Below are 824,722 nucleotides of genomic sequence, written 5' to 3' on the forward strand. Positions count from 1 at the left end.
ATAACTGCAATGAGACGCTTCTTGTAGCCATCTACCAGTCTCTGACATCAGTCTGAGGAAAGTTTGGCCCACTCCTCAATGCAGAATTCTTTCAGCTGTGAGTTGTTTGAGAGGTTTCTTGCATGTACAGCCTGTTTCAAATGGGTTGGCTTGGGGGGTTATTTGAGAGCATGCCCTTCAGTGGTGTAGGAGGTACCAGCAGGAGGAATTGGGTATCCCTCCTGCTGGTAGTCTTCGGGGGTGGGGGTGACAGGTTCCCTGTCGTGGCTGCTAAACTAATCGTGACTGGGAGATTCCCTTGCCTCAATTAGCTCAGCAGCAACCCTATTCTCTAACTGGCACTTATGACATAGACGCTGGTTAGAGAATTTTGGGTTTAGGTAATTCTATATAGGATGCCCATATGCGAATTTCAAAAGCTGGTTAGGTGGCTTCTGAGACCGGGTGTCCTATACAGAATCCAGTCCTTAGACCTGGTTTTACATCATCTAAGTTACAACGTATAAGTTTGTCCAGACAGCCTCATAAAACTTTTGATTACCCCTGCAGTAAGACTGTGTAGGTTGGCCCACATCCCACCCTCACCACCTCTTCAAAAATGCCCCTTTCATCTCTGGGCGCACAGCGAGATTCAGAGGCCTAAAAAGTCTCAGGATACGTCTAAAAACCCTTTTCGACTTGGGAGGGATTTTAGATTTATTTTAGTTTTGATTATGAGCCCCTAACTGTATAAATAAACTGTGCTGATCTACCTGTACTAGCAGCCCTATTGTAACTCCTGGGACATAGTGATGAGCCAACGATGACCTACTTGTACTTGTAACTATGTCTTTAATAGTTGTACTGATCTACCTGTACTAAGTCACGTGCATATTGAATGTCCGTGTCAAACTGTCCATTGTAACTTCCTGGGTAACTGACCCAACCTCTTCTACTGTAATGTAATCTGACCTTGAACTGAATAGGTAAAAGTGGAATAGAAAACCTGATTAACATAATTTAACATACTGGGCAGCAGGTCCTGTGTGCCAGGCCTTCATGATAGCAGTTTGTATTGGGCTTTATCCAGGTCTGTCCTGAGGTATAAGAGCCAGAACCAATGTCTCCCCCACTCAGAAGTTTAAAGACTGACCAATGGGAAGTTTGTGACCAGGAATATATGTGGGAAAAGGCTCGTCTTGTACCCAGTGGCAACAAATCCTGTCTTGCAAAGTCAAGCCTAGCACTGCCAGTCTCTGCACAGAGCCTAAAAGATGTGCAAAGCATTCAGAGTCAGGAGACTTTATTGGTATGATAATTTGTGCCAATGTAATTTACATAAAGGAGAAAAAGTACATAATGACGACGCTGATACTAAAATGATCTACATCCTGACCTTTTCAATTTCTTAGTTCTGGTCCTGGTCCAAATTGTCTCTGTTTAGGTCACATTTCTTGCCTAATGGCAAGATACATCTTTGGTCCTGAAGCTGCTCATTCTTTTTGGGAGTCTGATGTTCACTGTTACTTTTGGGAAATACAACCTCTCTGTCATCTTTGTATTTTACATAATGTAAGAGGCAATGCATTTTCTTTCTCTTTCTCCAGCCTTGCCTTGTCTGCAGAGGATGGCTTCTTGTGATTTTCAGTTCACTTTTTGCATGTTTCTAGTCCTAATTTGTGGTCATTTATTCTGTTCTGGTGGAGGGTCTGTCTGTGTTGTCTCTCTTAAGTAAGTATTGTCAATTGATCTAACTAAACCTTCCTGACTCCCCAGATCCTAATACACTTTCCAACTATCAACCCTGTAATCTCCCTGGTAATGCCTAGGCCAATTCTTTTGAAAACCACCTAGAACTGGAAGGTATTAGTGGGATAGAAGACACTAATATATTCTGTTAGCAGATCGTTTCAGTCTGGGATCTGTTTTCCTAACAGTTAATGCTTTGGCACAATATTCTCAAATTTTTTCTGATGTGACCTTATTTTAGTAACCAGTGACCCCCCAGTTTCAGCAACATATCAATAAATAAATGTCTGCTTTTTAACATATTTATCTGAAGTACTCGGCACAGCTACCATTGAGCAAGCTTTGCAAAATTCTCAAGGCCACCCAACCATAGGGGGTGCCTGAATTTGCACCTCCTCTTCCCACTCCAGGTCTTACAGTGCAACCAGCTCTACCCCCTTCCCAGTCAAGCATGTCTTTTTTTTTTCTGGTATTTGGGAAATCTAAAGTTCAACTCTTTTGTTCTTCCCTCCTCAATGATATTCCTTACATTTGTGGTTTTGATTATCCCACACAAGATCAAAGTTTGATTTACAAATGACTTTTCTCCATGTGATGATAAAAGTTTCAACAATCTGATCAAGCAGAAGATAAGTTTAAGGCTGAATTTAAGGCTGACGCTTATGCTTGACCCCTTTTTTAACTTTTTCAGTCATGGTGGATGTCATACAGGTAGCCTGTATGCAATAGTGCTGTCTGATTCAGGGAAGAAAAAAATTTTGATTTGATTCAGCCTATTGAATCAATTTTTTTCTATCCAAGTAGGTGTTTTGTAGTCTCTTCACCCACCCCACCCTCCTTTGCCTTCTCCTACCCAGGCTGGCACTGTGGTGTAAACAAAATAAGCAAAAAAAAGACTCTTCCTCTCTGTTAGGTCCTACCTCACATTCACGGTCTTAACATCAGCTCTGGCAGGATACACATTTCAAATCTGACACATTGTAATCACAAAACAGAAAATAAATTTTTTTCTATCTTTTGTTGTCTGGTGCCAGGCTCTGGTTTCCATTTGTCTTCTGATAACTCTCTCACCAGGGTCTCCTGCCCATTTAACATTTTTCTTCTTTCTCAGTGTTCGCCATCCATGTTTGACTTCTTCTTCTGTTTCTCTTCCCTTCCCCGGAGGTCTGGAATCTTTCTCTTTTTTTCATCTCCATCCCTGCGGTCCAGATTTTCTCTAATAACCACTCCCCCCCCCCCCCCCAATGTTCCTCTCCTCCATGGGATCCATTAAGACAGTACACTTGTGCTCTTTGGGCCACCGGCAGCGTGAGTGAAACTCCCTCTGCTACTGCCCAAGTGGGACCAGGAAGTAGTAGCAGAGGGAAAGCTTCTAGCAGTAGAAGGCAGCGTGTTTACTTCACTCATGCTTCTGGCAGCCTGAAGAATGAAAGAGTAGCTGCAGCAATGGATGCCACCATACCTAGATCCACCATCTCTCCTTTCCTCAACTACCCTTTCATCCATCATCTCTCCCATTCTCTTCCCAACTACCCTCCTATCCAGTATCTCTATTCCCCCTCCCTCCACCTCACCCCTTGGGTCCAACTTATCTCCTTTTCTTTTCCCTCCCTCCTTCCATCCTATTGTCCACCATCTCTCTCCCTCTCCTCTGTTTTCAGACCCATTATTTCTTCCCCTTCATCTCCCCCCCCCTCAGTCTGGCATATGCCCCTCTTTTTGGACCCCACCCTCTGTATACTTCTAATAACTACACCAGTGAGCCCCCCTCTCTCTCTAAGGCTGGCATGCTTTCCCCTTCTCTTCACTGTCATCCCCCTGACCACCCGGTCTTATTTTAAAAACTAATTACGGCCTGCAGAGGATCGCTGATGTTGTAGCAATTCTAGTAGGCTGCCGTCAGCCTCTGCTGCACATTCCCTCTGCTGCAGTCCCGCCACCTCCTCTGATGTGACATCCTGTTTTGGTCTGGGATGGACTGCAGCAGAAGCTGCCAGCAGCCTGCTAGAATCGCTATAGCACCGGTCATACTTAGTTTTTAAAGTGAGACCAGGAGCCCGGGGGAAGCCAGAAAAGGGGAAAACAAGCTAGCCTTTGGGGAGCCCCCTAAAGCTGTTGAGCTAAGGGTACCCACAGTACTTCCCAAACCACCCCATGAGCTCTGACATTGGGCAAAGCTTAGGACTTATGCTATACTAAGAACTGAATGTTAATAAAATGGAGGTAATGGTGGTGAAAGGTCAAAGACAATTTTGAGCTGGAACGTGTGGTTGTTATGGGGGAGAAATTAACAGTAAAAAAGAGATGACTAGTTTAACAATGGAAAATCAAATACTGAAAACAATCAGGGTAGGCTATATCCAACTTCAAATGCTCTATAGATTGAAGCCAATATTACCAGCATTTGATTTTCGTACTGCGTTTCAAGCACTGTTCCTGAGTAGAGTGGATTACTGCAATTCACACTACTTGGGAGTTGCAAAAGAGAAGTTGAGAGCTTTGCAGTTGCTTATCAACTCTGCTGCAAGATTAATCATGGGTTTCAAGGAGCACTCATATATAACTCCTGTGTTGAAAAAAATTACACTGGTTACCCATACAGCAAAGAGTGCAATTTAAGATTCTTGTGATTTTTCCCTTCTAATTTTCAGGATGCACCAGACATATCCTTTGCCAACCTAATTGTATTTTCCTATATTTGTTTCTTTTCTTGTCCCTTTTGTATCGGGTTAGTCCTCATCTGCTCTTGTCCACTTTTTAAACTGTAATACTGTGTCCCTGTTTTTATCATGTACAGCACTTAGAAATATTAAAAATGATATCAAATTTTAAATAAACCTGCAATCTGTTCTTGGAAGACATGAATGCTATACCATGTGCATAAGCAGTCCTGTTTCATTGCAATACTTCCAACCACTGACATCATTTCTGAGCTACAGAGTCTCCCCTGTCACTAAGGTTCCAGCTCCACTGTAGTATCAGAGGCTGGAAGAGTGTCGATTAGAAACCTACTTGTCCTGCTCTATGTAACGGTGAAATCAAAACAGAGTATACATGATCTAAATACCTGACTGTAACTTTATTCTTTGGAATGTGAATGTGACACAGGTGAGTGGAGATGCAGAGATTTTTTTTTTGTTCTGTAGGAAGTCAGTTCATGATATGTTAATGTCACCATAACAAGCAATATTAACCAAAGCTGCCAGTACCACTGATGTTAAGAAAAGATATACTGGACAATGGTTTAATTGTACACAGACTAGGCATGTCCACAGACACTCAGCAAGGTTCTTTGAGAAAGCAAGCGTGGGTGAGCCACATCTGCTCACGTGTTGTAGATACGCGAGGCACGCTTTGGAGCAGTTTCTGGAGCATCACTATGCTGCTCATCCTCCCTCCTTTGCGATTTCATAAAGGACTCAGACTTCAAGAAGCGACTGTAGCTGTCATACTTCATCAAATTGAAGATCTGCACACAGAGAAACAAATGTGTCACGTCAGCTGTGCTAATTATTACACACAACTGTAATATTGTGATGTTTCAAGCAGAGTAGGGTAATGGAAGTATATAACTTGATGGGATATGGATTTGATGTTCTACTAATCACATTAATTAAAGGACAAGTTAGGGATTGAATATCTGCATGAAGGAAATTAGAGTGGATGGCAAGTCATGGATTACAATTGAATGTAAACAAAACGGAAGTTATGATAGTTGGGAATGATAAGGGGGTTGAGTTGGAGAAAATGAATGTGATAGGAATGCAGTTGAAGGTAAAAAGGGAGATGTTGGTGTTGGGGGTTTGGCTTAATGCTGTCTTGACAATAAGTCATCAGATCTCAAAAATTTGTATAGAGTGAAGTCACTGCTTACACCTTATGATTTTTGAACAGTTGTACAAGCAATGATATTGGGCAGATTGGATTATTGTAATGGGCTATAATTAGGGGTAACAAAATTAAAGTGTAAAGTCCTACAACATCTGATTAATTCAGTGGTAAGATTAATAACTAGTGCCATGAATAGCCCATGTGCTGTCTCTTCTCAGGCAACTGCATTGGCTTCCAGTTCAACAGAGAGTGCAGTATAAGGTGTTGCAATAATCCATCAAACGGTGTATGATGTGACCCCTGCAGGTTTTTATGACCTAACTTCAGTACCGAATCTCTATTGGTCTCACTAATCTCAAAGGTTCAGCAACTACACTCTTGTAATAAGTTTGCTATTCTACTACAATTTGACCTATCTATGGCCTTTGATGTCATTCACCACAACATTCTGATTTACTAACTTTCTGAGATAGGTATTGATTCTACTGTCTTAGACTGGTTCTCAAAATTCTTATGATCTCTCTCATACACTGCTAATATGAATGGTACCAGGTCATCACCCTGGAAGCCATTAAGCAGAGTCCCACAGGGATCACCTCTATCCCCTATGCTTTTCAATATCTATATGTCCACCTTGAAGCTTTTCCATCCCTCCCCCTTTGAAACACTGTATACATATGCAGAGGACATCTTCGTCCTTCTAGAGATAAATTTGAATCTTACTAACCTCCCCAGGAATATTATAGAATGCATAACGAAACTTCAAATTTGGGCCCTTACTGTACAAATGAAGCTAAATGAGTCCACAACAAAACTATTTTAGCTTGGCCCAAAGTTATATCAGCTACCTCCGTTCATTCCACTGCCTTCTGGACCTTCACTGCAGATTGAATTCTCAAGCAAAGTTTTGGGCGTCATTATTAACTCAACACTTTCATTTACTGATCATCTTAACGCTCTAGTAAAAAAAATGCTTTGTTAGCCTCTATATGTTGAGGTAAGTGAGATCTTTTTCCACCAACAACATTTTGCTGTCCTTGTTCAATCGATCATTCTTTCTAGGCTGGACTACTGCAACTCGGTCTATTTAAGTCTGACCAAGAAAAGTCTTCAACAACTTCAGCAGATCCAGAATACTGGAGCTAGGCTGATCTTTGCAAAGAGAAAATTTGACCATGTTTTGCCGCTCTGGCTACAACTCTACTGGCTCCCAGTAATTTCCAGAGACTACTTTAAATGTGCCTGCCTAACTTTCAAGATCCTGCATAGCATTCTTCTCTCTTTAATTCCTTTATCTTGGAGTGCTGTAAGACCTGACATCACCAGATCTATCCAAAAACTCAAATTATCTTTCCCCTCACTAAAAGGCGTTACCTACATTGAAAAATTAGGGAAATCTCTTCACTTCAAAACTAGAGCTTTGGAATAATTTTCCTGCCCAACTGCATGCACAACCTGGGCTCTTTCCAACTATTCCAAAGACACCTGAAAACTTGGCTATTTTCAAAAAGGTAAATTTCCGCTTCCCCCTACCACCAACTCCCACTGTAACTTCCCTTTTAATCTTTGTAAACCATGTCGAGCTCTATATTTATAGAGAAGATGTGGTATATAAGCTTATTAGTTTAGTTTCATCCTTGGAGGGTATTAAGATCGGAAAGTAGTATGAGATTGTCAGTAGCTAAAGTAGCTGGGGTATGTCATGCATAGATAAGTAATGCAATGTTTTCATCTGCTGGGATAAAATATTGGACTGTCTTGCTGTGGCAAATGTGTTTGTGTAAGGGGAGAGCAACATTCAAAAAAAATTATTAAAAACCCACCTGTTTGTAAGTGATTTTATGTGAGGGAGTGAGTGCTGAGAAGCAGGGCAGATATGAAGTTGTAGTATTATATATATGTGTAATGTATTTTAAAGGATTGTGAATGTTGATTGGAAACTGCCTAGGTACTGTAGGCAGCGTATAAATTTGTAAATAAATAGTATGCTGAAAAGGAGAACAGATGTGTGTAAGTCATTGTCAGATCAACACTCATGCCAAGCTAGGAGGAAGCAACCCTGTAGACACCCCCAGCTTGGTTTGAGCATGTTAAGTCATTGTTTAGAGGTGGTGGGGGTTGTATATTTTTAAGGAATTGGGTGGAATAAAGTCTGTTGGTCTTCCCCATTAAATTGATACCTTGGTGTAGAGTGAGGGGGAATAACAGTAAGGTGCTTATCTCCCCTACCCTTCTTTAAAATTCAGACATGGATGGTACAGGAAGCATGGTTAGACGTATCTGGCTAAACATTAGTTATGGACCCATCTCAAAGAATAGTTAAGCTCTGGAATTCGTTGTCAGGATGTAGTAACAGTGGTTAGAGTAGCTGGGTTTGAATAAGTTCCTGGAGAAAAGGTCCATAGTCTGCTATTGAGACAGACATGGGGGAAGCCACTGCTTGCCCTGGGTTCAGTACCATGGAATGTTGCCATTATTTGGGTTTCTGCCTGGTACTTGGGTCCTGGATTGGCCACTGTTGGAAACAGGTTACTGGGCTTGATGGACCTTCAATTATAGGACAGTCAAGCCATTGTGACATCACTGATGTGGTTGGCTCTTAGGCATTAGAAGAATGAGGCATTATGACCTCACAATCTCAGCTTTGGAATGTTGCTACTCTTTGGATTTCTACTTGGGACCTGGGTTGGCCACTGGGAAAGAGCCATTGACCATTGATCTGACCCAATATAACTAGTCTTATATGGATGGCAAAGATTCCTAATAGCTCTACTAAAGTACTGTTGTTTGACTTGTGAATGTCCCTGTAGTTTCTAAAATAAAGTGAAGGGTTTCCTGCCCAATGAAATAAGGAGTCGCTTCCTACTATTTTGGAGGTGCTGGGATTGGTTTGAATTCTTTGCTTTTGGCACTGGTTCTCTGAAGGGATCAAGGACTTTGGCCAACTCAGTCATTATGGAAGAAAAGAGGGCAAATATCCATCAAGAAATCAGCACAGATGGAAAGAAAGGTAGATAAGTCCAGGCAGAGGTTGATGAACAACAAGAACTTTACAGAGCTCTGTTTTTTAAGTTCAAGACAAGCATGGGAGAACATAAGGGCTATTGGCAGCAGCCCAGAAAGGGGGATGGCAGAGGATTAGAAGAGATGCTGACAATCATGGGGTGGGGGGTGTAGATGCTGGCCAAAAGATGGGTAAGGGTGAAATAGAAGTGATACTGGACACCTTAGAGCAGTGGTCTCCAACGCAAATCCTTTGCAGGGCCACATTTTGGATTTGGAGGGACTTGGAGGGCCTCAGAAAAAAAAGTGTTAATGTCTTATGAAAGAAATGACCATTTAGCATTGGGTAAAACTCTTTATAGTTTATAAATCTTTCCAAGTCTTAATAATAATATTGTCATTTATAGCTAAAGAGACATATGATCAAGAAACTTTTATTTTACTTTTGTGATTATGATAAACATACCGAGGGCCTCAAAACAGGACCTGGTGGGCCGCATGTGGCCCCTGGGCCATGAGTTTGAGATCACTGCCTTAGAGGGAGCTAAGCTATCTATCCTGTTCCCCCCTAAGCCAGGTTGCCACATGCAAAAACTTTTTGTTATGTGTAAAAATGTTCAGTTATATTTCCTGTGAGTACTATGCACAGGAAGTTGCATCAGAATAGACAGGGGAGGGAAAGGCCAGGTGCAGGTGTGGATGGAGGGGGGACTAGAGAGAAAGCTGTGAGGGGGACAGAAGGGGGGGGTGTTAATCACGATTAACATGCAGCCTTAGTGTATACTAGAGAGCTGCACAGGAACGGGGACAATGGGAATCCTGCAGGTTCCCCCTTCGGGTCACGGGGATCCCGTGGGGATGCCCCCTAGTGTCACGGGGATCCCATGGGGACGCCTCCTAAGGTCGCGGGGATCCTGCGGAGTTGAAGCAATTTGAGCCATGAGGCTGGTCTTCGTTCTCCTACCTGCTCTGCCGCAGCACACAGCCGACCGGAAGTCTTCCCCGATGTCAGCGCTGACGGAGGGAGGGAAGGTGGAACTGCAAGAACTAGGGTTACCATGTGACTCTACAAAAAAGAGGACGTATTGAGAGTGACATCGGGCTATACTTCCTCTGCATTCTTTCTCCTACCTGCAAAGCCCTCCCTCCCTCCGACGTCAGTGCTGATATCGGGGAAGACTTCCGGTCGGCTGTGTGCTGCGGCAGAGCAGGTAGGAGAAAGAATGCAGAGGAAGTATAGCCCGATGTCACTCTCAATACGTCCTCTTTTTTGTAGAGTCACATGGTAACCCTAGTTCATGCAGTTCCACCCAAAAGAGTCTGTGACTCATTGTGCCCTCTCCTAAACCATCCATTCCTAGGCATAAGATGCTCTGTATCATAAGAAAAGCCATTCTGACTCAGACTAAGATGCACTGAGCTCAGCAACCTATCATGGACACTGGCCTATCTAGGTAAAAAGAAAGTACTTAGCAGATCCCCAACAGTAAATTAGATGTATCATATATAACTCATTGCCAGGGATGAGCAATAGGTTTTTTTTTAAAATACAAAATGTTCATGCAAAGTGTAACAAAAAATAGAAGCCTTTTGTGAAAAGGAGAAAAAAGCCTCAGAACCTTGTCCATAGCAGTGTTTCTTCACTCTCAGCCTAGATAGGGTAGATAACGTCATAGGTTAAAAAAAAATCCCAAACCCTATCTTTTTTATTGTGTATCAACAATTTTCAAAAGATATGTTTACTTAAACGAATCCACAAGGAGAACTGGGGGAGGTGCAGGGGTAAGATGGAATAGGTCATATAGAGATGTATATTGAAGGAATGATAGAAATATGTATGTAAATATCATAATTTATTATAATTTGATTAATTACTTCAATACAATGTTAATAGGGGGAGGGGAGTGGGGGTGTTGATATGGATCATAGGGAAATACATTTTGGAGGAATGATAGAAATATGTATGAAAATATAATTGTGAATTCAGTAGCATAATTAAATCAAATAACTATTCTTGAAGTTTATAGGGACGTGTGGGGACGGAGGGGATTCCTCGCGGGGACGGAGGGGATTCCTCGCGGGGACGGAGAGGATTCCTGGTGGGGACGGAGGGATTCCTCACGGGGACGGGTGGGATTTCTGTCCCCGCACAACTCTCTAGTGTATACACACAGAGTAGTGGTACTGGTAGGTCAGGTGTCTAGATACAGGATAAGGCAAAAAAAAGTTATTTGCTGGTTTCTCAGCAACTGCTTGGGTTTTGAATGTGAAATTGTACAGCTCTCTGTTTCTGTGCCAAGTGGCTTTAAACAGGCAAAGTTATGTGTAAGACAAGGACCCTGTTGATAAAACCCTTTGAGGAACTGAGTGCACAGTATGACTTGAGAGCCCATCCTAAATCTCAAAGGAGGAATGATATTTTTGAGCAATATGGGTATTCTACAGAAGGTAAAGTTAGAGGCTTTTTAGCATAACCACATATTTGCACTGTACAACTAGCATTATTTGCGTTTCAACTTTTTTATTAATTTCTTTAAGAACATCATACAATAATGCATGAAAGAAAATAACTAACAATAATTCCATAAAAGCACTTATAATCTTTACATGAAACAAGAATAAAGAAACCCCCCTTCCCATCCTCTCCCCCCTCCCTATTTCTAGATGTGTATTAAGTTTCCAAACTGACAAAGACATATACTGTACATAAATTATTTTAAAGATCTTATACATAAATTTCCAAAGGACCCCAAGTCTCCTTAAATTACCATTATTTGAAAAAATCTAAAAGTGCCATGGCAGAGGGAAGGCCATGAAGCAGCCATTGTCAGTGAAAACCTCATTGCACTGAAACGACGATCACATTAAAAGTCTAAAGAAAAGCAAACAATTACTTTTATTCTTTTGCTAAGTTAATACTATTTGAATTTATTCTGCACTGAACAAGTTGGATGAAGTTACAGAATTTCAGTGATGTGGCTTCGGAGGTATGTAAGGCTCACGGTGGGAGGGTCGGTGGAGTTCTGGTGCACATAGGCATGGGAAGGAGGGATAGGTAGAAGACGGTATGATGATCGTGTGGCTCTGGAGGTAGTCTTTGAAGGCATTTTGGTGTCATGCTCTGGTACACAGGGTATCCTGGCTTCTAAACATGGAAAATGTCAGGGGTAGATACCATGGTAAGAAATGAAAATACTAATATTTTCTAATGGTGTTAATTACTGCAGAATAACACAGAGGAGGTGAACACTTGCATATGATCAGATATGGGCAAATAACTACAGAGAAACTATAAATTTATTACTTATACATATAATTCTAATAAGGCAGGGAGTCACTAAAGAGGTAACATTATAAAGAAAATATTAATAAAGTGGTAATGGAAAAGCACATGAAATAGTGGTCAACTTCCAGAAGGATTTTATCCATACAAGTAACAAGTATTGCTGACTCAAAGGATGGGAGGGGGCATTCCTGGGACATTGAAACAACGTCTACGGTCAAATGAACATTGTATTGAGGTATCGGCAGAATTTAGCAAAGGACTATTGTTTAAAAAGATAGTCTAAGCATGTCACATGAGGGGCGAGCATGTGAAAGGAGGGAACCGTGCTCAAATATGGACAGCTGGAAATATGCAAGCCAAAAGACAATGAAAACAAGTCTAAAATATCAAAACGATCAAATACAAAATATAGACTTGTGAGATATAAGACAATGATCTTAACGGTACTCTCAGACACCTGAATGGCAAATCACTGAAGATTTCAAATGCCAATGTTACAGGTGAAGGTATCAATCATCGAGTACCAGTTTTTATATATATGAAAGTGCTCAAAATAGTGACTTATCTTTAAAGTTGTAGAAGTGCTCAAAACCCTACGGGGACCCGTTTCACCGTTAGGCTTCTTCAGGGGTCAGAGTTCTAAAATACATAAATGAATATTAGTGACTAAAATTGTCTTATATAGTTTTAAATAAATAAATAAATCGAAGGACTTAACCCTGTGTGTAAAATCTAAACAAACAACCTTGTGCTGAATTTAACTAAATTCTAACAAGTTTTAACAAATTTTAAAAGTTTTAAATAAAATCCTGACAGAGTACTTACTGAGATGTATGCTCGGGTTAACGAGACAAAAATGGCGATGGCGCCCGAAAGACGCCAGCGCATGCGCTTTTAAAGGGACTAATTCCCACGCTAAAACGCGCATGTGTGGAAATTTAAATACCAAAGTTGTAGCTTTTTGAAAAAGTATGACTATATCAAATAAACACCGTCCAATCCACCATGTTGTTTAAACCGTTAGGTGTCAAAGATTGAAGTCGATAAATCCAGCGAATTTCTTTCCTAAGTAAACGTTTCTTTCTATCTCCCCCCCTGAAGTGGCGTTCTTCTTTATCAATGCAAAAACATTTCAATTCTTCAAATTTATGGTTGAAATTGACACAATGTTCTACAATCGGAGCTGTCATTTTCTTATGTTTCAAATTAGATTTATGTTCTGTGATTCTAGTTTTGAATTGTCTGGTTGTCATGCCTACATACATTTTCCTGCACGGACAAGAAATAACATAGATCACATGATCTGAATTACAGGTCAGAAAATTATTGATATAATATCTTCTTCCATCTTGAGGATTTAAAAAATCACTTTGTGAAATTGTAATGGCACAAACACTGCAATTTCCACACCTATGGAACCCTTTAGGTAATAGTCCTATGTTCAACTCAATATTTTTATTGTTATGAGATAAAAGTTCTTTTAAATTACGATCTCTTGAGAAGGCTACTCTTAAATCCATGTTGGCAAAAATTCTGTTAGTTTGAATAATCTTCCAATTGTCTTTGAAAATGTTAGCAATCTCGTTGCCGTCACGGAAATATTTTAAGACACAAGTCATAGTGTCATTATTTTGATTCAAACATTTTGATGTTTCTTTATTGTCCATGAGCCAATCTCTGTGGATATGCTTCACTCTCTTTTGTGACTGTTTTAAAATCTTTTTGGGATAACCTCTTGCTTCCAGCTTGTGTAAAAAAGATTTAGAGTGTTTTTTGTAGTCTTCTTCATGTGTGCAATTTCTCTTAAATCGTAAAAGTTGAGAGAACGGTAGATTTTTCTTCAAATTCAAAGGGTGACAACTTTTGAAGTTAAGAAATGTATTCCTATCAGTAGGTTTCAAAAAGGTATTAAACTCGAAACTATGTGTAGTCTGAACTATAGTCAGATCTAAAAATTCAATACATTGTGAAGAGTACTTTATAGTGAATTTAATGTTGTCATCACAGCTGTTTAGCCAATGGAAAAAAGTCGTTAAACTATTTTCTGATCCCTTCCACAACATCAGAACATCGTCTATGTATCTAAACCACTTAAAGATATTTTCTTCAAAAGGAGAATCTTTTATCCAGATGTTTTCAAAATTGGACATATATAAATTGGCAACGGAAGGTGCAAAGACTGCTCCCATTGCCACACCTGTTTTTTGTTTGTAAAACTTTTTGTTATATATGAAGAAATTCTCCTTCATGGCTATTCGCGCCAAATTCAAAATAAAATCAGTGGGAATATATTGCGGACTGTCTCTATTTTCTAAGATGTTGCGAATAATAATGAGTGCCTCACTTTGAGGAATAGAAGTATAAAGAGACACGACATCCAATGATACTAGTAAAAATGGAAAATCATCCCTCCCGACTTTTTCTAAATTGAACATTAAATCTTTAGTGTCCTTAATGTAAGAAGGTGCTTTAGGTACTTCATATTTAAGGAATTCATCAACGAAACTTGAGAGTGGCTCTAATAGCGAACCCTTTGAAGACATGATTGGCCGCCCAGGGGGGTCAGAAAGACTCTTATGTATTTTAGGTAAAGTGTAAAATATTGGAACTATAGGGTTTACTGGATTCAAATATCTATAATCTTTTTGTGTAAGGAATCCTTGTAGAAGGCCAAAATTAGTTAAAAATTGAATCTCTCTTTTCAATTTGTTTGTAGGATTAAGCGATGAACAGTCATAGACATTAGGATCTTCAAGTTGTCTTAAAATTTCTACGTGGTATTTCTTTGAATCTTGAATCACCACTGCTCCACCCTTGTCCGCCTTAGTGATGGTAATAGATGAATCTCTAACAAGTGATTGCAAAGTGCGTCTTTCTTCATAATTCAAATTATTGTGTCTAAAGATGTGTTGTTGATTGTTTTTTCCATGTTTCAACATCTTTTAAAACACATTGTTTGAAAGAAGACACTATGGGATCCAAAGGTATAGGAGGATACCAAACGCTTTTAGGTGAAATAATAGTGCGGTCATAAGAAGAGGGAACATCATTGAAAAAGATTTTTAACTGTAACTTTCTAATGAGTTTCTCTAAGTCTATATGAAACTGTACATCATTGAAAGAAGTTGAAGGTACAAAAGATAGACCCAAAGACAAAACTTTTACCTCAATGGGAGAAAGTATTTTTGTAGAGATGTTGACTACCACTGATTTCTCTTTACTTGAGACCTCGTGTTGGGTCTTTGATGTAAGACACTTCTTCCTCTCATTCTTCCTCTAAATCTTTTTTACACAAGCTGGAAGCAAGAGGTTATCCCAAAAAGATTTTAAAACAGTCACAAAAGAGAGTGAAGCATATCCACAGAGATTGGCTCATGGACAATAAAGAAACATCAAAATGTTTGAATCAAAATAATGACACTATGACTTGTGTCTTAAAATATTTCCGTGACGGCAACGAGATTGCTAACATTTTCAAAGACATGAAACATGGAAAAACAATCAACAACACATCTTTAGACACAATAATTTGAATTATGAAGAAAGACGCACTTTGCAATCACTTGTTAGAGATTCATCTATTACCATCACTAAGGCGGACAAGGGTGGAGCAGTGGTGATTCAAGATTCAAAGAAATACCACGTAGAAATTTTAAGACAACTTGAAGATCCTAATGTCTATGACTGTTCATCGCTTAATCCTACAAACAAATTGAAAAGAGAGATTCAATTTTTAACTAATTTTGGCCTTCTACAAGGATTCCTTACACAAAAAGATTATAGATATTTGAATCCAGTAAACCCTATAGTTCCAATATTTTACACTTTACCTAAAATACATAAGAGTCTTTCTGACCCCCCTGGGCGGCCAATCATGTCTTCAAAGGGTTCGCTATTAGAGCCACTCTCAAGTTTCGTTGATGAATTCCTTAAATATGAAGTACCTAAAGCACCTTCTTACATTAAGGACACTAAAGATTTAATGTTCAATTTAGAAAAAGTCGGGAGGGATGATTTTCCATTTTTACTAGTATCATTGGATGTCGTGTCTCTTTATACTTCTATTCCTCAAAGTGAGGCACTCATTATTATTCGCAACATCTTAGAAAATAGAGACAGTCCGCAATATATTCCCACTGATTTTATTTTGAATTTGGCGCGAATAGCCATGAAGGAGAATTTCTTCATATATAACAAAAAGTTTTACAAACAAAAAACAGGTGTGGCAATGGGAGCAGTCTTTGCACCTTCCGTTGCCAATTTATATATGTCCAATTTTGAAAACATCTGGATAAAAGATTCTCCTTTTGAAGAAAATATCTTTAAGTGGTTTAGATACATAGACGATGTTCTGATGTTGTGGAAGGGATCAGAAAATAGTTTAACGACTTTTTTCCATTGGCTAAACAGCTGTGATGACAACATTAAATTCACTATAAAGTACTCTTCACAATGTATTGAATTTTTAGATCTGACTATAGTTCAGACTACACATAGTTTCGAGTTTAATACCTTTTTGAAACCTACTGATAGGAATACATTTCTTAACTTCAAAAGTTGTCACCCTTTGAATTTGAAGAAAAATCTACCGTTCTCTCAACTTTTACGATTTAAGAGAAATTGCACACATGAAGAAGACTACAAAAAACACTCTAAATCTTTTTTACACAAGCTGGAAGCAAGAGGTTATCCCAAAAAGATTTTAAAACAGTCACAAAAGAGAGTGAAGCATATCCACAGAGATTGGCTCATGGACAATAAAGAAACATCAAAATGTTTGAATCAAAATAATGACACTATGACTTGTGTCTTAAAATATTTCCGTGACGGCAACGAGATTGCTAACATTTTCAAAGACAATTGGAAGATTATTCAAACTAACAGAATTTTTGCCAACATGGATTTAAGAGTAGCCTTCTCAAGAGATCGTAATTTAAAAGAACTTTTATCTCATAACAATAAAAATATTGAGTTGAACATAGGACTATTACCTAAAGGGTTCCATAGGTGTGGAAATTGCAGTGTTTGTGCCATTACAATTTCACAAAGTGATTTTTTAAATCCTCAAGATGGAAGAAGATATTATATCAATAATTTTCTGACCTGTAATTCAGATCATGTGATCTATGTTATTTCTTGTCCGTGCAGGAAAATGTATGTAGGCATGACAACCAGACAATTCAAAACTAGAATCACAGAACATAAATCTAATTTGAAACATAAGAAAATGACAGCTCCGATTGTAGAACATTGTGTCAATTTCAACCATAAATTTGAAGAATTGAAATGTTTTTGCATTGATAAAGAAGAACGCCACTTCAGGGGGGGAGATAGAAAGAAACGTTTACTTAGGAAAGAAATTCGCTGGATTTATCGACTTCAATCTTTGACACCTAACGGTTTAAACAACATGGTGGATTGGACGGTGTTTATTTGATATAGTCATACTTTTTCAAAAAGCTACAACTTTGGTATTTAAATTTCCACACATGCGCGTTTTAGCGTGGGAATTAGTCCCTTTAAAAGCGCATGCGCTGGCGTCTTTCGGGCGCCATCGCCATTTTTGTCTCGTTAACCCGAGCATACATCTCAGTAAGTACTCTGTCAGGATTTTATTTAAAACTTTTAAAATTTGTTAAAACTTGTTAGAATTTAGTTAAATTCAGCACAAGGTTGTTTGTTTAGATTTTACACACAGGGTTAAGTCCTTCGATTTATTTATTTATTTAAAACTATATAAGACAATTTTAGTCACTAATATTCATTTATGTATTTTAGAACTCTGACCCCTGAAGAAGCCTAACGGTGAAACGGGTCCCCGTAGGGTTTTGAGCACTTCTACAACTTTAAAGATAAGTCACTATTTTGAGCACTTTCATATATATAAAAACTGGTACTCGATGATTGATACCTTCACCTGTAACATTGGCATTTGAAATCTTCAGTGATTTGCCATTCAGGTGTCTGACAGCTGGAAATATGGTCAGGATCTGAAGAATAAGGAGTGGAGAGACAGGAAGTAGGTGGGAAGGATGTAGGAGTTTGTGAACGGTACTGCTCTGCCCAATGAGCAGACAGGCAGGAGGGGCCAACTAAAGATTGTACAGACTCTATATTCAATGAATGAACTATGCCAGGTGTGTCCATCTTGCCAATTTCTTTGGGCCCAAAATGTAAATAAATTATTTTGCTTACTTTACTCAAAGTCTCTCAGAGTCTTACTCATATTGTGGGCAGTGCCTTTTCGTACACCGTGTTTCCCCGAAAGTAAGCCCTAGTGCATTTTTTGGAGCACACATTAATATGACAATGTCTTATTTTCGGGAAAACACAGTAGAAGCTCCAAATTCACCAGACTTAAACCCCTTGGACAACCATTTTCTGGGAAGCTATGTTGAAGGCCTATCACAAGAGCCACCCAAATCTGCAAACAATCACTGTAGATGATGTGGGACAGACAGTCTGCCTCAGGGACTGTTCGAAACGTCCCAAAGCAACTGAAGGCCTGTGTTAAAGCCAGAGGCTGGCAGTTTGCACATTCACAGTAACTGAAATTCTAACACATTCTTAATTGTATAATTTGAATGAGATTCTTTTACTGAACATTTTTAACTCACAAAAATCACTAGGTACTCTGCTAAAACATAGCTTAAAATAATGAAATGTTGATAATAAAACGTCAGAATGACAAATAAGTAAAAAAATTTCATTGAAATTAAAAGCAGTTGAGAAAAGAGCAAAACAATTTTAGGGGGCAATGGTATAGAGTAAGGGGAGGTAGACCACCCTGAGCGCCATCTTGGTGGGGGTGCCAGCCCCTCTCCTCCTCTCCGCCCACAGTACTTCCCCCCCCCTTGTGCTTCTAGCTCTTCACTGGTGTAAGCAGTAGCTCAAATCTGCTGTTTGCGCCGGCCTCGGCTCTTCCTCTTGACATCAGAGGGAGAGCCAAGGCCAGTGAAGGCAGCAAGTTGGAGATTCTGCTCACACCAGCAAAAATAAAGAGGTATGGGGGAAGGGATGTGCATGGCATGGGGGGCAGAGAAGAGGATGGAGGCACCTCCCACCCTCGCTATGCCAATGCTAGGGGGTTACTTTTTTTGCCTCACCCTGTACATGGTACACATCCTAATGGTACACATCCTAATGGTACAGAAAGGAGGTACAGGATGGATAGGCACACACAAGAACTGTGCAGTACATGAAGGAGAGATATATATGGTTTTCTAGTTTTGGAAGAACTGATAAACATCAAATCATAGTAGAAACAAGAGAGGGCTGTATATATTCTGATGGAAACATGAAAAGAATGGAGAGAGGGGTTGTGACAATGATTTTTTTTTGGGGGGGGGAGAAGGAGGGCAAAAGGCTAACCAGTAAATTAAAGAATCGGATGATAAGGTCTTCTTTGGGTGTTGGGGAGGTCATAGGAATTGGGAGCTACTAGAGCAGCAGCGATGGGTGGATGGGATTAGGAGAGGCCTGAGTGGAAGTGAGAGGTGCTGCTTGATAAGAGGAGCCATTCCTAGACCTTTCACCTGATCCTGCTGTTTCTGAAACATTAGAGGATGGGGCTCTTCCAACATCTTCTCATTCATTTGTGATTGTCCTTCCACGTTGACTTGTGCTGTGGCTTTACTGGAGAGGAACGTCAAGTAGATGTCTCGGGCCTTTTGCTGCATCTGGGGAAGGAGCTCAAGTTTAGTGGAAATATCAATCTATGTGTATTTATTTCATATCCATAAATTGAGACAGATCCATGCAGATGGGAGCTACATTGCACAATCTTCAGCTGTGGGTAACCACTTTAATAACTTTCATGGAATGACATACAGCGTCCCCTCTGTGAACCCATCATCTATGGTATATCCTCCCATTCCTCCAGGCCTGTTTAAATACTTTGTGTAGGTGTAATGTTTCATTAAACATGTTTTACACTCCATCACTAAGCAACATCATTCCCTCTGTGTCCCTGTCTCTCCTGCACCAGGACCAGCATCTTTCTCTTTGTCTCTCTCTTGAAGAATGGGTTTTTTAAACTCGGACAATCATGCCTCCCCCACCCCTCTCATTTAGGAAAACATCCGGACACACAGTCACCTAAAAAGAGGACATGTTTGTGAAAACCCATATGTATGATAGCCCTAATCTGGAATCAATTTCTAGAAAGTTGGTCACCAGAATGTACATAATATCACTTGGAAATTCCTGCATATCTTTCCGACTCTGATGCTTTTTTGGGTCACTGCCATAAGTTATCGTTAGATGAAAGACAATTATGTTCAGTTAGAAAGCAAAACAAAACATGTTCTTGTTCAGAATGGAAAGTAAAGCAGAGGTCGTCAGCACAAAGTTCAGTCTGGTGAAACTGCAAAAGCACCGTTAGAGAGATTAAGTCCATGACATACTGAACATGTTAGAAAAGGGAGGTTTTACCCCCTCCCTCCCCCAACTGGCTAGATGTGTCCCAGGGACTAAATTTGAGAAGCACTAGGTGAAGAGCTCTTTTTCAAAACTCACTCCGTTCACATTTGTTGTCAGTTTTGAGCTATAATATGGTGATTCAAGGCAAGATTCATTTATTGCTGTGCCAAACTTACTAAGTCCACAATATTTGATAAAAACTGCAATACTGAGACAGACCGAAGCGCCATCAAGCCCAGTATCCTGTCTCCATAATATAAAAACGCACTTGTATACCACAAATACCATTAAGTTCTATGTGATTCATAAAGACTAATAATACAAATGAATAAACATCCTAGATCTAACTTACAAAAATTTCTTTAAAAGATACGTTTTTAAGGCACGTTGCAATTGTTGGTACGAATTTGAGATTTTGAATATGTGAGTTAAATCCCTAGTCCATGAGGCTGCTTGAAAAGATAGCAAATGATCCTGAAATTTCTTATATTTACAACCCTTTACAGAAGGAGATGAGAATAATGAATGAGATTTTCTAGGATGTTTAGAATTTGTAATGATAAAAGATTCCATAAGATACTCACAAATACCTAGTTGGATCCCAAGGAGTAAAATTTAGGAATAAGCAGTGGATTTTCCCAAGTCTATCTTAATAATGGCTTATGGACTTTTATTTTAGGATATTGTCCAAACTTTTTTCAAACCCTGCTAAGCTAACTTCTTTTACTACATTCTCTGATGATAAATTCCAGAGTTTAATTACATGTTGAGTGAAGAAATAATTTTCTCTAGTTTCTTTTAAATCTACTACTTAGTAACTTCATCACATGCCCCCCAGTCCTACTATTTTTGGAAAGAGTAAAGCAGGGATTCACAAACTGCCTGACTCATCGGGCTCAGTCTCTGGTGGTATTCAAATCCAGGCTAAAAACATACTTTTTTGAAGTTGTGTTTAAGTCTTAACCCTACCAACTGGTAAAGCACCATATTTGTTTATCCTTCTGTTGTCCTCTACCCTTTCATCCCTACATGAGCAGCTTAAATTGATTCACCATTTTGTCCACTGTGTCTGTCATAATTAGGATTGTAAGCTCTTTCAAGCAGTGACTGTCTCTTGCGTGTTTAATGTACAGCACTACATGCATCTGGTCGCACTATATAAATAATAAATAGTTATAGTAGAAAAGGATCTAAGTGTCAGCGTTGAAGATATAAGAACATAAGAACATAAGAACATAAGACTTGCCTCTGTCGGGTCAGACCGGAGGTCCATCGTGCCCGGCAGTCCGCTCACGCGGCGGCCCCTCAGGTCCAGGACCTGATAGTGCTCCTACCCTAAAACTCACATATGCTTTTCGCTTTTGTCCTGTAGTGTAACCTTCTATCTATACCCTGTAATCCCCTTCTCTTTCAGGAAGTCATCCAGTCCCTTTTTGAAACCCAGTATTGTACTCTGTCCTATTACCTCCTTTGGAAGCGTGTTCCAGGTGTCCACCACCCTCTGAGTGAAGAAAAACTTCCTTGCATTCGTTTTGAATCTGTCCCCTCTCAGTTTTTCTGAGTGACCTCTTGTTTTTGTTGTCCCCGCTAGTCTGAAGAATCTGTCCCTATCCACCCTCTCTATGCCTTTCATGATTTTATATGTCTGTATCATGTCTCCTCTCAGTCTCCGCTTTTCCAGGGTAAAGAGCCCCAGTTTGTCCAACCTTTCGGCATATGAAAGGTTCTCCATTCCCTTTATCATCCTAGTTGCTCTCCTCTGGACCCTCTCAAGTATCGCCATGTCTTTCCTAAGGTACGGCGACCAGTATTGGACACAGTATTCCAGATGCGGTCGCACCATTGCTCGATACAATGGCAGGATGACCTCCTTCGTTCTGGTAGTGATACCTTTTTTGATAATGCCCAGCATTCTGTTCGCTTTCTTTGAGGCCGCTGCACATTGCGCCGCTGGCTTCATTGTTGTATCCACCAATACCCCCAGGTCTTTTTCTAGGGTGCCTTTCCCCATCTCCCTTCCTCCCATCGTATAGCTGTACATGGGGTTCCCTTTCCCGATGTGCAAGACCTTACATTTCTCCACATTGAAGCTCATCTGCCATCTTTTTGCCCACTCGCACAGTTTGTTCAGGTCGCTCTGTAGTTCTTTGCATTCCTCAACAAAGAACTACAGAGCGACCTGAACAAACTGTGCGAGTTGAAACCCTTAGCTCAGTGTGCAACAGCGGTGGCTAAGAAAACAAATAGAATGTTAGGAATTATCAAGAAAGGAATGGAAAACAAAGATGAGAATGTTATAATACCCTGTGTGCAGTTCTGGTTGCCGTATCTCAAAAAAAGATATAGTGGAATTAGAAAAGGTACAGAAAAGGGTGAAAAAAGTATAAAGGGGATGGGACTCCGTCCTTATGAGGATAGGCTAAAGTGGCTATGGCTCTTCAGCTTGGAGAAGAGACATCTCAGGGGATATAGGATAGAGGTCTATAAAATACTGAGTATTTACTCTTTTCAAAATTACTAGGACTAGGAGGCACATACTGAAGCCACTAAGTTGTAAATTTAAAACAAATTGGAGAACATATTTTTTCACTCAACGTTTAATTCAGCTCTGGAATTCAGTGCCAATTAGATTAGCAGGGTTTAAAAAAGGTTCCTAAAATTAAAGTCCATAAGCCATGATTAAGATGGACTTAAGAAAATCCATGGCTTATTCCTTGGATAAGCAGCATAAAACCTGTTTTTTCCATTTGCCACCTCAACCGCCTTGCTTTGGCCAGTATGTCCGTTCTTCTACTCTCTTTTTGCTTGTATACCAGTCCTCCCATGATGTCCCAATCCCTTTGCCAGTTCTGCCACCTTGCCCTGATCTAGACTAGATTGGCCTGGTCTGGAGGCTTGCTCAGCTGCCCTGTCCCATCCCTCATCTGATGTTCAGGTCCTGAAGGAGTTCTATACATTACCTGTTTCATGTCTTTTATTTTTTTGAAATCCTCACAGGCTAGCCAAAACATGACATTTTCTTCACTAAATTCCTTCTTCAAAAATTCCTGTACGGAGAAAAAAAACAACACAAATTTGTGACCCTCACTTCCAGGCCCTAAGAATCAGCGAGTTCATGCGTGGAAGGAATGTTCTCCCTCCCTCCAGTTTTCATTAGGGAGCTGTCCTGAATCTGTTCTTTCACTCCCCCCTGATTAGTCAGCTCTCATCAGAAACTATTGGAGATAGCTGTTCTCCTTACTGGGGCTCTCACAAGGGGTGAACAAGCTGGGAAACCTGCTTGGATTTGCTAGGCTGGCCTCTGGAGTCAATCTATGAAAACACAAGCCCAGAAGGAAAGGAGACCAAAACAACCCTTCCTATAGATCGGAGGTTCTCACATCGTTCCGGGGGGGGGGGGGGGGGCAGGAACTGAGTTGAGAATCCCTGGATAGATGCGATTTTCTCTAGTGGCTATCCAGTGGTCAAACAGTCATTCTTCTCAAGCCTTTTCCACTGGCTTTCATCAGGAATCCCTCAATGGCGGGTTTTTTTTTCTAGCTCATTCCCAGACTCCTCACTGTTCTTGTTACCAGGGTCCTTGGGAAGGGACATTTAATGGTGCTTTACAGATGAAGCATCCTGTGGCTTTAATCAGGGCCAAAGATCATTTAAACTGAGCCTGTGTTTTACAAGGCTTCATGATGGAGTGAGTTACTCAATGTAATCATAGCAGATAATAAATTATCTTAAAGTAAATTAAACCCAGAGATGCATTAATTTTTTCCCCAGCTGTGTTTAAAGAAAGTGCATTCCATGCAAAAAGAAATCCATTTAAACAAAGGATAAAAGATACATTCTGAATGTGCCCTATAGCGGTCATGATTGAAAAGCTTTTTTTTTTCCATTCTACAATATAAATCTAAGAAAATCATTTTAGAATACATGTTGGCTGAACACATCCTGGCCCAGTATAGAGCCACAAGAACGAGAGATGTGAAGGTAGGAACCACATCAGACCCTGGGCATGCTAAAAGGCTCATCCAAGCCTGCCTTTCTTGTTTTGTTCAGGAACATACAGTCTTCCCACATATATGGGAAGAGTTTTTATTAATTCCAGGACTGTTTTAGCCTGTAAAGACTTATGGCTTAAACAAGGTTGTGTGTGTTTCTGAGAATACTGTATACCCAAAATCAATGGCAATTAATTCTGTAGCTGTTAACAAGGAGAATGATGCTCCGAAACATTTTGCCACTTTGCTAACCACGGGAATGCAATTCCTGTATATTCAATCTCAAAATTACCACTGTAATAGATAACGGTGAACTAATATTTGAAACTGAGCTTTAAAAAGATGGGTAATATTATGAATATACAGACCCATGACTAACTTGACCATTTATTTTTTTCATCAAAATGCAACATCTATTAATATTCAGCCCCGCCCCCATCCCGTCCTAGCCCCGCCCCCAATTTCATCCATTCATTTTTCATGTACACACAATATCTTTTTTTTCTTTGTTTGTTTTAAATTTTTTATTCATTTTCATATATCAACAAGTGTAACATAGAAATTTTAAAAGATCACATAAAACATACACTTGAATTCCTTTCATGTATCACTGTAAATACAATATATTATTCTGTATTTATAAACAATAATACCTAAAATATCTGTATTACCTATTATGTATAATAATTGTTAAAATTTAAACCCTTCTTTTCCCTCCCCTCCCAATACACATAACAATTATAATAAAAATAATACACACAATCACTTATTAATTCATAATGGTAAACATAAAATTAAAAAAAAAAAAACACAAAGCACACTGTACACAGAGAAAATGTAAATTATCATTTACGAGTTTTGGAGTTTTTCCAAGATGTCAAGGCAGATTACCTTAAAATATGCAATGTTACCTCAGTAACTATAGAAAAATAGACAAATATAGTGCAAAATATAGACAGCAGATATAAATTCTCAAAACGGACACATTTTGATCGCTAAATTTAAAATAAAATCATTTTTCCTACCTTTGTTATCTGGTGATTTCATGAGTCTCTGGTTGCACTTCCTTCTGACTGTGCATCCAATCTTTCTTTCGCATCCAACATTTCTTTCACAATCCAGCCCCATCCCCTTTGGATCCAGGTCTCTCTCTCTTTTCCCTCTGTTTCCCTCCCCTGATCCAGTGTCAGTTCTCATTTGTACCTTTGTTCCAGGTCTCCCTCTCTCTCCTTCCTCTGTTATTATCTTAAATCTCCCTGTTCTTCCCCAGGGTCTCTCCCTCTCTGTCTGAACCTCCCATAGTCCTGCATCTGCCTCCTGTCTTTCCCCTTTGGTTCAGGCCTTTCTCTCTCTAGTCTTTCTAATCTGCTTATAACCCCCCCTCCCTTTCTCGCCTCCCTTTCTCCTTCCCTCCCAGCAGATTTTAGCATATCTCTCTCCTCCTTTTCTCCCCTCAGATCTGGTATCTGTCTCCTTCCTCTTTTCCTCCTCCCAGGTCTGGTATCTGTCTCCTCCCCTTCTCCCTGCTCAGGCATCTCTCTCTCTCTGCTCCCTTCTTCCTGTTCTTCCTTCTCAATTTATTTTCTGCCTCTGTCTAAATTCTTTCTTACTATTCAGTCCTCAATTTCCCTCTTTCATTGTGTCTACCTACAGCTTGCCACCTCTTTCCCTCACCCCTTCCAGTATCTAACTCTATCCTCTTCCCTCAATCCAGCATGTGCCCTTTTTTCTTTCTTTTCTCCACCTCCTTCCAGCATCTACTCCCCTCTCTCACCCCCTTCCATTCAATGTCTGCCCCCCTCCCCACACTTCTATTCAGCATCTGTCCACCCTCTCCCCCACACTTCCATTCAGCACCGGTCCCCCCCTCTCTCTACCCCTTCCATCTACTGTTCACCCTCTCTCACCCCTCCCATCTACTGCCCTCTCTGCTATTTACATCCAGTGTCCACCCTCTCTCTCAGTGTCCACTCTCTATCTCTCTTCCATATGGCAATTTCCCTCTTTCTATGTCCCTTCACTAAGCTGTCTGTCCTGTGTCCCTTCTCTTCTTTGTACATGATTCATTTCAGCTTCACCCCTCTTCATTTTTCTGTCTCCACCCCTTCCCCTGTGCTCTGGCATCTGTCTCTTCTCCTTTCCTTCCTTCCTTCCCACTCAACCCCATGGCCTGGCATCACACACATTTCCTTCTCTTCTACTTCTCCCTCCCCCTCCATGCTCTGGCATCTCCTCTCCTTCCTTTCCCTCTGGTCTGGCATCTGTCTCCTTAGTTTCCCTTCCCTTATACCCTGGCACCTCTCTGCTCTCCTCTTCTATCTCTTCCTCCCCCTCCATTATCTGGCATTTTCTCTCCTTCTTTTCTCTCTCTCTCCCTCCCTCCTTCCTTGCCCCTGGTCTGGCATCTGTCTTCTTCCCCCTCCATGTGCAAGTGACGGGTAAATTCAGATACTCAGTTAGAGAGTTGGCCTTAGAGTGCTGGTAAAAAAAAATTGAAAAATAGGACTTTAGAAATGGTCCTTTGAATACTGGCTACACTTGTAAGAGAGCCCATAAAATCCTGGCTTTGTAGAATGGTCAGTCACACTGGATGCTAATCGTTTTGAATTTTCTTCTTCTTCTCCTTCCTTAAGGTACATAAATAATCCTTAGAGGAAGGAGAAAAAGAAAATCCAAAACGATTAGCATCCAGTGTGACTGATTAGAAGTCGACTGCTTGAGTTTTGTACGCTGGGCTACCTGCCAGCTGCTGTGGCCCTCGGGGTGTGGCGGGCAATCTGCCACCTTCACGAGCTCTCTCTCTCCGGTCTGGGCCCATCTCCTTTGCCCGGTAACCCCAGCAGAGAGGCACTGAGGTAGGTAGTGGGTGGGAGATGGCAAAGCGTCCTGTTGTCTCCACAGTAACGGCCCGTAAGTGAATTGAACTCAGGCCGCGGGGCTCTAACACGGCACACACTGCCTTCCCTTCTCCGAAACAGGAATGACGTAATTTCCTGTTTCGGTGCAAAAGGAAGCCAGTGCGTGCCGTGTTAGAGCCCCGCGGCCTGAGTTTAGTTCGCTTGCTGGCAAGAGGGTAGTGAGGGAGTAGAAGGGAGGGAAGAAGACTTCACCAGACAGTAGGGGGGGGAGGCCAGGCCCTGCCCTGCCCTTTTTGCTCCTCCCCCTAACACTGGTCCTGGGGCAGGGAGACAGCCCATTCTCCTGCGATCCCCTATCCCGTTGGCCCCACACACAGCTTCGGGATGCCTTCTCTGAAAATGGGACATTTCAGCGTCCCGAAGCTATGCATGGGGACAACGGGACAGGGGAGCTGAAAAAGGGACAATCCCGTTCAAAACAGGACGTATGGTCACCTTACCCATGACCCATCCCTTGTATGTGTGTCCAGACTTCAGCATCATCACCCTCTTAATCTACGTGACTCGCCTTCCCCAGTGGCGTACCTAGCATATGTGACACCCGGGGTCCATCATTTTTTGACACCCCCTCTCATCTATATGAAAAATATGATTTTTAGTAACAATCCACATATCGCACAACAAGAATGTACCTAGGAAAAGGCAGCATCTTAAACACTGCAGTGAGCACTAGAACACCAACACATACATTGTAAAACTAAACAAGCCAGATCCCGCACAGTCAAGGCCAACTGAAAATTATGTCCTTTTCATACACACAGAACACAGATACAGCCTCACCCAATATGGAATAATCACAAACTAAAAATAGAAATATGTAGACAAAAGTTAAAGTGAACCACCAAGAAACCAGACTCTGCATACAATGCAACACCACAACACCACAAAAACAATAACACATGTCCCCTAATACTGTGCAAAATATAAAGACAGTAGATGTAAATTTGAAAAAACTGATACATAACAATCACTACTTTACAAATGAACAAATAAAAATAAAACAAATAATGAGAAATAAGAAAATAACATTTTATTGAACTACTCCATTTTTCAATTAGCTTTCAAAGGTCAAATCTTTCTTCAGAACAGTACAGTATACTGCTGTTATGGTTTCCTATCCTGATCTGAGGAAAGGGGTTTAGTCCAAAAAATTGCCTTATTTCCATTTCCTATTTATAAACTTTTATCAATACAGTTACAATACTACTTGATTCTAAGTAAAGCAACAAAAACATATTTCTACCTTTTGTCGTTCTGCTTTAATCTTCTCTTTGCTCTCTTCTTTCTATACAGCGTTTATCCTCTCTCCCTTCCATGCAACATCTGCCCTCTCTTTGCCCCTTCCACCCAGATTCTGCCCTCTCTCTCTACCCCTTTCATCTACTGTCCACCCTCTCTCTCTTCCATATGGCATCTTCCCTCTTTCTATGTCCCTTCAATAAACTGTATATCCTGTGTCCCTTCTCTCCTTTGCACATGATTAATTTCAGCTTCACCCCCTCTCCATTTTTCTGTATCGATCCCCTCCCCTATGCTTTGGCATCTCTCTCTTTCTCTTCTCCTTTCCTTCCTTCTTTCCCACTCTCTATCTTCTTCCCTTCACTCCCCCCATGCCATCGAATCTCTGGTTCCTCTCCCTTGTCTTCATTCTCCCTCCTTTCCCTCTCTCTCCCCAATCGGGTGCTGCATCAGCAGCATTTATCTCCCCCCTCCTTGCCTGTGCAACAGCAGCATTTCTACCCCCCCTTGCCTGTGCATTTCTCTTCCCCTTGCCTGTGCAGCATTTCTAACCCCCCTTGCCTGTGCAGCATTTCTACCCCCCCCCTTGCCTGTGCAGCAGTTCTCTCCCCTTGCCTGTGCAGCATTTCTCCCTCCCCTTGCCTGTGCAGCATTTCTACCCCCTTGCCTGTGCAGCATTTCTACCCCCCTTGTCTGTGCAGCATTTCTTCCCCCTACTTCCCTGTGCAGGATTTCTACCCCCCTTCCCTGTGCAATAGCAACATTTCTACATCCCCCCTTCCCTGTACAGCAGTAACATTTCTGTTCCCTGCCCAGCATTTCTGGCCAGTTCCCCTGCTCAAAGCCGCGGGCGTCTACACCTCACGCGATCCGCAGCTGAATCGGAAGCCTTCTTTCTGACGTCGTGATGTCAGAGGGAATGCTTCCGATGCAGCCACTGATTGCGTGAGGAGTCAACACCCGCAGCTTTGAGCAGGGGAGCCAGCCAGAAGCTGAACAACCGCCGGACACCTCTGTTTACAGGTTTACTGTCGCTGTTGCTGGTTAAGGAAAGCAGCAGTGGCAGAATAGGGAGGGTGGCCAGCTGTGCACCCCCTTGGGGCGTGCACCCGGGGTGGACCGCCTCCCCTTGGTACGCCACTGGCCTTCCCAGGCTTCAGCGTCATCACTGTCCTAATCTAAGTGACTCGCCTTCCCAGAATTCAGCGTCATCACCCTCCTAATCTACGTGACTCGCCTTCCCAGGCTACAGCATCATCACCCTCTTAATCTATGTGACTCGCCTTAACAGACTTCTGCGTCATCACCCTCCTAATTTACGTGACTCGCCTTCCCAGGCTTCAGCGTCATCACCCTCCTAATCTACGTGACTCGCCTTCCCAGGCTTCAGCGTGATCACCCTCCTAATCTACGTGACTCGCCTTCCCAGAATTCAGCGTCATCACCCTCCTAATCTACGTGACTTGCCTTCCCAGGCTTCAGCGTTATCACCCTCCTAATCTAAGTGACTCACCTTCCCAGACTTCGACGGCAAGGCAAAACCCTCCTAATCTAGGTCACTCGCCTTCCCAGACTTCAGCGTCATCACCCTCCTAATCTACGTCACTTGCCTTCCCAGACTTCAACGGCAAGGCAACACCCTCCTAATCTACGTCACTTGCCTTCCCAGGCTTCAGCATCATCACCCTCCTAATCTACGTGACTCGCCTTCCCAGGCTTCAGCGTCATCACCCTCCTAATCTACGTGGCTCGCCTTCCCAGGCTTCAGCGTGATCACCCTCCTAATCTACGTCACTTGCCTTCCCAGGCTTCAGCGTTATCACCCTCCTAATCTACGTGACTCACCTTCCCAGACTTCAACGGCAAGGCAACACCCTCCTAATCTAGGTCACTTGCCTTCCCAGACTTCAGCGTCATCACCCTCCTAATTTACGTGACTCGCCTTCCCAGGCTTCAGCGTCATCACCCTCCTAATCTACGTCACTTGCCTTCCCAGGCTTCAGCGTCATCACCCTCATAATCTAGGTCACTTGCCTTCCCAGGCTTCAGCGTCATCACCCTCCTAATCTAGGTCACTCGCCTTCCCAGACTTCAGCGTCATCACCCTCCTAATTTACGTGACTCGCCTTCCCAGGCTTCAGCGTCATCACCCTCCTAATCTACATCACTTGCCTTCCCAGACTTCAACGGCAAGGCAACACCCTCCTAATCTACGTCACTTGCCTTCCCAGGCTTCAGCGTCATCACCCTCCTAATCTACGTGACTCGCCTTCCCAGGCTTCAGCGTCATCACCCTCCTAATCTACGTCACTTGCCTTCCCAGGCTTCAGCGTCATCACCCTCCTAATCTAGGTCACTAGCCTTCCCAGGCTTCAGCGTCATCACCCTCCTAATCTAGGTCACTCGCCTTCCCAGACTTCAGCGTCATCACCCTCCTAATCTAGGTCACTTGCCTTCCCAGACTTCAGCGTCATCACCCTCCTAATCTAGGTCACTTGCCTTCCCAGACTTCAGCATCATCACCTTCCTAATCTAGGTCACTCGCCTTCCCGGGCTTCAGCGTCATCACCCTCCTGACCACAGTATGACCCCATCAAATATTTTAAGCTAAAAATTATTCCTTGTTAGAACAAGTGTTATTGCCTTACTAAGACACATTATACATCTCTGAGCAGCCTCCAATTATTACAGAATACAAGATTCAGTCCTGGATTGTCAATTCCTTTTTTTAAAGTGTTTTTCCTAACTGAAAAATTCCCAGAATACTCTTGAAGGAGGTAGGGCCATGTGTTCATTCTATGGGGTCCTAAATGATTTGTTAGAACCTGGATAATTTCAGTGAATAATAATCTGTAGCTGGCCTCCAGCCCTTCATCTCTTTCTCTGTATGCGCACAAGAATTCACTCTTTCTCTACCTAGCAGTAATACAACAGGTTGCTACAGATTTCTGTACAACTCACAGCCTTGAGTATTCTGGGATCTCTAGTCCTTGTTCATTAAGGAAAACAGAATTAAGTCATTCTATGATACTCTAGAGACAGCAGCTAAAAGTTCCGCCCATCTCTAGTGACAAGAACTTTGAAGACACATGAATGGGAAGAATCATAGTGCTTACTTCAAATCTAGTTAATTTCAACAGCCTTCCTTCAGCAATATCCTACTTGTGTCTGTGTGCTTCCTATTGGTCAGATCATAGGTCCATCTAGACCAGTATCCTTTTTCCAACAATAGCCAATACAGGTCACAAGTATCTGGCAGACTTAAAGATCTCGATCTGTATACTTTGGAGGAAAGGCGGGAGAGGGGAGATATGATAGAGACATTTCAATACCTACGTAATGGAAATGCGCATGAGTCGAGTCTCTTTCATTTGAAAGGAAACTCTGCAATGAGAGGGCATAGGATGAAGTTAAGAGGTGATGATGGGCTCCGGAGTAATCTGAGGAAATACTTTTTTACAGAAAGGGTGGTAGATGCATGGAACAGTCTCCCGGAAAAGGTTGTGGAGACAGAGATTGTGTCTGAATTCAAAAGGGTCTGGGATAGACACGTGGGATCTCTGAGAGAGAGAAAGAAAGAATGTTTACTGCAGATGGGCAGACTGGATGGGCCATTTGGCCTTTATCTGCCATCAGGTTTCTATGTTTCTATATTCAAGAGGGCCTGGGATAGACACGTGGGATCTCTCGGAGAGAGAAAGAAAAAATGGTTACTGCAGATGGGCAGACTGGATGGGCCATTTGGCCTTTATCTGCCATCAGGTTTCTATGTTTCTATATTCAAGAGAGCCTGGGATAGGCATGTGAGATCTCTCGGAGAGAGAAAGAGTTGATGGTTACTGCGGATGGGCAGACTAGATGGGCCATTTGGCCTTTATTTGCCATCATGTTTCTATGTTTACCCTCAAGCCCAAGCTGATTGTATGCTACTCTTTGTAAACTACCCAAACCTGGCCACCACAGTTCTTCATAACTACATTGCCTTGATAATACCAATGCTACAATCGCTGCTGTCCTATTTCATGGCAATTACTCTCTTTGTCACCATGTATTCCTCCATCCGAGTCATCACAGGCCAGAGTAGATATGGTGAGCTTCCCCATAGGGTAGAAATGAGTCACCTTTCCCATAGCAAATTCTTTGCACACAGACCTCGTTCTCTTATCCCCACCATCATCCCCTCACCCACACCCCAAAAAAATCAAAACTGCACTAGCAAATGCAAGGTCCGTAAACAACAAAGACATTATACTAAATGATCTCCTCGCACACAATAACTGGGACATCTTCCTAATTATCGAAACCTGGCTTAAAGACAATGATGGAGCTACCTTGGGTATGCTTTGCCCACCAGGGTACCAAGCGCTAGCTTGCTCACGCACTGACACTAGAAGTAGAGGTGTAGCCTGATTATTAAGTCCAGCCTCAACCCAAGACTGCTAGATGCCATCACACTGGACACACTAAGCAGGGGTCAAGAACCTTTTTGGCTGAGAGAGCCATATATTTTAAAATGTAATTCCGTGAGAGCCATATAATATGTTTAAAACTAAATACAAGTAAATGTATCAATGTTTCTATGCATGAGTAATAGAAGAGGATGGGAATCTAACCTTACATGAGATAGCAGATAAAGACAGTTAAAAAGGAGTCCAAAAAAGTAAAATGAATACTTCTACATGGAGAAGAAGAGCAAATCTACACTAGGGTTCTGACCATGTTTACCATTCAATTGAAGAAGTTTATTCAATGAAATTGAAGCTTAAGAAAATGAAGGCATCAACTCTGTCTTGACAGGTGCCGTGTTTCAGCAGTAAGTAGGAATTCAGCTCTACACAAACCCCAAATCTTTTTTTTTTTTTTTTTTTAATATCTTTATTAATTTTAAAGCCAAAAACAAATGCAACATATTATACAGACATTTTACACTTTAACAGCTCTTAAATTCTATCAAATTATATTTTATGACAAATACATATATCACCCCCCCCTCTTTCTAAATATCCAACAATTGCACTCATATTAAAATTATCCCCCCACCCCCTCCCCATCCATCCACCCTGGACATGTATGATCAAAAGGCAAAATCAACAATCACGCCTTACAGAATTTTGTCAATGGTTCCCAAACATCTATAAATTTCCTATAATGTCCCTGTTGTATGGCCATCAAACTCCAAATCTTGAAAAAACTCCAGATAACAAAACTAGTTCAAGTCCGCCAGAAGACAGTGAACTGGTTTTCTTACTTGGAGTTTTATCAAGATTTGGGGATTGAGTAGAGCTGAATCCCTAACATTGTATAAGAGACTATGGCTTCTGAAGCAGGGGGGTTTCTGCCAAAACATGGCACCGTGTTAAGTCAAGAGTCAATGCATGTGTTTTCTCAAGCTTCAATTTGATTGAATAAAATTCTTCTGTTGGTTGGAAAACATTGTGTCAGACCCCTACTTCCGATTTGCTCTCTGGCAGATAAAGACCTGCGTAGTCCATTCAGGGTGGCCAGAGCTGTTCTGTGCAGGTTACACTCCTTCATGAGGAGGGCAGTTGGCAATTGGGTAACAGGCCTATCACACAAAGGCAGTTCTATAGGATGCCTCAACATCATATTTTGGCCTCACATCATTGTGCTTGCAGCAAGATCTCCAGGAATGCTAATTCTCAGAAAGATAATGGCATAGAGGTAGTGCAGTGAGCTGGAAATCAGAGGAATAGGGTTCAATTCCTACTTGTGACCCTGAGCAAGTCACTTAACCCTCTATTGTCCCAGGCACAAAACACTTAGACAATGCGCCCAGTAGGACAGAGAAAGTAGCTGTATGTAATATGTAAACCACTTTGATTGTACCACAGAAAGGCAGTACATAACATGCAAGACCCATACCCTAAATTGTCTGACTCCTTCTGGATCTTCTAGAAGTTTCTCCAATGACAGCATCCATCTTGCAGTTCCTTTCAGAGTCTGGTGACTGCCACTTGAGGTCCCATCACTGTCATGAATCTCTATCAAAAAAAGTTATAAAGAAAAAGGACCAATCATTAGTGAAATTATTTTACCTTCAAGATCCCATACTGACAGTAGTTTGTAGCCTGCTCTAAGGCCTTCAAAGCTCTATCTGTACCAGATTCAGACTTCTATGTAGAAACAGAGAAAATGATGCAGATAAAGACCATTTTGCCCATCCATACCAACTACTATCTATGTCTTTGTTCTTTGCTTTTTCGTCTGCACCAATTCTACTGGGAGGCTTCCATGCATTCACCACCCTGTGTCTGATCCCTCTCACCTTCTTTCAGAGCTTCCTTTCAATGAAAAGAGATGCTTCCTGTGCATTTATGCCATGGAGGTATTTAAATGCTACATGTTATCTCTGCTTCTGAGATGGGGAGTAAGTAAAACTTTAGATTTAAGAGACCTTCATAGGCTATAACCACTCCTTAATAATGCGCCTTTAAATTCTTTTGAAACCTTACTAAAATCTCATCTTTTCCTTATTATGATATTTTATTATGTTTTACTTTTGTTGTTATAGATTTGACAAAAATGACATAACTAAACGTAACCCACGTTGAGTGATCGAAAAGTCTTAAATGCAGGGGTAATATTTCTCGAATAATATAGTCCCTACACCCAGCACTATATCTGCTTTTCAATATCATCAACATAATTCTGATATCATATCTTGTACAAGGGCCTCAGCAGCGACTCTTTTCACATAGGGACCGCCCATGACTCGCATGCCTCCGTGTTGCTCATTTTTTATTCTTTTCAACTCTATCTTCTAAGCCATATATACAAAATACTAACAACAACAAATATATATATTTTTTTAAATCTTGTAAACTTTGTTACCGGACCAAACTTATGTATGCCATATTTCACTAATGGCTGCCCAAAACTGACTCAACTTCATTGCACACCTCATTTTGTCAAGTGCTATAATTAAATGTTTTGAATTTAAAGGACTCCCAGGAAGAGGAGAGCAGGTTCTTATCTTAGATGGTCCTTAAGTGTATTCCGATTAAGTGGCTGGACGGTCTGGGAGAGGAAGGAAATACTGCATTTGACTTTTCATCCTGACGTGGAGTGCACTTTCAAACTACATGGGAACCTTTTTGGACAGCGCTGACCACGGCTGCTCACAATCATATCATAAATGGCTGATTATCTTGGGACTTTCAATTCTAAATAGTTGTTCAATATTTGCATATGTCTAAAGTTTGAAGGAGAGATGGGGGAGTGGGAACGGGAGGGGCTGGGCAGTACATTGTATTTTTGAGCAGCGGGGACAGAGCGGGAGCAGTGCCCAGAGCACCCAGGGCGTGGGTGCGAGCTCGGCCCCTCCCCCTCGACGTTGCACCACTGAGCCAATAAAAGGCTCAGCACCTAACGGCGCGCAGCCATTCGGAACGCCATCTACGGTGTGTGTCAAAGGCACTTGCCTTAGCGAGAGCACCTTTGTGAAGCGACCAAGAAGCGACCTCCCACCCAACCGAACACAACACAAGCACAACTACCTAATCACAGAAAACCACAAAGAACCAGTCACAGCACAGGACAGGACCAACTACCTAATCACAAAGAACCACGCCTCTTCCCAAAATTCCCCCCTACCACCAAAATGAAGCAAATCCCACAAACATTCACCTAGGTCATCCTACTATTAATCCTCCTCATTACCAACTGGAAGGCAGTAGCGAATAACATACTCACCCCCACCTCTAGTTCAATGACAAACAAAATCCTTCACCATAACAGGAGAATTCCAACAGAAACCAAACTAGCGTCCAACATCCCATCTCCACAGCATGGGAAAGAAGATCTACACACCCCAAAACCAAACCTCAACACCTACCTAAAATCACTCATCTACCCTAAAACGACCCACAACCACCAAACAGATATCACCACACTAACATGTGCCTACCTAAACATCAGAGCCTTAGGCCCAAAAACAGAACATATAAAAAACTGGATAAAAAACGAGAAGCTAGACTGCCTCTTTCTTACAGAAACCTGGTTAACATCAACACAGATCCCAGAATAACTGAAGTCTGCCCTCAAGGATACAAAATAACAGTGACTTGCAGAGAGAAAAAAAGAGGAGGAGGACTAGCAATCATAATCAAAGACTCCCTAACCCTAAACATTCTTGAAAAAACATCCACCCCATACATGGACCTTCTAGCATGTCAACTCTCAAGCACCACACTAAAAAACTCATTAAATTGCATGCTCTGCTACATAACGCCGGGAAACTGGACCACAGTAAGACCTGAATTTAAGAACTTCATATATCAAAACTCATTAACTGCAGCATACAACCTTATCCTAGGAGAGCCTCACCACAGTGAAGGTGGATCTGGACCAGGTATACTATCAGATTGACAAACTAAAAAGTGACAAATCCCCTGGCCCAGACGGAATTCACCCGAGAGTATTAAAAGAACTAAAGGTGGAAATCGGAGAACTACTGCAAACCCTCGCTAACTTGTCAGTTATAACCGGACAGATACCAGAAGACTGGAAGATAGCGAACGTAATACCAATCTTCAAAAAAGGATCAAGGGGAGAACCGGGAAACTATAGACCAGTGAGTCTCACATCGGTCCCTGGGAAAATGGTTGAGGCTTTGATTAAAGACAGCATTGTACAGCACCTGGATAACCATGACCTGCTGAGAGGTAGTCAGCATGGCTTCAGGAAAGGGAAGTCATGCTTGACAAACTTACTTCAGTTTTTCGAGGGAGTGAACAAACAAGTCGATAGCGGAGAACCGGTTGACATAATATACTTGGACTTCCAGAAAGCGTTCGACAAAGTACCTCATGCGAGACTTCTCAAGAAACTACAAAGTCATGGAATAGAAGGGGATATACTGAGATGGATAGGAAAATGGCTAGAAAACAGAAGACAAAGAGTGGGCATAAATGGGAAGTACTCAGACTGGAAGAAAGTAACTAGCGGTGTGCCTCAGGGCTCAGTTCTTGGGCCTATCTTATTCAATATCTTCGTAAATGACCTGGAAGAAGAAACGACCAGTGCTATCATCAAGTTTGCAGATGACACAAAACTATGCCGAGCAATCAGGTCACAAAAAGACAGCGAAGAACTCCAGAGAGATTTGAAGCAACTTGAGAGATGGGCAGAAAATTGGCAGATGAGTTTTAATGTAGAAAAATGCAAAGTGATGCACCTGGGCAGTAAAAACAAGGAGCATGGGTACAAACTGTTAGGTATAACATTGGGGAAGAGCGATCAAGAAAAAGACCTGGGAGTACTGATAGATAGAACCCTGAAGCCATCGGCTCAATGTGCAGCGGCGGCAAAGAAAGCTAACAGGATGTTAGGCATGATAAAGAAAGGAATCACGAGTAGATCAAGGGAGGTCATAATGCCGCTTTATAGAGCAATGGTCAGACCACACCTGGAATACTGTGTCCAACACTGGTCTCCATACCTGAAGAAGGATATAACACTACTGGAGAGGGTGCAGAGGAGAGCGACGAAGCTAGTAAAAGGTATGGAGAACTTGAGCTACAAAGATCGCCTCAGAAAACTGGGACTATTCACCCTTGAGAAGAGAAGACTGAGAGGGGATCTGATAGAGACTTTTAAATTGCTAAAAGGAATTGACATAATGGAGCAAGCTCACTCACCAACAGGGGGAAAGGATGGTGAGCAAGAAACAGCGTTATTCACATTGGCAAATGTAACCCAGTCTCGGACCAGAGGTCATGGCCTGAAGCTGAGAGGGGACACGGCCAAGACAAACGTCAGAAAGTTCTGCTTCACACAGCGAGTGGTGAACGCCTGGAACTCTCTCCCGAAAGAGCTGGTGGAGGAAACCACCGTTCTAGGATTTAAGGGAAAATTGGACGCACATCTTCTTGCAGAAGACATTGAGGGATACGAGTGACATTGTATTCGCCAGGGTGTGCCTGGCTGGGCCTCCGCGTGTGCGGAACGCCGGACTAGATGGACCCCGGGTCTGATCCGGTGCAGGCATTTCTTATGTTCTTATGTTCTTACATCTCGAAGACCAAACATCCAATCCAGCAGATAACCTTCTATCATTTCTTGATGCCTTATCTTTCCAAATCCTAAACCCACAAACTACTCATGAGAAAGGACACCAACTCAACATTGCAACCTTCATGACCCATCAACCATCCGCTTCTGAAATCCAAACATCAAATGGAACCTGGTCCCCATCCCCTTGGTCTGACCATTACACATACACCTTCAACATCAACTGGACTAAAAACAAAACCACACCAAAAACCAAAAAAGTAACTTACACCTCACACAAGCACATCGAGCCCACCAAATTCTGGACAAAAATAGATGAAACAATCCTGGAATGCAACCCCAAAGACTTCATTTCACTTTGGAGCAACTTGAGCACTAACACCCTTGATGAGCTAGCCCCACTACAAAACAAAACAAGAACCAGCAGACGATCAGACCAATGGTTTGACAATGAACTACTTCTACTCAAAAGACAATGCAGAAGACTAGAAAGAAAACAGAGGAAAAATAACCTAGACCACACAAAAACTGCCTGGAAAAAAAATTAACAAACAATACAAACTACTACTAAAGGATAAGAGAAAAACATACTACACCAACCTAATAGGCACAGAAACCCAAGACACCAAAAAACTATTCCAAATACTAAAACAACTAACAGACACCAAACCCCTCATGAACACTAACAATACCCCCACCCCCTCAGCCACCCTCTTAGCAGAACACTTCAAGAACAAAATCACGAATGCCAGAGCTACCCTCAACAGCACCCCACTCCACCCTATTGAATGCACAATATACACCACAGAAAAATAATCAAGAGCGCAGACAGAACTTGGTCCCAATTCCCCAATATTCAATGGCCCAAATTCAACAAACTCTACAAAAAGTACAGCCATTCATCCTTTGACCTCAACCACTGCCCACCATATCTCCTAACTACATCAAGTACAAAATTCTGTACTCTACTACTTCAATGGATACAAAACATGTTCACATACGGCCTTTTCCCAACTAATCTCAGTTAAATCATCATCACCCCGATCCAAAAAGACCCAAAAGGACCAACAGACCAACCTTCCAACTACAGACCCATCGCCTCAATACGTCAAACTAACAGAAGGACTAGTAGCTAAACTCCTCACCACCTATCTAGAAAACCATAACATACTCCACCCTACGCAATCTGGCTTCAGAACCAACTCCAGCACAGAGACATTACTAGGCTCCCTTATTGATACAGTTAGATAACACCTCAGCACAGGAAAAAGAATGCTTCTCATACAACTGGACCTGACTGCAGCATTCGATATGGACACAATAGGTATCTCATATAAAGTACTGTCATGGTTTGAGGGTTTCCTAAAATCCAGAACATACAGAGTAAAATTGGATAAAGAAAAATCGGAACCTTGGTCCAACTCCTGCTGAGTACCACAAGGATCCCCATTTTCCCCTACTCTATTTAACCTATATACTGCCTCCCTCGGAACATACCTGGACAAACTAGGCATAATCTAGTTATGCAGATGACATCACCATCCTCATACTTTTTGAACAACCAAAGACCACCATAACAGACACACTTCACCGAACTCTAGAAACAGTAGCGAACTGGATGGAAGACCACACACTGAAACTCAACCCAGACAAAACAAAATTCATCCTCCTTGAAAACAACAAAACCCCAACTATAACCAACATAGAAATCAACTCGATCAAATAACTCATTCAAACTACCCTAAAACTACTAGGCAAGACAATAGACAGATGCTGCACCATGCAACCACAAATAAACAAAACAATACAGAAATCTTTCACCGTTATGAGAAACCTAAGACAAGTCTATAAATTATTTGAAAGAAGACAATTCCAGCTCATAGTACAATCCCTTATCCTGGGTATACTAGATTACTGCAACATCCTCTATCTCCCCTGTCGTGCAACAATGACCAAACAACTTCAAACAATTCAAAATACAGCCCTAAGACTCGTCTTCTCCTTAAGGAAACACGACCACATTACTGAAGCATTCATCAACTAACACTGGCTCCCGATCCAGGAAAGAATACTATTCAAATTCTACAGCATACTATTTAAGGCTATAAATGGAGACAGCTCAACCTACCTGAACAACCGACTCATCCATAATACCTCAACCAAACATAGAAAAACTCACAACCCATTCACACACCCACCAATCAAAGAAGTGAAATGGAAAAAAACTCTATGACAGCCTCCTGGCCACTCAAGCAGTGAAACTGGATAGTCAGATCTCCAATCTACTGATAACAACCTCAGACTGCAAGTTATTCGGAAAAGAAATAAAAACCATACTCTTCATGAAATCCCTGAATAAGTCTTAACATCATGAATTCCTCCTTCCTTCTTCATGACTCCCCGAAACTACCTGCCCTATTCTTTACCTTCACTAGTCATGTCCACTGATCTTTTGTAACAGACCAACCATAAATCTTTTGCAATCCGCCTTGAACCACAAGGTAATGGCGGAATAGAAGTCTCTAATGGAATGGAATGGAATAATCTGAGCTGTAACATATGTGAATCAGTTAAGTTCTGTTTGGATGTTTTGAACAGCTTAATATAAATGATTTGAACATAAGTAAAAGTGGAAACATGGAAGCTGTTGTAATTCTGAGCATTTCATGCCATTTCCCCTACTTCAGGGTCCACCAGCTCAGAAAGGGTGATAGATGCATAGAACAGTCTCCCGGAAGAGGTGGTGGAGACAGAGACTGTGTCTGAATTCAAGAAAGCCTGGGATAGGCATGTGGGATCTCTTAGAGAGAGGAAGAGATAATGGTTACTGTGGATGGGCCATTTGACCTTTATCTGCCATCACGTTTCTATGGATAGGACTACATCCAATCATGTATTTTGCAGTTTTCTGTGTCCCATGGAGGGAATGTGGGCTCCAGAGAATCTGGGTTTGCGGGTGGACTCTGTTTCCAGTTCCATACTATGTGCTGGCTGGTTGACTGACAACCTGTTTAGACAGAGGGAAGATGCCCTGCTTTCATAAGCTATTTTTACATTGTAGTATCTGAGTTAGAAAGTTATATTTGGAAAGAAAACCAGTCAGACCTAGAAAGGAAAGGAACAAGCAGACACAGACATGTGAACATACGCACTCACACTCTTCAAAGTGTAGCTTTGGTGGCCAGGGTTTTGCAGAGAGAGGGACTTCTCTTCTCAGCACCCCAGGAAACTTTTGATAGGAAACCAGAATGACAGTGGCTGTGAGATAGTAATTGGCTTAGCTCTTTCATTTGTACTGATTTGGGTGGTCTGCTTGGTGAATGTCTGATTACTTCAGTTGTGGTGTGAAATTCAACATGAATCACCCCTCCACGCACACAATGAAGGAGCTGGTCTTTCAGCATCCAGAGAGCTGGCACCAGTCGTTAAAATCCAGTACAAAATCAGATCACAAAAGAAGACACGTTAATTCCCCCCCCTGCAAATGACACACTCACAACTGAGTTGAGTTTAAATTTTGTAATATAAATTAACATCCCTCTGTTCAGCTGTATTTCCAGTGTCCTGCCAGGGTCCTTATCTAGTGCTTAAGAATATGTCCACTTTATTCTTGAAAACTCAACTCAGCTCCATGAGGGAAAGTGCCCTGACACCTGAGGTCTGACCAGTCACTCTCATCCTATAATGCTGAGGGCTGGGCGTCAAAGGGATACCGCAGGATAAGCCCCCTGCAACGCTCACTCCTAGCTACCAGGAATCCTGTTCTTAAAGAGGATGGTCTGTATTTCCTAGATTCAAGCACAATACAAAAAACCAAAAAGACATTCAGAGCTCAAAATCAGGGTGGGCAAGGATGCACACAAAAACCCAGCAGTTAGCATAACTGGGTTTTAAAAAGTTTTGGGAAAAAAGTCCAGAGTCATGACATGGGGAAGTCACTACTTACCCTGGGTTCGGTACTATCAGACTTTTTAAAAACTAAAATTTAGTAGAAACTCAGGGGAAAATAAAAACACATTGAATTTAGCCAATTTTTGAACAAAACCCTCTCTTTTGTTTAGTGTGAGCCTGTTACTAGGGCTCCACTAAGTGGGAGAGTAAAAAACAATCCCCTACTTCTATAAACTTGTATGCACAATTTCAAGCTTAGCATGCAAAATTATGTGCACAAATTATAGAACAATTATCTGCTAATTGCCATTAAACAAGTATTGGCTATAATTGCTGTTACGCACACAACTGCCCTTAGATTATAGGAATTGCATGCAAAATGCAGAGTGCAAGTGTGAGGGGGCATGGACGGGTCAGGGCTGGGCCTAGCGCTTATTTGTGTGGGCTATAGCATTTACAGCAGCCCTTTATGCTACTATAAGGGTGCAAATCTAGTTTTATACTCTGCTCTATCATGGCAATTACGTACATAATTGTTATATAATTTGCACTTTGGTTGGGGTTAATGAGGAGTAGTTGCTTGCAGCAGTCAACAGCGTGCTCCTTGAGACTCTGTTAGCTCTCCCACTGATGTCACTTCCGGGTGCCATGCACAGGAAGTGACATCAGAAGGAGAGCCAATGGGGTCGCGAGGAGCACATTGTTGACTGCCGCAAGCAACAACTTCAACTAGAGGTACAAGAGAAGGGAAGGGGGGGGGGGGGCAGGGGGCGGAGATGAGAGTGGGGGAGGGGAGATTTGGCCTATTTTAAGTCCTTGCACACCATCTGGGACAGGAACCATTGACATACTGGGAACTGCTTGTACCATTATCCTCTTTTCTCCCTCCCCCCACCGCTTATAAAATCTACACGTTCCACTCTTGGCATCTCCGTGACATATCAAAGGGACACTCACTTCCATTCTTAAGGATCCTGTGTGCTGTTAGGTTTTGCCTTTCACTCCCACAGCAACAATCCTCTGTGTTTATCCCAGGCTTTACCTCCAGCATCAGCTCAAAGGATTCTGGCAATGTTTGCATCGTGCCCCCCAAATCCTGAATTGCAGTCTAGAAGGGAAGAGAGGGGATTTTGGTGCCCAGGGCCTCACCTGGTCCACAGCTCGAGCTAGCTCTGCTTACCCTGACCCCCCCCCCCCCCCCCCCAAACCACACACAAACACATAGCTAAGGTTCCTCTGTGCTTAGCCCAGGCTTTACTCCTTCCACACAGCTAAAGATCTTTGGTGCTTATTCTTTTTGAATTCTGGAGCTGCTTTTAAACTTCTGATCCTTTCCTTACATAGATGGAATTTAGGCACAGCTAAAAGTTAAAGGGTGTGTCCTATATTGCTTTTGTTTTCTGTTTCAATGCCACATTCATCGGATCAAAAAACTTGGATCAGACTCTCTAGATTGTTACTGCCAAGGCAAAAAAGGGAAAAATCCATTAAAAAAACTTGGGGCTGGATTCTCTAATATCATCAGTAAAATCCAATGGGTCGCTGACTTGCTGTAACAATATAAAAAATAAATTCTCCACTGCATATGCAAATTGGGTTTGCGGAGGGTCACCAAATTTATGAGATGAGTCGCTGGTGATAGCAATTAGCATGTATCCAGAATAGCCCATGGAAATAGGCATGGGTGGATGGGGGTGTGGGGGGGGGGGGGAGAACTACTAGCAACGCTATGTCATCGTGACCATCATAGGCGTGCCAGTGCTATTGGATGGAGAAGGGAGAGTTGCAATCGTTAGCTTCAACAAGTGCTTATAAGACATGCTTTTGAGATTTTTTCTCCATCACTATATTACTATAATTTAAATGAAAAGTGTGTTTTAAAAATGTTTTTATTGTGAGCCACAGCCAGAAACATGCGCCTAAGAGACGCTTTTCACAGTATAGCACCACCGGACCAGCCAGTCATTTTTGGTTGCTAAAAGCCGGTGCTTTGTTTGGAGAATCACCTGGAGTACTCATTTAAATATTAATGAGCCCATTTTCCTACCATTTTAATAGTAATGACCTTATTGTACTATATTTGCATGGCAGAGTCAGAGGGTGCTAGGAAGCTTGGAAAAGACCACGGTGAGCCGTTCTGATAATCGGGCAATAAAATACAGGCACGGTAAAGTGGCTGGAAGCGGTTTTGCCCCCATCCTTAAAGGCATGGTAAGTTTTGAGAATCCTGGGCCTCAGCTTTTTAGGATTAAGAAAGTGCTGTTTAGACAAAGGAGCCCAGAAAAAAGTCAGGAAGAAGCAGAGGGAAGGTGCAAAGTTGCTTATGGACAGCCCGTTCACCGCAACTGTGCCACATGCAGGCAGATACAGGGTAGAGGCGAGTGAAGAGACTCTTCCTCTTTTCTGCCAAACTTCCTCCTCAACACCTCCCCAGCCTAGCTGCAAGATCAAAGAGAGAGAGCATGCCAGATGCAGTAAGAGCCAGCAGAAGTGGGCAGCAGGCAGCACCTGCAGGAGCTCAGGGCTGTTGGGCAAGTCCTACCTGAAGGCGGCCGCTTTCTGCCTAGCCGGCTGACAGCTCGGGTGAACATCCTGCGCTCCAGAGCTGAGATCAAACTCCTCCAGACAAGCCTCTTTGCTCCTCTCTTCCCCTTTCTCGTTCTGCCTCTTCCTGTGGTTAGAAGCAGCGACTCAGCATCCTCTGACAGCAGCAGCCCACACAGAGAGCCAGGGAGGGAGGGCAGAGACAGGAGCTCAGCCCAGCAAGCAGAGGGAAAGAAGGCATATATCCAGGGGCTCAGACCTGCAAGCAGAGGGAAAGGGCACACACCCAGGGGCTCAGCCCTGAAAGCAGGAGGGAAAAGGGCAGAGATTAGCTCACTGCCCAGAAAACACAGGAAAAAAGGACAAAGACCAGGCTCAGCCAAATAAGCAGAGGGAAAGGGCACATACTCAGGGGTTCAGCTCAGCAGGCAAGAGGGAAAAGGGCTCAGTCCAGCAAGCAGGGGGAGAGGGCCCTTACCCACAAAGTCAGTCCATGAAAGACGGCACACACCCAGGGGCTCAGGCCAGGAAGCAGGGGAAAAGAGGGTACACACCTAGTGGTTGTCACCCCTCAACCCAGCAAGCAGGCTAATGGGTTAGAGAGGTACACTTCCAGGGGTTCAGCGCAGCAAGGTGGGAGTGTGCAAGAAAGATAACTTACCTGGTGTCTCAAGCTGGTAAACAGAAGGAGAAAACAAACATTGCCAGCACGGGCAGGGTGGATTGGTGGGGATACACCGGGACTCAGTCTAGCAAGCTATGATACAAGTGATTGTATCAGGGGTCACAGAAAGCTAATGATTGAAATCTACAAAATCCATCAAAAATTACAAAGACTAGGAGACACCCCATGAAGTTACAGGGAAATACTTTGAAAATCAATAGGAGGAAGGTTTTTTTTCCACTCAGAGAATAGTTAAGCTCTGGAACATATTGCCAGAGGTTGTGGTAAGAGCAGATAGCGTAGCTGGTTTTAAGAAGGGTTTGGGCAATTTCCTGGAGGAAAAGTCTATAGTCTGTTATTGAGAAGGACATGGGGGAAGCCACTGCTTGCCCTGGTTGAGTAGCATGGAATGTTGCTACTCTTTAGGTTTTGGCCATGTACTGGTGACCTGGATTGGCTACCGTGAGAATGGGCTACTGAGTTAGATGGACCATTAATTTGACTCAGTAAGGCTTTTATGTTAATTTAATTGGGTAATGAACCAATTAGCACTGACAACTGAGCAGGGCTTGTAAATTCTAGTGCATGGATTAAAAAAGGGGAGGGGGCCAAGCCACAGGAAGGGATTTGCGTGCAGTATCACAGAATATGCCCAATCCGTGCCTAATGTAGGCACGAGGATTTGCACCAGTTCCAGATGGTGTAAATCCTTTTGCCCGGAAGGGTAGGTATAGATCCCGGTGCCCAACTCAGGATGCCATTTAGGTTGTAACAATTTTTTATTAACATGAAAAAAGAAAAGGCACGCATTAGTGAATACAGCAACAAAAATGCCAGCACAGAGAAAAAGATACAGTGGCTGCATAAACAAAGACAATCATACAGAAGCATGTCAAAAATACCAGCCCTGAAAAATACCCAACCTCCTCAAAATCCCGCCTCCCCCAACCCACCCCCACCAGCACCCCCCCCCGCCCCCCTAAGGAAGTGGAACGCCCGACATAGAAAAACACAAACCAAATTCCCCCCCCCCAGGGTCTGGACTCTGATGACCCTAGGACAACAAACCCACCTAGGCATTCCCCTCCCTCTAAACAGAACTCCTCCACCCCCTCCACAAACCCCCCCCCCCAAACCCCAGACCCCAGAGCAGAGAGATGTCGAGATCCAGAACTAGCCAGGAGAAAGCCGCTTCAAGTCAAGGTGTTCAGAAGAAGGCCACGTCCCCTAGGAGACAAAGAATCGACATAAGGATCCCAAATCAACAAAAAGCTCCGCCGACGCTTAAGGGAACCCCCCACCTCCCGGGCCTCCTGAAGAACCAACTCATGAAGAAGAGCTCTCAAATGCCAAAAAGACGGAGGATCCGAGGAGGTCCACTGCTGCATGATACAACGACAGGCCAGGAGACACACCTTACGACACAGCCAGCGAGCTCCCGGAAGCAAGGAACGAAAAGCTCCCGGTAAATCCAGTACCACCTGCTCAACCGTGCCCTCTACCGTCGTCTCCAAAAGCGAGCTCAAATAAGAGATAACCTCAGCCCAAAAAGCCTGAGTACACCAACAATTCCACAAAGCATGCGCAAACGTGTTCGGATCCCGACCACATTTGAGACACAGGGGAGAAGCAACACCACCAAATTTAAATAGTTGAGCTTGGGTGATATACCCTCTATACAAAATACGAGCATAACATTCCTGCAACACGGCTTCTCGGATTAAACGCGGCAAGCCCGCCAGATTCCGGGAAACCTCCCAAGAAGCAAGGTCCAGATGGAGTTCCGAGGCCCAGCTATCCCGAACCCCCAGACAGTTCCTAGGAGCCTCAAAAGGAAGCAAAGCCCGATATAAAGCGGACACCGAAGTCTGAAAAGGCTCAACCTGGGCATACAGATCCCTAATACGAGCCCCCAACGGGTGCTGAAGGGCAGTCCGGGGAAGCGTGAGAATATAATGTTTAACTTGACAGTAAGCGAAAGTGTCCCTAAAGCATCGCCCCAACCGCTCCCTCAAATCCGCTAAAGTTCGCAGATCCCCATCGACGGTCAGCAGATGTTCTACCAAAAAAAATCCCAACGTTTTCCAACGACGGAAACTCGAATTGTCCGAGCCAGGTACAAAATCCGGATTGCCCATCAGGGCCAACAGAGAAGACACCCACGGGTCCCCCCCAGGCGCCTAACCAGACCCTCCCACGCCCCACGCATGGAAACCAAAAGAATTGAGCCCTGAACCTCCCGTGGCAAGGCCCCCCCAGGCATGTGAAGCAAGGCAAGGAGAGAATACGGGGCGTACAGAAGAGTCTCAAGCGAGGTGGGGGTATATTGAGAATCCCCAAACAACCAATCCTTAAGATGTCGCAAAAGACATGCTAAATTATATAAACCAAAATTCGGAATACCAAAACCTCCCTGCTGCCACCCCCCCACTAGTAGATCATAACGCAACCAAGGTTTCCTCCCACGCCAACAAAACCTAGCAAAAACCCGTCGCAGGCTCCTCAAGTCTTTCTTGAGAAGACGCAATGGGAGGATCCTGAGTACGTAGAGCCACTGGGGAAAAATGACCATTCGAATCACCGCCACGCGTCCCAACAAAGAAAGGGGGAAATCCTTCCAACGATCTAACTGCTGCGACGTGCGATCCAAAAGTGCCCCGACATTCAAAGAATAAAGACGACCAAGAGAAGCCGTGAGCCGAATCCCTAGATAACAAAAGGAATCTTTTTTACCCAAAAGGAGTTCTTTTTTACCCAACGTGTGGTGGACACCTGGAATGCGCTTCCAGAGGACGTGATTGGGCAGAGTACGGTACTGGGGTTCAAGAAAGGATTAGATAAATTCCTACTGGAAAAGAGGATAGAGGGGTATAGATTACTGCACAGGTCCTGGACCTGCTGGGCCACCGCGTGAGCGGACTGCTGGGCACGATGGACCTAGGGTCTGACCCAGCAGAGGCATTTCTTATGTTCTTAATCCATCACCCAACGCAGCGGAAAGGAAGCCCCCCAGTTATTCTGCAAGGCAGGTGAAGTGGACAAAGCCTCTGACTTCCCCAAGTTCAGACGAAGACCCGCAAAGTCCCCATACTCCTGAATCATTTCCAATAACGCCGGCAACGAGCGCTGCGGGTCCGTAAGATGAACAAAGAGATCGTCTGAGAAAGCTGCCACCTTAAAACAAAGGGAACCAAAAGAAACCCCCTGCACCTCAGGAGTCAAATGGATCGCACGCAACAGGGGATCTAAAGTGAGAATAAACAAAAGCGGGGACAAAGGACAACCCTGTCTCGTTCTGCGGGAGATATCAAACAACGAAGAGCTGCAACCGTTCACCATAAGGGCCGCTGTCGGAGAAGCATACAAGGCCCTCAACGCCGAAACAAAACGGCCCGCAAACCCATACTTGGCCAAGGTGGCAAATAAAAAATCCCAACGCACCCGGTCAAAGGCTTTTTCTGCGTCAAAGCTGACCATAAGCGAAGGCAGTTGGCGGCGTGCACAAAATTCCAAAGAGGCCAGAATGCGTCTCAAATTCTTCTCGACCGAACGGCCCCGCACAAACCCAACCTGAGCCTCATGAAGAAGCTCAGGAAGAACACCAGCCAATCGATTGGCCAGAACCTTAGCCAAGATCTTCACCTCACAATTGAGCAGGGAAATAGGGCGATAGGATTCCACCCTGGCGGGGTCACGCCCCGGCTTAGGCAGAACTATGATTTGAGCCAAGTTAAGATAAGCTGGCATAGCCTCCGCATCCACCATGACATTGAACATAGCCGTAAGCGGCGCGACAATATCTACCCGCAACAACTTATAAAATTCCGCCCGAAAGCCGTCAGGGCCCGGCGCCTTCAAAGTCGGGCTTTGACGAATAACCGAATCCACCTCCGCTTCCGACAATGGGGCATTCAGCGTCTCCAAATGGGCCGGGTCCAAACCAGGTAAATCCAAAGAGTCCAAATACAGCTCCCCCGGGAGACCGTGCGCCGAAGGCTCTGCATATAGCTCAGCATAATAGTCCCGAAAAGCCTGACAAATGTCCGCATCAGCCGTAATAGGCCTGGAGTCCGAAGATGTAAGGGCTACTATTTTCTGTCTGCTCTCTCTGTGAGAAATCAAATGAGCTAAGAGGCGACCGCATTTGTTACCATAAGCATAAAGACGATATTTGTAATAGGCCAGACTCTTAGCTGCCCGCTGGTGAAGTTTCTCATTCAAAGTGACCTGCACGTCCAACAAGGCCTGCAAGGTCCAACAAGGTTGATAGCAGTAGGCTGACGGCCATATGCTCGCCGAAGAGTCCCCAGCAGCCGGGACAAACGAATAATTTCCAGATCCCGATTCCTCTTCGCTTGCGAAACATAACTAATAATATGCCCACGGAGAACCGCCTTAGCGGTTTCCCAAAAAAGGACAGGGTCCTCCCGGTGCTGATCATTATGAAAGCAATAATCGTTCCAGCGCGCCACCAACGAATCATAGAACTTGGGGTCCTGGCCAAGCCAAAGAGGATATCTCCATTGACGGGACTCTGAGGACTGCCCCGGGGGCGTCCATTCCAACCACACTCAAGCGTGATCTGAAATCGCGTAGGGACCAATCTCTGCTCGCTCCACCTGAGAAAAAACAGCCCGTGAAAGAAGCAAGTAGTCAATACGGGACTGCGTGGAATGCGCCCGTGACATACGAGTAAAGTCTTTCTCAGTCGGGTGTAAAATCCTCCAAACGTCCTCCAACTCCAAGAACTGACAGAAGGAGGGGAGCCCCCTACCATCCTGAGCCCAACGATTAGGGACCGCAGTAGATCTATCCAAAGAGGGGTCCCAAACAGAATTAAAATTCCCCCAACAACATCGGCAGACCCTGATGGGGCGAAAGAATCGCCTGTAAACGCATATAAAATCTCCGATCGTACGTGTTTGGAGCATAAACACTACCCAAAAGAACCACAGACCCCGCAATCTGAGCCTTACAAAAGATATATCAGCCCTCAGAATCAGCCACCACAGTATCCAGACGAGCAGCAACCCCCTTACGAACCAAAATAGCCACCCCACATTTCCGACCGGAGCCAGCAGCCGCCATGCACACGCCCACCCAACCCCGCTGGAGTTTAGCATGCTCTGCCGCAGTAAGGTGTGTCTCCTGTAGCAAGACAATATCTGCCTTGAGGCGTTGTAAAGTTTGAAGAATTTTAGTACGCTTCACCGGGGACGTGACCCCCCCAACATTCCAAGTCACCACTCGAACCATGGAAAAACAGAAAACAAAAACACCAAACAAAGGTGAAAAAATTCCATGGGCACTCCAGAGCACTGTCCCAGCAAGCGGGCTCCGGAACAATGTGATGTCCCACCAAGCCAACCTCCCCCAAGCCACTCCGGATCAAAAGAAAAACCGACATCCCTCCACTCTGAGCCAAAACCATCCCACTCCAACCCCCCACCGCCACCCAAACCCCCACCCCCCAATAACTCCCCAGACCGATCCTCAAAGGAGGACCCATCACGTGAAGACGCCAGCCTACCTGGGCCACCCACACTAAAAGCCCCCATGAAACACCCTACCCCCGATGCAAAGAACAAAGCTCAACCATACCCTCAAACAGCAACAACCCAGCCCCACACGCCTCAGGGAGACCCGGTCCCCCCTTCACAGATTCCGGGGAAAGACTGCCACAGGTCCAACCCATTCAAACCTCCCCCCCAGGGACCCAGCCACCCCCCCGGAAACACTCATCACTCCAACTCACCTCGCATTCCCAACACTCCACAACCCCCCGACCCACACAACCAAACCCCCAAAACGCAGCCCCCCCTTCCTCCCGAGCGCCCCCAACAAAGTCCAATCATAGTCCAGGGGAGACCCCAACCAAGAACAAAGTCGAACAAAGGCAGCCTGGGGAACAGGTCAAAAGCAGTAGCCTGCCCACCAGAGGACCGCAGAGGAAACAGGGCACTCCCAGAGCTCCGCATACCCCCCACAAAGGCTCCAAGTGGGGGGCAAGGCGCCCCCCAAAGAAGTGATGAAAAAGGAGAGGGGGGAAAAAGCCAATACCATATAGGTCCCCCAGGTTCAAATGGCCCTGCCAGCCAACGAGCAGTCCCAACATCCAGACAGTAGATCAAGGAGCAGTGGACGATGGAAGGCCACCGCCGCCATCCAGTTGGGCCAGGAAATCCCGGGCTGCCGATGGGGACTCAAAGAAACAAACAGAGCCACCCTGGGAGACACGGAGTCGAGCAGGATACAGTAAAGCAAACCGGATCCGACGAGTGAACAAGGCTGAACAAACGAAGCTGAAGCCCCGGCGCCGCTGAGCCACATGGGGAGAATAGTCCTGAAAGCACAATACTTTACGGTTCTCATAAGTCAACTGACGACCCCCTCTCAGCGCCTGCAGGATCGCGGACTTGTAGGCAAAGTTAAGCACTCGGATGATAACCACTCGGGGTCTGGCTTCTGCGTCCCGCCGAGCTCCAATCCTGTGGGCCCTCTCCACCCGGAAGCGGCCCAGCTCCGCCGAGAGCCCCAAAGACTCCAGGATCCAGCGCTCCATGAAGGACTGTAAGTCTGACTCCCCCAAAGACTCTGGGAGCCCCACAAAGCGAAGGTTATTTCTTCTGGCCCGGTTTTCCAGCTCATCCACCTTGAGCTCCAGGGCCTCCAGGCGCTGCAACTGCTGGCTCTGTGCTTGCTCCACTCCACCCACGCGGTCCTCCACCTCACCGACCCTGCTCTGGAACTGCTCCAGTTCGCGGCCAACTCCATCCAGCTTCCCCTGCAGCCGCTCCAGCTTATCATCCAGTGGCTTGAGTCGCTTCTCCAGCACTGACTCCAAAGCCGCCGTGACCTCCATGGTGATCTCCGCCACCCACGACGGCGAAGCGGAGGGGCCCGCCGGGCTAGCGGCCGCCGCCATTTTATCTTCAGCGAGCCGGGCACGATCTCTCTGCGGTCTTATTGATTTTGCCGCCATACAGCCCCGCTCGCACTCCACAACACCGGCGCCGCGACTAGGAAGCACCAAGCAGGGAAGCAGCGATCAAACAGGGGTGAAAAACCGGCAAAAAGCGGGCGATTCAAGGCAGGCGGCAGGAGAGAAGCAAATCACCGTCTGCTCCTGAACATAGCGTCAAGTGATCCTCCTCAGGATGCCATTTAAAGTATCATTGTGGAATTGATATTCATGGTATAAAAATGTATTGGTGCATAAAAAGTCCAACCGAGGATAGAAATACGGCAATCCCAAAACAAGTGATGCATATGATATAGATCGCCTTGATAATCCCAACATATACTGACAGTGTTTTATTGGATCTACATCATTTGCATCACTTGTTTTGGGATTGCCGTATTTCTAGCCTCAGTAGGACTTTTTATGCACCTATAAATTTTTATACCAAGATCACCAATTCCACATTGTTTGTCTTCTCTTCCTGTGGAACTGTCGGGTGTTCTTTTTTGTTGCTGACATTTAAAGAACAACACTTAGCAGTCATTTGGGGGGACAGACCAATTTTTCAGTGCCACATATAGAATATATAGTAGGGGAGAGTGTGGTGCAGTGGTTAAAGCTCCAGCCTCAGCACCCTGAGGTTGTGGGTTCAAATCCCATACTGCTCCTTGTGACCCTGGGCAAATCACTTAATCCCCCCATTGCCCCAGGTACATTAGACAGATTGTGGACACACAGGGAAAAATGTAAACCGTTCTGAGCTCCCCTGGGAGAGCAGTATAGAAAATTTAATTAATAAATAAAAATGTGATCTTCTAGATCTAGATTAAGATTACATACATGACCCTAAGGGTTTGATACCTGCTGAATTTACCTTATATGGAGGCATATTTCAAAGCACAGTGTTTTGAAAATAAGCCCCATAGTGAAATGAATTAGAAAGAGGCCCCATAGCATGCCTCTTAATTTCTTGAATCCTGTGGGTTCATGTAAGGTACCTGTACTGCACGATGGAGAGAAGCACTGTCACTCTGGAATGAGAGGCATGGTGGGAATGAATGAACTTTTGTAACTGTGGTCTCAGATCTGCTTCCTCCATCCTTTCCAAGACCCATCTCCTAATTCCCTTACTGCTGTTTTTACTTCACTTGCATATCTGAATTATAAACTTAAATACCACCTCGTTTGCTCAGAGATACTTTTTCTCACAAGGAAAACATTCTCATGTAAACACCAAAGTATTGCAACATAGCCATTCCTTGAAAGGCTACTTTCCAAATATGGGTCAGAGAAGACCAATTCATGGCTCATAAGATGGAACCCTATTGGTTGATCAGAGGGTGAAACCCAGTCCATGACATTGCCTGTGGATATGACTGTCAAGGAACATATACAGAGTTGTGTGTATAGTAGTGCTGCCCGATTCACGATTCGAATTGATTCAATTTTTTTTTAAATCAGCCTCCCGATTCAATGGCTGACCCTTCCCCCATGCCTTCCTAAAGCAGGAGCTGCAGCGCTGCCTCTTGCTGGCCGTCCGCTGCTGCTCCTGCTTGAGGGGGAAGGATCGGTCAAAAAGGATTCCCCCAGCTTGCCCCTTCCTATGTCCTTAGTGCCCCCTTTCTCCCTCCTCCCAAGCCGACCTGCACCAGCTGCATTTAATTACTTCCTGCCATCCCCCGAAGCCACGCCAAAGTCTGCCTGCCCCCAAGCCGACCCACCACTGATTCCTCCTCCCCTCTCCCGGTCCAGCACCCGCCCGTATGTCCATCCGCTCACCCAGTATATTTACTTACAGCACTGTTAGTGCCACAAAGGAAGGGCCAGGCGCGTACCCACAAGCCAACCGACGTCAATTCTGACTTTGGAGAGAAGGTCTGGGATTGGCTGGCCCGGACCTTCTCTCCAACGTCAGAATTAATGTCGGGGGAAGGCTTGTGGGTATGCGCCTAGCCCTTCCTTTCTTTGCGGCACTAGCGGGGCTGTAAGTAAATATAGTGGGCGAGGAGTGTGTGGCGTAATGGTTGAAGCTACAGCCTTAGCACCCTGGGGTTGTGGGTTCAAACCCCGCGCTGCTCCTTGTGACCCTGGGCAAGTCACTTAATCCTCCATAACCCCAGGTACGTTAGATAGATTATGAGCCTACCGGGACAGATAGGGAAAATGCTTGAGTACCTGATTGTAAAAACCGCTTAGATAACCTTGATAGGCGGTATATAAAATCCGAATAAAACTTGAAACTTGAGTGGACGGACGGGTGGGGAGCCAGCGGACAGAGGGGCGGGTGCTGGACCGTGAGGAGGAATCAGCGGCGGGTCAGCTTAGGGGCAGGCAGGCTTTGGCATGGCTTCGGGGGATGGCAGGAAGTAATTAAATGCAGCTAGTGCAGGTCGGCTTGGGGGAAGGTAGGAAGGGGGCACTAAGGACATAGGAAGGCAGCACTGGGGCACTAGTATTTGTAGCAGGATGTCATGGACTACCAAGTCAAATGCTGCAGTGAGATCTAGTTGTATAATCGGCATTTTTTTTTTTGCCTGTGCTGAGGTGTTGCCTAGGTGTGTCCAGGAGGGAGCCTAGTAGTGTCTCTGTGCTGTAGTTGGTTCTGAACCCCAGACTGTTTAGCGTGGAGTAAGTTGTGGTTTTCTAGGTAGTTGTTGAGGTGTTTAGCTACGAAGCCTTCCATTAGCTTGACATATAATGGGATTGAGGCTATGGGTCTGTAGTTGGATGGAAGATCTGTTGCTCCTTTTGGGTCTTTTATGATCGGGGTGATGATCTTGTGGAGGTCTTGTGGGAAAAGGCCATCTGTGAGAAGGGATTATATCCATTGTATGATAGCACAGAATTTTGGGCAGGAGGCTTTGGGATTTTGGTTTAGTTTTGCCTTTGGCCCAGTTGATATTGATCATGTGTAGTGATCAGACCAGAGGGATCGGGACCAATTTCCATTTGAGGTGTGGATCTCTGGTAGAATGGGTTGTTGGGTCATGAAGGGGGCGATGTCAAGGTGGTGGCCTCTCTCATGTGTGGTTTGTGGGTCTAAAATTTTGTAGGTTAAGGCTTCAAGGCAAGATAGTAGGTTTTCTACTTGTTTAGAGGATTGTTTTTTGAGGTGGAGGTTTAGATCTCCTAGGATTAAGTTATATACTGCCGTTAGTGAATTTCAGTATATAAAATCTTCAAGTTCTGGTCTTGCTGTGTTCCAATTCCCTGGTGTTATGTAGCAGAGCATGCAGGTTATTGATCCTTTTAGTGCGGTGCATGATAGTTGGCAGGCTAGTAGGTACATGTATGGGGTGGATGTTTTGTCTAGTATGTTTAAGTTTAGGGAGTTTCTGACTAAGATGGCCAGACCTCCTTCTCTTTTTATTCTCTGCAGACCACCTTTATCTTGCATCCCTGCGGGCAAACTTCTGTTATCCTGGGGTCAGAGATAGAAAATTAATTAAATAAATACGCAAACTCTGCAAAAAGTCACAGCACGATAGCTAAATCATTGGTTCCACTTACTCAGACATGGTAAGACCCAGACAACCACAACAATCATGACGACAGTTGTGGAAGCCTAAGAGAAACCACCATTATAGTTCCCTAGTCTTCTATACACTACCAATGCCAACAAAGAACTAAGTGGGAAAACAAAGACCCAATGGCATCAGTGCTTAACTTGGATTACAGTTATGTTAAGAGAAAAGGAGCTGTACATTCTTCCATGTGCAGTATTTTACCCATGGTAAAGACTAGGTTGAGAGAAAAAAAGGTAGCCAACAGGCAGTATTAATATACAGGCAAACTAGATGTCTACAGATCAAATTCAACAGAGGTCTGCAGACCTGCCAAGTGTCCTGTTTAAAAATGGTACATTTAACAGATGTGAAGGCCTTGAGGTCAAGGAAGTGTTACCATCCCATTGTTTTAATTAAGGGAGGCCAGTGACTTGCAAAGCCTACTGAATTGGGCAATTTGATTGCTTATAGCTTACTGATCATTTGCATTTGTAGCAGAAGAAATTTCCCTCTCCCTCCATTTGGCTCCAATCGTTGAATCTACATCTTCCTTCACTGCAGGGCTCAGGAATAAGGGGGACTGAATCATAAAATGTCAGCAAGTACTTTTTCACAGAGAGGTAGGTACCTGGAATGCCCTCTTGTGGGAGGTGGCAGAGGTGAAAACAGTAAAGGAATTCAGAAATGCATGGGATAAACACAAAGGAATCCTATATGGAAAATGGAACCAAATTTAACAGTGATTAATGGCAATTCTAATAATTGGGAAACAAAATCAGTACCGGCAGACGAAAGCTAGAAGGATGCTAGGTTGCAAAGGGAGAGGTATGGCAAGTAGGAAAAATGAGGAATTGATGCCTCTGTATAAGACTCTGGTAAGACCTCATTTAGAATATTGTGTACAATTCTGGACGCTGTACCTTCAAAAAGATATAAAAAGATGGAGTCGGTCCAGAGGAAGGCTACTAAAATGGTATATGGTCTTCATGATAAGGCGTATGGGGACAGACTGAAAGATCTCAATCTGTATACTTTGGAGGAAAGGCGGGAGAGGGGAAATATGCTAGACCTATGTAATATAAATATGCATGAGTCGAGTTTCTTTCATTTGAAAGGAAACACTGCAATGAGAGGGCATAGGATGAAGTTAAGAGGTGATAGGCTCCGGAGTAATCTGAGGAAATACTTTTTTATGGAAAGGGTGGTAGATGCGTGGAACAGTGTCCCTGAAATGGTGCTGGAAACAGAGACTGTGTCTGAATTCAAAAGGGCCTAGGACAGGCAAATGGGATCTTCTCAGAGAGAGCGAAAGAGATGCCACTCTAGACCTAATCCTCAACGGGCTAGAAGGACCCGCAAAGGAAGTGGTGGTAATAGCACCATTAGGGAACAGTGATCACAACATGATCCAGTACAAATTAAACATGGGAACATCAAAGGTGAAAAGAACCAAAACGACAGCACTCAACTTCAGAAAGGGAAACTACAAGGACATGAGGAAAATGGTAGGAAAAAAGCTCAGCAGCAACTCAGGGAAGGTGAAGACTGTAAAGGAAGCCTGGACACTGCTTAAAGGCACAGTGCTCAAGGCACAAGACCTGTGCGTCCCAAGGTTTAGGAAAGGGTGCAAAAAAAATCGAACTAGAAACCCAGCATGGATAACATCTGCAGTTAAAAAGGCGATAAGCGACAAGAAATCATCCTTCAAGAAATGGAAAAAGGATCCAACAAAGGAAAACCAGGAAGAGCACAAAAGACACCAGAAAGAATGTCATCGAGAGGTCAGGAAGGCAAAGAGAGAATATGAGGAAAGACTGGCAGGAGAAGCAAGAAACTTCAAACCCTTCTTCAGGTATGTGAAAGGGAAACAACCAGCCAGAGAGGAAGTGGGACCATTGGACGACGGAGACAGGAAAGGAGCGATAAAGGAGGAAAAAGAGATAGCTGAAAGGTTAAACAAATTCTTCTCATCGGTCTTCACCAGAGAGGACACATCCAATATCCCAGAACCCGAGGTGATTATAAACGGAGAACACGACGAAAGGCTGGTACAACTAGAGGTAAGCAAAGAGGATGTCCTCAGACAGATAGACAGACTAAAGAGCGACAAATCACCAGGCCCGGACAGCATCCACCCAAGGGTACTAAAAGAACTGAGAAACGAAATAGCAGAGACACTTCGCCAAATATGTAACCTCTCCCTAAAAACAGGGGAGATCCCAGAGGACTGGAAAATAGCAAATGTCACACCCATCTTTAAGAAGGGATCAAGGGGTGACCTGGGAAACTACAGGCCTGTGAGCTTGACCTCGGTTCCTGGAAAGATGATGGAAGCAATGGTAAAGGACACAATCTGCGAACACATAGAAAACAATGGACAACTGAAGGCGAGCCAAGCATGGCTTCTGCAAGGGAAGGTCATGCCTCACGAACTTGCTGTACTTCTTTGAGGGAATAAACAGTCAGATGGATAAGGGTGAATCCATAGACATCATTTACCTTGACTTCCAAAAAGCCTTCGACAAGGTACCTCACGAACGGCTACTTAAAAAACTGGAACCACGGGGTGCAATGGGATATCTACCGATGGATCAAACACTGGCTAGCAGGCAGGAAACAGAGGGTTGGAGTCAAGGGCCAATACTCAGATTGGCAATGGGTCACGAGCGGAGTTCCGCAGGGGTCGGTGCTGGGACTTCTACTATTCAATATATTTATTAACGATCTGGAGACGGGGACAAAATGTGAGGTTATCAAATTTGCTGATGACACCAAACTCTGCAGCAGGGTTAGAAACACGGAAGACTGTGAAGACCTACAAAGGGACCTAACGAGACTGGAAGACCGGGCAAAAAAGTGGCAAATGAGTTTTAACGTAGAGAAATGCAAGGTCATGCATGTAGGGAAAAAGAACCCGATGTTCAACTACAAAATGGGGGGAACACTGCTAAGGTGAGTAACCTGGAAAGGGACCTGGGGGTGATGGTCGACTCATCACTGAAACCATCGGTGCAATGTGCGACAGCCTCAAAGAAAGCAAACAGAATGCTGGGCATCATCAAAAAGGGTATCACAACCCGGATGAAGGAAGTCATCATGCCGCTGTATCGCGCAATGGTGCGCCTGCACCTGGAGTACTGTGTTCAATACTGGTCGCCGTACCTCAAGAAGGACATGGCGGTACTCGAGGGAGTGCAGAGGAGGGCGACTAAGCTGATAAAAGGTATGGAAAATTTTCCATACGCTGACAGGTTAAAAATGCTGGGGCTGTTCTCCCTGGAGAAGAGGAGACTTAGAGGGGACATGATAGAAACCTTCAAAATCCTTAAGGGCATAGACAGAGTAAATAAGGACAGATTCTTCAAACTGAGAGGAGCCACAAGCACTAGGGGTCACTCGGAGAAATTGAAAGGGGACAGGTTTAGAACAAATGCTAGAAAATTCTTTTTTACGCAGAGGGTGGTAGACACATGGAACGCGCTTCCGGAGGAAGTGATAGGCCAGAACTCTGTACAGGGATTCAAGAAGGGTTTGGATAGGTTCCTGGAGGATAAAGGGATAGAGGGGTACAGATAGAACTTGAGGTAGGTTATAGAAGTGGTCAGAAACCACTTCACAGGTCGCAGACCTGATGGGCCACCGCGGGAGCGGACCGCTGGGCGAGATGGACCTCAGTCTGACCCAGTGGAGGCAACTTCTTATGTTCTTATGGTTACTGCAGATAAGCAGACTAGATGGGCCATTTGGCCTTTTCTGCTGTCATGTTTCTATGATTGTGGCTAGACCAGGGTGTCCAATGTCGGTCCTCGAGGGCCGCAGTCCAGTCGGATTTTCAGGATTTCCCCAATGAATATACATGAGGTCTATTTGCATGCACTGCTTTCATTGTATGCTAATAGATCTCATGCATATTCATTGGGGAAATCCTGAAAACCCGAGTGGATTGCGGCCCTCGAGGACCGACTTTGGACACCCTTGGGCTACAGATTTAGATGGGCTGAAGTGGGGCTTCAATGTCAGCTTCAGTAGTTGGAGAACGAGGCCATTGCCAGGCAGACTTCTAAGGTCTGTGCTCGGATAATGGCAAGGACAAATCAAGTATGCATATGTAGTATCACATCATACCTTATATTATATCTTGTTGGGAAGATTGGATGGACCCTATAGGTCTTTTATCTGCTGTCATCTATTATGTTAACTATGTGCTTCCTCTTCTTGCACAAATTTTCAATTTCTTTTTAGGCCCCTCTCTCCCTCTGCTCATCTTTCTAAAACAGCTCAAGGAAACTGTAGGGACTTATCCCAAGCATGACAGCAGATTGTCAATGTACAGGATGCCAAGGCTTTATTAGACAATCATAAAAAAATAAAATAAAACAGTTTCCAAAAGGACTGATAAGACCGGATCCAACATGGTCTGTGTTTCGAAGAAACACTCCTTCCTCAGGGGTCCTAACATATATCAGAACAAAGTTAACCTTTTGGCCCTGCATCACACAAGAGCATTTACGGTTATTCATCGCTGTTTCCAGTTTTTATACAGTTGTTATCCATCAGGTTACTTTGTTCTAATATATGTTAGGACCCCTGAGGAAGTAGTGTTTCTTCAAAACACGGAACGTGTTGGGTCCGGTCTTATCAGTCCTTTTGGAACCAAACTGTTTTATGTTTTTTTATGATTGTCTAATAAAGCCTTGGTGTCCAGTACATCATCACTGCAGTTTCTGTTTTTTTGTTTCTCGTTTCGATTTTTAACTGTAGTCGAGTTGGATCTTTTGTTTGTTATAGCAGATTGTGAATACAATGACTAAATCAACATGTACTCAAAAGGTTGCAGATTGGTCTTTCTCACTCTTGCCCAGTATCTATACTCCATTGCAAATTTCTGTGTTAAAATAATTAATGGTGGCTTTAGTAAGGAATCACAGAGAAAACTGTATAGTATATGTCAAGATAATGCTGGGAATTTGATCTATACTACATAAGTCAAGGTCTGCTACTGTATGGTTACTATTACTCAGAAGCAACAGACATTATTTTAGTCACCAAGTGCATTATACCACTGTTCTTCAACTGCCGGTCCGCAGAAAATTTCTGCCGGTCCGCGCAGGGCCGGCGAGATTGAGTCGGCGGTTAAATTTCCTGTCAACTGCTGGCAGCAGGCTTCTGATTGGCTTTCCTCCTTAGGGAGTAGCACCTGGACAGGGCATCTCCGCAGAGCCCTCACAGACCGCTTTACAGTTACAGTCATGACTCGGGTTCCTCTTCCGAAGAGCCCAGGTGCAGAAAAGCACAACCACGGCACCGCCATGCTCTCTCGGCAACGAGCTCTGACATCAGGAGCTGATCCCATGCAGTCGCGGACGATGATGTCAGTCGACGAGACTAGCTACCATGTTGTGTGTGGCGCCAGAAAATGACTACATTACACACAGGGAAATACAGAAAATATGAAATACAATTGCCGCTAATGAAGGTCACGCGAGACTAGCAGCTAAACCGGGCTTTGACCTTTGAGCCCGTCGCTCATTGGCTGCTGGCAGCAGGCTTCTGATTGGCTACTTTTTTGTTCCCTCCCTTCCTTAATTCTGTTGTGCCAGGATTTTGTGGCAGCTGCTGGGTTTCAGGTAAGTTTGTGGCAGAACAGAAATGTTAGTCCCCCCATCCTATTTTTCTGTTTTAGTGCTTGCTGTTTGATTACTTTGGTACTAACTGAAGGGGGCTCTATAGCACTGTTCTTCAACCGCCGGTCCACGGACCGTGCCGGTCCACAAAATAATTATTTTATTTCAGCTGGTCCACGGGTGTAAAAAGGTTGAAAAACACTGCATTATACTATATATAGATGAGATGTCTTTGTTTCCTCAACTCATTGCTTCAAAAATATTTCAGCAGTCAGCTTTGGAGTGAAAGAAATTTATAAAATGGAAGATTAGGGACTTACCTTTGGTAATCTTCTATTTGTTAATCCATGGAGGAGTTTGTACGATAGGGGTTCAGTCTGTAACTGTGAACCAAGTCTTGCAGAAAACCACACACATTTCGTCTCCCACATAGCAGAGGAACATAGAGCCCCTTAAAGTTGAGTCCAAAAGCAATCGATATCACTGGAACAAAGCATACACAGAAGGGGGCATAGGGAACTTCTGTTTAATAATACTGTTTAATAACACTATTCTGTTTAATAATAATAATAATAACAGTTTATATACCACAGTACCGTGAAGTTCTATGCGGTTTACAAAAGATTAAACGAAGGTACAAATTGATTGGACTTAAGAGAGGTGGAAGAAAGAGATTAATAGGTCAAGAAAACCATTATTGAGAAGAAAGAGATGTACGGGTCAGTTGTCTAGATACTTCAGGAGCAGGTGTGTTTTTAGATGCTTCCTGAATTCCTCATAAATAGTGGGCGAGAGCAATTGTTCTAGGTCTTTACCCCATAATGCTGCTTGATGTGAGAGAAGGTGTTCATGGTGTTTTTTCAGTTTACAGCCTCTAACTGGGGGGAAACGAAGTTCAAATGTGAGCTTCTCTTGTGTCTGTTGGCTGAAAAGGTGAGTTATGTATATGGGGGCTAGTCAGTATAATACTTTAAAGCAGAGGCAGGCGAACTTAAACTTTACGCGTGCTTCCATAGGTAGCCAATGCAACTGCCAGTAGTAGGGTGTCACGTGATCAAATTTCTTTAGCCCGAAGATTAGTCTGACCGCTGCATTTTGCATTAATTGTAAACGTCGCATATTCTTTTGGGAAATTGCTAAATAGGCGATGTTACAGTAGTCAAGTTGACTTAGTACGATGGATTGAACCAGGGTTCTGAATGCTGACTTATCGAAATATGATTTAATGGATTTAAGTTTCCAGAGAGTGTAAAAACCTTTCTGATTAAGAAGTCCACCTGGTCTTTCATGGTTAGGCATTGATCCAGGGTTACACCCAGTATCTTCATGGTGGATTGAATAGAGTAACTAAGTTCATTGATGCAAAGTGGTGTCTTGGTGTCAAGCGGATGTGGAGAAGCAATGAAGAATTTCGTTTATTCTGAATTAAGTTTGAGTTTGAAGTCTGTCATCCATTGCTCCATCAAGTTTATAGCTTCTGAAGCTTTGGGAATAGTTTCTGAGATAGAGTCAGCAAATGGGATGATAATCGTAAAGTCATCTGCTTAACTGAATAATTTTATCCGTAGCTGGGTTAATTGTACGCCCAGTGAGGACATGTAGACATTGAAAAGCAGTGGGGATAGCGGTGACCCCTGTGGCTCACCAGATGGATTGCTCCAGGTTTCTGAGAGATTATAATTGAAACATACTTGATAGGTACGGGATATAAGGAAGCCACAAAACCAGTTCAACACCTCATCCCTGATACCAATAGCATCCAGGCATTGTAGCATTTTCTCATGGTCTACCAGATCAAAGGCGGAGCTCATATCGAATTGCATGACCAAGGCATTGAGGCCCTTGCTAAACAATAGATGCAGATCATCTAAAATAGCCGCAATTACTGTTTCCGTACTGAAAAAAGGTCTAAAACCGGATTGAGTTTCATGTAGGAGAGAGAACTGATCAAGATATTCCATCAATTGGGTGTGTACCAATCCCTCCATGATTTTTACAATAAATGGAATGGATGCTTCTGGTCTGTAGTTGGTTACTAGGGCTGAAGATTCTTTACTATTTTGTAGGATTGGGGTTATTATTTTTTAGGATTGGTTGTTAGTGAGGAACTTCCCATTTTTTAGGTTATGGGCTAAGTATTGCAGCAACGATAGTTTAAACATAACATAAGAACATAAGAAACGCCCTCACCGGATCAGACACTAGGTCCATCTAGTCCGGCGACCTGTACACGCGGAGGCCAAGCTAAGTGCTCCCTGTTGGAGACTCTGATTTCCCGTATCCCTCGATGTGATTTGCAAGAAGGTATGCATCCAACTTGCGCTTGAATTCCAGAACGGTAGTCTCCGTCACAACCTCCTCCGGGAGAGCATTCCAAGCATCCACTACTCTCTGTGCGAAACAGAACGACCTCTTGTCTGTGTCACATCTGAAAAAGTGAATAATGCTGTTTCTTGGTCTATTTTGTCGAATCCTTTTAATATTTTAAGTCTCTATCATATCCCCTTGCAGTCTCCTCTTTTCAAGGGTAAACAGTCCTAGTTTTCCGAGGCATTCTTTGTAGCTCAAATTCTCCATACCCTTTGAAGTAATGCCACTTATTTTTACCTCATTGGAATGACTACGAGACAGCATTGTATGTTCCAAAAACAGACAATATTTGTTTATTGTTAGTATAAAAGGTTACAAAAATGGCAGTAGCAAAGGTGTAGTAAATATAATGTCAGTTCAGAATATGCAATGGAGAGCAGAACTAACACTCATATGCTTAGCAGGGAGCTAGCAGTTCCCTGCAGCATAAGTAAGCAAATCTCTCTGGCTCTACCTAAAATACACGTGTTTTTTATACAGAGCAATTCTTCCTTTGTTCCAAAAAAGTCTATCCCCGAATTCTGGTTATGTAATTCCCTATTGGTACATAAAATAATGTATATCTAACTCCTCCTTCTCTCAGTCCACGCCTCTCTCACCTCCACCCCCCTCCCCAGTAAGGGGGGGCCTTGCAGAAACAGAGAACTCTTGGTGAACTTTCTTTCTTCAGCACTGAGATATGTAGATGCTAATTAGTGTTTTTACAATTCTGTGCATCTTTGGGATGGTGTCCTTGTATGCTGAAAGTTGGCAAAGGTGACCTTTCAACAATCCAGCTGCTTGGTTCCCATAGCTTGGTTCAGAGACAGGGAGCAAATGTTTTGGTACCAAGTTCTTTCATCTCGCTACACCCACATCGTCCTGCAGGGATCCTTGCTCATTATAAAAGTTTTATGGCTTTCCAGGGTGCCTGGCATATGAAGTCATACAGCACTGATAACAGTTCAGCAGAACCTTGGAGAGATATCCTCCCAGCAGGGAATGGAAACAAAAACATTGTTAGCATTGCAAAGGCTGCAGATGTTTACAGACAGCAAGGTACAGGCTGGGCCTGGCTATGGGAAAATATAGGTCTGTAGTGTCCAGCATACACACTATATAGGTCTGTAGTGTCCAGTTGAATCATCTGTATGTCCAGGTTATCCATGTCACCTTGACTAGTTTCGTGGCTCGCCTCTGCACCTTCTCCAGCAGGGTTATATCTTTCTTAAGGTTTGGAGACCAGTGTTGGACACAATATTCCAAGTGTGGTCTGACCATTGCTCTATATAGTGGTATTATGACGTCCACCAATCTACTCGTGATGCCCTTCTTTATCATGCCCAACATCCTGTTTGCTTTCTTTGCTGCCGCCGCACATTGAACCGACGGCTTCAGGGTCCTGTCTATCAGTACCCCTAAGTCCCTTTCTTGTTCGCATTTGCCTAATGTTACACCTAACATTTTATATTCATGTTCCTTGTTTTTCCTACCCAGATGCATCACCTTGCATTTGTCTATGTTAAAATTCATCTGCCACTTTTCCACCCACTTCTCCAGCTGGTTCAGATCCTTCTGGAGATCCTCGCAGTCCCTTTGATAGCCAACTGCCCAACATAGTTTTGTGTCATCTGCAAACTTGATTATATTGCTTGTTGTTTCCTCTTCCAGGTCATTTATAAAAATATTGAACAAGATGGGCCCAAGAAACGAGCCCTGGGGCACGCCGCTAGTCACCTCCGCCCAGTCTGAGAATTTCCCATTTATGCTTACCCTCTGCATTCTGTTCTTTAGCCATTTGCCGATCCATCTGAGTACATCTCCTTGTATTCCATGACTTAGTAGTTTCCTCATAAGCCTTGCGTGCGGGACCTTGTCGAACGCTTTCTGGAAGTCCAAGTAAATTATATCTCCGCTATGTCCGCTATCAATTTGTTTGTTCACCTTCTCAAAAAATTGAAGTAAATTCGTCAAACATGACTTCCCCTTCCTGAAGCCGTGTTGACTAGCTTTCATTAGGCTTTGATTTTCCAGGTGCTGCACAATGCTATCTTTAATTAAATTCTAAAGGCGCCGCTTTTATAATTTCTGGGGAGCATGAGTCCAGAACGCAATAAGATCTAGAGTATTTGTTATAGTTTGGTATAATTATTTCATTCTAAGTCTTGAAAGGAACTCCAGATCATGTCTGCTGGTATTTCATTTCCTTGTATGTTAGCTATTTGATGATCACTAGGGTCGTTTGTTGAGCAGTTTTCTTAGGTTCTTAATTTTTGAATCGAAGTGCAGTGCTAAATCATTCACAGAGGGTAACTTAGTTTTGTGTGTGGGAGTGGTGTAACAAATGGTGCCAAATAAATTCGTGATCAGGTTGAACAGCTCTTTTGTATTGATTCCTTGTGAACCATTGCAAGATAAGTTGATTTTAGTAGAGTAGAATGCTTTACGTTTGTCTTTTATCAGTTGTTTGTAGATTTTTATGTTAGCTCTCCATTTGTTACGGTCTGCTAATTCTCCTGTTTTTTTCCAAATTCTTTCCAGCCGTCTAGCTAGTTGTTTCGCTTTTAGAAGTTCGGTGTCAAACCATTTGTTATATTTATTTGCACTGCTTTTGCTATTACGTTTAGGGGCAATTTTCTCTAAAATGGATGTGCTGGTTGTCTCCAGTGATCCCAGAAATCGATTCCTTCTTCTATCTCCGTTTGCAGTTCATATAGTGACCAATATTCTTCTGGATTAATATAACTACTTGTGTGATGTTCTCTTTTTATCATCAAATGTGTTTTAGATTTTCGATGAGACCAGATTAGCTTGAAATAATAAGTAAAATGGTCAGACCAGATATCGTGACACCAGGTGCCTTTGGGTAGAGAGATGACAGGGTCTAGGATTTCCTTTGTGGACATGGCTACCACGTCTAAATGATGGCCTTTTTCATGTGTTTATGTGGGTTAAGGGAGGTTGTAGTTAAGTAGGGATAAAATGTTTTTAACTCTTTTGTGTCTGTGTTGTCCTCTTCGTCTAGGTGTATGTTTATCTCCTGCGATAATATTGTAGGAAGGGGCAATTGAATTATGTAGGACAAATTCACAGAAGTCCTCTTTGGCTTTTGGCCAGCTTTTTGATGGGACATAGAATAATATGCAGGATAGGGATTCTTCTAGTTGACTGTTACTAATTTTGCAGGCTAAAATTTCTAGTTGGTTGGTCATTTTGGAGTCCAATAGTTCGAATTCAAATCCTTCTTTAAGAATTGCTAGTCCTCCTTTTTTTTCTTGCAAGGAATAGAGTAAGGATTTTGAAATTGTCTGGTAGGAGATCAATTATTATTGGATCATCTTCAGACAATAGCCATGTTTCGGTTAGAAAAAGGCAGGCTATTTGCTTGCTGATGATCCAATCATTAATTAGGAAAGCCTTGTTCCTGACAGATTTAGTATTAAGATATGCACAAGGAATAGATGCGGATGTGATAGGTTTGGTAGAGGTAGTGTTTTTGATGGGTTTTATTTGCCTTATTCTTTTTTAAAGGGTTCGTTGATGTCTTCTTTTATTTGAGATAACATTAATGTGATTTATTATGTCTTCTTGTGGGTTAATGATGTCCATGATTGATAGATCAGGGTAGTGGATTGATATTAATTGTGGGTAGTGGGTAGTAGTCTTTGATGCTACCACATATCAGACAGATAAGAACATAAGAAGTTGCCACCACTGGGTCAGACCAGAGGTCCATCGCGCCCAGCGGTCTGCTCCCGCAGCGGCCCATCAGGTATGTGACCTGTGAAGTGGTTCCTGACCATTTCTGTAACCTACCTCTACATCTATCTGTAACCCTCAATCCCCTCATCCTTTAGGAACCTGTCTAAACCTTCCTTGAAACCCTGTAGTGTGCTCTGGCCTATTATAACCTCCGGAAGTGCGTTCCATGTGTCCACCACCCTCTGGGTAAAAAAGAACTTCCTCGCATTTGTTCTAAACCTGTCCCCTCTCAATTTCTCCAAGTGACCCCTTGTACTTGTGGTTCCCCACAGTCTGAAGAATCTGTCCCTGTCCACCTTTTCTATGCCCCTCAGGATTTTGAAGGTTTCTATCATGTCTCCTCTTAAGTCTCCGCTTTTCCAGGGAGAACAGCCTCAGCATTTTCAACCTGTCAGCGTATGAAAAGTTTTCCATACCATTTACCAGTTTAGTTGCTCTCCTCTGGACCCCCTCAAGTATTGCCATGTCCTTCTTGAGGTACGGCGACCAGTACTGGACACAGTACTCCAGATGTGGGCGCACCATTGCACGATATAGCGGCATGATGACTTCCTTCGTCCTGGTCGTGATACCCTTTTTAATGATACCCAACATTCTGTTCGCTTTCTTTGAGGCTGTCGCACATTGTGCTGATGCTTTCAATGTTGTGTCCACCATCACCCCCAAGTCTCTTTCAAGGTTGCTCACCCCTAGCAGTGATCCTCCCATTTTGTAGCTGAATATCGGGTTCTTTTTCCCTACATGCATGACCTTGCATTTCTCTATGTTAAAACTCATCTGCCACTTTTTTGCCCACTCTTCCAGTCTCGTTAGGTCTCTTTGCCGGTCTTCGCAGTATTCAGTGTTTCTAACCCTGCTGCAGAATTTGGTGTCATCAGCAAATTTAATAATCTCACATTTCATCCCCGTATCCAGGTCGTTGATAAATATATTGAACAGGAGCGGTCCCAGCACCGACCCCTGTGGAACTCCGCTCGTGACCCATTGCCAGTCTGAGTAAGATCAGTAGATTCATGTTAGCAGGGTAGTGTTTCTTCCTAACGCAGAGATTGTATTAGTTTCTCTAAAATTCTTGATTTATGGTTTGTATGGTTATTAGGGGGGATTGATGTAGTTCTTAAGGTGACCCGAGTGGATAGAGTTCTGAAGCAGTCCTAATACAAGTCTCTAAATAATTACACATGCAACTAATACAAGCAGTCCTAATACAAGTCTCTAAATAATTACACATGCAACTAACAATTACATACAAGTCTCTAAATAATTACACATGCAACTAATACAAGCAGTCCTAATACAAGTCTCTAAATAATTACACATGCAACTAACAATTACACATGCATCTAACAATTATACATGTCTCTGATGGTTACACATGTCTCTAACAGTTACATATGCCTCTAAGCAGTTACACATGCCTCTGAACAGTTATACATGCCTCTGAACAGTTACACATGCCTCTAGCAATTACACATGCCTCTAGCAATTACACATGCATCTCAAGGTCTGGCAGATATGGCGTGGACAAGCAAGTTAGGCAGAGAACTTATTGGATGAACCTTAGTAAAAAACTTAGCTGGTTGTCAGTATTGGTGGTAGCAGGCAGGAGGGCTGTGTCAAGTGCACAGCTCTAGCAACTGTGCCTACTAAGGAGGGAGGTGGCTTGGGAGCCCTGAAGTCATTGGACTAGACGTGGGACACTGGAAATGGGAGGGTCGACTACCCTGTAGAGGAACTGGAAAGAAAGTGAAGTGACTAAGGCTCTTTGTTCCCTTCGGCTTGTTGTGCGCTGGGTTCAATCTGTGAGGTCGCTTCATATAGGCGCGCACTAAGGCGCACGCGCCTTTGCCGTGCGCCAAACGGCCGCACGCCGTTGGCGCTGCTGAATAAATATTTCTTTCTCCCCGCTGGCTCGGGGGAGGGGCAGAGTGGTGCTCGCACGCCTCTCCAGAGCGGGCTCCCGATTAGGATGTTGGCCCGCTGTAACAAAATCTCTTTCTTTCCGCTGGTTCGGGGGAGGGGCGGAGCAGTGCTCGCACGCCTCTCCAAGTGGGCTCCCAATTAGGACGTTGGCCCGTTGTAACAAAATCTCTCTTTCTCCCCGCTGGCTCAGGGGAGAGGCGGAGCGATGCTTGCACGCCTCTCCGGAGCGGGTTCCCAATTAGGATGTCGGCTCGCTGTAACAAAATCTCTCTTTCTACCTGCTGGCTCGGGGGAGGGGCAGAGCAGTGCTCGCACGCCTCTCCGGAACGGGCAACATATAAGAGAACAATTAATGAACAGGAAACATGAAAAATATGCACAAACATTGCAGCAATAAGAACCAACCTGCTGTGTGCAATAAGCATGAACTCGATATTGGCCAGTGGCTATATGTACTCACTTATGCAGAATGATTACCCGCAGGGCCTGTCTGCTGTTTGGAAGATACTTAGGCCTGAAAAGGAGAAACATCTGAGGCAGATAATGCAGGTGATACAGAAAGAATCAGAATAGACAGAGGGCAGTCGAACAAACTCCTCTCTGTAGATTAACAGAAAGATTACCTAAATCTTCCATTCTGTTACATCTGTTCCAGAGTCTGTACGATAGGTGAACAGTAGTGACTCGTGGCCAGTAGGGGGTGATGTCTATAGGACGGTAATGGAATGGACATCAGGACATGATAGTGCAGTATTTTTGTGGAATGTTTCTACAAAAGTGGAATGTTTATACAAAAGTGCTGGTTTTTCGTATGATTCTGGGTAACTCGTTAGATACAAGCATATGTGTTAGATAAGGCCATGCCCAATAGAAGCGTATGAAAAATTGGTGAATAAAAATCTGATTATGGATGTAGCCAAGGCCAGAAAAACACTACAGATTAATATTAAGGAAAAGCATAATAATATTCTTTTTATGTACTTTGCTATTAGGCTAGATCATAAAGGAAATCAGGATATACATGGACTCCATTTTGTTCTTTGTCTTTCTGTATTCTTCTGTTTGGTTACTCCATTTTGTGTTTAGCCTGTGTCCTTTTGTTCAGGTTTCCCGCTTTTAGCAGCGTGGTTCTAATTGATACCAGATGTGCCTTAGGCTGGCTGGGAAGAACATATTAGATTACGTATCCCAAACTGAGATATAACTTGCTTTAAAGAATGAATGAAAATACATGGTCTGAATGGAGGAGCCCCTGAACCTGAATAAGTGATTATGTGTATGGATGTATATTGAACAAAAGAATGGGTTTGAAAAACATATTATATATATATTTGCAACCTAAAGAAATTTAAAGGAAGCCTGAACACAACATCTGGAAATGGTTAAGTTAGATTTGAAGCTGTTAGGTTTCTGGGAGAGGGGGAGACAGCCCCTCCTTTCCTCTAAGGCTGACCAATTTTCAGCACTTTTTGTTCAAAGCAAGCTGAGAATATTTCAGCACCCTTTTAACAAATACAGATTCTCTTGAATATTGGATATGTAATAAAATGTTAATGTATATTCAGAAATGAATTTTGTCAACATAGCTATTGATAGCATTCAGCATTTTCAGTTGGCATAACTAATATCAGCAAAGGCCTATGGGAAATTATATCAATCTCACTCTGGAATGTAGATGAAAATAGATCCTGAATGCTTATTTACAGAAAGCATCCAGGAAGACGGTTTCAAGTAGCCCTGATTAAATCATGATTAGCTAAAAGGTGTTAATGTCTGATTAAGAGGGTGCTTAGGACAATGGGTCCAGGTGCACAGATAACTGAAGTTAATCAGAAACTATTATCAGAGACAGACTGGAAATTACATATGACTACAGCCTATTTTTCTCCTGTCTACGAAGGAGGGGGGAAGTTTAACTTCTATTGAAGCTCAATAGATTCTATATTTAGAATATGCTTCCAAGCTATAAAAGCCTCCTCTCTGCAACACACTTCTGTCTCTCTTTCTGTCTATCTCTCTGTCTATCCTTCTCTTTATCTATGGAACCCAAAACTTAGACCATCACCCCATCCCCCTTTCTCTCTCTCTCTTTGCCTCTGAACTCTGTAAGGCAGGGAAACTGCTTTGCTCTCTACTTAATTGTAATGCTTATAAATATTGCTTTTCTGTAAGCCTATTTCTATAATATATTCTTTATGCAATCACCTCTGGCTGTGTTTCTTATTGGATTCTACTCCTGGTGAATCTTCTGTGAAGGAACTGAACCTGGGACCTGGCTTGTGTAAGGGCGCCTCTAAGATAACCCCACCAACCATACATTGTGGGGGCCTAACAATCCTTACATTTTGGGGGCTTGTCTCGGTCCTTCCTGATGATTTCATCTGGGTAAGTAGAATTCAATTTTATTTTTTCTTGTAGGCACTGTGCAATAGGATTACTGGCTGCCTAAGACAAGGTGAGAGATGGTATTTTCCACTCAAAAGACCTTGTGCAGTATAGACAGAGTGAGATAGAAATCAAAAGACCTTGGAAAACCCTTAGATTGATTATACGTTAGACTGGATGACACACTGGTGAAAAGTTCCAGTAATATTGTGGGGTTTTATACTTGGTGAGATTTTCCTTATCAATAGACTTTGTATTTTTGATTGCTAGACAGAGTGAGATAGAAATCAAAAAACCTTCTGGAACCCTTAAATTGTTTTAGACTGGATGACACAGTTGTGAAAAGTTCCAGTAATATTTTGGATTTTATATTTGGTGAGATTTTACTATCAAAAGGCTTTGTAGTGTTACCTGTGCCAGTTTGCATTGTATGATTTGCTATTATAGGCTTGCTAGATTGTGTTGCATGTAAGAATATTTGAGCTGCTCTGAAGAAAAGCATGGTCCAAAATTAAAACAGTCACTCAATTAAGACACGCCACATCTGTACTAATAACTTTTACTTTTTTACCTTGTGCTTTTAATTCTATTTCTTGTCAGTCTCTGCCCTGGTGAAAGGCCCAGTGTACACTGGACTAGAGAGCTGCACGGGAACGGTTCCCCCTTCGGGTCATGGGGATCCCGTGGGGACGCCCTCTAGGGTCGCGGGGATCCCGTGGGGATGCCTCCGAGGGTCGCGGGGTTCCTGCGGGGCTGGATGTACTCAGTTGCGCGGCTCTTCTTCTCCCTACCTGCTCTGCATGCAGCACAGAGCCGAACAGAAGTCTTCCCGACGTCAGCGCTGATGTCGGGAAGACTTCCGTTCGGCTCTGTGCTGCAGGCAGGGCAGGTAAGGAGGAGAGTAGCCTCGTGGCTCGAGTGGCATACCAAGGGAGGGGGGCAGTCCGCTCCAGGTGCAGCACAGCCGGCCAGGTCCCCTTACTTTTATGGCGCTTCCCCGACTGACCGACAACAGCCCCGGTCTGACTAACCTCCCTGCCCTGTAGCTGCGAATCTAAATTACCTTTACAGCAGCTGTAAGAAAGTAATTTAGATTTGCGGTTAAGGGTAGGGAGGTTTGTCTGACCGAGCCTGTTCTGTTGTCGGTCGGGCGGGGAAGCGCCACGAAGGTAAGGGGGCAGGGAGAGAGAAAGGGAGGAAAGGTGGAATGGAGAGGAAAAGATGCTTAAGGGAAATGGGTAAAACTGAGGGAGGAGAAGGATGCTGAAAGGCCATGGGGAAGATGGGGGAGAGAAGGACGCTGAAAGGACATGGGAAAGACAGAGGGGGGAGGACACTGAAAGCACATGTGGAAGACAGATGGGGGAGAAAGACGCTGACAGGATATGGGGAAGACGGGGGGAGGACGACGCTGAAAGCACATGGGGAAGACAGAGGGGGAGGACGCTGAAAGGACATGGGGAAGACAGAGGGGGGAGGACACTGAAAGCACATATGGAAGACAGAGGGGGGAGAAGGACGCTGACAGGACATGGGGGAAGATGGGGGAGAAGGACGCTGAAAGGAAATGGGGAAGAGAGAGTGGGGAGAAGACGCTGGCAGGGAAGAAAACAGAGATGCCAGACTATGGGGGGAGCAGAGGGAAGAAGATGGGTGCCAGACCAATTTGGAAGGGGGGAGAAAGGGGAGGCACAGTAACAGAGCAAATGGAAGACGCAGAGGGAAGAGAGACAGTGGATGGAAGGAATTGAATGAGAACATGAGGAAAGCAGAAACCAGGCAACAAAGGTAGGAAAATAATTTTATTTCTTTTTTTTTCTGCTTCAGGATAAAGTAGTATATTAGTTGTGTTGATAAAAATTTATAAACATTAGAGGCTCTGGTAGAAACCCGTTTACAAAGTATGTATTCTTCGCAATTAATATTTCCAAATTAATAAAGTCTTTTTGCTTATTTGTAAATGGGTTTCTACCAGAGCCTTTAATTCAGTAGCATAAATGAAATAACTATTTCTGTAGTTTATAGGGACGGGCGGGGACGGAGGGGATTCCTCACGGGGACGGGTGGGATTTCTGTCCCCGAGCAACTCTCTACACTGGACTGGAACTGGCAGCTAGCATATCTCCTCTTCTAACAGACTTCTTATATTGTTTCCTGCTAAATTTATGCCTGTAAATTTCAGGTAGTAACCTTTGCATTTAAAGTGTGGGCATAAGCGTATTATTTATGCCAATGACTCTTGCATAAGACGCTTTACCTCATTTTTTTCTACCTATTAACTAAAGTCTCCCTCCTTCATCAGTGGGAGCATTTCACTCTCAAAGGCTACACACAGACAGGGATGAGCAAGGCCCAGGTACCAAGGCAGACTGCAGCCTCAAATATGAACCCTTTTGATTTTCAAGAACTCAGATATTATACACAAATATTTTGACAAGAAAGGGGGTCCATATGAGGGTAATTTTCCAGAACACACATGGCACGATATTCAGAAACAAATGGTTTCTCATTCTCAGGAGTTTAGAAAGAAAACAAATAAATGAAAATGCCTTTTCATTCAGGGCCTATGTAGAGGACTTATTAGCCTAAGACAAAAAAATACTGACTTGAACACTCAGTGCCATCAGCTGTCCAAAGACTTAGATGAGGTACAAATTAATATATCCATGCTAAGAACCCAAATTGTTCAAGCTACAAATTCCTTTTTAGCTGTAAATGAACAATTAGAAGAGGCCAAGGCAGAATTAAAGTATTTAAAGTAAAAATGTGCCTCACAGGGACAGGTTAATGCTGTCTCCTCACAGATTCTGCCGTCTGCACCATTGCCACCCTCACCATATAATCCATTTAGTCAGTTTATAGAGAAACAGAACACCGTTTTTGTAGCAGGCCAGCGAAAAGGTAAATTAGCTACAGATGTAGAACAGGAAGAAGAACCGACAAATGAAGATGAGGAAAATTCACCACCAGACCAGAGCAATACCAATAGTACCCCTATAAGTGACACAGCTCCAGTAACTGTAGTGCTGCAGGGACATATGAAGGACAGTGACATTGAAAGAATAGTACAAAAAGTGGGACCTATGCCTTTTAACATAAATGAATGGTGCAAATGGGCTGACATACTGATTCATTGGGGTCTAGGGAAATACAAAAGGAACACTGCAGATTTTGATAAGCTTATTCACCTAGCCCTGGGTCCACATTATTATAAATTTGGACCTCTTGTTCATCCATACCAATTTGTAAAGATGGGCATTGAACAACTATTTTGCTGCACCTCTTTGCAAGTACTTAGAACTCTTTCACCCCTGCCAACTGATACACTAGAGCGGTTTGCATATAGGGTGTAGGTAATCAACGCGGTACTTAACGAACATGAACATTGGCCCAGTTCTTCAGATTATGGTCAGAGAGAACATAAAGAATTTCTATTAGAATTATTATCCCCCGGGATTACTAAACACCTTCTGTTGTTTTTGGAGGACCCTAAAACTTCCCCTTTTAACACTTTACAGCTCAGGATTGGGTCTGTATGGAAGACCCAGCCAGCTCAAATTATCTCAGTATCAGAAGCTAGGAGGTGGCGAGCTGAGGGAGCACCCCAATACAAGAAAACACCACACACAGGAAATATAGGGCATGGCAGAAGTAGTTACAGAAATACCTCCACTTACATTCCTTTCCATGAGCTCAGAGCACAGACAGAAGCATTAGAAAGAGAAAATCAAATGGGAACAGGATCGGCACACAATGCAGATAGAATTGGACAGAGTAAAAAGTGATTTGACAGATAGGAACAAAAGTGCTAGTGCAAAGGGATGTCCTGACTCTCTGTGTCCAAATACCAAGGTGACTCAAACCTTCACAGCCCTGCCGGACTCCTTTCACTTACCTGTGGACTCACTTTTGGAGACGCAGGATAAGGGAAAGAAGTCAGACTCAGAATTCAGCTCGAGGTATGTGGCACCTTTTATATTGGACACTTGCAGCTGCCCCAATGTTAATACTACTATAGAGGGTCAGGATAAATTAACTTTAATTGATACAGGGGCCAGAATCAGTTTTACAGATAAGAGTGCCTCCTACTGGAGATCAGAAAAATATGGAAATTTGTGAGATTCAGGGTCTAAATGACAAAGCTTCAAAGTGTGTGTCTATCCCACAAAAGGAACAAATGAAAGACATTGTAGAAACTACTGCCAGCACGAGTGAGAATACAGGCAAAGAAATAGTTGAGGTGACTGGTCTTGCATTAGGTACAGGAATTCCAAATGCTTCTAAACCTTTGGTTCATGAGGTTATTCCTGTGCAGTTAGCCACAGTGTAGCATGCCAGTGCACCAGCATGATCGTAGTGTAACTCACTCAGAGGCTGCAGATGTTTCTGTTTGGGCACAGAAGTTAGATTGTGGGAAAAGGTACACAGAAATTTAGTTTGAGGCCGAAGATCCTCAACCACAAACACACTACATCCTTCAGCAACAGAACTAGTGCCTAAGATGGAGGAGAGGGGTCTGAGTGGACCTATCTCTTTAGCATATGGCTCTCCAGCTTGGTCAGATGCTAAATCAGGGAGTTCCAGTAGGCTCACTATAGACTCTCGGGCCCTAAGATTTCAAAGCCTGTAGCACCAGTGGCAGCCTCTTACTCTGAAATTACTGTGAAATTTAACCCTAAATGTGCATTTTTCTGTCCTAGACATGACTAATGATTTCCGGAATTTGCCCCTTGCCTCTGAATGCCAGGACATGACAGTGCAGACAAAAGAAGACACATCTAGCCTGCACCTGACTTCTGCACCGCAGTGCCCACTCCTCCGAGTGCAGTGGGACCCAGGTGGCAGACATGTGGTCAAGGTCGGCCAGAATGGAACAGGGATGAAGTTTGCTCTAAGTGACCTTGAGGATGCTGCTAATTAGAAATGTTTTTTCTTTTTCTTAGCAGCAGTTTGGATATATACATAGCCATCCCAGACCAGTTTTGGCACAAATATATTTCTAGTGTTTTCCAAGGATCCTCTTTATCACTGCAGAGATAAAGACGTTCCAAAGAAGATATTAGCTTTATGCCTTTTCTGAGAATGGTTATGCTATGCATTATTTGTCCATATACTTTACTCGTGTTTATCTTTGTTTTGTTTTTCTATAACAATGTGTTTATTTCCAGAGATAAGTTCAGCCCTGAACACTTGACAGCTGGAAGAATAGTTTAAAGCCTAAAGCTTTGTGTTTTATGTTTTGTCTGTGCCATGTGGTCTGTGTTTTGTCTATTTGTTTTAGTTTGAGGGGTACCCCAGGATACATTACATTGGCCATTTCTAGAGCTCTTTTCCCCATTTTATTTAACTAGCCCAATTGCGCAATGTTCTTTTTACCTATTGTTTCATATCCTAAATGTAGCTTAGTTAGGGGTTATAGTTTTAAGAAAAGGTTTTACTCTATACAGTGTTTATTCCAAGGTGCTCACTAGATATGATCCATTCAGTACACATTTCTGACAAATTTTTTAAATACATTCAGTACAGAATTATGGTCTCTCTTAAAGTGCCATAATAGTTATATGCAGCACACAAAAACATATTTTTTTGGAATGTCCGATTAAGAACCTTAAGTAACTGAATATTGTCTCTCTTTTGCCATAACTATACCAAGTAAATGCATTAATATTGTCACGTTGCCACATTCAGTACAGGCAACCTGGTCTCTCTCTCTCTCTCTATACATTCAGTACAGGCAACATGGTTTCTCTCTCGTTTTCTATCTCTTATTTGGATCACACTGGAGTACAGCTGCTGAATGATATCTGGACTCTTTTCAAGCCGGTGTATCCCTCCCTGTATGCACAGACATCATTTCATCCCAAGGGTGAACACCACTAGTTTCCAGTGACTGACAGATCCTGTGCAAACACCATTTCATCCCAAATGTGCATCTCACCAGTTTAAAGAGACAGGCAGTTCCTGCTGGACTAATTCATCTTCCTGCTCCCTGTCCACAAAGATCTCCTACTCCTCTACTTCTTCACACACGTTGTACTACCTTGGAGCTGGACATTTTTGTTTTCACCTATTCTTTCCACAAAATGTTTCCTGTTCGTTGGATCCCCGGATTCATGACAGCCACCTTTCTAAGAAGGCTTTGGTGTACAGTTCAACTTATTTACTGAACAATACTTGGTGTAGTCATTCACATCACCATTAATGGGACAACCTACTCCACACCTCTGATAACTAATGATTCTATGGGCATTCCAGACTTTATTTCATATGCTGTGCATCCACTACCTCTTGGTATGGGGAACGAGACATTCCACAAGCTGCTGAACTTTACTGAACTCCATACTTACACTGAACAACTTAAGAAAACCTACAAAAAAGTGAATCATACTATCACTTTTGAAAATGGACAGATTTCACAAACTGTAGAAAATTTGCTACGAGACGCTCATGTCTCAGTTTGGAAACTTTTCTTTGGGTATTCGCCCACTGCAAACCACGTATTTAATGTTTTAATTCACCCTATCATTATCTTAATTATTGTACAAATTTTGTTATGTATTGTTATGATTTTCCTTTGCTGTAAAATGAAACACATGTACACTTTTTTACAACGCATATCATACAACGTTCCTTCTAGCTTTTAAGGCAGTTATACATGTATTTCCAGTATCTTCTCTGATATTTGCTAATTTGGCTAATTTAGTTCTAATTTGGGTTTAATTTGGCATGGCCTATATTGCATTGCATACCAGGGTCAGACATAATATTATCTCATATCGCATACTCTCTCATGACATCTTGGTACCTTTATGCCTAAACCTCCTGAGAAAGCTTCCTGCATCCCTTATGCACCGTTCATTCGCTCAACGATGGGTAAGATATATACTGGGTGCCCCACCCAGATGACTGTACAACCTAAGACAGAAGTTTGAACTCATAATGGGAACTGTTTATCTTCATAGCTTGGAGATTCTGCAGGACAGGGGACGTGCTGATATACTATTGGAGGTAAGCGAGGCATCTCCAAAATGCAGACTGGCTGTTTATAGAAGGGTACCGCAAGCTTGCCTTCATTAAAAAAAAAAAAAAAAAAGTATGGGAGATGTCAGCATAGCTATTGCTAGCATTCAGCATTTTCAGTTGGCATAACTAATGTCAGCAAAGGCCTATGGGAAATTATATCAATCTCACTCTGGAATGTAGATGAAAATAGATTCTGAATGCTTATTCACAGAAAGCATCCAGGAAGACGGTTTCAAGTAGCCCTGATTAAATCATGATTAGCTAAAAGGTGTTAATGTGTTAATGTCTGATTAAGAGGGTGCTTAGGACAATGGGTCCAGGTGCACAGATAACTGAAGTTAATCAGAAACTATTGTCAGAGACAGACTGGAAATTACATATGACTACAGCCTATTTTTCTCCTGTCTACGAAGGAAGGGAGAAGTTTAACTTCTATTGAAGCTCAATAGATTCTATATTTAGAATAAGCTCCAAAGCTATAAAAGCCTCCTCTCTGCAACACACTTCTATCTCTCTTTCTCTGTCTATCCTTCAATTTATCTATGGAACCCGAAACTTAGACCATCACCCCATCCCCCTTTCTCTCTCTGGCTCTCCTTAGAACTTCAGACTCTCTGTCTCTTTGCCTCTGAACTCTGTAAGGCAGGGAAACTGCTTTGCTCTCTACTTAATTGTAATGCTTATAAATATTGCTTTTCTGTAAGCCTATTTCTATAATATATTCTTTATGCACACAACCTCTGGCTGTGTTTCTTATTGGATTCTACTCCTGGTGAATCTTCTGTGAGGGAACTGAACCTGGGACCTGGTGTGTGTAAGGGTGCCTCTAACATAACCCCGACCATACAATGTGGGGGCCTGACTAACAATCCTTACAAATGTAAACAAAACAAATATGATTTCTGAAACTTTTAAACGTAGAGGAATTTTCTTTGTCTAACTTTTAAGACCACTTCTGTTATTTTATTGGCCTAGGGCCAATGATGTCACACTAGACTAAAGGTATATATTGAGGAGCTTCGAAATATCGAGCTGAGTTCATTATCAGAAGGCCAGCATTTTGGCAACTATAACGACCTCCCGCTAACGCAACTAGCCTTTTGATGTCCATGATAGAAAAATAGAAATAATAAAATTAAATATTTTGGTGAACCTTGCATTAGCGTCATTTTTCATGTTTTTGTTATTTTTCACACCTTGAGTGAAAGCTAGCAGCGTAATTGGTAACTGCAGCTTTATGAGTGCGCTGGCGTCCAATACCCATACTCAATTGGTGCCGAAACCCAGGAACTATGCGCACCATACGCACTTCACGCTCATTGGTGTTTTCACATGAAACTTTGGTGAACATGAGTTTCTCTAGGGGCGTTGAATATTAAGTGGGTCTGTAACAGAAGAACAGACTGATACCCATGGAAGATGGAATGTATCCATATTTAAGGTCTGCGCAGGAGAGCAGACAGCGAAAAAAAATGGTGGAAAAACGGAGAACAAAAGGTACCGGAAAAAACTGTAAGTAGCATATGCTAAGTTGTAAATATATAATTAATGTATAAATATGTACAGAGAGGGGTGTTGAGTATGCTAATGAAAAAATCAGAAAAGAAAAATAGGAAACAAAGGAAGAACCCAGTGGAGAGGTAAACGTGGCTTGTGGCTTTTTAAGCTGTTTTCCACATTGCTTTTCCTCTGTGAAAATGAGAAAAGGAAAAAAACCCTTGTAACGGCATCTTTAAATCTGGCTTTTTCCTTATTGAACTGAGCAGTGCCTGTCTTAATTAAGCTACGAAAGAAAACTTGTAGCTGTGGTATTTTTCTCTGCTGAGCTGCATGACGGAATTAAGTTACGGAGTGAGTATGCAGAGAAAAAAAAATAAAAATTGTTCTTCCCTGCTGCTTTTCTAAGCTTTGTCTCTGAACTAATCCTATTTTTCCCTCTCTGTGAAGCTAAAAGCTGCCCATTATAATCTGAATTTTTTGGGACAGTAAAAGTTTTCCTCCATTCAGTCTCTTTGTGTGAACGGGCGGGTGTGCCTCTAAGTGAGGAATTTCAACTCCCCCTTCCCCCTCAATGCTTCACAGTGCCTGTCACGTGAGCTGGAAGGCGGGCTTTTTTGAAGGCTCTCCTTTGTTCACTGTGAGGAAGAGGGGGAGGGAAGAGGGGAGGGAAGAGGGGAGGGGGGAATTCCACAGCATGGAGTTTTTATTTGTCTTGAATTCCAGGACTCTTCAACATAGGGATCGATCTTAAAACTGTTTAAATATTAGCTAGCGGAGGAATTTTAAAATGTAATAGCTTGCAATTAAATTAAGAATGTGAGAACATAAGGATCCAGAGGGGCTCAGTATGTAGGATACAGAGGGGAATGCATGCTGTGTTAACACAGGGGATTTCTTTAAATTGTTATGGAACAATTCTGTTGGCATGAAAAGGTTTTACTGTGATTTCTAGCTTAGTAAGGCACGGGAATTTAATTCAATTTGTTTCTGATGTAGGGAAAACAAAGAAAGTTTACGTAAGTTGAATATGTTGATTTAAGTTCAAAAGGGCTTTTGTACGCTGAGATCAGCGTATTGGGAGAGCAGAGTTTGCATAGTCCCTGCTGTGTTGAGAACAATGGAAGTACTTTGGTAGCGTTTCATAAGCTGTTTGTAGCTTAAGGGCTCTGAACAGGATGCATCCTAGAAAAAAAAGGACGTTATGTAGCTCGAATTTTATTGAATGACTAGCGTTAGAGGAACACTATGGAGAAATAGGTGTCATGATATCAGTTTGATTAGAACTGGGTGTAGACTTTAGAGAATATATTTTTCCCTTGTTCCTTTATTTTTTTAAAACGGTTATAAGAGTGTTGAAAGAAAAGAAATGTAGGATCAGAAGGAATTAGTATGTGATATTAAATGAGGTGGATTTTTGTAGTAAGTGAATGAAAAAAAGGTTTGAATAGTTAGATGGTTTCACACGTACAGAACAGTATGTTTCTGGCTGGTTTAAAAGTAGGAAATGGCATGTTTAAGAAAGTTGTGAGATATGTAAAAGAAAGTGGTATAGAATGTATTTAACAGTGAAAGACCAATTTTGTGCATAGGGAACAAAAAAAATTCCCTGCCTTAGTCCTGAATATGTATAGTTTGTTCCCCTGCATGGCATATAAGGTATTTTTAGGAATTGATCACATTTTCAATGCATTTTAAAATTAAACTGGGAAGTTTAAGATAAAAGACTAACAAAGATAGAGGTTAATTACCTATATTTTTCTGAAAATGGAAATATATGCTAAACAAAGGGCTTGATAACCTTGATAAAGGTAATGAACAATTATATCAAACCTTTATATAAGTGGGTGAATTCAGAGCTGAGTTTTGGCGTAATTTTTACCAGTAAGCTCTTCAGGATAGAAACATGATAAAGAATATGGAGTGAGAATAATTCTCTGGTGCTAGCAGAAAGTCTAATTTTGCCCCGTAGATAATGGATCTGCATGTTTTAATTTTCCTGTGGCCATCTTTGGTATCACAGGACCCTGTAAAAGGTTATTTACTCTGTGTGTTTTGTGTTTCAGTTAAGAGACCTCCTATGAGTCTTTTTCAACTGCTGTTGCTTTCAACAATTTGCTCAGAGACTGTGACTCTCCGATGCAAGAACTAGCAGGGGCTAGTCCTGTTTGCAGAGGGGAGGAGGCTTCACGTGTTTCTTTGTTCTCTCTTTTCTTGCAGTGCCCACATCGACTGCACTCTGAGGGAATGGAGCAGTACCACATTCCACCATTAGAGCTGTGGAGAACACAGAAAATTCCAAAGCTGAATTTTCGGCGGGAATTTCAGCTTTTCTTTGTCCTACTAATTATGTGCTTATTTTCCTAGCAGTAGCAGTGCACAGTGCATTCTTTATACAGACGGTGTGCTTTTCCCTTGGACAAAGGAAAGACGGAAGACATCCATATACTTCCTAGCATCTAGGAGCAGTTCCATAGAGAGAGCAGACAAGCTTGAATTTTCCCCAAAAACGCTGCAGCATGAACTTTTAAAGCCATTATTTCAGTTTTACTGACATTAATTTAGAGACTCTGACCTTACAAGTTGCTAAAATATTTGCAAAGACATTCTGGACTCAAAAATTTAGAAAAATAGACGTTATCTTAAACCACTTTACTTTAAATCACTCATTTGAATTAGGCTTCTGAACATTAATTATGCTTATGCATAATTCAATAGGCTTATTCTGATATTGTGTTAGCAACTGTAGTTTCTTTATCATTCTTTATCATTGTAGTTTCTTTATCATTCATTATCATTGGTCTTTATCATTGGCAAAGACCTAGACCAACTGCTTTCCCCCACTACATATGGGGAATTCAGGAAACGCCTAAAAACATACCTGTTCCAGAAATACCTAAACAATTGACCCGCTCTCCCTCTCCCTCCCCCCTCCCTATTCCACCTGAACTTATAAAACTGTTATAAATATAATCTGTTATCTTCATCTTATCGTAACTTTACGTTGCTATTTATCCCCAACAGGTCCTGTCGGACATTACCTACTAAAATGTACATATTACATTTTCACTCAGCAAATTGTATTTCTATACTATTGCCTCCTGAGATCTCTGATCTCTGTATTTCCTCTGAATATCTACTTATTGTATTTCGCTGAATGTCCAGCGAAATACAATTGTATTTCTCTTGATTGTAAACCGCCTAGAAGTCGCAAGATTGTGGCGGTATAGAAGAATAAAGTTATTATTATTATTATTGTCCTCATGCATTGTTCTCAGAAAATATTTTGGTTATCCTGTATTTTAAATTTTATTTCATATTACTGTATTCCATGTATGGTGGCAGATTCTAAGCTGTCACACATTGCAACAGTGTGGTTTAATTGGGTTTAACTGCTGATATCACCTATCCTTTTAATGATTTAAATTCGAGAAATGAGTTCTTGCACCACACACAGAAAAAGAAAAATTATATCTGGTGTGCATTCACTGAGTGCATCTGCACATGGGTTAAATTTACATATTAAGCATATATTTGAGTTTTTTAACACTTAGCAGTATTTTACACCTTATTGATTTGATTCTAGGTTACTATTCATAACACGTCTGAGCATAGGGACCAATTCTAGGTTAAATAAAACTAAGGTTCTCTTATTTTAGGGAAATCTAGGGATTCAGATATGTTTAATATATATCTAAGATTCTATCTTTCTCTAGCTATACTTTCTTTACATTTTCTGACCTTTTTACTTCAAAAGTACTGGAGTTTCATTGATACCTCCATGAATAAAAGAACAGACGTTAGTTTACTCTCTGCTCTAGGACTATTATTGCATCTAGAACAAACACTGCCTATATACCTACCACTGGAATGGTAAGTTTCCTGTTTGGTATAGCTTAGCTAGCAACTTACATAAATTACTTGAATGGGTTTTATCTAGTATAGTAGATGGGATTTGCTTGCATTCTCACTAGAGAATTCAAGTATGCTGTGGGTAAGATCTTCTAGGCACCTGCTTTTGCAGGCCTTGGTAGTATATTTTTCTGGCTTTTGTGCAATCAGTCCTATTTAATTGACATTAAAAGAATATACTTGCACAGACACACACTGATCCATGAGAAGGGCCGTACCCTAAGAAACCCCCCTGAGAGCCAGGTAAGACCACGAGCGTCCCATGTGAGTATCACGTGGCGTAAACTTACGTGATATTCAAGAGGGGATTGAGCAGTAGTGACTTGTGGCCAGTAGGGGGTGATGTCTATGGGACGGTAATGGAATGGACATCAGGACATGATAGTGCAGTATTTTTGTGGAATGTTTCTACAAAAGTGGAATGTTTCTACAAAAGTGCTGGTTTTTCGTATGATTCTGGGTAACTCTAGTTAGATACAAGCATATGTGTTAGATAAGGCCACGCCCAATAGAAGCATACGAAAAATTGGTGAATAAAAATCTGATTGGATGTAGCCAAGGCCAGAAAAACACACTACAGATTAATATTAAGGAAAAGCATAATAATATTCTTTTTATGTACTTTGCTGTTAGGCTAGATCAAAAAGGAAATCAGGATATACATGGACTCCATTTTGTTCTTTGTCTTTCTGTATTCTTCTGTTTGGTTACTCAATTTTGTGTTTAGCCTGTGTCCTTTTGTTCAGGTTTCCCGCTTTTAGCAGCGTGGTTCTAATTGATACCAGATGTGCCTTAGGCTGGCTAGGAAGAACATATTAGATTACGTATCCCAAACTGAGATATAACTTGCATTAAAGAATGAATGAAAATACATGGTCTGAATGGAGGAGCCCCTGAACCTGAATAAGTGATTATGTGTATGGATGTGTATTGAACAAAAGAATGGGTATGAAAAACATATTATATATATATATTTGCAACCTAAAGAAATTTAAAGGAAGCCTGAACACAACATCTGGAAATGGTTAAGTTAGATTTGAAGCTGTTAGGTTTCAGGGAGAGGGGGAGACAGCCCCTCCTTTCCTCTAAGGCTGACCAATTTTCAGCACTGTTTGTAGGTGTAACATGAAACTTAGTTGTTCAAAGCAAGCTGAGAATATTTCAGCACCCTTTTAACAAATACAGATTCTCTTGAATATTGGATATGTAATAAAATGTTAATGTATATTCAGAAATGAATATAAACAAAACAAATATGATATCTGAAACTTTTAAACATAGAGGAATTTTCTTTGTCTAACTTTTAAGACCACCTCTGTTATTTTATTGGCCTAGGGCCAATGATGTCACACTAGACTAAAGATATATATTGAGGAGCTTCGAAATATCGAGCTGAGTTCGTTATCAGAAGGCCAGCATTTTGGCAACTATAACGACCTCCCGCTAACGCAACTAGTCTTTTGATGTCCATGATAGAAAAATAGAAACAATAAAATTAAATATTTTGGTGAACCTTGCGTTAGCGTCATTTTTCATATTTTTGTTATTTTTCACACCTTGAGTGAAAGCTAGCAGCGTAATTGGTAACTGCAGCTTTATGAGTGTGCTGGCGTCCAATACCCATGCTCATAGGTGATGTACCAAAGCAATGACAACGTCTAGGGTGGGACAGAAGAGCTTGCTCGCAAAACTGAGGCTTCAAAAGCAGCATTAGATTGAGCCACCATATCCACTCTGTAAAACCTTATGAAGGGAAGATCAAGTAGCTGCTCTACAAATCTCAGCCAGATGAAACACTTAAGACTCTGCCCATGAAGCTGTGACACTCCTAGTCGAATGAGCTTTGAAAGAAACAGGCAGCTGCTTATCACAGGTGATATAAGTCATAATGCGGATACATCTGGCACTAGATGCTTTGAACGACAACCTACCTCGCCTGGATTGACTAGTCAGAACAAACACATGGTCAGAAAGACGGAAATCATTGATTCTAAGTAGTGAAGTAAGACCCTTTGCATGTCTAGTCTCTGTAAAATCTTATCCTTTTGCTCTGATCCCTTGGGACGAAAAACAGGCTGACAAACTTCCTGGTTGACATGGAAATCCAAAATCATGTTTGGAAAAAAAAGAAGGAACTATACGGAGGGAAATGCTTGTCTCTGTGAGAAGGTCGCAAGAAAGAGGGAGCTTGAGGCTGATGTCCCGCTGAAGACGGACAAGAATTGCTTACCATGGACCAAGAGGTCAATCCAGGGCCACCAGGCCTAAATGAGTTGTGATCCTGCGGATGACTAAACCCACTAAGGAAAGACATAAAGGAGTTCCCGTGTTGGCCAGGGCTGAACTAACAAGTCTAGATCTAAGTTTCCTGGTTCTGATCTTCAATTGAAGAAGCACTTGACTTTAGAGTTCCTGGCTGAAGCCATCAAGCCTATCGTTGTTCCACCCCAACAACGCACAATGAGATGGAATGCCCACTGTGAGAGAGACCATTCTCTTCCGGGTCCAGGGCTTGGCGACTGAGAAAGTCTGCTTGCACATTTTCCACTCTGGCCACATGTACCACGGAGAGAGCCTGAAGGTGTACTTCCACCCACTGGAACAGCATCTGTGCCCTCCTGACTCAAGTGAGCATTTCTGGTGCCCTCCTGATTTACATACGCCACTGCAGTGGCATTGTCGGAAAACACCCTTACCACTTGTCCTTCTACACGGTGTTTTGTAGAGCGCACAATGCCAGCCGTATAGCTCAAAGCTCTAGACTGCTGATCGACCAACTCTGAAAGGACTGGTCTCCGCATTGAGCTCTCCAGCTAGAAAGAGTGGTGTCGATCATGAGTGTTATCCATGCCATGATTTGGAGGGGCATGCTCTTCAACAGGGTCTGTTCCCTGAATCCACCAGCATAGGCTGCTCCTCGCTGTTGCTGTCCGGGGGAGTAGCATCTGAAGGGAATGACACTGCAGGGACCACCGAGACAGGAGGAACTCCTTTAGAGGCCGCATGTGTGTCTTGGCCCAGGGCACAACCTCTAGGGAGGCCGCCATGGAACACAATATCCAAAGGTAATGCCAGGCAGTGGGGATCAGAAGCACTATGACTCAGGTAGAAAAACACGAACTTGCATCGTGTCAAACTGAACTCCCAGATAGTTCAATGTACAAGATGGCATTAGCTGGCTCTTTCTGAAATTGATAATCCAGCTCAGGCACTGCAGCAGACACACCATCGTTTGCACTCCAGCTGGGATGGAGCCCTGATCAGCCAGTCATCCAGATAGGGTTGAACTTGGTCTCCCATTCTAAGGGGGTGCACCATTACCATCCTCACTTTGTGATGAAAGTGCAGGGGGCTGTTGCCAGCCCAAAGGGAAGGGCTGCAAACTAGAAATGTTGCTGGAGAACAAGAAATTTCAGATACTTCCTGTGCCCTATGAATATGAAGATAAGCTTCTGTCAAATCTAGAGATGCTAGAAATTCCCCTGGAGTCACCGCTGCAATGACTGATCATACTGAGTTCATGCAAAAGTGCAGAATTGTCAGAAATGCATTGACCGCCTGGAGATCAAGAATCGGTCTCCAGTCCTCTGAGCCTGTCTTTGGCACAATTAAGTATAAGTGGTATCTAGGAGGGGGGTCACGTGATGATGCTGGGCTGAGTGGTGGCTCTTTGCCTCAGCTCCATCCTGGTTCCTGCATTAATCTTATAAATCCCCACACCGCAGCGCTCTATTTTTTTGCTGACTGACCCACGAGGACAGCTAAGCTTGCCTGGCAATCACTGGCACTAATTGCAGGTTCCGTACTTGGACAGCAGGTGTGCTATGCCGCTCAAAACTTTGTGGCATGCATGGGAGAAGAGAGAGTCTTTCACAAAGGTGGGGTCAGGGCCCGCTACTGCCATCTGTGATCACACTCCAGAATAAGGCGCTCCACGAATTTACCTGCAATATCACTGCAGTGCTTGAGGATAAGCTGTCTAAACTATAAGCATCTATGGACGACATTCGGAACAGCATTGAGCGGCAAAACCAGCGCATCAGCCTTGTGGAATAGTGCGTGTCGAACAAGAGGATACCACGGGTTCCATGGCAGCCCAAATTCGGGATCTGGATCAACAATGCAAACAACTATACAACAGATTAGAAGACCAGGAAAACAAGGGGTGATGGAACAACATACATTTGGTGGGTGCCCCCGAATCAGTGTCTGAGGAGGCTCTGGACTCTGATGGAGATGTGGCTCCCAGAGGCAGATGGCCTGGGCTCCGCCATTAAGGTAGAAAGAGTGCACCGCGTGGGACCCAGGTTGTGGAGGCTGGCAGATCGAGACCAATCATAGCCCGGATTCTTAACTTCACAAAGACAAAATCATGTCCTTGTACTGCAAGAAGGATGAACTGTTGCATGAAAGCAGGAAGTTGTTATTGTTTAATAACTAATCGACTGCAGTAGAAGCAAGTTGGAAGGCTTTGGCATCTTACTGTGCAGAACTGAACAAAAAAGGCCTCAAGTTCACAGTGCAATTCCCGGCCAGGGTACGGGTATTTGCCATGGAGGGAGCTAAAACCAATGCGTGGTTGAAATGATGGTGCAGGGATGAGGGATTTAGATTTGTTAGAAACTGGGTAACCTTCTGGGAAAGGGGGAGTTTGTTCCGAAAGGATGGACTCCACCTTAACCGGGATGGAACCAGGCTGCTGGCACTAACGTTTAAAAAGGAGATAGAGCAGCTTTTAAACTGAGATGTGGGGGAAAGCAGACAGTCGCCTGGGAGTGGATGGTATCCTTGGAGGATACTATTGAAACAGGATATTTAGGGAGTCCCAGTCGAGAGATTCCAATAATGGTGAAAGAAAGCCAGAAGGGTTTAAGAGGAAGGCAGGGTAAAAGACTCAAATTTTCCCTGTCTTTTCAGCAGCCTATAGTTGCAAGGGAAAAATATAATTTGAAGTGTCTGTATACAAATGCTAAAAGCTTAAAAAATAAACTAGGAGAGTTAGAGTATATAGCACTGAATGATGAGATAGATATAATAGGCATCTTGGAGACCTGGTGGAAGGAAGACAATCAATGAGACACTGTGTTACCTGGGTACAAATTATATCGCAAGGATAGAGTAGATCAAATTGGAGGGGGAGGGGGGGTTGCGCTATATGTAAAAGAGAGAATCGAATCAAATCAAATAAACATTCTGCATGAATCCTTATGGATAGAAATTCTATGTGTGAAGTGAAGGAATATAAAGGTTAGGTTATACTACCCTCCCCCGGGACAAAATGAGCAGACAGATGAAGAAATGTTTTCAGAGATTAGGAAAGCTGGAGAATTGGTCGACAGTATAATTGAGAACACTATAGAGATTTCAATGTGCAATTTAAGAAAAATCAGAAAATTCTTCGACAAAGAGCAATATAGGCTAGTAGTCCAATCCCTAGTATTAGATCTATTGGACTACTGCAACATACTCTATCTGCCTTGCCCTGCAACAATGATAAAACAACTACAGACAATCCAAAACACTGCACTCAAATTAATCTACTCACTGAGAAAATTTGACCATGTCACCACGGCCTACCTGGACTCACACTGGTTGCCAATGCAAGCACGAATTCAATTCAAACTATACTGTCTATTATTCAAAGCAATAAATGGCACAGCCCCCAATTACCGCCTGTACCAAAATGCCACCACTAGGCAAAGAAAAACTAAGACCCCTTTTATCTACCCCCCACTCAAAGGCACCCAGCGCAAGAAGATATTTGAGTCTGCTGGCGACGCATGCAGCGAAACTGGACCACACTATCTCCAACCTGCTGATAACAACAAACGACTACAAATATTTTCGCAAAGAAATCAAAACCCACCTATTCAAAAAATTTATACAGATGGCTTAACCCCAACCGGACCCCCCTCAACGCAACTCCCCCCTAATCCCCCCTTTACCAGTTCCCTTCTCTTTATCCTCAAGCATGTCAACTGCTTCCCTAACGGTATATATACTGGATCTGCACTATTTCCTATTTGTACAGCATCTTGTAGCTCTTGAAATATACAGCTCCATTATTCTTGTAACTTCTCCTGGAAATGACCAAAATTCTCTCTGTAATTATCCTGGAAATGTCCAGTTGTCTCTTTTGTAATCCGCCCAGAACTGCAAGGTTGAGGTGGAATAGAAATCAGTAATGTAATGTAATGTAATATAATTTCAACAGTTAAATTTGTGCAAATAGCGTTGTGCATAATTCAAAAGTCTTCTCAATTAAATCCTTTTATAGACTATTTATTAAAAGAATTTTTATAAAAATAAGATGTAATTTATTAATATAAAACTGAATGAGATAATCTGAACAAAAATTTGAGTAGTAATCATTAAAATTTTAGATTGTGTCACATATAGTCACCTTTAAAAAATTAAGGTTTTGAATCTATGAAAGATACTCCAGCCACAATTCCTTATATGGATATATCACTATGATCCTAGGAGTGGCAATTCTGAGATTCTTTCCTTCAATTAATTAATTGATCTCCTGGTGGATTAACCTTTTGAGGATCTATCTTAAAAAAGTACACACTGATATAGCATTTTTTCAAGAAACCCACTTGACTCCTACAGAGCATACCAAACTTCGCAGGGAATGGGTGGGCCAGGTGGGCTATGCCTCTTTTACAGCAAGAAAATGCAGGGTGGGTATACTTATCCACAAGAACATACCCTTTCACATTCATAGACAAATGGCGGTTTCTAGTTTTGATTGGGGAGCTTTGGGGTAAACCCCTCGTCTTGTGCAATATCTATGCCCCCAGTACCTACTCCCATTCCTTTTTTCCTCCCTGGTGGGTCTTTTGGCTCTGCTTTCCCCTCAGCCCCTAATTTTGGGAGGAGATTTCAATATGGTAGCCCATCCCTAATAGGACAATAAGCCAGCTAAACCCATGCCGAGGGGTCATTTCACTAGGGGGGGTCAATTTTCTTTTAAAGGAGCTGGGCCTCTTGGATTCATGGCGAACCATGCACCCGGAAGAACTTGATTTTTCATTCTATTCACACCCTCACACAACATACTCCCGCATTGACTATCTTTTGGTTTCTGACTCTCTTTTCCCCCAAATGACCGGCGCTCACATTACCGCGCCCCTAGTCTCTGATCATGCTTCTCTTGGGCCTCACCTTATGGTTTGGCTCCCCAACAGGGGACAGGATCTGGCACATGTCCTCCCCATCTATATGTGGATGCCAACTTTCACGATTATTTTCATAAGAAATGGGAGGACTTTGTGCAAACTAATTCCGTGCAGGACGTGGGTCCGGTCATATACTGGGAACATAAGAACCGCCATCTCTGGATCAGACCTTTGGTCCATCAAGTCCGGTGATCCGCACACGTGGAGGTCCAGCCAGGTGTACACCTGGCGTAATTTTAGTCACCCATATCCCTCTATGCCTCTCGTAAAGAGATGTGCATCTAGTTTACTTTTGAATCCTAGGACGGTGGATTCCACAATAACCTCCTCTGGGAGAGCATTCCAGGTGGCCACCACTCGCTGTGTGAAGCAGAACTTCCTGATATTTATCCTGAACTTGTCCCTCCCAGCTTCAGTCCATGTCCTCTTGTCCGTGTCACATTGGACAATGTAAATAACTTATTTTCCTGCTCTATTTTGTCGATTCCTTTCAGTATTTTGAAAGTCTTGATCATATCTCCTCTTAGTCTCCTCTTCCCAAGGGAGAACAATCCCAGTCTCCTAAGTCGTTCCTCGTATTCCAAGTTCTCCATACCTTTAACCAGCTTTGTTGCTCATCTCAGCACCCTCTCCAGCAGTTTTAGATCCTTCTTTAGGTTGGGAGACCAATGTTGGATACATTATTCCAAATGTGGTCTGACCATTGCTCTATAAAGTGGCATTATAACCCTCTCTGATCTACTCGTGATTCCCTTCTTTATCATGCCTAATTCTATTTGCTTTCTTTGCCACTGCCGCACATTATGCCAATGGTTTCAGGGTCCTATCTATTAGTACACCCAGGCCCTTTTCTTGTTCGCTCTTACCCAGAGTTGCACCTGACATTTTATACTCGTGTAGCTTGTTCTTTCTGCCTAAATGCATTACTTTGCACTTTTCCACATTAAACTTCATCTGCCATTTCTCTAACTGACACAAGTCATTTTGAAGTTCCTCATTATCCTTCTGCGATCTGATTACCTGGCATAGCTTTGTGTCGTCTGCAAACTTGATGATCTCACTGGATGTTCCTTCTTCCAGGTCATTGATAAAAATATTAAATAAGATAAAATGGGCCTAAGTACCGAGCCCTGAGGCACACCGCTAGTCACCTTTTCCCAGTCAGAGAACTTCCCATTTATGCCCACTCCCTGCTTTCTGTTCTCCAGCCATTTGCCTACCCATCTTAGTATATCTCCCTTTATTCCATGGCTTTGTAGTTTCCTGAGAAGTCTTTTATGTGGAACCTTGTCAAATGCTTTCTGGAAGTCCAAGTATATTATGTCCACCGGTTCTCCACTATCAATTTGTTTGTTCATTGTCTCAAAAAATTGAAATTAATTCGTCAAACATTATTTCCCTTTCCTGAAGCCATGTTGACTGGCTCTCATCAGGTCGTGTATATCCAAGTGCCGGACTATGCTACCTTTAATCAGTGCTTCAACCATCTTTCCAGGGACAGACGTAAGACTTACAGGTCTGTAGTTGCCCGGTTCTCCTCTTGATCCTTTTTTGAAAATTGGTGTGACGTTCGCTATCTTCCAGTCGTCTGGTATCTGTCCGGTATCTATCCAGGTTGGCAAGTTTTTGCAATAGTTCTCCGATTTCAACCTTCAGTTCTTTTAAGACTCTCGAGTGAATTCCATCCGGTCCAGGGGATTTGTCAGTTTTAAGTTTGTCGATCTGGTAGTAAATCTGGTCCAAGTCCACTTCTACTGTGGTGAGGCTGTCCTCTTTTACTCCTTTGAACATTTTCACTGCTTCTGGTATTGTTGCGGTGTCCTCCTTCGTAAGGAATTTAGTCTGTCTGCAATTTGTTTGTCTTCCTTGATGTACCCTTTTCTCCCCTGGTCATCCAGCAGTCCCACTGCCTATTTTGCGGGTTTTTTCCCTTTTATAAAGAAGGGCTTGAAATTTTTGGTCTCTTGATTTCAAACCTTTCAAGCTGCAAAGACGGTCATGAGGGGGCATATTCTTGCTTATTCAGCCTCACTGAAGAAACGACGTGATGGAGAACTGCTTTCCCTGTCTCAGGATCTCGCTGCTTTATGGAGACTTCATATCTCACGCCTCGATGATAATACCAAACAGGCCATGGGTCTTTTGAAGTTCAAAATTAATGCCCTTTTGGATCAGAGGGTAAACCGTAACATATACTGCTACAAATATAGACTTCATCGGTGGGGTGATAAAACGGGTCACATGCTTAACAATTTAGTGCGCCCCCACAAGGCTCAGCACATTATCACTTTCATTAAGGATAAAAAGGGTGTAACACACTCTAATCATCAGGCTATCACGTAGCATTTTGTGAACTTCTATGCAGAATTTTATTCCGCCAATCCCATGACAATGATGCTCGAGAGGAGTTTTTTTCAACACATTGTATTACCTTGGTTGTCCGCAGAACAACAGGCACTTCTTAATGCTCCTATCACGGGCGAGGAGAAACAGATGGCCATCAAAAACCTTAAATTGGCCAAGACACTGGGTCCCGATGGGCTAGGCCCTAAGTTCTATAAACTGTTGGACCACTTGGCTCTCTTACCCTTGCAAGCTTATTTTATGGGACTGTGCACTATCACCCCCCTTCGGGATATCCACAATAGGGCTCACATCATCATCCTTCCGAAGCCAGGCTGGCCACTCAATGCCCTTGGGTGTTATAGGCCCATATCCTTTCTAAACCAAGATGCCAAGATCCTGGCCGGTATCCTACCAGTGCGTCTCAACGTCTTTCTCCCATCCCTCACATGAAGATCAGGTGGGCTTTGTGCCGGGCAGAAATGCCTCAATGAATCTTTTGAAGTTCTTTGCGGTGCTGCAGTCCCCTCATGCCTCCACTGATCGGGTGCTTATCACTAGCCTGGATGTCGAGAAAGCTTTCGATATGGTCTCCTGGACTCACCTTTTCTGGACTTTGGAGTGTTTTGGCATCCAAGACAATTTCAATGATTGGCTGTCTGCTCTATATCACAATCCTTACTCTCAGCTCTTGGTAACGGGAAGTAACTGAAACACCAATTAGCCATTAGGACAAGAAGAAGTCAGTTTAACCTACAAGCATGCATCTCCTACTGGTCCTACTAATCTATTTAATATACAATAACATTAAGGATGTTAAGTCACTCTATCCACTGCTATACTCATCCCATTCCCCTCCTTTACCCATTAGGTTTATAATCAACCAGCAGGAAGACAGAGCAAATCATATCAAGGTAATCTCAAGCAACGGAAGACATCAACGTACCCCGAAAAATAAAAGGATAAGGGAAATAAAACCTATCAGAAACACTACATCCACCAAACCTATCACATCTACTTCCGTTCCCTGTGCACCAGATCTGTTAGGAACAAAGCATTCTTAATTAAAGATTGGATTATCAACAAGCAAATAGCCCGTCTTTTTCTAACGGAAACGTGGCTTCTGTCTGAAGCTGACCCAATAATAAATGATCTTATACCAGATAATTTTAAAATCCACATGCTAAATCGCGAAGGAAGAAGAGGGGGAGGCTTAGCAATTGTCGCCAAGGAAGGATTTGTAGTTGAACTATTGGATTCCAAAATGACCAATCAATTAGAAATATTAGCCTATAAAATTAGCAATAAGGAACTAGAAGACTCCCTTTCTTGTATACTATTCTATGTTCTGCCAAAAAGCTGGCCAAAAGCTAGAGGACTTCTGTGAATTTGTCCTACACAACTCAATCACTTCATCACATAATCTAATCACAGGAGACATAAACCTACATCTACATGAAATAGACAATCCAGAAACAAAAGACTTTAAAAACTTTCTCTCTGTACTCAACTACACTCTCCCTTCACCCACTCAAACGCATGAAAAAGGCCATCATCTAGATATGGTAGCGATGTCCATAAAGGAAATCATAAACCCTCCCATCTCTCTCTCGGACGGTACTTGGAGTCATGATATCTGGTCCGACCATTTCACTTATTATTTCAATCTAATCTGGACCCGGCTAAAATCTAAGACACGCCCACGGACAAAAAGAGAACACCTCACAAGGGGCAATATCAATCCAGAGGAATATCGGTCACAATATGACTTACAAGCGAAGATAGAAGAAAAAGAAGGAGTTGACTTCTATGCTTACTGGATGAAAATTAGCACGTCCATCTTAGATAAAATTGTCCCTATATGAAAGAGCAAAAGCTCCTCAAACAAATACAACAAATGGTTTGACATTGAACTCCTAACAATGAAACAATCAGTAAGACGATTAGAAAGAATCTGGAAAAAAACGGGAAAACTTTCAGACCGAAACATCTGGAGATCCAACATAAAATTCTACAAACAACAGATAAAAGAAAAACGTATAACTTTTTACTCATCCAAAATTAACTCATCTAATACTAGCTCAAAAGGAGCCAACAAAAAAGAACTGTTTAACATAGTTACAAATCTATTCGACACCGCACGCCACATTCAACCCATGCATAATACCAAACTACCCTCAGCAAATGAACTAGCACAACATTTCGACTAAAAAATCAAAAACATAAGAAATAACTACTCGACAATTGCTGCATACGAACATCAATCAGTTGATATACCAAGAAATGTAATACCAGCGGACATGATCTGGAGTTCCTTCCACAACTCAGATTGGAATAACTACATCAAATTATATAACAAATACTCTAAATCATACTGTGTCCTGGACTCATGTCCCCCAGAGATTATGAAAGCAGCTCCACTAGGCTTTAAATTATCCCTATTGAATTATCTAACCAATAACCTAAACAATGGAAAATTCCTCGCCAATAATGGTCATATTATAATAATCCCAATCCCCCCAAATTGTAAAGAATCAGCAACATCAATAACCAACTACAGACAAGTAGCATCTATTCCATTTATGGTAAAAATCATGGAAGGATTGGTACACACCCAACTAATGGAATATCTCGACCAATTCTCTCTTCTGCACGAAACTCAATCTGGTTTTAGACCTTTATTTAGAACTGAAAAAGTAATTGCAGCCATTCTGGACAATTTGCGTTACTTGTTCAGTAAGAGCCTCAACGCCCTAATCATGCAATTTGATATGAGTTCTGCCTTTGATTTGGTGGACCATGGAAAACTGTTACAATGCCTAGACGCAATCGGAATCAGAGGAGAGGTACTGAACTGGTTTCGAGGTTTTCTTATATCACGCAACTACCAAGTCCGTTTTAATCAAGATCTCTCAGACACATGGAGCAATTCATCTGGCATGCCACAAGGATCGCCGCTATCCCCTTTGCTTTTCAATATTTACATGACCTCATTGGGTGCACAACTGTCCCAGCTGGGGATAAAACTATTTAGCTACTCTGACGACTTCACGATAATTATCTCATTCAACAACTCTGTCTCAGAAGTCACCCCCAAAGCAACAGAAGTACTAAATCGGATGGAGCAATGGATGTCTGAATTCAGACTAAAACTAAACTCAGAGAAAGCAAAATTTTTCATAGCATCGCCATACCCACTTGACACTAAAGCACCAATGTGCATCAATAACCTTAGTTATCCCATTCAACCCACTATGAAGATATTGGGAGTAACACTGGACCAGAACCTGACCATGAAAGACCAGGTAGACTCCTTGATCAGAAAAATCTTTCTCACCCTCTGGAAGCTTCGGTCCATCAGAGCTTACTTCGATGTCTCATCATTTCGAATTCTGGTACAATCCCTTATACTGAGCCAACTCAATTATTGTAACATCGCCTACTTGGCACTCCCCCAGAAGTATATGCGGCAATTGCAACTAGTTCAAAATGCAGCAGTTAGACTACTTTGTAGACTGAAGAAGTTTGATCACGTGACACCTTCCTATTGACTTTTACACTGGCTGCCGATGGAGGCACGTGTGAAATTCAATTTTGGTTGTTTTTGCTTCAAGGTACTTTATGGCTTAGACCCTAAATACATTAGAGACCTTTTCTCTTTCACAACCAACAGACACCTATAAAAAAGGTGGTGGCTTAGCCGTAATATTTAGAGAATTTTTATTGACCCTGGTTGAAAAATCCACAGGCACTGTGCCTATTGAATTCTTACATTTAACCATTCAAACAAAACCCAAAACAGATATATTGTTAATTTATCTTCCTCCCCCAATAAATTTGGACAATATGGCTTTCCTGATGTCTTTACTGTTTGATTTTGGTAGTTCTTCCTCAAACCCAGTAATTTTAGGTGATTTTAATATTCATTTCGATGATCAAAACAATAATTTCACTAAAACAGTTCTTTCTTATATTAATCAATTGGATCTGTTTTCATTAGTAACCCAACCGACTCACCAAGCAGGTCATACCATAGATTCAGTATTTATACCAATTTCTATAAAGGAAAATTTTTTTTTAAATTGTTGTTTATCAGTTCCCTGGTCTGATCATTTTTTCATTTCATTAACATATGTTAGCTCTTTCACTAGATCTAAGTCTACACAACAAACTATTCTATATAGAAATTTCAATGAACTTTCTTATAATACAATCCAATCTACATTCAAGTTAGATTTTTCAAATTCAGCTACTACCTCAATAGATGAATTAACCGACTTATGGAATAACGCTATTCATAATACTTTGAATAAACTTATTCCAATTCAAAAAAAGGTTATTTCTGCACGTAAAGTTAGGAACCCTTGGTTTACCACAGAGCTTTTACTCCACAAGAAACAATTACGATCTCTTGAACGGAGATGGAGAAAGGATAAATCCCAGGAAAATCATTCTATATATAGGGATCATATGAATTTCTATAAAACTAAAATTAATCAAACGAAAATGAAATATTATTCTGAAAAGATACTTAAAGCTAAAAATTCTTCAATTCTTTATAATATTCTTAACAAAATAACATCACATATTAATTTACAGTGTGATTCCAATAGCTTAGTTCCTACAGCCCAGACAATTGCGAATCATCTCTCAGAGAAAATTATAAATATTAGGAAGTCTTTTATAAATCCTTCTCTTATAAGTGATTCCGAACAGTTTAACTCAGACTGGTTATCCTCGAAATGTTCGAAATTCAAAATACCTAGTTTAAATGAAATAGAAATGGTTCTAAAAACTCTGAATATCAAAAGTTCAAAAGCGGATTTAATTCCACCTTTTTTTCTAAAAAAATATTTTAATATCTTTGGACCTCTGATTCATATCTTAGTTACAGAGAGTTTAATTCAACAAAGGGTTCCATTAAATTGGAAAAAATCATATATTCGTCCAATTATCAAGGATAAAAAAGTTGGTCAAGATGAACTTTCTAATTATAGACCGATATCTACGATTCCATTCTTGGCTAAATTAACAGAAAAAATTGTCTTTAATCAGATATCAGAGTTTATTGAACAAACCAATGTGTTACATCCTAATCAAACTGGTTTTAGAAAACACCATAACACAGAGCACTCACTTCTTGGAATGACTTCTTCAATTCATTATTTCTTAGATCACCATCAATCGGTGCTTTTAGTTTCTCTTGATCTATCAGCAGCGTTTGATACTATTGATCACCATTTACTTCTTGCTAGACTTCAGACTATTGGGGTGACTGATGAAGTTCTAGCTTGGTTCACTTCATACTTTACTGAGCGTACCTCTATAGTTGATTTCAATAATACTGCATCTCTTCCATCCCAGGTTTCTTATGGAGTTCCACAGGGATCTATTCTCTCACCCTTACTCTTCAATATTTTTTTAGCTCCTTTGATGACTTTATGCCAATCAGTAGGATTTCAAGTTTTTGCTTATGCCGATGATATTCAATTATTACACCCTTTAAACAATAACAATTTAACTGATATCTCATCCATTAATGAGAAACTTGAACAAGTATATCATTGGCTAAACAAAAACAGATTGGCTCTCAATATTAATAAAACCAATGTGATGCTATTTCCTTGGAAAGATAGTTTCTCTCTTGCTCATCCGATATTAATCAATAATGTTCCCTTACAATCAGTTAAGAATATAAAAATTTTAGGTGTTATTTTTGATAATAAACTAAATTTCCATGATCATATCAGTAATATTGTGAAAATCACTTTTTACAGATTACGTAAAATTCGTTCCATTTCAAAATTTCTCTGTTCTAAATCACTTACTATACTTGTTCACTCTTTGGTGATGTCCAAGCTCGATTACTGCAATTCTTTATTCAAAGGGATTGCACTTCATGAAATAAAACGATTACAAATCATACAGAATACAGCAATAAAATTAATCAATAATTCAAAAAAATATGATCATGTAACACCACTTCTTAAAGAGGCGCATTGGCTTCCTGTTAATTATAGAATCACTTATAAGTTATGTATAACTATTTTCAAAACTTTGACTAATAAGACTCCTGCTTTTTTATATAGATCACTGATTCCTTATTCTACTAAAAGAATTTTAAGATCTAGCGAACAAAATCTGCTAACAATTCCATCATTAAAAATTATCAATACTAGGAGACAATTTATTTTTTCCTGTATGGCACCGCAAACTTGGAATGCCCTTCCTATTGTGCTGCGGGATGAGAAAGACTTGGGTAAATTTAAAACTGCGTTAAAAACTTTCCTTTTTAAAGACGCTTTTTTTACATAATTTATTTATTTTATACATTCTGTTTAATGGTCAATTTATTGGGTATATTTAAATCTGTGTTAAAATTTTACCGTTTTAATGATCCCTTCTTCACATAATTCTTTTATATTTTAAGAATGATGATTATTTGATCAATCCTGTTCTAATTACATTATTTTGTGTTTTCTTTCATTGTCTTATCTTTATTTAAAATTGTATTTCTTCCCTTCTTTCCCTTTGTTTAACTATGCTTAAAATTATTGTTTTTTAGTTATTACTTAAATATATTGTCTGCATTGTAATATAATGTATTGTTACTGTATTTTAGATTTATATTGTAAATTTTAAATGTACATCGCTTAGAATATCTGATTAAGCGATTTATCAAGTCCCATAATAAACTTGAAACTTGAAACTTGAACACAAGCGAAGCTCACACCCGAACTTTGTTTCTCCAACGGTTAGAGGTTGTAAATTTAAAAGTTATCACCAACATCTTTTCGCACATCAAGCAGCATTATGGGGTAAAGACCTTGAACAATTGCTCGTGCCTACTACCGATGGGGAATTCAGGAAACGCCTAAAAACACATCTGTTCCTGAAATACTTAGGAAACCAACCTATACAATCTTAGTCCTCAACAAACGATCGCTAGAACTATCAATCACTAAGTCTGTACTTTGTTTATTCCATTCAATCTGTAACATTTCTAATCATTGTAAACTTCATAAACTTCACGGTCTTGCGGTATATAAACTGTTATTATTATTATTATTATTAAACGGAGGGGTGTCTGACCCCTTCCCTTTGGGGAGAGGCATGAAACAGGGTTGCCCCCGTTACCCGCTTGTCTTTCTTCTCTCTCTGGAGCCCCTAGCCATATGGATTCATCAGGATCCTGCACTGGATGGGCTGCGTGTAGGTAGCCAAGAGTTCCACATAAGCATGTTCGCCAACATGCTATTAAATGTCAAGCATGCTGATTGGACCGTTCAAACCTTAATGTCCCTTATCAGTTTATATGGCAAATTCTATGGCCTATAAATTAACTTCGAAAAGACGGATGCTCTTTTGCTGAGCACCCCTGCATTGGAGTCTTGGTGTGCAGGGTTGGATATTGGCACAGCACCTGGGAAGTTGAAATATTTGGGCATTATGCTTTATCGGGACCTGAGAAAATTATATGCAGCAAACATTACTGCTACTATTGGGAAAATAAAAACCTTAAGCCACAAATGACGCTCGCTCCTTCTCCTTGCTGGGCCAGGTAGCCCTGGTAAAAATAGTGCTGTTTCCAAAACTACTATATCCACTCCAGACCATACCAGTTTGGATATCGCATGGTGATGAGCATTCTTACCAATCTATTATTCACTCTTTTATTTTGGGAGGTAAAGTGGACCGTATTAGTGCTCTTAAGTTGACCCAAAGTAAGGCCAGGGGTGGCCTTGGCTTACCCGCCCTCTGCGTTTACAATGTTGCGGCACTTACATTACATTACATTACATTACGGATTTCTATTCCGCCTATACCTTGCAGTTCAAGGCGGATTACAAAAGATTTGACTGGACATTTTCCAGTGAAGATACAATTTATTTATTTTTTTTTTTTGACAGAGGAGAGATAGCTGGATAGATTCCTAAGGGGATTTAGGGGTTGGATAGTAAAATGACAGTGCCGAACTGTGTGATATGGACAAAGAGAATATTGTTAGAGTAGGTAAGATTACCATCTAATTTTTGGGGTCTGTTTGCTTGGAAGGTGTTTAGGTGGGTTATTTGGGGACGTAATATCTTGAGGTAGGTGAAGAATGGTTAAGATATTTGGATGAATTTTTTGAAAAGCAGGGTTTTGATTTCTTTTCGGAATGTTTTGAAGTCGTCCGATGTTGTCAGCAGATTGGAGATGGTATGGTTGAGTTTTGCTGCATGTGTTGCCAGAAGGTTGTCAAACAATTTCTTGCGTAGTGTGCCTTTGAGTGGGGGAAAGGTTTGGGGTTCTTCTGTGTCTTGAGGTGGAGATCTGGTTTAAGCGGTTGTTTAGGTAGGAAGGGGAAGAGCCATGTAACGCTTTGAATAATAGGCAGTAGAATTTGAATTGAATTCGTGCTTGTATGGGTAACCAGTGGGAGTCTAAGAAGGCAGTAGTTATGTGATCATATTTTCTGAGTGAGTAGATCAGTCTGAGGGCGGTGTTTTGTATGGTCTGGAGTCTTTTTATCATAGTGGCTGGACAAGGAAGATAGAGGGAGTTACAGTAGTCCAGCAGACCTAAGACTAGGGATTGGACAATTAGTCTGAATTGTGCTGGGTTGAAGAATTTTCTGATTTTACGTAGATTTCTCATGGTTAGAAAAGCTTTCTGGGTCGTCTTGTTGATTTGGGACTGCATTGTGCAGCATCTGTCTATTATAACTCCTAGGAGTTTTAGTTCGGGTTGTATTGGGTATTTGGTGTTTTTGATTTTCAGTTCTGTGATGGCAGGCGTTTTGGCCTGTTCGAGCAAGAGGAATTTTGTTTTTTCTGAGTTTAGTTTTAGTTTGTGATCCATCATCCATTTTTCTACTGTATCTAAGGTTGTTTCCAGCTTTGTTGTGGTGGTGGTATCTGATGGGTCGAAGGGGAGGAGTATGGTGATGTCGTCTGCGTAGCTGAAGGATGTGACATTTAGGTTATCTAGAGTGGCTCCTAGGGAGGAGAGAAAGAGGTTGAAGAGCATAGGTGAGAGTGGTGATCCTTGTGGAACTCCGCAGGGGTTTGCCCATGGCTCTGATTTTATATCATTGTACTTTACCCTGTAGGTTCTTGATTTGAGGAACCCTTGAAACCAATTGTAGACCTTGCCTGAGATCCCTATGGTGTCGAGTATTTGTAGTAATATGGTGTGGTCAACTAGGTCAAATGCTGCGGAGAGGTCTAGTTGTATTAACACCATCTTTTTTCCCTTACTGATGTGTTGCCGGGCTGTATCTAGAAGTGAGACAAGTAGTGTTTCTGTACTATGGTTAGTTCGAAATCCTGATTGTGAAGGGTGGAGTAAGTTATGTTTTTCCAGGTAGTTAGTGAGGTATTGAGCTACTAGACCTTCTATTATTTTAACGTATATTGGTATTGAAGCGATAGGTCTGTAGTTGGCGGGGCTATCTATTGGGCCTTTGTGATCTTTCATGATTGGGGTGATTAAAATCTCTCCTAGGTCCTGTGGGAATTGGCCTTCTGTCAATGTGGTTTGAATCCATAGCATGAAGTTAGTTTTGAATGTGATGGAGGCGTTTGATAACAGGTAGGTGGGGCAATTATTTAGGTCGCTGGAGGCATGGCTGTATTTATTGTATAGTCGATTCATATCCGACCAAAGTAGGATTGGGAAGTTGGACCAGCTTCTGTCTGCAACAATGGCTTCCCCTGTTGATGGGTTTGTTGTTATCTTTTCGAGATGGGTGTGTGTGTTGATGAATGCGGTTCTGATGTTGGTGATCTTGTTTTTGAAATGGTCTGCTAGGTGGATTGCTGTCGGTGGGTGGATTCCTTGTGTGGCAAGGTAAGGTTTGGTATCAGTGAGGTTCTTTACTAGGTTGAATAGCTTTTTTGTGTCTGGGGTTTTTGTGCCTATCATTTTGGAGTAGTAGGTTTTCCGGTTTTCCTTGAGTTTGGTTTTGTATTGGTTAATTTGATTTCTCCATGCTGTTTTAGAGTGTTCAGAGCTCTTATTTTTTTTCCAGTCTCTTTCAAGTTGTCTGCATAGCTTTTTTTCTTGGAGAAGTTCGGAGTCGAACCATTTATCAGAAGGTCTGCATATTTTAAATTTTAGTTTTTCTGGGGCTAGCTCATTCAGGATGGTTTCGCTTATGGTTCGCCATTGGGATGTAAATTCGTTGGGGGCTATGTTGTTGATGGCGTGGTCTGCTTTATCCCAGAATGTGGAGGGTTCGATTTTTTGGCGTGCTTTGAAGGAGGTTTTTTTTGAAGGTTGCTTGTTGATGCTTTGAGGCCAGTTGATGTTAAAGGTGTATTTATAGTGATCTGACCAGAGGGAGGGGTGCCAGGTCCCATTTGAGATATGGATTTCGGGTTTGTGAGGGTGTTGGGTCATGTAAGCAGCGACATCTAGTTGGTGGCCTTTTTCGTGTGTGGGTTGGGGGTTGAGGATCTGGTAGTTCAGTGCTTTGAGGTATGAGAGAAAATTTAGTACTTGATTAGAGGTGTGATCTTCTAGATGGAGGTTTATGTCTCCTAGGAGTAGGTTATGAGGTGATGTTATGGAATTCTGGTAAATGAATTCTTCGAGAGCTTGTTTATTTTCATTCCATTTTCCTGGTGTTGAGTAACAGAGGATGCATGTTAATGTTCCTATGAGAGAATCATCGGATAGTTGACAGGCTAGGAGATCTAGGTGGGAGGTGGAGTGTTTGTCTAGGGTCTTTATATTAATGTTGTTTTTGAGTATGATGGCTAGACCTCCACCACGTTTTTTTTTTCTGCAGATCAGTTCTATTTTGTAACCTGTTGGGCAGAGTTCTGTGATGGTGGGATCGGATTCCGAGGTTAGCCAGGTTTCGGATAGGAATAGGCAGCTTAGTTGTTTTTTAATTATCCAGTCCTTAATAAGGTCTGCTGGATCCACGAACATCTGGTATCTTCCCATTGCTAGTCCCCTCTGGCACTGCTTGAAGACTGCTGTTCACCCTGGTCTTTTTCATATATTATCCATAAGTCTGAAGGGGTGAGAGAGGGGCTCCGCACCCCGCTTTTTTGTTCCTTTTATCTTTTCAAAAAGCCAGGCGCTGGTGGCGGCTGCAGCAGAGCAAGCTCCCCTTTTCTGTCCCTTCTTTGTAATCTGGATTTTGTTCCAGGTGTGCAAGGGCTTGCAGGTCTGCGGGGGCGTGACACGACCATAGGTGTTGCATTGCAACTGGGTGGGGGAGAATTCCCCTCTCTCGCACAGATGCATGCTGCATGGCATTTACCTTCCACTCACTCTTACACCCATCTCCAAATTCACCACTATCACTGCTCACTGGAATGGGAGCATGGGGATCAATGGGCCTATGGCAAATTGGATCTGCTTTTCCTTTCTACATGGTAGGGGGAGGGCAGAGACTGTTCCGGGGAGGGGTGTTTGTCCTCTTTAGTGCGGGAATAATAATAATAACTTTATTTTTGTATACCGCAGTACCAGAATAGTTCAAAGCGGTTTACATGACAAGAGACTGTACATCGACAGCGAAGTTACAAATAAGTCAATCAATCAATATAGCTTAGCAAGTCGGGAGCAGGCAAGAAGTTGATAGCGAGGTTATAAACAAGTCAATCAGTGTAGCTTAGGAAGTCGGGTGCAGGTAGGTAGGAGGCAGGTAGGTAAGAGGTGCAGGTAGGTGGGAGGTACAAGGCACAGTTAAAGGTCTACTAAATTGGGGCTGGAGGTATCATACATGATATCCATCTCCTCTTTCAAACACTGAAGAGTCATGTGAAAGTGGTGTCCCTGCAAGAGACACAATACAAAATTCTGCATAGAGCATATCTCACTGGCGCTCCGTGGGCACACTATGGGGCTGTGGTCTACTGACAAGTGTCTTAAATGTAAACACCAAAGGGGTACCTTCCTTCACTCCTTTTTTGATTGTCCGCACTTGACTATCTGGGACTCTATACAACGCTGTTTCGCTGGGACTGTGCCCTAGAACGGTCCTGCCTTATTGTTGGGGGATGTACAGAGTTGGCACACCTTGGCCTGGTCCTGTCTTCACAGAAATTTATCCTGCATGCTATCCTTTTGGGGAAAAACTTATTTTGAAGTACTGGGTCTCTAAGTAAGCTCCCCCTTATTCTATGTGGATTGCCCTGATAAAACCACAGGCATGATATGAGCTGGACACCTACTCATCTCACCCGCAGGACGTATAGAAGCCTTATTGTGCTTTATGGAAGGAATTTCTTGACAGCAATGCTTGAATATCATTGTATGTACTTGGCTGTTATTAGGTCTTGAGTTCTGATTGCTATGCAGTGTTCTCGTCCAGCCACCCAATGCTACTTGCCTTCCCATACATCTCGGCCCGCTGCTCTGCCATAGGGGCCACCCACGTACCCCTGAACTTGGGGTCCTTGCTGGTTCTATTTTCACTCACTGCTGGTCTGGTGTCCCATTTTATGTTTCAACAGTTTTGAGTTTCGAGTTTACCTGCTCGGAGAAGGTGGTGTCCCCCGGTAGTGTGTGTGTGTGAGTGCATGTGCAGATGTGTGGCTTTGTGTGCTTTGTATGCTTGGAACGGATGGAAGTGTTGAATCATTTGGGGATTCTATCTCATTAATATAAAATAGACTGGGGCTGCTGGCTAGTATATATTCCTATTTTTACCACTCCAGCTCTCTTGTCACTTCTTTGACCCTGATATCTTGCCCATCTTGCTCATGTGTTATTTTGGTAAATGCTTTCCTTGCACATGCTTGTTTTCATGGTTGTTTTGCTGCATTGTTCTCTGTACATGCTGTTTGGCTGCCTTTTGTCTCAATAAACATGATGATGATTAAAAAAAAAAGAAGTTAAAAGGATTAGTCGCAAAGGTTAGGACTGTAAACCAGGAATTGATGTTATTTAAAAATACCATCGTGTGCCCAGACCAGAAGTATTCCATGTATCAGAAAGGTGGAAAGAAGAGGAAACAAAAGCTAGTGTGGTTAAAAGGTGAAGTGAAAGAGGCAATTAGAGCCAAAAAAACATCCTTTAAAGCAGTGTTTTTCAACCTTTTTTGGGCAAAGGCACACTTGTTTCATGAAAAAAATCACGAGGCACACCACCATTAGAAAATGTTAAAAAATTTAACTCTCTGCCTATATTGACTATATATAAAGTAATTCTCTTGAATAGGAATCAAATAAACACAAAGAAAGTATTTTATAATTACTTTATTACGAAATAAAAATTATAAAAATTATAAAATACTTTATTCAGTGCGAAACCTGGGCCTGTTTGGCTGAACACAAAGCTGATATTCTGGCTGGAATCGAAGAAAGACACACACGTAGCTCTTCGTCAACAGCTCTCAGTCTCTCTCTGTATTTGGTTTTTATAGCATACAAAAATAGACAAATATACCCTCCATCCTTTTTATTAAACCACAATAGCAGTTTTTAGCGCAGGGAGCTGCGCTGAATGTCCAGCGCTGCTCTTGACGCTCATAGGCTCCCTGCGCTAAAAAACACTATTGCGGTTTAGTAAAAGGTGACCATATTGTAAAATATAGACAGCAGATATAAATTCAGAACTGTGCATAGTAAGTGAAGGGAAGTTTTCATCTCTGGGAATTTACCCAGTTAACTATTAAGTTATTTGGGCAAATTCATTTGAAAACTGTGGTAATACTGCCTCCACTTTGCTAAATTTAAAATAAAATCATTTTTCCTACCTTGTCTGGTGATTTCTGGTTGCACTTTCTTCTTCTGACTGTGCATCCAATCTTTCTTCCCTTCTATCAGCCTGTATGCTTTCTCTCCTCCACACCTCATTCCCTCCCCCAACTTTTTCTTCCTCTCTCCCTGACCTTTCTTTCTTTCTTTCTTTCTTTTTTTCTGTTTCTCTTCTTTCCTTCTGTTTCCCTGCCTGCCCCCTTTCTTTCTTTCTCCCTGCCGTTCCCCAAGCCACTGCCACTGCTGCTGCCATCGGGGAACAGGACCCACCAATGGATAACAGGCCCCAAAGCCGACGCCGACGCATGCTCTCCCTGACGTCAATTCTGCAATCGGAGAGGAAGTTCCGCCCAGCCAGGCAGCGATTGGCTGGCCCGAACTTCCTCTCCGACTGCAGAATTGACGTCAGGGAGAAGAAGACTTATCGGCTCGATAGATTAGATCGCCAAGACAAAGTGAGTCCTGGGTGATCGACTCACTTTGCCTTGGCGAGCTACTGGCGCCCCTGCCTCGGGCCCCCTGTCAGCTCCGGGCCCGGCGGACCTGCGGCACACCAGGCAACATCTCGCGGCACACTAGTATGCCGCGGAACAGCGGTTGAAAAACACTGCTTTAAAGAATGGAAAAAGGATCCGAATGAAGAAAATAAGAAGAGACACAAGAACTGGCAAGTTAGATGCAAAGCATTGATAAAGACAGCCAAGAAAGAATATGCAGAGAAACTTGCAAAAGAGGCAAAAACTCATAACAATTTTAGGTACATCAGAAGCAGAAAACCTGTGAGGGAATCTGTGGGACTGTTGGATGATCAAGGAGCAAAAGGAGTGCTCAGGGAGGATAAGGCCATAGCAGAGAGACTAAATGAATTATTTGCTTTGGTCTTTATGGAAGAAGATGTAAGAGATCTACCAGAACTGGAATAAGTTTTCAAGGGTGATGATGCGGAGGAACTGAAAGAAATTTTGGTGAATCTGGAAGATATACTAATCCAAATGGACAAGTTAACAAGTGATAAATCACCTGGACCGGATGGTATATATCCCAGAGTATTAAAAGAACTCAAACATGAAATTGCTGACCTGCTGTTAGTGATCTGTAACCTGTCAATAAAATCATCTGTAGTACCTGAAGATTGGAGGGTGGCCAATGTTACGCTGATTTTTAAAAAAGGGTTCCAGGGGAGATCCGGGAAATTACAAACTGGTAAGCCTCACTTCGCTGCTGGGAAAAATGGTGGAAGTGTTGTTAATAGATGATTTTAACATGCTGGATGTGCAATCAACACATGAATTCAGATGTTCAGAAGCTGAGGAGTCCATCTCTATTGATTTTTTAACAAAATCGAGAGGTTTTGAGGCAGAAAAATTTGAAAAATAAAAAAGATAGTTGTAAATCCAAGATGGCTGTTGCCAGAAAAACTGTGCCAAAAAACAGCCTGTAGAAACTAATTGAAAAAATAAATGCTGAAATTCTTTTCTGCCTATTCGCTTTAATAGTTCCTTTCTACCCGGGATAGATGGGCCGAGTTTTGCTCGGTGGGAAACAAGGGGCATTCATTATGTGTTTCTGTTGGTTGATGATAATGACAAAATTAAGTCCTTTGATCTCCCACTCACTGATTATTTTGCTTATATGCAAATTCAACATTACATTTCTTCTTTATCCTCTAGTTCTTTGCAGGCCTCTTGCCAAGAGATGTTGTCTATGGCTTTTACCATTGGTTCCCAACTTCCTGTTCCCCTTAAATTCCATCATCGCCATTTGAAGGATGAGTCCCCTTTGTTTGACCATTCTAAATTCCGGGATGCTTGGGCTCGTGACCTTGCAGCAGTTACCTGATGATGTGCTTTTGCAGGCTGTTGCAGGTTGCCTTCCTTTCGAAAATATACCTCTAGGGAGCAACATTATAAGTTGGTCTTCTGTTTGTACATTTCTCCTAAGAGGGCTTCTCTCTCTGGCTTTCGTGAGAATGCTGCCTGTCCTCGATGCCAGACTCCTGATACGGGCTTGTGACACATGTTCTGGACTTGCCCTAATGTTCAACATTTTTGGAATACCATATTTGTTTTTGTAGAGCACATTTGGAACATTACAATTCAATGCTCGCCTTTGTTCTCATTTGGAGCTGTTCCCCATTATTTCCCTCGTACAAGAGGGGCTGCTGCTTTCCTTAAGTGGACTGTCCTAGTTGCCTTGCTATGTATCTTGCTGAAAGGGCTTGAGGGTGACACACCAGACTACTCCATTTGGCGCTGTTGGATGATTACTCTCTTGATGTGGGAATGGACGCACCTTTCAACACATTTGGGAACCCTTTTGGACTAACATGACTCCTTTGGCTCGCAGCCGTTTACTTAACTGTTGACTTCATGTTTTCTGTTTCACCTTGTTGCTATTGGCATGCCTGATTTCCTTTGTATTTTCTTTGTACTGCTGTTGTACTTGGAAGGAGGACCCGGGGGGGGAGGGGTGTTGGGGGGGATTGGTTGGGGGCGGGGTGGGGGTTGCTCAGGGGGAGGAGCAGTGTGGGGACTGGGTTCTGTAATCTCAAAAGTTGAGCTTGTTTGCAGTTCGTTTTGTATCTCTGTTTGGTATTCTTGATGTGCTCAATAAAATATATTTGAATATAAATGCTGAAATTGGGGTTTTGGAAGTGAGAGACCAGAACCCTACCCCCAGAAACCCTCCCAAATTACTTTTTTAAAACCTCCCTCCCTCCCCCCCCCCATTTTCCCATAGAAAATAATAGGGTTGTACTCACAGTCTCTGCAGTGCCTGCCTGTTAGCTCTCTCTCTCTGCAGCTGAAGTGAAGCAAAAGGAATTTCTGCCTCAGTATTTCATCAAACAGTCCACTCTTCACAATCTTCGGGCTGCCAGTTAGATGGACCCCAACTGAAACCTCTGCCCCTTCAACATGTGACTAGGGGCAGGAAAATGCAGCCTGCACCCTGATGGCTCTTACTTATGGTGCAATCAGTCTGCGTTTAAGCCTCTGAAAGGTTCAGAAGCAAGCTTGCTCCCAGAGGAATGGACCCCAAGCTTGGAGGTGCCATACAGCAGGCTAGCTCCACAGGTCCACCTGAAGCTTGCTCTATGAAGCTGTAGTCCAGCTCCATGGAAACTGCTTCCTTTTCTAGGAAGAGAACCCCTGAAAAAGGGGGTCTCAGGGCAATGAAGCCACCGAAAGAGTTGAACTTACGTTAAAAAAAAAAAAAGCAGAGCAGGTCAGAAATACTTCGCTTTGCAGAAAGAAAAAACTGTAGGGGGCTCTGCGTTCCTCTGTTTTATGGGAGGAGCCAAAAACAATTTGTGTGGCTTTCTGCAAGACCTAGTTTGCGGGTATAGATTGAACACCTATCATACAGATTCCAGAAAGCACAGTTACTTACCATAACAGGTGTTATCCAGGGACAGCAGGCAGCTATTCTCATATATGGGTGACGTCATCCGACGGAGCCCCGATGCAGACGCCTCACAAGCAGACTTGCTTGAAGAAACTAGAAGTTTCGAGTCGCCCGCACTGCGCATGCGCGAGTGCCTTCTCGCCCAGTTCAGATAGCTAGAAGAGAAGCCAACCAGGGGAGGTGGGTGGGATGTGAGAATAGCTGCCTGCTGTCCCTGGATAACAACTGTTACGGTAAGTAATTGTGCTTTATCCCAGGACAAGCAGGCAGGTATTCTCACAAGTGGATGACCTCCAAGCTAACCAAAGTAGGATGGTGGGAGAGTTAGCAACTTAGGAGAATAAATTTTGCAATACTGTTTGGCCAAACTGTCCATCCCGTCTGGAGAAAGTATCCAGTCAATAGTGAGAAGTGAAGGTATGAACCGAGGACCAAGTGGCAGCTTTACAAATTTCCTCAATAGGTGTAGATCTGAGGAAAGCCACAGAAGCTGCCATTGCTCTGACTTTATGGGCTGTGACTTTACTGTGAAAAGGAAATCCAGCCTGGGAATAGCAGAATGAGATACAAGCCGCCATCCAATTGGAAGATGGTGTGTTTAGAAATTGGATGTCCCAACTTATTTGGATCAAAAGAGACAAAAAGTCGAGGAGCAGTTCTGTGTGGTTTGGTGCATTCCAAGTAGAAGGCCAAAGCACGTTGTCACAACCCTAGCCCTAAAGCTCGGTTTGTGCCAGGGAAGGCTCTGCCTAACCCTAACCTGGCCTTAAAGAGGGCTAACCATTGTGACAGATTAAACACCCATAAGAAGGAAGGCTCTGAATGTACATTTAAACCTCAGCTTACAAAACCCTGGGGAGGTGAGGAGCATGGGGAGAACAGCCTGGAACAGCCTCACAGCAAATCCACCAGGTCAGCTAATTCTCAGCTGCAGGGTTTAATTAGAAGCCCCAGGAAATCTCAACACAAGCTACAGGCTGCCCTGCCCCCGCACAGAACTGGGCGTGGTCGCCTCAGTGCTCTAGAGGCAGCACTGAGGAGAAACCAGTCAGTTTATCCTGGGACAGCCCAGGAAGGAGGATCGCAGGATAGCTCTCCTGAACCTCAGAGCTTCCAGGACATTGAGATGGTGGAAGCAGCCCCTGTCTCTGAAGCCAACCAGCTAGCTGATCGAGAGCCTATGGAATTGATGGACACTATCATGGATACAGAAGCCTGTGTAATGGATGAAAGTTAAGTGCAAGACCTTTTACTTTCTGGTGTGCTTATTTTTGTGAATTTGGTTTTTTTGTTGAAACCTGCTTGCACCTGTTTAGAGTCAGTGAGTAGTGCTGGGCTCTCACTGCAAGGTGCCTGAAACCTGGAAGTTTTAAACCAGGTTTATTTTGCTTGGAAGTGTTTGTTTGTGTTTGCCTTTTGAGACTTGAGTGAAACTGCAATATGGACTTTGTATAGGGGTATTAGCATGGGGAGAATCCACAGAAGATCCTCAGGGCGGGATTGTGGGGCCATTTGTGGCATACTGTTTAAAACAGGTTTGAATAAGTGGATTCAGCTACTCCCCTCCTCCACCAACTACTTCTGAGTTGGTTGGGGCCAGGCCTACTTCAATCCAGGCCTGGGTGCAGCACTTTCAGTCTTCAAGGAAAGGGCTATAGTTTTTTCCTGTCTGCTGGCTAAAGGCAGATGTACTAAGACTGGGCTATTACAGACTAAGTGACTACTCACCTGTTATACCTGTACGGAAGGTGTGGGTTGTTTATTTTTGCAACCCTTTATTCTTTCATGTTTTCTTTTGTTCATGAAAGGAATGAACTAAACCCTATTCAGGGTCTGTGAATTCAATAAATTGGGACTTTACTTTATTTTGAACCTCATTGTTCCTGACCTTTTTGTATTGCTTTATTGACTGAGAGACCAGCAGGACTTCCAGCATCATCTGGAAGCAAGTGAGACGCAGGCTATTCTGGGCGCTGACCGGGGCCATCGTACAAACCAGCACCGGCAGAGCCACGTTTACAGTCCAGAATATGAAGAGCAGATTCTCCAGGGTGAGAATGAGGCTTTGGAAAAAACACTGGAAGTACGATAGACTGATTGAGATGAAATTCTGAGACCACTTTAGGCAGGAATTTCAGATGAGTACGAAGAACCACCTTGTCATGATAGAACACAGTGAATGGTGGAACAGTAACCAAAGCTTGTAGCTCACTGACTCGATGAGCAGAAGTGAGGGCAATGAGAAACACCACTTTCCAAGTGAGATACTTCAAATGAGCCTTATCAATTGGTTCAAATGGAGGCTTCATGAGTTGAGAAAGGACAACATTGAGGTCCCAAACCACAGGAGGCGGTTTGAGAGGAGGTTTAACATTGAAAAGTCCTTTCATGAATCTGGAAACCACCGGATGAGCAGAGAGGGGCTTCCCTTCAATAGGCTGATGAAAAGCTGCAATTGCACTGAGATGGACTCGAATAGATGTAGATTTGAGTCCAGAGTTGGATAGGTGCAAAAGATAGTCCAAAACAGATTATAAGGAGGAATGTTGAGGCTCCTTATGATGAGAGGAACACCATGTAGAAAATCTAGTCCATTTTTGGTGATAGCATTGTCTAGTTGTAAGCTTTCTAGAAGCTTCTAAAACTTTTCTTACAGATTGAGAAAACTGAAGAGGGGCTATGTTGAGAGGTACCAGGCTGTCAGGTGTAGAGACTGCAGGTTGGGATGAAGCAGAGATCCCTGACTGTGTAAGCAGAGAAGGAAAAACTGGTAGAAGGCATGGCTCCCTGCTGCTGAGTTGAAGTAGAAGGGAATACCATGGTTGTCTCGGCCTCCGAGAAGCGATTAGAATCATGGTGGCATGATCGTTCTTCAATTTGACTAGAGTCTTGAGAATGAGAGGGAATGGAGGAATTGCATAGAGGAAAAGATTCGTTCATTCCAGGAGAAAAGCATCTTGCCTCGAGGTGGTGGAGCATATCCTGGAACAGAACTGAGGCAGTTTGTAGTTTTGGGGAGCTGCAAAGAGGTCTATCTGAGGCGTTCTCCACTGTGAGAAAATGTGATGAAGAGACGAGGAATGGAGAGTCCATTCGTGAGGTTGCAGAAGACGACTCAAGTTGTCTGCCAAGAAATTCTGAGCCTCTTGAATGTAGACAGCTTTGAGGAAGTTGTTGTGATGGACTGCCCAGTCCCAAACTTCCAGAGCTTCTTGACAAAGGGAGGCAGACCCCGTCCCTCCCTGTTTGTTGACATAATACATGGCGACTTGGTTGTCCGTGCGGACGAGGACTACTGTGTCGTGAAGGAGATGTTAAGAAGCATGGAGAGCTTTGAGGATTGCTCTGAGTTCCAACTGATTGATATGACACTGACGATCCGGACTGGTCCAGAGGCCTTGAGTACGGAGACCATCGAGATGAGCGCCCCAAACGTAGGTCGACGAGTCTGTCGTGAGGACCTTCTGATGAGGGGGCATTTTAAAAAGCAAGCCTCTGGAAAGATTGGAAGAGAGCATCCACCAACGGAGAGATTTCTTCAAAGGAGTGACTGTGATGTGTTGAGAAAGAGGATTGCAAACCTGCGTCCATTGAGATGTCAGGGTCCACTGAGGAATTCTGAGGTGTACTGTGGATGCCATGTGACCCAGAAGCATCATCATGTGTCTCGCAGAGATGGAAAAGCGAGAAGACACTGTGTGACAGAGGTGAAGCAGAGCTTCCAGACGTTGTTGTGGAAGGAATGCTCTGAGTTGGACAGTGTCTAGAACAGCTCCAATGAATTGTAGATTCTGAAAGGGTTGAAGTTGGGACTTGGGAAAGTTGATTTCGAATCCCAAACTTTGTAGGAACCAGGTATTCCGTTGGGTCGCTACAATAACCCCTTGAGATGTGGAATCTTTGATGAGCCAGTTGTCGAGGTAGGGAAATACCTGAAGACCATGATTCCTTAGAGCTGCCGCTATCACAACCAGGCACTTGGTGAACACTCTGGGAGATGAAGCCAGGCCAAAGGGTAGTACTCTGTATTGAAAATGCAGATTCCCCACCTGAAATCTGAGGTATTGATGGGAGGTCGGATGAACGGGGATATGAGTATAGGCCTCCTTGAGATCCAGTTCTGCTCGAGAAGGGGATAGAGAGATGCCAGGGACAACATTTGAAACTTTTCCTTGACCAAAAATTTGTTGAGAGCCCTGAGATCCAAAATGGGTCACAGATAGCCCATCTTCTTCGGAACAAGGAAGTAACGGGAGTAAACCGATGCTTGAGCTTCCTGAAGAAGGGCGGTCTGGGATGGATTAGAAGGATACTCTCTTGGAGGAAGCTCTGGTGGAACCTGAGTGAAATGAAGAGAGTATCCTTCCCTTATGATGGTAAGTACCCAGAGATCGGATGTAATGACCGTCCATCGGTTGTAAAAATGATGGAGACGACCTCCTATCGGTGGAAAAGGAGTCAGAGACAGAACGATGGAGGTTATGCTCTGTTGTAAGTAGTCAAAAAGGCTGAGAAGCCTTAGGTGTAGCAGAAGGTTGAGGCTTCTGAGGTGGCTGTTTCTTCAAAGGAGGGCGAGTATAAGGCACAGGCTTTGGAGGAAAACGCCTCTGGTAGATAACAGGAGGGCGTGTAGGCCTAGAAGGAGCTGGCTTAGGCTTAGGTCTGACTATGGAGGCAAAAGATTTGGCACGATCAGACAACTTCTTGGTGGCTGCCTCGATGGAATCATCAAAAAGGTCATTGCCCTCACAAGGGATTTTGGCTAGAAGGTTTGAGTCCATGTCAATGGTGCGAAGCCAGACTAGACAACGCATGGCCACAGAGCAAGCCACTGCTCGGGCAGAGAGCTCAAAGGCATCGTAAGAGGATTGCAGAAAATGGATACGTAACTGAGAGAAAGAAGCAATGACTTTTTGGAACTCAAAATGCATGGTATCATCTAAGTAATTCAAAAATTTTGGCAAAAGAGACAAACAAATTCAAAGTAAGTGATGAAATGAAAATTATAATTAAGGACTCTAGAAGACATCATCGCATTCTGGTAGATACGACGTCCAAATTTGTCCATGGTTTTTCCTTCCCGGCCAGGAGGAACTGTGGCATAAATTCTGGAGGGATGAGATCTCTTTAAAGATGATTCCACAAGCAGGGTTTGATGAGACAACTGGGAGTTGTCAAAGCCTTTATGATGGACTGTTTTATATCTGGAGTCCAACTTTCCTGGAACTGCTGGAGTGGAAAAAGGAGTCTCCATACATCTAGTAAAAGTTTGACCAAGAAGCTTATGAAGTGGAAGCTTAAGAGATTCAGCCGGAGGTTGAGGAAGATGCATGACCTCGAGGTATTCTTTAGAATATTTAGAGCCAGTGTCCAATGGAACGCTTAAGTCCACAGCCTCTGTCTCAAAAAAGAGGAGTAAGATAACTGATCTGCAGTGGCACGGCCTTGAGAAGGACTCGAGGACGTCGAGGCACCTGGAGTTGAAGAAGTAGAAGCCTCGGCTGGAAATCATGGAGCGAAACAACCTGGAGACTTGGACGAGGCACTGGAAATCGGAATATCCTCGAGGGCCGGCATCGGAGACCTGGAACGAGGAGTTGGTGGTCTGGTCGAGGCCGGAAGGGATCGAGGCTTCGAGGAATGATGCCTGGAAGAATGCCTTGAAGCAGGCCTCGAGTGGTGTCGAGAACTATGCCTCGAACTGTATCTCGAGCACCGAGCAGAGATCGCCTCGGAAGCAGAAGATCGAAGATCTATAGGCGTGGAAGAGGAGCCTCAAAGCAGTTTCAAAGACTGAACAGCCTTTGTAGAGTGTGAGGTATCCTGTTGACGCACTCGCACTTAATCTCCTCCATGCGTTTCGTGCTTGGAAGCCAGACCTGACACTCGCAGAGACTCTGCTCCCTGCATCGAGTGTGGAGGATCAGACCGGGGCAAAGGTGGCTCGACCTCGAGGGAGACTGCTGCATGCCCAGGCTGGAGAAGAGTGAGTAGTGTGGGACCCATGTTAGTAAGGACTTTAATAATCTGCTCCTCCAAAGAGATCTGGGACGAAGCCGGCAAGGAGGGTACCGTGTCTGAAATCGGCCCACCTGCCTTGGCTGAAGGGTCCCGCACAGTGGTGCGAGAGTGTTTGGACTTTGGAGGCTTCGACACTTTAATCACCACTGGTGGAACCGAGTGCTGAGCTATCTGACCTGAGGAGACAGGAGAAGATATCGCAGCAGAGGGTGTCGAAGCATGAGCCGCTCCAAACGACGAAGGTCTGATGAGGCTCGAGGTGGAAGCAGTAGAAGGAGAAGCGTCGACTAGGGCCGATGCCAAAGACACCTTCGATGCCGAAATAGCAGAAGACTCCATGTCGAAGAGGTGATCCACCAGAATGCAACGATGCTTAAAAGCGCTAGGCTTAAGTGTTTGGCAAGGCAGGCACGAGGTAGGATGATGCTTCGGCCCAAGGCACTTGAGGCAGCGTCCGTGAGGGTCCATGAGAGATATCGTGTGCTTGCACTTGCAACACCGTTTGAAACCGGTAACAGGCCGAGGCATAGACAAAAAGACAGCCGACGCAAAGTCGAAGCCTGTGGGCTGCGGCCGAGTGGCCTGTACTGAACGAACGGAACCAAATTTTTTTTTTTTTTTAAAGAAAGAAAAGTAAAAACACAGCGATTCGTGAGAAAAATAAAATACAAACCGCGGTGAGAGAAGGCACGAACGTACGAAGTTACCGGAGACAGCCAAAAAGACGGACTTCTCGGCTCCGCGGAAAACTAAGAACTGAGGAGACGCGCCCTGTGCACTGGGCGGGAAGGCACTCGTGCATGCGCGGTACGGGCAAATCGAAACTTCTAGTTTCTTCAAGCAAGTCTGCTTGTGAGGCGTCCGCATCGGGGCTCCGTCGGATGACGTCACCCATATGTGAGAATACCTGCCTTGTCCTGGGATAATGGATGTAACAGAAATGAAATTAAGGTTCTGACCAAAGAATGATGTGGGGACAAATTTATCCCCAACCCCACAGGAACTCTATTTTTCTGTCCTGTCCCTGTCCCATTCCTGTAAGCTCTGCCTTAACTGCACAAGCCTTAAATAGGCTTGTGCAGATGAGGACAGAGCTTGTAGGAATGGGGCAGGGACAGAAAAATAACTCTCTGGGACAGGAAAATGAGTTCCCGTGGGGACGGGGAAAAACTTGTCGCCGATCATTCTCTAGTTCTGACTTCAATCAATGCAGTAATATGTAGAGAAGAATGAGAAAAAAAGAAAACAAAGGGAAACACATTGCAGGATAGGGCACAGTTTTGCTATGTTTTTAAAAACTATATTGTATATACTGTAAATGCTATACAATGTTTCCATCTACAGCAAAGCAGGAAAAAGCAAGTAGTTGCCATATGTACTGTATGACTCAAATTCATGTTAAAATTTATTGAGGCAGTTTTATCAATGTGTGCATAAAATAATTTAAAAAGAACCCAAGTACACAGTTTCAACATATTCTGTTCATTTTCACATTCAATAAAAACAAATAAATCCCTCATTCTCTGTATGAATTCACTACATGCATACCACCCAAAGAGAAAAAATGGGGGATTGGAGGTGGGGAGAAGAGAGAGGTCACACAACCCAGGATATTTTTCCAGTCGCATCTCAATTTACCAAATGGCACAATGAATCATCTTCTAAAATAAGGTGTCTTAGCAATCCCATTAAAAATTGAGGGAGAAAATATATTTAGACTTAAAAAAAAATAACATTTCAAGGTTTGTCAAAACATCTGGACATTGTAGAAATAGCTACCTTGAAATATGTTAACAAGGTTCAAACCAAGGCATTTACAAACCAAATAATGTTGAACTAAGGAGAGAAAGTTCAAAAATTTAATAAGTGAAAATGTATAAAAAATGAAATTAAGGATCTGACTTAACACAATATACTAATCAACTCTAAACTGACCCTCAGAAACAGGTGGTAATATGCTACTGTCAGGGCCTTTTTCACTCCATGACAGTTTAAGCATGCCTTTAAAACACTGAAAATAATACATATTTACAATGGATAATCTTAAAACCTCTCCTGCTGTGACAATGCAGCTATAGCATTGCCAAACTCAAAATAAAGCTAACACGCATTTAATCTCCCAAGTAACAAGTTACAGACAGCTTTCTAGAAGCATAGGGCTCCTGATAGGATCTGTGTGGATTCTTCCCAGCCTCTGAAAGGATCATAAGTCATTCATTTCCAGCTCCACTGAAAGGAACTCAAAATTGTTAAGATTATAAAATTTGGCTTGCTGCCAAATGCTTAAAACAGACTATACTATCACTGAGGGCTCCTTTTACGAAGGAGGCGGCGGTAGCGGTTAGCGCACGCTATGGCCCTAACACACCTTCGTAAAAGGAGCCCTGAGTGCTTAAGACACAATGCTAACATCCTCTTTTACTCTCTAGAGGTCTGGTCTGGGAAGTATACAGCTACTGCAGACCATTCTCTTTGATTTCAGGCCCAAATTAATAGATTTTATGCAGAACCCTACTTTTAGTGGGGGGGAAGGAGAAAGTACTGTTTGGTACAGAAAATAATAATGTTGCAAGTGACCCACAAAATATTGGTCCTTAGTTTAACAACTTGCAGGCTATCATGCTGTACTCTCAAAAACTCCATCAACCCCAAACAAAAGCCCTTAGAAAATCCAACATTGGAGCTCAAATTATAATGAGAGCAAACAACAAAAAAATGGAATGGTAGTCTACAAGCAAACTTGTTTGTTTCTAATTCAATTACTATAGCAAAATTTATCCTCTGTATTATCTTTCATGACTTTATTTAATATTTCTTTTGTACATGAAGAAAAACATTTTCATATATCCATCATGAACAGAAAACAACAACAAAAAAAACAAAAAAAAAACCCAATGCAAAACTAGAAGAAATTTGTCCTTCACCAAAGCAAAACTTTGCTAAAGATGCCAAACCAATGTCAGCTTTTCAATAAATATTTCTGTTTTCCTTGATGTCTACATTTCCATCTTCAACCAGTCCCAGTGGAAACTGAAGGCTCATCCTAATTTGTATGTTGATAGAGCATCGTGGCTCACTGTGTCTGGTAGCTTGCCATGCTGTACCCTGGCTGGCTAGGTATTACTGGGGCACCTTGTCCTTGGGGAGCCTGACCACCAAATCCACCCATCCAAGCAGCAGACTGTGACTGTCTGAAATAAATTAAAACACAATTAAACACATTTTTCTTTCTAGTTTGTCTGGAAAAATTAAGTATTCATATATTTTTAAATATTTTGTTTTCTTTTACAAATACAGAATTATAAACCATTACAAATTTCCTAACAAGTCAACCTGATAAACAAAGTATTCATATATTAAATGCATTTACTAACAGCATTACTGCACACAAGTGCAGGTTCCAGAAGAATAAAATGGCAGACATCATCAGGTTGAATTAAGCTACATTTTAAGTCAGTGCTCTCTCAATCTGTTTGTGTCTGAAGAAATTAGCAACAAGGAAAACCCATTCTGGAAAGTGATCTTCTCTTAAATACTATGCCACATGGAATACAGAGACCTAGAGGCAGCAAGTTGAGAACTGCACTAGTAGAGAACAGGTAGAGAAGATAGTGGTAGTGCAAGCTTTTCTCTCCCACAAAACAGGTATGATATAGAAGCACTGCAAGCATTAATCACACCTTCCATTCACTATGCAGTGCACAGCACATGCAGCAACACAACTGTTTACATCAGGGGTGTCAAAGTCCCTCCTCGAAGGCTGCAATCCAGTTGGGTTTTCAGGATTTCCCCAATGAATATGCATGAGATCTATTAGCATACAATGAAAGCAGTGCATGCAAATAGATCTCTTGCATATTCATTGGGGAAATCCTGACAGGATTGCGGCCCTCGAGGAGGGACTTTGACACCCCTGGTTTACATAGTGTTCACTGTGAATAGAACAAATCAGCCACACAGGTAGATTTCTTCTAACTACATAAAATGTTTTATAGCAAGCAGTAGAAAAGCTCAAAAGGCTTTACATTCTTCATGGGACTTTCTCCTTACCACTGTGTGGGGCTTAATAAGCCAACTTTGAAAGAAAGGCAGAAGGGAGTGGATGGCTGTTAAACATAGACAGTACCTGGGGAATGTTTGTGTGAGACAAACCACCATCTAAAACCAAATAAGCTTCTGAGAAAACAACATGATATGCCTTGTCTGAAAAGCCAAAGGAATTAATTCTTTTTCTCTCACCATTCAGGTTGTGAAGGTTAAACTCATGTTAGGAAAAAATATTGCATTCCCTTACCTTGAATGAAAGTGGAAAACCTCATGACAGGCATCTTGATGAATAACTCCCAAAGAAGTTTCAAGTTTATTTAAAATTTGATTTGATCCAATGCGATTTATAATTAAAAACAGGGTTGTATTAAAAGACACATATACTTTAACATTGTAATGATACATGAAACAGGAGGAGAACAGGTTGAATTAGAATGCTTTAGGAGGAAAGAGAACATATAGGGTTAGAACAGTAGGATAGGGAATTGTTACCCACTTCATTTTCATTTTAAGGATTTTAGCTCCCTGAGGAATATTTGAATTCTAGAGCGTTTGAGCTGCTCAATTGAAAGTGTCCTTGAAGAATCAGCTTTTTAAAAGTCCTTTGAACTTATATGTATTGAAAGGGAATTCCAAGCTTGTGGTGCCGTAACAGAGAAAATCATGTCCCTCCGCATATAAATGAATCTCAAGGAAGGGATTTCTCCTCAGATCTTAAAGATCTAGTAGGAACATATGGAATAAGGAGTCTTTCAAGTTTCAAGTTTATTATTTTTTCTTGATTAATCGCTATATCTAATTCAAAGCGATGTACATAGTAAAAAATAATTAAAAGAAAACATACAATACAAACTTTAAATACTTACAATGAATAATATAAACTACATTACATTGGGTAAGAAGGGTTTATGAAATACATTTGTCGAATAAAAGAGATACATAGGAAAAACACAAAAGGGGAAACATTAAAACGAATGGTACAAAATATTGGAATTATTGGTTTGAATATTATTAAATTAAATATTAAAAGCATCATTAAACAAAAATGTTTTTAATTGGATGATTTTAAATTTTACCAAGTCTTGTTCATTACGTAAAAAAATTGGAAGAGCATTCCAGGTTTGTGGGGCTGTTACAGAAAATATAAATTGTCATCTGGTGTTTATAAGGAATGCAGGAGCTCTTGTGTGTCAGTCCTAATTTATAGGTGATTCTATAATTTATGGGTAATCAATGAGCTTTTTTAAGAGGGGAGTAACATGATTAAATTTTTTCTTTTTAGTAATTATTTTTATTTCAGTGTTTTCTATTATTTGTAACCTGCGTAGTTCCATTAATATTATTCCCTTATATAATCCCTATTAGGAAAGGTACTTTTCAACCATCCATAAAAACCTTCTATTTAGTAACTCTTCCGGCCCTCAGAAATGCCACCAGTTGTTCAACAGATTTTCATAACAGCTGGCTTTATGCATCCAATCTTCACCGGGTATTTTATAATTGGTATTTTATAATTTCACTCAATATAAGATAAGTTGTAGCCCTGAGGAAACCCCCTAAGGGTGAAACATGTTGGCGTGCTGATCCCTAGCTGTTTACCACCCAAGCTAAGTACAAACATACATATATACCATATACCTTAGTAAAGTGGATGGTTTAACTTATTTTATATTGAGTGAAATTATAACGTATCAATTATAAAATGACCCGGTGAAGATTGGATGTGTAAAGCCAGCTGTTATGAAAATCTATTGAACAACTGGTGGCATTTCTGAGGGCCGGAAGAATTACTAAATAAAAGGTTTTTATGGATGGTTGAAAAGTACTTTTCCTAATAGGGATTGAGGTTTTACCTTCTATTGAAATATATTTTCTTAACGCAATATATTAATTCCCTTATACAAGGCATTACAGAATTCAATTTTTGATATGACCAATGAATGTATTAAAATATTTAAAGACTGTTCTTTGAGGAATGGGGATAGAAACATAGAAAAATAGAAGATGACGGCAGATAAGGGCCAAGCCCATCAGGTCTGCCCACTCTACTGACCCACCCCCAAGTCTACTATCCTAGGGATCCCACTCTTGGTGACAGGTTCCCTTGGCTTAACTCTCTAAGGGATCCCACATGGGCATCCCATTTGCTCTTAAATTCTTGCACGCTTTTTGCCTCGATCACCTGCACCGGGAGCTCATTCCAAGGATCAACCACTCTCTCGGTGAAGAAATATTTCCTGGTGTCGCCATGAAATTTCCCGCCCCTGAGTTTGAGCGGATGCCCTCTTGTGGCTGAAGGTCCTGTGAGAAAGAGAATCTCTTCTTCCATCTTGATACGGCCGGTAATATACTTAAACGTCTCGATCATGTCTCCTCTCTCCCTACGTTCCTTGAGTGAGTACAGCCGCAAATTTTTCAGCCTTTCCTCGTACGATAGATCCTTGAGCCCCGAGACCATCCTGGTGGCCATCCGTTGCACCGACTCTACTCTCAGCACATCTTTTCGGTAGTGTGGCCTCCAGAATTGCACACAGTATTCCAAATGAGGTCTCACCATGGTTTTGTATAATGGCATTATGACTTCAGGCTTCCGGCTGACGAAACTCCTGCGGATGCAACCTAACAACTGTCTTGCCTTAGATGAAGCCTTCTCCACATGATCAGCAGTTTTCATGTCTGCGCTGATGATCACTCCCAAGTCTCGTTCTATTGAAGTTCTAGCTAAGGTCTCACCATTCAAGGTGTAAGTTCTGCACGGATTTCTGCTGCCGAGGTGCATGATCTTGCATTTCTTAGCGTTGAAGCCCAGCTGCCAGGTCGAGGACCAAAGCTCCAACAAATGTAGGTCCTGTGTCATACTATCGGGTGAATTGCCGTCTCTCACTATATTGCATAGTTTGGTGGCGTCAGCAAATAACGTTATCTTACCTTGAAGCCCCTGAGTTAGGTCCCCTATGAGTATGTTGAAAAGGAGTGGGCCCAAGACTGAGAACTGCAGTACTCCACTGGTCACCTCCGATAGCGATCGAATCATCCGTAGCCTGTAAAAGCAGCTTCTAACCAGTGAGCTTATTTCTTCATGATAATTTAGTTTCTGGTCAAGAATAACTCCCAATATTTTAACCTTTGAAACTTTTTATAGTGTTATGTTATTGATGTTTATGTGTAAACCTAAGCAGAAACCAAATCTGTCTTACCCAAGAATGGAAGATTAGGTTTATACCTTCGATAATCTTCTTTCTGTTAGTCCCTGTAGGATCACAAAAAAATATTTATATACAGATCAACGTCAGAGATTTTATGTGCCACGTTTCCTCAAATGGAGAAAAGACCTCAGTGTTTCCCAGGAACACACCCGCATGTGGATCATATCAGCATGTGGATCATTATTAGAATGAGTGAATCAATAATAATAATAATAATAACAGCTTATATACCGCAATACCGTGAAGTTCTATGCGGTTTACAAAGATTAAGCAAAGGTACAAATTGATTGACTTTAAGAGGGGAGGAAGAAAGAGGGTTAATAGGACAGGAAATCCATTTTTGAGGAGAGAGTGATCAATAGAACAAGTTAATTGCTATAGAGGGGAGAGAGAAGAGAGGATCAGTTGTCTAGATACTTTAGGAACAGGTGTGTTTTCAGACGTTTCCTAAATTCCTCATAAGTAGTGGGCGAAAGCAATTGTTCTAGGTCTTTACCCCATGATGCTGCTTGGTGCGAGAGAAGATGTTCATGGTGTTTTTTCAGTTTACAACCTCGAACTGGGGGGGAAACGAAGTTGGAATGTGAGCTTCTCTTGTGTCTGTTGGATGAGAAGACGAAAAAGTCAGTTATATATTTGGGGGCAAGTCCGTGTAGTGTTTTGAAGCAGAAGCAGGCAAATTTAAACTTTACGCGCGCATCCATTGGCAGCCAATGCAGCTGCCGGTAGTAGGGTGTCACGTGGTCAAACTTCCTCAGCCCAAAGATCAGCTTGACCGCTGCACTTTGCATCAATTGTAAACGCTGCATGTTCTTTTGGGAAATTGCTAAATAGGCGATGTTACAGTAGTCAAGTAGACTCAGTACGAGGGATTGGATTAGGGTTCTGAATAGAGAATGACACGGTGAAAAAATTGGTCCCCGTCACCGCCCCGTCCCCGTCTCACCATCCTCTGCACCGCCCCGTCACCGTCATTCCCTTCACCGCCCCGTCACCGCCACTGCCACCCCATTCACCGCCCCGTCACCGCCACTGCCACCCCATTCACCGCCCCGTCACCGTCACCGCTGCATACATAAAAGCCTCAAACGGGTACGATTTTATATACTTTTCTAATATCTCCCCTATGTATCTGCCATTGCCCCCCCCTGTGTCCATATACCATCCCCATGGCATGTCCCCTTTTTGTCTCTGTCCCTATGCCCCATGCACATAATTTCCCCTCTTTCTGTTACCTTCCTGTGTCCAGATTTCCCCTATCTTCCTCTTCCATACCAGTGTGTCTCTTCTTTTCAACCCCATCTAGCTTTTTTCCCTCTTTCTTCCCCCCCCCCTGCTTCTAGCATCTGGCTCACCTGCCTGTCCTTCCCTTTCTTTCCTGCTGTGGGTTTTTCTTTCCGTTTTCATCACCTTGGCCCAGAATCCTTTTCCCTTTCACTCCCTCCTTACAGTCTGAGCCGGGAACACGGGTGATCGCACGGTCCACGCAGCCCCCACCCGCCTGCCCAATCGATCCTAGTGTTTAGCCAGCTCTCTCCCTTCTCCTCACCTTAATTTGCAGGCTTTCTTTTTCAGCGACCTGCACGCTTTCCCAAAGAGCCGCACACGCGCGGCTGCTCAGTGTTCAATCTTCTGCTCTGCTGCAACTTCCTGTTTCCGGTTGCGTCAGAGCAGAAGATCGAAACTGAGCAGCAGAGGCTCTTTGATAGCGGGCGGGTCGCCGAAAAAGAAAATCTACAAACTAAGGTGAGGAGAAGGGAGAGAGCTGGCTAAACACTAGAATCGATTGGGCAGGCGGGTGTGAGCTGCGGGGACCGCGCGATCCTTCATGCCTCACTGCGGGGACAAGACCCATTCACCGCCCCGCGGGCGGTGAATGGCCTTGTCCCCGTCGCCGCAGCGACTGCTAGTTTTCTTCCCCGTTTTCGGCGGTGACCCGCGGCTAAAATGCGGTGGCCGCGGGTAAACCGCCACCGTGTCATTCTCTAGTTCTGAATGCCGCAGTATCGAAATAAGCTTTAATGGATCTGAGTTTCCAGAGAGTGAAAAATCCCTTTCTGATCAAGGAGTCCACCTGGTCTCTCATGGTTAGGCACTGATCCAAAGTTACACCTAGTATCTTTATGGTAGGTTGGATAGGGTAATTAAGATTATTGATACATAGTGGTGATTTGGTGTCAAGCGGATGTGGCGAAGCAACGAAGAAAGTTGTCTTTTCTGAATTAAGTTTGAGCCTAAAGGTTGTCATCCAGTGCTCCATCACGTTTATGGCTTCTGAAACTTTAGGAATAGTTTCAGAGATAGAATTAACGAATGGGATGATGATCGTAAAATTATCTGCATAACTAAATAGTTTTATCCCTAACTGGGTTAGCTGCGTGCCTAGTGAGGACATGTAGACGTTGAAGAGCAATGGAGATAGCGGAGACCATTGTGGCACACCGGATGGATTGCTCCAGGTATCTGAAAGTTCATAATTAAAACGTACTTGATAAGTGCGGGACATAAGGAAGCCACGGAACCAATTCAGAACCTCGTCCCTGATCCCAATGGCGTCTAGGCATTGCAGCAGTTTCCCGTGGTCTACTAAATCAAAGGCAGAACTCATATCGAATTGCATAACCAGGGCATTAAAGCCCTTTCTAAACAGTAGGCGCAGATTGTCTAAAATAGCTGCAATTACTGTCTCAGTACTGAATAACGGTCTAAAACCGGATTGAGTTTCATGTAGGAGAGAGAACTGATCCAGATAATCCATCAGTTGGGTGTGTACCAATTCCTCCATAATTTTTTACAATAAACGGAATGGATGCTACTGGTCTGTAGTTGGATATTATAGCTGAAGATTCTTTTCTATTTTTTAGAATTGGGGTTATTATTATGTGACCGAGAGGAACTTCCCAGTTTTTAGGTTATGAGCCAAATATTGCATCAACGATAGTTTAAATACTAAAGGTGCCGCTTTCATGATTTCTGGGGGGCATGAGTCCAGAACGCAATAGGATTTAGAGTATTTGTTATAGAGTCTGTTGTAATTGTTCCACTCTAAATCTTGAAAGGAGCTCCAGATCATGTCTGCCAGTGTATCATTTCCTTGGGTGATAGGTATCGGATGATCACTAGAGTCGTTTGTTGAACAATGAATTCTAGGTCTTTAATTTTCGAATCGAAGTGTAGTGCTAAGTCATTTGCAGAGGGTAACTTAGAGTTGTGTGTGGGTGTGGTGTAGCGAGCGGTGTCAAATAAATTTGTGATCAGGTTGAATAGCTCCTTTGTATTGATTCCTTGTGAACCATTACAAGATGAGTTGATTTTAATTGAGTAGAATGCTTTACGTTTGTCTTTTATCATTTGTTTATAGATTTTTATGTTAGCTCTCCATTTGTTAAGGTCTGTTAGTTCTCCTGTTTTTTTCCAAGTTCTTTCTAGTCGTCTAGCTAGTTGTTTCAGTTTTAGAAGTTCGGTGTCAAACCATTTGTTATATTTATTTGCATTGCTTTTGCTATTGTGTATAGGGGCGATTTTATCTAAAATGGATGTGCTGGTTGTCATCCAGTGATCCCAGAAATTGATTCCTTCTTCTATCTCTGATTGCAATTCATATCAATATATTGATGTGTTTTTGAAACAACTTGTACCATCAATTAAATCTTTTATTCAAGATACAACTCATTTTTTACGTGTAATGTCCCAATTCCATCCCACTGGAAATACTGTATTAGTGACTCTTGATGGTACGGTCATTGTATACGAATATTCCACAAGACTTAGCCTTGACCATTCTGGAGGAATGTTTGGACCATAGGATGTGTCCTCATCAAGTACCCTCGGATTTTCTAATAAAATTATTGTCAGTATCACTTAAGAAAAACTATTTAATTTTTCAAGGGTTTTTTTTTACCAGCAGTTAAGCGTAACAGCAATGGGTGATACATGCGCCCCATCTTTAGCTAATCTCTTCATGGCTAGTTTCGAGGAGAATTTTGTATACAACTCCACATGGTTCTCAAAGGTGGCACTTTGGTGTCGATACATTGATATCTTCTTGTTATGGGAAGATACAGTACCCAATTTGCATTCGTTTTGTTGATTTTTGTGAATTATTATCTACCTACAATAAAATTTGATATATTGCTTGACATTCAAAAGATTTCATTCTTGGATGTCTTGATAACTATCAATGAAGATAAATTTTATACTTCGGTTTTTAGGAAATTTTCAGATAAAAATACTTTTTTGGAGTTTTCAAGTTTGCACCCACAACACCTTAAGGAAAGCCTCCCGAATTCTCAGTTTCTCCGGTACCATACATTATGTTCTACCAAGAAAGAATTTAAAGAGCAAGCTAAGATCCTAGGAGATAAGCTCTGGAGTCAGGGATACCCAGAGACCTGTATTACAAAATCTTAAAAGAGAGCATTAAACAATAAGAGGGACCTATTGCTACAGTATACAGAACCTAAACCTGAAACTGATAAGCTAGGGTGTATTTTACATCATTCAGAACAAGCCTGTTTTTCTTGCAAAATATTGAAGAAACATTGGAACAACAGCATACGCTAGAAATAAGAACTTACAGGAACTTATCTGCCCAACTAGTAAGGGGGCAGTGCAAGTTATTGACACACAGAATAGCCAGGATGGGAAAGTGGGACACTTGTTCCGTTTGCAGTATTATGCAAGAATGTACTTCGTTTGTAAATCCATATGACAATAGAGAGTATATACTCAAATCTTATACTACATGTGAGACGAGTGGAGTAATTTATGCCATAAACTGCCCATGTAATTTGTTATATATTGGGAAGACCTCTAGACCCTTTAAGGATCATTGAGCATAGGTCCTATCTGACATGTAACAAAATAGAAGCACCGATGGTGCAACATTATTTAGAGGTAAACCATACTTTTTCAGAAATGCGCTGTTGGATTATAGATCAATTATTTCCATCAAGCAAAGGTGGGGACTTTAAAACTTTTCTTAGGCAGAGGGAACAAAAATGGATATTTAAATTATGAACTTATATCCCCGAATGGCCTGAATGCCAGAACAGAATGGCGTGCATTTTTTTTTTTTTTTTAAATCCTTACCAGGAGAGGTAGAGCTGTCGTGATTGGTTGTCTCCCCTCTCCTAGGTAGTTACATAAGAACATAAGCAGTGCCTCCGCCAGGTTAGACCATAGGTCCATCCTGCCCAGCAGTCCGCTCCTGCGGCGGCCCAAACAGGTCACGACCTGTCTGAATCACCAGAAGTGGCCCCCTTGCCACCTTGGTTTCCCATTGAGTCCTATCTTCCCATCGAAGTCCTAACCCTCCGGTCTTGCACATGCACGACCTGGTTGGGTTTCTATACTTATTACCTGGTTAGCTTTCTATACCTGTGTTACATCCCAGCACCTCTCTCAGTATCCCACGATCCCTTTATCCCTCAGGAATCCGTCCAATCCCTGTTTGAATCCTTGTACCGTACTCTGCCTGATCACTTCCTCCGGTAGCGCATTCCAAGTGTCCACGACCCTTTGTGTGAAAAAAAACTTCCTTGCATTTGTTTTGAACCTATCTCCCTTCAGTTTCTCCGAATGCCCCCTCGTACCTGTTGTCCCCTTCAGCCTGAAGAATCTGTCCCTATCCACCCTCTCTATGTCCCTCATGATCTTGAAGGTCTCTATCATATCTCCCCTGAGCCTCCTTTTTTCCAGAGAGAAGAGCCCCAGCCTATCCAACCTCTCGGCGTATGGGCAGTGTTCCAGCCCTCTTACCAGTTTCGTTGCTCTCCTTTGGACTCTCTCAAGTACTGCCATGTCCTTCTTGAGGTACGGCGACCAATATTGAACGCAGTATTCCAGATGTGGACGCACCATCGTCGATACAATGGCATGATGACTTCCCGCGTCCTGGTTGTTATGCCCCTCTTTATGATGCCCAGCATCCTGTTGGCTTTTTTCGAGGCTGCTGCGCACTGTGCAGATGGCTTCAGTGATGCATCCACCAGCACACCCAAGTCTCTCTCAAGACTGCTGTCTCCCAACAATGCCCCCCCCAATTTGTAGTTGAACAACGGGTTCTTTTTCCCTATATGCATGACCTTGCATTTTTCCACGTTAAAGCGCATTTGCCATTTGTTTGCCCAGTCTTCCAGCTTGTCCAGGTCCCTTTGCAGGTCCTCACACTCCTCCCTGGACCTAACTCTGCCGCACGATTGGCTCATTATGATATCAGCACTTTTTCTTTAAAAACCCAGGCAGACGCCGAGTCGCCATTTCTTTTGTGAGAATCTTTGAAGCGGTAGCTCCTTATTTAAAGTGAGTGTATTAGAAGTAACGATATAGCTTAAAAATTATTGCTTTTACTGAAAGTCATTGGATTTGTTTTGTTTTTTAGATATTCCCCTGATACAGCAACTATGTGAAACAGGGCCTGTCTGGAAATCTAAAAAGGAAATTTGAATTATCCCTCCGAGTGTGGCAAATTAGCACTTGGCTTTAACTGCGAACTGCGGTGATTTTTTTCAATATCAGAGGATAAAATGTTCACTTAAGTGCTTGTTTCCTATTATTTTGAAAATTTATATCTTTTGAAATCTACTCCAAAGGTTTTGATAGCTACATATTGTACTACATATAATGGAGTTTTTCTTAGACCAAGGATGTATTTCTCTGTGGCAACTAAGTACTTGCCATAGAAAGTTTCCCGGGTGTGTTCCTGGGAAACACTGAGGTCTTTTCTCCGTTTGAGGAAACGTGGCACATATAATCTCTGACTTTGATCTGTATATGAATATTTTTGTGTGGTCATATTTATTTAAGATATTCAGCTTGTATTTATACATTTTAATCCCTGTAGGATTCCATACACTAGGTGTTCAATCCCAAACCGCAATCCAGGAGTTGCAGAAATCCACAAACTTTTCAGAGCACATGCTCCACCTCCTTAGCATGAGAGCTAGCAAACATGTCCAGTTAAGTACTAAAGCCAAGCAACATACCTAGTCAAATCCATGAGAAGTAAGTAAGGGAGAAGAGCCCCAGCAACATAAGTAATTCTTGAACTGGTTGTCCAAATGGCAGATGAAATTTAATGTGGACAAATGCAAAGTGATGCACATTGGGAAGAATAACCCGAATCATAGTTACCGGATGCTAGGGTCCACCTTGAGGGTTAACGCCTAAGAAAAGGATCTGGGTATAACAGTAGACAATACGATGAAACCTTTTGCCCAATGTGTGGCGGCAGCCAATAAAGCAAACAGGATGCTAGGAATTATTAAAAAAGGGATAGTTAACGTTATAATGCCCCTGTATCGTTCCATGGTGCGACCTCATCTGGAGTATTGAGTTCAATTCTGGTCTCCTTATCTCAAGAAAGATATAAAGGTGCTAGAAATGGTTCAAAGAAGAGCGACCAAGATAGTAAAGGGGATGAACTCCTCTCGTATGAGGAAAGATTAAAACGGTTAGGGATTTTCATCTTGGAAAAGAGACGGCTGAGGGGGAGATGTGATGGAAGTCTACAAAATCCTGAGTGGAGTGGAACGGGTACAAGTGGATCGATTTTTCACTCTGTCAAAAATTACAAAGACAAGAGGACCCTCGATGAAGATACAGGGAAATATTTTTAAAACCAATAGGTGGAATTTTTTTTCCACTCAGAGAACAGTTAAACTCTGGAATGCATTGCCTAAGGATGTGGTAAGAGCGGATAGTGTAGCTGGTTTTAAGAAAGGTTTGGACAAGTTCCTGGAGGAAAAGTCTATAGTCTGTTATTGAGAAAGACATGGGGGAAGCCACTGCTTGCCCTGGATCGGTAGCATGGAATATTGCTACTCCTTGGGTTTTGGCCAGGTACTAATGACCTGGATTGGCCCCCGTGAGAACGGGCTACTAGGCTTGATGGACCCAGTAAGTCTAATCTTATGTTCTTATGGATGTCAGGGTCCATTTGGGCTTGCCTCATAGGAAGATGTGTCATAGGAATAAATGTATTTCTGTGGATGAATAGATGGAAGACCTAATGAATGTTGTAGTTAGCTAGAGTATGATGAAAGAGCTTGAGGATATGGTTGAACTTATTGTTTTAAGTAGTGTCTGCTTTGTATAAATAAAATGTGTAATCTGCCTAGAAACAGATTGATAGAGCAAAAAATAAATCAAATACATAATAAATTTATTGTGATTTATTAACTGTCTTTATGAAGAGTTTCACCAATTCGGTGTACAGCAGGTACAGTTTAACGTAAAATTTACAATTTTGTTAATAGCATAACAATAGTAAAATGACCAAATATAAACAAATATAATATATAAGGTAAGCTTGGCATGGCAAATTAAACCTAATAACAGGAGTAACATGAAACTATATCAGAAATATTTAACAGCTCTGTATCAACTGAAGGCTCATTGCGTCCAAGCATCTTTATTTTCTCTCTCTAGTTATGGAAACTGAAACTGAAAGATAGGCGTATGACCTGTGTAAAATGCATAATAAAAACAGGTTCAGAGGTATAATCATAATCTATTGGAATTTTGGTAGTGTGGATTGTCGTTCGAGCATACAACCCTCTGACTTCAGATTATAAAACTTCAAGTGAGAAACTCTGTTTGATCTAAACTAGAGTAATTTATTATTATTTTTTTAATTATATATTTATTTAATTTTTCAATATAATCAAGCATAAACTTGTACAGAAAGGAAATTCAGTAAGAAATTAATATAAAAGTAAACAATATAAACAGATATCAAATATAAGCATAAATTTCAACTCAAGTCCTCAAAAGAGATCCAAGGTGGATAATAGGCGAATAAAGAAAATTACGATTTACAAAAGTAGTAACTAGAATGAGATTAGTGCACCCTTACTTAAACTGAGCACTCATATTCCATCTTTCTCCAGACATGAAGTTGAGAGAAAGGTTGTCAGTTGAGATGGCTCGAAGAAAACAAATTTATATGAACGATAATTACACATTTACATGGATGTCGCAATTAAAAGGTCGCCCCCCAGGGCTATAACACCAGGTTTCCTTAGCAAAAATTCACGTCTCCTTCTCTGCGTATCCTTAGTCAAATCTGGGAACATCTGAATTTTACAACCTAAAAATTATTTTTGTTTATTTTTAAAGAAAAGTCTCAACAACCAGTTTTTATCTTGTGCAAGAGCTACTGTCAAAAGTAAAGTTGCTGGGGGTCACTAATTCTTTATCAGATATTTCCAAAATATTAGATATATTCATTAAGTCATGTCCCAATTTCTGTTGCTGTTGTTGATCCTGAGTCTTGTTTGGAAGATAATAGACCTGTGTAAATATTGGTAAAGACTCTTCAGAAAGATCCAATACTTCCATCTCCAGGTTCCTTTAGAATAAAAAAGGAGATGGAGTAAAGGGTGTTGTGGATAATGTCCATTAAGCAATAGGAAAAACAGAACCGTAGGGAAAGATACTCAAGGTAATTAATTGTTTGAGCATCCTGAAAAGTACTGGATGGTACAATGAGAGGCACATTGCAGTAAAAAAAACAAGCAAACCTGGTTGATCCTGCTTACAGCATAAAGCAGTAAAGCATTCATAGTATTTTCCAACTTTCCGCTTGATTGGTTGCTTTTGCTTCCTTTGCGGTGGTGGCCTAGAAGCAGAAGGTTTAGAAGTATATAGTCTCCGATACGAATAGGAAGGACTAGCAGACTGCTGTGAAGCTGGAGGCTTAGGGCTCCTTTTACTAAGATACGCTAGCGGTTTTAGCGCTTGCAAACCACGTGCTAAACAAAAAATACTAACGCAAGCCCTATGGAAGTGTTAGCGTCTAGGGCGCGCGCTAAAACTGCTAGCGCATCTTAGTAAAAGGAGCCCTTAGTCTTTGTTCTGACTAAAGAATTCCAATTCTTTTCATTTTGTATCAATTCTTGTGTGGCTGCCTCAATGGAATCGCCAAAAAGTTCTTCTCCTAAACATGGAATACTGGCTAATCTATCCTGGAGATTGAAGTCCATATCAGAGACTCTTAGTTAAGCTAGATGTCTCAAAGCCACCGACATTGAAGATGCACTGGATGACATCTCAAAAGCATCACAAGCTTACCTTGTTATATACTTTCTATTCTGTGAAAGATTTTTTTTAAACATGGAAGGGAATCCAACTTAACAGACTCTACACCAGCCATGCACAACTCAAAAATAATCCGGGGCCGCAACGGAAGTCGGAAAATGTAGCGTAGGCTGGAGGTCGCATTAAATTTACAAAAAAAGCAAACAAATAGAAGATGGCAAACCTCAATATTTTCAAGAAAGTACCAATTAAAAACATGTTAAGAAAGTATTAGATAACTAAATTTAATAATGTTAACTTACCAAAAGCATGACAAACTGCCACATTTGTACTTGTTCAATGGACCCTTAATGTGAGACGTTGCATCTCATGTCACCAAACCCTGGACTTGTCTTATTTGGGCTCTGTACCCTGGATAGGATTAAAGATAGAAGCACAGACGTCGGAACGCTGCATGGTTTGGGGGGGAGGGAGGCAGGAGCTCCGCCCTAGCCCCGGTGGAGCCCTACAGTGTAGGTGCAGCATCTCCCTAGCTCCCGACTCCCCACCCACCTCCTCCCGGCGTTGTAATTGTAAGTCTTCACGCAGCCACTGCGAAGCATCAGTGAGCAGGCCTGCCCTGGAAGTAGAATGAAGTGCTCCGGGCCAGGCTTGCTCATTAACGTGGCAGCTGCCCGAAGATTTAAAATTAGAACATCAGGAAGCGGGTGGGTGGGTAGACAGTACGAGTTCACAATTCGTAGAAACCCTGGCGCGAGCCGCAATGAGAGCCGTATCGGAAGGACTACCAGGTGAAATTGAAAGAAGCCAAGAGAGAGATACAAACATCTGGCGAAAGCACAAGCGGAAGAGCAAATGGCTAGGAATGTAAAAAAGGGAAACAAAATTTTTTTCAGATATATTAGTAAAAAGAAGAAGAAAAATGGAATTTATTTATTTTTTAAAATTTCTATACCGTTTTTTTCCAAGACGGTTTACAAAAAGTTACATACATAAAATATAAAAACAAATCAGAACAAAGTAGGAACAAAAGCAGACAGATTCAATCCTTACATAAGATCAATTATTCATAGAAATGCATCTACAAATAGTTGTGTTTTTAACATTTTCCTGAATGAGTGCCTGTCTCTACATTTTTGAATTTGACAAACAAGGCTATTCCACAACTTTACTCTAGCACATATAAAAATCATAACATTTGTTTCCACATATTTAGGATTAGCCTTTGTTTTCAGCAATGCTGAATTTTCAGAGCGCAATGATCTTGATGGTTGACATCCAGACATCAAACTCTTAAAAAATTCAGGGATCGTGCCATATAAAAATTCCTGACATAACATAATTGTTTTGTATTGAATTCTAAATACCACTGGCAGCTAATGCAATTGATGGAGATATAGAGTAATGTGCTCATATCTTGGCGTTATCTAGCGATGGCATTCTGAACCACCTGCAATGCCCTAAAAGATGATATGTACGATATGTGGAGAGTGACGAGGAAAAAGCACATGTTAAACAAATACTTCTGTTCTGTGTTCATGGAAGAAGATCCTGGAGAAGATCCGAGATTGTCTAAGTTACACACGAGAATGGAGTAGATACCATGTCGTTCACGGAAGAAAGTGTTTATGAACAACTTGAAAAATTTAAGGTAGCCAAAGCGATGGGACCGGACGGGATCCATCCAAGGATATTGAGGGAGCTCAGAGAGGTTCTGGCAGGTCCAATTAAAGATTTGTTCAGTAAATCCTTGGAGACGGGAGTGGTTCCTGGAGATTGGAGAAGAGTGGATGTGGTCCCTATTCACAAAAGTGGTCCCTAATCACAAATAGAGACCACTCTTCTCTTTCCTTCAACGACCATCTCAACTTCTTGGTAAAATCATGCTTTTTTAGCCTCCACATGCTGAGGAAAGTGAGATCCTGCTTCCGCCAACAACATTTTGCCATCTTTGTTCAATCTATCATCCTCTCCAGACTAGACTATTGTAATTCCATCTATCTAAGTCTAACTAAAAAAAAGTCTTCAAAGACTTCAGCTAATTCAGAACACTGCAGCCAAGTTGATCTTTGCAAAAAGCAATTTGATAATGTTTCCCCACTTCTGTCCAAACTTCACTGGCTTCCAGCAATTTCCAGGGTTCATTTTAAATGCGCTTGCCCAGCTTTTAAGATCCTACACGGCATACTCCCTCCCCTAATTTCTCTATCTTGGAAATCCTCGTGTCCTGATACCACCAGGTCCACCCAAAAACTTAAACTATCCTTCCCCCGTACAACTCTTTCTCCTCAATAACTGATCCCTTGAGCTGTTAATCTCTAACTTCCACCCTGTTAAGTTCAATCTATTTGTACCTTTCTTTTAATCTTTGTAAATCGCATAGAACTTCACAGTCCTGCGGTATATAAACTGTTGTTATTATTATTATTAAAAGGTATCCTCTATGCGAGAAAATTGGGTAAATCTTTCTTACAGGGCTTTGGAATAATCTTACTGCCCCACTACGGAATCTGGGCTCCTTCCAACTATTCTGAAAGCACCTGAAAACTAGGCTATTCACAAAAATGTAATGATCTCTTCCCCCCTATACTCAACCTCCAATCTCATTATGCTGTTTTTCCTATATTAAGCTCTTGTAAACCGTGCTGAACTCTATAATTATGGAGAGGATGTGGTATATAAACTTAAGGTTTAGTTTAGTGAGCGACATTGACGAAGGGTTTGAAGGAAAAGTTTGCCTTTTTGTGGATGATACCAAGATTTGTAACAGAGTAGATACCGAGGAAGGATTGGAAAACATGAAAAAGGATCTGCAAAGTTAAAAGAATGGTCTAATATCTGGCAACTAAAATTCAATGCAAAGAAGTGCAGAGTAATGCATTTGGGGATTAGATATCGGAAGGAGCCGTATCTGCTGGGAGGTGAGAGGCTGATATGCACGGATGGGGAGAGGGACCTTGGGGTGAGTTTCTGAAGATCTAAAGGTGAAGAAACAGTGTGACAAGGCGGTGGCTGTTGCCAGAAGGATGCTGGGCTGTATAAAGGGAGGCGTAGAAGGAAGAAGATGTTGATGCCCCTGTACAGGTCGATGGTGAGGCCCCACTTGGACTATTGTGTTCAATTTTGGAGACCGTACCTGGCGAAGGACCTGAAGTGGTCCAGAGGAAGGCGACGATAATGGTAGGAGGTTTGTGCCAGAAGACGTATGAGGAGAGACTGGAAGCCCTGAATATGTATACACTAGAGCAGTGCTCGCAAACTCAAACCCTTTGCAGGGCCACATTTTCGATTTGTAGATACTTGGAGGGCCTCAGAAAAAAATAGTTAATGTCTTATTAAATAAATTACAATTTTGCATGAGGTAAAACTCTTTATAGTTTATAAATCTTTCCTTTTGGCTAAGTCTTAATAATAATAATGTCATTTATAGCTAAAGAGACAGATGATCAAAAAACGGTTTTATTTGACTTTTGTGATTATGATAAACATACTGAGGGCCTCAAAATAGTACCTGGCAGGCCGCATGTGGACCCCGGGCCACGAGTTTGAGACCACTGCCCTAGAGGAAAGGGACAGGGGAGATATGATTCAAACGTTCAAATACTTCAAAGGTATTAACGTAGAACACAATCTATTCCAGAAAAAGGAAAATGGTAAAAGGGCATAATATGAGGTTGGGGGGTGGTAGATTCAAGCGTAATGTTAGGAAATTCTCTTTACGGAGAGGGTGGTTGATGCGTGGAATGCGCTCCCGAGGGAGGTGGTGGAAAAGAAAACGGTGACAAGAGTTCAAACAAGCGTGGGATGAATACAGAGGATCTCTAATCAGAAAATAATGGGTATACATTGAAGGAACTAAGGCCAATACTGGGCAGGCTTGCATGGCCTGTGTCCCATATATGGACATTCAGTTGAGGACTGGCTGGGGAGGGTTTTGATGGTTAGAATGGTTAAGATGGACTGACGTGAGCTTTGATGGAGACTCCAGTAGATGGAACCTAAGCACACTACTGGGCAGGGCTCTGGGTTTTTGGCCCAGAAATATCTAAGAAAAAGGATCATTTAAATTAAATTAATAATAGATTGAACAAGGATGGCAAAATGTTGTTTGCGGTGAGCAGGATCTCACTTTCCTCAGCATGTGGAGGCTAAAAAAGCATGATTTTACCAAGGAGTTGAGATGGTCGTTGAAGGAAAGAGAAGAGTCGATAATGATGCCTAGAACTTTGCTTGAGAACTCAAGCTGCAGTGTGGCGCCAGAAGGCAGAGAGAAGAGGGTAGGCAGCTGTTCTAATTTTGGGCTGAGCCAGAGTAGTTTCATTTTGGACTCATTCAGTTTCATTTGTATTGAGGGGGACCAGGATTGGAGTTTCGTTATGCATGCTGTTATGTTCTCAGAGAGGTTGGTAAGGTTCGAGTCTATCTCGAGAAAGACAAGGATGTAATCAGCATATGTATAGAGTGTTTCAAGGGAAGATAGATGGAAGAGTTTCAGGGAAGACATATAGATGTTGAAGAGAATAAGGGATAGGGGTGATCCCTGTGGGACTCCGCAAGTCGGTTTCCAAGGAGCAGGAGTGATGCCATTTGTGTTGACAGTGTAGGAGCTCACAAACATATGGGCAGACTGGATGAACCACTTGGGTCTTTATCTGCTGTCATTTACTATGTTACTACAAAAGACACCATCAATATCTTTTCTCACATCAGGCAGCATTATGGGGTAAAGATCTAGAACAATTGCTTACGCCTACTACTTATGGGAAATTCAGGAAAAGCCTAAAAACATATCTGTTCCTGAAATATCTAGGCAGCTGACCCATACAACTCTTTCTCCTCAATAACTGATCCCTTGAAATGTTAATCACTAGCTTCCACCCTGTTAAGTTCAATCAATTTGTACCATCTTTTAATCTTTGTAAACTGCATAGAACTTCACGGTCCTGCTGTATATAAACTGTTATTATTATTATTACTATGTTACCCATGTTAGATTCTCCCACTAGTGTTCATGTTGAAATGTCCAGACAACAGGAAAAAAAAACCTTACAGGCTTTACACCCCTGGTGGATTCCTGAAGTAATATGGATCGATGCCTCGTTAGAAAAAATGGATTCAGTATCTGGTAGCCTCAAAATGCTTAGGCAGGACCGATAACGAACAAAGCAGCCTCTAGAAGTAGGTTAAAAAGACTGAGCTGGTTTTGGAGACATAGATGAAGCCTCACAGTATCCTGATGATAAACCATCAATGTCAATGTAGAATGTTGATGTAAAGAATCAAAATTCCCTTCTTATGCGAGTCTTTGTAGTGGAGTCCATGGGAAATTAAAGTCCAAAGACTGTTGGAAATTAAGAAACCAGAGATGGAGTGCTGTGCCATGCAGAGCCTTGATGTGAAGAACATAGGTGTTTTACTGGTGATCGATGCTCCAATGAAGAGAATCATCAACAGCATCAATACCTTATGTGTTCAGTACTGCTGGAACATTCCCGTAGTCGAGGTAACCGATGCAAAGCAGTGGATAAAGTCATAGATCCTGGAACAAATATCCTGCACTGATACCTGAGCTGAGTGGGCATCATTGGTGCACGCCCAGTAAGGAACACAACCTGTATAGAAGGATAACATTGGTGTCAATGTATTTAAAAATGTTGATACTAAGGAGAGCAACATTTGAGGATAGACGCCGAAGCAGTACCTTGCGCCTTATGAGAATTATGCTCAGGCTAACTGGCACCGATGAGGTTGCTGACATTGAAGTAGAGATCAGTCTACAAAAAAAGTTAGCCTCCTGCAATCTCAAATCATGTACCGATAACTGACTGAGTGAGAATCATTGGTACTGCAGAGTGGGGGTTCTAGCGATCAAGTCTTATTCAGCAGTGATGCTCATCGATAAGGAATCACCATAACCATACATCATTAATGGTATTAAAAGTGCCACAGACATCGAAGTGTGAGTGCCTGAAAAGGTGATGTGCTTCAGAAATGACAACATGTATCAGACCGAAGGCCATGCATCAAGCCGACTCGATGCTTAATGGCAGGGCTCTGTCCACTGCATTGACATGGTTTAAACATTGGTACAGAAGGCATGTATCAAATATACTCATAGTAACATAGTAGATGATGGCAGATAAAGACCCGAATGGTCCATCTAGTCTGCCCAACCTGATTCAATCTAAAAATTGTTGGGGGTTATTTTTTTTCCTTCTTCTCCTTAGCTATTTCTGGGCAAGAATCTAAAGCTCTACCCGGTACTGTTCTTAGGTTCCAACTACTGAAGTCTCCGTCAAAGCTCACTCCAGTCCATCTACACCCTCCCAGCCATTGAAGCCCTCCCCAGCCAGTCCTCAACCAAATGGCCATATACAGACACAGACCGAGCAAGTCTGCCCAGTACTGGCCTTAGTTCTTCAATATTTACTATTATTTTCTGATTTTAGATCCTCTGTGTTCATCCCATGCTTTTTTCAACTCCGTCACTGTTTTCATATCCACCACCTCTCTCGGGAGCGCATTCCAGGCATCCACCACCCTCTAAGTAAAGAAGAATTTCCTTACATTGCTCTTGAGTCTCCCACCCCTCAGCCTCAAATTATGCCCTCTGGTTTTACCATTTTCCTTTCTCTTGAAAAGATTTTGTTCTACGTTTATACCTTTCAATTACTTGAACGTCTGAATCATATCTCCCCTGTCCCTCCTTTCCTCTAGGGCAGGGGTGTCAAAGTCCCTCTTCGAGGGCCGCAATCCAGTCGGATTTTCAGGAATTCCACAATGAATATACATGAGATCTATTAGCATACAATGAAAACAGTACATGCAAACAGATCTCATGCATATTCATTGGTGAAATCCTGAAAACCCGACTGGATTGCGGCCCTCAAGGAAGGACTTTGGCACCTCTGCTCTAGGGTATACATATTCAGGGCTTCCAGTCTCTCCTCGTATGTCTTTTGATGCAAACCTCTTATTATTTTCATCACCCTCCTCTGGACTGCTTCACATCTTCCTATGTCCTTCGCCAGATGTTGTCTCCAAAATTGAACATAATGCTCCAAGTGGGGCCTCACCAACGACCTGTACAGGGGCATCAACAACTTCTTTCTTTTACTGGTTACGCCTCTCTTTATACAGCACAGCATCCTTCTGGCAGCAGCCACCGCCTTGTCGCAATGTTTTTTCACCTTCAGATTTTTGGACACTATCACCCAAGGTCCCTCTCCTTCTCCGTGCATATCAGCCTCTCATCTCCCAGCATATATGGGTCCTTCTGATTATTAATCCCCAAATGCATTACTCTGCATTTCTTTGCATTGAATTTTAGTTGCCAGGCATTAGATCATTCCTCTAACTTTTGCAGATCCTTTTTCATGTTTTCCACTCCCTCCTCGGTGTCTACTCTGTTACAAATCTTGGTATCATCCACAAAAAGGCAAACTTTTCCTTCTAACCCTTCGTCAATATCGCTCAAAAACATATTGAAAAGGATCAGCTCCAGCACCGAACCCTGAGGGACTCCACTACTCACTTGTTCCTTTATCCGAGCGACTTCTATTAACCACCATACTCTGGCATCTGTCCGACAACCAGTTTCTAATCCAGTTCACCACTTTGGGTCCTAACTTCAGCCCTTCAAGTTTGTTCAAGAGCCTCCTATGAGGAACCGTGTCAAAGGCTTTGCTGAAATCTAAGTAAATTACATCTAGCATATGTCCTCGATCCAGCTCTCTGGTCACCCAATCAAAAAATTAAATCAGGTTCGTTTGGCACGATTTACCTTTTGATAAGCCATGTTGCCTCAGATCCTGTAACCCATTAGATTCAAGGAAGTACACTATCCTTTCTTTCAGTAGCACTTCCATTATTTTTCCAACAACTGAAGTGAGGCTCACCGGCCTGTAGTTTCCTGCTTCATCCCTGTGACCACTTTTATGAATAGGGACCACATCCGCTCTCCTCCAATCCCCAGGAATCACTCCCGTCTCCAGAGATTTGTTGAACAAGTCTTTAATAGGACTCTCCAGAACCTCTCTGAGCTCCCTTAGTATCCTGGGATGGATCCCGTCTGGTCTCATCGCTTTGTCCACCTTCAGTTTTCAAGTTGCTCATAAACACTTAACTCCATGAAAGGCGCAGAATCCACTCCATTTTCTTGCGTAACTTTGACAGACAGTCTCAGTCCTTCTCCTGGATTTTCTTCCGTGAACACAGAACAGAAGTATTTGTTTAGCACGTTTGCTTTTTCCTCATCACTCTCCACATATCGGTTCCAAGCATCTTTTAGTTTAGCAATTCCATTTTTCATCTTCTTCCTTTTCACTAATATATCAGAAAAAATTTTTATCTCCCTTTTTTACATTTTTAGCCATATGCTCTTCTGCCTGCACTTTCGCCAAATATGTCTCTCTCTTGGCTTCTTTCAGTTTCACCCGGTAGTGCTTTCTATACTTCTCTTCTTGGGGTTTTTTTTTTAAAATATTTCAGGAACGCCAAAATCATAAAATTCAATTAGGTTCATTTGGCATGATTTACCTTTAGTAAAGCCATGTTGCCTCGGATTCTGTAACCCATTAAGAACATAAAAATTGCCACTGCTGGGTCAGACCAGAGGTCTATCGTGCCCAGGAGTCCACTCACGCGGCGGCCCCTAGGTCAAAGACCAGCGCTCCAACCGAGACCAGCCCTACTTGTGCATGTTCCGGTTCAGCAGGAACCTGTCCTACTTTGTCTTGAATCCCTGGAGGGTGTTCTCCCCTATAACAGACTCTGGAAGAGTGTTTCAGTTCTCTACTACTCTCTGGGTGAAGAAGAACTTCCTTACGTTTGTACAGAATCTATCCCCTTTAAACTTTAGAGTGTCCTTTCGTTCTCTCTATCTTGTAGAGAATTAACAACCTGTCTTTATTTACTAAGTCTATTCTCTTCATTATCTTAAATGTTTCGATTATGTCCCCTCTCAGTCTCCTCTTTTCAGGGCAACTCCTCCAGCCCCTTAACATTATAGTCGCTCTTCTCTGGACCCTTTCGAGTAGTACCATGTCCTTCTTCATGTATGGCGACCAGTGCTGGATGCAGTATTCCACGTGAGGGCGTATTATGGCCCGATACAGCGGCATGATAACCCTCTCCGATCTGTTCATGATCCCCTTCTTAATCATTCCTAGCATTCTGTTCACCCTTTTCGCCGCCGCACATTGCGTGGACGGCTTCACCAACTTATCAACCAGTCTCTTTCCTGGGAGGTCTCTCCAAGTACTGCACTGGACATCCTGTAGGTGTGTATAAGATTTTTGTTACCAACATGCATCACCTTACACTTATCCATGTTAAACCTCATTCGCCATGTCGCAGCCCATTCCTCGAGCGTGTTTAGAAACATGTCACATTGCTGGTCTTCGCAATCCCCTGAGTCTTCACTACTCTGAATAACTTTGTATCATTTGCAAACTTAATCACCTCACTTGTCGTACCAATTTCCAGGTCAATTATAAATATAATGAGGAGCACGGGTCCTAGAACGAACCCTTCAGCACTCCACTCATGACTTTTTTCCACTCCGAGTATTGTCCATTCAGCCCCACACTCTGTTTCCTACCTGCCAGCCAGTTTTTAATCCATGTGAGTATTTCACCCTCGATTCCATGGCTCGCAATTTTCTGAAGTAGTTGTTCAATTGGAACCTTGTCGAACTCCTTCTGTAAATCCAAATATACAATGTCGACCGGGTCACCCTTGTCTATCTGCCTGTTTACTCCCTCAAAGAAGTGCAGCTAGTTCATCAAGCAAGATCTTCCTTTGCTGAAGCCGTGCTGGCTGGTCCTCATCAGATCGTGTCCGTCAAGGTGATCAATGATGCGGTCTTTTATTAGCGCCTCTACCATTTTTCTGGGTACTGAGGTCAGACTCACCGGTCTGTTGTTTCCCGGATCTCCCCTCAAACCTTTCTTGAAGATCAGCGTAACATTCGCCACTTTCCAATCTGCCGGAATCCTTCCCAATTTGATCGACAGATTGGTTATTAGTTGTAGCAGTTCAGCTATAGCCCCTTTCATTTCCTTGATTACCCTCGGGTGGATGCCATCCAGTCCAGGGATTTATCATTTTTAGCCTATCAATCTGCCTGCATACCTCTTCTAGACTGAACGTCAACCCTGTCAGTTTCCCATCTTTGTTTCCTGCGTATAGCCTGTCAGCATCCGGTATGTTGTGTATATCCTCTTCGGTAAATACAGACGAAAAAAATGTATTCAGTTTGTCGGCGATGGCTTTGTCTTCCTTTAGTACTCCCTTTATTCCATGGACATCTGCTTCTTTCGCGGGTTGTTTCCCCTTGATATATTGAAAGAACGGCTTGAAGATTTTCACCTCCTTGGCTATTTTTTCCTCGTAGTCTCTTTTGGCCCCTTTTACCGCCTTATGGCACCTGCTTTGATGCTGTTTGTGCTTTTTCTAGTTTTTATCCGTTTTTGACCTTTTCCATTCCTTAAACGAAGTCTTCTTGTCTCTGATCACTTCCTTCACCGCTACAGTAAGCCATGCCTGTTCCTTGTTCTTTTTCCTTTTGGATCTCTTGTTGATACGTGGTATATATAGATTTTGCACCTTGGTGACTGTGCCCTTAAAAAGGGACCATGCTTGCTCTAGGGTTTTTACAGTGCTTATTCTCTTCTTAATTTTTTTCCCCACCATGAGTCTCATCCCTTCATAATTCCCTTTTCGGAAGTTCAGTGCCGCAGCAGTCATTCTGGATCGATGTTTTGCACCCCATGTCAAGGTTGAAGCGGATCATATTGTGATCACTGCTTCCCAGCATCCCTTCTACTACTACTCCTTGCGTTGGTCCTCGTAGTCCATTTCGAATTAAGTCCAGAATCACATTTCCTCTCGTATTTTCCTTGACAAGTTGTTCCAAGAAGCAATCGCCTACAGCATCCAGGAACATGGTCTCCCTACCGCAGCCGGAGATGCCTAGGTTCCAGTCTATCCCCAGATAATTGAACATAAGCAATGCCTCCGCTGGGTCAGACCTGAGATCCATCGTGCCCAGCAGTCCGCTCATGCGGCGGCCTAACAGGTCCAGGACCTGTGCAGAAATCCTCTATCTATACCCTTCTATCCCCTTTTCCAGCAGGAAATTGTCCAATCCTTTCTTGAACCCCAGTACCGTACTCTGCCCTATTACACCCTCTGGAAGCGCATTCCAGGTGTCCACCACACGTTGGGTAAAGAAGAACTTCCTAGCATTTGTTTTGAATCTGTCCCCTTTCAATTTTTCCGAATGTCCTCTTGTTCTTTTATTATTCGAAAGTTTGAAGAATCTGTCCCTCTCTTCGCTCTATATGCCCTTCATGATCTTGTAAGTCTCTATCATATCCCCTCTAAGTCTCCTCTTCTCCAGGGAAAAGAGACCCAGTTTCTCTAATCTCTCAGCGTATGAGAGGTTTTCCATCCCTTTTATCAGACGTGTCGCTCTCCTCTGAACCCTCTCAAGTAACACCATATCCTTCTTAAGGTAAGGCGACCAATATTGGACGCAATATTCCAGATGTGGGCACACCATCGCCCGATACAACGGCAGGATAACTTCTTTCGTTCTGGTTGTAATACCCTTCTTGATTATACCTAGCATTCTATTCGCTCTTTTAGCGGCCGCTGCGCACTGTGTCGTCAGCTTCATTGTCATGTCCACCATTACCTCCAAGTCCCTTTCTTGGGTACTCTCATTCATCCCTCCCATCGTATAGTTGTACCTCTGGTTTCTGCTTCCCACATGTAATACTTTACATTTCTCAACGTTTAACTTCATCTGCCATCTCATCGCCCATTGAAGTCACCCACAATAACTGCATTGCCTCCCTTGCAGTTAAGTTTAATCTCATCTATCATTTCTCCATCAATTTCTTCAGACTGCCCTGGGGGTCGGTAGTAGATGCCGATCTTCATTCCTGTTCCATTCGTTCCCGGAATTTTGGCCCATAGAGACTCCAACTTATTTTTCGTTTCTGGCGTGTTCTCTCCGGTAGACTCAATTCCCTCTTTGACGTATAGGGCAATATCCTCACCTTTTTGACCCACTCTGTGTCTGCGGTATAGCTTGTATCCCAGTAGCACAGTGTCCCAGATGTTTTCCTTGTTCCACCATGTTTCTGTGATGTCGATGATGTCAAGGTTATCTTTGTATGTCATAGCTTCCAATTCCATCTTATTCCTTAGGCTCCTTGCGTTCGTGTACATACACTTGAGTTTGCGGCCTGTTACTTTCTTGCATTTCCTTCCCTCTTGTGTCCTTATCGATCCATCAGGATTTCTGTCTTGCCTATGATCCCGTGAGTCTTCCCTGCTATTTTCCTGCACTGTATCCCCTGGGAATACTGGTTCCAGAACCATCGACTCTCGGTCGACTGTCGGCTTTCCTCTTCTTCCTAGTTTAAAAACTTCTTACTTTCTCTCTTGATGTTGCTTTCAAGTAGCCTCATTCTGTCTCTGCTAAGGTGGAGTCCATCCTTCCTGAATAGCTTGTTCTTCCCCTAGAACATCGTCCAGTTGTGCATGAAGTGGAATCCTTCTTCCTCGCACCAGCGCCTCATCCACGCGTTGACTGCTGGCAGCTCCATCTGCCTCTTCTCATCAGCCCTGGGTACCGGCAGGATCTCCGAGAATGCTACCCTTGGCGTTCTGGTCTTCAGCTTCCTTCCTAGCATCCGGAACTGGTCCTTCAGTACTTCCCTGCTGTAGTTCCTGTTGCTCACGTTGTTTGTTCCGACATGGATCACCACCGCTGTTTCTTCCTTTTCCACGCTGTCGATGATCCTTTCGATGCGGCTCACTATGCCTTTTATCATGGCTCCCGGTAGGCAGGTCACCAGCTGATCCTATCTTCCTCCCGCTATGTGGCTGTCGACTTGTCTGATGATGGAATCTCCCACGACAATTGCTGTCCTCTCTGTCTTCTCTTGACTCTCCAGCCGCAGGTCCGTATCCCTGGTATATGTCCATTTCTCCAGCCGTAGGACCGTGTCCTCCGTGTACTTCCATATTCCCTCAACCTGGTGGTGGCTTGCATCAGACTCATCTTCCTGTGGGTTCCCTTCGCTGTTTCCAGGTGTTGCTGCTGTGTCATCCATTTCTTTCTTTCAACAACGCTTCCATTATTTTTCCAACAACCGGCCTGTAGTTTCCCGCTTCATCTCTGTGACCACCTTTGTGAATAGGGACCACATCCGCTCTTCTCCAATCCCCAGGAACCACTCCCGTCTCCAGAGATTTGTTGAACAAATCTTTAATAGGACCCACCAGAACCTTTCTGAGCTCCCTCAGTATTCTGGGATGGATCCTGTCCGGACCCATCGCTTTGTCCACTTTCAGTTTTCAAGTTGCTCATTGTGACCAGGCAGACACGATGCCTGCCAGGGTCCCTGTTAGTTCAGGGAAAAAAGTAAAAATGAAATCCCGAGGGGGAATCAGGAAGGTGCATGTAAATCCTGAGACTGATAATTTATCCTGTGACCACCAGAGGGAGCCTGATTTATTTGATGAAGAAGTGGGTGATTCATTCCCAAGCCACCACCGGGGAAGCCCAAGAGGTCCCAGCTACTTTGCTGACTCAACTAGAGTAGGGCGTTGCCCCAAAGTATTTAAACCTGCAGTTGAGAACAGACAGGGAGGTCAGCTAGGGAGAAGGTTTAAACCTTTTCTCCCTAGGGAGTCCCTGGGGCCAAGCAGGAGCAACCGGCCTATTCCCATGGAGCTGTTAGAGGCTGGACAAGCTGAGGAGCTGCTATTTCCAGAAGAACAGCCCATGGAGTGTGAGGAAAGTCTGGCAGAGTACGCTCCTGATTTTTCTGAAGCCATGCAGGTAGACTGGGTCTCTACCAGCAAATAGTGAGTTGTGATTTTTTGCTCTGGACTGTTTGGGACTATTTTTGTTTTGGTAAGCTGGGAGTGTGTATTGTTTGGGAGAGGTTTTGCTATCATCCTGGGCGGGAATTTTGAAAGCCTGTATTGAGGTCTTCTTTTGCAAAACCTGACACTCTCCTATCCTGGCAGTGAGCTGAACTGGCCAGAGGCTTTAATGAACTTTGGACACTAGTGCTACCGAACAAATGCCATGAACTGTGTTTGTGTTTTCTTTGAAACTGCCTGCTTGGGAGCAGTCAGTATTAGCTCTAGGGAGAGCTAAATCCTCACCTGTAGCGAGGATTGAGTAAGACTGGAACAAGCCAAGAACTTTATTTTGTACTGTTTTCACTTATTTCTTTTGATATTTTGGTTTTGCTGCTGTGGGAGAATTTTGACAAGTTTACAAGTTGAATGATGAACTACTTACTTTCATGAAAGGAATGAGTAAAGATGAATCATTTTTCCATGAACTTTAATGGTGGTGCTTTGTGATTTTTGTTCCTGTCTAAAGTTCAGTCCTGCAGGGTGACTCCGTTTCGGGTCACACGCTGGTGTGCTATTTTGTGGTAACCACTGGGAGTGCTGTTGAGCCCTGGTCTGGGCTTCAGTGGACCACATCATGAACACTTAACTTCATGAACGGCGCAGAATCCACTCCATTTTCTTGCGTAACTTTGACAGACAGTCTCAGTCCTTCTCCTGGATTTTCTTCCGTGAACACAGAACAGAACAGAACAGAAGTATTTGTTTAGCACGTTTGCTTTTTCCTCATCACTCCCCACATATCGGTTCCAAGCATCTTTTAGTTTAGCAATTCCATTTTTCATCTTCCTCCTTTTCACTAATATATCTTAAAAAATTTTTATCTCCCTTTTTTAGCCATATGCTCTTCTGCCTGCACAATTTCACCCGGTAGTCCTTTCTATACTTCTCTTCTTGGTTTTTTTAATATTTCAGGAACGCCAACTCTTTTGCCTTTATTTTCTCCGCCACTGTTTGGAGAACCATATCAGTTTCCTTTTTCTCTTGTTTTTATTTATTTTCTTCACATAAAGGCCCGTAGCCATTTTTATCACTCCTTAGACCACTGTTTTTCCATTTTTCTGTATCCTCCCTTCCTAACAGCTCTTTCTTCAAGTACTCTCCCATTTTATTAAAGTCCATACGTTTGAAATCTAGGACTAAGTATTGTGCGGCCGCTCTCCATTTTAGCCATTATATCAAACCAAACCGTTTGATGATCGCTACTTCCCAGGTGAGCACCCACTCGAACATTATAGATACTCCCCCCTTTTGTGACGACCAGATCCTATATCGCTTTTCCCCTCGTGGGTTCTGTCACCATTTGTCTGAGCAGGCAGCGCCGGACTCCCCCTTGAAAAGGGGAGGAGCCAACGGCGCCCAGCCGTTCGGCGTGCGGCGAAGGCGCGCGGTAAAGGCGCTCGCCTTAGCGAGAGCGCCTTTGCGAAGGGCCTTGCAAGGGACGAGCGCTACTCACAAGAACACCAGAGGAGAACAGACCGGTAAGGAACTGACAAGCACAGAAGATAAGGAGGAGACAGACACAAAAGAAACCAACCCCGCACATACAATCAAGGTGAGGTAGAGCAGAGACAGCACACACGAGAGAGACAACAAGGCAAGCAACACAAGGAAGCAGCAGGCAAGGGACACAAGCACACAAAGGCACAGGCACTGTAACACAAACAGACTCACTCAAATAGGAAGACTGCAGTCAGGAAGTCAGAAGGTAAGGGGGAGGTAGGATCAGTAGGAAAAAGAGCAGCAGTAGGTCACAACAAATCACTCAGACAACCCACGAGTGAACCACGAATTGGAAGCTCAAGGAAGTCAGAAGATGAGCTTTCCTGTCTTCTGTATCGACTGCAATATGTATGACTACCTCCCTTCGGGGATCCAGGCATACATTTGCAATCGATGCATGGAGATGGATAGCTTGAAATGTCAGGTAAGACTATTAGAGGGAACAGTGATGGAACTCGAAGACAGAATCCGAGCACAGGAGAAGATTCTAGTGGAGTACAGCCCAAACGACGAGGTCAAGGATCTAGAAATGTACATAGAGGAAGCCCATCAGCACCATGTAGAGATCCCAGGGCTGGAAATCTGTACTCAGGAAACCCATGTGAGGAGAGAAGACACCCATGCAAACACAGAAGAAAAAGAAGACGAGGTTGGAGACAACCGCACACCAGGAGGAATAGAGAGAGCACAGGAAGATGTCCCCCCATCCAAAGAAGTATCATTGGAGGAAGATGACTGGCCCTACTCCAAGGACGTGGACCTACGCCCCCCAAGGAACTCCCGAATAAAGAAGATGGGGATCATTGTAGGCGACTCCATTATACGACACGTGGACAGCCACACCGCAGGAGGAAGAGAGGACAGGGTCGTCACCTGTCTGCCTGGAGCAAGAGTAAAGGATGTGACCAACAGGATCTCCAGGATCATAGATGGCGCACGGGGAGTGGACACAGCTGTGCTTATCCACGTGGGAACAAATGATGTGAGCGGGCGGAAGTATGACAGGGAAGAGATGAAGGGCCAGCTCCGCTCACTCGGAAGACAATTGAAGATCAGGGAGGTGAAGGTGGCCTTCTCTGAAATCCTCCCTGTACCAAGAGCAGATGGAAAGAGACAAGGGGAATTGCAAGTGATCAACGCCTGGATGAGACGATGGTGCGAAGACGAAGGTTTTGACTTCGTGCGCAACTGGACGGCGTTCTGGGGAAAAAGCAAGTACTACAGAAGGGATGGACTACACCTCAACAAGGAAGGAGCAAGAGTTTTGGCAGGCAACATGAAGAAAGCAATAGAGAAGGCTTTAAACTGAAGGACAGGGGAAAGCCGACAGTCGACCACCGGTCGATGGCACGGACAACAGGATGCCCCGACGTAGAAACAAAGGACTACTACTCATACACAAGAGAGGTCGACCTCACAGCCAACAAAGGAGAACAAGCAGGAAGGGACAACTCAGACACAGGAGGGGATGACCACACAGCAAACATGGGAGACAACACAGGAGCAGTAAAGGATACCGTAAATGAGACTGTAAGGACAGCCAAGAGTAGAAGGTCCAAAAAGGTAACACAAAGGGAACTTAGATGTATGTATACAAATGCTAGAAGTCTAGGAAACAAAATGGGAGAACTAGAGACGATAGCAAGACATGAGAACATGGATATCATTGGCATAACAGAAACATGGTGGAATGAAGAAAACAAATGGGACACAGTACTACAGGGATACAAACTATATAGAAGGGATCGAGAAGGGCAGAAAGGTGGAGGTATTGCCCTATATGTTAAGGAAGGAATAGATTCTGTTGGAATGATTACAACAGACAGGAAAGAGAAGCTGGAGTCCCTCTGGATCAAAATTCCTGGTCACAATGGTGCAGATACAAAAATTGGCCTTTACTATCGTCCCCCAAGACAGGCGGAGGTCACTGACTCAGAAATGATGGAGGAAATCAAACAAGTATGCAAGACAGGCAATGTAGTTATATTGGGAGACTTCAATTTCCCAGGAATAGACTGGAAACTAGGAGCCTCCAACTGCGGCAAGGAGGCCAAGTTCCTGGAGGTGCTAGGGGATTGCTTCCTGGAGCAAATGGTAAAAGAGCCGACAAGAGGAGACACCACCTTGGACTTGGTCCTAAATGGTCTCACCGGACCGATAACAGAAGTAGAAGTCATGGTTCCACTGGGAACGAGTGATCACAATGTAATCAACTTTAAACTTGACATCGGGAAAGGGAAACATACCAAAACCTTAACCACCACCTTAAACTTTAAAAAGGGTAAATACGATTGCATGAGAGCCATGGTAACAAAATGACTCGAGAAGATGGTGGACAAACTTGAAACAGTAGATCAGGCATGGTGCCTATTGAAAAATACTATTGCAGAAGCACAAGATCTCTACATTCCGAGGATTTCCAAAGATCGGAGAACTAAAGGCAAAGGAGAACCGGCATGGCTTACCATACAGGTGAAGGAAGCCATAAAAGAAAAGAAGGACTCTTTCAAAAAATGGAAATGCACGAAGACAACCGAAGCCTGGAACAAACATAAAGATAAACAGAAGAAATGTCACAAGGCGGTGAGGGATGCAAAACAGGACTATGAGGAAAAAATAGCCCGGGAGGCTAAAAACTTCAAGCCCTTCTTTAGATTCGTGAAAGGGAAAAAACCTGCAAAAGAGGCAGTGGGACCCCTGGACGACAAGGGAAGAAAAGGGTACATCAAGGAAGATAAACAAATCGCAGACAAACTAAATTCCTTCTTTGCGTCCGTCTTTACGAAGGAGGACACCTCAACAATACCTGAAGCGGAGAAATTGTTTACAGGAGAAATAGAGGACAGCTTCACCACAGTTGAAGTGAACTTAGATCAGATATACTACCAGATCGACAAACTTAAAAGTTACAAATCCCCTGGACCGGATGAAATTCACCCGAGAGTCTTGAAGGAATTGAAGGTTGAAATCGGAGAGTTATTGCAAAAACTTGCAAACCTGTCAATCAGAACTGGTCAGATACCAGACGACTGGAGGAAAGCGAACATCACGCCAATCTTCAAAAAAGGATCGAGAGGAGAACCAGGCAACTATAGACTGTGAGTCTTACGTCTGTCCCCGGCAAGATGATTGAATCACTGATCAAGGATAGCATAGTTCAGCACTTGGACACACACGACTTGATGAAACCCAGTCAACATGGATTCAGGAAAGGGAAATCGTGTTTGACGAATTTACTCCAATTCTTTGAGACCGTGAACAAGCAAATTGATAGTGGAAAGCCGGTGGACATAATATACTTGGACTTCCAGAAAGCATTTGACAAAGTTCCACATGAAAGACTTCTCAGGAAACTACAAAGCCATGGCATAGAGGGAGATATACAAAGATGGATAGGCAAATGGCTGGAAAATAGGAAGCAGAGAGTGGGCATAAATGGGAAGTTCTCCGACTGGGAGAAAGTGACTAGTGGTGTACCCCAGGGCTCGGTACTTGGGCCGATCCTTTTTAATATTTATATCAATGACCTGGAAAACGGAACATCCAGTGAGATCATCAAGTTTGCAGACGACACAAAACTCTGCCGGGCAATCAGATCGCAGGAGGACAGTGAGGAACTCCAGAGCGATTTGTGTCGGTTAGAAAACTGGGCGGAGAAATGGCAGATGAAGTTCAATGTGGAGAAATGCAAGGTAATGCATTTAGGCAGTAAAAATAAGGAATACGAGTACAGAATGTCAGGTGCAACTCTGGGAAAAAGTGAACAAGAAAGGGATCTGGGTGTACTGATAGATAGGACCCTGAAGCCGTCGGCACAATGCGCGGCAGCGGCAAATAAGGCAAATAGAATGTTGGGCATGATAAAGAAAGGAATCTCGAGTAGATCGGAGAAAGTTATAATGCCGCTTTATAGGGCAATGGTCAGACCCCACTTGGAATACTGCGTCCAACATTGGTCTCCCTACCTAAAGAAGGATATAAAACTGCTGGAGAGGGTGCAGAGGCGAGCAACTAAACTAGTGAAGGGTATGGAGAAACTGGAATATGAGGATCGACTTAAAACACTGGGATTGTTCTCCCTTGAGAAAAGGAGACTGCGTGGGGATATGATCGAGACCTTCAAAATACTGAAAGGAATCGACAAAATAGAGCAGAGAAGATTATTTACATTGTCCAATTTGACACGGACAAGAGGACATAAAATGAAGCTAAGGGGGGGCAAGTTCAGGACTAATATCAGGAAGTTCTGCTTCACACAGAGAGTGGTTGACATCTGGAATACTCTCCCAGGGGAGATTATTGCAGAATCGACAGTCCTAGGCTTCAAGGGCAAACTAGATGCATATCTCCTTGAGAGAGGCATATAGAGATATGGTTGGCCATAGGGTAAGCCAGGTGTATACCTGGCAGGGCCTCCGCGTGTGCGGATCACCGGACTAGATGGACCGAAGGTCTGATCCGGAGATGGCGCTTCTTATGTTCTTATGTTCAGAGCCTCTTGAAAAGCATCCATAATCTCCCTACTTCTTTCCGTTTCCGCAGAAGAAATTTTCAGTCCACATCCGGCAGATTTAAATCTTCCAGCAGCAGCACCTCCTTTTCTTTCCAAACTTTTGGAGATCCACAATCAGATCTTTATAAATTTGCTGCGATTGGGTCGGAGGTCTGTAGACTACACCCACGTAGACAGAAGTTCCATCTTCTCTTTTTAAAGCGATCCATATCGCTTCTTCCTCTCCCCAGGTCCCTTGCCATTTCAGTTGCTTGGATATCAATCTATACATAGAGAGCTATTCCTCCACCTTTTTGATCATCTAATCTAAAAAGACCATATAATCTCCAGACTACAAATCGTTCAGAAAAGAAATAAAAACCATCCCATTCAAGAAATCCTTGAAGACAAACTAACACCGCAAGACTCATCCCAATTCTCTGAAGCAACTCGCTCTACTCTTCAATTCCTCTGGAAATGGCCAGATAACTCCTTTTGTAATCCGGCTTGAACTAAAAGGTAATGGCGGAATAGAAATCACTAATGTAATCTACTCATTGAAAAAACACGACCACATCACTGAAGCCTTCATCAACTCACACTGGCTCCCAATCCAAGAAAGAATCCAATTCAAATTCTACTGCATATTATTTAAAACCCTACATGGAGACAGCCCATCATACCTGAATAATCGCCTCATCCAAGCACCCACCACCAGACACAGAAAAACGCACTCCCCATTCATACCCCCCCCAATCAAGGAAGTAAAAAGAACAAAACTACACGACGGCCTCCTAGCCACTCAAGCCGCAAGGCTGGACAACCAGATCTCCAACCTTCTGATGACCACCCCAGACTATAGGACGTTCAGAAAAGAAATAAAAACCACACTTTTCAAGAAATTCCTGAAGCAGCAATAACAACACGACCTCTTAGCAACTTTAAAACTGACATTTGATCTACCCATTACTGCACTAATAATAACAAAAGAATCTCCAATAAGACCACCTATTAACTCTCTTACAAACCACCCCACCCTCAACAACCCGCTAAATGTTCTTAAGATCTACAACTTACCTTTCTAGCTAATCATTGTAACTCTGTTTTTTTTTAAATTAACCTTTTGTAATCCGCCTTGAACCGCAAGGTAATGGCGGAATAGAAATCCCTAATGTAATGTAATGTAATGTAATAATCTAAAAAGATTATATCAGGGTATGTTTGCATCCCATCCATGGGATTCACTGAACCATGTCTCAGTGATAGCAACAATATCCATAAGAACATAAAAATTGCTGCTGCTGGGTCAGAACAGTGGTCCATTGTGTCCAGCGGTCCGCTCACATGGCGGCCTTTAGGTCAAAGACCAGTGCCCTTAGTCTACCTTACCTGCGTACATTCTGGTTCAGCAGGAACTTGTCTAACTTTGTATTGAATCCCTGGGTGGTATTTTCTCCTATAACAGCCTCCGGAAGAGCATTCCAGTTTTCTACCACTCTCTGGGTGATGAAGAACTTCCTTACATTTGTACGGAATCTCTCCCCTTTTAACTTTAGAGAGTGCCCTCTCGTTCTCTCTACCTTGGAGAGGGTGAACAACCTGTCTTTATCTACTAAGTCTATTCCCTTCATTATCTTGAATGTTTCGAACATGTTCCCTCCTAGTCTCCTCTTTTCAAGAGAGAAGAGGCCCAGTTTCTCTAATCTCTCATTGTATGACAACTCCTCCAGCCCTTTAACCATTTTAGTCGCTCTTCTCTGGACCCTTTTGAGTAGTACTGTGTCCTTCTTCATGTACGGCTACCAGTACTGGATGCAGTATTCCAGGTGGGGGCTTACCATGGCCTGGTACAGTGGCGATGATAACCTTCTCCGATCTGTTCATGATCCCCTTTTTAATCATTCCTAGCATTCTGTTCGCCCTTTTTGCTGTCGTCACGCATTGCACTTATGGCTTCATTGACTTCTCAACCAGTTTTCCCAAGTCTCTTTTCTGGGGGGTCTCTCCAAGTACTGCCCTGGACATCCTGTATTCATGCAAGGTACGAGCGGAATAGAAGTCACTAATGTAATGTAATGTATAAGATTTCTGTTACTGACATGCATCACCTTACACTTATCTACTTAAACCCCATTTGCCATGTTGCAGTCCATTTCTTAAGCGTGTTTATGTCACGCTGCAGGTCTTCGCAATCCTCCTGTGTCTTCTCTACTCTGAATAACTTCGTATCATCTGCAAATTTAATCACCTCACTCATCGTATCAATTTCCAGGTCATTTATAAATATGTTGACGAGCACGAGTCCAAGCACTGAACCCTGCGGCACTCCACTCGTGACGCTTTTCCAGTCCGAGTATTGTCCATTCAGCCCCACTCTCTGTTTCCTATCCTCCAGCAAGTTTTTAATCCATGTGAGTATTTTACCCTTGATTCCATGGCTCGCAATTTTTCAAAGTAGTCATTCATGCAGAACCTTGTTGAACGCCTTCTGTAAATCCAGATATACGTCGACTGGGTCACCCTTGTCTATCTGCCTGTTTACTCCCTCAAAGAAGTGCAGCAAGTTCGCCATGCAAGATCTTCCTTTGCTAAAGCCATGCTGGATCAAAGCCCTCATCAGATTGTGTCCATCAATAATAATAATAACTTTATTTTTCTGTACGCCATAATCTTGCGACTTCTAGGCGGTTAACAAAGAAGAGCTGTACAATCAGCGAATTACAGTAAATGAATGCAAGGTGGTTGAAAGGAAAACTATACATAGGTTGAATTATAGGAAATTAACTATTTTACATTTTACATTGAAAATAATCGGACACCAGCGAGTATCTGGATACAATTATGAAGAGGGAATTTTAGCAGACAGGGAATATGGATACCTAGTGTGAGGAAGAAATTCAGGGTAAGGTGTGGAAGTTATGTTCGCGGGAGAGTGTCTGGCTAGGACAAGAATTTCTTGAACAAAGTGGTCTTTAATTCTTTCCGGAAGATGCTGTAGGTCAGCCTAGCGGCATCGATGAAATAGCCTAGCCATGATTGCTGTCTACCAGCTTGGAACTTGAAAGTTCTGTCCAGGAAGGTTCGATATCTGCAGCCAGCGATTTTCGGGTATGCAAACAGGTTGTGGTTTCTGGTAGATCTAATGGGGGAGTAGAATTCAAAGTGAGGTAGAAGGTAGTTGGGGGCCATTCCCCAGATTAGTTTGTAGCAAAAGTAGGAGAATTTGAATAGAATTATTTCTTCGAGGTGATCAATGATGTGATCCTTTATCAGCGCCTCTAATATCAGGGCTTGCAGATCATGAACTTTGTTGCTTAGACTGTGAGCATTTGTAGTTATTGCCTTCCAGCTGTTTTTCAATGGTAATCTGCTTTTTCGTATAGTTTTTTGTTTCGTTTCACTTCCCGTTACAATGCTAAGAAGTGAGTTGCCAATATTGTTTATGTTGCAATCATTACAACCATCACATTTTGTCTTTTGCTGGGGGGTGGACTCTATAATTGTCCTTCATACATACGCCACCCCCACCTTCCAGTTTAAACGCCAAGAAGCATATTGCCTGAATTTCTCCTGCCATGGTAAGGTGCAGCCCATCATTATAATATAGTCTCTTGTTGTTCCATGTATTGCCCCATCCTCCTATGTACCTAAAGCCTTCTTGATGACACCAGGCTTTGAGCCACCTATTGAAGTTCTCAGTGTTCTGTACTCATTCCACACCCTTTCCATAAGTAGGCAGTACTTCTGAAAAAGCTACAGTCTTTACAAAGGTTTTAACCCCTCTCCCAGTTCCCGAAAAGCTTTCTGTGCTGCAGGTAGGTAATTGTTGGCTAGGTCATTTGTTCCGAAATGTATAACATCATCAGGGTTCCAAATCTTTGCTTCCTCCCTAATTACAGTCAGTATTTGTCTGGCATTCTTGGTAGCTGAGGATCCTGGAAGGCATTTCACTTCTTTGAGTTCCTTGTCCTGTGCTCCAAGGTAGGAGGGGTGAGAGCTCTATGGTTGGATCCAAACTTTGATATGTCCATACAGGTTCAGTGTATTGTAAAAAATGCCTATGAGAAACTATATTGGATAAGAAGCCTGAAACCATACCTCTCCTTTCAGGCATTGACCGATGTAATTGTCTCATTTGTTCTATTGGTCTTCAATTACTGTAATGCAATCATGTTGGGGCTACTAAAGTATCTGATCAGCAAATCCAATCGGTACAAAATGTGGCAGCAAGATTCCTGTTGGGAGAATCATGGCAGACAAGCACCATTCCATTGTTATTTGCACTGGCTCCCAATTCAGGACTTTGCTACTCACATTCAAGGTCTTGCATTCAACGGAACCTCAATATCTGTTCACCAGACTACACAAATATGTACCATCAAGGGCCATATACTCTGGACAAGATCTCTTGCTGTCCACACGGACATTAAATATGAACTCAACAGGGCGAGAATGGCTCCAATGTGTTGGAATGCCCTACCTAAGGAACTATGGGCGGAAAAAGATGTCAGTAAATTTAAAAGAAAGTTGAAGACACAACTCTTCACTGAATACTTTATTGACATGATCTTGCTAGCAGCCATGAGGCGCTGTGGGAGGGGAATGTTGGTAAATTTAATCATTGTCCTATGTGAACCTGTATGTTCCTAAGGTTATTGTAACTTTGATTGTTCATTGTAAACTGCTTTGAATTGACTACTTATAGTCATTTAAACGGTATAGAAATGCTAATAAAGATAAACATGGACGATTAATCCACTTGCCTAGGGTCACAAAAGTCAAAATGGGAAGCATACTCAGTTCCTAGGTTAATGCAATAGGCTACTCCTCCACGGCTGACATCCTACTTGTCAAAGGAGAATGCAAGCTTTCCTCACACATACCCAACCACCACTGCAGTATATTAAAAAATGCTTTCTCATGTGGCTCTGCCAAGTCTCTTCTAAAAAGACCTCTTCCTGTCTAGATCAGTTTTTGTGGCTATGAAATCTTCAGCCTCAATCACACTAATTGTGATAAATACTTACTCAACACTAAATCCTTGCTGATTCCATGCTTGACCATACATCCCGTATGAAGGTACTTGCCATCCATTGGTCACATACTGTCCATACTGCTGTGGATTTCCATACACCTGACTCCACTGTCCCCACTGCCCATACTCCATCTGAGGGAAAAAATACAAAACAAAAATAATCTCTGAGAACTACCACTTGCAAAACTAATGGAACTATCAAAACAAGAGAATCCATGTGAACAATCCATCTTGCAATCATTAAAAATAAGCAGTGTTGGACTAGGTTAGTATTTACAGAACCTTCAGAAAGTTAGTAAAATTGTACAAGGTGTCTGGAAAACCCCCAGAACCCCCAACATTTTCCCAAATAACCCAAAAACATCCTATTGCAGCAGAACTTCTGCCTGAAATTCAACACATTTCTGAGTACTTTATTTTTCAACAGGGAGGAACTCCAATGCATTGAGCTCGCAAAACATTTGAGCTCTTAATTAATGAATCCCCTGAATTCAATGCACCAACTCAGTTGTTTTGAAGATTTTGTGAATGTGTCAAGGTTGAAGGAGGATACTTTGGACACAAACTATGAATTAAGAAAACCCCCCATTGTACTAATGTATTTTTCAAATGTCTTACTAAATGTATAAACAATTACAAAGTATTTAAAAACTATATAAGGGATCATGTTTTTCCAGACACTGTGGATATATATAAATCCATAATAAGCATTTTTTCCTCTGAGCCAATGCTAAACCAATATCAGCATGATGTTAGGACCCACTTTACTTCTGAATCAATATCCCAGCCTGGTAAAAGGGAGAACACTCCTCTCTGAGCCGCAACGATCCAATGTCCCAGCATTGTGTTTGGGTCAGTAGTGAATCAGAGGGGAGCATGCCCAGTGTCCTTTCTTTCTGCACCAAAACTGACCTCAAGTTTGAGCATGATGCACTCTTCCCTCTGAATTAGAACTGACTTAGGTAAGAGGATATGTATCCATTGCGCCCATGATTTGAGGTTTATATCCTTGTGCCTACTTCCTATATTATTCAGATCCAAATGTGAACATCTGTCAACCAGTTACACAGATGAGATTTGTATCGTTATGTGCAAACTCCAACTTACCCATTCCCATAGATTTAGTTAATCTACAATAGTGGGAACGGTTAAGAAAAAAATATATATTTAAAGGAACATGGCATTTCTCTTCTACAATGAAAAATACTACTATTTTGAGAAAAAATGGTTTATAAATGTTTTGGGGTTTGTTTTAGACAGACTTAATGGACTGAACACCTAAAGATAGTTCTTTAACACTGTCTCCACTGGTGTATGCCCAGGAGGATTAGGAGATAACTGCTGCTATTTGATCATTAAGAATACAGTTAGATGGGTGGTTGGTGATCATAACTGCTTGATAACTTGCCTGCTTGATGTGAGGGTAGCTAATCGCTCACATCACCCAGACATTATGTTAGGAGTTCACTGTTGGAGTCAATAGCACAGAAAGGTGCAAGACAGACTCTGGAAGCCAAATTTACAATTCTGTGTAGAAAACTAAAAGAATATTTTGAACAGCTTTTAAATTAGCCCTCATATTTTTACATGTAGGATCTCAGAAGGAGGCTATGCTAGAGGGTCAATGAATGAATGAATTTACAATGTAGAGAACAAAACTTTAGACTCATTAACACATGAAGGGCATAGAGAGAGTAGAGAGGGACAGATTCTTCAAACTTTCAAAAAAATAAAAGAACAAGAGGGCATTCGGAAAAGTTGAAAGGGGACAGATTCAAAACAAATGCTAGGAAGTTCTTCTTTACCCAACGTGTGGTGGACACCTAGAATGCGCTTCCAGAGGGCGTAATAGGGCAGAGTACGGTACTGGGGTTTAAGAAAGAATTGGACAATTTCCTGCTGAAAAAGGGGATAGAAGGGTATATAGATAGAGGATTACTGCACAGGTCCTGGACTTGTTGGGCCGCCGCGTGAGCGGGCTGCTGGGCGCGATGGACCTCAGGTCTGACCCAGTGGAGGCATTGCTTATATTCATACAGGCTTCAACAGTTTTCTTTAGGATCTAGGAGCCAGACTCAGAATGGCTGGAATTATTTATGCTTATTTGTAAAGTGCACATCGTGATGTAGAATGATCTACAGTCTTAAAAATATGATCATTTGACTCCATTCTATTGTGAGTTGCATTGGCTGCCAATGGAGGCTTGTGTTTTCTTTAAGTTTGGTTGCTTTTGCTATAAGGTTATGTATGGCACCGCTCCGTTTTATATGGTTAATAGATTCTCTCTAGTATCGTATAAAAATAGTAGAAAATCTCATGTCCTGTTTACCTTCCCTGTAAAAGCAAGAAATTTCCGGACCATACTTTAGCATTCCAAGCAGCTTCACATGATGGAGAATTTTGATTGTTATTGCTTGGAGCCTGTTCTTATAAACATTTCAGAACTCAACCAAAAACTTATCTCTTTTCAAAATACTTGGTTAAATAATTTCTGTCATTCTTAAATTATCTTTAGTTTATAATCTTCTCACTTTGTCATTGCTGCTAGGTTACTGCTGCTAGTTATTAATTTGTCTATGCTGCTAGTTAAATAATTTTTGTCATTCTTAAATTGTCTGTAGTTTATAATCTTTTGTAAACCGCGTAGAACTTATGGTTACGTGGTTAAGAAGTACGATGTTATGTTATGTACAGCAAACTATATATTACAGTAGAAGGGAAGGAGTGGATAAGAGGCTATTGCCCTCCCCGTTGCCACCCATCTGCAGCGTATCTAACAATGGAGAGAGGCTTTAGGCTGCAGTTGCTGCTATCAGATATACTCAACCCTGAAATGTACTGTCTAAATTAGATTCTTCAGCAGCTTGATGTGCTTCTCCGATGGCATGGCACAGCTTCTCAATTTTATTTTTTTAGCTGGATTGTAAACTGCTGTAGTGGTGTATTAAACTTATCTTCTCAATTCTAACGTAACCACCTCTCTTTAGCTCTCAATTCAGGGGAAATAACACACCTTCTTTTCCAACTCAATAGCTCGGCTTTATTCTCAACTTGGATTAATCTACTCTCTTAACAAGCTAAACGACTCCCTTTTCCAACTTTCATAACTGGCTCCCCTTTGTGAGCCTGCATAGCTATGCTTTCTTTTGAGACAAAATGCTGCATTTCCCTTTTCAAACCAAGGGCCACAACTATAATTCATGCTTAACACCAACTCCCTTTCTAAAGTTCTGCTCAAAAATTGGGCAAGGAGGAGAGACACTGGACCAATGATGAAAGAGAGAGAGATGCCAGACCATGGGAGGCAGCAGCTCAGGATGCAAGAGGGAGATATGCTGGACCCAAATGAAGTGGACATGGTGGCATGAAAGGGGGAGAAATGCTGGCCCAGGATAATGGGTACAGGAGAAAAGGAAGAGAGAGGGGAGAAGCTGGATAAAGGGAAAGGGGGATTGGGACTTGTATACTGACTTCAAAGTGGTTTACATACAGGCATTTTCTCTATCTATCCCAGTGGGCTCACAGTCTATCTAATGTACCTGGGGCTGTGGAAGATTAAGTGCCTTGCCCAGGGTCACAAGGAGAAGTGTGGGGTTTGAACCTACAACCCTAGGGTGCTGAGGCTGTAGCTCTAGCCACTACGCCACATTCTTCTCCAGGGGACAGGAGGGACAGGGACACAAAGAAGAGATGCTTGGCAGGAGGAAGCATAAAGGCAGCTTCCTTTTTGGCATGATTAACTCAGCTATGTTATTTATCTCAAGTCTGCTTTTTATAGTAAATCTAGTCTTTTAGCCCGTTACATTAACGGGTGCTAGAATATATGTCTGTCTGTCTTTCTTTCTTTCTGTCTCTCTCCCTCCTGCTGTCTGTCTGTCTTTCTGTCTCTCTCCCTGCCCCTGTGGCTTTCTTTCATTCTTTCTGTCTCCCTCCCGCTGTCTACTATTTCCCTGTGCAACAGCATTTCCCCCCACCCCACTTCTCTGTGTATCAGCAGCATTTCCCTCCCCCCACTTCCCAGTGCAGCAGCCGCAGCATTCCCTCCCCCTCCATTTCCCTGTGCAGCCGCATTTCCCTCCCCCACCCGTTACCTGTGCAGCAGCAACAGCATTTCCCTCCCCCACTTTCCTGTGCAGCAGCCGCAGCAGCATTCCCTCCCCCTCCATTTCCCTGTGCAGAAGCTGAAGCAGCATTCCCTCTCCCTCTATTTCCCTGTGCAGCAGCATTTCCCTCCCCCCACCCCACTTCCCTGTGCAGCAGCAGCATTTTCCTCCCCCTCCACTTCTTTGTGCAGCAGCAGCAGCAGCGGTATTTCCCTCCCCCTCCACATCCCTGTGCATCAGCAGCAGCATTTTTCCCTACCCCCTTCCCTTCCCGTGGTCTGGCCTGCTCCCTTAGTCCCTTGCCGCCCCACTTCCCTTCCTGCGGTCTGTCCGGCTCACTTAGTCCCTTGCCAGAGTTTATTTTTAAGTTTAAAGGTGCCGCGGAGGCTCCTCTCACGATCGCTGCCTGTGTCGGAAGCCTACTCTGACGTAGGTGCGGCTCGTGAGAGGAGCCGCCACTGCGCTTTTAAACTTAAAAATAAACTTCGGCCGGCAAGAGAGAGGGACCGTTGTATGCGCGCATGCGCACTCCTGCTGGCCATGGACCTACAGATCACGGATCAGGGATCACGCAGGTAAGAGTGCGCATGTGCGCTTAGTGTTTTATTATAGTAGATAGTAAATGACGGCAGATAAAGACCTGAACGGTCCATCCAGTCTGCCCACATAGTCTCTCTCTATCTACAAAAGCTACTACACATGAAAAGGGCCATATGTTAGATTTTATTAGTTTTACGGATTATATGCACCAACAAACTAGGTTAGATGAGGTTCACTGGCGGAGAGTTCCTTGGTCGGATCATTTTCTTGGGGAATTCTGTCTCCCAATTTTTATGTCCCCTATTAATACTTAAGTACAGCAGAAACAAACTATAACTATTAGGAAAAAGATAAGCTCAGAGTTTTTCTGGTCCAATCTACTAAAAGTACTACCTTGCATATCTTCTGATAAGATGTCAGAAAATCTATGGAAAGACTGGAGGGATTATCAGAAAGTACCTTTCAAGCTCTCTCCCCTTTAGCAACCAAATCAGTGAGTTATGCACGGAAGACGCCCTGGTTTTCATCTTATCATCGAGAGTTAAAACAGGAATGTAGAAGATTGGAATGAAAGTGGAAAAAAACTAATTCAGAATTTGACAAGAAGATTTGGAGAGTTAACATCAAGAAATATAATTTAGAAATTAGAATTGCAAGAAAAAATTACAATGGGGTTAGGATAGCTTGTTCAAATAATCAAAGTAATACCCTTTTTAAGCTCTAGTGTTCATTAACCTTAGTGAGCATAAATTCAAAACAAAACTGTATTCCAACTGCAGAGGAGTTAGCCTAATTTTTTAATAGTAAAATTACACTCAGAGATTCATTTCCAGTTGTAAACCCCGACAACTTCTTTTTAAGCCCCAATAGGCAGACGGTAAGTCCAATCATTTTTGGAACACCTTTGATCCTGTCTCAGAAACTTATGTTTCAAAATTATGTGAAAAGTTGAAAAAATGCAGTTGTAAATTGGACCCCATTCCTTCTTATCTTTTCTGGAATATTCCTTTACAAGCTATTATATGGCTGACTTCATTATTAAATTATTTTCTTGAAAATGGTTATTTTTTGCTAAGTATGGGGAAAATAACTGACACCGTTATTGAAAAGCGCTGATCTGGACCCTACAGTTCCCTCTCATTATCGTCCGATTGCAAGTATACCCCTTTTGACAAAAATGATGGAGTCAATTATTTCTAGCCAACTTCTTGGAAAAATTTTCTATTTTGTTACCATTTCAAGATGGGTTTAGACCTAACTTTAGTACGTTAATCTAAAAGATTAAAAATTTACAGATACAAAATAAATGTGTGGTATTGTTACAATTTGATCTGTTGGCTGCGTTTGATGTCGTTCATCACGACATCCTGATTTGTATGTTATCAGATATTGGTTTAAACCAAGTTGTACTGAACTGGTTTAGTAAATTCCTCTCATTGCGATCTTATGAGGTTTATTTGGAGGGTGAGACTTCCTCCACTTGGAAATCCAGCTGTGCAGTGCTACCAATCTTGTTTAATCTATATATGACTTCTCAGAAAAATTTTTGCCTTTCATCAGCAGAGACTATATATACCTATGCAGACAATATTTTCATTTTATTAGAAGTTGATCCTGATCTTAACAACTATAGACTGCTGCATTTCTAAACTTCAGCTGTGAGCTTTGTCTATTCAAATGAAACTGAACGCTGCCAAAATCAAAATTGCTTTGGATTGGGCCAAAATTAGAAAACCTCCCTTCCTCTGTTACATTACAAACAGGTATCGTATTACATATAGATTTTTCATCTAGAGTCCTGGGTGTCATCTTGGACTCATCACTTATATTTCATGAATAGATAAATTCCTTGACAAAAAAGTGTTTTTTTAGTCTGTGCATGTTGAGGAAGGTCAGATCATTATTCCATCAAGAACATTTCTCAGTATTGGTACAATCCACTGTGCTTTCTCAGCTAGATTATTGTAACTCAGTTTATCTGGGCATTAAGCAGAGCAGTCTAAAATGACTTCAGTTAATACAGAATACTGCAGCTAAGCTCATTTTTGGGAAACGAAAGTATGATCATGTTTCCCCTTTGTTGATAATGCTTCACTGGCTCCCAGTTCGCTTTAGGATCCAGTTTAAATGCGCATGCATAATCTTCAAGATTCTCTATGGAATATTTGATCCTTTTGTCCCCTTATGTTAGAATACTCTTAGACTTTGCCATTTGAAAAACATCCAAAGATATAAGTTAGCCTTCTTTTCCTTTAAGGGAATTCAATCTGCTGGGAAGCTCAGTCGATCTTTTGTTTTCAAGTTTGTAGAGATTAGGCTTTTAGGCCAGCTGCAATTATTTTGTAAATTCCTGAAAACTTTGTTGTTCCTGCAATTTTTAAATGGTTTAACTACAGCCTCAATGAAATGATAATATAATAGTAACATAGTAGATGATGGCAGATAAAGACCCGAATGGTCCATCCAGTCTGCCCAACCTGATTCAATTTAAATTTTTTCTTCTTAGCTATTTCTGGGCAAGAATCTAAAGCTTTATCCTGTACTGTGCTTGGGTTCCAACTGCCAAAATCTCTGTTAAGATTTACTCCAGCCCATCTACACCCTCCCAGCCATTGAAGCCCTCCCCAGCCCATCCTTCACCAAACGGCCATATACAGACACAGACCGTGCAAGTCTGCCCAGTAATAGCCTTAGTTCAATATTTAATATTATTTTCTGATTCTAAATCCTCTGTGTTCATCCAACGCTTCTTTGAACTCAGTCACAGTTTTACTCTCCACCACCTCTCTCGGGAGCGCATTCCAGGCATCCACTACCCTCTCCGTAAAGTAGAATTTCCTAACATTGCCCCTGAATCTACCACCCCTCAACCTCAAATTATGTCCTCTGGTTTTACCATTTTCCTTTCTCTGGAAAAGATTTTGTCTCTCCTTTCCTCTAGGGTATACATATTCAGTGCTTCCAGTCTCTCCTCATACGCCTTCTGGCACAAGCCTCTATCATTTTCGTCGCCCTTCTCTGGACCGCCTCAAGTCTTCTTACGTCCTTCGCCAAATACGGTCTCCAAAACTGAACACAATACTCCAAGTGGGGCCTTACCAATGACCTGTACAGGGGAATCAACACCTTCTTCCTTCTACTGACTACGCCTCTCTTTATACAGTCCAGCATCCTTCTGGCAGCAGCCACTGCTTTGTCACACGGTTTTTTCGCCTTTAGATCTTCGGACACTATCACCCCAAGGTCCCTCTCCCCGTCCGTGCATATCAGCTTCTCTCCTCCCAGCATATACGGTTCCTTCCTATTATTATTCCCCAAATGCATTACTCTGCATTTCTTTGCATTGAATTTTAGTTGCCAGGCATTAGACCATTCCTCTAACTTTTGCAGATCCTTTTTCATATTATCCCCTCCCTCTTCGGTGTCTACTCTGTTACAAATCTTGGTATCATCTGCAAAAAGGCACACTTTTCCTTCTAACCCTTCACCAATGTCACTCACAAACATATTGAACAGGATTGGCCCCAGCACCGATCCCTGAGGGACTCTACTACTCACCTTTCCTTCCTTCGAGCGACTTCCATTAACCACCACCCTCTGGCGTCTGTCCGACAGCCAGTTTCTGACCCAGTTCACCACTTTGGGTCCTAACTTCAGCCCTTCAAGTTTGTTCAACAGCCTCCTATGAGGAACTGTATCAAAGGCTTTGCTGAAATCCAAGTAAATTACATCTAGCATATGTCCTCGATCCAGCTCTCTGGTCACCCAATCAAAAAATTCAATCAGGTTCGTTTGGCACGATTTACCTTTTGTAAAGCCATATTGCCTCGGATCCTGTAACCCATTAGATTCAAGGAAGTACACTATCCTTTCTTTCAGCCACACTTCCATTATTTTACCAACAACTGAAGTGAGGCTCACCGGCCTGTAGTTTCCTGCTTCATCCCTGTGACCACTTTTATGAATAGGGACCACATCCGCTCTCCTCCAATCCCCAGGAATCACTCCCGTCTCCAGAGATTTATTGAACAAGTCTTTAATAGGACTCGCCAGAACCTCTCTGAGCTCCCTTAGTATCCTGGGATGGATCCTGTCTGGTCCCATCGCTTTGTCCACCTTCAGTTTTTCAAGTTGCTCATAAACACCCTCCTCCGTGAACGGTGCAGAATCTACTTCATTTTCTCGTGTAACTTTGCCAGACAATCTCGGTCCTTCTCCAGGATTTTCTTTTGTGAACACAGAACAGAAGTATTTGTTTAGCACATTTGCTTTCTCCTCATCACTCTCCACATATTGGTTCCCAGCATCTTTTAGCCTAGCAATTCCATTTTTCATCTTCCTCCTTTCACTAATATATCTGAAAAAATTTTTGTCTTCCTTTTTACATTTTTAGCCATTTGTTCTTCTGCCTGTGCTTTTGCCAGAAGTATCTCTCTCTTGGCTTCTTTCAGTTTCACCCTGTAGTCCTTTCTGCTCTCCTCTTCTTGAGGGTTTTTTATATTTCACGAACGCCAACTCTTTCGCCTTTATTTTCTCAGCCACTAGGTTGGAGAACCATATCGGCTTCCTTTTTCTCTTGTTTTTATTGATTTTCTTCACATAAAGGTCGGTAGCCATTTTTATCACTCCTTTCAGCTTAGACCACTGCCTTTCCACTTCTCTTATGTCCTCCCATCCTAACAGCTCTTTCTTCAGGTACTCTCCCATTGCATTAAAGTCCGTACGTTTGAAATCTAGGACTTTAAGTATCGTGCTGCCGCTCTCCACTTTAGCCGTTATATCAAACCAAACTGTTTGATAATCGCTACTTCCCAGGTGAGCACCCACTCGAACATTAGAGATACTCTCTTCATTTGTGAGGATCAGATCCAATATCGCTTTTCCCTTGTGGGTTCCGTCACCATTTGTCTGAGCAGAGCCTCTTGAAAGGCATCCACAATCTCCCTACTTCTTTCAGATTCTGTAGACGGAACATTCCAGGCAGGAATGAAATCTCCCAACAGCAGAACCTCCTCTTTCCTTCCAAACTTTTGGATATCCACAATCAGATCCTTATCAATTTGCTGTGATTGAGTCGGAGGTCTGTAAACTACACCCACATAGATAGAAGTTCCATCTTCTCTTTTCAGAGCAATCCATATCGCTTCTTCCTCTCCCTAGGTCCCTTGCATTTCGGTTGCTTGGATATTGATCTTTACATAGAGAGCTACTCCTCCACCTTTTTGACCATCTCTGTCCTTTCCTAAAAAGATTATATCCTGGTATGTTTGCATCCCATCCATGTGATTCACTGAACCATGTCTCTGTGATAGCGACAATATCTAGATCTGCCTCTAACATCAGGGCTTGCAGATCATGAACTTTGTTGCTTAGACAGCGAGCATTTGTGGTCATCGCTTTCCAGCTATTTTTCAGAGATAATCTCCTTTTTTGTATGGATTTTTGTTTCGTTTCACTTTCCATTGCAATACTAAGAAATGAGTTGCTGATATTGCTTATGTTGCAGTCTTTACTATTATCACATCTATAATTGTTCTTCGTACATACACCACCGCCACCTTCTAGTTTAAATGCCTAGAAAAATATTGTCTAAATTTCTCTGCAAGGTTTCTTTTTCCTGCTGTAGTAATATGTAGCCCATCAGTGTAATATAGCTTCTTGTCCTTCCATGTATTTCCCCATCCTCCTATGTACCTGAAGCCTTCTTGATGACACCAGGCTTTGAGCCATCTATTAAAGTCCTCTGTGTTTTTCACTCTTTGCTCTCCCTTTCCATATGCAGGCAGTATTTCAGAAAAAGCTAAAGTGTTTACAAAAGGTTTCACGCCCTCACCAATCTCCCGAAAAGCTTTCTGTGCTGCAAGTGTGGAGTTGTTGGCCAGGTCATTTGTTCCCAGATGGATGACAACATCAGTGTTAAAATCCTTAGTTTCTTCCTTAATTATAGTCTGTATTTGCCTGGAACTCCTGGTAGCTGAGGATCCTGGAAGACATTTCACTATTTTGGTCTCCTCGCCTTGTGTTCCAAGGTTAATGCCTCTGATGATAGAATCCCCCAACAGTAATAGTTTTCTGTTTTTGGGCTTTTTATTTGTGCTTAGGGTGCGCTTGTTCTCTTGAGTTACCTTCATTGGTTCCAGTCCCACCTCCCTTCTGTTTTCTTGAGTATCGCAGTGCACTAGTGGAGCAAAGGAATTCTGTAGAGGTAATATTTGTGAAGGTGAATGTTTCTGTGTTACATGTCGCAGTCTTCCTGAGCCTACTGTGACCCATTTATTCCTGGGCTGTTTTATTCTTTGAGGTAGAAGTGGTAAGTTGGTATGATTTTGTGGAGTGATGAAAGCTGCTTTAATTGTATTCAATTCCTGTTTAAGTTTGCAGAACTCCTCCTTAATACTAGCAAGTTGAAGACAGATGGGGCAAGCCTTAAGCTTCCAAATAGTATGTCTTAGAATTAAAGCACCACAGTGATTGCATAGAATAAAGGTCATCTTGATTGGTTGTGAAATGACTTGATTTGAGTAGTCCTGATTATTTGGGTCTCTATATATGAAAAGTGATCCCTGGGGTTGATGGGACTATAAGTCTTACCCTTATTGCTATGAAGGGAAAGGGAAAGAGGAAATACGATTTAACAAAGGAAAGAGAAGAGTTTATTTTTTTGTGCTTTTTTGTTTTTTTTTTTAAGTAAGAAACAGGGAGGAGAAGAGAAATTAAGCAGATATAATGCTGAAAACTAGTGAAAAGAGCAGAATATAAAATGCTGAACAACTTATCTTATTGAAGTTCACAGGGCAGCCTTGTTCACAGCACTGTCCCAAAGATAATGCAGTTAACAGAAGTAAATCAGAGCCCCTCCCTTCTCCATCTAATCAGCAGACACAATGGCTAAAAACTAGTAAGTCAGAAATACAGGCTCTATACCACCTAAAACACAGTATTTTAAACAAAATTATTTTTCTTATGTTCTTCTTATGTACTTTAGTTTTTAATGAATTCTTCCTTCTCTTATGTTTTCTGCTATGTACTCTAGTCTTAATTATATGTGAATTGAGTCAAGCTCCACTAGGAGATGATCCGTATATAAACCAAAGATTAATTAGAAAAGACATGATTAAATTAACTTGTCTCTTCTTTGATATTTCTGGGCCATATATTAAAGTCCACCCTGGTATTGTCCTAGGTTCCAGCTGCTGAAGTTGCCATCTCACTCCAGCCTATCCAACCATTCTGTTGTTTGCAGGATATCTACTGTAAAGTCTTGTCAGTAACATCCTCATCTTCCAAGTTAGTGGAGTTCCCACTGATGCCCTCCCCAGCCCATCCTACACTGAATCACCATATATAGGACACAAACCATTCAAGTCTGTCCAAAACTTGCTTTAGTTCTTTAATTTATACTATTTGCTTTCTAATTAGAGATCCTTTGTGTTTATCCCACGTTTTTTTAATTTCATCACCGTTTACCTCTCTACTAGCTCCCTCAGGAGGGCATTCCAGGCATCCACCGCCCTCCCCATGAAAAATAATTTCCTAACATTACTCCTAAGTCTTCCTCCCTGCACCCTCAAGTTATGCCCTCTAGTTTTACCATTTTCCTTTCACTGGAAAAGATTTGGTTCTATATTTTAACACCTTTCAAGTATTTAAATGTTTGTATCATATTTCCCCTATCCCTTTTCTCTTCTAGAGTATACATGGTTAGATCTTCCAGTCTCTTCTTGAACTACTTTTGGTTCAAAGCCATTACCATTTCCTTCGCCTCTTTTTAGTTCCACCCCTTTTTGGGGAACTGCTTCATTATATCCTACTTGACTGACTGGTATGATAGGATGCTAAGGAAGGAAAAGTTATGTCTTACCAGATAACTTTCTTTCTTTTAGTCCTATTAGACCAGTCCAGAATCTCTCCCTGTTCAGTCTGTGTATGTTAAGCATGTTATCGTTGTACTTTCTTTCTTCTGCAGGCTTAAATGTAAATACTTTTCCTTTCAACTTTTCCTACTATGATCCTTGGCTTACAATTCACAATGCAGTCAATATGCTGCACATTAATTTCCCTACACACGGCATTAGATTTGTATGGCATGTTGGATATTAAAACCATTGGTCTTTCTAACACACTGAACTTGAGCACCACTCCTTGGCTATTCAAAATACTGAACTTGCTATGGCTGCACAATACCCTTAAGGGGTGCCTCAAAAAAAATCTACTTATTTTTTCTGTCTATGGACATAACTTGCTTGTTTGGACTGGTCTGATAGGACTAAAGGAAAGAAAGTTATCAAGTAAAACATAACTTTTCCTTCCCCCTACCTAATTCAGAATAGTCTCTCTCAACTCTTTTCCCTTCCCCCTAAAAAAGAATCAGGCTTTAAAATTTTACTTTCAGTACCAAATGGCAGAAGAGAAAGCTGCTGTCTGACATTCAGCTGTTGTTATTTCCTTCATGGCTGGCTTGGGCCTAGGCAGGTGGGAGAGAGATAGATGTTATACCTCTGTATGCATGCACACTTGTGCATCTGAGATTCCAAGGTAAGAGGCAAACTGAAGAGAGCCCACTGTTGCTGCTCTTTGCTTTCTGCACTGCCTATCAAAAGTGCTCACTGCCTTGTTTCATGCAACACCAAGTGCAGATCCAATTTTACAGCTGCCACGGCAACCTGTGTGTGTTAGGAGGGAGGTACTGTTCTGGCAGAACATAATCAAAAATCTTTCAACTTTATCATAGAGGCAAGCCTCTTTTAGTTACAAAAATTTAAATGGAGAGTCTACTAAATTAGAGGCAGTATTGTTTAATTCCAGGTTTGGGAAAAAACATATTGGCAAGATTATATGCAGTAACAGGTGTGGAGAGGAGAGGACTAGTTGGAGGGCTTGGAACAAATAGGGCATAAGCTGAGGGAGCACTGCAGACAAATATGCTCCTATGTACATGGCTGTTAGTTAATTACAGGCAAATGCAATGTAATTTATGGGAATTCACAGGTTATATTGGATACTGGTGTAAGGAGAAAAAGCAGGGGAAGTATAGAAGGAATTTGCAGGATAGGATGTATGTCCAAAGGATGTATGTTGTAGTGCTGTATTCTAAAAAGATTTTGGACAGGAATATGGAGGAAGAAGATTGGGTTGAAGATCCTAAAATCTCCCTCACATGTGCAGCATATTTCCTCCCCTCTCACCCATCCCCTTGTGTTGCATCTTTCTATCCCTCCCTCCCATCCCTCATGCAGAACCTAGCTTCTATCCCTCCCTTCCGTGCAGAGCTCTTGAACAGCCCCCCGCCGCACAGCTGAACTCCTGCTGACCCTCCCATCCTTCCAACTCTACGTCCAATCCGAACCCCGCCAACCACAAGACCCTAATACCTTCTTGCAAAGAGCATTGTCGGCAGCACTCTAAACAGGCTGCTTCGCAGCCTTCTCCCGCCGGGTCCTTCCATGTGCCGCGTTGCTGATTACATCATCAGTAATGCAGCAGAGGGAATGCCCCGGCGGGAGAAGGCCACGAAGCAGCCTGTTTGGAGTGCTGCCGACGCTGCTCTTTGTAGGTCTTGCAGTTGGAGGGTTGACAGGGTTCAGACTGGAGGGAGAGATGAAAAGATGGGAGGGTCAGTGGAGGTTCAGCTGCACGGCGGAGGGAAGTGTTACTGCCTGCGAATCCAGGGACTAGCTCTTATTTTGGGGGTAGGGCTTATATTAAGACATACCCCGAAAATCATGCTAGGGCTTATTTTAAGGAAACACGGTAATATATGGCATGGGGAGGATGGGGGTAAAACAATACATTGCCATAAGGTGTGCTCCTTGTAGAGCTCATTGTGAAAAGGAGACTAAGGTATATTGTTTATGAATATTATAAGGTATTTTTGAGTTGCTACTGGTGTCTCAGTGAGCTGGAGGAAGGAAGAAGTGTTTATATGGGCCAGCCAGGATATGCTAGACTATTTTGCCATCTCTTTTATCAAGCTGCACTGCCAAGTTGTGCAAGTTAAATGCTATTCCTATGGGTGGCTCGGCATTTAGCTTGCACTGCTTGGCGTGGTTTGGTAAAAGGGTATGTGTGTGTTTGATTAGTTTAAATTCAGTTTATTAGTTTAAATTAGTTTAAAATAGTTGATTAGTTTAAATTCAGTTTATATTATTTTATATTTATGCTTTTTTGTATTAATGCTTCTGTATCTTGGTAAGGAAACAAATTATTTTTTTAATTTTAACTTTTTTTAATATTTACATTCTCTTTATGATCTCTTTAATATGTAGTTCAATTTTTTCTTTTTCAGTGATTAATGTTAAAGAGTTATTCCAAATTTTTTAAAATGGGAAGGATCATATCATACCATATATTTTTCTTCTATACTGCAAGGTTCGACTAGGATTCAATGCAGTTTACAATAACATTTTCTATCAGAGTTCATGAACAATGATTAAAAGTTTCATTACATAACATAAGACTTATAATACCGCAAAATGCCTTTCGGTTTGATGTGATTGCAAAAAAGTAGATATGGCAAAGAAGAAAAAATGTTGACAATGGAAAATAATAGAACCGTTAGAATGCAATGCTGAGGTACAAGGAATTTCTCTGTCTGTCCCAGATTGGGATCACAATGTAAACTAAATTGCCAAGGGAGTAATGGAAAAAACCCATCTCTGAACACAACCTGTATTCAAAAGGCAGAAGAAACTTCCTGGGAGGGAAGGATATAGAATATAACAAATAAAAAGTTTAACACAGGAAAATAGTGCATGGTACTATGGGGTTATGAATTAAATACAGGTTGAATACAAATTAAATAAAGAGAGGAGAACGTAGAAGAAAAAAAAAACCACTTTGAAGATGATCTCAGCCTATCAATGAGGAACATATCGATTCATTCTGTGCAAGGCTGAAGCAGAAGTTAATTCCACCACCACAGTAGGACAGTCAATCTCTGCCAGATGGAGAGACAGCACTCAAGTTCAGAGGCAATCAAAGACATTTAAAAAAGTGTGAGTCCACCGAGGCAGGAGGGGTCCAAGAGTCCCAGATTGCAGAAGAATGGCGAACAACCATCACCCAACTCCAGAAGATGGGGAACCGAAGGCATAGCCATCAGGTGCTTCACAGCTCCACCGGCGATGGAGTCACGGCGATGTTGGAGCCCCGCTGTAGTGGATGGAACAAACAATGCAGGGCTCCCTAGCAAAACACTCTTGCCAGAGACTGAAAGACCTCCAAATAGCAGGAGAACAAAGCCAAGAGGTCTCTCCGATCGCTGCAGGCTCTTCTCTGCTTGTTGGATGTCATCAAGAGCTGCCCTCCCCGTCAAAGTGTGTCCCTCGCATCCTCCACAACGTGCCGCTTTTGCCCTAGCAAGCCACATAGAGCCTGAGGGAACATCGATCCCCTGTCCATCACCCTCCATAAGATAGAGTGGAAGGTTTCATGCTACTAGTTCGAGAAGAAAAGGTGTTTTTTTAGTCTTCTATATATTTGTCGCAGGTGAAGTAGAAGGTTGTTCCATATTCTGGGTTCTTGAAACATGAAGGTGAATTCATGCAGTCTCTTCTGAAGGATACATGAAGGATGAGGGAAGATCATTTTGTATCACTGTTGTGGTCTTGAATTGAGGAAGAAGCATGTGACGGACATGTCTGTGCTTAGACCTTTGGAGTTTTCGCCATAGATGGCTTTGTAGACCATGCATGCTATTTTATATAGTATTCGCTTCCTTATGGGGAGCCAGTGTAATTCTCTTAGGAGTGGGGATACACTCTCACATTTACTCTGTTGGAAGATTAGTCTGGCAGCTCTGTTTTGAATCAGTTGCAATCTTTTGCAATCCTTATAAAAAATAACACAGTAATCTAGGTAAGGGAGGACCGCTTGTGTGATTGTTCTGAAGTTCAAATGGCTCAGAACAGATCTGATCATGCTTAACTGTGAGTCTGAAGAAGAATTTCCTGACCAGTATGTTAATGTGGTCATTGTGTTTAAGATCAGAGTTCAGGATTATACCCAGGATCTTAGAAGTTCTTTCTAGTTAAGTTTTTCTCCAATTTTCAGCATCAGGTCTATGTATGGTAGGGAGTTTTAGTTTCCAAACTAAAGGATCTTAGTCTTTAGTCCCATCATATCTAAAAGACAGGTTTTTCTAACGTTGAAATTCAAAAAACAAATGCCTGTACATCAACTATGAATGTTTTCTAAATGAATAATTTTATTTAAAAAATTGTTTATAGTACTCCCCCGAAATTTTCAGGGGTTACGTTCTCGGAGTGACCACGAATGTTGAAAAACCACAAATATCGGATGAGTACTGTAATCAGTGTGTCAGGATTGGGTGGCGGTGGAGGGGAGATCCAACAGTACAAGCTAGCAGGGAGGGGAAAGAACACAACCCCCGAGATTCCCAGGTAGTGAGTGAGAGCAGGCAGGAACTGGAGCCCAGAGAAACAAAGTACTATCCGGAAACCGGTAGGTGTGTACCGACGGCACCAGACAGCTTTCAAAGATACTACTTCTTGAGCTGGGACAGAACAGCGACAGGTGAGGGGGGGGGGGGGGGGGCACGTGAACACAGACCCAACGGCTCCCTCAGGTCACAGCAGCAACAGCCATTTCCCAGCACATCCCGCTCTAATTTATAGCCTCCACTGCTTCAACTAAATGAATGCAGTTCTTTTGCCCTCTTCAGCGGAAGTGCCCGCCTTTGGATATTATCGTGAGGCTCTCCTCTCTCTCCCACACACATGCGCCTGCCTACAGAATTGCTCATCCTTAGCTGTCACTTCCATTCAGAAACAGAACAAAATCCGGCGCTCAATCCTGTTTAGAAAAAGAAGTTGGTTGAGGGAAAAACCGCAAATTACTGAGTCCGTGAAGATGGAACCGCAAATTTGCGAGGATATACTTTATTTTTAAAGCTTTAAATTTTTAGGTCTTTAGGGCATCAGAGTCATGTAGTTAAGGCAAGTCAAAGAACATTTATAGGGGATGTCTTCCTTAGCATATCCAGACCTCCAAAGTCTTCTCAATCATAATACCTTTAGTTTTAACCATATTAATTGTGCTCCAAATACCTCATGTATAAATAAAAACAGTCTTTAAATAGGCAAGTACTTATCAGAAGCAGCACTAACAGTCAAATGATTGAGAAGGTCCAGGAGACATCCCCTAGAAATGTCCTTTGATCTATTTTAACTATATGATTCTCCGGTGCCCTAAATGACCTAATAATTTAAAACATTAAAAATAAAAAAAATGTTTTGCTATAAAATTATTCTTCATTTGAAATTAAATATTCATAGCTGATGCATAAGCATTTAATTATTTTTAAATTAGAAAACTATCTTTAAAACTTAAACCTATCTGTTCTTATGGTCCTTCCCATTTTTAAAATTTGGTTTTACATTTGAAGTGGGGACTCAAGGTCCCTTTCTTTATATATTTATTATTCCCATAAGTAACTCCTATGGTCTAACGGAGGGTGCTCTGAGACTAGTTTGCAATGTCATCTATTAACTTGTGTTTTTTTTTCTTTTTATATATCTTTATTAATGTTTCACTCTAAACACAGTGCATAAAGGAATACTTACAAGTAATTTGGAAAACAGCACTTACATCCATCAATAAATACCTGAAAAAAATAATTTTCTTCCCCCTTTCACCCATCCTAATTCCAATTTATTTAATTAAACCATACAACAGTACATACATGTAATTAATAAACAAATCTTAATATAATATCCCTCTCCCTCCCACCCAACCCCTACCCTGGATGTGCAAATCAAACCAGTAACAGGGGAATAAACCATTTAATTAAAATTAATAAAAGTGGTCAATGGACCCCACGTCAGTTTAAACAACTTATTATTACCCATTTGTTCAGAATTCATTTTCTCGTATTTATAATACAAGAATAATGAATTCCACCAAAAAGTGAAATTTAATCTGCCAAAATTCTTCCAATTTTTAGTGACCATTTGCATGGCTACCCCAGTCATTATAACAAGTAATCTGCTTTTATGTCTATCTATTGGAGGTGTAGGAGATAATAATGTCCACAGATTACCGCTTCATACGACATATAGATTTCCAAAAGTTGTGTATCAGAAGACAATAGAACAACAGATGATCCAGTGTCCCTATGTCTAGATGACAGTGTCAGCATCTATTAGATTTTGAACTATCTAATTTTGTAATCTAACAGGAGTCCAAAAACTTCTGTGCAACAAAAAAACCCATGTTTGTCTCATAGATGCTGACACTGTACATCTCATCCTCCAAGTTCAAATCCGTGGCCATTGAGTAGCAAAAATTTGTTGCTTTATCTCAATGCTCCAAATGTCTCTTAGACTAGTTTTAGGTTTTTTATTCAGATATTCAGATATTAAACTAAAACTAAACTAAACTAAACCTTAAGTTTGTATACTGCATCATCTCCACAGATCATCGGCATGGTTTACAAGAATTGATCTAGAAAGGAACTACAATGAAAATTAGAAGGACTTGGAAAGAGAAGTTTAGAGGGACTTAGTATATAGAAGAGGGAGGGGTCATTGCATTTTAGAGAAAAGCCAAGTTTTCAAATGTTTTCGGAAGAATTGGAGGGAGGTCAGGCTCCGAAGCGGGGTATTAAAGCTGTTCCAGAGTTCGGTGATCCTGAAGCAGAGGGAAGTACCTAATTTTCCTGCATGGGATATGCCTTTTAAAGAGGGGAAGGATAGTTTGAATTTTTGAGTGGATCTGATGGTGTTGGGATTAGAGGAGTTCCAATATAGCGGAAAAAGGGGAGGCAGGATACCGTGTAGAGACTTGAAGGTTAGGTAGGCGCATTTGTAGTGAACCCTAAGGATTACTAGGAGCCAGTGAAGCTTAGACAGAAGCGGGGAGACGTGGTCAAATTTGCTTTTTGCGAAGATTAGTTTAGTCGCAGTGCTCTGAATCCGTTGGAGTATGCAGCTGCATATTTCTTTGTTAGGCTTAAGTAGATGGAGTTACAGTAATCCAGTCTGGAAAGAATGATGGATTGTACGAGGACAGTAAAGTGTTGATGATGGAAGAAGGATCTCACTTTCCTTAACATGTGAAGATTGATAAAGCATTTTTTTACTAAGGAATTAAGGTGGTCGTTGAAGGACAGTGTGGTATCAATGATGATGCCCAGAACTTTGCATGAGTGCTCAAGCTGCAATGTGGTGCCAGAGGATAGTGGGATGAGGGTGGGTAGCTGATCTAATTTTGGGCCGAGCCAAAGTAGTTTTGTTTTGGTCTCGTTTAATTTCATTTATACGGGAGGGCCCAGGATTGGAGGTTCGATATACATGAAGAGATGTTCTCAGAGAGATTGGTGAGGTTAGAGTCGGTCTCGAGGAGGACAAGGATGTCATCGACGTAAGTGTAAAGTGTTTCCAAGGGGGACAGTTGGAGGAGTTTCAGGGAGGACATATAAACATTGAAAAGAATCGGGGATAGAGGTGAGCCCTGAGGAACTCCACAAATCAGTTTTCACAGGAGGGATGAGGAGCCATTCATGTTAACGAAGTGGGAGCGTAAGAATTTTGAGAACCAATCTAAAACTGTTGAGTTTATGCCAATTTCAGAAAGTTGGAGAATTAGTTTATCATGATGGACAATATTGAAAGCTGCAGAAAGGTTGAACTTGAAGAACAGCGAACTTATTGCAAGAGTGAAGTTGTTGGACCTTTGAGATTAATGAGGCCAATGGGGATTCGGTGCTGAAGTTGGGTCTGAAGCCATGTTGGTAGAGTAGGAGAATGGAGAATCTCTCAAGATAGGATGAAAGTTGGGTAGATATGATGGACTCCAGCAACTTGGTCAGGAGAGGAATATTTGCTATTGGGCAATAGCTGGATGGTATGGAGGGGTCTAGATCAGCTTTTTTCAGTAGTGGGGATAAGGCAATGTGTCCCATTTCTGCAAAGAATAGGCCTGAAAGTAAGGCAGAGTTTATAAGTTTGGTGAGAGATGAGATGGCTTGTGTGGGAATTTTCTCGTATAGGTAGGAGGGGAAAGGGTCCAAGGTACAGTTGCAGGATTTCAACTTGAGGCAGAGTTTGGCGACCTGGGAATCAGATATGAGCTCGAAGGCTGTCCAGGATCTGTCGGCTGGAATTTGGTTGGCGACGGTTAGAGTAGGGTTGGAGTCGGTGGACACCAGAGAGTTGTAAGAGGGTGCTGGTGGGAACGAGCATCGTAAGGTGGTGACTTTCTCATTGAATAATTTTGCTAGATCGTCTGCAGATGGAGAGGAGGGGAGTGTGGTGGCGTCATGTTTAGAGGATATGGAGCGCCAGATGTTGAACAATGTATTACTTTGGTTGTTTGACCTAAAGATTTTGTTACCGTAGTAGTTCTTCCTTGCTTTTTTTAGTTAGTATTGTAGGACTTAATATTAACCCTCCAGGACCGTCTGTCTGTGGGGGATTTAGATTTTTTCCATTTGTGTTCCAGTATTCGACATTTCTGTTTAGTTCTCTGTGGTATGGAAGATACCAAGGGGCCTTGCGGGAGTAGGAGACCGTTTTAGTGGATAGTGGTGCGAGGGAGTGGTAAGTGGTCTCAGAAAGGGTGATCCAGGTGTGCCAATTGGATTCAGGGTTTGGAGGGTTAGGAATGGTGGGAATTAGGTTGAGGAATTTGGTCCAGAACAGTTCACTAGCAATTTTTTTTCAGAAGGTAATGGAGTTTGAGGTACGAGGTGGGGACCCAAGGTGAGACATGAAAATGGGGAAGCAAAAAGCCCCTAGGAAGTGGTCGGACCAAGGGACATGATCTCAACGAGGGTCATCGACCGAAGTTTTGTAATCGGTGAGATCGAGGAAACTGATGATGTCTAGCGTGTTCCCCTTTTCATGGGTTGGAGAGAGTGCCGGGGGGGGGGGGTGGGGGAAGCCTAAAGAAGTGAGGAAGTTATTGAAATCAGTTGCATCCTTGTTGGTGGTATCTTTTAAGTGGAGATTAATATCACCAATGATTAGTAATCTATGAAATTTGAGGAAGGCGTTTGTAATGGTCTCGAGAACGGGTTCAGAGGATTTGTTTCAGGGGGATGGTGGACGATATAATAGTAGGATACCCAGTGGGTGAGGATGACAGAGACTAGCATATATTCTAGAGAGGCATGGCTGCCCTTTTCGAGAAGAATGATTTGTGGAGGAGTGCCAAGCCACCTCCTTTTCGGTTAATTCTGGGGGAGAAGAGGCCTTGGTAAATATGTCATCTTTTGCAATCCATGATTCTGTGATGAAAAGGAATCCGGGGTCAAGATCTTCAAGTAGGTCCTTCAAAATTTGGGTTTTTTTTGCATGTGGATCTGGCATTGCAGTAAAGTGACGGGACTGGGGTGAGCGAGTTAGAGGCAAGGTTGGGAAGGTTGGCAGGGGGAATGGGTTTTAAGGAGGCATGATTAGTTCTTCGTGGGGTTTTTTTTGAAAGGATGATTTCTGGTGCGCAATAGCATGGGGATTTTGATGCCTGGGCAAATAGTACTGACATTTATGGGGTCGGGTAAGTTGGAAGAGGGAGGTTTCAGGCAGAGGGTGATATTGGAGGATGTGCAGAGGAGAAGAAGAATCCACGGGTGTGGCTTCATGGTCTTCAGGGTCTTCTGCCTAGAAGGGAAGGGTTAGCAAGGCCGTTGTAGTTGGAGATGTGATCATTAGGTATGTAGATAGCTGTGTGACTGGTAAATTCAAGTATCACTTGCCCAGAGTTGTGGAGTCGGTACATAAAACCTTCAACTCTGACTCCTTTATTATGGTATCTCTAATTTGACTCTGACTCCTTTATTTATATGTCTATGTAGTGTTGTACTACAATCATGGTGTGGCTTCTTAGGATTTTGGTTTAATTTATGTTTGTCATTTTTGGTCAGCCATTACGGATTTAGCATTTGTGTTGTTTGTGTGTGTGTGTCCAAGGTAAGCTGTTAGTATGAATTTTCTATGTAGTATTCAGTTTTTCCCGATGGTGGAGGGGATATTTGAGAGGGGAAACAGGGGTTTTGTTGATCCTTTTTCTGTATGTGTGATTTATAAAATGACAGTTGTACCCTTCTTTAGGTACGGCGACCAATATTGGATGCAGTACTCCAGATGCGGGCACACCATCGCCCAATACAACGGCAGGATAACTTCTTTTGTTCTGGTTGTAATGCCCTTCTTGATTATACCTAGCATTCTATTCGCTTTCTTAGCGGCCGCTTCGCACTGTGCCAACGGCTTCATTGGCTTGTCCACTATTACCCCAAAGTCCCTTTCTTGGGTACTCTCACTCAGTAACAGCCCTCCCATCGTGTAGCTGTATCTCGGGTTTCTGTTTCCTACGTGCAAGACTTTGCATTTCTCTACATTGAACTGGGGGGGGGGGGGGGGATAAAATCTGTCCTCATTCCTGCTCCCGCAAACTCTGTCTGATCCCATCCTTTCAAGACTCAATTACAACTTAAACAACATTCTATATGGCGATACTCGAGAGGGTTCAGAAGAGAGCGACACGTTTGATAAAAGGTATGGAAAACCTTTCATATGCTGAAAGATTGGAGAAACTGGGGCTCTTCTCCCTGGAGAAGCGGAGACTTAGAGGGGATATGATAGAGACTTACAAGATCATGAAGGGCATAGAGAGAGTGGAGAGGGACAGATTCTTCAAACTTTCAAAAACTACAAGAACGAGAGGGCATTTGGAAAAATTAAAAGGGGACAGATTCAGAACCAATGCTAGGAGGTTCTTCTTCACCCAACGGGTGGTGGATACCTGGAATGCGCTTCCAGAGGGCATGATAGGACAGGGTACGGTATTGGAGTTCAAGAAGGGATTGGACACTTTTCTGAAGGAAAAGGGGATAGAAGGGTATAGATAGAGGATTACTATACAGGTCCTGGACCTGATGGGCCGCCGCGTGAGCGGACTGCTGGGCATGATGGACTTCTGGTCTGACCCAGCAGAGGCACTGCTTATGTTCTTATGTTCTTATGGTGGGGTTGGGGAAGCCTATGGGAGGGATAGGAGGCAGGAATAGAGGAAAGTCTTAGCAATTGGGTGGGACTAGAGCAATTAAAAAGAATCTGGTGGAACTTAGCAATTGGGCAGAGCATATACAATTAGATAGAATCTAGTGAACCCTAGTGATTGGGCAGAACTTAAGCAATTAAATAGGTTTGGCAATTGGGCAGAACTAGAACAATTAAATAGAATCTGGAGGACTAGAATCTGGGCAGAACTAGAACAATTAAATGGAATCTGGTGAACCTTAGCAATTGGGCAGAGCTTAAACAATTAATTTATACCACTTGGCTGCCTGATGCCCAAGCAAATCTAGCTGGAAGCATACTGGATTTTTGAAGTTGCGCCAATCAGGCCTGCTTCAGTTGCAACCAATTATATGTTTGAGACTTTGCAATGTCGAATGATTGTTGGTTTTATATTTGGAGTGGGGAATCAAGGTCCCTTTCTTTATAGTTATTATTCCCATAAGTAACTCCTATGATCTACCAAAGTGCTTTGAGACTAATTTGCAATGATATCTGTTAACTTGTTATATTTTGGGACCTGACAGTGTGGTAATAAAAACTAAAGTATAAAAAATGGAGGAAAGCCACAGCAGCACACAGTTTGGAGTATGGTAGCATCAAAGGATAAAATTGAAAGAGGAAAATTAAAATATCCCAATAGAGAGGATGTTTTAAGCTATTATTACCCTCACGGATATTAGAAAAAGAGAATAGGTTAGTACAAGCCAGAGATCTGTTACCTGTATTATCTCATGCTTCTGGAATAAGCAAAACTACCATTAGTGTTTCATATAGAAACTGATTATAATTTTGCCGTGACAGCACCTTCCCTTTGGAATTCCATTCCCAACTACATAAGGGAAGAAACTTCCGTAGGCCCTTTCAAAATTAAGTTGAAGACTTTCCTATTCATAGACGCTTTTGAGACATAACTGCTCTCGTTAGGGCAACAACTTTGTCGTTATTTTTCAGGTCTATCATTTCCTTATTCTTCCCTTATTTGTTCTTTTCTTTACTGATTGTAGTTCTCCCCTTCTTCCTCTTGTTACTTTTGTTTGTCTGGTGTTTGTACGTTTGTTTTTACTAACATATCCCCCGTAATGATATGTTCTATTTTTAATCAATTGTTTTTATGCCATTGTATGCTGACAATGAATTTTATTGTATACCGCTTTGAATTTCAGATTAAGCAGTAAACAAATTTTTAATAAACCTTGAAACCTTGTCTTATAAAAAAATTAATGTTAGTCAGCTGTTTTAGAAATTTTTTTGGATTGCTAATTGAACATAGAAAATGAGTGAAGTTCTACCTGTTCCAGAAGGCATTTAAGGGAATTGTTTTGGAGCAACGATGTGATGTATCATTAAGTAGGACCACTGGCTGTTACGTGACTAAAGATATCAGTTTAAAGTTTTGTATAAACTTTTGATATGTTATGACTGTATAGATTGTTTTAAGTATTGTATTTTAATGTGTTCTTTACTGTCACCCACTGAAAGTACTTGCTTGATACAAAAGGGCTATAAATGTAACTAATACAATAAATAAAAAACTGAGGTAGGCCATGTGCATTTAAATAAATATTAAACAAATATGACTGATTTCAATTTATCTAAATCAACTGCTAAGAAGCAGGTTGTGAACAGGAACAAAAAGAATACCTTTAGGTGTCTATATACAAATGCCACAAGTCCAAAAATTAAAATTGAAGAGATAGTGTGTATGGCAATCAATGAAATACACACATAAGAGGCATCTCACAGACCTGGAAGAAAAAGGACAACCCATGGGACATGGTGATACCAGGGTACAAAATATATCAAAATGACAGAGCAGATGGTAGCACTATTTAATAAGGACTGCATAGAGTTAAGTAGGATTTCATTTCTGCTCCCTGGAATTTCTAGTGCTTATCTGTAACAAGTGTTTTCCCCAAACACGAGTATTAATCAGTCGTACAAGTGAGCAACCTCACTACATGGTACCAGAGTTTAAATATAAGTGACAAGTTCTGAGCATTCATTACCCTTCATGTATAGAGCAGTCATTCCAGTTCCTCAGTTAGTTCCTTAGGTCAAAAAAGCATGCAACCCTTGGGGAGGTAAGAGGGCTGATGCGCCTGACCAGTCCAGCAGTCTATGGAAAACACCTTTGCTTTTTCTATTGACAAGCAGGTCTGAATCAGGCAAACAAGCAGCTCAGGGCTGCTTAGTGATAACAGATGAGAAGATTAGTAATCTTCTTTCCTGTAGGGAGGGAGAGGAGTCCTCACTATTGGGTTCTTTCCCCTTACCTGCGAGGATTGCAGTAGGCATTATTTACATTTTTCTTCAACTCTGCCTCCTTGTGTCACAGGACAATGCCTCAGTCCCTTGGTACGGACCAAAGCAATGGATAACCTCTGGGAAGGAGAAATAGCAAGGAGAGCATGGGGAAACTCCCCAATAGGTTAAGTTTCTTCTGCTCTGCAACAAGAAAAAACTTATTCCCAAATAAAAATTCACATAACTTATGAAGTGGGACAAAAACAAGCCATTTACCTGAGTGCAACCAGCACTGTTACACTACCAAAAGCTTATCGGATAAATATTGTGTTTGTTTCCCAGCAGCACATTAAACATCTTCAGTACTGCTTGTGAAATCCCAAACATCTGAAGAAACCCAGTCATATCTGAGGCAGAAAGCAGAAGCATTTGGCAACACCTATACTTATTTGAGACAGGCAGCAGGCCAACACAACATCTGACAGGGCAGGCTTCAGGACTCCTGTCCCTCCCTACAGGAAAGAAGATTACCGAGGTAAGAACCTAATCTCTTCCAGTTCAGGAAAGACAGGAGTCCTGACTATTGGGATATACCAAAGCAATCCCTTGATTCTAGGGCAGAGCAGATGAGCCTGCTGCGAGCAATGAGGACCCCAAATGCGATCCACAACATCCCCAAATTGTGCCACAACATCCACTCTATAAAACTTGGTAAAGGTATGGAGCGTGAACCATGTAGCTGCCCTACAAATCTTCTCAGGAGGAATTGTCAATATAAACAAGAGAAAAAGGAAGCCGATATGGTTCTCCAACCTAGTGGCTGAGAAAATAAAGGCGAAAGAGTTGGCGTTCATGAAATATAAAAAAAACCCAAGAAGAGGAGAGCAGAAAGGACTACAGGGTGAAACTGAAAGAAGCCAAGAGAGAGATACGTTTGGCGAAGGCACAGGCGGAAGAACAAATGGCTAAAAATGTAAAAAAGGGAGATAAAATTTTTTTCAGATATATTAGTGAAAGGAGGAAAATAAAAAATGGAATTGCTAGGCTAAAAGATGCTGGGAACAAATATGTGGAGAGTGATGAGGAGAAAGCAAATGTGCTAAACAAATACTTCTGTTCTGTGTTCACAGAAGAAAATCCTGAAGAAGGACCCAGATTGTCTGGCAAAGTTACACGAGAAAATGGAGTAGATTCTGCGCCGTTCACGGAGGAGGGTGTTTATGAGCAACTTGAAAAACTGAAGGTGGACAAAGCGATGGGACCAGACGGGATCCATCCCAGGATACTAAGGGAGCTCAGAGAGGTTCTGGCGAGTCCTATTAAAGACTTGTTCAACAAATCTCTGGAGACGGGAGTGATTCCTGGGGATTGGAGGAGAGCGGATGTGGTCCCTATTCATAAAAGTGGTCACAGGGATGAAGCAGGAAACTACAGGCCGGTGAGCCTCACTTCAGTTGTTGGAAAAATAATGGAAGTGCTACTGAAAGAAAGGATAGTGTATTTCCTTGAATCTAATGGGTTACAGGATCCGAGGCAACATGGCTTTACAAAAGGTAAATCGTGCCAAACGAACCAGATTGAATTTTTTGATTGGGTGACCAGAGAGCTGGATCAAGGACATATGCTAGATGTAATATACTTGGATTTCAGCAAAGCCTTTGATACAGTTCCTCATAGGAGGCTGTTGAACAAACTTGAAGGGCTGAAGTTAGGACCCAAAGTGGTGAACTGGGTCAGAAACTGGCTGTCGGACAGACGCCAGAGGGTGGTGGTTAATGGAAGTCGCTCGAAGGAAGGAAAGGTGACTAGTGGAGTCCCTCAGGGTTCGGTGCTGGGGCCAATCCTGTTCAATATGTATGTAAGTGACATTGCTGAAGGGTTAGAAGGAAAAGTGTGCCTTTTTGCAGATGATACCAAGATTTGTAACAGAGTAGACACCGAAGAGGGAGTGGAGAATATGAAAAAGGATCTGCAAAAGTTAGAGGAATGGTCTAATGCCTGGCAACTAAAATTCAATGCAAAAAAATGCAGAGTAATGCATTTGGGGATTAATAATAGGAAGGAACCGTATATGCTGGGAGGAGAGAAGCTGATATGCACGGACGGGGAGAGGGACCTTGCGGTGATAGTGTCCGAAGATCTAAAGGCGAAAAAACAGTGTGACAAGGCAGTGGCTGCTGCCAGAAGGATTCTGGGCTGTATAAAGAGAGGCGTAGTCAGTAGAAGGAAGAAGGTGTTGATGCCCCTGTACAGGTCATTGGTGAGGCCCCACTTGGAGTATTGTGTTCAGTTTTGGAGACCGTATCTGGCAAAAGACGTAAGAAGACTTGAGGCGGTCCAGAGGAAGGCGACGAAAATGATAGGAGGCTTGCGCCAGAAGACGTATGAGGAGAGACTGGAAGCCCTGAATATGTATACACTAGAGGAAAGGAGAGACAGGGGAGATATGATTCAGACGTTCAAATACTTAAAGGGTATTAACGTAGAACAAAATCTTTTCCAGAGAAAGGAAAATGGTAAAACCAGAGGACATAATTTGAGGTTGAGGGGTGGTAGATTCAGGGGCAATGTTAGGAAATTCTACTTTACGGAGAGGGTGGTGGATGCCTGGAATGCGCTCCCGAGAGAGGTGGTGGAGAGAAAAACTGTGACTGAGTTCAAAGAATCGTGGGATGAACACAGAAGATTTAGAATCAGAAAATAATATTAAAGATTGAACTAGGCCAGTTACTGGGCAGACTTGTACGGTCTGCGTCTATGTATGGCCGTTTGGAGGAGGATGGGCAGGGGAGGGCTTCAATGGCTGGGAGGGTGTAGATGGGCTGGAGTAAGTCTTAACCCTTTCAGGACCAAGGGACATATTTGTCCCATAACTTTAAAATCCTATAAATTTTGATTGGGATAGTCTACAGTTCTAAATTTGATATGTACGGATTCAATATGATACTGCCTTTATGTAAACAAACTGGTTCTGACATTCATTCATTAGCGTCGTTGCCAGATTGACGAGAAGATTCACTTGCCACACTGTCCATAAGCCAGAAGTGTGATTTAAAAAAAAATAAATAATGATATTTCACAAAAAAAATCAATTTTTTGGCATCTGCAAGCCCTTTTTACCATAAAAATGTCGTCAAAACCACAAAAATTAGCCTACGATCCTTATGGTCCTGAAAGGGTTAACAGAGATTTCGGCAGTTGGAACCCAAGCACAGTACCGGGTAAAGCTTTGGATTCTCGTCCAGAAATAGCTAAGAAGAAAAAAAAAAAAAAAATTTAAATTGAATCAGGTTGGGCAGACTGGATGGACCATTCGGGTCTTTATCTGCCGTCATCTACTATGTTACTATGTCTGGAACTCTGACCATAACGAGGCCATTGCTCTGGTAGAATGTACTATCAAAGAGATTGGCAGCTGCTTTTCACATCTAATATAAGCTGATGAAATAGCCATGCAAATTCACCTGGAAATGGTTGCCTTCGAGACTTGCTTTTCCTGCTTGCTAATGTTGGTCAACACAAAAAGATGGTGTGAAGATGAAACTCATTCAATACCTCGAGATAACAAAGAACGGCGCTTCTCAATTCTAGCAATGGCAAAACTTTGTCCTATTTCTTGATGCCTATGACATGGAACCCCAGAAGTCAGACCTCAAACCCCACTAAATTCTTATGTGTCTTTAGAGGGGGTGAGGCAGCTGGCACCCATTACAGTCCTCTGGACCAACGTGGAGCCACTCAGCCTGCACACAAGTGCCTGGCCAAATTCAGGGTGAGCTGCACTTCCAGGGGAACCCTTCCCAAGCTGTCCCAAAGTTAGTGCAAGTCATCCAGGCAGGTGCCCTTAAGGGTTGCCTCCACTGGCTACAGTTCTCTGAACCAGAGACTTATCTTCTCCCAGTCAGAGCTATCCCAAGATCTCTGGAAACCTCTAACACCAGGAAGCCTCAAAATCAGATAAAAAGCCCCCAAACCAATAAAACAGATGCAGAGCAGAAAAAAAAGACACCTTCTCAACTCAGGAAGGAAAAATTGAGGGACTGAGGCACTGCCCAGTGACACGAGGTGGAGTTGAAGAAAAATGTAAATGATGCTTTCTGCAATCCTTGTGGATAAGGGAAAAGAACCCAACAGTCAGAACTCCTATCCCTCCTGCACTGGAAATACCTATTGTTCTGAAGCAGCCTGCTCATAGATACTGATGCAAAAGTTGCTGAATTTACAACCAAATGTAGTGAAAAGTAAAGCTGTGAAGCAATGACAACATTGTTGATTTGCATATACTGTCCAGTGAAGTAAACTCAAAAGAGCCACAGTAGCTGCAGCCACACAGAATTGATGAGATTCAACTTTATTAACCATAGGATTACCAGTCTATTCATAGCAAAATTGAATGCAGAATGCTAACCAATTGGTTGGGGTTCCTAGAGCAACTGGAAAGTCAAATTTGTTTGGAAGGAGAGGAATCAAAGGAAACAAACAATTTGCCTAATATCTGCAACTAGGGAGCACTGAACCTTCTAGACATAATACATTCATTTTAAGCATCTTGAGTTGTGGCAAAAAAGTTTTACTTAATCTGAGTCCAGAATATCTTCTATTTATGAAATCTTGCTTCTCGAAGTTGAAGAAAAATGCTAGACCTCGAAGGAGCCATTTGTTTCAAGTCAGTTATCAAGATATGGAAAGAGTAGACAACCCTGATTTGCATAGGAAAGTTGCTATAATCACAAGGTATTTGGCAAAGACCTTGTGGACCAAGGAGAAGCGAAAAAGAGGAGTTCTATCAGTAATGGTCAGTATCTCAAAGGTATTATATATATTTTTGCTGTTGGATGAACTGCAACATGTGTACAGGAATCCTTTACATTCAGCAATCACAGCCAATTTCTCTTCATCAAGCAGAAGATGGAAGGCAGAGTGTTGAATCTGAACTTTTATTTGCTTAGGAACAGTTTGAGGAGAGGAGAGAGAGAGGCATTGCAAATAAGAACATAAGAATTGCCACTGCTGAGTCAGACCAGTGGTCCATCATGCCCAGCTGTCCGCTCACGCGGTGGCCCTCTGGTCTAAGACCAGCACCCTAACTGAGGAGGGAAAAGATCAGAGGAAATCAGAAGAATATTTACTTCTTCTAAAGAAGGTACAGAAGGAATGAAGTAAGGATCTGGGTAATCTTCCAATTAACATTGACAGATTTCTAAACATGGTGAAGAAGAAGCTAAAGTACACTCTCACTCTAGTTTGGAATCTGATGTAAACAGCAGAGAAACTATTGCATTTGAGAGAAATGAGCATCTCCCTTCACAAGGGTAACACTTGCATGAAGCTCAATTCCTGATACTGTATCAGTGGACGATCTTTTACAGTGGCCCTTGACAAATTTCCAAAATGCTGTGCAGTAATAAATGCTGTTGGACTTGTAGAAGCAGTAAAACTGATAGAGAAAACTTGTTGACTACTGTGACTAGAACTGGAGAAGACATCAGTACAAGCTGAACTAACAGTCACTGCACAAATAGTGGATGATGACAGTTCATCTAGTCTGCCCAGCAAAATAAATTCATAAAGTACGAAAGATTAGGTTTTTTACCTCTGCTAATCTTCTTTCTTGTAAATATACTCTGGAGTCTACCCCATAGGCAGTAGCGTACCTAGAATATGTGACACCCGGGGCCCATCATTTTTTGGCACCCCCCCATCTGTACGAAAAACATGATTTTTAGTAACAAGCCACACATTACACATGAGTACCTAGGAAAAGGCAGTATCTTACATACAGCAGTGAGCATTACAACAGCAATACACCCATTGTAAAACTAAACAAGCCAGACTAGTACAGATCAATCCTACACCGTCAATCCTAACAGAAAACCATGTCTTTCGAACACACAGAACACACCTTCGCCTAGTATGGAATGTCATCACAAACTAACCCCTCCCCTTTTACAAAGCTGTAGTGTAGATTTTAGCCACGGTGGTAACAGCTATGACGCTCATGTAATTCTGAACATCAGAGCTGCTACCACCACGGCTGGCGCTAAAAAACGCTCCACAGTTTTGTAAAAGGGGGGATAAAATAGAAATACATAGACAAAGGTTAAATTGAACCAGCAAGAAGCAGGACTCTGCATACAATGCAACACCACAGAAACAGTGACACATGTCTCCTAAAGCAATAAACAGAAAATTTTTGTTCTACCTTTGTCTTCTATGGTTTCTGCTTTCCTCATCTTCTTGTTACTCTCTTCTTTCCATCCACTGTCTGCTATCTCTCTGCTCCTATAAGGCATCTTCTCTCCTTCTATGCCCCTTCCAGAAACTGTATGCCTCCCCCTTCCATCTCTCCTTTTACCCCCATTGGTCTGGCATCTCTCTCCTCTCCTTCCCTCTCCCACACCTCTTTTCTGCAATCCCTTTCTTCCCTCATTTTCCTATTCAATTTATTTTCTGCATCCATCTAGATTATGTTCTTACTACCCTCTTATCAATATCCTTTTTTACTGTCTACCTACAGCTCGCCACATCTTTCCCTCACCCCCTCCAGTATTTCCCTAACTCAATCCTTTCCCCCCATCATGTGCACCTCCTTTTATTTATCCCCTCCTTCCATTATGTGCCCTCTTTCTCTACCCCTTCCATCTAGTACCTTCTCCTCTCTCTGTCCACTTCCATCGTCTGCTCCCCTCTTTCTCTCCTATTTCCTTCCTGCAATTGCTCCTTTATCTCTCCCATCTGCACTTCCATCCAGCATAGGCTCCCCCTCTACCTGCCACACTACCATCCAATGTCTGCCCTTTCTCTTTCCACCCACCCCTCTTCAATCAGCATCTGCCCCCTTTCTTTCCCTCCGATCCAATTCCATCCAGTATCCTTCCCCCTTATGTCTCTCTCCCCTTTCCCTGTAGATCAATTCCATCAGCACCACCCTTCCATACCATCCTGCCCCCTTTCTCTCCCTGCACCACTCTTTCATTCCAGCAGTCCTGCTCCTTTCTCGCAATGACTGTAGATGCCGGTCCACCCCACTCCGACATACTAGCTCTGGAGCAGAGTCGGCAGACACGTGCTGGAAGGTCCTGCGATGACTCCAGGCTTTGCTCCGGAAGAAGTAAATTACGTCGGAGGAGGTTGACCCGGCAGACACAGGGTGTTGCGGCAAGGACCCGCGATGACTGCGTCTGCCGGGTCCACCCCCTCTGACATAACTTACTTCTTCCGGAGCAAAGCCAGCAGACGAGTCATTAGGGGACCTTCCTGCACCTCAGCGCAGCTGCCGACTCTGCTCTAGAGCAGTGTTTTTCAGCCTTTTTACATCCGTGGACCGGTAGAAATAAAATAATTATTTTGTGGACTGGCAAACTACTAAGACTGAAATTTAAAAAATACATTTCCGTCCCGTCTCTGCAAGCTCAGTCCCCGCAAACCATCTGATCCCATCCGCACAAGTCTCAGTTATGATTTTATATTGAACATATTTTATTAAAGTATAAAAAGAAACAATATTCTGTACAATTGTCATTTTATAAATATAAATATACAGAGCAAGGACCAACAAAACCCCTGTCTCCCCTCCCCTTCACATATATCCCCTCTAATATCAAGAAAACTGAACAAGCCAAATTATTATAGAATGCTACACAGAAATATCATGATAACAGAATACTGCAGTCACACATGACAGGAATAGTGTTAGGGGAGTGCAACTAGGGCAACTGCCCCCTGGTCCGAGAGAGCCCTAAGCCAGCTAGAAGCTAAATAAGCACTGCCTGGGCTTTGCAATCCCCAGTTATGTCTCTAGCAGGATATATATTTCAAATCTGATATATTCTATGACAAAATAGAAATAAAATGATTTTTTTCTACCTTTTGTTGTCTCTGGTTTCTGCTTTTATCTTCTTTTCACTCTTTTCCACACTCTGCCCTGTCTCTTCAATCCAGCTTCTGCCCGTTCCATCCACTGTCTGCCCCTTCCAGAAACTGTCTGTCTCCCCCTGCCATCTCTCCTCTAGACACCCCCCCTTTGGTCTGGCATCCATCATCTTCCCTCTGTTCCCTCATGGTCTGGCGTCTTTCTCCTTTCATCTCTCTTTCCCTCCCCCCTGTGGATTTTAGCATCTCTTTCTTCTCATTTCCTCCGCTCAGATCTGATATCTCTGTCTCCTTCTCCGTTCTCTTGTATCTCTCTCTCTCTTCCCTTCTCTGGTCTTCCTTCTTTATTTTCTGCCTCCGTCTAAATTAAATTCTTTCTTACTATGCAGTCCTCAGTTTCCCTCTTTTCACTAAGTCTACCCACAGCATGCCACCCCTTTCCTTCACCCCTCCACTATCTCACTAACTCTATCTTCAACCCCCATCCAGCATATGTCCTTTTTCTTTATCCCTCCTTCCATCCAGTATGTGTTCTTTCTCCACTTCCATTCAGCATTTGCTCTCCCTTCTCCCCATTTCCATCATCTGCCCTCTTCACTCTCCCCCTTCTCTCTCTTTCCCCCCACTTCCATCATTTGCCCCTTCTCTCTCTTTCACCCACTTCCATCATCTGCCCTCTTCTCTCTCCCCACTTCCATCATCTGCCCCTTCTCCCTCCCCCTTATCTCCTCTTCCATCATCTGCCCCTTCTCCCCACTTCCATCATCTGCCCCCTTATCTCAATCTCTCCATCCACCACAGGCCCACTTTCTCCCTTCCTCACCTTTCCGATTTTGGCAACAAGATTGCAAAGCCCCTTCCCCCGCGATGACACTTAAGATCGGCAACGGGCCTTCTTCTACCCCCGGCATCATGGGAACTCCAGATTGGCAAAGCGGTGCTCAGTCAAAAGCGGAAACAGGAAGCTGAGTCAGAGGGAAGCTTTTGACGTGAGCACTAGAGAATGACATGGGAAAAAAATCTGTCCCCGTCACTGCACCGTCCCCTTCACTGCTCCGTCACCGCCATTCCCTTCACCGCCCCGTCACCGTCCCCACAGCATCCATACAAGCCTCAGTACTGCAATATTTAGCTTATTCCTTCCTTATAAATCAAAATACTGGCTGCTGAACTGGTGAAAGAGATGTTCAGCTGACAGGGCTATGTTTATAAATTTTTATCAACACAACTAATATACTACTTTATCCTGAAGCAAAAAAAAAAAAAAGAAACAGAATTTTTTTTCTACCTTTGTTGTATGGTTTCTGCTTTCCTCATCTTCTCATTCAATTCCTTCCATCCACTGCCTCTCTTCTCTCTGCATCTTCCATTTGTTCTGTTACTGTGCCTCTCCCTTTCTCTTCCCCTTCCAAATTGTTCTGGCACCCATCTTCTTCCTTCCTCTTCCCCCCATAGTATAGCATCTCTGTCTTCTTTCCTTCCAGCATCTTCTCCCCACACTCTCTTCCCCGTCTTCTCCCCACTCTGTCATCCCCATTTCCCTTCAGCGTCTTCTCCCCACTCTCTCTCTTCCCCATTTCCCTTCAGCTTCCCCCTCTGTCTTCCCCATGTGCTTTCAGCGTCCTTCTCCCCCCTCTGTCTTCCCCATGTGCTTTCAGCGTTCTTCTCCCCCCTATGTTTTACCCAGTTCCCTTCAGCGTCTTTTCTTCTCCACCCCACCTTTCCTCCCTTTCTCTCTCCCTGCCCCTTACCTTTGTTGTGCTTTCACCCCCCCTCCCCCCAACAGGCCCGGTCCAACAAACCTCCCTGCCCTGTGGCCAGCGTTGTCTAAACAGTCGTCTTCCAGCAGCTGGAGCATTGTAGTTGCCGGGCATAGGTACGTGGGATCTCTTAGAGAAGAAAAGTTAGAGGAATGGTCTAATGCCTGGCAACTAAAATTCAATGCAAAGAAATGCAGAGTAATGCATTTGGGGATTAATAATAGGAAGGAACCGTATATGCTGGGAGGAGAGAAGCTGATATGCACGGACGGGGAGAGGGACCTTGGGGTGATAGTGTCCGAAGATCTAAAGGCGAAAAAACAGTGTGACAAGGCAGTGGCTGCTGCCAGAAGGATTCTGGGCTGTATAAAGAGAGGCGTAGTCAGTAGAAGGAAGAAGGTGTTGATGCCCCTGTACAGGTCATTGGTGAGGCCCCACTTGGAGTATTGTGTTCAGTTTTGGAGACCGTATCTGGCGAAAGACGTAAGAAGACTTGAGGCGGTCCAGAGGAAGGCGACGAAAATGATAGGAGGCTTGCGCCAGAAGACGTATGAGGAGAGACTGGAAGCCCTGAATATGTATACCCTAGAGGAAAGGAGGGACAGGGGAGATATGATTCAGACGTTCAAATACTTAAAGGGTATTAACGTAGAACAAAATCTTTTCCAGAGAAAGGAAAATGGTAAAACCAGAGGACATAATTTGAGGTTGAGGGGTGGTAGATTCAGGGGCAATGTTAGGAAATTCTACTTTACGGAGAGGGTGGTGGATGCCTGGAATGCGCTCCCGAGAGAGGTGGTGGAGAGTAAAACTGTGACTGAGTTCAAAGAAGCGTGGGATGAACACAGAAGATTTAGAATCAGAAAATAATATTAAAGATTGAACTAGGCCAGTTACTGGACAGACTTATACGGTTTTCGTCTGTGTATGGCCGTTTGGAGGAGGATGGGCAGGGGAGGGCTTCAATGGCTGGGAGGGTGTAGATGGGCTGGAGTAAGTCTTAACAGTGATTTCGGCAGTTGGAACCCAAGCACAGTACCGGGTAAAGCTTTGGATTCTCGCCCAGAAATAGCTAAGAAGAAAAAAAAATATATATTTAAATTGAATCAGGTTGGGCAGACTGGATGGACCATTCGGGTCTTTATCTGCCGTCATCTACTATGTTACTATGATTACTGTGGATGGGCAGACTGGATGGGCCATTTGGCCTTTATCTGCCATTATGTTTCTAAAGTGCTACATGTCACTTTTCTCTGCAGCTGGAAGAGATGGAAAGGACTTTCTGCTTCAGAAATTTCCAATAACAACTCCAAACCAGGGAATCTTTGGGCTGCCAGTTGTACCCACCACGTCCAAGACCTCCACTTCCACAGAACCTTGAGGTGCGAAGGACGGGGGTGGGTGGATAATTACACAGTTGACTCCCTGATACCCAGAGCACACAGAAGTAGCACACAGCCCTGAAGTAGCACACAGAGGTCCACTCAAAGGGTTGCCCTGTGAGCTGCAGTTTGGCTCCATGGAACCTGCATCCTTTACCAGGAAGAGAATCCCCAAATATGGGGTTCTCAGGGAATCAACATCTCAGAAAAAATGATATTAAAACTGAAAATAAGAAAAACTAAGCAGAGCAGATCAGAAACACTTTTGCACAGTTCCTTGCAGAAGGAAAAACTGAAGGTGCACTCCACTCCACTGGCAATGTGGGAGGTGCTGAAAGATATAAGTACCATACTTCTGCAAAACTCAGTTCGCAAGAATGGACAGATCACCTAACGTACGGACTCAAGTTGATGTAACAGAATATGTATTCTCTGGAGGAAAGGCGGGAGAGGGGAGATATAGATAGAGGCTTTTAAATACCTAAGTGATATAAATACATGAGGTGAGTCTCTTTCAATTGAAAGGAAACTCCACAAAATGAGGTTAAGAGGTGATAGGCTCAAGAGTAATCTCAGGAAATACTTTTTTACAGAAAGAGTGGTAGATGCATGGAATAGTCTCCCGGTACAGATGGTGGTGTCAAAAACTGTGTCTGAATTCAGAAAGCATGAAACAGGATGTGGGATCTCTTAGGGAGAGGAGATAGTGGATTCAGTGGATGGGCAGACTGGATGGGCCATTTGGCCTTTATCTGCCATCATATGTCTATGACTTTCTTCATACAGTGAAGGACACATTAGGGATGTCCCCTCTTGCATTTATTATTTGTCCTCTATTTAGAACCTTTGTTATGCACTTTGTGGGTTTCCAATTGGGCCATTCAACTTTAAATTTTTGGCTTAGGTTAATGATATGATGCTTACTTTGACCCATCTGCAGTCCTACTTTTTAAGCCTTCTTGGTGCGTTAGATGAATATGGGTTCTACTAAGGTTTTACTTTAAATTACCAGAAATATGCTGTACTACCTCTGCAAAACACAGACAAAACTGGGAAGGGCTTTTCCATTGACATGGTCCGAAGAAAAGAAAATAATTAGGAATTTTTCTACAACAAGATCTGTCTACATTATACACCGTTAACATAGAACCATGCTTGATGGATACCACCTCAAAACTAATTGCATGGCACAATTTTCCAATTGTATTGGGCAAAATTACGCTCTACATGTTAATACCACTTCAGTGTTGTATTCAGTGGTTCTGCAAGTTCTTCCTTTAATCCCTTCTGGCAGACATTTACATTCATTCGATAAAGCTCTTTCTAAATTTATATGGCAGGAAAAAAAAGGCATGCCTCCCATTAAGGGCAGTGATATTACCAAAGGCTAAGGGAGGTTTGGGGTCATTAAATCTCAGGTTGTTCTTATGGGCTTGTGGCATGCTATATATTGGGGACTGGTTTTGGGCACTGGCCACTTCTTGGTGATACCAGTGGAGATGCTGTTGGGGCACCCTATACATTGTAGCTTTTTTCTTCATTCTGGTCAGTTAAATGTACAAAAGCTCCAATGCTGTGTCCACATTTTATTTGCCTATGCACACAGCGTAGCGCCTGGTGGGTAATCTGTTAGAGTACCGGATTGATGCACCTCCGTTGTTACCTATTTATAGCAATGGAGATTTACTTCCAAGTCTCATTGGATTTCCTTTTCAGCACTGGACACAGCAGGGTATTCACTATGTATCACAGGTAGTGAATGAATTGGGCTGAACAAAACTCTTTGCTTCCTTTTATCAAGAATTTAAGCTAGAAAACAGAAATGCTTTTAGTTATATGCAGCTAAGGCACAATGCTTCTTTTTTGCCCTTTGATTCACTTACCTCCGAGGTACAGGAACTTATTATTGAAAACTATTGGTTGGATGCTCAATTGCTGATTCCATTGAAATGTTATCATAAAAGTTTATACTGTAAAGTGAAAGAACTGACTTATGAGCCATATGTTGAAAAATGGAAAGATATTGTACAAAATATCACTCTGGAACAGTTCAGTAGTTGTGTTAAATCTGCAGGAACTTTAACTAAAAACATTTTATTACGAGAACTGCAATTTAAATTTCTCCTTTAGTTGTACCTTTCTCCACAAAGAGCATTCTTGGCAAAATTGAGACAAGATGATCACTGTCCCAAATATAATCAACCTGGTGCTTCATTAGGTCATATGTTTTGGTCTATTCCCATCACCAGCCAGCAGAGGGTAAACTCAGAATCAGAAGTTCATTTGCATATGGATGCTGCAAAGATACCTGGGAGCTCTCTACTCACACTGAGTGAAAAAGGGGCTTGAAAACAAGACTTCCAGAACAAAGAACCAGAAAAAGTAGAGCTTCTTCTGGAGCTTAAGTGACTCTTGAGGTGAACAATGCTGGTGAAAGCCTAACTTTAACTGGCCTGTGACCTATAGAGCTTGGAGTAACTAGAGAGACCAGGAGGGTCCAGAGTTCTGAAGCTTGACAACTGACTGTGACCAGTGGAGACGGAGTAATCAGGAGAGTCCTCAGGGAGAATCTGCTAACTGTACTTTCAATGATCTGACTGACAGGCCCTTTTCAAGTCCCTCTTGCAAAAATTCCAGAACTGTGGAGATTGGGGCTTGTAAGGGCTCCATATTGGTCTTAGCACACCACTATTAGAAAGTCTTCCAGACCTTGGTATAAGCTGTCACCATTGAAAGCTTCTTGGCTCTAAGCAGAGTGGAAACTACCACCCACAAATATCCTTTTCCTTACTAGGGTAGCCCACTCAAAAGCCATGCCATAAGCCCAAAGTGTTCTGGATTCTCTATGGGAATCAAGCCCCATCAGGAAATCTGTCTGAACCAACAACCTGAGACCTTAATTTATCTGTAGACATACTAGGTCCACAGACCACAGTCTGTGGGGCCAATCAGGTGTCACTAGGACAGCCAGCCCCAGATGACTCGGGATCCTGTGAATGGGTTAACCTAGTATGGACCATAGGGGTTTAAGGTTGTTCAGCTAAGCTGACGATATTACAATAGTTATTTCTTGTTGTAATACGTTATCTAACAGTACTCAATTTATTGAGTCTGCGTTAAACATGATGGAATCCTGGATGCAAGAATTCAAGCTGAAACTAAATCAGGAAAAGACTAATTTCTTTTTTGTGTCATCTCAAAGGATTATCTTTGAACCATTAATTAAGATCAATTAAGTATCATTTACAATAATCTTGGGAGTGGTTCTTGACCATGAAAAATCAGATAGATGCAGTAGTTCAGAAGAATTAATATACCTTGTAGAAACTTCGCACCATCAGATCTTACTTCGATACTACTGCCTTCACACTTTTAGTCCAGACACTACTTTTGAGTATTTTGGATTATTTCTATTTTATTTATTTTTCTATACCGTTCTCCCAGGTACTCAAGCATTTTTCCCTGTCTGTCCCAGTGGGCTCACAATCTACCTAATGTACCTGGGGCAATGGTTGGATTAGGTGATTTGCCCAGGGTCACAAGGAGCAGCATGGGTTTGAACAAACAACCCCAGGGTGCTGAGGCTGTAGCTTTAACCACTGCGCCACACTCTCCATTGTATATTAACATTATATATTATCCTATATAATAAAAGGCTAACTCGCGCATGCGCACTCCTATTTGCGTGTTCCGTGCGCTGTAGGTCTGTGGTCGCAGGAGTGCGCATGCGTGAGTCCCCAGCCTTCTTTCCAGCACCTACCTTGGCTGTTAGCAGCGGCGCCTCATCTCCTGTGGGGACCTCATGTGTGCTGTGTCCGTCCGTGGCCGCGGCTTGAGGCGTATGTGCCAGTTAGGTGCATCGGGCGACAGGAGCGGCGCTGGCGGCGGATGGCGGGAGGAGGGCTCATGGTCCTGCCGCCGCTGCCGCTCCTGTTCACAGCGGCCTGCACGTCGCCGACTCCCCCCCTTCCCGCAACAACCGCTACTGCTCCTGTTCAAAGCGGCCTGCTGAGGTTCGCGACCGGCTGTAACGAACCTCGCAGGCCGCTCTCCACATGGTAGCACGTTCCCTCTGATGCGATCGCGTCAGAGGGAACATGCTACCGAGTTGGAGAGCGGCCTGCGAGGTTCGTTACAGCCGGCCGCGAACCTCAGCAGGCCGCTTTGAACAGGAGGATCAGCCACCACGGGGATCGTGAGAAGAGCCGCCGAAAAAAAACCTTCAGCCGCAGCAGAGAACCTTCAGCACGCAAGAAGGGAAGGGGAGGGGCCGAACGGAGCAGGGCAGCTCACGGTAAGAGAAGGGAATGGGGGGTGGGGGAAAATGCTTCTTTTGCTTCAGCAGGGACCTGGAGGGGAAGGGAAATATCACTGCTGCTTCTGCAAAGGAAAATGGTGGGGGGGGAAGAGAAGGGGATGGGGGTGGGGGGGAAATGCTGCTACTACTTCACAGGGATCTGGAGGGGAAGGGAAATATCACTGCTGCTTCTGCAAATGAAAGTGGGGGGGGGGAGAGAAGGGAATGGGGGGTGGGAGAAAATACTGCTACTGCTTCAGAGGGACCTGGAGGGGAAGGGAAATACCGCTGCTGCTTCTGCAAAGGAAAGTGGTGGTGGGGGGGAAGAGAAGGGAATGGGGGGTAGGTGGGGGAAAATGCTGCTACTACTACTTCACAGGGATCTGGAGGGGAAGGGAAATATCACTGCTGCTTCTGCAAAGGAAAGTGGGGGGGAGGGGAGAGAAGGGAATGGGGGGTGGGAGAGACAGAAAGAAAGACAGACAGACAAAGGGTGCCAGGGAGAGAGACAGAAAAATTGCAGGAGGGAGAGAGACAGAAAGAAAGGAAGAAAGAGACAGGAGCAGGGAGAGAGACATAAATAAAGACAGACAGCCATATATTCTAGCACCCGTTAATGTAACGGGCTTAAACACTAGTAACATTAATAATATATATAACACTATAACACTGTATATTTGACAAGCACTAAGAAAAACTTGGCTAGGCTGACTTTGGTTCAAAATACAGCAGTAAGAATGATTTATGGCTTGAGGAAGTACGACCATGTAACTCCTTATTATTGTAGTTTGCATTTGCTCCCAGTGGAGGCACGGGTGATTTTTAAGTTAGGTTGTTTATACTATAAGATTGCATCTGGTGTAGCCCCACTTTATCTTATTGATAGATTTGTTTTTATGACACATGAGAAGAGTAGAAAATCTCATGCCCTATTTACGTTCCCTTCAGTTAAGGGGTGTAAAAATAAGAAACATCATAGTCACTGTCTTTCTTATCAAGCAGCTCAGTACGATAAAGATTTTCACCCATTACTGATTAGATCTACATCTTATACACATTTATAGAAAACTTCTGAAGACTTTTCTTTTTTCCAAATTTTTGACTAACTAATCTCTGTATATTACATTTTCTTTTTTTGTATTTTCTCATAGCATAATCTTTTGTTAACTGCATTGAACTTAGAGTTATGCGGTCTAGAAACTTGTTATTATGTCGGAGTAAAGGGTCAATATTCTGACTGGCGGGGAGTCACAAGCGGTGTACCACAGGGGTCGGTGCTGGGGCCGTTACTCTTTAACATATTTATCAATGACCTGGAAAAGGAGGCAAAGTGCGAGGTTATAAAATTTGCAGACGATACCAAACTGTGCGGCAGAGTTAGGACCAGGGAGGAGTGTGAGGACCTACAAAGAGACCTGGACAAGCTTGAAGACTGGGCAAACAAATGGCAAATGCGCTTTAACGCGGACAAATGCAAGGTCATGCATATAGGGAAAAAGAACCCGTTGTTCAACTACAAATTGGGGGGGTATTGTTGGGAGACAGCAGACTTGAGAGAGACTTGGGTGTGCTGGTGGATGCATCACTGAAGCCATCTGCTCAGTGCGCAGCAGCCTCGAAAAAAGCCAACAGGATGCTTGGCATCATAAAGAAGGGCATAACAACCAGAACGCGGGAAGTCATCATGCCATTGTATCGAGCGATGGTGCGTCCACATCTGGAATACTGCGTTCAGTATTGGTCGCCGCACCTCAAGAAGGATATGGAGGTACTTGAGAGAGTCCAAAGGAGAGCAACGAAAATGGTAAAAGGGCTGGAACACTGCCCATACGCCGAGAGGTTGGATAGGCTGGGGCTCTTCTCTCTGGAAAAGAGGAGGCTCAGGGGAGATATGATAGAGACCTTCAAGATCATGAGGGGCATAGAGAGGGTGGATAGGGACAGATTCTTCAGACTGAAGGGGACAACAGGTACGAGGGGGCATTCGGAGAAACTGAAGGGAGATAGGTTCAAAACAAACGCAAGGAAGTTTTTTTTCACCCAAAGGGTCGTGGACACTTGGAATGCGCTACCGGAGGAAGTGATCAGGCAGAGTACGGTACAGGGATTCAAACAGGGATTGGACGGATTCCTGAAGGATAAAGGGATCATAGGATACTGAGGGAGGAACTGGGATGTAACACAAGTATAGAAAGCTAACCAGGTAATGAGTATAGAAACCAGGTCGTGCATGTGCAAGACCGGAGGATTAGGACTTCGATAGGAAGACAGGACTTAAATGAGAAACCAAGGTGGCAAGGGAGCCCCCTCTGGTGATACAGACAGGTCATGACCTGTTTGGGCCGCCGCGGGAGCGGACTGCTGGGCGGGATGGACCTGTGGTCTGACCCGGCAGAGGCACTGCTTATGTTCTTATGTTACAAGAGTTCCTTCTCTGACAACAGCTGGACCAACCCTGCACTTACGAGCTTGTATCTTCGGCTGTAAAACTGATTCACCTTTGTATTTGAGATCCATCAGTGGGTGCCTCCACTGCTGAAAAATGACATCAAATGCTTGTGGGGACAGTGACCACTTTCCTGGGTTGAGCATCTGTTGGCTGAGATAACTGGGCTGAACATTCTCCACTCCTGCAATGTGTGCAGCCGAGAGAGCCTGCTGATGAGCTTCTACCTACTGAAACAGGAGCTGAGCCTATAGACATAATGGGGCATCCTGGTGTCTTTTTAGGCCACTGCTGCTGCATCCATTTGTTTTATCCTTACCCAATTATTTATTTACAGACCACTTATAGCCTAAGTGATTATCCTGGATAAATTGTAACACTTCTATACCTTGTTCTTTTTATCTGTACCAGTATGTTCTGACTCAGTGTTTTTGTGCTGTTTTATAGCTATAGTTTCCTTCCTAGTATTTTCTTTTAAACTGTACACTGAATAGATTTTACTCCTTTGTATATATTTATCAAATAAACTAAATTAAACACCCTGACTGCCTTGCCTTCCAGGGGCTTCTCCAGGGCCTGCGACAGCAGCCGAATAGCTTTCAGTTCCAGGCAATTTATGGACCATTTTTGCTGGGTTGGGGGAAAAACAACCCTGAACTGGTGCAATGACCCCCCAACCACAACATCTGCTATCAGTTGTTATGATCTCCCAGGAGGATATATGGAGTGGCATGTCCTTGGAGAGGGAAGCTATCTGTAGCCACCATTGTAAGCTGTTCTTCACTTCTGATAGCCACAGAAGCAATTGCTGAAGTGAGTCTGTGTGAGACCAGCAGGATAGGAGAGTCTTGAAGGGGTCTCATGTGAGCCCTGGCCCACCTCTATGGCTGCTGCCATCAACCCCAGGATGTGCAGATAATGCCACGCCGGAGCTGGATTCAATAGCAATCAGTTTGATATCTGCTTCTGAAGCCTCTGTCTAAAAAGACTCTGGAAGAAAAATCTGGTCTACAATCTTGTTGAATGGAACTCCCAGGTACTCCAAGCACTGGGTTGGCTCTATGTGACCTTTTTGAAGTTGACCATCCCAAGTCCTGCAGGAGTTGGACCACTCTCGAGACTACCAGTTTACCCTCTTCCATGGATGGGGTCCTGATTAGCCAATCATCCAAATATAGATGTACTTGGATCCCTTTCATGCAAAGAGGAACCGCAACCTTGGACTTAGTCCTAAATGGCATAACTGGAAGGACAACAGATGTGGAAGTCATGGCCCCGCTAGGGACGAGCGATCACAACATAATCAATTTTAAGATTGGAATTGGGATGGGGAAACGAACCAAGACTCAAACCACAACCCTTAACTTCAGAAAGGGGAACTACGAAAGCATGAGAGCCATGGTTAAAAAGCGACTCAAGAAAAAGACAGCTGAAATCAAAACGGTCGACCAAGCATGGTCCCTACTAAAAAATACCATCACTGAATCGCAGAATCTCTACATCCCGCTAATATCCAAAGGAAGGAAAAATAAGGACACAGGAGAACCAGCTTGGTTAACCAATGGGGTGAAAGTTGCGATAAAGGATAAGAGGAACTCGTTTAAAAAATGGAAACGTGAACAAACGACGGAGGCCTGGAACAGTCACAGGGTCAACCAGAAGAAGTGTCACAAGGTGATAAGAGATGCCAAAAAGGTCTACAAGGAAAGGATAGCGCAAGAAGCCAAAAACTTCAAGCCCTTTTTCAGATACATAAAAGGGGAAAAACCAGCAAAGGAAGCAGTGGGCCTCCTTGATGATCAAGGGAGAAAAGGGTGCATCAAAGATGACAAAAAGATTGCAGATAGGCTAAATTCATTCTTTGCGTCTGTCTTTACCAAGGAGGACACTGCATCAATGCCCAATCCAGAGAAAGTATTCAAGGGAGAAGTTAAGGATAGTCTCACCACAGTTAACGTGGACTTGGACAAGATATACTATCAGATCAACAGACTAAAAAGTGACACAAGTCCCCTGGACAGGATGGGATTCACCCGAGAATGCTAAAGAAACTTAAAGTAGAAATCGGAGAGCTACTACAATCCCTAGCTAATTTGTCAATAATAACCTGGCAAATACCAGACGACTGGAAGAGAGCGAATGTCATTCCAATCTTCAAAAAAGGATCAAGAGGAGAACCAGGCAACTATAGACCTGTGAGTCTTACATCAGTTCCTGGGAAGATGGTTGAGGCATTAATCATGGATAGCATAGTGCAACACCTGGAAAACCACGACCTGATAAGAGCCAGTCAACACGGCTTCAGGAAGGGGAAGTCATGTCTGGCGAATTTACTTCAATTCTTTGAAAAGGTGAACAAACAAATTGACAGCGGAGAACCGGTGGATATAATATACTTGGACTTCCAGAAGGCGTTCGACAAGGTTCCACACGCTATGCTTCTAAGGAAACTACAAAGCCACGGAATTGAAGGGGATATACTACGATAAATCGGCAACTGGCTGGAAAACAGATTGCAGAGGGTAGGCATAAATGGGATGTTCTCAGACTGGGAAAAGGTGACAAGCGGTGTGCCCCAGGGCTCGGTTCTTGGGCCAATCTTATTTAATATATTCATAAATGACCTGGAAGAGGAAACGACGAGTAATATAATCAAGTTCGCAGATGACACAAAACTATGTCAGTGGGGTCACAAATGGACAGCGAAGAACTCCAAAGAGATTTGAACCAGCTAGAGAAGTGGGCAGAAAAGTGGCAGATGAAGTTTAATATAGACAAATGTAAAGTGATGCACCTGGGCACAAAGAACAGGGATAATGAATATAAAATGTTCGATGTGACGTTGGGGGTACTGATAGACAGGACCCTGAAGCCGTCGGCACAATGTGCAGTGGCGGCAAAGAAAGCCAACAGGATGTTGGGCATGATAAAGAAGGGTATCTCGAGTAGATCGGCGGATGTCATAATGCCGCTTTACAGAGCAATGGTCAGACCACACCTGGAGTACTGTGTCCAACACTGGTCTCCTCACCTAAAGAAGGATATAACTCTGCTGGAGAGGGTGCAGAGGCGAGCCACAAAGCTAGTAAAAGGTATGGGAAATTTGAGCTACAAAGAACGCCTCAGAAAATTGAGCTTGTTCACCCTTGAGAAGAGAAGACTGCGAGAGGATATGATAGAGACTTTCAAAATACTAAAAGGACTCGACAAAATAGAACAGGAAGCATCGTTATTCACGTTGTCAAATGAGACTCGGACAAGAGGGCACAGGATGAAATTGAGGGGCGACAGGCCCAGGACGAATGTCAGGAAGTTCTGTTTCACACAGCGAGTGGTGGACGTTTGGAATGCTCTCCCGGAGGAGGTTGTGATGGAAACCTCCATTATGGGATTCAAGTGCAAGTTGGATGCACACCTCCTTGCAAATCACATTCAGGGATACGGCTAAATATGGTCATCATAAGGGTAGCCACTGATTTGTTATAGAACCTGCATTTCTGTTTAAAATTCTGTGTTTTAGGTGGTATAGAGCTATATTTCTGACTCACTAGTTTTTAGCCATTGTGTCTGATTAGGTGAAGGGAGGGGCTCTGTTTTACTTCTAAGGTTAATTGCATTATCTTTGGGACATTGCTGTGAACAAGGCTGCCCTGGAACTTCAATAAGATAAGTTGCTCTGCATTTCATATTCTGCTCTTTTCACTGGTTTTCAGCATTATATCTGCTTAATTTCTCTTCTCATCCCTGTTTCTTACTAAAAAAAAAAATAAAAAAGCACAAAAAAATAAACCCTTCTCTTTCCTCTGTTAAATCTTATTTCCTCTTTCCCTTTCCCTTCATAGGAATAAGGGTAAGACTTATAGTCCCACCAACCCCAGGGACCACTATTCATATATAGAGACCCATATAATCAGGACTTCACAAACAAATCAAGATGACCTTTATTCTATGCAATCACTGTGGTGCTTTAATTCCAAGACATACTATTTGGAGGCTTAAGGTTTGCCCCATCTGTCTTCAACTTGCCAGTATTAAGGAGGAGCTCTGCAAACTTAAACAGGAATTGAATACAATTAAAGCAGCTTCCATCATTCCACAAAATCATACCAACTTACCACCTCTACTTCAAACAATAAAACAGCCCAGGAATAAATGGGTCACAGTAGGCTCAGGAAGACTGCGACATGTAACACAGAAAACATCCACCTTCACTAATATTACCTCTACAGAATTCCTTTGCTCCACTAGTGCACTACAATACTCAAGAAAACAGAAGGGAGGTGGGACTGGAACCAATGAAGGTAACTCAAGAGAACAAGCGCACCCTAAGTACAAATAAAAAAGCCAAAAACAGAAAACTATTACTGTTGGGGGATTCCATCATCAGAGGCATTAACCTTGGAACACAGGGCGAGGAGACCAAAATAGTAAAATGTCTTCCAGGACCCTCAGCTACCAGGAGTTCCAGGCAAATACTGACTATAATTAAGGAAGAAACTAAGGATTTTAACACTGATGTTGTTATCCATCTGGGAACAAATGACCTGGCCAACAACTTGCAGCACAGAAAGCTTTTCGGGAGCTTGGTGAGGGCGTGAAACCTTTTGTAAAGACTTTAGCTTTTTCTGAAATACTGCCTGCATATGGAAAGGGAGAGCAAAGAGTGAAAAACACAGAGGACTTTAATAGATGGCTCAGAGCCTGGTGTCATCAAGAAGGCTTCAGGTACATAGGAGGATGGGAAATACATGGAAGGACAAGAAGCTATATTGCACTGATGGGCTACATATTACTACAGCAGGAAAAAGAAATCTTGCAGAGAAATTTAGACAATATTTTTCTAGGCATTTAAACTAGAAGGTGGGGGTGATGTATGTACGAAGGACAATTATAGAGACCACCCCCGGCAAAAGAAAAGATGTGATAGAAGTAAAGGCTACAACATAAGCAATATCAGCAACTCATTTCTTAGTATTGCAACGGAAAGTGAAACGACACAAAAATCCATGTGAAAAAGGAGATTATCGCTGAAAAATAGCTAGAAAGCGATGACCACAAATGCTCGCAGTCTAAGCAACAAAGTTCATGATCTGCAAGCCCTGATGTTAGAGGCAGATCTAGATATTGATGCTATCACAGAGACATGGTTCAGTGAATCACATAGATGGGATGCAAACATACCGAGATATAATCTTTTTAGGAAGGACAGAGATGGTCATAAAGGTGGAGGAGTAGCTCTCTATGTAAAGATCAATATCCAAGCGACCGAAATGCAAGGGACCTAGGGAGAGGAAGAAGCGATATGGATTGCTCTGAAAAGAGAAGATGGAACTTCTATCTACGTGGGTGTAGTCTACAGACCTCCGACTCAATCGCAGCAAATTGATAAGGATCTGATTGTGGATATCCAAAAGTTTGGAAGGAAAGAGGAGGTTCTGCTGTTGGGAGATTTCAACCTGCCGGATGCGAACTGGAATGTTCCGTCTGCGGACTGGAATGTTCCGTCTGCTGAATCGGAAAGAAGTACGGAGATTGTGGATGCCTTTCAAGAGGCTCTACTCCGACAAATGGTGACGGAACCCACAAGGGAAAAAGTGATATGGAATCTGGTCCTCACAAATGGAGAGAGTATCTCTAATGTTTGATTGGGTGTTCACCTGGGAAGTAGCGATCATCAAACGGTTTTGTTTGATATAACGGCTAAAGTGGAGAGCGGCCGCACGATACTTAAAGTCCTAGATTTCAAACGTACGGACTTTAATGCAATGGGAGAGTACCTGAAGAAAGAGCTGTTAGGATGGGAGGACATAAGAGAAGTGGAAAGACAGTGGTCTAAGCTGAAAGGAGCGATAAAAATGGCTACCGACCTTTATGTGAAGAAAATCAATAAAAACAAGAGAAAAAGGAAGCCGATATGGTTCTCCAACCTAGTGGCTGAGAAAATAAAGGCGAAAGAGTTGGCGTTCATGAAATATAAAAAAACCCAAGAAGAGGAGAGCAGAAAGGACTACAGGGTGAAACTGAAAGAAGCCAAGAGAGAGATACGTTTGGCGAAGGCACAGGCGGAAGAACAAATGGCTAAAAATGTAAAAAAGGGAGATAAAAATTTTTTCAGATATATTAGTGAAAGGAGGAAGATAAAAAATGGAATTGCTAGGCTAAAAGATGCTGGGAACAAATATGTAGAGAGTGATGAGGAGAAAACAAATGTGCTAAACAAATACTTCTGTTCTGTGTTCACAGAAGAAAATCCTGGAGAAGGACCGAGATTGTCTGGCAAAGTTACACGAGAAAATGGAGTAGATTCTGCGCCGTTCATGGAGGAGGGTGTTTATGAGCAACTTGAAAAACTGAAGGTGGACAAAGCGATGGGACCAGACGGGATCCATCCCAGGATACTAAGGGAGCTCAGAGAGGTTCTGGCGAGTCCTATTAAAGACTTGTTCAACAAATCTCTGGAGACGGGAGTGATTCCTGGGGATTGGAGGAGAGCGGATGTGGTCCCTATTCATAAAAGTGGTCACAGGGATGAAGCAGGAAACTACAGGCCGGTGAGCCTCACTTCAGTTGTTGGAAAAATAATGGAAGTGTTGCTGAAAGAAAGGATAGTGTATTTCCTTGAATCTAATGGGTTACAGGATCCGAGGCAACATGGCTTTACAAAAGGTAAATCGTGCCAAACGAACCTGATTGAATTTTTTGATTGGGTGACCAGAGAGCTGGATCGAGGACATATGCTAGATGTAATTTACTTGGATTTCAGCAAAGCCTTTGATACAGTTCCTCATAGGAGGCTGTTGAACAAACTTGAAGGGCTGAAGTTAGGACCCAAAGTGGTGAACTGGGTCAGAAACTGGCTGTCGGACAGACGCCAGAGGGTGGTGGTTAATGGAAGTCGCTCGAAGGAAGGAAAGGTGACTAGTGGAGTCCCTCAGGGTTCGGTGCTGGGGCCAATCCTGTTCAATATGTATGTAAGTGACATTGCTGAAGGGTTAGAAGGAAAAGTGTGCCTTTTTGCAGATGATACCAAGATTTGTAACAGAGTAGACACCGAAGAGGGAGTGGAGAATATGAAAAAGGATCTGCAAAAGTTAGAGGAATGGTCTAATGCCTGGCAACTAAAATTCAATGCAAAGAAATGCAGAGTAATGCATTTGGGGATTAATAATAGGAAGGAACCGTATATGCTGGGAGGAGAGAAGCTGATATGCACGGACGGGGAGAGGGACCTTGGGGTGATAGTGTCCGAAGATCTAAAGGCGAAAAAAACAGTGTGACAAGGCAGTGGCTGCTGCCAGAAGGATTCTGGGCTGTATAAAGAGAGGTGTAGTCAGTAGAAGGAAGAAGGTGTTGATGCCCCTGTACAGGTCATTGGTGAGGCCCCACTTGGAGTATTGTGTTCAGTTTTGGAGACCGTATCTGGCGAAAGACGTAAGAAGACTTGAGGCGGTCCAGAGGAGGGCGACGAAAATGATAGGAGGCTTGCGCCAGAAGACGTATGAGGAGAGACTGGAAGCCCTGAATATGTATACCCTAGAGGAAAGGAGAGACAGGGGAGATATGATTCAGACGTTCAAATACTTAAAGGGTATTAACGTAGAACAAAATCTTTTCCAGAGAAAGGAAAATGGTAAAACCAGAGGACATAATTTGAGGTTGAGGGGTGGTAGATACAGGGGCAATGTTAGGAAATTCTACTTTACGGAGAGGGTGGTGGATGCCTGGAATGCGCTCCCGAGAGAGGTGGTGGAGAGTAAAACTGTGACTGAGTTCAAAGAAGCGTGGGATGAACACAGAAGTTTTAGAATCAGAAAATAATATTAAAGATTGAACTAGGCCAGTTACTGGGCAGACTTGTACAGTCTGCGTCTGTGTATGGCTGTTTGGAGGAGGATGGGCAGGGGAGGGCTTCAATGGCTGGGAGGTTGTAGATGGGCTGGAGTAAGTCTTAACAGAGATTTCGGCAGTTGGAACCCAAGCACAGTACCGGGTAAAGCTTTGGATTCTCGCCCAGAAATAGCTAAAAAGAAAAAAAAAAAAAAAATTTAAATTGAATCAGGTTGGGCAGACTGGATGGCGCACTGAGGACTCCGCCTCCAATCACCCCGTGTCTGACCTGATCTTTTGCTGCCGCACAGCTGCGGCGCGCTGAGGACTCCGCCTCCAATCACCCCGGTACATGGCATTTAAAACCAAGTCTCTTGCGGCGCACGCTAACACTGTGTATTTCACGCACGCAGCACCTTGTCACTACAGCTTTCACAATTGTTTTTAAGTTTTACTTGTCTGATTTTTTAAGTTTTAATTTGCTATTTTACCTGATTTTATTTTCTCCAGCAGTCTCTGACCTGATCTTTCGCCGCCGCACAGCGGCGCGTGCTGAGGACTCCGCCTCCAATCACCCCAGTACATGGCATTTAAAACCAAGTCTCTTGCGGCGCACGCCGCAAAGTGCGCTCCTTCGTGCAAAGCCTGAGTGCTCAATTTCCCACTTTATCGATAAAAGATCCCAGAAACCATTACCTCAAAGGAAATATCTTCAAAACTCCCTCAATTTATTTGGTCTTATTTTACTACTTACTTCTTTGTCAATCATGACAATACAAACTTCCAAAATACAGAACCATAACTCTAACTCATCCTTAAATATACCAACCCACTGGGGTTATCGACCCCCAAACAATAAAATACAAGTACCACGGCAATCATCAAACATCCCAATCACAATAGCATTTAAACAATATATAGACAACACTAATCACACTCTCAAACTGATTGCGCCTCCTCCTATTAAGTCAAATACTTTGGCACACAAACAAACACAATTAAAAATAGGACTGTTAAATATCAGATCTGTAAAAGGCAAATACCATCTAATCAAGGAAAAAATTATCTCGGAGGGTTTACATCTCCTCTGCTTGGTTGAAACCTGGCTAACAGAAGGTGAAGAAGCCTATTTATCCTACTGTTGCCCTCCAAATTACTCATTTATATTCAATCATCGTCAGAATCGGAAAGGAGGAGGGCTAGCTATAATTCATCTAAAAGACAGCTTAAAAACCATAGAGCATTCTACTGGTAGTGCAGAAATTGAATTCCTTCAAGTTCAACTAAACACCAATCTAAAAACAGATATACTTTTATTATATATTCCTCCACCAATAAACCAGAACAACTTATTTCTCTTACAAAATCTGATTTTTGATTTTAGTTCATCCTCTGAATATCCCTTAATCTTGGGAGATTTTAATTTTCACTTTGACGAACTTACTAATCCTCTCACCAAAGAACTACTAAATTATACTGATATTCTTAATTTTCAACCTCTCATTCAAGAGTTAACTCACCAGGCAGGTCATATATTGGATATGGTTTTTGTTTTTCAAAAACCGAATATCTTCATTATTCTAAAATCTCAAATACGCCAGTTCCCTGGTCTGATCATTACCTCATATCATTTAAATTAACGTTAAATAAGAAAATAATTTCAACTTCCTTACCCAAGAAAATAACATATCGTGATTACACAAATTTAGAAAATTCATCAGTTGAATCTTTTCTTTCTTCAAGATCCCCACTATCAGAAACCGATTCTCTTGAAGATCAACTCACCTCATGGAATGAAACAATTCAATTACTATTAGATAAAGAGGCCCCGCTAATTAAAAAAACAATATCAAACAAAAAAATTCAAAATCCTTGGTATACATCAGAACTCTTATTCATTAAAAGACAACTGAGATCTATAGAACGAAAATGGCGCAAAAATAAATCTATTGCAAATTTGATAACATTTAAAGAACAAGCCCATTATTACAAAACTAAAATTAATGAAGCTAAAAGAAATTATTATTCGAATAAAATCAAAACAGCCAGAAATTCTTCCATTCTATTCTCTATTTTAAAATCTTTTAATTCTAATTCACAACATGAAAACAAAAACTCAAGTCTTTCAGCTCAAACCTTGGCGGATGCCTTCTGCAATAAAATTATTAACATACGAAACAAATTCCCCCTTCATCCAATCAACCCCCCTGATTCACACAATACTTTTCAAATTCCTTGTGCCAAATGCTCTAACTTCAATATACCAACACTAGCAGAAATCAAAACAACTATCCAACAGTTAAACTTAAAGAGTTCCATATCAGAGATTATACCCCCAGTAATTTTAAAGAAACATTTTTCTAGTTTTGGACCGTTTATTCATTCTTTAATTAAAAAAAGTTTAACATCAGGAACAATACCGAAAAACTGGAAAACATCAATAACTCCTATACTAAAAGACCATAAAATCAGCCTTGACGACCCTACTAACTACCGCCCTATTGCCAACATCCCCTTCTTAGCAAAAATCACGGAAAAAGTAATTTTCAATCAGTTATCAGACTTTGTTAATTCTACCAATATATTGCACCCCACCCAAACGGGTTTCAGGAAACACCACAACACTGAATATTCTTTAATTGGACTTACAACCAATATCATATACAATCTTGACCATCATAATTCCGTGATTCTTTTCTCTCTAGATCTTTCAGCCGCATTTGATACCATTGATCATTCTCTTCTTCTAAACAGATTGCAATCCATAGGCGTTGGCGAATTATCACTTCAATGGTTTACTTCTTTTCTATCTGACCGAACTTCTACTGTACGTTTTAATAATACTGCTTCTAAACCTTTTTCTCACAGTTACGGAATCCCTCAGGGTTCAATTTTATCCCCCTTATTATTCAACATTTTTCTAGCTCCATTACTTAACTTAAGTCAATCCATAGGTTTTACCACTTACGCATATGCAGACGACATCCAATTAATTCATGCTTTCAACACAGAAAATTCTAATGATATAAATCAAATTAATCTAAAATTGGAAAAAATTAAAAATTGGCTTACTCAAAATAAATTAGCTTTAAATATATCTAAGACAAGGGCATTATTTTTTCCTTTTAGACAAGATATAAAACTTTCTACCCCTTTCTCAATTGAAAACACTACAATTGAACTAGTAACATCACTTAAGATCTTAGGAGTAACAATTGATGCAAAATTGTCTTATCATGAGCACATCAATAATATTGTTAAAAGTTGTTTTTATCGTTTACGCTTAATACGCTCAATGTCTAAATATCTAGAGTCAAAATCCTTGAATATTTTAGTTCATTCTCTCATTATTTCTAGATTAGATTACTGTAACTCATTGTTATTAAATATTACATGCAAGGAACAAAGACGACTACAAATAATACAAAACATTGCTATTAAATTAATTCACCACGGAAAGAAATACGATCACGTAACGCCTTATCTTATAGACTCACATTGGCTACCTATCAATCAAAGAATAACTTATAAAATAGCCTTACTTGTATTTAAAACAATTACTTCCAACGAACCACAATTTATTAATCGTCTTCTAATTCCACTTACTTCAAATCGTTCTCTTCGGTCTAATACTCAAGAATTATTAATGGTCCCATCTTTAAAAATAATAGGGACCAGACGCCATGATATCTTCTCAGTTAAGGCTCCACTTATATGGAATACCCTTCCTTTGTACATTAGAAACATTAAAGATCTTAACCTGTTCAAAACCAACTTAAAAACATTCCTCTTTAAAGCTTCATTTAGCCTCTAAAATTTTTCCTTTTTCAAGATCATTTACAACTTCAGTATTTTAACCCAACCCTAGTGTTTTACCCCTCCCCTACCTACGTTCTCTTTTCTTCTTTTAAGATATAAAATATTGTAACTTTTTCCCTTACGTTTTTACCAAAGTATTCCAGTTTTGTCCTTAATGTCTGTATTGTCAGTTTAATATTCCCCTGTTTACTTATTTAATGTAGTAATGTTAATCTAAATTTAATGTTTTATCCCAACCATATATTTATGTAATTCGCTTAGAAATATTAAGCGAAACATCAAATTTAAATAAAACTTGATGGACCATTCGGGTCTTTATCTGCCATCATCTACTATGTTACTATGTTACTATGTCTTCAATCAGATCTGGCTCATTTTCCCTTCTCATGGTCACATGAAGCTGTGAAATACTTGGGGATTTTAATACATAAGGATCCGGTTCTTGCTCAAGATCTTAATATATCTAAAGTCAAAAATCTAGTTCTAAATACTACATCTCGATGGTCTCCACTTTTTTTGTCTTGGTGGGGTAGAATAGCATCCATCAAAATGACCCTAGCACCTCAAATTAATTACACTCTCTCTATGCTTTCTCTTCTATGCCGGAAGTCGTTTTTTCATTGGCTAAATAGGAAGCTATCTGAATTCATTTGGAACAAGAAAAAACCTCGAATTGCTCTCGCCAAGCTGAAAGCCTCTAAGATTAACGGTGGTCTTAACTTCCCGGATTTCTATCATTATTATATTGCTTCACTAGCTAAATATGGAGCTTACTGGGTTACTGACTCCTATCCTCAAGATCCTCCTGCTTGGTTTGAAATGGAGTGCTTTTTATGCACGCCTTTACACATCTCCTGCTTACTAACGGTGTCAGTACCCAGACATTTGAGAAGGTACTCTTTGTTGGGTTCAACGCAGCATGCTCTTCATCTTTTAGATACATTAGCTGAGATCTCAGTTAATGTTAGCCCACTCATGTCTCTTTGGAATAATCCCAAAATCCAAAACCATGGCAAATCCCTCTCATGGAAACGGTGGCAGCGGGCAGGTATATGGTTTGCCCATCAATTGTCTACTCTTACTACGTCAGTTCCTTTTGATATACTTTGCTCCACATACTTGCTGCCTTCTTCTGTTTATTCACAGTGGCTCTCACTCATTGGAGTGCTGTCTTCTGTGCATATACGTTTTGACTTCATGACTTCCAAAAATACTATCCGCCATTGGTCTTTATTGACTCTATTAAAAGGCAAGGCTATATCTTTTTTCTATAATATTTTGAGAGATCATTCCTTCACTTTTTCACCTCAATCTATGAAACACTGGGATATTATACTCACCACTCCGCTTTCTGACATTGATTGGGAACTCTTTTGGTCTTCAACAAACCGCCCGCTTTTATCTTCTAGAGTTTCACAATCAATGTTCTTTATTATGTGGAATGCAGTATGGACCCCATTTCGCATGTGGAAAGCCAACTTAAAGCAAGACTCTGTTTGCTGGAACTGTTTGAAAGAGGAGGGAACTCTTGATCATATGTTTTTTCATTGTACTTTGGTCCGCTCCTTTTGGACTCAAATTTGGAACACCATACAATCTATCACTAACTGCTCGGAAGAGCTCTATGGACATTATAATCCTTCGCTCTCAACATCCCTGTTTCGCACAATCAAACTGTCCTCCTAAGCTCATCAATACCATGTTTGTGACTGCTCTCATGCACATTCTGAAAAATTGGAAATCATCTTCGCTACTAGACTATACTTTTTGGTGGAATTCTCTGTGTATGTATCATAGATTTGAATCCTATGCATATGAGAATAAAATTACACTCCGAACCTCCATGAATTTGAAGAGCAAAAAATCACCCTGGTCATTCCTGGATTCCTATGTACGCTCTGCTTCGTAGACACTCCTGTCTTCCCTTCCTTTTCTTCTCTTTTCTTCTTTCTTTCCTTTTTCTTTTAATTTCTATTTCTGTTCTCCCTCATCTTTTTCTCATATAGTCTTCACAAGCAGTTCCAATACTTGGAGCTTTTCTTACTGCTATGGTCCTCTACAGTTAAATATATATTTGCAGATTCTTTATACACAAAGCTTTATTTTGTTTTTATGTATTTGAAATGCTCCCTGTATTTTTCAAAATACTCAATAAAAATTATTGAACAATTAATAAAAAAAAAAAAAAAGGCTGCTGCAATAGCCTTATTCACTGTGCCATGCTGCTGTGCTGGAGCTGCACAGGGAAACCTCATATCAGAGATGAGAGATTTCAGCCTCATAAAAGCCTGGAGTCCAACTGATGGCTTGCTTCTTCAGAATGCCATCTAGATCTCGACATGGAATTGGACCTCAGATACCCACTGGAACCGAGTGACATTGTGGGGAGAGAAATGCAGTTGGTCCCGCTCAAGCCCACTGTGGACATAATCTGGGGCAAGATTGCTCCTAAGGGTATGGACCCTGAGCTCTGAGAACTGCTGATGCAGACTGATCACACAGGAATCATGCAAGGCATGTGCCTGTGGGCTACAGACCTCAGCACTGAGAGTCTGTATCTTCTTGCAGCCAGAGATGCCCCAGGGTGACAGGGATCCTCAGCAGCACCAAAAGCCTCTGACTGGATAATAATAACCCCCCCAAAAAAATAATAAAGATTAAACTCAAGCAGAACAGACAGATTTCCTACTTCTGGCTTGTAGAGAGTAAGTCTATCTCCGCCTGCTGGTAGATGTGTGCTATCCCATTGGTCTCTGGATTCATCTACTGCTGTTGCTAAGGAATGGGGGTTTAACTTAGAGAATGACACAGTGGCTATTTCCTGAAAGTTGCATCAGAGACAACCTTTCCTGCAGCTCCGGCTGTTGGTAAGAAGCACTTTTAGAGAAATTGCCTGCTGTGAAGTTAAGGAGCAGGGAGGGAGAAAGGGAGGAAAGATGGGGTGGAGAAGAACAGATGCTGAAGGGAACTGGGGAAGTTGGGCTAGAGGAACAAACGCTGAAAGGAACTGGGAAGGTGGGCTAGAGAGGAACAGATGCTGAAGGGAACTGGGGAAGTTGGGCTAGAGGAACAGACGCTGAAGGGAACTGGGAAGGTGGGCTAGAGAGGAACAGACGCTGAAGGGAACTGGGGAAGGTGGGGTGGGGAGGAACAGATGCTGAGGGGAACTGGGGAAGCTGGGGTGGGGAGAAACAGATGCTGAAGGGAACTGGGAAAGGTGGGGTGGGGAGAAACAGACGCTGAAGGGAACTGGGGAAGGTGGGGTGGAGAGGAGAAGATGCTGAAGGGAATTGGGGAAGGTGGGGTGGAGAGGAGAAGATGCTGAAGGGAACTGGGGAAGGTGGGGTGGAGAGGAACAGACGCTGAAGAGAACTGGGTGAGGTGGGGTGGAGAGGAACAGACTCTGAAGGGAACTGGGGAAGGTGGGGTGGGGAGGAACAGACGATGAAGGGAAATGGGGAAGAGAGAGATCCAGACTATGGGGGGAGCGGAGGGAAGAAACGTGGCAGACCAATTGGGGTGGGGGGTGGAAGGCGAGATGGAAGGGAGAGGCACAGTAACACAGCAAAGACAAAGAACAGAGCAAGAGACAGAGAAGGCAGACAGTGGATGGAAGGAAATGAATGAGAAGATGAGGAAAGCAGAAACCAGACAACAAAGGTAAAAAAAAAATTTCTTATTTATTTATTTTTTTGCTTTAAGATAAAGTAGTATATTAGTTGTGTTGATAAAAATTTATAAACAAAGCCCTGCCAGCTGAACATCTCTTTCTCTAGTTCAGCAGCCAGAACTTTGATTTATAAGGAAGGAATAAGCTAAATATTGCAGTACTGAGGCTTGTATGGATCCTGCGGGGATAGTAGTCGCGGGGACTGGGCAGGGACAGTGGTTGCGGGGACGGGGCGGGGACAGGGACGGTAGTTGCTGGGAAGGGGACAAATTTTTTCCCCGTGTCATTCTCTAGTTTAACCCAATGGTCAAGACTATCAGTCTTGTTGCACAAGAAATCATTCAGTGCAAACAGTGTAAAGAAGGGTGCTACATTGGAGAAACAAGCCAGATGCTAAAGACCATGATCAATCTACACAGATATTTATTTATTTATTTACAGTATTTATAGACTGCAGATCTAACAACCCTAAATGGTTTACAAAAATAAAACATTCACAATATATCAAATAGACATACATAACAGAACATGAATCTGCCAAATACTACCCTGCTAAAAAAAAACCCCTCATAATACAGCCAAATTTGTTTTATTACTATGCTCTATAAAACTGCAAAAATAGTCTTAAGCTCCTTTTTAAAAGCAATAAAATTGTTTAGTTTTCTCATTCCTTAATGTAAGGAATTCCATTGTTTAGGTCTCACTGCTGTGAAACAGGATGACCTATACTTTTTCAGGCTAACTACCTTAAATGAACGAACCTCTAACTGCAGATCGTCAAATCGTAACATTCTACTTGGTTGATAAACCTTCAATTTAGCAAAAATCAATTGAGAGATCATATGATTTAATACTTTAAAGACCATGCAAAGTAATTTAAATCTGATACTCTGTTCAATTGGTAACGGCTGTTATCCTGGAGTGTAATGATTTCAAAATGGGGGTAATATGATTAAACATTGCATTGCCAACCAGGATATCACCTCTATCCAGCAACACTGCAAAAACCAAAACACTGCATCAATAATTTTATGGTAAGAATACTAAAATAAAATTTTAAGACAATCCAGGAATCCTTGACAGCCACTAGACAGCACTTAAAGATGTTTTCTATCACATTACAAACCATAAAATTACTGTATACCGCTTTGTCACCTTATCATCCATATCTCCCTGTCTGTTATCCACCCAGCTTGTCCTGTTTTCTCACCTTACCCACCTCCTCCCTCTTTCTGTGAATCTGCCATTGGAATGCTTTTGTTTGACTTATATATTCTGATATTTGTCAACATTTGCTTATTTCTGATCTGAAGAAGGGTTACCTTTGAAAGTGAATCAAAAAATGCATTGTTAGTCTAATAAAAAAAGGTTATCAACCTATTTTTATTTATGTTTAATTTCTATATATTCAATACAAAAGCATACATATCTGCTCTAAATCTGCCCACTGCTGATAATACATCAAATTGTATTGGAACGGATATACTGTAGGCGTCATGTCAAAAAAAGTTAATGTGTCACAGGCCCAAATCGTGACACTCGATAAGAGCAGGAAACTTCACTGAATACAAACTGTTCCTTTACAATAAGCTGACCCATTATGAGCAGAGAAAATATACTCAAGAGCAACTTACCGAAATGCTGCTTCCCATGTCATGCACTGAATGAAGGGGAAAAAAAAGGCAACGCAAAGCGCTGATTTATGTAAAACTCACAGTGTGATGTCATAAAGTGATTATTATATGTAAAGCAAACGCATGCTCAACAAGCAACAAAGGCATCTCACATTAATTGCAATATTATATTATAGACAAGTCTTTTTGAATGTACAAAACAATGTTTTAAAATTTGCATAATATTTATATCCAATATATGGACAATAGTGATTTTTTTTTGGTATTGTCATCTAGTATAGTACAAATATTTAAGATTGTGATACATGTTGCTTAAGGCAATCTGCTGCCTTTTCTCAAAACTACAATCAGCAAACCAACAGGAGCCAAGAAATTAGGCTTATTACAAAATCATGAAAAGACATAAACCATATATATTTATATATTATATACACATAAAACCAAAGTGAAACAGCCTGAGGAGTCAAGCCATTCACAAAAGAAAAATGTCCAGTTCACTCTACCAGGGTTGAGCCCTCTGGGCTGGCGACCGTCAGGACCTAGCTGCATACTTCCAAAGGCCTGGAGTGAGTAGCACAAGTGCTCACAGAGAAGTCAATTACTGTATATGTAAGCATTCATTCACATTGGTATAATTTTCATTCATATGGGTATTCCAAAATTAACCAATAAAACTTTCCCAGTGAAAGATACAGAGCAGAAGTCGAATGGTTCACATTACAACTTTAGGTAGAAACAAGAAAGGATGTCAAATCAATCAATATCCACAAGAAAACATCCTCAAAATATTCAGGATAACGTAACTTAAAAGGGAGAAAAGACCTCAGTGTCTAATAGGGGCTATCAAAACAGCAACCCACATAGACAAGCTAGTTTCAAATATCACTTGAGACCAGCAGACACATCCTTGGTCAAAAACTCCCAAAAGATTGCTGAATCGCGTCTTCAATCTTTTGGGAGTTTTTGACCAAGGAGTCTGCTGGTCTCAAGTGATATTTGAAACTAGCTTGTCTATGTGGGTTGCTATTTTGATAGCCCCTATTAGATACTGAGGTCTTTTCTCACATTACAACTTAACATACAAAAACTCTGGTGGTGTTAAATCAGCAATAGCAAAACAATTTCCCTCTACTACCAGACACTGTGCAATGTAAGAAAAAACCTTGCAAAGCTTCCCATATCATACTAGCTCCAGGTTAAGAACTCAAACTACACCAAACTCAGCCTATGAAAAGTCAGCACTGCAAATGTTCTAAACACCAGAACACCTCCAGGGATCAGGGGTGTGTAGCTTTTTAAATTAAACACAGGGGGGGAAGAGCTCTTTTCCATGTGGAAAAGACGGACTACTACAGATTCGTATACAGAACCTTATCCCTGTTACACAAGGAAAACACAGGCCAACACTCAGCAAAAAAAAAAAAAAAAAAGGAGAGATCACAAACTAGAAGCATAATGGAAACAAAAAAAGAAAAGAAATAGAAAACAAAAGAAACCACTGTGAGTAGTAGAACCCCCGAGAAACAGATGTACTTCCTTCAGTACAAACAAAATACAAGAATGCTTATTTTCAAGCAGGCATTATCTTTTTCTAAATATCAAAAATATATCTGTGTCCTTGTTTTCTGACCATTTTATTTTTCCAATTGGATTGGTCCTGGTCTTTCTTTACTACAGGTACAAACAAGATCCTTTACCCAAAATTCCAAAAACCGAAAGTAGTCAATTTCCCTGACACGACAGGCTGAAACCAACGCAGTTGCTTATGTTTCTCCTGTTCTCTGTGCAATTCAAGATGGAGGGCTGGAAAATGGCAAAGAGAGCTGCAGATTCCACTCAGAGTGGAAGCGAGAAGCAGAAAAGTAAGTGTGTTTATCTCTGTCAATATCACAGAAAGTTGAGGTATTGAAGAAGCTTGATCATGGTATATCTGTACAACGACTGAAGAATATGATGGCAATTTTATGGTCTGTCTTTTTCTGACTTAACATTACCATTCCTGCATTGGCTGCCAATGGAGGCACTTGTTTTTGCTTCAAGGTGCTATTCAGTCTAGCCCCCAAATATATAACTGACCTCTTCTCTTTTTCAACCAAGTCATAAGAGAAGCTCAAACTTGAATTTTGTTTCTCCACCGATTAGAGGATGTAAATTTAAAAGATATCATCAACATCTTTTCTCATATCAGGCACCATTATGGGGTAAAGATCTGAAACAATTACTCATGCTTGTTAATATTTATGGCGAATTTAGGAGACATCTAAAAACATATCTGTTCCTAAAGTACTCAGGTAGCTGATTTGCACAATCTTTCCCAAAATAACTGATTTCTAGACTAACTCTGTTAGTTCTACTCAATCTGTAACATTTTTAATCAATGTAAACCGCAAAGAACTTCACTGTCCTGCGGTATATAAACTGTTATTATTATTATTCCAAAATCTGAAAAATTCCAAAAACTAAAATATGCTTGATCCCAAGGATTTTGGATAAAGGATCTTGTACCTGTACTTCCAGAACTGGCTATTGTTAGAAAGAGGCAATATAGACCATTGGTTTGACCCAGTATGGCTATTCTTATGTTCTTATCTCATTTCCAGTTTTTATTTCTTCTTCCTAATGCTTGACTTGACATTGATCTTTCAGTTTCATTTTGTCTCCATTTCTCTCATCTACCGTTTTATGAACCTATAACTAGATTTCATCCTTCCTTCTCCCCACAAATCTTAGTCTCACCTACATATCAGCTTTCCACTTCCTACATTGGACAATAATTTGGTAATTATTTGGCCTGATTTTTTAAGGCACAGGTTTCAGATTGTAAGTTGCATGCTGTATTTTAGTGTGATTTGTTGAGTTCTGTTCTAATTATGTATGCATGTATAGATGTTGGATATGTGGGCTGTAAGTGTTCCTTCCTTCTTGTCCCATCCCTACCCTTATATTCCCTAAATTTCACTCATTTTCCAATTCCCCTTTCTGTATTCATTGTCTGATTTGTTTCCCAAGCCTCATCACTCTGCCTCTTATCTGCTCCCCATTCCCAGTCCTTTTCTTTTTCTTTTCAGTTTTCCAAATTTTTATTGAGAATATAAAAGCAATACAAAAAGCCATAAAATACAATAATACAATATCTCAATTCTTTTCCCCTCTGATCACCTAGCTTAACTGTTGTACAGGAACTCTTCAGAACAATGTGAAAGAACACAAAGAAAAGAAAAGGGGGGAAGCACCCTTCCCAACCCCCCCACCCAAAATGCAAAATAAAAATTGCTATACAAAAGAAGAAGTGCAATGGACAACTAAGCAAAACAAAGCTAAGGAGAAAGCTATCTCCATCGAAGATAAGGATCCCAAATCTTAGTATAAGAGGCCAACGTATTATGACGCAGGGCCGGCAACTTAGACATCAGTTGCAAATAATCCAAACGAGAATATATGGTTTCTAAAACAGGAATTCAAGGAGAGCGCCAGCACTGTGCCAATGCCAAGCGAGCAGCCGTAAACACATAAGCTGCCAACTTCTGCTCATAACGAGTAAACCCAGGAACATCAACATTAAGCAAACAACAGTCCATAAGAATACAACAATGTTTTTGTAACATTTTAACTAACACACAACCCACCTGCTGCCAATATAAACACACAGGTGGACATGTCCACCAAATGTGTAAAAAATCATCTTTCTGTCCACAGCTGCGCCAACAATGATCAGTACCCTTAGAAAAAATAAATAACCTAGAGGGGGTGTAATACCATCTATAATACATTTTATAACCATTTTCTATAAAATTAAGAGATAAAGTTAATTTGAATAAATTGCAATAAAATACATCCCCACTAGGCAAGCTATGCCCAACAGGCATATCTCTTTCCCAGACCAATTTATAAGGATCAAAAGGGGATTCCCGTTTCAATAAAGCCTGATATATACAAGAGACTCCCCCCCCTCTACCAACCCCAGCCCATATAGCTAATTCAAGCCAAGTATCACTTAAGGAAAGCTCCCAAAACGCCCATTTATACAGGTAAGTCCATAAACGGGTATAGAGAAACGAGTCTCTAGCCACCAAACCATATTTCTCCTGTAACATTTCAAAGGGACGCATAGAATGACCTTCCCAAAGCTGACCTAAAGTACGAAGGCCTGCGGGAAGCCACACCTGGCGAACCACATCCTCCCGACCAGCAGGCAAAGCAACTATAGCCATTTAAGAAAAAATATTGACGCTCCAGAAACATACGCTTACAAACTGCATACCAACAAGATAAAACAGTCCGCAGGTAAGGGTTAGGTGACCTCAAGGTTGTTCGCAAACGAACCCTAGGCACCCATGGTAACATCCATAGAGAAATCTTAGGGAGAAAGCTCTGTTCCATATGAATCCAGGGTCGGTCTTCATAAGTAACCCACATCACTACTTCCTGTAGCAAAGCAGCTTGGTAATATAGCCGAAAATCAGGAATCCCCATACCCCCTTCCAATTTAGGTTTATACAAATTACTCCGGTGCACTTGTGGCGGCTTTTCCTTCCAAATATAAGCAAAAACCTTACGCGACAAAGAGCAAAAAAAACCCCTCAGGCAATGCAATAAGGAGAGCCAAAAAAACAGAGCAATTTTGGAAGAAGCATCATTTTAATAGCTGATACTCTGCCAATCCAGCTAAGATTCAACCCTTCCCAACGATCTAATTCCTCAAACAAAACATACAAGCGCGCCGGAAAATTATAGCGATACAAATGCGTAGGATCAGCAGTAAGATTTACACCTAAATAAGTAATAAAATGAGTAGCCCATAGAAAAGAGAAAGCAGATTGCAGGCGTTGAATGGCGGGTTCCTGCAAAGTGAGATTTAAAATTTCCGATTTGGTCATATTAATGCGAAAGTCGGAAAGAGGGCCAAAAATATCCAATTCCTGAACCACCACCGGCAAAGAGCATTCCGGGTCACCCAAAAGAAGTAAAATATCATCAGCATATAAAAGGATTTTATAGTGCTGGGTACCCAAAACAATCCTCTTAATCGCCTCTCGATCCTGAATCCGACTTGCAAAAGGTTCCATGGAAAGCGCAAAGAGCAATGGAGAGAGGGCACAACACTGACGAGTGCCCCGTTCCAAAGTAATGGAAGGCAGAAAGACCCCATTAAGTTTAAACATAGAAACATAGAAGATGACGGCAGAAAAGGGCTACAGCCCATCAAGTCTGCCCACTCTGCTTACCCACCCCCTGTCTATGCCCTAATGACCCAATTTCCTTATCTTGACCCTCGTAGGGATCCCACATGGGTATCCCATTTATTCTTAAAGTCTGGCACGCTGTCTGCCTCGATCACCTGCACTGGAAGCTTGTTCCAATGATCAACCACTCTCTCTGTGAAGAAATACTTTCTGGTGTCGCCATGAAATTTTCCGCCCCTGAGTTTGAGCGGGTGCCCTCTTGTGGCCGAGGGTCCCTTGAGAAAGAAAATATCATCTTCCACTTCGACACGTCCCGTGAGGTACTTAAATGTTTCGATCATGTCTCCCCTCTTCCTACGTTCCTCAAGAGTGTAGAGCTGCAATTTGTTCAGTCTCTCTTCGTACGAGAGACCCTTGAGCCCCGAGATCATCCTGGTGGCCGTCCGTTGAACCGATTCAATTCTGCGCACATCTTTACTGTAATGTGGCCTCCAGAATTGCACACAGTACTCCAGATGAGGTCTCACCATGGCCCTGTACAACGGCATTATGACTTCAGGCTTTTGGCTGAAGTGGGAGAGCGGGGTATTATATAACATAGGAACGATCACCAAAACCCATTTTGCGCAAAACAGCAAATAAATAGACCCAACTCACCCGATCAAACGCTTTTTCCACGTCCAAAGATAAAATCAAAGCAGGGGAGCCTGTCTGCCAAACATGCCACATCAGATGTAAAGCAGATTTAATATTATCAAATGTCTGTCGTCGGGAAATAAAGTCAGCTTGATTAACATGGACTAATTGCAGCATATAATTCTGCAATCGCAAAGCCAAAACTTTAGTAAAGATTTTATAATCAACATTAAGCAGGGAAATGGGCCTAAATGACGCACAAGAAGAAGAATCTTTACCAGGCTTATATATCAAGGTCATTGCTGCTGTCTGCCAAGTCGAGGGCAACGGATGAGTGACATCAAAATGATTAAATACTCGAAACAATATCGGTATCAATAAATGTCGGAAAGTCTTATAAAATTTGTTCGAAAACCCATCTAATCCAGGATCTGTATGCAAAGAGAGAGATTGAACAACCTCCTCAACCTCAACCGCACTGATTGGTCTAGAAAGGCAAGTAACTTCCCTGTCCGACAATCGCTCCAAGGGGGTATGATCTAAATAAGCCACAATGTCCGATTCCTGGGAAGCAGGGTCTCTCTGATAAAGTTCCTGATAGAATTTCAAAAAAGCCTGTCCCATATCTGATATGGAGTACAACGAACCCCTGCAGAGTTAACAATATGAGAAATATCATTTCTAGTAGCTTGAATTTTCAACTTATGCGCCAAAAGCTTACTACCACGATCATTATATTCAAAATATTCTTGACGAGTCTTCTGCAATGCTGTCTCAATATTAGCTAATTCCAGATCTTTCAAAGCTAAACGCAGTTTAGCCAAATGAGCAGAGTCTTGGGCAGACCTATGACGTGCCTTAAGGCGAGATTCAAGATCTGAAAGTTCCTGTCTCTTGGCAACCTCTGCATGCAATTTTTCTTTTTTGACATGAGCTTGTAAAGCAATGACTTTCCCACTGAGGACAGCTTTCATAGCTTCCCATAATAAAATGGGATCAATATCATCCAATTCAAAATAATTAGTAATGTCCTTTGCTAATTGTGTTACAAACAGCAGGGTACATCAAGAGATTATCATTAAACTGCCAAAACTGCACCGGACGGGGCAGTCTATTACCCTCCAGGGTCAAACAGAGAGCAGCATGGTCAGTCCAAGAAGTGGAGTGAATCTCACAGCACTGGACAGAGCGACCCAACATCCCATCTCCAAACCAGTAATCTATACGAGAGTCTGTATTATTAACAGAGGAATGAAAAGTATAATCCCTTTCTCCTGGATGCCTAACACGCCAAACATCCTGAAGTCCCCAGTGTAGAAGTAATGTGTGTAAACTCTGACGATCAGGTGGTGCAATTGCGGATTTATGGGAAGAATTATCCTAAAGGGGGGGGGTCTAAGGAGGTCACGTGATGTCATGAGCGTGTGAGGACGTCTCCTCGCTTGCTCCGGGGCTACCCTGCATATTTCTCTGCAATTACCGACGTTTTTCCCCACCTTTCTCGTGGATACGTCGTCTGTTGGGACCCTCTCCTTGCATGGACAGATATATCACACGATCCCAGGATCCCATGCAGGCGAAATCGGCGCGTAAAGAGCGGGAGTGAGTGCGGCCTAGCGACCTCAAGATGGCGGCGAGTCCCGCGGCGGCGGTCTCACACCTTACGGAGACCGCGCTGAGTGATATAAAGGAGGCTCTCGCTCAGGTACTGGGGCCCAAATTGGAATCGCTAACGGCGCAGATTTCAAATATTGAGACCTTGTTAGCGGCGGCGGCGGCTCGCACAACCGAATTAGAACAGCGGGTCTCCACCTTGGAGGATGCCGGCACGGCTCGAGGTGCTGATCTTAGCGCATTACAGGCGCAGGTTCGAGCCCAAGCTGATAAGCTGGATGATTTAGAAAATCGCTCACGCCGCTCGAACCTGCGCCTGATGGGCATCCCAGAAACGATAACAGACCGTTTATTGCTGGATGTGCTGGAGCGTTGGCTGTGGGAGGAGTTGCCGCTTCCTCCTTCTATGGGGCCCCTGCGCATAGAACGGGCGCACCGCTTGGGCCCTCGCCCTGGCCTGGAAACACGCCCGCGGGTGGTCATCTTGAAGCTTTTGAACTTCAGGCATAAAGTGGAGATCCTACAACAATATCGAGCTAAGAGGGATGCCTTGAAATATAATGGGACATTGGTTCGCATTAGCCAGGACTTTTCTATGGCACTGCAAGAACGGAGGAGGCAGGTTCTACCCCCTTTGTGCACAACTATCGGAGCTTAAACAGAGGTTTCAATTCAACTACCCGGCCCTTCTGCGGATCCAACGTAATGGAGTCTGGAAGTCTTTTCAGTCTCCTGAAGCGGCGGCTGACTTTATCAAGCTTCTTGGCAACCCCAGTCCGGGGGAGGACTGATTCAGTGGACTTTATTTACTCTGATAGGCTTGATCATGATACCTGACTGTTAGAGTGCTCTGTTTCAAGGGGAATAATGTCTTATAGGCTCTCTAGAGCTTTATATTTCAACTGGTCGGGGTGGCCCTGGATGAGGCGTCTTTCGTGACCTGTTTGCTCCCACATGCTGGGGTTTTTTGGGATTGTTGGGGGGTATTGGGGGGCTGGGTGTTTCTGGGTGGCAGCAGCGGCATTACTAGGACATTTTGTGTCATATCCTATTTGTTGTCTGGAGTTTAGTATTTTAAGGTTATTTGCACTGTCTGAATGGAGTGTGTATGTGGAGTCTTGGGGTGAGGCTGGGCGCCCTGGGACATTTCCTACTGGAAGGTTCACTTGCTATGGTGTGATTGGTGGGGTTCCTTATGGGTGACCAGACGTTACGTATACTTTCCTGGAATGTGTCGGGAATTACATCCCCTGCTAAACGCACAAAAATGTAATGTAATGTAATGTAATTTATTTCTTATATACCGCTACATCCGTTAGGTTCTAAGCGGTTTACAGAAAATATACATTAAGATTAGAAATAAGAAAAATCTTGTCTCAATTGAAGCATCACTCGGCTGATATAGCTTGCCTACAGGAGACTAGACTCACGGATTTAGAACACCAGAAACTTCGGAGAGGTTGGGTTGGGGACCTACACTTTGCTTCTTCTCCAGGGAAGAGGGCAGGGGTAGCTATATTAGTTAGGAAGGGCTTACCGTGTACAGTCCAGGTCCTGAGGCGTGATCCTCAGGGCCGTTACCTTTTGGTGAAAGTGGTTGGACCTGTGGGGCCCTTTAGGTTATTGGTGGGCTACGGCCCTAATGGATATCAACATTCATTCTTTCAAAATTTGGTTAATATCTGCTTACAGGATTCCGATTGTCCACTGATCTTAGTGGGTGACTTGAATCAAGTATTAGATTCGGGCATGGACCGCTCTGGGGGAACGGGAGTGGCGTCTGTAAAACAAACTAAGGGCATTCCTTATCTTTATCGAGCTTTGGGGTTGGTGGACCCTTGGAGGTTACTTCACCCCACTGAACGGGACTATACACACCAGTCTAGAGCCCAAGGTTCTTTTTCTAGAATCGATGACACTTTACTTTCTGAAACTTTGTTTGCTCGGGTCTCTGAGGCAACCATAGGCCCCCTTGAGGTGTCGTATCATCATAAGATTTGGCTTGATGTTGCGGTGGGGGGTCCTGTGGGTCCTGGGTCAGGATGGAGATTTCCCTCATATCTGCATGATGATGCTCACTTCCAGGAATTTTTATTGCAAAAATGGGAGGATTATTGTTCCTTTAATGCTCAACATATTTTGGGACACAGCAAAAGTAGTGCTACGTGGGGATATTATTGCTTATGTTGCCTCTAGGACCCGACGCATAGCGCATCGTATAGTACAGCTTGAACGTCAGTCGGTGCAGTTAAAACGTGATTTGTTGAACACCCCCTCAGTGGCTACAAATGACGTGTATAAAACAATCCTGGCTGAGTTAAATTCCCTTATCCATGAACGTACAAAAAAATTGCTGTTTTTTTGGAAATTTCAATTCTACAAATATGGTAATAAAGCGGGAAAACTGTTAGCGTCCGTAACTAAGAGTTGGACGGGGTCTAGATACATCTCTATGATACGAGAGCGCTCGGGTAAGATGTTGACTTTCGCGGTGGATATTTCGGCTTGCTTTAAAACCTATTTTGAGGCCTTCTATGCTTCACCGGGTTCTTATACGGGTCCCGATGTGTGTGACTACTTGGAGGATGCAGGGATGCCCAGATTATCGGCAGCCCAGGTCTCCCGATTAGATAGGCCCTTGCACCTACAGGAGGTGTTACAGGCGATACAGAAATTGAAGCCCTGTACAGCCCCGGGGCCTGATGGTTATTCCCCGGAGTTTTTTAAGATCTTATCCTCCTCCATAGAGGGGTCTCTCTTGGATTACTACACAGAGGTCCAGGCCCACGGTACATTTCCACGCTATGCTAATGACGCCCTGATTACCTTGATTCCGAAACCATCTAAATCACCCACTGATATCGAATCTTATCGACCGATATCACTATTGAATGTTGATATTAAAATTCTGGCTCGTGTACTGGCGGATAGGTTAGCGCCCTTGTTGCCTACTATTATTGTGCCTGAGCAAGTGGGTTTTGTTCGGACGCGACATTCTGTACTTAATGTTCGTCGAGTGTTACTGGCATTTTCCCGAGCTCAACAGACTCATTAGCCCGGTTTATTAGTTGGGTTAGATGCGGCAAAAGCCTTTGACAAGGTTCATTGGCATTATTTGTTTCAGGTATTACAGCATATAGGGCTTCCTGATAGTTACTTGGCGTTGATCCGTACACTTTACTCGGGATCTACTGCCTCAGTATTGGTTAATGGGGTGAGATCCCTTGCTTTTCCTGTGGGCAGGGGGACACGACAGGGATGTCCCTTGTCCCCACTCCTTTTTCTTTTATACTTGGATCCTTTGCTACGAACACTTCAGAGAGATGATGAGATCGTGGGATTGCCAGAAGGTTCCTCCCAGTTGCGGGTGTTGGCATTTGCTGACGATCTTTTACTCACTTTGGGTAACCCTCATCGTTCGCTGTCCCGAGCTTTGGACCTCCTAGATGAGTTTCACCTTTACTCAGGTTTAGTTCTCAATAAGCAGAAGTCCTTGGCGCTGCCGACCTCGTATGAGGTGGTCAGACCTGGCAGGGAGAGTTTCCTTTACAGTGAGCCCCTTCCCAATTGATTTATTTAGGGGTGGTTATTCCTCAGAATTTGGACAGGCTCTACTCTGCTAATGTCTTGCCCTTACTCCGTCGTTCAGCGACTGCCCTTTCTAATTGGCAGAAATTTCCCCTGTCCCTTTCTGGCCGAATTGCTCTTTATAATATGATGATACTCCCACAATGGCTTTATATACTACAAATGCTTCCTATTATGTTAACACCCACACATTTATCCCAACACAACTCACAACTTTCTGCATATCTGTGGCAAGGGAAACGGGCTAGGATTTCATTATTTAAGCTGATGTTACCATGTACTCAGGGGGGGTTGGGTCTTCTGAGTGTTTCTAGATTTAACCTTGCCTGTCAGTTGCGGCATATCCATGATTGGTTTTGTAATACTAAATGTTTTTCCTTACCTGAGATTGAATGTTTTCATTTTCAACCTTACCATTTTAGCTACCTCTTACATGCTCTCCACTTGCCGGACTTGCCTCTGTTACAATTGCACCCCTTCTTGCCTGTAATGTGTAAGACTTGGAAACTGCTGTGCAAAATGTTGAAGATCCTCCCCTGTGGAACGCCTTATCTCCCCATTGCTGGTAATGGAGACTTCTTACCTGGTTTGGATTCTGCAGCTTTCCGGCGTTGGACCACTGTGGGTCTTCAATACGTGTCACAAGTGGTGCTTCACACGGGTCTTCCTGTTCCCTTTGCTGAACTGCAGACACAGTTTCATCTTTCCCCTGCGGATTGGTTTGCTTACCGACAACTCCAGCATTACTTGCGGACCTTGACTCCGGTGATGTTGAGTGAGGATGTTCAAAACAGACTACAAGAAGCTCTTTGTCTTACAGCACAAGAACCAATACTGTTGAAATTTTATCATAAGTTCTTGCAGGAGCTCTCTGGTGAACTGGACTTTCTTACCTTGGCCCAGAAATGGTCGGCTGATCTTCAGGTGCCTATCTCAGATGATATGATCCGTAAAGGCATTCGCCTGGGGAATGCTTCTCTATTGTCATCATTGGAGAGAGAGCGAAATTACAAGTTTCTACAGCGAGCCTTCTACCCACCCAAGAGAGCTCATGTAATGGGGATCAGTACGGGACATGGCTGTGGAAAATGTGCGCAGCCTATGGCATCTTTTGGACACATGTTCTGGACTTGCCCCTTGGTGTCTGCCTTTTGGTTGCAACTGGTGTCTACTGTGGCTCGGCTTTGGGGTTGTTCCTGGAGGATGCATCCAAGTTTCCTCTTCACTCTTCAGATTCGTTTCCACCCACCTCGACCAGGTTGTGCGATCTTTCTTAGAAAAACTGTGTTATTGGGCAGGAAATGTGTTCTTTTGCAGTGGCTCTCGCCTCAGCCTCCTTCTATTCAGCAGTGGAGAGCATTAATGTTACAGCAAATGTTATTGGAACGAAAAGACATTGTGGACATGACTGCTAAAGCAGGTCAGTTATTTCGTCAATGTTGGTATTCTTTTAGTTTGACCTTTACTTCTTATGTTCAACGACAACTTTGGGATATTTGATCTGTCTATTGCTCCCATTTCACCTGTGTTATTCTTTTGGAATGTTTACCGCTGCTGCTGCCCGGGAGGGGTGGGGGGGGGTTGGGGGGATAGGGGATTGAAGTTGTATTGTGGCTAAAACTCTAAGGTTACTGTATATTGTGTGTTTTCATGCTGGATTAATAAAAACTACTTTACGTAAAGGGGGGGTCTAAGACCAGATTACAATCTCCTCCCATAAACAAGCAACCCTCCACAGAAGGCTGAAGAATGTCATCAAGGCTTGTAAAAAATTGCCCCTATCCTGAATTAGGAGCATAAAAATTACAAAGAGTAAATACCTGAGCAGCAATAGAAATACAAAGCCAGTGTTCTCCCCAGAAATTTTTTCCAGCCGAGTGACATGAAAAAGTAGCCGGGCGGGGTGGGGAAATTTGGTAGTGGGGAAAATTAAGGGCTCCTTTTACAAAGGTGCGTTAGGGCCTTAACACACGGAATAGCGTGCACTAAAATGCCCCGTGTGCTAGCCGCTACTGCCTCCTCTTGAGCAGGTGGTAGTTTTTCAGGTAGCTCACTCTAATCCGGTGCGTGCGCTAAAAACGCTAGCATACCTTTGTAAAATGAGCCCTAAATGTGTACTACAGTAGATGTAAATTTGAAAAAACTAATATATAACAATTGCCACTTTTCAAATTAACAAATAGAAATAAAACAAATAATGAGAAATAAGAAAATACCATTTTATTGGATTAATCCATTTTTCAATTAGCTTTCAGAGACCAAATCTTTCTTCAAGATAGTACAGTATAAAGCTGTTATGGTATCCTGTCCTGACCTAAGGAAAGGAGTTTAGTCTCAAAAAACTGCCTTATTTCCATTTCCTATGTATAAACTTTAATCAATAGTTACAATACTACTTGATTCTATGTAGAGCAACAAATTTTTTCTACCTTTTGTCGTTTCTGCTTTAATCATCTTCTCTTCACTCTCTTCTTTCTATTCAGCGTTTGTCCTCACTCTCTTCCATGCAACATCTATCATCTCTCTTTGCCCCTTCTACCCAGTCTCTGCCCTCTCGCTCTCTACCCCTTCCATCTACTGTCCACCCTCTCTCTGACCCTTGCATCCACTTGTCCACCCTCTCTCTGACCCTTGCATCCACTATCCACCCTCTCTGCCCTTCCTTTCCTATGACAGTCGATCCCTGGTGTTTCCATCTAGGGCAAGAACATGTACGGGAAAAAGATCCTTAAGGAACAACTTTGTTTGATACCAAAAAGAGACCCAAGAAAAGTATAATTAGTCACTCGTGTTCCCCAAAACACCACAAAAAATATGTATTTTGTGCATGACATGCATAGTGACAACACACAAACCTAGAGGACTGGGTAAAACGAGGATCTTGTAGCCCCATGAACCTCGCGGATCTCTACCTCACATCCTTAAAAATTTGCTTACCTCAAGGGTGAGCGGGAACTGTGAGGTCTGCAGTGTTAAAATGCCCTGCAGACCCCATGCCACAGAGCTGTGCGAGGTCTGTGGGATCCGAGCAATTCTTATTTTACCTAGTCCCAGAGCAATTTTTTAAGCTGTTTACCCAGATGCTGTTTCCAGAAAAGGAAGGTTTAAATCTATGGGAATACTTATTTTCTTGGATGACTTTTTCAAAGAGAAAGTGCTCAGTGCTCTTAGTTTCATGATGGATGTGGTGACCAGTTATCAAAGAGAAAGCACCCACAAACTTTTCATTGGCCTGAAGTTTTGAAAAGAGCCCAGAGAAAACTTGATTTCTGTCATGGAACTACAACTCTACCTTCTTGCAGGACTTGGAAACAGCAGCCGTGCACATAGCCCCGTTTGTGCGATCATTAACTCATACCAACATCTGTGCACAATGCACAGCATGAAAATCCCTGCACTTCAAAATCATATCATCATAGGAGCTTCAAGTAGCAGCTCTCATCTGATGATTTGCCAAGATTTTTTCCCTGTATTGTAAGGGATATGATTTTTTTTCTAAACCCACAAAAATAACCACCTCTCTTCTGAGCTGCACACCTTAAGCACTGCAGTTCAAATAGCAAACAGCACTGGAACCCAGTGAGAAAACTCTCTTTGCTACCCATAGATGCATACAACTGATTAATAATGACATGCTGTCCTGCCTCTTTTGGGGGTCAATGGGCATTTGCTGTGACTTAGGAAAGATCAGAGCAACTGACCCCCTTCCTTCGCCAGGAAATTCAAGTGGCAGAGGCACAACTCGGATTCTGCTCCCTCTCAAGAAAAAAATGACATTACAAACCAAAAACTAAACTTTCCCGAGGCAGAAACCCCCCACGTGGTCTTGATCACCCTGCTTTGCGGAACTGAAGGGAACTTGACACCTTGTTTTCCTCCCAGAGTCGTCCCAGACTCACTGCAGCCACATGATCTGAGCAGAGGCATTATCAGCAGCTTTGTGGGAGATGGGAAGCAGGATTATTCTGCTTTCTGGAGACAGGGAAACATACCCAATCAGAGGACAGAGCCTGGGTAAAAAAACAGCAAAATAGCTCAGTAACTCTCCCGAGCAAAACTGGAGGCAGCCTGAGGAATGCCCTTCAGATCTGCTTCTGATGTGCCGTCCCGTGTTTATCGGCAGTGATTTGTATTTATTTCACAGGCAGCTTTCTTAGCCCGGACTTAACTTCCGGTTTCGGAGGGAAGAGAAGGGAAGCCGGCACACCTTAGAGCCCCGAAGCATGAGTTCGCTACGGGCTAAGGCAGCTGCCTGTGAAATAAATACAAATCACTGAGTTCGCGTCTTCAAGCCGGTGAGAGGTGTTTTTTTTTGTTTTTTAATGTTGAGCGGCAGCGGCAGCAGCAGCAGGATTTGCGATAGATGACAGCCGGGCGGTCATCTAAATTAGTCGGGCGTAGCGCCCGGTTGAAAGGCCCTGGGGAGAACACTGCAAAGCAATATATAACGTCCCTCCACATCCCGCACTTCTTTCAGCACCTGAGCATGCACATTCTTATGGATAAGAATAGCGACCCCTTTGGGTTTTTTAGCCTGTTGATTCAAAGCAAAATAAATTTGAGAGAATCCAGGGGGACGCAACATATGCTCATGTCTAGGCAGCAGATGAATTTCTTGCAAGAATACAATTTGAGCCCCATGACGCGTCAACTCCTTATAAAGGAGATGACGCCTCATAGGGATATTAAGCCCTCGAACATTCAGGGATACCAATTTCAAAGCACACATAGAACCCCCAATAAAGCAAAACGTCCAACATACACTACTTCCTACAATCCCTACAAACCCCCTCCTACCATCTCCCTCCAACAACCCCTCTACTAACCCTCCCACCCCCACCCTCCCATCAATCACATACAAGAGGGTACTAGAAAAAAAGGAAAACCAGCACACCCCTGTAATCTGTGAAGGGAAGGGCCCCTCTCCATATACCCTGCCAAATGAACAAGCCCACAAGCCAAAAGGCTAGGACTGAAAAACAAAGAAAAAAACCCCTTTCTCTGAACCATAGACAACATACAAGCAAAAAGATAATATATATATATTTTGTGTGTGTGTGTGTCCTGATTTGTGATCATAGGTTTTTGGGGTTTTTTATTTTTATTTTTTTTTATATATGATAACAACCCAAAGACCAAAAAAGCATCCTCAAGAGTAAGTCTCCTAGTGGAAAGATCCGAGCAACCTAAAACAGCCCAGAAACAAAAAAGATAATGCATTCAAAAAGAAAAAACAGTTCCGTCAGGTGCCCGAAGATAGACTTTGAACTGGATTCAGCGATTGACATTTCAGATGACCACCCTCTCAACGAGCACATTGCCAGCGAGGTTGCGATTCTCCAGGCCCTCGAGGACGAACAGCAGCCATCTGGTCAGAAGATGAGGAAGAAGACTCACCAAAGGAAATTCCAGGGAAAATCTGTAAGGCCTCCAAAAGAGATCTCACCATACGCAGAGAGCCCTCCAAATAAAATAGAAGGGCAAAAGGATGACGCCATCTGAACTCGGCCACATCCTCATATCCCCTATCCCAAAACACCCCAAGGAACCAATCTCTTCCACCGCCAACTACAGACCCATCGCCAACATACCACTCTTCCAAAAACTCATGGAAGCCCTAGTTAACCACGACCTCACGAAATACCTTGATAAGTTCAACATTCTTCATGACTCCCAGTCTGGTTTCCGCCCAAACCATAGCACAGAAACCGTCTTAACCGCTCTGACAAATTACCTCCTCCACCTGTTCTCACTGGGCAAAAGCGCCCTGATACTTCAATTCGACCTGAGCAATGCCTTCGACCTGGTCGACCACGATATTTTGCTCAGCTGTCTTGACTCCATCGGCATCTCCGGACAGGTATTAGATTGGTTCACAGGCTTCCTAACTAACCGTACCTACCAGGTCCACAGTAACGGAACCTTCTCCCACCATTGGCGCAACCCCTGTGGAGTCCCACAAGGCTCTCCCCTATCCCCCTCCCTATTCAATATTTACTTGGCCCCTCTGGCACGGACTCTAGCAGACTCAAACCTAAAATCATTCATATATGCAGATGACATCACCATCATTATTCCCATTATTTCATTAACACAAGAAACGGAACAACTCACCTCTTCTATCCTCATCAAGTTAGAACTATGGACCTCACAATTCAAATTAAAATTGAACACTGAAAAAACAAAAATGTTCCTGGCAAGTCCCAACCATAAATTAACAAACACTTCCCTGAAATTGAATGGTCTAGATTACCCTATCCATCCCACCATAAAAATCCTCGGAGTCATCCTGGACCGCACCCTGATCTTCGATGACCATACCAGCGCCCAGGTGAAAAAATGTTTCTGCACCCTCTGGAAACTTCGCACCATTAAAAGTTACTTCGACCACCTATCCTTCCGACTACTTGTCCAATCTCTGATATTAAGCATTCTAGACTACTGCAACATCATTTACCTGGGATCCTATAAAAATACCATCAAACGTTTAAGAATAGTCCAAAATGCGGCCTTTCACCTCATTTACGGTCTCAAAAAATACGCCCCTATTACACCAAACTCCACTGGCTTCCAGTAGAGGCAAGGATCATCTTTAAGTTCGCCTGCCTCTGCTTCAAAACTTTAACTGGCTCTTCTCCAATCTACCTGTCTGAGCACCTTGAAATAGCAGGCCCTTCTCGCACACGAAACGCCTACCTGTTCACCTTTCCCTCCCTAAAAGGCTGCCTCTACAAGAGATTCCTCGATAGATCCCTTGCATTCCAAGCGGGCAAATGGAACAATTGCCTAACCGCCCTCATTTCCAACTCTCCGCCCTACCAATTGTTCAGGAAGTAATTAAAAACCTATCTCTTTAACAAATTCCCCTAACTCTCCCCTCCCTCCTTCCCTGCCCTCGATATGCCTCCAAACTCTGACTCCTCCTACCTTGCCAAGCCACTATATGGCCTTTCATAATCGATCTCTGTTTATCTAAATGCCCTGTCCTTGTTACGCCTATATATTATATGCCTTATCATTGCCATGTATGTAACTTCGCTGTAAATGTACAGTCTCTTCATCTGTTAACCGCATTGAACTTCCATGGTATTGCGGTATACAAGAATAAAGTTATTATTATTATTATTTAATTTTTTGCTCAAATAAATAACGGAGCAAAGGCTTCAATTCCGCTCACCTGCGCAAAGTGACAGCAAAGAAATCTTGATATAGCTCAAAGTCCACAGATCCCCATTTAAGCACAGGGAGAGACCTGGCCCTCTGCAAAATTGCTTCCTTAAGTTTAAAGTCCTTAAAGCAGACCACAATATCTCTGGGCTTATTGCCCCGAGGTGACATTAAAGCTCTATGCGCTCGTTCAACATGTATGTCCGCTGCAGATCGGTCTCCCAGATCTTCCCCCAAGAGTGATAATGCAATTTGTTGAGTAACCTGCTCACAATTTTGATATTCAGCACACTCAGGGATACCCTGAATCCTCAAATTAGAGCACCTGCTCTTATTTTCCAGATCTTCCAATTTGTTATAAATATAGACCTGTTGGGATTGTAACTCTTTCGTGCGGGAATCCACACCCGCCAACTCCGCCCGATGATCTTCCAGGGAGGTTTCCATCTCCCCCACATGAGTACCCAGGTCAGTCAAGTCAGCCCTAAGATCTTTAATAATAATAATAATTTTATTTTTATATCCCGCCAAAGCCATGGTAGTTTGAGGCGGTTTACAACAAGAAGAGCTGGACAGACAGTGAAAAAAATAACAATGAAGACTTTGGTTACATAAAGTCACAATGTTACAAACTCGCCACGAAGCCCCTTCATATCTGTGCAAATTTCTTTAAATAGCTCCCTCACCTCCAATAAAGGGTCAGGTGAGGAAATAGAAGAATCCTCCATAACAGTTGAAACTGGCACAGTCGGCGGGGCAGACAAGCCCCCTCCATGTGGCGCCATTTTAGAGGCCTCCAGTGATAATGGGCCAAAGGCATAATCCTGCAGCGTTTTATGAGCAGAGTGAGCCATAACGATAATAGGTTGGGCAGACTGGATGGACCATTCGGGTCTTTATCTGCCGACATCTACTATGTTACTATGTTAATACAGGGTACAAGGTAACCCAAGTGCAAATCAACACTAGAGTGGGTTAAATCAAAGAAAAATACTCAAGGCATATGGAGCTGAGCAGTCACCCGTCCATTCAGCCCAGTAACGTCACTTCCCCCCCCAGTCCTTTTCTTTTGTCTAACTCTCTTTTTTAGGTTCCCATTCCCGCTTTTACCTTAACCTTCTCTCACCTACAGTATATCACCTTCTTTTATCTCACAAACACTCGCAGCCACTGTCCCTACCTCTTCTCCCATAGTTCCTTCTCCACTTCCACAGGATTTACTACCTTTTCTTCCACCTTAACCCCAGCATCCATCTCTGTGCACCTCCATCTTCCCCCTCCCCACCCAACAATATCTGTCCATCTTCCAACACTAATGCCCTCCTGTCATCCCCTGTATCAGGCTCATCTTCAAGTCCTAGGTCCTATCAAGAAAAAGAGGGATAGGGCTATTTTGAAGTAGAGAATGACACGGGGACTGTTTACCGCAGTAAACCGTGGTCATCGCAGTAAATCTGCAGGAATGGAGATATTTGCAACTGGTTTACTGCAGGAATGGGGACAAGACCTTTCACCGCCCTGTGGGAGCGGTGAAAAGTCTTGCTCCTGTGGTAAGAAAATTTCACCCGTGTCAGACTCGGCATCACCTCCCCAGTTCCTCTTGTACCTATTTTACCTTCAAGAGCCAGCCATGCCACAATAAAGACAGAAGGAACCCAAAACCAAAGCCTGAGACCAATGTGATTTGAAGAATAAAATTACCAGACAACAAAGGTAGAAAAAAATAAATTTATTTTATATTTTGTGATTAGAAACATAGAAAAAGACGGCAGATAAGGGCCGCGGCCCATCTAGTCTGCCCACCCCAATGACCCTCCCCTATTTAACTCTGTGCAGAGATCCCACGTGACGATCCCATTTCTTCTTAAAATCAGGCACGCTGCTTGCCTCGATCACCTGAAGTGGAAATCTATTCCAGCGATCAACCACTCTTTCGGTGAAAAAGTATTTCCTGGTGTCGCCGTGCAATTTCCCCCCCCTGATTTTCCATGGATGTCCTCTTGTCGCCGTCGGACCTTTGAAAAAGAAGATATCCTCTTCTACCTCGATACGGCCCGTGAGGTACTTGAACGTCTCGATCATATCTCCCCTCGCTCTGCGTTCCTCGAGTGAGTATAGCTGCAATTTATCCAGCTGTTCCTCGTACGGGAGATCCTTGAGTCCCGAGACCATCCGGGTGGCCATTCGCTGGACTGACTCAAGCCTCAGTACATCCTTGCGGTAATGAGGCCTCCAGAATTGCACGCAATATTCCAGATGGGGCCTCACCATGGATCTATACAACGGCATAATGACTTCAGGCTTACGGCTGACGAAACTCCTACGTATACATCCTATGATCTTGCCTAGCCTTAGATGAAGCCCGCTCCACTTGATTGGCAGTCTTCATGTCTTCACTGATGATCACCCCTAAGTCCCGTTCTGCAACAGTCCTTGCTAGGATCTCGCCATTTAGGTTGTAAGTCACGCATGGATTTTGACTACCAAGGTGCATGACTTTGCATTTCTTGGCATTGAAACTCAGTTGCCAGGTCCTTGACCATTGCTCCAATAGGAGTAGGTCGTGTTTCATATTGTTAGTTGTGCTCTTGCTTGTTATATTACAACGTTATTTTACCTCAGCCAAGTCCCTTATAAAGATATTGAAAAGGATCGGGCCTAAGACCGAGCCCTGTGGCACTCCGCTGATCACTGCCGTCATTACGGAGGGGGTGCCGTTCACCACCACCCTCTGAAGCCTACCACCAAGCCAGTCCCCAACCCATTTTGTCAAAGTGTCACCTAATCCTATAGAACTCATTTTGCACAACAACCTGCGGTGTGGGACACTATCAAATGCTTTGCTGAAGTCCAAGTATACAATGTCCAAGGACTCTCCAACATCGAGCTTCCCCATCACCCAGTCAAAGAAGCTGATCAAGTTGGATTGGCAGGATTTCCCCTTGGTAAATCCATGTTGACGGGGATCCTGTAGATTCTTCTCATCCAGGATCTTATCTAATTGGTGTTTGATTAGGGTTTCCATTAGTTTGCTCACTATAGATATGAGACTCACTGGTCTGTAGTTCTCAACCTCTGTCCTGCAACCTTTTTTGTGGAGTGGAATGACGTTAGCCGTTTTCCAGTCCAACGGGACTCTACCTGTACTAAGGGAGAGATTGAAGAGTGCGGATAGTGGTTCCGCCAGGACGTCCCTTAACTCCCTGAGCACCCTGGGGTGTAGGTTGTCTGGCCCCATTGCTTTGTTAACCTTGAGTTTAGACAGCTCACAGTAGACACTGCTTGTTGTAAACTTGAAATTACTAAACGGGTCTCCTGAGCCATCCTTTTTCTGTAGCTGAGGGCCGGAACCTGGCGCCTCGCGGGTGAAGACCGAACAGAAGTATTCATTTAACAATTCAGCTTTTTCTGAGTCTGCTTCTATATAGTTCCCGTCTGGTTTCCTAAGGTGTACTATCCCGCTTGTGCTGCGGTTTCTTTCGCTAATATACCTGAAGAAGGATTTATCGCCCTTCTTGATGTTTTTTGCTAAAGTTTCCTCCATTCGGAATTTGGCCTCTCTAACCGCTGTTTTGACAGCTCTTGCCCTAGTCAAATAGACTTCTCTAGAGTCCTGAGATCCTGTATGTTTGTATCAAATAGACTTCTCTAGAGTCCTGAGATCCTGTATGTTTGTAGGAGATGAACACTTTTTAGAATATTAAGATTTGAAATATGTATCCTGCTAGAGCTGGTATTAGACATAACTGGGGACTGGAAAGCCCAGGCTGTGCTTCTTTAGATTCTAACTGGCTTAGGGCTCTCTCTCTGACCAGGGGACAGTTGCCCTTCCCTAACACTATTCCTGCCATGTGTGACTGAAGTATTCTGTTAGCTTGATTTCTCTATGTAGCATTCTGTAGTAATTTGGTTTGTCAGTTTTCACAATAATGGAGGGGATATTTGTGAAAGGGAGGAGAGACAGGGGTTTTGTTGATCCTTGTTGCTCTGTATTTGTGTTTATAAAATGACAATTGTACAGAATATTGTCTCTTTTTATACTTTTATAAAATAAGTTCAGTATAAAATCATAACTATTTGAGGCTTGTGTGGATGGGATCTGACAGTTTTCAGGACGGGGACTGAGCTTGTGGGGTGGGGACAGGGACTGAGCTCATGGGGATGGGGCAGAGACAGGGACTGAGCTTGTGGGGCGGGAACAGTGATAAAAAAATTTTCCCCCGTGTCATTCTCTACTTTGAAGTAGTAGCTCTTTTTCTTGATAGTTTCCCCTTGATGCAGCAACTGAGCAAAACAGGACTTGTCGGGAAATCTATTGATTATTATAACATTATTCATCTTCAGGAACACTATGTGAGACTAGATGCAGTTGTAACAGTGTACAGTCGATGCAAACAGAAAACCATGTCCTTTTCATACACATAGAACACAGATACACCCTCGCCCAATATGGAATAATCACAAACTAAAAATAGAAATATGTAGACAAAAGTTAAACTGAACCGCCAAAAAACCAGACTCTACATACAATGTAACACCACAGAATCAGTGACACTTGTCCCCTAATACTGTGCTAAATACAAATACAGTAGATGTAAATTTGAAAAAAACAATACTTAACAATCACCACTTTACAAATTAACAAACAGAAATAAAACAAATAACAAGAAATAAGAAAATATCATTTTATTGGACTAATCCATTTTTCAATTAGCTTTCAGAGGCCAAATCTTTCTTCAAGACAGTACAGTATACTGCTGTTATGGTATCCTGTCCTGACCTGAGGAAAGGGGTTTAGTCCCAAAAAACTGCCTTATTTCCATTTCCTATGTATAAACTTTAATCAATACAGTTACAATACAACTTGATTCTATGGAAAGAAACAAAAAAATTTCTTTCTACCTTTTGTCATTTCTGCTTTAATCATCTTCTCTTCGCTCTCTTCTTTCTATACAGCATTTGTCCTCTCTCCCTTCCATCCAACATCTGCCCTCTCTCTCTCTGCCTCTTCCATCCACTGTCCACCCTCTCTCTGCCCCTTCCATCCATTGTCCACCCTTTTTTTTCATACGGCAACTTCCCTCTTTTTATGTCCCTTCAATAAACTGTATATCCTGTGCCCTTTCTTTCCTTTGTACATGATTTATTTCAGCTTCACCCCCTTTCCATTTCTCTGTCGTCACCCCTTCCCCTATGCTCTGGCATCTCTCTCCTCCTTTCCTTTCTTCCTTCCCACTCCACATCATGGTCTGGCATTTCTCTCTTGCCTGCTATTAGCCCTAAATTTTCTTTGAATCGCTGGGAATAACTGCTTACCTGCTCCAAGCCCTGAAATCGTTGCTTGCCTGTTCCAAGCCCTTAATTCTTTGTGAATTCTTGGGAATCGCTGCTTGCCTGTTCCAAGCCCTTAATTCTTTGGGAATCGCTAGGAATCGTAGCTTATTTCAAAAACCACGAATAACAATAGAAAAGTTATTCGCTGTTTCAGTAATAAAAATGACGTTTTCTAAAAACCGTGAACAACATATAAAAAGTTATTCATGGTTTTTCCATATTCACGCCTATGGTCCGCCCGCATCCTCCGCGAATACGGATGGAGAAGTGTATCTTAAAGTAAATAAGTACTACAAAAATACCCCCAAACCAAACTAAAAACTATAAATAGATGAAAAGATCTGCAATAGAGAATGACACAGTGGCGGTTTACCCGCGGCCACCGCATTTCGCCGCGGGTAACCCGCCGAAACGGGGAACGAAAAATAGCAGTCGCTGTGGGGACGGGGACAAGGCCATTCACCGCCCGTGGAGCGGTGAATGGTCTTGTCCCCGCAGTGAGGCATGAAGGATCGCGTGGTCCCCGCAGCCACCACCCGCCTGCCCAATCGATCCTAGTGTTTAGCCAGCTCTCTCTCTTCTCCTCACCTTAGTATGTAGGCTTTCTTTTCCGGCAACCCGCACGCTATCAAAGAGCCGCGCACCCGCTGCTGCTCAGTTTCGATCTTCTGCTCTGACGCAACCGGAAACAGGAAGTTGCAGCAGAGCAGAAGATTGAACACTGAGCAGCCGCGCGTGCGCGGCTCTTTGGGAAAGCGTGCAGGTCACCGAAAAAGAAAACCTACAAACTAAGGTGAGGAGAAGGAAGAGAGCTGGCTAAACACTAGGATCGATTGGGCAGGCGGGTGGTGGCTGCGGGGACCGTGCGATCGCTCAAACTGGAAGGAGGGAGTGAAAGGGAAAAGGATTATGGGCTAAGGGGATGAAGACGGAAGAAAAATCCACAGCATGAAAGAAAGGGAAGGACAGGCAGGTGAGCCAGATGCTAGAAGCAGGGGGGGGGAAGAAAGAGGGAAAAAAGCTAGATGGGGTTGAAAAGAAGAGACACATTGGTATGGAAGAAGAAGATAGGGGAAATCTGGACACAGGAAGGTAACAGAAAGAGGGGAAATTATGTGCATGGGGCATAGGGACAGAGACATAAAGGGGACATGCCATGGGGATGGTATATGGACACAGGGGGGCGTGGCAATGGCAGATACATAGGGGAGATATTAGAAATGGGAAAATAGGAGCACAGAAGCGAGATGGTTTGTGGGGATGGGACAGGGACCGAGCTCGCAGGCTCCAGTGGCTTGCACAAATTACATTGTAACGTGCCATGAAAATAAGAGGGAGGAAGGTAGATAGATAGGCCACGCGAGAGGAGCTGAAGGGTAGTAGAAAGGAACAGATGGTAAAGGAGGGAGGGAAGGGTGGTGGTGGAAAGGAATAGGACAGACATTGAAGGAGAGTGGAGAGGAACAGACCCTGAAGGGAAATGTGGAAGACAGAGTGGGAAGAAGACAGATGCCAGACTATGGGGGAGCGGAGGGAAGAAGATGGGTGCTAGACCAATTGGGGGGGGGGTGAAGGGAGAGGCACAGTAACAGCAAATGGAAGACGCAGAGAGAAGACACACAGTGGATGGAAGGAATTGAATGAGAAGATGCGGAAAGCAGAAACCAGATAACAAAGGTAGAAAAAAAAAATTCTATTTATTTATTTATTTTTTGCGTTAGGATAAAGTAGTATATTAGTTGTGTTGATAAAAATTTATAAACAAAGCCCTGCCAGCTGAACATCTTTTTCTCTAGTTCAGCAGCAGGAACTTTGATTTATAAGAAAGGAATAAGCTAAATATTACAGTACTAAGGCTTATATGGATGCAGCGGTGACAGGGCGGTGAAAGGGATGGCGGTGACGAGGCGGTGAAGGGAACGGCGGTGACGGGGCGGTGCAGAGGATGGTGGGCCGGGGACGGGGTGGTGACAGGGACAGATTTTTTTCCCCGTGTCATTCTCTAATCTGCAATCCTGGACAAACAGAAAAGCATTCATGAAGACTAACGATATGACAGTGATGGCTCTAAAGTGGCACAAATCCATATCAGAAGGGTGTAAATCTTATAAAGTATAAACATAGTTCAGCTTAGCCTTCTCCTAACCTAGGAATAAACAACTGTAATAAAATATAATAAATCACAAATAAGCTTCAGGTACTGTCATATATACGCATAAGTGCTACAGAAATAACCTGTACTAAATCTACAGACAATCATAAGCTTAGAATATGAAGTCAAAATTGAACAAAACCCAGCTCCCAAAACCAGCAAGTGAAGGAGACTAACTAAAAGAGAGAATTTGTATACCGCCTAGAAGGCTGATTGGGCGGGATAAGAAATTTTAAATAAACATGAAATGGAAAAAGGATGACACTTAAAACATATTTTTATTGATGTATTAGATATTTTTCTGATGTATTAGATTAATGAAACACCAATGTATGTTGTATCCTTTGGTTGTGCTTTCAGGAAGATGGGCTCAAAATATAAATTAACAGCATCAATCACCACCATCTGGTAAGGAGAACAGCGGCATCCAAACTGACCATCTACTTTATATCTGCTGCCACTTGAATACGGTTTGATGAAAAAAGGATAACTATTTTGTTTGTATTGTTCATGATCATACAGAAATAACTTACTAACATTTGCTATTTCAGTTTCGTTTTGTCGGACTATTTTGCTGTTATTAGGACAAAATTCCAAGGGACTAAGATCCCTAAGCTGTGCAGGGAAAAGACCAGGTACATTAGATAGAGTGTGAGCCTACCAGGACAGACAGGGAAAATGCTTGAGTACCTGAATGTAAATTACGTAGGCTATAAATGGTATTTAAATACTAAAAATAAATAAACAAAATAAATTACCATGCAAGTTACTGCCAAGTGATTATGAATAACCTCTTTTGGAGAAATTATTCTGGGTCAATGGAGAAATGACTCAGCAAAATAATTTTTATACAATACTGAAATAAGATTTACCTTTAAATAAAATTACCTGCTGTACGTTTTTAGACATGTCAGGGGATTCTTTACCCCAATAGCATTTAACAACATGCCCCTCAATCGTAGTTCCATTCACTGAAACAATAGCATGAGCAGCACTTTCATGAGTTGAAAACCTAGAAATAAAACAGAACAGGAGATAAAATCCAAAGTGACTTTTATAAGATGACTTAGCATTGCACTGGGTGATGTAGTTCATCTATTGCAGCTGAAATCAAATCCAGTTTAGAGCCAGGTGACACACAATCTTACCAAAAGGAGAAATTAGGTTCTCATCTGCTCATTTTCTTTTTTTTTTTTACACTCTCCAGACTGGCCCAGTTCACTGATGGGAAATAGCTCACCATAACCAGCAGGTGGAGACTGAGACTAAACTTTTGGCTGTAATATTAATAGTTGTGCTTCCCTCTCTAATATAATAAGTCTGCCGAATAGCCAAGAAGAACTAGGAAGTACTAGGTATAACAGTAACAACACTCCAAACAGCAGTAACAACTAATATAGAGCATGACTGCTGGAAATTGCATAGAAAAAGCCCCTTCAGCAAAACATCCCCACAGCTCGAGGGGAGGAGCCTACCTAAGATGGTGGCCTGAAGGCATTAGGCTGAGCTCCACTGCGCCTCCACAATGGTGAAACGCAAATCTAAGACCTGGGTTTTCCCTGTGGAACCTGGGCAGCAACAATTACCTGGCCCGATGGATGAGTTCGGCGAACGCGGGCCCCATAAAGACCCGGAGAGTAAGTCCTCGGTGCAAGGTGGGAGCATGTCAGAGAGCCCTGGCACTTCTTTCGAGGTGACCAGTCTCTCTCTGGAGGAATGCAGCACACCGGCACAGCCACTCCCCCAACGCAGCACGCTGACACAGCCACTCTCCCACCTAGAACTGCAGGAGGGGGAGTGAGGAGAGTAATGCGGCTGCCTCCGAAAGCTGCGAGGAAGAAGAAGATCTACAGTTCGGAGGGTTTCTACAGCCCTTCCAACACAGCTGCTCCAGCGGAAAGTCATGGAGCAGACAGGGGAACGGCAAGAGTCATCAACATTATTGTTACGAACAGGTACTGTGCAACTTAAAGATCTACAATTTAACACCGTTCTAGCTCCTTTGGAAAAACCTTCAGTGATTGATTTTAATTCAATTTGGGAAGCGATTTCAACTCTACAAATTTCCCTGGGATCTCAATTGCAAATCTTACCTACACATTGTTCTGGGATTCTTATTAGACTGTTACTTTACAAGAAAAAGTGAGCAAACTTGAGAAAAAATCATCTGAACATGAAAAAAAAGTGGAAGTATTGGGTGTACAAACACAACTTCTAATAAAAGATCTGAAATAATAAAACGCTAGCCGCGCATGCGCACTCAACTGTGTGCTTCCGTTTTCCCTGATCTGACATGTAGGTCTGTGGCCTTGCAGGAGTGCGCATGCGCGAGTCCCCAGCCTTACTTGGCCAGCAAAAGTGCGGCTGCGGCGGCCACACAAATTGGAAAGCGCTGGGCAGACAAATTGGAAAGCGCTGGCCTCCCTGCTCTCCCACACCTCCATCAACGAAAAGCGGCACTACTGGCTGAAATTTATTCTAAAGTTTAAAGCCACTGCGGCGACTCCTCTGATGAGACGCACCTGCGTCTGAGAAAGCCTCCGATGCAGGCGGGGATCAGGCAAGGAGCCGCCGCGGCAACTTTAAACTTTACAAAAACTAAACTGCTGCGACAGAAGGCTTTAGCCACACCAGCAAGGATACTTTCTCAATGGGGCGATAAAAACCCGCCCACAACAGCCCCCGACGCCGCCACCAGAGTAGGGAGGGGCCGAACGGAGCAGGACAGCTCGCGGTAAGAGAAGGGAGGGGCCGAATGGAGCAGGACAGCTCGCGGTAAGAGAAGGGAATGGGGGTGGGGAAAAATGCTGCTACTACTTCACAGGGACCTGGAGGGGAAGGGAAATACCACTGCTGCTTCTGCAAAGGAAAGTGGGGGGAGGGGGGAGGAGGGAAATGCTGTTGCTGCTGCTCAGGGAAATGGGGTGAACATGCTGCTGCACAGGGAAAAGGAGGCAAATAATGACAGACAGACAGTGGGAGGGAGGGAGACAGAAAGAAAGGAAGAAAGACACAGGGGCAGGGAGAGGGACAGAAAGACAGACAGAGAAAGGGGGCGAGGGAAAGAGACACAGCGGGAGCAAGAGAGACAGAAAGAGAGACAGACATATATTCTAGCACCCGTTAATGTAACGGGCTTAATGACTAGTAATGAGAATATTAACTTTAAAAAGAAGATTTTGGAGAATTTAGCATGTAGACAAAATTTGAGACTGATTAATTTTCCCAAATTAACCACCACTACAGCATTGAATATGTTTAAACGCTATCTCTTGGAGGTTCTGAAAGTCCCACAAAATTATTTTCCGCCAATTTCAAAAATTTACTATATTCCCTTGGGAAAGAAGAAATCTCCGGAGGATCATCAGGAACCTACAATAGATATTTTAGACTTGACTAACCTATTAGAGAAGTCAGAATCAGAACAGATAACGACTGCCACACTTTTTCTTCAGTTAGCTTTAGATTCAGACAGAGATTGGTTCCTAAAGTTATTTTTTTTTAATATAAAGATGCTTTGTTTCCGAATCAAAAAATAAGAATGTATCCAGATGTTTCTAGGATTACACAAAAAAAGAGAAAACAGTTTCTGCTCTTGAGACCTCAGGTTTTAAAATTGGGAGCAACATTTATATTAAGATTTCCATGTAACTATTTTGTTAATTTTAAAGGAGCAAGATATATATTTTTTGACTCTACACAGTTATCTAGATTTATTTTGGATAAGGAGGAGACAACTGCAAGTACCCCTATCAGAAGCCAAGATAATGCTTCCAATTAAGTACAGTGGTACCTCGGTTTACGAGTGCACCGGTTTGCGAGTGTTTTGCAAGACGAGCAAAACATTCGCAAAACCGGTGCCTCGGAAACCGAGCGTGCCTCGATTTACAAGTGCCCCTCCCCCCCACTGCGATCCGGCATACCCCAAGCACCTACCCACCCACCCGATCACATTCCTTACCCCCATTTGGCACCAGCACCAATGCACAGGACATGCCGGTGCCCGAAGATCTGCCTTCTTTTTCGCGCTGGGCCTTGAGCATTGCTCAAGGCCCAGTGCGAAGAAGAAAGCAGATCTTCGGGCACCGGCATGTCCTGTACGTTGATGCCAGTGCCGGTGCCAAATGGGGGTAAGGAATTTGATCGGGTGGATGCCTGGGGCATGCCAGATCGCGGGGAGGGGGAAGGGGGGGTGCCAGATCGCAGGGGGCGTGCCACGAGCAGGGGGATGGCGGATCACGCGCTGGGGCCTTCATGAGCGGGAGGATCAATACCGGTTCTTGGAGGAGTAGAGTAGCGCCACTGGCCTCGGGGGATGGGGTGGGTGGGAACGAATCAAGTGAGTTTCTCTTAGTTCCTATGGGGAAACGCTTTGATATACGAGTATTTTGGTTTACGAGCATGCTTCTGGAACGAATTATGCTCGTAAACCAAGGTTCCACTGTACTTGGGATCACTTCAGGCTGCCTGCTTGGACCCGTGCTCAACATCTTTATAAACGTTCTGGACATTGATACGACAAGTGAGATGATTAAATTTGCGGACGATGCAAAGTTATTCAGAGTAGTGAAGACACAGGGGGATTGTGAAGATCTGCAATGTGACATAATCAAGCTCAAGAAATAGGCACTGACATGGCAAATGAGGTTCAACGTGGATAAGTGTAAAGTGATGCATGTCGGTAACAAAAATCTCATGCACGAATATAGGATGTCCGGGGTGGTACTTGGAGAGACCTCCCAGGAAGAGACTCGAGAGTTCTGATTGACAAGTTGATGAAGCCATCTGCGCAATGCTTGGCGGCGGCAAAAAGGGCGAACAGAATGCTAAGAATAATTAAGAAGGGGATCACGAACAGATCGGAGAAGGTTATCATGCCTCTGTACCGGGCCATAGTGCACCCTCACCAGGACTACTGCATCCAGCACTGGTTGCCATACATGAAGGACACGGAACTATTCGAAAGGGTTCAGAGAAGAGTGACTAAAATGGTTAAGGGGCTGGAGGAGTTGCTGTACAGTGAGAGATTGAAGAAACTGAGCCTCTTCTCCCTTGAAAAGAGGAGACTGAGAGGGGACATGATCGAAACATTCAAAATACTGAAGGAAATAGATTTAGTAGATAAAGACAGATTGTTCACCCTCTCCAAGATAGGGAGAACGAGAGGGCACTCTGTAAAGTTGAAATGGGATAGATTCCGTACAAACATAAGGAAGTTCTTCTTCACCCAGAGAGTGGTACAAAACTGGAATGCTCTTCCAGAGTCTGTTATAGGAGAAATCACCCTCCAGGGACAAAGTTGTTCAAGTTCCTGCTAAACTGGAACGTATGCAGGTGAGGCTGGACTCATTTAGAGCACTGGTCTTTGACCTGGGGGCTGCCGCGGACTGATGGGCACGATGGACCACTGCTCTGGCCCAGCAGCAGCAATTCTTATGTTCGATTTTTGGACACTCCTCCCTCAATTATTGTGGACTAACTAACAGTTGATAGAATGATTTAATTTTTCTTAATATTTTTTTATACAATTGATATATGATGGATACTGTTTTATTTCGATATGACTGTGTTGTTATAAAAAAAATTGAAATTCAATAAAGACAAAATTATTTTAAAAAAACATCCCCACAGCTCGCCAGTTAGGCCGGCTGAGCCAAAGCCGCTGTTCTTTTTAATCTCCCTGACCCTATAAAAATACTAGAACCTGAAGGAAAAAAAAAAAAAATTACCCTCTTCACGCGAACCCCATAAGAACAGACAGACGGACAGGGTGGGGACTGTGCCGGTCTGGAGAGTCTAAAAGAAAGAAAATAAGCAGGTAAGAACCTATTTTCTCCTTCTTTAGCACCTCTCTAGATCAGAACAGTTCACTGATGGGACATACCAAAGCAGTACCCCATCACGGGTGGGACCCCCGGAGGGCCACCACCAGAACCTGCTCACCGAACACCGCATCGCGTTGCACCTGAATGTCCACACGGTATTGTCGCACAAAGGAATGCAGAGAAGACCAAACCGCAGCCTTACAGATATCCACTGGAGGCACATGAGAAGACTCAGCTCAAGCAGCTGCCTGATCCTTTGTGGAATGAGCCTTGAGAAATTCCGGAACAGGCTTCTTCTGAAAAAGGTATGCGGAAGCGACAGACTCCTTGATCCAGAGCTCAATGGTAGCCTTGGAAGCACCGTTTCCCTTATGAGGACCCGCCAAGAGGACAAAAAGATGATCCAACTTCTGGAACTCCTGGGTCTGCTGAACATAAGAGCGAAGAAGCCGACAGACATCAAACTTGCGCAACTGCCTCTGCTCCGAAGAGCCCTCCCAACTACCCAAGAATGGGAGGACCATGGACTGGTTGACATGAAAAGGTGAGACCACCTTTGGCAAAGAGAAAGGAACAGGCTGCAGCACAACACGCTCCCTAGAAAACTCCAGGAGGCCTACAAGAGAACGCCTGCAGCTCAGAAACGCATCTCGCAGAAGTAATGGCCACCAGGAAAACTGCCTTGAGAGTAAGGTCCTTCAACGAGTAGAAACCCAGGGGCTCAAAGGGAGGACAAAAGAGCATGGACAGGATCAGATTGAGATCTCAAGTCGGAAACGAAGACTGAACTGGAGGCCAAACCAACTTGGCTGCCCTCAAAAAGCGAACCACGTCTGGACAAGAAGTTAAACGCTTACCCTGCAGAAAACAGCGAAATGCACACAAAGCCGCAAGTTAAATCCGGAGAGAAGGCCAGGCTAGGCCCCTGTCCAGGCCATCCTGCAAGAACTCCAAGATGTGAGGCAAAGAGGCTCAAAAGGAAATCACTCCATGCGCAGCACACCATTCTTCAAAAATACGCTAAACACGCACATAAGCCCGAGAAGTGGAAAGCCTCCGGTACCCCAAGAGAATTGAGATCACTTTATCTGAATAACCTTTCTTAACTAGGCGTTCCCTCTCAAGAGCCAAGCCGTAAGACAAAAGGGACCCGGATCGAACATTGGAATGGGGCCCTGAGTCAGAAGGTTGGGCAAGAGGGGTAGCGGAAGAGGATCTGCCATGAAATGATGAACCAGATCCGCGTATTATGGGCACTGGGACCAGTCCGGAGTCACCAGGATCACGTGGCCGGGGTGCTGAGCAATGCGAAGAAGAACTCTACTCACCATCAGCCATGGAGGAAACACGTACAGGAGACCCTCCACCGGCCAAAGCTGTACCAGAACATCCAGCCCCTCGGCCTGAACATCCTGGTGCCGACTGAAGAACCGGGGCATTTTGATGTTGACACTCATGGCCATCAGGTCCATGACCGGGTGACCCCAAGTCTGCACAATCAACTCAAAAGCTGCGGGACTGAGACACCACACTTCGGGATCTAGCACATGACGACTGAGGAAATCCGCCTGAACATTCTCCACTCCTGCTATGTGGGAAACCGAGCTGTCCAGAAGATGAGTCTCTGCCCAAACCATGAGCAGAGAAGACTCCTGTGCCACCAGACGACTCCTGGTTCCTCACTGACAATTGACATAGGCCACCGCCAAGGAAAGGTCAGATTGTGAGTGCACACTGCAAAGCCAGGGAGAAGAAGTGGAAGTAGCTGGCTGAGCGGCCAGTTCAATTCCTGAAAAGATTCAGCAATCGAATCAGGCAAAGCTGTAAATTTAAATAAGTGCAGCACAGTCGGTTCACCGCCAGGATCCGGAGCCCCTAAGGTATCCATGGATCCAGTACCCAAGTCTGGGAAGGGCTGCACTATCAAACAAAGGATCAGAGAGGACAGGATTAGCTGCTGGATCCCCTAGAATAGGAGTTGAAAGATAAACAGGAGGAGTGGGCGGAGGAGCAGAGCTCCTCGAGAGCACCTGCCATCCCCAGACACTGACAAAGGAGGTGAAAAACATCCAGCAGCACAACCTCTGGTCTGAAATTCAGACCACAAAAATCTCATTAAGTCAGAAAAATATCAGGTCCCTGGGGCTTAGAGTCACCCTTAGATGACTTAGATTTGTTTTTCTTAAGCTGCGGAGGGTCTGCCACCTGGCTGCCTGAAAAATTAGCTGAGTCAAGCCCCAAAAGCAATGGCAGCCTCCCCACTGGATCTGTTTCTCTGAGGGGGAAGCAGAGCTGGTAGCTAACTCCCCCCACACCCGCTGCCAAAGGTGCTAAAAAAAGCGCTAAATTTGCGCAAACTTCACATGAGTTCACAAGAGGATATCCTGAGGACTCCATCCCAGCAAGTTTCCTAGCAAAATACCTATTTTTGAAGAAGCAAGAAGATGAAAAAAGATCACTAAAAATCCAAGATGTCTGCCCACACCAAATTTGTGCCAAAAACGTGCTAAAATAAACACTTCCTGCAAATACAAAATAGTGATTTTAGGATTTTTCAGGTGGGGGAACACAGGGGACCACTTGAAAACAAAGAGAACCTCTCAAAATTAACTTTTCAAAATCACTGTGAGAGCCCATCAGCTCTGCTGTACTCACTGTTACAAGAAACACTGGGCTGCACCTGCTTCCAACTCTGAGTCAGTAGCCGGATATAATTCACTGCCATATTGCTGGGAAAGCCTTCTCCAAGGTGATCTTCAGGCTGCCAGTCAGACTCCACTGTCTGATAACGCCTCCACCCTTGCAGAACACTGGATGTGCACCAGGATGAGCAGAGGCGCGAAAACGAAACTGGCACGCTGCAGGACATCGCTGAGCCCCCTAAGCGTGTCTAACAGACTGCAATCAACCCCTGCTTAGCAGACGGTGAGACAACTTCAGGGATGGCTCTGAGCTCCAAGGATTACTATGCAGACTGACCAACAGGTACTCAAAAGGGATCAGCCTATCACCTACAGACCAAAATCTGTGAATTCACAAGCAGGCAGAGCCTCCAAATAGCTGTAGATGCAAAAATACCCACAAAGTGGACAAAATTATAAAAGTAAAATAATAATCAGGCAAACTATAAAAGTAAAATAATAAAAATGAGGAGAGCAGAGCACACACAGCTGCAGCCATGCATGCAGAAGGCAAGACTGCTAGAGGGAGCTAAGCTGATCTGCAAAGTACACTGGAGGCAGAGTGAAAAATCCAGAGTGGATTCCTTCTGCAATCCATGTGAGTATAGGGAAATAACTCTTTATCTAGAATGTCTCACCTGGAAGAGCGGATAGCGTAGCTGGTTTTAAGAAAGATTTGGACAATTTCCTGGAAGAAAAGTCCATAGTCTGTTATTGAGAAAGACACGGGGGAAGCCACTGCTTGCCCTGGATCAGTAGCATAGAATGTTGCTACTCTGGGTTTTTGCCAGGTACTAGTGACCTGGATTGACCACCATGAGAACGGGCTACTGGGCTTGATGGACCATTGGTCTGATCCAGTAAGACTATTCTTATGTCAACCTGGACTCACTGTGATATATACTGAATGGGAAAACACTGCAAAGAAAGTTGAAATAGCCTACAAGGAGATCCCCTGACTTAGGAAACAGGCAAGTGCTAGAGCCTGATCCTGTTCAATATGTTTGTGAGCGACATTGCTGAACGGTTAGAAGAAAAGGTATGCCTCTTTGAGGATGATATCAATATTTGAAACAGAGTAAATACTAAGGAGGGAGTGGGAAACATGAAAAAAGATCTGCAAAAGGTAGAGGAATGGTCTAATATCTAGCAACTAAAATTTAATGCAAAGAAATGCAGAGTTATGCATTTGGGGATTAGAAATCGGAAGGAGCCATATGTGCTGGGAGGTGAGAAGCTGATATGCACGGAGGGGGAGACGGACCTTGGGGTGATAGTGTCCGAAGATCTAAAGGCGAAAAAAAAGTGTGACAAGGTGGTGGCTGTTGCCAGAAGGATGCTAGGCTATATAGAAAGAAGCGTAACCAGTAGAAGAAAGAAGGTGTTGATGCCCCTATTCAGGTCGTTGGTGAGACCCCAATTGGAGCATTGTGTTCAATTTTGGAGACCGTATCTGGCAAAGGACATAAGAAGACTTGAAGTGGTTCAGAGAAGGGCAATGAAAATGGTAGGAGATTTGCGCCAAAAGACGTATGAGGAGAGACTGGAAGTCCTGAATATTTATAACCTAGAGAAATGGCAGATGTGGAAAAGTGCAAAGTAATGCATTTAGGCAGAAAGAACAAGGAACACGAGTATAGAATGTCAGGTGCAACTCTGGGTAAGAGCGAACAAGAAAAGGACCTGGGTGTACTGATAGATAGGACCCTGACACCGACGGCACAATGCGTAGCAGCGGCAAAGAAAGCAAATAGAATGTTAGGCATGATAAAGAAAGGAATCACGAGTAGATCTGAGAAAGTTATAATGCCGCTTTATAGGGCAATGGTCAGACTACACTTGGAATACTGTGTCCTACATTGGTCTCCCAACCTAAAGAAGGATATGAAACTGCTGGAGAGAGTGCAGAGACGAGCAACGAAGCTAATAAAAGGTATGGAGAATTTGGAATACGAGGAACGACTTAAGAGACTGGGATTGTTCTCCCTTGAGAAAAGGAGACTGCGCGAGGATATGATCGAGACTTTCAAAATACTGAAAGGAATCGACAAAATAGAGCAGGAAAAAAAATTATTTACAATGTCCAATGTGACACGGACAAGAGGACATGGACTGAAGCTAAGGGGGGACAAGTCCAGGAGAAATATAAGGAAGTTCTGCTTCACGCAACGAGTGGTGGACACCTGGAATACTCTCCCAGAGGAGGTTATTGCGGAATCCACCGTTCTAGGATTTAAAAGCAATCTAGATGCACATCTCCTTATGAGAGGCATAGAGGGATATGGGTGACTAAAATTACGCCAGGTGTACACCTGGCTGGGCCTCCACGTGTGTGGATCGCCGGACTTGATGGACCAAAGGTCTGATCCGGAGATGGCAGTTCTTATGTAGGGGAAAGGGGAGATATGATTCAGACATTCAAATATTTGAAAGGTATTAACGTAGATCAAAATCTTTTCCAGAGAAAGGAAAATGGTAAAACCAGAGGGTATAATCTGAGGTTGAGGGGTGGTAGACTCAAGAGTAATGTTAGGAAATTCTTCTTTACGGAGAGTGGTGGATGTGTGGAATGTGCTCTGGAGGGAGGTGGTGGAGAGGAAAACGGTGACAGTTAAAAAAAAAAAAAAAATGGGATGAACACAAAGGGTCTCTAATCAGAAAATAATGGTATATAATGAAGAACTAAAGCCAGTACTTGGCAGACTTGCATGGTCTGTGGCCGGTATATTACCATTTAGTTGAAGACGGGCTGGGATGGTTTAGATCAGTGTTCTTCAACCTTTTTACACCCGTGGACCGGCAGAAATAAAATAATTATTTTGTGGACCGGCAAACTACTAGGACTAAAATTTTAAAACCCCGTTTACGCCCCATCTCCGCGAGCTCGGTCCCCGCAAACCATCTGATCCCATCTGCGCAAGCCGCAATTATGATTTTATATTGAATGTATTTTATTAAAGTATAAAAAGAAACAATATTCTGAACAATTGTGATTTTATAAATACAAATATACAGAGCACGGACCAACAAAACCCCTGTCTCCCCTCCCCTTCACATATAGCACAGTTACTTACCGTAACAGGTGTTATCCAGGGACAGCAGGCATATATTCTCACATGTGGGTGACGTCATCTACGGAGCCCCGGCGCGGACAGCTTTTCAAGCAAACTTGATTGAAGTTTCAAGTTTGCACACTGCACCACGCATGTGCATGCCTTCTCGCCCACTAGAGGGCGCATCCCACCTCGTGGTCCTCAGTTCCATAACTAGCAAGGAAGCCATCCCCGGGGAGGCGGGCGGGTTGTGAGAATATATGCCTGCTGTCCCTGGATAACACCTGTTACGGTAAGTAACTGTGCTTTATCCCAGGACAAGCAGGCATGATATTCTCACATGTGGGTGACCTCCAAGCTAACCAAAACAGGGCAGGTGGGAGGATGGCAATTTAGGAAAACGGATTTTGCAAAACTGACTGGCCAAACCGGCCGTCACTCCTGGATAGAGTGTCCAGACAGTAATGAGAGGTGAATGTATGAACCGAAGACCAAGTGGCAGCCTTACATATGTCCTCCATCGGAGTGGATCGGAGAAAGGCTATCGAAGCTGCCATTGCTCGGACCTTGTGCCCCGTGACTCGACCCGGGGGAGGAAGGCCAGCCTGAGCGTAGCAAAAGGAAATGCAAGCGGCCAACCAGTTAGACAGAGTGCGCTTGGAAACTGGATGCCCTAATCGATTGGGATCGAAGGACAAAAACAATTGAGGAACCTTCCGATGAGACCTGGTGCGTTGAAGATAATATGCCAACGCCCTCTTACAGTCAAGCGTGTGAAGCGCCGTCTCGCCAGGATGGGAGTGGGGCTTCGGGAAGAACACAGGAAGGACAATGGACTGATTGAGGTGGAAGTCAGAAACAACTTTAGGTAAAAACTTAGGATGGGTGCGGAGAACCACCTTGTCGTGATGAAAGACAGTGAAAGGAGGGTCCGCAACCAAGGCTTGCAACTCCCCAATCCGCCTGGCGGAGGTGAGGGCGATCAGAAACACCACCTTCCAAGTCAGGAATTTCAAGAGGGACTTGTTGAGTGGCTCAAAAGGGGGTTTCATCAGTTGAGCCAGGACCACATTCAAATTCCACACGACAGACGGAGGCTTAAGAGGGGGACAAACCCTGAGTAACCCTTTCATGAAGCGTGTCACCAAGGGATGGAGTGACAGAGGGCGTCCATCCAGAGGTTGGTGGAAAGCAGAAATCGCACTGAGATGAACCCGCACCGAAGTGGTTTTCAAGCCAGAGCGCGACAAATGAAATAAATAGTCCAAAACCGAGGATACCGGAACTGATACCGGATCCAGGTGAAAAGACGAACACCAGGTGGAAAACCTGGTCCATTTCTGCGCATAGCAAAGCCTCGTCGAGATCTTGCGGGAGGCTTCCAACACCTCCCTCACCGATTGAGACAGGTCTGGAGGAGTCAGGGAACAAGAAACCAAGCTGTCAGGTGCAATGACTGCAGATTGGGATGTAACATGGATCCTTGACTCTGAGACAGCAGAGAAGGAGAGACAGGCAGGGGAAGAGGCTCCCTGGCACTGAGCTGGAGCAGCAGGGAGAACCAGTGCTGACGCGGCCATCGAGGTGCTATGAGAATCATCGTGGCCGTGGACGATTTTAGGTGTACCAACGTTCGCATGATCAGAGGGAACGGAGGGAATGCATACAGGAACCTCCCTTCCCAGTCGAGTAGGAAGGCATCCGCTTCCAGACGGTCCCGCGAGTACATCCGAGAACAATATAGTGGTAGTTTTTGTGTCTCCGGAGAGGCAAACAGATCCACCTGTGGCGTTCCCCAGCGAGCGAAAACCTCGCGCAGAACTGCTGAGTGTAGGGTCCACTCGTGCGGTTGCAGAAGTCGACTGAGTTTGTCCGCCAGGCAATTCCGTTCTCCTTGGATGTAGACCGCCCGGAGGAAGATGTTCCGGGAGGCCGCCCACTCCCAAAGGCGAAGAGCCTCGGAACAGAGGGGCCACGACCCCGTTCCCCCCTGCTTGTTCACATAGTACATTGCCACCTGATTGTCCGTGCGGACGAGGACCACTTGGTCCTGCAATATGTGAACGAAGGCTCGAAGTGCTAGGAAGATGGCCCGCAGCTCCAGCACGTTGATATGACATCGACGGTCTTCTGCCGACCACAGGCCCTGCGTGCGAAGACCGTCGAGATGGGCTCCCCACGCGTACTCCGAGGAGTCCGTGGTCAGGACCTTGCGAAAAGGCGGAGTGCGGAACAGTAGCCCCATGGACAGATTTGAAGAGTCTGTCCACCAACGCAGCGATTTCCGCAAAAGCGGAGTCACCGAAATGAGGCGAGACACCGGGTCGCACTCCTGACGCCACTGGGACGCGAGGGTCCACTGAGGGATCCTCAGATGTAGCCTCGCAAACGGCGTGACATGTACCGTCGAGGCCATATGGCCCAGCAGCATCATCATGTGCTTGGCCGACACCCTCGATAGTTGAGAGACCTGGCGGCTCATCCGTACCAAGGCTTCCAACTGCTGGGTCGGCAGGTAGGAGCGCAGGCGCACCGTGTCCAGCACCGCACCTATGAATTGAAGAGACTGAGACGGCCTCAACTGAGACTTTGGAAAGTTTATCTCGAACCCGAGAGTTTGCAGGAAGGAAATAGACTGTCGGGTCGCTGAGATAACCCCCTCCCTGGTCGGGGCTTTGATGAGCCAATCGTCCAGGTAGGGGAACACATGGAGTCCACGTGACCTCAGGGCTGCCGCAACCACCACCATGCACTTCGTGAATACTCGTGGGGACGCGGCCAGGCCGAAGGGCAGTACCCTGTACTGGAGGTGGAGGTCCCCCACCTGGAATCGTAAGAATCTTCGGCAGGCGGGGTGCACCGGAACATGGGTGTATGCTTCCTTCAGGTCGAGGGAGCACATCCAGTCCCCTTCCTCCAAGAGAGGATACAAAACCGGGAGAGATAGCATTCGAAACTTCTCCCGGGCCAGGAATTTGTTGAGCTTCCTGAGGTCCAGTATGGGGCGCAGGTCCCCGGTCTTTTTTGGAACCAAAAAGTAGCGGGAGTAAAACCCCGTACCCCACTGGTCCTTGGGGACCGGCTCGACCGCCCGAAGCTTCAAGAGGGCTTTGGCTTCGGTTATAAGGGTCGGTAGCTGCGAACGATTGCAGGGGACTAAACTTGGGGGACTGTCCGGCGGCGAGGACACAAAGTTGAGCGAGTAGCCCTCGGAGACGATCCGGAGCACCCAAGCGTCTGAGGTAATCCCGGTCCATGCCTCCCGGAAGGACCGAAGACGGCCCCCGATAGGAAGGGGTTCCTGTGAAAGTGCGGAGGGGAACCCGCCCCGTCCGCTCAGCCCGTCAAAAGGAAGGCGCGGGCTTAGAAGGGCCCTGCGCCGGGGCTTGGGTTTGTCCCCCTCTGCCTCGCTGAGACGGACGTCTCGGAGGCGGTCTCGAGAAAGCCGGGGTGGACTTCTGAGGGTATCGGCGCGGCGGAGGCCGAAAGGGTTTCTGCGGCGGGGGCCTAGGTTTGGGGCGGACCAGGGATGCTAGAGAGCGCTCCTGCTCCGACAAGCGCTTGGTCGCCGCATCCAATGACTCGTCAAATAACTCGGACCCCACACAAGGCAAGTCTGCCAGGCGTTCCTGCAGGTTTGGGTCCATGTCGAGGGTGCGAAGCCAGGCCAAGCGGCGCATGGCCACTGCGAAGGACGACACCCTCGAAACCAGCTCAAAGGCGTCGTACACTGCATGGAATAGGTACAACCGCAATTGAGACAGGTTGGACATAAACTTATCGAATCCTGCTCTTTGGGAGTCCGGTAACGAGTTTCGATATTGAGGAAGGTCCTTCACCATACCACGCAAATAGGAGGAAAAGGTGAAGGCGTAATTTAGAACCCTGGTGGCCATCAGGGAATTTGAATAGAGGCGACGGCCAAACTTGTCCAGGGTCCGCCCCTCCCTGCCTGGTGGAACCGCCGCAGAAACCCGTGAGGGCTGTGATTTTTTAAGAGCAGACTCCACCAGAAGAGACTGGTGTGAGAGCTGCGCCTTATCGAACCCTTTAGGGGGAATCGTCCTATACTTCGATTCCATTTTTGAAGGCACAGACGTGACTGTAAGAGGGTTTGACAAGTTCTTCAGCCAGGTTTGCAGAAGGACATTGTTGAGAGGGAGTCTAGGCACCTCTCTAGGAGGAGTGGGGAGGTCCTGTTCCTCCAAAAATTCTTTGGAATACCGAGAACCTACCATCAGGTCAATCCCCAGGGCTTGGGCCATGTCCTGAACGAAGGATGAAAATGAGGACGGCCTAGCCTGGGGAGACGGGGTTCTCGACCGCCCCACCGAGGAGAGGGGGGAGGCCTCATGGGAATAATGAGGATCCCTAACAGATCCCGAATCCCAGGATCCCCTCTCGAGGGCCCTCGAGGGGGAAGGGGAAGTTATCCTCCTCGCAGAACCCTTGGGTGAGGACCCCGGGGTTCGTGGGACACTCTCCCGTTTCCTCGGCGAGGCGGCCCGGGAAGACTTCCCACGAGGTGAGCGGAGGAGCCTCGGGTTGTCGAGGCGCAACTCCGACACCTGCAGCGCCTCGCCCCCGAACGACGAGGAACGGTCGCGCCGAGGCGAGCCTCGGGGCCGCTTAGACTTCCTCGATGGACGCCCCGTCCGAGGTCGCGTCGAGGGCGAGGCGTGCCTGGAAGACCCGGAGGAAGAGGAGGAAAGACGGCGCACTCTGCGCGACTTTTCTTTGGGCCTTACACTCCGCTCAGGGGGTTCCCCCGAGGTCGAGGTCCGGGGCGGGGCCGAGACCGAGGTGAACGGGGCCACAGTACCCGAGACCGAGGTCGCCGAGGCCGGGGCTCCCGTGGTCGAGGGAGCCGAGGCCGGGGCCTCCGAGACCGAAGGCGCCCCGGCCGAGGTCGAGGCCGCCGGAACCGCAGCACGTTGCAACACTTCCAGGGCTCCCGACAGCTCCGATGAGATCAGAGCTCGGAGGAGATCCTGGAAGGCTGGAATCCCCACGAAGGTGGGGAGTTCCGGGTCCGGGGCACACTCCCTGGAGGGCGACCTCGGTCTCGAGTATTCCCTCGGGGTGTGCGGAGTCGAGGTCCGATGCGGGGCCGGGGTCGACCCACCCGCCTTGGCCTGACTCGAGGATGGCTTCTTTGCTGAAGGGGATGGAACAGAGGACTTACCCGAAGCTTGCTTCACTGACGACGCCTTCGAGGATGAGGGCCGAGGCGAGGCCGAGGCCCCCGAGGACGCCGAGGCCGAGGTCAAGGCCGAAGCCGAGGCCGACGTCGAGGCCTTAGGCGGCGCGTCGACGGCGAACAATTCCGCCATTCTGGCCTTACGGCGACGGAGGGCCCTGTTTTGGAAGGTAGCACAGCGATCACACGAGTCTGTCGGATGTTCGGGCCCAAGACAGACAATGCACCACCGGTGAGGGTCAGTGATGGAAAGCAACCTCTCACACCGGCTGCACTTTTTGAATCCCGTAACAGGACGGGACATCCACGAGGAAAAAGAAGAAGGCCGGGAACGTACCGACGTCCCGCGGCCACGGCTTCCGGGAGCCCCCGGAGCCCGATGAAAACGAAAGACTTTTTTTTTTTTTTTTTTTTTTGAAAAGAACCGAAAAGAAAAACAGCACCGCGAACTAATTCGATGGGGAAACCAAACTAAACGCGGCAGCTAGAAGGCAAAAACACTGGAGCTCAGATCCACAGGGCTTTCTTGCTCCGCGGAAAAAATTGAACTGAGGACCACGAGGTGGGATGCGCCCTCTAGTGGGCGAGAAGGCATGCACATGCGTGGTGCAGTGTGCAAACTTGAAACTTCAATCAAGTTTGCTTGAAAAGCTGTCCGCGCCGGGGCTCCGTAGATGACGTCACCCACATGTGAGAATATCATGCCTGCTTGTCCTGGGATAAATCCCCTCTACTATCAAGAAAACTGAACAAGCCAAGTTATTATAGAAAGCTACATAGAAATATCATGCTAACAGAATACTGCAGTCCCCAGTTATGTCTCTAGCAGGATATATAATTCAAATCTGATATATTCTAATGACAAAATAGAAATAAAATTATTTTTTCCTACCTTTTGTTGTCTCTGGTTTCATCTTATTTTCACTCTTTTCCTTCCAGCATCTGCCCGTTCCATCCAATGTCTGCCCTCTCCCCCTTCCATATGTATCTGACTTCTTTCTATGCCCCTCTTCCTTGTCCATCCTCCTCTCTCCTTTTTACATAATTCATTCCAGCTTCACTGCCTTCTTCATTTTTATCTCTCCTACACCAGATCTAGCATCTTTATCCCTCTCTCATTTCTCTGCTGACCCCCTTTCCAGCATCAATGTCTCTCTACTTTCTCATTCCTCTCTCTCCCCTTTCTCTCATCTGATCTCTCCATTCCACCCCGACCCCCCTTCCCCTCCTGTAATCTCACTGCCAGCTGTTTCCTTCCTTTTTTCTTTCTCCCTACCCTCCTTCCTTTTTTTCCTTCTCCCTTCCCTCCTCCCTCTATCCAACATTAACTCTCTTCCCATCCCTTTCCCTCCTCCCCTCCCAGGAGCATATCTCCTTCTTCTCCCTTCCCTCCTCCCTCTATCCAACAGTAACTCTCTTCCCATCCCTTTTCCACCTCCCCTCCCAGCAGCATCTCTCCTTCTTCTCCCTTCCCTCCTCCCTCTATCCAACATTAACTCTCTTCCCATATCTTTCCCTCCTCCCCTTCCAGCAGCATCTCTCCTTCTCCTCCCTCTATCCAACATTAACTCTCTTCCCATATCTTTCCCTCCTTCCCTCCCAGCAGCATCTCTCCTTCTAACTCCCTTCAAGTCTAGTAACAGCTCTCCCTTTATCCAGCACCTTCCCAGCCTCCTACAGTGGCTTCCTCCCCTTCCAGCAGCTCTCGGTACTTGCCTGCAGGAAGTTGTCGGTAAATCACTGCCCTGGCAAATTGGAGAGCTGGTGGGAAGGGAAACAGCCACTGTGAAGGCCCCCCAGGATCTTGTTCGCACACGCTGACCATCTCCCTCCACCTGCACCTGAATCTGCAGCTCTCTCCAGTCTAATCGCAACTTCCCCGGGGCCCTCTTCAGCAACTCGGCAGGGGTGGCGATCAAGACACGCTGCCGACGTCGGGACCTTCACTCTCCGAGTCCCGCCTATTTTGTTTCAACTTCCTGTTTCCGAACAGGCGAGACACAGAGAGTGAAGGCCCCGACGTTGGCAGCCTATCTTGATCGCCTGAGGCTGGGAGGAACATTAATCGGGAGGAACCGCAGTCGGCAGGAAATTTAACTGCCGACTTGATCTCGCCGGCCCTGTGCGGACCGGCAGAAATTTTCTGCGGACCGGCGGTTGAAGAACTGTGGTTTAGATGAGCTGGAGTGAGCTTTGATGGAGACTCCAGTAGATGCACAGTACTGGGCAGAGCTCTGAGTTTCAGTCCCAGAAATCTCTACAACAAATGGACAATTTAAATTAAAGCATTAAATTATAGAGAGTGTATGTTTGGGCAGACTGGATGGACCATTCAGGTCTTTGGCTACCGTCATTTACTATTTTACTTTGACAGCCTCACCGGCCAAACATCCAAGCCGAGTACCTCCACCACCCTAGGACATGCCAAGTCGACGCCTGAAGGAGGAACACAGTCTGCCTCCACGGAGCCATGCAGCATGTGCTCATCCTACTAGCGGATGAACCTGAGGTGAACAAGCTCCCAAGGGTATGGTCCCTGAGCCCTGATCTGATATGCAGGCTATCCTGAGGGTGTACTGACAGGTAGTGAACCCCCTGGAAGCAGACTTTTCCAAAGGTCTGTTATCTCCCGCAGTCAGAGCTGTCTCCGCAGGGAACCTCTGCAGCACAAGGGTGACAACCATGAATGAAAAGACTGAAAGTACATGAAACAAAACAGAAGCAGAAAAGACAAGCTCGTACAGCATGGCTTGTAGGAAGGAAAGCTGACCTAGGAGGGGCCAGTGCAGAGGTAAGAGGGGAGGAGCTGAAGCTTCTGGAATTTGAGGATTCTTGCAAAGTACTGGCAGGTATGCAGCATTAATTCAATCGTCCTCCATGCGTGGGGGAGGGAGGAAAGCTTGGAGTTGGGTAGTATCCAGAATCGCCCCGATGAAGGGAAGAGTCTGGGAAGGCTGTAGATGGGATTTTGGGAAGTTTATCTCGAATCCCAGATGTTGTAATAACCAAATAGTCTTCTGGGTCGCGAGGGCGACTCCCTTAGACGTGGAATCCTTAATGAGCCAGTTGTCCAGGTAAGGAAACACCTGGAGGCCGTGGTTCCTGAGTGCTGTGGCTACCACCACCAGGCACTTGGTGAAGACTCTGGGGGATGAGGCCAGGCCGAAGGGAAGCACTCGGTATTGAAGATAAAGATGTCCCACCCGGAATCTGAGGAATTGGCGGGAGGACGGATGAATGAGGATGTGAGTGTAGGCCTCCTTCAGATCCAGAGAGCATAACCAATCGTTCTGCTCGATGAGGGGATATAGTGATGCCAGGGTCAACATGCAAAACTTTTCTTTGACCAGAAACTTATTGAGCACCCTGAGGTCCAAAATGGGTCGCAGATCGCCCATCTTCTTCGGAACAAGGAAGTACCGGGAGTAAAACCCCTTGTTCTGTTGGTCCCGAGGGACCGGTTCGACAGCCCCGAGCTGCAGCAAGGCCTGGGCTTTCTGAAGAAGAAGGACGGTCTGTGTCAAGTTGGAAGGATACTCTCTTGGAGGATGTTCCGGAGGAACTTGGTGGAACTGAAGGGAGTATCCCTCCTTGACGATGAAGAGGACCCAGAGGTCGGTGGTGATAGTCGTCCATCGATGGAAAAAATGGAGACAACCTCCGATTGGTGGAGTTACTGAAAAAGGCAGAACGACAGAGGTTATGCCCTCTTTGAGACGGTCAAAAGGGCTGAGGAGCCTTAGGGACAGCAGATGGTTGAGGCTTTTGCTGATGTTTCTGCGGGTGCCGTCTCTTCACAGGCTGTCGGATGGGGGGAGCCTGTTTCGGGGGGTAACGCCGCTGGTATATCAACGGTGGGCGTGATTGACGAGGGGGAGCAGGCTTGGGCTTTGGACGAAGGATGGACTGGAAGGATTTCTCATGGTCAGAGAGCTTCTTATTCGCCACCTCGATGGACTCATCAAAGAGGTCGTTGCCAGCGCACGGGACATTAGCGAGCCTGTCCTGGAGATTGGGGTCCATGTCGATGGTTCTCAGCCACGCCAGCCGGCGCATAGCCACCGAACATGCTGTGGCCCGAGCCGCGAGCTCAAAGGCATCGTAGGAGGACTGCATAAGCTGCACCCTGAGCTGGGATAACGAGGCCAGCGTCTCCTGGTACTCGAACTGTGCTCTAGGGTCCACATAGGGCATAAACTTCTGGAGTACGGACAAAAGGAACTCCAAATATGTTGTGAAGTGGAAGTTGTAATTCAGAACTCTCGAGGCCATCATGGAGTTCTGGTAAACCCTCCTGCCGAACCGGTCCAAGTCTTTCCCTCTCTACCAGGAGGGACGGAGGCGTAGACCTGGGAGGGATGGGACCGCTTCAATGAGGACTCCACTAAAAGGAATTGGTGGGAGAGCTGAGAGCCGTCAAACCTCTTACGATGGACAGTGCGGTACCTGGTGTCCAATTTACCCGGCACCGTGCAAAGGTCTGGTCCAGTAGCGTGTGTAAGGGAAGCTTGAGGGACTCCGCAGGTGGTTGAGGGAGGCGCATAGTTTCCAGGTATTCTTACGAGAACTTGGATTATCAGCCATCTGTCGAAGGAACAAGGAGAAGGACAGCTGATCGGCCGTTGCAGGGCCTCGAGACGGGCTCGATGAGGTCGAGGCCTCCGGATCCAATGGGGACAGGGATCGAGATGGTGAGAGAGATCCCATCGTGTCTTCCAGCTCTGGCATTGGTGGAGGAGTAGTAGTCGGTGGCGAATACTCCAGGTACGCTTGCTTCCGATGAGGCGAGGCCTGCCTGGACGAGTGCCTCAAGGAGTGCCTCGACTGGCGAGGCGAGTAAGTCTTCGCTGAGGCCCCCAGGTAGTGGATGGAGCTGGAAGCGGTCGATCGAAGCAGGGGTGGTTGCCGTAAAGGCTCGAACCCCGTCGGGGTGATCGGTTCCAATGGAGGCACTTGCAAAGACTCTGCTCCTTGCATCGAGTGAATCGGCTCCAACGGAGGCACTCACAAAGACTCTGCTCCTTGCATCGAGTGCATCGGTTCCAGTGGAGGCATGGGCAAAGACTCTGCTCCTTGCGATGCATGCATTGTTGCCAGACCAGACACTCGCAGAGACTCTGCTCCCTGCTGATAGTGTGTTCCCCGCTGAGGCACTGAAGGGGGCTCAACCTCGCGGGAGGCCTCCACGTGCCCAAGCTGGATTTGGGAAAGAAGCTGAGGCCCCATCGTGGTAAAGAGCTTGATGAATTGCTTCTGTAGCATGGTCTGGAACGAGGCAGCGTTACACCGGCATTTAAATCTTTTTGCCGCTTTTCTATCTTTAAAAGATAAGTGCCATCTTTGGCTTATACTGTTAGGCTGACTATCATATCAGCTTTTTGATTGTTATTTGCCTCTATAGTTTTGGTTAGCTATTCTAGCAGCCTTCCATTTGATAAACTATATTTTTTGCCATCTGCAAAAGTTCAATTTATATTTGTTACTTTTGATTCAATATAAGATTTGTGGCAGTTTAAATAACTACCTAATTCTCAGTTAGTGAGTGTTTTGAAGTGTTTATCAATACACTTTAATTGAGCTTATTGCACTGTTTATCAGTATGGTTATGTTAGCTTTTTGCACTAGTCACTTTTTCAACTGTAGAGTTTATAATTAGGAAAGTATCTAGCCAGCATTAGCCTTTTTTGCAGTTTGTAGCACAAAGCATTAGCCACCTTAATTAGGTTCTTTATAGCATTAGTCACTTTAATAGGCCAGTCGTAGCACCAGCCACTTTAAAGTTTATATATTCAACCAATGCATCAGTCACTTTAACCTGTGGATCGCGCTTGTCACTTTATTTATATTTTTTATTCAAGTACTTTTTTTTTTTTTTTTTAATAAATATTTTTTATTCTTTTTTTAAATTCTTACATCAAGTGAAATACATGTAATACATTCAATTATGAAAAAACACTTGAAATTATTATTAAATGTTCTTACAATGTGAATTAAATAAACCCTTTATCAGAATTTTATATCATATTAATATTACAATAGTTTTCCCTCCCTACCCCTTCTATATGTTCTATACATGTGTTATTATATCTGATCAGTAGAATAATTTGTCAATGGTCCCCATATTTTATTAAATTTTTTAATATAACCTTGTTGTAATGCCAATACTTTTTCCATTTTATATATATGACAAATTGAATTCCACCAAAAAGTGTAATTCAATTTAGTGTAATCCTTCCAGTTCTGAGTAATTTGCTGTATGGCGACCCCTGTTAAAATTATTAAAAGTTTATTATTATTAGCTGAAATCGGACTTTGTGTTCTCATTGCTGTTCCAAATAATATTGTATCATATGATAGTCCAACATGATTTTCTAATAAATTATTAATTTGGGGCCAAATTAATTTCCAAAAGGAATTAATGCAGGGACAAAAGAATAGTAAATGGTCCAATGTCCCCACTTCTATCCTACAATGCCAGCATCTATTAGATCTATTACTATCTAATTTTTGTAATCTCGTAGGGGTCCATAAAACTCTATGTAATAAAAACAACCATGTTTGACTCATAGATGCTGATCTTGTAGTATGTATTCTCCAGGACCAAAATTTTTGCCATTGAGATGGAAAAATTATCTGTCCTATCTCAATACTCCAAATATCCCTAAGTCCTGATCTCTTTTTTTTGTTTAAAAATTCGTTTATTTTCTTATACCATTTTGCGGCTTGGTGTCCTAGAAAATCCGCTTGAAAACAAAGGATTGGTAAACTATATTGAGTGTTAAGATTCTTCCATTCAGGGAACCCTTCCTGAATGGCCTGCTTCAATTGCATCCATTTAAAATATTGTGTTTTTTCTAATCCAAATTTTTGTTGCAATTGTGAAAAACTAAGCAGTGATCCATTTACTATTACATCTTTTAAAGTACGTATACCTGCTTTTATCCATTGTTTCCATACTATTTTAAATCCACCAATTTTGATCCTGGAGTTTACCCAAATAGATTGATTTAAAGATTTAGCCAATGGATCTGTTGATAAATTGCTTATAAATCTTAATGTTTTCCATGTATCTATTAGAATTCTATGATCTTTATATCTCCTAGGTATTGTTATACTAATGAAATGTTCTGGATGTAAAGGGAACATGAGGCGCCATTCTAAATATAACCAATCGGGTACATTTTCCATGAGATCTGGGAGGATCCAATACATTCCCTGTCTTAAAATATAGGCTTGATGGTACCTATAGAAATTTGGAAAATTTACCCCTCCTTCCTTAATTGTTTTTTTGTAATGATGCTAAAGCGATTCTTGGTCTTTTCCCAAACCAAACAAATTTTGTTAGTATACTGTTTAATTTTTTATAAAATGACCCCTGAAAAAATATTGGAATCATACTCATTTGATAACAAACCACAGGTAAAATCATCATTTTAATTGTTTGGATTCTTCCCCACCAAGAAAGATGTAAAGGATTCCATTGCTCGCACATTTCTGTTATTTTCTTTAATAAAAGTTTTTCATTCTCTTTAACTGTGTCATCAATTGTATTTTTTATAAGAATACCTAAATATTTTAGTCCTTCCTCTTTCCATTTAAATGAATATGATTCAAGTACTTTTTTATTAAATAAGATGTAGAGAGTTTTAGTTTCAATTATCACGTTGACCTAATTAGTCAAACCACTATACAATATGAGTGAAGGTTTTTATGATCTATGAAAGATATCCACGCCACTATTCCATATTGGATGATATTATTATGATCCTAGGAGTGGCAACTCTGAGATCTTTTCCTTCACTTAATTAATAAATTTTATATTAATGATTTGACTAATATCAACTCTATAATTGCTCTCTGGATTAACTTTTTTGTGGATCTTATGATTACTAATTAATCTTTACTCTTTTTGAATTACCCAATGAAAACACACCCGAACCACTAGCCTGCAACACCTCGCCGCCTGGACCGACACAGCCGTCACATTAAAACTCTGTGTAAGGAGTGACTCCAACTGATGCTCCTCCAGGTCCTTCAAGGCGACATCGCCCTCAACAGGCAAGGTATGCCGCCTAGAAATGGCCGAGACTACCGTGTCCACAACGGGTGACTTCAAAGTGTCCCTATCCCCTGCAGGAATGGGAATACAGGTGGGCTATGGAGCGCGCAAAACAAAAAGGGGCTACCAGCATCTGCCACTGTGCGAACATAATATCCCGAATATCCTGATGCATAGGAAAAGAGCGGTAATCAGAGCGGATAAGCGGTGTCCTCAAAGTGCAAAATTGAGTAGACCTGAAAAATTAATCCATGAAGCTCATCCCGATGAAAAATGCGCACTACAGATGCATCTTTGCCAACCGGGGGTTGCTCAAAATCCCTCGCTGGCGGAATCCAACCCCCCAAGAGGATCCTGGAATTCTCCCCATGGGTCCAGGTCCTCATCAAGTGCATCTTGCTCCTTTGGGGGAAAAAAAACCTCATCCCAATAGACCCTCGGGCATCTGGATGAGAGAGGAGTAGAGGGGGCAAAACAGCTGCTGTGTAGGGCCGTGCAGGGGAAGATGTTGAGAGAAAAGAAACCCTGAGACCCACGGAGTGGACATGGAACCTCCTGCCACCAGCACATAAGATTTTCAAAGTGCTAACATAAAGTCAGGGATCCTGCTAAACCTTGCCCCTGTATATCCAGAACAGGGGGAAAGTCACTTGAGGTACCTGAGAGGAAGGAGGAGGTTCCTGCCGAAAATGGACCACAAACGGCCAAAATCTGAGTTCCTGCTGCCTACCACGCCTGAAAAGCCTGGGACTTTCCCGATGCTGATGCCGAGGAACCAACCGACGCGAAAAGGGAATCCCCAGCTGGACCGGTGACGGCTGGGGAACCCTCCTCGTGGGTGGCTAGGGAAGCCTGGGCTTCCATGTGATCCGAAGCCAACTCACAAGGCACCATCAGTAGGGCGCCTTGGCCACCGGCATCTGCTGCCGACGAGGCTGCTTCACTGCTCCGGCCTGCACACGCTTGCAAAGGCCAGCCATGAGCACCTCGCTTATGGATCACAATGAGCACTTTTCCCCTCTAAAAGTGCTCAATGTGCCGGAAAATGCCCTAGCTGAAAGAAAAAAGTGCCGGTTAGATGAGAAAAACACAGAAAAAGGCAGTTATAAAGGGAAATGAGCCCTTTAGACCGGCACAACTCAGGATTTTTTTTTTTTTAACTTACAGAACAGACTCCACGGCTCTCAAGCTGGAAGGACGACCAACCAGGGGGCCATGCTGCCTGCTGAGGCCCCTAGAAAAATATAAGGAGGTGGAAGAAGGTGGGGGGAGGGACCCAGCATAAGACCCGCTGGGTTTAACACCCCTGAGGTCGATTGGATCTCCAAACAGGACCCGCTCAAACTCTCTCTGGCACAAAAGGAGAACCAGGAGTCCAGAAAAAAAATTCCAACAGGGCTAAGAGGGGAGCTGAAATTAGCCTACCACCAGCTACCGGAGACTGAGGAAGACTGGATTAGTACAGGGGATGCCTTACTTATATACAAGTTTGAGCTCAGTCTCCACCTGCTGGTAGCAGTGAGGTATATAACCCATCCATAAGGAACTATACCAGTTTATCAAGCAATACAGAAAAGTGGTTTTTAATGCTCCCAGGAGAAAGTGACCGACTTAGTTGTGTTAGGTGCACAGAACTTCCACCAATGCTGAAAAAATGAACCCATGACCATTTTTTCAGCAGTGGTGGAAGTTGCTGTGTTTCATCAGTTGATTGTATGACCGACACAGTCTTGTTGGCGAAACACAGCCATTTCGAGACTATCTCCTGGGATCATTAAAAGCCATATTTCTTCATATGGTCTGCTTCTAATCTTCTGTACCTACAGTAAAACATGTTTTCATAAGGCACTGAATTTCTAGTCCAAGGAAAAGGATCAAAGGTAATTCCTGGAGAAAGCTCCTCATGGTTGGGAGAATCTAGGTTCAAGAAAACTGGCTTATCATCATAATTTTTAAAACCAGGCTTGTCAGGTTCAGCCCTCACAGACTGCAAGCAGATACAATTGCCTTATCCCCAGAGGGCTGACATCTAGGTTTGTATCTGAAATGCCAAGGGAATGATGGTCCCACAACCCTGCAGGTGAATTAGCAAGAACATTATCTATTGTCTCCTTATGCTCTGAACCTAAATAGATAAAACAACTGGTATGGATGTCTAAGTAAACAATTCTTTCCTCATAAACTTGACAGCGCCAGAAACCTAAGTTTGTCTGCACCAAGGTACGCAGTTCACACAATGTAAAAAAAAGTAAAGGCAATGAAAAATAATATAGGAAAACCATAACTCTTGAACAGAATTAATTTTGCCTCAATTCAACACAGCAGAAAAAACTAAACTGAAGAACTGAAGAGACTCTACACAACTCTAAAGTTCTGAAAAAGCTACTTGTAAATCCACTTGTAAATCTGATGCACTTGTAAATCTGATGCAATTCTATTTGCCAATGGAGAATTACTGATAACCCAGTGTTTTTATACTACAAGATATTTTATAGTTGGCCAAGATTCCTCCATTCCTCCTGCAAAAATGTCCTTGAGACCTCTCGTCAACTAATTTTGAAGAGTTCCATGACAGTGAAAAGATGGCAACTATTGATATGCATGCACCAAATTTACAATGATAGTTTTAGGGTCAATTACTCATAGGCATAAAACCAATATCCTGAAGCTCCTGCTTAGTGAAGCAGTCTTACCTGACAAAGGAATAGCCCTTTTCTGGAAAAACTCGTATTTCCATGATCTGCCCAAACAGAGAAAACGTTTGTCGCATAAGTTGATCTGAAAGATAATGTAACTTTATTAGAAATGGAAGATTAAGTTTTTACCTTCGATAATCTTCTTTCTGTTAGTCCCTGTAGGATTCCATACACTAGGTGTTCAATCCCAACCCGCACATGCCCCTCTCCCTTAGTTAGAGAGCTAGAGGCATATCGAGTTGATTTCCAAAGCCAAGCAACATACCTGAACAAATCCATGACAAGGGGGGTAAGTGGGACGATCCCCCAGCTAAATAAACAGTTCTTGAGCTGGTCTGTTCTGCAAAACATGAACAAGCAATAAACAGGCACAAAGGCAACTCAAAAAAAACATTGAGGAACAATGTAGAACTAACCTGCTGTGTGCAACAAGCATGCCCAAGAAAGAGCCTTCGGCATTGCGCATACTCACAGAAAACTTCCCACAGGATCTGACAACTAGCTGGAAAATCTTAAAACTTGTAAGGAGAATAACAGAGGCAGAAAGAAGGAGGCTATTCTAAACCACTGAGTGTATACAGAGATGGTGGGTCATATGGAATCCTACAGGGACTAACAGAAAGAAGATTATCGAAGGTAAACACCTAATCTTCTATTTTGTTATGTCCGTTCTGGATTCCATACGCTAGGTGATGTAACAAAGCAATGGTAGCAGCTAGGGAGGGACAGAACAGCCTACCCTCAACACCGAGGTCCCAAAAGTGGCCTCAGAATGAGCCGCCACATCTACTCGGTAAAGCCAGGTAAAAAAATATGAAGAGAGGACCAAGTAGCTGATCTACAACATTTAATCTGGATGAATTGCGCGAGACTCCGCCCATAACAGAGCAACACTTCTAGTCGAATGGGCTTACGGAGAAACTGGCAGCTACTTGCCCCGGCCGATGTAAATTATGGAAATGGCCATTCAAATCCATCAAGCGATCGAAGACTTGGATGCCGTCTGTCCACAGCGAGGCACAACAGACATGACAAAAGGTGATCAGACAGCTGGAAATCATTAGTCCTCTCCAAATAGTGGAGCAAGTCTCTCCTGACATCCAACTTGTGCAAGATCTGATCTTTCTGCTCCGAACCTGTGGAATGAAACATAGGCAAACGAACTTCCTGGTTGATAAGGAAGGCTGATACCACCTTCGGTAGAAAGGAAGGAACAGTACGGAGGACAACTCCTGCGTCCGTAATATGGAGAAAGGGTTCCCAGCACAAAAGAGCCTGAAGCTCCAAAATAAGCCGTGCCAAGACAATGGCAACTAGAAAGACAATCTTGATCATTAGATCCAGAAGAAACATCCTTAAGTGGTTTGAATGAGGCTTCTCCAAGGCCCTGCAGAATGATGTTAAGATTCCATGAAGAGAAAAGATGATGCAAAGGATGCCACAAACGAAGCACTCCTCTCATAAACTTAGTCACATCTGGATGAGCAGTAAGTGAAGTAGCGCCTCTGTGTGCTCTAAAGCACAAAAGCATGCAACCTGAACTTTAAGGGAAGCCACTGCTAATCCCTTTTCTAGACCCGCTTAATGAATCTAATCTAATCTTTGGTTTATATAACGGGTCATCTCCCTGTGGAGCTCGACTCGGTTCACATATAATTAAGACTAGAGTGCATAGCAGAAAACATAGGAGAAGGAAAAACTAATTAAAAACTAAAGTACATAAGAAAAGCAGAAGAAAAATAACTATAATATTATCATTTTGTTGAGGCTGTAGTTAAACCATTTAAAAATTGCAAGAACAACAAAGTTTTCAGGAATTTACGAAATAATTGCAGCTGGCCTAAAAGCCTAATGGAGTCGGGAAGTTCATTCCAGATCTCTACAAACTTGAAAACAAAAGATCGACTGAGCTTCCCAGCAAATTTAATTCCCTTAAAGGAAGGGAAGGCTAGCTTATATCTTTGTGTGTTTCTCAAATGGCAAAGTCTAAGGGTATTCCAACATAAGGGGACAAAATGATCAAATATTCCATAGAGAATCTTGACGATTATGCATGCGCATTTAAACTGGATCCTAAAGCTGGGAGCCAGTGAAGCTTGATCAACAAAGGGGAAACATGATCACACTTTTGTTTCCCAAAAATGAGCTTAGCTACAGTATTCTGTATTAACTGAAATCATTTTAGACTGCTCTGTTTAATGCCCAGACAAACTGAGTTACAATAATCTGGCTGAGAAAGCACAGTGGATTGTACCAATACTGAGAAATGTTCTTGATCAGGGATCTCAAAGTCCCTCCTTGAAGGCCACAATCCAGTCGGGTTTTCAGGATTTCCCCAATGAATATGCATTGAAAGCAGTGCATGGAAATAGATCTCATGCGCAGGACTCGCTTGACCATATTTGTTCGATACTGGCGTTTGTTTGATATCTCTTATGCAGTTTGTCTTATACCTTAACCACCATGGACCCCTGAGGAAGGCGTGTTATCCGAAACATGGACCGTGTCGGGTCCCTTGGTTGGCTATAAGGTTGTATATGTTACTGCATTTTTATTAATAAACAACGCCTGCATCTTGTACATTATCTGCAGTTTGTTTGTTGTTTTCTGCTTGCTGTTTGTTCTACTGCAGACAACGTTGGATTTCTCCCTTTTTTTGTGCGTATTCATTGGGGAAATCCTGAAAACCCGACTTTGGGTTTTAAAAAGGGACTGGACGAGTTCCTGAAGGAAAAGGGGATCCAGGGATACAATTAGAGGGTTACTACAGTACAAAATGCTTTAGAGTAATAGATCACTATAGGTCATTGACCTGGGGGGCCGCTGCAGGAGCGGACTGCTGGGCATGATGGACCTATGGTCTGACTCGGCAGAGGCAATGCTTATGTGCTTAATTGTGGCCCTCAAGGAGGGACTTTGAGACCCCTGTTCTTGACGGAATAGTGATCTGACCTTCCTCAACATGCGCAGACTAAAAAAAAAACAACACACTTTTTTGTCAAGGAATTTATCTGCTCATGAAATATAAGTGATGAGTCCAAGATGACACCCAGGACTCTAGATGAAAAATCTATATGTAATACGATACTTGTTTTTAATGTAACAGAGGAAGGGAGGTTTTCTAATTTTGGCCAAATCCAAAGCAATTTGGTTTTGGCAACGTTCAGTTTCATTTGAATACACAAAGCCCACAGCTGAAGTTTAGAAATGCAGCAGTCTATACTAGGGACCAGGTTGTTAAGATCAGGATCAACTTCTAATAAAATGAAAACATCGTCTGCATAGGTATATATAGGACGACTGAAATGGGAGTCCTCTCAGGCTCCATCTGGTCCTTAGCAAACCAGTTGGAAAGCCTTTCAGGTTTTGGTATAAGAAGCCATAGTAGAGGGTTTCTTTGATTCCAAGAGGGTTGAGATAACTACATCCGAATAACTGCGCTTTATAAAGACCATGGGTTCTCCATAGGTACTGGCCTCTGACTGAGAAGGTAGCGATTAATAGGGAACTGGAGTTTCTCGTCCCACTGAAGACAGATGAGATCTGCATACCATGGGCGACTAGGCCAGTCCATAGCTACTAGAATCACAAGGCTGGGATGCATTTCTATCCGGCGGTTGACCCTTCCGACCAGATGCCATGGAGGGAACACATACAGGAGTTTGTGAGCCGGCCAGGGCTGAACTAAGGCGTCCAGCCCTAGGCTTCTGCACTGTGTTCATCAACTGAAAACGCGCCTGGCCTTTGAGTTCTCTGCTGAAGCCATCAAGTCCATCTGGGGCTGACCCCAGCGCTGTATGATCAGATGGAATGCCTTATGTGAGAGGGATCATTCTACCAGGTTCAGGACCTGTAAGCTGAGAAAGTCTGCCTGAACATTGTCGACTCCGTCCACATGGGCTGCCGAGAGAGATAGAAGATGTGCTTCCGCCCAGCAAAATAGCATGCAAGCCTCCTGGTCCAAGGAAGCTTCTTGTGCCCCCTTGACAATTTATGTACACCACTGCCAAGGTATTGTCGAAGAATATTCCAGAGACTGGAAGGGCGTCAGGGTGGCTCTTCCTGAAGTTGACAATCCAAACCAATGCCTGTAGCAGAGACACCACCATCTCCACTGCTCTTTCGCACTCCTGACAAGACGGAGCCTGGATTAACCAATTGTCCAAGCAAAGATGGACCTGGACTCCCTGCCGTCAGAGAAAAGCCGCCTCAACTATCATTACCTTAGTGAAAGTATGGGGTGCCTTCACGAGGCCAAAGGGCAGAGCTGCAAACTGGAAATGCTGTTGCAGAACATAAAAACACAGAAACCTGTGATGCTCCGGGTAGATTGGAATATCGAGGTATGCTTCTGTGAGATCCAAGGACGCCAGAAACTCTACTGGAGAAACAACATCTATGATTGTGTGTGCTCATAGTAACATAGTAACATAGTAGATGACGGCAGATAAAGACCCGAATGGGCCATCCAGTCTGCCCAACCTGATTCAATTTTTTTATTTTTTCTTCTTAGCTATTTCTGGGCTTTACCCTGTTCTGTGCTTGGGTTCCAACTGCCGAAATCTCTGTTAAGACTTACTCCAGCCCATCTACACCCTCCCAGCCATTGAAGCCCTCCACAGCCCATCCTCCACCAAACGGCCATATACAGACATAGACCGTGCAAGTCTGCCAGGTACTGGCCTTAGTTCAATATTTAATATTATTTTCTGATTCTAAATCCTCTGTGTTCATCCCACGCTTCTTTGAACTCAGTCACGGTTTTACTCTCCACCACCTCTCTCGGGAGCGCATTCCAGACATCCACTACCCTCTCCGTAAAGTAGAATTTCCTAACATTGCCCCTGAATCTACCACCCCTCAACCTCAAATTATGTCCTCTGGTTTTATCATTTTACTTTCTCTGGAAAAGATTTTGTTCTACGTTAATACCCTTCAAGTATTTGAACGTCTGAATCATATCTCCCCTGTCTCTCCTTTCCTCTAGGGTATACATATTCAGGGCTTCCAGTCTCTCCTCATACGTCTTCTGGCGCAAGCCTCCTATCATTTTTGTCGCCCTCCTCTGGACCGCCTCAAGTCTTCTTACGTCCTTCGCCAGATACGGTCTCCAAAACTGAACACAATACTCCAAGTGGGGCCTTACCAATGACTTGAATAGGGGCATCAACACCTTCTTCCTTCTACTGACTACGCCTCTCTTTATACAGCCCAGCATCCTTCTGACAGCAGCCACTGCCTTGTCACACTGTTTTTTCACCTTTAGATCTTCGGACACTATCACCCCAAGGTCCCTCTCCCCGTCCGTGCATATCAGCTTCTCTCCTCCCAGCATATACGGTTCCTTCCTATTATTAATCCCCAAATGCATTACTCTGCATTTCTTTGCATTGAATTTTAGCTGCCAGGCATTAGACCATTCCTCTAACTTTTGCAGATCCTTTTTCATATTTTCCACTTCCTCTACGGTGTCTACTCTGTTACAAATCTTGGCATCATCTGCAAAAAGGCACACTTTTCCTTCTAACCCTTCAGGATTGGCCCCAGCACCGAACCCTGAGGGACTCCACTACTCACCTTTCCTTCCTTCGAGCGACTTCCATTAACCACCACCCTCTGGCGTCTGTCCGACAGCCAGTTTCTGACCCAGTTCACCACTTTGGGTCCTAACTTCAGCCCTTCAAGTTTGTTCAACAGCCTCCTATGAGGAACTATATGAAAGGTTTTGCTGAAATCCAAGTAAATTACATCTAGCGTATGTCCTCGATCCAGCTCTCTGGTCACCCAATCAAAAAATTCAATCAGCTTCGTTTGGCACGATTTACCTTTTGTAAAGCCATGTTGCCTCGGATCCTGTAACCCATTAGATTCAAGGAAGTACACTATCCTTTCTTTCAGCCACACTTCCATTATTTTTCCAACAACTGAAGAGAGGCTCACCGGCCTGTAGTTTCCTGCTTCATCCCTGTGACTACTTTTATGAATAGGGACCACATCCGCTCTCCTCCAATCCCCAGAAATCACTCCCGTCTCCAGAGATTTGTTGAACAAGTCTTTAATAGGACTCGCCAGAACCTCTCTGAGCTCCCTTAGTATCCTGGGATGGATCCCGTCTGGTCCCATCGCTTTGTCCACCTTCAGTTTTTCAAGTTGCTCATAAACACCCTCCTCCGTGAACGGCGCAGAATCTACTCCATTTTCTCGTGTAACTTTGCAAGACAATTTCGGTCCTTCTCCAAGATTTTCTTCTGTGAACACAGAACAGAAGTATTTGTTTAGCACATTTGCTTTCTCCTCATCACTCTCCACATATTGGTTCCCAGCATCTTTTAGCCTAGCAATTCCATTTTTCATCTTCTTCCTTTCACTAATATATCTGAAAAAATTTTTGTCTCCCTGTTTTACATTTTTAGCCATTTGTTCTTCAGCCTGTGCTTTCGCCAAACATATCTCTCTCTTGGCTTCTTTCAGTTTCACCCTGTAGTCCTTTCTGCTCTCCTCTTCTTGGGTTTTTTTATATTTCACGAACACCAACTCTTTCGCCTTTATTTTCTCAGTCACTAGGTTGGAGAACCATATCGGCTTCCTTTTTCTCTTGCTTTTATTGATTTTCTTCACATAAAGGTCCGTAGCCATTTTTATCGCTCCTTTCAGGTTAGACCACTGTCTGTCTACTTCTCTTATGTCCTCCCATCCTAACAGCTCTTTCTTCAGGTACTCTCCCATTGCATTAAAGTCCGTACGTTTGAAATCTAGGACTTTAAGTATCGTGCGGCCGCTCTCCACTTTAGCCGTTATATCAAACCAAACCGTTTGATGATCGCCACTTCCCAGGTGAACACCCGCTCAACCATTAGAGATACTCTCTCCATTTGTGAGGACCAGATCCAATATCGCTTTTTCTCTTGTGGGTTCCATCACCATTTGTCTGAGCAGAGCCTCTTGAAAGGCATCCACAATCTCCCTACTTCTTTCCGATTCCGCAAACGGTACATTCCAGTCCGCATCCGGCAGGTTGAAATCTTCCAACAGCAGAACCTCCTCTTTCCTTCCAAACTTTTGGATCCTTATCAATTTGCTGTGATTGAGTCAGAGGTCTGTAGACTACACCCACATAGATAGTAGTTCCATCTTCTCTTTTCAGAGCAATCCATATCGCTTCTTCCTCTCCCCAGGTTCCATGCATTTCGGTTGCTTGGATATTGATCTTTACATAGAGAGCTACTCCTCCACCTTTTTGACCATGCTCTTTCCATGACTGTGTGTGCTGTTTCCAATGAGGAATCCGCAAGAAGCAGTTGACCGACTTTAGATCCAGAACGGGCCTCCGATTCTCCGAGCCTTTCTTTGGCACGATGAAGTATAAGAAGTATCTGCTTAAGTCAGGGGTTATCTGGAAATGGTTCTATCGCACTGATGTCTAAGAAACATTGCAGAGTAGCGCATACTCTGGACCCTTTTTCCAGTCGACCTGCTAGAGAGTCCAGAAAAAATCAAGAGGCAGGCAAAAGCAGTCTACTTTGTCCCCTCCCGAATGATATCCAGCACCCACTGATCTGAGGAAACTCCTGATAAAGGAGGACAAAGCAATCGCCGACAAACTGAACACATTTTTTGCATCTGTATTTACCGAAGAGGATATACACAGCATACCAGAACCCATAAGGCTATATGCTGGAAATGAAGACAGGAAACTGACAAGGTTGATGGTCAGTCTAGACGAGGTATGCAGGCAGATTGATAGGCTTAAGAGCAATAAATGCACGGGACCGGATGGCATCCATCCGAAGGTCATCAAGGAACTGAAAGGGACCATAGCTGAACTGCTTCAACTATTAGCCAATCTGTCGATCAAATCGGGAAAGATTCCGGCAGACTGGAAGGTGGCGAATGTTACGCCGATCTTCAAAAAAGATTCGAAGGGAGATCCGGAAAACTACAGACCAGTGAGTCTGACCTCGGTACCGGGAAAGATGGTAGAGGCGCTGATAAAGGACCGCATCATTGATCACCTTGACGGACATGGTCTGAGGACCATCCAGCACGGTTTCAGCAAAGGCAGATCTTGTTTGACGAACTTGCTGCACTTCTTCGAGGGAGTAAACAGGCAGATAGACACGGGCGACATGGTCAACACTGTATATCTGGATTTTCAGAAGGCGTTCGATAAGGTTCTGCATGAACGACTACTTCGGAAAATTGTGAGCCATGAAATCGAGGGTGAAATACTCGTGGATTAAAAACTGGCTGGAGGATAGGAAATAGAGAGTGGGGGTAAATAGACAATACTCGGCTGGAAGAGAGTCACCAGTGGGGTGAAGCAGGGCTCGGTGCTTGGACCCGTGCTCTTCAATATCTTTATAAATGATCTGGACATTGGTACGACGAGTGAGGTGATTAAATTTGCGGACGATACGAAGTTATTCAGAGTAGTGAAGACACAGGGGGATTGCGAAGATCTGCAATGTGACATAATCAAGCTTGAGAAATGGGCATCGACATGGCAAATGAGGTTTACCGTGGATAAGTGTAAAGTGATGCATGTCGGTAACAAAAATCTCATGCACGAATACAGGATGTCCGGGGCGGTGCTTGGTGAGACCTCCCAAGAAAGAGACTTGGGAGTTCTGATCGACAAGTTGATGAAGCCGTCTGTGCAATGTGCAGCGAGGCGAAAAGGGCAAACAGAATGTTAAGAATGATTAAGAAGGGGATCGCGAACAGATCGGAGAAGGTTATCATGCTTCTGTACTGGGCCATGGTGCGCCCTCACCTGGAGTACTGCATCCAGCACTGGTCGCCATACATGAAGAAGGACACGGTACTACTCAAAAGGGTCCAGAGAAGAGCGACTAAAATGGTTACGGAGGAGTTGCTGTACAGTGAGATTGGAGAAACTGGGCCTCTTCTTCCTTGAAAATAGGAGACTGAGGGGGGATATGATCGAAACATTCAAAATACTTAAGGGAATAGACTTAGCAGATAAAGACAGATTGTTCATCCTCTCCAAGATAGGGAGAACGAGAGGGCACTCTAAAGTTGAAAGGGGATAGATTCCATACAAATGTAAGGAAGTTCTTCTTCACCCAGAGAGTAGTAGAAAACTGGAATGCTCTTCCAGAGTCTGTTATAGGGGAAAACACCTTCCAGGGATTCAAGACAATGTTGGACAAGTTCCTGCTAAACTGGAACATAAGCAGGTGAGGCTTGACTCATTTAGAGCACTGGTCTTTGACCTAGAGGCCACCGCGTGAGCGGCCTGCTGGGCACAAAGGACCACCGATCTGTTCTTATATAATCCAATTTGAGCTATTTCAGAACATCAGCAATAAAAAGGTGGACAGAACTGTTCTTAAAGAGTCTGCGGATAGAAGGGTCATCACACAAATCCAGACTTTCGGAGCAGCCAAGGTGACTAGTTCTGGCAAGGGTATCAGCCATATCCAATATAAAAGGAGTGTCACGAGAATAAAGAGGTATAATATATCTGAATGGCAACTACTGCAATCGAGGTCTACCACAGCCGGATGAGAAGGCTCCCGAACAGGAATCTCTGCCACTTGCTGAGAAAGACCCGATGCACCCGCCGGCTGCATCAAATGAGTGGGGTCTGAAGAATACGCTTTCCAGAGGAGCCGAATAAAGTCCGGTGAAAAGTCACACACCGCAACCATGGCAGGGCTCTGTTGAAGCAAACACACCATGTCAAAAAGAGTCCTGACTCGGAATGCAGGCGTTTTGCACCAGATTCCAAAATGGCCCCGGGCGATATTTTTTCCTGGACCCAGGCCTGATCCCCAGCCCTAGAGTACCAGAAGGAGGCAAAGTCCGAAGCTCCCTTCCCCTCCCCCAGTGTGCTACAGCATGCGGTACAGTCACTGATACAGAGCAAATCCGACACAATCAATGCACACATTCGACAGATTAGGGGCTGGGGAGTCCATCCCAAACGATTTCTTTCATCAAATAGAGAGGTTTTGAGGCAGAAATAAAAGTTAGAAAAAAAGATTGTTTTAAAATCCAAGAAGGCTACCGCCAGCGAATTTGCACCAAAAACAAACAAAAATCCGAAAATAAAAAAATTGCGATTTGACATCTGGGTAGGTGGGGGACCTGAACCCTACCCTCAGAAATTGTGAAAAATATTTTAAAACCGTTTAAAAAAAACCATTTTCAAAGTTCCCATAAGAAATAATGGAGGATTACTCACAGTCACTGAAGTGCCTTGCCTGTCAGCATTTTCACACAGCGGCTGAATGGAAAAAAGGATTTTCTGCCTCAGAATAGCTCAAAATGGACCAGACTTGAGGATCTTCGGACTGCCAGTTGGCCAGACACAGACTGTGACCTCCACCCCCACAGATCCTCGCCATGCGATTTGGGGCAGGAAATGCAGCCTATACCCTGAAGCCCGGGGGTTTTTATCACTTCTCACGCATACAGCCTGCGCTTAAAACCCGTGACAAGGTCAGTGGGCAAGAAAACTCCCAAGGGAATGGACCCCGTCTAAAAAGGGTGGCACACACAGTAGGTTGGCTCCACAGATCCATCAAAGTTTCTCTGTGAAGCAGCAGTCCGGCTCCACAAGACTGCGTCCTTTCCTCTGACAGGGAACCACTGGAAAGGAGTCTCAATGCACTGAAGCCACCAAAAATAATGAACTTTAAGCAAAAAATCAAGAAAATAAATCAGATCAATTCAAAAGAGTTCTGCATGGATTGCTTTCAGAAACTGAAACTGGATATGATTCTAGCTTTCAGTCTAAGAGGGAGGAGCATGTGCTCAGAAAAGTGTTGGATTTCTGCAACTCACAGACTGCAGGTTGGGATTCAACACCTAAGTTTCCAAGTTTATTTTACATCTGATATACTGTCTATCAAAAATTAGCTAAACAGTTTACAATAAGTAATGTATAAAAGCGTATATTAAAAATAAAATAATCATAAACTATGACAATTAAAATTCACTACAAGGAAGGGTATAGAACTAACCAGACAGGAAGGAAAGGACATACATTGAGATAAAAATAAATGTAAAAGGTGGATGGGGTGGTACAAGAGGGAGGGGATCACTTCTAAGGAAGCATTTTGTTGAGCTGTGCTACAGGAAGTCCTTGAATGGAGAGAAGGGGAGCTCAGGTATTGAAGGCGTCTTTAAAGAGGAAAGTTTTGATTTTGGATCAGAATTTTTCTTGGGAATCCGGAAGGGACATAACAGAAAGTACAGATACTTACCATTAACGGGTGTTATCCAGGGACAGCAGGTTATTTTAAGACTTTCAGGAAGTTTGCGATAGTCTGCATCGCGCATGTGAGAGTGCCTTCCTGCCCGACGTAGGCGCACAGTCCCTCAGTTCAGTAAGCCAGCTAAGAACCCAACCTAAGGAGGGTTGTGAGAATCTGCCTGCTGTCCCTGGATAACACCCGTTACGGTAAGTAACTGTGCTTTAACCCAGGACAAGCAGGCAGCATGATCTCACATGTGGGTGACCTCCAAGCTAACCAGAATGGGATGGTGGGAAAGTTGGCCTTTAGGAAAATAAATGTTGCAATACTGACTGGCCGAAGTGCCCATCTGGTCTGGAGAAAGACTCCAGACAGTAATGTGAGGTGAATGCATGAACCGAGGACCAGGTGGCAACTTTACAGATTTCCTCAATAGGTGTAGATCTAAGGAAAGCTACTAAAGCTGCCATAGCTCTAATGATATACAGGAAGCCAACTAGTTGGAAATCGTTCTCTTGGAAATAGGATGCCCCAACTTGTTAGGATCATAGGAGACGAAACGTTGTGGGGAAGATCTGTGCAACTTTGTTCTGTCGAGTTAGTAGGCCAAAGCTCGCTTATAATCCAGGGTATGAAGATCCGCTTCACTGGAGTGAGAGTGAGGCTTGGGAAAAAATACTGGAAGCACAATCGATTGATTCAGATGGAATTCCATGACAACTTTTGGTAGAAACTTTGGATGGGTGCGCAGAACCACTTTGTCATGGTGGAACACTGCGAAATGTGGATCTGCCACCAATGCTTGAAGTTCACTGACTCTCCTTGCAGAAGTGAGTGAAATGAGAAAAACAACTTTCCAGGTCAGTTACTTGAGATGAGCCATCAACATTGGTTCAAATGGAAGCTTGATCAATCTGGAAAGAACAACATTAAGGTCCCAGAGTACTGGAGGAGGTTTGAAAGGTGGTTTCACATTGTAAAGTTCTTTCATGAACCTGGAGACCAGAGGATGAGCAGTAAGAGGTTTACCTTCCACTGGTTGGTGAAAAGAAGTAATGCTGAGATGGTCTCTGATAGATGTAGACTTGAGGCAAACAACAAGGAAATCCAACGGTGTTTGCAATTCAAGAACAGCAAGCAAAATACAAAAGAGAAAACTGCAGACAGTATGTACAAAATGCAGACTGTGTTTATTAAACCAAATATAAAATCGGTAACTATTGTCACCCTTTGTTTTACAAATCCTGGGACCCGACATGGTCCATGTTTCAGAGAACACGCCTTCTTCAGGGGTCCATGAGTTGTAAGGGTTAAAACAAACCGCAATATAAATTGGTAATAAGCAAAGCGCCTGTGTTAAAGCAATCAATGAGATCAAACTGTACACCGCAAAAGCGAGATGCTGGAGCAAAAACTCTGCAGATGTAGACTTGAGGCCAGAATCAGATAAGTGAAGAAGATAATCCAGCACCAGTGAAACTGAAATGGATTGTGGGTCATAGTGATGGAGAAGACACCAGGAAGAGAAACAGGTCCACTTCTGCTGATAACATTGATGAGTGGCTGGTTTCCTCAGAGACTTCCAAAATAAGTCTCACTGGCTGAGAAAGACGAAGATCAGCAGTACTCAGCAAAAGAGATATCAAGCTGTCAGGTGTATATACTTGTTGCAGGCAGAATACTGCTTCGCTAGATGTTTTAGGTGGCAGGAAAAATAAAAGTTATAGATGACCATCCTGTTGGCCAACATAGAATTCTGATAAAGCCTTCTCCTGAAATTGTCCATGGTATGGTCCTCACGACCAAGAGGGACAGATGCATAGACATTAGCATATATAGATTTTTTCAAAGTAGACTCTACCAGAAGCGATTGGTGAGGGAGTTGAGGTTGTTGAACTCTGGCAGAGAGATGATCTTGCACAGGGACTCTAGTTTATGAGGTGCCACCGGCACCGAAAGTGGAAACTCCAGATTCCTAAAGAAGGTCTCCCTCAGAATCCCATACATAGGGAGCTTGAGCAACTCCTTAGGAGGCTGGTTGTAATCAAGAGTGTCCAGATACTCTTTGCTATATTTGGAATCAGCCTATAACGGTATCGCGAGCTTTCTGAAAATCTAAAAGTGGCAATGTTATCCATTTGGGAACAAATGACCTGGCCAACAACTCCACAGTTGCAGCACAGAAAGCTTTTCGGGAGCTTGGTGAAGGCTTGAAACCTTTTTGTAAAGACTGTAGCTTTTTCTGAAGGACTGCCTGCATATGGAAAGCTTGAGTAAAAAACACAGAGGACTTTAATAGATGACTCAAAGCCTGGTGTCATCAAGGAGGCTTTAGGTACATAGGAGGAAGGGGAAATATATGGAAGGACAAGAAGCTATATTACACTGATGGGCTACATATTACTACAGCAGGAAAAAGAATCCTTGCAGAGAAATTTAGACAATATGTTTCTAGGCATTTAAACTAGAAGGTGGGGGTGGTGTATGTATGAAGGACAATTATAGAAACCACCCCTAGCAAATGACAAGATGTGATGATAGTAAAGATTGCAACGTAAACAATATCAGCAACTCACTTCTTAGCATTGCAAAGTGAAATATAACAAAAAACTATATGAAAAAGGAGATTACCACTGAAAAATAGCTGGAAAGTGATGACCACAAATGCTCACAGTCTAAGCAACAAAGTTCATGATCTGTAAGCCCTGATGTTAGAGGCAGATCTGGATATTGTCAATATCACAGAGGCATGGTTCAGTGAACCCCATGGATATGATGCAAACATACCAGGATATAATCATTTTAGGAAGGACAGAGATGGTCAAAAAGGTGGAGGAGTAGCTCTCAATGTAAATATCGCTATCCAAGCAACTGAAATGCAAGGGACCTGGGGAGAGGAAGAAGTGATATGGATCGCTCTGAAAAGAGAAGATGGAACTTCTATCTATGTGGATGTAGTCTACAGACCTCTGACTCAAACGCAGCAAATTGATAAGGATCTGATTGTGGATATCCAAAAGTTTGGAAGGAAAGAGAAGATGCTGCTGTTGGGAGATTTCAACTAGCTGGATGCAGACTGAAATGTTCCATCTGCGGAATCGGAAAGAAGTAGGGAGATTGTGGATGCCTTTCAAGAGGCTCTACTCCGACAAATGGTGATGGAACCCACAAGGGAAAAAGTGATATGGGATCTGGTCCTCACAAATGGAGAGAGTATCTCTAATGTTCGATTGGGTGTTCACCTGGGAAGTAGCGATCATCAAACGGTTTTGTTTGATATAACGGCTAAAGTGGAGAGCGGCCGCACGATACTTAAAGTCCTAGATTTCAAACGTACGGACTTTAATGCAATGGGAGAGTACCTGAAGAAAGAGCTGTTAGGATGGGAGGACATAAGAGAAGTGGAAAGACAGTGGTCTAAGCTGAAAGGAGCGATAAAAATGGCTACGGACCTTTATGTGAAGAAAATCAATAAAAACAAGAGAAAAAGGAAGCCGATATGGTTCTCCAAACTAGTGGCTGAGAAAATAAAGGCGAAAGAGTTGGCGTTCCTGAAATATAAAAACCCCCAAGAAGAGGAGTGCAGAAAGGACTACCAGGTGAAACGGAAAAGAGAGAACACACACCAACAAGGGGAACTCACACAAGCAGAAGGCAGAGGTGGAGGGTTAAGAAAAGGCAAACTCAAGCAAAAGGTTCTGACAGGCAGCGAGGGCTAGGAAGATCAGGACAGCGCGCACGCACAAGCAGAAGGAAGCAGAGGACGAAGAAGATCAGGAAGAGCCAGGACCAGGAGTGAGAGCGCAAGCTAAGAGTATACGAACTTCGAGAAGACAGACAAGTATGGAAGCTGCAGGAGCCCAGGGATTGAGCTTCCCAGTGTTCTGCACGGACTGCCACATGTACGACTACCTCCCCTCAGGGAGACAGTCGTATGTATGCGTTCGATGTCAGGAACTGAAGAGCTTGAAGAGTGAGGTTAGTCACCTGAAGCACAGGATCCAGGAACTAGAGGGATTCTACATCTCAGAAGACCCATTCCTGACAGCCGATTACCCCACGAGAGAGAGGCACATCGAGGAACAGGTCAGGGAACTTGAGAAGTTCATCGAGGATGCCTACAAGAGAGCAGAAGAGAAAGAACACGAGCAGCACATGTACAAGGAGGATGCGCTGAGAGGAGGGCACAAGATATCCGACAACAAGGAAGAAGGATCCCATGGAGGGTACTCGCAGGAGGAAGAAGCAGGATCCTACCAGACCCTGGAGGGAGAAGAAATGAGAACCACCAAGGACACTGATCTGCGACCACAGCGGAAAAGGAAAGAAGGGAAAACTGCAATCCTGGTGGGAGACTCGATCTTTAGACAGGTGGACAGTCACATAGCAGGAGGGAGAGAGGATCGGCTAGTGACCTGTCTCCCAGGAGCAAGAACCAAGGACATCATCGACAGAATTGAGCAGAGGCGGCAGTGATAGTCCATGTCGGGACAAATGATGTCGCCAGAAGAGACTACAGCAGGAAGGCACTCACCGAACAGTACATGATCTTGGGAAGGAAGCTGAAGATGAGGATACAGAGGATAGCGTTCTCGGAGATCCTACCAGTACCGAGGGCTGATGTGAAGAGGCAGACGGAACTACAATCAATCAATGCATGGCTGAGGAGATGGTGTGAAGAAGAGGGTTTTCATTTCGTGAGGAACTGGACAACGTTCTGGGGCAAGAACAAGCTCTACAGGAGAGATGGACTACATTTGAGCACGGCGGGAACTAGAATGCTAGCCAACAATGTCAAGAGAGGAATAGAGCAAACTTTAAACTGAGAGGAAGGGGAAAGCTGACAGTCAACCAGGTGTTGATGATTCGGAAGACAGTATCCCAAAAGGATACTGAGTGGGGAAAGTGCAGGGAAGACACCAACAACGTCCAACAGGCAACAAAATACTGGCGGAGCCAGACAAATCAGGAAAGGGATAGGAGGAATCTACTACATGGGGAAGTCAATAAGGGGCAAGAGGAAGAAAATGAACGTAAAAAAGAAACATACCACACCACCCAGGAGGAAGACAAGGGAGACAAAAAGCAAAAGTCTGCAGAACAAGAAGGGGACCGAAAGAATAATGAATCAAAAGGGAAACCAACAAGAAAGCAAAACTATCGAGACTTAAAATGTATGTACGCTAATGCAAGAAGGCTGGCGAACAAAATGGGGGAACTAGAAATCAGGGCCAAAGATGAGAATCTAGACATCATAGCAATCACGGAAACATGGTGGAACGAAGACAACAAATGGGACACAGCACTACTAGGGTACAAGCTCTACCGAAGAGACAGGACACATCAGAAAGGAGGAGGAATAGCACTTTACGTAACTGATAAAATTCAATCGACCGGAGTGGACGCACCAACAACTAATGGCCATCTGGAATCAATATGGGTTAAAATACCAGGAAGAAAGGGAACTGAGATAAAGATGGGGCTGTACTACTGCCCACCCGGGCAAACAGAAGCAATAGATGAAGAACTGAGAGCCGAGTTGAGGCGAGAATGTAAAAACGCAAACACCATAGTGATGGGAGATTTCAACTACCCAGGGATAGACTGGAGCCTTGGAGTTTCCAATTGTTCAAAGGAATTAGAGTTCCTAGAGGCTGTAGGGGACTGCTACTTGGAACAGCTCGTCATGGAACCAACGAGAGGGACAGCTATTCTGGATTTAATCCTCAACGGGCTGAGAGGACCTGCCCAAAAAGTGGAAGTAGCGGGACCTTTGGGGAACAGTGACCACAACACGATTCAATTCAAAGTGGAACTAAGTATGCCAAAGGGGAGGAGAACCACTGTAACAACGTTCAACTTCAGGAAAGGGAACTATGATGCCATGAGACGCATGGTAAAAAGAAAACTCAAGAACAGCTCCAGAAAGGCACAGACGGTGGACCAAGCCTGGACCTTATTCAAGGACACGGTGAACGAGGCGCAAAACCGGTATATACCCAGATTTAGAAAAGGGGGCAGAAAGGGTCATGCAAAAGACCCAGCTTGGTTAACAAAAGAAGTTAAGAAGGTGGTAGGAGATAAGAAAAAATCTTTCAGGACATGGAAAAAGGATAAAACTGAGGAAAATTGGAAAGAGCACAGGAAGCACCAAAAAGAATGTCACCGTGTGGTCAGAACAGCAAAGAAAGAGTATGAAGAGAGACTTGCAAAGGAGGCACGGAACTTTAAAACTTTTTTTCGATATGTGAAATGGAAACAGCCGGCGAGGGAGGAGGTGGGACCCCTAGATGAGGGAGATAGGAAAGGAGTGGTAAAGGAGGAGAAGGAAGTGGCAGACAGATTAAACACATTCTTCTCGTCAGTCTTCACGAAAGAGGACACATCCAAGGTTCTGGAACCAGAAATATTCTTCAATGGGGACCAAGAGGAAAAATTATCCTGCATGGAGGTAAGCCTCGAAGACGTACTCAAACAGATAGATGGGCTAAAAACTGACAAATCTCCGGGCCCGGACGGAATTCACCCAAGAATACTAAAAGAACTTAGAGACGAAATAGCGGAGTTATTGCAGCAGATTTGCAACCTATCCCTGAAAACAGGGGTAATACCAGAAGACTGGAGGATAGTGAATGTTACACCTATCTTCAAGAAGGGATCCAGAGGCGACCCGGGGAATTATAGACCGGTCAGCTTAACCTCAGTTCCGGGAAAGATGGCCGAATCATTAATCAAGGACAGTATCAGTGAGCACATAGAAAAAAATAAGTTGATGAGAACAAGCCAGCATGGTTTCTGTACTGGAAGATCTTGCCAAACAAACCTACTGCACTTCTTCGAGGGGATAAGCGAACATTTGGACAAAGGTGACCCCATAGACATAGTATACCTGGACTTCCAGAAAGCCTTCAACAAGGTACCTCATTAGCACCTTCTAAAAAAACTGTGGAACCACGGGGTGGAAGGAGAAATACACAGATGGATCAGAAACTGGCTAGCAAACAGGAAACAGAGGGTAGGAATAAAGGGACACTATTCTGACTGGAAAGGGGTCACAAGTGGCGTCCCACAAGGGTCAGTGCTGGGACCACTGCTATTCAATATATTTATTAATGACTTGGAAACAGGGACAAAGTGTGAAGTTGTAAAATTTGCGGATGACACAAAACTCTCCGGTATGGTTAGATCTGTTGAGGAATGTAAAGAACTCCAAAGGGACCTGAACAAACTGACTGAGTGGACAAATAAATGGCAGATGAGCTTCAATGTAGAGAAATGTAAATTTATGCACATAGGAAAAGGGAACCCGATGTATAATTACACAATGGGGGGGGGGGTGACTTTGGGAAAGGCAACCTAGAAAAGGACTTGGGGATTTTGGTGGATAGAACAATGAAACCGGCAGCACAATGTGCAGCGGCCTCAAAAAAGGCGAACAGAATGTTGGGCATTATCAAAAAAGGTATCACTACCAGAACCAAGGCAGTTATCCTCCCGCTGTACAGGGCGATGGTGCGACCGCATCTGGAATACTGCATCCAGTACTGGTTGCCATACCTAAAGAAAGATATGGCGATACTCGAGAGGGTCCAGAGAAGAGCAACAAAAATGATAAAGGGCATGGAAAACCTCTCATATGCTGAGAGGCTGGAGAAGCTGGGGCTCTTTTCTCTGGAAAAGCGGAGACTTAGAGGGGATATGATAGAAACTTATAAAATCATGAAGGGTATGGTGAAGGAAGAGAGAGACAGATTCTTCAGACTGGCAGGGGCAACAAAAACTAGAGGGCACTCAAAAAAATTGAGGGGAGATAGATTTAGAACAAATGCTAGGAAGTTCTTCTTCACCCAGAGGGTGGTGGACACCTGGAATGCGCTTCCAGAGGAGGTGGTTGAGCAGAGTACGATTTTGGGTTTCAAAAAGGGATTGGACGAGTTCCTGAAGGGAAAGGGGATCCAGGGGTATAATTAGAGGGTTAATATACAATACAAAACGCCCTTAAATAATAGATCACTACAGGTCCTTGACCTTGGGGGCCGCCGGGGGAGCTGACTGCTGGGCGTGATGGACCTATGGTCTGACTCGGCAGAGGCAATGCTTATGTTCTTATGTTCTTAAAGAAGCCAAGAGAGACAAACGTCAGGTGAAAGCACAAGTGGAAGAACAAATGGTTAAAAATGTAAAAAAGGGAGACAAAAAATTTTTCAGATATATTAGTTAAAGGAGGAAGTTGAAAAATGGAATTGGTAAACTAATAGATGCTGGGAACCGATATGTGGAGAGTGATGAGGAAAAAGCAAACATGCTAAACAAATACTTCTGTTCTGTGTTCATGAGAGAAAATCCTGGAGAAGGATCGAGATTGTCTGGCAAAGTAACACAACAAAATGGAGTAGATTCTGCGCTGTTCACGGAAGAAAGTGTTTATGAACAACTTGAAAAACTGAAGGTGGACAAAGTGAAGGGACCGGATGGGATCCATCCCAGGATACTGAGAGCACTCAGAGAGGTTCTGGCGGGTCCTATTAAAGGCTTATTCAACAAATCTCTGGAGACGGGAGTGGTTTCCGGGGATTGGGGGAGAGTAGATTTAGTCCCTATTAACAGAAGTGGTCACAGAGATGAAGTGGGAAACTACAGGCCAGTGAGCCTCACTTCGGTTGTTGGAAAAATAAAGGAAGTATTGCTGAAAGAAAGGAAAGTGAACTTCCTAGAATCTAATGGGTTACAGGATCCAAGGCAACTTGGCTTTAGAAAAGGTATATCGTGCCAAATGAACCCGATTGAATTTTTTTGATTGGGTGACCAAAGAACTGGATCGAGGACATATGCTAGATGTAATTTACTTAGATTTCAGCAAAGCCTTTGATATGGTTCCTCATTGGAGGCTCTTGAACAAACTTGAAGGGCTGAAGTTAGGACCCAAAGTGGTGAACTGGGTTAGAAACTGACTGTCGGACAAACGCCAGAGGGTGGTGGTTAATGGAATTCGATTGGAGGAAGAAAAGGTGACTAGTGGAGTCCCTTGGGGTTTGGTGCTGGGTCCGATCTTGTTCAATATGTTTGTGAGTGACATTGATGAAGGGTTAGAAAGAAAAGTTTGCCTTTTTGCAGATGATACCAAGATTTGTAACAGAGTTAGACACCGAAGAGGGAGTGGAAAATATGAAAAAGGATCTGCAAAAGTTAGAGGAATGGTCTAATATCTGGCCACTAAAATTCAATGCAAAGAAATGCAGAATAATGCATTTGGGGATTAATAACCGGAAGGAACCGTATATGCTGGGAGGTGAAATGCTGATATGCACAGATGGGGAGAGGGACCTTGGCGTGATAGTGTCTGAAGATCTAAAGGCAAAAAAACAGTGTGACAAGGCAGTGGCTGCTGCCAGAAGGATGCTGGGCTGTATAAACAGAGGCGTAGCCAGTAGAAGGAAGAAGGTGTTGATGCCCCTGTACAGGTCATTGGTGAGGCCCCACTTGGAGGATTGTGTTCAGTTTTGGAGATCGTATCTGGCGAAGGACGTAAGAAGACTTGAAGCGGTCCAGAGGAGGGCGACAAAAATGATACGAGGTTTGCGCCAGAAGACGTATGAGGAGAGACTGGAAGCCCTGAATATGTATACCCTAGAAGAAAGGAGGGACAGGGGAAATATGATTCAGACGTTCAAATACTTGAAAGGTATTAACGTAAAACAAAATCTTTTCCAGAGAAAGGAAAATGGTAAAACCAGAGGACATAATTTGAGGTTGAGTGGTGGTAGATTCAAGAGCAATGTTAGGAAATTCTACTTTATGGAGAGGGTGGTGGATTTTGGAATGCGCTCCCAAGAGAGGTGGTGGAGAAGAAAACAATGATGGAGTTCAAAGAAGCGTGGGATGAACACAGAGGATCTAGAATCAGAAAATAATAGTAAATATTGAACTAAGGCCAGTACTGGGCAGACTTGCACAGTATGTGTCTGTATATGGCCTTTTGGTTGAGGATGGGCTGGGGAGAAATAGATGGGCTAGAATGAGCTTTGACTGAGACTTCAGCAGTTGGAACCCAAGCACAGTACCGGTTGAGCTTTGGATTCTTGCCCAGAAATAGCTAAGAAGAAAAAATTTAAATTGAATCAGGTTGGGCAGACTCGATGGACCATTCGGGTCTTTATCTGCCGTCATCTACTATGTTACTAAGTAAAGTGTCCATACTGGGGCTCCTTCGGTGACATCACCCATATGTGAGAATATGCTGCCTGCTTGTCTTGGGATAAAAGAACTATTCCCAAACAACTTGTTGGATATCATTACCAATAAGGACTATGGCAAATGTGACCTGTACCCTGTTGAAGAGAGATAAGAAGTCTAACTCAACATCAAACATTAAAAGTAGACTTGGGATTGGCCTATTCAAGGCTGCCAGTCAAGCTTTCAGCTGCTACAGACGGGTCTGAGTAAGCGAGTGATTTTAATAATTAAAACAAGACTGGAAGATACCTTAAGAATCTATTTAGTCCAACTCCCTGCAACTCAAAATTGAAAATGGGTCTCAGGAGCTTTAACTAACTCTCTCATCCATAGGGAGTCTCTGCAATACTTTGGATTTAAGTCACAAATGAAAGTGATGATAGGTTGGATGTACCAAATGGCCTCCAAGTTAAGAACAAACAAAAGAAGACTGAAACAGGTAGGGTTGCCATATGGCTCCAGAAAAAGGAATACACCTCCCTCCGTATTCGCGATGATAGGGGATTAACAGAACCGCGAATAACTTTTGCATATGTTATTTGCTGTTTTCTATTAAAAAAACTATCGTGAAACTGCGAATAACATGGTGGGAGACCTGGCCTGTTCCTGAAAGAGAGGCAAAACACAGTGAAGAAAGTGCTGGGAATCAGCAATTTTCTCTGAATGCTTGGAATCAGCGATTTCTCTATGCAAGCTTATATCGTTTGGGGGGAGGAGCCAGCAAGCTAGAAACCGCGAATAATCAAAACCGCAACTGCTGAAACAACGAATACAGAGGGAGAAGTGTATATCTTTCCACACACATACTGCACTCTTATTGCCTATATTGTATAGCTACATGCAGACTACCAAACATACTGTATAGTTAAGGTTATCAACTATACATGAAGCAACTAGCCACTTCATAAAATCAGTAAATAAACGACAAAGAAACAATAAACCCCAATGGTTCACCGCGGAGATCTCGCACCTCATTAAGGAGAAGAAAAAAGCGTTTCTCTCCTACAAGCGCACAGAGAAAAGAGAGGCAAAGGTAGAATATAGGACCAGGTCTACAGCGGTCAAAATTGCAGTTAGGGAGGCAAAACTTCGAGTGCAAGAAATTCTGGCAAAAAACATTAAAAAAGGGGACAAATCCTTCTTCAGGTATATTAGTGACAGAAAAAGGATAACAGGCGGGATAGTACGCCTTAGAAGACCAGACGGAAGTTATGTGGAAGCAGATTCCGATAAAGCCGAACTACTGAATGAATACTTCTGCTCAGTCTTCACCTGTGAGGCACCGGGACACGGTCCGCAGTTGAAGGCAACACAAAGCACAGAAGACCCGTTTCAGAATTTTGAGTTCACACCAGGTGAAGTTTACAGTGAACTGGCAAGACTCAAGGTGAACAAAGCCATGGGACCAGACAATTTGCACCCAAGAATTCTCAGAGAATTGAGCGATGTCCTGGCGAAACCATTGGCTGAAATATTCAATCTCTCCCTAAGTAAGGGGAAAGTTCCCCTGGACTGGAAATTAGATAATGTCGTTCCTCTGCATAAAAAGGGTTGCAGGGTAGAGGCTGCGAATTATAGACCGGTGAGTCTCACATCAATAGTGTGCAAACTCATGGAAACACTAATTAAAAGCAAATTGGACACGATCTTGAATGAAGGGAATCTTCGGGATCCCAGTCAGCATGGATTCATCAAGGGTAACATAGTAGATGACGGCAGATAAAGACCCGAATGGTCCATCCAGTCTGCCCAACCTGATTCAATTTAAATTTTTTAATTTTTTCTTCTTAGCTATTTCTGGGCAAGAATCCAAAGCTTTACCCTGTACTGCCAATCCAATCTCATCAGCTTCTTTGACTGGGTAACAAGAAAGTTGGACTTGGGAGAGTCTTTGGACGTCGTGTACCTGGACTTCAGTAAAGATTTTGACAGTGTCCCACACCGCAGGCTGCTAAGCAAGATGGAATCGATGGGGTTAGGAGAGACACTAACTGCATGGGTCAATGATTGGCTGAGTGGCAGACTTCAGAGGGTGGTGGTTAATGGTACCCTCTCTAAAACATCGGAGGTGACCAGTGGAGTGCCGCAGGGCTCGGTCCTGGGTCCACTCTTTTTCAACATATTCATAGGGATCTGACTCAAGGGCTTCAAGGTAAAATAACACTATTCGCCGATGACGCCAAACTATGTAATATAGTAAGTGAATGCAGTTTACAGAATTATATAGCGCAGGACCTGCTTACATTGGAAAGTTGGTCCTCAACCTGGCAGCTAGGCTTCAATGCTAAGAAATGTAAGGTCATACACCTCGGAAGCGGAATTCCATGCAGGACGTACTTCTTGAACGGAGAAACTTTAACTAGGACTTCAGCAGAACGAGATTTAGGAGTAATCATCAGTGCAGACATGAAAACTGCCAATCAAGTGGAGAAGGCTTCATCTAAGGCAAGGCAGATATTGGGTTGTATCAATAGAAGTTTCGTCAGCCAAAAGCCTGAAGTCATATTGCCATTGTACAGGGCCATGGTGAGACCTCATCTGGAGTACTGTGTGCAATTCTGGAGGCCACATTACAGTAAAGATGTGCGCAGAATTGACGTCAGCGGACGGCCACCAGGATGATCTCGGGGCTCAAGGGTCTCTCGTATGAAGAGAGACTGAACAAATTGCAGCTCTACACTCTCGAGGAACGTAGGGAGAGGGGAGACATGATCGAAACATTTAAGTACCTCACGGGACGTGTCGAAGTGGAAGATGATATTTTCTTTCTCAAGGGACCCTCGGCCACAAGAGGGCACCCGCTCAAATTCAGGGGTGGAAAATTTCATGGCGACACCAGAAAGTATTTCTTCACAGAGAGAGTAGTTGATCATTGGAACAAGCTTCCAGTGCAGGTGATCGAGGCAGACAGCGTGCCAGACTTTAAGAATAAATGGGATACCCATGTGGGATCCCTACGAGGGTCAAGATAAGAAAATTGTGTCATTAGGGCATAGACAGGGGGTGGGTAAGCAGAATGGGCAGACTTGATGGGCTGTAGCCCTTTTCTGCCCTCATCTTCTATGTTTCTATGTTTTGAACTGGACAGTCCCGTTTTCGGATCCCCTGTCCCGTTGTCCACACACACAGCTTCGGAACGCCAAAATGTCCCGTTTTCAGGGACAGCGTCCCGAAGCTGTGCGCGGAGACAATGGGACAGGCGATTGCTTCCTATCCCTCCCCTGCCGCACCAAAAAAAACAAACAAAAGCCTCCCTCCAGGCCCGATTTAAACTTCCCCCCCGGTCCACCGCCGCTGCTCCTCTGCTTACCTCCCTGCCACTACTCGCACCCGGAAGCCTTCTTCCCGACGTCAATTCTGACGTCGGAGAGGACGTTCCGGGCCAGCCAATCGCTGCCTGGCTGGCCCGGAACGTCCTCTCCGACGTCAGAATTGACGTCGGGAAGAAGACTTCTGGGCGTGATTAGCGGGAGGTAAGCAGAGGAGCAGCGGCGGTGGACCGGAGGAGGGGCACTAAATTGGGCCTGGAGGGAGGCTTTTGTTTTGCGTGGTAGGGGGGGGAGGAGTTAGGCAGGCAGGCTGGCTAGTTGGCTCTGGAGGAGGGAGGGAGGTAGGCAAGCTTTGGGGGAGGTAGGCAGGCAGGCAGGCTTGCTGACTTTGGTGGAGGTAGGCAGGCTGGCTTTGGGGAAGGCAGGCAGGCAGGCTCTGGGGGAGGTAGGCAGGCAGGCAGGCTTTAGGGGAGGTAGGCCAGCAGGCTTTATGGGAGGGGGTGGGACAAAGGCTGGAAGGCAGTGAGGGGACATAGGAAGGAAGCACTGTGGACACTAAGGACATAGGAAGGAGGCACTGGGAGCAATAAGAACATAGGAAGGGGGCGCTGGAGACACTAAGGACATAGGAAGGAGGCACTGGGGACACTAAGGACATAGGAAGGAGGCGCTGGGATCACTAAGGACATAGAAAGGAGGCACTGGGGGCACTAAGGACATAGGAAGGGGGCGCTGGGGACACTAAGGACATAGGAAGGATGCACTGGGGACACTAAGGACATAGGAAGGAGGCACTGGGGGCACTAAGGACATAGAAAGGGGCACTAAGGACATAGGAAGGAGGTGCTGGGGGCACTAAGGACATAGGAAGGAGGTACTGGGGGCACTAAGGACATAGGAAGGAAGGAGCGAGGGAATAGAAAGGGACAATTGTTGGGCGTGAGTGCAGAAAGAAATGAAAGATAGGATGCACAGTCAGAAGGAAACGCAACCAGAGACTCATGAAATTACCAGACAACAAAGGTAGGAAAAATGATTTTATTTTTAATTTAGTGATAAAAATGTGTCAGTTTTGAGAATTTATATCTGCTGTCTATATTTTGTACTATATTTGTCTATTTTTCTATAGTTACTGAGGTGACATTGTTGAAACCCCCCAAATATAAATGATAATTAATATTTTCACTGTGTATAGGGTGCTTTGTGGTTTTTTTTTTTTATTTTATGGTTATCATTATGAAATAATAAGATATTGTGTGTACATGAAAAATGAATGGAAGAAATTGGGGGTGGGGCTAGGGTGGGATTGGGGAGCGGGGCTAGGGCGGGATTTGGTGGGGCTAGGGCGGGATTGAATATTAATAGAAGTCCCGTTTTGATGAAAAAAATAAATGGTCACGTTATGTATAGTAGCTACATATGTAAGAAATTTTTGTATGGACCTTCAGAATGCAGTTGGGCACTAAATCCCTCCAGCTGCTAAACTCTTCATCAGGTGGCTTTGAGATTTGAAAAGAATAAAACAATATCCAAAGCTAAGTGATTCAAATTGATTCAAATGGATTTTTATATGAGTAGTTGCACAATTAAGAAGGATTGACACAAAAATATTAAAAAGATAAAGAAAATAATTGCTAGAAATTTTCAATAAAAATGGACTGATGACGAGTTTAGCAATAAGAGTGCAATATGTAATTTAGTACTTTCTGTGGAAAGATATAATACTCAATACTAATTAAGTGTCATAGAAGTACAGCATCCAGAAAAAGGAAGACAGATTGAGACATCCAGGTATTACTTATATTGCTTTCAAAGAAAGTAAAATCTGGATGTCTTAATCTGTCCTCCTTTTTCTGGAGCCATATAAGTAACCCTAAATATAGGAAGGAATAGAAAAAGTTCCATACAGAAAAAAATGAGGTCACTTTCCATAGGTATAAATAAGTGGTCTCAAATACACGGCCCGCCATCTGTCCTCTCCACTTCACAAGTTTTCCGATTGTGGAGAGGACAATCGCGTACAGACCGCGACTGAGGCTCGCCTAAAGCAGAGGTCCCCAATCTGTTTCCCTTCCCTTCTCACTGCCCTCCCTCAAGCCACCGCATTCGGGGAACAGGCCAGCGCCGAGGTCTTAGCTCTCCCTGCTTATCTTCCCCAGATCGGAACCGACCAATTTTCGCCACCCGACCTCAATTCTAACGTCGGGGAGGAAGTTCCGGGCCAGCCAATCACTGCCTGGCTGGCCCGGAACTTTATCTCCGACGTTAGAATTGACGTTGGGTGGCGAGAATTGGTTGGCCACACGCTGGGGAAGATAAGCAGGGAGAGCTAAGACCTCGGCGCTGGCCTGTTCCCCGATTGCGGCAGTTGCGGCCTGTTCCCCAATGGTGGTGGTTTGGGGGAAGGCAGGGAGAAATAAAGAAAGAAAGGTGGGACAGGGAGACAGAAAGAAAGAAGGGAGACGGGACACAGACAGAAAGGGGCATGGAGAGAGAAAGACAGAAAGAAAGGGCGGGCATGGAAAAAGGAAAAAAGAAAGAAAGGGGGCATGGAGAGAGAGAGAGAAAAACAGACATATAGAAAGAAAGGGGGCATGGAGAGAGAGAGAGAGAAAGAAAAAAGGGGGCAGGGTGAAAGAAATAAAAAGTTGGAGGATGGAAGGAGACAGATGCCAGACCAGGGGAAAGGAAGGAAGGAGGGAGGGAGGGAAAGAAAGGAAGAGATGTAAGACCATGGAAAGAGGGATGGAAGAAGAGAGAGATAGAAGGGAAGGTAAGACATGGAAACGTAGATTTTGAAACGAAAGCAGAAAAATTGAATATTAAGTTAATACCAAAGATGGATGCAAGGCAGAAAGTGAAGATGGAGAGAAAAACAGTCAAAGGACAAGAAGGCCCTGGAAACAGTTAAAAGCACAGAAAAATAAAGTCATCAGCCAACAAAGGTAGGGAAAATGATTTTATTTTCAATATAGTGATTGAAATGTGTCAGTTTTGAGAAAGGAAAGATATTAAACTTTAAATGTGAGGGCTGCAGAAAAAATAGGGTACTTGGAGGGCTGCAGAAAAAATAGTTAATGACAATTTTGCATAAGGTAAAACTCTTTATAGTTTATAAATCTTTCCTTTAACTGTTAAAGGAAAGATTTATAAACTATAAAGAGTTTTACCTCATGCAAAGTTGTCATTTCTTTAATAAGACATTAACTATTTTTTCTGCGGCCCTCCAAGTACCTACAAATCTAAAATGTGGCCCCACTAAGGGTTTGGGTTTGAGACCACTGGTATAAATGGATACCCTATAAAATACTTGTCAGGACTCCCTATCCCTTATCCACTGGCCCCCAACATTACCTAAACAATTGATATGGCTAGGACTGCAAATACCAAAGTTACTTAGGGGGTGGGAGACAGAAATGGACATGGAATTCCTCCTCTCAAAGAGCAGAATAACATACAACTCATACCTGTAAGTCCGGAAGCAATTCCTCCACAATACACAGTACAATTTTTGGGACTTGACTGGTTCACTACATCGTCAAACCTTAGCTGTTTTGTGTTATCTGTAGATGAGAAGAAACATTTGCACGGGAATTATAATATACCATGTTTTAATTCAAGTTTTTTGCAGAAATATGCATCATTTCTTTTACAATTACTATTTATTATGTTAGTACAGAGCCTGAAATACACAAGTAATATATTAAATATTCCATAAAACTCTTCCTACTACTACCCATACTCCCTTTGTAATATATCAATATCTAATACCACTCCCGCCTATTCTTCCATACTGATTATAGCTTATAGGCTCTCTTCTCTCTCCTTTCAATTTAGGTAATGAGTCAATACAATACAACTTACCGCAAAATGCCAAACCAAGTGGTTCAAAGAAGTTACAATATGATCAGCTGGTCAAAATTACTGGGATATATATTACAATAATTAAACCAGATAAAATAAAAATTATCAAGATGTCTTTGAACAAGTAAGTTTTCAGCTGTTTTTTGAAGGCCATATAATCAGAAATTTATCTGAGAGTTAAAGGTAAAGAATTCCAAATCTTGGTCTCTTCATGAGATAATATGAATAAAATCATTTTTATTTGATATTTACTTAAGAACATAAGCATTGCCATACTGGAACAGACCAAAAATCAATCAAGTCTAATATCCTGTTTCCAATACTAGCCAATCCAGGTCACATTACCTGGCAGAATCTCAGAGTAGCAACATTCCATGCAAGCAGTGGCTTCCCCCATGTCTTTCTCAATAACAGACTATGGACTTTTCCTCTAGGAAATTGTCTAAACCTTTCTTAAGCCCAGCTACACTATCCACTCTTACCACAACTTCTGGCAAACTCCGCCCAGTTATGGCCCAACTCTGCCCCTGACTCCACCTCCATAACAATAGTACTGATTGTAATGCAATTTCTTCCATTCATTTTCATATACACACAATATAATCTTATAAATGCATAATGGTAACCACAAAATTAAAAAACCCACAAAGCACACTGTATGCAGAGAAAATGTTAATTAAGCACAGTTACTTACCGTAACAGGTGTTATCCAGGGACAGCAGGCAGATATTCTTTACGCATGGGTGACGTCACCGACGGAGCCCTCGGTACGGACCTTTTTAACTAGAAAGTTCTAGTTGGCCGCACCGCGCGTGCCTTCCCGCCCGACGGAGGAGTGCGTGGTCCCCAGTTAGGATAAGCCAGCTAAGAAGCCAACCCGGGGAGGAGGGTGGGACGTAAGAATATCTGCCTGCTGTCCCTGGATAACACCTGTTACGGTAAGTAACTGTGCTTTATCCCAGGACAAGCAGGCAGCATATTCTTTACGCATGGGTGACCTCCAAGCTAACAAAGAGGGAGGGGGGATGGTTGGCCATTAGGAAAATAAATTCTGTAGTACAGACTGGCCGAAGTGCCCATCCCGTCTGGAGAATGCATCCAGGCAGTAGTGAGTAGTGAATGTGTGAACTGAGGACCAAGTGGCCGCCTTGCAGATTTCCTCAATGGGTGTGGAACGGAGGAAAGCAACAGAAGCAGCCATAGCTCTAACCCTGTGGGCCGTGACAGCACCTTCTAGTGACAGACCGGCCCGAGCATAACAGAACGCGATGCAGACAGCGAGCCAGTTGGACAGCGTTCGTTTAGAGACAGGGCGACCTAGACGGTTAGGATCGAAGGTCAGGAAGAGCTGAGGGGACAAGCGGTGGGCCCTTGTACGATCAAGATAGTAGGCCAGGGCGCGCTTGCAATCTAGAGTGTGTAATGCCTGTTCCCCAGGATGTGAATGAGGTTTCGGGAAAAAGACAGGCAACACAATGGACTGGTTGAGGTGAAAAGCTGAGACCACTTTGGGAAGGAACTTAGGGTGGGTACGCAGAACCACTTTGTCATGGTGAGAAACAGTGAACGGTGGATCGGCTACCAGTGCATGTAACTCACTAACCCTCCTGGCAGAGGTGATGGCAATGAGGAAAAGCACCTTCCAGGTGAGAAGTTTGAGCGAAGTTGTGGCAAGAGGCTCAAAAGGTGGTTTCATGAGGGCTGATAAAACCACATTCAGGTCCCAGACAACAGGAGGAGGTTTCAGAGGTGGTTTGACATTGAAGAGGCCTCTCATGAATCGGGAGACCAGTGGATGGGCCGTGAGAGGTTTCCCGAGGACAGGCTCATGAAACGCAGTGATGGCACTGAGGTGGACTCTGATTGAGGTAGACTTGAGGCCAGCATCGGATAGAGAGAGCAAATAGTCCAGTATCGTTTCCACCTGCAAAGAGGTGGGATCGTGATGACGCTGCAGACACCAAGAGGAGAACCTGGTCCACTTCTGATGGTAACATTGGAGGGTGGTCGGTTTCCTGGAGGCGTCTAAAATGAGACGGACAGGCTGAGACAGATTTCCAGGGGAGGTCAGCCCGAGAGAAACCAAGCTGTCAGGTGGAGCGAAGACAGATTGGGATGCAGTAGAGACTGACGTTGTTGTGTAAGTAGAGTAGGAAACACAGGAAGAGGAATGGGCTCCCTGGAGCTGAGCTGAAGCAGGAGGGAAAACCAGTGTTGGCGAGGCCACCGAGGAGCGATGAGAATCATGGTGGCCCTGTCCTTGCGGAGTTTGGCTAACGTCCGCAACATCAGAGGTAGGGGAGGAAAAGCGTAGAGGAACCGATCCGTCCAGTCGAGCAGGAATGCATCTGGGGCCAGACGATGATGAGAGAACAGTCTGGAACAGAAGTGGGGCAGCTGATGGTTGTGAGGAGCTGCAAAGAGGTCCACCTGCGGAGTGCCCCAGCGAGCAAAAATGGAGTGGAGTGTGGTAGGGTCTAGAGTCCACTCGTGAGGTTGAAGGATGCGGCTGAGGTTGTCGGCCAGGGAGTTCTGTTCGCCCTGGATATAGACAGCCTTGAGGAAGAGATTGCGGGCGGTGGCCCAGGTCCAGATGCGAAGAGCCTCCTGACAAAGGAGGCGAGAACCGGTGCCGCCTTGCTTGTTTATGTAGTACATGGCGACTTGATTGTCGGTGCACAGGAGAAGAACCTGAGGACAGAGAAGGTGCTGGAAGGCCTTGAGAGCATAGAACATGGCTCTGAGTTCCAGGAAATTGATGTGATGTAGACGCTCCTGCGGGGTCCAGAGTCCCTGGGTGCGTAGATTTCCCAGGTGAGCTCCCCATGCATAGGGGGAGGCATCCGTGGTGATGGTCATGGAGTGAGGGGGCAGATGAAAGAGAAGGCCCCTGGAAAGATTTGAGGAGTTCAACCACCATCGCAGAGATTGCTGAAGAGACGATGTCACAGAGATGGGTTGAGAAAGAAGATCCGTGGTCTGTGACCATTGGTCGGCAAGAGTCCATTGAGGTGTTCTGAGGTGGAGCCGCGCCAGAGGAAGCACATGGACCGTCGAGGCCATGTGGCCCAGGAGGACCATCATCTGACGAGCCGGGATGGAGTGATGAAGGAGCACCTGACGACAGAGGTGGAGCAGTGTCCGTTGACGGTCGGAGGGGAGAAACGCCCTCATTAGTGTGGTGTCGAGAACTGCTCCAATGAATTGAAGTCGCTGTATGGGAAGCAGATGCGACTTGGGGTAGTTGATCTCGAACCCCAGGAGATGGAGGAGGGAGATGGTGTGATGAGTGGCTTGTAGCACAAGTGGAGACGTAGGTGCTTTCACCAACCAATCGTCCAAGTAGGGGAACACTTGGAGGTTGTGAGACCTGAGGAAGGCCGCCACTACAATAAGGCACTTGGTGAACACCCTGGGCGATGAAGCGAGGCCAAAGGTAGTACTTTGTACTGATAGTGGCGGCATTGTACCTGGAACCGCAGGTAGCGACGTGAAGTCGGATTGATTGGGATGTGAGTGTAGGCCTCCTTGAGGTCCAAGGAACATAGCCAGTCGTGTTGAGAAAGAAGAGGGTAAAGCGTGGCAAGGGAGAGCATTCTGAATTTCTCCTTGACTAGATACTTGTTGAGGTCCCTGAGATCGAGAATGGGACGGAGGTCTCCCGTCTTCTTGGGAACCAGGAAGTAGCGGGAGTAGAATCCCTGACCCCTGTGTTCCGGAGGCACTTCTTCGATGGCATTGAGAAGAAGGAGGGATTGGACCTCCCTCAGGAGGAGGGGGGCTTGGGAGGAGTGAGAAGCAGACTCTACGGGAGGGTTGTCTGGTGGAAGAGTCTGGAAGTTGAGAGAGTAGCCGTGGCGGATGATGTTGAGGACCCACTGGTCCGATGTGATGACCTCCCAACGGCTGAAGAATATGTGGAGACGGCCTCCGATTGGTTGTGGAAGAGGCAATGAAGGCGGAAGACTGGCTATGCCCTGGAGAGAAGAGTCAAAAGGGCTGAGAAGGCTTTGCAGGTGGAAGAGGCTTGTTGGGCTGATTGGACTGAGAACGAGCCTGAGCATGGTGTTGTTGCTGACGGGGCCGCCGAGGTTGTTGTGAAGGCGGATTGAGTGGTCTGGCTGAGAACCTGCGCTGATAGGAGGATTGAGGTCTGTAAGGTCGGGCAGGTGGAGCCTTTTTCTTCGGTTTAATCAGGGTGTCCCATCTGGTTTCATGGGCCGAGAGTTTCTGGGTGGTGGAATCCAGGGACTCTCCAAAAAGTTCATCCCCGAGACAGGGGGCGTTGGCCAGACGATCTTGGTGGTTAATGTCCAAATCCGATACTCTCAGCCAGGCCAGGCGGCGCATGGCGACAGCCATGGCAGAGGCACGGGAGGTCAGCTCGAAGGAATCGTAGATAGAGCGGACCATAAATTTTCTCAGTTGAAGGAGACCAGAAATTTGTTGTTGGAAAAGTGGAATCTTTCTCTCCGGAAGATACTTTTGGAGGGCGGACAGCTGTTGGACCAAGTGTTTCATGTAAAATGAAAAATGGAAGGAGTAATTGTTCGCCCTGTTGGCCAGCATGGCATTCTGATAGAGCCTCTTGCCAAACTTGTCCATGGTTTTGCCCTCTCTGCCAGGAGGAGTGGAGGCATAGACGCTGGAGCCCTGAGTTTTCTTCAAGGTGGATTCAACTAGAAGAGACTCATGGGGCAATTGGGACTTATCGAACCCCGGAATTGGGATAACTCGGTAGAGGTTATCCAACTTGCGGGGAGCCCCGGGTACTGTAAGAGGGTTCTCCCAATTTTTGTAAAAAGTCTCCCGTAGGATGTCGTGTACAGGTAATTTGAGGAACTCCTTAGGTGGTTGCTCAAAATCCAGAGCCTCCAGAAAGGCTTGGGATTTTTTGGAGTCTGACTCCAGAGGGAGAGATAAAGCTGCTGACATCTCCCTGAGGAACTTTGAGAAGGAGGATTGCTCAGGTTTGGAGGTGGTATCGGGTGCTGAGGGGTCCTCATTGGATGAGGATAGATCCTCCTCTGTACCGGGGGGGGTTTCTTCCCATAAGTCCGGGTCCCGGACCTCCGGGTGCACATGTCGAGACACCGGGGTGGAAGGCTCGGTATGGTGGGTCTTAGATAAAGATATTACCAGAGCGCACCGAAACGGTACGGGAGAGGAAGACCGGTGTCGATCCCGGTCCCGGGAAGAACGGTGCCCCGCCCGGTCCCGAGGCGGATCCGTAGTGGTATGGGAGCGAACCACAGGATGGGCGTGGAGTTGCTCAGCCGAGAGAATCGGCATGGATGTATTGATGGGTACCGATGGGGTGGATACCGGTTGTTCGGCACGGGGCTCGGGCCGGTCTGGAACCGAAAGGAGCGGTGCTAAGATAGTAGACAACAGGTGCTGGAGTTGATGCTGCAGCTGTTCCTGGAGTTGTGTGTGGAGGATGGCCGCGATGCGGTCATCCAGGGGTGGCACCGGAACCGCTTTCTTTTGTTTCGGTTCCTTAGGTGCCGCTCCACGCCCCGGCGATGAGGAGGCCGATGACGAGGCACTCACCGAAATCGGGGCGGAGCGTTTTCGGGGCCGGCGTGAAGCCGGTAAAGTCGGTGCCGCCACTGTGGCTGGCGGGCGCTCGAGGGAAGAGGAAGGCTTCTTAGCCGGCTTACCTGGCGCCAGCGGCGCCGATGTCGGGTCGGGTGGTGTCGAAGTAGTCGGTGTCGATTTTGATGGTACCGCCGTCGATGCCGAGGAGTCCATCGCCGACCCGGTGCCAAATAAGATGTTCTGTTGAATTTGGCGATTCTTGAGTGTTCGCTTTTTAAGAGTGGCACAGCGGGTGCAGGAGTCCGCCCGATGCTCCGGACCCAAACACTGCAAGCACCAATTGTGTGGGTCAGTGAGGGAGATCGGGCGTGCACACCGCTGGCACTTCTTAAAACCGGGCTGCGAGGGCATGAATGGGAATACGGCCTCCGCAAAATCAAACCCCGAGGCCTGTATAATGGCAACAGGCCCCGCCGGGGCAAAGACGAAAAAAGGAAAGAAATTAAAGATTTTTTTTTTTTTACAAATCAAAAGAAAGGGTAACCCGAAGGTAGAATGAAAATAAAATGGAAAAAATTCGCGAGCGGGAAGGCAAAAAAGTTAGTTCAACGGCCGTTGAAAAAACACGCGTCTTCTTCACTCCGAGGAAACGAAGAAACTGGGGACCACACACTCCTCCGTCGGGCGGGAAGGCACTCGCGCACGCGCGGTGCGGCCAACTAGAACTTTCTAGTTAAAAAGGTCCGTACCGAGGGCTCCGTCGGTGACGTCACCCATGCGTAAAGAATATGCTGCCTGCTTGTCCTGGGATAATCATTTATATTTAGGGGTTTTCAAAGAGGTCAAGGCAGATGACTTTCAAAATATGCAATCAGTAACTACTATAGAAAAACAGACTTTGTTGTCAGGTGTTTTCATGAGTCTCTGGTTGCACTTCCTTCTGATGGCATAGTCAATATTTCTTTCTTTCTGCCTCCTGCATGCTTCCTCTCCTCCAGACCTCATTCCATTCCCCAACCAACATCTCTGTCCATCCATGAGTCCAACTTTTTCATCCTCTCTCCCTGCCTGCTCCCCTGTTGAAGCCACCACCGCTGATTTCTCCCTGCCTTCCCGCCTCCAAAGCTGACCCTTCCACCCAACACACTCCATTAACACCCCCCCAACTTTTTCTTCCTTTCTCCCTGCCTGCCCCCCCCCACTGAAGCCTCCGTCGATTCCTCCCCGCCCCACCCATGAAGCACACCCTATCACACAACACACTCCATTCCAACCTCTGCAGCCACAGCAGCAGCAATATGTGCAGTGACTGTATACGGCCAGCCCACAAGCGTTCTCTCCAATGTCGAAGAGAAGGTTCTGGGCCAGCCAGGCAGCGATTGGCTGGCCCAGAACCTTCTCACCAATGTCAGAATTAATATCGGGGGGAAGGCTTGGGAGCTTGCCGCGTGCAGACACTGCACAAGCCTGGCCCATCCTGTCCCTGTTGTTGTGGCGGTTTCTCCGTTCTTTCCTATGCAAACTTTTGTAGTTCTCCCCTCTCTTCCTGTGCCAGTTAGTCAAGGTCTGCCTGTTAGTTTTATAATCTCATTTTTGTTGTTTTCCTGTAAACTCATATTTTAAATTTTATGTTGTTTCTATGTTTTGCTTTATATTTTATGTAAAATCATTTTGAATTTTGATAAGGTGGAATATCAAATTTTAATAAATTTGGAAACTTGAAACTGTTATTAGTTGTTATTTTGTGACCTTAGAAGTGTTGTTTATCTCAGATGCTTGCATTACCAGTGCTGTTCTCATTTTATTTCTCTATTGCAGTGGTTCTCAACCCTGTCCTAGGGGAACACCAAGCCAGTCGGGTTTTCAAGATATCCCTAATGAATATGCATGAGAGAGATTTGCATACCTGTCACTTCCATCCGAAAAGGTATCAAGAAAAACTAAAACATCTCCTTATTATTCCCAATCTTGTAATTTCCCAAGCAAACTCTCAAGCATGTAATTAGCACCATATCCTGTAATTTTTCCTGGAAATGTCCAATTATCTTCTTCTGTAGTCCGCCTAGAACTGCAAAGTATAAGCGGAATAGAAGTCACCAATGTAATATAATGTAAATTATATGCAAATCTCTCTCATGCATATTCATTAGGGATATCTTGAAAACCTGACTGACTGGGGGTCCCCTAGCATAGGGATAAGAACAACTGCTCTATTGTGATTGCAAGTACTACAATGTCTACACGCAGTTCTTTACATTATTTTTAAAATGTGCTTGTAATAGGAGGCAAGATGACGGTGGCGGCGGCGGCATGAAAGCAGCTAGGATCCAGAATTCCGTCTTACCTTACTACCTTTAAGAACATAAGCAGTGCTTCTGCTGGGTCAGACCAGAGGTTCATCATGCCCAGCAATCCGCTCACGCGGCGGCCCATCAGGTCCAGGAGCTGTATAGGAAATTATCTAATCCCTTCTTGAACCCCAATACCGTACTCTGTCTTATCACACCCTCTGGAAGCGCATTCCAGGTGTCCACCACCCTTTGGGTGAAGAAGAACTTCCTAGCATTGGTTCTGAATCTATCTCCTTTTAATTTTTCCGAATGCCCTCTCGTTCTTGTAGTTTTCAAAAGTTTGAAGAATCTGTCCATCTCCACTTTCTCTATGCTCTTTATGATCTTGTAAGTCTCTATCATGTCCCCTCTAAGTATCCGCTTTTCCAGGGAAAAGAGCCCCAGTTTCTCTAATCTTTCAGCGTATGAAAGGTTTTCTATACCTTTTACCAGTCGCGTTGATCTCCTCTGAACCTTCTCGAGTATCGCCAAATCCTTCTTAAGGTACGGCGACCAATACTGGATGCAATACTCCAGATGCGGGCGCACCATCACCCGATACAACTGCAGGATAACTTATTTCGTTCTGGTTGTAATACCTTTCTTGATAATACCTAGCATCTTGTTCGCCTTCTTAGAAGCCAGTGCGCACTATGCCGACGGCTTCATTGTCCTGCCACCAGTACCCCCAAGTCCTTTTCTAGGCTACTTTCACCCATTACCAGCCCTCCCAATGTATAGCTGTACATCGGGTTTCTGTTTCCTACATGCAAGACTTTACATTTCTCTATATTAAACTTCATCTGCCATCTTTTTGCCCACTCTCCTAGCTTGTTCAGGTCCCTTTGCAAATCTTCACAGTCGTCTTTAGTCCTAACCCCACTAAATAGTTTGGTGTCGTCTGCAAATTTTATCACTTCCGGCTATGCACTTTGGACTTTCTCACTTGTTGAGGAAACTTACTTTATGCCCCATAGCAAACGTAAGGGGATTGTACAGTTGGATCCCCTAATACCCGGACAAACACCGATGGATCGGTTCCTGATGAGCTCACCGGCTGTGGTGAGTGGGGAAGAGTTTCCTGCGGCTGCTCCGGTGGAAGGAGCCATCGGAGCCTTAGGATTTGAGACATCATTGTCTCCCCCGGAAGCCTGGTCACCGCCCAATCCGGCTAGGAGAGCATTGTAGGAAGGAACTCCGAGGACGGATGTGTTCAACGTAGTCCGGAGGGAGGACGCACGCTGACCAGGAAGCCGTGTCTACAATGAGCAGAGGAGCAGGAGGCCCGACTCCTCGCTGGCAACTTTACCTAACATATAAATTACTCCAAAAATTAGAACTAGCGGTATCAACATCAACTGGTGAAATGTCTAAACTAATGAGTAAATTTGCTGATTTATCTGCTACATTTCAGAATATTAAAATGAAATCGGAATCTAGGCTTGACCAGATTAGTAAAGAAGTTTCCGCTCTGCAAAATGTTTCAGCTACTGTATTCAAAGATAGACTCCTTTGCCAAAGCAAAATTGAACAATTGGAGAATTTTAATCGGAGGTTAAATCTTTGTTTATTGAATTTCCCCAAGACTGTGTTTGTTATCTACCCCACTGGATTTGTTTTAAAAAAACAAACAACAATAAAATTAATGGAAACTTTAAAATCTTCTTCTGAAATGGTACCTCCAATTAATAAAATTTACTATTTACCGAAGAAAAAAAAGAAGATTTGCAAGCTAAACAACAAGATGTAGCGCAACAAATTGAATTCAATAATCTAACAGATATATTGGAGAATTCAAGTGAGGAGATAAAATATAAAGGAACCTTAGTGGTTACATTGGTCTTTGACAGGACCTTAATTCAATAATGAAAGCCTTTTTTTGCTCTCCTCAAAGTTTATTTATGGGACAGAAGATTTAGATTTTTCCAGATGTAACCAAAGCAACCCAAGACCGTAGAAAATTATTTTTAGCTATGCATCAAGAAATAGTAAATGTGGGGGCTGTTTTTCTTTTAAGATACCCTTGTAAGTGTCAAATCAAATTTGCTGGTACTAAATATGTGTTTTACATACCAGATCAGCTACGTAATTTTTTGGATATGGAAAAATTAATGAAAAAGTGAAATAGGGCTGTAAAATAAGCCGGAAAGGTCACGTTAAGCCTTTTCCTTGTTTAGTCTTGTAAATAAAATGAATAGATCTCCCTATCTTGTTACTTGTCTTTCCCAAGATGTAATTGGGGTATAAGGAAGAGAAACAGTATTTTTAAAATAATAATTTTCCTTTTTGTTTGAATTAAGTTTTAACAAATGGATTCTTGTAAATTTATTTTGAAATGCAAATTAAAAAAAAGTGTTTGTAATAAAAAATTGACCTCGTGTAAAATGGTGTTTGAATACATTTGGGCTTAAAGTAGTTAAAATCGTGAAAACATAACTTCTTATTTTGTGTAAAATCCTGACGTGATAGGCAAAAAATGAAAGTCATTTCTAAAATCAGCATAAAAAATTGTTTCAGGAACAACTACTTTTAAGAAATCATCTGAAGAAAGACCTGGCAAAGCTTGAAAAATGGTCTGAAGTTTGGCTGCTAAAATTTAATGCTAAGAAATGCAAGGTCATGCATTGGGGCTTCAAAAACCTGAGGGAACGCTACAATTTAGGGGGTGAAGAACTTATGTGCACGACAGAAGAGCGGGACTTGGGAGTAATTGTATGTGATGATTTTAAGATGGCCAAACAGGTTGAAAAGGTGATGGCGAAAGCTAGAAGGATGCTAGTTTGCATAATCTGGTATGGCCAGGGTTACTTACCGTAACAGGTGTTATCCAAGAACAGCAGGCAGCTATTCTCACATGTGGGTGATGTCATCCACGGAGCCCGGATGTGGACAGCCTCGCAAGCAGACTTGCTTGTAGAAAACTCAGAAGTTTCGATTCTGCCGTACCACGCATGTGCCTTCTGCCAAGCACAGAGCGCATCTCTTCAGTTCAGAAAGCAAGCAGAGAAGCCAACCAGAGAAAGTGGGTGGGTTGTGAGAATAGCTTCCTGCTGTCCCTGAATAGCACCTATTACGGTAAGTAATTGTGCTTTATCCCAGGAGAAGCAGGCAGCCTATTCTCACATGTGGATGACCTCCAAGCTAACCAGGATGGGATGGTGGGAGTGTTGGCAACTTAGGAGAATAAATTTTGTAATACTCTCTGGCCGAAATGGCCATCCCGTCTGCAGAAAACATCCAGACAATAATGAGAGGAGAAATTATGTCCTCAATAGGAGTGGATGTAAGGAAAGCTACTGAAGTCGCCATGACTCTGACTTTGTGGGCTGTGATTCGACTCTGTAGATGCAGCCCAGCCTGAGCATAGCAGAAAGAGATACAAGCAGCCATCCAGCTGGAGATGGTTCACTTAGAAATCGGATGTCCCAACTTGTTTGGATCGAATGAGTCAAAAAGTGAGGAGCAGATCTGTGTGGTTTGGTGCATTTCAAGTAGAAGGCCAAAGCACGTTTACAGTCCAGGGTATGAAGAGCTGATTCTCCAGGATAAGAATAAGGTCTTGGAAAAAACACTGGAAGTACAATGGATTGATTGAGATGAAATTCTGAAACCACTTTAGGTAAGAATTTAGGATGACGGAGAACCGCCTTGTCATGATGAAAAACTGTGAAAGGTGGATCAGCAACTAAAGCTTACAGCTCACTGACTCTTCGAGCAGATGTGAGGGCAATGAGAAACACAACTTTCCAAGTGAGATATTTCAGATGAGCCGTATGCATTGGTTCAAAAGGAGGCTTCATCAATTCAGCAAGAACAACATTGAGATCTCAAACCACAGGAGGAGGTTTGACATTGAAAAGTCCTTTCATAAGAATTGCCTATGCTGGGTCAGACCAGTGGTCCATCGTGCCCAGCAGTCCGCTCACACGGCGGCCCTATGGTCAAAGAACAGCGCCATGAGACTAGCCCTACCTGCGTATATATTGGTTTGGTAGGAACTTGTCGAGCTTGGTCTTGGTGTTTTCCCCTATGACGGACTCCGGAAGAGCGTTCCAGTTTTCTGGGTGAAGAATAACTTCCTCACGTTTGTACGGAATCTATCCCCTTTCAATTTTAGAGAGTGCCCTCTCGTTCTCCCTACCTTGGAGAGAGTGATCAACTTGTCCTTTTCCACCAAGTCTATTCCCTTCAGTACCTCGAATGTTTCAATCATGTCCCCTCTCAATCTCCTCTGTTCGAGGGAGAAAAGGCCGAGTTTCTCTAATCTTTCGCTGTATGGCAACTCCTCCAGCCCCTTAACCATTTTAGTCGCTATTCTCTGGACCCTTTCGAGTAGTACCATGTCCTTCTTCATGTACAACGACAAGTGCTGGACGCATTATTCCAGCTGAGGGCACACCATGGCCCAGTACAACGGCATGATAACCTTCTCCGATCTGTTCGTGATCCCCTCCTTTATCATTCCTAGCATTCTGTTCGCCCTTTTCACTGCTGCCGCCGCACATTGCACAGACGGCTTCATCGACTTGTCGATTAGAACTTCCAAGTCCCTTTCCTAGGAGGTCTCGCCAAGTATCGCCCCGGACATCCTGCATGAAATTTTTGTTACCGACATGCATCTCTTTACACTTATCCACGTTGAACCTCATCTGCCATGTTGATGCCCATTTCATGAGCTTGATCATGTCACATTGCAGATTTTCGCAATCCCCCTGCATCTTCACTATTCTGACCAACTTCGTATCGTCCGCAAATTTAATCATCTCACTCGTAACATTCACTACCTTCCAGTCCTCCAGAATCTTTCCCGATTTGATCGACAGATTGGATATTAGCTGAAGCAGTTCAGCCATAGTCCCTTTCAGTTCCTTGATGACCCTTAGATGGATACTGTCCGGTTCCGGGCATTTATCGCTCTTAAGCCTATCAATCTGCCTGCATACCTCTTCTAGACTGACCGTTAACCCTGTCAGTTTCCCGTTTTCGTTTCCAGCATATAGCCTGATGGGTTCCGGTATGCTGTGTGTATCCTCTTCGGTAAATACAGACACAAAAAATGTGTTCAGTTTGTCGGCAATTGCTTTGTCCTCCTTTAGCACTCCCTTTATTCCTTGGTCATCCAACAGTCCCACCGCTTCCTTCACGGGTCGTTTCCCCTTAATATATCGAAAGAACAGCTTGAAGTTTTTCGCCTCCTTGGCTATTTTCTCCTCGTAGTCTCTTTTGGCACCTTTTACCGCCTTATGGCACCTGCGTTGATGTTGTTTGTGCTTATTCCAGTTTTCATCACTTTTTGACCTTTTCCATTGCTTAAATGAAGTTTTTTCGTCTCAGATTGCTTCCTTTACCTCTACAGTGAGCCACGCCGGTTCTTTGTTCTTTTTCTTCTTGGATCCCTTGTTGATACATGGTATATATAGATTTTGCACCTCAGTGACCGTATCCTTAAAAAGGGACCAAGCTTGTTCTAGCGTTTTTACATTGTTCATGCTCTTCTTAATCTTCTTCCCCACCATGCATCTCATCCCTTCGTAATTCCCTTTTCGGAAGTTCATTGCCATGGCCATTGTGCTGGACCGATGTTTCGCACCTGCGTCCAGGTCGAAGCGGATCATATTTTGATCGTTGTTTCCCAATGTTCTTTCTACTTCTACACCTTGTGCCTGTCCTCGCAGTCTATTTAGAATTAAGTCCAGAAAAGAGAGTTGCGCGGGGACAGAAATCCCACCCATCCCCGCCAAAGTCCCATCCATCCCCACACGTCCCCGTGAGGAATCCCACCCGTCCCCACCCATCCCCGCGAGGAATCCTTCCGTCCCCACCCATCCCTGTGAGGAATCCCCTCCGTCCCCGCCCATCCCTATAAACTACAGAAATAGTTATTTCATTTAATTATGCTACTGAATTAAAGGCTCTGGTAAAAACCCATTTACAAATAAGCAAAAAGACTTTATTAATTTGGAAATATTAATTGGGAAGAATACATACTTTGTAAACGGGTTTCTACCAGAGCCTCTAATGTTTATAAATTTTTATCAATACAACTAATATACTACTTTATCCTAAAGTAAAAAGAAAAAAAATATATATTTTTTTTCCTACCTTTGTTGCCTGGTTTCTGCTTTCCTCATGTTCTCATTCAATTCCTTCCATTCACTGTCTCTCTTCTCTCTGCGTCTTCCATTTGCGTCTCCCTTTCTCCCCCCTTCCAAATTGGTCTGGCACCCATCTTCTTCCCTCCGCTCCCCCCATAGTCTGGCATCTCTGTCTTCTTCCCTGCCAGCGTCTTCTCCCCACTCTCTCTTCCCCATTTCCTTTCAGCGTCCTTCTCCCCCCCATCTTCCCCATGTCCTGTCAGTGTCCTTCTCCCACCTCTGTCTTCCAAAGGTGCTTTCAGTGTCCTTCTCCCCCCCTCTGTCTTCCCCATGTCCTTTCAGTGTCCTTCTCCCCCCATCTTCCCCATGTCCTTTCAGCTTCCTTCTCCCCCCCCGTCTTCACCATGTGCTTTCAGCGTTCTTCTCCACCCCTTTGTCTTCCCCATGTCCTTTCAGCGTCCTTCTCCCCCCTACATATTCTTTCAGTGTTCTTCTCCACCCCTTTATCTTTCCCAGTGCTTTCAGCGTCCTTCTCCCCCCTCAGTTTTAGCTTAAGCGCCTTTTCCTCTCCACTCCACCTTTCCTCCCTTTCTCCCTCCCTGCCCCTTACCTTTGTGGCGCTTACCCGCCCGATTGACAAAAGAACAGGCCCGGTCCAACAAACCTCCCTGCCCTGTAGCCGCAAATCTAAATTACCTTCTTACAGCAGCTGGAGTATTGAAGCTGCTGTAAGAAAGTAATTTAAATTTGCGGCTACAGGGCAGGGAGGTTTGACGGACCGGGACTGTTGTCGTTCGGTCGGGGGACATGGCTGGCTGTGCTGCACCCGGGGCGGACCGCCCCCTGCCTTGTCCCTGCCTGCCCTGCCGCAGCACACAGCTAAACGGAAGTCTTCACGATGTCAGTGCTGACGTCAGAGGGAGGGAGGGCTTTGCTTAAGCCCTCCCTCCGCCGTCAGCGCTGACATCAGGAAGACTTCCGTTTGGTTGTGTGCGGCAGGGCAGTTAGGGAGACGAGCCTCGCGGCTGAATACATCCAGCCCCGCGACCCTCGGAGGCGTCCCCACAGGATCCCCACGACCCTAGGAGGCGTCCCCACAGGATCCCCGCGACCCTAGGGGGCGTCCCCACGGGATCCCCTCGGGTCCCGCAGGATTCCCGTTGTCCCCGTTCCAGTGCAGCTCTCTAGTCCAGAATCGAGTTTCCTCTTGTATTTTCCTTGACAAGTTGTTCCAAGAAGCAATCGCCTACAGCATCCAGGAACTTGGTCTCTTTAGCCGGGTGAGCAGAAAGGTGTTTCCCTTCGATAGGCTGATGAAACGCAGCAATTGCACTAAGATGGACTCGAATGTATGTAGACTTGAGGCCAGAGGTAGATAAGTGCAGAAGATAATCCAAGACGGAAGACAAGGAGGTATCTCGAGGCCCCTTGTTATGAGAGATGCACTACACAGAAAATCTAGTCCAATTTTGGTGGTAGCATTGTCTAGTGGCAGCCTTTCTGGAAGCCTCTAAAACATCCCGAACAGGTCGAGAAAACTGAAGAGGAGTTATGCTGAGAGGTACCAAGCTGTCAGGTGTAGAGACTGCAGGTTGGGATGAAGAAGAGATCCTTGACTCTGTGTAAGCAGAGATGGAAAAACTGGTAGAAGGTATGGCTCCCAGCTGCTGAGCTGAAGTATAAGGGATAGCCAGGGTTGCCTGGGCCACTGAGGAGCTATTAGAATCATGGTGACATAATCGTTCTTAAGCTTGACAAGAGTCTTGAGAATGAGAGGGAATGGAGGGAACGCATACAGGAAAAGGATTTGTCCATTCCAGAAGAAAAGCATCTGCCTCAAGACAATGAGGAGAGAATATCCTGGAGCAGAACTGAGGCAGTTTGTGGTTGTTGGGAGACACAAAGAGATCTATTTGAGGAGTTCCCCACTGAGAAAAAAATGTGATGAAGAGGCGAGGAATTGAGTGTCCATTCGTGAGGTCACAGAAGACTCAATTTGTCCGCCAGACAAGAAGGTATTGTGATGGATCGCCCAATCTCACACCTTTTGAGCTTCATAACAAAGAGGGAGAGATCCTATTCCTCCCTGCTTGTTAACATAGTACATGGCGAACTGATTGTCTGTCCGAGTAAGGATTACCTGGTTGTGAAGAAGATGCTGAAACATAGAAGATGACGGCAGGAAAGGGCTACAGCCCATCAAGTCTGCCAACTCTGCTTACCCACCCCTTGTCTATGCCCTAATAACCCAATATCCTTATCTTGACCCTCGTAGGGATCCCACATGGGTATCCCATTTATTCTTAAAGTCTGGCACGCTGTCTACCTCGATCGCCTGCACTGGAAGCTTGTTCCAATGATCAACCACTTTCTCTGTGAAGAAATACTTTCTGGTGTCGCCATGAAATTTTCCGCCCCTGAGTTTGAGCGGGTGCCCTCTTGTGGCCGAGGGTCCCTTGAGAAAGAAAATATCATCTTTCACTTCGACACGTCCCGTGAGGTACTTAAATGTTTTGATCATGTCTCCCCTCTCCCTACGTTCCTCGAGAGTGTAGAGCTGCAATTTGTTCAGTCTCTCTTCGTACGAGAGACCCTTGAGCCCCGAGATCATCCTGGTGGCCGTCAGCTGAACCGATTCAATTCTGCGCACATCTTTACTGTAATGTGGCCTCCAGAATTGCACACAGTACTCCAGATGAGGTCTCACCATGGCCCTGTACAACGGCATTATGACTTCAGGCTTTCGGCTGATGAAACTTCTATTGATACAACCCAATATCTGCCTGTTCTACCCATTGCATGCACTATAAACTGCATGTACTATAATCTGCATGTTCTATAAACTGCATGTACTGCTCGTTATAGATTGTTATGAACTGCACCATAGCCTGCTATATCCTGCACAATCTGCATCTATAGCCCGTTATTGCATTTATAGCCTGTTATAGCATGTAAAATTTGTTACTGCATGTATAGTATAGTCTGCTATTGCTTGCAGACTTGTTATCATCTAAGCATCATCCCTGTGTCTATCTTACTAGGACATATGCTTAGCCCCACCTCAGTCTGTATCTCACTACTAGCTATTGTTAGTCCCACACCGTCAGTACCTCATTAGCTTTCTAATTGCGTGCAAATTCTCCCTCAGTTTTCGTCCCTCTCCCGTTTCCCTCTGTCCTCACTCGACCAAACTCTCCCCCACCTGCCTGGCAAATCCAACCCCCACTCGTGGGTTTCTCCTCGTTTCCCATCATGAAACCACCTTTCTGGCTCCTCCTTCTCCTACTATGCTCACTCACCAACACTTCTCACTGCCAAAAAACCCCTCACCCCCACCTCCCCGACTCTACATACTCCAACAGCACCTGCCCTGGCCTTAAAATTCCCATACTAATACGATCCAGATCCCATCCTTTCACAAAACACCGTGGAGTCAATCACTCCTCCTTAAAGCCTGTTTCTCTTGCCAACCTACCCAACCATATCTTGGACTCTCTCACCCCAGTCCCAATTCTCTACTGTAACGCCAGATCAGCCCGAAACAAGACCCAAATACTAAAAGACTTACTCGGAGATTTCGACCCTGGTTTCCTGTGCATCACAGAAACATGGATCGAAAAAGATGACTCTTTCACACAAAACGTATTCTGCCCTCCTGGCTACTATGGTCTCTTCTCACCCAGAACCAACCGGAGGGGAGGAGGCCTGGCCCTGCTTTACAAATCCTTTTTCAATGTCCAGCTCCTTAAAAAGGGCAGCCATACATCACTAGAATTCTTGCTAGCCTTAGTCAACGACGAACTCCATCCCTACCCATTAGGCATCCTGCTACTTTACCGCCCACCCACCCCCTGGAACAAATCCTCCAAACTCGTCCTAGAGACGATAACAAGGGCCTTCCTAAAATTCCAAAGACTATTGATCATTGGCGATATCAACCTCCACCTAGATGATAACACCAACAAGGATGCAACCGATTTCAAAGACTTCCTCACCTCCCTTGGTTTCATTGCCCCTCCGCCCACCCCTACCCATGATAAGGGGCATACTCTAGACATCATCAACTTCCTCGACCTGACTGAACACAAAACTTCTGCTGAAGATGCCCATTGGGAACATGTCCCCTGGTCTGATCACCTTCTTGGCTCCGCCTGCCTTCCCATTTTCATGTCCCACCTGGGCACTCCTCCCCGAGCCACAAACTATATCACCTACCGCAAAAAAATCACGAGTGAACTGTTCTGGTCCCAATTTCTCAACCATCTCCCTCCTTCTCCTGACCATACCGACCCTGATTCCAATTGGCACAGCTGGGTAACCCTTTCTGAATCCACTTACTGTGCTCTCGCTCCTCTCTCTACTAAACCTATTTCCCACTCCCAAAAAGCTCCCTGGTATCTTCCATATCATAGGGAATTGAAGCAGAAATGTCGAGCACTGGAGCGTAAATGGAAAAAATCGAAATCCCCTTCTGAAAGACAATCCTGGAGAGACAACATCAAGTTCTACAACACGGTATTGACAAAAGCAAGGAAAAATTTCTATGGTGACAAAATCACCAGATCAAAAAACCAAACTAGTACACTGTTCAACATCTGGCGCAATTTAACCTCAAAAAAATGACTCCACCTTCCCCTTCTCTCCCCCATCCGCAAACGACCTAGCCAAATATTTTAACGAAAAGATCATTACCATAAGAAGTTCTTTCCCCCCAACCATCTCTTACAATTCTCTACCTCTCAACGACTCCAACCCTATCCCTGCTGATAGATCCTGGACTGCCTTCGAAATAGCCTCCGAATCTCAGATCTCTAAACTCTGTCTCAAATTGAAATCCTGCAAATGTATCCTAGATCCTTTCCCATCCTACCTTTACGATAACATTCCTACGCAGGCCATCTCCTCCCTTACCAATCTTGTAAACACTGCCCTACTATCTGGCCTGTTCTCCACAGAAATGGGACACATTGCCTTATCCCCTCTTCAGAAAAAAGCTGATCTCGACCCTTCCTCACCATCGAACTACCGCCCCATAGCAAATATCCCCCTCCTAACCAAACTGCTTGAGTCCATAGTCGCTACCCAGCTATCTTCTTACCTAGAGAGATTCTCCATTCTCCCCCCTATCAACATGGCTTTAGACCCAGCTTCAGCACTGAGTCCCTCCTTGTCTCCCTAATATCAAAGGCGCAACAACTACATTCTCGAAACAAATTCGCTGTTCTGTTACAATTCGACCTCTCTGCTGCTTTCGATGTCGTTCACCACGACATACTACTTTATCAACTTTCCGACATAGGAATTGATTCCACCGTTCTTAATTGGTTCTCAAACTTCCTTCGCTCTCGCTCCTACACTGTCAACTCTAATGGCACCATGTCCGCTCCTTGGTCTCCTTCTTGCGGTGTCCCTCAGGGATCACCCCTATCCCCTATCCTTTTTAATATCTATATGTCCTCAATCTACACATACGCCGATGATATCCTTGTCCTTCTTGAAACAGACCAAAACCTCACCAACCTCCACGATAACATAACATCCTGCATAATGAGACTCCACTCCTGGTCCCTCTCGATACAGATGAAACTAAATGAATAAAAAACAAAATTACTCTGGCTCGGCCCAAAGTTAGAACACCTGCCCTTCCTCTTCGCACTACCCTCAGGCACTGCCTTACACCTTGAGTTCTCAAGCAAGGTCCTTGGCGTCATTATTGATTCCTCTCTCTCCCTCACCGACCATCTCAACTCCTTGACAAAATCATGCTTTTTCAGCCTCCACATGCTAAGGAAAGCAAGACCCTGCTTCCGCCAAAAACATTTCGCTGTCCTTGTCCAATCCATCATCCTCTCCAAACTTGACTACTGTAATGCCATTTACCTATGCTTAACAAAAAAAAACCTCCAAAGACTCCAGCTTATTCAGAATACAGCAGCCAAGCTGATCTTTGCAAAACGTAAATTTGACCACGTCTCCCCACTACTGGCCAATCTTCACTGGCTCCCAGTGATTTCCAGAATCCAATTCAAATGCTCTTGCCTGGCTTTTAAAATTATTCACGTCATCCTTCCTTCTCTTTTCCCACTTTCCTTCAACTCCTCGTGCCCTGACTCCACCAGGACCGCCAATAAATTAAAACTATCCTTCCCCTCCCTACATGGTATTCTCCACGCAGGTAAACTGGGAAAATCACTTCTATTCAAAATCACAGGTCTCTGGAATGATCTTACCATCCCGCTGCGGAACCTGAGCTCCCTCCATTTATTCCGCAAGCAACTAAAAACCAGGCTCTTCTCTAACATGTAATTTCTTTTTTTCCCTTACTTTTCCACTCAACTTATAAACTTATGTAAACCTTTTCCTACCCTTTCTCATTTTTAAGTTCTTGTAAACCGTGACGAGCTCTACTTCCGTGGAGATGATGCGGTATATAAATTTAAGTTTAGTTTAGTTTAGAATAAACAGACTGGGGCGAGGTACTGGAATCAGCCGAGCCCTCAGGTTCTGCTACTGGTGGCCTGTCTCAAGGAGTTGGAAGCCTCGAAGAACTGGAAGGCCTGCCTGGAAGCAGGTCTCATACGAAGTTGAGAAGACTTCTCCCTATGCCTCGAAACGAACAATGCCTTAAATGAGGACATAGGGCTAGATGCTGTAGATCGAAGTCCCATAGACTCTGTGGTTTGAATCAAGGAATCTTGAAGCACTCCCAAAGACTCGGCTCCTTGGATGAAGTGTGAGGATTCTAGACCAGACACTCGCAAAGACTCGACTCCTTGCATAGTGTGTGTAGATTCAGCTTGAGGCACAGGCAATGACTCGACCTCTTGTGAGACTGCTGAGTGCTCAGGCTGGACTGCAGGAAGCAGAGTCGAGAAAGGACTATATTTGGTCAGTAACTGAACAAATTCCCGTTCTAAAATGGTCTGGATAGTAGCCTGCAATTGTGGAACCAAGTCTGAAACTGGACCACTTGCTGAGGCTAAAGGCTCTGAGGTTGAAGATGAAGAATGCTTTGACTTGGAAGAATGATGTTTGAGTAGCTTGAGAACCACCGCTGGAACTGTCTGCTGAGGTATCTGACCTGAGGGAAGCTCAGGAGAAGACTTGGCAGATTTACTCAAGGTTGAGGACGTTCCAAATGAGGAAGGTCTGAAGAGAGTCGAGGTCCTGGAGACAGGAGGACACCCCGTAACAGGCCGGACTGAATCGGAGGTCGAGGTTAAGGGTGCAGCTGAAGTTTCCATACTGAAATCTTCCCCACTTGAACTCAACGATGTTTGAGGGCTCTAGGTTGAAGAGAAGCATAGTGAACGCACAACTCCGGGCAATGGTCAGGCCCCAGACACTGAAGACACCAGCGATGTGGGTCAGTGAGGGAGATTGCACACTGGCAACACTTCTTGAAACCAGTGACCACCCGGGACATAGAAGGAAAGATAGCCGCTGCAAAGTCGAAGCCCGCAGGCTGAGAATGTGCAACAGGCCCCACCAGTCACTCGACAAAAAAAAAAATCAACTTTTTTCTTTAAAACAAAGACCAAAACAAAAAACACAGCAACATGGTAAGAAGTAAAATAAAACACGAGCTGCAGTGAGAGAAGGCATGAAGCAAACTAAGTTCAGTGCAGAGCGTCAAAGACGGACTTCTCGGTTCCGCGGAAAACTGAGGAGACACGCCCTGTGCTGGGCGGGAAGGCACTCGCGCATGCGCGGTGCGGCAGACTCGAAACTTCTGAGTTTTCTACAAGCAAGTCTGCTTGCGAGGCTGTCCACATCCGGGCTCTGTGGATGACTTCACCCACATGTGAGAATAGGCTGCCTGCTTGTCCTGGGATAAAAGAAGGTATCGATGCCCCTGTATAAGACTTTGGTGAGACCTCATTTAGAATATTGTGTACAATTCTGGAAGCTGCGCCTTCAAAACAATATAAAAAGTTGTTTCCGAGGAAGGCTACTAAAATGGTGTGTGGTCTTCATCATAAGGCGTATGAGGACTTAAAGATCTCAATCTGTATACTTTGGAGGAAAGGCGGGAGAGGGGAGATATGATAGAGATGTTTAAATACCTAAGTAATGCAAATGCGTATGAATTGAGTCTCTTTCATTTGAAAGAAAACTCTCCAATGAGAGGGCATAGGATGAAGTTAAGAGGTGATAGGCTCCGGACTAATCTAAGAAAATACTTTTTTAAAGAAAGCGTAGTAGATGCATGGAAAAGGCTCCCAGAAAATGTGGTGGAGACAGAGACTGTGTCTCAATTCAAGAGGGCCTGGAATAGGCACGTGGGATCTCTCAGACAGAGAAAGAGATAATAGTTACTGCGGATGGGCAGACTAGATGGGTAATTTGGCCTTTATGTGCTATCATGACAAATATAGTGCAAAATATAAACAGCAGATATAAATTCTCAAAACTGACACATTTTGATCACTAAATTGAAAATAAAACCATTTTTCCTACCTTTGTTGTCTGGTGATTTCACAAATCTCTGGTTGCACTTCCTTCTGACCGTGCATCCAATATTTATTTCATTCTTTCTGCCTCCTGCATGCTTCCTCTCCTCCAGACCTCATTCCATTTCCCAGCCAACATCTTTCTCTGTCCCTACATGTCCAACTTTTCTTCCTCTCTCCTTCACCCCTATTGGCAACATGTGTCCCTCTCTCTGTCCATCTGTCTTGAGAGATCCAGGCATCTCTCCTAACCCCTCTACTGCCACATCCAACATTTCTCCCTCTCTCATCCCCCAGATCATGTGCAGCATTTTTCAACACCAGCCCCATGCCCATTCCTCCTTCTATCGTCCCTCTCCAACACCATGCCACATCTCTCCCTCCATCACTATGCCCAACATTCCTCCCCCTTGCATTCCCTTCAATCTGTCCATCTGGTCTCGCTCCACCATCAAATCCAACATTTCTCCCTCTCATCCTTCTATTTTCCATGCATCTCTACCTCACTCCTCTCTCTCTCCATACCCAAATTTCCTTTCTTCCTTTGCATCATCTCTCACACACTCATGCTCAACAATTCTCCCTTTCTATTTCCTGCCCCCATGTCCCAAGTTAGTGGCCCCTTCCTCTCGCCATTCTGTGTCCCATGTTCATGCCTCCCTTTCTTTCTGTGTCGAGTTTGTGCCCCCTCCCACTCACTGCCTTCCAGCCTGTCTCAAAATTAAGTTGCACCCCCACATACCCCCTTCCTCCCTCACTTGAACTGCGCCAAAGCCTGCCTGCCCCTCACTGAAGCTGCCACCGCCAATTCCTCCCTGCCACCCGACACACTCCATCCATCCTCCACCTGCTGTCGCCCAACATGCTCCATCCATCCTGAAGCCGCCGATTCCTCCCTGCCATCTGTCATGCTCCATCCATGCCCGGAGTTGCGGTGGCGGGGGGTGTGTGGATGGATGGTACATATCAGGTGGCAGGGAGGAATCGGTGACAGTGGCTTCAGTGGGAATGGTAGGGGGCAGGCAGGGAGAGATCCTGGGTGGCGGCCAGCCCGCATACCCCCAACAGGTGCCGTACCGCAGGTTGAGAAACACTGCTATAGAGGTAGAGTGAAAAATCTGGAGTGGCTTCCTTCAGCAGCATACAGCTAAAGGGAAATAACCCTATTGTCTAGAATGTCTCACCTATTGGACTGGAATAACCTTTATATGGCATTTATGAAAAACTTAATCTCATAGTAATAAAATGTGCAGTAGAACTATTCAGGTCAGGATGGGTGGGGTGAGAAAAAGAGAGACTTGACTGTTCGAGCCATGGTAATGGTGGTAGTGGACTTGAGAGACAGATGGAAAAGAGGGGTATCAAGGGAGTGCTGCTTAGGCCAGAGTAGAGGAGAATAAGACTGCTGTGTTGAGAATTGGCAGGGGGATGGAGATAGTAGGGAGGAGCTGCTGAGAACAGGGTGGGGAATGAGAGAGACGTTTGTTCCACTCCATGCTTACATTCATAGGAGTAAAAAGATGGAATAACCTGCCAGAAATGATCAGAAAAGAAAGTAAACATACAACATTCCAGAAAAAACTGAAAAACCTTCCTCTTTGTCAGCTGAACCTACTTGACTTCTCAGAAATGAATCTTTCCACCTCTTTCGCTAGATGAGCTCCTCGACAACTATGATTTTCTTGTCCCCCTCTTACCCTCCCCCCTTTCAAGGCCCCTTCTAGTCTCTCCTCCTGATCCCTTTTGAACCCCTCTCTGAATGTCACCTAGAGCCTGAATAGGTATGTGCGACACACAAATAGAAGATTAGATTAGAAAATGCAACTGTGTGGTGGTCATGTGTGTGTGGGGGGGTCTCTCTCTCTCAATGCCACTCAATCCCACTAGCCTCTCTCAAGTTAACCTCTACCAGTAATCTTTCCCCCCCTCTAAGAACTATCCACCCTCTCTTGAGCAGCAACTTCTGTACCCAATCCATAACTTTCACCAATCTCACTCACTTAATTCCCATCCTATCCTTTTTTAGTCTAGTGTCACAACACCCTACAGTGTCCCCCAGCTCAGTAGTCTCACTCTTTCAAAATCACCTCTATTTCCTGAAGGACTTCCAGTGATGGCACTAAACTTGATGGTGGGTTAAGGAAGGAGCTCTGACCTACAGGAGCTCTTTACTCCCTTCTATGTGAAGCTGTGAGTAAAAAAGAGGAGAGAAACATCTGAAAAGTTTTCCGGAGAGAGGGAAAGTTTAGATGCCAGCGAAAAACCCCCCCAAGGAAAGCCACTCTCAAGATAGAGGGCAGGAGAAAAGTGATCTTCGGCGTGGGCCTGGAAATGCCAGTGAGACACCTTGTGAGTCGGGAGAGAGTGCATCAGAGGAGGATTTGGAGAGAGTGGTTCCACCTTGGACAAGACATAAGGACCCGGCAATTTCGGCCATAAAGGAGGAACTTCAACAGTGGGCTTTGGAAATAAAGAGTGAAATAGCTGGAGTAAAGGGGAAAATTAAAGACAAGATTTGGCGGATTTGTTGGGACGAGTAGAAGAAACGGAGCGGAGAGTTAGTGAACAAGAAGTAATGATGAAAACAATAGGTGGTCAGGTGGGGGGGGGGCATCCAAAAGGGACTGAAGGACTGCATGACTCGTATAAAAGATCTAGAGAATAGATTTTGGCGACACAATGTGCGTTTACGAGGGGTCCCTGATACTGACTACTTTAAGGATGCTGTAAAAGTGGTAAAAGAAATTTTTGCCTTTATGTTAACATCTGAAAATGCAGAAACATCTCCCCCAGCCACAATAAAAATAGACAGAGCACACAGGATGGTGGGATCCCAATTGGCCGAAAAGCCTCAGGACATAATTGTATGTTTGCATAATTTTATTGACAAAGAACAATTGATTCGTAAGGCCAGAGAATTAGGCACGGTAACCTGGCAAACTCATAGTATTGAGATATTTCAGGACTTGAAAACAAAACAAAACTGCAGGCTAATGTACAGGGTACAGGAATTTATTAAAATAGCAAAATATATATATATAAGTACATAAACAACAAAAATTCATCCCAAAAACTCCCGCTCATCTCGGAATTTGTTTTTTCATCCATCTGGGTTTTCTTATATTTTTACCATCTACGATTGGAAACCCTGAGGAAGAAGTGTTTCTTCTAAACACGAACCGTGCTGGGTCCGGTCCGAACGAACATTAGGACCAGTTTTGGGGATGAATTTTTGTTGTTTATGTACTTTTATATATATTTTTTGCTATTTTAATAAATTCATGTACCCTATACATTATTAGCCTGCAGTTCTGTTTTGTTTTCTTGTTGCGTTTTTTTCTGCAGGTTTTTGTTAAATTTTTCTTGTTTTTTATATTTAGGACTTATCAGCTATCACTCTACATAAAAGGAGGGAATTTCACCCAATTCTCATAATTTTGAAGAAGAATATACGCTACAGGTGGCTGTTTCCATTTGGCCTATTGATAACAATTAATGGCAATCATAAGAGAGTCACAACTGTGATAGAGGCGGAAGACTATTTGTGCAAGGAGGGCCTGATGGAATCAACCAGTGTGGCCTCGGGGAAATCAGTGGTACAAAAATTGGATAAGTCTCGCTGGCAGGAGACTAACTTAAGATCTAAGAGAAGACAACAAGAAGAGCAGCAAATGGAGCCAGGGCAGGAGTCTATGAGTATCTCGGCCCCAATATGAAGGACAAACTACAGAACAATGACTATGTTACAAATAAGTGATTTTAAAATAGTTAAATAATAGGTTTTGACCTATGAGTTAGAAGAAGCACTGAAAGTTTGTATGGGGTTTGTGGAGAGAATGATTGGGATGTATGAAAGATATGAAGAAGGGGGAAGAAGTTTTGAAGTTTGTTATTGCACATTGAGGTTGTTGGGAGAATTACATGAAGTCTGGGAAGAAGAATGGAATGTCTGGTGCAGTACTTGGAGAGATCCCCCAGGAAAGAAACTTGGGAGTACTGATCGACAAGTCAATGAAGCCGTCCGCATAATGCACGACGGTGGCGAAAAGGGCAAACAGAATGCTAGGAATGATTAAGAAGGGGATCAGGGACAGATCGGAGAGGGTTATCACCTAGAGTACTGCGTCCAGCACTGGTCGCCGTACACGAAGAAGGACACGGTACTACTCGAAAGGGTTCAGAGAAGAGCGACTAAAATGGTTAAGGGGCTGGAGGAGTTGCCGTACAGTGAGAGATTAGAAAAACTGGGCCTCTTCTCCCTTGAAAAGAGGAGACTGAGAGGGGATATGATCGAAACATTCAAGATAATGAAAGGAATAGACTTAGTAGATAAAGACAGGTTGTTCACCCTCTCCAAGGTAGAGAGAACGAGAGGGCACTCTCTAAAATTAAAAGGGGATAGATTCTGTACAAATGTAAGGAAGTTCTTCTTCACCCAGAGAGTGGTGGAAAACTGGAACGCTATTCCGGAGTCTGTTTTAGGGGAAAACACCCTCCAGGGATTCAAGACAAAGTTAGATAAGTTCCTGCTGAACCAGAATGTACACAGGTAAAGCTAGTCTCAGTTAGGGCCCTGGTCTTTGACCTAAGGGCTGCCGCGTGAGCGGACTGCTGGGCACGATGGACCACTGGTCTGACCCAGCAGCAGTAATTCTTATGTTCTTATGAGGGGGATGGGGGGAAGAGAAATGATGGAGGGAGGATATGGGGAGAAGGGAGGGGAGAGACCCAAATAGGACCTGGAAAGGAAAATTGTAAGATCTGTATGGATAGGAAGGGTGAGGAGAATAAAGTAAAAGGGAATTTGAAAGAATGGGAGGAAGTAAATTGAGATTAGGAAGTTTAAATGTGAATGGATTTTATATACCACGAAAACGCAAATTATTATTGAAAGAGATGAAAAGGCTGAATTTTGATGTATGCTTTGTCAAAAAAATGGGAGAAAAGATGATTCAATATAGAGACTATCCGGTGCGAATTTGGGCTTCTAATAAAAAGGAGAAAAAGGAGGAAGGAGTGGGAATATTATTTGACAAACAATTGAAAGTAAACATAAAACCTGAATGGAAAGATGAGGGAGGGAGATGGATTATTTGGGTGGGGGATATGAATGAAGAGAAGGTGACTTTGGTGAATTTGTATGCACCAAATATTAATCAAGGGAAATTTAAAAAAAACAAAACTTATGGGTATTATCTTGAAAAATCAAGAAGGATCATTGTTAGTTGGAGGGGATTTCAATTTGATATTGGATCCTCATTGGGATGCTACGGGTAATAAGAGTGATAGATCTAAAAAGGATAGGAAACAACTAAAAAAATTTCTAGAAGTATTAAATTTATCAGATGGGTGGCAGACTATCCATCTATTATGAAGAGATTATACTTATTATTCTCCTCCTCATGAGATATATACACGTATTGATATGATATGTTTGGATAAAGTAATGGGGGGGGTAAACTTATTGATGCTAAGATAGAAGGAATCAGTTGGTCGGATCATGCTCCAATATGGTTAAATTTAACATGGAGACACCCAAAGGTAGAGATACAGTACTGGAAACTAAATGAAAATCTTTTAAAAGATCCTAAGATAGTCCAGAGGATAGAGCAGACCTTTAGAAACTTCTTAGCAAATAACAATATTGATCAATATTCCCCTGTTATGATTTTGGAATCATTAAAAACTGTTTTAAGGTGGGAATTGATTTCTATGGCCTCTTATAAGAAAAAGACCTGGGAATTGAAGGGAAAAAAAACCTAAGAGAGAATTTGATGAAACTGATAGTACAATTTAAAAAGGGGTTGGGGGAGAACAGATTATGGCCCAAATAAAAGATACATGTAATTTTGGGGGAAAAATGGAGGATGAAACCATCCAATTTAGGGCTCCTTTTACGAAGCCGCATTAGAGGTTTTAGCGCATGCAGCTTTTTAGCGTGCGCTAAACCCATGCTAGGCGGCTAGAACTAACACCAGCTCAATGCTGGCGTTAGCGTCTAGCGCGGCCGACAGTTTAGCACACTCTATTACGCGCGTTAAACCGCTAATGCGGCTTCATAAAAGGAGCCCTTAATCGAGCAGGTAAGATGTTAGCACATCATATTAAAATACAACATTCTCATGGTAATATTATGGGTATACGTTCTAAACAAGGGGATATGCTAACAAAAGAGGAAGATATCTATGAAAGATTTTTGGAATTCTATAAGGAATTCTATACATCAGAACATCATGGATCAGAGGCCCCTTTGCATCAGTATTTGTCTAAATTAGATCTAAAGACTTTACAAAAATCAGAAGCTCAAGGCCTAGATGGGGATATAACAGAGCATGAGATACGAAAGGTGATATATAACATCAAAATAGATAAAATCCCCAGGAATGGATGGATTTACGGGAATGTTTTATAAAAAGTTTATATCATTTGTGAAACCCTTGTTGGCAAGATTCTAACAATCTGAAAGAGAGGGAACAGTTACCATACTTTTTGAGGTTCGCGGGAATTACAATTTTGCCTAAGTCAGGGAAAGATAATACTACATGTGCCAGTTATAGACCAATATCTTTATTGGGGATAGATACAAAAATCATGGCTAGGGTCTTTGCTGATAGGCTGTCACCATATATGCCAATACTTATTCATCCGGATCAGGTGGGATTTATCAATGGGAGGCAGGCGGCAGATGGGATTCGCAAGGTATTAAATTTGGTGTGGCAGGCGAGAAGAGAGGAGACAGAATGGGTGGCAGTATCGGTCGATGCTGAAAAAGCATTCAACCAAGTTGAATGGAGCTTTATGGAAGCAGTGTTAGGACGTATGGGTTTTGGGAAAAGATTTATTGACTGGATATTTACACTGTATAATAGCCCATTAGCTTGTGTTAAAATAAATGGGATTTACTCCACTACATATGAACTCCAGAGAGGAATAAGGCAATGTTGCCCATTATCCCCCCTGATTTTTGCATTAATTACTGAACCTTTGGCACAGAGAATTAGACAGTCCCATCAGATAAGAGGCTTGAGAGTGTCAGGAGAAGAACAAAAGTTGTCCCTGTTTGCTGATGATGTATTGGTTATTGTTGAGGCTTCGGATTCATCTTTGATTGCTCTTAAAGATATCATGGGCGAATATGGACAACTTTCAGGATTTAATGCCAACCTATCTAAGACAGAGGTGATTAATATATCTACATCTGTGAAAAGGGTCCAGGATTTACCAAGATCAGTTCCTTTTAGATGGGTAAAAGGGCCCATTCGTTACTTAAGAATAAACCTTGGGGTAGATTGGAAACTTTTATTTCAAAAGAATTAAATCCCTTTAATAGTAGATATCCAGAAAGATTTAGAATGTTGGAATATTTATTTATTTATTCAATTTTCTATACTGTTCTCCCAGGGGAGCTCAGAACGGTTTACATGAATTTACTCAGGTACTCAAGCATTTTTCCCTATCTGTCCCGGTGGGCTCACAATCTTTCTAATGTACCTGAGGCAACGGGGGGATTAAGTGGCTTGCCCAGGGTTACAAGGAGCAGCATGGGTTTTGAATCCACAACCTCAGGGTGCTGAGGCTGTAGCTTTAACCACTATGCCACATATTTCCTGATTAGGACGTATGGAGGTGGTAAAGTTGATGATCCTCCCTAAGTTTCTATATTTGTTTCAAGTGCTACCAATTGAAATCCCAAAATCTTGTTTTCAAAGATGGGAGACCCGTAGCCTCTTTGGGTGGGCGGTATACAAAAATAAAAGTTATGTTATTTGGGGAGGAAAACGTCCAAGGGTGGCCAGTTATGCAATATTTAAGTCTAAGGCGGAAGGAGGTTTAGGTTTACTCCATTTGGAAGATTATTATAGAGCTGCCCAGTTAAGAGCGATAGTTGAGTGGCATTCACAATCACTCAAATTATGGGTGAGGATAGAACAAGAAATGTTGGAAGGGATACGAGATATTAGGGATTTGAAATATTTGCCTTGGGTAGCTCTGGGGGAAAAAGAGATGACAAATATAAGTAATCCCTTTATCAGTTGTTCAATGAGGATTTGGAAGGATGTAGTAAAAAAATTGTCGGGTAAAGAGAGGGGGATTTATTTTTGCCCTATATTATTTGCATATGATTTCATATCGGAAAGGGAAGGGGGGATATTTAAGAGGTGAGAACGAAAAGGTTTGAGGTATTTTGAACAATTTATAGAGGAGGAGGTAACTAAAGCCTTTGGAGATCTCCAAGACGAATACCAATTAGTAGCATGGGATCTTTTTCCTTATCTACAGGTCAAAAATTAGATTATGACATGTAAGATGATGGGAAAAGAAATACTGAGGAAGACGGAATTTGAAAAGAGGTTGGGAAATCCGGTTATGAAAGGATGTATTTCTTGGTTATATACATATACATGAGGGAACGAAAACATCTTATACGAGAGCCTGGGAACAGGATTTGGGAAGGGAGTGGACAACTGATGAATGAGGGATAATCGTATCCCATCTTTTCCATACGGCCAGAGCTTCTACCTTGGTGGAAAATGCTATCAAACTTTTAGTACGTTGGTATATTACTCCGGTTCTAATCAGTAAATGTATAAAAGGGAAAAATGATGGTTATTGGAGGGGATGCACTGGAAGAGCCATGTTTTATCATATGTGGTGGGAATGTCAAGTTATCCAGAAGTATTGGGAACAGATGCTTCAGTATGTGAGTAAGTTACTTCAGATCCCTATGGAAGAAGATTAGGAAGATGACACGGTACTACTCGAAAGGGTCCAGAAAAGAGCGGCTAAGATGGTTAAGAAGCTGGAGGAGCTGCCGTACAGCGAAAGATTAGAGAAACTGGGCCTCTTCTCCCTCGAACAGAGGAGATTGAGAGGGGACATGATCGAAACATTCAAGGTACTGAAAGGGATAGACTTAGTATATAAGGACAGGTTGTTCACCCACTCCAAGGTAGGGAGAACGAGAGGACACTTTCTAAAATAACAAGGAACCGGAGTGGTTCACTGTAGTGGTGAAGGAAGCGATCCGAGACAAGAAGACTTCGTTTAAGAAATGGAAAAGGACAAAAATGGATGAAAACTGGAAAAAGCACAAACAACATCAAAGCAAGTGCCATAAGGCGGTGAGAGGGACCAAAAGAGACTATGAGGAAAAAATAGCTAAGGAGGCAAAAAATTTTAAGTCGTTCTTTCGATATATTAAGGGGAAACAACCCACGAAGGAAGCAGTGGGGCCGTTAGATGACCATGGAATAAAGGAAGTACTAAAGGAGAACAAAGTAATCGCCGACAAACTGAACACATTTTTTGTGTCTGTATTTACCTAAGAGGATATATCCAATATACCAGAAGCCAACAGGAAATGAAGACGGGAAACTGACAGGGTTGACAGTCAGTCTAGAAGAGGTGTGCAGATTGATAGGCTTAAAAACGATAAATCCCTGGGACTGGATGGCATCCACCCGAGGGTAATCAAGGAACTGAAAGGGGTTATAGCTGAATTGCTTCAACTAATAGCCAATCTGTCGATCAAATCAGGAAAGATTCCAGAAGACTGGAAAGTGGTGAATATTACACCAATCTTTAAGAAAGGTTTGAAGGGAGATCCGGGAAACTACAGACCAGTGAGTCTGACTTCGGTACTGGGAAAGATGGTAGAGGTGCTGATAAAGGACTACATCATTGATCACCTTGATGGACACAAACAGATGAGGACCAGCCAGCACGGCTTCAGCAAAGGAAGATCTTGCTTGACAAACTTACTACACTTCTACGAGGGAGTAAATAGGCAGATAGACAAGGGTGACCCAGTCGACATCGAATATCTAGATTTTCCAGAAGGCGTTCGACAAGGTCCTGCATGAACGTCTATTTTGAAAAATTGCGAGCCATGGAATGGAGGGTGATATACTCACGTAAATTAAAAACTGGTTGGCAGATAGGAAACAAAGAGTGGGGGTAAATGGACAATACTCGGACTGGAAAAGCATTACGAGTGGAGTGCCAAAGGGTTCGGTGCTCGGGCCCATGCTCTTCAACATATTTATAAACAACCTATAAATTGGCATGATGAGTGAAGTGATTAAATTTGCAGACAATATAAAGTTATTCAGAGTAATGAGGACAAAGAAGGACTGCGAAGACCTACAAAGAGACATAAACACACTCGAGGCATGGGCCGTGAAATGGCAAATGAGGTTCAGCGTGGATAAGTGCAAGGTGATGCATGTCGGTAACAAAAATCATATGCACGAATACAGGATGTCTGGTGCTATACTCGGAGAGAGCCCCCAGGAAAGAGACTTGGGAATACTTGTAGACAAGTCAATGAACCTGTCCCGCAGCGGCAGTGAAAAGGGCAAACAGAATGCTAGGAATGATTAAGAAGGGGATCACAAGCAGATCGGAGAAGGTTATCATGCTGCTGTACTGGGCCGTAATATGCCCTCACCTGGAATACTGCATCCAACACTGGTCACCATACATGAAAAAGGACCTAGTACTACTTGAAAGGGTCCAGACAAGAGCAACAAAAATGGTTAAGGGACTGGAGGAGTTGCCGTACAATGAGAGGCTAGAGAAACTGGGTCTCTTCTCCCTTGAAAAGAGGAGACTGAGAGGGGACATGATCAAAACATTCAAGATATTGAAGGGAATTGACTTAATAGAGAAAGAGAGATTGTTCACCCTCTCCAAGGTGGAGAGAACAAGAAGGCACTTGCTAAAGTTAAAAGGGGATAGATTCTGTATAAATGTAAGGAAGTTCTTCTTCACCCAGAGAGTTGTAGCAATCTGGAACGCTCTTCCAGAGGCTGTTATAGGAGAAAGCACCCTTCAGATATTCAAGAAAAGGTTAGATATGTTCCTGCTGGACCAGAACGTATTGTGGTATGCAGACTATGCCTGCTAGGAATGTCCCAAGAGCAGTGCACAAGTCAAGTTCAGGCTCCACGCAAATACCCCCTTTTAAAGCACAGTTTCAGTCATTGAAGGAATTTCCTTCTGTGTCCTGTAGAGGGAGTGGGAGAGCAGAACTGCAGGATTCCCATCCCCCCCGGAAGCCTAGAGTGATTAACAGGAAATCACTTCCTCATGAGGGTTTGGGGCGGGGCTGCAGACTCCTTAATCTGAGAACCCAGTTCCTTGAGAGTCAGAAGCAGCAGGAACTTGGAGAGGACAGGTCACAGCGCTCAGGGCTGAGAGCTCTGAATGTTAGCCCAATTCCAGAGTCCATGGAGTTGATAGAGGCTGGTGAAGACATGCCTCTTGGTTTGCTGGAAGAACCACAGGACATGGAGCTGGAAGTAAACCCTGAGACAAATGCTGAGTTGCCTTGTGAAATCCAACCTATGGAGGTATGCTGCATGAAAGCAAAGTGACTTACTCTGTTGCTGTGAGTAGTTTATTTTTCTAATTGCTTGCAAGTGCTGGATACTTCAAAGCCAGCTGAAGAGTAAAGAGGTTTTGTTTTGAACCGTACAAGTACTTTGATTTTTGATATTTGTTTTTCCTTTTTTGGAAGTTTGTTGTTTTCCCTGGTGGGGGAAAGTGAACTGTTTTTCAGTCCCAGACAGTGGGGTTAGCCCCATGTTCATAGTGTTGGGATAGAGGGCCAATTTTATGGCAAATTAACACCACACGGAGCACACTGTCTGGCCAGCACTCTGCTGCTGAAGCCAGTGCGGGTGCACTGACTTGTGCGGAAGTAGTGCAGCCCTGAAGTTTATCTTGGTTTTTTTTTTTTTGAAAGTTTCCTTTCTTTTGCTGTTCATACATTTTGAACTGTGAATTAATGTGGACTACTCTGTTGGGAAAATTTCCTGTTGAAGGTTTTTGAACTATTTTCATTTTGATACACCCACATAGACTAGTGGCTTATTCAGCTTTGCTATATGAACATTTAGCCTATGTTAATAAGCAGAATCATCCTGACAAGCTTTCTGGTTATTTTTACTTTGAGAAATAAAGTTCAAGTTTATTTTGGAAAAGAACTTACCTGGTGCGGTGGTATCCTTAAACTAAACGCTTTATTATTTTTCCTTGTGCTGACCGCAGCGGCTCACAAGAGGTTTTTCTTGTACCGGTGGCCCAAGACCCATTGCCCTGAGGCTGCGGGATACAGTATGTAAGGCTAGACTCAAATAGGGCACTGGTCTTTGACCTAAGGGCCGCCGTGTGAGCAGACTGCTGAGAACGATGGACCACTGGTCTGACCCAGCAGCGGCAAATCTTATGTTCTTATATGAAAGCTGAAAGGGCATTATTGGGAGTGGAGGTTGAGGGATTGTCATCTTTTCAATCTAATTTACGGATTTGGCATTTATAGCTGCCCGATTAATTGTGACCCAGCAGTGGCGTAATCCCATTGCTCTTACAGTAAGAGATATGAGGGATCGATTAGGAGCAATCTGTGAAAAATACAGACTATCAGCCCTCTTAACAAACTGGTGAGGGGAGATCTGTGGGGGAAATATATTGAATTGGAAAAGGAAAATTTGGGGTAGGATCAGATGAGGAAATAAAGATGTTATGTATATTATCCTGCCCTTATGAAGAAGAAATTCCAGATCCCTTGGGGGGAGGGATGGAAGTGGAAATGTTATATTTAATTATAAGTTTAAAGATGTATTATTTCCACATTTTAAATTAGTGAATATGGGTCTTTTTGGATAATGCTATTATTGTATTTTATGCTTTTATATGTTAAGTGTTATGTTATATCTTGTTTAAAATAATTAAAATAAATGATTTTTAAAAAACAAATCAAAATCACCTCTATTTCCCATTAGTTTGGTCTCTTAAGTCTCTTACTAAAGCTGACAATTCATTTAACCTGTTGCTTATTTTCTTTGGCCTGCAGCTGCTACATGCCACTGCTGCCTGATTTTCATTTTGGTTTCATAAGCCTCCATTCTGAAAGCAAAATAAAAATCAGTCAGCAGTGGCATGCTACCTCTTCTTTGTGTGGTCCTGGGACTACTGCTTTCAAGTTTCAAGTTTAATAAAATATTGATTAATCGCTTAATCGTAATTCTAAGCGATGTACACAGTACTAAAATTACAAAATTTAGGTAACAATACAACGCATAACAAGAGCTAAGTCTTGGAGGACTCTTGACAAACTTGACAAACCTATAGAACACTAGGGAGGGAAGGAAAAAAGAACTACATGTTATTTGAAAGTAAGCAAGACATTCAAGGAAGGTATGGGAAGTCAAAATGCTACATTGAGGTTATACAATAGAGTTAAAAACAGCTAGAAAACTGGCTAGCTAAGTATCAAAAGTGTCTTTAAAAAGGAAGCTTTTTAATTTACTCTTAAATTTTTCCAAGTCACGTTCTTCCCTCAAATATATAGGAAGTGAATTCCATGTTTGGGGGGGCTGTGACAGAGAAAATAAATTGGCGTCTTGTATTAATAATTTTGAGAGAGGGGATCGTCAATAAGTGCTGTTCATTGGATCTTAACGTTGTATTAGAAGTATAGGGAATTAATAATTTATAAATGAAAGCAGGAGTTTTATAAAGTAGGGATTTGAATGTAAATAAACATAATTTATATGTAATCCGGTGAGCTACCGGGAGCAAGTGTGTCTTTTTAAGGAGAGGTGTTGCATGATCAAACTTCTTAGCTTTTGATATAAGTTTAATATCCTTTAGCGCATCTAACAACAGTATGTGTCAAACATCTTTACAGCTAGTGACTTTCCAAATGAGGCTTGAAACGCGTGATAATATCTTTGAAGCCTCACTTTGGCTGTCAGCAAACCATCAACTGGTGGAATCAAGAAAATGGCATCCAACAAAGTTCTGTGCAGAATTGTTCCACTGGACCCTCTGGGATGTACTTTCAGCCTCTAAGAGGTCCAAGGGTCACAGGCTGGGAACCTCTGAGGTGAACTGCAACATATGCTGCATATAAAACATTTTTGCAATAAAACTAGACACTATATTAAGGAGATTACAGGTACACTGAAAGACCTATAGATAGGTCAGGGCATGTGCAAATCAGAATTCAAGTGCACTGAACCAAATGTATGTGGTGGGTCCAGTCCTGAAATAACAAAGATTGTGGTACGAGAGCAGGGATTAATGTGCAGTGGCAAAACATGTACAATAGTGTCAGTGTTAGAACCCCCCCCACACCCACACACACACACAAAAAAAAAAGTATCTGGATGAGCCACCATTCAATTCACATCATTCATTATCACCCACTCTTGTAGATAGCTTGATGGTTAAAATCAAGATTGTTTTGGTTTTTTTTTTACAATAAAAGTTTTGTTGGTTCATCCGGATACTTTGGTTTTTATCCCATTCTGTTCCTGTTAATTTTCAATGTGGGTATCTTTGTCCCTCCTTTTTGCCTACCTCGCCAGTGTCAGAAAAACAGGGAGTACCATGGGCCCCTAGTGGGGTGCATGTAAAGCTGTATTAAAAAGTCAATTGATGCTCCTTGTATCTGAATGTAATTTGCCTTGAGCTACTAAAAAATGATTAACTAAATTTAAGCCAATTCATGTCCAAAAATTGTTTCTGTATAATAAATACTATCAGGTACTGTCATCCAAAAAGAAATGTGCTCCAGACTCATAATATGAGAGAAGAAAATCAATATTTAAAAGGAAATACTGTAATTTCAAACACTCTTACTTTCTTGTGTACTTTTTGGAGCAGGTGGTTTGCGTGTCGCCCAATTGGTTCTGATCTGACGACCTCCTAACCACTGGCCTCCCATGTGCACAATTGCATTTTCTGCATCCTGAAAAATAAAAGATAGTCAGAGAATATGCACCCAAATAACCAAAATGGGAGTCATTTTCTTTAACACAAGGAGCCAACCCCTCCCCACATTCCAAAAATATATCTATTTTATAAAGTTGTCTCTTTACAGAACAGACTCCCAGAACTATCCTCAGCACCATACAAATGCTATTGCACAAATTTACATCTGCTCTGTGCCAGGTACACACTGTATTTGCATATATTCTATGCGTATATGTGGGCATTTTATAAAGATCAAAAACTTGAGAAATCTGTGACATATTTTAACACAATCATTTACTCAACCAACTCCAATTTATTACTAATAAATAAACATTTTATAATGTACTACAGCCAATGAATTGCATATAGGCACTAGGTTGCTATGTAACTACTTTTTACACATATGTGTTGCAATCTAAGAAAAGTTACCAAGTCTTAATGCAAGCTTACTTGAGAAACGAGGCAACAATGTCAGTTGGATACTATTCATTGTTGCATTATATTTTTATTTATTTAGAAAGTTTATATACTGTTTTAGTTCAAAGCGGTGTACAAAATAAACATGCACAATAGCGTAACAGATATTACACACATATCAAACAGAATACAGAATATTGTTAATTGAAACGGTATATCTGGTAAATGAAATGATAGAAAGATGTGGTTTGTTGCATTTGAATCAGCATTTTTTGAATACTTAGCCAGCTGAATAACTCATTTCTAAGACTTGGTCCCTTTTCTTGGATTATAGCACATATATAATAGCCATTTTCCCTAATTAAAAAAAGATTTACATACAGAAATTGCTTTATAAAATTAAATTACCCTCAATCCACACAGTGTTAGTGGGAAAAATTCAACAATTTTCCAATAAAATCAAAGCAAACTCAATTAATGCAAAGCCACCTCAGTCTTCTACAAAAAGACTGATACAGGATTTTGTTATTTATGATATTGTCATAAATTCAGCAAAGAAGACAGTGGGAACGGACAATGAACACTCCTGCAGGACCACTAGTAGGAAAACCTTGTTTATTTCAATCTGAGACGTACAGTAATATGGACCTGACACAGTACTATGTTTCGGCGAACAAAAGCGCTTGCATCAGGGGTCACTAACACAAATAAAAAATAAATACAAGAGATTTAAAATATATAAAGCAAGAATATGTTCAAAAGACAAACATATAACTCTAAATATATAATTATAATAAAATAGAGCAAAAAGAGAGAAAAGAATGGCATAGCACACCTGTAACATTGGATTCACAGATAAAAACAAGAATCTTCGTAGCAGCAAGAATCTACAATATGAATAAATACAACTATATGAACAATATGTATTTGGAATCACGCATACATAGAAAACATGATATTTCATATGGATAAAAAAAAAAATAATAAATGCCAGATATAAAATCTAAATTAATAATAAACATTAATACACATACTATTATAAAAATAAATACTCATACTTGAAAAACATAAATTTTGATGAAAAGTGAATGATAAATTATAAAACGCGAAATCCATAATCTCAATACTTAAAAAACACCAATATACATACTATTATGAAAATGAATACATAATTAGAAATCTCAATAGCTATCAATTAGGTAAAATACGAAAGATGAATCATATAAATAAAAACATTGTCAAGAAAACAAAATATACAAAAGAAAGTGACACTAAATCCATATAAAAAGTACATATTGACAATGTTATCAATCACAAAAAACGAAAGAGAGAAGAAGACCAGGAAATATGAATATATACTAAATCTGGAGCCATATTGAAGGTCAAAAAGAAATGATTTCTAATACATATAGCAGTGTCACATGTCTCAAAAAGGAACTATGAGCAGAGAAGAATGTAGAAGAACTCTGAAAACCATACCCAAAGGCTAAGATAAGCTGTACTGTATTGTATCAGATTGAAATAAACAAGGTTTTACTTCACACCTGTGGTCCTGCAGGAGCGTTCATTGTCCATTCCCACTGTCTTCTTTGCTGCTCAGTACCTGTGGGATTTTGTCCTGTTGGACTTTCTTTTGATTGTACTGCCATAAATTCAACATCTGTCATTGTTTGTAAAGTTCCTAATACAGTTGACTCCACTTAAGTGCAAGCCCTTTGGACCGGTTCACCACATGCGTTTAAATGGAGTGTGCCCTTAATCGGAGTACCATGTGAAGAGAGTCAAGCACTGTCATTTTTCTCGCAAGATCAGCAGCTCAGGGGCAATATTCTGTGCTTGCATTGATCACTGCCATCATATATCTTAGGATGAGTGACCTGTAATCACATTTGAAGTTTGCGATTATCCCTTGGTTTTTGTTGCTTTCATATTCAACAGGTAGGCATCTTGAAGCTAACAGCTTCGCTACGTTTGAAAGCAGTGTTTAGGTCTTTTAGCTTTAATTGGGTGACCATACTGTAGTTCATCTATGTGAGCAACTGCAGGAGGACCTGGAGTACACCACTCTCAGGGGACAGGCCCTTCCAATTTATGTACAAGTATACTGTAATAACAACGCCTAAGCAGTGTCTGACATCAGCATAGTGGACATGTTCAGCCAAAGAAAATTATTTTTGTCCACGCAATGCCACGGTGCAGTTCCGAAAGTTCAAACACATGGCCAGGCCTAGATGGCTGTTCCGAAACATGCAGCTCATCTACGTGATTGCTTTTAAGCAGAGTGAACGTTACATGAAAGAATAGAGGTGGGACCTATGACAACAGTGCACATAAATGGATTGTGTGCTTATCAGAACTGCAAATATCCAGAGTTTACATCCATTGACTTTAATGTGGTCGGATGTGGATAACTGAAGCATGCGCTTAACCGATGTGCACTTAGGTGGAGTTGACTGTAACCAAGAGTATACAGCTTATATATGTGGTTTGTTAGGGAAGTAGCTAGGAAATTAGGTAATGCTTTCTGATCAACTTTAAGCAGCCATGTAACAAGGAACTTGAAAGATCTGCAATAATCTATTAAATGTAAGATGTGTTGGAAGAGACACTTCACAAAACAATAATTTTCTCCCCCTAACTCAGTGATTCTTACAATTCCCTTCACAGCTCTGGATTTCAGGAGAGCCAAAACATGCAAATTAATGATTTTCTTAAACCAAATGTATACAAATATTACTAACAAATATTCCCAAGGCCCAATAAATTTCTGCTAAAATGAGTTCAAACTTACAATAAATTTTAAAGATCAACTACCGTATATATATTCAAATATAAACCGGGATTTTGGGGTCACAAAATTTGACCAAAAATGAGGGTCCTGGGTTATATTCGGGCCAGCGCTCACCCAATCCCCTCAAAGACTTATTGCAGGCCTCCACTGGGTTGCCAGGCTATGCACCCTGTACCCCCTCTCTGCCCTGTCCATCGTATCTCCTCTGCCGCTGGAATCCCTGGTGGTCAAGAGGTATAGTGGGCAGGAGTGAGTTTTCCGTGCTCCTGCCTACTGCTAACCCGGTTGCTCACTTGCTGCCGCGAGTTCTGGCTTCAGCTGCTGAGCAGTACTGAATAGAAGCACACTTTGGCGCTGCTGCTTGGCACTGAGCAGCTTCCTGAATGGCTCTTGCACATTTTTGCGAGAATTCGCGGGAGACATTCAGAAAGCCGCTTAGCGCCGAGCAGCAGCACCAAAGTGTGCTTCTATTCAGTACCACTCTGCAGCTGAAGCCGGAACTCGCGGCAGCAAGCGAGTAACCGGGTTAGCAGTGGGGCAGAAGCATGGAAAACTCACTCCTGCCCCCTACACCTCCAGACCACCAGGGATTCCAGCGGCAGAGGAGGTACGATGGACAGGGCAGGGATGGGGGACAGGGTGGTGAGCCTGGGAGGGAGGGAGGGAAGGGGCCGGGTGCAGAGCCTGACAGGGGATGGAGGGAAGGGGGCTGGGTGCAAAGCCTGAAAGGGGAGGGAGGGGACGCTGAGTGCAGATCCTGGAAGGGCAGAGCACTTATGATTACAGAAACCTGGCTCCAGGACAATGATGGGTGACGCTAGGGGACCTATGCCACCTGGCTACCAGGCCTTGGCCTGCTCTCGCACCACTACTACTGCTTCTATTTATTATTTCTATAGCGTTGAAAGGCTATACAGCGCTGTACATTTTAACAAACAATAGGCAGTCCCTGCTCAGAAGAGCTTACAATCTAATTTAGACAGGACATTTCAGGGTTGGGGAGATAATAATGGGTATAGTTATCTGACAGCAGTGAGCACAAAGAAAGGTGGCGGCGTGACCGCAATCAAATCAAACACCTCCTCCAAGCTAATTGACACCATTATCCTCCCTGCACTAGAATGCCCTGTCTTCACTATGGGCCCCAAGAATGAAGTCACTTTCATCCTATTATACAAGGTGCCCCACGCCCCGCCAAACAGCCTGGAAGACCTCCTCACCAAACTTTTCATCTCCCACAGGCGTCTGACCATCCTAGGAAATTTTAATCTCCAGACTATCCAGACACCTCTGGAATGAGTGCTGACTTCTTATCATCCTTAACAGACTTAGAGTTTCATCTGTTGTCATGAAGGATGTCATGAAGAATTATGGTTTTGTTGTTGGCTGATTGCACTCAGCAGGCAACATCCTAGACTTAGTTTTCCTATACAGGGGACTTCGCGGAGAAGGGAGGTTTTATTTATTTATTTATTCATTCAATTTTCTATACCGTTCTCTGCCGCAGCCGCTCAGCTGATCACAGCAGGGGGATTACCTTACCATGATCAGCTCATGACAACATGACATGGGCACTGATTAGAGAATCAGGATAGCTAGGCAGGGTTAGGCATCTGTCCATTAGAGCAGATGAGATTCTGTATAGGACGCCAGTCTGCGATCTCAGCTGCTTCTTAGGCGGCTGCTGAGACTGACATCCTATACAGAATTTATTTATTCAATTTTTTAGCCCGTCATCCCAAAGGAGCCCAGAACGGGTTACAAAGTACATCCATAATAAGCCAGACAGAGCAGAGATGACATAGGTTGGTTCAAAATACGGCCGGCCGTCTCATCTTTGGCTTGAACAAATGGGAACACGTTACCCTTTTCTACTATAAACTACACTGGTTACCATTTGCATCCAGAGTTCTGTTTAAATTCTCATGCATCTGTTACAAATCAGTATTTGGTATGTCACCAAGCTATCTTTACCCCCACTTCAACTTGAGTCATAACAAGAGCTCCCGCAGAATACATGTTTGCCTTTCTCTCATTAAAATTATGTCATTTTAAAAGGTTCTTTGAAAAAACCTTTTCTTTTCAGGCAGCCAAACTAAATTCATCAAGCCCAAATTGTGCTTGATGCCTCCTCTTATCTTGACTTCAGAAAGCTGATCAAAACTCAATTATTCCACAGACTGAATTCTTAATGTTTCCACAGACTAATTTCTTAATGTATTTTACTACTAACTTTTATTACTATTCTCCTCATTATTCGATCCTTTAAGATTGTTGTACCCTCCCTCATTTGGCCTGTAAGTTCCTCCTTTTCCTTTCCTTATATCGTATGCATTTAATATGTTAACTTCAATGACTGCACTGTTTGTAATTCTATTAACTGATGTGAACCGCCTAGAACTCCCTGGGTATGACGGTATACAAAAATAAAATTATTATTAAATTACAATATAGACATGACAATAATTGCACACTAGAATGCACACTATTTTCTCATCCACTATCAAATACTGGTCCTCTTGGATTTCTGTTCAGTGTTCCAATAATTTCCCAACCTAAGAAGCCAGACATTATTTAACAGCTGGAGGAATAACAAGGCTATTTACTTCCACCTCCTTGTGGAAACAGGCTAATTCAAATCTCATGAAACCTTCTATGGGCCAAAACACAAAATATTAAATTCTATCTTATAAACAAAGGGATCCAGAGCAAGGCCAATGGGAAACTCACTCCCATATAGATATCTATCAGCCTGGCAGCACTATTCTAAACCAGCTATTTTTTTTGAGTGGCCTACATAAATTGAATTATAGTATTCCAAGTCAGACAATAATGCTTGAATGACTGTTTGCAAATCCTGGCCTTAACAGACAGAGAGCTTCTAACCAAATGAATCATCCAGAATAATTGCGAGACTTGAACTTTAAGGTTAAACCCAAATCAATCAACCCTAGACTTCACACCTCATTCTTGATATACCAAATTGAAACCCTGACAAATTAATCCTGGAAAAGTAAATTGGAAACAAAATTTATCCACCCAGAGTATTTCCAATTGATCAACTTATTTTCCATCATCCAACTCTATATCTACTAGACAATTTACACTTACTAAAGAATTCTGTATCCCTGCGTCCAACACTTGGTAAGAACACAGAAACATAGAATCATGACAGCAGATAAAAGTCAAATAGCCCATCCAGTCTGCCCATCCACTATCTTCTCCTCTCCCTAAGAGATCCCATGTGCCTGTCCCACGCTTTCTTGAATTCAGACACACTGTTTCCACCACCTCTATTGGGAGACTATTCCACGCATCTAACACCCTTTCTGTAAAAAAGTATTTCCTTAGATTATTCCTGATTCTATCACCACTTAACCTCTTTCTATGCCCTCTCACCCTGGAGTTTCCTTTCAACTGAAGGACTCACCTCATGTTATTTATGCCACAAAGGTATTTAAATATCTCTATCATATCTCTCCTCTCCTGCCTCTCCTCCAAAGTATCTTTAAGTCTGTCCCTATACACCTTATAATGTATACCATCAACCATTTTAGTAGCCTTCCTCTGGACTGACTCCATCCTTTTTATATCTTTTTGAAGGTGCGGCCTCCAGAATTGCACACAATATTCTAAATGAGGTCTCACCAGAGTCTTATACAGAGACATCAATTCCTCATTTTTCCTACTGGCCATACCGCCAGCTTTTGCCATCATCTTTTCAACCAGCAGCAATCATTCCTAGTTGACATTTGCGGGATACAAGAATCAGCATGGTATGGTATGGTAAGTTATTTTAAGACCAGAATTGGAAAGAAGCAGAAGATAGTCCAACACCAAAGGAATAGAGAATGTTATAGGATTCAAGTGATGGAGATTACATCATGTGGTAAAACGTGTATACTTGAATTGATAGCATTGCTGAGTAGGTGGTTTTCTGGAAGCAGCCATAATGGGCTTCAACTGGGCCAGAGAGATTAAAATCTTCTCAGCTCAAGTTGAGAGGTACCAAATAGAGAATGACACGGGGACAAATTTCTCCCTGTCCACTCGAGAACTCATTTTACCACCCTGTCCCTGCAAGTTCTTTTCCTGTCCTACCCCATTCCTGCAAGCTTGAAAATTCTACTTTAAGGAGAGGGTGGTGGGTGCCTGGAATGCGCTCCTGAGAGAGGTGGTGGAAAGGAAAACGATGACAGAGTTCAAAGAAGCGTGGGATGAACACAGAAGATCTAGAATCAGAAAATAATAGTAAATATTGAAGAACTAAGGCAGACTTGCACGGTATGTGTCTGTATATGGCCTTTTAGTTGAGGATGGGCTGGGGAGGGCTTCAATGGATGGGAGGGTGTAGATGGGCTGGAGTGAGCTTTGACGGAGACTTCAGTAGTTGGAAACCAAGCACAGTACCGGGTAGAGATCTGGATTCTTGCCCAGAAATAGCTAAGAAAAAGGAAAAAAAAATTAAATTGAATCAGGTTGGGCAGACTGGATGGACCATTTGGGTCTTTATCTGCCATCATCTACTATGTTACTATCTGCACAAGGCTCAAACACTTTAAAATCATAAGTGTTTGAGGCTTGTGCAGTTAAAGCAGAGCTTACGGGAATGAGACAGGGACAGCTACAAAACTCACAAGGATGGGACAGAGAAATTGAGTTCCTGTGAGGATGGGGACAAATTTGTCCCTGTGTTATTCTCTAGTACCAAGCTGTTAACTGTAGAGACTGCAGTAAATTGGGATGTAAAAGAGAACCTTGACTCTGAGTGAGCAGAGATGGAAAGATCTGTAATGGAATTGGATTCTTGACACTCAGCTGAAGTAAGAGGGAGAACCAAGGTTGTCTGGGCCACCAAGGACCTATGAGAATCATGGTGGCTGGTTCTTGCTTGAGTCTGAATAATGTCCTTAGAACAAGAGGGATTGGCGGAAACACATATAGTAACTTGAGTGACCAATCCAGAAGAAATGCATCTATTTCCAGGCGATGAGGCGAGAACTATCTAGAGCAGAATTGAGGTAATTTGTGACTGTGTGGAGATGCAAATAGATCTATCTGAGGAGTCCCCCAAATTAAGATGTGGTACAAGACCTTGGAACTGAGAGTCCACTCGTGCGGCTGAAGAAATCTACTGAGCCGATTGAGCAGAGCATTTTGCATCCCTTGCACATATACTGCCTTGAGGAAGATGAAATATCTTCCTCAAGGCAGTATATGTGCAAGGAAGCAAAATGTCCATTTCCAAATATGAAGGGCTTCCTGACTAAACTAAACTAAAACTAAACTAAACCTTAAGTTTATATACCGCGTCATCTCCACGGAAGTGGAGCTCGACACGGTTTACAGGGATTAAAAACAAAGAGGAGGAACTACAATGGAAGGAGAGAGAGGCAAGGTGAACAAGGACGGGAGAGGGTACTTAGAATAATGGAGAGGGAGGGTGTAGTTACATTTTGGAGAAAAGCCAGGTTTTCAGATGTTTTCTGAAATGTTGGAGGGAGGTCGAACTCCGAAGATGGGCCGTAAAGCTGTTCCACAGCTCGGTGATCCTGAAGAGGAGGGATGTACCATGTTTTCCTGTATGGGAGATGCCAATTAGAGAAGGGAAGGATAGTTTGAATTTCTGAGTGGATCTGGTGGAGTGAGTGCTCGAGAGCCAAGATAGTGGGAAGAGACATTACATTACATTAGAGATTTCTATTCCGCCATTACCTTGCGGTTCAAGGTGGATTACAAGAGAGATAAAAAATTGTGGGTTACAATGGAAGAACATTTGTCCTTTCTAGAGAGGTAAAGAGTAGGTTATGTAGTTTCTGTGTGGCGGGAAAAGGGAGGGAGGAAGGACGGTAAGTTTGAAGTTAGGGTTGTTTCAGGAATTTCTTGAAGATTGAATTGTTCTGATCTTTTTATTGTTGATATTGTAACTATCCAACAAAACCCCCTTTATAAATTCTGAGTTATGTAATTGTGGGTTGGATATAGTAAAAAATGATCCGCTTTGGTTTGTTTTTGGTAATTGTATTACCAACAGGTCTGCCTGGTTTTGTTTTGTTTTTATTTTTAATGGCACTGATATTTTGCATGTATTACACAAGAAAAATCTCTTGCCAACAAAAAAAAGATGGGGGGAAAAAGCCTTCCACCCAACAGTGCCCCCTCCCCCCAAAAAAAAATTGCAGGAGGGATGCTGCTGCCGCCATCAAACTAACAGCCGCCACCTCCGCCGCCGTCTGCCCAGCTCACCCCACCACCGGTACCTTTACATATGGCAGGAGGGATGCCCATGCCCCCCCCCCAGCCTGCCCCCCTCACCCCTGGTACCTTTAGTCGGGAGCAGGGTTCCCTTCCTGCTCCTCTGGCCAGCTCCTGAGTAATGTCGGCCTTAGGCCCCGCCCCGGTGCATCATTATGCACCCAAGAGAGGAGCCTGAGGCACCTGAGGCAATCAGGGACTTCCTTAGGGTTGAGGGGCCCAAGGCACCTGAGCCAATCAGGGCCTTAGGCCCCTCCCCATGCATCATATGTTGCACTGGGGTGGGGCCTAAGGCCAACATTACACAGGAGCTGGCCGCAGGAGGAGGGGAACCCTGCTCCCGACTAAAGGTACCGGAGGGCTGTGGGCCGGACTGGTGGGTGTCTCAATGGTGGAGGTGGGCATCCCTCCTGCCATATGTAAAGGTACCGGTGGTGGAGTGGGTTGGCAGACGGTGGTGGCAGCATCCATCCTGCAATTTTGAGGGGTTGGGGGTAGGGGGTGCTGTTGGTGGGTGGGAGGCTTTTTTTTTACTGGCAAGATATTTTGCTTGTGTAATACATGCAAAATATCTGTGCCATTAAAAAAAAAAATGGGGAAAAAAATCCCAGCAGAAGTCCTGACAGCAGTAACAGGAGGTTCCTTCTTCTGTCACTACTTTCAGGGCTGCCCTGACTCAATCGTTCACTGAGCGATTGAGTTGGGGAGCTTTCATGCAAATGATTTGCACGGAGGTACAAATCATTTGCATGCAAACTTAATAGTGAATCAATCGCTGCCGGAAAATCAGCCAACAGTGATTGAGTCGCTATTGTTAGTGAATCTAGGCCATGGACAGTAGCCCCAGCTGCATGTTCTGGCACATATAGTTATAGTTAATCAGAAGCAATTGTCAGAGTGATACTGGAAATTAACTCCAGGCTTCTCCCTCTTTTCTTTTCCAGACTCTCACGTCCCACACACCTTATTTACCATTGTTTCAAACAGTTTACAAAAGATAAGGGTACTAAACAACAATAGATTCTATTTTTAGGACAAGTCTCAAACTTATAAATTTAAGAGGTTAAAATACTTAATCTCTCTCTGGACCCTGGTTTACCCCCACCCTTCTCTCTCTCTGCCCTCACAGCACCTATGCAGGCAAACTATCCTTTCTCTCTCCCACACAAAAGCAGTCTCTAAATCCACTCTGTATTTGTAAAGCTTATTTCTATTTCCTTCTGTACATTTGCAACCCAGCATATGCTTGATATATCTTTCTAAACACTGTCGTTATGTAATATTAAGTCTTTCTGCACAATATATCATATTCTTTATGCAATTACTTTTGGCTGACATTGTCAATTTCATTTCCTACTGAACCTTCTATGAGGGTATTGAACCTGGGACCTGGTGGATTGTAAGGCCGCCATCTTGTATCATTGGGGGCTTGTCTGCTGCAACATCACCCCAAACTAAACCTTAAATTTTGGGGGCTTATCCTCACAATGTTGAGTAAATCTTTGTGTTGCATCTTCGACTTTATCTCCAAACAGCTCCTCTCCCAGACAAGGAATATTTGCCAGGCGATCTTAGACACTGATGTCAAGGTCAAATACGCGAAGCCAGGTTAATCATCTCATGGCTATAGAAACATAGAAAACATAGAAACATAGAAAGATGACGGCAGAAAAGGGCTACAGCCCACCAAGTCTGCCCACTCTACTGACCCACCCCATTAAGTCTGAGTGCTAATGACCCAGCTCCTTAACTCGACCCTCGCAGGGATCCCACGTGGATGTCCCATTTATTCTTAAAGTCGAGCACGCTGGTGGCTCTGATCACCTGCTCCGGAAGTTTGTTCCACTGATCCACCACCCTTTCTGTGAAGAAATACTTCCTGGTGTCACCACTAAATTTCCCTCCTCTGAGTTTGAGCGGGTGCCCCCTTGTGACCGAGGGTCCCTTGGGAAAGAATATGTCATTTTCCACCTCGACACGACCTGTGACGTACTTAAATGTCTCTATCATGTCACCCCTTTCCCTGCGCTCTTCGAGAGTATAGAGCTGCAATTTGCCCAGTCTTTCTTCGTATGAGAGACCCTTGAGTCCGGAGACCATCCTAGTGGCCATCCGCTGGACTGACTCAGCTCGAAGCACATCTTTACGGTAATGTGGCCTCCAGAATTGCACACAGTATTCCAGATGAGGTCTCACCATGGTTCTGTAAAGTGGCATTATGACTTCAGGTTTGCGGCTAACGAAGCTTCTATTGATACATCCCATCATTTGCCTTGCCTTGGATGAGGCCTTCTCTACCTGTTTGGCAGCCTTCACGTCTGCACTGATGATTACTCCCAAGTCCCGTTCTTCTGAAGTCCTAGCTAGTGTTTCTCCATTCAAGGTGTATGTTCTGCATGGATTTCTGCTGCCGAGATGCATGACCTTACACTTCTTAGCATTGAAGCCCAGCTGCCATATCGAGGACCAGTTTTCCAACGTGATCAGATCATGCGTCATGCTATCCTTGAGATTGCTTTCGCTTACTGTATTACACAGTTTGGCATCGTCGGCAAACAGTGCTACTTTACCCTGAAGCCCTCGGGTCAAGTCCCTTATGAATATGTTGAAAAGGGATGGTCCCAGGACTGAGCCCTGCGGCACTCTGCTGGTCACCTCCGAAGTCTCAGAGAGGGTGCCGTTGACCATCACCCTCTGAAGTCTTCCACTCAGCCAATCATTGACCCATGCAGTTAGTTTCTCACCTAACCCCATCGATTTCATCTTGTTTAATAGTCTACGGTGTGGGACACTGTCAAAAGCTTTACTGAAATCCAAGTACACTATGTCCAGAGACTCTCCCGAGTCTAGCTTTCCTGTCACCCAATCAAAGAAGCTGATAAGATTGGATTGGCATGACCTGCCCCTAGTGAATCCATGTTGGCAGGGATCCCTTAGATTCCCCTCATCCAATACCGTGTCTAATTTACCTTTAAGTAGAGTTTCCATGAGTTTACACACTATTGATGTGAGACTCACCGGTCTGTAATTCGCAGGCTCTGCTCTGCAACCCTTTTTGTGCAGAGGAACGACGTTAGCTGTTTTCCAGTCCAGGGGGACTCTCCCCGTACTTAGGGAGAGATTGAAGAGCATGGCAAACGGTTTTGCCAGAACATCGCATAGCTCTCTGAGCACTCTTGGGTGCAAATTGTCCGGTCCCATGGCTTTGTTCACCTTGAGTCTTGACAGTTCTCTGTAAACATCAGCAGTTGTGAACTCAAAATTCTGAAATGGGTCTTCCATGCTTTGCTTTGTTTCCAGCCGTGGCCCGTGCCCTGGTGCCTCACAGGTAAAGACTGAACAGAAGTAATCATTCAGTAGTTTGGCTTTATCGGAATCTGTTTCCACATAATCCCCGTCTGGCGTTCTAAGGCGTGTTATCCCGTTTGTGTTCTTTTTCCTGTCGCTAATGTACCTGAAGAAGGATTTGTCCCCTTTCTTAATGTTCTTCACTAGAGTTTCTTCCATTTGAAGCTTGGCCTCCCTGACTGCTGTTTTGACCGCTGTAGACTTTGTCCTGTATTCAATGTTTGCTTCCTTTTCCCCGGTGCGTTTGTATGAGAGAAATGCTCTTTTCTTCTCCTTGACGAGGTACAATACCTCATCAGTGAACCATTGGGGTTTCTTTTTTCTTTGTTGTTTAGTTACCGATTTTATGTAGCGGATAGTTGCCTCGTGAAGAGTCGATTTCAAGGTTGACCACATAGCTTCCACATTATCAGTTACTTCTTGAACCTGCAGCTTCTGATGGACGAAATCTCCCATGCGTGCGAAGTCAGTGCCCCGGAAATTGAGTACCCTTGTTTTTGTTTGTGATCTAGGGAAGCCTTTCTTAAGGTTAAACCATACCATGTTATGATCACTGGTGGCTAGCGTTTCTCCCACCGAGACCTCCGAGACGCTTTCCCCGTTCGTAAGTACCAGGTCCAGGATGGCCTGGGCCCTGGTGGGCTCTAGTACCATTTGTTTGAGCCGGACTATGGACATAGATGATGCTCTGGTCATGAACTTCCTGGTTTGAATGAGCCTATGAGTAGTTTCCTGGAACTCTGGAAGGTGATCAATTGGAATTATCTGCTTAAACTCAGCAAGTCTCTTCATTAGCTGTTTGAAATAGTGACAAAGAAATTATAACTGAGAACTCTGATAGCCAACACAGAATTTTGGAAAAGGCGGTGCCTGAACTTGTCTAATGTGCAACCCTCTCAGCCTGGTGATGCACTGGTATACACTCGTGTGCTGGAAGACATTTTAAAAAGTAGATTCAACCAGCAAAGAATGGTGCTGCAGCTGTGGCTTATCAAAGACTGGACATAACTGAATCCTATACAAGGAATCAATTTTTCTAGGAGCTATGGGAAGAATAAGAGGAGTCTCCCATTTCTTAAACATAGCCTCCTTGAGCAAATTGTGGGGTGGTAACTTGAGGAGTTCCTTAGGAACGTCATCAAAATCCAACATTCAAGGAGCTCTGCTCTCAGCTCAGAGTCCGACTCCAATTTACAAGACAAAGTTTTGCCCATATGCAGTATGAATTTCATAAAAGACAAATCTTTAGGAGGTGATCTGCGCCTGGGCAAAGGAGGAGATGGATCTGATGAGATTCCATATGATTCTGGAGCTGATAATTCGGGCTCATGATCAGTGTCATTGTGAACAGAGAGATCCAAATCCACATGCCCAACTCCAGGTGATCTCCTGTATGAAGGAAAAGATGGAGATGTGCAGTTCTTAGTCTGGGGAGTATAATGATGGTAAGAATGTCATTAAGAACTCCTATGAGTATTTCAGTACAGATTAGATGAAGATGATGAAGAAGTCTGATGCAGAGAGTGTGTGGATCTTGATTTGTGTTGATGAGAATGAGATCCGGTTCCATCAGATGTTTTTTAGATGTGGATTTACCAGGAGAAGAGCGAGGATCAGTACAATGGGACCTTGATGCTCTCTGAGATGTGGATTTACCAGGAGAGCAAGGTTCAGTATCCTGGAGCCTCGATGCGCCATGCTTAGACTGGGCCGGTACCAAGGGAGGTGGTGCAAGCACCAGTGCTGAATGAATAACAGAATGACTGATTCCAGATGGAAAAACTCTTTAAGTTGGTTCTGGAAGGACTCCAACAGTACCATTTGCTCAACAGCCAGTACCACTGATGTTGCAGGGTGTTGAGGGGTGGGTGACCTTGATGATGAGGCACGCCTCAGATGTGATACATCCTGCACAGATGGAGAATGATAGTGGCACTGCCACTTGGCATGCATCAAGGGACTCGATGCAAAAGATGCCTGCAACACTGGTTGAGATGAGGATGGCTTCTTACCAGGTTTACCCAATGCATAAACTGAGTCTGACGTTGAGGGAGGTGTCAATGCCAGTACCACTAGCATGGATTTATCCTCCGAGGCCATGGCCATGCCAAAAAGCTTCTGCTGGAGGTGTTGAGCCTTAAGAGAGCATTTTTTCAACATATGATAGCAGGTACAAGAGTTCACTCAATGCTCCGGCCCAAGTCACTGAATGCATCAGTTGTGCAGATCAGTGAGCAAGATGGGCCATTGACAACGACAGCACTTCCTGAACCTGCTTGAAGGCCTCGACATGAGGGAAAACCTTGGCAACAAAATTAAAAAATGCAATTGTTGCAAGTGCTGAGATATTACTTGATGTTCAGAGCCTGAAGGCTGAATGGACACAAGACCCAACTGAGACAATTTTTGGAAGTCGAAAATTTGAAGAAAAAATGAACAAAAATCAAAGGAAATACCAGTAACATAAGAACATAAGCAATGCCTCTGCTGGGTCAGACCTGAGGTCCATCATGCCCAGCAGTCCACTCACGCGGCGGCCCAACAGGTCCAGGACCTGTGCAGAAATCCTTTATTTATACCCTTCTATCCTCTTTTCCAGCAGGAAACTGTCCAATCCTTTCTTAAATCCCAGTACCGTACTCTGCCCTATTACGTCCTCTGGAAGCGCATTCCAGGTGTCCACCACACGGGTAAAGAAGAACTTCCTAGCATTCGTTTTGAATCTTTCCCCTTTCAACTTTTCCGAATGGCCTCTTGTTCTTTTATTTTTGAAAGTTTGAAGAATCTGTCCCTCTCCACTCTCTCTATGCCCTTTATGATCTTGTAAGTCTCTATCATATCCCCTCTAAGTCTCCTCTTCTCCAGGGAAAAGAGACCCAGTTTCTCCAATCTCTCAGCGTATGTGTCGCTCTCCTCTGAACCCTCTCGAGTATCGCCATATCCTTCTTAAAGTACGGCGAAGAATATTGGACACAGTATTCCAGATGCAGACGCACCATCGCCCGATACAACGGCAGGATAACTTCTTTCGTCCTGGTTGTGATACCCTTCTTGATTATACCTAGCATTCTATTTGCTTTCTTAGCGGCCGCTGCGCACTGTGCCGTCGGCTTATCATGTCCACCATTACCCCTAAGTCCCTTTCCTGGGTACTTTCATTCAATAACATCCCTCCCATCGTATAGTTGTACCTCAGTTTCTGCTTCCCACATGCAGTACTTTACATTTCTCAACGTTGAACTTCATCTGCCATCTTGTCGCCCATTCCCCTAGTTTGTTCAGGTCCCTTTGCAATTCTTCGCAGTCCTCTTTAGTCCGAGCTCCACTGAATAGTTTGGTGTCGTCTGCAAATTTTATTATCTCACACGTCGTCCCTATTTCTAGATCATTTATGAATATATTAAATAGTAGTGGCCCGAGCACCGAGCCCTGCGGAACACCACTTGTGACCCTCTTCCAGTCCGAGTAGTGGCCCTTCACCCCTACCCTCTGTTTCCTACCCGCCAACCAGTTTCTGATCCATCTATATACATCTCCATCCACCCCATGGTTCTTCAGTTTCCGGAGTAGACGCTCGTGAGGCACCTTGTCAAAGGCTTTTTGGAAATCTAGGTATACGATGTCTATGGGGTCTCCTTTGTCCATCCGTTTGTTGATTCCTTCGAAGAAGTACAATAAGTTAGTTAAGCAAAAAGTTAAAAAAGTTAAAAAAACAAAGTAAAATAAACAAACAAGCCGAAGGTAAAAAAGATGAGGAAAAAAAATGTTGACTGGAAGGCAACTCGTATGGACAGAGTCCAGACGCAACTTCTTCGCTCCATGAAAAATGAAGAACTGAGGAACTGCAAGCTGACGTTAGGCGGGAAGGCACTCACATATGCGTGGTGCAGGAAGTCTCAAAGCTTCATTAAAGCTTAAAGTGGCAGTACACTTTAGCACTGTCTGTTCTGTGCTGCGTGGATGACATCACCCCACATTTATTTATTTCAATTTATATCTTGTCCTCCCCATGGAGCCCAGAATATGCTGCCTGCTTGTCCTAGGATAACTCCTTTTTCCTACTGGCCATTTCTCTCCCTATGCACTTAGTCATCCTTCTAGCTTTCCCCATCAGCATAATAGTACAAGATCTTCATCTGACAGAACCAATGTCTGCACAGAGCTCATAAAATATTAAAAAGTACAGGAGAAATAGAAGACCCTGTGGAACTCCACAAAAAGAGATCCAACTTTTAGAGAAAACTCCATCCTTAATCACACAATAGCTCCGATTTGTAAGAAATTCCATAAACCATTTAATAACTGATCCACACAAACCCAAATTACTTTCTTCCCCCCTTTTTACAAAACCGCACAAGAAGTTTTTAGCACCAGCCAGAGCAATGAATGCTCTACGCTGTTCTGATGGCCAGAGTTCCTATGAGCATCGGAGCAGTGAAGAGCATTCAGCGTGCCGGCCAGTAAGGGAGGGGCTAACCTACTTATTAACAGTAAATGATCTACTGAATCAAATGCTGCACTAATATCAAATTGTAGTAATATAGATTGTCAACCCAAATTCAACAAATATTTTACTCTTGATGTTAACAATAATAATTCAGTGCTATGTTTAGGACAAAACCCAAATTAAGTTGGATATAAACAAGAGAATTGTTCTATGTATTCTGATAGCTGCATATTTACAGGAGACTCAAGTAATTTAGTCAACAGAGGAATATTGGCTACTGGTCTAAAATTAGATGGTTGAGAAAGATTGCTGTTTTATTGTTTTGGAATTGGCTTAATAACAACATTACCCATATTTTGAGAAAGAGAACCTTCAGTTAGCAGTCTATTAATAAATACAGTAAACCATGATAAAGTATTATTTGGAAGAGAAGCAAAATGAGATGAAGGGCATATGTCTAGCGCATAATTTTTAGAAGAAAGCTTTTTTAATAACGGTATTAAGTCTTCTGTATTGGTACGCTTAAAAGTATCCCAATAACTGATCTACTCTAGACTCCAGAGAAACAGAAATTAATTGCTTCTCATTCCCTTCATCTAAAATTACACTTTTTTCAAGATCTTGATACACCATGGTGATTTTATTTAGGAAAAGTTCCACTAGAGTCTAGGCTAAATGTTGAGATTTATTTATGGAGCTTCCTACTAAAGAAGGATCTGTTAACTTATGCATAATTTGGAACAGGTTTTTACATAGTAACATAGTAAATGATGGCAGATAAAGACCCGAATGGTCCGTTCAGTCTGCCCAACCATATATGCTCTATAAATTATTTAGTTTAAATGGTCCTTTTTCTTAGATATTTCTGAGCCAGAAACCCAGAGCCCTGCCCGGTAGTGTGCTTAGGTCTCCATCAAAGCTCACTCCAGCCCATCCTAACCATCCCAGCTATCGAAGCCATCCTCAACTGAATGTCCATATACGGGACACAGGCTGTGCAAGCCTGCCCAGTTCCTTCAATGTATACCCATTATTTTCTGATTAGAGATCCTCTGTGTTCATCCCACACTTGAACTCTGTCACCGTTTTCTTCTCCATCACCTCCCTCGGGAGCACATTCAATGTATCAACCAACCACTCCTTAAAGAAGAATTTCTTAACATTACTTTTAAATCTACCACCCCTTAACCTTAAATTATGCCCTCTGGTTTTACCATTTTCCTTTCTCTGGAATAGATTTTATTCTATGTTAATACCTTTCAAGTATCTGAACATCTGAATCATATCTCCCCTGTCCCTCCTTTCCTCTAGGGTATACACATGCAGGGCTTCCAGTCTCTCCTCATACATCTTCTGACGCAAATCTCTTACCATTTTCGGCACCTTCCTCTGAACTGCTTCAAGTCTTTTTATGTCCTTCGCCAGATAAGGTCTCTAAAATTGAACACAATACTCCAAGTGGGGCCTCACCATCGACCTGTACAGGGGCATCAACACCTTCTTTCTTCTACTGGTCATGCCTTTCTCTATACAGCCTAGCATTCTTCTGGCAACAGCCACTGCCTTGTCACACTGTTTCTTCACCTTTAGATCTTCAGACACTATCACCCCCAAGGTCTCTCTCCCCATCCTTGCATATCAGCCTCTCACCTCCCAGCATATAGGGCTCCTTCTGATTTCTTATCCCCAAATGCATTACTCTGCATTATTTTGCACTGAAATTTAGTTCCAGATATTAGACAACGTCATGTTGAGAAAGAGCAGAATCAACATCTGGTGCACCAGGAGATTCTCTATAGGACGGCGAAGGCAGCTGGATTTTCTGGTTCAAAGGCTTTGAGAGCATTGAGAAAAGCTTCTGCATTGATGCTGGTACCAATCCGATGACGATGCAGGGACAATGTCTGGAATGACTAGATCTTGACTTATGTTGAGGAGAAGGAGAGCCGGTACTGAGCGATGCTTGCTTAGATCTAGAGGAGCAAGCATCAGGACCGTAGGATGTAGACAATCACCGATGATTTGATGCAAATCTTTGGTGCTGAGTGTCAGTGCTTCGATGCAGAACTGGTACTCCTCAGACTAGGAATGTACCGAGGAAGTTGAAGTAAGTACTGGTGCCATATGCAACTTAAAGAGGTCGCCAAGCTCTCTCTGGAAAAACTCTTTCAGTTGTTCTTGGAAGACTTGTACCGGTACCCTTGGTTCAATAGCTGGTAACATCGGTGCTACAGGGTGTCGAGGGGTGGGTGACCTTCATGAGGAGGCACACAGCTTATAGGAGACACAATATGCACAAGAGATCGATGGCATCAATGCTTGGCCTGCATCGAGGGACTCATTGCTGTAGAGGCCTGCGATGTATGCTGGGAAGAAGATGGCTTCTTAGCAGGCTTGCCTGAAGGAGGAATGCCATCAAATGTCGATAGTGTTGATGATGCTGGTAAAGCCTATACTGATGGCTCAGATTTATCACCGCAGTCCATGACCGACCCAAACAGCTTTTCTTGCTTTATATGACGAGCCTTTAATGAGCATTTCTGCAGTGTAGAACAGTGGTTCCCAACCCTGTCCTGGAGGACCAACAGCCAGTCAGGTTTTCAGAACAGCCCTAACGAATATGCACGGAACAAATTTGCATGCAAATCACCTTCATTATATGCAAATCTCTCTCATGCATATTCATTAGGGTTATCCCAAAAACCCAACTGGCTGGTGGTCCTCCAGGACAGGGTTGGGAACAACTGGTGTAGAACACCAAGTACAAATGTCTACGTGATGCTCAGGCCGCAAACCCTGTAAACACGAGGTCAGTGATGGAAATAGGGCACTGATTTGAAAACCTCTCGAAAGCTTAGATATGGATGGAAAAATCTCGATGGTGACATCAAAGGACTGAATGATTGACACCGAGCACGTAACAAGCAAAGTGAAAAAAAATGGGGCCCGAAAGGACGATTAAGGAACAGAAAAGAAAATGATTTATTACACAAGGCAATAAAAAAATTTTCAGAATCATCTGACAACACAGAACATTTTTTAAAATCAGTTTTTAATGCTGGTTTCAGATCTGTTATTAGTTTTTTTTCAGTCACGTAAACTTTCAAAGTTATGACTAATGTTAGTTTATAGCGTTTTAGCATATAGGGTTTTAAGAATTGCAGCATCAATTTAAAGAAATGTTGCAGTATCTTCGGTCCAAAGTCAAATAAGCACAAAGCATAATTATACTTGACTGTGTCACTTAGCAACCAATATTTCTTCAAAAATGCTTAGAGTATGATTTCTTTTTGTGAGTTGTGTCTGGATTGTCACGGCACAACATCCAGCTGTAGTCAGCCATCATACTCTCATTCCAGAAACCTTGGTAGAGATGCTCCATTAATTGAATGTCCTGGTGAAAACGTTCTCCTTGCTCGTCACTCACCATACCAAAGATTTCTAGAAAAGTCAAGATGTGAGTGCAAAAAGTGCATTTTTAATGACATGCAACAGCCAAGTTTCTGATACGAGTCAAAGAGATTCTGAACTCCTTCCTTGTATGAAGGAGACTTATGGTTGCCCAGAAAGTTTTCCACTAAGCACTTGAATGCCACCCAAGCTTCAAGCTCGGCTGCTGAGAGTGATTGCTTAAAATCTTCATCCTTCATAACAGACTTGATCTGTGGGCCTATAAATATCCCTTCCTTCAGTTTTGCAGCGCTGATTTTTGGAAATTTCTTAACAAGATTTTGAAAACCTGGTGAGTTTGCTTTACCCATGGCCTTTACAAGGTTGTTTATCAACCCCAGCTTGATATGAAGAGGTAGAAGAAATATTTTATGAGGATCCACCAATGGCACAAATTTCGCACTGCTTGTCCCTGGGTTATAGGTATCCTTCAGCTGCCAGACACACTTGACATAATGTTCAGCTGTAGATCTGCTATCCCACAAGCACAGGAAGCAGCAGTATTTAATGAATCCTCCTTGCATTCCCATTAGCATGCCAATGACCTTCAGATCACCACAGATGTTCCACTGGTGTGTTTTATAACTGATTGCTTCTAGTAATTTCTTCATATTCTCATAAGACTCCTTTAGATGAGCAGAATGGGCAATTGGTATACTTGGTTTGGAATTTCCATTGTGCAGTAACACTGCCTTCAAGCTTCTCTGTGAAGAATCAATGAAGACGCCATTAATCTGGACAATGCACTTGTGACAAACTATTGAAACATAGAAACATAGAAGATGACAGCAGAAAAGGGCTACAGCCCATCAAGTCTGCCCACTCTGCTTATCCACCCCCTGTCTATGCCCTAATGACCCAATTTCCTTATCTTGACCCTCGTAGGGATCCCACATGGGTATCCCATTTATTCTTAAAGTCTGGCACGCTGTCTGCCTCGATCACCTGCACTGGAAGCTTGTTCCAATGATCAAGCTTCCAGTGCAGGTGATCGAGGATACCCGTTGATGTCATGACAAATGCACAATGAGCCATTTACAATGAAGAATGTTGTTAAGTTTCAAGTTCTATTAAGGTTTGTTATCTACGCAATATCATATACTTCAATGCGTATAACATTTTTTTAAAAAAGGAGGACAAAGCAAAACGTTTTTATACAACTGAATACAAATTATATACGTTCTAATACAGGGGTGCCCAATAGGTCAATCGCGATCGACTGGTAGATCGCCAAGGCAATGTGAGTCGATCGTGGAGCCCATCCCGGGCTCCGTGATAGACTCACTTTGCCTTGGCGATCTACCGGGCCGATCAGCCTTCCGCTCCCCGACTGCCTGGTGAAGATAGCTTCCCTCCCTTCCACTCACTCACTGCCCTCTTGCCCACAAGCGAACTGAACTCAGGCTGCGGGGCTCTACGACTGCGTGCGCTGGCTTCCCTTCTCCGAAACAGGAAATTATGTCATTCCTGTTTCAGAAGAGAAGGGAAGCCAGCGCACGCAGTTTTAGAGCCCGCCCCCCGCCTGGGTTCAGTTCCTCTAACAACGCGTGCTCTAAAACAGGAATGACGCACCCTATAAACTCCAGTCTTGGGGCGCAACACTTTTGATAGCTGGCTGCAGCCACAGACATGGCCACAGCGGCAAATATCTGGACTGCCGAAGGAGCAGGGGCAGGACGTGGCAGCCATGCTCTGAGCATCAACTTCCCTCCCTGTGCAAAGTTTCCGCTCATGTCTGCCCCCGAGGAGAGCACCACCGAACATAAATGGGTGAGTGTCATTCTCCCCATGTATTTTTCTGTCACCCTCTCCTGGCTCCAGCATCCCCAGAGCCAGAGAAGGCAAGTGGCTGCATCCCGTCCCTTCACTGGGGCTTCTCCAGAAGGCAGGGCAAGTAGGGATTAAAAATAAAACAAAAAATATTATAATGCATCTCTATTGCTTGGCCACTAGCCGGCAAGTCTGAGAGGTCCAAACTGGACATTGTAACGTGTGGGGTGATGCCACCCTTTACCTCCAGCCTGGCTACCAAACACGGAGGCGGCAGCAGAAGCACAGTAAATGCCACGGGCTTCCGAGAGAAGGGAAGGAAAAGAGAAACCAGACCATGGAAGGAGAGAGAAGGGAATGAGACAGATGCTAGACCAGGGGCAAGGAAGGAGAGAAAATGCTAGATAATGGAGGGGGGAGGTAGAGATAGAAGAGAAGGAGAGCAGAAAGATGCCAGGGCATGGGGGGAGGGAAGGGAAATTAAGGAGACAGATGCCAGACCAGAGAGAAAGGAAGGAGAGGAGATACCAGAGCATAGCAGGGGAGGAATTAATACCATATCATCCAAGCAGAACCTTGAGATCTAATGAGCAAAATTTGTTGACTATTCCATCACTTAAGGTTATTAATACTAGACGACAGTTTATTTTTTCGGTAACTGCTCCTCAAACTTGGAACGCTCTCCCAATTTATTTACGGAATGAGCAGGACCTGGGAAAATTTAAAAGTAATCTAAAAACATTTCTTTTTAAAGATGCTTTTAATATTTAATTAAACAGTTCTTAAACCAGCGATTTTATTTTATTGTATTATGCTCTGTAGTTATTTATTTCCCTATTGTATTTTTCCTTTGTTTTGCTTTTCTTTATTAATTGTATTTCAAACCCCTATCTTACCTTATGTAATGAGTATAATGTATTAGTTATCTACCCAATGTTATTATTTAAAGTTTGTAATGTTTTGTCTCTATTTGACTATATTTTAATATGTTCATCGCTTAGAATTTGATTAAGCGATCAATCAAGAAAAATATTAAACTTGAAACTTGTAAACTTGAGAGAGATGCCAGGCCATGGGATTGAGTAGGAAGGAAAGGAGGCATGAAGAGAGAGAGAGAAAGAAAGGGCAGGGAGAGAGGAAGAAAAAGTTTGGGGAGGGAATGTGGTCTGGAGGAGAGGAAGCATATAGGCTGAAAGAACAGAATAAATATTGGATGCACAGTCAGAAGAAGAAAGTGCAACAAGAGACTCATGAAATCACCAAAGGAAGAAAAAATGATTTTATTTTCAATTTAGTGATCAAAATGTGTCCGTTTTGAGAATTTATATCTGCTGTCTATATTTTGCACTATGGCCCTCTTTTACTAAACCGCAATAGCGGTTTTTAGCGCAGGGAGCCTATGAGCGTTGAGAGCAGTGCGAGGCATTTAGCGCAGCTACCAGCACTAAAAACTGCTATCGTGGTTTAGTAAAAAGGGAGGGGGTATATTTGTCTATTTTTGTATGGTTGTTACTGAGGTGACATTGCATAAAGTCATCTGCCTTGACCTCTTTGAAAAAAAAACGGAATATAAATGATAATTAACATTTTCTCTGCCTTTCAGTGTGCTTTGTGTTTTTTTAAAAATTTTATTGTTGGTAGATCATTTTGCCTTGGTCATTTTAAAAGTAGCTCGCAAGCCCAAAAAGTGTGGGCACCCCTGTTCTAATACATAATTGGTACAGAAGGCAAGGGGGATGAACTACAATCTTTAAAGAGAGAGAAGAAACATTTAGGGAAAAACACATATGGTGGGAACACATAAGAAGAAGAAAAAAAAAAAAGGACATATAAAGACAGAAATAATCATAGAAAAAAAAAAAGGATAAATTTGCGACCTACTCCTAGGTCTGATTACGGTCTAAAAGGTTTAGTGATTGGTAAGTTATGTTGTCTATGTTTCAAATGCATCCTTATACAGAAAACTTTTTAGGGAACGCTTGAATTTTTCTAAAGAAAGTTCATTGTGTAAGTATAATGGTAAATTGTTCCAAAGCTGGGGTGCTATAACTGAGAAAATAAATGGTAGATCTCCTGGCCCCTATTACTTTTAAAGAAGGAAGTCAGTAAATGTTGTTGTGTTGATCAAAGTGCCCTAAATGGAGAATACAGTATCAAGAGACGATCCAGAAATATCGGAGCATGTGATTGTTGAATTTTAAAAGTTAACAGTATAATTTTAAAAGTGGTGAGATTTAAATTTGAAGCTAATTCTAAAAATTCCACTGCAAAATGATTACCTATGTTACCCAGATGAATATTAAAATCACCAAGTAATACCATATTGGATGATAGAGAATTAAAATCAAATAGTAATGCTTGTAAGGAGTCAAAGGTTTCCCGTCTTATTGGGGGGGGTATATAAAAGTATAAAGTCAGTTGGTGGAGAGGTATTTACTTTGAAATGTAGGAATTCAAGAGTGTTTAAAAGTTATGATTCCTTTTTCTGTAATGAGTTATATTAGCATTTTTTGTAAGCAAGTGTTTTTGCTTAAGCCTTGAAGCAAGAAGTTCTGATTTTTCTTTTGAAAAATTTAGATCTTGAATAAGATCATTGAGTTCAGCTTGTGTAAAGGTCTCTGGTTCTGAATCTTCATCATTCACATCAGGATCAGATAAGTCTGGATTGTGAACAGCTGCTGCATCATCATCACATTCTTCATCATGTTCCACAGAAGCAAGTACATCTTGTGGAGGTACAGGGACAGGCAGTGAGTTATCATGAGGAACAGGCCTAATAGTAGAATCCAGAGTATAATTTTGTGCTTAGTTTTAGATGAGAATCCACTTGTGTTCACAAGGCAAAATTAGCACTCTTTAATATGGTCTCACGGTTCCCTCCATATCATTGGGATTGCAAATGACATTGCTGCCTTTCATCGATTGAGCCAGTCACGAGGTCCTTTGGAACAACTGGTACAGATGATATGTGGAGCCGAAGACTTATCCTAGTCATCCAGTGGACAGTCAAAGTATAATCTGTATACCTTCTTCAGATCTACGGTAATTGCACGACGTAACAGAAATTATCTGGATGATTAGTACAATGTCTTGGCATGATAAAGACTGATATTATTCACTGTAAATAATGTCTGTAGCATAAAAAAACAAAGACAACTGTCATTAACCCTCCTTATAATATAAACACATGATATATCACCCAATTAACATTTATAGTTATATATAATGAGCTTCATTACAAAAAGTGACGTGCTAGTGAAAAACTAAACTCAGATTTGAAATCAGCATGAAAAATACTACAAAACCCATCCAACATTAACTTTGATGAAAATGATGTGTTGACCTGTGTTGCTTATTTTTTTTAACCAAAGAAAAAGTTAGAAATCAAGGAAAGCCGAAGGCAAAAAAACACTGACAGGAGGCAACGCGATTTTGGACAGAGTAAAAAAAAAAAATACAACTTCTTTGCTCCACGGAAAACGAAGAACTAAGGAACTGTGAGACAATTAGACCAGTCCTGACCAAAATCAGTTTCAAGACAGTAGCACAATCTGTTCTAATACCTTATCTGGACTATTGCAACTCATATTGTAGTTATTACCGAAAAACAACGTAAGAGACTTCAACTACTACAAAACACAGCCACAAGACTAATTCTCAAATGGAAGTGATATGAGAAGGCAAGTCCACTATTAGAACAACTGCATTGGCTGCTGATGAACAAGAAAATCCAGTTCAAGATTACTCTGTGCATAATGCAGGTTTATCTACGGAAAAAACTTGAAGGAACATAAGAATTGCCACTGCTGGGTCAGACCAGTGGTCCATCTTGCCTAGCAGTCTGCTCACGCGGCGGCCCTTAGGTCAAAGACCAGTGGGACTAACTTCTGATATTAAAGTCCCACACTCCTCCTTCAATTCACGTCCATCACATTGCTTCAAACTACCCTTTCCATCGCCTCAACAAGTTTGGCGGAAGATGTTTGACACTACCTTTGCAAGTTCCCCTCATTTGGAACAAATTGCGAAAACACCTAAGAAAACCCACCACCTTCCTTAACTTCAGGAAGAAACTTAAGACATATCTCTTCTCCTATAACTACTCTCTTATCCTCCACCCTTTCTTCTAACGACCACCTCACATTCTAACAATGTAACTTTCAAAACTTGATCTAAATCTTAATGTAATCCACAGATTCCTTGCAGAAAATTGTGGTATATAAGGTACTGTATTGTATTTTCAACCTGTTTGGCCACCTTAAGGTCATCATATATTAATCACACCCAAGTCCTGCTTCTCTTTTGTGCACAAAATTCATCACAAAATAAATCTTCCCTTTCCTCAGAGTGATCTCCATTGACCACTACCTTCTGACATCTTCCACTCAACCAGTTCTTCATCCAGTCCATCCCTTTGGGGCACATATAGAGGGTACTCAGTTCATTTGATGCCTGTGTGGAACACTGTGAAAAGCTTTACTAAAATCTGAATATACCACATCTAGTGCACTCCCACTATCCAATTCTCTGGTCACCCAGTCACAGAAATTGATCAGATTTGTCTTGGCAAGACCTGCCTCTAATGAATCCATGTAGCCTCGGATTCTGTAATCCACTGGATTCCAGAAACTGCACTATTCTCTGTTTTAAAAAGTGTTTCCATTAATTTACTTAGCACAGAAGTCAGACTTCCCGGCCTATAGTTCCCAACTTCTTCCTTACTTCCACTTTTGTTCCACTATGTTATTCACCTTTCTCCACTAAAATGGTACCACTCCTGACTCTAGAGAAATATTTGAAAGGTCAGCCAAAGGAGCCACCAGAACTTCCCTAAGTTCCCTCAGATGTATACCATCCAACCCCATCGCTTTATCCACCTTTAGTTTTGCGAGCTCCTCATGAACACAATCTTCTGAAAATTAATCAGGGTCTACCAAACCTCCAGCTCTATTTACTTTTTTTTCTGCAGTCCCATTCCAGGCGCTTTAGCTGTGAACACATAACAGAAATATTTGTTAAGAAATTCAGCCTAATCTTTATCAGCTTCTACATATTCTTCTACTTCACCTTTTAAGTCTCACAATGCCATTTTTGTACTTCCTCCTAAGAACATAACATAAGAACATAAGAATTGCCGCTGCTGGGTCAGACCAGTGGTCCATCGCACCCATCAGTCCGCTCACGCGGCGGCCCCCAGGTCAAAGACCAGTGCTCTAAAATGAATCCAACCTCACCTGTGTATGTCCCAGTTTAGCAGGAACTTGTCCAGCTTAGTCTTGAAACCCTGGAAGGTATTTTCCCCTACAACAGACTACGGAAGAGCCTTCTAGTTCTCCACCACACTCTGGGTGAAGAAGAACTTCCTTACATTTGTACGGAATCTATCCCCTTTCAACTTTAGAGAGTGCTCTCTCATTTTCCCTACCTTGGAGAGTGAGAACAGTCTGTCTTTATCTACTAAGTCTATTCCCTTCAGTATTTTGAATGTTTCGATCATGTCTCCTCTCAGTCTCCTCTTTTCAAGGGAGAAGAGGCCCAGTTTCTCCAATCTCTCGCTGAACGGCAACACCTCCAGCTCCTTAACCATTTTAGTCGCTCTTCTCTGGACCCTTTCGAGTCGTACCGTGTCTTTCTTCATGTACGGCGACCAGTGCTGGACGCAGTACTCCAGGTAAGAGCGCACCATGGCCCGGTACAGCGGCATGATAACCTTCTCCGATCTGTTCATGATCCCCTTCTTTATCATTCCTAGCATTCTGTTTGCCTGTTTTGCCGCCACAGCATATTGTGCAGACTGCTTCATTGACTTGTCGATCAAAACTCCCAAGTCTCTTTCCTGGGAGGTATCTCCAAGTACCGCCCCGGGCATCCTGTATTCGTGCATGGGATTTTTGTTACCGACATGCATCACTTTGCACTTATCCACATTGAACCTCATTTGCCATGTCGCTGTCCATTTCTCGAGCTTGATTATGTCACTTTGTAGATCTTCGCAATCCCCCTGTGTCTTAACTACTCTGAAGAACTTCATATTGTCCACAAACTTAATCACCTCACTTAATCACCCTTCTGCTTCTATTCCTTTCTCTCCTCTCTTCTACCTTCCAAAGTATTTAGATCAATGCTGTCTTGTTAAAATGTTTATTTTATTTTTATTTTTCCTCTAACTCTACTTTTCACTTCTCTATTACCCTCCAGGTACTTTAGTTAGATTGTGAGCCTTCGGGACAGTAAGGGAATTTTTCAAGTACCTTTCTTATTTCTAATCTTAATGTATATTTTCTGTAAACCGCTTAGAACCTAACGGATGTAGCGGTATATAAGAAATAAATTACATTACATTACATTACTTGTTGTACCAATGTCCAGATTGTTTATAAAGATGTTGAAGAGCACAGGTACAAGCGCCAAGCCGTGTGGCACCCCGCTGGTGACACTCTTCCAGTCTGAGTATTTCACCCTCGATTTCCATGGCTTGCAATTTTCCAAAGTAGTCGTTCATGTGGAACCTTGTCGAACGCCTTCTGAAAATCCAGATATACAATGTCGACCGGGTCGCCCTTGTCTATCTGCCTGTTTACTCCCTTGAAGAAGTGCAGCAAGTTCGTCAGGCAAGATCTGCCTTTGCTGAAACCGTGCTGGATGGTCCTCATAGAACCGTGTCTGTCAAGGTGATCAATGATGCGGTCCTTTATCAGCGCCTCTACCATCTTTCCCGGTAATGAGGTCAGACTCCTATCACTAATATATCTAAAAAATACAGTCTGTTATTTTTTTCTTCCATGTGCATCTTTACTTTCCTGACTACACGACCAGCCACTTTTAACCTATCCAAATATTTTTGCCTGCCTTTTTTCTGCAATCTTTTGTAGTTTAAGAAAGTTATCTCTTTTTCCTTACCTTCTCAGCTACTACTTTTGAGAACCAAAGAGGCCTCTTTTCCTCTTACTTATGTTTCTTACAAAATGGTTTGTTGGCCTTACAATTGCTCCTTTCAGTTTTGCTCACTGCTTTACTACTTCTTCCAGATGTTCCCATCCAGACAATGATTCCTTGACATAATCCCCTATCTGAACAAAGTTAGGGTATTTTTTTTAAGTTTAGAATCTTCACAGATTTGTTAATCAGCAGCTTCTTAATTCAGTATGTCTGATATATTTTAGGTCACATTGCCCCTTTTCATTTCTGAAACATTTCTAACAATCCCCATCCCCCCAAGTAAGGAAGGTAATAAATTTTGCAACCCCTTCCCCCTTCACCTAGTTAGAAAAACTCAATTTACTAGTGATTCTCAAACCTATCTTTGGAGAATCCTAGCCAGTCAGTTTTTGAGTTTACCACAATGAATATCTAATATAATAAAATGGTAAGCCGCGCATGCGCAGTTCCTATGCGTGCGTCCGTTTTCCGTGAGCTGTAGCACACATAGGAAGTGTGTATGCGCGGCTTATGTTCTTCTTCCCCTCCCCCTCCCGCCAAGGTGGATGTCGGCCGCTGCGGCCCGAAGCTCGCTCTCTCTCTTCCTCCCCCATGCTATAAAAGAGGCACGCACGCACGCGTTTCTGCACATGCTCAGGAAGGAGCCCTTTTGAGACTTCAGGCTGTTGCCAGCCTAACCCAATCTGGCGGCTGACCCGCTATGGAGGGCGATCTGGCTCTTGAAGAAGAGATTGAGCTGCAGTTAAGCAAAGTGAGCGTGAAAGGGGAGGATGAGGAGAGCGAGGAGGAGGGCTGGAGCGCTGCCGAGGCGGTAAGGCAAAGCGCTAGCCAGGGGGAGGCAGAGAGGCGGCGCGCGTGTTTGTTGACGGTTGCTAGGTTACCTCAAAGGACGGAACGAGCTTTACCACTTCCTGGGTAAGGGGTTCGTTTTTGTAGATGCTGCTGCTCCTGAGAGTTTAAAGGGAAACTTGCACTTTGGTGGGAGGTGGGGGGAAAATATGCACAGTTCAAATTCTAATGTCAGAGTTCTTTTGCAGAAATGTCTGAGAATGAGCTCAAACATAAGTAGGGCATGGAGTTCAGGAGGAAGGTATGGGGGGAGGAAAATACTGCACAGGGAAGTGGGGTGGGAGGGAAATGCTGCAACACATGGAAATGGAGGGGCAGAAAAGGGGTTAATGGACAGGGGAAGAGGTGCTGATGAATAGGGAGGGGGCCAGAAAAATGAAGTCAGGCCTACTGCTGGACAGGGGGAGCAGGAAGGAGGTGATGATGGACAGGGGGAGGTAAAACAAAGGGAGAAGGGCTTCTGCTGGATAAGGTGAGCAGTGATGGGGTGGTGGAGGACACAGGGGAGGTAAAAGGAAGGGAGAATGGACAGGGGGAGCATGCAAGGGGTGGTAGTGGACAGCCAAGGAAAAAAAAAAAAAAAAGACAAGACAGAAATACAGAAAGCGGCTAAGGAGAGAGAAAAAATAAAAAAGACAGACACACACATATATATTCTAGCGCCCGTTAATGTAATGGGCTATAAGACTAGTTCTACTAATACTACTATAATTTACCATTTCTATAGCACTACTAGACCTACGAAGTGCTATACTGTACTCCCCTGATATTCATGAGGGTTCCGTTTCAGGAACCCCCATGAATACAGTTTTTAGCAGGGGAGACAGGAGAGGGCAGCCGGAGAGGCAGGAGAGGGCAGCCGGAGAGGCAGGAGAGGGCAGCCGGAGCGCTGACGAGTGAAGGAAATCTCACGGTATGCTCTGACCACCTCTTCCTGTACTAAAGTTGGGCCTCACCAATCAGGAACTGCTTTGACATGCAGCTCCTAATTGGTGAGGCCCGACTTTAGTACAGGAAGAGGTGGTCAGAGCATACCACGAGTGATTTTCTTCACTCGCCAGCACTTCGGCAGCCCTCTCTTGCCTCTCCAGCTGCCCTGTCCTACCCGGTCATTTGCGGTCGGAAAATACCTCGAATCGCGGACTGCAAATTTGCGGGGGAGCACTGTACACCAAACATGGAATACACAGACCCTGTTCAAAAGAGCTTATAATCTAGTTATGACAGACAAACTAGAGGAGTTTCTGTATAGTAGCAGCCAGCCCGGCTTCATTCTACACATGGCATTTGTGATTTGGAAACCAATTCCACAGTACCTGCGTATCATTTAACAACCGGACCCTAGAGAAAGGCTTTGTTAGCCAAAACACGGCCCGTTTCAGGTCCGTTAGTTTTTAATACGGTTGATGTGGATATTTTACTTAACACTGATTGAAGAAATAAAGGAAGGTCAAGAACATTGTCTTCCGTCCACAGTTTGTTTTGTTGTTGTATTGCTCCTTTTTCTGTAGAACATTGGGTCTTCCTGGTTTTGCTTTTCACAGAAAAAGTAGACAAAAAAGGTACATCTACACACAGTACTCAGATGAGGAATTACAGAAGGAATAAAAGACAGATGGGTGCTAGCAGATAGATTAGAGTTAGGAATTGAAAGCAGCTTCAAAATAAGTGGGCATAGTCATAGTAAAATAGTCAACTGCTTTCCTAACTGCATATATACTGAAACTGCACTATATCCTATCTGTACAGCATCCCGAATTGTATATCCACTGGAATAGCCCAATCCTCCTTGCCGTATCCCATTCCCTAAACTATACTACACCATTCTTCTTGTAACTCCTCTGGAAAAGTCCAGAAGTCTCTTTGTAATCATCCTGGAAATGTCCAGATGTCTCTTTTGTAATCCGCCCAGAACTGCAAGGTTGAGGCGGAATAGAAATCAGTATTGTAATGTAATGTAATGTAACATAAAAACCTGAACAGTTCATCGAGTTTGCCAAACAGTCACTCATTATCAATTCATGATTAAATTGTCTTTCTTTGGCATTTCTAGGACATAGACTGCAGAAGTCTGCTCAGAACTGTCCTTAGGTTCCAACTACTGGAGCTGCTGTCAAAGCCACTCTAGCCTACCCCTACCATCCGGTCATTTGCAGGACACAGACTGAAGTGAATCGATTCGAATCGGGAAGCACTATCTTGAGGCACTCCACTTCTCACCTTTCTTTTTTTTTGAATTAATTCCATTAACCACCACCCTCTGGTATTTGTCCAACAATCAGTTTCTAATCTAGTTCACTACTTTAGATCCTGATTTGAGTCTGACAAGTTTATTCAAGGGCCTCCTATGAGGAACTGTGTCAAAGGCTTTGCTGAAATCTAACCAAATTACATCCAGCGCATGTTTTCAATCCAATTCTCTGGTCACTTAGTGAAAGAATTCAATCAGATTTGTCTGCCACAATTTACCTATGGTAAAACCATGTTGCCTCAGATCTTGTAACCCACAGAATTCTAGAAAATTCTATATCTTTTCCTTCCTCAATGTTTCCACTACTTTTCCAAAACCTGAAGTGAAGCTTACTGTATCTTGGTGTTGTGTATAGACCACCAAGACAAAAAGACGATGCGGACCAAGAACTAATTGAAGACATTGAGACAATCACACTGCAAGGAGACACAGTGCTATTGGGAGACTTCAATATGCCCGATGTGGACTGGAACAAACTTTCAGCTACAACCAGTGACAGCAAGAAACTACTAGCCTTCATACGAGGAGCATGCCTCAAACAGATGGTACTAGAACCCACCAGGGATCAGGCGATCCTGGACCTGCTGCTCACCAACGGGGACACAGAGGTGTCAGTAGGAGAAGCTTTTGCCTCCAGCGACCACAACATGGTGTGGTTCCACCTGAAAAGGAATCACTAGATCAAATACATCAACTAAGGTCCTAAATTTTAAAGGGACTGACTTTCAGTGCATGGGGGAACTATGTCTACAAAGCACTGCAAAACCAGAGCACGACGGACAGTGTGGAAGTACTATGGTCTGCTCTGAAATCAACCCTGCAAGAAGCAATCAACATATACATAAAAACTGTGAGCAAACGGCACAGAAAAAATAGACCGAAGTAGTTTTCAACGGAGATCTCAGAACTAGTAAAGCAAAAGAAAAAAGCATTCGTAACCTACAAACAATTGCAAAGGCCGGAAGCTAAAGAAACCTATCTGGCGAAATCTAGAAATGTTAAAACAGCAGTCAGGGAGGCCAAACTCCGGATGGAAGAAAATTTAGCAAGACAAATCAAAAAGGGGGATAAATCCTTTTTTAAGTACGTTAGCGACAGGAAGAAGAACTCAAGCGGTATTGTGCACCTAAAGAAACCAGACGGCAACTTCACTGACTCGGATGTGGACAAAGCAGTACTACTCAATAACTACTTCTGCTCAGTCTTCACCTGCGAAGCGCCAGGATCAGGACCTCAGCCACAGACAAAAGGGTGCTCGGAGGACCCATTCTGGGACTTTGCATTTACCGCGGGCAATGTCTACCACGAACTATCAAAGCTAAAGGAGAACAAAGCCATGGGCCCGGATAACCTACACCCTAGAATACTTCGGGAATTGAGAGATGTTCTGGCAGAACCGTTGGCTGAGTTTTTTAATCTTTCTCTAACCAAGGGAAAAGTTCCCTTGGATTGGAAAACTGCCAACGTTATTCCACTCCACCAAAAGGGATGCAGGTCAGAGGCCGAAAATTACAGGCCAGTGAGTCTCACATCAATAGTATGTATACTTATAGAAACGTTGATCAAAAACAGATTGTACACAATTCTGGATGACGAAGGACTAAGGGACCCCTACCAGCATGGCTTTACAAAGGGAAGGTCTTGTCAATCCAATCTGATAAACTTCTTTGACTGGGTAACAAAGAAACTGAATAAGGGAGAGTCCCTGGACATCGTGTATTTAGACTTCAGCAAGGCTTTTGATAGTGTCCCACACCGTAGGTTCTTGAACAAGATGAATGCGTTAGGACTAGGAGAAACACTGACTGCATGGGTGGAAGACTGGCTTAGCGGCAGACTTCAAAGGGTAATGGTAAACGGTATTCCCTCAAAAACGTCGGAAGTGACCAGTGGAGTACCGCAGGGCTGTCTTAGGCCCGATACTATTCAATATCTTTATAAGGGACCTGCCTCAGGGACTTCAAGGTAAAATTACATTATTCGCCTATGACGCCAAACTATGCAACATTGTGGGCAGTGCAGCAAAATCTGATAGCGCAACCATCCCCGGCACTATGGAGCAGGACCTATTTTTACTAGAACAATGGTCCAGTACTTGGCAACTAAATTTTAATAACACATGTATGAAAAATACAGAATCCCTTATAAAAAAGCAACTTATGCAAAATCTCAAGAAATAGGTGTGATGCACAAAAATCATCTAATTAGTAAATAACTTATGTACATTATTGACTTATTTAATTTCTTTCTTATTATCAAAATACATCAAAACACTCAAGACATATATATATACACAGTTAAAAAACATATATGAGAGCAAATGGGACACACACTATTCATAGAAAAGATAAACAATAGATGACTTAACTAGAGAGTCCGATGACCCCAGCATAGCAAAAGGGCGTCCCGGTTATCTCAAATGAGGCAAACCCAAGTCAAATCCAAATTCAGAGCAAAGTCAAGTGCTAAAGTGCTGATATGCAATTGTAGCTCCGATAATGTGCAATTGTAGATCCAATAACATGATAGATATCTCAATAAAGTACAAAAACAGACTTGAAGATGTTCCACAGTGATCCAAATACAGGATAGAGGCCTAAACGGCAACCAGTCTCTTACCCTTTCATACATGTGTTATTTCCGAATTCTGTTTTGTTTTTCATTATCTCTCAGTTTTGTTTTGAACTAAATTTTAATGACAAAAAATGTAAGGTAATGCACCTCGGTAGCAGAAATCCATGCAGAACATGCAGAACGGTGAAAACCTAGCCAGAACTGTAGCAGAATGGGACTTGGGAGTAATCATCCAGGAAGATATGAAAGCTGCGAATCAGGTGGAGAAAGCTACAGCAAAAGCTAGACAGATGCTGGGCTGCATCAGAAGGAGCTTTATCAGTCGAAAGCCTGAAGTTATACTGCCATTGTATAGATCGATGATGAGACCTCACCTGGAGTACTGTGTTCAGTTTTGGAGGCCACATTATCAAAAGGATGTGAAGAGAATGGAGTCGATTCAGCGAATGGCCACTAGGTTGGTTTCAGGACTAAAAAATATCCCATATCTTTCGAAGAGCGCAGAGAAAGGGGGGGATATGATAGAAACATTCAAATACATCACGGGCCGCATTGATGTGGAGGAAGAAATCTTTTGTCTTACGGGTCCCACAGCAACAAGAGGAAATCCGCTAAAACTCAGGGGGAGATTTCATGGAGACACCAGAAAGTATTTCTTCACCGAAAGGGTGATTGATCAATGGAATGGTCTTCCACGTCAGGTAGTCGAGGCTAGTACCACGCTCGACTTCAAGGGACGATGGGACAGACAGAGGAATGCTTAAAAGATGGATCCTCGAAGGAGGGAGGGTTCTTGAGTGGGCAGACTTGTTGGGCCGTCAGCCCTTTTCTGCCGTCATACTCTATGTTTCTATGTTACTGGCTTGTAGTTTCACGCTTCATCTGTGACCACTTGTTTGGGAAGAAGGACCACACTCACTCTCTTCAATCCCATGAAAATTCTCCCATCTCCAAGAATTTATTAAACAAATCTTTAAGAGGACCCTCCAGAATCTCTCTGAGCTCCCTCAATATCACAGGATGGATCTTGTCCTCTCCTAGGACTTTGTCCACCTTCAATTTTTCAAGTTGTTCATAAAACTTTCTTCTGTGAATGGTGGTCCTTCTGTGTTGTGTTCATAGAAGAAAATCCTGAACTAGTATTTATTTAGCAAGTTTGCTTTTTACTCATCATTCTCCACATAGCGGTTCATAGTTTCTTTGTTTCAAAATTCCGTTTTTAGCCTCCCTTCTTTTACTCATATACCATTGAAAAAATTTGTTGCCCCTCTTTACATTCCTAGCCATTTGCTCTTCCATTTGTCCTTTTGCCAGACAGATATTTTGGATTCCTTGTTTCATCTGATATTCCTTTCTGTGTTTCCTGTCTTTTTTGTATTTCATGAATGTCAACTCTTACCCTTTATTTTCTCACCCATTTGTTTAGAGAACAATTTCGGTTTCCTTTTTTTCTTGCTTTCATTTATTATTTTCATGTAAATATGATAGCCTTTTTATTGATCCTTTCAGCTTGGACCTCTGTTTTTCCACTTCTCTTATGTCCTCTCATCCTATCAGCTCTTTCTTCAGGTACTCCCCCGTTTTACTAAAGTCAACATGTTTGAAATCCAAGACTGAGTTTTGTGTGGTTTCCCTCCAATTTAGCTGTTATATCAAACCAAACTGTTGAAGATCACTTCTGCCCAGGTGGGCACCCAATCAGATATTACACGCAGGATTAGGTTCTTACCTTAATAATATCTTTTCCAGTAGATAGGGATGGTATGCTGAACCATAGGGTGCTCGATCCATTTTCGCGAGCATACTGCAGAAAGATGTCAATCACAACATTTTAACACATCCTCCTTCTCCCTGGTATCTGATGCCCCTTTAGTTTATACCAAATCATGCGAGAGTTCTAAAATAAAATACAGGAAGTTGGGGGGGGAGGAGAGAAGAGACACAGGGAACTCCCTGAAACCAATGTTCTCATCTGCTCATATAAAGTTATAACAGTTAATAATAAAACTGCAATGTATAAATAAATGAGCATTACCAACAGTAAAACGCATCAAATAAAAGCAACAACTTAAATATTAGTTGAACTCAATTATCTCATGAGATTCAATTTACAAACTGATTCTGAACCCATTGTTCAACTGGCAGAGAAGTCTTAGCTATGGAGATGATTATCAAGCTTAAAGCAGAAATAGGTGTATCAGAAATCATTGGGTGTTGGGATACAATATACCATCCCTATCTACTGGAAAGCACAGCTACTTAACGTAACAGGGACAGCAGGCAGCTATTCTCACATGTGGGTGATGTTATCCACGGAGCCCGGATGCGGACAGCCTCATAAGCAGACTTGCTTGAAGAAACTGAGAAGTTTTTAGTTTGCCGCACCGCGGATGCGTGAGTGCCTTCCCGCCCAGCACAGGGCGCATCCCCTCAGTTCAGATAGCTAGCAGAGAAGCCAACTAGCGGAGGTAGGTGGGTTGTGAGAATAACTGCCTGCTCTCCCTGGATAACACCTGTTACGGTAAGTAACTGTGCTTTATCCCAGGACAAACAGGCAGCCTATTCTCACATATGGATGACCTCCAAGCTAAGCAGAATGGGATGGTGGGAGTATTGGCAATTCAGGAAAATAAATTTTGTAATACTGCCTTGCCATAATGGCCATCCCATCTGGAGAAAGTATCCAGACAATAATGAGAGGTGAAAATATGAACCGAGGACCAGGTGGCAGCTTTGCATATTTCCTCAATAGGAGTGGATCTGAGAAAAGCTACTGAAGCCGCCATGGCTCTGACTTTGTGATCTGTGACTCGACTCTGTAGATGAAGTCCAGCCTGAGCATAGCAAAAAGAGATACAAGCAGGTATCCAGTTGGAGAGGGTACGTTTAGAAATAGAATGTCCCAACTTGTTTGGATCGAAGGAGACAAAAAGTTGAGGAGATCTGTGTGCTTTGATACATTCTAAGTAGAAGGTCAAAACATGTTTACAGTCCAGGGTATGAAGAGCTGATTCTCCAGGATGAGAATGAGGTCTTGGAAAAAAAACACTGGAAGTACAATGGATTGATTGAGATGAAATTCTGAAACCACTTTAGGTAAGAATTTAGGATGAGTATGGAGGACCACCTTGTCATAATGGAAAACTGTGAAAGGTAGATACGCAACTAAAGTTTGCAGCTCACTGACTCACTGCCTATTTGTCCTGGGATAACACCACTTTCCAAGTGAGGTATTTGAAATAAGCCATAGCTATTGCTTCAAAAGGAGGCTTCATCAATTGAGCAAGAACAACACTGAGATCCCAAACCACTGGAGGCGGTTTGAGAGGTGGTTTGACATTGAAAAGACCTTTCATAAATCTGGAAAACACAGGATGAGCAGAAAGGGGTTTCCCCTCGATAGGCTGATGGAAAGCAGCAATTGCACTAAGACGGACTCGAATGGATGTAGACTTGAGACCAGAGGCAGATAAGTGCAGAAGATAATCCAAGACAGAAGACAAGGAGGTAGCTTGAGGCTCCTTGTTGTGAGAGACGCACCATGTAGAAAATCTAGTCCATTTTTGGTGGTAGCATTGTCTAGTGGCAGGTTTTCTGGAAGCCTCTAAAATATCCCGAACAGGTTGAGAAAACTGAAGAGGAGTTATGTTGAGAGGTACCAAGCTGTCAAGTGTAGAGACTACAGGTTGGGATGAAGTAGAGATCCTTGACTCTGTGTAAGCAGAGATGGAAAAGCTGGTAGAAGGTAGGCTCCCTGCTGCTGAGTTGAAGAAAAAGGGAGAACCAGGGTTGCCTGGACCACTGAGGAGCTATTAGAACCATGGTGGCATGATCATTCTTGAATGGAGGGAACGCATACAGAAACTTGTTTGTCCATTCCAGAAGAAAAGCATCCGCCTCCATATGGTGAGGAGAGTATATCCTTGAGCAGAATTGAGGCAATTTGCTGTTGTGGGGAGACGTGAAGAGGTCTATCTGAGGAGTCCTCCACAGACAGAAGATGTGATGAAGAGGCAACGAATTGCAAGTCCATTTATGAGGTGGTAGAAGGTGACTCAATTTGTCTACCAAACAATTGTTCTTCCCTTGAATGTAGACAGCTTTCAGGAAGATGTTGTGAGAGACAGCCCAAGTTCAAAGCTGCAGAGCTTCTTGGCAAAGAGGAAGAGAACCTAAAACTACCTGCTTGACATAGTACATAGCGACTTGATTTTCCGTTCGAATGAGGACTACTTTCTCGTGAAGAAGATGGTGAAAAGCTTTTAGAGCATTGAAGATTGCTCTGAGTTCCAACAGATTGATGTGACATTGACACTCCATGTTGGACCAAGGGCCTTGAGTACGGAGACCATCAAGATGAGCCTCCCAAGCGTAGGTCGAGGAATCTGTCTTGAGGACCTTCTGATGAGGGGGCATTTGGAACAGCAAGCCTCTGGAGAGATTGGAAGAGAGCATCCACCAGTGGAGAGACTGCCTCAAAGAAGGAGTCACTGTAATGTGTCGAGAAAGTGGGTCACAACCCTGCACCCACTGAGATGCCGGGGTCCATTGAGGAATTCTGAGGTGAAGTCTGGCAAAAAGAGTCACATGAATGTATAAGCCATGTGACCGAGTAGTACCATCATGTGTCTCGCTGAGAGTGAAGGAAGGGAAGACACCTTGCGGCAAAGCTGAATGAGAGCATCCAGATGTTACATAAGAAATGCCTGCACCGGATCAGACCATGGGTCCATCTAGTCCGGCGATCCGCACACGTGGAGGCCCAGCCAGGTCTACCCTGGCGAATACCTTAGTTACTCAATGTGTCTTTCAAGAAGATATGCATCCAACTTGCCCTTAAATCCTGGAATGGTGGTTTCCTCCATAACCTCTTCTGGGAGAGCGTTCCAGCCATTCACCACTCGCTGTATGAAGCAGAAATTTCTGACATTTGTCCTGGCACTGTCTCCCCACAGCTTCAGTTCATGACCTCTTGTCCGAGTCACCTTCGACAATGTGAATAAAGGTGTTTCCTGTTCTATTTTGTCGAATCCTTTCAGTATTTTAAAAGTCTCGATCAGATCCCCTCGCAGTCTCCTCTTCTCAAAGATGAAAAGTCTGAGGCGATCTTTGTAGCTCAAATTATCCATACCTTTTACTAGCTTTGTCGCTCGCCTCTGCACCCTCTCCAGTAGTATTATATCCTTCTTTAGATAGGGAGACCAATGTTGGACACAGTATTACATCCTCAGATCTACTCATGATACCCTTCTTTATCATGCCCAACATCCTGTTTGCTTTTTTTGCCGCCGCTGCACACTGAGCTGACGGCTTCAGGGTCCTGTCTATCATTACCCCCAGATCCCTTTCTTGTTCGCTTTTGCCCAAAGTTGCATCAAATAAGGTATACTGGTGCTCCTTGTTTTTCCTGCCCAGGTGCATCACTTTGCATTTTTCTACATTAAACTTCATTTGCCACTTCTCTGCCCATTTCTCCAGTTGTCTCAAATCTTTCTGGAGTTCCTTGCAGTCCGTCTGTGACCTGATTGCCCGACTTAGTTTTGTGTCATCAGCAAACTTGATGATTTCACTTGTTGTTTCTTCTTCCAGGTCATTTATGAAAATATTGAACAAGATGGGCCCAAGAACCGAGCCCTGAGGCACTCCACTAGTTACTTTCTCCCAGTCCGAGAACTTTCCATTTATGCTCACCCTCTGTCTTCTCTCTTCCAGCCATTTTCCTATCCATCTTAGAATGTCCCCTTCTATTCCATGACTTTGAAGTTTTCTGAGAAGTCGCTCATGTGGAACTTTGTCAAAAGCCTTCTGGAAGTCCAAGTATATTATATCCACCGGTTCTCCGCTATCAATATGTTTGTTCAACGTCTCAAAAAACTGAAGTAAATTTGTCAAACATGACTGCCCCTTCCTGAATCCATGTTGACTAGTTCTCATTAGGTCATGGGTATCGATATTGGACTATGCTATCCTTGATCAATGCTTCAACCATCTTCCCAGGGACTGATGTGAGACTCACAGGTCTGTAGTTTCCTGGTTCTCCTCTTGATCCTTTTTTGAAGATTGGGATGACGTTTGCTATCCTCCAGTCTTCTGGTATCTTTCCGGTTCTAATTTACATGTTAGCGAGCGACTGCAGTAATTCTCCGATTCCTACCTTTAGCTCCTTTAATACTCTCAGGTGAATTCCATCCGGGCCAGGGGATTTGTCGCTTTTTAGTTTGTCAATCTGAAAGTAAATCTGGTCCAGATCCACATTTACTGTGTTGAGGCTCTCCTCTATTACTCCCTTGAATGCTTCACTGGCTTGGGTACTGATGTGGTGTCTTCATTGGTGAAGACCGACGCAAAAAAGGAATTTAATTTGTCTGCAATCTGTTTGTCCTCTTTGATGTATCCTTTTCTTCCTTAATCGTCAAGAGGGCCCACTGCCTCCTTGGCCGGTTTCTTCCCTTTTATGTATCTAAAGAAAGATTTGAAGTTTTTGGCCTCCTGCTCTATCCTTTCCTCATAGTTCCTTTTGGCTTCACTCACTACCTTGTGACACTTCCTCTGGTCGACCTTGTGGCTATTCCAAGCCTCGATTGTTTTCTTGCATTTCCATATTTTAAATGAGCTCTTTTTTTCCCTTATTGCATCTTTCACCTCTTTGGTTAGCCAAGCTGGTTCTCCTTTGCCTTTATGTTTCCTTCCCTTGGTTATCTGCGGAATGTATAAATTCTGAGCTTCAGTGATAGTATTTTTTAGTAGGGACCATGCCTGCTCTACCGTTTCTATTTCAACTATCCTTTTCTTGAGACGTTTTCTTACCATGTCCCTCATGTTGTCGTATCTTCCTTTTTTGAAGTTAAAAGCTGTGGATTGTGTCTTGATTCGTTTTCCTTTCCCATGTCCAGTTTAAAGTTGATCATGCTGTGGTCGCTCGTCCCCAGCGGGACCGTGACTACAACATCTCTTGTCTGCCCAGTTATACCATTCAGGATCAAGTCCAATGTGGCGTTCCCTCTTGTTGGTTCCCCTACCATTTGCTCAAGGAAGCAGTCTCCTATCATTTCCAGGAACTTTGTTTCTTTGCCGCAACTTGTGGGTTTCTAGGTTCCAGTCTATCCCCCGGAAGTTGAAGTCTCCCATGATCGTTACATTGCCTGTCTTACATCCTTGCCTTATTTCTGTCATTTCTACGTCTGTTTCCTACGTCTATCCTGGGGGTCTATAGTAGAGGCCAATTTTTGTGTCTACTCCGTTCTGTCTGGGAATCCTTACCCAGAGTGACTCTAGTTTCTCTTTCCCCTCTGTGTTCTCTTCCCTGATCGCTACTACTACTTCTTGGATGTAAAGGGCAATGCCTCCCCCTTTCTGCCCAATTCTGTCCCTTCTGAATAGCTTGTATCCCTGCAGTACCGTGTCCCATTCATTTCGTCGTTCCACCATGTTTCTGTTATGCCAATAATATATATTTTATCGTGTCTTGCTAGTGCCTCTAACTCCCCCATTTTGTTTCCCAGGCTTCTGGCATTCGTATACATACATTTAAGCTCTCTTTGTGCTCTCATCTTGGGTTTTCTGGGCTTCGCAGTCCTTGTTGTGTCTTTCACAGTATCTATTTGCGCTCCTTTTGTGTCTCCTTCATTAGCTTCAAGCTCTTCCCCCTTATCTGGGCAGATGTCTGCAGTGCCCTCACTTGGACCTTCTGTTGTCCATGCCATCGACTGATTGTCGACTGCCGGCTCTCCCCTGTTCTTCAGTTTAAAGCCTTCTCAATGGCCTTCTTCATGTTTCCAGCCAGTATTCTCGCTCCTTCCTTAGTGAGGTGTAGTCCGTCCTTTCTATAGTACCTGCTTCTTCCCCAGAATGCTGTCCAGTTGCACACGAAGTCGAAGCCCTCTTCTTCGCACCATCGTCTCATCCAGGCGTTGATTGCTAGAAGTTCATCTTGCCTTTTTGGATCTGCTCTCAGTACTGGTAAGATCTCAAAGAAGGCCACTTTCACCTCCCTGACCTTCAGTTTTCTTCCCAGTGAGCGGAGCTGGTCTTTCATTTGATCTCTGTCATACTTCCTTCCGCTCACATCGTTGGTTCCCACATGGATAATTACAGCAGTCTCCTTTCCTCCTGCGCTGTCTATGACCCTGGTGATCCTACTGGCCACATCCTTTACTCTTGCTCCGGGCAAGCAGATGACCAGACTATCTTCTCTCCCTCCTGCGGTATGGCTGTCCATATTGCGTATGATGGAATCTCCAATGATGATCCCGACCTTCTCTATTCGTGGATTCCTTGGGGGTCGTAAGTCTACATCCATGGTGAAGGTTCCATCTGCTATCTTTCGTGTCACAACCTCGTGCAGACTCTCAGTTCCGCTGGGTGGGTGGTCGCCCTCAACCTCCACATCCATCTCTTCATTCTCTGTAGTGATGTCTTTTTCCATCTCGCCAAGTACTTGTTCCTGGGTTGTTCAGGTACAGTTCTTCAGCCCTGGGACCTCCACATGTTGCTGGTGGGCTTCCTCAATGAATCTCTCAAGTTCTTCAATCCCTTTTCTGGCACTGGATTCCATAAGCAACTTCTCCTGTTTGCTGAGTTCTTCTTTAAAGGTGAGGAATTCTTCTAGTTCTTTCAGTTCCCTCCAACAGTCGGACTTGCTGTTTCAGACCATCCAGCTCCCTACATCGACTGCAAATGTATGCCCTAATCCCCGAGGGGAGGTAGTCATACATGTTGCATCCGGTGCAGAAGACTGGAAAGCCCATCTTCTGTCTTCCGTGGTCGATCATTCTTTGCTTCCTTTCTGGGTTGTCTGGGCTTATGTGAGCCTTCTCTCTCTTCCTGTATTTTGCTGAGTCCTTGACTGTATTCGCTCGGCCCTTTGCTGCTCGCCTTCGCTGTGCGCCGAACGGCTGCATGCCGTTGGCTCCCTTCTTTTTAAGGGGGGAGTCCGGGCTCTGACGTGCAGGGGGTGGATGGAGTCATATCTCGCCGCTACCCGCTCCTGCCGCCACTAGCTGGAACTTCTGGCTCCCCTTCTGGCTCCTCTTCTCTTCCTCCGCCTCTCTTCGCCGCTTCCACGTGGCCTGCAGTAGCCCTCGTGCCTCTGCCGAGGCTCCCTTCCTTTTAAGGGGGGAGTCCGGGCGCTGACGCAGCGCTGACTTGCAGGGGGTGGGCGGAGCCTTCTCTCGCTGCTACCCACTCCTGCCACCGCTAGCTGGAACTTCTGGCTCCCCTTCTGGCTCCTCTTCTCTTCCTCTGCCTCTCTTCGCCGCTTCCACGTGGCCTGCAGTAGCCCTCGCGCCTCCGCCGAGGCTCCCTTCCTTTTAAGGGGGGAGTCCGGGCGCTGACGCAGCGCTGACTTGCAGGGGGTGGGCGGAGCCTTCTCTCGCTGCTACCCACTCCTGCCACCGCTAGCTGGAACTTCTGGCTCCCCTTCTGGCTCCTCTTCTCTTCCTCTGCCTCTCTTCGCCGCTTCCACGTGGCCTGCAGTAGCCCTCGCGCCTCCGCCGAGACTCCCTTCCTTTTAAGGGGGGAGTCCGGGCGCTGACGTGGCGCTGACTTGCAGGGGGTGGGCGGAGCCTTCTCTCGCTGCTACCCACTCCTGCCGCCGCTAGCTGGAACTTCTGGCTCCCCTTCTGGCTCCTCTTCTCTTCCTCCGCCTCTCTTCGCCCGACAACATGATGCACGACCTACTCTTACTGGAGCGCTGGTCTAGGACCTGGCAACTTAGCTTCAATGCCAAAAAATGCAAAGTCATGCACCTAGGCAACCATAATCCATACAAGACTTATACCCTTAATGGCGAGATCCTAACAAGAACGAGACTTGGGGGTGATAGTCAGTGAGGACATGAAGGCTGCCAGTCAGGTGGAGCAGAACTCATCCAAGGCAAGACAGATCCTAGGTTGCATACGCAGGGGTTTCGTCAGCCGTAAGCCGGAAGTCATTATGCCATTGTATAGATCCATGGTGAGGCCCCACCTGGAATACTGTGTGCAATTCTGGAGGCCACATTATCGCAAAGATGTGCTGAGATTGGAGTCGGTTCAGAGAATGGCCACCCTGATGGTCTTGGGACTCAAAGATCTCCCGTACGAAGAACAGTTAGACAAACTGCAGCTATACTCGCTTGAGGAGCGCAGAGAGAGGGGGGACATGATCGAGACGTTCAAGTATCTCACGGGCCGCATCGAAGCGGAAGAAGATATCTTCTTTTTCAAGGGACCCACGGCAACAAGAGGGCATCCGTGGAAAATCAGAGGCAGGAAACTACGAGGTGACACCAGGAAATTCTTTTTCACTGAAAGGGTGGTTGATCGTTGGAATAGTCTTCCACTATTGAGGTGATTGAGGCCAGCAACGTGCCTGATTTTAAGGCCAAATGGGATTGACACGTGGGTTCTATTCACTAAGCAAAGATAGGGGAGGGTCATTAGGGTGGGCAGACTAGATGGGCCGTGGCCCTTATCTACCGTCTATTTCTATGTTTCTATGTTTCCACGCGGCCCGTAGTACCCTGAGGAAGGAATGCAGTTGTACAGTGTCTAGAACACCTCCGATGAACTGTAGGCTCTGAGAGGGCTGGAGGTGGGATTTGGGAAAGTTTGATTTCGAACCTCAAACTTTGTAGGAACCAGGTAGTCCGTTGGGTCGCTACAATAACCACCTGAGATGTTGAATTTTGGATGAGCCAGTCGTTCAGGTATGGGAACACTTGAAGACCATGGTTCTGCAGAGCTGCTGCAACCACCACTAGGCACTTGGTGAACACTCTTGGAGATGATGCCAGGCCGAAGGGTAGCACTCTCCATTGGAAATGCAGATTCCCCACCCAAAACCTGAGGTACTGATAGGAGGCCGGATGAATAGGAATATGAGTGCAAGCCTCCTTGAGATCTAGAGAACATAACCAATCGTTCTGATCTAGAAGGAGATATAGGGATGCCAGGAACAACATGTAAAATTTTTCTTTGACCAAAAATTTGTTGAGAGCCCTGAGATCCAATATAGGCTGCAGATCGCCCATCTTCTTTAGAACTAGGAAGTAACGGGAGTAAAAATCCCTGCTCTGCTGTTCCATGGGAACTTCCTCGATGGCACGGAGACGAAGCAGAGCTTCAGCTTCATGAAGAAGAAGGGTGGTCTGGGATGGATTGGAAGGATACTCTTTTGGAAGAAGCTCTGGTGGAAATCTGAGTGAAATGAAGAGAGTATCCTTCCCTGATGAACAGCACCCAGAGGTCCGATGTAATGGTCTCTCATCGATGGTAAAAATGATGGAGATGACCTCCTTTGGGAAGAGGAGAGGACAGAGGCAGAACAATGGAGGTTATGCTTTGTTTGAGACAGTCAAAAAGGCTGAGAAGCCTTGGGTACAGCAGAAAACTGAGGTTTCTGTTGCTTCTGCTGCTATTGTTGTTTCTTGGGAGGTGCTTGATTATAAGGAGCTGCTCTCAGAGGATAACGCCTCTGATAGGATGGAAGAGGTCGAGAAGGTTTGGAAGTCTTAGGCTTTGGTCTATGGAAGCAAAAGATTTCTCATGCTCAGACAACTTCTTGGTGGCGACCTCTATAGATTCATCAAAGAGGTCATTGCCGTCACAAGGAATATTGGCCAGATGATCCTGAATGTTGGGATCCATATCAATGGTGCGAAGCCAGGCAAGGCGGCAAATCGCTTCAGAGAAATAAGTGACCCTTGAGGAAAGCTCAAAGGCATCATAAGATGACTGAAGAAGGTGCAACCTGAATTGTACTAATGTAGCAATGACTTGCTGGAACTCTAAAAGCCTGTTTTGAGCAAGGTCGTTAGTAAAACTAGGAAGTATTTCAGTAAAATATTTGAAATAAGTAGTAAAGATGAAATTATAATTTAAAACCCTGGAGGCCATCATCAAATTTTGATAAAGACAATGGCCAAATTTGTCCATGGTCCTGCCCTCTCTACCAGGAGGGATGGTAGCATAGACCCTGGAAGGATGACTCCTCTTTAAAGAAGATTCCACAAGAAGGGATTGATGAGATAGCTGCGAGTTCTCAATACCCTTGCAATGAACAGTTCTATACCTCCCTGGAACAGCAGGAATGGAATAAGGAGTCTCCAGGTTCCGTTTGAAAGTCTGAGAAAGAATCCTATTAAGAGGAAGTTTGAGAGACGCTGCAGGAGATTGAGGCAAACCCATTTCCTCTAAATACTCCTTAGAGTACTTAGAACTAGAGTCCAATTTAAGATCCAGGTCCTCAGCCATTTGATGGAGAAAGGAGGAAAAGGACAACTGATCCGCAAAAGCATGGCCTCGAGCGGGGCTCGATGACCTTGATGAGCCTCGAGTGGTGAATGAAAGCAAGACCTCTCTGGAGTATTGATATCCCAGCGAATAAGCAGACTGGAATGAGGCACTGGAAAAAGCAGAGCCCTCAAGTTCTGCTATTGGTGTCCTTGATCGAGGAGTTGGAGGCCTCAAAGAGCTGGAACGCCTGGATGAGGAAGGTTTCTCTTTGAAGAGGACCAGCGTCTCAATGAGTTCCTCGATGAATGCCTCAACCTGCGATGAGAGTGCTGCCTGGAAGCAGTTCGTGTTCGAGGTCGAGGAGACTTCACCCTATGCCTGGAAACGAGCAATGCCTGATGTGATGATAAAGGGCTGGAAGCTGTAGATCGAAGACAAGACCCCATAGACTCAGTGGTTTTGATCGAGGTATCTCCAAGCATTCCCAAAGACTCGGCTCCTTGTATGGGGTGTGAAGATTCCAGATCAGACACTCGAAAGACTCGACTTCTTGCATACAACCTCCTAGCCACTCGAGCAGCAAAACTGGACTACCAACTCTCCAATTTACAGACCTCGACCACAGACTACAAAACCTTCAAAAAAGAAACAAAAACCCTACTATTCAAAAAACACATAAAACCAAACTAGCACAGCCAGATCTATCCCAAGCATCTCCTGCAATACTCTCTAATCCTTTGCAACTTAGAAAATGTCCAGACTACTCCTTACATACTTCTAAATGTCCTGACAATTCTTATGTAATCCGCCTTGAACCGCAAGGAAATGGCAGAATAGAAATCACTAATGTAATAGAGTGTTTAAGATTCCAGACCAGACACTCGCAAAGACTGGACACCTTGCATAGAATGTGTAGATTCAGCTCGAGGCACAGGCAAGAACTCGACCACTTATGAGACTGCTGAGTGCCCAGACTGGAGTTAAGGAAGCAGAGTCGAAGCAGGACTATATTTGGTCAATAACTGAACAAACTCCTGCTCTAAAATGGTCTGGATGGTAGCCTGCAATTGTGGATCTGAGTCTGAAACTGGACCACTTGCTGAGGCTAAAGGCGAAAAGGAAGGATGCTTCGGCCTGGAGGCATGCTTCTTGGGCAGTTTGAGAACTACCGCTGGAACTGTCTGCTGAGGTATCTGATCTGAGGGAAGTTCAGGAGAAGACTTGGCAGATTTACTTGAGGTCGAGGATGCTCCAAACGAGGAAGGTCTGATGAGTCGAGGTTGAGGTCGTAGAAGCAGGATACCCCATGGCAGGCTTGACCGAGTCGGAGGTTGAGGTCGGAGTGGGGGTTTCCATACCAAAAATCTTCTCCACTTGAACTCGAGGACATTTAAGGGCTTGAGGCTGAAGGGTTGCATAGCGAAAGCACAACTCTGGGCAATGGTCAGGCCCCAAACACTGAAAGCACCAGCGGTGTGGGTCAGTGAGAGAGATCGCACGCTAGCACAGGCTACACTTCTTGAAGCCTGTGACTGGCCAGGACATAGAAGGAAAAATAGCCGCCGCAAAGTAGAAGCTAGCAGGCTGAAGATGTGTGGCAAGGTCCATCGTCACTCGACGAAAAAACAACAAAGAATTTGACTTCTTTTTTTTTAACAAACGAAGTAAAAAAAGCACAGCAACATGGTAATAAAGAAATAAAACACGAGCCGCGGTGAGAGAAGGCACGAAACGAACTAAGTTCAGCGCAGAGCGTCAAAGACTGACTTCTCAGCTCCGCGGAAAACTGAGAACTGAGGAGACGCACCCTGTGCTGGGCGGGAAGGCATTCGCGCAAGTGCGGTGTGGCAGACTCAAAACTTCTGAGTTTCTTCAAGCAAGTCTGCTTGCGAGGCTGTCCGCATCCGGGCTCCATGGATGATGTCACCCACATGTGAGAATAGGCTGCCTGTTTGTCCTGGGATAAAAGATATTATCAAGGTAAGAACTTAATCTCTTTTTCTAGTGCAATAGGGATGGTAAGCTAAACCAATTGGATGTACCTAAGTGGTCCCCAAGGTCCCGGGTGGGATATATAATCCTGCTCTCAGTACTGAGGATCCAAATGCGGAATCCCCTTGTGCAGCCACGTCTACCCTATAGAATATAGTGAACATGTGAAAGGAATACCATGTAGCAGATCTACATATTTCCTCCAGAGGTACCACCTGCAATTCCATCCAAGAGGAGGCTACTCCTCTTGTCAAATGGGCTTTCAGCGACACCAGCAATTGTTTGCCACAGACAATGTACGTAGAGGAGATCGCTGCTTGAATCCATCTAGAAATGGTGGCCTTGGAAGCTGGTCTACCTCACCTCGACTCTTTGGTTAGTACAAAGAGATGGTCCGACAGATGAAACTCATTAGTAACTTCCAGGTAACACAATAGAACTCTGTGGACATCCAGCTGCTCTAAAACCTTATCTTTTCCAGCAGCTCTAAAACCTTTTCTTTCCACTTAGAACCTGAAGGTTGAAAGGCTGGTAGTCTGATTTCCTGGTTGGTGTGAAACGCTGAAACAACCTTTGGTACAAAGGAAAATACTATAGTGAAAAGTCACTCCTGCTTCCGTGATCCTTTGGAACAGTTCCCTGCATGACAAGAAGAATAGCCTGAATTGCAGTTACCGGATGCTAGGGTCCATCTTGGGGATTAGCGCCTAAGAAAAGGATTTGGGTGTCATTGTAGACAATACCATGAAACCTTCCACCCAATGTGCAGAGGCGGCCAAAAAAGCAAATAGGAAGCTAGGAATTATTTAAAAAGGGATGGTTAACAAGACTAAGAATGTTATAATGACCTTGTATCGCTGGTTTTAAGAAAGGTTTGGCAAGTTCCTGGAGGAATAGTCCATAGTCTTATTGAGAAAGACATGGTGGAAGCCACTGCTTGCACTGGATCGGTAGTATGGAATGTTGCTACTCCTTGGGTTTTGGCCAGGTACTAGTAAGATTGGCCACTAGTGGATTGGCAACTGTGAGAACGGGCTACAGGGCTTGATGGACCATTGGTCTGACCCAGTAAGGCTACTCTTATGTTCTTATATAACCACAAACCAATTCATGCAATGTCCAGGTGAAGATGACCTCGCACACTACCTTCCAAAACAAAGTCAAGTGTATAAGAACATAATATTTGCCGCTGCTGGGTCAGACTAGTGGTCAATCATGCCCATCAGTCTGCTCCCGCAGTGGCCCCTAGGTCGCAGACCAGTGCCCTAACTGAGACCAAACCTATCTGTGAACGCACCGGTTCAGCAGGAACTTGTCTAACTTTGTCTTGAATCCATGGAGGGTGTTTTCCCCTATAACAGCCTCTGTAAGAGCATTCCAGTTTTTCACCACTCTCTGGGTGAAGAAGAACTTCCTTACGTTTGTACGGAATCTATCCCCTTTTAACTTTAGAGAGTGTCTGTCTTTATCTACTAAGTCTATTCCCTTCAGTATCTTGAATGTTTCTACCATGTTCCCTCTCAGTCTACTCTTTTCAAAGGAGAATAGGCCCAGTTTCTCTAATCTCTCGCTGTAGGGCAAATCCTCCAGCCCCTTAAGCATTTTAGTCGCTCATCTCTGGATCCTTTCGAGCAATACTGTGTCCTTCTTGATGTACGGCAACCAGTGTTGGATGCAGTACTCCAGGTGAGGGCGAACCATAGCCCAGTACTGCGGTATGATAACCTTCTCCGATCTAATCGTGATCCCCTTCTTAATCATTCCTAGCATTCTGTTTGCCCTTTTCGCTGTCACCGCACAATGCGTAGACAGCTTCATTGACTTGTCGACCAGTACTCCCAAGTCTCTTTCCTGGGAGGGTCTGTCCAAGCACCACCCCGGACATCATTTAATCACACATAAGAACATAATAACACCTACACACCATCAGATATAAGACAAACTGAAGGACCATGGGAGTACCAACAGACAGAAACTGGAAGGAGTTCGCCTAAGTTAAGCCAATGGTCATTGCTTGCCTACTAAAAAAACAGGCAAAAAAACGCTGCTATGTCAACCTTTGTCCAGCTAACCTACTAGACCATGCACATACCAAATTTATACTCTAGCTGACTGATGTCACTAACCTATGCCTGAAGAAAAGGCATCTACCCCACAATACGGTCTGCCATCTCTTTGACATCCATCCTCAAAGCCACAGGACTTGACCCAAGCAAGGCAGAGAATTACAAACCTATAGCTAGAATATGGTCAGCCAAATTGACAGAATTCAGCATCAACACACAACTATCCAAATTTCTCCACCAGATAGAAGGCTTCCACGATACCCAACATGGCATCATACCATGCCACAGCACTAAATCACTCCTTCTCGAACTAACATCAAAGGCAATGAGCTACCTGAGCAAGGGCAATCAAACAATTCATTTACAATTCGACATCTCTGCGACCTTAGAAACATAGAAACATAGAAAGATGACGGCAGAAAAGGGCTACAGCCCATCAAGTCTGCCCACTCTACTGACCCACCCCATTAAGTCTGGGTGCTAATGACTTAGTTCTTTAGCTCGACCTTCAACGCAATAGACCACTCACTGCTACTCCTCTATCTAGAAGAGTTAGGATTACATGGTAACCTGAAGAAATGGTTTTCGGAATTCCTAACCAAAAGAGCCTATGAAGATAGGAGAGGCCAAAAGAAATCACAACAATGGAAGGCATCCTGTGGCATCCCTCAAGGCTCCCCTCTCTCACCATCCCTATTCAATGTCTACATAAGTGCCTCGGTTCAACATATCGCCGACCCCAACGTTCACACCTTCTCTTACGCAGACGACCTCTACTTCCTATGCGTGGCTAAAGACTCGGTACCAAACACAGTTCAGTACATTATTACACTAACAGAAGACTTAAACTCATGGTTTCACCAGCGCTTCCTCAAATTGAACAAACAGAAAAAGCTGGTTGGCAGATAGGAAACAGAGTGGGGATGAATGGACAATACTCGGGACTTGAAAAGCGTCACGAGTGGAGTGCCGCAGGGTTCAGTGCTCGGGCCTGTGCTCTTCAACATATTTCTAAACGACCTAGAAATTGTTACGAAGAGTGAGGTAATCAAATTTGTGGACGATACAAAGTTATTCAGAATAGTGAGGACACAGAAGGATTGCGAAGACCTTCAAAGAGACATAAATATGCTCGAGGACTAGGCCACAAAATGGCAAATGATGTTCAACATGGATAAGTGCAAGGTGATGCATGTCGGTAATCAAAATCATATGCACGAATACAGGATGTCCAGTGCTATACTCAGAGAGAGCCCCCAGGAAAGATACTTGGGAGCCTTGTAGACAAGTCAATGAAATTGCAGCAGCAAAAAGGGCGAACAGAATGCTAGGAATGATTAAGAAGGGGATCATGAACAGATCTGAAAAGGTTATCATGCCATTATACCGGGTCATGGTGCGCCCCCACCTGGAATACTGCGTCCAACACTGGTCGCCATACATGAAAAAGGACATAGCACTACTCGAAAGGGTCCAGAGAAGAGTGACGAAAATGGTTAAGGGGCTGGGGGAGTTGCCATACAATGAGAGGCTAGGGAAACTGGGCCTCTTCTCCCTTGAAAAGAGAAGACTGAGAGGGGACATGATCGAAACATTCAAGATATTGAAGGGAATTGACTTAGCAGAGACAGAAAGATTGTTCCCCCTCTCCAAGGTGAAAAGAATGAGAGGGGACTCGATAAAGTTAGAAGGGAAACGATTCCGTACAAACATAAAGAAGTTCTTCTTCACCCAGAGTGGTGGAGGTCTGGAACGCTCTCCCGGAGGCTGTTATAGGGGAAGCACGCTTCAGGAATTCAAGATAAGGTTGGATAAGTTCCTACTAGAACAGAACATACACAAGTAAGGCTAGACTCAAATAGGGCACTGGTCTTTGACCTAAGGGCCGCCACGTGAGCGGACTGCTGGGCATGCCGGACCACTGGCCTGACCCAGCAGCGGCAAATCTTATGTTCTTATGCTCTGGTTTGGAAGCCAACACACACCACTTCCACTGAACACGGGCAAGCAGATACCTATAAGCAGAACATCAAGGGTGCTTGGGATAATACTCAACTCAGAGTTGACCATGAGTTCCCAGAGAACTTCGTTCCTCAGATAAGTCACTCTTAACTTTACCCTTCTCCTCCACTGCCAATTCCAGACTTCATTCTGTCAGCATAGCTATTGCTAGCAATCAGCATTTTCAGTTGGCATAACTAATGTCAGCAAAGGCCTATGGGAAATTATATCAATCTGACTCTGGGATGTTGATGCAGATAGATCACATACAGTAAGCAGCCAGGCAGACTGTTTCATACAGCCCTAAAGACAGTTTCAAATAGCCCTAATTAAATCATGATTACAAACCAACTTGCAGCTAAGAGGGGCGAAGAGGTGCTAAGAAGATGTGTTAATGTCTGATGCTTAGGATGGACATCTTAGGATATACAATGGGTCCAGGTACACAGATAACTAAGATTAATCAGAAACTATTGTCAGAGGCATACTGGAAATTACATTTGACTTCAGCCTATTCTTCTTCTGTCTAGCACAAGTTTACTACGGATGGGGATGTTTAACTTCTATTGAAGCTCAATAGATTCTATATTTAGAAAAAGTTTCCAAACTATAAAAGCCCCCTCGCAACATCAACCCCTTCTTCTTGTTCGTCTTGCTTGTCTTGCTCTTCTTGCTCTCTACCTGAAGCTTGGGACATCACCCTCCCCACCCCCCTTTTTCTCTCTCTTTCTTTGTGTGCTCTCTTTCTCATTCACAAGAACACAGAAACAATCTCTGTAATTGTAAAGCTTATATCTCTCATTAATTTTAATGTTTAAGTGTAACTTTTATGAATCTTACTTTTCTGTAAACCTATTTCTATAATATATTCTTTATGCAATCACCTCTGGCCGTGCTTCTTATTTGAGTCTACTTCCTGGTGAATCTTCAGTGATGGAATTGAACCCAGGACCTGGCTGCTATCAAACCTTACACATTCCTTTCATCTAGCTGCCCCCTATGCCTGGATTAAATTACCCAAGTTTGTCTGTCAAGTCTCTTCCCTTCTCTTGTTTAAAAGCAGACTGAAAATCCACCTTTCTGATATAGCTTTCAATCCTTAACCCTATTCCTCTGCCCTCCAATCCAGCCAGCTGATTAACCGTTCCCCTGTATCCATGATAGGGAATATCTAAGTACCTATTTTACTTATAATTTTAATGCACCCTATTGTCTATTTTTTCTGTAAACCGCTTAGAATCCTAACGGAGTTTAGCGGTATATAAGAAATAAATTACAATTACATTACATATCCTGTTTGTCTGTCTTGCCTGTTTAGATTGTAAGCTCGGTACAGCACTGCGTGCATCTGGTAGCGCTATAGAAATAATTAATAGTAGATTTATTCTTAGTGGATTTTTGGGTGGGTTTGGGGAGAGCGGGGGTAGTTGCCAATATATACTTCGGTGGGGAGATTGGTTGGTTGGGTCTAAGGATGTTCTTAGGGGGGAGGGGGTGGGAGAATTATGGGGAATGTTGTGTACAGTATTGTTGTCTTTTATTGTGCTATATGAGTTGAACTGACCCCTGTTGGGGATGTATGCTGGGTTCGGTATTGTTGCTTGGACCTTGTGGACTTTTTCAATAAAAATTTATTGCCAAAAAAAAAAGGAAATAATTAATAGTAGTAGTAGAGACCAAGTCAACTCACTGGTCAAGAAGGTCTTCTTTCAATTAAGACAGCTGAGAACAATCAGATCAGCCCTAAGCCTGGAAAACTTCAAGACAGTGGCCCAAGCAATCCTCCTCCCCTACTTGGACTACTGTAACTCCCGTACTGCCGCATCGCAGAGAAAGACCTTAAGAAACTGCAGGTACTCCAAAACACAGCAGAAAGGCTCATATTTCACAAAACCAAATATGAGAGGGCAAGTCCACTGCTTAAGGCATTGCACTGGCTACCAGTTAAAAGCAGGGTTCAGTTCAAAACTGCATGTATGATCCATAAATCCATATATGGAGAAAGCTCATCTGGACTCATTTCTGCCAACTCAACGCTGGAAACTGCCACTCTCCCTTTCCACGCCCAAGCAGCTTACGACGACTTACCACACACTTCCAATTCAGGAAGGTACTGAAAACATATCTGTTACAAAGTATTCATGCACACGTGGCATCTACCTCTCTATCATTTCTTTTTTTTAAAATATTCTTTATTCATTTTTTCACTTAACAAGTGCAACAGATTAACAGTGAAACTTATACAATATCACTTGATTATCTATTCTTAGTAATTTCACAATTAAAAATAAAAATAAATCCTTCCCTCCCAACCCTATTCTTACACATGTGATTACACATACAGCACAGTTACTTACCGTAACAGTTATTATCCAGGGACAGCAGGCAGATATTCTCACACATGGGTGACGTCACCGACGGAGCCCCGCAGCGGACAGCCTCGAAAGCAAACTTGCTTGAAGATCTCGAGCTTTCGAGTGCTGCACCGCGCATGTACGCGTGCCTTCCCGCCCGAACTAGGGGGCGCATCTCCTGTGAGGATCCTCAGTTCAGATACCTAGCCAAGAAGCCAACCAGGGGAGGTGGGAGGGTTGTGAGAATATCTGCCTGCTGTCCCTGGATAACAACGGTTACGGTAAGTAACTGTGCTTTATCCCAGGACAAGCAGGCAGCATATTCTCACAAGCTAAGCAAAAAGGGATGGAGGGAAAGTTGGCAATTTAAGAAAAAAGATTTTGCAAAACAGATTGGCCAAAATGGCCATCCCTCCTGGATAAAGTATCCAGACAGTAATGAGAGGTGAAAGTATGAACCGAGGACCAAGTGGCAGCCTTGCAGATTTCCTCAATAGGAGTTGATCTGAGGAAAGCTACAGATGCCGCCATAGCTCGAACTTTGTGGCCCGTCACTCGACCTTGCAGAGGAAGACCAGCCTGAGCATAGCAGAAAGAGATGCAAGCAGCCATCCAGTTGGAGATGGTACGCTTCGAGATAGGACGTCCCAACCTATTTGGATCAAAAGAGATGAAAGTTGAGGAGATGTTCTGTGATGTTGAGTGCGTTGGAGGTAGAAAGCCAAGGCACGTTTGCAGTCCAAAGCATGAAGTGATGCCTCTCCCGGATGAGAATGCGGCTTTGGAAAAAAAAGTCTGGCAGAACAATAGATTGGTTGATGTGAAATTCTGAGACAACTTTAGGCAAGAATTTAGGATGTGTACGAAGGACCACCTTATCATGGTGAAAGATGGATCCGCAACCAATGCTTGCAACTCACTGACTCGGCGAGCCGAAGTGAGGGCAATCAAGAACACAGCTTTCCAAGTGAGGTACTTGAGATGAGCCTTGTCAATAGGTTCAAATGGAGGTTTCATCAGTTGAGCCAGAACAACAATAAGATCCCAAACCACAGGCGGCGGTTTAAGAGGTGGATGAAGATTAAAAAGCCCTTTCATAAAGCGGGAAACCAAGAGATGTGCAGAGACCGGTTTCCCATACAGAGGCTGATGAAAAGCAGCAATAGCACTGAGATGGACTCGAATAGATGTAGATTGGAGGCCCAATTGGGACAAGTGAAGCAAATAGACCAGAACTGAAGCTAAGGAGGAAGACATCGGATGAAGCTGAAGGCTGGAACACCAAGCAGAAAATCTAGTCCACTTTTGGCCGTAACATTGACGAGTGGACGGCTTTTTGGAAGCAAGGAAGACATCTCGAACAGACTGAGAAAATTGAGAAGTCCGTTACGCAGAAAGGTACCAAACTGTCAAGTGTAGAGACTGCAGATTGGGATGAAGCAAAGACCCTTGACTCTGAGTGAGCAGAGAAGGAAAAACTGGTAGAAGCAGAGGCTACCTGATGCTGACTTGAAGAAGGGAGTACCACGGTTGTCTGGGCCACCGAGGACCTATCAGGATCATGGTGGCATGTTCCGACTTCAGCTTGACAAGAGTTCTGAGAATCAGAGGAAATGGAGGGAAGGCATAAAGAAACTAATTCCTCCAGTCAAGAAGAAACGCATCCGCCTCGAGACAGTGAGGCAAGAAAGCACAGTTACTTACCGTAACAGGTGTTATCCAGGGACAGCAGGCAGATATTCTTGACTGATGGGTGACGGCACCGACGGAGCCCCGGTACGGACAATTTTAGAGTGATTGCACTCTAAGAACTTTGAAAGTTCTAGTAGGCCGCACCGCGCACGCGCGAGTGCCTTTCCGCCCGACAGAGGCGCGCGGTCCCCAGTTAGGATAAGCCAGCTAAGAAGCCAACCCGGGGAGGTGGGAGGGACGCAAGAATATCTGCCTGCTGTCCCTGGATAACACCTGTTACGGTAAGTAACTGTGCTTTATCCCAGGACAAGCAGGCAGCATATTCTTGACTGATGGGTGACCTCCAAGCTAACAAAAAGAGGGATGGAGGGAAGGTTGGCCATTAGGAAAATAAATTTTGTAAAACAGATTGGCCGAAGTGTCCATCCCGTCTGGAGAATGCATCCAGACAATAATGTGATGTAAAAGTGTGAACTGAGGACCAAGTAGCAGCCTTGCAGATTTCCTCAATGGAAGTAGATCGGAGGAAAGCTACAGACACTGCCATAGCTCTAACTTTGTGGCCCGTGACAGAACCTTCCAGTGTCAGGCCCGACTGAGCATAACAGAAAGAAACGCAAGCAGCAAGCCAATTGGAGAGAGTGCGTTTAGATACAGGATGACCCAACTTGTTAGGATCAAAGGACAAAAATAGTTGAGGAGATGATCTGTGGGGCTTAGTACGTTCAAGATAGTAAGCCAGAGCACGTTTACAGTCCAAGGTATGCAAAGCCTGTTCACCTGGATGAGAATGAGGCTTTGGAAAAAATACAGGCAGGACTATGGACTGGTTAAGATGAAAGTCAGACACAACCTTAGGAAGAAATTTGGGGTGTGTACGGAGAACCACCTTATCATGGTGAAAAACAGTGAAAGGTGGATCGGCCACTAGTGCATGCAGTTCACTGACCCTCCTGGCAGAAGTGAGAGCTATAAGGAAGACCACTTTCCAGGTAAGAAATTTGAAATGCGCTGTGGCCAAAGGTTCAAAAGGAGGCTTCATTAAAGCGGAAAGAACCACATTGAGATCCCAGACCACAGGAGGAGGTTTGAGAGGTGGTTTCACATTGAAAAGGCCCCTCATGAACCGAGAAACCAAAGGATGAGTCGAGAGGGGTTTTCCATGAATTGGCTCATGAAAGGCAGCAATGGCACTAAGGTGAACTCTGATAGAAGTAGATTTAAGACCAGAGTCAGACAAGGAAAGAAGATAGTCCAACACCAGTCCCACTGCTAGAGACATGGGATCATGGTGATTGATGTAAGAGGCACCAGGAAGAAAACCGAGACCACTTCTGTTGATAACATTGGAGCGTGGCCGGTTTCCTGGAAGCATCAATGATAGAACGGACAGGCTGAGAAAGAAGTGAGTGAGCCGAAGTCAGCCTGAGAGATACCAAGCTGTCAGGTGCAGAGACTGTAGGTTGGGATGCAGTAGGGTCTGCTGATCCTGAGAAAGCAGAGAAGGAAACAGTGGAAGAGGTATGGGTTTCCTGGAACTGAGTTGAAGTAGAAGGGAGAACCAATGTTGCCTGGGCCACCGTGGAGCGATGAGAATCATGGTGGCTTGTTCCCTCTTGAGCTTGAACAGTGTTCGCAGCATGAGCGGTAGAGGGAGAAAAGCATATAGGAAGAGACTGGTCCAATCCAGGAGAAATGCATCGGGCGCCAGACGGTGAGGAGAGTAGAGTCTGGAGCAAAACAGGGGCAGCTGATGGTTGTGGGGAGCTGCAAAAAGGTCCACTTGAGGAGTGCCCCATTGAGCGAAAATGGACTGAAGAGTCGAGGGATCGAGAGTCCATTCGTGAGGTTAGAGAATTCTGCTGAGATTGTCCGCTAAGGAATTCTGTTCCCCTTGAATGTAGATAGCCTTTAGGAATAAGTGACGAGCTGTCGCCCAAGACCAAATCCGTTGGGCTTCCTGACACAACAGGCGAGAGCCTGTTCCTCCCTGTTTGTTGATGTAGTACATTGCAACTTGATTGTCTGTGCAAATGAGTAGTACTTGAGGAAAGAGAAGATGTTGAAACGCCTTGAGGGCATAGAACATCGCTCGGAGTTCCAGGAAATTGATGTAGTGATTCTTTTCCTGGGCAGTCCAAAATCCCTGAGTTTGGAATTCGTTCAAGTGAGCTCCCCAGGCGTAGGGGGAGGAATCTGTGGTGATGACTAGTTGATGAGGAGGTAGATGGAACAGCAGACCTCTGGATAGATTTGAAGATGTCAACCACCAAAGAAGCGACTGTCGAAGAGAAGAGCTCACAGATATGTGTTGTGAACAAGGATCCGTCGCTTGGGACCATTGGTTCGCTAAGGTCCATTGAGGAGTACGCAGGTGGAGACGTGCGAAGGGTGTGACATGTACTGTCGAAGCCATGTGCCCCAATAGCACCATCATGTGATTCGCAGAAATGGTAATCTGTTGAAACACCTGCTGACAGAGATGGAGGATGGCGTGAAGGCGGTTGGATGGAAGAAACGCCCTCATCAGAACAATGTCCAGAACGGCTCCAATAAATTGAAGTCGCTGGGTCGGAATGAGGTGAGACTTGTGTAGATTGATTTCGAACCCTAATAGTCGAAGGAAGTGAATGGTCTGATTGGTGGCAAGCAGAACCGCCTGAGGGGAATGAGCTTTGATCAACCAGTCGTCCAGATAAGGGAAGACTTGAAAGTTGTGAGAGCGGAGATAGGCCGCTACCACAATCAGACATTTGGTGAATACCCTGGGAGAGGAGGCCAGGCCGAAGGGTAGCACTTTGTATTGATAATGATGTTGATTGATGAGAAAGCGCAGATATTGCCTGGACGTCAGATGGATAGGAATATGTGTGTAAGCCTCTTTGAGATCGAGGGAGCATAGCCAGTCGCCCTGAGCGAGAAGAGGGTAGAGGGTGGCAAGAGAGAGCATTTTGAACTTCTCCTTGACCAAACATTTGTTGAGATCTCTGAGATCTAAGATGGGTCTGAGGTCTCCGGTCTTTTTGGGAACTAGAAAGTACCGGGAGTAAAAACCCTGACCTCGCTGATCTTGAGGAACTTCTTCGATGGCATTGAGAAGAAGGAGGGATTGAACCTCTTGAGCGAGAAGGAGGGACTGAGACTTGTTGGAAGCAGACTCTTTTGGCAGGCCTAACGGCGGGGGAGTCTGAAAATTGAGGGAGTAGCCATGGGCTATGATCGAGAGCACCCACTGGTCGGTGGTGATTACCTCCCATCGAGAGTGAAAAATGGTTAATCGACCTCCTATGGGCTGTGGAAGAGGACAGGAGGGAGGGAGACTGGCAATGCCCAAGAGAAGGGAGTCAAAAGGGCTGAGTCGGCTTAGTCTGAGTGACAGGCTTTATGGTAGGCGGCTGTTGCTGACGTGCTTGTTGGTGCTGTTGCCACTGCCTCCGAGGTTGTGGAGGTTGGAGGCTGAACTGGCCGAGCAGAAAACCGCCTCTGATATGATGGCTGCTGTCTAAATGGACGAGGAGGAGGAGGCTTCTTTTTATTTTTCAGCAAAGTATCCCACCTCGTCTCATGGGCAGAGAGCTTTTGAGTGGTGGTATCCATAGATTCTCCAAAGAGCTCATCACCCAGGCAGGGAGCATTGGCAAGGCGGTCCTGGTGGTTCACATCAAGGTTGGAGACTCGGAGCCATACCAATCGTCTCATCGCTACAGACATAGCCGTGGCTCGGGATGTGAGTTCAAAAGTATCATAGATGGACCGGACCATGAACTTCCTGAGTTGTAGGAGACTGGAAGTGCATTGTTGGAATGCAGGAAGCTTACGGTCAGGAAGATACTTTTGAAAAGAAGAGACTTGCTGAATCAAATGTTTCAGGTAAAAAGAGAAGTGAAACGCATAATTACCTGAACGGTTGGCCAGCATTGCATTTTGGTAAAGTCTTTTACCAAATTTATCCATGGCCTTGCCCTCTCTGCCAGGAGGGACAGAGGCATATACACTAGAACCTGCCGATTTTTTGAGGGTGGACTCCACCAGCAGAGATTCATGGGGCAGCTGGGGTTTGTCAAACCCTGGAATAGGAATCACCTTGTAAAGCGATTCCAGCTTCCTAGGGGCTCCTGGAATGGTGAGAGGAGTTTCTAAATTTTTGTAAAAAGTTTCCCTCAAGATGTCATGGAGGGGTAACTTTAAAAATTCTTTCGGAGGCTGGTCAAAATCCAAAGCATCAAGAAATGCTTTGGATTTTTTTAGAGTCAGACTCTAGAGGGATGGAAAGGGTGTCCGACATCTCCTTAAGAAACTTGGTGAAGGACGAGTGCTCTGGCTTACCAGCAGGATCCTGCAACGATGTAACATCCTCCTCCGAGGAATAATCTGCCTCGGTACCGAGGGGGTCATCAGAATCATCCCACAAATCAGGGTCCCGTACCGATGACAGACGGCCCTGAGAAAGTGGGGTAGAAGGTTCGTTATGCTTGGTTTTGCGTACCGATTTACCAGACCTCATGGACACCGTACCGGGTGACTGTACAGCAGTACGGGTGTCAGAGAACGGCACCGGCTCCAAAGTCGAGTAAGTAGTGCGTCGAAGATACTTCGGTTCCGCCGAGAGAACAGGCATAGAAACAGATTTTTGCGGTGCCGACAACGTCGATGCCGACAAAACAGGCTGTTCGACGATCGGCACCGAATGCTCAGTAGGTACCGACACTGGAAGGCTCGGAGTCAGCAGAGCCGGGAGCAAGTGTTGTAACTGCTCCTTAAGCTGGACCTGAAGGATGGATACTATTCTCTCATCCAGAGACGGTCCTGATGGCACCGGTACCGCTTTTTTCTTGCTCGGTACCTGCGGTGCAGCTCGACGCTCAGGCGAAGTCGATGCCGATGAAGAGGCAGTGACTTCAATAGGAGCGGAGCATTTGTGAGGCCGGCGCGCAGTCTGCAGGACTTGGCTTACTGCTTGTTCGACTGGCGGGCTAAGGACAGTAGGGGATGGCTTCTTAGCCGGCTTACCTACAGGGTACGACACCGAGGATGGATCTTGCGGTGTCGAAGTCAACGGTGCCGATTTGGAGGAAGATAACGGTGTCGATGCCGGGGGAACTTCCATGGCGGCACCGAAAAGAATTTGCTGTTGAATTTGGCGATTCTTTAGAGTTCTCTTTTGGAGAGAACTGCAGCGGGTGCACGTTTCTGCCCTATGGTCCGGACCCAGACACTGAAGGCACCACTTGTGCGGGTCGGAAAGGGAAATAGGACGTGCACACCGCTGACACTTCTTAAAACCCGGTGAAGGGGGCATGAAGGGAAAAACGGCTGTAGCAAAATCGAAGCCCGAGGCTTCGATGGTGCCAACAGGCCCCGCCGGGGCTGACCGGAAAAAAGTCGAAAAAAAAAGTACTTTTTTTTAAAAAATAAAAGAAAGAAACGATAAGGTGAATAAATCACGACAAGAAAATAACGCGCGAGCGGGAAGGTGAGAAAAATTTGAAAAAATTTTCCAACAGCAGTTGGAACACGCGTCTTCTTAGCTCCGCGGAAACTAAGAAACTGGGGACCGCGCGCCTCTGTCGGGCGGGAAGGCACTCGCGCGTGCGCGGTGCAGCCTACTAGAACTTTCAAAGTTCTTAGAGTGCAATCACTCTAAAATTGTCCGTACCGGGGCTCCGTCGGTGCCATCACCCATCAGTCAAGAATATGCTGCCTGCTTGTCCTGGGATAAAATGCGGGAGCAAAACAGAGGAAGTTTGAAGTTGCTGGGCGACGCAAACAGGTCTATCTGAGGGGTACCCCATCGAACAAACACCTGACGAAGCATGGGGGAATTGAGTGACCATTCGTGAGATTGCAGCAGACGACTCAATTTGTCTGCCAAACAGTTCTGTTGACCCTGAATGTAGACAGCTCTGAGAAGGATGTTGCGAGAAATTGCCCAGTGCCACAACCGGAGAGCTTCCCGACAAAGGGAGTGAGATCCCGTTCCTCCCTGTTTGTTGACATAATACATGGCTACCTGATTGTCTGTCCGAACAAGTACCATCTGGTCATGAAGTAGATGAAGAAAAGCTTTGAGAGCAAGGAAAATCGCTCTGAGTTCCAACAGATTGATATGACACCGACGGTCTGTGGAAGTCCACAACCCTTGCGTACGGAGACCATCTATGTGGGCTCCCCACGCGTAGGTGAACAAATTGGTCATGAGCACTTTCTGATGAGGAAGATCATGAAACTGCAAACTTCTGGAAAGATTGGAAGAGAGCATCCACCAGCGGAGAGAATTCTTTAATAAAGGAGTCACCGCTATTCGACGAGAAGGCGAGTCCAGAGCTTGTTATCATTGAGACGCCAGGGTCCACTGAGGAATGCGAAGGTGAAGTCTGGCAAGGGGGTCACATGAACTGTAGAAGCCATGTGACCGAGCAGAACCATCATCTGACGGGCAGAGATGGTCAGAAGACAAGACAACTGCTGGCAGAGTCGAAAGAGGGTTTCCTGACGGTTCAGTGGAAGGAACACCCTCATGCTGACAGAATCCAGAGTCGTGCCAATAAATTGTAGAGACTGGGCTGGAACCAATTGAGATTTGGGAAAGTTGACATGGAACCCCAGACCTTGAAGAAATGTAATAGTCTGATGGGTCGCTGCAATAACCTCTGGAAGAGAAGGGGCCTTGATAAGCCAATCGTCGAGGTAGGGAAACACCTGAAGACCTCGATAGCGCAGAGCCGCAGCCACTACAACCAAACACTTGGTGAACACTCTGGGGGAGGCTGCCAGGCCGAAGAGAAGAACCCTGTATTGGAGATGAAGATTCCCCACCTTGAATCTGAGATATTTGCGAAAGTTTGGATGAACAGGGATATGAGTATAAGCCTCTTTGAGATCCAGTGAGCACATCCAATCCCCCTGATCCATGAGGGAGTATAAGGTCGGCAATGAGAGCATGCAAAACTTCTCTTTGACTAGAAATTTGTTGAGGGCTCGAAGAACCAGAATGGGTCGCAAATCCCCCGTCTTCTTGAGCACCAGGAAATACCTGGAGTAGAAACCTAGATTGCGCTGGGAAGGAGGAATCTCCTCCACCGCTCAAAGGCGAAGAAGAGCCTGAGCCTCTTGAAGAAGAAGGGGGAGTTGCGAGGAACTGGAATGACACTCTCTTGGAGGGTGATCTGGGGGCACCTGAATCAGGCGCAGAGAGTATCTCTTGCGGATAGTTGTCAGCACCCAGAGGTCCGATGTTATACTTTCCTAATGGGAAGAAAACAGGGAAAGGCGACCTCCAATGGGCAGAGGAGGATTTTGCAGGGAGGATAGATTGCTAGGGACCTGAACGTCAAAAAGATGGAGCCGGTTTGGCGGCTGCAGGCGCCTGAGGCTTCTGAGGACGTTGATGCTGTTAGAAGAATGGTCTAATATCTGGCAACTAAAATTCAATGCAAAGAAATGTAGAGTAATGCATTTGGGGATTAGAAATCAGAAAGAGGCATATGTGCTGTTGAGGAGGAGGCCTAGAAAAAGCAGGAGTTGTCTTCATCGGGTAACGCCGAGCCGATGGTTTATAAGCCCGGGACGTAGACGGTTTGGGCTTCAATCTGAACAGAGAAGCAAAAGAGCGCTCATGTTCGTAGAGTCTCTTGGTGGCAGCTTCAATGGAGTCGTCAAACAACTCATTGCCCTGACAAGGCAAGTTGGCGAGACAGTCCTGCAAGTTAGGGTCCATGTCGACTATGCGGAGCCAGGCCAGGTGACGCATGGTGACCGAAAAAGCCGACACCCTCGAAGAAAGCTCAAAGGCATCATAAGATGCTTGCAACATAAAAAGCCTCAACTGTGAAAGAGTCTGGAGGATTTGCTTAAATTCAGACAAACAGTGATTGGACACGTCGGGATAGAAGGATGGCAACATCTTCAAAAAATGGTTGAAGTAGGACGTAAAAACATAGTTATAGTTCAATATCCCATTAGCCATCATCGAATTTTGATATAATCAACGGCCAAATTTATCCATTGTGCGACCTTCGCGACCAGGGGGAACAGTTGCAGAGATCTTAGATGGATGAGCTTTCTTGAGGGAGGACTCAACTACTAAAGATTGGTGGGAGAGTTGAGACTTTTCGAAGCCCTTACAAGGGACAGTGCGATATCTCAACTCCAACTTTGATGGAATAGCCGTGACAGAGTACGGAGTTTCCATATTGCGCATGAAGGTCTGCTTAAGAACCGGAGACATGGGCAACTTCAAAGTCTCCTTGGGAGGATGTGAGAGTTCCATGTCTGCCAAGTATTCTGGGGTATATTTGGAATCTGAGTGTAAGTCCAAATGAAGAGCCTGTCCCATGTCGAAGACAAACTTTGCAAACGAGGACGATTTTGAGGATGAAGCCCCCTCAGGAGAGGCAGATCAGGTACGAGGCTCCACGGAATAAAATGGAGAAGCCTCACGGGAGTACTGAGACACCGGCTCCGATTCCAACCGCACTGTCACCGAAGAAGCCTCACTCCCAGTTTGCGGCAGAGTGAAGGAATGCTTCCTCTTTAGACTCCTCGACGGTGACATCCTTGGAGTTCGAGGCGCGGAATGCCTCGAAACTGGAGGAGACAAATCTCAAAGCAAAGGCCTCGAGGGAGGAGTCCTCGACCTCGAATGCCTCGAGGATAAAGGAGACGAGGCGCCCTTAACATCAGAACGAGGAAGTTGCCTCGAAGAAAATTCAGAGGGCTTCGAGCTCCTCGAAGAAAGGTGCTTCGACTGCCTCGAGAGATGTTTCGGACGAGGCAAAGAGGGTGTCGAAGGAAGATCCGGGGAGGAGTCTGAAGAAGAAACCCTCCTGTGAGACCTGCCCCGTGGATGCTGAACCAGAGTCTCGGGCTGCTGCTCAGGCTGGCCCACCAGAGGTAAGGTCAAAGTCGGGACCAACTGAGCTACAAAGGAAGAAATTTGCGTTGTCAAGATAGACTTGAGCATATCTTTAAACATGGGCACCGAGACCAAGGGATTCGGTCTCAAAGGTGCTCCCATGTGCTCCAAGGAGGGCGACCTCGATTGAGAGTATTCCCAAGACTTGGAGGCACGTTTAGCTGAAGGCCTCGTGGACAGCATCCCACCCGGAGCCCCGGGTTACATGGTCTACTCTGGAGGCTTCTTGGACAAGGTACCTGAAAAGCAAGCAGGAGACTTACCCCCAGATGCAGGCTTCGAGGACGGGACCGAGGAGGCCTTCGAGGCCGAGGACCCGGAGGTCTTCGAGGCCGGGGCAGCCGTCGAGGGCGAGGTCTTAGCGCCCGAGGCCACCCCCGAGGTCGAGGACTTAGGTCCGGAAGGCATTGATACAGTCGAGGTCGAGGTCTTCTCAGGTTCCATGGAGAAAAGTTGCAAAAACCAATCACAGCAGCGGCGAAAAGCACGAGGCTGAAGGGTGAGACAACGAACACAATCCTCGGGGTTGTGAGTGGCACCCAAACAAATCATACACTGACTATGAGGGTCAGTGATAGAAATCATCCTACCGCACTGGTAGCAATGTTTAAACCCGGTCAAAGGCCGGGACATAGAAAAAATGAAGTCCATTCCGGTGAAAAAAGAGACTGGGCCTAAGCCCGGAGTCTCCGCACCCGGAGAAAAGAGAAAACAAAAACTAAACTATAAATTTGTTGTTTGTTTTTTTGGGGGGGTTTTTTTTTTTAGAAAAGAAAAAATGAAAGGCAATAATCAGTAAACACATAGCGACTAAATAAAATCCAGCCGCGGTGAGAGAAGGCTGCGGAGCGAGATGAACAAGTCTTCTCGGATCCGCAGAAAACGTTGAACTGAGGCTCCTCACATGAGATGCGCCCCCCTAGTTTGGGCATGCGCATACGCGATGCAGCACTCGAAAGCTCGAGATCTTCAAGCAAGTTTGCTTTCGAGGCTGTTCGCAGCAGGGCTCCGTCGGTGACGTTACCCATGTGTGAGAATATGCTGCCTGCTTGTCCTGGGATAAATATTGTTCTTTATTAATCCAACCCATCAATCTATAATTAAACTTCTTCCCCCCCCTACCCCTGTACAATTATATCAGCTGGGGAAAAATGATTATTCATTTATTACAATACTCTATTAATGGTCTCCAAACCTTCTGAAATTTATTAAAATTTCCTTTCTGCAATGCTAACATTCTTTCCATCTTATATATATGACACAGTGAATTCCACCAAAAACTGTAATTTAATCTATTCCAGTTTTTCCAATTAAATGTAATCTGCTGAATGGCAACTCCTGTCATAATAAGTAGTAATTTATTATTATTTGCAGAAATTTGACTTTTTTTCCTCATTGACATTCCAAATAAAATAGTATCATAGGATAGAGCCACAGGATTTTCTAACAAACAATTTATTTGGCCCCAAATCGATCTCCAAAAAGTCAAAATGAATGGACAGTAGAATAATAAATGATCTAAAGTCCTTGCTTGTCCTGGTGGGGCAGAATTGCTTCAGTTAAGATGACCCTAGCCCCTCAAATCAATTATACCCTTTCCATGCTTCCTTTTTTGTTTTTTGGGGTTTTTTGTAAGAAGACACTGTTTCAATGGCTCAATAACAAAATTTCTGAATTCATCTGGAACAAGAAAAAGCCCTGCATAGCTCTTTCTAAATTGAAGGCCTCTAAAATTAACGTGGCTTGAATTTGCCAGAATTTCACTTTTATCATACTGCCTCTTTGGCCAAATATGGTGCCTATTGGGTTAATAATCCACTTCCTCATGACCCTCCCTCCTGGCTTGAAATGGAACATTTTCTGAGTGCACCTCTCCCGATCTCCTGTCTGGTAACTATGCCCATACCTAGACCACTGAGGAGATAAACCCTGTTGAGTGCAACGCAGCATGCCCTTCATCTTCTGGATGCAGCAGATATTTCCATCAAAGATAGCCCTGACATGTCCCTTTGGAACAATTCTAAAATACATTGTGAAGGTAAACCTGTTTCCTAGAAAAAAATGGCAGAGGGCAGGGCTCTGGTTTCTCCATCAGCTGGCTACACCTACCTCTTTAATCCCCTTTGCTACATTGTGTTCTATATATCCGCTCCCTTTATCCGTATACTCGCAATGGCTCCTTCTCTCTACGGCCATTTCTGCCATCTCTGTTCGATATGATTTCAAAGAATCCAGTTCTACAGTACGTCACTGGTCCAAATTGGCACTACTAGGAGGGAAGGCGGTCTCCCTTTTCTATACTGTTTTACGAGATCGCTCCTTCACCTTTTCTCCTTAATCCATGCAACACTGGGATTCTGTGTTAACAATCTCGCTCTCCGCTGTTGATTGGGAACTTTTTTGGACCTCGACAAATCGACCCTTAATGTCCTCCAGGGTCTCACAATCAATGTTCTTTGTCATGTGGAATGCAGTTTGGACCCCGTTTCGTATGTGGAAAGCCAAGTTAAAATCGGATCCCCTGTGTTGGAATTGTATGAAAGATTCTGGTACTCTTGATCATATGCTTTACTCATGTACTGAGGTCCACTCCTTCTGGTCTCGAATTTGGGTTACTGTTCAATCCATTACCTCTTGCTCAGTTGATATTTCCATGGATGTTATCATTCTTTGATCTCAACACCCCTGTTTTGCTTTCTCGCACTGTCCAGCCAAACTTATCAACGCTATGCTTGTGACTGCCCTAATGCACATTTTAAAAAATTGGAAGTCAACTTCATTGTTGAACTACACCTTTTAGTGGAACTCTCTTAGCATGTATCATAAATTTGAATCATATGCTTATGAAAAGAAATGTATATCCAAACTGTCCTCAGGGAAGACATGTTCTACGTCACCTTGGAAATTTCTCGACCTGTATGTTCACTCTGTTTTCTTTTTCTTTTCTTTCTTTCTTTCTCCCTTTTACTTCCCCTTTCCTTTCCTTTCCCCTTTCCTTTCCTTTTCTTTCTTTCCTTTCTACACTTCCTAGCAGTTTTTTCTCTTTTTTTAGTCTACTTTTAGTGATTAAAGTTTTTGATTGATTGATTAATGATTTATTTAGTTTTAGTGGTCTGTATTGATTGAGACTTATCTCACTCAGTTGTTTCAGGACCTATGTTTACTGTTTTTTCTATGTACACTGCTTTTGTAACCTTCAAATACTCAATAAAGAAATTGAACTAAAGTCCCTGCTTCGAGATGACAATGCCAACATTTATTTGACTTAGAGCTATCTAACTTTTGTAAACGAACAGAGGTCCAGAAAGCTCGGTGTAACAGAAAAAACTAAGTTTGTCTCATAGATGCTGACATTGTACAACTCATCCTCCAAGACCAAATTCATCGCCATTGAGATGCAGTAATCTGATGCTTATTCTCAATGCTCCAAATGTCTCTAAGACCAGTTTTTGTTTTTTATTCATAAATCCAGAGATCAATTTATACCACTGTGCGACCTGGTGTCCCAGAAAGTCCACCTGAGAGCACTAGAACTCTAAACTATATTGGTGATTAAGATTTTTCCATTCAGGAAACCCTGCTATAACCCAGCTATAACCATCTAAAAATTTGTGATTTATTAAGACCAAATTTGTGTTGCAGCTGTGAAACGTCAAGCAGTTTACCATTAGATATAACATTATCCAGAGTTCAAATATCATAGCAAATATCCCCCTCCTAACCAAACTGCTTGAGACCATAGTCGCTACCCAGCTATCTTCTTACCTAGAGAGATTCTCCATTCTCCCCCCCCTATCAACATGGCTTTAGACCCAGCTTCAGCACCGAATCCCTCCTTGTTTCCCTAATATCAAAGGTGCAACAACTACATTCTCGAAACGTTGTTCTTTTACAATTTGACCTCTCTGCTGCTTTCGATGACGTCCACCACGACATACTACTTTATCAACTTTCTGAGATAGGAATTGATTCCACCATTCTTAATTGGTTCTCAAACTTCCTTCGCTCTCGCTCCTACATTGTCAACTCTAATGGCATCATGTCCGCTCCTTAGTCTCCTTCTTGCGGTGTCCCTCAGGGATCACCCCTATCCCCTATCCTTTTTAATATCTATATGTCCTCACTGAAGCTCCTCCAGCTTTCCCCCCTTGAAACAATCTACACATAAGCCGATGATATCCTTGTCCTTCTTGAAACAGACCAGAACCTCACCAACCTCCACGATAACATAACATCCTGCATAATGAGACTCCACTCCTGGTCCCTCTCGGTACAGATGAAACTAAATGAATCAAAAACAAAATTACTCTGGCTCGGTCCAAAGTTAGAACACCTGCCTACCCTCTTCGCACTACCCTCAGGCGCTACTTTACACCTTGAGTTCTCAAGCAAGGTCCATGACATCATTATTGGCTCCTCTCTCTCCCTCAACGATCACCTCAACTCCTTGACAAAATCATGCTTTTTCAGCCTCCATATGCTAAGGAAAGCAAGACACAGCTTCTGCCAAAAACATTTTGCCGTCCTCGTCCAATCCATCATCCTCTCCAAACTTGATTATTGCAATGCCATTTACCTATGTTTAACAAAAGAAAGCCTCCAAAGACTCCAGCTTATTCAGAATACAGCAGCCAAGCTGATCTTTGCAAAATGTAAATCTGACCACGTCTCCCCCACTCCTGGCCAATCTTCACTGGCTCCCAGTGATTTCCAGAATCCAATTCAAATGCTCTTGCCTGGCTTTTAAGATTATTCACGGCATCCTTCCTTCCCTAATCCCATTTTCCTTTAACTCCTCGTGCCCTGACTCCACCAGGACCGCCCAAAGATTAAAACTATCCTTCCCCTCCCTACATGGTATTCTCCACGCAGGTAAACTGGGAAAATCACTTCTATTCAAAATCACAGGTCTCTGGAACGACTTTACTATCCCGCTGCGGAACCTGAGCTCCCTCCATTTATTCCGCAAGCAACTAAAAACCTGGCTCTTCTCTAACATGTAATTTCTTTTTTCCCTTACTTTTCCACTCTATTTATAAACTTATGTAAACCTTTTCCTATCCTTTTTCATTTTTTAAGTTCTTGTAAACTGTGTCGAGCTCTACTTCCATGGAGATGATGCGGTATATAAATTTAAGGTTTAGTTTAGTAATACCTGCCATTACCCAATACTTCCAGATGACCTTTAATCCGCCCATTTGAATCTTGGAGTTAAGCCATATAGTTTGATTTGTTGATTTATATATAAGAATAGGAGTTAAATTATTCACAATATTATTCTAATATTATGTAAGCCACTATGATTCCTAGTCAACATTTGAGGGATACAAGAATCAGTATGGTATGGTAACATTGTCCATGCCTGTGACATATGCTGCTGATAGTGCCTGAAGATGATACTCCGCCCAGTGGAAAATAATGCAGGCTTCCAGACATAGAGATGCACTCTTGGTGCCCCCTGGCCACTGACATATGATGTAGAATTGTCAGAGAAGACTCTGACTGCTTGACCTTCGAGAGTCTTCTGCAATTTCACCAGAGTCAACCCAATGGCATGCAGTTCTAGCCTGTGGATCGACCAATTCTTTTCAGAGGGCGTCGAATGGCCCTGAATCAGATGACGGTTGCAATGAGATCCCCAGCCTAGGAGACTGGATCTGTTGTTACGACCACCCAGGAAGTAATCTAAAGAGGCATGCCCTTGGAGAGGGACTGAGATGGGAGCCACCATTCTATGCTGGCTCGAGCCTCCAACATCCAAGGTAGACACTTATGTAATGCTTCTCACTTTGGAGACCAGCATAAGAGTAATGCGAGCTGGAGAAGATGCATATCTACGGTGGCCGCCACAGACCCCAGGACTTAAAGTTAGTCCCACACCAATGGAGCTGACTTGTCCAAGAGACAAGAAATCTGAGAGTACAGCTTCTCTCTGCATGCCTTTGGAAGACAGACAGGGCCGGAAGCCGTGTCGAACAAGACTCCCAGATACTCCAGGGACTGAGTTGGCTTCAAATTGGTCTTTTGGTAATTTACAACCAACTCAGATCCTTCAGGACTTGGATCACTTCGGATAATGAGGTAGCCCTGATCAGCCAGTTGTCCAGTTAGGGATGAACTTGCAGTCCCATCTTGCGCAGGTGAACTGCTACCACAACCATCATTCTGGTGAAGGTGAGAGGAGCTGTCACCAAGCCAAAGGGTAGAGCTGAAAATTGATAATGATTTTCCAGAACATGAAATCTGAGAAACTTTCTGTGGTCTGGGAAAATAGGGATATGGAAGTAGGCCTCCGTCAGATCTAGAGAGGCTAGAACTCTCCTGGTGTCATTGCTACTATGACAGATCAAACCATCTCCATGTGAAAGCACGGAACTTTGAGCACTTCATTTACATGAGTAAGGTCCAGAATGGGTCTGCAATCAAGCCTTTCTTTGGCACAATAAAGTATATGGAGTATCTCCCTGAGCCCGAGTCTTTGGACGGCACAGGCTCTATGGCCTGAATCTCAAGCAACCTTCTTACAGTGGCTTGTACCTATCTGCCTTTTTTGGGTACCCTGCAGGAGAGTCCACAAACCAATCCGTTAAGAGGCTGGGCAAATTCCAATTTGTAGCCACTCCGAATAATGTCCAGAACCTAACGGTTGAACAAAATCTGAACCCAGGCCTACAGAAATGCTGAGAGTCTGCCCCCAATATGAAGAAGGACCTCCCTTGGCCTGGCATCATTGTGATTTCTTGGTAGATGGAGCAGCACGGGAAGCAGACACTTGGTTATGCCTGGATAAGGAAAACCTCTGCTTGTAGCCCTGGGAGAATCTCTAACGTGGAACTGGAATATTGGTAAGAACACCTGGAGCCACGAAAATTAGAGCGCCCTGAACCTCTAGAAGTTGTGGGTTCACCATGAGATCATCCAGGCCTTTACCAAATAATAACTGCCCCAATCTGGCAAGAGTAGCTTTAGAGGTGGAATCATCCGTCTATTGTCTGATCTAGAGCATTCTACAAGCAGAAATTAAATAAGCTGACGCTTTACCCAGGACACGTATAATATCATATAGAACATCAGCTATATAATCCACACAGATAAAAGGAGCCAAAGTGCACAGTCTGGACAGACAAGCACGTGTGACAAAGGATGTCACCGAGGCAGCTTTGACTCCCAAAGACACTGCCTCGAATAGTCTCCCAAGAACAACATTCTCAGTAGTCCTGCATATCATTGAGCACCACACCGCCTTCGCTCGAGAGGTCCGCTTAGTAACCCATGTAATCAAAGAATCAAATTTAGGCTAACTAAAAAGTTGCTGACACTCCTGTGCCATAGGAAACAGACTCAACATGGCTCATGCTACTTTGATACAACAAAACAACATAAACTTCAAATGGTATTATATTCACAAAATATGAAACTATTGAGAACCATTTGCACAATATCAAAAATGGACATTACTTCTAGATTCCAACTTTTAATTAAATACACTACTTAAATAATTGAATTTAATAATTTAACTGTTGACTTTTAATCACATTACATTAATTAACTTCTAATGGGGACAAGCCTCAGACTTAGGAGAACATGTTTCCCAAAATGGGATTACTTAAAGAGAGAAACACATTACTCTCTTATCTCCTTAAAACATCACCGGCTATTACCCCACCTCCCTATCAATATAGATAAATCAAATATTTAATTCTCTATTTTTTATATTTTTTTAAAAAACTGCATTACATTAATTTTTTAAATAAATAATTCTAAACACTATACCTCCTCTTTTATTAATTTAAATCCTTAAAAACTTATTAAATTTAAACTACAAGTGCTACTTTGAGACACCTTTCAGGAGAATCCCACTGCTCCGAAATCAAGACATTAATGTCTGGATGCCAGGAAAACACAGAGGACTGAATCTTCACTTTATTGTTCATCGCTTTGTAATCCATGAAAAAAGAGATTTTACCAAATACAAATTAAACTTGAAACTACACATGAGGGAGGAGGAGGCAGAAAGAGCTGACTGTGTGTGCCTAAATTCAGCTCATGCAGAACTCCAAAATGAGATCCAGTAAGGCAGCAGACTGAAATAAATACAGAACCGTGGGAACATCCCCAGGTACTAGGGGCAAAATAGGATTCATACTGCCAGCGTATGTTCCCTGGTCCTCTGCAATGGGAGGAGCATCCATAGAAAATAAAGGAACAGTACAATTATCATCATCATCGGTATCCCCTGCAAACAGGTCTCCCAAGTCCCAAACAATGGTAGACTGAGAAGCAGGTGTGCTCTGAGATGCTAAGCCTTGAAGAGGCAAGTCCAACGCACAGAAACTGCGCAGGAGAATGGCTTTCCATATAAAATTCTGAGAAGAAAGCTGTGCCAGGGAGTGAGGAGTCACCCTGTGATGATTCCACCTTGCGTTTCTTATGCTGTGGGTCGTCCATGTCCTTTCGCGTGGAACAGTCACTATTTCCAGGCCCTGAAAACAGAAAAGGCTTCCCCAATGTGCTAGTTGCCCTTTTTGTCAGCTGAGCATGCAGAGGAGAGGTAATGATGGCCGTTCTCACCTCTCTAGTGTGGCATGTAGTGCAAGGACACTCCTAAGATGTGGAATTTGCAGAATCCTGCCATGAATCTGGGGTATAAGAGCTCAAGGACTCCATTCCAGTTTTGAGGGGAAAAAATTAGTTTTGGAAGTGCAAGAAAAAAAAAAGAATGCTAAAAATTCAAGATGGCCACCATCAAGATTTTGGCCAAAATCACTAAAATAACTGACTTACTAAAGTAAAAAAAAAAAAATCAGGGAATATAGGATTTCTCAGGAGGGGAACATGCAGGAGGTCTCATAAACCTGATTTTCAGACCCCCCTGCCCTCCCCCACCAATTAACTGTGATTTGTGCTGGCAATGTGTTGTAACCTGCCTCAGCTCTTTACAGTAGCTGGAAAGGATAAGAATCACTGCCTCATGCTGTAAATTCCTCTTCAATGCTGATCTTCGGACTGCCAGCCAGACATGGCTTCTGACTGTACCCTCACTTCCACCAAATACAAGGGGGGAAGGCGAAAAATGCAGCCAGCACCCTGCAAGACACCACTAAGCCTCCTATAGATACCTAACAGCCTGTGATCAAGCAGGAATGGCCCCGAGCTTTAAAATACTTGTGCAGGCTAGTTAAAAGGTACCACCAGGGATTGGCCCGTCAGCTGCAGACCTCAGCATGGAATGTTGCTACTCTTTGGGTTTTGGCCAAGTACTAGTGACCTGGATTGGCCAAGGTGAGAACAGGTTACTGGGCTTGATGGACCATTGGTCTGACCCAGTAAGGCTATTCTTATGTTCTTAAGCTTCTTCTCTACACAGGCAAAATTGACACTAAAGGTGATAAGCTCCAAGCACTTAAAATAAGAAGAGAGGAGAACAGAAACGCTCCTTCCAGCTCGTATTCAGAAGGGAAAAACTGAAGATGGCAGTAGAGCTCCTGGTGAAGTAGGAGGTTAACAGAAAAAAATCCGGAGTGGATTCCTTCTGCATGTGGCTCGTGGCAATAGGGAGATAACCTACTTGTCCGGAACGACATACCTATTGCACTGGATAGAGGTATATCTAGGGTAGATTTAAACTCCAGATAACATTGTTCCAACTGGACTTCAAGGGGTAATGAGCTAAAAAAAAAAAAAAGAGGGCACGACAAAAGAAAGCTGAATGACGAGTTGATTCTAGGTGGAAACAAACTCCCAGGCATTTGAACTGGGAAACAATAGTGATAGGAATGTTATTTACAATGGGTATAACAGTTGGGGACAGTGACAGTCTTCGATGGATTTATTATTAGGTGGCTCTCAAGCAGCCAGCTTGCAATATTATGCAGATAGATCTGGTTACTGGAATAATTGATGCTTAGGAACTCCACAAAGTCAGTCAGAAAAATATTGTCTGTATAGTAGAAGGCATCTGTTTCATTTACTATTCCTTTCCTAATAATCCCTCACATCAAATTTAGCCTCATAAATCAAATAAATAGCAAGTGCGTGAACAAGGAGGAGTCATTAGATCTGCATCAAACTCATTCAGACTTACCAATTTGTTATAAAATGAAACAAAACCATAGCCTTTTGATTTGCCTGTTGCCATGTCTTTGACCACACGTGCATCCCTGCGAAAAGAAGCACAACTCATTAAGGCTAGGGGCAGAATTTTAGAACAAGAAGATTCTTTAAAAAAATAACAAAAGGAACCACACACACTGTATTGTGAGCTTTTTCCTTTATTTCTGTTTTTTGTATAACTTTTCAGTTAATACTAATACTGTACTATTGCCATTCCTTAACAATCCCTACTGCTCCCTTGACCTGTTAGAAAAAAAAAACAGGACAAAATACATGTAAAACATGCAACCTAATCACTATAGCTTACACGATTCCTAACTAAACACATTATTAAACTTTTGAAGTTTAAAGGAATATATAGTTGCTTCAACTTGATATTCTATATGCTAGGGTCTGCTAAGGATAATATTTTATAAAATTAAGGTCTAACAATTATAGCTATTTTACCATGCAATTTTCTAACTACTACATCTTCTGCCTAGTTACACAAAATATATGAAATATTAAAAGTTGAAAAAGAGGAAAAAATAGGAATTAAAAGGCATACATGGCCTGTTAACAGATTTCTTTTATTTTCTTGGTCAATTCTCTACCATCATTTTGGAGTTGGGGCAGCTGTAAATTTTGAAAAATTGACATTTTCAGAAATTTAAGAAAGGAGAATAAAACTAACAACAATACTAAGCACACCAGTACGAAAAACAACAAAATTTACACAGAAATTGTTCATGTTTTTTAAGTGAGTTAAGATGATTGGAAAATATAGTACTACGCTGAATATAGAAAGATTTAAAATGTCAATGCTAAAATATATATATATATATATATAGTGAAAGAAATATATAAATATAAGAATAAATAGAAGTAAGAAAAAAAATCTACAACTGAATTCCAGTGTGCACAGTTCCTTGCAGTTAGCCTTCAAGATCCTGTCCATTCTTATGAGCAATTCTGCAAAATAACCAGAATGCTATTACTTTTAATGGTGGCTTGGACCCAAGAAGAACTGCAGGTCTCAGGTAAAGCAAATCAATTGTGGGAAAAACAGCACAACCTGCATAGCCATTTGTTTTAACAGTACTACTTACCACACAGAGATAAAAACCAAAAGGAAATATAGCAGAAGATAAGGTTTCAGCATTTTGATTTATAGAAAAACAACTAAACCAAAAACACAAAACACAAAAAGAGTGCGAATAGCTTGGGTTTGTTTTTTTAAGAAAGACAGACAATTGGGAGTGTTCTTGGTTGGAATGTACTCTAGCACAAAGTGGCAATACAAACAGTCTTTCTTGATTCAAAATAGAAAACAAAATTATCTTTAGTACCAAGATCACTTTCAGCACAGATACATGACAGGATTTTATCTAGAAGGATTCTCAGACAGTAAAAGGTTTTTCAAGTCCATACAACTACAATCCATGCAGAAAAATGTGAGCACTATACATGCGGCAATGAGTACAACATTCTTCAACCAAAACACTCAGGTGAAGATTCTCTAATATTTGTGGTAAAATCTGAAGAGCTGCTGTCGCAGTCGCTATTGTAACGATTTTAAAAAGATGAGTCACAAACATATGCATGCAAATCAGGTTCACGGAGGGTGGCTAAATTTGTATGGGATGAGTCGCTGGTGATGGCAATTGGCACATGCACAGAATACACCAACAAGTTAAAAAAAAGAACACCCCAAAATGAAAATCGGCAGAATGGATGCCTACTCTCCACCGCCATCTAACACCCCCCTCCCCCTACACCAGCAGCAGGACAGATGCTCACTCATGCCACTGGCATAAAGCAACACCTCCCATAAGGCAGAAGAAAGGATAACCACTCCTCCCGCTGACACACACCACCATCCCCTACCTTCTTCTGGAAGGCCTGCCGGAGGGATGCCTATGCCCTCCGGCTGGAAGACCCGCCTCTTCAAAATGGTAGGCCTTCCCCTTCTTGGTGCATCCTGGGATGTGAAGGGGAGGGGGCCTAAGGCTCTGATTGGCTCAGGCACTTAAGGCCCCTCCTATGGGAGAGGTCTTAGACACCTGGGCCAATCAGAGCCTTAGGCCCCTCCCTGGTATATCCCAGTATGCACCAGGAAGGGGAAGACCCACCATTTTGAAGAGGAAGGCCTGCTGGCAGGTGGGAGTAGTCATTCCTCCAGCCGGCCTTCTGAAGAAATTAGGGGGAGGGGGAACAGGGCAGTGGGAGGAAGTGGGCATCCCTCCCGCTGCCAGGGAGGATGAGGGTTGCTTGACAGTGGGAGGGAGTGGGAATCCCTTCCGCTTTTGGGGGGAGAAGGGGTTTGCAAAGGAGGGAGGGAGTGGGCATCCCTCTCACTGCTGGAGGAGTGTATGATGGCAGTGGTAGGAGGGAGTGGGCATCCATCCTGCCGATCTTCAATTTGAGGTATTTTTTTAAATTAATATTATTTGTGGGGGCGGGGGATATGAGCTGTCAAACTTTACTTTCCTGTCAACGCCTGAGTCAATTAGCGCTCAGGCACTAAGGAAGTAAGGCTACAACAGCTCACACCCTGCTGGAAAATTTGCCCACAAATGTACTACAATGAGATTAGGAAATCACCCAGCAATGATAAGAGAATTGCCCGGAGTGCTCATTTTAATATTAATGACCTCATTGTATTACATTTGCATGACAGAGTTGTAGACTGCTAGAAAGCTAAGAAAAGACCGTGGTGAACCATTTTGATAATTAGCTGCTAAAATACATGCATGCTAAACTGGCTGGAACAAGTTTAGTTAAAATCGTTAGGGGCAAGATAAGTTTTGAGAATCTTCCCCTCAGTGTTTTTCATTTGACTTTATACCACTGATCCAGATCTAATTAGGGCTTTATTCCTTGATATGTTTAGATGAGGATTAAATTGATATGTTTAGATGAGGATTAAATTAGGCCCAGTCAATTCTATCTTTGACCAGTCAAATAATATTTGCTAGAACACAGCAGATGGATTCTGATACAGCCCAGTAAAAAAAAAAAAAAATAGCTGAAATGGCATTTCTCTTTTGAGTTATATTGACATTAATCATTTCTTTAAGCTATCAGGATTATGAAAAAGATCATTAATAAAAATGAATGAAGCTAATTATTTTAATCTTATTCACTTGGTTGTTTCTTATAAAATCCCAGTAGGTGTGTAACTTAACTTTTCCAATTGGAGTGGTAGAGAACGTGAAAATTTATCTTTCTACTACCTTTATGACATATGCAAGATCATGTACACATGACCCCTACATTGCTGATCACTGCTTTGTTGGGGCATGGGCGACCTCAGTTTTTATAACAGGAAACAGTCATTGACTATCAACTGAAAAATCAAAGTTATCTGCACTGGAAGAAAATATATGGTCACAAACTAGCAATTTTGTTTAATAGAACATGAACATATATAGTCATTGCTTCTCTGCACAAAAAAATTCAGTGTACAAAATTCATCAATACCGCTCAAAACTGGAAATCTACACTTTCAAGTTTATATCTAGCAAAACAACAAAATAATTAAAGAGGAATCTTATAATAAACACAGGTTAAAACACTACTTTCAGCAATGTATGAGCATGAGACTTGTTAGAACAGAAACCATGTGTTTATTTCAAAGCACAGAACAGTATCAAATCTGTGGTAGTTAAGAGTGATATTTTGGGTATACAGAAGTTGAACTGGTAATATGTCTACAGAACACTTTACATGATACTTACGAGATTTTACCAAAAGGAGCAAATGCTGACTTTATGTCTTCTGTTGTGATTTCTGGACTTAAATCTCCAACGAACACATGGAAATGATCTAAAAAACATATTAAGAGGATACCATTGGAAATGTTTTGTTACTGCTTAAGAGTACCTACAAGTGGAAGATGAAATAGTTAACACAGCTTAAGAAAACAAGGCTTCATCTGAAACTAAAGAATGTGCATTAGTTAAGAACATAAGAATAACCATACTGGGTCAGACCAATGGTCCATCTATGCTAGTATCCCATCTTAACAGTGGCCAATCCAGGTCACAAATACCTAGCAAAAACCCAAACAGCAACATTCCTTGCTACTGATCCAGGGCAAGCAGTGGTTTCCCCCATGGCACTAACACTTAAGTAGCTCTCAAAGACTTTCACTTACCTCTTTGTTGCAGAGAGGTAATTTATTACTCTTTGGACCTGTCTTGACAGGAGATGAGAAACTATCTGGCTATACATATGTGTCTGAGACAAGAAGCAGGCTAAGCGAAATCTGAAAGGGCAGACCTTCCAGACTCATATGTCTTTCTACTAGAAAGAAAATTATTGAGGTAAGAACCTAATCTTCCCATCTATTATAATAGGCATACAAATCTGTGGCATACCAGTGGGAGATAACAAAGAAGTCCCCTCAGTCTAGGGCGGGGCAGATGAATCTGTGATAGCACTGATGATCTAAAAGCAGCGTCCAGTTGTGTCGCTATATCCACCCTACAAAATTTTGTATACGTATGGAGGGTGGACCACAAAGCCACCTTACAAATCTCCCAGGACTCCGTCTATGAAGCAGCCTCACTCCTCACAGTAGGTGTGCTCTTTTTTTAAATTTTATTTTTATTCATTATCATATTATTCACAAGTAATACAACTTGTTAAAGCAATACAGAGTCATAATCCATCATGTAAATAAAAAAAAAAAAAGACAAAACAAGAAATATTCACATTCCTATCGGAAACAAAACCAATTCTTAATGGTTATAACTCCCTCATAGACCTCAATTTAGAGGAACGATCTACATTACAGGGAGATATTCAAAGTAAAATTACAAATTATAAAATAAGAACACGCTTAATACATCTACCCCCCCCCCCCTCCCCTGGATTTTAATTTTTAGAGCTAGACACTCCACCTCTGATTAACCCCTTAAGGTCCAAAAAGGATCTTAGATGATCAGGTGCATAAAAAACATATTTTAAACACATATACTTAATTATGCACTTACAAGGATAAGCTAAAGTAAAAGTAGCCCCCAACTTCTTTGTATCTTTTCGCATTGCTAAAAATAGCTTATGCCTTTCTTATGTTGGTTTTTGTAATATCGTGGTGTAGCCATATGCGTTGGCCACAGAAAAGCATACCTATTTTCTTAATGAATAACCTCATGATTGAATTGATGTAGCTCTGTCCTTCACATCCATGAAATAATTTTCCCAAAACTGCTGTTACATTTTGGAAGTCAATATCAACTGGTAAATTTCCAGAAACTGGTAATTCTTCTGAGCTATTTCTTTTTGGTGTTGGTAAGAAATTAGCCTTATTTATAGGTGGTAATTGATCTGGTGGAAAGACATGTTCTCCACCAGAGTATGTGTGTTCTTAAAAAAATCGGTGGTTCTTAAAGAAATAGCCAAACAAATCCATCTTGAAATGGAAGGATTAGAAGTTAGCCTCCAACGACGACTAAGAGTCATTAGAACAGAGAGACTATCTGAGAAACAAAATTCATTCATCTCGAGATAACAGAAAACTCTCCATCATCCAGCAATGACAAAACTTTATCACTTTTCTTCGAACCTGTGGAATGGACCGTGAATTGCTGGACTTCCCGACTTATGTCGAAGGCCAAAACCAACTATGGTAGAAAAGAAGGTACCATGTGCAGCGAGACCCCAGCCTCCATAAATCTGAGGAAAGACACTCTGCAGGACAAGCCTGCAGTTCCGAAACCCTTCTTGCTGAGGCTGATAATTGTATTATGCAGGATATATATGAGAGGCCCCATAACCAATATGTATTAGATACAATTTTAGTTAAGACCTTATAAGACATTAATATTATATTAACCTAAGAACCTAATTTTTCCTCAAAACAGGTTCAAAGAAGAATGACCAAGATATGAACTCATTTCATATGAGGAAAGACTAAAGAGGTTAGGGCACTTCAGCTGGACATAGTTGCCTTCAGGTGCCATTCTGCAAGGATCTGCTCTGGAAATTGCTAAGTGCCTTTTGATTTTATTCTTAAATATCTTAACTGACTGGAAATAGATTTTGCTACATGAAATTTTTTTTTTCTCTTGATTTAAGCACTAACTTTAACATTTAAACCATCTGGAGGCTCAAAGCTTGCCCCATCTGTCTTCAACTTGCTAGTATCAAAGAGGAGCTCTGCAAACTTAAGCAGGAATTGGAGGCTATTAAAGCAGCTACAATCACCCCACACAAATATACCAATTTACCACCACTGCCCCAAAGAATAAAACAACATAGGAATAAATGGATCACGGTCGGGTAGACTGCGGCATGCGACACAGAAACATCCACCTTCACAATTGTTGCCCCTAAAGAATTCCTTTGCTCCATTAGAGCATTGTGATGCTCAGGATAAAAGAACTGAGGAGGAATCAGAACCAGTGAAGATAACATGTGAAGTTAAGCACCCCCAAAGCAAATATAAAAAAGCTCAAGATAAAAGAACTGAGAAGGAACAAAAACCAGCTCAAACCGGGAAAGTATTGCTGCTAGGGGATTCCATTATCAAAGGGATTAACCTTGGAACACAGGACAAGGAACTCAAAATAGTGAAATGCCTTTTGGGATCCTCAGCTACCAGGAATGCCAGACACTGAATGTAATTAGGGAAGAAGCTAATAATTTGAACCCTGATATTATTATCCACCTCGGAACAAATGACCTAGCCAACAATAACCGACTTGCAGTACAGAAAGCTTTTCGGGAGCTTGGGGAGTGGATAAAACCTTTTGTAAAGATTGTAGTTTTTCAGAAGTACTGCCTACTTATGGAAAGGGAGAGGAAAGAGTACAAAATACTGAGAACTTCAATAGGTGGCTCAAAGCCTGGTGTCATCAAGAAGGTTTTAGGTACATAGGAGGATGGAATACATGGAAAAACAAGAGACTGCATTGTAATGATGGGCTGCACCTTACCATAGCAGGAAAAAGAATCCTGGCTGAGAAATTAAGGTAATATGTTTCTAGGCATTTAAACTAGAAGGTGGAGGTGGCGTATGTATGGCCACTCCCAGCAAAACACAAGATTTGATGATAATAAAGAAAGCAATGAAAAGAACAATATTAGCAATTCACTTCCTAGCGATGCAACAAGAAATTAAATTAAAAAACAATACAAAAAATGAGATTGTTGAGGAATAGTAGTTGGAAAGCAATGACCCCAAACGCCCGCATTCTAAGCAACAAAGTTCATGATCTGAAAGCCCTGATGTTAGAGGCAGACCTGAATATTGTTGCTATCACAGAGACCTGGTTCACCGACTCCCATGGATGGGATAGAAACATACCAGGATATAATCTTTTTAGAAAGGACAGAGATGGTCAAAGAGGCAGAGGAGTAGCTCTCTATGTAAAGATTGATATCCAAGCGACTGAAATGCAGGGAAGCTAAGGAGAGGAAGACGCGATATGGAGCACTTTGAAAAGACAAGATGAAACTTCTATTTATGTGGGTGCAATCTACAGACCTCCGACTCAATTGCAACAAATTGATAAAGATCTAATTGCGGATATCCAAAAGTTCAGAAAGAAAGAGGAGGTGCTGGTGTTGGGTGACTTCAATTTGCCAGATGCAGACTGGAATGCTCCGTCTGCAGAATCAGAAAGAAGTAGGGAGACTTGGATGCCTTTCAAGAAGCTCTGCTCAGACAAATGGTGACGGAACCCATGAGGGAAAAAACGATACTACATCTGGTCCTCACAAATGGGGACAGTATCTCTAATGTTGAAGTGGTTACCCACCTGGGAAATAGCAATCAAACGGTTTAGATACAGGATGGACGCTAGATGTGCTGTATTTAGATTTTATCAAAGTCAGTGTTCCACACAGACGTCTAATAAATAAATTGATTACCCTCGGGATGAGTCCCAAAATGACAGGCTATGTCAAGAACTAGTTGAGTGGAAGGCGACAGAGGGTAGTGATCAATGGAGATCACTCTGAGGAAAGGGATGTTACCAGTGGTGTGCCTCAAGGTTCTGTTCTTGGGCCTGCTCTAACATTTTTATAAACGATATTGCTGAAGGATTGTCAGGTAAGATTTGCTTCTTTGCAGATGATACCAAAATCTGTAAAAGAGTAGACACCCAGGATGGTGTGAATAACATGAAGAAAGACCTGGCGAAGCTTGAAGAATGGTCTGAAATTTGGCAGCTAAAATTTAATGATAAGAAATGCAAGGTCATGCATTTGAGCTGCAAAAACCTGAGGGAACAGTACAGATTAGGGAGTGAAGAGCTTAACTGCACAACGGAAGAGCAGGACTTGGGTGTGATTGTATGTGATGATCTTAAGGTGGACAAACAGGTTGTATCAATAATCTTAATTACCCTATCCAACCTACCATAAAGATACTAGGTGTAACTTTGGATCAGTGCCTAACCATGAGAAACCAGGTGGACTTCTTGATCAGAAAGGGATTTTTCACTCTCTGGAAACTCAGATCCATTAAAGCTTATTTCGATACTGCGGCATTCAGAACTCTAGTCCAATCCCTCGTACAGAGTCTACTTGACTACTGCAACATCGCCTATTTAGCAATTTCCCAAAAGAACATGCAACGTTTACAATTGATGCAAAATGCAGCGGTCAAACTGATCTTTGGGCTGAGGAAGTTTGACCACATGACACCCTACTACCGGCAGCTGCATTGGCTGCCAATGGAGGCACGCGTAAAGTTTAAATTTGCCTGCTTCTGCTTCAAAGCACTACACGGACTTGCCCCTAAATATATAACTGACCTTTTCATCTTCTCAGCCAACAGACACAAGAGAAGCTCACATTCCAACTTTGTTTCCCCCCCAATGAGAGGTTGTAAACTGAAAAAACACCATGAACATCTTCTCTCGCACCAAGCAGCATCATGGGGTAAAGACCTAGAACAATTGCTTTCGCCCACTACTTATGAGGAATTTAGGAAACGTCTGAAAACACACCTGTTCCTAAAGTATCTAGACAACTGATCCTCTCTTCTCTCTCCCCTCTATAGTGATTAACTTGTTCTATTGATCACTCTCTCCTCAAAAATGGATTTCCTGTCCTATTAACTCTCTTTCTTCCTCCCCTCTTAAAGTCAATCAATTTGTACCTTTGCTTAATCTTTGTAAACCGCATAGAACTTCACGGTATTGCAGTATATAAGCTGTTATTATTATTATTATTATTATTATTATTAAAAGGTAACAGCGAAAGCTAGAAGGATGCTAGGTTGCATAGGGAGAGGTATGGCTAGTAGAAAAAAGGAGGATATAAAACTTTGGTGAGACCTCATTTAAAATACTGTGTGCAATTCTGGAGGTCGCACCTTCAAAAAGATAAAAAAGGATGGAGTGGGTCCAGAGGAAGGCTACTAAAATGGTGTGTGGTCTTCTTCATAAGGCATATGGAGACAGACTGAAAGATCTTAATCTGTATACTTTGGAGGAAAGCGGGAGAGGGGAGATATGATAGAGACATTTAAATACCTACGTAATGTGAATACGCATGAGTCGAGTCTCTTTAATTTGAAAGGAAACTGCAATTAGAGGGCATAGGATGAAGTTAAGAGGTGATAAGCTCCGGAGGAAATACTTTTTTTACAGAAAGGGTGGTAGATGCATGGAACACTCTCCCAGAAGAGGTGGTGGAGACAGAGACTGTGTCTGAATTCAAAAGGGCCTGGGATAGTCACGTGGGATCTCTCGGAGAGAGAAAGAGATAATGGTTACTGTGGATGGGCAGACTAGATGGGCCATTTGGCCTTTATCTGCCATCATGTTTTTATGTTTCTATGATATAACAGCTAAAGTGGAGGGTGGCCACAGAAAACTCCAAGAGACAAGTTAACGTAATCATGTACTTCTAATGAGAATAACTAATGAGCAGACTGGATGGCGGCGAAGAGAGCATGCTGGGCATGATTAAGAACGGGATCACGAGTAGATCGGAAGAAGTCATAATGCCACTTTATAGAGCAATGGTCAGACTACACTTAGAATACTGTGTCCAACACTGGTCTCCTTACCTCAAGAAGGACATAACTCTGTTGGAGAAGGTGAAAAGGCGAGCCACGAAACTAGTCAAAGGAATGAAAAATTTGAGCTACGAAGAACGCCTCAGGAAACTGGGACTGTTCACACTCAAGAGGAGAAGACTGAGAGGCAATTTGATAGAGACTTTTAAAATATTAAAATGATTTTATAAAATAGACCAAGAAGCAGCATTACTAACATTTTCAGATGTGACACGGACAAGAGATCACAGCCTGAAACTGGGTGGCAGCAGGTTCAGGATAAATGCCAGGAAGTTTTGTTTCTCACAACGAGTGGTGGGCGCTTGGAATTCTCTTCCTGAGGATGTTGTGGCGGAGACTACTCTTCGGGGTTTCAAGCACAAGTTGGATATACACCTTCTTGCAAATCATATTGAGGGATACGGTAATTTCAGGTTTTCATAATAGAGAACCTAAATGGGCCGCCGCATGAGCAGATCGCCGGACTTGATGGACCTCGGTCTGATCCGGTGAAGGCATTTCTTATGTTCTTATTTCCTAGATTTCAAAAGTACGAACTTTAGTAAAATGGGAGCATACCTGAAGAAAGAGCTGTTAGGATGGGACGACATAAGGAAAGTGGAAAAACAGTGGTCTAAGTTGAAAGGAGCAATAAAAATGGCTACTGACCTTTATGTGAGGAAAATAAATAAAAACAAGAGAAAAAGGAAACCAAAATGGTTTTCTAAACTTGTTGTGGAGAAGATAAAGGCAAAAGAGCTGGCGTTCATGAAATAAAAATACCCACGAGGAGTAGAGAAAGGACTACCCGGTGAAACTGAAAGAAGCCGAGAGAGATACATCTGGTGAAAGCACAAGCGGAAGAGCAAATGGCTAGGAATGTAAAAAAGGGAGACAAAAAATTTTTCTGATATTAGTGAAAGGAAGAAGAAGAAAAATGGAATTACGAGACTAAAAGATGACATGTATCGATATGTGGTGAGTGATGAGGAAAAAGCAAACATGTTAAACAAATACTTCTGTTCTGTGCTCATGGAAGAAGATGGAGAAGGACCAAGATTGTATGACAAAGTTACACATGAGAATGGAGTAGATACCGTGTCGTTCACGGAAGAAAGTGTTTATGAAAAATTGAAGGTGGACAAAGCGATGGGACAGGATGGGATCCATTCCAGGATATTAAGGGAGCTCAGAGAGGTTCTGGCGGGTCCTATTAAAGATTTGTTCAACAAATCTTTGGAGACGGGAGTGGTTCCTGGGGATTGGAGAAGAGCAGATGTGGTCCCTATTAACAAAAGTGGTCGCAAAGATGAAGCGGGTAACTACAGGTCGGTAAGTCTCACTTTGGGTATTGGAAAAATAATAAAAGCATTGCTGAAAGAAAGGATAGTGAAATTCCTATAATCAAATGAGTTACAAGATTTGAGGCAACATGGTTTTACAAAAGATAAATCATGCCAAATGAATCCGATTGAATTCTTGATTGGGTGATTGGAGAATTGAATCAAAGGCATATGCTAGACGTGATTTACTTAGATTTCAGCAACGCGTTTGACACAGTTCCTCATAGAAGGCTCTTGAACAAACTTGACAGGCTGAAGTTAGGAACCAAAGTGGTATACTGGATTAGAAACTGGTTGACAGACAGACGCCAGAGGGTGGTAGTTAATGGAATTCGCTCGGAGGAGGGATAGGTGAGTAGTGGAGTCCCTCAGGGATCGGTGCTGGGGCCAATTTTGTTCAATATGTTTGTGAGCGACATTGCCGAAGGGTTAGAAGGAAAAGTTGCATTTATGCGGATGATACATTACATTACATTACTGATTTCTATTCCGCCTCAACCTTGCAGTTCTGGGCAGATTACAAAAGAGACATCTGGACATTTCCAGGATGATTACAAAGAGACTTCTGAACTTTTTCAGAAGAGTTACAAGAAGAAGAACATTTCCAGAGGAGTTACAAGAAGAATGGTGTAGTATAGTTTAGGGAATGGGATACGGCAAGGAGGATAGGGCTATTCCAGTGGATATACAATTCGGGATGCTGTACAGATAGGATATAGTGCAGTTTCAGTATATATGCAGTTAGGGAAGCAGTTGACAAGCTTGGGCTTTGAGGGGAAGGGTAACTGGTGAAGAAGGGAGGATGGGGGAGTCACACGGAGGGGAATCTAGGTTGGAGTTATGACATCTGTATAAATTTTTTGAATAGATGGGTTTTGATTTCTTTGCGAAAAGATTTGAAATCGCTTGTTGTCATCAGCAGGTTGGAGATGGCATGGTCCAATTTCGCTTCTTGCGTCGCTAGCAGACTGTCAAACATCTTCTTACGCTGGGTGCCTTTGAGTGGGGGGTAGGTAAATGGAGTCTTAGATCTTCTTTGTCTAGCGGCGAGATTTTGGTTCAGGCGGTTGTTTAGGTAATTGGGGGCTGAGCCATTTATTGCTTTGAATAATAGACAGTATAATTTGAATTGGATTCGTGCTTGTATTGGTAACCAGTGTGAGTCTAGGTAGGCAGTGATGACGTGGTCAAATTTTCTTAGCGAGTAGATCAGCCTGAGTGCAGTGTTTTGGATTGTCTGTAATTGTTTTATCATTGTTGCAGGGTAAGGCAGGTAGAGGATGTTGTAGTAGTCCAGTAGACCTAGTACTAGGGATTGGACTATAAGCCTATATTGCTCTTTGTCGAAGAATTTTCTGATTTTGTGAAAATTGTGCATGGCTAGAAATACTCTCTGGGTGGTCTTGTTGATATGGGCTTGCATTGTGCAGCATCTGTCTATTGTTACTCCCAGGAGTTTAAGGGTGGGTTGTATATGGTATTTGGTGGAGTTAATTTCTAGTTCTGTGGTGGAGGAGTTCTTATACTTTTCGAGGAGTAGAAATTTTGTTTTGTCCGTGTTCAGTTTCAGTTTGTGGTCTGTCATCCATTTTTCCACTGCTTGTAGGGTTTTTTTCCAATTTTTCTGTAGAAGTGGGGTCAGGAGAATCGAAGGGTAGAAGTATGGTGATATCATCAGTGTAGCTGAAAGAGGTTACATTTAGGTTGTCTAGGGTGGAACCCAGAGAGGATAAAAAGAGGTAGAAGAGAGTAGGTGAGAGTGGTGATCCTTGAGGTACCCCGCAGGGGTTGGACCATGGATCTAATTTAAGATTGTTTGATTTAACTCTATAAGATCTGGTTTTAAGGAATCCTTGGAATCAGTTATATACCCTGCCTGAAATCCCTATGGCTTCTAGTGTCTGTAGTAGAATGGTGTGGTCAACCAGATCGAATGCTGCGGATAGATCAAGTTGAATTATCAGCATCCTTCTGCCTTTGCTGAGGTGCTGTCGGGCTGTGTCTAGTAGGGTTACTAGTAGGGTCTCCTTGCTGTAGTTGGATCTGAGCCCCGATTGAGAGGGGTGGAGAAGATTGTGGTCTTCCAGGTAATTTGTGAGGTATTGGGCAACAAGTCCTTCTATAATTTTGACATATATTGCTATTGAGGCGATGGGTCTATAGTTAGCGGGGTTATCTATTAGGCCTTTGTGATCCTTCACAATTGGAGTGATTATGATTTCTCCAAGGTGCTGCGGGAATTGACCTTCAATGAGAGTAATCTGGATCAATTGCATGAGGCTGGCCCTAAATTTGGGGGTGGCGTTAGTTATCAGATATGAGGGGCAGTGGTTCAGGTCGCATGAGACTTGACTGTATTTTTTGTAGAGTCGATTCATATCTGTCCAGTTTACTGCAGGAAATTCGGTCCAGATCCTGTCTGCTGCAATGGCTTCTCCTATTGGGGGATTTGTTGTTATCTCGACTAGGTGGGGTCGTGTGTTATTGAAGATAGTCCTGATTGTTGTGATCTTGTTTTTGAAGTGGTCTGCGAGTTGGGTGGCTGTTGGTGGGTGCTTTCCTTGAGCTGCTAGGTAAGGTTTGGTGTCGGTGAGGTTTTTTACTAGGTTGAAAAGTTTTTTTGAGTCTATAGACCCCTGTGCCTACCAGCTTGGAGAAGTAATATTTTCTTTTTTCCTTGAGCTTGGTCTTGTATTGTTTGATAAGACTTCTCCATGCTATTTTGGATTGATGTTGGTTATTTTTTTTCCAGTTTCTTTCCGTTTCCGTTTCCAAGATTTGTAACAGAGTAGACACCGAGGAGGGAGTGGAAAACATGAAAAAGGATCTGCAAAAGTTAGAAGAATGGGTCTAATATCTGGCAACTAAAATTCAATGCAAAGAAGTGTAGAGTAATGCATTTGGGGATTAGAAATCAGGAGGAGGCATATGTGCTGGGAGGTGAGAGGCTGATATGCACGGATAGGGAGAGGGACCTTGGGATGATAGTGTCTGAAGATCTAAAGGTGAAGAAACAGTGTGACAAGGCAGTGGCTAGGCTATATAGAGAGAGGCGTGACCAGTAGAAGAAAGAAGGTGCCCTTGTACAGGTCGATGGAGAGGCCCCACTTGGAGAATTGTGTTCAATTTTGGAGACTGTATCTGGTGAAGGACATAAAAAAACTTGAAGCGGTCCAGAGGAATGTTCACCCCCCCCCTTCTACACTTTAAATATTCACTTGCTATCTAGTTTTAAGGTAAGGTTTATATCATGATTATGGGAACCCTAATCATGAAATAAATCTTACCCTAACATGAAGGCCCTGATTTGCTGAGACTCCTGAAGGAGTCAGGGCCTTCCAGATTCACAGGCCGCAATTGTCCTGCGCACACTTGTCACTGCGCACCATTGTCGGTGCACAATTGTCCTGCGCTCATTTGTCGGTGTACCTACTGACAAAGGTAGGTAGAAACAAAGCTGAAAATTCATCGATGATCACAGAGGAACTAAGGATGGAAATTTGTGTGAAGGCCACTGAACACCGAAAGAAATTTAAAGGAAGTCCAATATTTCTTTTCCCTTCAACTTTTTTTCTTTGTTTCAAAAGAAAAGTAGAAAACAGATAGAAGAATGTAAAAATACTTGAAATGGGAAAACAACTCAACAGAGTAACAAGATATATCTTCTTCACTCCACGGAAAACAAAAAAATGATGGCCTTGCAAGCTGGCATCAGGCAGGAAGGCACTCACATATGCACGGTGCGGGCAGTCTAAAAGCTTTCAAAAGCTTAAAGTGATTCTACATTTTTTACTGTCTGTACCGGGCTCCATGGATGACATCACCCCACATGTGAAAATATACTGCCTGCTTGCCTCAGAATATAACAAATATCATAATTGATTGAAAATAGAATATGAATGATAAAACAAAAAAACAAATACTTGATAACTGAAAAACCAGTATTATGTCCAACAATAAAGCAGTTACATTACATATTTATGAATTGCTAATATACCCCAAAAGGAGTTCAATGCGTTCTCCAACTTAAGAAGAAGCTGGTCATAACCAGGAACTACAAATCTTACATTAAAATCGTAACATAAAAACAGAGACCTGATTGTGTATTAGAGTAAATTAAATATCTAGCAGACAAATAGATCTTCAAACCTTTACAAAATCATCAGTTGGTATGAATGAGATCTTGCAAACAAATAGGTCTTCAGGCCTTTTATGACAATGATAACCCCCCAATCAAGGAGGTTAAACGAAAAAAACTATATGATGGCCTCCTAGCCTCTCAAGCAGCCAAACTAGACAACCAAATCGCCAATCTACCGACAGCATCCCCAGACTACAAAACATTTAGAAAAGAAATAAAGACCATACACTCTTCAAGAAATTCCTGAAAAAGAAATAACACTGCAAGTTTCAAATCCCACCTCTAACTAAAGTCCCCAACCCAAAACAACTAGCTATACTCATTTCTTACTTTCCTTGAAAATGACCAGATATCTTTTTGTAATATCTTTTGTAATGCATCTTCGATAATTCTTTTGTAATCCGCCTTGAACCGCAAGGTAATGGCGGAATAGAAATCCCTAATGTAATGTAATGTAGTGATATTGAGCACCCCCGACATCATGGAATGTTTGATAGGATGTTTTATCAACAGCAAAACTCTCGTAAATCAAATAACTAAAGATTATAAAGAGATGGGATTATCCTCCCCAAAGCAATGGTAAGCAACAATTGCATCAAGTGTACTATTACAGAGTTGGTCTTGAAGGCAGACTCAGAAAGGTATCTATATATATATAAAATCGGAGGTATGTATGTGTGTATGTATGTGTGTGTGTATGTGCCGCGATCACGCAAAAACGGCTTGACTGATTTGAACGAAACTTGGTATGCAGATCCCTCACTACCTGGGGTGATATGTTCTGGGGGTCTCGCGGCCCACCTGCACACGTGGGCGGAGCTACAAACAGAAAATCATATTTCACCCATTCATGTCAATGGAAAAAATGTAAAAAGCTGCCATTCTCACAGTAATTCCAACTATAAAACACTTTCTATGACACTATATCCACTAGGGACATCGTTTCTATTCTACCACGAACACCATACATATAGAGTTTGTATGTTATAACTGTGTTTGTAACATTACATTAGTAATCACATATGCTGAACTAGGAACACAGGTTCCATTCTGAACCGGGAAAAAACTGCATGGAGTTTCTTTTCAACCTGAGTTTCCATATATTGAGTTGTTTAAATCAATACTGAAACTTTTGTTCGTATTAATTTTGTTGTATATTCTCCAAGTACAATATATTTGCTCACTGATGTATCTTTAACTGGTTGCGAGAAAGGGCCATTCTTGCTGCTAAAAATGAAGATGTCCATGGAATAAACAATCAAATACTTGCCATGTTACCAGGCGCAGTCACTGAATACAAGTCTATTGATACAATAGTAGATGCTGATGAGGTCATCAATTTCCCAACAGAATTCCTAAACTCACTTGATCCAGCTGGATTACCACCACATCGTCTTTTACTTAAAGTGGGATCTCCAGTTATTTTACTTCGCAACCTTGACCCACCAAAACTTTGCAATTGGAAAGGCTTTGTGTAAAGAGGTTACTAGCCAATGTAATTGAAGCAACTATCTTAACCGGAAAGGGACAAGGTGAAACCGTATTTATCCCGCGGATACCACTTATTCCAACAGATCTTCCTTTTCAGTTTAAGAGATTGCAAATTCCAGTGAGACTTGCATTCTCTATCACAATCAACAAATCACAGGGACAGACTATTACATACTGTGGAGTGGATTTAAGATCCCCCTGTTTTTCCCATGGATATGTTGCTTGCTCAAGGGTGGGTTCACCCAAGAATTTATATGTTCTTGCTCCTGGAGGTGAAACTAAAAATGTTGCTTATAATCAAGTTTTGTGTTAGTTGTATTGTATTCATTTTGTCAAATATTTCACATTATAATTTGAATATTGTACTTTTTATAAAACTGTAAAAAAATAATTTCATTCACCACTATAAAGTATCTTTATTTGAATCCATTTACAGTGTTATTGCTATAATTAAATACCCGTGCAACGCCGGGGCATCAGCTAGTTAAAAATATTCAAGCAGTTTTTGCATAGGGCAAGAGAATCTAAGCCCTTGTTCTCATAACAGTCAGCAAACCTCTTCCACTTAAAATGTATGACTTCTTAATGGAATCTTTTCTGAAAGCATGCAGAATCTGGGAGACACTTTCATGCAGTTGGAGGAATGTAAAATTACATTACATTACCATTTGTATTCCGCTAAAACCCTTATGAGTTCACGGCAGATCACAATAAATTCAACTACTGGAAACAGACCCAGTTAAACATATTCTTTAAAATACAATAAACACAAATCATAAAAAAGATTTAAGTGTAAGTGACCTAATTGTTTTGGGGAAGGAAATTAAGGTAAAACTGCTTTGAGAACATAAGAATATCATTACTGGGTCAAACCAATGGTCCATCAAGCCCAGTAGCCTGTTCTCACGGTGTGAGGAGTAGTGGCTTGTGGCCAGTAGGGGGCAATGTCTATGGGACGGTAATGGAATGGACGTCGAGACATGATAGTACAGTATCTTCTGGAGTTTTTCTACAAAAATGCCTGCTTTTCGTATGATTCTGGGTAACTCTAGTCAGATACAAGCATATGTGTTAGTTAAGGCCACGCCCAATAGAAGTGTACGAAAAAGTTGGTGAATAAAATCTGAATATGGATGTAGCCAAGACCAGAAAAACACACTACAGATTAATATTAAGGAAAAGCATAATAATATTCTTTTTATGTACAGTAAAACCTTGGATTGTAAGTAACATGGTTTGCAAGTGTTTTGCAAGACAAGCAAAACATTTGATTAACTTTTAACTTGATATACAAGTAATGTCTTGCAATACAAGTACTTACAGTATACACCTATCACATCTGAGACGATGGTTCTTCTCTCTCTGACGCTGCAAGAGTGTAGTGACTGTTCTAAATGAGCGAGGTCTTGCAATACAAGTATGTAGTATTTTGTATTAAAGTTTTGGGGTTGTGGAACGAATCGTCTGAGTTTCCATTATTTCCTACTAGTGTTTAAGCCCGTTACATTAATGGTGCTAGAATATATGCCTGTCTGTCTTTCTTTTTTTATGTCTCTCTCCCTGCTCCTGTCTCTTTCTTCCTTTCTTTCTGTCTCTCTCCCTCCTGCTATTTTTCTCTCTCTCCCTGGCCTCCTTTGTCTGTCTGTATTTCTTTCTGTCTCTCTCCCCCCCCCCCCCCACTTTCCTTTGCAGAAGTAGTAGCGGTATTTCCCTTCCCCTCCAGATCCCTGCTGAAGCAGTAGCAGCATTTTCCCCCACCCCCCCATTCCCTTCTCTTACAGTGAGCTGTCCTGCTCCGTTCGGCTCCTCCCTTCTCTTAACGCGATCTGGCCTGCTCCGTTCGGCCCCTCCCCCTTCCCTTCCCACGGGCTGGCCTGCTGCGGCTGAAGGTTTTTTTTCAAGTTTCAAAGTACCGGCGGCTCCTCTCATGATCCCCGTGGTGGCTGATCCTCCTGTAAAGAGCAGCCTGCGATGGTGGCCGGCTTTAGCGAACCTCGCAGGCCGCTCTCCAACTCGGTAGCACGTTCCCTCTGACGCGATCCCGTGCGTCAGAGGGAACGTGCTACCGAGGCTAGAGAGCGGCCTGCGAGGTTCGCTAAAGTCGGCCACCATCGCAGGCTGCTCTTTAGAGGAGGATCAGCGGCGAGTTAGGGCGGGAGGTGTGTTCCCTGCTGAGGACGCGGGCAGGGAGAGAGCTTGCCTGGCTTCCATGGTGAGTGAGGGCAGGAGGAGGGGAGTGGCCAGAATGTTCCCTGCTGCCGGATTGGCGGCCACAGATCACACATCACAGCGGCAGGGAACACGAAATCCTAAGTGCACATGTGCGCTTAGTCTTTTATTATATAGGATGGGGAAATTTGCTTTGATATACGAGTGCTTTGGATTACAAGCATGCTTCTGGAACGAATTATGCTCGCAAACCAAGGTTTTACTGTACTTTGCTATTAAGCTAGATCATAGAGGAAATCAGGATATACATGAACTCCATCTCTGTTTTTCTATGTCTTCTACTTGGCTTTACTCCATTTTGTGTTCAGCCTATATCCCTAGTCTTTGTTCAGGTTTTTCCCGCTTTTAGTCTCGTGGTTTTAATTGATACCAGATGTGCCTTAGGCTGGTTAGGAAGAGCATATTAGATTACGTATCCCAAACTGAGATATAACATGCATTAAATATGAATGACATATAATGTGTGAAACTATGAATGTTTGGGTCCCCCGAATGTGTGATATGTGGTGGTGTGAATGATTTGTAAAAGAAGGGGTACTTAAAGTGAAATGGTTTATATAAGGAACACTAAGAAAAAATCCTGAACACAGCATCTGGAAATGTTTAAGTTAGAATCAGAGACCTGTAGCAGTCTCTAGCATAGAAAGGGGGGCACATGAAGCCCACTCTTAGAAAGGCTGTGTGAGTATCAGTGTAATTTGAAACTGTCAGTTGTTCAAAGCAGGAAGAGGGAGTACCCCTCCTCCAGGATAAGGCTGAGAACATTTCAGCAGCTTGCCCGATACATAGACAAACTGTCTGAAATAAGTTTTAAGAAGGACAAAAAGAATATTGAATAAGTTATAAAATGTTAATGTATATTCAAGGATGAATGTAAACAAACAAATATGATTTCTGGAACTTTATTCCATGTTAAAAAGAAGGTCTTTGTCTATAATTAAGTACAGCCTCTGTTAGTGGATTGGCGACGGCCAATGATGTCAAACTGGACTGAAGGTATATATTGGGGAGCTTCGAAATATCAGGTTGAGATCGTTATCAGAAGGCCAGCATTTTGGCAACTATAATGACCTCCCGCTAACGCAACTAGCCTTTTGAGGTCCATGATGGAAAAATAAAAGCAATAAATAATTATTTTGGTAAACCTTGCGTTATGCGTCATTTCCATGTTTTTATTATTTTGCACACCTTGAGTGAAAGCTAGCAGCTTAATTGGCAACTGCAGCTTTATGAGTGCGCTGGTGTCTCATTATCCATGCTCAGGTGGCCAATCCAGGTCACTAGTACCTGGCCAAAACCCAAAGTGTAGAAATATTCCATGCTACCGATCCAGAGCAAGCAGTGGCTTCCACCATGTCTTTTTCAATAACAAACTATGGACTTTTCCACACCTTTCTTAAAACCAGCTACGCTATCCGCTCCTACCATATCCTCTGGCAACCCGTTCCAGAGCTTAACTATTCTCTGAGTTAAAAAAATTTCCTCCTATTGGTTTTAAAAGTATTTCCATGTAACTTCATTGAGTGTCCCCTAGTCTTTGTAATTTTTGACGGAGCAAAAAATCGATCCACTTGTACCCATTCTACTCCACTCAGGATTTTGTAGACTTCAATCATATCTCTCCTCAGCCATCTTTTTTCCAAGTTGAAGCGCCCTAACCATTTTAGTCTTTCCTCATACGAGAGGAATTCCATCCCCTTTACCATCTTGGTCGCTCTTCTTTGAACCTTTTCAAGCGCCACTATATCTTTCTTGAGATAAGGAGACCAGAATTGAACACAATACTCCAAATAAGGTCAAACCATGGAGCAATACAGGGGCATTATGACATTCTTAGTCTTATAAACCATTCCTTTTTTTAATAATTCCAAGCATCCTGTTTGCTTTTTTGGCCTCCGCCAACATTGGGCAGAAGGTTTCATTGTATTTTCTACGATGACACCCAGATCATTTTCTCGGGCGCTAAATCCCAAGGTGGATCCTAGCATTTGGTAACTGTGATTCAGGTTATTCCTCCCAACGTGCATTACTTTGCATTTGTCCAAATTAAAAAGACGCCCAGTCTTCCAATTTCCTAAGGTCCACCTGCAATTTTTCACAATCCACATGCGTTTTAACAACTTTGAAGCATGCCCTGATCTACCTACTGAGACTAATTCCAGCAGATACGATAGTTCTTGACCATATAAAATATTGAAAACAGTCACACAAAGCTTAAAATTTATCCTTGCATATATTGCCAGCCAAAATAACTTAATGATTTATGATGTAAATGTAATATTTAGAGATTGAAAAGATCACCCTAACTGCAGTATTCTGTATTGTCTGTAGTCTCTGCAATAACCTCTTTGCACATCCCCGGAATACTATATTACAATAATCCATCAAAGAAAGTATAAGTGATTGAAATATAATGGGAAAGTATAAGTGATTGAAATATAATGGTAAACACTGCTGTATCAAAATTTTTATGTACTGCCCACTCTCAACATCCAAGCCATGTCGGTTGTGATTGGAGGTTGGAATGCAAGAGACTCATTCTGAGTGTTGAGGGTCAGAAAAATTCCAATCTTCACAGGTCTTCTGGTAACTCCACAAGTAGAAGGAACCATATCTGCCTCAGCCAGTAAAGCGCTACAAATATCATGGTTCTCTAACCCTGCTTGAGTTTCAAAGTCCTGACATTAAAGGTATGAGCCCGTGACTCGCTGCTTGTTGACACAGTACATCGAAACCTGGTTATCTGTTTGAATGAAAATAATTTTGCTCAACAGCTTATCTGATCTGAAGGCCTTTAAAACATTCCAAATGGCCCTCAACACAAAGTCCATCCATGTGAGCTCCCTAGCACAATTTGGATGCATGTCACCAAGGTCTTGTGGAATGGGGAAAACTGAAGTCCCATAATCAAACTGAACCAAATTGTCCACAAGACTGACTCTTTCAAAATAAGAGAAGCCAAAATGAGGTCTGCTAGATTCCCCAAGGCTTGAGACAACTGGGAAGTTAGGGTCCATTGGGACCCTCTCAAATAAAGGCATGCCATGGGTCCAATATTCAGTGGAAGCCATGTAGCCAAACCACCTCAATATCTGCTGAGCTGTGACCTGCTGGCTAAGACAGACCTGCAGGGCAATGGCCATCATGTCTGTACCCTGACATCTGTAAGGAAGGTTCACAATCTAGCAAGGTTCCAATGAAGTCCAATCAATGAAATTGAATGTGGTAGGACTTTGAATAGCTTAAATGCACCACAGAATCTCTAACACCTGAATGGTTCTTTGGAATGATTCTTGAGCTCTGTCTTTGGATGTGATCTTGACCAGTTGATTATATAAGGCAACGTATGCATGCCCAGTCTGCACAGACACACAGACATTTTTAAAAAACCCTAAAAGTAGATGCAACCTCACTATGCAAAACTAAAGACAGCTGGTCCCACACTCACTCATTGAGCAGGAAGGCATGCATGCATGGTGGAATGATTCCAAAGGCCTCTTAAAAAGAGAGTGCACTGGTCAGCAACAGCCTCTGTCAGATATCATAGAGTTGTGTGAATGATATGGCCTTCTTTTCCTTAGAGAAAACACAGTTACTTACCATAACAGTGTTATCCACAGACAGCAGGTAGATATTCTCACATGTGAGTGAGGTCATCCACGGAGTTCCAGTACAGACAGCTTTAAAAGTGCATCGCCACTTTAACAACTTGAGAAAGTTTGCAACTACCCGCACTGCACATACACAAATGCCTTCCCGCCCGATATCACTCGCGGCTCCTCAATTCGCTAAGCAAGCTAAGAAGCCAACCAGGTGAGATGGGTGGATTGACAGTCAGTCTAGAAGAGGTATGCAGGCAGATTGATAGGCTTAAAAATGATAAATCCCAGGGACTGGATGGCATCCACCCAAGGGTAATCAAGGAAATGAAAGGGGTTATAGCTGAACTGCTTCAACTACTAGCCAATCTGTCGATCAAATCAGGAAGGATTCCGGAAGACTGGAAAGTGGTGAATGTTACGCCGATCTTCAAGAAAAGTTCGAGAGGAGATCTGGGAATCTACAGACCAGTGATTCTGACTTTGGTACCGGGAAAGATGGTAGAGGCATTAATAAAGGACCGCATCATTCATCTCCTTGATGGACACAATCTGATGAGAACCAGCCAGCACGGCTTCAGCAAAGGAAGATCTTGCTTGACGAACTTACTACACTTCTTTCGAGGGAGTAAACAGGCAGATAGACAAGGGTGACCCGGTCGACACTGTATATCTAGATTTTCAGAAGGTGTTCAACAAGGTCCCACATGAATGTCTACTTTGAAAAACTGTGAGCCATGGATCGAGGGTGATATACTCACGTGGATTAAAAACTGGTTGGCAGATAGGAAACAGAAAGTGGGGGGTAAATGGACAATACTCGGACTGGAAAAGCGTCACGAGTAGAGTGCCACAGGGTTCGGTGCTCGGGCCCGTGCTCTTCAACATATTTATAAATGATCTGGAAATTGGTACAATGAATGAGGTGATTAAATTTGCGGACGATACAAAGTTATTCAGAGTAGTGAAGACACAGAAGGATTGTAAAGACCTACAACGAGACATAAACGCACTCTAGGAATGGGCTGTGAAATGGCAAATGAGATTCAACGTGGATAAGTGCAAGGTGATGCATGTCGGTAACAAAAATCATATGCATGAATATAGGATGTCTGGTGCTGTACTGGGAGAGAGCCCCCAGGAAAGAGACTTGGGAGTACTTGTAGACAAGCCAATGAAGCCGTCCGCACAATGTACGGCGGCGGCGAAAAGGGTGAACAGAATGCTAGGAATGATTAAGAAGGGGATCACAAACAGATCAGAGAAGGTTATCATGCCGCTATACAGGGCCATGGTGCGCCCCCATCTGGAATTCTGCGTCCAACACTGGTCGCCTTACATGAAAGAGGACAGAGAAGAGCGACAAAAATGGTTAAGGGACTGGAGGAGTTGCTTTACAATGAGAGGCTAGAGAAACTGAGCCTCTTCTCCCTTGAAAAGAGGAGACTGAGAGGGGACATGATCGAAACATTCAAGATATTGAAGGGAATTGACTTAGTAGAGAAAGAGAGATTGTTCACCCTCTCCAAGGTGAAGAAAGTGAGAGGGCACTCGCTAAAGTTAGAAGGGAAAAGATTCCATACAAATATAAGGAAGTTCTTCTTCACCCAGAGAGTGGTAGAAATCTAGAACACTCTTCCGGAGGCTGTTATAGGAGAAAGCACCCTCCAGGGATTCAAGAAAAGGTTAGATAAGTTCCTGCTGAACCAGAATGTACGCAGGTAAGGCTAGACTCAAATAGGGCATTGATCTTTGACATAAGGGCCGCCGCGTGAGCGGACTGCTGGGCACAATGGACCACTGGTCTAACCCAGCAGCGGCAATTCTTATGTTCTTATATCTGCCTGCTGTCCCTGGATAACACCTGATACGGTAAGTAACTGTGCTTTATCCCAGGATAAGCAGGCAGCATATTCTCACATGTGGGACTCCCTAGGCCTAGCTTACTAGGGTGGGATGGAGGAAGAGTTGGCCATTAGGAAAAAACATTTTGTAACACTGCTTGGCCAAAGTGACCATTCCATCTGGAATAAGATTCCAGACAGTAGTGTGATGTGAACATATGAACTGAGGACCAAGTAGCAGCTTTACAGATTTCATCAATAGGGGTCGAGCAAAGAAAAGCAACTAAAGCTGCCATAGTTCTGACTTTGTGGGCTGTGACATGACTCTTCAGTTGTAGCCCAGGATGAGCACAACAGAAGTAGATACAAGAGGCCAATCATGTGGAAATCACTCTCTTGGATACTGGACATCCCAACTTGTTAGGATTAAAGGAGACAAAAAGTTGAAGAGATGTTCTATGCGATTGCATTTTCTGCAAATCGTTTGCAGTCCAGAGTGTGAAGAGCCATTTCCCCAGGGTGAGAATGAAGCTTAGGAAAGAATACTGGAAGTACAATACAGTAGTTTGATTAAGGTGAAATTCCATGATGACCTTTGGAAGAAACTTGGGATGGGTTCAAAGCACCATTTTAGCATGGTGGAATACTGTGAAAGGGGGATTTGCCACCATCGCTTGACGCTCACTGACTTGTCGAGCTGAAGTAAGGAAGATGAGAAGACCACTTTCCAAGTAAGGTACATGAGATGGAGCTGTATATATTGGTTCGAAAGGAGGTTTCATCAGTTTAGCAAGAACTACATTAAGATCCCAAACCACTAGAAGTAGTTTGAGAGATGGTTTGACATTGACAAGTCCTTTCATGAATCTGGACACAAGAGGATGAGCAGTGAAAGGTTTATCATCAACTGGTCTGTGAAAATTGATAGCACTGAGATGAACTCTAATCAAAGTGGTTTTAAGACCTGATTTGGATAAATGTAGAAGATATGCCCAATACTGAAGATACAGAGGTGGATTTAGCCTCATGATGATGAAGAGCACACCAGGTGGAAAACTGTCCATTATTAGTGGTAGCACAGCTACATAGACAGTTTTCCGGATGCTTCCAATATTAGTTTGACAGGCTGAGAAAGATGAAGGTCAGCTGATGTTAGGCCGAGAGGTACCAAAGCTGTCAGGTACAACGCAGGAAGATTGGGATGTAGAAGAGATCATTGATTCTGTGTGAGAGGAGAGAGAAAAACTTGAAGAGGTATTGGTTCCTTCATACTGAGTTGAAGTAAAAGGGAAAACTAGAGCTGTCTGGGCCACCGAGGGGCTATAAGAATCATGGTGGCGAGGAAGTGACGTCATGCCACAGAATGACTGCCTGACTTGTGAGCTCCGTTTGGAGACTATTAGAAAACGCAGCATTCCTAGCTAAAGTACCTTGTTATAAACCAACACACAACTTGGAGCGCAGGATGGCCAATCAAAAGCACCTGGACAAATTCCGATTCCCTGCTGAACAAGAGGAGAAATCGTTGGGAGAAAGCAGCGGGTTAATCACGCGGAAAAAAAAATGGCGCCCATGCCCTCCAATTCAGAAGATGAGGAGACTACGACTTCTGCCCTTGAGGGGGAGGAAGTTATGCCGTAATTGCTACAATCCTGGTTTCGAGCATTGAAAGACAAAATGGTTGGAGTTAGGCAGGATGTGAAGACGGCTCTTGCGGAGTTGTGCTCCAATGTAGTGGCGATTGGGGGCCTTGTGTCAGCTATGGAGGCGCAGATTTCGGACTTCTCCCAAGAGCTGGTGGATGTGTGGGCAGACTGTGATCATTCAGCAGCAACGATATCTGAGCTACAAAGTCAGGTGGAAGCCCTGGAGAACAGATCGCGCCACTGTAATTTACGATTTAAGGGATTGACGGAGGTGGAGGAATATAAAAACTGCATGGAAGTTGTCCTTAATATCTGCATGGATTTATTGACTGAGGTGGAGAGTGCTGCTCTGGCACCTATTAATATTGTGCGAGATCATCGCAGCCTGGGCCCAACAAGTTTCAAGTTTATTAAAATTTTGATATAAACGCAATATCAAATATTTTTAATGCATATAACATTGTTGTATAAAGTTGTTTTTGTTGGGGGGGAAGACAAAATAAAACAATTTATACAGGTAGACACAGAATCAATGTACACAATTAATTAGTGATACATAGGGAAAGAGGAGTGAACTTCAATTGTTAAAAAAAGTAGAACATTTAAGGAAAAACAACATCAGGAGTGTAATTGAAAATTTTACAAATAAAACTAGGTCTAAAAGTGAAAGTGAGAAGTTGTGACCTATATATAGATCTGGTTAGGTTTAAGTATTTGAGCCAGAGATTGTTGATAAAAGAGTTATCCTGTTTATGACTCAAATGCATCTTTGTATAGGTGGCTTTTTAATGTGCTTTTAAATTTTTCTAAAGAAGTTTCACCACGAAGATAAACTGGTAACTTGTTCCATAGCTGGGGTGCTATGATTGAAAAAATTGTAGCTCTTCTGGTGCCTATTATTTTCAGAGACAGGATGGTCAGCAAATGCTGATCTGTTCATCTTAGAGATCTGGCTGGAGAATATGTATCAAATAACGATGTAAAAATATTGGTGCGGGCCCTAAGGATATCACTGCTTGCTTTGGAAATTTTGCAGTGAAGGAAAAGGTGTTACAATTGGTGCGGCGCAAGTAAGACTTTCGTTGGAATAATGTGGGGATTGGAATTTATCAGGATTTGGCTTGGGCCACTCTGAAGAAGCGTCACAGTTTCTAGGAGCTCTGGAACAACCTTTCCTCCCCTCTTCGGAACCTGAGCTCTCTCCAACTTTTCCGCAAACATCTGAAGACCTGGCTATTCTCAAAAATCTGATACTTACTTCATCTCTGGCATCTAAGCCCTTTAAAAACTCTTCATATTTGGACCTCTAACCCCTCCATTGTAGTTCCTTTCTATCCGATCTCCTGCAAACCTCTACCTTTCATTGTAGTTCCTTTCCATCCCATCTCCTGTAAACCGTGCCAAGCTCTACGAATGTGGAGATGATGTGGTATACAAACCTAAGATTTTGTTTAGTTTAGAGAGCGGAAGGGCATTGGTACCGCTGGCTGTTCCCATTCGGGGAGTGGATTACAGTGAATGGCAAATCTAAAAAAGTGTAGGAGGTGGATGAGGCATGGCTACTCTGCAGGAGTTGGGCTGTAATAATATACCTGAGTGCCCTGGTTCCTCATCGCAGACCCGGGAGAAGCGGCCTTTTGGACTTTGGAAGACGGTGACCTGTTTTAGCAGGAAGCCTGCAAAAGCAATCACTTGACTGTGCTAGGACCTGGTTTTCCTTTTCTTTTCTTTGCTATGAGCTTTGTTTTGCTCTATGATGCCTGCAAGGGGAAGCCATGGGGGATTGGGTTCCATGTTTGTTGCTCTGGACCTACCCCCTTGGAACTTTTTCTTCTGGTGGCCGGGCTACTGGGTGTTATGGTAATCACTGATTACAAGGGTTGTGTGTGTGTTGGTTGCTTGGGGTGTTGATTTTGCAGAGTTTTTGTGTGTGTGCTGTTTGAGTGACAGGGGGGATAGGTTGCTGCCTTTGTTGGGGGGATTGGGCTGTATTCGGGGGGGATTTCGCTTCTTTGCTGTGACTGACTGTGGGGTTGGCCAGTTGCACATTTCTGTTGGGGGGGATGGGGGGGAGTGTTGGGATCTAAGAGAGGGGAGGATGTATTGCTAGGCTCCAGGAATGTTAATGGGTTAAATAATCCTGGAAAGAGGAGCATTGTTTTCAGAGAGTTGAGCAAGCTGCATTGAGACTTTTGTTTACTTCAGGAAACTCATTTACGACCTCGAGATGAGCGGCTTCTTCGCTCACCTATGTTTGAACAGGTGTGGGCTCACAAGGCGGTTAGTTCTCATAAGACAGGTGGGTTGACCATTTTGGTATATAAAGGGGTAGGGTTTCAGGTAGATCAGGTCTACAAGGATGCAGGGGGTCGTTGTCTGGCAATCAGGGGACACATTCAGGGTACAGTCATCACTATTGTTAATCTCTATGGCCCCAATGTGTCCCAGGCAACCTTCTATTCTCAATCGACAGACGACTTACTTAAATTTTCTAGGGGAGGTGTTTTTGTATGTGGGGATTTAAATGTATGCCTGGAGCTCTCTTTGGATCATTCTAGAGGTAGCAGAAAGGTTTTAGGCCTTCACATCAAGGCACTCCAGCAGTTGGGGTTGGTTTACTGCTGGAGATTGCTTCATGGTTCTCAACGGAATTACACTCATTTTCCCCATGCTTCTCAAACTTACACTAAAATAGTTGGAGTGGGGGCTCATAGAAATATTAGGGGATCCATTTGCCAAGCTGAAATTGAGTCCATTTAGATATTAGATCATGTTCCTATTTCGATTCGGTATAAGGGACTCCAGGTGGTACAGGGGTGGAGATTCTGGTGCTTAAATGAATCTTTATTGGGTGACACCAAAATTCTGCGGGATGTGCGGGAGACTATATCGGCTTATTTACAGGATAATGACAATGGGACTGTAGGGGATGCTGTGTTGTGGGATGTGTTAAAAACAACGCTCTGGGGTGTTTTTGTCAAATGAGGTGCGTGAAAGAAAATGGAACTGGCTAGTCATTCTTTGGGATTGCAGGAGCGTATCCTAGCTCTTGAATTACAACATAAGCGGACTTTAGACTCCCAGGATTTTGCTCTCTTGAAGACGGCGTGTTTAGAATTGCACCAATTACAACTGGACGAGATGGAGTTTAAAAAAGCGCAGCTTAAACAAGCGCTGTTCGAACATGGTAATAAATCTAGCACCATGTTAGATTCCTGCGTGCTCGGCAGGCTGCAACCATGAACACAAGAACATAAGCAATGCCTCCACTGGGTCAGACCCGAGGTCCATCGTGCCCAGCAGTCCGCTCACGCAGTGGCCCAACAGGTCCAGGACCTGTGCAGTAGTCCTCTATCTATACCCCTCTATCCCTTTTTCCAGTAGGAAATTGTCCAATCCTTTCTTGAACTCCAGTACCGTACTCTGTCCTATTACGTCCTCTGGAAGCGCATTCCAGGTGTCCACCACACGCTGGGTAAAGAAAAACTTCCTAGCATTCGTTTTGAATCTGTCTCCTTCCAACTTTTCTGAATGCCCTCTTGTTCTTTTATGTTTTGAAAGTTTGAAAAATCTGTCCCTCTCTACTCTCTCTATGCCCTTCATGATCTTGTAGGTCTCTATCATGTTTCCTCTGAGTCTCCGCTTTTCCACTGGTCACGGTGATTAGAGATGCCCAGGGTTCCCTTAAAGTCAAAGATGGGGATATTCATGATGTTTTTTTTGACATATTTCAGGACCTTGTATGGTGCCTTAAAGCAGGCCCCTGATGTTGATGTAGAGGGTTTCTTATCTCAATTGCCCTTTCCTGTGATTCCACCCCAGGCTCAGGAACAACTGCAGGAACCGGTTTCTTTAGAAGTGTTGAGTGTAATAGATTGCCTGAAGGCTCATAAATCGCCTGGTGTTGATGGCCTCTCTAATGGGTTCTATCGTCATTTTTGGGACCAAGTGAGCCATAGGGTGCAAGGTGGCGATCAATTACCTGCTTCCATGCGAGATGCTGGGATCACAGTATTGCCCAAGCCTGGCAAGGATCCTCTCAATTGTGGAGCTTACAGGCCTATTTCACTTTTAAATGTTGACGCCAAGATTCTGACTAAAGTGTTGGCATTGCGCTTGGGTCGGCTGTTACCTGAATTGGTTCACTAAGATCAATCGGGTTTTATTCAAAAGCGACAGGTAAGGGACAACATTCGCAGGATCTTGCATTTATTGTGGGGATCCCAACAATCTGCGGATAAAATTGTGCTGTTGTCAATTGATGCTGAAAAGGCTTTTGACAAGGTACAATGGGGATTTGTGTGGGCGGTAATGGAAAAGATGGGATTAGGAGGGATTTTTGGGCAATGGATTCGTAGTTTTTATGTCTCCCCAAGGGCCTGTATTAAATTAAATGGGTGTTATTTGGCTTTTTTCCCCATAGCTCGGGGTACCCGACAGGGTTGTCCCTTGTCCCCTCTCCTTTTTGCTCTTTATCTTGAGCCTTTGGTGAGTTGGATTTGGGGTAGGGAAGATATTAAGGGTATACGGATGGGAGGGGAGGAACATAAATTGGCCCTTTTCGTGGATGATGTTCTTTTCTATATGCAGATCCAGTTCTCACATTTCTGGTTTAGATGGATGTGTTTCGCAAATTTGGCCATCTGGCTGGCTTTACAATTAATATGGACAAAACTGAGTTTCTAGGAGTGACATTGATGGAGCAGGAGGAACAGATCTTACTTGCTATGTTCTGTTTTCAGAAGGCTGCTGGGCATATTAGGTATTTGGGTATTAAATTGCCGTGGGACTTAACTCGTCTCTATGACTTGAATTATGCTGGGATCCTTAAACAGGTGCAGCCTGATTTGCAAAAATGGCACAGGTTGTGGCTTTCATGGTGGGAACGAATAGCTGTGATTAAAAATGAATATTTTGTCGCATTATTTTTATTTCAAACACTGTCAATAGAGATTCCATATGGGATTCTCCAGTCCCTACATAGAGCATTCCGCATCTTTATATGGCAGGGTAAACATTCTCGGTTAGCTCAACGGGTGCTTTGGTCGACGAGGGAGGACGGGGGGGCATGCTGTTCCCAACTTGCATTGGTATTATATGGCGGCGCAGGTTCGTTTTTTGTTGGACTGGTCTGTAGCGCCAGATAAATTGGGAGTTCAGTTGGAGCAGAGTTTTCTTCCGCAGGGCTTCTTTTTCTGAGACCGAACAGTTGCAGGGTGTGCATAACCATTATTTACGTCATCTTATTTGCTTATGGAGTAGGGTGCAGAAAAGGGAAGGGCAACGAGAGGGTCGTCTCCTCTTTGGTCTCTATTCAGGGGGAACCCCACTTTTTGGTGGGGAAGGACCGGGGCGTATTTTTACAATGGACTACTCGGGTTTTACATACTTGTCAGGATGTTTTTATAGGAAATAGGTTCCCTAGTTATGATGAACTAGTGAGGAGGGATGAGGGTCTTCAGGGAGATTTCTTTGCTTACATGCAACTTCAGCATTTTATACTCTCTCTGGGAAGGGGTAGGGATCCACCGCTGGCTTCTGAACATTTGGAAAATTTGTGGGTGCTTCTGGGGAGGGTGCCATAACCGTTCTCTGTTCTGTACCGCTATTTTCGGGGACAGGGGGTAGTCCAGTATCCTTATCGATCCAAACGGGAGGCAGATCTTGGTCTGACTTTTCAACAGTGGGAGTGGAACCAAATTTGTTTGGAGGTTCAGAAATCTTCTCAGTGTGTTCTGGTATAGGAGAATGCATACAAAGTGCTCACGCGTTGGTATCTCACCCCGGAGCGTTTGCATAGTATGTATCCACACACTAGTGATGTTTGTTGGAGATGTGGAAGGGATAGGGGCACTTACTTACACGTTTGGTGGGCTGTCCTGTAACACATCTGTCTTGTTGCATGTCACTAATACCCATGACTGCATGGATTCAGGATCCTGTTCAATTTTTACCTGAGTTGTCTTTTGGGGTCCCACAATGTATGAGATTCTCCTTGGCAGACCAAATTGGTTTCTATGGGCCTAGAACAGGGGTGTCCAACCTGCAGCCTGAGGGCCGCATGCGGCCCCATGAAGTATTTTGTGCGGCCCCGGTCGAGAGCGATGCAGTGTTTTCCTCTGCTGCCCCCGGTTGTTTACCGTCTTACCGGCTCCCTCCTCTGTCTTGCTGCAGCGTTTGCGTGTTTGTGCGGCTCCAGAAACATTTTTTTGGGCCAATGCGGTCCAGAGAAGCCAAAAGGTTGGACGCCCCTGGCCTAGAGGCTGCTAAGTGTCTTATTGCTCAGTAGTGGAAGCGTACTGTAGCCTCTTCCAGAGAGGCTCTTTGTCAGCTGGCGCAAATGAAGCGCTTGGCTGCTCAGCATTATGGTTATTATGAATATTAAATATTGAAATAGGCCAGTTACTGGGCAGACTTGCACGGTCTGTGTCGGTGTATGGCCGTTTGGTGAAGGATGGGCAGGGGAGGGCTTCAATGGCTGGGAGAGTGTAGATGGGCTGGAGTAAGTCTTAACAGAGATTTTGGCAGTTGGAACCCAAGCACAGTACCGGGTAAAGCTTTGGAATCTTGCCCAGAAATAGCTAAGAAGAAAAAATTAAAAAAATAAAATAAAAAATTTTTAAATTGAATCAGGTTGGGCAGACTGGATGGACCATTCGGGTCTTTATCTGCCGTCATCTACTATGTTACTATGTTACTATGAAAAACAAGAGTGGTCCTGGACAAAGATTTTTGCTCTTATTTGAACTATTCTGGGAGGTGATCTCATGGGGGGGGATATTCTAGAGTCAGGGTTGGTATGTTGAAGGACGCACTAAATACTCCTCTTTTTTGGTGGACAATGGATGCTGGGGGGGTTGGTGAGGGGGGAAATGGAGCAAGTTTGGAGTTGTTCATGGGATTGGAGGGGTTATTCGCTGGTCTATGATTCTTTGTTTTAGTCAGGAATAGAGAATGACACGGGGAAAAAATATGTCCCCGTCACTGAACCGTCCCCGGCCCACCATCCTCTGCACCGCCCCGTCACCGCCGTTCCCTTCACCGCCCTGTCACCGTCACCGCCATCCCTTTCACCGCCCCGTCACCGCCACTGCCATACCATTCACCGCCCCCGCAGCATTCATATAAGCCTCAGTACTGTGAAAAACCATGAAGACAGAAGAGAGTTCTGCCACTACTACTAGTGCACTGAGAATCTGTTTCAGTGCCTCTGCCCTGTAGTAAAAACAGAACATAAAATAAATCAATTAACTTGTCCTCCCTTTCAATGACGTGTCCCCCATGTTCACCTATAACTCGAATCAGGTCAATTGTGCACATTAAAAATGCAGGAGGATCTGGAACGTGAGCGCAGGCAGGCAGTGATACAAAAAAAGCAGACACCCGACCGACTGCAGTGTTCCGCCATCTCCCTCCCACCATCTCACCTTAGATGTAGAGTATGCCGGCTTTCTTTTTCGCCCAGCCACATGTGCGGGTGCTCATTTGTTCAATATTCTCCTCTGACGCAACCGGAAACAGGAAATTGCAAGAGAGGAGAAGACTGATCAAGACAAGCGCGGCTTTTTGAACGCATGCGGCTGGGCGAAAAATAAAGCCGGCATACTCTACATCAGTGTTTTTCAACCTTTTTACACCCGTGGACCGGCAGAAATAAAATAATTATTTTGTGGACCGACAAACTACTAGGACTAAAATTTTAAAACCCTGTTTCCGCCCCATCTCCGCAAGCTCAGTCACCTCAGTAAATATAGAAAAATAGACAAATATAGTGCAAAATATAGACAGCAGATATAACTTCTCAAAACTGACACATTTTGATCACTAAATTGAAAATAAAATCAGTTTTCCTACCTTTGCTGTCTGGTGATTTATTTCATGAGTCTCTGGTTGCGTTTCCTTCTGTCTGTGTATCCTTTCTTTCATTTCTTTCTTTCTGCACTCAGGCCCAAGAATTGTCCCTTTCTATTCCCTCCCTCTTTCCTTCCTATGTCCTTAGTGCCCCCGGTGCCTCCTTCCCATGTCTTTAGTGCCCCCACTGCCTCCTTCCCATGTCCTTAGTGCTCCTTCCTGTCTTTAGTGCCCCCAGTGCCTCCTCCCCATGTCTTTAGTGCCCCCAGTGCCTCCTACCCATGTCCTTAGTGCCACTTTCTGTTTTTAGTGCCCCCAGTGCCTCCTTCCCATGTCTTTAGTGCCCCCAGTGCCTCCTTCCCATGTCCTTAGTGCCCCTTCCTGTCTTTAGTGCCCCCAGTGCCTCCTTCCCATGTCCTTAGTGCCCCTTCCTGTCTTTAGTGCCCCCAGTGCCTCCTTCCCATGTCCTTAGTGCCCCTTCATAAAAACATAAGAACATAAGCAGTGCCTCCGCCGGGTCAGACCATAGGTCCATCCTGCCCGGCAGTCCGCTCCCGCGGCGGCCCAAACAGGTCACGACCTGTCTGAATCACCAGAAGGGGCTCCCCTGCCTCCTTGGCTTCCCATTGAAGTCCCATCTTCCCATCGAAGTCCTAACCCTCCGGTCTTGCGCATGCACGACCTGGTTGGGTTTCTATACTTATTAGCTTTCTATACTTGTGTTACATCCCAGCTCCTCCCTCAGTATCCCACGATCCCTTTATCCCTCAGGAATTCGTCCAATCCCTGTTTGAATCCCTGTACCGTACTCTGCCTGATCACTTCCTCCGGTAGCGCATTCCAAGTGTCCACGACCCTTTGCGTGAAAAAAAACTTCCTTGCATTTGTTTTGAACCTATCTCCCTTCAGTTTCTCCGAATGCCCCCTCGTACCTGTTGTCCCCTTCAGCCTGAAGAATCTGTCCCTATCCACCCTCTCTATGCCCCTCATGATCTTGAAGGTCTCTATCATATCTCCCCTGAGCCTCCTTTTTTCCAGAGAGAAGAGTCCCAGCCTATCCAACCTCTCAGCGTATGGGCAGTGTTCCAGCCCTCTTACCAGTTTCGTTGCTCTCACTGCCTTCCACACTTTGTCCCACCCCCACCCCCGAAGCCTGCCTGCCTGTGCCTGTCTACCTTTCTCCCTCCCTAGCCAAAGCCAGCCTGCTGCCTCCCTGCCGCTAAAAAAAAAAAAAGCCTCCCTTCTTTTCCTCTTCTCTTACCGCCATGCTGCAGCTGCTAAAGCCGGAAGTCTTTTTTCCGACTCAATTCTGACGTCGGAGAGGACGTTCTGGGCCAGCAGCGATTGGCTGGCCCAGAACGTCCTCTCCGACGTCATAATTGACGTCGGATAGACTTAAGAATTAACATAAGAATTGCCGCTGCTGGTCAGACCAGTGGTCCATCGTGCCCAGCAGTCCTGTCGGCTTTAGTAGCTGCAGCATGGCGATAAGAGCAGGAGAAAAGGAGAGGGTTTTTTGGGGTTTTTTTCTTCACCGGCAGAAATTCAACCGGCGGTTGCTCTTCAGTTCAAAGGTGAGGTGGAGGGAGGGAGATGGCGGGGACCGCGCGATCTTGATTGCCTCACTGCGGGGACAAGTCCATTCACCGCTCCACTGGGCGGTGAATGGCCTTGTCCCCGTCCCGCAGAGGTCACTATTTTTTGTTCCCCGTTTCAGCGGGTTACCCGTGGCTAGCCGCGGGTAACCGCCACCGTGTCATTCTCTAGTCAGGAATATTCTGTATTAGTTAGGCCAACTAGGGGTGGGGATGCTATATGCTTTGTATGTGGTATTCCGCTTGCATTCTGTTTTGTGCTGTTATATGTTTATTAAATTTCAATAAAAATTAAAAAAGAATCATGGTGGCCAATTCCTGCTTGAGCTTGACAAGCGAGGATGAGAGGGATTGGAGGAAAAGTGTAGAGAAACTTGTGAGTCCAATTCAGTAGAAAAGCATCCACTTCCAGATGGTGAGGAGAGTATTGCCGGGAGCAAAACTGGGGAAGCTTGTGATTGTGGGGGAACACAAACAAATATATCTGAGGAGTCCTCCTACTGAGAAAATATGGGATGCAGAACTGCAGAGTTGAGTGTCCACTCCTGTGGCTGAAGAAACCTGCTGAGTCTGTCTGCAAGTGAATTCTGTTGCCCTTGAATATATATTGCTTTCAGGAATATATTGCGAGCAATGGCCCATGTCCAAATCTTCTGGGCCTCCAGACAAAGATGGAGAAAACTTGTGCCTCCTTGTTTGTTTATGTAATACATTGCAACCTGGTTGTCCGTGCAGATGAGATGGACGGTGTTGGTCACAATGTGCTGAACAGCCTTGAGAGCATTGTAGATCGCTCTAAGTTCCAACAGATTTATGTGACAAAGGCGGTCCTGGGCAAACCAGTGACCTTGTGTGTGAAGACCAGCCAGATGAGCTCCCTAAGCGTAAGTGGATGAGTCCGTAGTCAGAACTTTCTGATGAGGAGGGGTATGAAACAAAAATCTACTGGACAGATTGGAAGAGTTCATACACCACTGCAGTGATTGTCGAACTGAAGGTGTCACTGTAATGTGTTGAGATAGTGGGTCATGAGTTTAAGACCACTGAGATGCAAGAGTTCATTGAGGTATCCTGAGATGAAGTCTTGCAAACGGAGTAACATGCACTGTGAAAGCCATGTGGCCCAGGAGTACCATCATATGTCTGGCTGAGATTGATAGCAGATAAGTCTGAGTGCAAAGCTGAATCAAATTCTTGTCTTTGCTGCAGTAGAAACACCCTGAGATAAATGCTGTCGAGCAGAGCTCCTATAAAATGTACAGTCTGAGATGGTTGAAGCTGGGATTTGGGAAAAATTATTTTGAAACCCAACTGTTGAAGGAAGAGAATTGTCATGCAAATTGTTATTGTCACCCCTTGCAAGGTAGGGTCCTTGATCAGCCAATTGACCAGGTAAGGAAAGACTTGGAGGCCCCGAGACCGTACTACTGCTGCCACTACAACCAGGCACTTGGTGAATACTCTGGGAGAGAATGCAAGGCAAAAGGACAGTACTTTGTATTGATAATGGTGGTGAGTCACTTGAAATCAGAGGAATTGTCAGGAGGCCGGATGCACTGGAATGTGAGTGTAGGCTTCTTTCAGATCCAGAAAGCATAGAAAGTCGATGCGATCTAAGAGGGGATTTAACATTGCCAAGGATAACATTCAAAACTTTTCCATCACTAGAAACTTGTTCAGCCCCTGATGTCTAAGATTGGACGTAGACCTTCCGTCTTCTTTAGAACAAGAAAATACTGGGAGTAAAACCCCCAATTTCTCTGTGCAGGAGGAACCCTTTCGATGGCATTGGGAAGGAAGAAGAAGGGATGCTATCTCTCGAAGAAGACGGGACGTCTGCTGAGGGTTGAAAGAAGAACCTAGAAGTGATGGGGCAGGGTGATCAAAGCTCCCGAGTGAGTATAAGCCCTCAGGTAAGTAAATCACTGAATACCTGTACACGGATGGGAAAAGGGGGAAATGTCAGGAAAGCAGTATATACTAATGCTCGAAGTAGGGGAAACAAGATTCTGGATCTAGAAGCTGTGATGAAAGAAGAGGAGTTAGATATAGTGGCGATCAGAGACATGGTTCAAAGAGAACCATGAGTGGGATGTAGTTATAGCGGGCTATAATCTGTTCAGGAAAGACAGGGTAGGAAGAAAAGGAGGAGGAGTAGTGTTATTTGTTAAAAATCATATTATATTGCAACAGTTTTTATTGATGACTACAGAACAAATGAACAGCAATAACAACTTTTGTCAGTAAGATACAAGCAAGTCCAAGCAAAAAACGAAGTATGTACAATCAAGTCATTAAAATTCCCCCCTGCCCCCCAAACAGTGTAAGAACCCCCTTCTCTGTCCAAACCCCCCCCCCCCCCCAACATAGGAACAATCCATTGTATGAATGACAAAAAGCAGGGAAATCGTGCTGATATACAAAGGAAACCAAATATAGACTAATATTGAGCGAACAAAAATGAACAAGAAAGGTCATCAATTCCATTCATACACCCCCCTCCCCTCAATCCAACCGAATTGGATAGAGCCGAGGTATGAAAGGAAAGGACAAAGTGCTGGAGAAATCCTGGTATATTCAAAGCAAATTCAAAATTTGGCTGCGCTTTTGAGGTGATAAAGAAATAAGATAAGGATCCCAAACAGCTAAAAACTGTTTTCTCCTTTTGTAGGTGCCTCTAGCATCCTTAGCTTCTCATCCCAATAACTCATGGTAAGCCAGTCTCCAACCCATGCTAATAATCATATTAAAGCCACATAATTGCAGGATCTGCAGGGCAAGGAAGAGGCACCGTGGATCAATTTGGAAAGAGGGAATGGTGAATATATTTACATTGGTGTGATATACAGGCCTCCTTCACAGATGGAAAAAGTAGATAAGAAATTTAAAATAGTAAACATTCAGAATATATCTAAGAAAGGGGAACTCTTGCTAATAGGTAATTTTAATGTGCCGGATGTTGATTGGGATATACCTATTGCACAGTCTTCTAGAAGTAGGGAGAGTCTGGATTCACTACAAGAAGAACTGTTCCAGAAGTTGGCAATGGAACCCACATAGGATGGGGTCATATTGGACTTAGTACTTAAAAACGGGGAAAAGTGTTTCTGATGTTACAGTGGGTGATCATCTGGCATCCAGTGATCACTGCATAGTACGGTTTAATATTAAGATGGGTATAGAGAGGGCTCATTCAAAAGCAAAGGTTCCAGACTTTTTAAAAAACTAACTTTGTTCGGATGGGGTATATGTCAAGGAATAATTGTCTGGATGAAAACATCTGGAAGGAGTGGAAATGCGGTGGGCGACAAACCTTGTGAGGCAAGTAAGTAAGAGGAAAAGAATGCCGCTTTAGTTCTCAAAAGTAGTAGCTGAGAAGGTAAGGAATAAGAGGTTAGCTTTCAAAAACTACAAAAGATCACAGAAAGAGGAATTCAGGCAAAAATATCTGGAAAAGTTAAGAGAGGCTGTTCGTGTACTCAGGAAAGCAAAGATGCAAATGGAAGAAAAAATAGCTGACACGGTATAATGAGGAGACAAGATTTTTTAGATATATTAGTGATAAGAAAAAGTGCAAATGCGGCATTGTGAGACTCAAAGGTGAAGGGGATGAATACGTAGAAGCTGAGAAAGAAAAGGCCAAACTGCTTAACAAATATTTCTGTTCCGTGTTCACGGCTGAAGTGCCGGGAGCAGGACTGCAGATGACAAGCATGAATAGGGATGGAGGAGTAATAGATCCTGATTGATTTTCAGAGGGTTGTGTTCGTGAGGAGCTAGCTAAAATAAAAGTAGACAAAGCGATGGGGGTCGAATGGTGTACATCTGAGGGTGCTGAAGGAACTTAGGGAAGTCCTGGTTGCTGCGTTGACTGACCTTTTCAGTGCGTCTCTAGAGACGGGAGTGGTACCAGAGGACTGGAGAAGGGCAGATGTGGTCCTTCTCCACAAAAGTAGAAGTAAGGAAGAAGTAAGGAATTAATGGAAATGCTTTTAAAACAGAATGGTCAAGTTTCTGGAATCCTGTGTTATTACAGGACCGGAGGCAACATGGATTCACTAGAGGTAGGTCTTGTCAGACAAATCTGATCAATTTCATTGACTGGGTGACCAAAGAATTAGATAGAGGATGTGCGCTAGATGTGGTGTATTTAGATTTTAGCAAACCCTTTGATAGTGTTCCAAACAGACGTCTAATAAATAAACTGAGTGCCCTCAGGATAGGTCCCAAAGTGACAGGCTGGATCAAGAACTGGTTGAGTGGAAGTCGACAGAGGGTAGTGATCAATGGAGATCGATCTGAGAAAAGGGATGTAACCAGTGGTGTGCCTTAAGGTTCTGTTCTTGGGCCTGTTCTTTTTAACATTTTTATAAACAATATTGCTGGAGGGTTGTTGGGCACGATTTGCCTCTTTGTGGATGATACTAAAATCTGCAATAGAGTAGACACGCCAGATGGTGTGAATAACATGAAGAAAGACCTGGCGAAGCTTGAAGAATGGTCTGAAATTTGGCAGCTAAAATTTAATGCTAAGAAATGCAAGGTCATGCATTTGCGCTGCAAAAACCTGAGAGAATGGTACAGTTTAGGGGGTGAAGAACTTATGTGCATTACGGAAGAGCAGGACTTGGGTGTGATTGTATGTGATGATCTTAAGGTGGCCGAACAGGTTGAAAAGGTGATGATGAAAGCTAGAAGGATGCTAGGATGTAGAGGGAGAGGTATGGCCAGTAGGAAAAAGGAGATATTGATGCACCTATATAAGACTTTGGTGAGACCTCATTTAGAATATTGTGTACAATTCTGGAGGCTGCACCATCAAAAAGATATAAAAAGGATGGAGTCGGTCCAGAGGAAAGCTACTAAAATGGTATGTAGCCTTCATCATAAGGCGTATGGAGACAGACTTAAAAATCTCAATCTGTATACTTAGGAGGAAAGGCGAGAGAGGGGAAATATGATTGAGACAATTAAATACCTACGTAATGTGAATGCACATTATGTAGAGCGATCTTCAGGATGCTACCAACTTACTTAGCTTCCCAACTCCCCACCAACTACCAGAATAAGACCTCTCGCAGAGCAAATCTCTTCATTTACCCTCCACTGAAATTATGCCGCTACAAGAAGTACTTTGACAGAATGCTATCATTCCAGGCAGCTAGATTGAACACATGGCTAGCAAAACCTATACTCGAGGCCACCTCATACGCTGACTTCAGAAAATCCCTGAAGACATGTCTCTTCAACGCTACCTAAGTTTCTCCCCTCCCATTTGTTATCCCCCTGTAAGCCCTTCCGCTACCCCTGCCCTTCCCCTTTGTCGTATCTTGCCGTTATCCTTTCTTATTCACATGGTAAATTTCTTCCTGTAATCAGTGCTGATCTCTTGTACCTTCTAATCGTAATCCTGTATCTTGTAAAATCTTCCTGTATCTTGCACATGGGAATGCCCGGTATCTTATTGTCATTGCAAATATCCTGTAAGAATCTTACTCACATTGTAAGTATCATATTCTCATTATAAATATATTTTAATAATTCCTACTCACATGGGAAATATCTTGTAAAAATCTTCCTGTATCTTACTCACATTGTATCATCCTGTATCTAATTCACATTGTAAATACCTCCCTGTAAACAGCTCTGATCTCTTGTATCTTATGATTATGCCTTCATTCTGTAACTTGACCCAAAACTTCTTGCCTCACATTACTTCTCCTGTATTCTCTTTGCCTGTATCTTCTTGCAACCGCCCATTCAGTTGTCCCTTTCATATGTACCCTGTTCCAAGCCTATGTATCTGAGACATCTTATTCCCTGTATTCTCATTATGATTATGCCTTCGTTCTGTAACTTGACCCAAATCTCCTCGCCCCACATTACTTCTCCTGTATTCTCTTTGCCTGTATCTTCTTGCAACTGCCCATTCAGTTGTCCCTTTCATATGTACCCTGTTCCAAGCCTATGTATCTAAGCTATCTTATTCCAAAGATTATGTATCCAAGTCTTCTGACTCCAAAGCTTGTATCCTATTTCCAGCTCCAAACATATGTATCTTGTTGTAAACATATGCCTCCTTTTGTAAACACTGCTTGCTCTCTCAGCAGTGCTCTCATTGTAAACCGCTTTGAACTTAGGGTATAGCGGTATATAAGAAATAAAATTATTACGATTATTATTATTATTATGAGTCGAATCTCTTTCATTTGAAAGGAAACTGCAATGAGAGGACATAGGATGAAGTTAAGAGGCGATAGGCTCTGGAGTAATCTAAGACAGTACTTTTTTACGGAAAGGATGGTAGATGCATGGAACTATCTCCCAGAAGAAGTGGTCGAAACAGAGACTGTTGTCAGTTACCTATACCCACTATAATCTCCCCAACCCTGCTGCTGTCAGATACCTATACCTACTATAACCTTCCCACTGAAAAGTCCTGTCTAAATTTATATTGTAAGCTTTTCTGAGCAGGAACTGTCTATTGTATGTTAAAATGTACAGCACAGCGTACGCCTTTCAGCGTTATCTAATATAATAAAATGGTAGGACGCGCATGCGCACTAAAAAAATCGTGTTCCCTGATCCCGTTGCGGAAACACGATTGCGCATGCGCGGGTTTTACGTCACCGCACTCTGTTCCTCCTCCACCATGCCACGCCAGCCATGCCCGCCGCCGGCCTCGAGATCCTGGGGGCCCCATGTCCGGCACCGGCCTCGAGCTCCTCGGGGCCGGCGGCGCGAGCCGCCTGGCCGGTGCTGAGGCCCCGCCTCCCGCTTCCGCCCTACACGCTCTTCAATTCCTCCAGGCAGTGGCAGACCAAACAGGACCCGATCGGACACCAGGGTTCTACACACTCGCGGAACCCAAACTAATGTTCACAAAGAATTAATTTTTAAGTTCAGCAGACCCCAAGGTAATGTTGTGGCCGAAGTTATTTTTTAAGTTCTAAGCCGCTGTGCAACCCACCCCCCCAACTGGAGATCGCCACTCTCCCACCCCCCTCCCGGAGATCGCCGCTCCCACCCGCTCCCACTGTGCAAACCCCCCCCCCCCAACTGGAGATCGCCGCTCACACCCGCTCCCACTGTGCAAACCCCCCCCCCCAACTGGAGATCGCCACTCTCACCCCCCTCCCCCCACAACTGGAAATCGCCGCTCTCACCCGCTCCCACTGTGCAACCCCCCCCCCATGGGAGGATGCGCCACAGCAAAGTGCTGCACAGGTACTGGAGGGGGAGAGATATATCGCTTCTGCACCGGTACAAACATCCCTCCAGCATTGGCACTCACTGCACGTTAAACAGGCTGCTTCGGGCTTTCTCCTGCAGTTGAGTCCCTTTGCTGCGTCACTGATTACGTCATCAATGACGCAACAGAGAGCCTCAACGGCAGAAGAAAGCCGAAGCAGCCTGTTTAACGTGCAGTGACTGCCAATGCTGGAGGGAGGTTTGATATTAAAGTCTTGCTAGGAGGGTCGCAGAGTCAGCGGGGGTTGGGCTGGGAGGGGAGAGAAGCGTCTGCCTCGGGTGCTTCAGGCAGCAGCAGCGTTTACAATTCGCTGCTGTTGCTGGCTTCAGGCCTTCCTCTCTGATCGGTCCTGCCTACTTCCTGTTTTCATGAAGACAGGACCGGCCAGAGAGAAAGACCTGAAGCCAGCAACAGCAATGAATTGTGAATGCTGCTGCTGCCCAATGAAGTAGTTAAATGAGGAAAGGGAGCAGAGGGGGAGAGAATGGCTTGGAGGGAAGGAGGAAGGTATGCCAGACAAAGGCAAAAGGAAGGAGGAGATGGAGAGAGGCCATATGGGAGAGAAAGAGAGAGATAGAAAGAGAAGAGAGGGCAGTGAATGGAAGGGGCAACATAGAGGGTGAACAGTATTCTAGCACCCGTTAATGTAACGGGCTTAAAGACTAGTAGAAATAATAAATAGTAGTAGTAATAGAAAGATAAATGCCTCTGATAGGAAGAAAAAAGTTTGAAGGACTTACAAGTCGAAGGCTTAGGCTTGGATTTAACCAAAGCATCAAAATTTCATTGTCAGTGAGCTTTTGGGTAGCATTTTCAATAGAATCAACAAATAGCTCATCACCCAAGTACAGAATATTAGCCAATCTATATGCTACTGACATACATGAGGCTCTAGAACATAATTCAAAGGCATCATAAGCTTGCCATGTACATTCTAGCCAGGGCAAAGGTTTGAGAAATGTGACAGAAATCCTGTAATTGTTGTGAAGGATTGTACCTATCAAAAGACGACAATTTCTTTACCAGATTCTTGACATAGCAGGAAATATAGAAATTGTAGTTTAGGACTCTGTTAGCCAACATGGAGTTTTGGTACAGGCGTTGGCCAAACTTGTCCATAGTGCACACTTCATGCCCTGGAGGCACAGAGACATAGACTCTGGATGGAGTAGATTTTTTCAAACTCAACTCTACCACCAGGGACATAAGAACATAAGAACTGCCATCTCCGGATCAGACCTTCGGTCCATCAAGTCCGGCGATCCGCACACGCGGAGGCCCAGCCAGGTGTACACCTGGCGTAATTTTAGTCACCCATATCCCTCCAGTGTTCTCCCCAGGGCCTTACAGCCGGGCGCTGCGCCCGGCTGATTTAGATGACCGCCCAGCTAATCCTGCTGCTGCTGCCGCCGATGCTTCTTCCCGGGCTAACTCGCCGCCGAAAATTTTGTTTGACGCCTGCCTTTTTTTTTTTTTTTTTTGCCAGCATGCTTTTACTTGCTTCGGGCCTTCCTCGTTGCCGGGACCTGTCTACTTTCTATTTTGCAAAGGCAGGACCCGGCAGCAAGGAAGGCCCGAAGCAAGTAAAAGCAACAAGTTGTAAGCTTCCCTCCGGGGCTCTATCATGTGCGTGCTGGCTTCCCTTCTCTTCCCCCCCCCCCCACGGGACGCTACTTCCGGTTTCGGAGGGAAGAGAAGGGAAGCCGGCACGCACACGATAGAGCCCCGGAGGGAAGCTTACAACTTGCTGCTTTTACTTGCTTCGGGCCTTCCTCGCTGCCAGGTCCTGCCTTCGCGGAAACAGAAAGTAGGCAGGATCCGGCAACGAGGAAGGCCCGAAGCAAGTAAAAGTAGCAAGTGTAGTGGTATACCATTTGAGAAAAACAAACGCAAGGACATCAGACCTGATTCTGCTTGCTCTTATAAAGCTCCTATCCAAGCAACCTTGGTGCTTATTGTGGTCAGCCAGGAAGAATGAAATCAAAAAAGTTCAAGTTTGGTCAAGCTGTGATTTGAACTTTATAGGCATTTGTTTTTCATCCTTTAACTGGCAGGCAGAAGGATGCTCCATTTATTAATCTTGCAAAGTCTGATACAGGAAAAGCTAGAAGTGCATCAGGATTTAAGGAGCTTGGGGTGTGCAAATCCACTTAATGCAGAAATTACAGTAAAACCAAATCACTTTTCTATTTCACTGCAGCTCTATGAGGTTCTTTTGCACTTAGCTATAGTCAAATGATGGATAAGAATATGTTTATTTCATTTAAGCTAAGTGAAAACAATATTTTTTCTGAGTATCCTTTAAATAATGGTTCACAAATTAATTCAGCCTGTTTTAAGGCTGGGTTTTGTTTTTCACATTATTGCTTCTGTTTTTATAATCCTTAAAAAAATAAGGGGCAATTCTCCAAGTGGGTTCTTCCTCATAGGCACCCTGAGACTGTACAGGGAACGCCTATTCTATAGCAGTGAATGGGCTCCCAGGTTCCATTACAGAATGGTAGCATATAGCCTTAGATTCAGGCGCCTTACAGTTAAAGCAGCCGTAGAGCTGACGTAACTATGCATGTCCACTTGTGGGAGAAATGATTTTATTTTCAGTTTAGTGATCAAAATGTGTCTGTTTTGAGAATTTATATCTGCTGTCTATATTTTGCACTATGGCCCCCTTTTACTAAATCGCAATAGCGGTTTTTAGCACAGGGAGCCTATGAGCATCGAGAGCAGTACAGGGCATTCAGCGCATCTCCCTGCGCTAAAAACCGCTATTGCGATTTAGTAAAAAGGAAGGGGGTATATTTGTCTATTTTTGTATAGTTGTTCCTGAGGTGACGTTGCATAAAATCATCTGTCTTGACCTCTTTGAAAACCTGCAGAATATAAATGATAATTAACATTTTCTCTGCGTACAGTGTGCTTTGTGGGGTTTTTTTAAATTTTATTGTTGGTAGATCATTTTAACTTGGTCATTTTAAAAGTAGCTCGCTAGCCCAAAAAGTGTGGGCACCCTTGCTGTAGAGCCATTTCTTGTATGACTGGATCAGCTATATTTATCTTTTTTTTTTTTTAGTTGTTTAAATTCATGCAGAAATAAATGGCTAGATTGAACCTAATGACTTCATTAACGCCTTTCCCTTTTTTTAACCTCTATACCATTTGAAAGAGGGCAAAAACTTCTTAAATTTAGTAAAAATATTCTGGCACAAGGGTCAAACCTTAAAAAAGGAAGTCATATTGAGCATTGGAAAATAATAATAATAATTAACTAATAAAAATAGTACACATTTAGGGCTCCTTTTACTAAGTTACAATAGTGGTTTTAGCGTGCGCTTAGTGCGCGGAGAATTGCCACATGCGCTAGATGCTAATGCCAGCATTGAGCTGGCATTAGTTTTCCCACATAGCACAGGGGTTTGCGCGCGCTAAAAATGCTAGCGCACCTTAGTAAAAGAGGTGGGGTTAATTTTCCCCACCACCAAATTTCCCCATCCCGCCCCACCCGACTACTTTTTCATGCCACCCGGCTGGAAAAAATTTCTGGGGAGAACACTGCCCTCTATGCCTCTCGTAAGGAGATGTGCATCTAGTTTGCATTTAAATCCTAGAACGGTGGATTCCGCAATAACCTCCTCTGGGAGAGCATTCCAGGTGTCCACCACTCGTTGTGTGAAGCAGAACTTCCTGATATTTGTCCTGGACTTGTCCCCCCTTAGGTTCAGTCCATGTCCTCTTGTCCGTGTCACATTGGTCATTGTAAATAATTTTTTTCCTGCTCTATTTTGTCGATTCCTTTCAGTATTTTGAAAGTCTCGATCATATCCCTTCGCAGTCTCCTCTTTTCAAGGGAGAACAATCCCAGTCTCTTAAGTCGTTCCTCGTATTCCAAGTTCTCCATACCTTTTATTAGCTTCGTTGCTCGTCTCTGAACCCTCTCCAGCAGTTTTATATCCTTCTTTAGGTTGGGAGACCAAAGTTGGACACAGTATTCCAAGTGGGGTCTCACCATTGCTCTATAAAGAGGCATTATAACTTTCTCCGATCTACTTGTGATTCCTTTTTTATTATGCCTAACATTCTATTTGCTTTCTTTGCCGCTGCTGCACATTGTGCCGACGGTTTCAGGGCCTCTCTATAAGTACACCCAGGTCCTTTTCTTGTTCGCTCTTACCCAGAGTTGCACCTGACATTCTATACTTGTGTTCCTTGTTCTTTTTGCCTAAATGCATTACTTTACACTTTTCCACATTAAACTTCATCTGCCATTTCTCTAACTGACACAAGTCACTCTGGAGTTCCTTGCTATCCTTCTGCGATCTGATTGCCTGGCATAGCTTTGTGTCGTCTGCAAACTTGATGATCTCACTGGATGTTCCTCTTCTAGGTCATTGATGAAAATATTAAATAAGATGGGCCCAAGTACCGAGCCCTGGAGCACACCGCTAGTCACTTTCTCCCAGTCTGAGAACTTCCCATTTATGCCCATTCTCTGCTTTCTGTTCTCCAGCCATTTGCCTACCCATCTTAGTATATCTCCCTCTATTCCATGGCTTTGTAGTTTCCTGAGAAGTCTTTCATGTGGAACCTTGTCGAACGCTTTCTGGAAGTCCAAGTATATTATGTCCACCGGTTCTCCACTATCAATTTGTTTGTTCACGGTCTCAAAAAATTGAAGTAAATTCGTCAAACATGATTTCCCTTTCCTGAAGCCATGTTGACTGGCTCTCATCAGGTCGTGTGTATCCAAGTGCCGGACTATGCTATCTTTAATCAGTGCTTCAACCATCTTTCCAGGGACAGATGTAAAACTCATAGGTCTGTAGTTGCCCGGTTCTCCTCTTGATCCTTTTTTGAAAACTGGCGTGACGTTCGCTATCTTCCAATCGTCCGGTATCTGTCCAGTTCTAATTGACTGATACTGGAGTTGTGGTTTGTCAGGAGAAGAAATTATTTTATATAATGAGTCCAATTTTCTGGGATCCACAGTAATGGTGAGGGGGGTCTCCCACTTCTTATAAAGAGTCTCTTTGAGAATACCATGAGGCTCATCATAATCCAAGGTCTCTAAATATTCTGCACTGTAGCCAGAATCAGCTTCTAATTTGACTGGAAGCTCTTTGCCTAATTGCCAAATAAATTTTGTGAAAAAAAGCTTTACTCTTTGTGGAGACTCCTGATGAGACTTCTCAGAAAGAGTGTCGTAAGCCTCGGTAATGAACTCAGGGATATCATCCGCTGAATCAGACTGTAAGTCAGAGTCATAAAAGTCTTTTAGCGAAGGAGTGTGTCGGGATTGATAGTGATGTTGAGCCCAGTGTCGATCTGATGAAGATGACGATGTATGATGTGACTTCCTTTTAAGAGCGGGAAGGAGAGCGATGTTTCCACTTAAAAGCAGCTGAGGATGAACGATGCTGACTGGAGTTGAGACGATGAGGAATAATGCCGATGCCTTGAAGAACTGGATCGACACCGTGATAGAGAACGGGCTCTGTGATAAGACAAGCTGTGTTTGGGCATAGAAAGTCGATGCCATACCGGAGATCAGTACCTCAAGACCTGGTGGCCTTATGCTCAGGCTCTGGGCCAGTACCTATGGAGTCAGTGTCAGAGTAAGGAGTTTAAACTTGTCACTGACCTGGAAAAGCGCTTCAAACTTTTCACGGTATGAGAGCACCAGTACCTTTGGGCATTCTGCCGGTACCTTCAGTGCCACGTCTTGCCTTGGAGAGGGTGACCTCGAAGGGGATGCACACCTCGATGAAGAAGAGGCAACGCGCAAGAGAGGTCATCACTTAGTCAGCATTGAGTGACTCGATGCAAGGTTGATCTGCGAGACTTGTTGGGAAGCTGGCTGCTTTTTAGCTGACTTACCAAATGGCACGTCGAAGTAGATGCTTTCGATGTGGAAGGCTGTGATGTCTTCTCAGTGTCCATGTCGGTGCTGAACAACTTTTCTTGCTGGAGCTTTCGACTCTTGATAGTACATTTTTGCAGGGTAGGATGATGTTAATTCCCCACTCAAAATCCAACATAGATACTTCTGTATGTGGGTGTAAGCTAGAGAGTGTAGCAAATTGTTTCCCTGAATCATGGGAAGCAAAATACCTGTAAAAGGGATGAGAATTCCTCTGCAAGCAAAGCTGATGCTGAGAGATTCAAAGCAGATGCTTGTGGTAGGAAATTTGCTCATGGTTTCCCAATTTAGGGGGGTAACCCCCCCCCCCAAACTATCTGAAGAACCCACTAGTCAGAGGCTATAAGGCGCCATTTTAGGAAAAAATGTAGTCTTCCTCATTCCAGAAGATTATCTGATACAAATAACTTTTCTTTTCTAATGTAAATATACTCTCTTGGAGACAGTCAAAAGCTCAGCCCTTATTTTAATTGGGAAGGTGGCTAGGCTTTTGGAGGTCTTTGTTGCCTAGGTCTGGAGCAGGTCCCCTGAGTGCCAGGAAGAAGGAGAGCTGGAGAAGTTTACAGTTTATTGAGAATTGATTACATTGCCTTTACTAAGCAAACAGGCCAAGGCAATGTACAATCTAAAACAGTGATCTCAAACTTGCGGCCCGGAGATCACATGCAGCCCGCCAGGTACTATTTTGAGGCCCTCGGTATGTTTATCATAATCACAAAAGTAAAATAAAACAGTTTCTTGATCATATGTCTCTTTAGCTATAAATTACAATATTATTATTAAGACTCAGCCAAAAGGAAAGATTTATAAACTATGAAGAGTTTTACCTCATGCAAAATTGTCATTCCTTTAATAAGAACATAACATAAGAACATAAGAAATGCCTACACCGGATCAGACCTGGGGTCCATCCAGTCCGGTGATCCGCACACGCGGCGGCTCAGCCAGGCGTACCCTGGCGAATACATTAGTCACTCGTATCCCTCAATGTGTCCTGCAAGAAGATGTGCTTCCAATTTTCCCTTAAATCCTAGAATGGTGGTTTCCTCCACCATCTCTTTTGGGAGAGAGTTCCAGGCGTTCACCACACGCTGTGTGAAGCAGAACTTTCTGACATTTGTCCTGGCCGTGTCCCCTCTCAGCTTCAGGCCATGACCTCTGGTCGGAGTCTGGGTCGCATTTGCCAATGTGAATAACGCTGATACTTGCTCACCATCCTTTCCCCCTGCTGGTGAGTAAGCTTGCTCCATTTTGTCGATTCCTTTTACCAATTTAAAATCCTTACCCCATAACGCTGCTTGATATGAAAAAAGATTTTGATGATGCTTTTTAAGTTTACATCCTCTAGCACTGTGTTCTTCAACTACCGGTCCATGGACCGGTGCCGGTCGCAGAAATTTTCTGCCGGTCCACAGGGCTGGCACGTCCATCGGGCAGAAGAGTGTTCTTCAGCCACCAGTCCACAATGCAATCAACACAGCGTTTTCAGGCCCGCTCCCTGAGTGCTGCAGTGCACAAAGCTGTAGGAAAAGGCTCCTATGCACATCCTGTGCTGAACCGGAAACCTTCTCTCTGAGGTCGCAACGTCAGAGAGAAGACTTCCAGATGAGGCGCGGGACGTGCGCGAGAAGCTGCTGCCCACAGCTTTGTGCAATGCAGCACTCAGGGAGCCGGGCTAAAGACGCCGCATTGATTGCACCATGGACCACCCGAAAATAACACCGGGGGCAGGCCAGAAGGCAAGGCACAGCATGGAGGGAGAGAGACAACGGTAAGGGGAATGCTTTTATTTTTTATTTAGTGATTCATTTACACCTGCTGTCTGTTCAGGAAGAAATGCATTTGTTTATTTTCCTCTGGGGTTGTACTGCTTGCAGAGTCTTGCATCTTAGGGCTTGTTTGTAAATATTAGTACTTTTAGTTTTTGGTCCTGCATTTGCATGGGGTTATCTGTTTTCTAGTAGGAATGAATGTTGAAAAGCATACAACGTGTTTTGTGAAGTTTAATTTTGTGGTTAACCATTATGTGTTGTTAATCCTCTTTAATAAAACCCTAAGCGCGCATGCGCACTTAGGAGGTTGTGATCCCTGCCGCTGTGATTTCTGCCTCCGTGCCGAATTCGGCATGTGACCCATGGGGGGCTTGAGTGGTGGTTTGACTCCTGCGCTGCTGGGACACCTCTTCTCACCCCCAGACCAGCAAACGCAGCAGCCGCGGGGTATTTGCTAGGCCAGCCCACTTTGATAATGCAAGATGGTCCGGCCTAGCAAAAGCCCCGAGGCTGCCCAAGCTAGCGGATGCTGGACAGGGGGAGCAGGGAATGGAGAAGGCCTACTGCTGGACTGGAGGATCAGGTAAGAGGTGCTGCTGGACAGGAGGGAGGTAAAACATAGGGAGAAGGGCTGCTGCTGGACAGGGAGAGCAGGGAAGGGGTGCTGCTGTCCACGGGGGAGGTAAAAGTAAGGGAGAAGGGCTACTGCTGGACAGGGTGAGCAGGCAAAGGGTAGTGGTGGACAGCCGAGGAAAGACAGAGACAGAAAGACAGACACACACATCTATTCTAGCATCCATTAATGTAACGGGCTTAAGGACCAGTACGATTATATTGTGTGTGTATACACTTCCACCTCCGTGGTTAGGGACAGAGCCGGCCCGCGAATATTAAAAAGCTGTGAATAATATTTGGGTCGGTTCTGCCCCTAACCCCCACTTTCCCCCAGCTATTTTAAGCCCTGTAAGCCCCCCCCATCATATCTATGTACATGTGTGTATGAAGGACCTCCAGGCAGGCCCTGAGACGCCAGTGAGGGTTGCCAGAAAGGAAGAGGGCCAGAAAGAAGGATAGGTGCTGGCGCTCACTGATTGCCTAAAGGATGTGTCTCTTGCCATTAGAGGCACGTACTGTAGGCAGTTAGCTGGCGCCAGTGCCTTTCCTCCTCCTCAGTGTAGTGCGGCACACCTGAAAGCTCAAGAGGCACATTCGTGTACCTTGGCACACAGTTTCAGATACACTGGTCTAGAGAAAGGCTACTATAATGGTGCATGGTCTTCATCATAAGACATATGGGGACAGACTTAAAGATCTCAATATGTACACTTTATAGGAAAGGTGGGAGATATGATAGAGAAGTTTAAATACCTACTTGGCGTAAATGTGCATGAGTCTAACCACTCTCATTTCCAATTCACCCTCCTACCAATCCTTCAAGAAATCAATTAAAAACTATCTCTTTGATAAATTCCTCTGACTCCTCCCTACCTTGTAACATCTCTGAAACACTTCCTGATATACCTAACTACTCCCGATTTAACAATGTAATATGAAATTTTTCTCTGTAAAATCGCTGTCTGTGTACAATCTCTTCCTCTGTAAACCGCTATGAACTGCTTGTGGTATTGCGGTATACAAAAATAAAGTTATTATTATTATTATTATTTCATTTGAAGCTCTGCATTGAGAGGGCTTAGGATGAAGTAAGAGGTAATTTAAGGAAATTCATTTTTACAGAAAAGGGTGGTAGATACATGGAACAGTCTCCTGGCAGAGGTGGTGGAGACAGTCTGTGTCTGAATTCAAGAAAGCATGGGATCTCATAGAGAGAGAAAGAGATAATGGTTACTGCGGATGGCCAGATTAGATGGGCCATTTGGCCTTTATCTGCCATCATGTTTCTATGTTTACTGACCTAGCATACAGATATAAGAGCTGCAAGGAAGACAATTTTCCAAGTGAGATGCTTGAGGGAATAGAAACATAGAAACATAGAAGATGACAGCAGAAAAGGGCTACAGCCCATCAAGTCTGCCCACTCTGCTTACCCACCCCCTGTCTATGCCCTAATGACCCAATTTCCTTATCTTGACCCTCGTAGGGATCCCACATGGGTATCCCATTTATTCTTAAAGTCTGGCACGCTGTCTGCCTCGATCACCTGCATTGGAAGCTTGTTCCAATGATCAACCACTCTCTCTGTGAAGAAATACTTTCTGGTGTCACCTTGAAATTTTCCGCCCCTGAGTTTGAGTGGGTGCCCTCTTGTGGCCGAGGGTCCCTTGAGAAAGAAAACATCATCTTCCACTTCGACACGTCCCATGAGGTACTTAAATGTTTCGATCATGTCTCCCCTCTCCCTACGTTCCTCGAGAGTGTAGAGCTGCAATTTGTTCAGTCTCTCTTCGTACGAGAGACCCTTGAGCCCCGAGATCATCCTGGTGGCCGTCCACTGAACCGATTCAATTCTGCGCACATCTTTACTGTAATGTGGCCTCCAGAATTGCACACAGTACTCCAGATGAGGTCTCACCATGGCCCTGTACAACGGCATTATGACTTCAGGCTTTCGGCTGACAAAACTTCTATTGATACAACCCAATATCTGCTTTGCCTTAGATGAAGCCTTCTCCACTTGATTGGCAGTTTTCATGTCTGCACTGATGATTACTCCTAAATCTCGTTCTGCTGAAGTCCTAGTTAAAGTTTCTCCGTTCAAGAAGTACGTCCTGCATGGATTTCCGCTTCCGAGGTGCATGACTTTACATTTCTTAGCATTGAAGCCTAGCTTCCAGGCTGAGGACCAACTTTCCAATGTAAGCAGGTCCTGCGCCATATAATTCTGTAAACTGCATTCACTTACTATATTACATAGTTTGGCGTCATCAGCGAATAGTGTTATTTTGCCTTGAAGCCCTTGAGTCAGATCCCCTATGAATATGTTGAAAAGGAGTGGACGCAGGACCGAGCCCTGCGGCACTCCACTGGTCACCTCCGATGTTTTAGAGAGGGTACCATTAACCACCACCCTCTGAAGTCTGCCAATCAGCCAATCATTGACCCATGCAGTTAGTGTCTCTCCTAACCCCATCGATTCCATCTTGCTTAGCAGCCTGTGGTGTGGGACACTGTCAAAAGCTTTACTGAAGTCCAGGTACACGATGTCCAAAGACTCTCCCAAGTCCAACTTTCTTGTTACCCAGTCAAAGAAGCTGATAAGATTGGATTGGCAGGACCTACCCTTGGTGAATCCATGCTGACTGGGATCACGAAGATTCCCTTCATTCAAGATCGTGTCCAATTTGCTTTTAATTAGTGTTTCCATGAGTTTGCACACTATTGATGTGAGACTCACCGGTCTATAATTCGCAGCCTCTGCCCTGCAACCCTTTTTATGCAGAGGAACGACATTAGCTAATTTCCAGTCCAGGGGAACTTTCCCCTTACTTAGGGAGAGATTGAATAGCTCAGCCAACGGTTTCGCCAGGAAATCGCTCAATTCTCTGAGCACTCTTGGGTGCAAATTGTCTGGTCCCATGGTTTTGTTCACCTTGAGTCTTGCCAGTTCACTGTAAACTTCACCTGGTGTGAACTCAAAATTCTGAAACGGGTCTTCTGTGCTTTGTGTTGCCTTCAACTGCGGACCGTGTCCCGGTGCCTCACAGGTGAAGACTGAGCAGAAGTATTCATTCAGTAGTTCGGCTTTATCGGAATCTGCTTCCACGTAACTTCCGTCCGGTCTTCTAAGGCGTACTATCCCGCCTGTGTTCCTTTTTCTGTCACTAATATACCTGAAGAAGGATTTGTCCCCCTTTATGTTTTTTGCCAGAATTTCTTCCACTCGAAGTTTTGCCTCCCTAACTGCCATTTTGACTGCTGTAGACTTGGTCCTATATTCTACCTTTGCCTCTCTTTTCTCCGTGCGCTTGTAGGAGAGAAACGCTTTTTTCTTCTCCTTAATGAGGTGCGAGATCTCCACGGTGAACCATTGGGGTTTATTGTTTCTTTGTCGTTTATTTACTGATTTTATGAAGCGGCTAGTTGCTTCATGTATGGTTGATTTCAGTATTAACCACTTAGCTTCTACATCATTGGTCTCCGCTTGGTCCTGCAGCGTCCGATGGACGAAATCTCCCATGCGTGCGAAGTCTGTGCCCCGGAAATTGAGTACCTTTGTTTTCGTGTTTGATCTAGGGAAGCCTTTCCTAAGGTTGAACCATACTATGTTGTGGTCGCTGGAGGCTAGCGTATCTCCTAATGAGACCTCTGAGACGCTTTCCCCATTGGTGAGTACCAGGTCGAGGATCGCCTGGGCCCTAGTGGGCTCTGTTACCATTTGTTTGAGACGTGCTCCCTTTACGGAGGTTAAGAGCCTCCTGCTACCACTGGTTGTCGCTGAAAATGAGTTCCAGTCTGCATCAGGCATATTGAAGTCCCCTATTGAAGGCAGGAGTCCCAGCATACGCGACAGCAGCAGAAAGTTTCAAGTCAGCTGGCGCCGGTGCTGGAGCCTCTCTTCCTGCCCAGTGTGCAAGATCATGTACAGACCGCGGGCCGTAAAATAGGACCTGGGGGGGCAGCATGTGGCCCACAGGCAACGAGTTTGAGACCGCTGAATTAAGGTGATCTGATGGAACAACTATTGAATGAGAGATTTCATATAAAATGTCATTTAAAGTTGTAATTCAGTGTTCTTTTAAAGGGCATGGTACCTTGGATAAGTTTAGCAAAAAAAAAAAAAAAAATATTCCAAGGTAGTCATGTTTGGCACCGCCGCCATGAAAGCACCTAACTCTCGAAGCGCCAAACCTATCCATCCCATCCAGAACTATCAGATACAACTGCCACCCAGTCGGCACTATCCTGAGCGAGCCTTGTGGTCAGAGAATGAAACAGGGGTTTGTCTAGAACTCGCCATGAGAGGTATGGAAACCGCAGAAGCCTGTGCGACAGTCTGCGAACATGAAAACCCTGAATCGCCTTAGACACAAAGAAAGTCAGCCCATCCAACTGGTCGAGGTGAAATGCCATCAAGTCACATTGCTCTGCCGCCAGAGACTCCTCCAACCCAAATCTTCTACTAGTACTACTAGTAATTAATTCTATAGCGGTACCAGACGCATGCAGCGTTGCACAGATGCTCAAAGAAGGAGCAGTTAGGGAAGTTACAGCTCTACTCACTCGAAGAACATAGAGAGAGGGGAGATATGATCGAGACATTCAAGTATCTCACGGACCGCATCGAGGTAGAAGAAGATATCTTCTTTTTCAAGGGTCCCGCGGCAACAAGGGGGCATCCGTGGAAAATCAGGGGCGGGAAATTGCATGGTGACACTAGGAAGTTCTTCTTCACTGAAAGGGTGGTTGATCGCTGGAACAGTCTTCCACTTCAGGTCATTGAGGCCAGCAGCGTGCCAGATTTTAAGGCCAAATGGGATAGACATGTGGGATCTATTCGCAGAGATAGATAGGGAGGGTCATTGGGGTGGGCAGACTGGATGGGCCATGGCCCTTATCTGTCGTCTATTTCTATGTTTCTAAAACAGGCAATCCTGTATATCCTCACCAGATAGGGACCCTGGGAGAGGGGAGGAGATACTCACATTGATAACAGAGTACTCTCCTTCCACTGACCACACTCTGTGGTGATTCGCCTTCTGCTGACCAAGTCCAGAAACAAGCCGAAACTAATCAGCAGAGAACAGAACTGAGTCTCCCTTCAAAAATGGCCTCAGACAGATCAAGATGGGTCTCACACAATAAAAACACACATATGCGACGCAGGAACCCGCAGTGCAAAGTCTCCCTAACAATACATACTATGCTGACCAAATCAAATTTGTTGTTAGGGCCTGTAGATGCTGGTTGTTCAGTCCTGGCAGCACAGAAAACCCAGATATCCAATTTGGTCTCCCTTTTTATTAATTATAGGAAAAAAGAAAAAGCAGAGACCAACACAGCCCCTCAAGCACTGGAGGGAGGGTGCGGAAGAGACCTGGGGAGGGCCCAGGTGTAACCCCCTAAAGTTGGCACCGTTCAGCCGGCCACCCCTGTCTCACTGAAGAGAACCCTCAATAGGAGAAAAAGAATTGACCAGTCACAGCCAAAATCCAGGAGCTAGTTGAATAGCAACCATCCGCCTGCTGGAGATAGAGCATACTGAAGGTACAGGGAACATTCCATCCAAGAGGTGCACCTGTTAATCAGTTCTCTATCTCTACCTGCTGGTAGATGTGTTCTATCCCACTAGTCTCTGTATTCATCTGCTGTTGCTGTTGTTAAGGAACATACATTAACCATATAGAACAGCATAACATGCAGTGGGTGGTTGGAGGGGTGGGTGGGAGGATGGGGTGGGAAGGGGTGGTTTTGGGGGTGGGGTTTGGAGTTGATATTGAAAATTGTTTGAGCTTGCTATTTACTGCTTTTGCTACTTTCTTTTTCTGAATTGCTGGTTCATGTATTGGTTATGCTTGTTTTCTGTTGCTCAATAAATATGATTTAAACATAGAACAGCATAACAATATACAACAACATTTACCAGGAAGATAAGCAAGCTGTATGTAAAATGGTAAAGATTAAGCACAATAGCCTTATTTGTTAATATAAGAATTTAGTCATTATTCTGCAGCATAATAAAGATCTAATGGTGCCCAAGTTTTAAGAAAGCTTGAGTAGGTGTTGTTCTTGAATGCAGCTTTTTCTTCATATTTTCAAATTGAATAGAGATGATTCCAACACTCAAAGAGACTAATGGCCTCTTTTACAAAGCCGCACTAGCAGCTGCTGCGCGGCAATAGCCCCAAAGCCCATAGAGATATAAAGGGCTTCGGGGCTGTTGCTGCATGACTTTGTAAAAGAGGCTGTAAGTTGGGTGTTATTATATTACATTGATGTCTTCTATCCCGCCAATACCTTTCAGTTCTAGGCGGTTTACAACAAGAAATTAGCTGATTTGAAGTGACATATTAGATGATTAGCAAGTGCTAACAAAATATTGAAAAGCTTTGAATGGTTATCTGAGATATGTATATCTGGATTCAATGATCTAAGTATAATTGCTTTATATGAGACTTGTAAGTTCTGAGTGTGTGGAATAATAGTGCATATTCTGGACCATACAGACATTCATACATATATGAATGTATATTTGAACAATAAAATAGGAAGTGAGAAAGTATACCTGGTATGGTAGAGCAAGACCAACAAAGGTTTGAAATGTCTTTTTTTAATTATTTTTGTGAGTTTGTCTGGAATCCAGTAAGCTTTATGCATAATGAAAAAGGTGGATTGATAGATTGAGGCAGACAAAGTGGGTCGTGCCATCTTTGCCCAAAATAGTTCCCAGTCAATATCAGTTGGAGAGACGTTAAGTTCTTTTTCTCAAGACTGGGCAAACAAATGGCAAATGCGCTTCAACGTGGACAAATGCAAGGTCATGCATATAGGGAAAAAGAACCCGTTGTTCAGCTACAAATTAGGGGGGGGTATTGTTGGGAGACAGCAGACTCGAGAGAGACTTGGGTGTGCTGGTGGATGCATCACTGAAGCCATCTGCGCAGTGCGCAGCAGCCTCGAAAAAAGCCAACAGGATGCTGGGCATCATAAAGAAGGGCATAACAACCAGAACACGGGAAGTCATCATGCCATTGTATCGAGCGATGGTGCGTCCGCATCTGGAATACTGCGTTCAGTATTGGTCGCCGCACCTCAAGAAGGACATGGCGGTACTTGAGAGAGTCCAAAGGAGAGCAACAAAAATGGTAAAAGGGCTGGAACACTGCTCATACGCCGAGAGGCTGGATAGGCTGGGGCTCTTCTCTCTAGAGAAAGGGATACTCAGGGGAGATATGATAGAGACCTTCAAGATCATGAGGGGCATAGAGAGGGTGGATAGGGACAGATTCTTCAGACTGAAGGGGACAGCAAATACGAGGGGGCATTCTGAGAAACTGAAGGGAGACAGGTTCAAAACAAATGCAAGGAAGTTCTTTTTCACCCAAAGGGTCGTGGACACTTGGAATGCGCTACCGGAGGAAGTGATCAGGCAGATTACGGTACAGGGATTCAAGCAGGGATTGGATGGATTCCTGAGGGATAGAGGGATCGTGGGGTACTGAGTAAACCAACCTGGTCGTGCATGTGTAAGACCGGAGGGCTAGGACTTCGATAGGAGGGCAGAACTTAAATGGGAAACCAAGGTGGCAGGGGAGCCCCTTCTGATGATTCAGACAGGCCTTGACCTGTTTTTGGCCACCGCGGGAGCGGACTGCTGGGCAGGATGGACCTGTGGTCTGACCCGGCAGAGGCACTACTTATGTTCTTATGTTCTTATGTTCAATATTGTTGAATGGGTGTGTTAGAAGGAGAGATATCTGAATGGAAAGCTTTATATATTTTCAAGACCTTTTTGTTACCTGCCAGGGGCAATTGGGTGAACTTAGCAAAAGTCTTATTGTGGGAGATAGATGAAGAAAATAATCATTGATCAAGTTCCAATTGGAATGAAAAACTATTGGAGTGTTAAAGATGGATGAGATTTGTTCTGAAGATTACATTATCCAGAAGAATAAGTTGGGAAAGCATCCAAATATTATTTATTTTCCAACTGGATTGAAAATTATGATATTCAATAAATCTTAAATTACAATTATGCCATAAAGGCACATCATCGGTGTCATAAATATTTTTGTTCAATTTTCTATAGAAATCATGAATTAGGATTGAGGTAGATTTCAATAGTCTAAGCTGTGCGCTGTAAAGGTATGCCTTCATAAAAGGGAGTAATCAGATGGGGCTTGGATGAACAAGAGATGTTTCTAGAGTTGTTAGCCTGATGAAACCACCATAGGGCTTATAAAAGTCGAAATGCGTTACGATATTAAGTTGGGAGAGTTAATGTCACGAGGGCCAATATTCTGACTGGCGGGGAGTCACGAGCGGTGTGCCGCAGGGATCGGTGCTGGGGCCGCTACTCTTCAACATATTTATCAATGACCTGGAAACGGAGGCAAAGTGTGAGGTTATAAAATTTGCAGACGATACCAAGCTCTGCGCCAGAGTTAGGACCAGGGAGGAGTGTGAGGAACTGCAAAGGGACCTCGATAAGCTGGAGGACTGGGCAAACAAATGGCAAATGCGCTTTAACGTAGATAAATGCAAGGTCATGCACATAGGGAAAAAGAACCCGTTGTTCGAGTATAAAATGGGGGGAAGATTGCTGGAAGACACCGGACTTGAGAGAGACTTGGGTGTGCTAGTGGATCCGTCCATGAAACCATCCGCACAGTGTGCAGCAGCCTCGAAGAAAGCCAACAGGATGCTGGGCATCATCAAGAGGGGCATATCAACCAGGATGCGGGAAGTCATAATGCCGCTGTATCGAGCGATGGTGCGCCCACATCTGGAATACTGCGTTCAATATTAGTCGCCGCACCTCAAGAAGGACATGGCAGTTCTTGAGAGAGTCCAAAGGAGGGCAACGAAACTGGTAAGAGGGCTGGAAAACCAAACTGGGGCTCTTCTCTCTGGAAAAGAGGAGGCTCAGGGGGGATATGATAGAGACCTTCAAAATACTTAGGGGCATAGAGAGGGTGGACAGGGACAGGTTCTTCAGACTAAAAGGGACGACAGGTACGAGGGGGCACTCAGAGAAACTGAAGGGAGATAGGTTCAAATCAAATGCAAGGAAGTTTTTCTTCACTCAAAGGGTCGTGGACAAATGGAATGCGCTCCCGGAGGAAGTGATCCGGCAGAGTACAGTACAGAGATTCAAACAGGGATTGGACAGATTCCTGAGGGAAAAGGGGATCGTGGGGTACTGAGGGAGGTGCTGGGGTGTTGCATAAGTATAGACAGCTCACCAGGTCGTGCAGGTGCAAGGCCGGAGGGTTAGGACATTGATGGGAAGATAGGACTTCGATGAGAAACCTAGGGGGCAAGGGGGCCCCTTCTGGTGATTAAGGCAGGTCATGACCTGTTGGGCCGCCGCAGGGGCGGACTGCTGGGCGGGATGGACCTCTGGTCTGGCCCGGCGGAGGCACTGCTTATGTTCTTATGACAATCTTTGGGCAGCTTTAGTTTCATTAGAGCTATTCTGAGTAGTTTTCCTTTCCATAAGAATCTGGTAATTAGGGAGTCAAATTTCCTATAGAAAGAGGAAGAAAAGGGGAAGGGGATCATGCTTAGAATATAATTTATTTTGGGTGCCAAAACCCAGCTCTACCATACCCAAGAAGATATAGAGGTGACCAGGAGTTAAGTATGGAAGTAGTTAATGAAAAAATGTTTTTATGATTCTTTTTTTTTTAGGGTTTTGTCAATGGAGTTATAATATCAAATTCCAAGATATTTAATTTTTGAGGGTTCCCATTGAAAAGGTAAATCTGCTGTGTGGTGCTTTATATACATAAGGACTTAAGGGCATAACAGCAGATTTAGTCCAATTTATCTTATATCCCAAAATTGTAGAGAAAGGCTAATAGTGAATAGGAGATATGATAAAGAGTTTAATGAAGTATACAGCAAAATATCGTCGGCATATATGGAAAGTTTATATAACTCATCCTTTATTTTTATACCTTTAATAAGTAGATTATTACAGATGAACAGAGCTGGGGGCTCTAATGCAGGGGTGTCCAACCTTTTGGTTTCCCTGGGCCGCATTGGCCGAAAAAAGTGTTTCTGGGGCTGTGCAAACGCTACAGCAAGACAGAAGAGGGAGCTGGCAAGACAGTAAACACCCAGGGGTACCAGAGGAAAACACTGCATCGCCCTCGACTGGGGCCACACAAAATAATTCACGGGGCCGCATGGGGCCCTCGAGCCACAGGTTGGACACCCCTGCTCTAAAGCAATATCAAATAGTAAAAGGGATAGCGGGCAACCTTGTTTGGTGCCTCTGCATAAGGTGAAAAGTTAGACATGATACCATTGACAAATATGGATGCTGAGGAATGATTAACACTTTGATCATGATGATGAATTTTTCACTGAATCCAAACCAGGAGAGAGTATGAAATAAATATTCCCATTCAATCCTGTCAAATGCTTTTTCAGCATCTAATGAAAAAGTTAGTAATTTCTCTTTCAAGGGGCAGTGTGAGACAGAATATTCCAAAAGAGTCTAGAGTTATCTTGGGGTAGTCTATTATGTATAAAATCATTTTGGTCTCTATGAATTATGTTAGGTAATAGTTACTGTAATCTGTGGACTATGCATTTGGCATAAACGGAGACAGCCCAGCCTACTGGAACAATCGACTAATTCAATCCACCTCAACCAGACACAGGAGAATCCACACACCATTCACGCACCCTACAACCAAAAACGTCAAACGAAGTTTGCTGATGACACAAAACTAAGTCGGGCAATCAGGTCACAGACGGACTGCGAGGAACTCCAGAAAGATTTGAGACAACTAGAGAAATGGGCAGAGAAGTGGCAAATGAAGTTTAACGTAGAAAAATGCAAAGTGATGGACCTGGGCAGGAAAAACAAGGAGCACCAGTATACCTTATTTGATGCAACTTTGGGCAAAACCAAACAAGAAAGGGACATGGGGGTTATGATAGACAGGACCCTGAAGCCGTCGGCTTAATGCGCAGCGGCGGCAAAAAAAAAAGCAAACAGGATGTTGGGCATGATAAAAAGGGTATCATGAGTAAATCTGAGGATGTAATAATGCCATTATATAGAGCGATGGTGAGACCACACTTGGAATATTGTGTCCAACATTGGTCTCCCTATCTAAAGAAGGATATAATACTACTGGAGAGGGTGCAGAGGCGAGCGACAAAGCTAGTAAAAGGTATGGAAAATTTGAGCTACAAAGATCGCCTCAGAAAACTGGGACTTTTCACCCTTGAGAAGAGGAGACTGCGAGGGGATCTGATCGAGACTCTTAAAATACTGAAAGGATTCGACAAAATAGAACAGGAAACACCTTTATTCACATTGTCGAAGGTGACTCGGACAAGAGGTCATGGACTGAAGCTGTGGGGAGACAGGGTCAGGACAAATGTCAGAAAGTTCTGCTTCACACAGCGAGTGGTGAATGCCTAGAACGCTCTCCCGGAAGAGGTTGTGGAGGAAACCACCATTCCAGGATTTAAGGGCAAGTTGGATGCATATCTTCTTGAAAGACACATTGAATAACTAAGGTATTCGCCAGGGTAGACCTGGCTGGGCCTCCGCGTATGCGGATCGCCAGACTAGATGGACCCATGGTCTGATCCGGTGCAGGCATTTCTTATGTTCTTATGAAAGAAGCTGTACGACAACCTCCTAGCCACTTACAGCAGCAAAACTGGACCACCAACTCTCCAATTTATTGAACTCGACCACAGATTACAAAACCTTCAAAAAAGAAACAAAAACCCTACTTTTTAAAAAATACATTAAACCAAACTAACACAGCCATATCTATCCCAAGCATCACCTGCAATTCTCTCCAACCGTCACAACTTAGAAACTGTCCATACTACTACTAATGTACTTCTAATTTCTTATGTAATCAGCCTTGAACCACAAGGTAATGGCGGAATAGAAATCACAAATATAATGTAATAAATTTTGTTATCAATGTTGATTAGAGAGATTGGTCTACAATTCCCCACCTTGGTAAGTACTTTATCTGGTTTTAGAATAACAATGATGACCGATTCCAAAAAGGAGCCTATTTGTATATTGTCATTTTGAAGTCTATGATAGTAACTATAAAAGTGGGAACTTAGTTAGAATATCAGAAAAAGTTTTAGATATCTTTAATGAAGTTTTGAAAATATGGTTGGGAAAAGTTAATTTCTGAAGAGTAAAGTTTTTGATAATACTGTTGAAACTGATGAGCAATGGCTGATCAGTTGTTATAAGCCTATGATTTGTGCTATTCTGGAGTGATTAAATCTACTCTTCAGGTATTGTGCTAAATGACTAGCTTTGTTGTTCTCAGCATAGTAACTGGAATTATGCATGTATATTAAAGTGCATCTTTGTTGAGAATGCGAGTTATGATCCAAAATGTATTGAGATTCCAATAGTTTGATGCTTTTGTCCATATCATCAATTTTTTCTTTTTTTTTCGTATTTTGGTCTGCAACATAATTTATGATAGAGCCCCTAATAGTTACCTTAAAAGCATCCCAACGGGTTTTGGGTTTGTAGTCACTGAGATTGTTATTTTTGAAATAAAAAGTTATTTCACGTCTAATGCAGTCCACAAAATTTTCATCATATAAGAGGAGGGGATTAAATCTCCATGGGGAATTATTAGCTTTAGGACTAATATTGTCCAGTGAGATATAGCAGAGTGGTCTGAAACTGTTCTTCCCAGAACACAGGCCTTAGTGGCAAATGGCATGAGAGGAGATAAGAAAATAATCAATTCGAGACAAGCTTTGATGAGGGCAGGAGAAAAATGTGTAATCTCTATCTTCGGGGTATAATATCCTACAAGGGTCAACCAACCCAAAGTTCCTTTTAAGATCTTGTAAAGCGTCATTAGATTTAGGGTGCTTGTCATCAATGAGTTGTTTGCCTGGGGTAAAGAGACAAAGGCATGAGAGGAGATAAGAAAATAATCAATTCGAGACAAGCTTTGATGGGGGCATGAGAAAAATGTGTAATTTCTATCTTCGGGATATAATATCCTACAAGGGTCAACCAACCCAAAGTTCCTTTTAAGATCTTGTAAAGCGTCATTAGATTTACAACAAGAAATTAGCTGATTTGAAGTGACATATTATTAGATGATTAGCAAGTGCTAACACAATATTGAAAAGCTTTGAATGGTTATCTGAGATATGTATATCTGGATTCAATGATCTAAGTATAATTGCTTTATATGAGACTTGTAAGATCTGAGTGCCATTTAATTTAATTTAATCCCCTCCTCTTATATGATGAAAACTCATAATATCATTAGGAGTGTGAGCTCCGCCCCCCCTGCAGTCCGCTAGGAAGATCAACTGCTTTTACACATAAGCAGCAGCAGGACCAGCCGCCATACCGGGAGCCCTTTGCCCCGATCCAGCCAGGCGTGTGAGCTCCTCCCCCTGCAGTCCGTTGGAGAGATCAATCTGCCTGCTTTTAAATATCAGCAGCAGTGGGAGATCAACTGCTTTTACACCTAAGCAGCAGCGGGACCAGCCGCAACTACCGGGAGCCCATAGACTAGAAGACAGAACTGCCTGCCTGAATAAATAACTGTTAGGCATATGTTTCCATCAGAGACATACAATTACTAGATGGAGGTGTAACTGTTAATTGCATGTATAATTGTTAGAGACTTGAATTAGGACAACCTAGGAACTATAGAGGCTTGTGTTATCATCAAAGACACATATAGTTTCTAAATGAATGAGTAATTGTTAGATGCTTGCGTAATTACTAGAGACTTGCAATAGAATTGCAGACTTCAGAGGGTGGTGGTTAATGGTACCCTCTCTAAAACATCGGAGGTGACCAGTGGAGTGCCGCAGGGCTCGGTCCTGGGTCCACTCCTTTTCAACATATTCATAGGGGATCTGACTCAAGGGCCTCAAGGTAAAATAACATTATTCGCCGATGACGCCAAACTATGTAATATAGTAAGTGAATGCAGTTTACAGAATTATATGGCGTAGGACCTGCTTACATTGGAAAGTTGGTCCTCAACCTGGCAGCTAGGCTTCAATGCTAGGAAATGTAAGGTCATGCACCTCGGAAGCGGAAATCCATGCAGGACGTACTTCTTGAACGGAGAAACTTTAACTAGGACTTCAGCAGAACGAGATTTAGGAGTAATCATCAGTGCAAACATGAAAACTGCCAATCAAGTGGAGAAGGCTTCATCTAAGGCAAGGCAGATATTGGGTTGTATCAATAGAAGTTTCGTCAGCCGAAAGCCTGAAGTCATAATGCCGTTGTACAGGGCCATAGTGAGACCTCATCTGGAGTACTGTGTGCAATTCTGGAGGCCACATTACAGTAAAGATGTGCGCAGAATTGAATCAGTTCAACGACGGCCACCAGGATGATCTCAGGGCTCAAGGGTCTCTCGTACGAAGAGAGACTGAACAAATTGCAGCTCTACACTCTTGAGGAACGTAGGGAGAGGGGAGACATGATCGAAACATTTAAGTACCTCACGGGACGTGTCGAAGTGGAAGATGATATTTTTTTTTCTCAAGGGACCCTCGGCCACAAGAGGGCACCCGCTCAAACTCAGGGGCGGAACATTTCATGGCGACACCAGAAAGTATTTCTTCACAGAGAGAGTAGTTGATCATTGGAACAAGCTTCCAGTGCAGGTGATCGAGGCAGACAGCGTGCCAGACTTTAAGAATAAATGGGATACCCATGTGGGATCCCTACGAGGGTCAAGATAAGGAAATTGGGTCATTAGGGCATAGACAGGGGGTGGGTAAGCAGGGTGGGCAGACTTGATGGGCTGTAACCCTTTTCTGCCGTCATCTTCTATGTTTCTATCTACTTGGGCCACCTTCAAAACTACACCAATCCAATTAACAACCATACAAACGATAACTCAAAAATTCACAGGCATTCCATTACACTTTTTGTGCTAGGAATAATACTTTACCCTGCTAACATGAATCCCCTCCTGATTTTAGTGATCTGTCTGTTAATTGGCAACATCAAAGATGTTAACTCACTCCACCCACAATTACAATCAATCAACTACCCGGATCTATCAATTTTACACATCACTAATTCACAAGAAAACACAATAAATCATATTACCATTATCTCAAATAAAAGAAGACATCAACGAACACTTAAAAAAAGAATAAGGCAAGTAAAACCCGTCAAAACCACTACCGCTACCAAAACTATCACACCCACATCTGTCTCCTGTGCATACCTTAATACTAGATCTGTCAGGAATAAAGCTTTCCTAATTAATGATTGGATCATCAACAAGCAAATAGCCTGCCTTTTACTAACTGAAACATGGCTACTATCTGAAGATGATCCAATAATAATTGATCTCCTACCAAGTAATTTTAAAATCCTTCCGCTAAACCGCGTGGGAAAAAAAGGAGGAGGATTAGCAATTATTCTTAAAGAAGGATTTGACTTTGAACTTCTGGATTCCAAAATGACAGACCATTTAGAAATTTTAGCCTGTAAAATTAGCAACTGTCAACTAGAAGAATCCCTATCCTGCATATTATTCTATGTCCCACCAAAAAGCTGGCCAAAAGCCAAAGAAGACTTCTTTGCATTTGTCCTAAACAATTCAATCGGTCCTTCTTATAATATCATCGCAGGCGACATAAACCTACACCTAGATGAAGTGGACAACACAAATGCGATAGAGTTCAAAAACTTTCTATCCCTACTCAATTACAATCTTCCTCTACCCACACAAACACATGAAAAAGGCCAACAATTGGATGTGGTAGCCATGTCCACAAAGGATATCCCAGACCCTGCCATTTCGCTACTTAAAGGCACCTGGATTCATGATATCTGGTCTGACCATTTTACTTATTATTTCCAGCTATTCTGGTCTTATCATAAATCTAAAACACGCCCAATTATAAAAAGAGAACATCACACAAGAGGCTATATTAATCCAAAAGAATTCTGGTCACAATACGAATTGCAAACAGAGATAGATGAAGGAATCGATTTTTGGGATCACTGGACGACAACCAGCACATCCATTTTAGATAAAATCGCCCCTATACGTAATAGCAAAAGCAATTCAAATAAATATAACAAATGGTTTGATATCGAACTTCTAAAAATGAAACAACTAGCTAGATGACTGGAAAGAACTTGGAAAAAAAACAGGAGAACTAGCTGACCGTAACAACTGGAGAGCTAACATAAAAATCTACAAACAAATGTTAAAAGACAAACTTAAAGCATTCTACTCCACTAAAATCAACTCATCTTGTAATGGTTCACAAGGAATCAATACAAAAGAGCTATTCAACCTGATCACAAATTTATTTGACACCACTCGCTACACCTCACCCACACACAACATTAAACTACCCTCTGTAGACTTAGCTCTGTACTTCGATTCTAAAATTAAGAACCTTAGAATCCATTGTTCAACAAATGACTCTTGTGATCATCAAATAGCGAACACCCAAGGAAATGATATTCCGGCAGACATGGAGCTCCTTTCAGGATTTAGAGTGGAATGATTATATCAGATTATATAACAAATACTCTAGATCCTATTGCGTTCTGGACTATTGCCCCCCAGAAATTATGAAAGCAGCACCTTTAGAATTTAAATTATCACTGATGCAATACTTGGCTTACAACCTAAACAATGGGAAGTTCCTCTCTAATAATGGTCACATTATTATAACCCCAATTCTAAAAAACCGTAAAGTATCCTCAGCCCTAATATCCAACTATAGACCGGTAGCTTCCATTCCGTTTATTATAAAAATTATGGAGGGATTGGTTCACACCCAACTGATGGGTTATCTTGATCAATTCTCTCTCCTCCATGAAACTCAATCTGGTTTTAGGCCATTATTCAGTACGGAGACAGTAATTGCGGCTATCTTAGACAATTTGCACCTACTGTTTAGTAAAGGCCTTAATGCCCTGAAAATGCAATTCGATATGAGTTCTGCCTTTGATCTAGTGGACCACATGAAACTGCTGCAATGCCTAGATGCCATTGGTATCCGGGATAAGGTGCTGAACTGGTTCCGTGGCTTCCTTATGTCCCGCACCTATCAGGTTCATTTTAATTATGAGCTTTCCGACACCTGGAGCAATCCATCCGGTGTGCCCCAAGGCTCTCCACTATCCCCATTGCTCTTCAACGTCTACATGTCCTCACTGGGCACGAAGCTAACCCAGCTGGGGATGAAACTATTTAGTTATGCAGATGATTTTACGATTATCATCCCATTCACCAATTCTGTCTCCGAAACTATTCTCAAAGCTTCAGAAGCTATAAACATGATGGAACAATGGATGACAAACTTTAGGCTCAAACTTAATTCAGATAAAACGACTTTTTTCATTGCTTCACCACATCCACTTGACATTAAATCACCCCTCTGTATCAATAACCTTAGTTACCCTATCCAGCCCTCCATAAAGATACTAGGTGTAACTCTGGATCAATGCCTAACCATGAAAGACCAAGTAGATTCCTTAATCAGAAAGGAATTTTTCACTCTCTGGAAACTCAGATCCCTTAAAGCTTATTTTGTTACATCGGTTTTTAGAATCCTAGTCCAATCCCTCGTACTAAGCCTGCTTGACTACTGTAACATCGCCTATTTGGCAATTTCCCAAAAAAATATGCGACGCCTACAACTGTTGCAGAATGCGGCAGTCAGACTAATCTTTGGACTAAAAAAATTTGACCACGTGACACCCTACTACCGGCAGCTACATTGGCTGCCGATGAAGGCACGCATAAAGTTCAAATTTGCCTGTTTCTGCTTTAAAGCATTACACGGACTTGCCCCCAAATACATTACTGACCTTTTCTCCTTCTCAACCAACAGACACAAGAGAAGTTCACATTCCAACTTCGTTTCCCCCCAGTGAGAGGTTGCAAACTGAAAAAACACCATGAATTCCTTCTCTCACACCAAGCAGCATCATGGGGTAAAGACCTAGAACAATTACTTTCGCCCTCTACTTATGAGGTATTTAGGAAATGTCTAAAAACACACCTGTTCCTAAAACATCTTGACAACTGATCCACTTATCTCTTTCCTCTCAATAGCGACCTACTGTCCTTTTGATCACTTTTCTCCTCAACAATGAATTTCCTGTCTAATTACTTCTCTTTCTTCTTCCCCTCTTGAAGTCAGTCAATTTGTACCTTTGCTTAATCTTTTGTAAACCGCATAGAACTTCACGGTATTGCGGTATATAAGCTGTTATTATTATTATTATTATTATTATAGATTTAGGGTGCTTGTCATCAATGAGTTGTTTGCCTGGGGTAAAGAGACTGAAAACAGAGTTCTCAGTTGTTCAGTACTGAAGTTTTTATCTTAATCTCAATATAAACATCAGTATTTGTTTTCAGCAAGATTGAAATTTAGTTGCCAAATTCTTTTTTGGATACTCCATATTGAGCCATAATACGGGATAAACACAGTACTAAAACAAAAATGCTCTGAGATTAACAATAAGAGGCTGATTAATACTTTGCAGCTATTAATAGGCATGAAGTCAGCGCAGCAGAGCCCATCTCTGTAGAAAGAAAGAAAGGAAAATGGAGCTCACATGAAAAAAGGCCTCTGCCATGCTGGCCCACCATAGCAGACAAACTCTCAAAAGCATTACAAGAGAACAGACAAAGAATATAAAGGTTTTGTTTGAGAAGAATTGAAGGGTTTATACCCGATGTTAAATCTTGACACGCTGTTATTTTCGAGTTTCAATTCGATGCCCGCATGGATTCACAATAAGGATCCAGAGAACAGGATTGCTCATGAGCACGTTATCGGGCATGCTACTTTACCCAAATGGAAAGAAAAAGTCACAAAGGTAAGCTTGAAATAGAATATATCTGAGTGTAAGGTCAGATGAGAAGTTAGTTGCTGGACATAAAGTTAATGAGCTCTCGTTGAGAATGAATCCAGATAGGATTGAAAGGCTGCCAGGTCATCGAAGTTACGGGTGGAGTTAAGGAGGGTAATTCTCATCCATGCTTGGTACATTAAGCCATATTGCACTCCCAGCTTTCTGAGACGATCATGAAGAGCCAAAAATGATTTTTTTTTTCCTGCACAGTAGATTTGTTGAAATCAGGGGAAAAAAGAGTAGTTTCGTTCATCATGCATTACTGGCAATTTCAGCTTGGCTTTTTGCAAGATTAGTAGAGTCTGCAGGTACCACAGAATTTGTAAAATGAAAGGACGTGGGTATTTTTGTTGATTAAGTTTGGTAGATGGGGTTCGATGGACACATTCTATTTCTAGTGCTTTTTCTAGCTCCAGATCCAACAGCTTTGGAAGTAGAAATTCAAAAAATTTGATTGGATCAGAACCCTCAGCGCCCTCTCTAATGCCAAGGATTCTGATGTTATTCCTTCTAGATCTGCTGTTTTGATCTTCAAGATCCCATTTAAAGGTGTCAATTTCTTTGATTTTTTTTTCATAAGTATGATGATGTTTTTTGAGTTGATGCTGAATTGTACTTCCATTTTGGTAGCTCAAGACTGAACTTCTGTGAGTTGGAATTTCAGATCATTTATTAACTTCACGAAGAGCCATCAATGAATTATGGTTGTCTTGCAATATTCCTTTCACTGATAATAGTTCATCCAAGATGGGTAGTTGTAAAGAGATATCATCTTCAGCAGCTGAGGCCATCTTGAATGACGATTGTGCCTCGTGTTTGTGGCGTTTGGAAGCTGGCATAGGGCTGGAGGTCGATTCAATCTTCACAGTTTTTGTAGACATGTAAAGGCTGAAGATTCAGCAAAAATCTGGAGCAGAAACTGACTTGTTTTTTTTCCACAAAGGAGTGTTGTAGTAACCAGATTCTTATAAGGAAACTCGGGAGCCTAGCTCTCAAGCGTCCATGTTGAATAAAGTTCACCAGCGCCCCCTCCATATTTGTGCTTCTTAGCTTATTTACGAGGCACTGATGAAGAGGTAGAACAAATCATTGATGTGATCAGTGCAAGTGTTGATACTGAAATAATGCGTTGTTGTGCGTTGGGGTCAGAATCTCCAGCCATACTATATGATCCTGAAATTGTACCGAAAAGTCTCTCAAATTGCAACTTCCTGGCTTTAAGTGAGCTCTTCTGCATACAAAAGCAGAACATGTCATGCAAGTCTGTACCTGAAATGGTCCTTTGATGTTGAGTGCACCGCTTAAAGGCACTAGGAGCCTTGGAATCGATGGAAGACTCGCCAATGCGAAGTCAAAGGGCTCAATGGCCCAGAGAGGTTGAGTAGATGAAATAGCAAAAAACAATCGATGCTCCCAGTGTGTGAATGGGCTGGAAAGAGCCCAAAGGCCTGAAAAACTCAAAGTTGGAAAAACTGAAAATTATTTAATAAAAGGGGAAGAAATGATGGAAAACAAAATATTATGACAAAAACCTGAAGGAAAAAAGAACAGGAAGGCACAAAAAAGTAATGTTTGACACGCTTAAAGAGACACTAAAACACAGCTTCTCAGCTCCACAAAAAACTATTGTGACGGTGAGGGAAATTCCATGGTTGGATTACTTCTCTCTTTTACCCTTGTCTAGTTTTATGATACAGAAAACCCGGTCACTACAATCCCAGTGAGGCAAAATTTTGAGATTAAAGAGCTGGTTGCCTTGTCTTGTGGTGGATGCTAGTGGACACAATGATGAATATGTTCAGATTTGGAACTCTATGTTAAAAACAGCATTAGATGCAATTGCTCCTGAGAAACAAGTGATTGTAAAAATTAAACATGGTTCACAGTTGTGGAGAAAAGAGATTCCTATGGATGTTAAACAGGAATTAAGGGATTCGATTAGCTGAACACAAATCACTTTGTGAAAACGTTCATAGCCACTTCTTTAAGGAACGTATTAGTAAAGCACTGAATCATCCTAAGGAGTTATTCCATATGGTGAGATATCTTACAGACAGGGGGGGAAGGTGCCTCAGGAAGGAGGGTATCCTGAGGCAGATCAATATGCATGCTATTGGGAAAATAGGATTAATGGGGAGTTGGGAAACACTATAATCCTGGAAGATACTGTGGTCCCAGTTAATGGAGTAAAACAATGGAATACCTTTTGTGTGGTCACAGAGGGAGAACTGTATAATGTTTTTAGGAAACTGACTTCTACAAGATCCCTATAATACTCAAGTTGTGCGGTTGATGGCTGAGGGAGTTGCTCCTTTTGTGACTTTCATTGTGAAAATCAAACTCACCCACTCTCCAGCCTTCTTAGATAACTATCTTATCCCCTATGCCATCCCTTGGGCCCTCAGATCTACAAACCAAAATTTGCTGATCATTCCACCAATTAAAGAGCTCTTCTATACTAGCAACACTATCTTCTCTGTTACCACCCCTACACTCTGGAATTCACTCCCTCCTGACATTCGATCTGAAGAATCCCTTGACAAATTCAAGAACAATCTCAAAACATTCCTGTTCACAGATGCATATCAAAGATGCATATGAGAAGTTCTTTCCTCCCCCAACAACATAAAAGATCAAAGAATCAACACCCCCTCTTCTTGTCTCCTCCTTCCCTCCCTTTTAATTCTATTTTTACTTCGATGTATTTTTGACTTCTCTAACCCTAGTTCCTCCTGTATCAAGTCTGTCACTGTCTCATCTTCCACTCATGTCTTAATTAAGTAATGCCACCCTTTCTTTTAGAACTGCACCCTAATTTTAATGTTATTTATAATATTTTAAACCAACCAGATACTTGTTGATGGTCGGTATATCAAATAATGAACAAACTTGGAAACTTGAATAAATCTTTTGTTTATAGTCTTTTTCATGAGGTATGTAAAGAAGCGACGGTGACACTGATATTAAAGAAGAGTGGGTTGGACACTGAGCAAATAGCTCTTTATAAGTCTATATCAGCTGTCACTTTTCTTGGGAAAGTTATTGAAAAACTGGTGTTCTACCAATTGGAAGAGTACGTTCAAGAAGTTGGTTGCTTAGATTCATGTCAATACGGTTTTTGTAGGGCGCATAGCGTTGAGTTTTTGTTGCTGTCAGTGATGGATATGCTAAAGAAAGGGCTGGATAGAGGATGTTCTTTTTATTTGATTTCACTTAATGTATCTGGAGTTTTCAACAGTATTAATCTTGCAGTAATGCTTGCTAAATTAGGCTGGAGTGGTTTTCGTCCTATTTGATCGGTAGATTTTTCCGTGTGACAGGAGGACAGAGGGTCTCAGAAAAGAAAAAAATTAGTAGAGGTATACCCCAGGGGTCAGCCCTGTCAGCGTTATTATTTAATATATACATGTCATCTCCTGGGCAGGTTTTCCCGGATTTGGGAGTCCATTACACAATTTATGCGGATGACATTCTCTTTTTCTTCCCTACTGATGGTGATGTTGAAATAAGATTAAATGAATGCATGATTAAGATCTATGAATGGATGTCCCAACATGGTTTGAAGCTGAATGTGAACAAAACAGAACTTACGATAGGGAGTAAGGATGAGGCCATTTTTGTTTGTTCCTTATATGCTTCTTTTCTTAAATTTATTGTAGTTCCTACCTCCTTTCCATGTATAATCTGTATAGTTTGTCTTTAGTTTGAAGATATTTGTGTTTTAAACTTTTGTACCCCTATTTTTATCAATATTGTACTTTCGCCTAGAATTTTGATAAGCGTGTGATCAAATTTAAAATAAACTATGAAACTAACAGCACAGAGAATGTTAATATCATGGGTGAAGATTATGCTCAAATTCATATGTTGAATAGGCTGAAACCACTTTTGACTAATTATGATTTTCAAACTATGGTACAATCTTTGCTTTTGACAAAATTGGACAACTGTAATTCCTTGTTTTTGGGCCATAAACAGGGTGCACTCTGTGTCTGTATTTGGGGTATACAGAGCCTGGGCTCTTTTATTAACACTTGAGGACCACAGGTCAGTTTCAGTAGGAAACTGAAAAGATGCGCATACAACCTGAAAAAAATACCCTGCAAATCACAATGTTTATCTTTTCACTTACTTTATAAGCACAAATACGATACAACATGTGGTTAATTTCTCAGTTGACATCTCAAAATCAAGGCTTCTCTGCATAAATCTTCAAGATCATCATACAGATCAAGATAAAACTATACAGATTAACCCACACTGAAACCAAATATATGGAAGGATTAGGTTCTTACCTTGATAACCCCCTTTCCTGAAGAAAAGCTTATGATTCCTTATGGATGGGTTAAGCATCCCAACTCGCGAGTTGCTTACAGAAAACATCAATCATTTTCTTCTCTCCAAGCCCTTGTCTCTCTGGGCAGTGCCCCCCCCCCAGTCTGTACCAAAGCAAATGAACTCCTAGGATAAGAAATGCAAACAAGGAGGGAAGGTTCTGGGAGCTCCCTAATCCAGATAAGTTTGAAGTTCTCTACAATAGCAAACAAGGGTTAATAAACAACTATCCAAAGAACAACAAATAATGGTAGAGAAAGCAACCACCTACCTGTGTACAACTGACACTTACACTTTTACAGCTCTTAGCAAAGCAAAATGTGCTGACATCGATCTCCAGAATGACCCCATAAGAACATAAGAATTGCCACAGCTGGGTCAGACCAGTGGTTCATCGTGCCCAGCAGTCCACTCACGCGGCGGCCCTTAGGTCAAAGACCAGTGCCCTAACTGAGACTAGCCTTACCTGCGTATGTTCTGGTTCAGTAGGAATTTGTCTAACTTTGTCTTGAATCCTTGGAGGGTGTTTTCCCCTATAACAGCCTCCGGAAGAGCGTTCCAGATTTCTACCACCCTTTGGGTGAAGAAGAACTTCCTTACATTTGTACGGAATCTATACCCTTTTAACTTTAGAAAGTGCCCTCTCATTCTCCCTACCTTGGAGAGGGTGAACAACCTGTCCTTATCTACTAAGTCTATTCCCTTCAGTACCTTGAATGTTTCGATCATGACCCCTCTCAACCTCCTCTTTTCAAGGGAGAAGAGGCCCAGTTTCTCTAATCTCTCACTGTACGGCAACACCTCCAGCCCCTTAACCCCTGGACCCTTTCGAGTAGTACTGTGTCCTTCTTCATGTACGGCGATCAGTGCTGAATGCAGTATTCCAGGTGGGGGCATACCATGGCCCGGTACAGTGGTATGATGATCCTCTCCGATCTTTTCGTGATCCCCTTCTTAATCATTCCTAGCATTCTGTTCGCCCTTTTCGCTGCCACCATACATTGCACGGACAGTTTCATTGACTTATCGACCAGTACTCCCAAGTCTCTTTCCTGGGAGGTCTCTCCAAGTACAGCACCGGAAATCCGGTATTCATGTATAAGATTTTTGTTACCGACATACATCACCTTACACTTATCCACGTTAAACCTCATTTGCCATGTCGCAGCCCATTTCTCGAGCGTGTTTATGTCACGTTTCAGGTCTTCACAATCCTTCTGTGTCTTCAATACCTTGACTATCTTTGTATCGTCTGCAAATTTAATCACCTCGATCGTCATACCAATTTCCAGGTCGTTTATATATATGTTGAAGAGCACGGGTCCAAGCATCGAATCCTGTGGCACTCCACTCGTGCCGCTTTTCCAGTCTGAGTATTATCCATTTACCCCCACTCTCTGCTTCCTATCTGCCAGCCAGTTTTTAATCAAAAAAGAGGCAGGAGCCCGATCCTGAAGGCGTGCAAGTTGATCCGCCTCTCCCCCGAACCAGCAGGGGCTACTTTAAAAGCAACAGCGATACCGGCGAACAGGCAAAGAGAGGCAGGAGCCCGATCCTGCAGGTATGCAAGTTGATCCTCCCCTCCGCTGAACCAGCTGGGGCTACTTTAAAAGCAACAGCGCCAACGGCACACAGCAATTCGGAGCGCCAGCAAAGGCGCATGCTCCGTAGTGCGCACCTTTGTGAAGCGAATGGGTGAAGCAACAAATCTGTAGCACCCACAAGATCATAAACTCGGCCTAGACCTCCTGATTTATTGGCAGCAACTTATCACACACGGCTGGACTAGTCCTTACAGATCTAACCTAGGCAGATCTAACAAAGTAGATACACGACTTTGTGAAGAAACTAAGTGGAGGAACGGAAAGACGGATACCAAAACCACCTGATAAGTATAACAACTTGTTATAGCTCCTAAAAAGTCTGTTAAATTTTTGTTGAATTTAAAAGTTTAAAACTAATGTTAGTTGCATTTAAAAGTCTGGCTAATGCGAACTATTACCATTAGATGACAGATTTGTTGAATCTAAAAGTTTAATGCTAATGTTAGTTGAATTTAAAAGTCTGACTAATGCGAACTATTACCATTAGATGACAGATACATATTAGATTAGAAACTCAATAAATTAGAATTGATTAAAGTATTAAAATTGATTAACTCCTCAAACCCACACCATACACGATACACAATATATTAAGTACAATGATCACCACACTTAGCACCACCACGAGAACCACATCACCATATTTTCCACAAGCAATCCTACTGATAGTCCTGCTCCTAACTGACAGGAAAGCAACCGCAAACAATATATATCCAATACCAATCATAGCAAATTCCAAGGGAATTACCCAACCAATCTGGCACCTCATAATTGGCAGAAATTCAAACCATAAGCCTTACACATACCAACCCGCCCCAAAATCAACAAGTAGAAAACCAACAAACCCATACAAGACCAAAAAACAACCCCACCAAAGATCACTCATATACCCCAAAACATCTCACAACATACCAATAGAATACACCACTCTCAAGTGTGCATATGTGAACATCAGAGCTACAGGCCCTAAAACAGAACGCATAAAAAACTGGATAGAAGACAACATAGACTGCCTTTTCCTCACAAAAACATGGCTTACCTCTGACTCGGACCCCAGAATAAGTAAAGTTTGCCCAAAGAGCCACAAAATAACGTTAGTCTGCAGAGAAAATAAAAGAGGAGGAGGAATTGCCATTATAGCCAGAAATACCATAAACCTAAAAATACAAGACAAAACAACCAACCAATACTAGCCTGTCAACTTTCAAGCACATCACTTAAAGGAACGCTAACATGCATTCTATGCTACATAATCCCAAGTAACTGGAACACAGCTAAACCAATATTTGAAGAATTTATTTACTGAAACTCTCTAACGACAACCTACAACCTACTTCTAGGAGACCTTAACCTTCACCTCGAAAACCAATTCTGCACAAATGTAGAAAACCTTACTAGCATATCTCGAGGCCCTAATATATAAAATCTTAGATCCTCAAACCACACACGAAAAAGGACACCAACTAGACATCGCAGCCTACATATCCCAATAGCCCACACAACCATAGAGATCCAAAAATCAAAAGGAAATTGGAACCGCTCCCTTTGGTCTGATCACTACACATACTCCTTCGAAATCAATTGGTCCAGTAACAAAAGCATTCCAATTACTCAACAAACAACTTACAACTCATGCAAACATAGATCCAACCACATTCTGGACAAAAACAGACACCATAATCCAATACTACACACCTAAAGACTTCATCTCACAATGGAACCACCTGGACGAACTAGCCCAAGAAAAACCCAAAACCCACAGAAAATCAGACAAGTGGTTCGACAACGAACAACTCCAACTCAAAAGACAATACAGACAACTAGAAAGAAAATGGAGAAAAAGCAGCCAAGAGTCCATAAAAACAACATGGATAGTAACAAACCGGAAATATAAACAAAAACTGAAAGAAAAAAGAAAGACATACTACTCAAAACAAATAGGAGAAGGACGCCAAGACACTAAAAAGCTATTCCAGCTACTAAAAGTTCTCACAGACACCACACCCTACATAGCCAACAGCAACTCCACACCTCCTTCAGCCACCCTCTTAGCCACATACTTCAAAAACAAGATCGCAAACATCAGAGCCATGTTCAACAGTACCCCCTCACACAGAGACCTCATTTCCCCCCACAGAAAAAGAACCAGTCGCAGCAGATAGAACTTGGTCCAATTTCTCACCCATACAATGGTCAGACTTCAACAATCTATATAATAAATACAGCCACGCAGCCTGCGACCTCAACCATTGCCCCCCATACCTACTGAAAACCTCAAGAACATTATTTTGTTCCCTGCTTCTACAATGGTTACAATCTTTACTATTAGAGAGTCATTTCTCACAAGAACTCAGCGAAATCATCATAACTCTGATATTAAAAGACCCCAAAGGAGCAACGGATCAACCATCTAACTACAGACCCATAGCTTCAATCCCACTGTACATCAAGCTGGATGGAAGGCCTCATAGCCAAAACCTTAACCTCATACCTAGATAAGCACAACTTACTCCACCCCACACAGTCTGGCTTCAGAGCCAACCACAGCACGGAGACCCTACTAAGAATACTAATGGACACTGCCAGACAATACCTCTGTACAGGCAAGAAAATCCTGCTCATACAGCTAGACCTCTCTGCAGCCTTCGACCTAGTTGATCACGACATTCTCATACAAACTCTAGACTCCATTGGAATCTCATACAAGGTACTTTCATGGTTCAAAGGCTTCCTACAGTCCAGAACCTACAGGGTTAAAACAAAGCAAGAAAAATCAGAACCATGGTTCAACCTCTGCGGAGTTCCCCAAGGATCACCCCTATCACCCATACTATTCAATATATACATAGCCTCTCTCAGCTTCTACCTAGACAAAAACATGGCATAACCTCCTACAGCTATGCAGATGACATCACTACTCTCTTCCCCTTCGACCACCCAGAACCCACCATGACAAGCACAATACACAGAACACTCGAAACAGTAGCAACATGGATGACAGAGCACAAATTAAAACTTAACCCCAACAAAACAAACTTCATCTTCCTAGAAAACAATAAAACTCCTACCTTAAGAAATCTAGTAATAAACTCTATCTCATACCCTATTCAACCCACTCTATAACTTCTAGGAGTACTAATTGACAGAGGATGTACCATGCAACCACAAATCAACAAAATAATAAAAACATCATTCGTGACCATGAGAAATCTAAGACAAATCCGAAAATTCGACAGGAAACAATTCCTAATCCTTGGACTAATAGATTACTGCAACATATTATACCTCCCATGTACAACGACCATGATAAAACAATTACAAACTATACAAAATACAGCCCTAAGACTCATCTACTCATTGAAAAAATATGACCACATCGCAGAAGCATACCATGACTCACATTTGCTTCCAATACAAGCAAGAGTACACTTCAAATTCTACTGCCTACTATTCAAAGCCCATCCTACTGGAATAACCAACTAACTCAATCCTCCTCATCCAGGCACAGGAGAACCCACTCACTTTTCACACACCCACCATCCAAAAATGTCAAACGAAAAAAACAATATGACAACCCAATAGCCACCAAAGCAGCTAAACTGGACAGACAAATAAGAATCACCATTCTGTTGTCATCGACCACAGACTACAAAACCTTCAAGAAAGATACTAAAACCCTACTCTTCAAAAAATACATAAAACCTATCTAACTCGAAAAGTTCCTAGCTAAACTCCACCTACCCACTCTATATCCTTAATATACTCTACTATGCCTCTAACTACCCAACTAATGCTAAAATGCCTCTATTTATAATAATAACTTTATTTTTGTATACCGCCATACCCAGTGAGTTCTAGGCGGTTCACATTAGTTAAACATGGGTTACATGCAGTTAAGAGTTGGTTGAACAGGTTTACATTAATTAAATATAGTTACATGCATCGTTACATGCGGTTCACATTAATTAAACATAGTTACATGCAGTTAAGTAATAATTGAACAGAATTGCATGGAGTTAGGTGTTAAAATGAGCAGGGATGCAGGCAGCGGTGAAGATAAGATTGGGGAGAAGGAAAAGGTGGGTCGGGGGGGAGGAGGTGGGGCGAGATAAGAGGGGGGAGGGGGGATCTAAGAAGAGGGGGGCCATTAAGTGTCGTGGCGTTGGAAGAGGTGTGTTTTGAGTAGTTTCCTAAAGTTGAGGTAGGTTGGAGCCTCGAGGATTAATTGGGCTATCCATGGGTTTAGCTTGGCGGCCTGGAAGGCGAGGGTTTTGTCGAAGAATTTATTGGAGTGACAGAGTTTTAGGGAGGGGAAAGCAAATAACTGGATTCTGCGGGAGTTCTTGTTTCTGTTATTCAGGATGAAGTGTGGGTTGATGTAGTTTGGGGCTAGGCCGAATACTGTTTTGTAGCAGAAACAGGCAAATTTAAATAGGACTCTAGATTCCAATGGTAGCCAATGAAGTTTGTGGTAGAAAGGGGTAACATGGTCCCATTTTTTCAAGCCGAATATAAGGCGGACAGCGGTGTTTTGGATCATTCTGAGTCTTCTGGTATTTACATTACATTACATTAGGGACTTCTATTCCGCCTATACCTTGCAGTTCAAGGCGGATTACAAAAGAGCTAACTGGACATTTCCAGTGAAGTTACAACAATTACCACCTTAAGATATTGACAACTCTCTGGTAATTCTTATTAGCACCTTAAGATCGCGACAACTCATTGGTAATTCTTATGTAATTCTTATGACATCTCTTATGCTATTCCTGTAAATTTTTATGTAATCTCTGAAAACTTTTATGTAATCCGCCTTGAACCGCAAGATATAGGCGGAATAGAAATCACTAATGTAATGTAATCAAAGTGAGTATTTCACCCTTGATTCCATGGCTCGCAATTTTTCAAAGTAGTTGTTCATGTGGGACCTTGTCAAACGTCTTCTGAAAATCCAGATATACAATGTCAACCGGGTCACCCTTGTCTATCTGCCTGTTTACTCCCTCAAAGAAGTGCAGCAAGTTCATCAAGCAAGATCTTCCTTTGCTGAAGCTGTGCTGGCTGGCCCTCATCAGATCGTGTCCGTCAAGGTGATCAATGATGTGGTCCATTATCAGCGCTTCTACAATCTTTCCCAATACCAAGGTCAGACTCACCGATCTGTAGTTTCCTGGATCTCCCCTCAAACTTTTCTTGAAGATCGGCATAACACTCACCACTTTCCAGTCTTCCGGAATCCATCCCGCATGAGTTCCATTACCAACAGAATCCAGGATCTCCCTACTTCTAGAAGACCCCGCAATAAGGATACCCCAATCAACATCCGGCATGTTAAAATCACCTATTAGTAAAACTTCTCCTTTTTTAGATATATTCTGAATGTCTACTATTAAATCTCTGTCCACTTCTTATGTCTGTGAAGGAGGCCTATATATCACACCAATGTAAATATATTTACTATTCCCTCTTTCCAAATTGACCACAGTGCCCTGGGATAATGGAAGAGAAAACTGAATGAATGAATAAATAAATAAAATTCCAAGAGGACCTTGAAAGACTGGAAAACTGGACATCAAAACGGCAGATGGAGTTTCATGTGAACAAGTGCAAAGTGATGCATGTAGGAAAGAGGAAGCCGAACCATTATGTGATGCTGGGTTCTATGTTAGGAGTCACTGCTCGGGAAAAGGATCTGTTTATTTATTTATTTAATTCATTTTTTTACCCTGTCCTCCCCAAAGAGCTCAGAACGGATTACAAGTTAACATACATACAGTTAACAGGTTACAATTTGCCATAGTTACATAACAAGATTTTTTTGGTACAAGTGTTTGGTGTTTTTTTTAATTCGTTATTTATAAATTTTAACTTTTTGACAAAACATAAAGAACAAGAAATAATACAATACCAGTATATTCACAGATACAAATATATCTTCACAATTTTAACAAAGAAATTAGTACCCCAGCTTGGAAAGCGGAACTGCAAATTAACTGAAATAAACCACTGGTAATTGAAAAAGGAAAATAAAGATGCGACTGGCTAGAGCCCGAACATTACTTCATTGAGCTATTATTGAAGTAGCAGATCTCACGTAGTAGACACACTTTGCCCTTTGGGGGAGATAAAATTTGACAATTGCTGAGGTTCATAAAAAACATATCTGTTACATTGATAAACCATAACACATTTGCAGGGGTATCTCAAAACGAACGTTGTACCCAACTTCAGGGCCTGAGGTCTCAAAATCAGAAACTGTTTTCTTCTCTTCTGGGTTGAACATGAAACATCAGGATACATTTCTAATAACTTTTGACATAAATGGAACATCTTTATATCTAAAAAAGAGCTTAAGCATCCATTCCCTATCTGAATCAATAGCAAATTGTACCATCAGCGTAGCAGTAGTAGTCTGTCTATCAGACCTCTCTAGGAAATGAGTTAAATCCAGACTATCAGCAGACAAATTCTGCTGGTTTGGATTTTGAGCTTTAACTCTAAAAGGCAAACAATAAATTTTGTGAGAGGCGGATAGGAAGATTCGGGCACCTTTTTGGTACAAGTTTTTATCCTAACTTGAAGCATACTAAGAATCTAATACCAATATACTGTATTTTTTTTTGCTCCTTAAGAAAACACGAAAAAAAACCAACATTCTGAACAAAATTCTCCCTGCCAGGCTCTGCATCCTGTCCCCTCTCCCTGCCAGGCTCTGTACCCTGAACCCCTTCTGACCTAGTTCACGCCTGCTATCTAACACCAGCTTTGGCAGGATACACATTTCAAATATGACATATTGTAATCCCATATTGATCTGTGTTGTGGTGCCTCCTGCCATCCTTTTATCAGTTTTGTTTTATTTTACTTTCTTTTATTGTTTTTGTCCTATTTTTACTATTTGATTTTGTTTTGATCGATCCTTATTTTGTCTTTATATCCTCTATGATTAAACAACCCGAATATGGCTATTAATGGCAGAATAGTTTGATCTTACTTACTGGCTTGCTTTGATGCTTTCGGGCTCTGCGGTGCGGTGTGCCGGGTGTGCCTCTTAATTTCAGCCACTTTTTCACTGATGCTATCTTGTCTTCGTGGAATAACGCTCCTGTCTACCGTGGCCTAGTTGAAGTGCCGCAGCCCACTGGCAATGTCAAGTGATCGCTTTTAGTTGGCGGGGCCCACCTGGATGTTGTACAGCCCGATGCTTTTGACTGGATGCGCCCTTCGTTGCCTCCTTCGGCTCCCCAACTGTTGGTGCCTGGTGGGGTTCTGTGGCTCAGTGGGGAATGTGCTGCGGCAGCGGCAGGGCTCCAATTTTGACGCTGGAGGGAGAAAAATGGAGCATGCTCACTCCCACCAATCGGGCATCTGTTGTGGCGGTGACAGACAAGTGCGAGGGCCAATAAAGAAGAGTACCGACCCCAGCCATTCACGTGTCCTCACGCGTTCTCTCTGCTGCAGGAAGGAATGGTGGCCAAATCTCGGCCAAGATCGTGGGCCAAATTTAATCACCCCAGGCCAGAGTTTGACATGTTTAGGAGTGTGGAAGGCTGCAGGTGAAACGCTGGATTACAAAAAGGTACTGGGGGAGGGGGGATTGGCATTCGCTCCATAAGACGCATCCTTATTTCCACCCACTTTTTTTGGGGGAAAAAAAGTGCATCTTATGGAGCAAAAATACGGTACATAATATAAAGTTTACAGGTTGCAATTTGCCATAGTTACAGTAAAAGGTTTTTCATAGAAACATAGAAACATAGAAATAGACGGCAGATAAGGGCCCACGGCCCATCTAGTCTGCCCACCTTAATGTCCCTCCCCTACCTTTGCCCTGTGAAGAGATCCCATGTGCCGATCCCATTTGGCCTTAAAATCAGGCACGCTGCTGGCCTCAATCACCTGTAGTGGAAGACTATTCCAGCGATCAACCACTCTTTCAGTGAAAAAGAATTTCCTGGTGTCACCTCGTAGTTTCCCGCCCCTGATTTTCAACGGATGCCCTCTTGTTGTCGTGGGACCCTTGAAAAAGAAGATATCTTCCTCCGCCTCGATGCGGCCCGTAAGATACTTGAACGTCTCGATCATGTCCCCCCTCTCTCTGCGCTCCTCGAGCGAGTATAGCTGTAATTTGTCAAGCCGTTTTTCGTATGGTAGATCCTTGAGTCCCGAGACCATCCGGGTGGCCATTCTTTGCACCGACTCCAGTCTCAGCATATCCTTGCGATAATGCGGCCTCCAGAATTGCACACAGTATTCCAGGTGGGGCCTCACCATGGATCTATACAATGGCATAATGACTTCCGCCTTACGACTGACGAAACCCCTTCGTATGCAGCCCATGATTTGTCTTGCCTTGGACGAAGCCTGCTCCACTTGATTGGCAGACTTCATGTCCTCACTGACGATTACCCCCAAGTCTCGTTCTGCTACCGTTTTTGCTAGGATCTCGCCATTAAGGGTATAAGACTTGCATGGATTCTGGCTGCCCAGGTGCATAACTTTGCATTTTTTGGCATTGAAGTTGAGTTGCCATGTCCTAGACCATCGCTCCAGTAGGAGTAGGTCGTGCATCATGTTGTCGGGCACTGAATCTTCGTCTGTTGTGCATTTGCCCACTACATTACTCAGTTTGGCGTCAATTCAATTCAAGTTTTTCAATTCAAGTTTTTATAATAATAATAGCAGCTTTATTTATTTATATCCCATCATACCTTTTTAGTTCAAGACGGTGTACAGCAAGAGGTGCTGAAAAGACAGCGAGGTAACATCAATTAGATTTGAGAAGGGATAGATAGACAGTTGTGATGGGGTGATGCGCACTTGTTTTTTTGCAGTTATGGAAGTTGAATCCCAGCATAGCAAAGGATGGATGTAGTTGCAGTGTTCTTTGCGGATCCAAAAGAGCTCCATTTTAGAGGTGTTTAGTTGTAATTTGTTGACAAACATCCAGTTTTTGATTTCTGAGATACAGTTTAAGAATTTCGTGATCTGGGCGTCACGGGTTTCTCCTAGCGATAGGTATAGATGGATGTCATCAGCGAAGAACTGAATCTGTATTTGGTATTTGCGGGCTATGTCTAGGACAGGTCTAATGTAGAGATTGAATAATAGGGGGGATAGCAGAGCCCCTAGGTGCCACTGTTGAGGATACATTTAAACTCTCAGCTCAATGTGCGGTGATGGAAAGCAAATAGAATGTTAAGTATTAATCAGAAAAGGGGGATAGCAGAGTCCCTAGGTGCCACTGTTGAGGATACATTTAAACTCTCAGCTCAATGTGCGGTGATGGAAAGCAAATAGAATGTTAAGTATTAATCAGAAAAGGAATGGAAAACAAAGATTAAAATGTTATAATGCTCTTGTATCGCTCTATGGTATGGCCACAACTTGAATACTGTGTGCAGTCCTGGTTGCTGTATCTCAAAAAAGATATAGTGGAATTAGAAAAGGTACAGAGAAGGGTGATAATAATAATAACTTTATTTTTCTTTACCACCATAGTCAAATGACTTCTAGGCGGTTCACATCAAAAGAAGGCTGGACAATCAGCGAATTACAGAATGCAAGAGGAGAAATGTTACATAAGAAATAGGAGTTTCATGAGAAATTACATCAGGTTTGAAAAGGGGAAATATCATAGTGAGAGAGGGTCATCTGTTTCGGCTATGAATTTGTCAAATAGAATGGTTTTAATTTAATTTTCGAAATGCGCCATAGGTCTGTCTGGCTCTATTTATGTGGTTTCCCAGCCAGGATTGCTGTTTGCTTGCTTGGAACATGAAGGTTCTGTCCAGAAAGGATTTGTATTTGCAGCCTGTGATCTTTGGTATGTAAACATGTTTTGGTTTCTGGTTATGTGGGGTTGTGTAGCATGAAGTGTGGAAGCAGGTAGGAAGGTACTAGTCCTCAGACCTGTCTGAAACAAGATACAAGCAAACCTGGACAGTATTCGTGCCTCCATTGGTAACTTGTGTAATTTTTTGTAGTAGGGGCTAACATGGTCTTTTTTCCTCAGTCCAAAGATCAAGCGGACTGCAGTGTTTTGCACTATTCATAATTTTTGTACTGTTTTTATTGGGATACCCAGGTAGACGATTTTGTAGTAGTCCAGGATAGATAGGATCAGCGACTGCACCAGTAATCTAAAGGATGTTGTGTCAAAGTATTTTTTAATAGTCCTTAGTTTCCACAGAGTGTAAAAGCATTTCTTCACCAGTAAGTTTGTGTGGTCAGCCATGGTTAAGTGTATATCTAGTGTGATACCCAGTATTTTTATGGTTTGGGAGATTGGATATTCGTGGTTGTTTATTTTTAACGATGTTCTGGTTATTTTGTCATTGGTTATTTTGTCAGTTTGAAGTTGGTAGTCCATTTTTCGATTTCTATCATTGTGTGTGAGAGGTTATCTATAATTTCATTTGTGATGTCATTTAAGGGGATTAAGATGGATATATCGTCTGCGTATATGTAATGCTTTAAGCTTAATTTTTGTAGTAGATGACCTAAGGATGCAATGTAGATGTTGAACAGTGTGAGTGATAGTAGGGAGACTTGGGGCACCCTGATGGGTTTTTCCATGGGTTGGAGTAATTTCCATTGCTGGCTACTCGGTAGGATCTGTTTGTTAGGAATTCTTGGAACCATTTTTTTACCTTTCCTGAGAGCCCCATTGCATCTAGGCAAAGTAGCATGATTTTGTGGTCTACTAGGTCGAAAGCACTGCTAAGGTCTAGTTGCAGAATTAGAGTGATTTTGCCTTTGCTGAAAAGATCATAGAGGTGATTTAGTATGGAAGCTATGACAGTTTCTGTGCTGTATCCTTTCCTGAATCCTGACTGGTGTTCACTGAGGATGTTAAATTTGTCTAGGTAGTTTACTAGTTGTAGGTTGACCAATCCTTCCTGTAGTTTTGTGAATAGGGGGATGCTTGCTATGGGTCTGTAATTGGTTGTCAGTGCTGTAGAGATTTTCTGATCTTTGGGGTTAGGTGTAATCAGTATGTGCCCCATATCCTCATTTAATGTTCATTTTGTAAGGGATGAAACTGATAAAAGGTTTAAGATGACTTCCCTGAAAGGAAAGGCTAAAAAAGGTTAGGGCTCTACAGCTTGGAGAACAGACAGCTCTGGGGCGATATGATAGAGGTCAATAAAATACTGAGAGGAGTGGAAAGGGTAGATGTGAATCACTTGTTCACTCTTTCCAAAAATACTAGGACTAGGGGGCATGCAATGAAGCCGCCAAGTAGAAGATTTAAAACAAACTGGAGAAAATATTTCATCACACAACGTGTAATTAAATTCTGGAATTTGGTGAAGTCTTGGAAAATTTCCTAAAAGAGAAGTCCACAGACCATTATTGAGATGGCGTGGGGAAATCTACTGCTTATTCCTAGAATAAGCAGTGTAAAATCTGTTTTACTGTTTGGGATCTAGGTAGGTACTTGGGACCTGGGTTAGCCATTGTTGGAAACAGGATACTAGACTTGATGGACCTTCAGTCTGTCCCAGTATGGCAATTCTTATGTTCTTATGACTTAAGATGACAATCCATCATGCTGGTCGTGAAGTCGTCCAGTCTTTCCCAAAAATATCTGACCCTTGAAAGTTTCATCAAGGTGGTTTTAGATGCCAATTCTCTCACCCATTGCCTGATCCAACACATTCTATAGGCGGAGATTGTATAATTGACTCATGGCCTTGCCACATAGTCCACCCCGACCGATAACACAGGTGGGCTCCCAACTCCCCCTGTGACTGGGTTCTGGCAAAGCATCCGATATACTCCTGATGGAATTTTGTGCAAAAATTTCAAAATTCTACACATAAAATTAGCAAATTCTGCAAGTTAATTTGTCAAAATTTAAACAATATTTTTGCCAATTATTATCCATATTCTATTTAAAACATTTAAGATTGGTCCTATCTGTTTGAGGTCTTATTGGTCCTATCTGTTTGAGGAGCGTGGGAGCCCTTGCTCCGCCCCTCCCCCGGACCGAAACCAGTCTTCGGGAGCCTTGAAAAAGGACTCCCCAACGAAGTGCAGCCTTTTTCAGCTGCCCAGCACCCAGGAGAGGAGCGTGGGAGCCCTTGCTCCGCCCCTCCCCCGGACCGAAACCAATCTTCGGGAGCCTTGAAAAAGGACTCCCCAACGAAGTGCAGCCTTTTTCATCTGCCCAGCACCCAGGAGAGGAGCGTGGGAGCCCTTGCTCCGCCCCTCCCCCGGACCGAAACCAGTCTTCGGGAGCCTTGAAAAAGGACTCCCCAACGAAGTGCAGCCTTTTTCAGCTGCCCAGCACCCAGGAGAGGAGCGTGGGAGCCCTTGCTCCGCCCCTCCCCCGGACCGAAACCAGTCTTCGGGAGCCTTGAAAAAGGACTCCCCAACGAAGTGCAGCCTTTTTCAGCTGCCCAGCACCCAGGAGAGGAGCGTGGGAGCCCTTGCTCCGCCCCTCCCCCGGACCGAAACCAGTCTTCGGGAGCCTTGAAAAAGGACTCCCCAACGAAGTGCAGCCTTTTTCAGCTGCCCAGCACCCAGGAGAGGAGCGTGGGAGCCCTTGCTTCGCCCCTCCCCCGGACCAAAACCAGTCTTCGGGAGCCTTGAAAAAGGACTCCCTAACGGCGTGCAGCCGTTCGGCGTGTGCGCCTTCGGGAAGCGCCCCAACGCTGCACAGGGTGACTAGTGAATCTCCACCACAGTAACCAGCCACCACAGTAACCAGTCTCAGCAGGACTCCCAACAGCCTCAAAAGTCTCCTAGCGATAAGTATAACTAAATAACTATTAACCTCAATAATTTATACTGACTTAACATGACCATACATGACATTGCTTGGCTAGGTTTAACTGTATGACTACACAAACCTCCATGCTACTACGAACCTGCATGATTTTTGCCTGAATATTGTGAAGTTTAATAATTGCCTAAATACTGTGAAGTCTATAACTGCACTGCCTGACTAGGTGAGAGCGCAAGACTATACGAACATACACGATATTGCAATCCTGCTTGTCACTGCATGAATATTGTGAAGTTTTATCATTATTATTATTGTAAAGTTTTATAATCAGCCTCATATTCATATTTGTACTGCGTCTCTACTATCACCAAGGCCATATCTTTTTCACCCATAGCCAAAATGAGGGCATCAAATACCACACAGATAGTATTATGCATCATCTACCTAACTTACTATAGATGCCAGTGTAACGACAAAAGACCCCTTGAACAAATCCCAATCCACATCTCCTGGCAAAGGCCACTCAAACAGACAAAACCAACTCCCTCTCCTCAAACCCTTTTTAACTGCTCAGAACTCGGTCCTTTTCAAATACCCGCAGTAAACCCTAAATATAAAACATCCAAACAACACGGAAACAAGACCAAAAACAAAAAAAACTTAAAACAACTGAAACATATTGAAACCCCCCACCCCCAAACAATACAGGAACTTCAAAGGATACTATCTCAACGCCCGGTCGGTGAGAAATAAAGCACACATCATACATGACTGGATAGAACACAAAAACCCGGACATCATATTCCTAACCGAAACATGGATGATCTCAGACACAGATGTCATTATGAAGGAAATGTTACCACAGGGCTATAAAATCGTCCCAATAACTAGAAGCTGGAAAAGAGGAGGGGGCCTAGCGATAATCCTTAAATGCTACTTTGACCTCACCAGAATGGACTCAAAAATCACAGAAGATCTGGAAATCATCACCTGCAAGATCACCAACTCCGAACTGGAAGAATCTCTAATAGCCACACTATTCTACATCCCCCCAATAAATGGTCAAGTGCAAAAGAAGAATTCTTTGAATACCTTTCATCCAATACCATAAAAGGCACATACAACTTACTTCTGGGAGACATAAATGTTCACCTAGAGAAAAAGGAAAAACCGGAAGTGACAGAAATCGACTTGTTCCTAAATACCCTGGGCTTTGAAATTCCTGACAAAGAGGAAACACATGAAAAGGGACACCAACTGGACATCGTCACTTTTTCCCACAAAGACCCCGACACAAAAAAAATACAATAACAAAACCAGTTTGAAAAAAACAGTCACCTGCAGAAACATCACCAATCCAACAGAATTCTGGACCCATTATGAACTACACCCCAAAATAGAGGAAGAGCAAGACTTCCCCACTAGATGGGACAAATTCACAAAAGACACACTAAATCAAATAGCTCCTGTTCAATCATACAAAAAGAACACAAGGGCATCAAAAGAATGGTATGACGCCGAATTATTAGCCCTCAAACAAGATCTCAGAAAACTGGAAAGAGTATGGCAAAAAACAGACAAAGTGGAAGATAAAATTAAATGGAAACAAAAAATGAAAAATTACAAGAATCGGATCAAAGAAAAGCGTTATAACTGTTATGCACAGAAAATAGGAACAACCAATACAAACAGTAGAGAACTATTCAAACTAGTAAGCAAAATAACAAGACACCACACAGATACTACAGAACCATCACGATCAAATCCCAGAGGTCTCCACCCTAGCCAACCACTTTAGGAAAAAAATCACCGACCTCAGAGCCTCAATACCCCCTCCTCCACCCAATCTTGAATTCAACCTCAAAACGCAGAGTAGTGAATCCAAAGGCGATATGAGCTGGAACCACTTCAAGCCCACAGATTGGAATAACTTAGAACATAAGAACATAAGAAGTTGCCCCCGCTGAGTCAGACCAGAGGTCCATCTCGCCCAGCGGTCCGCTCCCGCGGCGGCCCATCAGGCCTAGTGCCTGAACAGTGGTCCCTGATTAATTTTGTAACTTACCTCTAATCCCATCCCTATAATCTACCTTTACTCTTATCTGTACCCCTCAATCCTCTTATCTGTACCCTCAATCATAGTCCAAGTTGAGGTAACGTACATTTTAGGGCAGCAATGCAAATGTTAAAACCTGTACCACATAACTTCGGATCAAAAAACAAACAATAAAACAAATAAACAAAAAATAACCAACCCAAAAACAAAACTGAAGTTCATTTGCGTCAAGATTTAGGCTCAGTCTACAGCAAATATGATTAAGGTAAAGAAAATTCTCTTGCCCCTTAGAAACCATTGCCTCCTGCATATGACAATGACCCCTCTCCCCCCCCCCCCACAATGACTATCGTATTTCCCTGAACAAATGGAAGTCTCTATCTCTAGATTTATGGTGCTGAAGGTGCATCTGTAATCCAATGTTCTGTACCAGAGGTCTCAAACTCAAACCCTTTGCAGGGCCACATTTTGGATTTGTAGGTACTTGTGAGGGCCGCAGAACAAATAGTTAATGTCTTATTACACTTTCTGCATGTTGCACTGCTTTCAGCTGTGTATAGCTGAAATGATCAGAAGCAATTAAGGAAAGATTTATAAATTATAAAGAGTTTTACCTCATGCAAAATTGTGATTTAGATTCAAAATATCAACTGCAAGAGACAAGATTTTGGTGTAGTCCTATAGGCTTTTTTGTAAAGTGGAGAATCAATATCTGACTTGTGACTAGAAAACTTGTGCCTTAAGTGGTCGCGTCCGCAACCACCTTCAGCTTTTACCTCCTCCAGCACCGGACACAACTGCCATCTCACATCAGTCACCACCAGGAGAGGTGCCAAATTTCATGAGAGTTCACAAGATTACGCACATACGCACAAGCTGCACTGCCTCCAATAGATACCTTACATTCTGGAACGTCGCCCGTCCCACTGATGCAACCTCACGCAAGTGCATCTGTACTCCACCTCACAATCGCAGATGCAGGAAAGCGCTTGCATAAGATTACAGCAGTGAGGCGGGCAACGTTCCAGAACAATGGAAACATACCAAGGGCCTCAAAATAGTACCTGGTGGGCTGCATGCAGCCCAAGGGCCGCGAGTTTGAGACCACTGTTCTGTACTGATGCAACCAAATATTTTTAGAAAGATCAATCCAGAAAAAAAACTGTTGTGATGTAAATTTAATACCTTCCTAGTAGGGATAAAAGACACCTTTGGGGGAGGGGGGAAACTCTCCTCTCCCCTCCAAACGCAAATTACATACACATATTACAAACCATTTACAAAATCCAGGAGAAAAGAATAAGGGGAAACCTAAGTTAAACTACTTGCTTTATGAAGGCAGACAAAAACCAATCTGTGCTCTCCAAATATTTTCAATGGAAGCACGGAGTTGTTGGTTTTTTTTAAGCAGTTCCCTAACAAAATTGCAATGATAAAGCACCATTAGCATTATGCATTCCATCAATTTCTAGGGCAAGAGAAGAAAAATTTCACAACCCAAAGGAAACCCAAAATCACAAACTACCCTCAGAGTGCTTTGTAAAAGTCTTCAAACCTTTGCCCAATTTTCATATTTTGCCCAGAAAAATGCTACTACACAAAATGCATTAAAAATACTACCCACTTGTCTAGAATGTCTCCCCTATTGTACTGGAAAGGAATTTATTGACTGAAATATGTTAGCTTTGGGAAATGTATATAGCAGATGTCTTTGCATTGTGCTCAACAGAAAAGGAAATGCATTTCTCCAGTGTCAAAGTGCTTGCTGACCCTTGCTGTGGCTGGTGAGGATACCCAAGCACCACCATCTGAAGACCTCCTCTACAGGCGGCCAGAACTTCCCTCCACCAAGCTTAGCAGTCACTGGCAGCATCTCTAAGTCACTGAGGTGCCAGCATCTGAAGGTTTGTCTATAGAGCTAACTGCTAGTTCTTCGTACTTGTTGAACTGAAGAACGGTATGCATCTTCATATTCTCTTGATAGTTCACAGACCAACATTTGGATAAAACATATGTCTGAGAAAGAAAGCAGGCTAAATGGCACTCTGAGTGGGTGGGCCATTAAGGCTCGTGTTTCTTTATACTGGAAAGAAAATCATCAAGGTAAGAACCTCATCTTTCCTTCCAGTGCAAAAGAGATGCGAGTCTTGAAAAGTTGGACATACCAAAGCATTCCCTTGAGTCTAGATCAGGGCAGACAAGCCTGTTGTTAGCACCAAGGACCCAAATGCCATGTCAAGTTGTGCCAACAAGTCCACTATGTAAAACTTTGTGAAAGTAAGGGAAGTGGGCCATCTAGTTGCCCTACAAATCTTCTATGGTGGGACAGCCTGAGATTCTGCCCTCCAGAAGTCATACTTCTGGTGGATCTACCTTCAGAGAGATCATTATCTAGGAAGTAAGGTCACTCAAAGCACTGCTTCCTTGCACTCTTCAACAAATACTCCAAATCAAATTGTCTACTAGATGAATGTCCATCTAAGATCATGCAAGATGCAATACCAGAATTTAAGAGGGACCTATTTAACTGGGCAACTTACTCTCTCAAAAATGGAACCTACCTGGAAAATATGGGACACATCCTAATGACACCCATACCCAAAGACCAGAAGATCTCGCTCACACTGGCATCCAACTACAGACCCATAGCGAGCACCCCCTTTTTCACCAAAATGCTGGAAGGGCTGGTCAACTTGGAATTAGTAAATCACTTAGATAAGTACTCTCTCCTAAATGACCACCAATCTGGATTCAGAAAAGGATTCAGCACCGAGACAGTCCTAGGCTCTCTCCTTAACCACCTATATGACCTTTTCAATCAAGGTTCCAGCGCCTTGATCCTACAGTTAGACTTCAGCAGTGCCTTCGATCTCGTGGACCATGAAACTATGCTTAGGTGCCTCGACGAAATGGGAATATCAGGAAGAGTGTGGACCTGGTTCCAAGGTTTCCTAACCAAACGATCTTATCAAGTGGTCCATGAAGGAAATTACTCTGAACCCTGGAAAAGCCCCTCGGGAGTCCCACAAGGATCCCCCCTATCTCCCACCTTGTTCAATATATACATCTTTTCTCTAGGCCACCTTTTACAAAAGCTTAACCTAACTTATTATATATACGCAGACAACATCTCCATATTAATACCAATAATAAATGTGACCTCAACCAACTCAAAACATATCTCCTCCATCATGCTCGAAATAGAAAAATGGACTTTAAACTTCAAACTGAAATTAAACTCAGAAAAGACAAAGATTTTCCTTGCTAGCCCAAACGAGAAAATCTCCGCAACTACAATATATGTAAACGGCCATGATCACCCAATACTAAAAACCATAAAAATACTGGGAGTCACCCTGGATACCCACCTGTCCCTGACCGAGCACATAAACTCGGTGACTAAAAAATGCTTCTTCATCCTTTGGAAACTGAAAACCATAAAAAAATACTTCGACCCGCTATCCTTCAGAATATTGGTACAATCACTGATTTTATCCACCCTGGACTACTGTAACATTGTCTACTTGGGAATATCTAAAAAAAATGTGAGAAAACTGAGAATAGTTCAAAATACGGCCATCCGTCTAATATTCGGACTAAAGAAGAGAGATCATGTTAGTCCATTCTACAAACTCCTTCATTGGTTACCAATTGAAGCATGAATTCTATTCAAATTCTCCTGCCTCTGCTATAAACTAATCTGGGGACTGGCCCCCAGCTACCTACTACCTCACTTCGAATTCCACTCCTCTATTAGGCCTACCAGAAACCGTAACCTCTTTACCTACCCAAATATCATAGGCTGTAGATATCGCACCTTCTTTGATAGAACATTCAAATTCCAAGCAGGTAGACTGCAAACTTGGACAGGCTACTTCACTTATGCCGCCAGAGAATCATATAGTATCTTTAGGAAAGAACTAAAAACCACATTGTTTAAGAAATTTATAACCTAACCAGACTTCTCCCCTAAAATCGGAGCCTCCTCCCATCCCAAGGAGTCCGTCTACCCTCTTCTGCCAAAATTTCTATCTTTAATTGTTTTTCCCACTGGTGCCTGTCCTTCGTTCAAATGTACCAACTTACTTCTCATCAACATCTTATGTTATCTTTTTCACCTTCGCAGCCTTGCACCTTTGTAACTCAAAGCGCAATCTCCTTTCTCTTCTCCTACTTATGCTCTGAATATCGTCGACTGTATAATGCTACTCATTGTGAAACCATGTAATACACAGCCCTGTAACTCTCCTGTTACTATCACAAGATGTTCAATGCTATACTCTGTAATTCGCTGTCTGTACAGTTTCTCTTCATTGTAAACCGCCTAGAAGTTGCAAGATTGTTGGCGGTATATAAGAATAAAGTTATTATTATTATTCATGCGCTATGAGTACTGTACACCAGCTCCAGTAGCCCACTTGCTGGTTAATGATATCTGTACGGAACAATTCTTAATTGAGAGGGGGCACTAGACAGGGCTGCCCGCTGTCTCCCCTGTTGTTCCTCATTTATTTAGAACCCTTTTTGTGTACAGTCCGCCGAGACCCTGCTATTTTGGGGATGACCATCTCTACGTCTTCCATAAAGGTTATGGCTTTCGCTGATGATTTGCTCTTTGTGTTGCCTGACCTGCATTTGTCTATGTCCCAGTTAATGAATGCACTGGCTGAATTTTATCTCCACCTCAAGACACAGAAGAACCTCAAACCCTTTCGCCTTCCCCCCACTCAAAGGCACACAACGCAAGAAAATGTTTGACAACCTTCTAGCAACACAAGCAGCAAAAATCAACCATTCCATCTCCAATCTTATGACAATATCAGACAACTTCAAAACATTCAGAAAAGAAATCAAAACCCTGCTTTTCAAAAAATTCATCCAAATATCTTAACCCCTCCTCTTTTAGCTCCAGAAGATTCACCTACCTTCAGATAACCTTCCCCCAAATTACCCACCTTAACACCTTCCAATTAAACAAATACCATAAATAGATTGTAACTTACCCTCTCTAACTGCATTCCATATGTATTTTTCATACAGTTCTTCACTGTCAGTTTAATTTCCATCCTATAAATTCACATAGAATTTTTCTTTTTTCAACCATCTTTATTTTCTCTTCTTTATTAATTTCCAGGTACTTTAGTTAGATTGTGAGCCTTCGGGACAGTAAGGGAATTTTTTAAGTACCTTCTTACTTCTCATTTATAATCTTAATGTATATTTTCTTCAAACCGCTTAGAACCTAACGGATATAGCGGTATATAAGAAATAAATTACATTACATTACATATTCTGGGTTTACTTTGAACAGGCAAAAATCTGTGGTTTTGGAGATACTGGCTACATTGCAGGACTTCTGGGAGGGGGAGTTTCCTTTTTCTTGGGCTACCACATCTTTGAAATATCTGGGGGTCATATTGCCTAGGAACTTGACCCAGTTATACGCACAGAACTTTGATGCCTTGTTGCGTACCACCTTAACTATGCTGCATATTTGGGCATCCTTTCCACTGTTTATTTCTGGTAGGGTGACTCTTTACAACATGGTTCTCTTTCTATGATGGTTGTACTGATTTCAGGTGCTACCCCTATTGATTACTCGCAACCAGGAGGTGAAACTAATTGCAGGGATCGAGGGGTTTTTGTGGGGTGGACAGAGGGCACAGCTTTCTTATGCCCGCTCTTGTGTGGGTTGCTAAATATAAAATGGTACGCCCTGGCATGTCAAATGCAACATATAAATGACTGGTTCAGGGGGACTTCTTATTTTTCAGATACTCTGTTGGAAACTTCTTTAGTATACCCCACTCATTTCAGTGCTATGTTGCATGCTACGCCTCCAAGCCTTTGCAAAATTATTTCTGCATATCTTGTTTTTGCTCCAGCTTGCAGGACCTGGCATTGGGTATGCCGTGCTCTCTTTGTTTCCTTTAAATCTTCTCCTTACCTACCTCTTCAGGGGAACAGGGATTTTGTACCAGGTACTCACTGTCATGCTTTTCAATCTTTGAAAACTAAGGGTTTACAATTTTTATTTCAACTGTTTGATGATGAAGGTACTCTTTATACATCTACACTGTTACAAGACATCTATGTGTTATCTAGTTCTGATGTATTTCATTATTTTCAGGTTAGACATTATATTCATTCTTTGCTCTCTGACTCAATGACAGAAGCAACTTGGGAGGTAATCTCTGAAATGTTTAGCTTGTCAGAACAAAACATCATCCCGCTTCGTTTTCATCATGTTGGATTATTGGATCAGTCGGGGGCCAACTTTGAGATTCTAACAGGACTCTGGGCTACGGACTTACATTGTACTCTTTTGGAGCAGCATATTAGTAGAGCTTTGAAGAACGCTCTCAAATTGATGACTAATATTACCCATTGGGAACTCCAACATACATTTTTACTTCACCTTCCTATTTCTCCTACACATGCTTATTGGATGCGCATCACTAAGTCCCATTGTTGTATTAAATGTGCTACCTCCTATGCCTCTCTGGGCCATCAATTCTGGTCTTAGTAACATAGTAACATAGTAGATGACGGCAGATAAAGACCCGAATGGTCCATCCAGTCTGCCCACCTGATTCAATTTAAATTTATTTTTTTTTTAATTTAATTAATTTTTTTTTCTTAGCTATTTCTGGGCAAGCTATTTCTATATGTTACTATATTATATAAAGTGTTGCTTTTTGGATGGCCTTAGGCAGATCTGTCTCAACTTTGTGGAATCGTACATGGACTCCTACACCAGCTTCTTTATTTGGACAATACAAGATTGTGACTCCTAAACCACAGGGCATGGCAGCCTTTGTAGACCGAGTCATGCTGCTGGGTAAGAAAGCTATATTATACATCTGGTTAACTCCTGAGGCGCCATCGATGCAACACTGGTGTTCTCTGCTGATACTTCAAGCGGCCTTGGAGTGCCGATGTATTTCGAATATGAATTCCACATCAGGATGCCGTTTTTGTGTATTGTGGGAAACCATTTTGGACTGATCTCACACCGCAGGCACGCAGTAGAATATTGAATATGTAACACTGATGCCAGGTTAATCTTTTTTCTTTTACAGGATTGTCATGTGGAATGTTCGGGGGAGGGAGGATTGGGGGATATTGTGTTCTTGGTGATTGGTTATTTTGGATTATGTGATGCTGGTTTGCTGTTTGTGTTTTGTTAAAACCAATAAAAAAACATTTAAACATAAAATAAACATTTAAAATACATTTATCATCGGCCTTTGTTGTATGGATGTTTTATTTTACCATCATGTTGGTTCCAGTTTCTTTTTTCTGCTTTCCTGTCATCTGCTAATTCTCCTTCAAGCGACTATCCATTTGTCTTTTCTTTCTCCTGACTTTTCCCTCACTACACCTGCCTTTGACATTTATCATTCATGAATTTTTTTGTCTACTTTGCTGACCTGTAGAAATGGAAGCACGTTCACAAAAGATTTCAAACTTGGCAAAGAAATTTGCCCCAAGGTGTTGTACCAAACTGCAAAATTTCAGACTCCTAGGTAGTTTCCTTCTGCCACAGTATTTAAGCAAAGTTGGCATTTTAGGTCACACGAGGCATGGGAGTGGATCAATTGCTTTTGTTCAACCACCCCTAGCTTCTGACCAAATTGAGATAGATCCAAAATATTTTGCAGAGTTTCATTTGAGACCCTAGACAACACCCCTGTAAAATTTGGTTGGATTTCAAGGAGGGTCGAGTATGGGTGGTTTTCAGTATTGGTCCACTTGACATTATAATATATGAAGGTTTTGGATCTATGAAAGATACCCATGCCACAATTCCTATAAGGATAATATTACTATGATCCTTGGAGCGGTAATTCTGAGATTATTTCCTTCATTTAGCTGCCCAGTTTGGGTATGATTAACCTTGTGTGGATCTGGATTTGTTTTGGTTAATCCAAGAATTTTTCACTTTTTCTATTTTTTGAATGAGCAAAACTAAAAGACCAAAATTACACAAAATAGGATTTTAGAGGTGGAGAACCTCAGAAACCCTTATTTTTGTTAAACTCAGACCTACCTTGAATTTCCCATAGACAGTAATGAGCTCTACTCACAGACCTGCCATGTGCTGTGCCTGCATCAGCTTCTCACTGCAGCTAGAAAGAGTGGCTCCAGCAGCTTCTCTCTTTGAGCTGTCTTTTATTCAGGTTCCAAAAACCTAAAACCCTCGACCCCTCACTCTTCCATACAATTCTTTTTTTTTTTTGAGGGGGGAGGAATGAAGCCGACCTCTGCCAAGTCTTTCAAGCAGTCATGGGGTCAAATCAGCTTCCGCTCAAGTCTGATTGCAGGGGCGAGCACTGGGCCCAGGGGACCTGACCCCAAGCTCCCAAGTGTTACACAGGCCAGCCAGGTAGGTACTCTTTTAAAAAAGTGTGGCCCTCCTGGAAACAGACACAGATGTCCGACTTTTCCCAAGCAGAACTGTCCCTCTTAGCACAGGGAAGACTTGATATAAGATTGGATTAACATAACAACATATAGAACTTCTTAACCATGTAACCATGAGTTCTATGCAGTTTACAAAAGATTATAAACTAAAATCAATTTAAGAATGAGAAAAATAAATTATTTGACCAAGTATTTTGAAAAGAGATAAGTTTTCAGTTGAGTTCTGAAATATTTATAAGAACAAGCTCCAAGCAACAACAATCAAAATTCTCTGTCGTGTGAAGCTGCTTGGAATGCTAAAGTATGATTCAGAAATTTCTTAGTTTTACAGCCCTGTACTGAAGGAAAGGTGAATAGGGCATGAGACTTTCTACTATTTTTATACGATGCTAGAGAGAATCTATTAACCATATAAAACAGAGCGGTACCATACATAACCTTATAGCAAAAGCAACCCAACTTAAACAAAACACGAGCCTCCATTGGCAGCCAATGCAATTCACAATAAAATGGAGTCACATGATCATATTTTTTAAGACCTGAAAATAAAAAATCTAGTGCAGAGCAGATAAAAAGACATCTTCTCAACTCACATGCAGTTATAACTGAGGAGAGAGGGCGCTGCCAGAGAAACAAGGGGATGGAGAGAAGAAAATTATTGATGTCTTCTGTAAGCAACTAGCAAGTTGGGACACTTAACCCATTTGTAAGGAATTGTATGCTGTTTGCACAGGAATTGAATATATACATATATTGTGGGTAGCACATAAACCAGGCCTGTCTGCAACCCTCAAGGACCAGTATTGAGAAGTCCCAGCTTGAAATTCATATAGTTTAGTATGGAACTGTAGGGCTTTTTTAATAATAATATAAAAGTCATTTCAAATTCTTCTAATTTTTTTCAGTGGGGGGAAATAAAATTTTTGCAAACACATGGGTTGGGGGAAGGGGAATCTCTGTAACCCGAGAGGACATCAGAGTCCAGTCCTCTTGGGGAGGGTCCCTATCTTATATAATTTCAATTTCTTGTCTGCTATTTTGCATTTGTTGGTTTGTGGTTCTTTCTTGTGAATAAAAACAGATTTAAACATAAAATTTTTGCAAACACATAAAGCAAGATAACTCATTCCTTTCCAAAGGGCAAAAGATAAGAGGGTTACCACTGAATACAAGCAGAACCTGGAATACAACTCATCTTGAGTTGCTACTGAAAAGGTTTGAGCTAAATCCAGTTAAATAGACAAATAAAGAGATGCACTCAGCTGATTTAACAGTACAGTATATGTTCACTTACTGGAAGTGTCTTTTTTCTGGCTACTTGGGGTAGTTGCCCAGTTTACTTTGACTTCCTGAAAATACATGTAATATTGTTAATATATATTTACAACAATGTTAAAACTTAAATATTTTAAATGACTTACTAGATTTGCTATTTGCATGTATGTAATTATACCATTTACTAATGAAAGAAAAAGAATATAACCACTCAGTGCGCCACCAAAGCATGAGATTTCTGCATGCCAGAGTCACTAATATGTCTGGGGTCACACCTCATTAATCTCCTTCCCACAAAAGGAAGACAACATGGACACCAAACTGTGCTCTATGACACCAGCTGTGATAATTAGTAAGATCTTCTTAATTAAAAAAAAAGTTATAACAAGCACAGAATGGGAGAAAATCCATAAAAGTTTCTTTAACGATAACTGTAAGAACTTTTCTGAGAATGCAGTGTTTAAAATAAAGTTGATACCCTTCGAAATAAATGGACTTCTGCTCCCATGCATTCCAGTGGAGAAAGACGCACTAAAGGCAAAAATAATAATTTTTACTTATATTGCACCCTTCCAATGCAGAACACAGAGGGCACAGAACAATCAATCACAGAAGAATAAAATCAACATGAAATATATTATATCATAGAAAACGCAGGTTAAACTATAAAGCAGTTTTAAAAAAATGGAAGAAAGGGTACTTTAAATCCACGCAATTCATAATCTGGGCATGGAAACACTGAATGAGAAAAAAAATGACTAAGCTTCTTCAGTCCTCTTTCTTCAGCTTACCTTTCCCAATATTTTTCGCCCATTCATGGCAGCTAATGCAGCAGCTGCATCTCTGTGTTCATAGAATTCCACAAAGCAATACGGGTCATTGCTTGGATGCTGCAAAACAGAAAATCCAACAGAAGAGCCGACCCTTCTGCTATCAGGTTGCTGAGAAGAAAATTTTGGAAAATGAGTTACTAAATAGTAATATATTGTTAACAAGAAATTGCAATCACAAATTATGAATTGACATTATAAAAACACAAGTTACAAAAAAAGTTAACTGTAAATCCAGGAAATGGATACCAAAGCTAACACATTGGTAGAAAAGGTAAAGTTTAGTCTTACCTGACAATTTCCTTTCCTTGAATCATGCTGTATCATGAAAAGATAGGTTATGTTTCCCTACCAGCAGATGATGAAAGAGAATATTAACTTTCAGTGGCATCACCAATATAGGGAATGGTGCAAACTGGAACATCTCCTTATGCTAATGCCTACACCAACCAGGCACCAATAAAGCACAGTTACTTACCGTAACAGTTGTTATCCAGGGACAGCAGGCAGCTATTCTCACATATTTCTGACATCATCCACGGAGCTCAGATGCGGACAGCCTCGCAAGCAGACTTGCTTGTAGAAACTCAGAAGTTTCAAGTCTGCCGCACCACGCATGCGCAAGTGCCTTCCTGCCCAGCACAGGGTGAGTCTCCTCAGTTCAGATAGCTAGCAGAGAAGCCAACTAGGGGAGGTGGGTGGGTTGTGAGAATAGCTGCCTGCTGTCCCTGGATAACAACTGTTACGGTAAGTAACTGTGCTTTATCCCAGGACAAGCAGGCAGCCTATTCTCACATATGGGTGACCTCCAAGCTAACCAGAATGGGATGGTGGGAGTATTGGCAACTTAGAAGAATAAATTTTATAATACTCTCTGGCCAAAATGGCCATCCCGTCTGGAGAAAACATCTAGACAATAATGAGAGATGAAAGTATGAACCAAGGACCAGGTGGGCAGCTTAGCAAATTTCCTCAATAGGAGTGGATCTGAAGAAAGCCACTGAATCCACCGTGGGCTGTGACTTAACTCTGTAGATGCAGTCCAGCCTGGGCATAGCAGAAAGAGATACAAACAGCCATCCAGTTGGAGATGGTATGCTTAGAAATTGGATGTCCCAACTTGTTTGGATCGAAGGAGCAGATCTGTGTGGTTTGGTGCGTTCCAGGTAGAAGGCCAAAGCACATTTACAGTCCAGAGTATGAAGAGCTGATTCTCCAGGGTGAGAATGAGGCCGTGGATAAAACACTGGAAGTACAATAGATTGCTTTAGATGAAATTCTGAAATCACTTTGAGTAGATGTGAGGGCAAAGAGAAAGACCACTTTCCAAGTGAGATATTTCAGATGAGCCGTAGACATTGGTTCAAATGGAGGCTTCATCAATTGAGCAAGAACAACATTGAGATCCCAAACCACTGGAGGTGGTTTGAGAGGAGGTTTGACATTGAAAAGTCCTTTCATAAATTTGGAAACCAACGGATGAGCAGAGAGGGGTTTCCCTTAAATAGGCTGATGGAAAGCAGCAATTTTTGCACTAAAATGGACTCAGGTAGATGTAGATTTGAGACCAGAGGTAGGCAAGTGGAAAAGATAATCCAAGACAAAAGCCAAGGAGGTATCTCAAGGCTCTATGTCATGAGAGATGCATCACGTAGAAAATCTAGTCAATTTTTCGTGACAGCATTGTCTAGTGGCAGGCTTTCTAGAAACCACTAAAAAGTCTCTTACAGATTGAGAAAACTGAAAAGGAGTTATGTTGAGAGGTACCAAGCTGTCAGGTGTAGAGACTGCAGGTTGGGATGAAGTAGAGATCCTTGACTCTGTGTAAGCAGAGATGGAAAAACTGGTAGAAGGTCTGGCTCCCTGCTGCTGAGTTGAAGTAGAAGAGAGTACAAAGGTTGTCTTGGCCACCGAGGAGCTATCAGAATCATGGTGGTATGATCGTTCTTCAACTTGACTAGAGTCTTGAGAATGAGAGGGAATGCATACAGGAAGAGATTCGTCCATTCCAGTAGAAAAGCATCTGCCTCGAGGCGATGAGGAGAATATATCCTGGAACAGAATTTAGGAAGTTTGTGGTTGTGGGGAGATGCAAAGAAATCTATCTGAGGAGTTCCCCATTGAGAAAAAATGTGATGAAGAGGCAAGGAATTAAGTGGCCATTCGTGAGGTTGAAGAAGACGACTCAATTTGTCCGCCAAACAGTTTTTCGCCCCATGGATGTAGACAGCTTTCAGGAAGGTGTTGTGGAGGATTTCCCAGTCTCAAACCTTCAGAGCTTCGTGCCAAAGGGAGAGAGATCCCATTCCACCCTGCTTGTTGACATAGTACATGGCGACTTGGTTGTCCGTCCAAATGAGGACTACTTGGTCATGAAGAAGATGTTGAAAAGCTTTGAGAGCATTGAAGATCGCTCTGAGTTCCAACAGATTGATATGACACTGACGATCTGTGCTGGATCAGTGGCCTTGAGTACGGAGACTGTCAAGGTGAGCCCACCAAGCGTAGGTCGAAGAATCTGTCGTGAGGAACTACTGATAGGGCAGCATCTGAAACAGTAAATCTCTGAAGAGATTGAAAGAGAGCATCCACCAGCGGAGAGACTGTTTCAAGGAAGGAGTGACTGTAATGTGTCGAGAGAGTGGCTCACAAGCCTGTGTCCACTGAGAAGCCAGGGTTCACTGAGGAATTCTGAAGTGAAGTCTGGCAAAAGGAGTCACGTGAACTGTCGAGGCCATGTGACCTAGTAGTACCATCATGTGTCTCGCTGAGATTGAAGAGCGGGAAGACACTTCGTGACAGAGCTGAAGAAGAGCATCCAGATGTTGTTGAGGAAGAAATACTCTGAGTTGGACAGTGTCCAGATGAACTGTAGATTCTGAGAGGGCTGAAGATGGGATTTGGGAAAGTTGATTTTGAATCCCAAGCTTTGTAGGAACCACGTAGTCCGTTGGGTTGCTACAATAACCCCCTGAGATGTTGAATCTTTGATGAGCCAGTCGTCTAGGTAGGGAAACACCTGAAGACCATGGTTCCTTATAGCTGCTGCTATCACCAATAGGCACTTGGTGAACACTCTGGGAGATGATGCCAGGCCGAAGGGTAGCACTCTGTATTGATAATGCAGATTCCCCACCCGAAATCTGAGGTATTGACAGGAGGCTGGGTGAATGGGAATGTGAGTGTAAGCCTGCTTGAGATCTAGAGAACATAACCAATCATTCTGATCTAGAAGGGGATAAAGGGATGCCAGGGACAGCATATGAAACTTTTCTTTGACCAAAAATTTGTTGAGAGCCCTGAGATCCAGTATGGGCCGCAGATCGCCCGTCTTCTTCGGAACTAGGAAGTTATCGGGAGTAAAAACCCCTGCTCTGCTGTTCCAGAGGAACTTCCTTGATGGCACGGAGATGAAGCAGAGCTTGAGCATCCCAAAGAAGAAGGGCGGTCTGGGATGGATTGGAAGGATACTCTCTTGGAGGACGTTCTGGTGGAACCTGAATGAAATGAAGAGAGCATCCTTCCTTGATTATTGACAAAACCCAGAGGTCGGATGTAATGATAATAATAATAATAACAGTTTATATCCTGCAGGTCCATGAAGTTCTATGCGGTTTACAATGATTAAGAATGTTACAAACTGAGTAGAACAAATAAAGTTAAAGACTAGTGACTGACAGCTCTAGAGATCAGTTATTGTGGGAAAGATTGTGCAAATCCGTACCTAAGTACTTCTGGAACAGATATGCTTTTAGGTGTTTCCTAAATTCCCCATAAGTGTTAGCAAGCATAAGTAATTGTTCCAGATCTTTACTCCATAATGCTGCCCGATATGAGAAAAGATGTTGATGATGTCTTTTAAATTTACATCCTTTAATCGGTGGAGAAACAAAGTTCAAGTGTGACCTTCTCTTGTGTCTATTGGTTGAGAAAAACAAAAGGTCTGTTAAATATTTAGGGGCTAAACCAAATAGTGCCTTACAGCAAAAATATCCAAATTTAAACTGTAGTAATGGTCTCCCATCGATGGTAAAAATGATGGAGACAACCTCCTATGGGTGGAATGGAGGACATAGACAGAACGCAGGAGGTTATGCTCTGTTTGAGACAATCAAAGAGGCTGAGCAGCCTTAGGTGCAGCAGAAGGCTGAGGTTTCTGTTGCTTCTATTGCTGTTGTTTCTTGGGGGGTTTTCGAGTGTAAGGAGCCACCCTTGGAGGATAGTGCCTCTGGAAGGATGGAAGAGGTCGAGAAGGTTTTGTAGGAGCCGGCTTTGGCTTTGGTCTGACAATTGAAGCAAAAGGTTTTTCATACTCAGACAACTTCTTGGTGGCGGCCTCTACGGATTCATCAAAGAGGTCATTGCCTTCACAAGGAATATTGATTGTTGTGTCGTTGGTGGACTGGTCAAAAGGCAGGATGATGGTGTATCATCTGCGTAGCGGTATGAAGTTTGCCTCATTTGTCTAGGCATGTGCCGAGTGTGACTACATAGAGGTTGAAAAGTGTTGAGGATAGTGGAGAGCCTTGGGGGACTCCGCAGGAGTTGTTCCAGGTTTCTGTTCTTTCTTTGCTTTGACTCTGTATTTCCTTGAGCGGAGGAATCATTCAAACCAATTGCAGACTCTGCCTGTGATTCCTATTGCCTCCAGTGTTTGTAGTAGGATGTCATGATCTACCAGGTCAAATGCTGCAGTGAGATCTAGTTGAATGAGCAGCATTTATTTGCCTTTGCTTAGGAGTTGTTTGGCTGTGTCTAGGAGAGAGAGTAGTAGTGTACATAGCTAATTGATTGATCTGTTCAAATCCACCTCAGTGGAGACGGAACGAGGCTACTTGCAAGCAACATCAAGAGAGAAATTGAGAAGTTTTTAAACTAGGAAGAAGGGGAAAGCCGACAGTCGACCAAGAGTTGATGGTTCGGGAACCAATATACCCAGAGGATACCTTCCTGGAAGATAGCAGGGAAGACTCACCGGAACATAGGCAAGACAGACACAAGAGGGAAGGAAATGCAAGAAAGTAACAGGCCGCAAACTCTAGTGTATGTACACGAACGCAAGGAGCCTAAGGAATAAGATAGGGGAATTGGAAGCTATGACACAAAAAGATAACATCATCGGCATCATGGAAACATGGTGGAACGAGGAAAACGTCTGGGACACTGTGCTACCGGGATACATGCTATATCTCAGAGACAGAGCAGGTCAAAAAGGTGGGAGTATTGTCCTATATGTCAAAGCGCGAATTAAGTCTACCAGAGAGACCACGCCAGAATGAAAAATAAGGTAGAGTCTCTATGGATCAAAATTCCGGGAACAAATGGAATGGAAAAGAAGATGGGCATCTACTACTGACCCTCAGGGCAGTCCATAAAATTGATGGAGAAATGATGGATGAGATTAAAAGAAACTGCAAGGGAAGCAACACAGTTATCATGGGTGACTTCAATTATCCGGGGTTAGACTGGAACCTAGGCACCTCCGGCTGCGGTAGGGAGACCAAGTTCCTGGAACAACTTGTCAAGGAAAATAAGAGAGGAAATGCAATTCTGGACTTAATTCTAAATGGCAGATGAGGTTCAACATGGATAAGTGTAAAGTGATGCATGTAGGTAACAAAAATCTCATGCACAAATACAGGATATCCGGGCGGTACTTGGAGAGACCTCCCAGAAAAGAGACTTGGGAGTTATGATCGACAAGTAGATGAAGCCATCCACGCAATGTGCAGCGGCAGCGGCAAAAAGGGCAAACAGAATGATAAAAATGATAAAGAAGGGGATCATGAACAGATCGGAGAAGGTTATCATGCCGCTGTACCGGGCCACAGTGCACCCTCATCTGGAGTACTGCATCCAGCACTGGTCGCCGTATATGAAGAAGGACACGGTACTACTCGAGAGGGTCCAGAGAAGAGCAACTAAGATGGTTAAGGGGCTGAAGGAGTTGCCGTACAGTGAAAGATTAGAGAAACTGGGCCTTTTCTCCCTTGAACAGAGGAGATTGAGAGGAGACATGATCAAAACATTCAAGGTACTGAAGGGAAAAGACTTAGTACATAAGGAGAGGTTGTTCACCCTCTCCAAGGTAGGAGGAATGAGAGGGCACTCTCTAAAATTGAAAGGGGATAGATTCCTACGAACATAAGAAAGTTCTTCTTCACCCAGAGTGGTAGAAAACTGGAACGCTCTTCCAGAGTCTGTCATAGGGGAAAACACCCTCCAGGGATTCAAGACAAATTAGACAAGTTCATAATGAACAAGGAAGCATCTTAGTTGCTGGTAGGACTAGTCTCAGATAGGGTGCTGGTCTTTGACCAGAGGGCCGCCGCGTGAGCGGACTGCTGGGCATGATGGACCACTGGTCTGACCCAGCAGCAGCAATTCTTATGTTCTTATGGACTATGAGAACCAGTGCAAGGTGTAGAAGTAAAAGCGACACTGGGAAGCAGTGATCACAATATGATCCACTTCAACCTGGACACAGGGGCAAAACATCAAACCAGAACGACGGCCACAGCACTGAACTTACGAAAAGGGAATTACGAAGGGATGAGATTCATGGTGGGGAAGAAGATTAAGAAGAGGATAAGCACTGTAAAAACGCTAGAGCAAGCATGGTCCCTTTTTAAGGACACAGTCACCGAGGCGCAAAATCTATATATCCTGCGTATCAACAAAGAATCCAAGAGGAAAAAGAACAAGGAATGGAGTGGCTCACTGTAGCGGTGAAGGAAGCAATCAGAGACAGAAGACTGCATTTTAGGAATGGAAAAGGTCAAAAACGGATGAAAACTGGAAAAAGCACAAACATCAAAGCAGGTGCCATAAGGCGGTAAGAGGGGCCAAAAGAGACGAGGAAAAAACAGCCAAGGAGGCAAAAAACTTCAAGCCATTATTTTGATATATTAAGGGGAAATGACCTGCGAAGGAAGCGGTAGAGCCGTTGGATGACCATGGAATAAAGGGAGTGCTAAAGGAGGACAAAGCCATCGCAGGCAAAATGAACACATTTTTTGCGTCTGTATTTACCAAAGAGGATATACACAACATACCGGAAGCCGAAAGGCTATACGCAGGAAACGAAGAAGGGAAACTGACAGGGTTGACGGTCAGTCTAGAAGATGTATGCAGGGAGATTGATAGGCTTAAAAACAATAAATCCCCGGGACTGGATGGCATCCATCCAAGAGTAATCAAGGAACTGAAAGGGCTATAGCTGAACTGCTTCAACTAACAGCCAATCTGTAGATCGAATCGGGAAGGATTCCGAAAGACTGGAAAGTGTTGACTGTTACGCCGATCTTCAAGAAAGGTTCGAGGGGAGATCCGGGAAACTACAGACCAGTGAGAATGACCTCGGTACCGGGAAATATGGTAGAGGTGCTGATAAAAGGACTGCATCATTGATCACCTTGATGGATACGATCTGATGAGGACCAGCCAGCACGGCTTCAGGAGAGGAAGATCTTGCTTGATGAACTTGCTGCACTTCTTCGAAGGAATAAACAGGCAGATAGACAAGGGTGACCCGGTCAATACTGTATATCTGGATTTTCAGAAGGCGTTTGACAAAGTCCCGCATGAACGACTACTTCGAAAAATTGCAAGCCATGGAATCGAGGGTGAAATACTCATGTGGATTAAAAATTGGCTGGCGGATAGGAAACAGAGAGTGGGGTAAATGGGAAGACTCGGACTGGAAAAGCATCACCAGTGAAGTGCCGCAGAATTCGGTGCTTGGACCCGTGCTCTTCAACATATTTATAAACGACCTGGAAATTGGTACGACGAGCGAGGTGATTAAATTTGCAGACAATATAAAGTTATTCAGAGTAGTGAAGACACAAAAGGATTGCGAAGACCTGCAATGTGACATAAATATGCTATAAAAATGGGCTGCAATATGGCAAATGAGGTTTAACGTGGATAAGTGTAACTGTCGATAACAAAAAGAGACTTGGAACTACTGGTCGACAAATCAATGAAGCTGTCTGCGCAATGCGCAGCGACAGCGACAGTGAAAAGAATGCTAGGAATGATTAAGAAGGGGATCAGAAACACATCGGAGAAAGTCATCATGGCTCTGTACCGGGCCATGGTACGCCCCCACCTGGAATATTGCATCCTGCATTGGTCGCCGTACATGAAGACGGACACAGTACTACTTGAAAGGGTCCAGAGAAGAGCGGCTAAAATGGTTAAGGAGCTGGAGGAGTTGCCGTACAGTGAGAGATTAGAGAAACTGGGCCTCTTCTCCCTTGAAAAGAAGAGACAGAGAGGGGACATGATCAAAACATTCAAGATAATGAAGGGAATAGACTTAGTAGATAAAGACAGGTTGTTCACCCTCTCCAAGGTAGAGAGAACAAGAGGGCACTCTCTAAAGTTAAAAGGGGATAGATTCCGTACAAACATAGAAAACTGGAACGCTCTTCCGGAGGCTATTATAGGGGAAAACACTCTCCAGGGATTCAAGACAAAGTTAGACAAGTTCCTGCTGAAGCAGAACGTAAGCAGGCAAGGCTAGTCTCAGTTAGGGCACTGGTCTTTGATCTAAGGGCCGCTGCGGGAGCGGATTGCTGGGCACAATGGACCACTGGTCTGACCCAGAAGCGGCAATTCTTATGTTCCATACATACGTCACCCCCACCTTCTAGTTTAAATCCTAGAAACATATTGGTCACGGATAGTGGTCAGGGATCCAGTAATTTTTAGGCTTTCAAGCTTTGGTCCTTCCTCTTCTTGGGATGCTCTCATCTACTCCACTTCCAGGACAGCATACCGGTTCTTCAGTTCAAGGGCAGGGGGGAGTCACACTGCCCATCTTGCAGTGTTCCGTAATCTGAGTCCAGCTGTCTTCCCTCAGCAATGCCTCTTCCCCACTGCTGAAAATCTTTGATGCCTCATGAACCATTTTATCGATGTACCTCTCATTCTCATGGATGCTTCTCAGTCTTGCCACATCCTCTCTCAGCTCCTTTACTTTCTTCATGAGATTTTCAAGCTGAAGTCAGCTTGCACATGGAACCACTCCCTCTGCCTGGGTAACATTTTCTGTCTGCACAGAGACAGAAGTTAAAACCTGAGCAGCACCTTTGCTGATATGATGTTTCCCAGCCATACTGTGGTGCAGAAGTATTTACACCTGGAAAAATAAAGAAAAGGCAGAAAAACCTACTAAAGCAATGCCCTGTTCCTGTTTGGCTGAAGAACCTATAAATCAAAAAGCTCTGCCTTGGGGTGGGCGAGAGGGAATTAAATTAAAACCAGAGTCTTTCCTCAACAGCTATTTGTGCCCTAATCTGATATTATGCCTTCAAATGCAACCTAAAACACTAATCTAGGCTAAAATACTGTTTTGTATTAAGCCCTAAGAGACTTTAAGGCTACATTATTGCCTAACTGATTTTGCTGAGCTTAAAAAGAGAACTACAATGATATAACCTACTGAAACCCAAGTTTACCTTTCCCAGATATTAGTTCACAGGTTGCTGTGAAAAACTAGATATCTTCTTTTTCAAGAGTCCCGCGGCAACAAGAGGGCATCCGTGGAAAATCAGGGGCGGGAAACTGCATGGGGACACCAGGAAATTCTTTTTCACTGAAAGGGTGGTTGATTGCTGGAATACTTTTCCACTTCAGGTTATTGAGGCCAGCAGCATGCTTAATTTTAAGGCCAAATGGAATAGACACGTGGGATCTATTCACAGAGAAAGGTAGGGGAGGGTCATTGGGGTGGGCAGACTAGATGGGCCGTGGCCCTTATCTGCCGTCTATTTCTATGTTTCTATGTTTAATGCTGAACTTCTACAACCTCTCTCTTAGAACCAGGCTTACTGAGGGTTAGGCACTAGGCTAGAAATCTTTCCTTCAAAGGTCATCAGCAGGACGTGCGTAGGAGCCGCTCCCCACGACTTTGTGCAGAGAAACGATTGCGGTTGAAAGGAGGACAGAGCCGTCTAGAAAGTAAACACCTGCTGGAGGGAGGCACATACTTGAGGCACAGAATGGAGGGAAGGAGGGAGAAAGAGGAGTGTGTTGGAACTCGGGAGGGAGAGGGGCACATTGAAATTCAAGAAGGGAGGGAAAGGGGCACATTGAAACTCAGGGAGGGAGGGAGAGGGGCGCTTAGGGACACCAATGGTAGAGCAGGACTGAGAGAAGACATGATCGAAACATTCAAGATATTGAAGGGAATTGACTTAGTAGAGAAAGAGAGATTGTTCACCCTCTCCAAGGTGAAGAGAACAAGAGGGCACTCTCTAAAGTTAGAAAGGAATAGATTCCATACAAACGTAAGGAAGTTCTTCTTCACCCAGAGAGTGGTAGAAATCTGGAACGCTGTTCCAGAGGCTGTTATAGGAGAAAGCACCCTCCAGGGATTCAAGAAAGGGTTAGATAAGTTCCTGCTGAACCAGAACGTACGCAGGTAAGGCTATACTCAAATAGGACACTGGTCTTTGACCTAAGAGTAGCCACATGAGTGGACTGCTGGGCACAATGGACCACTGGTCTGACCCAGCTGCGGCAATTCTTATGTTTGTAAACAGGGACTGCCTGTATGTTGTTCAAAATCAGTTAATTTCTTTGCCAGAAAAATATGTAAAGTTGTAATTAAGAACTCTTATTAGCTAACAGAATTTTGGTAAAGACTTCGACCAAATTTATCCATATTGTGACCCTCTTGACCTGGCAGCATAAACCCTGGAGCTGGAGGATTTTTTACATTCTACAAGCAATGATTGATGTTGGCGTTGCGGCTTGTTAAAGCCAGGATAGATTATTCTGTAGAGTGAATCAATCTTTCTAGGAGCTATAGTGACAGAAAGCGGAGTCTCCCAATTTTTAAAAAGAGTGCCTCTTTGAGGAGACCGTGTAAAGGCAATTTAAAAGCTCCTTAGGAAGCTCATTGAAATCCAAGGCATCCAGGAGCTTTGTTATAGGCTCATTGTCAGCCTCTAATTTGACAGGAGAGTCTTTCCCAACTGTCTAATATATCTAAAACTAAACTAAACTGAAACTTAATTTTATAAACTGGGTCTTCAACCAAAAGGTGCTCGACTAGGTTTATAATAATGTAAATATAGTACATAAATATAAAAGAAGAATGAAATCTAGAATGGCTTATGCTTCTTTTTACGAAACTGCGAGAGCAATTTCTAACATGGGGAGCCGTGCTGAATGGCCCGCGCTGCTCCTGATGCTCATTGAATTCCTATGAGTGTCGGGAGCAGCGTGGGCCATTCAGGGCGGCTCCCTGTGCTAGGTTAGTTTCCAAAGTGTTTAGTAAACAAGAAAGTTTTCAGAGCTTTCCAAAATAAAACAAAGGGACCTAGACTTCTAAATAAAAGTGGTAACTCATTCCAGAGCTCAGTTAGTTTGAAAATGAAAGAGTGGCTGAATTCCTTGAAAGTTCCATTTTTACCCCTAAGGAAGGAAATGTAAGTTTTAATTTATTTGAACTCCTAGCGAGATGAGATCTGTGTACATTCCAATCTAAAGGAACCAAAGAAAAAAAAATGCCAAAGAGAATTTTAAATGCAATATAAACATACTTAAATTGAATTCTAAGGTACACTGGAAGCCAATGTAATTCTTTGAGCAATGGGGTTACGTGATCGAATTTACTCTTGCCAAAAATGAGCTTGGCAGCAGTGCTCTGTATCAATTGAAGTCTCTGCAGACTGACCTTTGAGAAAACCAGGTACACTGAGTTGCAATAATCCAACCTTGACATGATAATTGACTGAACCAATACAGAGAAGTGTTGATGATGAAAAAGCGCTCTCACTCTTCTCAGGATATGGAGGCTGACGAAACACTTTTTAATGAGAGAATTTAGCTGATCCTTAAATGTAAGAGAAGAATCAATAACAATACCCAATATCAGCGAGGAAAATTCAATTTTCAGAGATTCTCCTGAGTCTAAGGTCACAGCTAGTAAAGGAAAGTCCTTCAGGAGATTGCCTTCTAGGAGGAGGAGGAAGAGATAGCTCTGAAGGAATTCCATATGATTCAGGAGCAGATAAAGTAGGCTCACATTCAAAATCAGTGTGGTCATGAGAGAGATCAGTCATAAGTCCTAGGTGACCGATGGGATCAGTGATAAGAACCTTCCTCAATGTCGTCGGTACCAATCCAATGAGAATGAGGAAGAGGAATGACACAAATATCTTTTATATCTGGAAGCATAGAATTGACATGAATGAGAATGTCGATACTTCAATGTAGATTATGCTTTGATGAAGATCGTTGATGCTTCGAGGAGGTGGATCAATATCTCGATAAAGAACGTCAAGGCCTACTGGAAGAGCGTCAATAGGAAGCTGAGCGGTGTGTTGGTGTAGACCTGGAGTCAGTACCATAGTGTCGAGTGCAATTTGAAGATGTCACTGATCTCCTTTTGGAAAAACTCAGTGAGTTGTTCCCTGAAGATCTGTGACAGTACCGTTGGCTCAACAGCCGGTACCATCGGTGCGGCAGGGTGTGGGTGACTTCGAAGAGGATTCATGCCCTAAAGGACACACAGCCTGCACTAAAGGAGAGTGTTGGCGTCGTTTGGCCTGCATCAAGGGACTCAATGCTGTAGATGCCTGCGACATTTGCTGGGAAGATGATGGCTTCTTAGCATGCTTCCCTAAGGCAGGAATGACATCTGACATCAATGGCAGTGCTGGTACCAAAGTGTCTGATCAATCTCCAGAGTCCATTGTCTTGCCGAACAGCTTCTCCTGCTGTGTGCCACAAGGTTTCAATGACCATTTTTGTAAGGTGGAACAATGTGTACAGGTGTCTAACCGATGCTCAGGGCCTAAACACTGCAAACACTAACTATGTGGGTCAGTGATTGAGAAAGGATGCTGGCACCGACAGCGCTTTTTAAAACCACTTGATGGTTTTGACATGGACAGAAAAAATCTCAGAGGCAAAGTTAAACTCAATGGTGCTAAAAAGAAAAAAATGATGTTGACGGCAAATTTTGCAATGGACAGAGTCCAGAAAAAAGCAATTCTTCGATTCCTGAAAAACGAAGAACTGAGGTACTGTGAACTGGCATCGGGCAGGAAGGTACTCATCATGTATGCACAATGTGGGCAGTTACAAAGTTTCCAAAAACTTAAAGTGGCAGTACACTTTTATCACTGTTCGTTCCAGGCTCCATGGATGACGTCACCCACAAGTGAGAATATGCTGCCTCCTTGTCCTAGAATAAATGCCACATACATTTCTTTTACATTGCTCAACAGTAAGTACTTTTGTTTTTGTATTTTGACTCCATCGAGCCAAACATAAATGCAATCTTTCTTGCCAGGACTGATTCTGCTAAATTCATCATCTTCATAAAACTGTCGTACTCTATTAATCACTTCTTTTTGCAACTGCTTGCCAACTTTTGGATCAGGTAAAGCATAAATACCTTGCTCTTTCTTGATTTTTTGGGCCATCATTACCATATGTTCTGAAACTTCAAACTCTGATGCAGTTGGTTTTATTGACCAACTTCTTGAGGTCACAGTCAATATTTGGACTTTTTAACTATATAGTCTTGACACAAGGTGCATTCTGTGGTTTGGCTTGGCAGTCCGACATCCTGGGCTGCTAGTCTAGTAGACATTATCGTGTGCTTTATCACATTTTGCACTTGTTCAATTTTTCATTTTGTATAACCCACTTTAGCTCTACTGCTCACTTTTCTACATTTCAAAGGAGACTCGCCCAATGCAGATAAGCTTTGGTCAACTGTTGCAGAAGTATCAATTTTAAAGTCCTTATCAGAAGACAGCGACAGCCCTGAGGAGCGCCAAAAGTGGGCATTTGTTTGCAGGAGCGCTATAGGGTCGCGTTTGAACAGGAACAGATAAGTCATTGCTTTATATTACTGACTTCACAGTGGTGAATTGTTGTTCCTTTCAAGTGTTTATCCTGGTGCAAGTTGCATTACAAAAAAGGAAATTAGACGGCTTCAGATTGTACAAAACACAGCTATTAAGATTATTTGTGACGCAAAGAAATACGATCACGTTTCACCTCTTCTGATTAGTGCACATTGGTTACCAGTCGAACATAGAATGTTATAAAATCTTACTTTTAACATTTACAACAAAATTAAACAATCAACCAGAGTTCATTAATAGACTTTTAATTCCTTATAATACTTTAAAATCTCTTCGTTCAATGTCTCAGAATCTTCTCGTCATACTTTTTTAAAATTAATCAATACATTGCGCTCCAATAATTTTGCCGTCACTGCCCCTACTCTCTGGAATTCGCTGCCTAACCATTTGCGCATTGAATCCGATATAAAACAATTTAAAGCAAAATTAAAAACATTCTTGTTCCAGGATTCTTTTGGACAACAACTGACTTCTTAAGGACAAAAAAAATTTTTTTTTTTTTTTAATTATTATTTTTACCCTAACCTGTTGTATTTTCCCTTTTTTGTTGCACTTTTCTTTTACGATTGTAATTCTTCCCCTTTTTCCTAGGAGGAGACAGCGGCGCTAGGGCAAGCAACTTCGGCCGGTGCAGGAGGTAGCAGGCACCGGCGAAGAGAGCGAAGGAGGAGGCGGACTGAGAGAGAGAGGCAGGGAAGAAGACAACAGCATGGGGTAGCGGCGAAAGGGAGCTCCGCCCACCCCCCCGAGTCATCACCAGCGCGCCCGGACTCCCCCTTTAAATGAGGAGACTGCGGCGCTAGGGCAAGCAACTTCGGTCGGTGCAGGAGGTAACAGGCACCAGCAGTGGCGTACCTAGGGTATGTGGCACCCGGGGCCCATCATTTTTTGACACCCCCCCCCCCCCCCCCCATGTAAAAAAATATTTTTTTGTAATGACCATGAAACGGAATAAATGGTCAGAATAGAAACAGGCAGTGAAAATTTTCTTATATTCCAAACATAACATAACATAAATTATGTCTGAATTGTCATAACATCAGAAGTACATATGGAGTAGTTGCAGGTGATGCTTGGGACAGTTCTGATTGTGTTAGTTCGGTTTTATGTGTTTTTTGGATAGAAGGGTTTTTATTTCTTTTTGAAGGTTTTGCAGTCTGTGGTCGATGTCAATTGGTTGTAGAGTTGGGGGTCGAGTGTTGCAGCTCGAATGGCTAGGAGGTTGTCGAACAGTTTTTTTCTTTTGACGTTTTTGGTTGGAGGGTGTGTGAATGGTGCGTGAGTTCTCCTATGTCTGTTTGAAGTGGATTGAATTATTTAGCTGAAGAAATTAGTTACCCCCTCATCCCACACACATTAATTCTCTTCCATTTTTGTTCCCATTATAAAAAACAATGATAAGTTCCCAGAAAAAAAATACATTAAAATAAGAAGTGAAAACAAAGGCCCCTACAGATGAGAACATAACATAAGAATAGCCTAACTGGGTCAGACCAATGGTCCATCATGCCCAGTAACCCATTCTCATGGTAGCCAATCCAGGACACTAATACCTGGTCAAAAGCCAGGGAAGGTCATGCCTCACGAACTTGCTGTACTTCTTTGAAGGAATAAACAGCCAGATGGATAAAGGGGAATCCATAGACATCATTTACCTTGACTTCCAAAAAGCCTTCGACAAGGTACCTCACGAACGGCTGCTTAAGAAGCTGTGGTGCCACGGGGTGCAGGGGGATGTCCACCGATGGATCAAACACTGGCTGGCAGGCAGGAAACAGAGAGTTGGAGTAAAGGGCCATTACTCAGACTGGCAATGGGTCACGAGCAGAGTTCCACAGGGGTCGGTGCTGGGACCGCTACTATTCAATATATTTATTAACGACCTGGAGATGGGGACGAAATGTGAGGTTATTAAATTTGCGGATGACACCAAACTCTGCAGCAGAGTTAGAACCACGGAAGACTGTGAAGACCTGCAAAGGGACCTAACGAGACTGGAAGAGTGGGCAAAAAAGTGGCAAATGAGTTTTAACATAGAGAAATGCAAGGTCATGCATGTAGGGAAAAAGAACCCGATGTTCAGATACAAAATGGGGGGATCATTGCTAGGGGTGAGCAACCTTGAAAGAGATCTGGGGGTGATGGTGGACTCAACATTGAAAGCATCGGCACAGTGTGCAACAGCCTCAAAGAAAGCAAACAGAATGCTGGGTATCATTAAAAAGGGTATCACAACCAGGACGAAGGAAGTCATCATTCCGCTGTATCGTGCAATGGTGCGTCCACATCTGGAGTACTGTGTCCAGTACTGGTCGCCGTACCTCAAGAAGGACATGGCAGTACTTGAGGGGGTCCAGAGAAGAGCGACTAAACTGATAAAAGGTATGGAAAACTTTTCATACGCTGACAGGTTGAAAATGCTGGGGCTGTTCTCCCTGGAAAAGCGGAGACTTAGAGGAGACATGATAGAAACCTTCAAAATCCTGAGAGGCATAGAGAAGGTAGACAGGGACAGATTCTTCAGACTGTGGGGAACCACAAGTACAAGGGGTCACTCAGAGAAACTGAGAGGGGACAGGTTTAGAACAAATGCTAGGAAGTTCTTTTTTACCCAGAGGGTGGTTGACACATGGAACGCGCTTCCGGAGGTTGTGATAGGCCAGAGCACATTACAGGAGTTCAAGGAAGGTTTAGATAGGTTCCTAAAGGATAAGGGGATTGAGGGGTACAGATAGAAGTAGAGGTAGGTTAGAGAAATGGTCAGGAACCACTTCACAGGTCATAGACCTGATGGGCCGCCGCAGGAGCAGACCGCTGGGTGCGATGGACCTCTGGTCTGACCCAGTGGAGGCAACTTCTTATGTTCTTATGTTCCATGCTACCGATCCAGGGCAAGCAGACACTTCCCCCATGTCTTAATAACAGATTATGGACTTTTCCTCCAGGAATTTGTCCAAATCTTTCTTCAAACCAGCTACACTATCTGCTTTTACCATAACTTCTGGCCACTTCATTTTTAAGTTTAGATCTTTCCTTTCAAACAGAGACCTTGCTAGATGTCAAATACAGCACAAGGTAACTTCACATGGTCTTAGCTGTGCAGGAAATGTGAATCTCCTCATACACCCACCATATAGTGCAAAAATGTGCAAAGGTCTGTTTTTTTCTTTCGATCACTACATAGCCTAATGCCACACAAGCAGCGCTGTTACAAACATATTCTGTAGGTCAATGCTAAGGATAACAAAGTTTCCTTCCTTGGACCAGAAGGAGATACTGATAAACCACTGGAAGAGATCCCAAAACAACACCCAAAGACCCACTCAGTGTGTGAACCAGTTGAGTGGAGTGGACTAACTGGGGGGTGGAAATGGGCCCGGAGTTTGCTCAGCAGAATTTCCCAGACCACCTCTTCCTCTCAACACATTGACACGCTGCCACCATCACCACTAGGAGCACCTCACTGGGTAGGCCAGCTATGCTATAAACTTTATAAAACACATTATTATATTTTCTTATAAAGCACATATTTTAACTGAACTCTCTGACATCCTCAGCCTTTCCATTCACAAAAATAGAAGGAAGAAAAGTTCCCATTTCCTGCTGTCTCATGTCCCCGGCCTATACAATATTTTTTTTCTGCAGACCCTTCAAAAGTCTGACCAAATCCTCGTTTCACTTGCATTATAAAGTACTGAGGATGCCATTTCTCCCCAATCCCAGGTCCTAAAGTCTAAGACAGTAGCGCAAACTAATGCTGCCAGATACAGGAAAAAAATTTCGATTCGATTCAGCCTATTGAATTGGTTTTTCAATTCGATTTTCCTGTCCAGTTGGGTGATTTTTTTCAAAACTCCTGGTGGGTTTTATAGCTTTTTCACCCTCTTTGGCTTCTCCTAACCACACTGGCGCTGTGGTGTAAATAAAATAAAGAAACAAAAAGGACTTTTCCTCTCTCTGTTAAATCCTAGCTCACGTTTGCAGTCCAACACCAGCTCTGGCAGGATACACATTTCAAATCTGACATATTATAATCACAAAACAGAAAATAAAATTAATTTTTCTACCTTTTGTTATCTGGTTATATTTCAAATCTTGTTGGTCCAAGGCTCTGGTTTTCTTCTGATAACTTGCTTGCCAGGGTCTCCTTCTTTCTGCATGCTAACCATCCATCTGCCAACTCTGTCCTCCCTTTCCATTTCCCTTCCCTTCCCAGGAAGTCTGGTATCTTTCCTTTTTTTCATCTCCCTCCACAGATCCACCTTTTCTTAACTATCCTTTCATCCGGCATCTCTCCCTCCTTCCCCACCACCCCAGAGTCCACCATCTCTCCCTTTCTTTTCCTAATTACCCTCCTATCCAGTATCTCTATCCCTCCTCCACACCATCCCTTGTGTCCAATTTCTCTCCCTTTCTGTTCCTTCCCTCCCTAAATCCCATGGTCCATTATCTCTCTCCTTCTCCTCTATTTTCAGACCCATTATTTCTTCCCCCCCCCAAAGTTTGGCATATGCACGTCTCTTTGAACACCCCCTTCCCTCCGTGTACTTCTAAACCAGGGTCTCCCCCAAAGGCCTGTCCCCCATTAAAGGTCTGCCTGTCCCCCCTTGAAGGCCTGCACCCCCCTTGAAGGCCTGTCCCACCGCCTTGTAGGCCTGTCCCCCCCTTAAAGGCCTGCCTGCCTGTCCCCCCCTTGAAGGCCTGCACCCCCCCCGAAGGCCTGCACCCCCCCTTGAAGGCCTGTCCCACCCCCTTGTAGCTTGTCCCCCCCCCTTGAAGGCCTGTCCCCCCTTGAAGGCCTGCACTCCCCCCGAAGGCCTGCACCCCCCTTGAAGGCCTGCACCCCCCTTGAAGGCCTGCACCCCCTTGAAGGTCTGCACCCCCCCGAAGGCCTGCACCCCCCCGAAGGCCTGTCCCCCCATTGTAGGCCTGTCCCCCCTTGAAGACATGCCTGCCTTTCCCCCCTTGAAGGCCTGCACCCCCTTGAAGGTCTGCACCCCCCCAAAGGCCTACACCCCCCCAAAGGCCTGCACCCCCCGAAGGCCTGTCCCACCCCTTGAAGGCCTGCACCCCCTTGAGGATCTGCACCCCCCCAAAGGCCTACACCCCCCCCCGAAGGTATACAAGGAAAAAAAGGCCTACACCCCCAAAGGCCTGCACCCCCCCGAAGGCCTGTCCCACCCCCTTGTAGGCCTGTCCCCCCCTTGAAGGCCTGCCTGCCCCCCCTTGAAGGCCTGCCTGCCCCCCCTTGAAGGCCTGCACCCCTTGAAGGTCTGCACACCCCCCGAAGGCCTGCCTGCCTGCCTGTCACTCCCCTCCCCCTTGAAAGCCTGCCTGCCTGCCCGCCCGCCCCACCCTGAAGGCCTGATGCCCCGACCCACCCCGAAGGACCGCTCGCCCCTCTGGCCTCCCCGCACCACCTATGAAGCAGCCGCAGCAGGATCGCGACGTCAGCGATCCCTGCGCTGCTTAGGCGCTGCTTCCTGCGCCGCGGTCCCGCCCCTCCTCTGAACCTGTTTAAGCGGTTTAAAAAATATTTTTATAAACTTGAAACTTGAATCATCTGAAACAGCTTTTTCTTGAATAAATTTGAAAGAATAATATCAGATCATTGGAAATTGGAGTGTATGGCATTTTTTTCCTCAAAACTCATGAAGCATAACTGAGGTTTTTTCTCCACTCCTATATATATTCCTAATGCTTTTCCTTCTTAAATTCAGTTTTAGAGGTTTTGGCATCTGCTAGGAGCACTTTTGCATGCTATTTTTGGAGCAGGCTTGTTTTTGATTAATAGTGATTACCGTGCTCCTTCAATTTTTTACAGTGTAATTGAAATCACCCATTATTATACTTGCCCAATTCTCCAGGTTTCCTAATCTCTGAAAACATTTCTTCTTCTATCGGCTCAATTTATCCTGGGGGATAGTAATATAACCCTACCTTTATATTCCTTACCTTCACACATGGAATTTCTATCCATAAGGCCATATGGATTCCATCAGTTTTTTGAGATGCCTATTATATCTACTTCATAATTCAGTGCTATATACTCTTAACAACAATAACAGTTTATATACCGCAGGACCATGAAGTTCTATGCGGTTTACAACGGTTAAAAGACTCTCCTATTTTATTTTTTAGGCTTCAAGCATTTGTATACAGACACTTCAAATTGTGTTTTTTTTCCTTGTAACTACAGGCTGCTGAAAAGAAAAGGAACATTTGAGTTTTTTACTCTGACTTCCTCTTAAACTCTCCTGTCTTTCTTTCACCATTATTGAAACTTCTCTACTGGGACTCCCTAAATAATAATAATAATAACAGTTTATATACCGCAGGACCGTGAAGTTCTATGCGGTTTACAATGATAAGAAAGATGCTACAAATTGAGTAGAACTTACATAGTTGGCTATTACCCCATAAGGCTATTTGATAAGAGAGAAGATGTTGATGGTGTCTTTTAAATTTATTTCCTCTAACCGATGGGGAGACGAACTTCAGGTGTGTACTCTTATGTCTATTGGTTGAGAAGGAGAAGAGGTCAGTTATATATTTAGGGGCTAAACCGGATAGTACCTTAAAGCAAAAACATCCCAGCTTGAACTTCACACATGCCTCCATCGGCAACCAGTGAAGGAGTGGGTAGGAAGGGGTTATGTGATCGGACTTCTTCAACCCAAAGATCAACCTGACTGCCGCATTCTGTACCAGTTGCAGTCTCTGCATGTTCTTCTGGGAGATTGCCAGATGGGTGATGTTATAATAATTGAGATGGCTTAGTATTAGGGATTGTACCAGAATTCTGAATGATGAAGCGTCAAAGTATGCTCTAATGGGCCTGAAAAAACCCTTTCTGACTAGGGAGTCCACTTGGTCTTTCATGGTTAGGCCTTGGTCCAGTATTACCCCCCAGAACCTTCATTGTAGGTTGAATAGGGTAGCTGAGTTTGTTGATGCATAGTGATGTTGTAGTGACAAATGGGTGTGGCGAGGCTACGAAGAATTTAGATTTTTCAGAATTAAGCTTCAGTCTGAATTCTGTTGTCCATTGTTCCATCAAGTTTAGTGCTTCAGAGAGAGAAGTAGTGAACGGGATAATGATTGTAAAGTCATCTGCGTAACTGAATAATTTTATATCCTGCTGGGCCAGTGCCTAGTGATGATGACATGTAAACATTGAAGAGCAGTGGGGATAATGGTGACTCCTGTAGAACGCCAGATGTGTTTCTCCAGGTATTAGAGAGATTGTAATTGAAACGTACTTGATAGGTGCGGGACATAAGGAAACCTCGGAACCAGTCGAATACCTCATCTCTGATGCCAATTGCATCTAAGCATTGTAACAATTTCTCATGATCTACCAAGTCAAAGGCCAAATTCATGTCAAATTGCATGATCAGGGCGTTATGGCCCTTGCTAAATAAGCAGCATAAGTAATCCAGGGTCGCCGCAACCACTGTCTCGGTGCTAAACAGAGGTCTGAAGCCAGATTGGGTTTCATGTAAAAGAGAGAATTGATCAAGGTAATCCATCAACTGGGTATGTACCAGACCTTCCATGATTTTTACGAAGAGTGGAATGAATGCTATTGGTCTATTATAGTTGGTTATTGATGCTAAGGGTTGTTTACGATTTTTTGAAATTGGGGTATTTATAATGTGACTGTTATTAGTTAGGAATTTTCCATTTTTAAAATGATCGGTCAGATAGTTCCACAATGTTAGTTTAAAGTCTAATGGGGCTGCTTTCATAATGCAGTGTGATTTAGAGTACTTGATATATAGTTTGATGTAATTATTCCATTCTAGATTTTGAAAGGAGTTCCAAATCATATCCGCTGGTATTTCATTTCCGTTTATGTTGGCTATTTGTTGTGCACATATGTTGTTTGTCGAACAGTTGTTTCTTAGATTTATAATTTTTAAATCAAAATGCTGTGCTAGATCATTTGCTGAAGTGTGGCGTGGATTGAGTGTGGCGTGTAGTGTCAAATAAATATCCTGTTTCAATAGTATCCTTCAAGGATATCTCACCGAACCATCCGCTCCTTGGCGACTGTCGGCTTTCTCCCACATCTCAGTTTAAAAGCTGTTCTATCTCCTTTTTAAACATTAGCGCCAGCAGCCTGGTTCTATCCCGGTTAAGGTGGAGTCCATCCTTTTGGAACAAGCTCCCCCTTTTCCATAAGGTTGCCCAGTTCCTAAAAAATCAAAATCCCTCATCCCTGCACTATTGTCTCAACCATACATTAAAATTTCAGAGCTCTGCCTGCCTCTTGGATCCTGCGTGTAGAACAGGGAACATTTCTGAAAAATGCTATCCTGTAGGATCTGGATTTCAGCTTTCTACCTACGTGTACCAAGACAGCTGGCTCCTCCCCAGCACTATCTAAATGAAGCGTGAGGTCCGCTACCTTCGCACCAGGCAGGCAAATGACCAGGCGATGTTCACGCCGCCCAGCCACCCAGCTATCTACATGCCTAATGATCGAATCACCAACTGTAACAGCTGTCCTAACCCTTCCCTCCTGGGCAGAAGGCCCTGGAGACACATCCTTGGTGTGACAGAATATTGCATCCTCTGATGGGCAGGTCCTAGATATAGGATTGTTTCCTACTTCAAAAGGGTGATATTTTCCTTCTAGGAGAACTCTCTCCTCCAAGGCAGCACGGAGGCTACCAGACTGTAGGTGAGTATTCTCTACAACAGGGGTGCCCAATACGTCGATCGCGATCAACAAGTCGCTCGCTCAGGCGACCCCAGTCGATCTTTTTCCCCTTCTCTTTTTTCCCCTCCTGACTGGCCCGCCTCTTGAAGAACGCCAGCCAATCAGAATGCTGGCAGGGCGGGGTGAACGTCGGTGGCGTACCAATGGGGGGGCGGTCCTCCCCGGGTGCACAGCCGGTCAGATCCGGGTCCTCCTGCCCTTCCTTTCCCCCAGTCCGCGCTCGGGGCTCGAGCCTGCCTGGTCATGTGCTGCCGCCCAAATGGTGCTGTTGGTTCTCGTGAGACTCGCAGGAGTTGACTGCACCATTCGAGCAGCCGTGTGGGACCAGGCAGACGCGCTCCGGACTCGCGTCTGGATTTCACTTCCGGCGCAGAAGGGGGAGCCAGCCGAGCTGACACCATTCGGGCAGCACAAGACCAGGCAGACGCGCTCGGGGCTCACACCTGCCTATTACCGCAGCGGCAGATGGGGACTTGGGTGGCTGTCCAGCAGGGAAGGCTGCCGATGCAGCGCTGGACTGCCAGGATTGCATCAAGGTACCGGGGGGTGAGGGGATGTTTAAAATATCAGGATATCCATCTAGGGAGGGAGGGAGGGATTTTAAAAGGTACTGAGGGTGGGGAGATGTTTAAAATACCAGGTTAGCCGTCTAGGGAGGGAAGGAGGGATTTTAAAAAGTACAGGGGTATGATTAAAAAAGGTACTGGGGGTACGTAGGGAGATGATTTAAGGTACTGGGAGCATGGGGGATGGTTTAGGGTACGAGAGGGGTATGGGACCTGCCTGTCATTAGGCCTGCCTGCCTGCCCTGTGCCCTGTCCCTGCCTAGCGGCAGTGGTTTGGGGGAGGGCAGGGAGACAGAAGGAAAGAAGGTAAACAGAAAAAAGAAAGGGGGCATGAAGAGAGAAAAAAAAGAAAGGGAGGCAGGGAGAAAGAAAGGGAAGAGAGAGAGGAAGAAAAAGTTGGGGGAGGGAATGAGGTCTGGAGGAGAGGAAGCATACTGGCTGAAAAAAGGAAAGAAACATTGGATGCACTGTCAGAAGAAGAAAGTGCAACCAGAGACTCATTAACACCAGACAACAAGGTAGGAAAAATTATTTTATTTTAAATTTAGTGATCAAAATGTGTCTGAATTTATATCTGCTGTCTATATTTTGCACTATGGCCCCCTATTACTAAACCGCAATAGCGGTTTTTAGCGCAGGGAGCCTATGAGTGTTGAGAGCAGCGCTGGGCATTCAGTGCAGCTCCCTGCGCTAAAAACTGCTATTGTGGTTTAGTAAAAAGGGGGGGGTACATTTGTCTATTTTTGTATGGTTGTTACTGAGGTGACAGTGCATAGAGTAATCTGCCTTGACCTCTTTGAAAAAACCCCGGAATAGGAATGATAATTAACATTTTCTCAGCATACAGTGTGCTTTGTGGTTTTTTAAAAAAATTTTATTGTTGGTAGATCATTTTGACTTGGTCATTTTAAAAGTAGCTCACAAGCCAAAAAAATGTGGGCACCCCTGCTTTACAACATCCCTGTAGGTATCCTCTATGTACTTCTCTGACTCTGTCAGCTCCTCTAAGTCTGCTACTCTAGCCTTAAGGGAATGTACTTGTTCCCTAAGAGCGCTTTGCAGCGAGCACACATATCACAGAGAGAACCCACGACAGGTCCATTCTCGACACACCCAAACCTACAGCACTAAACACAACGTTTGGAGTACAGGAGATGATAGGAGATGCTGGCCCCTGGCAATTAGTAACCTCCTCTACGAGCAAGCGAAACAAACCTACCTCATTCTCACTCTCTTCTTCTTCTTTTTCTCTTCAACAGGATACCCGTTCTTCAATACCACAGCTAACCCTAAGAAATAGATTTCAGATCTTACAGGATGGAACCACCGAGGAAATAGCTGAAGAGACTCATGAAGATACCCAGCTCACAACATCAAATCCAGAGCACGCAGACCAGCCCCCTCGGAAGGAACGAAGAGTGGTAGTCATTGGTGACTCCATGCTAAGGGGCACCGAGGGACCGATTTGCAGGCCTAATTTGCAGTCAAGAGAGGTTTGCTGTCTCCCTGGAGCCAGGATCCAGGATATTACCACTAATCTAGACAAAATTCTAAAACCTAATGATCATTTTCCCATGTTTCTCATCCATGTAGGCACAAACGACACTGCTAGGAATGCCGCAGAGAACATCCCCAGAGATTTTGGAGCGCTGGGAAAGAAGTTGAAGCAGATAGGAGCCCAGGTGGTCTTTTTGTCAATTCTTCCAGTAAGAAACAAAGGCAGAGCTAGAGAAGAGCGTATTCAAAGGACTAACGAATGGCTCCGAGGATGGTGCATAGAAATGAACTTTGGATTCCTAAACCACGGCGAGACGCTCCAGGGACTACAAGGACCAGACGGACTCCACCTAACCAGAAGAGGTAGAAACGTATTTGGACATTGACTGGCCCGCCTACTCCACAGGGCTTTAAACTAGGTAAGTCGGGGGAGGGTACATACTTATATCCCAGAGCAGTAAGAAACCACCCTGAGGAGGCAAGTCGCACTCACACTACCAAGTCTAAGGTAAGTACCAATGATACCCATGATAAGTCAGGGAGAAATATCACTGAATTTTTAGGAGCCACACTAACTAATAAAGTAAACTCTTCACAGATATGGAGGGCTATGTATATTAATGCACACAGCTTGGGTAATAAGATTCTAGAATTAGAGACTGAGATAACAAACGCCGATCTTGATGTGATAGCGATATCCGAAACCTGGTTCACGGAATCGCATGGGTGGGATATGGTTATACCAGGGTACAACCTACTTCGTTGCGACCGAGTGGGTAAATTGGGAGGAGGAGTAGCGCTATACACTAAGGAAAGCATCAAAACCACCAGAATCACAGATGTTAGATACACCGGGGAATCCCTCTGGGTGAATCTGGCCAGAGGGAATGAAAAATGCCTATACCTTGGTGTGATATACAGTGGTGCCTCACACAACGAACTTAATTCGTTCCAGGAGCAAGTTTGTTATGCGAAAAGTTCGTTATGTGAAACGCGTTTTCCCATAACAATACATGTAAAAAAAAATAATTCGTTCTGTAGCATAAAATATGCTAAGATGACATAAAAAAAGATAAATTTTTGGTTATTATTTTTATTTAGATACATCTAAAAACATAATTGTTTTTTAAAACAACACACATTTTTTAAATTTAAAGACAGACTAAGTAGAGTCCAATTTTACAGTGAGAGAGGGCAGAGTCTCAGCGGCAAAAACTGGGACTTAACTGTTCATTTTTTTTTTTTTCTACCGTGTTTCCCCGATGATAAGGCAGGGCCATCAAATAAGACAGCCCCCCCTTTTTAGAAAAAAATGTAAAATAAGGCACCCCCCCGCAAATAAGCCACCCACCGATACCTGCGCTTACCCGAATCGGGTGGTACGGTGGGTGACTCCGTGTGGTCCCTGGCACCCCCGACACGATCGGGGCAAGAGGGAGCTCAAGCCCTCTTGCCCCCCCGACTCCCCGACACGATCGGGGCAAGAGGGAGCTCAAGCCCTCTTAACCCCCCGACTCCCCGACACGATCGGGGCAAAAGGGAGCTCAAGCCCTCTTGCCCCCCCGACTCCCCGACACGATCGGGGCAAAAGGGAGCCCAAGCCCTCTTGCCCCGCCGATTCCCCAACTCCCCGACAATATCGGGCCAGGAGGGAGCCCAAGTCCTCCTGGCCACGGCGACCCCCTAACCCCACCCTGCACTACATTACGGGCAGGAGGGATCCCAGGCCCTCCTGCCCTCGACGCAAACCCCCCCTCCCCCCAACAACCGCCCCCCCCCCAAGAACCTCCGACCGCCCCCCCAGCCGACCCGCGACCCCCCTGGCCGACCCCCACGACACCCCCAACCCCCTTCCCCGTACCTTTCTGTAGTTGGCCGGACAGACGGGAGCCAAACCCGCCTGTCCGGCAGGCAGCCAACGACGGAATGAGGCCGGATTGGCCCATCCGTCCCAAAGCTCCGCCTACTGGTGGGGCCTAAGGCGCCTGGGCCAATCAGAATAGGCCAGGGAGCCTTAGGTCCCTCCTGGGGGCAGGGCCTGAGGCACATGGTCGGGTTAGGCCCATGTGCCTCAGGCCCCGCCCCCAGGAGGGACCTAAGGCTCCCGGGCCTATTCTGATTGGCCCAGGCGCCTTAGGCCCCACCAGTAGGCGGAGCTTTGGGACGGATGGGCCAATCCGGCCTCATTCCGTCGTTGGCTGCCTGCCGGACAGGCGGGTTTGGCTCCCGTCTGTCCGGCCAACTACAGAAAGGTACGGGGAAGGGGGTTGGGGGTGTCGTGGGGGTCGGCCAGGGGGGTCGCGGGTCGGCTGGGGGGGCGGTCGGCGGTTCTTGGGGGGGGCGGTCGTTGGGGGGAGGGGGGGTTTGCGTCGAGGGCAGGAGGGCCTGGGATCCCTCCTGCCCGTAATGTAGTGCAGGGTGGGGTTAGGGGGTCGCCGTGGCCAGGAGGACTTGGGCTCCCTCCTGGCCCAATATTGTCGGGGAGTTGGGGAATCGGCGGGGCAAGAGGGCTTGGGCTCCTTTTTGCCCCGATCGTGTCGGGGAGTCGGGGGGGCAAGAGGGAGCCAGGCGGAGAGAGGGCAGTTAAGCGCAGTGCCTGCGCGGAAGGATGCAGCTCGGGCGACTTCGTTGTGTGAAACGAAGTTCGTTGTATGAATCAAGACATAAAGTTCGTTGTGCGCAGCGTGCGCTGTGCGAGGCGTCCGTTGTGTGAGGCACCACTGTATAGACCTCCCAGGCAACAGGAAGATAAAGACATGGAATTAATCGAGGACATAGAGAATATCACACTGCGCGGAGACTCAGTAATGCTAGGAGACTTCAACATGCCAGATGCAGATTGGAACACACTCTCCGCGACTACGGGTAGCAGCAAAAGAATATTAAACTCCATAAAAGGTGCACGCCTCAAGCAATTGGTATTGGAGCCCACCAGGGACCAGGCGTTACTAGACCTAGTCCTCACCAATGGAGATAGTGTCACGGAAGTCTCAGTAGGAGACACACTGGCTTCCAGCGACCATAATATGGTATGGCTCAACCTCAAGAAAGGATTCCCAAAAACAAACACAGCAACAGGAGTTCTCAAATTTAGAGGCGCAGACTTCAACTGCATGGCAGATTTCGTCCATCAGGAACTACATAAACAAGCACAAACTGACAATGTGGAGGATATGTGGTCGTCTCTGAAGTCCATACTACATGAAGCAACAGACCGATACATAAAGACAGTAAGTAAACGCAGGAGAAACAAAAGACCCCAATGGTTCAGTAAAGAAATTTCAGACCTAGTTAAACAGAAAAAAGACGCATTTATCGCCTACAAACATTTAGGCAGAGAGGGGGCAAAAGAGGACTATCTAGACAGATCCAAAGCTGTCAAAACAGCAGTCAGAGAGGCCAAACTCCGAATGGAGGAAGAGCTAGCACGGAAAATCAAGAAAGGGGATAAATCTTTCTTCAGCTATATCAGGAGCAGGAAAAGAAGCAAAGATGGGATAGTACGCTTGAAGCAATCGGACGGTAACTTTGCTGAATCAGACTCTGAGAAGGCAGAATTACTAAACCAATACTTCTGCTCAGTGTTCATCCGCGAAGCGCCGGGAGCTGGTCCACAGCTTCAGACGGGAGATAACCGGAAAGACCCGTTTCATGATTTCGAATTCACGCCCAGTAGTGTCTACAACGAACTATCAAGACTCAAAGTAAACAAAGGCATGGGACCGGATAACCTACACCCCAGAATGCTCAGGGAGTTAAGGGAAGTCCTGGCAGAACCATTATCTGCTCTTTTCAATCTTTCCCTAAGCACAGGAAGGGTCCCCTTGGACTGGAAAACCGCCAACGTAATCCCACTCCACAAAAAGGGCTGCAGGACAGAGACAGCAAACTACAGACCAGTGAGTCTCACGTCTATAGTGTGTAAACTCATGGAAACACAGATCAAACAGCATATTGACACAATCCTGGACGAAGAAAATCTCCGTGATCCACAACAACACGGGTTCACCAGGGGTAGATCCTGCCAATCTAATCTGATTAGCTTTTTTGACTGGGTTACTAGACAACTGGACGCCGGAGAGTCACTGGACGTGGTATATTTGGACTTCAGTAAAGCATTTGATAGCGTCCCTCATCGAAGATTACTGAACAAACTGAAATCGATAGGATTAGGAGACATTCTAACTACATGGGTTGGGGATTGGCTGAGCGGCAGACTTCAGAAGGTGGTGGTAAACGGTACCCCATCCGAAGCGTTGGACGTAATCAGTGGAGTGCCGCAGGGATCGGTCCTGGGCCCGATTCTATTCAACTTATTCATAAGAGATATGACGCAAGGACTTAGAGGAAGGGTATCACTGTTCGCCGACAACGCCAAACTTTGCAACATAGTAGGAAGATGCTTATTACCTGATAATATGACACACGACCTACTGCTACTGGAACAATGGTCAAACACTTGGCAGCTAGGCTTCAATGCTAAAAAATGCACGATAATGCACCTGGGCAAGAGAAACCCGTGTAGAACTTATGTACTAAATGGTGAGACCTTGGTTAGGACCACGGAGGAACGCGATCTAGGAGTAATTATTAGCGAGGACATGAAAGTTGCCATTCAAGTGGAGAAGGCTTCCTCCAGGGCAAGACAAATGATGGGGTGTATCCGCAGAAGTTTCGTCAACAGGAGACCTGAAGTTATGATGCCGTTGTACAGAGCCATGGTGAGGCCTCACTTAGAGTACTGTGTTCAGTTTTGGAGACCACACTACCGAAAGGACGTGCTGAGGATCGAGTCGGTTCAGAGAATGGCCACCAGGATGGTAATGGGGCTCAAGGATCTCACGTATGAAGAAAGACTAAAGAAATTGCGGCTGTACTCACTTGAGGAAAGAAGAGAACGGGGAGATATGATTGAAACGTATAAGTACATCACGGGATGCATCGAGTCAGAAGATGATATCTTCGGGCTAGTGGGACCCTCGACCACCAGAGGGCATCCGCTGAAAATCAGGGGAGGGAAGTTTCATGGCGACTCCAGGAAGTACTTCTTCACCGAAAGAGTGGTGGATCACTGGAACAGACTCCCACTCCAGGTGATAAAGGCCAGCAGCGTGACAGATTTTAAGAAAAAATGGGATACTCACGTGGGATCTTTAAGGGAGTAAATTCAGGGGGGGGGATACCTGGAATGGGCAGACTTGGTGGGCTATAGCCCTTTTCTGCCGCTTTTTTTTCTATGTTTTCTATATATAACTTCTCGTCAACCAGGAAACAATCATACTGTACACGTGACATTCAGTGCAAAAGACTAGATAGCACTTCTCTTGCTGCTGGACTACTGTCTTCATATTATTATTCAGCTGCATGTTATTACTGAGCATACCGTCCCTATTGCACTGGAACGAAAGATTAGGTTCTTACTTTTGCTAATCTTCTTTCTTGTAAATCCACACTTTATTCCAGGACTAGGTTATCTTCCTGTACCCATCAGAACTTGTAGTAAGCCTCAAACTTCAGAGTCTAAAGCTCCACCCCTCTTACCTCAGGAACCAGTTGAAAAGCAGCCAGGAACATCTGCAGAGGACAAAGACAAAAGAGGGGTACGAGGACACGCCCCAACAAATAAGTCTAATCTGCTCATAGCAAGAAATGCAAAACTGCAACTATCAAAACCAAATTGACCCAGGTCATTAAACATTAGAAACCTGAACGATAAAAAACAGTGGTATAAGGAGACACAACCTGCGCTGTCAGAAGGGGGTGCCTGAGTTAGGATTGATTGATGGAAACCTATTCCAATGGCATACTTATTAAGGCTGGTCAGAAAAAAGTAGTTTGGAAAGGCAGAAAATCGGTGAATCAGCAACCACAGGGCAGGTTCCCAGAATAAAGTGTGGATTTACAAGAAAGAAGATTAGAAAAGGTAAAAACCTAATCTTTCGTTCTTGTACAATCCCATTTTATTCGGGGAATAGTGAAAGGTAACAGAGCAGTCCCGGAGAATTAGGGTGGAACTGATGAGCCTGCTGCCAAAGCATAGACACCAAAAGCCGCATCTCACTATGCCACTACATCAATCCTGTAAAACTTGGTGAATGTATGCAGAGGGCCAGGTAGCAGCTCTACAAATCTCTTCCAAATAGACTGCCAACAACTCTGCCCAAGAGGACGAGATGCTTCTGGTAGAAAGAGCCTGCACTGTGAGGGGGGACATCTTGCCCACTCCAACGTATGCAGCGGAAATGGCCATACGGATCCATCTGGAAATGGTGGCCTGGGAAGCCGGGCTTGTCCCTGAGGGCAGTACCCAAGGGAACAAAAAGATGGTCATAAATATGAAAATCATTTATAACTTCCAGAGACCACAACAGGAGCTTGCGCACGTCCAATGACCACAACACCCATCATGCTCTCTTGAACTGGAGAAAGCAAAAGCAGGAAGCCAGACCTCCTGATTAACATGGAAAGCAGAAACCACTTTTGAAAGAAACGTGGAACAGTGCACAGCACCATACCAGAAAGCACAGTTACTTACCGTAACAGGTGTTATCCAGGGACAGCAGGCAGATATTCTCTACATGTGGGTGACGTCATCCACGGAGCCCCGTCGCAGACAGCTTTTCAAGCAAACTTGATTGAAGATCTTAAAGTTTGCTAGTGCTGCACCGCGCATGCGTGTGCCTTTCCGCTCAGCTAGGGGGCGCATCTCCTCAGCGTGGTCCTCAGTTCAGATAGCTAGCAAAGAAGCCAACCCGGGGAGGTGGGAGGGTTGCGAGAATATCTGCCTGCTGTCCCTGGATAACACCTGTTACGGTAAGTAACTGTGCTTTATCCCAGGACAAGCAGGCAGCATATTCTCTATATGTGAGTGACCTCCAAGCTAACCAGAAAGGGACAGTGAGAAAGTTGGCAATTTAGAAGAACAGATTACGCAAAACCGACTGGCCGAACTGGCCGTCGCATCTGGAAAAAACATCCAGACAGTAGTGAGAGGTGAATGTATGAACCGAGGACCAAGTGGCGGCCTTGCAGATCTCCTCAATAGGCAAGGACCTGAGGAAAGCGACGGAAGCTGCCATCGCTCGGACTTTATGCCCCATGACCTGACCCTGCAGTGGGAGACCAGCCTGAGCGTAGCAGAAGGAAATACAAGCAGTTAACCAGTTGGACAAGGTGCACTTGAAAACAGGACGCCCCAATCGATTAGGATCAAAAGATATGAAGAGTTGAGGAGCCGTCCAATGAGACCGGGTGCGTTGTAGGTAAAAAGCCAACACCCTCTTACAGTCAAGAGTGTGAAGCGCCACCTCTCCAGGATGAGAATGGGGCTTAGGAAAAAACACCGGAAGAACAATGGACTGGTTGAGGTGGAAATCCGAAACTACCTTAGGAAAGAACTTAGGATGAGTACGAAGGACCACCTTGTCATGATAAAAAACAGTAAAAGGCGGGTCCGCAACCAGAGCCTGCAGCTCACTGACTCTGCGAGCAGACGTGAGGGCAATCAGGAACACCACCTTCCAAGTGAGGTACTTCAGATGAGCCTTATCAATGGGTTTAAATGGAGGTTTCATCAACTAAGCCAGAACCACATTAAGATCCCAAACCACCGGGGGGGAGGGGGGGGAGCTTGAATGGAGAATGGACATTGAAGAGGCCCTTCATAAAGCGGGAAACCACCGGATGGACCGAGAGCTATTTCCCATCAATCGGCTGATGAAAGGCAGCAATCGCACTGAGGTGGACTCAAATAGAAGTCGATTTGAGACCAGACCGAGACGAGTGTAGCAGATAATCCAGCATGGAGGACAAGGAGGCAGACAGTGGCTCCACGCAATGCGTAGCACACCACGCAGCAAATCTAATCCATTTCTGGGAGTAGCATAGTCTAGTAGAACTCTTCCAAGAGGCCTCAAGAACATCCCTCACTGACTGAGAAAAACCGAAGGAGGGAGTCAGGTAGAAAGGAACCAAGCTTTTAAGTGTAGAGACTGCAGATTGGGATGCAGCAGCAAACCCTGACTCTGAGACAGCAGAGAAGGAAATACAGGCAGAAGCAGAGGCTCCTTGACACTGAGTCAGAGAAGGGAGAACCACGGCTGCCAAGGCCACCAAGGAGCTATCAAAATCATGGTGGCGTGGGCCGACTTGAGCTCCACGAAAGTCTTCAGAATCAGAGGAAATGGAGGGAACGCGTAGAGGAACCAGCCCTTCCAATCCAAAAGGAAAGCATCCACCTCGAGACGATCCGGGGAGTAAATCCCAGAGCAGAAGCGAGGCAACTTGTGGTTGAGGGGTGAGGCGAACAGATCTATCTGTGGCGTCCCTCATTGAAAATATCTGACACAGAGTTGAGGAATGGAGCGACCATTCGTGCGGCTGGAGAAGGCGACTCAACCTGTCCGCCAAGCAGTTTTGCTCACTTTGGATATAGATCGCTCGAAGGAAGATGTGGCGTATCGCCCACTCCCAGAGCCGAAGAGCTTCCCAGCAAAGAGACAGGGAGCCCATACTCCCCCTGCATGTTCACATAATACATCGCCACCTGGTTGTCCGTGCACACCAGGACCATGCAATCCTGAAGCAAATGTCGAAAGGCTACCAAAGCATTGTAAATGGCCCGAAGCTCCAGAAGGTTGATGTGGCAGCGACGGTCGGCGCTCGACCAAAGACCCTGAGTTCGAAGGCCATCAAGGTGAGCCGCCCAGGCATATGCGGAGGAATCCGTTATTAGGACCTTCTGCGGCGGGGGCGCAAGAAAGAGAAAACCTCTGGAAAGATTGGAAAAGAGCGTCCACTAGCGGTGTGAACGCTTCAAGGAGGGAGTCACCGCAATGTGTTGAGAGGTGGGATCCCGGTCCTGTCTCCACTGGGACGCCAGGGTCCACTGAGGCACTCGGAGGTGAAGTCTGGCAAAAGGAGTGGAGGCCATATGTCCCAAAAGAATCATCATCTGCGTGGCCGAAACCATGGACTGAAGGGAGACCTGCTGGCACAAGTGAATGAGGGTAGCCTGCTGAGGCTGAGGCAGAAACGAGTGGAGGCGAACCATGTCCTGCACCGCTCCTATGAACTGCAGAGACTGAGAGGGACATAGCTGGGACTTGGGGAAGTTGACCTCGAAGCCCAGACGCTGAAGAAACATAGTCTGTTAAGTCGCTGAAATAACCTCCTGCCGTGACAGTGCCTTGATGAGCCAGTCGTCGAGGTACGGGAATACTTGAAGACCCTGCGACCGCAGGGCCGCCGCCACCACCACGAGGCACTTCATAAAAGCTCGTGGGGAGGATGTGAGCCCGAACGGGAGGACTCAATACTGCAGGTGAAGATCTCCCTCCTGAAAACGAAGAAACTTGCGAGAGGCCGGATGAATCGGGATGTGAATGAAGGCCTCTTTTAGATCCAGCAAGCACAACCAGTCCCCCTCGTCCATCAGGGGATACAACGTGGGAAGAGAGCATGTGGAACTTCTCCTTGACCAGGAACTTGTTCAACACTCTTAGGTCCAGGATAGGGCGTAGGTCCCCGGTCTTTTTGGGGACTAGAAAGTACCGGGAGTAGAATCCGGTGCCCTGCTGACACAAAGGGACCTCTTCCACCGCTCAGAGGCGAAGGAGGGCATGAGCCTCCTGGAGAAGAAGGGGGAGTTGCGACCTGTTGGAAAGACACTCTTTTGGGAGCAGGTCCGGAGGTGCCGTCTGGAAATGAAGGGAATACCCCTCCCTGATGACGGAGAGGACCCAGTTGTCTGAAGTAATCAGTTTCCAGTGGTGACAAAATGAACTGAGACGGCGCCGAAAGGTAGAGAAGGCTCGAGGACGAAGGGGGGCGGCCTGCTCAAACTGGGATAGTCAAAAGAACAGCTGCCACAGGGGTCTGAGGCTTTTGAGGGGCCCTCTGCTGCTGCTGACGCCCAGGTGGTGGCCTGGAAAAAGCCGGTGTGGACTTCTGGGGATAGCGCCAGGGAGGCAACTTGTACGACTTAGGAGGAGTGGGCTTCGCCTTGGGTCTGACCAAGGAGGTGAAGGAGCGTTCATGTTCAGAGCTGTTTGGTGGCTGCCTCGATAGAGTCGTCAAAGAGCTCGTTGCCCAAGCACAGGAGATTCGCCAGACAGTCCTGCAGATTAGGGTCCATGTCAACGATGCAGAGCCAAGCTAGGCGGTGCATGGCTATCACAAAAGTGGAGACCCTCGAGGAAAGTTCAAAGGCATCATAGGTCGCCTGAAACATATAAAGGCGAATCTGCGACAGCGTATCCAGAAGCCGGCGAAATTCGGCCTGGCGATGGACAGGCAAATCATCCTGAAAAGATGGCATGGATTTGATGCAATGTTTGAGATAGGATGTAAAATTGAAATTGTAATTCAGAACCCTGTTCGCCATCATCGAATTTTGGTTCAGGCGCCTGCCAAACTTGTCCATAGTCCGGCCTTCCCGGCCCGGAGGAATAGCCGCGTAGACCCTGGAAGGATTAGACTTCTTCAAGGAAGACTCCACAACCAAGGACTGGTGGGAGAGCTGAGCCTTTTCAAATCCCTTACACGGGACCGTCCTGTATCGGGATTCCATCTTGGACAGAATGGCAGGAATTGCGTATGGCATCTCCAAATTCCGGAAGAAAGTCTGCTGCAAAACCAGATTCAAGGGGAGGTGAAAGGATTCCTTCAGTGGGTGAGGAAGCTCCATCTCCTCCAAATATTCCCAGGTATACCTGGATTTGGACTAGAGGTCCATTTGCAGCGCCTTCCCCATATCCATCACGAACTTTGTGAAGGAGGAAGCCTTGCCCACAGAATGCCCTTCGAGAGGCGAAGCCGAGCGGGACTTAGGGGCAGCAGAGAACAAGAGGGAAGCTTCCCTCGAGTACTGCGCCGGTACGTCAGTGTCCACAAGCATGGACGTCGAGGAAGCCCCGCTGAGAGAACGAGGGGGAGTCAACGACTGCTTGCGCTTAGAATGCCTGGAAGATGAGGAACCAGGGATCCGAGGAATGAAGCCCCTGGGAGCCCACCCCGGTGAGCCCAGGGAAGAGACCTTCCGACGCAGCAGCGAGGCGGGAGTCTTCGACCTCGAAGCTCCTCGGCTCGGAGACCGAGAAGGCACAGGAGGACGTCGAGGATGAGGATCAGACAGCACGAAGTCCGAAGGCTCGATGGACCTTGTAGAGCGAGGACCAGGAGACGTACCCCACCTCAGGGGAGTCTCTGGACCATTTTGCGGACTGCTGCCTCGAAGAAGAGGTACGCTTAGGCCAGTGCTTCGAGCGAGGTCAGGCGGTGGGAGAAGTCCACCTTGAGGGAGCAAGCAAGGAGTCACTCAAGGAGAAGCGTCGGGACCGACGCACCTTACCTCGAGAGCCCTCGGCGCGACGCTCAGGCTGGTCAACGAGCGAGGTCTAGGCCGGGGCAAACTGAGCCAAAGCAGAGGAGATCTGCGAGGTTAAGATAGCCTTAAGCATATCCTCGAACATCGGCACCGAAACCAAAGGATTTGGACGGACTGGTGCAGCAGTGCGCTCCAACGAGGGCGACCTCGATGTAGAGTATTCCCTGAAAGTAGAGGCACGCTTTGGAGGAGTTCTCGTAGAGGCTGGCAGAACTACACTCACTGCATGGGTGGCCAGAGACTCCGAGGACAGCTTCTTCAGTAGCTGAGCTGAATCTGAAGGAGGAAGAGGAGACTTACCCGAGGCCGAGGTCTTCGAAGCCGGAGCTGCCAAGGCCTTCTAAGTCGAGGGAGACTTACTCGGGGCCAAGGTCTTTGAGGCCGACATCAAGGTCTTCGAGGCCGAGGTCGAGGCCGAGACCGGGGTCGAGGTCCTATCCCCAGGTTGGTCCATGGGGAAGAGCTCCGCAATCTTAGCCCGCCGTCAACAAAGAGCCCGAGGTTGACGAGTGGCACAACACGGGCAAGAAGCTGTAGGGTGATCAACACCAAGACAAAGTATACACCAACAGTGCAGGTCAGTGATCGAGAGCACCCGACCGCACTGCGTGCACTTTTTGAACCCGGTAACAGGCTGGGACATAAGGTAGGAAAAAAAAGGCTGCGGCAATGCAAGGCCGACGGCCAGGGAAAAAAACGGGGTCCCCCAGTCGCGATCGAGGGTTTTTTTTTTTTAAACAAAAACAGTAAAGACGCGTGGCACAGCGACTTCCGATCGAAAAAAAACAATAAAAGAAGCCGCGGTGCAAGAAAGGCACTTAAAATCAACGCAGATAAGAGAGACAGGGCTTTCTGGCTCTGCGGAAAACTAAGAACCCCGAGGACCACGTTGAGGAGACGTGCCCCCTAGCTGAGCGGGAAGGCAAACGCATGCGCGGTGCAGCACTAGCAAACTTTAAGATCTTCAATCAAGTTTGCTTGAAAAGCTGTCCGCGACGGGGCTCTGTGGATGACGTCACTCACATGTAGAAAATATGCTGCCTGCTTGTCCTGGGATAATCCAAAATACACAGAAAAGGATCCCACCAGGAAAGAGCCTGAAGCTCCAAAACCCTGCAGGCAGAGGTAATGGCCACCAGTAAAACAGTCTTGATTGCAAGATCCATTAAGGATGTATTCTACAGAGGATCATAAGGTAAATGAGCCAGAAATGAGAGAATCAGATTAAGATTCCAGGTTGGACAGGGGAGTCACAGCGGAGGCCGAAGTCTCAGAGGGCCCTGCAAAAAATGTACGACATCCAGATGAACGGCCAAGGAGCCCCTCAGAAGAGAAGGGCCCATACAAGATCAGCAATCTGGACTTGGAGGGAAGCCACCACTAGGCCCTTCTTCAGGCCATCTTGCAGGAATTCCAGAATACAAGGAATCGACAGAACAGGCAGGTCCATCTGTCTCTGGATGCACTACAACTGATAACATCTCCAAGCCTTTGCATAGGCAGCGACTGTGGACCTCTTCTTGCTACGGAGCAAAGTGGAAACTACTTCCAAAAAATGTCCCCTGCTAGCTAAGACCTTACATTCAACAGCCAGGCCATAAGACCAAAACGGTCCAGATCCTGCAGCACAATTGGGCCCCACGTGAAGAGGCAGGGGTGACAAGGGAGTCGGAGCCCCTGATCCCTCTGGAGCTGAACAAGGTCGGCAAACCACGGTTGCCTCGCACAATGAAGTGTGATCAGAATCATAGGACCACCGTGGACCACTATCTGATGCAACAGACGCCAGATAATGGGCCACGGAGGAATTACATATAGAAGACCTTCCCATGGCCAGGGCTGAACCAGAGCATCTAGGCCTTCGCTGTCTGCCTCTCAACGACGACTAAAGAACCAATCGGCTTTCATGTTGACTGCAGTTGCCATGAGGTTGAACATGGGACTCCCCCAATGCTCCACTATGCAATAGAACGCCCTTTGAGAGAGAGAGAACTCACCAGGATCCATAGTCTGACATCTGAGAAAATATGCCTGAACGTTGTCCACTCTGGCCATGTGCACCATGCAGAGTGCCATGAGGTGTCTCTCCACCCCAAGAAGATAAGCTGAGCCTCCAAGGTTGGGGGGGGCACTCTGCTGGTTGATGTAAGCCACCACCGTGACATCACTCAAGAAAACACGGACAGTTCAATGACGGAGAAGGCCTTCGAAGTGGAGAAGAGCCAGGCAAATTGCCCGAAGCTCCAGGAGATTTATCAACCACTTGTGCTCTGTCTGAGGAAGCCCACCGGCCCTGAACAGGGATGGTCATACACATTGCCCCACAGCCTTTCAGATTTGCATTTGTCATCAGAATTTCCCACTCCAAAACCCGGAGGGGAAGACCCTTTGAGAGAGAGAGAGAGGTCACAGCCACCAGGTGAGACTGTTGTGTGCAACTGACATCCAGAGCAGGGGCATATGTAACGGATCCCATTGTGGACTCCAGCACAAAATCGGAGAATCCTGAAGCGGATGCAATCGGGCTTTGGTCTAAGGGACCACGTCAATCATGGTCACCATATTCCCCAGAACCTGAAATTGATCACCCACCCAGGCACTGCAGCAGCTGCATGACCTGAACTGCCTGACGCCCATCGGACTTCGAGGGCGCTCTGATCAACCAGTCGTCCAAATATGGATAAACCAAGATTTCCAGGGTGCAAAGATGGGTCGCCACTGCCACTACCATCATCACTTTGGTGAAAGTCTGAGGTGCCATCACCAATCCAAAGGGCGGCGCCGCAAACTGGAAATGCTGCTCCAGAACATAGAATCTTAGATACTTCTGGTGGTCCGGAAAAATGGGAATGTGAAGATATGCCTCCATCAGATCCAGGGAGGCCAGAAACTCCCCCGGAGCCACCAAATGCACTGTCTCCATTCAGAAGCAAAGCACTCGCAACACCACATTGACTGCTTTGAGATTCAAAATCGGTCTCCAATCTTCGGAGCCTCTCTTTGGAACGATGAAGTATATCAAGCATCTTCTGAAACCCAAGCTGTGCTCTGGGACAGGCTTTATAGCTGCAATATCCAGAAATCTGCAGACTGTTGGATCCAACTGTTGGGCCGGCCTGTTGGATCCACTTGTTAGGCTACCTTTTGGGCCGACCCGTAGGAAAATCCAGGAAATACTCAGTGAGAGGACAGAGAAATTCTAGTTTGATAGTCAGAGGTGATGGCCTGTCACTCAGCCAGAAAGATCGACAACCACCCTTATATGCAGGAGGATGGGCACCATCTGACATCAGAATTGTTTCTTTGCAAGTGCTGTTGGACAACTCCCTGTGGTGGCTTCTGCCAAGAACCATCGAACCATGGCCTGGCAGAGGAGGAGGGATGCTGGCCAGCTGGGGGTCCTGAGTACTGACGAGAACACCGGAACGGATGAAAATTAGAGCTCTTGGAACCCCTGGAGGAACAGTACCTGATCACAAGCAAACACTTAGGTCTGCGATCCTGCACAATAGTAATACAATTATCCAAACAAAAAGTTGACCCTAGAAGGGCAACCGGTTCAAAGTCACCTTAGATGACGAATCACCGGACCACCGATGGATCCACATCATCTGGTAAGCCAACATGGAATAGGCGGACAGCTTAGAGAAAACCTTCAACTTGTCATACAGGGCATCAGCCATATGGTCCACTCCCAAGACCAGGAAATCCAGATCACAGAGCACAATATTGTCAGAATCATGGCGAACCGTGGAATACCATGCCCTGGCCATTAAGAGACCGACACCACCTTTTGCCGGCGGTCACTGAGACAAGCAGATGCTTAAAATCCACACGCCAGTCCTGGACAACCTTCAGGACTAACACCCCCCCACCCCCCCAATATCACTGGGGAGAGAAGTGCATTTGGTGACCTGTGCCACCGAGAAATCCACCTTCAGGGAAGCAAAATACTTATTAAAAGGGACCATCATGTGAGCACATTTCAAGGAACCTTCGCGTGTCTCCCAAATTTTCATACAATCTGAACATCCTGATGATAAGGAAAAGATGCAAATTGCAGCCTCTGGTTACTCATGACGGAACATTCTGCAATGACAGGCTGCCCAGCCTCCAGCTTCAATTCCTGGAGAGATTCAGAGATCAAATGCACTAGATGAGCAGGCTTGAAAAATCTACGCACAATTGGATTCACTCCCAGATCTGGGGCTTCACTCGGATCCTGATAGCACAGTTACTTACCGTAACAGGTGTTATCCAGAGACAGCAGGCAGCTATTCTCACATAAGGGTGATGTCATCCGATGAAGCCCGGATGCAGACGCCTCACAAGCAGACTTGCTTGAAGAAACTCAAAGTTTCAAGTCGCCCGCACCAAGCATGTGCGAGTGCCTTCCCGCCCAGCACAGGGCGCGTCTCCTCAGTTCAGATAGCTAGCAGAGAAGCCAACCAGGGGAGGTGGGTGGGTTGTGAGAATAGCTGCCTGCTGTCCCTGGATAACACCTGTTATGGTAAGTAACTGTGCTTTATCCCAGGACAAGCAGGCAGGTATTCTCACATATAGATGACCTCCAAGCTAACCAGAATGGGACAGTGGGAGTGTTGGCAATTTAGGAGAATAAATTTTGTAATACTGTTTGGCCAAGCTGTCCATCCCATCTGGAGAAAGTATCCAAACAATAGTGAGAAGTGAAGGTATGAACCAAGTGAAGGAGGACCAAGTAGCAGCCTTGCAAATTTCCTCAATAGGTGTAGATCTGAGGAAAGCTACTACAGCTCTGACTTTATGGGCTGTGACTTTACTGTGAAGGGGTAATCCAGCCTGGGCAAAGCAGAAAGAGATACAAGCCGCCATCCAGTTGAAGATGGTATGTTTAGAAATAGGATGTCCCAACTTATTTGGGTCGAAGGAAACAAAAGTTGAGGAGCAGTTCTGTGTGGTTTGGTACATTCCAAGTAGAAGGCCAAAGCACATTTACAGTCCAGAGTATGAAGAGCTGATTCTCTAGGATGAGAATGAGGCTTTGGAAAAAACACTGGAAGTACGAGGGATTGGTTGAGATGAAATTCTGAGACCACCTTAGGTAGGAATTTCGGATGAGTACGAAGAACTACTTTATCATGATGGAACACCATGAAAGGTGGGTCAGTAACTAAAGCTTGCAGCTCACTGACTCATCGAGCAGAAGTGAGGGCAATGAGAAACACCACTTTCCATGTGAGATACTTTAGATGAGCCTTATCAATTGGTTCATATGGAGGCTTCATAAGTTGAGTAAGGACAACATTGAGGAGGTTTGACATTGAAAAGTCCTTTCATGAATCTGGAAACCACAGGATGAGCAGAGAGGGGTTTCCCTTCAATAGGCTGATGGAAAGTCGCAATTGCACTGAGATGGACTCGTATAGTTGTAGACTTGAGGCCAGAATTGGATAAGTGCAAAAGATAGTCCAAAACAGAAGATAAGGAGGAATGCTGAGGCTCCTTATGATGAGAAAAACACCATGTAGAAATCTAGTCCATTTTTGGTGATAGCATTGTCTAGTGGTAAGCTTTCGAGAAGCTCCTAAAACGTCTCTTACAGATTGAGAAAACTGAAGAGGGGTTATATTGAGAAGTACCAGGCTGTCAGGTGCAGAGACTGCAGGTTGGGATGAAGCAGAGATCCCTGACTGTGTAAGCAGAGAAGGAAAAACTGGTAGAAGGTATGGCTCCCTGCTGCTGAGTTGAAGTAGAAGGGATTACTAGGGTTGTCTCGGCCACCGAGGAGCGATTAGAATCATGGTGGAATGGTCGTTCTTCAACTTGACCAGAGTCTTGAGAATGAGAGGGAATGGTGGAAATGCATAGAAGAAAAGATTCGTCCATTCCAGAAGAAAAACATCTGCCTCGAGGCGGTGAGTAGAATATATCTTGGAGCAGAACTGAGGTAGTTTGTAGTTGTGGGGAGCTGCAAAGAGGTCTATCTGTGGCATTCCCCACTGTGAAAAAATGTGATTAAGAGGCGAAGAATGGAGAGTCTATTCATGAGGTTGCAGGAGACGACTCAAGTTGTCCGCCAAGCAGTTCTTTGCCCCTTGAATGTAGACAGATTAGAGGAAGGTGTTGTGGCAGTTTGCCCAGTCCCAAACCTCCAGAGCTTCTTGACAAAGGGAGGCAGACCCTGTCCCTCCCTGTTTGTTGACATAATACATGGCGACTTGGTTGTCCGTGCGAATGAAGATTACTGTGTCGTGAAGGAGATGTTGAAAAGCATGGAGAGCTTTGAGGATCGCTCTGAGTTCCAACTGATTGATAAGACACTGACGATCCATACTGGTCTAGAGGCCTTGAGTACGGAGACCATCAAGATGAGCACCCCATGCATAGGTCAAAGAGTCTTTCGTGAGGACCTTCCGATGATGGGGTGGTTGAAAAAGCAAGCCTCTGGAAAGATTGGAAGAGAGCATCCACCAACGGAGAGACTGCTTCAAAGGAGTGACTATGATGTGTCGAGAAAGAGGATCGCAAACTTGCGTCCACTGAGATGCCAGGGTCCACTGAGGAATTCTGAGGTGAAGTCTAGCAAAAGGAGTCACGTGTACTGTGGAGGCCATATGACCCAGAAGTACCATCATGTGTCTCGCTGAGATGGAAGAGTGGGAAGACACTGTGTGACAGAGTTGAAGAAGAGCTTCCAGACGTTGTTGCGAAAGAAATGCTCTGAGTTGGACAGTGTCCAGAACAGCTCCAATGAATTGTATATTCTGTGAGGGCTGAAGTTGAGATTTGGGAAAGTTGATTTCGAATCCCAAACTTTGTAGGAACCAGGTAGTCCGTTGGGTCGCTACAATAATCCCTTGAGATGTGGAATCTTTGATGAGCCAGTCGTCAAGGTAAGGAAATACTTGAAGACCATGATTTCTTAGAGCTGCTGCTGCTACCACCACCAGGCACTTGTTGAACACTCTGGGAGACAAGACCAGGCCGAAGGGCAGAACTCTGTATTGATAATGCAGATTCCCCACCCGAAATCTGAGGTATTGACGGGAGGCCGGATGAATGGGAATATGAGTCTAGGCATCCTTGAGATCCAGAGAGCATAACCAGTCGTTCTGCTCGAGAAGGGCATAATGAGATGCCAGGGACAACATTCGAAACTTTTCTTTAGACTAAAAATTTGTTGAGAACCCTGAGATTTAGAATGGGCCGCAGATCGCCCGTCTTCTTCGGAACAAGGAAGTAACGGGAGTAAAAACCCCTGGTTCTGCTGTTCCAAGGGAACTGGTTCAATGGCATGGAGATGAAGCAGAGCTTGAGCTTCCTGAAGAAGAAGGGCGGTCTGGGATGGATTGGAAGGATACTCTTGGAGGAAGCTCTGGTGGAACCTGAATGAAATGAAGAAAGTATCCTTCTCTGATGATGGTAAGCACCCAGAGGTTGGATGTAATTATCGTCCATCGGTTGTAAAAATGATGGAGATGACCTCCTATAGGGGGAAAAGAAGACAGACAGAACGGTGGAGATTATGCTCTGTTGTAAACAGTCAAAAAGGCTGAGAAGCCTTAGGTGCAGCAGAAGGTAGGGGTTTCTGTTGCTTCTGAGGTTGCTGTTTTTTTAGAGGAGGGCGAGTATAAGGAGCCGGCTTTGGAGCAAAACACCTTTGATAGATAACAGCAGGGCGTGCAGGCTTGGCAGGAGCTGGCTTTGGTTTAGGTCTGACAATTGAAGCAAATGATTTTTCATGGTCAGAAAATTTCTTGGTGGCTGCCTCGATGGTTTCATCAAAGAGGTCGTTGCCTTGACAAGGAAGGTTAGCTAAGCGGTCTTGAAGGTTAGAGTCCATGTCAATGGTACGAAGCCAGGCAAGATGACGCATAGCTACAGAGCAAGCAGCCGCTCGGGCAGATAACTCAAAGGCATCATAAGATGATTGGAGGAAATGAAGACGTAACTGAGAGAAAGAAGCAATGACTTCTTGAAACTCAAAATGCATGTGGTTATCCATATAAGCCAAAAACTTTGGTAGTGGAGAAAGAAGAAATTCAAAATAAGTGATGAAATAAAAATTATAATTGAGGCCTTTAGAGGACATCAAAGAATTCTGGTAGATGCGACATCCAAATTTGTCCATAGTTTTACCCTCCCTTCCAGGAAGAACTGTTGAATAGACCTTGGAAGGATGGGATCTCTTCAAGGAGGATTAAACAAGCAGGGATTGATGAGATAACTGTGAGTTGTCAAACCCTTTGCGAGTCCAATTTTCCTGGAACTGCTGGTATGGAAAAAGGAGTCTTAGTGCATCGGGCAAAAGTCTGATTCATAAGCTTATGAAGTGGAAGCTTGAGACACTCTGCCCATGTCTCTTTCAATAACAGACTATGCACTTTTTCTCCAAGGAACTGTCCAAACCCTTATGAAAGACAACGTACCCTATACTATACGGTGATTGTGGTAAAAAAGGAAGAAGAACATGTAAAAACATGATATGAAAGAATGAAAATGGTGATGGAAACATCTATCGAAGTGACAAAAGAAATAAGAGTGCAGCATGCTAATTTCTTATTCAGCACTGTAGCTGTATAAGTTAAATGTTAATAAAAGTAAAAAAGTGACATGTGAATGAAAGTAATAAAATTGAAAATAACCAGAGGAGACATACCATGGTGGATAAGGTATTGAGACAAACCGCAAAAAAAGGTATCAAACTAATATAAAAGAAACATAAGGCCATGTTAGCACCAAATGGCAAAACGTAAAACATAAATTACAAAATAAATCTGAAAAAGGAATATAAATACCATATTACTAAACATAAACATATAAAAATATATAATATATTTTATTCCAAACATATATCCTAAAAATGTAATCATTAATTGAATCATAAACAAATTTTTAATCTTAAAAAGGCAGACTAACAGATAAAACTATATTACAAAGACTTGCCTAAAAGATGTATGAAAACATATAGCAAAGACTTGCCTAAAAGGTGTATAAAAACATGCCTTTTGAAATATATATTTCTAAAATCCAACCAGCATAAGAACATTTAAATATGAAACTATAAAAAATTAAAAAATTGAAAAAATTAAAAACCTGTCTACATAATGGTATAAAATTCATCCGAGGGTACACACGGTGTTAATAATAAGAATAACAGGGCAACAGCTATGCAATCTTACCGAGTTTTTGCATGTTTTTCTTCCTTTTTTACCACAATCACCGTATAGTATAGGGTACGTTGTCTTTCATACATATTTCACTCATAGTTTTGTAGAATTAACATCACTGTGAACTTCACTAATTGTTTTCATACAGATTTTGTAATATATTACCACTTGACCACTAAGTCACTCGATCACGTTTGTGCATGGCACAAACACATCATTAAATTATTTTTAAGTTACACCATTTTTTTAAATTCTTTACATAAATTTTCAATTATAATCAATCAACTTTAAACTTGTACAGAAAGCAAGATTCAAGAAATAGAAAAAGAACATCCAACATAATTTAAATTCCAAAAAGAAATAAATTCTATCTTAAAGTCTCGCTCAAGTCCTCATATTAGATCCAAGAGTTGAATTAAACGGAATTTAAAGTAATCAATTGAAAGGAAAAAACCAGTTATAGGTGGAACTGTAATAAGGCAGTCATCTATTCATCATGAGCTTTCTCCAGTCTTAACAGAGACAGGAATGTTGTCAGTTGTGAGGGTTCAATGAAAACAAATTTATGTAACTTATAATGGACGATACATTTACAAGGATATCAAAGAAAAAAGGTAGCTCCCAGGGCAGTAATTGCTGGTCTTAGCAATAAAAATTCCTTTCTCCACCTCTGTGTGTCCCTAGCTAACTTTAAGTCCCAAAAATTATTTGTGTTTATTTTTAAAATATAACTTCAATAACCATGTTTTATCCAATGTAAGAGCAACTGAAAGAAGCAAAGTAGCTGGAGTGGCTACTTCCCTATCTGAGGACTCTAATAAGGCTAATATATCCATAGAAACATAGAAGATGACGGCAGAAAAGGGCTACAGCCCATCAAGTCTGCCCACCCTGCTTACCCACCCCCTGTCTATGCCCTAATGACCCAATATCCTTATCTTGACCCTCGTAGGGATCCCACATGGGTATCCCATTTATTCTTAAAGTCTGGCACGCTGTCTGCCTCGATCACCTGCACTGGAAGCTTGTTCCAATGATCAACCACTCTCTCTGTGAAGAAATACTTTCTGGTGTCGCCATGAAATTTTCCGCCCCTGAGTTTGAGCTGGTGCCCTCTTGTGGCCGAGGGTCCCTTGAGAAAGAAAATATCATCTTCCACTTCGACACGTCCCGTGAGGTACTTAAATGTTTCGATCATGTCTCCCCTCTCCCTACGTTCCTCAAGAGTGTAGAGCTGCAATTTGTTCAGTCTCTCTTCGTACGAGAGACCCTTGAGCCCCGAGATCATCCTGGTGGCCGTCCGATGAACTGATTCAATTCTGCGCACATCTTTACTGTAATGTGGCCTCCAGAATTGCACACAGTACTCCAGATGAGGTCTCACCATGGCCCTGTACAACGGCATTATGACTTCAGGCTTTCGGCTGATGAAACTTCTATTGATACAACCCAATATCTGCCTTGCCTTAGATGAAGCCTTCTCCACTTGATTGGCAGTTTTCATGTCTGCACTGATGATTACTCCTAAATCTCGTTCTGCTGAAGTCCTAGTTAAAGTTTCTCCGTTCAAGAAGTACGTCCTGCATGGATTTCCGCTTCCGAGGTGCATGACCTTACATTTCTAAGCATTGAAGCCTAGCTGCCAGGTTGAGGACCAACTTTCCAATGTAAGCAGGTAACATTGTTCCATAGTAACATAGTAGATGACGGCAGATAAAGACCCAAATGGTCCATCCAGTCTGCCCCACCTGATTCAATTTAAATTTTTTAATTTTTTCTTCTTTGCATTACCCAGTACTGTGCTTGGGTTCCAACTGCCGAAATCTCTGTTAAGACTTACTCCAGCCCATCTACACCCTCCCAGCCATTGAAGCCCTCCCCAGCCCATCCTCAACCAAACGGCCATATACAGACACAGACCGTGCAAGTCTGCCCAGTACTGGCCTTAGTTCAATATTTAATTTTATTTTATGATTCTAGATCCTCTGTGTTCATCCCACGCTTCCTTGAACTCAGTCACAGTTTTACTCTCCACCAACTCTCTCGGGAGCGCATTCCAGGCATCCACCACCCTCTCCATAAAGTAGAATTTCCTAACATCGCCTTTGAATCTACCACCTCTCAACCTCAAATTATGTCCTCTGGTTTTACCATTTTCCTTTCTCTGAAAAAGATTTTGTTCTACGTTAATACCCTTCAAGTATTTGAACGTCTGAATCATATCTCCCCTGTCTCTCCTTTCCTCTAGGGTATACATATTCAGGGCTTTCAGTCTCTCCTCATACGTCTTCTGGCGCAAGCCTCCTATCATTTTCGTCGCTCTCCTCTGGACCGCCTCAAGTCTTCTTACGTCCTTCGCCAGATATGGTCTCCAAAACTGAAAACAATACTCCAAGTGGGACCTTACCAATGACTGTACAGGGGCATCAACACCTTCTTCCTTCTACTGACTACGCCTCTCTTTATACAGCCCAGCATCCTTCTGGCAGCAGCCACTGCTTTGTCACACTGTTTTTTCACCTTTAGATCTTCGGACACTATAACCCCAAGGTCCCTCTCCCCATCCGTGCATATCAGCTCTCCTACCAGCATATATGGTTCCTTCCTATTACTAATCCCCAAATGCATTACTCTGCATTTCTTTGCATTGAATTTTAGTTGCCAGGCATTAGACCATTCCTCTAACTTTTGAAGATCCTTTTTCATATTTTCCACTCCCTCTTCGGTGTCTACTCTGTTACAAATCTTGAGATCATCTGCAAAAAGGCACACTTTTCCTTCTAACCCTTCAGCAATGTCACTCACAAACATATTGAACAGGATTGGCCCCAGCACTGATCCCTGAGGGACTCCACTACTCACCTTTCCTTCCTTCGAGCGACTTCCATTAACCACCACCCTCTGGCGTCTGTCCGACAGCCAGTTTCTGATCCAGTTCACCACTTTGGGTCCTAACTTCAGCCCTTCAAGTTTGTTCAAGAGCCTCCTATGAGGAACCGTATCAAAGGCTTTGCTGAAATCCAAGTAAATTACATCTAGCATATGTCCTCGATCCAGCTCTCTGGTCACCCAATCAAAAAATTCAATCAGCTTTGTTTGGCACGATTTACCTTTTGTAAAGCCATGTTGCCTCGGATCCTGTAACTCATTAGATTCAAGGAAGTACACTATCCTTTCTTTCAGCAAAACTTCCATTATTTTTCCAACAACTGAAGTGAGGCTCACCGATCTGTAGTTTCCTGCTTCATCCCTGTGACCACTTTTATGAATAGGGACCACATCCGCTTTCCTCCAATCCCCAGGAATCACTCCCGTCTCCAGAGATTTGTTGAATAAGTCTTTAATAGGACTCGCCAGAACCTCTCTGAGCTCCCTTAGTATCCTGGGATGGATCCCGTCTGGTCCCATCGCTTTGTCCACCTTCAGTTTTTCAAGTTGCTCATAAACACCCTCCTCCGTGAACGGCGCAGAATCTACTCCATTTTCTCGTGTAACTTTGCTAGACAATCTCGGTCCTTCTCCAGGATTTTCTTCTGTGAACACAGAACAGAAGTATTTCTTTAGCACATTTGCTTTCTCCTCATCACTCTCCACATATTGGTTCCCATCATCTTTTAGCCTAGCAATTCCATTTTTCATCTTCCTCCTTTCACTAATATATCTGAAAAAATTTTTGTCTCCCTTTTTTACATTTTTAGCCATTTGTTCTTCCACCTGTGGAGGAGTGTGTGGTGCGGTGGTTGAAGCTACAGCCTCAGCACCCTGGGGTTGTGGGTTCAAATCCCGCGCTGCTCCTTGTGACCCTGGGCAAGTCACTTAATCCTCCATAGTCCCAGGTACGTTAGTAAGGTTGTGAGCCCACCGGGACAGATAGGGAAAATGCTTGAGTACCTGATTGTAAAACCGCTTAGAAAACCTTGATAGGCGGTATATAAAATCCTAATAAACTTAAAAAAAAAAAAAAAACTTAAACTGTGCTTTCGCCAGACGTATCTCTCTCTTTGCTTCTTTCAGTTTCACCCTGTAGTCCTTTCTGCTCTCCTCTTCTTGGGTTTTTTTATATTTCACGAACACCAACTCTTTCGCCTTTATTTTCTCAGCCATTAGGTTGGAGAACCATATCGGCTTCCTTTTTCTCTTGTTTTTATTGATTTTCTTCACATAAAGGTCCGTAGCCATTTTTATCGCTCCTTTCAGCTTAGACCACTGTCTTTCCATTTCTCTTATGTCCTCCCATCCTAACAGCTCTTTCTTCAGGTACTCTCCCATAGCATTAAAGTCCGTACGTTTGAAATCTAGGACTTTAATTATCGTGCAGCCGCTCTCCACTTTACCCGATATATCAAACCAAACTGTTTGATGATCGCTACTTACCAGGTGAGCACCCACTCGAACATTAGAGATACTCTCTCCATTTGTGAGGACCAGATCCAATATCGCTTTTTCCCTTGTGGGTTCCGTCACCATTTGTCTGAGCAGAGCCTCTTGAAAGGAATCCATAATCTCCCTACTTCTTTCCGATTCTGCAGACGGAACATTCCAGTCCGCATCAGGCAGGTTGAAATCTCCCAACAGCAGAACCTCCTCTTTCCTTCCAAACATTTGGATATCCACAATCAGATCCTTATCAATTTGCTGCGATTGAGTCGGAGGTCTGTAGACTACACCCACATAGATAGAAGTTCCATCTTCTCTTTTCAGAGCAATCCATATCGCTTCTTCCTCTCCCCAGGTCCCTTGCATTTCGGTCGCTTGGATACTGATCTTTACATAGAGAGCTACTCCTCCACCTTTTTGACCATCTCTGTCCTTCCTGAAAAGATTATATCCCGGTATGTTTGCATCCCATCCATGTGATTCACTGAACCATGTCTCTTTGATAGCGACAATATCTAGATCTGCCTCTAACATCAGGGCTTGCAGATCATGAACTTTGTTGCTTAGACTGCGAGCATTTGTGGTTATCGCTTTCCAGCTATTTTTCAGCGATAATCTCCTTTTTCGTATGGATTTTTGTTTCGTTTCACTTTCCGTTGCAATACTAAGAAATGAGTTGCTGATATTGCTTATGTTGCAGTCTTTACTACTATCACATCTTTTCTTTTGCCGGGGGTGGTCTCTATAATTGTCCTTCGTACATACACCACCCCCACCTTCTAGTTTAAATGTCTAGAAAAATATTGTCTAAATTTCTCTGCAAGGTTTCTTTTTCCTGCTGTAGTAATATGTAGCTCATCAGTGCAATATAGCTTCTTGTCCTTCCATGTATTTCCCCATCCTCCTATGAACCTGAAGCCTTCTTGATGACACCAGGCTTTGAGCCATCTATTAAAGTCCTCTGTGTTTTTCACTCTTTGCTCTCCCTTTCCATATGCAGGCAGTATTTCAGAAAAAGCTAAAGTGTTTACAAAAGGTTTCACGCCCTCTCCAAGCTCCCGAAAAGCTTTCTGTGCTTCAAGTGTGGAGTTGTTGGCCAGGTCATTTGTTCCCAGATGGATAACAACATCAGTGTTAAAATCCTTAGTTTCTTACTTAATTATAGTCTGTATTTGCCTGGAACTCCAATGGTTCTTGAATCACTTCTTAATTCCCTTCCTGAGGATTCTTTTGATCACTAATATCTTTAACAGGCAAATAATAAGCCTGTGTGAACGGTGGAATAGAAGATTCAGGTATTTCAAGTATTTCTACTAAATAACGTTTAAGCATATCTCTGGGAGTTACTGTAGGAATCTTAGGAAAATTAATTAATCTAAGATTATTACTTTTTGAAAAATTTTCAAGAGATTCAAGCTTCCTTCTTAAATTGGTATTGTCCTTAATTAGTGCGTCCTCTATTGCTTTAGAGGATTTAATATTTTGTTGTTGAGTTTCAATCTGTGATTTGAAATCAGTGGTAATTTTCTGCAATTCTGTGATTTCCTTATCATACTCTTTAAATTTTCCTTCCACTTGGTTAAGTTGAGAGGCTATAGTTTTTGGAATGGTAGCTACCAAGTCCCACAGAGCGTCCAACGTTACCTCCTGGGGTTTAACAGGTTGAGGAAATTGTAAATGTAAAGTTTTATGCTCACCCACTGGCAAGTCTTCCAGCTGCAGTTCAGGCTGTGCTAAACCCGCTCCCACAGCTATTAGGGCCTCAAACGCCATACTCAGGTTCCCCAGCGAAAGCTGGGAGCCTGAATCTCCATTCCCCGGATCGATCTCTACTGCCTCTGGGGGAGGAAGCTCTCCAATTCCCGGAAGCTCCCCCTCCCTCGGGGAACTGGTTGTTCGAGAGTTCGAAGGCGGTGCTCTTGTTTCAGGGCTGAATGTTGTCTCAGGCCCCAAGGAGATCTGCTGCGCGCCGTTCCCTTGCTGCGTCTCCAGCGTGGTCAGCCCTGTTTCTACCGACATGCCCTGCATGCGCCGGATAAGCTCCTCTATGCCACCGACCGCGGGAGTCCCGGAGCGCCGCGAGGACCCAGCGACGCTTCTTCCTCTCCACTTCGGCATCCTCAATAAGTAATTTTGAAAAGTACTAATAACAGACACTACTTTGAGGAGGTTGTCAGGCGCAAACACACAGACAACCTATACAGTCGCCATCTTGGATTCCCACACCATTTTTATACACCATGTAGTAATTTTAAGTATTAATTATATTATCTTAGGCTTAATATTTATATTCATTAGGACCCCTGGAGAAGGCGTGTTGTCCGAAACACGGATCATGTTGGATCCCTTGGTTGGTAATAAGGTTGTATATTCACTGCATTTTATTAACGGTATAATAAACAATGCCTGCATCCTGTACATAGTCTGCAGTTTTTGACTTGTTTATTGCTTGCTGCTTGGTTTTCTGCAGATTCCGTTGGATCCTTTTTTTGTGCTTTATAATTGTTTCCACCATTTTGCCCGGCACTGACACCTGCAGAAGGGTGACAGGCAAAACTTTCTTAGCCAAATAAGCCTGATACATCATATTAATAAACTTGGCGAAAAACCCATTCTCCAGGACGGGAAATGCCTCCTGCGGATCCTTTTTGGAACTTTAGAAGGATATGTGAGATTTCTCCCCTGAAGTGTGCTTGCTTTTCATTGGAGAGTCACCTGCACACTCCCCGAAGGCCTCCCCCCCCACCCACCCGGAGACCGTTTTTGCAGGCACCTGGGAAGTAATATGGGAAGACCTCCTTCAGAGGTCAAATGCACAGGGTCCGGGCAAATTCTGCACCTCTCACATGCGTACGTAAAACACAGCTACAAACCTGACAATCCACAAAATTCTACCCTGGGGAGTTCATCTGAGTGTTTTTCTTGAAAAAATAAAGTTTGCAAGTGCTAAAAATTAACTTTTATTTCAAATCGGGAAAATCCAAGATGGCTGCCGCAAGTGCCGATTTTGACTAAAATAGCCCAGAACACAAGAAGCCCTCAAAAACGTCAATTTTAGGATTTTAGGCATGGGGGAGGGGGGTAGGACATGCAGGGAAACCACCCAAAACCCTTTATTAGACCCCCCCAAAAAAAATCACTGGTTTGGGCTATCAGCCTGTACTCATTGAGTGGAAAAACACAGCTGAGAGAGCTGAAACAACTTACAGGGAGATCCTTAGGAAGTAGGCAAGTTGGACTTCAAATCTTCAGACTGCCCCACTGGCCAGATGTCCCAGCCAGGTACCTCTACCACCCTCGGACACGTCATACAGACACCTGGTGGAGGAACACAGTGTCTGTATGACAGCTCTACACTCTTGAGGAACGTAGGGAGAGGGGAGACATGATCGAAACATTTAAGTACCTCACGGGACGTGTCGAAGTGGAAGATGATATTTTCTTTCTCAAGGGACCCTCGGCCACAAGAGGGCACCCGCTCAAACTCAGGGGCGGAAAATTTCATGGCAACACCAGAAAGTATTTCTTCACAGAGAGAGTGGTTGATCATTGGAACAAGCTTCCAGTGCAGGTGATCGAAGCAGACAGCGTGCCAGACTTTAAGAATAAATGGGATACCCATGTGGGATCCCTACGAGGGTCAAGATAAGGAAATTGGGTCATTAGGGCATAGACAGGGGGTGGGTAAACAGAGTGGGTAAGCAGAGTGGGCAAACTTGATGGGCTGTAGCCCTTTTCTGCCGTCATCTTCTATGTTTCTACCTCCACAGAGCCATGCAGCGGATGAACCTAGGGTGAGCTAGTTCCCAAGGGAACTATCCCAGAGCTCTTATCTGATGTGCGGGCTGTCAAGGGGGCTTATTGCCAAGCAGGGCACCTCCTCACCCCAGAAGCAGACGTTCTCAAACAGTCTATGATCTCCTGCAGTCAAGGATAGCCTTGCAGGAAACCTCTACAGCACGAGGGCAAAAACCATGAACGAAAATACTGAAAGATCATGAAATAAAACACAAGCAGAAAAGATAAGCTCCTACAATCTGGCCTGAAGGAAGAAAGACTGCTAGGAGCATGCTCAGCGATGGGGTATGAGAGGGAAGGGGTAAAAGCTCAGAGGTTTTAAGGCTTCCCTCAGATCCTGGTGAGTAGAGGGAAATAATCCGCTGGTCCCAAAATAAAGTGGGATTGTACAAGAACATGTTGCTATGTTTCTTGAGGGGACAGGGCTGAAGTTAGAGGTTAGAGGTGTGGAGCTTAAGACTCTGAAGTTTGAGGCTTCCTACAAGTTTTGGCGGGTATAGCAAAATAACCCAATAGTCCCAAAATAAAGTGGGATTGTACAAGAAAGTAACTAATTTTTTTTTTGCCACTATTATCTGATAAATCAAGACAATGCTCCAGAACAGTTTAAACCAATCTAAGCTACAATTAGCTCTAAGCAACTGTATAAGAAATCACAGGATCCAAGTTCTGGGAAAAAAAGACTTCAGGGTCTATACATAGATGACAACCCACAATATTTTATTCTTAATGTGCACAACCAAACAAACATTTTATGAAAAACAAATGATATCTGGTTTTCAGGTCTTACCTCAGTTATCATTTTACAGCTTTTGCAGGGGCCAATCTGACTGAATAACTGGAGAATAAGAACTTCTGTGACATCTCTGGAAAGGTTACCGACATAGCTGTACAATCATAAAACAAAGCAATTAGACTGAGATCCGTTCATCCTAAACCTTGGCTACTAGCAAAGTACTGCAGAAGTTTTGATTAGTAATGTACATCAAATTTTTGTTGAACAATATTCTTTATATAAAATATAACACCTGTGCTAAAGAAAGAATTCCAAAGCCAGAGAAGGGCAACAAAGTATAATTTTCAAAAATGTGCAAGTACATATCAAGAGAATCTGCACTGAAGAGACCATACAGGAGTTAGCCTTACAGCAAGCCACCTCTCTAAGGGCTTGCATACCAGGCAGGGGTGCATGATAAGAGAATGGCACGGGGATAAATTTGTTCCCGTCCCCGCAGGAACTCAAATTCCCCATCCCGTCTCCATTAATTTTGTCACTGTCCCTGCCCCATTCCTGTAAGCTATGCTTTAATCGCACCAGCCTTGAAAACTTATAATTTTAAAGTTTTTGAGGCTTGTGCAGATGAGGATAGAGCTTGCAGGGATGGGGCAGGGACAGGAAAAGAACTCGCGGGGAACGGGACAGGAAAATGAATTCCCATAGGGACGGGGAAAAATTTGTCCCCATATCATTCTCTAGTGCAAGACCTCAAATCTTCCCAAGTAATTATACTTCAGGAGCTTTGTTGAAGAAGACATTTGCCATAGAATGAGTCATCCATACAAAATTTAAAAAAAAAACAGGTTCAGAAAATCCCAAGAGAAAAATGATGGACTATTACGCACAATAAGTTTGGCTAAAAACCATCTCTATTTGGCCATATTTAATACACTGCAAATCAGAGAAGTTGCTGCTTGTTAAAGGTTTCCGGGTCTCGCTGCATCTTGTTAGGTAGAAATAGATGTCTTAGTCATTATGCTGTGGCATTCTTCAGGGTATGCTGTGAGGTCTGCAGTTTGTCTTTGTAAATAGTGGGACTACTGACCTGATTGGGAACAGGACTGTCCCACCAAAATTCAAATTGGTCACCAATTTGAATTTTGGTGGTAAACACAGTTGGTCACAAACAGACAGCCCTGTTCCCAATCAGGTCCGTGGACCTACTATTTACAAAGACAAACTGCAGACCTCACAACATACCCCAAAGAAAGCATGATGGCTGAAACACAGCGAGACTCAGAAACCTGCAACAAGCACAATGCCAGCTGTGGAAACCCTGAGAGAACAGAGAAGTTGCTGCTTTATTTACTAAGAAATAAGCAAACTGCCATCAAGAATGTGTATCAGAAGACGCTCGGGGTAATGATAAATTTAAGTTTTCATCTACATTGTAAAGGTTTTTTGATCATTTTTAATTGAGCTCCATCTTATGACAAAAATTCAGATTGTTTGTTTGGTTTTTATCTGTGGCAGTTTTCTATAAGAACAGGATACAAATCCTCACATCTATTTGATACCAACTGTCAGAACCCTGTATGGGAACTTCTCAACAGTATCAAAATGCAGATTGAGACAACTGTATTTGCACAGGTCTTTTTGTTTGACACTGTTTCACAGGACCACATTAGTCCTTTGCAAACTTAATTAAAATACAACCTCTTGGGAAGATAGGAGGGTTTGTGAGAATACCAAAATCCTCACCTCTGAGACTCATCAGCTATAGGATGCCTTCAACAGAAAAAAGGAAAATAAAACAAGGGTCACCACAGCCAGCAAACATCTGTGCTTTATCCCAGGACAAGCAGGCAGGTATTCTCACAAGTGGATGACCTCCAAGCTAACCAAAGTAGGATGGTGGGAGAGTTGGCAACTTAGGAGAATAAATTTTGCAATACTGTTTGGCCAAACTGTCCATCCCGTCTGGAGAAAGTATTCAGACAATAGTGAGAAGTGAAGGTATGAACCGAGGACCAAGTGGCAGCTTTACAAATTTCCTCAATAGATGTAGATCTGAGGAAAGCCACAGAAGCTGCCATTGCTCTGACCTTATGGGCTGTGACTTTACTGTGAAAAGGAAATCCAGCCTGGGCATAGCAGAATGAGATACAAGCCGCCATCCAATTGGAGATGGTATACTTCGAGATAGGACGTCCCAACTTGTTCGGATCAAAGGAGACAAAAAGTTGAGGAGCAGTTCTGTGTGGTTTGGTGCGTTCCAAATAGAAAGCCAAAGCACGTTTACAGTCCAGAGTATGAAGAGCTGACTCTCCAGAATGAGAATGAGGCTTTGGAAAAAACACTGGAAGAACAATGGATTGGTTGAGATGAAACTCCGAGACTACTTTAGGAAGAAATTTTGGATGAGTGCGAAGAACCACCTTGTCATGGTGGAACACTGTAAAAAATGGATCCGCAACCAATGCTTGAAGCTCACTGACTCGTCAAGCAGAAGTGAGGCCAATGAGAAACACCACTTTCCAAGTGAGATATTTTAGATGAGTCTTGTCCATTGGTTCAAATGGAGATTTCATCAGTTGAGTAAGAACAATATTGAGGTCCCAAACCACTGGAGGCGGTTTTAGAGGAGGATTGACATTGAAAAGTCCTTTCATGAATCTGGAAACCACAGGATGAGCAGAGAGAGGTTTCTCTTCAATAGGCTGATGGAAAGCAGCAATTGCACTAAGATGGACTCAGATCGACATTGTCCGCCCCCTGAATGTAGACAGCTTTGAGGAAGGTGTTGTGGCGAATTGCCCAATCCCAAACTTTCAGAGCTTCTTGACAAAGGGAGGCAGACCCTGTCCCTCCCTGTTTGTTGACATAATACATTGCGACTTGATTGTCCGTGCGAATGAGGACTACACAGTCACGAAGCAGATACTGGAAAGCAGTGAGAGCGTTGAAAATCGCCCTGAGTTCCAGGAGATTGATGTGACACTGACGATCCGTACTGGTCCAATAGCCCTGAGTACGGAGACCATCCAGATGAGCCCCCCAAGTGTAAGTTGAAGAATCGGTCGTGAGAACCTTCTGATGGAGGGGCGTGTGAAAAAGTAAGCCTCTGGATAGATTGGAAGAGAGCATCCACCAGCGTAGAGATTGTGTCAGAGCAGGAGTGACCTGGATGTGTCGAGTCAGAGGGTCGGAAACCTGCGTCCATTGAAATGCCAGGGTCCAATGAGGAATTCTGAGGTGAAGTCTGGCAAAAGGAGTCACATGTACTGTGGTAGCCATGTGACCCAGAAGAACCATCATGTGTCTCGCCGAGATGGACGGGCGAGAGGAGACTGAATGACAAAGATGGAGAAGAGTCTCCAGACGTTGTTGAGGAAGGAACGCTCTGAGTTGGACTGTATCCAGAACAGCTCCGATGAATGGAAGAGTCTGAGAAGACTGGAGATGGGACTTCGGAAAGTTGATTTCGAATCCAAGACTCTGCAGGAACCAGACAGTCCGCTGGGTCACTAGGACGACCTCCTGACACGTGGAATCCTTGATGAGCCAGTCGTCAAGTAAGGGAAACACCTGAAGACCATGGTTCCTGAGCGCTGCGGCCACCACAACCAGACACTTGGTGAAGACTCTGGGTGACAAGGCCAGGCCGAAAGGAAGCACTCTGTATTGATAATGTAGATCTCCCACCCGAAATCTGAGGTATTGATGGGAGGCCGGATGGATGGGAATGTGAGTGTAGGCCTCCTTGAGATCCAGAGAGCATAACCAGTCGTTCTGCTCGAGGAGGGGATTCAGAGATGCCAGAATCAACATGCGAAATTTTTCTCTGACCAGAAATTTGTTGAGCACTCTGAGATCCAAAATGGGACGCAGATCACCCGCCTTCTTCGGAACAAGGAAGTACCGGGAGTAAAATCCCTTGTTCTGCTGAGCCAAAGGAACTGGCTCGATGGCTCGGAGCTGAAGCAAAGCTTGAGCTTCCTGAAGAAGAAGGGCGGTCTGGGTTGAATTGGAAGGATACTCTCTTGGCGGATGTTCCGGAGGAACTTGATGGAACTGAAGAGAGTATCCCTCCCTGACGATGGAAAGGACCCAGAGGTCGGTGGTAACAGTCGTCCATCGGTGGTAAAAATGATGGAGACGACTTCCGATAGGGGGAAAAATGGGGAATGGCAGAACGACTGAGGTTATGCTCTTTTCCAGACAGTCAAAAAGGCTAAGGAGCCTTAGGAACAGCAGGTGGTTGAAGCTTCTGCTGCTTCTGTGGATGTTGCCTCTTGACAGGCTGACGAATGGCAGGAGCCTGTTTAGGTGGAAAACGCCGTTGATAAATTAGAGGTGGTCGTGTAGGTCGAGGAGGGGCCGGCTTCGGGCGAAGAATGGAAGCAAAAGACTTGAGGCAGTGTGAGAGTACTTGGACTTAGAAGCCTTGAGCACTTTAAGCACTACCGGGGGAATGGGCTGCTGTGCTACCTGACCTGAAGAGACAGAGGAAGGCATTGCAGCAGGCATCGAAGACATAGCCGGTACAAACGAGGCAGGTTTGATGAGGCTCGGAGCAGAAGGTGTGGAAGTCTGGAGCGCATCGGATGATGTCGAAGGCGAAGCACCCCTCGAGGACTCCATACCGAAAAGCTGCTCCCACAAGATGCAACAACGCTTGAAAGCACGAGGTTTAAGTGTTGAGCAAGGCTGGCACGATTTCGGGAGATGTTGAGGCCCAAGACACCGACGACAGCGTCGATGAGGGTCCGTTAGGGAAATCACGCGCTGGCACTTGGAACACTTTTTAAAACCGGTTGCAGGCCGAGACATGGGCCGAAAAAGCTCCGCCGCAAGATCGAAGCCGCGGGGCTGCGGCCATGTGGCCTGCCCGGTCGAACAAACGAAATTTTTTTTTTTTTTTTTGAAAAAGAAGAAAATAAAGAAGAAAACCGGCGATTCTGAGAAAAATAAACCCAAAAACCGCGGACAAAGAAGGCACAAGTGAAAAACACTTCACGCAGAGAGTCGAAGACGGACTTCTCAGCTCCGCGGAAAAGTAAGAACTGAGGAGACGCGCCCTGTGCTGGGCGGGAAGGCACTCGTGCATGCGCGGTGCGGGCGACTCAAAACTTCGAGTTTCTTCAAGCGAGTCTGCTTGTGAGGCGTCCGCATTGGGGCTCCGTTGGATCACATCACCCACTTGTGAGAATACCTGCCTGCTTGTCCTGGGATAAATGTAGTTTCTGGTTGCTTGAGCATTACTATTAAAAACAGGCCTAACTAATACTATACCCCATACTATGTCTTACCATAAACTGTTCCAGACAAATTACCGGACATATGGCAGGCAAAGCGTGGGCATACTCAGGTGTGGAGTGCCAAGTTTACACTTAAATTTCTGCCAGAAACTGATTTTCATTTTTATTTAAAGTATTACAGTATTTCTTCGATTTTTTGGGGTTGCTTGAGTTCCACTCTACTGTATCTAGACCAGTGGTCTCAAACTCAAACCCTTTGCAGGGCTACGTTTTGGATTTGTAAGTACATAGAGGGCCTCAGAAAAAATAGTTAATGTCTTATTAAAGCAATGGCAATTTTGCATGAGGTAAAACTCTTTATAGTTTATAAATCTTTCCTTTTGGCTAAGTCTTAATAATAATATTGTCATTTATAGCTAAAGAGACATGATCAAGAAACTGTTTTATTTTACTTTTGGGATTATGATAAACATCCTGAGGGCCTCAAAATAGTACCTGGCGGGCCGCATGTGGCCCCCGGGCCATAAGTTTGAGACCACTGATCTAGACTGTCTGAGAAACCGGACTACAAATTCTGCAGAATTTCTCCCTCCTACTTCCCCCTTCCAACCCTGTCTGGTATCTCTTTCTCCAGTACCAGCCCTGCCCAAGGCTCGCTCTCACTCCCCTGTGCCACCCTTGATGCACAATAGTGCTGCCCGATTCACGATTCGAATCGGTACACCGATTCACTTCGGGTGAATCGATTCGAATCAATTTAAAAAAACCCAAAATCGGCTTCCCAATTCATCTGACCCTCCCCCCTCGCCCCCCTAAAGCAGGAGCGACAGTGCTGCTCTTGCTGGCCGGCCACTGCCGCACCTGCTTTAGAGGGCGAGGAGGGAGAGTCAGTCGGGAAGTGTTGCTGTGCTGGTCTCCAGCTTCCCCCCCTCCATGGCATCCGGTTTTCCTCCTGGCCTCCCCGAAGGACTGCGCACCACCCCCCCCCCACACACACACACACACCTTCCCGGGAAGGCCTCCATGTTACCCCTGGCCTCCCCGCACCGTTTACCTCATAGCTGCAGTCTGCAGCGAAGATCGCGGTTACAGCGTCTTTGTAAACTTACTTTGAGCTGTTTCCTCCACTGCGATCCTACCTCTGACGTCAGAGGAGGGGCAGAACTGCAGCAGAGGAAACAGCTCAAAGCAAGTTTACAAAGACGTTGTAACCGCGATTTTCACTGCAGACTGCAGCTATGAGGTAAACGGTGCGGGGAGGCCAGGGGGAACACGGAGGCCTCCCGGAGTGGAGTGCAGTCCTTCGGGGGGGAAAGGCCTTTTGGGGGTGCAGGCCTTCAAGGGGGGAATAGGCCTTCAAAGGGGGGACAGGCCAATGATGGTGGCAAAGGCCTTCAGGGGAGACAGGCAGGCCTTCGGGGGGGACAGGCCTTCAGGGGGGACAGGCCTTCAAGGGGGGGGGGACAGGCCTTCAGAGGTGGCACAGACCTTCGGGGGGACCTTGGTGTATTAGTACACGGAGGGAGGGAGGGAAGGGTGGGTTCAAAGAGACATGCATTTTCCGGACTTTGGGGAGGAAGAATTAATGGGTCTAAAAATAGAGGAGAGGGAGAGAGATGATGGACAATGGGATTTAGGGAGGGAAGGAACAGAAAGGGAGAGAAGTTGGACACAAGGGATGGTGTTGGGGGGGATAGAGGTGCTGGATAGGGAGAAATGGTGAACCCTGGGGTGGTGGGGAAGGAGGGAGAGATGCTGGATGAAAGGGTAGTTAAGAAAAGGTGGATCTGTGGATGGAAACGAAAAAAAAGAAATATGCCAGACCTCCAGGGGAGGGAAGGGAAACAAGGGGAGGACATAGATGGCAGATGGATGGTTAGAACGGAGAAAGAAGGAGAACCTAGCAAGCAAGTTATCAGAAGACAACCAGAGCCTGGGACCAACAAGATTAGAATAATGACCAGACAATAAAAGGTAGAAAAAATAATTTTATTTTCCATTTTCTGATTACAATATGCCAGATTTACATTACATTACTGGCTTATATTCCGCCTGTACCTTTCAGTTCTAAGCGGATTACATCAGAACGATAACTGGACATTTCCAGGAAGAGAAATACAAATTACATTAAGGCGTAAGGTCTAAAGCAATTTTGATGAGTGGGTTCTAAGAGGGAGAGAGAGGGGGAAAGGAAACGTGTATCCTGCCAGAGCTGGTGTTAGACCGCAAACGTGAGCTAGGATTTAACAGAGAGAGGAAAAGTCTTTTTTGTTTACACCACAGCGCCAGTGTGGTTAAGAGAAGGCAAAGGGGGTGAAGAGGCTATAAAATAAACCCACCAGGATGTTTGAAAAAAGCACCCAATTGAGCAGAAAAATCGAATCGAAAAACCAATTCAATAGGCTGAATCCAATCAAATCAAAATTTTTTTCCTGAATCTGGCAGCACTAGTGTACAGGCTTCTTAAAAAATCGCACTTACCAGGTTCACTGTAACGGAACCTTCTCCCAATCCTGGCGCAATCCCTGTGGAGTTCCTCAGGGCTCCCCTCTATCCCCCTCTCTATTTAAAGCCTATGTTATATGACCTAAAACTGAAATCTTATATATACGCAGATGACATCACTATTATCATTCCCATAACCTCTCTTACACAAGAGACTGAACAATTCACCTCTTCCGTCCTCACCAAGATAGAACAATGGACCACATTATTCAAATTAAAACTGAACCCAGAAAAAAACAAAATTTTCCTGGCTAGTCCCACCAACAAGCTAACAAATACCTCCTTGAAATTAAACGGGTTAGACTACCCAATTAACCCCACTTTCAAAATCCTTGGAGTCATCCTGGACCGATGCCTGACTTTTGAAGTCCATACTAATGCACAGGTTAAAAAATGTTTTGGTACCCTCTGGAAACTTCGCACCAACAAACACTATTTCGACTTCCTCTCTTTCCGACTGCTGGTCTAATCACTAATCTTAAGCATCCTAGATTACTGCATTATATACCTGGGATCCTTTAAAAAAACATCAAATCTAAAAATCGTTCAGAATGCTGCCGTTCGCCTCATTTACAATCTCAAAAAATCAGATCATGTAAGCCCTTATTACAAAAAACTGCACTGGCTGCCGATGGAGGCAAGGATCATCTTCAATTTTGCTTGCCTCTGCTTCAAATCCTTAACAGGCTCGTCTCCAATCTACCTGTCGGATCACTTCGAATGTTCAGGCCCCACCCACACACGTAATGCCCACCTGTTTGCCTTCCCGTCCCTAAAGGGCTGTGTCTACAAGAGATTCCTTGATAGATCTCTGGCATTCCAAGAAGGCAAATGGAATAAATGTCTAACCACTCTCACTTTCTAACTCACCCTCCTACCAAACTTTCAGGAAATCAATCAAAACCTATCTCTTTGATAAATTTCTCTGACTCCCTCCCTGCCTTATAACCCTGCCTTGTATCTCCGATATGCCTCCGGATATCCTGACTACTCCTGACTTGATAAGTTAAGCTGATTGTCTTGTTTGTAACATCGCTGTCTATGTACAGTCTCTTACTCTGTTAACCGCTCTGAACTGTTATGGTATTGCGGTATACAAAAATAAAATTATTATTATTATTACAATATCTTACCTTTTGCAGGGTAAGCAAGTCTTCCATGGTATAGTGCCAGCAGCTGTCTTACTCACAAACTGCCTCTAGCCTGCACTGTGCCTTTCCTTCTGATTAGAGAATGGCACGGGGAAAAAATCTGTCCCCGTCACCGGACCACCGTCCCCTTCACCGTCTCGTCCCCATAGCATCCACCCTTCCCTCTTGCCACCTCACTGCCCTTTGGCACCCCTCACACAGTCCGTGCATCTCCCACCCTCTTACTTTTGCGGTGCATTTTAAAGTTTGAGTAGCTTGTTGAAAGCCGCCGGAGTGTTTGTGCAGTCGCGTGCATGTGTGGGCGGAAGCTTCTCCTCTGATGCAACCGGAAGTTGTTTCAGAGGAGAAGCTTCTGCGCACACACGCACGCAACTGCACATATACTCAGGCGGCTTTCAAAAAGTCTCAAACCTTAAAACCTGCTGCGAAGATAAGGGAGAGGGAGATAGATTTGGGTAGGTAGGAAGGAGGGAGGGGGCCGCACACGATCGGTGACCGCACACGTTTCCTCTCTTAACTGCGGGGACAAGGCCATTCACCGCTCCACGGGGTGGTGGATGGCCTTGTCCCCCATATCTATGGTGAGTACCTTTCCCCCTCCACCGATTTGGCGGGTTATCCGCAGCTACTCGTGGCTAGCCGTGGGTAACATCCACCGTGTCATTCTCTACTTCTGATTTATCACTTTCCCTTCTAATGCAACTTCCTGTTTTCAGAAGGGGCAGGATGGTCAGAGGGAAAGGTGTAGCGCAGGTCAGAGGCAGCCTAAGAGAAAGGCTGTTGCTTGCACTACACCACAGAAGATATGCTTTCCCTGCAAAGGTACCATACTTACTTTATGTCAATCTTTATTTTTATTTTTCTATAACGCCAACACCCAAAAAGTTCTAGACAGTTCACAAAGTAAGAGGACTGAACATTTCAGTGATAATACAAAGCATTCAAGAAGGCACAATACAATATTCCATTTATAGAACTACAATATAAAAACTATGACATAGTCTTCAATCAAGTAACAAATTTTTTGAACGAATAAGTCTTAACTGATTTTCTAAAAATACAATAAGATATAGTCTGTCGAATCAGATCGTAGAACCATACTTGAACATTACCTGCTTGATAGGCCAAAGATCGGTCCAAAAACTTTTTATAACAACAATTTTTGGGATTAGGGAAAGTGAATAAACAAGTACGCCGAGTAGACTTAGTAGACCTATACCAGGGGTCTCAAAGTCCCTCCTTAAGGGCCGCAATCCAGTAGGGTTTTCAGGATTTCCCCAATGAATACGTATGAGATCGATGTGCATGCACTGCTTTCAATGCATATTCATTGGGGAAATCCTGAAAACCTGACTGGATTGCGGCCCTCAAGGAGGGATTTTGAGATCACTGGCCTATACAATTCAAAGTGAGAGAAAGGATAGGATGGAGCTAATCCAAACAACAATTTATAGCAGGATCAAGCAAATTTGAAAAGTATTCTTGCTTCCATTGGCAACCAGTGCAGCTGGCAGTAATAAGGGCCGACATAAGAACATAAGAAGCGCCATCTCCGGATCAGACCTTCGGTCCATCAAGTCCGGCGATCTGCACACGTGAAAGCCCTGCTAGGTATACACCTGGCTTATTTTATATCCAAAATTATCCAAAAAATCAAGAAAAGGATGCCCAAAATAAATCACAAAAAATTGCACCCTCCAAAATACAGGACAAAAAAGTCACCTTTCTTTACAAAAAGGGAGAAAAGACCTCAGTGTCTAATAGGGGCTCTTTAAGCTTCCCATATAGACAGGCTAGTTTTAAACAGAATTTAATCCTAGCAGACACATCCTTGGTCAGAAAAACTCCCAATTAGTAAGTGAACCTCTATTCTAATTTTCTAATAGTTTTATATATTTTCTTATAGTTTTAAAAGAAAGTTTACCCCATTCTCAATTTTTGAGGTATAGACGAATCTGTTCGACTAAGGATGAATTCAAGCGCCAGTCAGTGGTGTTAAAACAAAAACTATATGCCAGAGGGTACTCTGATAAATGTGTGAAGAATGCCTATACTAGGGCACTATATAATCCAAGGGAACGTCTGTTAGAATACTCTAAATCTAAAGATCTGGACTCTAAGATTACCTGTGTACTACCCTATTCTCAGCAGGGGAGTGCTTATGGTCGCAGTTTGAAGAAATATTGGGAGTGCTTGTCAGTGCACCCCTGTTTTCGTGACTGTACTATGATGTTTTCTTACTCACGAAACAAATCCATCCAAGAGGAGCTTTGTCCCACGAGTAGTGTGGCAATTGTACCTGTGAATGAATGCATGAATGGGAGTATGGACATTGGACATGATAAATGTGGACATTGCTCTGTCTGTGATATTATGGAAGTGTGCACATCCTTTGTGAATCCAGCAGATCGTAAAGTGTATTATCTACATCACTTCTCTGATTGTGCCACTAGTGGAGTTATATATATTATCAAGTGCCCGTGTCAGCAATTGTATGTGGGTCAGACTTCAAGGGCTTTGAAAACACGCCTTATTGAACATCGCTCGTGCCTTGCACGAGAAAGGCTTGAGGCTCCCATGGTACAGCACTGTATGGACTGTAAACATGTTTTTGAAGATTTGCGCTGCTGGGTTTTGGAGAGAGTGTCACCGTCTGCACGGGGTGGTGATTTTAAACAAGTTTTATTGAAAAGGGAACAACGCTGGATATTTTCTTTGCAAACTTTTACCCCTATGGGTTTGAATAGTGGGGTGGATTGGAAAGCCTGGTTTTGATAGTCTGCAATGAGAACAATAAGAATTGCAGTAATATGATGTCACCACGTTTTTTGCATGATTTGCATAAAGATGATGTCATCACATTTTGACGTGGTGTCACTGGGAGGTGCCTATTTAAGGAGAAAGCTGAGGGGCCATTTTTATGACAGGTGTGGAAGCGGGTGTGTGATCGCTGTGGGTATAGCTATCCTTTTTCTGCTTGTTTTCTTAAGTTTTTTGAAAACTTTCTACAATGTGTCTTTCATGTTTTACAGCAAATCCCTGACGAAGCATTTTGTTGCGAAACAGGGGCCCCTGTTGGATATTTTGGAAGAATGTTTTGACTGATAACTTTTTTCCATAGAGCAGTTTTTCCTGCTTGCTTTACTCCAGGACTACACCTGAATATCGAAGTGCTCAGATAAGTGACTTCTATTTTTGACAATTGTTGTTTGAAGAAAAGTTTAAAAAAATATATAAAACTATAAGAAAATATATAAAACTATTATTAAATTAGAATAGAGGTTCACTTACTAATTGGGAGTTTTTCTGACCAAGGATGTGTCTGCTAGGATTAAATTCTGTTTAAAACTAGCCTGTCTATATGGGAAGCTTAAAGAGCCCCTATTAGACACTGAGGTCTTTTCTCCCTTTTTGTAAAGAAAGGTGACTTTTTTGTCCTGTATTTTGGAGGGTGCAATTTTTTGTGATTTATTTTATATCCAACCATATCTTTATATGCCTCTCTCAAGGAGATATGCATCTAGGACTGTTGATTCCGCAATAATCTCCCCTGGGAGAGTATTCCAGATGTCAACCACTCTCTGTGTGAAGCAGAACTTCCTGATATTAGTCCTGAACTTGCCCCCCCTTAGCTTCATTTCATGTCCTCTTGTCCGTGTCAAATTAGACAATGTAAATAATCTTCTCTGCTCTATTTTGTCGATTCCTTTCAGTATTTTGAAGGTCTCGATCATATCCCCTCGCAGTCTCCTTTTCTCAAGGGAGAACAATCCCAGTGTTTTAAGTCGATCCTCATATTCCAGTTTCTCCATACCCTTCACTAGTTTAGTTGCTCGTCTCTGCACCCTCTCCAGCAGTTTTATATCCTTCTTTAGGTAGGGAGACCAATGTTGGACGCAGTATTCCAAGTGGGGTCTGACCATTGCCCTATAAAGCGGCATTATAACTTTCTCCGATCTACTCGAGATTCCTTTCTTTATCATGCCCAACATTCTATTTGCCTTATTTGCCGCTGCCGCGCATTGTGCCGACGACTTCAGAGTCCTATCTATCAGTACACCCAGATCCCTTTCCTGTTCACTTTTTCCCAGAGTTGCACCTGACATTCTGTACTCGTATTCCTTATTTTTACTGCCTAAATGCATTACCTTGCATTTCTCCACGTTGAACTTCATCTGCCATTTCTCCGCCCATGTTCCTGTTTTTTTCAATCCATCAGTCTTACCGCTTATGCGGATGATATTCAGATTATCCATCCCATTGATGCATCCAATCCCAATGACATTAATCTCATCAACTCAAAATTAGATAAAATCAGCCAATGGCTCTGTGATAATATGCTCTCGTTAAGAACAATCAAAACCAACTCTTCTCTTTCCATGAAAAGAAAATATTCACTCCTATTACTATCAATGGCAAACCAATAAATTCCGTCAGTTCAGTTAAAATCCTTGGTGTAATGATCGACAGTAAACTGTCCTACCGCTTTCAGATTAGTGCTGTTATTAATAACTGTTTTTTCAAGCTCAGAATGAACAGATCCTTAGCAAACATTCTTGACCCTCAGTCTCTCAACATTCTAATTCACTCCCTTATTAATTCCAAGCTTGACTATTGTAATTCCTTATATAAAGGTGTCTGTCAAAAAAACATCTGATGTCTACAATTAATACAAAACACTGCCATAAAAATTATAACAAACAAGAAGAAGTTTGATCAAGTTACCTCCTTGCTAAAGAGTGCACACTGGTTACCAATTCCTCATCGAATTACATACAAAATTGCTTTAATTTCCTCTAAAACCATGAACACCAAAGAAACTGCCTTCATTCATTAGCTGCTCATCCCTCATGATCCTTTGAGAACCTTAAGATCAGCATCTCAGCACCTTCTTCACATCTCATCTTTAAAAATCATTGGTACTCGTAGGGCTTCTTCATTCACAACTATAGCCCCTACAATTTGGAACTGTTTACCTTCACATTTAAGGTCTCATCGATCATGTCACTTCTTATTATCATGAGCTGCACTGGCTCCCAGTGGAGGCCTGGGTGATTTTCAAATTGGGATGTTTATATTATAAAGTTGCTTTTGGTGCTGCTCCATCATATTTTGTTAATAGATTTGTTATCATGACACACGAGAGGAGTAGAAAATCTCACACTCTATTTACGTTCCCTTCAGCAAAGAGCATTGTCTTTCTTATCAAGCTGTTTCTTATGACAAAGATTTCCGTCCATTATTGATTAGACCTATATCTTATAAACATTACAGAAAACTTTTGAAGACTTTTCTTTTCTCCAAATTCTTGGCTAGCTAAATTTCTGTGCATGTAGTCTACAAATCTGCTATTATGTTATGTTAAGAGAAAAATTTAGACAAATTTAAGGGAAACCTTAAAAGTTTCCTGTTTAAAGATGCATATAAATGATCTCTGGGTCTACCCATGACTATTTCTGTATTAATCACATTCAAAATTGATATGATTTCTCCCATTGCCCTCTTGTTTTTAACCTTAATTGTACTCTTTACTTTTTAAATTGTATTTCCGTCTACTATCCTTTTGTTTTCATGTAAGTTACGTCTTGTCTTTAACAAGTATGTTAATTGTTCCCCATTTTAATTTTTTAATTGTTAAACGCTTGGAATTTATGATTAGCATTTCATCAAATTTTAATAAACTTGAAACTTGCACTGTACATTGAGGGTTGCACAGGGGGTGAGAGAGCGCTATAAACAAGACTGGGATTGGAGAAAGAGATTGGGGAGTCTTTGTGGACCAGGGTCCCCTCCTTTGAGCTAATGTTGGAAGTACACCTGGGAATCTGGAAAATAAAAAATAAAAAAGCCCAAACAAAAACCCACAAACCAAAAAACCAGATGGACCTGATCCCTGAGCAGTCTGGATTTTTGGATTTCTACTGTATTCTGAAAGACTGTCTGGCCTAACTAACTGTCATGTCAGGAATCTTATTCAAAGCAATATGTGATGTAAGTGTGTGGCTATATGTTCACGTTTCAGCTCTACAAATGTCTTCTATGGAGACTGATCTATGAGCCATGATATAACCTTCTATAGTCTGCCCAGCCTGTGCATAAAAAGGAGGAACTGGGCCCAGATGCACTAAAGTCAGCTATCGTCGATAAACCTGTTTTAACAGCTTTAGCGATGATCACCCGATGCAGAAACAGCTCACTATGTGTTTTTTGTACGATCACTCATTCCCCGATCCGACATGGGGGGAAGCCACCGCTTGCCCTGGTTCGGTAGCATGGAATGTTGCTACTCCTTAGGTTTTAGCCAGGTACTAGGGACCTGGACTGGCCACCATGAGAACTGGCTACTGAGCTTGATGGACCACTGGTCTGACCCAGTAAGGCTATTCTTATGTTCTTACAACCATGCAAATAAGCTCATTAATACTAAAATGCCATGTAAACTAGTAGAGCGATTGATGCTCTAACATGGCTTCCCTATGCACAAAAAAGTGATCATTTTTAGCAATCCAAAAAAGAGAGACTGATAAAGGCTAACCTCAGTTTAGATTTTTTTTTTTTTTAATGGGCACAGATGCTGTGCACGTTACACATGGGTCATTCCATGTCAAGTGGACCAGGAGTCCACGCTCGACCCCCTTGAAATCCAACCAAATTTTACAGGGGTGTTGTCTAGGGTCTCAAATTTAACTCTGCAAAATTTTTGGGATCTATCCAATTGAACAAAAGCAATCGATCCACTCCCATGCCTCGTGTGACCTAAAATGCCAACTTTGCTTAAGCACTGCGGCAGAAGGAAACTACCTAAAAGTCTGAAATTTTGCAGCTTGGTATAACACCTTCGGGCAAGTTTGTGTGCCAAGTTTGAAATCTTTTGCGAACGTGTTTCCATTTCTACACGTCAGCAAAGTAGGCAAAAAAATTCACGAACAAAAATTTTTGACAAAGTTTGGCTCCATACTGCTGCTAGTAGGTAAATAAGCTGAGGGTACACTTTACCAGCAGACATGTACCATGAAGTTTGCAATACGAGCCTTTACAGTGAAGTGAAGCTGAAGATATGACCATTCAAAAAATATGGCTGAGGGGCATGGCTTAGGCACAGATGAGGTCAGACATCTGACTGCTGTGCTCCTCTCCTCCCTGCAGTTGTCAGCATAAAATTTAAAGGTATTGCTAACAATAACTTATCAAATGGCATCAACTTGGCAAACAAAGATTGATGCTGCTTTCGGAAGGACCAGAGGGGGTAAAAGGTCGAAACCAGATTCCCCCCACGCCATCAAAGGTCACCTTACCATCGGAATCCTCATTAGAAGACTTAGAAATTGTGATGGCTGAGCTAAATAGTATGAAGACATTGATATCAGATACTAATGCTAAGGTAACGAGTGTGAAGGATGAGGTTGCTAATATTTCACAGCAACTTGCTGTGTGCATGACTCGGATGGACTCTGTGGAGCAAAGGATGACAGGTCTGGAAGATAAATTAAACAACTGCAGTAAAGATCATAAAAGGGTTTTGCAATTAAAAAAAGACTTGGAAGATTTAAATAACCATTTTAGAAGAAATAATATTCAGGTATTGGGATTACAGGAGGGGACTGAGGGGTCGGACCCGGTTAAATTTGTTGAAAATTTTATTCCCAAGTACCGTAGTTGGCCCTGAATTTCTCGGCTCCCTTTGAGGTCGAGCGGGCGCATCGGATCCCAGGGACAATAACTAATAAGTCTAACAGTCCACATCCTCTAATTTTCACAGTATTAAGGTTCAACCAGGCATTTGAAATATTACATGCTGCTAAGGAAAATAAAGTTTTACAATGGGAAGAGAGGAAACTTTCACTAGTCCCAGATTTTGCAAAGCGCACAGCTGATCAAAGAAAACAGATGCTGGCCTTAAGACCACAGTTAAAACAGCTTGGAGCCAGATACGGACTTTTCTACCCCTCAGTAATGTGGGTTACTTTAGATAATAAAACATTTCATTTTGATTCTTGTGATGCTTTGAAAGAATACATTGAACAACAGCAACAAGACATGGAATAACCGTTAACTGCTCAGGATTCTATAACGACTAAATTACAACTGTGAGTCTATGGACATTCTAAATGAAACATCAAATTTTATGTCAACAGCAATGAATTTATGATATAAATCTGCTTAAGTTAATGTGAAAATATAAATTTAATGATTTCTACTAACCATTTGGATTGAGGCACTGAGAAGATTTGACAATGCAGTGGAAGGAGAGTTTCCCTGCCCTTTTAGAGTGATAACATGCAAGTTTTCAAGAGGAGGCGTTACATATTTTTCTTCACTTTGTAAATATTTAGTGCCCTCTGGTAAGTGCCCTCTGGTGGTTTACATGTATCTTAAGAGCAAACTCAGAGAGATTGCGAGATCAGTAGCGGGAGCGGAGAGCGGACAAGAAAAAGCCCGAGGGCAATTGCCTTGCCGCTGGCCTCAATTATTACTATCTTATGGAGAATAGTGAACATTTGCCGGCCCGAAACAACCATCTCTGAAGGGAAACCAACAAACATCACTGTAGAAAGCAGCAGGAACAGCAAGACCGAGATGCAGGAGTAGCTGTAGCCTTTGGTGAGAGCAACAAGCTCGGAATATTGGCCACCTGGAGGAAAATGAAATTCATTGCAATCTAGGTTTTGGGAATAGTGAAATGGTGTTATCCACGTCGGAAAGAAAATCAAGACAGATTGCAGTTTCCTGTTCGATACCTTTATTAATTACACCTTGTACCTTCTGGGAAGTGTTAAATACTGATGATTGTGGTTTTGTTTACTTCTTCTAGACATGTGCTTGAAATCTTTATAAGGGCCGATGTAGGGAATTATACCTTGAGTTGCAGCAGATCCTTTGGTTATGTTCACAGGGAAACTTTGGGTTAATATTTATGGTTTGATAAGTTCAGGCTTCTAACACCATATGGTTAATATATTTGTAGTGTTAAATTGAAAGGTTGTATGACAGTTTTACCTGGATTGAGAGGCAATATATGCAAGGATGCTGTCTGGAACTGAGTGATGGATGAAAAATTTCCTATCTATGGTATGAATGGTAGTTCACTAAACAAGGTGAATGTAGGTTAACGTAGTGGGAAGGTATGGGCATTTTATATGGACGATAAACATTTCGTTTCATTATTGAATAGGGGTTATGCTGGGAACAGGCACTAAGTGAGGGGGAGATTGAATATTTAACTTTCCCAATTAATTGTTCATTCAATCATTAATTTTTTGGGGTGATTAAGCTGGAAATTATTTATTATTGTACTTCATATAGTTTTATTTTAACTAGGACATGATTATTTACTATTTATTTGATTTGAGATATATATATATATATATATTTATAATAAGAATAATTCTTATTCCTATTAGTTGTTAGAATGCAGGGGGGTGGATGAAGGTCTGATAAAACGAGTCTTACTTCACTATGTATGATTTATTCAGGTGGGAGGGATGGGAGTGGGGTGGGGAAGGGTTAAGGATATGTGGGGAGGTTATTCTGGAACTATTTGCTTTTGTATTATTCTGTATTTTGTCAAATAAAATGGCTATGAAATTCTATTTGTTAAATGTAAATGGGCTTAATCACCCCATAAAGAGGAAAAAATAATGATTTTTTTGAAAAAATAAGAGGCTGATGTTTATTTCTTGCAAGAGACACATCTTTCCCCATCCAAGGCAAGCAAGTTGGAGGGAGGATGGGTGAAGCACTGCTTTTTGCGCCTGCGGTGGGAAAGAAAGCTGGTGTGGCTATCCTGGTCAATAGGAAATGCTCTGCTTTATTTGGTAATGCTAATGCTGACCCTATGGGAAGATGGATTCATATCGATATGACCTCAAGAAAAGATGCCCTGATATAATAACCAGGCTGTTTTTTTTTAAAAACTCCAACATTTGATTTTGTCATTGGCTTCATCTAATTTAATTGTCGCTGGCAACTTCAATGCTGTCATGGATTCATTGTTAGATAAGCAACCTAGTAAACAACTTAAGTCTCTAGGTTTAGATAACTTGGTGAGGTTGTGTGGATTAAAAGATATCAGGAGGTTGTTTCATTTTGATGCTCGGGAATTTTCTTTTTGTTCCAATGTTCACCAATCATTCTCAAGAATTGATTATAATTTTGTTTCAGATAATTTAACACATCAGGTTATTAAAGCTAGCATAGATCCGATCCTTTTGACGGATCATGCAGGCATTTGGATCGAAGGTCAGTTCAATGAAACAGACTCTACTAGACCTGTCTGGAGATTGCTTGAGGATTCAAGCTTTCTTGAGGAGATTCAAAATAAAATGGTTGAATATTTTCAACTTAATACCTCAGAGGAAATCTCTTTGGAAACCATTTGGGATGCTTTTAAAGCCACAATGAGAGAGCAAATAATTTCATTTTCGGTACATGTTTGAAAAAAGTTAAAAATGGAATTTTCTAATTTGGAACAAAATATTCGTATTTTAGAGTCGAAATTGGCCTCAAACTGGGAATATACTACTTTACAGGCCCTCTTGAAAGCTAAATACAAATACAATGAGATTTCCTCTCAATTGGCTAGGAAAGATTTGTTTTCTCAACAAAGCTAATAAAAAGAAAAGTTAAAATTGTAGCCATTAAGGATGAGAAAGAACATAACATAAGAACATAAGAAGTTGCCTCCACTGGGTCAGACCAGAGGTCCATCATGCCCAGCAGTCCACACCCACGGCGGCCCATCAGGTCCATGACCTGTCAGGTTTTCTTGATTTAGCCCTATGTCCCCTTATTTTTCTATCTATATTCCTTCTATACCCTATCTACCCCTATTGTACCCCTCAATCCCCCTATCCTTCAGGAATCCATCCAATCCCTCTTTGAATCCCCGTAGTGTACTCTGCCCGATCATATCCTCTGGGAGAGTGTTCCATGTGTCCACAACCCGCTGAGTGAAGAAGAACCTCCTAGCGTTAGTTCTCCGAGTGCCCCCTTGTACTTGTGGTTCCCCGTAGTCTGAAGAATCTTTCCTTGTCTACCTTCTCTATGCCTTTCATGATCTTGAAAGTTTCTATCATGTCTCCTCTAAGTCTCCGCTTCTCCAGGGAGAAACATAGTAACATAGTAGATGACGGCAGATAAAGACCCGAATGGTCCATCCAGTCTGCCCAACCTGATTCAATTTAAATTTTTTTTTTTTTTTCTTCTTAGCTATTTCTGGGCGAGAATCCAAAGCTTTTCCCGGTACTGTGCTTGGGTTCCAACTGCCGAAATCTCTGTTAAGACTTACTCCAGCCCATCTACACCCTCCCAGCCATTGAAGCCCTCCCCTGCCCATCCTCCTCCAAACGGCCATGCACAGTCACAGACCGTACAAGTCTGCCCAGTAACTGGCCTAGTTCAATCTTTAATATTATTTTCTGATTCTAAATCTTCTGTGTTCATCCCACGCTTCTTTGAACTCAGTCACAGTTTTACTCTCCACCACCTCTCTCGGGAGTGCATTCCAGGCATCCACCACCCTCTCCGTAAAGTAGAATTTCCTAACATTGCCCCTGAATCTACCACCCCTCAACCTCAAATTATGTCCTCTGGTTTTACCATTTTCCTTTCTCTGGAAAAGATTTTGTTCTACGTTAATACCCTTTAAGTATTTGAACGTCTGAATCATATCTCCCCTGTCTCTCCTTTCCTCTAGGGTATACATATTCAGGGCTTCCAGTCTCTCCTCATACGTCTTCTGGCGCAAGCCTCCTATCATTTTCGTCGCCCTCCTCTGGACCGCCTCAAGTCTTCTTACGTCTTTCGCCAGATACGGTCTCCAAAACTGAACACAATACTCCAAGTGGGGCCTCACCAATGACCTGTACAGGGGCATCAACACCTTCTTCCTTCTACTGACTACGCCTCTCTTTATACAGCCCAGAATCCTTCTGGCAGCAGCCACTGCCTTGTCACACTGTTTTTTTCGCCTTTAGATCTTCGGACACTATCACCCCAAGGTCCCTCTCCCCGTCCGTGCATATCAGCTTCTCTCCTCCCAGCATATACGGTTCCTTCCTATTATTAATCCCCAAATGCATTACTCTGCATTTCTTTGCATTGAATTTTAGTTGCCAGGCATTAGACCATTCCTCTAACTTTTGCAGATCCTTTTTCATATTTTCCACTCCCTCTACGGTGTCTACTCTGTTACAAATTTTGGTATCATCTGCAAAAAGGCACACTTTTCCTTCTAACCCTTCAGCAATGTCACTTACATACATATTGAACAGGATTGGCCCCAGCACCGAACCCTGAGGGACTCCACTAGTCACCTTTCCTTCCTTCGAGCGACTTCCATTAACCACCACCCTCTGGCGTCTGTCCGACAGCCAGTTTCTGACCCAGTTCACCACTTTGGGTCCTAACTTCAGCCCTTCAAGTTTGTTCAACAGCCTCCTATGAGGAACTGTATCAAAGGCTTTGCTGAAATCCAAGTAAATTACATCTAGCATATGTCCTCGATCCAGCTCTCTGGTCACCCAATCAAAAAATTCAATCAGGTTTGTTTGGCACGATTTACCTTTTGTAAAGCCATGTTGCCTCGGATCCTGTAACCCATTAGATTCAAGAAAATATACTATCCTTTCTTTCAGCAACACTTCCATTATTTTTCCAACAACTGAAGTGAGGCTCACCGGCCTGTAGTTTCCTGCTTCATCCTTGTGACCACTTTTATGAATAGGGACCACATCCGCTCTCCTCCAATCCCCAGGAATCACTCCTGTCTCCAGAGATTTGTTGAACAAGTCTTTAATAGGACTCGCCAGAACCTCTCTGAGTTCCCTTAGTATCCTGGGATGGATCCCGTCTGGTCCCATCGCTTTGTCCACCTTCAGAGCCCCAGCTTGTCCAGTCTGTCAGCGTATGAACAGCCTTCCATACCCTTTATCATTTTCGTCGCTCTTCTCTGGACCCGCACAAGTATCACCATGTCCTTCTTAAGGTACGGCGACCAATACTGGACACAGTATTCCAGATGCAGGTGCACCATTGCTCGATACAGCGGCATGATGACTTCTTCGTCCTGGTTGTGATACCCTTCTTAATAATGCCCAGCATTCTGTTTGCTTTCTTTGAGGCCGTTGCACATTGTGTCGATGATTTCATTGTTGTATCTACCAGTACACCCAAGTCTCTTTCAAGCTTACTCTCTCCCAGTAACACTCCCCCCATTTTGTAGCTGAACATCAGGTTTCTTTTCCCTATATGCATGACCTTGCATTTCTCTATGTTAAAGCGCATTTGCCATTTATTTGCCCACTCTTCCAGTTTGCTTAGATCCCTTTGCAGGTCTTCGCACTCCTTCGCGGTTCTAACCCTGCTGTAGAGTTTGGTGTCATCTGCAAATTTTATAACTTCACACTTCGTTCCCGTTTCCAGGTCGTTTATAAAAATATTGAACAGCAGCGGTCCCAGCACCAACCCCTGCGGGACACCGCTCGTGACCCTCTGCCAGTCCGAGAATTGGCCCTTCACTCCAACCCTTTGTTTTCTGCCTGCCAACCATTGTCTGATCCATCTGTGTATATCCCCTCCCACCCCGTAGTTCCACAGCTTCTTAAGTAGCCTCTCATGGGGTACCTTAGTAATATTCTAAATCAATTTTTGGAATTTTATAAAGCTTTGTATTTTTAAAGTTAATTCAGGGACCAAAACTTCCCGAGCATATAAAAAGGAATCTTGATGCTCCTATATCACTTCAAGGACTTCAGACAGTGTTGAAGTCGCTTAGAGCTGGATCCGCTCCGGGTGGTGATGGTTTCACGGTGGAGTTTTTCAATTCATTTCAAAATACACTTCTACCCCATCTTCTAAATTTATATCAATCACAACTAAAGGTTGTATTTCAGGTACTATGGCTGAATCTTTAACCATAGTTTTGCCAAAGCCAAATAAAGATCCCATGTTGATTTCGAACTACAGGCCTATTTCTTTAATCAATGTGGATGGAAAACTCTTGGCTAAGTTATTGGCTCTAAGATTAGCCAAGACTCTCCCTTATGTGACTGGAATGCATCAGACTGGGTTCGTTACTCATTCATCTAATAACACTAGATTGGCATTTCATGTTAAATTTGACAAAAACAATGGATGATCCAGCCTTCTCCGTCTCTTTAGATGCAGAGAAGGCCTATGATCGTGTGGAATGGACTTTCATACATCAAGCAATGGATTGGTTTGGCATGGGATCCGGATTCATACAAATGATCCAAACAGTGTATAGCTCTCCCCTTCTGCCAGATTATCCTATATAATAAAACCCTAGCTGCGCATGCGCACTCATACCTGCGTGCTTCTGTGATCTCTGATCCGTGAGATGTAGGTCCGTGGCCACAGGAGTGCGAATGCGCTAGTCCCCAGCCTTACAGCATCTACTTACACTCGCCGGCAGGACTGGCCACCAGCGCTGGACTCCCTGCTCTCCAAAAGATCGTGGTGTCGGCTCCTCTCACGAGCCGCACCAGCATCCAGGAAGGCTTCCGACACTGGCGGAGATTGAGAGGAGCCGCCGCGACAACTTTAAAACTTAAAAAAAAAATTTGCCCAGAGCAGTCCAGACTGCAGGGCAGGCAGGGAAGCGCCGACAAAAAAGACTACAGCCGCGAGACGCTCAACAGGACCAGGCAGGCAGGCAGCCACATGAGGGAGGGCAACACAATTTAAAAAAAGGTAACATGCAGGGAGAAGCTGGGTCTGCCTGCGAGGAACGCAATAAGGGAAGGGGGACCCTTGGAGCAGGCTAGACCATGGGAAGGGAAGGGGAGGGGCCAAAAGGATCAGCCACATCGTGATAAGAGTAGGGAAGGGGGTGGGGGAAAATGCTGCTACTGCTACACAGGGACCTGGAGGGGAAGGGAAATACCGCTGCTGCACAGGGAAGTGTGGGGGGGAGGGAAATGCTGTTGCTGCTGCACGGGGAAATGCAGGGAAAAATGACAGACAGACAGCAGGAGGGAGGGAGACAGAAAGAAAGGAAGAAAGATACAGGGGCAGGGATAGGGACAGAGAAAGGGGGCCAGGGAGAGAGAGAGAGACAGTAGGAGAGAGAGAGAAAGAAAGAAAGACAGACAGACAGACATATATTCTAGCATCCGTTAATGTAACGGGCTTCAAAACTAGTATAATAATATTTTTTCAGAACATTTCCGTCTGGAGAGGGGAGTTAGGCAAGGATGTCCATTATCTCCTTTGCTGTTTGATATTGTTCTGGAACCCTTGTTATTTACTATTCAACAGGCAAGGGAGATACATGGTATTCCTTATGCAGGTCGGGAATATAAGGTCTCTGCTAATGCAGATGAAATTTTGCTTCATTTGAGGAATCCTGAATCTACCATTCCACACTTACTAGCTTTAATTGACAGATTTGGAAAATTTTCGGGTTATAAAATAAATTGGAGCAAATCGGAGGTTCTTCCGCTAAATGTACATTGTGTAAAAGGATTATTTAACATATTCCCTTTTCTTTGCAAAGAAGAGGGTATAAAATATTTGGGTATTTGGATTCCAAAAACATTGGAAGACACGATAAAAGTAAATGAAAAATCTTTATTGCTAAAGGTCTCAGATATGTGTGAGCACTGGAACCCATTGCATCTTTCTTGGTGGGGGAGAATCCAAACGGTTAAGATGATGATTTTGCCTATGGTTTGCTACCAAATGGGCATGTTGCCAGTTTATTTTCAGGGGTCCTTTTATAAGAAATTGAATAGTATTCTTACCAAATTTATTTGGCTTGGGAAAACTGCTAGAATTGCTTTAGTATCTTTACAAAAACAAATTGCGTCAGGTGGGGTAAATTTCCCTAATTTTTATAGGTACCATCAGGCCTATATACTGCATCAAGGTATGTATTTGATCCTTCCTGAGCTCATGGACCATCTCTCTGATTGGTTGTACCTAGAGCGGCAATTTATGTCCCCTTTATGGTTGTTTCATGTGTTGAGTATCAAGTTACCCAATTATGTTAAGGACAATAGTATTTTAACACCTGGAAAACTTTGAAATTTATTAACAACTTAACAGTAGAGAAATCCACTTATCAATCCTTATGGTTAAACTCCAAGATTCAAATTGGTGAATCTAGGATCTTCTGGAAGCACTGGATGCAGGCAGGTATACGTACAATGGATGATGTTTTATTAAATGGGAAAATGCTTGATTTTTCACGACTGCAACAATCTTTTGGTATTGCAAAATCTCAAATTTATAAGTGATTGCAGTTGAAGCAAGCCATTCAGAAGGGGTTCCCTGATTGGCGAAATCTAAAAAATCATTATAGCTTGCAGGTCCTATGCTTCGAGATGGATTTCCTAGGGCATCATGCCGCTCAGTGGTATAAATTAATATCTGGTTATATGAATAAAAGACCAAAAACTAGTCTTAGAGACATTTGGAGCATTGAGATAAAGCAGCAAATTTCTGAGGCTCAATGGCCACGAATTTGGACTTGGAGGATGAGCATCAGCATCTATGAGACAAACATGGGGTTTTTTGTTACATAGAAGTTTCTGGACCCCTGTTTGTTTGCAGAAATTAGATAGTTCCAAATCTAATAGATGCTGGCACTGTCATCTCGATATAGGGACACTGGATTATCTGCTATTCTATCGTCCTTTGATACTCAACTTTTGGAAGTCAATATGGGGACAGATAATACCATACTGGAGTCATCGATTGCACTGACATGAGGTGGTCATATGTGGGATGATATTGCATCTTAAACCCTCATTGGATAGATATAAATGTTGGCTTTTCCTTATTATGACCGGGATAGCCATGGAAATGGTTACTCGTAATTGGAAAAATTGGGATCACCTTAGTTTTACTTTTTGGTGGGCAAATTTATGCTTAAGTTATAAGTATGAGAAGATGAATGCGGATATGCTGGGGCATACTAAGATATCCAAGTTAGTTTGGGGCCCATTGACGTCTTTTGTGGATTTGTTATAGTTGTCTTTTATCTTTATTTCTGTTGGTATGATACACACACATCCGGGGCAGGGGAGGGGGTATATCTTTTGTGTGGTTTTATTCCCTGTTAAAAATGGTGGTTGGGTGAGGGGGTTATATTTTTGTATTGATACTGATTGATTATAAGTGCATATATGTTTATTATTATTTGTATGTATATTGTATTGCATTTCTGACAGCTTTGAAAACTCAATGAAGATTTAAAAAAAAAAAACACAACCCCAAAAATATGGCTCCAATATCGCTTTTTCCCTCGTGGGTTCTGTCACCATTTGTCTGAGCAGAGAATCTTGAAAGGCATCAATACTCTCCCTACATCTTTCCGATTCCGCAGACGGAATGTTCCAGTCTGCATCCGGCAGACTGAAATCTCCCAACAGCAGCACCTCCTCGTTCTTTCCAAACATTTGGATATCTGCAATCAGATCTTTATCAATTTGCTGCGATTGAGTTGGAGGTCTATAGAATATATCCCATAGATAGAAATTCCATCTTCTCTTTTGAACACGATCCATATCGCTTCTCCCTCTCCGCAAGCCCCCTGCATTTCAGTCACTTGAATATTGATCTTCACATAGAGAGCTACCCCACCACCTTTTTGACCCTTTCTGTCCTTCCTAAAAAGATTATATAACAGTATGTTTGCATCCCATCCATGGGATTCACTGAACCATGTCTCTGTGATAGTAATAATATCCAGATCTGCACGGCTTCAGTAAAGGGAGATCTTGCTTGACGAACTTGCTGCACTTCTTCGAGGGAGTAAACAGGCAGATCGACAAGGGTGACCCAGTCGACATTATATATCTGGATTTTCAGAAGGCATTTGACAAGGTCCCGCATGAATGACTTTAAAAAATTGCGAGCCATGGAATAGAAGGTGAAATACAAACGTGAATTTAAAACTGGATGGCGGATAGGAAACAGAGAGTGGGGTAAATGGACAATACTCGGACTGTAAAAGCATCATGAGTGGAGTGCCACAGGGTTCGGTGCTTGGACCCATGCTCTTAAACATATTTATAAACGACCTGGAAATTGGTACAATGAGCGAGGTGATTAAATTTGCAGACAATACGAAGTTATTCAGAGTTGTGAAGAAACAGAAGGATTGCAAAGACCTACAACGTGACAAATACGCTCAAGAAATGGGCCACAACTTGGCAAATTAGGTTTAACATGGATAAGTGTAAGGTGATGCATGTCGGTAACAAAAATCTTATACACGAATACAGGATGTCCAGTGCGGTGTCAGGTCAAAACCGGGAAGACAAAGGCGCGCACCGAAGAAAATAATTGTTCTTAGGGGTTCCAACGGGGGGGTGGGGGGAACCCCCCCACTTTACTTTATACAGATCGCGCCACGTTGTGGGGGGATTGGGAGGTTGTAACCCCCCACATTTTACTGAAAACTTCACTTTTTCCCTAAAAACAGGGAAAAAGTTAAGTTTACAGTATAATGAGGGGGGTTACAACCCCCCAAACCACCCACAACGCCGCCGCAATCTGTATTAAGTAAAGTGGGGGGGGCTCCCCAACAAAAACCCCCGTCGGAGCCCCTAAAAACTGTCATTTTCTTTGGTGCATGCCTCCGTCTTGCGCTCAGTTGTCGGCGCGCGCCTTTGTCTTCCGCAGTTTTGTCTATGAACCGTCCAGTGAAGTACTCGAACAGACCACCCAGGAAAGAGACTTGGGAGTACTGGTCAACAAGTCAATAAAGCCATCCCGCAATGCACGACAGCGGTGAAAAAGGTGAACAGAATGCTAGGAATTATTAAGAAGGGGATCATGAACAGATCGGAGAAGGTATCATGCCACTGTACTGGGCCATGGTACACCCCCACCTGGAATACTGCATCCAGCACTGGTCATCGTACATGAAGAAGGACACAGTATACTCGAAAGGGTCCAGAGAAGAGCAACTAAAATGGTTAAGGAGCTGGAGGAGTTGCAGTACAATGAGAGATTAGAGAAATTGGGCCTCATCTCCCTTGAAAAGAGGAGACAGAGAGGGGACATGATCAAAACATTCAAGATAATGAAGGGAATAGACTTAGTAGATAAAGAGATGTTGTTCACCCTCTCCAAGGTAGAGAGAACGAAAGGGCACTCTCTAAAGTTAAAAGGGGATAGATTCCGTACAAACGTAAGGAAGTTCTTCTTCACCCAGAGGGAGGTAGAAAACTGGAACGTTGTTCCGGAGGCTGTTATAGGGGAAAACGCCCTCCAGGGATTCAAGACAAAGTTAGATAAGTTCCTGCTGAACCAGAACGAATGCAGGTAAGGCTAGTCTCAGAGGACTTAAAATCCTTCATTGGCTGGATTAATCAACTAAATGTCAATATAAAATTCACTGCTACAATTCATGAACGGGAAATCTCATTTCTGGACATTAAGATCATGAAAAGCCAGTCTTCACTCCTTACCACTATATACCGAAAATCAACTGACAGAAACAGCCTTCTACGGTATCACAGCTTTCATCCTCTGGGCCTTCAGAATAGCTTGCCCATAAGTCAATTTTTGCGCCTTAGAAGAATTTGTCACTCTACACAAGAATATCGGGAACAGGCGCACATATTGAAGAGCAGATTTCATAAACTGGGCTATCCTAAGGGGATAGTCCGACAGGTTTATTTGAGAGCTAAATTTTCATATAGAGAGTTGTTGCTTCAATATAAGCAAACTTCGGAAAAAACTGAATCAATAGCATTTATACAGAAATTCTCCTCTCTCACCCCCCAGATAAGCCGAATAGTAACGAAGTATTGGTTTATGGTGAAACTAGCGCTTACCTCGTTGGAGAATAAACCTATAATATCCTACAAAAGATCCAAAAATATTGGTGAAATGCTTAAATATGAGCATGGGGATGAACCATGGCAGGGTAATTACGATATATGTGGGAGATGTCAATGGTGCCCATATGTCCTTACTGGTGAGAACTGGGTTCACCCAGTCATGGGGGAGAGGTTTCAAGACAGATATAAAACAAACTGTAATTCTACCCATGTTATCTATTTAATTCAATGCCCATGTCCCAAGTTATATGTAGGCAGAACTATTAGACCAATAAAAGTGAGGCTAACGGAGCATAAATCAAGGGTTCATACGGTAAATGAATCCGCCACTTTAGTGCGTCATTGGTTATTGTTTAAATATACTTTAAACAGGGTATGGGGGATTCAGTGGGGGGGAATGATGTGGCATCCTTGGGGCTCATCAGAGTCCAGGGCCTCGGGGTGCCTTTCCGCTCTCCTTCCCAGCACGCTTTCAGTGGTGTGCGAGGGGGGGGGGAGTTTGGTTGCTATTCCTCTTGTTTTGTCCTTGTATGTTATCCTATTTATATGATGCATATTTGTTTTGTATTGTGCGCCTTTCGGGGTGCCTTGCTATTGTGCTTTGTTGTTTGCATCAATAAAAATTGTTTGAACCTAAATATACTTTAAAGGATCTTAAATGGAGGTCATCGACACCATTAAGTTGGGATGGGAGGGAGGGAATATAGAACGGATACTGAATAAGATGGATGTTCCGTTTAAATTCCATGAAACCTAATGGGCTTAATGACACCGAGGATTGGATGGCATTGGCTGATTGACAGTTGCTAGGAGTAATCAGGGTTGTCTCCTTTATGGAGAAAAGAGTAGGGATTGGCCAGTTTGACAATGATGTCACAGGGAGGCAGATAAAGTCGCTGAGGAATGCCGCAGTCATGTTTGAGCTCCGGCGATGTAGGAACAAGTCAGCATTGACACTAAAAGCTCCTTCACCAGACGTAAGTGGAACTGATCCCTTTATTTGTATAGGAAGATTCAGTTTTAACTGAGCTTATATAATGTTCTATTCTTTTATTGTTATAGAATCTTCCCCGACCTTGAAAAAGTAATCTAAACGCGTCGGAGATAATGAAAGGGGATAAGTCAATGCTGGAGCAGCATTTATAAAGCTAAGTTTACACTTTGCACTTTAAAAGTAACATTTTAAGATAAAGCTAAAGTTAAAAAGATAAAAATAAACAGTATTAAACACTGGAAAGTTGGGTACTAATGAAGATTGTAGCCATCTGGTGTTAGATACAACTTTGGCAATCTGAAGAGCCCTCAAGTGAACACTGATGTACTGATATCAGTGACAACTGGATATTTATTTTGACATAAAGTTATAGGACTCCTTTTACGAAGGTGCGCTAGCGTTTTTAGCGCATGCACCGGATTAGTGCACGCTAATCAAAAACTACTGCCTACTCAAGAGGAGGCGGTAGCGGCTAGCACGCACTATTCCGCGCATTAAGGCCCTAACGCACCTTTGTAAAAGGAGCCCATAGTCTCAGTTAGGACACTGGTCTTTGACCTAAGGGCCGCCGCATAAGCACGATGGACCACTGGTCTGACCAAGCAGCAGCAATTCTTATGTTCGTATGTTCTTATGTTCTCTAACATCAGGGCTTACAGATCATGAACTTTGTTGCTTAGACTGCAATCGTTTGTGGTCATTGCTTTCCAGCTATTTTTCAGCTATTTTTCAGTGGTAATCTCCTTTTTCATATAGTTTCTGTTTCGTTTCGCTTCCATTACAATGCTAAGAAGTGAGTTGCTAATATTGTTTATGTTGCACTCTTTATTACCATCACATCTTGACTTTTGCTGGGGGTGGCCTCCATAATTATCCTTCATACATACGCCACCCCCACCTTCTAGTTTAAATGCCTAGAAACATATTGTCTAAATTTCTCTGTAAGGATTCTTTTCCTTGCTGTAGTAATATGTAGCCCATCAGTACAATATAGTTTCCGAAGATAGAGATGAGTTAGGCAGACATCCAAAGCGGATGTCAACATCCAAGGATAGAGGCGTGCAAGGCAGAAATCTAACATGGAGGCAGACATCCAAAGCAGCGTTCAATATCCAAAGATGGACTTGTGCCAAGAAGACAACAGGAACCGAGTACAAGTAGGGAATTACAGGCCATTGAGTCAGACTTCTGTGGTAAGCAAATTAATGGAAACGCTTTTAAAACAGAGGATGGTCAAGTTTCTGGAATGCTGTGACCGAGCAGTTTAAGATCCTGGGGAGGAAGCTGAAGCTGAGGACAGGGAAGATAGCCTTTTCAGAGATCCTGCCAGTACCAAGGGCAGATGCGAGGAGGCAGACCGAGCTGCAAGCAACAAATGGATGGCTAAGGCGATGGTGTGACGAGGAAGGTTTCCTCTTTGTACGGAACTGGTCAACCTTCCTGGGGAAAAACAAGCTCTACAGGAGAGATGGACTGCATTTGAGCACGGCTGGGACGAGGATGCTGGCACGTAACATCCAGACCTGCATAGACATGACTTTAAACTGATAACAAGGGGAAAGCCGATAGTCGATCTGACCTCGACACATCGGACCACAGTATCGAGCAAAGATACTGAGACAGGAACTGGCAATAGTGGACTAGAGACAAAATGGACACTTTATGGACATAAACCCAAAGATGCAGCACAGGGGCAATTAGAGCTAAAGAACAAGACAAGGAGGAAACAGCCGGAACCAGAGGGCTATCAAAGAACAAGGAAGCGGGCAGAGGACGGGATAGACACACCACAGGAGGCAGCACGTGAGGAAACCAGCAGGAGCAACAAATCAAGAAAAGATCCAAAAGAAAAGGTAACAAACTGGGACTTAAATTGCCTATATACAAATGCTAGAAGCCTAAGGACTAAAATGGGGGAGCTAGAAGTCATAGCCAGAAATAAGGACATAGACATAATAGGAATCACAGAAACATGGTGGTCAGAGGACAACAAATGGGATGTGGCCCTGCCAGGGTACAAACTTTACAGGAAGGACAGGGCACACAAGAAGGGGGGAGGAATAGCACTGTATATAAAGGACTCCATTCCTTCATCCAGAACAGAAACAACAATAAAGGCAGACAGTCTGGAGTCACTATGGGTTAAGCTGACAGGAGGGGAAGGAGCTGACATCAAATTGGGACTGTACTATCGCCCACCAGGACAGCCAGAAGCAAACGACCTGAACCTGGAGGCCGAACTGAGACAGGAGTGCAAAAGTGGAAAAGAGGTGGTTATGGGGGACTTCAACTATCCGGGAATAGATTGGGACAATGGGCACTCAAATTGCACACGAGAAACTAAATTCCTGGAGGCGATAAGGGACTGTTTCATGGAGCAGCTGGTCACGGAACCAACGCGAGGGGATGCCACTCTAGACCTAATCCTCAACGGGCTAGAGGGACCCGCAAAGAAAGTGGTGGTACTAGCACCGTTAGGGAACAGCGATCATAACATGATCCAGTACAAATTAAGCATGGGAACATCAAATGTGAAAAGAACCACAACAACAGCACTCAACTTCAGAAAAGGAAACTACAAGGACATGAGGAAAATGGTAGGAAAAAAGCTCAGCAACAGCTCAGGGAAGGTGAAGACCGTAAAGGAAGCCTGGACACTGCTTAAAGGCACAGTGCTCGAGGCACAAGACCTGTACGTCCCAAGGTTTAGGAAAGGGTGCAGAAAAAAAAATCGAACTAGAAACCCAGCATGGATAACAACTGCAGTTAAAAAGGCGATAAGCGACAAGAAAGCATCCTTCAAGAAATGGAAAAAGGAACCAACAAAGGAAAACCAGGAAGAGCACAAAAGACACCAGAAAGAATGTCATCGAGAGGTCAGGAAAGCAAAGAGAGAATATGAGGAAAGACTGGCAGGAGAAGCAAGAAACTTCAAACCCTTCTTCAGGTATGTGAAAGGGAAACAACCAGCCAGAGAGGAAGTGGGACCACTGGACGACGGAGATAGGAAAGGAGCGATAAAGGAGGAAAAAGAGATAGCTGACAGGTTAAACAAATTCTTCTCGTCAGTCTTCACCAGAGAGGACACATCTAATATTCCGGAACCCGAGGTGATTATAAACGGAGAACACGATGAAAGACTGGTACAACTAGAGGTAAGCAAAGAGGATGTCCTCAGACAGATAGATAGACTAAAGAACGACAAATCACCAGGCCCGGACGGCATTCACCCAAGGGTACTAAAAGAACTGAGAAACGAAATAGCAGAGACACTTCGCCAAATATGTAACCTCTCCCTAAAAACAGGGGAGATCCCAGAGGACTGGAAAATAGCGAATGTCACGCCCATCTTTAAGAAGGGATCAAGGGGTGACACGGGAAACTACAGCTTGACCTCGGTTCCAGGGAAGATGATGGAAGCAATGGTAAAGGACAAAATCTGCGAACACTTAGAAAACAATGGACAACTGAAGGCGAGCCAGCATGGCTTCTGCAAGGGAAGGTCGTGCCTCACGAACTTGCTGTACTTCTTTGAGGGAATAAACAGCCAGATGGATAAGGGGGAATCCATAGACATCATTTACCTTGACTTCCAAAAAGCCTTCGACAAGGTACCTCACGAACGGCTACTTAAAAAGCTGTGGTACCACGGGGTGCAAGGGGATATATACCAATGGATCAAACACTGGTTGGCGGGCAGGAAACAGAGGGTTGGAGTAAAGGGCCAATACTCAGACTGGCAATGGGTCACGAGCGGAGTTCCACAGGGGTCGGTGCTGGGACCTCTACTGTTCAACATATTTATTAACGATCTGGAGGCAGGGACAAAATGTGAGGTTATCAAATTTGCTGATGACACCAAACTCTGCAGCAGGGTTAGAAACACGGAAGACTGTGAAGACCTGCAAAGGGACCTAACGAAACTGGAAGACTGGGCAAAAAAGTGGCAAATGAGTTTTAACGTAGAGAAATGCAAGGTCATGCATGTAGGGAAAAAGAACCCGATGTTCAGCTACAAAATGGGGGTAAGTAACCTTGAAAGGGACCTGGGGGTGATGGTCGACACATCACTGAAACCATCGGCGCAATGTGCGACAGCCTCCAAGAAAGCAAACAGAATGCTGGGCATCATCAAAAAGGGTATTACAACCAGGATGAAGGAAGTCATCATGCCGCTGTATCGCGCAATGGTGCGCCCGCACCTGGAGTACTGTGTTCAATACTGGTCGCCGTACCTCAAGAAGGACATGGCGATACTCGAGGGAGTGCAGAGGAGGGCGACTAAATTGATAAAAGGTATGGAAAATTTTTCATACGATGACAGGTTAAAAATGCTGGGGCTGTTCTCCCTGGAGAAGAGGAGACTTAGAGGGGACATGATAGAAACCTTCAAAATCCTTAAGGGCATAGAGAAAGTGAATAAGGACAGATTCTTCAAACCGTGGCCACAAGCACCAGGGGGCACTCGGAGAAATTGAAAGGGGACAGGTTTAGAACAAATGCTAGGAGGTTCTTTTTTACCCAGAGGGTGGTGGACACGTGGAACGCGCTTCCGGAGAATGTGATAAGCCAGAACTCTGTACAGGGGTTCAAGGAGGGTTTGGATAGGTTCCTGAAGGATAAGGGGATAGAGGGGTACAGATATAACTTGAGGTAGGTTATAGAAGTAGGCAGAAACCAATCCACAGGTCGCAGACCTGATGGGCCGCCGCGGGAGCGGACCGCTGGGCGAGATGGACCTTGGACTGACCCAGTGGAGGCACCTTCTTATGTTCTTATGATTACAGGACCAGAGGCAACATGGATTCACTAGAGGTAGGTCTTGTCAGACAAATCTGATCAATTTCTTTGACTGGGTGACCAGAGAATTGGGTAGAGGATGTGCGCTAGATGGTGTATTTAGACAGTGTCCTCCCCATGGCCTTTTAGCCGGGCGCAACGCCCGGCTAATTTACATGACCGCCCATCGAATCCTTCTGCTGCCGCCGATGCTCATTCCCGGGCTGACTCTGCCGACAATTTTGTTTGACACCTGCCTTTTTTTTTTTTGTCAGCATGCTTTTACTTGCTTCGGGCCTTCCTCGTTGACGGGTCCTGCCTACTTTCTGTTTCCGCGAAGGCAGGACCCAGCAGCGAAGAAAACACGAAGCAAGTAAAAGCAGTAAGTTGTAAGCTTCCCTCCGGGGTTCTAACGTGTGCGTGCCGGCTTCCCTTCTCTTCCCTCCCCCCCATGGGACGCAACTTCCGGTTTCGAAGAGAAGGGAAGCTGGCATGCACACGATAGAGCCCCGGTTGGGAAGATTACAACTTACTGCTTTTACTTGCTTTGGGCCTTCCTCGCTGCTGGGTCTTACCTTCACGGAAACAAACAGTAGGCAGGACCCAGCAACGAGGAAGGTCCAAAGCAAGTTGTAAGCTTCCCTCCGTCGCTGACCTATGCAATGGAGGGAACCTTACAACCTGCCTAGCGACTCTACCGATGGGTTTGTGAGCTGGGAGGGATGGGAAGAGAAATGCTGCTGCTGCACCGAATAGGGGAGGGGGAAGAGAAATATTCTGCTGCTGCACCCATTTTGGGGGGAAGTGAAGAGAAATGTTGCTGCTGCACCCAATGTTTTTGGGGGGAGGGGGGAAGAGAAAAGCTGGTGCACCCAGTTGGGGAGAGAAGAGAAAATCTGCTGCTGCACCCAACTGGGGAGGGGGAAGGGGAAGAGAAATGCTGCAGCAGCACTCAATTGGGGAGGGGAAGAGAAGTGCTGCAGCAGCACCCAATTTGGGAGAGAGAGGGGCGAAGGAAGACCAAGGAAGGGAGAGGAGAGGCAAGAGACGCCAAGACCATGGGAGGGAGAGAAAGGAAAGGAGTTACCAGACCATGGAGGGGGGATGCCAGGGCATGGGGGGAGAGAAGGTAAGGAGATAGAGATGCCAGACCATGGAGTGGAGTAGGAAGGAAGGAAGTAAAGGAGAAGAGAGAGATCCAGAGCATAGGGGAGGGGGTGAAGCTGAAATGAATCATGTACAAAGGAGAGAAAGGGCACAGGATATACAGTTATTGAAGGGACATAGAAAGAGGGAAGATGCCATATGGAACTGAGAGAGGGCAGAAACTGGATGGAAAGGGCAGAGAGAGTGGACAGTGGATGCAAGGGGCAGAAAGAAGGTGGACAGTAGATGGAAGGGGTAGAGAGAGAGGGCAGAGGCTGGGTGGAAGGGGCAAAGAGAAGACAGATGTTGCATGGAAGGGAGCGAGGACAAATGCTGAATAGAAAGAAGAGAGCAAAGAGAAGATGATTAAAGCAGAAACAATAAAAGATAGAAAAAAAAAATTTTGATGCTTTACGTAGAATCAAGTAGTATTGTAACTGTATTAATTAAAGTTTATAAATAGGAAATTGAAATAAGGCAGTTTTTTGGGGACTAAACTCCTTTCCTCAGATCAGGACAGGATACCATAACAGCAGGGGTGCCCAAAAGCACAGTTACTTACCGTAATAGGTGTTATCCAGGGACAGCAGGCAGCTATTCTCACATATGATGAGCCAGTCGTCAAGGTAGGGAAATGCCTGAGGACCATGATTCTGGAGACCTGCCGCTACCACTACCAGGCACTTGGTGAACACTCTGGGAGACGAGGCCAGGCCGAAGGGTAGTACTCTGTATTGATAATTCAGATTTCCCACCCGAAATCTGAGGTATTGACTGGAAGCCGGATGAATGGGGCTATAAGTGTAGGCCTCCTTGAGATCCAGAGAGCATAACCAGTCGTTCTGCTCGAGAAGGGGATAAAGAGATGCCAGGGACAACATTCAAAACTTTTCTTTGATTAAAAATTTGTTGAGAGCCCTGAGATCCAGAATGGGCCGCAGATCGCCCATCTTCTTTGGAACAAGGAAGTAACAGGAGTAAAAACCCCTGTTCTGCTGTTCCAAGGGAACTGGTTCGATGGCATGGAGAGAAAGCAGAGCTTGAGCTTCCTGAAGAAGAACGGTCTGGGATGGATTGGAAGGATACTCTTCTGGAGGAAGTTCTGGTGGAAACTGAGTGAAGTGAAGAGAGTATCCTTCTCTGATGATGGTAAGCACACAGAGGTCGGATGTAATTATCATCCATCGGTTGTAAAAATGATGGAGATGACCTCCTATAGGGGAAAAGGAGAACGGTGGAGGTTATGCTCTGTTGTAAACAGTCAAAAAGGCTGAGAAGCCTTAGGTGCAGCAGAAGGTTGGGGTTTCTGTTGCTTCTGAGGTTGCTGTTTCTTCAGAGGAGGGCGAGTATAAGGAGCCGGCTTTGGAGCAAAACACCTTTGATAGATAACAGCAGGGCGTGCAGGCTTGGCAGGAGCTGGCTTTGGTTTAGGTCTGACTATAGAAGCAAATGATTTCTCATTTGTCAGATAATTTCTTGGTGGCTGCCTCGATGGATTCATAAGAACATAAGAAATGCCCTCACCGAATCAGACCTTTGGTCCATCCAGTGCGGTGACCCGCACATGCGAAGGCCAATCTAGGTGTTCCTTGATGGAGACCTAGGTGTTCCCTGACGAAGACCTTATTTTCCTGTATACCTCAATGTGATTTGCAAGGAGGTGTGCATCCAACTTGCACTTGAATCCCATAATGGAGGTTTCCATCACAACCTCCTCCGGGAGAGCATTCCAAACGTCCACCACTCGCTGTGTGAAACAGAACTTCCTGACATTCATCCTGGGCCTGTCGCCCCTCAATTTCAGCCCATGCCCTCTTGTCCGAATCTCATTTGACAACGTGAATAACGATGCTTCCTGTTCTATTTTGTCGAGTCCTTTTAATATTTTGAAAGTCTCTATCATATCCCCTCGCAGTCTTCTCTTCTCAAGGGTGAACAAGCTTAGTTTTCCGAGGCGTTCTTTGTAGCTCAAATTTCCCATACCTTTTACTAGCTTCATGGCTCGCCTCTGCACCCTCTCCAGCAGGGTTATATCCTTCTTTAGGTGAGGAGACCAGTGTTGGACACAGTACTCCAGGTGTGGTCTGACCATTGCTCTGTAAAGCGGCTTTATGACATCCGCCGATCTACTTGAGATACCCTTCTTTATCATGCCCAACATCCTGTTGGCTTTCTTTGCCGCCGCTGCACATTGTGCCGACGGCTTCAGGGTCCTGTCTATCAGTACCCCCAGGTCTCTTTCTTGTTCGCTCTTACCCAACGACACACCTAACATTTTATATTCATGTTCCCTGTTCTTTGTGCCCAGGTACATCACTTTACATTTGTCTATATTAAACTTCATCTGCCACTTTTCTGCTCACTTCTCTAGCTGGTTCAAATCTCTTTGGAGTTCTTCGCTGTCCATTTGTGACCCCACTGACATAGTTTTGTGTCATCTGCGAACTTGATTATATTACTCGTCGTTTCCTCTTCCAGGTCATTTATGAATATATTAAATAAGATTGGCCCAAGAACCAAGCCCTGGGGCACACCGCTTGTCACCTTTTCCCAGTCTGAGAACTTCCCATTTATACCTACCCTCTGCAATCTGTTTTCCAGCCAGTTGCCGATCTATCGTAGTATATCCCCTTCAATTCCGTGGCTTTGTAGTTTCCTTAGAAGCCTAGCGTGTGGAACCTTGTCGAACGCCTTCTGGAAGTCCAAGTATATTATATCCACCGGTTCTCCGCTGTCAATTTGTTTGTTCACCTTTTCAAAGAATTGAAGTAAATTCATCAGACATGACTTCCCCTTCCTGAAGCCGTGTTGACTGGCTCTTATCAGGTCGTGGTTTTCCAGGTGTTGCACTATGCTATCCATGATTAATGCCTCAACCATCTTCCCAGGAACCGATGTAAGACTCACAGGTCTATAGTTGCCTGGTTCTCCTTTCGATCCTTTTTTGAAGATTGGAATGACATTCGCTCTCTTCCAGTCGTCTGGTATTTGCCCGGTTCTAATTGACAAATTAGCTAGGGATTGTAGTAGCTCTCCGATTTCTACTTTAAGTTCCTTTAGCACTCTCGGGTGAATCCCATCCGGTCCAGGGGACTTGTCACTTTTTAGTCTGTTGATCTGATGGTATATCTGGTCCAAGTCCACATTCACTGTGGTGAGACTATCCTCAACTTCTCTCTTGAATACTTTCCCTGGATTGGGCATTGATGCAGTGTCCTCCTTGGTAAAGACGCAAAGAATGAATTTAGCCTATCTGCAATCTGTTTGTCATCTTTGATGCACCCTTTTCTCCCTTGATCATCGAGGGGGCCCACTGCCTCCTTTGCTGGTTTTTTCCCTTTTATGTATCTGAAAAAGGGCTTGAAGTTTTTGGCTTCTTGCGCTATCCTTTCCTCGTAGACCTTTTTGGCGTCTCTTACCACCTTGTGACACTTCTTCTGGTCGACCCTGTGACTGTTCCATTTTTTAAACGAGTTCCTCTTATCCCTTATTGCAACTTTCACCCCATTGGTTAACCAAGCTAGTTCTCCTTTGTTCTTATTTTTCCTTCCTTTGGATATTAGCGAGATGTAGAGATTCTGCGCTTCAGTGATGGTATTTTTTAGTAGGGACCATGCTTGGTCGACCGTTTTGATTTCGGCTGTCTTTTTCTTGAGTCGCTTTTTAACCATGGCTCTCATGCTTTCATAGTTCCCCTTTCTGAAGTTAAGGGTTGTGGTTTGAGTCTTGGTTCGTTTCCCCATCCCAATGCCAATCTTAAAATTGATCATGTTGTGATCGCTCGTCCCTAGCGGTGCCGTGACTTCCACGTCTGTTGTCCTTCCATTTATGCCATTTAGGACTAAGTCCAAGGTTGCGGTTCCTCTTGTCGGTTCTCCCACCATTTGTTCCAGGAAGCAATCTCCTATTATTTCTAGGAACTTTGTTTCCCTGCCGCAGTTTGAGGTTCCTAGGTTCCAGTTTATCCCCAGAAAGTTAAAGTCTCCCATGATCGTTACGTTACCCGTTCTACATTCATGGTTGATTTCCTCTATTATTGCTGTGTCTGTTTCTTCCGATTGTGCTGGGGGTCGATAGTAGAGGCCAATTTTTGTGTCTGGTCCGCTCTGTCTAGGAATCTTTATCCAGAGGGACTCGAGTTTATCCTTTCCTTCCGTCATCCCTTCTCTGATGGACTCTACTCCTTCTTGTACATACAGGGCAATACCTCCTCCTTTTTGCCCTATTCTATCTCTTCTGTATAATTTGTATCCTTGTAGTACTGTGCCCCATTCATTTTCTTCCTTCCACCAAGTTTCGGTTATTCCAATGATATCTAGTTTTTGTCTTCTTGCTAGTGCTTCCAGTTCCCCCATTTTGTTAGTCAAGCTTCTGGCATTTGTGTACATATATTTGAGCTCCTTCTGTGCAGTCTTCTTGGTCTTTTTAGTCACCATAACCTTTTTTATATCTTTTTGCGCTCCTTCTATGTCACTTTCGGTTGTCACATCTTTTTCTCGTTTATCTGAGCAGTTGTTTGCAGATCCACCTTTGGGATCTCCTGATGCCCGGGCCATCGACTGGATGTCGACTGTCGGCTTTCCCCTGTTCCTTAGTTTAAAGCCTTCTCGATGGTCTTCTTCATGTTTCCAGCCAAGACTCTTTCTCCTTGCATTGTGAGGTGTAGGCCGTCTTTTCTATAATATCTGCTTCTTCCCCAGATGTCGTCCAGTTGTGCACGAAGTCAAATCCTTCCTCGGCGCACCATCGTCTCATCCAGGCGTTGATTGCTCGCAGCTCATCCTGTCTCTTTCCATCCGATCTTGGTACCGGGAGGATTTCTGAGAAGGCCACTTTCACCTCCCTGACCTTCAGTTTCCTTCCGAGTGAGCAGAGTTGGCCCTTAATTTCTTCCCTGTCGTACTTCCGTCCGCTCACATCGTTGGTTCCTACGTGAATAATCACAGCAGTGTCCTCTCCTCCCGCGCTGTCTATTATTCTGGTGATCCTGTTGGCCACATCCTTCACCCTAGCACCAGGCAGGCAGGTGACCAGTCTATCTTCCCTTCCTCCTGCGATGTGGCTGTCCACATTGCATATGATAGAATCTCCAACGATGATCCCTGTCTTCTTTATTCGGGGGTTCTTAGTAGGTCGTAAGTCTGTATCCATGGTGTAGGACCTGACTTCTCTTTGCTGTGGTTGATTTCCAGACGGGCTCTCATTTCTGCATGGTGTGTGGTCATCCTTTACCTTCGCTTTTGACACTTCCTCGGTTGTAGTGGTGCCTCCATTCATATCGCCTGGGCCCTCTTCCTTGGTTGTTGGGTTCTCCAGCCCTGGATCCTCCACATGTTGCTGGTGGGTTTCCTCGATGAATCTTTCTAGTTCCATGATCCCTTCACTAGTATCGGGCTCTTCTTGCAACTTCTCCTGCATGCGGTTTTCTTCCTTCCTGGCAAGGAGTTCTTCGAGTTCCATCACAGTTCCCTCCAGCAGCCCAACTTGCAGTTTCAGGCTGTCCAGCTCCTCACATCGGCTGCAAACGTATGCCCTAGTCCCCGAGGGGAGGAGTCACACATACTGCAGCCGGTGCAGAAGACTGGAAAGCTCATCTTCTGGCTTCTGTGGGCGCTCATGTCTTGTTCTCCTTCTCAGTTGTGTGTGTCCTGCCCTCTTGATAGCAGTCCTCCTATTGGTTGTTGGTCTCAATTGTGTTGGTGCTGCTGAGCTGATTCAGAGTGCTTGTCTCGGTTTGTGTTGTGTGGCTAGGTAATAGTAAACAAAAAGAACAATAAACCGGAATGTAACAGCTTCCTGGATCCTTCTGCAGGCTCCTTTGCAAAGGCGCTCTTGCTAAGGTGAGCGCCTTTACCGCTCGCCTTCACCACGCGCCGAATGGCTGCGCGCCGTTGGCTCTCCTCCTTTTAAGGGGGAGTCCAGCGCTCTGGTGGTGATGCTGGCGGTGACACGTTGGGGGTGGGCGGAGCTCCCTCACGCTCCCCCACGCTACCGCTCGCTGCCTGTCGCTGTCTCCTGCTTCTCCTCTCTCTCCGGCTTCTCCTCTCTCCCTCCCGCTGCTGTCTTCGCCGGGCCTGCTTCCTCCCGCACTGGCCGAAGCTGAAATGTGTAGCGCCGCAGTCTCCTCCTTTTAAGGGGGAGTCCGGCGCTCTGGTGGTGACGCAATGGGGGTGGGTGGAGCTCCCTCACGCTGCCCCACGCTACCGCTCGCTGCCTGCCGCTGTCTCCTGCTTCTCCTCTCTCTACGGCTTCTCCTCTCACCCTCCCGCTGCTGTCTTCGCCGGGCCTGCTTCCTCCCGCACCGGCCATTACCCTCACAAGGAATGTTAGCCAAGCGGTCTTGAAGGTTAGAGTCCATGTCAATGGTACGAAGCCAGGCAAGATGACGCATAGCTACAGAGCAAGCAGCCGCTCGGGCAGATAACTCAAAGGCATCATAAGATGATTGGAGGAGATGCAGACGTAATTGAGAGAAAGAAGCAATTCAAAATAAGTGATGAAATAAAAATTATAATTGAGGACTTTAGAGGACATCATAGCATTCTGGTAGATGCGACACCCAAATTTGTCCATAGTTTTCCCCTCCCTTCCAAAGAGGAACTGTGGCATAAACCTTGGAAGGATGGGACATCTTCAAGGAGGACTCAACAAGCAGGGATTGATGAGATAACTGTGAGTTGTCAAACCCTTTGCGATGCAGTTTTATACCTAGAGTCCAATTTTCCTGGAACAGCTGGTATGGAAAAAGGTGTTTCCATGCATCGACCAAAAGTCTGATTCAAAAGCTTATGAAGTGGAAGTTTTGTCAGCCGGAAGCCCGAAGTCATAATGCCATTGTACAGATCCATGGTGAGACCTCATCTAGAATATTGTGTACAATTCTGGAGGCCACATTACCAAAAAGATTTGTTAAGAGTTGAGTCGGTTCAACGAATGACAACCAGGATGGTCTCGGGGCTCAAGTATCTCCCGTATGAGGAAAGGCTGAATAAATTGCAGCTATACTCACTTGAAGAACAGAGAGAGAGAGGAGACATGATTGAGACATTTAAATATATCATAGACCGTATCGAGGTGGAAGATGATATCTTCTTTCTTAAAGGACCCTCGGCCCCGAGAGGGCATCCGCTGAGAATCAGGGGCGGAAAATTTCATTGCGACACCAGGAAGTATTTCTTCACCGAAAGGGTGGTTGATCATTGGAATGAACTTCCACTGCAGGTGATTGAGGCCAGTGCATGCCAGATTTTAAAAGTAAATGGAATACGCATATAGGATCTCTAGGGGGTAAAGTCAGGGGGGTGGGTCAATAGAGTGGGCAGACTTGATGGGCTGTGGCCCTTTTCTGTCGTTACTTTTCTATGTTTCTATGTTTCTGCCGGAGGTTGAGGAAGATGCATGACTTCTAGATACTCCTTAGAATACTTGGAGCCAGTATCCAATTGAATATCCAAGTCTACAGCCATCTGTCGTAGGAAAGACGAGAAAGATAGCTGATCTGCCAATGCTTTGCCTCGAGAAGGACTCGAGGACATCGAGGCAGCCTGTGTCAAAGAAGAAGCTTTGGCAGGGAAAAAGGCATCAAAGGAACCTGGTGACTTGAACGAGACAATTGAGACCGGAACATCCTCAAGGTCCGGCATCGGAGACCTCGAGCGAGGAGTCGGTGGTCTGTTCGAAGTTGGAGTACACTTCTCCCTCGTTATTCGCAGGGGATAGGGGCAGAGCCGGACCGCGAATGGTGAAAAACCGCGAATATCCGGCTCTAACCCATCCCCGCCTCCCTTCCACCTTCCCCTGGCATCCCAGCCTTACCTGGTGGTCTAGCTGGTTTTTGGGGCAGGAGCGATCTTCCTACGCTCCTGCCCCGTGCAGATAGCCATTAAGAAATGGCTCTGGGGAGTTCCCGTAGTCTCTCGAGAGACTACGGGAACTCCCTACAGCCATTTCCTAATGGCTATCTGCATGGGGCAGGAGCGTAGGAAGATCGCTCCTGCCCCAAAAACCAACTAGACCACCAGGTAAGGCCGGGATGCTGGGGGGAAGACAAAAATATGGGGGGGGGTTTCCCTCCTCCCACCCCAAAAAAAATCACGATTATGTGAAATCGCGAGTAGGGAATCCGCGAATGGGGAGGGGGAAGTATAGATCGAGGCTTCGAGGAAGATGGTCTGTCATGAGAAGAAGAACAATGCCTGGAAGGATGCCTCGATGAAGGCCTCGAATGTCGGTGAGAACTATGTCTGGAACCAGATCTCGATGATCGAGGAGATTTTGCCTCGGAGACATAGGCAGCCGATGCCGATGTATGAATAGGACTAGAGGCTGTAGATCGAAGCTCCAGAGGCTTGGTGGAGGAACCTCGATGCACTCTCAAAGACTCTGCTCCTTGTTTAGAGTGTGATGATTCTCGTCGAGGCACTCGCAAAGAATCTGCTCCTTGCTTTTCGTGCTTAGATGGCAGACCAGACCCTCGCAGAGACTCTGCTCCCTGCAAAGAGTGTGTAAGTTCAGACTGGGGCAAAGGAAGCAGCTCCACCTCGCGGGAGTCTGCTGAATGCCCAGGCTGGATAAGAGGAAGCAGTTTGGGTCCCATGTTAGTAAGGAACTGAATAAACTGTTTCTCTAACATGGTCTGGAAAGAAGCCGGCAAGGATGGATCCGCGTCTGAAACCGGACCACCTGCTTTGGCTGGAGGTTCCTTCGAGGTAGTGTGAGTGTGTTTTGACTTAGGAGTCTTGGATACTTTAATCACCACCGACGGAACCGACTGCTGCGCTATCTGACCTGAGGAAACAAGGGAAGATACAGCAGATGATGTCGAAGCAAGAGCCGCTGCAAACGACGAAGGTCTGATGAGGCTCGAGGTGGAAGCAGTAGGCGTAGGAGCCTCGGAGGAAGTCAAGGCCGGAGACGCCTTCGAAGTCGAGGGATCAGTAGGAGACTCCATCTCGAAAAGCTTGTCCACCAGAATGCAACTACGCTTAAAAGCACGAGGCTGAAGTGTGTGCCAAGGCAGGCACGACCTAGGATGATGTTTCGGCCCAAGGCACTTGAGGCAGCATTCCTGAGGGTCCGTAAGAGAGATCACGCGCTGACACTTGCTACACCTCTTGAAGCCCATAACAGGCCGGGACATAGACAGAAAAATAGCCGCCGCAAAGTCGGAAAGCGAACGGAAGGAAAAAAAATTTTTTTTTTAAAACTAAAATAAAAGAAATAAAATAAAACAGCGATTCATGAAGAAAAAAACACAAACCACGGTTCAGAGAAGGCACAAAGTGAACGAAGTTAAACGCAGAGAGTCAAAGACGGACTTCTCGGCTCCGCGGAAAACTGAGAACTGATGAGACACGCACTGTGCTGGGCGGGAAGGCACTCGCGCATGCGCGGTACGGACAACTCGAAACTTCGAGTTTCTTCAAGCAAGTCTGCTTTTGAGGTGTCCGCATCCGGGCTCCGTCAATGATGTCACCCATATGTGAGAATACCTGCCTGCTTGTCCTGGGATAATGGTCGATCGCGATCGACCAGCAGATCGCAAAGGCAATGTGAGTCGATTGCGTTGCCATTGCAATCTTTTGCTTCTTGCCTCCCTGAGCCAGGCCAGGCACATAAAAGTGCCAGACTCACAAGACTTCACCTCTGACGTTAATTCTGACATCAGAGAGGTAGTTCTGGGCCAGCCAATCGCTACCTGGAACTTCCTCTCCGACGTAAGAATTGAAATCAGAGGTGAAGTCTTGTGGGTCCGTCACTTGTACGTGCCTGGCCTAGCTCAGGGAAGCAGCAGGGAGAAATCGGCGTGGTGGCTTAGGGGGTAGGGAAAGAATCGGGGAAGTGGAGAAATCGATGCGATGGCTTGGGGGACAGATAAAGAAAGACAGGCAGGGGGAGAGAGAGAGAGAAAGAAAGGCAGAAATAAAGAGGGGGCAGGGGGAGAGAGAAACAGGCAGTAAGGGGGGAGAGAGAAAGAGATAGAAAGTAGAAGGGAAGTGGCAGAAAGAAAAATATTGGATTTACAGTCAGAAGAAGGAAGTGCAATCAGAGACTAATGAAATCGCCAAAAAGGTAGGAAAAATGATTTTATTTTCAATTTAGTGATCAAAATGTGTCCGTTTTGAGAATTTATATCTGCTGTCTGTATTTTATACTATGGCCCCCTTTTACTAAACCGCAATAGCAGTTTTTAGCGCAGGGAGCCTAAGAGCTTCGAGAGCAGTGCAGGGCATTCAGCGCATCTTCCTGCACTAAAAACCACTATTGTGGTTTAGTAAAAAGGGAGGGGGTATATTTGTCTATTTTTGTATAGTTGTTCCTGAGTCGACATTGCATAAAGTCATCTGCCTTGACCTCTTTGAAAACCCACGGAATATAAATGATAATTAACATTTTCTCTGCGTACAGTGTGCTTTGTGTTTTTTTAAATTTTATTGTTGGTAGATCATTTTGACTTTGTCATTTTAAAAGTAGCTCGCAAGCCCAAAAAGTGTGGGCACTCCTGCTGTAGAGCCATTCTTGTATGACTGGATGAGCTATATTTATCTTTTTTTTTAGTTTTTTAAATTCATGCAGAAATAAATGGCTAGAGTGAACCTAATGACTTCATTAACGCCTTTCCCTTTTTTAAACCTCTATACTATTTGGAAGAGAGCAAATATTACATTATATTAGAGATTTTTATTCCACCATTACCTTGCGGTTCAAGGTGGCTTACAAAAGAGTTAAAAGGAGAAATTAGGTTCTTACCTGCTAATTTACTTTCTTTTAGCTTCTCCAGACCAGTAGAGGTTAACTTTACGAATGGGTATATATCTAATCATGACCAGCAGGTGGAGACTGAAAACAAAACTTTGGGACAGTATATCCTAGCCCCTCCTCTCTATTTCCCTCAGTCTGCCGAATAGCCAAGCAGAACCAAGAACTGGAAAACAACAGAGAGAAAAAACAATACTCCGAAAGGAGTAACAAATAACATACCCAAAATGCTGTTGGAAAATGCAGAGGAGAAATTCCCGAAGGAAGAATGTCCCCACAGCTCGCCAGCTAAGCCAGCCGAGCCACAGCCGCTGTTCTTCAATTCTCCCCGGCCCTAGAAAAATACTAGAACCCGCAGCAAAAACCAAAAACTGCCCGCGCAACAGCCCCAACAACAACAACAACAGACAGGGTGGGGACCTCTACTGGTCTGGAGAAGCTAAAAGAAAGTAAATTAGCAGGTAAGAACCTAATTTCTCCTTCTTTAGCACTCTCCAGACCAGTAGAGGTTAACTTTACGAATGGGACGTACCAAAGCAGTCCCTCTCACGGGCGGGACCCCCGAAGGGCCGATACCAGCACACGCTCACCGAACACCGCGTCCCGACGCGCCTGCACATCAACCCGATAATGCCGAACAAATGAATGCAAGGAGGACCAAACCGCAGCCTTACAAATATCCACCGGAGGCACGAGCGACGACTCAGCCCAAGAAGCCGCCTGACCCCTAGTGGAATGAGCCTTGAGAAACTCCGGAACCGGCTTCTGACTCAGAAGATAAGCGGAAGCAATCGTCTCCTTGATCCAGCGCGCAATAGTAGCCTTAGAAGCGCCAGCCCCCCGACGAGGACCCGCCAGAAGCACAAAGAGATGATCGGAGCTCCGAAAATCCCGGGTCCGCTGCACATAAGCATGGAGGACCCTACCGACATCCAACTTGCGCAGCTGCCGTTGCTCAGAAGAACCCTCCCGACTACCCAAGACCGGGAGGACCACCGATTGATTGACATGAAAAGGAGAAACTACCTTCGGCAGAAAGGAAGGAACAGGCCGCAAAACAACCCGCTCCTTCGAAAACTCCAGGAAGGGAGCCCTACAAGAGAAAGCCTGTAGCTCAGACACCCGTCTAGCGGAAGTAATGGCCACCAAAAAGACCGACTTCAGCGTAAGGTCCTTCAACGAACAGCCATCCACCGGCTCGAAAGGAGGGCGCACTAGAACAGAGAGAACCAGATTGAGATCCCAAGAGGGAATCGAGGGCCTTATGGGAGGCCTGATCAACTTGGCCGCCCTAAGAAAGCGAATCACATCAGGAATGGCTGACAAACGCTGACCTGTCACCAGCCCCCGAAAAGCCGACAGGGCCGCCAGATGAACCCGGAGAGAAGACCAGGCCAAGCCCCTATCCAGGCCATCCTGCAAAAACTCTAGAATGTTAGGCAGAGAAGCGCGAAAAGAGACCACTCCCCGCGCTCGGCACCATTCCTCAAAAAGACGCCAAACCCGTACATAAGCCCGAGAGGTAGAAAGCCTCCGGGACCCCAAAAGTGTAGAGATCACCTTGTCGGAATATCCCTTCTTACTCAGGCGGCCCCTTTCAAGAGCCAAGCCGTAAGACAAAAGGGAGACGGGTCGAACATGGGAATGGGACCCTGCGTCAGAAGATCGCACCCGAGAGGCAGAGGAAGAGGATCCGCCACCAGATGCCTCACCAGATCCGCATACCACGGACGACGAGGCCAATCCGGAGCCACCAAAACCACCAGCCCCGGATGGCGAACAATGCGAAGCAGTACTCTGCCCACTAATGGCCAAGGAGGGAACACATACAACAGCCCCTCCGTTGGCCACGGTTGGACCAGAGCATCCAGATCCTCGGCCAGACCGTCCCTGCGACGACTGAAGAAGCGGGGTACTTTGGCGTTGCCACTTGTAGCCATCAGATCCATCAGGGGCTGCCCCCAAGCACGCACTATCAACTGAAACGCCTCGGCGCCGAGACACCACTCTCCCGGATCCAAGAAGTGACGACTGAGGAAGTCCGCCTGAACGTTTTCTACCCCGGCAATGTGAGAGGCCGAGAGGTCCAGAAGATGCGACTCCGCCCAAACCATGAGCCGAGCCGCTTCCTGCGCCACCAGAGTGCTCTTGGTGCCCCCCTGACGATTGACATAAGCCACCGCCGTGGCATTGTCCGACAGGACTCTGACCGACTTGCCCAACAAAAGGGAGTGGAAAGCCAACAGCGCCAGCCGGACCGCCCTGGTCTCCAACACGTTGATCGACCAGGAGGCCTCCTCCGTGGACCAGGTTCCCTGAGCTGAGTGACCCAGGCACTGGGCCCCCCAACCCAGGAGACTCGCATCCGTAAGGAGCACCGTCCACCGCGGAAGATCCAGACCCACCCCCTGAACTAGGTGAGGGGTCCGGAGCCACCAACGCAGACTGCAGCGCGCCAAGCCTCGCAGGGGAACCGGAACATCCATCCCGTGCCTCTGGGGAGACCACCTCCGGAGCAGAGCATACTGGAGAGGACGCATGTGGGCCCGCGCCCACCTCACCACGTCCAGGGACGCCGCCATCGACCCCAGGACCTGGAGGAAATCTCGCGCCCGAGGACACCGGGACGCCAAAAGCAGGCGAATCTGAGATTGCAATTTGCTCACCCGGGCCTCTGGGAGGAAGACCTTCCCCAAGGAGGTGTCGAACAGCACCCCGAGGTACTCCAGACGCTGAGCCGGAACCAACCGACTCTTGGAAAGGTTGACCACCCAGCCCAGCGACCGGAGAAACTCCACCACCCGAGCCGTAACCCGGGAGCTTTCCTGCAACGACTTGGCCCGAATTAACCAGTCGTCCAGGTAGGGGTGTACCAGGATGCCCTCCGACCGCAAGGCTGCCGCGACGACCACCATCACCTTGGTGAACGTCCGGGGAGCCGTGGCCAGCCCAAAGGGAAGCGCACAGAACTGATAGTGCCGACCCAAGATCGCAAAGCGCAGGAAACGCTGATGAGAGGCCCGAATGGGAACATGCAAGTAGGCCTCCGTCAGATCGAGAGAAGTGAGAAACTCCCCCGGCTGAACCGCCAGAATGACCGACCGCAGCGTTTCCATACGGAAAGAGGGAACCTTGAGAGCCCTGTTGACCCCTTTCAAATCGAGGATGGGCCGAAAAGTCCCCTCCTTCTTGGGCACCACAAAGTAAATGGAGTACCTGCCCATGCCCCACTCCGGGGGGGGCACTGGAACAACTGCCCTGAGATCTAGCAAGCGCTGAAGGGTCTGGCGAAACGCCAGCGTCTTCCCAGGAGTCTGACATGGAGAAGCGAGGAAAAAATCCGGCAGAGAGCGGGCGAACTCCAGGGCATAACCGTCCCGCACCACCTCCAGGACCCACTGATCGGACGTGATCTCGGCCCATTTGGGGAAAAAATCGCGCAGCCGGGCCCCCACCGGAACCAAGGGGGGCGCCGGCAAGGCGTCATTGTGCAGGACGGGAAGCGGGGGAACCGGCGGAGGGATTCCCTGCCCCCCGACGGGCCCCCCGAAAGGGCTGCATGCGCTGGAAGAACCGACCCCGGGAAAACCCCGGAGACTGGAAAGAAGCAGCCCCACGCCCAGGGCGATACTTGCGAAATTCCCGCAAACGCCCCCGGGCCGCACCACCCCGAGACGCCGGGCGGGCACGGTCCTCCGGCAGACGGGGAACTTTCGAGTCCGACAGAGTCTGAATCAACTTATCCAAGTCCTCTCCAAATAAAAACGACCCCCGAAAGGGAAATTTAGTAAGCTTAGCTTTGGACGCAGCATCCGCCGCCCAAGCGCGCAGCCACAACACACGCCTTGCGGCCACGCCAAAAGCCATAGACTTAGCCGAGATCCGCACCAAGTCATACAGAGCATCAGAGAGGAATGAGGCAGCCATCTCAATCTTCGCCACCTCCTGATCCACCAGAGACCAGTCATCAGACTCTCGATCCAAGACCCGCTCCGCCCACCGAAACACGGCGCGAGCGACCAGTCCCCCACAAATAGCCGCCTGGACCCCAAAGGCAGAGACTTGAAAATTTTGCTTAAGGATGTTCTCCAATTTGCGCTCCTCAGAGTCCCGCAAGGCAGAACCGCCCTCAACAGGCACGGTATGCCGCTTGGAAATAGCCGAGACCACCGCATCCACGACTGGCGAAGCTAACGTAGCCCGATCCCCTTCAGGAATGGGATACAGGCGAGCCATGCTGCGCGCCAGCCGAAACGGCGTCTCCGGCGTTTTCCACTGCTCAAGAATAATATCCCGAATATCCTGATGCATAGGAAAAGAGCGGGAAACGGAACGGATCCCTCGTAACAGAGGGTCCCCCACACGCGGAGTCTCCGGCGGCGCGTCCTCAAAACGCAAAACCGAAGAAACCTGTTGAATAAGGTCAGGCAGCTCATCTCTCTGAAAAAGGCGCACCACGGACGCCTCGTCACTGGAGAACGGGAAACCCGACAACCCGCCGCCAGCTTCCGTCCCCTCCAGAGGGTCCTGGAATTCCTCAGAAGGGTCCAGGTCCTCCTCCAGACCGACACGTTCCTCCGACCACAAATCCTCGTCCCACGACACCCGCGGACGCTTGGACAAGAGAGGCGGCGGAGGGGACGTCACGTCAGACGAGAGAGGCAAAGCCGCAGGGAGCGCGGAGGAAACCCCACCCCCCGAAACCCCCTGGGCGCAACCGGGACCCCCAGCCGCCTGAAAATAGGCTTTGCATAAAGAAAAGAAAAAATCAGGGGAAAAACCCCCCGAGGGTCCCAAGGGACTCCCTGCCACAGCAGGGGACCCAGCAGAAACCTGCCCCTGCTTAGACAAAACAGGGGGAAGGTCACCTGAGGTGGAAGACAAAATGGAGGGGCCAGACAGAGAAGATGGCGTCTTTCCCGCCAAAACAGCTCCCTCCATAGCCTGCAGCGGCTGAGAGACCTGAACAGTCTCAGCCGCTAAAGCAGGCAAGCCGGCATCAGCTGTCAAAATATCAGCTGAGAGGGAATCCTCTAAAACCCGACCGTCGGCGGCTCGGGGAATCCCTCCGTGGGCGGACGGAGAAGACCGGGCTTCTCCACCGTTCCCTGCCGACTCGCGAGGCACCATCGGCGGGGAGCTCTGGGCGCCTGCAGCCGCTGCCGACGGAGCTCCTCCACCGCACCGGCCTGAACACCGCTTGCACAGGCCGGCCGCGAGTGCCTCGCGTCTGGAGCACAATGAGCACTTTTTCCCTTTAGAAGTGCTCATTGCTCCATACGCGACCTAGCTGTAAAAAAGTGCCGGTTAGTTGAAAAATACAGTAAAATACAGTGTTCTTAAAGGGATACAACCCTCCAGACCAGCACTACCTCAGGATTTTTTTTTTTTTTTACAGAACAGACTCCACAGGCTCTCTAAGCAATATGCCTTGCTTGATTTAGGGGGCAAGGCTTACTGCTGAGGCTCCTCTAAAAAAATATGGGGAGGTGGAGGAAGTGGGGGGAGGGACCCCGCTCGAGACCCGCCGGGTTTGACACCCCCGAGGTCGGACGAACCCCCAAACAGAGTCCGTCCAAGCTCCGTCTGGCCAAAAACAGGGACAATAAACCCCCTAAACAAATTCCAACAGCCCTACCAAGGGAGATGGGTACAGATCACATCAACACCTGCTGGAGACTGAGGGAAATAGAGAGGAGGGGCTAGGATATACTGTCCCAAAGTTTTGTTTTCAGTCTCCACCTGCTGGTCATGATTAGATATAGATAGAAACAGAAACATAGAAACATAGAAGATGACGGCAGAAAAGGGCCACAGCCCATCAAGTCTGCCCACTCCAACAACCCTACCCCCTTGAATTTACCCCCCTAGAGATCCCACATGTGTATCCCATTTCCTTTTAAAATCCTTCACGCTGCTGGCCTGAATCACCTGAGGTGGAAGTTCATTCCAACGATCGACCACCCTTTCGGTGAAGAAGAACTTCCTGGTGTCGCCATGAAATTTCCCACCCCTGATTTTCAGCGAATGGCCTCTTGTGGCAGAGGGGCCTTTAAAAAAGAAGATATCATCCTCCACCTCAATACGGCCGGTGATATATTTAAACGTCTCTATCATGTCTCCTCTCTCTCTACGTTCTTCAAGTGAATATAGCTGCAATTTATTCAGCCTTTCTTCATACGGGAGGTCTTTGAGTCCCGAGACCATTTTGGTGGCCATTCTTTGAACCGACTCAACTCTCAGCACATCCTTTTGGTAATGTGGCCTCCAGAATTGTACACAATACTCCAGATGAGGCCTCACCATGGATCTGTACAATGGCATTATAACTTCGGGCTTCCGGCTGATAAAACTTCTTCGGATGCATCCCATCATTTGTCTTGCCTTTGATGAAGCCTTCTCCACTTGATTGGCAGTCTTCATGTCTTCGCTAATGATCACCCCCAAATCACGTTCCGCCTTGGTCCTAACTAACTAACTAACTATACCCATTCGTAAAGTTAACCTCTACTGGTCTGGAGAGTGCTAAAGAAAAGGTGGTTACAATGGAAGATCGTTTGTCATTTCTAAAGAGGTAAAGAGTAGGTCATGTAGTTTCTGTATGGCGGGAAGAGGGAGGGAGGAAGGACATTAAGTATGATATTAGGACTGTTTCAAGAATTTCTTGGAGTATAGTTTTTATTTCTTTTCTGAACATCTTGTAGTCTGTGGTCGTTATCAGTAGATTGGAGATTTGGTTATCTAGTTTAGCTGCTTGAGTAGCTAGGAGGCCATCGTATAGTTTTTTCTGTTTTACTTCTTTGATCGAGGGGTGTGTGAATGGGGGGGTTCTATGTCTGACTGAGGTAGTTTGGATGAGGCGGTTGTTCAGGTAGGTTGGGCTGTCTCCGTGTAAGGATTTAAATAACATACAGTAGAATTTAAATAGTATGCTTTCTTGGATTGGTAGCCAATGTGAGTTGATGTATGCTTCTGTAATATGGTCGTGTTTCCTCAATGAGTAGATGAGTTTTAGAGCTGTATTTTGGATTGTTTGTAGTTGTTTAGTCATTGCAGCAGGGCAGGGGAGGTAGAGGATGTTGCAGTAATCTAGTAGACTTAGGATTAGGGATTGTACTATAAGCTGGAATTGTGTTCTTTTAAAGAATTTCCTGTCTTGTCTTAGGTTTCTCATTACTGCGAAGGATTTCTGTATAGTTTAATCTAATTATTCCCTTCTAGCATTGGATGCTTCTTAAATTTAGTAAAAATATTCTGGCACAAGTGTCAAACCTTAAAAAAAGAAAGTCATATCGAGCATTGGAAAATAATAATAATTAACTAATAAAAATAGTACACATTTAGGGCTCCTTTTACTAAGTTGTGAAAATGGTTTTAGCGTGTGCTTAGCGCGCAGAATTATCACATGCGCTAGATGCTAATGCCAGCATTGAGCTGGCGTTAGTTTTCCCATGTTAGCGCACCTTAGTAAAAGAGGGGGTTAAGTTTCCCCATCACCAAATTTCCCCATCCCGTCCCACCCGGCTACTTTTTCATGCCACCCAGCTGGAAAAAAATTTCTGGGGAGAACACTGTTAGATTTTAGCAAACCCTTTGACAGTGTTCCAAACAGACATCTAATAAATAAACTGAGTGCCCTCGGGATGGATCCCAAAGTGATGGACTGGGTCAAGAACTGGTTGAGTGGAAGGCGACAGAGGGTAGTGATCAATGGAGATCGCTCTGATAAAAGGGATGTTACCAGTGGTGTGCCTCAAGGTTCTGATCTTGGGCCCGTTCTTTTTTTTTTTTTTTAATCTTTATTTTCATTTTATAGTTTTGACATAATTATTAGTCAAGACAGAGAAATAATACAATACCAGTTCAAACTTTTGAGATGACACAATAGTCAATAATAAAAATTTATATTAGAAAAACAAAAGAGTTTCATTTCTCATCATAAAGGCAAAACATTAAACCAAGATATAAAATTTACTGGATTGTTACATTAGACCTCAATTAAAGGGGGAGAAAGCAATACAATAGCTGAACCCTCTATCAAACAATACAAAGAAAATAAAAGATGGCAGCTAAGAGAGAACAAGAACCTTACTGATGAGCTGACTTGAAACAGAAGTTCTTTCAAGTATTCTAAGTTTGCTCTTTAGCAGCAATAAATTTTGTCAACTGCTGAGGTTCAAAGAAAATAAATCTATTCCCTTGATAGGTCATTACACATTTACAGGGAAATCTGAGTACAAACGTCGCACCTAGCTGCAGAACCCTTGGTCTCAAAATGAGAAATTGTTTTGGGCCCGTTCTTTTTAACATTTGTATACACGATATTGCTTAAGGATTCTCGGGTAAGATTTGCCTCAGATGATACCAAAATCTGCAATAGAGTAGACACGCCAGATGGTGTGAATAACATGAAGAAAGACATGGTAAAGCCTGAAGAATGGTCTGAAATTTGGCAGCTAAAATTTAATGCTAAGAAATGCAAGGTCATGCATTTGGGCTGCATAAACACGCAGGAACGGTACAGTTTAGGGGTGAAGAATTTATGTGCACGAGAGAAGAGCGGGACTTGGGTGTGATTGTATGTGATGATCTTAAGGTGGCCAAACAGGTTGAAAAGGTGACGGCGAAAGCTAGAAGGATACTAGGTTGCATAGGGAGAGGTATGGCCAGTAGGGAAAAGGAGGTATTGATGCCTCTGTATAAGACTTTGGTGAGATCTCATTTAGAATACTGTGTACAATTCTGGAGGCCGCACCATCAAAAAGATACAAAAAGGATGGAGTCGGTCCAGAGCAAGGCTACTAAATGGTGTGTGGTCTTCATCATAAGGCATATGGGGACAGACTTAAAGATCTCAGTCTGTATACTTTGGAGGAAAGGCGGGAGGGGAGATATGATAGACATTTAAATACCTACTTAATGGCTAGTCCATCAGGATCAAGTGGGGTTTATAGGGGGTAGACAGGCTGCAGATGGGATCCGAAGGGTGTTGAATTTGGTATGGAGGGCTTGAACTGGGTGGGTGGTGGTTGCAGTGGATACCGAAAAGGCTTTAGACTGCGTGGACTGGAGATTTATGACTTGTGTTTTGGTACGATGGGGTTGGAAGATCGCTTCATTTCTTGGATTCATTCTTTATATAATGTGCCACTGGCCTGTGTTAAGGCTAATGGGGTGTACTCCCCAGTTTTTGAATTGCAAAGGGGGACTAGACAGGGGTGCCCTCTTTCACCCCTCGTTTGCCTTGGTTATTGAGCCTCTGGCACAGTATCAGAAGAACGCAGAGTATACGAATGGCGTGGAGTACAAGTTGTCATTATTTGCAGGTGATATACTTGCTATCATTGAGGGGTCAGTGGAATTTCTGCAGGCATTACAAGAACAGATGGGCACTTATGGTGCACTCTCTGGTTTTAAAGCGAATTGCTCCAAGACAGAAATTTTGAACCTCTCTGTGCTGGAGATGGAAGTGCCGGGATTGAGGAAGCAATTGCCTTTTAGGTGGGTGAAGTGTCCTATATGATATCCTGGAATCCAGCTGGGGGCTGACTGGACCCAGCTCTATGCTGCTATGTTCCATTGGTGGCATCTATCAATATGGATCTGGCTAGGTGGGATAAATTGTATTTATCTTGGTGGGGGAGAATGGAGGCCCTCCGTATAATGGTATTACCCCGCTTGCTGTACTTATTTCAGGTCCTTCCTATTTATATTCCCCAGAGTGTTTTCGGAAGTAGCATAGCTAGGGGTTTTTTCAATTCATTTTGGGGGGGTAAGCAACAGAGGGTGGCTTGAGCGACTATGTTCAGAGGCAAATTGGAGGGGGGTTTTGGGTACCCAATTTGGAATCTTACTATCGGGCAGCTCAACTTACACCTTTTGTGGAGTAGCATTCTGCAATATTCTCCTGACTTCCGTCCAGGGAGGGAGGTATTTTTCAGCACTGGGCACATTTGAGTTTATGTTGTTTTGGGCAATTTTTTGGAGGGGGATAGGATCAAAGAGTTTCTGGAACTTAGGGAGAAGTTCCATTTGGCATCTGGGGACCTCTTTCCTTATTTACAGGATTATTTGCAATGAAACCAGAGGGTTACGTTCAAAGGTTTTCAGATCTCTCCATTTAAAGAGCTTCTGGGTACGCTGGTTAGGAGGGGTTGTATTTCTACTTTGTATAAATTGGTAAATAGGGCTCTTTTTCCGAAGGCATCCTATATGTTGGCCTGGGAGTCTGATCTCACTGAGCATGTATTCACTGAGCAGGAGTGAGCTGAGCTCTCTTATAGTATTCAGCATATTGCATATGCTCCAGTGCTGGTGGAAAATGCTGAGAAATTGATGATTAGATGGCACCTTTCTCCGGTGCTTCTTCAGAAGATTTCTCGCTCTCAGTCAGCTGCTTCTTGGCACGGCTGTGGTGGCAGGGGAACCTTCTTTCATGTGGTGGGAGTGTCCGGTGTTGGGTTTCTACTGGAAGCAGGTTTTTCTTTATATTAATAAGTTGGGCCATGTACCTTTGTCTAGAGATGCTTTGGTAGCCTTATTGGAGGTCCGGGTTGATGACCTTACTGATGATAAATTACTTACACTGGCCTTTGTCGCTGCATGGCTGGTGCTGGTTCAACAATGGAAACAGCCACTGGCATCCTCTTTGCAGAAAATGCAGGACTGTTTGGGAGGGGTTTATCCTCAATATAGGCTGTCAGCTCTATTGGAACACAAGTGGCAGCAATTTACAAATATATAGTGTAGGAGGGTCTCTCCACTCTGGGGGGAAAGGAGTTTCTAGGGCTTGGGGGATTGTGTATTGGGTTAAGAGGGGACAGGGGACTATTGGCTTGCTTTTTTTGCCTTTTTGTACTGTGTATATTTGGTAGGGTACCCGATTTTGGTTACTCTGTTTTATCTTGCTGTTTCAGGGGGAAGGGTTTGGGGTTTCTTTGTATACCAAAAACCATTTTGGTGGAGTTGTTAGCTCCACGGGTACTACTGGATTTGTACTTTTGTAGGGCTAATGAATTTGGCAACTGCCAAAAAATGTAAGGTTATGCACCTTGGCAGCAGAAATCCATGCAGTACTTACACTCTGAACGGTGAGACCTTAACAAGAACTGCTGCAGATCGGGACCTAGGAGTAATCATTAGTGAAGATATGAAGACTGCCAATCAAGTAGAGAAAGCTTCATCCAAGGCTAGACAAATGCTGGGATGCATCCGAAGAAGTTTTGTCAGGCGGAAGCCCGAAGTTGTAATGCCATTGTACAGGTCCATGGTGAGACCTCATCTGGAATATTGTGTTCAATTTTGGAGGCCACATTATCAAAAGGATGTGCTGAGAGTGGAGTCGGTTCAGCGAATGGCCACCAGGATGGTCTCAGGACTCAAGGATCTCCCATATGAGGAACGTCTAAGTAAGTTGCAGCTATACTTTCTCGAGGAACGCAGAGAGATGGGAGATATGATAGAGATGTTCAAATATGTTACTGGCCATATTGAGGTAGAAGAAGATATCTTTTTCCTTACAGGACCTACGGCAACAAGAGGGCATCCGTTGAAACTCAGGGGTGGGAGATTTCATAGCAACACTAGGAAGTATTTCTTCACTGAAAGGGTGGTTGATCGTTGGAATGATCTTCCACTGCAGGTAATTAAGGCAAGCAACGTGCTCGATTTTAAGAAAAAATGGGGAAAAGCATGTGGGTTCACTTCGTGGAAGTTCTTAGGGGGGAGGGTCCTTAGAGTGGGCAGACTTGTTGGGCCAGTGGCCCTTTTCTGCCGTCATATTCTATGTTTCTATAACTCTGTCAGGATGTTCCTTCCTTTTGGAGTCTACAACTGATAAAAGAAAAAAGGAAAAAATTCTACTCATCCAAAATATACACACCCAACACAAGCTCAAAAGGAATTAACACTCATGAATTGTTCAATCTAGTCAAAATTTATTTGACAACACACGCCACAGTCAATCAATGCACGACACAGAACTTCCATCAACAGACGACCTAGCACAACACTTCAACTCAAAAATAGTGAACCTAAGGAAAAATGGCCCAACAACCAACACAGACGAACAACAAATAACCAACACACATGAAAACGAAACACCAGTAGACATGTATTGGAACTCCTTTCAGGACATAGAATGGAACAGCTTCTTAAAACTATACAACAAATACACCAAATCAAACTGCATCCTAGATCCCTGTCCACCCAACATAATGAAAGAAGCCCCTCTAGACTTTAAAATAACACTATGGACTCATATGTCCAACAATTTAAAAAACGGAAAATTCCTATCAAAAAATGGTCACATTATAATCACCCCAATCCCAAAAAATCGTAAACTACCCCTAACATCAGCAACCAACTATAGACCAGTAGCATCTATCCCATTTTTCGTAAAAATAATGGAAGGCTTGGTACAAACCCAACTGATGGACTACCTAGATCAGTTCTCACTGCTACATGAAACCCAGTCAGGCTTCAGACCTCTGTTCAGCACAGAGACGGTGATAGCAGCAATCTTAGAATACCTACGTAATCTATTTAGCAAAGGTCACAAAGCCTTAGTAATGCAATTCGACATGAGCTCAGCCTTCGACTTGGTGGATCACAAAAAACTACTACAATGTCTAGATTCAATTGGCATCGGAGGCGAAGTGCTGGACTGGTTCCGAGATTTCCTCACAACCCGCACATATCAAGTCCGCTTCAACTGCAATCTCTCAAAAACATGGAGAAACCCATCAGGCGTTCCACAAGGATCCCCACTATCCCCACTACTCTTCAACATCTACATAGCTTCATTGGGCACGCAGCTAACCCAGCGAGGCATAAAAGTATTCAGCTATGCAGACGATTTCACAATCATAATCCCATTTACGGCATCCCCCTCCGAAACCATTCCCCCAGCAACTGAAGCGCTCAACACGATGGAACAATGGACCACAGATTTCAAACTGAAGCTCAATTCAGAAAAAACTAAATTCTTCATAGCCTCGCCACACGCACAGAATACGACAACATCACTACACATTAACAATCTAAACTACCCCATTCAACCAACGATGAAGATCCTAGGAGTAATACTAGACCAAAGCCTAACCATGAAGGACCACATAGACTCCTTAATCAAAAGAGGATTCTTCACTCTCTGGAAACTTAAGTCCATTAAGGCGTACTTCCACACTTCAGCTTTCAGAATGCTAGTACAATCCCTAATACTAAACCACCTGGACTATTGCAACATCACCCATCTGACGATCCCCCAGAAGCAAATGCAAAGACTACAACTGATACAAAATGCAGCAGTCAGGATGATTTTCGGGCTGAAGAAGTCCGTTCACATAACCCCTTCTTACCGACTCCTACACTGGCTGCCGATGGAGGCGCGCACAAAGTTCAAGCTAGGATGTCTCTGCTTCAAAGTCCTAAATGGTCTAGCCCCAAAATACATCACAGATCTCTTCTCATTCCCAACCAACAGACACGAAAGAAAAACACACATGAAATTTGCCTCCCCACCGGCTAGAGGGTGCAAATATAAGAGACACCATCAACAACTGCTATCATATCAAGCAGCCAAATGGGGTAAAGACCTAGAAAAACTCATTGCACACACAAACAATTACGAAGAATTCAGGAAACACCTAAAAACTTACCTATTCTTGAAACACCTAGGCAACGAACCGGAACATCAACCCCCTCGCAACATCATCACATAACTAAACTTGCAAACTGTTAACCCCAACCCCTAATCACTAACTACGAACACTCTATCCAAATCACGGAATATTTCTACTTCTGAGCAAACAGCTTGGCACTTCCGGGCCTTGCAACACACAAACTGTTGTTAACATTATTAATATTAACAGATGTAACCTGCTTTACTCTGTAAGTCATAGTGCAAGAAGTTTACTGCTATACTCTTTAATTCATTGTACATAAAGTTTCTCTTTATTGTATTGAGATGTACACTGCTAAACTCCTTAATTCATTGTACGCAAAGCCTCTCTTTATTGTATTTACATTTTCTTTTATTGTATTCTTTTATTGTATTCTTTTATTGTATTTCTTTTATTGTATTCTTTTACTGTAAACCGCCTAGAAGTCGCAAGATAGCTGGCGGTATATAAAAATAAAGTTATTATTATTATGTATTATTATTACAAGGGGAACTTCATGCCCTTTTGTCTCTGCTTCTCTGGCTCTACTCCTGTTGCCTTCAGCCAGTTGGTCATGGTCCCTTTCTGGGAACTCCTCTATCTCTGCAGCTCTCTTTATGGGTGAAGTTTCGGACACCTTTCGTATAGACTCCATTTTTGGATCTAGAGTGCCACTATAGTTGCATTGCAGCCTGAGCTCCCTTGTTGTAATGCGAGGCGCTGCTCCAGCTGTCTCTGTACCAAGGCTCCATCTATCAGGTTATCAGCTTCTGGTCTGGCCAAGGCCACCTCTCAAGAAGTATAGCACAGCTTTGGCCTCTTTGGCTCTGCTTCATATCTAGTGGTAGAGTCCAGTTCCAATTGTCTTCTGTGGTCGATTCCTCTTTGGATATACAATTTGGCTTTACTTGTGTGCTTGCCCAGCTCCATCTCTGAATATACGGCGTGTCTCTTTGGTTATTTTAGCACAGTTCCATCTTTGGTTGTCGAGCATGGCTTCATTTGGCTGTTGGGTGCGCTTCCATCTGGCTCCATTTGCCTGTTTGGCGCAGCTCCATCTTTGGATGTGGAGAGTGACTCTGCTTGCAGGATTGGCATAGCACCCTATTGCCTGTGTGGCATAGCTCAATCTATGGATGTGGAGCATGGCTTCTCTTCCCGATTAGTACCGACTAGCTTCCCTTTGATGTATTAGAAACAGAAATATGATGGCAGATAAAGGCCAAATGACCCATCTAGTCTGCCTATCCGCAGTAACCATTATCTCTTTCTTTCTCTGAGAGATCCCACGTGCCTATCCCAGGCCCTCTTGAATTCAGACACAGACACAGTCTCTGTCTCCACCACCTCTTCTGGGAGACTGTTCCACGCATCTACCACCCTTTCTGTAAAAAAGTACAGTATTTCCTTAGATTACTCCAGAGCTTATCACCTCTTAACTTCATTTTATGCCCTTCTCATTGCAGAGTTTCCTTTCAAATGAAAGAGACTTGACTCATGCGCATTTACTTTATGTAGGTATTTATTTTATTTTTAAAAATTGTTTATTTAAAGTGAAGTACAACACAAAATTGCACCAAGAAGAACAAGCAACATCAACAACACCCCAACTAAGTAAGAGAAGGCACACACTGCCCTTATAGAAGCAACTGTGGACTTCGCTCAACACCGCAGAACAGGCTCAAGGCACTCTGCACTGCTAAAGAAGATGTTAGGAAGAAACCGAATATGGAAACCTCCAATCGCCGATGCAAGCAAGTAGCTGGTGACAGATAATGCCTCCAGATTTACTGCAGTTTGAAGGGACAACGCACTATTGGAAGGAAATAATGGTGACACCATGCGCAATACAGGCTAGAATTCCATGAGCTGTAACCAGCATTGATACTGCAGGGATATGGCAGAAGGCTATGAATATAGAGGCACTGTACATACCACCCCAGCAGGAGAAGGTCTCTATGGGAGATGGCCAAAGCCATGCGGAAATCCCAAGCCATGTTCACCCATGTACCCCATGCTTAAGGAACAGATGAGAAAAAAGAGACCAGCACAATTAAGACAAATTCAGTGAAGCAGGCAGCCTTATGATTTGGGAGCATTTGTGAACAAGACAGATCATGGTGCAAAGGTGACCAGCGAGGTGCTAGAGACAGAAATGCACCTAGTGTTCCTGATCACTGCTTTACAAAGTAGACAAGAGCAAATGGAGCAATACAGGCGACTACTGATGCTGATGAAAAAGTAGCTGAACTTGACCCATCCTAGCACACCCTCTGGCTTTGCTACAATGTCCTTATTTAGTTGTTGTTGTTTTTTTGGTTTTTTTTTAATAATGTGATAAGGGAAATAGAGTACAAGACTAAATTATATGGGGTTCCAGGGGATGGGTAGGGAACTGGCACTACCAGTTATGCCCCTGATTAGGCACCTGGGCAGCCTAATCCCCACACTTAACCGAGACAGAAAAACCTTAACAGGTGCCAAGCTAGCCCAGATCAAGTAACCGCTTCCAGTCCACATCTAGCAGGAGATGAAATCAGAAACAGGAGAGACCATCCATTTGTCTGCAGAGATAGAATACCGAGGTATGACGGAACAGACCATTGAATATATGGCAGATCTCAACTTTGTGCTCACTCTGTCCACCTGCTGGTAGGTGGACACAACCCACTCATCTGGATTCATCTGCTGCTGATGACAAGGAAATCAGTTTTAGAGCACAGCAGAAAAGAAAGAATACTGCAAAGTGTTAACAAAAAAGTTCAAGTCTGTCAATGAGATTCTCACCAACAAGGCACTCAAAGGTCACCCTCCCAGAACCAGGGAGGGGACTGATGCACAAAAGAAAACAGGTGAGGGGAGGGATGACAGAGGAAAGACCCAGGAACTCAAGTGTAACTTCCCAAGGCACAGGACACACTAATAATCTCAAAATGCTTTAAACTTTTCTTTTTTTCCAGACAAGAATTTGGGGAGGAAAATATTTAAGCTCAGCCTACCTGGCTAACCAGACAGCACGGAATCTCTCACCTACTACCTGCTTGAGACTGGAAACATGCTGGATGTTGCCAGGCAGCATAGAATACTGTATAGAGTGATGTCATAACTCAATAGATCTCAGTCTCCCACTTACTGGCAGGAGAGCCAGTATATTTGACATCTGGGGGGGGTCGATTATTTTTTAACACCTTCCATATTTATATGAAAAATTTTAGTAATAATCCACGAGTCACACAAGGGTGTAACTAGGAAAAAGACAGCATCTTAAATACTGCAGTGAGCACTAGAATATCAATACACTGATTGTAAAACTACACATCAGATTAGTACAGATCGATCCTGCATAGTCAATACTAACGGAAAACCATGTCTTTTTCATTCACACAGAACACAGATATTCCATTCTGGATGAGGGTGTAAGTCAAGCATGTCAAACTCGCTGTCCACATGCAGCCCAGCCAATGTAATCCAATAAGTCATAACTAATGTCGCGAAATTTCTCCTGCATTCCATCGGCACCGAGCAGTCACCTATCTAAGCCAGTCGAAAACAACGTTACAACATACAAGTATAACCAGTTGCTTATTCTTATTAAATATTACAATGCGGATGCCTTAGGTACCGGAGACAAATATGCATCTCTACTCATAATGCACCAATATTTCACTTTCGGAGTACAATAAAAATACGAGTATAGGTTTATTTATGTTACACTTATTAATTTGTGCAATTATTCTGTGTCTGGTAAATTCATATTTAAGAAAAGATATTGATTTTTATTGAAATGTTTTATTTTTTGTGTTAACAATAACTCATTTATTTCAACTCTTTGTATTCAGTATGTCTATCGAAAACAAGTGGTGGTAAAACTAAACAAAAAATTGCTGATGAACATCGAAATTTCCAAGAAAAGTAGGAATTGGAGTATTTTTGATGTGAAGTAAAAGATACAATAATTTGCTTGATATGTAATAATGCTATTAGTGTGCCAAAGTTATATAACATTAAACGGCACTATGAACAGCATAAATCAAAATATGACAATTACAAAGAATTGAGACGAGAAAAGTTGAAAGACCTCAAGTTGGAACTGAAAAAAATCAACAGTTCATAGTTACTAAATTATCACAAGAAAGTGAAGCGGCGGTGCATGCAAGTTACGCCTTGTCGGAGTTGATAGCTAAACACTCAAAACCTTTTACCGAAGGCAATTTCATCAAGGAATGTCTAATTAAAGCTGCAGAAATTGTCCTGGAAGTATGAAGGTTTTTCAAACAGTTGCAGAAAGAATTACTGATTTGGCCAGCAATTTAAGTGATCAGATCAAAGCAAAATAGCAATGTTACTTACCGTAACAGTTGTTATCCAGGGACAGCAGGCAGCTATTCTCACTAGTGGGTGATGTCTTCCGACAGAGCTCCGATACGGACATCTTGCAAGCATGTCTTGCTTGAAGAAACTCAGAAGTTTCGAGATGCCCGCACCGCGCATGCGCCAGTGCCTTCCCGCCCGATGATCCAGGCGTGTCTCCTCAGTTCAGGTAGCTAGCAGAGAAGCCAACCCAGGGGAGGTGGGTGGGACGTGAGAATAGCTGCCTGCTGTCCCTGGATAACAACTGTTACGGTAAGTAACATTGCTTTATCCCAGGACAAGCAGGCAGGTATTCTCACTAGTGGGTGACCTCCAAGCTAACCTCAATGGGATGGAGGGAGAGTTGGCAACTTAGGAGAACAAATTTTGTAACACAGTTTGGCCAAACTGCCCATCCCGTCTGGAGAAAGTATCCAGACAATAATGAGAGGTGAACGTATGAACCGAGGACCAAGTGGCAGCCCTACAAATCTCCTCAATCGGTGTCGATCTGAGGAAGGCTACAGGGGCTGCCATTGCTCTGACCTTATGGGCTGTGACCTTACAGGGAAGGGGTAATCCAGCCTGGGCATAGCAGAAAGAGATACAAGCCGCCATCCAGTTGGAGATGGTGCGCTTCGATACAGGTCGTCCCAACTTGTTTGGATCAAAGGAGACGAAAAGTTGAGGAGCAGTTCTGTGTGGTTTGGTGCGATCCAAGTAGAAAGCCAAAGCACGTTTACAGTCCAGAGTGTGAAGAGCTGATTCTCCAGGATGAGAATGAGGCTTTGGAAAGAACACTGGAAGCACAATGGATTGGTTGAGGTGAAATTCAGAGACCACTTTAGGCAGGAATTTCGGGTGAGTGCAGAGGACCACCTTGTCATGATGGAATACTGTGAAAGGTGGGTCTGCCACCAAGGCCTGAAGCTCACTGACCCTGCGAGCAGATGTGAGGGCCACCAGAAAAACCACTTTCCAAGTGAGAAACTTTAGTGGAGCCTTGCTCAGAGGCTCAAAAGGAGGTTTCATAAGCTGAGAAAGGACAACATTTAGATCCCAAACCACTGGAGGCGGTTTGATAGGAGGATTGACATGAAAAAGTCCTTTCATAAATCTGGAAACCACAGGATGAGAAGAGAGAGGTTTCCCTTGTAGAGGCTGATGGAAAGCCGCAATAGCACTCAGGTGGACTCGTATAGATGTCGACTTGAGACCAGACTGAGACAGATGTAAAAGATAGTCCAAAACAGAGGATAGGGAGGCTCGCTGAGGCTACTTAGAATTGGAAATACACCATGAAGAAAATCTAGTCCATTTTTGGGAGTAGCATTGACGAGTAGCAGGCTTCCTGGAAGCCTCCAAGACATCCCTCAACGCCTGGGAAAACTGGTGCGGAGTTACGTTGAGAGGAACCAAGCTGTCAGGTGGAGAGACTGCAGGTTGGGATGAAGCAGAGACCCCTGATGCTGAGTAAGCAGTGAAGGAAACACTGGAAGTAGGCACGGTTCCCTGCTGCTGAGTTGAAGTAGAAGGGAGAACCAAGGTTGCCTGGGCCACCGAGGAGCTATCAGAATCATGGTGGCATGGTCAGACTTCAGCTTGACCAGAGTCTTTTGAATGAGAGGGAATGGCGGAAACGCATACAGAAAGCGATTCCCCCAATCCAGCAGAAAAGCATCTGCCTCGAGGTGATGAGGAGCGTAGATTCTGGAGCAAAACTGAGGCAGCTTGAAATTGTGGGGAGCCGCAAAGAGGTCTATCTGAGGCGTTCCCCACTGAGCAAAGATCTGATGAAGGGGCTTGGAGTAGAGTGTCCATTCGTGAGGCTGGAGAAGACGACTCAGTTTGTCCGCCAAGACATTGTCCTTCCCCTGAATGTAGACAGCTTTGAGGAAGGTGTTGTGGCGAACCGCCCAATCCCAGACTCTGAGAGCTTCCTGGCAGAGGGAGGCCGAGCCCGTGCCCCCTTGCTTGTTGACATAATACATGGCGACCTGATTGTCGGTGCGAATGAGGACCACCATGTCGTGAAGCAGATGTTGAAAAGCTTGAAGAGCATTGAAGATGGCTCTGAGCTCCAGAAGATTGATTTAATGGAGTCGGTCCGCACAGGTCCAGAATCCCTGAGTGCGAAGCCCATCCAGATGAGCCCCCCAGGCATAGGTCGAGGAATCGGTAGTGAGAACCTTCTGATGAGGAGGAGTGTGAAACAGCAAACCTCTGGATAGATTCAAAGAGGTCATCCACCAAAGTAGAGCCTGCCGAAGAGCAGGAGTGACTATGATGTGTCGAGTCAATGGGTCTGACACTTGAGTCCATTGAGAAGCTAGGGTCCACTGAGGAATTATGAGATGGAGCCTGGCAAAGGGCGTCACATGAACTGTAGAGGCCATGTGGCCCAGGAGGACCATCATGTGTCTCGCTGAGATGGACTGGCGAGAAGATACAGACTGACAGAGACGAAGAAGAGCATCCATGCGCTGAGGAGGAAGGAATGCTCGAAGCTGGATGGTGTCCAGTACCGCCCCAATGAAGGGAAGGGACTGGGTAGGCTGCAGATGAGATTTGGGAAAATTGATCTCAAAGCCTAGGCTCTGCAGGAAGCAGATCGTGGTCAAGGTCGCCGAAATGACCCTTGGAGCTGACGGGGCCTTGATGAGCCAGTCGTCGAGGTATGGAAATACCTGAAGACCCCTGTTCCGGAGTGCAGCGGCCACCACCACCAGACACTTCGTGAAGACTCTGGGAGATGAGGACAGGCCGAATGGAAGCACTCGATACTGCAGATGTAGATGTCCCACCCGAAATCTGAGGAACTTGCGGGAGGCCGGATGAATGGGAATGTGAGTGTAGGCCTCCTTGAGATCCAGAGAGCATAACCAGTCGTTCTGCTCGAGGAGAGGGTAGAGAGAAGCAAGTGTCAGCATGCGAAACCTCTCCTTGACTAGGAATTTGTTGAGGGCCCTGAGGTCCAAAATGGGTCGCAGGTCGCCCGTCTTCTTCGGAACAAGGAAGTACCGGGAGTAAAACCCCTGGTTCAGTTGGTCCGTCGGGACCGGCTCCAAGGCACAAAGCCGGAGCAAAGCCTGAGCTTCCTGGAGAAGAAGGGCGGTCTGAGTCAAGTTGGAAGGATACTCTCTTGGAGGGTGGTCCGGAGGGACCCGATGGAAATGAAGAGAGTATCCTTCCTTGATGATAGTAAGGACCCAGAGGTCGGTTGTTATGGCCTCCCAGCGATGATAAAAATGATGGAGGCGCCCTCCGATGGGAAAAACAGGGGGAGGCAGAACGAGGTTGGTTATGCCCTCGATGAGACAGTCAAAAAGGCTGAGTGGTCTTAGGGACAGCAGGCGATTGAGACTTAGGCTGACCCTTTTGGGGAGGCTGACGCTTCGCCGGTTGCCTCGCAGGAGGAGTTTGCCTCGGCTGATAACGCCTCTGATAAATCAACGGCGGACGAGAAGGTCGAGACTGCTGAGGCTTAGGCTTCGGCCGAAGGATAGATTGGAAGGACTTTTCGTGGTCAGACAACTTCTTCGTGACAGTCTCGATGGATTCGTCAAAAAGATCCGCCCCAGCACACGGGACGTTTGCCAGGCGGTCCTGAAGATTCGGGTCCATATCAATGGTCCGCAACCAGGCCAACCGGCGCATCGCCACCGAGCAGGCCACCGCTCGGGCGGAGAGCTCGAACGCATCATAGGCAGATTGCATTAACTGAAGCCGAAGTTGGGACAGCGAAGCAAACTCAAACTCAAACCTAGCCTGGGATTCGATGTATGGTGTGAACTTCCGAAGCACAGGTAGAAAAAATTCCAAGTAGGCTGCAAAGTGGAAATTGTAATTCAGGACTCGAGACGCCATCATCGAATTCTGATAGATGCGTCGACCAAACTTATCCATGGTTCTGCCCTCGCGGCCCGGAGGCACTGAAGCATAGACCTGGCCAGGATGAGACCGCTTGAGCGAGGATTCGACCAGGAGGGACTGGTGAGAAAGCTGAGGTCCCTCGAAGCCTTTATGATGCACCGTGCGGTACCGCGCATCCAATTTGCCAGGGACCGCAGGGATAGAGTAAGGAGACTCGAAGCATCGCATGAAGGTCTGGTCGAGGAGCTTGTGCAGGGGAAGCCGCAAGGACTCTGCCAGAGGACGAGGCAAGTGCATGGTATCGAGGTACTCTTTGGAATATAGAGACCCAGCATCGAGAGTAATGTCCATGTCATCCGCCATCTGCCTGAGGAACGATGAAAAGGACAGTTGGTCTGCCGTCGCCGGTATGCGAGACGGACTAGAAGAAGAAGAGGCTTCAGGCTCCAGAGAGGCCTGCGAGCAACAGGACGAGTAGAAAACCTCGGGGTCCTCGAACTCCGGGCCCGGAGGAGGAGACCCAGTCGAAGCAGCATACCCCAACCGAGGCAATTTCTTCTGAGGCGAGACGGTCGAGTGTCGAGAGGAATGCTTCGAAGAATGTCTGGATCGATGCCCCTCCTGATGCCTGGAAGGGGATCGAGCCTGTCTGTGAGAAACTGGCTCAGACGCCTCCAAGGAGCAGATTGGACTCGATGCCGTCGATCGCAGAGGCGGCAGAGTCGGAGGCTCCCCCGACGCCGCCCAGGTTTGATAGGGGGTTCGGAAGAACTCGTCCTGCTTCCTGCTATGCCCAGGACTGGGTGGCCCCGAAGGTGGACGCCACACTGAGTCATGGGGCGGAGTAATCAGTTCCAAGGGAGGCAGGTCACTAAACGAGGCTTTCCTTGAGGGGATGGGCTCCAAGGGAGGCATATCACTAAGGGAGGCCCTCCTCGAGGAAATCGGTTCCAAAGGAGGTACAGTGCTAACAGAGGACCTCCTCGAGTACCCGGACACCGCTCGCCGCTCCTCCTCGCCGAGCAATGAGGTCGTGCGGCGAGGAGGAGGAGGAGGGGGCGGTCCGCCCCTCGAAGCCGAAGCTGGGAGGTCACCCTGGATGGTGGCAATCAGCCGAGGCCCCATGGTCTGCATGAGCTCCACGAACTGAGCCTCCAGGATGGACCGCAACGAAGCCGATATGGAGGGATCCGCACCAAAAGGGGGCCCTTCCGCACGGTCTCCGCGCTCCTAGGGTGCTACGTGCTTCTGCTTGCCAGTCTTCGGCACCTTGAGCACCACCGGAGGAACTGTCGGGGTCGATACCTGCTCCGAGGAGACGGATGAAGGCTCCTGCGCCGAAGCCGGGGCCGAAACCGGTGTGAACGATGCCGGTTTCAGGAGGCCCGAAGCAGCCGGGGAGGCAGAGGGCTTCGCAGAAGGAGTCGAAGCACCTGTCGATGTCGAAGCTGCAGGATCCGATGAAGCTTCCATCTTGAACATGGACTCCCACAGCAGACAGCGACGCTTAAACGCTCTCGCCGTCAGAGTGGAGCAAGGCCGGCACGATTTCGGGAAGTGATCCGGTCCCAGACACTGTAAGCAGCGTCGATGAGGGTCCGTGAGCGAAATCGCACGCTGGCACTTGCTACACTTTTTAAAACCGGTGATCGGCCGGGACATAGGGCGGAAAAGCTCCGCCGCAAGGTCGAAGGCGTGGGGCCCCAGCCACGCGGCCGACCCGGTATCGGAAGGAAAAATTTTTTTTTATTTTTTTTTTTTGAAAAAGAAATCAAAGAAAGAAATAAATGCACAGGAGAGCCAAAAGAACTCAACCCGTGGCAAAAAAGAAGGCAAAAAAAGAGATTCAATGGACGCAAATTGAAGATAGACTTCTCAGCTCCGCGGAAGAAAAAGAACTGAGGAGACACGCCCGGAGCATCAGGCGGGAAGGCACTGGCGCATGCGCGGTGCGGGCATCTCGAAACTTCTGAGTTTCTTCAAGCAAGACATGCTTGCAAGATGTCCGTATCGGGGCTCTGTCGGATGACATCACCCACTAGTGAGAATACCTGCCTGCTTGTCCTGGGATAAAGCACAGTTACTTACCGTAACAGGTGTTATCCAGGGACAGCAAGCATATATTCTCACATGTGGGTGACGTCATCTACGGAGCCCCGATGCGGAAGCATTTTCAAGCAAACTTGATTGAAGATTTAAGTTTGCTCTGCTGCTCCACGCATGCGTGCCTTCCTGCTCCACTAGGGGGTGCATCCCCTCGTGGTCTCCAGTTCACTTAATTAGCAAAGAAGCCAGCCTCGGGGAGGTGGGCGGGTTGTGAGAATATATGCCTGCTGTCCCTGGATAACACCTGTTACGGTAAGTAACTGTGCTTTATCCCAGGACAAGCAGACATGATATTCTCACATGTGGGTGACCTCCAAGCTGACTGAAAAGGGATGGAGGGAAGTTGGCAATTTAAGCAAATAGATTTCGTAAAACCGATTGGCCGAACCGGCCATCGCTCCAAGAATTATTAATGGTTCCCTCTTTAAAAATAGTAGGGACAAAACGCCACGATATTTTCTCTGTAGTGGCTCCTCTTACTTGGAACTCTCTTCCTTTATATATCAGAAAAAATAAAAATTTAAATCAATTTAAAACTAATTTAAAATCATTTCTTTTTAAAATCTCTTTTGACCTCTAAATTCACTTCATTGCTAATTTCTATCTTAGAACTTTCAATCCCTTCCTAATGTTTCCTCCCTCCCCTCTCAGACCACTCTTTCTCCCTCTCGGGAAAATATTTTTGTAACTTTAAGCCCTCATGTTCATTCCATATGTGTCATAGTATGTTAATATTGTTTTGTTTGTCCAATTCCTTTTAGTTAAAGTAGTACTAAGATACTGTTATTTTACCCCTCTAATGTTCAATAATATATAATTTAACAATGTTTGTTATATTTTGTTAATCGCTTAGTTTGTAATAAGCGATACATCAAATAAAATTAAACTTGAAACTTGAAACTTCATTCAGATGAAGAGATTGAAGATTGGGATGTAACAGCGAACCCTGACCCTGTGATAGTAGAGAGGGAAACAGAGGCAGAGGCAGTGGATCTCTGACACTGAGTTGAAGTAGAAGGGAAAACCAAGGCTGGCGTGGCCAGCGAGGAACAATCAGGATAAGGGTGGTTTGTACTGTTTTCAGGTGGACAAGCGTCCGCAGTATCAGAGGAAACGGCGGGAACGCGTATAGGAACCTTCCCTCCCAGTCGAGGAGGAAGGCGTCGGCCTCGAGCCGGTCCGGGGAGTACATCCGGGAGCAGAAGAGAGGCAGCTTGTGGTTGTGGGGGGATGCGAATAGATCTATTTGAGGCGTCCCCCACTTTTCGAACACCTGTCGTAGGATCTGAGAGTGCAGTGACCACTCGTGTGGCTGGAGGAGGCGGCTGAGTCTGTCCGCCAGACAGTTTTGTTCTCCTTGTATGTACACCGCTCGAAGGAAGGTGTTGTTGGAGATTGCCCATTTCCAGAGGCGCAGGGCTTCCCGGCAAAGGGACCAAGACCCTGTTCCCCCTTGTTTGTTTACGTAGTACATTGCTACCTGGTTGTCGGTTCGGATGAGAACCACTCGGTCGTGGAGCAGATGTTGAAAAGCTACAGCTGCGAGATAGATGGCCCGAAGCTCTAGCATGTTGATGTGGCAGCGACGGTCTTCTGCTGACCACATCCCTTGAGTGCGTAGGCCGTCCAGATGGGCTCCCCAAGCGTACTCCGACGAGTCCGTGGTGAGTATCTTGCTGTGGGGTGGGGTGAGGAAGAGCAAACCTTTGGAAAGATTTGAAGAGTCGGCCCACCAGCGGAGCGATCGTTGCAAAGAAGGCGTCACTGTCACGGGGCGGTCGATCGGGTCCCGGTCTTGACGCCATTGAGAGGCCAGGGTCCATTGAGGAATTCTCAGATGGAGGTGGGCGAAGGGTGTGACGTGGACGGTGGAGGCCATGTGGCCCAGAAGAGTCATCATCTGCCGAGCTGATACCGAGGTCAGCAGGGAAAACCTTCGACTCAGGCTTACTAACGCCTCTAGACGCGGAGGGGGGAGGAAGGAACGGAGGCGAACAGTGTCCAGCGTGGCCCTGATGAACTGTAGGGACTGGGAGGGGCGTAGTTGGGATTTTGGGAAGTTTATCTCGAACCCCAGACTTTGTAGGTAGGTAATAGTCTGTTGGGTCGCTGAGATAACCGCTTCCCTGGACGGGGCTTTGATCAGCCAGTCGTCCAGGTAGGGGAATACCTGGAGGCCCTGGGAGCGTAAGGTTGCTGCAACCACCACGAGGCACTTGGTGAAGACCCGAGGTGACGATGCTAGGCCGAAGGGAAGGACACGGTATTGTAGGTGCCAGTCCCCTACCTGAAAACGCAAGAACTTGCGGTGAGCGGGGTGCACTGGGACATGTGTGTACGCCTCCTTCAGATCGAGGGAGCAGAGCCAGTTGCCCTCGTCGATCAGGGGGTAGAGGGTCGGTAGGGAGAGCATCCGAAATTTTTCTCATATCAGAAATTTGTTGAGGCGTCTCAAGTCTAGTATTGGGCGTAAGCCTCCCGTTTTTTTCGGTACCAGGAAGTAACGGGAGTAGAAGCCCTTCCCCCGTTGGTCGGGGGGAACCTCCTCCACTGCTCTCAGGCGAAGCAGGTCTCGAGCTTCGGAGAGGAGTAGGGGTAGCTGCGTCCGGTTGGGAGAGCAATTCCTTGGGGGGTTTTCAGGAGGAATGGTCCTTAAGTTGAGAGAGTATCCTGATGAGATCACGCCAAGGACCCATGCGTCCGACGTGACTTGTTCCCAGCGAGGGTAAAAGGCTTTGAGGCGACCCCCGATGGGAAGGAGGCCTGGGACTATGGCGGAGGGGGCCCGCCCCCTTCCGCGTATCCCGTCAAAAGGACGGGGATGGTTTGGTAGTCGCAGGCAGTTGGGACTTGGGCATGGCCCGGTGGTGGGCTTGCGGACGCCTGGGTGGAGGCCGCGAGAAGGCAGGAGTGGATTTTTGTGGGTAGCGGCGCGGAGGGGCCCTATACGGCCTGGACGCGGGCGGTTTGGGCTTTTGTCGGACGAGGGAGGCAAACGAGCGTTCGTGTTCGGAGAGGCGTTTTGTAGCCGCCTCAATAGTGTCATCGAACAGTTCTTTTCCCACGCAGGAGAGGTTAGCCAACCGGTCCTGTAAGTTGGGGTCCATGTCGACCAGGCGTAGCCAAGCTAGTCGGCGCATGGCGATAGCAAAAGCTGCCTCTCTGGAGGAGAGTTCTAAGCCATCGTAGGCCGCGTGGAATAGATGAAGGCGTAGGTTGGAGAGGGATTCCAAAAGTAGGCTAAAGGCTCCTTGGCGGGAGGCCGGTAGGTCAGTCTCAAAGGCTCTCAGTAGTCCAATGAGGTGTTTGAGGTAGGATGTGAAGGTGAAAGTGTAGCTTTGCACCCTAGAGGCCATCATCGCATTTTGATATAGTCTCCTGCCGAACTTGTCTAGGGTTCGGCCTTCTCGGCCTGGGGGGACCGCCGCTGAGACCCGGGAGGGGTGAGCCTTTTTTAAGGAGGATTCTACTAACAGCGACTGGTGGGAGAGCTGTGGTTGTTCAAATCCAGACAGCCGAAGACCTCACGCAAGAAGGGCGCAGCGAGGAACAGGTCTGGGAGCTCGAGAAGTTCATTGATGATGCCTACAGGAGAGTGGAAGGGCAGGCACACGAGGAGTGGAGAGACGAGGAGGACACACAGAGCAGAAGACAAGAAGAATCTGAGGATACCCACGGAGGAATTTTGCGGAAAGAAGAGGAGAGGCACTCTCAGTGCCTAGAGCGAGAAGAAATGAGGAACACCAGGGACACAGACCTGCGACCGCAACGGAGGCTAAAAAAGGGGAAATCTGCAATCCTAGTGGGAGACTCAATCCTAAGGCAAGTAGACAGCCACGTAGCAGGAGGGAGAGAGGATCGGCTAGTGACCTGTCTCCCAGGAGCAAGAACTAAGGACATCGTGGACAGAATTGAAAGAATCCTGGAGGGAACAGAGACGGAAGAGACAGCAGTGATAGTTCACGTCGGGACGAACGATGTCACCAGGAGAGACTACAACAAGAATGCACTGACCGAACAGTTCAGGATCCTAGGAAGGAAACTGAAGATGAGGACCCAGAGGATAGCCTTCTCAGAGATCCTGCCAGTACCGAGGGCAGAAACGAAGAGGCAGACGGAACTACAATCAATAAATGCTTGGATGAGGAGATGGTGTGAGGAAGAGGGATTTCTCTTCGTGAGGAACTGGACAACGTTCTGGGGAAAGAACAAGCTCTACAAGAAGGATGGTCTGCACCTGAGCACGGCAGGAACTAGACAACTAGCAAATAACATCAGAAGAGCGATAGAGCAAGCTTTAAACTAAATGGAAGGGGAAAGCCGACAGTCGAACTGATATCGACGGTTCGGGACCCAGTACCCAGTGAAGGTACTGAGGGGGATAAATGCTGGGCAGACACATGTGAACAGCAACAGGTTATGAAACAACAAGGGAGACAGATGAAGAGGGAGGAGGACATGATAAACATACTACAAGGGGAAGTCAAAAAGGATCAGGAAGAATGGAAGGCTCAGGAAGTAGTAAATACGAACATGCCACATGGGCGAGGCAATAGAAACATATCACAAAGGGAGGACAAAGGAGATAAAATACAGGAGTTGGCTGGCCAGGAAGAGGACAGAAAGAGGACTGAAGCACATGGGAAAACAGCGAGGAAGACTAAATGCCAGGACTTGAACTGCATGTACACTAATGCAAGGAGCCTAAGGAACAAAATGGGAGAATTGGAAGTCATGGCCAAAAATGAGAACCTAGACATCATAGGGATCACGGAAACATGGTGGAACGAGGAAAACAAATGGGACATAGTACTGCCAGGGTATAAACTCTACCGAAAAGATAGGAATTATCAGAAGGGAGGCGGAATAGCACTGTACATAAGAGAAACCATTCACTCAACCAGTGTGGATACAGCAGCGGTAAATGGACAACTAGAGTCATTGTGGGTTAAAATACCAGGAAAAAACGGATCCGAGATAAAGATGGGTCTGATCTACCGTCCACCTGGGCAATTTGAAGCAGAGGATACAGAAATGGTAGCCGAACTGAGGAGGGAATGCAAGAACGCCAACACTATAGTTATGGGAGATTTCAACTATCCCGGGATAGACTGGCATCTTGGAAATTCAAAATGCACGAAGGAAACGGAGTTCCTGGAAGCCGTCCTGGATTGTTTCATGGAACAACTTGTACAGACTCCAACGAGAGGGGCAGCGATCCTGGACCTGATCCTCAACGGGCTTAAAGGACCTGCAAAGGGAGTGGAAGTAATGGGACCGCTAGGAAACAGTGACCACAACATGATTCTGTTCCAAGTGGAAGTAGGATTACCAAAGGGGAAGAGAACAAAGGGAACAGCGTTTAACTTCAGAAAAGGGAACTATGATGCCATGAGACAAATGGTGAAGAAGAAACTCAGAAACAGCTACAAGAAAGCTCTGTCTGTGGAGCAAGCCTGGTCCCTACTCAAGGACACAGTAAGCGAGGCACAACACCTATATGTACCCAGATTTAGGAAAGGAGGCAAAAAGAATCAGACTAAAGACCCAGCATGGATAAACAATGAAGTAAAGACAGTGATAGGAGACAAGAAAACATCATTTCGGAAGTGGAAGAAGGACAAAACGGAAGAAAACTGGAAAGAGCACAGGGAGCATCAGAAAGAATGTCACCGAGTGGTCAGAAAAGCCAAAAAAGAATACGAGGAGAGACTAGCCAAGGAAGCAAGAAACTTTAAACCATTTTTCAGATATGTAAAAGGGAAACAGCCAGCAAGGGAGGAGGTGGGACCCCTGGATGAGGGAGACAAGAAAGGAGTGGTGAAGGAGGAAAAAGAGGTGGCTGATAGACTAAACAAGTTCTTCGCGTCGGTCTTTACAAAAGAAGACACATCCAGCGTGCCGGAACCAGAAAAAATCTTCAAGGAGGATCAGGAGGGTATATTATCATGCATGGAGGTAAGCCTCGAAGCCGTTCTAAGGCAGATAGATAGATTGAAAATCGACAAATCTCCTGGCCCGGATGGGATCCACCCGAGGATATTGAAGGAGCTCAGAGACGAAATAGCGGAGTTACTCAGGCATATTTGCAACCTATCCTTAAGATCAGGGATAATCCCGGAAGATTGGAGGATAGCAAATGTTACACCAATCTTCAAAAAAGGATCGAGAGGCGACCCGGGGAACTATAGACCGGTGAGCTTGACCTCAGTTCCAGGGAAGATGGTCGAATCACTGATCAGGGAAGGTATCAATGAGCATATAGAAAAAAATAAACTGATGAGATCAAGCCAGCACGGTTTCTATAAAGGACGATCGTGCCAAACGAATCTACTACATTTCTTTGAGGGGATAAGCAAACATTTGGACCAAGGTAGCCCCATTGACATAGTTTATCTGGATTTCCAAAAAGCCTTTGACAAGGTACCCCACGAGCGCCTGCTGAAGAAACTGTGGAACCACGGGGTGGAAGGGGACGTCCACAGATGGATCCAAAATTGGCTGATGGATAGGAAACAGAGGGTAGTAGTAAAAGGACACTACTCTGACTGGAAAGAGGTCACGAGTGGTGTCCCCCAGGGGTCAGTGTTGGGACCGCTGCTGTTCAATATATTCATTAACGATCTGGAAACGGGCACGAAATGTGAAGTTATCAAGTTCGCGGACGATACAAAACTCTCCAACAGGGTCAAAACTGTTGAGGAATGCAAAGAACTACAGAGCGACCTGAACAAACTGTGCGAGTGGGCAAAAAGATGGCAGATGAGCTTCAATGTAGAGAAATGTAAGGTCTTGCACATCGGGAAAGGGAACCCCATGTACAGCTATACGATGGGAGGAAGGGAGATGGGGAAAGGCACCCTAGAAAAAGACCTGGGGGTATTGGTGGATACAACAATGAAGCCAGCGGCGCAATGTGCAGCGGCCTCAAAGAAAGCGAACAGAATGCTGGGCATTATCAAAAAAGGTATCACTACCAGAACGAAGGAGGTCATCCTGCCATTGTATCGAGCAATGGTGCGACCGCATCTGGAATACTGTGTCCAGTACTGGTCGCCGTACCTTAGGAAAGACATGGCGATACTTGAGAGGGTCCAGAGGAGAGCAACTAGGATGATAAAGGGAATGGAGAACCTTTCATATGCCGAAAGGTTGGACAAACTGGGGCTCTTTACCCTGGAAAAGCGGAGACTGAGAGGAGACATGATACAGACATATAAAATCATGAAAGGCATAGAGAGGGTGGATAGGGACAGATTCTTCAGACTAGCGGGGACAACAAAAACAAGAGGTCACTCAGAAAAACTGAGAGGGGACAGATTCAAAACGAATGCAAGGAAGTTTTTCTTCACTCAGAGGGTGGTGGACACCTGGAACACGCTTCCAAAGGAGGTAATAGGACAGAGTACAATACTGGGTTTCAAAAAGGGACTGGATGACTTCCTGAAAGAGAAGGGGATTACAGGGTATAGATAGAAGGTTACACTACAGGACAAAAGCGAAAAGCATATGTGAGTTTTAGGGTAGGAGCACTATCAGGTCCTGGACCTGAGGGGCCGCCGCGTGAGCGGACTGCCGGGCACGATGGACCTCCGGTCTGACCCGACAGAGGCAAGTCTTATGTTCTTATGTTCTAAATCCCGGAAAGGGTACTGTACGGTACTTGGCCTCCATTTTGGAGGGCACGGCTGTGACCATATAGGGGGTCTCCAGGTTCCTGAAGAGAGCCTGTTGGAGAATCGGGTTAGGCGGTAAGCGAAGGGACTCTCTGGGTAGTGATGGCATATCCAGTTCCGCTAGGTACTCTTTAGAGTATCTGGAGTCGGAATGGAGGTCTAAATTCAAAGCGTGGCCCATGTCCTGGACAAAGCGTGAGAAGGATGGTCGGGATGTTCCCGAGGCCCCGTGGGGGGTCGGTGAACGAGACCTCTGTCGGGTGGAGAAGGAAGGGGAGGCTTCCCTCGAGTAGCGAGGTTCCTGCTCCGATCCAAGCTCCGAGACCGGGGAAGTACTGTGAAAGTGTTCCGGGGTCGTGGATCTCCGACGTCTCGAGGAGCCCCTCGGAGACGATGCCGGGGTTCGGGGTACCGATCGATGTCGAATCGGTGACCTCGACCCGGACTCCCTTGGTGAAAGCCCAAAACCTCGGATCGGAGCCCCGGTCCGAGGGGGAGTTCGGAGGATGTGTGGGTTGGAGAGTGATAACTCTGCCACCTTCAGCGGTCCCGTACGAGGTGTAGGTGAACGGCCTCGTAGAGTGGGGGAACCCCGGGCCTTCTTAGAGGTACGGCGGTTCGAGGTTTCTGTTGGTTTAGCCCGCCGTTTTGCCCTGTGGCGGTCTGTGGAGGGAGAGCGCCTCGGGTGCCTCGGCGAGGAGTCCGAGGAGGATGAGATGCGGCGAAGTTTGCGCACTTTTCCCCGAGGTGGCTCGATGCGAGGCTCAGGCTGGTCTGGCACATGCGGGGTTGAGGTCGAGGCAGAGGCCGGTTGTAGATGGGCCATTGCAGCGGACAGCTCCGACGAGATCATTGCTCGGAGTAAGTCCTGGAAGACGGGCACGGACAGCATCGAAGGCATGTCCCCTGCCTCGATGCACTCCACCGGGGGCGACCTCATATCAGAGTATTCCCGTGTGGTGGAGGCACGGCCCGAAGGCTTGGGGGGCTTCGTCGGGGCTGTAAGCATGGGACTTCCGCCATGTGTCGCCGGTGTCCCCGAGGTTGGTTTCTTCGCTGGTACAGAACCTGAAGAGGGAAGAGGGGACTTACCCGGAGCCGAGGCTTTCTGTTGTCCCGAGGACTTCGGAGTCGAGTCTCGAGGCGATGCCGAGGTATTCGGGGCCGAGGTCAAGGCCGGAGCCGAGGCCGGGGCCGACCTCGAGGCCGAGGTAGAAGGTTGGTCTGGGGCGAAAAGATCCGCCATGCGGGCTTTCCTTCGACGGAGGGCCCGGTTCTGGAAAGTAGCGCACTGGGGACAGGAGTCGGTTGGATGAGCGGCCCCCAGGCAGAGGATGCACCGGCGATGCGGGTCGGTGATGGAAAGAAGCCGCTCGCACCGGGTGCACTTTTTAAAGCCGGTCAAAGGCCGGGACATAGAATCGAAAGTGGCCGCGGCTCGAGTAGCCACGCGGCCACGGGGACCCGGAAGCCTCCGGGTCGGTCAAACGAAGCAGGAATCAAGTTGAAGAAGAAAAAATTTCGCGCACAGCGACTTAAACGATGAAAAACAAGAAAAATCGCGGTGCTAGAAGGCAGTTGGGGCAGAGCCAGAAAAAACACGACTTCTAGGCTCAGCGGAAAATTCTGAACTGGAGACCACGAGGGGATGCACCCCCTAGTGGAGCAGGAAGGCACGCATGCGTGGAGCAGCAGAGCAAACTTAAATCTTCAATCAAGTTTGCTTGAAAATGCTTCCGCATCGGGGCTCCGTAGATGACGTCACCCACATGTGAGAATATCATGCCTGCTTGTCCTGGGATAAAATCTGTTTCAAAGCTTTTTTCATTGTCTGTGATGAGAGTATGGACTTTGGAGGTGTAGCTCAATTAGCTGTGTTCCTTTGTGCTTGCAACACAAATTTCAACATTTTTGAGAAATTATTGGCACTACAACAGGACAAGCTGACAAATGGAACAAAAGTTTGAGTAATTTTATTGTAAAAGCTTCCCCATGCCAAACCATCACTGAAACAACTTTGACAGTGAATGCAGCAACTTACCAAGTTCTCTCTAATATTAAAATCTTACGTATTATTCTGGATTATAATCTAAGAATCAAAAATCAGATAGATGCCTTGGTATGCAAAAGTTTCCATATCTTATGGAAACTGTGTACCATAAGATCATATTTCGACGTTTCATCCTTCAAATTGTTGGTCCAATCCCTGATTCTGAGTCAATGAGATTATTGTAACAATTTACTTGACAGGTATTCAAAAAAATCTTCAGAGACTGTGTATAATTCAGAATGCAGCTGTGCGCTTGATCTTTGGACTAAAGAAGTATGATCACCATTACTCCATTTGTTCATGAGCTGCATTGGCTGCCGGTGGAGGCTTGTGTGATGTTTAAGTTAGGTTGTATCTGCTACAAATTACTATTCGGTCTTATTCCCAGCTATTTGGTAGATTCTTTTACTTGTGTTAATATAAAGCATCCAAGACACTCTTATCATTCCCTTCTGTCAAAGGATGTAAATATAAGTACCATCAATGTCTTTTAGCGTTTCAAGCAACCTCATGGAATAAAGATTTAAATTCCTTGATCTCTAATGCTGGGTCGTATCAACATTTCAGGAAAAACTTAAAAACCTATTTGTTCACTAAATTCTTAGGTAACTGATCTTATCCATTTTATATGTCTCCTTACTTTTGGGAACCGCATGGATCTTTACTGTTATGCAGTATAGAAGACTTTTATGTTATGTTCTTATCAAACCTTTAGAAAATCAGTTAAGACCTATCCTATTTGACAAATTTGTTTAACTTTACACTTCTGACGATATTTTTATCAGATCGTCTGATGTAATTTTGTTTGTATGCAGTCTCTTTTTGCTGTAAACCGCTCTGAACTGTCAAGGTACTGCATTATTTTAAAAAGTTATTATTAACAATTGTGTTTATGAACTTCTGCAAAAATACAATTTACCTCTGTCAAAACTAAGGGCTCCTTTTACAAAGCCGCACTAGGGCCTTAACGCGCGCTAAATTGCTGCGCACACTAGCCGCTACTACCTCCTTTTGAGCTGGTGGTAGATTTTCAGCTAGCGCACACTATAGCACGCACTAATCCGGTGCGTGCACTAAAACACTTAGCGCACTTTCATAAAAGGAGCCCTAACTTCTGGAACTACAGATGGAGCTCCTTCAATGGCTTGAAAAATCAACGGTTTTGTGACATTACTGCGAAAAAAAAACCAACAAAGTGAAACTTGTGGCGGATCCAATATTCATCATATGCATTGCATTATACATAAAGAAGTATTATGCACAAAGGTGATAAACATGGAAAATGTGTTGACATTTGTCAAAAAAATTATCAATTTCATAAGATATCGAGGCTTAAATCAGCAACAATTATCTGCTTTCTTAAGTGAATTAGAAAGCGAACATTCCGGTTTGTCCTACTTTACCAAGGTACGTTGGCTATCCTGAACCAAGGTCCTTATACAATTCCGGGACTTGAAAGAAGAAATATGTCAGTTTTAATAACTAAAAATCAAGACATAAACTTATTTTCTGATCCAGTATGGTTACAAGATTTATTCTTCATGGTTGATATAACAAAACACTTAAACGCTTTAAATTTAAAACTGCAAGGAAAAGATAAGATCATTACAAACATGTGTGATCAAGTTAAAGCATTCCAATGTAAGCTAGTTCTTTGGGAAAAGCAGTTGAAAAATGAAGATTTAAAGCACTATCCAACTTGCAACATAAACAAATCAAGTTTAGGTGAAATTGCACCGAATCAAAAATATGCAGAAAAAATGTGTAGATTTTAAATCTTTGGAAGACAAGTTTTCTTTGATTTTCTCAATAAATATATTAGTTACACTTACGAAAGGAAATAAGTCTACTATCAGATCCAGAATTACCGACATTCACCTTAGTTCAGTTTTAAAAGTTATCACTGCAGACAAGATTTCCCCCAAAATAGCAAAAATAGTAGCAGAGAAGAGATACCAAGTATCAAGAAGAAAACAATAATTTTATTGTTGCTCTTGATCTTTTTTTATACCGTACTTTTTGAAATAAATATAAGTTTCCATGAGAAATTACGTTTTTGCTTTTTTTGTGGCCCACATAAATTTAAACCTTGTTTATCTGGCCCGTGTCAGCCTTTGAGTTTGACATGCTTGGTGTTAAGTAATCACAAACTGAAATTAGAAATATGGTGACAAAAGTTAAACAGAACTACCAAGATTCCAGACACTGCACACAGTGCAACACCACAGAATAGAGTGACGCATGTCCCCCCCATACTGTGCAAACTTTTTATTTTTAAAAAAAATTATATTTCACTTATACCTAAGCAGATTAGGAAAAAAAGAAGTTTAATCATGATAAAAACACACAAAAAAGTATAAGACAACAAAATAATATACAGATAAAATTTCCATTAATCACTTCATTGCTTCAGTCACTGCTTCTTAACTACTTAAAAAGCTTCTATAAAAGAGATGTTTTTAATAATTTTTTAAAAAGTTATTATTCATTCTCAATTATCCAACTAGATTATTCCAAAGCTTCACCTCTGCCACCGAAATAGCCATAGCAGATGTTAATTTGAAAAAAACTGACAAATACTTTACAAATTAAATAGAAATAAAAGATGGAAAATAAGAGACAGATGCGCTACCAGAAGGGGGAGGCAGAAAATGCAGCCAGCACTCTGTGAGCCTCCCATGGATGCCTAATAACCTGCACTCAAATCCCTGCTAAGCAGTAGGTGAGGGAAGGTAAACAGGGACAGTCCCGAGCTCCAAAATAAGTGCAGGCTGGCTAACAAGTACCACCAGGGATCAGCCTGTCAGCTGCAGACCAAGGTCTGTTTCTTCTCTATCCAGGTAGAGCTGACACTAAAGGTGATGAGTTTCAAGTACTTAAAAACAGTGAATAAAAAACAAAAACACCAAATAAAATAAGAAAAAGGAGAGAGCAGAACAGAAACACTCCTTTCGGCTCACAAGGGAAAAACTGCAAGTGACAGTAGAGCTCCTGGTAAAGTAGGAGGGTCAGAGAAAAATTCTGGAGTAGATTCCTTCTGCATATGGCTCGCAGCCTTGATGAGATAACTCGATTATCCAGAATGACACAGCTATTGCACTGGAAGAGCAGTTCAACGTAGCTAGTTTTAAGAAAGTTTTGGACAATTTCCTGGAGAAAAAGTCCATAGTTTGTTATTGAGACAGACATGAGGGAAGCCACTGCTTGCGCTGGATCAGTAGCATGGAATGTTGCTACTATTTGGGTTTTTGTCAGGTACTAGTGACCTGGAGTGGCTACCATTTGAGGTTGAGGGGTGGTAGATTCAAGAGCAATGTTAGGAAAATCTACTTTACGGAGAGGGTGGTGGATGCCTAGAATGCGCCCCAGAGAAGTGGTGGAGAGGAAAACGGTGACGGAGTTCAAAGAAGCGTGGGATGAACACAGAGGATGTCGAATCAGAAAATAATATTAAATACTGAACTAAGGCCAGTACTGGGCACGGTCTGTATATGGCTGTTTGGGAGAGGATGGGCTGGGAGGGTATAGATGGGCTGAAGTTGGTTTTGACAGAGATTTTGGCAGTTGGAAAAGGGTAGAGCTTTGGATTCTTGCCCAGTAATAGCTAAGAAGAAAAAATTTAAAAAATTTAAATTGAATCATTGGGCAGACTGGATGGACCATTCGGGTCTTTATCTGCCGTCATCTACTATGTTACTAGATAGACCACTGGTCTGACTCAGGCTATTCTTAAGTTCTTATTAATGCTGTCAGCGGCACAAAGCTTACAGGCTGCAGCATGGAGGGACTGAACTCTGGACTGGAGTACCCCCCGATGAGCAGCATCTGGGGCAGACCACTACACCTTTTTGGTATGCGACTGGGAGAGTATATAACCAAGTCACTGGACTAGTCTGGAAGGATGATAATGAATCGGGTATTCTGCACATGTGTGTTATACCTAGAGTCAGAGATGGTTGCTAAATTTTTATTTCCATTTAAGATGTATTAAGCATCTTTATGGAAAGCTTCATCATAGGCTGAGCAAAGCAGTGATGGCTGGATACAGGCAACTTATACAATAGTAACAGAAAAGCTATAGTAAAAGTGAGGAAATGTCATGCGAAAGACAATTTAAAGTTGGAAATAAGCAAATTACAGTTTTGTTTTAAATTTACTACTTAATCAGGTTTCAGGTTTATTTAAAAATCTGATATACCGCTTTATCAAAATTCAAAGCGGTTTTACATAATATAAAAACATTGCTTCATTGCATGTCCCCTAGTTTTAGTATTTATGGAAATAATAAACAAGCAATCCATATTTACTCCTGAGCCATCACTTGTCCAGGCTGAAGAGCCCCAAATGCTTTAGCTTTTCCTCACAGAGAAACTGTCCCATCCGTTTATCATTTTCATCATCATCCTCTGTACCTTTTCTTAATTACACTATATCTTTGAGATGTGGTGATCAGAATTGCACAGTATTCAAGGTGCAGTTGCACCCTTTCCTAATAATTCTTAACTTTCTATTTGCTTTTTTTAACCACCACCGGGGTTAAACTATCATCAATTATGACACCTAGGTCCTTTTTCTGGGCACTGACTCCTAATGTGGAACCTTGCATAGTTCGGTTCCTCTTTCCCACATGCATCACTTTCTATTTGCTCATATTAAATGTTGTCTGCAATTTTGTTCCCCAGTCTCGCAAGGTCCTCTTGCAATTTAACTTTGAACAACTTTACGTCTTCAGCGAATTTCATTACCTCACTAGTTATTTCCATGTCTAGATCCTTTATAAATATTTTAAAAAGCAGCAGTCCCAGCACAGACCCTTAGGGAACTCCACTATCATCTCTTTCTATTTAGAATACTGGCCATTTAATTGTATTCTCTGTTTGCTATCTGCTGACATTTATTATAATCATGATGACTTCTGTGTACATATCCTTGTAACCCATTCTAGGCTCCTGGGGAGGACGGGCTATAAAACAAACTAAGCCCCTCTTTACAAAACTGTGATAGCATTTTTTTAGCACAGGCTGGCACACTGAATACTCTGCGCTGCTCCTGATACTCAGCATGTTGGCCTGCACTAAAATGTGTGTGGGGGGGTAACTAACTAAATATGGTAATCTATAGCATTACCACGAACCATCTAAAACAAAATTACTATAAAAATTGCCATTGCATACACCAATATTTGTCAACATTTGCTTATTTCTGATCTGAAGAGGGGGTTAGATTCCAAAGCTCATCATAAAATGCATTGAGTTAGTCCAATAAAAAAAGGTATCAACTTCTTTCCTTTGTTTTATTTCTATATTACCTTAAATTGAGTACAACTGTGAGTGAAATCTATCAGCTTGACTGCCAAGTTTGAATGGGTGCCTCCAGAGAAATGTACTAGAGAATGACACAGGGACCAATTTTTCCCTGTCCCTCTCCCATTCCTGCCAGCTCCGTCCTCACCTGCACAGGCCTCAAACACTTTAAGATCATACCGTGTTCGAGGCTTGTGCGGTTAAGGCAGAGCTGACAGGAGAGGGTCAGGGACAAAAGTTGTGGTGGACAGGGAAATTGGGTTCTTGCGGAGCCATCATTCTCTAAAACAGAGGTGTGAAAGTCCCTCCTCGAGGGCCGCAATCCAATCGGGTTTTCAGGATTTCCCCAATTAATATGCATGAGATCTATTTGCATGCACCGCTTTCAATGGCTATTCATTGGGGAAATCCTGAAAACCCGACTGGATTGCGGCCCTCGAGGAGGGACTTTGACATCCCTGCTCTAAAATGTACCACTAATATCCCGCATACCTATGAGAAAATATGGGAATCCCTTCATTAAATGATTTTTTTTTTTCTTCTTATAATTTTGTGTGATTTCAATATGTCATATGACTAACACTGGTTACTTCAGTGCTTCTTTATTAGTGGTTGTTAGTGTTATTCACTGTTTTGGTTTGCAACAAATGTACTTGAACTAAGAGCAAGAGCCGGTTTTCAGGGCTTTAATGCTGAGTCACCTTTTCCTTCTGGAATTCGGCTACGAACTTTACACAAACATAAAAGCTCCCTGACTCTTGGGCCAGGCAACCTGCCAGCAGCAGCCCCAAAGGAAAAGAGCCATCAATTAGTGGCATCCAGGCCCGAGCTCGGAGACGTGGATCCATTTCCCCGTTCCGAGGCGCGCAAACGAGCTCCTACTGAAGGCAAAGGGCCGAGTCGCAGCTTCGGTGACACGGGCAGGACGCGGCTCCGGCCTGCTCCGTGCAGCTCCCGCGCTCAGGAAGCGTCCGGCCTCTCGTTACTCACAGGGTCCGTGGCTGCCCGTCGTCTTCCATCATCATCATCATCATGGCTGCCGGGGCGAGGGAGAGATGGACGGGCGGGGAGGGAGCGAGCAGACAACTACGTCTCCTACAGCACGGCTCATCCGCTGCAGATCCGGGATAACAAAATGGCGGCCGCCAGTCAGTCAGGCAGGAATCCCCGCAACGCGCAGGCGCCGACCTCCGCTCTCCTCGGACCCTACGCGAGAGGAGAGGAGAGAAGCGGTCCAACGGCGCGCGCTCGCCGCACATGCCGAGACCTCGCTTGACCAACAAAGCGCGAGATGCGCGCTGCCGCAGGGACAGCTGGGAACTGGAGTTAAACAGAACACAAAAGAGCGCTGAGGTGGAGGCTATAGAACTTCAGAAAAGACTACAATTCCGGCAGCCGGCTCCCTCTTCCCGCCGAAACGGGGACGCACCATTTTTTTCGTCGAAGACGCGTAAAAATAGTCTTAGACTGGGCTGGTGTTTATTTCATCTCCCCAAATGCCCTTTGTAATGTAAATATAACTGCTTCCCGTTAACTTCTAATGGAGTTGAATTGAAAGTGGATTCAAAGGTGTTTCAGTGGTCTAGAGTAGAGAGATTTGTGAGGATAGATTTCAGCAACAGGGCTTCCCAGACCTCTTCTGAATAAATTACCATATAATAAAGGCTGATAGAGCTGAAAGACATTACCTGCAGATGAATTAGCAAAAGTACATTATGCTAATATGAGAGCATGTATGATATTAGTTGCCTGTGTATTATGGAATACGTGCACAGGACAGTAAACCGCTTAGGTTTAAGCAGGTTAGAAATTATGAATGCATTGGCATAGTAGAAGGGAGTGGTCCACTCCAGGTGTGGTCTTCCTAAGGGTGCAAGAGCACCCCTCACCACCCGCTCTTTGCTTCTCCTTGCTGCACCCGTACCTTTCCCGGCGCTCTCTCTGACGTCACTTCCAGGACCAAGCTGCTGTGGGGTTGGAGATGTTGTAACCCTATACTAAGCCTTAGTCACTTAGGGGTCCTTTTATTAAGGTGCGCATTTAGCACACGCTAAATCGGTTAGCGTACCTTAATTAAAGGCCCCCTAATTATCTTAATTAAAAATTCAGCCCACGGCTTAGCCTTTTTTTTCAGATTTCGGCCCCTGATGTGATTGAGTTTGACACCTCTGGTCTAAGTCCCCTTTTGGCCTAAGTCAGTAGACGCTGAAGTTGGCAGCAGGGAAATGTCCATTCTCAAAAAAAACATCCAAATTGAGGGGTGTTTTTATTTTGAGAATGGCCTACCTGCACGTTCAGCAATCTACTCGCCCAGACTGCCACTACGTCTATTCCTACACCACATTTCTGACAAAAAAATCACCCAAGTCCCAAACGCCCAAACCCAGATCTTTTAGACAAAGGAGGGGCCAGTTCTTCACCTAAAAGCAGCATTCTGAAACTGGCATCTGTCAAAAAACAACGCCAGTTACAGAATCTTGTAACTGCCCCCAACACACACACCGCAACAATCACGGCAGGAGAGATGCCTAATCTCTCCTACTGCAATCGCAATCCCCCCCTCGACAAAACCCCAAACTGGCATGAGGGAGCACAGGCCCTCCTACCAAAGATGGCCCCCTCCTCCCCTCTCCCAACAATACTGGCAGGAGGGATCACAAGCTCTCCTGCCAAAGACGGCACTAGAGAGCTGCACGGGAACGGGGACGATGGGAATCCCCCTTCGGGTTGCGGGGATCCCATGGGGATGCCCCCTATGGTCATGGGAATCCCGTGGGGACGCCCCCTAGGGTCACGGGGATCCCATGGGGACGCCCCCTAGGGTCGCAGGGATCCCATGGGGACGCCTCTGAGGGTCGCGGGGTTCCTGCGGGGCTACGGAGCCACGAGGCTCGTCTTCTCCCTACCTGCCCTGCCGCAGGACACAGCTGAATGGAAGTCTTCCCAATGTCAGCACTGATGTCGGAGGGAGGCAGAGCAGGTAGGGAAAAGGCAGTGGCGTACCATGGGGGGGCAGGGCGGTCCGCCCTGGGTGTAGACGGCCAGGTCCCCTTACCTTTGTGGCGCTTCTCCCGACCAACCGACAACAGGCCCGGTCCGACAAACCTCCCTGCCCTGTAGCGGCGAATCTAAAATACTTTCTTACAGCAGCTTCAATACTCCAGCTGCTGTAAGAAGGTAATTTAGATTCGCGGCTACAGGGCATGGAGGTTTGTCGGACCGGGTCTGTTCTGTTGTCAGTCGGGCAGGGAAGCGCCACAAAGGTAAGGGGCAAAGAGGGAGAAAGGGAGGAAAGGTAGAGTGGAGAGGAAAAGACACTTAAGGTAAAACTGAGGGGGGAGAAGGACGCTGAAAGCACTGGGGAAGACAAAGGGGTGGAGAAGGAAGCTGAAAGGACATGGGGCAGACGGGGGGGGAGAAGGACGCTGAAAGGACATGGGGAAGACAGAGGGGGGAGAAGGACGCTGAAAGCACTGGGGAAGACAAAGGGGTGGAGAAGGACGCTGAAAGGACATGGAGAAGACGGGGGGGGAGAAGGACGCTGATAGCACATGGGGAAGACAAAGGGGTGGAGAAGGACGCTGAAAGGACTTGGGGAAGACAGAGGGGGGAGAAGGACATTAAAAGCACATGGGGAAGACAGAGGGGGGAGAAGGACGCTGACAAGACATGGGGAAGATGGGGGGTGAGAAGGACGCTGAAAGGAAATGGGGAAGAGAGAGTGGGGAGAAGACACTGGCAGGGAAGAAGACAGAGATGCCAGACTATGGGGGAGTGGAGGGAAGAAGATGGGTGCCAGACCAATTTGGAAGGGGGGGGAGAAAGGAAGAGGCACAGTAACAGAGCAAATGGAAGATGCAGAGAGAATGGAAGGAATTAAATGAGAACATGAGGAAAGCAGAAACCAGGCAACAAAGGTAGGAAAAAATTTATATTTCTTTATTTTTTTTTTTTTTGCTTTAGGATAAAGTAGTATATTAGTTGTGTTGATAAAAATTTATAAACATTAGAGGCTCTGGTAGAATCCCGTTTACAAAGTATGTATTCTTCCCAATTAATATTTCCAAATTAATAAAGTATTTTTGCTTATTTGTAAATGGGTTTCTACCAGAGCCTTTAATTCAGTAGCATAATTAAATGAAATAACTATTTCTGAAGTTTATAGGGACGGGTGGGGATTCCTCGCGGGGACGGGTGGGGACGGAGGGGATTCCTCACGGGGACGGGTGGGATTCCTGATGGGGACGGGTGGGACTTCGGCGGGGACTTCGGCGGCTGTCCCCGCGCAACTCTCTAGACGGCAACCCAACCCCCCCCCAAATACTGGCAGGAGGGATCCCAAGCCCTCCTGCCGAAGATAGCACTGTGAACCCCTCACAAATACCGGCTGGAAGGATCCCAAGCCCTCCTTCCAAAGATGTCCCCCCACCCATGCAAGCCCCCAAAAAGTCACCCTCCCCCCCCACTAACCTTTTCAGTTGGCCAGCTTGCTGTTTTCCTGGTCCGGCAAGCAGGCCCGCCATCCTCGGAATGGTGGGTCTGCCCCTTCCCAGTGCATTATGGGATCTACAGGGGAGGATCCTAGGGCCTGAATGGCCCAGGCACCTAAGGCTCGCCCATAGGAGAGGTCTTAGGCAACTGGGCCAACCGGAATTGTCCCAGTTGTCTGAGGCCCCTCCTATGGCTGGGGCCCATGTACCCTATTTCCCCATATATAGGCCTGTCCAGTAGGTGTGAGTTCCATGAGAACTGACAGCAAAGCCATGCAGGAAGCAGCGCGGGGCCAGGCTGGAGACCAAAAAGATCACTCCTGCCCTACACTGCTGGCCGTGAGATTCGAGGAGGCAGCTGTACGCCATCCAGCAAGGGAGGTAAAGGGGGGATGATTTAGAAACACAGTATAGGCCGTCCCAGTTACTGATAGATAAGCCGCGGCTAATTCAGGGCAGTTTATCTACCAGTTTTAAAACTTGCATGGACATTTTCTCCCTATACAAGGGGGCAGCCTATATGTGGGAAAATATGGTAGATTTTATCATGGTTTTCTCCTTTACTTTTCAATGTGACAATGGAATCTTTCCCCTATTGTTTTCTATTCTTTCTACTATTTCCCACATTACTCATGTAAGGAACATATCACTCTTAACATTTTTTTTATATCAAATACCATTTTCCTTCCTATTATGTTATGCTGCTCATTCATGTTAGCACTAACGATACTGCCAGATAGCCCTGCGAATGTATCAAAAGTGACTTTGTAGTTCTGGGAGAGAAGGTGAAGCAGTCAGGTGCACAGCTGGTATTTTCGTCCATCCTCCCTGTCGAGGGTAAATGCCAGGGCAGAGAAACTCACATCCTGGAGATGAATGCGTGGCTATGTGGATGGTGTCATCGAGAATGTTTTGGCTACCTGGACCATGGGATGATTTTCCAAGGGCTGCTGAGCAGGGATGGTGCGCATCTATTAAAGAAGGGAAGAGTCTTCGGCAGCAGGATGGCTAATCTACTGAAGAGGGCTCTAAACTAGAAGTGATGGGGCAGGGTGATCAAAGCCCCCAGGTGAGTATAAGCCCTCAGGTAAGAACATAAGAATAGCCTTACTGGGTCAGACCAATGGTCCATCAAGTCCAGTAGCCCGTTCTCACGGTGGCCAATCCAGGTCAACCGTAACTGGCCAAAACCCAAGGAGTAGCAATATTCTATGCTACCAATCCAGGGCAAGCAGTGGCCCCACCCCCCATGTCTCTCAATAACAGACTATGGACTTTTCCTCCAGGAACTTGTCCAAACCTTTCTTATAACCAGCTACGCTAACTGCTCTTATCACAACCTCTGGCAACGCATTCCAGAGCTTAACTATTCTCAGAGTGAAAAGAAAATTTCCTCCTATTGGTTTTAAAAGTATTTCCCTGTAACTTCATTGAGTGTCCCCTAGTGTTTGTGAAAAATTGATCCACTTATACCCATTCTACTCCACTCAGGATTTTGTAGACTTCAATCATATCTCCCCTCAGCTGTCTCTTTTCCAAGCTGAAGAGTGCTAACTGTTTTAGTCTTTCCTCATATGAGAGGAGTTCCATCTCCTTTATCATCTTGGTCACTCCTCTTTCAATCTTTTCTAGTGCCACTATATCTTTCTTGAGATAAGGAGACCAGAATTGAACACAATGCTCCAGATGAGGTCGCACCATGGAGCGATACAGGGGCATTATAACATTCTTATTGTTGTTAACCATCCCTTTTTTAATAATTCCCACCATCCTGTTTGTTTTCTTGGTAAGTACAAGCCCTCAGTTAAGTAAATCACTGAAAACCTCTATACGATGGGAAAAGGGGGCAATGTCTGGAAAGCAGTATATACTAATGCTCAAAATATGGGAAACAAGATTCTGGATCTAGAAGCTGTGATGGAAGAAGATGAGTTGGATATAGTGGCGATCACGGAGACTTGGTTCCTGGAGAACCATGACTGGGATGCAGTTATACATGGGCTATAATCTCTTCAGGAAAGACAGGGTAGAAGAAAAGGAGGGGGAGTAGTGTTATATGTTAAAGATCATAATAAAGCCACATCATTGCAGGATCTGCAGAGCAAGGAAGAGGCTCTGTGGATCAATTTGTAAAGAGGGAATGGTGAATATATTTACATTTGTATGATATACAGACCTCCTTCACAGACAGAAGAAGTGGACAGAGCTTTAATAGTAGTCATTCAGAATACATCTAAAAAAGGGAAAGGTTTACTAATAAATGATTTAACATTCCGGATGTTGATTGGGGTATCCCTATTGCGGGATCTTCTTGAAGTAGGGAGATTCTGGATTCTCTACAATAAGAAGCTGTTCCAGCAGTTAATAATGGAGCCCTCGTGGGATAGGGTCATACTGGACTTAGTGCTTACAGACAAGGAAAGTGTTTCTGATGTTGAAGTATATGATCATCTGGCATCCAGTGATCACTGCATGGTACGGTTTAATATTAAGATGGGTATAGAGAGGGCTCATTCAAAAGCAAAGGTTCTAAACTTTTTAAAAAACGAACTTTGTTCGGATGGGGGATTACATCAAGAATTGTTTGGATAGGTATGTCTGGAAGGAGTGGAAATGTCGTGGGCAAAACTGAAAGGAGTAATTGTATGATCGACAAACCTTTTTGTGAGGCAAGCAAGGAAAAGTAGTAGCTGAGAAGGTAAAGAATAAAATGTTAGCTTTTATAAACTACAAAAGATCACAAAAAAGGAAGATAGGCAAAAATATCTGGAAAAGTTAAGAGAAGCTATTCGTGTAGTCAGGAAAGCAAAGATGCAAATGGAAGAAAAAATAGCTGATATGGTAAAACGGGAAGACAAGACATTTTTTTTAGATATATTAGTGATAGGAAGAAATGCAAAAGTAGCATTGTGAGACTCAAAGGTGAAGGGGAGAAATATGTAGAAGCTGATAAAGAAAAGGCTGAATTGCTTAACAAGTATTTCTGTTCTGTGTTCATGGCTGAAGCGTTGGGAGCGGGATCACAGAAGACAAATGTGAATATGGATGGAGGAGTAATAAACCCTGATCAATTTTCAGAGGGTTGTGTTCATGAGAATCTAGCTAAAATAAAGGTAGACAAAGCGATGGGGCCAGATGGTGTACATCCGAGCTCCACTGACTGACCTTTTCAATGAGTTTCTAGAGTCAGGAGTGGTACTGGAGGACTGGAGAGGGGCTTGATGTGGTCCCTCTCCACAAAAGTGGAAGTAAGAAAGAAGTAGGGAATTATCCCAGGAAAGCAGGCAGCATATTTTCACATGTGGGTGACATCATTCACAGAGCCCGGATGCGGACAGCTTCGCAAGCAGACTTGCTTGTAGAACTTCAGAAAGTTTGCAACTGCTGCACCGCGCATGCGCGAGTGCCTTCCTGCCCTGTATAAGGGGCGTTTCTCCTCAGTTCTAATTTTTTTGTGTAGCCAAGAAGTCCTATTTCAACGCTCTGTGGTAGACTCAGTTCTGCTTCGTGCCTTCTCTCACCGCAGCTCATGTATATTTATTTTTAGGGTCGCTGTGTATTTCTTGTGCGTTATTTCAGTCATGGTGGGGCCTGCATCGCGGCCTCATCCGGTGGGTTTCGACTTAGCTGTGGCTATCTTCCCATATATGTCCAAGCCAGTAACAGGCTTCAAGAAGTGTAGCCATTGCCAGCACGCGATCTCCCTCAGTGACCCACATCGGTGGTGTATTCAGTGATTGGGACCTGACCATCATCCGGAGTCGTGTGTTCACTGTGCTACCCTTCAACCTTGTGCTCGCACGAGTTATTGAGTTCAGGTGGAAAAGCTCTTCGGAGGTATGGATCCACTTGCCATGGACTCGACCTCGAATCTGGTCAAACTTACAGGAGTTCCCCCTTCTGCCTCAACCTCGGCTTCAACTTTAATCAAGCCATCCTCGTTCGGCTAGACCTTGTCCTCGAGTAAATCTGCTAAGTCTTCTCCTGACGAGACGCTTGTCTCAATGCCTCCCTTAGTTCAGGTACCAGCAGTGGTTATCAAGATACCCAAGAAGCATGTCTCAGAGCCGAAGAATAATTCTTCCTCCACTTCCTTGGACACTATAGCCACACCAAATGTACCAGATCCTCAAGTCTTGGTGTCACATTTGGAGGCTATGATCCAGACCATCTTGGATCATCAATTTGGTAATATGCTTGCCAATCATGCTCCTACCTCGACTCTGCTTCCTGCAATCCAGCCTGAGCACTTAGCAGTATCACAAGGAGTCAAGTCCTTGGCTGTACCTCGAGCTGATCCTCCTTACTCTATACAAGGAGTCGAGTCCTTGGGAGTGCCTCGAGAGGACTCTTCACACTCTATGCAAGGAGTTGAGTCTTTGCGAGTGTCTCCTCTAGAGCATAAGCATGCTACTCAAGGAGTCGAGTCCTTGTCAGTGCCTCAAGATACCTCGACACCAGGCATTCAATTCCTTTTGGTGTCTTGATCTCGATCTCCAGCCCTCCCTCCTTGTATAAGACATCGTCCTTCTTGAGGCATAGGGCAAAGACTCAACTTTCTCGAGAACTGCCTGGTTCGAGGAACGGTTCTCCACACCAGTCGAGGCATTAATCGAGGCACAGGTCCTCTTTTTGAGACAAGATTAATTTCTCCAGGCCTCAAGACTCTTTGAGGTCTCCAACTCTGAAATTGAGGACACCATCTCCAGATACCGCTGCTTCTTCTCCTATGAGAGATTCTATCCACTCTCTCAGTGAGTCATCTATACCTGCATATTCAGGCCTCAGGTATCAGTACTCCAGAGAAGCTTCACTTTCGTTCTCTGCCTTGTGAGGCACCTTGAGGTCATCTTCTTCTCCTCGAGGTCAGCCTTTCTTGGAGCAATCTTTTTCTTCTTTCCTTCATCAAATGAGTAAAGAACGCAATATTACTTTGGACTCTGATTCCAAATACTCTCAGGAGTATTTAGAAGAAATGGGTATGTTTCGTCCTCCTGCGGAGTCTCTCAAATTACCCATGAATAGACTTCTTTCTCAAACCTTCAAGAGAAACCTTGATACAGCTTATTCCATTCCTGCTGTCCCAGGAAAGCTGGAGTCTTGATACATGATGGTCCACTGCAAGGGCTTTGAGAAATCTCAGTTATCCCCTCAGTCCCTTCTTGTGGAGTCTTCTCTGAAAAAGACCAATCCTGCCAAAGTTTATGCCACTGTCCCTTCAGGACAATGGACAAGTTTAGTTGCCGGTTGTATCAAAATTCTCTCATGGCAACTAGAGTTTTGAATTACAACTTTGTTATCATTTCTTATTTCAAGCATTTGGTTGACACACTGCCTGAATATTTAAACTATATTCCTCAACATCGTCTTCCAGATTTTCAGCAGATGATCATCACTCTAACTCAACTCCGCATGCATCTCCTTCAATCTTCCTATGATACATTTGAGCTTTCCTTGAGGGTCGCTGCCTTCAGTAGCAATGCGTAGGCTTGTCTGGCTCCGTACTATAGACATGGACCCTAATCTTCAAGATCGTCTGGCCAACATTCCTTGTCAAGGCAATGAATTGTTTGATGACTCCATCGAGGCAGCTACTAAACGATTGTCTGAACATGAAAAATTGTTTGCTTCCATCACTCGTCCTAAGCCTAAGCCTTCCACTTCTAAAGGCTTCAAACCTCTTCCATCTTATCAGAGGCATTTTCCACAGAGAGCAGTTTCTTATGCAAGAGCACCTCCTAAGAAACAACCACAACAGCAGCAGAGGCAGCAGAAACCTCAGACTCCTGCTGCGCCTAAGGCCTCTCAGCCTTTTTGACAGAGCATAACCTCCATCGTACTGCCTCTATCATCTCCCCTTCCCATTGGAGGTCGTCTTCATAATTTTTACCACTGCTGGGAGATCATTACATCAGATCTCTGGGTGCTGTCCATCATCAGGGAAGGATACTCTCTTCATTTCATTCAGGTTCCTCCAGATCTGCCTCCAAAAGAGTATCCTTCCAATCCATACCAGACCATCCTTCTTCTTCAGAAAGCTTAAGCTCTGCTTCATCTCCGTGCCATCGACGAGGTTCTGCTGGAACAGCAGAGCAGGGGGTTTTACTCCCGTTACTTCCTAGTTCCGAAGAAGACGGCAATCTGCAACCTATTTTGGACCTCAAAGCCCTCAAAAAATTTCTGGTCAGAGAGAAATTTCGGATGCTGCCTCTGGCATCTGTATACCCCCTTCTAGATCAGAACAATTGGTTATGTTCTCTAGATCTCAAAGAGGCTTACACTCATATTACCATTCATCTAGCTTCTCGACGGTTCCTCAGATTTCGGGTGGGGAATCTGCATTTTCAGTACTGAGTGCTACCTTTCGGCCTGGCTTCATTTCCAAGAGTGTTCACCAAGTGCCTAGTGGTAGTGGCAGCAGCTCTGCGGAACCATGGCCTCCCGGTGTTCCCGTACCTGGACGACTGGCTCATCAAGGATTCAACATCTCAAAGGGTTATTGTAGCGACCCAACGGACTACATGGCTCCTACAAAGCTTGGGATTCAAAATCAACTTTCCCAGATCCCAGCTACAGCCCTCTCAAACTTTGCAGTTCATCGGAGCTGTTCTAAACACTGTCTGACTCAGAGCATTCCTTCCTCAGCAACGTCTGGATGCTCTTCTTCAGCTTTGCCACAAAGTGTCTTCCCTTTCTTCACTCTCAGCAAGACACATGATGGTATTACCCGGACACATGGCTTTGACCATTCACGTGACTCCTTTTGCCAGACTTCACCTCAGAATTCCTTAGTGGACCCTGGCATCTCAGTGGGCACAGGCTTGCAACCCAGTCTCTCAACACATCAGAGTGACTCCTTCGTTGAGACAGTCTCTCCACTGGTGGATGCTCTCTTTCAATCTCTCCAGAGGTTTACTGTTTCAAACGCCCCCTCATCAGAAGATCCTCATGACAGATTCCTCGACATATGTTTGGGGGGCTCATCTCGATGGTCTCTGTACTATGTCAACAAGCAGGGAGGAACAGGATCTCTCCCTCTTTGCCAGGAAGCTCTACAGCTGTGGGATTGGGCAATCCTTCACAACACCTTCCTCAAAGCTGTCTACATTCAGGGAGAGAAAAACTGTCTGGCAGATAAATTGAGTTGTCTTCTACAACCTCACGAATGGACATTCAATTCCTCACCTCTTCATCACATTTTTTCTCAGTGGAGGACTCCTCAAACAGATATGTTCGTGTCTCCCCACAACAACAAACTGCCTCAGTTATGCTCCAGGATATACGCTCCTCACCGACTGGAGGCAGATGCTTTTCTCCTGGAATTGACGAATCAGTTTCTCTATGCGTTCCCTCCATTCCCTCTCATTCTCAAGACACTTGTCAAATTAAAACAGGAACATGCCACCATGATTCTGATAGCTCCTCGGTGGCCCAGTCAACCTTAGTACTCCTTTCTACTTCAACTCAGCAGCAGGGAGCCACTGCTTCTACCAGTTTTTCCCTCTCTGCTTACACAGAGTCAGGGGTTTCTACTTCATCCCAACTTGCAGTCTCTACACCTGACAGCTTGGTACCTCTCAACCTAACTGCCACTCTACAGTTTTCTCAATCTGTACAGAACATTCTAGGAAGCCTACCACTAGACAATGCTACAATCAGAACTAGACTACATTTTCTGCTTGGTGCACTGTTCATCACAAGGTGCCTCAAACTACCTCCTTGTCTTCAGTTTTGGATTACCTGTTCCATTTGTCTTAATCAGGCCTCAAATCCACATCCATTTGAGTCCATCTCAGTGCAATTGCTGCTTACCATCAGCCTATTGAAGGGAAACCCCTCTCTGCTCATCCTGTGGTTTCCAGATTTATTAAAGGACTTTTCAATGTCAAACCGCCTCCAGTTGGGATTTCAGTGTTGTTCTTGCTCAATTGATGAAGCCTCCTTTCAAACCAATGGATTCGGCTCATCTTAAATATCTCACTTGGAAAGTGGTTTTTCTCATTCTCTCACCTCCGCTTGCAGGGTCAGCGAGCTACAAGCTTTAGTTGCTGACCCACCTTTCACAAGCTTTAGTTGCTGACTCATCCTAAATTCTTTCAGTGTTTTTTTCCAAAGCCTCCTTCTAACCTTGGAGAAACAGCTGTTCACACTTTGGACTGTAAGCGTGCTTTGGCTTTCTACTTGCAACGCACTCAACCACATAGATCTGCACCTCAACTTTTTGTCTCCTTTGATCCAAACAAGTTGGGACATCTGATTTCCAAGCGCACCATCTCCAAATGGTTAGCTGTTTGCATCTCTTTCTGTTATGCTCAGGCTAGACTGCATCTACAGAGTCGAGTCACAGCCCACAGTCAGAGCCATGGTGGTATCAGTAGCTTTCCTCAGATCTACTCCTATTGATGAAATCTGCAAAGCTGACACTTGGTCCTTGGTTCATACATTCACTTCTCATTATTATCTGGATACTTTTTCCAGATGGGATGGCCATTTTGGCTAAGCAGTTTTACAAAATTTATTCTCCTAAGTTGCTAACACTCCCACCATCCCATTTTGGTTAGCTTGGAGGTCACCCATATGTGAGAATACCTGCCTGCTTGTCCTGGGATAAAGCACAGTTACTTACCATAACAGGTGTTATCCAGGGACAGCAGGCAGATATTCTCACAACCCACCCAACTCCCCTGGTTGGCTTCTCTGCTAGCTATCTGAACTGAGGAGAGACATGGCCTACACAGGGTGGGAAGACATTCGCGCATATGTGGCGTGGCAGTTGCAAACTTTCCAAAGTTGTACAAGCAAGTCTGCTTGAGAAGCTGTCAATATCTGCCTGCTGTCCCTGGATAATCCCTCTTGGCCTCACTAATCTCTAAAGTGCAACAACTCCACTCGCGTAACAAATCTGCTGTTCTTCTTCAATTCGACCTCTCCGCAGCCTTCGATGTCGTTCACCACGACATCCTAATCTTCCAACTCTCCGAAATAGGCATAAGCTCCACTGTCCTAGACTGGTTCTCGAAATTCCTACGCTTCCGCTCCTACACCGTTAATACAAACGGTACCTCATCCCCCCCCTGGAAGCCGAAATGTGGAGTCCCGCAAGGCTCACCCCTCTCCCCTATCCTTTTCAACATCTACATGTCCTCTCTGAAACTACTTCATCTATCCCCCCTAGAAACTCTCTACTCCTACGCTGACGACATCCTCATCCTCCTCGAGACCGACTCGAACCTCTCTAACCTCACTGAAAACATATCCTCTTGTATTACGAACCTCCAATCCTGGGCCCAATCTGTACAAATGAAACTAAATGAGTCCAAAACAAAACTACTTTGGCTCGGCCCTATTTCAGACCATTTACCCTCCTCCATTCCACTACCTTCCGGCCCCACTCTCCAGCTTGAGTTTTCAAGCAAAGTCCTAGGCTTCGTCCTAGACTCCTCCCTCTCCTTCAGTGATCACCTCAACTCCCTGGTAAAAAAATGCTTCTTTAGCCTCCATATGTTGAGGAAAGTAAGATCCTACTTTCACCATTCTCATTTCGCCATCCTCGTTCAATCCACCATCCTCTCCAGACTGGACTACTGCAACTCCCTCTATATATGCCTAACTAAGAAAAACCTCCACAGACTTCAACTAATTCAGAACGCCGCGGCCAAGCTTATTTTCACAAAAGGCAAGTTTGATCACGTCTCCCCTCTCCTCTCCAAGCTTCACTGGCTCCCAGTATACTCCAGAGTCCTCTACAAATGTGCCTGCTTATCCTTCAAGATTCTACATGGCATCCTACCCCCCGTTATCCCACTCCTTTGGAATTCCTCTAACCCACTCTCCTCTAGATCCTCCCAAAAACTGAAACTATCTTTCCCATCTACAAAAGGTATATCCCGCGCAGGAAAACTTGGAACATCCCTCCCTTTTAGAACCACAGAACTCTGGAACAACCTCTCATCCCCGCTCAGAAATGTCAGCTCCTTCCAATCCTTCCGTAAACATCTGAAAACTTGGCTCTTTTCAAAAATCTAATCACCCTCGTTCTCTAGTACCCTGTTCCCTCCCTATCTTCTTATTCCCTCTCCTATATCCATCTTTGTAGTTCCTTTCCTCCTAACCTCTGTAAACCGTGCCGAGCTCTGCGCCTGCGGAGATGATGCGGTATACAAACCTAAGGTTTAGTTTAGTTTAGTTTAGTAACTGTGCTCTCCCTCAGCCATACCACAAGGGGTCAGGCTTCTTCACAAGCCCCCTCCCCACGGTACAGTTTCCTTGTATAGTGCCTGTCTACCACACCCACAGAATGCTTGTGTACAGCCCAGTCAATCTGCCAATCCCGACACTGCTGCTAAATTTCTCCTCTGTAGCTGGCATCTTCTGGGCTATAGTCTGTTCAGGTTGGATCAGGTTTCTTATTATTAAAGATCTGTTTTATTACCCAGATCTCTATCTGGGCCTCAACAATGACCATAACATGCAGTGGCAAAGAGGGGTATAACAACTTCCACAAATCCTGTACTAGGCACCAGAGGTAGCACTCTGCTTGATGCAATCTGGGAAATTTATCCTGTCCAGCCTTCCCAGGCTCCATCCAGGGATCTCAAATGTATTCCCGATTTCTTCAACCAAAAATTTCCTGCCGGTCCACAGGGCCGACATATGCATCAGGCCCAAAACTGTGTTCTTCAACTGCCAGTCCACAGTGCGATTGATGCATTGTTAATAAGATTATATTGTGTGTATATATGAAAAATGAATGGAAAAAATAGTGTTACAATTAGGACTATGGGGGCTAGGTCTGGGGTGGAGATTGGATAGAGATGGGCAAGGTCTGGCCCACGACTTAGCCCAGTGTTCTTCAACCACTGGTCTGCGGACCGATACCGGTCCACAAAATAATTATTTTATTTCTGCTGGTCCATAGGTGTAAAAAGGTTGAAGAACACTGATCTAAGGGACAGCCCCCTCTTCCTACAGTCCCAGATGTGCTGCATATCCACCCTCCAAGGAGGCTATCCCAGTTTTGTCATCTCTCACTAGCCAGTCAATTTCAGGACTCTGCACTGTCCATTCTGTAGCCAACTTTAGTTACAGGCAGGTCCACCTCCTGAAGAGCTAAGCAGAGGGAATTAAAAATTGTTTCTGGCTGCAGCAAGTCAGTGTCAGGATTGAAGGAGAGGGATAGGTATAAGGTTAGAGCGGTTACATACATCAGGAAGCAGCTGGCATGGAGGGCCAGGGTGCGGATTGACATCCCCAGCATTGAGCAGGAAAGTGTGCTGACACAAAGGAGAATAATGACAGCAATGAAGAAGATGTTAAGTGCTAAAAGAGAAAGGAGGTGGATGAATGGAAGGGAGAGAATGAGCTTGAGAGTGGAAAATAAGGTAGATGACAAGATGGCTGCTGAGGGGATAGAAAAAGCAGAAAGATAGTGAGGACTAGTGTGGAGAAGAGAGGGAAAGAAAGTGAGTTTGGGGAGAGTGACAATGAGAAGTAGAAAGTGAATTGGAGCCATAAGGAGAGGAACAGAGAAAGGAAATAGAAATATACAAGAAGTAGAAAAGGGAGGTGTACTCAGGAGGTGCACAAAGAAGTGCACTAAGGAGCATATGCTCTTTGTTTGCAGTCCTTTGATGTGTGCAGGCGGTTTGCTTCCCTCTCACTACCAGCTTCAGCATTGCTGCTGCTGCTTCTGCAGATCAGCAGCTGCAGGAAAACAATATGCAGCAGAGGCACAGCTGCAGTCTTTATGTGCAGCTGCACCTGTTGGTGTGTGTGTGTGGATTGAAGGTGCAATGGTAGACATGGAAGGAGGAGACAAACATAGCTGGAAGGATAGAAAAGGGATAAGACCCTTCAAGTTGTCCAACATCGGTCCTCGAGGGTTTGTAGGAGTTCCCAAATGATTTTGCATAAGATCTGTTTGCATTGTATGTAAATATTGTAGATCTTATGCATATTCATTTGGGATAGCCTGAAAACCCGGTTGAGGTCGGATACCACTGCCCTAGATGGAAGAATGGGGCAAGCAGTGGCTTAATGAGGGTGAGAGGTGTCCGGGTCCGCTTACTGCGCATGCCCTCCCTTCCCTTTCACATCTAGTTGAAGTTGTTGTTTGTGGAGGTCAACCAACATGTTCCTTGCGACCCCGTCGGCTCTCCCTCTGACGTCACTTCCTATGAGTGGCTCCCGGAAGTGATGTTAGCTGGGGGCCGCGAAGAACTTCAACTAGAGATAGGGGGGAAAGAATGGAAAGAGGTGGGGGCGGGGGCAGGGTGCTACACCACTGGGGACAAGGATGCTTGATGGAGACGCGAAGAGAGATGGAAAGTTGTCAGGGACATTGAAAACTTGAGAGTGGTCAGAGGAAGGAAAGCGAATGAGCCCAAGAGGCCAGAGGTGGAAAGAGGATGCGATTGGAGCTGGGGCGGAGTTCTCGGCGCGGGGTGGGCGCGGCCACGCTCGGATCATGTCTATTTTTGCCGCGTGCGGCGAGGGGGCGGGGCTCCGTGGGCCGCTCTCGCCGCGCTGCTGTCCTCGCGCCCAGAACCTTCGAGGCGCCTCTCGCGGCATCCAGAGCCTCCCCCGCTGGCGCGCGTCAGTCGGCGGCCGCTTTTTAAGCCGCGACCCGGAGGCGGCTCGCCATGTCCCAATTGCGCAGCGCCATGAAAGGTCCCAGCGGAGAGCCGCTTCCCCCGGGCTGGGAGATGAAGCTCGACCCGCACACCGGCTGGCCCTTCTTCGTCGATCACAACAGCCGCGCCACGACGTGGAGCGACCCCCGACAGCTGCCGCCACCGCCCGAGGTAAGGGGGGGGGGAGGAGGAGGAGGCCAAGGTTAAAGGGAGCGGCAGGCGCGGCCTTGGCCTAGGCGTCCGTCTCCACGAGCTTGGTTTCCTCTCTCGTGGTACTTTTTGGACCGTCGCTGCGTTCCTGCTCCGAAGAGCTTCCTTTGCTACTTCTCTCGTCTGCCCCGAGCACCTTTCAACGACGCTCAGGGCTTGGGCTCAGGTTTTCAGGCTCTCCACCATGACTGTGCATCTGGAGGAGGCAGTGCGTGCAAATCCATCCTGATGTTAGGAAAGGGGAGAAACGCTGCCAAGCGTTGTTTTGGTTAATGAGAAACCCCCAAACATTTGGCAGATGAGAGATTTGGGGGTCCTGGATCTGCCTTAAGTTATTAAAGAGAGGAGCAACTAGGCAAAACCCATGCAGAAAACCGGCACCCAGTGAGATCTCTAGTACAGCGCTGGGGGCAGATCTGAAGCAGGTTTCTGGATCGGCTCTGTTCCAGGAATCTGCTGGAACAACAAAAAACACAAAAACCCAAACCTGCTAGCATTATGAGCTGCTTAGCTCTGTGCCTGTTTAGACCTGGGAGCTCTGCTGCTAAAGAAACTTAGCTGCTACTTGCTAGTTCAGTGCAAGCCATTGCTTTTATTTTTTCTCTTCATGCTTGTGTGTTTCAGAGGCAACTTCTACATATAGGATTCGTCTAGACCAGGGCTGTCAAACTCAATCACATAAGGGGCAAAAATCTGAAAAAAAGACTTGTTACTTAGGGGTCCTTTTATTAAGGTATGCTAATTGATTTATCTCGTGCTAAATAATCACCTTAAAAAAGGACCCCTAAGTGACTAAGACTTAGTCTTAGTAGAAGTATAGGCTTACAACGTCTCCAATCCCACACCAGCTCTGTGGTGTAAACAAAGTAAATATTGTAATCACAAAACAGAAAATAATTATTTTTCTCTACCTTTTTGTTGGTCCCAGGCTCTGGTTGTCTTCTGATAACTCGCTTGCCAGGGTCTCTTAACCATTTGTTGTTTTCTTCTTTCTCTGTGCTAACCATCCATCTTCCATTTCTGTTCTTCCCTTCCTCGGATGTCTGGCATCTTTCCTTTTTTTCGTGTCCATATCCGCAGCTGCAGCAATGGACCCCACCATCCCCAGATCCACCATCTGTCCTTTTCTCAACTACCCTTTCATCCTGCATCTCTCCCTCCTTCCCCCACCCTCCTAGGGTCCACCATTTCTCCGTTTCTCTTCCCAAGTACCCTCCTATCTAGTATCTCTATCCCTCCCTTCCACACCATCCCTTGTGTCCAACTTATCTCCCTTTTTTGTTCCTTCCCTCTCTCCATCCCATTGCCCACCATCTCTCTCTCTCTCTCCTCTGTTATATTTCTTACCCACCCCACCATCCACTCAGTCCAGCATATCCGCATCTGGACCCCTCCTGAGAGCCTGCCCCCATCCTGAAGGCCTGCATACTTTTCCCCCCTTCTTCCCGGTTTCACCTTCAAATCTGGCCTGCTTTTCCTACCCTCCCGCCATCCTGGCTTCCTGATCTCCTCTGGCCCGCCGGCACGAACCGCTGCCACTGCTGCTGCTCTTCACTTGTACGGGATTGTGTCGGAGGGAACGTGCTACCGAGGTCAAAAGTGGCCTGTGAGGTTTGCTACAGCCGGCCAGCGATCCTCAGCAGGCTGCTTTGAAAAGGAGACCAAGCAAAGGCAGACGCAAGTGAAGAGAAATGGCAGCTGTTCGTGCTGGCGGGCCAGAATTAGTATAGAGTTGAAAATGTCTGGCAGGCCAATTTTTAACACTCCGCAGGCCAGAGTTTGTCATGTCTGGTCTAGAGTAGATATAAGATTGCACAAAACATTGTTTTAGAATGATAGGGAAACTCTTTACTACTACATAGAGAATCTTTTAAATGTCTCTACTGATTTAAAGATCACATTGTGATGTGGTGCAAACTTTTTTTTTTATTTGAAAATTGCTTGGGGTTAGCACTATAGTAGCACTCTAGAAATAAGTAGTACTGTAGTACCACCAGGAACCTTGCAGTCTTTGCCTAAACCACTGATTGGTTTGGCCACATTCCTAGTAGTTAAAACTACCGTACATTCCTCTTTTTTAGAAAGGTATGTCATTTGTTTCTGTGGCTTTGTATTCAGCTTTGCTGTACAGAATAGTTTGTGCAGTAGTAAGCATCTCCATTCCAATTTGGCCATTGTTGCTTTCTTTCTTGGTTCTGAGCACTGTAGTATGTTTTAACATGCATACATTGTCATGCTCGTGAAACATGGATAGTGAATTATATTGAGTTGACTTGCCCTGTGTCTTGTTACTGGACTGTTGAACTTTTAGGAAAAATTAAAGCATGGAGGATACTTGCCAGATCACTACAGGGTGCTCTTTGCCATGTATTCACATTCAGCTCCTTAAATCTTTCAGGTCCTCTTCCTGTCTCTAGCTGCTCTTAGTTTTTCCTTGTAACCTTTAATCTTTTCAGTGTCCTTCTTTTTTGAGGGGGGAGGGTTAGTATGAAGAAACATGTTTTAGATTAGAATTAAAACAATCTTATTTCCACATATTGAACTGCTTGTCCACTTAAGTGAATAAAGTGTTCCTGATGGTGAAAATGGCCATTTCACAAATTAAGGGTGTGATTGTGAGCTAAGTATGCATTTGGTATTTTTGGTACTGTAAATGGCTCATGTAATAGGGGGGGGAGCAACAGTTGGATGTGGGCCTTTACAAACACATTAACAGTATCCCAAAAAAGTTACATATAAAACAGGAATTTTCTTTTATTGCTTTAATAGGAGGAAAAAGACCTCAGATGCCCAGGGTCACAATATTGTTTAATTTGACCACTTAAAGGCTGACTATAATCATTATTCAAACTTCCCTCCTACCATTCTGACAAATTATACTATTTTTTGAAATCTAGTAAGTGCTACAACCTAAAATATTTTTATGTAGCCCGTCCTCCCCAAAGAATCCAGAACGGGTCACAAGAGTACATGCACAGTATAAGAAGGACAGACTTTGTTGGGGAATACAGGATAGAGTGGACATAGGGGTTTAAATTTCAGCTTTTACAGTATAGTGATAACATACAGACTTGAACAAAGGGTGGCACATATCTTATATAGTCGCCATTGAAAAATATAGGTAGCTCAAAAATTGATATGAAGCATCACAGGAAAAAATGCTCAAAAGGAGCTCATCCAAAGACTTTATTAGGGGATTTCTTGCCTGAACAACTTAATACATTCTTGCAGCTTTGAATGTTCTGCTCACTCAGCAGCACCTCAAGCAAGCTGAACTGGCAGGAATGGAGGGCAAGGGCTGCTTTTTTATTTTATTTTTTTTAAGGCAGGCAGGAGGAGGAGCTGAGCTAGTGATTGCTCTTCAAGTTTTATTAAAATTTTGATATATCGCAATATAATTAATTCAAAGCAATTTACAATTTAAAATGGTCTTAATTATTAACTAAAACCACATAAGGGAAGTAGGGAGAACTATAATAATAATAATAACTTTATTCTTATATACTGCCAACAATCTTGCGACTTCTAGGCGGTTTACAATGAAGAGAAACTGTATAGACAGCGAATGACAGAGTATAGCATTGAGCATCTAGTGATAGTAACAGGAGAGTTACAGGGCTGTGTATTACATGGTTTCACAATGAGTAGCATTATACAGTCGACGATATTCAGAGCATAAGTAGGAGAAGAGAAAGGAGATTGCGCTTTGAGTTACAAAGGTGCAAGGCTGCGAAGGTGAAAAATAACATAAGATGTTGATGAGAAGTTGTTAAGTTGGTACATTTGAACGAAGGACGGGCACCAGTGGGAAAAACTGGTAACAATTAAAGATAGAAATTTTGGCAGAAGAGGGTAGACGGACTCCTTGGGATGGGAGGAGGCTCCGATTTTAGGGGAGAAGTCTGGTTAGGTTATAAATTTCTTAAACAATGTGGTTTTTAGTTCTTTCCTAAAGATACTATATGATTCTCTGGCGGCATAAGTGAAGTAGCCTGTCCAAGTTTGCAGTCTACCTGCTTGGAATTTGAATGTTCTATCAAAGAAGGTGCGATATCTACAGCCTATGATATTTGGGTAGGTAAAGAGGTTACGGTTTCTGGTAGGCCTAATAGAGGAGTGGAATTCGAAGTGAGGTAGTAGGTAGCTGGGGGCCAGTCCCCAGATTAGTTTATAGCAGAGGCAGGAGAATTTGAATAGAATTCGTGCTTCAATTGGTAACCAATGAAGGAGTTTGTAGAATGGACTAACATGATCGCTCTTCTTTAGTCCGAATATTAGACGGATGGCCGTATTTTGAACTATTCTCAGTTTTCTCACATTTTTTTTAGATATTCCCAAGTAGACAATGTTACAGTAGTCCAGGGTGGATAAAATCAGTGATTGTACCAATATTCTGAAGGATAGCGGGTCGAAGTATTTTTTTATGGTTTTCAGTTTCCAAAGGATGATAAGTATAGTAAAGGATACATACAAGGAAAATACAAACGGAGGGTAAGAAACTTTAAAAGTATTGATAAAAGTATAATAGAAAGTTAAGAACTTTTTTTTTTAATTCAATTTCTCAGAGCCTAAGACAGAGGACTCATGAGTTTAAGCAATGAATGGGATCAATAGACTCCAGTAACTAGATCTCAAAAGCATCCTTGTACAACCTGCATTTTAACAGTCATTTAAATTTACTTAGTGATTTTTCTTCCTTAATAAATGATGGTAAGGAATTCCATTTTATCCCAGGACAAGTAGGCAGGTATTCTCACATATGGGTGACGTCATCGACGGAGCCCAGATGCGGACGCCTCGCAAGCAGACTTGCTTGAAGAAACTCGAAGTTTCGAGTCGCCTGCACCGCGCATGCACGAATGCCTTCCTGCCCAGCGCAGGGTGCGTCTCCTCAGTTCTCAGTTTTCCGCGGAGCCGAGAAGTCCGTCTTTGACTCTCTGTGTTTAACTTCGTTCACTTTGTGCCTTCTCTGAACTGCGGTTTGTATTTTTTTCTTCACGAATCGCTGTTCTTCTTTTATTTTTGGTTAAAAAATAAATAAATTTCTTCTTCCGTCCGTTTTTCGGGACAGGCCGCTTGGCTGCAGCCCGAGGGCTTCGATCTATGTCACGGCCTACTACGGGCTTCAAGAGGTGTAGCAAGTGCCAGCGCGTGATCTCTCTTACGCACCCTCACAGATGCTGCCTCAAGTGCCTTGGGCCGAAACATCATCCCAGGTCATGCCTGCCTTGCCAAACACTTCAGCCTCGTGCTTTCAAACGTCGTTGTCTTTTGGTGGACAAGCTCTTCGAGATGGCGTCTTCTACTGATCCCTCGACTTCGAAGGCATCCTCGGCCTCAACTCCTACCGAGGCCCCTCCTCCGCCTACTGCTTCCACCTTGAGCTTCATCAGACCTTCATCGTTTGCAGCGGCTCTTTCTTTAACATCGTCTGTTTCCTCAGGTCAGATAGCCCAGCAGTCATTCCACCGGTAGTGATTAAAGTGTCTAAGACTCCCAGATCGAAGCACACTCGTACTACCTCGAAGGAACCTCCAGCCAAAGCAGGTGGTTCGGTTTCAGACGCGGATCCATCCTTGCCGGCTTCTTTCCAGACCATGTTAGAGAAGCAGGTTATTCAGTTCCTTACTAACATGGGACCCAAACTGCTTCCTCTTATCCAGCCTGAGCATTCAGCAGCCTCCCGCGAGGTCGAGCGCTTCCTTTGCCTCAGTATGACCTTCCACACTCTTTAAAAGGAGCAGAGTCTCTGCGAGTGTCTGGTCTGGCATCCAAGCACGTGAAGCAAGGAGCAGAGATTCTTTGCGAGTGCCTCAACGAGAATCCTCATACTCTATACAAGGAGCAGAGTCTTTGGGAGTGCATCGAGGTTCCTCCACCAAGCCTCTGGGCGCTGTAACTGCAAAAATTGTATCTTGTCTTGTATTTATTATACTAAGTGATGGAATTACTAGAAGGTTTTTGTCCTCTGATCTCAAGCTTCTAGTAGGAATATACGGAATAATGTACCTTTTATAAAAATGATGGAGCTTTGGTTGTTAATATAGTGAATGTTAATATTGCTATTTTGTAGGAGATTCTGTGAACATAATTTTTTTTTTTTTTTTTTTTTTCTTTTTCTATTCCCTTCGGTTTAGCTGGATTGCCATACTGTTTTTTTTTCCCCCACCTTACGGCTGTTTTACTATTCAGCACACTCCTGATATTTTTCCATCCGGACGATTGTTTTGCTGGGGTAGTTGTCTTAACCGACATCCTTCCACGGTTCTCGCAATGTCGGGACCTTGGCCTTGCCACTTTCTACTTCCCCTGCTCTTCTCACCAGGGCATTCTCATGCGGGTCCTTCAAAAGCAGTTTTCCTTTGGCGCTGTCAGGAATCCGGCACCCGCCGACATCAATAATCCGGTGCCCAGCACAATTCCAGCACCGCTAATCCAGCCCGCACCAAGATTGACATTGCTGCCTTGGGCCCACTCCTACTTAGGTAAGTTGACTCACAAGTTTCTCCTTTGGGCTTCAGGTCATTGTAGCAGTGAGCCTAATCCTGCCGACCTCGGTCACTGTAGCAGTGAGTTAAGTCCTGCTGAACTCGATCAGCCCCCCCCATCTCTGACTCTGCGTCGCTATCGATGAATGCCTCGATATGGGCTTACTCATCTTCGGAGTGTGGAGTGGCACCGATGGTATCGGTTAACAGGCCAATGGTACCGGTGTTTTGTGTTTTTTGTTTTGTTTTTTTCTCTCTGCTGCGCTAACTTTTCCACTCTGCTCCTGATGTTTGCCTTGATACTGGCATTTTCATCTCTGGAGCGTAGACCCGCACCGATGATACTGGTGACACAGCCAGCGATACCGGTGTTTTCCTCTTATCTAACAGATTTCATTCAGTACTTCGAGTACATGTCCAACTGTATTTTCAGTTCGTGCTGACGCCTTTGTCGACCCCCAACTCCTCAGGTGCCAGTCACATTTGGGTTCTCAACACTGGTAGCACTTGCACAGCAGTCTCCAACGGTTCCGATAACTTATATGAACGACGCTGGTCCTCATTAATGTTGTCGGTGTCGGTCCGGGAGAGGCTTACATACATTAAACTGTCTCCAGCCTTCAATACTGAATCTCTGATATCGATTCTGTATAATCTGAGATTTGAATCTCTTGGGGGGGGGGGGAGATTTTTGAGCAACCCCCAAATCTCTCTGAAGTAGGGTTTTTCCCCGCATATGCTTCAGTAGCTTCTGAGACATTATCTTTTTCAAGATTCCTTAGGGGAATGTCTGCACCTTGTGCCATTCCCTTGGATGTTGCCTTTGAAAAGTAATTTCCTTGGCTGTTGTCTCTTTCAATACCTTGACCTATAGTCAGCTATCCAAGGAACTTCTGATTCCCCTCCACGATTTCTTACGGGAGACTTTTTATATGCCTTTAGAATCTCTACTGGTGGAGTCAACTCTATGGACTAGTGCAGTGTTTTTCAACCTTTTTTGGGCAAAGGCACACTTGTTTCATGAAAAAAATCACGAGGCACACCACCATTAGAAAAAGTTAAAAAATTTAACTGTGCCTATATTGACTATATATAAATATATAGGAATCAAATAAACACAAAGAAAGTATTTTATAATGCTGCCACCGCCACTGGGGAATAGGCTGCCACTGCCGCCATCGGGAACAGGCCGGCACCGAGTTCTCCCTGCTTCTCTTCCCCGCAGGGCCGACCAACTCTCGCCACCCGTCGTCAATTCTATCGTCGGAGAGGACGTTCTAGGCCAGCCAGGCAGCGATTGGCTGGCCCAGAACGTCCTCTCCAACGTCAGAATTGACGCGAGTGGCGAGAGTTGGCCGGCCCCACAGGGAAAAGCAGGGAGAACTTGGCGCCGGCCTGTTCCCGATGGCGGCGGTGGCACTCAAGTGGCTAAAGAGTCGCAGTTTGCCGGCCTAGGGACAACACTGGAGGGTGGCCAGCTGTGCACCCCCTTGGGACGTAAACCCGGGGTGGGGCAGACCGCCCCCCCCACCCTGGTATGCCACTATCTGTACCTCACTCCCTCCCTATGACCAAAAATTCTCCTTTCTTCTATTCCCCGTGTACACAACCATCTCTTTCCCTCCCTTCCTCTCTCCAAAGTCCATGCCTTCTGTGTCCAAACACTCATTCCCTCCCCCACCTCAGCATCTCTTTCCCTCCCTTCCTCTCTCCCAAGTCCATGCCTTCTGTGTCCAAAAACCCATTCCCTCCCCCACCTCAGCATCTCTTTCCCTCCCTTCCTCTCTCCCAAGTCCATTTCTTCTGTGTCCAAAAACGCATTCCCTCCCCCACCTCAGCATCTCTTTCCCTCCCTTCCTCTCTCCCAAGTTCATGCCTTGTGTCCAAAACGCACTCCCTCCCCCCTTTTGTGTTCCGTGTTTGCCTCCCAGCCCATCTTTGCAACTTTCTCAGCAAAACGAAGCTCAAGCCGCGAGGCTTGTCTTCTGCTTCCTGCCTGCCCTGCCGCGCACAAATAGCCGAACGGAAGTATTCTCCGACGTCAGCGCTGACGTCGGAGGGCAGGCTTTGCTTAAGCCCTCCCTCCGACGTCAGCGCTGACATCGGGGAACGCTCGCGATCGGCTATATGTTAGCTGCAGGGCAGGCAGGAACAGAAGACCAGCCTCGCGGCTCGAGATGTATTGAACTCCGCGGGTCCCCCGTCCAGCTCTCTCCTGTCCACGTGGGGCGGACCGCCCCTCTCCCTAGACTGGTGGAACTGCCCTGATGGCGGCCCTGACCGTACGGCACACCAGGCAACATCTCGCGGCACACTAGTGTGCCGCGGAACAGCGGTTGAAAAACACTGGACTAGTGTGTTGGCCTCTGTATTTTTGGGCAGAGTGGACAAGGCGATGGACCGGTTGGCCAATCGGCTTACCAGCATTTTATGCTTACTCACCAATCCAGTAACCTTTTTACTTGGCACAAACCAGTTGCCACGTTCCACTTCTCTCTGCTTACACGTACGATGCCTGTTTCTTTCAGCACCTCTTTTCTGTTCCAAGCAAGCCAAGTATTGTCATATTTAAATTCTGTCATCTGAGGAAGCCCAGTGTGGATGCTGCCAGTGTATATAGCCATTAGAAAATTTTAAGTGTCTCACCACATGTGGTGCCTTCCAATCCAACACACAGATTCCTCAATAGGATAACCGAAGGAATACAGCTCCTAAGGAAAGGGGGTGTTCTTTAGTTTTCAAACATTACGGAGGGTGCATCAGCTATTCTCTAAGCAATGTTTTGCTGTATTGGTTCAAGCCATCATTTTGGCTCAGTTACGACTATTTACATTTGCTTGAGTAAAGGAAATATCAGTTAGTTACAATTGATTCAGAATATGGCAGACAAATAGATTTTTGGAAAAAAGGAAATTTTGATCATGTATTTCCATTATTGAGGAATCATCACTGACTCGCTGTTCATCTTAGAATTTGATTTAAATGCGCTTGTATGATCAAAATTATCCATGGTCTATTTTTGCATATACTCCCTCTAAAATGGCATTCTATTCGGTCTTTTGTTTCAAGGAATTCTCAGAAGTACAAACTTTCATTTTCTTCAGTGAAAGGGATAAAGCTTGTTGGTAATCTTGCACTCCTTTTCGTATAGGTTTTCAACGATTTGGAATGAAATTCCTAGTTATATTAGAATTCTTCTCTCGCCAGATTTTTCATAAATCTATGAAAAGTTATTTCAACAATTTTTGGGAAATGGTACTAAGTAAGGAGTGTTGTCTTTTTGTTTAGTAATTCACGTTAGTTAAACTGATTTCCCTGTTTATTGAAGTCTTATGCGAACCCCCTACTTCAGGAGATGATATGGTATATATAGAAAAGCAAACAAAATGTTGGGTATCATTAAGAAGGTATCACGACCAAGACAAAGGAGGTCATCCTGCCACTGTATCGTGCAATGGTGCGACCGCATCTGGAGTACTGTGTCCAGTACTGGTCGCCGTATCTCAAGAAGGACATGGCGGTACTTGAGGGAGTCCAGAGAAGAGCAACTAAACTGATAAGGGGTATGGAAAACCTCTCATATACTGACAGACTGAAAAAGCTGGGGCTGTTCTCCCTGGAAAAGCGGAGACTTAGAGGAGACATGATAGAAACCTTCAAGATCCTGAAGGGTATAGAAAAAGTAGACAGGGACAGATTTCTCAGATTATGGGGAACCACAAGTACAAGGGGGCACTCGGAGAAATTAAAAGGGGACAGGTTTAAAACAAATGCCAGAAAGTTCTTTTTCACCCAGAGGGTGGTGGATACATGGAATGAGCTTCCGGAGGCTGTGATAGGCCGGAGCACGTTACAAGGCTTCAAAGAAGGTTTGGATAGGTTCCTAGAGGATAAAGGAATTGAGGGGTACAGATAGGAGTAGCGGTAGGTTATAGGGATAGTCTGGGACCATTGCTCAGGCAATGGGCCTGATGGGCCACCGTGGGAGCGGACCGCTGGGCGAGATGGACCTCTGGTCTGCCTCAGCGGAGGCAACTTCTTATGTTCTTATAAATCTAAGGCTTAGATTAAATTATATGAGAATACTTGGCCTAGTGCCATACTCACTTTCAGCAGTTTGCTTTCTTTTGTCTCAATTGAGATGATTAAGTTCTTATATCAAACATATAATAAAATCTGGTGAGGAGGTCAGTGATTTACAGAATAAAAACAATTTTTTAAGCAGAGCACAGTAACAAAATTAAGATGAACAAATGTGCTCTATGTTCCAGACATTGTCACACAGTCTGCTACCTGATTTCCCAAACGATATTCCAAATCTTCAAATAGCTGCTCAAAACAAATTGAGGGTAGACCATTTCATAATTCAGGAGTTAAAAAATGAAAAGCTGAAGGCTTTTGTTTTTGTATTATAATGCTTTGTAATCTTATACTGGTAAGGTTCAAACTGTACCACTCTTTATACTGTTACTGGAAAGTTAAGATTCTCTACCTCCATCTTCCAGTGGGGCGACATACCCCATCCGTCTGACTGGTCTAGCAGGATTCAAGGAAAGGGAATTAGCAGATGAGAACAATTTAACTTTTGGTCCTGTATCTGACTTCCCCCCCTCTTTTACTAAAGCGTAGCACCATCAGCGGTGGTAACTGCTCTGAGGCTCAAAGTGCCTCTGAGTGTCAGATCAGTTACCGCTGCTGCTGGTGCTAAAACCGCTACGCATTAGTAAAGGAAGAATTTCTATGGTGATAAAATTATCAGATCCAATAACCAGAGCAGTACATTGTTTAACATCTGGCGCTCCTTAACCTCTAAAAATGACTCCTCTATTCCCTAGCAACAGCAGCAGATGAATCCAGAGACCAATGGGATAGCTCACATCTACCAGCAGGTGGAGATAGAGAAACTGATTAACAGGTGGTCCTATTGGCTGGCACTCCTCCTGTTTATCCAGTATTCTCTATCTCCCAGCAGGAAAAGGTCGCTATTCAACTAGCTCTTGAATTCTGGCTGTGACTGGAACTTTATTTTCTCCTGTTGAGGTTTCTCTTCAGTGAGCTGGCAGTGCTATTTCTCCTGTTGAGATTTTCTCTTCAGTGAGACAGGGGTGTCCGGCTGAACGGTGCTGGCTTTAGGAGTTACACCTGGCCCCCCCCAGGTCCCTGCCTCACCCTCCCTCCATTGCTAGAGGGTCTGACTGGGTCAATTTTTTTCTTCTTTCCCTTCTCTGTAAAAAAAAAAAAAAGAGACCACAGTTGCTACATTCTGCCATGCTTTTGTTGCAAACTGGCTTCAACTGGCCCTAACAACAAGCTTGTGAGTATGTCTGGCTTTTACGGTTGTTTGAACTTCAGGTTCTGTTTGGGAGTCTTAGTACTGTGGGTTCGGTCATCGTACATTTAAGGTATGGATATTTTATTGAGGCTAAGTTTTATGACTAGAAATCCTTGGAGGGAGCCGGGACTTCCCGCCCTTTGCATGCACGCGCTTGGTTTCCTTGTTGGTTACAGCGTGGCAATAGCGATGCGATTTCATGCTCGTACTTGTTCTCATTGTTGGGTTTCAGTGCAGCATTAGTCCTGTTTAACTGAGGCTCTCTTTCATTGGTGTTTGTTATTGCCATGTGCAGCTGATTGTGCAGGTGCCGGGTTATAGCAGCGCGCATGAGATGGGACATGTGTTTTCCGGCGCTGTGGGCCATTCTTCTGGTTATTCCCTGAGTCTGATTTTCTTTCTATGCAAGCCGCGGCAGGGTAAATTTTGCGGGGCTCGAATCCGACTGTTTCTAGGAGCGTTGATGCAGCGGCCACGTGTCAGCGAGAATCAGGCGTGCGCATGGGTCTCTGGCGATGGCGGGAGAGCTGCAGCGTTCCGGTAGTTTGTTTCCAGCTGACTTTGGTCAGGGTATGCCGGGGCTTCTCTTCTTTCCGGTTCAGACAAGTTGTATGTGTTTCACCAGCTTTGGGACAAGCTTGGGCAGCTTTATATGTCTGTCTGTGTTCCTGCTGTACTCCCTTGAAGGAAGCTGCTTGTTTAATCGGACTCTGGGGTTAGCACTCAAGGGGTTTACCAGAGAGACTCTGACCTGTGCTAGGTCACCCAGTCTCGGTTTGTCTCCAGACTGGGGCGACATACGGCAACTCATGGCACAGTGAGATCAGCAGTAAGATAGTGCCCTGTATTTCACACAGGTATCTCATTGTCTCTCTTGGGGTCCCTGCAGATTGAGCCTTTGTCTATTGGTAACTGTCCTTGTTTGGGCCTCTGTGCTGAGCTGCATGTGTCTAGTAGTGGCACAGGATATTTATGCCTAAAGGTAGTACAAGCAGTTTCCAAGTTCGGACTGTCTCTATGGGTATAATGACACTGCGCATATTCCTGCGGCCAGGACTCTATTTCTCTATTTCTGAGGGGGCCTGGACTTCAGATTTCCATGCTTATCACGCTGGTTTCTCCTGTCACCATTTTCTCATGGCACATGCTAGACAGGCCCCCCAACCAGACAGAAAAGGCTGTACAGCTCCTTTTAACCAGGAGCCAGTTACCTATTCTATCAAACCCATGGAGGTTCACGCACTATGTGGCTGTTAGCCTCATCCCTGAAGCTCTCATTAACGATGTGAGCTTTGTCTGATACCTGTAAGGATGCTGTTGTTTTCCACGGGGCGGTAGATGCAGCATCTTGATTGAGTCTAGTACGTATTCACTTTAAAGGACATACGTATTTCGCTCATGTTGCATGGGGTTAGTACTGTTTTCATGGTTCCAGTATATTCCTCTTTACATTGTGAACCTTGATTTTTCCTAGGAGAATCTTCTTGCAGATCCTACAGTCTTATTCTGCCATTCCCTGACCTTCTGCACTTCATTCTGAGGGGATCTTGACTTCTTCCAATGACTCTTCAGGCTTTCTCATGAGGGAGAAGACACTATAATGTCAGGTCAGAGGGCTGTGAAGATTTTTCAGGATGCTTGCATCTTTGCATTCTCCTCAGGTTTTCCAGTTCGTTCTTGGAGTCTCTGTTTTGTGTTTCCCTTTTCAGTGTTACTGGTCCTCAGGATGGTTCTTGTAGTTCTTCGGGAACTAAGGGATGTTGTTCCACTTACCGCATGGTGCCCGAGATAGGGGGCATTGGGCAGGCTGGATCCCATTCTGCTGAATTAGTTTCTCGGAGTTACACATTTCTGCAGACAACCTGGGAGTATATTTACATTTTCTCTATGGACTCCGAATCGGCACTTGGTTTGCCTGCCTCTCTTGGAGCGGCGCTTTCGGTTTTGGCACATGCCATTTTGCCTGCCCAAGGCTTCACGAACGTTTTAGGTGATGTGGGCGGTGGTACCGTTTTGGCGCTACCAGGCGATTCATCTAATTTCTTCTTGACTGCCTGCTTGATTCGGACGACTTCCAGTCGGGCCATTTGACTGACATGAAAAGGGTGATATCTTTTCCTCAGTTCTTTACACGTGCATCTTTGAATTTGCACAGCACTCTTTTCTCCTGTACTATTTATAGGTATATCGGGGTGATGTTTTTATTCATATAGGAGAGACATGTGTTTCTTTCCGGAGACTTGGGCGTGGGGTCTCGGTCTCAGATTGGTATTCTTCTTCGCTTACCATGACCAAGAGTATGGGATTCTGTACAGTTTCTGGGATCCATATTGCTGACTCCACTGGGGACTTCGGCTTGCTTTCCCCTTCTTACGCTACAGCAGTCGCTTTTGTTCCGGTGGTTCCCGGTATCTCAGGGCACCAATTATTTGGTATGCTCCTCCTGCATCACTCTGTATGATTTGGTGGCTCCGCGCGATTTCTCTTTTCAAGGCATGCCTCGGTCTTTGCTGGACTATCTCATGATCACCGACCATCCCGGGCTGTCGGGTTGGGGGGCTCCGTGGCTTCCATCCTCAGCTCCTGGAGTCTGGTCTTCAGAGGCGACTCAGTACTTGTTCATTCTTCTGCTCTTGAGCAGGGTCAGGCTACCTTTCTGGAGCTTCAGATCATTCTTCCGGATTGCCGCTGAGGGTCCTTTTGGTCAGTATTAGGATGGGGGTATTTCTCTACTGCTTGGGCAGTAAGTGTTGCACTCATTGGCAGGTGAAGTTGTTCTGCTTCAATGGGTGGACTCTCATCTTCGTCTTCTGTTGGCAGATCCTTTTATGGATCAGGATAAGAGTTTGGATAGACTTTCTCTCTGCGGAATCTGAGCATGGCCCATTTCTTGTATGTTACAGTGTACAGCGCTGTGTACGCTCTGGAAAGTGTGCATGTTAGTAATAGTGTAATCTTCTGCATCCTGGATATTGAGATTTGTGGCTCAAGCGTTCTAGCTCTTTTTATGGAAGTGAGATCTGCTTGATCTAGACCTCATGGCCTTGTCTCTCAATTCTAAGCTTCCTAGCTTCTTCAGCGGGCCCAGGGAGTGGGAGTTAGAGGGGGTAGCTGCATGGCTCCTTTCTCGCTTCTGCCTTCTCTTTTTCAGTGTTTTCCGATGGCTTGGATTTGCCACCTCGAGCTCGCTTTCCGGGCACAGTATTTGTAGAATCTCTGGATTGGCGGCGCCATCCTTACTTTGCGGATTTGATGAGTCTTTCAACAGCCGGACTAAGAAGTTTCCTGGTATCTCCGGCTTTGCTCGCCTAGGGTCCGTTCAACATGGATATTTGTACTACTTTAGTATTACGACCTAGTTTTTTGAAAAATCTTGGCTGACGTGTAAGGATTATGCGAAGCAGGTTGTTTCTTCTCTTATCCAGGTGCTACGGAAGTCTTCTCCTGTGGCTTCTGCTTCCTTTTGGAGGTTTTTCCTTTCTTGGGTGCTTCTTAACGTTTGAACCACTCCTGAGTTCCTTTTTGGCACAGGTGTATTGCCGAGGGCTTAGCGTTCAATTCCCTTCAGCTTCTAGTGCCATTCTTAGCTTGTTACATGGGCTAGGTATATTGCTCTTCGCTTACTTCTCAGCTTCATGTAGTTCAGGTCCTAAACAGAGTGCGGTATATTCATGCGCCTCTTAGAAAGCCCGGTTTGGAGTACAATCTTCACGTACTTCTTCTCAGTATACCGAAGGCTTCATTTCATCCTTGTCTTTTGGGACTCTAAGGGCTGTGCCGTTGAACATGGGGTTTCTTGTGGCCATGGCTTCAGCTCTGCAGTTTTCTATGTTGCAGGCCTTGTTCAACGGGGATTCCTATTTCTGATTTCCGAAATATGGGGTATCAGTTCGGATGGTTCCGAAATATGGGGTATCAGTTCGGATGGTACCATTATTTCTTTCTAGGGGGTGTCATCCTTTCTTTTATGTCATGCTCGCTTTTCCTTCCTTCTTCCTGGGAGGGGAAAATTGGGAGCAGTGCTTTTATTCACTGCATTTTTTGATATGTACGTAGCGTTCTCTGTGAGCTCGGTTTCTTACGACTTTAGTTGTTTATATCTCCTTTTTGTATTCTTCAAGGGACGCCTCAAACGTTGGCGTCCGAAGCCTCCATCGCTCAATGGGTCCAGGAGGACATTCTTTATGCTTGCTTGCTGGCGTTTGCTTCCCACCCAGATTGAGGATTGCTTTGCTACATCCCATTGGTCTCTGGATTCATCTGCTGCTGTTGCTAGGGAAGGAAAAATTATGTTCTTACCTGTTAATTTTCTTTCCCTTAGACGCAGCAGATGAATCCAGAGCCCCACCCTTTCTGGATATTGTCTCTCGTTTTTTTCTTTTGCAACTTTCGCAGTTTGTTATTATGGCAGGTTGTTTTCTGTATTATTGCATTTTGAGATTTGTTATGGGAAAGAAGTTTTTTACATGCTATGCCTATTGCTAGTTACGTGTGCTTGGGCAAGGAGCTATACTGATGAGACAGGAGGAGTGCCAGCCAATAGGACCACCTGTTAATCAGTTTCTCTATCTCCGCCTGCTGGTAGATGTGAGCTATCCCATTGGTCTCTAGATTCATCTGCTGCGTCTAAGGCACAGGTGTCAGTCGGTCCTCAAGGGCCAGAATCCAGTCGGGTTTTCAGGATTTCCCCAATGAATCTGCATGAGATCTATTTGCATGCACTGCTTTCAATGCATATTCATTGGGGAAATCCTGAAAACCCGACTGGATTCCGGCCCTCGAGGAGGGACTTTGACACCCCTGGTCTAAGGGAAAGAAAATTAACAGGTAAGAACATAATTTTTCCTTCCTGCTCTCCCTGTGCATACGCCCCACAGAAATCTACTTGCCTAGACAACTTTTTTGCTTTCAGCATTTTTTACTTAGGACTCCAAAAATCTGATAATTTTTTTTAATTTGTTTTGTTAAAGTGAATTTTAGGATGGTAGTTTCCTTTTTTAAATGGGTTGAAAAGAGCAAAACTAGAAGGTGAAACATTGAGTGACCTTTTTTTTTTTTTTTTTAACTCCATCTGTGTCTTACTGCAGTTTTGTCATAGTCTAATTGTAGATACAGAGAGAACATGAGTAATACCTACATCATCACAGTGAAATAGCAGTAATAGATGAGTTTCTTGTGCAGGGCAGGCCAGGTATGTGCTGTCGTCATTCACTTGGTTTCTGGAATATTATAGGACTTAGTAAACATTACTGATTGCCTAAGAATTGGGACTTAAGTGCTTGGTCATTACTCAGACTTTTAACCCTCTACCTCCTTTAAAAACCAATCTATCAGCTCAAGTAAGATGTACATAAAACATCTGTATTTATAGACTGAATTCCACTTTGAGAATGTCATGATAAGCAATGAAATAACTAACACTAATCTACAGTTTTTACCCCCTTCAAATACCTTGAACACATTGGGGCTCATTGGCAAAGAAGAAAAATGTCAAAAAGATGGCATATAAAACATGCACTTAGATGTTTTAATTGCCAAAACATCCCTGTGCCAATTTTCGAAACCAACTTTTTAAATGCCTTGTACTTTTGCTTCTTTCTGTATGTCTTAAGGAGGTGAGATTAGGATAACCTTAGGATTTGGATATCTTTCAGGGATAGTCAGACCTTTTTGATGATGTCCAGGACTTCATTTAGATGTTAGGAGTTAAACCTGTGTTAAAGGCACATAAGGGCCAAAAAGTACCCAAACCGACCAGATGACCACTAGATGCATTAAGGCATGACCACCTTCCCCCCCCCCCCAAGATGTGAAAGGAACGATACATACCAGCCTCTTGACAGCTGCACATATGGAAACTCCTAGTAGAGCAGCAGGCAGGTGGTATAGTGAACCATAGAGAGGGGGATCCACTACATGGTGGAAATTGAGCTCGGCAAATCCCACCCAAAACCTACTGTATTGCCATTTAGGTGACACCTGCAGCAGCTATTAGGGCTATTGTTACTCCAATTCTGAAGAAATATAATGCTGACCGTAATGACGCAGCCAACTATCGCCCAATTTCAAATTTGCCATTTTTAGCTAAAGTCACGGAAAAACTAGTCTTTGAACAATTATCGGATTTTGTTGAGACATCAAACGTATTACATCCTAACCAGACTGGCTTCCGGAAACACCATAACACAGAATACTCACTGCTAGGCCTTGTCAATACTATTCATTACTATCTAGATCACCATAAATCGGTTGCTCTTTTTTCCCTGGATCTCTCAGCGGCTTTTGATACTATAGATCACGCTATTCTAATTCATCGTCTGGAATCTATAGGTGTCGGAGGGCAGGTACTGGACTGGTTTAAATCTTTTCTCTCTAATCGACTCTCAACTGTTATAATGAAAGAAGATCATTCTACTTCATACACCTTGCCTTTTGGGATACCTCAGGGTTCTATTCTGTCTCCTCTTTTATTCAATATCTTTCTCTCACCTCTACTTACTATCTGTCAATCATTGGGCTTTACTTCATTCTCCTATGCTGACGACATTCAACTCCTTCACCCAATTGACCCAGAGAACGATAATGAAATTACAGAAATCAATACTAAACTTGATATAATAAAAAACTGGCTCTACAACAATAAACTTTCTTTAAATATTAAAAAAACACAAACTATGTTATTTACATGGAAAAATGACATCACATCTAAATCATCATTTACGCTTGAAAATAATCCAATAGAATCTGTATCATCTATAAAAATTCTAGGTGTAATCATTGACACGAATCTATCTTTCCACGATCACATAAGTCAAACGGTAAAATCCTGTTTCTATAAACTACGCCTAATACGATCAATTTCATCTTTTCTAGAACCAAAATCTATTAATATTTTGATCCACTCTATGATAATTTCAAAATTAGACTATTGTAATTCTTTACTGTATAACATATCTCAAAAAGAAAAGAAAAGACTTCAAATAATCCAAAATACTGCCATAAAACTTATACACAAAGGAAAAAAATACGATCATGTTACTCCTCTTCTTATCAAGTCACACTGGCTACCCATTAATCACCGGATAACATTTAAAATAGCTTTCTTAGTTTTCAAGGTACTATTGTTCAATACGCCATTATTCATATCTAGAATGATAACCCCTTATTGAACAACTCGCCTCCTTCGATCTTCCCAGCAAGACTTATTATCGGTCCCTTCGCTAAAAATTGTTGGAACAAGGAGAAATGATATGTTCTCTGTACTAGCTCCCCAACTCTGGAATACCCTGCCTCTTTTTATCAGAAAGGAAAAAGATCTTATTTCTTTTAAAAAACTGTTGAAAACTTTTTTATTTAATGATGCTTTTAATGATTAATTTCCTTCCGTTTTTATTTAATGATATTTTTAATGTTTAAACTTCCTTCCTTTTCTCTTTCTTTTATATTGTCTTTCCCTTCCTTATGTTCTTTCCTTTTTTAAGAGAAACATTGTAATCCTTTCCCTCCCTCCCCTTGTTATGTCTTGTTAAGTGTTAGGTAAAGAGAAATTCTCTTCATTTTATTTAATTTAATTAACAATTGTTTATGTTGATGTTTTGGATGTCTTATATTACTAATATGATAATATGTTTTTATAACTTGTATTTTATTGTACATCGCCTAGAAAGTTTTATATAGGCGATTAATCAAAATAAACCTGAACTTGAACTTGAACTTGAACTTGAGTGGTAGACAGACTAGTGAATATAGTAGGTTTTTGGGGAGTTTGAGGGCTTACCATACATTAGAGAATGAAACTGGACAATGTGTCCCTGTCTGTGCCCCATCCCTGCAAATCATCTGATCCCATCCGCACAAGCCTCAAATTATAGACCAGTGAGTCTCGCATCAATAGTGAGTAAACTCATGGAAATGTTGATTAAAAACAAATTGGACACGATCCTGAATGATGAAAGATTAAGGGATCCCCACCAGCATGGCTTTACGAAGGGAAGGTCTTGTCAATCTTATCTGATAAGCTTCTTTGACTCGGTAACAAAAAAACTGGATGGAGGAGAGACCCTGGACATCGTGTATTTAGACTTCAGTAAGGCTTTTAATAGTGTCCCACACAGTAGGTTAATGAACAAGATGAACACGTTAGGACTAGGAGAAATACTGACTGCATGGGTAAAAGACTGGCTTAACGGCAGACTTCAAAGGGTGATGGTAAACGGTATTCCCTCAAAAACGTCGAAGGTGACCAGTGAAGTGCTGCAGGGCTCTGTCTTGGGCCCGATGCTATTTAATATCTTTGTAAGGGATCTGACTCGGGGACTTTGAGGCAAGATTACATTATTTGCTGATGACGCTAAACTATGCAACGTTGTGGGAAGGGCAACAGAACCTGACAACGCAACCAGGCCCAACACTATGGAGCAGGACCTACTTTTACTAGAACAATGGTCCAGTACTTGGCAACTAAACTTTAATGCCAAAAAATGTAAGGTAATGCATCTTGGAAGCGGAAATCTATGCAGAACATACACCTTGAACTTAACAAGAACTGTTGCATAAAGGGACTTGAGAGTAATCATCCAGGAAGATATGAAAGCTGCCAATCAGGTGGAGAAAGCTTCAGCAAAGGCTAGACAAATGCTAGGTTGCATCAGAAAGAGCTTTATCAGCCGAAAGCCTGAAGTCATACTGCCGTTATACAGATCCATGGTGAGACCTCACCTGGAGTACTGTGTCCAGTTTTGGAGGCCACATTATCAAAAGGATGTGAAGAGAATGGAGTCAATTCAGAGAATGGCCACTAGGATGGTCTCAGGACTTAAAGATCTCCTATATGAAGAATGTCTGAGCAGACTGCGCTTATATTCTCTCGAAGAGCGCAGAGAAAGGGGGGACATGATAGAAACATTCAAATACATCACGGGCTGCATTGAAGTGGAGGAAGAAATCTTTTTTTCTAAAGGGTCCCATGGCGACAAGAGGGCATCCGCTAAAACTTAAGGGGGGAATATTTCATGGTGAAACCAGGGAATAACTTCACCGAAAGGGTGATTGAATGGTCTTCCATGCCAGGTGGTCAAGGCCAGTAGCGTGCTCAACTTCAAGAGACGATGGGACAAACAGTGGATTCTCGAGGGAGGGTTCTTGAGTAGACAGACTCGGTGGGCTGCCGGCCCTTTTCTGCTGTCATACTCTGTTTCTGTAGTTTTATACTGAGTTTATTTTAAAATATAAAAAGAAACCATATTCTGTACAATTGTCATTTTATAAATCAGCATTTTGGCTGCTGAACTAGAGGAAGAGATCTTCAGCTGGCAGGGCTTTGTTTATAAACGTTTATCAACACAGCTACAATACTAATTTATCCTAAAGTGAAAGAAGAAATAGAAATTTTTTTCTACCTTTTGGTTTCTGCTTTCCTCATCTTCTCGTCATTCTCTTCCTTCCATCGTCTGCCTTCTCTCTGTCTCTTCCATAGAGCATCTGCTCTATTTCTATATCTCTACCAGAAAATGTCTTTCTCCCTTCCCCCTCCATTGGTCTGGCACCTATCTTCCCTCAGCTCCCCCATTGTCTAGCATCTCTGTCTTAAGAATATAAGAATTGCCGCTGCTTTCCCCTTTCAACTTTAGAGAGTGCCCTCTCGTTCTCCCTACCTTGAGAGAGGGTGAACAACCTGTCTTTATCTACTAAGTCTATCCCCTTCAGTACCTTGAATGTTTCGATCATGTCCCCTCTCAATCTCCTCTTTTTGAGGGAGAAGAGGCCCAGTTTTTCTAATCTTTCACTATACGGCAACTCCTCCAGCCCCTTAACCATTTTAGTCACTCTTCTCTGGACCCTTTCGAGTAGTACTGTATCCTTCTGCATGTACGGCGACCAGTGCTGGACGTAGTACTCCAGGTGAGGATGCACCATGGCCCGATAAAGCGGCATGATAACCTTCTCCGATCTGTTTGACACACACACAAAAGAGACAGCAAGGCAAGCAACATAAGGAAGCAGCAGGCAAGGGACACAAGCACACACGAGGGAAGCAAGAAATGGAAGCCCAAGGAAGTCAGAAGGTGAGCTTTCCGGTCTTCTGTATCAGCTGCAATATGTATGACTACCTCCCTTCGGGGATCCAGGCATACATTTGCAATCGATGCATGGAGATGGATAGCTTGAAATGTCAGGTAAGACTATTGGAAGGAACAGTGATGGAACTCGAAGACAGAATCCGAGCACAGGAGAAGATTCTAGTGGAGTACATCCCAAACGACGAGGTCAAGGAACTAGAAATGTTCATAGAGGAAGCTCATCAGTACCATGTAGAGATCCCAGGGCTGGAAAACTGTACTCAGGAAACCCATGTGAGGAGAGAAGACACCCATGCAAACACAGAAGAAACCGAAGACGGGGTAGGAGACAACCGCACACCAGGAGGAATAGTGAGAGCACAGGAAGACATCGCTCCACCCAAAGAACAGGAAACAATTTCAAGAGTATCATTGGAGGAAGAAGACTGGCCCTACTCCAAGGACGTGGACCTACGCCCCCCAAGGAACTTCCAAATAAAGAAGATGGGGATCATCGTAGGCGACTCCATTATACGACATGTGGACAGCCACACCGCAGGAGGAAGAGAGGACAGAGTCGTCACCTGTCTGCCTGGAGCAAGAGTGAAGGATGTGACCAACAGGATCTCCAGGATCATAGATGACGCAGGGGGAGAGGACACCGCTGTGCTTATCCACGTGGGAACAAATGATGTGAGCGGGCGGAAGTATGACAGGGAAGAGCTGACGGGCCAGCTCCGTTCACTCGGAAGACAACTGAAGATCAGGGAGGTGAAGGTGGCCTTCTCTGAGATCCTCCCAGTACCAAGAGCGGATGGAAAGAGACAAGGGGAATTGCAAGCAATCAACGCCTGGATGAGACGATGGTGCGAAGAAGAAGGCTTCGACTTCGTGCGCAACTGGACGGCGTTCTGGGGAAAAAGCAAGTACTACAGAAGGGACGGACTACACCTCAACAAGGAAGGAGCAAGAGTTTTGGCAGGCAACATGAAGAAGGCAATCGAGAAGGCTTTAAACTGAAAGATAGGGGAAAGCCGACAGTCGACCACCGGTCGATGGCATGGATAGCAGGATGCCCCGACGAAGAAGCCAAGGACTACTACTCCTACACAAGAGAAGACGACCTCACAGCCAATAAGGGAGAAAAAGCAGGAAGGGACAACTCAGACACAGGAGGGGACGACCACACAGCAAACAAGGGTGATAACACAGGAGCAGTAAAGGATACCGTAATTGAAACTATAGGGACGGCCAAGAGTAGAAGGTCCAAAAAGGTAACACGAAGGGAACTTAGATGTATGTATACGAATGCTAGAAGTCTAGGTAACAAAATGGGGGAACTAGAGACAATAGCAAGACATGACATATTGGATATCATTGGCATAACAGAAACATGGTGGAATGAAGAAAACAAATGGGACACAGTACTACAGGGATACAAACTGTATAGAAGAGATCGAGTAGGGCAGAAAGGTGGAGGTATTGCTCTATATGTTAAGGAGGGAATAGATTCTGTTGAAATGGTTACAACAGAAATGAAAGAGAAGCTTGAGTCACTCTGGATCAAAATTCCTGGTCAATATGGCGCAGATACGAAAATTGGCCTTTACTATCGTCCCCCAGGACAGGCGGAGGAAACTGACTCAGAAATGATGGAGGAAATCAAACAAGAATGCAAGACGGGCAATGTAATTATATTGGGAGACTTCAATTTCCCAGGGATAGACTGGAAACTAGCAACCTCCAACTGCGGCAAGGAGGCCAAGTTCCTGGAGGTGCTAGGGGATTGCTTCCTGGAACAAATGGTAAAAGAGCCGACAAGAGGCAACGCCACCTTGGACTTGGTCCTAAATGGCCTCACGGGACCGATAACAGAAGTGGAAGTCATTGTTCCACTGGGAACGAGTGATCACAATGTAATCAACTTTAAACTTGACATCGGGAAAGGGAAACATGCCAAAACCTTAACCACCACCTTAAACTTTAAAAAGGGTAAATACGATCGCATGAGAGCCATGGTAGAAAAACGACTCGAAGATGGTGGACAAACTTGAAACGGTAGATCAGGCATGGTCCCTACTGAAAAATACTATCACAGAAGCACAAGATCTCTACATTCCGAGGATTTCCAAAGATCGGAGAACAAAGAGCAAAAGAGAACCGGCATGGCTTACCATACAGGTGAAGGAAGCCATAAAAGAAAAGAAGGACTCTTTCAAAAAATGGAAATGCATAAAGACAACCGAAGCCTGGAACAAACATAAAGATGATCAGAAGAAATGTCACAAGGCGGTGAGGGATGCCAAACAGGAATATGAGGAAAAAATAGCCCAGGAGGCCAAAAACTTCAAGCCCTTCTTTAGATACGTGAAAGGGAAAAAAACCTGCAAAAGAGGCAGTGGGACCCCTGGACGACCAGGGAAGAAAAGGGTACATCAAGGAAGATAAACAAATCGCAGACAAACTAAATTCCTTCTTTGCGTCCGTCTTTACGAAGGAGGACACCTCAACAATACCTGAAGCGGAGAAAGTGTTTGCAGGAGAAATAGAAGACAGCCTCACCACAGTTGAAGTGGAATTAGACCAGATATACTATCAGATCGACAAACTTAAAAGTGACAAATCCCCTGGACCGGATGGAATTCACCTGAGAGTCTTAAAGGAATTGAAGGTTGAAATCGGAGAGTTATTGCAAAAACTTGCAAACCTGACAATCGGAACTGGACAGATACCGGATGACTGGAGGATAGCGAACGTCACGCCAATTTTCAAAAAAGGATCGAGAGGGGAACCGGGCAACTATAGGCCTGTGAGTCTTACGTCTGTCCCTGGCAAGATGATTGAAGCACTGATCAAGGATAGCATAGTCCAGCACTTGGACACACACGACTTAATGAAACCCAGTCAACATGGATTCAGGAAAGGGAAATCATGTTTGACGAATTTACTCCAATTTTTTGAGACCGTGAACGAGCAAATTGATAGTGGGAAGCCGGTGGACATAATGTACTTGGACTTCCAGAAAGCGTTCGACAAAGTTCCACACGAAAGACTTCTCAGGAAACTACAAAGCCATGGCATAGAGGGAGATATACAAAGATGGATAGGCAAATGGCTGGAAAACCAAAAGCAGAGAGTGGGCATAAATGGGAAGTTCTCCGACTGGGAGAAAGTGACTAGTGGTGTACCCCAGGGCTCGGTACTTGGGCCGATCCTTTTTAATATTTATATCAATGACCTGGAGGAAGGAACATCCAGTGAGATCATCAAGTTTGCAGACGATACAAAACTATGCCGGGCAATCAGATCGCAGGAGGATAGAGAGGAACTCCAGAGCGACTTGTGTCGGTTAGAAACATGGGCGGAGAAATGGCAGATGAAGTTCAATGTGGAGAAATGCAAGGTAATGCATTTAGGCAATAAGAATAAGGAATATGAGTATACAATGTCAGGTGCAACTCTGGGGAAGAGTGAACAAGAAAAGGACCTGGGTGTACTGATAGATAGGACCCTGAAGCCGTCGGCACAATGCGCAGCAGCGGCAAAGAAGGCAAATAGAATGTTGGGCATGATAAAGAAAGCAATCTCGAGTAGATCGGAGAAAGTTATAATGCCGCTTTATAGGGCAATGGTCAGACCACACTTGGAATACTGTGTCCAACATTGGTCTCCCTACCTAAAGAAGGATATAAAACTGCTGGAGAGGGTGCAGAGACTAGCAACAAAACTGGTGAAGGGTATGGAGAAACTGGAATACGAGGATAGACTTATAACACTAGGATTGTTCTCCCTTGAGAAAAGGAGACTGCGTGGGGATATGATCGAGACCTTCAAAATACTGAAAGGAATCGACAAAATAAAGCAGAGAAGATTATTTACATTGTACAATTTGACACGGACTAGAGGACATGTAATGAAGCTAAGGGGGGACAGGTTCAGGACTAATGTCAGGAAGTTCTGCTTCACTCAGAGAGTGGTTGACACCTGGAATGCCCTCCCAGAGGAGATTATTGCGGAATCGACCGTCCTAGGCTTCAAGAGCAAACTAGATGCATATCTCCTTAAGAGAGGCATATAAAGATATGGTGGACTATAAATTACGCCAGGTGTACACCTGGCAGGGCCTCCGCGTGTGCAGATCGCCGGACTTGATGGACCGAAGGTCTGATCCGGAGATGGCAGTTCTTATGTTCTTTATCATTCTGTTCGCCCTTTTCACCACCACGCGGACGGCTTCATCGACTTGTTGATCAGAACTCCCAGGTCTCTTTCCTGGGAAGTCTCTCCAAGTACCGCCATGGACATCCTGTATTCGTGCATGAGATTTTTGTTACCGACATGCATCACTTTACATTTGTCCACATTGAACCTCATCTGCCATGTCAATGCCCATTCCTCGAGTCCTTACATCCCTCACTCTATCCGGTGATTTTTAGCATCTTTCGTTTTTCCTTTTCTCCCTTCAGATTTGGTATCCATCTCCTCTCCCTTTCCCTTCCTTTTCTTTTCTGCTCTTCCTTCTCAATTTGTTTTCTACCTCTTGTCTACTTTCTTACTTTCCAGTCTTTGATTTCCCTTTTCATTGTGTCTACACAACTGCCCTGAAGCTTCTCTGATGCGAGCCGCAAGTTGCGTCGGAGAAGCTTTGGGGCAGTCATAAGAACATAAGAATAGCCTTACTGAGTAAGACCAATGGTCCATCAAGCCCAGTAGCCGGCTATCACGATGGCCAAAACTAGGTCCCTAGTACCTTACCAAAACCCAAGGAGTACCAACCTTCCATGCTACCGATCCAGGGCAAGCAGTAGCTTCCCCATATCTCTCTCAATAACAGACTATGGACTTTTCCTCCAGGAACTTGTCCAAACCTTTCTTAAAATCAGCTATGCTATCCGCTCTTACCACAACCTCTGGCAATGCATTCCAGAGCTTAACTATTCTCCAAGTGAAAAAATATTTTCTCCTATGGTTTTAAAAGTATTTCCCTGTAACTTAATTGAGTGACCTATGAGAAGGCATCGGGGCTGCTCGGAGAGAAAAAACTCTGAAAAGCAACAGGGAAGGGAGGGAATTGGCCTGCAAGGCGAAGAGATACAGATCGGGGGGTGGGGGGGGGTGTTGCTGGACCTCGTGATTGTGAGGAAGGTTGCTTACCGGGAAGAGTGGGAAGGGAGGCGATGCGAGGCAGATACTTTACTGTAGGGACAAGGTGGCTTCATTGTCATGTGCACCATTACCCCCAAGTCCCTTTCTTGGGTACTCGCATTCAATAACATCCCTCCCATTGTGTACCACAAATTTTATTATCTCTCACTTCATCCCTGTTTTTAGATCATTTATGAATATATTAAATAGCAGCGGCCCAAGCACCGAGCCCTTGCTTAGATATTGTGGGGCTAAACAGAGATGCATGCTGCAATCTCTAAAATCCTCAGCAGACTTTCCTGGTTAATGTTCACAACTAAACCCAAATTTTCAGCTTCAGCTGAATATTTTTTCAAAAATATGGGAGAAATTGTTCAAATAGCTGGATAGGACAATCAATGAATATCTAAAATCTCAGCTTTATTCTTTTTCTTTAAAAATGTTTTTCTTTTTCTTTCATACGTACATAAAGTGCTTCAACATTATAATCATTAGTGCGTGAGTGACAAACTTCAGTGGCTATTCAGAGAGCTTCTAAATGTTCATTTATAGTTCATTTATATTCTTTCTTTGAGTTAATTTTGTTTATAACCACTGAATAAAGGTGACCTTGTGCCAAAAGTGCTGTAGTGCTTTGCTTTAAACTCCTTAGGTTACTTTTACCCCCCAACTCGAGTTTCGAGAATTTCTTCGTCAGGAGGGGTACTGTTAATCGGCTCTCTCTCATGGGGAGGACAAGCAATGCCGGTTTAAAGCAAAGCACTACAGCACTTTTGGCACAAGGTCACCTTTATTCAGTGGTTATAAACAAAATTAACTCAAAGAAAGACTATAAATGAACATTTAGAAGCTCTTTGAATAGCCACTGAAGTTTGTCACTCACGCACTAATGATTATAATGTTGAAGCACTTTATGTACGTATGAAAGAAAAAGAAAAACATTTTTAAAGAAAAAGAACAAAGCTGAGATTTTAGATATTCACAGCTTCAGCTGAAACCAGGTGACTTTCAGCTGTGGTTCTGTTTTTATCTCAATCTACCAGTTTTTGCTGAAACTGGAAAAAGAGATCGTGCTTCTGAAAGGGCTTATAATGCTGATTTCTTGCATGCCACCTTGCTGCCAGAGCTTTTAAAACATGGCATATTCCATATTTGACTGTGGAGATAGAGAATACTAAAGTACCAGTGAGCAGGCCATTATTTATATACGATATACAGTGGAACCTTGGTTTACGAGTATAATTCGTTCCAGAAGCATGCTCGTAAACCAATTTACTCGTATATCAAAGTGAGTTTCCCCATAGGATGTAAGGGAAACTCGCTTGATTCATTCCACCCCCCCCCCCCCCCGATCTGGCATCCCCCATTAACCCACCCACCCACCCTAACATTCTCTTACCCCTATCTGGCACCAGCACCAACGCACAGGACATGCCGGTGCGAGAACTAGAAGGCCTTGAGCATGGGCAGATGCTCAAGGCCCAGCACAAGGAATAGGGAAGATCTTTAGACACCGGCATGTCCTGTGCGTTGGTGCCAGTGCCAGATAGGGGTAAGAGAATGTGAGTGGGGGATGCCGGATCGCGGGGGGTGGGGGGCACTCACTCATAAATCGAGTCAAGCTCGGTTTCCGAGGCACAGATTTTGCAAATGTTTTGCTTGTCTTTCAAAACAACTCGCAAACCGCGGCACTCGTAAACCAAGGTTTAACTGTATCTCAGCTTTGTGTTTATCTCCACCTACTGGTAGGTGGACTTAACCCACTTGTTTCTGGATTCATCTGCTGCTGATAACATGGCATATTTTACTTTGCAGTAGAAAGTGTGACTTAGCTTTTTGAATGTTTGTACTTTTAAAGTCTAGTAACACTCCCCCCCCCCCTTTCTTTTTAAAGGAAAATCAGCCCTTGGCTAATGGCCCTTCCCGGGATAGTTCTAAACTCATTAAAGAAGCAGGCCTTAGCTACCCACAGCTGCGTCCTGGCTACATCCCAATACCAGTCAAGCATGAAGGCTTGGAGAATTGGCAGCAGCGTCCCTATTCCTCTTTGCAGCAACCTGGTATGCAGAGAGTCCGAGAAGAACCAGCTTTTATACCTGTGAGGTCGCAGTCACCCGTGAGGGCTCATCGCTCTCAGTCACCTGCTAGAAGTATACCAGAACCAGCTTTTATACCTGTGAGGTCACAGTCACCCTTGAGGGCTCATCGCTCTCAATCACCTGCTAGAAGTATACCAGAACCAGCTTTTATACCTGTGAGGTCACAGTCACCCTTGAGGGCTCATCGCTCTCAATCACCTGCTAGAAGTATACCAGAACCAGCTTTTATACCTGTGAGGTCACAATCGCCCGTGAAGGCTCATCATCGCTCTCAGTCACCTGCTAGAAGTATACCAGAAACGTCACAAACAGATAAACAATGTGGACAGACAACTGTGTCCAGCCAGAGCCCATCTTCTGGGCCAGAGGTAAGCTTGTAACTGCAATTTACTTTTAGAATATATTCCAAGCAATGGCTGTTGGATGCAGCTGGAATAGCTAAAGCTGGATTGTCCTCAATAGTGGGAATCTGGCATTTTATTGTAAAGCTTTAGCTTTGACCTGGGATTCTATACAAGAGCAGACAACACAGATGATAAATACTTAGCTGAGCAAATGTCAATGATACTGCACTCCTACAGGAAATGTACTTCACTGATTTAGAGCAGAGTCTCGTAAACTATCTGAAGTTAGGGCAAGCTAAACAGCGAGCTGCAGCTGGCGGGCACCCGGGAGTACATGAACGTCAATGTGATGACATCACACACATGTGCAGATGCCCTGCAGACAGGCCCTGAGCTGCCAGTGGAGGGGTGCTCAACAGGAGATGTGTGGAGAGGAGGAGACTGTCTACAGCAGGGCTGCCCAAGTCCGGTCCTCGAGATCTACTGGCAGGCCAGGTTTTTAGGATATCCACAATAAATATGCATGAGAGAGATTTGCCTGCACTGCCTTCTTGGTATGCAAATCTCTCTCTCATGCATATTTATTGTGGATATCCTGAAAACCTGGCCTGCCAGTAGATCTCGAGGACCGAACTTGGGCAGCCCTGGTCTACAGGATGTGCCTCTCTCCGAAAGGCACTTTCTGTAGGCAGCTGGTAACTTGCAGCACCTGCAATCTCACTGCGGCACACAGTTTGCAATTCACTGATCTTGAGCATCAAAAGTTGTGCTGAGAATGGGTGAGAGGTTTTAGCAGCATCTTATAATGGAAGACAGTAAAGATTAGCTATCCTGAGCCAAAAGGGTTTAAACTGAATCAGACATGATCATTCCTTAGCAACAGCAGCAGATGAATGGGATAGCACACATCTACCAGCAGGCGGAGATAGAGAAACTGATTAATAGGTGATCCTATTGGCTGGCACTCCTCCTGTATCTTCAGTATGCTCTATCTCCCAGCAGGTGATGGTCGCTATTCAACTAGCTCCTGAATTCTGGTTGTGACTGGAAAATTATTTTCTCCTGTTGAGGTTTCTCTTCAGTGAGACAGGGGTGTCCGGCTGAACGGTGCAGGCTTTAGGGGTTACACCTGGGTCCCCCCTCCAGGTCCCTGCCTCACCCTCCCTCCAATGATAGAGGGTCTGATTGGGTCTTGATTTTTCTTCTTTCCCTTCACTGTTTAAAAAAAAAAAACCCCCACAGTGACTATTAAACAATTCTGCCCTCATAGTGCTGAGCAACCGGCATCTCCCGGTATTATCAATAAAGTTGTGAGTATATTTTATTTGCACTTCTTTTCTGGTTGTGGTGGAGCTGCGGGTTCGGTATGAGTCTACAGAAGGAATATGTTTTTTATCAAACACTATTATGTAGAGTTGTGGAAATGATTTAAATTACATTACATTAGAGATTTCTATTCCGCCAATACCTTGCAGTTCAAGGCGAATTACAAAAGAAGTTATCTGGTCATTTCCAGAGGAATTGAAGAGTAGAGATTTGCTACAAAGAATTGGGATGAGTCTAGCGGAGTTAGTTTGTCTTTAAGGAGGTCTTGAATAGGATGGTTTATTTCTTTTCTAAACTATTTGTAGTCGTTATCAGTAAATTGAAGAGTTGGTAGTCTAGTTTTGCTGCTTGAGTGGCTAGAAGGCCACAGTTTTTTTTCATTTTACGTCTGATTGGGGGATGAGTGAACAGTCTGTGCATTCTCCTGTGTCTGGTTGAGGTAGTTTGGACTAGGCGGTTGTTTATGTAGGCTGGGCTGTCTCTGTTTATGGTTTTAAATAGTAGGCAGTAGAATTTGAATTGTACTCTTGCTTGTATTGGGAGCCAGTGAGAGTCTAGGTACGCCACCGTGATGTGGTCGTGTTTCCTCAATGAATAGATAAGTCTTAGCGCTGTGTTTTGAACAGTTTGTATTTTGTCATAGTTGTGGGGCAGGGGAGATAGAGTATGTTGCAGTAGTCTAGAACAGTAGTTCCCAACCCTGTCCTGGAGGAACACCAGGCCAATTGGGTTTTCAGGCTAGCCCTAATGAATATGCATGAAGCAAATTTGCATGCCTATCACTTCCATCATTTGCAAATCTCTCTCATGCATATTCATTAGGGCTAGCCTGAAAACCCGATTGGCCTGGTGTTCCTCCAGGACAGGGTTGGGAATCACTGGTCTAGAAGACCCAGGACTAGGGATTGGACCAAGAGCTGGAATTGTGTTCTGTAGAAGAATTTTCAAACTTGCCTTAAGTTTCTCATGACCCCAAATGATTTTTGTATTGTTTTGTTGATTTGTGGTTTGTCCTGCCACTTATTTCTGTCAAATGGGATGATCAGTGACACTCAGAAAGGCACACAGACAATATAAAGCATAAACAATAACACTTTATTATACATATATAAGAATTAAATACCTTCACCGTATTCCAGGCAAACACTCTCCCTTCACAATTGGAGAATCCTTGTGCAATTGATAGGTGAGTAGACACGGGAGACTGACCCTTTAGACATCTTTTAATTTTGTCCCTTGCGACGTCTTGGATTCTGATGTCAGGGTCAGAATCCCGGTCTTATATAGGATGCAAACTGCGGAGTTCATAGTAAAAGCATAAACAGCTGGTCCTGCTATTATGATTAGTCCTGCTCTTTTGTTCTGTGTTTTGACAACACCCAGGTCAGGATGTCAGAAAGAGGTGTTGCAGAAAACCGGCTTTCCATCTGGTTTCACTCTCCCTTTGATGTTGTTTTGTCAACACTTAGGTCAAGGAGGTCAGAATGTCAGATAAGCAGACTTGTGGATTCATGTTAGTAGAAAACTGAGTTTCAGTTACTTCCCTGGCCAGTTCCTTTGATGTTGTTTTGTCAACATTCAGGTCCCATCTGGCGTACTGTCCTTTTGAGGTTATGAATGAGGTGTTTGCAGAGACTGGTTTACCATCTGTCTTCACTATCCCTTTGATGTCAAGGTAACACTAAGGTTAAGGAGGTTAGATAAGCAGACTTGAGGAGACATGTCACGTAGTATGCTGAGTTCATTTACCCCCGGGCCCTAGGCATAACATGGTTGCATGGTACAACATCTGTCAATTGTCATTCCTAGAAGTTTTAGAGTGGGTTGTATAGGGTATGTGATTTTGTTTACTACTAGATTTGTTATAGTTGGGGATTTATTATTTTCGAGGAGAATATATTTTGTCTTGTCTGGGTTCAGTTTCGGTTTGTGATTATTCATCCATGTTGCAACTGTTTCAAGTGTATTGTGTAGTGTGTCTGTCGTGGAGGATGTTGGTTGGTCAAAAGAAAGGGGAATGGTGATATCAGCATAGTATAGGAGGTTAAGCCTAATTTGCCCAGGCAGGTGCCGAGGGATGCAATGTAGAGATTGAAGAGAGTTGGGGATAGTGGAGATCCTTGGGGTACGCCGCAGGGGTTGGACCATGGTTCTGATTTTTCTTTGTTCAACTTGACTCTCAAGGCTTCCTACAAACCATGTGTGAACCTTGCCTGTGATCCCTATTGTTTCTAGTATTTGTAGTAGGATGTTGTGGTCCACCAGGTCAAATGCTGCGGTGAGGTCCAGCTGTATAATCAGCATTTTTCTACCTGTGCTGAGGTGTTGTCTAGCTGTGTCCAGGAGGGAACCTAGTAGTGTCTCTGTGCTGTAGTTGGTTCTGAAACCCGATTGTGTGGGATGGAGTATGTTGTGGTCTTCTAGGTAAGTGGTGAGAAGTTTAGCTACCAGGCCTTTCATTAGTTTGACATAGAGTGGTATTGAGGCTATGGGTCTATTGTTGGAAGGTTGATCTGTTGCTCCTTTAGGGTCTTTTAGGATCTGGGTGACAATGATTTCGCTGAGGTCTTGCAGGAAGAGGCCATCTGTGAGCATGATTTGTATCCATTGTAAGAGGAGAGCGCGAAATTTGGTACTGGAGGATTTTAACAGGTAAGGAGGGCAGTGGTTGAAATCGCAGGTTGCATGGCTGTATTTTTTGTAGAGTTTAAGGTCAGATCATTATATTGTGGGGAAGTGGGACCAGGTTCTGTCTGCCGCAGCTGAATCTTTTTCTGGGGGGGGGGGGGGCATTGTGATCTCTTCTAGGTGGGTTGGGCTTCCGGAGAGGTGGACCTGGCCGTTGTGATTTTGTTTTTATTCGGCTAAAAGTGTAGCTGAGGGGGGAGGGGTTCCGTTATTGGCCAGATAGGGTTTGGTGTCTGAGTTCTTTTAGTATTAGGAATAGTTTTTTTGTGTCTTGGGTTTCTTTGCCTATTAGGTTGGAGTAGTGTGTTTTTCTTTTCTTTTAGTTTCAGTTTGTATTTTTGATTTTGTTTTTTCCAAGCTGTTTTTGTGGGTTCTTGGTTATTCTTTCTCCATTTTCTTTCTAGTCGTCTGCATTGTCTCTTGAGTAGGAATAATTCATTATCGAACCATATGTCTGATTGTCTGCTAATTCTGTTTGTTTGTCTAGGTTAGCTGTGCTTATCTTGTGAGACAAAGTCTTTGGGGTTGCATTCTTGGAGTGCTGCGTCTGTTTTAGTCCAGAATTTGGAGGGGGTCGATGTAGTTACGAGAGTTGTAGGTTGATCTTTGGGGTTTTGGTTTGGTTTTGTCTTTGGCCCAGTTGAGGTTGAAGGAGTATGTGTAGTGATCTGACCAGAGGGATTTAGACCACTTTCCATTTGATGTTTGAATCTCTGGCAGTAAGGGCTGTTGGGTCATGAAAGCTGCTATGTCTAGTTGGTGACCTTTTTCCATGTGTGATTTGTGGGTCTAATGCCTTCTATGTTAAGGCTTCGAGGAATGACAGTAGGTTTTCTACTTGTTTGGAGGATTGGTCTTAGAGATGGGGGTTTAGGCCTCCTAGGATTAGGTTGTAAGTTGCTGTTAGTGAATTTTGGTATATAAAATCTTCGAATTCGGGTCTAGCTTGAGCGTCGCCTCGAGGGTTCTCGGGGCAAGGGGCGTTGGTCTCAGCGTCTGTCCTCGTCTGACTCCCCCCCCCGCTTCCTTCATGGCAGGGTTCCCCTGCTGCTCAGCCTTGTTCGAGGCACCAGTCGAGGTGTCTTTCTCCCTCGTCCCGGAGACTCGCTAAGAAGGCCAGGGATTTCTCCCCGAGGTGGGGTAGGTCGCCGGGCTCCCGCACTATGGGGTCCATTAAAGCCTCAGTGTTGTCTGATTCGTGTCTCCGGTGGTTGCCAGTGCGTACTCGGACTCCACCCCGGGGGGCGCCGGTGTGGGGAGCTTCTGCCTCCTTTTCCCAATGCTTGTCGTCTTCCCCGGACCCTCTGGGGAGGCTTCGTTGGTCCTCTGTGCCTCGGACCCCTGGGTTCTCGCCTGCGGGGACCTCTAAGAGCAAGCTGTCATCGACTCCCCCCCCCCCCCTTTGTTCTTTCAGCAGGGCTTCTTCGACATCTGTACTTGTTGACACTGACATGCCTGCGAAGTATTCCCAGGAGGCTTCCCCCCTCCTTTTCTGCTGCCTTGCAGTCTCGCTCGACCTCCCACCTTGAGGGGCGGTCTGAGAGCAAGCCGCCTTCTTTCACCAGATTTGTACTGGACATGGGGAAGGCGTTGAATTTGGACCTCCAGTCTGATTCCCGATATACCAAAGAATATTTGGAGGAGATGGAAATTCCCTATCCTCCTAAGGAGTCCTTGCGGCTCCCCTTGAATCCGGTGTTACAACAAATTTTTTTCCCGCAACCTGGAGACTCCGTATGCTATCCCGGCCATTCCGTCTAAAATGGAGTCTAGGTACCGGACAGTCCCCTTTAAAGGGTTCGAGAAGGCTCAGCTTTCCCACCAGTCTTTGGTGGTGGAGTCTTCCCTCAAGAAGTCTCACCCTTCTAAGGTCTACGTGGCTGGCCCGCCCGGCCGGGAGGGCAGGACTATGGCTAAGTTTGGCAGGCGCCTGTACCAAAATTCTATGATGGCTAACAGGGTCCTTAATTACAACTTTACTTTCACGTCCTATCTTAAGCAGTGCATTAAATCTGCCGTCTTTCCAGGATGACTTGCCGGTCCACCGGCTTCTGGATACCCTTTCGCAGCTTCGGCTTTACATGTTCCAGGCTTCGTATGATGCTTTTGAACTTTCTTCTAGGGTTTCTGCCTTTGCTGTGGCCATGCGTCGCTTGGCGTGGCTACGCATAGTTGATATGGACCCGAACCTGCAGGACAGGTTGGCGAATCTTCCGTGCTTGGTCAACGAACTCTTTGACTCCATCGAGGCGGCCACCAAGCGCCTCTCGGAGCACGAGCGTTCCTTTGCCTCCCTGGTCCAGGCCAAGGCGAAGCCTGCTCCTCCCAAATCGTATAGGTTGCTGCCTCGGCGCTACCCGCAGAAATCGACACCGGCGTTTTCTAGACCTTCTCCGAGGCACCAACAGCAGCAAAGGGCCCCTCCGAAGCCTCAGACCCCAGCTGCAGCCAAGCCGGCGCCGTCTTTTTGACTGTCTCGGCAGGAGGGAGCTGGCCTCCTCCTTTGCCTATCAGGGGCCTTCTCGGCGCTGGGCTTCTTTCACCGCTGGGCTCGGATCACTGTGGACAATAGGGTCCTCTCCGTCATCAGGGAGGGGTATTCGCTCCATTTCCGGTCCTTACCTCCGGACAGGCCCCCCCAGAACATATACTTCGAGTGGCGCGCAGCTTCCCCTGCTTCTCTGGGAAGCTCAGGCCCTCCTTCGCCTGCGGGCGGTGGAGGAGGTCCCCTGTTGTCAGCGGAGCTCCGGGTTTTACTCCCGGTATTTTCTGGTTCCCAAAAAGACCGGGGACTTTCGCCCCATTTTGGATCTCCAGGGGCTGAACAAGTTCCTGGTCAGGGAGAAGTTCCGCATGCGCTCTCTTCCCACTTTATATCCCTTGATGGAAGAGGGGGACAGGTTGTGTTCGCTAGACCTGAAGGAGGCTTACACTCATGTGCCGATTCACCCGGCCTTTCAACGCTTCCTTCACTTTCGGGTGGGGGACCTTCATCTGCAGTATTGGGTCCTCCCGTTTGGGCTTGCTTCGTCCCCACGGGTCTTCACAAAATGCCTCGTGGTGGTGGCAGCAGTGGCCCTGCGGTCTCGGGGTCTTCAGGTGTTCCTTTACCTCGACGACTGGCTAATCAAGGCATCATCGAGGGAGGGGGTTATCTCAGCGACCCATCAGACTATTATCTTCCTTCAGCGTCTGGGGTTCGAGGTCAACTTCCCAAAGTCCCAGTTGTGCCCTTCTCAGTCCCTGCAGTTTATTGGAGCCGTGCTGGACACGGTTCGCCTCCGGTCGTTTCTGCCTCAGTCTCAGCAAGCTACCCTCATTCTGCTCAGTCAACAGGTCTCCCTGAGGGCTTCGGTCTCGGCCAGGCAGATGATGATCCTCTTGGGGCACGTGGCCTCCACTGTTCATGTGACGCCCTTTGCCAGATTGCACCTACGGGTGCCTCAGTGGACTCTGGCATCCCACAGGAGGCAGGATCGGGATCCCGTATCTCAGCATGTTGCGGTGACTCCCTCCTTGAGACGCTCACTCCGTTGGTGGACTGACTCTTCCAATCTTTCAAGAAGTTTACTCTTTCTAGTGCCCCCGCCTCGGAAAGTCCTAACGACTGACTCCTCGGAGTACTCCTGGGGGGCTCATCTTGACGGCCTTTGGACTCGGGGTCCTTGATCGGATGCAGACCATCGCTGCCACATCAACCTGCTGGAGCTCCGGGCCATTTACAGGGCAATGGTAGCTTTTCGTCGCTTGCTGCAGGATCAAATGGTCCTGGTGCGTACGGACAACCAGGTGGCGATGTATTATGTGAACAAGCAAGGGGGTACGGGTTCCCTGTCACTTTGCAAGGAAGCTCTTTGGCTTTGGGAGTGGGTGATACGCCACAACATCTTCCTTCACGCGGTCTACATCCAGGGCGAGCAAAACTGTCTGGCAGACAGGTTAAGTCGCCTCCTTCAGCCGCACGAGTGGTCGCTCCATTCCTCGACTCTGTGTCAGGTGTTTGCTCGATGGGGGATTCTGCAGATAGACCTGTTCGCTTCGCCCCTCAATCACAAGTTGCCTCGCTTTTGTTCGAGGATCTACTCCCCGGATCATCTCGAGGCGGATGCTTTCCTCCTGAATTGGACGGGCAGGTATCTCTATGCTTTCCCTTCCTTTCCTCTGATTCTGAGAACGCTCGTGCACCTCCGATCGACGCATGCTGCTATGATTTTAATAGCATCTCGGTGGCCCAGGCAGCCATGGTTCTCCCTTCTACAACTCAGTGTCCGGGAATCTCTTCTGCTGCCTGTATTTCCGTCTCTGCTGTCTCAGAGTCGGAGTTCGCTGCTGCACCCCAATCTGCAGTCACTGCACTTGACGGCTTGGTTCCTTTCCACCTGACTTCTTCCCTGGGGTTTTCTCAGTCGGTGTGCGATGTTCTAGAAGCTTCTAGGAAAGCTTTCACTAGGCAGTGTTATTCTCAGAAGTGGTCCAGATTCTCCGCGTGGTGTGTTTCCCAACGCGTTGAGCCTTTGTCTGCCTCCTTGTCCTCAGTGATGGAGTACTTGCTTCTTTTGTCTCGGTCTGGGCTTAAAACAACTTCTATTAGAGTTCATCTCAGTGCGATTGTTGCCTTTCATCGACTACTCGATGGGAAATCGCTCTCTGTCCATCCGCTGATTTCTTGCTTCGTGAGGGGGCCTCTTGAATATCCATCCTCCTCTCAAGCCTCCCCTGGTGGTTTGGGATCTTAATGTGGTTCTCGCTCAATTGATTAAACCTCCATTTGAACCTCTGGATAGGGCCCATCTGAAGTTCCTTACTTGGAAGGTGATGTTCCTGATTGCTCTCACGTCTGCTCGCTGGGTCAGTGAGCTGCAGGCTCTGGTTGCGGACCCCACTTTTTACTGTCTTTCATCATGACAAGGTGTTCCTGCGTACTTATCCTAAGTTCTTGCCTAAGGTGGTTTCGGATTTCCACTTTAATCAGTCTATTGTCCTTCTGGTGTTTTTTCCTAAGCCCCATTCTCACCCTGGGGAAGTGGCGCTTCACACTCTTTGACTGTAAGCAGGCGTTATCTTTCTACCTTCATCGCACCCAGTCTCATTGGAGGGATCCTCAACTTTTCTTGGCCTTTGATCCTAATCGGTTGGGGCATCCTGTTTCCAAGCACACCTGTTTAGCTGTTTGTATCTCCTTCTGCTACACTCAGGCTGGTCTCTCGCTGCACGGTCGGGTCATGGGGTATAAAGTCCGAGCGATGGCTGCGTCTGTTGCTTTCCTCAGGTCCACGCCTATTGAGGAGATCTGCAAGGCCGCCACTTGGTCTTCAGTTCATACCTTCACCTCTCACTATTGTCTGGATGCTTTTTCCAGACGTGATGGCCAATCTGGTCAGTCGGTTTTGCGTAATCTGTTTTCATAAATTGCCAACTTTCCCTCCGTTCCATTTTGGTTAGCTTGGAGGTCACCCACATGTAGAGAACATGCTGCCTGATTGTCCTGGGATAAAGCAGTTACTTACCGTAATGGGTGTTATCCAGGGACAGCAGACAGATATTCTCGCAACTCTCCCACCTCCCCGGGTTGGCTGCTTTGCTAGCTATCTGAACTGAAAACCACAAGGAGGGGACGCGCCCTCTAGTGGAGTGGGAATGCACACACATACGTGGTACAGCACTAGCAAACTTTGAGATCTTCAATCAAGTTTGCTTGAAAAGCTGTCCGTGCCGGGGCTCCATGGATGACGTCACCCACATGTAGAGAATATCTGCCTTCTGTCCCTGGATAACACCTGTTACAGTAAGTAACTGTGCTTTTTCTCCTGTACTAATTATTGGAATATCAGGGGATGTTGTTCACGTAGGAGAGGAATGTGTTTCTTCCCAGAGACTAGGGCGACAGGTTACAGTCTCAGGTTTGCCTTCTTCAGTCACCAAGAACAAGAGTATGGGATTCTGTACAGGTTCTAGGATCTATGAGTTTCAAGTTTTATTTATATTTGATTAATCGCTTAATTAAAATTGTTTCTAAGCGAATTACAATATATAAAAGTGACATAAAATTAAACATAATACTAAAATAAGAAATAACATAAGATACTATAAAACTAGCAATTTATACAAAAAATACAATTTAAATAAAAAAAAAAGAGGGAGGTTTTACATAGCAAATGTATATAATGGGTTATTCCACTGGGAATTTGGGCTTGCTTTCACATGAGAATGCTACAGCAGTCACTTTTGTTCCAGTGGTTCCTGGTAACTCAAGGCTCCAATTGGAGTATCTAGTAGGCTCCTCAAGCATCGCTCAATATAATTTGGTGGCTGAGTGAGATTAATCTTTTCAAAGGCATGCCTCTGTCTTTGCTGGGCTGGCTCAGTCACCAGACATCCCAGGCTGTCGGGGTGGGGGGCTCAGTGCCTTCAATCCTGAGCGCAAGGAGTCTGGTATTAAGAGGAGACTCGGTACTCGTTCATTCTTCTGGACTGAAGCATGGTCAGGATTACCATTTCAGGAGTTTAAGACCATTCTTCTGGAATGATGATAAAGGTCTTTTAGGACAGTGTTATAAGACAGTGGTATTTCTCTACAGCCAGGAAAGTACATGATGTACTCAGTTGGCGAGTAAAGTAATGGTTCTACTTCAATGGGTGGAATCTCATCTTACTCTTATGTCAGCGCATCATTTTACAGGACAGGAAAAGGGTTTAGATAGGCTTTCTTACCACAAAATCTGAGCATGGACCGTTTATTGTATGTTAAAATGTAGAGCGCTGTGTGCTTTAGAAATAATAAACAGTAGTAGTAAAATCTTCTACATCCTGGAAATTGGGAACTATTTGCTCAGGCGTTCCAGCTCTTTGTATAAAGGTGAGATCTCCTAGAACTAGACCTCATGGCCTCATCTCGAAATTCAAAGCTTCCTAGCAGATGCAAGGAGTGGCAGTTAGAGGGGGTAGTAGCGTTGCTTCTTTCTTGCCTCTGGTTTCTCTTTTTAACTGTTTTCCCCTGGCTGATGATTGGATGGATTTGTTATCTCAAGCTCGCTTTCAGGGCACAGTAATTAGAGAATCTCCAGATTGGCTGCGCCATCCTTGCTATGCAGATCTGATGAGTCTTTCGATGGCCGAACTGTTGAGATTCCTGGTATCTCTGGATTTGCTCACCTAGGGTCTGATCAACATGGAAATTCGTCCTATTTTGGTATTACGACCTAGCTTTTGAAAAGTCATGGCTGATGTGTAAGATTTATGCAAAGCAGGTTATTTCTTCTCTAAGTGATACAGACATCTTCACCTGTGGCTTATGCTTCTGTTTGGAGGATTTTCCTTTCTTGGATACTTCTCAACATTGACACCATTCCAGAGTTCTATGATTTATATTCTTTCTTTTTTGGCACAAGCGTATTGCCAAGGGCTTAGTGTTCAATTCCCTTCAGCTTCAAGTGGCAATCTTAGCTTGTTACAAGGGCTAGGTATCTTGCTCTTCGCATACTTCTCAGCTTCATGTAGTTTAGTTCTAAAAGGAGTACAGTATATTCGTATGCTTCTTAAGAAGCCCTGTCCGGAGTACAGTCTTAAGGTGGTACTTCGCAGTTTACAGAAGGCTTCGTTTCAACCTTGTCTTTTGAGACTCTAAAAGGCTGTGACGTTGAACATGGTGTTTCTTGTGGCCATGATTTCAGCTCGGCAGTTTTCTGAGTTGCAGGCCTTGTACAGCAGGGATTCTTATTTCTGATTTACAAATTCTGGGGTGTCAGTTCGGACAGTACCACAATTTCTTTCTAAGGTGGTGTCATCATTTCTTTTTATGCCGCTCTCACTTTTCCTTCCTTCCTTCTTGGGAGGAGGAATGAGGAGGCGAGCTTTTCATCACTGCATTTTTTTTTTTTTTTTTTTTTAAAGTGTGTAGCATTCTCCGCAATCTGTAGGTTTCTAACAACTTTTAGTCATTTAGATTGCCTCTGTTTCAAGGGATGTGATTAATGTATGGCAGCGTCCAAAGCCTCCATCGCTCGAAGGGTCCAGGAGGACATTCTTTAAGCTTACTTGGCGGAAGAACTTCATGACCATTCAGCCAGAGCAATGGCGGCTACTTGGACTCAGTCCATAGGTTTTTTCCTTGGAGGAGTTTTGTCATGCAGCTGCTTAGTCTTCCAAGAATACTTTATCTCAGCATTATCGGTTGGATGTGTTTAATGCTTCGGTTGTTACGGAGGCGGCGTTTCCTTCCCACCCAGATTGAGGATTGCTTTGCTACATCCCATCGGTCTCTGGATTCATCTGCTGCTGTTGCTAAGGAAGGAAAAATTATGTTCTTACCTGTTAATTTTCTTTCTTTTAGACGCAGCAGATGAATCCAGAGCGCCACCCTTTCTAGATTTTGGCTGTCGGTTTTTTCTTTTGCAACTTTAAAAGTCTGTTATTATTGATAGTTGTATTCTGAATTATTACCTTATTACCTTTGTTATGGGAAAGACATTTTTTACATGCTAAGCATATTGATGGTTATGGATGCTTGGGCAAGGAGCAATACTGAAGATGCAGGAGGTGTGCCGGCCAATAGGACCACCTGTTAATCAGTTTCTCTATCTTCACCTGCTGGTAGATGTGTGCTATCCCATCGGTCTCTGGATTCATCTGCTGCGTCTAAAGGAAAGAAAATTAACAGGTAAGAACATAATTTTTTCATCCTGGCCCAGAATTTAGGGTCCGGCGCTTGTACACGCCTGACCTAGTTCAGGGAGGCAGGAAGAACAAGATCGCAAAGGCAACGCGATTGACTCCCGTTGCTTTTGCGATCTACTGGTTGATCGTGATCGACCATTTGGGCACCCCCTGATCTAGAACTTTGTCCAGGAGTGGACGTGATCTTGTGGCTGAATTCAGTAGATAACTTTATGGCTGTTTTTGAAGGAGAAAGTTTGGGTTTTTTTCCAGTGCAGATTATCAGGAAACATTTTAATAATTGATCTATGTGTTATGGGAGAATTGACTCTTGTCTTTGGTGCAAGAGTCATAGGGACACATGTATTCATACCTTTTTAAAATGCCTATGATTAGACTTTGCACTTTTTTTTTTATATCATCAGAGAGGTTCTGGAGATATGAGACAATGTTGGTTACCAGATTATCCAAGGTGCAAAAGATAATAATAATAATTTTTATTTTTATATACCGCCCAACCAGCCGTTCAGAGCGGTTTACACAATAGGTACTCAACATACAATATAATATCATACATCATAAAATTCAAAGTAACTTAATACAAGCATTACAACTAATGAATAAGGAAAACACAATATAAACTAAAGTATAGGTAAAAAGATTAAAAGTATATTATAACTACATGATAATATAAAAATCAATAATGTATATTGTTTAAATAAGTGGGTTTTAAGATCTTTTTGAAATTGATAGTAAGTAAGAAATGGAGAAACAAAAAGATTCAAACATAAATTCATTAATCCTGCTTGGAATGCTAAGGTCCTATCAAAATGTTTTGTAACGACATGCATTTGCTGAAGGAAAATAAAACCTTTGCCTTGTATGCTTTTGCTGTTAGCTCACAAGGTTATTTAAAGGTGGAAGAAGGAGAATCTGAGTCAACTAATTGGATGAGTGGTTGTGCCAAATAAGAAATTCAATCTGGGTGGGGTAATAAGACATTTTTGTGTAATAGATGTTGGGGTGGGGGGAGGGAAGAAGATTTGAGATCGTCCTGGAGGTAAAACATAAGAATGGCTATACTGAGTCAGACTAATGGTCCATCTAGCCCAATATTCTGCTTCCAACAGTGGCCAATCCAGGTCAAAAGTACCAGGCAACATTTCCATGCTACAGATTCCAGGCCATGCAGTAGTTTTCCCATGTCTCTCCATAGCAGACTATGGACTTTTTTTTTTCCCCTTCCAGAAACTTGTCCAAACCTGTTAACCCAGCTATGTAAACCACTGTTGCTTTCACTCAATGAATTAAGCTGTAGAACTTGTTGCAACAGTGGTTTACATAGCTGGGTTAAAAACAAGTTTGGACAAGTTTCTGGAAGGGGGAAAAAAAAGTCCATAGTCTGCTATGGAGAGACATGGGAAAACTACTGCATGGCCTGGAATCTGTAGCATGGAAATATTTTCACTGTATGTGTGTGTGTGTATGTATATATCTACAATACTATTCTGTCTGTCTCCCCCCCCCCCCCCGAGCAAAGCTGTCTGCCCCCAGCACACACCTCCCACCCAAAGCAGCCCCTTTTCCTTCTCCCTATCTCTCCATGGCCCCTTCTGTCTTCCCCCAGAGTAAAACTGTCTGGCCCCCTGAATTAATACCCCTGCTTTACCCTCCCTCCATCCTGGTGTCTTCTGGCCTGCTCCTCTTCAAAGCAGGCCGTGATTGTGGTGGCCGGCCCCAGCGAACTTCGCAGGCCGCTCCCCAACCCGGAAGCATGCTCTCCCCCTCCCCCCGACGCGATCCCGTGCATCAGAGGGAACGTGCCACCAAGGCCGGAAAGCGGCCCGCGAGGCCCGCCAAAGCCGGCCACGATCTCAGGCTGCCCTGAAGAGGAGGATCAGCGGCAGCGACAGCAGCGGTGAGCGAGAGCGGGAGGTATGGTCCAGCTTGCTTCGGGTTGGTGAAGTGAGGGCGGGAGGTCTGTTGAGCTTCCTTCAGGTTGTTGAGGGCGGGAGGAGGGGAGTGGGCAGAGTGATCATTGCAATAAGTTCTAGAGCTTAATTCATTGAGTGAAAATATATATATATATATTTTTTTAAGGGAGTATTCATTTGGGTACATGGTGGTTGAGGATGTTTGGGTTAGAAAAACCATTTGGAAGAGTCAATCCTACCCAGATAAGAACATATTGGCAAAGAGAAATGACCATTTTTACACAGTTGTCGTCATTTGAGGCTGTGCCTTGGCTAACAACTGCAGGATATCACTATTATCTTTGCGAGGTGCTCAGGGCATTTATATAAAAAGAAAAGTGTTCCCTTTCCACCTGCACATTTAGCGTAGGGATGCAGGTAATATCCTGAGCACTGTTCTATTTTAGTCTGATTTTAAAAATATTTTTTCTCAGTGTCTGGATTTTTTTTTTTTTCCAGTCTCCTAATTCTGCCACAGATGTACAGACAGCCTCACCACAGTTAAAAGGAAGGTCTAGTGTGGGTAATCAACTGCCTCGAGGATATATTCCAATTCCTGTCATCCATGAAAGCAATGTACCCAGGCAACAAGCACCAAAAACTACACACTACTCTCCCCCACAGAGTGAGCAGCAGGCCCACCAGCCAGTGTACCACCGAATCCACCCAGAAGACTGGGAGAACAGGTTACCTCGTGCTCAGTCTCCTCTACGTATGGCACAGAAGGGCTCCAGTCGTGAGAGCTCCCCAGCGCGAGTGAACACACAGTCACGTTCTCCTACACAGACTTTTGCAGAGAGGCCCCAGGTATGCTAGACATGAAACTTAAGTGCTTATGGAAACCTATTGAAGTACACTTAAATGTTTTAGTTTGCAGCCACAGTGCAGAGTTGCTCCATATCTGGAATTTGTTTTGAAATTGGTTCTGTACCAGTTGCAGAGAAGTATCCTAATGGCTAGTGCAGTGGGCTGACCTCTTCCCCCCCCCCCCCCCCCCCACACACACACTGTGGCTCCATGTGACATAAGTTAACATTCACTGCCTTAGACACAAACATTATTGTGAAGCCCACTAGGGACAAAGTGTCTGTACATAGGAGCCAACTTTTGAAAATGATTGGGGGTGCTGAATTCCTAACTCAACAAACTTCAAATATTTAAAAAACATCTATCGTATCTCCTGACCCTCCTCTCCTCTAGAGTATATATATTCAGCTCTTCCAGTCTCTGCTTGTATATCTTTTGCCTCAAACCATTTTCATCACCTTTCTGTGGACTGTTTCAAGTATATTTGTATCAGTAAAAAGGAAACATTATTCCTTAACTGACTCTTTGTTTTTTTCTGACTTAAAGTTCTCCAATCCTGTCTCTGGAAGACCTTGGTCCTGGGTGTACTCTCTTTTCTATTGCTCAGAAAAGAAAAACAAATTTTCTGTTTTTGGAGCCAGGTTGACTTTTCCTTGCTGTAATGTAGGACTGCGAGTGCCGCTATGGTGACTTGCTTGCGGCTTATTGTGGTTGAAATGTTTAGGGCATAAGTTCTGAAGGGACTTTTTGTTTGGGCAGATGCATATTAGAATATTCCAGGGGGCACCACAGCTTATTCTGCAATTGTCACTGGTAGAACTTGGATCTTCTCTGCCTGCTGGTAGGAAGGGAAAATGCAGTCAGAGGCAAGGGAGATGTCTTTTCAACCAATGATCCCAGTTTCAGTGTATAGAAGTCGTTTTTCTCAGGGGACGCAATTAGGAATATATAACACCATGAAAAAGAGCATTTAAAAATATCAAAGATATCATAACATGATATCAAAAAAACATACATCAACTGCATAAAATAAAACAAAAGCCATATATATACATATGTTTAAAATGTACATTGAAATAATGTCATGATTTGTTGACGCGGCCTTTTAATTCCCTCCGGGACGGTGAACAGTTACCGTTCTATATGCAGGTCACTGAGATTATTCCAGGACAAGCAGGCAGGTATTCTCACATATGGGCGACGTCATCGACGGAGTCCGGATACGGACTCCTCGCAAGCAGACTTGCTTGAAGAAACTCAAAGTTTCGAGTTGCCCGCACCGCGCATGCGCGAGTGCCTTCCCACCCAGTGCAGGGCGCATCTCAGTTTTCCGCAGAACCGAGAAGTCCGTCTTTGACTCTGCGTTTAACTTAGTTCACTTTGTGCCTTCTCTCAACCGTGGTTTGTGTTTTTTTCCTCATGAATCGCTGTTTTATTTTATTTCTTATTTTAGCTAAAAAAAAACACATTTTTTTTTTCCTTCCATTCGTTTTCCGGGACAGGCCGCTCGGCCACAGCCCGAGGGCTTCAATTTTGCTGCGGCTGTTTTTCCGTCTATGTCCCGGCCTGCTATGGGCTTCAAGAGGTGTAGCAAGTGTCAGTGCGCGGTCTCTCTTACGGACCCTGCCTCAAGTGCCTTGGGCCAAAACATCATCCTAGGTTGTGCCTGCCTTGCCAAACACTTCAGCCTCGTGCTTTCAAGCATCGTTGCAGTTTGGTGGACAAGCTCTTCGAGATAGAGTCTCCTATGCATCCCTTGACTTCGAAAGCGTCTTCAGCCTCGACTTCCACCGAGGCTCCTTCTGCACCTACTGCTTCCACCTCGAGCCTCATCAGACCTTCGTTGTTTGCAGTGGCTCTTGCTTTGATCTGCTATATCTTCCCCTGTTTCCTCAGGTCAGATAGCTCAGCAGTCGGTTCAGCCGGTGGTGATTAAAGTGTATAAGACTCCCAAGTTGAAGCACACTCGCACTACCTCAAAGGAACCTCCAGCCAAAGCAGGTGGTCCGGTTTCAGACGCAGATCCATCCTTGCTGCTTCTTTCCAGACCATGTTAAAGAAGCAGTTTATTCAGTTCCTTACTAACATAGTAACATATATAGTAACATAGTAGATGACGGCAGATAAAGACCCGAATGGTCCATCCAATCTGCCCAACCTGATTCAATTTAAATTTTTTTTTTTAATTTTAATTTTAATTTTTTCTTCTTAGCTATTTCTGGGCGAGAATCCAAAGCTTTACCCGGTACTATGCTTGGGTTCCAACTGCCGAAATCTCTGTTAAGACTTACTCCAGCCCATCTACACCCTCCCAGCCATTGAAGCCCTCCCCTGCCCATCCTCCACCAAACGGCCATACACAGACCGTACAAGTCTGCCCAGTAACTGGCCTAGTTCAATATTTAATATTATTTTCTGATTCTAAATCTTCTGTGTTCATCCCACGCTTCTTTGAACTCAGTCACAGTTTTACTCTCCACCACCTCTCTCGGGAGCGCATTCCAGGCATCCACCACCCTCTCCGTAAAGTAGAATTTCCTAACATTGCCCCTGAATCTACCACCCCTCAACCTCAAATTATGTCCTCATGGGACCCAAACTGCTTCCTCTTATCCAGCCTGGGCATTTAGCAGATTCCCGTGAGTTCGAGCTGCTTCCTTTGCCCCAGTCTGAACTTACACACTCTTTGCAGGGAGCAGACTCTCTGCGAGTGTCTGGTCTGGCATTCAAGCACATAAAGCAAGGAGCAGATTCTTTGCGAGTGCCTCGACGAGAATCCTCACACTCTATACAAGGAGCAGAGTCTTTGAGAGTGCATAGAGGTTCCTCCACCAAGCCTCTGGAGCTTTGATCTACAGCCTCTAGTCCTATTCATATATTGGCATCGGCTGCCCACGTCTCCGAAGCGAAATCTCCTCAATCCTCGAGATCCGGTTCCAGACAGTTCTCACTGACATTCGAGGCCTTCATCGAGGCATCCTTCAAGGCATAGTTCTTCTTCTCATGACAGACCATCTTCCTCGAAGCCTCGATCTACTCCAACTTCGACCAGACCACAGACTCCTTGTTCGAGGTCTCCGATGCCAGACCTCGAGGATGTTCCGGTCTCGATTGCCTCGTCCAAGTCATCAGGTTCCTTTGATGCCTTTTTCCCTGCCGAAGCTTCTTCTTCAACACAGGCTGCCTCGACATCCTCGAGTCCTTCTCGAGGCAAAGTATTGGCAGATCAGCTATCTTTCTCGTCTTTCCTGCGACAGATGGCCGTGGACTTGGATATTCAATTGGATACTGGCTCCAAATATTCTAAGGAGTATCTCGAAAGTTATACATCTTCCTCAACTTCCAGCAGAGTCTCTTAAGCTTCCACTTCATAAGCTTTTGAATCAGACTTTTGGTCGTTGCATGGAAACACCTTTTTCCATACCGGCTGTTCCAAGGAAATTGGACTCTAGATACAAGACTGCATCGCAAAGGGTTTGACAATTCTCAGTTATCTCATCAATCCCTGCTGGTCGAGTCCTCCTTGAAAAGGTCCCATCCTTCCAAGGTTTACGCCACCATCCCTCCTGGAAGGGCAGGGAAAACTATGCACAAATTTGGACATCGCATCTACCAGAATGCTATGATGTCCTCTAAAGTCCTCAATTATAATTTTTATTTCATCATTTACTTTGAATTTTTTCTTTCTCTAATACCAAAGTTTTTGAATTATTTGGATACCCAAATGCATTTTGAGTTTCAGGAAGTCATTGCTTCTTTCTCTCAATTACGTCTGCATCTCCTCCAATCATCTTATGATCCCTTCGAGTTATCTGCCCGAGCGGCTGCTTGCTCTATAGCTATGCGTCGTCTTACCTGGCTTCATACCATTGACATGGACTCTAACCTTCAAGACCGCTTAGCTAACATTCCTTGTGAGGGCAACGACCTCTTTGATGAATCCATCGAGGCAGCCACCAAGAAATTATCTGACCATGAAAAATCATTTGCTTCTATAGTCAGACCTAAGCCAAAGACAGCTCCTACCAAGCCTGCATGCCCTGCTCTTATCTATCAAAGGCGTTTTGCTCCAAAGCCGGCTCCTTATACTCACCCTCCTCTGAAAAAACAGCAACCTCAGAAGCAACAGAAACCCCAACCTTCTGCTGCACCTAAGGCTTCTCAGCCTTTTTGACTGTTGCAACAGAGCATAACCTCCACCGTTCTGTCTCTGTCTCCTTTTCCCCCTATAGGAGGTCGTCTCCATCATTTTTACAACCGATGGACGATAATTACATCCGACCTCTGGGTGTTTACCATTATCAGAGAAGGATACTCTCTTCATTTCACTCAGGTTCCACCAGAGCTTCCTCCAAGAGAGTATCCTTCCAATCCATCCCAGACCGCCCTTCTTTTTCAGGAAGCTCAAGCTCTGCTTCGTCTCCATGCCATCAAACCAGTTCCCTTAGAACAGCAGAACAGGGGGTTTTACTCCCGTTACTTCCTTGTTCCGAAGAAGACGGGCGATCTGCGACCCATTCTGGATCTCAGGGCTCTCAAACAAATTTTTAGTGAAAGAAAAGTTTTGAATGTTGTCCTTGGCATCTCTTTATCCCCCTTCTCGAGCAGAACAACTGGTTATGCTCTCTTTATCTCAAGGAGGCCTACACTCGTATCCCCATTCATCCGGCCTCCTGTCAATACCTCAGATTTTGGGTGGGGAATCTGCATTATCAAAACAGAGTACTACCCTTCGGCCTGGCCTCGTCTCCCAGAGTGTTCACCAAGTGCCTGGTAGTGGTAGTGGCAGCTCTCCGAACCATGGTCTTCAGATATTTCCCTATCTCGATGACTGTCTCATCAAAGATTCCACATCTCGGGTTATTGTAGCGACCCAACGGACTACCTGGTTCCTACAAAGTTTGGGATTCGAAATCAACTTTCTCAAATCTCAACTTCAGCCCTCACAGAATCTACAATTCATTGGAGTTGTTCTGGACACTGTCCAACTCAGAGCATTCCTTCCACAACAACGTCTGGAAGCTCTTCAACTCTGTCATACAGTGTCTTCCCGCTCTTCCATCTCAGCGAGACACATGATAGTACTTCTGGGTCACATGGCCTCCACAGTACACGTGACTACTTTTGCCAGACTTCACTTCAGAATTTCTCAGTGGACCCTGGCATCTCAATGGATGCAAATTTGCGACTCTCCTTCTCGACACATTTCAGTCCCTCCTTCCTTGAAGAAGTCTCTCCGTTGGTGGATGCTCTCTTCCAATCTTTCCAGAGGCTTGCTTTTTCAAACACCCCCTCATCAGAAGGTCCTCACAACAGACTCTGACCTACGTTTGTTGCGCTCATCTCGATGGTCTGTGTACTCAAGGCCACTGGACTAGTACGGATCGTCAATGTCACATAAATCTGTTGTAACTCAGAGCGATTTTCAAGACTCGACGCTTTTCAACATCATCTTCGCGACCAGGTAGTCCTCATTCAGACGGACAACCAAGTCCCCATGTATTATGTCAACAAACTAGGAGGGATGGGATCTGCCTCCCTTTATCAAGAAGCTCTGAAAATTTGAGACTGGGCAATCCGCCACAACACCTTCCTCAAAGCTGTCTACATTCAAGGGGCGAAGAATTGCTTGGCGGAAAACTTGAGTCATCTTCTGCAACCTCACAAATGGACTCTCCATTCCTCGCCTCTTCATCACATTTTTTCACAATGGGGAACCCCTCAGATAGACCTCTTTGCGGCTCCCCACAACTTCAAACTGCCTCAATTCTGCTCCAGGATATACTCTTCTCACCGCCTTGAGGCAGATGCTTTTCTTCTGGAATGGACGAATCTCTTCCTCTATGCATTCCCTCCATTCCCTCTCATTCTCAAGACTCTGGTCAAGTTGAAAAACGATCATGCCACAAGGATTCTAATCGCTCCTCGGTGGCCAAGACAACCTTGGTACTCCCTTCTACTTCAACTCGGCACCGGGAGCCATACCTTCTACCAGTTTTTCCTTCTCTGTTTACACAGAGTCAAGGATCTCTGCTTCATCCCAATCTGCAGCCTCTACACATGACAGCTTGATACCTTTCAACGTAACTCCTCTTAAGTTTTCTCAATCTGTAAGAGATGTCTTAGAAGCTTCTAGGAAGCCTACCACTAGACAATGCTATCACCAAAAGTGGACTAGATTTTCTACGTGGTGGTTTTCTCATCATACGGAGCCTCAACATTCCTCCTTATCTTCTGTTTTGGACTACCTGTTGTACTTATCCAATTCTGGCCTCAAGTCTACATCTGTCCGAGTCCTTCTCAGTGCAATTGCGGCTTTCCATCAGCCTATTGAAGGGAAACCCCTCTCTGCTCATCCAAATTCATGAAAGGATTCTTCAATGTTAACCATCCTCTCAAACCGCCTCCTGTGGTTTGGGACCTCAATGTTGTTCTTACTCAACTCATGAAGCCTCCATTTGAACCAATTTTTAAGGCTCATCTGAAGTATCTCACTTAGAAAGTGGTGTATCTCATAGCCCTCACTTCCGCTCAAAGAGTCAGTGAACTACAAGCTTTAGTTACTGACCCACCATTCACTGTGTTCCATCATAACAAGTTAGTTATTCGTACTCATCCTAAATTCCTTTTTTTTTTTTTTTTTTAAGTTCACTTTGTTTATTAAACAATTAAGAAAAGGAAATTACATATCATGGATCAATAAACAGTGTACAGAGATGGTAAAGAATAACATAATAATAAAGGGTATACATCCTCTGAAGATGAAACAATTAGGAAAGAAGGAAAATTAGTTGTGATATAATTAAAGCGATTGTAAGTACTTGTCAATGGGAGTCCATATGTCATTTGGTGAAGATGAGGAATTGGACTTTAGCTTATCAATAGCATATTGTTCATATTTCTTATATAAACATAAAGAGTTCCACCAGAAAGTAAAATTTAGAAGAGAAGCGGATTTCCAGTTTTGCAAAATATGTTGTATGCCAACAGATATCAATACATCTATCAATTTTGGATCACAGGTGCAGAATTTAAAGCAAGGGTGGAGAGATCTCAATGATAATAGCAAAAGATAAGTCTGCCGTGCAGTTAGTTATTGATCTAATTGAAGGCCAAATTTGTGTCCAAAAAGATAAAATTTGGGGACAGCTAAATAACATATGAGTTAACGTACCAGGGCTGTTTTGACAATGCCAACAGAGGTCATCCTTTTTTAAATGTGCTAATTTCATTCTATGAGGTGTCCATATCGCTCTTCTCATTAGAAAATATAAGGATTGTGTTATACTAGCTGAGAGAAGAGGACGATTCACTTTAGTCCAAAGTCTAATCCATTCTTTGTCCGAGATTTGTATATTTAGATCGTGAGACCATTTACGCTGAGTGTCTATAGCAGATATGGGTTGACCTCCTTGTAAAATTTTGTAGAAATAAGAAATTGCTTTCCCTTGTGCCTCTAGTAAGGAGGCCCATGTACTAATGCAGGAAGCAGGAGAATATTGTATAGAAGAGAGAATGTTGGTAAGTAACCTCCATTGTGTTTGTTTGTCAGTAAGACTAGGATAGGTAGTTATAAGATCAGCAAAGGAATGTAGAGTATTATTTTGATAGAGCTGTTGGACCTGCCAAATCCCCAATTTACTCCAGGATGTCCAGTGGAAAATCCTTTTATTATGTTTGATGGCTGGATTGTTCCAGAGTGCCATATTTCTTTGAGCGAAAATCGAGTGAGAAGCCTTGTAGTCTAGTATTCGGAGTGCGGCTTTTGTGGCGGCGAGCAAGGAGAAGGATTTGAGCCTAGGAGGAATGGACATAGTAGGCAATACATTGATGGGGATTGGGTTACATATTGAAACCTCAATCTCTAGCCAGGTGGGTAATGGAGAAGCGGAATGAGAATGAGGGGATGTGATCCATTGCGAGCCATATTTAACAAGTGATGCTAATTGATAGTTACGAAAATCAGGAATATTTGCTCCCCCATACATCCTGGGCGCTTGTAATGTAGTTAAAGCAATTCTGGGTCTTTTATTGCCCCATATAAAATCAGAGATTCGTTTATCTAACCATTTAAATAAAGAAGGTTTTGCTAGATAGGGAAGCATGGTGAGGATGTAAACAATCTGTGGCGTTAAGGTCATCTTGAGGGATGATAAGCGTCCCCCCCAGGATAAGTAGAGAGGTTTCCATTTGGAGATCGATGCTATAACAAGATCTTTCAATTTGGTGATATTGGTGTCCATTACAATGTCTCGATCTTTGTGTATAAAGATACCCAAATATTTAATTGGTAAGGAGGACCAAGCAAACGGAAATGAAGATAAATCAATTTGAGCTATCAGATCATTTAGAGGTATTATAACAGATTTTTCCCAATTAACTCTATAACCGGAAAAGGTGGAGTAGGTATCAGTTAATTGTATAAAGGAGGAGAGAGAGGACATGGGATTTCTAATAAAGAGCATAATGTCGTCGGCATATGCCGCAACCTTAAGCTCCTTCGTAGTTAAGGGAATGCCCTGGATTAAAGGAGATTGTTTAATCGCTAATAGGAGTGGTTCCAGAGATAAATTAAAAAGGAGCGGAGAGAGGGGGCATCCTTGTCTAGTGCCTCTTCCTAAAGCAATTGGTGAGGAAAGAGTTCCGTTGACGAGAATCTTGGATAGAGGCTTAAAGTATAATGCCTGAATCCAAGAGATAAGAGTCTCCTAGGTTAAACCATCTCAGAACCTGCAACAAGAACCCCCATTCTACACGATCAAAGGCTTTCTCTGCATCGATGGCAAGACCTATTGCAGGCTCCGAGATGGTCTTGGCAAAGTCACTAACATTATGGAAAATTCGTAGGTTGTCTCCTATAAATCTATGTTTAATGAATCCTACCTGTTCGGGGGAAATTATGTAGTCAATTACGTTATTGAGCCTAGTAGATAGAATTTTGGTGAGAATTTTATAGTCGGAATTAAGTAGTGAAATGGGCCTATAATTTTTTGGTTGGGTGTTATCTCTGCCAGGTTTGGGAAAGATGACAATATGAGCTTCTGAAAAGTTTCTTTGGAGATCTGGATGTTTTTGAATGAAGTTAAAATAGGAAAGTAAGTGTGGAGAGAGAATTAAGGAAAAAGTTTTGTAAAATTCACTTGTTATGCCATCTGGGCCGGGGGATTTATTATTGGCTAGCATTTTGATAGTAGTTTGGATTTCTGTGATAGTCAGGGGTTCATTTAAAATATTTTTGAGTTTGGAGGATAATTCCGGATGGCTAATAGTATCAAGAAATTTTGTGATGTCTTCAGTATTAGAAGAGGATTCAGATTGAAACAGTTTAAGGTAAAAATTTTCAAATTCAGTTTTAATAATTCGACTGTTTGAAGTTAGGGAGCCACTAGAGGTCATGATAGAGGATATATACGATCTTTTCTTGTTTTTTCCTTTAAGATATTGAGCTAAAGATTTTCCAATTTTATTACCACCAATGTATTGTCCTGATTTCAAAATGAATATATCCTGATTAGCTAGTTTGGATGCTGAAGAGTTGTATTCATATTTGAGTTTAATAAGTTGGGAGCGTATAGCAGAGTTGGAAAGATCAGAGGAGTATTGTGATTCCAGTGTTTTGATGTCAGTTTCTAATGTGAGGAGATGTTGATGCATTTGTTTTTTTTTTCCACGACATTAAACTAATAATTTGTCCTCTCAGTGTAGCTTTATAGGCTTCCCATATTGTGCTAGGGGAAACATCAGGTGTAGAGTTGTATTTGAAAAAATCTTCAGTGAAAGTGTGAATTTTGCTAATCGCTTCTTCATCGGCTAAGATGACATTATTCAGCCTCCAGCAAGAGGAGGGGCTGAAGGGAGCTTTTAGAGTAATTGAAATAGATACTGGTGCATGGTCTGATATTAGAATGGGATGTATAGTAGCTTGTGTTATCTCTGAGCCTAAGGAAGAGGACAGTAGAAAGTAATCCAACCTAGAGTAAGAATTATGTGGAGCTGAGAAATGGGTGTAATCTCGTTGTGTAGGATTTAAGAGTCTCCATGGATCTATTAAGGCGAAGTTGAGTATTAATGATGTCAATTCTGGTAGAGTTTTAGACTTGGAGGGTCTACAAGTAGAGGTTCTATCTAAAATATAATCAAGCGGTTGGTTGTGATCTCCTCCAATTATAATTGGATATTGTGAGAAAGGAAGAAGTAGTGATTGTAATGAGCGATAGAAATCTGGGGTATCAGACACCGGGGCATAGACATTCAGTATGGTAAAACGGAAATCATGAAGTGTAGCATGCAATAAACACCATCTACCATCTAGATCAGTTTTTTGAGAGTGTATTACTATAGGTAAAGATGACCTGATATAGATGGAAACTCCATTTTTTTTTTTCTGGGAAGGGGAGAAAATAGAAGCAGTGTAGCCTAACAGGGTAGTTCTTATATTATCAGCGTGGGAGAGATGAGTTTCTTGAAAAAGAACAATGTCAGGATTCAGTGATCTAATATAATTCGACACTTTTTTCCGCTTAATGCAGTGATTAAGTCCATTGACATTAAAAGATAATATTTTCAAATTAGTCATAAAAAAGGGAAATTGACATTAATATACTGGATTTGTGATAGAATCGTATATGTGAATTAGCGAACAGAGACATGTATAATTTCAGAGAGAAAAACCAAGTCTGAACCTGAATAGAACAACAAAATGTCATACCTAAAAAAGGCAAACAGTGCCAGAGGAATGACAAATTAAGGGAGAACATTGGAAACGGGAGGGCCTGGAACCTCATGAGCGACCAGAGGCAGAAAGGCTATCTCAACACCACAGTGCAATAGTGAAAAGGCTAATATCAATAGCACACTAGGACTGGAGCGAGATAATACATTTGAATACATAGACAAATTGTCAGATATTAGGAAAACATGATCCGATTAGTGCATCTTGATAGTTTCAATATATAGTTGAAGATCAACAGGATTCATGTATGTTACAGTTTTGTTATTGTGAGTCACAAGCATTTTCGCTGGGTAAAGCAATCCGAAGCGTGCTCCTATGTCCTTTAGATCCTGGCGCAGTTGCAGGAAAAGCTTTCTTTTAGCAGCGGTGGTTTTGGCCAGATCAGGGACGAAAAGAATCTTCTTGCTCTGGTAAAGAATCTGTTTTTTTTCTTTTGCTGTGGTTAAAATTTTCAATGCTTGTTGGTAGCGCAGTAGTTTGGCTACGATAGGACGAGGTGTCTTCTGATTCGGTGTAGGCCTGGAAGGGACCCTGTGGGCGCGTTCCAGTTCCAGCGGTGGATCGAAGGTCAGATCTAGCAGAGATGGAATCAAGGTTTGCAGAAAGGTAATGGTACAACTACATGTACAACTACATGATGGGGGGGATGACATTGGGAAAAGGCAACCTAGAAAAGGACTTGGGGGTTTTGGTGGATAAAACAATGAAACCGGCAGCACAATGCGCAGCGGCCTCAAAAAAGGCGAACAGAATGTTGGGCATTATCAAAAAAGGTATCACTACCAGAACCAAGGAAGTTATCCTCCCGCTGTACAGGGCAATGGTGCGACCGCATCTGGAGTACTGCGTCCAGTACTGGTCGCCGTACCTAAAGAAAGATATGGCGATACTCGAGAGGGTCCAGAGAAGAGCGACAAAAATGATAAAGGGCATGGAAAACCTCTCGTATGCTGAGAGGCTGGAGAAGTTGGGGCTCTTTTCCCTAGAAAAGAGGAGACTTAGAGGGGATATGATAGAAACTTATAAGATCATGAAGGGTATAGTGAAGGTAGAGAGAGACAGATTTTTCAGACTGGCGGGGGCAACAAGAACTAGAGGACACTCAAAAAAATTGAAGGGAGATAGTTTTAGAACAAATGCTAGGAAGTTCTTCTTTACCCAGAGGGTGGTGGACACCTGGAATGCGCTTCCAGAGGGGGTGGTTGAGCAGAGTACGGTTTTGGGTTTCAAAAAGGGATTGGACGAATTCCTGAGGGGTAAGGGAATCCAGGGGTACAATTAGAGGGTTACTATACAAGACAAAATGCTCTTGAGTAATAGATCACTACAGGTCATTGACCTGGGGGGCCGCCGCGGGAGCGGACTGCTGGGCATGATGGACCTATGGTCTGACTCGGCAGAGGCCATGCTTATGTGCTTATGTGTTCGAACCTTCGGATGACTCGGGAATTCCAAGGATACGCACATTACATCGGCGACTCCTATTCGACAGATCTTCAAGATCTGATTGTAATGCAGCAATGTCTTTACTGTGCTGAGGTATGAGGAAAACGTCAGCAGTGTGTTTCTGTTTAAAATCTTCAAGGGCATCAATCCTGTGACGTGCGTCGGTAAACTGAGCATTTAAAGCTTCGATTTCAGCTTTGATTAGGTGGGATTCTTCAACTTGCTGAGACATGAGATTCTTGAAAGCTCGCATCTCTGTTAAGATGAGATCGAGTTGCGCTTCCACAGAGATGGGCGCCGGCTTTACGGGAGAGGCAACCTCGTGCTTAGGCCTCTTACCGCTTGTGGGCCCAGGGCCGGATTGCTCCGATTTTGATGGTTTGTTTGAAGACATGATTGTCCTGTGTCAAAGTGGGTTACTCCGGTATAGAATTTCGGTATTGCAGGGTTTATAGTGAGCTAGAAATTCTTGTTTAATCGCACTGTGGCGAGGAGAGCTCAATCAGCACGTCCGGTAGCCATGATCGTCAGGCCACGCCACCCTCATCCTAAATTCCTACCTCAAATGGTCTTGGAATTTCATCTCAACCAATCCATCGTCCTTAAAGTGTTTTTTCCAAAGCCTCATTCTCATCCTGGAGAATCAGCTCTTCATACTCTGGACTGTAAACGTGCTTTGGCCTTCTACTTGGTACGCACCAAACCACACTGAACTGCTCCTCAACTTTTTGTCTCTTGATCTGAACAAGTTGGGACGTCCTATCTCTAAGCGAACCATCTCCAATTGGATGGCGGCTTGTATCTCTTTCTGCTATGCCCAGGCTGGGTTACCCCTTCACAGTAAAGTCACAGCCCATAAGGTCAGAGCAATGGCAGCTTCTGTAGCTTTCCTCAGATCTACACCTATTGAGGAAATTTGTAGAGCTGCTACTTGGTCTTTGGTTCATACCTTCACTTCTCACTATTGTCTGGATACTTTCTCCAGACGGGATGGACAGTTTGGCCAAACAGTATTACAAAATTTATTCTCCTAAATTGCCAACACTCCCAACATCTCATTCTGGTTAGCTTGGAGGTCACCCATATGTGAGAATACCTGCCTGCTTGTCCTGGGATAACAGGTGTTATCCAGGGACAGCAGGCAGCTATTCTCACAACCCAGCCACCTTCCCTGGTTGGCTTCTCTGCTAGCTATCTGAACTGAGGAGACGCGCCCTGCGCTGGGCGGGAAGGCACTCTCGCATGCGCGGTGCGGGTGACTCAAAACTTAAGTTTCTTCAAGCAAGTCTGCTTGCGAGGCGTCCGCATCTGGGCTCCGTCAATGACGTCACCCATATGTGAGAATAGCTGCCTGCTGTCCCTGGATAGCACCTGTTACGGTAAGTAACTGTGCTTTACGGTGCTCCCGAAACCTGGGAAGGATGCTACCTTATGTGGCAGTTATGGACCCATTTCCCATTTGGGCATTGACACTAAAATTATAGCTCGGGTTTTAGCGGATAGACTAGCTGATCATATGCCAGCACTCATTCATCCTGACTAAGTTGGGTTTATTGGGGGGGAGACAGACGTCGGATGGAACCCGTAGGGTGCTGAATTTGGTGTGGGTAGCAGTAGCGGTAGACGCAGAAAAGGCCTTCAATTGTGTTGATTGGAAGTTTATGGAGGAGGTTTTGCAACGGATGGGGCTGGGAAGGCGTTTTATCTCCTGGATTCTTACTTTGTACCATAGTCCGATGGCCTGTGTTAAAATAAATGGGGCTTACTTGACTCCATTTGAGCTTTACAGGGGGATGCGGCAGGGGTGCCTACTCTCACCACTGCTGTTCACCTTAGTGATTAAGCACTTTGGACCCCAGTTCGATTACAAAAGTTAAATAGCTCTAAGTCTGATAGATGCTGGCATTGTAATCTTGAAGGAGGGACTCTAGATCACTTATTATTCTATTGTCCCTTTATTTTGGCCTTTTGGAAATCAATTTGGGGCCAGATAAATTGTTTATTGGAGAATCCTGTGGCGGCATCGTATGATACAATTCTATTTGGTATGTCAATGAGAACAAAGATCCAAATTTCAACTGATTGACGGGAAAATTAAATCCTTTGCAGTTACGGGACAAATTTGATCTCCCGCCTACTGATTATTTTGCTTATATGCAAATTCAACATTACCTTAATTCTTTACCTCCTGGATCTTTGAAGGCATCTTGCCAGGAGATGCTGTCTATGGCTTTTACCATTAGTTCCCAGCTTCCAGTTCCCCTTAAATTTCATTATCACCATTTGAAGAATGAGTCCCTCCTGTTTGATCATTCTAAACTGCGGGATGCTTGGGCTCGGGATCTAGCTGTAGAGTTACCTTTTTTTCATCTCCCTCCACAAATCCACCTTTTCTTAACTATCCTTTCATCCAGCATATCTCCCTCCTTCCCCACCACCTCAGGATTCACCATCTCTCCCTTTCTTTTCCCAACTACCCTCCTATAATCGAAACATTTAAGCGGAAGATGATATTTTCTTTCTCAAGGGACCCTCGGCCACAAGAGGGCACCCGCTCAAACTCGGGGGTGGAAAATTTCATGGCGACACCAGAAAGTATTTCTTCACAGAGAGAGTGGTTGATCATTGGAACAAGCTTCCAGTGCAGGTGATCGAGGCAGACAGCGTGCCAGACTTTAAGAATAAATGGGATACCCATGTGGGATCCCTACGAGGGTCAAGATAAGAAAATTGGGTCATTAGGGCATAGACAGGCGGTGGGTAAGCAGAGTGGGCAGACTTGATGGGCTATAGCCCTTTTCTGCCGTCATCTTCTATGTTTCTATCCAGTATCTCTATCCCCCCTCCACACCATCTCTTGTGTCCAACTTCTCTCCCTTTCTGTTCCCTCCCTAAATCCCATTGTCCATCAACTCTCTCCCTCTCCTCTATTTTCAGACCCATTTCTTCCCCCCCAAAGTCCAGCATATGCACATCTCTTTGAACCGTTCCCTCCCTCCCTCCGTGTACTTCTACACCAGGGCCCCTCTCCCTTGAAGGACTGACCCCCCCCCCGTCCCCCACCTTGATGTCAGAGGCAGGATCGCGGCGGAAGAAACGGCTCAGAAGCAGTACAAAGATCGCTAGCACTGCGATCTTGTTTGCAGGCTGTTCCTCAAAGGTAATCAGTGCGGGGAGACCAGGGGGAAGCAGGAGGCCAGTGGGGTTGGGGGTGAGGGGGAAACATGACGCCAAGGGGGGGAAGCCGACAGCAGCATTTCCCGACTGACTCTCCTCCCTTGCCCTCTAAAGCAGGTGCAGCCGGCCAGCAAGAGCAGTGCTTCCGCTCCTGCTTTAGGGGGTCAGGGGCGAGGGTCAGCCGAATCGGGAAGCTGATTTTTTATTTTTATTTTTATTTTTTTTTATATTTTGAATCAATTTATCCAAAATGAATTGGGCAGCACTAGTATGTGCCACCTATCTTATGACTCTTCAGTTTTCTCAGGAGCTTCTCATGATGAACTTTATCAAAAGTTTTCTGAAAATCTAAATACATTACATCAACCGGCTCACCTTTATCCACATGTTTATTCACACCTTCCCTAGCAACAGCAGCAGATGAATCCAGAGACCAATGGGGATAGCCCACATCTACCAGGAGGCGGAGATAGAGAAACTGATTAACAGGTGGTCCTATTGGCTGGCACTCCTCCTGTCTCATCAGTATGCTCTATCTCCCAGCAGGGGAAAGTCGCTGTTCCACTAGCTCCTGGATTCTGGCTGTGGCTGGATAACTATTTTCTCCTGTTGAGGTTTGCTCTTCAGTGAGGCAGCAATTCTATTTCTCCTGTTGAGGTTTCCCTCTTCAGTGAGACAGGGGTGTCCGGCTGGACGGTGCCGGCTTTAGAGGTTACACTTGGGCCCCCCCTTGACCCTGCCTCACCCTCCCTCCGGTGATAGAGGGGTTAGCTGGGTCTCTAATTTTTCTTCTTTCCCTTGAAAAAAAAAAAGAGACCATTTGCTATTTGGAGTTATGCATTCTCAGGGGTGCTCAACCGGCGTCTGCCAGTCCTGTAAGCCTGGTTGTGAGTATCCCTTTGTTGCATTGCCCTGCGGGTTATATTATTTTGCGGTTGTCTTGGACCTACGGGTTTTGTGTTGGTTTTGTGCTTGTTCTGGAGTACCTGCAGCTGTGCGGTCGCGTGCCTTCCAACTTGCTTTCCTCATCTTCTAAGCCTTGTTAGGGCAGTGAACACTGCAGTATGGGGAGTTTTTCATTTGCAATGTGTGCATTTTTCGGTAAAGGCGTTCTGTTTGGTGTCTTGGGCACTGTTGTTCAAATTGGTGTTTTCCCGCGTGCTTGTTTTTGTGCGTGGGCAGGAGAGACCTGAGTTTTGCGGCCTGTTTGCTGGGGCTGTTCGCAGTGGGTGCCGCGGCGGTGTTAAAGCCGCCGAGTGGGTCACGCTTGTGGAGCCAGTGCCTTTCAGTGAGCGGGTGGCTCGCGCTTCTGCTCCGACGCTGGCGGCAGAGCCACAGCGTTATTGGCGCCTGTTTTCAGCTGTGGCCTTATCTCTGCACTTCCCCAGTCTCCCGGTTCTGGTCCTGACTGTCGGGGGTTGCAGATGCAGTTGCTGTTCACGTGGCGGTGGGATTCTCTCCCGAAGTGCTTCTTTGGGGTCTGGGAGCCATCCTGCCTTGCCTGAGGGCGCTGGAGAAGGAGTCCATTAGACAATTGGCCCCTCGGTTACAGCTTGTCACGGCACTGGGTCCGCAGGAGGTGCTTTGCCGCTGAGACGGTCAGCGGCGGGGGAGGGATACCTGGGTCTTGGTTCGGATCTCTCCTCCTGCTTCCCGGGGTCCCGGTATGGTAAGAGTTCTGCCTGTTATCTGTTGCCTCTTATTTGCGCCTTGGGACCGCGATGCTGGTATCAGGTGGGATATTGCAATATTTCCTTGTCATATGTATGTCTATTTTATTGCTGAGGAGTTTACGTGATTTTGTACACTTACTGATGATAATACAATGGATATAGAATTTACAAAAAAAATAAATAAAATAAAATAAAAAGTAAATTGCCTTGTACTGGTGTGCTAAGTTTCCTGTTGGGCCTGCACGCTCTTAGTAATGTGGGGTTACCTGGTGGCACCTTGACTTTTCAAGCGGACAGGATTAGGTTTTGTTTGTATCTGGATCAACACAGGGTCCTGTGTTTTTCGGGATACTCAACAGCCTTGTGCGGCTATCATCTTTTCCTGACGTATGTTAATCAGCTCCCCTATGTCTTTTTTTCCCCCCTCTTCGCATTGTTATGCGTGGGGTCGTTCCCTTGTAGCCATGTGCTGAGCGGCTCTCTGAGGGGGGAGACAGGGCTGTTTGTCAGTTTGCATCATCCCTGCAGTGTATTTTGGACAGGGTGTTTTTCTCTTTATGCCTGCCAAGTACATGACCTTCACTGAGGGGCACTGAACTCAGTTTTGGGGCGGCAGTGCTAGGTGCCCTGGCGGAACTTATCCGCTTATGGTAGGGGGAATACCTTTCTTCCTTTCCTGTGCTTTTCATGTTCCTCCGCTGTTGAACAGGCCTTTCCGGCATTCCCCTATTTCATGGTAAAGGATACTCCGCTCCGATTCTTTCTGTATCCGAGCAGTGTACAGTCTCTCTTTTCAAATCTGGCCCCTAAATGGTCTAGTGGCCTTGCTGGCATATATTGTGTCCGATATATCTCCATTGGATTGATAGCGCCTCACTCTGAACAACCTGTCATTGCAGCGGTGTCCCGGATGAACGCTTTTCTGGTTTCTATTCCAGTCATTTGTTAAATTGATCTCACAATTCCTGATTGACCCTCCCTGATCCCGCCACATACTTCTTTTACCCATGTATTCTCCATGGCAGTGCCGAGGCACCCTCTTGTTGCAATCCACCTAAACTGAAAGGTATTGGCGGGATAGACGGCATAAATTTAATGATATAATAATGGAGGGGTGGCAAACATGGATTCAATAACTTGGCAGTTAGTTGCTTGCCTCTCTTTGAGCAGCGCTTTCGATTTTGGCACGTGCCATTTCTCCTACCCAAGGTTCATGAACATTTTAGAAAATGTGGCTGATCATAGTCGGCGATCCAAGATGGCCGCGAGTGGCTGAACTTTGGAAGTGTTCATCAGATGCTCGGGAAAGACTGAAATTTACCTTTATAGTTTCTTCAGCTTGGCTGAACGAGTGTTCTTCATGCCGAAAAGGAGGGGGAGAAGTGCTGCAGGAGCCTCGCGGCGCTCTGAAAATCCCCCGACTATCACTATTGAGCAAATGCTGAATCGGCTTCAGAGGGAGTCAACGGCCCATTGGAACCGGCGATGCAGAGTGACGTCGCTAGAGGGATCCCTGGGCTGGAAGTCACGCTCAGCCCTGATGCAAGAGATACTCCTCCTCAGCCACAGCGCGACAGCTCACCACGGGAACCAGGCCTGTTATCCGGGAGGCTCTTTCATCGGTGAGCCTGGAGACAGATATCCCCCAGGACTTTTTGAGTCTTGGAAGAGATACAGAAGCGCTGGGAACATCGGAGAAGAGAGAGGAAAAACAAGACAAACAAACTACATCTTTGGAAGGTGAGAATGGCTCCTTTATGGTAAAAAAACCCCACTGAAATCACTATGGAGTCTCTTTGGGACTTAGTAATAAAATTGGGAAATACTTTGACTCCACAAATTAGAGAAATGGAAAAGATGATATGTAGACAAGAACAAGAATTAAATAAAATACAAGCGGATATGACTAACTAAAACAAAGTTGGAAAAAAATGAACTTGAAATAATTGAGGTTAAACAAGTGCAAGAAACAGTGGTTAAAGATTGTTTGAATATTAGGTGGAAACTGGAAATGATTGAAAATGGCCAGCGAGCCAACAATTTAAGATTCCTAAATTTCCCCAGGGTCTTATCTATGACACCTAGGGAAATGCTAAAGAAATATTTTTTGGAAGTTCTTTCAGTTTCTGAGGAATTAATTCCGCCCTTTTCCCAAGTATATTACTTGCCTGTTAGAAAAATGGAACAGCAATTGGGTAATCAAGATCAGCAGGAACCACAATTGGATATTTCCATTTAATTGGAATCTTCTACAAAGGATTTGGTCACACCAGCAACATTGTTAGCTACAGTTGCTTTAGCACCAGATAAGAATTGGATTATGAAGTTGTTCTTTAAAAATAGAACTAAAGAGTTCCTGGGACAAAAAGTACAGATTTTTCCAAACGTTACCAAAAAGACTCAAACGGAGAAGGCAGTTCTTATTGTTAAAACCAGGAGTAATTTCAGTGGGGGGAAGTTTTTTTCTTAGATTTCCCTGTAAATGCATTGTTCTTCATGGTGTAGATAAATGTTTTCTTTGATCCAATGCACCTAACAAATTTTGTGGCTTTGAAATGTCTTGAGAAAGAAAGAACAACTGGAATAATAACTGACTCATGATTAGAAAACTCCCTTCGATTTCAGCCACTTTGTCTTGCTTATTATTTTCATTTTCTTTTTAATTTGTAAAGTCACTCTGAAAATCTTGGATCCAAAAATTGGGGACTATAGATTGCTTAAGTGTAAGAGAATATGTTATATGTTTTCTTCTTATTATATATGTTTAAGGATACAATCTTACTGTACAAGATATAAAGCTTGATAATTTTTTTTGTGTAAAATGATAAATAAATAAAAAAAAAAAAAGAAAATGTGGCCAGAGGTATGGTTTTGGCACTACCAGGTGATTCACCTAATTTCTTCTTGACTGACTGCTTGATTCGGACGTCTTCCAGTCGGGCCATTTGACTGACATGAACAGGGTGATTTCTTTCCTCAGTTCTTTGGATGTGAATCTTCGAAATTTGCACAGCGCTCTTTTCTCCTGTACTATTTATAGGTCTGTCGAGGAGATGTTTTTTTTTTTTTTTTTGTTCATATAGGAGAGAAATATGTTCTTCCCAGAAACTAGGGCGTTGGGTCACAGTCTCAGGTTTGCATGCTTCTTTGGTCACCATGACCCAGAGTATGGGATTCTGTTGTTGACTGCACTGGGAACTTCGGCTTGCTTTCCCATTATGACGCTACAGCAGTCGCCTTTGTTTTGGTGGTGCCCGGTTTCTCAGGGCTCCGATTAGTTGATAAGCTCCTCATGCATCACTCTGTATGATTTGGTGGCTCACCGAGATTTCTCTTTTAAAAGGCATGCCTCGGTCTTTGCTGGACTAGCTCATGGCCACCATACATCCCGGGCTGCTGGGTTGGGGGGACTCGGTGCCTTCCATCATCAGCTCCAGGAGTCTGGTCTTCAGGGACGACTCCGTACTTGTTCATTCTTCTACTCTTGCGCGTGGTCAGGCTACCTTTCTGGAGCTTCAGACCCTTCTTCCGGAATGCCGCTGAGGGCCTTTCAGTCGGTATTTTGATGGGGGTATTTCTCTACAGCTTGGGAAGTAGGTGCTGTACTCCATTGCCGGGTACAGTTGTTGTTCTACTCCTCTTCTGTTGGCAGATCATTTTAGGGGTCAAGAAAAGAGTTTGGATAGACTTTCTCTCCGTGCAATCTGACCATGACCCATTTATTGTATGTTAGTGTTCAGCACTGTGTACGCTCCAGCAAGTGTACACGTTAGTGATAGTGAAATCTTCTACATCCTGGATATTGGGAATTTTGGCTCAGGCATTCCAGCTCTTTTTATGGACGTGAGATCTCCTGGAACTAGACCTCTTGGTCTCGTCTCACGATTCAATACTTCCTAGCACAGGAAGTGGGAGTTAGAGGGGGGAACAGCGTGGCTTCTTTCTCACCTCTGGTTTCTCTTTTTTTCAGTGTTTTCCCCTGGCTGATGATAGCTTGGTTTTGCCATCTCAAGCTTGCTTTCCGGGCACAGTATTTGTAGAATTCTGGCTTGGCTACGCCATCCTTGCTATGTGAATCAGATGACTCTTTCGACAGCTGGACTATGACGTTTCCTGGTATCTCCGGATTTGCTCACCTAGGGTCCGATCAACATGGATATTCGTACTATTTTGGTATTATGACCTTGCTTTTGAGAAGTCCTGAATGACGTGTAAGGGTTATGCGAATCGGGTTGTTTCTTCTCTTATCCTGACGCTACAGACGTCTTCACCTGTGGATTCTGCTTCCTTTTGGATACTTCTCAACTTTGCACCCTTACATAGTTACTTTTTGGCACAGGTGTATTGCCAAGGGCTGAGCGTTCAATTCCCTTCAACTTCAAGTGCTATTCTTAGCTGGTTACCAGGGCTAGGTATATTGCTCTTCGATTACTTCTCAGCTTCATGTCGTTCCGTTCCTAAACAGAGCATGGTATATTTGTACACCTCTTAGAAGCCCTGTCTGGAGTGCAATCTTCCGGTACTTCTTCGCAGTTTACCGAAGGCGTCCTTTCCTCCTTGTGCCGTTGAACACGGGGTTTCTTGTGGCTTTGGTTTCGGCTCTGCAGTTTTCCGAGTTGCAGGCCTTGTTCAGCGAGGTTTCTTATTTCTGATTTCCATTATCTGGGGTATCAGTTCAGACGGTACCACAATTCTTTCTAAGGGGGTGTCATCCTTTCTTTTATGACTAGCTCACTTTTCCTTCCTTCTTCCTGGGAGGAGAAATAGGGAGTCGTGCTTTTATTCATTGCATTTTTTGATAGTGCGTAGCTTTCTCCGCGAGCAAGGTTTCTAATGACTTTTAGTTGTTTAGATCACTTTTTTTGGTATTCTTCATGGGACGCCTCAAACTTCTGGTGGCGTCCAAAGCCACCATCGCTCGATGGGTCCAGGAGGACATTCTGCTTATTTGATGGCAGGAAAGCGATTGGCGAACGAACTTCATGACCATTCCGCCAGAGCGATGGCTACTTCTTAGACTCGGTCCAGAGGTTTTTTCCTTGGAGGAGTTTTGTCTCGCGGCTGCGTGGTCTTCCGAGAGTGGTGTTCTCAGCATTTCTGGTTGGATGTGGGGGCACATGCAGTAGATGTGTTTAGTGCTTTGGTTGTTGCGGAGGTGGCGTTTGCTTCCCACTCAGATTGAGGATTGCTTTGCTACATCCCATTGGTCTCTGGATTCATCTGCTGCTGTTGCTAAGGAAGGAAAAATTATGTTCTTACCTGTTAATTTTCTTTCCCTTAGACGCAGCAGATGAATCCAGAGCCCCACCCTTTCTGGTAATTGTCTGTCATTTTTTTCTTGTGCAACTTTCGCGGTTTGTTGTGGTTGATGGTTGTATTCTGTATCATTGCCTTTTGCAATTTATTCTGGGAAAGAAGTTTTTTACATGCTATGCCTATTGCTGGTTACGTGTGCTTGGGCAAGGAGCTATACTGATGAGACAGGAGGAGTGCCAGCCAATAGGACCACCTTTTAATCAGTTTCTCTATCTCCGCCTGCTGGTAGATGTGGGCTATCCCCATTGGTCTCTGGATTCATCTGCTGCGTCTAAGGGAAAGAAAATTAACAGGTAAGAACATAATTTTTCCTTCAAAGAAGTCAAGCAAATTGGTGAGGCAAGATATCCCTCGGCTGAATCCATGCTGACTTCGTCTCATTAAATCATGTTTGTCTACGTGACTTGGCATTATAAGAATTCTTCTGTAGTGGTTGGAATTAGCAGGCAGTGAGTCTCTGAATCTTTAACTTCACACATCTGCATAAGTGGGAATTGTCAGAGGGCTCGAGTTAATGCAAGCAGGATGTCTATTTCTGCCTGCTGTTAGTGACCCTACATGACAAAAAAGGGGAGGGGAGGGGGAAGGTTCATATACCCAGATACCATGAAGTTAAAGTAGATTTTAGTATGACGATTCCATTAACAGGTTCTATAGTGTGTCCTTGGGTTTAATGGCATGTGTTGCTGTGGCAGTTTGCTAGTTAACCAGATAATTATATAGTGCAAATTGTCTAAAGTTCAGATTGTCCCTGTTTGGTATGATTATTTTAAAAATTTCTATACTGTTTACAACTAAACAATTAACAAGGTATACATACATAATCTTAAATCATCAAATAGACATACAAAAGGTCTTAACTTATAGCTAAAAAATGCTAGCAAGACTTTACATAAAAACAAACCTTAACCTTTTCCTATCGTGTGTCCCGGCTGATGGGACATTCCAAAAATGTCGTTGCTATCGTATGTCCCATGACAGGAACACAAAATATTTGAATTTACAGACTTATGACTTATTTACATTATGTTTACAATAGCCGTAAATGATAATGGTGAATAATGCAAAACTTTGCTAAAATTAAGATTGGAACCAGCGTAACGTAAAATTTATTACGATAGGAAAAGGTTAAAAGTGATAAACATTAATATCATGTCGTGGATACAAATTAACATCATAACTGTGGATCTCATATAGTTCATGAAGTTTACCTATGGGGGGGTAGTTCCATAAATATGTGCCGGGTGATACTTTAAGCCAGGGGTGTCCAATGTCGGTCCTCGAGGGCCGCAATCCAATCGGGTTTTCAGGATTTCCCCAATGAATATGCATGAGATCTATTAGCATACAATGAAAGCAGTTTGGATGTACAGTAATGAAAGAATGTGATCACCAGCAGCACTATGGTGGAGTGAATGCATGATTGTAGATAATTTCATTATCTTGTAGGTATAGTGTTTATCAGGAATTAAATGTAATCTTACTCTGTGGCTAAAGGATAAAGGAAATCTATTTTAAGCTACTCAGTGCAAGAGAAGAGGTGGTAAGTAAATTTTGAGTGGATGAGGGCTGTTCACATAACTTTTTTTTTTTTTTTTTTTGCTTTTCAGGTTTTCCAGTCACAAGTACCATCTCATGAAGGATTATTGCAACAACCTTTGCTTGAGAGTAGGCCCAATTCTGATGCAGTAGAACCTCCAAGTGAAGTCCCTCACATTGATACTGAAAGAAAGCAACCTGTGCAGAAGCTTCAAGAGATGACTGATAAGATGGATCAAAAAATGACTCTCCCTGCATCAAGCATACCTGTGGAGGAGAAACCAGTTTCTGAAGAAGCTTTGACACCAAAAGCCATTGACCCAGAAACAGCCCAGTTACAGAAACACCCAGGTGTTATCCAGGTGGAGAGGGTTCTGGAACGAGTGCAGGCTTTGGAGCAAGCTGTATGTGCTTTTCAAGGCAGGAAAAATGATAAGAAATACCTGACTCTAGAAGAATATTTAACTAAGGAGCTGCTGGCTCTAGATTCTGTGGATCCTGAGGGCCGAGCAGATGTACGTCAAGCTAGGAAAGATGGTGTCAGGAGAGTCCAGAACATTCTAGAAAGGCTGGAACAGCAAGCAATAGACAGCCCAGAACCTGCTCAAGATAGTGAAGTCCAACCTGGCTCACAAGAAGCTACAGAGGCTATTATAGTGGACAAAAGCAGAAACACTGCTGAGGATACCAAAATGGAAATCAGGGCAGCTGTGTGTCCCAGTCAAGCTACCATGAACAGTACTAGTGCAAACACCACTGACCCATAGCCCTTCCACAGCATAGCATATGTCAAAGACCTGACTTGTAGGGCCTGGGTTATAAGTGACTTAAGTTGCATGTGTTTCCAAAGCTTTGCAACAGTGGGATTAAACGAGCAGTTTAGTACAGCATTGATGGTTTGCTTATGGTGGGGGGCAAAAAGAGAAGATTGAGAGCAAAGATAGCACTGAAGAATGGTGGGTGAGAGCAACACCTGCTTCAGGATTTTGCCATAGTACAGATTCTTTGATCATGCTCTGTCTCCAGGAGACTTGTATAATTTATCCTGCCCCGCTCAGGGCTGTAGCCTTAAACCACTCTTTTTGGAAGAGGTTTTCACCTTTCACAGTTATGCACTTTATGAAATTATCCATATGTGTGTCAAAAGCAGCATATTTATACCTGGTGTGCAGATTTTTGTTGGTATATTTTGACAAGGAAATAAAACAACTAAGTTTGTCTGGTCTTTCTGGTTTCTATGATGCAGAAGATAATTTTGTTATGTGATGAAAGATTATTTATAGCAGTGAGTAACTACCTCTATCTAGCACAGGTGTCAAAAGTCCCTCCTCGAGGGCCACAATCCAGTTGGGTTTTCAGGATTTCCCCAATGAATATGCATGACATCTATTTGCATGCGAATAGATTTCATGCATATTCATTGGTAAAATCCTGAAAACCCGACTGGATTGCAGCCCTCGAGGAGGGACTTTGACATCCCTGCTCTAGCACATCGGGAATGAGCATTGCCAAAAAATGTCAGCCATCTTTATACAGAAGAAATGCAACTCTTTCCAAACATCCACCCCCCTTGTTTTTTGTTCAGTATTAGACTTTATACTCGTGCACCACACGCCTGGTGCTGCTGCCAGGAGGTTTTGTTGGGAGAGGGGGTGTTTAAAAACTAACTTTTTTAAATGAGGCAGGGTTACAGTAAATCTAAATATGCAAAGATATTCTTGGAGCAGGATGACTTGGCAGTGCTAGTGGATAATGTATTGAGTTGGAGTTGCTCTGATCAAGCACATGCATGCTTATGGGGGCATATAAATTGGTTATCTACCATGATAAATGTAATCACTTCTGCTAGTGTTAAGCTGTGCTTTTGGCAGCATCTGGGCAGCCTTTGCTTGTTTGACATAACAGATTTGAGTGAACTTACTATTCTGCAAGCAACGTTGTCCATTATGAGTAACAAGTTTAAACATGATTCTTGAATTGCATGTTAATATCAAACGAGCCTCCTCCCCCCGTGCCTTCTGGCAGGGGATGGAGACAGACATGCCAGAGCACAAAAGTCAAACAAAGCTCAGTTTATTGCACAAGAAACCCTTTTAAGAGCTCTCTCCCTATTTTAGGCATTGGTCATAACTTTACAAAAGCCTTGCCTGTAGTTGCCACCAGCCTGCATAACAGACTGGATGGGTATTTGGCCTTTATCTGCCAAAATGTTTCTATGAGATGATGGTTACTGCAGATGGGCCATTTGGCCTTCATATGCCATCATGTTTCTGTTTCAACATAAAATCTCAGGTAAGGGACTGAGCTAGAGATCAGTTCTTTAGCTCTGGTTCAATTGCTGCCATACCCCAAACCTTGACTCTAGCTTGCTGCTTTCAGTAGCCCAGCTGCAATGAAAAATAAACCTTTACTGCTTGGAACCATTCTGGCATTTGTTCTCTTGACAGTCTTCTCTCTCTAAAACCCCTTGCTTCCATTCTACTCTGGGCTCGCTCTCTTTAGCCCTTCCTTTTCTATTTCCTGAGGTGTGCTTCCTGGTTTCTTCCCCTTCTCTTCCTTGGGCCAGGGTATATCTTCCTTAGTATGGGTTTTTTCTTAGGAGGCAGTGTCCTATAGACCTCCACCATTTAGGAGAGAAAATCAGCATTTGCCTGCTCCCATTCTGCCCTTTGGCATATTTGGAAATTAAAAACTTGGAGCCTAAGCAAGCAACCAGTGCAGTATGCGGGCATTAGTTTCAGTGGGGCCTGAGCCATGGGCAAGGCGTGTGGTCGGTGAGAAGTAGGAGGTAGCATTTCACCAGATAGTATTGTAATATTTCTAAGGCATATTTAAATGTTAGGGACTGTCTTTCAATTATGGCATAATTCTCCTGCAGGAAAGGTTTTTGGCTAATGAATGCTACAGGATGAAATGAAAGGCCAATTATATTCTGAGTTGATTAATATTGGTTCTGAGCAGATAGCTTCTTTTAGGACTTGGAACGCCTCCTTTAGTTCTATTACATATTGAACAAGCAAGCAAGGGGAAGGAGTGGCATAGTTGTTAGAGCAACAGCCTCAGCACCCTGAAGTTGTGGGTTCAAATCCCATGCTGCTCCTACCTCTGGGCAAGTCACTCAATCCTCCATTGGCCCAGATACTTTAGATTGTGAGCCCATGGGGACAGATGATTGTAAACAGCTTAGATTTTGAAAGGTGATTTATAAATACTTAATATAAATAAATTCTCAGCGAAGTCGGATAAATCTTCAGTAGTAGCTTATTAACTGCAGGACTGCCTGTACTTGAGGTGGGATATGTTGGCTTATGGCTTCCACCTTTCAAATTTGGGGTTTTATTAGCCTGTATTCAAGGTGCTTGGCCTCCTTTGCTTCCCTTTAAACTGTTCATGTGACCTTTCTCTTCTGTCATTAGTTTCCATAACTAGATCTAACGAGTACTGCTGCACCGTTAAAAGGGTGCTGAAACATAAAGGTTTAAAGTCACTTGTATGTTGCAATGGCTGCAAAATAAAACCATCATTTTGAAATTTAAAATATGGTTATTTTTGAAGGGGACGAGTCATAAGATTGGAGGGAGGCTATCCTTGAGAGAGGGAAAAAGTACAGCGATATGAGGTGATTAGGCTAATGGTCATGAGAAATTTTAGGGGGTAGGGGGCAGGCAAGTTAGGTATGTGGAGGGGCAATACAAAGTGGTGATTCTGTACCTCATAACCCCCTTTTTCTGTATTTTTAAATTAGCAGTACACTCCAGTTTTCTACACATGAAGAAATCTTCCCTCTTCCAAACAGTTTCAACTACCTATAAACCACAATAATTGATAGAAGAATTTTGATAAGTGTCAAAATTATTTAAATATTTTTTATACTGCCTAATCAGACTTCTAGGCGGTGTACATAAGTCAAAATAAAGGTATATTAAGTTTAAAATAACAGTAAAATCGTAATTAGTAAGTAAAACATTACTGGGGTGGATTAAAGTACAAAGACAGACTGAAGAGACGTACAGTCACAGGAAGAAGGGGGAATGAACTACAATTTAGAGAGTAAAGGAACATAAAAGGGAAAGACGGGGGGGATTGCTCTTTGTATTATAAGAACAGTCAGTTTAAAAGCATCAGTTTTTAATTTTGATTTGTTTCTTCATGTAGATTGTTGGGTATAGAGTTGCAGTCACTGAGAAATTGGAGTGTAAAGTATTGATAACTGAGTGTGGGGTTTGGGTTCTCTACAGAACTGGTCAGAATCTGCATTACAAACTATTTGGCCCAATAATAAAGCTTATCCTAGGACAAACGGGTAGCATATGGGTGACGTCATCCACGGAGCCTCGATGCGGACAGCTTCACAAGCAGACTTGCTTGAAGAACTTTTAGAAAATTTGCGACCACCACATCACACATACACAAGTGCCTTCCTGCCCAACGTAGGGTGCACATCTCCTCAGTTTTAAGTTTTCCACGGAGCCGAGAAGTCCTTGTTTGGACAAGTTCTACTTGTGCCTTCTCTCACTGCGGCTTGTATTTTTCTTTACAGGGTCGCTGTTTTCATGTTTTATTTTTTTTTAAAAATTAAAATTTAGAAGTGTGTGGTTTTTAGGGTGGTTTTTTTTCCTCGTGTCCAGTCACAGGTTTCAAGAAGTGTAGCCAGTGTCAGTGCACAATATCTCTCACTGACCCACACAAGTGGTGTGTTCAGTGTTTAGGACCTGACCACCGTCTGGAGTCGTGCATCCGCTGTGCTACACTTCAACCTCAGGCTCTCAAACGTTGAGTTCAGATTGAAAAAATATTTGGCGGCATGGATCAGGCTTTGCCTAAGGCCCTGACCCCAATTCCAACCTCGACCTTAATCAAACCTTCCTCGTTCAGGAAGTCCTCATCTTCGTGGAAATCAGCTAAATCTTCGCCTGAGCAGCCGTTATCCTCACTGTCTCCCTCGGGTAAGATAGATAAATCAACTCCTCTGGATATGCCATACTTAGAACTGGTGGTTTTTAAACTGCCCAGGAAATGTCTCAAAATCGAGGCAGTTCTACCTCGGTCATCTTTCTCGGAGACTATAGCCACACCAAATGTACCAGATTCAGTGGTCTCTGCTAGTTTTGCAGAATATATTGGAAACTGCTGCATCAGGAGTTTAGTAATATGCTTGCCCAATTAACTCCTTTCTCGACTGCTTCCTGCAGTCCAGCCTGAGCACTCTGCAGTATTACAAGGAATTGAGTCCTTGGAAGTACCTTGAGCTGAATCTACCCACTCTGTGCAAGGAGTAGAGTCCTTTTTGGTATCTCAATGTAGTTCTCTGACGTCCAGTCCTCCCTTCTCACATAAGATGTTGCCCTTTTCGAGGCATAGGACGAGGACTCCTTGACATTCATCTTCCAGGCTGGATCTGACTCGATCATGGGACCGTGATTCAAGGCATAGTTCTCCACATCATATGTCAAGGCCTTCATTGAGACCCAGGTCTTCTCTCGACAGGTCTTGTTTATTGAGGCATAGAGAATCCTCGAGGTCACCAACTCCTCTGTCAAGGAGATCTGTTCCAGAGCCTCACCACTCAGTCGAGCTCTTATCACGCGAGGTTCATGTCACATTCTATGAACGGGTCATCTTTGCCTATGGATTCAGTTCTCAGGTATCAATACTCCAGAGAGGCTTAACCTTTTGTTCTCTGCGATGAGAGGTCACCTTCTCCTCCACTAGGTCGTACCTCTTCAGATCAGGAATCTTTTAACAAGTTTTTTTTCCAAATGAGTAAAGATCTTAACATCACGTTGGAATCTGACTCAAAATATTCTAAGGAGTATTTAGAAGAATTGGGTATGCCTCATCCTCCTAGAATTCCCTCAAATTACCCATCAATGGCATTCTTTTTCAAACCTTCAAAAAACATCTTGAGATGCCATATTCCGTTCTTGCTGTGCCAGTGAAGTTGGAATCTCGTTACAGGATGGTCCATTGTAAGGGATTTGAGAAGTCTCAATTATCCCATCAGTCTCTTCTTGTGGAGTCTTCTTTGAAAGGAACCAATCCTGCCAGAGTTTATGCCACCATCCCTCCTGAAGGAGAGGGCAGGATCATGGACAAGTTTGATCGTCGGCTTTATCAAAATTCAATGATGACAAACCGAATTTTGAACTACAGCTTTGTTTTTACCTCTTTATCTCAGGCATTTGATCAATGCCATGCCTGATTTTTTTTTTTTCTCTTCAAATATCTTCCTCAACATCTACTTCCAGAGTTTTTCAACAAATGCATAACACACTGGGTCAACTCCGCATGCATATGGTTCAAGCTGCATATGATGCATTTGAAATGTCCTCGAGTCACTGCGTTCTCGGTGGCGATGTGTCGTCTTGCCTGGCTTCGCACCGTGGATATGGACCTGAATCTTCAAGATCGCCTAGCTAACATCCCATGCCAGGGCAATGAGCTATTTGACTATTGAGGCAGCTACCAAACACTTATCTGACCATGAGATGTCGTTTGCTTCCATCATCAGGCTAAAGCCTTCCACTGCCAAGGGTTATAGGCCTACTCCATCCTACCAGAGGCGTTTTCCTCAGAAGGCAACCCTTATTCAACAGCAGCAGCAACAACGCAAGCAAAAAACCTCAGACTTCTGCACCTAAAAGTCTTTATGACCATCTAACACAGAGCATAACCTCAATCGTTCTGCCTCTGTCCTCTCTTCTTCCAATTGGGGATCGTCTCCATCAATTTTACCAGCAATGGGAACTTGTTACATCTGTCCTCTCAATACTCAGAATTACTCATCATTTTATCCAGATTCCACCAGATCAAAAGAGTATCCTTCCAGTCCATCGCAGACCACCCTTCTTCAGGAAGCTCAAGCTCTGCTTCATCTCCGTGCCAGGAACAGCAGAGCAGGGTTTGTTTTTTTTACTCCAAAGAAGATGGATCTGCGACCTATATTGGATCTCAGAGTGCTCAAAAATCTTGTCTGAGAAAAATTTTGGATGCTGTCTCTAGCTGATCCCTTCTCGATCAGAACAATTGGTTATGCTCTCTGGATCTAAAAGAGGCTTACACTCACATTCCCTTTCATCCAGCCTCTCGCAAATTCCACAGATTTTGGGTGGGAAATCATTTTCAGTACATAGTGCTACCCTTCGGCCTGGCATCATTTCCCAGAGTGTTCACCAAGTACCTTGTTGTAGCAGCTCTGCGCAACAATGGTCTTCAGGTTTTCCTGTACTTGGACGATTGGCTCATCAAAGATTCAACATCTCGGGGGGGGGGGGGGGGTGTATTGGAGCAACTCAACGGATTCAAAATCAGCTTTCCAAAATCCCAGGTTCAGCCTAGAGTTGTGCGGGGACAGAAATCCCACCCGTCCCCGCCAAAGTCCCACCCGTCCCCACGAGGAATCCCTCCATCCCCACCCATCCCCGCAAGGAATCCCCTCCGTCCCTGCCCGTCCCTATAAACTTCAGAAATAGTTATTTCATTTAATTATGCTACTGAATTAAAGGCTCTGGTAGAAACCCATTTATAAATAAGCTAAAAGACTTTATTAATTTGGAAATATTAATTGGGAAGAATACATACTTTGTAAATGGGTTTCTATCAGAGCCTCTAATGGTTATAAATTTTTATCAACACAACTAATATACTACTTTATCCTGAAGCAAAAAAAAAAAAAAAAGAAATAGATTTTTTTTCCTACCTTTGTTGCCTGGTTTCTGCTTTCCTAATGTTCTCATTCAATTCCTTCCATCCACTGTCTCTCTTCTCTCTGCATCTTCCATTTGCTCTGTTACTGTGCCTCTCCCTTGCTCCCCCCTTCCAAATTGGTCTGGCACCCATCTTCTTCCCTCTGCTCCCCCCATAGTCTGGCATCTGTCTTCTTCCCTGCCAGCGTCTTCTCACCATTCTTCCCCATTTCCTTTCAGCATCCTCCCCCCTCTGTCTTCCCCATGTCCTGTCAGCGTCCTTATCCCCCTCTGTCTTCCTCATGTCCTGTCAGCGTCCTTCTCCCCCCCTCTGTCTTCTCCATGTCTTGTCAGCGTCCTCCCCCCCCCCCGGAGAGGAGGTAGGGAGGGCTTTGCTTAAATCCTCCCTCCAACGTCGGCACTGACATCCGTTCGGCTGTATGCTGCGGCAGGGCAGGTAGGGAGAAGAAGAGCCTCGCGGTTGGGTATATCCAGCCCTGCAGGATCCCTGCAACCCTAGGGGGCGTCCCCACGGGATCCCCGTGAGTTCACTGGAGCTATATTGGACAGTGGGCAACTCGGAGCATTCCTTCCTCAACGTCAAGATGCTCTTATTCGACTTTGTCACAAAGTATCATCCCTTACTTCACTCTTAGCGAGACACATGATGGTTCTCCTTGGTCACATGGCCTCTACAGTTCACATAACTCCTTTTGCCAGATTTCACCTCACAATTCCTCAGTGGACCCTAGAATCTCAATGGGCACAGGCTTTTGACCCACTTTCTCAGCACATTACAGTGACTCCTTCATTGAGACAGTCTCTCCACTGGTGGATCTCTCTTCCAATCTCTCCAGAGGTTTACTGTTTCAAACGCCCCCTCATCAGAAGGTCCTCACGACAGATTCCTCGACATATGCTTGGGGGGCTCATCTCAATGGTCTGCGTACTCAAGGGCATTGGTCCAGCACAGATTGTCAGTGTCACATAAATTTGTTGGAACTCTGAGCGTTCTTCAATGCACTCAAAGCTTTTCAGCATCTTCATGATCAAGTAGTCATTTGTACAATCAAGTTGCCATGTACTACGTCAACAAGCAGGGAGGAACAAGATCTCTCCACTGCCAGAAAGCTCTCAAAAGGTGTGGAATTGGCAATCCATCACAACACCTTTTTGAAAGCGGTCTACATTCAAGGAGAGAAAAACTGTGGTGGACAAATTGTCATCTTCTGCAACCTTACGAATGGACACATTCCTTGCCTCTCAGTCACATTTTTTTTTCAGTGGAGGACCCCTCAAATAGATCTCTTTGCGTCTCCCCACCACAATAAACTGCCTCACTTCTGTTCCAGGATATACTCTCCTCACCGTCTGGAGGCAGATGCGTTTCTTCTGGAATGGACGAATCATTTTCTGTATACATTTCCTCCATTCCCTCTCATTCTCAAGACACTTGTCAAACTCAAACAAGAACATGCCACCATGATTCTGATCAATTGAGGTATGGACTAGTGCAGACAATTTTACATATCATTCATGAGTATGCCTCAGCCCCACCACTCCGCCGCTGTACTATCTTATGACTGCGTGGAGATTTAAGTGGCACTTCATCACTGGCTGCTCATGTTTTTTGTTTGTATAATATTTCATGTGTTTTTATAAAAGAATGTTATCTTTATTATAGAAATAGTGTGAATACTTAGCTTATCAGCCAACGTCTGGGAGTCTAACCCGACATGTTTCACACCTACTGGCGCTGTATCAAGGGTCTCCCTAAACATCATAAAAAAGAACAGTTACCATCAAATACTGTGTAGCTGTCCCTCTTAATCCTTCTCAATGTTATGAAATTAAAGAATATGTGTACCTCCCCCCCAGGGTCTGATTGGACAAACCCCTACCCAATCATAGACATCCAATCTATCTCCCCATTCAATCCAAAGGGTGTAACAGTGTCCAATGTGAAAATGTATCTCTGCTCACTTTCATTCAGTTTCTTGTGATCTTTCCCACCATCCCTCCCAATAATTCTGTTAATAACACGACGCCATCTCATCTCCTCAATCGTGTGATTGTGTGTTTTCCAATGTTCTACCAGAGGAGCCTGCATAATACAGCGGCGCAGTGGTGGGGCTGAGACATACTCATGAATGATATGTAAAATTGCCTGCACTAGTCCATACCTCAATTGCTTATATTACCATTTGGGACTGGTAGAACAAAACACTACTACAGCCATATTTTAGGAGACCATGATTCTGATAGCATCTCGGTGGCTCAGACAACCTTGGTTCTCCCTTCTACTTCAACTCAGCAGCAGGGAGGCACCAGTTTTTCTGTCTCTGCTTACGCAGTCAGAGGTCTCTGCTTTATCCCAACCTGCAGTCTCTACACCTGACAGATTGGTACCTTTTAACATAACTCCTCTTCAGTTTTCTCAACCTGTTCAGGACATTTTAGAGGTTTCCAGAAAGCCTGCCACTAGACAATACTACCATCAAAAATGAACTAGATTTTCTGCTTGGTGCACCATTCATCACAAGGAGCCTCAGTCTACCTCCTTATCTTCAGTTTTGGATTACCTGTTGCTTTTATCTCAATCGGGCCTCAAATCAGCATCTATTCAAGTCCATCTCAGTGCAGTTGCTGCTTTCCATCAGCCTCTGCTTATCCTGTAGTTTCCAGATTCATGAAAGGATGTTTCAATGTCAAGCCACCTCTCAACGCACCTCCAGTGGTTTGGGATCTCAATATGGTTGTTGCTCAGTTGATGAAGTCTCCATTTGAACCAATGGCTTCAGTTCATCTCAAATATCTCACTTGGAAAGTGGTTTTCCTCATTGCTTTCATGTCTTCTTGCAGGGTCAGTGAGCTACAAGCTTTAGTAGCAGACCCACTTTTCACAGTGTTCCATCATGACAAGGTGGTCCTCTACTCATCCTAAATTTTTACCTAAAGTGGTTTCAGAATTTCATCTCAGTCTACTGTATTGTACTTCCAGTGTTTATTCCAAAGCCTCATTCTCATCCTGGAGAAACAGCTCTTCATACTCTGGACTGTAAGTGTGCTTTGGCGTTCTATTTGCAAAGGACTAAACCACACAGATCTTCTCAACTTTTTGTCTCCTTTGATCCAAACAAGTTGGGACATCCAGTTTCCAAGTGAACCATTTCCAACTGGTTGGCTGCTTGCATCTCTTTCTGCTATACTCAGGATGGACTGCATCTATATGGTTGAGTCACAGCCCATAAAGTCAGAGCCATGGTGGCATCTGTTGCTTTTCTTAGATCTACTCCTATCGAGGAAATCTGCAAGGCTGCCACTTGGTCCTTGGTTCATACCTTCACCTCTCATTATAGTCTGGATTCTTTTTCCAGACGGGATGGCCACTTTGGCCATGCAGTATTGCAAAATTTATTCTCCTGAATTGCCAACACTCCCATCATTCCATTCTGGTTTGCTTGGAGGTCACCCATATGTGAGAATATGCTGCCTGCTTGTCCGGGGATAAAATACAATTACTTACCATAACAGGTGTTATCCAGGGACAGCATGCAGATAGTCTCACAACCCACCCACCTCCCCTGGTTGGCTTCTTGGTTAGCTATCTGAACTGGGGAGACGTGCACCCTACGTTGGGCGGGAAGGCACTCGTGCATGTGGGGTGCGCGGTCACAAACTTTCTAAAAGTTCTTCAAGAAAGTCTGCTTGCGAGGCTGTCTGTATCGAGGTTCTATGGATGATGTCACCCATATGTGAGAATATCTGCCTGCTGTCCCTGGATAATGCCTGTTATGGTAAGTAACTGCTTTCCCTCCTTACAACTCAACTAGCCCAAAAAATTCAACTTATTTCCTCAGGAACAGCAACTACTCTTTTCACTGCTAAACATTGTTTAAAACAGATGGGTTTTATTTGTGTGACTCTACTGGCTATAGATACAGTTTTTAATTTTCAAACAGGCCAAACACAGAAAAAACACACAAACCTGCAAAAAGACTCAAAACATATATAGGAAACTTACCAACCTATAATGGTCCTAACTCATCTAAGGAAAGACAATTATATAAATCTTACACTGGGCCCTAGAGCACCAATATGCTTGCTAATGGGAAATGAACAAGATGGACTGTTGCAGCTTCCTACACATATGTACACTATATGCTAGCAGAATTCTTCACATGGTTTGCAGATTTAGAACATAACTCACCTGATACTAGCAGGGCTTGTCCCTTCCATGTATTAGGCTATAGGCCATCTGCTGATTCCACAGGCATGGTGGTGTCTTCAACCTGATCTGCAGAGCAGATATGTCCAAGTTCTCAGAAAGCTTTCAACAAAGTTCTACACTATTCTCACAATAGGTTCAAGGTGGATACCACCAATTAAAAAAGTTTCCATATAAAATTATTTATTTATCAATCAAAAATAAAGTTTTTAACAATAACATGAAATTTCTTAGTTGGAAGATCATTCCAAAACTTTGTTCCAATAAACTCAAGATTTATTCATCAGATTTCAAATGACCATATGAACTTAGAGAATAGTCAAGCCTGGGAGGTAGCTCATATTATTGGGAAAGTTATATACTTCTTTAAATCTGGTCCCGTTCCCTGCAACAATTTATAATCTATTTTAAATTTACTCTCTCCTCAGTCTTCAACCAATGTAATTGATTTGAAAGAGGAGTAACCTAGTCATTTTTTGCTCTAAAAATCTAAAACATACAGCTGTATTTTGAAGCAATTGCAGCCTATTTTTTTTTTAAATTCAGTGTAACACCACAATATAAAGAATTGCAGTAATCCAACTCGGGCAGCATGATGGGTTTTTGCCAGGTATTTGTGACTTGGATTGGCCTCCGTGAAGATGGGATACTGGGCTAGATTGACCATTGGTGTGATCCAGTAAAGCTATTATTAATGCTTATCTTCTTAAAGATAAAATGGAATGTATTGGCCATAATTGTTGCAAATGAAAAGACTTTATACCAATCCATTTATTTGATCCTCAAATGTCAAACCACATGGAGAGACTCCTGAGAAAATTAAAAGGTGATGGGATAGAAGGCAATGTTCTCATGTGGAATAGGAATTGGTTATTGGACAGAAATGGTCATTTTCGAGAGAGAAGGGTGAATAGTAGTGTGCTGCAGAAATCTGCATTAGGACTGGTGCTATTTGACATTTATAAATGATCTGGAAATTGGAACAATAAGTGAGGTGATCAGTAGTTCTCCCCAGAAATTTTTTCCAGCCGTGTGGGGCAGGATGGAGAAATTTGGTGGTGGAGAAAATTAACCCCCTCTTTTACTAAGGTGCGCTAACATTTTTAGCACGCGCAAACTCCTGCGCTACATGGGAAAACCAACACCAGCTCAATGCTGGCATTAGTGTCTAGCGTCCGTGGTAATTCTGCGTGCGCTAAGCACATGCTAAAACCATTTTCGCAACTTAGTAAAAGGAGCCCTAAATGTGTACTATTTTTTTATTAGTTTATTATTTTCCAATGCTCAATATGACTTCCCTTTTTAAGGTTTGACACTTTTGCCAGAATATTTTTACTAAATTTAAGAAGCATCCAATGCTAGAAGGGAATAATTAGATATTTGCCCTCTTTCAAATGGTATAGAGGTTTAAAAAAGGGAAAGGCGTTAATGAAGTCATTAGGTTCAATCTAGCCATTTATTTCTGCATGATTTTAAACAACTAAAAAGATAAATATAGCTCATCCAGTCATACAATGGCTCTACAGCAGGAGTGCCCACACTTTTTGGGCTTGTGAGATACTTTTAAAATGACAAGTCAAAATGAACTACTAACAATAAAATTTTAAAAACACAAAGCACGCTGTACGCAGAGAAAATGTTAATTATCATTTATATTCCGCAGGTTTTTCAAAGAGGTCAAGGCAGATGACTTTATGCAATGTCACCTCAGGAACAACTATACAAAAATAGACAAATATACCCCCTCCCTTTTTACTAAACCGCAATAGCGTTTTTTAGCACAGGGAGATGCGCTGAATGCCCTGCGCTGCTCTCGATGCTCATAGGCTCCCTGCTCTAAAAACCGCTATTGCGGTTTAGTAAAAGGGGGCCATAGTGCAAAATATAGACAGCAGATATAAATTCTCAAAATGGACACATTTTGATCACTAAATTGAAAATAAAATAATTTTCCTACCTTTTTGTCTGTGATTTCATGAATCTCTGGTTGCACTTCCTTCTTCTGAGTGTAAATCCAATATTTATTTCTGCCATTTCCCTTTTCTTTCTATCTCTTTCTCTCTCCCCTGCCCCCTTTATTTCAGCCTTTCTTTCTCTCTCTTCCCCCTGCCTGTCTTTCTTTCTCTCTCCCCTTGTCCCCCCCCCCAAGCCATTGCACCGATTTCTCCACTTCCCCGATTCTTTCCCTACCCCCCTAAGCCACCACGCCGATTTCTCCCTGCTGCTTCCCTGAGCTAGGCCAGGCATGTACAAGTGCCGGACTCACAAGACTTCACCTCTGACATCAATTCTAACGTCGGAGAGGAAGTTCCACGCCAGCCAGGCAGCGATTGGCTGACCCAGAACTACCTCTCCGATGTCAGAATTGACGTCTGAGGTGAATTCTTGTGAGTCTAGCACTTGTACGCACCTGGCCTGGCTCGGGGAGGCAGGAAGAAAAAGATTGCAAAGGCAACAAAATCAACTCACATTGCCTTTGCAATCTACTGGTCGATTGTGATCGACCATTTGGGCACCCCTGCTGATATGGTATCCTGTCCTAACCTGAGGAAAGGGGTTTAGTCCCCCCAAAATTGCCTTATTTCCATTTTCTATTTATAAACTTTAATCAATACAGTTACAATACTACTTGATTCTATGTAAAGCAACAAAAAAAGTTTTTTCTACCTTTTGTCGTTTCTGCTTTAATCATCTTCTCTTCGCTCTCTTCTTTTTATTCAGCATTTGTCCTTGCTCCCTTCCATGCAACATCTGACCTCTGCCCCTTCCACCCAGCCTCTGCCCTCTCTCTCTACCCCTTCCATCTACTGTCCACCCTCTCTCTGCCTCCTGCATCCACTGTCCACCCTCTCTGCCCTTTCCAGCCAGTGTCCACCCTTTCCCTGTTCCATATGGCATCTTCCCTATTTCTGTGTCCCTTCAATTAACTATCCTGTGCCCTTTCTCTCCTTTGTACATGATTTATTTCAGCTTTACCCCCTCCCCTGTGCTGTGGCATCTCTCTCTTCTCCTTTCCTTCCTTCCCACTCCACCCCATGGTCTGGCATTTCTATCTCCTTCCCTTCTCTCCCCCCATGCCCTGGCATCTCCCTCCTCCCCCTCCCCCACATGTGCTGACATCTCTCTCCCCCCCCCCCTCCATGGTCTGGTAGCTCCTTTCCCTCCCTCCCATGATCTTGGCGTCTCTTGCCTCTCCCTTCCCTGGTCTTCCTTCTCCCCTCTCCCCAATTGGGTGCTGCTGCAGCACTTCTCTTCCACTCCCCCTCCCCAATTGGGTGCTGCTGTAGCACTTTTCTTCCCTTCCTCAATTGGGTGCAGCAGCACCTCTCTTCCCCTCCCTCCTCCCCAATTGGATGTAGCAGCTTTTCTCTTCCCCCCATTGGGTGTACCAGCTTTTCTCTTCCCCCTACCCCCCAAAAAATTGGGTACAGCAGCGACATCTCTTCCCTCGCCTATTTGGTGCAGCAGCAGCATTTCTCTTCCCATCCCTCCTAGCTTACAAACCCATCGGTAGAGTCGCTAGGCAAGTTGTAAGCTTCCTTCCATCGCTGACCTATCTTCCATAAGTCAGCGACAGAGGGAAGCTTACAACTTGCTGCTTTTACTTGCTTTGGGCCTTCCTCGTTGCTAGGTCCTGCCTACTTTTTGTTTCCGCAAAGGCAGGACCCGGGAGTGAGGAAGAGCCGAAGCAAGTAAAAGCAGCAAGTTGTAAGCTTCCCTCTGTCGCTGACTTATGGAAGATAGGTCAGTGATGGAAGGAAGCTTACAACTTGCCTAGCCTTCTTCGTTGCTGGGTCCTGCCTACTTTTTGTTTCCGTAAAGACAGGACACGGCAGTGAGGAAGACCTGAAGCAAGTAAAAGCAGTAAGTTTTAAGCGTCCCTCTGGGGTTCTATCGTGTGCGTGCCGATTTCCCTTCTCTCTGAAACCGGAAGTTGCATCCTGTGGGGATGAGGGAAGAGAAGGGAAGCCGGCACGCAAGAGTCCCGGAAGGAAGCTTACAACGTACTGCTTTTACTTGCTTCAAGCCTTCCTCGCTGCCGGGTCCTGCCTTTGTGGAAACAGAAAGTAGGCAGGATGTGGCAACAAGGCAGGCCCGAAGCAAGTAAAAGCATGCTGGCAAAAAAAAAAAAGGCAGGGGTCAAATAAAATTTTTGGGTCATCTAAATTAGCTGGGCAGTGCGCCCGGCTAAAAGGCCCTGGGGAGAACATTGGGTGATTAAATTTGCAGATGATGTAACTAATTAAAGTTGTTAAAACACATGCGAACTGAAAAATTACATGGAGATAATACAAAATTAGACTGGTCATCTAAAAGACATATGAAATATAATGTGGACTAATGCAAAGTGATGCACATTGGGAATAATAATCCAAATCATATTTATCAGAGGCTAGGGATGAAGGATTTAGATAGAAACTGGGCAACCTGGGAAAGGGGGAGCTTGTTCAAAAAGGATGGACTTTACCTTAACTGGGATGTAACCAGGCTGCTGGCACTAACGTTTAAAAAGGAGAGAGAGCATCTTTTAAACTGAGATGTGGGGGAAAGCCAACAATTGCCCAATGTTTATTGTTGGATGACATTAATCTTCATTTGGAAGTGAAATCCTACCAGGATGTAGCTGATTTGACTGCTTTTCTATGTTCCCTGGAATATTCTTTTCCACAAACGTATACTGGAGGTCATCTTGATCTGGTTTCATTAACTACTAAATCTGAACTTACCCCCAAAATCTTGCTAAGAGATGGTAGGTGGTCACCAACACCTTGGTCAGATCACTTCATTTATTATTTTTCATTAAATTGGATTAAGCAATATAACTTAACAGAAAAATCTCATAAACAAGATATTCCTATCAGGAAATCATCCAACCCACTTGAATTCTGGAAACGAGTGGATTTATTACCAGAAGACAATACTCATGAATTTCCATCTAAGTGGAAAACTTTATGTAATACTATTCTAGATGAAATTGCACCTAAACACGTAAAGATCAGCAGACAATGCTGGATTTTAAATAAAAATTACAGATTACTAACAATAGCTATGCAAGTTCATTTTTCAATTCTATCAGCACTTTGGGATGTATTACCATCCGGTACAGGCAATTTGCTACTGTTCAAATTGACCCATTATATCTTTCAGTGTTACAAAGATTTAAGTTTCTTTGATTTCACCAGAATTGAATACTATTTCTGGCACCAATAACTCCCCCCCACCCATCTTCCTTGGTGAAGACCAAAACAAATAATTCATTTAATCTCTCCGCTGTGGCTTTGTCTTCCTGAGAGCCCCTTTTATCCCTTGATCATTTAGCAGGCCAACTGGTTCTCTTCCTGTGTGTTTTTGCTTCCAGCACAATCTTCTTTTCAAGGTCTCTGCCTTCTTTATTGGTGCCTTGCATTTGACTTGACATTCCTTGTGCTGTTTACAATTATTTTCAGTTGAATCCTTCTTCCACTTTCTGAAGGATTCTCTCCAATCTTTTTGAATATTTGAGTTGCCAGACGGACCCCCAACCGAAACCTCTGCCCCCTGGGAACCTCACCACAAGACCAGGGGTGGGAATCCGCAGCCTGTGCCGTGATACCCTGAGGGCTCTTGGGGCATATACAGCCTGCATTTAAGTCTCTGACAAGGTCAGGCAGTGAGACTGCTCGTAAAGCAGGGGTGTCATAGTCCCTTGAGGGCCAAATCCAGTCGGGTTTTCAGGATTTCCACAATGAGATCTATTAGCATACAATGAAAGCAATGCATGCAAATAGATCTCATGCATATTCTTTGGGGAAAGCCTGACTGGATTGCGGCCCTCAAGGAGGGACTTTGACACCCTTGTTACAGAGAAGGGGTAGGGAACTCCGGTCCTCAAGAGCCGTATTCCAGTCGGGTTTTCAAGATTTCCCCAATGAATATACATTGAAAGCAGTGCATACAAATAGATCTCCTGCATATTCATTGGGAAAATCCTGAAAACCCGACTGGACTAAGGCTCTCGAGGACCGGAGTTCCCTACCCCTATCATAGAGGAATGGACTCTGACCCAAGAGATGGCACACAGCAGACTGGCTTCACAGGTCTACCTGAAGCTTGCCCTGTGAAGCTTCAGTCTGGCTCTGCAGAAACTGCTTCCTTTCCCAGGCAGAGAACCCCTCCGAAAGGGGTCTCAAGGCACTGAGCCCACTGGAAAAGGTAAATTTCAGAAAAAAGCAGACCCCATTAGAAGAACTTCGACATGTTTGCTTGCTAAATGTGAAGTGCAGGAAAAAAAAAAGGGTGTTACTGACTCCGGACTGGTTGTAACAGAAAACATATTACCAAGTAAGAACCTAAACTGTAGAACATGCATAATTTAAGATGTGCAGTATAAAAATGTTTTAAACATTTTATAGTCAAATATATTTTATTGCGCAAACAAAAACAGCATCACAATAACGGTACATGAGAGGGCTGACTGAAGCTCTTGCCGACATCTTTCTTCAGTCAGGCACCTCCGCAGCCACCACCCGGCACCTGCCTTCGGGAGGAGAGGTCCTCGCTCCCAGAAATAAAACCAGCTCTGAGCCGCGGAAGAAAAGAGGGCTGACTGAAGCTCTTGCTGACATCTTTCTTCAGTCAGGCACCCCCGCAGCCACCACCCGGCACCTGCCTTCAGGAGGAGAGGTCCTCGCTCCCAGAAATAAAACCAGCTGTGAGCCGCGGAAGAAAAGAGGGCTGACTGAAGCTCTTGCCGACATCTTTCTTCAGTCAGGCACCCCCGCAGCCACCATCTGGCACCTGCCTTCGGGAGGAGAGGTCCTCGCACCCAGAAATAAAACCAGCTGTGAGCCGCGGAAGAAAAGAGTGCTGACTGAAGCTCTTGCCGACATCTTTCTTCAGTCAGGCACTCCCGCAGCCACCACCCGGCACCTGCCTTCGGGAGGAGAGGTCCTCGCTCCCAGAAAAAAAACCAGCTGTGAGCCACAGAAGAAAAGAGGGCTAACTGAAGCTCTTGCTGACATCTTTCTTCAGTCAGGCACCCCCACAGCCACCACCCGGCACCTGCCTTCGGGAGGAGAGGTCCTTGCTCCCAGAAATAAAACCAGCTGTGAGCCGCGGAAGAAAAGAGGGCTGACTGAAGCTCTTGCCGACATCTTTCTTCAGTCAGGCACCCCCGCAGCCACCACCCGGCACCTGCCTTCGGGAGGAGAGGTCTTCGCTCACAGAAATAAAACCAGCTGTGAGCCGCGGAACGCAGCCCGCGGCCGTGTGTCCGAAGGGGCACGCCCCTTTTGAGCCCCTTCGGAGCCCAGGAGGAGCAGGGAGCAGATTTGCGAAGTTATGGGCAAACGAAAGGCAAAGATTATTCCCACTACAAATTTTGGTCCAATGGATCGTCATTTATGCCACATTCCTGTGACAACGTTGGAAGGTAAGCCTGATTTACAGACCCAATCTGTCTCTCTCTCATCTGGGGAACCCACATCTCCACCTCAACCTGTTCAATTTTCCTTAGAGAAAGATGATTCTGATTCCATAGTAGACTCGGATTCATCTCCTCTACACTCATTTGAACTTGAACTGGATGCCAAAAGCATAATGAAGGGGAAACAATTGTTATCTGTATCTCCTGTCTCTATGCCTACTGGACCTGTTAATAGGCCTGAGTTGGGCAATAAAGTGGTTACTCTTCAAGATGTCTGGACAGTTGTAAATAGAATTGAGAATTCATTACAAGGCACAGTAGTAAAATTATGTCAATTTTCCTCTGAAATAACAAGTAAAGTGACTGAGCATGATGCTCAATTGGCTTTAATTGAGAAAAAAATTGATAAAGTGGAATCATCTGTTTCTGTAATGCAATCTTGTGCAGTTTCTAATGTTAAGGATAATACTTTATTACACCTACAGATGGAAAAAATGGAAAACGCTATGAGATCCAGGAACCTCAGATTTCTGAATTTTCCTATATCTCATTACCTTTCTCACTTGGAGTTATTAAAAATGTATTTAAAGGATATACTTTCCTATACTAAGAATCTTTCATACCAGATAATCTTTATTATATTCCTAGTGGAGTAAAAATGGTTTCAGAAGAGGGGGATAAGGATCAATTAGTGTCTCCTGACAGTTTAAACATTTCTCAATTCTTGGAATAATCGAAGGATTTTATAGCCAAAAGAGCAACACTGTTGGCCACTTTCAAAACTGACATAGAAAAACAGGACATTCTTAAATTATATTTTATAAATAAGAATGCCTTGTTTTGTGGTCAACAAATAAACATCTTTCCAGACGTCTCTAAACAAACACAATACAGGAGGAAACAATTCCTACAACTCAAGACTCGAGTCTTGGGTGTAGGAGCTTCTTTTTTCCTTAAATTCCCATGCAAATGTTTGGTGACTTATCAAAGTGTTAGATATGTTTTTGTTGATCCAGCTCATTTAGAGAATTTTCTTCAAGATAAAAACAAAGTAAATATATTACCTGAAACTAATACAGAGATTGAGGTTGAGTGAATATAGAAGTTCTTTCTTTTGCCTGACTTGAAGATTATTGAATAATTTCTTGTTAAATTTTTACTTTTTATTTGGTGATGCCAATAGAATAAGCAGCCCTCATATAATGTGGACTTGAATTAGATTTTCTTTTACTTTGATGTATTTTTCTTGATTATTTACTTTCATGGAATTGTTATAAGTTGTAACAAATGAATAAATTTATAAATTAAAAAAAACAAAAACCAATAACGGTACATGAAGCAAAACAGCTCAACTTTTTTTTTTCCCACAAAAATCCCAGTCCACCCGTCCCAATCCCCCGTGTCCACCCCCCACCCCAAAACCTTCCCACAAAGCATCCCCCCCCCACCCCGGGTCCTCCATCCAAAGAAATAGTACAAAAGTAAATCCAAAAGACACAGTCATACTAAGCAGAACAAAAAGAACAATGTACAAGAAAAATTAGCAGTTAAGCAAGCAGCTACGAGCCAGAGGAGTCAAAGTAGTCCAAAACGGTTCCCAGGTGCTCTGGAATAAATGACCTGGCAGAGATGACAGATCTTTTATATCCCTCCGCTCCCATATCAGAAGATTAATCATCCGGCAACGCCAGAGGGAATATTCTGGAGCATCAGTCTCAAGCCTTTGCAGCAAAATACATTTCAGAGCAATAAGCACAGTCCATTTGAGAAAAGTTGCAACTCCCTTCACACGAGGGAAATAATGAGGAACCCTGCCAAACAGAAGCAAAGGAGAACGATGAATGGTAATGTCCCAAATGCTTTCCACAAAAGCAAATATAGCACTCCAAAAAACCTGAACAGCAGGGCAGGACCAGAACATGTGACCTAAACCCGCTTCAGGAGCTTGACAACGAGGGAAGGCTGCAGTCTCACGTAGATGAGATAAATAAGCCCTCCTAGGAGAAATATACAAGCGGAAGATCAGCTTATAGTGTTGCTCCCAAAATGTGGTATATTTGCGATAGGCAGGCAACCGACGCACAGCCTGAAGAATCACATCAATCGGCAACTCCACTGCTAGATCACGAGCCCAAGCTTCTCGCAACTTAGAATAATCAAACAAGGGGGATTCATCTTTTAAGTGACGATGATGGAATTTTAGAGGGACCGAGAGTTGGGAACCAATGGTGAATGCCGTTGACAATAGCTCCTGGCAGGAGGCTCTCAAGGAACCAGATGATAGAGAGGAAAGGTAATGATGCACTTGCATATAAGCGAAAAAATCAATGGGCAGAAGATCAAACTCTTCTCGCAACTGTGCAAAGGACTTTATTTTCCCATCAACGTCAACTAGGTGAAAAACATAATGAGTGCCCCTTGCTTCCCATCGAGCAAAGCTCGGCCCATCTATCCCAGGCAAGAAAGAGCTATTAAAGCGGATAGGTAGAAAGGGAGTGACAGAAGAAGAAAAAGAATGAAAGTTGCAGACCCAATGCCAAACCTTCCGCAAGGGACGGTGGAGCACCTGCACTGTGAGAGATTCAGGCTCAAGAGAAGGAAGAGAATGAAGATAAGCACTGAAGTGAGTAGATTGAAAACAAGAAAGTTCCAAAGAAGTATTAGTGAACGCTGAGGTACCCCTAAAGAGATCATTAATATGGCGCATGCCACAACCAACAGTCAGATATCTAAGATTCAACAAACCCAAGCCACCCCTATACCACGGTGTTGCCGCCCATTTATAAGGCAGGCGGGGCCGCTTCCCAGCCCAAAGAAACCTCTGAACCATGCATTCCAGTCGTCTCTCATCCCGAGACGTCAAGTACAGAGGCAGGACCTGAAAGATGTAAAGCCAACAGGGGACTATGAGTATGTTATACAAATGAACCCGACCTAAGAGCGAGAAGGGAAGAGATTCCCATAAACGCAGTTTATTCTGAAGGGCTTGAAGCAACGGTTCCACATTCAAGCGATCTAGACAAGACAAGGCCTGAGGAATAAACCCCCCCAAGTATTTCAAAGTAGAGTTGGCCCAGCGAAGAGGAAAATCACCCCTCCACGCAACACGTAGCTCAGGAGAAGAGGGTAAGGCCAAGGACTTATCCAAATTGAGAGACAGTCCCGAATAGAAGCCAAATTCAGAAATTAGGTCCAAGGCAGGCGATAACGAATCCTCAGGGCGAGTAAGAATCAAAAACATGTCATCTGCAAATGCTAATGTCTTTAGCTCAATCTCACCCACTTGAAGGCCCCGCACCTCAGCAAACCCCCCTGAGAGTACACAACAGTGGTTCCAGAGAAAGAAGAAACAGCAAGGGGGAGAGGGGGCACCCTTGCCGAGTTCCATGAAGAATGGAAAAGGAATCTGTTTGGGTCCCGTTGACCAGAAGTGAAGCCCTGGGATTAGAATAGAGAGAACGAATGGCATCTAAATAAACCTCCCCCAACTCTACATATTCAAGAGTACGAAACAAAAAAGGCCAATGGACATTATCGAACGCCTTGGAAGCATCAAGACTAACAAACAGCTGGAATCTGACGAGTATGACAATGGGCCAAAGCAAAGAGAACCTTTCTAACATTGCAAACGGATTGGTGACCCCGAACAAAACCTACTTGATCCTCATGGATGAGCTGGGGAAGATGAGGAGCAAAACGATCAGCCATCATTCGAGCAAAAAGTTTTAAATCCACATTGATCAAAGAAATAGGACGATAGGAGCCTGGGGAATCAGCCCTTTTTCCATGCTTCAACAGTAATGTGATGAGGGCCTCATTAGCATAACGGGAAAAAGAACCTTGAGTTATGGCAGCATTAAAGTAAGCCAGTAAGGGGCCATAAAGAGTAAAGGAAAGAATTTGGTAGAAGTCACCCGAAAAACCATCCGGGCCCGGGGCACGATCAGAGTGAAGAGCCTTAATGGCAGACTCCAACTCAGCCGCCCGGAATAGGCTATTAAGAGAGGACGCTACTTCCTCCGATAGGCAGGGAAGTCCAGAAGACTGAAGGTAATCTGTCAACAAATCCGAAGAGACATCTTCAGGAGCATCATAAAACCGTTGGAAAAAGTCAAAAAGGATCCCTGAAATGTCAGGCGTGGTGGTTGCCCACCTTCCGCTCGGAATCCGAAGAGATAAAATCGGTTTCCTGCTAGTCTCAGTAGCAACCAACCGGGCCATAAGGCGTCCAGGCATGTTCCCAAAACGTTGAAAATGGTGCTGATGAAAAGCCCTCCATTTTTGGAAACGAGAATGAAGTAAGGAGTTCAATGCAGCCTGAGTTGACAAATAGTCCTCACGAGTCTCCCTCGAAGGGTGCGCAAGAAAGGATCGTTTAGCCACTCGCAAGGCTCGTTCTAAGTTAACAATGCCACCATTAATGCGTTTATTGCGGGCACTCAAAAAGAGATAATGTGTCCACGAAGCACAGACTTCTCAGCCTCCCAAAACAAGATTGGATCATCCATGTGTGGAGCATTATTGGAAGAATAATCATCCCATTGAGTCTGCAGAAATGTCCGAAATTCCGCATCCTGAGCAAGATAGAACGGGAACCGCCATGATGAAGTATGAAGATATGTAGTGTCCAGGTGAATGTCCACCCAAATCGGTGCATGATCAGAAATATTCAAAGGACCAATCTCGGCCGACCTCACTGAAGAAAACAAAGGCGTAGATAGAAAAATATGGTCAAGTCGAGACCAGGAGCCATGGGCGCGGGAAAGATGTGTATAGTCACAAACCTCAGGATGGAGAAGGCGCCAAGGGTCCACTACAGAAAGAGCATCACAAAAGTCAGAAAGAAGACGACCCTTGGCACCCAAAGGAGTAGTCGAGGATCCAGATTTATCCAAGTCAGGATCCAACACCAAATTAAAGTCACCCAGTAGAAGAAGAGGATCCCCTGGAAAACGAGAACAAAGATGAAGCAACCATTGTAGGAAGGCCAATTCTCTCGAGTTAGGTCCATAGACCACAAGTAAAAGATAGGAACGTGCTCCCATAGTGAGACGCAAAAATAGAGATCTACCATCGGCGGCTTTATCAAGAACTTGTACCCCTAGCGGCGAAGATTTACAGACCAACACCGCTATGCCGCCATGACGGCCCTGAGAAGAAGCACAATATACCTCCCCCACCCAGGAGCAACGTAACTTAAGATGTTCTGTGTCAGTCAAGCGAGTTTCTTGTAAACAAGCAATATCCGACCGATATCGCTGCAAAGCCATTAGTATCTTGGACCGCTTTATCGGTGATGTAATGCCTCCAACGTTCCAAGAAGTTAGTCTAAATGGGGTACTCAGGCAAGTGAGCTAAGAAGAGGAACAAAGAAAAGGAAATAGGAAAAGGAAGAGAATACCCCAGGATCCCAGCCACCCCCCAGAGCAGTTGTACCAAACAAATGGCATGACCTAAGACAAAAACAAAAACATTGCAAATAGTGAACAAAGTGAATATACAAAATGACGGAGGACCCCCCCACCCCTACAAACCCAACCCAAATGAAAGAGTATTCCGGTGTTTCCTGTACTGCCGCATCAGTTCAGCCTTCACTGCCGAGTTATGCACCTTAAATATTGTAACCCGAGTGCGCTCATGCTCATCAGAGTGCCGACCCAGGTGGTGCGCTCGATCGAGCTGCAGGGGTCCCACACCAGCCGGAAGGGGCAATGTGGTGCGAAGCCAGGACTCCAGTGTAGAAAGCAGTCGGGAATCAGGAACCTCCTCTGGAAGACCCACCAGACGTATATTATCTTGTCTAGAACGGTTCTCAAGGTCTTCCAGCTTTTCCCCCTGTCGCTGAAGCAATACTTTCATGGATGCCAGATCCGCTGAAGAAGCAGAGGTAGTGTCTTCCACCACAGAGACTCGTTGTTCCAGTTCACCCGTGCGCCTTGTGGTCTCAGTCAGGAGAGATTTAAGTGAGGTAAGTTGGCCCGATAGCTGGTCAAAACGGGAATCTAGCGCCCTCACAACCGACGCTGATAACACTGCAATATGGGCCTCTGACAAGGGGAGCGCGGAGCCCAACTCCCCCGCCGCCATTTTTAATTCAGGCCGCGCTGCTCTGGTCTCTCGGTCCTTGACGGCTCGATTTCGCGCTCATGACCGGACTGGAGAGTTGAAGAAACTTGTCCATGCACTGTCCCGACCAGCAGAAAATGTGCAGGACACGCAAAAAAGAGCAGGGGGACTCGGGGCCCCGGAGCACGAGTAAGGCATGTCTCACCCGGCTCAGCACATCACGTGACTCCCCGTTTTAAACATTTTAAAAGTAGATGACAGATAAAAGGCCAAAATTGCCCTGTAAAATTGTTAGGGCCATAACTGTTGTTCCATCTAAGTTATCCCCCGTGTCTTCAAATTAACTGTAATCGTCACTCTAAAGAATATAGATTACCCTATCAAGTCTTGATGTTCTGTTCACATATTAATCTAAATAAAAGTCTAATAGCAAAATTGTTCATTTCCTTGTACAGCACATAAAGGTAGGGTTACCATATGGCTCCAGAAAATGGAGGACAGATAGAGAAAGCAATGGAAATAGAACCTGGGTGTCTAAATATGTCCTCCTTTTTCTGGTACCCCTTCATAAAGGACTTAAAACAAACACTGCTGTTAGAGTCCATCAAGGACTTTTAATGTCAAGTGCTTAGAGAATCCCCATGGAGAGCTGCTGTTTATAACAGCTGTGCTGGAACTCATGCCTGCTTTCCTCTCTCTATATATATATTCTGGCTTTCTGATGTCAGCAGTGGGAGCGCCAGACAGAAACGTGATGCCCCCACCAGTATGTTTGGGGAAAGGGAAAGCTCAGACTTAACAAGATAACCAACAGAGGTCCATTGTACATTTCCTTTCTGAGGCAGACAAGATACAACCTGCTGGGTAGGTCATGCACAGTTCAGGCAAAATATCTCAATGGTCTTAAACAAATATCACCCTTAAGTATTGAAACAATTTAAAAGTCAACTCCATTTCTTCAGTTCTGGTAAATACAGAAATCTAGCAGTCAGTCTTATTCCTAAGTCTCCTTTTTTTGTTCTGTGATTTTACTGTTTACCATCTACCACATTTTCTGTAGAGAAATACTTCATAGCTTGCTTCACAAGCTACATGCATTCTGTAGAATCATATTATGACTATGGTGACTCCTTGTTCAAGGATTCTGTTGAAAAATATTTGTGAATTTTTTATACTCCTTATTTTGGTAAATACAGCAGTACTTGAATATCTCCTCATTTGACTTTTAATAATGCTTTCAAGGAGTGGGGTATTAGCCCCCTTTCCCTTAAAGCAGTATTCATCATGGCAGGACAATGGCGTTTCACACCATTGCTGTTTATTTCTTTATGTTCTCACCCACCATCCCTCTCCTGCAGGGGCAGTTTAGTCCCATTTGGTCTTTCCCAGCCTCCTCTCCCTCTATCCTTCAGCATTTTTAGCTCACTCCCTGCCTGCATTCACAGCACCCAGCAGTCTTACAAAGTTATCTGCCATCATGTTTCTAAAGTTAGGTTTGCCGGCAATGATTCATCCAGGCTTCTTCCAGCCACTTTGAGGTCCTTCCCTTCCCATCCTCCACATGGCAACAGGAAGTTGCAACAGAGGGAAGGCCTCCGGAATGGCCAGAAACTAGATGAATTGGAAAATCCAATTTTGTAAGACAAGCAGATGCTATGAATGGCAGGAAGGCCTGCTGAAGGGAAGAGGAGGCTGCGAAAACCCAGACTATACCAGGCTGAAGAGGGGCAGAGTCATTGTAATCAGAAAGGAACAAAGTGAGCAATTAAGTGCGATTGAGGAAAGTAGGAACAAATATTGGACTTACGAAGGGGGAGGAAAGGGCTAGGCAGAAGAGGAGAGTTATTGAAGTCAGGGAAGGAGGGCCAATGTGAGAGATGCCAGCCCACAGAGGATGAGTACTGGAGGAAGAAAATGAAGCTGGTCATGGGGAGAGAAAGAGCAAAGACATGCTGAAGGAGAGAGCATAGGGAGAGGGACATAGTGCTGGAAAGGGAGAGAAATAGAGATTCTAAGATGTGATGCTGGATGGAAGAGAAGAGAGGAGGAAATAGTACACATTGATAAAGGGGAAGATAAGATTTTGCACATGGATGGAGGACAGAATGGGGAAAGAACTGGAGGTGATGTGCACATGGATAGAGCTGGAGATGGTGCACATGTAGGGCAGGAGAAAAGAAGAGTGGGAAGAGATGGTACACATGAGTTGAGAATGGGAAATAGAAAAGTGGGAGGAGATGGTGCACATAGAGGACAAAGGAAAAGAGCAGGAGCAGATGGTACAAATGGATGGAGGGGAAGGGAAAAGAGCTGGAGTAGATTGTGCACACGGATGGTAGAGGAAGTGAAAGAAGAATGGAATGAGATGGAAAAGTAGATTTGAAGAGGCAGAAAATGGACTAAAGCTGTATGTGAAAAATCATACACTCGATCAATACAGAGAATCCAAACAAATTAACAGATGTAAATGAGAAAATAGAAAAAAAATTAACCAATGCCTTAGGAATAATATGTTATTACATTACATTAGAGATTTCTATTCCGCCATTACCTTGCAGTTCAAGGCGGATTACAAAATAATTTAAGGTTGGTTTTTTACAAGAAGAGATCAGTGGTCATGACAAGTGAAGGTAGAGAAGAGGGCAGGTATTTTCAGAGAGTGAGGAAGAAGATAGGTGGAAGGAAATATTCGAGATGTTAAGATTTAATCAGAGATTTCTTGAAGAGTATGGTCTTTATTTCTCATCTGAATAACTTGTAGTCTGTGGTTGTTATCAGTAGATTGGAGATTTGGTTATCTAATTTCACTGCTTGAGTGGCTAGGAGGCTGTCGTAAAGTTTTTTTTTTCCATTTAACTTCTTTGATTGGAGGGTGTGAATGGGGTGTGTTTTTTTTTGTCTGGTTGAGGTATTATGGTATTATCCTTGAATATTAACAAATCCCAAACTATTCTATTCCCCTGGAAAGATGGTCTATCTGTAACTGAACCTATTCAGATAAACGACATCCCCCTACAACAGGTCTCAGGCATTAAAATCCTTGGAGGTATTCTAGACCAAAAACTATCTTATCAGGATCAGACAAGCCATGTGGTAAAAAAATTTTTCTACAAATTACGCATGATTAGATCTCTGGTAAAGGTTCTTGAACCATCTGCTCTTAATACTCTTATTCACTCTCTCGTTATATCAGAACTGGATTATTGTAATTAATTACTCAGAAACAATTAAGGTAACTACAATTAATTCAAAATACTGCAATAAAAATAACAAATTCTAAGAAATATGACAATGTAACCCCGCTTCTGAAAAGTGCTCACTGGCTGCCAATTCCTCATCACATCTCATATAAAATAGCCCTTTTATCATTCAAGATTCGACAAACAAACCGTCCTATTTTCTTAGGCTATTAACATCCTACACCCTTCCAACAGCCTTACATTCAAGTAACTAAAATCTTCTTTTAGTACCCTCATTACAAATCATTAGCACCAGACGTAAGGAAATCTCAATCACTGCACCCCAATTATGGAACTCACTCCTAGTCTATCTTAGAGAAGAATCCATACTAAATAGATTTAAGAGTTCCTTCAAAACCTCTCTCTTCAAGGATGCATTTGAAACCTAAAATCATTAGTCTTAGCTTATCCAAACAGTAGAACATTTAATCCTTAACCTTCATCTACTTCTTAAGAACATAAAAACGATTCTAGAACTTGGACTCGCAAGCAAATGGTCAGGTAATAGCTGAGCTCCAGACCAGACAAGCTAATAGTTCAAATATACAACTCCAAAATTTTATTTTTATTGGCAAAAACGATAGATAAGAAGAAAATGTCATCTGGCAAACAAAATAAAACCGATACAGGAACCTGGACTTCAGCAAAGCATTCGATAGCGTACCACACCGCAGGTTGCTGAGCAAAATGAGTTCTATAGGATTGGGCGACACGCTGACGAAATGGATTGGGAACTGGCTTGAGGGTAGGCTTCAGAGGGTAATGGTGAATGGCACTCCCTCCGAAACGACGGAGGTGATCAGTGGAGTGCCACAGGGCTCCGTCCTGGGCCCGATCCTGTTCAACATCTACATAAGAGACTTGGCAGAAGGTCTCCGAGGTAAAATAACATTATTCGCTGATGACGCCAAACTAAGCAATGTAGTGGCCAAGAGTACAACAGACAAAAACTCAATGCCCGACAACATGATGCACGACCTACTGGAGCGCTGGTCTAGGTCCTGGCAACTCAGCTTCAATGCCAAAAAATGCAAAGTCATGCACCTGGGCAGCCATAATCCATGCAAGACTTACACCCTAAATGGCGAGATCCTAACAAGAACTGAAGCAGAGCGTGACCTAGGGGTGATCGTCAGTGAGGACATGAAGGCTGCCAATCAAGTGGAGCAAGCTTCCTCCAAAGCAAGGCAAATCATAGGTTGCATACGCAGGAGTTTCGTCAGCCGTAAGCCTGAAGTCATTATGCCATTGTATAGATCCATGGTGAGACCACACCTGGAGTACTGTGTGCAATTTTGGAGGCCGCATTACCGAAAAGATGTGCTGAGACTAGAGTCGGTGCAGAGAATGGCAACCCGGATGATCGCGGGTCTCAAGGATCTCCCTTACGAGGAAAGGCTGGATAAGTTACAGCTCTACTCACTCGAGGAACGCAGAGAGAGGGGAGACATGATCGAGACGTTCAAGTATCTCACGGGTCGCATCGAAGTGGAAGAAGATATCTTCCTTCTCATGGGTCCCACGGCAACCAGGGGGCACCCGTGGAAAATCAGGGGAGGGAAACTGCACAGTGACACCAGGAAATTCTTTTTCACTGAGAGAGTGGTTGACCGCTGGAATAATCTTCCACTTCAGGTCACTGAGGCCAGCAGCGTGCCTGATTTTAAGGCCAAATGGGATAGATACGTGGGATCTATTCATTGAGTTAGGTGGGGAAGGGTCATTGCGGTGGGCAGACTGGATGGGCCGTGGCCCTTATCTGCCGTCTATTTCTATGTTTCTATGTTTCTATGAACCGGAGGAGCAGGAACAAGCAGTAACAAAAGATCAAAGCCAGAGCCAGGGACACCATCAAAAGTACCATTGCCTTCAGAAGATCAAGATATGATGGCAGAAATAAAACAAATAAAGGATATAGTACTGGAGATCAAAAAACAACTACAAAAGGCAATTGATGATGTTGCCATATTAACAAAAAGAGTTGATCTAATTGACAACAAAATGACACACCTGGAGGAAAGATCAGAAGAAGTACATACTGAGGTTATACAAAACAAACAAGCCTGGAAGGAAATGGAAATATTAAAGAAAGATCTGGAAGACTGTGTAAATAGAGAAAAAAGAAATAATTTAAGAATTATTGGGATGCCAGAAGGAGTGGAAAAAATGATCCCATAAATTTCTTACAACAATTCCTCCCAAAGATACTGCCTATAAAATCCAAGATGCCTCTTGAAATAGAGAGAGCACACAGAATAACGGGACAAAAAACAACCACACAAAAAGGACCAAGAACTTTTATTTTTAAATTGCTAAGATATCAACATGTAGTTGAAATATGCCAGTTAGCTAAAGAAAACAAAAATCTAAGATGTCAAGATGCACGAATACATATTGTACCAGACTTTGCTAGAGAAACTGCTCAAAAAAGAAAACAACTACTTGATTTAAGACCTCAACTACGAGCATTAGGGGCAAGATATGGACTTCTCTACCCAGCGATAATGAAGGTAACATTAGGAAATAAAACACAAAATTTTACAGACTCTAAAAAATTAGCAGAATACCTTGACACATACGAACAACCAATGACTTCTTAAAAGAAATTTGGGATTATTTTAAAATATTTCAATGAGACTAAAAGATATCAAAAACTTTTTACTTTGATTTATTTATTCATTATAAATTATAACTTAATTTCACTACAAAAATATACACCGTTTAGAATTCTGGAATTTTCAAATTACTTTAAAAAACAACGGTGAATACAAACACGAGCATGGAACAAGTTTAAAACGAATGCAAACACGTCAATAGCCAATGACGTTAAAAAAAAATTTTTTGACATACCTAGAGAATTCTGTGTATATGCAAACCAGAAAGATGAAATAAGACAGCCTTTTAAAAGATGTTTTGCATCATCGCTTCGTGCTCTCAAGGAGAAGTAAAAAAGAAACGTTGAAAAAGCTGCAGTCGCTGAATAAAAAAAAATACGCATAAGCAGGAAGTCTCCTCTTGCTGAGGAACACACCGGAAATGAAGAAAGACTGATCCCACGTATTGCATATACGGAAAGACAGAAGGGGAAAAAAACATAAAATCAAAGGAAATTTAAAATAAAAAAAGATCTTGTTGAGGGAAAAACACAGATGGGAAATAACTCTTGTGGAAAGAGAACGTGCCACTTCACTTGAATTATAATGGGAATCAAGGAAACTGTTGATGGCAGAAAACTGGACTTGGACTGAGCTGTTTTTGCTCGCTCGGAGCGCCGGAAGTGGAGGATGTAAATCGAGATGGCACTGGGACGGCAGCTAATGAGATGAACAATTTTGGCTTTGCTTCCAGACCGATGCTTCTTCGTTGCTTGCAGATGCGGATTGGAGATGGGGCGGGGCTCGACAAAGACTTTGCACAGAGTGATGTTGAAACTTTTTCCACGTTGGCAGGAGACGGAGGCCCAATTCAACCAGATAGAGACTGTGCAGAGACCACAGTATTTGAGGGACGATTGTTTTTAGATGTCTTGGTCAGCGGGCTTGTGTCAGCTATGTTGGGTGCTGAAGTGCCTGGAGGAAGGTGTGTTGATGTTTCGGGAGGTTTAGTTCTTGGCCCCTTTGTATCGGGGAGGGGAGGGTGTGGGCTATATCAGAGGTGAGACTCTGGGGAGGTCCATGGCTAGTGTTTCGGTCTTGTACACTGAAGGGAGAAGTGGGAAGATGATTGTGCAGGGTTCGGTTGAAGTGACACTACCGGGACATGACTCTCTTATATTTATTTTTTGGCTCATTTTATAACTGCTATATCGGAGACAAAACATAAATGAAATATTTATTGTCATTTTATAAAAAGACCTGATATTTAAATTATCTGTATTAATATGAAAGTATTCATTACTGCTTACTGCTAATCAATTGATTAGAAATTGCTACATTGAAAGGCTATTTATTTTCAAGATGTTATGGCAAGATATTGATTACAAGAAATTCAGCCCAAAAGGTTGTTATATTTAAATAATATAATTATATATAACCATATTTAGACCTTCAAGAAAAGATATTCATATATGAGAGATTAGAATTTTGAAAGTAAAACAAAGATATAAAATATATGGCTGAATCAATAACTATAGTTTTACCTAAGCCAAATAAAGATCCCACTTTGGTTTCAAATTATAGACCTATTTCTTTAATAAATGTAGATGGAAAAATTCTGACCAAGGCATTAGCATTAAGGTTGGCTAAAGCTCTCCCTTTCATTATTGAAATGCATCAGACAGGTTTTGTTGCTCAAAGACATTCATCTCATAATACTAGATTGGCACATCACATGTTATATTTGTCAAAATCCATTAATGACCCAACATTCTCTATTTCATTAGACGCTGAAAAAGCTTTTGATAGAGTGGAATGGTCCTTCATGTTTCAGGCAATGGAATGGTTTGGTATAGGATCTGGTTTTATACAAATAATAAAAGCATTGTATAACTCCCCTGTTGCTAGATTATACATCAATAATAATATTTCAGAAAAATTTATTTTACAAAGGGGAGTTAGACAAGGATGCCCACTATCTCCACTGCTTTTTGATATCGCTTTAGAACCCTTGTTATTAGCTATAGAACAAACAAAGGAAATACAGGGTATCCCACATTCAGATAGAGAATATAAATTATCAGCATATGCTGATGATATTTTACTTTATTTGAGAAATCCGGAAACAACCATTCCAAATTTGCTTGAATTGATTGAAAAATTTGGAAAATTTTCAGGATATAAAATAAACTGGAATAAATCAGAAGTACTTCCACTCAATGTACATTGTACAAAAAGTCTATTTAATTCATTTTCTTTTATTTGGAAAGAAGAAGGATTAAAATACTTAGGAATTTGGATTACAAAAACTGTGGATGAGACAATGAAAATTAATGAAAAAAATATATTACAAAAAGTGTCAGAAATGTGTGAGCAATGGAATCCTCTGTGCATATCCTGGTGGGGGAGAGTACAAACTGTAAAAATGATGATATTACCAATAGTTTGTTACCAAATGGGTATGATACCAATTTTTTTTCAGGGGTCATTTTATAAAAAACTGGATAAGATGTTAACAAAATTTATTTGGCTTGGAAAAAAACCCCAGAATTGCTCTAGTATCTTTACAAAGACCAATTACGGAGGGAGGGGTAAATTTTCCAAATTTTTATAGGTACCATCAAGCCTATATTATGCGTCATGGTATGTATTGGATCCTCCCAGAACCCATTGAACATATACCAGATTGGTTCTGGTTAGAATGGAGATTAATGTTTCCCTTACGTCTGAGTCATGTTATCAGTATTCAAATGCCAAGGTTATATAAGGATCACAAAATATTGGTTGATACTTGGAAAACTATAAAATATATAAATAATCTAACTCCTATTCCAATAACTAAATCAACGACTCAAACAATATGGCTCAATCCAAAGATCAAAGTTGGCGGTTTTAAAATTATCTGGAAACATTGGATGATTGCTGGAATTCGGATTTTAGAAGATGTAATAAATAAAGGTAAACTGCTTGAATTTTCACAATTGCAAAATAAATTCGGTTTGAATAAATCACAATATTTCAGATGGATGCAATTGAAGCAGGCCATTCAGGTAGGGTTCCCTGAATGGAAAAATCTTAACAATTATCATAGTATAGAATTCTTATGTTTTCAGATAGATTCCATGGATCACCAAGCCGCAAGGTGGTATAAATTGATATCTGGATTCGTACATAAAAAGAAAAAAAATGGTCTTAGAGATATTTGGAGCATTGAGATTAAGCATCAAATAAATGCATCTCAATGGCCACGACTTTGGTCTTGGAGGATAAGATGTACACTGTCAGCATCTATGAGACAAACTTGGTTTTTTATTTTACATAGAGCTTTATGGACCCCTACACGTTTACATAGAATTGATAGCTCTAAGTCTAATAGATGCTGGCATTGTCATCTTGAAGCAGGGACATTAGATCATCTTTTATTCTATTGTCCATTCATACTAACATTTTGGAAATCAATCTGGCCCCAAATAAATAGGATGTTAGAAAATCCTGTAACCTTGACATATGATACAATTCTATTTAGTACTGCAATGAGAGCTCGAAGTCAAATTTCATCAAATAACAACAAACTTTTATTTATAATGACTGGAATAGCAGTACAGCAAATTACACATAATTAAAATTGTGACAGATTGAACTATAATTTTTGGTGGAACTCAGTTTGCCATATATATAAAATGGAACATACATTTGCAACACAAAAAGGATATATGGATAAATTCAAAAAGATTTGGGGACCATTAACAAAATATTGCAATAATTGAATTTCATTTTCCCATAATAAGAAAATAGTTAAAGAAAGAAGGGAGGGAGGGGATATGGGAGGGGATTTATTCTCTTTATTATAAATTATAAATAAAATATAATTAATAGATGGTATTCTTACATGAAAACAATGTAATAAAGGGAAAGGAAAAAAAAAAAGTTCAATAAATTTAAAAATAATTGATAAATTATTACAATATATATGTTGTATAACTTTATTAAAAAAAAAAACAATTACAAATATATGATATATAAAATCATAAGAAAAATAAGAAATGTTATGTATAAAATACATTATAGAAATATCAAGTGTATTGTTAAGAAAATTGTATGAAAATTTATGACACTTGTTGTTAAATGGAAAAATCAATAAAAAACTTAAAATACAAAATACAAGAACATAAAAACATAAGAACATAAGAAATGCCTCTGCTGGGTCAGATCCAAGGTCCATCGTGCCCAGCAGTCCGCTCGCTTGGTGGCCCAGCAGGTCCAGGACCTGTGCAGTAATCTTCTATCTATACCCCTCTATCCTCTTTTCCAGTAGGAATTTGTCTAATCCTTTCTTGAACCCCAGTACCGTACTCTGCCCAATCACGTCCTCTGGAAGCGCATTCCAGGTGTCCACCACAAGTTGGGTAAAAAAGAACTTCCTAGTATTTGTTTTGAATCTGTCTCCTATCAACTTTTCCGAGTGCCCTCTTGTTCTTTTATTATTTGAAAGTTTGAAGAATCTGTCCCTCTCTACTCTCTCTATGCCCTTCATGATCTTATAAGTCTCTATCATATCCCCTCTAAGTCTCCTCTTCTCCAGGGAAAAGAGATCCAGCTTCTCCAATCTCTCAGCATATGACAAGTTTTCCATACCTTTTATCAGACGCGTCGCTCTCCTCTGAACCCTCTCGACTAACGCCATATCCTTCTTAAGGTATGGCGACCAATATTGAACGCAGTACTCCAAATGCGAGCGCACCATTGCCCGATACAACGGCAGGATAACCTCTTTCGTTCTGGTTGTAATACCCTTTTTGATTATACCAAGCATTCTATATGCGCTCTCTTAGCGGCCGCTGCACACTGTGCCGTCGGCTTCATTGTCATGTCCACCAATACACCCAAGTCCCTTTCCTGGGTATTCTTATTCAATAATATTCCTCCCATTGTATAGTTGTACCTCGAGTTTCTGCTCCCCACATGTAATACCTTACATTTCTCAACGTTGAACTTCATCTGCCATCTCGTCGCCCAATCTTCTAGTTTGTTCAAGTTCCTTTGCAATTCTTCGCATTCCTCTGTAGTCCAAGCTCCATTAAATAGTTTAGTGTCATCCTCAAATTTTATTATCTCGCACTTCGTCCCTGTTTCTAGATCATTTATGAAGATATTAAATAGTAGCGGCCCGAGCACCGAGCCCTGCAGGACACCACTCGTGACCCTCCTCCAGTCGGAGTAGTGGCCCTTCACTCCTACCCTTTGTTTTCTACCCTCCAACCAGTTTCTGATCCATCTATGTACGTCTCCTTCCACCCCATGGTTCTTCAGTTTCCGGAGTAGACGTTCATGGGGCACCTTGTCAAAGGTTTTTTGGAAATCTAGATATATGATGTCAATGGGGTCTCCTTTGTCCATCTGTTTGTTAATCCCTTCGAAGAAGTGCAATAAGTTTGTTTGGCACGATCTTCCCTTGCAGAAACCATGCTGGCTGGCTATCAGAAGTTCGTGTTTTTCAAAATGTTGATCAATGCTTTCTTTTATCAGTGCTTCTGCCATTTTCCCAGGAACTGAAGTCAGGCTCACCGGCCTGTAGTTTCCCGGATCACCTCTTGATCCCTTTTTGAAGATGGGCGTAACGTTGGCTATCTTCCAATCCTCCGGGATCTCGCCTGTTTTCAGGGATAAGTTGCAAATTTGCTGCAGTAGTTCCGCTATCTCCTCCTTTAATTCCTTCAGAACCCTTGGATGTATGCCATCCGGACCCGGGGATTTGTCAGTTTTTAGTTTTTCTATCTGCCTGCGAACGTCCTCAATGCTCACTTCTATGAATGTTAATTTTTCTGCTTGACTTCCGTTGAAGAATTGCTCAGGTTCCGGCATGTTGGACGTGTTTTCGTTAGTAAATACAGACGAGAAGAACATGTTAAGCCTTTCTGCCACTACCTTCTCCTCCTTCACCACTCCCTTCCTGTCTCCGTCGTCTAGCGGTCCCACTTCCTCTCTAGCTGGCTGCTTCCCTTTAACATATCTGAAGAACGGTTTGAAATTTCTTGCTTCCCTGGCTAGCCTTTCTTCATACTCTCTTTTAGCTTTCCGAACCTTACGGTGACATTCTTTTTGATACTTCTTGTGCTCTTTCCAGTTCCCCTCAGATTTGTCCTTTTTCCATTTCTTGAATGAATTTTTCTTATTGCCTATCGCTTCCTTCACTATTTTGGTTATCCACGCCGGGTCTTTTGTTCGATTCTTTTTGCACCCCTTTCTGAATCTGGGGATATACAGATTTTGCACCTCGTTCACCATGTCCCTGAAGAAGGAACATAAGAACATAAGAAGTTGCCTCCACTGGGTCAGACCAGAGGTCCATCCTGCCCAGCGGTCCGCTCCCGCGGCGGCCCATCAGGTCCGCGACCTGTGAAATGGTTACTGACCAATTCAATAACCTACCTCAAGTTCTATCTGTACCCCTCTATCCCCTTATCCTCCAGGAACCCATCCAAACCTTTCTTGAACCCCTGTACAGAGTTCTGGCTTATCACCTCCTCTGGAAGCTTGTTCCATGTGTCCACCACCCTCTGGGTAAAAAAGAACTTCCTAGCATTTGTTCTAAACCTGTCCCCTTTCAATTTCTCAGAGTGACCCCTAGTGCCTGTGGCTCCCCACAGTTTGAAGAATCTGTTCTTATTCACTTTCTCTATGCCCTTTAGGATTTTGAAAGTTTCTATCATGTCCCCTCTAAGTCTCCTCTTCTCCAGGGAGAACAGCCCCAGCTTTTTTAACCTGTCAGCGTATGAGAAATTTTCCATACCTTTTATCAGTTTAGTCGCCCTCCTCTGCACTCCCTCGAGTACCGCCATATCCTTTTTGAGGTACGGCGACCAGTATTGAACACAGTACTCCAGGTGCGGGCGCACCATTGCGCGATACAGCGGCATGATGACTTCCTTTGTCCTGGTTGTGATACCTTTTTTGATGATGCCCAGCATTCTATTTGCTTTCTTTGAGGCTGTCGCACACTGTGCCGATGGTTTCAGTGATGTGTCTACCATCACCCCCAGGTCCCTTTCAAGGTTACTCACCCCTAGTAGTGTTCCCCCCATTTTGTAGCTGAACATCGGGTTCTTTTTCCCTACATGCAGGACCAGGCATGATTTACTGTTAGCCATGTTTTGGAAGTGTTCCTAAGTTTCTTCCTTACCAATTCCCTCATTGCTTCGTAGTTTCCTTTCTTGAAGTTAAAGGTTGTCGCTATGGATCTCTTGCCTTTTGATACTCCTACCTCAACCTTGAACTTGATCATATTATGATCGCTGTTTCCCAACGTCCCCACTACTTCAACGTCCTTTGCAGGTCCTCTTAACCCATTTAGGATTAGATCCAGAGTGGCATTTCCTCTCGTCGGTTTTCTAACAAGCTGCTCCATGAAGCAATCTTGTGTGGCTTCCAGGAATTTTGTCTCCCTAGCGCATTTCGACCTTCCAAGCCTCCAGTCTATCCCGGGGTAGTTGAAGTCTCCCATAATAACCGTGTTGCCACTTTTGCATTCTCGCTTCATCTCGGCTTCCATTTCCTCATCGATATCTCCGGTTTGCCCGGGTGGGCGATAATATAGGCCCATCTTCATTTCAGGCCCTTTCCTTCCCGGTATTTTAATCCATAGAGATTCCAGCTTGTTGGTCGTCTCTGCTGTGTCCATTCTTGTGGATTGTATGCTTTCTTTTATGTACAGGGCTATTTCACCTCCTTTTTGTCCTGACCTGTCCTGGCGATAGAACTTGTATCCAGGCAGTGCTGTATCCCATTTGCTTTCCTCATTCCACCATGTTTCAGAGATTCCAATGATGTCGATGTCTTCTGCATCGACCACTGCTTCTAGTTCCCCCATTTTGTTTCTTAGGCTCCTTGTATTAGCATATATGCAATTTAGATCTTGGTATTTTGTTGTCCTCCTTTCCTTTCCCTGTGCTTCGGTCCTTAATTTCTTTTCTTTTGCTGTAAACATTGTAACCTCTTCTGGGTTAGTCGACTCCTGCAATTTATCCATTGTTTCTTCCCAGCCATTTTTCCCCTCGGTATCTTCACAGGATACCTTCTTCCGAATCGTCAACCCTAGGTCAACTGTCGGCTTTCCCCTTCTTCTTAGTTTAAAGCCAGGTCTATTCCTCTCTTGACGTTGTTTGCTAGGAGTTTAGTTCCCGCTGCGCTCAGGTGGAGTCCATCTTTCCTGTAGAGCTTGCTCTTGCCCCAAAACGCCGTCCAGTTCCTCATGAAGTGGAATCCTTCTTCCTCGCACCATCTTCTCATCCATGCATTTATTGATTGTAGTTCCTCCTGCCTTTTCACATCTGCCCTCGGTACTGGTAGGATCTCTGAGAACATTATCTTCTGGGCCCTCATCCTCAGCTTCCTTCCTAGAATCTTGAACTGTTCTAGTAGCGTGCTTCTTTTGTAGTCTCTCCTGCTGACATCATTCGTCCCGATGTGGATCACTACAGCGGTCTCTTCTGTCTCTGCCCCTTCCAGTATCATTTCAATTTTGTCCACGATGTCCTTGGTTCTTGCTCCTGGAAGGCAGGTCACCAGTCGGTCCTCTCTCCCTCCTGCTATGTGGCTGTCCACATGCCTAAGGATTGAGTCTCCCACTAGGATCGCTGACTTCCCCTTCTTCAGGTTTCGCTTCGGTCTCAAGTCAATGTCCTCAATGTGCTTCGCTCTTTCCACTTCTGGGCCTCGACTAGCCAAAATCTCCCCCTCTTGCAGTAGTCCTCTGTGGGTGTCATCTTTGAGGTAATCTTCTTCTTGCTCTCCCTTGCATGTTGGTATCCGTGTAGCTTCTTCTTTCATCTGAAGTTCGTTCTCCTCCACCTTTGTCCTGTATGCCTCTTCAATGAATCTCTCGAGTTCCCTGACTTCCTCCTCAATGTGTCTCTCCGTGATGTGAAAACCTTCTAGCTCCTGTATCCTGTCTTCTAGTCGCTTGACCTCCTTCTTCAAGCTTTTCAGCTCCTGACACCGACTGCATACATATGACTGTCTCCCCGAGGGGAGATAGTCATACATATGACAGTCTGTGCAGAACACTGGAAAACTCATCTTCTGGCGTCCCTCTGCTTCCATTGTTGTTCCTAATTTAAGATACCAGTTGAGATTACTTGTGACTTGTGATTACTTGTGACTTGTGTCAGCCCTGTGTCCTTTCTCTCTCCCTATCTGCTGCTGGTGTCTTCCCTGACTCTCTCTCTGTGCTGGTGTTCTGTGCTGGTATCTCTCTTTACCTGCTGCTGGTGTCCTCTCGTTCTCTACCAGCCACTGGTGTCCTCTCTCCCTCTGCCTGCTTGCTACCTCCTTGGTATACTTGTGTGAATGGCTTGGCCCTTTGTGTCTGTCTCTTTCTTACCTTCTGTGCTTTCCTTTTGTGCTTGTCGCTTCTTTACCCCTCTGATTTACTCCGTTTGTTCTTGATAGTAGTGCCTTGTCCCTCTGCAAATGCTCTTCACAAAGGCGCTCTCGCTAAGGCGAGCGCCTTTGCCGTTCGCCATGCGCCGAACGGCTGTGTGCCGTTGGCTCCGCCCCCTTTTCAAGGGGGAGTCCAACGCTGCCTCTGACGCGGTGGGGGTGGGCGGAGCGTACTCTCGCCGCTTCCCCGAGCCCTGTGCTTCTTCCTGCCTTCTTCTCCTGCTTCAAAACTCTGTCTCTCTGGCTCTCCCCTGCTGGATCTGGCTACCAAGCACGCTGCCTCCTTCTCCTGCACGCGGCACCCGATTCAGAGTTCGATGTGTTGGCTCCGCCCCCTTTTCAAGGGGGAGTCCGACGCTGCCTCTGACACGGTGGGGGTGGGCGGAGCGTACTCTCGCCGCTTCCCCGAGCCCTGTGCTTCTTCCTCTGCTTCAAAACTCTGTCTCTCTGGCTCTCCCCTGCTCGATCTGGCTACCAAGCACGCTGCCTCCTTCTCCTGCACACGGCACCCGATTCAGAGTTCGCTGCATTGGCTCCGCCCCCTTTTCAAGGGGGAGTCCGACGCTGCCTCTGACGCGGTGGGGGTGGGCAGAGCGTACTCTCGCCGCTTCCCCGAGCCCTGTGCTTCTTCCTCTGCTTCAAAACTCTGTCTCTCTGGCTCTCCCCTGCTCGATCTGGCTACCAAGCATGCTGCCTCCTTCTCCTGCACGCGGCACCCGATTCAGAGTTCGCTGCGTTGGCTCCGCCCCCTTTTCAAGGGGGAGTCCGACGCTGCCTCTGATGCGGTGGGGGTGGGCGGAGCGTACTCTCGCCGCTTCCCCGAGCCCTGTACTTCTTCCTGCCTTCTTCTCCTGCTTCAAAACTCTGTCTCTCTGGCTCTCCCCTGCTCGATCTGGCTACCAAGCACGCTGCAAGAGATTTTGCTCCTGTTGTATCTCCAACCTATTATCTTTTCCGTCATTGTTATCTTTCCTTAAATCATTGTAGTTCTACCCCTTTTTTCCACCATATTCCTGTTTGTTGTTCATAGTTTGGTTTGTTCGTATTTTTAACTCTCACATTCCCTAATTATTATGTACATTGCTTAGAAATTTTTATAAGCGTTTATCAAATTTTAAATAAACTTGAAACTATTATAAAAACAAAATGACAGAACATATACAAGGGTTCTTCAAAAAGATTCCGCAATTTCATATTTTTACTGGAAATGGTTGGGTCAGATCAGGACACAAACGGAACAAAAGTTTCCTTTGAGTAATATGAAAATAATTCTTTCTTAGGTTTGAATTGCTGATCAGGTAAAAGAAATTTAATCTCCCACTTTTTTTTTTTTTTTTAATAATCTTTATTAATTTTTAAATTCCCAATAAGTGTAAATAAAATACATACATTTTATACTTTAACATCACTTAATATATCTTCAAATTCTAACTCGTGTCAATTATCCCCCCTCCCTTATACCCAACAATTATTCATAAGCGAAAGAAATCATAAAATATTCCGCCCCCCCACCCACTCTTGAGGAAGCTCTATAATGTGAAACGGGGAAGCCCTATTGAGTGGCTACGTTCAATACAGCCTATTAGATGAGTAGTAACATTCAATACAGTTTGACTGATTTGAAGACAAATTTGAATTCACCAGCCCAGAGATAAGTTGAAATTTTGTTTATTGAAATATCTATTGAAAGAGTATTTGCACACTATAAGGAAATGTAATTGGACTTAAGTGCAGTCAAATAAAAGGGAGTTTTTTTCTGACTAGTGATGGCACAGATATAGGAAGTAGGGCAAGAATGTTCGAAAGCCCTGCTTCCCTGAGTACTTTTAAGTTGGTTTTATTTTTCCCTTGACTGCGCTTTAGGATAGCTAGCAAAGAAGAGTTCTCCAGGAAGCCAATTTTGCTGTGATATCAGAATCTTAAGTGCCATATCAGATTATAAAATATTCTGGAAAGAAAACAATGTTTAGAAAATGTCCTGCATTGCTAATCCACTGCTTTTAAATGTACTGTAATTCCCTAGAAACGTAATCCACCTAGAACTGAAAGGTTAAGGTGGAGTAGAAGTCAAATGTAATGCAATAGAGTGAGGTTCTCCAGGAGTCTGTGCTGGAACTGCTGCTTTTTAACATATTTATCAATAATCTAGAGATGAGAATAACTAGTGCAATAATGTGCTGAGACAAAATTGTTAAATCTCAAGAGGATTGTGAAAAATTGCAAAAGGACCTTGTGAGACTGGACATCAAAATGAATGATGTTTAATGTGAGCAAGTGCAAAGTGATGCATGTGGGAAAGAGGAACCTGAACTATAGCTACGTGATGCTGGGTTCTGTGTTAGGAGTCACTGCCCAGGAAAAGGATCTAGGTGTCATTGTTGAGGATATGTTGAAACTCTCGGCTCAATGTACGGTGGTGGCTAAGAAAGCAAATTGAATGTTAGGAATTATCAGGACAGGAATGGAAAACAAAGATGAAAATATAGCTGGTTTAAAAAAAAAAGTTTGGACAAGTTCCTGGAGGAAAAGTCCATAAACTGCTGTTTCAACAGACTTGGGTGAAGCCACTGCTTTTCTTGGATCAGTAGCATGGAATGCTACTATTTGGGTTTTTGCCAGGTACTTGTGACTTGGATTGCCCTCAGTGAAGATGGGATACTTGGCTAGATGGACCATTGGTATAATCCAGTAAGGCTATTCTTGTTATTATGTTATAATGCCCTTGTATCTCTCTATGGTATGGCTGCACCTCAAATACTATGTGCAATTCTGGTCACCATATCTCAAAGATATAACGGAATTAGAAAACATACAGAGAAAGGTGAAAAAAAATTATAAAAGGGATGAGACGACTTCCTTATCAAGAAAGTCTAAAATGGCTAGAGCTCTTCAGTTTAGAGACAAGACACTCGGGTATAATATGATAGAGGTCTATAAAATACTGAGTGTGTGAAAAGGGTAGATGTGAATTTCTTGTTCACTCTTTCCAAAAATACTAGGACTAGGGGGCATGCGATGAAGCTATATAGTAGAAATGGGAGAGTATCTCTAATGTTCGAGTGGGTGCTCACCTGGGAAGTAGCGATCATCAAACAGTTTGGTTTGATATAATGGCTAAAGTGGAGAGCGGCTGCACGATACTTAAAGTCCTAGATTTCAAACATATGGACTTTAATAAAATGAATACCTGAAGAAAGAGCTGTTAGGATGGGAGGATATAAGAGAAGTGGAAAAACAGTGGTCTAAGCTGAAAGCGATAAAAATGGCTACGGACCTTTATGTGAAGAAAATAAATAAAAACAAGAGAAAAAGGAAGCCAATATAATTCTCCAGACTAGTGGCGGAGAAAATAAAGGCAAAAGAGATGGTGTTCGTGAAATATTTAAAAAAAACCAAGAAGAGGAGTGCAGAAAGGACTATAGGGTGAAATTTAAAGAAGTCAAGAGAGAGATATGTCTGGCGAAAGCGTAGGCAGAAGAACAAATTACTAAAAATGTAAAAAAGGGAGACAGATATATTAGTGAACGGAGGAAGGTGAAAAATGGAATTGCTAAACTAAAAGATGCTGGGAACCGATATGTGGGGAGTGATGAGGAAAAATCAAACATGCTAAACAAATACTTATGTTCTGTGTTCACTGAAGAAAATCCTGGAGAAGGACCGAGATTGTCTGGCAAAGTTACACAAGAAAATGGAGTAGATACTGCGTTGTTCACTGAAGAGTGTTTATGAGCAACTTGAAAAACTGAAGGTGGATAAAGTGATGGGACCAGATGGGACCCATCCCAGGATACTAAGGGAGCTCAGAGAGGTTCTGGTGAGTCCTATTAAAGACTTGTTCAACAAATCTCTGGAGACAGGAGTGATTCCTGGGGATTGGAGGAGAGCAGATGGGGTTAGGAGAGACACTAACTGCATGGGTCAGTGATTGGCTGAGTGGCAGACTTCAGAGGGTGGTGGTTAATGGTACCCTCTCTAAAACATCGGAGGTGACCAGTGGAGTGCTGCAGGGCTCGGTCCTGGGTCCACTCCTTTTCAACATATTCATAGGGGTTCTGACTCAAGGGCTTCAAGATAAAATAACACTATTCGCCGATGACGCCAAACTATGTAATATAGTAAGTGAATGCAGTTTACAGAATTATATGGCGCAGGACCTGCTTACATTGGAAAGTTGGTCCTCAACCTGGCAACTAGGCTTCAATGCTAAGGTCATGCACCTCGGAAGCGGAAATCCATGCAGGAGACTTCGTTCACCAGGCGCTACAAAGCCAAGAAGAAACCGATAACGTGGAAGACATGTGGTCGACTTTGAAAGCAACCATACAAGAAGCAACAAACCGCTATGTAAAATCAGTAAGTAAACGGCGAAGGAACAATAAGCCACAGTGGTTTACTGCGGAGATCTCAGACCTGATCAAGGAGAAGAAAAAAGCATTCATCTCTTACAAACAATCAGGGAAGCAGGACTCTAGAGCAGACTACCTGGCCAAATCAAAAGCCGTCAAAACAGCAGTCAGGGAGGCTAAATTCCTCATGGAGGAGTCTCTAGCAAAGAACATCCAGAAGGGAGATAAATCCTTCTTCAGGTATATCAGTGATAGAAGAAAAAACTCAGGCGGGATTGTACGTCTTAGGAAACCAGACGGAGACTATGTGGAAAAGGATTCGGAAAAAGCCCAACTATTAAATGAATACTTCTGCTCAGTCTTCACCCGAGAAGGGCCAGGGCTCGGCCCTCAGCTACAGACAAGGGTTGGCTCAGTTGACCCGTTTAGTAACTTTGAGTTTACGCCCAGCAGTGTCTACGGTGAGCTGTCAAGGCTCAAGGTTAGCAAGGCAATGGGGCCGGACAACCTGCACCCCAGGGTGCTTAGGGAGCTGAGTGATGTCTTGGCGGAGCCACTGTCCGCGCTCTTCAACCTCTCCCTTAGTACAGGCAGCGTCCCGTTGGACTGGAGGATGGCTAACGTCATTCCACTCCACAAGAAAGGCTCAAAGATGGAGACAGCAAACTACAGACCAGTGAGTCTAACATCGATAGTGAGCAAACTAATGGAAACTCTAATCAAACACCAATTAGATAAGATCCTGGATGAGGAGAATCTACGGGATCCCCGACAACATGGATTTACTAAGGGGAGATCCTGCCAATCCAACCTGATCAGCTTCTTTGACTGGGTAACGGGGAAGCTGGATATTGGGGAGTCCCTGGACATCGTGTACCTGGACTTTAGCAAAGCATTCGATAGCGTACCACACCGCAGGTTACTGAGCAAGATGAGTTCTATAGGATTAGGTGACACATTGACGAAATGGGTTGGGAGCTGGCTTGGAGGTAGGCTCCAAAGGGTGGTGGTGAACGGCACCCCCTCCGAAATGATGGAGGTGATTAGTGGAGTACCACAGGGCTCAGTCTTGGGCCCAATCCTATTCAACATCTTTATAAGAGACTTGGCAGAAGGGCTTCGAGGTAAAATAACATTATTCGCCGATGACGCCAAACTGAGTAATGTAGTGGGCAAATGCACAACAGACGAAGATTCAGTGCCCGACAACATGATGCACGACCTACTCCTACTGGAGCGATGGTCTAGGACATGGCAACTCAACTTCAATGCCAAAAAATGCAAAGTTATGCACCTGGGCAGCCAGAATCCATGCAAGTCTTATACCCTTAATGGCGAGATCCTAGCAAAAACGGTAGCAGAACGAGACTTGGGGGTAATCGTCAGTGAGGACATGAAGTCTGCCAATCAAGTGGAGCAGGCTTCGTCCAAGGCAAGACAAATCATGAGCTGCATACGAAGGGGTTTCGTCAGTCGTAAGGCGGAAGTCATTATGCCATTGTATAGATCCATGGTGAGGCCCCACCTGGAATACTGTGTGCAATTCTGGAGGCCGCATTATCGCAAGGATGTGCTGAGACTGGAGTCGGTGCAAAGAATGGCCACCCGGATGGTCTCGGGACTCAAGGATCTACCATACGGAAAACGGCTTGACAAATTACAGCTATACTCGCTCGAGGAGCGCAGAGAGAGGGGGGACATGATCGAGACGTTCAAGTATCTTACGGGCCGCATCGAGGCGGAGGAAGATATCTTCTTTTTCAAGGGTCCCACGACAACAAGAGGGCATCCGTTGAAAATCAGGGGCGGGAAACTACGAGGTGACACCAGGAAATTCTTTTTCACTGAAAGAGTGGTTGATCGCTGGAATAGTCTTCCACTACAGGTGATTGAGGCCAGCAGTGTGCCTGATTTTAAGGCCAAATGGGATCAGCACATAGGATCTATTCACAGGGCAAAGGTAGGGGAGGGACATTAAGGTGGGCAGACTAGATGGGCCGTGGGCCCTTATCTGCCGTCTATTTCTATGTTTCTATGATGTACTTCTTGAACGGAGAAACTTTAACTAGGACTTCAGCAGAACGAGATTTAGGAGTAATCATCAGTGCAGACATGAAAACTGCCAATCAAGTGGAGAAGGCTTCATCTAAGGCAAGGCAGATATTGGGTTGTATCAATAGAAGTTTCGTCAGCTGAAAGCCTGAAGTCATAATGCCGTTGTACAGGGCCTTGGTGAGACCTCATCTGGAGTACTGTGTGCAATTCTGGAGGCCACATTACAGTAAAGATGTGCGCAGAATTGAATCGGTTCAGCGGACGGCCACCAGGATGATCTCGGGGCTCAAGGTCTCTCGTATGAAGAGAGACTGAACAAATTGCAGCTCTACACTCTCGAGGAACATAGGGAGAGGGGAGACATGATCGAAACATTTAAGTACCTCACGGGACGTGTCGAAGTGAAAGATGATATTTTCTTTCTCAAGGGACCCTCGGCCACAAGAGGGCACCCGCTCAAACTCAGGGGCGGAAAATTTCATGGCGACACCAGAAAGTATTTCTTCACAGAGAGAGTGGTTGATCATTGGAACAAGCTTCCAGTGCAGGTGATCGAGGCAGACAGCGTGCCAGACTTTAAGAATAAATGGGATACCCATGTGGGATCCCTACGAGGGTCAAGATAAGAAAATTGGGTCATTAAGGCATAGACAGGGGATGGGTAAGCAGAGTGGGCAGACTTGATGGGCTGTAGCCATCATCTTCTATGTTTCTATGTTATATAACATTTTAATAAACATACAATTCTGACTCCTCTTATTGACCTAGTTACTCCACAGCCCCTCAATATCTCTCCTCATTTATCGCCCCCTAGGCTCCTCCCATGAGGTAGCTAAATACAAAGAACGTAATTAATATACATAGAAAGAACCCCCAGATCCCCCCGCGATTGCTTCAGACGGCTTGATAGCAGTGGCGTACTAAGGGTGGGGTGGAGGTGGGATGTCAAAAAATGATGGGCCCCGGGTGTCACAAAAAGCGATACTGGATCTGGTCCTCACAAACGGAGAGAGTATCTCTAATGTTCGAGCCAGGATCCTCTTTAAGATGGGCTGCACATGCTATAAGACATAGAATGGTATTAACCCATACAATCTTGTGGATCATTTAAACTTTTCTGATGGAAAACCAACTTTGTGCTAACTCTATCCATTTTCTTTTCCAATAGTAAAGGGATACATTTATAAGCATTTTTAAAAATAGAATGCTAGCCTATCAAGCCACTCTCTGGGGTAAGAATATTGGCAATTTTGTGACTAAGCTTTGCTTGTACATAATCTTTAGAAGGATGCTGAAAACTCACTTATCTGCTAAATTTTTATAGATAAGTATTTTGTAATTTGTTTGTAAATCTCTCTGCATGTACATTATTAGTATTTGATTAACCGCATAGAACAGAGGTTTTGTGGTGTATAAATGGCTTGTTATGTTATGCCTGCCTGCTGAGCTAATCACCTGGACATTGTCCACTGCTGCTACATGCACTGTGATGATCGCTTGTAGGTGTTATCTCTGCCCACTGAATAATAAGTGGGCTTCCAGACTCATCTGCGCCGTTTTAGTGCCTCCTTGGCAATTGACATAAGCCACTGCTGTAGCACTGTCCAAGAAGACATTGATGCCTTTAAAGACTCTTCTCCAGCTTCTGTAATGCCAATTGAAAGTCTCAAAGTTCAAGTCTGTTGCTGGACCACTTTCTCTGGGAGGCCGACCACTGCTCCCGGACAGGACATCCATTACAATGATCTCCCCACCTGATCAAGCTGGCATCTGTTGTGAGAATCACCCACAGTAATATTGACTGTGGACAGAGCCAACTCATACTATGGTGAAGTCCAGAGTCCACAGGAGAATCATTTGAAGGGAGCCCTTTAGTGGGGACCACCCAGACAGTAGTGCATTCTGTAGAGGATGGATGTGAGCCTTTGCCCAAGGGACCACTTGTATAGTGGCTTGGCCAGCATATCCATTATGTGTGTGCAAAGTTTCTGTCTGTGTGCCTCTGGAAGATAAACCCAGGCTTCTGCCATGTTGAATAATGCTACCAGGTATTCTAGGTACTGGGATGGAACCGGTTTGCTCTTTCAAAAATTTACTATCTAGCCCAGGCTCTGCAAGACTTGGACCACTAGAGACCACTGCTTGCTCTCCTTCCGATAACTATGCTACTCTGATCATCCAATCGTCCAGATATGGATGTACCTGTAATACTGTCCTGTGGAGATGCACTGCTACCACCTTGCTGAATGTGCTGTGCTGTTGCCAACCCAAAGAGGCGTGCCATGAACTGATAATGTCTCTCCAGCATGTGGAATCTCCTGTGTTCCAGAAATATGGAAATGTGCAGGTAAGCTTCCATCAAGTTTAGGAAAGTTAGAAATGCCCCTGCAGTTACCACTGCATTGACCAACTGCACAGTTTCCATATGAAAACGCAGAACCTTCAGGGCTTCATTGATATTTGTGAGATTCAGAATGGGTCTCAATCTTGTGAGCCTTTCTTGGGTACAATGATGATGGACAGATATGTCACAGAACAACTCGAATGCTACTTACGACGCTTCAATATCCTCCATTCTTCGCAATTGGGATTCTGGAAAAACCACAGCACTGCGATGGTGATCGCAACACTAGTAACATGGCACATAAATACTAAGCAAGGGTCACAGTGCAATCGTAATCTAATATGACCAAGTAGACTTCGATTTAAATGTCTGAGATCCTCAGATATTTTGGATTTAGCAGACCAATACCTTCCTGGTTCCAAGGCTTCCTAACCACTTGGCACTATGCTGTACGTAAAGATGGTAAATGTTTTGATAGCTGGCACCCTTTCAGCGGGATCCCCCCCCCAAGGATCCTCAGTTTCACCATCTGTGTTTAACCTGCTAATGCAATCCTTGGGAGCCAACCTAGATCCCACATGAATAAAACAGTTCACCTTTGCGGATGGTACAACAATCCTACAATTTGTAATAGATTTGGCAACACCCTCACCACTGTCAAAAAAATGTGTCCACATCATAGAAAACTGGACTTCAAACCACCACCTCAAACTAAATACAGTAGATTCTCAATTGGGGATTGGTAGATGCCAGATAAATGTAGTTTCTGGTTGCTTGAGAATTACTATTAAAAATAGGCCTAACTACCATATATACTCGAATATAAACCGGGATTTTTTATATTTGGGTCAATAAACAAAAGAGGCTCTGGTAGAAACCTGTTTACAAAGTATGTATTCTTCCCAATTAATATTTCCAAATTAATAAAGTCTTTTTGCTTATTTGTAAATGGGTTTCTACTAGAGCCTTTAATTCAGTAGCATAATTAAATGAAATAACTATTTCTGAAGTTTATAGGGACGGGTGGGGACGGAGGGGATTCCTCACGGGGACGGGCGGGGATTCCTCACGGGGACAGAGGGGATTCTCGCGGGGACGGAGGGATTCCTCACGGGGACGGGTGGGACTTTGGCGGGGACGGGTGGGATTTCTGTCCCCGCGCAACTCTCTAGCCACAAGCTCCTCTCTAAAGCTGCAGTTTACAAAGGATGTAGGAGTTTGATTCACTGATCTATATACTGTACTCTAAATTTTTAGCATGAAGGAACTTAATAGAAATTAAGGGCTGTGTTTCCATACATGCCATAAGACAAAACTAGAACTGGATCAGCCTGACCAGGGTAAAAGCCAGGATTCAATAATTAAAGCTCCCTTTACAAAGCCACAGTAGTGATTCCCCCCCAGCAAATGCAACAAAGCCCATTCAATTTCCATGATTTGTCGCATTTGCAGTGCTGGGACTTGCTACTGTCATGAACCCTTTCCCTTATCACAGAGATGTCAACTTATCTGTTCCAGTCTGGAGGTTTTTGTTTCTTACCAGAGCTTATATCTCAAAGCAGTGTCATATCTGTAGTGTTTGATCCTGTCCATTGAAGTTAGTGCTGGATAATGCACAGGACAATGTGATCAGAAATCTGGACAAAGAAAGGAACTGCAGACAGGTGTACAAGATACAGGCAAAATTTATTATGAACGAACAAATAAATCAGTTGTTGCAATATGGGACCCAATATGATCTGTGCTTCGATCAACAGGTCTTCGTCAGAGGTCCTAATACAGAAAATGTGATCTCAATCATTATATGAGCGAAAGGCATTGAATGGTGTATGAAGAAGTGATGGTGTGTGAATAAGGGTTCACCAGTAAATGATAAGAATTAATGAGAACCAATAAATATTAAAGAAATTAATAAAACATGCAAACCATGAGGCAATGTATGCAAATCAATCTCATGCATATTCATTGTGGATATTCTGAAAACCTGACTGGTAAGAGGATACTCTAGGACCAACTTACGAAGCACTAGTCTACATACATGCCCTGTGACAACATAATTTTGATCTAAAGCAGACATGTTAAGCTCTGGCCCGCAAAGTATTACAAATTGGCTCGCCAGACATTTTAAATATATAGTATATCTGGCCCGCTGGTACGAACCGCTGCTGCTCTTCACTCGCGTCTGCCTTCACCTGGTCTCCTCTTCAAAGCAGCTGTAGCGAACCTCACAGGCCACTGTCCACCTCAGTAGCACGTTCCCTCCGATGCAATCCCATACGTCAGAGGAGGGGTGGGATCGCGTCAGAGGGAACGTGCTACCGAAGTGGACAGCGGCCTGCGAGGTTCGCTACAGCCAGCTGGCGAAGCTCAACAGGCTGCTTAGAAGAGAAGGTCAGGTGAAGGAAGACGCGAGTGAAAAGAAGCAGCGGTTCGTGCCGGTGGGCTAGAGGAGACCAGGATGCCGGGATGGAAGGAAAGGCAGGCCAAATCTGAAGGTGAGACCGGGAAGAAGAAGAGTGAAAAACATACAGGCCTTCAGGACAGGGGTGGGCCCTGGTGTAGAAGTACCAAGTGGGAGAGAAGAAGGGGTCCAGATGTGCATATGCCAGACTGAATAGAGGGTGGCGAAGAAATAAAACAGAGGAGAGGGAAGGAACAGAAAGAGAGAGAAGTTGGACACAAGGAATGGTGTGGAGGGAGTACAGAGATACTGGATAGGAGAGTAGTTGGGAAGAGAAACGGAGAGATGGTGGGGAAGGAGGGACAGGTGCTGGATGAAAGGGTAGTTGAGAAAAGGACAAATGGTGGATCTGGGGATGGTGGGGTCCATTGCTGCAGCTGCGCATATGGACATAAAAAAAGGAAAGATACCAGACCTCCAGGGGAGGGAAGGGAAGGACAGAAATGAAAGATGGATAGTTAGCAGGGAGAAAGAAGAAAATAACAAATGGGCAGGAGATCCTGGGAAGTGAGTTATCAAAAGACAACCAGAGCCTGGGACCAACAAAAGGTAGAAAAAATAATTTTATTTTCTGTTTTGTGATTACAATACAGTCAAACCTCGGTTTGCAAGTAACGCAGTTTGCGAGTGTTTTGCAAGACGAGCAAAACATTTTCACAAATCGTGACTCGCAAACTGAGCGTTGACTTGATTTGTGAGTCCCTCCCACCCGCGAACTGGAATTCCCCTCCCCCGTGTGAACGCCTGCCCGCCCCGGCATCCCCTGCCCAAACTGAAGCCTTAACCCCATCTGGCATCGTCACGCAGCACCAACCCATAGGAGGTGCCGGTGCCTGAAGATCCTGCCTCTTGCTGGACTGGGCCTAGAGCATCTGCACATGGTTAAGGCCTTCTGGCTCGGAGAGAACGAGAGCCAGAAGGCCTTGAGCATGCGCAGATGCTCAAGGCTCAGTCCGGCAAGCAGCACGATCTTTGGGCACCAGCACCTCCTGTGGGTTGGTGCTGTGTGCCGGTGCCAGATGGGGTAAGGCTTCAGTTTGGGTGTGTGGGTGGGAAATGCCGGTTCATGGGGGGGGGGGGGGCGTTTGTGAGCGGGGGGCGATGCTGGTTCGCGGGGAGGATGTAGAAGCACACCAGTGGCCTCGGGGGTGGGGGGGGTCTTTTGGGGATGTGGTGGGGTGGAGTAGCGCCGGGCGGGAGGTGGAACCAATCAATCGAGTTTCCCTTACTTCCTATGGGGAAACTTGCTTTGATATACGAGTAATTTGGTTTACGAGCATGCTTCTGGAATGAATTATGCTCGTAAACCAAGGTTCCACTGTATTTATTTTGTTTACACCACACAGCTGGTGTGGGGTTGGAAACGGAAGACTTCAAAGGGTAATGGTAAATGTTATTCCCTCAAAAACGTCGAAAGTGACCAGTGGAGTGCCACAGGGCTTGGTCTTGGGCCCGATGCTATTTAATATTTTTGTAAGGGATCCGACTCAGGGACTTCGAGGCAAAATTACATTATTTGCCGATGACGCTAAACTATGCAACATTGTGGGCAGGGCAACAGAACCTGATAGCGCAACCAGGCCCGACTTTTACTGGAACAATGTTCCAGTGCTTGGCAACTGAATTTTAATGCCAAAAAATGTAAAGTAATGCATCTTGGAAGCGGAAAACTATGCAGAACATACACCTTGAACGGTGAAAACTTAACAAGAACAACTGTAGAAAGGGACTTGGGAGTACTTATACAGGATGATATGAAGGCTGCCAATCAGGTAGAGAAAGCTTCAGCAAAAGCTAGACAAGTGCTGGGTTGCATCAGAAGGAATTTTATCAGCCGAAAGCCTGAAGTCATACTGCCATTATACAGATCCATGGTGAGACCTCACCTCAAGTACTGTGTCCAGTTTTGGAGGCCACATTATCAAAAGGATGTGAAGAGAATGGAGTCGATCCAGAGAATGGCCACTAGAATGGTCTCAGGACTTAAAGACATCCCATATGAAAAACGTCTGATCAGATTGCGCTTATATTCTCTCGAGGAGCGCAGAGAAAGGGGAGACATGATAGAAACATTCAAATACATCACGGGCCGCATTGAAGTGGAGGAAGAAATCTTTTTTCTTAAGGGTCCCATGGTGACAAGAGGGCATCCGCTAAAACTTAAGGGGGGTAGATTTCATGGTGACACCAGGAAGTACTTCTTCACCAAAAGGGTGATTGATCAATGGAATGGTCTACCACGCCAGGTGGTTGAGGCCAGTAGCGTGCTCGACTTCAAGAGTCGATGGGACAAACAGGTGGGGTTGCTACAGAGTTATGCTTAAAAGATGGATCCTCAAGGGAGGGAGGGTTCTTGAGTGGGCAGACTTGTTAGGCCGCTGGCCCTTTTCTGCCGCCAAACTCTATGTTTCTATATTGTAACCCTGTACTTCTACTAAAACTAAGCCTTAGTCATTTAGGGGTCCTTTTATTAAGGTGCGCATTAAGCGCACGCTAAATCGGTTAGTGTACCTTAATTAAAGACTCCCGAATTATCTTAATTAAAAATTTGGCCCACGGCTTAGCCTTTTTTCCAGATTTTGGCCCCTTTTGTGATTGAGTTTGACACCCCTGATCTAAAGCCTCTAATGAATTGTCTACTTATCAAATACTTGACCAGAAGAAGGTTCTGCCTTCAAAGATTTGTCAAAAATATATTAAATTAGACCAATAAAAAAGGCATTACTTTATTTTCCTTTTTTTACATTTCTGTTTATTACATTTAAAATGAACTAACAAGGTATCCACACTAAATAGGGAAGTCCTGCAGGAGAAAGGAAAGGAAAGGAAAGTAGCTTTTTGGAATTAGTTTGCTGCACCCACCTTCCCTCCAGCCTCAGCACTCTGCCCTCTCCTGGTCCTTGGATTCATTAGCCATGCTGTCATACATTCTCAGAAAGCACGGCCTGTCCATGGCTGGTGTAACTTGAGAAACAAGCACATCCACACTTTGATTAACCTAATCTGGGGCTGAGCTATTTGTAGCATATACAAAAGTCCCAGGGAAAAGCCTGGAACACACAGACTAAGACACTTTAGCAGATAATGTTATTTGCCTTACACAGTGATTGCTACAGAGGCAACTTCCCTGGGACTAACAGGAAAGAAATGCAAAGTCATGGCTCCTCCCACTAAAAGGATAAGAGCAGAACTGGCTCAAGGCTCCCCTTGCCCCCCCCATATGTTGAAAATGAAACTCAACAATCACGATCATCACATAAAAATCCTTTAAAAATGTAGGTTATAACATGTGCTCATGGTGCTTTGAGTTTGTCAGAATCGAAAGATTAGGTTCTTACCTTTGCTAATCTTTTTCTTGTAAATCCACACTATATTCCTGGATAAGTGTGTTATACATTCCATGTTGAGAGACTGTTTGTAAGAAGCCTCATTTACATAATTTTTTCAGACCCTCCCCTCAGGAATCTAGTTTGTGCAAAAGCAGACAGTGACACTAGAGAATGACACGGGGAAGAAATTTGTCCTCGTCCCCGTGATCACTGTCTCTGTCCCTGCAATCACTGTCTCCGCCCCGACCCCGCGACCAATGTCACTGCCCTGTCCCCACAGCATCCATACAAGCCTCAGTACTGCAATATTTAGCTTATTCCCTTCCTTATAAATCAAAGTTCTGCCTGCTGAACTAGAGAAAGAGATGTTCAGCTGGCAGGGCTTTGTTTATAAATTTTTTATCAACACAACTAATATACTACTTTATCCTAAAGCAAAATAAATAAATAAATAGAAATTTTTTTTTCTACCTTTGTTGTCTGGTTGCTGCTTTCCTCATCTTCTCATTCAATTCCTTCCATCCACTGTCTGCCTTCTTTCTGCGTCTTCCATTTGCTCTATTACTGTGCCTCTCCCTTCACCCCCCCCCCAATTGGTTTGGCACCCATCTTCTTTCCTCCACTCCCCCCATAGTCTGTCTTCTTCCCTTCCAGCGTCTGCTCCCTACTCTGTCTTCTACATTTCCCTTCAGCGTCTTCTCCCCCATTTCCCTTCAGCGTCATCTCCCTATCTGTTCCTCATTTCCCTTCAGTATCTTCTCCCCACTCTGTCTTTCACATTTCCCTTCAGCATCTTCTCCCCACTCTGTCTTCCACATTTCCCTTCAGCATCTTCTCCCCCCTTTCCCTTCAGCGTCATCTCCCTGTTCCCCATTTCCTTTTAGCATCTGTTCCTTTCCTTTCCACCACCACCCTTCCCTCTCGCCACCTCAACGCCCTTCGGCACCCTTTGCGCGGTCCGAGCATCTCCCTCCTTCCCCCTTACCTTCACAGTGCATTTTAAGTTTAGAGTAACTTGTTCAAGCTGACGGAGCCTGTGAGCAGTCATATGCGTTTGTGGGCGGAAGCTTCTCCTCTGATGCAACCGGAAGTTGTGTCAGAGGAGAAGCTTCTGCCCACAGACACACACGACTGCACACAGGCTCCAGCAGCTTTGAACAAGTTACTCAAACTTAAAACACGCCACGAAGGTAAGGGGGAGGGAAGGAGATAGATAGATTTGGGTGAGTAGGTAGGTAGGAAGGAGGGAGGTGACCGTACGTGTTCCCTCCTTTAACTGTGGGGACAAAGCCATTCACCGCTCCACGGGGTGGTGGATGGCCTTGTCCCTGTACCTGCAGTGAGCACTTTTCCCCCCTACCATTTCGGCAGGTTACCCACGGCTCTCCATGGGTAACAGCCACCATGTCATTCTCTAAGTGACACCTCTACAGGACATAGACAAAAGGGAGGGGGTACGGGAACACTCACCTACTCATAACATGAAAAGTCATAAACAATTGAAACATATTATTAAACAGTATAAATCTGAAAGAAACTGTGCTATAAGGAGACACCGCCTGCACCAACAGAGGGAGATACTCCAGCTAGGGATCCCCAAAGCAAAATTCTTAACATTCATGTACTCTTAAAAAGGCTGGTGAAGAAACCATGTCCAGTTTACCAGTACTTATCAAGGCAGAGAATCGGCAAATCGGCAACTTAAAGGACAGGTTCTAGGAATAGAGCTTGGATTTACAAGAAAGAAGATTAGCAAAGGTAAGAACCTAATCTTTTGTTCTTGTATAATCCCGCTCTATTCCTGGACAAGTGGGACATAACAGAGCAGTCCCGCAGAGTCAGGATAGGACTGATGAGCCTGCTGCCAAAATGGAGGAACCAAAAGCAGCATCCTGCTTGGCCACCACATTGATCCGGTAAAACTTGGTAAAAGTATGCAAGGTGGACCATGTAGCAGCCCTACATATCTCCTTCAAAGAGATTGCCGATAACTCTATCCAAGAAGAGGAAATGCCTCCAATAGAATGAGCCCTCACAGAAATGGGGCTTCCTTCCGGTAACATTTGCAGACAGATGAAATAGCCATAAGGATCCATCTTGAAATGATGGATTTTGAAGCAGGACCCACCAAGACGAACAGGTGGTCGGAAACCCGAAACTCGTTCATGACCACCAAGTACCGCAACAAGAGCCTGTGCACATCCAGCGACTGCAACACTTGGTCATGCTCTCGCGAATTGGAGGAAATAAAGGTAGGTGGTCAGACCTTATGGTTGATATGGAAACTAGAGATCACTTTTGGGAGAAAGGAGGAAACAGTGCACAGAAACAGGCTGGGAACTGTAATCTTAAGGAAAAGATCTCTGCAGAAGGCCTGAAAATTGGAAACCTTGTGGGCTAAAGTTATAGCCACCAGGAAAACTGTCTTGACAGTGAGATCCATTAAGTATCCCTGCTCCAGAGGCGTATAGGGCGGACAAGTCAGAGACTGGAGAAATAAATTGAAATTCCAAATCGGAGATGGTAGCCACAGCGGGGGCCACGAAGCCTTAATGTGCCCCTTAGAAACCGTATGACATCTGGATGAGCGGCCAAAGAGCCTCTCAGAGGCTTAGGACCCAAACAAGAGAAACCAGCGATCTGAACTTTCAACTGATGGTCAAGTCTTTTTCTACTCCGTCTTGAAGGAATGTGAGAATCGGAGGGACCAATGGAATACCGAAAGGAAAGAAAACCATAGCGACAACTTTCAACTTCAGGAAAGGAAACTACGAAGCAATGAGGGAAATGGTAAGGAAGAAACTTAGGAACACTTCCAAAAAATGGCAAACGGTAGAACATGCCTGGTCTTTTCTCAAGAACAAGGTGAGCGAGGCGCAAAATCTGTATATCCCCAGATTCAGAAAGGGGTGCAAAAAGAATCAAACAAAAGACCCGGCGTGGATAACTAAAATAGTGAAGGACGTGATAGGCAATAAGAAAAACTCATTCGGGAAATGGAAAAAGGACAAAACTGAGGGGAACTGGAAAGAGCACAGGAAGTATCAAAAAGAATGTCACTGAGTGGTTCAAAAAGCCAAAAGAGAGTATGAAGAGAGGCTAGCCAGGGAAGCATGAAATTTCAAACCGTTCTTTAGATATGTTAAAGGGAAGCAACCGGCTAGGGAGGAGGTGGGACCGCTGGACGACGGAGACAGGAAGGGAGTGGTGAAGGAGGAGAAAGAAGTGGCAAAAAGACTTAACATGTTCTTTTTGTCTGTATTTACAAACGAAGACACATCCAACATACCGGAACCTGGAAATCAAGCAGAAAAATTAACATCCATGGAAGTGAGCCTTGAAGATGTACGCAGGCAGATAGAAAAACTAAAAACTGACAAATCCATGGGTCTGGACGGAATCCATCCAAGGGTTCTGAAGGAATTAAAGGAGGAGATAGCGGAACTACTGCAGCAAATTTGCAATCTATCCCTGAAAACAGGCATGATCCCAGAGGACTGGAAGATAGGCCACGTTACGCCCATCTTTAAAAAGGGATCAAGAAGTGACCCAGGAAACTACAGACCAGTGAGTCTGACCTCGGTTCCGGGGAAAATGACGGAAGCACTGATAAAAGAAAACATCGATGAACATTTTGAAAGGAACAAACTTCTGATAACCAGCCAACATGGTTTCTGCAAGGGGAGATCGTGCCTAACGAACTTATTGCACTTTTTTGAAGGAATTAACAAACGGATGGACAAAGGAGACCCCATAGACATCATATATCTAGATTTCCAAAAAGCCTTTGACAAGGTGCCCCATGAACGCCTACTCTGGAAACTGAAGAACCATGGAGTGGAAGGAGACGTACATAGATGGATCAGAAACTGGTTGGCGGGTAGGAGGGAAGGGCCACTACTCAGACTGGAGGAGGGTCACGAGTGGGGTCTTGCAGGGCTTGGTGCTCAGGCCGCTGCTATTTAATATATTCATAAATGATCTAGAAACAGGGACGAAGTGTGAGATAATAAAATTTGTGGACGACACCAAACTATTTAGTGGAGCTCGGACTAAAGAGGACTACGAAGAATTGCAAAGGGACTTGAACAAACTAGGGGAATGGACAACGAGATGGCAGATGAAGTTCAACGTTGAGAAATGTAAAGTATTACATGTGGGAAACAGAAACCCAAGGTACAACTATACGATGGGAGGGATGTTATTAAATGAGAGTACTCAAGAAAGGGACTTGGGGGTAATGGTGGACATGACAATGAAGCCGACGGCACAGTGCACAGCGGCCGTTAAGAAGGCAAACAGAATGCTAGGCATAATCAAGAAGGATATTACAACCAGAACAAAAGAAGTTATCCTGCCTTTGTATCGGGCGATGGTGCGTCCGCATCTGGAGTACTGCGTCCAATATTGGTTGCCGTACCTTAAGAAGGACACGGCATTACTCGAGAGGGTTCAGAGGACAGCGATGCATCTGATAAAGGGGATGGAAAACCTTACATACGCTGAGAGATTGGAGAAACTGGGTCTCTTTTCCCTGGAGAAGAGGAGACTTAGAGGGGATATGATAGAGACTTACAAGATCATGAAGGGCATAGAGAGAGTAGAGAGGGACAGATTCTTCAAACAGCCACATTGCAGGAGGAAGAGAAGACAGAATCGTCACCTGTCTGCCTGGAGCAAGAGTGAAAGATATGGCCAACAGGATCTCCAGGATCATAGACAGCGCAGGGGGAGAGGCCACTGCTGTGCTTATCCACATGGAACCAACGATGTGAGCGGGTGAAAGTATGACAGAGAAGAGATGAAGGGCCAGCTCCACTAGGTACCAAGAGTGGATGGAAAGAGACAAGGGGAATTGCAAGCTATCAACGCCTGGATGAGACGATGGTGCGAAGAGGAAGGCTTTAACTTTGTGCGCAACTGGACGGTGTTCTGGAGAAGAAACAAGTACTACAGAAAGGATGGACTACACCTCAACAAGGAAGGAGCAAGAGTATTGGCAGGCAACATGAAGAAGGTCATCGAGAAGGCTTTAAACTAAAAGACAGAGGAAAGCTGACAGTCGACCACCAGTCGATGGCCCGAGCGACAGGATGCCCCGACGAAGGAACCACAGGCTACTACTCATACACAGGAGGGGATGACCTCACAGCAAATAAGGGAGACAAGGTAGGAAGGGACAACTCAGACACAGGAGGGGACGACCATGCAGCAAACAAGGGAGACAACGCAGGAGCAGAAAAGGATACCGTGAAAGAAACAGTAGAGACAGCCAAGCGTAGAAAGTCCAAGAAGGCAACACAAAGAGAACTCAAATGTATATTTACAAATGCTAGAAGTCTGGGAAACAAAATGGTGGAACTAGAGACATTAGCAAGGCAGGATAAATTGGAAATCATTGGCATAACAGAAACATGGTGGAATGAAGAAAATAAATGGGACACAGTACTACAAGGATACAAACTATACAGAAGAGATCGAGTAGGGCGGAAAGGTAGAGGTATTGCCCTATATGTTCAGGAAGGAATAGAATCTGTTGGAGAGGCTACGACGGAAAAGAATGAGAAGCTAGAGTCCCTTTGGATCAAGATTCCCAGTCACAATGGCGCAGACACAAAAACTGGCCTTTACTATCGACCCCCAGGACAGACGGAGGAAACCGACTCGGAAATGATAGAGGAAATCAAACAAGAATGCAAGACAGGCAATGTAATAATCTTGGGAGACTTCAATTTCCCGGGGATAGACTGGAACCTGGGAACCTCCAACTGCGGCAAGGAGACCAAGTTCCTGGAGGTGCTAGGGGATTGCTTCCTTTAACAAATGGTAAAAGAGCCGACAAGAGGCAACGCCACCTTGAACTTGGTCCTAAATGGCCTCAAGGGACTGACAAAAGAAGTAGAAGTCACGGTCCCGCTGGGGTCGAGCGATCACAGCATGATCAACTTTAAACTTGACATCGGGAAAGGGAAACGTACTAAAACCTTAACCACGACCTTAAACTTTAAAAAGGGTAAATATGATCGCATGAGAGCCATGGTAGAACAACGGCTTAGGAAAAAGGTGGACAAACTTAAAACAGTAGATCAGGCGTGGTCCCTTTTTTTTTTTTTATATATATATATTTATTGAATTTTTCAATATAATCAAGCATAACTTGTACAGAAAGGAAATCCAGCAAGAAAGTTAGTAATTAAACATAAAACATTAAAAAAACCCATCAAATATAAGCTTAATCTCTACTCAAGTCCTCAAATAGGATCCAAGGTGGATGATGGGCAAGTAATAATAAGAAAAATTAAATTAGATAAATATACTAGTAGACTGAAATAATACACCTTTTCTTAAACTAAGCACTCATGTTCCATCTTTCTCCAAACATGAAGTTGATAGAAAGGTTGTCAGTTGAGATGGCTCAAAGAAGACAAATTTATGTGAACGATAATTAATTACACATTTACATGGATGTCGCAAATAAAATGTAGCCCCTAGAGCCATAACATCAGGTTTCCTTAACAAAAATTCACGTCTCCTTCGCTGGGTCTCCTTGGCCAAATCTGGAAACATCTGTATTTTACAACCTAAAAATTATTTTAGGCGTGGTCCCTAATGAAAAATACTATCACGGAACCACAAAATCTCTACATTCCACGGATTTCCAAGGAAAGGAGAACTAAAGGCAAAGGAGAACCGGCATGGCTTACCAGACAGATGAAAGAAGCCATAAAAGAAAAGAAGGACTCTTTCAAAAAAATGGAAACGCATGAAAACAACCAAAGCTTGGAACAAACATAAAGATGACCAGAAGAAATGTCACAAGGCGGTAAGGGATGCCAAAAAGGACTATGAAGAGAAAATAGCGCAAGAGGCCAAAAACTTCAAGCCCTTCTTTAGATACATAAAAGGGGAAAAAACCCGCAAAAGAGGCAGTGGGACCCGTGAATGACCAGGAAAAAAAAGGGTACATCAAGGAAGACAAACTAATTGCAGATAGACTTAATTCCTTCTTTGCGTCTGTCTTTACAAAGGAGGACACGGCAACAATACCAGAAGCAGTGGCAGTATTTAAAGGAGTAATAGAAGACAGCCTCACCACAGTAGAAGTGGACTTGGACCAGATATACTACCAGACCGACAAACTTAAAAGTGATAAATTCCCTGGACCGGATGGAATTCACCCAAGAATCTTAAAAGAATTGAAGGTTGAAATTGGAGAGTTATTGCAAAAATTTGCCAACCTGACAATTAGAACTGGACAGATACCGGACGACTAGAAGATAGTGAACGTTACGCCAATTTTCAAAAAAGGATCGAGAGGTGAACCGGGCAACTACAGACCTGTGAGCCTTATGTATGTCCCTGGAAAGATGGTTGAAGCACTGATCAAGGACAGCATAGTCCAGCACTTGGATACACATGACCTGATGAAAGCCAGCCAACATGGCTTCAGGAAAGGGAAATCATGTTTAACGAATTTACTTCAATTTTTTGAGACCGTGAATGAACAAATTGATAGTGGAAAACCGGTGGACATAATATACTTAGACTTCCAGAAAGCGTTTGACAAAGTTCCACACAAAAGACTTCTCAGGAAACTACAAAGCCATGGAATAGAGGGGGATATACAAAGATGGATAGGCAAATGGCTGGAGAACAGAAAGCAGAGAGTGGGCATAAATGGGAAGTTCTCCAACTCGGAGAAAGTGACTAGTGGTGTACCCCAGGGCTCGGTACTTGGGCCGATCCTATTTAATATTTATATCAGTGACCTCGAAGAAGGAACATCCAGTGAGATCATCAAGTTTGCAGACGACACAAAGCTATGTCGGGCAATCAGATCGCAGGAGGAAAGCGAGGAACTCAAGAGCGACTAGTGTCAGTTAGAGAAATGAGCAGAGAAATGGCAGATGAAGTTCAATGTGGAGAAATGCAAAGTAATGCATTTAGGCAGTAAGAATAAGGAATATGAGTATAGAATGTCAGGTGCAACTCTGGGTAAGAGCGAACAAGAAAAGGACCTGGGTGTACCGATAGATAGGACCCTGAAACCGTCAGCACAATGTGTGGCGGCGGCAAAGAAAGCAAATAGAATGTTGGGCATGATAAAGAAGGGAATCACAAGTAGATCAGAGAGGGTCATAATACCGCTTTATAGAGCAATGGTCAGACCCCACTTGGAATACTGCATCCAACAATGGTCTTCCAACCTAAAGAAGGATATAAAACTGCTGGAGAGGGTGCAGAGACGAGCAACGAAGCTAGTAAAGGGCATGGAGAAACTGGAATACGAGGATCAACTGAAGAGACTGGGATTGTTCTCCCTTGAGAAAAGGAGACTACGAGGGGATATGATCGAGACCTTCAAAATATTGAAAGGAATTGACAAAATAGAGCAGAAAAAAATTATTTACATTGTCCAACTTGACATGGACAAGAGGACACGGAATGAAGCTAAGGGGGGACAGGTTCAGGACAAATATCAGGAAATTCTGCTTCACGCAGAGAGTAGTTGACACCTGGAATGCCCTCCCAGAGGAGGTTATTGTGGAATCGACCGTCCTAGGATTCAAAAGCAAACTAGATGCACATCTTCTTACGAGAGGCATAGAGGGATATAGGTGACTAAAATTATGCCAGGTATACACCGGGCAGGGCCTCCGCCTGTGCGGATCACTGGACTTAATGGACCGAAGGTCTGATCCGGAGATGGCGCTTCTTATGTTCTAAAAGAACAAGAGGGCATTCAGAAAAGTTGAAAGGGGAGAGATTCAAAATGAATGCTAGGAAGTTCTTCTTTACCCAACGTGTGGTGGACACCTGGAATGCGCTTCCAGAGAGCATAATAGGGCAGAATACGGTACTGGGGTTCAAGAAAGGATTGGACAATTTCCTGCTGGAAAAGGGGATAGAGGGGTATAGATAGAGGATTACTGCACAGGTCCTGGACCTGTTGGGCTGCCGCTTGAGCGGACTGCTGGGCACGATGGACCTCAGGTCTGACCCAGCAGAGGCATTGATTATGTTCTTATGTAAATTCAGATCCTTGTGCTTCTGGATTCACCATGACTGATAACATCTCCAAGCCTTCACATAGGCTTCCACAGTTGACTTATTTTTGCTCCAAAAGAGTGTAGCTATCACGCCCAAAGAACAGCCTCTGTGAACTAAGGCTGCATGCTTAATAGCCAGGCTGTAAGACCAAATTGGTCTGGATCCTGGAGTGCAATCGGGCTCTATGGAAGATGATGAGGATGACAGGGAAGTCCGAGTCCCTGATCCAACTGTAGATGAACCAGGTCCAAGTTTCCAAGTTTCCAAGTTTATTAGTTTTTAATATCCCGACCATCAAACAATTGTCTGGCCGGTTAACAATAAAATTAATAAAGAGTTTAAATGTAGTAGAATGTGCATAAAGATGTCTAAAATTAAACATAAATGACAAAGACTTGACATACTGGAATGTGAGGGCAATAGGGGAGGAAAGGGAAAAAGTTACATTGTATAGATGAGATGGAAAGAGTGGGGGGGGATTGAACGAAGGGAAGGGGGAGCGTTAAAATGATGGATGCTTGCTTGATGAAAGAGAAAAAAAAAAAAATTTAGGTTTGATTAAGTTTGATTAGGTCGACATACCAAGGTCACCTTGGCCAGTCAGACACCATGAGAATCACCTGATCTCTGTGTGCTTTGATCCATCTAAGCAGACAGCCTATCATGGGCCATGGAGGGAAGATATAAAGAAGACCCCAGCGGCCAGGGCCTTCTTGTTGATCGCCGATGCCATAAGGTTGAACACTGGATGTTCTACTATGCTGCAGCTGTGCTTTCTGGGACAGGGACCATTCCCCAGGATCCAGAGTCTGACAGCCGAGATAATCCGCCTGGATGTTGTCCACTCCTGCCACATATGGTGCGGAAATCAGAAGAAGGTGGTTTTCTGCCCATCAAAAGAGAAGCTGAGCTTCCTTATGCAGAGATGTGCTCTTGTGCCTCCCTAACAATTGACATAAGCTACTGCCTGATTACGGAGAAGACACGCACCACCTGATTACGGAGAAGATGTTTAAAGTACAGGTCAGCAGCCGAATCGCTCGAAGTCCAGGTGATTGATCTAGGGGAGGGGAGTCCAGGGGAGTGTGTGGCACAGTGGTTAAAGCTACAGCCTCAGCACCCTGGGGTTGTGGGTTCAAACCCACGCTGCTCCTTGTGACCCTGGGCAAGTCACTTAATCCCCCCCCATTGCCCCAGGTACATTAGGTAGATTGTGAGCCCGCCAGGACAGACAGGGAAAAATGCTTGAGTACCTGAATAAATTCATGTAAACCGTTCTGAACTCCCCTGGGAGAACGGTATAGAAAAATTGAATAAAAAAAGAATAAATACTACTCTATCTTGGATGGGGACCACCGGTCCTGGACCAGGCTGTCCAAGGAAAGAGCACCCCAGCCAAACAGGCTGGCATCCATCATCAGGATCACCCATTTGGAGATCCAGAGGGTAAGACCCTCGGCCAGAGATGGAGGACTCAACCACCAGGCCAGACTATTCCAAGCCTCTGCCATCCAAGAGAGTCGGGCATGCAACGGATCCTGCTATGGACTCCAATGGGAAATAACAAATCCTGCAGCGGACGAAGAACCACATCTTTGATCACAACCACAGACCCCCAGGACCTGTAAGTACTGCCAGGCTGTCGGGACCGGAGTCTCCAGGAAGCATGTATCAATTGGTCTCCTGGCGTAAGATGGGCAGAAAAAACTTGTTTTGTGCTACGGCGAAGCAGATTCCCAAGTATTCCAAGTCCTGTGTCAGCATGCAGTAGCTCTTTCAAAAGTTGAACATCCAGCAGCAGGCAGAGAGAGAGAGGACACCAGCAGCAGACAGAGAGAGAGAGAGAGGACACCAGCAGCAGGCAGAGAGAGAGAGGATACCAGCAGCAGGCAGAGAGAGAGAGGACCCCAGCAGCAGGCGGAGAGAGAGAGGGGGCACAAAGCAGGCAGAGAGGACACTTACAGGTCACAACGTAATCTTAACTGTTATCTTAAAGCAGGAACGACAATGGAATCAGAGGGAAATCAGAAGATGAGCTTTCCAGTATTCTGCACAGACTGTCATATGTATGACTACCTCCCCTCGGGGAGACAGTCATATGTATGCGGTCGGTGTCAGGAGCTGAAAAGCTTGAAGAAGGAAGTCAAGTGACTAGAGGACAAGATACAGGAACTACAAGGACTTTTTACCATGGAAGACCCAACCAGGACAGCTGAAGACTTCATGAGTGAGAGACACACTGAGGAGGAAGTCAGGGAACTCGAGAAATTAATTGAGGAAGCATACAGGAGGAAGGTGGAAGGGAATGAACTTCAGATGAAAGATGAAGTTACACCAACATGGAAAGGAGAACACCAACATGGACACCAACATGGAAAGGAGAACAAGAAGCAGATGACCTCAAAGAAGAAGAAACGCACAGAGGAATACCGCAAGAGGAGGAGAAATTGGCTAGTCGATGCCCTGAGGAAGAAAGAGCGAAGCACACCGAGGACATTGACCTGAGACCGAAGCGAAAATTGAAGAAGGGTAAGTCAGCGATCCTAGTGGGAGACTCGATCCTGAGGCATGTGGATAGCCACATAGCAGGAGGGAGAGAGGATCGACTGGTGACCTGCCTCCCAGGAGCGAGAACCAAGGACATCGTGGACAAAATTGGAAAGATCCTGGAAGGAGCGGAGACGGAAGAGTCCACAGTAATGATCCATATCGGGACGAATGATGTCAGCAGGAGAGACTACAGAAGAAGCACGCTGATAGAACAGTTCAAGATTTTGGGAAGGAAGCTGAAGATGAGGACTCAGAAGATAGCGTTCTCAGAGATCCTACCGGTACCGAGGGCAAATGTGAAAAGGCAGGAGGAACTACAATCAATAAATGCATGGATGAGGAAATGGTGTGAGGAAAAAGGATTCCACTTCGTGAGGAACTGGACAATGTTCTGGGGCAAGAGCAAGCTCTACAGGAGAGGTGGACTGCACCTGAGCGCGACGGGAACTAAACTTCTAGCAAACAACGTCAAGAGAGGAATAGAACAGACTTTAAACTAAAAGGAAGGGGAAAGCCGACATTCGACCAAGTGTCGACGATTCGGAAGAAGGTATCCCATGAAGATACTAAGGGGAATAAAGGCTGGGAAGAAACAAGGCACAAATTACAGGAGTCATCTAACCAAGAAGAAGAGGTTAGAAGGCTTGTAACAAAAGAGAAGAAACTAAAGACTGAAGCACAGGGAAAGGCAATGAAGAAACCACAATACCAGGATCTAAATTGCATATATATTAATGCAAGGAGCCTAAGAAACAAAATGGGGTAATCAGAAGCCATTGCCAATGCAGAGGACATAGACATCATTGGAATCTCTGAAACATGGTGGAATGAGGAAAGCAAATGGGATACAGCACTGCCGGGGTACAAGCTCTATCGCCAGGATAGGTTAGGACAGAAAGGGGGTGGAATAGCCCTATACAAAAGAAAACATACAATCGACAAGAATCGACACAGCAGAGACAACTAACAAGTTGGAATCGTTATGGATTAAAATACTGAGAAGCAAAGGGCCTGAAATAAAGGTGAGCCTATCGTCCACCCGGGCAAACCGGAGATATCGATGAAGAAATGGAAGCCGAGATGAAGCGAGAGTGCAAAAGTGGTAACACAGTCATTATGGGAGACTTCAACTACCCCGGGATAGACTGGAGTCTTGGAAGCTCAAACTGCGCTAGGGAAACAGAATTCCTGGAGGCTAGACAAGATTGCTTCATGGAGCAGCTGGTTAGAGAACCGACAAGAGGAAATGCTACTCTGGACCTAATCCTAAATGGATTAAGGGGACCTGCAAAAGAAGTGGAAGTAGTGGGACAGTTGGGAAACAGTGATCATAATATGATCAAGTTCAAGGTTGAGGTAGGAATACCGACAGGAAAGAGAACCATAACGACAACTTTTAACTTCAGGAAAGGAAACTACGAAGCAATGAGGGAAATGGTAAGGAAGAAACTAAGGAACACTTCCAAAAAATGGCAAACAGTAGAACATGCCTGGACTTTTTTCAAGGAAACGGTGAACGAGGCGCAAAATCTGTATATCCCCAGATTCAGAAAGGGGTGCAAAAAGAGTCAAACAAAAGACCCGGCGTGGATAACTAAAATAGTGAAGGAAGCGATAGGCAATAAGAAAAATTAATTCAAGAAATGGAAGAAGGACAAAACTTAGGGGAACTGGAAAGAGCACAGGAAGTATCAAAAAGAATGTTACCGTGTGGTTCGAAAAGCCAAAAGAGAGTATGAAGAGAGGCTAGCCAGGGAAGCACGAAATTTCAAACCGTTTTTTAGATATGTTAAAGGGAAGCAGCCGGCAAGGGAGGAGGTGGGACCGCTGGACGACGGAGACAGGAAGGGAGTGGTGAAGGAGGAGAAAGAAGTCATGGAAAGACTTAACATGTTCTTTTCGTCTGTATTTACAAACGAAAACACAACCAACATACCGGAACCTGAGCAATTCTACTATGGAAATCAAGCAGAGAAATTAACAACCATGGAAGTGAGCCTTAAAGATGTGCGCAGGCAGATAGAAAAATTAAAAACTGACAAATCCCCGGGTCCGGACGGAATCCATCCAAGGGTTCTGAAGGAATTAAAGGAGGAGATATCGGGACTACTGCAGCAAATTTGCAACCTGTCCCTGAAAACAGGCGGGAACCCAACGTTATGCCCATCTTTAAGAAGGGATCAAGAGGTGACCCGGGAAACTACAGACCGGTTAGTCTGACCTTGGTACCGGGGAAAATGGCGGAAGCACTGATAAAAGAAAACATCGATGAACATTTTGAAAGAAACGACCTTCTAATAACCAGCCAACATGGTTTCTGCAAGGGGAGATCGTGCCTAACTAACTTATTACACTTCTTCGAAGGAATTAACAAACGAATGGACAGAGGAGACCCCGTAGACATCATATACCTAGATTTCCAAAAAGCTTTTGACAAGGTGCCTCATGAACATCTACTCCGGAAGCTGAAGAGCCATGGGGTGGAAGGAGACGTACACAGATGGATCAGAAACTGGTTGGCGGATAGGAAACAGAGGGTAGGAGTGAAGGGCCACTACTCGGACTGGAGGAAGGTCATAAGTGGTGTTCCGCAGGGCTCGGTGCTCGGGCCACTGCTATTTAATATATTCATAAATGATCTAGAAACAGGGACGAAGTGTGAGATAGTAAAATTTGCGGACGACACCAAACTATTTAGTGGAGCTCGGACAAAAGAGGTCTGCGAAAAATTGCAAAGGGACTTGAACAAACTAGAAGAATGGGCGACGAGATGGCAGATGAAGTTCAACGTTGAGAAATGTTTTTCTTTACCCAACGTGTGGTGGACACCTGGAATGCACTTCCAGAGGACGTAATAGGGCAGAGTACGATACTGGGGTTTAAGAAAGGATTGGACAATTTCCTGCTGGGAAAGGGGATAGAGGGGTATAGGTAGAAGATTAATGCACAGGTCCTGAACCTATTGGGCCGCCACGTGAGCAGACTGTTGGGCACGATGGACTTCAGGTCTGACCCAGTGGAGACATTGCTTATGTTCTTATGTTCTTATATCATCTTCCACCTCGATACGGCCCGTGATATATTTATACATCGCGATCATGTCTCCTCTTTCTCTTCGTTCCTTGAGTGAGTACAGCTGCAATTTATTCAGCCTTTCTTCATACGGGAGATCCTTGAGCCCCGTGATCATTCTGGTGGCCATCCGTTGAACCGACTCAATTCTCAGCACATCTTTTTGGTAATGTGGTCTTCAGAATTTTACACAATATTCCAGATGAGGTCTCACCATGGATCTGTACAACGGCATTATGACTTCGGGCTTCCTGCTGACAAAACTCCTACAGATACATCCCATCATTTGTCTTGCCTTGAATTAAACCTTCTCCACCTGATTGGCAGTTTTCATGTCTTCGCTAATGATCACTCCCAAATCACGTTCTGCTTTGGTCCTGGCTAAGGTCTCACCATTTAGTGTGTAAGTTCTGCACGGATTTCTGCTGCCAAGATGCATGACTTTACATTTTTTAGCATTGAAGCTTAGCTGCCAAGTCGAGGACTAGAGTTCCAAAAGAAGTAGGTCCTGTGTCATACTGTCGGGCAAAGTGTTTTTACTTACTAAGTTGCATAGATTGGCGTCATCGGCAAATAATGATATTTTACCTTTAAGCCCTTGAGTTGGGTCACTCACGAATATGTTGAAGAGGATCGGGCCCAAGACCGAGCCCTGCGGCACTCCACTGGTCACCTCCGACGTTTTGGATGGCGTACCGTTTACCACTACCCTCTGAAGTCTACCGCTTAGCCAATCATTAATCCATGCAGTTAATGTTTCCCCTAATCCCATCGACTTCAGCTTGTTCAATAACCTGCGGTGATTATTTATTCCATACTGGGTGAGGGTAGTTCTGTGTGTATGAAAGACATGGTTTTCTGTTAGGGTTGATCAATCTTTTTTGGCGAAATACATCAGGCATGGTTCCTAGGAGCACCATGAATAAACCTGATTTGAATCTCCTTATTGTTTGCTGATCTTCTTTTGTTCCACGTTGGATTCTTTGGTGGACCGCTTGTCTTGTTGTTTTGTTACAAATTAACATACATGGAGTGGAAAGTACCAGAGGAGTTACAGATTTGGTTGTTTATACATACGTATGGGTTACAGTTGGACGACATAGAGTGAGGCAGTTGAGAGGCGTTGTAAACTTGGTTATTAATACAGACTTATGTTTTGGATAGTATTACTGCTTTACAATGCATTTGAACACTTTTATATACGCATGGAAAGGGTTCAGAAGTCCTGGGCAAGTAGGTGGGAAGGGAAGGAAGGGGGGATTTGTTCAGAGATGTTTGGAGCTTGCATAGAACTAAAACTGTACACTGGCACGGGTTTGGTAATGTTTGTTTTGAATTTTATAATAAAAGAAAAAAAGAAATAGGAGTGGAAATAAAGAAGTAAATAAGAAAACAGGTAATTAAATGAGGGTGGGGCAGGGGTGGGGGCCCAGTGTACTGGAAGAATTAATCCTGCTGCCTTCAGCAACCTGGGCAATCTGAATGTAAGACCCCTGGAGCTAGCAAGGCTGCCAAAGGAAGAGCATGTTAATACGTCCCAGGGGAAACCCCTTGCGCAGCTCAGCATCCTTCTGGAGCCCAGGGAGGACTTTTATTGCCTTTGCCAGTTCTGAGTAGAGAGCTGCATGGGAACGGGGACGACGGGAATCCCGCAGGACCCGCAGGGAATAGAAGGAAATAGAAGGCAGGAAATAGAAAACGAGCCTCGCGACTCGAGCTATATTTGGATGGTAATTTGCTGGCAGATGAGGGCTGGGAGGCAAATGCGGAACACAAAAGGGGGGACGGAGTGCGTTTTTTGACACAAGGCATGAACATGGGAGAGAGAATGGAGGAAGGGAGGGAAAGGTGGGGGAGGGAATGCATTTTTGGACACAAGGCAAGTTGACTGAATTAATACACAGACGCATTATGCTTTTTAGGGCTCTTTTATTAAGTTGTGTGAGGGGCACCAGCAAAAATTGCCTGTGGGATATGCTAAAGTGTACTGGTTAATTTTTGCCATTTGTGCATGATAACCACTGGGCAATTATTTTCTCCTCTTTGTTGGGGCGGTCAATGGCAGAGAGTTGGAGTAGGTCTGGATTTACTTGTCAGTATATGTGCACATTGCCCACTATGCTAACTGGTTAGCGGTTACACATAATTGGAAGAGGTATGACAGACTGAATTACACATTTTGGTGGACAAATGTTTATACCACTTATAAGTATGAGAGAATTAATGCGGTTGTTAGGGTTTATTAATACTTTTAATAGGGTGTGGAGCCCATTGACTGCATTTGTTGCATCGTAATAATTGTCATGTATCTCTTTTTATTAGATTTCCTTACACATCCAGGGGGTGGGCTGGGGGGAGGGAAATGTATTGGGACACAAGGCAGAAACTTGGGAGAGAGGAAGGGAGGGAAAGAGATGCTGAGGTGGGGGAGGGAATGCGTTTTTGGACACAGACGGCATGAACTTGGGAGAGAGGAAGGGAGGGAAAGAGATGCTGAGGTGGGGGAGGGAGTGCGTTTTTGACACAAGGCATGAACTTGGGAAAGAGGATGGAGGAAGGGAGGGAAAGAGGTGGGAGAGGGAGTGCGTTTTTGACACAAGGCATGAACTTGGGAAAGAGGATGGAGGAAGGGAGGGAAAGAGGTGGGGGAGGGAGTGCGTTTTTGACACAAGGCATGAACTTGGGAAAGTGGATGGAGGAAGGGAGGGAAAGAGGTGGGAGAGGGAGTGCGTTTTTGACACAAGGCATGAACTTGGGAAAGAGGATGGAGGAAGGGAGGGAAAGAGGTGGGGGAGGGAGTGCGTTTTGGACACAAGGCATGAACTTGGGAGAGAGGAAGGGAGGGAAAGAGATGCTGAGGTGGGGGAGGGAGTGCGTTTTTGGACACAAGGCATGAACTTGGGAAAGAGGATGGAGGAAGGGAGGGAAAGAGGTGGGAGAGGGAGTGCGTTTTTGACACAAGGCATGAACTTGGGAAAGAGGATGGAGGAAGGGAGGGAAAGAGGTGGGAGAGGGAATGCGTTTTTGGACACAGACGGCATGAACTTGGGAGAGAGGAAGGGAGGGAAAGAGATGCTGAGGTGGGGAGGGAGTGCGTTTTTGGACACAAGGCATGAACTTGGGAAAGAGGATGGAGGAAGGGAGGGAAAGAGGTGGGAGAGGGAGTGCGTTTTTGACATAAGGCATGAACTTGGGAAAGAGGATGGAGGAAGGGAGGGAAAGAGGTGGGGGAGGGAGTGCGTTTTGGACACAAGGCATGAACTTGGGAAAGAGGATGGAGGAAGGGAGGGAAGGAGATGCTGAGGTGGGGAGGGAGTGCGTTTTTGGACACAAGGCATGAACTTGGGAAAGAGGATGGTGGAAGGGAGGGAGAGATGCTGAGGTGGGGGAGGGAGTGCGTTTTTTGACACAAGGCATGAACTTGGGAAAGAGGATGGAGGAAGGGAGGGAAAGAGATGCTGAGGTGGGGGAGGGAATGTGTTTTTGGACACAGAAGGCATGAACATGGGAGAGAGGAAGGGAGGGAAAGATGCTGAGGTGGGGGAGGGAGTGCGTTTTTTGACACAAGGCATGAACAGGAAAGAGGATGGAGGAAGGGAGGGAAAGAGATGCTGAGGTGGGGGCGGGAATGCGTTTTTGGACACAGAAGGCATGAACTTGGGAGAGAGGAAGGGAGAGATGGTTGTGTACACGGGAAATGGAAGAAAGGAGAATTTTTGGTCATAGGGAGGAAGGTACAGATGAGAGGGAGAAATATTGTGGTGGAAAGGGAACAGTGGGACAGATTGAAATGGATGCAAGAGGGAGGAATGTTGGACATAGTGGTGAAGGGAATGGAGGGAGAGATGTGGCATGGTGCTGGAGAGGGGTGATAGAAGGAGAAATGTTGGGCATGGGGCTGGTGGGCAGGCACAAAAGATGAGAAAGGGATAAATGCTGGACCATGGTAGTTGGAACCAATGGACAGCAACAGAAGAATTTACAGAAGACAGGAAAACGGAAAAAGAAACTGGGACCAACTTTATGGAAAAATAAGTCTCCAGACAACAAAGATAAAAAACAGAATTTATTGACTAAAATATGCTAGCTTTGGGAAATGTATATAGCAGATGTCTTTGTATTGTGTTCAAAAGAAAAGGAAATGCATTTCTGGTTTTATTTCTACAGTGTTGAAGTACTTGCTGACCCTTGCTGTGACTGGTGGGGATCCCCAAGCACCGCCAGCAGAGGAACTCCTCTAGAGACGGCCAGAACTTCCTTCCACCAAGCACAGCAGTTACTGGCAGCATCCATGAGCCACTGAGGTACCAGCATCTGTGACTCAGGGACGCTACTGCTGCCTGCTAAGCTTGGCAAAAGGGACCCCCGGCCAACTGCAAAGGAAGTCCTCAGCTGACAGATTGGGGGCAGTGGCGTACCTAGCATATGAGACACCTGGGGCTCATCATTTTTTTGACACCCCCCATCTGTACCAAAAACATGATTTTTAGTAACAAGCCACACGTTACACATGAGTACCTAGGAAAGGCAGCATCTTACATACTGCAGTGAGTAGTACAACATCAATACACCCATTGTAAAACTAAACAAGCCAGACTAGTACAGATCAATCCTGCAGTCAAGCCTAACAAAAAAACATGTCTTTCGAAAACACAGAACACAGAAAACACCTTCGCCTAGTATGGAATATGTAATCACAAATTAACCCTTCCCTCTTTTACAAAACTGTAGTGTGGATTTTAGCCACGGTGGTAACAGCTCTGACGCTCATAGAATTCTGAGCATCAGAGCTGCTACCACCACGGCTGGCGCTAAAAAACGCTCCACAGTTTTGTAAAAGGGGGGATAAAATAGAAATATATAGACAAAGTTTAAATTGAACCAGTAAGAAGCTGGACTCTGCAGAAACAGTGACACATGTCTCCTAAAGCAATAAATAATTAGAAAATTTTTTTCTACCTTTGTCTTCTGTGGTTTCTGCTTTCCTCATCTTCTTGTAACTCTCTTCCTTCCATCCACTATCTGCTGCCTCTCTTCCCCTATATGGCATCTTCTCTCCTTCTATGCCCTTTCCAGAAACTGTATGCCTCCCCCTTCCATCTCTCCTTTCACCCCCATTGGTCTGGCATCTCTCTCCTCTCCTTCCCTCTCCCACACCTTTCCTCTGCAATCCCTTTCCCTTTTTTCCCTCATTTTCCTTTTCAATTTATTTTATGCATGTCTAAATTATGTTCTTACTACCCTCTCATCAATGTCCTTTTTTTTGATTGGTATGTCCACCTCTATACAGTACTTTTTAGATCACCATCAATCGGTTTTATTAATTTCTATTGGTCTTTCTGCAGCCTTTGATACGATCGATCACCAACTTTTATTTAACATAAATGATAGGAGGCTTGCGCCAGAAGACGTATGAGGAGAGACTGGAAGCCCTGAATATGTATACCCTAGAGGAAAGGAGAGACAGGGGAGATATGATTCAGACGTTCAAATACTTGAAGGGTATTAACGTAGAACAAAATCTTTTTCAGAGAAAGGAAAATGGTAAAACCAGAGGACATAATTTGAGGTTGAGGGGTGGTAGATTCAAAGGCAATGTTAGGAAATTCTACTTTACGGAGAGGGTGGTGGATGCCTGGAATGCGCTCCCGCGAGAGGTGGTGGAGAGTAAAACTGTCACTGAGTTCAAAGAAGCGTGGGATGAACACAGAGGATCTAGAATCAGAAAATAAGATTAAATATTGAACTAAGGCCAGTACTGGGCAGACTTGCACGGTCTGTGTCTGTATATGGCCGTTTGGTGGAGGATGGGCTGGGGAGGGCTTCAATGGCTGGGAGGGTGTAGATGGGCTGGAGTAAGTCTTAACAGAGATTTCGGCAGTTGGAACCCAAGCACAGTACTGGGTAAAGCTAAGAAGAAAAAATTAAAAAATTTAAATTGAATCAGGTTGGGCAGACTGGATGGACCTTTCGGGTCTTTATCTGCCGTCATCTACTATGTTACTATGTTAACAGACTCCAATCTATTGGTATTACAAATCAAGTTTTTTCCTGGTTTGTATCATACTTTACAGATCGTACTTCTACTGTTCTCTTTAATGATTCGATGTCTAAAAATTCACAGTCCACGTATGGTGTTCCTCAAGGATCTATTCTCTCTCCACTATTATTTAATATTTTTCTTGCCCCATTGATGACTTTGTGCCAATCTGTTGGTTTTCATGTATTTGCCTATGCTGATGATATTCAGCTTTTACATCCATTAGATGCTAGTAACTCTTCTAACATCATAGCGATTAATAAGAAGCTTGATCAAGTTTACCACTGGCTAGATACTAATAGATTGGCACTTAACATTAATAAAACTAATGTGATGCTCTTCCCATGGAAAGATAGTTCTAAACTTGTCTCTCCTATTTCCATAAAAAATGTCCCCCTGCAATCAGTTAACAACATTAAAATTTTAGGGGTGATTTTTGATCATAAACTGACTTTCCATGATCACATTAGTAATATTATTAAAGCAACCTTTTATAGGCTGCGTCAAATCCGTTCACTTTCTCAATTTCTTTGCTCAAAATCCCTCAATATCCTCATTCACTCTTTGGTGATTTCTAAAATTGATTATTGTAATGCCCTTTTTAAGGGAATTTCTCTGAACGAAATAAAACGTTTACAAATTATTCAAAATGCATCTATTAAACTTATAACAAAAACTAGGAAATTTGACCATGTAACTCCCCTTCTTAGGAAAGCACATTGGCTTCCTGTATCTCACCGGATAACATATAAATTATGCCTACTTACTTTTAAATCCCTCCTTTATAAAACCCCAGCATTTATTTATAAACTATTAATCCCTTATACTCCTAATAGAACATTGAGATCTAATGAACAGAATTTACTGACGATCCCTTCTCTTAAGGTTATTAACACTAGACGGCAATTTATTTATTCTGTTACAGCACCTCAAATTTGGAATTCGCTCCCTGTTTATTTTAGGAGAGAGCGTAATCTGGAGAAATTTAAGAGTAATTTAAAAACCTTTCTTTTTAAAGATGCCTTTGATAATTAATTAACCAGTTCTCTGGTCAATTTTATTTTTATTGTTTAATATTATGGCTATTTTCTGTTTTCCCTGCCTTATGTTTTTTTCCATGATGGTTTTGCTTTCTTTAATGATTTGGTATTTCACTTTCCTTTCTTTCCTTGTGTTTATGGGTATGTTAAGTTTGTCACAAGTCCTCTTGGACTTATTTCATTGTTAAGTATTGTATTGTTCCCTAAATATTGTAATTTTATTATGTTCATCGCTTAGAAACAAGATTAAGCGATTAATCAAAAATCTCATTAAACTTGAAACTTAAACTTGAAACTTGTCTACCTAAAGCTTGCCACCTCTTTCCCTCACCCTTCCAGTGTTTCCCTAACTCAATCCTTTTCTCCCCATCATGTGCCCTCCTTTTATTTATCCCCTCCTTCCATCATGTACCCTCTTTCTCCAACCCTTCCATCTAGTACCTTCTCCTTTCTCTGTCCACTTCCATCCAGCGTCTACTCCCCTCTTTCTCTCCTCCCATTTCCTTCCTGCATTTGCTCCCTTATCTTCCATCGAGCATAGGCTCCCCACTACCATCTGTCTGCTCTTTCTCTCGCCATCCACCCCTCTTCAATTAGCATCTGCCCCCTTTCTTTCCCTCCAATATCCTTCCCCCTTATGTCTCTCCCCTTTCTCTGTACATCAATTCTATCAGCACCATCCTTCCATCCCACCCTGCCCCCTTTCTTTCCTTCCACCACTCTTCCATTCCAGCAATCCTGCTCCTTTCTCTCCCTTCATGCAGCAAGGTCCCACGATGACTGTAGCTGCCGGTTGCCAGTCCACCCTATTCCGACGTACTTGCTCTGGAGCGGACTCAGCAGCCGCATGCTGGAAGGTCTCACGATGACTCGTCTGCTGGCTCTGCTCCAGCAGACGTAGGAAGTTGTGGCAAAGTCTCGCAATGACTGCGTCTGCCGGGTTCACCCCTTCCAATGTAACTTACTTCTTTTGGAGCAGAGCCAGCATATGAGTCATCGCGGGACCTTCCTGCACCTCAGCGCAGCTGCCGACTCTGCTGCAGAGAAAGTAAGTCAGAGGTAACGTGACCATTTATTTTTTTCATCAAAAGGGGACATCTATTAATTGACTGTGTATCCTTTCTTTCTGCACTCAGGCCCAACAATTGTCCCTTTCTATTCCCTCCCTCCTTCCTTTCCATGTCCTTAGTGCCCCCACTGCCTCCTTATGTCCTCCCACTACTTTCCAGATTTTGTCCATCCCCAAAGCCAGCCTGCCTACCTGCCCTCCCTGCTGCGCTAAAGCCAGCCAGCTTGCCTGCCTACATCCTGCCCTCCCTGCTGCGGAAAAAAAAAAGCGCGTCTCTCCCCTGGTCCGCTCCTGCAATCTTACCCCGCCGACAAGAAGTCTTTCTGAAGTCAATTCTGACGTCGGAGAGGACGTTCCGGGCCAGCCAATCACTGCCTGGCTGGCCCGGAACGTCCTATGTGACATCAGAAATTCTTGTCAGCGGGGGGGAGCAGTGGCGTACCTAGGGTATGTGGCACCCGGGGCCCATCATTTTTTGACCCCCCCCCCATGTAAAAAAATATTTTTTTGTAATGACCATGAAACGGAATAAATGGTCAGAATAGAAACAGGCAGTGAAAATTTTCTTATATTCCAAACATAACATAACATAAATTATGTCTGAATTGTCATGACATCAGAAGTACATATGGAGTAGTTGCAGGTGATGCTTGGGACAGTTCTGATTGTGTTAGTTCGGTTTTATGTGTTTTTTTGAATAGAAGGGTTTTTATTTCTTTTTGAAGGTTTTGCAGTCTGTGGTTGATATCAATTGGTTGTAGAGTTGGGGGTTGAGTGTTGCAGCTCGAATGGCTAGGAGGTTGTCGAACAGTTTTTTTCTTTTGACGTTTTTGGTTGGAGGGTGTATGAATGGTGCGTGAGTTCTCCTATGTCTGTTTGAAGTGGATTGAATTATTTAGCTGAAGAAATTAGTTACCCCCCATTCCACACACATTAATTCTCTTCCATTTTTGTTCCCATTATAAAAAACACTGATAAGTTCCCAGAAAAAAAATACATTAAAATAAGAAGTGAAAACAAAGGCCCCTAAAAGGGATTGGGGGGTATAGATAGGTATAGACCATTGCTCAGGCAATGGGCCTGATGGGCCGCCGCGGGTGCGGACCGCTGAGCAGGATGGACCTATGGTCTGCCTCAGCGGAGGCAACTTCTTATGTTCTTATGTTCTTATGAGAACATAACATAAGAATAGCCTAACTGGGTCAGACCAATGGTCCATCATGCCCAGTAGCCCATTCTCATGGTAGCCAATCCAGGACACTAATACCTGGTCAAAACCCAAAGAGTAGCAACATTCCATGATACCGATCCAGGGCAAGCAGACACTTCCCCCATGTCTTAATAACAGATTATGGACTTTTCCTCCAGGAATTTGTCCAAATCTTTCTTAAAACCAGCTACACTATCTGCTTTTACCATAACTTCTGGCCACTTCATTTTTAAGTTTAGATCTTTCCTTTCAAACAGAGACCTTGCTAGATGTCAAATACAGCACAAGGTAACTTCACATGGACTTAGCTGTGCAGGAAATGTGAATCTCCTCATACACCCACCATATAGTGCAAAAATGTGCAAAGGTCTGTTTTTTTCTTTCGATCACTACATAGCCTAATGCCACACAAGCAGCGCTGTTACAAACATATTCTGTAGGTCAATGCTAAGGATAACAAAGTTTCCTTCCTTGGACCAGAAGGAGATACTGATAAACCACTGGAAGAGATCCCAAAACAACACCCAAAGACCCACTCAGTGTGTGAACCAGTTGAGTGGAGTGGACTAACTGGGGGGTAGAAATGGGCCCAGAGTTTGCTCAGCAGAATTTCCCAGACCACCTCTTCCTCTCAACACATTGACACGCTGCCACCACCACCACTAGGAACACCTCACTGGGTAGGCCAGCTATGCTATAAACTTTATAAAAAACATTATTATATTTTCTTATAAAGCACATATTTTAACTGAACTCTCTGACATCCTCAGCCTTTCCACTCACAAAAATAGAAGGAAGAAAAGTTCCCATTTCCTGCTGTCTCATGTCCCCGGCCTATACAATATTTTTTTTCTGCAGACCCTTCAAAAGTCTGACCAAATCCTCGTTTCACTTGCATTATAAAGTACTGAGGATGCCATCTCTCCCCAATCCCAGGTCCTAAAGTCTAAGACAGTAGCGCAAACTAATGCTGCCAGATTCAGGAAAAAAAATTTTGATTCGATTCAGCCTATTGAATTGGTTTTTCAATTCGATTTTCCTGCCCAGTTGGGTGATTTTTTTCAAAACTCCTGGTGGGTTTTATAGCTTTTTCACCCCCTTTGGCTTCTCCTAATCACACTGGCGCTGTGGTGTAAATAAAATAAAGAAACAAAAAGGACTTTTCCTCTCTCTGTTAAATCCTAGCTCACGTTTGCAGTCCAACACCAGCTCTGGCAGGATACACATTTCAAATCTGACATATTATAATCACAAAACAGAAAATAAAATTAATTTTTCTACCTTTTGTTGTCTGGTTATATTTAAAATCTTGTTGGTCCAAGGCTCTGGTTTTCTTCTGATAACTTGGGGTCTCCTTCTTTCTTCTTTCTGCATGCTAACCATCCATCTGCCAACTCTGTCCTCCCTTTCCATTTCCCTTCCCTCCCCAGGAAGTCTGGTATCTTTCCTTTTTTTCATCTCCCTCCACAGATCCACCTTTTCTTAACTACCCTTTCATCCGGCATCTCTCCCTCCTTCCCCACCACCCGAGTCCACCATCTCTCCCTTTCTTTTCCCAATTACCCTCCTATCCAGTATCTCTATCCCTCCTCCACACCATCCCTTGTGTCCAATATCTCTCCCTTTCTGTTCCTTCCCTCCCTAAATCCCATGGTCCATCATCTCTCTCCCTCTCCTCTATTTTCAGACCCGTTATTTCTTCCTCCCCCCCAAAGTTTGGCATATGCACGTCTCTTTGAACACCCCCTTCCCTCCGTGTACTTCTAAACCAGGGTCCCCCCCAAAGGCCTGTCCCCCCTTAAAGGTCTGCCTGTCCCCCCTTGAAGGCCTGCACCCCCCTTGAAGGCCTGTCCCACCTCCTTGAAGGCCTGTCCCCCCCCTTGTAGGCCTGTCCCCCCCTTGAAGGCCTGCCTGCCTGTCCCCCCCTTGAAGGCCTGTCCCCCCCCTTGAAGGTCTGTACCCCCCCCGAAGGCCTGCACCCCCCCGAAGGCCTGTCCTCCCCCTCTTGTAGGCCTGTCCCCCTGTCTCCCCCTTGAAGGCCTGTCCCCCCCCTTGAAGGTCTGCACCCCCCCCGAAGGCCTGCACCCCCCTGAAGGCCTGTCCTCCCTTGAAGGCCTGCACCCCCTTGAAGGTCTGCACCCCCCCGAAGGCCTGAACCCCACTTGAAGGCCTGTCCCACCCCTTTGTAGGCCTGTCCCCCCCTTGAAGGCCTGTCCCCCCCTTGAAGGCCTGCACCCCCCCGAAGGCCTGCACCCCCCCAAGGTCTGTTCCCCTCTTGAAGGCCTGTCCCACCCCCTTGTAGGCTTGTCCCATCCCCTTGTAGACCTGTCCCCCCCTTGAAGGCCTGCCTGTCCCCCCTTGAAGGCCTGTCCCCCCCCCTTGCAGGTCTGCACACCCCCCCAAAGGCCTGTCCCCCCCCTTGAAGGCCTGCCTGTCCCCCCCCCCTTGAAGGCCTGTCCCCCCTTGAAGGCCTTCCTGCCTGTCACCCCCTCCTCCTTGAAAGCCTGCCTGCCTGCCCGCCCGCCCCACCCCGAAGGACCGCTCGCCCCTGGCCTCCCCGCACCACTATGAAGCAGCACTACCTTTGCTCCCGGCCTTGCCGTTCAGTCCCCCCCCCCACCACCACCCCCGAAGGACCGCTCGCCCCACTGACCTTCCTGCACCACCTATGAAGCAGCCGCAGCAGGATCCCGACGTCAGCGATCTCTGCGCTGCTTCCTGCGCCGCGTTCCCGCCCCTCCTCTGACGTCAGAGGAGGGGCGGGACCGCGGCGCAGGAAGCAGCGCCCAAACAGCTCAGGTATCGCTGAAGTCGCGATCCTGCTGCGGGCTGCTTCACAGGTGGTGCAGGAAGGTCAGTGGGGCGAGCGGTCCTTCGGGGGTGGTGGGGGGGGAATGA

General features: G+C 44.1%; 3 protein-coding genes across 10 annotated transcripts; 1 reads left to right on the forward strand and 2 right to left on the reverse strand.

The window, feature by feature from the left end:
• Positions 1-3,819: 3,819 nt before the first annotated feature.
• Positions 3,820-45,009, reverse strand: RGS10 (regulator of G protein signaling 10). Its single transcript, XM_033942542.1, has 5 exons — positions 44,884-45,009; positions 34,302-34,420; positions 23,230-23,316; positions 19,384-19,527; positions 3,820-5,197 (listed from the first exon to the last, which is right to left on the reverse strand). The coding sequence occupies exons 1-5, from the start codon at positions 44,930-44,932 to the stop codon at positions 5,054-5,056; spliced, it is 543 nt and encodes a 180-aa protein (XP_033798433.1). The 5' UTR covers positions 44,933-45,009; the 3' UTR covers positions 3,820-5,053.
• Positions 45,010-118,521: 73,512 nt separating this feature from the next.
• On the reverse strand, positions 118,522-657,695 carry TIAL1 (TIA1 cytotoxic granule associated RNA binding protein like 1). Of its 7 annotated transcripts, XR_004539125.1 has the most exons (14): positions 657,463-657,692; positions 571,115-571,211; positions 516,884-517,033; positions 516,112-516,166; positions 419,177-419,264; positions 415,429-415,504; positions 338,906-339,014; positions 301,438-301,533; positions 273,241-273,325; positions 246,618-246,741; positions 159,411-159,550; positions 134,744-134,852; positions 133,925-134,022; positions 132,582-133,752 (listed from the first exon to the last, which is right to left on the reverse strand). XR_004539125.1 is itself a non-coding variant. In XM_033940858.1 (13 exons), the coding sequence occupies exons 1-12, from the start codon at positions 657,504-657,506 to the stop codon at positions 134,789-134,791; spliced, it is 1,128 nt and encodes a 375-aa protein (XP_033796749.1). In that variant the 5' UTR covers positions 657,507-657,692; the 3' UTR covers positions 120,202-120,338; positions 134,744-134,788. The 7 variants fall into 7 exon arrangements, 5 of the variants coding, with proteins under 5 accessions (XP_033796748.1, XP_033796752.1, XP_033796749.1 ...); XM_033940858.1 differs by lacking the exons at positions 132,582-133,752; positions 133,925-134,022 and adding an exon at positions 120,202-120,338; XM_033940860.1 differs by lacking the exon at positions 133,925-134,022 and having other exon boundaries at positions 132,584-133,752.
• Positions 657,696-673,346: 15,651 nt separating this feature from the next.
• BAG3 (BAG cochaperone 3) lies at positions 673,347-743,824 on the forward strand. 2 transcript variants are annotated; one of them, XM_033942567.1, is made up of 4 exons: positions 673,369-673,765; positions 702,722-703,294; positions 718,369-718,716; positions 742,671-743,824. In XM_033942567.1, exons 1-4 carry the CDS (start codon positions 673,604-673,606, stop codon positions 743,364-743,366), a joined length of 1,779 nt encoding a protein of 592 aa, XP_033798458.1. In that variant the 5' UTR covers positions 673,369-673,603; the 3' UTR covers positions 743,367-743,824. The 2 variants fall into 2 exon arrangements, with proteins under 2 accessions (XP_033798460.1, XP_033798458.1); XM_033942569.1 differs by lacking the exon at positions 718,369-718,716 and having other exon boundaries at positions 673,347-673,765.
• The last annotated feature ends 80,898 nt before the right edge of the window (positions 743,825-824,722 follow it).

The sequence above is a fragment of the Geotrypetes seraphini genome, chromosome 4 (genome assembly GCF_902459505.1).
Source record: "Geotrypetes seraphini chromosome 4, aGeoSer1.1, whole genome shotgun sequence".
NCBI lineage: Eukaryota > Metazoa > Chordata > Amphibia > Gymnophiona > Dermophiidae > Geotrypetes > Geotrypetes seraphini.

Coding starts and splice junctions, on each gene's coding strand:
- TIAL1 (XM_033940857.1), bottom strand. CDS start 657,506: ATGATGATGATGATGATGGAAGACGACGGGCAGCCACGGACCCT. Junction 516,167..516,883: donor GGCGAAAAATATTGGGAAAG/GTAAGCTGAAGA, acceptor ATGTATTTTCAG/GAAGTCAAAGTAAACTGGGC. Junction 339,015..415,428: donor TTTCATTTTATAACAAATTG/GTAAGTCTGAAT, acceptor TTTATTTTTCAG/GATGCAGAAAATGCAATTGT.
- RGS10 (XM_033942542.1), bottom strand. CDS start 44,932: ATGTTCACCCGAGCTGTCAGCCGGCTAGGCAGAAAGCGGCCGCCTTCA. Junction 19,528..23,229: donor AAATAAAAGACATGAAACAG/GTAATGTATAGA, acceptor CTCCTTCCCCAG/ATGCAGCAAAAGGCCCGAGA. Junction 5,198..19,383: donor TTCAGAAACAGCAGGATCAG/GTGAAAGGTCTA, acceptor CTCTGTGTGCAG/ATCTTCAATTTGATGAAGTA.
- BAG3 (XM_033942567.1), top strand. CDS start 673,604: ATGTCCCAATTGCGCAGCGCCATGAAAGGTCCCAGCGGAGAGCCGCTT. Junction 673,766..702,721: donor AGCTGCCGCCACCGCCCGAG/GTAAGGGGGGGG, acceptor TTCTTTTTAAAG/GAAAATCAGCCCTTGGCTAA. Junction 718,717..742,670: donor CTTTTGCAGAGAGGCCCCAG/GTATGCTAGACA, acceptor TTTGCTTTTCAG/GTTTTCCAGTCACAAGTACC.